This window comes from Desmodus rotundus, chromosome 11 (genome assembly GCF_022682495.2).
Source record: "Desmodus rotundus isolate HL8 chromosome 11, HLdesRot8A.1, whole genome shotgun sequence".
Lineage (NCBI taxonomy): Eukaryota > Metazoa > Chordata > Mammalia > Chiroptera > Phyllostomidae > Desmodus > Desmodus rotundus.
Window position 1 is genome coordinate 20766460 of NC_071397.1, and position 1153031 is coordinate 21919490.

Genomic DNA, 1153031 nt, shown 5'->3' on the forward strand with positions numbered 1-1153031 from the left:
GGGTCTCGTGACCCACCGCAGAGGGGTCACGTGACCCACCCCAGAGGGGTCTCGTGACCCACCCCTGAGGGGTCACGTGACCAACCCTTGAGGGGTCTCGTGACCCACGCTTTTCGGGTCACGTGACCAGCCCTTTAGGGGTCTCGTGACCCACCCTTGAGGGGTCCCGTGACCCACCCTTGAGGGGTCTCGTGACCCACCCTTGGGAGGTCACCTGCCCCACCCTTGAGGGGTCACATGACCCACCTTGAGAGGTCACAGCAGTTTTACAGGGTCCCTGCGCACCTGTTCGGCGAAACAGAAGACCTCCCTGCCACTCAGAGGACCGCACGATTTCCCACAGGCCACACTGCCTAGCAGCACCTTCAGCCCCGCACAGACAGTGTGCTAAGGACAGACTTGGGTACAGGGGGCATGGGCGGGGGATTTCCCATGGAACTCTCTAAGGGCCCGGTGCCCTGTGTGGCCCGGGGAGTGCCCATGCCGTTCCTTGACCCCGCAGGACACTTGCATCCAGCAATAAGCAGCCCTCTGCCTCCACGGGGCTCAAACACCTGCGCCCGGTGTGCGGGCACCTGGCGTACGTGGAGGCAAACCCGCAGACCCCTCTGGCCCGAACCCACCACTGCGAAGATCACCCTTTCTTCCATCCGTAAAGGGGTCACGCTTGAGGAGTGGAAGAACATGGGGAGGCCCCCAGGAGATGGCTTTCCTCCGAGCCGCGGCTGGCTCGTTTCGGGCCTATACGTGGGCCGCGCATGCGCACTCAGGCTCCCAAGCACACACCTCCCTCGGCTCACCTAACCCACCCTTTAGAGGTCACAGCAGTTCCACAGGGTCCCTGGGCACCTGTCTGTGGACACAGGAGCCCCCATGCCACCTAGAGGACCACGCGATTACCGCTGGGGAACACTGCCCAGAAGCACTCCTAGCCTCGCACAGACACTGTGCGCAGGATAGACTTGTGGACGAGAGGCCTGGGTGGGGAATTTTCCAGGGAACTCTCTAAAGGCCAGGTGCCCTCTGTCGCCCTGGGAGTGCCCACGCCGTCCCTTAACCCTGCAGGACACTATCATCCAGCAATAAGCAGCCCTCTGCCTCCACGGGGCTCGAACACCTGGGCCCGTTGTGAGAGCACCTGGCGTACGTGCAGGCAAACCCACAGACCCCTCTGGCCCGAACCCACCACTGCGAAGATCCCCCTTTTTTTCCATCTGTAAAGGGGTCCTCCTTGAGGAGTGGAGGAACATGGGGAGGCCCCCAGGAGATGGCTTTTCTCCGAGCCGCGGCTGGCTGGTTTCGGGCCTATACGTGGGCCGCGCGTGCGCACTCAGGCTCCCCACCACAACCCTCCCTCGGGTCACGGGACTCACCCTTGAGGTGTCTCCTGACCCACCCTTGAGGGGTCACGTCACCCACCCCTGAGGGGTCACATGACCCACCCCAGAGGGGTCACGTGACCCACCCCAGAGGGGTCACGTGACCCACCCCTGAGGGGTCTCGTGACCCACCCCTGAGGAGTCACGTGACCCACCCCTGAGGGGTCTCGTGACCCACCCCAGAGGGGTCACGTGACCCACCCCCGAGGGGTCTCGTGACCCACCCCTGAGGGGTCACGTGACCAACCCTTGAGGGGTCTCGTGACCCACGCTTTTCGGGTCACGTGACCAGCCCTTTAGGGGTCTCGTGACCCACCCTTGAGGGGTCCCGTGACCCACCCTTGAGGGGTCTCGTGACCCACCCTTGGGAGGTCACCTGCCCCACCCTTGAGGGGTCACATGACCCACCTTGAGAGGTCACAGCAGTTTTACAGGGTCCCTGCGCACCTGTTCGGCGAAACAGAAGACCTCCCTGCCACTCAGAGGACCGCACGATTTCCCACAGGCCACACTGCCTAGCAGCACCTTCAGCCCCGCACAGACAGTGTGCTAAGGACAGACTTGGGTACAGGGGGCATGGGCGGGGGATTTCCCATGGAACTCTCTAAGGGCCCGGTGCCCTGTGTGGCCCGGGGAGTGCCCATGCCGTTCCTTGACCCCGCAGGACACTTGCATCCAGCAATAAGCAGCCCTCTGCCTCCACGGGGCTCAAACACCTGCGCCCGGTGTGCGGGCACCTGGCGTACGTGGAGGCAAACCCGCAGACCCCTCTGGCCCGAACCCACCACTGCGAAGATCACCCTTTCTTCCATCCGTAAAGGGGTCACGCTTGAGGAGTGGAAGAACATGGGGAGGCCCCCAGGAGATGGCTTTCCTCCGAGCCGCGGCTGGCTCGTTTCGGGCCTATACGTGGGCCGCGCATGCGCACTCAGGCTCCCAAGCACACACCTCCCTCGGCTCACCTAACCCACCCTTTAGAGGTCACAGCAGTTCCACAGGGTCCCTGGGCACCTGTCTGTGGACACAGGAGCCCCCATGCCACCTAGAGGACCACGCGATTACCGCTGGGGAACACTGCCCAGAAGCACTCCTAGCCTCGCACAGACACTGTGCGCAGGATAGACTTGTGGACGAGAGGCCTGGGTGGGGAATTTTCCAGGGAACTCTCTAAAGGCCAGGTGCCCTCTGTCGCCCTGGGAGTGCCCACGCCGTCCCTTAACCCTGCAGGACACTATCATCCAGCAATAAGCAGCCCTCTGCCTCCACGGGGCTCGAACACCTGGGCCCGTTGTGAGAGCACCTGGCGTACGTGCAGGCAAACCCACAGACCCCTCTGGCCCGAACCCACCACTGCGAAGATCCCCCTTTTCTTCCATCTGTAAAGGGGTCCTCCTTGAGGAGTGGAGGAACATGCGGAGGCCCCCAGGAGATGGCCTTTTCCCGAGCCGCGGCTGGCTGGTTTCGGGCCTATACATGGGCCGCGCGTGCGCACTCAGGCTCCCCACCACAACCCTCCCTCGGGTCACGGGACTCACCCTTGAGGTGTCTCCTGACCCACCCTTGAGGGGTCACATCACCCACCGCTGAGGGGTCACGTGACCCACCCCTGAGGGGTCTCGTGACCCACCCCTGAGGGGTCACGTGACCCACCCCTGAGGGGTCTCGTGACCCGCCCCTGAGGGGTCATGTGACCCACCCTTGAGGGGTCTCGTGACCCACGCTTTTCGGGTCACGTGACCCGCCCTTGAGGGGTCCCGTGACCCACCCTTGAGGGGTCTCGTGACCCACCCTTGGGAGGTCACCTGCTCCACCCTTGAGAGGTCACAGCAGTTTTACAGGGTCCCTGCGCACCTGTTCGGGGAAACAGAAGCCCTCCCTGCCACTCAGAGGACCGCACGATTTCCCACAGGCCACACTGCCTAGCAGCACCTTCAGCCCCGCACAGACAGTGTGCTAAGGACAGACTTGGGTACAGGGGGCGTGGGCGGGGGATTTCCCATGGAACTCTCTAAGGGCCCGGTGCCCTGTGTGGCCCGGGGAGTGCCCATGCCGTTCCTTGACCCCGCAGGACACTTGCATCCAGCAATAAGCAGCCCTCTGCCTCCACGGGGCTCAAACACCTGCGCCCGGTGTGCGGGCACCTGGCGTACGTGGAGGCAAACCCGCAGACCCCTCTGGCCCGAACCCACCACTGCGAAGATCCCCCTTTTCTTCCATCTGTAAAGGGGTCCTACTTGAGGAGTGGAGGAACATGGGGAGGCCCCCAGGAGATGGCTTTTCTCTGAGCCGCGGCTGGCTCCTTTCGGGCCTATACGTGGGCCGCGCATGCGCACTCAGGCTCCCAAGCACACACCTCCCTCGGCTCACCTAACCCACCCTTTAGAGGTCACAGCAGTTCCACAGGGTCCCTGGGCACCTGTCTGTGGACACAGGAGCCCCCCTGCCACCTAGAGGACCACGCGATTTCCGCTGGGGAACACTGCCCAGTAGCACTCCTAGCCTCGCACAGACACTGTGCGCAGGATAGACTTGTGGACGAGAGGCCTGGGTGGGGAATTTTCCAGGGAACTCTCTAAAGGCCAGGTGCCCTCTGTCGCCCTGGGAGTGCCCACGCCGTCCCTTAACCCTGCAGGACACTATCATCCAGCAATAAGCAGCCCTCTGCCTCCACGGGGCTCGAACACCTGGGCCCGTTGTGAGAGCACCTGGCGTACGTGCAGGCAAACCCACAGACCCCTCTGGCCCGAACCCACCACTGCGAAGATCCCCCTTTTCTTCCATCTGTAAAGGGGTCCTACTTGAGGAGTGGAGGAACATGGGGAGGCCCCCAGGAGATGGCTTTTCTCCGAGCCGCGGCTGGCTGGTTTCGGGCCTATACGTGGGCCGTGCGTGCGCACTCAGGCTCCCCACCACAACCCTCCCTCGGGTCACGGGACTCACCCTTGAGGTGTCTCCTGACCCACCCTTGAGGGGTCACGTCACCCACCCCTGAGGGGTCACATGACCCACCCCAGAGGGGTCACGTGACCCACCCCAGAGGGGTCACGTGACCCACCCCTGAGGAGTCACGTGACCCACCCCTGAGGGGTCTCGTGACCCACCCCAGAGGGGTCACGTGACCCACCCCTGAGGGGTCACGTGACCCACCCCAGAGGGGTCTCGTGACCCACCCCTGAGGGGTCACGTGACCAACCCTTGAGGGGTCTCGTGACCCACGCTTTTCGGGTCACGTGACCAGCCCTTTAGGGGTCTCGTGACCCACCCTTGAGGGGTCCCGTGACCCACCCTTGAGGGGTCCCGTGACCCACCCTTGAGGGGTCTCGTGACCCACCCTTGGGAGGTCACCTGCTCCACCCTTGAGAGGTCACAGCAGTTTTACAGGGTCCCTGCGCACCTGTTCGGGGAAACAGAAGCCCTCCCTGCCACTCAGAGGACCGCACGATTTCCCACAGGCCACACTGCCTAGCAGCACCTTCAGCCCCGCACAGACAGTGTGCTAAGGACAGACTTGGGTACAGGGGGCGTGGGCGGGGGATTTCCCATGGAACTCTCTAAGGGCCCGGTGCCCTGTGTGGCCCGGGGAGTGCCCATGCCATTCCTTGACCCCGCAGGACACTTGCATCCAGCAATAAGCAGCCCTCTGCCTCCACGGGGCTCAAACACCTGCGCCCGGTGTGCGGGCACCTGGCGTACGTGGAGGCAAACCCGCAGACCCCTCTGGCCCGAACCCACCACTGCGAAGATCACCCTTTCTTCCATCCGTAAAAGGGTCACTCTTGAGGAGTGGAGGAACATGGGGAGGCCCCCAGGAGATGGCTTTTCTCTGAGCCGCGGCTGGCTCCTTTCGGGCCTATACGTGGGCCGCGCATGCGCACTCAGGCTCCCAAGCACACACCTCCCTCGGCTCACCTAACCCACCCTTTAGAGGTCACAGCAGTTCCACAGGGTCCCTGGGCACCTGTCTGTGGACACAGGAGCCCCCCTGCCACCTAGAGGACCACGCGATTTCCGCTGGGGAACACTGCCCAGAAGCACTCCTAGCCTCGCACAGACACTGTGCGCAGGATAGACTTGTGGACGAGAGGCCTGGGTGGGGAATTTTCCAGGGAACTCTCTAAAGGCCGGGTGCCCTCTGTCGCCCTGGGAGTGCCCACGCCGTCCCTTAACCCTGCAGGACACTATCATCCAGCACTAAGCAGCCCTCTGCCTCCACGGGGCTCGAACACCTGGGCCCGTTGTGAGAGCACCTGGCGTACGTGCAGGCAAACCCACAGACCCCTCTGGCCCGAACCCACCACTGCGAAGATCCCCCTTTTCTTCCATCTGTAAAGGGGTCCTCCTTGAGGAGTGGAGGAACATGGGGAGGCCCCCAGGAGATGGCTTTTCTCCGAGCCGCGGCTGGCTGGTTTCGGGACTATACGTGGGCCGTGCGTGCGCACTCAGGCTCCCCACCACAACCCTCCCTCGGGTCACGGGACTCACTCTTGAGGTGTCTCCTGACCCACCCTTGAGGGGTCACATCACCCACCGCTGAGGGGTCACGTGACCCACCCCAGAGGGGTCACGCGACCCACCCCAGAGGGGTCACGTGACCCACCCCTGAGGGGTCTCGTGACCCACCCCTGAGGGGTCACGTGACCCACCCCTGAGGGGTCTCGTGACCCGCCCCTGAGGGGTCATGTGACCCACCCTTGAGGGGTCTCGTGACCCACGCTTTTCGGGTCACGTGACCCGCCCTTGAGGGGTCCCGTGACCCACCCTTGAGGGGTCTCGTGACCCACCCTTGGGAGGTCACCTGCTCCACCCTTGAGAGGTCACAGCAGTTTTACAGGGTCCCTGCGCACCTGTTCGGGGAAACAGAAGCCCTCCCTGCCACTCAGAGGACCGCACGATTTCCCACAGGCCACACTGCCTAGCAGCACCTTCAGCCCCGCACAGACAGTGTGCTAAGGACAGACTTGGGTACAGGGGGCGTGGGCGGGGGATTTCCCATGGAACTCTCTAAGGGCCCGGTGCCCTGTGTGGCCCGGGGAGTGCCCATGCCGTTCCTTGACCCCGCAGGACACTTGCATCCAGCAATAAGCAGCCCTCTGCCTCCACGGGGCTCAAACACCTGCGCCCGGTGTGCGGGCACCTGGCGTACGTGGAGGCAAACCCGCAGACCCCTCTGGCCCGAACCCACCACTGCGAAGATCCCCCTTTTCTTCCATCTGTAAAGGGGTCCTACTTGAGGAGTGGAGGAACATGGGGAGGCCCCCAGGAGATGGCTTTTCTCTGAGCCGCGGCTGGCTCCTTTCGGGCCTATACGTGGGCCGCGCATGCGCACTCAGGCTCCCAAGCACACACCTCCCTCGGCTCACCTAACCCACCCTTTAGAGGTCACAGCAGTTCCACAGGGTCCCTGGGCACCTGTCTGTGGACACAGGAGCCCCCCTGCCACCTAGAGGACCACGCGATTTCCGCTGGGGAACACTGCCCAGTAGCACTCCTAGCCTCGCACAGACACTGTGCGCAGGATAGACTTGTGGACGAGAGGCCTGGGTGGGGAATTTTCCAGGGAACTCTCTAAAGGCCAGGTGCCCTCTGTCGCCCTGGGAGTGCCCACGCCGTCCCTTAACCCTGCAGGACACTATCATCCAGCAATAAGCAGCCCTCTGCCTCCACGGGGCTCGAACACCTGGGCCCGTTGTGAGAGCACCTGGCGTACGTGCAGGCAAACCCACAGACCCCTCTGGCCCGAACCCACCACTGCGAAGATCCCCCTTTTCTTCCATCTGTAAAGGGGTCCTACTTGAGGAGTGGAGGAACATGGGGAGGCCCCCAGGAGATGGCTTTTCTCCGAGCCGCGGCTGGCTGGTTTCGGGCCTATACGTGGGCCGTGCGTGCGCACTCAGGCTCCCCACCACAACCCTCCCTCGGGTCACGGGACTCACCCTTGAGGTGTCTCCTGACCCACCCTTGAGGGGTCACGTCACCCACCCCTGAGGGGTCACATGACCCACCCCAGAGGGGTCACGTGACCCACCCCAGAGGGGTCACGTGACCCACCCCTGAGGAGTCACGTGACCCACCCCTGAGGGGTCTCGTGACCCACCCCAGAGGGGTCACGTGACCCACCCCTGAGGGGTCACGTGACCCACCCCAGAGGGGTCTCGTGACCCACCCCTGAGGGGTCACGTGACCAACCCTTGAGGGGTCTCGTGACCCACGCTTTTCGGGTCACGTGACCAGCCCTTTAGGGGTCTCGTGACCCACCCTTGAGGGGTCCCGTGACCCACCCTTGAGGGGTCCCGTGACCCACCCTTGAGGGGTCTCGTGACCCACCCTTGGGAGGTCACCTGCTCCACCCTTGAGAGGTCACAGCAGTTTTACAGGGTCCCTGCGCACCTGTTCGGGGAAACAGAAGCCCTCCCTGCCACTCAGAGGACCGCACGATTTCCCACAGGCCACACTGCCTAGCAGCACCTTCAGCCCCGCACAGACAGTGTGCTAAGGACAGACTTGGGTACAGGGGGCGTGGGCGGGGGATTTCCCATGGAACTCTCTAAGGGCCCGGTGCCCTGTGTGGCCCGGGGAGTGCCCATGCCATTCCTTGACCCCGCAGGACACTTGCATCCAGCAATAAGCAGCCCTCTGCCTCCACGGGGCTCAAACACCTGCGCCCGGTGTGCGGGCACCTGGCGTACGTGGAGGCAAACCCGCAGACCCCTCTGGCCCGAACCCACCACTGCGAAGATCACCCTTTCTTCCATCCGTAAAAGGGTCACTCTTGAGGAGTGGAGGAACATGGGGAGGCCCCCAGGAGATGGCTTTTCTCTGAGCCGCGGCTGGCTCCTTTCGGGCCTATACGTGGGCCGCGCATGCGCACTCAGGCTCCCAAGCACACACCTCCCTCGGCTCACCTAACCCACCCTTTAGAGGTCACAGCAGTTCCACAGGGTCCCTGGGCACCTGTCTGTGGACACAGGAGCCCCCCTGCCACCTAGAGGACCACGCGATTTCCGCTGGGGAACACTGCCCAGAAGCACTCCTAGCCTCGCACAGACACTGTGCGCAGGATAGACTTGTGGACGAGAGGCCTGGGTGGGGAATTTTCCAGGGAACTCTCTAAAGGCCAGGTGCCCTCTGTCGCCCTGGGAGTGCCCACGCCGTCCCTTAACCCTGCAGGACACTATCATCCAGCACTAAGCAGCCCTCTGCCTCCACGGGGCTCGAACACCTGGGCCCGTTGTGAGAGCACCTGGCGTACGTGCAGGCAAACCCACAGACCCCTCTGGCCCGAACCCACCACTGCGAAGATCCCCCTTTTCTTCCATCTGTAAAGGGGTCCTCCTTGAGGAGTGGAGGAACATGGGGAGGCCCCCAGGAGATGGCTTTTCTCCGAGCCGCGGCTGGCTGGTTTCGGGCCTATACGTGGGCCGTGCGTGCGCACTCAGGCTCCCCACCACAACCCTCCCTCGGGTCACGGGACTCACTCTTGAGGTGTCTCCTGACCCACCCTTGAGGGGTCACATCACCCACCGCTGAGGGGTCACGTGACCCACCCCAGAGGGGTCACGCGACCCACCCCAGAGGGGTCACGTGACCCACCCCTGAGGGGTCTCGTGACCCACCCCTGAGGGGTCACGTGACCCACCCCTGAGGGGTCTCGTGACCCGCCCCTGAGGGTTCATGTGACCCACCCTTGAGGGGTCTCGTGACCCACGCTTTTCGGGTCACGTGACCCGCCCTTGAGGGGTCCCGTGACCCACCCTTGAGGGGTCTCGTGACCCACCCTTGGGAGGTCACCTGCTCCACCCTTGAGAGGTCACAGCAGTTTTACAAGGTCCCTGCGCACCTGTTCGGGGAAACAGAAGCCCTCCCTGCCACTCAGAGGACCGCACGATTTCCCACAGGCCACACTGCCTAGCAGCACCTTCAGCCCCGCACAGACAGTGTGCTAAGGACAGACTTGGGTACAGGGGGCGTGGGCGGGGGATTTCCCATGGAACTCTCTAAGGGCCCGGTGCCCTGTGTGGCCCGGGGAGTGCCCATGCCGTTCCTTGACCCCGCAGGACACTTGCATCCAGCAATAAGCAGCCCTCTGCCTCCACGGGGCTCAAACACCTGCGCCCGGTGTGCGGGCACCTGGCGTACGTGGAGGCAAACCCGCAGACCCCTCTGGCCCGAACCCACCACTGCGAAGATCACCCTTTCTTCCATCCGTAAAGGGGTCACGCTTGAGGAGTGGAAGAACATGGGGAGGCCCCCAGGAGATGGCTTTCCTCCGAGCCGCGGCTGGCTCGTTTCGGGCCTATACGTGGGCCGCGCATGCGCACTCAGGCTCCCAAGCACACACCTCCCTCGGCTCACCTAACCCACCCTTTAGAGGTCACAGCAGTTCCACAGGGTCCCTGGGCACCTGTCTGTGGACACAGGAGCCCCCATGCCACCTAGAGGACCACGCGATTACCGCTGGGGAACACTGCCCAGAAGCACTCCTAGCCTCGCACAGACACTGTGCGCAGGATAGACTTGTGGACGAGAGGCCTGGGTGGGGAATTTTCCAGGGAACTCTCTAAAGGCCAGGTGCCCTCTGTCGCCCTGGGAGTGCCCACGCCGTCCCTTAACCCTGCAGGACACTATCATCCAGCAATAAGCAGCCCTCTGCCTCCACGGGGCTCGAACACCTGGGCCCGTTGTGAGAGCACCTGGCGTACGTGCAGGCAAACCCACAGACCCCTCTGGCCCGAACCCACCACTGCGAAGATCCCCCTTTTCTTCCATCTGTAAAGGGGTCCTCCTTGAGGAGTGGAGGAACATGCGGAGGCCCCCAGGAGATGGCCTTTTCCCGAGCCGCGGCTGGCTGGTTTCGGGCCTATACTTGGGCCGCGCGTGCGCACTCAGGCTCCCCACCACAACCCTCCCTCGGGTCACGGGACTCACCCTTGAGGTGTCTCCTGACCCACCCTTGAGGGGTCACATCACCCACCGCTGAGGGGTCACGTGACCCACCCCAGAGGGGTCACGCGACCCACCCCAGAGGGGTCACGTGACCCACCCCTGAGGGGTCTCGTGACCCACCCCTGAGGGGTCACGTGACCCACCCCTGAGGGGTCTCGTGACCCGCCCCTGAGGGGTCATGTGACCCACCCTTGAGGGGTCTCGTGACCCACGCTTTTCGGGTCACGTGACCCGCCCTTGAGGGGTCCCGTGACCCACCCTTGAGGGGTCTCGTGACCCACCCTTGGGAGGTCACCTGCTCCACCCTTGAGAGGTCACAGCAGTTTTACAGGGTCCCTGCGCACCTGTTCGGGGAAACAGAAGCCCTCCCTGCCACTCAGAGGACCGCACGATTTCCCACAGGCCACACTGCCTAGCAGCACCTTCAGCCCCGCACAGACAGTGTGCTAAGGACAGACTTGGGTACAGGGGGCGTGGGCGGGGGATTTCCCATGGAACTCTCTAAGGGCCCGGTGCCCTGTGTGGCCCGGGGAGTGCCCATGCCGTTCCTTGACCCCGCAGGACACTTGCATCCAGCAATAAGCAGCCCTCTGCCTCCACGGGGCTCAAACACCTGCGCCCGGTGTGCGGGCACCTGGCGTACGTGGAGGCAAACCCGCAGACCCCTCTGGCCCGAACCCACCACTGCGAAGATCACCCTTTCTTCCATCCGTAAAGGGGTCACGCTTGAGGAGTGGAAGAACATGGGGAGGCCCCCAGGAGATGGCTTTCCTCCGAGCCGCGGCTGGCTCGTATCGGGCCTATACGTGGGCCGCGCATGCGCACTCAGGCTCCCAAGCACACACCTCCCTCGGCTCACCTAACCCACCCTTTAGAGGTCACAGCAGTTCCACAGGGTCCCTGGGCACCTGTCTGTGGACACAGGAGCCCCCCTGCCACCTAGAGGACCACGCGATTACCGCTGGGGAACACTGCCCAGTAGCACTCCTAGCCTCGCACAGACACTGTGCGCAGGATAGACTTGTGGACGAGAGGCCTGGGTGGGGAATTTTCCAGGGAACTCTCTAAAGGCCAGGTGCCCTCTGTCGCCCTGGGAGTGCCCACGCCGTCCCTTAACCCTGCAGGACACTATCATCCAGCAATAAGCAGCCCTCTGCCTCCACGGGGCTCGAACACCTGGGCCCGTTGTGAGAGCACCTGGCGTACATGCAGGCAAACCCACAGACCCCTCTGGCCCGAACCCACCACTGCGAAGATCCCCCTTTTCTTCCATCTGTAAAGGGGTCCTACTTGAGGAGTGGAGGAACATGGGGAGGCCCCCAGGAGATGGCTTTTCTCTGAGCTGCGGCTGGCTCCTTTCGGGCCTATACGTGGGCCGCGCATGCGCACTCAGGCTCCCAAGCACACACCTCCCTCGGCTCACCTAACCCACCCTTTAGAGGTCACAGCAGTTCCACAGGGTCCCTGGGCACCTGTCTGTGGACACAGGAGCCCCCCTGCCACCTAGAGGACCACGCGATTTCCGCTGGGGAACACTGCCCAGTAGCACTCCTAGCCTCGCACAGACACTGTGCGCAGGATAGACTTGTGGACGAGAGGCCTGGGTGGGGAATTTTCCAGGGAACTCTCTAAAGGCCAGGTGCCCTCTGTCGCCCTGGGAGTGCCCACGCCGTCCCTTAACCCTGCAGGACACTATCATCCAGCAATAAGCAGCCCTCTGCCTCCACGGGGCTCGAACACCTGGGCCCGTTGTGAGAGCACCTGGCGTACGTGCAGGCAAACCCACAGACCCCTCTGGCCCGAACCCACCACTGCGAAGATCCCCCTTTTCTTCCATCTGTAAAGGGGTCCTACTTGAGGAGTGGAGGAACATGGGGAGGCCCCCAGGAGATGGCTTTTCTCCGAGCCGCGGCTGGCTGGTTTCGGGCCTATACGTGGGCCGTGCGTGCGCACTCAGGCTCCCCACCACAACCCTCCCTCGGGTCACGGGACTCACCCTTGAGGTGTCTCCTGACCCACCCTTGAGGGGTCACGTCACCCACCCCTGAGGGGTCACATGACCCACCCCAGAGGGGTCACGTGACCCACCCCAGAGGGGTCACGTGACCCACCCCTGAGGAGTCACGTGACCCACCCCTGAGGGGTCTCGTGACCCACCCCAGAGGGGTCACGTGACCCACCCCTGAGGGGTCACGTGACCCACCCCAGAGGGGTCTCGTGACCCACCCCTGAGGGGTCACGTGACCAACCCTTGAGGGGTCTCGTGACCCACGCTTTTCGGGTCACGTGACCAGCCCTTTAGGGGTCTCGTGACCCACCCTTGAGGGGTCCCGTGACCCACCCTTGAGGGGTCCCGTGACCCACCCTTGAGGGGTCTCGTGACCCACCCTTGGGAGGTCACCTGCTCCACCCTTGAGAGGTCACAGCAGTTTTACAGGGTCCCTGCGCACCTGTTCGGGGAAACAGAAGCCCTCCCTGCCACTCAGAGGACCGCACGATTTCCCACAGGCCACACTGCCTAGCAGCACCTTCAGCCCCGCACAGACAGTGTGCTAAGGACAGACTTGGGTACAGGGGGCGTGGGCGGGGGATTTCCCATGGAACTCTCTAAGGGCCCGGTGCCCTGTGTGGCCCGGGGAGTGCCCATGCCGTTCCTTGACCCCGCAGGACACTTGCATCCAGCAATAAGCAGCCCTCTGCCTCCACGGGGCTCAAACACCTGCGCCCGGTGTGCGGGCACCTGGCGTACGTGGAGGCAAACCCGCAGACCCCTCTGGCCCGAACCCACCACTGCGAAGATCACCCTTTCTTCCATCCGTAAAGGGGTCACGCTTGAGGAGTGGAAGAACATGGGGAGGCCCCCAGGAGATGGCTTTCCTCCGAGCCGCGGCTGGCTCGTATCGGGCCTATACGTGGGCCGCGCATGCGCACTCAGGCTCCCAAGCACACACCTCCCTCGGCTCACCTAACCCACCCTTTAGAGGTCACAGCAGTTCCACAGGGTCCCTGGGCACCTGTCTGTGGACACAGGAGCCCCCCTGCCACCTAGAGGACCACGCGATTACCGCTGGGGAACACTGCCCAGTAGCACTCCTAGCCTCGCACAGACACTGTGCGCAGGATAGACTTGTGGACGAGAGGCCTGGGTGGGGAATTTTCCAGGGAACTCTCTAAAGGCCAGGTGCCCTCTGTCGCCCTGGGAGTGCCCACGCCGTCCCTTAACCCTGCAGGACACTATCATCCAGCAATAAGCAGCCCTCTGCCTCCACGGGGCTCGAACACCTGGGCCCGTTGTGAGAGCACCTGGCGTACGTGCAGGCAAACCCACAGACCCCTCTGGCCCGAACCCACCACTGCGAAGATCCCCCTTTTCTTCCATCTGTAAAGGGGTCCTACTTGAGGAGTGGAGGAACATGGGGAGGCCCCCAGGAGATGGCTTTTCTCCCAGCCGCGGCTGGCTGGTTTCGGGCCTATACGTGGGCCGTGCGTACGCACTCAGGCTCCCCACCACAACCCTCCCTCGGGTCACGGGACTCACCCTTGAGGTGTCTCCTGACACACCCTTGAGGGGTCACGTCACCCACCCCTGAGGGGTCACATGACCCACCCCAGAGGGGTCACGTGACCCACCCCAGAGGGGTCACGTGACCCACCCCTGAGGAGTCACGTGACCCACCCCTGAGGGGTCTCGTGACCCACCCCAGAGGGGTCACGTGACCCACCCCTGAGGGGTCACGTGACCCACCCCAGAGGGGTCTCGTGACCCACCCCTGAGGGGTCACGTGACCAACCCTTGAGGGGTCTCGTGACCCACGCTTTTCGGGTCACGTGACCAGCCCTTTAGGGGTCTCGTGACCCACCCTTGAGGGGTCCCGTGACCCACCCTTGAGGGGTCTCGTGACCCACCCTTGGGAGGTCACCTGCCCCACCCTTGAGGGGTCACATGACCCACCTTGAGAGGTCACAGCAGTTTTACAGGGTCCCTGCGCACCTGTTCGGCGAAACAGAAGACCTCCCTGCCACTCAGAGGACCGCACGATTTCCCACAGGCCACACTGCCTAGCAGCACCTTCAGCCCCGCACAGACAGTGTGCTAAGGACAGACTTGGGTACAGGGGACGTGGGCGGGGGATTTCCCATGGAACACTCTAAGGGCCCGGTGCCCTGTGTGGCCCGGGGAGTGCCCATGCCGTTCCTTGAACCCGCAGGACACTTGCATCCAGCAATAAGCAGCCTTCTGCCTCCACGGGGCTCAAACACCTGCGCCCGGTGTGCGGGCACCTGGCGTACGTGGAGGCAAACCCGCAGACCCCTCTGGCCCGAACCCACCACTGCGAAGATCACCCTTTCTTCCATACGTAAAGGGGTCACGCTTGAGGAGTGGAAGAACATGGGGAGGCCCCCAGGAGATGGCTTTTCTCCCAGCCGCGGCTGGCTCGTTTCGGGCCTATACGTGGGCCGCGCATGCGCACTCAGGCTCCCAAGCACACACCTCCCTCGGCTCACCTAACCCACCCTTTAGAGGTCACAGCAGTTCCACAGGGTCCCTGGGCACCTGTCTGTGGACACAGGAGCCCCCTTGCCACCTAGAGGACCACGCGATTACCGCTGGGGAACACTGCCCAGAAGCACTCCTAGCCTCGCACAGACACTGTGCGCAGGATAGACTTGTGGACGAGAGGCCTTGGTGGGGAATTTTCCAGGGAACTCTCTAAAGGCCAGGTGCCCTCTGTCGCCCTGGGAGTGCCCACGCCGTCCCTTAACCCTGCAGGACACTATCATCCAGCAATAAGCAGCCCTCTGCCTCCACGGGGCTCGAACACCTGGGCCCGTTGTGAGAGCACCTGGCGTACGTGCAGGCAAACCCACAGACCCCTCTGGCCCGAACCCACCACTGCGAAGATCCCCCTTTTTTTCCATCTGTAAAGGGGTCCTCCTTGAGGAGTGGAGGAACATGGGGAGGCCCCCAGGAGATGGCTTTTCTCCGAGCCGCGGCTGGCTGGTTTCGGGCCTATACGTGGGCCGCGCGTGCGCACTCAGGCTCCCCACCACAACCCTCCCTCGGGTCACGGGACTCACCCTTGAGGTGTCTCCTGACCCACCCTTGAGGGGTCACGTCACCCACCCCTGAGGGGTCACATGACCCACCCCAGAGGGGTCACGTGACCCACCCCAGAGGGGTCACGTGACCCACCCCTGAGGGGTCTCGTGACCCACCCCTGAGGAGTCACGTGACCCACCCCTGAGCGGTCTCGTGACCCACCCCAGAGGGGTCACGTGACCCACCCCAGAGGGGTCTCGTGACCCACCCCTGAGGGGTCACGTGACCAACCCTTGAGGGGTCTCGTGACCCACGCTTTTCGGGTCATGTGACCTGCCCTTTAGGGGTCTCGTGACCCACCCTTGAGGGGTCCCGTGACCCACCCTTGAGGGGTCTCGTGACCCACCCTTGGGAGGTCACCTGCCCCACCCTTGAGGGGTCACATGACCCACCTTGAGAGGTCACAGCAGTTTTACAGGGTCCCTGCGCACCTGTTCGGCGAAACAGAAGACCTCCCTGCCACTCAGAGGACCGCACGATTTCCCACAGGCCACACTGCCTAGCAGCACCTTCAGCCCCGCACAGACAGTGTGCTAAGGACAGACTTGGGTACAGGGGGCATGGGCGGGGGATTTCCCATGGAACTCTCTAAGGGCCCGGTGCCCTGTGTGGCCCGGGGTGTGCCCATGCCGTTCCTTGACCCCGCAGGACACTTGCATCCAGCAATAAGCAGCCCTCTGCCTCCACGGGGCTCAAACACCTGCGCCCGGTGTGCGGGCACCTGGCGTACGTGGAGGCAAACCCGCAGACCCCTCTGGCCCGAACCCACCACTGCGAAGATCACCCTTTCTTCCATCCGTAAAGGGGTCACGCTTGAGGAGTGGAAGAACATGGGGAGGCCCCCAGGAGATGGCTTTCCTCCGAGCCGCGGCTGGCTCGTATCGGGCCTATACGTGGGCCGCGCATGCGCACTCAGGCTCCCAAGCACACACCTCCCTCGGCTCACCTAACCCACCCTTTAGAGGTCACAGCAGTTCCACAGGGTCCCTGGGCACCTGTCTGTGGACACAGGAGCCCCCCTGCCACCTAGAGGACCACGCGATTACCGCTGGGGAACACTGCCCAGAAGCACTCCTAGCCTCGCACAGACACTGTGCGCAGGATAGACTTGTGGACGAGAGGCCTGGGTGGGGAATTTTCCAGGGAACTCTCTAAAGGCCAGGTGCCCTCTGTCGCCCTGGGAGTGCCCACGCCGTCCCTTAACCCTGCAGGACACTATCATCCAGCAATAAGCAGCCCTCTGCCTCCACGGGGCTCGAACACCTGGGCCCGTTGTGAGAGCACCTGGCGTACGTGCAGGCAAACCCACAGACCCCTCTGGCCCGAACCCACCACTGCGAAGATCCCCCTTTTCTTCCATCTGTAAAGGGGTCCTCCTTGAGGAGTGGAGGAACATGCGGAGGCCCCCAGGAGATGGCCTTTCTCCGAGCCGCGGCTGGCTGGTTTCGGGCCTATACGTGGGCCGCGCGTGCGCTCTCAGGCTCCCCACCACAACCCTCCCTCGGGTCACGGGACTCACCCTTGAGGTGTCTCCTGACCCACCCTTGAGGGGTCACATCACCCACCCCTGAGGGGTCACGTGACCCACCCCTGAGGGGTCTGGTGACCCACCCCTGAGGGGTCACGTGACCCACCCCAGAGGGGTCACGTGACCCACCCCTGAGGGGTCTCGTGACCCGCCCCTGAGGGGTCATGTGACCCACCCTTGAGGGGTCTCGTGACCCACGCTTTTCGGGTCACGTGACCCGCCCTTTAGGGGTCTCGTGACCCACCCTTGAGGGGTCCCGTGACCCACCCTTGAGGGGTCTCGTGACCCACCCTTGGGAGGTCACCTGCTCCACCCTTGAGAGGTCACAGCAGTTTTACAGGGTCCCTGCGCACCTGTTCGGGGAAACAGAAGCCCTCCCTGCCACTCAGAGGACCGCACGATATCCCACAGGCCACACTGCCTAGCAGCACCTTCAGCCCCGCACAGACAGTGTGCTAAGGACAGACTTGGGTACAGGGGGCGTGGGCGGGGGATTTCCCATGGAACTCTCTAAGGGCCCGGTGCCCTGTGTGGCCCGGGGAGTGCCCATGCCATTCCTTGACCCCGCAGGACACTTGCATCCAGCAATAAGCAGCCCTCTGCCTCCACGGGGCTCAAACACCTGCGCCCGGTGTGCGGGCACCTGGCGTACGTGGAGGCAAACCCGCAGACCCCTCTGGCCCGAACCCACCACTGCGAAGATCACCCTTTCTTCCATCCGTAAAAGGGTCACTCTTGAGGAGTGGAGGAACATGGGGAGGCCCCCAGGAGATGGCTTTTCTCTGAGCCGCGGCTGGCTCCTTTCGGGCCTATACGTGGGCCGCGCATGCGCACTCAGGCTCCCAAGCACACACCTCCCTCGGCTCACCTAACCCACCCTTTAGAGGTCACAGCAGTTCCACAGGGTCCCTGGGCACCTGTCTGTGGACACAGGAGCCCCCCTGCCACCTAGAGGACCACGCGATTTCCGCTGGGGAACACTGCCCAGAAGCACTCCTAGCCTCGCACAGACACTGTGCGCAGGATAGACTTGTGGACGAGAGGCCTGGGTGGGGAATTTTCCAGGGAACTCTCTAAAGGCCGGGTGCCCTCTGTCGCCCTGGGAGTGCCCACGCCGTCCCTTAACCCTGCAGGACACTATCATCCAGCACTAAGCAGCCCTCTGCCTCTACGGGGCTCGAACACCTGGGCCCGTTGTGAGAGCACCTGGCGTACGTGCAGGCAAACCCACAGACCCCTCTGGCCCGAACCCACCACTGCGAAGATCCCCCTTTTCTTCCATCTGTAAAGGGGTCCTCCTTGAGGAGTGGAGGAACATGGGGAGGCCCCCAGGAGATGGCTTTTCTCCGAGCCGCGGCTGGCTGGTTTCGGGCCTATACGTGGGCCGTGCGTGCGCACTCAGGCTCCCCACCACAACCCTCCCTCGGGTCACGGGACTCACCCTTGAGGTGTCTCCTGACCCACCCTTGAGGGGTCACGTCACCCACCCATGAGGGGTCACATGACCCACCCCAGAGGGGTCACGTGACCCACCCCTGAGGGGTCTCGTGACCCACCCCTGAGGAGTCACGTGACCCACCCCTGAGGGGTCTCGTGACCCACCCCAGAGGGGTCACGTGACCCACCCCTGAGGGGTCACGTGACCCACCCCAGAGGGGTCTCGTGACCCACCCCTGAGGGGTCACGTGACCAACCCTTGAGGGGTCTCGTGACCCACGCTTTTCGGGTCACGTGACCAGCCCTTTAGGGGTCTCGTGACCCACCCTTGAGGGGTCCCGTGACCCACCCTTGAGGGGTCTCGTGACCCACCCTTGGTAGGTCACCTGCCCCACCCTTGAGGGGTCACATGACCCACCTTGAGAGGTCACAGCAGTTTTACAGGGTCCCTGCGCACCTGTTCGGCGAAACAGAAGACCTCCCTGCCACTCAGAGGACCGCACGATTTCCCACAGGCCACACTGCCTAGCAGCACCTTCAGCCCCGCACAGACAGTGTGCTAAGGACAGACTTGGGTACAGGGGGCGTGGGCGGGGGATTTCCCATGGAACTCTCTAAGGGCCCGGTGCCCTGTGTGGCCCGGGGAGTGCCCATGCCATTCCTTGACCCCGCAGGACACTTGCATCCAGCAATAAGCAGCCCTCTGCCTCCACGGGGCTCAAACACCTGCGCCCGGTGTGCGGGCACCTGGCGTACGTGGAGGCAAACCCGCAGACCCCTCTGGCCCGAACCCACCACTGCGAAGATCACCCTTTCTTCCATCCGTAAAGGGGTCACGCTTGAGGAGTGGAAGAACATGGGGAGGCCCCCAGGAGATGGCTTTCCTCCGAGCCGCGGCTGGCTCGTTTCGGGCCTATACGTGGGCCGCGCATGCGCACTCAGGCTCCCAAGCACACACCTCCCTCGGCTCACCTAACCCACCCTTTAGAGGTCACAGCAGTTCCACAGGGTCCCTGGGCACCTGTCTGTGGACACAGGAGCCCCCATGCCACCTAGAGGACCACGCGATTACCGCTGGGGAACACTGCCCAGAAGCACTCCTAGCCTCGCACAGACACTGTGCGCAGGATAGACTTGTGGACGAGAGGCCTGGGTGGGGAATTTTCCAGGGAACTCTCTAAAGGCCAGGTGCCCTCTGTCGCCCTGGGAGTGCCCACGCCGTCCCTTAACCCTGCAGGACACTATCATCCAGCAATAAGCAGCCCTCTGCCTCCACGGGGCTCGAACACCTGGGCCCGTTGTGAGAGCACCTGGCGTACGTGCAGGCAAACCCACAGACCCCTCTGGCCCGAACCCACCACTGCGAAGATCCCCCTTTTCTTCCATCTGTAAAGGGGTCCTCCTTGAGGAGTGGAGGAACATGCGGAGGCCCCCAGGAGATGGCCTTTTCCCGAGCCGCGGCTGGCTGGTTTCGGGCCTATACATGGGCCGCGCGTGCGCACTCAGGCTCCCCACCACAACCCTCCCTCGGGTCACGGGACTCACCCTTGAGGTGTCTCCTGACCCACCCTTGAGGGGTCACATCACCCACCGCTGAGGGGTCACGTGACCCACCCCAGAGGGGTCACGCGACCCACCCCAGAGGGGTCACGTGACCCACCCCTGAGGGGTCTCGTGACCCACCCCTGAGGGGTCACGTGACCCACCCCTGAGGGGTCTCGTGACCCGCCCCTGAGGGGTCATGTGACCCACCCTTGAGGGGTCTCGTGACCCACGCTTTTCGGGTCACGTGACCCGCCCTTGAGGGGTCCCGTGACCCACCCTTGAGGGGTCTCGTGACCCACCCTTGGGAGGTCACCTGCTCCACCCTTGAGAGGTCACAGCAGTTTTACAGGGTCCCTGCGCACCTGTTCGGGGAAACAGAAGCCCTCCCTGCCACTCAGAGGACCGCACGATTTCCCACAGGCCACACTGCCTAGCAGCACCTTCAGCCCCGCACAGACAGTGTGCTAAGGACAGACTTGGGTACAGGGGGCGTGGGCGGGGGATTTCCCATGGAACTCTCTAAGGGCCCGGTGCCCTGTGTGGCCCGGGGAGTGCCCATGCCGTTCCTTGACCCCGCAGGACACTTGCATCCAGCAATAAGCAGCCCTCTGCCTCCACGGGGCTCAAACACCTGCGCCCGGTGTGCGGGCACCTGGCGTACGTGGAGGCAAACCCGCAGACCCCTCTGGCCCGAACCCACCACTGCGAAGATCACCCTTTCTTCCATCCGTAAAGGGGTCACGCTTGAGGAGTGGAAGAACATGGGGAGGCCCCCAGGAGATGGCTTTCCTCCGAGCCGCGGCTGGCTCGTATCGGGCCTATACGTGGGCCGCGCATGCGCACTCAGGCTCCCAAGCACACACCTCCCTCGGCTCACCTAACCCACCCTTTAGAGGTCACAGCAGTTCCACAGGGTCCCTGGGCACCTGTCTGTGGACACAGGAGCCCCCCTGCCACCTAGAGGACCACGCGATTACCGCTGGGGAACACTGCCCAGTAGCACTCCTAGCCTCGCACAGACACTGTGCGCAGGATAGACTTGTGGACGAGAGGCCTGGGTGGGGAATTTTCCAGGGAACTCTCTAAAGGCCAGGTGCCCTCTGTCGCCCTGGGAGTGCCCACGCCGTCCCTTAACCCTGCAGGACACTATCATCCAGCAATAAGCAGCCCTCTGCCTCCACGGGGCTCGAACACCTGGGCCCGTTGTGAGAGCACCTGGCGTACGTGCAGGCAAACCCACAGACCCCTCTGGCCCGAACCCACCACTGTGAAGATCCCCCTTTTCTTCCATCTGTAAAGGGGTCCTCCTTGAGGAGTGGAGGAACATGGGGAGGCCCCCAGGAGATGGCTTTTCTCCGAGCCGCGGCTGGCTGGTTTCGGGCCTATACGTGGGCCGTGCGTGCGCACTCAGGCTCCCCACCACAACCCTCCCTCGGGTCACGGGACTCACCCTTGAGGTGTCTCCTGACCCACCCTTGAGGGGTCACGTCACCCACCCCTGAGGGGTCACATGACCCACCCCAGAGGGGTCACGTGACCCACCCCTGAGGGGTCTCGTGACCCACCCCTGAGGAGTCACGTGACCCACCCCTGAGGGGTCTCGTGACCCACCCCAGAGGGGTCACGTGACCCACCCCTGAGGGGTCACGTGACCCACCCCAGAGGGGTCTCGTGACCCACCCCTGAGGGGTCACGTGACCAACCCTTGAGGGGTCTCGTGACCCACGCTTTTCGGGTCACGTGACCAGCCCTTTAGGGGTCTCATGACCCACCCTTGAGGGGTCCCGTGACCCACCCTTGAGGGGTCTCGTGACCCACCCTTGGGAGGTCACCTGCCCCACCCTTGAGGGGTCACATGACCCACCTTGAGAGGTCACAGCAGTTTTACAGGGTCCCTGCGCACCTGTTCGGCGAAACAGAAGACCTCCCTGCCACTCAGAGGACCGCACTATTTCCCACAGGCCACACTGCCTAGCAGAACCTTCAGCCCCGCACAGACAGTGTGCTAAGGACAGACTTGGGTACAGGGGGCGTGGGCGGGGGATTTCCCATGGAACTCTCTAAGGGCCCGGTGCCCTGTGTGGCCCGGGGAGTGCCCATGCCGTTCCTTGACCCCGCAGGACACTTGCATCCAGCAATAAGCAGCCCTCTGCCTCCACGGGGCTCAAACACCTGCGCCCGGTGTGCGGGCACCTGGCGTACGTGGAGGCAAACCCGCAGACCCCTCTGGCCCGAACCCACCACTGCGAAGATCACCCTTTCTTCCATCCGTAAAGGGGTCACGCTTGAGGAGTGGAAGAACATGGGGAGGCCCCCAGGAGATGGCTTTCCTCCGAGCCGCGGCTGGCTCGTTTCGGGCCTATACGTGGGCCGCGCATGCGCACTCAGGCTCCCAAGCACACACCTCCCTCGGCTCACCTAACCCACCCTTTAGAGGTCACTGCAGTTCCACAGGGTCCCTGGGCACCTGTCTGTGGACACAGGAGCCCCCCTGCCACCTAGAGGACCACGCGATTACCGCTGGGGAACACTGCCCAGAAGCACTCCTAGCCTCGCACAGACACTGTGCGCAGGATAGACTTGTGGACGAGAGGCCTGGGTGGGGAATTTTCCAGGGAACTCTCTAAAGGCCAGGTGCCCTCTGTCGCCCTGGGAGTGCCCACGCCGTCCCTTAACCCTGCAGGACACTATCATCCAGCAATAAGCAGCCCTCTGCCTCCACGGGGCTCGAACACCTGGGCCCGTTGTGAGAGCACCTGGCGTACGTGCAGGCAAACCCACAGACCCCTCTGGCCCGAACCCACCACTGCGAAGATCCCCCTTTTCTTCCATCTGTAAAGGGGTCCTCCTTGAGGAGTGGAGGAACATGCGGAGGCCCCCAGGAGATGGCCTTTCTCCGAGCCGCGGCTGGCTGGTTTCGGGCCTATACGTGGGCCGCGCGTGCGCACTCAGGCTCCCCACCACAACCCTCCCTCGGGTCACGGGACTCACCCTTGAGGTGTCTCCTGACCCACCCTTGAGGGGTCACATCACCCACCCCTGAGGGGTCACGTGACCCACCCCTGAGGGGTCTGGTGACCCACCCCTGAGGGGTCACGTGACCCACCCCTGAGGGGTCACGTGACCCACCCCTGAGGGGTCTCGTGACCCGCCCCTGAGGGGTCATGTGACCCACCCTTGAGGGGTCTCGTGACCCACGCTTTTCGGGTCACGTGACCCGCCCTTTAGGGGTCTCGTGACCCACCCTTGAGGGGTCCCGTGACCCACCCTTGAGGGGTCTCGTGACCCACCCTTGGGAGGTCACCTGCTCCACCCTTGAGAGGTCACAGCAGTTTTACAGGGTCCCTGCGCACCTGTTCGGGGAAACAGAAGCCCTCCCTGCCACTCAGAGGACCGCACGATTTCCCACAGGCCACACTGCCTAGCAGCACCTTCAGCCCCGCACAGACAGTGTGCTAAGGACAGACTTGGGTACAGGGGGCGTGGGCGGGGGATTTCCCATGGAACTCTCTAAGGGCCCGGTGCCCTGTGTGGCCCGGGGAGTGCCCATGCCATTCCTTGACCCCGCAGGACACTTGCATCCAGCAATAAGCAGCCCTCTGCCTCCACGGGGCTCAAACACCTGCGCCCGGTGTGCGGGCACCTGGCGTACGTGGAGGCAAACCCGCAGACCCCTCTGGCCCGAACCCACCACTGCGAAGATCACCCTTTCTTCCATCCGTAAAAGGGTCACTCTTGAGGAGTGGAGGAACATGGGGAGGCCCCCAGGAGATGGCTTTTCTCTGAGCCGCGGCTGGCTCCTTTCGGGCCTATACGTGGGCCGCGCATGCGCACTCAGGCTCCCAAGCACACACCTCCCTCGGCTCACCTAACCCACCCTTTAGAGGTCACAGCAGTTCCACAGGGTCCCTGGGCACCTGTCTGTGGACACAGGAGCCCCCCTGCCACCTAGAGGACCACGCGATTTCCACTGGGGAACACTGCCCAGAAGCACTCCTAGCCTCGCACAGACACTGTGCGCAGGATAGACTTGTGGACGAGAGGCCTGGGTGGGGAATTTTCCAGGGAACTCTCTAAAGGCCGGGTGCCCTCTGTCGCCCTGGGAGTGCCCACGCCGTCCCTTAACCCTGCAGGACACTATCATCCAGCACTAAGCAGCCATCTGCCTCTACGGGGCTCGAACACCTGGGCCCGTTGTGAGAGCACCTGGCGTACGTGCAGGCAAACCCACAGACCCCTCTGGCCCGAACCCACCACTGCGAAGATCCCCCTTTTCTTCCATCTGTAAAGGGGTCCTCCTTGAGGAGTGGAGGAACATGGGGAGGCCCCCAGGAGATGGCTTTTCTCCGAGCCGCGGCTGGCTGGTTTCGGGCCTATACGTGGGCCGTGCGTGCGCACTCAGGCTCCCCACCACAACCCTCCCTCGGGTCACGGGACTCACCCTTGAGGTGTCTCCTGACCCACCCTTGAGGGGTCACGTCACCCACCCATGAGGGGTCACATGACCCACCCCAGAGGGGTCACGTGACCCACCCCTGAGGGGTCTCGTGACCCACCCCTGAGGAGTCACGTGACCCACCCCTGAGGGGTCTCGTGACCCACCCCAGAGGGGTCACGTGACCCACCCCTGAGGGGTCACGTGACCCACCCCAGAGGGGTCTCGTGACCCACCCCTGAGGGGTCACGTGACCAAACCTTGAGGGGTCTCGTGACCCACGCTTTTCGGGTCACGTGACCAGCCCTTTAGGGGTCTCGTGACCCACCCTTGAGGGGTCCCGTGACCCACCCTTGAGGGGTCTCGTGACCCACCCTTGGTAGGTCACCTGCCCCACCCTTGAGGGGTCACATGACCCACCTTGAGAGGTCACAGCAGTTTTACAGGGTCCCTGCGCACCTGTTCGGCGAAACAGAAGACCTCCCTGCCACTCAGAGGACCGCACGATTTCCCACAGGCCACACTGCCTAGCAGCACCTTCAGCCCCGCACAGACAGTGTGCTAAGGACAGACTTGGGTACAGGGGGCGTGGGCGGGGGATTTCCCATGGAACTCTCTAAGGGCCCGGTGCCCTGTGTGGCCCGGGGAGTGCCCATGCCATTCCTTGACCCCGCAGGACACTTGCATCCAGCAATAAGCAGCCCTCTGCCTCCACGGGGCTCAAACACCTGCGCCCGGTGTGCGGGCACCTGGCGTACGTGGAGGCAAACCCGCAGACCCCTCTGGCCCGAACCCACCACTGCGAAGATCACCCTTTCTTCCATCCGTAAAAGGGTCACTCTTGAGGAGTGGAGGAACATGGGGAGGCCCCCAGGAGATGGCTTTTCTCTGAGCCGCGGCTGGCTCCTTTCGGGCCTATACGTGGGCCGCGCATGCGCACTCAGGCTCCCAAGCACACACCTCCCTCGGCTCACCTAACCCACCCTTTAGAGGTCACAGCAGTTCCACAGGGTCCCTGGGCACCTGTCTGTGGACACAGGAGCCCCCCTGCCACCTAGAGGACCACGCGATTTCCGCTGGGGAACACTGCCCAGAAGCACTCCTAGCCTCGCACAGACACTGTGCGCAGGATAGACTTGTGGACGAGAGGCCTGGGTGGGGAATTTTCCAGGGAACTCTCTAAAGGCCGGGTGCCCTCTGTCGCCCTGGGAGTGCCCACGCCGTCCCTTAACCCTGAAGGACACTATCATCCAGCACTAAGCAGCCCTCTGCCTCCACGGGGCTCGAACACCTGGGCCCGTTGTGAGAGCACCTGGCGTACGTGCAGGCAAACCCACAGACCCCTCTGGCCCGAACCCACCACTGCGAAGATCCCCCTTTTCTTCCATCTGTAAAGGGGTCCTCCTTGAGGAGTGGAGGAACATGGGGAGGCCCCCAGGAGATGGCTTTTCTCCGAGCCGCGGCTGGCTGGTTTCGGGCCTATACGTGGGCCGTGCGTGCGCACTCAGGCTCCCCACCACAACCCTCCCTCGGGTCACGGGACTCACCCTTGAGGTGTCTCCTGACCCACCCTTGAGGGGTCACGTCACCCACCCCTGAGGGGTCACATGACCCACCCCAGAGGGGTCACGTGACCCACCCCTGAGGGGTCTCGTGACCCACCCCTGAGGAGTCACGTGACCCACCCGTGAGGGGTGTCGTGACCCACCCCAGAGGGGTCACGTGACCCACCCCTGAGGGGTCACGTGACCCACCCTAGAGGGGTCTCGTGACCCACCCCTGAGGGGTCACGTGACCAACTCTTGAGGGGTCTCGTGACCCACGCTTTTCGGGTCACGTGACCAGCCCTTTAGGGGTCTCGTGACCCACCCTTGAGGGGTCCCGTGACCCACCCTTGAGGGGTCTCGTGACCCACCCTTGGGAGGTCACCTGCCCCACCCTTGAGGGGTCACATGACCCACCTTGAGACGTCACAGCAGTTTTACAGGGTCCCTGCGCACCTGTTCGGCGAAACAGAAGACCTCCCTGCCACTCAGAGGACCGCACGATTTCCCACAGGCCACACTGCCTAGCAGCACCTTCAGCCCCGCACAGACAGTGTGCTAAGGACAGACTTGGGTACAGGGGGCATGGGCGGGGGATTTCCCATGGAACTCTCTAAGGGCCCGGTGCCCTGTGTGGCCCGGGGAGTGCCCATGCCGTTCCTTGCCCCGCAGGACACTTGCATCCAGCAATAAGCAGCCCTCTGCCTCCACGGGGCTCAAACACCTGCGCCCGGTGTGCGGGCACCTGGCGTACGTGGAGGCAAACCCGCAGACCCCTCTGGCCCGAACCCACCACTGCGAAGATCACCCTTTCTTCCATCCGTAAAGGGGTCACGCTTGAGGAGTGGAAGAACATGGGGAGGCCCCCAGGAGATGGCTTTCCTCCGAGCCTCGGCTGGCTCGTTTCGGGCCTATACGTGGGCCGCGCATGCGCACTCAGGCTCCCAAGCACACACCTCCCTCGGCTCACCTAACCCACCCTTTAGAGGTCACAGCAGTTCCACAGGGTCCCTGGGCACCTGTCTGTGGACACAGGAGCCCCCCTGCCACCTAGAGGACCACGCGATTACCGCTGGGGAACACTGCCCAGAAGCACTCCTAGCCTCGCACAGACACTGTGCGCAGGATAGACTTGTGGACGAGAGGCCTGGGTGGGGAATTTTCCAGGGAACTCTCTAAAGGCCAGGTGCCCTCTGTCGCCCTGGGAGTGCCCACGCCGTCCCTTAACCCTGCAGGACACTATCATCCAGCAATAAGCAGCCCTCTGCCTCCACGGGGCTCGAACACCTGGGCCCGTTGTGAGAGCACCTGGCGTACGTGCAGGCAAACCCACAGACCCCTCTGGCCCGAACCCACCACTGCGAAGATCCCCCTTTTCTTCCATCTGTAAAGGGGTCCTCCTTGAGGAGTGGAGGAACATGCGGAGTCCCCCAGGAGATGGCCTTTCTACGAGCCGCGGCTGGCTGGTTTCGGGCCTATACGTGGGCCGCGCGTGCGCACTCAGGCTCCCCACCACAACCCTCCCTCGGGTCACGGGACTCACCCTTGAGGTGTCTCCTGACCCACCCTTGAGGGGTCACATCACCCACCCCTGAGGGGTCACGTGACCCACCCCTGAGGGGTCTGGTGACCCACCCCTGAGGGGTCACGTGACCCACCCCTGAGGGGTCACGTGACCCACCCCTGAGGGGTCTCGTGACCCGCCCCTGAGGGGTCATGTGACCCACCCTTGAGGGGTCTCGTGACCCACGCTTTTCGGGTCACGTGACCCGCCCTTTAGGGGTCTCGTGACCCACCCTTGAGGGGTCCCGTGACCCACCCTTGAGGGGTCTCGTGACCCACCCTTGGGAGGTCACCTGCTCCACCCTTGAGAGGTCACAGCAGTTTTACAGGGTCCCTGCGCACCTGTTCGGGGAAACAGAAGCCCTCCCTGCCACTCAGAGGACCGCACGATTTCCCACAGGCCACACTGCCTAGCAGCACCTTCAGCCCCGCACAGACAGTGTGCTAAGGACAGACTTGGGTACAGGGGGCGTGGGCGGGGGATTTCCCATGGAAATCTCTAAGGGCCCGGTGCCCTGTGTGGCCCGGGGAGTGCCCATGCCATTCCTTGACCCCGCAGGACACTTGCATCCAGCAATAAGCAGCCCTCTGCCTCCACGGGGCTCAAACACCTGCGCCCGGTGTGCGGGCACCTGGCGTACGTGGAGGCAAACCCGCAGACCCCTCTGGCCCGAACCCACCACTGCGAAGATCACCCTTTCTTCCATCCGTAAAAGGGTCACTCTTGAGGAGTGGAGGAACATGGGGAGGCCCCCAGGAGATGGCTTTTCTCTGAGCCGCGGCTGGCTCCTTTCGGGCCTATACGTGGGCCGCGCATGCGCACTCAGGCTCCCAAGCACACACCTCCCTCGGCTCACCTAACCCACCCTTTAGAGGTCACAGCAGTTCCACAGGGTCCCTGGGCACCTGTCTGTGGACACAGGAGCCCCCCTGCCACCTAGAGGACCACGCGATTTCCGCTGGGGAACACTGCCCAGAAGCACTCCTAGCCTCGCACAGACACTGTGCGCAGGATAGACTTGTGGACGAGAGGCCTGGGTGGGGAATTTTCCAGGGAACTCTCTAAAGGCCGGGTGCCCTCTGTCGCCCTGGGAGTGCCCACGCCGTCCCTTAACCCTGCAGGACACTATCATCCAGCACTAAGCAGCCATCTGCCTCTACGGGGCTCGAACACCTGGGCCCGTTGTGAGAGCACCTGGCGTACGTGCAGGCAAACCCACAGACCCCTCTGGCCCGAACCCACCACTGCGAAGATCCCCCTTTTCTTCCATCTGTAAAGGGGTCCTCCTTGAGGAGTGGAGGAACATGGGGAGGCCCCCAGGAGATGGCTTTTCTCCGAGCCGCGGCTGGCTGGTTTCGGGCCTATACGTGGGCCGTGCGTGCGCACTCAGGCTCCCCACCACAACCCTCCCTCGGGTCACGGGACTCACCCTTGAGGTGTCTCCTGACCCACCCTTGAGGGGTCACGTCACCCACCCATGAGGGGTCACATGACCCACCCCAGAGGGGTCACGTGACCCACCCCTGAGGGGTCTCGTGACCCACCCCTGAGGAGTCACGTGACCCACCCCTGAGGGGTCTCGTGACCCACCCCAGAGGGGTCACGTGACCCACCCCTGAGGGGTCACGTGACCCACCCCAGAGGGGTCTCGTGACCCACCCCTGAGGGGTCACGTGACCAAACCTTGAGGGGTCTCGTGACCCACGCTTTTCGGGTCACGTGACCAGCCCTTTAGGGGTCTCGTGACCCACCCTTGAGGGGTCCCGTGACCCACCCTTGAGGGGTCTCGTGACCCACCCTTGGTAGGTCACCTGCCCCACCCTTGAGGGGTCACATGACCCACCTTGAGAGGTCACAGCAGTTTTACAGGGTCCCTGCGCACCTGTTCGGCGAAACAGAAGACCTCCCTGCCACTCAGAGGACCGCACGATTTCCCACAGGCCACACTGCCTAGCAGCACCTTCAGCCCCGCACAGACAGTGTGCTAAGGACAGACTTGGGTACAGGGGGCGTGGGCGGGGGATTTCCCATGGAACTCTCTAAGGGCCCGGTGCCCTGTGTGGCCCGGGGAGTGCCCATGCCATTCCTTGACCCCGCAGGACACTTGCATCCAGCAATAAGCAGCCCTCTGCCTCCACGGGGCTCAAACACCTGCGCCCGGTGTGCGGGCACCTGGCGTACGTGGAGGCAAACCCGCAGACCCCTCTGGCCCGAACCCACCACTGCGAAGATCACCCTTTCTTCCATCCGTAAAAGGGTCACTCTTGAGGAGTGGAGGAACATGGGGAGGCCCCCAGGAGATGGCTTTTCTCTGAGCCGCGGCTGGCTCCTTTCGGGCCTATACGTGGGCCGCGCATGCGCACTCAGGCTCCCAAGCACACACCTCCCTCGGCTCACCTAACCCACCCTTTAGAGGTCACAGCAGTTCCACAGGGTCCCTGGGCACCTGTCTGTGGACACAGGAGCCCCCCTGCCACCTAGAGGACCACGCGATTTCCGCTGGGGAACACTGCCCAGAAGCACTCCTAGCCTCGCACAGACACTGTGCGCAGGATAGACTTGTGGACGAGAGGCCTGGGTGGGGAATTTTCCAGGGAACTCTCTAAAGGCCGGGTGCCCTCTGTCGCCCTGGGAGTGCCCACGCCGTCCCTTAACCCTGAAGGACACTATCATCCAGCACTAAGCAGCCCTCTGCCTCCACGGGGCTCGAACACCTGGGCCCGTTGTGAGAGCACCTGGCGTACGTGCAGGCAAACCCACAGACCCCTCTGGCCCGAACCCACCACTGCGAAGATCCCCCTTTTCTTCCATCTGTAAAGGGGTCCTCCTTGAGGAGTGGAGGAACATGGGGAGGCCCCCAGGAGATGGCTTTTCTCCGAGCCGCGGCTGGCTGATTTCGGGCCTATACGTGGGCCGCGCGTGCGCACTCAGGCTCCCCACCACAACCCTCCCTCGGGTCACGGGACTCACCCTTGATGTGTCTCCTGATCCACCCCTGAGGGGTCACGTGACCCACCCCTGAGGGGTCACGTGACCAACCCTTGAGGGGTCACGTGACCAACCCTTGAGGGGTCCCGTGACCCACCCCTGAGGGGTCACGTGACCCACCCCTGAGGGGTCACGTGACCAACCCTTGAGGGGTCTCGTGACCCACGCTTTTCGGGTCACGTGACCAGCCCTTTAGGGGTCTCGTGACCCACCCTTGAGGGGTCCCGTGACCCACCCTTGAGGGGTCCCGTGACCCACCCTTGAGGGGTCTCGTGACCCACCCTTGGGAGGTCACCTGCCCCACCCTTGAGGGGTCACATGACCCACCTTGAGAGGTCACAGCAGTTTTACAGGGTCCCTGCGCACCTGTTCGGCGAAACAGAAGACCTCCCTGCCACTCAGAGGACCGCACGATTTCCCACAGGCCACACTGCCTAGCAGCACCTTCAGCCCCGCACAGACAGTGTGCTAAGGACAGACTTGGGTACAGGGGGCGTGGGCGGGGGATTTCCCATGGAACTCTCTAAGGGCCCGGTGCCCTGTGTGGCCCGGGGAGTGCCCATGCCGTTCCTTGAACCCGCAGGACACTTGCATCCAGCAATAAGCAGCCCTCTGCCTCCACGGGGCTCAAACACCTGCGCCCGGTGTGCGGGCACCTGGCGTACGTGGAGGCAAACCCGCAGACCCCTCTGGCCCGAACCCACCACTGCGAAGATCACCCTTTCTTCCATCCGTAAAGGGGTCACGCTTGAGGAGTGGAAGAACATGGGGAGGCCCCCAGGAGATGGCTTTCCTCCGAGCCGCGGCTGGCTCGTATCGGGCCTATACGTGGGCCGCGCATGCGCACTCAGGCTCCCAAGCACACACCTCCCTCGGCTCACCTAACCCACCCTTTAGAGGTCACAGCAGTTCCACAGGGTCCCTGGGCACCTGTCTGTGGACACAGGAGCCCCCCTGCCACCTAGAGGACCACGCGATTACCGCTGGGGAACACTGCCCAGAAGCACTCCTAGCCTCGCACAGACACTGTGCGCAGGATAGACTTGTGGACGAGAGGCCTGGGTGGGGAATTTTCCAGGGAACTCTCTAAAGGCCAGGTGCCCTCTGTCGCCCTGGGAGTGCCCACGCCGTCCCTTAACCCTGCAGGACACTATCATCCAGCAATAAGCAGCCCTCTGCCTCCACGGGGCTCGAACACCTGGGCCCGTTGTGAGAGCACCTGGCGTAAGTGCAGGCAAACCCACAGACCCCTCTGGCCCGAACCCACCACTGCGAAGATCCCCCTTTTCTTCCATCTGTAAAGGGGTCCTACTTGAGGAGTGGAGGAACATGGGGAGGCCCCCAGGAGATGGCTTTTCTCCGAGCCGCGGCTGGCTGGTTTCGGGCCTATACGTGGGCCGTGCGTGCGCACTCAGGCTCCCCACCACAACCCTCCCTCGGGTCACGGGACTCACCCTTGAGGTGTCTCCTGACCCACCCTTGAGGGGTCACGTCACCCACCCCTGAGGGGTCACATGACCCACCCCAGAGGGGTCACGTGACCCACCCCAGAGGGGTCACGTGACCCACCCCTGAGGGGTCTCGTGACCCACCCCTGAGGAGTCACGTGACCCACCCCTGAGGGGTCTCGTGACCCACCCCAGAGGGGTCACGTGACCCACCCCAGAGGGGTCTCGTGACCCACCCCTGAGGGGTCACGTGACCAACCCTTGAGGGGTCTCGTGACCCACGCTTTTCGGGTCACGTGACCAGCCCTTTAGGGGTCTCGTGACCCACCCTTGAGGGGTCCCGTGACCCACCCTTGAGGGGTCTCGTGACCCACCCTTGGGAGGTCACCTGCCCCACCCTTGAGGGGTCACATGACCCACCTTGAGAGGTCACAGCAGTTTTACAGGGTCCCTGCGCACCTGTTCGGCGAAACAGAAGACCTCCCTGCCACTCAGAGGACCGCACGATTTCCCACAGGCCACACTGCCTAGCAGCACCTTCAGCCCCGCACAGACAGTGTGCTAAGGACAGACTTGGGTACAGGGGGCATGGGCGGGGGATTTCCCATGGAACTCTCTAAGGGCCCGGTGCCCTGTGTGGCCCGGGGAGTGCCCATGCCGTTCCTTGACCCCGCAGGACACTTGCATCCAGCAATAAGCAGCCCTCTGCCTCCACGGGGCTCAAACACCTGCGCCCGGTGTGCGGGCACCTGGCGTACGTGGAGGCAAACCCGCAGACCCCTCTGGCCCGAACCCACCACTGCGAAGATCACCCTTTCTTCCATCCGTAAAGGGGTCACGCTTGAGGAGTGGAAGAACATGGGGAGGCCCCCAGGAGATGGCTTTCCTCCGAGCCGCGGCTGGCTCGTTTCGGGCCTATACGTGGGCCGCGCATGCGCACTCAGGCTCCCAAGCACACACCTCCCTCGGCTCACCTAACCCACCCTTTAGAGGTCACAGCAGTTCCACAGGGTCCCTGGGCACCTGTCTGTGGACACAGGAGCCCCCATGCCACCTAGAGGACCACGCGATTACCGCTGGGGAACACTGCCCAGAAGCACTCCTAGCCTCGCACAGACACTGTGCGCAGGATAGACTTGTGGACGAGAGGCCTGGGTGGGGAATTTTCCAGGGAACTCTCTAAAGGCCAGGTGCCCTCTGTCGCCCTGGGAGTGCCCACGCCGTCCCTTAACCCTGCAGGACACTATCATCCAGCAATAAGCAGCCCTCTGCCTCCACGGGGCTCGAACACCTGGGCCCGTTGTGAGAGCACCTGGCGTACGTGCAGGCAAACCCACAGACCCCTCTGGCCCGAACCCACCACTGCGAAGATCCCCCTTTTCTTCCATCTGTAAAGGGGTCCTCCTTGAGGAGTGGAGGAACATGCGGAGGCCCCCAGGAGATGGCCTTTTCCCGAGCCGCGGCTGGCTGGTTTCGGGCCTATACATGGGCCGCGCGTGCGCACTCAGGCTCCCCACCACAACCCTCCCTCGGGTCACGGGACTCACCCTTGAGGTGTCTCCTGACCCACCCTTGAGGGGTCACATCACCCACCGCTGAGGGGTCACGTGACCCACCCCAGAGGGGTCACGCGACCCACCCCAGTGGGGTCACGTGACCCACCCCTGAGGGGTCTCGTGACCCACCCCTGAGGGGTCACGTGACCGACCCCTGAGGGGTCTCGTGACCCGCCCCTGAGGGGTCATGTGACCCACCCTTGAGGGGTCTCGTGACCCACGCTTTTCGGGTCACGTGACCCGCCCTTGAGGGGTCCCGTGACCCACCCTTGAGGGGTCTCGTGACCCACCCTTGGGAGGTCACCTGCTCCACCCTTGAGAGGTCACAGCAGTTTTACAGGGTCCCTGCGCACCTGTTCGGGGAAACAGAAGCCCTCCCTGCCACTCAGAGGACCGCACGATTTCCCACAGGCCACACTGCCGAGCAGCACCTTCAGCCCCGCACAGACAGTGTGCTAAGGACAGACTTGGGTACAGGGGGCATGGGCGGGGGATTTCCCATGGAACTCTCTAAGGGCCCGGTGCCCTGTGTGGCCCGGGGTGTGCCCATGCCGTTCCTTGACCCCGCAGGACACTTGCATCCAGCAATAAGCAGCCCTCTGCCTCCACGGGGCTCAAACACCTGCGCCCGGTGTGCGGGCACCTGGCGTACGTGGAGGCAAACCCGCAGACCCCTCTGGCCCGAACCCACCACTGCGAAGATCACCCTTTCTTCCATCCGTAAAGGGGTCACGCTTGAGGAGTGGAAGAACATGGGGAGGCCCCCAGGAGATGGCTTTCCTCCGAGCCGCGGCTGGCTCGTATCGGGCCTATACGTGGGCCGCGCATGCGCACTCAGGCTCCCAAGCACACACCTCCCTCGGCTCACCTAACCCACCCTTTAGAGGTCACAGCAGTTCCACAGGGTCCCTGGGCACCTGTCTGTGGACACAGGAGCCCCCCTGCCACCTAGAGGACCACGCGATTACCGCTGGGGAACACTGCCCAGAAGCACTCCTAGCCTCGCACAGACACTGTGCGCAGGATAGACTTGTGGACGAGAGGCCTGGGTGGGGAATTTTCCAGGGAACTCTCTAAAGGCCAGGTGCCCTCTGTCGCCCTGGGAGTGCCCACGCCGTCCCTTAACCCTGCAGGACACTATCATCCAGCAATAAGCAGCCCTCTGCCTCCACGGGGCTCGAACACCTGGGCCCGTTGTGAGAGCACCTGGCGTAAGTGCAGGCAAACCCACAGACCCCTCTGGCCCGAACCCACCACTGCGAAGATCCCCCTTTTCTTCCATCTGTAAAGGGGTCCTACTTGAGGAGTGGAGGAACATGGGGAGGCCCCCAGGAGATGGCTTTTCTCCGAGCCGCGGCTGGCTGGTTTCGGGCCTATACGTGGGCCGTGCGTGCGCACTCAGGCTCCCCACCACAACCCTCCCTCGGGTCACGGGACTCACCCTTGAGGTGTCTCCTGACCCACCCTTGAGGGGTCACGTCACCCACCCCTGAGGGGTCACATGACCCACCCCAGAGGGGTCACGTGACCCACCCCAGAGGGGTCACGTGACCCACCCCTGAGGGGTCTCGTGACCCACCCCTGAGGAGTCACGTGACCCACCCCTGAGGGGTCTCGTGACCCACCCCAGAGGGGTCACGTGACCCACCCCAGAGGGGTCTCGTGACCCACCCCTGAGGGGTCACGTGACCAACCCTTGAGGGGTCTCGTGACCCACGCTTTTCGGGTCACGTGACCAGCCCTTTAGGGGTCTCGTGACCCACCCTTGAGGGGTCCCGTGACCCACCCTTGAGGGGTCTCGTGACCCACCCTTGGGAGGTCACCTGCCCCACCCTTGAGGGGTCACATGACCCACCTTGAGAGGTCACAGCAGTTTTACAGGGTCCCTGCGCACCTGTTCGGCGAAACAGAAGACCTCCCTGCCACTCAGAGGACCGCACGATTTCCCACAGGCCACACTGCCTAGCAGCACCTTCAGCCCCGCACAGACAGTGTGCTAAGGACAGACTTGGGTACAGGGGGCATGGGCGGGGGATTTCCCATGGAACTCTCTAAGGGCCCGGTGCCCTGTGTGGCCCGGGGAGTGCCCATGCCGTTCCTTGACCCCGCAGGACACTTGCATCCAGCAATAAGCAGCCCTCTGCCTCCACGGGGCTCAAACACCTGCGCCCGGTGTGCGGGCACCTGGCGTACGTGGAGGCAAACCCGCAGACCCCTCTGGCCCGAACCCACCACTGCGAAGATCACCCTTTCTTCCATCCGTAAAGGGGTCACGCTTGAGGAGTGGAAGAACATGGGGAGGCCCCCAGGAGATGGCTTTCCTCCGAGCCGCGGCTGGCTCGTTTCGGGCCTATACGTGGGCCGCGCATGCGCACTCAGGCTCCCAAGCACACACCTCCCTCGGCTCACCTAACCCACCCTTTAGAGGTCACAGCAGTTCCACAGGGTCCCTGGGCACCTGTCTGTGGACACAGGAGCCCCCATGCCACCTAGAGGACCACGCGATTACCGCTGGGGAACACTGCCCAGAAGCACTCCTAGCCTCGCACAGACACTGTGCGCAGGATAGACTTGTGGACGAGAGGCCTGGGTGGGGAATTTTCCAGGGAACTCTCTAAAGGCCAGGTGCCCTCTGTCGCCCTGGGAGTGCCCACGCCGTCCCTTAACCCTGCAGGACACTATCATCCAGCAATAAGCAGCCCTCTGCCTCCACGGGGCTCGAACACCTGGGCCCGTTGTGAGAGCACCTGGCGTACGTGCAGGCAAACCCACAGACCCCTCTGGCCCGAACCCACCACTGCGAAGATCCCCCTTTTCTTCCATCTGTAAAGGGGTCCTCCTTGAGGAGTGGAGGAACATGCGGAGGCCCCCAGGAGATGGCCTTTTCCCGAGCCGCGGCTGGCTGGTTTCGGGCCTATACATGGGCCGCGCGTGCGCACTCAGGCTCCCCACCACAACCCTCCCTCGGGTCACGGGACTCACCCTTGAGGTGTCTCCTGACCCACCCTTGAGGGGTCACATCACCCACCGCTGAGGGGTCACGTGACCCACCCCAGAGGGGTCACGCGACCCACCCCAGTGGGGTCACGTGACCCACCCCTGAGGGGTCTCGTGACCCACCCCTGAGGGGTCACGTGACCGACCCCTGAGGGGTCTCGTGACCCGCCCCTGAGGGGTCATGTGACCCACCCTTGAGGGGTCTCGTGACCCACGCTTTTCGGGTCACGTGACCCGCCCTTGAGGGGTCCCGTGACCCACCCTTGAGGGGTCTCGTGACCCACCCTTGGGAGGTCACCTGCTCCACCCTTGAGAGGTCACAGCAGTTTTACAGGGTCCCTGCGCACCTGTTCGGGGAAACAGAAGCCCTCCCTGCCACTCAGAGGACCGCACGATTTCCCACAGGCCACACTGCCGAGCAGCACCTTCAGCCCCGCACAGACAGTGTGCTAAGGACAGACTTGGGTACAGGGGGCATGGGCGGGGGATTTCCCATGGAACTCTCTAAGGGCCCGGTGCCCTGTGTGGCCCGGGGTGTGCCCATGCCGTTCCTTGACCCCGCAGGACACTTGCATCCAGCAATAAGCAGCCCTCTGCCTCCACGGGGCTCAAACACCTGCGCCCGGTGTGCGGGCACCTGGCGTACGTGGAGGCAAACCCGCAGACCCCTCTGGCCCGAACCCACCACTGCGAAGATCACCCTTTCTTCCATCCGTAAAGGGGTCACGCTTGAGGAGTGGAAACATGGGGAGGCCCCCAGGAGATGGCTTTCCTCCGAGCCGCGGCTGGCTCGTATCGGGCCTATACGTGGGCCGCGCATGCGCACTCAGGCTCCCAAGCACACACCTCCCTCGGCTCACCTAACCCACCCTTTAGAGGTCACAGCAGTTCCACAGGGTCCCTGGGCACCTGTCTGTGGACACAGGAGCCCCCCTGCCACCTAGAGGACCACGCGATTACCGCTGGGGAACACTGCCCAGAAGCACTCCTAGCCTCGCACAGACACTGTGCGCAGGATAGACTTGTGGACGAGAGGCCTGGGTGGGGAATTTTCCAGGGAACTCTCTAAAGGCCAGGTGCCCTCTGTCGCCCTGGGAGTGCCCACGCCGTCCCTTAACCCTGCAGGACACTATCATCCAGCAATAAGCAGCCCTCTGCCTCCACGGGGCTCGAACACCTGGGCCCGTTGTGAGAGCACCTGGCGTACGTGCAGGCAAACCCACAGACCCCTCTGGCCCGAACCCACCACTGCGAAGATCCCCCTTTTCTTCCATCTGTAAAGGGGTCCTCCTTGAGGAGTGGAGGAACATGCGGAGGCCCCCAGGAGATGGCCTTTCTCCGAGCCGCGGCTGGCTGGTTTCGGGCCTATACGTGGGCCGCGCGTGCGCACTCAGGCTCCCCACCACAACCCTCCCTCGGGTCACGGGACTCACCCTTGAGGTGTCTCCTGACCCACCCTTGAGGGGTCACATCACCCACCCCTGAGGGGTCACGTGACCCACCCCAGAGGGGTCACGTGACCCACCCCAGAGGGGTCACGTGACCCACCCCTGAGGGGTCTCGTGAACCACCCCTGAGGGGTCACGTGACCCACCCCAGAGGGGTCACGTGACCCACCCCTGAGGGGTCTCGTGACCCGCCCCTGAGGGGTCATGTGACCCACCCTTGAGGGGTCTCGTGACCCACGCTTTTCGGGTCACGTGACCCGCCCTTTAGGGGTCTCGTGACCCACCCTTGAGGGGTCCCGTGACCCACCCTTGAGGGGTCTCGTGACCCACCCTTGAGGGGTCCCGTGACCCACCCTTGAGGGGTCCCGTGACCCACCCTTGAGGGGTCCCGTGACCCACCCTTGAGGGGTCTCGTGACCCACCCTTGGGAGGTCACCTGCTCCACCCTTGAGAGGTCACAGCAGTTTTACAGGGTCCCTGCGCACCTGTTCGGGGAAACAGAAGCCCTCCCTGCCACTCAGAGGACCGCACGATTTCCCACAGGCCACACTGCCTAGCAGCACCTTCAGCCCCGCACAGACAGTGTGCTAAGGACAGACTTGGGTACAGGGGGCGTGGGCGGGGGATTTCCCATGGAACTCTCTAAGGGCCCGGTGCCCTGTGTGGCCCGGGGAGTGCCCATGCCATTCCTTGACCCCGCAGGACACTTGCATCCAGCAATAAGCAGCCCTCTGCCTCCACGGGGCTCAAACACCTGCGCCCGGTGTGCGGGCACCTGGCGTACGTGGAGGCAAACCCGCAGACCCCTCTGGCCCGAACCCACCACTGCGAAGATCACCCTTTCTTCCATCCGTAAAAGGGTCACTCTTGAGGAGTGGAGGAACATGGGGAGGCCCCCAGGAGATGGCTTTTCTCTGAGCCGCGGCTGGCTCGTTTCGGGCCTATACGTGGGCCGCGCATGCGCACACAGGCTCCCAAGCACACACCTCCCTCGTCTCACCTAACCCACCCTTTAGAGGTCACAGCAGTTCCACAGGGTCCCTGGGCACCTGTCTGTGGACACAGGAGCCCCCCTGCCACCTAGAGGACCACGCGATTTCCGCTGGGGAACACTGCCCAGAAGCACTCCTAGCCTCGCACAGACACTGTGCGCAGGATAGACTTGTGGACGAGAGGCCTGGGTGGGGAATTTTCCAGGGAACTCTCTAAAGGCCGGGTGCCCTCTGTCGCCCTGGGAGTGCCCACGCCGTCCCTTAACCCTGCAGGACACTATCATCCAGCACTAAGCAGCCCTCTGCCTCCACGGGGCTCGAACACCTGGGCCCGTTGTGAGAGCACCTGGCGTACGTGCAGGCAAACCCACAGACCCCTCTGGCCCGAACCCACCACTGCGAAGATCCCCCTTTTCTTCCATCTGTAAAGGGGTCCTCCTTGAGGAGTGGAGGAACATGGGGAGGCCCCCAGGAGATGGCTTTTCTCCGAGCCGCGGCTGGCTGGTTTCGGGCCTATACGTGGGCCGTGCGTGCGCACTCAGGCTCCCCACCACAACCCTCCCTCGGGTCACGGGACTCACCCTTGAGGTGTCTCCTGACCCACCCTTGAGGGGTCACGTCACCCACCCCTGAGGGGTCTCGTGACCCACCCCAGAGGGGTCACGTGACCCACGCCTGAGGGGTCACGTGACCCACCCCAGAGGGGTCTCGTGACCCACCCCTGAGGGGTCACGTGACCAACCCTTGAGGGGTCTCGTGACCCACGCTTTTCGGGTCACGTGACCAGCCCTTTAGGGGTCTCGTGACCCACCCTTGAGGGGTCTCGTGACCCACCCTTGGGAGGTCACCTGCCCCACCCTTGAGGGGTCACATGACCCACCTTGAGAGGTCACAGCAGTTTTACAGGGTCCCTGCGCACCTGTTCGGCGAAACAGAAGACCTCCCTGCCACTCAGAGGACCGCACGATTTCCCACAGGCCACACTGCCTAGCAGCACCTTCAGCCCCGCACAGACAGTGTGCTAAGGACAGACTTGGGTACAGGGGGCATGGGCGGGGGATTTCCCATGGAACTCTCTAAGGGCCCGGTGCCCTGTGTGGCCCGGGGAGTGCCCATGCCGTTCCTTGACCCCGCAGGACACTTGCATCCAGCAATAAGCAGCCCTCTGCCTCCACGGGGCTCAAACACCTGCGCCCGGTGTGCGGGCACCTGGCGTACGTGGAGGCAAACCCGCAGACCCCTCTGGCCCGAACCCACCACTGCGAAGATCACCCTTTCTTCCATCCGTAAAGGGGTCACGCTTGAGGAGTGGAAGAACATGGGGAGGCCCCCAGGAGATGGCTTTCCTCCGAGCCGCGGCTGGCTCGTTTCGGGCCTATACGTGGGCCGCGCATGCGCACTCAGGCTCCCAAGCACACACCTCCCTCGGCTCACCTAACCCACCCTTTAGAGGTCACAGCAGTTCCACAGGGTCCCTGGGCACCTGTCTGTGGACACAGGAGCCCCCATGCCACCTAGAGGACCACGCGATTACCGCTGGGGAACACTGCCCAGAAGCACTCCTAGCCTCGCACAGACACTGTGCGCAGGATAGACTTGTGGACGAGAGGCCTGGGTGGGGAATTTTCCAGGGAACTCTCTAAAGGCCAGGTGCCCTCTGTCGCCCTGGGAGTGCCCACGCCGTCCCTTAACCCTGCAGGACACTATCATCCAGCAATAAGCAGCCCTCTGCCTCCACGGGGCTCGAACACCTGGGCCCGTTGTGAGAGCACCTGGCGTACGTGCAGGCAAACCCACAGACCCCTCTGGCCCGAACCCACCACTGCGAAGATCCCCCTTTTCTTCCATCTGTAAAGGGGTCCTCCTTGAGGAGTGGAGGAACATGCGGAGGCCCCCAGGAGATGGCCTTTTCCCGAGCCGCGGCTGGCTGGTTTCGGGCCTATACATGGGCCGCGCGTGCGCACTCAGGCTCCCCACCACAACCCTCCCTCGGGTCACGGGACTCACCCTTGAGGTGTCTCCTGACCCACCCTTGAGGGGTCACATCACCCACCGCTGAGGGGTCACGTGACCCACCCCAGAGGGGTCACGCGACCCACCCCAGTGGGGTCACGTGACCCACCCCTGAGGGGTCTCGTGACCCACCCCTGAGGGGTCACGTGACCGACCCCTGAGGGGTCTCGTGACCCGCCCCTGAGGGGTCATGTGACCCACCCTTGAGGGGTCTCGTGACCCACGCTTTTCGGGTCACGTGACCCGCCCTTGAGGGGTCCCGTGACCCACCCTTGAGGGGTCTCGTGACCCACCCTTGGGAGGTCACCTGCTCCACCCTTGAGAGGTCACAGCAGTTTTACAGGGTCCCTGCGCACCTGTTCGGGGAAACAGAAGCCCTCCCTGCCACTCAGAGGACCGCACGATTTCCCACAGGCCACACTGCCGAGCAGCACCTTCAGCCCCGCACAGACAGTGTGCTAAGGACAGACTTGGGTACAGGGGGCATGGGCGGGGGATTTCCCATGGAACTCTCTAAGGGCCCGGTGCCCTGTGTGGCCCGGGGTGTGCCCATGCCGTTCCTTGACCCCGCAGGACACTTGCATCCAGCAATAAGCAGCCCTCTGCCTCCACGGGGCTCAAACACCTGCGCCCGGTGTGCGGGCACCTGGCGTACGTGGAGGCAAACCCGCAGACCCCTCTGGCCCGAACCCACCACTGCGAAGATCACCCTTTCTTCCATCCGTAAAGGGGTCACGCTTGAGGAGTGGAAACATGGGGAGGCCCCCAGGAGATGGCTTTCCTCCGAGCCGCGGCTGGCTCGTATCGGGCCTATACGTGGGCCGCGCATGCGCACTCAGGCTCCCAAGCACACACCTCCCTCGGCTCACCTAACCCACCCTTTAGAGGTCACAGCAGTTCCACAGGGTCCCTGGGCACCTGTCTGTGGACACAGGAGCCCCCCTGCCACCTAGAGGACCACGCGATTTCCGCTGGGGAACACTGCCCAGAAGCACTCCTAGCCTCGCACAGACACTGTGCGCAGGATAGACTTGTGGACGAGAGGCCTGGGTGGGGAATTTTCCAGGGAACTCTCTAAAGGCCGGGTGCCCTCTGTCGCCCTGGGAGTGCCCACGCCGTCCCTTAACCCTGCAGGACACTATCATCCAGCACTAAGCAGCCCTCTGCCTCCACGGGGCTCGAACACCTGGGCCCGTTGTGAGAGCACCTGGCGTACGTGCAGGCAAACCCACAGACCCCTCTGGCCCGAACCCACCACTGCGAAGATCCCCCTTTTCTTCCATCTGTAAAGGGGTCCTCCTTGAGGAGTGGAGGAACATGCGGAGGCCCCCAGGAGATGGCCTTTTCCCGAGCCGCGGCTGGCTGGTTTCGGGCCTATACATGGGCCGCGCGTGCGCACTCAGGCTCCCCACCACAACCCTCCCTCGGGTCACGGGACTCACCCTTGAGGTGTCTCCTGACCCACCCTTGAGGGGTCACATCACCCACCGCTGAGGGGTCACGTGACCCACCCCAGAGGGGTCACGCGACCCACCCCAGTGGGGTCACGTGACCCACCCCTGAGGGGTCTCGTGACCCACCCCTGAGGGGTCACGTGACCGACCCCTGAGGGGTCTCGTGACCCGCCCCTGAGGGGTCATGTGACCCACCCTTGAGGGGTCTCGTGACCCACGCTTTTCGGGTCACGTGACCCGCCCTTGAGGGGTCCCGTGACCCACCCTTGAGGGGTCTCGTGACCCACCCTTGGGAGGTCACCTGCTCCACCCTTGAGAGGTCACAGCAGTTTTACAGGGTCCCTGCGCACCTGTTCGGGGAAACAGAAGCCCTCCCTGCCACTCAGAGGACCGCACGATTTCCCACAGGCCACACTGCCGAGCAGCACCTTCAGCCCCGCACAGACAGTGTGCTAAGGACAGACTTGGGTACAGGGGGCATGGGCGGGGGATTTCCCATGGAACTCTCTAAGGGCCCGGTGCCCTGTGTGGCCCGGGGTGTGCCCATGCCGTTCCTTGACCCCGCAGGACACTTGCATCCAGCAATAAGCAGCCCTCTGCCTCCACGGGGCTCAAACACCTGCGCCCGGTGTGCGGGCACCTGGCGTACGTGGAGGCAAACCCGCAGACCCCTCTGGCCCGAACCCACCACTGCGAAGATCACCCTTTCTTCCATCCGTAAAGGGGTCACGCTTGAGGAGTGGAAACATGGGGAGGCCCCCAGGAGATGGCTTTCCTCCGAGCCGCGGCTGGCTCGTATCGGGCCTATACGTGGGCCGCGCATGCGCACTCAGGCTCCCAAGCACACACCTCCCTCGGCTCACCTAACCCACCCTTTAGAGGTCACAGCAGTTCCACAGGGTCCCTGGGCACCTGTCTGTGGACACAGGAGCCCCCCTGCCACCTAGAGGACCACGCGATTACCGCTGGGGAACACTGCCCAGAAGCACTCCTAGCCTCGCACAGACACTGTGCGCAGGATAGACTTGTGGACGAGAGGCCTGGGTGGGGAATTTTCCAGGGAACTCTCTAAAGGCCAGGTGCCCTCTGTCGCCCTGGGAGTGCCCACGCCGTCCCTTAACCCTGCAGGACACTATCATCCAGCAATAAGCAGCCCTCTGCCTCCACGGGGCTCGAACACCTGGGCCCGTTGTGAGAGCACCTGGCGTACGTGCAGGCAAACCCACAGACCCCTCTGGCCCGAACCCACCACTGCGAAGATCCCCCTTTTCTTCCATCTGTAAAGGGGTCCTCCTTGAGGAGTGGAGGAACATGCGGAGGCCCCCAGGAGATGGCCTTTCTCCGAGCCGCGGCTGGCTGGTTTCGGGCCTATACGTGGGCCGCGCGTGCGCACTCAGGCTCCCCACCACAACCCTCCCTCGGGTCACGGGACTCACCCTTGAGGTGTCTCCTGACCCACCCTTGAGGGGTCACATCACCCACCCCTGAGGGGTCACGTGACCCACCCCAGAGGGGTCACGTGACCCACCCCAGAGGGGTCACGTGACCCACCCCTGAGGGGTCTCGTGAACCACCCCTGAGGGGTCACGTGACCCACCCCAGAGGGGTCACGTGACCCACCCCTGAGGGGTCTCGTGACCCGCCCCTGAGGGGTCATGTGACCCACCCTTGAGGGGTCTCGTGACCCACGCTTTTCGGGTCACGTGACCCGCCCTTTAGGGGTCTCGTGACCCACCCTTGAGGGGTCCCGTGACCCACCCTTGAGGGGTCTCGTGACCCACCCTTGAGGGGTCCCGTGACCCACCCTTGAGGGGTCCCGTGACCCACCCTTGAGGGGTCTCGTGACCCACCCTTGGGAGGTCACCTGCTCCACCCTTGAGAGGTCACAGCAGTTTTACAGGGTCCCTGCGCACCTGTTCGGGGAAACAGAAGCCCTCCCTGCCACTCAGAGGACCGCACGATTTCCCACAGGCCACACTGCCTAGCAGCACCTTCAGCCCCGCACAGACAGTGTGCTAAGGACAGACTTGGGTACAGGGGGCGTGGGCGGGGGATTTCCCATGGAACTCTCTAAGGGCCCGGTGCCCTGTGTGGCCCGGGGAGTGCCCATGCCATTCCTTGACCCCGCAGGACACTTGCATCCAGCAATAAGCAGCCCTCTGCCTCCACGGGGCTCAAACACCTGCGCCCGGTGTGCGGGCACCTGGCGTACGTGGAGGCAAACCCGCAGACCCCTCTGGCCCGAACCCACCACTGCGAAGATCACCCTTTCTTCCATCCGTAAAAGGGTCACTCTTGAGGAGTGGAGGAACATGGGGAGGCCCCCAGGAGATGGCTTTTCTCTGAGCCGCGGCTGGCTCGTTTCGGGCCTATACGTGGGCCGCGCATGCGCACACAGGCTCCCAAGCACACACCTCCCTCGTCTCACCTAACCCACCCTTTAGAGGTCACAGCAGTTCCACAGGGTCCCTGGGCACCTGTCTGTGGACACAGGAGCCCCCCTGCCACCTAGAGGACCACGCGATTTCCGCTGGGGAACACTGCCCAGAAGCACTCCTAGCCTCGCACAGACACTGTGCGCAGGATAGACTTGTGGACGAGAGGCCTGGGTGGGGAATTTTCCAGGGAACTCTCTAAAGGCCGGGTGCCCTCTGTCGCCCTGGGAGTGCCCACGCCGTCCCTTAACCCTGCAGGACACTATCATCCAGCACTAAGCAGCCCTCTGCCTCCACGGGGCTCGAACACCTGGGCCCGTTGTGAGAGCACCTGGCGTACGTGCAGGCAAACCCACAGACCCCTCTGGCCCGAACCCACCACTGCGAAGATCCCCCTTTTCTTCCATCTGTAAAGGGGTCCTCCTTGAGGAGTGGAGGAACATGGGGAGGCCCCCAGGAGATGGCTTTTCTCCGAGCCGCGGCTGGCTGGTTTCGGGCCTATACGTGGGCCGTGCGTGCGCACTCAGGCTCCCCACCACAACCCTCCCTCGGGTCACGGGACTCACCCTTGAGGTGTCTCCTGACCCACCCTTGAGGGGTCACGTCACCCACCCCTGAGGGGTCTCGTGACCCACCCCAGAGGGGTCACGTGACCCACGCCTGAGGGGTCACGTGACCCACCCCAGAGGGGTCTCGTGACCCACCCCTGAGGGGTCACGTGACCAACCCTTGAGGGGTCTCGTGACCCACGCTTTTCGGGTCACGTGACCAGCCCTTTAGGGGTCTCGTGACCCACCCTTGAGGGGTCTCGTGACCCACCCTTGGGAGGTCACCTGCCCCACCCTTGAGGGGTCACATGACCCACCTTGAGAGGTCACAGCAGTTTTACAGGGTCCCTGCGCACCTGTTCGGCGAAACAGAAGACCTCCCTGCCACTCAGAGGACCGCACGATTTCCCACAGGCCACACTGCCTAGCAGCACCTTCAGCTCCGCACAGACAGTGTGCTAAGGACAGACTTGGGTACAGGGGGCGTGGGCGGGGGATTTCCCATGGAACACTCTAAGGGCCCGGTGCCCTGTGTGGCCCGGGGAGTGCCCATGCCATTCCTTGACCCCGCAGGACACTTGCATCCAGCAATAAGCAGCCCTCTGCCTCCACGGGGCTCAAACACCTGCGCCCGGTGTGCGGGCACCTGGCGTACGTGGAGGCAAACCCGCAGACCCCTCTGGCCCGAACCCACCACTGCGAAGATCACCCTTTCTTCCATCCGTAAAAGGGTCACTCTTGAGGAGTGGAGGAACATGGGGAGGCCCCCAGGAGATGGCTTTTCTCTGAGCCGCGGCTGGCTCCTTTCGGGCCTATACGTGGGCCGCGCATGCGCACTCAGGCTCCCAAGCACACACCTCCCTCGGCTCACCTAACCCACCCTTTAGAGGTCACAGCAGTTCCACAGGGTCCCTGGGCACCTGTCTGTGGACACAGGAGCCCCCCTGCCACCTAGAGGACCACGCGATTTCCGCTGGGGAACAGTGCCCAGAAGCACTCCTAGCCTCGCACAGACACTGTGCGCAGGATAGACTTGTGGACGAGAGGCCTGGGTGGGGAATTTTCCAGGGAACTCTCTAAAGGCCGGGTGCCCTCTGTCGCCCTGGGAGTGCCCACGCCGTCCCTTAACCCTGCAGGACACTATCATCCAGCACTAAGCAGCCCTCTTCCTCTACGGGGCTCGAACACCTGGGCCCGTTGTGAGAGCACCTGGCGTACGTGCAGGCAAACCCACAGACCCCTCTGGCCCGAACCCACCACTGCGAAGATCCCCCTTTTCTTCCATCTGTAAAGGGGTCCTCCTTGAGGAGTGGAGGAACATGGGGAGGCCCCCAGGAGATGGCTTTTCTCCGAGCCGCGGCTGGCTGGTTTCGGGCCTATACGTGGGCCGTGCGTGCGCACTCAGGCTCCCCACCACAACCCTCCCTCGGGTCACGGGACTCACCCTTGAGGTGTCTCCTGACCCACCCTTGAGGGGTCACGTCACCCACCCATGAGGGGTCACATGACCCACCCCAGAGGGGTCACGTGACCCACCCCTGAGGGGTCTCGTGACCCACCCCTGAGGAGTCACGTGACCCACCCCTGAGGGGTGTCGTGACCCACCCCGAGGGGTCACGTGACCAACCCTTGAAGGGTCTCGTGACCCACGCTTTTCGGGTCACGTGACCAGCCCTTTAGGGGTCTCGTGACCCACCCTTGAGGGGTCCCGTGACCCACCCTTGAGGGGTCTCGTGACCCACCCTTGGGAGGTCACCTGCCCCACGCTTGAGGGGTCACATGACCCACCTTGAGAGGTCACAGCAGTTTTACAGGGTCCCTGCGCACCTGTTCGGCGAAACAGAAGACCTCCCTGCCACTCAGAGGACCGCACGATTTCCCACAGGCCACACTGCCTAGCAGCACCTTCAGCCCCGCACAGACAGTGTGCTAAGGACAGACTTGGGTACAGGGGGCATGGGCGGGGGATTTCCCATGGAACTCTCTAAGGGCCCGGTGCCCTGTGTGGCCCGGGGAGTGCCCATGCCGTTCCTTGACCCCGCAGGACACTTGCATCCAGCAATAAGCAGCCCTCTGCCTCCACGGGGCTCAAACACCTGCGCCCGGTGTGCGGGCACCTGGCGTACGTGGAGGCAAACCCGCAGACCCCTCTGGCCCGAACCCACCACTGCGAAGATCACCCTTTCTTCCATCCGTAAAGGGGTCACGCTTGAGGAGTGGAAGAACATGGGGAGGCCCCCAGGAGATGGCTTTCCTCCGAGCCGCGGCTGGCTCGTTTCGGGCCTATACGTGGGCCGCGCATGCGCACTCAGGCTCCCAAGCACACACCTCCCTCGGCTCACCTAACCCACCCTTTAGAGGTCACAGCAGTTCCACAGGGTCCCTGGGCACCTGTCTGTGGACACAGGAGCCCCCCTGCCACCTAGAGGACCACGCGATTACCGCTGGGGAACACTGCCCAGAAGCACTCCTAGCCTCGCACAGACACTGTGCGCAGGATAGACTTGTGGACGAGAGGCCTGGGTGGGGAATTTTCCAGGGAACTCTCTAAAGGCCAGGTGCCCTCTGTCGCCCTGGGAGTGCCCACGCCGTCCCTTAACCCTGCAGGACACTATCATCCAGCACTAAGCAGCCCTCTGCCTCCACGGGGCTCGAACACCTGGGCCCGTTGTGAGAGCACCTGGCGTACGTGCAGGCAAACCCACAGACCCCTCTGGCCCGAACCCACCACTGCGAAGATCCCCCTTTTCTTCCATCTGTAAAGGGGTCCTCCTTGAGGAGTGGAGGAACATGGGGAGGCCCCCAGGAGATGGCTTTTCTCCGAGCCGCGGCTGGCTGGTTTCGGGCCTATACGTGGGCCGTGCGTGCGCACTCAGGCTCCCCACCACAACCCTCCCTCGGGTCACGGGACTCACCCTTGAGGTGTCTCCTGACCCACCCTTGAGGGGTCACATCACCCACCGCTGAGGGGTCTCGTGAACCACCCCTGAGGGGTCACGTGACCCACCCCAGAGGGGTCACGTGACCCACCCCTGAGGGGTCTCGTGACCCGCCCCTGAGGGGTCATGTGACCCACCCTTGAGGGGTCTCGTGACCCACGCTTTTCGGGTCACGTGACCCGCCCTTTAGGGGTCTCGTGACCCACCCTTGAGGGGTCCCGTGACCCACCCTTGAGGGGTCTCGTGACCCACCCTTGAGGGGTCCCGTGACCCACCCTTGAGGGGTCCCGTGACCCACCCTTTAGGGGTCTCGTGACCCACCCTTGAGGGGTCTCGTGACCCACCCTTGGGAGGTCACCTGCCCCACCCTTGAGGGGTCACATGACCCACCTTGAGAGGTCACAGCAGTTTTACAGGGTCCCTGCGCACCTGTTCGGCGAAACAGAAGACCTCCCTGCCACTCAGAGGACCGCACGATTTCCCACAGGCCACACTGCCTAGCAGCACCTTCAGCTCCGCACAGACAGTGTGCTAAGGACAGACTTGGGTACAGGGGGCGTGGGCGGGGGATTTCCCATGGAACACTCTAAGGGCCCGGTGCCCTGTGTGGCCCGGGGAGTGCCCATGCCATTCCTTGACCCCGCAGGACACTTGCATCCAGCAATAAGCAGCCCTCTGCCTCCACGGGGCTCAAACACCTGCGCCCGGTGTGCGGGCACCTGGCGTACGTGGAGGCAAACCCGCAGACCCCTCTGGCCCGAACCCACCACTGCGAAGATCACCCTTTCTTCCATCCGTAAAAGGGTCACTCTTGAGGAGTGGAGGAACATGGGGAGGCCCCCAGGAGATGGCTTTTCTCTGAGCCGCGGCTGGCTCCTTTCGGGCCTATACGTGGGCCGCGCATGCCCACTCAGGCTCCCAAGCACACACCTCCCTCGGCTCACCTAACCCACCCTTTAGAGGTCACAGCAGTTCCACAGGGTCCCTGGGCACCTGTCTGTGGACACAGGAGCCCCCCTGCCACCTAGAGGACCACGCGATTTCCGCTGGGGAACAGTGCCCAGAAGCACTCCTAGCCTCGCACAGACACTGTGCGCAGGATAGACTTGTGGACGAGAGGCCTGGGTGGGGAATTTTCCAGGGAACTCTCTAAAGGCCAGGTGCCCTCTGTCGCCCTGGGAGTGCCCACGCCGTCCCTTAACCCTGCAGGACACTATCATCCAGCACTAAGCAGCCCTCTTCCTCTACGGGGCTCGAACACCTGGGCCCGTTGTGAGAGCACCTGGCGTACGTGCAGGCAAACCCACAGACCCCTCTGGCCCGAACCCACCACTGCGAAGATCCCCCTTTTCTTCCATCTGTAAAGGGGTCCTCCTTGAGGAGTGGAGGAACATGGGGAGGCCCCCAGGAGATGGCTTTTCTCCGAGCCGCGGCTGGCTGGTTTCGGGCCTATACGTGGGCCGTGCGTGCGCACTCAGGCTCCCCACCACAACCCTCCCTCGGGTCACGGGACTCACCCTTGAGGTGTCTCCTGACCCACCCTTGAGGGGTCACGTCACCCACCCATGAGGGGTCACATGACCCACCCCAGAGGGGTCACGTGACCCACCCCTGAGGGGTCTCGTGACCCACCCCTGAGGAGTCACGTGACCCACCCCTGAGGGGTGTCGTGACCCACCCCGAGGGGTCACGTGACCAACCCTTGAAGGGTCTCGTGACCCACGCTTTTCGGGTCACGTGACCAGCCCTTTAGGGGTCTCGTGACCCACCCTTGAGGGGTCCCGTGACCCACCCTTGAGGGGTCTCGTGACCCACCCTTGGGAGGTCACCTGCCCCACGCTTGAGGGGTCACATGACCCACCTTGAGAGGTCACAGCAGTTTTACAGGGTCCCTGCGCACCTGTTCGGCGAAACAGAAGACCTCCCTGCCACTCAGAGGACCGCACGATTTCCCACAGGCCACACTGCCTAGCAGCACCTTCAGCCCCGCACAGACAGTGTGCTAAGGACAGACTTGGGTACAGGGGGCATGGGCGGGGGATTTCCCATGGAACTCTCTAAGGGCCCGGTGCCCTGTGTGGCCCGGGGAGTGCCCATGCCGTTCCTTGACCCCGCAGGACACTTGCATCCAGCAATAAGCAGCCCTCTGCCTCCACGGGGCTCAAACACCTGCGCCCGGTGTGCGGGCACCTGGCGTACGTGGAGGCAAACCCGCAGACCCCTCTGGCCCGAACCCACCACTGCGAAGATCACCCTTTCTTCCATCCGTAAAGGGGTCACGCTTGAGGAGTGGAAGAACATGGGGAGGCCCCCAGGAGATGGCTTTCCTCCGAGCCGCGGCTGGCTCGTTTCGGGCCTATACGTGGGCCGCGCATGCGCACTCAGGCTCCCAAGCACACACCTCCCTCGGCTCACCTAACCCACCCTTTAGAGGTCACAGCAGTTCCACAGGGTCCCTGGGCACCTGTCTGTGGACACAGGAGCCCCCCTGCCACCTAGAGGACCACGCGATTACCGCTGGGGAACACTGCCCAGAAGCACTCCTAGCCTCGCACAGACACTGTGCGCAGGATAGACTTGTGGACGAGAGGCCTGGGTGGGGAATTTTCCAGGGAACTCTCTAAAGGCCAGGTGCCCTCTGTCGCCCTGGGAGTGCCCACGCCGTCCCTTAACCCTGCAGGACACTATCATCCAGCAATAAGCAGCCCTCTGCCTCCACGGGGCTCGAACACCTGGGCCCGTTGTGAGAGCACCTGGCGTACGTGCAGGCAAACCCACAGACCCCTCTGGCCCGAACCCACCACTGCGAAGATCCCCCTTTTCTTCCATCTGTAAAGGGGTCCTCCTTGAGGAGTGGAGGAACATGCGGAGGCCCCCAGGAGATGGCCTTTTCCCGAGCCGCGGCTGGCTGGTTTCGGGCCTATACATGGGCCGCGCGTGCGCACTCAGGCTCCCCACCACAACCCTCCCTCGGGTCACGGGACTCACCCTTGAGGTGTCTCCTGACCCACCCTTGAGGGGTCACATCACCCACCGCTGAGGGGTCACGTGACCCACCCCAGAGGGGTCACGTGACCCACCCCAGAGGGGTCACGTGACCCACCCCTGAGGGGTCTCGTGACCCACCCCTGAGGGGTCACGTGACCCACCCCAGAGGGGTCACGTGACCCACCCCTGAGGGGTCTCGTGACCCGCCCCTGAGGGGTCATGTGACCCACCCTTGAGGGGTCTCGTGACCCACGCTTTTCGGGTCACGTGACCCGCCCTTGAGGGGTCCCGTGACCCACCCTTGAGGGGTCTCGTGACCCACGCTTTTCGGGTCACGTGACCCGCCCTTTAGGGGTCTCGTGACCCACCCTTGAGGGGTCCCGTGACCCACCCTTGAGGGGTCTCGTGACCCACCCTTGGGAGGTCACCTGCTCCACCCTTGAGAGGTCACAGCAGTTTTACAGGGTCCCTGCGCACCTGTTCGGGGAAACAGAAGCCCTCCCTGCCACTCAGAGGACCGCACGATTTCCCACAGGCCACACTGCCTAGCAGCACCTTCAGCCCCGCACAGACAGTGTGCTAAGGACAGACTTGGGTACAGGGGGCGTGGGCGGGGGATTTCCCATGGAACTCTCTAAGGGCCCGGTGCCCTGTGTGGCCCGGGGAGTGCCCATGCCATTCCTTGACCCCGCAGGACACTTGCATCCAGCAATAAGCAGCCCTCTGCCTCCACGGGGCTCAAACACCTGCGCCCGGTGTGCGGGCACCTGGCGTACGTGGAGGCAAACCCGCAGACCCCTCTGGCCCGAACCCACCACTGCGAAGATCACCCTTTCTTCCATCCGTAAAAGGGTCACTCTTGAGGAGTGGAGGAACATGGGGAGGCCCCCAGGAGATGGCTTTTCTCTGAGCCGCGGCTGGCTCCTTTCGGGCCTATACGTGGGCCGCGCATGCGCACTCAGGCTCCCAAGCACACACCTCCCTCGGCTCACCTAACCCACCCTTTAGAGGTCACAGCAGTTCCACAGGGTCCCTGGGCACCTGTCTGTGGACACAGGAGCCCCCCTGCCACCTAGAGGACCACGCGATTTCCGCTGGGGAACACTGCCCAGAAGCACTCCTAGCCTCGCACAGACACTGTGCGCAGGATAGACTTGTGGACGAGAGGCCTGGGTGGGGAATTTTCCAGGGAACTCTCTAAAGGCCGGGTGCCCTCTGTCGCCCTGGGAGTGCCCACGCCGTCCCTTAACCCTGCAGGACACTATCATCCAGCACTAAGCAGCCCTCTGCCTCCACGGGGCTCGAACACCTGGGCCCGTTGTGAGAGCACCTGGCGTACGTGCAGGCAAACCCACAGACCCCTCTGGCCCGAACCCACCACTGCGAAGATCCCCCTTTTCTTCCATCTGTAAAGGGGTCCTCCTTGAGGAGTGGAGGAACATGGGGAGGCCCCCAGGAGATGGCTTTTCTCCGAGCCGCGGCTGGCTGGTTTCGGGCCTATACGTGGGCCGTGCGTGCGCACTCAGGCTCCCCACCACAACCCTCCCTCGGGTCACGGGACTCACCCTTGAGGTGTCTCCTGACCCACCCTTGAGGGGTCACGTCACCCACCCCTGAGGGGTCACATGACCCACCCCAGAGGGGTCACGTGACCCACCCCTGAGGGGTCTCGTGACCCACCCCTGAGGAGTCACGTGACCCACCCCTGAGGGGTCTCGTGACCCACCCCAGAGGGGTCACGTGACCCACCCCTGAGGGGTCACGTGACCCACCCCAGAGGGGTCTCGTGACCCACCCCTGAGGGGTCACGTGACCAACCCTTGAGGGGTCTCGTGACCCACGCTTTTCGGGTCACGTGACCAGCCCTTTAGGGGTCTCGTGACCCACCCTTGAGGGGTCCCGTGAGCCACCCTTGAGGGGTCTCGTGACCCACCCTTGGGAGGTCACCTGCCCCACCCTTGAGGGGTCACATGACCCACCTTGAGAGGTCACAGCAGTTTTACAGGGTCCCTGCGCACCTGTTCGGCGAAACAGAAGACCTCCCTGCCACTCAGAGGACCGCACTATTTCCCACAGGCCACACTGCCTAGCAGAACCTTCAGCCCCGCACAGACAGTGTGCTAAGGACAGACTTGGGTACAGGGGGCGTGGGCGGGGGATTTCCCATGGAACTCTCTAAGGGCCCGGTGCCCTGTGTGGCCCGGGGAGTGCCCATGCCGTTCCTTGACCCCGCAGGACACTTGCATCCAGCAATAAGCAGCCCTCTGCCTCCACGGGGCTCAAACACCTGCGCCCGGTGTGCGGGCACCTGGCGTACGTGGAGGCAAACCCGCAGACCCCTCTGGCCCGAACCCACCACTGCGAAGATCACCCTTTCTTCCATCCGTAAAGGGGTCACGCTTGAGGAGTGGAAGAACATGGGGAGGCCCCCAGGAGATGGCTTTCCTCCGAGCCGCGGCTGGCTCGTTTCGGGCCTATACGTGGGCCGCGCATGCGCACTCAGGCTCCCAAGCACACACCTCCCTCGGCTCACCTAACCCACCCTTTATAGGTCACAGCAGTTCCACAGGGTCCCTGGGCACCTGTCTGTGGACACAGGAGCCCCCCTGCCACCTAGAGGACCACGCGATTACCGCTGGGGAACACTGCCCAGAAGCACTCCTAGCCTCGCACAGACACTGTGCGCAGGATAGACTTGTGGACGAGAGGCCTGGGTGGGGAATTTTCCAGGGAACTCTCTAAAGTCCAGGTGCCCTCTGTCGCCCTGGGAGTGCCCACGCCGTCCCTTAACCCTGCAGGACACTATCATCCAGCAATAAGCAGCCCTCTGCCTCCACGGGGCTCGAACACCTGGGCCCGTTGTGAGAGCACCTGGCGTACGTGCAGGCAAACCCACAGACCCCTCTGGCCCGAACCCACCACTGCGAAGATCCCCCTTTTCTTCCATCTGTAAAGGGGTCCTCCTTGAGGAGTGGAGGAACATGCGGAGGCCCCCAGGAGATGGCCTTTCTCCGAGCCGCGGCTGGCTGGTTTCGGGCCTATACGTGGGCCGCGCGTGCGCACTCAGGCTCCCCACCACAACCCTCCCTCGGGTCACGGGACTCACCCTTGAGGTGTCTCCTGACCCACCCTTGAGGGGTCACATCACCCACCCCTGAGGGGTCACGTGACCCACCCCAGAGGGGTCACGTGACCCAACCCAGAGGGGTCACGTGACCCACCCCTGAGGGGTCTGGTGACCCACCCCTGAGGGGTCACGTGACCCACCCCAGAGGGGTCACGTGACCCACCCCTGAGGGGTCTCGTGACCCGCCCCTGAGGGGTCATGTGACCCACCCTTGAGGGGTCTCGTGACCCACGCTTTTCGGGTCACGTGACCCGCCCTTTAGGGGTCTCGTGACCCACCCTTGAGGGGTCCCGTGACCCACCCTTGAGGGGTCTCGTGACCCACCCTTGGGAGGTCACCTGCTCCACCCTTGAGAGGTCACAGCAGTTTTACAGGGTCCCTGCGCACCTGTTCGGGGAAACAGAAGCCCTCCCTGCCACTCAGAGGACCGCACGATTTCCCACAGGCCACACTGCCTAGCAGCACCTTCAGCCCCGCACAGACAGTGTGCTAAGGACAGACTTGGGTACAGGGGGCATGGGCGGGGGATTTCCCATGGAACTCTCTAAGGGCCCGGTGCCCTGTGTGGCCCGGGGAGTGCCCATGCCATTCCTTGACCCCGCAGGACACTTGCATCCAGCAATAAGCAGCCCTCTGCCTCCACGGGGCTCAAACACCTGCGCCCGGTGTGCGGGCACCTGGCGTACGTGGAGGCAAACCCGCAGACCCCTCTGGCCCGAACCCACCACTGCGAAGATCACCCTTTCTTCCATCCGTAAAAGGGTCACTCTTGAGGAGTGGAGGAACATGGGGAGGCCCCCAGGAGATGGCTTTTCTCTGAGCCGCGGCTGGCTCCTTTCGGGCCTATACGTGGGCCGCGCATGCGCACTCAGGCTCCCAAGCACACACCTCCCTCGGCTCACCTAACCCACCCTTTAGAGGTCACAGCAGTTCCACAGGGTCCCTGGGCACCTGTCTGTGGACACAGGAGCCCCCCTGCCACCTAGAGGACCACGCGATTTCCGCTGGGGAACACTGCCCAGAAGCACTCCTAGCCTCGCACAGACACTGTGCGCAGGATAGACTTGTGGACGAGAGGCCTGGGTGGGGAATTTTCCAGGGAACTCTCTAAAGGCCGGGTGCCCTCTGTCGCCCTGGGAGTGCCCACGCCGTCCCTTAACCCTGCAGGACACTATCATCCAGCACTAAGCAGCCCTCTGCCTCTACGGGGCTCGAACACCTGGGCCCGTTGTGAGAGCACCTGGCGTACGTGCAGGCAAACCCACAGACCCCTCTGGCCCGAACCCACCACTGCGAAGATCCCCCTTTTCTTCCATCTGTAAAGGGGTCCTCCTTGAGGAGTGGAGGAACATGGGGAGGCCCCCAGGAGATGGCCTTTCTCCGAGCCGCGGCTGGCTGGTTTCGGGCCTATACGTGGGCCGTGCGTGCGCACTCAGGCTCCCCACCACAACCCTCCCTCGGGTCACGGGACTCACCCTTGAGGTGTCTCCTGACCCACCCTTGAGGGGTCACGTCACCCACCCATGAGGGGTCACATGACCCACCCCAGAGGGGTCACGTGACCCACCCCTGAGGGGTCTCGTGACCCACCCCTGAGGAGTCACGTGACCCACCCCTGAGGGGTCACGTGACCCACCCCAGAGGGGTCTCGTGACCCACCCCTGAGGGGTCACGTGACCAACCCTTGAGGGGTCTCGTTACCCACGCTTTTCGGGTCACGTGACCAGCCCTTTAGGGGTCTCGTGACCCACCCTTGAGGGGTCCCGTGACCCACCCTTGAGGGGTCTCGTGACCCACCCTTGGGAGGTCACCTGCCCCACCCTTGAGGGGTCACATGACCCACCTTGAGAGGTCACAGCAGTTTTACAGGGTCCCTGCGCACCTGTTCGGCGAAACAGAAGACCTCCCTGCCACTCAGAGGACCGCACGATTTCCCACAGGCCACACTGCCTAGCAGCACCTTCAGCCCCGCACAGACAGTGTGCTAAGGACAGACTTGGGTACAGGGGGCGTGGGCGGGGGATTTCCCATGGAACTCTCTAAGGGCCCGGTGCCCTGTGTGGCCCGGGGAGTGCCCATGCCGTTCCTTGACCCCGCAGGACACTTGCATCCAGCAATAAGCAGCCCTCTGCCTCCACGGGGCTCAAACACCTGCGCCCGGTGTGCGGGCACCTGGCGTACGTGGAGGCAAACCCGCAGACCCCTCTGGCCCGAACCCACCACTGCGAAGATCACCCTTTCTTCCATCCGTAAAGGGGTCACGCTTGAGGAGTGGAAGAACATGGGGAGGCCCCCAGGAGATGGCTTTCCTCCGAGCCGCGGCTGGCTCGTTTCGGGCCTATACGTGGGCCGCGCATGCGCACTCAGGCTCCCAAGCACACACCTCCCTCGGCTCACCTAACCCACCCTTTAGAGGTCACAGCAGTTCCACAGGGTCCCTGGGCACCTGTCTGTGGACACAGGAGCCCCCCTGCCACCTAGAGGACCACGCGATTTCCGCTGGGGAACACTGCCCAGAAGCACTCCTAGCCTCGCACAGACACTGTGCGCAGGATAGACTTGTGGACGAGAGGCCTGGGTGGGGAATTTTCCAGGGAACTCTCTAAAGGCCAGGTGCCCTCTGTCGCCCTGGGAGTGCCCACGCCGTCCCTTAACCCTGCAGGACACTATCATCCTGCAATAAGCAGCCCTCTGCCTCCACGGGGCTCGAACACCTGGGCCCGTTGTGAGAGCACCTGGCGTACGTGCAGGCAAACCCACAGACCCCTCTGGCCCGAACCCACCACTGCGAAGATCCCCCTTTTCTTCCATCTGTAAAGGGGTCCTCCTTGAGGAGTGGAGGAACATGGGGAGGCCCCCAGGAGATGGCTTTTCTCCGAGCCGCGGCTGGCTGGTTTCGGGCCTATACTTGGGCCGCGCGTGCGCACTCAGGCTCCCCACCACAACCCTCCCTCGGGTCACGGGACTCACCCTTGAGGTGTCTCCTGACCCACCCTTGAGGGGTCACGTCACCCACCCCTGAGGGGTCACGTCACCCACCCCTGAGGGGTCACATGACCCACCCCAGAGGGGTCACGTGACCCACCCCTGAGGGGTCTCGTGACCCACCCCTGAGGGGTCACGTGACCCACCCCAGAGGGGTCACGTGACCCACCCCTGAGGGGTCTCGTGACCCGCCCCTGAGGGGTCATGTGACCCACCCTTGAGGGGTCTCGTGACCCACGCTTTTCGGGTCACGTGACCCGCCCTTGAGGGGTCCCGTGACCCACCCTTGAGGGGTCTCGTGACCCACCCTTGGGAGGTCACCTGCTCCACCCTTGAGAGGTCACAGCAGTTTTACAGGGTCCCTGCGCACCTGTTCGGGGAAACAGAAGCCCTCCCTGCCACTCAGAGGACCGCACGATTTCCCACAGGCCACACTGCCTAGCAGCACCTTCAGCCCCGCACAGACAGTGTGCTAAGGACAGACTTGGGTACAGGGGGCGTGGGCGGGGGATTTCCCATGGAACTCTCTAAGGGCCCGGTGCCCTGTGTGGCCCGGGGAGTGCCCATGCCGTTCATTGACCCCGCAGGACACTTGCATCCAGCAATAAGCAGCCCTCTGCCTCCACGGGGCTCAAACACCTGCGCCCGGTGTGCGGGCACCTGGCGTACGTGGAGGCAAACCCGCAGACCCCTCTGGCCCGAACCCACCACTGCGAAGATCACCCTTTCTTCCATCCGTAAAGGGGTCACGCTTGAGGAGTGGAAGAACATGGGGAGGCCCCCAGGAGATGGCTTTCCTCCGAGCCGCGGCTGGCTCGTTTCGGGCCTATACGTGGGCCGCGCATGCGCACTCAGGCTCCCAAGCACACACCTCCCTCGGCTCACCTAACCCACCCTTTAGAGGTCACAGCAGTTCCACAGGGTCCCTGGGCACCTGTCTGTGGACACAGGAGCCCCCCTGCCACCTAGAGGACCACGCGATTACCGCTGGGGAACACTGCCCAGAAGCACTCCTAGCCTCGCACAGACACTGTGCGCAGGATAGACTTGTGGACGAGAGGCCTGGGTGGGGAATTTTCCAGGGAACTCTCTAAAGGCCAGGTGCCCTCTGTCGCCCTGGGAGTGCCCACGCCGTCCCTTAACCCTGCAGGACACTATCATCCAGCAATAAGCAGCCCTCTGCCTCCACGGGGCTCGAACACCTGGGCCCGTTGTGAGAGCACCTGGCGTACGTGCAGGCAAACCCACAGACCCCTCTGGCCCGAACCCACCACTGCGAAGATCCCCCTTTTCTTCCATCTGTAAAGGGGTCCTCCTTGAGGAGTGGAGGAACATGCGGAGGCCCCCAGGAGATGGCCTTTCTCCGAGCCGCGGCTGGCTGGTTTCGGGCCTATACGTGGGCCGCGCGTGCGCACTCAGGCTCCCCACCACAACCCTCCCTCGGGTCACGGGACTCACCCTTGAGGTGTCTCCTGACCCACCCTTGAGGGGTCACGTCACCCACCCCTGAGGGGTCACATGACCCACCCAGAGGGGTCACGTGACCCACCCCAGAGGGGTCACGTGACCCACCCCTGAGGGGTCTCGTGACCCACCCCTGAGGAGTCACGTGACCCACCCCTGAGGGGTCTCGTGACCCACCCCAGAGGGGTCACGTGACCCACCCCAGAGGGGTCTCGTGACCCACCCCTGAGGGGTCACGTGACCAACCCTTGAGGGGTCTCGTGACCCACGCTTTTCGGGTCACGTGACCAGCCATTTAGGGGTCTCGTGACCCACCCTTGAGGGGTCCCGTGACCCACCCTTGAGGGGTCTCGTGACCCACCCTTGGGAGGTCACCTGCCCCACCCTTGAGGGGTCACATGACCCACCTTGAGAGGTCACAGCAGTTTTACAGGGTCCCTGCGCACCTGTTCGGCGAAACAGAAGACCTCCCTGCCACTCAGAGGACCGCACGATTTCCCACAGGCCACACTGCCTAGCAGCACCTTCAGCCCCGCACAGACAGTGTGCTAAGGACAGACTTGGGTACAGGGGGCATGGGCGGGGGATTTCCCATGGAACTCTCTAAGGGCCCCGGTGCCCTGTGTGGCCCGGGGAGTGCCCATGCCGTTCCTTGACCCCGCAGGACACTTGCATCCAGCAATAAGCAGCCCTCTGCCTCCACGGGGCTCAAACACCTGCGCCCGGTGTGCGGGCACCTGGCGTACGTGGAGGCAAACCCGCAGACCCCTCTGGCCCGAACCCACCACTGCGAAGATCACCCTTTCTTCCATCCGTAAAGGGGTCACGCTTGAGGAGTGGAAGAACATGGGGAGGCCCCCAGGAGATGGCTTTCCTCCGAGCCGCGGCTGGCTCGTTTCGGGCCTATACGTGGGCCGCGCATGCGCACTCAGGCTCCCAAGCACACACCTCCCTCGGCTCACCTAACCCACCCTTTAGAGGTCACAGCAGTTCCACAGGGTCCCTGGGCACCTGTCTGTGGACACAGGAGCCCCCCTGCCACCTAGAGGACCACGCGATTTCCGCTGGGGAACACTGCCCAGAAACACTCCTAGCCTCGCACAGACACTGTGCGCAGGATAGACTTGTGGACGAGAGGCCTGGGTGGGGAATTTTCCAGGGAACTCTCTAAAGGCCAGGTGCCCTCTGTCGCCCTGGGAGTGCCCACGCCGTCCCTTAACCCTGCAGGACACTATCATCCAGCAATAAGCAGCCCTCTGCCTCCACGGGGCTCGAACACCTGGGCCCGTTGTGAGAGCACCTGGCGTACGTGCAGGCAAACCCACAGACCCCTCTGGCCCGAACCCACCACTGCGAAGATCCCCCTTTTCTTCCATCTGTAAAGGGGTCCTCCTTGAGGAGTGGAGGAACATGGGGAGGCCCCCAGGAGATGGCTTTTCTCCGAGCCGCGGCTGGCTGGTTTCGGGCCTATACTTGGGCCGCGCGTGCGCATTCAGGCTCCCCACCACAACCCTCCCTCGGGTCACGGGACTCACCCTTGAGGTGTCTCCTGACCCACCCTTGAGGGGTCACGTCACCCACCCCTGAGGGGTCACGTCACCCACCCCTGAGGGGTCACATGACCCACCCCAGAGGCGTCACGTGACCCACCCCTGAGGGGTCTCGTGACCCACCCCTGAGGGGTCACGTGACCCACCCCTGAGGGGTCACGTGACCCACCCCTGAGGGGTCTCGTGACCCGCCCCTGAGGGGTCATGTGACCCACCCTTGAGGGGTCTCGTGACCCACGCTTTTCGGGTCACGTGACCCGCCCTTGAGGGGTCCCGTGACCCACCCTTGAGGGGTCTCGTGACCCACCCTTGGGAGGTCACCTGCTCCACCCTTGAGAGGTCACAGCAGTTTTACAGGGTCCCTGCGCACCTGTTCGGGGAAACAGAAGCCCTCCCTGCCACTCAGAGGACCGCACGATTTCCCACAGGCCACACTGCCTAGCAGCACCTTCAGCCCCGCACAGACAGTGTGCTAAGGACAGACTTGGGTACAGGGGGCGTGGGCGGGGGATTTCCCATGGAACTCTCTAAGGGCCCGGTGCCCTGTGTGGCCCGGGGAGTGCCCATGCCGTTCCTTGACCCCGCAGGACACTTGCATCCAGCAATAAGCAGCCCTCTGCCTCCACGGGGCTCAAACACCTGCGCCCGGTGTGCGGGCACCTGGCGTACGTGGAGGCAAACCCGCAGACCCCTCTGGCCCGAACCCACCACTGCGAAGATCACCCTTTCTTCCATCCGTAAAGGGGTCACGCTTGAGGAGTGGAAGAACATGGGGAGGCCCCCAGGAGATGGCTTTCCTCCGAGCCGCGGCTGGCTCGTATCGGGCCTATACGTGGGCCGCGCATGCGCACTCAGGCTCCCAAGCACACACCTCCCTCGGCTCACCTAACCCACCCTTTAGAGGTCACAGCAGTTCCACAGGGTCCCTGGGCACCTGTCTGTGGACACAGGAGCCCCCCTGCCACCTAGAGGACCACGCGATTACCGCTGGGGAACACTGCCCAGTAGCACTCCTAGCCTCGCACAGACACTGTGCGCAGGATAGACTTGTGGACGAGAGGCCTGTGTGGGGAATTTTCCAGGGAACTCTCTAAAGGCCAGGTGCCCTCTGTCGCCCTGGGAGTGCCCACGCCGTCCCTTAACCCTGCAGGACACTATCATCCAGCAATAAGCAGCCCTCTGCCTCCACGGGGCTCGAACACCTGGGCCCGTTGTGAGAGCACCTGGCGTACGTGCAGGCAAACCCACAGACCCCTCTGGCCCGAACCCACCACTGCGAAGATCCCCCTTTTCTTCCATCTGTAAAGGGGTCCTCCTTGAGGAGTGGAGGAACATGCGGAGGCCCCCAGGAGATGGCCTTTCTCCGAGCCGCGGCTGGCTGGTTTCGGGCCTATACGTGGGCCGCGCGTACGCACTCAGGCTCCCCACCACAACCCTCCCTCGGGTCACGGGACTCACCCTTGAGGTGTCTCCTGACCCACCCTTGAGGGGTCACGTCACCCACCCCTGAGGGGTCACATGACCCACCCAGAGGGGTCACGTGACCCACCCCAGAGGGGTCACGTGACCCACCCCTGAGGGGTCTCGTGACCCACCCCTGAGGAGTCACGTGACCCACCCCTGAGGGGTCTCGTGACCCACCCCAGAGGGGTCACGTGACCCACCCCAGAGGGGTCTCGTGACCCACCCCTGAGGGGTCACGTGACCAACCCTTGAGGGGTCTCGTGACCCACGCTTTTCGGGTCACGTGACCAGTCCTTTAGGGGTCTCGTGACCCACCCTTGAGGGGTCCCGTGACCCACCCTTGAGGGGTCTCGTGACCCACCCTTGGGAGGTCACCTGCCCCACCCTTGAGGGGTCACATGACCCACCTTGAGAGGTCACAGCAGTTTTACAGGGTCCCTGCGCACCTGTTCGGCGAAACAGAAGACCTCCCTGCCACTCAGAGGACCGCACGATTTCCCACAGGCCACACTGCCTAGCAGCACCTTCAGCCCCGCACAGACAGTGTGCTAAGGACAGACTTGGGTACAGGGGGCATGGGCGGGGGATTTCCCATGGAACTCTCTAAGGGCCCGGTGCCCTGTGTGGCCCGGGGAGTGCCCATGCCGTTCCTTGACCCCGCAGGACACTTGCATCCAGCAATAAGCAGCCCTCTGCCTCCACGGGGCTCAAACACCTGCGCCCGGTGTGCGGGCACCTGGCGTACGTGGAGGCAAACCCGCAGACCCCTCTGGCCCGAACCCACCACTGCGAAGATCACCCTTTCTTCCATCCGTAAAGGGGTCACGCTTGAGGAGTGGAAGAACATGGGGAGGCCCCCAGGAGATGGCTTTCCTCCGAGCCGCGGCTGGCTCGTTTCGGGCCTATACGTGGGCCGCGCATGCGCACTCAGGCTCCCAAGCACACACCTCCCTCGGCTCACCTAACCCACCCTTTAGAGGTCACAGCAGTTCCACAGGGTCCCTGGGCACCTGTCTGTGGACACAGGAGCCCCCCTGCCACCTAGAGGACCACGCGATTTCCGCTGGGGAACACTGCCCAGAAACACTCCTAGCCTCGCACAGACACTGTGCGCAGGATAGACTTGTGGACGAGAGGCCTGGGTGGGGAATTTTCCAGGGAACTCTCTAAAGGCCAGGTGCCCTCTGTCGCCCTGGGAGTGCCCACGCCGTCCCTTAACCCTGCAGGACACTATCATCCTGCAATAAGCAGCCCTCTGCCTCCACGGGGCTCGAACACCTGGGCCCGTTGTGAGAGCACCTGGCGTACGTGCAGGCAAACCCACAGACCCCTCTGGCCCGAACCCACCACTGCGAAGATCCCCCTTTTCTTCCATCTGTAAAGGGGTCCTCCTTGAGGAGTGGGGGAACATGGGGAGGCCCCCAGGAGATGGCTTTTCTCCGAGCCGCGGCTGGCTGGTTTCGGGCCTATACTTGGGCCGCGCGTGCGCACTCAGGCTCCCCACCACAACCCTCCCTCGGGTCACGGGACTCACCCTTGAGGTGTCTCCTGACCCACCCTTGAGGGGTCACGTCACCCACCCCTGAGGGGTCACGTCACCCACCCCTGAGGGGTCACATGACCCACCCCAGAGGGGTCACGTGACCCACCCCTGAGGGGTCTCGTGACCCACCCCTGAGGGGTCACGTGACCCACCCCTGAGGGGTCACGTGACCCACCCCTGAGGGGTCTCGTGACCCGCCCCTGAGGGGTCATGTGACCCACCCTTGAGGGGTCTCGTGACCCACGCTTTTCGGGTCACGTGACCCGCCCTTGAGGGGTCCCGTGACCCACCCTTGAGGGGTCTCGTGACCCACCCTTGGGAGGTCACCTGCTCCACCCTTGAGAGGTCACAGCAGTTTTACAGGGTCCCTGCGCACCTGTTCGGGGAAACAGAAGCCCTCCCTGCCACTCAGAGGACCGCACGATTTCCCACAGGCCACACTGCCTAGCAGCACCTTCAGCCCCGCACAGACAGTGTGCTAAGGACAGACTTGGGTACAGGGGGCGTGGGCGGGGGATTTCCCATGGAACTCTCTAAGGGCCCGGTGCCCTGTGTGGCCCGGGGAGTGCCCATGCCGTTCCTTGACCCCGCAGGACACTTGCATCCAGCAATAAGCAGCCCTCTGCCTCCACGGGGCTCAAACACCTGCGCCCGGTGTGCGGGCACCTGGCGTACGTGGAGGCAAACCCGCAGACCCCTCTGGCCCGAACCCACCACTGCGAAGATCACCCTTTCTTCCATCCGTAAAGGGGTCACGCTTGAGGAGTGGAAGAACATGGGGAGGCCCCCAGGAGATGGCTTTCCTCCGAGCCGCGGCTGGCTCGTATCGGGCCTATACGTGGGCCGCGCATGCGCACTCAGGCTCCCAAGCACACACCTCCCTCGGCTCACCTAACCCACCCTTTAGAGGTCACAGCAGTTCCACAGGGTCCCTGGGCACCTGTCTGTGGACACAGGAGCCCCCCTGCCACCTAGAGGACCACGCGATTACCGCTGGGGAACACTGCCCAGTAGCACTCCTAGCCTCGCACAGACACTGTGCGCAGGATAGACTTGTGGACGAGAGGCCTGTGTGGGGAATTTTCCAGGGAACTCTCTAAAGGCCAGGTGCCCTCTGTCGCCCTGGGAGTGCCCACGCCGTCCCTTAACCCTGCAGGACACTATCATCCAGCAATAAGCAGCCCTCTGCCTCCACGGGGCTCGAACACCTGGGCCCGTTGTGAGAGCACCTGGCGTACGTGCAGGCAAACCCACAGACCCCTCTGGCCCGAACCCACCACTGCGAAGATCCCCCTTTTCTTCCATCTGTAAAGGGGTCCTCCTTGAGGAGTGGAGGAACATGCGGAGGCCCCCAGGAGATGGCCTTTCTCCGAGCCGCGGCTGGCTGGTTTCGGGCCTATACGTGGGCCGCGCGTGCGCACTCAGGCTCCCCACCACAACCCTCCCTCGGGTCACGGGACTCACCCTTGAGGTGTCTCCTGACCCACCCTTGAGGGGTCACGTCACCCACCCCTGAGGGGTCACATGACCCACCCAGAGGGGTCACGTGACCCACCCCAGAGGGGTCACGTGACCCACCCCTGAGGGGTCTCGTGACCCACCCCTGAGGAGTCACGTGACCCACCCCTGAGGGGTCTCGTGACCCACCCCAGAGGGGTCACGTGACCCACCCCAGAGGGGTCTCGTGACCCACCCCTGAGGGGTCACGTGACCAACCCTTGAGGGGTCTCGTGACCCACGCTTTTCGGGTCACGTGACCAGCCCTTTAGGGGTCTCGTGACCCACCCTTGAGGGGTCCCGTGACCCACCCTTGAGGGGTCTCGTGACCCACCCTTGGGAGGTCACCTGCCCCACCCTTGAGGGGTCACATGACCCACCTTGAGAGGTCACAGCAGTTTTACAGGGTCCCTGCGCACCTGTTCGGCGAAACAGAAGACCTCCCTGCCACTCAGAGGACCGCACGATTTCCCACAGGCCACACTGCCTAGCAGCACCTTCAGCCCCGCACAGACAGTGTGCTAAGGACAGACTTGGGTACAGGGGGCATGGGCGGGGGATTTCCCATGGAACTCTCTAAGGGCCCGGTGCCCTGTGTGGCCCGGGGTGTGCCCATGCCGTTCCTTGACCCCGCAGGACACTTGCATCCAGCAATAAGCAGCCCTCTGCCTCCACGGGGCTCAAACACCTGCGCCCGGTGTGCGGGCACCTGGCGTACGTGGAGGCAAACCCGCAGACCCCTCTGGCCCGAACCCACCACTGCGAAGATCACCCTTTCTTCCATCCGTAAAGGGGTCACGCTTGAGGAGTGGAAGAACATGGGGAGGCCCCCAGGAGATGGCTTTCCTCCGAGCCGCGGCTGGCTCGTTTCGGGCCTATACGTGGGCCGCGCATGCGCACTCAGGCTCCCAAGCACACACCTCCCTCGGCTCACCTAACCCACCCTTTAGAGGTCACAGCAGTTCCACAGGGTCCCTGGGCACCTGTCTGTGGACACAGGAGCCCCCCTGCCACCTAGAGGACCACGCGATTTCCGCTGGGGAACACTGCCCAGAAACACTCCTAGCCTCGCACAGACACTGTGCGCAGGATAGACTTGTGGACGAGAGGCCTGGGTGGGGAATTTTCCAGGGAACTCTCTAAAGGCCAGGTGCCCTCTGTCGCCCTGGGAGTGCCCACGCCGTCCCTTAACCCTGCAGGACACTATCATCCTGCAATAAGCAGCCCTCTGCCTCCACGGGGCTCGAACACCTGGGCCCGTTGTGAGAGCACCTGGCGTACGTGCAGGCAAACCCACAGACCCCTCTGGCCCGAACCCACCACTGCGAAGATCCCCCTTTTCTTCCATCTGTAAACGGGTCCTCCTTGAGGAGTGGAGGAACATGGGGAGGCCCCCAGGAGATGGCTTTTCTCCGAGCCGCGGCTGGCTGGTTTCGGGCCTATACTTGGGCCGCGCGTGCGCACTCAGGCTCCCCACCACAACCCTCCCTCGGGTCACGGGACTCACCCTTGAGGTGTCTCCTGACCCACCCTTGAGGGGTCACGTCACCCACCCCTGAGGGGTCACGTCACCCACCCCTGAGGGGTCACATGACCCACCCCAGAGGGGTCACGTGACCCACCCCTGAGGGGTCTCGTGACCCGCCCCTGAGGGGTCATGTGACCCACCCTTGAGGGGTCTCGTGACCCACGCTTTTCGGGTCACGTGACCCGCCCTTGAGGGGTCCCGTGACCCACCCTTGAGGGGTCTCGTGACCCACCCTTGGGAGGTCACCTGCTCCACCCTTGAGAGGTCACAGCAGTTTTACAGGGTCCCTGCGCACCTGTTCGGGGAAACAGAAGCCCTCCCTGCCACTCAGAGGACCGCACGATTTCCCACAGGCCACACTGCCTAGCAGCACCTTCAGCCCCGCACAGACAGTGTGCTAAGGACAGACTTGGGTACAGGGGGCGTGGGCGGGGGATTTCCCATGGAACTCTCTAAGGGCCCGGTGCCCTGTGTGGCCCGGGGAGTGCCCATGCCGTTCCTTGACCCCGCAGGACACTTGCATCCAGCAATAAGCAGCCCTCTGCCTCCACGGGGCTCAAACACCTGCGCCCGGTGTGCGGGCACCTGGCGTACGTGGAGGCAAACCCGCAGACCCCTCTGGCCCGAACCCACCACTGCGAAGATCACCCTTTCTTCCATCCGTAAAGGGGTCACGCTTGAGGAGTGGAAGAACATGGGGAGGCCCCCAGGAGATGGCTTTCCTCCGAGCCGCGGCTGGCTCGTATCGGGCCTATACGTGGGCCGCGCATGCGCACTCAGGCTCCCAAGCACACACCTCCCTCGGCTCACCTAACCCACCCTTTAGAGGTCACAGCAGTTCCACAGGGTCCCTGGGCACCTGTCTGTGGACACAGGAGCCCCCCTGCCACCTAGAGGACCACGCGATTACCGCTGGGGAACACTGCCCAGTAGCACTCCTAGCCTCGCACAGACACTGTGCGCAGGATAGACTTGTGGACGAGAGGCCTGTGTGGGGAATTTTCCAGGGAACTCTCTAAAGGCCAGGTGCCCTCTGTCGCCCTGGGAGTGCCCACGCCGTCCCTTAACCCTGCAGGACACTATCATCCAGCAATAAGCAGCCCTCTGCCTCCACGGGGCTCGAACACCTGGGCCCGTTGTGAGAGCACCTGGCGTACGTGCAGGCAAACCCACAGACCCCTCTGGCCCGAACCCACCACTGCGAAGATCCCCCTTTTCTTCCATCTGTAAAGGGGTCCTCCTTGAGGAGTGGAGGAACATGCGGAGGCCCCCAGGAGATGGCCTTTCTCCGAGCCGCGGCTGGCTGGTTTCGGGCCTATACGTGGGCCGCGCGTGCGCACTCAGGCTCCCCACCACAACCCTCCCTCGGGTCACGGGACTCACCCTTGAGGTGTCTCCTGACCCACCCTTGAGGGGTCACGTCACCCACCCCTGAGGGGTCACATGACCCACCCAGAGGGGTCACGTGACCCACCCCAGAGGGGTCACGTGACCCACCCCTGAGGGGTCTCGTGACCCACCCCTGAGGAGTCACGTGACCCACCCCTGAGGGGTCTCGTGACCCACCCCAGAGGGGTCACGTGACCCACCCCAGAGGGGTCTCGTGACCCACCCCTGAGGGGTCACGTGACCAACCCTTGAGGGGTCTCGTGACCCACGCTTTTCGGGTCACGTGACCAGCCCTTTAGGGGTCTCGTGACCCACCCTTGAGGGGTCCCGTGACCCACCCTTGAGGGGTCTCGTGACCCACCCTTGGGAGGTCACCTGCCCCACCCTTGAGGGGTCACATGACCCACCTTGAGAGGTCACAGCAGTTTTACAGGGTCCCTGCGCACCTGTTCGGCGAAACAGAAGACCTCCCTGCCACTCAGAGGACCGCACGATTTCCCACAGGCCACACTGCCTAGCAGCACCTTCAGCCCCGCACAGACAGTGTGCTAAGGACAGACTTGGGTACAGGGGGCATGGGCGGGGGATTTCCCATGGAACTCTCTAAGGGCCCGGTGCCCTGTGTGGCCCGGGGTGTGCCCATGCCGTTCCTTGACCCCGCAGGACACTTGCATCCAGCAATAAGCAGCCCTCTGCCTCCACGGGGCTCAAACACCTGCGCCCGGTGTGCGGGCACCTGGCGTACGTGGAGGCAAACCCGCAGACCCCTCTGGCCCGAACCCACCACTGCGAAGATCACCCTTTCTTCCATCCGTAAAGGGGTCACGCTTGAGGAGTGGAAGAACATGGGGAGGCCCCCAGGAGATGGCTTTCCTCCGAGCCGCGGCTGGCTCGTTTCGGGCCTATACGTGGGCCGCGCATGCGCACTCAGGCTCCCAAGCACACACCTCCCTCGGCTCACCTAACCCACCCTTTAGAGGTCACAGCAGTTCCACAGGGTCCCTGGGCACCTGTCTGTGGACACAGGAGCCCCCCTGCCACCTAGAGGACCACGCGATTTCCGCTGGGGAACACTGCCCAGAAACACTCCTAGCCTCGCACAGACACTGTGCGCAGGATAGACTTGTGGACGAGAGGCCTGGGTGGGGAATTTTCCAGGGAACTCTCTAAAGGCCAGGTGCCCTCTGTCGCCCTGGGAGTGCCCACGCCGTCCCTTAACCCTGCAGGACACTATCATCCTGCAATAAGCAGCCCTCTGCCTCCACGGGGCTCGAACACCTGGGCCCGTTGTGAGAGCACCTGGCGTACGTGCAGGCAAACCCACAGACCCCTCTGGCCCGAACCCACCACTGCGAAGATCCCCCTTTTCTTCCATCTGTAAACGGGTCCTCCTTGAGGAGTGGAGGAACATGGGGAGGCCCCCAGGAGATGGCTTTTCTCCGAGCCGCGGCTGGCTGGTTTCGGGCCTATACTTGGGCCGCGCGTGCGCACTCAGGCTCCCCACCACAACCCTCCCTCGGGTCACGGGACTCACCCTTGAGGTGTCTCCTGACCCACCCTTGAGGGGTCACGTCACCCACCCCTGAGGGGTCACGTCACCCACCCCTGAGGGGTCACATGACCCACCCCAGAGGGGTCACGTGACCCACCCCTGAGGGGTCTCGTGACCCGCCCCTGAGGGGTCATGTGACCCACCCTTGAGGGGTCTCGTGACCCACGCTTTTCGGGTCACGTGACCCGCCCTTGAGGGGTCCCGTGACCCACCCTTGAGGGGTCTCGTGACCCACCCTTGGGAGGTCACCTGCTCCACCCTTGAGAGGTCACAGCAGTTTTACAGGGTCCCTGCGCACCTGTTCGGGGAAACAGAAGCCCTCCCTGCCACTCAGAGGACCGCACGATTTCCCACAGGCCACACTGCCTAGCAGCACCTTCAGCCCCGCACAGACAGTGTGCTAAGGACAGACTTGGGTACAGGGGGCGTGGGCGGGGGATTTCCCATGGAACTCTCTAAGGGCCCGGTGCCCTGTGTGGCCCGGGGAGTGCCCATGCCGTTCATTGACCCCGCAGGACACTTGCATCCAGCAATAAGCAGCCCTCTGCCTCCACGGGGCTCAAACACCTGCGCCCGGTGTGCGGGCACCTGGCGTACGTGGAGGCAAACCCGCAGACCCCTCTGGCCCGAACCCACCACTGCGAAGATCACCCTTTCTTCCATCCGTAAAGGGGTCACGCTTGAGGAGTGGAAGAACATGGGGAGGCCCCCAGGAGATGGCTTTCCTCCGAGCCGCGGCTGGCTCGTTTCGGGCCTATACGTGGGCCGCGCATGCGCACTCAGGCTCCCAAGCACACACCTCCCTCGGCTCACCTAACCCACCCTTTAGAGGTCACAGCAGTTCCACAGGGTCCCTGGGCACCTGTCTGTGGACACAGGAGCCCCCCTGCCACCTAGAGGACCACGCGATTACCGCTGGGGAACACTGCCCAGAAGCACTCCTAGCCTCGCACAGACACTGTGCGCAGGATAGACTTGTGGACGAGAGGCCTGGGTGGGGAATTTTCCAGGGAACTCTCTAAAGGCCAGGTGCCCTCTGTCACCCTGGGAGTGCCCACGCCGTCCCTTAACCCTGCAGGACACTATCATCCAGCAATAAGCAGCCCTCTGCCTCCACGGGGCTCGAACACCTGGGCCCGTTGTGAGAGCACCTGGCGTACGTGCAGGCAAACCCACAGACCCCTCTGGCCCGAACCCACCACTGCGAAGATCCCCCTTTTCTTCCATCTGTAAAGGGGTCCTCCTTGAGGAGTGGAGGAACATGCGGAGGCCCCCAGGAGATGGCCTTTCTCCGAGCCGCGGCTGGCTGGTTTCGGGCCTATACGTGGGCCGCGCGTGCGCACTCAGGCTCCCCACCACAACCCTCCCTCGGGTCACGGGACTCACCCTTGAGGTGTCTCCTGACCCACCCTTGAGGGGTCACGTCACCCACCCCTGAGGGGTCACATGACCCACCCAGAGGGGTCACGTGACCCACCCCAGAGGGGTCACGTGACCCACCCCTGAGGGGTCTCGTGACCCACCCCTGAGGAGTCACGTGACCCACCCCTGAGGGGTCTCGTGACCCACCCCAGAGGGGTCACGTGACCCACCCCAGAGGGGTCTCGTGACCCACCCCTGAGGGGTCACGTGACCAACCCTTGAGGGGTCTCGTGACCCACGCTTTTCGGGTCACGTGACCAGTCCTTTAGGGGTCTCGTGACCCACCCTTGAGGGGTCCCGTGACCCACCCTTGAGGGGTCTCGTGACCCACCCTTGGGAGGTCACCTGCCCCACCCTTGAGGGGTCACATGACCCACCTTGAGAGGTCACAGCAGTTTTACAGGGTCCCTGCGCACCTGTTCGGCGAAACAGAAGACCTCCCTGCCACTCAGAGGACCGCACGATTTCCCACAGGCCACACTGCCTAGCAGCACCTTCAGCCCCGCACAAACAGTGTGCTAAGGACAGACTTGGGTACAGGGGGCATGGGCGGGGGATTTCCCATGGAACTCTCTAAGGGCCCGGTGCCCTGTGTGGCCCGGGGAGTGCCCATGCCGTTCCTTGACCCCGCAGGACACTTGCATCCAGCAATAAGCAGCCCTCTGCCTCCACGGGGCTCAAACACCTGCGCCCGGTGTGCGGGCACCTGGCGTACGTGGAGGCAAACCCGCAGACCCCTCTGGCCCGAACCCACCACTGCGAAGATCACCCTTTCTTCCATCCGTAAAGGGGTCACGCTTGAGGAGTGGAAGAACATGGGGAGGCCCCCAGGAGATGGCTTTCCTCCGAGCCGCGGCTGGCTCGTTTCGGGCCTATACGTGGGCCGCGCATGCGCACTCAGGCTCCCAAGCACACACCTCCCTCGGCTCACCTAACCCACCCTTTAGAGGTCACAGCAGTTCCACAGGGTCCCTGGGCACCTGTCTGTGGACACAGGAGCCCCCCTGCCACCTAGAGGACCACGCGATTTCCGCTGGGGAACACTGCCCAGAAACACTCCTAGCCTCGCACAGACACTGTGCGCAGGATAGACTTGTGGACGAGAGGCCTGGGTGGGGAATTTTCCAGGGAACTCTCTAAAGGCCAGGTGCCCTCTGTCGCCCTGGGAGTGCCCACGCCGTCCCTTAACCCTGCAGGACACTATCATCCTGCAATAAGCAGCCCTCTGCCTCCACGGGGCTCGAACACCTGGGCCCGTTGTGAGAGCACCTGGCGTACGTGCAGGCAAACCCACAGACCCCTCTGGCCCGAACCCACCACTGCGAAGATCCCCCTTTTCTTCCATCTGTAAAGGGGTCCTCCTAGAGGAGTGGGGGAACATGGGGAGGCCCCCAGGAGATGGCTTTTCTCCGAGCCGCGGCTGGCTGGTTTCGGGCCTATACTTGGGCCGCGCGTGCGCACTCAGGCTCCCCACCACAACCCTCCCTCGGGTCACGGGACTCACCCTTGAGGTGTCTCCTGACCCACCCTTGAGGGGTCACGTCACCCACCCCTGAGGGGTCACGTCACCCACCCCTGAGGGGTCACATGACCCACCCCAGAGGGGTCACGTGACCCACCCCTGAGGGGTCTCGTGACCCACCCCTGAGGGGTCACGTGACCCACCCCTGAGGGGTCACGTGACCCACCCCTGAGGGGTCTCGTGACCCGCCCCTGAGGGGTCATGTGACCCACCCTTGAGGGGTCTCGTGACCCACGCTTTTCGGGTCACGTGACCCGCCCTTGAGGGGTCCCGTGACCCACCCTTGAGGGGTCTCGTGACCCACCCTTGGGAGGTCACCTGCTCCACCCTTGAGAGGTCACAGCAGTTTTACAGGGTCCCTGCGCACCTGTTCGGGGAAACAGAAGCCCTCCCTGCCACTCAGAGGACCGCACGATTTCCCACAGGCCACACTGCCTAGCAGCACCTTCAGCCCCGCACAGACAGTGTGCTAAGGACAGACTTGGGTACAGGGGGCGTGGGCGGGGGATTTCCCATGGAACTCTCTAAGGGCCCGGTGCCCTGTGTGGCCCGGGGAGTGCCCATGCCGTTCCTTGACCCCGCAGGACACTTGCATCCAGCAATAAGCAGCCCTCTGCCTCCACGGGGCTCAAACACCTGCGCCCGGTGTGCGGGCACCTGGCGTACGTGGAGGCAAACCCGCAGACCCCTCTGGCCCGAACCCACCACTGCGAAGATCACCCTTTCTTCCATCCGTAAAGGGGTCACGCTTGAGGAGTGGAAGAACATGGGGAGGCCCCCAGGAGATGGCTTTCCTCCGAGCCGCGGCTGGCTCGTATCGGGCCTATACGTGGGCCGCGCATGCGCACTCAGGCTCCCAAGCACACACCTCCCTCGGCTCACCTAACCCACCCTTTAGAGGTCACAGCAGTTCCACAGGGTCCCTGGGCACCTGTCTGTGGACACAGGAGCCCCCCTGCCACCTAGAGGACCACGCGATTACCGCTGGGGAACACTGCCCAGTAGCACTCCTAGCCTCGCACAGACACTGTGCGCAGGATAGACTTGTGGACGAGAGGCCTGTGTGGGGAATTTTCCAGGGAACTCTCTAAAGGCCAGGTGCCCTCTGTCGCCCTGGGAGTGCCCACGCCGTCCCTTAACCCTGCAGGACACTATCATCCAGCAATAAGCAGCCCTCTGCCTCCACGGGGCTCGAACACCTGGGCCCGTTGTGAGAGCACCTGGCGTACGTGCAGGCAAACCCACAGACCCCTCTGGCCCGAACCCACCACTGCGAAGATCCCCCTTTTCTTCCATCTGTAAAGGGGTCCTCCTTGAGGAGTGGAGGAACATGCGGAGGCCCCCAGGAGATGGCCTTTCTCCGAGCCGCGGCTGGCTGGTTTCGGGCCTATACGTGGGCCGCGCGTGCGCACTCAGGCTCCCCACCACAACCCTCCCTCGGGTCACGGGACTCACCCTTGAGGTGTCTCCTGACCCACCCTTGAGGGGTCACGTCACCCACCCCTGAGGGGTCACATGACCCACCCAGAGGGGTCACGTGACCCACCCCAGAGGGGTCACGTGACCCACCCCTGAGGGGTCTCGTGACCCACCCCTGAGGAGTCACGTGACCCACCCCTGAGGGGTCTCGTGACCCACCCCAGAGGGGTCACGTGACCCACCCCAGAGGGGTCTCGTGACCCACCCCTGAGGGGTCACGTGACCAACCCTTGAGGGGTCTCGTGACCCTCGCTTTTCGGGTCACGTGACCAGCCCTTTAGGGGTCTCGTGACCCACCCTTGAGGGGTCCCGTGACCCACCCTTGAGGGGTCTCGTGACCCACCCTTGGGAGGTCACCTGCCCCACCCTTGAGGGGTCACATGACCCACCTTGAGAGGTCACAGCAGTTTTACAGGGTCCCTGCGCACCTGTTCGGCGAAACAGAAGACCTCCCTGCCACTCAGAGGACCGCACGATTTCCCACAGGCCACACTGCCTAGCAGCACCTTCAGCCCCGCACAGACAGTGTGCTAAGGACAGACTTGGGTACAGGGGGCATGGGCGGGGGATTTCCCATGGAACTCTCTAAGGGCCCGGTGCCCTGTGTGGCCCGGGGTGTGCCCATGCCGTTCCTTGACCCCGCAGGACACTTGCATCCAGCAATAAGCAGCCCTCTGCCTCCACGGGGCTCAAACACCTGCGCCCGGTGTGCGGGCACCTGGCGTACGTGGAGGCAAACCCGCAGACCCCTCTGGCCCGAACCCACCACTGCGAAGATCACCCTTTCTTCCATCCGTAAAGGGGTCACGCTTGAGGAGTGGAAGAACATGGGGAGGCCCCCAGGAGATGGCTTTCCTCCGAGCCGCGGCTGGCTCGTTTCGGGCCTATACGTGGGCCGCGCATGCGCACTCAGGCTCCCAAGCACACACCTCCCTCGGCTCACCTAACCCACCCTTTAGAGGTCACAGCAGTTCCACAGGGTCCCTGGGCACCTGTCTGTGGACACAGGAGCCCCCCTGCCACCTAGAGGACCACGCGATTTCCGCTGGGGAACACTGCCCAGAAACACTCCTAGCCTCGCACAGACACTGTGCGCAGGATAGACTTGTGGACGAGAGGCCTGGGTGGGGAATTTTCCAGGGAACTCTCTAAAGGCCAGGTGCCCTCTGTCGCCCTGGGAGTGCCCACGCCGTCCCTTAACCCTGCAGGACACTATCATCCTGCAATAAGCAGCCCTCTGCCTCCACGGGGCTCGAACACCTGGGCCCGTTGTGAGAGCACCTGGCGTACGTGCAGGCAAACCCACAGACCCCTCTGGCCCGAACCCACCACTGCGAAGATCCCCCTTTTCTTCCATCTGTAAAGGGGTCCTCCTTGAGGAGTGGAGGAACATGGGGAGGCCCCCAGGAGATGGCTTTTCTCCGAGCCGCGGATGGCTGGTTTCGGGCCTATACTTGGGCCGCGCGTGCGCACTCAGGCTCCCCACCACAACCCTCCCTCGGGTCACGGGACTCACCCTTGAGGTGTCTCCTGACCCACCCTTGAGGGGTCACGTCACCCACCCCTGAGGGGTCACGTCACCCACCCCTGAGGGGTCACATGACCCACCCCAGAGGGGTCACGTGACCCACCCCTGAGGGGTCTCGTGACCCGCCCCTGAGGGGTCATGTGACCCACCCTTGAGGGGTCTCGTGACCCACGCTTTTCGGGTCACGTGACCCGCCCTTGAGGGGTCCCGTGACCCACCCTTGAGGGGTCTCCTGACCCACCCTTGGGAGGTCACCTGCTCCACCCTTGAGAGGTCACAGCAGTTTTACAGGGTCCCTGCGCACCTGTTCGGGGAAACAGAAGCCCTCCCTGCCACTCAGAGGACCGCACGATTTCCCACAGGCCACACTGCCTAGCAGCACCTTCAGCCCCGCACAGACAGTGTGCTAAGGACAGACTTGGGTACAGGGGGCGTGGGCGGGGGATTTCCCATGGAACTCTCTAAGGGCCCGGTGCCCTGTGTGGCCCGGGGAGTGCCCATGCCGTTCATTGACCCCACAGGACACTTGCATCCAGCAATAAGCAGCCCTCTGCCTCCACGGGGCTCAAACACCTGCGCCCGGTGTGCGGGCACCTGGCGTACGTGGAGGCAAACCCGCAGACCCCTCTGGCCCGAACCCACCACTGCGAAGATCACCCTTTCTTCCATCCGTAAAGGGGTCACGCTTGAGGAGTGGAAGAACATGGGGAGGCCCCCAGGAGATGGCTTTCCTCCGAGCCGCGGCTGGCTCGTTTCGGGCCTATACGTGGGCCGCGCATGCGCACTCAGGCTCCCAAGCACACACCTCCCTGGGCTCACCTAACCCACCCTTTAGAGGTCACAGCAGTTCCACAGGGTCCCTGGGCACCTGTCTGTGGACACAGGAGCCCCCCTGCCACCTAGAGGACCACGCGATTACCGCTGGGGAACACTGCCCAGAAGCACTCCTAGCCTCGCACAGACACTGTGCGCAGGATAGACTTGTGGACGAGAGGCCTGGGTGGGGAATTTTCCAGGGAACTCTCTAAAGGCCAGGTGCCCTCTGTCACCCTGGGAGTGCCCACGCCGTCCCTTAACCCTGCAGGACACTATCATCCAGCAATAAGCAGCCCTCTGCCTCCACGGGGCTCGAACACCTGGGCCCGTTGTGAGAGCACCTGGCGTACGTGCAGGCAAACCCACAGACCCCTCTGGCCCGAACCCACCACTGCGAAGATCCCCCTTTTCTTCCATCTGTAAAGGGGTCCTCCTTGAGGAGTGGAGGAACATGCGGAGGCCCCCAGGAGATGGCCTTTCTCCGAGCCGCGGCTGGCTGGTTTCGGGCCTATACGTGGGCCGCGCGTGCGCACTCAGGCTCCCCACCACAACCCTCCCTCGGGTCACGGGACTCACCCTTGAGGTGTCTCCTGACCCACCCTTGAGGGGTCACGTCACCCACCCCTGAGGGGTCACATGACCCACCCAGAGGGGTCACGTGACCAACCCCAGAGGGGTCACGTGACCCACCCCTGAGGGGTCTCGTGACCCACCCCTGAGGAGTCACGTGACCCACCCCTGAGGGGTCTCGTGACCCACCCCAGAGGGGTCACGTGACCCACCCCAGAGGGGTCTCGTGACCCACCCCTGAGGGGTCACGTGACCAACCCTTGAGGGGTCTCGTGACCCACGCTTTTCGGGTCACGTGACCAGCCCTTTAGGGGTCTCGTGACCCACCCTTGAGGGGTCCCGTGACCCACCCTTGAGGGGTCTCGTGACCCACCCTTGGGAGGTCACCTGCCCCACCCTTGAGGGGTCACATGACCCACCTTGAGAGGTCACAGCAGTTTTACAGGGTCCCTGCGCACCTGTTCGGCGAAACAGAAGACCTCCCTGCCACTCAGAGGACCGCACGATTTCCCACAGGCCACACTGCCTAGCAGCACCTTCAGCCCCGCACAGACAGTGTGCTAAGGACAGACTTGGGTACAGGGGGCATGGGCGGGGGATTTCCCATGGAACTCTCTAAGGGCCCGGTGCCCTGTGTGGCCCGGGGTGTGCCCATGCCGTTCCTTGACCCCGCAGGACACTTGCATCCAGCAATAAGCAGCCCTCTGCCTCCACGGGGCTCAAACACCTGCGCCCGGTGTGCGGGCACCTGGCGTACGTGGAGGCAAACCCGCAGACCCCTCTGGCCCGAACCCACCACTGCGAAGATCACCCTTTCTTCCATCCGTAAAGGGGTCACGCTTGAGGAGTGGAAGAACATGGGGAGGCCCCCAGGAGATGGCTTTCCTCCGAGCCGCGGCTGGCTCGTTTCGGGCCTATACGTGGGCCGCGCATGCGCACTCAGGCTCCCAAGCACACACCTCCCTCGGCTCACCTAACCCACCCTTTAGAGGTCACAGCAGTTCCACAGGGTCCCTGGGCACCTGTCTGTGGACACAGGAGCCCCCCTGCCACCTAGAGGACCACGCGATTTCCGCTGGGGAACACTGCCCAGAAACACTCCTAGCCTCGCACAGACACTGTGCGCAGGATAGACTTGTGGACGAGAGGCCTGGGTGGGGAATTTTCCAGGGAACTCTCTAAAGGCCAGGTGCCCTCTGTCGCCCTGGGAGTGCCCACGCCGTCCCTTAACCCTGCAGGACACTATCATCCTGCAATAAGCAGCCCTCTGCCTCCACGGGGCTCGAACACCTGGGCCCGTTGTGAGAGCACCTGGCGTACGTGCAGGCAAACCCACAGACCCCTCTGGCCCGAACCCACCACTGCGAAGATCCCCCTTTTCTTCCATCTGTAAAGGGGTCCTCCTTGAGGAGTGGAGGAACATGGGGAGGCCCCCAGGAGATGGCTTTTCTCCGAGCCGCGGCTGGCTGGTTTCGGGCCTATACTTGGGCCGCGCGTGCGCACTCAGGCTCCCCACCACAACCCTCCCTCGGGTCACGGGACTCACCCTTGAGGTGTCTCCTGACCCACCCTTGAGGGGTCACGTCACCCACCCCTGAGGGGTCACGTCACCCACCCCTGAGGGGTCACATGACCCACCCCAGAGGGGTCACGTGACCCACCCCTGAGGGGTCTCGTGACCCGCCCCTGAGGGGTCATGTGACCCACCCTTGAGGGGTCTCGTGACCCACGCTTTTCGGGTCACGTGACCCGCCCTTGAGGGGTCCCGTGACCCACCCTTGAGGGGTCTCGTGACCCACCCTTGGGAGGTCACCTGCTCCACCCTTGAGAGGTCACAGCAGTTTTACAGGGTCCCTGCGCACCTGTTCGGGGAAACAGAAGCCCTCCCTGCCACTCAGAGGACCGCACGATTTCCCACAGGCCACACTGCCTAGCAGCACCTTCAGCCCCGCACAGACAGTGTGCTAAGGACAGACTTGGGTACAGGGGGCGTGGGCGGGGGATTTCCCATGGAACTCTCTAAGGGCCCGGTGCCCTGTGTGGCCCGGGGAGTGCCCATGCCGTTCATTGACCCCGCAGGACACTTGCATCCAGCAATAAGCAGCCCTCTGCCTCCACGGGGCTCAAACACCTGCGCCCGGTGTGCGGGCACCTGGCGTACGTGGAGGCAAACCCGCAGACCCCTCTGGCCCGAACCCACCACTGCGAAGATCACCCTTTCTTCCATCCGTAAAGGGGTCACGCTTGAGGAGTGGAAGAACATGGGGAGGCCCCCAGGAGATGGCTTTCCTCCGAGCCGCGGCTGGCTCGTTTCGGGCCTATACGTGGGCCGCGCATGCGCACTCAGGCTCCCAAGCACACACCTCCCTGGGCTCACCTAACCCACCCTTTAGAGGTCACAGCAGTTCCACAGGGTCCCTGGGCACCTGTCTGTGGACACAGGTGCCCCCCTGCCACCTAGAGGACCACGCGATTACCGCTGGGGAACACTGCCCAGAAGCACTCCTAGCCTCGCACAGACACTGTGCACAGGATAGACTTGTGGACGAGAGGCCTGGGTGGGGAATTTTCCAGGGAACTCTCTAAAGGCCAGGTGCCCTCTGTCACCCTGGGAGTGCCCACGCCGTCCCTTAACCCTGCAGGACACTATCATCCAGCAATAAGCAGCCCTCTGCCTCCACGGGGCTCGAACACCTGGGCCCGTTGTGAGAGCACCTGGCGTACGTGCAGGCAAACCCACAGACCCCTCTGGCCCGAACCCACCACTGCGAAGATCCCCCTTTTCTTCCATCTGTAAAGGGGTCCTCCTTGAGGAGTGGAGGAACATGCGGAGGCCCCCAGGAGATGGCCTTTCTCCGAGCCGCGGCTGGCTGGTTTCGGGCCTATACGTGGGCCGCGCGTGCGCACTCAGGCTCCCCACCACAACCCTCCCTCGGGTCACGGGACTCACCCTTGAGGTGTCTCCTGACCCACCCTTGAGGGGTCACGTCACCCACCCCTGAGGGGTCACATGACCCACCCAGAGGGGTCACGTGACCAACCCCAGAGGGGTCACGTGACCCACCCCTGAGGGGTCTCGTGACCCACCCCTGAGGAGTCACGTGACCCACCCCTGAGGGGTCTCGTGACCCACCCCAGAGGGGTCACGTGACCCACCCCAGAGGGGTCTCGTGACCCACCCCTGAGGGGTCACGTGACCAACCCTTGAGGGGTCTCGTGACCCACGCTTTTCGGGTCACGTGACCAGCCCTTTAGGGGTCTCGTGACCCACCCTTGAGGGGTCCCGTGACCCACCCTTGAGGGGTCTCGTGACCCACCCTTGGGAGGTCACCTGCCCCACCCTTGAGGGGTCACATGACCCACCTTGAGAGGTCACAGCAGTTTTACAGGGTCCCTGCGCACCTGTTCGGCGAAACAGAAGACCTCCCTGCCACTCAGAGGACCGCACGATTTCCCACAGGCCACACTGCCTAGCAGCACCTTCAGCCCCGCACAGACAGTGTGCTAAGGACAGACTTGGGTACAGGGGGCATGGGCGGGGGATTTCCCATGGAACTCTCTAAGGGCCCGGTGCCCTGTGTGGCCCGGGGAGTGCCCATGCCGTTCCTTGACCCCGCAGGACACTTGCATCCAGCAATAAGCAGCCCTCTGCCTCCACGGGGCTCAAACACCTGCGCCCGGTGTGCGGGCACCTGGCGTACGTGGAGGCAAACCCGCAGACCCCTCTGGCCCGAACCCACCACTGCGAAGATCACCCTTTCTTCCATCCGTAAAGGGGTCACGCTTGAGGAGTGGAAGAACATGGGGAGGCCCCCAGGAGATGGCTTTCCTCCGAGCCGCGGCTGGCTCGTTTCGGGCCTATACGTGGGCCGCGCATGCGCACTCAGGCTCCCAAGCACACACCTCCCTCGGCTCACCTAACCCACCCTTTAGAGGTCACAGCAGTTCCACAGGGTCCCTGGGCACCTGTCTGTGGACACAGGAGCCCCCCTGCCACCTAGAGGACCACGCGATTTCCGCTGGGGAACACTGCCCAGAAACACTCCTAGCCTCGCACAGACACTGTGCGCAGGATAGACTTGTGGACGAGAGGCCTGGGTGGGGAATTTTCCAGGGAACTCTCTAAAGGCCAGGTGCCCTCTGTCGCCCTGGGAGTGCCCACGCCGTCCCTTAACCCTGCAGGACACTATCATCCTGCAATAAGCAGCCCTCTGCCTCCACGGGGCTCGAACACCTGGGCCCGTTGTGAGAGCACCTGGCGTACGTGCAGGCAAACCCACAGACCCCTCTGGCCCGAACCCACCACTGCGAAGATCCCCCTTTTCTTCCATCTGTAAAGGGGTCCTCCTTGAGGAGTGGAGGAACATGGGGAGGCCCCCAGGAGATGGCTTTTCTCCGAGCCGCGGCTGGCTGGTTTCGGGCCTATACTTGGGCCGCGCGTGCGCACTCAGGCTCCCCACCACAACCCTCCCTCGGGTCACGGGACTCACCCTTGAGGTGTCTCCTGACCCACCCTTGAGGGGTCACGTCACCCACCCCTGAGGGGTCACGTCACCCACCCCTGAGGGGTCACATGACCCACCCCAGAGGGGTCACGTGACCCACCCCTGAGGGGTCACGTGACCCACCCCTGAGGGGTCACGTGACCCACCCCTGAGGGGTCACGTGACCCACCCCTGAGGGGTCTCGTGACCCGCCCCTGAGGGGTCATGTGACCCACCCTTGAGGGGTCTCGTGACCCACGCTTTTCGGGTCACGTGACCCGCCCTTGAGGGGTCCCGTGACCCACCCTTGAGGGGTCTCGTGACCCACCCTTGGGAGGTCACCTGCTCCACCCTTGAGAGGTCACAGCAGTTTTACAGGGTCCCTGCGCACCTGTTCGGGGAAACAGAAGCCCTCCCTGCCACTCAGAGGACCGCACGATTTCCCACAGGCCACACTGCCTAGCAGCACCTTCAGCCCCGCACAGACAGTGTGCTAAGGACAGACTTGGGTACAGGGGGCGTGGGCGGGGGATTTCCCATGGAACTCTCTAAGGGCCCGGTGCCCTGTGTGGCCCGGGGAGTGCCCATGCCGTTCCTTGACCCCGCAGGACACTTGCATCCAGCAATAAGCAGCCCTCTGCCTCCACGGGGCTCAAACACCTGCGCCCGGTGTGCGGGCACCTGGCGTACGTGGAGGCAAACCCGCAGACCCCTCTGGCCCGAACCCACCACTGCGAAGATCACCCTTTCTTCCATCCGTAAAGGGGTCACGCTTGAGGAGTGGAAGAACATGGGGAGGCCCCCAGGAGATGGCTTTCCTCCGAGCCGCGGCTGGCTCGTATCGGGCCTATACGTGGGCCGCGCATGCGCACTCAGGCTCCCAAGCACACACCTCCCTCGGCTCACCTAACCCACCCTTTAGAGGTCACAGCAGTTCCACAGGGTCCCTGGGCACCTGTCTGTGGACACAGGAGCCCCCCTGCCACCTAGAGGACCACGCGATTACCGCTGGGGAACACTGCCCAGTAGCACTCCTAGCCTCGCACAGACACTGTGCGCAGGATAGACTTGTGGACGAGAGGCCTGGGTGGGGAATTTTCCAGGGAACTCTCTAAAGGCCAGGTGCCCTCTGTCGCCCTGGGAGTGCCCACGCCGTCCCTTAACCCTGCAGGACACTATCATCCAGCAATAAGCAGCCCTCTGCCTCCACGGGGCTCGAACACCTGGGCCCGTTGTGAGAGCACCTGGCGTACGTGCAGGCAAACCCACAGACCCCTCTGGCCCGAACCCACCACTGCGAAGATCCCCCTTTTCTTCCATCTGTAAAGGGGTCCTACTTGAGGAGTGGAGGAACATGGGGAGGCCCCCAGGAGATGGCTTTTCTCCGAGCCGCGGCTGGCTGGTTTCGGGCCTATACGTGGGCCGTGCGTGCGCACTCAGGCTCCCCACCACAACCCTCCCTCGGGTCACGGGACTCACCCTTGAGGTGTCTCCTGACCCACCCTTGAGGGGTCACGTCACCCACCCCTGAGGGGTCACATGACCCACCCCAGAGGGGTCACGTGACCCACCCCAGAGGGGTCACGTGACCCACCCCTGAGGAGTCACGTGACCCACCCCTGAGGGGTCTCGTGACCCACCCCAGAGGGGTCACGTGACCCACCCCTGAGGGGTCTCGTGACCCACCCCTGAGGAGTCACGTGACCCACCCCTGAGGGGTCTCGTGACCCACCCCAGAGGGGTCACGTGACCCACCCCTGAGGGGTCTCGTGACCCACCCCTGAGGAGTCACGTGACCCACCCCTGAGGGGTCTCGTGACCCACCCCAGAGGGGTTACGTGACCCACCCCAGAGGGGTCTCGTGACCCACCCCTGAGGGGTCACGTGACCAACCCTTGAGGGGTCTCGTGACCCACGCTTTTCGGGTCACGTGACCAGCCCTTTAGGGGTCTCGTGACCCACCCTTGAGGGGTCCCGTGACCCACCCTTGAGGGGTCTCGTGACCCACCCTTGGGAGGTCACCTGCCCCACCCTTGAGGGGTCACATGACCCACCTTGAGAGGTCACAGCAGTTTTACAGGGTCCCTGCGCACCTGTTCGGCGAAACAGAAGACCTCCCTGCCACTCAGAGGACCGCACGATTTCCCACAGGCCACACTGCCTAGCAGCACCTTCAGCCCCGCACAGACAGTGTGCTAAGGACAGACTTGGGTACAGGGGGCATGGGCGGGGGATTTCCCATGGAACTCTCTAAGGGCCCGGTGCCCTGTGTGGCCCGGGGTGTGCCCATGCCGTTCCTTGACCCCGCAGGACACTTGCATCCAGCAATAAGCAGCCCTCTGCCTCCACGGGGCTCAAACACCTGCGCCCGGTGTGCGGGCACCTGGCGTACGTGGAGGCAAACCCGCAGACCCCTCTGGCCCGAACCCACCACTGCGAAGATCACCCTTTCTTCCATCCGTAAAGGGGTCACGCTTGAGGAGTGGAAGAACATGGGGAGGCCCCCAGGAGATGGCTTTCCTCCGAGCCGCGGCTGGCTCGTTTCGGGCCTATACGTGGGCCGCGCATGCGCACTCAGGCTCCCAAGCACACACCTCCCTCGGCTCACCTAACCCACCCTTTAGAGGTCACAGCAGTTCCACAGGGTCCCTGGGCACCTGTCTGTGGACACAGGAGCCCCCCTGCCACCTAGAGGACCACGCGATTTCCGCTGGGGAACACTGCCCAGAAACACTCCTAGCCTCGCACAGACACTGTGCGCAGGATAGACTTGTGGACGAGAGGCCTGGGTGGGGAATTTTCCAGGGAACTCTCTAAAGGCCAGGTGCCCTCTGTCGCCCTGGGAGTGCCCACGCCGTCCCTTAACCCTGCAGGACACTATCATCCTGCAATAAGCAGCCCTCTGCCTCCACGGGGCTCGAACACCTGGGCCCGTTGTGAGAGCACCTGGCGTACGTGCAGGCAAACCCACAGACCCCTCTGGCCCGAACCCACCACTGCGAAGATCCCCCTTTTCTTCCATCTGTAAAGGGGTCCTCCTTGAGGAGTGGAGGAACATGGGGAGGCCCCCAGGAGATGGCTTTTCTCCGAGCCGCGGCTGGCTGGTTTCGGGCCTATACTTGGGCCGCGCGTGCGCACTCAGGCTCCCCACCACAACCCTCCCTCGGGTCACGGGACTCACCCTTGAGGTGTCTCCTGACCCACCCTTGAGGGGTCACGTCACCCACCCCTGAGGGGTCACGTCACCCACCCCTGAGGGGTCACATGACCCACCCCAGAGGGGTCACGTGACCCACCCCTGAGGGGTCTCGTGACCCACCCCTGAGGGGTCACGTGACCCACCCCAGAGGGGTCACGTGACCCACCCCTGAGGGGTCTCGTGACCCGCCCCTGAGGGGTCATGTGACCCACCCTTGAGGGGTCTCGTGACCCACGCTTTTCGGGTCACGTGACCCGCCCTTGAGGGGTCCCGTGACCCACCCTTGAGGGGTCTCGTGACCCACCCTTGGGAGGTCACCTGCTCCACCCTTGAGAGGTCACAGCAGTTTTACAGGGTCCCTGCGCACCTGTTCGGGGAAACAGAAGCCCTCCCTGCCACTCAGAGGACCGCACGATTTCCCACAGGCCACACTGCCTAGCAGCACCTTCAGCCCCGCACAGACAGTGTGCTAAGGACAGACTTGGGTACAGGGGGCGTGGGCGGGGGATTTCCCATGGAACTCTCTAAGGGCCCGGTGCCCTGTGTGGCCCGGGGAGTGCCCATGCCGTTCATTGACCCCGCAGGACACTTGCATCCAGCAATAAGCAGCCCTCTGCCTCCACGGGGCTCAAACACCTGCGCCCGGTGTGCGGGCACCTGGCGTACGTGGAGGCAAACCCGCAGACCCCTCTGGCCCGAACCCACCACTGCGAAGATCACCCTTTCTTCCATCCGTAAAGGGGTCACGCTTGAGGAGTGGAAGAACATGGGGAGGCCCCCAGGAGATGGCTTTCCTCCGAGCCGCGGCTGGCTCGTTTCGGGCCTATACGTGGGCCGCGCATGCGCACTCAGGCTCCCAAGCACACACCTCCCTCGGCTCACCTAACCCACCCTTTAGAGGTCACAGCAGTTCCACAGGGTCCCTGGGCACCTGTCTGTGGACACAGGAGCCCCCCTGCCACCTAGAGGACCACGCGATTACCGCTGGGGAACACTGCCCAGAAGCACTCCTAGCCTCGCACAGACACTGTGCGCAGGATAGACTTGTGGACGAGAGGCCTGGGTGGGGAATTTTCCAGGGAACTCTCTAAAGGCCAGGTGCCCTCTGTCACCCTGGGAGTGCCCACGCCGTCCCTTAACCCTGCAGGACACTATCATCCAGCAATAAGCAGGCCTCTGCCTCCACGGGGCTCGAACACCTGGGCCCGTTGTGAGAGCACCTGGCGTACGTGCAGGCAAACCCACAGACCCCTCTGGCCCGAACCCACCACTGCGAAGATCCCCCTTTTCTTCCATCTGTAAAGGGGTCCTCCTTGAGGAGTGGAGGAACATGCGGAGGCCCCCAGGAGATGGCCTTTCTCCGAGCCGCGGCTGGCTGGTTTCGGGCCTATACGTGGGCCGCGCGTGCGCACTCAGGCTCCCCACCACAACCCTCCCTCGGGTCACGGGACTCACCCTTGAGGTGTCTCCTGACCCACCCTTGAGGGGTCACGTCACCCACCCCTGAGGGGTCACATGACCCACCCAGAGGGGTCACGTGACCAACCCCAGAGGGGTCACGTGACCCACCCCTGAGGAGTCACGTGACCCACCCCTGAGGGGTCTCGTGACCCACCCCAGAGGGGTCACGTGACCCACCCCTGAGGGGTCACGTGACCCACCCCAGAGGGGTCTCGTGACCCACCCCTGAGGGGTCACGTGACCAACCCTTGAGGGGTCTCGTGACCCACGCTTTTCGGGTCACGTGACCAGCCCTTTAGGGGTCTCGTGACCCACCCTTGAGGGGTCCCGTGACCCACCCTTGAGGGGTCTCGTGACCCACCCTTGGGAGGTCACCTGCCCCACCCTTGAGGGGTCACATGACCCACCTTGAGAGGTCACAGCAGTTTTACAGGGTCCCTGCGCACCTGTTCGGCGAAACAGAAGACCTCCCTGCCACTCAGAGGACCGCACGATTTCCCACAGGCCACACTGCCTAGCAGCACCTTCAGCCCCGCACAGACAGTGTGCTAAGGACAGACTTGGGTACAGGGGGCATGGGCGGGGGATTTCCCATGGAACTCTCTAAGGGCCCGGTGCCCTGTGTGGCCCGGGGTGTGCCCATGCCGTTCCTTGACCCCGCAGGACACTTGCATCCAGCAATAAGCAGCCCTCTGCCTCCACGGGGCTCAAACACCTGCGCCCGGTGTGCGGGCACCTGGCGTACGTGGAGGCAAACCCGCAGACCCCTCTGGCCCGAACCCACCACTGCGAAGATCACCCTTTCTTCCATCCGTAAAGGGGTCACGCTTGAGGAGTGGAAGAACATGGGGAGCCCCCCAGGAGATGGCTTTCCTCCGAGCCGCGGCTGGCTCGTATCGGGCCTATACGTGGGCCGTGCATGCGCACTCAGGCTCCCAAGCACACACCTCCCTCGGCTCACCTAACCCACCCTTTAGAGGTCACAGCAGTTCCACAGGGTCCCTGGGCACCTGTCTGTGGACACAGGAGCCCCCCTGCCACCTAGAGGACCACGCGATTACCGCTGGGGAACACTGCCCAGAAGCACTCCTAGCCTCGCACAGACACTGTGCGCAGGATAGACTTGTGGACGAGAGGCCTGGGTGGGGAATTTTCCAGGGAACTCTCTAAAGGCCAGGTGCCCTCTGTCGCCCTGGGAGTGCCCACGCCGTCCCTTAACCCTGCAGGACACAATCATCCAGCAATAAGCAGCCCTCTGCCTCCACGGGGCTCGAACACCTGGGCCCGTTGTGAGAGCACCTGGCGTACGTGCAGGCAAACCCACAGACCCCTCTGGCCCGAACCCACCACTGCGAAGATCCCCCTTTTCTTCCATCTGTAAAGGGGTCCTCCTTGAGGAGTGGAGGAACATGCGGAGGCCCCCAGGAGATGGCCTTTCTCCGAGCCGCGGCTGGCTGGTTTCGGGCCTATACGTGGGCCGCGCGTGCGCACTCAGGCTCCCCACCACAACCCTCCCTCGGGTCACGGGACTCACCCTTGAGGTGTCTCCTGACCCACCCTTGAGGGGTCACATCACCCACCCCTGAGGGGTCACGTGACCCACCCCAGAGGGGTCACGTGACCCACCCCTGAGGGGTCTCGTGACCCGCCCCTGAGGGGTCATGTGACCCACCCTTGAGGGGTCTCGTGACCCACGCTTTTCGGGTCACGTGACCCGCCCTTTAGGGGTCTCGTGACCCACCCTTGAGGGGTCCCGTGACCCACCCTTGAGGGGTCTCGTGACCCACCCTTGGGAGGTCACCTGCTCCACCCTTGAGAGGTCACAGCAGTTTTACAGGGTCCCTGCGCACCTGTTCGGGGAAACAGAAGCCCTCCCTGCCACTCAGAGGACCGCACGATTTCCCACAGGCCACACTGCCTAGCAGCACCTTCAGCCCCGCACAGACAGTGTGCTAAGGACAGACTTGGGTACAGGGGGCGTGGGCGGGGGATTTCCCATGGAACTCTCTAAGGGCCCGGTGCCCTGTGTGGCCCGGGGAGTGCCCATGCCATTCCTTGACCCCGCAGGACACTTGCATCCAGCAATAAGCAGCCCTCTGCCTCCACGGGGCTCAAACACCTGCGCCCGGTGTGCGGGCACCTGGCGTACGTGGAGGCAAACCCGCAGACCCCTCTGGCCCGAACCCACCACTGCGAAGATCACCCTTTCTTCCATCCGTAAAAGGGTCACTCTTGAGGAGTGGAGGAACATGGGGAGGCCCCCAGGAGATGGCTTTTCTCTGAGCCGCGGCTGGCTCCTTTCGGGCCTATACGTGGGCCGCGCATGCGCACTCAGGCTCCCAAGCACACACCTCCCTCGGCTCACCTAACCCACCCTTTAGAGGTCACAGCAGTTCCACAGGGTCCCTGGGCACCTGTCTGTGGACACAGGAGCCCCCCTGCCACCTAGAGGACCACGCGATTTCCGCTGGGGAACACTGCCCAGAAGCACTCCTAGCCTCGCACAGACACTGTGCGCAGGATAGACTTGTGGACGAGAGGCCTGGGTGGGGAATTTTCCAGGGAACTCTCTAAAGGCCGGGTGCCCTCTGTCGCCCTGGGAGTGCCCACGCCGTCCGTTAACCCTGCAGGACACTATCATCCAGCACTAAGCAGCCCTCTGCCTCCACGGGGCTCGAACACCTGGGCCCGTTGTGAGAGCACCTGGCGTACGTGCAGGCAAACCCACAGACCCCTCTGGCCCGAACCCACCACTGCGAAGATCCCCCTTTTCTTCCATCTGTAAAGGGGTCCTCCTTGAGGAGTGGAGGAACATGGGGAGGCCCCCAGGAGATGGCTTTTCTCCGAGCCGCGGCTGGCTGGTTTCGGGCCTATACGTGGGCCGTGCGTGCGCACTCAGGCTCCCCACCACAACCCTCCCTCGGGTCACGGGACTCACCCTTGAGGTGTCTCCTGACCCACCCTTGAGGGGTCACGTCACCCACCCCTGAGGGGTCACATGACCCACCCCAGAGGGGTCACGTGACCCACCCCTGAGGGGTCTCGTGACCCACCCCTGAGGAGTCACGTGACCCACCCCTGAGGGGTCTCGTGACCCACACCAGAGGGGTCACGTGACCCACCCCTGAGGGGTCACGTGACCCACCCCAGAGGGGTCTCGTGACCCACCCCTGAGGGGTCACGTGACCAACCCTTTAGGGGTCTCGTGACCCACCCTTGAGGGGTCCCGTGACCCACCCTTGAGGGGTCTCGTGACCCACCCTTGGGAGGTCACCTGCCCCACCCTTGAGGGGTCACATGACCCACCTTGAGAGGTCACAGCAGTTTTACAGGGTCCCTGCGCACCTGTTCGGCGAAACAGAAGACCTCCCTGCCACTCAGAGGACCGCACTATTTCCCACAGGCCACACTGCCTAGCAGAACCTTCAGCCCCGCACAGACAGTGTGCTAAGGACAGACTTGGGTACAGGGGGCGTGGGCGGGGGATTTCCCATGGAACTCTCTAAGGGCCCGGTGCCCTGTGTGGCCCGGGGAGTGCCCATGCCGTTCCTTGACCCCGCAGGACACTTGCATCCAGCAATAAGCAGCCCTCTGCCTCCACGGGGCTCAAACACCTGCGCCCGGTGTGCGGGCACCTGGCGTACGTGGAGGCAAACCCGCAGACCCCTCTGGCCCGAACCCACCACTGCGAAGATCACCCTTTCTTCCATCCGTAAAGGGGTCACGCTTGAGGAGTGGAAGAACATGGGGAGGCCCCCAGGAGATGGCTTTCCTCCGAGCCGCGGCTGGCTCGTTTCGGGCCTATACGTGGGCCGCGCATGCGCACTCAGGCTCCCAAGCACACACCTCCCTCGGCTCACCTAACCCACCCTTTAGAGGTCACAGCAGTTCCACAGGGTCCCTGGGCACCTGTCTGTGGACACAGGAGCCCCCCTGCCACCTAGAGGACCTCGCGATTACCGCTGGGGAACACTGCCCAGAAGCACTCCTAGCCTCGCACAGACACTGTGCGCAGGATAGACTTGTGGACGAGAGGCCTGGGTGGGGAATTTTCCAGGGAACTCTCTAAAGTCCAGGTGCCCTCTGTCGCCCTGGGAGTGCCCACGCCGTCCCTTAACCCTGCAGGACACTATCATCCAGCAATAAGCAGCCCTCTGCCTCCACGGGGCTCGAACACCTGGGCCCGTTGTGAGAGCACCTGGCGTACGTGCAGGCAAACCCACAGACCCCTCTGGCCCGAACCCACCACTGCGAAGATCCCCCTTTTCTTCCATCTGTAAAGGGGTCCTCCTTGAGGAGTGGAGGAACATGCGGAGGCCCCCAGGAGATGGCCTTTCTCCGAGCCGCGGCTGGCTGGTTTCGGGCCTATACGTGGGCCGCGCGTGCGCACTCAGGCTCCCCACCACAACCCTCCCTCGTGTCACGGGACTCACCCTTGAGGTGTCTCCTGACCCACCCTTGAGGGGTCACATCACCCACCCCTGAGGGGTCACGTGACCCACCCCAGAGGGGTCACGTGACCCAACCCAGAGGGGTCACGTGACCCACCCCTGAGGGGTCTGGTGACCCACCCCTGAGGGGTCACGTGACCCACCCCAGAGGGGTCACGTGACCCACCCCTGAGGGGTCTCGTGACCCGCCCCTGAGGGGTCATGTGACCCACCCTTGAGGGGTCTCGTGACCCACGCTTTTCGGGTCACGTGACCCGCCCTTTAGGGGTCTCGTGACCCACCCTTGAGGGGTCCCGTGACCCACCCTTGAGGGGTCTCGTGACCCACCCTTGGGAGGTCACCTGCTCCACCCTTGAGAGGTCACAGCAGTTTTACAGGGTCCCTGCGCACCTGTTCGGGGAAACAGAAGCCCTCCCTGCCACTCAGAGGACCGCACGATTTCCCACAGGCCACACTGCCTAGCAGCACCTTCAGCCCCGCACAGACAGTGTGCTAAGGACAGACTTGGGTACAGGGGGCGTGGGCGGGGGATTTCCCATGGAACTCTCTAAGGGCCCGGTGCCCTGTGTGGCCCGGGGAGTGCCCATGCCATTCCTTGACCCCGCAGGACACTTGCATCCAGCAATAAGCAGCCCTCTGCCTCCACGGGGCTCAAACACCTGCGCCCGGTGTGCGGGCACCTGGCGTACGTGGAGGCAAACCCGCAGACCCCTCTGGCCCGAACCCACCACTGCGAAGATCACCCTTTCTTCCATCCGTAAAAGGGTCACTCTTGAGGAGTGGAGGAACATGGGGAGGCCCCCAGGAGATGGCTTTTCTCTGAGCCGCGGCTGGCTCCTTTCGGGCCTATACGTGGGCCGCGCATGCGCACTCAGGCTCCCAAGCACACACCTCCCTCGGCTCACCTAACCCACCCTTTAGAGGTCACAGCAGTTCCACAGGGTCCCTGGGCACCTGTCTGTGGACACAGGAGCCCCCCTGCCACCTAGAGGACCACGCGATTTCCGCTGGGGAACACTGCCCAGAAGCACTCCTAGCCTCGCACAGACACTGTGCGCAGGATAGACTTGTGGACGAGAGGCCTGGGTGGGGAATTTTCCAGGGAACTCTCTAAAGGCCGGGTGCCCTCTGTCGCCCTGGGAGTGCCCACGCCGTCCCTTAACCCTGCAGGACACTATCATCCAGCACTAAGCAGCCCTCTGCCTCTACGGGGCTCGAACACCTGGGCCCGTTGTGAGAGCACCTGGCGTACGTGCAGGCAAACCCACAGACCCCTCTGGCCCGAACCCACCACTGCGAAGATCCCCCTTTTCTTCCATCTGTAAAGGGGTCCTCCTTGAGGAGTGGAGGAACATGGGGAGGCCCCCAGGAGATGGCTTTTCTCCGAGCCGCGGCTGGCTGGTTTCGGGCCTATACGTGGGCCGTGCGTGCGCACTCAGGCTCCCCACCACAACCCTCCCTCGGGTCACGGGACTCACCCTTGAGGTGTCTCCTGACCCACCCTTGAGGGGTCACGTCAACCACCCATGAGGGGTCACATGACCCACCCCAGAGGGGTCACGTGACCCACCCCTGAGGGGTCTCGTGACCCACCCCTGAGGAGTCACGTGACCCACCCCTGAGGGGTCACGTGACCCACCCCAGAGGGGTCTCGTGACCCACCCCTGAGGGGTCACGTGACCAACCCTGAGGGGTCTCGTGACCCACGCTTTTCGGGTCACGTGACCAGCCCTTTAGGGGTCTCGTGACCCACCCTTGAGGGGTCCCGTGACCCACCCTTGAGGGGTCTCGTGACCCACCCTTGGGAGGTCACCTGCCCCACCCTTGAGGGGTCACATGACCCACCTTGAGAGGTCACAGCAGTTTTACAGGGTCCCTGCGCACCTGTTCGGCGAAACAGAAGACCTCCCTGCCACTCAGAGGACCGCACGATTTCCCACAGGCCACACTGCCTAGCAGCACCTTCAGCCCCGCACAGACAGTGTGCTAAGGACAGACTTGGGTACAGGGGGCATGGGCGGGGGATTTCCCATGGAACTCTCTAAGGGCCCGGTGCCCTGTGTGGCCCGGGGTGTGCCCATGCCGTTCCTTGACCCCGCAGGACACTTGCATCCAGCAATAAGCAGCCCTCTGCCTCCACGGGGCTCAAACACCTGCGCCCGGTGTGCGGGCACCTGGCGTACGTGGAGGCAAACCCGCAGACCCCTCTGGCCCGAACCCACCACTGCGAAGATCACCCTTTCTTCCATCCGTAAAGGGGTCACGCTTGAGGAGTGGAAGAACATGGGGAGCCCCCCAGGAGATGGCTTTCCTCCGAGCCGCGGCTGGCTCGTATCGGGCCTATACGTGGGCCGTGCATGCGCACTCAGGCTCCCAAGCACACACCTCCCTCGGCTCACCTAACCCACCCTTTAGAGGTCACAGCAGTTCCACAGGGTCCCTGGGCACCTGTCTGTGGACACAGGAGCCCCCCTGCCACCTAGAGGACCACGCGATTACCGCTGGGGAACACTGCCCAGAAGCACTCCTAGCCTCGCACAGACACTGTGCGCAGGATAGACTTGTGGACGAGAGGCCTGGGTGGGGAATTTTCCAGGGAACTCTCTAAAGGCCAGGTGCCCTCTGTCGCCCTGGGAGTGCCCACGCCGTCCCTTAACCCTGCAGGACACTATCATCCAGCAATAAGCAGCCCTCTGCCTCCACGGGGCTCGAACACCTGGGCCCGTTGTGAGAGCACCTGGCGTACGTGCAGGCAAACCCACAGACCCCTCTGGCCCGAACCCACCACTGCGAAGATCCCCCTTTTCTTCCATCTGTAAAGGGGTCCTACTTGAGGAGTGGAGGAACATGGGGAGGCCCCCAGGAGATGGCTTTTCTCCGAGCCGCGGCTGGCTGGTTTCGGGCCTATACGTGGGCCGTGCGTGCGCACTCAGGCTCCCCACCACAACCCTCCCTCGGGTCACGGGACTCACCCTTGAGGTGTCTCCTGACCCACCCTTGAGGGGTCACGTCACCCACCCCTGAGGGGTCACATGACCCACCCCAGAGGGGTCACGTGACCCACCCCAGAGGGGTCACGTGACCCACCCCTGAGGAGTCACGTGACCCACCCCTGAGGGGTCTCGTGACCCACCCCAGAGGGGTCACGTGACCCACCCCTGAGGGGTCTCGTGACCCACCCCTGAGGGGTCTCGTGACCCACCCCTGAGGAGTCACGTGACCCACCCCTGAGGGGTCTCGTGACCCACCCCAGAGGGGTTACGTGACCCACCCCAGAGGGGTCTCGTGACCCACCCCTGAGGGGTCACGTGACCAAACCTTGAGGGGTCTCGTGACCCACGCTTTTCGGGTCACGTGACCAGCCCTTTAGGGGTCTCGTGACCCACCCTTGAGGGGTCCCGTGACCCACCCTTGAGGGGTCTCGTGACCCACCCTTGGGAGGTCACCTGCCCCACCCTTGAGGGGTCACATGACCCACCTTGAGAGGTCACAGCAGTTTTACAGGGTCCCTGCGCACCTGTTCGGCGAAACAGAAGACCTCCCTGCCACTCAGAGGACCGCACGATTTCCCACAGGCCACACTGCCTAGCAGCACCTTCAGCCCCGCACAGACAGTGTGCTAAGGACAGACTTGGGTACAGGGGGCATGGGCGGGGGATTTCCCATGGAACTCTCTAAGGGCCCGGTGCCCTGTGTGGCCCGGGGTGTGCCCATGCCGTTCCTTGACCCCGCAGGACACTTGCATCCAGCAATAAGCAGCCCTCTGCCTCCACGGGGCTCAAACACCTGCGCCCGGTGTGCGGGCACCTGGCGTACGTGGAGGCAAACCCGCAGACCCCTCTGGCCCGAACCCACCACTGCGAAGATCACCCTTTCTTCCATCCGTAAAGGGGTCACGCTTGAGGAGTGGAAGAACATGGGGAGGCCCCCAGGAGATGGCTTTCCTCCGAGCCGCGGCTGGCTCGTTTCGGGCCTATACGTGGGCCGCGCATGCGCACTCAGGCTCCCAAGCACACACCTCCCTCGGCTCACCTAACCCACCCTTTAGAGGTCACAGCAGTTCCACAGGGTCCCTGGGCACCTGTCTGTGGACACAGGAGCCCCCCTGCCACCTAGAGGACCACGCGATTTCCGCTGGGGAACACTGCCCAGAAACACTCCTAGCCTCGCACAGACACTGTGCGCAGGATAGACTTGTGGACGAGAGGCCTGGGTGGGGAATTTTCCAGGGAACTCTCTAAAGGCCAGGTGCCCTCTGTCGCCCTGGGAGTGCCCACGCCGTCCCTTAACCCTGCAGGACACTATCATCCTGCAATAAGCAGCCCTCTGCCTCCACGGGGCTCGAACACCTGGGCCCGTTGTGAGAGCACCTGGCGTACGTGCAGGCAAACCCACAGACCCCTCTGGCCCGAACCCACCACTGCGAAGATCCCCCTTTTCTTCCATCTGTAAAGGGGTCCTCCTTGAGGAGTGGAGGAACATGGGGAGGCCCCCAGGAGATGGCTTTTCTCCGAGCCGCGGCTGGCTGGTTTCGGGCCTATACTTGGGCCGCGCGTGCGCACTCAGGCTCCCCACCACAACCCTCCCTCGGGTCACGGGACTCACCCTTGAGGTGTCTCCTGACCCACCCTTGAGGGGTCACGTCACCCACCCCTGAGGGGTCACGTCACCCACCCCTGAGGGGTCTCGTGACCCGCCCCTGAGGGGTCATGTGACCCACCCTTGAGGGGTCTCGTGACCCACGCTTTTCGGGTCACGTGACCCGCCCTTGAGGGGTCCCGTGACCCACCCTTGAGGGGTCTCGTGACCCACCCTTGGGAGGTCACCTGCTCCACCCTTGAGAGGTCACAGCAGTTTTACAGGGTCCCTGCGCACCTGTTCGGGGAAACAGAAGCCCTCCCTGCCACTCAGAGGACCGCACGATTTCCCACAGGCCACACTGCCTAGCAGCACCTTCAGCCCCGCACAGACAGTGTGCTAAGGACAGACTTGGGTACAGGGGGCGTGGGCGGGGGATTTCCCATGGAACTCTCTAAGGGCCCGGTGCCCTGTGTGGCCCGGGGAGTGCCCATGCCGTTCATTGACCCCGCAGGACACTTGCATCCAGCAATAAGCAGCCCTCTGCCTCCACGGGGCTCAAACACCTGCGCCCGGTGTGCGGGCACCTGGCGTACGTGGAGGCAAACCCGCAGACCCCTCTGGCCCGAACCCACCACTGCGAAGATCACCCTTTCTTCCATCCGTAAAGGGGTCACGCTTGAGGAGTGGAAGAACATGGGGAGGCCCCCAGGAGATGGCTTTCCTCCGAGCCGCGGCTGGCTCGTTTCGGGCCTATACGTGGGCCGCGCATGCGCACTCAGGCTCCCAAGCACACACCTCCCTCGGCTCACCTAACCCACCCTTTAGAGGTCACAGCAGTTCCACAGGGTCCCTGGGCACCTGTCTGTGGACACAGGAGCCCCCCTGCCACCTAGAGGACCACGCGATTACCGCTGGGGAACACTGCCCAGAAGCACTCCTAGCCTCGCACAGACACTGTGCGCAGGATAGACTTGTGGACGAGAGGCCTGTGTGGGGAATTTTCCAGGGAACTCTCTAAAGGCCAGGTGCCCTCTGTCGCCCTGGGAGTGCCCACGCCGTCCCTTAACCCTGCAGGACACTATCATCCAGCAATAAGCAGCCCTCTGCCTCCACGGGGCTCGAACACCTGGGCCCGTTGTGAGAGCACCTGGCGTACGTGCAGGCAAACCCACAGACCCCTCTGGCCCGAACCCACCACTGCGAAGATCCCCCTTTTCTTCCATCTGTAAAGGGGTCCTCCTTGAGGAGTGGAGGAACATGGGGAGGCCCCCAGGAGAAGGCTTTTCTCCGAGCCGCGGCTGGCTGGTTTCGGGCCTATACGTGGGCCGCGCGTGCGCACTCAGGCTCCCCACCACAACCCTCCCTCGGGTCACGGGACTAACCCTTGAGGTGTCTCCTGACCCACCCTTGAGGGGTCACGTCACCCACCCCTGAGGGGTCACGTGACCCACCCCAGAGGGGTCACGTGACCCACCCCAGAGGCGTCACGTGACCCACCCCTGAGGGATCTCGTGACCCACCCCTGAGGGGTCTCGTGACCCATCCCTGAGGGGTCTCGTGACCCACCCCAGAGGGGTCACGTGACCCACCCCAGAGGGGTCATGTGACCCACCCCAGAGGGGTCTCCTGACCCACCCCTGAGGGGTCTCGTGACCCACGCTTTTCGGGTCACGTGACCCGCCCTTTAGGGGTCTCGTGACCCACCCTTGAGGGGTCCCGTGACCCACCCTTGAGGGGTCTCGTGACCCACCCTTGGGAGGTCACCTGCCCCACCCTTGAGGGGTCACATGACCCACCTTAAGAGGTCACAGCAGTTTTACAGGGTCCCTGCGCACCTGTTCGGCGAAACAGAAGCCCTCGCTGCCACTCAGAGGACCGCACGATTTCCCACAGGCCACACTGCCTAGCAGCACCTTCAGCCCCGCACAGACAGTGTGCTAAGGACAGAGTTGGGTACAGGGGGCGTGGGCGGGGGATTTCCCATGGAACTCTCTAAGGGCCCGGTGCCCTGTGTGGCCCGGGGAGTCCCCATGCCGTTCCTTGACCCCGCAGGACACTTGCATCCAGCAATAAGCAGCCCTCTGCCTCCACGGGGCTCAAACACCTGCGCCCGGTGTGCGGGCACCTGGCGTACGTGGAGGCAAACCCACAGACCCCTCTGGCCCGAACCCACCACTGCGAAGATCACCCTTTCTTCCATCCGTAAAGGGGTCACGCTTGAGGAGTGGAAGAACATGGGGAGGCCCCCAGGAGATGGCTTTCCTCCGAGCCGCGGCTGGCTCGTTTCGGGCCTATACGTGGGCCGCGCATGCGCACTCAGGCTCCCAAGCACACACCTCCCTCGGCTCACCTAACCCACCCTTTAGAGGTCACAGCAGTTCCACAGGGTCCCTGGGCACCTGTCTGTGGACACAGGAGCCCCCCTGCCACCTAGAGGACCACGCGATTTCCGCTGGGGAACACTGCCCAGAAACACTCCTAGCCTCGCACAGACACTGTGCGCAGGATAGACTTGTGGACGAGAGGCCTGGGTGGGGAATTTTCCAGGGAACTCTCTAAAGGCCAGGTGCCCTCTGTCGCCCTGGGAGTGCCCACGCCGTCCCTTAACCCTGCAGGACACTATCATCCAGCAATAAGCAGCCCTCTGCCTCCACGGGGCTCGAACACCTGGGCCGGTTGTGAGAGCACCTGGCGTACGTGCAGGCAAACCCACAGACCCCTCTGGCCCGAACCCACCACTGCGAAGATCCCCCTTTTCTTCCATCTGTAAAGGGGTCCTCCTTGAGGAGTGGAGGAACATGGGGAGGCCCCCAGGAGATGGCTTTTCTCCGAGCCGCGGCTGGCTGGTTTCGGGCCTATACGTGGGCCGCGCGTGCGCACTCAGGCTCCCCACCACAACCCTCCCTCGGGTCACGGGACTCACCCTTGATGTGTCTCCTGATCCACCCCTGAGGGGTCACGTGACCCACCCCTGAGGGGTCACGTGACCCACCCCTGAGGGGTCTCGTGACCCACCCCAGAGGGGTCACGTGACCCACCCCAGAGGGGTCACGTGACCCACCCCAGAGGGGTCACGTGACCCACCCCTGAGGGGTCTCGTGACCCACCCCAGAGGGGTCACGTGACCCACCCCAGAGGGGTCACGTGACCCACCCCAGAGGGGTCTCGTGACCCACCCCTGAGGGGTCACGTGACCCACCCTTGAGGGGTCTCGTGACCCACGCTTTTCGGGTCACGTGACCCGCCCTTTAGGGGTCTCGTGACCCACCCTTGAGGGGTCCCGTGACCCACCCTTGAGGGGTCTCGTGACCCACCCTTGGGAGGTCACCTGCCCCACCCTTGAGGGGTCACATGACCCACCTTGAGAGGTCACAGCAGTTTTACAGGGTCCCTGCGCACCTGTTCGGAGAAACAGAAGACCTCCCTGCCACTCAGAGGACCGCACGATTTCCCACAGGCCACACTGCCTAGCAGCACCTTCAGCCCCGCACAGACAGTGTGCTAAGGACAGACTTGGGTACAGGGGGCGTGGGCGGGGGATTTCCCATGGAACACTCTAAGGGCCGGGTGCCCTGTGTGGCCCGGGGAGTGCCCATGCCGTTCCTTGACCCCGCAGGACACTTGCATCCAGCAATAAGCAGCCCTCTGCCTCCACGGGGCTCAAACACCTGCGCCCGGTGTGCGGGCACCTGGCGTACGTGGAGGCAAACCCGCAGACCCCTCTGGCCCGAACCCACCACTGCGAAGATCACCCTTTCTTCCATCCGTAAAGGGGTCACGCTTGAGGAGTGGAAGAACATGGGGAGGCCCCCAGGAGATGGCTTTCCTCCGAGCCGCGGCTGGCTCGTATCGGGCCTATACGTGGGCCGCGCATGCGCACTCAGGCTCCCAAGCACACACCTCCCTCGGCTCACCTAACCCACCCTTTAGAGGTCACAGCAGTTCCACAGGGTCCCTGGGCACCTGTCTGTGGACACAGGAGCCCCCCTGCCACCTAGAGGACCACGCGATTACCGCTGGGGAACACTGCCCAGAAGCACTCCTAGCCTCGCACAGACACTGTGCGCAGGATAGACTTGTGGACGAGAGGCCTGTGTGGGGAATTTTCCAGGGAACTCTCTAAAGGCCAGGTGCCCTCTGTCGCCCTGGGAGTGCCCACGCCGTCCCTTAACCCTGCAGGACACTATCATCCAGCAATAAGCAGCCCTCTGCCTCCACGGGGCTCGAACACCTGGGCCCGTTGTGAGAGCACCTGGCGTACGTGCAGGCAAACCCACAGACCCCTCTGGCCCGAACCCACCACTGCGAAGATCCCCCTTTTCTTCCATCTGTAAAGGGGTCCTCCTTGAGGAGTGGAGGAACATGGGTAGGCCCCCAGGAGAAGGCTTTTCTCCGAGCCGCGGCTGGCTGGTTTCGGGCCTATACGTGGGCCGCGCGTGCGCACTCAGGCTCCCCACCACAACCCTCCCTCGGGTCACGGGACTAACCCTTGAGGTGTCTCCTGACCCACCCTTGAGGGGTCACGTCACCCACCCCTGAGGGGTCACGTGACCCACCCCAGAGGGGTCACGTGACCCACCCCAGAGGCGTCACGTGACCCACCCCTGAGGGATCTCGTGACCCACCCCTGAGGGGTCTCGTGACCCATCCCTGAGGGGTCTCGTGACCCACCCCAGAGGGGTCACGTGACCCACCCCAGAGGGGTCATGTGACCCACCCCAGAGGGGTCTCCTGACCCACCCCTGAGGGGTCTCGTGACCCACGCTTTTCGGGTCACGTGACCCGCCCTTTAGGGGTCTCGTGACCCACCCTTGAGGGGTCCCGTGACCCACCCTTGAGGGGTCTCGTGACCCACCCTTGGGAGGTCACCTGCCCCACCCTTGAGGGGTCACATGACCCACCTTAAGAGGTCACAGCAGTTTTACAGGGTCCCTGCGCACCTGTTCGGCGAAACAGAAGCCCTCCCTGCCACTCAGAGGACCGCACGATTTCCCACAGGCCACACTGCCTAGCAGCACCTTCAGCCCCGCACAGACAGTGTGCTAAGGACAGAGTTGGGTACAGGGGGCGTGGGCGGGGGATTTCCCATGGAACTCTCTAAGGGCCCGGTGCCCTGTGTGGCCCGGGGAGTCCCCATGCCGTTCCTTGACCCCGCAGGACACTTGCATCGAGCAATAAGCAGCCCTCTGCCTCCACGGGGCTCAAACACCTGCGCCCGGTGTGCGGGCACCTGGCGTACGTGGAGGCAAACCCACAGACCCCTCTGGCCCGAACCCACCACTGCGAAGATCACCCTTTCTTCCATCCGTAAAGGGGTCACGCTTGAGGAGTGGAAGAACATGGGGAGGCCCCCAGGAGATGGCTTTCCTCCGAGCCGCGGCTGGCTCGTTTCGGGCCTATACGTGGGCCGCGCATGCGCACTCAGGCTCCCAAGCACACACCTCCCTCGGCTCACCTAACCCACCCTTTAGAGGTCACAGCAGTTCCACAGGGTCCCTGGGCACCTGTCTGTGGACACAGGAGCCCCCCTGCCACCTAGAGGACCACGCGATTTCCGCTGGGGAACACTGCCCAGAAACACTCCTAGCCTCGCACAGACACTGTGCGCAGGATAGACTTGTGGACGAGAGGCCTGGGTGGGGAATTTTCCAGGGAACTCTCTAAAGGCCAGGTGCCCTCTGTCGCCCTGGGAGTGCCCACGCCGTCCCTTAACCCTGCAGGACACTATCATCCAGCAATAAGCAGCCCTCTGCCTCCACGGGGCTCGAACACCTGGGCAGGTTGTGAGAGCACCTGGCGTACGTGCAGGCAAACCCACAGACCCCTCTGGCCCGAACCCACCACTGCGAAGATCCCCCTTTTCTTCCATCTGTAAAGGGGTCCTCCTTGAGGAGTGGAGGAACATGGGGAGGCCCCCAGGAGATGGCTTTTCTCCGAGCCGCGGCTGGCTGGTTTCGGGCCTATACGTGGGCCGCGCGTGCGCACTCAGGCTCCCCACCACAACCCTCCCTCGGGTCACGGGACTCACCCTTGATGTGTCTCCTGATCCACCCCTGAGGGGTCACGTGACCCACCCCTGAGGGGTCACGTGCCCCACCCCTGAGGGGTCTCGTGACCCACCCCAGAGGGGTCACGTGACCCACCCCAGAGGGGTCACGTGACCCACCCCAGAGGGGTCACGTGACCCACCCCTGAGGGGTCTCGTGACCCACCCCAGAGGGGTCACGTGACCCACCCCAGAGGGGTCACGTGACCCACCCCTGAGGGGTCTCGTGACCCACCCCTGAGGGGTCACGTGACCCACCCTTGAGGGGTCTCGTGACCCACGCTTTTCGGGTCACGTGACCCGCCCTTTAGGGGTCTCGTGACCCACCCTTGAGGGGTCCCGTGACCCACCCTTGAGGGGTCTCGTGACCCACCCCTGAGGGGTCACGTGACCCACCCCAGAGGGGTCATGTGACCCACCCCAGAGGGGTCTCCTGACCCACCCCTGAGGGGTCTCGTGACCCACGCTTTTCGGGTCACGTGACCCGCCCTTTAGGGGTCTCGTGACCCACCCTTGAGGGGTCTCGTGACCCACCCTTGGGAGGTCACCTGCCCCACCCTTGAGGGGTCACATGACCCACCTTAAGAGGTCACAGCAGTTTTACAGGGTCCCTGCGCACCTGTTCGGCGAAACAGAAGCCCTCGCTGCCACTCAGAGGACCGCACGATTTCCCACAGGCCACACTGCCTAGCAGCACCTTCAGCCCCGCACAGACAGTGTGCTAAGGACAGAGTTGGGTACAGGGGTCGTGGGCGGGGGATTTCCCATGGAACTCTCTAAGGGCCCGGTGCCCTGTGTGGCCCGGGGAGTCCCCATGCCGTTCCTTGACCCCGCAGGACACTTGCATCCAGCAATAAGCAGCCCTCTGCCTCCACGGGGCTCAAACACCTGCGCCCGGTGTGCGGGCACCTGGCGTACGTGGAGGCAAACCCACAGACCCCTCTGGCCCGAACCCACCACTGCGAAGATCACCCTTTCTTCCATCCGTAAAGGGGTCACGCTTGAGGAGTGGAAGAACATGGGGAGGCCCCCAGGAGATGGCTTTCCTCCGAGCCGCGGCTGGCTCGTTTCGGGCCTATACGTGGGCCGCGCATGCGCACTCAGGCTCCCAAGCACACACCTCCCTCGGCTCACCTAACCCACCCTTTAGAGGTCACAGCAGTTCCACAGGGTCCCTGGGCACCTGTCTGTGGACACAGGAGCCCCCCTGCCACCTAGAGGACCACGCGATTACCGCTGGGGAACACTGCCCAGAAGCACTCCTAGCCTCGCACAGACACTGTGCGCAGGATAGACTTGTGGACGAGAGGCCTGGGTGGGGAATTTTCCAGGGAACTCTCTAAAGGCCAGGTGCCCTCTGTCGCCCTGGGAGTGCCCACGCCGTCCCTTAACCCTGCAGGACACTATCATCCAGCAATAAGCAGCCCTCTGCCTCCACGGGGCTCGAACACCTGGGCCCGTTGTGAGAGCACCTGGCGTACGTGCAGGCAAACCCACAGACCCCTCTGGCCCGAACCCACCACTGCGAAGATCCCCCTTTTCTTCCATCTGTAAAGGGGTCCTCCTTGAGGAGTGGAGGAACATGGGGAGGCCCCCAGGAGAAGGCTTTTCTCCGAGCCGCGGCTGGCTGGTTTCGGGCCTATACGTGGGCCGCGCGTGCGCACTCAGGCTCCCCACCACAACCCTCCCTCGGGTCACGGGACTCACCCTTGAGGTGTCTCCTGACCCACCCTTGAGGGGTCACGTCACCCACACCTGAGGGGTCACGTGACCCACCACAGAGGGGTCACGTGACCCACCCCAGAGGCGTCACGTGACCCACCCCTGAGGGATCTCGTGACCCACCCCTGAGGGGTCTCGTGACCCATCCCTGAGGGGTCTCGTGACCCACCCCAGAGGGGTCACGTGACCCACCCCAGAGGGGTCATGTGACCCACCCCAGAGGGGTCTCGTGACCCACCCCTGAGGGGTCTCGTGACCCACCCTTTTCGGGTCACGTGACCCGCCCTTTAGGGGTCTCGTGACCCACCCTTGAGGGGTCTCGTGACCCACCCTTGGGAGGTCACCTGCCCCACCCTTGAGGGGTCACATGACCCACCTTGAGAGGTCACAGCAGTTTTACAGGGTCCCTGCGCACCTGTTCGGCGAAACAGAAGCCCTCGCTGCCACTCAGAGGACCGCACGATTTCCCACAGGCCACACTGCCTAGCAGCACCTTCAGCCCCGCACAGACAGTGTGCTAAGGACAGAGTTGGGTACAGGGGGCGTGGGCGGGGGATTTCCCATGGAACTCTCTAAGGGCCCGGTGCCCTGTGTGGCCCGGGGAGTCCCCATGCCGTTCCTTGACCCCGCAGGACACTTGCATCCAGCAATAAGCAGCCCTCTGCCTCCACGGGGCTCAAACACCTGCGCCCGGTGTGCGGGCACCTGGCGTACGTGGAGGCAAACCCACAGACCCCTCTGGCCCGAACCCACCACTGCGAAGATCACCCTTTCTTCCATCCGTAAAGGGGTCACGCTTGAGGAGTGGAAGAACATGGGGAGGCCCCCAGGAGATGGCTTTCCTCCGAGCCGCGGCTGGCTCGTTTCGGGCCTATACGTGGGCCGCGCATGCGCACTCAGGCTCCCAAGCACACACCTCCCTCGGCTCACCTAACCCACCCTTTAGAGGTCACAGCAGTTCCACAGGGTCCCTGGGCACCTGTCTGTGGACACAGGAGCCCCCCTGCCACCTAGAGGACCACGCGATTACCGCTGGGGAACACTGCCCAGAAGCACTCCTAGCCTCGCACAGACACTGTGCGCAGGATAGACTTGTGGACGAGAGGCCTGGGTGGGGAATTTTCCAGGGAACTCTCTAAAGGCCAGGTGCCCTCTGTCGCCCTGGGAGTGCCCACGCCGTCCCTTAACCCTGCAGGACACTATCATCCAGCAATAAGCAGCCCTCTGCCTCCACGGGGCTCGAACACCTGGGCCCGTTGTGAGAGCACCTGGCGTACGTGCAGGCAAACCCACAGACCCCTCTGGCCCGAACCCACCACTGCGAAGATCCCCCTTTTCTTCCATCTGTAAAGGGGTCCTCCTTGAGGAGTGGAGGAACATGGGGAGGCCCCCAGGAGATGGCTTTTCTCCGAGCCGCGGCTGGCTGGTTTCGGGCCTATACGTGGGCCGCGCGTGCGCACTCAGGCTCCCCACCACAACCCTCCCTCGGGTCACGGGACTCACCCTTGAGGTGTCTCCTGATCCACCCTTGAGGGGTCACGTCACCCACCCCTGAGGGGTCACGTGACCCACCCCAGAGGGGTCACGTGACCCACCCCAGAGGGGTCACGTGACCCACCCCTGAGGGGTCTCGTGACCCACCCCTGAGGGGTCTCGTGACCCACCCCAGAGGGGTCACGTGACCCACCCCAGAGGGGTCTCGTGACCCACCCCTGAGGGGTCACGTGACCAACCCTTGAGGGGTCTCGTGACACACGCTTTTCGGGTCACGTGACCAGCCCTTTAGGGGTCTCGTGACCCACCCTTGAGGGGTCCCGTGACCCACCCTTGAGGGGTCTCGTGACCCACCCTTGGGAGGTCACCTGCCCCGCCCTTGAGGGGTCACATGACCCACCTTGAGAGGTCACAGCAGTTTTACAGGGTCCCTGCGCACCTGTTCGGCGAAACAGAAGATCTCCCTGCCACTCAGAGGACCGCACGATTTCCCACAGGCCACACTGCCTAGCAGCACCTTCAGCCCCGCACAGACAGTGTGCTAAGGACAGACTTGGGTACAGGGGGCATGGGCGGGGGATTTCCCATGGAACTCTCTAAGGGCCCGGTGCCCTGTGTGGCCCGGGGAGTGCCCATGCCGTTCCTTGACCCCGCAGGACACTTGCATCCAGCAATAAGCAGCCCTCTGCCTCCACGGGGCTCAAACACCTGCGCCCGGTGTGCGGGCACATGGCGTACGTGGAGGCAAACCCGCAGACCCCTCTGGCCCGAACCCACCACTGCGAAGATCACCCTTTCTTCCATCCGTAAAGGGGTCACGCTTGAGGAGTGGAAGCACATGGGGAGGCCCCCAGGAGATGGCTTTCCTCCGAGCCGCGGCTGGCTCGTTTCGGGCCTATACGTGGGCCGCGCATGCGCACTCAGGCTCCCAAGCACACACCTCCCTCGGCTCACCTAACCCACCCTTTAGAGGTCACAGCAGTTCCACAGGGTCCCTGGGCACCTGTCTGTGGACACAGGAGCCCCCCTGCCACCTAGAGGACCACGCGATTTCCGCTGGGGAACACTGCCCAGAAACACTCCTAGCCTCGCACAGACACTGTGCGCAGGATAGACTTGTGGACGAGAGGCCTGGGTGGGGAATTTTCCAGGGAACTCTCTAAAGGCCAGGTGCCCTCTGTCGCCCTGGGAGTGCCCACGCCGTCCCTTAACCCTGCAGGACACTATCATCCAGCAATAAGCAGCCCTCTGCCTCCACGGGGCTCGAACACCTGGGCCGGTTGTGAGAGCACCTGGCGTACGTGCAGGCAAACCCACAGACCCCTCTGGCCCGAACCCACCACTGCGAAGATCCCCCTTTTCTTCCATCTGTAAAGGGGTCCTCCTTGAGGAGTGGAGGAACATGGGGAGGCCCCCAGGAGATGGCTTTTCTCCGAGCCGCGGCTGGCTGGTTTCGGGCCTATACGTGGGCCGCGCGTGCGCACTCAGGCTCCCCACCACAACCCTCCCTCGGGTCACGGGACTCACCCTTGATGTGTCTCCTGATCCACCCCTGAGGGGTCACGTGACCCACCCCTGAGGGGTCACGTGCCCCACCCCTGAGGGGTCTCGTGACCCACCCCAGAGGGGTCACGTGACCCACCCCAGAGGGTTCACGTGACCCACCCCTGAGGGGTCTCGTGACCCACCCCTGAGGGGTCTCGTGACCCACCCTTGAGGGGTCACGTGACCCACCCCAGAGGGGTCACGTGACCCACCCCAGAGGGGTCTCGTGACCCACCCCTGAGGGGTCACGTGACCAACCATTGAGGGGTCTCGTGACCCACGCTTTTCGGGTCACGTGACCCGCCCTTTAGGGGTCTCGTGACCCACCCTTGAGGGGTCCCATGACCCACCCTTGAGGGGTCTCGTGACCCACCCGTGGGAGGTCACCTGCCCCACCCTTGAGGGGTCACATGACCTACCTTGAGAGGTCACAGCAGTTTTACAGGGTCCCTGCGCACCTGTTCGGCGAAACAGAAGACCTCCCTGCCACTCAGAGGACCGCACGATTTCCCACAGGCCACACTGCCTAGCAGCACCTTCAGCCCCGCACAGACAGTGTGCTAAGGACAGACTTGGGTACAGGGGGCGTGGGCGGGGGATTTCCCATGGAACTCTCTAAGGGCCCGGTGCCCTGTGTGGCCCGGGGAGTCCCCATGCCGTTCCTTGACCCCGCAGGACACTTGCATCGAGCAATAAGCAGCCCTCTGCCTCCACGGGGCTCAAACACCTGCGCCCGGTGTGCGGGCACCTGGCGTACGTGGAGGCAAACCCACAGACCCCTCTGGCCCGAACCCACCACTGCGAAGATCACCCTTTCTTCCATCCGTAAAGGGGTCACGCTTGAGGAGTGGAAGAACATGGGGAGGCCCCCAGGAGATGGCTTTCCTCCGAGCCGCGGCTGGCTCGTTTCGGGCCTATACGTGGGCCGCGCATGCGCACTCAGGCTCCCAAGCACACACCTCCCTCGGCTCACCTAACCCACCCTTTAGAGGTCACAGCAGTTCCACAGGGTCCCTGGGCACCTGTCTGTGGACACAGGAGCCCCCCTGCCACCTAGAGGACCACGCGATTTCCGCTGGGGAACACTGCCCAGAAACACTCCTAGCCTCGCACAGACACTGTGCGCAGGATAGACTTGTGGACGAGAGGCCTGGGTGGGGAATTTTCCAGGGAACTCTCTAAAGGCCAGGTGCCCTCTGTCGCCCTGGGAGTGCCCACGCCGTCCCTTAACCCTGCAGGACACTATCATCCAGCAATAAGCAGCCCTCTGCCTCCACGGGGCTCGAACACCTGGGCCGGTTGTGAGAGCACCTGGCGTACGTGCAGGCAAACCCACAGACCCCTCTGGCCCGAACCCACCACTGCGAAGATCCCCCTTTTCTTCCATCTGTAAAGGGGTCCTCCTTGAGGAGTGGAGGAACATGGGGAGGCCCCCAGGAGATGGCTTTTCTCCGAGCCGCGGCTGGCTGGTTTCGGGCCTATACGTGGGCCGCGCGTGCGCACTCAGGCTCCCCACCACAACCCTCCCTCGGGTCACGGGACTCACCCTTGATGTGTCTCCTGATCCACCCCTGAGGGGTCACGTGACCCACCCCTGAGGGGTCACGTGACCCACCCCTGAGGGGTCTCGTGACCCACCCCAGAGGGGTCACGTGACCCACCCCAGAGGGGTCACGTGACCCACCCCAGAGGGGTCACGTGACCCACCCCTGAGGGGTCTCGTGACCCACCCCAGAGGGGTCACGTGACCCACCCCAGAGGGGTCTCGTGACCCACCCCTGAGGGGTCACGTGACCCACCCTTGAGGGGTCTCGTGACCCACGCTTTTCGGGTCACGTGACCCGCCCTTTAGGGGTCTCGTGACCCACCCTTGAGGGGTCCCGTGACCCACCCTTGAGGGGTCTCGTGACCCACCCTTGGGAGGTCACCTGCCCCACCCTTGAGGGGTCACATGACCCACCTTGAGAGGTCACAGCAGTTTTACAGGGTCCCTGCGCACCTGTTCGGAGAAACAGAAGACCTCCCTGCCACTCAGAGGACCGCACGATTTCCCACAGGCCACACTGCCTAGCAGCACCTTCAGCCCCGCACAGACAGTGTGCTAAGGACAGACTTGGGTACAGGGGGCGTGGGCGGGGGATTTCCCATGGAACACTCTAAGGGCCGGGTGCCCTGTGTGGCCCGGGGAGTGCCCATGCCGTTCCTTGACCCCGCAGGACACTTGCATCCAGCAATAAGCAGCCCTCTGCCTCCACGGGGCTCAAACACCTGCGCCCGGTGTGCGGGCACCTGGCGTACGTGGAGGCAAACCCGCAGACCCCTCTGGCCCGAACCCACCACTGCGAAGATCACCCTTTCTTCCATCCGTAAAGGGGTCACGCTTGAGGAGTGGAAGAACATGGGGAGGCCCCCAGGAGATGGCTTTCCTCCGAGCCGCGGCTGGCTCGTATCGGGCCTATACGTGGGCCGCGCATGCGCACTCAGGCTCCCAAGCACACACCTCCCTCGGCTCACCTAACCCACCCTTTAGAGGTCACAGCAGTTCCACAGGGTCCCTGGGCACCTGTCTGTGGACACAGGAGCCCCCCTGCCACCTAGAGGACCACGCGATTACCGCTGGGGAACACTGCCCAGAAGCACTCCTAGCCTCGCACAGACACTGTGCGCAGGATAGACTTGTGGACGAGAGGCCTGTGTGGGGAATTTTCCAGGGAACTCTCTAAAGGCCAGGTGCCCTCTGTCGCCCTGGGAGTGCCCACGCCGTCCCTTAACCCTGCAGGACACTATCATCCAGCAATAAGCAGCCCTCTGCCTCCACGGGGCTCGAACACCTGGGCCCGTTGTGAGAGCACCTGGCGTACGTGCAGGCAAACCCACAGACCCCTCTGGCCCGAACCCACCACTGCGAAGATCCCCCTTTTCTTCCATCTGTAAAGGGGTCCTCCTTGAGGAGTGGAGGAACATGGGGAGGCCCCCAGGAGAAGGCTTTTCTCCGAGCCGCGGCTGGCTGGTTTCGGGCCTATACGTGGGCCGCGCGTGCGCACTCAGGCTCCCCACCACAACCCTCCCTCGGGTCACGGGACTAACCCTTGAGGTGTCTCCTGACCCACCCTTGAGGGGTCACGTCACCCACCCCTGAGGGGTCACGTGACCCACCCCAGAGGGGTCACGTGACCCACCCCAGAGGCGTCACGTGACCCACCCCTGAGGGATCTCGTGACCCACCCCTGAGGGGTCTCGTGACCCATCCCTGAGGGGTCTCGTGACCCACCCCAGAGGGGTCACGTGACCCACCCCAGAGGGGTCATGTGACCCACCCCAGAGGGGTCTCCTGACCCACCCCTGAGGGGTCTCGTGACCCACGCTTTTCGGGTCACGTGACCCGCCCTTTAGGGGTCTCGTGACCCACCCTTGAGGGGTCCCGTGACCCACCCTTGAGGGGTCTCGTGACCCACCCTTGGGAGGTCACCTGCCCCACCCTTGAGGGGTCACATGACCCACCTTAAGAGGTCACAGCAGTTTTACAGGGTCCCTGCGCACCTGTTCGGCGAAACAGAAGCCCTCCCTGCCACTCAGAGGACCGCACGATTTCCCACAGGCCACACTGCCTAGCAGCACCTTCAGCCCCGCACAGACAGTGTGCTAAGGACAGAGTTGGGTACAGGGGGCGTGGGCGGGGGATTTCCCATGGAACTCTCTAAGGGCCCGGTGCCCTGTGTGGCCCGGGGAGTCCCCATGCCGTTCCTTGACCCCGCAGGACACTTGCATCGAGCAATAAGCAGCCCTCTGCCTCCACGGGGCTCAAACACCTGCGCCCGGTGTGCGGGCACCTGGCGTACGTGGAGGCAAACCCACAGACCCCTCTGGCCCGAACCCACCACTGCGAAGATCACCCTTTCTTCCATCCGTAAAGGGGTCACGCTTGAGGAGTGGAAGAACATGGGGAGGCCCCCAGGAGATGGCTTTCCTCCGAGCCGCGGCTGGCTCGTTTCGGGCCTATACGTGGGCCGCGCATGCGCACTCAGGCTCCCAAGCACACACCTCCCTCGGCTCACCTAACCCACCCTTTAGAGGTCACAGCAGTTCCACAGGGTCCCTGGGCACCTGTCTGTGGACACAGGAGCCCCCCTGCCACCTAGAGGACCACGCGATTTCCGCTGGGGAACACTGCCCAGAAACACTCCTAGCCTCGCACAGACACTGTGCGCAGGATAGACTTGTGGACGAGAGGCCTGGGTGGGGAATTTTCCAGGGAACTCTCTAAAGGCCAGGTGCCCTCTGTCGCCCTGGGAGTGCCCACGCCGTCCCTTAACCCTGCAGGACACTATCATCCAGCAATAAGCAGCCCTCTGCCTCCACGGGGCTCGAACACCTGGGCAGGTTGTGAGAGCACCTGGCGTACGTGCAGGCAAACCCACAGACCCCTCTGGCCCGAACCCACCACTGCGAAGATCCCCCTTTTCTTCCATCTGTAAAGGGGTCCTCCTTGAGGAGTGGAGGAACATGGGGAGGCCCCCAGGAGATGGCTTTTCTCCGAGCCGCGGCTGGCTGGTTTCGGGCCTATACGTGGGCCGCGCGTGCGCACTCAGGCTCCCCACCACAACCCTCCCTCGGGTCACGGGACTCACCCTTGATGTGTCTCCTGATCCACCCCTGAGGGGTCACGTGACCCACCCCTGAGGGGTCACGTGCCCCACCCCTGAGGGGTCTCGTGACCCACCCCAGAGGGGTCACGTGACCCACCCCAGAGGGGTCACGTGACCCACCCCAGAGGGGTCACGTGACCCACCCCTGAGGGGTCTCGTGACCCACCCCAGAGGGGTCACGTGACCCACCCCAGAGGGGTCACGTGACCCACCCCTGAGGGGTCTCGTGACCCACCCCTGAGGGGTCACGTGACCCACCCTTGAGGGGTCTCGTGACCCACGCTTTTCGGGTCACGTGACCCGCCCTTTAGGGGTCTCGTAACCCACCCTTGAGGGGTCCCGTGACCCACCCTTGAGGGGTCTCGTGACCCACCCCTGAGGGGTCACGTGACCCACCCCAGAGGGGTCATGTGACCCACCCCAGAGGGGTCTCCTGACCCACCCCTGAGGGGTCTCGTGACCCACGCTTTTCGGGTCACGTGACCCGCCCTTTAGGGGTCTCGTGACCCACCCTTGAGGGGTCTCGTGACCCACCCTTGGGAGGTCACCTGCCCCACCCTTGAGGGGTCACATGACCCACCTTAAGAGGTCACAGCAGTTTTACAGGGTCCCTGCGCACCTGTTCGGCGAAACAGAAGCCCTCGCTGCCACTCAGAGGACCGCACGATTTCCCACAGGCCACACTGCCTAGCAGCACCTTCAGCCCCGCACAGACAGTGTGCTAAGGACAGAGTTGGGTACAGGGGTCGTGGGCGGGGGATTTCCCATGGAACTCTCTAAGGGCCCGGTGCCCTGTGTGGCCCGGGGAGTCCCCATGCCGTTCCTTGACCCCGCAGGACACTTGCATCCAGCAATAAGCAGCCCTCTGCCTCCACGGGGCTCAAACACCTGCGCCCGGTGTGCGGGCACCTGGCGTACGTGGAGGCAAACCCACAGACCCCTCTGGCCCGAACCCACCACTGCGAAGATCACCCTTTCTTCCATCCGTAAAGGGGTCACGCTTGAGGAGTGGAAGAACATGGGGAGGCCCCCAGGAGATGGCTTTCCTCCGAGCCGCGGCTGGCTCGTTTCGGGCCTATACGTGGGCCGCGCATGCGCACTCAGGCTCCCAAGCACACACCTCCCTCGGCTCACCTAACCCACCCTTTAGAGGTCACAGCAGTTCCACAGGGTCCCTGGGCACCTGTCTGTGGACACAGGAGCCCCCCTGCCACCTAGAGGACCACGCGATTACCGCTGGGGAACACTGCCCAGAAGCACTCCTAGCCTCGCACAGACACTGTGCGCAGGATAGACTTGTGGACGAGAGGCCTGGGTGGGGAATTTTCCAGGGAACTCTCTAAAGGCCAGGTGCCCTCTGTCGCCCTGGGAGTGCCCACGCCGTCCCTTAACCCTGCAGGACACTATCATCCAGCAATAAGCAGCCCTCTGCCTCCACGGGGCTCGAACACCTGGGCCCGTTGTGAGAGCACCTGGCGTACGTGCAGGCAAACCCACAGACCCCTCTGGCCCGAACCCACCACTGCGAAGATCCCCCTTTTCTTCCATCTGTAAAGGGGTCCTCCTTGAGGAGTGGAGGAACATGGGGAGGCCCCCAGGAGAAGGCTTTTCTCCGAGCCGCGGCTGGCTGGTTTCGGGCCTATACGTGGGCCGCGCGTGCGCACTCAGGCTCCCCACCACAACCCTCCCTCGGGTCACGGGACTCACCCTTGAGGTGTCTCCTGACCCACCCTTGAGGGGTCACGTCACCCACACCTGAGGGGTCACGTGACCCACCACAGAGGGGTCACGTGACCCACCCCAGAGGCGTCACGTGACCCACCCCTGAGGGATCTCGTGACCCACCCCTGAGGGGTCTCGTGACCCATCCCTGAGGGGTCTCGTGACCCACCCCAGAGGGGTCACGTGACCCACCCCAGAGGGGTCATGTGACCCACCCCAGAGGGGTCTCGTGACCCACCCCTGAGGGGTCTCGTGACCCACCCTTTTCGGGTCACGTGACCCGCCCTTTAGGGGTCTCGTGACCCACCCTTGAGGGGTCTCGTGACCCACCCTTGGGAGGTCACCTGCCCCACCCTTGAGGGGTCACATGACCCACCTTGAGAGGTCACAGCAGTTTTACAGGGTCCCTGCGCACCTGTTCGGCGAAACAGAAGCCCTCGCTGCCACTCAGAGGACCGCACGATTTCCCACAGGCCACACTGCCTAGCAGCACCTTCAGCCCCGCACAGACAGTGTGCTAAGGACAGAGTTGGGTACAGGGGGCGTGGGCGGGGGATTTCCCATGGAACTCTCTAAGGGCCCGGTGCCCTGTGTGGCCCGGGGAGTCCCCATGCCGTTCCTTGACCCCGCAGGACACTTGCATCCAGCAATAAGCAGCCCTCTGCCTCCACGGGGCTCAAACACCTGCGCCCGGTGTGCGGGCACCTGGCGTACGTGGAGGCAAACCCACAGACCCCTCTGGCCCGAACCCACCACTGCGAAGATCACCCTTTCTTCCATCCGTAAAGGGGTCACGCTTGAGGAGTGGAAGAACATGGGGAGGCCCCCAGGAGATGGCTTTCCTCCGAGCCGCGGCTGGCTCGTTTCGGGCCTATACGTGGGCCGCGCATGCGCACTCAGGCTCCCAAGCACACACCTCCCTCGGCTCACCTAACCCACCCTTTAGAGGTCACAGCAGTTCCACAGGGTCCCTGGGCACCTGTCTGTGGACACAGGAGCCCCCCTGCCACCTAGAGGACCACGCGATTACCGCTGGGGAACACTGCCCAGAAGCACTCCTAGCCTCGCACAGACACTGTGCGCAGGATAGACTTGTGGACGAGAGGCCTGGGTGGGGAATTTTCCAGGGAACTCTCTAAAGGCCAGGTGCCCTCTGTCGCCCTGGGAGTGCCCACGCCGTCCCTTAACCCTGCAGGACACTATCATCCAGCAATAAGCAGCCCTCTGCCTCCACGGGGCTCGAACACCTGGGCCCGTTGTGAGAGCACCTGGCGTACGTGCAGGCAAACCCACAGACCCCTCTGGCCCGAACCCACCACTGCGAAGATCCCCCTTTTCTTCCATCTGTAAAGGGGTCCTCCTTGAGGAGTGGAGGAACATGGGGAGGCCCCCAGGAGATGGCTTTTCTCCGAGCCGCGGCTGGCTGGTTTCGGGCCTATACGTGGGCCGCGCGTGCGCACTCAGGCTCCCCACCACAACCCTCCCTCGGGTCACGGGACTCACCCTTGAGGTGTCTCCTGATCCACCCTTGAGGGGTCACGTCACCCACCCCTGAGGGGTCACGTGACCCACCCCAGAGGGGTCACGTGACCCACCCCAGAGGGGTCACGTGACCCACCCCTGAGGGGTCTCGTGACCCACCCCTGAGGGGTCTCGTGACCCACCCCAGAGGGGTCACGTGACCCACCCCAGAGGGGTCTCGTGACCCACCCCTGAGGGGTCACGTGACCAACCCTTGAGGGGTCTCGTGACACACGCTTTTCGGGTCACGTGACCAGCCCTTTAGGGGTCTCGTGACCCACCCTTGAGGGGTCCCGTGACCCACCCTTGAGGGGTCTCGTGACCCACCCTTGGGAGGTCACCTGCCCCGCCCTTGAGGGGTCACATGACCCACCTTGAGAGGTCACAGCAGTTTTACAGGGTCCCTGCGCACCTGTTCGGCGAAACAGAAGATCTCCCTGCCACTCAGAGGACCGCACGATTTCCCACAGGCCACACTGCCTAGCAGCACCTTCAGCCCCGCACAGACAGTGTGCTAAGGACAGACTTGGGTACAGGGGGCATGGGCGGGGGATTTCCCATGGAACTCTCTAAGGGCCCGGTGCCCTGTGTGGCCCGGGGAGTGCCCATGCCGTTCCTTGACCCCGCAGGACACTTGCATCCAGCAATAAGCAGCCCTCTGCCTCCACGGGGCTCAAACACCTGCGCCCGGTGTGCGGGCACATGGCGTACGTGGAGGCAAACCCGCAGACCCCTCTGGCCCGAACCCACCACTGCGAAGATCACCCTTTCTTCCATCCGTAAAGGGGTCACGCTTGAGGAGTGGAAGCACATGGGGAGGCCCCCAGGAGATGGCTTTCCTCCGAGCCGCGGCTGGCTCGTTTCGGGCCTATACGTGGGCCGCGCATGCGCACTCAGGCTCCCAAGCACACACCTCCCTCGGCTCACCTAACCCACCCTTTAGAGGTCACAGCAGTTCCACAGGGTCCCTGGGCACCTGTCTGTGGACACAGGAGCCCCCCTGCCACCTAGAGGACCACGCGATTTCCGCTGGGGAACACTGCCCAGAAACACTCCTAGCCTCGCACAGACACTGTGCGCAGGATAGACTTGTGGACGAGAGGCCTGGGTGGGGAATTTTCCAGGGAACTCTCTAAAGGCCAGGTGCCCTCTGTCGCCCTGGGAGTGCCCACGCCGTCCCTTAACCCTGCAGGACACTATCATCCAGCAATAAGCAGCCCTCTGCCTCCACGGGGCTCGAACACCTGGGCCGGTTGTGAGAGCACCTGGCGTACGTGCAGGCAAACCCACAGACCCCTCTGGCCCGAACCCACCACTGCGAAGATCCCCCTTTTCTTCCATCTGTAAAGGGGTCCTCCTTGAGGAGTGGAGGAACATGGGGAGGCCCCCAGGAGATGGCTTTTCTCCGAGCCGCGGCTGGCTGGTTTCGGGCCTATACGTGGGCCGCGCGTGCGCACTCAGGCTCCCCACCACAACCCTCCCTCGGGTCACGGGACTCACCCTTGATGTGTCTCCTGATCCACCCCTGAGGGGTCACGTGACCCACCCCTGAGGGGTCACGTGCCCCACCCCTGAGGGGTCTCGTGACCCACCCCAGAGGGGTCACGTGACCCACCCCAGAGGGTTCACGTGACCCACCCCTGAGGGGTCTCGTGACCCACCCCTGAGGGGTCTCGTGACCCACCCTTGAGGGGTCACGTGACCCACCCCAGAGGGGTCACGTGACCCACCCCAGAGGGGTCTCGTGACCCACCCCTGAGGGGTCACGTGACCAACCATTGAGGGGTCTCGTGACCCACGCTTTTCGGGTCACGTGACCCGCCCTTTAGGGGTCTCGTGACCCACCCTTGAGGGGTCCCATGACCCACCCTTGAGGGGTCTCGTGACCCACCCGTGGGAGGTCACCTGCCCCACCCTTGAGGGGTCACATGACCTACCTTGAGAGGTCACAGCAGTTTTACAGGGTCCCTGCGCACCTGTTCGGCGAAACAGAAGACCTCCCTGCCACTCAGAGGACCGCACGATTTCCCACAGGCCACACTGCCTAGCAGCACCTTCAGCCCCGCACAGACAGTGTGCTAAGGACAGACTTGGGTACAGGGGGCGTGGGCGGGGGATTTCCCATGGAACTCTCTAAGGGCCCGGTGCCCTGTGTGGCCCGGGGAGTCCCCATGCCGTTCCTTGACCCCGCAGGACACTTGCATCGAGCAATAAGCAGCCCTCTGCCTCCACGGGGCTCAAACACCTGCGCCCGGTGTGCGGGCACCTGGCGTACGTGGAGGCAAACCCACAGACCCCTCTGGCCCGAACCCACCACTGCGAAGATCACCCTTTCTTCCATCCGTAAAGGGGTCACGCTTGAGGAGTGGAAGAACATGGGGAGGCCCCCAGGAGATGGCTTTCCTCCGAGCCGCGGCTGGCTCGTTTCGGGCCTATACGTGGGCCGCGCATGCGCACTCAGGCTCCCAAGCACACACCTCCCTCGGCTCACCTAACCCACCCTTTAGAGGTCACAGCAGTTCCACAGGGTCCCTGGGCACCTGTCTGTGGACACAGGAGCCCCCCTGCCACCTAGAGGACCACGCGATTTCCGCTGGGGAACACTGCCCAGAAACACTCCTAGCCTCGCACAGACACTGTGCGCAGGATAGACTTGTGGACGAGAGGCCTGGGTGGGGAATTTTCCAGGGAACTCTCTAAAGGCCAGGTGCCCTCTGTCGCCCTGGGAGTGCCCACGCCGTCCCTTAACCCTGCAGGACACTATCATCCAGCAATAAGCAGCCCTCTGCCTCCACGGGGCTCGAACACCTGGGCAGGTTGTGAGAGCACCTGGCGTACGTGCAGGCAAACCCACAGACCCCTCTGGCCCGAACCCACCACTGCGAAGATCCCCCTTTTCTTCCATCTGTAAAGGGGTCCTCCTTGAGGAGTGGAGGAACATGGGGAGGCCCCCAGGAGATGGCTTTTCTCCGAGCCGCGGCTGGCTGGTTTCGGGCCTATACGTGGGCCGCGCGTGCGCACTCAGGCTCCCCACCACAACCCTCCCTCGGGTCACGGGACTCACCCTTGATGTGTCTCCTGATCCACCCCTGAGGGGTCACGTGACCCACCCCTGAGGGGTCACGTGCCCCACCCCTGAGGGGTCTCGTGACCCACCCCAGAGGGGTCACGTGACCCACCCCAGAGGGGTCACGTGACCCACCCCTGAGGGGTCTCGTGACCCACCCCAGAGGGGTCACGTGACCCACCCCAGAGGGGTCACGTGACCCACCCCTGAGGGGTCTCGTGACCCACCCCTGAGGGGTCACGTGACCCACCCTTGAGGGGTCTCGTGACCCACGCTTTTCGGGTCACGTGACCCGCCCTTTAGGGGTCTCGTGACCCACCCTTGAGGGGTCCCGTGACCCACCCTTGAGGGGTCTCGTGACCCACCCCTGAGGGGTCACGTGACCCACCCCAGAGGGGTCATGTGACCCACCCCAGAGGGGTCTCCTGACCCACCCCTGAGGGGTCTCGTGACCCACGCTTTTCGGGTCACGTGACCCGCCCTTTAGGGGTCTCGTGACCCACCCTTGAGGGGTCTCGTGACCCACCCTTGGGAGGTCACCTGCCCCACCCTTGAGGGGTCACATGACCCACCTTAAGAGGTCACAGCAGTTTTACAGGGTCCCTGCGCACCTGTTCGGCGAAACAGAAGCCCTCGCTGCCACTCAGAGGACCGCACGATTTCCCACAGGCCACACTGCCTAGCAGCACCTTCAGCCCCGCACAGACAGTGTGCTAAGGACAGAGTTGGGTACAGGGGTCGTGGGCGGGGGATTTCCCATGGAACTCTCTAAGGGCCCGGTGCCCTGTGTGGCCCGGGGAGTCCCCATGCCGTTCCTTGACCCCGCAGGACACTTGCATCCAGCAATAAGCAGCCCTCTGCCTCCACGGGGCTCAAACACCTGCGCCCGGTGTGCGGGCACCTGGCGTACGTGGAGGCAAACCCACAGACCCCTCTGGCCCGAACCCACCACTGCGAAGATCACCCTTTCTTCCATCCGTAAAGGGGTCACGCTTGAGGAGTGGAAGAACATGGGGAGGCCCCCAGGAGATGGCTTTCCTCCGAGCCGCGGCTGGCTCGTTTCGGGCCTATACGTGGGCCGCGCATGCGCACTCAGGCTCCCAAGCACACACCTCCCTCGGCTCACCTAACCCACCCTTTAGAGGTCACAGCAGTTCCACAGGGTCCCTGGGCACCTGTCTGTGGACACAGGAGCCCCCCTGCCACCTAGAGGACCACGCGATTACCGCTGGGGAACACTGCCCAGAAGCACTCCTAGCCTCGCACAGACACTGTGCGCAGGATAGACTTGTGGACGAGAGGCCTGGGTGGGGAATTTTCCAGGGAACTCTCTAAAGGCCAGGTGCCCTCTGTCGCCCTGGGAGTGCCCACGCCGTCCCTTAACCCTGCAGGACACTATCATCCAGCAATAAGCAGCCCTCTGCCTCCACGGGGCTCGAACACCTGGGCCCGTTGTGAGAGCACCTGGCGTACGTGCAGGCAAACCCACAGACCCCTCTGGCCCGAACCCACCACTGCGAAGATCCCCCTTTTCTTCCATCTGTAAAGGGGTCCTCCTTGAGGAGTGGAGGAACATGGGGAGGCCCCCAGGAGAAGGCTTTTCTCCGAGCCGCGGCTGGCTGGTTTCGGGCCTATACGTGGGCCGCGCGTGCGCACTCAGGCTCCCCACCACAACCCTCCCTCGGGTCACGGGACTCACCCTTGAGGTGTCTCCTGACCCACCCTTGAGGGGTCACGTCACCCACACCTGAGGGGTCACGTGACCCACCACAGAGGGGTCACGTGACCCACCCCAGAGGCGTCACGTGACCCACCCCTGAGGGATCTCGTGACCCACCCCTGAGGGGTCTCGTGACCCATCCCTGAGGGGTCTCGTGACCCACCCCAGAGGGGTCACGTGACCCACCCCAGAGGGGTCATGTGACCCACCCCAGAGGGGTCTCGTGACCCACCCCTGAGGGGTCTCGTGACCCACCCTTTTCGGGTCACGTGACCCGCCCTTTAGGGGTCTCGTGACCCACCCTTGAGGGGTCTCGTGACCCACCCTTGGGAGGTCACCTGCCCCACCCTTGAGGGGTCACATGACCCACCTTGAGAGGTCACAGCAGTTTTACAGGGTCCCTGCGCACCTGTTCGGCGAAACAGAAGCCCTCGCTGCCACTCAGAGGACCGCACGATTTCCCACAGGCCACACTGCCTAGCAGCACCTTCAGCCCCGCACAGACAGTGTGCTAAGGACAGAGTTGGGTACAGGGGGCGTGGGCGGGGGATTTCCCATGGAACTCTCTAAGGGCCCGGTGCCCTGTGTGGCCCGGGGAGTCCCCATGCCGTTCCTTGACCCCGCAGGACACTTGCATCCAGCAATAAGCAGCCCTCTGCCTCCACGGGGCTCAAACACCTGCGCCCGGTGTGCGGGCACCTGGCGTACGTGGAGGCAAACCCACAGACCCCTCTGGCCCGAACCCACCACTGCGAAGATCACCCTTTCTTCCATCCGTAAAGGGGTCACGCTTGAGGAGTGGAAGAACATGGGGAGGCCCCCAGGAGATGGCTTTCCTCCGAGCCGCGGCTGGCTCGTTTCGGGCCTATACGTGGGCCGCGCATGCGCACTCAGGCTCCCAAGCACACACCTCCCTCGGCTCACCTAACCCACCCTTTAGAGGTCACAGCAGTTCCACAGGGTCCCTGGGCACCTGTCTGTGGACACAGGAGCCCCCCTGCCACCTAGAGGACCACGCGATTACCGCTGGGGAACACTGCCCAGAAGCACTCCTAGCCTCGCACAGACACTGTGCGCAGGATAGACTTGTGGACGAGAGGCCTGGGTGGGGAATTTTCCAGGGAACTCTCTAAAGGCCAGGTGCCCTCTGTCGCCCTGGGAGTGCCCACGCCGTCCCTTAACCCTGCAGGACACTATCATCCAGCAATAAGCAGCCCTCTGCCTCCACGGGGCTCGAACACCTGGGCCCGTTGTGAGAGCACCTGGCGTACGTGCAGGCAAACCCACAGACCCCTCTGGCCCGAACCCACCACTGCGAAGATCCCCCTTTTCTTCCATCTGTAAAGGGGTCCTCCTTGAGGAGTGGAGGAACATGGGGAGGCCCCCAGGAGATGGCTTTTCTCCGAGCCGCGGCTGGCTGGTTTCGGGCCTATACGTGGGCCGCGCGTGCGCACTCAGGCTCCCCACCACAACCCTCCCTCGGGTCACGGGACTCACCCTTGAGGTGTCTCCTGATCCACCCTTGAGGGGTCACGTCACCCACCCCTGAGGGGTCACGTGACCCACCCCAGAGGGGTCACGTGACCCACCCCAGAGGGGTCACGTGACCCACCCCTGAGGGGTCTCGTGACCCACCCCTGAGGGGTCTCGTGACCCACCCCAGAGGGGTCACGTGACCCACCCCAGAGGGGTCTCGTGACCCACCCCTGAGGGGTCACGTGACCAACCCTTGAGGGGTCTCGTGACACACGCTTTTCGGGTCACGTGACCAGCCCTTTAGGGGTCTCGTGACCCACCCTTGAGGGGTCCCGTGACCCACCCTTGAGGGGTCTCGTGACCCACCCTTGGGAGGTCACCTGCCCCGCCCTTGAGGGGTCACATGACCCACCTTGAGAGGTCACAGCAGTTTTACAGGGTCCCTGCGCACCTGTTCGGCGAAACAGAAGATCTCCCTGCCACTCAGAGGACCGCACGATTTCCCACAGGCCACACTGCCTAGCAGCACCTTCAGCCCCGCACAGACAGTGTGCTAAGGACAGACTTGGGTACAGGGGGCATGGGCGGGGGATTTCCCATGGAACTCTCTAAGGGCCCGGTGCCCTGTGTGGCCCGGGGAGTGCCCATGCCGTTCCTTGACCCCGCAGGACACTTGCATCCAGCAATAAGCAGCCCTCTGCCTCCACGGGGCTCAAACACCTGCGCCCGGTGTGCGGGCACATGGCGTACGTGGAGGCAAACCCGCAGACCCCTCTGGCCCGAACCCACCACTGCGAAGATCACCCTTTCTTCCATCCGTAAAGGGGTCACGCTTGAGGAGTGGAAGAACATGGGGAGGCCCCCAGGAGATGGCTTTCCTCCGAGCCGCGGCTGGCTCGTTTCGGGCCTATACGTGGGCCGCGCATGCGCACTCAGGCTCCCAAGCACACACCTCCCTCGGCTCACCTAACCCACCCTTTAGAGGTCACAGCAGTTCCACAGGGTCCCTGGGCACCTGTCTGTGGACACAGGAGCCCCCCTGCCACCTAGAGGACCACGCGATTTCCGCTGGGGAACACTGCCCAGAAACACTCCTAGCCTCGCACAGACACTGTGCGCAGGATAGACTTGTGGACGAGAGGCCTGGGTGGGGAATTTTCCAGGGAACTCTCTAAAGGCCAGGTGCCCTCTGTCGCCCTGGGAGTGCCCATGCCGTCCCTTAACCCTGCAGGACACTATCATCCAGCAATAAGCAGCCCTCTGCCTCCACGGGGCTCGAACACCTGGGCCGGTTGTGAGAGCACCTGGCGTACGTGCAGGCAAACCCACAGACCCCTCTGGCCCGAACCCACCACTGCGAAGATCCCCCTTTTCTTCCATCTGTAAAGGGGTCCTCCTTGAGGAGTGGAGGAACATGGGGAGGCCCCCAGGAGATGGCTTTTCTCCGAGCCGCGGCTGGCTGGTTTCGGGCCTATACGTGGGCCGCGCGTGCGCACTCAGGCTCCCCACCACAACCCTCCCTCGGGTCACGGGACTCACCCTTGATGTGTCTCCTGATCCACCCCTGAGGGGTCACGTGACCCACCCCTGAGGGGTCACGTGCCCCACCCCTGAGGGGTCTCGTGACCCACCCCAGAGGGGTCACGTGACCCACCCCAGAGGGTTCACGTGACCCACCCCTGAGGGGTCTCGTGACCCACCCCTGAGGGGTCTCGTGACCCACCCTTGAGGGGTCACGTGACCCACCCCAGAGGGGTCTCGTGACCCACCCCTGAGGGGTCACGTGACCAACCATTGAGGGGTCTCGTGACCCACGCTTTTCGGGTCACGTGACCCGCCCTTTAGGGGTCTCGTGACCCACCCTTGAGGGGTCCCATGACCCACCCTTGAGGGGTCTCGTGACCCACCCGTGGGAGGTCACCTGCCCCACCCTTGAGGGGTCACATGACCTACCTTGAGAGGTCACAGCAGTTTTACAGGGTCCCTGCGCACCTGTTCGGCGAAACAGAAGACCTCCCTGCCACTCAGAGGACCGCACGATTTCCCACAGGCCACACTGCCTAGCAGCACCTTCAGCCCCGCACAGACAGTGTGCTAAGGACAGACTTGGGTACAGGGGGCGTGGGCGGGGGATTTCCCATGGAACTCTCTAAGGGCCCGGTGCCCTGTGTGGCCCGGGGAGTCCCCATGCCGTTCCTTGACCCCGCAGGACACTTGCATCCAGCAATAAGCAGCCCTCTGCCTCCACGGGGCTCAAACACCTGCGCCCGGTGTGCGGGCACCTGGCGTACGTGGAGGCAAACCCGCAGACCCCTCTGGCCCGAACCCACCACTGCGAAGATCACCCTTTCTTCCATCCGTAAAGGGGTCACGCTTGAGGAGTGGAAGAACATGGGGAGGCCCCCAGGAGATGGCTTTCCTCCGAGCCGCGGCTGGCTCGTTTCGGGCCTATACGTGGGCCGCGCATGCGCACTCAGGCTCCCAAGCACACACCTCCCTCGGCTCACCTAACCCACCCTTTAGAGGTCACAGCAGTTCCACAGGGTCCCTGGGCACCTGTCTGTGGACACAGCAGCCCCCCTGCCACCTAGAGGACCACGCGATTACCGCTGGGGAACACTGCCCAGAAGCACTCCTAGCCTCGCACAGACACTGTGCGCAGGATAGACTTGTGGACGAGAGGCCTGGGTGGGGAATTTTCCAGGGAACTCTCTAAAGGCCAGGTGCCCTCTGTCGCCCTGGGAGTGCCCACGCCGTCCCTTAACCCTGCAGGACACTATCATCCAGCAATAAGCAGCCCTCTGCCTCCACGGGGCTCGAACACCTGGGCCCGTTGTGAGAGCACCTGGCGTACGTGCAGGCAAACCCACAGACCCCTCTGGCCCGAACCCACCACTGCGAAGATCCCCCTTTTCTTCCATCTGTAAAGGGGTCCTCCTTGAGGAGTGGAGGAACATGGGGAGGCCCCCAGGAGATGGCTTTTCTCCGAGCCGCGGCTGGCTGGTTTCGGGCCTATACGTGGGCCGCGCGTGCGCACTCAGGCTCCCCACCACAACCCTCCCTCGGGTCACGGGACTCACCCTTGAGGTGTCTCCTGATCCACCCTTGAGGGGTCACGTCACCCACCCCTGAGGGGTCACGTGACCCACCCCAGAGGGGTCACGTGACCCACCCCAGAGGGGTCACGTGACCCACCCCTGAGGGGTCTCGTGACCCACCCCTGAGGAGTCACGTGACCCACCCCTGAGGGGTCTCGTGACCCACCCCAGAGGGGTCACGTGACCCACCCCAGAGGGGTCTCGTGACCCACCCCTGAGGGGTCACGTGACCAACCCTTGAGGGGTCTCGTGACACACGCTTTTCGGGTCACGTGACCAGCCCTTTAGGGGTCTCGTGACCCACCCTTGAGGGGTCCCGTGACCCACCCTTGAGGGGTCTCGTGACCCACCCTTGGGAGGTCACCTGCCCCACCCTTGAGGGGTCACATGACCCACCTTGAGAGGTCACAGCAGTTTTACAGGGTCCCTGCGCACCTGTTCGGCGAAACAGAAGATCTCCCTGCCACTCAGAGGACCGCACGATTTCCCACAGGCCACACTGCCTAGCAGCACCTTCAGCCCCGCACAGACAGTGTGCTAAGGACAGACTTGGGTACAGGGGGCATGGGCGGGGGATTTCCCATGGAACTCTCTAAGGGCCCGGTGCCCTGTGTGGCCCGGGGAGTGCCCATGCCGTTCCTTGACCCCGCAGGACACTTGCATCCAGCAATAAGCAGCCCTCTGCCTCCACGGGGCTCAAACACCTGCGCCCGGTGTGCGGGCACATGGCGTACGTGGAGGCAAACCCGCAGACCCCTCTGGCCCGAACCCACCACTGCGAAGATCACCCTTTCTTCCATCCGTAAAGGGGTCACGCTTGAGGAGTGGAAGAACATGGGGAGGCCCCCAGGAGATGGCTTTCCTCCGAGCCGCGGCTGGCTCGTTTCGGGCCTATACGTGGGCCGCGCATGCGCACTCAGGCTCCCAAGCACACACCTCCCTCGGCTCACCTAACCCACCCTTTAGAGGTCACAGCAGTTCCACAGGGTCCCTGGGCACCTGTCTGTGGACACAGGAGCCCCCCTGCCACCTAGAGGACCTCGCGATTTCCGCTGGGGATCACTGCCCAGAAACACTCCTAGCCTCGCACAGACACTGTGCGCAGGATAGACTTGTGGACGAGAGGCCTGGGTGGGGAATTTTCCAGGGAACTCTCTAAAGGCCAGGTGCCCTCTGTCGCCCTGGGAGTGCCCACGCCGTCCCTTATCCCTGCAGGACACTATCATCCAGCAATAAGCAGCCCTCTGCCTCCACGGGGCTCGAACACCTGGGCCGGTTGTGAGAGCACCTGGCGTACGTGCAGGCAAACCCACAGACCCCTCTGGCCCGAACCCACCACTGCGAAGATCCCCCTTTTCTTCCATCTGTAAAGGGGTCCTCCTTGAGGAGTGGAGGAACATGGGGAGGCCCCCAGGAGATGGCATTTCTCCGAGCCGCGGCTGGCTGGTTTCGGGCCTATACGTGGGCCGCGCGTGCGCACTCAGGCTCCCCACCACAACCCTCCCTCGGGTCACGGGACTCACCCTTGATGTGTCTCCTGATCCACCCCTGAGGGGTCACGTGACCCACCCCTGAGGGGTCTCGTGACCCACCCCAGAGGGGTCACGTGACCCACCCCAGAGGGTTCACGTGACCCACCCCAGAGGGGTCTCGTGACCCACCCCTGAGGGGTCTCGTGACCCACCCTTGGGAGGTCACCTGCCCCACCCCTGAGGGGTCATGTGACCCACCCTTGAGGGGTCTCGTGACCCACGCTTTTCGGGTCAGGTGACCCGCCCTTTAGGGGTCTCGTGACCCACCCTTGAGGGGTCCCGTGACCCACCCTTGAGGGGTCTCGTGACCCACCCGTGGGAGGTCACCTGCCCCACCCTTGAGGGGTCACATGACCCACCTTGAGAGGTCACAGCAGTTTTACAGGGTCCCTGCGCACCTGTTCGGCGAAACAGAAGACCTCCCTGCCACTCAGAGGACCGCACGATTTCCCACAGGCCACACTGCCTAGCAGCACCTTCAGCCCCGCACAGACAGTGTGCTAAGGACAGACTTGGGTACAGGGGGCGTGGGCGGGGGATTTCCCATGGAACTCTCTAAGGGCCCGGTGCCCTGTGTGGCCCGGGGAGTGCCCATGCCGTTCCTTGACCCCGCAGGACACTTGCATCCAGCAATAAGCAGCCCTCTGCCTCCACGGGGCTCAAACACCTGCGCCCGGTGTGCGGGCACCTGGCGTACGTGGAGGCAAACCCGCAGACCCCTCTGGCCCGAACCCACCACTGCGAGGATCACCCTTTCTTCCATCCGTAAAAGGGTCACTCTTGAGGAGTGGAGGAACATGGGAGGCCCCCAGGAGATGGCTTTTCTCTGAGCCGCGGCTGGCTCGTTTCGGGCCTATACGTGGGCCGCGCATGCGCACTCAGGCTCCCAAGCACACACCTCCCTCGGCTCACCTAACCCACCCTTTAGAGGTCACAGCAGTTCCACAGGGTCCCTGGGCACCTGTCTGTGGACACAGGAGCCCCCCTGCCACCTAGAGGACCACGCGATTTCCGCTGGGGAACACTGCCCAGAAGCACTCCTAGCCTCGCACAGACACTGTGCGCAGGATAGACTTGTGGACGAGAGGCCTGGGTGGGGAATTTTCCAGGGAACTCTCTAAAGGCCGGGTGCCCTCTGTCGCCCTGGGAGTGCCCACGCTGTCCCTTAACCCTGCAGGACACTATCATCCAGCACTAAGCAGCCCTCTGCCTCCACGGGGCTCGAACACCTGGGCCCGTTGTGAGAGCACCTGGCGTACGTGCAGGCAAACCCACAGACCCCTCTGGCCCGAACCCACCACTGCGAAGATCCCCCTTTTCTTCCATCTGTAAAGGGGTCCTCCTTGAGGAGTGGAGGAACATGGGGAGGCCCCCAGGAGATGGCTTTTCTCGGAGCCGCGGCTGGCTGGTTTCGGGCCTATACGTGGGCCGTGCGTGCGCACTCAGGCTCCCCACCACAACCCTCCCTCGGGTCACGGGACTCACCCTTGAGGTGTCTCCTGACCCACCCTTGAGGGGTCACGTCACCCACCCCTGAGGGGTCACGTGACCCACCCCAGAGGGGTCACGTGACCCACCCCAGAGGGGTCACGTGACCCACCCCTGAGGGATCTCGTGACCCACCCCTGAGGGGTCTCGTGACCCATCCCTGAGGGGTCTCGTGACCCACCCCAGAGGGGTCACGTGACCCACCATAGAGGGGTCACGTGACCCACCCCAGAGGGGTCTCGTGACCCACCCCTGAGGGGTCTCGTGACCCACGCTTTTCGGGTCACGTGACCCGCCCTTTAGGGGTCTCGTGACCCACCCTTGAGGGGTCCCGTGACCCACCCTTGAGGTGTCTCGTGACCCACCCGTGGGAGGTCACCTGCCCCACCCTTGAGGGGTCACATGACCCACCTTGAGAGGTCACAGCAGTTTTACAGGGTCCCTGCGCACCTGTTCGGCGAAACAGAAGACCTCCCTGCCACTCAGAGGACCGCACGATTTCCCACAGGCCACACTGCCTAGCAGCACCTTCAGCCCCGCACAGACAGTGTGCTAAGGACAGACTTGGGTACAGGGGGCGTGGGCGGGGGATTTCCCATGGAACTCTCTAAGGGCCCGGTGCCCTGTGTGGCCCGGGGAGTGCCCATGCCGTTCCTTGACCCCGCAGGACACTTGCATCCAGCAATAAGCAGCCCTCTGCCTCCACGGGGCTCAAACACCTGCGCCCGGTGTGCGGGCACCTGGCGTACGTGGAGGCAAACCCGCAGACCCCTCTGGCCCGAACCCACCACTGCGAGGATCACCCTTTCTTCCATCCGTAAAAGGGTCACTCTTGAGGAGTGGAGGAACATGGAAGGCCCCCAGGAGATGGCTTTTCTCTGAGCCGCGGCTGGCTCGTTTCGGGCCTATACGTGGGCCGCGCATGCGCACTCAGGCTCCCAAGCACACACCTCCCTCGGCTCACCTAACCCACCCTTTAGAGGTCACAGCAGTTCCACAGGGTCCCTGGGCACCTGTCTGTGGACACAGGAGCCCCCCTGCCACCTAGAGGACCACGCGATTTCCGCTGGGGAACACTGCCCAGAAGCACTCCTAGCCTAGCACAGACACTGTGCGCAGGATAGACTTGTGGACGAGAGGCCTGGGTGGGGAATTTTCCAGGGAACTCTCTAAAGGCCGGGTGCCCTCTGTCGCCCTGGGAGTGCCCACGCTGTCCCTTAACCCTGCAGGACACTATCATCCAGCACTAAGCAGCCCTCTGCCTCCACGGGGCTCGAACACCTGGGCCCGTTGTGAGAGCACCTGGCGTACGTGCAGGCAAACCCACAGACCCCTCTGGCCCGAACCCACCACTGCGAAGATCCCCCTTTTCTTCCATCTGTAAAGGGGTCCTCCTTGAGTAGTGGAGGAACATGGGGAGGCCCCCAGGAGATGGCTTTTCTCGGAGCCGCGGCTGGCTGGTTTCGGGCCTATACGTGGGCCGTGCGTGCGCACTCAGGCTCCCCACCACAACCCTCCCTCGGGTCACGGGACTCACCCTTGAGGTGTCTCCTGACCCACCCTTGAGGTGTCTCCTGACCCACCCTTGAGGGGTCACGTCACCCACCCCTGAGGGGTCACGTGACCCACCCCAGAGGGGTCACGTGACCCACCCCAGAGGGGTCACGTGACCCACCCCTGAGGGATCTCGTGACCCACCCCTGAGGGGTCTCGTGACCCATCCCTGAGGGGTCTCGTGACCCACCCCAGAGGGGTCACGTGACCCACCCCAGAGGGGTCACGTGACCCACCCCAGAGGGGTCTCGTGACCCACCCCTGAGGGGTCTCGTGACCCACGCTTTTCGGGTCACGTGACCCGCCCTTTAGGGGTCTCGTGACCCACCCTTGAGGGGTCCCGTGACCCACCCTTGAGGTGTCTCGTGACCCACCCGTGGGAGGTCACCTGCCCCACCCTTGAGGGGTCACATGACCCACCTTGAGAGGTCACAGCAGTTTTACAGGGTCCCTGCGCACCTGTTCGGCGAAACAGAAGACCTCCCTGCCACTCAGAGGACCGCACGATTTCCCACAGGCCACACTGCCTAGCAGCACCTTCAGCCCCGCACAGACAGTGTGCTAAGGACAGACTTGGGTACAGGGGGCGTGGGCGGGGGATTTCCCATGGAACTCTCTAAGGGCCCGGTGCCCTGTGTGGCCCGGGGAGTGCCCATGCCGTTCCTTGACCCCGCAGGACACTTGCATCCAGCAATAAGCAGCCCTCTGCCTCCACGGGGCTCAAACACCTGCGCCCGGTGTGCGGGCACCTGGCGTACGTGGAGGCAAACCCGCAGACCCCTCTGGCCCGAACCCACCACTGCGAAGATCACCCTTTCTTCCATCCGTAAAGGGGTCACGCTTGAGGAGTGGAAGAACATGGGGAGGCCCCCAGGAGATGGCTTTCCTCCGAGCCGCGGCTGGCTCGTTTCGGGCCTATACGTGGGCCGCGCATGCGCACTCAGGCTCCCAAGCACACACCTCCCTCGGCTCACCTAACCCACCCTTTAGAGGTCACAGCAGTTCCACAGGGTCCCTGGGCACCTGTCTGTGGACACAGGAGCCCCCCTGCCACCTAGAGGACCACGCGATTACCGCTGGGGAACACTGCCCAGAAGCACTCCTAGCCTCGCACAGACACTGTGCGCAGGATAGACTTGTGGACGAGAGGCCTGGGTGGGGAATTTTCCAGGGAACTCTCTAAAGGCCAGGTGCCCTCTGTCGCCCTGGGAGTGCCCACGCCGTCCCTTAACCCTGCAGGACACTATCATCCAGCAATAAGCAGCCCTCTGCCTCCACGGGGCTCGAACACCTGGGCCCGTTGTGAGAGCACCTGGCGTACGTGCAGGCAAACCCACAGACCCCTCTGGCCCGAACCCACCACTGCGAAGATCCCCCTTTTCTTCCATCTGTAAAGGGGTCCTCCTTGAGGAGTGGAGGAACATGGGGAGGCCCCCAGGAGATGGCTTTTCTCCGAGCCGCGGCTGGCTGGTTTCGGGCCTATACGTGGGCCGCGCGTGCGCACTCAGGCTCCCCACCACAACCCTCCCTCGGGTCACGGGACTCACCCTTGAGGTGTCTCCTGATCCACCCTTGAGGGGTCACGTCACCCACCCCTGAGGGGTCACGTGACCCACCCCAGAGGGGTCACGTGACCCACCCCAGAGGGGTCACGTGACCCACCCCTGAGGGGTCTCGTGACCCACCCCTGAGGAGTCACGTGACCCACCCCTGAGGGGTCTCGTGACCCACCCCAGAGGGGTCACGTGACCCACCCCAGAGGGGTCTCGTGACCCATCCCTGAGGGGTCACGTGACCAACCCTTGAGGGGTCTCGTGACACACGCTTTTCGGGTCACGTGACCAGCCCTTTAGGGGTCTCGTGACCCACCCTTGAGGGGTCCCGTGACCCACCCTTGAGGGGTCTCGTGACCCACCCTTGGGAGGTCACCTGCCCCACCCTTGAGGGGTCACATGACCCACCTTGAGAGGTCACAGCAGTTTTACAGGGTCCCTGCGCACCTGTTCGGCGAAACAGAAGATCTCCCTGCCACTCAGAGGACCGCACGATTTCCCACAGGCCACACTGCCTAGCAGCACCTTCAGCCCCGCACAGACAGTGTGCTAAGGACAGACTTGGGTACAGGGGGCATGGGCGGGGGATTTCCCATGGAACTCTCTAAGGGCCCGGTGCCCTGTGTGGCCCGGGGAGTGCCCATGCCGTTCCTTGACCCCGCAGGACACTTGCATCCAGCAATAAGCAGCCCTCTGCCTCCACGGGGCTCAAACACCTGCGCCCGGTGTGCGGGCACATGGCGTACGTGGAGGCAAACCCGCAGACCCCTCTGGCCCGAACCCACCACTGCGAAGATCACCCTTTCTTCCATCCGTAAAGGGGTCACGCTTGAGGAGTGGAAGAACATGGGGAGGCCCCCAGGAGATGGCTTTCCTCCGAGCCGCGGCTGGCTCGTTTCGGGCCTATACGTGGGCCGCGCATGCGCACTCAGGCTCCCAAGCACACACCTCCCTCGGCTCACCTAACCCACCCTTTAGAGGTCACAGCAGTTCCACAGGGTCCCTGGGCACCTGTCTGTGGACACAGGAGCCCCCCTGCCACCTAGAGGACCACGCGATTTCCGCTGGGGAACACTGCCCAGAAACACTCCTAGCCTCGCACAGACACTGTGCGCAGGATAGACTTGTGGACGAGAGGCCTGGGTGGGGAATTTTCCAGGGAACTCTCTAAAGGCCAGGTGCCCTCTGTCGCCCTGGGAGTGCCCACGCCGTCCCTTAACCCTGCAGGACACTATCATCCAGCAATAAGCAGCCCTCTGCCTCCACGGGGCTCGAACACCTGGGCCGGTTGTGAGAGCACCTGGCGTACGTGCAGGCAAACCCACAGACCCCTCTGGCCCGAACCCACCACTGCGAAGATCCCCCTTTTCTTCCATCTGTAAAGGGGTCCTCCTTGAGGAGTGGAGGAACATGGGGAGGCCCCCAGGAGATGGCTTTTCTCCGAGCCGCGGCTGGCTGGTTTCGGGCCTATACGTGGGCCGCGCGTGCGCACTCAGGCTCCCCACCACAACCCTCCCTCGGGTCACGGGACTCACCCTTGATGTGTCTCCTGATCCACCCCTGAGGGGTCACGTGACCCACCCCTGAGGGGTCACGTGCCCCACCCCTGAGGGGTCTCGTGACCCACCCCAGAGGGGTCACGTGACCCACCCCAGAGGGTTCACGTGACCCACCCCTGAGGGGTCTCGTGACCCACCCCTGAGGGGTCACGTGACCCACCCTTGAGGGGTCTCGTGACCCACCCCAGAGGGGTCACGTGACCCACCCCAGAGGGGTCTCGTGACCCACCCCTGAGGGGTCACGTGACCCACCCTTGAGGGGTCTCGTGACCCACGCTTTTCGGGTCACGTGACCCGCCCTTTAGGGGTCTCGTGACCCACCCTTGAGGGGTCCCATGACCCACCCTTGAGGGGTCTCGTGACCCACCCTTGGGAGGTCACCTGCCCCACCCTTGAGGGGTCACATGACCTACCTTGAGAGGTCACAGCAGTTTTACAGGGTCCCTGCGCACCTGTTCGGCGAAACAGAAGACCTCCCTGCCACTCAGAGGACCGCACGATTTCCCACAGGCCACACTGCCTAGCAGCACCTTCAGCCCCGCACAGACAGTGTGCTAAGGACAGACTTGGGTACAGGGGGCGTGGGCGGGGGATTTCCCATGGAACACTCTAAGGGCCCGGTGCCCTGTGTGGCCCGGGGAGTGCCCATGCCGTTCCTTGACCCCGCAGGACACTTGCATCCAGCAATAAGCAGCCCTCTGCCTCCACGGGGCTCAAACACCTGCGCCCGGTGTGCGGGCACCTGGCGTACGTGGAGGCAAACCCACAGACCCCTCTGGCCCGAACCCACCACTGCGAAGATCACCCTTTCTTCCATCCGTAAAGGGGTCACGCTTGAGGAGTGGAAGAACATGGGGAGGCCCCCAGGAGATGGCTTTCCTCCGAGCCGCGGCTGGCTCGTTTCGGGCCTATACGTGGGCCGCGCATGCGCACTCAGGCTCCCAAGCACACACCTCCCTCGGCTCACCTAACCCACCCTTTAGAGGTCACAGCAGTTCCACAGGGTCCCTGGGCACCTGTCTGTGGACACAGGAGCCCCCCTGCCACCTAGAGGACCACGCGATTTCCGCTGGGGAACACTGCCCAGAAACACTCCTAGCCTCGCACAGACACTGTGCGCAGGATAGACTTGTGGACGAGAGGCCTGGGTGGGGAATTTTCCAGGGAACTCTCTAAAGGCCAGGTGCCCTCTGTCGCCCTGGGAGTGCCCACGCCGTCCCTTAACCCTGCAGGACACTATCATCCAGCAATAAGCAGCCCTCTGCCTCCACGGGGCTCGAACACCTGGGCCGGTTGTGAGAGCACCTGGCGTACGTGCAGGCAAACCCACAGACCCCTCTGGCCCGAACCCACCACTGCGAAGATCCCCCTTTTCTTCCATCCGTAAAGGGGTCCTCCTTGAGGAGTGGAAGAACATGGGGAGGCCCCCAGGAGATGGCTTTTCTCCAGGCCGCGGCTGGCTGGTTTCGGGCCTATACGTGGGCCGCCCGTGCGCACTCAGGCTCCCCACCACAACCCTCCCTCGGGTCACGGGACTCACCCTTGAGGGGTCACGTGACCCACCCTTGAGGGGTCACGTGACCCACCCCTGAGGGGTCTCGTGACCCACCCCTGAGGGGTCACGTGACCCACCCCTGAGGGGTCACGTGACCCACCCCTGAGGGGTCTCGTGACCCACCCCTGAGGGGTCACGTGACCCACCCCTGAGGGGTCTCGTGACCCACCCCAGAGGGGTCACGTGACCCACCCCACAGGGGTCACGTGACCCACCCCAGAGGGGTCTCGTGACCCACCCCTGAGGGGTCACGTGACCAACCATTGAGGGGTCTCGTGACCCACGCTTTTCGGGTCACGTGACCCGCCCTTTAGGGGTCTCGTGACCCACCCTTGAGGGGTCCCGTGACCCACCCTTGAGGGGTCTCGTGACCCACCCGTGGGAGGTCACCTGCCCCACCCTTGAGGGGTCACATGACACACCTTGAGAGGTCACAGCAGTTTTACAGGGTCCCTGCGCACCTGTTCGGCGAAACAGAAGACCTCCCTGCCACTCAGAGGACCGCACGATTTCCCACAGGCCACACTGCCTAGCAGCACCTTCAGCCCCGCACAGACAGTGTGCTAAGGACAGACTTGGGTACAGGGGGCATGGGCGGGGGATTTCCCATGGAACTCTCTAAGGGCCCGGTGCCCTGTGTGGCCCGGGGAGTCCCCATGCCGTTCCTTGACCCCGCAGGACACTTGCATCCAGCAATAAGCAGCCCTCTGCCTCCACGGGGCTCAAACACCTGCGCCCGGTGTGCGGGCACATGGCGTACGTGGAGGCAAACCCGCAGACCCCTCTGGCCCGAACCCACCACTGCGAAGATCACCCTTTCTTCCATCCGTAAAGGGGTCACGCTTGAGGAGTGGAAGAACATGGGGAGGCCCCCAGGAGATGGCTTTCCTCCGAGCCGCGGCTGGCTCGTTTCGGGCCTATACGTGGGCCGCGCATGCACACTCAGGCTCCCAAGCACACACCTCCCTCGGCTCACCTAACCCACCCTTTAGAGGTCACAGCAGTTCCACAGGGTCCCTGGGCACCTGTCTGTGGACACAGGAGCCCCCCTGCCACCTAGAGGACCTCGCGATTTCCGCTGGGGATCACTGCCCAGAAACACTCCTAGCCTCGCACAGACACTGTGCGCAGGATAGACTTGTGGACGAGAGGCCTGGGTGGGGAATTTTCCAGGGAACTCTCTAAAGGCCAGGTGCCCTCTGTCGCCCTGGGAGTGCCCACGCCGTCCCTTAACCCTGCAGGACACTATCATCCAGCAATAAGCAGCCCTCTGCCTCCACGGGGCTCGAACACCTGGGCCGGTTGTGAGAGCACCTGGCGTACGTGCAGGCAAACCCACAGACCCCTCTGGCCCGAACCCACCACTGCGAAGATCCCCCTTTTCTTCCATCTGTAAAGGGGTCCTCCTTGAGGAGTGGAGGAACATGGGGAGGCCCCCAGGAGATGGCATTTCTCCGAGCCGCGGCTGGCTGGTTTCGGGCCTATACGTGGGCCGCGCGTGCGCACTCAGGCTCCCCACCACAACCCTCCCTCGGGTCACGGGACTCACCCTTGATGTGTCTCCTGATCCACCCCTGAGGGGTCACGTGACCCACCCCTGAGGGGTCTCGTGACCCACCCCAGAGGGGTCACGTGACCCACCCCAGAGGGTTCACGTGACCCACCCCAGAGGGGTCTCGTGACCCACCCCTGAGGGGTCTCGTGACCCACCCTTGGGAGGTCACCTGCCCCACCCCTGAGGGGTCATGTGACCCACCCTTGAGGGGTCTCGTGACCCACGCTTTTCGGGTCAGGTGACCCGCCCTTTAGGGGTCTCGTGACCCACCCTTGAGGGGTCCCGTGACCCACCCTTGAGGGGTCTCGTGACCCACCCGTGGGAGGTCACCTGCCCCACCCTTGAGGGGTCACATGACCCACCTTGAGAGGTCACAGCAGTTTTACAGGGTCCCTGCGCACCTGTTCGGCGAAACAGAAGACCTCCCTGCCACTCAGAGGACCGCACGATTTCCCACAGGCCACACTGCCTAGCAGAACCTTCAGCCCCGCACAGACAGTGTGCTAAGGACAGACTTGGGTACAGGGGGCGTGGGCGGGGGATTTCCCATGGAACTCTCTAAGGGCCCGGTGCCCTGTGTGGCCCGGGGAGTGCCCATGCCGTTCCTTGACCCCGCAGGACACTTGCATCCAGCAATAAGCAGCCCTCTGCCTCCACGGGGCTCAAACACCTGCGCCCGGTGTGCGGGCACCTGGCGTACGTGGAGGCAAACCCGCAGACCCCTCTGGCCCGAACCCACCACTGCGAGGATCACCCTTTCTTCCATCCGTAAAAGGGTCACTCTTGAGGAGTGGAGGAACATGGGAGGCCCCCAGGAGATGGCTTTTCTCTGAGCCGCGGCTGGCTCGTTTCGGGCCTATACGTGGGCCGCGCATGCGCACTCAGGCTCCCAAGCACACACCTCCCTCGGCTCACCTAACCCACCCTTTAGAGGTCACAGCAGTTCCACAGGGTCCCTGGGCACCTGTCTGTGGACACAGGAGCCCCCCTGCCACCTAGAGGACCACGCGATTTCCGCTGGGGAACACTGCCCAGAAGCACTCCTAGCCTCGCACAGACACTGTGCGCAGGATAGACTTGTGGACGAGAGGCCTGGGTGGGGAATTTTCCAGGGAACTCTCTAAAGGCCGGGTGCCCTCTGTCGCCCTGGGAGTGCCCACGCTGTCCCTTAACCCTGCAGGACACTATCATCCAGCACTAAGCAGCCCTCTGCCTCCACGGGGCTCGAACACCTGGGCCCGTTGTGAGAGCACCTGGCGTACGTGCAGGCAAACCCACAGACCCCTCTGGCCCGAACCCACCACTGCGAAGATCCCCCTTTTCTTCCATCTGTAAAGGGGTCCTCCTTGAGGAGTGGAGGAACATGGGGAGGCCCCCAGGAGATGGCTTTTCTCGGAGCCGCGGCTGGCTGGTTTCGGGCCTATACGTGGGCCGTGCGTGCGCACTCAGGCTCCCCACCACAACCCTCCCTCGGGTCACGGGACTCACCCTTGAGGTGTCTCCTGACCCACCCTTGAGGGGTCACGTCACCCACCCCTGAGGGGTCACGTGACCCACCCCAGAGGGGTCACGTGACCCACCCCAGAGGGGTCACGTGACCCACCCCTGAGGGATCTCGTGACCCACCCCTGAGGGGTCTCGTGACCCATCCCTGAGGGGTCTCGTGACCCACCCCAGAGGGGTCACGTGACCCACCCCAGAGGGGTCACGTGACCCACCCCAGAGGGGTCTCGTGACCCACCCCTGAGGGGTCTCGTGACCCACGCTTTTCGGGTCACGTGACCCGCCCTTTAGGGGTCTCGTGACCCACCCTTGAGGGGTCCCGTGACCCACCCTTGAGGTGTCTCGTGACCCACCCGTGGGAGGTCACCTGCCCCACCCTTGAGGGGTCACATGACCCACCTTGAGAGGTCACAGCAGTTTTACAGGGTCCCTGCGCACCTGTTCGGCGAAACAGAAGACCTCCCTGCCACTCAGAGGACCGCACGATTTCCCACAGGCCACACTGCCTAGCAGCACCTTCAGCCCCGCACAGACAGTGTGCTAAGGACAGACTTGGGTACAGGGGGCGTGGGCGGGGGATTTCCCATGGAACTCTCTAAGGGCCCGGTGCCCTGTGTGGCCCGGGGAGTGCCCATGCCGTTCCTTGACCCCGCAGGACACTTGCATCCAGCAATAAGCAGCCCTCTGCCTCCACGGGGCTCAAACACCTGCGCCCGGTGTGCGGGCACCTGGCGTACGTGGAGGCAAACCCGCAGACCCCTCTGGCCCGAACCCACCACTGCGAGGATCACCCTTTCTTCCATCCGTAAAAGGGTCACTCTTGAGGAGTGGAGGAACATGGAAGGCCCCCAGGAGATGGCTTTTCTCTGAGCCGCGGCTGGCTCGTTTCGGGCCTATACGTGGGCCGCGCATGCGCACTCAGGCTCCCAAGCACACACCTCCCTCGGCTCACCTAACCCACCCTTTAGAGGTCACAGCAGTTCCACAGGGTCCCTGGGCACCTGTCTGTGGACACAGGAGCCCCCCTGCCACCTAGAGGACCACGCGATTTCCGCTGGGGAACACTGCCCAGAAGCACTCCTAGCCTCGCACAGACACTGTGCGCAGGATAGACTTGTGGACGAGAGGCCTGGGTGGGGAATTTTCCAGGGAACTCTCTAAAGGCCGGGTGCCCTCTGTCGCCCTGGGAGTGCCCACGCTGTCCCTTAACCCTGCAGGACACTATCATCCAGCACTAAGCAGCCCTCTGCCTCCACGGGGCTCGAACACCTGGGCCCGTTGTGAGAGCACCTGGCGTACGTGCAGGCAAACCCACAGACCCCTCTGGCCCGAACCCACCACTGCGAAGATCCCCCTTTTCTTCCATCTGTAAAGGGGTCCTCCTTGAGTAGTGGAGGAACATGGGGAGGCCCCCAGGAGATGGCTTTTCTCGGAGCCGCGGCTGGCTGGTTTCGGGCCTATACGTGGGCCGTGCGTGCGCACTCAGGCTCCCCACCACAACCCTCCCTCGGGTCACGGGACTCACCCTTGAGGTGTCTCCTGACCCACCCTTGAGGTGTCTCCTGACCCACCCTTGAGGGGTCACGTCACCCACCCCTGAGGGGTCACGTGACCCACCCCAGAGGGGTCACGTGACCCACCCCAGAGGGGTCACGTGACCCACCCCTGAGGGATCTCGTGACCCACCCCTGAGGGGTCTCGTGACCCATCCCTGAGGGGTCTCGTGACCCACCCCAGAGGGGTCACGTGACCCACCCCAGAGGGGTCACGTGACCCACCCCAGAGGGGTCTCGTGACCCACCCCTGAGGGGTCTCGTGACCCACGCTTTTCGGGTCACGTGACCCGCCCTTTAGGGGTCTCGTGACCCACCCTTGAGGGGTCCCGTGACCCACCCTTGAGGTGTCTCGTGACCCACCCGTGGGAGGTCACCTGCCCCACCCTTGAGGGGTCACATGACCCACCTTGAGAGGTCACAGCAGTTTTACAGGGTCCCTGCGCACCTGTTCGGCGAAACAGAAGACCTCCCTGCCACTCAGAGGACCGCACGATTTCCCACAGGCCACACTGCCTAGCAGCACCTTCAGCCCCGCACAGACAGTGTGCTAAGGACAGACTTGGGTACAGGGGGCGTGGGCGGGGGATTTCCCATGGAACTCTCTAAGGGCCCGGTGCCCTGTGTGGCCCGGGGAGTGCCCATGCCGTTCCTTGACCCCGCAGGACACTTGCATCCAGCAATAAGCAGCCCTCTGCCTCCACGGGGCTCAAACACCTGCGCCCGGTGTGCGGGCACCTGGCGTACGTGGAGGCAAACCCGCAGACCCCTCTGGCCCGAACCCACCACTGCGAAGATCACCCTTTCTTCCATCCGTAAAGGGGTCACGCTTGAGGAGTGGAAGAACATGGGGAGGCCCCCAGGAGATGGCTTTCCTCCGAGCCGCGGCTGGCTCGTTTCGGGCCTATACGTGGGCCGCGCATGCGCACTCAGGCTCCCAAGCACACACCTCCCTCGGCTCACCTAACCCACCCTTTAGAGGTCACAGCAGTTCCACAGGGTCCCTGGGCACCTGTCTGTGGACACAGGAGCCCCCCTGCCACCTAGAGGACCACGCGATTACCGCTGGGGAACACTGCCCAGAAGCACTCCTAGCCTCGCACAGACACTGTGCGCAGGATAGACTTGTGGACGAGAGGCCTGGGTGGGGAATTTTCCAGGGAACTCTCTAAAGGCCAGGTGCCCTCTGTCGCCCTGGGAGTGCCCACGCCGTCCCTTAACCCTGCAGGACACTATCATCCAGCAATAAGCAGCCCTCTGCCTCCACGGGGCTCGAACACCTGGGCCCGTTGTGAGAGCACCTGGCGTACGTGCAGGCAAACCCACAGACCCCTCTGGCCCGAACCCACCACTGCGAAGATCCCCCTTTTCTTCCATCTGTAAAGGGGTCCTCCTTGAGGAGTGGAGGAACATGGGGAGGCCCCCAGGAGATGGCTTTTCTCCGAGCCGCGGCTGGCTGGTTTCGGGCCTATACGTGGGCCGCGCGTGCGCACTCAGGCTCCCCACCACAACCCTCCCTCGGGTCACGGGACTCACCCTTGAGGTGTCTCCTGATCCACCCTTGAGGGGTCACGTCACCCACCCCTGAGGGGTCACGTGACCCACCCCAGAGGGGTCACGTGACCCACCCCAGAGGGGTCACGTGACCCACCCCTGAGGGGTCTCGTGACCCACCCCTGAGGAGTCACGTGACCCACCCCTGAGGGGTCTCGTGACCCACCCCAGAGGGGTCACGTGACCCACCCCAGAGGGGTCTCGTGACCCATCCCTGAGGGGTCACGTGACCAACCCTTGAGGGGTCTCGTGACACACGCTTTTCGGGTCACGTGACCAGCCCTTTAGGGGTCTCGTGACCCACCCTTGAGGGGTCCCGTGACCCACCCTTGAGGGGTCTCGTGACCCACCCTTGGGAGGTCACCTGCCCCACCCTTGAGGGGTCACATGACCCACCTTGAGAGGTCACAGCAGTTTTACAGGGTCCCTGCGCACCTGTTCGGCGAAACAGAAGATCTCCCTGCCACTCAGAGGACCGCACGATTTCCCACAGGCCACACTGCCTAGCAGCACCTTCAGCCCCGCACAGACAGTGTGCTAAGGACAGACTTGGGTACAGGGGGCATGGGCGGGGGATTTCCCATGGAACTCTCTAAGGGCCCGGTGCCCTGTGTGGCCCGGGGAGTGCCCATGCCGTTCCTTGACCCCGCAGGACACTTGCATCCAGCAATAAGCAGCCCTCTGCCTCCACGGGGCTCAAACACCTGCGCCCGGTGTGCGGGCACATGGCGTACGTGGAGGCAAACCCGCAGACCCCTCTGGCCCGAACCCACCACTGCGAAGATCACCCTTTCTTCCATCCGTAAAGGGGTCACGCTTGAGGAGTGGAAGAACATGGGGAGGCCCCCAGGAGATGGCTTTCCTCCGAGCCGCGGCTGGCTCGTTTCGGGCCTATACGTGGGCCGCGCATGCGCACTCAGGCTCCCAAGCACACACCTCCCTCGGCTCACCTAACCCACCCTTTAGAGGTCACAGCAGTTCCACAGGGTCCCTGGGCACCTGTCTGTGGACACAGGAGCCCCCCTGCCACCTAGAGGACCACGCGATTTCCGCTGGGGAACACTGCCCAGAAACACTCCTAGCCTCGCACAGACACTGTGCGCAGGATAGACTTGTGGACGAGAGGCCTGGGTGGGGAATTTTCCAGGGAACTCTCTAAAGGCCAGGTGCCCTCTGTCGCCCTGGGAGTGCCCACGCCGTCCCTTAACCCTGCAGGACACTATCATCCAGCAATAAGCAGCCCTCTGCCTCCACGGGGCTCGAACACCTGGGCCGGTTGTGAGAGCACCTGGCGTACGTGCAGGCAAACCCACAGACCCCTCTGGCCCGAACCCACCACTGCGAAGATCCCCCTTTTCTTCCATCTGTAAAGGGGTCCTCCTTGAGGAGTGGAGGAACATGGGGAGGCCCCCAGGAGATGGCTTTTCTCCGAGCCGCGGCTGGCTGGTTTCGGGCCTATACGTGGGCCGCGCGTGCGCACTCAGGCTCCCCACCACAACCCTCCCTCGGGTCACGGGACTCACCCTTGATGTGTCTCCTGATCCACCCCTGAGGGGTCACGTGACCCACCCCTGAGGGGTCACGTGCCCCACCCCTGAGGGGTCTCGTGACCCACCCCAGAGGGGTCACGTGACCCACCCCAGAGGGTTCACGTGACCCACCCCTGAGGGGTCTCGTGACCCACCCCTGAGGGGTCACGTGACCCACCCTTGAGGGGTCTCGTGACCCACCCCAGAGGGGTCACGTGACCCACCCCAGAGGGGTCTCGTGACCCACCCCTGAGGGGTCACGTGACCCACCCTTGAGGGGTCTCGTGACCCACGCTTTTCGGGTCACGTGACCCGCCCTTTAGGGGTCTTGTGACCCACCCTTGAGGGGTCCCATGACCCACCCTTGAGGGGTCTCGTGACCCACCCTTGGGAGGTCACCTGCCCCACCCTTGAGGGGTCACATGACCTACCTTGAGAGGTCACAGCAGTTTTACAGGGTCCCTGCGCACCTGTTCGGCGAAACAGAAGACCTCCCTGCCACTCAGAGGACCGCACGATTTCCCACAGGCCACACTGCCTAGCAGCACCTTCAGCCCCGCACAGACAGTGTGCTAAGGACAGACTTGGGTACAGGGGGCGTGGGCGGGGGATTTCCCATGGAACACTCTAAGGGCCCGGTGCCCTGTGTGGCCCGGGGAGTGCCCATGCCGTTCCTTGACCCCGCAGGACACTTGCATCCAGCAATAAGCAGCCCTCTGCCTCCACGGGGCTCAAACACCTGCGCCCGGTGTGCGGGCACCTGGCGTACGTGGAGGCAAACCCACAGACCCCTCTGGCCCGAACCCACCACTGCGAAGATCACCCTTTCTTCCATCCGTAAAGGGGTCACGCTTGAGGAGTGGAAGAACATGGGGAGGCCCCCAGGAGATGGCTTTCCTCCGAGCCGCGGCTGGCTCGTTTCGGGCCTATACGTGGGCCGCGCATGCGCACTCAGGCTCCCAAGCACACACCTCCCTCGGCTCACCTAACCCACCCTTTAGAGGTCACAGCAGTTCCACAGGGTCCCTGGGCACCTGTCTGTGGACACAGGAGCCCCCCTGCCACCTAGAGGACCACGCGATTTCCGCTGGGGAACACTGCCCAGAAACACTCCTAGCCTCGCACAGACACTGTGCGCAGGATAGACTTGTGGACGAGAGGCCTGGGTGGGGAATTTTCCAGGGAACTCTCTAAAGGCCAGGTGCCCTCTGTCGCCCTGGGAGTGCCCACGCCGTCCCTTAACCCTGCAGGACACTATCATCCAGCAATAAGCAGCCCTCTGCCTCCACGGGGCTCGAACACCTGGGCCGGTTGTGAGAGCACCTGGCGTACGTGCAGGCAAACCCACAGACCCCTCTGGCCCGAACCCACCACTGCGAAGATCCCCCTTTTCTTCCATCCGTAAAGGGGTCCTCCTTGAGGAGTGGAAGAACATGGGGAGGCCCCCAGGAGATGGCTTTTCTCCAGGCCGCGGCTGGCTGGTTTCGGGCCTATACGTGGGCCGCCCGTGCGCACTCAGGCTCCCCACCACAACCCTCCCTCGGGTCACGGGACTCACCCTTGAGGGGTCACGTGACCCACCCTTGAGGGGTCACGTGACCCACCCCTGAGGGGTCTCGTGACCCACCCCTGAGGGGTCACGTGACCCACCCCTGAGGGGTCACGTGACCCACCCCTGAGGGGTCTCGTGACCCACCCCTGAGGGGTCACGTGACCCACCCCTGAGGGGTCTCGTGACCCACCCCAGAGGGGTCACGTGACCCACCCCTGAGGGGTCACGTGACCAACCATTGAGGGGTCTCGTGACCCACGCTTTTCGGGTCACGTGACCCGCCCTTTAGGGGTCTCGTGACCCACCCTTGAGGGGTCCCGTGACCCACCCTTGAGGTGTCTCGTGACCCACCCGTGGGAGGTCACCTGCCCCACCCTTGAGGGGTCACATGACCCACCTTGAGAGGTCACAGCAGTTTTACAGGGTCCCTGCGCACCTGTTCGGCGAAACAGAAGACCTCCCTGCCACTCAGAGGACCGCACGATTTCCCACAGGCCACACTGCCTAGCAGCACCTTCAGCCCCGCACAGACAGTGTGCTAAGGACAGACTTGGGTACAGGGGGCGTGGGCGGGGGATTTCCCATGGAACTCTCTAAGGGCCCGGTGCCCTGTGTGGCCCGGGGAGTGCCCATGCCGTTCCTTGACCCCGCAGGACACTTGCATCCAGCAATAAGCAGCCCTCTGCCTCCACGGGGCTCAAACACCTGCGCCCGGTGTGCGGGCACCTGGCGTACGTGGAGGCAAACCCGCAGACCCCTCTGGCCCGAACCCACCACTGCGAAGATCACCCTTTCTTCCATCCGTAAAGGGGTCACGCTTGAGGAGTGGAAGAACATGGGGAGGCCCCCAGGAGATGGCTTTCCTCCGAGCCGCGGCTGGCTCGTTTCGGGCCTATACGTGGGCCGCGCATGCGCACTCAGGCTCCCAAGCACACACCTCCCTCGGCTCACCTAACCCACCCTTTAGAGGTCACAGCAGTTCCACAGGGTCCCTGGGCACCTGTCTGTGGACACAGGAGCCCCCCTGCCACCTAGAGGACCACGCGATTACCGCTGGGGAACACTGCCCAGAAGCACTCCTAGCCTCGCACAGACACTGTGCGCAGGATAGACTTGTGGACGAGAGGCCTGGGTGGGGAATTTTCCAGGGAACTCTCTAAAGGCCAGGTGCCCTCTGTCGCCCTGGGAGTGCCCACGCCGTCCCTTAACCCTGCAGGACACTATCATCCAGCAATAAGCAGCCCTCTGCCTCCACGGGGCTCGAACACCTGGGCCCGTTGTGAGAGCACCTGGCGTACGTGCAGGCAAACCCACAGACCCCTCTGGCCCGAACCCACCACTGCGAAGATCCCCCTTTTCTTCCATCTGTAAAGGGGTCCTCCTTGAGGAGTGGAGGAACATGGGGAGGCCCCCAGGAGATGGCTTTTCTCCGAGCCGCGGCTGGCTGGTTTCGGGCCTATACGTGGGCCGCGCGTGCGCACTCAGGCTCCCCACCACAACCCTCCCTCGGGTCACGGGACTCACCCTTGAGGTGTCTCCTGATCCACCCTTGAGGGGTCACGTCACCCACCCCTGAGGGGTCACGTGACCCACCCCAGAGGGGTCACGTGACCCACCCCAGAGGGGTCACGTGACCCACCCCTGAGGGGTCTCGTGACCCACCCCTGAGGAGTCACGTGACCCACCCCTGAGGGGTCTCGTGACCCACCCCAGAGGGGTCACGTGACCCACCCCAGAGGGGTCTCGTGACCCATCCCTGAGGGGTCACGTGACCAACCCTTGAGGGGTCTCGTGACACACGCTTTTCGGGTCACGTGACCAGCCCTTTAGGGGTCTCGTGACCCACCCTTGAGGGGTCCCGTGACCCACCCTTGAGGGGTCTCGTGACCCACCCTTGGGAGGTCACCTGCCCCACCCTTGAGGGGTCACATGACCCACCTTGAGAGGTCACAGCAGTTTTACAGGGTCCCTGCGCACCTGTTCGGCGAAACAGAAGATCTCCCTGCCACTCAGAGGACCGCACGATTTCCCACAGGCCACACTGCCTAGCAGCACCTTCAGCCCCGCACAGACAGTGTGCTAAGGACAGACTTGGGTACAGGGGGCATGGGCGGGGGATTTCCCATGGAACTCTCTAAGGGCCCGGTGCCCTGTGTGGCCCGGGGAGTGCCCATGCCGTTCCTTGACCCCGCAGGACACTTGCATCCAGCAATAAGCAGCCCTCTGCCTCCACGGGGCTCAAACACCTGCGCCCGGTGTGCGGGCACATGGCGTACGTGGAGGCAAACCCGCAGACCCCTCTGGCCCGAACCCACCACTGCGAAGATCACCCTTTCTTCCATCCGTAAAGGGGTCACGCTTGAGGAGTGGAAGAACATGGGGAGGCCCCCAGGAGATGGCTTTCCTCCGAGCCGCGGCTGGCTCGTTTCGGGCCTATACGTGGGCCGCGCATGCGCACTCAGGCTCCCAAGCACACACCTCCCTCGGCTCACCTAACCCACCCTTTAGAGGTCACAGCAGTTCCACAGGGTCCCTGGGCACCTGTCTGTGGACACAGGAGCCCCCCTGCCACCTAGAGGACCACGCGATTTCCGCTGGGGAACACTGCCCAGAAACACTCCTAGCCTCGCACAGACACTGTGCGCAGGATAGACTTGTGGACGAGAGGCCTGGGTGGGGAATTTTCCAGGGAACTCTCTAAAGGCCAGGTGCCCTCTGTCGCCCTGGGAGTGCCCACGCCGTCCCTTAACCCTGCAGGACACTATCATCCAGCAATAAGCAGCCCTCTGCCTCCACGGGGCTCGAACACCTGGGCCGGTTGTGAGAGCACCTGGCGTACGTGCAGGCAAACCCACAGACCCCTCTGGCCCGAACCCACCACTGCGAAGATCCCCCTTTTCTTCCATCTGTAAAGGGGTCCTCCTTGAGGAGTGGAGGAACATGGGGAGGCCCCCAGGAGATGGCTTTTCTCCGAGCCGCGGCTGGCTGGTTTCGGGCCTATACGTGGGCCGCGCGTGCGCACTCAGGCTCCCCACCACAACCCTCCCTCGGGTCACGGGACTCACCCTTGATGTGTCTCCTGATCCACCCCTGAGGGGTCACGTGACCCACCCCTGAGGGGTCACGTGCCCCACCCCTGAGGGGTCTCGTGACCCACCCCAGAGGGGTCACGTGACCCACCCCAGAGGGTTCACGTGACCCACCCCTGAGGGGTCTCGTGACCCACCCCTGAGGGGTCACGTGACCCACCCTTGAGGGGTCTCGTGACCCACCCCAGAGGGGTCACGTGACCCACCCCAGAGGGGTCTCGTGACCCACCCCTGAGGGGTCACGTGACCCACCCTTGAGGGGTCTCGTGACCCACGCTTTTCGGGTCACGTGACCCGCCCTTTAGGGGTCTCGTGACCCACCCTTGAGGGGTCCCATGACCCACCCTTGAGGGGTCTCGTGACCCACCCTTGGGAGGTCACCTGCCCCACCCTTGAGGGGTCACATGACCTACCTTGAGAGGTCACAGCAGTTTTACAGGGTCCCTGCGCACCTGTTCGGCGAAACAGAAGACCTCCCTGCCACTCAGAGGACCGCACGATTTCCCACAGGCCACACTGCCTAGCAGCACCTTCAGCCCCGCACAGACAGTGTGCTAAGGACAGACTTGGGTACAGGGGGCGTGGGCGGGGGATTTCCCATGGAACACTCTAAGGGCCCGGTGCCCTGTGTGGCCCGGGGAGTGCCCATGCCGTTCCTTGACCCCGCAGGACACTTGCATCCAGCAATAAGCAGCCCTCTGCCTCCACGGGGCTCAAACACCTGCGCCCGGTGTGCGGGCACCTGGCGTACGTGGAGGCAAACCCACAGGCCCCTCTGGCCCGAACCCACCACTGCGAAGATCACCCTTTCTTCCATCCGTAAAGGGGTCACGCTTGAGGAGTGGAAGAACATGGGGAGGCCCCCAGGAGATGGCTTTCCTCCGAGCCGCGGCTGGCTCGTTTCGGGCCTATACGTGGGCCGCGCATGCGCACTCAGGCTCCCAAGCACACACCTCCCTCGGCTCACCTAACCCACCCTTTAGAGGTCACAGCAGTTCCACAGGGTCCCTGGGCACCTGTCTGTGGACACAGGAGCCCCCCTGCCACCTAGAGGACCACGCGATTTCCGCTGGGGAACACTGCCCAGAAACACTCCTAGCCTCGCACAGACACTGTGCGCAGGATAGACTTGTGGACGAGAGGCCTGGGTGGGGAATTTTCCAGGGAACTCTCTAAAGGCCAGGTGCCCTCTGTCGCCCTGGGAGTGCCCACGCCGTCCCTTAACCCTGCAGGACACTATCATCCAGCAATAAGCAGCCCTCTGCCTCCACGGGGCTCGAACACCTGGGCCGGTTGTGAGAGCACCTGGCGTACGTGCAGGCAAACCCACAGACCCCTCTGGCCCGAACCCACCACTGCGAAGATCCCCCTTTTCTTCCATCCGTAAAGGGGTCCTCCTTGAGGAGTGGAAGAACATGGGGAGGCCCCCAGGAGATGGCTTTTCTCCAGGCCGCGGCTGGCTGGTTTCGGGCCTATACGTGGGCCGCCCGTGCGCACTCAGGCTCCCCACCACAACCCTCCCTCGGGTCACGGGACTCACCCTTGAGGGGTCACGTGACCCACCCTTGAGGGGTCACGTGACCCACCCCTGAGGGGTCTCGTGACCCACCCCTGAGGGGTCACGTGACCCACCCCTGAGGGGTCACGTGACCCACCCCTGAGGGGTCTCGTGACCCACCCCTGAGGGGTCACGTGACCCACCCCTGAGGGGTCTCGTGACCCACCCCAGAGGGGTCACGTGACCCACCCCACAGGGGTCACGTGACCCACCCCAGAGGGGTCTCGTGACCCACCCCTGAGGGGTCACGTGACCAACCATTGAGGGGTCTCGTGACCCACGCTTTTCGGGTCACGTGACCCGCCCTTTAGGGGTCTCGTGACCCACCCTTGAGGGGTCCCGTGACCCACCCTTGAGGGGTCTCGTGACCCACCCGTGGGAGGTCACCTGCCCCACCCTTGAGGGGTCACATGACACACCTTGAGAGGTCACAGCAGTTTTACAGGGTCCCTGCGCACCTGTTCGGCGAAACAGAAGACCTCCCTGCCACTCAGAGGACCGCACGATTTCCCACAGGCCACACTGCCTAGCAGCACCTTCAGCCCCGCACAGACAGTGTGCTAAGGACAGACTTGGGTACAGGGGGCGTGGGCGGGGGATTTCCCATGGAACTCTCTAAGGGCCCGGTGCCCTGTGTGGCCCGGGGAGTCCCCATGCCGTTCCTTGACCCCGCAGGACACTTGCATCCAGCAATAAGCAGCCCTCTGCCTCCACGGGGCTCAAACACCTGCGCCCGGTGTGCGGGCACCTGGCGTACGTGGAGGCAAACCCGCAGACCCCTCTGGCCCGAACCCACCACTGCGAAGATCACCCTTTCTTCCATCCGTAAAGGGGTCACGCTTGAGGAGTGGAAGAACATGGGGAGGCCCCCAGGAGATGGCTTTCCTCCGAGCCGCGGCTGGCTCGTTTCGGGCCTATACGTGGGCCGCGCATGCGCACTCAGGCTCCCAAGCACACACCTCCCTCGGCTCACCTAACCCACCCTTTAGAGGTCACAGCAGTTCCACAGGGTCCCTGGGCACCTGTCTGTGGACACAGCAGCCCCCCTGCCACCTAGAGGACCACGCGATTACCGCTGGGGAACACTGCCCAGAAGCACTCCTAGCCTCGCACAGACACTGTGCGCAGGATAGACTTGTGGACGAGAGGCCTGGGTGGGGAATTTTCCAGGGAACTCTCTAAAGGCCAGGTGCCCTCTGTCGCCCTGGGAGTGCCCACGCCGTCCCTTAACCCTGCAGGACACTATCATCCAGCAATAAGCAGCCCTCTGCCTCCACGGGGCTCGAACACCTGGGCCCGTTGTGAGAGCACCTGGCGTACGTGCAGGCAAACCCACAGACCCCTCTGGCCCGAACCCACCACTGCGAAGATCCCCCTTTTCTTCCATCTGTAAAGGGGTCCTCCTTGAGGAGTGGAGGAACATGGGGAGGCCCCCAGGAGATGGCTTTTCTCCGAGCCGCGGCTGGCTGGTTTCGGGCCTATACGTGGGCCGCGCGTGCGCACTCAGGCTCCCCACCACAACCCTCCCTCGGGTCACGGGACTCACCCTTGAGGTGTCTCCTGATCCACCCTTGAGGGGTCACGTCACCCACCCCTGAGGAGTCACGTGACCCACCCCAGAGGGGTCACGTGACCCACCCCAGAGGGGTCACGTGACCCACCCCTGAGGGGTCTCGTGACCCACCCCTGAGGAGTCACGTGACCCACCCCTGAGGGGTCTCGTGACCCACCCCAGAGGGGTCACCTGACCCACCCCAGAGGGGTCTCGTGACCCACCCCTGAGGGGTCACGTGACCAACCCTTGAGGGGTCTCGTGACACACGCTTTTCGGGTCACGTGACCAGCCCTTTAGGGGTCTCGTGACCCACCCTTGAGGGGTCCCGTGACCCACCCTTGAGGGGTCTCGTGACCCACCCTTGGGAGGTCACCTGCCCCACCCTTGAGGGGTCACATGACCCACCTTGAGAGGTCACAGCAGTTTTACAGGGTCCCTGCGCACCTGTTCGGCGAAACAGAAGATCTCCCTGCCACTCAGAGGACCGCACGATTTCCCACAGGCCACACTGCCTAGCAGCACCTTCAGCCCCGCACAGACAGTGTGCTAAGGACAGACTTGGGTACAGGGGGCATGGGCGGGGGATTTCCCATGGAACTCTCTAAGGGCCCGGTGCCCTGTGTGGCCCGGGGAGTCCCCATGCCGTTCCTTGACCCCGCAGGACACTTGCATCCAGCAATAAGCAGCCCTCTGCCTCCACGGGGCTCAAACACCTGCGCCCGGTGTGCGGGCACATGGCGTACGTGGAGGCAAACCCGCAGACCCCTCTGGCCCGAACCCACCACTGCGAAGATCACCCTTTCTTCCATCCGTAAAGGGGTCACGCTTGAGGAGTGGAAGAACATGGGGAGGCCCCCAGGAGATGGCTTTCCTCCGAGCCGCGGCTGGCTCGTTTCGGGCCTATACGTGGGCCGCGCATGCACACTCAGGCTCCCAAGCACACACCTCCCTCGGCTCACCTAACCCACCCTTTAGAGGTCACAGCAGTTCCACAGGGTCCCTGGGCACCTGTCTGTGGACACAGGAGCCCCCCTGCCACCTAGAGGACCTCGCGATTTCCGCTGGGGATCACTGCCCAGAAACACTCCTAGCCTCGCACAGACACTGTGCGCAGGATAGACTTGTGGACGAGAGGCCTGGGTGGGGAATTTTCCAGGGAACTCTCTAAAGGCCAGGTGCCCTCTGTCGCCCTGGGAGTGCCCACGCCGTCCCTTAACCCTGCAGGACACTATCATCCAGCAATAAGCAGCCCTCTGCCTCCACGGGGCTCGAACACCTGGGCCGGTTGTGAGAGCACCTGGCGTACGTGCAGGCAAACCCACAGACCCCTCTGGCCCGAACCCACCACTGCGAAGATCCCCCTTTTCTTCCATCTGTAAAGGGGTCCTCCTTGAGGAGTGGAGGAACATGGGGAGGCCCCCAGGAGATGGCATTTCTCCGAGCCGCGGCTGGCTGGTTTCGGGCCTATACGTGGGCCGCGCGTGCGCACTCAGGCTCCCCACCACAACCCTCCCTCGGGTCACGGGACTCACCCTTGATGTGTCTCCTGATCCACCCCTGAGGGGTCACGTGACCCACCCCTGAGGGGTCTCGTGACCCACCCCAGAGGGGTCACGTGACCCACCCCAGAGGGTTCACGTGACCCACCCCAGAGGGGTCTCGTGACCCACCCCTGAGGGGTCTCGTGACCCACCCTTGGGAGGTCACCTGCCCCACCCCTGAGGGGTCATGTGACCCACCCTTGAGGGGTCTCGTGACCCACGCTTTTCGGGTCAGGTGACCCGCCCTTTAGGGGTCTCGTGACCCACCCTTGAGGGGTCCCGTGACCCACCCTTGAGGGGTCTCGTGACCCACCCGTGGGAGGTCACCTGCCCCACCCTTGAGGGGTCACATGACCCACCTTGAGAGGTCACAGCAGTTTTACAGGGTCCCTGCGCACCTCTTCGGCGAAACAGAAGACCTCCCTGCCACTCAGAGGACCGCACGATTTCCCACAGGCCACACTGCCTAGCAGAACCTTCAGCCCCGCACAGACAGTGTGCTAAGGACAGACTTGGGTACAGGGGGCGTGGGCGGGGGATTTCCCATGGAACTCTCTAAGGGCCCGGTGCCCTGTGTGGCCCGGGGAGTGCCCATGCCGTTCCTTGACCCCGCAGGACACTTGCATCCAGCAATAAGCAGCCCTCTGCCTCCACGGGGCTCAAACACCTGCGCCCGGTGTGCGGGCACCTGGCGTACGTGGAGGCAAACCCGCAGACCCCTCTGGCCCGAACCCACCACTGCGAGGATCACCCTTTCTTCCATCCGTAAAAGGGTCACTCTTGAGGAGTGGAGGAACATGGGAGGCCCCCAGGAGATGGCTTTTCTCTGAGCCGCGGCTGGCTCGTTTCGGGCCTATACGTGGGCCGCGCATGCGCACTCAGGCTCCCAAGCACACACCTCCCTCGGCTCACCTAACCCACCCTTTAGAGGTCACAGCAGTTCCACAGGGTCCCTGGGCACCTGTCTGTGGACACAGGAGCCCCCCTGCCACCTAGAGGACCACGCGATTTCCGCTGGGGAACACTGCCCAGAAGCACTCCTAGCCTCGCACAGACACTGTGCGCAGGATAGACTTGTGGACGAGAGGCCTGGGTGGGGAATTTTCCAGGGAACTCTCTAAAGGCCGGGTGCCCTCTGTCGCCCTGGGAGTGCCCACGCTGTCCCTTAACCCTGCAGGACACTATCATCCAGCACTAAGCAGCCCTCTGCCTCCACGGGGCTCGAACACCTGGGCCCGTTGTGAGAGCACCTGGCGTACGTGCAGGCAAACCCACAGACCCCTCTGGCCCGAACCCACCACTGCGAAGATCCCCCTTTTCTTCCATCTGTAAAGGGGTCCTCCTTGAGGAGTGGAGGAACATGGGGAGGCCCCCAGGAGATGGCTTTTCTCGGAGCCGCGGCTGGCTGGTTTCGGGCCTATACGTGGGCCGTGCGTGCGCACTCAGGCTCCCCACCACAACCCTCCCTCGGGTCACGGGACTCACCCTTGAGGTGTCTCCTGACCCACCCTTGAGGGGTCACGTCACCCACCCCTGAGGGGTCACGTGACCCACCCCAGAGGGGTCACGTGACCCACCCCAGAGGGGTCACGTGACCCACCCCTGAGGGATCTCGTGACCCACCCCTGAGGGGTCTCGTGACCCATCCCTGAGGGGTCTCGTGACCCACCCCAGAGGGGTCACGTGACCCACCCCAGAGGGGTCACGTGACCCACCCCAGAGGGGTCTCGTGACCCACCCCTGAGGGGTCTCGTGACCCACGCTTTTCGGGTCACGTGACCCGCCCTTTAGGGGTCTCGTGACCCACCCTTGAGGGGTCCCGTGACCCACCCTTGAGGTGTCTCGTGACCCACCCGTGGGAGGTCACCTGCCCCACCCTTGAGGGGTCACATGACCCACCTTGAGAGGTCACAGCAGTTTTACAGGGTCCCTGCGCACCTGTTCGGCGAAACAGAAGACCTCCCTGCCACTCAGAGGACCGCACGATTTCCCACAGGCCACACTGCCTAGCAGCACCTTCAGCCCCGCACAGACAGTGTGCTAAGGACAGACTTGGGTACAGGGGGCGTGGGCGGGGGATTTCCCATGGAACTCTCTAAGGGCCCGGTGCCCTGTGTGGCCCGGGGAGTGCCCATGCCGTTCCTTGACCCCGCAGGACACTTGCATCCAGCAATAAGCAGCCCTCTGCCTCCACGGGGCTCAAACACCTGCGCCCGGTGTGCGGGCACCTGGCGTACGTGGAGGCAAACCCGCAGACCCCTCTGGCCCGAACCCACCACTGCGAGGATCACCCTTTCTTCCATCCGTAAAAGGGTCACTCTTGAGGAGTGGAGGAACATGGAAGGCCCCCAGGAGATGGCTTTTCTCTGAGCCGCGGCTGGCTCGTTTCGGGCCTATACGTGGGCCGCGCATGCGCACTCAGGCTCCCAAGCACACACCTCCCTCGGCTCACCTAACCCACCCTTTAGAGGTCACAGCAGTTCCACAGGGTCCCTGGGCACCTGTCTGTGGACACAGGAGCCCCCCTGCCACCTAGAGGACCACGCGATTTCCGCTGGGGAACACTGCCCAGAAGCACTCCTAGCCTCGCACAGACACTGTGCGCAGGATAGACTTGTGGACGAGAGGCCTGGGTGGGGAATTTTCCAGGGAACTCTCTAAAGGCCGGGTGCCCTCTGTCGCCCTGGGAGTGCCCACGCTGTCCCTTAACCCTGCAGGACACTATCATCCAGCACTAAGCAGCCCTCTGCCTCCACGGGGCTCGAACACCTGGGCCCGTTGTGAGAGCACCTGGCGTACGTGCAGGCAAACCCACAGACCCCTCTGGCCCGAACCCACCACTGCGAAGATCCCCCTTTTCTTCCATCTGTAAAGGGGTCCTCCTTGAGGAGTGGAGGAACATGGGGAGGCCCCCAGGAGATGGCTTTTCTCGGAGCCGCGGCTGGCTGGTTTCGGGCCTATACGTGGGCCGTGCGTGCGCACTCAGGCTCCCCACCACAACCCTCCCTCGGGTCACGGGACTCACCCTTGAGGTGTCTCCTGACCCACCCTTGAGGGGTCACGTCACCCACCCCTGAGGGGTCACGTGACCCACCCCAGAGGGGTCACGTGACCCACCCCAGAGGGGTCACGTGACCCACCCCTGAGGGATCTCGTGACCCACCCCTGAGGGGTCTCGTGACCCATCCCTGAGGGGTCTCGTGACCCACCCCAGAGGGGTCACGTGACCCACCCCAGAGGGGTCACGTGACCCACCCCAGAGGGGTCTCGTGACCCACCCCTGAGGGGTCTCGTGACCCACGCTTTTCGGGTCACGTGACCCGCCCTTTAGGGGTCTCGTGACCCACCCTTGAGGGGTCCCGTGACCCACCCTTGAGGTGTCTCGTGACCCACCCGTGGGAGGTCACCTGCCCCACCCTTGAGGGGTCACATGACCCACCTTGAGAGGTCACAGCAGTTTTACAGGGTCCCTGCGCACCTGTTCGGCGAAACAGAAGACCTCCCTGCCACTCAGAGGACCGCACGATTTCCCACAGGCCACACTGCCTAGCAGCACCTTCAGCCCCGCACAGACAGTGTGCTAAGGACAGACTTGGGTACAGGGGGCGTGGGCGGGGGATTTCCCATGGAACTCTCTAAGGGCCCGGTGCCCTGTGTGGCCCGGGGAGTGCCCATGCCGTTCCTTGACCCCGCAGGACACTTGCATCCAGCAATAAGCAGCCCTCTGCCTCCACGGGGCTCAAACACCTGCGCCCGGTGTGCGGGCACCTGGCGTACGTGGAGGCAAACCCGCAGACCCCTCTGGCCCGAACCCACCACTGCGAAGATCACCCTTTCTTCCATCCGTAAAGGGGTCACGCTTGAGGAGTGGAAGAACATGGGGAGGCCCCCAGGAGATGGCTTTCCTCCGAGCCGCGGCTGGCTCGTTTCGGGCCTATACGTGGGCCGCGCATGCGCACTCAGGCTCCCAAGCACACACCTCCCTCGGCTCACCTAACCCACCCTTTAGAGGTCACAGCAGTTCCACAGGGTCCCTGGGCACCTGTCTGTGGACACAGGAGCCCCCCTGCCACCTAGAGGACCACGCGATTACCGCTGGGGAACACTGCCCAGAAGCACTCCTAGCCTCGCACAGACACTGTGCGCAGGATAGACTTGTGGACGAGAGGCCTGGGTGGGGAATTTTCCAGGGAACTCTCTAAAGGCCAGGTGCCCTCTGTCGCCCTGGGAGTGCCCACGCCGTCCCTTAACCCTGCAGGACACTATCATCCAGCAATAAGCAGCCCTCTGCCTCCACGGGGCTCGAACACCTGGGCCCGTTGTGAGAGCACCTGGCGTACGTGCAGGCAAACCCACAGACCCCTCTGGCCCGAACCCACCACTGCGAAGATCCCCCTTTTCTTCCATCTGTAAAGGGGTCCTCCTTGAGGAGTGGAGGAACATGGGGAGGCCCCCAGGAGATGGCTTTTCTCCGAGCCGCGGCTGGCTGGTTTCGGGCCTATACGTGGGCCGCGCGTGCGCACTCAGGCTCCCCACCACAACCCTCCCTCGGGTCACGGGACTCACCCTTGAGGTGTCTCCTGATCCACCCTTGAGGGGTCACGTCACCCACCCCTGAGGGGTCACGTGACCCACCCCAGAGGGGTCACGTGACCCACCCCAGAGGGGTCACGTGACCCACCCCTGAGGGGTCTCGTGACCCACCCCTGAGGAGTCACGTGACCCACCCCTGAGGGGTCTCGTGACCCACCCCAGAGGGGTCACGTGACCCACCCCAGAGGGGTCTCGTGACCCATCCCTGAGGGGTCACGTGACCAACCCTTGAGGGGTCTCGTGACACACGCTTTTCGGGTCACGTGACCAGCCCTTTAGGGGTCTCGTGACCCACCCTTGAGGGGTCCCGTGACCCACCCCAGAGGGTTCACGTGACCCACCCCAGAGGGGTCTCGTGACCCACCCCTGAGGGGTCTCGTGACCCACCCTTGGGAGGTCACCTGCCCCACCCCTGAGGGGTCATGTGACCCACCCTTGAGGGGTCTCGTGACCCACGCTTTTCGGGTCAGGTGACCCGCCCTTTAGGGGTCTCGTGACCCACCCTTGAGGGGTCCCGTGACCCACCCTTGAGGGGTCTCGTGACCCACCCGTGGGAGGTCACCTGCCCCACCCTTGAGGGGTCACATGACCCACCTTGAGAGGTCACAGCAGTTTTACAGGGTCCCTGCGCACCTGTTCGGCGAAACAGAAGACCTCCCTGCCACTCAGAGGACCGCACGATTTCCCACAGGCCACACTGCCTAGCAGCACCTTCAGCCCCGCACAGACAGTGTGCTAAGGACAGACTTGGGTACAGGGGGCGTGGGCGGGGGATTTCCCATGGAACTCTCTAAGGGCCCGGTGCCCTGTGTGGCCCGGGGAGTGCCCATGCCGTTCCTTGACCCCGCAGGACACTTGCATCCAGCAATAAGCAGCCCTCTGCCTCCACGGGGCTCAAACACCTGCGCCCGGTGTGCGGGCACCTGGCGTACGTGGAGGCAAACCCGCAGACCCCTCTGGCCCGAACCCACCACTGCGAGGATCACCCTTTCTTCCATCCGTAAAAGGGTCACTCTTGAGGAGTGGAGGAACATGGGAGGCCCCCAGGAGATGGCTTTTCTCTGAGCCGCGGCTGGCTCGTTTCGGGCCTATACGTGGGCCGCGCATGCGCACTCAGGCTCCCAAGCACACACCTCCCTCGGCTCACCTAACCCACCCTTTAGAGGTCACAGCAGTTCCACAGGGTCCCTGGGCACCTGTCTGTGGACACAGGAGCCCCCCTGCCACCTAGAGGACCACGCGATTTCCGCTGGGGAACACTGCCCAGAAGCACTCCTAGCCTCGCACAGACACTGTGCGCAGGATAGACTTGTGGACGAGAGGCCTGGGTGGGGAATTTTCCAGGGAACTCTCTAAAGGCCGGGTGCCCTCTGTCGCCCTGGGAGTGCCCACGCTGTCCCTTAACCCTGCAGGACACTATCATCCAGCACTAAGCAGCCCTCTGCCTCCACGGGGCTCGAACACCTGGGCCCGTTGTGAGAGCACCTGGCGTACGTGCAGGCAAACCCACAGACCCCTCTGGCCCGAACCCACCACTGCGAAGATCCCCCTTTTCTTCCATCTGTAAAGGGGTCCTCCTTGAGGAGTGGAGGAACATGGGGAGGCCCCCAGGAGATGGCTTTTCTCGGAGCCGCGGCTGGCTGGTTTCGGGCCTATACGTGGGCCGTGCGTGCGCACTCAGGCTCCCCACCACAACCCTCCCTCGGGTCACGGGACTCACCCTTGAGGTGTCTCCTGACCCACCCTTGAGGGGTCACGTCACCCACCCCTGAGGGGTCACGTGACCCACCCCAGAGGGGTCACGTGACCCACCCCAGAGGGGTCACGTGACCCACCCCTGAGGGATCTCGTGACCCACCCCTGAGGGGTCTCGTGACCCATCCCTGAGGGGTCTCGTGACCCACCCCAGAGGGGTCACGTGACCCACCCCAGAGGGGTCACGTGACCCACCCCAGAGGGGTCTCGTGACCCACCCCTGAGGGGTCTCGTGACCCACGCTTTTCGGGTCACGTGACCCGCCCTTTAGGGGTCTCGTGACCCACCCTTGAGGGGTCCCGTGACCCACCCTTGAGGTGTCTCGTGACCCACCCGTGGGAGGTCACCTGCCCCACCCTTGAGGGGTCACATGACCCACCTTGAGAGGTCACAGCAGTTTTACAGGGTCCCTGCGCACCTGTTCGGCGAAACAGAAGACCTCCCTGCCACTCAGAGGACCGCACGATTTCCCACAGGCCACACTGCCTAGCAGCACCTTCAGCCCCGCACAGACAGTGTGCTAAGGACAGACTTGGGTACAGGGGGCGTGGGCGGGGGATTTCCCATGGAACTCTCTAAGGGCCCGGTGCCCTGTGTGGCCCGGGGAGTGCCCATGCCGTTCCTTGACCCCGCAGGACACTTGCATCCAGCAATAAGCAGCCCTCTGCCTCCACGGGGCTCAAACACCTGCGCCCGGTGTGCGGGCACCTGGCGTACGTGGAGGCAAACCCGCAGACCCCTCTGGCCCGAACCCACCACTGCGAGGATCACCCTTTCTTCCATCCGTAAAAGGGTCACTCTTGAGGAGTGGAGGAACATGGAAGGCCCCCAGGAGATGGCTTTTCTCTGAGCCGCGGCTGGCTCGTTTCGGGCCTATACGTGGGCCGCGCATGCGCACTCAGGCTCCCAAGCACACACCTCCCTCGGCTCACCTAACCCACCCTTTAGAGGTCACAGCAGTTCCACAGGGTCCCTGGGCACCTGTCTGTGGACACAGGAGCCCCCCTGCCACCTAGAGGACCACGCGATTTCCGCTGGGGAACACTGCCCAGAAGCACTCCTAGCCTCGCACAGACACTGTGCGCAGGATAGACTTGTGGACGAGAGGCCTGGGTGGGGAATTTTCCAGGGAACTCTCTAAAGGCCGGGTGCCCTCTGTCGCCCTGGGAGTGCCCACGCTGTCCCTTAACCCTGCAGGACACTATCATCCAGCACTAAGCAGCCCTCTGCCTCCACGGGGCTCGAACACCTGGGCCCGTTGTGAGAGCACCTGGCGTACGTGCAGGCAAACCCACAGACCCCTCTGGCCCGAACCCACCACTGCGAAGATCCCCCTTTTCTTCCATCTGTAAAGGGGTCCTCCTTGAGGAGTGGAGGAACATGGGGAGGCCCCCAGGAGATGGCTTTTCTCGGAGCCGCGGCTGGCTGGTTTCGGGCCTATACGTGGGCCGTGCCTGCGCACTCAGGCTCCCCACCACAACCCTCCCTCGGGTCACGGGACTCACCCTTGAGGTGTCTCCTGACCCACCCTTGAGGGGTCACGTCACCCACCCCTGAGGGGTCACGTGACCCACCCCAGAGGGGTCACGTGACCCACCCCAGAGGGGTCACGTGACCCACCCCTGAGGGATCTCGTGACCCACCCCTGAGGGGTCTCGTGACCCACCCCAGAGGGGTCACGTGACCCACCCCAGAGGGGTCACGTGACCCACCCCAGAGGGGTCTCGTGACCCACCCCTGAGGGGTCTCGTGACCCACGCTTTTCGGGTCACGTGACCCGCCCTTTAGGGGTCTCGTGACCCACCCTTGAGGTGTCTCGTGACCCACCCGTGGGAGGTCACCTGCCCCACCCTTGAGGGGTCACATGACCCACCTTGAGAGGTCACAGCAGTTTTACAGGGTCCCTGCGCACCTGTTCGGCGAAACAGAAGACCTCCCTGCCACTCAGAGGACCGCACGATTTCCCACAGGCCACACTGCCTAGCAGCACCTTCAGCCCCGCACAGACAGTGTGCTAAGGACAGACTTGGGTACAGGGGGCGTGGGCGGGGGATTTCCCATGGAACTCTCTAAGGGCCCGGTGCCCTGTGTGGCCCGGGGAGTGCCCATGCCGTTCCTTGACCCCGCAGGACACTTGCATCCAGCAATAAGCAGCCCTCTGCCTCCACGGGGCTCAAACACCTGCGCCCGGTGTGCGGGCACCTGGCGTACGTGGAGGCAAACCCGCAGACCCCTCTGGCCCGAACCCACCACTGCGAAGATCACCCTTTCTTCCATCCGTAACGGGGTCACGCTTGAGGAGTGGAAGAACATGGGGAGGCCCCCAGGAGATGGCTTTCCTCCGAGCCGCGGCTGGCTCGTTTCGGGCCTATACGTGGGCCGCGCATGCGCACTCAGGCTCCCAAGCACACACCTCCCTCGGCTCACCTAACCCACCCTTTAGAGGTCACAGCAGTTCCACAGGGTCCCTGGGCACCTGTCTGTGGACACAGGAGCCCCCCTGCCACCTAGAGGACCACGCGATTACCGCTGGGGAACACTGCCCAGAAGCACTCCTAGCCTCGCACAGACACTGTGCGCAGGATAGACTTGTGGACGAGAGGCCTGGGTGGGGAATTTTCCAGGGAACTCTCTAAAGGCCAGGTGCCCTCTGTCGCCCTGGGAGTGCCCACGCCGTCCCTTAACCCTGCAGGACACTATCATCCAGCAATAAGCAGCCCTCTGCCTCCACGGGGCTCGAACACCTGGGCCCGTTGTGAGAGCACCTGGCGTACGTGCAGGCAAACCCACAGACCCCTCTGGCCCGAACCCACCACTGCGAAGATCCCCCTTTTCTTCCATCTGTAAAGGGGTCCTCCTTGAGGAGTGGAGGAACATGGGGAGGCCCCCAGGAGATGGCTTTTCTCCGAGCCGCGGCTGGCTGGTTTCGGGCCTATACGTGGGCCGCGCGTGCGCACTCAGGCTCCCCACCACAACCCTCCCTCGGGTCACGGGACTCACCCTTGAGGTGTCTCCTGATCCACCCTTGAGGGGTCACGTCACCCACCCCTGAGGGGTCACGTGACCCACCCCAGAGGGGTCACGTGACCCACCCCAGAGGGGTCACGTGACCCACCCCTGAGGGGTCTCGTGACCCACCCCTGAGGAGTCACGTGACCCACCCCTGAGGGGTCTCGTGACCCACCCCAGAGGGGTCACGTGACCCACCCCAGAGGGGTCACGTGACCCACCCCAGAGGGGTCTCGTGACCCACCCCTGAGGGGTCACGTGACCAACCATTGAGGGGTCTCGTGACCCACGCTTTTCGGGTCACGTGACCCGCCCTTTAGGGGTCTCGTGACCCACCCTTGAGGGGTCCCGTGACCCACCCTTGAGGGGTCTCGTGACCCACCCGTGGGAGGTCACCTGCCCCACCCTTGAGGGGTCACATGACCCACCTTGAGAGGTCACAGCAGTTTTACAGGGTCCCTGCGCACCTGTTCGGCGAAACAGAAGACCTCCCTGCCACTCAGAGGACCGCACGATTTCCCACAGGCCACACTGCCTAGCAGCACCTTCAGCCCCGCACAGACAGTGTGCTAAGGACAGACTTGGGTACAGGGGGCGTGGGCGGGGGATTTCCCATGGAACTCTCTAACGGCCCGGTGCCCTGTGTGGCCCGGGGAGTGCCCATGCCGTTCCTTGACCCCGCAGGACACTTGCATCCAGCAATAAGCAGCCCTCTGCCTCCACGGGGCTCAAACACCTGCGCCCGGTGTGCGGGCACCTGGCGTACGTGGAGGCAAACCCGCAGACCCCTCTGGCCCGAACCCACCACTGCGAAGATCACCCTTTCTTCCATCCGTAAAGGGGTCACGCTTGAGGAGTGGAAGAACATGGGGAGGCCCCCAGGAGATGGCTTTCCTCCGAGCCGCGGCTGGCTCGTTTCGGGCCTATACGTGGGCCGCGCATGCGCACTCAGGCTCCCAAGCACACACCTCCCTCGGCTCACCTAACCCACCCTTTAGAGGTCACAGCAGTTCCACAGGGTCCCTGGGCACCTGTCTGTGGACACAGCAGCCCCCCTGCCACCTAGAGGACCACGCGATTACCGCTGGGGAACACTGCCCAGAAGCACTCCTAGCCTCGCACAGACACTGTGCGCAGGATAGACTTGTGGACGAGAGGCCTGGGTGGGGAATTTTCCAGGGAACTCTCTAAAGGCCAGGTGCCCTCTGTCGCCCTGGGAGTGCCCACGCCGTCCCTTAACCCTGCAGGACACTATCATCCAGCAATAAGCAGCCCTCTGCCTCCACGGGGCTCGAACACCTGGGCCCGTTGTGAGAGCACCTGGCGTACGTGCAGGCAAACCCACAGACCCCTCTGGCCCGAACCCACCACTGCGAAGATCCCCCTTTTCTTCCATCTGTAAAGGGGTCCTCCTTGAGGAGTGGAGGAACATGGGGAGGCCCCCAGGAGATGGCTTTTCTCCGAGCCGCGGCTGGCTGGTTTCGGGCCTATACGTGGGCCGCGCGTGCGCACTCAGGCTCCCCACCACAACCCTCCCTCGGGTCACGGGACTCACCCTTGAGGTGTCTCCTGATCCACCCTTGAGGGGTCACGTCACCCACCCCTGAGGGGTCACGTGACCCACCCCAGAGGGGTCACGTGACCCACCCCAGAGGGGTCACGTGACCCACCCCTGAGGGGTCTCGTGACCCACCCCTGAGGAGTCACGTGACCCACCCCTGAGGGGTCTCGTGACCCACCCCAGAGGGGTCACGTGACCCACCCCAGAGGGGTCTCGTGACCCACCCCTGAGGGGTCACGTGACCAACCATTGAGGGGTCTCGTGACCCACGCTTTTCGGGTCACGTGACCCGCCCTTTAGGGGTCTCGTGACCCACCCTTGAGGGGTCCCGTGACCCACCCTTGAGGGGTCTCGTGACCCACCCGTGGGAGGTCACCTGCCCCACCCTTGAGGGGTCACATGACCCACCTTGAGAGGTCACAGCAGTTTTACAGGGTCCCTGCGCACCTGTTCGGCGAAACAGAAGACCTCCCTGCCACTCAGAGGACCGCACGATTTCCCACAGGCCACACTGCCTAGCAGCACCTTCAGCCCCGCACAGACAGTGTGCTAAGGACAGACTTGGGTACAGGGGGCGTGGGCGGGGGATTTCCCATGGAACTCTCTAACGGCCCGGTGCCCTGTGTGGCCCGGGGAGTGCCCATGCCGTTCCTTGACCCCGCAGGACACTTGCATCCAGCAATAAGCAGCCCTCTGCCTCCACGGGGCTCAAACACCTGCGCCCGGTGTGCGGGCACCTGGCGTACGTGGAGGCAAACCCGCAGACCCCTCTGGCCCGAACCCACCACTGCGAAGATCACCCTTTCTTCCATCCGTAAAGGGGTCACGCTTGAGGAGTGGAAGAACATGGGGAGGCCCCCAGGAGATGGCTTTCCTCCGAGCCGCGGCTGGCTCGTTTCGGGCCTATACGTGGGCCGCGCATGCGCACTCAGGCTCCCAAGCACACACCTCCCTCGGCTCACCTAACCCACCCTTTAGAGGTCACAGCAGTTCCACAGGGTCCCTGGGCACCTGTCTGTGGACACAGCAGCCCCCCTGCCACCTAGAGGACCACGCGATTACCGCTGGGGAACACTGCCCAGAAGCACTCCTAGCCTCGCACAGACACTGTGCGCAGGATAGACTTGTGGACGAGAGGCCTGGGTGGGGAATTTTCCAGGGAACTCTCTAAAGGCCAGGTGCCCTCTGTCGCCCTGGGAGTGCCCACGCCGTCCCTTAACCCTGCAGGACACTATCATCCAGCAATAAGCAGCCCTCTGCCTCCACGGGGCTCGAACACCTGGGCCCGTTGTGAGAGCACCTGGCGTACGTGCAGGCAAACCCACAGACCCCTCTGGCCCGAACCCACCACTGCGAAGATCCCCCTTTTCTTCCATCTGTAAAGGGGTCCTCCTTGAGGAGTGGAGGAACATGGGGAGGCCCCCAGGAGATGGCTTTTCTCCGAGCCGCGGCTGGCTGGTTTCGGGCCTATACGTGGGCCGCGCGTGCGCGCTCAGGCTCCCCACCACAACCCTCCCTCGGGTCACGGGACTCACCCTTGATGTGTCTCCTGATCCACCCCTGAGGGGTCACGTGACCCACCCCTGAGGGGTCACGTGACCCACCCCAGAGGGGTCACGTGACCCACCCCAGAGGGGTCACGTGACCCACCTCAGAGGGGTCACGTGACCCACCTCTGAGGGTTCAGGTGACCCACCCTTGAGGGGTCTCGTGACCCACCCCTGAGGGGTCACGTGACCCACCCCAGAGGGGTCACGTGACCCACCCCGGAGGGGTCTCGTGACCCACCCCTGAGGGGTCTCGTGACCCACCCCAGAGGGGTCACGTGACCCACCCCTGAGAGGTCACGTGACCCACCCTTGAGGGGTCTCGTGACCCACGCTTTTCGGGTCACGTGACCCGCCCTTTAGGGGTCTCGTGACCCACCCTTGAGGGGTCCCGTGACCCACCCTTGAGGGGTCACATGACCCACCTTGAGAGGTCACAGCAGTTTTACAGGGTCCCTGCGCACCTGTTCGGCGAAACAGAAGACCTCCCTGCCACTCAGAGGACCGCACGATTTCCCACAGGCCACACTGCCTAGCAGCACCTTCAGCCCCGCACAGACAGTGTGCTAAGGACAGACTTGGGTACAGGGGGCATGGGCGGGGGATTTCCCATGGAACTCTCTAAGGGCCCGGTGCCCTGTGTGGCCCGGGGAGTGCCCATGCCGTTCCTTGACCCCGCAGGACACTTGCATCCAGCAATAAGCAGCCCTCTGCCTCCACGGGGCTCAAACACCTGCGCCCGGTGTGCGGGCACATGGCGTACGTGGAGGCAAACCCGCAGACCCCTCTGGCCCGAACCCACCACTGCGAAGATCACCCTTTCTTCCATCCGTAAAGGGGTCACGCTTGAGGAGTGGAAGAACATGGGGAGGCCCCCAGGAGATGGCTTTCCTCCCAGCCGCGGCTGGCTCGTTTCGGGCCTATACGTGGGCCGCGCATGCGCACTCAGGCTCCCAAGCACACACCTCCCTCGGCTCACCTAACCCACCCTTTAGAGGTCACAGCAGTTCCACAGGGTCCCTGGGCACCTGTCTGTGGACACAGGAGCCCCCCTGCCACCTAGAGGACCACGCGATTTCCGCTGGGGAACACTGCCCAGAAACACTCCTAGCCTCGCACAGACACTGTGCGCAGGATAGACTTGTGGACGAGAGGCCTGGGTGGGGAATTTTCCAGGGAACTCTCTAAAGGCCAGGTGCCCTCTGTCGCCCTGGGAGTGCCCACGCCGTCCCTTAACCCTGCAGGACACTATCATCCAGCAATAAGCAGCCCTCTGCCTCCACGGGGCTCGAACACCTGGGCCGGTTGTGAGAGCACCTGGCGTACGTGCAGGCAAACCCACAGACCCCTCTGGCCCGAACCCACCACTGCGAAGATCCCCCTTTTCTTCCATCTGTAAAGGGGTCCTCCTTGAGGAGTGGAGGAACATGGGGAGGCCCCCAGGAGATGGCTTTTCTCCGAGCCGCGGCTGGCTGGTTTCGGGCCTATACGTGGGCCGCGCGTGCGCACTCAGGCTCCCCACCACAACCCTACCTCGGGTCACGGGACTCACCCTTGAGGTGTCTCCTGACCCACCCTTGAGGGGTCACGTCACCCACCCCTGAGGGGTCACGTGACCCACCCCAGAGGGGTCACGTGACCCACCCCAGAGGGATCACGTGACCCACCCCTGAGGGATCTCGTGACCCACCCCTGAGGGGTCTCGTGACCCACCCCTGAGGGGTCTCGTGACCCACCCCAGAGGGGTCACGTGACCCACCCCAGAGGGGTCACGTGACCCACCCCAGAGGGGTCTCGTGACCCACCCCTGAGGGGTCACGTGACCAACCATTGAGGGGTCTCGTGACCCACGCTTTTCGGGTCACGTGACCCGCCCTTTAGGGGTCTCGTGACCCACCCTTGAGGGGTCCCGTGACCCACCCTTGAGGGGTCTCGTGACCCACCCGTGGGAGGTCACCTGCCCCACCCTTGAGGGGTCACATGACCCACCTTGAGAGGTCACAGCAGTTTTACAGGGTCCCTGCGCACCTGTTCGGCGAAACAGAAGACCTCCCTGCCACTCAGAGGACCGCACGATTTCCCACAGGCCACACTGCCTAGCAGCACCTTCAGCCCCGCACAGACAGTGTGCTAAGGACAGACTTGGGTACAGGGGGCGTGGGCGGGGGATTTCCCATGGAACTCTCTAACGGCCCGGTGCCCTGTGTGGCCCGGGGAGTGCCCATGCCGTTCCTTGACCCCGCAGGACACTTGCATCCAGCAATAAGCAGCCCTCTGCCTCCACGGGGCTCAAACACCTGCGCCCGGTGTGCGGGCACCTGGCGTACGTGGAGGCAAACCCGCAGACCCCTCTGGCCCGAACCCACCACTGCGAAGATCACCCTTTCTTCCATCCGTAAAGGGGTCACGCTTGAGGAGTGGAAGAACATGGGGAGGCCCCCAGGAGATGGCTTTCCTCCGAGCCGCGGCTGGCTCGTTTCGGGCCTATACGTGGGCCGCGCATGCGCACTCAGGCTCCCAAGCACACACCTCCCTCGGCTCACCTAACCCACCCTTTAGAGGTCACAGCAGTTCCACAGGGTCCCTGGGCACCTGTCTGTGGACACAGCAGCCCCCCTGCCACCTAGAGGACCACGCGATTACCGCTGGGGAACACTGCCCAGAAGCACTCCTAGCCTCGCACAGACACTGTGCGCAGGATAGACTTGTGGACGAGAGGCCTGGGTGGGGAATTTTCCAGGGAACTCTCTAAAGGCCAGGTGCCCTCTGTCGCCCTGGGAGTGCCCACGCCGTCCCTTAACCCTGCAGGACACTATCATCCAGCAATAAGCAGCCCTCTGCCTCCACGGGGCTCGAACACCTGGGCCCGTTGTGAGAGCACCTGGCGTACGTGCAGGCAAACCCACAGACCCCTCTGGCCCGAACCCACCACTCCGAAGATCCCCCTTTACTTCCATCTGTAAAGGGGTCCTCCTTGAGGAGTGGAGGAACATGGGGAGGCCCCCAGGAGATGGCTTTTCTCCGAGCCGCGGCTGGCTGGTTTCGGGCTTATACGTGGGCCGCGCGTGCGCACTCAGGCTCCCCACCACAACCCTCCCTCGGGTCACGGGACTCACCCTTGAGGTGTCTCCTGACCCACCCTTGAGGGGTCACGTCACCCACCCCTGAGGGGTCACGTGACCCACCCCAGAGGGGTCACGTGACCCACCCCAGAGGGGTCACGTGACCCACCCCTGAGGGGTCTCGTGACCCACCCCTGAGGAGTCACGTGACCCACCCCAGAGGGGTCACGTGACCCACCCCAGAGGGGTCACGTGACCCACCCCAGAGGGGTCTCGTGACCCACCCCTGAGGGGTCACGTGACCAACCCTTGAGGGGTCTCGTGACACACGCTTTTCGGGTCACGTGACCAGCCCTTTAGGGGTCTCGTGACCCACCCTTGAGGGGTCCCGTGACCCACCCTTGAGGGGTCTCGTGACCCACCCTTGGGAGGTCACCTGCCCCACCCTTGAGGGGTCACATGACCCACCTTGAGAGGTCACAGCAGTTTTACAGGGTCCCTGCGCACCTGTTCGGCGAAACAGAAGACCTCCCTGCCACTCAGAGGACCGCACGATTTCCCACAGGCCACACTGCCTAGCAGCACCTTCAGCCCCGCACAGACAGTGTGCTAAGGACAGACTTGGGTACAGGGGGCATGGGCGGGGGATTTCCCATGGAACTCTCTAAGGGCCCGGTGCCCTGTGTGGCCCGGGAAGTGCCCATGCCGTTCCTTGACCCCGCAGGACACTTGCATCCAGCAATAAGCAGCCCTCTGCCTCCACGGGGCTCAAACACCTGCGCCCGGTGTGCGGGCACCTGGCGTACGTGGAGGCAAACCCGCAGACCCCTCTGGCCCGAACCCACCACTGCGAAGATCACCCTTTCTTCCATCCGTAAAGGGGTCACGCTTGAGGAGTGGAAGAACATGGGGAGGCCCCCAGGAGATGGCTTTCCTCCGAGCCGCGGCTGGCTCGTTTCGGGCCTATACGTGGGCCGCGCATGCGCACTCAGGCTCCCAAGCACACACCTCCCTCGGCTCACCTAACCCACCCTTTAGAGGTCACAGCAGTTCCACAGGGTCCCTGGGCACCTGTCTGTGGACACAGGAGCCCCCCTGCCACCTAGAGGACCACGCGATTGCCGCTGGGGAACACTGCCCAGAAACACTCCTAGCCTCGCACAGACACTGTGCGCAGGATAGACTTGTGGACGAGAGGCCTGGGTGGGGAATTTTCCAGGGAACTCTCTAAAGGCCAGGTGCCCTCTGTCGCCCTAGGAGTGCCCACGCCGTCCCTTAACCCTGCAGGACACTATCATCCAGCAATAAGAAGCCCTCTGCCTCCACGGGGCTCGAACACCTGGGCCCGTTGTGAGAGCACCTGGCGTACGTGCAGGCAAACCCACAGACCCCTCTGGCCCGAACCCACCACTGCGAAGATCCCCCTTTTCTTCCATCTGTAAAGGGGTCCTCCTTGAGGAGTGGAGGAACATGGGGAGGCCCCCAGGAGATGGCTTTTCTCCGAGCCGCGGCTGGCTGGTTTCGGGCCTATACGTGGGCCGCGCGTGCGCGCTCAGGCTCCCCACCACAACCCTCCCTCGGGTCACGGGACTCACCCTTGATGTGTCTCCTGATCCACCCCTGAGGGGTCACGTGACCCACCCCTGAGGGGTCACGTGACCCACCCCTGAGGGGTCACGTGACCCACCCCAGAGGGGTCACGTGACCCACCTCTGAGGGGTCTCGTGACCCACCCCTGAGGGGTCACGTGACCCACCCTTGAGGGGTCTCGTGACCCACGCTTTTCGGGTCACGTGACCCGCCCTTTAGGGGTCTCGTGACCCACCCTTGAGGGGTCCCGTGACCCACCCTTGAGGGGTCACATGACCCACCTTGAGAGGTCACAGCAGTTTTACAGGGTCCCTGCGCACCTGTTCGGCGAAACAGAAGACCTCCCTGCCACTCAGAGGACCGCACGATTTCCCACAGGCCACACTGCCTAGCAGCACCTTCAGCCCCGCACAGACAGTGTGCTAAGGACAGACTTGGGTACAGGGGGCATGGGCGGGGGATTTCCCATGGAACTCTCTAAGGGCCCGGTGCCCTGTGTGGCCCGGGGAGTGCCCATGCCGTTCCTTGACCCCGCAGGACACTTGCATCCAGCAATAAGCAGCCCTCTGCCTCCACGGGGCTCAAACACCTGCGCCCGGTGTGCGGGCACATGGCGTACGTGGAGGCAAACCCGCAGACCCCTCTGGCCCGAACCCACCACTGCGAAGATCACCCTTTCTTCCATCCGTAAAGGGGTCACGCTTGAGGAGTGGAAGAACATGGGGAGGCCCCCAGGAGATGGCTTTCCTCCGAGCCGCGGCTGGCTCGTTTCGGGCCTATACGTGGGCCGCGCATGCGCACTCAGGCTCCCAAGCACACACCTCCCTCGGCTCACCTAACCCACCCTTTAGAGGTCACAGCAGTTCCACAGGGTCCCTGGGCACCTGTCTGTGGACACAGGAGCCCCCCTGCCACCTAGAGGACCACGCGATTTCCGCTGGGGAACACTGCCCAGAAACACTCCTAGCCTCGCACAGACACTGTGCGCAGGATAGACTTGTGGACGAGAGGCCTGGGTGGGGAATTTTCCAGGGAACTCTCTAAAGGCCAGGTGCCCTCTGTCGCCCTGGGAGTGCCCACGCCGTCCCTTAACCCTGCAGGACACTATCATCCAGCAATAAGCAGCCCTCTGCCTCCACGGGGCTCGAACACCTGGGCCGGTTGTGAGAGCACCTGGCGTACGTGCAGGCAAACCCACAGACCCCTCTGGCCCGAACCCACCACTGCGAAGATCCCCCTTTTCTTCCATCTGTAAAGGGGTCCTCCTTGAGGAGTGGAGGAACATGGGGAGGCCCCCAGGAGATGGCTTTTCTCCGAGCCGCGGCTGGCTGGTTTCGGGCCTATACGTGGGCCGCGCGTGCGCACTCAGGCTCCCCACCACAACCCTCCCTCGGGTCACGGGACTCACCCTTGAGGTGTCTCCTGACCCACCCTTGAGGGGTCACGTCACCCACCCCTGAGGGGTCACGTGACCCACCCCAGAGGGGTCACGTGACCCACCCCAGAGGGATCACGTGACCCACCCCTGAGGGATCTCGTGACCCACCCCTGAGGGGTCTCGTGACCCACCCCTGAGGGGTCTCGTGACCCACCCCAGAGGGGTCACGTGACCCACCCCAGAGGGGTCACGTGACCCACCCCAGAGGGGTCTCGTGACCCACCCCTGAGGGGTCACGTGACCAACCATTGAGGGGTCTCGTGACCCACGCTTTTCGGGTCACGTGACCCGCCCTTTAGGGGTCTCGTGACCCACCCTTGAGGGGTCCCGTGACCCACCCTTGAGGGGTCTCGTGACCCACCCGTGGGAGGTCACCTGCCCCACCCTTGAGGGGTCACATGACCCACCTTGAGAGGTCACAGCAGTTTTACAGGGTCCCTGCGCACCTGTTCGGCGAAACAGAAGACCTCCCTGCCACTCAGAGGACCGCACGATTTCCCACAGGCCACACTGCCTAGCAGCACCTTCAGCCCCGCACAGACAGTGTGCTAAGGACAGACTTGGGTACAGGGGGCGTGGGCGGGGGATTTCCCATGGAACTCTCTAAGGGCCCGGTGCCCTGTGTGGCCCGGGGAGTGCCCATGCCGTTCCTTGACCCCGCAGGACACTTGCATCCAGCAATAAGCAGCCCTCTGCCTCCACGGGGCTCAAACACCTGCGCCCGGTGTGCGGGCACCTGGCGTACGTGGAGGCAAACCCGCAGACCCCTCTGGCCCGAACCCACCACTGCGAAGATCACCCTTTCTTCCATCCGTAAAGGGGTCACGCTTGAGGAGTGGAAGAACATGGGGAGGCCCCCAGGAGATGGCTTTCCTCCGAGCCGCGGCTGGCTCGTTTCGGGCCTATACGTGGGCCGCGCATGCGCACTCAGGCTCCCAAGCACACACCTCCCTCGGCTCACCTAACCCACCCTTTAGAGGTCACAGCAGTTCCACAGGGTCCCTGGGCACCTGTCTGTGGACACAGCAGCCCCCCTGCCACCTAGAGGACCACGCGATTACCGCTGGGGAACACTGCCCAGAAGCACTCCTAGCCTCGCACAGACACTGTGCGCAGGATAGACTTGTGGACGAGAGGCCTGGGTGGGGAATTTTCCAGGGAACTCTCTAAAGGCCAGGTGCCCTCTGTCGCCCTGGGAGTGCCCACGCCGTCCCTTAACCCTGCAGGACACTATCATCCAGCAATAAGCAGCCCTCTGCCTCCACGGGGCTCGAACACCTGGGCCCGTTGTGAGAGCACCTGGCGTACGTGCAGGCAAACCCACAGACCCCTCTGGCCCGAACCCACCACTCCGAAGATCCCCCTTTACTTCCATCTGTAAAGGGGTCCTCCTTGAGGAGTGGAGGAACATGGGGAGGCCCCCAGGAGATGGCTTTTCTCCGAGCCGCGGCTGGCTGGTTTCGGGCTTATACGTGGGCCGCGCGTGCGCACTCAGGCTCCCCACCACAACCGTCCCTCGGGTCACGGGACTCACCCTTGAGGTGTCTCCTGACCCACCCTTGAGGGGTCACGTCACCCACCCCTGAGGGGTCACGTGACCCACCGCAGAGGGGTCACGTGACCCACCCCAGAGGGGTCACGTGACCAACCCCTGAGGGGTCTCGTGACCCACCCCTGAGGAGTCACGTGACCCACCCCAGAGGGGTCACGTGACCCACCCCAGAGGGGTCACGTGACCCACCCCAGAGGGGTCTCGTGACCCACCCCTGAGGGGTCACGTGACCAACCCTTGAGGGGTCTCGTGACACACGCTTTTCGGGTCACGTGACCAGCCCTTTAGGGGTCTCGTGACCCACCCTTGAGGGGTCCCGTGACCCACCCTTGAGGGGTCTCGTGACCCACCCTTGGGAGGTCACCTGCCCCACCCTTGAGGGGTCACATGACCCACCTTGAGAGGTCACAGCAGTTTTACAGGGTCCCTGCGCACCTGTTCGGCGAAACAGAAGACCTCCCTGCCACTCAGAGGACCGCACGATTTCCCACAGGCCACACTGCCTAGCAGCACCTTCAGCCCCGCACAGACAGTGTGCTAAGGACAGACTTGGGTACAGGGGGCATGGGCGGGGGATTTCCCATGGAACTCTCTAAGGGCCCGGTGCCCTGTGTGGCCCGGGGAGTGCCCATGCCGTTCCTTGACCCCGCAGGACACTTGCATCCAGCAATAAGCAGCCCTCTGCCTCCACGGGGCTCAAACACCTGCGCCCGGTGTGCGGGCACCTGGCGTACGTGGAGGCAAACCCGCAGACCCCTCTGGCCCGAACCCACCACTGCGAAGATCACCCTTTCTTCCATCCGTAAAGGGGTCACGCTTGAGGAGTGGAAGAACATGGGGAGGCCCCCAGGAGATGGCTTTCCTCCGAGCCGCGGCTGGCTCGTTTCGGGCCTATACGTGGGCCGCGCATGCGCACTCAGGCTCCCAAGCACACACCTCCCTCGGCTCACCTAACCCACCCTTTAGAGGTCACAGCAGTTCCACAGGGTCCCTGGGCACCTGTCTGTGGACACAGGAGCCCCCCTGCCACCTAGAGGACCACGCGATTGCCGCTGGGGAACACTGCCCAGAAACACTCCTAGCCTCGCACAGACACTGTGCGCAGGATAGACTTGTGGACGAGAGGCCTGGGTGGGGAATTTTCCAGGGAACTCTCTAAAGGCCAGGTGCCCTCTGTCGCCCTAGGAGTGCCCACGCCGTCCCTTAACCCTGCAGGACACTATCATCCAGCAATAAGCAGCCCTCTGCCTCCACGGGGCTCGAACACCTGGGCCGGTTGTGAGAGCACCTGGCGTACGTGCAGGCAAACCCACAGACCCCTCTGGCCCGAACCCACCACTGCGAAGATCCCCCTTTTCTTCCATCTGTAAAGGGGTCCTCCTTGAGGAGTGGAGGAACATGGGGAGGCCCCCAGGAGATGGCTTTTCTCCGAGCCGCGGCTGGCTGGTTTCGGGCCTATACGTGGGCCGCGCGTGCGCGCTCAGGCTCCCCACCACAACCCTCCCTCGGGTCACGGGACTCACCCTTGATGTGTCTCCTGATCCACCCCTGAGGGGTCACGTGACCCACCCCTGAGGGGTCACGTGACCCACCCCTGAGGGGTCTCGTGACCCACCCCAGAGGGGTCACGTGACCCACCCCAGAGGGGTCACGTGACCCACCTCTGAGGGGTCTCGTGACCCACCCCTGAGGGGTCACGTGACCCACCCTTGAGGGGTCTCGTGACCCACCCCTGAGGGGTCACATGACCCACCCCAGAGGGGTCACGTGACCCACCCCTGAGGGGTCTCGTGACCCACCCCAGAGGGGTCACGTGACCCACCCCTGAGGGGTCTCGTGACCCACCCCAGAGGGGTCACGTGACCCACCCCAGAGGGGTCACGTGACCCACCCCAGAGGGGTCTCGTGACCCACCCCTGAGAGGTCACGTGACCCACCCTTGAGGGGTCTCGTGACCCACGCTTTTCGGGTCACGTGACCCGCCCTTTAGGGGTCTCGTGACCCACCCTTGAGGGGTCCCGTGACCCACCCTTGAGGGGTCACATGACCCACCTTGAGAGGTCACAGCAGTTTTACAGGGTCCCTGCGCACCTGTTCGGCGAAACAGAAGACCTCCCTGCCACTCAGAGGACCGCACGATTTCCCACAGGCCACACTGCCTAGCAGCACCTTCAGCCCCGCACAGACAGTGTGCTAAGGACAGACTTGGGTACAGGGGGCATGGGCGGGGGATTTCCCATGGAACTCTCTAAGGGCCCGGTGCCCTGTGTGGCCCGGGGAGTGCCCATGCCGTGCCTTGAACCCGCAGGACACTTGCATCCAGCAATAAGCAGCCCTCTGCCTCCACGGGGCTCAAACACCTGCGCCCGGTGTGCGGGCACATGGCGTACGTGGAGGCAAACCCGCAGACCCCTCTGGCCCGAACCCACCACTGCGAAGATCACCCTTTCTTCCATCCGTAAAGGGGTCACGCTTGAGGAGTGGAAGAACATGGGGAGGCCCCCAGGAGATGGCTTTCCTCCGAGCCGCGGCTGGCTCGTTTCGGGCCTATACGTGGGCCGCGCATGCGCACTCAGGCTCCCAAGCACACACCTCCCTCGGCTCACCTAACCCACCCTTTAGAGGTCACAGCAGTTCCACAGGGTCCCTGGGCACCTGTCTGTGGACACAGGAGCCCCCCTGCCACCTAGAGGACCACGCGATTTCCGCTGGGGAACACTGCCCAGAAACACTCCTAGCCTCGCACAGACACTGTGCGCAGGATAGACTTGTGGACGAGAGGCCTGGGTGGGGAATTTTCCAGGGAACTCTCTAAAGGCCAGGTGCCCTCTGTCGCCCTGGGAGTGCCCACGCCGTCCCTTAACCCTGCAGGACACTATCATCCAGCAATAAGCAGCCCTCTGCCTCCACGGGGCTCGAACACCTGGGCCGGTTGTGAGAGCACCTGGCGTACGTGCAGGCAAACCCACAGACCCCTCTGGCCCGAACCCACCACTGCGAAGATCCCCCTTTTCTTCCATCTGTAAAGGGGTCCTCCTTGAGGAGTGGAGGAACATGGGGAGGCCCCCAGGAGATGGCTTTTCTCCGAGCCGCGGCTGGCTGGTTTCGGGCCTATACGTGGGCCGCGCGTGCGCACTCAGGCTCCCCACCACAACCCTCCCTCGGGTCACGGGACTCACCCTTGAGGTGTCTCCTGACCCACCCTTGAGGGGTCACGTCACCCACCCCTGAGGGGTCACGTGACCCACCCCAGAGGGGTCACGTGACCCACCCCAGAGGGGTCACGTGACCCACCCCTGAGGGATCTCGTGACCCACCCCTGAGGGGTCTCGTGACCCACCCCTGAGGGGTCTCGTGACCCACCCCAGAGGGGTCACGTGACCCACCCCAGAGGGGTCACGTGACCCACCCCAGAGGCGTCTCGTGACCCACCCCTGAGGGGTCTCGTGACCCACGCTTTTCGGGTCACGTGACCCGCCCTTTAGGGGTCTCGTGACCCACCCTTGAGGGGTCCCGTGACCCACCCTTGAGGGGTCTCGTGACCCACCCTTGGGAGGTCACCTGCCCCACCCTTGAGGGGTCACATGACCCACCTTGAGAGGTCACAGCAGTTTTACAGGGTCCCTGCGCACCTGTTCGGCGAAACAGAAGCCCTCGCTGCCACTCAGAGGACCGCACGATTTCCCACAGGCCACACTGCCTAGCAGCACCTTCAGCCCCGCACAGACAGTGTGCTAAGGACAGAGTTGGGTACAGGGGGCGTGGGCGGGGGATTTCCCATGGAACTCTCTAAGGGCCCGGTGCCCTGTGTGGCCCGGGGAGTCCCCATGCCGTTCCTTGACCCCGCAGGACACTTGCATCCAGCAATAAGCAGCCCTCTGCCTCCACGGGGCTCAAAAACCTGCGCCCGGTGTGCGGGCACCTGGCGTACGTGGAGGCAAACCCGCAGACCCCTCTGGCCCGAACCCACCACTGCGAAGATCACCCTTTCTTCCATCCGTAAAGGGGTCACGCTTGAGGAGTGGAAGAACATGGGGAGGCCCCCAGGAGATGGCTTTCCTCCGAGCCGCGGCTGGCTCGTTTCGGGCCTATACGTGGGCCGCGCATGCGCACTCAGGCTCCCAAGCACACACCTCCCTCGGCTCACCTAACCCACCCTTTAGAGGTCACAGCAGTTCCACAGGGTCCCTGGGCACCTGTCTGTGGACACAGGAGCCCCCCTGCCACCTAGAGGACCACGCGATTACCGCTGGGGAACACTGCCCAGAAACACTCCTAGCCTCGCACAGACACTGTGCGCAGGATAGACTTGTGGACGAGAGGCCTGGGTGGGGAATTTTCCAGGCAACTCTCTAAAGGCCAGGTGCCCTCTGTCGCCCTGGGAGTGCCCACGCCGTCCCTTAACCCTGCAGGACACTATCATCCAGCAATAAGCAGCCCTCTGCCTCCACGGGGCTCGAACACCTGGGCCCGTTGTGAGAGCACCTGGCGTACGTGCAGGCAAACCCACAGACCCCTCTGGCCCGAACCCACCACTGCGAAGATCCCCCTTTTCTTCCATCTGTAAAGGGGTCCTCCTTGAGGAGTGAAGGAACATGGGGAGGCCCCCAGGAGATGGCTTTTCTCCGAGCCGCGGCTGGCTGGTTTCGGGCCTATACGTGGGCCGCGCGTGCGCACTCAGGCTCCCCACCACAACCCTCCCTCGGGTCACGGGACTCACCCTTGAGGTGTCTCCTGATCCACCCTTGAGGGGTCACGTCACCCACCCCTGAGGGGTCACGTGACCCACCCCAGAGGGGTCACGTGACCCACCCCAGAGGGGTCACGTGACCCACCCCTGAGGGGTCTCGTGACCCACCCCTGAGGAGTCACGTGACCCACCCCTGAGGGGTCTCGTGACCCACCCCAGAGGGGTCACGTGACCCACCCCAGAGGGGTCACGTGACCCACCCCAGAGGGGTCTCGTGACCCACTCCTGAGGGGTCACGTGACCAACCCTTGAGGGGTCTCGTGACACACGCTTTTCGGGTCACGTGACCCGCCCTTTAGGGGTCTCGTGACCCACCCTTGAGGGGTCCCGTGACCCACCCTTGAGGGGTCTCGTGACCCACCCTTGGGAGGTCACCTGCCCCACCCTTGAGGGGTCACATGACCCACCTTGAGAGGTCACAGCAGTTTTACAGGGTCCCTGCGCACCTGTTCGGCGAAACAGAAGATCTCCCTGCCACTCAGAGGACCGCACGATTTCCCACAGGCCACACTGCCTAGCAGCACCTTCAGCCCCGCACAGACAGTGTGCTAAGGACAGACTTGGGTACAGGGGGCATGGGCGGGGGATTTCCCATGGAACTCTCTAAGGGCCCGGTGCCCTGTGTGGCCCGGGGAGTGCCCATGCCGTTCCTTGACCCCGCAGGACACTTGCATCCAGCAATAAGCAGCCCTCTGCCTCCACGGGGCTCAAACACCTGCGCCCGGTGTGCGGACACATGGCGTACGTGGAGGCAAACCCGCAGACCCCTCTGGCCCGAACCCACCACTGCGAAGATCACCCTTTCTTCCATCCGTAAAGGGGTCACGCTTGAGGAGTGGAAGAACATGGGGAGGCCCCCAGGAGATGGCTTTCCTCCGAGCCGCGGCTGGCTCGTTTCGGGCCTATACGTGGGCCGCGCATGCGCACTCAGGCTCCCAAGCACACACCTCCCTCGGCTCACCTAACCCACCCTTTAGAGGTCACAGCAGTTCCACAGGGTCCCTGGGCACCTGTCTGTGGACACAGGAGCCCCCCTGCCACCTAGAGGACCACGCGATTTCCGCTGGGGAACACTGCCCAGAAACACTCCTAGCCTCGCACAGACACTGTGCGCAGGATAGACTTGTGGACGAGAGGCCTGGGTGGGGAATTTTCCAGGGAACTCTCTAAAGGCCAGGTGCCCTCTGTCGCCCTGGGAGTGCCCACGCCGTCCCTTAACCCTGCAGGACACTATCATCCAGCAATAAGCAGCCCTCTGCCTCCACGGGGCTCGAACACCTGGGCCGGTTGTGAGAGCACCTGGCGTACGTGCAGGCAAACCCACAGACCCCTCTGGCCCGAACCCACCACTGCGAAGATCCCCCTTTTCTTCCATCTGTAAAGGGGTCCTCCTTGAGGAGTGGAGGAACATGGGGAGGCCCCCAGGAGATGGCTTTTCTCCGAGCCGCGGCTGGCTGGTTTCGGGCCTATACGTGGGCCGCGCGTGCGCACTCAGGCTCCCCACCACAACCCTCCCTCGGGTCACGGGACTCACCCTTGATGTGTCTCCTGATCCACCCCTGAGGGGTCTCGTGACCCACCCCAGAGGGGTCACGTGACCCACCCCAGAGGGGTCACGTGACCCACCCCAGAGGGGTCTCGTGACCCACCCCTGAGGGGTCACGTGACCGACCCTTGAGGGGTCTCGTGACCCACGCTTTTCGGGTCACGTGACCCGCCCTTTAGGGGTCTCGTGACCCACCCTTGAGGGGTCCCGTGACCCACCCTTGAGGGGTCTCGTGACCCACCCGTGGGAGGTCACCTGCCCCACCCTTGAGGGGTCACATGACCCACCTTGAGAGGTCACAGCAGTTTTACAGGGTCCCTGCGCACCTGTTCGGCGAAACAGAAGACCTCCCTGCCACTCAGAGGACCGCACGATTTCCCACAGGCCACACTGCCTAGCAGCACCTTCAGCCCCGCACAGACAGTGTGCTAAGGACAGACTTGGGTACAGGGGGCGTGGGCGGGGGATTTCCCATGGAACTCTCTAAGGGCCCGGTGCCCTGTGTGGCCCGGGGAGTCCCCATGCCGTTCCTTGACCCCGCAGGACACTTGCATCCAGCAATAAGCAGCCCTCTGCCTCCACGGGGCTCAAACACCTGCGCCCGGTGTGCGGGCACCTGGCGTACGTGGAGGCAAACCCGCAGACCCCTCTGGCCCGAACCCACCACTGCGAAGATCACCCTTTCTTCCATCCGTAAAGGGGTCACGCTTGAGGAGTGGAAGAACATGGGGAGGCCCCCAGGAGATGGCTTTCCTCCGAGCCGCGGCTGGCTCGTTTCGGGCCTATACGTGGGCCGCGCATGCGCACTCAGGCTCCCAAGCACACACCTCCCTCGGCTCACCTAACCCACCCTTTAGAGGTCACAGCAGTTCCACAGGGTCCCTGGGCACCTGTCTGTGGACACAGCAGCCCCCCTGCCACCTAGAGGACCACGCGATTACCGCTGGGGAACACTGCCCAGAAGCACTCCTAGCCTCGCACAGACACTGTGCGCAGGATAGACTTGTGGACGAGAGGCCTGGGTGGGGAATTTTCCAGGGAACTCTCTAAAGGCCAGGTGCCCTCTGTCGCCCTGGGAGTGCCCACGCCGTCCCTTAACCCTGCAGGACACTATCATCCAGCAATAAGCAGCCCTCTGCCTCCACGGGGCTCGAACACCTGGGCCCGTTGTGAGAGCACCTGGCGTACGTGCAGGCAAACCCACAGACCCCTCTGGCCCGAACCCACCACTGCGAAGATCCCCCTTTTCTTCCATCTGTAAAGGGGTCCTCCTTGAGGAGTGGAGGAACATGGGGAGGCCCCCAGGAGATGGCTTTTCTCCGAGCCGCGGCTGGCTGGTTTCGGGCCTATACGTGGGCCGCGCGTGCGCACTCAGGCTCCCCACCACAACCCTCCCTCGGGTCACGGGACTCACCCTTGAGGTGTCTCCTGACCCACCCTTGAGGGGTCACGTCACCCACCCCTGAGGGGTCACGCGACCCACCCCAGAGGGGTCACGTGACCCACCCCAGAGGCGTCACGTGACCCACCCCTGAGGGATCTCGTGACCCACCCCTGAGGGGTCTCGTGACCCATCCCTGAGGGGTCTCGTGACCCACCCCAGAGGGGTCATGTGACCCACCCCAGAGGGGTCATGTGACCCACCCCAGAGGGGTCTCGTGACCCACCCCTGAGGGGTCTCGTGACCCACGCTTTTCGGGTCACGTGACCCGCCCTTTAGGGGTCTCGTGACCCACTCTTGAGGGGTCCCGTGACCCACCCTTGAGGGGTCTCGTGACCCACCCTTGGGAGGTCACCTGCCCCACCCTTGAGGGGTCACATGACCCACCTTGAGAGGTCACAGCAGTTTTACAGGGTCCCTGCGCACCTGTTCGGCGAAACAGAAGCCCTCGCTGCCACTCAGAGGACCGCACGATTTCCCACAGGCCACACTGCCTAGCAGCACCTTCAGCCCCGCACAGACAGTGTGCTAAGGACAGAGTTGGGTACAGGGGGCGTGGGCGGGGGATTTCCCATGGAACTCTCTAAGGGCCCGGTGCCCTGTGTGGCCCGGGGAGTCCCCATGCCGTTCCTTGACCCCGCAGGACACTTGCATCCAGCAATAAGCAGCCCTCTGCCTCCACGGGGCTCAAACACCTGCGCCCGGTGTGCGGGCACCTGGCGTACGTGGAGGCAAACCCGCAGACCCCTCTGGCCCGAACCCACCACTGCGAAGATCACCCTTTCTTCCATCCGTAAAGGGGTCACGCTTGAGGAGTGGAAGAACATGGGGAGGCCCCCAGGAGATGGCTTTCCTCCGAGCCGCGGCTGGCTCGTTTCGGGCCTATACGTGGGCCGCGCATGCGCACTCAGGCTCCCAAGCACACACCTCCCTCGGCTCACCTAACCCACCCTTTAGAGGTCACAGCAGTTCCACAGGGTCCCTGGGCACCTGTCTGTGGACACAGGAGCCCCCCTGCCACCTAGAGGACCACGCGATTACCGCTGGGGAACACTGCCCAGAAGCACTCCTAGCCTCGCACAGACACTGTGCGCAGGATAGACTTGTGGACGAGAGGCCTGGGTGGGGAATTTTCCAGGGAACTCTCTAAAGGCCAGGTGCCCTCTGTCGCCCTGGGAGTGCCCACGCCGTCCCTTAACCCTGCAGGACACTATCATCCAGCAATAAGCAGCCCTCTGCCTCCACGGGGCTCGAACACCTGGGCCCGTTGTGAGAGCACCTGGCGTACGTGCAGGCAAACCCACAGACCCCTCTGGCCCGAACCCACCACTGCGAAGATCCCCCTTTTCTTCCATCTGTAAAGGGGTCCTCCTTGAGGAGTGGAGGAACATGGGGAGGCCCCCAGGAGATGGCTTTTCTCCGAGCCGCGGCTGGCTGGTTTCGGGCCTATACGTGGGCCGCGCGTGCGCACTCAGGCTCCCCACCACAACCCTCCCTCGGGTCACGGGACTCACCCTTGAGGTGTCTCCTGATCCACCCTTGAGGGGTCACGTCACCCACCCCTGAGGGGTCACGTGACCCACCCCAGAGGGGTCACGTGACCCACCCCAGAGGGGTCACGTGACCCACCCCTGAGGGGTCTCGTGACCCACCCCTGAGGGGTCTCGTGACCCACCCCAGAGGGGTCACGTGACCCACACCAGAGGGGTCTCGTGACCCACCCCTGAGGGGTCACGTGACCAACCCTTGAGGGGTCTCGTGACACACGCTTTTCGGGTCACGTGACCCGCCCTTTAGGGGTCTCGTGACCCACCCTTGAGGGGTCCCGTGACCCACCCTTGAGGGGTCTCGTGACCCACCCGTGGGAGGTCACCTGCCCCACCCTTGAGGGGTCACATGACCCACCTTGAGAGGTCACAGCAGTTTTACAGGGTCCCTGCGCACCTGTTCGGCGAAACAGAAGACCTCCCTGCCACTCAGAGGACCGCACGATTTCCCACAGGCCACACTGCCTAGCAGCACCTTCAGCCCCGCACAGACAGTGTGCTAAGGACAGACTTGGGTACAGGGGGCATGGGCGGGGGATTTCCCATGGAACTCTCTAAGGGCCCGGTGCCCTGTGTGGCCCGGGGAGTGCCCATGCCGTTCCTTGACCCCGCAGGACACTTGCATCCAGCAATAAGCAGCCCTCTGCCTCCACGGGGCTCAAACACCTGCGCCCGGTGTGCGGGCACATGGCGTACGTGGAGGCAAACCCGCAGACCCCTCTGGCCCGAACCCACCACTGCGAAGATCACCCTTTCTTCCATCCGTAAAGGGGTCACGCTTGAGGAGTGGAAGAACATGGGGAGGCCCCCAGGAGATGGCTTTCCTCCGAGCCGCGGCTGGCTCGTTTCGGGCCTATACGTGGGCCGCGCATGCGCACTCAGGCTCCCAAGCACACACCTCCCTCGGCTCACCTAACCCACCCTTTAGAGGTCACAGCAGTTCCACAGGGTCCCTGGGCACCTGTCTGTGGACACAGGAGCCCCCCTGCCACCTAGAGGACCACGCGATTTCCGCTGGGGAACACTGCCCAGAAACACTCCTAGCCTCGCACAGACACTGTGCGCAGGATAGACTTGTGGACGAGAGGCCTGGGTGGGGAATTTTCCAGGGAACTCTCTAAAGGCCAGGTGCCCTCTGTCGCCCTGGGAGTGCCCACGCCGTCCCTTAACCCTGCAGGACACTATCATCCAGCAATAAGCAGCCCTCTGCCTCCACGGGGCTCGAACACCTGGGCCGGTTGTGAGAGCACCTGGCGTACGTGCAGGCAAACCCACAGACCCCTCTGGCCCGAACCCACCACTGCGAAGATCCCCCTTTTCTTCCATCTGTAAAGGGGTCCTCCTTGAGGAGTGGAGGAACATGGGGAGGCCCCCAGGAGATGGCTTTTCTCCGAGCCGCGGCTGGCTGGTTTCGGGCCTATACGTGGGCCGCGCGTGCGCACTCAGGCTCCCCACCACAACCCTCCCTCGGGTCACGGGACTCACCCTTGATGTGTCTCCTGATCCACCCCTGAGGGGTCTCGTGACCCACCCCAGAGGGGTCACGTGACCCACCCCAGAGGGGTCACGTGACCCACCCCAGAGGGGTCTCGTGACCCACCCCTGAGGGGTCACGTGACCCACCCTTGAGGGGTCTCGTGACCCACGCTTTTCGGGTCACGTGACCCGCCCTTTAGGGGTCTCGTGACCCACCCTTGAGGGGTCCCGTGACCCACCCTTGAGGGGTCTCGTGACCCACCCTTGGGAGGTCACCTGCTCCACCCTTGAGGGGTCACATGACCCACCTTGAGAGGTCACAGCAGTTTTACAGGGTCCCTGCGCACCTGTTCGGCGAAACAGAAGACCTCCCTGCCACTCAGAGGACCGCACGATTTCCCACAGGCCACACTGCCTAGCAGCACCTTCAGCCCCGCACAGACAGTGTGCTAAGGACAGACTTGGGTACAGGGGGCGTGGGCGGGGGATTTCCCATGGAACACTCTAAGGGCCGGGTGCCCTGTGTGGCCCGGGGAGTGCCCATGCCGTTCCTTGACCCCGCAGGACACTTGCATCCAGCAATAAGCAGCCCTCTGCCTCCACGGGGCTCAAACACCTGCGCCCGGTGTGCGGGCACCTGGCGTACGTGGAGGCAAACCCGCAGACCCCTCTGGCCCGAACCCACCACTGCGAAGATCACCCTTTCTTCCATCCGTAAAGGGGTCACGCTTGAGGAGTGGAAGAACATGGGGAGGCCCCCAGGAGATGGCTTTCCTCCGAGCCGCGGCTGGCTCGTTTCGGGCCTATACGTGGGCCGCGCATGCGCACTCAGGCTCCCAAGCACACACCTCCCTCGGCTCACCTAACCCACCCTTTAGAGGTCACAGCAGTTCCACAGGGTCCCTGGGCACCTGTCTGTGGACACAGCAGCCCCCCTGCCACCTAGAGGACCACGCGATTACCGCTGGGGAACACTGCCCAGAAGCACTCCTAGCCTCGCACAGACACTGTGCGCAGGATAGACTTGTGGACGAGAGGCCTGGGTGGGGAATTTTCCAGGGAACTCTCTAAAGGCCAGGTGCCCTCTGTCGCCCTGGGAGTGCCCACGCCGTCCCTTAACCCTGCAGGACACTATCATCCAGCAATAAGCAGCCCTCTGCCTCCACGGGGCTCGAACACCTGGGCCCGTTGTGAGAGCACCTGGCGTACGTGCAGGCAAACCCACAGACCCCTCTGGCCCGAACCCACCACTGCGAAGATCCCCCTTTTCTTCCATCTGTAAAGGGGTCCTCCTTGAGGAGTGGAGGAACATGGGGAGGCCCCCAGGAGATGGCTTTTCTCCGAGCCGCGGCTGGCTGGTTTCGGGCCTATACGTGGGCCGCGCGTGCGCACTCAGGCTCCCCACCACAACCCTCCCTCGGGTCACGGGACTCACCCTCGAGGTGTCTCCTGATCCACCCTTGAGGGGTCACGTCACCCACCCCTGAGGGGTCACGTGACCCACCCCAGAGGGGTCACGACCCACCCCAGAGGGGTCACGTGACCCACCCCTGAGGGGTCTCGTGACCCACCCCTGAGGGGTCTCGTGACCCACCCCAGAGGGGTCACGTGACCCACCCCAGAGGGGTCTCGTGACCCACCACTGAGGGGTCACGTGACCAACCCTTGAGGGGTCTCGTGACACACGCTTTTCGGGTCACGTGACCAGCCCTTTAGGGGTCTCGTGACCCACCCTTGAGGGGTCCCGTGACCCACCCTTGAGGGGTCTCGTGACCCACCCTTGGGAGGTCACCTGCCCCACCCTTGAGGGGTCACATGACCCACCTTGAGAGGTCACAGCAGTTTTACAGGGTCCCTGCGCACCTGTTCGGCGAAACAGAAGATCTCCCTGCCACTCAGAGGACCGCACGATTTCCCACAGGCCACACTGCCTAGCAGCACCTTCAGCCCCGCACAGACAGTGTGCTAAGGACAGACTTGGGTACAGGGGGCATGGGCGGGGGATTTCCCATGGAACTCTCTAAGGGCCCGGTGCCCTGTGTGGCCCGGGGAGTGCCCATGCCGTTCCTTGACCCCGCAGGACACTTGCATCCAGCAATAAGCAGCCCTCTGCCTCCACGGGGCTCAAACACCTGCGCCCGGTGTGCGGGCACATGGCGTACGTGGAGGCAAACCCGCAGACCCCTCTGGCCCGAACCCACCACTGCGAAGATCACCCTTTCTTCCATCCGTAAAGGGGTCACGCTTGAGGAGTGGAAGAACATGGGGAGGCCCCCAGGAGATGGCTTTCCTCCGAGCCGCGGCTGGCTCGTTTCGGGCCTATACGTGGGCCGCGCACAGCGCACTCAGGCTCCCAAGCACACACCTCCCTCGGCTCACCTAACCCACCCTTTAGAGGTCACAGCAGTTCCACAGGGTCCCTGGGCACCTGTCTGTGGACACAGGAGCCCCCCTGCCACCTAGAGGACCACGCGATTTCCGCTGGGGAACACTGCCCAGAAACACTCCTAGCCTCGCACAGACACTGTGCGCAGGATAGACTTGTGGACGAGAGGCCTGGGTGGGGAATTTTCCAGGGAACTCTCTAAAGGCCAGGTGCCCTCTGTCGCCCTGGGAGTGCCCACGCCGTCCCTTAACCCTGCAGGACACTATCATCCAGCAATAAGCAGCCCTCTGCCTCCACGGGGCTCGAACACCTGGGCCGGTTGTGAGAGCACCTGGCGTATGTGCAGGCAAACCCACAGACCCCTCTGGCCCGAACCCACCACTGCGAAGATCCCCCTTTTCTTCCATCTGTAAAGGGGTCCTCCTTGAGGAGTGGAGGAACATGGGGAGGCCCCCAGGAGATGGCTTTTCTCCGAGCCGCGGCTGGCTGGTTTCGGGCCTATACGTGGGCCGCGCGTGCGCACTCAGGCTCCCCACCACAACCCTCCCTGGGGTCACGGGACTCACCCTTGATGTGTCTCCTGATCCACCCCTGAGGGGTCACGTGACCCACCCCTGAGGGGTCACGTGACCCACCCCTGAGGGGTCTCGTGACCCACCCCAGAGGGGTCACGTGACCCACCCCAGAGGGTTCACGTGACCCTCCCCTGAGGGGTCTCGTGACCCACCCCTGAGGGGTCACGTGACCCACCCTTGAGGGGTCTCGTGACCCACCCCTGAGGGGTCACGTGACCCACCCCAGAGGGGTCTCGTGACCCACCCCTGAGGGGTCACGTGACCCACCCTTGAGGGGTCTCGTGACACACGCTTTTCGGGTCACGTGACCCGCCCTTTAGGGGTCTCGTGACCCACCCTTGAGGGGTCCCATGACCCACCCTTGAGGGGTCTCGTGACCCACCCTTGGGAGGTCACCTGCCCCACCCTTGAGGGGTCACATGACCCACCTTGAGAGGTCACAGCAGTTTTACAGGGTCCCTGCGCACCTGTTCGGCGAAACAGAAGACCTCCCTGCCACTCAGAGGACCGCACGATTTCCCACAGGCCACACTGCCTAGCAGCACCTTCAGCCCCGCACAGACAGTGTGCTAAGGACAGACTTGGGTACAGGGGGCGTGGGCGGGGGATTTCCCATGGAACACTCTAAGGGCCCGGTGCCCTGTGTGGCCCGGGGAGTGCCCATGCCGTTCCTTGACCCCGCAGGACACTTGCATCCAGCAATAAGCAGCCCTCTGCCTCCACGGGGCTCAAACACCTGCGCCCGGTGTGCGGGCACCTGGCGTACGTGGAGGCAAACCCGCAGACCCCTCTGGCCCGAACCCACTACTGCGAAGATCACCCTTTCTTCCATCCGTAAAGGGGTCACGCTTGAGGAGTGGAAGAACATGGGGAGGCCCCCAGGAGATGGCTTTTCTCCAGGCCGCGGCTGGCTGGTTTCGGGCCTATACGTGGGCCGCCCGTGCGCACTCAGGCTCCCCACCACAACCCTCCCTCGGGTCACGGGACTCACCCTTGAGGGGTCACGTGACCCACCCCTGAGGGGTCTCGTGACCCACCCCTGAGGGGTCACGTGACCCACCCCTGAGGGGTCACGTGACCCACCCCTGAGGGGTCTCGTGACCCACCCCTGAGGGGTCACGTGACCCACCCCTGAGGGGTCTCGTGACCCACCCCAGAGGGGTCACGTGACCCACCCCACAGGGGTCACGTGACCCACCCCATAGGGGTCTCGTGACCCACCCCTGAGGGGTCACGTGACCAACCATTGAGGGGTCTCGTGACCCACGCTTTTCGGGTCACGTGACCCGCCCTTTAGGGGTCTCGTGACCCACCCTTGAGGGGTCCCGTGACCCACCCTTGAGGGGTCTCGTGACCCACCCGTGGGAGGTCACCTGCCCCACCCTTGAGGGGTCACATGACCCACCTTGAGAGGTCACAGCAGTTTTACAGGGTCCCTGCGCACCTGTTCGGCGAAACAGAAGACCTCCCTGCCACTCAGAGGACCGCACGATTTCCCACAGGCCACACTGCCTAGCAGCACCTTCAGCCCCGCACAGACAGTGTGCTAAGGACAGACTTGGGTACAGGGGGCGTGGGCGGGGGATTTCCCATGGAACTCTCTAAGGGCCCGGTGCCCTGTGTGGCCCGGGGAGTCCCCATGCCGTTCCTTGACCCCGCAGGACACTTGCATCCAGCAATAAGCAGCCCTCTGCCTCCACGGGGCTCAAACACCTGCGCCCGGTGTGCGGGCACCTGGCGTACGTGGAGGCAAACCCGCAGACCCCTCTGGCCCGAACCCACCACTGCGAAGATCACCCTTTCTTCCATCCGTAAAGGGGTCACGCTTGAGGAGTGGAAGAACATGGGGAGGCCCCCAGGAGATGGCTTTCCTCCGAGCCGCGGCTGGCTCGTTTCGGGCCTATACGTGGGCCGCGCATGCGCACTCAGGCTCCCAAGCACACACCTCCCTCGGCTCACCTAACCCACCCTTTAGAGGTCACAGCAGTTCCACAGGGTCCCTGGGCACCTGTCTGTGGACACAGGAGCCCCCCTGCCACCTAGAGGACCACGCGATTACCGCTGGGGAACACTGCCCAGAAGCACTCCTAGCCTCGCACAGACACTGTGCGCAGGATAGACTTGTGGACGAGAGGCCTGGGTGGGGAATTTTCCAGGGAACTCTCTAAAGGCCAGGTGCCCTCTGTCGCCCTGGGAGTGCCCACGCCGTCCCTTAACCCTGCAGGACACTATCATCCAGCAATAAGCAGCCCTCTGCCTCCACGGGGCTCGAACACCTGGGCCCGTTGTGAGAGCACCTGGCGTACGTGCAGGCAAACCCACAGACCCCTCTGGCCCGAACCCACCACTGCGAAGATCCCCCTTTTCTTCCATCTGTAAAGGGGTCCTCCTTGAGGAGTGGAGGAACATGGGGAGGCCCCCAGGAGATGGCTTTTCTCCGAGCCGCGGCTGGCTGGTTTCGGGCCTATACGTGGGCCGCGCGTGCGCACTCAGGCTCCCCACCACAACCCTCCCTCGGGTCACGGGACTCACCCTTGAGGTGTCTCCTGATCCACCCTTGAGGGGTCACGTCACCCACCCCTGAGGGGTCACGTGACCCACCCCAGAGGGGTCACGTGACCCACCCCAGAGGGGTCACGTGACCCACCCCTGAGGGGTCTCGTGACCCACCCCTGAGGGGTCTCGTGACCCACCCCAGAGGGGTCACGTGACCCACCCCAGAGGGGTCTCGTGACCCACCCCTGAGGGGTCACGTGACCAACCCTTGAGGGGTCTCGTGACACACGCTTTTCGGGTCACGTGACCAGCCCTTTAGGGGTCTCGTGACCCACCCTTGAGGGGTCCCGTGACCCACCCTTGAGGGGTCTCGTGACCCACCCTTGGGAGGTCACCTGCCCCACCCTTGAGGGGTCACATGACCCACCTTGAGAGGTCACAGCAGTTTTACAGGGTCCCTGCGCACCTGTTCGGCGAAACAGAAGATCTCCCTGCCACTCAGAGGACCGCACGATTTCCCACAGGCCACACTGCCTAGCAGCACCTTCAGCCCCGCACAGACAGTGTGCTAAGGACAGACTTGGGTACAGGGGGCGTGGGCGGGGCATTTCCCATGGAACTCTCTAAGGGCCCGGTGCCCTGTGTGGCCCGGGGAGTCCCCATGCCGTTCCTTGACCCCGCAGGACACTTGCATCCAGCAATAAGCAGCCCTCTGCCTCCACGGGGCTCAAACACCTGCGCCCGGTGTGCGGGCACCTGGCGTACGTGGAGGCAAACCCGCAGACCCCTCTGGCCCGAACCCACCACTGCGAAGATCACCCTTTCTTCCATCCGTAAAGGGGTCACGCTTGAGGAGTGGAAGAACATGGGGAGGCCCCCAGGAGATGGCTTTCCTCCGAGCCGCGGCTGGCTCGTTTCGGGCCTATACGTGGGCCGCGCATGCGCACTCAGGCTCCCAAGCACACACCTCCCTCGGCTCACCTAACCCACCCTTTAGAGGTCACAGCAGTTCCACAGGGTCCCTGGGCACCTGTCTGTGGACACAGGAGCCCCCCTGCCACCTAGAGGACCACGCGATTACCGCTGGGGAACACTGCCCAGAAGCACTCCTAGCCTCGCACAGACACTGTGCGCAGGATAGACTTGTGGACGAGAGGCCTGGGTGGGGAATTTTCCAGGGAACTCTCTAAAGGCCAGGTGCCCTCTGTCGCCCTGGGAGTGCCCACGCCGTCCCTTAACCCTGCAGGACACTATCATCCAGCAATAAGCAGCCCTCTGCCTCCACGGGGCTCGAACACCTGGGCCCGTTGTGAGAGCACCTGGCGTACGTGCAGGCAAACCCACAGACCCCTCTGGCCCGAACCCACCACTGCGAAGATCCCCCTTTTCTTCCATCTGTAAAGGGGTCCTCCTTGAGGAGTGGAGGAACATGGGGAGGCCCCCAGGAGATGGCTTTTCTCCGAGCCACGGCTGGCTGGTTTCGGGCCTATACGTGGGCCGCGCGTGCGCACTCAGGCTCCCCACCACAACCCTCCCTCGGGTCACGGGACTCACCCTTGAGGTGTCTCCTGATCCACCCTTGAGGGGTCACGTCACCCACCCCTGAGGGGTCACGTGACCCACCCCAGAGGGGTCACGTGACCCACCCCTGAGGGGTCTCGTGACCCACCCCAGAGGGGTCACGTGACCCACCCCAGAGGGGTCTCGTGACCCACCCCTGAGGGGTCACGTGACCAACCCTTGAGGGGTCTCGTGACACACGCTTTTCGGGTCACGTGACCAGCCCTTTAGGGGTCTCGTGACCCACCCTTGAGGGGTCCCGTGACCCACCCTTGAGGGGTCTCGTGACCCACCCTTGGGAGGTCACCTGCCCCACCCTTGAGGGGTCACATGACCCACCTTGAGAGGTCACAGCAGTTTTACAGGGTCCCTGCGCACCTGTTCGGCGAAACAGAAGACCTCCCTGCCACTCAGAGGACCGCACGATTTCCCACAGGCCACACTGCCTAGCAGCACCTTCAGCCCCGCACAGACAGTGTGCTAAGGACAGACTTGGGTACAGGGGGCGTGGGCGGGGGATTTCCCATGGAACTCTCTAAGGGCCCGGTGCCCTGTGTGGCCCGGGGAGTCCCCATGCCGTTCCTTGACCCCGCAGGACACTTGCATCCAGCAATAAGCAGCCCTCTGCCTCCACGGGGCTCAAACACCTGCGCCCGGTGTGCGGGCACCTGGCGTACGTGGAGGCAAACCCGCAGACCCCTCTGGCCCGAACCCACCACTGCGAAGATCACCCTTTCTTCCATCCGTAAAGGGGTCACGCTTGAGGAGTGGAAGAACATGGGGAGGCCCCCAGGAGATGGCTTTCCTCCGAGCCGCGGCTGGCTCGTTTCGGGCCTATACGTGGGCCGCGCATGCGCACTCAGGCTCCCAAGCACACACCTCCCTCGGCTCACCTAACCCACCCTTTAGAGGTCACAGCAGTTCCACAGGGTCCCTGGGCACCTGTCTGTGGACACAGGAGCCCCCCTGCCACCTAGAGGACCACGCGATTACCGCTGGGGAACACTGCCCAGAAGCACTCCTAGCCTCGCACAGACACTGTGCGCAGGATAGACTTGTGGACGAGAGGCCTGGGTGGGGAATTTTCCAGGGAACTCTCTAAAGGCCAGGTGCCCTCTGTCGCCCTGGGAGTGCCCACGCCGTCCCTTAACCCTGCAGGACACTATCATCCAGCAATAAGCAGCCCTCTGCCTCCACGGGGCTCGAACACCTGGGCCCGTTGTGAGAGCACCTGGCGTACGTGCAGGCAAACCCACAGACCCCTCTGGCCCGAACCCACCACTGCGAAGATCCCCCTTTTCTTCCATCTGTAAAGGGGTCCTCCTTGAGGAGTGGAGGAACATGGGGAGGCCCCCAGGAGATGGCTTTTCTCCGAGCCGCGGCTGGCTGGTTTCGGGCCTATACGTGGGCCGCGCGTGCGCACTCAGGCTCCCCACCACAACCCTCCCTCGGGTCACGGGACTCACCCTTGAGGTGTCTCCTGATCCACCCTTGAGGGGTCACGTCACCCACCCCTGAGGGGTCACGTGACCCACCCCAGAGGGGTCACGTGACCCACCCCAGAGGGGTCACGTGACCCACCCCTGAGGGGTCTCGTGACCCACCCCTGAGGGGTCTCGTGACCCACCCCAGAGGGGTCACGTGACCCACCCCAGAGGGGTCTCGTGACCCACCCCTGAGGGGTCACGTGACCAACCCTTGAGGGGTCTCGTGACACACGCTTTTCGGGTCACGTGACCAGCCCTTTAGGGGTCTCGTGACCCACCCTTGAGGGGTCCCGTGACCCACCCTTGAGGGGTCTCGTGACCCACCCTTGGGAGGTCACCTGCCCCACCCTTGAGGGGTCACATGACCCACCTTGAGAGGTCACAGCAGTTTTACAGGGTCCCTGCGCACCTGTTCGGCGAAACAGAAGATCTCCCTGCCACTCAGAGGACCGCACGATTTCCCACAGGCCACACTGCCTAGCAGCACCTTCAGCCCCGCACAGACAGTGTGCTAAGGACAGACTTGGGTACAGGGGGCGTGGGCGGGGCATTTCCCATGGAACTCTCTAAGGGCCCGGTGCCCTGTGTGGCCCGGGGAGTCCCCATGCCGTTCCTTGACCCCGCAGGACACTTGCATCCAGCAATAAGCAGCCCTCTGCCTCCACGGGGCTCAAACACCTGCGCCCGGTGTGCGGGCACCTGGCGTACGTGGAGGCAAACCCGCAGACCCCTCTGGCCCGAACCCACCACTGCGAAGATCACCCTTTCTTCCATCCGTAAAGGGGTCACGCTTGAGGAGTGGAAGAACATGGGGAGGCCCCCAGGAGATGGCTTTCCTCCGAGCCGCGGCTGGCTCGTTTCGGGCCTATACGTGGGCCGCGCATGCGCACTCAGGCTCCCAAGCACACACCTCCCTCGGCTCACCTAACCCACCCTTTAGAGGTCACAGCAGTTCCACAGGGTCCCTGGGCACCTGTCTGTGGACACAGGAGCCCCCCTGCCACCTAGAGGACCACGCGATTACCGCTGGGGAACACTGCCCAGAAGCACTCCTAGCCTCGCACAGACACTGTGCGCAGGATAGACTTGTGGACGAGAGGCCTGGGTGGGGAATTTTCCAGGGAACTCTCTAAAGGCCAGGTGCCCTCTGTCGCCCTGGGAGTGCCCACGCCGTCCCTTAACCCTGCAGGACACTATCATCCAGCAATAAGCAGCCCTCTGCCTCCACGGGGCTCGAACACCTGGGCCCGTTGTGAGAGCACCTGGCGTACGTGCAGGCAAACCCACAGACCCCTCTGGCCCGAACCCACCACTGCGAAGATCCCCCTTTTCTTCCATCTGTAAAGGGGTCCTCCTTGAGGAGTGGAGGAACATGGGGAGGCCCCCAGGAGATGGCTTTTCTCCGAGCCACGGCTGGCTGGTTTCGGGCCTATACGTGGGCCGCGCGTGCGCACTCAGGCTCCCCACCACAACCCTCCCTCGGGTCACGGGACTCACCCTTGAGGTGTCTCCTGATCCACCCTTGAGGGGTCACGTCACCCACCCCTGAGGGGTCACGTGACCCACCCCAGAGGGGTCACGTGACCCACCCCTGAGGGGTCTCGTGACCCACCCCAGAGGGGTCACGTGACCCACCCCAGAGGGGTCTCGTGACCCACCCCTGAGGGGTCACGTGACCAACCCTTGAGGGGTCTCGTGACACACGCTTTTCGGGTCACGTGACCAGCCCTTTAGGGGTCTCGTGACCCACCCTTGAGGGGTCCCGTGACCCACCCTTGAGGGGTCTCGTGACCCACCCTTGGGAGGTCACCTGCCCCACCCTTGAGGGGTCACATGACCCACCTTGAGAGGTCACAGCAGTTTTACAGGGTCCCTGCGCACCTGTTCGGCGAAACAGAAGATCTCCCTGCCACTCAGAGGACCGCACGATTTCCCACAGGCCACACTGCCTAGCAGCACCTTCAGCCCCGCACAGACAGTGTGCTAAGGACAGACTTGGGTACAGGGGGCATGGGCGGGGGATTTCCCATGGAACTCTCTAAGGGCCCGGTGCCCTGTGTGGCCCGGGGAGTGCCCATGCCGTTCCTTGACCCCGCAGGACACTTGCATCCAGCAATAAGCAGCCCTCTGCCTCCACGGGGCTCAAACACCTGCGCCCGGTGTGCGGGCACATGGCGTACGTGGAGGCAAACCCGCAGACCCCTCTGGCCCGAACCCACCACTGCGAAGATCACCCTTTCTTCCATCCGTAAAGGGGTCACGCTTGAGGAGTGGAAGAACATGGGGAGGCCCCCAGGAGATGGCTTTCCTCCGAGCCGCGGCTGGCTCGTTTCGGGCCTATACGTGGGCCGCGCATGCGCACTCAGGCTCCCAAGCACACACCTCCCTCGGCTCACCTAACCCACCCTTTAGAGGTCACAGCAGTTCCACAGGGTCCCTGGGCACCTGTCTGTGGACACAGGAGCCCCCCTGCCACCTAGAGGACCACGCGATTTCCGCTGGGGATCACTGCCCAGAAACACTCCTAGCCTCGCACAGACACTGTGCGCAGGATAGACTTGTGGACGAGAGGCCTGGGTGGGGAATTTTCCAGGGAACTCTCTAAAGGCCAGGTGCCCTCTGTCACCCTGGGAGTGCCCACGCCGTCCCTTAACCCTGCAGGACACTATCATCCAGCAATAAGCAGCCCTCTGCCTCCACGGGGCTCGAACACCTGGGCCGGTTGTGAGAGCACCTGGCGTACGTGCAGGCAAACCCACAGACCCCTCTGGCCCGAACCCACCACTGCGAAGATCCCCCTTTTCTTCCATCTGTAAAGGGGTCCTCCTTGAGGAGTGGAGGAACATGGGGAGGCCCCCAGGAGATGGCTTTTCTCCGAGCCGCGGCTGGCTGGTTTCGGGCCTATACGTGGGCCGCGCGTGCGCACTCAGGCTCCCCACCACAACCCTCCCTCGGGTCACGGGACTCACCCTTGATGTGTCTCCTGATCCACCCCTGAGGGGTCACGTGACCCACCCCGGAGGGGTCTCGTGACCCACCCCAGAGGGGTCACGTGACCCACCCCAGAGGGTTCACGTGACCCACCCCTGAGGGGTCTCGTGACCCACCCCTGAGGGGTCACGTGACCCACCCTTGAGGGGTCTCGTGACCCACCCCTGAGGGGTCACGTGACCCACCCCAGAGGGGTCACGTGACCCACCCCTGAGGGGTCTCGTGACCCACCCCTGAGGGGTCACGTGACCCACCCCAGAGGGGTCACGTGACCCACCCCAGAGGGGTCACGTGACCCACCCCAGAGGGGTCTCGTGACCCACCCCTGAGGGGTCACGTGACCCACCCTTGAGGGGTCTCGTGACCCACGCTTTTCGGGTCACGTGACCCGCCCTTTAGGGGTCTCGTGACCCACCCTTGAGGGGTCCCGTGACCCACCCCTGAGAGGTCTCGTGACCCACCCCAGAGCGGTCACGTGACCCACCCCAGAGGGGTCTCGTGACCCACCCCTGAGGGGTCTCGTGACCCACCCTTGGGAGGTCACCTGCCCCACCCTTGAGGGGTCACATGACCCACCTTGAGAGGTCACAGCAGTTTTACAGGGTCCCTGCGCACCTGTTCGGCGAAACAGAAGACCTCCCTGCCACTCAGAGGACCGCACGATTTCCCACAGGCCACACTGCCTAGCAGCACCTTCAGCCCCGCACAGACAGTGTGCTAAGGACAGACTTGGGTAGAGGGGGCATGGGCGGGGGATTTCCCATGGAACTCTCTAAGGGCCCGGTGCCCTGTGTGGCCCGGGGAGTGCCCATGCCGTTCCTTGACCCCGCAGGACACTTGCATCCAGCAATAAGCAGCCCTCTGCCTCCACGGGGCTCAAACACCTGCGCCCGGTGTGCGGGCACCTGGCGTACGTGGAGGCAAACCCGCAGACCCCTCTGGCCCGAACCCACCACTGCGAAGATCACCCTTTCTTCCATCCGTAAAGGGGTCACGCTTGAGGAGTGGAAGAACATGGGGAGGCCCCCAGGAGATGGCTTTCCTCCGAGCCGCGGCTGGCTCGTATCGGGCCTATACGTGGGCCGCGCATGCGCACTCAGGCTCCCAAGCACACACCTCCCTCGGCTCACCTAACCCACCCTTTAGAGGTCACAGCAGTTCCACAGGGTCCCTGGGCACCTGTCTGTGGACACAGGAGCCCCCCTGCCACCTAGAGGACCACGCGATTACCGCTGGGGAACACTGCCCAGAAGCACTCCTAGCCTCGCACAGACACTGTGCGCAGGATAGACTTGTGGACGAGAGGCCTGGGTGGGGAATTTTCCAGGGAACTCTCTAAAGGCCAGGTGCCCTCTGTCGCCCTGGGAGTGCCCACGCCGTCCCTTAACCCTGCAGGACACTATCATCCAGCAATAAGCAGCCCTCTGCCTCCACGGGGCTCGAACACCTGGGCCCGTAGTGAGAGCACCTGGCGTACGTGCAGGCAAACCCACAGACCCCTCTGGCCCGAACCCACCACTGCGAAGATCCCCCTTTTCTTCCATCTGTAAAGGGGTCCTCCTTGAGGAGTGGAGGAACATGCGGAGGCCCCCAGGAGATGGCCTTTCTCCGAGCCGTGGCTGGCTGGTTTCGGGCCTATACGTGGGCCGCGCGTGCGCACTCAGGCTCCCCACCACAACCCTCCCTCGGGTCACGGGACTCACCCTTGAGGTGTCTCCTGACCCACCCTTGAGGGGTCACATCACCCACCCCTGAGGGGTCACGTGACCCACCCCAGAGGGGTCACGTGACCCACCCCAGAGGGGTCACGTGACCCACCCCAGAGGGGTCACGTGACCCACCCCTGAGGGGTCACGTGACCCACCCCAGAGGGGTCACGTGACCCACCCCTGAGGGGTCTCGTGACCCGCCCCTGAGGGGTCATGTGACCCACCCTTGAGGGGTCTCGTGGCCCACGCTTTTCGGGTCACGTGACCCGCCCTTTAGGGGTCTCGTGACCCACCCTTGAGGGGTCCCGTGACCCACCCTTGAGGGGTCTCGTGACCCACCCGTGGGAGGTCACCTGCCCCACCCTTGAGGGGTCACATGACCCACCTTGAGAGGTCACAGCAGTTTTACAGGGTCCCTGCGCACCTGTTCGGCGAAACAGAAGACCTCCCTGCCACTCAGAGGACCGCACGATTTCCCACAGGCCACACTGCCTAGCAGCACCTTCAGCCCCGCACAGACAGTGTGCTAAGGACAGACTTGGGTACAGGGGGCGTGGGCGGGGGATTTCCCATGGAACTCTCTAAGGGCCCGGTGCCCTGTGTGGCCCGGGGAGTGCCCATGCCGTTCCTTGACCCCGCAGGACACTTGCATCCAGCAATAAGCAGCCCTCTGCCTCCACGGGGCTCAAACACCTGCGCCCGGTGTGCGGGCACCTGGCGTACGTGGAGGCAAACCCGCAGACCCCTCTGGCCCGAACCCACCACTGCGAGGATCACCCTTTCTTCCATCCGTAAAGGGGTCACGCTTGAGGAGTGGAAGAACATGGGGAGGCCCCCAGGAGATGGCTTTCCTCCGAGCCGCGGCTGGCTCGTATCGGGCCTATACGTGGGCCGCGCATGCGCACTCAGGCTCCCAAGCACACACCTCCCTCGGCTCACCTAACCCACCCTTTAGAGGTCACAGCAGTTCCACAGGGTCCCTGGGCACCTGTCTGTGGACACAGGAGCCCCCCTGCCACCTAGAGGACCACGCGATTACCGCTGGGGAACACTGCCCAGAAGCACTCCTAGCCTCGCACAGACACTGTGCGCAGGATAGACTTGTGGACGAGAGGCCTGGGCGGGGAATTTTCCAGGGAACTCTCTAAAGGCCAGGTGCCCTCTGTCGCCCTGGGAGTGCCCACGCCGTCCCTTAACCCTGCAGGACACTATCATCCAGCAATAAGCAGCCCTCTGCCTCCACGGGGCTCGAACACCTGGGCCCGTTGTGAGAGCACCTGGCGTACGTGCAGGCAAACCCACAGACCCCTCTGGCCCGAACCCACCACTGCGAAGATCCCCCTTTTCTTCCATCTGTAAAGGGGTCCTCCTTGAGGAGTGGAGGAACATGGGGAGGCCCCCAGGAGATGGCTTTTCTCCGAGCCGCGGCTGGCTGGTTTCGGGCCTATACGTGGGCCGCGCGGGCGCACTCAGGCTCCCCACCACAACCCTCCCTCGGGTCACGGGACTCACCCTTGAGGTGTCTCCTGACCCACCCTTGAGGGGTCACGTGACCCACCCCTGAGGGGTCACGTGACCCACCCCTGAGGGGTCTCGTGACCCACCCCAGAGGGGTCACGTGACCCACCCCAGAGGGGTCACGTGACCCACCCCTGAGGGGTCACGTGACCCACCCCAGAGGTGTCTCGTGACCCACCCCTGAGGGGTCACGTGACCAACCCTTGAGGGGTCTCGTGACCCACGCTTTTCGGGTCACGTGACCCGCCCTTTAGGGGTCTCGTGACCCACCCTTGAGGGGTCCCGTGACCCACCCTTGAGGGGTCTCGTGACCCACCCTTGGGAGGTCACCTGCCCCAACCTTGAGGGGTCACATGACCCACCTTGAGAGGTCACAGCAGTTTTACAGGGTCCCTGCGCACCTGTTCGGCGAAACAGAAGACCTCCCTGCCACTCAGAGGACCGCACGATTTCCCACAGGCCACACTGCCTAGCAGCACCTTCAGCCCCGACAGACAGTGTGCTAAGGACAGACTTGGGTACAGGGGGCGTGGGCGGGGGATTTCCCATGGAACTCTCTAAGGGCCCGGTGCCCTGTGTGGCCCGGGGAGTGCCCATGCCGTTCCTTGACCCCGCAGGACACTTGCATCCAGCAATAAGCAGCCCTCTGCCTCCACGGGGCTCAAACACCTGCGCCCGGTGTGCGGGCACCTGGCGTACGTGGAGGCAAACCCGCAGACCCCTCTGGCCCGAACCCACCACTGCGAAGATCACCCTTTCTTCCATCCGTAAAGGGGTCACGCTTGAGGAGTGGAAGAACATGGGGAGGCCCCCAGGAGATGGCTTTCCTCCGAGCCGCGGCTGGCTCGTATCGGGCCTATACGTGGGCCGCGCATGGGCACTCAGGCTCCCAAGCACACACCTCCCTCGGCTCACCTAACCCACCCTTTAGAGGTCACAGCAGTTCCACAGGGTCCCTGGGCACCTGTCTGTGGACACAGGAGCCGCCCTGCCACCTAGAGGACCACACGATTACCGCTGGGGAACACTGCCCAGAAGCACTCCTAGCCTCGCACAGACACTGTGCGCAGGATAGACTTGTGGACGAGAGGCCTGGGTGGGGAATTTTCCAGGGAACTCTCTAAAGGCCAGGTGCCCTCTGTCGCCCTGGGAGTGCCCACGCCGTCCCTTAACCCTGCAGGACACTATCATCCAGCAATAAGCAGCCCTCTGCCTCCACGGGGCTCGAACACCTGGGCCCGTTGTGAGAGCACCTGGCGTACGTGCAGGCAAACCCACAGACCCCTCTGGCCCGAACCCACCACTGCGAAGATCCCCCTTCTCTTCCATCTGTAAAAGGGTCCTCCTTGAGGAGTGGAGGAACATGGGGAGGCCCCCAGGAGATGGCTTTTCTCCGAGCCGCGGCTGGCTGGTTTCGGGCCTATACGTGGGCCGCGCGTGCACACTCAGGCTCCCCACCACAACCCTCCCTCGGGTCACGGGACTCACCCTTGAGGTGTCTCCTGACCCACCCTTGAGGGGTCACGTAACCCACCCCTGAGGGGTCACGTGACCCACCCCAGAGGGGTCTGGTGACCCACGCTTTTCGGGTCACGTGACCCGCCCTTTAGGGGTCTCGTGACCCACCCCTGAGGGGTCCCGTGACCCACCCTTGAGGGGTCTCGTGACCCACCCTTGGGAGGTCACCTGCCCCACCCCTGAGGGGTCACATGACCCACCTTGAGAGGTCACAGCAGTTTTACAGGGTCCCTGCGCACCTGTTCGGCGAAACAGAAGACCTCCCTGCCACACAGAGGACCGCACGATTTCCCACAGGCCACACTGCCTAGCAGCACCTTCAGCCCCGCACAGACAGTGTGCTAAGGACAGACTTGGGTACAGGGGGCGTGGGCGGGGGATTTCCCATGGAACACTCTAAGGGCCCGGTGCCCTGTGTGTCCCGGGGAGTGCCCATGCCGTTCCTTGACCCCGCAGGACACTTGCATCCAGCAATAAGCAGCCCTCTGCCTCCACGGGGCTCAAACACCTGCGCCCGGTGTGCGGGCACCTGGCGTACGTGGAGGCAAACCCGCAGACCCCTCTGGCCCGAACCCACCACTGCGAAGATCACCCTTTCTTCCATCCGTAAAGGGGTCACGCTTGAGGAGTGGAAGAACATGGGGAGGCCTCCAGGAGATGGCTTTCCTCCGAGCCGCGGCTGGCTCGTATCGGGCCTATACGTGGGCCGCGCATGCGCACTCAGGCTCCCAAGCACACACCTCCCTCGGCTCACCTAACCCACCCTTTAGAGGTCACAGCAGTTCCACAGGGTCCCTGGGCACCTGTCTGTGGACACAGGAGCCCCCCTGCCACCTAGAGGACCACGCGATTACCGCTGGGGAACACTGCCCAGAAGCACTCCTAGCCTCGCACAGACACTGTGCGCAGGATAGACTTGTGGACGAGAGGCCTGGGTGGGGAATTTTCCAGGGAACTCTCTAAAGGCCAGGTGCCCTCTGTCGCCCTGGGTGTGCCCACGCCGTCCCTTAACCCTGCAGGACACTATCATCCAGCAATAAGCAGCCCTCTGCCTCCACGGGGCTCGAACACCTGGGCCCGTTGTGAGAGCACCTGGCGTACGTGCAGGCAAACCCACAGACCCCTCTGGCCCGAACCCACCACTGCAAAGATCCCCCTTTTCTTCCATCTGTAAAGGGGTCCTCCTTGAGGAGTGGAGGAACATGGGGAGGCCCCCAGGAGATGGCTTTTCTCCGAGGCACGGATGGCTGGTTTCGGGCCTATACGTGGGCCGCGCGTGCACACTCAGGCTCCCCACCACAACCCTCCCTCGGGTCACGGGACTCACCCTTGAGGTGTCTCCTGACCCACCCTTGAGGGGACACGTCACCCACCCCTGAGGGGTCACGTGACCCACCCCTGAGGGGTCTCGTGACCCACCCCTGAGGGGAATTTTCCAGGGAACTCTCTAAAGGCCAGGTGCCCTCTGTCGCCCTGGGAGTGCCCACGCCGTCCCTTAACCCTGCAGGACACTATCATCCAGCAATAAGCAGCCCTCTGCCTCCACGGGACTCGAACACCTGGGCCCGTTGTGAGAGCACCTGGCGTACGTGCAGGCAAACCCACAGACCCCTCTGGCCCGAACCCACCACTGCGAAGATCCCCCTTTTCTTCCATCTGTAAAGGGGTCCTCCTTGAGGAGTGGAGGAACATGGGGAGGCCCCCAGGAGATGGCTTTTCTCCGAGCCGCGGCTGGCTGGTTTCGGGCCTATACGTGGGCCGCGCGTGCGCGCTCAGGCTCCCCACCACAACCCTCCCTCGGGTCTCGGGACTCACCCTTGAGGTGTCTCCTGACCCACCCCTGAGGGGTCTCGTGACCCACCCCTGAGGGGTCACGTGACCCACCCCTGAGGGGTCTCGTGACCCACCCCAGAGGGGTCACGTGACCCACCCCAGAGGGGTCACCTGACCCACCCCAGAGGTGTCTCGTGACCCACCCCTGAGGGGTCACGTGACCAACCCTTGAGGGGTCTCGTGACCCACGCTTTTCGGGTCACGTGACCCGCCCTTTAGGGGTCTCGTGACCCACCCTTGAGGGGTCCCGTGACCCACCCTTGAGGGGTCTCGTGACCCACCCCTGAGGGGTCACGTGACCCACCCCTGAGGGGTCACGTGACCCACCCCTGAGGGGTCTCGTGACCCACCCCTGAGGGGTCACGTGACCCACCCCAGAGGGGTCACGTGACCCAACCCTGAGGGGTCTCGTGACCCACCCCCGAGGGGTCACGTGACCCACCCTTGAGGGGTCTCGTGACCCACGCGTTTCGGGTCACGTGACCCGCCCTTGAGGGGTCCCGTGACCCACCCTTGAGGGGTCTCGTGACCCACCCGTGGGAGGTCACCTGCCCCACCCTTGAGGGGTCACATGACCCACCTTGAGAGGTCACAGCAGTTTTACAGGGTCCCTGCGCACCTGTTCGGCGAAACAGAAGACCTCCCTGCTACTCAGAGGACCGCACGATTTCCCACAGGCCACACTGCCTAGCAGCACCTTCAGCCCCGCACAGACAGTGTGCTAAGGACAGACTTGGTTACAGGGGGCGTGGGCGGGGGATTTCCCATGGAACTCTCTAAGGGCCCGGTGCCCTGTGTGGCCCGGGGAGTGCCCATGCCGTTCCTTGACCCCGCAGGACACTTGCATCCAGCAATAAGCAGCCCTCTGCCTCCACGGGGCTCAAACACCTGCGCCCGGTGTGCGGGCACCTGGCGTACGTGGAGGCAAACCCGCAGACCCCTCTGGCCCGAACCCACCACTGCGAAGATCACCCTTTCTTCCATCCGTAAAGGGGTCACGCTTGAGGAGTGGAAGAACATGGGGAGGCCCCCAGGAGATGGCTTTTCTCCGAGCCGCGGCTGGCTCGTTTCGGGCCTTTACGTGGGCCGCGCATGCGCACTCAGGCTCCCAAGCACACACCTCCCTCGGCTCACCTAACCCACCCTATAGAGGTCACAGCAGTTCCACAGGGTCCCTGGGCACCTGTCTGTGGACACAGGAGCCCTCCCTGCCACCTAGAGGACCACTCGATTTCCGCTGGGGAACACTGCCCAGAAGCACTCCTAGCCTCGCACAGACACTGTGCGCAGGATAGACTTGTGGACGAGAGGCCTGGGCGGGGAATTTTCCAGGGAACTCTCTAAAGGCCAGGTGCCCTCTGTCGCCCTGGGAGTGCCCACGCCGTCCCTTAACCCTGCAGGACACTATCATCCAGCAATAAGCAGCCCTCTGCCTCCACGGGGCTCGAACACCTGGGCCCGTTGTGAGAGCACCTGGCGTACGTGCAGGCAAACCCACAGACCCCTCTGGCCCGAACCCACCACTGCGAAGATCCTCCTTTTCTTCCATCTGTAAAGGGGTCCTCCTTGAGGAGTGGAGGAACATGGGGAGGCCCCCAGGAGATGGCTTTTCTCCGAGCTGCGGCTGGCTGGTTTCGGGCCTATACGTGGGCCGCGCGTGCGCACTCAGGCTCCCCACCACAAGACTCCCTCGGGTCACGGGACTCACCCTTGAGGTGTCTCCTGACCCACCCTTGAGGGGTCACGTCACCCACCCCTGAGGGGTCACGTGACCCACCCCAGAGGGGTCACGTGACCCACCCCTGAGGGGTCACGTGACCCACCACTGAGGGGTCTCGTGACCCACCCCTGAGGGGTCACGTGACCCACCCCAGAGGGGTCACGAGACCCACCCCTGAGGGGTCTCGTGACCCGCCACTGAGGGGTCATGTGACCCACCCTTGAGGGGTCTCGTGACCCACGCATTTCGGGTCACGTGACCCGCCCTTTAGGGGTCTCATGACCCACCCTTGAGGGATCCCGTGACCCACCCTTGAGGGGTCTCGTGACCCACCCTTGGGAGGTCACCTGCCCCACACTTGAGGGGTCACATGACGCACCTTGAGAGGTCACAGCAGTTTTACAGGGTCCCTGCGCACCTGTTCGGGGAAACAGAAGCCCTCCCTGCCACTCAGAGGACCGCACGATTTCCCACAGGCCACACTGCCTAGCAGCACCTTCAGCCCCGCACAGACAGTGTGCTAAGGACAGACTTGGGTACCGGGGACATGGGCGGGGGAATTCCCATGGAACTCTCTAAGGGCCCGGTGCCCTGTGTGGCCCGGGGAGTGCCCATGCAGTTCCTTGACCCCGCAGGACTCTTGCATCCAGCAATAAGCAGCCCTCTGCCTCCACGGGGCTCAAACACCTGCGCCCGGTGTGCGGGCACCTGGCGTAGGTGGAGGCAAACCCGCAGACCCCTCTGGCCCGAACCCACCACTGCGAAGATCACCCTTTCTTCCATCCGTAAAGGGGTCACGCTTGAGGAGTGGAAGAACATGGGGAGGCCCCCAGGAGATGGCTTTTCTCCGAGCCGCGGCTGGCTCGTTTCGGGCCTATACGTGGGCCGCGCATGCGCACTCAGGCTCCCAAGCACACACCTCCCTCGGCTCACCTAACCCGCCCTTTAGAGGTCACAGCAGTTCCACAGGGTCCCTGGGCACCTGTCTGTGGACACAGGAGCCCTCCCTGCCACCTAGAGGACCACGCGATTTCCGCTGGGGAACACTGCCCAGAAGCACTCCTAGCCTCGCACACACACTGTGCTCAGGATAGACTTGTGGACCAGATGCCTGGGCGGGCAATCGTCCAGGGAACTCTCTAAAGTCCATGTGCCCTCTGTCGCCCTGGGAGTGCCCACGCCGTCCCTTAACCCTGCAGGACACTATCATCCAGCGATAAGCAGCCCTCTGCCTCCACGGGGCTCGAACACCTGGGCCCGTTGTGAGAGCACCTGGCGAACGTGCAGGCAAACCCACAGACCCCTCTGGCCCGAACCCACCACTGCGAAGATCCCCCTTTTCTTCCATCTGTAAAGGGGTCCTCCTTGAGGAGTGGAGGAACATGGGGAGGCCCCCAGGAGATGGCTTTTCTCCGAGCCGCGGATGGCTGGTTTCGGGCCTATACGTGGGCCGCGCGTGCGCACTCAGGCTCCCCACCACAAGACTCCCTCGGGTCACGGGACTCACCCTTGAGGTGTCTCCTGACCCACCCTTGAGGGGTCACGACACCCACACTTGAGGGGTCACGTCACCCACCACTGAGGGGTCACGTGACCCACCCCTGAGGGGTCTCGTGACCCACCCCTGGAGGGGTCACGTGACCCACCCCTGAGGGGTCTCGTGACCCACCCCTGAGGGGTCACGTGACCCACCCCTGAGGGGTCTCGTGACCCACCCCTGAGGGGTCTCGTGACCCACCCCAGAGGGGTCACCTGACCCACCCATGAGGGGTCTCGTGACCCACCCCTGAGGGGTCTCGTGACCCACCCCTGAGGGGTCACGTGACCCACCCCTGAGGGGTCTCGTGACCCGCCCCTGAGGGGTCATGTGACCCACCCTTGAGGGGTCTCGTGACCCACGCTTTTCGGGTCACGTGACCCGCCCTTTAGGGGTCTCGTGACCCAAACTTTGATTGGTCCCGTGACCCACCCTTGAGGGGTCTCGTGACCCACCCTTCGGAGGTCACCTGCTCCACCCTTGAGGGGTCACATGACACACCTTGAGAGGTCACAGCAGTTTTACAGGGTCCATGCGCACCTGTTCGGCGAAACAGAAGCCCTCCCTGCCACTCAGAGGACCGCACGATTTCCCACAGGCCACACTGCCTAGCAGCACCTTCAGCCCCGCACAGACAGTGTGCTAAGGACAGACTTGGGTACCGGGGACATGGGCGGGGGAATTCCCATGGAACTCTCTAAGGGCCCGGTGCCCTGTGTGGCCCGGGGAGTGCCCATGCCGTTCCTTGACCCCGCAGGACACTTGCATCCAGCAATAAGCAGCCCTCTGCCTCCACGGGGCTCAAACACCTGCACCCGGTGTGCGGGCACCTGGCGTACGTGGAGGCAAACCCGCAGACCCCTCTGGCCCGAACCCACCACTGCGAAGATCACCCTTTCTTCCATCCGTAAAGGGGTCACGCTTGAGGAGTGGAAGAACATGGGGAGGCCCCCAGGAGATGGCTTTTCTCCGAGCCGCGGCTGGCTCGTTTCGGGCCTTTACGTGGGCCGCGCATGCGCACTCAGGCTCCCAAGCACACACCTCCCTCGGCTCACCTAACCCGCCCTTTAGAGGTCACAGCAGTTCCACAGGGTCCCTGGGCACCTGTCTGTGGACACAGGAGCCCTCCCTGCCACCTAGAGGACCACGCGATTTCCGCTGGGGAACACTGCCCAGAAGCACTCCTAGCCTCGCACACACACTGTGCTCAGGATAGACTTGTGGACCAGATGCCTGGGCGGGCAATCGTCCAGGGAACTCTCTAAAGTCCATGTGCCCTCTGTCGCCCTGGGAGTGCCCACGCCGTCCCTTAACCCTGCAGGACACTATCATCCAGTGATAAGCAGCCCTCTGCCTCCACGGGGCTCGAACACCTGGGCCCGTTGTGAGAGCACCTGGCGAACGTGCAGGCAAACCCACAGACCCCTCTGGCCCGAACCCACCACTGCGAAGATCCCCCTTTTCTTCCATCTGTAAAGGGGTCCTCCTTGAGGAGTGGAGGAACATGGGGAGGCCCCCAGGAGATGGCTTTTCTCCGAGCCGCGGATGGCTGGTTTCGGGCCTATACGTGGGCCGCGCGTGCGCACTCAGGCTCCCCACCACAAGACTCCCTCGGGTCACGGGACTCACCCTTGAGGTGTCTCCTGACCCACCCTTGAGGGGTCACGACACCCACACTTGAGGGGTCACGTCACCCACCACTGAGGGGTCACGTGACCCACCCCTGAGGGGTCTCGTGACCCACCCCTGGAGGGGTCACGTGACCCACCCCTGAGGGGTCTCGTGACCCACCCCTGAGGGGTCACGTGACCCACCCCTGAGGGGTCTCGTGACCCACCCCTGAGGGGTCTCGTGACCCACCCCAGAGGGGTCACCTGACCCACCCATGAGGGGTCTCGTGACCCACCCCTGAGGTGTCTCGTGACCCACCCCTGAGGGGTCACGTGACCCACCCCTGAGGGGTCTCGTGACCCGCCCCTGAGGGGTCATGTGACCCACCCTTGAGGGGTCTCGTGACCCACGCTTTTCGGGTCACGTGACCCGCCCTTTAGGGGTCTCGTGACCCAACCTTTGATTGGTCCCGTGACCCACCCTTGAGGGGTCTCGTGACCCACCCTTCGGAGGTCACCTGCTCCACCCTTGAGGGGTCACATGATGCACCTTGAGAGGTCACAGCAGTTTTACAGGGTCCCTGCGCACCTGTTCGGCGAAACAGAAGCCCTCCCTGCCACTCAGAGGACCGCACGATTTCCCACAGGCCACACTGCCTAGCAGCACCTTCAGCCCCGCACAGACAGTGTGCTAAGGACAGACTTGGGTACCGGGGACATGGGCGGGGGAATTCCCATGGAACTCTCTAAGGGCCCGGTGCCCTGTGTGGCCCGGGGAGTGCCCATGCCGTTCCTTGACCCCGCAGGACACTTGCATCCAGCAATAAGCAGCCCTCTGCCTCCACGGGGCTCAAACACCTGCACCCGGTGTGCGGGCACCTGGCGTACGTGGAGGCAAACCCGCAGACCCCTCTGGCCCGAACCCACCACTGCGAAGATCACCCTTTCTTCCATCCGTAAAGGGGTCACGCTTGAGGAGTGGAAGAACATGGGGAGGCCCCCAGGAGATGGCTTTTCTCCGAGCCGCGGCTGGCTCGTTTCGGGCCTTTACGTGGGCCGCGCATGCCCACTCAGGCTCCCAAGCACACACCTCCCTCGGCTCACCTAACCCACCCTTTAGAGGTCACAGCAGTTCCACAGGGTCCCTGGGCACCTCTCTGTGGACACAGGAGCCCTCCCTGCCACCTAGAGGACCACGCGATTTCCGCTGGGGAACACTGCCCAGAAGCACTCCTAGCCTCGCACAGACACTGTGCGCAGGATAGACTTATGGACGAGAGGCCTGGGCGGGGAATTTTCCAGGGAACTCTCTAAAGGCCAGGTGCCCTCTGTCGCCCTGGGAGTGCCCACGCCGTCCCTTAAACCTGCAGGACACCATCATCCAGCAATAAGCAGCCCTCTGCCTCCACGGGGCTCGAACACCTGGGCCCGTTGTGAGAGCACCTGGCGTACGTGCAGGCAAACCCACAGACCCCTCTGGCCCGAACCCACCACTGCGAAGATCCCCCTTTTCTTCCATCTGTAAAGGGGTCCTCCTTGAGTAGTGGAGGAACATGGGGAGGCCCCCAGGAGATGGCTTTTCTCCGAGCCGCGGCTGGCAGGTTTTGGGCCTATACCTGGGCCGCGCTTGCGCACTCAGGCTCCCCACCACAAGCCTCCCTCGGGTCACGGGACTCACCCTTGAGGTGTCTCCTGACCCACCCTTGAGGGGTCACGTCACCCACCCCTGAGGGGTCACGTGACCCACCCCTGAGGGGTCACGTGACCCACCCCTGAGGGGTCACGTGACCCACCCCAGAGGGGTCACGTGACCCAACCCTGAGGGGTCTCGTGACCCAACCCCGAGGGGTCACGTGACCCACCCTTGAGGGGTCTCGTGACCCACGCTTTTCGGGTCACGTGACCCGCCCTTGAGGGGTCCCGTGACCCACCCTTGAGGGGTCTCGTGACCCACCCGTGGGAGGTCACCTGCCCCACCCTTGAGGGGTCACATGACCCACCTTGAGAGGTCACAGCAGTTTTACAGGGTCCCTGCGCACCTGTTCGGCGAAACAGAAGACCTCCCTGCCACTCAGAGGACCGCACGATTTCCCACAGGCCACACTGCCTAGCAGCACCTTCAGCCCCGCACAGACAGTGTGCTAAGGACAGACTTGGTTACAGGGGGCGTGGGCGCGGGATTTCCCATGGAACTCTCTAAGGGCCCGGTGCCCTGTGTGGCCCGGGGAGTGCCCATGCCGTTCCTTGACCCCGCAGGACACTTGCATCCAGCAATAAGCAGCCCTCTGCCTCCACGGGGCTCAAACACCTGCGCCCGGTGTGCGGGCACCTGGCGTACGTGGAGGCAAACCCGCAGACCCCTCTGGCCCGAACCCACCACTGCGAAGATCACCCTTTCTTCCATCCGTAAAGGGGTCACGCTTGAGGAGTGGAAGAACATGGGGAGGCCCCCAGGAGATGGCTTTTCTCCGAGCCGCGGCTGGCTCGTTTCGGGCCTTTACGTGGGCCGCGCATGCGCACTCAGGCTCCCAAGCACACACCTCCCTCGGCTCACCTAACCCACCCTATAGAGGTCACAGCAGTTCCACAGGGTCCCTGGGCACCTGTCTGTGGACACAGGAGCCCTCCCTGCCACCTAGAGGACCACTCGATTTCCGCTGGGGAACACTGCCCAGAAGCACTCCTAGCCTCGCACAGACACTGTGCGCAGGATAGACTTGTGGACGAGAGGCCTGGGCGGGGAATTTTCCAGGGAACTCTCTAAAGGCCAGGTGCCCTCTGTCGCCCTGGGAGTGCCCACGCCGTCCCTTAACCCTGCAGGACACTATCATCCAGCAATAAGCAGCCCTCTGCCTCCACGGGGCTCGAACACCTGGGCCCGTTGTGAGAGCACCTGGCGTACGTGCAGGCAAACCCACAGACCCCTCTGGCCCGAACCCACCACTGCGAAGATCCTCCTTTTCTTCCATCTGTAAAGGGGTCCTCCTTGAGGAGTGGAGGAACATGGGGAGGCCCCCAGGAGATGGCTTTTCTCCGAGCTGCGGCTGGCTGGTTTCGGGCCTATACGTGGGCCGCGCGTGCGCACTCAGGCTCCCCACCACAAGACTCCCTCGGGTCACGGGACTCACCCTTGAGGTGTCTCCTGACCCACCCTTGAGGGGTCACGTCACCCACCCCTGAGGGGTCACGTGACCCACCCCAGAGGGGTCACGTGACCCACCCCAGAGGGGTCACGTGACCCACCACTGAGGGGTCTCGTGACCCACCCCTGAGGGGTCAGGTGACCCACCCCAGAGGGGTCACGAGACCCACCCCTGAGGGGTCTCGTGACCCGCCACTGAGGGGTCATGTGACCCACCCTTGAGGGGTCTCGTGACCCACGCATTTCGGGTCACGTGACCCGCCCTTTAGGGGTCTCATGACCCACCCTTGAGGGATACCGTGACCCACCCTTGAGGGGTCTCGTGACCCACCCTTGGGAGGTCACCTGCCCCACACTTGAGGGGTCACATGACGCACCTTGAGAGGTCACAGCAGTTTTACAGGGTCCCTGCGCACCTGTTCGGCGAAACAGAAGCCCTCCCTGCCACTCAGAGGACCGCACGATTTCCCACAGGCCACACTGCCTAGCAGCACCTTCAGCCCCGCACAGACAGTGTGCTAAGGACAGACTTGGGTACCGGGGACATGGGCGGGGGAATTCCCATGGAACTCTCTAAGGGCCCGGTGCCCTGTGTGGCCCGGGGAGTGCCCATGCAGTTCCTTGACCCCGCAGGACTCTTGCATCCAGCAATAAGCAGCCCTCTGCCTCCACGGGGCTCAAACACCTGCGCCCGGTGTGCGGGCACCTGGCGTAGGTGGAGGCAAACCCGCAGACCCCTCTGGCCCGAACCCACCACTGCGAAGATCACCCTTTCTTCCATCCGTAAAGGGGTCACGCTTGAGGAGTGGAAGAACATGGGGAGGCCCCCAGGAGATGGCTTTTCTCCGAGCCGCGGCTGGCTCGTTTCGGGCCTATACGTGGGCCGCGCATGCGCACTCAGGCTCCCAAGCACACACCTCCCTCGGCTCACCTAACCCGCCCTTTAGAGGTCACAGCAGTTCCACAGGGTCCCTGGGCACCTGTCTGTGGACACAGGAGCCCTCCCTGCCACCTAGAGGACCACGCGATTTCCGCTGGGGAACACTGCCCAGAAGCACTCCTAGCCTCGCACACACACTGTGCTCAGGATAGACTTGTGGACCAGATGCCTGGGCGGGCAATCGTCCAGGGAACTCTCTAAAGTCCATGTGCCCTCTGTCGCCCTGGGAGTGCCCACGCCGTCCCTTAACCCTGCAGGACACTATCATCCAGCGATAAGCAGCCCTCTGCCTCCACGGGGCTCGAACACCTGGGCCCGTTGTGAGAGCACCTGGCGAACGTGCAGGCAAACCCACAGACCCCTCTGGCCCGAACCCACCACTGCGAAGATCCCCCTTTTCTTCCATCTGTAAAGGGGTCCTCCTTGAGGAGTGGAGGAACATGGGGAGGCCCCCAGGAGATGGCTTTTCTCCGAGCCGCGGATGGCTGGTTTCGGGCCTATACGTGGGCCGCGCGTGCGCACTCAGGCTCCCCACCACAAGACTCCCTCGGGTCACGGGACTCACCCTTGAGGTGTCTCCTGACCCACCCTTGAGGGGTCACGACACCCACACTTGAGGGGTCACGTCACCCACCACTGAGGGGTCACGTGACCCACCCCTGAGGGGTCTCGTGACCCACCCCTGGAGGGGTCACGTGACCCACCCCTGAGGGGTCTCGTGACCCACCCCTGAGGGGTCACGTGACCCACCCCTGAGGGGTCTCGTGACCCACCCCTGAGGGGTCTCGTGACCCACCCCAGAGGGGTCACCTGACCCACCCATGAGGGGTCTCGTGACCCACCCCTGAGGGGTCTCGTGACCCACCCCTGAGGGGTCACGTGACCCACCCCTGAGGGGTCTCGTGACCCGCCCCTGAGGGGTCATGTGACCCACCCTTGAGGGGTCTCGTGACCCACGCTTTTCGGGTCACGTGACCCGCCCTTTAGGGGTCTCGTGACCCAACCTTTGATTGGTCCCGTGACCCACCCTTGAGGGGTCTCGTGACCCACCCTTCGGAGGTCACCTGCTCCACCCTTGAGGGGTCACATGATGCACCTTGAGAGGTCACAGCAGTTTTACAGGGTCCCTGCGCACCTGTTCGGCGAAACAGAAGCCCTCCCTGCCACTCAGAGGACCGCACGATTTCCCACAGGCCACACTGCCTAGCAGCACCTTCAGCCCCGCACAGACAGTGTGCTAAGGACAGACTTGGGTACCGGGGACATGGGCGGGGGAATTCCCATGGAACTCTCTAAGGGCCCGGTGCCCTGTGTGGCCCGGGGAGTGCCCATGCCGTTCCTTGACCCCGCAGGACACTTGCATCCAGCAATAAGCAGCCCTCTGCCTCCACGGGGCTCAAACACCTGCACCCGGTGTGCGGGCACCTGGCGTACGTGGAGGCAAACCCGCAGACCCCTCTGGCCCGAACCCACCACTGCGAAGATCACCCTTTCTTCCATCCGTAAAGGGGTCACGCTTGAGGAGTGGAAGAACATGGGGAGGCCCCCAGGAGATGGCTTTTCTCCGAGCCGCGGCTGGCTCGTTTCGGGCCTTTACGTGGGCCGCGCATGCCCACTCAGGCTCCCAAGCACACACCTCCCTCGGCTCACCTAACCCACCCTTTAGAGGTCACAGCAGTTCCACAGGGTCCCTGGGCACCTCTCTGTGGACACAGGAGCCCTCCCTGCCACCTAGAGGACCACGCGATTTCCGCTGGGGAACACTGCCCAGAAGCACTCCTAGCCTCGCACAGACACTGTGCGCAGGATAGACTTATGGACGAGAGGCCTGGGCGGGGAATTTTCCAGGGAACTCTCTAAAGGCCAGGTGCCCTCTGTCGCCTTGGGAGTGCCCACGCCGTCCCTTAAACCTGCAGGACACCATCATCCAGCAATAAGCAGCCCTCTGCCTCCACGGGGCTCGAACACCTGGGCCCGTTGTGAGAGCACCTGGCGTACGTGCAGGCAAACCCACAGACCCCTCTGGCCCGAACCCACCACTGCGAAGATCCCCCTTTTCTTCCATCTGTAAAGGGGTCCTCCTTGAGTAGTGGAGGAACATGGGGAGGCCCCCAGGAGATGGCTTTTCTCCGAGCCGCGGCTGGCAGGTTTTGGGCCTATACCTGGGCCGCGCTTGCGCACTCAGGCTCCCCACCACAAGCCTCCCTCGGGTCACGGGACTCACCCTTGAGGTGTCTCCTGACCCACCCTTGAGGGGTCACGTCACCCACCCCTGAGGGGTCACGTGACCCACCCCTGAGGGGTCACGTGACCCAACCCTGAGGGGTCTCGTGACCCACCCCCGAGGGGTCACGTGACCCACCCTTGAGGGGTCTCGTGACCCACGCTTTTCGGGTCACGTGACCCGCCCTTGAGGGGTCCCGTGACCCACCCTTGAGGGGTCTCGTGACCCACCCGTGGGAGGTCACCTGCCCCACCCTTGAGGGGTCACATGACCCACCTTGAGAGGTCACAGCAGTTTTACAGGGTCCCTGCGCACCTGTTCGGCGAAACAGAAGCCCTCGCTGCCACTCAGAGGACCGCACGATTTCCCACAGGCCACACTGCCTAGCAGCACCTTCAGCCCCGCACAGACAGTGTGCTAAGGACAGACTTGGTTACAGGGGGCGTGGGCGCGGGATTTCCCATGGAACTCTCTAAGGGCCCGGTGCCCTGTGTGGCCCGGGGAGTGCCCATGCCGTTCCTTGATCCCGCAGGACACTTGCATCCAGCAATAAGCAGCCCTCTGCCTCCACGGGGCTCAAACACCTGCGCCCGGTGTGCGGGCACCTGGCGTACGTGGAGGCAAACCAGCAGACCCCTCTGGCCCGAACCCACCACTGCGAAGATCACCCTTTCTTCCATCCGTCAAGGGGTCACGCTTGAGGAGTGGAAGAACATGGGGAGGCCCCCAGGAGATGGCTTTTCTCCGAGCCGCGGCTGGCTCGTTTCGGGCCTTTACGTGGGCCGCGCATGCGCACTCAGGCTCCCAAGCACACACCTCCCTCGGCTCACCTAACCCACCCTATAGAGGTCACAGCAGTTCCACAGGGTCCCTGGGCACCTGTCTGTGGACACAGGAGCCCTCCCTGCCACCTAGAGGACCACTCGATTTCCGCTGGGGAACACTGCCCAGAAGCACTCCTAGCCTCGCACAGACACTGTGCGCAGGATAGACTTGTGGACGAGAGGCCTGGGCGGGGAATTTTCCAGGGAACTCTCTAAAGGCCAGGTGCCCTCTGTCGCCCTGGGAGTGCCCACGCCGTCCCTTAACCCTGCAGGACACTATCATCCAGCAATAAGCAGCCCTCTGCCTCCACGGGGCTCGAACACCTGGGCCCGTTGTGAGAGCACCTGGCGTACGTGCAGGCAAACCCACAGACCCCTCTGGCCCGAACCCACCACTGCGAAGATCCTCCTTTTCTTCCATCTGTAAAGGGGTCCTCCTTGAGGAGTGGAGGAACATGGGGAGGCCCCCAGGAGATGGCTTTTCTCCGAGCTGCGGCTGGCTGGTTTCGGGCCTATACGTGGGCCGCGCGTGCGCACTCAGGCTCCCCACCACAAGACTCCCTCGGGTCACGGGACTCACCCTTGAGGTGTCTCCTGACCCACCCTTGAGGGGTCACGTCACCCACCCCTGAGGGGTCACGTGACCCACCCCAGAGGGGTCACGTGACCCACCCCAGAGGGGTCACGTGACCCACCACTGAGGGGTCTCGTGACCCACCCCAGAGGGGTCACGAGACCCACCCCTGAGGGGTCTCGTGACCCGCCACTGAGGGGTCATGTGACCCACCCTTGAGGGGTCTCGTGACCCACGCATTTCGGGTCACGTGACCCGCCCTTTAGGGGTCTCATGACCCACCCTTGAGGGGTCCCGTGACCCACCCTTGAGGGGTCTCGTGACCCACCCTTGGGAGGTCACCTGCCCCACACTTGAGGGGTCACATGACGCACCTTGAGAGGTCACAGCAGTTTTACAGGGTCCCTGCGCACCTGTTCGGGGAAACAGAAGCCCTCCCTGCCACTCAGAGGACCGCACGATTTCCCACAGGCCACACTGCCTAGCAGCACCTTCAGCCCCGCACAGACAGTGTGCTAAGGACAGACTTGGGTACCGGGGACATGGGCGGGGGAATTCCCATGGAACTCTCTAAGGGCCCGGTGCCCTGTGTGGCCCGGGGAGTGCCCATGCAGTTCCTTGACCCCGCAGGACTCTTGCATCCAGCAATAAGCAGCCCTCTGCCTCCACGGGGCTCAAACACCTGCGCCCGGTGTGCGGGCACCTGGCGTAGGTGGAGGCAAACCCGCAGACCCCTCTGGCCCGAACCCACCACTGCGAAGATCACCCTTTCTTCCATCCGTAAAGGGGTCACGCTTGAGGAGTGGAAGAACATGGGGAGACCCCAGGAGATGGCTTTTCTCCGAGCCGCGGCTGGCTCGTTTCGGGCCTATACGTGGGCCGCGCATGCGCACTCAGGCTCCCAAGCACACACCTCCCTCGGCTCACCTAACCCGCCCTTTAGAGGTCACAGCAGTTCCACAGGGTCCCTGGGCACCTGTCTGTGGACACAGGAGCCCTCCCTGCCACCTAGAGGACCACGCGATTTCCGCTGGGGAACACTGCCCAGAAGCACTCCTAGCCTCGCACACACACTGTGCTCAGGATAGACTTGTGGACCAGATGCCTGGGCGGGCAATCGTCCAGGGAACTCTCTAAAGTCCATGTGCCCTCTGTCGCCCTGGGAGTGCCCACGCCGTCCCTTAACCCTGCAGGACACTATCATCCAGCGATAAGCAGCCCTCTGCCTCCACGGGGCTCGAACACCTGGGCTTGTTGTGAGAGCACCTGGCGAACGTGCAGGCAAACCCACAGACCCCTCTGGCCCGAACCCACCACTGCGAAGATCCCCCTTTTCTTCCATCTGTAAAGGGGTCCTCCTTGAGGAGTGGAGGAACATGGGGAGGCCCCCAGGAGATGGCTTTTCTCCGAGCCGCGGATGGCTGGTTTCGGGCCTATACGTGGGCCGCGCGTGCGCACTCAGGCTCCCCACCACAAGACTCCCTCGGGTCACGGGACTCACCCTTGAGGTGTCTCCTGACCCACCCTTGAGGGGTCACGACACCCACACCTGAGGGGTCACGTCACCCACCACTGAGGGGTCACGTGACCCACCCCTGAGGGGTCTCGTGACCCACCCCTGGAGGGGTCACGTGACCCACCCCTGAGGGGTCTCGTGACCCACCACTGAGGGGTCACGTGACCCACCCCTGAGGGGTCTCGTGACCCACCCCTGAGGGGTCTCGTGACCCACCCCAGAGGGGTCACCTAACCCACCCATGAGGGGTCTCGTGACCCACCCCTGAGGGGTCTCGTGACCCACCCCTGAGGGGTCACGTGAACCACCCATGAGGGATCTCGTGACCCACCCCTGGAGGGGTCACGTGACCCACCCCTGAGGGGTCTCGTGACCCACCCCTGAGGGGTCACGCGACCCACCCCTGAGGGGTCTCGTGACCCACCCCTGAGGGGTCACGTGACCCACCCCTGAGGGGTCTCGTGACCCACCCCTGAGAGGTCACGGGACCCACCCCTGTGGGGTCTCGTGACCCACCTTTTTCTGGTCACGTGACCCGCCCTTGAGGGCTCTCGAGACCCACCCTTGAGGGGTCTAGTGACCCACCCTTGGGAGGTCACCTGCCCCACCCTTGAGGGGTCACATGACCCACCTTGAGAGGTCACAGCAGTTTCACAGGGTCCCTGCGCACCTGTTCGGGGAAACAGAAGCCCTCCCTGCCACTCAGAGGACCGCACGATTTCCCACAGGCCACACTGCCTAGCAGCACCTTCAGCCCCGCACAGACAGTGTGCTAAGGACAGACTTGGGTACCGGGGGCATGGGCGGGGGATTTCCCATGGAACTCTCTAAGGGCCCGGTGCCCTGTGTGGCCCGGGGAGTGCCCATGCCGTTCCTTGACCCCGCAGGACACTTGCATCCAGCAATAAGCAGCCCTCTGCCTCCACGGGGCTCAAACACCTGTGCCCGGTGTGCGGGCACCTGGCGTACGTGGAGGCAAACACGCAGACCCCTCTGGCCCGAACCCACCACTGCGAAGATCACCCTTTCTTCCATCCGTAAAGGGGTCACGCTGAGGAGTGGAAGAACATGGGGAGGCCCCGAGGAGATGGCTTTTCTCCGAGCCGCGGCTGGCTCGTTTCGGGCCTATACGTGGGCCGCGCATGCGCACTCAGGCTCCCAAGCACACACCTCCCTCGGCTCACCTAACCCACCCTTTAGAGTTCACAGCAGTTCCACAGGGTCCCTGGGCACCTGTCTGTGGACACAGGAGCCGTCCCTGCCACCTAGAGGACCACGCGATTTCCGCTGGGGAACACTGCCCAGAAGCACTCCTAGCCTCGCACAGACACTGTGCGCAGGATAGACTTGTGGACCATAGGCCTGGGCGGGGAATCTTCCAGGGAACTCTCTAAAGGCCAGGTGCCCTCTGTCGCCCTGGGAGTGCCCACGCCGTCCCTTAACCCTGCAGGACACTATCATCCAGCAATAAGCAGCCCTCTGCCTCCACGGGGCTCGAACACCTGGGCCCGTTGTGAGAGCACCTGGCGTACGTGCAGGCAAACCCACAGACCCCTCTGGCCCGAACCCACCACTTCGAAGATCCCCCTTTTCTTCCATCTGTAAAGGGGTCCTCCTTGAGGAGTGGAGGAACATGGGGAGGCCCCCAGGAGATGGCTTTTCTCCGAGCCGCGGCTGGCTGGTTTCGGGCCTATACGTGGGCCGCGCGTGCGCACTCAGGCTCCCCACCACAAGTCTCCCTCGGGTCACGGGATTCACCCTTGAGGTGTCTCCTGACCCACCCTTCAGGGGTCACGTCACCCACCCCTGAGAGGTCACCTGACCCACCCTTGAGGGGTCACGTGACCCGCCCTTGAGGGGTCTCGTGACCCACCCCTGAGGGGTCACGTGACCCACCTTTTTCTGGTCACGTGACCCGCCCCTGAGGGGTCTCGTGAACCACCCCTGAGGGGTCACGTGACCCACCCATGAGGGGTCTCGTGACCCACCCCTGAGGGGTCACGTGACCCACCCCTGAGGGGTCTCGTGACCCACCCCTGAGAGGTCACGTGACCCACCCCTGAGGGGTCTCGGGACCCACCCCAGAGGGGTCACGTGACCCACCCCTGAGGGGTCTCGTGACCCACCCCTGAGGGGTCACATGACCCACCCTTGAGGGGTCTCGTGACCCACGCTTTTCGGGTCACGTGACCAGCCCTTTAGGGGTCTCGTGACCCACCCTTGAGGGGTCACGAGACCCACCCGTGGGAGGTCACCTGCCCCACCCTTGAGGGGTCACATGACCCACCTTGAGAGGTCACAGCAGTTTTACAGGGTCCCTGCGCACCTGTTCGGCGAAACAGAAGACCTCCCTGCCACTCAGAGGACCGCACGATTTCCCACAGGCCACACTGCCTAGCAGCACCTTCAGCCCCGCACAGACAGTGTGCTAAGGACAGACTTGGGTACAGGGGGCGTGGGCGGGGGATTTCCCATGGAACTCTCTAAGGGCCCGGTGCCCTGTGTGGCCCGGGGAGTGCCCATGCCGTTCCTTGACCCCGCAGGACACTTGCATCCAGCAATAAGCAGCCCTCTGCCTCCACGGGGCTCAAACACCTGCGCCCGGTGTGCGGGCACCTGGCGTACGTGGAGGCAAACCCGCAGACCCCTCTGGCCCGAACCCACCACTGCGAGGATCACCCTTTCTTCCATCCGTAAAGGGGTCACGCTTGAGGAGTGGAAGAACATGGGGAGGCCCCCAGGAGATGGCTTTCCTCCGAGCCGCGGCTGGCTCGTATCGGGCCTATACGTGGGCCGCGCATGCGCACTCAGGCTCCCAAGCACACACCTCCCTCGGCTCACCTAACCCACCCTTTAGAGGTCACAGCAGTTCCACAGGGTCCCTGGGCACCTGTCTGTGGACACAGGAGCCCCCCTGCCACCTAGAGGACCACGCGATTTCCGCTGGGGAACACTGCCCAGAAACACTCCTAGCCTCGCACAGACACTGTGCGCAGGATAGACTTGTGGACGAGAGGCCTGGGTGGGGAATTTTCCAGGGAACTCTCTAAAGGCCAGGTGCCCTCTGTCGCCCTGGGAGTGCCCACGCCGTCCCTTAACCCTGCAGGACACTATCATCCAGCAATAAGCAGCCCTCTGCCTCCACGGGGCTCGAACACCTGGGCCGGTTGTGAGAGCACCTGGCGTACGTGCAGGCAAACCCACAGACCCCTCTGGCCCGAACCCACCACTGCGAAGATCCCCCTTTTCTTCCATCTGTAAAGGGGTCCTCCTTGAGGAGTGGAGGAACATGGGGAGGCCCCCAGGAGATGGCTTTTCTCCGAGCCGCGGCTGGCTGGTTTCGGGCCTATACGTGGGCCGCGCGTGCGCACTCAGGCTCCCCACCACAACCCTCCCTCGGGTCACGGGACTCACCCTTGATGTGTCTCCTGATCCACCCCTGAGGGGTCTCGTGACCCACCCCAGAGGGGTCACGTGACCCACCCCAGAGGGGTCACGTGACCCACCCCAGAGGGGTCTCGTGACCCACCCCTGAGGGGTCACGTGACCCACCCTTGAGGGGTCTCGTGACCCACGCTTTTCGGGTCACGTGACCCGCCCTTTAGGGGTCTCGTGACCCACCCTTGAGGGGTCCCGTGACCCACCCTTGAGGGGTCTCGTGACCCAACCTTGGGAGGTCACCTGCTCCACCCTTGAGGGGTCACATGACCCACCTTGAGAGGTCACAGCAGTTTTACAGGGTCCCTGCGCACCTGTTCGGCGAAACAGAAGACCTCCCTGCCACTCAGAGGACCGCACGATTTCCCACAGGCCACACTGCCTAGCAGCACCTTCAGCCCCGCACAGACAGTGTGCTAAGGACAGACTTGGGTACAGGGGGCGTGGGCGGGGGATTTCCCATGGAACACTCTAAGGGCCGGGTGCCCTGTGTGGCCCGGGGAGTGCCCATGCCGTTCCTTGACCCCGCAGGACACTTGCATCCAGCAATAAGCAGCCCTCTGCCTCCACGGGGCTCAAACACCTGCGCCCGGTGTGCGGGCACCTGGCGTACGTGGAGGCAAACCCGCAGACCCCTCTGGCCCGAACCCACCACTGCGAAGATCACCCTTTCTTCCATCCGTAAAGGGGTCACGCTTGAGGAGTGGAAGAACATGGGGAGGCCCCCAGGAGATGGCTTTCCTCCGAGCCGCGGCTGGCTCGTATCGGGCCTATACGTGGGCCGCGCATGCGCACTCAGGCTCCCAAGCACACACCTCCCTCGGCTCACCTAACCCACCCTTTAGAGGTCACAGCAGTTCCACAGGGTCCCTGGGCACCTGTCTGTGGACACAGGAGCCCCCCTGCCACCTAGAGGACCACGCGATTACCGCTGGGGAACACTGCCCAGAAGCACTCCTAGCCTCGCACAGACACTGTGCGCAGGATAGACTTGTGGACGAGAGGCCTGGGTGGGGAATTTTCCAGGGAACTCTCTAAAGGCCAGGTGCCCTCTGTCGCCCTGGGAGTGCCCACGCCGTCCCTTAACCCTGCAGGACACTATCATCCAGCAATAAGCAGCCCTCTGCCTCCACGGGGCTCGAACACCTGGGCCCGTTGTGAGAGCACCTGGCGTACGTGCAGGCAAACCCACAGACCCCTCTGGCCCGAACCCACCACTGCGAAGATCCCCCTTTTCTTCCATCTGTAAAGGGGTCCTCCTTGAGGAGTGGAGGAACATGGGGAGGCCCCCAGGAGATGGCTTTTCTCCGAGCCGCGGCTGGCTGGTTTCGGGCCTATACGTGGGCCGCGCGTGCGCACTCAGGCTCCCCACCACAACCCTCCCTCGGGTCACGGGACTCACCCTTGAGGTGTCTCCTGATCCACCCTTGAGGGGTCACGTCACCCACCCCTGAGGGGTCACGTGACCCACCCCAGAGGGGTCACGACCCACCCCAGAGGGGTCACGTGACCCACCCCTGAGGGGTCTCGTGACCCACCCCTGAGGGGTCTCGTGACCCACCCCAGAGGGGTCACGTGACCCACCCCAGAGGGGTCTCGTGACCCACCACTGAGGGGTCACGTGACCAACCCTTGAGGGGTCTCGTGACACACGCTTTTCGGGTCACGTGACCAGCCCTTTAGGGGTCTCGTGACCCACCCTTGAGGGGTCCCGTGACCCACCCTTGAGGGGTCTCGTGACCCACCCTTGGGAGGTCACCTGCCCCACCCTTGAGGGGTCACATGACCCACCTTGAGAGGTCACAGCAGTTTTACAGGGTCCCTGCGCACCTGTTCGGCGAAACAGAAGATCTCCCTGCCACTCAGAGGACCGCACGATTTCCCACAGGCCACACTGCCTAGCAGCACCTTCAGCCCCGCACAGACAGTGTGCTAAGGACAGACTTGGGTACAGGGGGCATGGGCGGGGGATTTCCCATGGAACTCTCTAAGGGCCCGGTGCCCTGTGTGGCCCGGGGAGTGCCCATGCCGTTCCTTGACCCCGCAGGACACTTGCATCCAGCAATAAGCAGCCCTCTGCCTCCACGGGGCTCAAACACCTGCGCCCGGTGTGCGGGCACATGGCGTACGTGGAGGCAAACCCGCAGACCCCTCTGGCCCGAACCCACCACTGCGAAGATCACCCTTTCTTCCATCCGTAAAGGGGTCACGCTTGAGGAGTGGAAGAACATGGGGAGGCCCCCAGGAGATGGCTTTCCTCCGAGCCGCGGCTGGCTCGTTTCGGGCCTATACGTGGGCCGCGCACGCGCACTCAGGCTCCCAAGCACACACCTCCCTCGGCTCACCTAACCCACCCTTTAGAGGTCACAGCAGTTCCACAGGGTCCCTGGGCACCTGTCTGTGGACACAGGAGCCCCCCTGCCACCTAGAGGACCACGCGATTTCCGCTGGGGAACACTGCCCAGAAACACTCCTAGCCTCGCACAGACACTGTGCGCAGGATAGACTTGTGGACGAGAGGCCTGGGTGGGGAATTTTCCAGGGAACTCTCTAAAGGCCAGGTGCCCTCTGTCGCCCTGGGAGTGCCCACGCCGTCCCTTAACCCTGCAGGACACTATCATCCAGCAATAAGCAGCCCTCTGCCTCCACGGGGCTCGAACACCTGGGCCGGTTGTGAGAGCACCTGGCGTATGTGCAGGCAAACCCACAGACCCCTCTGGCCCGAACCCACCACTGCGAAGATCCCCCTTTTCTTCCATCTGTAAAGGGGTCCTCCTTGAGGAGTGGAGGAACATGGGGAGGCCCCCAGGAGATGGCTTTTCTCCGAGCCGCGGCTGGCTGGTTTCGGGCCTATACGTGGGCCGCGCGTGCGCACTCAGGCTCCCCACCACAACCCTCCCTGGGGTCACGGGACTCACCCTTGATGTGTCTCCTGATCCACCCCTGAGGGGTCACGTGACCCACCCCTGAGGGGTCACGTGACCCACCCCTGAGGGGTCTCGTGACCCACCCCAGAGGGGTCACGTGACCCACCCCAGAGGGTTCACGTGACCCTCCCCTGAGGGGTCTCGTGACCCACCCCTGAGGGGTCACGTGACCCACCCTTGAGGGGTCTCGTGACCCACCCCTGAGGGGTCACGTGACCCACCCCAGAGGGGTCTCGTGACCCACCCCTGAGGGGTCACGTGACCCACCCTTGAGGGGTCTCGTGACACACGCTTTTCGGGTCACGTGACCCGCCCTTTAGGGGTCTCGTGACCCACCCTTGAGGGGTCCCATGACCCACCCTTGAGGGGTCTCGTGACCCACCCTTGGGAGGTCACCTGCCCCACCCTTGAGGGGTCACATGACCCACCTTGAGAGGTCACAGCAGTTTTACAGGGTCCCTGCGCACCTGTTCGGCGAAACAGAAGACCTCCCTGCCACTCAGAGGACCGCACGATTTCCCACAGGCCACACTGCCTAGCAGCACCTTCAGCCCCCCACAGACAGTGTGCTAAGGACAGACTTGGGTACAGGGGGCGTGGGCGGGGGATTTCCCATGGAACACTCTAAGGGCCCGGTGCCCTGTGTGGCCCGGGGAGTGCCCATGCCGTTCCTTGACCCCGCAGGACACTTGCATCCAGCAATAAGCAGCCCTCTGCCTCCACGGGGCTCAAACACCTGCGCCCGGTGTGCGGGCACCTGGCGTACGTGGAGGCAAACCCGCAGACCCCTCTGGCCCGAACCCACTACTGCGAAGATCACCCTTTCTTCCATCCGTAAAGGGGTCACGCTTGAGGAGTGGAAGAACATGGGGAGGCCCCCAGGAGATGGCTTTTCTCCAGGCCGCGGCTGGCTGGTTTCGGGCCTATACGTGGGCCGCCCGTGCGCACTCAGGCTCCCCACCACAACCCTCCCTCGGGTCACGGGACTCACCCTTGAGGGGTCACGTGACCCACCCTTGAGGGGTCACGTGACCCACCCCTGAGGGGTCTCGTGACCCACCCCTGAGGGGTCACGTGACCCACCCCTGAGGGGTCACGTGACCCACCCCTGAGGGGTCTCGTGACCCACCCCTGAGGGGTCACGTGACCCACCCCTGAGGGGTCTCGTGACCCACCCCAGAGGGGTCACGTGACCCACCCCACAGGGGTCACGTGACCCACCCCATAGGGGTCTCGTGACCCACCCCTGAGGGGTCACGTGACCAACCATTGAGGGGTCTCGTGACCCACGCTTTTCGGGTCACGTGACCCGCCCTTTAGGGGTCTCGTGACCCACCCTTGAGGGGTCCCGTGACCCACCCTTGAGGGGTCTCGTGACCCACCCGTGGGAGGTCACCTGCCCCACCCTTGAGGGGTCACATGACCCACCTTGAGAGGTCACAGCAGTTTTACAGGGTCCCTGCGCACCTGTTCGGCGAAACAGAAGACCTCCCTGCCACTCAGAGGACCGCACGATTTCCCACAGGCCACACTGCCTAGCAGCACCTTCAGCCCCGCACAGACAGTGTGCTAAGGACAGACTTGGGTACAGGGGGCGTGGGCGGGGGATTTCCCATGGAACTCTCTAAGGGCCCGGTGCCCTGTGTGGCCCGGGGAGTGCCCATGCCGTTCCTTGACCCCGCAGGACACTTGCATCCAGCAATAAGCAGCCCTCTGCCTCCACGGGGCTCAAACACCTGCGCCCGGTGTGCGGGCACCTGGCGTACGTGGAGGCAAACCCGCAGACCCCTCTGGCCCGAACCCACCACTGCGAAGATCACCCTTTCTTCCATCCGTAAAGGGGTCACGCTTGAGGAGTGGAAGAACATGGGGAGGCCCCCAGGAGATGGCTTTCCTCCGAGCCGCGGCTGGCTCGTTTCGGGCCTATACGTGGGCCGCGCATGCGCACTCAGGCTCCCAAGCACACACCTCCCTCGGCTCACCTAACCCACCCTTTAGAGGTCACAGCAGTTCCACAGGGTCCCTGGGCACCTGTCTGTGGACACAGGAGCCCCCCTGCCACCTAGAGGACCACGCGATTACCGCTGGGGAACACTGCCCAGAAGCACTCCTAGCCTCGCACAGACACTGTGCGCAGGATAGACTTGTGGACGAGAGGCCTGGGTGGGGAATTTTCCAGGGAACTCTCTAAAGGCCAGGTGCCCTCTGTCGCCCTGGGAGTGCCCACGCCGTCCCTTAACCCTGCAGGACACTATCATCCAGCAATAAGCAGCCCTCTGCCTCCACGGGGCTCGAACACCTGGGCCCGTTGTGAGAGCACCTGGCGTACGTGCAGGCAAACCCACAGACCCCTCTGGCCCGAACCCACCACTGCGAAGATCCCCCTTTTCTTCCATCTGTAAAGGGGTCCTCCTTGAGGAGTGGAGGAACATGGGGAGGCCCCCAGGAGATGGCTTTTCTCCGAGCCGCGGCTGGCTGGTTTCGGGCCTATACGTGGGCCGCGCGTGCGCACTCAGGCTCCCCACCACAACCCTCCCTCGGGTCACGGGACTCACCCTTGAGGTGTCTCCTGACCCACCCTTGAGGGGTCACGTCACCCACCCCTGAGGGGTCACGCGACCCACCCCAGAGGGGTCACGTGACCCACCCCAGAGGCGTCACGTGACCCACCCCTGAGGGATCTCGTGACCCACCCCTGAGGGGTCTCGTGACCCATCCCTGAGGGGTCTCGTGACCCACCCCAGAGGGGTCATGTGACCCACCCCAGAGGGGTCATGTGACCCACCCCAGAGGGGTCTCGTGACCCACCCCTGAGGGGTCTCGTGACCCACGCTTTTCGGGTCACGTGACCCGCCCTTTAGGGGTCTCGTGACCCACTCTTGAGGGGTCCCGTGACCCACCCTTGAGGGGTCTCGTGACCCACCCTTGGGAGGTCACCTGCCCCACCCTTGAGGGGTCACATGACCCACCTTGAGAGGTCACAGCAGTTTTACAGGGTCCCTGCGCACCTGTTCGGCGAAACAGAAGCCCTCGCTGCCACTCAGAGGACCGCACGATTTCCCACAGGCCACACTGCCTAGCAGCACCTTCAGCCCCGCACAGACAGTGTGCTAAGGACAGAGTTGGGTACAGGGGGCGTGGGCGGGGGATTTCCCATGGAACTCTCTAAGGGCCCGGTGCCCTGTGTGGCCCGGGGAGTCCCCATGCCGTTCCTTGACCCCGCAGGACACTTGCATCCAGCAATAAGCAGCCCTCTGCCTCCACGGGGCTCAAACACCTGCGCCCGGTGTGCGGGCACCTGGCGTACGTGGAGGCAAACCCGCAGACCCCTCTGGCCCGAACCCACCACTGCGAAGATCACCCTTTCTTCCATCCGTAAAGGGGTCACGCTTGAGGAGTGGAAGAACATGGGGAGGCCCCCAGGAGATGGCTTTCCTCCGAGCCGCGGCTGGCTCGTTTCGGGCCTATACGTGGGCCGCGCATGCGCACTCAGGCTCCCAAGCACACACCTCCCTCGGCTCACCTAACCCACCCTTTAGAGGTCACAGCAGTTCCACAGGGTCCCTGGGCACCTGTCTGTGGACACAGGAGCCCCCCTGCCACCTAGAGGACCACGCGATTACCGCTGGGGAACACTGCCCAGAAGCACTCCTAGCCTCGCACAGACACTGTGCGCAGGATAGACTTGTGGACGAGAGGCCTGGGTGGGGAATTTTCCAGGGAACTCTCTAAAGGCCAGGTGCCCTCTGTCGCCCTGGGAGTGCCCACGCCGTCCCTTAACCCTGCAGGACACTATCATCCAGCAATAAGCAGCCCTCTGCCTCCACGGGGCTCGAACACCTGGGCCCGTTGTGAGAGCACCTGGCGTACGTGCAGGCAAACCCACAGACCCCTCTGGCCCGAACCCACCACTGCGAAGATCCCCCTTTTCTTCCATCTGTAAAGGGGTCCTCCTTGAGGAGTGGAGGAACATGGGGAGGCCCCCAGGAGATGGCTTTTCTCCGAGCCGCGGCTGGCTGGTTTCGGGCCTATACGTGGGCCGCGCGTGCGCACTCAGGCTCCCCACCACAACCCTCCCTCGGGTCACGGGACTCACCCTTGAGGTGTCTCCTGACCCACCCTTGAGGGGTCACGTCACCCACCCCTGAGGGGTCACGTGACCCACCCCAGAGGGGTCACGTGACCCACCCCAGAGGGGTCACGTGACCCACCCCTGAGGGGTCTCGTGACCCACCCCTGAGGGGTCTCGTGACCCATCCCTGAGGGGTCTCGTGACCCACCCCAGAGGGGTCATGTGACCCACCCCAGAGGGGTCTCGTGACCCACCCCTGAGGGGTCACGTGACCCACCCCTGAGGGGTCTCGTGACACACGCTTTTCGGGTCACGTGACCCGCCCTTTAGGGGTCTCGTGACCCACTCTTGAGGGGTCCCGTGACCCACCCTTGAGGGGTCTCGTGACCCACCCTTGGGAGGTCACCTGCCCCACCCTTGAGGGGTCACATGACCCACCTTGAGAGGTCACAGCAGTTTTACAGGGTCCCTGCGCACCTGTTCGGCGAAACAGAAGATCTCCCTGCCACTCAGAGGACCGCACGATTTCCCACAGGCCACACTGCCTAGCAGCACCTTCAGCCCCGCACAGACAGTGTGCTAAGGACAGAGTTGGGTACAGGGGGCGTGGGCGGGGCATTTCCCATGGAACTCTCTAAGGGCCCGGTGCCCTGTGTGGCCCGGGGAGTCCCCATGCCGTTCCTTGACCCCGCAGGACACTTGCATCCAGCAATAAGCAGCCCTCTGCCTCCACGGGGCTCAAACACCTGCGCCCGGTGTGCGGGCACCTGGCGTACGTGGAGGCAAACCCGCAGACCCCTCTGGCCCGAACCCACCACTGCGAAGATCACCCTTTCTTCCATCCGTAAAGGGGTCACGCTTGAGGAGTGGAAGAACATGGGGAGGCCCCCAGGAGATGGCTTTCCTCCGAGCCGCGGCTGGCTCGTTTCGGGCCTATACGTGGGCCGCGCATGCGCACTCAGGCTCCCAAGCACACACCTCCCTCGGCTCACCTAACCCACCCTTTAGAGGTCACAGCAGTTCCACAGGGTCCCTGGGCACCTGTCTGTGGACACAGGAGCCCCCCTGCCACCTAGAGGACCACGCGATTACCGCTGGGGAACACTGCCCAGAAGCACTCCTAGCCTCGCACAGACACTGTGCGCAGGATAGACTTGTGGACGAGAGGCCTGGGTGGGGAATTTTCCAGGGAACTCTCTAAAGGCCAGGTGCCCTCTGTCGCCCTGGGAGTGCCCACGCCGTCCCTTAACCCTGCAGGACACTATCATCCAGCAATAAGCAGCCCTCTGCCTCCACGGGGCTCGAACACCTGGGCCCGTTGTGAGAGCACCTGGCGTACGTGCAGGCAAACCCACAGACCCCTCTGGCCCGAACCCACCACTGCGAAGATCCCCCTTTTCTTCCATCTGTAAAGGGGTCCTCCTTGAGGAGTGGAGGAACATGGGGAGGCCCCCAGGAGATGGCTTTTCTCCGAGCCACGGCTGGCTGGTTTCGGGCCTATACGTGGGCCGCGCGTGCGCACTCAGGCTCCCCACCACAACCCTCCCTCGGGTCACGGGACTCACCCTTGAGGTGTCTCCTGATCCACCCTTGAGGGGTCACGTCACCCACCCCTGAGGGGTCACGTGACCCACCCCAGAGGGGTCACGTGACCCACCCCAGAGGGGTCACGTGACCCACCCCTGAGGGGTCTCGTGACCCACCCCAGAGGGGTCACGTGACCCACCCCAGAGGGGTCTCGTGACCCACCCCTGAGGGGTCACGTGACCAACCCTTGAGGGGTCTCGTGACACACGCTTTTCGGGTCACGTGACCAGCCCTTTAGGGGTCTCGTGACCCACCCTTGAGGGGTCCCGTGACCCACCCTTGAGGGGTCTCGTGACCCACCCTTGGGAGGTCACCTGCCCCACCCTTGAGGGGTCACATGACCCACCTTGAGAGGTCACAGCAGTTTTACAGGGTCCCTGCGCACCTGTTCGGCGAAACAGAAGATCTCCCTGCCACTCAGAGGACCGCACGATTTCCCACAGGCCACACTGCCTAGCAGCACCTTCAGCCCCGCACAGACAGTGTGCTAAGGACAGACTTGGGTACAGGGGGCGTGGGCGGGGCATTTCCCATGGAACTCTCTAAGGGCCCGGTGCCCTGTGTGGCCCGGGGAGTCCCCATGCCGTTCCTTGACCCCGCAGGACACTTGCATCCAGCAATAAGCAGCCCTCTGCCTCCACGGGGCTCAAACACCTGCGCCCGGTGTGCGGGCACCTGGCGTACGTGGAGGCAAACCCGCAGACCCCTCTGGCCCGAACCCACCACTGCGAAGATCACCCTTTCTTCCATCCGTAAAGGGGTCACGCTTGAGGAGTGGAAGAACATGGGGAGGCCCCCAGGAGATGGCTTTCCTCCGAGCCGCGGCTGGCTCGTTTCGGGCCTATACGTGGGCCGCGCATGCGCACTCAGGCTCCCAAGCACACACCTCCCTCGGCTCACCTAACCCACCCTTTAGAGGTCACAGCAGTTCCACAGGGTCCCTGGGCACCTGTCTGTGGACACAGGAGCCCCCCTGCCACCTAGAGGACCACGCGATTACCGCTGGGGAACACTGCCCAGAAGCACTCCTAGCCTCGCACAGACACTGTGCGCAGGATAGACTTGTGGACGAGAGGCCTGGGTGGGGAATTTTCCAGGGAACTCTCTAAAGGCCAGGTGCCCTCTGTCGCCCTGGGAGTGCCCACGCCGTCCCTTAACCCTGCAGGACACTATCATCCAGCAATAAGCAGCCCTCTGCCTCCACGGGGCTCGAACACCTGGGCCCGTTGTGAGAGCACCTGGCGTACGTGCAGGCAAACCCACAGACCCCTCTGGCCCGAACCCACCACTGCGAAGATCCCCCTTTTCTTCCATCTGTAAAGGGGTCCTCCTTGAGGAGTGGAGGAACATGGGGAGGCCCCCAGGAGATGGCTTTTCTCCGAGCCACGGCTGGCTGGTTTCGGGCCTATACGTGGGCCGCGCGTGCGCACTCAGGCTCCCCACCACAACCCTCCCTCGGGTCACGGGACTCACCCTTGAGGTGTCTCCTGATCCACCCTTGAGGGGTCACGTCACCCACCCCTGAGGGGTCACGTGACCCACCCCAGAGGGGTCACGTGACCCACCCCAGAGGGGTCACGTGACCCACCCCTGAGGGGTCTCGTGACCCACCCCAGAGGGGTCACGTGACCCACCCCAGAGGGGTCTCGTGACCCACCCCTGAGGGGTCACGTGACCAACCCTTGAGGGGTCTCGTGACACACGCTTTTCGGGTCACGTGACCAGCCCTTTAGGGGTCTCGTGACCCACCCTTGAGGGGTCCCGTGACCCACCCTTGAGGGGTCTCGTGACCCACCCTTGGGAGGTCACCTGCCCCACCCTTGAGGGGTCACATGACCCACCTTGAGAGGTCACAGCAGTTTTACAGGGTCCCTGCGCACCTGTTCGGCGAAACAGAAGATCTCCCTGCCACTCAGAGGACCGCACGATTTCCCACAGGCCACACTGCCTAGCAGCACCTTCAGCCCCACACAGACAGTGTGCTAAGGACAGACTTGGGTACAGGGGGCATGGGCGGGGGATTTCCCATGGAACTCTCTAAGGGCCCGGTGCCCTGTGTGGCCCGGGGAGTGCCCATGCCGTTCCTTGACCCCGCAGGACACTTGCATCCAGCAATAAGCAGCCCTCTGCCTCCACGGGGCTCAAACACCTGCGCCCGGTGTGCGGGCACATGGCGTACGTGGAGGCAAACCCGCAGACCCCTCTGGCCCGAACCCACCACTGCGAAGATCACCCTTTCTTCCATCCGTAAAGGGGTCACGCTTGAGGAGTGGAAGAACATGGGGAGGCCCCCAGGAGATGGCTTTCCTCCGAGCCGCGGCTGGCTCGTTTCGGGCCTATACGTGGGCCGCGCATGCGCACTCAGGCTCCCAAGCACACACCTCCCTCGGCTCACCTAACCCACCCTTTAGAGGTCACAGCAGTTCCACAGGGTCCCTGGGCACCTGTCTGTGGACACAGGAGCCCCCCTGCCACCTAGAGGACCACGCGATTTCCGCTGGGGATCACTGCCCAGAAACACTCCTAGCCTCGCACAGACACTGTGCGCAGGATAGACTTGTGGACGAGAGGCCTGGGTGGGGAATTTTCCAGGGAACTCTCTAAAGGCCAGGTGCCCTCTGTCACCCTGGGAGTGCCCACGCCGTCCCTTAACCCTGCAGGACACTATCATCCAGCAATAAGCAGCCCTCTGCCTCCACGGGGCTCGAACACCTGGGCCGGTTGTGAGAGCACCTGGCGTACGTGCAGGCAAACCCACAGACCCCTCTGGCCCGAACCCACCACTGCGAAGATCCCCCTTTTCTTCCATCTGTAAAGGGGTCCTCCTTGAGGAGTGGAGGAACATGGGGAGGCCCCCAGGAGATGGCTTTTCTCCGAGCCGCGGCTGGCTGGTTTCGGGCCTATACGTGGGCCGCGCGTGCGCACTCAGGCTCCCCACCACAACCCTCCCTCGGGTCACGGGACTCACCCTTGATGTGTCTCCTGATCCACCCCTGAGGGGTCACGTGACCCACCCCTGAGGGGTCTCGTGACCCACCCCAGAGGGGTCACGTGACCCACCCCAGAGGGTTCACGTGACCCACCCCTGAGGGGTCTCGTGACCCACCCCTGAGGGGTCACGTGACCCACCCTTGAGGGGTCTCGTGACCCACCCCTGAGGGGTCACGTGACCCACCCCAGAGGGGTCACGTGACCCACCCCTGAGGGGTCTCGTGACCCACCCCTGAGGGGTCACGTGACCCACCCCAGAGGGGTCACGTGACCCACCCCAGAGGGGTCACGTGACCCACCCCAGAGGGGTCTCGTGACCCACCCCTGAGGGGTCACGTGACCCACCCTTGAGGGGTCTCGTGACCCACGCTTTTCGGGTCACGTGACCCGCCCTTTAGGGGTCTCGTGACCCACCCTTGAGGGGTCCCGTGACCCACCCCTGAGGGGTCTCGTGACCCACCCCAGAGCGGTCACGTGACCCACCCCAGAGGGGTCTCGTGACCCACCCCTGAGGGGTCTCGTGACCCACCCTTGGGAGGTCACCTGCCCCACCCTTGAGGGGTCACATGACCCACCTTGAGAGGTCACAGCAGTTTTACAGGGTCCCTGCGCACCTGTTCGGCGAAACAGAAGACCTCCCTGCCACTCAGAGGACCGCACGATTTCCCACAGGCCACACTGCCTAGCAGCACCTTCAGCCCCGCACAGACAGTGTGCTAAGGACAGACTTGGGTAGAGGGGGCATGGGCGGGGGATTTCCCATGGAACTCTCTAAGGGCCCGGTGCCCTGTGTGGCCCGGGGAGTGCCCATGCCGTTCCTTGACCCCGCAGGACACTTGCATCCAGCAATAAGCAGCCCTCTGCCTCCACGGGGCTCAAACACCTGCGCCCGGTGTGCGGGCACCTGGCGTACGTGGAGGCAAACCCGCAGACCCCTCTGGCCCGAACCCACCACTGCGAAGATCACCCTTTCTTCCATCCGTAAAGGGGTCACTCTTGAGGAGTGGAAGAACATGGGGAGGCCCCCAGGAGATGGCTTTCCTCCGAGCCGCGGCTGGCTCGTATCGGGCCTATACGTGGGCCGCGCATGCGCACTCAGGCTCCCAAGCACACACCTCCCTCGGCTCACCTAACCCACCCTTTAGAGGTCACAGCAGTTCCACAGGGTCCCTGGGCACCTGTCTGTGGACACAGGAGCCCCCCTGCCACCTAGAGGACCACGCGATTACCGCTGGGGAACACTGCCCAGAAGCACTCCTAGCCTCGCACAGACACTGTGCGCAGGATAGACTTGTGGACGAGAGGCCTGCGTGGGGAATTTTCCAGGGAACTCTCTAAAGGCCAGGTGCCCTCTGTCGCCCTGGGAGTGCCCACGCCGTCCCTTAACCCTGCAGGACACTATCATCCAGCAATAAGCAGCCCTCTGCCTCCACGGGGCTCGAACACCTGGGCCCGTAGTGAGAGCACCTGGCGTACGTGCAGGCAAACCCACAGACCCCTCTGGCCCGAACCCACCACTGCGAAGATCCCCCTTTTCTTCCATCTGTAAAGGGGTCCTCCTTGAGGAGTGGAGGAACATGCGGAGGCCCCCAGGAGATGGCCTTTCTCCGAGCCGTGGCTGGCTGGTTTCGGGCCTATACGTGGGCCGCGCGTGCGCACTCAGGCTCCCCACCACAACCCTCCCTCGGGTCACGGGACTCACCCTTGAGGTGTCTCCTGACCCACCCTTGAGGGGTCACATCACCCACCCCTGAGGGGTCACGTGACCCACCCCAGAGGGGTCACGTGACCCACCCCAGAGGGGTCACGTGACCCACCCCAGAGGGGTCACGTGACCCACCCCTGAGGGGTCACGTGACCCACCCCAGAGGGGTCACGTGACCCACCCCTGAGGGGTCTCGTGACCCGCCCCTGAGGGGTCATGTGACCCACCCTTGAGGGGTCTCGTGGCCCACGCTTTTCGGGTCACGTGACCCGCCCTTTAGGGGTCTCGTGACCCACCCTTGAGGGGTCCCGTGACCCACCCTTGAGGGGTCTCGTGACCCACCCGTGGGAGGTCACCTGCCCCACCCTTGAGGGGTCACATGACCCACCTTGAGAGGTCACAGCAGTTTTACAGGGTCCCTGCGCACCTGTTCGGCGAAACAGAAGACCTCCCTGCCACTCAGAGGACCGCACGATTTCCCACAGGCCACACTGCCTAGCAGCACCTTCAGCCCCGCACAGACAGTGTGCTAAGGACAGACTTGGGTACAGGGGGCGTGGGCGGGGGATTTCCCATGGAACACTCTAAGGGCCCGGTGCCCTGTGTGGCCCGGGGAGTGCCCATGCCGTTCCTTGACCCCGCAGGACACTTGCATCCAGCAATAAGCAGCCCTCTGCCTCCACGGGGCTCAAACACCTGCGCCCGGTGTGCGGGCACCTGGCGTACGTGGAGGCAAACCCGCAGACCCCTCTGGCCCGAACCCACTACTGCGAAGATCACCCTTTCTTCCATCCGTAAAGGGGTCACGCTTGAGGAGTGGAAGAACATGGGGAGGCCCCCAGGAGATGGCTTTTCTCCAGGCCGCGGCTGGCTGGTTTCGGGCCTATACGTGGGCCGCCCGTGCGCACTCAGGCTCCCCACCACAACCCTCCCTCGGGTCACGGGACTCACCCTTGAGGGGTCACGTGACCCACCCTTGAGGGGTCACGTGACCCACCCCTGAGGGGTCTCGTGACCCACCCCTGAGGGGTCACGTGACCCACCCCTGAGGGGTCACGTGACCCACCCCTGAGGGGTCTCGTGACCCACCCCTGAGGGGTCACGTGACCCACCCCTGAGGGGTCTCGTGACCCACCCCAGAGGGGTCACGTGACCCACCCCACAGGGGTCACGTGACCCACCCCATAGGGGTCTCGTGACCCACCCCTGAGGGGTCACGTGACCAACCATTGAGGGGTCTCGTGACCCACGCTTTTCGGGTCACGTGACCCGCCCTTTAGGGGTCTCGTGACCCACCCTTGAGGGGTCCCGTGACCCACCCTTGAGGGGTCTCGTGACCCACCCGTGGGAGGTCACCTGCCCCACCCGTGGGAGGTCACCTGCCCCACCCTTGAGGGGTCACATGACCCACCTTGAGAGGTCACAGCAGTTTTACAGGGTCCCTGCGCACCTGTTCGGCGAAACAGAAGACCTCCCTGCCACTCAGAGGACCGCACGATTTCCCACAGGCCACACTGCCTAGCAGCACCTTCAGCCCCGCACAGACAGTGTGCTAAGGACAGACTTGGGTACAGGGGGCGTGGGCGGGGGATTTCCCATGGAACTCTCTAAGGGCCCGGTGCCCTGTGTGGCCCGGGGAGTCCCCATGCCGTTCCTTGACCCCGCAGGACACTTGCATCCAGCAATAAGCAGCCCTCTGCCTCCACGGGGCTCAAACACCTGCGCCCGGTGTGCGGGCACCTGGCGTACGTGGAGGCAAACCCGCAGACCCCTCTGGCCCGAACCCACCACTGCGAAGATCACCCTTTCTTCCATCCGTAAAGGGGTCACGCTTGAGGAGTGGAAGAACATGGGGAGGCCCCCAGGAGATGGCTTTCCTCCGAGCCGCGGCTGGCTCGTTTCGGGCCTATACGTGGGCCGCGCATGCGCACTCAGGCTCCCAAGCACACACCTCCCTCGGCTCACCTAACCCACCCTTTAGAGGTCACAGCAGTTCCACAGGGTCCCTGGGCACCTGTCTGTGGACACAGGAGCCCCCCTGCCACCTAGAGGACCACGCGATTACCGCTGGGGAACACTGCCCAGAAGCACTCCTAGCCTCGCACAGACACTGTGCGCAGGATAGACTTGTGGACGAGAGGCCTGGGTGGGGAATTTTCCAGGGAACTCTCTAAAGGCCAGGTGCCCTCTGTCGCCCTGGGAGTGCCCACGCCGTCCCTTAACCCTGCAGGACACTATCATCCAGCAATAAGCAGCCCTCTGCCTCCACGGGGCTCGAACACCTGGGCCCGTTGTGAGAGCACCTGGCGTACGTGCAGGCAAACCCACAGACCCCTCTGGCCCGAACCCACCACTGCGAAGATCCCCCTTTTCTTCCATCTGTAAAGGGGTCCTCCTTGAGGAGTGGAGGAACATGGGGAGGCCCCCAGGAGATGGCTTTTCTCCGAGCCGCGGCTGGCTGGTTTCGGGCCTATACGTGGGCCGCGCGTGCGCACTCAGGCTCCCCACCACAACCCTCCCTCGGGTCACGGGACTCACCCTTGAGGTGTCTCCTGACCCACCCTTGAGGGGTCACGTCACCCACCCCTGAGGGGTCACGCGACCCACCCCAGAGGGGTCACGTGACCCACCCCAGAGGCGTCACGTGACCCACCCCTGAGGGATCTCGTGACCCACCCCTGAGGGGTCTCGTGACCCATCCCTGAGGGGTCTCGTGACCCACCCCAGAGGGGTCATGTGACCCACCCCAGAGGGGTCATGTGACCCACCCCAGAGGGGTCTCGTGACCCACCCCTGAGGGGTCTCGTGACCCACGCTTTTCGGGTCACGTGACCCGCCCTTTAGGGGTCTCGTGACCCACTCTTGAGGGGTCCCGTGACCCACCCTTGAGGGGTCTCGTGACCCACCCTTGGGAGGTCACCTGCCCCACCCTTGAGGGGTCACATGACCCACCTTGAGAGGTCACAGCAGTTTTACAGGGTCCCTGCGCACCTGTTCGGCGAAACAGAAGCCCTCGCTGCCACTCAGAGGACCGCACGATTTCCCACAGGCCACACTGCCTAGCAGCACCTTCAGCCCCGCACAGACAGTGTGCTAAGGACAGAGTTGGGTACAGGGGGCGTGGGCGGGGGATTTCCCATGGAACTCTCTAAGGGCCCGGTGCCCTGTGTGGCCCGGGGAGTCCCCATGCCGTTCCTTGACCCCGCAGGACACTTGCATCCAGCAATAAGCAGCCCTCTGCCTCCACGGGGCTCAAACACCTGCGCCCGGTGTGCGGGCACCTGGCGTACGTGGAGGCAAACCCGCAGACCCCTCTGGCCCGAACCCACCACTGCGAAGATCACCCTTTCTTCCATCCGTAAAGGGGTCACGCTTGAGGAGTGGAAGAACATGGGGAGGCCCCCAGGAGATGGCTTTCCTCCGAGCCGCGGCTGGCTCGTTTCGGGCCTATACGTGGGCCGCGCATGCGCACTCAGGCTCCCAAGCACACACCTCCCTCGGCTCACCTAACCCACCCTTTAGAGGTCACAGCAGTTCCACAGGGTCCCTGGGCACCTGTCTGTGGACACAGGAGCCCCCCTGCCACCTAGAGGACCACGCGATTACCGCTGGGGAACACTGCCCAGAAGCACTCCTAGCCTCGCACAGACACTGTGCGCAGGATAGACTTGTGGACGAGAGGCCTGGGTGGGGAATTTTCCAGGGAACTCTCTAAAGGCCAGGTGCCCTCTGTCGCCCTGGGAGTGCCCACGCCGTCCCTTAACCCTGCAGGACACTATCATCCAGCAATAAGCAGCCCTCTGCCTCCACGGGGCTCGAACACCTGGGCCCGTTGTGAGAGCACCTGGCGTACGTGCAGGCAAACCCACAGACCCCTCTGGCCCGAACCCACCACTGCGAAGATCCCCCTTTTCTTCCATCTGTAAAGGGGTCCTCCTTGAGGAGTGGAGGAACATGGGGAGGCCCCCAGGAGATGGCTTTTCTCCGAGCCGCGGCTGGCTGGTTTCGGGCCTATACGTGGGCCGCGCGTGCGCACTCAGGCTCCCCACCACAACCCTCCCTCGGGTCACGGGACTCACCCTTGAGGTGTCTCCTGATCCACCCTTGAGGGGTCACGTCACCCACCCCTGAGGGGTCACGTGACCCACCCCAGAGGGGTCACGTGACCCACCCCAGAGGGGTCACGTGACCCACCCCAGAGGGGTCTCGTGACCCACCCCTGAGGGGTCTCGTGACCCACCCCAGAGGGGTCACGTGACCCACCCCAGAGGGGTCTCGTGACCCACCCCTGAGGGGTCACGTGACCAACCCTTGAGGGGTCTCGTGACACACGCTTTTCGGGTCACGTGACCAGCCCTTTAGGGGTCTCGTGACCCACCCTTGAGGGGTCCCGTGACCCACCCTTGAGGGGTCTCGTGACCCACCCTTGGGAGGTCACCTGCCCCACCCTTGAGGGGTCACATGACCCACCTTGAGAGGTCACAGCAGTTTTACAGGGTCCCTGCGCACCTGTTCGGCGAAACAGAAGATCTCCCTGCCACTCAGAGGACCGCACGATTTCCCACAGGCCACACTGCCTAGCAGCACCTTCAGCCCCGCACAGACAGTGTGCTAAGGACAGACTTGGGTACAGGGGGCGTGGGCGGGGCATTTCCCATGGAACTCTCTAAGGGCCCGGTGCCCTGTGTGGCCCGGGGAGTCCCCATGCCGTTCCTTGACCCCGCAGGACACTTGCATCCAGCAATAAGCAGCCCTCTGCCTCCACGGGGCTCAAACACCTGCGCCCGGTGTGCGGGCACCTGGCGTACGTGGAGGCAAACCCGCAGACCCCTCTGGCCCGAACCCACCACTGCGAAGATCACCCTTTCTTCCATCCGTAAAGGGGTCACGCTTGAGGAGTGGAAGAACATGGGGAGGCCCCCAGGAGATGGCTTTCCTCCGAGCCGCGGCTGGCTCGTTTCGGGCCTATACGTGGGCCGCGCATGCGCACTCAGGCTCCCAAGCACACACCTCCCTCGGCTCACCTAACCCACCCTTTAGAGGTCACAGCAGTTCCACAGGGTCCCTGGGCACCTGTCTGTGGACACAGGAGCCCCCCTGCCACCTAGAGGACCACGCGATTACCGCTGGGGAACACTGCCCAGAAGCACTCCTAGCCTCGCACAGACACTGTGCGCAGGATAGACTTGTGGACGAGAGGCCTGGGTGGGGAATTTTCCAGGGAACTCTCTAAAGGCCAGGTGCCCTCTGTCGCCCTGGGAGTGCCCACGCCGTCCCTTAACCCTGCAGGACACTATCATCCAGCAATAAGCAGCCCTCTGCCTCCACGGGGCTCGAACACCTGGGCCCGTTGTGAGAGCACCTGGCGTACGTGCAGGCAAACCCACAGACCCCTCTGGCCCGAACCCACCACTGCGAAGATCCCCCTTTTCTTCCATCTGTAAAGGGGTCCTCCTTGAGGAGTGGAGGAACATGGGGAGGCCCCCAGGAGATGGCTTTTCTCCGAGCCACGGCTGGCTGGTTTCGGGCCTATACGTGGGCCGCGCGTGCGCACTCAGGCTCCCCACCACAACCCTCCCTCGGGTCACGGGGCTCACCCTTGAGGTGTCTCCTGACCCACCCTTGAGGGGTCACGTCACCCACCCCTGAGGGGTCACATGACCCACCCCAGAGGGGTCACGTGACCCACCCCAGAGGGGTCACGTGACCCACCCCTGAGGGGTCACGTGACCCACCCCAGAGGGGTCACGTGACCCACCCCAGAGGGGTCACGTGACCCACCCCTGAGGGGTCTCGTGACCCACCCCAGAGGGGTCACGTGACCCACCCCAGAGGGGTCTCGTGACCCACCCCTGAGGGGTCACGTGACCAACCCTTGAGGGGTCTCGTGACACACGCTTTTCGGGTCACGTGACCAGCCCTTTAGGGGTCTCGTGACCCACCCTTGAGGGGTCCCGTGACCCACCCTTGAGGGGTCTCGTGACCCACCCTTGGGAGGTCACCTGCCCCACCCTTGAGGGGTCACATGACCCACCTTGAGAGGTCACAGCAGTTTTACAGGGTCCCTGCGCACCTGTTCGGCGAAACAGAAGATCTCCCTGCCACTCAGAGGACCGCACGATTTCCCACAGGCCACACTGCCTAGCAGCACCTTCAGCCCCGCACAGACAGTGTGCTAAGGACAGACTTGGGTACAGGGGGCATGGGCGGGGGATTTCCCATGGAACTCTCTAAGGGCCCGGTGCCCTGTGTGGCCCGGGGAGTGCCCATGCCGTTCCTTGACCCCGCAGGACACTTGCATCCAGCAATAAGCAGCCCTCTGCCTCCACGGGGCTCAAACACCTGCGCCCGGTGTGCGGGCACATGGCGTACGTGGAGGCAAACCCGCAGACCCCTCTGGCCCGAACCCACCACTGCGAAGATCACCCTTTCTTCCATCCGTAAAGGGGTCACGCTTGAGGAGTGGAAGAACATGGGGAGGCCCCCAGGAGATGGCTTTCCTCCGAGCCGCGGCTGGCTCGTTTCGGGCCTATACGTGGGCCGCGCATGCGCACTCAGGCTCCCAAGCACACACCTCCCTCGGCTCACCTAACCCACCCTTTAGAGGTCACAGCAGTTCCACAGGGTCCCTGGGCACCTGTCTGTGGACACAGGAGCCCCCCTGCCACCTAGAGGACCACGCGATTACCGCTGGGGATCACTGCCCAGAAACACTCCTAGCCTCGCACAGACACTGTGCGCAGGATAGACTTGTGGACGAGAGGCCTGGGTGGGGAATTTTCCAGGGAACTCTCTAAAGGCCAGGTGCCCTCTGTCACCCTGGGAGTGCCCACGCCGTCCCTTAACCCTGCAGGACACTATCATCCAGCAATAAGCAGCCCTCTGCCTCCACGGGGCTCGAACACCTGGGCCGGTTGTGAGAGCACCTGGCGTACGTGCAGGCAAACCCACAGACCCCTCTGGCCCGAACCCACCACTGCGAAGATCCCCCTTTTCTTCCATCTGTAAAGGGGTCCTCCTTGAGGAGTGGAGGAACATGGGGAGGCCCCCAGGAGATGGCTTTTCTCCGAGCCGCGGCTGGCTGGTTTCGGGCCTATACGTGGGCCGCGCGTGCGCACTCAGGCTCCCCACCACAACCCTCCCTCGGGTCACGGGACTCACCCTTGATGTGTCTCCTGATCCACCCCTGAGGGGTCACGTGACCCACCCCTGAGGGGTCTCGTGACCCACCCCAGAGGGGTCACGTGACCCACCCCAGAGGGTTCACGTGACCCACCCCTGAGGGGTCTCGTGACCCACCCCTGAGGGGTCACGTGACCCACCCTTGAGGGGTCTCGTGACCCACCCCTGAGGGGTCACGTGACCCACCCCAGAGGGGTCACGTGACCCACCCCTGAGGGGTCTCGTGACCCACCCCTGAGGGGTCACGTGACCCACCCCAGAGGGGTCACGTGACCCACCCCAGAGGGGTCACGTGACCCACCCCAGAGGGGTCTCGTGACCCACCCCTGAGGGGTCACGTGACCCACCCTTGAGGGGTCTCGTGACCCACGCTTTTCGGGTCACGTGACCCGCCCTTTAGGGGTCTCGTGACCCACCCTTGAGGGGTCCCGTGACCCACCCCTGAGGGGTCTCGTGACCCACCCCAGAGCGGTCACGTGACCCACCCCAGAGGGGTCTCGTGACCCACCCCTGAGGGGTCTCGTGACCCACCCTTGGGAGGTCACCTGCCCCACCCTTGAGGGGTCACATGACCCACCTTGAGAGGTCACAGCAGTTTTACAGGGTCCCTGCGCACCTGTTCGGCGAAACAGAAGACCTCCCTGCCACTCAGAGGACCGCACGATTTCCCACAGGCCACACTGCCTAGCAGCACCTTCAGCCCCGCACAGACAGTGTGCTAAGGACAGACTTGGGTAGAGGGGGCATGGGCGGGGGATTTCCCATGGAACTCTCTAAGGGCCCGGTGCCCTGTGTGGCCCGGGGAGTGCCCATGCCGTTCCTTGACCCCGCAGGACACTTGCATCCAGCAATAAGCAGCCCTCTGCCTCCACGGGGCTCAAACACCTGCGCCCGGTGTGCGGGCACCTGGCGTACGTGGAGGCAAACCCGCAGACCCCTCTGGCCCGAACCCACCACTGCGAAGATCACCCTTTCTTCCATCCGTAAAGGGGTCACGCTTGAGGAGTGGAAGAACATGGGGAGGCCCCCAGGAGATGGCTTTCCTCCGAGCCGCGGCTGGCTCGTATCGGGCCTATACGTGGGCCGCGCATGCGCACTCAGGCTCCCAAGCACACACCTCCCTCGGCTCACCTAACCCACCCTTTAGAGGTCACAGCAGTTCCACAGGGTCCCTGGGCACCTGTCTGTGGACACAGGAGCCCCCCTGCCACCTAGAGGACCACGCGATTACCGCTGGGGAACACTGCCCAGAAGCACTCCTAGCCTCGCACAGACACTGTGCGCAGGATAGACTTGTGGACGAGAGGCCTGCGTGGGGAATTTTCCAGGGAACTCTCTAAAGGCCAGGTGCCCTCTGTCGCCCTGGGAGTGCCCACGCCGTCCCTTAACCCTGCAGGACACTATCATCCAGCAATAAGCAGCCCTCTGCCTCCACGGGGCTCGAACACCTGGGCCCGTAGTGAGAGCACCTGGCGTACGTGCAGGCAAACCCACAGACCCCTCTGGCCCGAACCCACCACTGCGAAGATCCCCCTTTTCTTCCATCTGTAAAGGGGTCCTCCTTGAGGAGTGGAGGAACATGCGGAGGCCCCCAGGAGATGGCCTTTCTCCGAGCCGTGGCTGGCTGGTTTCGGGCCTATACGTGGGCCGCGCGTGCGCACTCAGGCTCCCCACCACAACCCTCCCTCGGGTCACGGGACTCACCCTTGAGGTGTCTCCTGACCCACCCTTGAGGGGTCACATCACCCACCCCTGAGGGGTCACGTGACCCACCCCAGAGGGGTCACGTGACCCACCCCAGAGGGGTCACGTGACCCACCCCAGAGGGGTCACGTGACCCACCCCAGAGGGGTCACGTGACCCACCCCTGAGGGGTCTCGTGACCCGCCCCTGAGGGGTCATGTGACCCACCCTTGAGGGGTCTCGTGGCCCACGCTTTTCGGGTCACGTGACCCGCCCTTTAGGGGTCTCGTGACCCACCCTTGAGGGGTCCCGTGACCCACCCTTGAGGGGTCTCGTGACCCACCCGTGGGAGGTCACCTGCCCCACCCTTGAGGGGTCACATGACCCACCTTGAGAGGTCACAGCAGTTTTACAGGGTCCCTGCGCACCTGTTCGGCGAAACAGAAGACCTCCCTGCCACTCAGAGGACCGCACGATTTCCCACAGGCCACACTGCCTAGCAGCACCTTCAGCCCCGCACAGACAGTGTGCTAAGGACAGACTTGGGTACAGGGGGCGTGGGCGGGGGATTTCCCATGGAACTCTCTAAGGGCCCGGTGCCCTGTGTGGCCCGGGGAGTGCCCATGCCGTTCCTTGACCCCGCAGGACACTTGCATCCAGCAATAAGCAGCCCTCTGCCTCCACGGGGCTCAAACACCTGCGCCCGGTGTGCGGGCACCTGGCGTACGTGGAGGCAAACCCGCAGACCCCTCTGGCCCGAACCCACCACTGCGAGGATCACCCTTTCTTCCATCCGTAAAGGGGTCACGCTTGAGGAGTGGAAGAACATGGGGAGGCCCCCAGGAGATGGCTTTCCTCCGAGCCGCGGCTGGCTCGTATCGGGCCTATACGTGGGCCGCGCATGCGCACTCAGGCTCCCAAGCACACACCTCCCTCGGCTCACCTAACCCACCCTTTAGAGGTCACAGCAGTTCCACAGGGTCCCTGGGCACCTGTCTGTGGACACAGGAGCCCCCCTGCCACCTAGAGGACCACGCGATTACCGCTGGGGAACACTGCCCAGAAGCACTCCTAGCCTCGCACAGACACTGTGCGCAGGATAGACTTGTGGACGAGAGGCCTGGGCGGGGAATTTTCCAGGGAACTCTCTAAAGGCCAGGTGCCCTCTGTCGCCCTGGGAGTGCCCACGCCGTCCCTTAACCCTGCAGGACACTATCATCCAGCAATAAGCAGCCCTCTGCCTCCACGGGGCTCGAACACCTGGGCCCGTTGTGAGAGCACCTGGCGTACGTGCAGGCAAACCCACAGACCCCTCTGGCCCGAACCCACCACTGCGAAGATCCCCCTTTTCTTCCATCTGTAAAGGGGTCCTCCTTGAGGAGTGGAGGAACATGGGGAGGCCCCCAGGAGATGGCTTTTCTCCGAGCCGCGGCTGGCTGGTTTCGGGCCTATACGTGGGCCGCGCGGGCGCACTCAGGCTCCCCACCACAACCCTCCCTCGGGTCACGGGACTCACCCTTGAGGTGTCTCCTGACCCACCCTTGAGGGGTCACGTGACCCACCCCTGAGGGGTCACGTGACCCACCCCTGAGGGGTCTCGTGACCCACCCCAGAGGGGTCACGTGACCCACCCCAGAGGGGTCACGTGACCAACCCTTGAGGGGTCTCGTGACCCACGCTTTTCGGGTCACGTGACCCGCCCTTTAGGGGTCTCGTGACCCACCCTTGAGGGGTCCCGTGACCCACCCTTGAGGGGTCTCGTGACCCACCCTTGGGAGGTCACCTGCCCCAACCTTGAGGGGTCACATGACCCACCTTGAGAGGTCACAGCAGTTTTACAGGGTCCCTGCGCACCTGTTCGGCGAAACAGAAGACCTCCCTGCCACTCAGAGGACCGCACGATTTCCCACAGGCCACACTGCCTAGCAGCACCTTCAGCCCCGACAGACAGTGTGCTAAGGACAGACTTGGGTACAGGGGGCGTGGGCGGGGGATTTCCCATGGAACTCTCTAAGGGCCCGGTGCCCTGTGTGGCCCGGGGAGTGCCCATGCCGTTCCTTGACCCCGCAGGACACTTGCATCCAGCAATAAGCAGCCCTCTGCCTCCACGGGGCTCAAACACCTGCGCCCGGTGTGCGGGCACCTGGCGTACGTGGAGGCAAACCCGCAGACCCCTCTGGCCCGAACCCACCACTGCGAAGATCACCCTTTCTTCCATCCGTAAAGGGGTCACGCTTGAGGAGTGGAAGAACATGGGGAGGCCCCCAGGAGATGGCTTTCCTCCGAGCCGCGGCTGGCTCGTATCGGGCCTATACGTGGGCCGCGCATGGGCACTCAGGCTCCCAAGCACACACCTCCCTCGGCTCACCTAACCCACCCTTTAGAGGTCACAGCAGTTCCACAGGGTCCCTGGGCACCTGTCTGTGGACACAGGAGCCGCCCTGCCACCTAGAGGACCACACGATTACCGCTGGGGAACACTGCCCAGAAGCACTCCTAGCCTCGCACAGACACTGTGCGCAGGATAGACTTGTGGACGAGAGGCCTGGGTGGGGAATTTTCCAGGGAACTCTCTAAAGGCCAGGTGCCCTCTGTCGCCCTGGGAGTGCCCACGCCGTCCCTTAACCCTGCAGGACACTATCATCCAGCAATAAGCAGCCCTCTGCCTCCACGGGGCTCAAACACCTGGGCCCGTTGTGAGAGCACCTGGCGTACGTGCAGGCAAACCCACAGACCCCTCTGGCCCGAACCCACCACTGCGAAGATCCCCCTTCTCTTCCATCTGTAAAAGGGTCCTCCTTGAGGAGTGGAGGAACATGGGGAGGCCCCCAGGAGATGGCTTTTCTCCGAGCCGCGGCAGGCTGGTTTCGGGCCTATACGTGGGCCGCGCGTGCACACTCAGGCTCCCCACCACAACCCTCCCTCGGGTCACGGGACTCACCCTTGAGGTGTCTCCTGACCCACCCTTGAGGGGTCACGTAACCCACCCCTGAGGGGTCACGTGACCCACCCCAGAGGGGTCTGGTGACCCACGCTTTTCGGGTCACGTGACCCGCCCTTTAGGGGTCTCGTGACCCACCCCTGAGGGGTCCCGTGACCCACCCTTGAGGGGTCTCGTGACCCACCCTTGGGAGGTCACCTGCCCCACCCCTGAGGGGTCACATGACCCACCTTGAGAGGTCACAGCAGTTTTACAGGGTCCCTGCGCACCTGTTCGGCGAAACAGAAGACCTCCCTGCCACACAGAGGACCGCACGATTTCCCACAGGCCACACTGCCTAGCAGCACCTTCAGCCCCGCACAGACAGTGTGCTAAGGACAGACTTGGGTACAGGGGGCGTGGGCGGGGGATTTCCCATGGAACACTCTAAGGGCCCGGTGCCCTGTGTGTCCCGGGGAGTGCCCATGCCGTTCCTTGACCCCGCAGGACACTTGCATCCAGCAATAAGCAGCCCTCTGCCTCCACGGGGCTCAAACACCTGCGCCCGGTGTGCGGGCACCTGGCGTACGTGGAGGCAAACCCGCAGACCCCTCTGGCCCGAACCCACCACTGCGAAGATCACCCTTTCTTCCATCCGTAAAGGGGTCACGCTTGAGGAGTGGAAGAACATGGGGAGGCCTCCAGGAGATGGCTTTCCTCCGAGCCGCGGCTGGCTCGTATCGGGCCTATACGTGGGCCGCGCATGCGCACTCAGGCTCCCAAGCACACACCTCCCTCGGCTCACCTAACCCACCCTTTAGAGGTCACAGCAGTTCCACAGGGTCCCTGGGCACCTGTCTGTGGACACAGGAGCCCCCCTGCCACCTAGAGGACCACGCGATTACCGCTGGGGAACACTGCCCAGAAGCACTCCTAGCCTCGCACAGACACTGTGCGCAGGATAGACTTGTGGACGAGAGGCCTGGGTGGGGAATTTTCCAGGGAACTCTCTAAAGGCCAGGTGCCCTCTGTCGCCCTGGGTGTGCCCACGCCGTCCCTTAACCCTGCAGGACACTATCATCCAGCAATAAGCAGCCCTCTGCCTCCACGGGGCTCGAACACCTGGGCCCGTTGTGAGAGCACCTGGCGTACGTGCAGGCAAACCCACAGACCCCTCTGGCCCGAACCCACCACTGCAAAGATCCCCCTTTTCTTCCATCTGTAAAGGGGTCCTCCTTGAGGAGTGGAGGAACATGGGGAGGCCCCCAGGAGATGGCTTTTCTCCGAGGCACGGATGGCTGGTTTCGGGCCTATACGTGGGCCGCGCGTGCACACTCAGGCTCCCCACCACAACCCTCCCTCGGGTCACGGGACTCACCCTTGAGGTGTCTCCTGACCCACCCTTGAGGGGACACGTCACCCACCCCTGAGGGGTCACGTGACCCACCCCTGAGGGGTCTCGTGACCCACCCCTGAGGGGAATTTTCCAGGGAACTCTCTAAAGGCCAGGTGCCCTCTGTCGCCCTGGGAGTGCCCACGCCGTCCCTTAACCCTGCAGGACACTATCATCCAGCAATAAGCAGCCCTCTGCCTCCACGGGACTCGAACACCTGGGCCCGTTGTGAGAGCACCTGGCGTACGTGCAGGCAAACCCACAGACCCCTCTGGCCCGAACCCACCACTGCGAAGATCCCCCTTTTCTTCCATCTGTAAAGGGGTCCTCCTTGAGGAGTGGAGGAACATGGGGAGGCCCCCAGGAGATGGCTTTTCTCCGAGCCGCGGCTGGCTGGTTTCGGGCCTATACGTGGGCCGCGCGTGCGCGCTCAGGCTCCCCACCACAACCCTCCCTCGGGTCTCGGGACTCACCCTTGAGGTGTCTCCTGACCCACCCCTGAGGGGTCTCGTGACCCACCCCTGAGGGGTCACGTGACCCACCCCTGAGGGGTCTCGTGACCCACCCCAGAGGGGTCACGTGACCCACCCCAGAGGGGTCACCTGACCCACCCCAGAGGTGTCTCGTGACCCACCCCTGAGGGGTCACGTGACCAACCCTTGAGGGGTCTCGTGACCCACGCTTTTCGGGTCACGTGACCCGCCCTTTAGGGGTCTCGTGACCCACCCTTGAGGGGTCCCGTGACCCACCCTTGAGGGGTCTCGTGACCCACCCCTGAGGGGTCACGTGACCCACCCCTGAGGGGTCACGTGACCCACCCCTGAGGGGTCTCGTGACCCACCCCTGAGGGGTCACGTGACCCACCCCAGAGGGGTCACGTGACCCAACCCTGAGGGGTCTCGTGACCCACCCCCGAGGGGTCACGTGACCCACCCTTGAGGGGTCTCGTGACCCACGCGTTTCGGGTCACGTGACCCGCCCTTGAGGGGTCCCGTGACCCACCCTTGAGGGGTCTCGTGACCCACCCGTGGGAGGTCACCTGCCCCACCCTTGAGGGGTCACATGACCCACCTTGAGAGGTCACAGCAGTTTTACAGGGTCCCTGCGCACCTGTTCGGCGAAACAGAAGACCTCCCTGCTACTCAGAGGACCGCACGATTTCCCACAGGCCACACTGCCTAGCAGCACCTTCAGCCCCGCACAGACAGTGTGCTAAGGACAGACTTGGTTACAGGGGGCGTGGGCGGGGGATTTCCCATGGAACTCTCTAAGGGCCCGGTGCCCTGTGTGGCCCGGGGAGTGCCCATGCCGTTCCTTGACCCCGCAGGACACTTGCATCCAGCAATAAGCAGCCCTCTGCCTCCACGGGGCTCAAACACCTGCGCCCGGTGTGCGGGCACCTGGCGTACGTGGAGGCAAACCCGCAGACCCCTCTGGCCCGAACCCACCACTGCGAAGATCACCCTTTCTTCCATCCGTAAAGGGGTCACGCTTGAGGAGTGGAAGAACATGGGGAGGCCCCCAGGAGATGGCTTTTCTCCGAGCTGCGGCTGGCTCGTTTCGGGCCTTTACGTGGGCCGCGCATGCGCACTCAGGCTCCCAAGCACACACCTCCCTCGGCTCACCTAACCCACCCTATAGAGGTCACAGCAGTTCCACAGGGTCCCTGGGCACCTGTCTGTGGACACAGGAGCCCTCCCTGCCACCTAGAGGACCACTCGATTTCCGCTGGGGAACACTGCCCAGAAGCACTCCTAGCCTCGCACAGACACTGTGCGCAGGATAGACTTGTGGACGAGAGGCCTGGGCGGGGAATTTTCCAGGGAACTCTCTAAAGGCCAGGTGCCCTCTGTCGCCCTGGGAGTGCCCACGCCGTCCCTTAACCCTGCAGGACACTATCATCCAGCAATAAGCAGCCCTCTGCCTCCACGGGGCTCGAACACCTGGGCCCGTTGTGAGAGCACCTGGCGTACGTGCAGGCAAACCCACAGACCCCTCTGGCCCGAACCCACCACTGCGAAGATCCTCCTTTTCTTCCATCTGTAAAGGGGTCCTCCTTGAGGAGTGGAGGAACATGGGGAGGCCCCCAGGAGATGGCTTTTCTCCGAGCTGCGGCTGGCTGGTTTCGGGCCTATACGTGGGCCGCGCGTGCGCACTCAGGCTCCCCACCACAAGACTCCCTCGGGTCACGGGACTCACCCTTGAGGTGTCTCCTGACCCACCCTTGAGGGGTCACGTCACCCACCCCTGAGGGGTCACGTGACCCACCCCAGAGGGGTCACGTGACCCACCCCAGAGGGGTCACGTGACCCACCACTGAGGGGTCTCGTGACCCACCCCTGAGGGGTCACGTGACCCACCCCAGAGGGGTCACGAGACCCACCCCTGAGGGGTCTCGTGACCCGCCACTGAGGGGTCATGTGACCCACCCTTGAGGGGTCTCGTGACCCACGCATTTCGGGTCACGTGACCCGCCCTTTAGGGGTCTCATGACCCACCCTTGAGGGATCCCGTGACCCACCCTTGAGGGGTCTCGTGACCCACCCTTGGGAGGTCACCTGCCCCACACTTGAGGGGTCACATGACGCACCTTGAGAGGTCACAGCAGTTTTACAGGGTCCCTGCGCACCTGTTCGGGGAAACAGAAGCCCTCCCTGCCACTCAGAGGACCGCACGATTTCCCACAGGCCACACTGCCTAGCAGCACCTTCAGCCCCGCACAGACAGTGTGCTAAGGACAGACTTGGGTACCGGGGACATGGGCGGGGGAATTCCCATGGAACTCTCTAAGGGCCCGGTGCCCTGTGTGGCCCGGGGAGTGCCCATGCAGTTCCTTGACCCCGCAGGACTCTTGCATCCAGCAATAAGCAGCCCTCTGCCTCCACGGGGCTCAAACACCTGCGCCCGGTGTGCGGGCACCTGGCGTAGGTGGAGGCAAACCCGCAGACCCCTCTGGCCCGAACCCACCACTGCGAAGATCACCCTTTCTTCCATCCGTAAAGGGGTCACGCTTGAGGAGTGGAAGAACATGGGGAGGCCCCCAGGAGATGGCTTTTCTCCGAGCCGCGGCTGGCTCGTTTCGGGCCTATACGTGGGCCGCGCATGCGCACTCAGGCTCCCAAGCACACACCTCCCTCGGCTCACCTAACCCGCCCTTTAGAGGTCACAGCAGTTCCACAGGGTCCCTGGGCACCTGTCTGTGGACACAGGAGCCCTCCCTGCCACCTAGAGGACCACGCGATTTCCGCTGGGGAACACTGCCCAGAAGCACTCCTAGCCTCGCACACACACTGTGCTCAGGATAGACTTGTGGACCAGATGCCTGGGCGGGCAATCGTCCAGGGAACTCTCTAAAGTCCATGTGCCCTCTGTCGCCCTGGGAGTGCCCACGCCGTCCCTTAACCCTGCAGGACACTATCATCCAGCGATAAGCAGCCCTCTGCCTCCACGGGGCTCGAACACCTGGGCCCGTTGTGAGAGCACCTGGCGAACGTGCAGGCAAACCCACAGACCCCTCTGGCCCGAACCCACCACTGCGAAGATCCCCCTTTTCTTCCATCTGTAAAGGGGTCCTCCTTGAGGAGTGGAGGAACATGGGGAGGCCCCCAGGAGATGGCTTTTCTCCGAGCCGCGGATGGCTGGTTTCGGGCCTATACGTGGGCCGCGCGTGCGCACTCAGGCTCCCCACCACAAGACTCCCTCGGGTCACGGGACTCACCCTTGAGGTGTCTCCTGACCCACCCTTGAGGGGTCACGACACCCACACTTGAGGGGTCACGTCACCCACCACTGAGGGGTCACGTGACCCACCCCTGAGGGGTCTCGTGACCCACCCCTGGAGGGGTCACGTGACCCACCCCTGAGGGGTCTCGTGACCCACCCCTGAGGGGTCACGTGACCCACCCCTGAGGGGTCTCGTGACCCACCCCTGAGGGGTCTCGTGACCCACCCCAGAGGGGTCACCTGACCCACCCATGAGGGGTCTCGTGACCCACCCCTGAGGGGTCTCGTGACCCACCCCTGAGGGGTCACGTGACCCACCCCTGAGGGGTCTCGTGACCCGCCCCTGAGGGGTCATGTGACCCACCCTTGAGGGGTCTCGTGACCCACGCTTTTCGGGTCACGTGACCCGCCCTTTAGGGGTCTCGTGACCCAACCTTTGATTGGTCCCGTGACCCACCCTTGAGGGGTCTCGTGACCCACCCTTCGGAGGTCACCTGCTCCACCCTTGAGGGGTCACATGACACACCTTGAGAGGTCACAGCAGTTTTACAGGGTCCATGCGCACCTGTTCGGCGAAACAGAAGCCCTCCCTGCCACTCAGAGGACCGCACGATTTCCCACAGGCCACACTGCCTAGCAGCACCTTCAGCCCCGCACAGACAGTGTGCTAAGGACAGACTTGGGTACCGGGGACATGGGCGGGGGAATTCCCATGGAACTCTCTAAGGGCCCGGTGCCCTGTGTGGCCCGGGGAGTGCCCATGCCGTTCCTTGACCCCGCAGGACACTTGCATCCAGCAATAAGCAGCCCTCTGCCTCCACGGGGCTCAAACACCTGCACCCGGTGTGCGGGCACCTGGCGTACGTGGAGGCAAACCCGCAGACCCCTCTGGCCCGAACCCACCACTGCGAAGATCACCCTTTCTTCCATCCGTAAAGGGGTCACGCTTGAGGAGTGGAAGAACATGGGGAGGCCCCCAGGAGATGGCTTTTCTCCGAGCCGCGGCTGGCTCGTTTCGGGCCTTTACGTGGGCCGCGCATGCGCACTCAGGCTCCCAAGCACACACCTCCCTCGGCTCACCTAACCCGCCCTTTAGAGGTCACAGCAGTTCCACAGGGTCCCTGGGCACCTGTCTGTGGACACAGGAGCCCTCCCTGCCACCTAGAGGACCACGCGATTTCCGCTGGGGAACACTGCCCAGAAGCACTCCTAGCCTCGCACACACACTGTGCTCAGGATAGACTTGTGGACCAGATGCCTGGGCGGGCAATCGTCCAGGGAACTCTCTAAAGTCCATGTGCCCTCTGTCGCCCTGGGAGTGCCCACGCCGTCCCTTAACCCTGCAGGACACTATCATCCAGTGATAATCAGCCCTCTGCCTCCACGGGGCTCGAACACCTGGGCCCGTTGTGAGAGCACCTGGCGAACGTGCAGGCAAACCCACAGACCCCTCTGGCCCGAACCCACCACTGCGAAGATCCCCCTTTTCTTCCATCTGTAAAGGGGTCCTCCTTGAGGAGTGGAGGAACATGGGGAGGCCCCCAGGAGATGGCTTTTCTCCGAGCCGCGGATGGCTGGTTTCGGGCCTATACGTGGGCCGCGCGTGCGCACTCAGGCTCCCCACCACAAGACTCCCTCGGGTCACGGGACTCACCCTTGAGGTGTCTCCTGACCCACCCTTGAGGGGTCACGACACCCACACTTGAGGGGTCACGTCACCCACCACTGAGGGGTCACGTGACCCACCCCTTAGGGGTCTCGTGACCCACCCCTGGAGGGGTCACGTGACCCACCCCTGAGGGGTCTCGTGACCCACCCCTGAGGGGTCACGTGACCCACCCCTGAGGGGTCTCGTGACCCACCCCTGAGGGGTCTCGTGACCCACCCCAGAGGGGTCACCTGACCCACCCATGAGGGGTCTCGTGACCCACCCCTGAGGTGTCTCGTGACCCACCCCTGAGGGGTCACGTGACCCACCCCTGAGGGGTCTCGTGACCCGCCCCTGAGGGGTCATGTGACCCACCCTTGAGGGGTCTCGTGACCCACGCTTTTCGGGTCACGTGACCCGCCCTTTAGGGGTCTCGTGACCCAACCTTTGATTGGTCCCGTGACCCACCCTTGAGGGGTCTCGTGACCCACCCTTCGGAGGTCACCTGCTCCACCCTTGAGGGGTCACATGATGCACCTTGAGAGGTCACAGCAGTTTTACAGGGTCCCTGCGCACCTGTTCGGCGAAACAGAAGCCCTCCCTGCCACTCAGAGGACCGCACGATTTCCCACAGGCCACACTGCCTAGCAGCACCTTCAGCCCCGCACAGACAGTGTGCTAAGGACAGACTTGGGTACCGGGGACATGGGCGGGGGAATTCCCATGGAACTCTCTAAGGGCCCGGTGCCCTGTGTGGCCCGGGGAGTGCCCATGCCGTTCCTTGACCCCGCAGGACACTTGCATCCAGCAATAAGCAGCCCTCTGCCTCCACGGGGCTCAAACACCTGCACCCGGTGTGCGGGCACCTGGCGTACGTGGAGGCAAACCCGCAGACCCCTCTGGCCCGAACCCACCACTGCGAAGATCACCCTTTCTTCCATCCGTAAAGGGGTCACGCTTGAGGAGTGGAAGAACATGGGGAGGCCCCCAGGAGATGGCTTTTCTCCGAGCCGCGGCTGGCTCGTTTCGGGCCTTTACGTGGGCCGCGCATGCCCACTCAGGCTCCCAAGCACACACCTCCCTCGGCTCACCTAACCCACCCTTTAGAGGTCACAGCAGTTCCACAGGGTCCCTGGGCACCTCTCTGTGGACACAGGAGCCCTCCCTGCCACCTAGAGGACCACGCGATTTCCGCTGGGGAACACTGCCCAGAAGCACTCCTAGCCTCGCACAGACACTGTGCGCAGGATAGACTTATGGACGAGAGGCCTGGGCGGGGAATTTTCCAGGGAACTCTCTAAAGGCCAGGTGCCCTCTGTCGCCCTGGGAGTGCCCACGCCGTCCCTTAAACCTGCAGGACACCATCATCCAGCAATAAGCAGCCCTCTGCCTCCACGGGGCTCGAACACCTGGGCCCGTTGTGAGAGCACCTGGCGTACGTGCAGGCAAACCCACAGACCCCTCTGGCCCGAACCCACCACTGCGAAGATCCCCCTTTTCTTCCATCTGTAAAGGGGTCCTCCTTGAGTAGTGGAGGAACATGGGGAGGCCCCCAGGAGATGGCTTTTCTCCGAGCCGCGGCTGGCAGGTTTTGGGCCTATACCTGGGCCGCGCTTGCGCACTCAGGCTCCCCACCACAAGCCTCCCTCGGGTCACGGGACTCACCCTTGAGGTGTCTCCTGACCCACCCTTGAGGGGTCACGTCACCCACCCCTGAGGGGTCACGTGACCCACCCCTGAGGGGTCACGTGACCCACCCCAGAGGGGTCACGTGACCCACCCCAGAGGGGTCACGTGACCCAACCCTGAGGGGTCTCGTGACCCAACCCCGAGGGGTCACGTGACCCACCCTTGAGGGGTCTCGTGACCCACGCTTTTCGGGTCACGTGACCCGCCCTTGAGGGGTCCCGTGACCCACCCTTGAGGGGTCTCGTGACCCACCCGTGGGAGGTCACCTGCCCCACCCTTGAGGGGTCACATGACCCACCTTGAGAGGTCACAGCAGTTTTACAGGGTCCCTGCGCACCTGTTCGGCGAAACAGAAGACCTCCCTGCCACTCAGAGGACCGCACGATTTCCCACAGGCCACACTGCCTAGCAGCACCTTCAGCCCCGCACAGACAGTGTGCTAAGGACAGACTTGGTTACAGGGGGCGTGGGCGCGGGATTTCCCATGGAACTCTCTAAGGGCCCGGTGCCCTGTGTGGCCCGGGGAGTGCCCATGCCGTTCCTTGACCCCGCAGGACACTTGCATCCAGCAATAAGCAGCCCTCTGCCTCCACGGGGCTCAAACACCTGCGCCCGGTGTGCGGGCACCTGGCGTACGTGGAGGCAAACCCGCAGACCCCTCTGGCCCGAACCCACCACTGCGAAGATCACCCTTTCTTCCATCCGTAAAGGGGTCACGCTTGAGGAGTGGAAGAACATGGGGAGGCCCCCAGGAGATGGCTTTTCTCCGAGCCGCGGCTGGCTCGTTTCGGGCCTTTACGTGGGCCGCGCATGCGCACTCAGGCTCCCAAGCACACACCTCCCTCGGCTCACCTAACCCACCCTATAGAGGTCACAGCAGTTCCACAGGGTCCCTGGGCACCTGTCTGTGGACACAGGAGCCCTCCCTGCCACCTAGAGGACCACTCGATTTCCGCTGGGGAACACTGCCCAGAAGCACTCCTAGCCTCGCACAGACACTGTGCGCAGGATAGACTTGTGGACGAGAGGCCTGGGCGGGGAATTTTCCAGGGAACTCTCTAAAGGCCAGGTGCCCTCTGTCGCCCTGGGAGTGCCCACGCCGTCCCTTAACCCTGCAGGACACTATCATCCAGCAATAAGCAGCCCTCTGCCTCCACGGGGCTCGAACACCTGGGCCCGTTGTGAGAGCACCTGGCGTACGTGCAGGCAAACCCACAGACCCCTCTGGCCCGAACCCACCACTGCGAAGATCCTCCTTTTCTTCCATCTGTAAAGGGGTCCTCCTTGAGGAGTGGAGGAACATGGGGAGGCCCCCAGGAGATGGCTTTTCTCCGAGCTGCGGCTGGCTGGTTTCGGGCCTATACGTGGGCCGCGCGTGCGCACTCAGGCTCCCCACCACAAGACTCCCTCGGGTCACGGGACTCACCCTTGAGGTGTCTCCTGACCCACCCTTGAGGGGTCACGTCACCCACCCCTGAGGGGTCACGTGACCCACCCCAGAGGGGTCACGTGACCCACCCCAGAGGGGTCACGTGACCCACCACTGAGGGGTCTCGTGACCCACCCCTGAGGGGTCAGGTGACCCACCCCAGAGGGGTCACGAGACCCACCCCTGAGGGGTCTTGTGACCCGCCACTGAGGGGTCATGTGACCCACCCTTGAGGGGTCTCGTGACCCACGCATTTCGGGTCACGTGACCCGCCCTTTAGGGGTCTCATGACCCACCCTTGAGGGATCCCGTGACCCACCCTTGAGGGGTCTCGTGACCCACCCTTGGGAGGTCACCTGCCCCACACTTGAGGGGTCACATGACGCACCTTGAGAGGTCACAGCAGTTTTACAGGGTCCCTGCGCACCTGTTCGGCGAAACAGAAGCCCTCCCTGCCACTCAGAGGACCGCACGATTTCCCACAGGCCACACTGCCTAGCAGCACCTTCAGCCCCGCACAGACAGTGTGCTAAGGACAGACTTGGGTACCGGGGACATGGGCGGGGGAATTCCCATGGAACTCTCTAAGGGCCCGGTGCCCTGTGTGGCCCGGGGAGTGCCCATGCAGTTCCTTGACCCCGCAGGACTCTTGCATCCAGCAATAAGCAGCCCTCTGCCTCCACGGGGCTCAAACACCTGCGCCCGGTGTGCGGGCACCTGGCGTAGGTGGAGGCAAACCCGCAGACCCCTCTGGCCCGAACCCACCACTGCGAAGATCACCCTTTCTTCCATCCGTAAAGGGGTCACGCTTGAGGAGTGGAAGAACATGGGGAGGCCCCCAGGAGATGGCTTTTCTCCGAGCCGCGGCTGGCTCGTTTCGGGCCTATACGTGGGCCGCGCATGCGCACTCAGGCTCCCAAGCACACACCTCCCTCGGCTCACCTAACCCGCCCTTTAGAGGTCACAGCAGTTCCACAGGGTCCCTGGGCACCTGTCTGTGGACACAGGAGCCCTCCCTGCCACCTAGAGGACCACGCGATTTCCGCTGGGGAACACTGCCCAGAAGCACTCCTAGCCTCGCACACACACTGTGCTCAGGATAGACTTGTGGACCAGATGCCTGGGCGGGCAATCGTCCAGGGAACTCTCTAAAGTCCATGTGCCCTCTGTCGCCCTGGGAGTGCCCACGCCGTCCCTTAACCCTGCAGGACACTATCATCCAGCGATAAGCAGCCCTCTGCCTCCACGGGGCTCGAACACCTGGGCCCGTTGTGAGAGCACCTGGCGAACGTGCAGGCAAACCCACAGACCCCTCTGGCCCGAACCCACCACTGCGAAGATCCCCCTTTTCTTCCATCTGTAAAGGGGTCCTCCTTGAGGAGTGGAGGAACATGGGGAGGCCCCCAGGAGATGGCTTTTCTCCGAGCCGCGGATGGCTGGTTTCGGGCCTATACGTGGGCCGCGCGTGCGCACTCAGGCTCCCCACCACAAGACTCCCTCGGGTCACGGGACTCACCCTTGAGGTGTCTCCTGACCCACCCTTGAGGGGTCACGACACCCACACTTGAGGGGTCACGTCACCCACCACTGAGGGGTCACGTGACCCACCCCTGAGGGGTCTCGTGACCCACCCCTGGAGGGGTCACGTGACCCACCCCTGAGGGGTCTCGTGACCCACCCCTGAGGGGTCACGTGACCCACCCCTGAGGGGTCTCGTGACCCACCCCTGAGGGGTCTCGTGACCCACCCCAGAGGGGTCACCTGACCCACCCATGAGGGGTCTCGTGACCCACCCCTGAGGGGTCTCGTGACCCACCCCTGAGGGGTCACGTGACCCACCCCTGAGGGGTCTCGTGACCCGCCCCTGAGGGGTCATGTGACCCACCCTTGAGGGGTCTCGTGACCCACGCTTTTCGGGTCACGTGACCCGCCCTTTAGGGGTCTCGTGACCCAACCTTTGATTGGTCCCGTGACCCACCCTTGAGGGGTCTCGTGACCCACCCTTCGGAGGTCACCTGCTCCACCCTTGAGGGGTCACATGATGCACCTTGAGAGGTCACAGCAGTTTTACAGGGTCCCTGCGCACCTGTTCGGCGAAACAGAAGCCCTCCCTGCCACTCAGAGGACCGCACGATTTCCCACAGGCCACACTGCCTAGCAGCACCTTCAGCCCCGCACAGACAGTGTGCTAAGGACAGACTTGGGTACCGGGGACATGGGCGGGGGAATTCCCATGGAACTCTCTAAGGGCCCGGTGCCCTGTGTGGCCCGGGGAGTGCCCATGCCGTTCCTTGACCCCGCAGGACACTTGCATCCAGCAATAAGCAGCCCTCTGCCTCCACGGGGCTCAAACACCTGCACCCGGTGTGCGGGCACCTGGCGTACGTGGAGGCAAACCCGCAGACCCCTCTGGCCCGAACCCACCACTGCGAAGATCACCCTTTCTTCCATCCGTAAAGGGGTCACGCTTGAGGAGTGGAAGAACATGGGGAGGCCCCCAGGAGATGGCTTTTCTCCGAGCCGCGGCTGGCTCGTTTCGGGCCTTTACGTGGGCCGCGCATGCCCACTCAGGCTCCCAAGCACACACCTCCCTCGGCTCACCTAACCCACCCTTTAGAGGTCACAGCAGTTCCACAGGGTCCCTGGGCACCTCTCTGTGGACACAGGAGCCCTCCCTGCCACCTAGAGGACCACGCGATTTCCGCTGGGGAACACTGCCCAGAAGCACTCCTAGCCTCGCACAGACACTGTGCGCAGGATAGACTTATGGACGAGAGGCCTGGGCGGGGAATTTTCCAGGGAACTCTCTAAAGGCCAGGTGCCCTCTGTCGCCCTGGGAGTGCCCACGCCGTCCCTTAAACCTGCAGGACACCATCATCCAGCAATAAGCAGCCCTCTGCCTCCACGGGGCTCGAACACCTGGGCCCGTTGTGAGAGCACCTGGCGAACGTGCAGGCAAACCCACAGACCCCTCTGGCCCGAACCCACCACTGCGAAGATCCCCCTTTTCTTCCATCTGTAAAGGGGTCCTCCTTGAGTAGTGGAGGAACATGGGGAGGCCCCCAGGAGATGGCTTTTCTCCGAGCCGCGGCTGGCAGGTTTTGGGCCTATACCTGGGCCGCGCTTGCGCACTCAGGCTCCCCACCACAAGCCTCCCTCGGGTCACGGGACTCACCCTTGAGGTGTCTCCTGACCCACCCTTGAGGGGTCACGTCACCCACCCCTGAGGGGTCACGTGACCCACCCCTGAGGGGTCACGTGACCCAACCCTGAGGGGTCTCGTGACCCACCCCCGAGGGGTCACGTGACCCACCCTTGAGGGGTCTCGTGACCCACGCTTTTCGGGTCACGTGACCCGCCCTTGAGGGGTCCCGTGACCCACCCTTGAGGGGTCTCGTGACCCACCCGTGGGAGGTCACCTGCCCCACCCTTGAGGGGTCACATGACCCACCTTGAGAGGTCACAGCAGTTTTACAGGGTCCCTGCGCACCTGTTCGGCGAAACAGAAGCCCTCGCTGCCACTCAGAGGACCGCACGATTTCCCACAGGCCACACTGCCTAGCAGCACCTTCAGCCCCGCACAGACAGTGTGCTAAGGACAGACTTGGTTACAGGGGGCGTGGGCGCGGGATTTCCCATGGAACTCTCTAAGGGCCCGGTGCCCTGTGTGGCCCGGGGAGTGCCCATGCCGTTCCTTGATCCCGCAGGACACTTGCATCCAGCAATAAGCAGCCCTCTGCCTCCACGGGGCTCAAACACCTGCGCCCGGTGTGCGGGCACCTGGCGTACGTGGAGGCAAACCAGCAGACCCCTCTGGCCCGAACCCACCACTGCGAAGATCACCCTTTCTTCCATCCGTCAAGGGGTCACGCTTGAGGAGTGGAAGAACATGGGGAGGCCCCCAGGAGATGGCTTTTCTCCGAGCCGCGGCTGGCTCGTTTCGGGCCTTTACGTGGGCCGCGCATGCGCACTCAGGCTCCCAAGCACACACCTCCCTCGGCTCACCTAACCCACCCTATAGAGGTCACAGCAGTTCCACAGGGTCCCTGGGCACCTGTCTGTGGACACAGGAGCCCTCCCTGCCACCTAGAGGACCACTCGATTTCCGCTGGGGAACACTGCCCAGAAGCACTCCTAGCCTCGCACAGACACTGTGCGCAGGATAGACTTGTGGACGAGAGGCCTGGGCGGGGAATTTTCCAGGGAACTCTCTAAAGGCCAGGTGCCCTCTGTCGCCCTGGGAGTGCCCACGCCGTCCCTTAACCCTGCAGGACACTATCATCCAGCAATAAGCAGCCCTCTGCCTCCACGGGGCTCGAACACCTGGGCCCGTTGTGAGAGCACCTGGCGTACGTGCAGGCAAACCCACAGACCCCTCTGGCCCGAACCCACCACTGCGAAGATCCTCCTTTTCTTCCATCTGTAAAGGGGTCCTCCTTGAGGAGTGGAGGAACATGGGGAGGCCCCCAGGAGATGGCTTTTCTCCGAGCTGCGGCTGGCTGGTTTCGGGCCTATACGTGGGCCGCGCGTGCGCACTCAGGCTCCCCACCACAAGACTCCCTCGGGTCACGGGACTCACCCTTGAGGTGTCTCCTGACCCACCCTTGAGGGGTCACGTCACCCACCCCTGAGGGGTCACGTGACCCACCCCAGAGGGGTCACGTGACCCACCCCAGAGGGGTCACGTGACCCACCACTGAGGGGTCTCGTGACCCACCCCTGAGGGGTCACGTGACCCACCCCAGAGGGGTCACGAGACCCACCCCTGAGGGGTCTCGTGACCCGCCACTGAGGGGTCATGTGACCCACCCTTGAGGGGTCTCGTGACCCACGCATTTCGGGTCACGTGACCCGCCCTTTAGGGGTCTCATGACCCACCCTTGAGGGATCCCGTGACCCACCTTGAGGGGTCTCGTGACCCACCCTTGGGAGGTCACCTGCCCCACACTTGAGGGGTCACATGACGCACCTTGAGAGGTCACAGCAGTTTTACAGGGTCCCTGCGCACCTGTTCGGGGAAACAGAAGCCCTCCCTGCCACTCAGAGGACCGCACGATTTCCCACAGGCCACACTGCCTAGCAGCACCTTCAGCCCCGCACAGACAGTGTGCTAAGGACAGACTTGGGTACCGGGGACATGGGCGGGGGAATTCCCATGGAACTCTCTAAGGGCCCGGTGCCCTGTGTGGCCCGGGGAGTGCCCATGCAGTTCCTTGACCCCGCAGGACTCTTGCATCCAGCAATAAGCAGCCCTCTGCCTCCACGGGGCTCAAACACCTGCGCCCGGTGTGCGGGCACCTGGCGTAGGTGGAGGCAAACCCGCAGACCCCTCTGGCCCGAACCCACCACTGCGAAGATCACCCTTTCTTCCATCCGTAAAGGGGTCACGCTTGAGGAGTGGAAGAACATGGGGAGGCCCCCAGGAGATGGCTTTTCTCCGAGCCGCGGCTGGCTCGTTTCGGGCCTATACGTGGGCCGCGCATGCGCACTCAGGCTCCCAAGCACACACCTCCCTCGGCTCACCTAACCCGCCCTTTAGAGGTCACAGCAGTTCCACAGGGTCCCTGGGCACCTGTCTGTGGACACAGGAGCCCTCCCTGCCACCTAGAGGACCACGCGATTTCCGCTGGGGAACACTGCCCAGAAGCACTCCTAGCCTCGCACACACACTGTGCTCAGGATAGACTTGTGGACCAGATGCCTGGGCGGGCAATCGTCCAGGGAACTCTCTAAAGTCCATGTGCCCTCTGTCGCCCTGGGAGTGCCCACGCCGTCCCTTAACCCTGCAGGACACTATCATCCAGCGATAAGCAGCCCTCTGCCTCCACGGGGCTCGAACACCTGGGCCCGTTGTGAGAGCACCTGGCGAACGTGCAGGCAAACCCACAGACCCCTCTGGCCCGAACCCACCACTGCGAAGATCCCCCTTTTCTTCCATCTGTAAAGGGGTCCTCCTTGAGGAGTGGAGGAACATGGGGAGGCCCCCAGGAGATGGCTTTTCTCCGAGCCGCGGATGGCTGGTTTCGGGCCTATACGTGGGCCGCGCGTGCGCACTCAGGCTCCCCACCACAAGACTCCCTCCGGTCACGGGACTCACCCTTGAGGTGTCTCCTGACCCACCCTTGAGGGGTCACGACACCCACACTTGAGGGGTCACGTCACCCACCACTGAGGGGTCACGTGACCCACCCCTGAGGGGTCTCGTGACCCACCCCTGGAGGGGTCACGTGACCCACCCCTGAGGGGTCTCGTGACCCACCCCTGAGGGGTCACGTGACCCACCCCTGAGGGGTCTCGTGACCCACCCCTGAGGGGTCTCGTGACCCACCCCAGAGGGGTCACCTGACCCACCCATGAGGGGTCTCGTGACCCACCCCTGAGGGGTCTCGTGACCCACCCCTGAGGGGTCACGTGACCCACCCCTGAGGGGTCTCGTGACCCGCCCCTGAGGGGTCATGTGACCCACCCTTGAGGGGTCTCGTGACCCACGCTTTTCGGGTCACGTGACCCGCCCTTTAGGGGTCTCGTGACCCAACCTTTGATTGGTCCCGTGACCCACCCTTGAGGGGTCTCGTGACCCACCCTTCGGAGGTCACCTGCTCCACCCTTGAGGGGTCACATGACACACCTTGAGAGGTCACAGCAGTTTTACAGGGTCCCTGCGCACCTGTTCGGCGAAACAGAAGCCCTCCCTGCCACTCAGAGGACCGCACGATTTCCCACAGGCCACACTGCCTAGCAGCACCTTCAGCCCCGCACAGACAGTGTGCTAAGGACAGACTTGGGTACCGGGGACATGGGCGGGGGAATTCCCATGGAACTCTCTAAGGGCCCGGTGCCCTGTGTGGCCCGGGGAGTGCCCATGCCGTTCCTTGACCCCGCAGGACACTTGCATCCAGCAATAAGCAGCCCTCTGCCTCCACGGGGCTCAAACACCTGCACCCGGTGTGCGGGCACCTGGCGTACGTGGAGGCAAACCCGCAGACCCCTCTGGCCCGAACCCACCACTGCGAAGATCACCCTTTCTTCCATCCGTAAAGGGGTCACGCTTGAGGAGTGGAAGAACATGGGGAGGCCCCCAGGAGATGGCTTTTCTCCGAGCCGCGGCTGGCTCGTTTCGGGCCTTTACGTGGGCCGCGCATGCGCACTCAGGCTCCCAAGCACACACCTCCCTCGGCTCACCTAACCCGCCCTTTAGAGGTCACAGCAGTTCCACAGGGTCCCTGGGCACCTGTCTGTGGACACAGGAGCCCTCCCTGCCACCTAGAGGACCACGCGATTTCCGCTGGGGAACACTGCCCAGAAGCACTCCTAGCCTCGCACACACACTGTGCTCAGGATAGACTTGTGGACCAGATGCCTGGGCGGGCAATCGTCCAGGGAACTCTCTAAAGTCCATGTGCCCTCTGTCGCCCTGGGAGTGCCCACGCCGTCCCTTAACCCTGCAGGACACTATCATCCAGCGATAAGCAGCCCTCTGCCTCCACGGGGCTCGAACACCTGGGCCCGTTGTGAGAGCACCTGGCGAACGTGCAGGCAAACCCACAGACCCCTCTGGCCCGAACCCACCACTGCGAAGATCCCCCTTTTCTTCCATCTGTAAAGGGGTCCTCCTTGAGGAGTGGAGGAACATGGGGAGGCCCCCAGGAGATGGCTTTTCTCCGAGCCGCGGATGGCTGGTTTCGGGCCTATACGTGGGCCGCGCGTGCGCACTCAGGCTCCCCACCACAAGACTCCCTCGGGTCACGGGACTCACCCTTGAGGTGTCTCCTGACCCACCCTTGAGGGGTCACGACACCCACACTTGAGGGGTCACGTCACCCACCACTGAGGGGTCACGTGACCCACCCCTGAGGGGTCTCGTGACCCACCCCTGGAGGGGTCACGTGACCCACCCCTGAGGGGTCTCGTGACCCACCCCTGAGGGGTCACGTGACCCACCCCTGAGGGGTCTCGTGACCCACCCCTGAGGGGTCTCGTGACCCACCCCAGAGGGGTCACCTGACCCACCCATGAGGGGTCTCGTGACCCACCCCTGAGGTGTCTCGTGACCCACCCCTGAGGGGTCACGTGACCCACCCCTGAGGGGTCTCGTGACCCGCCCCTGAGGGGTCATGTGACCCACCCTTGAGGGGTCTCGTGACCCACGCTTTTCGGGTCACGTGACCCGCCCTTTAGGGGTCTCGTGACCCAACCTTTGATTGGTCCCGTGACCCACCCTTGAGGGGTCTCGTGACCCACCCTTCGGAGGTCACCTGCTCCACCCTTGAGGGGTCACATGATGCACCTTGAGAGGTCACAGCAGTTTTACAGGGTCCCTGCGCACCTGTTCGGCGAAACAGAAGCCCTCCCTGCCACTCAGAGGACCGCACGATTTCCCACAGGCCACACTGCCTAGCAGCACCTTCAGCCCCGCACAGACAGTGTGCTAAGGACAGACTTGGGTACCGGGGACATGGGCGGGGGAATTCCCATGGAACTCTCTAAGGGCCCGGTGCCCTGTGTGGCCCGGGGAGTGCCCATGCCGTTCCTTGACCCCGCAGGACACTTGCATCCAGCAATAAGCAGCCCTCTGCCTCCACGGGGCTCAAACACCTGCACCCGGTGTGCGGGCACCTGGCGTACGTGGAGGCAAACCCGCAGACCCCTCTGGCCCGAACCCACCACTGCGAAGATCACCCTTTCTTCCATCCGTAAAGGGGTCACGCTTGAGGAGTGGAAGAACATGGGGAGGCCCCCAGGAGATGGCTTTTCTCCGAGCCGCGGCTGGCTCGTTTCGGGCCTTTACGTGGGCCGCGCATGCCCACTCAGGCTCCCAAGCACACACCTCCCTCGGCTCACCTAACCCACCCTTTAGAGGTCACAGCAGTTCCACAGGGTCCCTGGGCACCTCTCTGTGGACACAGGAGCCCTCCCTGCCACCTAGAGGACCACGCGATTTCCGCTGGGGAACACTGCCCAGAAGCACTCCTAGCCTCGCACAGACACTGTGCGCAGGATAGACTTGTGGACGAGAGGCCTGGGCGGGGAATTTTCCAGGGAACTCTCTAAAGGCCAGGTGCCCTCTGTCGCCCTGGGAGTGCCCACGCCGTCCCTTAACCCTGCAGGACACTATCATCCAGCAATAAGCAGCCCTCTGCCTCCACGGGGCTCGAACACCTGGGCCCGTTGTGAGAGCACCTGGCGTACGTGCAGGCAAACCCACAGACCCCTCTGGCCCGAACCCACCACTGCGAAGATCCTCCTTTTCTTCCATCTGTAAAGGGGTCCTCCTTGAGGAGTGGAGGAACATGGGGAGGCCCCCAGGAGATGGCTTTTCTCCGAGCTGCGGCTGGCTGGTTTCGGGCCTATACGTGGGCCCCGCGTGCGCACTCAGGCTCCCCACCACAAGACTCCCTCGGGTCACGGGACTCACCCTTGAGGTGTCTCCTGACCCACCCTTGAGGGGTCACGTCACCCACCCCTGAGGGGTCACGTGACCCACCCCAGAGGGGTCACGTGACCCACCCCAGAGGGGTCACGTGACCCACCACTGAGGGGTCTCGTGACCCACCCCTGAGGGGTCACGTGACCCACCCCAGAGGGGTCACGAGACCCACCCCTGAGGGGTCTCGTGACCCGCCACTGAGGGGTCATGTGACCCACCCTTGAGGGGTCTCGTGACCCACGCATTTCGGGTCACGTGACCCGCCCTTTAGGGGTCTCATGACCCACCCTTGAGGGATCCCGTGACCCACCCTTGAGGGGTCTCGTGACCCACCCTTGGGAGGTCACCTGCCCCACACTTGAGGGGTCACATGACGCACCTTGAGAGGTCACAGCAGTTTTACAGGGTCCCTGCGCACCTGTTCGGCGAAACAGAAGCCCTCCCTGCCACTCAGAGGACCGCACGATTTCCCACAGGCCACACTGCCTAGCAGCACCTTCAGCCCCGCACAGACAGTGTGCTAAGGACAGACTTGGGTACCGGGGACATGGGCGGGGGAATTCCCATGGAACTCTCTAAGGGCCCGGTGCCCTGTGTGGCCCGGGGAGTGCCCATGCAGTTCCTTGACCCCGCAGGACTCTTGCATCCAGCAATAAGCAGCCCTCTGCCTCCACGGGGCTCAAACACCTGCGCCCGGTGTGCGGGCACCTGGCGTAGGTGGAGGCAAACCCGCAGACCCCTCTGGCCCGAACCCAAAACTGCGAAGATCACCCTTTCTTCCATCCGTAAAGGGGTCACGCTTGAGGAGTGGAAGAACATGGGGAGGCCCCCAGGAGATGGCTTTTCTCCGAGCCGCGGCTGGCTCGTTTCGGGCCTATACGTGGGCCGCGCATGCGCACTCAGGCTCCCAAGCACACACCTCCCTCGGCTCACCTAACCCGCCCTTTAGAGGTCACAGCAGTTCCACAGGGTCCCTGGGCACCTGTCTGTGGACACAGGAGCCCTCCCTGCCACCTAGAGGACCACGCGATTTCCGCTGGGGAACACTGCCCAGAAGCACTCCTAGCCTCGCACACACACTGTGCTCAGGATAGACTTGTGGACCAGATGCCTGGGCGGGCAATCGTCCAGGGAACTCTCTAAAGTCCATGTGCCCTCTGTCGCCCTGGGAGTGCCCACGCCGTCCCTTAACCCTGCAGGACACTATCATCCAGCGATAAGCAGCCCTCTGCCTCCACGGGGCTCGAACACCTGGGCCCGTTGTGAGAGCACCTGGCGAACGTGCAGGCAAACCCACAGACCCCTCTGGCCCGAACCCACCACTGCGAAGATCCCCCTTTTCTTCCATCTGTAAAGGGGTCCTCCTTGAGGAGTGGAGGAACATGGGGAGGCCCCCAGGAGATGGCTTTTCTCCGAGCCGCGGATGGCTGGTTTCGGGCCTATACGTGGGCCGCGCGTGCGCACTCAGGCTCCCCACCACAAGACTCCCTCGGGTCACGGGACTCACCCTTGAGGTGTCTCCTGACCCACCCTTGAGGGGTCACGACACCCACACTTGAGGGGTCACGTCACCCACCACTGAGGGGTCACGTGACCCACCCCTGAGGGGTCTCGTGACCCACCCCTGGAGGGGTCACGTGACCCACCCCTGAGGGGTCTCGTGACCCACCCCTGAGGGGTCACGTGACCCACCCCTGAGGGGTCTCGTGACCCACCCCTGAGGGGTCTCGTGACCCACCCCAGAGGGGTCACCTGACCCACCCATGAGGGGTCTCGTGACCCACCCCTGAGGGGTCTCGTGACCCACCCCTGAGGGGTCACGTGACCCACCCCTGAGGGGTCTCGTGACCCGCCCCTGAGGGGTCATGTGACCCACCCTTGAGGGGTCTCGTGACCCACGCTTTTCGGGTCACGTGACCCGCCCTTTAGGGGTCTCGTGACCCAACCTTTGATTGGTCCCGTGACCCACCCTTGAGGGGTCTCGTGACCCACCCTTCGGAGGTCACCTGCTCCACCCTTGAGGGGTCACATGATGCACCTTGAGAGGTCACAGCAGTTTTACAGGGTCCCTGCGCACCTGTTCGGCGAAACAGAAGCCCTCCCTGCCACTCAGAGGACCGCACGATTTCCCACAGGCCACACTGCCTAGCAGCACCTTCAGCCCCGCACAGACAGTGTGCTAAGGACAGACTTGGGTACCGGGGACATGGGCGGGGGAATTCCCATGGAACTCTCTAAGGGCCCGGTGCCCTGTGTGGCCCGGGGAGTGCCCATGCCGTTCCTTGACCCCGCAGGACACTTGCATCCAGCAATAAGCAGCCCTCTGCCTCCACGGGGCTCAAACACCTGCACCCGGTGTGCGGGCACCTGGCGTACGTGGAGGCAAACCCGCAGACCCCTCTGGCCCGAACCCACCACTGCGAAGATCACCCTTTCTTCCATCCGTAAAGGGGTCACGCTTGAGGAGTGGAAGAACATGGGGAGGCCCCCAGGAGATGGCTTTTCTCCGAGCCGCGGCTGGCTCGTTTCGGGCCTTTACGTGGGCCGCGCATGCCCACTCAGGCTCCCAAGCACACACCTCCCTCGGCTCACCTAACCCACCCTTTAGAGGTCACAGCAGTTCCACAGGGTCCCTGGGCACCTCTCTGTGGACACAGGAGCCCTCCCTGCCACCTAGAGGACCACGCGATTTCCGCTGGGGAACACTGCCCAGAAGCACTCCTAGCCTCGCACAGACACTGTGCGCAGGATAGACTTATGGACGAGAGGCCTGGGCGGGGAATTTTCCAGGGAACTCTCTAAAGGCCAGGTGCCCTCTGTCGCCCTGGGAGTGCCCACGCCGTCCCTTAAACCTGCAGGACACCATCATCCAGCAATAAGCAGCCCTCTGCCTCCACGGGGCTCGAACACCTGGGCCCGTTGTGAGAGCACCTGGCGTACGTGCAGGCAAACCCACAGACCCCTCTGGCCCGAACCCACCACTGCGAAGATCCCCCTTTTCTTCCATCTGTAAAGGGGTCCTCCTTGAGTAGTGGAGGAACATGGGGAGGCCCCCAGGAGATGGCTTTTCTCCGAGCCGCGGCTGGCAGGTTTTGGGCCTATACCTGGGCCGCGCTTGCGCACTCAGGCTCCCCACCACAAGCCTCCCTCGGGTCACGGGACTCACCCTTGAGGTGTCTCCTGACCCACCCTTGAGGGGTCACGTCACCCACCCCTGAGGGGTCACGTGACCCACCCCAGAGGGGTCACGTGACCCACCCCAGAGGGGTCACGTGACCCAACCCTGAGGGGTCTCGTGACCCACCCCCGAGGGGTCACGTGACCCACCCTTGAGGGGTCTCGTGACCCACGCTTTTCGGGTCACGTGACCCGCCCTTGAGGGGTCCCGTGACCCACCCTTGAGGGGTCTCGTGACCCACCCGTGGGAGGTCACCTGCCCCACCCTTGAGGGGTCACATGACCCACCTTGAGAGGTCACAGCAGTTTTACAGGGTCCCTGCGCACCTGTTCGGCGAAACAGAAGCCCTCGCTGCCACTCAGAGGACCGCACGATTTCCCACAGGCCACACTGCCTAGCAGCACCTTCAGCCCCGCACAGACAGTGTGCTAAGGACAGACTTGGTTACAGGGGGCGTGGGCGCGGGATTTCCCATGGAACTCTCTAAGGGCCCGGTGCCCTGTGTGGCCCGGGGAGTGCCCATGCCGTTCCTTGATCCCGCAGGACACTTGCATCCAGCAATAAGCAGCCCTCTGCCTCCACGGGGCTCAAACACCTGCGCCCGGTGTGCGGGCACCAGGCGTACGTGGAGGCAAACCAGCAGACCCCTCTGGCCCGAACCCACCACTGCGAAGATCACCCTTTCTTCCATCCGTCAAGGGGTCACGCTTGAGGAGTGGAAGAACATGGGGAGGCCCCCAGGAGATGGCTTTTCTCCGAGCCGCGGCTGGCTCGTTTCGGGCCTTTACGTGGGCCGCGCATGCGCACTCAGGCTCCCAAGCACACACCTCCCTCGGCTCACCTAACCCACCCTATAGAGGTCACAGCAGTTCCACAGGGTCCCTGGGCACCTGTCTGTGGACACAGGAGCCCTCCCTGCCACCTAGAGGACCACTCGATTTCCGCTGGGGAACACTGCCCAGAAGCACTCCTAGCCTCGCACAGACACTGTGCGCAGGATAGACTTGTGGACGAGAGGCCTGGGCGGGGAATTTTCCAGGGAACTCTCTAAAGGCCAGGTGCCCTCTGTCGCCCTGGGAGTGCCCACGCCGTCCCTTAACCCTGCAGGACACTATCATCCAGCAATAAGCAGCCCTCTGCCTCCACGGGGCTCGAACACCTGGGCCCGTTGTGAGAGCACCTGGCGTACGTGCAGGCAAACCCACAGACCCCTCTGGCCCGAACCCACCACTGCGAAGATCCTCCTTTTCTTCCATCTGTAAAGGGGTCCTCCTTGAGGAGTGGAGGAACATGGGGAGGCCCCCAGGAGATGGCTTTTCTCCGAGCTGCGGCTGGCTGGTTTCGGGCCTATACGTGGGCCCCGCGTGCGCACTCAGGCTCCCCACCACAAGACTCCCTCGGGTCACGGGACTCACCCTTGAGGTGTCTCCTGACCCACCCTTGAGGGGTCACGTCACCCACCCCTGAGGGGTCACGTGACCCACCCCAGAGGGGTCACGTGACCCACCCCAGAGGGGTCACGTGACCCACCACTGAGGGGTCTCGTGACCCACCCCAGAGGGGTCACGAGACCCACCCCTGAGGGGTCTCGTGACCCGCCACTGAGGGGTCATGTGACCCACCCTTGAGGGGTCTCGTGACCCACGCATTTCGGGTCACGTGACCCGCCCTTTAGGGGTCTCATGACCCACCCTTGAGGGGTCCCGTGACCCACCCTTGAGGGGTCTCGTGACCCACCCTTGGGAGGTCACCTGCCCCACACTTGAGGGGTCACATGACGCACCTTGAGAGGTCACAGCAGTTTTACAGGGTCCCTGCGCACCTGTTCGGGGAAACAGAAGCCCTCCCTGCCACTCAGAGGACCGCACGATTTCCCACAGGCCACACTGCCTAGCAGCACCTTCAGCCCCGCACAGACAGTGTGCTAAGGACAGACTTGGGTACCGGGGACATGGGCGGGGGAATTCCCATGGAACTCTCTAAGGGCCCGGTGCCCTGTGTGGCCCGGGGAGTGCCCATGCAGTTCCTTGACCCCGCAGGACTCTTGCATCCAGCAATAAGCAGCCCTCTGCCTCCACGGGGCTCAAACACCTGCGCCCGGTGTGCGGGCACCTGGCGTAGGTGGAGGCAAACCCGCAGACCCCTCTGGCCCGAACCCACCACTGCGAAGATCACCCTTTCTTCCATCCGTAAAGGGGTCACGCTTGAGGAGTGGAAGAACATGGGGAGACCCCAGGAGATGGCTTTTCTCCGAGCCGCGGCTGGCTCGTTTCGGGCCTATACGTGGGCCGCGCATGCGCACTCAGGCTCCCAAGCACACACCTCCCTCGGCTCACCTAACCCGCCCTTTAGAGGTCACAGCAGTTCCACAGGGTCCCTGGGCACCTGTCTGTGGACACAGGAGCCCTCCCTGCCACCTAGAGGACCACGCGATTTCCGCTGGGGAACACTGCCCAGAAGCACTCCTAGCCTCGCACACACACTGTGCTCAGGATAGACTTGTGGACCAGATGCCTGGGCGGGCAATCGTCCAGGGAACTCTCTAAAGTCCATGTGCCCTCTGTCGCCCTGGGAGTGCCCACGCCGTCCCTTAACCCTGCAGGACACTATCATCCAGCAATAAGCAGCCCTCTGCCTCCACGGGGCTCGAACACCTGGGCTTGTTGTGAGAGCACCTGGCGAACGTGCAGGCAAACCCACAGACCCCTCTGGCCCGAACCCACCACTGCGAAGATCCCCCTTTTCTTCCATCTGTAAAGGGGTCCTCCTTGAGGAGTGGAGGAACATGGGGAGGCCCCCAGGAGATGGCTTTTCTCCGAGCCGCGGATGGCTGGTTTCGGGCCTATACGTGGGCCGCGCGTGCGCACTCAGGCTCCCCACCACAAGACTCCCTCGGGTCACGGGACTCACCCTTGAGGTGTCTCCTGACCCACCCTTGAGGGGTCACGACACCCACACCTGAGGGGTCACGTCACCCACCACTGAGGGGTCACGTGACCCACCCCTGAGGGGTCTCGTGACCCACCCCTGGAGGGGTCACGTGACCCACCCCTGAGGGGTCTCGTGACCCACCCCTGAGGGGTCACGTGACCCACCCCTGAGGGGTCTCGTGACCCACCCCTGAGGGGTCTCGTGACCCACCCCAGAGGGGTCACCTAACCCACCCATGAGGGGTCTCGTGACCCACCCCTGAGGGGTCTCGTGACCCACCCCTGAGGGGTCACGTGAACCACCCATGAGGGATCTCGTGACCCACCCCTGGAGGGGTCACGTGACCCACCCCTGAGGGGTCTCGTGACCCACCCCTGAGGGGTCACGTGACCCACCCATGAGGGGTCTCGTGACCCACCCCTGAGGGGTCACGTGACCCACCCCTGAGGGGTCTCGTGACCCACCCCTGAGAGGTCACGGGACCCACCCCTGTGGGGTCTCGTGACCCACCTTTTTCTGGTCACGTGACCCGCCCTTGAGGGCTCTCGAGACCCACCCTTGAGGGGTCTAGTGACCCACCCTTGGGAGGTCACCTGCCCCACCCTTGAGGGGTCACATGACCCACCTTGAGAGGTCACAGCAGTTTCACAGGGTCCCTGCGCACCTGTTCGGGGAAACAGAAGCCCTCCCTGCCACTCAGAGGACCGCACGATTTCCCACAGGCCACACTGCCTAGCAGCACCTTCAGCCCCGCACAGACAGTGTGCTAAGGACAGACTTGGGTACCGGGGGCATGGGCGGGGGATTTCCCATGGAACTCTCTAAGGGCCCGGTGCCCTGTGTGGCCCGGGGAGTGCCCATGCCGTTCCTTGACCCCGCAGGACACTTGCATCCAGCAATAAGCAGCCCTCTGCCTCCACGGGGCTCAAACACCTGTGCCCGGTGTGCGGGCACCTGGCGTACGTGGAGGCAAACACGCAGACCCCTCTGGCCCGAACCCACCACTGCGAAGATCACCCTTTCTTCCATCCGTAAAGGGGTCACGCTGAGGAGTGGAAGAACATGGGGAGGCCCCGAGGAGATGGCTTTTCTCCGAGCCGCGGCTGGCTCGTTTCGGGCCTATACGTGGGCCGCGCATGCGCACTCAGGCTCCCAAGCACACACCTCCCTCGGCTCACCTAACCCACCCTTTAGAGTTCACAGCAGTTCCACAGGGTCCCTGGGCACCTGTCTGTGGACACAGGAGCCGTCCCTGCCACCTAGAGGACCACGCGATTTCCGCTGGGGAACACTGCCCAGAAGCACTCCTAGCCTCGCACAGACACTGTGCGCAGGATAGACTTGTGGACCATAGGCCTGGGCGGGGAATCTTCCAGGGAACTCTCTAAAGGCCAGGTGCCCTCTGTCGCCCTGGGAGTGCCCACGCCGTCCCTTAACCCTGCAGGACACTATCATCCAGCAATAAGCAGCCCTCTGCCTCCACGGGGCTCGAACACCTGGGCCCGTTGTGAGAGCACCTGGCGTACGTGCAGGCAAACCCACAGACCCCTCTGGCCCGAACCCACCACTTCGAAGATCCCCCTTTTCTTCCATCTGTAAAGGGGTCCTCCTTGAGGAGTGGAGGAACATGGGGAGGCCCCCAGGAGATGGCTTTTCTCCGAGCCGCGGCTGGCTGGTTTCGGGCCTATACGTGGGCCGCGCGTGCGCACTCAGGCTCCCCACCACAAGTCTCCCTCGGGTCACGGGATTCACCCTTGAGGTGTCTCCTGACCCACCCTTCAGGGGTCACGTCACCCACCCCTGAGAGGTCACCTGACCCACCCTTGAGGGGTCACGTGACCCGCCCTTGAGGGGTCTCGTGACCCACCCCTGAGGGGTCACGTGACCCACCTTTTTCTGGTCACGTGACCCGCCCCTGAGGGGTCTCGTGAACCACCCCTGAGGGGTCACGTGACCCACCCATGAGGGGTCTCGTGACCCACCCCTGAGGGGTCACGTGACCCACCCCTGAGGGGTCTCGTGACCCACCCCTGAGAGGTCACGTGACCCACCCCTGAGGGGTCTCGGGACCCACCCCAGAGGGGTCACGTGACCCACCCCTGAGGGGTCTCGTGACCCACCCCTGAGGGGTCACGTGACCCACCCTTGAGGGGTCTCGTGACCCACGCTTTTCGGGTCACGTGACCCGCCCTTTAGGGGTCTCGTGACCCACCCTTGAGGGGTCACGAGACCCACCCGTGGGAGGTCACCTGCCCCACCCTTGAGGGGTCACATGACCCACCTTGAGAGGTCACAGCAGTTTTACAGGGTCCCTGCGCACCTGTTCGGCGAAACAGAAGACCTCCCTGCCACTCAGAGGACCGCACGATTTCCCACAGGCCACACTGCCTAGCAGCACCTTCAGCCCCGCACAGACAGTGTGCTAAGGACAGACTTGGGTACAGGGGGCGTGGGCGGGGGATTTCCCATGGAACTCTCTAAGGGCCCGGTGCCCTGTGTGGCCCGGGGAGTGCCCATGCCGTTCCTTGACCCCGCAGGACACTTGCATCCAGCAATAAGCAGCCCTCTGCCTCCACGGGGCTCAAACACCTGCGCCCGGTGTGCGGGCACCTGGCGTACGTGGAGGCAAACCCGCAGACCCCTCTGGCCCGAACCCACCACTGCGAGGATCACCCTTTCTTCCATCCGTAAAGGGGTCACGCTTGAGGAGTGGAAGAACATGGGGAGGCCCCCAGGAGATGGCTTTCCTCCGAGCCGCGGCTGGCTCGTATCGGGCCTATACGTGGGCCGCGCATGCGCACTCAGGCTCCCAAGCACACACCTCCCTCGGCTCACCTAACCCACCCTTTAGAGGTCACAGCAGTTCCACAGGGTCCCTGGGCACCTGTCTGTGGACACAGGAGCCCCCCTGCCACCTAGAGGACCACGCGATTACCGCTGGGGAACACTGCCCAGAAGCACTCCTAGCCTCGCACAGACACTGTGCGCAGGATAGACTTGTGGACGAGAGGCCTGGGCGGGGAATTTTCCAGGGAACTCTCTAAAGGCCAGGTGCCCTCTGTCGCCCTGGGAGTGCCCACGCCGTCCCTTAACCCTGCAGGACACTATCATCCAGCAATAAGCAGCCCTCTGCCTCCACGGGGCTCGAACACCTGGGCCCGTTGTGAGAGCACCTGGCGTACGTGCAGGCAAACCCACAGACCCCTCTGGCCCGAACCCACCACTGCGAAGATCCCCCTTTTCTTCCATCTGTAAAAGGGTCCTCCTTGAGGAGTGGAGGAACATGGGGAGGCCCCCAGGAGATGGCTTTTCTCCGAGCCGCGGCTGGCTGGTTTCGGGCCTATACGTGGGCCGCGCGGGCGCACTCAGGCTCCCCACCACAACCCTCCCTCGGGTCACGGGACTCACTCTTGAGGTGTCTCCTGACCCACCCTTGAGGGGTCACGTCACCCACCCCTGAGGGGTCACGTGACCCACCCCTGAGGGGTCACGTGACCCACCCCTGAGGGGTCTCGTGACCCACCCCAGAGGGGTCACGAGACCCACCCCTGAGGGGTCTCGTGACCCGCCACTGAGGGGTCATGTGACCCACCCTTGAGGGGTCTCGTGACCCACGCATTTCGGGTCACGTGACCCGCCCTTTAGGGGTCTCATGACCCACCCTTGAGGGCTCTCGAGACCCACCCTTGAGGGGTCTAGTGACCCACCCTTGGGAGGTCACCTGCCCCACCCTTGAGGGGTCACATGACCCACCTTGAGAGGTCACAGCAGTTTCACAGGGTCCCTGCGCACCTGTTCGGGGAAACAGAAGCCCTCCCTGCCACTCAGAGGACCGCACGATTTCCCACAGGCCACACTGCCTAGCAGCACCTTCAGCCCCGCACAGACAGTGTGCTAAGGACAGACTTGGGTACCGGGGGCATGGGCGGGGGATTTCCCATGGAACTCTCTAAGGGCCCGGTGCCCTGTGTGGCCCGGGGAGTGCCCATGTCGTTCCTTGACCCCGCAGGACACTTGCATGCAGCAATAAGCAGCCCTCTGCCTCCACGGGGCTCAAACACCTGTGCCCGGTGTGCGGGCACCTGGCGTACGTGGAGGCAAACACGCAGACCCCTCTGGCCCGAACCCACCACTGCGAAGATCACCCTTTCTTCCATCCGTAAAGGGGTCACGCTGAGGAGTGGAAGAACATGGGGAGGCCCCGAGGAGATGGCTTTTCTCCGAGCCGTGGCTGGCTCGTTTCGGGCCTATACGTGGGCCGCGCATGCGCACTCAGGCTCCCAAGCACACACCTCCCTCGGATCACCTAACCCACCCTTTAGAGTTCACAGCAGTTCCACAGGGGCCCAGGGCACCTGTCTGTGGACACAGGAGCCGTCCCTGCCACCTAGAGGACCACGCGATTTCCGCTGGGGAACACTGCCCAGAAGCACTCCTAGCCTCGCACAGACACTGTGCGCAGGATAGACTTGTGGACCAGAGGCCTGGGCGGGGAATCTTCCAGGGAACTCTCTAAAGGCCAGGTGCCCTCTGTCGCCCTGGGAGTGCCCACGCCGTCCCTTAACCCTGCAGGACACTATCATCCAGCAATAAGCAGCCCTCTGCCTCCACGGGGCTCGAACACCTGGGCCCGTTGTGAGAGCACCTGGCGTACCTGCAGGCAAACCCACAGACCCCTCTGGCCCGAACCCACCACTTCGAAGATCCCCCTTTTCTTCCATCTGTAAAGGGGTCCTCCTTGAGGAGTGGAGGAACATGGGGAGGCCCCCAGGAGATGGCTTTTCTCCGAGCCGCGGCTGGCTGGTTTCGGGCCTATACGTGGGCCGCGCGTGCGCACTCAGGCTCCCTACCACAAGTCTCCCTCGGGTCACGGGACTCACCCTTGAGGTGTCTCCTGACCCACCCTTCAGGGGTCACGTCACCCACCCCTGAGAGGTCACCTGACCCACCCTTGAGGGGTCACGTGACCCGCCCTTGAGGGGTCTCGTGACCCACCCCTGAGGGGTCACGTGACCCACCTTTTTATGGTCACGTGACCCGCCCCTGAGGGGTCTCGTGACCCACCACTGAGGGGTCACGTGACCCACCCATGAGGGGTCTCGTGACCCACCCCTGAGGGGTCACGTGACCCACCCCTGAGGGGTCACGTGACCCACCCCTGAGAGGTCACGTGACCCACCCCTGAGGGGTCTCGGGACCCACCCCAGAGGGGGCACGTGACCCACCCCAGAGGGGTCACGTGACCCACCCCTGAGGGGTCTCGTGACCCACCCCTGAGGGGTCACGTGACCCACCCTTGAGGGGTCTCGTGACCCAGGCTTTTCGGGTCACGTGACCCGCCCTTTAGGGGTCTCGTGACCCACCCTTGAGGGGTCCCGTGACCCACCCTTGAGGGGTCTCGTGACCCACCCGTGGGAGGTCACCTGCCCCACCCTTGAGGGGTCACATGACCCACCTTGAGAGGTCACAGCAGTTTTACAGGGTCCCTGCGCACCTGTTCGGCGAAACAGAAGCCCTCCCTGCCACTCAGAGGACCGCACGATTTCCCACAGGCCACACTGCCTAGCAGCACCTTCAGCCCCGCACAGACAGTGTGCTAAGGACAGACTTGGGTACAGGGGGCGTGGGCGGGGGATTTCCCATGGAACTCTCTAAGGGCCCGGTGCCCTGTGTGGCCCGGGGAGTGCCCATGCCGTTCCTTGACCCCGCAGGACACTTGCATCCAGCAATAAGCAGCCCTCTGCCTCCACGGGGCTCAAACACCTGCGCCCGGTGTGCGGGCACCTGGCGTACGTGGAGGCAAACCCGCAGACCCCTCTGGCCCGAACCCACCACTGCGAGGAATACCCTTTCTTCCATCCGTAAAGGGGTCACGCTTGAGGAGTGGAAGAACATGGGGAGGCCCCCAGGAGATGGCTTTCCTCCGAGCCGCGGCTGGCTCGTACCGGGCCTATACGTGGGCCGCGCATGCGCACTCAGGCTCCCAAGCACACACCTCCCTCGGCTCACCTAACCCACCCTTTAGAGGTCACAGCAGTTCCACAGGGTCCCTGGGCACCTGTCTGTGGACACAGGAGCCCCCCTGCCACCTAGAGGACCACGCGATTACCGCTGGGGAACACTGCCCAGAAGCACTCCTAGCCTCGCACAGACACTGTGCGCAGGATAGACTTGTGGACGAGAGGCCTGGGCGGGGAATTTTCCAGGGAACTCTCTAAAGGCCAGGTGACCTCTGTCGCCCTGGGAGTGCCCACGCCGTCCCTTAACCCTGCAGGACACTATCATCCAGCAATAAGCAGCCCTCTGCCTCCACGGGGCTCGAACACCTGGGCCCGTTGTGAGAGCACCTGGCGTACGTGCAGGCAAACCCACAGACCCCTCTGGCCCGAACCCACCACTGCGAAGATCCCCCTTTTCTTCCATCTGTAAAGGGGTCCTCCTTGAGGAGTGGAGGAACATGGGGAGGCCCCCAGGAGATGGCTTTTCTCCGAGCCGCGGCTGACTGGTTTCGGGCCTATACGTGGGCCGCGCGGGCGCACTCAGGCTCCCCACCACAACCCTCCCTCGGGTCACGGGACTCACCCTTGAGGTGTCTCCTGACCCACCCTTGAGGGGTCACGTCACCCACCCCTGAGGGGTCACGTGACCCACCCCAGAGGGGTCACGTGACCCACCCGAGAGGGGTCACGTGACCCACCCCTGAGGGGTCACGTGACCCACCCCTGAGGGGTCTCGTGACCCACCCCAGAGGGGTCACGTGACCCACCCCTGAGGGGTCACGTGACCCACCCCAGAGGGGTCTCGTGACCCACCCCTGAGGGGTCACGTGACCCACCCTTGAGGGGTCTCGTGACCCACGCTTTTCGGGTCACGTGACCAGCCCTTTAGGGGTCTCGTGACCCGCCACTGAGGGGTCATGTGACCCACCCTTGAGGGGTCTCGTGACCCACGCTTTTCGGGTCACGTGACCCGCCCTTTAGGGGTCTTGTGACCCACCCTTGAGGGGTCCCGTGACCCACCCTTGAGGGGTCTCGTGACCCACCCTTCGGAGGTCACCTGCTCCACCCTTGAGGGGTCACATGACGCACCTTGAGAGGTCACAGCAGTTTTACAGGGTCCCTGCGCACCTGTTCGGGGAAACAGAAGCCCTCCCTGCCACTCAGAGGACCGCACGATAACCCACAGGCCACACTGCCTAGCAGCACCTTCAGCCCCGCACAGACAGTGTGCTAAGGACAGACTTGGGTACCGGGGACATGGGCGGGGGAATTCCCATGGAACTCTCTAAGGGCCCGGTGCCCTGTGTGGCCCGGGGAGTGCCCATGCCGTTCCTTGACCCCGCAGGACACTTGCATCCAGCAATAAGCAGCCCTCTGCCTCCACGGGGCTCAAACACCTGCACCCGGTGTGCGGGCACCTGGCGTACGTGGAGGCAAACCCGCAGACCCCTCTGGCCCGAACCCACCACTGCGAAGATCACCCTTTCTTCCATCCGTAAAGGGGTCACGCTTGAGGAGTGGAAGAACATGGGGAGGCCCCCAGGAGATGGCTTTTCTCCGAGCCGCGGCTGGCTCGTTTCGGGCCTTTACGTGGGCCGCGCATGCCCACTCAGGCTCCCAAGCACACACCTCCCTCGGCTCACCTAACCCACCCTTTAGAGGTCACAGCAGTTCCACAGGGTCCCTGGGCACCTGTCTGTGGACACAGGAGCCCTCCCTGCCACCTAGAGGACCACGCGATTTCCGCTGGGGAACACTGCCCAGAAGCACTCCTAGCCTCGCACAGACACTGTGCGCAGGATAGACTTGTGGACCAGAGGCCTGGGCGGGGAATTTTCCAGGGAACTCTCTAAAGGCCAGGTGCCCTCTGTCGCCCTGGGAGTGCCCACGCCGTCCCTTAACCCTGCAGGACACTATCATCCAGCAATAAGCAGCCCTCTGCCTCCACGGGGCTCGAACACCTGGGCCCGTTGTCAGAGCACCTGGCGTACGTGCAGGCAAACCCACAGACCCCTCTGGCCCGAACCCACCACTGCGAAGATCCCCCTTTGCTTCCTTCTATAAAGGGGTCCTCCTTGAGGAGTGGAGGAACATGGGGAGGCCCCCAGGGAATGGCTTTTCTGGAAGCCGCAGCTGGCTGGTTTCGGGCCTATACGTGGGCCGCGCGTGCGCACTCAGGCTCCCCAGCACAAGCCTCCCTCGGGTAACGGGACTCACCCTTGAGGTGTCTCCTGACCCACCCTTGAGGGGTCACCTCACCCACCCCTGAGGGGTCTCGTGACCCACCCCTGAGGGGTCACGTGACCCACCCTTGAGGGGTCTTGTGACCCACCCTTGGGTGGTCACCTGACCCACACTTGAGGGGTCACATGACCCACCTTGAGAGGTCACAGCAGTTTTACAGGGTCCCTGCGCACCTGTTGGGGGAAACAGAAGCCCTCCCTGCCACTCAGAGGACCGCACGATTTCCCACAGGCAAAACTGCCTAGCAGCACCTTCAGACCCACACAGACAGTGTGCTAAGGACAGACTTGGGTACCGGGGGCATGTGCGGGGGATTTCCCATGGAACTCTCTAAGGGCCCGGTGCCCTGTGTGGCCCGGGGAGTGCCCATGCCGTTCCTTGACCTCGCAGGACACTTTCATCCAGCAATAAGCAGCCCTCTGCCTCCACGGTGCTCAAACACATAGGCCAGGTGTGCGGGCACCTGGCGTACGTGGAGGCAAACCCGCAGACCCCTCTGGCCCGAACCCACCACTGCGAAGATCCCCCTTTTCTTCCATCTGTAAAGGGGTCCTCCTTGAGGAGTGGAGGAACATGGGGAGGCCCCCAGGAGATGGCTTTTCTCCGAGCCGCGGCTGACTGGTTTCGGGCCTATACGTGGGCCGCGCGGGCGCACTCAGGCTCCCCACCACAACCCTCCCTCGGGTCACGGGACTCACCCTTGAGGTGTCTCCTGACCCACCCTTGAGGGGTCACGTCACCCACCCCTGAGGGGTCACGTGACCCACCCCAGAGGGGTCACGTGACCCACCACTGAGGGGTCTCGTGACCCACCCCTGAGGGGTCACGTGACCCACCCTTGAGGGGTCTCGTGACCCACGCTTTTCGGGTCACGTGACCAGCCCTTTAGGGGTCTCGTGACCCGCCCCTGAGGGGTCATGTGACCCACCCTTGAGGGGTCTCGTGACCCACGCTTTTCGGGTCACGTGACCCGCCCTTTAGGGGTCTCGTGACCCACCCTTGAGGGGTCCCGTGACCCACCCTTGAGGGGTCTCGTGACCCACCCTTCGGAGGTCACCTGCTCCACCCTTGAGGGGTCACATGACGCACCTTGAGAGGTCACAGCAGTTTTACAGGGTCCTTGCGCACCTGTTCGGGGAAACAGAAGCCCTCCCTGCCACTCAGAGGACCGCACGATAACCCACAGGCCACACTGCCTAGCAGCACCTTCAGCCCCGCACAGACAGTGTGCTAAGGACAGACTTGGGTACCGGGGACATGGGCGGGGGAATTCCCATGGAACTCTCTAAGGGCCCGGTGCCCTGTGTGGCCCGGGGAGTGCCCATGCCGTTCCTTGACCCCGCAGGACACTTGCATCCAGCAATAAGCAGCCCTCTGCCTCCACGGGGCTCAAACACCTGCACCCGGTGTGCGGGCACCTGGCGTACGTGGAGGCAAACCCGCAGACCCCTCTGGCCCGAACCCACCACTGCGAAGATCACCCTTTCTTCCATCCGTAAAGGGGTCACGCTTGAGGAGTGGAAGAACATGGGGAGGCCCCCAGGAGATGGCTTTTCTCAGAGCCGCGGCTGGCTCGTTTCGGGCCTTTACGTGGGCCGCGCATGCCCACTCAGGCTCCCAAGCACACACCTCCCTCGGCTCACCTAACCCACCCTTTAGAGGTCACAGCAGTTCCACAGGGTCCCTGGGCACCTCTCTGTGGACACAGGAGCCCTCCCTGCCACCTATAGGACCACGCGATTTCCGCTGGGGAACACTGCCCAGAAGCACTCCTAGCCTCGCACAGACACTGTGCGCAGGATAGACTTATGGACGAGAGGCCTGGGCGGGGAATTTTCCAGGGAACTCTCTAAAGGCCAGGTGCCCTCTGTCGCCCTGGGAGTGCCCATGCCGTCCCTTAAACCTGCAGGACACCATCATCCAGCAATAAGCAGCCCTCTGCCTCCACGGGGCTCGAACACCTGGGCCCGTTGTCAGAGCACCTGGCGTACGTGCAGGCAAACCCACAGACCCCTCTGGCCCGAACCCACCACTGCGAAGATCCCCCTTTTCTTCCATCTGTAAAGGGGTCCTCCTTGAGTAGTGGAGGAACATGGGGAGGCCCCCAGGAGATGGCTTTTCTCCGAGCCGCGGCTGGCAGGTTTTGGGCCTATACCTGGGCCGCGCTTGCGCACTCAGGCTCCCCACCACAAGCCTCCCTCGGGTCACGGGACTCACCCTTGAGGTGTCTCCTGACCCACCCATGAGGGGTCACGTCACCCACCCCTGAGGGGTCACGTGACCCACCCCAGAGGGGTCACGTGACCCACCCCAGAGGGGTCACGTGACCCACCCCTGAGGGGTCACGTGACCCAACCCTGAGGGGTCTCGTGACCCACCCCCGAGGGGTCACGTGACCCACCCTTGAGGGGTCTCGTGACCCACGCTTTTCGGGTCACGTGACCCGCCCTTGAGGGGTCCCGTGACCCACCCTTGAGGGGTCTCGTGACCCACCCGTGGGAGGTCACCTGCCCCACCCTGGAGGGGTCACATGACCCACCTTGAGAGGTCACAGCAGTTTTACAGGGTCCCTGCGCACCTGTTCGGCGAAACAGAAGACCTCCCTGCCACTCAGAGGACCGCACGATTTCCCACAGGCCACACTGCCTAGCAGCACCTTCAGCCCCGCACAGACAGTGTGCTAAGGACAGACTTGGTTACAGGGGGCGTGGGCGGGGGATTTCCCATGGAACTCTCTAAGGGCCCGGTGCCCTGTGTGGCCCGGGGAGTGCCCATGCCGTTCCTTGACCCCGCAGGACACTTGCATCCAGCAATAAGCAGCCCTCTGCCTCCACGGGGCTCAAACACCTGCGCCCGGTGTGCGGGCACCTGGCGTACGTGGAGGCAAACCCGCAGACCCCTCTGGCCCGAACCCACCACTGCGAAGATCACCCTTTCTTCCATCCGTAAAGGGGTCATGCTTGAGGAGTGGAAGAACATGGGGAGGCCCCCAGGAGATGGCTTTTCTCCATGCCGCGGCTGGCTCGTTTCGGGCCTTTATGTGGGCCGCGCATGCGCACTCAGGCTCCCAAGCACACACCTCCCTCGGCTCACCTAACCCACCCTATAGAGGTCACAGCAGTTCCACAGGGTCCCTGGGCACCTGTCTGTGGACACAGGAGCCCTCCCTGCCACCTAGAGGACCACTCGATTTCCTCTGGGGAACACTGCCCAGAAGCACTCCTAGCCTCGCACAGACACTGTGCGCAGGATAGACTTGTGGACGAGAGGCCTGGGCGGGGAATTTTCCAGGGAACTCTCTAAAGGCCAGGTGCCCTCTGTCACCCTGGGAGTGCCCACGCCGTCCCTTAACCCTGCAGGACACTATCATCCAGCAATAAGCAGCCCTCTGCCTCCACGGGGCTCGAACACCTGGGCCCGTTGTGAGAGCACCTGGCGTACGTGCAGGCAAACCCACAGACCCCCTGGCCCGAACCCACCACTGCGAAGATCCCCCTTTTCTTCCATCTGTAAAGGGGTCCTCCTTGAGGAGTGGAGGAACATGGGGAGGCCCCCAGGAGATGGCTTTTCTCCGAGCCGCGGCTGGCTGGTTTCGGGCCTATACGTGGGCCGCGCGTGCGCACTCATGCTCCCCACCACAACCATCCCTCGGGTCACGGGACTCACCCTTGAGGTGTCTCCTGACCCACCCTTGAGGGGTCACGTCACCCACCCCTGAGGGGTCACGTGACCCACCCCAGAGGGGTCACGTGACCCACCCGAGAGGGGTCACGTGACCCACCCCAGAGGGGTCACGTGACCCGCCCCTGAGGGGTCTCGTGACTCGCCCCTGAGGGGTCATGTGACCCACCCTTGAGGGGTCTCGTGACCCACGCTTTTCGGGTCACGTGACCCGCCCTTTAGGGGTCTCGTGACCCACCCTTGAGGGGTCCCGTGACCCACCCTTGAGGGGTCTCGTGACCCACCCTTGGGAGGTCACCTGCCCCACCCTTGAGGGGTCACATGACGCACCTTGAGAGGTCACAGCAGTTTTACAGGGTCCCTGCGCACCTGTTCGGGGAAACAGAAGCCCTCCCTGCCACTCAGAGGACCGCACGATTTCCCACAGGCCACACTGCCTAGCAGCACCTTCAGCCCCGCACAGACAGTGTGCTAAGGACAGACTTGGGTACCGGGGACATGGGCGGAGGAATTCCCATGGAACTCTCTAAGGGCCCGGTGCCCTGTGTGGCCCGGGGAGTGCCCATGCCGTTCCTTGACCCCGCAGGACACTTGCATCCAGCAATAAGCAGCCCTCTGCCTCCACGGGGCTCAAACACCTGCGCCCGGTGTGCGGGCACCTGGCGTACGTGGAGGCAAACCCGCAGACCCCTCTGGCCCGAACCCACCACTGCGAAGATCACCCTTTCTTCCATCCGTAAAGGGGTCACGCTTGAGGAGTGGAAGAACATGGGGAGGCCCCCAGGAGATGGCTTTTCTCCGAGCCGCGGCTGGCTGGTTTCGGGCATATACGTGGGCCGCGCGTGCGCACTCAGGCTCCCCACCACAAGTCTCCCTCGGGTCACCGGACTCACCCTTGAGGTGTCTCCTGACCCACCCTTCAGGGGTCACGTCACCCACCCCTGAGAGGTCACCTGACCCACCCTTGAGGGGTCACGTGACCCGCCCTTGAGGGGTCTCGTGACCCACCCCTGAGGGGTCACGTGACCCACCTTTTTCTGGTCACGTGACCCGCCCCTGAGGGGTCTCGTGACCCACCCCTGAGGGGTCACGTGACCCACCCATGAGGGGTCTCGTGACCCACCCCTGAGGGGTCACGTGACCCACCCCTGAGGGGTCTCGTGACCCACCCCTGAGAGGTCACGTGACCCACCCCTGTGGGGTCTCGTGACCCACCTTTTTCTGGTCACGTGACCCGCCCTTGAGGGCTCTCGAGACCCACCCTTGAGGGGTCTAGTGACCCACCCTTGGGAGGTCACCTGCCCCACCCTTGAGGGGTCACATGACCCACCTTGAGAGGTCACAGCAGTTTCACAGGGTCCCTGCGCACCTGTTCGGGGAAACAGAAGCCCTCCCTGCCACTCAGAGGACCGCACGATTTCCCACAGGCCACACTGCCTAGCAGCACCTTCAGCCCCGCACAGACAGTGTGCTAAGGACAGACTTGGGTACCGGGGGCATGGGCGGGGGATTTCCCATGGAACTCTCTAAGGGCCCGGTGCCCTGTGTGGCCCGGGGAGTGCCCATGCTGTTCCTTGACCCCGCAGAACACTTGCATCCAGCAATAAGCAGCCCTCTGCCTCCACGGGGCTCAAACACCTGTGCCCGGTGTGCGGGCACCTGGCGTACGTGGAGGCAAACACGCAGACCCCTCTGGCCCGAACCCACCACTGCCAAGATCACCCTTTCTTCCATCCGTAAAGGGTTCATGCTGAGGAGTGGAAGAACATGGGGAGGCCCCCAGGAGATGGCTTTTCTCCGAGCCGCGGCTGGCTCGTTTCGGGCCTATACGTGGGCCGCGCATGCGCACTCAGGCTCCCAAGCACACACCTCCCTCGGCTCACCTAACCCACCCTTTAGAGGTCACAGCAGTTCCACAGGGTCCCTGGGCACCTGTCTGTGGACACAGGAGCCCTCCCTGCCACCTAGAGGACCACGCGATTTCCGCTGGGGAACACTGCCCAGAAGCACTCCTAGCCTCGCACAGACACTGTGCGCAGGATAGACTTGTGGACGAGAGACCTGGGCGGGGAATTTTCCAGGGAACTCTCTAAAGGCCAGGTGCCCTCTGTCGCCCTGGGAGTGCCCACGCCGTCCCTTAACCCTGCAGGACACTATCATCCAGCAATAAGCAGCCCTCTGCCTCCACGGGGCTCGAACACCTGGGCCCGTTGTCAGAGCACCTGGCGTACGTGCAGGCAAACCCACAGACCCCTCTGGCCCGAACCCACCACTGCGAAGATCCCCCTTTGCTTCCTTCTATAAAGGGGTCCTCCTTGAGGAGTGGAGGAACATGGGGAGGCCCCCAGGGAATGGCTTTTCTGCGAGCCGCAGCTGGCTGGTTTCGGGCCTATACGTGGGCCGCGCGTGCGCACTCAGGCTCCCCAGCACAAGCCTCCCTCGGGTAACGGGACTCACCCTTGAGGTGTCTCCTGACCCACCCTTGAGGGGTCACCTCACCCACCCCTGAGGGGTCTCGTGACCCACCCCTGAGGGGTCACGTGACCCACCCTTGAGGGGTCTTGTGACCCACCCTTGGGTGGTCACCTGACCCACACTTGAGGGGTCACATGACCCACCTTGAGAGGTCACAGCAGTTTTACAGGGTCCCTGCGCACCTGTTGGGGGAAACAGAAGCCCTCCCTGCCACTCAGAGGACCGCACGATTTCCCACAGGCAAAACTGCCTAGCAGCACCTTCAGACCCACACAGACAGTGTGCTAAGGACAGACTTGGGTACCGGGGGCATGTGCGGGGGATTTCCCATGGAACTCTCTAAGGGCCCGGTGCCCTGTGTGGCCCGGGGAGTGCCCATGCCGTTCCTTGACCTCGCAGGACACTTTCATCCAGCAATAAGCAGCCCTCTGCCTCCACGGTGCTCAAACACATAGGCCAGGTGTGCGGGCACCTGGCGTACGTGGAGGCAAACCCGCAGACCCCTCTGGCCCGAACCCACCACTGCGAAGATCCCCCTTTTCTTCCATCCGTAAAGGGGTCACGCTTGAAAGTGGAAGAACACGGGGAGGCCCCCAGGAGATGGCTTTTCTCCGAGCCGCGGCTGGCTGGTTTCGGGCCTTTACGTGGGCCGCGTGTGCGCACTCAGGCTCCCCACCACAAGCCTCCCTCGGGTCACGGGACTCAACCTTGAGGTGTCTCCTGACCCACCCTTGAGGGGTCACGTCACCCACCCCTGAGGGGTCACGTGGCCCACCATTATGGGGTCACGTGACCCGCCCTTGAGGGGTCCCGTGACCCACCCTTGAGGGGTCTCGTGACCCACCCTTGGGAGGTCACCTGCCCCACCCTTGAGGGGTCACATGACCCACCGTGAGAGGTCACAGCAGTTTTACATGGTCCCAGCGCACCTGTCCGTGGACACAGGAGCCCTCCCTGCTACCTAGAGGACCACGCGATTTCCGCTGGGGAACACTGCCCAGAAGTACACCCAGCGTCGCACAGACACTGTGCTAAGGACAGACTTGGGTACCGGGGACATGGGCGGGGGAATTCCCATGGAACTCTCTAAGGGCCCGGTGCCCTGTGTGGCCCGGGGAGTGCCCATGCCGTTCCTTGACCCCGCAGGACACTTGCATCCAGCAATAAGCAGCCCTCTGCCTCCACGGGGCTCAAACACCTGCACCCGGTGTGCGGGCACCTGGCGTACGTGGAGGCAAACCCGCAGACCCCTCTGGCCCGAACCCACCACTGCGAAGATCACCCTTTCTTCCATCCGTAAAGGGGTCACGCTTGAGGAGTGGAAGAACATGGGGAGGCCCCCAGGAGATGGCTTTTCTCCGAGCCGCGGCTGGCTCGTTTCGGGCCTTTACGTGGGCCGCGCATGCCCACTCAGGCTCCCAAGCACACACCTCCCTCGGCTCACCTAACCCACCCTTTAGAGGTCACAGCAGTTCCACAGGGTCCCTGGGCACCTCTCTGTGGACACAGGAGCCCTCCCTGCCACCTAGAGGACCACGCGATTTCCGCTGGGGAACACTGCCCAGAAGCACTCCTAGCCTCGCACAGACACTGTGCGCAGGATAGACTTATGGACGAGAGGCCTGGGCGGGGAATTTTCCAGGGAACTCTCTAAAGGCCAGGTGCCCTCTGTCGCCCTGGGAGTGCCCACGCCGTCCCTTAAACCTGCAGGACACCATCATCCAGCAATAAGCAGCCCTCTGCCTCCACGGGGCTCGAACACCTGGGCCCGTTGTGAGAGCACCTGGCGTACGTGCAGGCAAACCCACAGACCCCTCTGGCCCGAACCCACCACTGCGAAGATCCCCCTTTTCTTCCATCTGTAAAGGGGTCCTCCTTGAGTAGTGGAGGAACATGGGGAGGCCCCCAGGAGATGGCTTTTCTCCGAGCCGCGGCTGGCAGGTTTTGGGCCTATACCTGGGCCGCGCTTGCGCACTCAGGCTCCCCACCACAAGCCTCCCTCGGGTCACGGGACTCACCCTTGAGGTGTCTCCTGACCCACCCTTGAGGGGTCACGTCACCCACCCCTGAGGGGTCACGTGACCCACCCCTGAGGGGTCACGTGACCCACCCCAGAGGGGTCACGTGACCCACCCCAGAGGGGTCACGTGACCCAACCCTGAGGGGTCTCGTGACCCACCCCCGAGGGGTCACGTGACCCACCCTTGAGGGGTCTCGTGACCCACGCTTTTCGGGTCACGTGACCCGCCCTTGAGGGGTCCCGTGACCCACCCCAGAGGGGTCACGTGACCCACCCCAGAGGGGTCACGTGACCCACCACTGAGGGGTCTCGTGACCCACCCCTGAGGGGTCACGTGACCCACCCCAGAGGGGTCACGAGACCCACCCCTGAGGGGTCTCGTGACCCGCCACTGAGGGGTCATGTGACCCACCCTTGAGGGGTCTCGTGACCCACGCATTTCGGGTCACGTGACCCGCCCTTTAGGGGTCTCATGACCCACCCTTGAGGGATCCCGTGACCCACCCTTGAGGGGTCTCGTGACCCACCCTTGGGAGGTCACCTGCCCCACACTTGAGGGGTCACATGACGCACCTTGAGAGGTCACAGCAGTTTTACAGGGTCCCTGCGCACCTGTTCGGCGAAACAGAAGCCCTCCCTGCCACTCAGAGGACCGCACGATTTCCCACAGGCCACACTGCCTAGCAGCACCTTCAGCCCCGCACAGACAGTGTGCTAAGGACAGACTTGGGTACCGGGGACATGGGCGGGGGAATTCCCATGGAACTCTCTAAGGGCCCGGTGCCCTGTGTGGCCCGGGGAGTGCCCATGCAGTTCCTTGACCCCGCAGGACTCTTGCATCCAGCAATAAGCAGCCCTCTGCCTCCACGGGGCTCAAACACCTGCGCCCGGTGTGCGGGCACCTGGCGTAGGTGGAGGCAAACCCGCAGACCCCTCTGGCCCGAACCCACCACTGCGAAGATCACCCTTTCTTCCATCCGTAAAGGGGTCACGCTTGAGGAGTGGAAGAACATGGGGAGGCCCCCAGGAGATGGCTTTTCTCCGAGCCGCGGCTGGCTCGTTTCGGGCCTATACGTGGGCCGCGCATGCGCACTCAGGCTCCCAAGCACACACCTCCCTCGGCTCACCTAACCCGCCCTTTAGAGGTCACAGCAGTTCCACAGGGTCCCTGGGCACCTGTCTGTGGACACAGGAGCCCTCCCTGCCACCTAGAGGACCACGCGATTTCCGCTGGGGAACACTGCCCAGAAGCACTCCTAGCCTCGCACACACACTGTGCTCAGGATAGACTTGTGGACCAGATGCCTGGGCGGGCAATCGTCCAGGGAACTCTCTAAAGTCCATGTGCCCTCTGTCGCCCTGGGAGTGCCCACGCCGTCCCTTAACCCTGCAGGACACTATCATCCAGCGATAAGCAGCCCTCTGCCTCCACGGGGCTCGAACACCTGGGCCCGTTGTGAGAGCACCTGGCGAACGTGCAGGCAAACCCACAGACCCCTCTGGCCCGAACCCACCACTGCGAAGATCCCCCTTTTCTTCCATCTGTAAAGGGGTCCTCCTTGAGGAGTGGAGGAACATGGGGAGGCCCCCAGGAGATGGCTTTTCTCCGAGCCGCGGATGGCTGGTTTCGGGCCTATACGTGGGCCGCGCGTGCGCACTCAGGCTCCCCACCACAAGACTCCCTCGGGTCACGGGACTCACCCTTGAGGTGTCTCCTGACCCACCCTTGAGGGGTCACGACACCCACACTTGAGGGGTCACGTCACCCACCACTGAGGGGTCACGTGACCCACCCCTGAGGGGTCTCGTGACCCACCCCTGGAGGGGTCACGTGACCCACCCCTGAGGGGTCTCGTGACCCACCCCTGAGGGGTCACGTGACCCACCCCTGAGGGGTCTCGTGACCCACCCCTGAGGGGTCTCGTGACCCACCCCAGAGGGGTCACCTGACCCACCCATGAGGGGTCTCGTGACCCACCCCTGAGGGGTCTCGTGACCCACCCCTGAGGGGTCACGTGACCCACCCTTTTTGGGTCACGTGACCCACCCCTGAGGGGTCACGTGACCCACCCTTGAGGGGTCTCGTGACCCACCCTTTTCGGGTCACGTAACCCGCCCTTGAGGAGTCTCGTGACTCACCCTGGGAGGTCACCTGCCCCACCCTTGAGGGGTCACATGACCCACCTTGAGAGGTCACATCAGTTTTACAGGGTCCCAGCGCACCTGTCCGTGGACACAGGAGCCCTCCCTGCCACCTAGAGGACCACGCGATTTCCGCTGGGGAACACTGCCCAGAAGTACACCCAGCCTCGCACAGACACTGTGCTAAGGACAGACTTGGGTACCGGGGGCATGGGCGGGGGATTTCCCATGGAACTCTCTAAAGGCCCGGTGCCCTGTGTGGCCCAGGGAGTGCCCATGCCGTTCCTTGACCCCGCAGGACACTTGCATCCAGCAATAAGCAGCCCTCTGCCTCCACGGGGCTCGAACACCTGGGCCCGTTGTGCGAGCACCTGGCGTACGTGCAGGCAAACCCACAGACCCCTCTGGCCCGAAAACACCACTGCGAAGATCCCCCTTTTCTTCCATCCGTAAATGGGTCCTCCTTTAGGAGTGGAGGAACATGGGGAGGCCCCCAGGAGATGGCTTTTCTGCGAGCCGTGGCTGGCTGGTTTCGGGCCTATACGTGGGCCGCGCGTGCGCACTCAGGCTCCCCACCACAAGACTCCCTCGGGTCACGGGACTCACCCTTGAGGTGTCTCCTGACCCACCCTCCAGGGGTCAAGTTACCCACCCCTGAGGGGTCACGTGACCCACCCTTGAGGGGTCTCGTGACGCACCCTTGTCGGGTCACGTGACCCGCCCTTGTGGTGTCTCTTGAGCCACCCTTGAGGGGTCCCGTGACCCACCCTTGAGGGGTCACGTGACCCACCCTTGAGGGGTCTCGTGACCCACCCTTGGGTGGTCACCTGCCCCACACTTGAGGGGTCACATGACCCACCTTGAGAGGTCACAGCAGTTTTACAGGGTCCCTACGCACCTGTTCGGGGAAACAGAAGCCCTCCCTTCCACTCAGAGGACCGCACGATTTCCCACAGGCCACACTGCCTAGCAGCACCTTCAGACCCGCACAGACAGTGTGCTAAGGACAGACTTGGGTACCGGGGGCATGGGCGGGGGATTTCCCATGGAACTCTCTAAGGGCCTGATGCCCTGTGTGGCCCAGGGAGTGCCCATGCCGTTCCTTGACCCCGCAGGACACTTGCATCCAGCAATAAGCAGCCCTCTGCCTCCACGGGGCTCAAACACCTGCGCCCGGTGTGCGGGCACCTGGCGTACGTGGAGGCAAACCCGCATACCCCTCTGGCCCGAACCCACTACTGCGAAGATCACCCTTTCTTCCATCCGTAAAGGGGTCACGCTTGAGGAGTGGAAGAACATGGGGAGGCCCCCAGGAGATGGCTTTTCTCCAGGCCGCGGCTGGCTCGTTTCGGGCCTATACGTGGGCCGCGCATGCGCACTCACGCTCCCAAGCACACACCTCTCTCGGTTCACCTAACCCACCCTTTAGAGGTCACAGCAGTTCCACAGGGTCCCTGGGCACCTGTCTGTGGACACAGGAGCCCTCCCTGCCACCTAGAGGACCACGCGATTTCCGCTGGGGAAACTGCCCAGAAGCAGTCCCAGCCTCGCACAGACACTGTGCACAGGATAGACTTGTGGACGAGAGGCCTGGGCGGGGAATTTTCCAGGGAACTCTATAAAGGCCAGGTGCCCTCTGTCGCCCTGGGAGTGCCCACGCCGTTCCTTGACCCTGCAGGACACTATCATCCAGCAATAAGCAGCCCTCTGCCTCCACGGGGCTCGAACACCTGGGCCCGTTGTGAGAGCACCTGGCGTACGTGCAGGCAAACCCACAGACCCCTCTGGCCCGAACCCACCACTGCGAAGATCCCCCTTTTCTTCCATCTGTAAAGGGGTCCTCCTTGAGGATTGGAGGAACATGGGGAGGCCCCCAGGAGATGGCTTTTCTGCGAGCCGCGGATGGCTGGTTTCGGGCCTATACGTGGGCCTCGCGTGCGCACTCAGGCTCCCCACCACAAGCCTCCCACGGGTCACGGGACTCACCCTGAGGTGTCTCCTGACCCACCCTTGAGGGATCACGTGACCCACACCAGAGGGGTCACGTGACCCACCCCTGAGTGGTCCTGTGACCCACACCTGAGGGGTCTCGTGACCCACCCCTGAGGGGTCACGTGAGCCACCCTTGAGGGGTCTCGTGACCCACCCGTTTCTGGTCACGTGACCCGCCCTGGAGGTGTCTCGTGACCCACCCTTTTCGGGTCACGTGACCCACCCCTGAGGGGTCCTGTGACCCTCCCGTTTCTGGTCACGTGACCCGCCCTTGAGGGGTCTCGTGACCCACCCTTGAGGGGTCTCGTGACCCACCCGTTTCTGGTCACGTGACCCACCCCTGAGGGGTCACGTGACCCACCCCTGAGGGGTCTCCTGACCCACGCCTGAGGGGTCACGTGACCCACCCCTGAGGTGTCCCGTGACCCACCCTTGATGGGTCTCGTGACCCACACTTGAGGGGTCTCGTGCCCCACCCTGGGAGGTCACCTGCCCCACCCTTGAGGGGTCACATGACCCACCTTGAGAGGTCACAGCAGTTTTACAGGGTCCCTGCGCACCTGTTCGGGGAAACAGAAGCCCTCCCTGCCACTCAGAGGACCGCACGATTTCCCACAGGCCTCACTGCCTAGCAGCACCTTCAGCCCCGCAAGACAGTGTGCTAAGGACAGACTTGGGTACCGGGGGCATGGGCGGGGGATTTCCCATGGAACTCTCTAAGGGCCCGGTGCCCTGTGTGGCCCGGGGAGTTTCCATGCCATTCCTTGACCCCGCAGGACACTTGCATCCAGCAATAAGCAGCCCTCTGCCTCCACGGGGCTCAAACACCTGCGCCCGGTGTGCCGGCACCTGGCGTACGTGGAGGCAAACACGCAGACCCCTCTGGCCCGAACCCACCACTGCGAAGATCACCCTTTCTTCCATCCGTAAAGGGGTCACGCTTGAGGAGTGGAAGAACATGGGGAGGCCCCCAGGAGATGGCTTTTCTCAGAGCCGCGGCTGGCTCGTTTCGGGCCTATAGGTGGGCCGCGCATGCGCACTCAGGCTCCCAAGCACACACCTCCCTCGGCTCACCTAACCCACCCTTTAGAGGTCACAGCAGTTCCACAGGGTCCCTGGGCACCTGTCTGTGGACACAGGAGCCCTCCCTGCCACCTAGAGGACCACGCGATTTCCGCTGGGGAACACTGCCCAGAAGCAGTCCCAGCCTCGCACAGACACTGTGCGCAGGATAGACTTGTGGACGAGGGGCCTGGGCGGGGAATTTTCCAGGGAACTCTCTAAAGGCCAGGTGCCCTCTGTCGCCCTGGGATTGCCCACGCCGTCCCTTAACCCTGCAGGACACTATCATCCAGCAATAAGCAGCCCCCTGCCTCCACGGGGCTCGAACACCTGGGCCCGTTGTGAGAGCACCTGGCGTACGTGCAGGCAAACCCACAGACCCCTCTGGCCCGAACCCACCACTGCGAAGATCCCCCTTTTCTTCCATCTGTAAAGGGGTCCTCCTTGAGGAGTGGAGGAACATGGGGAGGCCCCCAGGAGATGGCTTTTCTCCGAGCCGCGGCTGGCTGGTTTCGGGCCTTTACGTGGGCCGCGCGTGCGCACTCAGGCTCCCCACCACAAGCCTCCCTCGGGTCACGGGACTCACCCTTGAGGTGTCTCCTGACCCACCCTTGAGGGGTCACCTCACCCACCCCTGAGGGGTCACGTGACCCACCCCTGAGGGGTCTCGTGACCCACCCTTTTCGGGTCACGTGACCCGCCCTTGACGGGTCCCGTGACCCACCCTTGAGGGGTCAACTGCCCCACCCTTGAGGGGTCACATGACCCACCTTGAGAGGTCACAGCAGTTTTACAGGGTCCCTGCGCACCTGTTCGGGGAAACAGAAGCCCTCCTTGCCACTCAGAGGACCGCACGATTTCCCACAGGCCACACTGCCTAGCAGCACCCTCAGCCCCGCACAAACAGTGTGCTAAGGACGGACTTGGGTACCGGGGGCATGGGCGGGGGATATCCCATGGAACTCTCTAAGGGCCCGGTGCCCTGTGTGGCCCGGGGAGTGCCCATGCCGTTCCTTGACCCCGCAGGACACTTGCATCCAGCAATAAGCAGCCCTCTGCCTCCACGGGGCTCGAACACCTGGGCCCGGTGTGCGGGCACCTGGCGTATGTGGAGGCAAACCCACAGACCCCTCTGGCCCAAACCCACCACTGCGAAGATCCCCCTTTTCTTCCATCAGTGAAGGGGTCCTCCTTGAGGAGTGGAGGAACATGCGGAGGCCCCCAGGAGATGGCTTGTCTCCGAGCCGAGGCTGCCTGGTTTCGGGCCAACACCTGGGCCGCGCATGCGCACTCAGGCTCCCCAGCACACGCCTCCCTCGGCTCACGTGACCCACCCTTAGGAGGTCACAGCAGTTCCACAGGGTCCCTGGGCACCTGTCCGTGGACACAGGAGCCCTCCCTCCCACCTAAAGGACCTTGCTATTTCCACTGGGGCACACTGCCCAGAAGCACTCCCAGCCTCGCACAGACACTGTGCGCAGGATAGACTTGTTGACCAGGGGCCTTGGCGGGGAATTTACACGTAACTCTCTAAGGGCCCAGTGCCCTGTGTGGCCCGGGGAGTGCCCATGCTGTTACTTGACCCTGCAGGACACTTGCATCCAGCCATAAGCAGCCCTCTGCCTCCTCGGGTTCAAACACCTGGTCCCAGTGTGCTGACACCTAGTGTACGTGGAGGCAAACTCGCAGACCCCTCCGCCCCGTTCCTACCACTGCAAAGATCCCCCTGTTCTTCCATGCGTAAAGGGGTCCCCCTTTCCGCTTGGGAGACATGGGGAGGCCCCAGGGCATGGCTTTTCTCCGAGCCTCGGCTGGCTGCTTTTGGGCCAAGACCTGGCAACGCATGCGCACTCAGGCCCCCCACCACCAGCCTCCCTCGGGTCACGTGAACCACCCTTGAGCTGTCAGAGATTTGCACAGGGTCCCTAGGCACCTGTCTGGGAAACGGAAGCCCACCCTGCCACCCAGAGGACCGCGAGATTTCCCATGGGCCACACTTCCCAGCAGATCTCCCAGCTCCTCAGAGACAGTGTGCGCAGGAAAGACTTGGGGACCGGGGTCCTGGGCGGTGGATTTTCCAGAGGGCTCTCTAAGGGCCAGGCGCCCTCTCTGCCCTGGGGAGTGCCCACGCCATCCCTTGAACCTCGCAGAACACTTGCATCCCGAGATAAGCTGCCCTCTGCCTCCATGGGCTCAAACACGTGGGCCGGGTGTGGGAGCAACTGGCCTATGTGGAGGGAAAACAGCAGAGCCCTCCGGCCCGACCCCACCACTGCGAAGATCCCCCTTTTCTTCCATCCGTAAAGGGGTCCCCCTTGTGGAGTGGAATAACATGGGCAGGCCCCCACGAGATGTCTTTCTCCGAGCCGTGAAGGGCTGGTGTCTGCCAAGACCTGGGCCGCGCATGCACACTCAGGCTTCCCCATCCACCAGCCTCCCTAGGGTCACGTGACCCACCCTTGAGATGTCAGAGCAGTTTCACAGGGTCCCTGGGCACGTGTCCGGGGAAACAGAAGCCCTCCCTGCCACCCAGAGGACCGCTCGATTTCCCCTGGGCCACACTTCCCAGCAGCACTTCCAGCCCCGCACAGTGTGTGCAGGAAAGACTTGGGGACCGGGGGCGGGGGGAGGGGATTTTCCAGGGAGCTCTCTAAGTGATAGCGATCTCTCTCGCCCAGGGAGTGCCCATGCTGTCCCTTGACCCCCGCAGGCACCTGCATCCCGCCAAAAGCGGCCCTCTGCCTCCATGGGGCTCAGACACCTGTGTTCGGTGTGCCTGCAACTGGCCTACGTGGAACCAAACCAGCAGAGCCCTCTGCCCCGTCCCCACTACTGCGAAGATAACCCTTTTCTTCCATCCGTAAATGGGTCCCCCTTGAGGAGTGGAAGAACTTGGGGAGGCCCCAACGAGATGGCTTTTCTCCGAGCAGCAGCGGGCTGTTTTTGGGCCAAGACCTGAGCCGCGGATGCGCACTCAGGCTCCCCCTTCTACCTGCCTCCCTAGGGTCACGTGACCCACCCTTGAGATGTCAGAGCAGTTTCACAGGGTCCCTGGGCACCTGTCCAGGGAAACGGAAGCCCTCCCTGGCACCCAGAGAACCGCGCAATTTCCCCTGGGCCGCATTTCCTAGCAGCTCTCTCAGCTCCTCAGAGACAGTGTGCGCAGGAAAGACTTGGGGCCTGGGGACCTGGGCGGGGGATTTTCCAGGGGGCTCTCTAAGGGCCAGGCGTCCTCTCTCGCCCGGGGAGTGCCCACGCCGTCCCTTGACCCCCGCAGGACACCTGCATCCGGCCATAAGCAGCCCTCTGCCTCCATGGGGCTCAGACACATTGGGCCGGGGTGCGATCAAGTGGCCTAAGTGGCGGTAAACCCACAGACCCCTCCGTTCCGTCCACCCCCTGCGAAGATCCCCTTTTTCTCCCCTCCGTAAGTGGGACCTTTTGTATTTTTTGACAAAGCGCTGTGACTGAGGCCCGTGGAATGGATACATTAACTCTGGTTCTTGGTAGATCAATAAAACAAGACAAATATAAGTGGCAGAAAGACAGAGGTAATTGTAGATGATATGTGACTTTAAAATAATAAAATCATCATCCTCCTTCAGTCCAGTCATCCCTGATAATATGTACTTTTGTTAGTATGTTAATATAGTGAGGAAGGTCATTTATAAAAACTGTATAATGGTAGATATGAAAAGACAGTATTTTATCAAACTATTTTGCATGGTTTCATGATTAGACTTTCATTTTCATCAATATTTTATTTCTCAGTTCTAGTTTTGACTTCATCTAACTATTTCTATAAGAAATTTTCCTTCAGAACATTCTCCCTCCTGGAAATCTTGTGTGTTCCTTCTTGAACTGAATTATATATGATTTACCTTAAGATTATTGAATATGTTCCTCAAATAAGATGAAATGGAGCTTGAATTTTCCTCTCATATTCCCCTGTGGTTAAGAGCACCTCCTTCTCTTCCTGAGTAAAAATGCAAATATTGTTTTAACTCTACTTATAATCTTATATATGTCCACTCTGTAAGCTACTTTCTAAAATATGAATGGAAGTCATAGGAAAATCGAACAAGGCAGCCCGCTTCGCACTTTCTATATTCAGTCCCACTTGTCCTTCAGTACAAAAGTCCACATAAGGCAAAGTAAAGACAGTCCATGTCAGAGAGGTTGTGAAGCTGGCAAAATGTGCAGGAAGCCCAAATGCATATGAGGAAATTCACTAACGAATATGCCCAAATGTGTTTATACATGATTAAATGTATAGATTAAATGATATAATTCTGGGGTTTTCTTGAAAATAACCAGGGTTGGGTTAGAGGTGGGATGGAGTGTGGAGTGAAGGACAGATTGAAATAAGACAGGTCTCAGGATGGCAGTGGTTTCAGCGGGGTCACAGGTTCGTAGGGTCTGTTATATGATCCTTTCTACTTTCGTGTATGTTCAACTTTTGTAGACTAAGGTGTGATTAAGTTTTTTTTAATACATTTATTGATTATGCTATTACAGTTGTCCCATTCCCCCCCACTCCACTCCATCCTGCCCACCCTCTCCCTCCCACATTCCCTCCCTATAGTTCATGTCCATGAGTCATACTTATAAGTTCTTTGGCTTCTAGATTTCCTACACTATTTTTACCCTCCCCCTGTCTATTTTCCACCTATCATCTATGCTACTTATTCTCTGTACCTTTCCCCCCCCTCTCCCCTTCCCACTCCCCTATTGACAACCCTCCATGTGATCTCCATCTCTATGGTTCTGTTCCTGTTCTAGTTGTTTGCCTAGTTTGCTCTTGATTTTGTTTTAGGTGTGGTCATTAATAACTGTGAGTTTGCTGTCATTTTTACTGTTCCTATTTTTTATCTTCTTTTTCTTAGATAAATCCCTTTAACATTTCATATAATAAGGACTTGGTGATGATGAACTTGTTTAACTTGACCTTATCTGAGAAGCTCTTTATCTTCCCTTCCATTCTAAATGATAGCTTTGCTGGATACAGTAATCTTAGATGTAGGTCCTTGAGTTTAATCTTGGGTAATGTAATTATGATGTGCCTTGGTGTGTTCCTCCTTGGGTCCAGCTTCTTTGGGATTCTCTGAGCTTCCTGGACTTCCCAGAAGTCTATTTCCTTTGCCAGATTAGGGAAGTTCTCCTTCATTATTTGTTCAAATAAGTTTTCAATTTTTTGTTCTTCCTCTTCTTCTGGCACTCCTGTAATTCGGATGTTGGAACGTTTCAAGATGTCCTGGAGGTTCCTAAACCTCTCCTCATTTTTCCGAACTCTTGTTTCTTCATTCTTTCCTGGTTGGATGTTTCTTTCTTCCTTCTGGTCCACACCATTGATTTGAGTCCCAGTTTCCTTCGCATCACTATTGGTTCCCTGTACATTTTCCTTTGTTTCTCTTAGCATAGGCTTCATTTTTTCATCTGGTTTTTGAACAGATTCAACCAATTCTGTGAGCATGTTGATAACCAGTGTTTTGAACTGTGCATCTGATAGGTTGGCTATCTCTTAGTTGCTTAGTTGTATTTTTTCTGGAGCTTTGAAGTGTTCTGTCATTTGGGCCATTTTTTGTTTGTTTGTTTGTTTGTCTTGGCGCGTCTGTTACTTTAAGGGGCGGAGCCTTAGGTGTTCACCGGGGCGGGGTAACGCTGGTCACTGCGCTGTGACACTGTACGTGGGGGAGGGACGGAGAGAGAGCAATGGCGCCTGCCTCACTCTCCACTGGATTTCAATCTTTCACTCAGATATCCATGATCAAACTGGGCCCCTCTGGTGCTGGTTCCCTAGTGGGTGGGCCTGTGCACACTCTAGGCCCCTGTGGGTCTCTCCTACAACCTCTCCCGTGAGGCTGGGAGTCTCTCCTGCTGCCGCCCCAACCCCCACGGGCGTTTTCAATCAGAGGTTTGAGGCTTTATTTCCCTGCGCCGGAGCCCTGGGTTGCGCAGTATGCTTCGTTCCCCGCCATTGTCCGGTTTATCTATGCGCGAATGTGGGACTGCGGGGTGCTACCCTCCGCTCTGCCTGCCCCACTCTCCGCCACTCTGAGTCCGGCCCTCTGGGTTTATCTGTGCAAATGTGGGGTCGCAGGGGCCGCTAGTGCTCGGACTGCCTGCGCCATTCGTCCCACACTCCGCCAGTCTCGGTCCCACCACAGCCACGTGAGTCCTCTCCACCCCGGTGCCCGTCTCCGCCCCTCCTACCAGTCTGGATGAATGTTTATTTTGTATTTCCTTGGTGTCGGACCCCTTTGCCTTTCGATTCTCTGTCAGTTCTGGTTGTGCGAGGAGGCGCAGTGTGTCTACCTATGCCGCCATCTTGGTTCTCCTCATTGCCCGTGATTAAGTTCTTAATTCATAAATAATTAAGCTGGACATCCTGGAATAGCTTTTTTTAAGGCTAGAGTAAATTGTTTACTCATTAGACATAAATCCTTAATAAAGCTAGCATATAGATTTTCATACACTAGCTTCCTTCATCACATAACGTGTAAATTCTTGACTTAATTCCTAAAGAATTATGTTTCCATTGCTTGCAATAGCCCAAGATACATATTTAGCTAAAATAAACAGACCAGGGCCCAATTATTCAGTCTATTTGATTGGTGGTTGATGAATACTACTACAAAATCTATTTAATGGATTGGCAGATCAATTGCTTGCTGAATATTTCAAACCATGAAGATGCTCAGAATTAATTTACCTCATCAGGACCCACCTCGATACTTCATTCACTCAGTCAGCATCTATCAAATATTCTCTCTTCTTTTATTTATTGTAATCAACTCATTCCAACAAATATATTTTGAGTACCTAGGGTGTGAAAGCCTCAACTTTACCCTAGGGATTAAAATCAGCAATACCCACATGCTCCTCTCAAGGAGGTAGATAGAAAAGCACATGGAAATCGGTCAGGCGAGGCAGAATCACTACAATAGAGGCATGGGCTTAATAGTGACTCCGCAAAGGTGCCCCCACCTTCATCCCTGGAACCTCTGATACGATTAAATTTAAAAATTTGGGATGAAGAGATTGTCTGGATCATCTGGGTAGGCCCCATGAAGTCAACAGGGCCATGGTGAGTGCAAGAGGGAGGCAGGAAGAGGTGTGAAGATGCTGCACTATTTGAAGATGGAGGAAGGGGCCACAAGCCAAGGAATGCAGGTGAACTTTAGAATCTGGAAGAGGCAAAGAAACAGATCCACTCTCAAAGCCTCCGGAGAGTAACAACACCTGCCAACACCTTAGCTTTAGCCTAGTAAGACCCATTTTGGACTTCTCACCTGCAGAAACTCCAGACCCCCAGAACTAAAGCTAATAAATGTGTGTTCTTTCAAGCCACTAAGTTTGGGGTAGTTTGTTACAGCAGCAATAGCAAACATACAGATAGGAACAAGATTATTACTGCCTGGAGACACTGGAAACAGTTTTCTGGGGGAGATTAAGTGGAAAGATGAGGTCACTGCTTCTGCATCCTTTAGATCTACACTATCTAATACAGTAGCCACTAATCACGCATGGTTATTTAAATGTAAATTTTAACTGACAATAAAACTTTAAATTTAGTTTCTCATGGCAAATGCTCAATAGCCATGGGTGGCTAGTGCATGCTCTACTGGACAGGGTAGACATAGTACGTTTCCATCATCACAGAAAATTGGGGGTGAGGAAGCCTGGCTTTAGATCCGTAAGAGTGGCAATAATTTTTCTTATTCCCTGGGATATAGTGTACTTTTGATTGATATCTTGGCCAGGGTGGAGGGCAGAGGGATGGAGCAGACGAGGAGGCTTCCATTTGACCTCCGACTGCTTGTTAATCATGCTTCCATCAGCCTTTTATTATCAATGCTGGCTCCACACTGGAATGCATTGGGGGTTATCAATGCTGGCTCCACACTGGAATGCACGGGGGTGGGGGGTAAGGACACTCAACGAGGTGCATACAGTCCTCATCCAAATCAATTGCATTGGAATCTCTAGAAGAAGAGTTTGAGTCTGTACCAGAATTTTTTAGCACTCCCCAGATGATGCTAATATCCATCCAAGACTGGGAACCACTCTCTTAAAGGCATACCAGTGCCTGACAAGTAGGGAGTCCCACAGAATAGAAGTAAATTCCCCACTGCTGAAAACTGTGCCCCATATTACTAGTGGCCAATAACTGTATTAAATGTATATGTTCTAGTATTGGAATCACTTCTTTTTTGCTTATAAAAGTAACTTGGAGGCCATATTACAAATATATAATTATAGCCAGAATAACTTTTCTGGCTAATCAAGTCTTATGGCAAAAAAGTGACTATCCAATGCCCAGGGGTCTGTCCAGAAAAAATGAATAAATATGTATTCATTAATATATTCATATGTTTAATATTTAAATAGTGTTATAAAATATGTGAAATATCCTCATAAACATTAATATTAGCTATACAATAATATATTTCCCTTCCACCAGAAATCTGACTATTTGGCTGGCCCAGGAGCACATTTTAGGAGTAGACATTGAATACATTGGTTTTAATCCCTTGCACAGATGTAGCAAATTAACAGGCTTAACTCACAAAAGCCAGGAATAATAAACAGCTTCAGTTTTAAAAAGATATGACATGGGTTTACCAATGAAATGCCAATGTATTTTTAAAGCACCTTTCTATAAGGAAAAATATTCCAAAACTCCCAATGGTAGCCCACCACACACTAGCCCTACAGATTACAGTGACTCCTATTCTGGCCAAGATGAACACACAAGGATGGTGAGTAAAAGGAATGAAGTAGAAAATGTAAGTCTGGCATTAGTGAGTAGAAGCTAGAAGGACTCGAGCTGACATAGTAGAACGTTGGTTTGAAAACATGTGTTGCAGGTAGAAGGATGGGAGTGGTCCAGGTCAGAGCCCCTTGGCATGGAGTCAAGTCACTTGGGCTTCTGCAGTGCCGCCCTACTTATTTTAGGGTTTTTCTTGGTCTTTATCAAATAAACAATGGGAAGGAGAAAGAACATTGAGAATAATGCTGCTGAAACCTCTCATAATGGGAGGTAAATAAAAATTACTCCTGAGAGGGTTGGACCTTGACAAAGTAATTTTCCTTCAAGTGATCTGTAGCATAGCGCTCGCTATTTATAACAGTGTTACTACACTTATGAAGGCAGCAATTACTTAATGTATGCATGTATACATGCATATTACATGACTATAGGTACATATATTAATATAACTATATAATATAATTAATAATTATAATGAATATAATATACCTTTTAAAAATTAATAGCAACCTCGAGATATTGAAAGGAGAGGCTTTGACATAAACAAACCTGCCCTTAAATAACTTCAGTCTAACGAACACTTACCAGGGCCCATTAAGCGTTAGGCTGAGCCCACCGCCTTGGAGGAGCGAAGGAAGACAGACACTAACTACAGAATGGCAGGTCCAATGGCAGAGGAACATGCAGGACTCTACGTTAGCACAAAGAAAGGACACTAACTTAATGCACTCTCGGGAAGGCTTCTGGGAGGGGATGACATCCCAAGTGTGTCTTGAAAAAATGAGAAGTTATAGGCATTATTCTTGCTGGGTGAGGATGAGGGCTGAGGGTGTGGAACAGCAGTGACTAATGAACAGAGTTACATGAACAGGGGACTATAAACCAATTTAGCAAGCCTGGAACATGATGAATGCTACAGACATGACTAGAGAGGAGGCCGGAAGGGAAGGCAGCACCTAGATTATAAGACTGCACACACCTTGCCGTAGAGACTGAACTTTCTCCTCCGCAGTGGGTTATATTTGTATTTCAGATTATTTAGGTTATTTAGTCTAGCTGCGGCATGAAAGATTTAAGTGGATCAATAATGGAAGCAGAGAGATGAGTTAAAGGGTCAATACTCACAAGCAATGAGGAGACTGTGAACCAGAGTAATGGCAAGAAGGAAGGAGAGGAAGAATAAAGTCTGTGATTATTTTGGTAACAAAATTCATAGAAATTGATGATTGCCTGGGTAAGGGAGACGAGGTAGAAGAAAAAGATTGAGACTGACTCCAAGCTTCCTTCCTGGGGTGATAGGGATGTTGTATTCTGAGTGTGGGAATGATGTGTTTGAGTAAAAACAGTCAATGAATGAAAACGTCTAAGTTCTGATGTATAATTTGAAATACCTGCTAGAGATTCAGAGAGAAATAAGCAACATATACTTGATACAGTGATCTTAACCTCAGAAGAGACATCAGGACAAAAAGGAAAGAAAGAGAAAGCTACTTGGAAGGCGTAAGAACATGGATATTAGTAACATATAATAATAATAATAATAATAATAAAAAAATACATAGGAAATTCGATTGCCCAAGGAAGAAACAAGGCCACCTACAGCACACATGGAGGAAAGAGTGCCCTTGAGGAGACAAGCAAGGAAGAGTCAGGTAGGAGGAAAGACAGCCAATAGAAATTGGTATCACAGAAACTAAGGGAGGTGAGCTTTACAAGGAGTGCATGGTCCACAGTGGCAAAACCATCAGAGAAGTCGGTAGGAAGGTGGAATCTACAGACTCTAATACTAGGAAGACCAGCCATGAGGCCCATGTATTTATATTGTTATAACTACTAAGCCATGTTTGATATACCTCCATTGATTTCCTAGGGTCATTCCAGGTGGCATGGGGCAGGGGGGTCAGCTTACAGGCAGCCGGTAAAGGAACTAACATGGGCAAAGCATAGTGCTATGGAATGAATGATCTACGGCTTCAGAATCACGCAAATTCTGGTTTGATTTGTTGTTCCACCACTTACAAGGATGGCAAATTATCCTCTGAGCCTTAGTTTCCAAAATTTGCAAAATTAAAATTAAATAATGACAGTAAGTGTGGGCACAGTGATTAGCATAAAGTAGGTACTTTACCTGGTAAAGGACCAGGTATAGAATACCTGGTAAAGGTGGCATTGAAGAATCTATTTTTTGTGATCCCTCTTTACTGCTTCCAGAATGTGAGACAAGGCAAAACAAAAGCAACCACTTACCTGGAGACTGGAGTAGGGATGCTGAGTTTCTCATATACTCTGCACAATCCTCCATTATTTCTGGGAGTGAAATCCTGAAAAGGATAAGAATGGAGCAGTCAGAGAGAACCTCTATGCAGCCTCTTAGTCAGCTGTCGCCATAACAGAGTACCACAGACTGGGTGGCTTAAAGAACAGAAATTTATGTTCTCACAGTTCTAGGGGTTCAAGATTAGAGTGCCAGCATGGTTGGGTTCTAGTGAGAATTCTTCTAGGATTGCAGGTGGCATCTTCTCGCTGTGTCCTAACACAATGGGGAGATGGAGATCTCTCTCAATTCCCCTTATTATAAGGTGACAGTTGTATCACATTAGGGCTCTACCCTTATTTTATGACCTCACTTAATCCTAATTACCTCCTTATATGCTCTGTCTCCAAATACAGTCACATTAGAGGTTAGGGCTTCAGCATATGAATGGGGTGGGACGGGTTCGCAATTCAGTCCATAGCATTGCCACTCCTATCCTGGTAGAAAGAGAGTAGATGCCCCAGCCAAATCGCCGTCTTTCCACATAACCTGTTCTGTGAATAAGAAAGACCACCTGAGGTCAGAAACATGGATAGAGACATTCCTGTAGAACTTCCCACACTTGCCTTTGCCACACTCCGTCTCTGTTCTCCTTTCTCCTGCTTTGCCCAGTAATAATGTTCCAATAATGTTCCATATAATGTTCCATAATAAAGAAGATAATGTTTTAATTGTACTATTTTCCTGAAAGAGAGAAAGCATATATCCTCCCCTTCCTTCAGTCAACCGATGGATTAATTTTCCTTTTTAAGATATCACATCTGGGGGTTTTTTTTGTTGTTGTTTTTATAACAGTCTGGACCCTGAGGCCTCTTCCCACTGAATGAGTATAATTGTAATACGTGGTTGTGTGGAAGAAAGAGTCCCTGACTAGGAGACAGAGAACTTGAATTCTAGGCTCAGTTGTACTGGAAATTATCTGTACTACCTTGGCCAAGATACTTAAATCTTGGAGCTTTTGGAGCTTTCTTTTCAGCTGTAAATGAACTGGGATGAACTCGATGGTCTTAAACTTCATTCTATTCCTAAAGTCATATATAATTCTAACAACTTTGAAAAGCTTCTAAGATTCAAAACACTCATGTTCCATAGTCTCTGACTCAGGATCTCTTGTTAGAGTTTGATGGGCCTTGTTTGTGACTTTCCCATGGTAAAATATAGATAGATGTTGTGAAATTACTCAGTGCATTCTCTAAATGGAACAGAAGCAAAGTTTCCTTGTAACTTTGAATTAGTTCTAAAGGTTGCTTTCTACATATGGCAGTACAGTAACTGTAAACCCAAAAGGCAACCACAAGAGGGCAGTACAGTAATATAGATTCTTTGGTACCTTGTTATTTCATCCTATGGTGGTTCTGCTATAGATATGATGTAATTGCTGGAATCTCTCAGCACTAGCAGTATTATGGAGTGTTTCAGCAAACACAGACTAAATAACTAGAAAAAAAAATGCAACTTGGATTTAGTGCCAGGATTAATGTTGACATTTTGAGTGCCTATATAAATGAGGCAAAAGCATGAATGTAAACAAGTAACTTTCTTTTTATTCAAACGTCTAACTACATTAACACAGGACAGCTACATTCTGTCCTTTTTGAAGGCTAGTGCCTCACAAAGGGGCCGTGAGCAGGGTGCCTGTGCCCTCCACCCTGGATGGCCCTCCCCTCAGCTCAGGCCCCGTTTCCTGCCTCTTGAGTGGATCCCACCAGGACAGAGAACCCCAGACTGCCCAACCAGCCGTGAGGTAACTTGATACGAAAGCTCTACACAAACATGGCCAATGACGACTGGTTGCACCAATAAGATTCTCCCTTTCTGAAATTTAAACTTACAACTATGGAGAGAATCAGTCAGTTGCCTGCAGAAATATATATGAGAAGAAAATCAAGAGCAATGATCTCTGATTCCTTCTCCTGAGGGGCCATTAGAAAGGTTTATCTTTATATCTAGGTTGAATCTTGAATCTTTCCCGTTTCCAAATGACAGTTCCCATTCTTCTCTAGAGGCTGTGCCTAGCTTCCTGGGAGATTTCCCAATTCCTCTCTTCCTTCCTCCTTCCCTCCCTGCTCTCCCTCTTCCCCATCCCGACTCTCTTCTTGCACACGCATCTTTACCTGAATTAGGCTAACTGAATCCTTTTCTCTTCCCCATGAAATAACAGCTTAAAAGCACAAGCATGGTAACTGTGATTCACTGACAAACAATTTCCTTTTGGCTCATGGTACCTAATGCGTTTCTCTATGGCAACTGCATGGGCATGGAGAACTGAACTGCAGTGGATTCAAGTGATACATTAGAAAATTCATATAAATTATAAAACTATAATTGAAATATTTTCAAGCAGATTGTTCTTGTTTTTAAAAAGAATTATACTTTTACAAAAAAAAATACTCAGAGACTTGACATTAAAAATTCTGAGCAGCAGACCGGGTTTATAGGGGGCTCAGTTTCAAGCCCTGGCTGAGGCACATTAGTTCTCCAGAAGTGTCATTCAGGACTGAAGACGGCAGCCTCTAGGAGTTTCTCATTTTCATGCTAGTGCACACTCAGCCTCCAGCGAGTCATCAAAATGATCACGTAAGGGTTGCTACCGGTTCACGCTCTAGTGGCTTCTGCTCCAGGTAAGCAGACCTCTGAACTCCCCTGCACGAATCTGCCTGTGGAGTCGGAGTCCCGCTCTCTCCAGGTCTGAGGGGCAGTTTATCCCACACCCTCAGTGCTCTGATGGGTCAAAAAGACTCACTGGTTCTCGGTTTGTTCGACTTTTTCTGGTAAGGGTGGGAGCAATGACCTCTAAGCTCTTCACATTCAGAACTAAGGAAATAACTTCAGAAATGATTCCTTGATCTTTACTGTGTGCCCAGACCACACAGAAGCTTCCATGTCTAATTCTCCCAATAACGTGATGGCCCCTGCTGCAGCCCCTGCACCACCACGATGCCTCCTTGTTGCAATCAGCCACGGACCCCTGGGTGGTCCCGCCGCAACGTGTGAAGATTTCCGTTCCTTGTACAGGAGTTACTCCTCTCATAACCTTCAGAAACTTCAAGAGCCATGTAAACGACTCTCCCAACACTCCAGAATCTTGATTTCTTGACCTCCCTCTCGCCTCAGACAACCACGACCTTTATTTCATTTCAGTTCCGGCACCCGTGGTCCTATCAGTGGCGTGCCTGCTGTCACGAATATTAGTCCCTCCATAATCTCTCTCAAACATTGCCTTTTCTGACCCCCACCTCCTATCTGTCTAGCTCAATCCCTTTCATTTTGCCGCCCCCAAAGTACTTCAATGACAAGAGATGTGCAGTCCATTAATTCCAGTTTTCACTGTCCCTTGTCACCTCCCTGACACACCTGGCTCCACACCCGCGCTTCATCCTTATAAAAATTTTACTCTTGCACACAGCCTCGCACCTCTGTCCTCTTCATTTTGCTCGTAGTGGGACCCACACCCTGGTTAAACCCAACTCTGCTTACTCCTAGCCTGTAGCTGTGAAGCTAAACATGACTAAAGAAAAATAGTCTATCATGCTGATTGGTCTTAAGTTAAATATGCGTTCACTAACCCTGAATGCTGCCCGGAAATTCAACTGTACTTCCCACTCTCCTAAATCCTTCCTCAAAAATCTTCTGTCATCAGACCTTCAACAGTTTTACCCCCCTCCTTAGTCTCAGCTGATGACGGTGCTTGCAATTGCCATTTCAAGGGGAAAATAAGAAACCATTAGAGAAAACTGCCCTGCTCTCTCACAGCCACCTCTATCCACTTACCCTGCACCTGCGCTGTACACGCTGCTGTCGCTCTTGTTCAAATCGGTCCTGTGTCTAACCGAGGGCAACCTTCCCAGGTGTGTGCTGGGCCCTCCGCCTTACTTCCTCAACCATGCCTCTCCTGACATCATTGATTTTTCCTTCCCTAATGGATTATTCTCACCAACCTACAAACATGCTGTGCATTTTCCCATCTTAAAAAAATGTATGTTTCTAGTATTGACACCACTAGCTACTACCCCATATTTCTTGGGTCCGTTTTTCAATAAAACTTCTTGAAATTGCCTGTACCTGTTATCTGAAACTCCTCCTACATACACCCCCCCACACACACACACACACTCTCTCTCTTAGACCCACTTCGTTAAACTTTTGCCTCTTCTCCAAAGCTACCCTTACCATGGTCACCATCAACTACAAAGTTGTTCAGTCAAATGGTGAATCCTTAGTCATCATCTCCCTTGACTTTTCAGCAGTGCTCCCCATTGGATGACCCCACGTCCCTTCTCAAAACTCCTTCTTTACTTGGTTTCTATGACGCCACCGTCCACATTTGGGGGGCTCTTATCTCCATTGTCCAGGGATAACTCGGAGACATTTAGGCAGTCATTTGGCACTCTGGCTACTTTGCATGCAGAAGTTCTCACATATGTTTGCTAGGCAGAGGCGAAGAGGGAAGAGAAGTCCGGTAAAACCCACAGAAGTCTGGAACAGTGGATCTTCTCATGCAGTTTTGGGTAAACCCATTAGTTGGCTGACAACAGAGAGATCAGCCTCATCTGGGGTCCTCCATCAAACCTTGGGGCTTTAGCCATGGAGCACACCTGACAAGCTGTCTCACGGAATATCAGTCAGGATCCTTAGCAAATCCTCCTTAATTGTACCAGGTCTATACCATTTCCCTCATTTGAATTTGCCCCTGTACCTAAGCCCTGGAGTATCTCAGGATTCGATCAGTAGACCTCTTCCTCTTTTTCAATCTAGTCACTAGTAGCTTCCTCTAGCCTCACAGCTTTAAACACGATCCAGGTATTTACACCCCATGTTCCTGTTTCTAACGTGACCCACCCACTTGAATATTTAATGTCTCTCAAAGTAAGACACACCCACGAGTGATCTTACCCTGACCCCGAAACTGTTTCTCCCACAGCCTTCCACACTGCTACTCCGTCCTTCTAAGTGCACGATCCAAAGCTCTAGAATAATCCTTGATTCTTTTCTTTCCCGTTTTCTCTATATTTAATTCCTCAGCAGATCCTGTTCATTTTACCTTTAAAATACATCTAAAATTTAATTACTTTTCTTCACCTGGTTCCAGATCACCACCAACTCTCTCCTTGATTAGTGCAAAAGCCTCCTAATGATCTCCCTGCTGCTTCTCTCGCACTTCACCAGGGTATTTTCAACCCACGCCCTTATTTTAAAGTAAGACCTTGCATTTCTTCGCTCAAAGCCCTCCAGTGGCTTCCTGTCTCACCCGGAGCAAAGTTCCTACAATAACCTGCAACGTCTAACATAACACATACATGCACCACCTTCTCACATTACCTTATACTTCTCTCCCTCTCACTCGCTCCCCATATGACCCCCTTGCTGTTTCTCCAAGTCACCAATTCGGACCTATCTCAAGGCTTCATATTTTTTGTTTTGTTTGACTAAAAACTCTTTCCTTTAGTATTCATGTAGCTTACACCCTCCCCTCCTTCAGAGTTCTGTCACCTTATGAAAAAAGACCAACCAACTTTTTCTAGCAATGCATTCTCTCCCAGCACCCCACCCAGGACTCTTTTTCCTTCTTCTCTGTCTCATTTTTTCCGGGGCATTAATATCTTTGACTCGCTATAAACCTTTGGATTTTTTTTAATGATCAGTATAAACCCAGTGAAATGTAAGCTCTGTAAGAGCAGAGGCTTTTTTTTTTTTTTGCTGTATTTATTACTTTACTCTAAGTGTCTAGAACAGCGCCTGAACACTGGGAGCATTAAATACATAGCGGCTGAAAGAACACTGAATTTTACAGATGAGGACACAAAACTTCACAGGTCCATTCACTAGGAGTAGAAAACTGGTAGGAATTGCAAAACTTGGAATTAGGCACAGGTCTTTATCAGGACACAGTCAGGAATCAGCTCTGCATGGGTCTCTCCTGTTTCTGCCCATCTTTTGAGCAGAGACAGACTGTCCTTTGTTCCAAACTGTATGTTCAAGGGCATTTGTGTTCTGATCCATCCTAGAAATTAGAGATGTTTTCTCCTTTCAGATTTGATCTGTCAGTGTCTCTCCCTGTAACGAAAGATAACACATGTATATGTATCAATCTGGACCCAACACGTGGCCCCCATAAAACTTTGGAAAAGGGGAAATGACACAAACATGCTGTTGGCTGTGCCATGAGTCCTAAGAGCCATGGTCTCTCCCTTCGCTGGCCCCGAACATGCGGCAGACAAGGGTGCTGGACACCTAGACAGGAAGGTGTCAGTGGTATGGAAGAAAGACCCACCCCAACACCTCGACAGGGGAAAACAAGACGGAAACAGATGTCCTGCATCTGGGCAGCCGTGGAACTTCTTTCACATTAATATGGTAATTCAGACACTCTCTGTGACTGCATCATTCTCCCACAGTCATTAATTAGTATGCGTTTCGGTAACTGAGTAAGAGTTCTAACTCAAAGCAAGAGCAATTAGGGGAAACACATTATTCTATTTTAATACATTTGATTAGATAGATATGTTATCTTTCGTTACCAAAGTTCTTCACATTATAATTAAGTGCATATATACAAAATGAAAAGATATTTAAATTTTGAAACTTTTAATCTTTCTGAAACTAGTCAATGGCAGTAATTTGAATAATTGGGTTCTCCGGTTAGCTTAAATTTACTGTATTAAAATATAATTTATAATTAACATATATTGATTTAAACAACCTGGAAAAGTATAAAAATATATTGAATTATAAGCAGCAGGATAATCACATTTTCCCACTCCGGAAAGTAGCTGCAGCGTGGGCCCTAGCACATCCACTGTTTCTCCCTTACACAGAACTGCCTTCTCCCTAATTGGATCAGGCTGTCCAGTCTTGCCAGAGGAAAGATTCTAAAAACTAATCTAATTGTAATTTAGTGATATTGCATCACAATAATGTAATATAGCATCACGAATCAAAACGACAGCCTTGTTTTTCTCTCTGCTTGACAATATTACATAGTGATCGGTTGAAACAATTCTTCAAAAATTTTTAGACATTTATTGGTAGTAAAGTAACTATTTTAAGTTATATAGAAAATTCCAAAAAAAAAAGCCCTTTATGATATAACTATTACGTCTCTTAATCTATTCAACTTAAAACATACTTAATTCTATCGTGACTTGATCAGGGACAAGAGTGTGCAACACAGGAATGACTTGGTCTTAATTGATTCTAGACATGTACACCTACGTGTATCCCCAAAGTTGCTTCCGTGGGGCTCTGGGACTCCAGAACGGGAAAATCTTAACGAAGAAGAGGGAATACTTTCATTTCGATTACATATCTAGGAAATGGTTTGTGGAGATAAATACATCTTCAGATGGATTATATTTCTTTTTTATATAAACTGATACGATCAAGTTAACCTTCTCATTTGCAATAGATGATATAAAACATTATTACTTTCATTTAATACTTTTTTGTGAACCTCCCTCTCTTACCATCATGTCTTTTCTTCAAATTCTCTAAAACTCTGTAAACATTTTTAAAATCCAACAACTTGGTTTTGATTAATAAGTTCTAGGTTTCAGAAATTCTGGCTTACATGTGAAAATAAACAATTATTATCTCATTATATTTTTAAATTAAAATGTGAGTTTTATGCAACAAGGTCTATAGTAAATATGGGCAATGAAATAAGGCAGTTTGGCCTAAGAATGCAAGAGACTGAAGTACTAGATTCAGAAACAAAAAAAGGCGCGTTTTTCCAGAAGCCCACACACGGTGAAGGGGAAGATGAAGCACAAAAAAATTTCAGGTAACAGATCAGCAGCTAGAAGCCCCCTGGTAGAGGAGTCCAAGGCAAGAAAGCGGTGGTCTGAAGTCAGTGAGGCACTTAGAAAACCTCAGAGAATTGAGAATAATGGTTGAGAATGTGAACTCAATGGATCAAACAGGCCTGGTATCAAATCCTGGCTCTACCAGTTACTAACTAGATACTCTTGGGCAAGTTACTGTCCTAAGAGCTTCGGTTTCTTCAAAATATAAATAGAGATAATCGCAGTATCTGTTTCCTACGGTGATTGTGAGGACTAATGAGACAATCATCCATATAATGCACTTAGCATAGTCCTGGCTACACGACCATCCCAAACGGGGACTGACCCAGCACCAGCAGCTGAGAAGATGCTCGTTGAGAAGCAGTAAGTTGGTAATGAGGAACCGACTTGCTATCTTACGGAATATAAATAAGGCAGAGTACAAACCCATAAACCTGGCGTCAGGCTGCCCCCTGTGCAGCTGGGAGCTGGGTCCTTTGCTACCCATGTAAAAAAAATTCACATACTCCATAGAGGCAAGAGGTAGCACAGGTGACTTAAAACTCAGCCCAGAGGTTGTTAGCAACCCATTTCTAATTATATTTACATCATGACTCTAATAATTCACCTACTATGACTCATAATCACATGGCCTCTAGAAAGTGACTGAAGAATTAGTATGAGTCATTTTTTCTGACAGCCCTCATTTTTTGGTCTTTAAATCCTGCTTTGTTTAAATTAAGCAGACTCATCTCTATCGTAATCTCACAAATCCTTCCTCCACATCATTAGATCCTTAATTCTCTGCCAGCTTCCCAGCATGAGCTATGAGGTTTAATACCTTCTCATCTAGAAAAATAACCACACGCCTTTCTCAACATATAGACTAGGCTCAGCTCAGTATCAAACTTTGTAAAATACTCTTCTCTACCTTCTACATGTAAAACTTCCCCTTTTCTCTTTTATCCCCAACTTTCAATATCAAACATGGAAAATAAGAATAGCTGCAATACTTGGCATTCTGCTGAGAGTGTGGTCATGCTTTGCCTTCAGAAGCAAAAGTTTTAAATGTTTTTATTTTAAGGGGTTTACGATTTACCCCCTAAATTCTTGAACTATTTCTCAGATCTTTAATTACATGAGTCAAAATAAATTGAAAGTTACATAAGCCAAGAATATAAACTTGTCTTCACAGTAGAAGCTACAAATACTTTTAAGGTCAAAGTTTTTTTTAAAAAAAAATAGGGATTCTTTTCAAGTTATGATGCTTAACTATTTTTAAATCTATTTCAATTCCAATTTGATATGACAATGTGCATAGTGAACTCTAGCCACAACACAAGAATAGCTTTTGCACTACCAAAGTCAGTGTATAATTGTCTCTTCATTTGCTACTAGTTTTAAGACATATTCCCAACCGTAAGAGAGACATGGCACAATATGTTACTACCCCTGTACCAAACAGCTGAAAGGGGTTACTATTCTCCAGCTTTTTGCTGATTATTTATCTGTCTTTGCACTCAAAAAAAATTAAGTATCGACTCCGCTTGTCATGTTTCCCACAAAACCTGCAAAGCCCAGGAAACACTGTCAGTGAATGACAAGTCATATTCAAGCATTAACGAGTCACGGAATAGCCAAACACCTTTCAGTTGATGAAAGCTGTGTCTACAGATGCATCAAAGGCAGATACACTGGACAGCTTACCTAACAAAACCATCTGGCAGAACTAATGACAAAATAAAACTTAAATTCACTTCATTAAAATAAAAATTTTCAAACGCTTGGAAGGGGTTACTCTGTAAATATTGATCTCTCCTATTACACTCTATATTCTTGCCTACTACTTTCAAATACGTAACTGAAGAGCATACTAATGGTTGGTAGGGAAAAAAATACTAACCAGCAAAAGGCTAACTATGCCCACTGCCTGTGCTTGTGGGGCACAGCTGCTACGCGGTGGTCACCCGGCCAGCTGAATCCCAATCTTCCAGCAGCAGCGACTCCTGCTTCATGGAGACAATTACCAGAAGCGGGAGTTGGGGGTGGGGGGTCATATAGTACAGAGCTGAGGTTTAGGATCCAGCACAAACCTCAGTTCAAATCTCAGCTTGGTCCCTAGTTGGGCATCTCAGCTGTTTAAAGCATCATCCCTATACACCAAGGTTGTGAGTTTGATCACCAGTCCGTCACATACAAGAAGCAACCTATGAATGCACAAATAAGCAGAATAACAAATGGATATCTCTCTCTCTTTCTCTCCCTCTTTTACTCTCACTCTTCCTCCCTTCCTGTCTCTCTAAAATCAATCAATCAGTCCCTCCCAGCTTGACCACCTACCAGCTGTGTGACCTAGAAAAAGTGATGTAACCTTTCTAACTTCAGCCTTCTCACCTTTAAAATAAGAAAGGCAAACACAGGCAGTAAAACTTCAGATATCTTGTGTAGTCACATTTTTTCCACTATATCTCCTAGGGCAAGGAAAATAAAAGAAAAATAAACAAATGGGACTATATCAAATTAAAAAGCTTCTGCACAGCTAAAGAAACGATCATCAAAATGAAAAGGGAACCAACTGCATGGGAGAACATATTTGCCAACAATACATCAGACAACGGTTTAATCTCTAAAAAATATAAAGAACTTATACAACTCAACACTAGAAAGACAAACCAATCAAAAAATGGACAAAAAACCCTGAATAGACACTTCTCCAAGGAGGACATACAGAAGGCCCAGAGACATATGAAAGGATGCTCAGCATCACTAGACATCAGAGAGATGCAAATTAAAACCACAATGAGATACCACCTCACATCTGTCAAGAATGGCCATCATTAATAAATCAACAAACAACAACTGCTGGTGAGGTTGTGGAGAAAAGGGAACCCTGGTGCACTGTTGGTGGGAATGCAGACTGGTGCAGCCACTGTGGAAACCAGTATGGAATTTCCTGAAGAATCCTGAAACACCAATTCAAAAGAATTTATGCATTTCCATGTTCATAGCAGTACTATTTACAATAGCCAAGATTTGGAAACAGCCTAAGTACCCATCAGTAAATGAATGGATAAAAGGACTGTGGTAGATTCATACAATGGAATACTACGCAGCATAAAGAACGAAGGAATTTCTATCTTTTGCAACAGCATGGATGGAACTGGAGACTATCATGCGAAGTGAAATAAGCCAGTTAGTGAAAGAAAAATACCATACGATCTCACTTATAAGAAGAATGCAATGAACAGAATAAACTAATGAGCAAAATAGAACCAAAGGCATAGAATCATGGCACAGACTGACAGCTGTAGGGGGGAGTGGGGGCGAGGGGGCTGATTGAAAGAAGGTGAAGGGATTAGTTAAAGAACATCTATGAAAGACGCATGGACATGAACAACAGTGAGGGGACTGATTATGGAAGTGGGGGGGTGGAGGAGGGTGAAGGGGGAAAATGTGGGACAATTATAATAGCATAAACAATAAAATATTTTAAAAAGGAAAAGAAAAGCAATATCTATTGACAACTTATAACAGCCTGAAACACATAGTATAGGCTCAAAAATGGTAGCTATCATTACTACCATTATTACATGACGTGAATCTACTGTTATTTCAAGATTAAAGTTTCTTTAACTTTATGGTCTACCTTATTCAGTATTTTACATATGCCCATAATCATGCTCGCTCTCTCTCTCTCTTTCTGCACACACACACACACACACACACACGCTGGTTCCAGTTGCAGGGTTGTTGGAGGACAAAGGGGGATGAAGTCAGAAGTGGAGGAGGTCAGGAAATGTAGTTTACATTAGTAACCAGTCGAAAGCCAAATCTGTGAAACCACATTGGACCATTTCCTATCTTGATTTTTACCTTACTGCCTGAATAATGCAAGGCAGCTGAATGTTTTTACTTTCTTTCTAACAGCTTAGGTCATAGGTGAGAGGAAGTGAAAAGGGTTGTTTGTCAGGAAATAAGTTCTCTGTTCAGCCGAGAACACGCACCCGGCGAAAGCCGTTTGTGCAGCAATGTGCCTGCTGAGGCTCACAAAGTCCAGTCACAGGTGTAGGCCGCGCTGTCACAAACTCAGGATGCACAGAGCCCTCAGGGTGGCTCAGAGACTCCCCTCCTGTCTTACCGTGGGCGCCCCAGATTTTTGAACCAAGTTAATTAAAAGTTCCCCGTATGGGTCCGTGATTCGCACGCTGGTCTAGACGACTGTAGTTTCAGCAGGGAGAAGGTATGGCATAGACACATAGGGAATGCAGTCATAACCACAAGTTTAAGTTTCTACAAGGACAGAACCTTTTAAGAATCTCACTAATGAAGATTCTTTGTAGAACATTTGACTATAAAACACCACACACCAAAACGGTTTTATAAAAATGAAAATTACTGCATGCCTTTTAAAAAGTTTTCTATTCACTATAACCTTCGATTATATCTTAAGATCACAGGAAGTCTAGAAGGATATTTAGTCTTCTATATTATAAAAAGCAAGTCAATTCTCCTCTTCCTTGAATATACGCATGTATCTCAAAAAATTCCACTCGTGTTTTAAATATATAATTAAATTAAATTTAAAATTTTTAATTATTTGGAAATAATTTGGAATTATTCAAAACTACTCCAAATAAGTTTGGAAGTTATTAAACTGGATTTTTAGTATAAACCAAATTAACTACTACATCAGGGGGAAAAAATGGAAATAAAACTATTTGCAAGTGGATACAGAGAGAGCATTTCTAAACACTAAAAAAATCCATTAGTAGTAAATATATGTAAATCATCAAAAAATCTTTGGATAGCAATTACTTTCGTTTTAGAACACAAGCTTGTAGCTGGGAGGGGCTATCTCACAGGATCACTAATGTGGTGGAATATTCAGAAAAATGTTCAAAAAATCATCTAGCCATGGTTGAACTTAGCTATAAATTGGGCAAAACATTTTTCCCAATGAACATTTAGGATTATCATGTCCTTTTGATGAACTGACCCATTTATTATTAAGAAATGGTTTTCTTTACCCCCGACAATATTATTTGCTCTGAACTGCTACTTTGTCTCATCTTGGTAATAGCTACTTCCACTTTCTTTTCATTAGTGTTAACACGGTGTTTCTTTTCTTCATCCTATCACTTTTCCATTTTTTCATCCTTTCACTTTTTTCATCTTTATACTTGGAGTGTATTTCTTCTATAGCATATAGGTGGATATTTTTCTATCCAATCTGACCACCCCTACCTTCTAGTTGGGGGGTTTAGATAATTTACATTTAATATGACTGTTGAGCAGGTTAGGTTTAAATCTGTTATCTTTCAATTTATTTTCTCTTTGTCTCATCTATTTTTTGTTCCTACTTCTCTGCTTTTTGTTTCCTCTTGCTCTGCCTTCTTTTGACTATTTTCTCATAGGTCCATTTTCTTTTTTTTTCAGTTTATTAACTAAATGCTTTTAAAATCATTTAAGTGGTTACTTTAGTATTAAAGTGTATCCCTTTAACTTATTATGGTGTACATTTAAATGATATCATACCACTTATATCATGTAAGAACTTTAAAATAGTATAATTCCACTGCAACTTTGTACTACTGTTAACATGTATTTTACTTTCATACAATTTATAAGCCTTATCATCCATTATTTTATTATTGTTTAATCAACTATCTCTTAAAGATATTTCATAAATAAGGAAAATATGAGAACTAGTTGAAGTCAAATCTACTTAGATATTCCACAGGCATTTAAAAACAAATACTGGCCTTCCCATAAAGACCTATTTCTTCTCCTTGGTGTCTTCTATTGGGTTGTACGATGGCTCTAGTAGTGCTTAGTGGTCTTTAACTTCACTTGAAACCATTTTTTTAGATGGTATGTGATAGCTGTCATATCAGTGTGAATTTGAAAATACAACAAAATTGGTGAGTTTTTGTATGGCTATTTTAACATTGAAGATAGAAAAAAATATGCAACATTTTCAGTATATTATGCTTTATTATTTCAAGAAAGGTAAAAACTCAACTGAAACACACACCAAAAAAAGATTTGTGCAGTATATGGAGAAGGTGCTGTGACTGATGGAACATGTCAAAAGTGGTTTGCGAAGTTTCATGCTGAGATGTCTCTCTGAACGATGCTCCACAGTCAGGTAGACCAGTTGAAGTGGATAACAACCAAACTGAGACATTAACTGAGAACAATCCATGTTATAGCACACAGGAGATAGCTGACATACTCAAAATATCCTAATTGAAAAAACTTACTGGTGAAATGAAAAATGTGTCTTTATTTTACAGAAAAAACTAAACAGACTTTTTGGCCAACACAATATTATAGTAAACAATGTCATCATCTGCTACATTCTTAAGTTAGAACTAGTAGAATTAATTTTAGACACTCTATCTCACACTACTTCTCTACCCCCACCCCCTTTGCCACGTGCACCTAAACAAAACCATTTATGAATTACCTACAGCTGTCTTGACACCCTGACAGAGGTGAGCAGTTGCAACCGACATATGTGGCCCACAAAGCTGAAAACATTTACTATCCGGCCCTGTACAGAAAGAGTTTGCCAACCCCTAACGTAAACTAATACAATAGCCACTCAACTCCAGGCTTTCAGGCCCCTTTCATGCTAAATCACCCTATACATTCCTGCCAGACTCACGTGGACTAGATGTCATGCCTTCTCCTCCTGAATATGTCCTTGTGGCTTCTTTTCCTATAAGGCCCTCCACCACAGGACCTCTTCTCTCTCCAGCCCAGTGCCCAGTTGACCCTCTCTTGCTTCCCTCCCTGCACTGTCCACTTCTCCACTGTGCTCACCACACAGCTGATGCTTTCATGCTGTTGACCTTTGTGCAACATACCTTTTACGTGACAACCCTCCTCACCACCTTCTTTCTGCTAGGAAAGGTCCTTCTCATTCTTTAAGGAACAGATAAAAATCTCACTCTCTTACCTACTGTGACTTGCTATATTTAGTGTTGCATGCTATTTACTTTGTTTCCTTTCCATCCCCGCAATATGTGAACTCACTGGGAACAGGAATCTCGTTATTCATATTTCTAGCCTTCCCACCTGTCAAATGGTTGGCATATAGCAGGTACTAAATTGACATTTTTTTGAATGAGTAAAATTTGTATAAATAAATTAACTCATGAATCAATGAATTCCACCCAGGGAAATGCTGTAAATAAAGTGCATATACAGAAAGGCACTTGGGAGAAAAAAGAGTAGACCAGTTACTAGAGAAAAGACTCACATTGAGCAGATAAAAATAATGGTAGAGAGACAAATCAGGAAAAAATTAGGAAGACCTTGAAGAGTATCCTGTAATCAATAGGTAAGCTTTTAAAAAAAAAAAATTACTGACATTAAATCAAATGCTGTTCCCCAGAGCAACTTTGGATAACAAGCTGAACATTAATGCTTAGATTTCACTAAAAAAGATCACCATAAAAATATACTGTCATGGTACAATATAAAGAAACTAATTATTATTTATTAGGTAATTACTTTGTGCTCAGAAATTCTTCTAGACTTTGCCTGTCAATTTCTCTCTAACTCTCCCTCTCTTTTCAAACTTTGTTCCCTGCCGTCTTCCTCCTCACTATTAGAAGACTTTGACTCATAATTCACTGAAAAAAGATGCTTTCAGATATGAGATCTTGCAGCTCCAGCACTCTCCCTGCACTTACAAGCATATCCTCAACTATTTTTTGGCCTTTCCTTCGTCCATCCTCATCTAGACAAAAAAAAGTTGAAACCCCTCCTGTCAAACAATAATTTCTTCACTATGTTTTAAAAGCCAACTCATCTCACTTCTTCAAGACTCTTCCTCTACCAGTCATGCGTTTTGCCTCCTGGATCTTTAACCTCTACCCGACTTCTGGATCCCACGTGATAAGTAAAAGTGACGAAAGACACCCTGTGTTTGGAAGTGTGGGACAGATGGGATATAAAATGTAGATTCAGAAATGGAGATTTGAAAGATTTCCTTTAAAATCATGCAAACGGAAAAACAGTTTAGTTAATGTAACACGGGACCAAGAACTTAGAGCAGATCCTGGTGGATAGCCACTATTAGGAAACAAGGTATAAAGAAGACAGAGGAAAACTAAAGGAAGTCAAAGATGACCAGCTCAATGCAACATGATGGCATCTGAGGACAGAGAGAGTTTCGGGACGGATGGTTGGTCAACAGTGCCAAGTACTGTGGAGAGATTTAAAGGGGTGGATGTAAAGGCAACACTAGGGTCTGTGAGTCCTGAAGACATTTAAATATAGAATTCAGTTCTAAATTCCTCGGTGTTGTGATTCCCATGTTAGTTATGCTTTCATAAATGTTTTTAAAAGTGCCATGGAATCAACACTATATTTCGAGAGCCCAGTTAGTCATAAGATGTCAAAGGGCAACAGAAAGAGGGAGTAGATAGAAAGTCACTTATTTGAGAGGCCTTTTTCCTTGACTGCCCAATCAAATTGTGATCCTCTGCATTGTTTACAGAGTTTATCACAATTTCTAATTATATACATATTTGTTCCTTTGCCATTCTAGGACACTGGTTTCAAAGGGGCGCTCAAGACCCTGCATCACCTGTGAACTTAGAAATCCAAGTTCTTAGACTACCCCATGCCATCAGCCTCTAATCAAGGTATACCCGGGGCCCTTCTGGTTTTCTGCCACACTCCTTTCTCCTCTGCCTCTGTCAAAATGCATGTGACTCTCTTGCTATTGCAAGATCAGAATAAATAGCCTTTGTGTTTCTCATTTGGTTGGTCTTGGTTTATTCCACAGTGTGTTGTAAACCAGGCTGGGCAGCCCACAAGGAGGCCCGCATGGATACCCAGTTTACTTTGTTCCATTGTAATTGCTCAGGAATGCTGAAAAACGCCTCCGTCTTTTGTTAATTTTGTCATTTTAACTGTGAGAGTTTGGGGACTGCTTTTCCATTGACTTTTTCCATTGACTTTTCACTATTATCTATTTGATGACTGTAATGATGACAATAATGCAGAGAAGACAACAGGGATAATATTTATTGGAAACTTACAATGTGCCGGGTCCCCTGATAGCACTTTAGTTACATAATTATCTCACTGAATATTCCCAGAGTTCCTGAACTGCACCAGCCTCACCTGAGGACTTGTTAGAAATGCAAATTCTCTGTCCCTTCCCTACCCACTAATGCAACCTCCAGGTGATTCTGAGTCAATTAGAAGCTTGAGAACCACTGTATACCCCATGAGTTCCTTTTTAATCCATATAATTTAAGGATAAGAACATTGAGGCATAGGGCAGCTAAGTAACTTGCCAGAATTCACACAGCTAGAAAGGAATAAAAACTGGTTTCAAACCTGGGCAGTCTGATTCTCTACACTGCCTCTCTAGTTACAAGAAAAGATATGAAAAGTTTCCGGGTGTCTTTATCCAATTAGTCCATGTGGATACTATTCACTTGTGAGACTTTCAGTAATTAAATTCCAGAAAAATAAACAGATGAAAAGAAAATATTCTAATGTTAAAGATTTCCCCCAAAGCCCTGAAGAAGGGCAAGCCTTAGAACGTATATAAATGTCCAAGATCAACTATTTTCCCAGTAACCATTTTTTCCTCAAGGCCATGAAACAGTGAATTACTGAAGAACACAAACTGAGGTCAGTCTCAACCAAATGAGATCACTTATGTGAAAATCCTTTGTAAGGAATTATACAAATTCAAGTTACTGCCGTTATTGTTAGCTAAGAACCAGGTAAATTGTCTGTAAAGCGATCCTCCTTGGTACCTCCCCCTGCCCTGTGATTTAGGTTGTGCTTACTCAGTGCCAAAACTTTGGTAAATGCAGGGGCAGAAAGAAATCTGTCAAACCAGTTATTTGGCTCTGTCTAGTCCAAAACAACGGGTGGGTCCTTTTTCATCTAGCTTTGACGAAACCAATATGGTCTCAGTCACTTTGTTTTGACTAAGTAAATACTTCCTACGCCTTTCTCCACATTTAAATCTCCATGAATCTTCCTTAGTTGTGTCATGGAACTGCTCTTAGCTCAGACCTTAACTTACTCTTTCAAGAGATTTGTCTCATTTATTTTCCTCTTTCAAACGTGTTCTACAAACATACTTTTCTTGAATGTTTTTCTGGATGCATCATTATAGCAACCATAGAACACTCCCAGTTAAACTTTCTGGGAGCCTCAGTCAGTTCCTCAGCAGGAAGAGACTCTTAAAGCTCAGTACTGTGGATCACACTGCTGACAACCCATAGCTATCATTCAAATGAAATTTTAAGGTGGAAATTGCTAACGGAGGGACTTCCTTGCCCTTGTTGAGTCAGAACCTTGGACTGTTTCTCAAGACAGCTGCAGGAAAATGCTGTTTGCATTCCTGAGGTCCCATCTGTGAAACAAAGTAGTCACGCTTTGCTGGGTAGAGTAATCTAGGTTGTGGATCTTGGCTTTTCATCACTTTGAATTTCTTGCCAATGCCTTCTGGCCTGCAAAGTTTCTTTTGAGAAATCAGCTGACAGTCTTATGGGAACTCCCCTGCATGTAACTAATTGCTTTTCTCTTGATGCTTTTAAGATCCTCTTTGTCTTTAACCTTTGGGGGTTTTAATTATGATGTGTCTTGGAGTGGGCATCTTTGGTTCATCTTGTTTGGGACTCTCTGCGCTTCCTGGATCTCTATTTCCTTCATCAAGGTAAAGTTTTCTGTCATTATTTTTTCAAATAGCTTTTCAATTTCTTGGTCTCTCTCTTCTACTTCTGGCACTCCCATGATACAGATGTTCATACGTTTGAAGACGTCCCAGAGGCTCCTTACACTTTCCTTATTTTTTTGGATCCTTTTTTCTTCCTGTTGTTCTAAGTGGGTGTTTTTTGCTTCCTTATGTTCTAAATTGCTGGTTTGATTCTCAGCCTCATCCACTCTACTTTGATTCCCAGAAAGGCTATCACATAGAATCAAGGGACAGATAAAGAGCTTCCCAGACAAGAAAAAGCTGAAGGAGTTCATCATCACCAAAACAATATTATATGAAATGTTAAAGGGTTGTCTTTAAGAAGGAGAAGATCAAAAATATGAACAATCAAATGGCAATATATACAAGCAGAACAGAAACAGATAGATATATATAGAGAACGTTTTGATGGTTGTCAAATGGGATGGGGGTTGGGAGGATAGGCAAAAAAGGTGAAGGGATTAAGAAGTGTAAATTTGTAGTTACAGAATAGCCATGGGGATGTAAAGTACAGCATAGGGAATAGAGCGGCCAAAAAACATATATGTGTGACCTACAGACATGGACAAATGTGTGGGGATTGCCCGATGGAGTGGGGCAGCTGGACACTCCATCAGGCAACTGTAATAGCATAAAAAATAAAATATAATTTAAACACATACTTAAAAAAGTAGTCATCCTTGGGGCCACATAATAAACAACTCAGTGTCTATATCTGGTCTTTGAAAAGATCTACAATCCTGCAAATTATATTTTGCTTTCTGCCCTAAAGAGTAGTGAGTGGTTCCCCAGTGCAAGTTACAACTTGCTACTCTAGCCCCATTGCCTGAGACGTTATCCCCCTGCCTTCCTAGTCTGTCATTACAATAGCCTCCAGAACCCCAATAATAATTAGTGCCAAGCTTAAAAAATTTGTATTTTTCTTACATGTGGAAGCAATAACTGTCAACTTCCATCCCAATTTAAATGCCGAAACAACTCTATTTTGACCACATGTTCTTTCTTGTTGGGAGAGCCTTGCTTATCTGATTTTGTCTGTGGCTCTTTACACACTTGCTGGCATGCAGGTGGAGGCTGCTCCAGCCTGTCTCAGACGCCTCCCTGTGCTTTAAAAGCAAAGTCATCTTCGTAACAATAACTGATCATAAACCAATGGGAGGTTAAGAGAGTGGCAGACAATCGTACTTGTCTGTTGAGTTCAGCCAGTTTCCGTTGTGAAGAGAAACTCCAATTTCAGAGTTCAAATTTGCCTTCAAAATTTTCCTGAATTCTATTTCTGTTGCTAAAGTTACTCACATAAAATACATTACTCACTCTCTTAGAGATTAAAGAAAAAAATTATTTGCCCTACAGTCGTGTACATGGACTAACTGAATTTATTATCTTTCTTGTGTATTTCACCAAGGACATTTTCCCAGTGTGCCTGCCATAATAATTTCTTAAAACATATTAAAATACTAAAACCTCTCTTTCCAGAATTAATGTTTCCAGTAGACTTACAGTTTTCTTATTTCCTTTCATAACTATGCTATACAAACAAGAAAAAGAAAGATGTTTCATAAGAAAATGCCATGTAAAAAAATTTTTACAAAACTAAATTCTTCAGATATTTCAGTAAAAATTTAAGTAACACTCATCTAACTATAAAACAGCCTTCTGAGCAATAATGATAAAAACGGTATCATATATTTACATAATAGACTAAATTCCTATAGTTTGTTTATAGTAAGTCATACCAGAGATCAATATTAAGCAGATTTCAAACTCCTTCATTCATTCACTTACCCTACCTATATTGTTTAAATGTTTATCATGCCAGGCACTGTTCTGATTATGGATATAACAGCTGTGCACAAAGAGAAAAAATCGTCCCTCAGGGCACTTACTCCATAGGAGGGTATTTTCTAATGTCGTACTTTGCCTTTTCAATTTCTAGCCCCCATATTTCCATCCAGAAGCCCCTTGAAAAAGGGCCTTTCGAGCATCTTCCGGGGCGCTACTTTTACACATACTCAGATGCCAACACAGCCTCTGCCATTGTACTACCCAGCAGTTCAGCAGGAGGACTCAAAAGCAGTGCATCCCACCACCCTGCAGGGAGCACGTGGAATGGGTTCGACCTCACCCCTAGTGCCGGAACATGGTGCTCACCTCCGAAATGGCTCCGGTGACCCTTGCCTCGTGGTATTCGTGCCCTTGTGTCATCTGCATCCACATTGCATCAGGGCATGGTGCCCACGGGAACAGAGAAGGGACTCTTCTTTAAACCCCTTATAAAGTAACAAGGGAGACAAAAGGCAAAATCTAATTTGAAGCAGATAGCATTTGAGTTCGGAGTCGAAAAAGAGAATCCTAAAAGCATACCACTGTGTAACCCAAGGTCCATGAATGATGGTGATACTTGGGTAGGTAGCTTCTTACAATCCTACAGTACCAAAAATAATACATACTCACTTGTTGAGAGTCTGTCATATGCCAAGTTCTTCTATATGATCCAAATTAATCTCCATAGGACACTCTGTAAAGACGTTATCTTCTTTTTACAGAGGAAGAAACTAAGGTTCTGAAAGATCAAGTGGCCTCCCCAACATCACCCAGGTAGGAAATGGTGAAGTCGGATGCTGAACTCACATCTTTTTTTTTAATCCTTACTCAAAGATGGGTTTTTTTCATTGTTTTTGAGAGAGAGAGAGAGAGAGGCAGAGGGAGACGGAAAGAGAGAGAGGGAGAGAGAAACACTGATGTGAGAAAGCAACCTAGATTTGTTGCCTTCTTGTCCATGCCCTGACCAGGGATCGAACCCTCAACCTGGGTACGTGCCTTGACCGGGAAACAAACCTGTAATCTTTCAGTCTACAGGTCGATGCTCCAACCAACTGAGCCCGTTGGCCAGGGCAAGAACTCACATCTTTTTGATGTTGAAACCAGTATTTTTCCCACTACACCACAATGAAAGAAGAACTTTCCCAAGGGCTCAGAGCCCACACATGCATGATCCCTGGGCTTTCTAAGGCCACTTATATCACCAATTTTTCCTCCCCAAAAATGTCATTAGGATGTGTTAACAGCTTAGTTTTTATTTTAAAGGAGCAAGTGTGTCTTTAGACAAATCAATTCCAGGAGGGGAGTTTTGGAAAAATGTTGTGGTAATATAATGGCATCTAAAATTTTCCAAGAGAGAGAAAGAAGTCGTCAGAGGAGGCCCGGGAGCTTTTGGTAAAAACACATTTTCTTCATAGCTCATGTCTAAGTCTTTTGTCTTCTCTCTCCGCTATTCCGGGGGGCTGACTGACTCAACCGCTGGCGTGTTTAAGCACCACATATATTTTTATCTGTCATCATTCATTTTTCAACACTTGGCTTTATATTCTGACAATTTAGCCAAAATCTTTGGGTGAAAAATAAATAGGACTCTTTTCCTCTTTCCCCCACCCTACGTTTTTAGTACTTTTAAGTTACAATTTATATACAATAAAATACACAACTCTTAAGCGGACAACTCAATGATGTTTTATGTATGTATACATCCATCTGTCTGCCACCCAGATCAAAACACAGAGCATTCCCATCACCCAAAGCTCCCTCAAGCCGTTCCAGTTAATAAGAACACCCGACCCCAGCGGTACCACCATTTGACTACCGTCACCACAGTTGTTTTGACTATTCCGCAGTTTCATATTAATAGATTGATGGAGCGTGTGCTCTTCTGATCTGGCTTCTTTAGATCATTCTTTTTGCATTTCGCTCATGGTGTTCCATGTATCAGCGGTTTCTTTTTATACTGAGTACTTTGCCACTGTACTAAGAGCTACTTTATATGAAATAGGACTGAGAAATCACTTAGATCTACTTGGTCACTATCTGAGTTCATCTTTTATAGTATTTGTGTCATCTCAACAACTTACATAACAAAACCCAGACACAGAAGAAACACGACTTTATTATCTATAACCGTTCTCACCTTGCCCTCTTGTCCCTCACTTCATTAGTCACAGAAGAAAAATATAGACATGATAATTAAAAATAACAATACATTCTGGCTTAAACCAGTGTATGTTGGTCTTAACTAATCTGGAGTGAATATTAATCCAATTCTAAGCTCCCATGGGGGCTTTGTATTTACAGTCATGGCTGGATGGAGGGGACGGTGTCCCTGCCCTCGCGGTAGCAGGAGGTAGAGTTTCTGACAAGTTTCCCATCAGGATTTCGCTGGGCAGTTGCCCACTGGGAGAGACTGGTGCCCCCGGTCTCTGGGGTATTAGGATGCCACTCAGTGTAGTGCTGCCTCCCAGAGCTCTCCCAGGAGGTTCCTGCATTCAGCAATCTCCCATCTCAACCTCAGGCCTCTCCAGTCAGCCTGTTCTGTCGCACCTTCTTCACCCCCATTGAGTCCCAGAAACCCTCAGCCACCTTGGCTGCACCAAAGTGAAGGGTGATGGGCTCTGTGGACTTCCTTCCGGCCCACCCATTTAGTCACATTCCTCAGCTATTCCTAAAATATCACCCAGGCAGCCCCATGCTGAGCATCCTGTTGACTACAAGACTCCCTGTATGGCTTAGAACTCTCCTTTGAAACACCTGAGAAACTATTACTACCCAGGCAGCCCCCAACTTTTCTGGGTGTTCCTACCACCCACTGCCCACCCCCGTGCCAGGGTTCAGCCCCCGGGAAGGAGTGACATTCTTTCTGTCTGACCTCTTTGCCCTGCTCTCCTGCTTCTCCCTCTCCTGTGTGACAGGGTCCTGCCATAAGTCACCTTGTCAGGCCTTGGAACACCACAGAAGTGTTCACAGAAGTGCTCTCAACTGAGGCTGTACACTACACATTAGAATAACCTGGGAAACTTTGTTTTCATCTTAGAACAAATCAGAGTCAGAGTCCCTAGAAGGGAGATGTGGGCATTAGTGTTTTTCTAAGGCTCCCCAAGTGATTATGATATGCAAACAGGTTCAGAACCTAGTGGTTACAATAAAACTCCTTGCTTTGAGTCAGTCAGGCTTAACTCTTGATGAGTAAAAGGGAACTTTGGGGATTTATAAAATCTCTTTCTAATGATGACATTAGACTCAAGAATGTCAGCTCTGAGAATCAAAACCAAAAAATACATAACTTCTCTTTCTAGACTGAGAGTATTTATCAAAATACCATCCCCATATTCCATGCATTTTTTAAAAAATGTATTCATTTACACACTCACTATGGCTCCTATCACTCCATAAGGGAATGACTAGGAGCCACACTAAACAGAGGAGGAATAAACAGTCACTTGCATATTATAATTGGAGCCACAAGAGGGCCTTTGCCATTTGTTCCTTATTGAACAAGCATCTGCTGAGTGCTTACTCGGGGTCCTGAGCTTTAGCACATAGGAAGGGCAGAGGGAGAGCCCTGCTGTCTTTCCTTAAGAAGCTTAGCCTCCAGTGTGAAAGGCAATCACACTGAACTAGGGACCGAAGGGTTCTCCAGAGTTCTAAGATGAGATGTGGAGACCCGCTCGGGGCACACCCCACATTGCTTGTCCCTCCTTTCCATTTCACTTTCCCCACCCCCACTCCTGCCCCAGGAGCCATTTCCCACATACTTCTGTGTGGGAGCCCTTGCCTCAGGCATCTGAAATTTTTCCAGCCAGTGTAGTATTTCTGCAGGAATGAGAAGGGGAGAGAGATCCTTTTGTAGTACGGGAAGGCCAGCTGGGTGGACCCCCAGGGTGGTAAGAGAGGCCAGTGGGAAAGGACAACTCTCTGGGAGCCCAGAATGAGTTGATCAGTGAAGACAGCCAAGAACTGCAATCCGAATGGTGACGGAAAGCAAACACATGTGATCTCCTTTACACAGTCTCCCTGGGGACACTTATGGGATTCAATAACAGTGAAATTTCCCTCCTTTGGGGGACAAAGGGGGTGGTGTTTTACAATACTATAATTTCTTCTTTTGTGGGCTTTTCTGATTTGAACCCGAAATCACCATCAGAATTCTCATATCTTGTGTCCATGAACTTCAGAAAGGCCAAAGAGATCAGTGTTTTTATTTAATTTGCAGAAAATGGAGAAAGGTAGGGGTTAAAGACTCAATGGGAAGGTTTAGAAGGGTTGGGTCAGAAGATAAAGATACGGCACTGTCTCTGTCACTGAGAGAGGAAGGGGACATAGGCTTTCCCTTTACAAAATGTTCCTTCCGGGGAAACAATATCCCTAAAGCAGAGCAAATAACAAAGAATACATTCTGAAGAAGAGAATTTAGAGAAGATTGCTACCCCTTGGGTAGGGCACTAAGAAGACGAGCCTTGAGAATAAGACACTACGCAATGATTATCGGCTTAGTGAGAAGGCACTTCTTGCTGGCCACCTTGACACCAAACAGCCAAGAGACAGTAAAATGAATGGAGGTGAGAAACGGAACTATAGTTCCTTTAACTGCATATTTCATAAAGGCAGAGTCTGGTAGTCCATGAAGACCACAGCCCCCACAAAGAAAAAGTTCACCCCATAGACTGAGGAGTTGAGTCATCATAAATCAAAATAACTTCAGAAAACAAACTCAACATGAAAAGCTATAATCATCTCAAGTTGGCAGTTTGGCCAAAAAGTGGTTTTTGACCAAAGAAACTGGAGATGCTAAGGACTATCACCAAAGTGGTGACAGATATCCCTACGTGATTAAATGTTTAAAAATCACCAGTCAGAAATGAAATAATTTAAAATTTCAAAGCACAGATTTTTAACTTTTATTCTCAGACATGTGGGGGAAGGGGAGTATAATGATAATTTTCAAAAGATGTAAAATTAATATGCCTGACTTTCTAATTAACCAGTGAGAATTATTTGCTGTCTTCTTTTATGTTATTACTGATATTTTTGTGTAGCTGGTAACTTATTGTTTTGTCATTTTAATCAAGAGGCTGTCTGTTGTTAAAAGAAAACAAAGAACTCAGAAATCTACTCCAGTCGGCAGTAAAAGGAATTAGTTTTACCCCAAGAAATCGGGGCATCTTCTGGAATCCAAGGCGGAAGTAGAGCTGCCTTGGGGGGGCCTGGGCCACCAGTAGGAACCAGGCAGGATTCTCGCTCCGTCTCTCTCAGGAGCTGACATGGGCTCAGATCCTCTCTCCATGCACAGTGCAGATCAATACACTTTACTTAGAAATTAGCCACCCTGCCCCAACGGTCTGCTCGAAGTGGCAGTTTTCCATCTGAGTCCACATCAGCATGTCAGCCTAGCCCATTCAGAACTCGGTCTCCACTGCAATTATCAGGAGAAGGAATCTAACCGGCCTGCTGGGTCAAGGATGCCCCTCTAGTCCACTACAAATTTGGGAGAAGGGTGGGGGGACTGCTGAGGGTCACATGGCCTGCCAGGAACTTAGCAGGGACACGACTGCCTGAGACGACAGCCGGGGCAGCTGGACAGGACAACATGAAGGGCAGCACAGATGACAGGGGGGAGCCTGGCAGCTCTCGGAGCCCCTGCAGTGTCACCAGGACTTGGACGTCGTGACCTGCAGGAGAGTGTTAGCTGGAGGGGAGAGGGGAGTGCGGCAATGACCGCAGCTTTTCACATACGCATTTCCTCTTGTCCCTCAGAGGGCGGCACGGGCTGCCTCTCACTAAAAAAGCATTCAGCAATGTGCACTGAAAGAATAAGCAAAAGACAAGCTAAAATGCATTTCAGGGAAGTCTTATCCAACAAGAACATTAGTGAGTATTCAGTTTAGTTTACTTTTCTTAATTTGGGTCAAAGGGCTTTAAGTTCTGACAGCTCTCCTCCAGGTGACTTAATTAGTAATCTAGAAGACAAGGACAGAATATTGCTGGGCACCTACCAGAACTGTATTTCAAGACTCCCCATCAGTTGGGTCTACTTTCCACAGGTCAGCAACCTGGGCCTGTGGACCACAGTGGGGCAAGGCAGAGCCCGCTCAGCCCGCTCCTGCACATCCCTGCCAGCGACGTCCCAGTTTCTGTCCTTACAGGGAGAGACACCTGCCTAATGCAGTATTAGCTCTTTAATGAATTTTAAAACTTTGGAAATATAAGTTTCTGTAGTCAGACTTTAAATAGCTATGGTGCTGAAATCTGTCACTGGACCCTTTAACAAATACTGATTTGTACCCACTCTGTGCCCAGCCCCTTGCCACGTGGTAGAGGCACAGCCCTGACACCAAAGGTGTGGGGCGACCACCGAGCAGGGACTACCGATCTTTCACAAATAATTCGCTGCCAATTGGATCTAGAGGGCCTGTGTTCTATACGATGCTGGAAGCTCTGCTCAGTTCTCTCTGTTCTTTATCTTATTCAGTTCTTCAACTGCATTGAAGGCCACTGCAAAAGAACATTACATACTTAAATCCTTTCGGAGTGCAGTGACCGATGCTGAGAAAGACAGAAGAAACCATCCTTATTGTGAAGAGAGAATGGGGGAAATTCAGGTTATTTTTTCCTTTCTCTTGTCACTTACAATATCCGCTGAGGACAGGCCCAGTCACTTGTCACTGAACAACCCACAGGAGGCTACAACTCTGTGAAAAGCTCATCTTTCTGGACAAAAGAATCAGGAAACCAGAATGTGGGAGCTAGAGGGTGTGGCCAAAAACTCAGCAAGGGATCCCCCGATTCTGTGCATGAGCCAGCACAGTCCTGGGATCACCCTCTGGTGCCACAGGCACTTCCTACACCCAACAAAGCAGAGTAAAGGCACTGAGGACTGGGCTACAGAATCAACCACACCCGGTCCTGGCTGGGCCCTTGTTGGGAACCGCCCTGCCTGGTTTCAGAAGCTGTAACCCCCCATGGCTAAGGCTGAGTCAGAGACCTTGGGACCATAAGCCACTAAGGAGACAAAGCTTATCTCCCTGGCAGGGGCGCCACCTCCGCCCCCTTTACTTTACTCTGCTTGGCCCTGAGCCTGACCAGTTAGCCAATGATGGGTAAGATTTCTCAAGGGAGGGACGACCTAAGACAGGCATGGTCATGAAGAGGCCCACAGGGAAGGACTTGGGGGGCTATAGAAAAAGGGGGTGATGGACCCTCACTCCTCAGCTTTGACATAGCCTGAGTCCTCATTCTGTCTTCAAGAAGTCTCCTAATCTCTTGGCTGCCTTACTTCCCCCGCCTGACTTAAGCCTGAAACAATGACAGAGGGCTGGTGTAGTCTTGTGCTGGAAAGGGCAGAGTCCCCAGGGCAATCAGGCCTAAGAAAGAATGCATAAAATCCTGTGAAACCTGCTTTGCTAATACCCTCAATTGAAATGATAAGGGTCCAAGCCTGAAATGAGTTTGTTTCTCAAAGTCTTATAGCCCCTTAGCTAACTGACCCTGACTCAGAATAAACCCTCAGAGTTCTTTGTTTGTTATCTATTGTTTGATCCTTACTGCCTGACAATGACTGATGAGCTTCACCTGTATTCCTGTGCAAATTGAGCCCAATAAAAGCCCATTGAGGAAAAGGCTCTTGGCCCTTCTCCTTTGAGAGATCGGCCACCTTTCCTCCCCAAGCAGATCATGTCTTGGTAGACTTATGCTAATCCGTGGCGGCCGGGGGGGGGGGGAGCCTGTGGGTGGAGCCCCCCCACAAGCCCTGGGTGGCCAGAGGCAGACCCCAAGGTCTGGCAAAGCCTTTGAAGTCAGCCCCTCCGTGGACCCACCCCTGAGAGAAGCTGGGTCAAGATGTGCAGTCTGATCCTCACCGGGCTGCCTGCCTGCTAAACAAACCTACAAACCAACACGTCAACATTCTCGAGATGATTTAATAAGGCATAGAGTCTTGCAACATAATATTGAAAATATTGGGGCTAGAACTAGGAGGAGGAGGTAAATGAAACAGTCACTTTGGGTACAAAATGTAAAGGAAAAAAAAACCAAAATGTAAAGGAGTTGGGGCCCCAAACACTCACTAATCAAGACAAATTATATTTTAAATCTATATATTAAAAAGTCAAAATGGATGCAAAAAATTCCATGACAGACAAAATAGCAGCGTTTTTAATAAAGACAGGATCAGGATAACTGACTTCCCCTCTGGCACGTGCCAGGCTCTCACACCGGTCAGCACAGCGCTGTTACCGAGGCTGCTTGCGGAGCTTAGGGAGCTCCAGTGTGTCATCACACCTTCGGCCTCCCCAGATTCGGAGAGGCCCCGTGCGGGGGAGAGAGAAATGGAAAGTGAATCCAGAGAGGCACGGGAGATACCCAAAGCACCCAGAAAGACCCAAGACTTGCAAGCACTAAGTATCATGAAGGTGGACAGGTGAACATCTGAATAGAGATGTGTTGAAAGGGTTTATTACCTGGAGCAGTTAGATTCCTGGCCTCCCAGGGAATCTGACCTCAGAGAAAGAGGCTCAGGAAAAACAAACGCAGTTGAAGAAAGGGGGATTAAATGAAAATCTGTATCGTGACCCATGGGCACTCCCACAAGTGAGCTGCAGTCCCCTTTCTTTCTGCACCCTAGTCTAAGAATACCAGCAGACAGGCATATCCAATAGTGACCTGCCTCCCATCCTCACCAGTAGACTAGAGAACCCATCTTAGGAAGAACTCCAGAGTCGTAAAGAAAAGACCTGCACGTGTTAACTGCCCTGGTTGTAACACTGTCTACAAACTACCAAGCATTCATCCCGTCGAGAAGTGGAGTGTAATTCCCTCTATTTAGATGCAGACGGACCTCAGTGGCTCCTCCAGGGACTACAGAGCTGTAGAAGGGACAGGGCATGACTTCCCAGGCTAGGTCTGAAGAGAACTGACAAGGTAGAGAATTCATCCCCGAGATCTAACATCTGATAATAGAGAATGAATGAACTATTGTTACAGATAAGAACGTGGATGCACTTCACAAACTAAAGGTTAAATAAAACAAACCAGATATATATAAATATATATATAGCCAGAGTTTATACGGGCCAAATGCCTCTATGGGGCCGGGAGTCAGGTAGAGGTTGTCTTTGAAAGGCTAATGACCAGGAAGCGCCGAGGCACGCTGGTAAGTTTCTGTTTCTTGATATGGGCACTGGGCACATCGGTGTGTTCACCTTGTGAAAATTTGAACTATACATTCAAGACTTTTGCATTTTTTGTGTATATATGTTATACTTCAATAAAAAGTATTAAAAAAATTTTTTTCAATTAAGGGAGAAAACCAATCCATGCATTTATTTTGCATGGTAATGCTAATAATAGTGTCCACTTTAGAAATGAAATGAAATAGCTGTCTAAATTTTTTTAAAGACCTAGGAACTAACTTGAATAGATTCCCAGTGGCCACAGATGGGACCACTTAACTTGAGCACTAAGAGTAATGATAAGAAGAATAAATACAATGGAATAAAATCTATCCAACATATTTAAGTCCTTATTAATAAAAAGCCATTTTCATTTGTCATCAGGAAAAAGATGGAAAAATAATACATTATTTAATAAAGGGAAAGAATTAGGCCTTTATTCTGTCATTCCCACACATATTAAGCCTCACAGAGGGACTTAAGAGGTGACGGGACAATTATCATTTCAGCTAATCAGTTCAGAAGATATGATACAATTAGTACATCATCATTTTGCAGTCCCTAAATATTAATGGATGAATGGGTTGCTAGGATCCCAGAAGCAGAGACAAGTAATCACTCCACGCCTCGTGCTGGAAGCACTCACCCCAGCCGTGGGGTGGGCCTGCTGAGGGGCCTGAACCCGAGTCTGATCAAACCTCGAAACACAGTCGCTGATTTCCAGAAGCGACAAACAGAGAAGCTCACTAAACGCCACCACAGGGATGCCACCAGCAAAAGCCAGACTGCGGGACTATACAGGACGAATAACTGGTTTTTCAATTAAAAAACTGCAAGGAGAAACGAGGGAGACAGATGAAGGGGTAGCTATCGACTGAAAGAGACTTAGGAGACACATCAACCAATTATAATGTATGGACCTTCTTGAACCTCATTTTAAAAAATCATAAAAGATAAAGAAATAAAATAATTTGAATAAATGAATGAATGAGGCAATCAGAAATGTGAAAACTCTGGCTATATATTGATGTTATTAAGGAATTGTTGCTCATTTTTTAGGTATGATGACAGCATTGGGATTTTTTGAAAGCCTTTTTAGCTTTCGGAGATACGCACGAAGTGCAGCTAAAACTCGCTGCAAGGTGATTGGTGAAGATGCACAGAGGGGACGGTGACAGGAACGGTGCAGCGTGTGGCAAGAGCTGACGGCTGCTGAGCAGGGCGGCGGGCCCAAAGGGGCTATTACACTACTCTCTCTATTCCTGTTTGTAGTTTTCCATGATGACACAAAGGCCTTTTCTCATCTCGTGTATTATAGTTACTAAGCAAAGATCACTGATGAAGCTTCTCAGCCTGTAAGCCCTCAACTGCGGCTTTGGCACCGAATTTGTGCTCCCAAATGGGGGAAGAGCGAAGGCTCAGAAGCTGAAGGAGAGACGGGAGGCAGAGGGCTTTGCATATTGATCACGCCTCCTCCTCTCCCGGCCAGTTAGCAACAGGCATCGTTATCGCGAAAAACTATGTCAAAGCCAAAGCTAGGTGGCAATTCAGCATTTAAGACTAAGTAGTACTAACTAAAATGTCTACAATTTTATTGTAATTATTTATATTTAGTAAGCAGCCTTTGTTTTTATTTTACTTAGTAATAGCCTCAGAGTTATTAAGCTTCTTCCTCCAAAGTCACCTGGATAGTAAGCAGTAGAGAGACGCAATGGACATTTTTGTCTTTCATGCTTTCTCAGCTCCCTTCTTCTAATCCCTTCCAGGAACTCAACTCCGCATGGCAACGCATGGGCTGCCATTCACAAACCCAGTCTACATCACGAGAGTGGTCCCAGGCGCAGATACACCCATCAGAAGTCTCCATTCTCCTAACCAAAGGAAAGGAGCAATGTTGGTCCCAAGACCCAATTAGAGTCTTTTCTACCCAATTAGATATTGACGTGTGAGATATCTTTCTTTTTCATGGCTAAATCAGGAAGGTGTGAGTCTAGGACTTCCTGAGGCCATCCTTCCCAAAGCACGGACACAGTCTACAAACAGAATTAGGTCAAGCAAAGATACGACTAGACATCGTCTGAAATCCCGCATCTAATCGTGCCTGCAGTTTGATCTACCCCAGACTTCAGAGCCATATGGGCCAAAACATTGCTGTTGTAGTTAAATAAATAAAGCTTTAGCAAATTTTGGCCAAAGAGCCCCAACTAATAGAAACCTTCCTTCAAACGCGTGCTTGTCAACCACAACACCTCTCATCAGAAATTTATTTCCCATGAAAATTAGAGGTCCTTGGAGGTTGTTCTACATAGCTTGGCCCATGCTCTGTTCTTCTGGGCTTCTCCCTTTCAGCCACTGAAGAGGATCACTGAAGGTTTACCATGTTCCAGTGCAGGGCACGCCTGCCCAATACTCTTCTTTTTCTAGAACTGCTCCTGCTTTTAGCTTTGTCCACAATTGAATAGTTCAGGGAGGACAACTGACCCAAGGTAGCCAATGAGGAAAACCTAGCCCTTCCTCAGAATTTTTGAACTCGAGGCCCCAAAAGATGGGCCTGTTCCTCTTTAGAGGAGGCAGCCGTAGGACTGAAATCTCAGGAACTGCCCGTGGCCACATTTCACAACGTGGAGGATTAAAGGTCACACACAGAGAGGAGCAGAGACTAGAAACAGGGAGAGAGCCTTGCCAACTTCCGCTGTTCCTGAACTCCAGCTCTAGCCCTGACCCCACTGAAGTTGGGTTTTTCAACATTTTGCCTAAGCCAGCTCTGATTGGGTTTCTGTCATCAGCTTGTAGCAATTTAATGTTCCCAGACACAATGCCAGGGTGTCTGGGGACACAACAGTGACCAAACCCAGCTCCCTGTCCTCGAGGAGCTTCAGGCCAATGTGAAGACGGGTACGTCCGTGTCGTTGGTTTCAGAGCAGAGAGCTAAGCTCTGTGAAGTGAGCACAGGGCACCGTGCAGCCCACTCAGAGGAGCCCAGGTAGGCTTCCCAGAAAAGACACTATTTGTGGGAGCTCAGGAACTATTAGGGGCTAAACCAGGGACTCTAAGCCTCAGCACCGTTGACGTTTGGGGCCTGATGATTTTTTGTCCTGTGACTTGTTGGAGATTCAGCAGCGTCCCTGGCCTCTACCCACCAGATGCCACTACCACCACCAGCCTTGCAAATCAAAAATGTCCACAGACACTGCCAAATGGTCCCAGGGGAAAAAGATCTCTCTTCTACCAGGCTTCCTAACAATGAAAGAGGGGTGCTGCATGAAATGTGGCCAGTGGGAAATAATGACTGCCTTATGGGATAGCTGTGTGATTTCCTCATCAAAGGTATCTCCTGTGGCCAGATGTTGAGAGCTTGCTAGCAGCTTAAATTCCTCCAGCATTGCCCCGGAGCATGCCTGGGGAAATATGCTGACACATTCTTGCTTCCATAGGATGAATCCCTTAGCCACCAAGTCCTGCTGTGAATCACTTCCTTCTAAAAAGGCTTTTGTGTCTTTACTGCGAATATAATTTCTCCGTGGAGCAGCCCTGCTGCCGGTGCACAAAAATAACACCAAGAGCCCAGACTTCATGATCCTGGAGCAGCCATGGCAGCTTTAACTAAAAAAAAAAAAGAAAAAAAAAAAAGAAATGCCTCTTTGTTTTTCAAAAATCACAACCAAAAGCTACTTACATTTTATGAGAGCTTTTGTAATATCTGCAGTACCTGTGAAATATTATTTTCTGGGTCTGCTGAACACCCCACGTATAATAAACTTGTTTCCCTGTTAATAGGAAACGTGATGTCTGGGAACCTGAACGGGTACAACCACTTTTCAGTTCTTCTAATTACGTATGGACGGACTAACTCCACCTTCCCTCCAGGAAGACTGTTTTGCGTATTCCTGAATCTTCCCTCATTTCTGTAGTTACCCCGAGTGACCTATAAATCACAGGAAGTCAAACCTACCTCACCGAGTTTTACTAAAGGCTAGATGAAAGGGTAGCACACCTCACTTCACTGAACTGAAACAGCACGTTGCTCCCACATCCGAGCATCTCCAGAATGGGAACGTATCTTACAGCCCACAGCGTCTTAACTCCTCTTTAGCCAGAGAGCAGTCACAACCAGGTGTCATCCCTGCGCTTGCGCAAACTAACTCTAACCCCGGGGGCAGGGCTGGCAACTGGCAGCGAAGGCCTTGACTTGCAGTTCACTTCAGATCCGTCGGAGGGAGGAGTGTGGGCCCTCCAGAGGTGCGCGAGCTTGCCGACGCCTCGGGAAGGCACCGCAGTGGGCCTGGCACCGCAGGTGCCAGCAGTGTGGAGGGAAGTCGCCGAGGTCATAGGGAGCACCCTCTAAGAAATGCTCTGTCACCTACATTCGCAAAGTGCGGAAGACAACATTGAGCAGAGAAACAAGAACCTCAGCAACTCTGAAACAAAATTCACTTAATAAAAATAGACTGTAGAGGGGATAGATGATAATGGAAATAATATAATAAAAATGGGGGAAAAGACTCTGGAACCCAAAAAATTATTTTAAAAACCTTTAAGAATTTCTGAACCAACTGAATTTGCTTGTGTTTCTTCCTCATACATGCACAAGAGTGACACATGATTAATAAACCATCATTTAGCTAAGTGCAAAACAACTTTTTGAATATGTATGCCACCAAAAATTTTAGGTGATAAGAAAGCACCTAACAATATTTTAATTGCACATTTTTTATTCCTTAGAAATAGATAAAATGATGGTGTGCCTCGTATTTGCTTTAGATTTAAAGGGCTGCAGTGCAGAGAAGGCCGGTTCAGCAGCGCACACCTGGCCTGTTCTCAACCAACTGTAGACGTCACGACCGTGTAGCTGTCTATCCAGTTCTGTCAAGAGGCAATATTTGAGGATGATCTGTAAATTTATTAAGTAAAAAAATCCCCCAATTCTACTGTGAGCCAGAAGATGCTATATTATAACTTAAATGTTAATGTCCTCTCTAAGCTATTGGTTTCATTTGTGAATTGGAATCCTCGAATAACTGTGAAGTGTAATTTCAATCACCTTCCCTCTCTCCGCAGCTGTCTTGTCTCCCGCAGCGTAAGGAGGCAGGCAGAGCAACTAGAAACTGAAACAACTCTTTCCCGCTGGCTCACATATCTGCGACTCAATCCTGAATCTCCTTAAGCTTCTGATACTTTTAATTAAATCTCACTGGAATTTAAAGGAATTCAGAAGGAAGGAAGAATGTTCGAATATGGAATTACCCCAAACATGGCTCCAAGTCAGGAAAACTATTAAAAGAATATAAACGAAAGAAGGAAAGAAAAAATCTAAAATCTGTAAATATTCTAGAAAAGGTCATAATTATTCATACTATTTTAAATTGCATGAAAATACCTGTTACCGCCAAATGGTTAAACAGAAGTATAGGAATGTATGTGGAATCTTTGCTTTACACAAACATCAAAATGTGGAGTATTGTCTCTTCTGAATGACAGAAGACTCCATTTAACAGAGTTTTACCTAAAGCAAAGCACATTTTATGTTCTTTCAATATTAATTTTTCTACTTATACTAAATATTTTTCTTAAAATTTTCATTGACTTTAACAAGAATTTTAATTGATTATTGATTCAATTCCAAATTATAACTTTCTGTCAAAGTGTCATCAAAATATATGAGCTCATTCCACATCAAAAATACTGTGGAAGAATTTTCCTGATAATCGTTATTTTCTGAATATATGAATATATATGAATATATATATTAAGTTCTCACTTGTCGTCAATAGCTTCTGCGGATTTAAGCAAAGTGACATTTTGTAAAACCAGAGTTACCATAGGATAATTATATAAACAAGAGTTAAGTTAAATGAAACATCTGAGGACCTGCTCTATGTGCCTGTGCAAACACACTTACATGCATGTGTATGTGTGTACATGCCTTACTTATATGTGTGTGTATGTGTACATGTGTGTGTGTACAAAACATCCAGTAACCTTAATAAGAATGCCTTAAATTAGACCACTGCAATCTGGACCAGTCACAGGTCGCCATGTGCTGTTTCATTTCCTGTAAAGCCTGGGGATTGGAACAGCTCCTTCCGAGTGAGCTGCTAAGCCACTCTGTTATTGAGATAATTGGCCACCAGAGGGCAGCAAAGCACCTCTTAATAACTTTTCTCCCCCTTTCAGTTCTAGTCAGATCCTGGAATTCCAGTGTGAGTTTCTCTGTTTTTGTCTTCTAAGCCTTTTATTATATTAATTAATGCAGTTACATTTTTTAAACCTGAAAATATTAGGTGTTAGGACATTAGTCATTGATTTTTCTAAAAGATATGTCTGAGCACACACCCAATTTTATTTTTATGAATAATGTTCCCAGTTTTTATTAGTGCTTAGGACTGGCATATTAATATAGGATGGAAGTTAAAGACTTCTAGTCCTAACCAAGTAGACTATTAAACTAAACTGGGTGATTTTGGCAGATCACAAGACTGATATACTATTATGTGAGTCTGAAAAACAAGACAAAGGAATTGCCGGCCTCTGAAGTCCTGCCTGAGTCTTACAACACAGTAGATGAAATATTCGACGAGGTCTATCAGGAGAAAGTGCAGCCATTGTTAATTTAATGAGAATGGTTTGCACAACAGCGATGTGACCTGACAGCCAAGGAGAGTGGACTGCAATGCACATGTGTGAACAATGACGACTTCACCGTACCAGTCAGTGGGGCAGTAGATGACATTGAGTGAGCATGTGTACTGTGTGGCTATTGCATTCAAAATGACTGGGCAAGTAGAGCAACAAATCTGCATCACAGTTTGTGTGAAGCTTGAACATTTCTCTGTGGAAACGATTCAGAAGGCTGCAGCTATGGGCAACTGGTGGTTGGCAGCTTCATCTCAACAACATGCTCACTCATGCATTACATCTCATGCAAAGCTTTTTGGCTAAACATAAAATCACCCAGGTGACTCAGGCCCCCTACAGCCCAGATTTGGTGCCCTGAAACTTCTGGTTTTTCCCAAAACTAAAATCACCTTTGAAAGGGAAGAGATTTCAGACCCTCGATGAGATTCAGGAAAATATGATGGGGCAGCTGATGGTGATTGGAAGAACTGTGTGAGGTCCCAAGGTGTCTATTTTGAAGGGGAATGAGGTATCATTGTCCTATGTACAATGTTTCTTGTATTTTGTACCTTCTTCAATAAATGTCTCTATTTTTCGTATTATATGGCTGGATACCTTCTGGACAGACCTCATATTCCACAATCTAATTTGTGGTCCTCTTTAAATATAAAATCATTGTAAACTGAGGAACAGTGAACTAATGAGATAGGATGCGCTCAGAATACCAATGAATAATAATGTGATTTGCACTGTACATAAATAAAAGAAGGTTTATTGATGATCCCCAAAAGAATGACAGACCATGATACTGTAGCAGTGATTCTCTTTCATAGGATTTCAAATTGTCCTCCTGGAGTTGGAAGTCCTTGTGGATACAATGGTGACAAGAAAGCAGAGGGCAGAGACTAGCAGGCGGCGAGGGAAGGACGCGAGAGCGTGTTACATGAGCAAAGAGGGAGCATGGGCAGGCGCACTGTGCCAGCCATCTGTTTGGCTTCACACGGGTGTGGTGACGTGGTCTGCTCGGAAGGTTACAATAGCGGAATTCAAAATCGCAGCGTCAGGGAGAACAGATGCTGCAGACTCGGGGATGTGCATGGGATTATGCAAACCTGATGAAAGACACGAAAAGATCCTTTTATTAAATACAGTTAGTGTCGTGAACCTGAGAACAGAAATGATGTGGCAGCAAGAGTTCACAGAAATAGAAACTAAAAGAGCAGAAGGTGGGACAATGAATTAGCAACAGGTAAAAATGTCTTGGCAGAAAATTGGCAGCATGGATTTAAAAGGCACTGAAAAGTTTTAAAATAAAAATCACATGGAATGAAGAAAGCCAATACCCATGGTACCTTTGCAGGGCACCATTCCTTGGTGCCCTGAATAAACGCTGAATAAACTGTCCTTCCAAAGCAGAGCCACTTGTCCATGTCCCTGTCTCTCCCCACCCACGCTCTGTGGCATACATGAGTCACCAGGGCATTTACTCATCGTGACTTTGTAGGTTACACAGTTGTTTGCCTAGCTGGATTGTTACTGTGGTAATCATTACTTGAAACTAAGTTAAATACTTAATGATAGGACACTATTTTCCATTATTGTAATACATTCAATAAACGACGCGGTATCTACCTGAGGAGATGTGGAAGGCTGTGCCTGGGGGAAATGCTCCTGCCAGTTTGCTACAGGGGGGAGAAGAGGCTGCAGGCAGAACAATCACACATTTGTTTCAAAAAAAATAATGATACCTAAATGTTAACAATGCCAATCTCTGGTTGGTTGGATTTTTTAAATGAACAAATATCGCTAAAGCACAGAAATAAAAATTCAACAACAGCTTCTGCTTTGTGGGCTTATGAGTGATTTTTAGGTCTTTTGTGTGTGGATGTGGTTTTTTACAACACAAACAACAGAAAGACAACCAGTATCTTTTTAAATCATTTTTTATTGTTGTTTCAATACAGTTGTCTCCACTTTCCCAGCTATAAGTGGAACCTAATCAACAAAACGAACAAACCAATGCCTTTTTGAGGGGTCCAAAGGTCCTGGTTCTACTGAAGCCCGTGCAAGGAAACAGCTCGGCGTGCCCGTGGCTCACCCACAAGGACACCGAGCATTGTTTTCGAGCAGACGTAACCTTTTCCTTTGGCTCACTGGCCGTTTGGCTTCCCATCAAGGAGCACCACCTTCCTGGTCCCTGGGAGGATATGAATCAGGTCTCCAGGCCAAGGCAGCACAATGAGTCCTGGCCCCCGGAGCCCCCGCCTGACCTCGTACAGGCCCCTCTGGTTTCACTGGAGGATGAAACACTGACAGGTGCCAAATTCAGACGGACGAGAAAGATACAGTCTTGCAAGTAAAAAAAAGAAAAGTGTATATAAAGTGTGACCTCAGTTTTTTTTTTTTTTAATTTCAAAAACTTGTAACAGTAATAACACATGAAGGAAATTCACCCAAATATGAGTGCCTTAAATTTTCAAATTTTTGCTTATCTCATTATAATTTTCTACAATATTATTTATAATTTCAAATGAACTATTTTATCTATTTAATCGAGCCAATAATTCTCCAATTATCCCACATTTATAAATAGACCGACAGGTAATAGATCTCTAAAGGACTGGATGGTTTAAAACACTGGGGTTTTTAATAAATTTATCCACAGTAGCAGTGGCCCTGGGTTTGCAGGCAGCCGAGTTTGACTCTCACCGTGCTGACGTCCCATCTGGGGCCCTTCCTTGAAGAAACGGAACTGTTCCTCCCCACAGAAACCCCACACCAAGATACTGGGCTGGCCAAAAAGTCCGTTACATTTTTTTTCCGTACAATGCCTCTAGTAGCACTTACTTGTCTTTAACTTCATTAGAAACAATTTTGTTAGATTGTACTGTGACAGCTGTCATATAAGTGTGCACTTAAAAAAAAGTTTATCAAAACTGGTGAATTTTTGTGCAGCCACTTTAGTAATGAAGATAGAAGAAAAGATACAACATTTCCGGCATATTCTGCTTAATTATTACAAGAAAAGTCAAAAAACCACAACTGAAACTCAAAGTACAGTGTGTGGGGAAGGTGCCGTGACTGATCAAATGTGTCAAGAGTGGTTTGCAAAGCTTCTTGGTACTACTGCCATTTTGGCCGAATAATTCTTTTTTTTTTTTTTTTAGCTGTGGGCTGTCTAATGCATTGGAAGATGTTTAGAAGTACCCTGGCCTCTTCCCACTAGAAGCCAATAGCTGGAGAGAGCTATCATACTCAAAATACCCAGATCAATAAAGTTATTAGTGAAAATAAAAAATGTATCTTTTATTTTACAGGAAAAAAGTAACAGACTTTTTGGCCAACCCAATACTTTCTGACTTTACATTTGGGCACAGCCCCTCCCATTCCTGCTGATTTTTTCAATTGAGGTTTAACTGACATATAATGTCACATTAGTTTTAGGCATACAACAGAGTGATTCAGTATTTGTATACACTGTGAAATGATCACCACAATGTGTCCAGTTAACATGTTACCATGTGTAGTTACAAGCACTTTTCTCATGATTAGAATTTTTTTAAAAGATTTTATTTTTTTAGAGAGAGGGGAAGGGATGGGGGGCGGAGAGAGAGAGAAACATTGATCGGTTGCCTCTTGCACACCCCCGACCAGGAGGGACCTGGCCCACCACCCACGTGAGTTTCCTGAGTGGGAATCGAACAGGCCACCCTTGGTCTGCAGGACACCCAACCCACTGAGCCACACCAGCCAGGGTGTGATAAGAACTTTTAAGATCTCCTCTCTCAGCAACCTTCAAATGTACAACACAACATGCTAACTACAGGTACCACACTGTACATTGCATCCCATGACCTATTTATAATTGGAAGTTTGTACCTTTTGACCCCCCCATCCATCTGCCTTTTCCATCCCCCTGACCCCCATCCTTCTGACCTTAAACACGATTGCTCCACTCCCACCAGCTAGCCCCCGGCTTCCCCGCCCTCTGGGAAGGACCGCAGCACCAGCAGTCCTCCCCCACGACTGGGCAAGTCCCCAGGTGTCTGCACGTTTGGACAAAGATCCCAGATCAGTGCCTCTTGGGAGGCTGTACGATTCTTCCACATGGCAGATCAGCCTGGAAACTCGCCCTGCCCTACATTGCTCCCCAAGTTTTTAGGGCTTACCGCAGCCTTGCCTCTGCCCTAACTCTTTTGATTCCCTGCCCTGAATCCCTACCAGGGCCGGCCATAACCAAAGGCCATAGGAGACTAGCTCCCCTTCCGTAACTGCTCTGGTGCATTCCCTCATGAAACGCGGATGGCTGACACCTTTCACGTGTGCAGCCCGGAACGGAGAACAAACGGCATCCCTACACTGACAAAGGAATGCCTGTTCTGGAAGACCACTTTCTCGAACTTCTGGGGACCAGGCTTACGCTTCTTTTCCCTAAGTGTCACAGGCAGCGGAAACAGCAGGCCACACAAACATAATAGGTATCCTGTACCATAGTAGGTACAGATCCCTCTTAGGTACAAAGTGATCACACACTCATCATCTATCTTAATGCGTACGTCTCTGTGAGGTACTTCTGATGCCTTCACTTTACTGATGGGGAAACTGAGGCTTACAGAGGTTAAGACGCTGGCAAATGTTAGAAGGAGCCTGAAGTACCGGTCTTTTGACCTTGCACCAGGCGGTCTCCGTGGTGCACGGTGCACAGGGGGAGCAGTGTTGAGGCTGATCGCCTGTGGCGTTACTGTTAGTTGTGTGTTTTAGGAGACTGGCTTCGGACGGAGATGAGTGGAATGCCGAGCAGGCGCCAGCCTGGGTCTGAGAGGTGGAATACTTCTCTGCTTGGGGCAATACTTCTCTGCTTGTAGATAGCCCTGGATCTTCTGGGCGGGGGAGTCCTTCATTGGAAGGGTCTGTTGTACACGTTTCAGGGTGTTTAGCATCCCGGGTCCCTGCCTACAAAAGTCCGATCGGAACAATCCACAATGCCACCCCCCCCCCCCCACACACACACACATTTCCAGACGCTCCCGCGGCGACTATGCCTTCCCAGGATGAAAACCAGCGCGGGACTCTGAGAACCTCCGCCTTGAAAGCAATGCCTATATTGCTAAGAGGTGGCAACGCGGAACATTAATTAGATCAACAGGAAGAGCATTACAGAACAGGGCAGATAATTTGGACTGGATTGACCTGGACTGACTCGCAGTGGGCGCAGGACATCCGAGCTGATGTTGATGTAATCAGCAAGCATTCAATAGGTTGGCTGCCAAGATAAATGCATTACAAGCATAATGAGTGTTGTCTAATTTCATTAGAATGGAAAAAAACAAATATCTACATCTTTGACGGAGTACGTGTCTCTGCCAGTTGAGTTGTTGATGCGGAGCGCTTTAGTGTCCCAGACCCTCATTAATGTTAAATTCCTTCTAATTGGCGAAGGGAGCCATGGAGACGGAACTAATGGATCCTGGCAGAAGCGGCGGCGTCAGGTGCTCTGCATGAGAACATGTAGGCAGCGACCTTTCAGAGAGGAGTCGCACAAGAACTGGAAGCCTGGGTGATTCCTCCGCCTGCATGGAAACAAGCAGTGTCTTTTACTAGCGCACAATGCTCTTTTACAGATACCATCTTCAAGGGCCATTTTCTCCTGGATGTTGTTAACAGATGAATGAGCTTTCCTGTTTGGCTAGGAGAGGAGATTGCGTGCTAGACCCTTTGGGGAGACCCCTCCCATAAATCCAGCTTATCTCCATCCATAGCGAACCATCTGCATCGCAGGAGCAGCTGGTGAAAGGGGCTTTGTGCTGCGCTGCTCTTCCCATCCAAAGCCTCGCCTGGTTCTCAGACGGATGAACTTGGCTCCTTTCATTTTCTCTTGGACGGCTTTGGGGCTACAGTTTGCTTTTCCCTGAGTAAAGATTACAGGGTAAAAGCAGCTCAGATCTTATTCTACCCAATTTGCTAGATGTTATCTCTCTCTTTAAAGAGCCCAGAAAAAGAGGGTTCAGAAATTCAAGCAGTCTGATCTCTCCTGGAGAGGGCAAAGTGGTTTACCATAGCTGTCGCCGGGCATCTTTTCAGGCTTGCACAAGAGGGACTATATGAGTTCCAAGAAAGTACTTCGATCACATTTTTGTTTCTGAGTCACCAGTGAACTGAATACTGTGAAAGCCCTGTGAGGCTGTAGAACGCACTTTCCCCGAGAGAGGATGTGGGTGCTTATGTTACCTCTCTAGAACCTTGCTTCATAGGTAATGATTCCAGAAAACATATATTTTGAGGTCCACAAAATAGATTCTGGAGCCTCCTTTACTCTCAGGATTAAATCTGAGACTGCTTAATCTTGTAACCAGTCAAGCGTCAAACTCACCATGAAAAACCAATTACAACTCACGCCAAACCTCGCCCTCACCTCCTCAAATCGCTAGTACTCTTAAAGAGCTATCCTCACTCCTCACTTGGCCGTCGTATCTTCTGTGTTGTTCGATGTTCCCCATCTAAAATTCTACATGAGACGGTCTTCAAATGAGAGTGAATTTTTTTTCTCTCCAAATGAATGAACAAGGGAGATGATAAGACCTGTGTACCCTCAACTGTCTCTTGATACTAAGGGCTGGGCTAAGTTTTAACCATCCAAGAATGGTTTCTTATAAATAACGTTGTAGTATAAAACTACTCTTATCCCTTAACTTCTTGGTTCTTGAATCTTTTTTTTTCTTCTTGTTTTAATGGTTTTGCTTTTTTATTTCTTGCCATGTTTCAATGGAATATGCCTCCCCTCTGCTTTGGCTGTATGAGGCACATAAATGTGGTGTTTGGGATATTCTAAGGTATTTCTAATAGTTTAGTTTATTCAAATAACTACTTCAGTCAAATGTATTCCTGACAGTCTAATTCACGAAGGCCAGAGGACCACCTAAGGTTACAGGACCATGGATCCAACATGGTAGTAAAATGTTCTCTCAGCTCTCACTCGCCAAAGCTTCACGGAGGGGGAGGGAGGAAGCTGGTTTCCTCGATACGATGGACTTGACTCTAAACCTTGACATCCTCTGTAACAATCCATTCTTTCCAAGTCTGTTTTCATTTCACCACAGCCCCCTGTCTTATACTAGGAAGGCACCTTGGGATATGAGAGGATATTAAGGTCCCTGGGAAGAATTCCAACCCCTAAAACAGAAAGCAAGAAAAGAACAGCAAGAAAGAAATCTTTCTTACTGGCTTTTACCAAAGACTAAATGTCACAATTAGAAATGTATTCCTTGACCTAGAGATTTGTCTCACTTGAACATTCAAGGGAAGGATTAATGCAAATGTGTCTCTAACCTTATAGCATGTAGCCCTGTATGCTATTAAGGTTATTGGATTCCTTTTCTGAGATCACATTTCGAGTGGAGCAAAGGGATAAAGAAGGAAGCAGAGACAAAAGCTGACACAGCACGGGAGATGAACGTACAAAAAGGACCAAAAGATGAGACAGTCTGGCTTATCAGACAAAACCTGGGTCACGGCACAGTCTTGCCAAGGCTGAGCCTAGGTGGTGCTCCAGAGACACCTCCCTCTGCCAACTGTGGAGACCACAGTCCCCGGGCAGGGGCAGGCTTTTAGCGTGGACGGTCAAGTCTTACAACAGGAACATCTGACGCATGTCTGGCTGAGATCATGTCAATTCTCAGAAGCTGAGTATCAGAAGTGAGAATGGGCTGAGCCCATTTGAAAAGACTTTTTTTTTAATGTAGCAACATCCAAGTGTATAACCAAACAGCGCCAAGAAAGCAACTACCCAAGAGGAGGATGTCATGAAAAGTCGTATTTCTCTCAACTCTTGCAATGTATCTTGAGGAGCTCTGCCCTCTGTCAGGTTGCAGACAAAGGGAGAATTCTTCACGCCTGAGACCATGCGGCAAGAGCAATTAGGTTGATGGGATTTGGTTTGAACTCTAGGCCAGCACCTCTCAGAAGGACAGATGCTGGCTTCTTCCAGATGAGTGTTTCCACTGCACCACAAGTGGAAAACGGCTTCACGGCAAGAAAAGGGCACAGTGATTTTAGCAGCTGGTGAAGCAGCAGCTCGTTGGAGGTTGCATTCCCACTGGGTTAATCTGTATTTAGAGGGAGAAGTGGTCGCCCGTGGAAGATGAATGACATTTCTAAAGTTTTGGGATGTCCTTTGTACTATTAAAAATGCACCTGTAGATGCTCTACCTTAATTAATTAACAAACAATGAAATCTCCTCAAAGTTACACCTAGATTAGTTTAAAATTTCAAGAATACATAATATCTCTATGATCTTACAAATAAACACAAAGTTCAATGCCACATCAGAAATATAAGTGTAGCAGCTTTTCCTTTTTACTTAAAATCAATATTAAAATCTTTGAAACTGATTAAAAAGTCATCCATTGATTACTCTGCATGCATGATGAAATCACTCTCTAATGCCCATTGTTTATTCAACAGCCTTCTCGTTCTTTCTCACTAGTAGGATCCCAAATTTGTTTGCCTATTTATCACTCCCCCATGTGATTCAGAGTAGAGACCCTGATTAGTCTGAACCCACAGTGGCCATTCTATTCTCCTTGCCAGTGATTAATCTAGGAGCGGGCACGTGGCCCAGATCTGGCCAATGAGATGTGAGGGAAAGTCTTCTGGGGACTTCTGAAAAATATTTTCTTCCTCTCAAAACCCAGAAATAAGAACACAGTCACATTCTTCTACAGCTAATTTTGTGTCTGGAAACAACGCTTTGAGAGAATGAGGGGAGATGACCGATCCCTTACAACACTCTGAGAATGCCAGAGCGCAGAACCTAGGCGACCAAGCCAAGGAACCGACCTTGTTCTGATCGTCTGCCACTGGACTTCTTGTTATCAGATAACAAGTACCCTTATTGTCTAAGCCCACTCATCCAGGGTCTTCTCTTACTTGGAAGTGAAATAATTTTTAAAGGTATGTCATGAATACCCAGAATCATTTAAGTACAATCGCTTTATTTTAAAAACTATGCAATGAAATGGAGCATTTTCAGTGTGTACTAATCTCAGCCCTTTAATCAGGAATTGGTCAACAATCTCTCCTTTGACTCACTAGGTGGGCACGGGGTCAGTATTTTCACAGTATTTGTATTGTCATGTTTTATAAATGATTCTAAAAATTAAGGTAAATTATTCTAGAAGAACTTTACCCTTTTAAGTTATTATAATTTCTGACTAACAGACTAGACAAAAATAAAGTTTTAAATCTCAGAATCTATGGCCTTTAAAGGTATGTTGTTTAGATATGTGGATTAATCAGGAAGACCTAAAATGGCATTTTTTATAGTGATTTTTGGTGGATGATGAAACACACAAGTTGACTTACTGCAATGGAAAAAACTCAGGACTAAGTAGGTGGACTTCTCTGCAGCTGGGAGGAAATCCTGGGTAGGAGTGCAGGAGTGGGCGGAGTGCAGGCGTGGGCTTGCGGGGCGCAGAGCACTGTTGCTGGATGTAAATTCCTGCCGGGTCGGTCGTGGTTGGAATGAGGTCCTCACTCCACACTGGCTCCTTCGCACTGCCATTAACATTTATTTACACTTTCCTTTGTTTCAGAACTGTCTGCCCTCAGCTGATAGGGAAAGCGTGTTTATATTTCTTGGGAGCTTAGCTTCAAGGTCACTTCCTACCATTAATTCCCTGTCAGGGAGTGTCACTCAGGGCATTTCCTGTTCATATTCTCCACAGTGCTGAGGAAGAGAAATTTCCAGTGGTCTCTCACTTTTAATCCTCCACAGCAGTCTTCAAGTATGAGCTAGTATACCATTCATTTCATTTAACTGTGACTATTTTGGTAGAAAAAAGAAGTCAACATAATTACTCTAGTATAAATAGAGTTTGTTACTTGCTGAGATGAACTCTATCTATAGAATGGGCAACACAGTATTTTCTTCCATCTTTGGAAATTAACTAGGCTGAGTACAGGTTGCTTAGAAATCAGTGCAAGTAGGTACTAGGTTTAAATCCAGGATATCAACTATTAGCTGAATGTCAAGAAATGATTGCTTTGGTCATCTTCATTAACTAAAGCCAACAGACCTTTGGTTCAATTAAAAACACTCAATTAATTTAAAAAATATTTTAATCATTGATAGCTTTATAAAGAAGGAACAATTTGTTAATATTATGATCGCTTTCACTTTCTGACTGGATATGCAAGATCATAAGGTGAAAGCTTATTGAAATTTTTCAGTAAATGCATTAAATAAATTATAAAGAGTTTTAAATATTTGAGCTTGTTTGACACATGTGATAAAAAAAGAAAAGTCTTTTTATTTTTATAAAATATCTGATTTGATATTATTCAGATATTAGAATTAATTCTTCTGTATTCTACAAATCTATGGAATAGCTCACGAATGCAAGGGTGAGCTCTACAATAGGAAATTGTCAGCTATTTTGTTTTACTTGCATCAAAGTGTTTTTTAAACACTAAATTAAGTTTGTTTTTTTAACAGACTATTTGTGTTAGGGTTTTTGTGAGGAAAACTATAAAATATCAAGGAAGAATATAAAAGACTCCTTAAATAAATTGAGAGAAACATTATATTCCCGAAGTGGAAACTTTCTCAAAGGCAATTGATAAAATAATTCTAAATTTTATTTTAAAAAAACTAAACTAGCATAAATAGCCAAGCAAATTCTGAAGGTATAGCTAAAAAAAAAAAAAAAAAAAAAAAAAAAAGAGGGGGAAGGCCTTACCTTCAGATATAAGGGCACATTATAAAGCTTATAATAATTCTATCGCAGTGCTAACGGTATGAGAATAGACAGAAATCAATTCAGAAGAGACAAGAACACTCACTCAGCAACAGCATAGGCAATCAGACACCCGCCTGCACATCACACAGCAAAAGAAGTTCATGATGTAAGAAGGAGTTAAATGCAAAATAAGTCCATGAAAGAACTGAAGAAAACTTGGGTGAAAAGTACCTGATCTTGGGGCCCAAAGGCTTTTCTGGGCATAAAAGCAGAAGGAAACACACCCTAAGAATCCCAAAACACCAATTTAAAAGAACCTGTGCACCCCTACGCCCATAGCAGGGCTATTTAAATAGCCAAGTGCTGGAAACAGCCTAAGTGCCCATCAGCAGATGAGTGGATCAAAACACTTTGGTTCATTTACACAATGGAATACTACACAGCAGAGAGAAAGAAGGAACTCCTACCTTTTGCAACAGCATGGATGGAACTGGAGAGCATTAAGTGAAATAAGCCAGTTGGTGAAAGAAAAACACCATATGATCTCACTTATAAGAGGAATGTAATGGACAGTATAAACTAACAAGCAAAATAGAACCAGAGGCATAGAATCTGACTGTGGCCAGTGGGGAGGGGAGCAGAGGGGTAATGGTGGAAAGAAAGGGAAGGGACGAGCCAAAGAACATGTATGAATGACCCACAGACATGGACAACAGTGTGGGATGGACTGTGGGAGTGGGGAGTGGGCCGGACAGAAGAGGGCAAAGGGGGAAAAATTGGGACAAGTTTAATAGAATAACAATAGAGAGAAAGAAAGAGAGAGAGAGAGAGGGAGGGAAAGAAAGAGAGAGAGAGAAAGAAAAAAGAAAGGAAGGAAGGAAGGAAAGAAGGAAGGAAGGAAGGAAGGAAGGAAGGAAGGAAGGAAGGAAGGAAGGAAGGAAGGAAGGAAGGAGGAAGAAAAAAATCTGATGTACGTGACTGTATAAGCATGCAAATCTTCCTATTTAAAAAAAAATCCCGGCCCTAGCACAGTTGGTTAGTGTTGTGCCGATGCACCGAGGTTGTGGGTTTGATCCCTGTCAGGGCACCTACAAGAAGCAACCAATAAATACATAAATAAGTAGAGCAACGAATTGATGTCTGTCTGTCTGTCTGTCTCTCTTTCTCCCTCCCCTCCTCTCTTAAAAAATCAGTAAAGTAAAATACAAAATTCTGAACAAAAAAGAAGGCAAACAACTATGAAATGTTTGCAATGTATAATTGAAGGATCAATATGTTTAACAGGGAGATCTTTCAAAACAATTTGGATGAATTCAATGTCCTCCCCAATAGGAATATGGGCAAAGGACATAGGCAATTCACCAAAGATGAATTTCATAAATGTCCATAAATATGAAAAAATACAAATTAAAATAACCACAATGTAATCATAGCCACTAAACCTTGTTTCCTTTTAATTAACAGCAAGGGAAATGCTCATGATATATTTTAATTGGAAGAATATATTATTAAACACTTTACATTGAATGTGTGTTAATTATCCAAAAATACGTGCTTATGTGTAAATTCACCCATAGGAAAAGACATGAAGGCTTCCTGGATTTATCCCTAGGTGGTAGGATACAAGGTTATTTTAAATTTCTTTTTGTGTGTTTGTATTTGTCTTTTACTTTATTAATCAAAAAACAGAAACCCCAAATTCCCCTTGGGGCATCTGATACTCAGCCTCCTGCTCGCCTCTGTTCCCTCCCCGAGCAGCCACCTGAGGATACCCCTGCTCTGGCATCGCAGGACTCAGATCTGAATCTTAAAAAAACAAAGTCTCTGTTCCCAGCCTTTCTCACAGGGTTCAGCTTCCCCTGGCTTTATATCCACCCCTGAGCACACACAGTGAGAACTAGTCACAGCCTTTCTGTAAAATGTGAGATTTTTCAAGTATATGAAAACTAAGCCGTAAAATTTGACACACCAGCTAAATATAGGGGTGCTAACATCCAGTTTAAAATAACTTCGGTCCCTCTATGTGGGCACTGCACTGATTAACACAGAACTTTACCCGATGGCTATGTTATTCCTGCATTTTTCAAATGCTTTCACTCGGACCTTTTCAAAATAAACCGTGGAATGGGGCTTCATGTGCTTATATGGCAAGGTTGCTCCCTATGATACCGTCACAAGGCTAAAGTATAAAATCTAGTTGAGAGTTCTTGCCAAAACATGAATCAGTTGCAGCAGAATATTCTGAGCTCTGTTCTTCTTTTTTTCCATTCTCTAATATTTCTTCACATCGCAGCCCAAACAATCACTCATAATTAAACTGCGGGAAGGAGCGGGCCCTGGCAGGAAATGTCGTTGGCAGGGATCCCATGGCTCCTCACTGTCTTCCACCCAGAACAATTACATCAGTTCCTTCCATTTCCAGAGAGAGAACAGATTTTGCAGAGCAACAGATGAAAATGAGAGGAAAGAGGCGGCTTATTTACATATTCCTAATCAGCTTACTATATAATTTTGTTATGAGAAAAGGAAATGCCTTAAAGAATTGAAAGGTCATCTTAAAAACCCGTTTTCACTTCCCCCGGGATCTACAAGCACATGCCGACCACGGCCTCTGCTCACCAGTTACTCATGTCTGCCGAAAGCCTTCAGGTTCAAAGGGAAATCTAGCCAACAAGTGTGATGTATCCCAGAGTCTGGGAGCTTCAAGAGAAGTTAAATGCCATCCGCGCTTGAAAAGTTAAAAATGTATCACCACTCAGCTCTTCAGCATCTGCTATTTACTCAGTAGCTTCACTGCAAATTCTAAGGCAGAAAGAGGATTAAGAGTCTAAATGTGTATATTGAGACGGGGTAAGAGAGGGATGTCTTAAAGGTTGTTTGACCTCAGCTCTGTTAAACAACAGAGCATCCTAGTCCAACTGCTGCATCCTGATGATAAAGGCCCGAGCCGTTCGGGCCAGGCCAGGGGTCAGAGGCCTCACTTGCCTCGGCTCCAGCCCAGATTTATCCCACCCACCCTGATCATCCTTTCCTCTCCTGGCGGTTCACCAGCTCTTGGCAGCCTGGAATTTATCACAGTTCCCTAGGAAATGACAGTTTGGGTTGAGGGTCCAGTTCTCACAGACCCCAAAGTGCCAGAGACACGTAGAATCTGCAGTCCAGCCTCTCAATATCAGGTGAGACAGCCACACTCTGCACAGGAGGGTCTCAGCCATTCAGGAGGAATGAGTACTGCTTGGGATGTCTAGAAGACATTAGAGACCCCCTTCTTCAGTTCTTTAAATTTCTGACTCTCACGCCTTTCTCCTGAGCTGAAGCCCTAAAGGTCCCAGCTCCCTGGACCTTCAGAGAAGGGAAGACATCAGACAAGCAGGAAAGAGGGTCCAGCACCCATCCCCAGGTCCCTGCCTAGCGGAGCTGAAGTGAGTTCCTTGTGATGGGGGTGAACCCGTGAAATAGGGAGGCCAGAGGGCAAAGGGGGCAAGACAATAAGCGCCGTGCCCTGGGGAATGAGGAGACGACTCCAAGGCATTCATTCCTCCAGAGGAGAAATCCCCGGGTGAGTCCCACATCAGAAAACGAATTCCACGGGACCCCAGGCATGTCGGTTCCTGAAGGGGAAGGATTCAGCCCCCGATCCTGTGCTTAGAAACGGATTCCTGCACAAATCTACACATTTTAGAGTCAAAGTAGACATCTTGACCCTGCAATTGGACCCAGAGCTGGCTCTCACAGTCTCTTCGGCTGTTCAGGAGAACAATATTCTTTAAAATACAGGAGACTGAAGAAAAGTTACAGAAAAGCTGGGGACTTTATTTGAGGGAGCGGGGACACAGGAGAAGGCTGGCTGACAGGCACGGTGGTTCTCTCCCTCCTCACCCAGGCTTGTCCGTGTGCCAACATCTCAAGAGTGTTCAGAAAGTCCTGGCAGAGGAAACTCAGTAAGAATGTCCCAATCAAGAAGCAAGAATATGATTTCAACACTAATAATGAAAGTAGCACCATATAAGGCAGGCGTCTCCTGTTTACAAGTGACAGATGCTCAGCTCAAAAGGGAGTTTGTAACTCAAGCCAATGGGGGAATTTATCAGCTTAAATAAACAGGCCAGTGTTTTTTGGTTTGGGTTTTTTTGTTTTTTTAAAAAGTCTTAGGCACATCTCGATTCAGAGGCTTCAATAATATCATCTGGGTTTTGTCTGTCTCATCATTTCTCTGCTTTCCCTCCTCTACCTCCGCTTAATTCTGTAGACCGGTTCCCCCACAACCAGGAAAAGTAGCTGTTGTAATGGTACTGGTCACTCTTTTGTTCCACAGCATCTGGAACTCCTTTCCCTGCTCGGGAATTTCCCACCTCATAAGTCTTGGTGGGGCACGTGCCCTCCCACTGCAGAAGAGGAAAAATGTCAGATGCCTGATTTCCCAAACTCCTATGCAGCTGGGGCCCCAGCATGTAACCCAGGCAACAGCAGCCAAACACAGCCATCCTAAATTTGGAACCAGACACACAAAAAAGCAAAGGAAGAGAAAAGATTCTTTAAAAACTTTGAGCCCCTCTCCCTGCCAAGCTCACGTCCCAGGTAGGGACCTGTGCTCACAGTGTCAGCTCTGCAGGGGGGCTTTGTGCTCAGCCACAGTGGCGATGGGTGTCCTCACTGGACCCGTCCTGGGAAATAATTTGGGGCCATATTGCTGGTTGTTGAACATAGTGCCTGGTTCTTGGGCATCCCAGGGATTCCTTCTGCTAGCCTGTAACTTTGTCCTAAATTTCTTTTCTGCTTAAACCATCCAGAGTGGGTTTCCACTGCTTGCAGTAAGAACCCGACTGCAAAGAGCTGCCCCAGAGTCACATTGTTCCAGCTTAACACCCCCAGATTCCCTCTTCTAGGTGTGTATGTCAATCCAGGCAATAATTCTTATGGATCTTTTGGGAATCACATGCCATTTCTACCCTAATCAGGTCGCAGGGGTGTCCAACCTGTGGCCCGTGGGCTGCATGCAGCCCAGAATGGCTACAAATGTGGCCCATAACAAAATTGTAAATTTACTTAAAACATTGAGATTTTTTGTGCGTGATTATGTGTCACAGTGTATTTAATGTGTGGCTCAAGACAACTCTTATTCCAGTGTGGCTCAGAGACACCGAAAAGTTGGACACCCTAGAAGAACGGGACTTTATGATCACCAGTCCAATCTGTGGGAAATGTCCGAGGCCAAGGGCAGTGGAGCTCAAAAGCGACAATCTCTCAAAGACCTTATGAAGTGGAGGAGGTGACACTTCCAATGGAAATAGCTGTCAATAAACATTTACCTTTTATACAGAATTTTCCTTAATTATTCACGTCTTTTAATAGAATTATATACCCGAAACCTATTTAACCAATGTCACCCCAATACATTCTATTAAAACTGCACAAATATCAAACATGAAGAACTGCAAGAACAAACATTGTTTGCTCGTCCCAGCTCCTCAGAAGAACAAACTACAGTATGATGCCTCAGACCACAGGTGGCAAACACCAGGCCCTCAGACTGAGTCCGGCCCTCCACCTTGTTTCTACCCGGCGGCAGCACGGAGCTCTCGCTTAACTGTTAAGGAGCAGTTACGTGTATACAGTCCTAAAGTTACATTCGGCCCTTTGAAGGCAACTGCGAGGCTGATGTGGCCCCCGGTGAAAATGAGTTTGACACCCCCGCCTTAAACTGAAGAAACCAAGAAATGCCATCAGATCCTGTGCATGGAATTTCTCAAAATAGATATACTGTGTTTTCTTGTCTCTGAACCTTGCAAAGTTTGTAGAAACATTTTCAGTAACACGTAGACATTCTAAGGAAACCACTCCTTCCTTCTAAACAAAATCCTCACCCCACACCCCACTCTCTTTAACTTTCTACCCCTTTCTGTTCACCTAAACACAATTAAGATTCTTCAGAGTCTTACTGAAATTTGAATCCTCTGGAAAAAGCTTTCCAGAAAACCAGTCTTTGCTGAGGGAAATAACTTCAATTATCACACAGTGTCACTGTGTACCAAAGAGCAGGAACCCCACCAGATGCCGAGTCTTTTTTTTTTTTTTTTAGGACTAGCATAATGTGTATTTGGAATCCCATATGGAGGTGAGAAACATGGAAAAGATATTTCTTTTTTTTATTTTTACAAAAGATAAAATACCTTTTTAATTTTTTTTTATTGTTGTTCAAGTACAGTTAACTCATTTTCCCAACACCACTCCCCCTTCCCCACACATCCCCACCTCCCACTCTCAATCCTACCCCCCCCCCCTTGGCTTTGTCCATGTGTCTTTTATACATGTTCTTGATGACCCTTCACTTTCTTTCCCCTGTTATCCCCCTCACCCTCTCCGGTTACTGTTGAGTTTGTTCTTTATTTCAATGTCTGGTTATGTTTTGCTTGTTTGTTTGTTTTGTTGATTAGGTTCCACTTATAGGTGAGATCATATGGTATTTGTCTTTCACCGCCTAGCTTACTTCACTTAGCATATTGCTCTCCAGATCCATCCATGCTGTCACAAAGGGTAGGAGCTCCTTCTTTCTCTCTGCTGTGTAGAATTCCATTGTGTAAATGTACCATAGTTTTTTGGTCCACTCATTTACTGATGGGCACTTAGGCTGCTTCCAGCACTTGGCTATTGTAAATTGTGCTGCTGTGAACATTGGGGTGCACAGGTTCTTTTGAGTTGGTGTTTCAGAGTACAATCCCCAGCACTGGAACTGCTGTAGAGTCTTACATGCTGCTAGAACTCTTGGGAAGTATGGGTTCAGCTGGAGGTAGAAAGCCAGTTTAGAAGAAAAGTGGGAGAAAGCCAGAGCCAAAGGGAATAGCATAGAAAGAATGTTAGAGAATGAGAAGGAGGACATGTATGAATTGCACGAGGGTCAGCAAAACTGTAATATAAACAGTGACAGCTGTATGCTGAGTCCCAGCAGAAGGAGCCTGTGCTGGTTATTTTCCATTAGGTGCTCCAGATCGGCTCTCCTTTCTTCTCCCCTTTGCTCACTGATGAGCTGCATGAACTAACTCCATTAATCAGCTGTCTGTCTGTCTGCTTGCCTCCAGCTGGGTTGAGCCAGAGGGAGTCACCAGTGGAAGATAGATGAGTAGGAGGAAAGTGAGGTCTGAGATTTTACTTTCCTGCTTTTCTCCCCACGAGACCACAGCTCCCATCAGCAGTCTTCTCTACACAGCCATTCTCTCACTACTGCTCACTACTCACGCCCCTGCCCTGCACCCTCTCAGGACCAGAGTGGGTGGCACTCTCTGCTGCCCTAGGCCCAGCGCAGCAGGCCTAGGTTGGCCTTCCTAAACCATGGCCACACTTTGTAAATAGTCCCTTCACACAATGGTTTTTACACCCCTTAGTCACATCATTTGAGCACACCATCAGTTTCCTGCTGGGACCATGACTGATGCAAAATCAAAACATTTTGGAAACACTTAATGCTTGACCCCACGTGGCTTGGGGTGGGTGGGTAGGGGAAGCAAATGGATAAATTTAAAGGCAGGAAGAGAGAAAAGAGAATGGGAAGGGGAATAGTAGATGGGTTGCATTCAGCCAGACATGTTTCTGCACTGCATGACGTGGAGATGTCAAATACATACATGGGGGTGGGGGTGGGGGTTCAGGAATCTTCACAAGCAGGCAGTTAATGAAACGAGGGAAGTACTGAGGTTGTTGAGGAAACAGTAACAGAGTGAGAAGAGATGTTTGTCACGTTAAAAGTATCAAATAGCTTACATTTCAAACGGGTAAGAGAAAACCCTACATTTCATTTATCAACTTTTATAACTGAAATACCTGTAAATGTTATGTACTGTTTGCCTGGTTTTTTGTTTTTTGGGGTTTTTTTCCTGAATCAAGGAAGTGCTCTGTCAGAGAACTTCCGGTCTATGTCACATGCATTTCTACACAAATTTTCATCATTTCTGCCATCAAGGTGACAAAATGACCAAGACATAAAATTGACCTCTGGAGGAAAAGATTACATATTCTTAATTAGAAGCAATTTCCTTTGGAAAAGAAACCATCAGGAACTCAAATTTTTTATAATTCCTAAGTAGTTCCCCTAAAGTATACATGTCCTTAATATACTTTTAATCGTATTTTTGTTTCCTGACAGTATATGGAGAAACTATACATCCAAGTAGCACAGTAAATGGCAAAGTCGAAAGAAATTTAAGTTTAAGAATGTGAGACAATTAGCATGTGGAACAAGATTTGGTGAAAAAACATCACAATAGGGTTTAAAAAACATAAATGCCCATCAAAGCTGAATGGATAAACAAAATATGATATATCCATACAATGAAGTAGTTCTAAAACATTATGCTGAATAAAAGTAGCCAGAAACAACAGTACATGGTATATTATTGTATTTAAATAAAATCCTAGAAATTATAAACTAATCTATAGTGAAAAATGTGGATTCCGTTGGCTGCTTCAGTCAGGGATCAGATGGAGACGAACACAGAAATGGAAATTTTGGGTATGATGGAACTATTCCGCATCTGAACTGTGATGGATTCATGAGTGTACAGATTTATCAAGATTCTTTGAATTGTACACTTTAAGAGGATACTACTTATTGTACAAAATTTATACCTCAACAGTGACTTTTAAAATAAGAGAAAAAAAAAGTGAGAAGAGCTGTGGGCAGCTGATGGGCTCCCTGGAGCACGAGTGTTTGTGCACAGGAGGGAGAAGGGGGCTGACAGGGGCAGGTAAAAAGTGGGCATAAGACAGTAGAGAGATGTCACTCAAGTAGCAGGAGTCGGCATTTTCAGAAGAAAGAGTTGACTGGTTAGGAGCATGAATCTAAGAACAGAGTTCTTAAGATAATAACTGAAACTGTGACATTGGCTGCGACATTTGAGAACACATCTGTAACCTTGCCAGAGCAGTTTACAAAGAGTGGGACTGTGGACAGCAGCTGGGACCCCACGTGGCAGAGAAAGATGGGGGATGGAGGCAGGGTGTAGAAACTTGGGTTCAGGGCATCTTGGATAACAGAAGAAGACAGAGTAAGATATGACAGTAACCAGAGAGAAAAATGGGTAAGGGGAGAAAAAACAGTTTTCAAAGGAGAGAAATGTGACCACCTTTATCTGCAGAGGGAGTTAATGAGTACAAAGAAAAAAATATCCTCCTCTAACAGACCAAGAAGAGGCAGGGTCCAGAAAGTTGAACTTGAATAGAAGGAACCTCATCCCTCATGTATATATAATAGGGAGGAATAAGGATGAGCTGATGTTGTGCAGATCTTTCAGGGAGGGCCATCAAGTAGAGACCTTTTTATAATGTCTGGCCTCAATTTTCTCTATAAATTAAGAAGCATGGAAATTTGATGTTAGGCATTGAAATACGATAGGGGTCTAGGAGATTTTGAATGGAGAACCAAAAAAGGAAGTGGTATCGGGAAATACTCTGAGACTGGTCTAAAAGGTGGAGGATGAATGACCTAAATTTTTTATATTTAAAGACCCAGGAGAGTAGTCTTTAGCAGAAAGAAAGAATGGAACACAGATACAATGTAGATAAATGTATATAATATATAAATAAGTAGGCTAAGGCAAAATAATTTGTTCTCATCAGTCTCCCACCTTCTCAGTCTGCTCTCCTGCCCAGAAATTTATATTTGTAAAAGTTAAAACTGTAAGTTTAGAGGTGGGGGAATGGGGAAAAGAGTGCTCCAGTACCCTCAACTACACAGATGTAATCACATAATATGTATTTTAAATAAACTGGAAGTTAGAATGTTCAACTTTTAATGACATTCAGACTGCACACACACAGTAGTAAGATACTGCATACTTTCAATATATCTCAGTGAGCTTTCTCATTCCTTCATGAAACTGAATAACAGTTCATACTCTTGATGTATCTGTATCATCATTCCTTTAACCAGAAAGTTATTGTGGACATTTAGATCGTTATCAAGACTTTTGCCTTTATAAATAAGGCTGCAGGGAAAATAATGCTTTATGTGTGGCCTTTTGCATAGACACAAATATATCTATAGAATGAACTCCTCAAAATGGAATTGCTAGGTGAAAAGACATATGATTTAGAACTTAATATCCTGTAATCTACACTCCCACAGACAAAGTAGAAGTATGGCTATTTCCCCATGACCTCTCCAATATGATATTTTAACAAAATTTTCTATCTTCACCAATCTGATAGGTTTTAAAATGGCATCTCAATGCAATTTTAATTTCATCTGCATTTCTCTTACTATGAGAGAGATTGAGCATCTCTTCATATATTTAGGAGTCATTTGTGTTTCCAACTGTAAGATCAATCCACTCCCTGCCTTTGCCCACTTTCCTGCCGGGCAGTTGGTCTTTTTCTCATAGATTTTTGTAACCTTTTTTTATATACAGCAGATCCTCATGTCTGCAAATTCACCCACTTACTAAAATATATTTGTAATCGGCAAACACTCACCGTGCTTTCACGGCCGTTCACACACACACAGCGAGGCGAAAAGGGTGAGTCACTCAACATGCAGGTTCCCGGCGGAGTCGAACAAGGCCGTGCTCTGCCTCCGTGTTTCAGTTTTCAAACTGTAAACTAGAGTTCTTTTCATGGTCTACTTAGTGCCACATTTTTCACATGTGTGTTTTTTATTGGTGATTTGGCTGTTTAAAATGGCTCCACAAGCACACTGCTGAAGTGCTGTCTAGTGCTAAGAGCAAGAAGGTCGTGATGTGCCTTATGGAGAAAATGTGTGTGTTTGAGCTTTCTTAAGGCATGATTTATGGTGCTGGTAGCTGTGAGTTCAGTGTTAATGAACCAATAATATATATTAAATAAGGTGTTTTTAACACACATAAAATGAGGCTATGTATTGATTGGTTGACAAAAATGGTTTGTGACCAAAGGATCGTAGGAAATTACACTGTGTTTCCCCGAGGAGCAATGGTTCAGTATCTGCTAATTCAGTGTTCTAAGGGACTTTATAGAACATAACTACTGTGAACAATGACAACCACTTGGGGAATTAGCTCTTTGTTTTGTAAGTTGCAGTTACTGCGTCTAGTTTGTCATTTGTCTTTTAATTTCACTTTTTTTTTTGGCAAGGACATACATTTTATGTTTTCGTGTGGTCAAGTTTATGAAGTTAATATTTACTATACACTTATGGCTATTGTGATTTAGTTAGAAAGGAAAAATGAATGAGTGGAATAAACACCTGAATCCAGGTATTACCTGCCATCTGGTCCATGGATCTCTGCCCAAGCAGAAATAAGCTCTCTCTCCATCCACTTAACTAAAGCCTACCTGACGGAGAGGAAGAGAGAGATTATGTGACTGTTACTTCAAAGCGGAGCAATTAGACTCCCAGGAGTACTACCTCACTTTATCCTTGAAATATTTATTCGGGGACAGAATGAGCCCACGGCCCAGTGACAAAGAGATTCATGAAAATTTTCACTTCTGTTTTCACAAAATTTGCAGTAGGAGCATTTAATTTTTTTTGAGTCACATCAACCTTCACCCAGCATACGCTACAAAAGTTGCTTGAGGCAATCGTAATAAAACTTTCCCTTTAATCAATTTTGAGTGGGATCATCCCCAAATGAACGAAAAACTACCTTCTAGCAAAGTGAGGAGTATTTTGTCAATTATCAGCTAAGAGTCCAAAAGTTGTATTTTCATGAAGCTGAAAGTGACAAACTGACTCCAAATTGGAACTCGCACTTCCAGCCCCTCAGCTTGTCAGATCTCAGGTGATGCCTGATTTTCAGCCTCTGATAGTGACACCCTCACAATGGAACCATGCAAGAGCTAGCCCTTGCCCACAGTGCTCTTCGCCAGGAATTTGACTTCAGCAACAGATATGAATCTGTGACCTACATGCAAATTATTCCTGATGACATGGATACAGAACTGTAAAAGGGAGACTAACAAAACCATCCGATTTGACAAGCAGTCAAGTTTACCACGACTAGGGCAGTAAGCAGACCATACCTTAAGAGCTGCTCAGCTTTATTATATATAATCTGTATAGTAACACCCTTGAATTTTCAGTTTGTTGGTGATTAATACCATATTTTTTGCCTTAGAACTGCATTTGGAGTGCTCAAATTCTCTCTTCTAATTCACCATTGGTTATTCCAAAATACTTGTCTTTCATACGAAACAGAAGCACTGTGTTGTCCTCACATTCCCATAATTCTGTAGGCAAATCAAGTGGATTTGTTGCTATTATTCTTAAAGAAGACAGGCATTGTCCTCTTTAAGGAAGAAGCAGGTGTTGCCTAGATGAAGTCAGGGGATAGGATTCATTCTCCCCCACTCCCCTCTACCTGCAATAGACTGAATTGTGTAACCCCCTCCCAAATTTATATATGGAAGCCCTATCCCTCAATGTAGCTGAATTTGGACAGAGGGCTTTTGGGAGGTAGTTAAGGTTAAATGAAGTCATACAGATGGGGTCCTAATCCAATAGGACCAGTGGCCTTACAAGAAGAGGAAGACCTGCCTGCCCTCCCCGTCCCACACGCACTCTTGCTCTCACTTGCTCCCTCCCTCTCTCCCCACACGCATGCACCAGGAAAAGGCCACGTGATCACGCATCCTGATGGTGGCCATGTGCAAGCTGGGAGGAGAGCTCTCACCAGAACCTGACCCTGCTGGCACACAGATCTTGTACTTCCGGCCTCCAGAACTGTGAGAACAGAAACATCTGCTGTTTAAGCACCCTTGTCTGTGGTATTGTGTTATGGCAACCTGAGCTAAGGCACTGCTTCTCCTTGACTCAAGAGGCCTGGGGTTCTATGTTGGTTCTGAACAGCCTTGTGTATAGCCACACATTTCCCCACACCGTCCTCAAGCCCTGCCTCAGCAGTACCCACAGTCCTAACCTTTCCAGCAACTTCCTTCTTCTTCCTCCCAAAACCTCTCCCTTCTGACTACTGTTCCCCTAGTGCCATGCTTTCTTAGGTGACTAGATGATATGGTGTCAATGTCTGCTAATGATGTGAGGTCCTATTCATTCCACCTGTCTCCTAACCCAGGTATCTAAGGGCAGAGCAGATCTCCTGAGACTAGTCCTGGTTCCTCCAAGATCTTGATAAGGGCAAGACAAACCTGACAACCCTGAGCTTTTCTGGAGGTGGGGAGAGGAAATGGTCCTAAGCAGAACCACCGCAAAGGTTAACATCCAAGGTAAACCACCTCCTTCATACTCTTGTCCCTAGCTCTTGGGAAACGGCCCAGGTCTTTGGCTTCCTGTTTAATAGTCCTTCCAGCACAGCTACTTCCTTCTGTGACTTTATGACAACAATAATTTTCGAAGGGCTAAGATGTGATCATTTCAGACCCTGAAACAGGTTACCAGAAGAGATATCAGAGGGCAAGCCAACCTTTTAGATCATCTTCCTTGTAACTTGATACTTTTATTCCATTTAACATATTGAAGTGACTACAAATCTCAGTCCACAAATTCAAAGATGCAAGAACACCTATGTTGAAATGGTTTACCTTAGATTAAACTAAATACAAGTCCTAAATACAAGCCTCTCTCCTGCTAATTGATGTGGCATCCATCCCCTAAAGCCCCTTCTCAGCATGCCATCGAACCAGAACCCAAAAGACAAGGTAGTGCACAAAAACAGGGGGAAAGACCCCCCGCAATGGTCAGTTTCTCCCGGTGCCCCTCATGTCCTCCCTGGTGAGGCCACAGGGCAAGTGCTTCCTTGGACAGGCATCTCTTTGCTTCTGCACTGTGACCAGGGTCCAGCGCCTAATGTCCAAACCACCTCTCACACCCCACTTCTCTGCCCTGACCTTTTTATTTGATCTAAGGAAATTAATCTCTCCTCCCCCGACTGTCCTTAAAAGAGCTTCACATGAATTTGTCAAAGCTGAGGCTTTAGAAAAACAAAAGCCAGGAAGAGAAATATCTTACTGAAAACTTCTGCTTCCGGCCCAATAATAAAAACTTCCTCCAATCCATAAAAGCATCAAGAGCTTGGTTACACTGTGACCTGGGAAAGAGAAAATACACAGAGAAGAAGTGATATTTTCCTCAATTATCCTGGTCCACAAACAACAGGTCCTTAGTGGAAATATTTGATATAATACAATTTCAGGCAAGCTCTCCTTGCTATTACTAGGAAGCTTGTAACAGCACAACCTGGGAAGAAGACTCACTCCCAGTTGTAACTTCCTATAAACCACTTCACCAATCCAAACTAACTTTTGTCCATTTATGAATTCAACAAACTTTTATAAGGTTGCAGGAATTTGGGGAAGTACATAGTATAAGTCTTGGGGCTTAAAATATGCCTTGACATCAGTTGTACGTAATCAGTACAGAAGACAAAGGGTGCAATTACGAGGATGGGGGGCGCTCCGCCCACAGGGTCCCCCCCCCCATCCACCATGGATGAGAATAAGTCTACCAAGACATGATCTGCTTGGGAAGGAAAGATGGCCGATCTCCCAAAGGAGAAGGGCCAGGAACCTTTCCTCAATGGGCTTTTATTGAGCTTATTTGCATAGGAATACAGGGCGTATACATAAAGCTCATCAATCATTGTCAGGCAGTAATGCTCAAACAACAGATAACACTCAAAGAACTATGAGGGCTTATTTAGAGTCAGGGTCAGATAGCTAAAGGGCCATAAAACTTTGGGGAAACAAACTCATTTCATGCTTGGACCCGTATCATTTAAATTGAGGGTATTAGTAAAGCAGGTTTCACAGTATTTTATGCATTCTTTCTTAGGCCTGATTGCCCCAGGGAATCCGCCCTTTCCAGCACAGGGCCACACCTACCTCTGGTATTGTTTCAGGTTTAAGGCAGGCAGGGGAAGTAAGGCAGCCAAAAGATTAGGAGACTTCTTGCAGACAGAATCAGGACTCAGGCCATGTCAAAGCTGAGGGGTGAGGGTCCATCACCCCCTTTCTCCATAGCCCCCCAAGTCCTTCCCTGAGGGCCCCCTCATGACTTTGTCTGTCTTAGACTGTCCCTCCTTTGAGGAATCTTACCCATCATTGGCTAACTGGTCATCTACTGGGGGCCAGGCCAGGTAAAGTAAAGGGGGCAAAGGTGGCACCCCTGCCAGGGAGATAAGCTTTGTCTCCTTAGTGGCTTAGGGTCCCAAGGTCTCTCACTCACCCTTAGTCACGGGGGGTTACAGTTTCTGAAACTAGGCAGGGCAGTTCCCAACACAAGGATAGCACAAACCCAAGGTGCTTGGGAGCACCAAGGAGAGGAACCTAACGTGGCCTGGAGGGGAGCAGTCTGAGCTAGCCTTTCAGGGTGCACGACACCCAGGCCCAGGCACTGGTACGGCAGCACGGCACAAGCAGCACTAGCAACAGGAGTGATGGCTTGAGGCTCCCGCGAAGGCTGGCAGGACCCAAACCCAGTGCAGGTCACCTTCCACGGTGAAGAACTGGCACTGTCTCCTAATCACAATGAAGCTTCTTGGAATAGCTTTGGGAGGAAGGGTTACATGCTAAGATTTTTTTTTAGCAGCTTAAACAACACAGGTGTATAACTGTCTAGTTCTGTAGGTCAGATGTCTGACCCAGGTCTCACTAGGCTAAAATCAAGGTGTTGGCAGGCTAGTTCCTTTCTGGAGATCTAAAGGAAAATCCATTTCCCTGCCTTTTCCAGCTTCTACACGCTGGCCACATCCTTTGGCTCACGACCCCTTCTTCAGTCTTCAAAGCCAGCACAGGCATGTCGAGTCCTTTCCACATTGCATCACTGTTAATTCCTTTCCTGCCTTTCTCATCTACTTTTTTATTTCTTGGTTTGCAGGTCAGCACTCAATCCACTGAGCCACACCAGCCAGGGCATACTTTAAATTTTTTTTTTTTAATGGAAATCAGAAAATATTTTTGTTCCTTCCATCTATGTTATTTTTTGCCCAAATTTTTTTTCCATCTTTTTTTTTGTTATTGTTCAAGTACAGTTGTCTCCATTTTCCTGCCACCACTCCCCGCCCCATCCCAGCCATCCCCACTTCCCACCCTTGATCCTACCCCCATTTGGTTTTGTCCATGTGTCCTTTATAGTTGTTCCTAAAAACCCTTCCCCCTTTTCCCCCATTATCCCTTCCCACCTCCCATCTGGTTACTGTCAGTTTGTTCTTAATTTCAGTGTCTCTGGTTATATTTTACTTGCTTGTTTGCTCTGTTGATTAGGTTTTTTAAAGCATTTTTTAATTGAGGTGAAATTCACATACCATAAATTAACTGTTATAAAGTTAACTTATGTTAGGCAAAGTTAATTTATGTTAAAGTGGCATTTAGTGTATTCACAGCGCTATACAACTGCTATCTATATCAAGTTCCAAACCATTTTAATCACCTCAAAAGAAAGCCCTGTATCTGTAAGCAGCTACAACTCTCCACCACAGCTCCTGGCAACCACTGACCTACTTTCTGTCTCTCTCGATATAGACCCATGCTAGATATTTCCCATAAATGGAGTCACATAATACATGACCTTTTGTGGTGGGTCCCTGCACCTACCATGATGTTTGCAAGGCTGTGGCATCTATCAGTACTTCATTCTTTTTTTATGGCTGAACGAAAGTATGTTATATGAATATCCCACATTGTATCTATCCATTCACAACTTCTTTCCACTCTTAGCTAAGGTGAATGGTGCCGTTATGAACATTTGTGTACAAATTCTGAGTGCCTGCTTTCAGTTCTAATGAGTATATGCTTAGGAGTAGAATTGTGGGTCATATGGTAACTCTCTGTTTAAGTTTTAAGGAAACACCAACCTGTTTTCCACAGCAGCTTCCCCATTCTATATTTCCTACAACAATGTATGAGGGTTCCAAGATCTCCACATCTTTGCCAATGCTTATTTTCTTTTTTTGTTGGTGTTGGTTTTGGTGTGTGTGTTGTGTGTGAGAGAGAGCCAGCCTGGTTGGTTTGAGGTGCTATCTTATTGTGGTTTTGATTTGCATTTTCTTAATGACTAATGATACTGAGTATCTTTTTAAGATTTGCTTTTTAAATAACTGAATTTGGAGGTTGTGTGAAAAGTAAATTAAAAAGGAAGTGAAAAGAAGACAGGATAACCAGCTTTTTAGGTTAAATCTGGTAACACCATGAGTGAGCAATGGAAGTAGGAAAGAGAAGAAAACACAACTTGGGAAAGTATTTAGAAAGAAAAATTGTCAGAATTTGGGACCAGCTGAATGGGGGGGGGGTCATCAAAGTAAAGGGAGAAGCCAAAGCACCCCACCATCCTCATCCAGAAAGTAAAAGGTGGGGCCACATGACCTAGAGTGCTTCCCAGCATTAACATTCTTTCTCCAAGTGACTTCGCCTTGCAAATATCAAAGAGGTTTATGAGGTGAATTTTACTCAGTATGTTGCACACATACTTTAACTGTTTCTAAGACCAAACCCTTCTCACTGCAGGGATAACTGAGACAGAACAAAATTTAAATGGAAACAATTTTAACTTATTTTAAAATTAACTGTTAATTAAGTTAGGTAATTAATTTAACCAAGGTAGCCTCTAAGTCATTGTGTTTTTCTTAACAGTTCACAGCGTCAGGGATTTGCACCCTAATTAAGTCTTTGGCCCATCAAAATGATAATATGGGTTCTACGTGGAATTATTGCTCAGTCTGCACACTGGAAATAAGTTGATGCCAACTCCCAATAAAAGGCATAAAAGTGTGCTTTAAAAATAACATAATTCCCTGATAAGAAGGACCAAGGTGACATGAGGATTAACAGATTTTATAATGTACAATATCCTTAATAGGGGTTCTGATTTCTCCATTCTTACAGAAAAACACAAAAGTTGGCACACTTCAAAATTTACCTTACTCATAACTTAGAGTCAAAAGTTTCATTAAGAATGCTTCTTCAAGGTATAAATGAATCAACAAAAGATGGTTTATTATTGAATCCTTTTAATGATTTAGGAATGAATCTAATTCATAAAATAAATTTAAGTAGAATAATCTCAACAAGCAAGAACTGCACCTACTTTTAAATAAAAGTGGTAATCTTATCATGTGTGTTAATGCCAAATAACTACAGTTAGGTAGTGCTATGATAAACCCATGAGATTATACATCAAAACCCACCTGGGCACTATAAAACTGTCTTGTTGGAAGATTTATAAGTCCTTTGGTGTTATTGTCACTAGGTCGTTAAGGCAGCAAAAGAACGGAAGGATTTGCCCTTCATAAGCTATATTCAAACATCTTTCATTTCCTCAAGTACTTTTCTACCGTTCTTTCACCATTGCTCATCATTTCTCCTTCTTAGCTCAGTCCTGTTGGAGGCACACATTGCATTCAACCATTAAATTGAATTGCCGTCCTATCAAGTAATTTATATTCTCTCAATCTTACTCCTAATAAGATATAAAATGCTCATTTTTTTCTAGGACTCAGCCTGATCTTGAAATGATTTCCGCGGAGGGGTCACACGGAGGCCGTGATGAAAGTTAAAGGTTAAAGTGAGAGGTTTGCGAGGAACAGAATTAGAGGAACACCCTCTGCCGCCAGCCTGGACTCCCTCGCAGTGTTTGCCTGGGACTTCTTTACCCTAGCGGCCGCTCATATTAAGGCCTGCCACAGCTCCTGAACCAGCCCTCCAGGGGTAAGCACGGAGCGTCACTGCTGATCCTCCTCTCTGCTCATGCACCCGCTCCTCTTCACAGGATGTTAGGGAATCACAGTATGTCCCTCTTTGTCTTCAGCAATACTTTTTGTCTCACAGTCTATATTATCTTGTATTAGTATAGACACTCCGACTCCCTTGTGGCTGCTGTTTGCATGAAATCTTTTTTTACCGGTAGTGTAATAAAAAATAGATATTTGGTCTTTTTCTCTAGTCTCTCTGGCAGAGCTCCTGAAACCCTTGTAATTTACTGTCTTTTCGTATGCTAATGAATGTTGGAGGCTGGTTGTTGAAAACCAGCCACATGATTAGAGGGTTCGAACTGCTGTCCCTAATCCCCACCTCTGGGGAGGGCAGAGGAGCTGGAGATTATTGAGTTTAGTCACCTATGGCCAACGAATTAACCAATTGTGCCTACACAATCAAATCTCCATAAAAGTCTCTAAATTAAGGGGTTTGGAGAGCTTCCCAGTCGGTGGACACATCCAAGCGCCAGGAGAGTGGTGCGCCCAGACTCCAAGGGGCGCAGGCTGCCGGAGGTGGAGCCTGGATGATACCCTTCCAGACCCGAGTCTGTGTACCTCTTCGTCTGAGGGTTTGTATCCCATATAATAAACGGTAATAATACGTAGAATACTGCCTTGAGTTCTGTGAGTTGTTCTCAGGAATTATCAAACGTGAGGTGATAGTGAGGTGGTGTTGGAACCCCAAATTTGTTGTTACCTAGGCGGACGTGCGGGTTGCCTGGGAAGCACACTTGCAGCTGGTGTTTGAAGTAGAGCAGTCTTGTGGCACTAAGCCCTTTAACTTGCGGGATCTGATGCTAACTCTCAGTTACATGGTGTCAGAATAGAACTGAATTGTTGGACATCCAGGTGGTTTGAGAGAATTGGAGAACTGGTGTGGAAAAAATGGTGCATATTTGGTGTAAAAAAACGCACACTATCCTTTCATTGTTAAGCTACTTGTATCTTTAGATTTCATAATCTCTATTGATCCAGAGTCGTCTGCACATATTTTTCTCCTACCAGTAAAAATACTCTGTTGAATTCCTCCAGTGGATTGTTATAAGAACAGTTCTTGGCGTCACTTCCTGCTGTTTCCTTTTTCTAAACCCCACAATTCAGTTCTGCTTTCCAGAGTGACCACAGCCCAGATGTGAGGGTGATCTGGCTGCAACATCTGTCACCCTATTGATCGCCAGGGTTGATTCAGCTGATCTGGCTGGCCAGGTGGGTGTCCCCTTCCTCCATCACCGACCAATGTGTGTCCCTCCCGAGGCTGTGTGTGTCCCTCCTGAGTCCCATAGGTGACTCCCGTGGTCAAAGAGGATGACCTTTCCAACTAGAGGAGAGGACCGGTCTTCGATCAAGGGTATATGAGTAGCTGTGCTCCCCTGCTAGAACCTCCAAACAAGCTCTCAAGGTCGAGAGTGACCAAAGCCCGACCCCCCAGTTACTCCCTGCTGGGGGATACCAGGACCTCAGCTCTACCAAATTTCATGGAACTTTGATTAGCATCTTTGGATTCAGGCTACAACCGTCCACGGTCTGTATGGCAAATGCCATCATTCCTGCTTTAAATAAACAAGAAATTTAGAACCTAGAATTGAGCAGTAATTCTTCCAAAAAATAAAGGACTAGAAGAACCTAGATCTTCAGAATTTTAACCAAACAAGTTATGGAGTGTGTATAAGAATCACTAGGGTTTTTTTAAAAAAATTCAGATTCCTGGCTTCAGTCACTGTGATTCAAAACAACTGAGGCAAAACCCAAGAATTTGAATTTTTAACAGCACTTCAGATTATTCTAGTTTACAGAATCTAAGAACAGCAATTCAATAGGCAACTAGTTATAGGTTCAAAAGCACTTGGGAGAGAACTGCCAGGCCAAGCAAAACCAAATATGGAAAATAAAAAGAGAAAATATCTTAATTTTTTAATAGAAAGATTGTTACTAGGATGGAATCAAGAGTAAAGACTCCAAGCAAGGATTTAGTGACCACAGAGTTTTTATCCTTAATAAGAACTAAGTAAGAACATTATCTTAATTAGACCATTACCTTGAATATGACTAACTTTCCCAACTCCAAACAATTTTAAAGAAAACTCTGGCCTTTAGAACTTTAGAAGCCTTTAGCAGAAATGGGAGCTTCAAAGCCATATCTTTAGATCACATCTGGAGTTTGAAAATTTCCTTAAATTATTATTATTTTTTAAATTTTATATGCCACCTTATTCCAGTAAGGTCTGAGACTATTTCTGAAATTTATTTTGGTACAAAAATTTATTTTGGCTTTTATATAAATGAACAGAACAAGGTCCTGCCCTCAGTGACTCAGCACACGGGTAGCTGAGCACATCGATTAAAACATGGTCTGTGGAATCAGGCAGCCCAAGTCTAAGTCTCAGCTCCCTTCCTTATTAATGGGAAACCCTGGGCTGGTGATTTGACCTCTTCAGTCCTCAGGTTCTTTGTATAACGGAGAAAAATCATTGCCTACTTCACTGGATTCTGTGGGAGCTGTCCCCCCAACCTGTAGTGAGCATAAGATAAAGAGTTATCCAACTCATTAATGAGGAAAAGAACAGGATGACAAAGCTAATTTTAAGGAGTATGGGAAAGACTAATTCACATAGTAAGTGAAATGAAGTGATGGAATAAAATTGCCAAATTATTTATAAAACTGTTGACTATCCTGTCAGGTGACAAAACTTAACACTTGGGGTTATCTTTTCTACAGAAATGATTTGCATCTCTACCACCCCAGAATTATGTGAAATGTATCAGTGTGCTACAAGTTGGCATCTAATTCCACCTGGGCCTGAACCAACAGTAAACAGTCAAACAAAGACGCATTGCTAGCGAATTAGGTAATGCCTAGGGGTCCCATCCCGTTAGACAATGCTCCAAGAATGAAAAGACATGCAGTCATCATTTTGCCTTATTTCCAAGTTTTGGATAATTTTCTTTAATACACATAAGGTGTCCATCACAGGGCCTGCTACAAAATAAGTACTGCAAATATGATAGCATCCTTATTATTTCTGTCTTGTAATACTCTCTCTTCCACGTGCTGGGTGATCTTAGTCAGTGTTCTCTCATTGCTTCAGTTTTCTCTTCTCTAAAATGGTGATACAGGTGTTTTCTACCTCACAGGGCTAGTGGGAAAATTAAGTAAGGATTTAGGATGTGCGAAACAGTGTTTGGCACGTAGTGATCACTAAACGAGTGAAAGTGAACGCTGTCATTCCCAAAGCACTTGATGTCACACCACAGCCAACATTTTCACAACCGAAGGAAATGGAAGGGGAAAACCCACTGCTGCAACGGAGAGGGTGGGCACAGCTGGTCAGGGGACGTCCAAAGATCTTTTGCAGCTTGAATTTGAACTAGAGAACAAGCTATTTATAGCTGGGCTGGGAAACAGCTCTCCCTTGCCTCAAACATTATTAAAATGGACATATTCCAGGGTTCTGAAAGCAAAGATAAATTTTATACTCTTGTTTGTCTACTTTTGGCCCCCATCCTGACACAGTAATAAGATGCAACACACTTTCGCAGGTTACTACAAGAATAGCCTGATGTTTCGAGACCAAATCCAGGCCTATTTTGTCCATGACATCTTCCCCTGGGGACGAAAATGTTAATTATTCTTTACTAAGAGCAGCTTCCCCAACATGTTTGACTGCCTTATTCGATGTGGAAATAGAAAGCAAATGTCATCACCAACCAAACACTGTGCACAATCGCTGCCCAAACAGCCAAGTTCCAGCTATTTTCATACTTTCCCCTCTGCAAGGAGCATCTGAAATGCATATAAAGCAGACCAGTGATCATCTTCCCAGCAGTCTTCTCCTGGCACTGGTACGCTGGGGAAAGCTCTGCAGACATCCATCTGAGCTCTGCGGACTTCTCTTTTCCACGGGTCATTATGTGAAAAACAAAGAACACGATCATAGACAGCACCCAGAACCCGGAGACAGTCCAGCTATTTTTTCCAAACACGAATATCGATGAAAATAGGACTGACGGCAGTTCCAGTGGGCACATTTACTAGACAGCCGGGGGGAGCTGTGTCTCTCTCCTCCCAGGGCGTGTTGCCCATGTCGAGAACGCAGCCTCCATGGAACCAGTGAGCTCAGCACACTGCGACTGTCACAGAAGATGTGCATTTGAAGTAGCATGTCTCGGGAATGAGGTGGCCTATAATGTATCACCCTATAAATGGGTAATTATCGTTAGGAGATTATCACGGCCCTGGCAGAAGTGATTCATCCTTTTCTATTTGTTTATTCGGCTATCCACTTATTCATTTACTCTCTAACGATAGAATAAATGTATTATCAATATCGGATAATCTGTATATCACAGAAAAGCACCAAGAAATAGCCAAAAATTCTGCAGAATTCCACCACTAAAAAATAATCCTACCAACACGTTTTTATTTTATATACTTCTAGGGGCCTTTTTTTTTTTGAGAGAGAGAGAGAGATTGTACCTTTGTAGGTTTGTACATAGGATTGTAACCTGCCTGGCAGGTAAAACTTTGTTCCAGTTATCCAAGTCTGAATAGCAATCACCTCCAAACTCAGTGGTTTTTAAAACAGCAATATGTACTTTCCTAAAAGTCTGCAATTTGAGCAGGGCTTGATGGGGACAGCTTGTCTTTGTTCTGCTCAGTGTCAGCCAGAGCAGGTGGCTCCAAGGCTGGGGCTGGCCTTATGTGAAGGCTCCCCTGCTTCCCTGCCTGGTGTCTCGGCTGGAAGACAAAGAGCGGGGGCTGGACAACGGGGCGTCCTCGGACATCTCACTTCTGTGTGCTTTGACCTCACGGTGTCTCCAGCACGGCAGGTTCCAGTGAGCGGGACTTCTTACATGTCAACTTCTGTCCCCCAAGGCTTTTGTACTGTACCACCTTTTATGACTTAGCCTTGGAAGTGCACAGCATCACTGCTACCTCATTTTATTTATTAGAAATGAGTCATTAGAACCAGTCTCCATCCATGGGGAAGGCAAACTGGAATTCACCTTCCTGGAGGGAGGGTCAAAGAGTTTCTGACAATATAAACAAAACAGAAACAGACTCAGAGGACCAGAGAACAGACGGATGGTTATCAGAGGGAAGGAGTGGAGTTGGGGGGTGAGGTGAAAAGAATAAAGGGATTGAGAAGTACAAGTTGATAGCTGCAAAATAGTCGCAGGGATGTAAAGTACGGCATAGGGAATACAGCCATTAGTATTGTAATAACTGTGTGGTGCCAGGCAAGTACTGGAAATACCAGGGGGACGCTTTGTAAAGTACATGACTGTCTAACCACCTATGCTGTACACCTGAAACTAATACAAAATAACATTAAATGTAATTATAATTGAAAAAATTTTTAGAAGTTTGTAAACATGTTGTAAAACCCCAGGAACTCAGGAACTAAATGAATAGTTGAATAAATAAATAAGGAAGGATGAACCACTTCTAAGAAAGGTTGTGAAAAATTTTTAACACTAATCATCTCCACCAGTAACGTCTCCACTGTGTAACATTATAGCCAACCTCATTCTTGCAATATACCTGTTAAATAGACACATATCTTCTGTGGCAATAAACATTGTTGGCTGAATGAATTTAACAAGTCACAAATATTTTTACACCATAATTTTAAGGGGATCACTGTGCATGTGTCATAATTTAACCAATTTCCAGTTACTTTTAGATATTTAGACTGTCTACTTTGTTATACAGGTAAGTCTATGGTTAACATCCTATACCAGAAGTCTCTATTTTCTTCTGATAAATTTTAAAAACACAGTTTTTTAGGAAAAAAGGTATATATATTACTAAGGTTTTAAATATCTGATGCAAAAATGCCCTGGTTCTTCTTTTTTAAAATAGATTTTATTCCTTAGAAGACTTTCAGGTACACAACAACATTAAGCAGAAGATACGGAGACTTCCCATATGCCCCCAGACTCCACACACTCCTAGCCCCCCACGGTCACCATCCCCCACAACAGTGGTACATTTTAAAGCTGATGGTCCCACACTGACACATCGCTGTCACTCAGCGTCCACAGTTTACATCAGGGTTCACTTGGTGGTGCACATTTTATGGGTTTGGACAAATATCTAATGATACATATCCATAACCGTAATATCATACAGAGCATTTTCAAAGTATAATGACATGTATCTACCTTTATAGTACCATACAGAATAGTTTCACTGCCCTAAAAATCCTCTGTGCTCCATCTGTTCTCCTTTACTTCCTCCTAAACCCTGGTAACCACTGACATTTTTTACTGTCTCCATAGGTCCGCCTTTTCCACAGTGCCTATAGTTGGGATCAAGCAGTGTAGTCTTTTCAGACTGGCTTCTTTCACTCAGTAATACGTACTAAAGTTTTCTCCACATTTTTTGATGGCTTGATGCTCATTACTTTTTAGCGCTGACTAATATTCCATTGTCTGGTTGTACCACGGTTTATGTATCTATTCACTTACTTAAGGAAATCCAAGTCTTGACAATTATGAATAAAGCTCCAATAAACACCTGTATGCAGGTTTTTTGTGGGAACATAAATTCTCAACTCCTTTGGCAAGATACCTAGGAGCATGATTGCTAAATCATATAATAAGCCTATGTTTAGCTTTGTAAGAAACCACCAAGCTGTCTTCCAAAGTGGCTATATCATTTTGCATTTCCACCAGCAATGAATAAGGGCTCCTATTACTTCATATTCTCGCAGCATTTGGTGCTGCCAGTGTTCCGAATCGTGGCTGTTTTAACGGATGCCTGCCGCATCTCCTTGTTAGTTTAACTTGCAGTTCCCTGGCGGTAGATGGTGAGGAGCAGATCCTAATTTGCCCTCTGTGTGTCTCCTTCAGTGAGGCCTTTGCCTCATTTTTTAATCAGGTTGTTTGCTTTATTTGTTGAGTTTTAAGATTTCTTTGTATATTTGGGGTAATAGTCCTTTCTCTCGTGTGTCTATTACAAATATTTTCTTCCATTCTGAGGCTTGTCTTTTCATTCCCTTTACAGTGTCTTTTGTTAAGCAGAAATTTTTAATTTTAATCAATCTAGCTTATGATTTCTTTCCTGAATTGTACCTATGGCATTTACCTAAAAAGTCTTCACCAAACACGAAGTCATCCAGATTTTCTATGTTCTTCTGAGAGTTTTAGAGTTTTTCATGTTACATTTAGACCTGTGATCCATTCTGAGTTAACTTTTCTGTGGAGCGTGTATCATCTGTGTCTAGATTCATGTGATGTCCAGTTGTTCTGTTCCATTTTCTGGAAAAACTGTTTTTTTTCTCTGTCATATTGCCTTTGCTCCTTTGCCAAAATCAGTTGACTGAACTCATGTGGGTCTATTTCTGGGCTTTCTGTTCTATTCCATTCATCTAGCTCTCTGGTCTTACAACAATACCACACTATCTCGATTTTTGTAGTTTTATCTTTACTTTTGAAGTCAAATAGCATTAGTCCTTTAACTTATTTTTGTATTTTCATATTGTATTGGTATTCTGAGTCTTTTGCCTGTTTGTGTAAACTTTAGAATCAGTTTATCCATCTCCTTATAATAACTTGATAGGATTTTGATTGGGAATATACTGAATCTACAGACCAAGTTATTGACAATATTGAGTATTCTTATCTATGAACATGAAATGTATCTCCATTTATTTAGTTTGATTTCTTTCATCAGAGATTTATAGTTTTCCTTGTACACATTTGTACATATTTTGTTAGCTTCCTACCTAAGTATTTACTATTTTGGCATGCTAATATAAATGGTACTGTACTTTTAATTTCAAATTCCACTTGTTCATTGAAGATATATAGGAAAGCAATGAACTTTTATTAACATTGTGCCCTACAAACTTGCCATAATCACTTATTAGTTCCAGGAGTTTTTGTTGTTGATTCATTCTTTCAGGTTTTCTATACACACTCATGTCATCTGCAAACAAGACTTTCATTTCTTTCTTCTTAATCTGTATACCTATTATTTCCTGTCCTGGTCTTACTACTCTAGCTGGCACTTCCAGTGTGATGTTGAAAAGCAGTGCTAAGAGGGACCATCATTGCCTGATTTCTGATCTGAGTGAGAAAGGTTAGTTTTCACCTTTAAGTATGCCATTAGCTATAGGGTTTTTTGTAGATATTCTCTACCAAGTTGAGGAAGTTCCCTCTATTCCTAGTTTACTGAGAGATTAGATCATGAATGGGTGTTGGATTTTGTTATAAGCTTTTTCTAAATTTTTTGATATGATCATGATTTTTCTTCTTCAGCCTGTTGATGTGATGGATTAAATTAATTTATTTTTGAATGTTGAACCAGCCTTGCATGCCTGGGGTAAATCCCACTGGTTTTGGTATATAATACTTTGTATACAATGTTGAATTTGATTTGTTAATATTTTATTGAGGATATTTGTGTCTGTGCTCATGAGAGATATTGGTCTGTGCTCTTATTGTAATGCCTTTTCTAGTTTTGATATTAAGGTAATACTGGCCTCGCAGACTGAGTTAAGAAGTATGCTCCCTGCTTCTATCTTCTGAAAGAGACTGTAGAGCATTGGTATACTTTATTTCTTAAATGTTTTGCAGAATTTACCAGTTAATCCACCTGAGACTGGTGCTTTCTGTTTTGGAAGATTATTAATTATTGATTCAATTTCTTTAATAGAGTTAGGCCTATTCAGATGTCTATTTCTTCTTGTAAGTTTTGGCAGATTGTATTGTTCAAGAAATTGGTCCATTTGGGTTATAAAAACATGGACATAGAGTTGCTCATAGTATTCCTTATTATCACTTTAATGTCCATAGCATCTGTAGTGATGTCTTCTCTTTCATTTCGAATGTTAGTCATTTGTGTTGTCTCTCTTTTTTTTTCTTAGTTAGTTGGGCAAGAGGCTTATCAATTTTATTGATCTTTTTAAAGAATGAGATTTTGGATCATGGGGGGCCAGCCAAGATGGTGGTGTAGGTAGAAATGCTTCATTTCCTCGCACAACCAAAAGAAGGATAACAACCAATTTAAAAACATAAAACAAGCAGAATTGCCAGAAACTCAAACTGCATGGAAGTCTGACAACCAAGAAGTTACAGAGAAAACATTCTTCCAGACGGGTAGGAGGAGTGCAGATGGGTAGCTGGGGAAGATGGATGTACAGCAAGGTGGAGGACTGGGTGGGCGAGGTGGTGGCTGGCAGACAGGATTCCCCACATTCACATGCAGATAAGCTGGGAAGAACAACTGGGGAGTGAGACAAACAGTGTAACCCAGGGGTCCAGTACAGGGAAATAAAACCTCCAAACCTCTGTCAGTAAAAACCTGTGGGGGTTGCAGATGCTGGAGAAACTCCCAGCCCCATAGGAGAGTCTGGTGGAGGGGCCCACAGGATCCTAAAATGGACACAAGCCCACCTACCTGGCAATCAGCACCCCAAAGGGCATAATCTACTTGTGGGCCATGAGGAAAGTGATGGAAAGTGGGGCAAGAGCCAAGCAAGAAGTACTGTAACCTCTCTGACCCCTCCCCCACACACAGCGCCACAACACAGCAAAAGAGAGTTGCCCCACTCTGGTGAATACCTAACAACGTAACAGGTCCACCAAGACAAAGAAATATGGCCCAAATGAAAGAACAGATCAAAACTCCAGAAAATGAACTATGCAACAAGGAGATAGACAACCTATTGGATGCGAGTTCAAAACACTGGCAATCAGGATGCTCACAGAAATGATGGAGTTTGGTTGCAAAATGAAGAAAGAAACAAAGACTCTGCAGAGTGAAATTAAGAAAAATATACAGGGAACCAACAGTGAAGGGAAGGAAATCCGGACTCAAATCAATGATTTGGAACAAAGAGAAGAAATAAACATCTAACCAGAACAGAATGAAGAAACAAGAATTCAAAAAAATGAGGAGAGGCTGAGGAACCTCTGGGACAACTTTAAACATTCCAACATCTTAATTATAGGGGTGACAGGAGAAGTGGAAAAACAAGAAACTGAAAACTCATTTGAAAAAATAATGAAGGAAAACTTACCCAATCTGGTAAAGTAAATAGACTTCCAGGAAGTCCAGGAAGCCCAGAGAGTCCCAAAGAAATTGGATCTAAGAAGAAACACACCAAGGCACATCATCATTAGGTTACCCAAGATGAAAGATAAGTAGAGAATCTTAAAAGCAGCAAGAGGAAAGGAGACAGTTACCTACAAAGGAGTGCCCATAATACTATCAGCTGATTTCTCAAAATAAACCTTTCAGACAAGAAGGGGTGGAAAGAAGGATTCAAAGTTATGAAAGGCAAGGACCTACACCCAAGATTACTGTATCCAGCAAAGCTACCATTTAGAATGGAAGGGCAGATAAAGTGCTTCCCAAACAAGGTACAGGTAAAGAAGTTCATCATCACCAAGCCCTTATTACATGAAATGTTAAGGGGGCTTATCTAAGAAATAGAAGATCAAAAACTATGAACAGTAAAATGACAACAAACTCACAACTATCAACGAGTGAGCCTAAAAAGACAAAAACTAAGCAAACAACTACAACAGGAACAGAATCACAGTTATGGACATCACATGGAGGGTTATCAGTGGGGAGGGGGAAGGAGAGATTGGTGTGGGGAATACAGGGAATAAGAAGTATAACTGGTAGGCAGAAAATAAACAGGGGGAGGTCAAGAATAGTACAGGAAATGGAGAGCCAAAGAAATTATGTGTATGACCCATGGACATGAACCAAGGCGGGAGGGGAATGCTGGAGGGTGGTGGGGGTGCAGGGCACAGGGGATAAAGGGGAGAAAAAAAATGGGACAACTGTAATTGCATAATGAGTAAAACATACTTTAAAAATAAAATAAAATAATTTAAAAAGAATAAGAAAAAGAAGTTTTCAGTTTACGTTCACCTACCCCTTCTTTGCTACTCTCCCTTACTTTACATAGATCTAAGTTTCTAGTCAATATCATTTTCCTTCTCTCTCTCTCTAAAGAACTTTTAACATTTCTTGTAAGGCACGTATACTCGCAATACATCTCCTTATTGGTCTGAGAAGCTCTCTATTACCCCTTCACATTTGAAGGGTAATTTTACAGGGTACAGAATTTTAGTTTGATGGGTTTTTTCCTTTCAATTATTTAAATATTCCACTCCAGTCTTTTCTTGCTTGCATGGCTTCTGAGAAGTCAGATGTAATTCTTATCTTTGCTGCTATACAGGTAAAGTGATTTTCCTCCAGCCCTCGTCAGGATTTTCCCTTACTCTTTGATTTTCTGTAGATTGAAAGTAATATACATGCGTGTGATTTTTGTTGTTGTTGTTTGTTTCTTAAATCCTGCTTGGTGTGCTCTGAGCCTTCTGGATCTGTGGTTTGGTGTTTGACATTAGTTTGGTGAAGTTTTCAGTAATTTTTATTTCAAATATTTCTTCGCATTCCTTATTTCTTCTTAACGTTCCTTTCTCTCTTCTTCTGGCATTTCCATTATGTGCATGTTGTGCCTTTTATAGCTTTTCTGCAATTCTTGGATATTGTGTTCTAGTTTTCTTTTTCACTTTTTATTCTCTTTGCTCTTTGGTTTTTGAGGATTTTACTGATTCATCTTCAAGCACTGAGATTCTGTCTTCAGTTACGTCCGATCTACTAATAAGCCCATTGTTTTCATTCCTATTATAGTAGGGTTTTCAATCTCTACCAATTCTTTTTGATTATTTCTTACAACTCCCATCTCTCTGCCTGTATTGTCTTCTTGTTATTATACTCTCTCTTCTTTATCCATTAGAGATCTTCAGCATATTAATCATAGCTTTTTTTAAATTCCCAATATGATTATCCCACTATCTCCTGCCATATTTGAGTCTAGTTCTGATGCTTATTCTATCTCTTCAAACTGTGTTTTTTTCCATTTTGTTTATCTTGTAATTTTTTCTTGATAGCTTAGTACTGAGTAAACATAACTGTTGTAAATGGGCCTTTGGTAATGTGTGGCGAGGTATGGGGGAAGCAGAAGTGTTCTATCACCCTAGAATGAGGTGTCAGTGTTTGTTGCTTTGATTATGAATCCAAGCTGGTATCTAATGCAAAAACTACAGAAAATGTAATTTACAGTAACTCAGGAGCACAGATTCATGTCAAAATGCAGTTCTGATAGTATTCCTATCAGTTGTGCTTCTCAATGTAGCATTATTTCCTATTAATTGCTTTGTTATAATTTTTAAATTGTGCATAACTTCTCTTACATTTGAATAATTACCAAATATATCAGATTTTATCCTATGTCTCTCAATCTGCTTCCATTCTTTGAAATGAATTCCTTTCTACTGATCTATTTCTGATTTTATTTAAAATTATGGCCTATTTTTAATATACAGTGTAAATGGCTTTTGTTGGAACTGGAAATTGTGCTTCCCAATCTCAGCTTTCCTCTCCTTCTGCTTTCAATTAAAGTTCAATTTCACTTCACTGTTGGCCATATTATGAGATGCACTATATAAAATCTAATTTGCATATACTGAAACATTAGAAGGACACCAGAGGCACTTTTTAGTTATTTAAATCCTAAAATTATTCCCTTATCCCACATCTGGTAGAATCATGTAATGTTCACTCTTTTTTACCCTCTGAAATTCCCATGTGAGCTGTTAGCATTAGATGAAATCATCCTCCAGGCTATGAAAAGAACTTTATCAAATAGTCATACCTCTAGCATCATGCTTTCTTTTTTTATTCACATATAAAAAGTCCATATTCACATGAAAAATTTAGCTTATTTCTACAAGCACAATGGCATTATATTATACTTACGAAAGTGAGAATGAACAATTTCTTTGGAATTCATTCCCTCTGTCTCTCCCTCTCTCTCTCTCTCTCTCTCTCTCTCTCTCTCTCTCTCACACACACACACACACACACACACACATCCAAGATCTCATACTTTGGTTATGAGCCCTGTGGTTGCACAAAGCAGAAACCCAACATAAACTATTTTCAACAAGTAAAAATTCATTTGTTCATGTAAACAGAATGTCTAAGAACAGATTTACAGGAATGGATGGACCTAGGGTCTCTAGCAAGAAGACTTTGATCAGAGTTCAGTCTCAGTTTCCGTGTCCTTTTCTTTATTCTTGCACAGGTATTTGCTTACACGGGGGCAGAATGGCCAGCAGCACCTTTTGGCCTTATGCCCTCCTGGCTTAGTGTCACAGTTAGAAAGATCATTTCTTTCTGAAGAGTTCCAATGAAAGTTCTAGACTGTGCTACACTGGACTGGTTTGGATCGGGTACTCATCTTGGAACCAACCACTGTGGCTAGAGGGTGAACTTTACACTTTAAACAAGCTGAATCATGAGTATCTCCAAGTTCAGGCCTATTTAAACATTTGGACAGAGAGAGGGGCAGGGGTAGTAGTTCCCAATGGAAAAAAACTGATGGCCAAAAAGTGGTGGCATATTACAGACAGACACACAAAGTAAGTATCTACTACGCTCCGTAGAAAGTTTGGAGAGTCAAACCACATCTGACTCTTAGCCTTCTTACTCAGCTATTGTGCTCAAATAAACCAAATGATTCAGTTAGCAAACCAGTTCAGTGGAAAACATTTGAAAACTTGTACTGTGTTGAATAGATATCCCCAAGTATTTCTCTTTTTAAACAGTATATTGTCATCATACATACCTGTGTAGTATTTTCCTTAGAAGAAGTTCAGAACCGATGAAAAAGAACGGTTAATAATTCCAGTTAAAGTTAAAGGAACATATTTACTTCATCTATTTTCCAAAAGTCCAGTAAAGTGACAGTTTTTTAAAAATTTTAAGCACAAACCTGGCAGTACAAAGAGAATCAGACAGGAAGAGATGACAGCGAAAAAGATTGTGGAAGCTGGAAAGCAGATGAATAAGACTTGTGAAAAGTAAAAAAGAAGTGTGAGACCCTGAAACATGTCAAATCAAAGCAGGATGGGTGAAAAGTTTAGGTGCATGGGGCAGAGTTCACGTGGCGCTGAAAGAAAAAGAATCAGATAGAAGTTAGAGAAGTAGACAGATGTCCAGACCTGCCACCCAAACCATAGCCTGGGAACTGGCCTTAAAGCACTCAGGTAGAAGACTGGAGGTGTGGTCTCTACAGAGACTCTAAATATGGCAACCAGGCATGGCAGACTGTAGGGATACATGATGTCTGTCCAGAAGGTAAGACATGTAATATGAAAAATAGAGACATTTATTGAAGATACAAGAAACATTGTACATAGGACACTGAAGCCTCAGTCCTCTTCAAAGCAGGCACCTTGGGACCTCACACAATTCTCCCAAACCCCATCAGCTGCCCCACTGTATTTTCCTGAGTCTCATCAATGTCTGAAATCTCTTCTCTTTCAAAGGTGATTTTAGTTTTGGGAAAAGCCAGAAGTTGCAGGGCACCAAATCTGAGCTGTAGGGGGCCTGAGTCGCCTGGGTGATTTTATGTTTAGCCAAAAAGCTTTGCATGAGATGTGATGCATGAGTGGGCATGTTGTCGAGATGAAGCTGCCAACCACCAGTTGCCCATAGCTGCAGCCTTCTGAATCATCTGAATAGTTTCCACGGAGAAATGTTCAAGCTTCACACAAACTTTGATGCAGATTTGTTGCTCTACTTGCTCATTTTTAATGCAATAGCCACACAGTACACATGCTCACTCAATGTCATCTACTGCCCCACTGACTAGTACGGTGAAGTCGTCATTGTTCACACATGTGCATTCCAGTCCACTCTCCTTGGCTGCCAGGTCACATCGATGTTGTGCAAACCATTCTCATTAAATTAACAATGGCTGCACTTTTCCCAGACCAACCTCATAGTTCTGAAAACATTTGGGCTTCCGTAGAGGTCTATACTGAAAGGTGAGTCCTCAGCCCCTTCCCCCAAAGAATTTTATATTTGATTGTCTCAATTGAGACATAACTGACATATAGCACTGTATAAGTTTAAGGTGTACAACATGTTGATTTGATACATTATACAAGGTGGGGGAATAGTAGGTCTGCAGTTGTGAGTATGCAAAACAGTTTATTCTCGTATTATTATTTATTAATGGTTGTATTATTTTCCATTAAAACAACTATAAACCTACTTTTTTCCCACCCTGTATGTTATAGTATGATCACCACAATAAATTTGAGCCTGAATTTCCAAGTTATTATTAAGGTACAGTTGTCAAGGTAGAACACATTACATTAATAACTTGTTAGCACTATTTATAATTTTTATGTTTATAGAGATGTAGTTTGTGGGTTTCCATTTGTACTCTTCCCTGAAGTCTTCAAAACAGAGTTCAAAACGAACAGGAAAAAGAAACCTTGAGGAACAGACAGCATGGGAAACAGAAAACAACAGACAAACAACAAGCCACGCTATATATGATATTCTCACACATATAGGAGGAGATGATGCTAAGAGGCCTAACAGCTCGATCTCCTCCCAGGAACCTTGCCTCAGGCCTGGCCTAGGCAGCTCCATTGGCTGGAGTAAACAGGGCTCCCTCAGAGTTTTCTCGTGCTCCCATTCTCTCAGGAGACTCCACATGCTCCCATTGCCACGAGCTTCCACACCACCGTAGGTGGGACTAAAGACAGATCCCACAGAGCCCAGTGATCATGGCAGAAACTGCCTCCCTAAAATTCTACTACCTTTAGGTTCTTCTTTCTGAGAAGAACAAGACCAGAACTGCAGCCCAACGGCTCTGTACATTCTTAAGTTGGCCAAACCACATTCTGTTCCCTACCCCTAAGCTTCCACTGAAATCTCTGGAATCGAAGATTAGATACAGCCTCAATCACCAGCAAAACCTCAACAACCTTAACTTCTTTTCTGAAAATTCCCTTTACTTGCTGGTCTTCAGAGAGACAACGCTTCTCCGGAAGCTACAGCTTCTCAAGTGCTCCCTGCAAATGGTGGCTGCTTTACCTCCCACACCAGAGAGCCTGGAGGAAAGAAGTGTCATCCCTCTGCTCCTCATCACCATTTCCAGTCTTTTCTGTCTCTCCTCCCTAACACCCCTCAGTTCCTCTGAAGTTCAAGTATGGATACTCTATTATCTACCATCTTAATTAGACTTCTGTGGCTCACTTCCCTTCATTCCATGAAGATTTTAGCACCCAACTTGTGGTCACTTTCTTTAAGACTATTCCAGTCATAACCCTTAGCAGTGTCAATATGTAGATGACCTATCCAATACTCTGGCTGCTCATTCCCCAAACTGCCCTCTTCAACAATCCTTTCCTCAAGCCACCTGCCCCCGGAGTCCTTTATTTCAATCCTGCGTGCATGCTCGACTCTCTCATTTTGCCATTCTCTCTCAGGCAGACTCCAGTTCTGTCCACTCCACACATGGGCCAATGCAGCTGAACACGGCTGAGGGAAAAAAGACAGGCAATCATGGTGAGTAGCCTTACTTTAAATTTGTGATTAGTAACCCCGAATGGGACTTTAGAGCTCATCTGCAGCAGCAAAACCCTTCTTTCTTTTCACTCATATTTTTCTAGATTAATATTTCCAACCTTCTCCTTTCCCTCCAACCTGTAACATTTTCATCCCCATCCTTAGTCTCAGTTGATGTTTTCTTCTTTCACCAACAGAAATAGTTGGAAAAGATCTTCTACATGCTACTACCACCAAATCTCCCAGTCTACCTGCATCTGTACCCTTATACTCTGCCTTTACTTCATTAAAAATGGATGAGTGATCCTAGCTTCACTCCAAGGCCAACTTTCAATATTTACTGGATTCCACCACTACCTCGACCTACTCAAACACAGGTGTGCTGTAATTGCCCACTCCCTATACTGCGTCATCAATCACCCCCCTTACATCAATCATTGCCTCTGGCACTTCCATTAAGGAGGAGGAGGAGAAAGAAGAGGGGAAAAAAAGAGGAGGAGATAACACCTTCAACTCATATATCTCTAGCTATTGCATCATTCTGTCACCCTTTCAGCAAAACTCACAAAAGAACACCTATATTGGCTATATCCAATTCCTCTCTTTCAATCCCCCTCGAATCCACTGCAGAGAGACTTTGGCCCTTGTCATGCAATCAAGTGTTACCAGCTCCTCTTTTAAAATATATTCAGAATCTGGCCACTTCTTACTCCATTATTCAGGTGTGAGTCACCAATACCTCTCATCTGCACTATTGCAACAGCCTCCCATCTATTCCTTCTATTTCCACCATTCCCTTCCTACTGTCTATTCCCCAGAGGGCAGCCAGAGTGATACCTTATTTTATTTTTTATTATTTTTTACTTTATAATTACAGTTGACGTTCGCCATTAGTTTCAAATGTACAGAATAGTGGTTAGACATTTACATAACTTACAAAGTGACCCTGGTGATAAATCTAGTAGCTGTCACCATACATGGGTATTACAGTATTAATGATATTACCTATGCTATACTTTACATCCCCCATGACTCTTCTGTAATTGCAAATCTCTACTTCTTCTTCTTTTTTTTTTTTAAATCTCTGCTTCTTAATCCCTTCACTTTTTCACCAATCCCCAACCCCCCTACCATCTGTCAACCATCATTTGTTCTCTGCATCTATTTCTTCTGCTGGTTTGTTTTTTAGATTGCACATACAAGTGAAATCATATGGTATTTGTCTTTTCCTGCCTGGCTTATTAAACTTACCATAATACCCCCTAGGTTCATCTATGTTGTTGCAACTGGTAAGATTTCATTCTTTTTTATGGCCAAATAATATTCCATTATGTATATAAGGACACTTAAGTTGCTTCCTTATCTTGGCTGTTGTAAATAATGCTGCAACTATAGGGATGCACATATCTTTCCAAATTAGTGTTTTGCTTTTCTTCAGATAAATAACCAGAAGTAGAATTGCTGGGTCATAAGGTAGGTCTATTTTTAATTTTTGAGGAAACTCCACAATGTTTTCCATAGTGGCTGTACCAATTTGTATTACCACCCACAGTGCATGAGGATCCCCTTTTTCCCACATCCTCATCCACGCTTGTTTATTGATTTATTGATGACAGCCATTTTGACAAGAGTGAGGTGATATCTCATTGTGGTTTTCAGTTACATTGCTCTGATTATTAATGATGTTAAGAATCTTTTCACATTTATTGGCCATCTGTACGTCCTTCTTGAAGAAGTGTCTATCCAGGTCCTTTGCCCATTTTTAAATTGGATTGTTTGTTTTTTTGGTGTTGAGTTGTATGAGTTCTTTATAAATTTTGGATAGTAACCCCTTTGACCAATTGTACGATTGTTGAATATCCTCCTATTCAGTGTGTTGTCCTTTTGTTTGGTGATATCTTTCGTGGTGCAAAAACTCTTTAGTTTGATGCGGTACCATTTGTGTCCCTTGCCTAACGCAACAGATTTTAAAAATATATTACTAAAAGCAATGTCAAAGATTTATTTACTGCTTATATTTTCTTCCAGGGATTTTAGTTTTGAGTCTTACAGTTAAGTCTTTAATAATCTATTTTGAGTTTATTTTTGTATATGGTATAAGAAAGTGGTCTTGTTTCATTTTTTTTAACCTGTATTTGTCCAGTTGTCCCAATGTCATTTATTGAATGGACTGTTTTTACCCCAGAGTATATTCTTGCCTCCTTTGTCATACATTAGTTTACCATGTAGGTGTGAGTTTTTATCGGGGCTCTCTATTCTGTTCCACTAGCCCGTGTGTCTGTTTTTATGTCAGTACCATGCTGTTTTCATTACTATATCCTTGTATAATAATATTGTTTGCTATCAGGTAGCATGATTATCTCCAACTTTGTTCTTTCTCAAGACTGCTATGGCTATTCAAGGTCTTTTGTGATTCCATATAAATTTTAGAATTATTTGTTCTAGTTCCATGGAAATCACAATTGGCATTTTGATAGGGACTGTATTGAATCTATAGATTACTGTGGGTAGTATGGACGTTTTAACAATGTTAAATCTTCCTACACTGGAGCACTGTATATGCTTCCGTTGATTTGTATCTTAAATTTCTTTCTTCAATATTTATAGTTTTCTAAGTACAGGCCTTTTACCTCCTTGGTTAAATTTATTCCTAGGTATGTTCTTTTGATATAATTGTAAAACGGATTGTTTTCTTAGTTTTATTTTCTGCTAGTTTGTTATTGATGTATAAAAATGCAACCAATTTCTAAATATTAATTTTGTATCCTGACACATCACTGAATTCATTTAAAAGTGCTAGTAGTTTTTCTGTAGATTCTTTAGAGTTCTTTCGCTCTGAGATTCTCCATATATCTGCAAATAATGGCAGCTTTACTTCTTCCTTTCCAGTTTGGATGCTTTTTCTTTCTTTTCTTTACTTTTTTTTTTTGGCAGGGGGTCTGGTTGCTGTAGCTAGGACTTCCAACACTATGTTGAATACAATGGTGAAAGTGGACATCCTTGTCTTTTTTCTGATCTTAAGGAAAATACTTTTTGCTTTTCCCTGTTGGGTATGATGTTAACTGTGAATTTGTCATATATGGGCTTCATTATGTTGATCTGTTCTCTCTATTCCCATTTTGCTAGATTTTGTCAAATGCTTTTTCTGTATCTTTTGATATGATTATATGATTTTATCCTTGTATATTATTTTATATGATTTTTAATGTGGTATACCATGTTACTTGATTTGCAGATATTGAAACAACCTTGCATTCCAGGAGTAAATCCCACTTGACTATGGTATATGATTTTTTAAAATGTTTTTCTGACTTCAATTTACTAATGTTTTGTATCTATGTTCACGAGGACCATTAGCATATAATTTTCTTTTCTAATGTGTTTGTCTGGTTTTGGAATCAGGGTAATGCTGGCATTGTAAAATGAGCTTGGGAGCCTTCCATCCTCCTAAATTTTTTTGGAATAGTTTGAGAAGTATAGGTGTTAACTGTCCTTTAAGTGTTTGGTAAAGTTTATCTATAAAGACATCTGGTCCAGACTTTTGTTTGTTGGGGGTTTTTTGATTACTGATTTGATTTCATTAGTTGTTATCAGTATGTTCAGATCTTCTGTTTCTTCTTGATTCAGTTTTGGGAGATTGTATGGTTCTAGGAATTTATCCATGTCTCCCAGATTGTCCGATTTGTTGGCATGTAATTGTTTGTGATATTTTCCTATAATACCTTGCATTTCTGTCATGTCAATTTTTATTCTCCTCTTTTGTTTCTAGTTGTTATTTGTTTAGGTCCTTTCTCTTTTTTTCTTCATGAGTCTGGTTAAAGGTTTATCAATTTTTAATCTTTTTTAAAAAATCAGCTCTATTTTTCATTGACCTTTTGTATTTTTTGGCTCTATTTTGATTATTTCTGACCTGATAGCTATTATTCCTCCTGTGCTCACTTTGGACTTCCTTTATTATTCTGTTTCTAGTTCCTTTATGTGTAAAGTTAGACATTATTTAAGATTTATATTGTTTTTGAAGTTGGATTTATTGCTATGAATTTCCCTCTTAGAACTGCTTTCACTGTGCGCCATTCGTGTTGGGTTGCTGTGTTTTCATTTTCATTTGTCTCAAGGTATCTTTTGATTTCTTCTTTAATTTCATTGTTAACCCAGTCATTATTGAGTAGCATGTTATTTAGCCTCCATGTGTTTTTAGGGGGGGTTTTTGTAATTATTTTCTAGTTTCATACCATGTGGTTGGAGAAGTTGCTTGATATGATTTCAATCTTCTTCAGTTTATTGAGACTTGTTTTATGTCCTAACATGTGGTCTAAGCTGGAAAATGTTCCATGTGCACTTGAAAAGAATGTCTGTTCTACTGCTTTGGGGTGAAATGCTCTAAAAATATCAATCAAACCCATCTGGTCTAAAGTGTCACTTAAGGCTGTTGTTTCTGTGTAGATTTTCTGTCTGAATGATCTATCTATTGGTGTCAATGGGGTGTTACAGCCCCCTACAATTACTGTATTATGGCCAATCTCTCCCTTCATGTCCATCAAAATTTGGTTTATATATTTATGTGCTCCTATATTGGCAGCATAAATATTTTAAAGTGTTACATCCTCTTGTTGGACCAATCCTTTTGTCATTATTAAATGTCTTTCTCTGTCTCTTGTTATAGCCTCTGTTTTAAAGTTTATTGGTGTGACATAAGTATTGCTACCCAAGCTCTTTTTCATTTCTGTTTCCATGAGATATTTTTTTTCTATCCCTTTACTTTCAGTCTCTGTGTGTCCTTTAATCTGAAGTGGGTCTCTTGCACACAGCACATGCATGGGTCTTGTTTTCTTATCCATTCAGACAACCCAATGTCCTTTGATTGGAGTATTTGATCCACTTACATTTAAACTGATTATTGATAAATATGTAGTTACTACCATTTTATTATTCATATTTATGGGGTTTTCCCCCCATTCTTCTTCTTAAAGAAGTCCCTTTAACATTTCTTTTAATATTGGTTTGGTGGTGACAAAGCCCTTTAGCTTTTTTCTTTCTGGGAAGCTCTTTATCCTTCAATTCTAAATGATAGCTTTGCTGGGTATAATAATCTTGGTTGTAGGTCCTTGTTTTTTATCACTTTGAATAGTTCTTGCCACTCCCTCTGGCCTGCAAATTTTCTTTGAAAAATCAGGCGATGGTCTTTTGAGAGCTCACTTGGCAACTGCTTTTCTTTTGTTGCTTTTAAGAGTTTCTCTTTGTCTTGAACTTTTGACATTTAATTATGATGTTTCTTGGTGTGGGCCTCTTTGGCTTCATCTTGTTTGGGACTGTTATGTCTAGACTTGTATGTCCATTTGCTTTGTCAGGTTAAGGAAGTTTTCAGTCATTATGTCTTCAAATGGGTTTTCAATTTCTTGTTCTTTCTCCTCTCCTTCTGGTATTCTAATGATGCAAATGTTGGTAAGCCTGATTTTGCCCCAGAGTTTCTTAAACTATCCTCATTTTTCTTGGATTCTTTTTGCCTTTCTGAATGGGAGTTTTCAACTACCTTGTCTTCCAAGTCACTGATTTGATCCTCTGCTTCATCTAATCTATTGATTTATTTTAGGGTATTCTTCATTTCAGTTATTGCATTCTTCAATTCTGACTGGTTCTTTTTATGGTTTCAGTGTCATTTTTAATGTTTACTACCTTTTTGTTGAAGTTCTCTTTGAGTTCATCTATTCTTCCTCTAAGTTCATTGAGCATCCTTATAACCGGTTTTGTTTTTTTTAAAACTCTATATGTAGTAGATTGCTTGGCTTCATTCCATTTAGTTCCCTTTCTGGAGTTTTCTCTTGTTCTTTCATTTGGGACATGTTTGTCTCTACATTTTGGCTGCCACTGTGTGAGCATTTCTATACATTAGGTATATCTTCTATGTGTCTCAGCCTTGGCATGTTGGCCTTATGCAGCAGTGTCCTGTAGGGCCCAATGGCGCAGTCTCCCTGGTCACCTGAGCCAGTGTTCCAGGAGTGTCCCTTGTGTGGGTTGTAAGTGTCCCTCTGTTGTAGTTGAGCCTTGATTGCTGTTGGCACCAGCAATCAAGGGGGTGGGTCTTACCTTTAGGTTGACTGCCTGTGAGGATGCCACAATATTTTAAAAGTATAAGTCAGATCAGGCCATCCTAGTGATCATAATATTCCACGATTTCACACCCCACTTTCTCTCTGATATTATCTCTGATCACTTTCCAACCTTGCTGACTCTGTTCCCACCATGCTAGTCTCTTTGATTTTCCATAAACTTTCCATATCCCTGCTTCATGACCTTTCCACTTTCAGTCCCCTCTGGCCTAAAAAGCTCTTTCCCCTATATCACTCCTTACTTGCTCCTTTTTTCTAGTCTGTTTGCAAATATCAGTGAAGGCTTTCTTGACTTTCCTAAGTAGCACAGCAGCCCCTCTTCCAGTCACTGTCAGCCCTCCTTTACTCTGCATGTTTTTTCATAGGCTTATTACCTGACACATTGAATATTTACAAATATGGCCTCCCACTATTTTATTGTGAGCTCCCTGAGGACAGAGATTTTGACTTGTTTATTCACTGCCAATTCTACAGTTCCTAGAACAATACCTGACACATTATAATTTGTATTTAATTATTATTGTTAAATGAATTACTGATTGAAATTAACTCCCACGAATAAAAATGGGAGACTATAAAAAGAGCATTTCAAAAACAAAACCAAATGCTCTTGAAATTTAAAATATGACAGCTGCAATTGAAATCTGGTAGACAGGTTTGAAGATGAAGTGGAGAAAATTATCCCAGGAAATTTAAAAAAATGGAAAATGGGGGGGGGTGGGCATGACAAAATTAAAGGATCGTGATAGAAGGGAATATACCTAAATACCAGGAATTCAAAAGAGATAAGAGACAAGAGAGAAGTGAAGGATATGTGTTTCTAGATTAATGTATGCACCAAGAGAATACAAAGTTACACAACACTCATGTAAGGACATTGGGCTATCTAACAAAATATACATGCATTTACCATTAGACCAAGCAATCATACACTAGGATTTTATCCAAAAGAAATACTTGCAAATATGCCAAATGACACAAGCACAAGGATATTTAATATAGAGTTATTCGTAATAATAAAAGCCTGAAAATAATCCAGATGTCTATCAATAGGGGTATGACTAAATAAACTATGTCACCCAGTTGTAAATAAAATCTTTAAACATTAGAAGAAATATGACTATAAATGAACAATTAGATAACATTAAGTCACTATTATTTATTTTTATAGAGGTAATAATGACATCATAAATATGTTAAGAGAAAACTCATCTCTTAGAGATGCATGTTGAAGGACTTATGGGTAAAATAATAGGTCTTGTATTACCTTTTTAATATTCCAGGAAAAATTTTAAAAGAAACAGATGGATTAAGCAAGGTAGCAAAATGTTTTAATTATTTAATCCAGGTGACTATATATAGGCATTCATTACATTATTCTCTTTACATTTGTATATATTTGGAAATTACCATAATAAAAACATAATCTCAACACAGTGGATTTTTAAATTACCATTTTTAACGTACATTATCCAAAAATTAATATACAGTAAAGACAAAATAGTAGTCCTGAAATCAGAGATAGAGAGAGAGGTCTCATGAAAAGGAATAAAAATTACAATAGCACCAGACTCCTCAATAGCAAACTTGACCCCAGAAGACAATAAAAAGTTCCTTCAAAATGGGCCCAAAAATAGTAGAAAATATTTTAAAGTTATCTTATTTAAAAATACCATATAACTGATGCGACCTGTATCCAAAAGGTAAAAAGGATTTTTATAATTTAATAACAAAATGACAAGTAAACTAATTAATATCGGCAAAGAACCTGAACAGGCACTTCTCCAAAGCAGATAAACACATTGCCAGGATGCACATGAAAAGATGCCCAGCAACACGGGTCACGAAAGGACAGAAACCAAGATGTTACTCAGATACCGCTTCGGACCCACTAGGATGGCTAAAATTTAAAAAAGAAAAGATAGGGCAGACAATAACAAGTGTTAGCAAAGCTATAAAGAAATTGAAATCCTTAATCATTACTGGTGGGACTGTAAAATGATACAGCCTCTCTGACAGTTACTCAAACTGTTGACCCTAGGGTTACTGTATAACCCACAGTTCCCCTCCTGAGTACATACCCAACAGAAATGGCAACATATATCCATGTAAAAATGTGTATTTGAATGCCTGCAGCAACTTTATTCATGAGAGCTAAAAGAACCCAAATGTTCATTAACTGATAAATGGATAAACAAAATTATTATGTCCATACAGTGGAATATCATTTATCCATAAAAAGAAAGGAAGTATTGACACTACAAAAAGGATGAAGTTTGAAAACATTATGCTAAGTGAAAAAAAAATAAAGCCAATCACAAAAAAGCACATTTTTTATGATTCAATTTACATGAAATGTCCAGAATAGGCCAATTAATGCAAACATAAAGATGGTTTGTGGTTGGTAGGGGATGTGGGAAATGGAAAATGATTGCTAATGGTTCAAGGTTCCTTCTGGGTATAATGAAAATATTTAGGTATTAGATCGTGGTCATGAGTGCGATCTAATAAACCATTCTTGTTATATTAACAATAGCTGGATTTTTTCCAGACAGACCTTGTATGAGTGAGATCATATGGTATTTGTCTTTAAACTCTTCATCTTCAACTGATTCTTCTTCAGGTAACTAATAAACTTTGATGTTATATTTTTCAGTGTTACCAAGAATCCATTCCTTCAACTACTGTCATTTCTTTAGAGTGAGGTTGTCAAGCTTTTGCAATTACAGGTACAATAATTTACCTTGATAAATATTATCCTCATATACTTAGCTTCTAAGCATTAAAGTACATGCTAAAAAGGTGAAATAGAATGAAGCAACAATGAATTGTGTTGCCTATGGTATGACCACCTGTTCAAAACATTTTCATCATGCTTATAGCATTAAAACTGTTCATCAATGTAAGAGATAATTTAAAAAAATTTTTTTAAAGGTTTTATTTATTTTTTAGAGAGAGGAGGAAAGAGGGAGATAGAGAAGGAGAGAAACATCAATGTGTGAGAGAAACATCAATAAATTGCCTCTTGCATGCCTGCAACTGGAGACCTGGACTGCAATTCAGGCATGTACCCTGACCAGGAATTTAATAGGTGACCTTTCAGTTTGTGGGAAGATGCCCACCAGAGACACACCAGTTAGGGCAAGAGATAATATTTTTTAAAATCCAGCCAAGATGGGGGTGTAGGTAGATATGCTTTGCCTCCTTGCACAACCAAGAGAAGGATAACAACCAATTTAAAAACTAAATACAACCAGAACTGTCATAAATCAAACTGTGACAACTAAGGAGTTAAAGAAGAAACATTAATCAAGACTGGTAGGAGGGGTGGAGATGGGCAGCCAGGGCATAGAGGACATGCAGTGAGGTGGCAACTAGTGGACCAGGTGGTCCCACATTTGCATACAGATAAAATCTGGGAAGAACAACCAGGGAGCAAGCATTCCCAGCCCAGGACAGACCATGCAACCCAAAGTTTCAATGGTGGGAATAAAGCCTCATAACCTCTGGCTCTAAAAATTGTGGGGGTTGCAGTGGTGGAATAAACTGCCAGTCTCTCAGGAGAGTCCACTTGAGGGGACCGTGGGTTCCTAGAATGTACACAAGCCCCTCTACTCAGGAACCAGCACCAGACAGCAACTGGAAGGGGACCATTTGCTTGCAGGAAGTAGAGGAAGTGACTGAAAATAGAGTGGGAGCTGAGCAAGTGGCATTGTTCCCTCTCTGACTCCTTCCTCACATACATTGCTACAATGTGGCAAAGAAGGTTGTCCTTGCCTGGTGAATACCTAAGACTCCATCCCTTACAACATAACAGGTGCACTGACAAATTGAAAAGACAAACAAATATGGCCCAAATGAAAGAATAGATCAAAACTCCAGAAAAAGAACCAAGCGACAAGGAGCTAGCCAACCTATCAGATGTAGAGTTCAAAACACTGGTAATAAGGATGCTCACAGAAATGATTAACTACTGCCACAAAATAAAGGAAGAAGTGAAGGCTATACAAAATGAAATAAAGAAAAATATACAGGGAACCAACAGTGAAGGGAAGGAACCTGGGATTCAAGTTAATGATTTGGAACAAAAGGAAGAAATAGACATTCAACTGGAACAGAAAGAAGAAACAATTTCAAAAAAATGAGGAGAGGCTTAGGAACCTCTGGGACAACTTTAAATGTACCAACATCTGAATGATAGGAGTGCCAGAAGGAAAAGAGGAAGAGGAAGAGCAAGAAATGGAAAACTTATTTTGAAAAATAATGAAAGAAAACTTTCCCAATCTGGCCAAGGAAATAGACATACAAGTCCAGGAAGCTCAGAGAGTCCCAAACAAGTTGGACCTAAAGAGGAACACACCAAGTCACATCATAATTAAAATGGCAAAGGTTAAAGAGAGAATCTTAAAAGCAGCAAGAGAAGAGAGTTACCTACAAAGCAATTCCCATAAGACAATCAGCTGATTTCTCAAAAGAAACCTTGCAGGCAAGAAGGAACTGGGAAGAAGGATTCAAAGTCATGAAAAGCAAGGACCTACATCTGAGATTACTCTATCCAGCAAGCTATCATTTAGAATGGAAGGGCAGATAAAGTGCTTCCCAGATAAGGTAAAGGAGTTCATCATCACCAAGCTCTTGAAAAGTTAAATGTTATATGAAATGTTAAAGGGTCTTATTTAAGAAAAATAAGTTCAAAACTATGAACATTAAATGACAGCAAACTCACAACTATCAACAAGTGAACCTAAAAAACCAAAAACAAACTAAGCAAACAAGTAGAAGAGGAACAGAATCACAGAAATGGAGATCACGTGGAGGCATATCAGCAGGGAGGGGGAGGAGGGAGAATGGAGGGAAAGGTACAGGGAATAAGAAGCCTAATTGGTAGGTACAAAATAGACAGGGAGGTTAAGGACAGTAGGGGAAATGGAGAAGCCAAAGAACTTATATGTACAACCCGGGGACATGAACTAAAAGGGAAATTGCTGGAGGAAATGGGAGTACCGGGTGGAGGAGGGCAAAGGGGAGAAAAAAATGGGACAACTGTAACAGCATAACCAATAAAATATACTTAAAAAAACAGTGCAGTTGATTGTATTAGCAAAGTGTAAGTCACAGTTGCCTGTCTTTAATATTAACTCTTAAAGCCTCAATTTAGATAGTTTTTTCAATTTTCTATGTAAAATTATATTGAGTTGGAGATCAGTCAAGAATAGGCTATCTATGAGTATAGATTTTTCAGTCTTTAGTATGAACTCAGAAAGCATTTTCACTGGACTTGATTGGGAAGATTTTAAAGTCCAAAAAAGCCCAGTTTCTAGATTAGTAAACTGAGCCAACTTCTTGAATATCTTTAATGAAGTTTTAACAGCAGACAAGTCAGAGAGTGGGTACCAACTGACTATCCAGCCCATGATCATGCCTTCTAAGTTTTAAAATAAGAGCTTTATTGAGATATAATTCACACACCATAGAGTTCATCCATTTAAAGTCTACAATTGAGTCGTTTTTAGTATGTTGACAGGCGGGGTTCATGAGATTGCTGAAAGAACGCCTATCGTTTTAACAATATCGGTGGAATTTAATTTTGGTTTTATCTTTAGACGTGTTGTAATTTTTTTCCAAAATGTATTTTAACATTATTTATCATTGTTATGATTTTTATTTGTGTTGTGAATTTCTTTTCATTTTCCTTCCCATTTAACCACAAATGCTGGAACTGGTTTTCAGTGTCTGCTCAGCTACTGTGAATAACAATGATTTTCTTTGAGATAAACTGGCCTAATTAGCTAATTACTGATTAGAAGGAGTAATTTATACAAAAAATTTTATTTTTATCTCAGATGCTTTTGAGTGGTAGGACACCTACGTATTGATACAGAAACACCGGTTGATGGGGCCAAGGATGGGCACATTACTTAGCACAAATCACCATTTTAAGTCTCTTACCTCCTGGTCCTTGCGGCATGCCTTTAAGCACAACACTTAAAACCAGTTTGGAGCTACAATTCAATATAAAAACTTACCTACATATTTATCTCTTACTGAGTAAAACAATGGAAAACCATACAATGAGGTATATATGGTCATGGTTAAGTAGCTTTAAAAAAATAACAAATTTATGGGGCAACTATTAAAAATTCTCTGGATTCTGATGCCAAATAACTTTAAAACTGTAATTGTAGCAAACTCATCATAAGCCATCTTTAGTTTATAGTCTTCCCCTAAAATTTTTATTCATAGAAAGTTAATACTGATTACATGATGGTACAGAGAAAAATCAAAATAGCCTATAAGCTCCAATTGTTGGATCTTAAGATTCTTACCTATAAAGTGAGTCAGTAATACTGTATTTTTACTAGATTTGAAAACAATGTTCTCTTCTTAATAACAGTTTTAAAAGCCTTAGTAGACATGTTCAAACACTATTTTAAAGACCAGCCTCAGCAACAGCCATCAGATTTGAGGATAGAGTTTTTGAGATCCCAAACCAGAGATTTCCTCGTGGCTTTAGCGAAATGGAGCCGTGGTACCCATCAGGTCCTTTCACCCGACCCTGTTCCTTGTTTGGAGAGTCTTCTGATAGAATGCAGTTAGTAACGATAGCTGTGTTGTGTTTAAACCAGGTCATCCATTGTCATTCGCTTCATTTTGAACAATACAAATTCATATGTTGTATAAGAATAAAAGTATTTAAAATCAATGCTATCTGAAACTGATGATCGAAGCTGTTTATTTTTGCCCACTGTATACAAAGCATGGCCTTTATTCTCACTTACTTAAATGTATTTTACTGTAGCATGTTAATATGGAAGTGTATGTTCAAAGGGCTTGCTTTTTTCAAACTTTCCACTGATGCTCTGAAGTTAGCTCCCCAAAACTGACATATCTAAGGGAATTAATGGTGATAAAGACAACAGCGTGCATTGATTTGTTTGTATTTTCCTTTTCATCAATGGAATATACAGAGATTGAAAAGAAGTTTAATTTAAGGGTGAGGCATTTTTTTAATGATTGGTCAGACCAAAAAACAAAATAAAAATAAATTAAAAATATTAGTTTTGAAGGTACTACTTCCAAAAAACATTCAAGTATCTCCCCAAGACTGCACCATTACCATTAAACAACTATGAATGGACAAGTGTGATATAGTTTGCTTTTAAGAACATTTTCACTATTTACCTCTATGAACTCTATTAATATGTTACCTTTGAGTTATTATGCACATTCTCACGAAGAGAATGTATTCCATGATTTCAGTACATTATATAGAAGGCCAATTATTTTAATTACTTTGACATTTGTAATTTACACTAGATAAAACTTTTAAAATTTCTATTTGTAAATCACTACTATAAACTAATAAGCCTCCTGTTTGAGCAAAATTATTACTCAGTGGAAGTTAACATTTAATGATGTTTATGGGAGAGGGGGAACCTATGCTTTTTCTATCACTTTTTATTTTGCTGCCTAGACTCATAAAAAATGTTTTTGCTAATGATATTTTACCAAGATATTACTAATCTCTACTTATAAAAATGTATTTTGGAAACACTGTTTTAAACAATAATCTTATGGACATTTTTAATGTTTTTATCAATACTAACTTTTTATCAATAAAACAGTATTGTTTAGCTATCTTCAACTATTCTGAGAGAAAATGATTTCCAACCTAGAACTCTTTAACAAGCCAAACTATCAATCAGTTGTGCAGGTAAGAGGAATAAGATCCTTCTAACATGCAAATTCTCAAAAAACTTATTACCCGTGCAACCTTTGTTGGGAAGTTATCAAGAATCTGTTCTAATAAAACAAGGGAGCAAACCAAGACAGAGGAAAGCATAACTCCATCAGCCACACGATGCCATCAGAAGGGGGTGAAAGGGGCCCGGGGTGATAAATAAGGAAAGCAAACCCGAGGACATCAGACCCCGAGAACAGCCCAAAGAGAGAAGACTGAGGGCGGTGTTCTCCAGGTGACGAGAGTGATGGGAAGCCTGACAGGCAAGGGTATTGTAAGAAATGTACATTTCTGGAAGAGAGTTTGGGAATAAACACAACAAAAATTACTCTCTAGAACATTAGAAAATTACTAGGTCCAAGAGAAACAAAAGTTATACAAAATAAGAAATATAGTCATAGTGTACTGTGCGGCCTAGCAATGAATAAAATTGGCACGAGAATAATATTGTAAGCAATGAATATTGAGCTAACTACATCTACTGTGTAAATATATTGGAGGAGTCGGGGAGGGAAAGTTGGGTGAGTGTGTGAGCACTTGCCTGTGTAAGCACCTGCGACATGCTGGGCCGATTTGGGATGGTGTTATGAGGGCTACATCCGTTTCTGGATACTACAGCCAACACTGCTAAAAACAAGAAATATGGAGGTAAACTCCAAAAGAAGTAGCCATGAAAGTTTAAAATGGTTGCTTATGCGAAACGGAAACAGAGCGGGAAAGCACTGGATTTTTGTAAGAAACATCATGGAGCTGACCATGAAAATATGTGTAACTTTGATTAAAATATAAATTTTTAAAGGAAGAAATATTATGTATGTATGTATTCAGAATTCAATTCTAGCCACTATTCAGTATTTAAAAACAAATGCTCTAACTGCCTTGCGTGTAAGTCTTTTAGAAATGATAATTAACTTCTGAGGGTCATTAATTACTCCTTCCAGAGCTAATGACACAAACTAAGATTTCTCTACCAAGAAAAAATGAACTCGGAATTCCAGAGAGTCCCACAGATTTCCTTACTCATTCACAAATCCTCTGGACAGCCACAAGTCGCAATTTAAGAACGCTTATTTTGGAGAAAAGAATAAATATGCAAATATATTGTCAAAGCCTTAGAATGGGCCACACGTAAAGGGTTTCTTCACTCACCTGAGTGGCATTTATACAATTGGCTATGGCCACACTGCAAGAAGGGAGCCATTAGATTTTTTCATCCAGGTCTACCGTTCCAAGTAGATTTCAAATACAACCAGTCTTTGAGCCCCTGAAATTATTTCCTGCTCCCAGTGGTTTTAAGACCAGAGAGCAGTATTTGTTTCATGTATTAAACAGACCGCTTTGTTACAATGAAAGCATACCTTGGAGATTTGATTGCACAGGATCTCACCCATTTCCTCTCCACCAGCAATGCTCTGTTTGGTTAGAAAGTGTAGGTCCACAGTTTCATCTTCTGGACCCAATTTGGCCATAAAAGATTAAAGAAACCAAAACCAGATTCTTTTCACATTAAAAATGATGGAGGCCCCATGGAATTTGGTATATGAATGTTTGCACTTAGCACAGAAAGTCTTTAAAGCACTACTGAGGTGAACCAGAATTGGCCAGGAAAGCATATTTTCCAGATTTTGAGTCACTTGCCGGCGTCCATTGCAGGGCTTTTGAGACATGTCAGAGAAGACAGAACAGAAAGGAAAAAACAGAACGAAATGAAGAAGCATCCGGGGAAGTGCTGGTTCGGAGGGGCTTTGAACCCGCGACTTCTCGCAGATGCACAATGACAGTGTGTGGAGGAAGGCTTTACACCCACCCCCTCTTCACTAACCTATACTGCACACACAGCCTGCTGCCAAACTAAAAGGGTGCCAGATTACATCAGTTACCAAGTGCAGGAACAAACCCAAGTCACTCTTGTTTATCATGCTGGCAGTCTTCCCTACCTGAAAGAAAGAAATTAAGTGAGATTTTGCCAGACACCCACAGAAAAGAGAAGAAACTTCATTTCTTTTTCAACCTCTTTAGAACTGGTCAATTGCAAAGCTACCCTCTTCTCCTCCACCCCCTGACCCCTTCCCCCCTTTCTTAAATTATAAAAAGCTACCTCAGAAAGTACTAATTTTCCATATTAGGGCCTGTATTTGATTGAATTTTACCAAAGCCCTCTCCATTTCTTTCCTCTTTCCAAAAAAAGGACTCTCATGAACAGAAATATTTAATGAAATTATGAGCGGGACCCGAAGATAACGGAATTTATTTACAAAAACTTGTGCATTTACTCTTAAATGTTTAAACTTCAGGTATCTTCAAAGAACTCTCCATTTGATGCAATACACCAACCAAGAGGTTTTTTCCCACTGCTCCAAACAGTTTTCAAACTCATCGATTCTGATGCCTTTTAGAGCTTCTGCCATTTTTTTGTTCCACAGCTTCCCATCAGTAAAACATTTCCCTTTACGCATGATTTTTTGTCCAATAGGAAAAAAAAGTCACTCAGGGTGAGACTGGCTGAATACAGAGGGTGGGGCATGGGGGCCATGCCGTTTTTGGTCAAACACTGCTGAACACTCAGTGCAGTGTAGGCAGGTGCACTTGTAAATCACCCGTCATGAAATGGGCAAGTGAGTCGAGTCTTCAAAAAAATTCACTGGGGCTGAATGCAGCCTCTCACTACAACACCAGCTGGTACACTGACATAGATGGGTTCCTAGAACATACCTAGCAGGGGAAGCCTGTACTACAAGGGCCTGCCTTCCAGAAGATATTTCTGTTTCGGGGGTCTTCCCTTGAATTTTTCACTATCAGTTAAGATGCTTCTCTTACATGTTTTCCCACAAAATAAACACAAAGAATCCCAAAGGAATTAAAAAATAAGAATTAAGAAAAAAATAGAAAAGAAGTATCTCTTAATCACATGCAATGAATCATAGGGATATGATAAATAACATTGAGCAGTTTAGCACTGAAGAGGTGATTTCTTTCCAGCAGTTTAGAGGAGAGGATTTGAAGCAGCTCCATAACTGTAACCTCCATGACCTTCAGAATCACAGGACAGTGCCCAGCCATGCCATGGCCCCAGCCCACTCACCAGCCCACATGCCCTTCATTGGAGGCAAAGTAGAAGCACATCTTTTATTCTACCAATTATCTTTTAACTAATCTACCTCACTACCTAGAAAAAGGATCATTTGCAAGTGGGTATTTACCAATACCTTTTAAACAGTGGGGAAAGGCAATTGGAAAAATAGATGAAGTCTTCCACTAACTCAGAAGCTCTGTTTGCACTAATGTCATTAATACCCCTAATTACCAAAGCCTTCCCCCTACTTATTTACTGTTTGCCAACTGGAAGATGGATGGGACTATCAAATCCTTTGAGTTAAAATGCTTTCCTGGGTGGCATGACCAAAACTGCAAATTTACTTGAGCTCTGTAACCCCTGTGTTTTAGAGTCTTGACTAATTCCCTTTTCCTTCGAATATTTAAGAGACTGCTTTTGTTCATTTGGAACAAGTCAAGAACCTCATTTACATTTCTTATCTTTCAAAAGTATTCCCTTGATGCTCCCCCAAGGGTACAGCTCAAGCCCTGGGGTACCCACACTAAACCCTGATTTTATTCAGATAACCTGCCTCCTCCAAAAAGCCAAAGGCTTCACCCACCTTTCAGGGCAATTCCAGTCTCCTTGTTACTGATTGGTTTAGGATCAGTGCTATCACACGAGTTTGGCCACTCACTCACCAAGAGAGGTTTATTAGGGGTTCCAGAGGAATGTCATGCCCTTAAAAAAAATGCAGGGGGAAAAAAGACACACACTTTCTCTGGAAGTATTGTCATATCTGAAAGGGATAGCTAGGATTGTGGCAGCCTCTCATTAACCAGCCCAGGAATAAAGCCACCCCTCAATGGATGGTAGGGCCAAAGGGGAGATCACAGAAAAGCCCAGACAGAGTCTAAAATATTGTGCCTGGAACCTACCCTGCTTAAGGACATCGTGTAATGTAAAACTAACGAACCCCCTGATTGTTCAAGTCAGTTGGATCCAGGTTTTCTGATCCTTTCGCCAGACAGCAGCCCAACATACTCAGAGGGTAAACCCGGAAGACCTCTGTTCAGACCCATTCCTCTGTGGTCCCTGTTCTGTTCTTTCCTAGTATTCTCACAACCCCCAACCCCAGAGTGTAACAAGCAGTTAAATTAACCAAAGGGAGAAACACCCCTAGGCTAGAACACTTGTAAAATTTACATTAAGGTCATCTGAAATGGGCCAGGTTTCCTAAAAATATCTTAAGATATGTCTTTGGAAAAAGCTTGGTAACCAGGTTATAATAATTTTTCATGATACAGTGTAACATCCCTGCACAGTGTACTTGTAGGCAATAACCTTTGGATCAATCATTTTCATTCATTTGGGGTCTTAAAGAAAAAAAAGTTACATTCTAAAAACAAGTAAACAATAAAAAAAAGAACTGCCCAGAAGTCATAGAAATAGAGACATATAAATTGGAAAAACAAACCACAAAGTTATAGCTCTCCCCAGCCAAGAGAACTTAATATAGTTTGCTTGAGAGATTACAGTTCCAAATAAATCATGTACTCCTTACTCGAGGACATTTTTTATGGAACAATTTTTTTCACTGCTTTTAGAGAGAGAGGAAGAGAGAGAGAGTAACATGTTGCATCAACTGGTTGTCTCCAGTATGTGCCTGGACCCGGGATGGATCAAACCACAACCTAGGTAGGTACGTGCCCCCACCGGAAACTGAAGCTGCAACCTTGTGGTTCCAGGATGATGCTCCAACCCACTGAGCGACACTGGCCAGGGCTAAGTAAATCATGTTTTAAAATCAGCAATAAACAACTTTACCATCAGTTGTATGTCATCAGCATTCAAATCTGCAATTCATATTTTTCTGGGGTTACTGAACGTTGTGGGGTAGAGAGCTGGATTACAGAGCTAGAGCCCCTCATTAACTGATAAAAGTTTGTTTTTACCGAACAAAACATGGAGTAGGGACCTGACAGAGGTAGTGTCCAGATGCTGTGGGCTTTAGCTAGTTGCCAGGATTAACACCCAACACAGCAAGTTAAGAAGAGAGCACAGAGATCCAGCTCGCTCCCTGCACTTCCCCGGAACATCTGGGAGAATGTCATTCTGCTTTCCTTTAAACTGACAAAACTGACTCTTCAGATGGAACTGATAGAAAGTGAAAGACTGAGTCTGATGTGGTAAGAAGCTGTTAAAAGATTAGTTTTGGCTTTTGGTGGAAAAACAATTATGCAGAATTACAAACACATCTGCCCCACACTCAGCAAACTATCAGAGGCGTCAGATTTTCCTCACGTTTTACTGCGTGGACCCTTTTCAATTTTCAAACAGGACACAGTGCTCTAGTTATTGCTCGCATGCATGTTCTTTAAATAAACTAAGACCAAACTTAGGAAGCCTGATATTGTGTCCTATAAAACTTTTTGTTTCCCCTCAAACATTTACCCAGAAGGAAGTAAAAGTTACATCCTCTATTTCTGCAGTGCTTTACAGTTCTCAAAATTCTTTAAGGGTATTAATTTAATAAGAGCGCTCATCCATTCACTTGCATTAACTCATTCGATGAGAAAACAAACAAGCTCCTTACAGCTCTGCTCGGAGCGTTTCCGCAAAGGAGACGGCGTGCATCTGTGTCTCCTGCCCCGTTCACTCACGGGCTGCACAAAAACTCGCTGCTGGCCGCGTGCCGGCCTCTCCAAACCCTGAAAACGCGGCGGTGGGGGACGACGGGGACAAAGTCCTGTCCTCGTGGTACTCACATCCTCATCAGCAAAATACAACTGGTCCACCCGTTTCCATTTAGGTATGAGCCCATCACTAGCAAAGAGCTTAGTTTTTTGTGCTGCATTAAGTGCAAAAGGTGGTTTAAATAGTTATTTAAAGGTGCAAGACCCCAAAACTAATAAATTGAGGTAGAGTACTGGTTAACAGTGAGGAGAAAGTTTATTAGTTCATGAAGGAAAAAAAACGAGGCTCCTTTGAAGTTTTTCTCAATAAGAGACTGAGTAACAGTGAACGTTGTGGTACATCACACGCAGACTGGTTATTCACAGGGCATGCTACACTGTTCTTTTCATGTGTACACTTATAGGAACTCTTAGATGTTAACAAAATTAGCTAAATTTTCCAGATTAAACCACACACACAGAAGTCATGGGGAAGGAAGTGATGAGCCTAAAGTTAAGTTGGTTGTGAGGTTTTTGTGAGTGAATAGATACTGCATGCTTTAAATGGTGCCTTGCAAAGAGAAAGCATTCAATAAATGTAGCTTATTCCTATTATTTCACCAAATTTAAAGATGAGAAAACTGAGGCTCAGAGAGAGAACATGCCCAAGGTGCAAAGCTGGTTGATGATCAACTCTGCAGGGGGACGTAGGCCTGACCTGCCCTCTAGGGCTCTGTCACGCCGCTCCAGCCTGCACACCATGAAATTCGACAGTCACCACTCTAGCGCTGTCTCCGTGCCATGTTAGAATACACCAAACTCGGGTGACAAAAATGCGGTAGGTAGGCTAACACCCATTACTCATAAGCCTAGACACCTGTCACTTTAGAAATGGGGATCCAGGGCTCTGAAAATAAAGAAAATACGATGCTCCTTCTATGCATTAAGAGGCATGGTCGAAGTGACAGGGCTGAGGAGGGGGAAGTTTACCTCCTGGGAGCCAGGGCAAGGTTAAGGTCACTAGGCACGGGGAAACATCAAAGACAAACATGCCTGCTTTGTAATATGTCTGGGATTTTCTTTAATTTATCAGACACATTTCCTGGGTATGAGACAAAGACAAGAAGAAAAACCTGGCAGCTGCATAACTCCTGACAGTCCGGTTCCCTCTCCAACCCCAGGTACCTGCAACCTGCATGGGGAGAGGTCTGTGGTAACAGGGTGGGGCACAGCCGAGGCAGAGGAAGAGAGATAAGAGTCCTCTCTTCAGCAGGAAAGCCTGTTCTTACCTAAGTCAATTTAAATGAGTACGCTAAAAAAAGTTTTTACTTTAGCACTCTTCTCATCCTCAATATGCCTGCACACTGCAAAACTTTGTCAAAATTGCCGATCCTACGCAAGTTCAGTTCTACCAGGTTCCCTCTAATCTAGTAAACATCTACCCAGGGTAATAGCGCTGTGGTTAGTTAGCACTGCCACTTCTTTAGGCTGACTCTGCTAGGTAATAGAAGGAAGCATTTTAGTTTCAACGCATCCCTTTGGAGGGCCAGCAATAGGGTTTTCTGGACACTCCAAGACAGAGCATGTCCACCTTTGCTGAGGCTCTCTGTGCTGCAACCGTCCTCCCCAGAAGGCCTACTGGGAGGCACTCTTCCTTGTCTGTAGCTGGCTCTGGGGGTGAGGGGTGGAAATTATGGTAAACACAGCAGAGTCCTCCAGCCTTCTTGGGGGCTGTCAGAGCCTCTTCACACTGAAGGGGCCGTGGGAGCCATCAGCTGGCTTCCTGAATGGTCACTAGAGACTGTGGGACGAAGTTCTATCTTTATACGTGGTCTGAGCACGGACCCTCTGCATAGTGATCTCCCGTCTCCACACCGAACAGGCTGACAGAGCCCTCAGAGCACTGAAGGCTCAGCCACTCTCCTGCGTCTGGTGCCTGTAGGCTCTCTGCAATTTCCCCTGAAAGCTGGAAGCTAGATAAGCTCTGGCTTCAGTTCCAAAACCCAAAGGATCTGAGAAAGCCAAGTATGTGTGCCCAGCAGCTCTGACCTACAATATTCATCAAGGACCTGGTCGCAGTGGCAATTCTTACAGTTGTAGAAAGGAATCTCCTAAGAGGCCAGAAAGAATCATGTGGTGTCACACGGAATAGATTGATGGGCAAGAGAGCAAATGATAAGAGAACTACGAAATCATCTTCGTCTGCTATTTAAAAGCATTTGGCATCCCTCACATGGTAAAAGCATAGACAGCGTTTAAGAGATTCTGTTGTCTTCTGTCTGTTAAGTTCACCAGTGAGCCCAGGGAAGCTTCTGGACTCTTGAGAGGACTGTGTCTGGCTCAGTCCTCTGGGGATATGAGGCAACAGATGCACTGAAACCTCCTCAAGAACCAGTTTCCCCCAACAGCCAGGAGTCGCGGAATAACCTTGGCAAAGTCACGCTGACTACTGAGTTCAAGAGGAGGTCAAGAGCGGTGCAGCGCACACCACCCAATTACAGTCTATTTGTGGTGAGTGTAATGGGCATCTCTGTGAAAGGATGGCCCCGTACGGAGGAGAATCAGGCTGGCAGTCCGGTGTTTAAAGGACCTGTGTCATAAACATAGTGAGTGCAGAAGGAAAACCTCGAAGACAAGTGTTCGACTCCAAGGGAGATATGCTGAGATGACGGAGAAATGAAATGCACATAGCATTTAGTTGGGCCCATGGGCTCAAGGTGACAGAAAAGTCACACAGCCTTTTTACATGGACAAGCCCTGAAAAATGAGCCCTGTCTCAAGCAGTTCATTTACTTTCCAGCGGACCACAAACTTGCCCAGTAAGCCATGAAATTGTGTCTGCAGGCAAACTGTGGCCAGCCCCATGCAGACAATTCATCACTTTCTGGAATGCCTTTCAAAAATTGAAAATAGGAAAGACACTCCATGAAAAACTGGGTACTGCACTGTGCATCAACTCTCACTGGACTAAGAAAATACTACCATTTAGCATTCTATTTACAGTTGAAATTGGGATTATCTAAAAGGACCTCCAAAAATAAATTCATAAAGAGACTCTTTTCCATGATGTTTTCAGCCTATGGCTTTGTGCAGCAAGGGGCTAGCTGGGCGCGTGACTAAAGCACTGGGCAGTTACGCTTCTCAGCCTTCTCAAGAAGAATTATGCCCAGTCACAGAATTACCTCTGCTCTTAACAGCATCCAATCAGAAATAAAAGCCTGCCTCCTTGAACCCTCACCTAAGTCACCTAACTCACGTCCAAACTCTATAATAATTCCTTTCTCACACCCCCTTGAGGAGACATCCCCACAACTACCCATGGAGTAAGGTTGCCCCCACTGGAACAAACTGATAAATCCAAACTTTCTTCCATAACAGGTGGATTCCTGGTGGTCTCTGACTGGAGGGCATCGTCCATGTCATAACAGACTGAAGTGCTAGTAAAATCTTACAGTTCAAACCGAGGCTAGCAGCTCCCTAGTGCTGCGTACACACATACCAAAAACAAAAAAAACAAACAAAAAACCCCAACAGATAATGTGGGAAATTTGCCAATTTTTTTTAAGATTCACTCCCAATCATTCTTTAAAACAGAATAAAACTCATTAGCCGATGCATATTTGGTGCCTCTTTCCCTGTCTCTGCCTCTAAGGAGGACACTAACTAGGCCATTTCCCCCCATCTCCCTGCCCCATGTTCCCAAGTAGGAAAGGTGCCGACCAGCTTAATCAGCTTCGGGTCCCCGATTATATGAAATGCAGGAGGTGGGAGCCAACACCAATGCTAAGACTCACTGGAGGTAAAATCAACCCCCAGCGATAGAGGGCTGCACTGGGGTAGACAGGGGAGGGAAAAGAGACAGGATGCACCAACTGGATTTATAAGGGGCTGGTTCTGGAGGTGAGTTCGGAGTCAGGGAAGAGACCACTTCAAAGAGCAGTAGTAGAAAATGTGGGTGTGAATAAAATGAGGAAAAAGAAGTTTTCCCATGCTTTGTGAAAGTACCAAACACACTCAACCCTCTCTCTTCTTCTTAAACACAAACCAGAACAATTTGGCCTGTGGGAGACACGGTAGGAAAGCTGTCAATTTAACTATTTATTATTGTTTCTTGTCCTTTTTTTAAAATGTCCCCCTAAGCCCCATAACTGCTCCAATTAACAGCTGAACATTATGCAACTTACTTTTAAAAGTTGGTTCAAGGGCGCCCAGTTTGTGCCCCATCCCAGTCCCTCCACTCCCCCACCTCTGCCTCCTGCACTTCCACCCACTACGGCCCTCAGGAGGGAGGGCAGGACGGCCTAGAGCACCAGATTCACTGCTGACATTGCTTAATGGTCAGGCCTGTCTTCCCCACGGAACTGTGCGTTCCTTGAGGGCAGAGGCTGCACCCTACTTATTTTATGTCCTGTACACAGCTGTGCCCAGTACAGGGGAGCCACTCAGCATATTTTTAAGTAGGTGCCAGCTGGCCTCTTGTGCTAGCCATCACCACCCAGGTGTGTCACTGACAAATTGTAAGGAAGCCATTGTAAGTCAACCAGCATCGCCTCCTCTGGAATACTTGCATTACCTTCCTCTTTTTTTTCGAAATTTAGTCCCTCTTTTACAGTGACAATTAATGCTCTTACAGGCAGTACACTAAGCTCTTTATAATCATTATTCATATTAACTGTCACAGCAATTCTGTATAGGATCTGAGGTATAGGAATTTTTCTTTCCATTTTAACTTTCAAAGTCTGAGGCTTAGAGCAGTTTTATCACATGCCTATGACTTAGCTAGTACTTAATGAAAGAATTAGAAAGACTTTTTATACATTCAACATTCACTTTTTTCATTCACCCCACAAAATTTTTCTGCCACCCAGGGCTAGAAGCTACATGAGTTCATGTCCTTGAGAGCTGCCTTAGGACGATCCAGCTAGGGGGCAGGTGCCCACAACTTGCATTGGGACCGGTTGTGTAGAAATGTCACATCTAAGATGTTATTACTAACTATAGTTGGCTTTCCTCCTGTTGTGAGCCATGAGCTAAGCTGCGGTTCAATCTAGGAAGATTCTCCTCTCCCCCATTGGCGCTCTCTGGACACATTTTTTTTTGGTGTCACATCTGAGGGTATGGATGGTGCTGGCATTAGGTGGTTGAATCCAGAGATGCTGCTGAACATCCCACCATGCACAGGCCAGGACAGCCCCCAGGACAGGGAGTTACACCACCCAAAATGTCAGTAGTGCCGAGCTTGAGAATATAAAGAAAAAAACCCTGTACCAAAAAATCAAAGATGAAACTATTAGATAAGTCTAGAAATCTAATACAGTGATTATAGACAATAAAACTGCAATATAAACATTAAACTTGAGAAAAGACTAGGTCTTAATTGTTCCCAGCACTAGGAGAAATGATAATTATATAGTGTAATTGAGGTGTTAGCTAATGCTACAATGGCAATAATACCACAGTATAAATGCACCAGAGCAATATGCTGTACCCATTAAATTTATACAGTGTTGCATGTCAAATAGACTGGTAACTCATTTTTTAAAAATCAAAGATGAACCAAAAAAAAGCTCTAATTTAGGGGGTTCCTCTCCATCTGTTCAGGGAAAAGCCCTGTGTAAAATTGAGGGGAAAAAAACCCCCATAGCACTGTAAGGAAATAAAGCATATGCAGCCGAATAAAATCAAGTTTAAAATACTCCTTGAATCTGCAGTATTGGCAAATAATCTAATTACCAGGAATTTTGCAAATGCTGTTAGTGGTGCTGGTACGCTGGAAGAAGGAAGATTCAATTTCCAGCCTCCCCCAGAAATTCTCTTAGGAAAATGTTAGTTAGCTACCCTGCATGCTACAGGGCCGAGGTTCTAGGATGAGAAACTACTTCATCTAAAACATGACTTCTAAACCTGAGGTGGATAGGACGCCTGGCTCAGGAACACCCACCCTATTCAGAGGTTAAACATGGACCCAGAGACCGCCTCCTGCAGACTAGGCTTCCAGAGGCGGAGGTGGGGGGCGGTGCACAGGGGAAAGATGGCAGCCCCCTTCCTGGCTGCACACAGCATAGGCTGGGCTTTTAAGGAGCTCCAAAGAATGCATCCCCCAAACATATTCCTAACCAACCCTAAGGAAGAAGTGCTCATTCTCACAGAGGACAACAGGGGAGTAAAAAACACAGAACAGCACCAGAATGCTGTGGTCAGATCCCGGCTCTACCATTTGTTAGGTGTGATCTTGGAAACTTACTTAACCTCTCAGTGCCTCAATTTTGTCATCTGCCAGATAGCGGCTAATAATCTACCTCATTAGCTTCTTGGGAGAATGACATAAATTAATACAGATAAAGCATTTAGAATAATTCCTTGCACAGAAGAAATGCTATATGAACCTTGGTTATAGAGGGTGAGTCCATTGAAGGAAGAGGCAACATCTCATTTTTAGGGACTTCCTTAGGCTTAGCGTAGTGACTGGTACTATATGTTACAGTGTTAAACTCCCAAGTAATTTTGGTTCTGCTTGGTGTCATTATTTTATTCAGTTTTCTCATCAATGAAAGTAACTTTGATTTTTTGCCAAGTCACTAGATTATCTGAGAACTTTTTTTCTGGTTTATTTAGAGTTAAAATCAAGGGGAATGCTCGCAGAAACTGAGATTTAGTAACTGAAATGATTTAAAAGTGTTTTGTTAGTACGGAGAAAAGAGACTGGGAAGGGCCCACCTGGGGTTGGTGCTGGGAAAGAGAGGTGGGAAGAGGAGGATAAGTACCAAAGTATATCCTCATTTCCATCTATATTCTTTTTTGATGCATTTTTTTTTGTTAATTTTTATTTTTACTCTTTATCGAGTGAAGTGTCTGAATAGTTGTACATATGCATAAATGCTTATAACCACCATACCATGATCTGGAACAAACAATTCTAGTGCCCTTCACCCCTCCCTAATCCACTGTCCCCCTAGAGGTAACCACTCTGTCATTAGTTTGCGAGTTCTTGGACTTCATGAAAATAAAGTTATTTTTCTGTTTTTTTTCTGGGAGCTTGTTGTATTTTTCATACATAATTCTATGGTTCATTGTACATGTACTTTCCGTGTGGTGTAAACTACATACAGGTCCATAAATAAATCCAATTGCTTCATTACTATTTATTGAAAAGACTGTCATTTTCCTACTGCAGTGATTTTCAACCCGTGTGCCAGAAGTTTTAAAACATGCAGTACCTGAGTGTTTAGTCAGGGGCACTGATCTCTTTCCCTTAGGTTGTCAGATTTAAAAATAGCAACAGCCAACACAACAATAACCATCAGGTGTGAATGAATCGAAATTAAACCTATTCTTTTGTCAGATCAGTAAAAATATATTTTTTGATGTGCTGCAAAATTTTAGTAGTTTTTGTGTGCCATGAGTTGAAAAAGGTTGAAAATACCTGCCCTCCTGAGTTAGGGAGCTACTTTTGTTATAAATCACTTAACCCTCTACGGGGCTCTGTTTTTAGACTCTCGATTCTGTTCCCTGGTGTATTTGGTTATCCTTTGTAACCACACTGAATTAATGATGGCAATTTTATAGTTTCCTAAGTTTTGGAGATTTGGTAGTATACAAGTCTTCTAATTCTGTTCTTCAAACTGTTTTGGGATCCTAGGTCTTTTGCATTTGTAAATAAATTTTAAACAAACAAACAAAAAACACCCTCTGTTGGGATTTTTATTAAGATTACATTGAACCAGCTACAAAGAACTGGTATAAGACCACATTTGGTCTTTCATACAGAGCATGATATGTCTCTCCATTGACATGAGACCTTCTTAAATTTCCCTCAGCAAAGTTTGGTAGTGTTTGGTGTAGAGATCTTGCACATATTTTATTAGTATCATTCCTATTTAATTTTTTTGATGCAATTGTTAAACATAATTTATCTAAAATTTATTTTCCAATGGTTTGTTTCTGCTATCTAGAAACACAATCAGTTTTTGTATGTTCTTTGTATCCAATAATCATACTAAATTTGTTGATTAAATCTAATATATAGACTCTTTTGAATTTTCTCTGTGAGTAATCATGCCATAGGTGAATAATATAAATGTTACTTCTTCAGTTTCTATTTTATACCTTTTTTTTCTTACCTTATACTCCTGCATAAAACCTGCAGAACAACGCTGAACCATGCAGGACATTGGGTCCTGTCCCAAATATCCACGGGGACATGTGGTCCATGCCAGAAGGGTTTGGAAGTTTGGCCCCTTCCAGAATGTTCATAGAGATATCTGGCCCATAGGTAATATAAATCCTACTCTTCTGCAAGATTCAAACCCCAGCCCTTCTACCTAACCCCACCTGCCATTACCAGGTAGGCTACCAAGGCAAGAAGGGTCATTACTGATAATACAGTCACAATAAAATTGTTGTACCAATAAAACATGGTACTATGTTTTATGTATTAATCCTACAAGCCCAAAATACAAATAAATGTTTTGGGCTATTGGACCCCAGGGATGTTTTCTAAGTGTGATTGTTTTTGATAGGGCCAAATATCAAGGACCACTTACCATGGGCCAAATATGCATCGAGATTTTTTGGACAAGACCAAACTTCAAGGACATTTGGAATGAACCAAATATTTCCAAGAATGTTTTTCTTTAAGATTTTACTTATTTTTAGAGAGAGGAAAGGGAGAAAGAGAGGGAGAGAAACACTGATGTGTGAGAGAAACATCCATCCCTTGCCTCTCCTACATGCCCCAACCAGGAACCACACCCACAACCCAGACATAAGCACTGACAGGGGATCGAACCAGGGACCTTTCGCTTTGTGGGATGATGCCCAGCCAACTGAGTCTCTCCGGTCAAGGCTCCAAGAATGTTTTGGACAGGGACAAATGTCCACTAATTGACTATATTGATTCATGGTTTTGAATAGTAAAATAGCCTCTCTGTCCTAGAATAAACACCACTTGGTCATGATGCATTACCTAATATTTCTGTCCCATTTCCTAATATTCTGTTTAGGATATTTTCTCTGTTTCTGAGCTATATTGGACTATAATTTTCCTTTCTTTTATTCCCGTGCCAGCTTTGGTCTCACTCATAAAGTTGGGAAATGTTCCCCCTTTCCTTGTCTTCTAAAAGATTATGCTTCAGATTGGCATTATTTCTTCCTTAAATATTTTGAAGGATTCATCAGCAAAGCCATCTAGGCCTAGAGTTTTCTTTGTGGGAATATTTTAAATTACAGATTCAACTACATTAATATATGTAGGATTATTCAGATTGGCTCTTGCTTGTTAGGCAGTTTTGGTAAATTGCTCTTTCTTTCTCTTTTTTTCCTTGATCAGCGTTGAATCAGAGTTCTATCAATTTTACTAATCTTTACAGAGAACCACCTTCTAATTGTACTGATTTTCTGTGTTTACAACTTCTTTATATTTTATTGATTCTACTTTTAGCTTTATGATTTTGTTACTTTTACTTTCTTTGGGCTTAATTTGTTATTCTTTATCAAAAACTTTTGAGACGGAAGCTTAGATCGTTAATGTTCAAACTTTTTCTTTTATAATGTATTCGAAGCTATAAATCTCCCTCTAAGCCCTGCTTTATCTTCATTTGACACATTTTGATGTGTCGTGTTTTCACTATTATTCCTGTCAAAATATTTTCTAAATTTTATTGTGATTTTTTTCTTTAACTCATGAGTTGACTAGAAATGTGTTGCCTAATTTCTGAACAACTGGAGGTTCCAAGTTATCTTTTTGTTTTTGCTTCTTGTTTAATTCTACTCAGGTCAGAAAGTACACAATGTATTATGCAACCCTTTGAATTGGTTTAAACTTTTTTTTTGCTCCAGCATATGGTCTATTTTGGTGACTGTTTCACTATATGTATTTAAAAAGAGTATGTACCCTACAGTTTTGGAATGCTGCCTTTTTGCCTTCTTAATTTATCAGTGTTTTAATTTATCTGTATCTAGAATTGTGGATTTGTATAATTCTTTTACACAATACTAAGCAACTATTGTGTCAAAGAAAAAATAAAATAAGAAATCAAAGGATACACAGGGACAAATTAAAATGAAAATACAACATACCAAAATTTGGGCGATGCAGCACGGGTGATACTAAGAGGAAAGTTTATAGCAATCCAGGCCTAACTCAAAAAAGAAAAACAAAAAACACTCAAAAAAACGATCTAACATTGTTTAAAGAACTATAAAAAATATGAATAAACAAAGGCCAAGGTGGAAGGAAGGAATTAATCAGAATGGAAATAAATGAAATATACAATAAATGGACAATAGAAAAAATTAATTAAAAAAAAAGCTGGTTCTTTGAAAAGATAAATAAAATTGATAACCCCCTAGCTAGACTCACTAAGGAAAAAAAAGATGATGATTCAAATAAAGTCAGAAATAAAAGAAAAGTTACAACAGACACCAGAGAAATATCGAACATATAAGACTACAATGAAAGGCTGTATGCTACAAATTTCGACAACCTAGAAAAAATGGAGAAGTTCTCAGAAGCAGACAACCTGCTAGACTGAATCAGAAAGAACTGGAAAATCTGAATACATTATATCACTAGTAAGGAAATTAAAACGGTAACCAAAAACCTCCAAAAAACAAAAGTCCAGGTCCGAATGGCTTTACTGGTAAATTCTACTAAACATTCAAAGGTTTAATACCAACCCTTCTCAAACTCTCCCAAAAAGTTAACAAGGAGAAAATATGTCCTAACTCATTTTATGAGCTCAGCACTACACTGATACCAAAATCAAGCAGGACAACACACACACACACACACACACACACAAAATTACAGGCCAATACCTCTGATGAGCACAGACGTAAAAGTCCTCAACAAAACAGCAGCAAACCAAACATGGCAATACATTAAAAGGACCCCAAGATCAAGCAGGATTCATTCCAGGGATGCAAGGATGGCTCAACAGCTGTGAATCAATCAGCATGACACACCACACTAACAAAATATTTATGTTTTGTATATTTAAGTATAGATCATAGAAACATACACACTTAGAATTATGTTTTCCTTTTGAATTGACCCTTGCATTGTTATGAAATATTTCTCTTTATATCAATAAATCTTGTCTTAAAGTGTACTTTGTCTGACAGCCAGAGCCATGCCAGCTTCCTTTCAGTTACTTAGTATAATGTATCTTTACCATCCTTTTACTTTCACCCTAACTGTGTTGATATTTAATATGTAAATTGCAAACAGGAAATATTTGGGATAATCTTTAAATTCCAGTCTAGCAACCCTGGTCTCTCAATCATAGCCTTTAGTCTAATATTTAATGTAATTGCTACCATATTAGGCTATAAATCTGCTATATTCCTTTTTATTTCTATTTAACCATCTGTTTTTTTGTTCCTTTGTTCTTGTTTTCTAAATTTCTGTTTAATTGATCAAATAGTTTTTCAGTATTATATTTTATCCTTTCTGTTAGCTTTTAGTTAAGCATTTTAATATTATTCTGTTAGTGCTTTCTCTAAAGATTATAACATGCATCTCATTCTTGACTAAGTACAATCTACCTTAAATCAGCAGTTTTGCCACTGCTTGAATCCTGCAAAACAGCTAAGTCCGTGTACCCTCATCCCGCCTTTGCGCTCCTGTTTTCACAAACGTTATAAAGCACACAAGACATTACCGTTGTTGTTGCTTCTGGTCACACATATTTTTCATATTTACCCCTGGTTGCCCTTGCTGGGGACTTTCTTCTCTTGCTGCAGATTCTTGAGATCAATTGTTTTATTCTAAATAACTTCATTTAGATTTTGTGTACTGAAGGTTTGCCGGGTAACAATATTGCTCAATTTTTACTTGCCTGAAAATGTCTTTAGTTTCCCATAATTTTTGAAAGATTTTTTTCAGGATACAGAATTCTAATGTAGAATAGAATGTAGAATAATTCTTCCTTCAGAACTTTAAAAATATCATTCCATTGATTGACACTTCTGCAATTTTTGGTGAGAAGTTAGCTGTTTATCATAGTGTTGCTCTTGAAGACCTGGTCCGAGCACACGTTTCTTACGTGACTGTATCGTCCATCTCCCTCCACCACATGACAGGAGCTTCTTGATGGCACGTGACTTGTTCATTCACAGTATCTAGAATTTTGCCTGGCACCTATACAGTCAATGTGTAATTTTTGAAAGAACTTATAGATGAGTGAGCGGACTGTATGTCATGAGTATAATGCAATGCCTAACACAGAGGACTACTTAACAGAGAGTAAGAGTAAAAAGGAATGACGTCACTGACCCTTGTCGAGGGCCATACTCTCACTTCTAAGTCCATAGTGCCATTCAGACCGTTGCACCAACCTCTAGCTTAAACTAAATTTTGCCACTGCACACACACTTTCTTAATCATGTTAGCAGCTTTGACAAACTCTACTTATATACTATGTATCCAGATAATAACATCCAAACATGACATTAATAGAAGTAAGATAGTTTTTAGGTTATTTATTATATTAAAGATGATCCAACCTAAAATGTGTTCTTTTGGAATTAGCTTTCAGGTAAACCGAATTCATAATGTAATTTGCAAAGAATGGGCATTTATTAGATACAGAGAGTAAAAAGAAATTATGGGTGATTTGCAGCAAACAAAGATGATGTTCATTCTCAGAAAGCATTTGCCTTAACAACCAGCAGAGCCATACTTACAAACTGGTGAAATTTCTTTTTCCTTACCAAAGTAAAGGAAGACTGTGCTTTAAAGTAAATTAACCTTGCAGTTTACTCTCAGCTTCTTTTTGCCAAAAAGCACATTCAGTCCTCTTATCTATTAACAAAATCAACATGTTTCTCCTAAGTGATTACTTAATGACTTCTGATTTCCCAGGTATCACTTCACACCACGGGAGGTGAGCCTGTGAGGTCAGATGCTCGCCTACGCTCTGGTTCTTCAGTGGAAGGACAAAACGGGCAGGCTGTGCAGTGGGCAGAGCAAACACTGCTGTGCCACACGCAGTAGAGGGTACAGAAAAGTGGGGAAGTGGAAAAACTGACCATTAATCTGAGTCAACGCCGTGATCTCAGATAATCCACACCCATGAGCTTCTGCAATAACGGGAAGAGCTAAGATCCCGCTATCTTTGTATTTTGAAATATCCACCTGGGACCAAACTTTCTTGATAACAGATAGATTACTTATTTGTTTATTCGACAAATACTTGTTGTACACCTATTACGTGCTCAGCTGCTTGGTTCAGAGCAACAAATGCGACAGTCAAAATCACGAGGATCAAGCAGCTCTGGTTCAGTGAGAGAGCCGGAGAAGAATGACAGCAGAGTGTGGAAGTGCTGTGATCAGAAAAACACAGAATGCAAAACCGGCAGGAGTGGGATGCACAGGAGCCGGCCAGAAGAGAGGGGGGCAGAGATGGGGGGGGGAGACGGGGAAAGTGGGCTGTGGAAGAGTAATTCAGGATCAGTCATAGGGAGGCGAGTGATCTTCTAGGAACTAGCAAGGCAATGTCAGAACATTCTATAAACACATTCCCCAATGTAATGAACGTTACGTGAGGTGGGTAAGCGCCCACAGATAGCTGTTCTAGCAAAGGCTCTCAGGGATTTTTTTCATAGAGCTACAGTTAGTGATAATTATTTCTTTTTTTTAAGGCAATTGTTTTTTTTAAAGATTTTATTCATTTATTTTTAGAGAGCCAGGAAGGTAGTCAGAAAGAGAAGGAGAGAAACACCAATCAGTTGCCTGTTGCAAGCGCCCCAATCAGGATTGAACCCGTAACTCGGGCATTTGCCCTGACTGGGAATCAAAATTGCAACCTTTCACTTTCAGGGACCACGCCCAACCAACTGAGCCACACCAGTCAGTGTAGTGATAATTATTTCTTATACGTACATTTTAATATAATAAAGCTACAAATATTTATTGCATGCTTGCTCTGTATCAGCCATTGCACTGAGGGCCTGATTGTAGTGGCTGCCTCATCTCCTCCCCTACTAACCTAATGATGGGGGCATGTTTTAAATCTATAGTATTGACATGGCCACAAGAGCTTGGAGAGAGAAATTTGCTCAAGTTTACAGAATAAATTGTGGAGCCATGATATTAACCTGGGCCTGCCGGACGGCAGAACTACTGTGCTTGGTAGAGGTCAGAGTATGTGACTAAATATCCAGAATTACTCAACAAGTATTTACTCTGTACTCACCATGGGGCACAAATTGTACTAAAATAATAGAATGAGGGATCTTAAACATTTCTGGCCCAATCATTTCATTTGGGTATCAGAAAATTGAGGCTCACAGAAGTTGAGGGGCTTTAAAATAAGGGTCGTTCTATCCTTTTCAACTATGAGTGGGAGACCAAAAAAAAAAAAAGAAGAAGAAAAGAAAGAAACAAAATAGAAGAAATATTGAATCTACGGATTTTTATTTTAAAACATTTAGGTGTTAATGCCACCAAGCCTCCATCTCCCCACAAAATATCAACAATGAGACAGCAGTCCACAAACAAAATAACTCTGGGAGATCTCAAGAGACCACTTAAGAAACTTCAGCAGCACAATGGAACAATAAACAGAGTGAGAATACCAGCACATTGAAGAAAGGAAGAACAGAGAGAAGGGCAGCTTCCACTTGCCTGCATCATCCTATCCCAGGCTGGCACCGCTCAGTGCCAAGGGGGAGCTCCCCAGCTAGAAAGAGTTCACCCCCTGCCAGGAAAAGGAGAGCAAGGTGAGCAGCAACCAGCTTCCCCAGCCTTTCAAGGGACTCAGTTTCAATGCACCCAGAGACCAGCAAGGCTGAGATGTATAGAGATGCTTAGGGACAAGAAGAGCAGGCATAGCAGTGTTAGCCAAGCAGTAGAAGTAACCATGGTTCCCAATGACCCACTCTGCAGAGGAGCCCAACCAACAGCTTTTGCCTGTTGGTTGGGCTTCCGAATAAAGCAATGGCCAGCACAGTCACCACGGATGCCCCAAGTACTTTACCAGGCTTTCACACCATAGGTTTTTATCAGCAACCTGAGTCTCACCCTCTTCTTTAACCTGCTCCACTCCCAACCAGAGCCCAGGATCCCCATCAGCAGCCAGCCCAAGCCTGTGCTGCAGGGAGAGCGCAAAACGGAAGTCTGGAGTTCCCCTCACTATTACGTGCAACCTTGAGGCTGGCTCCTCTGGCTGTGCCCCTGGATTGCCCTGGCCCGACTTCCTGACTGTGCATATGCCCATAGGGGGATGCTGCAGCCACAGGAGTGCGTGTAGTCGGGGCTCCTGCAGCTGCTCCTGGGCTTGGATTTGGCCCTATCTTCTGTCACTGGTCTGCACTTCTGTGCTTGCTTTCAACCTGCCTCACTAGCTTTGCACCTGCACCTTGATGGCCCAACTCCTATCACCAGCTTCCACTGCAATGTGCTTACCAGTGCCAAATCCCTGCAGACACAGGGCTCCCCTGCCCCTCAGTTACCACATGCCCAAATCAAAATCAGAAAGGAAAAGTAAACTTGTCCCTGTTTGCTGATGTCATAATCCCATGTGTAGAAAATCATCAGGACTACACAAGAAACCTGTTAGAATTAATAAAGAAATTCATTAAAATTTCAGGATATAAAATCAACATACAAAGAAAATAATTTGTGTTTCTATACACTAACAATGGACTTTTGGAAAAATAAAGAAAATAATCCCACATACAATAGCACCAAAAACAATAAACCTTAGGAATAAATTTAACCAAGCAACTGTGAGACAAAAACTATACGACATTGATGAAAGAAATTGAAGAATACACAAATAAGTGAAAATATGTCCCATGTTCATGGATTAGAAGCATTAATATTGTTAAAATGTCCACACTACCAAAAGTGATCTACACATTCAATACAATCTCTATCAAAATTCCCACAGTGGTTTTCACAGAAACAGAAAAAACAGTCCTAAAACTCATATGGAACTACCAAAGACCCCAAATAGGCAAAGCAAGCCTAAGAAAGGACCAAGCCAGAGGCACTGCCCTTCCTGATTTCAAACAAAGCTATAGTAATCAAAACAGTGTGTTACTGGCATAAAAACAGACACATAGACCAATACAACAGAACTGAGAGCCTGGAAATAAACCATTGCACATGAAGTCATCTAATACTTGGCAAGGGAGCAAAAAATATACAGTGGGGAAAGGCTAATCTCTTCAATAAATGGTGCTGGGAAAACTGAATATTCACAAGCAAAAGAGTGAAACTGGATTCCCATCTTCTACCACTCGTGAACATTAACTGTAAGACCTTAAAGCATAAAATGTCTAGAAGAAAAATAGGAAAAGTACTCCTTGATACTGGTGTTAAAGATGGTTTTTCTGATATATACCAAGAGCACAACACAAATAGAAATGATCAAGTGGGTATACATCAAAATAAAAAGCTTCTGTGCAGAAAAGGAAATAACCAACAAAGTGAAAAGGCAACCTGCAGAGTGGGACAAACCTTTATCAATCACATGCCTGATAAGGGGTTAGTATCCAAAGTACATAAGAAACTCAAACAACTCTATAGTAAAAAAAACTTGATTATGAATTAAATTAAATTTTCAAATGGGCAGAGAACTTGAGTAGACATTTTTCCAAAGAAGACATACACATGGCCAGCATGTATGTGAAAAGATGCTCAACATCACAAATCATCAGGGAAATACAAAACAAAACCACAATGAGATACAGCTTACACCTGCTAGACTGGCTACTACCAAAACAGTGTGGAAGATCCTCAAAAATTTAAATATAGAACTACCATATGATCCAGCAGCTCCACCCTAGGAATACAGTAGTCGCTCCTTATCTGTGATTTCACTTTCCACGGTTTTGTTTACCCGTGGTCTACCAAAGTCTGAAAATATTAAATAGAAAATTCCAGAAATAAACAATTCCTAAGTTGTAATTGTATGTTGTCCTAAGTAGTGATGAAATCTCACACCATCCTGCTACATTCCAGTCTGGACATGAACCACCCCTTTGTCCAGTATACCCATCCTGCCTGTTAGCTACCTAGTAGCCCTAGGAGTAGTTATGCAGGCAATATGCCAAAGAGAAGTTGGAAAGTGCTTCCGTTAAGTGGAAAGGTGTGTGTAGGTAAGAAAAATACGATACATATGGTCTGGTACTATCTGGGGTTTTAGGGATCCGCTGGGGGCTTGGAAAATATCCCCAAGTGGTTAAAGGGCGACTACTCTTTACCCAAAGGAAATAAAATCATGAAGAGAAATGTGCACTCTGTTTATTGTGGCATTATCCACAATGGATATCTATCGACAGATATACATGTATATATCTATGTACAATTGCATGTTATTCAGCCGTGAGAAAGAAGGAAATCCTGCCATTTGTGAGAACATGGATGAACCCTGAGGGCGTGATGCTAAGGCAAATGAGTCACACACAGAAAGACAAATACCATGTAATGTCATTTATAACTTCTAGAACCAAAGAGCAAGGTGGGGCTGTCGGGGCCAAGGGGCTGTGGGAAGGCAGAGGTGTTGACCAAAGGATATAAACTTCCGGCTACAGGATGAGTAAGTCCTGGGGGTCTTACAGCGGAGCACAGGGGCTGTAGTTAACATGCTGGACTGTACACTCGAAAGTCGCTGTGGTGGCAGAGCATTAATGTCCCCACCACAGCGACAAAATAGTAATTACGGGAGGTGAGGGATGTGTTAACTTATTCTGGAAAAGGCTTGACAGTATACATGTGTATCACATCTTCACATCGTGTACTTTAACTTGCACAATGTTATATGGCAATTGTATCTCAATAGAGCTAGGAAAAATTTAACAATCTGATGTGTAAAAGCATTCCTTTCAAGTGACTGCTCTTCCGCTCAGTCATGTAGAATGAATATGAATTAAAGAAATGTTTAATTCTTTTAAATGAAGAAAAAACTAAATGGCATTAACTCCTCCCTCCCCACCCCACCCCCAAATTGCTTTCAGGGTGAAGTTTTGGCTTATATGTCTTTTGGTCTTTGCTTTTCACAGTATGCTGTGAGGTACCTTCCCTTGAATTATTCTTCAATGTACTTAAAATTACTTTTCATAGACTGCTTGGAGACTGGTCTGTTTAAATATGGCAACTGAAGAAGCAGGACCTCCCCAGCAGAGGACACGAGGCTTTTAACTGGAGACAGGAAGACTTTAAAAATTCCCCACTTTAGCCACTCAGAACTTGGAATTTGCCATTATAATGGCATTACATGAGATGCATTCACTGAATTAACATCTGGGTATGGTTATCAATTTGTTTTCATCTGGAATATTTATTTTTAAAGTTTGGCCCGTGCTTCCCATTTATTTTTCAGAAGGTATATAAGATTCCAAATACCCGAAGCAGCCCGTGGCAGGCATCAACCTGGCTCAATTCTTGGAAAGGACCTACAACAGAAAAACCTTTATGAGCTAGTCACTCCCGAATAATTAGGGCAAACTGCAGTGGGGAAGGGAATCTACCTGATGCTAATTCCTGAGCAAGGGTGTTCTTTATGTAATCCACAAAGGTAAACGTTAATCCAGTTCCAGGACTTCTCAGACGTTTCTGGGTAATGCAGCCGGACTAACAAGCCATGATTTAGGTGAGGGCGTGGCCACGACAACTCTTGTTTTTGGCTAGTAAGAAACCAATGCTCACAAGAATGAGCAGCCATTCTCCAAGTACATATTCCACGGAAAGTTAGTAGGAAATTAGTGTGGAACAATAACTTTAAACAAAGGTCTTACAGGCAAATAGGTCTGACAAACGCCAGGCAAAATCTAAAAGTGAGTTTTCCTGCTAATGACATTTAGTGTGGTCAGTGGTCTATTGTGTATATTGTTCCTCTCCAAACTTATTTGAAGATAGCCTTTTAAATCTATGTGGGTGTTTGTGCTTGCAGAGCACCTCACCCTCATCTTTTCCTCTCAGTGCGTTCTCACGTTTCAGGCCCGGTCACTACTCTAAGTTTCAGTTTTCTCATTTTCAAAACAGAGTAACACTGAACCATGAGGTTAACATAAGGAGGAAGTGAAGGTTTATTTGCACATATAACTGCCTTGTAAATGATAAAGTCCACAAATGGCTATGCTTTTGGCCGGGCATAGTTCTAGTGGTAATGACTAATGTACACGTCTCCTCACACCTTCTGCTCTGCAGGCATACCTGGGAGATATTACGGGTTCAGTTCCAGACCACTGCGGCAAAGTGAATGGCACAATTAAGCAAGTCACATAAATTTTTTGGTTTCCCGGTGCATATAAAAGTCATTTTACACTATACTTTTCTCCACTAACTGTGCCACAGCATTATATCTAAAAAAGTAATATATATTCTAATCTAAAAAAATACTTTATTGCTAAAAAATGCTAAGCATCACCTGAACCTTTAGCAAGTTGTAATATTTTTGCTGATGGAGAGTGTTACCTTCTATTGTAAAAATAAAAAGCAGTATCTGTAAAGCACAATTAAACGCAGCGCAATGAAACAAAGCGTATCTCTATTTAAACACGTCTGTGGCCCTTCACAGGTTAAAAGCATGCACATTTTGTCTTTCTTGAGCACCATTACCTCTGACTTCACTACTTTCACCTCTGTTTCTTACAACTCTACCCAAGGCCTCATTATTGCATCTGGCCCTCCCAATGCTAGTACATCTACACATGCAGCCTTTTCCACAGTGAGAGACTTTGGAGAAAAACAGGATTTAACAACATCCAACAGATGTCCTACAGTGCATTTCAGCAGGATGTCTCGGAGCCTTAGTATGCACAACACGATGAGCATCTGAGAGGGAACTACGACCTGCCGAACTTATCCACAGGGGAACTCCTCTTTTCCTGCAGTATTTATGGGTCCAGTGGTCAGGAGAACACGTTTGGAAATGCTACTCTTACAGGCTCGGTGGAAGTGAAGTGGCGTCACTGCAAAGACAAAGAGACTCTCAGAAGGGGTACCCCAGCAGTCTCACATTGACGAAGCGTGTCACACAGATGAAGTGTGGCACTTGTACTTACGTATGAAATGACGGGAGCTAAATGTACCAGCGGAATTACATTATCAGAGAATACCATTTTGAAAATGTCAAAGCCAAAAAACTTCACGGACAGCAAAATCCTGAGTAACCTAAATTTCCCAGGGTATGAAGTACCTGAATATAGTAGTTTTCTGGCTAACTCAGGTTAATGTAGGCTAAAGATACCTATAGGTATACTTTTTAGGCTTTGTCAATTCAATAGAAAAGCATAATTAGAGAGTGCTGTGGTGATCTGAGCTCTTTATTTGTGCAGGATTATTATTTTCAGTGATCACTATACCATCCTACACAAGTAGAGGATTCTGGAGGTTTGGATTGCATATTTCCTGATCTCCGACATATCTTAGAAGCTTTCTTTTTTATCACCAAAAGCTTGTTTTCTGGACATACGCACTACATCACAGGGTTTCTGGCATGTCAGCAATTACCCTAACATCCATATTCTGTTATTAATGAAACTCCAGTATTGACAGACTTTGGATAGGACAACTCTGTACCACATGACCCTCCTCCTCTTCCACTCCACCCTGAACCCCAGCCACAGATGATTGGACCAGGTTCGATAGCTGACTCAAGCTTAGCCAACCAGATTCCTTCTCATCGGAATGCGGAAATGGAACCTAAAAGTTGAGTCAGTGGGGCAATGATGAGTACCTGCACCTATAAGTAATATTTATCTGGGGCCACGGGTGGCCAAAGCTGCACATGCAAATAACAGCGAATGATTCAACTATTATGTATACAGATACAATCATTTGCAATAAGATGGCTTACACAAGATAGCGATCTTGTTTTGTTTTGTTTTTTTCTATAGATATTTACTATCCCAGACAATAATCTGAACAGAAATAGTCCAGACTTGACAGTGCAACACCTCATGGCTGGGCACCCAGGCTCCTTTTATCTGTGGCTTAGTCATCCTTACAGTCACATGGTCCAAAATAGCTCCCTCCCATGCCCATGTTCTAGACAGGAGGATGAAGAAGGAAGCATACCCCCACCTATAAAGACAAAGTTGCGTACAGTACTTCCATATCGAACCATACCTTGGTCACATGGCCACAGCTAGCTGCAAGAGAGTTCAGAAAATACCATCTTTAGCTGGGAGGCCATGTATTCACCTAAATGCTAAGGTTCTGTTGTGAAAAGAAAAAAGGGAAAATTGGAGACCAACTAGCAGTCTCTGAAACAGGCCATGAGTAAGCCGAGAAAGGCGCTGCTCAAAGAGAATCAGTAGAAAGGAATCTGGAGGTGGGACACCTGAGAGCAAAACATTCCGAAGTTTCCAAAGAGGTAGACTGACTGAGTTTCAAAGCATTCCGATTGCCAGTCTTCCTCCTGTATTATCACTACCCATCCGTCTGCTAGATTGAGAAGGTTCTTGCCTTTTCAACTGTATATGTATCTTTAACAAAGTAGATATGCCAGCTGAAAATATTTGGAAATAGGTAACTTTTAATAGAATTCTAGAATCACAGAAATCAAGCTCCAAAGGTTTTCTAACAAGCCTTAAACTTAATATTGGCTCATGTGCACTCCTGCCTGTAGATGAGGTTCCAGGGTGGGATAGAAAAAGATATTTTCTTCTACTCTGTTCCTGACAGGCTAGAGAGATATTAAAGATATATGTATTTGTATGTACACACACATAAACACACAATTATTTGTGCCAAGAACCACTGGAAGAATAAACAGGAAACTATTGAAATGGGATGGAGGGGAGTGGGATTGAGACTTCTGTGTATATCTATTTTATAGCTTTGACTTTTAAATCACATAAATGTATTGCCTATTAAAAATAAAATTAAGCCCCAGCTGGTGTAGCTCAGTGGATTGAGCACAGGCCTGTGAACCAAATGGCCACCGGTTCAATTCCCAGTCAGGGCACATGCCTGGGTTGCAGGCCAGAACCCCGGTAGGGGATGCATGAGAGGCAACCACACACTGATGTTTCTCTTCCTCTCTTTCTCCCTCCCTTCCCTCTCTCTAAAAATAAATAAAATCTTTGAAAAATAAATAAAATTAAGGTGTTACCAAAATAAATAAATAAATAAATAAAACCCAAAAACCTAAGGACAGGCAAAGCTGAGGACAGAGAAGAGGCAGTGAAGCAAAGGCTGACCCTTCCTGGGTCTCTTGGGGCCTAAACTTTAATGGACACATCAAGTGGCTTCATTAAAAGTATCTGCCATGTGCATTTGTCTCAGGCCGAGACAAATGTGACCCTGAAGGGAAACGTTCACAGGAGACAGGCTGCAAAGGCCTCAGAATTCCAGAGCAGGAGCAAGAATGCTATCTTGTCCAGAACCACATGAAGCCCAGCATTTGCTGGGGATGGAAGAACACAGAGGACTGGGGGACTGGAAATGTGCTCAGAGAGCTGCATGTCACATTTGAAGGAAACCACGGTCCCAGGAGGGAGTGAAGGCCATGTCATGCTGCAGGAGCAGGGAACATAGGGGTCAGAGGGGAAAGAGAAAGAAAAAAAGATTTAAATATTGGCTAGATTCAAAGAGGAAGAATCCTGGAGTGTCTCAAATGCCACTCTTCTCAAGAGGAGTGAGTGTACATAGGGGTTCTCTCTCCCCATGTGGAAATACAGTACCCCCAAATAATAGTATCTCCAACTAAGAACCTGATGGACCAGCTCTCTATGGAGATTCACTTCGCACTCCAGCTCAGCTTGACCAGCATTCTGCAAAGCTCAAACCAAGGGTAAGTTCTCTGCTGTGCCCTCTCCTCCTTCCCCCAGGCAATGCTAATTCGCTCCTTGGGTCTTTGGCTAGCAAAGCAACACACGTCTGGTGAGGAGACTACTATTTTTCCTGGAAAGCTGTTTCTAGGGTACCACACATGCTTGCTGGATACATTTCAGAACTAGTATTACTACATGAAAGGGTCCATACACTTAAAGCTCCGGCAGACGTAGCCAAAGCGTCTCCTATGGAGCCCACTTTGGTTTTCACTGCCGGCAACAGAGCGCTCTGAGGGCCTCTCCTAATGTTCTCGCCAACACTGGGCACAATCAGACTTTTCTATAGTTGCCAAACTACTAGGGGAGAATGTGATCTCATAACTCTTAAATTTGAGTCGGGTTAGCCATTAATACACTAACATGAATTGTATTTTCATGTTCATTAGGGAACTTTTATTCTTTACTGTTATATATTCCCAGTTTATCTTTGGACTTTGTGGTATTTTTTGATGGGCAGATATTTATCCATCTCACCTTCATGGTTCCCTATTTTGTGCCTTGCTTAGAAAAGCACTCTAAAACTAAATTTTGAGCAATACTCGTATCATCAGGCTTTTTCACATTCAGCTTGGTAGGGTACATGAATAGAATCTTCCTTTGATGGAAGGCAGGTGTGCACCAGTTTAAAAAAAAAACATTTCATAAGACTGGGTATTTTTCTTACATAATGGTTCCCCCAAAGGCATCATGGCTCTGGTCCCTGCCTCTTTAAGGCCATTTTCAAGCATTTCTCATAATTGAACCTAAAAATATATCTATAGAAACCACTGTGCGCATGCACAGCTGACTTTTCATGCCTTGGGCAGCCGCATTCTGTTCTGGCAGCCAGACAGGCACTGTTTTCAGTCTTAACAACGGTCTCCAGTAAACACATCACCCGCACGGGAGAACCAAATTTGACAGGGGGCCTCAGCTGAACTTTCGTTATTTGTCAATTATCAACATGAAGCTACTTTAGGGATTTCATGTGACAGGTCATTAATGCAATGGGCTATCTGACATCCATTAAAGAACAATTCTAAAGTGTTTTATTCAGAAACATTAAGAAATGTTTCCAAATAAATGTTTTCATCAACTTCAAAATAGGGCCAACTTTTAACTTATCTTCTTATGTGATTTGGATGGCCTGCCAGAAGTTATTTATCCTGATCCCCATCTCTAAGAAGATATTTCCAATGCTTTATTCTCTTGGGAACAAAATAGCAAATATATCGGACATGTTGCATCTTGGTGAAAATTCCAGAACTCCTGGTAGAAACACAATCCTACATATAGACATGTTTCTCAGGATTCTTACCACCAACACAGTTTTAAGAATATTGATAAGGTGCAAAATGTCGTTTTCTTTTGTACTCTCCACCGTCCCTTGTACCTACCAGGGGCTGCAGAGCATGAGATGATCCTGCCAAAGGAACAAGAAACCCTGACATGGACAGACCATAAAAGGCCACTGTTCTGCAAAGCCATGGACTGCAGAGTCATTCAGCTCCCCTCCCACGCCGAGTGCAGCTGCTCTCGATGGAGACGCCCAGGGAGGTCACGGCATCGATCGTGCCCCATTCGTCACGCAACCCCAGCTCCCCTCCTCCTGCTGCTCAGACCTCATTACCACAGCTCCATGCAATCTCCAGCACCTGGAAGCAAATCTTTCCCAAACGGGGTCACTATATTAGGCAAATAAGAGTACAGGGTAATTTCAAATAAACGATGAATAATACTTAATATAAGAAGGTCCTATGCAATGTTTTGGACTTACTTATACTAAAAAAAACTTTACATTGTTGTATGAATTTCAAATTTAGCTGGTGTCCTGTATTTTATCTGGTAACTCTATTTCCAAGGAAGTCACCTTATAATGAATAAAAAGGTCTTCCTCATGAAGAAATTTAAAAAAATGTTTCCTACCCACTGGTGGTCCTTCAGATTTTTAAAGAAGCTACGGAAATGTTAAAGTCAGACAGAGCTGGGTGTAGTGCTGTTACTTTGTGACCTTGGGCAGTTTATGTAACCTCTCTGTTTTGTCATCTCTGAAATGAGGTATTTTGACCTGCCTTTCAGGTAAATCATTATTATTATCGTTCTTATAAGCCCCAAATAACGTCATTTAGCCTAGTTAAAGTGTAGTTCCAATCAGCCACAGTTCTGAATAATATTGGAAATCTAGAAAAGACTCTTTACAAGCATAAAATGCCAAGATCCTTGTTATCCCTTTCTGGGGGGATGAGGAGTGATATCAGAAAAATGGTTACAGAACGTTTACCTGCTGATTACGTATGTTCTGTATATAGTCATCATCCTAAGTCTGTTATCTCAAAAATCAAAAAAATGTTCCTGTAATAATCCCTGTAAAAATATTCCTGTACATTCCTCAAGTACAGCTATGGTAACCTTGAGACTATGTTTGTTTGTTATAGAGAATAAACGTTAGTTGTTGGAAAATTTTTGTTAGCCCACTTAAAAGTTTAAGTGATCTTTCTTTCCTTTGTTCTTTTTTCTATAACATGTCGAAGCAGGATTTAGACCCTGACAATGTGCCTTGTTCATCCTGGGACTTTAATCCCAAAGGTGGTTCTCTGTGCCCCTCCCATCTGTTGCTTCCTGCAGATTGGTGCCCCTTAGTCCCGAATGTCCTCAGAACAGGACTCAGCTCTCGGCTTTCCTCCAACAGGGCTGGAGCTTCCTCTCCCACCTTCTCCCAGATGGTCGGGCAAAGGTGGAGCAGGACTTCACTCAGGACCTCATGGGCACAGATCGCGGGTAACTTTGAATTCAGAGCTACCGTGAAGTTGCGGGCACCCACACGCTCCATTACTAGGAATCGAACGGGACTGGGCTCACGCCTCCGCAGGTGGCAGCGTGGCCCACAGGACTCTGACAGGGTGGGGCTTCCTTTCATTTGGTCTTGCAGGTGACTTGCTCCTCCGCTCTCCCCAGCCCCTTCTTCTAACCACCTTCTAGCTCCTTCTAGCTCCCCCCCAGGCCTGGGTGAGCTAGTCAGGGCTGGGTTTGGGGCGTTCCTTTGGGATTTGAATCTCTGCCCTGTGTAGGCTGGTGGCTGTGGGCAAGAAACTCAATGTCCCTGAGCCCTCGCTGTCTCAGCTGCTGTGAAGACTCAACAGAGATGGAGTCAGGAAGGCCTTCATAACAGACGAACTCCAATGGCAGGGATTAGTGGATTTTTCAAAATCAAAGTTGTAGTAAGTAACCTCTTTACTATAATTTCCAATCTGTTATGATTGAAATAAGCAGTGCAGTGTACAAGCTACGCAGAATCTCTTGCGACAGTAGATTTCTTTGGAATAATTAGCATGCAGGCATTTACATTAACAAATAACGTAAAGTCTTACTCTTCCACATTACGATGTCCATTTCCAGTACAGTTCTGAGCTACATCCTGGTCCCTTACCTGTAGAAGCTGACCAGCTGCCCCCCATCTTATACTGAGGTGCCACAGTGGAGCGCAACTTTCTCCAACTCGCTTGTTCTGGGCAGTACACGGATTAGAGGCAAAGTCTGGTTTACAGGTGCGACTACACGAAACACGAGCGTGTACTCCTGGATTATTATTTATTGTATCATTTTCTATACAAACAACTGTAACCCTACTTTTGCCCACCCTGTATATGCATCCATGCAGCTCAAGCTCACTGAACACATCACAGCTAACTTCCGCTGAGCTGTCAACTACAACACATATTTTCCCCTTGTATGTGTATGTTGTGGGTAAATTTCTCATATCCTGCATTTGGTTTCCTCATTCCCAAATTTTAAATCTTGTTCCATTTTAGCTTTTTTCTGTAGGTTGCCAATCTAGGATGTCCAGATTGTTTCTGTACTCTTCGAAAGCTTCCTCTGCCATTGATTTGTTTTTAAAACACTTCTTAATTTAGAAACTCAAGCTCTGAGGAAGGATGGCTGAGGAATCTTAGGTGTAAAAACTGGAACAGACCCCCTCTGTGTAGTGTTATATCAGAGTGAGGGGGGTTTTCTTACCAGTAAGTACTAGGTAACCGTCACCCAGGTCAGTTAGCAGACAACATGGGTGACCAGCTGGGTGGTCGCTCTAGTGTATCTGCCTCACAAGGAGGCAGGCCATGGAGGGAAGGGAATTGACAAAGATGATAGCGGGTCTTTGCAGTATTCTGAGCTCGGTAGAAAAGTAGGTAAGCTTTATTTTGCATTTTCAAACGTGTTTCAGAATGTGTACTAGAATCAGGTGTTGTTCTTGCCTAATATTTTTCTGCAAACATGTTGGTAGGTGCAATCACATAATGTAGTTCTAACATTTATAGTCATATATCTAGGTTTGGAACAACTTTCTATCTGGCAGTGATGAAGAAAAAGCACTTCATTCCAAAAGCCATCCTTGATCTTAAAAGACCTAAGCACCACATAGCAAAGAGATAAGAGGCAGCTAAGCCAAGATCACTGATTCTTGGCACAGAAGATGGACTCTCTTCCCGGTTGGAGCTGTAATTCAGCCTGATCCTAAGCAGTGTTTACACATCATCCTCTAAAGTCAAGGACTTCCCTCCACAGCTGAGCACAAGTCCTCTGTGCGGTTTGAATATACATCACGGTGTCAAAGCCCCGTATTTCTTGTTGCTTCCCAGTCGGCCTTTTAAATCCTTCCACCTTCCCCTTTCTAATCTTTCCCCACATTTAGCTCTCAGGTGAGTAGCGTTGGCATGAAATTGGCAAATTTTTCAAAACAGTGCTTTATTTCACCTTTTTTGTTGGTGGGAGAAGCACGATGGAGAAAAGATATTTTTAGTTTTAAGTTACAGAAGCACTCAAATGAGAAACAAATAAAGTGAAAAACTGCTCAGTAAGACGTAGGCCAGGGTGTAAGAAATAAACCTAAAATGTAACATGCTCCTACAAGTAGCGTGGAGCAGTAGGAAGTTCAAGGGTTTGGGATTCAGACAGAACTGGGCTAGTAAACACGGATTCCTGTTTATTAACTGAGTGACTTTGGGCATGTAATTCTCAGAGCCTCAGTTTCTTCAAATTCTGGGTAACTGTTATCTCTAAGGGTTGAGTGAGGATTAAGCAAACATGGTTCCTAGCACAGAGACCTGCAAGAGACCCAGTTTCCTTCATCTTTTCCCTGTCTGTCCACTGTGACGTGTGGGCTGGGGAGTGCCCAACCCTCCCAAATGGCTCCAGTGTTCTTTTGGCTTTTCTCTAGAATAAAAACTGGAAAACAGCTTTGCCCCCTGAAAGTTGATATACGTGTCCAGCAACGAAAAGTGCCATCTCAGTTGTTCATAGTTTGTTTAACAATAACTCACAGGCAAGCTGGCTCAAGGCTGCTGCAAAAGCCCTGCAAAGTGGCATTGCTTCCTTATACATCAAATCCCTGGGTGAACTTCAGTTCAAAGTCCACACGACAGTGCTTGCTCATGAGGTATTTTGTTCACTTCAGTTTTCTAGAGAACACGATGAAGCAGTTCCTCTGAATTTCAAAGTGACCTCACTGGGCACAAACCAAATGTAAACCCACAGTGGGACATGCAAACAAAGAGGGAAGGCTCATAGGAGTATGTTTTATCTGTTGCCAAACTCATTTCTCCTGCTTCACAAGAAAGTACGGGTCTTTTATTGGGTTGGCCAAAAAGTCTGTTTAGTTTTTTCCATAAATATACATTTTTCATTTTCACTAATAACTTTATTGATTTGGATATTTTGAGTATGTTGATTATCTTCTGGCTTCTGGTGGGTAGCAGCCAGGGGTGCTGCTAAACATCTAATGCATAAGACAACCCCACAGCAAAGAATTATTTGGCCAAAATATCAATAAGTACTAAGAAACTTTGCAACCACTTCTGATACATTTGATAAATCACAGCACCTTCTCCACCCACTGCACAAATCTTTTGTTGTTTCAGTTGCATTTTAACCTTTCTCGAAATAATAAAGCATAACACAATGAAAATGTTGTATATTTTCTTCCCTATTAAATCTTAAAATGGCTGCACACAAATTCACCAATTTTGATAAGTTTTTTTTAAATGCATGCTGATATGACAGCTGTCACAATACAATCTAACAAAATTGTTTTGAATTAAGTTAAAGACAACTAAGCGCTACTGGAACCATTGTATGGAAAAAAACTAAGCGAATTTTTTGGCCAACCCAGTAAAATGTATGTGCTCCAAATGCCGGATCCCATGAAGAAAATTTGAAGAGGTGTGAACCCTGAAGAGTTAGTTAACTCCTGCAAACTCCCACGCAGCAAAGGAGCACATAGGTGCCAGTGACAAGCAGCCCATATTCCCAGCCATGAGAGTTAGGTGTTTCCGGTGGAGAGAACTGAATGTCTTCATGTAACAACTGAAATCTCCAGTTACAAAGGGAAGGGAGTTAAGGAGAATGGGGCACAGCAGCATTTAACCAGGATGGGGTGAGGCAGGTTCTAGTGAGTTCCCAACCGAGAGTCTTCACCCTGTCAGTCCTCTCACGTATCTGAAGAATGTTTGTTAACTTCCCCGCGCCTTTGCGTCACCCTGCTGGCGAGTCACCGTTGCCCATTTGTACTCGAACCTGCTTTTGCTTCTTGTTTCACATGTCACTGCCCCTATGACTTGGGATAAAAAATCTTTGCTTCAATGTTTGTGCTGCCCATTTCCCAATATTATAAGTAACTTTTTAGTTATTATAAGTAACTTTTTAGTAAAGTTTTGAAGAAACACTCCTCTTCCCATCTAGGTTGTATTGAACCAGTAATTAAACATTGAAGTGCCATATTTTTCATGTGTGATGAAAAGGACTCTGAGATTTTTAAACCAGTTTCTCCATTACGTAAAACAGTTAAGGTTTAGGATAACGTTTTTCCGATTTAGTATTGCAGCAGACAGCTTCAAAGATGGCCCTCAGCGGTCCCTGACTCCTGGCAGTTGTGTCCCTGTGTGACCCCCTGCCCTTGAGGGTAGCCTGGACCTAGTGATTTGCTTCTACAGAATATGGCAAAGGTGACAGGATGTCATTTCTGTGCTTAGATTATGAAGACTATGACTTACAGTCGTGAAGGGCTCTACTGTCTTCCTGGCTTGCACACTCTGGTGAGGCAAGCTGCCATGCTGGAGGGGCCTTGTGCCAAGAAACCGAGTGGCCTCCAGCCAACAGCTAGCAAGGAACTGAGGCCCTCAGTCCAACAGCCCATGAGGAATGGAACCCTGACAACCTACCAACCAGTGAGTGAACTTCAAAGTGAGTCCTGCCCCAAGTGAACTGAGACCCAGATGACTAAGGCCCTAGTTGGCACCTTCACTGCAGCCTCATAAGAGATCCTGAAGCAAAGAACCCAACTGGGCTTTGGCCGGATTCCTGACCACAGAAACTGTTAGATGAATTGTTTGAAATCACCCGGATTAGGGCAATTGTTGTACAGCAATGAAAAGCAATGTAAGTATCATCCTCTGTTACGTTTTAAGACTAAAATGACTACAGATAACTGCCAGTGCCATTGGCCTTTGGGAGTTTGAAGATGTGACCTAAAAGTACAGTATGGCATCAAAAATTTAAAAACAAATTAACAACCCCCCCCAATCTAACTTATCAATGATTTATGTTGAGTAGTGGGGGTGATAAGTGATTGATTTTCCTCTTAGTACTTTTATGTATTTACTAAATTTCCTACAATTAGCAAGAGTAGTTGTATAATCAGAAATTGATTACAAAATGTACCACAAAAATGCATACAATATCCCACTCCCAAAATGCAGTTAACATAGACTAAAGGATCGTCCTAAATAAAAGTTCTCCACTGAATTAACTACTTTCATTTGACAAGAACAAATGACTCTGACATGGATATATTAAACTGATATTTAAAAGATACATTTTCAGAAGTGTGTGAGAGTAAGAATGAGCAAAAGAATACATGTACGAAAGAACTACCTATTCTGAGCAGTAGAATGAGGATAAATGCCTAGGACCGCCTCGTAAAGCACTGCAGTCAAACTGGCTGAGAACGAAGCAGGAAGATGGAGATTATATGTAATCTCTCGGTTAGACCACATACACCTGCGTCTCTATACCTGAAATGAATTTTTGAAAACCACTTGATCTGAAAATACTACACAGTGACATAGTCAGTGAAGAGTCCCAACATTTATCCAATGAACTTAAGCAAAATGTAGAATGTTCAAAAGTCTAATTCCAGTAAGCCATTTAGGGTACCAATTTGGCAACAGGAGGAGCAAGGACTCTAGTAGTTGTCCGATGAAGCAACTTTCCAGAGAACTCATGCATCTAGCAATGGCTGCCGGGAAAGCTGGTGTTAAATATTAGCTGCCTCAAATTAGCCCATCTTACTCAACCAACCAATTTCAAACAGTCACCACTTCTCTGGAACCAGATAATTCAATGAGACGTGACACAACGGAAAATTAATCTAGTTGTGGAACACAGACATTCCCAACTCTCCAAAGAAGACACTCAAACTGTTGTAAGATAAAGTTTGCTACTCTGGAAAATCCAGATGTGATTTTCCGTGTTTGTGTGTGTGTTGAGAGAGAGAGGTTATGATCATGTCTTTATGAAGTTACCGTCTTTAGAAAAGAATGCACAGACCCTGGGAAAACGGTGAGGTGGGGTGGAGTCATCACTTGTCTCAGCACGAAAAGATTTATCTTACTCACTTTCTAGCTGTGTGAGCCTAGACTAATAACAACCTCTCTAGCTTCATAGAAGTTATTCATAAAATTCAAATAATACTTATCTAGTATTTGAACGACTGGTTGGGAACCTCTTGTAAGATATATATACATATATATATTCATGTTAAGAGCTTTATAAACCAAAACTGAGACAAAAATCAATGTAGGCATAATCAAGTACCTAAAGAAGCAAACGACTGTCCAGGGGAGCCAAGTTCGGACCCACCCATGATCAGATTTGGCACTGTGACGCCTACAGTTTACATCTGAAGATGCTGCTTCAAACCTGCTCTAGTCACCTGAATTCACTGGTCATTTCTCAAGCAGGCATATTGTGACAAAACTATTGATCAGAACATGTGTCCACTGACTGGTTAAACTTTTCTACACTAGTAGAGTAATTAAAAACCTAACCATGTTTGTTTTCCTACCTGGTCAGCCCTCCTTTAAGAAATGTAGCCTTAATGGTAACCTATTTTTAACTCATGCCCACAACTAGGTCTGATAAGTATGTATCAACATACCATACTCCGGAAGCCTGAGGCTCCTGCCTTCTTGAAGAGCCAGAGTCCCCCTCCCCCCACACACATGCACACACGGCAGCCTACTTGGGTCTTTGAAGCATAACCAATCCCAGCTGAAAGGCAGGCTCCTCCACCCTCTCCCCCACTCTAGGAGGTGACTATTGCTTTCTCCATGCAAATTCTGCTACAAGCACTATAAAAGTCAATGAAAACTTGGAACAGCTGAGACTAATTTTTAACAAACTGCTGAGGCCACCAAAATTCACGTTCTTGCAGTCCTTAGACAATGCCCCAAGTATGTCCCCCTTGGTAATACATCCCTCCTGTGTGCTTGTCCAGACTGCTCCGGACTCCTACCATCCTGACCCAACTCCCTCCCTTAGTGTGACTTCCTCCCAGACCCTTTTTCCTGGGTACCTAACACCTGATTCTGAGGTGACAACCCATCCTTCGCCCTCTGCTCCCTTCCAATGCTCCAATCCCTTGCTTTCTGTTGAGCTTAGCTGGAAAACCCCAACTCTGGATCAACGAACTTCCTGTCCCCTCTTTGCACACCAGGCTGCACCCAGCAGATCAGGGTAACTATAAGCTCATGGTCTCAGATCTTTCAAACCATCTCTGCTCCACTCAAATACCTTAAACTATAACTGTCTCCTTAACCCCAGGCAGGACACATCTACTTTGCCGACAGAAGTTAAGGCACTTCAGGGTAACTCCCTCAACTTCTCTTGCCCCACCTCAATCACCCTTTCTTCTAGTCTTTCATATCAAAGGCATGTCCCTCTCTTTGATGTCAATTTCTCCAAACTGATGTCTGGAGGAGACTTTGGAAATGAGGAGGAGACTTATCTAAACAGGCGGCCATTATACTAGCACAGGTGAGAGGTAACAAGGGCCAGAACTGAACTGTGGCTTTGGGAATATTGGTATGTCCCCCGCACCCCTACTGAATTTTTGGAGACTAGCTAACCAGGACTACACAGGCATACCTCAGAGATATTGTAAGTTCAGTTCCAGACCACTGTAATAAAGCGAATATCACAATAGAACAAGTCGTGACCTTTTTGCTGGTGGAGGATCTTGCCTTCGGTTTGTAAAAAATGCAACACCTGTGAGTCACAATGAAGTGAAGCACAACACCACGAGGTATACCTGCAATTACATTAACCCCGAGCACACGTGTGCATTCTTGAACAGTGAACCCCTGTTCACAAAGATGGTGGAGAAACAGTACAAAGAAGAAAATAGTGTAGAACAATAATTTAACAGCTAAGGATCAATTCAATAGTGATCCTTAAAATAGGCTGAATGAAAGGTGAACCCATAGGATGCGGGGGAAAAGTAAGATGTCTATTTACATTTACATTCCATCTAAAAGGAGGAGCAGCAAATTTACCTTCATGAACATCTGCTACAGGTTGACGCTGTGCCTGTCCTTCAGTGCCATCCTCAGCGCCCTCTCATGCTCAGTGTCTGAGGTGACATGGGGACAGTGGGTGTCCCAACAGCTCCCAAACTCCTAGTCTGCTTTCAGCTCATGCTATAGACTGCAGGTTATTTATACCAACCTGGGTGACATTACATATTTTATCTCTTTCTCATTAAGCAATCTTTACAAAATATGGCTTATATAGATCCTTGCATTTTTTAAAAAAATCAACATGGATTGAAGATACAATGAAAGAAACAACTATGAAAATGGCAGAGATGACACTTCTGAAACAAGTCTTTCATCAGCCACTTCATGAGCTAAACCATGGTGGATCTAATCAGATATAAGAATTTGGCCAAAAAACTCATCAAAGACTAAGAATAGTATAGGAAATGTAGGAGTCAAATAACTTAAATGTATGACCCATGGGCATGAACTAAAGTGGGGGAATGTGGGTGGGAGAGGGTGCAGGGTGGATGGGAATAAAGGGGGGGAAATGGGACAACTAACAGCATAATAGCATAATCAATAACACATATTAAAAAATAATCAAACAGATGGACTGCAAGCCTAATTAGTAAAAAAGGGAAGCAAACAAACATATAACATTAATATCGAATGGAAAAACCACCAAAACAGGAAATTTTCAAAAACCATTAAGAGGCTCCTTTGCACAACTCTATGTAAATGCATTTGAAAATCTTGATGAAATAAACACATTTCTAGAAAAAAAAAATAGGTATGTACACCTATGTCAATGTCGTTAAAGATAAATTTCACTCCAAGATTATACTGAGCCTTGAGAAATTAGTTAATAATAATGTGCAAATAATAACTTCAAAGAAATTAATGTACACTCATTTGCAAGTGTTTGCTCAAAAACTTTTATTGATGGAAATATGCCACCAGAGAAGACTGACGGCACTGGCAGAGAAGGCGGATTCTAAGGAGTGTCATCAGACACGCAACAGCTCGGGCACTCGCAAATGCATTGTTGGGGGGCACCAGACCACCCATCTCACAGTGAAGCACAGGCATTTCAAAACACTTCGTTAAAAGGAATAGACAACTGCAGCTCATTACAATTTTTCTTGTTGCAAATATTTACAAGTTTTAAAGTGATCAAAATAAGGAAAACAACATCCTTTCCCAAACTCTCTTCATTTTCACAGGTCAACCTCCCTCCCCGTAACAGGGCACTTCCCGGGCCCTTCCACCCAGATTTGCTGCTGCAGGGACCAGACCTGAGATCTGGCCGGGCCCATCTACTTCTGCACTGACATAAAAAAACGATACCCTATTATTTGAAAAGGAGGTAGCAATACATAATAATTAGTAGTTTGGGTTTTTAAGACACAGCAGTCTACTCCATGACCCCGATTTTCTAATAATTAAGAACTGTTAATTAACAAGGAGACCCTTGGGCGGAGATGGCTCTAAGGCTGTGGCTGCTTAGGTAAGGAAACCCAAGTTTAAGCCTGTAAATGCCTCAAAGTTAGGAAACCAAAACGCTAAGGGCAAACTTCAACAGCAGCCAACCAGGCTTTAAGCTGTGGCCACCAAGTAAATTCCACTATGAAGGTCTCTCCTCCTAACCACTTCCGGTTTGGCACTGCCTGATTCAAATCCACTTTTGCTCAAACTCTCACAAATTTTAGTATGTTTATGTTTTGACAGTTCTGGTGTCTGAAGAGGAAACCAAAGTGGTCCCCCGACTGCCATCGCACCCCCCGGAGCAAGGAGGAACCAGCACAGGTACCTGCTGGGCCGTGGGAGCGCCTGCTTTCTGGAGCCGGGTCTCCCTCCGATCCCTGGTCCGCAGCCTCTGCATTCTGCGATTTCATACGGAATTGGAGCATTTCTCCTTCCGTCTGCGTCCGGAAACCAGCTGGGGTCGGACCGGTCCGGGGGTGGACAGGGTCCGGCACAGAAACTGGGCTGGGGTCAGTGTGAGGCCTTGGGTGAATGATACTTTGTTCCAAAGCTAAGCAACCAGGCTAACCTTCCCGAAGATCATCTTGAATTACCCTGGGCACAGTGGAGAGAACTTTTAACCTGGAACTGTTCACTAAATGAGGAGGCTACTACACAGACATGGCTCCAACGTCATGGTGGACTGTAGTCTATGTAAGCAAACCCAGAGCTAAGCCTGTAAATTCCTCAAGGTCACAAAATCAAACCGCTGGGGACAGACCTGCACAGCCTGTCAACCAAGCTTTAAAGCTGTAGCCCATCCGTAATTTCCTTCCTTTGCTTCTGCATTTTCTTTATACAAGTCTGTCTCTGAGCTCCTGTTAGTGGAGCAGTCCTAAGGATTTACGGTTTGGCGCTACCCGATTCCAGTCAATTTTTGCTCAAACAAACTCTTAAAAATTTTAATATGCCTAAGTTTCTCTCTTAACAGAACCAATCTTTACATTAAAATATTTAGAGCTGAGATTCATTTCAATGTCTTTTTTTTTTTTTTTTAAGGCAGGCAGGCAGGCAGGCAGGAAAAGAAAACATAAAAAGAAAAGGTAAAGGGCAGAAATGCAATTAGGAGTAGAGGCCTGTCTGCTGCCTTCACTGAAACTACAGGATTTTCTGAGTCAGCCTGAGGCTCCAGGATTAGTTCAAGATGAAACAGTGTGAGTGAGGCATCAGCGTTTGAAAAGCTACCCCTGAGGGCAACTGCTGATAACTAGGGGCAGTTCCTTAAGACTTCTCTGAAATATTTTAAACCACTTTTTTTTCCCCAAGAGATTATTTTATTACTAAAAAAAAAAAAAAAAAAAGCAAAACCCCTAGGTCTTTAACAGGGGTGGCATTCAAAAGGGCTGAGATAAAATCATTCCCTTAAATTTGTCTTTGAAGTAGAAACGGGATCACATGCAAAGCACCACAGGAATAACAACAATTTCAGCTGCCTTCTTGGGTGACATGCTTATAATCAAATGCATGCATCATAGCACATGTGATCTCTTGGGTTACAATTACCCTTTCCGTCAAGGCCACCACCTGAGACCCGTGCTTTCAGAGAGAAGGAATTACTATCACTTAAAAGTGGCACCTAATTTCTGTTAGTGGGAATTCCAGTCTCTTCTGCCCTGGCCTCCATGAAAAAGGCCAAGCAGGGAACACAGTACTTCTTCCCCTTGAACCTGAACATCACCGCTGCCATTTGCTGAAATAAAGTTACAGATTTATAGGGAAAGTCATGACCTGCCATGCCCAAAGTAACAATCTGCCACACTTGTAATTATATTTGATACCATTTTTATATTTAGGAAAATTCTATCATTTGCTTTTTAAAGGTACACAGGCCAGAAGACTAATACTATATTACTGTAATAAAATCAGCCACCCTGTCACATAGTTCCTGGTTTCAGTTTATGTTTTTTGGTGATTTATTTGTTTATTAACTGTTATCCCCTTGAATGAAAGAGGGCCAGCGCCCTGCAGCCTGAAGGGCACCGACTGGCTGGCACACAGTTGGCACTTATTAAATATATTGGTAGAATTAGTGGGTAATGTAATTTTATTGTATATTTATTATAATATCATATCCCTGCGATTGAAGTCCCCTGAGCTTAGCCTGTTACATTGTTAGTAAAAATACATCATACATATAAGCTTTAATTTAAACAAACAAAAAAACAAACAGAAAAAGTTCACTTTAAATAACCAGGTATTCCATATGTTCAAGTGAATATGTTTTATTAAATGCATACTAGTATCTTTCTATAGTGAGTATACATAATAAGTTAAAAGGTATATATTTATTAAATATAGATATAATACCAGAACATGATTATTTCAGATGAGAAATCAAAATAAACCCATTTTTAAGTATTTTTTTGGTCACTCCAAATTGATATTGCTCATAAAAAAATACACTGGTTTTTCCCTGGGGGAAAAAAATTAATTCCATAGCAATGTAGTTAAGGGACATGTTTTATTTCATAGCTTTCTGCAAGCAAAATTGCTTTGATACAAAATGAGTTTGATGATACAGGTGCTACTGTCCACTCAAGCAAAAGAAAACCTCACATGTATATGAATGCACTTTATAATTATATTCTTACAGTATAATAGGTCTAACATCCAGGACACCTCTGGCCTCATGGGAAGCGATGGCACAGAAATGTGTAGGGTTCTTGAACATCAGGGCACGGGCAAGTGCTTACAGCGACCACCTAGGAGTTCTCCGTCAGACACAGCTTGAGTAACTGTGCAGATGTGTTTATCGTTTTGCCCTCCGGCTTTTGGTTTATATTTAAATCATATCAAAATACATCCCTTGTGTGTGTGTGTCTGCATTTCAGAGTGTCCACGAAAGCAAGAGGAAGGCATGAGGTATCCTTAACGTTAGCTACCGACGGAGGGCTGTGGCTTACATGAGAGGGTGAGGACTTACCTGCAGGTACAGGAAGTGATTTTAGTGTGTACTTGAGACGCACAGTGCAGAAACGTTAGTGCATGTTAAACTCTATCTTCCCCTCACATAGGACGTGACTTTAACCCCAGAGCATCCGACAAAAAAATTATACAGGTAAAATAAAAAGACAAATACACAAATAAGGCCATCTGCAGAATTTTAAACTCACCTCTTGCAATATTTCACAATAATTTCTACATCATATTTTACATCTTTCAAACTTAAATAATAAATGCTCAAGGAAGGGTCTTGGTGGAACCAATTGCACTATCTCTTTGAGGATTTGTCCAATTTACTGGCAGGTGACTTCCTCTGGGGGGTGGGGATTTTGGAAGGCTTGGCTGTGGATGGCCGAGAACTTGCTCGGGGCGAAGGCCTGTGTGTCTGGGGGACAGTCTCCACGTCTGAGCACACAGACTGGATCTCTGAAATGTCAAAGTCTGATGCGTCGCTGCCACGGCGGCTGCTGGCCCTGCTCCCGGCCTTGCTTCCAGCTCGGCTTCCTGGTCGGCTGGGAGTCTTTTTGGGATCTGTGGAGAAAGGGCAGAGGTGGGTTCCCCTTATCACTGGGTCGATCTGCAACAGACTCCTGCAACCTAATACCCCCTTGGTCTCAGCGATTTCTCTTGACACCTTGTAGGCACTCAGAAAATACTTTGTATTCGTGGCCTCTCTCCGTTCCACAAAGGTAGGGAGGCCTCACTCTAAGTAGACACAATATAGAAAAAGTTAGGTTTACAAACGAAATCGAGGTTTGGGCTCATCCTGCTTAAAACAGGATTCCATTTATTACAGACAGATAGAAGAAAACAGCTACAGTTAAAGGCTGTCCTTTCCAAAGTTTAGTGTGTATACCCAGATGTGTGCAGTGCAAAACGAAACAAACTCTTAGGTGCAAGTTTAGCCCAAGGAGAAGTCATTGAAAGCATACTGGAATTTAAAAGACTTGAAACTTTAAAGAAGCTTCATGCTTGTTGGGCCCAGAACCCCAGGTTCTGGGGTTATATGAGAAATATGAGAAGTGCTGGTTTAAGGCCCATTATGGCTGGGTTTTTCTAGCCACCTGAACTAGAGCCCAGTACATTTTCCAAGTAGACAGAAGAACCAAGACTTTGCAGCTAAAACAGGGTAGGATACTCTCATAGTTTTTCTTCTGTTCTCATCTTTCTCTGGTACTTTCCAAAAGGGATTTTCTAATTACTTATCCCATGACTCATCTATCCCCTACCTTGGGGGGAGGGCTGAGGCTTTGTGTCATTTCAAAAGAATACAGTATGGCATCATCAACTCATAATTTCTTCCCAACGAGGAGGTAAGTAAGGGGACTTTCATCTTCAGAACATACCGCGAAAGCCATTAAAGAAAGAAATTCACCACACTCACCAGCAAACTGTGTTCGGACTCTGGCGGCTGCAGTTGTTATCAAGCCACTGTCTTCCCCAGAGTGGAAGCCTTTCCCTGACAAATATCCCGGAAGGCGGAGCTTGCTGCCTTGTATAGGTGTTCCCTGTATTCAATCAGTGAAAGGACATTTCAAGATACGGCTCGTGTTCCGTCCCATAACAGCAACTACACTTCACAGGCGGCTGCAAACCCTCCACTAGACCTCTCCAGCGAGGCGTGGGGTTCCACTTGCTTGTCTCCACTAACTTCTCACACTCTCCCTGAATTCAAAGGGAACCTTCCAAAGAAAATGGACTCATGTTGAAGAGAAACACAAAAACAGAGATCCCCGAAGGACGGCAAGGAAAAAAAGACGAATTCAACTGTGAGTACTTGAGTGTCTCCCAGTCTGTTAGTACATGCCACAGAGTTACAGAGCAGTCTGGTGCCATGATGCTGGCTGCCTGGCACAGGGAGAACACGGGGCCCTGAGAACCCGTGCTCGGGTATCTGCTGTGGCACAGCCTGTGGGAAACCAGGCAAAACTAAATCATCAGAAACAGAACGGTAAGCAAGTAAAGCCCAGAGAGCCATAATTTAAACACATTAATTGCAAGAAAAGTGACGTGTTGTAATAACTTGCTACAATGCCACTTCGCCTCTTGGCTCTACCGCCTTCTCTGGCCCTCACACACACCATACCTAGGCAATGCTTGGGGACAGTTCTTTTAAAATTCTTACAGGAGTTCACGGAGACTGTCTAAGGCAATCGCAACTATGAAATTTTATCGTAAGTCTAAAACCACGGCACTTTTTTTATAGCTCGCTACAACGTTTTGACAATTCTCCCGAAGTGAAGAACAACAGCAACAACAAATCCCCTAACAAGTGTAGGGATTCGCATAAAGTCACAGTCAGGGAGTTATCTGGAAGAAGTGAAATTATGTGTGTCTTAACCAAATTAACTGTTCCTTTATTAAGTAGTCTTAAATGTTTAAGAAAGCATATGTAAGACCTTTTGATACAGTGGGGTTACAAATTTGTAACATTAACATAATATCCATAATTGATTTACATATGTATTCTATACATACATTTCAATATAGAATTTCTATATTTGTATGCATGTAATATACTTAAGCTTTCAAAGCATGTTCACACGTATGACCACAATTAATCTCCCCGCTCATCTAATCACAACTTTCTTGACAAATGGGAAAAATGAGGCCGAGGAGAGGGGTGGTTTTCCCAAGATCTGACTACTCTGATCCAGTTAAACTCCTAACTAAGAATCCCGGGAATCCGTGAGGCAGCGAGGACCCACGATGATAAAATATCACTCAAGGTAGCAGAATTCATTACCATGACACACCCGAATCATTCTGCTCAGAACACCTTGGGTGCTTCGATTTTCTCGTTTTAAGCCCTACGTTTAAAGGCCCTTCCATTAAAGCACACTGCTGTTGTGTTTGGTTGGTTGGTTTTCCTCTGATCGGGCTACTTGGAATAAGACACAGTTTTCTGCTAGTCAAAATAGCACACGTAGACTTTAATTTTGGGGACTCTCTACTTTCTAAAAATTTGAACCAACATAGCAGCTCTAAATATTTTTAAATGTCACGTTGCTTGAGGTTCCTCAAACTGTTCTCAGTTTTTTGCACTACAGACCCAGCGCGAGTGACGGGCGTCTCTGGATGTCGCGTGTGGACGGGTGTGATGTGCAACAGCCTCATCTCTCACTTGAGGGAAGGGGTGGGAACGAGGGGCTGGGGGAGTGGGGAAGGGCTGAAGAATGACTGATTCTGTCCCGTTTCCACCCCTATCATTAATGCTATTTCCACCTGCGGCATGAGGGTAATACAATTTTTCTCTGCCTGCCTGTTACCACTGATTGGAGGATGAAATACTAGATAAGAAGGTCTTACGAAGAGCACAGAGGGCTTTCTAAAGCCACTTACCACTTTTATACCTGGATCCTGGCCTTGGACATGAAATACCTCCTTTAAGTACAGAAGAGCTATTTAGGGATCCCCCCTTAATTATTATTATTATTTTTGATGTACTCAATAACTGATAATCTTTATTTTAGGACCTGATTAAAGTCACAAAAGACAGAACCTCTTTACACGAATACAAACAAAGTATTAAATGGATCACCCAATGAGATGCTGGTTTCTTTGGTCTATAAACAAAAAACACAGGAGATACACTAAAAGAACTGATGCACTTGTTAAAGGGCAGACTCACAAAGAATGAAAAGCACTACAGCCCGTTATCATAGCCCATATGAGTAGCCCTGCGAGCTCATGGCTGGCCTCTTCATGCTTAGTAGTTCTGAAATACATTTAAAGTATCAGAGTCTATCTGGTCATTTCTTCTTGAGCAGTTGCCTAAATTATTAAATAGATAATTTTATGTTGTGAATAACATGTCCCCCTTAATTACTGTGATTCTTGTTAATCAAACATGTGCTTATTTGGTGCCTATGTTTGTGATTTTTCAGAGAATTTCCTTTAGGTTGACTTACAATTGAATGTAAATGATCTATGTGTTAATCTTGGCAAATTTTATATCACCTAAATATCTTATCCCCATATATCATGCCGTATTAAAAGCTAGAGCTTCCTTGAATGATAATAGCCATTAAAGTCTAATAAATATACATACCTTTTGAAAATGGCACATAACTTTTTACATACCTAAGCTCCCAATCCCCTCTAATAATTCAAGGCTTACTGTTCTTGGGCAGAAATAAATGTAACAAAACATTCAGAAAGACCTTGGCTATAGCAAACACTTGGTGAAAGTTCTTTTAATTGAAGTGATTTCTCTTGCAAACGACACTGCCTCTCATTCTCACCTAAAGGGCTTGGTCGTACTTCTTATGCTTAGAAGCAATAGCAGACCATCAGCTCTAAAAGAAACTTTCCTTCAGTCTGGATATAATCTCCTGCATTTTACTCTCCCATGACAGAAAAGTAATATTAAGTGTGAGTAAGATGACAAAAAAACAAAGGAGGTACAGCGCTTGCAGGTGTGACCATGTGAAGCTGACCTTGTTAAAGGAGCAAAAACTGTCTTTACTGTTAACCAGTTACTCTCATGCCTTCCAAGACTTTCTGGGTTGATAGTTATTTTACAGAAGTCAATTAAAAAGACGTAGCATTATCTAAAGCACATATATTAAGGGAGAGGTAAAGCAATGTTAGTGGGTGACAGTTTCAATTAAAGAAGGCTGTTAGACTAGAAGCCGGGGCCTTACGATACCTCTGCAGACGGCACGGAAAAGTCTGAGCACTCTGCTGGCTTACAAGGAGTTGACATTTTGCTGTTTGTCAACCACGGTTTACCGTAATTGCGTGTTAAAGGATGGAGAATCTGTATGGAACAACGGCAAATCAAATGTAAAGGAGAGCAGATCAAAAAGGAAGCCACAGAAAAAAGATACTCATCGCCAAGACTCACATTTCAAAGTAAGAATAACAATAACTAAAAATACATGAAAAGATCTGATGGCAAATCATACACACCAAAAAATGAATGAAGCTTTACAAAGAAAAAACAATCTGAAAAGTAACCAAAGCAGCACATACAGAGACAGTCTCTCTAGAGGCTATAAGGCAAAAACATATATTAAAAAAAAAAAAAAATCCTTCATTTGCCACATTGTGAGAAGAAACACAAATGGAGAAAGCTCACAAATTCTAGGGTCCTAAAGCACTGAGAAGTATACTCAAGACTTTGATTGCGTGGGGGGAGGAAACATTTCCGCCCCAAGTCCTACCTTGGGTGTGCTGGTGGCGGGGACCTGCGGGGAGGCCGCCTGGCCGGCCTGACTGGACACGGATGTTGACCGGTTGGGCGAAGCTCCTCTCGACGAAGGCCGCGATCTTCGGCCCCGGGGTCGGAAAGCAGCCATACCCTGACTGGCACCGTCCGCCAAGATGAACTTCTCCCGAAGCTCCATGTTCGTCCTTCCTTTAGCTGGATTGCGTAATGTACAACAGGGCGCACAAACAGAAGAGGAAGGAAAAAAAGAGGCGCTCAATCCTTTATGGGGTGAACAACTACCTGGCACCACACATTTCTCTGAGGATTTGAAGTACATCTTTTTGCCATGCCAACCCCAACTCAGCACAACAAAAAGGTAAATGCATTCCTTTACAATGCATTCCTTTTGGATACAAGTAAGTTTGGGAAAGGAAAAAAAAAAAAGTGTTTATTCTAACACTAGACACCAGCCAGAATAACCACTATTAAAGAAAGAATCAGCATGAAAATGGAAAGCTCATGCTAAAATATGGTTAATCCACCAGCTACTGATGCCCACGTGGGCTCGTTCCCCCTTCCGCACACTGAGAAGACAAGCCAGGGAAGCAGGGACTGTGTCTTTTGCATGTACTGCTAAGGCCAGGAGAATGCCAGTATTTTAATAACGTTGGGATTAATTAAACAATAGAATTACACAGAATGACAGATGGCTTGTTAATCACGATGACAACATATAAACTTTCAAGTTTTCGTTTAAAGGAGGCGGCTAGTATTTTTATGTTATGCCTAGAAAAGCTCTGTTTTACCAACATGCAATAACAAACACCAGACCCGAGGATCTGTGAGGTGATCAGTGCGGCGACACCGTACAAACACATGTGCACACGGAGAACGCCCCACAAGAACCCAACAAGCAATGTGTTAGCACGTGTTCGATCACTTACATAGCACCTACGTTTGCACCACACCGCAAGTGTGTGAAACTGTCCGAATTTAAACTTGGAAGCACCAGCTCAGTTGGATGTGACTTAAGCCATACGCAATGGATGAAGCGTGTTATTTTCAAACACATAATTAAAGCAAGAATGTAAAAGTAGGAAAGAGCAAAGGTAAGAGAGGAGAGGCAAAGAGAGGGGTTGCCAACCTATAGTAGGCTGAGTAGTAGTAATTGAAGAGTTTGATTCCGAACGTAACATTTTACTCCCATGATGATGAACTAGAAAAAATGACACAGGATACTGATCACATTAAAGAACACTGTTAGCAGGAGAAGAAACAAAGTACAGCAGTTGAATACGCAAAGGGTGCTCACATCCGGCCTGGAGCGCACAATTTAGAAGAAGAGTTGAATTAGGAAAAGCATTCAAAGGTTGGACTAAAGAAAAATGTACTTGGAAGATGTTGCCATAGCCACGCTAACTTTGCTAAGCAAACTAACAGAACACTGCATGTTCTAACTTTGTTTCATAAACAGAGCTACATTACCTTAGGCTGCATTAGTTTCAAAGTATAAAACAAAAAGGGACTTCTGTTATTTCACTGCTTTTTGTGGTTGGGTCTTTGACTTGCAGAGAGCAGAGCTCCCGAGTATGGTTGCATAGCAATCCCCCGTGAGGCCTTCTCAGAGAGGCTGCTGACTGCACAGGGACTCACTCCGCTATACCACCTGTGTATTCAGTCAGATGCCAGCATTGACCCCTGGCTGGTGTGGCTCAGCGGAGTGAATGCTGGCCTGTTAATCAAAAGGTCACAGGTTGGATCCCCAGTCAGGGCACCTGCCTGGGTTGCGGGCCAGGTCTCCAGTTGGGGGCATGTGACACTCTCACACATGGATGTTTCTCTCCCTCTCTTCCTCCCTCCCTTCCCCTCTCTCTAAAAATAAATTTAAAAGACCTGAACAAAACAAAACAAAACAAACAAACAAAAAATAACAGATGCCAGCCCCGAAACAAAGAGGCCCACAGAGGACCCCCTACTTGGGAGCCTAATAGTGCCGCTCAGACATTTGTTGTTGTTTACTTGTTTAAAAGGATTAAAATGAGTTCGCAGGTTTAAGAAGAGCACAAAAATCTTACTGTTTTTGCAGAGAAAAATGGGCCTTTTTTGTAAATGAGACTAAGACCATGTGTAAAGTAAATCAATTAAAAATTCAAAAATTGATAACAGGTTCTGAAACAATTAGGAAAATTAAAAGCTAACCCGGGGCTCTTAGGCTGTAGACGTGGTGAGAACGATTATAGTCTATGTTTATATTTTTAACGCCCCAATCTGTCGCTTCAAAGTTAAGAGTCAAGCTAGCAGTTCTTATTTTTTCAATCTTTAAGTATTACTTTCCTCACCATCCCCTAATTTCACAAAAACTTTCACTTTTAAACTTTTACTATCCAGTACCTTCAGTCTTCATCACCTCAACTTTCTTTCTTCCTACTTTGCTATTTAATGACAGATGAAATCCTTTGCCTGGTTGGTGTCATTGCTCATTTTGAAAACTGTAGAAGGGATCATCTCATAAAGAAGATCAAGTCTAGTATTTCTTGCCTACCAGTCTCATGTTTATCCAGAGAAGTAAAAGAAGCAACGAGAAGAACATGTTTTACATGGCTGCCACAAGTTCTCTGGAACTCTCAGGCTGGCAGACCAATGTGAAACACTCACTATAGTAATAAATGGCCAAAACTGTGTCCAAGTATGTCATTGATGCCGGAGACGAATACAAAGTTGATGTATTTTCATGGTGTTATCATCTTGACATAAGTATGTCCTTACCCCTGCAAGGATCATTTTTCACTAAGAACTCATCAAGTGCCATCCATCCACCTCCAACACGAACCATCACGGTACTTCGCAGGATCCGAACGAGCCGCAGTTGCTGGGAGTCTCCAAACTGTGAAGATGAAGAAAGAAGAACCTCTAATTGTCAATAGCCATTCAAAACTAAAGGGTGGTGGCTAATCTGCAGTAGCTTAAGCAACCAACTTGAATGTTTTGCTTAGTTCACAGCGATTAGTAAAATCTCAGAAACAGGGGTTTGTAATGGTCTGCGTTAGACTGCTGCATGCTGATTTAGCCCAAAGGAAAGTTTGAAAAACGATAACAAAGGTTATCAAGTATAACATGACAGATTTCTTCTACAAATGACTTTTCTCTCTTAGGACATTAATAAGTAATAACATTAGTAAGGCAGTGATTAAAAATGTTTCTAGAAATTAAAAACAGCCACGAAAATAAGCATTGGCCCACTTGCCCAGGGTTTATACAAAATAAAATGATTCTTAAGATTTAAGAAAATCTGATTTTTCTTCATTAAACCTTCCTTTTACACTAAAACTTTGTCATTGAACTCTGTGGCGGGGGGGGGGGGGGTCTTCATAAACTCTCAGGGAGGTAAAATAGTAAATGAATATGACCAATAAAAATTTCACAGTCAAATAAAATTTCTGCATCATTAATAATCTGGTAAACCAATTTGTTAAAGACCGGATTAATGTGCCACTTTACATTGCTGTAACATTAGAAGAGTCTCTGGCACATTACTGATGCAGCCTTCCAATCGGAAAGGCTTTCTCCTAAAGCTGTTTGCGCCGTACTGCGGACAGTAACAAGCAGTCGTTTTTCCCTTGCCCTCTCAATGGGTCTCCAATCACTTGGATATGCCGTAAATTCGGCAAGTCCGGAACAAATGTCTAGACTAGACGGAGGTTCTCGTCATAAGGTTTATTTGTTTTGAAAGCCCATGAGAAATAATTTCATACTTTTAAATCATTTCTAATAGGCTCATGTCCAACTCATAAAAAGCACCATATTGAATTTCACGGTTGCCAACCCAGCAGATACCATAGCAAAATGAACAGTCAATTAAACATAAATAGCTTCCTTTTTTAGGGGAAGGGAAATACTATTGTGACTTTGACTATTTGCCTGGGCTTATGATAGATAAAAACAGAAAAATTTAAGTAGAAACAACCTGCTCCTTTTCAATAAGCTTTATCGCTGAGTTTCAGGAAGCGAACCCTAGCACAAAGCCCACCTCCAAGACCCCGAAACTCAGAAGAACCTGTCAAGCATGGAAAAGGCACTGGCCGCAACTACTGCGTTTTACATCGAACCTTTTACCCTGCTATTTCTAAGTCCATTTTTTAGCCTTGACATTTAAACTTTCCTACAATTGAGCCTGTTCCTGAAATGTAATCAAAGTGTAAAAATCAAAATATATTTTGTTAGAAAAAAACTGGTGCTGCTAATAAGCAAAGGGAAAGGAGGGGATTTAAAGAAAATTACCCTTAAGTAACCAGATAATTAGACCAGACACTTTTGGTCCAAGATGACATTCAAAACAAAAGTTTTAAGGAACTAATTGAAATACGTTATAGAAATGAAATTTCAATTCCAATAAATATGAATGATTTTAGAATTTATTTTCAGAAGGCATTATCTAGACAACTAGCATTATCTTCAGAATTTCCCTAATTTTCCCAAGAGCCAAATTGTGAGACCAGAAAAAATAGACTAATTCTGTTCTTTGTGCTTTCGATGAAGAAAACTTCTCGAGGTATTTTATCCTTTCTAAAAATAAAAGATGCTACACCTCAATTGCTATCCCAAATAATGTATTACAACAAATAGAAGTTTTAAAAACAACTCTTCAAAGTAACTGGTCTATTTGAAACAATTAGGTGATGGAATAAATGGGGATCATAGCTAATTTGAAGTTTAAGATACAATGTGGGCTTAAAAACTGAGAAGCAGAGTAATGACTAACATGATGTGGTCAGGTGCTATACATAGCACAGTACACAACTCCTGTCCTTTAAATCAAAGCATGATTGCTCTTATCTGTCGATCTAAAGTTCTGATCATGTGCAGCGCCACTGCGCCGTTTATGCCGACTCAAATGTGAGGTCAAAATGGCATAAAACGTGACTGTAAGATTTTTGTAAGTCACACAAGATACATTTCCTCAAAAGGAATTACAACATTCAAAACTTTCAGGGTTAAAGTTTCTACCCACAGGATGCAAAGCCCTACACTAATGATTTAGAACAAATGGACCACAGTTGCTTTGGGGAGAACACGTTCCTTGAGGCTGAGTGCCACGGAGACCTCTCAGGACTCTGTCTGTGTGTCCCTGCCTGATGCGATGCTCCTCTAGCTTCTGCCTACACACGTCCTCGGTGGGGAACCCCAGAGAAGCCATGTGCGGATGTGTGTTCCAATGAGTGCTGGAATAAAATATATGCTAATAGTATTTATCAAAAATGGGAACTGAAAATTGCATTTGTAATGCTGTAACCAACCAAGCTACAGTTCATTATCTGGTTTGCTTAAAAGTAATCTCCTCATTTGAGACACGAGGCAAAAAGGAGTCCTGGATCAAGGACCCTTATAGCGTCTACAGAAACACCACGCCAACCAACGATGTAGTAGCTAGGGGGGCAGCATGGGGAAGATTGGCCATGGCAAGCTTTCATGACTATGAATTAAAGTTGAAAAAAAAATCATTGGGAACTTGAGAATACATTCCACTGAATTATACCTGATTTCCCAGGAAGAACTGATAAAAAAATGAAAAATGGAAGAAAGATATAATTAGTTCAACAGGAAAGTTTCTATACGGCTCTAGAACACACACACACTTCACACGCAGGGTTTCCAGATACTGCATCGAGGTCAGAGGTGTGCAAGTATCCACCTGCAAACCCGATAACCAGAGCATTTCGATGCATTTTTAAAAAAAATCCTTGGGTTGCAAACTTAAGTTAAAAATTCAAATATTTAGATGACTATCTTAAAATGTGGAGACATAAAAATGAGTAGTTTTTCATTTTTAAGTAATATACTGTATTAGGGACATCCAGTACATTTCCTATCTAGGTCCTACATGGAAGAGATGTTCAAAGTGGACAGAGTGATGCAGTCACACTCATCTTCAAGTAATCGTTCTGAGGAAGGTGAACCAAGCTATCGAGGTTTTGAATAAAAGGAAAAATTATGGCACAAGTGGAAAACACTGCCTCTTTTCCATTTTATAAAAATTAGTCAACATTTTTAACTTTGTGATTCTGGCTTGGAATAGCTTTGTTATTGGAAATACGAAAACTTACCTCTAATCATTCTAAAGTACGTTACAAAGTAATATGAAGCAACGCTTATATTTCAAATATAAGAAATGTGTTTTCCTGTGAATATTTTTCTTTTTAAAAGTAGTGTACAGGTTGTACATGTCAAAGATATGTCCTTATATACAAAATGCAGGCTATGTTTATATAATTTAAAATGAAAGTTAGAAATTCATATACCATTAAATTTTGATATAAGGTAAAAATAAGTAACTAGCACTCCCAGAAAACAATGCAGACCAAATTATAAACCAATCTCAATTTAAAAGAACTACAAAGTTATTTTGAAAACTTACCCTGTATTTGTTGTCTCCGATCTGTTCAACTTGAAATCGTTTTGCACACTTACACTTAGCTACCTGCCTCGTCACCTGCCAAAAACAATGATGACATACCCACTTTAATGTTAGTATTACACAGTGAATCCTTAAAACCTCGACACCTGCTAAACATGAAAATGACAGAGCGGCATGAGTTGTGCATGATGTCCTGGCCAGAACACACCGCAGTGTTGTTGGTGTGGGTAGCGGAAAGATAACGAGTACCTCGTCTTCAATTTTGTCAGCATCAGTGACAGGTTTATACGCGTCTTTATTGGGGTGGAGGGCGGCCACAAATTCATAGTAGTCAATGTACCCATCGCCGTCCCTGTCAAAGATGTCTGCCACTGCGCTCATCTCCAGGCGACTGGTTGGGAACTCTGAAATTTTCAAAACAGCAGCACAGTGTGACTGAGACGTAATTGACAAAATGGCAAAATATTTAAAATGCAGTGTAACGATTTCATATATGTATTTCCTCCCATCTTTCACCTCACTGTCTTTTGTGTGAGGGAGAATGTTTAAGGACACCAGTCTCTTAGCACGTTTTGATTACACGATACAGTGTTATCAACTACAGTCACCATGTTACTCATCAGAGCTCATTCATCTTAACAACTGAAAGTATCCCCTTTTTTTTTTTTTAAAGATGTTATTTATTTATTTTTAGTTAGAGGGAGGGAGAATGAAAAGGAGAGAAACATCAACATGCAGTTGCCTCTCATGTGCCCCCACTGGGGACCTGGCCCTCAACTCAGGCATGTGCCCTGTTGGAATTGAACCAGCGACCCTTTGGTTTGCAGGCCAGCACTCAACCACTGAGCCACACCAGCCAGGTCTGAAAGTTTGCATCCCTTTACCAACCTCTTCTATTTCCCCCTGGCCATGGCAACCACTCCTCTTCTCTGTTTTTGTGAGTTTGACTTTGTATTTAGATTCTACATATCAGTAATAACTAAGATACTATCAGTATCAGCCACATAATAGTCCAGGTTAAAGTATGTAAGACCTGCTACTTACTGTAACATTTTATAAAAAAGACTGAAATCTTTAAAAAATAGTAAGTGGTGTAACTGAAGTCTGCCTTAAGACATTCTTTGATGTACATTTTAATTTTAATGTGGCCGATTAAATTATCCGGGTCATCAAATGTATTAAAATCCTTTTTAAAAAACTGATTTATATAATAACAAAGAAAACCACTATATAGGTGACCTAAATTTATCTTCAATTACTATTAGGGTAAATCATTTGAAATTGCTGTTTTTTCCAGGTTGAAAACTGTTTAATGTTAGCAAATTTCAAATGGTTCAACTACCACTCTACTTAAGGAATAATTTATGTGAAATTTATTTTAAGAATGATTTCCAGTGACGTGAGCCAGACACATCACATACACATGCCGAACCACCACACAGGAGGATGGCACGCACCTTCAGAAGTTTACACTACAGAGTTCTGATTTCCTACTGATGATGGTGTTAGACCAGAGTGTCAATCCAAATGAGACAGAGACTGACTTGCTGATTTCCCACTGTGCCAAGCAACACAGACAATCTAAGAATCAAATATCACTGAGTTTATTATACTAATGAGGACACGCTTCAGTGGTGTGAGGCATCTATCTGTGATGACACAATTATTAAAGTGTGCCTGAATCCACAGCCATAAATTTTACTTCTTTTGAGAGTGGTGATTTCATAGCCAAGTTTAAAGGTGAAGCTTTATGGGCAACACAAGTTTACTAGCCCCACAATTTTAAACTGTGCTTATTTTCTTTAAAAATTATATCAGTTTCAGCCACTTCTCTTGGGACTTACTTGAGGAAAGAATGCCATCAATAAATTCTTGTCGGGTTATTTTCCCATCCTGATCTTTGTCAATTCTCCTGAAAAAGTCCATCACCCGAGATTTCTTGTGATTCATCCATCGCATGTATTTTTTGCGCCAGATATCAAAATCAAAATTGGCAAATTCCCTCAGCTGAAAAGGGCAAAAGATATTTTGGTTGAGTTAATGTTTTGCTCAAGTCATATGAACAAAGTTACTTTTAATGAGCCTCTAGTAAGGACATCTTTCCTACTTCAAAAGAAGGTATAACCTTGCAAAGGGGAAACTAGAAAATTTTTTTCTGTAAAGTTTATTTCATTCTTGTCACGGTGGCCACTCTGGTTTTTCTTTACAAATACAGGAAAAAATAAAACTCCCCCACAAAAGTCAAACTGAAAATTTTTGATAGTGCCAAAACCGCAAAGGTGGCGGTGTGCCCTAATGTGACACCACTAGTCAGTGCCACACCCACTGGGGAGCAGCCCCTGCCCACCGGCACCATGCAACTCCTCACTCTCTGCCATTGCCGCTCTCACTCCCCTAGCCTGCCAACAACTTCCCAATTTCACCATCTGAGACTCTAAATCTCAGATCAAAGAATGAATATAATGAAAATAACCTGAATTGTAAATGGTTATATTTGCCACTTAATACCACCAAGCAAAGGCATGTCAAGCTAGATCTTTTCTTGACTTAGCTTCTGCTTATGTTGAAATGTATTAGTTTTTCATTTTACTGCTTCCCTAAATCCCAGTTCTATATACCAGGGGTTCCCGCCTCACAAAAACATACATACTTAGAATTAATTTTAGAAGTAAAACATGCATTCAAATAGCAAGAGTTTGCTTAAGTATTATCAGAAAAGTTGAAAAGTCAAGATTCTGGCGATGTGTTATGGTGAACAGAGCAAGGGACAATACGGTGCTGAATGTATGTGTGAGTTTTCTAACCTCCTCCAGTCTGTCCAAGGCGTCGTTAAGCTTCCTCCTCCTTTCCAGTGCGAGGAGCCAGACTTGCTGCCATTTGCTCATCAATAAGTTGACCCTGGGATTCTTGGTTTCAATTTGTGTCTGTGACCCAGATGGATATAAGCTTGATGCTGGGAAGCGTTTTCCTGTTAAAATATAACTTCAGTTATGTTGGCAGTTCCCAGCTTCTGGAATCAACTTAATTACCTAGCATTACAAACAGAAATGCCCTATTTAGATGATGCCTAATGAATGTCAAGATGCAAATCTGTTTTATGTATTAAGGATCATATACTTTTCATATAAATTAGAGAAATATACCTTAACAGGTACATTTAAATACTGAAAAGCTCTCTCAATAAATGTACGCTTAGAACATTTTCTAGCTTAAAACTCATGCCATTTCAACAAGAATGGAGTATACTGTGATCCGCCTCTTTGTTCAGGCATGATAAAAGCAATCTCCCAGGGTAGTAAGAGTAGCTTAGAATCAGTTACATAAGCCCTTCTCAGAGAATAAGGCTGAAAGGAGGGCAGGTGAGGGTAGGCGAGGGCAAGAGACACTGGGCATTCATTAGAGTCAGAGCGGGGTACTCCACGACGCCCATCAAATGGGGAACACGGACCTGGACGAAAGCTAGGACCCCACACACACTTCCACACAGTCTCCCACCACAACTTACTGGCTTACTGATGCTTTCTCCCTCTTTCTGGCCACTTTTCACAAGTTTCTACAACTTCACAGAACGATGATCTCAACACATTTTTCTCACCTAACTAAACAGTTAAATGGGGCCCAGAGGAATTACTGGCCTAAGGTCACGTGGGAAGTTGCTGTCTGGCTGGGACTTGCCCAGAATTCCTAACTCACATAGGGCTCTACACATATCAGAATATCAATAGCTAGTCTTTATTGAGCATTTAACTATATGCCAGAAAGTATGCTAAGTGCTTCATGAGTGTTAGCTTATTTAATCCTCACCAAAGTCCACTGAGATTATAATTATCCCCTTGTACACAAAACTGAGGCTCAGAGAGAAAGAGGGGAGGGAGGGAAGGAGAGAGAGAGAGAGAGGGAGAATTTGAGTAACTTGTCCAGGGTTACATTTCCAGTTGGGGAGTGGCAAGGGTAGCCAAGGGGTCTGTCTCCAGAGCTCTGCAAGTTTGTTACCTTGCCTCCTTGTGAAATACAGTAACTACAACAGATTGGAAAACGTTTTTTAAATTATGGCACCATTCAGAAATATACAAAATATATGATATAAATTGTGCTTCTTTTGAATCATCTCCAAGCTGGCTATTGGTTTTTTAATGTCACTTCATGGGGTCAAGGTAGCCTGAAGTCATGTGAACATGGAAAAAATCTATCAGACTGCTGGTCACTGCTAAACAGTTAGGTCACAGCTTCCCCCAGGTCACGGCCACTTCTGTTACTTTCCACTCTCAGGTTCTTTATATACTAGATGCAAAATGAGACAATTCAAAGGGGCTGATGATTTCTGTTCTTGATGCATATTTTTCAATTTCTTCTAGCTAATCGAAAGGATACGCTTCAAGCCAATCCACTTACATATTGTGACCTGAACATATCTTTTTATTTTTAAATAAGCTGCTATAAAATGTACGCCCACATGTTCTTTCAAGAAAACTTTCTATGAGAGAGAACTCACGTAGAATCACCACTTGCCCCAAAATTTCAAGCAATAAATCAAAACAAAATAAAAACAACTTCCGTGCTTAACCATCTTCATTTTAAAGAAACTGGCCCCTGCTTACTGCCGGCTCGCCCCTTATCCAGGACCGGAATGTGGGACTGCAGCGCGGAGGGATCGGCTGTTCTCCTCTTGTAGGTCTTGGTAACTTTATCCACATCTGGTTGCTTTCTGGTCATTTCTTCCATGAAGGTCTGAAATGAAAGAAATTATGTCAATTACATACGAGTATATTGGAGAAAGCCACCCGCAGAAATGAACTAAAAACAAAAGGAAAAAAAAAGACCATGCTATTGTTTCTGAAAAACAAACTATCAAGTTTTATCTTTACGAGATATAAATCAAAACCATCATAACATATGCATTTACTAATTTCTAAAGAATACAAAATGTTATAGCTGGTAAGTAATTATGGCATCAGAAAGGTAATTGGTTTTCACTTGAACACCACACCTGAGGGCAGCTGGATGAGTCACATAACCTGTCTGGGCAGCAGCCAGGGTCCAGGGTCCAGCCTCTTCCTAAAGGATCTTAAAGTCAGCATTTGTCTGCAAAGAAACTACTAACTGGGGTGGTCCCTAAGACTCTTCTGTGGCACATTTCACCTACACACTGAAAATAATTTAAGATGGCTGTGACATACAGTGACAAAAAGCATCCACATTAAATGTGGATATAGTTTAAATATTTTTGTCAATGAATGAGCTTTGCCAAGGAAGATAAAAGTTGTTCAGGTTAAAGTTTATATTTAAAAGGTTCAACTAGCTGGACATTTCTTATCTCCTTAGGCTTATTATTATTGTTAACTATATTGTTGATTTTATATACATATATATATATATATTACATTACTATTACAAGTATTCCTATATCTGGATATTTGGCAAAGGCAGAGACTGTGGTGAACAGCAATGAGGAAAGGAGGAGGCAGGTGAAAGGGCAAAGTGATACATTTCTGGAATATTTTTCACACCAGAAAACTCTGCTCACTTTAACACCTCTGATCACAGGGAACATGGCCTGAGACAGCACAGGGCCACAGCAGACACCACTGCTTCTATTTTTATTACAATATAATAGCAATGTTAACACTTTAACCAACTAAGCTGACTCAATGTTTCCCTTTGTAAATGTAAATTAAACAAGCAAGCAAATGAGAGCTAGTGTGACACCCATCATTTCAGAGTTTAAAACAGGCAGGACATACAGGAGAAATAATCTCTTTCAACCAAAACGATACAGCTATGTATTTGGAGTACTGATGGTGGTCATCTCGGAAGACGTTCAGCAGCAAACCGTAGGAAATGCAAACAGGGAGCAATAAAACAAGGGAGGGTGAGCTGGCCCAGACAGAGTGCAGGATGACGGGGGAGAGAGCTGAGGGTAAGATGTAAGGCGAGCAGCCACTTAGAAAGCTTGGAGAGGTGGGGTGGGAGCCCATCTGAGACAGTGCCACGCAGCTGTAACTTCACGGACACCAAAAAGGAAAGAGTTTTGGGAAGATACCAGTGAAAGAGGAGAGACCATCACAATTCAGTAGCTGCAGAGAAAAGTGGTAAGGCAGTGGTAGAACTAGAAACCCAGCTGGAAGGAGTTGAGTGTGTTTGAGGAAGGGAAGGTACTATGCACAAAGCAATCTTCTGGGCACTAGAGCGGTGCAAGAAAGAAACTATCGGAGAAGACCGGGGGTAAGAATGACATTTATTTTACCTGGTGTTCTGCGATAAGGGCTTTCACCTCTTCAATTTCCTGGGGGATGGCTTCTTTGTCCTTCTCGCTAAGTGTAGTTTCAGCCCACTGCAACCACGTCAGCAAAGCTTCCAACAACTCCTGCTTGGCAATGAGCCCTGCCAGAGCACCTGCTAATCTCTGCTGATGTTGCTTCGCCCAGGCCAGCACCTGTTTGAGAAACAGAAATTTCTCTGAATTCCTTCCACCTTGGTGAGTAATTTAACTGATGTAAAATACACAAAATTTAAATGTAAATTAGGATCGTCTTGGGCTAGAAGTCTTTCTAGATCCCCTCGGTGGTGCCAACACCCAGCTTGCGGAGGACATGGGAGCCCTCTATGATGGCCATCACCTTCGGAAGGTGACAGGTGGACATCAATAGCCCAGGCTTCCTTTTGCTTTCTAACATACATTCGAATATGCATTCTCTGAAGGATCAAGTAAGCTTACTCCACGTAAAAGAGAGTAGAAATAAAAATAGCTAAGATCTTAAATACAGAATTAATTCAATTAGTGTATGAAATTCATTCTACAAACATATTATGCTTCTGTGAAATACTATTCAACTACTGGATTATTCAACAGACACAATGTGGAAGTGAGGCAGTTATCCAGTGTAGCAAGTATTTGCCTTTTCATGTTTCAGGGGCATGGCTACAAAATTCCTTCGAGTGTTTAAAGAAAAGTGGACTGCCCTGACTGGTGTGGCTCAGTTGGTTGGAACGTCATCCCGTAAACTAGAAGGTTGAAGGTTCGATTCCCAGTCAGGGTACATACCTAAGTTGAAAGGTGGCCAGTTGATGTTTATCTCCCATACAGATTTTTATCCACCCCCCCTTCACCTCTCTCTAAAAATCAGTAAGCATGTTCTCAGGTATGGATCAAAAAAATCTGGAAGGAAGGAAGCAGGGAGGGAGGAGAGAAGGAAGGGAGGGAAGGAAGGAGGGAAGGAGGGAAAGAGAGAGGAAGGAAGGGAAAGAAGGAAGGATGGGCTTCAGAGACAGGTGATACATACAGGAAGGGCATTTTAAAGAACACTTCTCTCTGCAGAGCCCTCACGTTGCCATGGCTGTAAGTGCTCCTTAATTGCTGCAGTTCTCATACCCCCTGACCGTCGGAGCTACTGCTGCTCTGAAGATGACCTGAGCCACACTGACCTCCTCGAACCTGGCCCGGATGATCGTTATCCAGTGCTTGATGGTGGTGATGGAATCGGGGTGGCAGATGGCCAAAACGGCATCCCCCATGCTGGTCGCTTTATTGAGTGCAGCTCGTTTTTCTTCCAGTTTCTTCATGAATTCCTACAGCAGAAACAAAGAGTTCAATTAGCTGTTGGCACTGGCTGAAAACAAAACTCCAGTGACATTCATTTGACTGTCAGAGTTAAACAAATAAACAAGAACTTCAACTGGTTTATTCGCAGCTGGCAATAATCCACGAATTGGGGAGTTAAAGGAGGAGAAGGCCTGAAAGTAGGAAATAAATACAGGGTCCAGCACAAATAATGTCCCTTTTTATTACCAAATCTTTTATTACAAAGTCATAAGCACATAATTCTGTAATGTAACGATATCTCACTCAAGCATACTATATGACATTTTAGGTGAGATGTTCAAATTAAAACTATAAATTATTACACCCATGTTATTACCTTACCAACCACACTCAAGCAGGCCTTACTTCTGCCAGACCCTGTACTTTCTAACATGTATTTTAAAAAAATTATAGGATAGCACCCCATGCTTTACAAAATATATTAGACAAGAAATATTCTCTCCTAATTTTTTATAATTATATTATTAATGGAGAGTAGGATTGGGAGAGACAGTATTACCAAAGATAGAAATAATATTGATTGAAACAAAACAATCTAACAAGACAAAGAGGTCAGTATTTCAAACAGCATTCACTGTGTCAGGAAAGATAGGAATATGTTTCCAAACAAGTGCCAAGCAAGAGAGAGAGCTGGACAAGGCACTACAGAAGGCTGAGGGTGTGGGAGAGATGGCACAAATGTCCAGCCAGGAAGGAGGCAGGCGGAGGCTGGAGGGAGTGGGCCAGACAGCAGGCCAGCTGTGTGAGAACTGTCCCTCTCATTCAAAGGCTAATAAGAGCCATTCTCTGCCCCAGCAGGATGGATAAGCCTCAAAACATCTAGAACTATATCCACAGATACATGAATCATTGAACTCTGCAAGTATCATTAAAAAATGAGGACCTTTACCTCAAAATAGCTGATATGCCTCCAAAGCCACACACTGAATTTCCAGCATCCATAGACACCCCGGTCTATCTGGACCCCCACACTAAGAGGGATTCCTGGAGCCCTGGCTGGTGTAGCTCAGTGGATTGAGCAAAGGCTGCGAACCAAAGGGCTGCTGGTTCAATTCCCAGTCTAGGGCACTTGCCTGGGTTAGGTCCTTAGTTGGGGGCGTGTGAGAGGCAACTACACATTGATGTTACTTTCCCTCTCTTTCTCTTTCCCTTCCCCTCTCTCTAAAAATAAATTTTAAAAAATCTTTAAAAAAGGAAAAAAAAGAATGATTCCTTGATCACTGAGTGTCAGGGGGTCCCAGAGGCTGCAAACACAGCTGACACTCATGCCCTGTGACCAGGGGCGGTCATCTGAAACTAGGTGTTGACTACAGAGTCTGGTGACCTTGTGAACCTGCAAGAAGCGGCTCTGTCATGTGCCTCCTACTTGAGGTTGGCTATGCTAACATAATTTGTCTACATACTCATCTACCAGAGTCTAAGGTCCACAAGATCAAAAGACTGTGTCTTATTCAATTTTGCGTCTTTGTGATTGAATAAATGCTTTTTGACCTTTTATTTACACATTTTTACTGTTGTGGAGTCAAGGCTCAATTAATAATATACTCCACTAACAAGACCTACTTTTTTAAATATCATGACCCACTTCTAAAAATATTGTAATTTCCCCCAATGTATGTCCTCTTAAATGAAAGAAAAAAAAAACTTTGCTAGGAAGGGGAATCCACAGGTCAACAACAGCTGTGCTTTTCCAGAGGATGGCTGATCTGATGTACTTTTAATCCCTTATAACACCTGGAAGAGCCTGGTGCTGCGGAACACTGGGAACTGGCTGTCAACTTCCCACTGTGTTCTCTGCTCTTCCATTGTCACCTGAGAGCTACTTTAGCAGTGTGTGCTCACATGGGAACACACGCCGTTTTTAGAGAGTTTTAGAGAGTATATTTAGAGAGTGAAATACACTGAGCAGTCTCCACTCCTGGGGCTGATACTCTGTTTTGTTTTGTTGTGTTTCCTACTGGTGAAATGTGTGAAGGGAAGCAGAGGAACTGAAAAAGAATAAATAATGTTACTGTGAAATATCTTTACTAAGAAGCTGTTTATAAAATTACGTGTTATTTAAATAGCTTGTGCTATTTAAAAAATTTTAAAGGTAATTACAGTAAGTCCTCATTTAACATTGTCAATAGATTCTGCAACTTTAAGTGAAACGACACAACGAAACTGATTTTGTCATAGGCTAACTGATACAAACAAAAGTTAAGTTCCTATAGCATCTCATCAATATTGTAACAAAATGACATTACTGGAGGACCTACTATTTTTATAAAAGCCATTACCACTGCCCTGGATACCTGCCTCCTGGTGATTCCGGGGACTTTCTGGTCCTGCTGTGCAGGTGGTGAGACCACAAGTGGACTCATTTCTGTGGGGGGATCGATCTGAACCCTGGGCTGTGAGGGGCTCCTCTGAGACCCAGGCCGGAGCAGGTCAGGGTACCAGTCAGCCTACAGTCACATAATACAGGGTCTGGCACAAATGACGCCCCTTTTTATTATAAAATCTTTTATTACAAAGTCGTAAGCATGTAATTCTTTAACATTACAATGTCACACTCAAGCACACCATATGACATTTTAAGTGAAATGTTCAAATTAAAACTGTAAGTTATTACACCCACATTATTACCCTAACAACCACACTCAAGCAGGTGCTACTTCTGCCAGACCCTGTATAACCTGGATTTTCAAAATATGGGACTGAATAAAATATTTACAATAAATTTGATGTGACTTTCCTACTCTTACATTCTAGCTTCAACTTTACATGGTGTTGAGAAGGAAGCACTTCATTCCTCCAGATAATGTCATGCCGGATCACATCACTCTCCTTGGTGACAAGGCAGTGTTTCATTGCCGTAGGTCACAGAACCCGTCATTGAGAGAGCATTGTAATTAAAGTAAGAAGACTCCATAGATGATGTAATCCATGCTACACTGGCATTACTGATGTATTTCTAACTTGACCTTGAAAGACGAGGTTACTCAGCGGTCAAACAGATCCTTTCGAGTTAACAGGAACCCTGACAGCAATACTATGCTGAGTGTTAGCAGTGCAAGTTCCTGATGCTTAGAGTCAAGGCTTTAAAAAGAATCTATTAAGATCTCTCTGAACCACTCTCTTTAGGGTTCTGCTATTTCAATGCATTATCACAAGAAACACCTTGATTTGAAACTCAATGGCCAGATTTTTACTTACTTAATAATATTCGTACTTATATAATTCATTTATCAACTTATAACTTATACTATAGTTACTTCTCAGAAGAATTTAAGGTGGCTCTTGATTAAAAAGCAAATTGGCAAAGGCTTAAAAATAAAATTTGAACACCAATTATTAAATTACTTGCTTGTCTTATAAGTCAAAGTTATTAATTTATAATTCTAATGGTACAACTATGCCAAACTACTTATTAAGGAAGTTTTACCTTTGAAATGCACATAAAAGTGCAACAAAATTGGCCAATTTTGGTCGGAAGCCAAATAACCCCTAGAAAAATCAATGAGCTTCCTAAAGATAGGAAACCAAGTGACTAATTTTAGAATACCCATCTTCTTTTTTTTTTTTTTTCTAGTTTGGATGTTTCTTAATTTTTAAAATTTTTATTGTTGTTCCATTGCAGTTGTCCCCGTTTTCCCCATTGTTCTCCCCTGCACTGCCCACCCCCCACATTCAACCCTCCCCCGCACTGTCCTTATCCAGGGGTCCTTTATATACATGTTCCTCAACCGGAAGAACAACCAACTTCGTTATAAAGAAAACGTAAGAAGCCACCTACACATACCTGTGTAAAGGTGCACAAGGACACACCTATGCAAGCAATGAGAACACAGGTAAATTCTCCAATGTACCAGATCTTTAATTAGTGCTCAAGAAGGAAAATATTCAGCAGTTGATATTTGCAGTCACAAGTCTGTTTTCTTTACTTTGTTTAATTTTCTCACTTAGTTTTACTTAGCATTTACGTAACTCACTTTATGCTGCTCAATGAGTGTCCGCAGGGCATCCTCATCGTCCGGGAGAACTCCATGGAAACGCAGGGTTTGCTCCGCCTCCGCCAGCCACTCCAAGAGGGCGTGCACCACCGAGTGAAACTCCTCCGCCTGAAGGGCCACACACGCGCACCCCACACACGAGTCCCAAATGTGCTTGTTAGTATATTCCTCTCAATAGAAATAAAAGTTTTATATTTAAATTGACTCTATGAATTACCCCCATTAAAAAGATAAAGCTATATGGTGCTGCCTTTTACAAATGTAAGAAAACATCTACTATATCAAAACGCCTATATATATGAAGAATAACTCACCATTTAAACAATCTGATTTTAGATGAATGGCAGCCCGTTATACATTCAAGCTGAAAAATTACTCAAGCAGCACGTTTATGTGAAGATTAGAAAACCTCCCTCAGTAGTAAATTAAGGTCTTGGGGGGAGGGCTTGGAGGGAAGGACCAAGGCAATGATGCCGTCAGAACTTCCTTCTCCATGGCTGTCTTGGTTGGGAAACGAGGAGCTTCCCAGTTCTTCACAAAAGCAGTTCTTACCAAGGCTTCAAGCCCTCTCCCTACACCCTGCTATAATTTACATGACGGTTACCTGGCGCAGAGCTGCTTCTAATCGTGTTTGCTTTGATATCGAAAGTGCGCACACGGTCTCCCAGCGTGTGCTTAACTCCTGCATCTGGACCTTCACCCAGGAGGAGTCGTCTCGGCTGCCTTCTATGAGCTCTCGGGCCGAGCGCTTGAGGGCCTGCACGCTGCTGGTTCTCTTCCCCAATTCCTTTTGGAAGGCCTAAGAAAACCATGTTTTTGTAGAAATTAATCTTTAATTACAAAACCAAAGCAGTAAAACATAGCCGGAAATATATGCGTGGAGAGAACATCCTGTACAGATCTCCGAGCCCTGTAGCTGAAGGGCCCAGACTTTTCACACGATATTCGGAGACAGGACACGCTGCCCCCTTCCGAGCACTGTTAAGGGCAGTCCCGTGTCTTAGACGCAGCGCTTGGACTGGTGGTTGCCAAGGGAGGGGCTTAGGGGCTGGGTGAAAAAGGTGAGGGCCTTGAGAAGTGCAGATTGGCAGTTACAAAGCAGTCCCGTGGAATGTCCACACGGCATCGGGAATACCGCCACCAGCACTGCAACACCTATGTATGTGGCGGGTGGGCACCGGAAATGTGAGGGGCAACACTTCGTAAAGTACATGATTGTCTAGCCACTAGGCGGCACCCCTGAAACTAATACAAAATAACACTGAATGTAAACTTCAACTGAAAAATAAAATTTAAAGTTCTTAAAAAAAAAAAAGAACAGTCTTATATAAATCGGGTCGATCTTGTAATAGTTTCCCCAGTGAACAACCTTATTTTTTAAATGACACACTGGTCTTAAATAGTGGTGGCCACCCTTCAGTATTTCAATTCCAGAAAATAATGCATCAAATTCCTTTTCTCTGATTCTTTAAAATGGTGCCTCAGTTCCTCTCAAATCATTACTGAGTTCCATCTGTGTGTTAGCTACCAAACTCCTCTTAATTAGTAAACACATCTAAGAGACTAACAAATAACTAAGCAATCTTGGGGCTCTTCATGGGGATCCTTAGGTATAACAGCAGAAAATGTCATGGACATCGGCATGTAGTCCATTTATTCTATAACATGCCTTTATCTTTTACAGCATCCTGAGTACTAATAGCCCATAATGTCAAATTTTAGTAGCTTAAATCCTTGTCACCTTGGAGGTAAAGCTTTTTCTGTTTCCCCTCCCATCTAATTCAGGTGAATCTGATGTGCCAGGAATTAAATTGGCTCCTTTTGGCCACAGTCTCAAGCCAAGAAATGAGTCCAAGAGTCTTTACTTCTGATCCAAGAGTCTGTGTATGAAACCAGGTCTTTCAAATGACCGACTTTACGTATGGACTAAAATTGTCTTATTTTTCTAAAAAAGTCAGAAATGAATATTACCAAGCACATTTTATAACTGTGGCTCTATCGGTGGCTTTCTTCTTTGATATTCAGATCACTTACAAAAGACAGCCCATCAGAACCAATGCAAACATAGTGTGAGGAATTCTTGGCTGGTTTCGCTCCATTACTTGTAAGTGCGATGTGCCTGCAGACAGACGTGTGTACACGCGTGTGCACACACACACATGCACGGACGGCCCAGGATCGAAGCACTCTGTTTGTGATAGGACTGGCCCAATATTTCTGAGCAGGCTTTCCCATGTGCTTTGTATACTTAAACTTCTTCCTGAGTCTTCCAATTGTATTACTAATGCTGAATGATTAATTCATTCTTGATGACCTTTAATATATAAAAAACCTGGCAAGTGCCTAGGGGAGTAAATATTTAGACAGTGAGCTTACAAAAATGGTATTTATGTAAAAAGGAACATTACACTATTCATTACTCATTGAATGAAAGCCAGGGAATGGAAAAGTTTATATTAATCATGAACAAAATATTTGTTTTAATATAGGCAGAGCAACATAATTTTTAAAATTTTTAATTTGTGCAGGCCTGATCAATGTTCGTTATCTATTCTCTTATTTTCTAACATTCAACATAACCGAATCTCCTTTATGATATAATGAGAAAATAGAACAAGAAAAGGGGAACCAAATATGCCAAAGGACCGATGATGTAAAAAAGAACAGGATCAAAATAGCATAACCAGGGAAGGATAAAGAGAATGTTTTTTAATAACACTGATTTTCTGAACTCAAAAATTACAGAGGGGAAATGTAGCATGAATTCAAGGTCAGTGCGGTAAGGTATCTCTATATAAAGTCAACCGGCAAAAACCATTCTACCTAGTACTGTGCCTCACGTTGTTTTCAAGGCTCAGTCGTAACACGGCATTTGATCATAATCGAGGACCGCACACTCGGTGACAGCTGGAGTTCTCAAATACGACCTTTGATTGGCACAACAGTTTAACATGCGTATCAGGAGATTGCAAGGAAACCAATTGTCTTTAAGCAATAATCAAATCCCTCCCAGCATATGCTGTTGTTTCATAAATCGCTGTAGTTCAAGGGGCAAGGTTAAAACAGTTTAAAAAAAAAGAAACAAAAGCAGCTGATTGTGACCCCCATAGATCACGTCACAAATCTATGCATTTACGCAGTGACCGAGTTCCAGGTCACTGAGTGAGTGATTTTAAATTATATTACGTAATTATTTAAATGAATAAAAAAAGTAGTAAAACATTCCTGAAACATGTCTTAAAGTACCACAGAATAAAATCACTTTCCAAGTTCTAAAAGCTCTTGAATCTGGAACATTAAACACAAAAGTTATTTCTCTGATACTAAAATAATTTTCCTACATCATTTTTAAACTTGGCTCCCTGCTTCTGCTCAAGTGTACATACACTTTGATACTGAAGACTTACGTAGTATGAGGTACAGTCTCTAAGATTTCAAAAGGCTAAGAGGTGACAGTGTCTTCTATGCTCAGAATAATCAATGAGATGAATAAAATGTCCCAGGTAAACAATACCTTGTGGTTATCGATCAGGTTCATCACTAAATCAATGTCTCCATGGACAGGCTGGTCTTCCGCCAGCTGGGGCTCAACTCTATATAACCAATCAATGAGGGCCTGCAGGGCATCTGTGAACTGTCCGGAAAATAACAGAGCTTCCTCCAATTTGTTTTGTCTGAGGGGAAGAGGGGGGGACAGGAGGAAAAATCAACCTGAGCAACAAAGAAGCCAGCCTAAACAGCCTAACAGCTAAAATTCATTTACGAAGTTTGAGCCGTACTCGAGAGAAAAAAACAGTGTGTTGGTATTCACTGCTAGTTCTGTGCCTTCTTTAGAAGATAACAACACTGTTCTCCAATTTTCTCTTTTATTCCTTAGATACATGGCATCTGTCCCAGGAAAATTCTCTCGTCATCACCCCTGGAAATCACAGACCCTTCCGTTTCTTCATAAAAATATGCTTTTTTAACTAAAAGACTTTCTAATTTTGTTTTAAATTATCATACAGTAAAAACTGAGGTTTTGGGGTATACAGTTCTATGCATTTCAGTACACGTATAGAATCATGTAACTATCATCACATTCAAGATACAGAACAGTTCCATCATCCTGAATAATTTCTCCTGGGCTGTCTCTTTACAGGCACAGCCGCACCCCTCTCTCAGCCCTGGCCTGTACAGATCTGTCTGCCATCACTGGTCTCTTCCCGAATGGCATATAAAAGAAATGATTTATCCGACTACGTGACACTGTAAAAAGCATGACCTTCTGAAACTGGAGATTTTTAAAATTAAAACATATACACACAAACTTACTGTGAAGTTCCCTAGAGTGGAATACAATATTCTATGTACCCTTGATACTGACAAAAGTAATTAGACTAAGGATCAATAAAAACTTTGAAAACATTTTAAAGACATTTGAACTCTTTCATACTACTGTTCCTTCTTCAATACTTGAAAATTCTGAAATACGTTTTGGGCTCTCGCAGCTGAAGTCTAATGAGAAAGATGGGGATAGAAATGGGCGGACGGAAGTTGGAGGGGACCACAGGGGTCAGAACAGTAGACCTTGCAGAGAAAGAGCCCATATTTTAGTTCACACCAATATTAAGTCCCCAAAGGGTATGAAGCAGGGGGAATGGCAAGCTTCATTTCCATTTTAAAAAGACCACCCTAGTAGTTATTTTGAAACTGGATTAAGGATAATAGCAGACCCAGGGAGACCAGTCAGAAGATAACACAGTAGTAAGTGTGAGATGACAGAAGCTTGCGGGATATTTATTCTCACTTCTGAGTGAACTGGGTAGTAAAAACAAATGGTAACGAACAGCAAGGCCTTGTCCGGGCAGGAACTGTGTAAGGGTCGTACTAAGGACCAGCAGAAGTTCCCCAGGCAGATGACACACTTGAGGTTCCTAAAATGCATGGCTCTGGTGTATCTGAAAGAGGCCCAACGAAGTAACCCAACCTTGCAGACCATTTTACCTCTCCACAGACTTTCCACAGATAGTATCCCACTTGTCTCGGAGTTCACTCAGCATGTCATCCAGCTTCAGGTTGTCATCGGCCAGGGACGTTTTCTCCTTCAGGGAACGTCCAGTTCTGTTGGTGGTGTCGTAGACTGAATGCTTGGCTCCAAGAGATTTCTGAAACTCCTGTACATATAACAAGACAGCGATGTGCATGTGTACTTGGGAGTAACAAACAAATAGGTAAGAGACATTAACAGAGGCATCTCTGACAAGTGGAATCTAACGAGAAGACGCCGGCAAACAATCGAGTCATACGGAGTGTGGTGCTGGACTCTAATAGGAAAACATCAGGGTGGAAAAGAATCTTTCCGTCTTCAAACTGAAGGTTTCACTTTTCTTAGAAGCCAGGTGTCTCCAAGAGCACTGCTATGATGAAGACAACAATTGCAAAACAAACAAATCCTGAAACTTCTATAGCTATCAACCACAAACAATGTGCTAGTTATGATAAGATGGAATTGCTAATAAACTATTGAAAATCCCACGGTTTGAGGACAATAATGTAGTTAACGTTCTATGAGGAACCACAGGTCCAGGAAGGACACAGAGTGACTAAATAATGTAAAATTTTACTTTTTTTTTTTTTGTCACACAGATTTATTGTCACACATTTTTGATAGTCACGATGTTACGTGTAATTTCTCCTGTGAACTAGGATGAGGGACAAATAAGAACCACATCTATAGATCTCTGTGTGTGGACCTACTGGTCATTCTATTCACACCACTTGGGAGTCCTGCGCCCTCCTCTCCATCTCTGTAATGACCTACTGAAGTCTGAGAAGATGCACAGACTACTCTTCTAAGTACCAAATAGCTACATTGCTAACATGAAATCTATGCTTTGTTACTTCTTACCTTGTTAATCTTCATGTTTGTGTGTATATGTGTGGGAGAGCTGTATTCCACTCTGTCTGTACAACTCAATTATAAGCCTCTCTGGAGCAGGGATATTGTCTTTGTAGGCTCCTCACTATCAGGTTATATTCTCTATGTGTGTATAACTATGTAACAAAAAGAATGAGATGACTGCTATTGCATATACAATATAATCCCAGCGATGGGAAGAAAAGCAAAGTCAACTTATAAGCTCAAAAACAAAAATGGGAACACATACAATGATTCTCAATCCTGGAAAGACATTGGTTAGAATCACTCCAGAGAGTAAAATGCTATGCAAATGTATAATCTTCCAAAATAACCTCAGTTACAATTACCTAATGAGTTTTTATTACCTTTAAAAGTGAGATACTTTACATGTCTTACAATGACTAAGATATTTATTTTGTCTTGTAACAGGAAGCAACTACATCTGGGAATTTTTTTCAGCAATGAACCATTACAATATCACACTATTTTTGCAGTTTGTTTTCTACAGATACTATTTTTTTCACATTATCCTAAACAGGATGTTACTTTTATAATTACAGTATTGACAGTTTTTCTTCAGATACTTAATAAATGTTATGGCTGAATACAAAGTAAACTAATACATTTTAAAGACAAAAAGTACCCAAATAATGAACAGAAAGGACTTCTTTTAAAATTGGCTGAATGGAGTTTGTCATCACTAAGCCCTTAATATATAAAATGTTAAAGGGACTTATCTAGAAAAAGACGAAGATCAAAACTACGAACATTAAAATGATAACTAACTCACAACTATCAACAACTGAATCTAAAAAACAAAAACAAACTAAGCAAACAACTAGAACAGGCACAGAATTGCAGAAATGGAGGTCACATGGAGGGTTATCAGTGAGGAGGGGGAGAAGGGAGAATGGAGAAAAGGGTGCAGGGAATAAGAAGTATAATTGGTAGGTACAAAATAGACAGGGGGATGTAAAGAAAAGTATAGGAAATGGAGAAGCCAAAGAACTTACATGCACAACCCATGGACATACACTAAGGGTGGGGATTGCAGGAGGGAAGGGGAGTACCTGGCAGAGGGGACAAAGGGGAAATATTGGGGCAACTGTAATAACATAATCAACAAAATATACTTTAAAAATTTGGCTGAACGTACCATGTATCTTTATCTCAGCAACAGTAACTATGGCAGTAAGCTGCACTAGGGGAAACAGAGAATCTAACAGGGTTCCTTGCATATCCTTATTGCTAGGATTTTCGAATTTAAGTATTCAGGATACTTTCGTAAGACTACACAACACAACATCTACAGTCAAGTTCAAATAAGGCATTCTATATTGTAAAGGAGGCTCTTGATTTTCCATCAGAGGGGAAGGAAGGAAGGTACTGCTCACTGTCACTGTGCTGCCAATATTAGATGTGGCAGCTCAGGGACACGGCGTGCCAACAGAACAAGCCACTCATAAGCTCTCATGCGGACAAAAACAGATGCTCGATACGTTTGCTTCCTTCACCCTAGGGTCATGGCCCTCTGAGGTTACTTAGCTTCACCAGTGGAAGCAACCGACCTAAGTGCAGATGGTGGCCAGAATTTTCTGATGATGACCTACATCACCCCAGTTTTTCCACCCTTTTATAAATTACCACCTTGCAAGCAATGAGTTATTTGTAGATGCCTAAAGCTGTCAAACTGTTGGCAGGAACCACGCTCCTTTTGCCCACACCCTCCCTCTGGGTGCTGACGGTCAAACAGAATTACACATAGACCCAAATACAACAGATCGGAGGAGGATGGGGAAATGCTCTTTGAATGCCAAGTAGTAAGGATAGAAAAGGTAGAAAATATAAAATGTGGTGTTTCCGTATCTTCTCATCTATACGAGGAACCACTATGGTTGAGGGTAAGGATGGAATTTCATATCCCCACATATGCACAATAAAATGCCAATTTAGGTAGAAAAAACAGTTTTCCCCACTGTTAAAAAGAACCTACATGGGAAAATGTACACTACTTTTTACTATAGAATTATCTTCTGCACGGCCTATGAAAGAAAGTACAAGCAAGGTAAGACAATTGTTAAAAATTGAATCGCCAATGTTTGAACTCCTACAAATCCTTTATGTGTTTTAGATGGTGGAAGACTTCCAGTTTTAACTGTTTTACCAATTAGCTCTGGATCATAACGGAATGGTCCCCAGGGAGTAAAGATGCCACTGCCACCTAACCAATGTGAAGGGCAACGGCTTTATTTCCTGTGGTTCACATTGATCAGCCTTTCTTTCTTCGAGTGATGAATAAATACACGATCAAATAGGAATTTAAAAGTGAGCCCGGAGTACAGGAAGACGCAATATGCTTTTCCTAGTTGTGCACCGACCTTATGCTGCGTGAGCTGTGTTTTTATTCTGTCTGGATCGTTGGCGATTTCCAGTTCGGAATCCAAGGACTTTTCTGACTCTTCCAGCCACTCCATAAGTTTACTCCAAGCTTCATGGAACTGTAAAGAAATGCGCATTGTGTCCAGAACACTTTCTGGTACACTCACGATATTTAGAGTCTACTATTTATTTAAAATAGAAGTTAATGTCAATGAAATGTTGAAATGTACTAATTCCACATTTCCCTTGAAGGAGAAACAAGCAGAGGTTTCATCAGCAGGTTACAAACTCTCTTGTTAACACTTGGCTTCTACGGTCCTGTCCCGCGCTCACGTCGTTGTGGTTCACTCAAGCACACAAAGTTTAACAAAGATAGAAATGTGAGGGAGCACCGGGGAGGACTCCCTGTCTTTTGCTTAATAATTAACACCGACTCTCCCGAGAGCTGTCTTTGCTTCCTGCTGTCTCTTGATGAATCTGGGTTTACTTCAATGGCATTTAATTCAATGGTCTTTAATTCTTATGTTAAGGAAAGGAACAAAACAGGATAGAGAGAAAAAAGTGTGTAAAATGGCTTTATAAAGTAACAAGAACGAAAAGGGGTCACTTTGTTCCTATTCAATACAAAGATCAGCTAACATCTTTATTGTTGCTATCACAATCCTTGAATTAATGCCCGTGCCTCACATGTTGGTTAAATATGTAAGAACGCACACAACACTTGAGTTCTAACTAAATATAATTCTCTTTGTCATCTCCAATCTTGAAAAAGTCTGGTGCTACATATATTTAATTTCACCCACAGTCTGTTTTCTGTTTATCATTGAGAACTAGTGTGTACTATTTTTGGAGACCAAATCGTGAAAATGGTTATACATTATTTCTCATAATAAACTTAAGTGAACAGATACAGAGCAAAAACTTAAGTAATCAAAATAAATGTGTTTTATGTGAAAGCATATTAATAATGAAATAACAGAAAGACGCTTCTTACAAACACAGCACAGTAAGAACACGGAGTCACCGAGCAGCAAGGGCCCACCGGGCCCATCTCCTCAGAGCCCGCTCTCCCCACAGGGCCCCCCCACGGCTGTAATCCATTTAAACATGAAAACAGGGAGGCCACAACAGGCACATACGTTGTCAAAGTGAGACAACATCTGAGCGAAAAACTGAGATGTTAGAATAAAAACAAATAAAGACATAGCTAGCCACGGTCTTAGGCAGCCGTACTACAAATAACCTTGCTGTAACAGTTAGATGGTAAGCCTGATGGTATAAACACACAAGTCCCAAGGCTGCCCCTACTTTCACAACTATTTTTAAGTCACTCAAACACAAGAAATGCTATGCTTTTCTACTGAGACTGGTAGGAAATCCTTATAAAGTTAACTAACCAAATTGAGAAGATAAAATTGATTAAATGGAGAAGGGGGAAGAGGGTGGGCAACTGGCTTCTGGCAGCCAAGAGGCCTTTATAAGCTAGATGTTCATAACTCGTAAGAGCCTACACTTCAGATGACACTGTTACATATCTGGAGAGAAAAATGTCGGGCTCAGCATTAGTACTGTCTTATGAAATCAGTACAGACCAGTCCCATCCCAGAGACTCACTCGTAACACTGCATATATCGTACCTCCCACTCACAAAGGGATACAGGGCTTGTAATCCTACAACAGTGCAATCTGTCATTTCTAAAGACTTTAAAAGCTTATGCTGATAGCTTTAAACACTGAAACACTAGACCCCCATGACACCTTTTTATCACCCAGCTGAGCCTAGCTCCCCAAAACAATGGAGTCCGGCACCACGGATGGACAAATGCAACTGAATGGGACAGAAGGAGTCATAAAGTCCAGCCTCAATACGACACTTTCTAGTTTCTAATAAAAATCAAAGATACATGCCAAGCAAGGTGCGTGCATCTTTGTCTTCCCTGGAGAATAGAGACACATAATTTTACTTCTTCTCTGTGTTTAGTCTAAAACAGAACATTAATAACAAGTGAAGGAAATCAGGCAAGTTCCTTGTGAGTGTTTCTAGATTTTTTTTAAAAAAGCAGCCCCAAAAGATTCAAACAATTTAAAAGTGGGATGGAGCTGAATCAAAATATTAGAAAAGAAGTAAAGGCTTGCCAACAAGTATACAGAGTCAGAGAGGTGAGGAGTCTGAACGACTCAGACACAGAACACGCCCTTTCAGAAAGCTGGCCGGGAGGCTGTCTGGCTCTCCGCTCTGACATTTGAAGAAAGTTTGGCTTCGGAACTAAACAAAGGTAGTAATATAATAAAGTATGATGTCTCACTCTGAACATGAGAGTGGAGGCTGAAAGGACAAAGAAAAAAACAAGCAAACCCAGTAACAAAAATTTGGGGCCTCTTTTGGGACCTTATGGTAATGGTCCATCTATGAAGTCAAGCTATAGCCAGGCTTTTCAGGAATAGTCCCCAGGGCCTGAAGTTGCTGCCAGGTCAAAAAGTGATGTTGTCATCCCAATTTAGGCCACTGTCTTAGGAAACAGGCACCTTGGCTTCATGCCAGGGTTGTTACACCTAGTATAGCCTGCGATAAAAGTACTTTACTAACATAACATGTATTTCAACAGCCAGAGCTGATTTATCGCCAAGTTCAGAGAATTTGTATAAAGGTTTACCTGCTTGGCCCTCTTCCTTGCATCATCCAAAGATCTTCCTCTTTCTACTAACCGTTGAACCACTTTTTCCCATCGACTTTGTACACTGATAAGTAGATTCTTAATGAGGACAACATCTTGTTTCTGGCTAAAATATTTCAGATGGGTTCCAGTTTTATCCAGCTCTATTATCTGCTCACGGTGAGAGTTTACTTCATTGGCAAAGACCTTTCACAAGAAAAGGTAAAATCAGAAACAAATGAGAAACTAATCTATCTTGAAAAGGCTTCGGGTGTCCTAAGCAGAAACTATTTCAAAAGATAAAAGAAAGTTTTCAAACTATCAGGTTCATGCTTTTGACATTAAAACAGCCTGCTGTGAACAAAGGTGTGAGGTCACAGTGCTACCCATCTGAGTCCAGCATACCTTGTGTTCATCGATCTGAAATAACACTGTGTCCAAGATAAGGCTGGGCCGAGAAGCCACATTTAGGGTCTGTTCAGCCTGGGTGAGCCAGTTGATGAAGTCTTGGAGAGAATTGTGGAACTCCATTGCCAAGTTGAGGGCTTCTTCCAGTTTAGTCTGTGAAGAAAGATTATTTAGTATTTGATGATATTTGAGGGTTTTTTATCCACCCAGTTAAACCACTCTCTGGCAGATTTCCTTCCCATCTATACTTTATTTATGCACAGGCTATATTACCTAAACAGTTTATGAATATAACAGGTCTTCACTAAGATACAGGCAAACCAAACCCCTTGAAGTATAGTAAGAAGCATCTCACTACAGCCCAAAACATTTTAATATACATCAAATTGTGGTTTGGGGGCAGTTAACCACAGAACCCAATTACTAAACAGAATCTGTACAAAGAAAATTTGACAGTCATACGATTAATTTTGGGGACTGCAATACTAAGAAATTTATTTATGATGTGTCAGTGAGGGCAGGCAATCTACTATTCCTATCCAATCATTTTTCTTATAGCATTAAACAGTGATATTTTTAATCCGTCTCATGGATTTTTGTTATGTTTAAGTGATTATTATATAGAGACAACTATCTCACTCCCTTGGTCTCCCTCTCTCCTTCTCCCTACGTACTCCCTTTTGCTTAATAAGCATGATTAGGGTAGAATTATTTAACAATCCAGAATTCCAGTGGTTCACAAATTTAAAAATATAACCAGTAAGTGATCTATGATATGCTGTTCTCTATGTCTGCATAGATTACTTCAACTCTGTCCTTCTATGTTAAGAAAGAATACTGTTTTCAGCTGACCCCCATCAAACCTCCTAATGTATACAAGGGAAATTCAAACACGGACCAGTAAAAGTTCCGCTGAGCACGCTACTCGGAGGTAAGGTAAGACTCGTGAAATAAGACAACTAAAACATTCGTTCCATTACATTAATCAAGGCACATACTTTCCTTTCATTGAGTTTGGTTTCCACCGATTCCCATTTTTCTTTCAAGTTATTTATGTCTTGGTCAACATTTGTCTCTGCAGATTCGGGGCATCTTGCAAGCACCTGCTGGCCCTTCTGCATCAGACTCCTATACGTTTCTTCTTTAACATCAAAGGCAGCACAGATTTCCTAAATTGAGATACCCCCAAGTTATATCATTTTTTAAGAGAATAAAATCTAAGAGTTCTTATCCCAGATCATCAATCCCAAGCCCCTTCTCACATATTCAACTCGATCCAGTGTACAGAATAACTCCGACACATTCAAGCTTTTCACTATATTGAAACAACACCTAAACCTATGGCCATACCCTGTCTACCGAAGATTCTCAGAAACGCTGCTATCATCATGAAAAGGTTTGCGAAGCAGTATTTTAAATGTTATTGTATCAAGAAAGTCTTCGCTTGATTGGTTACTGTATGAAAGTCTTCGTACAGTAACCAATCAGCTCTGCCGCCTTTGGTAAGTAAGTTAACCTCCCTGGGCCTCAATTTCCTCCTCTGTAAAGCAGGTTCTAAGTCTCTCCTCAGACTATGTAATACAATGACTGTAATATTTTTGGTATAATCAAATCGGGGCTCAGAAGACATCCAGTGCACAGAAAGTAAAGACCCAGAATAGTAAGACATTTACATTGATAATTCAGACTTTGGAATCACAAAAGACAAACCGGTCATACTGTGAAAATATTTTTCTAATTATAACATTTTTAAAGCTTTCAACTAGAATGCAGTGTGTATCTTTTCTACAGAGAATTAAAAAAATACTGATTAAACAGATTTGAATTTAAAGTCAATGAAATAAGAGTTACATTCATGTAAAAAATTAAGACTTGTTCTAGTCCACTGATTCAATTACAATGTGGGTCAAATCATTGCTCCCCCTGAAAAATTATATATTTTATGTCTCACATTTTCAACTTTGTAATTTTAAAACTAAAATATAATTCAAAGAATTCACCCATATTAAAGTATAGAATTCAGTGTTTTACTAATATATTACAAGGATGTGCGACTATTACTAATAACTCCAGCACATTTTCATTACCTCAAAACTTGAAAGTTTCTTAAGCCATAAAAAACCCTTTTTAAAGATATTTACAATATCAATCACTAAAAACTTTTAATCCTAAAGCAAACCTTTTAAATATAGCTAAATCTCAGGAAACTGTAATATTCTAGGTTTTCTGGTTTCCTTCAATTCTAACACAACCAAATCAAAAGAATATTACTAAAAATGTATTATAAATATCAATAACTCTTTAAAATTCTTTAAATCTTGGAATTTCTTTAATCTGGTAAATTATGTCAGGTTATAGCAAATTTATTTGAAACACCCCACCCAAATCACATAAGCTAATACCTAACATTTTTCTAAAAGTAAAATATCCTAAAGATAAACTCTTTCCTTTTCTTTTTTAATTTATATTCTTCTAAATTAACATTTTAAAAATATTTCTTTTTAGAAATTAACCTCGGGCATGTGTGTTCAAGAATTCATTAAACTTATGTTTAATGAACACTATAATAGCTATGTAGATACTTCCAGAAAAGTAAAGAATATCTGGAAGTCAGTCAGCTTTTATGGAAAAGGTAAACAGTCCCAAGTTATTATTTAGTCAATTACTTTTTCAATGAACAAATGGTCACTAGTGGCACACACAAAAACACAGCCTAATACAACAGTAAAAACAACAAAACCACAAACACAATTTTCTAAAATGCTGAATATACAGTAAAGGTTTCTAGAAAATTCCATACAGGACTAATAAGATTTATTTTAAACGCTCATGGCAACTGTGAAGTGACTAAGATATTAATTGTTACATTTCTTCACAATACCTACAAATGGTTACTTTCTCTCCAAATCACCAAACTCAAAATAGTTTCCAAATAACTACAGTTTTAAGAGGCTCTTACAACATTAGGACTGAGCTAAAGGATACAGACTTTAATGTGCAGTGGCCCATTTCTTTTGTCAAATCTCTAAATACTTCCATTTTCATTTCATAAGATACTAATTATCAGCATTTGAATATTAAAATGAATTCCTGATGCAAATCCACAAGTGTAAAAATTAGAGGATTAGTTTTCAAAATTTAAAGCAGACTGTTGTTTCTTAGAACTTTTAGAGCTGAATATTAATAGGAAATGAATGAATAAGAAATGCCAATAAATCAAAAGCAGTCTAAATTTAATTTGTCAGTTCATATATCTGTGAAAGAAAGCCAGAACCTCAAGTTTAATCATTTTTTCCTCCTTGTCCTTTGGAGTTCACAGTGCCACCGAGTCTGGGTGGGAACTGCCCACAGGCAGAAGGCTCCAGACTGGACAATCAAACAGAAGCTTGCTCTCGTCCACATCGGTATAAGTGTGAAGCTGAAGATATAGCCCTATCACCGTTAAAATAAATAACTATGTTCTAACAGGACAAAAACATATTTTCCAGCCTCCTATGATACAAGGTGGAAATAAAATGATTACGGCAATAATTTTTAGGTCAATTCTGACTACTTTAGGGATTTTTCTTATCATTCAAAGAACAAAAGTTTTTAACTTATACAATATTGATTACTACCCACACTAGTTTATCATTTTATGGGAGAAGGTATACTTTCAAAAAAATGTCTAGACTTCTAAAACCTCTTTTCATATACCGACATACTAACCTCTGAAATAAAGAATAGTTTCTGACTTGAAAATTTTAATCAATAAATGGCAATTCTAGCGCTTACACAGAGAGATTTCTGCTATGAAACTGTATATCCTTTAAACCCTCTGCCACTATTTATTTATCACCAGGGCCCATACAAAATTACCAGTGTCTTACTCTGAGGCTAGAGCTGTGGGAAATAATGTACTTACCATGTGGGCATTGAGCTGCTCCCTGGCCGTTTCTGGCAAACCCCCCAGGGGTTTAGATGCTAACAGATGGCGCTCTGTGTCGGTCAGCCACTGCTGCAAATCCTCAATTTCACCATGAAACCCTTTGGCCTAGAGTGACAGAGAGTTTGGGCCATAAACATTGTCACTTCCAAGCAGAAAACAAGGTTTAAACAATCCAGACTGCTAAGCTCTTTGTGAATTCTGAAGAATAGCCAGGTGCCCCTAGGTTTGCCTTGCAATTACTTCTTCAGGAGAGTGCTACTAGATAAGGCTATTACACTAAGAACTGGAGAGCTGTGTTCTCACCAGCTCTATTCTTTATCCCACTTATTTTTACTCTTCTCCTTGAGGTGGAAAAATTAAGCAGGGGCCTGTAAGCCAATGAAAGAATTCCATGCTAATTTGGTCTTGAAGGCTATAGAAAATTTCAGAATGTATTCTCTTATTCACCTGGCGCAAGGCACCATCCAGCTGCTGCTTCCTTTGTTCTGTTTTTTCCAAAACATTTTGCCAGCGTTGATTTAAAACCTCCAGTTTGTTCTGAAGGCTGCTTGCTTCTTCTCCTGCACTTGATTCAATTAGATCATTTCCTGCTTTATTAACAGCTTCTACTGTGGACTGATGAGCTAATACATCATTTTGGAGCACCTGCAAATAGGGTAACAATATGGCTGCTAGTTTATAACATGTTAACATCACTTTTAATGCGATTGTTTGATTTCCTGGTTTTGGAAGATTCTGAAACAAAAGCATCATATCCATAGAATTTTAATACTAATAGAGTTTTTAAGTGATGAGACTTCTTTTCCCTTACCTTTGCAGCTTTCCTGTCTACCAACATCCCGTGAAATGATTATGGGAGACCACTGCTAGTAGTTCCCATTAGAATAGCTTTGCAATTAACGGCATTAAGTAACTAGGCATTATGATTAAAAGGCTCTAAAAGAGTTCATTTGATTCAAGCTCATTTTAATTGAACTTTATTTTAACATTTTGAGTAAACAATTTAAAAGATATTTGTTTCTATACATTCACTTTCAAATACGAAATTATTACATTTCTAAGAAAAACAGCACCATGTTTTATAATTAGCACTATAAAAGGGAAAAATTGTCATGGAATATTCTTTTATCTTCTCTCATTGGAATGGTGCTAGGACTGATTAAGTTAACAGGAATCTTGGGAAGCTCTAACACTAAAGGGAAAGAGATTTGTTTCCCTGTGTATCAGGGATACTCAAGCCCAGCATTCCAAAGTCAAGCTGTTCTTTTAGTAGAAAATACACATATGAAATTCTTACTACTGGCCCCAGTAAATAATGCCTTTCTATTCTGCTAAACAGTGGAACTACCAGAATCGGTTAATAACACTTAAATGTACTAACATAGCGCAAGAGTGATTAAATACAGAAAGCAACTGCAAGGCTAAAAAGATCAATTTTTATATTGAAAAGAATTGTAAGAATTACACTTTAAAGAATAAATACAGCTTAGTAATACATAGTTTCCTTTGAAGAAGACTGTGGTTTTGTTTTTGGAAACCAGACAAATCCCTATGTGAGAGCTGATAATCCTTCTCTACACTGACTGAGGGCTGTCAATGGGAAAGAAAAAACCATCATCTCCTGTCCTAGGTAAGGCATCTCGCACACATCTGGAGGGAAATGCAGACCAGGGAGGGTCTTCACTGAAGGGCACTACCAATCTGCAATCACTGTTTCTCTGTATATGCTCATTTCTGAGGCACCTGGTGAGGCAGTGATTTTCAGACTATAAAATCAACTGAGTAAGAAATCTTCTTTATAATAAGCATGCTCTTTGGTATGTTACCACTAGGAATCACCGTTGAAAGGTAAGATTTAAATATTCTCATGGTCAAAATATAAAAAAATAATTCTATAAAATTCATTCTTCTAAATGGTCCCAGTCCTATCTAAGACACTCCCGCCCTCCCTGCAGCATTTGTGCTGGCAATCCTAAGTCCTGTAACTTTTGACCTTTGAAAAATGAAAGAAGGATCCATTTTTAACTGTTCAAAGATAAATAAACAGAAATAAAAGGTCCCCAATTCATCACTCACCAAAATAACTGGATCACAGTGCCTCATTTTTCCACCTTTACTATATTCCAGAGAGTTTCTGTCAGTGGCCTATGTGACTTTTTAGGACAACTGCTAAGTTATGAAATGTAAATGCTATAAACCCTCACCATGAGAATAAACATGGTTTGTTCCTATGCAGAGTCAGTCTGACTAGTCACTACTGCTCTTAGTGAAGATATAATATAGACATTAAATAACAACAAGTATTAACGATGCATAAGTTCTAACTGCTTAATCAAATATGGTTGGGCAATGAGTATAATATAGACAGAGCAAGGTTAAAAAAGGGAGAAAATTTTAAATTAGAAAAAAATTACTGTGGGAAAGGGCATGGGAGAAGGAGAGCTGAAGCAAGAATAGTCAAAAACTGTGCATCATAATCTTAGAGTGCAAAAAACACCTTTCACTTCTAAATGCTATTAAATATGTAAAACAATCAAACTTTTTCTATTTGAGAACCAACAAAACTCATTTAAGGCTAGGATGCAGGATCTAACCTGAAATAGATGCCACTATTAATGGGAATGGAGGGTTCTATGGAAGACTGTTGAATGTCAGGATAAACTCTACTGAGCACATAACCTTTTGCTCATTAAGCCTAGTAATGTAAGAGACAGGAACTTTTCATTAAGAATTATCAAGTGCCCCAAACAATACAACAATATAAAATTGTGTTGCCTAGATCTCAAGATAAAAATTTTCAATTTATAAGCTTTAAATCAAGTGCAGGACGTATAAGAACTTTTAAATATAATATTAAAAAACAAATTCATGACAAAAAGGACTAAAAACAAAAAGCCAGTGAAAAGAGAGACAGAGACAGAAGAACAAGCCTCAGCATAATGAGAGAGCACGGCTGGAAATATGTCAGACATGCCACAAAGCTGCCCATGAGAGACCCATGGAGATCAGGGTGAACAGAGGAAATACACACACACCCTGCAGTGGAACAACATTTGAATCTAGAACTTATGAAATAACGTATTCTCAAGAACTCTTAAAACCAGGAACTACTATAAAGGACACATAGACAAAACTAAGGGGGAGGGTGGAAGCAGGGGAGGGAAGGAGGTTTGGCTGGGGTGGGGTAGAGGGGTGGGGGAAAAATGCAGACAACTGTAATTGAACAACAATAAAATAATTAAAGAAAAAAAAAGAACTCTTAAATCCATGCTACATTAACCCGATGACAGGGACAATCAGGGATTTGAACTGACGTGTGGTGTTTGCCAGGCAACTCTAATAAAATTTAGCCAGGAATTTCCCATCCTCGCTTTTTCTGATAATTTCTGCCTTGAACAATGAGAAAAATATTTTTACAATCTTTTAAGAAATGTTTTTAGAAGTTTAACCTTTAGTTACAAATGTCAAATACAAACTTGGGTTAAAATTACAAACTTGAAAAATGCATAAAGGACATGGAAATAAAGAACAACCTGACAGTGACCAGAGGGGAGGTGGGGGAGGGGGATAATAGGGGAAGAAGGGAAGGGTCAAGTAAAGGAGCTTGTATAAAGGACCCCTGGACAAAGACAACAGGGTCGGGGGAGGCGGGCAGGGAGGAGGATTGAATGTGGAAGGTGGAGGGTGGTTAAGGCAAGGGACAGTAATGGCAGGAAAGTGGGGACAAGTGTAATTTAACAATAAAAAAAAATTTTAATTAAAAATAGAAAAAATTTAAAAAATAAAAAGAAAAATGCATAAAGAAGAAACATTAAAAATTGATGAAACCAGAAGTGCATAGAGAAGAAACATAATATGCAACAATAGCTACGTACATGATGCTTGGCAAGTTCAATTTCAATGGCCTTAGGGTCACCTCCGACAGGTTTCTGTTCGCTGAGCAAGCCCTCGGTGTGTGTCAGCCACGCCAACAGCTCATCCAGAGCATGCTGGAACTGCCCCAGGGCTAACAGGGCACCCTCCAGCTTATGCTACCGAAAAAGAAGAGAGGAAAAAAAATCCATGTATGAATCTGTTATTAAAAATAACACATTTATAAAACAAGGGCAAGAAATCAATCGTTTCATGCAGCATAAGTCTGTAAGCATATCCAGTGAAGCCCAATCATCATAAACTTCTACATTCTCAGTTTGAAATGCTTTATGGTTAAAACATAGCATGGGAGGAGCAGAAAGAGTTCTGAAATAAGAGAATTTAGGGGCTTCAAAAGTTTATGTACATAATCACCTAATTTTAGTTTTTAATAATTATTTTACATTAATACATAAAATTGAAATTTTATAAATTCTTAGCAAAGGTGTAGTTGTTTACCTGCCGGTTGATAATTCTCTCATCCAGACTATCCCATATCAACTTCAGTTCCATCAATGGGTCCTGGACAGTGTGTTTGTCACTTTCTTCCGTCACTTTCTTCAGCAAAAGCTCTGCTTGATGGTTCAGTCTTTCCATCTCTATCTGTTGTTGATAGGCCTCTGACTTAAATTGCTATTTTTTTTAAAGAAATATACACGGAAAATTTGTTATAAAGCAGTAACATTAAACAAAAATAAGTCTACGAGTTAGATCTTTATTCTAATTCACACTTCTTATTGTGGGGCGGGTGGGGGTGAAAAGGAATTAAAATGTAACCCAGTTTACTAATAAAAGAGTTATAGATTAAAAAAGGGGAAATCTTTTTTCTTTATTCAGTGTTTCTGATGGAAAGATGTTTTTATTTATAATTTTGTTATTTCACTTTTTGCACTTTATAATAAAAAACCAACACATTTCAAGGATGAACTTATTCTAATGTCTAATTATAATATTCAATAAATGAATTTTCAAATTATAAAAAAGATTAAAATACATATTGACATATAAAACCCAGAAAAAGATCTCTAAGAACCTCAAATTAATATTCTTGCTCAAATATATACACATATCTTACATCCACTGAACACTGTGTTTTCTGTAGCTGTGCTGTGTTCATTAATATTTAGTTTTCTCTACGATTCACCCATTGCTGACTCAGAATAGCATTATTCTCTCTCCCAGGGCTTACTGACACATATTTAGCAGACTTGCCTTTGCCAATCCACACAGGTTAACAAATGGTTGCTTGTAATAGGAAACTGTCCTTTCATAAAATATTTAATGTGCAATAGTAAATAATTAAATAGTAATTAATGACTAAGAAGCCCCTCAATTTTTCAAACATATACAAATAATAATTAAAAAATAGTAACTATGGTAGAGTGAGCACTTGTTATGTTCAACTTACTCTCAGTAAACCAATAAAGAAAATAATTTTATTCTCAATTTAAGCTAAGGACACAGAAGGGAGACAAGGTACATAACTTTCCTGAGCTCGCTTAGCTAGTAAGTGGATGACTTGGAATGTAATCTCAGTCAACCTGATTTCAGAGACAGCCTTCCTAACCTGCCTGCCATACAAAAACCACTGAGATACATGTAAGTATCCAAAATACAGTCCTCCACAGCTGCAAATGTATATAAAGTATATGATGTGTTACTGCATGATCAGATTTTTAAAAATCCCAATATAATGATGGTAACAGTAAAATTCTTTTTAAAAATCCCACATTTTTTCTAAATATTCTGTTATCACACTTGGAGATGAAAACGCTACGATTTTTAAAGCCAGGTAATAATTTTCTGCAAAAAGCTGGTAGAGTTCATTGAAAATGGTGTGATGTGTCTGTGGATGGACACAAAATTAGGAAAGAAATATCTGGTCCCACTTTGATAAATGATCAGCACAGAGGCTACAAAGAGAAAGCCAGCATTTTCACAGCCGGGTATCAAGAGCCCCAAGAGGAAAAATTAAAGAGAAAGTGGATAGAAAACAAGAAACATTTACAAAACAAACATTTTGAGAAACACAATTGTCCTATGTGTGGCTCTTTAGCCCATAAAACTAAACTAATTATTCTGAACACAACACAGAAAATAAAAATGTTGCTATATGTATATTGACAATAAGAAACTATCAAACAATAAAGTTATGAAAATCCTTACAGCATTATCTACATATGTATAAAACACCCATACATTCCCTACACCTCAGCCCGCCCCCTACGTGAGGGTGTCTGAAAGGCTATAAACCACAACTCAAGTGTGGCTGTCTCTGGGGATATTACATTCTGAGTGGCCAAAAAAACTACCTTTTTTGCTTCTTTGTATTTCCTGAATTTTCCAGAAGAAATAGCTACTGATTTAATAAGAAGAAAACTACTAATATTTTATATTCTTGAAGGAGCACTTATGTACTGCTTATTAGGTGCAGGTACTGCATTAAACCAGTTTTAAAATCAAAATGTACTTCAATTATGGAAGATAATAAATTTGTGTAAAGAACCCTGTGAATCAAAAACTTAAAAATGCTAAGTCTTCGATCCATTAGCCCCTACCCATACCTTTAATTCTTCAATCTGCTGCTTTACAGTTTCAAGATCTGTTCCGATTGGAGACATTGAAGCTAATTTACCACCTGCAATATCTACCCAGTCGAATATTGCCTGAAAGACACATTGGTCCATGTGTTATTACAATAGTACATTTGAAATTGCTTCAGTATCTAGATGTTATAGAGAAGTACAATGATAAACCTGTGAAGATATTATGCGATGAGCCTATTTCACAATTGTAAAGATATTTTTACATGAGCCTGGTTCATGTAAATAGGTACAAGCAGCAATACACTCAAACAGTTGGCCACAATATGAATTAGATGTAACCTCCAATTCTGTATCCAAGTTTGCAAAGGAAATTCTACTTTGAATAGAATGTTAGATTATTATGAACTTAAAGAAAATGCTCATTTGAAAAAGTTTTATATATCAATCACAGGAAATAAAATTCTCTATGTTCTCTTATGTTCCTCTAAAAGCAGATTGCGTAAATACAGGGGCTGGCACAAATAACACCCCTTGTTTTTTATCAAATTTTTTACTATAAAATCATAAGCATGTCATTCTGGAGCATAACAATATCACACTCAAGCACACCACATGACATTTAGGTGACATGTTCAAATTAAAACTGTAAATTATTACACCCGTATTATTACCCTACAACCGCACTCAAGCAGGCGTTACTTCTGCCAGACCCTGTGTATTGAAAGAAAAAGATTCAAACCCATGTATTTATGCAAGCAATCAAGAAGTTTATTGTTTGGCACGGAAAAAAATATTTGGCTCAACTAAACCCTTGTGCATCATTTAGATTAGTATTAAAATCCTGCGCATGTAATGATTAATATTAAGACCATTATTATGAATTGCAACATAGACTTCAAAATCTCCTATTTTTCTTGTTATTTTTAGGTAATATAAACATCCTAAAAAGGCTCAACTCACATTTTTTTCAGGTACTGAATACACAAAATTATTTTATACTTTAATGAAGTTGCCAGACCATATAGTAGGGGGAAAAATTTGTGAGAAATATCTGATCTTTTGAAGTTATAAGTAATAAATCCTAAGAACTTAAAAAGCAACGTGGGAAATAAAATTTATTTTACTTTACAACCACCCTTGAAACCTCTGGGACTTCTAGAGCTTTCAGCCTCTGGCTACAGCTGGCCACAGCCACTTAACAGGTCAAGTTGCCCTTCACTCCCACAGGTAACGCTCCTAACCCAGGATGGGCCCTGCTTTCAGAGCAGTGGTGATGAGACCCTATGCATCCCGGTGTCTAGCCCGCGGTCTCCTGCAAGTGGTGACAGTGACAACTCTAGCCGGGAAGGAGGGGCCAACAAGGACTTAGCAAAGCACGTGAAAACCATGACCTGGCCTCACAGACCGGAGTACTGGAGCTTGATTAGTTACTGGTCAGTGATATCTAACCAATAATTTATCACTTTGGTTAAAAAGGGAAGGGTATGGAGGGGGAAAGTTATATTTAATAAGGTCTTATTTGTAGTGAATTTTTTCATCTATTTCCAAAGTTCAAAACACTTTTCAGCTGGCATAAAGCCTGGCTTATGATATTTATTTTTACAAATATAGAAATGGAGTGGCATAATAAAAAGGAAAAGATGTTCTCATCTGAGCTTTAAAAATAATATTCGCTTGGTGTTAGGGAAAGACTTTTTCCACATGGTAAGAGGGGTAAAAGACTAAACCCTTGCCAGCCTTAACATTAGAGAAAGGGAGAAGGTTAAGGAAGGTAGGGCAAGAAATAGCCCGGAGTTGGCCTCAACTGACAAGATAACTTTTAATATTAAAAAAAAAAACCCTTAAAAATGGCTAATGAACTGAAGGAGAACCCTGAAGGGGCATGGAAAACAACTATTAAAAGGAAGTATGTATATGAAAAAGAAGAAAACAGATTATGACCTAATAAACTAGAAATCTATTTGAGTTCCTGGGGAACACTGGCTTCGAATCAAATTTCTTTACTTCTGACTTCGGTTAAACTTGGTGGTATTTTTAGACGGTGTTTACTCCTTTCATCTTACCCACTCGACTTCAGAACAGAGCTCAGATTCAGTTCGGTTTCGGTGTCTGGTGCTAAGCCATTTAGGAAAACACCGTGTGGGAATATTTCTCTTAACTTAAAAAAATTAAAATACTTCTTTTCAAAGGATATTTCACTGAATGTGTGTATAAAAACACATTTAAATGTGTACATAAGTCTACACCTACTTCGAGTGACAGAAGTACCTCCTAAGGGCAAACATGAACTGAAGGAGGCGAGGAGACGGCATGCACCTTTGCAGCTTTGAGGTGACGCCAGCGTGTACTCCGCAGACAGGAGCTAGCAGGATTCCCTCTCCCAGCAGACGCACTGCAGTCCCCTTACCTGCAGTCCATCCTGGTACTGAACAGCAGCCTGCATCGCCTCCTCAAGTCTCTCCACCCGGTCTTTCCACGCTTTATTTAGAGAATCCCATGCTGAATTTAACTACAACAAGAACATCAGAACTCTTTTACTGTTCTAAGTTTTCAAATACTTCTATCAAACATGCTTTATTTAACGAAATTTTTAAAATAGCATTCTGATAAGAGCAGAAAATGTGCTAGTTATACCTCATCTATGCTCTTCTTGACAATGGGTTTATCAGGCTCCCCACAGGCGGCGATGAGTTCAGAACCCAGGTTAACAACTATATCCAGTTCTTCCTGTAGTCCGTCTATTTCTTCCCTTATGGCCTAGAATAAGAAACGGCAGCCTTAGAGTTTTAGGAAAAACTGTACTGAAACTAAAAAGATGCACACAAACATCAATGGCAGTTATTTCTAGGAGGTGCGATTATGATCGATTTTTGTTTTCTAAGTTTCTGCAATAAATCTTTTCAATGAGAAAAGATAACAGAAGAATATTTAAAGGAAAAAGCAGTTTGAGTAATAAATGTCAAATGTTTATTAAAAAGATAATATTTAGGAAATAATTCTGTGTAACAAATATTAGAACAAGTTTTTTATAAAATACAAATATAACAATACTAAAGAGCATAGAAAGATACTGTTTTTCAAGCTGACTCGTTTGACAATACATATACAAAACAGACATAAGTAAAACATGAGTTCAAAGACCTCACACCCAATAATGTGTTTGTTTCACAGAGTCAGGATAACCTGGCTCTGGATTTATGTTTTCACCCTAGTGCTTGTAAACTACAAACAAACACAAACTGTGACTGAAGTGCAGTATTTTAACTTTGCTTTCCTCTTCTTGGTTAAATATATTGATTAATTCAAGAAGCCATTACCAAGCATGAAACAAGTCCTAAACGAGGTATTGACAATACCAAGAAAAATAGGTAAATGACTATTCTGCTCATGGGGCTTTGAGTCCATTAAGAAAGACAAAGTTATAATCAATGGTAAGTCGTACTACGCACAGAGCCCTTTGCATGAGGAAATATTATGGGAACACAGACCAACTCTGCTAAGTACACAGAGAAGATTTTACAGAGGGTAACTATCCAACTGAACCTCGGAGTCTGAGTGGGATTTGCCAGTCGAGGGGAAAGAAGGACATTCAGAGGTGAGAAAATAAAATATGCAAAGATACAGATGCTAGAAAGGGCACAGCCATTCTGGGGAAAGCCACGTGTGTGCCAGAAGAGAGGGCGCTTGGTAAAGGGGCAGCAGGAAAAAAAATGTGCTGGAAACAGGCACAGGCTACCTAGGATGTAAAGGCCCCTTCTCGGGAGTCTGGACTTCACACAGTAGGCAGCGAGTGCCTCTGAGGGGTTTCAAGCAGCAACACAGTAAGAGCAGATCTAGGGAGGTGACTGCTAGCAAGGTCGGAGGCCTGGCAAGGAAAGATCTTAGAAACCAAGAAAGATAATGAGGCCCTGACATTAGGCAAAAGCAACAGGGGTGGAGAGTGATCTTAAAACATACACTCCTACTGTGTATCACTATGCATTCCACTTTCAGAACTACATATAAATTTTAATGGAGTAATTCTGAATGTTTACCAAAGGAATCCACATTGTACCACAACTTACTTCCTCATTTTAAATGGGATGCTCTGCTCACCTCTGCGGCTTCCTGCTGTTGTTTCACTACTGAGGGATCAATTCCAGGTTCCTCCAAATCCCGGATGAAATCTTGAGTATCTTTAGTGGTAACTACCAATGACATGTGATCACACCAGAACTTTTCTGCTAATTCCATCACGTCCAGGAGTTTGGCTTCCCTTTCTTCCACCAGCGTGTGTATGTTCTCCCAAACAAAAACCATTTGGTCAAGCTTATCCTGAACAGCTGTGGGAGCAAAACAATGTCAAAAAGGCTGCATGTTAGCCCCATTTAAGCAATATGGTGTCTGAAATGGGACCAGATTTTGGTTGATCCCAGTCTAGAGGGTACCACTGGGCCCATTGGCCTATTCCAGACAAGTGTAAGGAGGAGAATGTCCAGCTTCTCCTGAACCAAGGCTCTTCCCGATGAAAGTGGGTGCTCAAAGGCAAGTGAGCTCACATTAGACCTAAGTCCATCGACTTCCAAGTTCACCAACGCTGGCCTTAATTCCAAGGAAAGTGAAATAACCACCCAAGTATATTCCTTATGCTCTCCAAATCAGGAGTAAAGATGTCTGTTCAGTCCCAGGACTATAACAATGTAGGATGTGCATTCTGGGCTTGTTTCTAGAGTATTTTTAACATGAATTTCCACTAACCTATGCACATGTTTTTCTTTTGACCCCCAACTCCTACCTTTAAGAATGGCTGATTGTGGTCACGGTTGCCATTTCTGTGACTATGGGAGCGAGTACCCATTATGTAAAGCAGTGCAGTTAGTAAAGAGGAAAAAATCCTTAGGGTCAGTCTTACTGGTGTTACGCTTTAATCAACTGGTTTAAAAGGCCCGGAGAATGCACGGTTTTTGTATAATGGCACACTTTGTACTTAACTCATTATTTTATAAACACAGGAAGACATTAACAAGGGATTAATGTACACAGCCCTTCAATCGCGAACATGTCATATCTGTAATACCTTTTCTAATGTCTGGCACCCTGATATGCAATCGGACTGCCCGTAAATAGCACGAACATTTAGAATTGTTTTAAAAGTCAAGTGCAATTGTTTCCTTATCCTGAAATTATTACCTTTGGCAGAAATGTCTTTATCGGTGCCCCCAGACCGAGCAATCATTTCCTCTCCCCTCTGTTTGAGAGTTTCGTATAGTGGCTGTAGCTTCTCCATGTCTACTGACACGTTCTTGTTCTCACTGATCTGCTCCTTGATCTTCTCCACCTCGGCCGAGATGGAGGGCGGCTGCCTCAAGCGCTCTGCGACGCGATCCAGGCTCTCAAGAATCTGGTCTATCTTGTCGTGGAACTGGTAGTAAAATAAAGGAATCGCTTAGTGAGAAAAGATCTGTGATACCAAATGTGAAAATTTAAATGAAAAGAAAAAACATCTATTTAATGTCCCAATCAAGAACTAAATCTTAGTCCTTTCCTTTGGTTGACATATCCATCCAGAGAATTATATGTGGCTGGTGTATCAAGATTTCCTAAAATTGTGGCTGACATGGCCCTCTCTGCACCACACTACTCATGTAGACTGGAGCACTTCTTGCAAATAATTGAGTGTATTCATCAAGAAATGGTGTATTCTAATGTATAATGGGCCTTCTCTCAGCAGCATCTCATCTACTGTTTCACCTTGTTAATTTAATTCTAATTTTGTAAAGTAAGCTCAATAATCTGGGTGTATGTCTATCAAAACTCATTGTCTTATTTGCTTTTACTGATTGTTTTAGCACCCTAAAAAATTTATATTAATAAGTGAGAGATTCATGATCATTTTTGATGAAAGGAATTTCTTAAAAGTTTCCTGAACTGATAAAATGTTAAACCTCCCTGATGTTGTAATGAAAGTTTGTATTTAATTCAGGATCAAACACATAATCAGAGTAATGAAAGAATTTTAAACTTTTGTTTGCAAAGGTACCATAGGTAATGAAGCAAAGTTATAAAAACTTGTTCACAGATTCTACACTATTCTCAGTATTAAAGGAATCATCACTCACTCAGGATATAGAAAATGGGCCATTCTAATGTCAGTATATCTAATAATAAAAACCCAATCTTGAAAATGGAAAATTTCCAGGTAATTTTAAATGCAACTTCTTAAAAAAGATATCTTCAAAAATTTTTTAAAAATCATTTTCCGACTTTATGCCTTTTCCTTCTTACTCAGCCTGTCATTCATTCTTTTTGATTGCCTTCTTGGGAGTGTTTTATTCATAATGACAATAACGCTTTATTTTATTTCTCCCAATGGCAAATAGTGCATTCTATTTGGACTCTTTATTTAAATATTTGGACAATGTGGACAACTATAAATTTCTCAAGTCATTGAAAATAATTTTTTTATTTTGTCTATAAGCAGGCAGAGAAATATTAGGACTGGACTGAAGGAACTATCACTTTTGAGAGACAAAGATATCAATACTCTAAAGATAATATAGTGAAATAATTTTAGTTGAAATTTAATCAGGAAGTCCAGGAAAATGTCTTTCCACGCTCTGCTGTTTGGAAGAACCCAATCCTATTCCTGGTGCAAACGATTACCTGAGTGGACTGAGAAACGGCTTCATCCAGTGCCACAGCTCGCTTTTTGACATCTTCTTTAATTTGACTGTAAAGGGTGTCAGCGGCCACATACTTCTCTTGGATCGAAAAGCCTTCCTCTGGGCTCAATTCCAATAACTGCGGTCCGGTTTTGTTCATCTTATCTATGTGAGGCTTGTGTTCGGCTATCAACTCTCGCAGTTGCTATGACAAACCAAACAGCTTCTCAGGATCTCAAGGTCAACACTCCGTATTACAGCTGCCTACAACCCCAAGGCACTCAGCTGGCAAAACTCCCAACAAACAACCCACCCTCACAAGGCATTTAATACACGATGGCTCCCACAACTCTGCCAGAAAGACATGCCCCTGGCACCAAGATTAAACAACAGTTTGGTCACATCCAAGCCCCTTTAAGGGTACATACAAAATGTTGGTTGAGCGAAATACCAAACTCCACTTCATTATGCATTTCACATCATCATGTATTTTGACAAGAGTATTAGCCAAGGGTCACATTACATAAAAGGATACTGAACTGACTGTACGTCCCCAACCTGCAGAGACCAAGCCATAACTCTTGGTGTCCCTTTACACACAATCATGATATATACAAAAATTTAAAAGAAAATAAGAAGGAAAGAAGGGAGGAAGAAAAAAAGGAAGGAAGGAAGGAAGGAAGGAAGGAAGGAAGGAAGGAAGGAAGGAAGGAAAAACAACTTCAGTAGAAGATAGCCACACTGCTGAGAGGAAAAAAAAAAAAAACTATGCAAAAAGCCACATTAGGTGATATAAGCCCACAAGGCATTGTAATTATATGTAAACCAATATAAAAATGCATACATATATTACATGTATATGTATGTATTAATCTAGTTTATATACATATATGATAAATACACATGAATGATTTGTACTTATTTTAAGATGTTAAAGACTGCAAGGGTAATCAATCTATCAAATACACAGCTCTATACCGAGCACTATTTGTAAGGTGTATTTAAAGAAAAACGTGTATGAGTACATTGAACGATATCTAATCAATAGACCCAATGATACTTACATTAATGAACGAGTGTAAAACCCAAGTGCAGTCCCATTCTTTCTAAGGAGATGAATAAATCTGCAATATCTACACTCCACGGAACACAGGGCTTCCCCTGAACACATTCCATGGGCCTGATCCCAGACCAATCTCAGGGGAAGGCTCGGTCACTGCCTGCGGGTTCGCTGAGGCCAGCCTCCCCGCATCACTGAGGCGTGCTCCAGTTATCCCATGCTATGCATTTGGCTCTCTAAGCAGCAGACCCCGGTCCTCACCAGAAGGTACTCCCCAAACTGCCTGCTATCTCGCCCAAATAAAAGCTCCTCTGACAGAAATTACATTCAGGGAAGACAGGCTAGAGAAAGCTACCAATATTTTCCTGCAAATATTTTATTTTCTATCATTCACCAAGAAGAATCACCAGGATGGCTGATACCATTTTTATTAAAAGTGCCCACTAAAGTCGGTTGAGAAATTAGTTTGAAAACTGTTGAGAACATTACTTTATTAGATCATTAACAATCTCCAATGTAATACACTGTAGCTGAAGTTTTCCTGAAGGTGGTCTCCAAACTCTTTTGGAAAAGAGCTATGTAACTACAAATTCAATTTTTTTTTTAAAGGAGGGGCTCTAATCTAACATGCTGTACATAAGAACGTAGGAGGGTCGTGTCTGCAGTCTCGCTCCTGGGTGGTCCAGCCATGATTTTCTTATTTTTATTTTATATTATTAGACATAGCTTCATGCTGCTTTACAGAGTGGAAGTGGCAATGCTAATACTGGCCAACATACAATCTCATGGAAAAGAAATGTGTTACACACATTTTGGTTTCAATATTCTAAGAGGCATGTTTGTAAAACAAGCTCACAAGTAAAATGGGAGATCTAGAAGTTCTTTCTTTTAATTTTTAAGAATTTATTAAGTTTTTAAAGAGAGGAAGGGAGAGAGAGAGGGAGAGTGAAACACTGATTTTTTTTGTTTCCCTTATTTATGCATTCATTGGCTGACTCTTGTATGTGCCCTGAGGGATTGAACCCGCAACGTTCCCATACCGGGATGACACCCTAACCAACTGAGCTACCTGGCCAGGGCGAGAGATCTGAGTTCTTCAGGTGCCTAGAGTCTAAGTAGAAGATTCTTTGTAACACCAGTATGAGACACGTCTGCTTGGGAAGCAGTGAGATGAGCCTTTGTAAGTCCATTTCATGGGGGCAAGAGAACACCTCTAAGGTGCCTATGTGCATGTATGTGTGTGTGTGCAGAAAGGGCCCAACAGTAGACGCCTTCTGCTTCAATAGTAACAAAATGATTCTTGGCATCATACTACCATATGAGTCCAGCATACGAGTGCAGGAGAAACCCAATGTAACTTCAAGACATCTACCATTTGGTAACATGGCTCTTGGAGCCATTTTTTTTCTTGGCTAGAATGAATTAGAAGGTATTTCCAAAAACAGCTGAAGAGGATATTGTGAAGCTATAGATGGAGAGCCATTCTAGAAGGTGGTAAGTATTCTGAACAATTTAGTTTGAACAATTTGAAAACTTGGCTACAAAGTATTATAGTTCCCCTTATATAGAAAATCAGAAATTTGTTCTGAAACCTGGAATATTATGCAAAAATATTAACTCAGTTTTGAAGTTTTCAGTTCAGTAATAATTGATGTTATGCTAGCAATAAAGCTAATCAAATCTCACCTCAGAGTAGAAGAAATCCATGAAAAATTTCGTATTAAAAATCATCCAATGGGCAGGCAGCAGGATTTCTGCCACAAATTAACCTTTACACTAAAATTCCATTGAGTTCTAGAGAGTTTGTAAGTCTTTCTCCTGCTGAATGATTTAGATAGAACTCCAAGGAATTTCAATTTTATATGAAAGTGTTCTCTAAAGATCTCTTCTAAATAAATACTTTAGCTAGAGATATTCTTCAATGTCAATACATTAAAAAAGTAAACAAACAAGATTAATAAGTATGTCAGATACTTCAAACAATGATGTAATATACTTCCAAGGTCAACTTTACACACACATCCCCCCCGCCCCAATCAGTCTCCGAGTACCTCTTGCAGAGATCTGGGAGAGCAACTAGGTTCAAGTACATAAATAGCAAGAAGTCTGAATTTTTTTCTGACAGTCCTGCATCCTCTTTCACTCAAACTTTTGCAAAATTTTAAGATATGTTAACATTTAAGTGACCGCTGGAATGAGAGCTTCATTTTGCCATTTTACATATATTTTAAGCATGTTAGCACCTATAGATGTAAATATGCTTTCTAGTTTACTCCTGCATGCTTATAGGAGCAGACAACCTCAAAAGAGTTCCATGTACATAAGGTGAAAAAAGGGGAAACAATTTGTCTTCATCCTTCAGCATTTCTTCCTTTCACAGAGGTAGCTTTCATGATACTGCTGTTTTCTCATATTGCTTATATCTTGCAATTTCTCCCAGCTCAGTGTAGCTGTGTGATGTCACCTCCATGTGTCTCTACTCTTTGCTGACATTTGATTGCTCTCGCCACTAATATAAAGTAGAAAACTTAGTCGATACATGTAAATTAGAAGCAGTCAACATGCACAAATTAAAAAGTATTTCCAAAGCTGATTTCTCTAACATGGTAAGTGGAAATTGGTGTTGTGTCCAGACAGTTTATACTGCGTGCTGTCCTATAAAAGCTGTGATATCATTGATGACATACTCAATGTGGTCTTCCCACGCGAGTCTTCTCACTGTAAACCTGGATAACAACAGGTAAGCAACTCTGAAGAAAGCAAATTGTGCAGCCCAGAACATGATATCGCTAAAATATCCTAACCACGTCAATGGTGTCTAACTACACAATAAAAACAAACAAACAGAAATTACACTTCTCTTTTAGTAAGGAATACAAGATTCTTTTTGACCCCGAGCTTACCCGATGTTCTTCCTGCTGTTGTCTCAGCGTTTCGTACTCAAGGGCTGGCGCAGGAAGCTGCGCGATGATTCTTTGTGTTTCTGTCAGCCATGGCCAAAGTTCCTCATATGTTTCCCAGAACTGGTTAACCAGGGACTGTGCCCTTTCTAGCTGCAGATATCTCTCTGAGTTTATGTGGCAGATGGTGTCGTAGTTCTTCAACACCTTGTCCAGTTTTTTCTAGAAATTAAGAGATGAAACAGGTTTCACTGGTGAGGCAGGCCAAGTAGCACAGGCACTCAAGACGTTTGTCCAGCACTACAGTCCTGGGGCCGAGCAGACACTCAGTAGTGCGTGTTAAATGAATAAACCAATAAAAGCTATTTATATTTTAACTGTCTCTGTTTTAAAAAGTTCATTTTAAATTAAAGAAAGGCCCTCCACATTCACCCATGTTGTTCGTGTGGCCGGATTTCCTTCCTTCTTAAGACTGAATAATAGCACACTGTATGTTAATATTGTGTTCTTACCACAACTTAAAAAATGTGTGTGTGTGTATGGATCCCCCCAAAATGAACTTTATTTATAAAAATTGTGTATTTATTCCTACATGTTTAAACTTCAGTTGCCTTCAAAGCATTCTCTATTTGATGCAATACACCTATTGAGACATTTTTTTCCACAGCTCAAAACCAGTCTTTGAACTCATCAATTCTGATGCCTTTTAGTGCTTCTGCTGTTTTTGGTTTTACCTCTGCCACATCAGCAAAATGTTTCCCTCTGAGGACTTTTTTCATCCAGGGAAACACACAAAAAAAGTTGCTGGGGCCACTATCGGACAAATAGGGAGGGTGGGGCATGGGGGTCAAGCCATTTTTGGTGAAAACCTGCTAAACACTCAGTAAGATATGGGCAGTTGCACTTGTAAATCACCCATCATGAAATGGGCAAATGTGATGAGAGAGTCTAAAAAAAAATGCACTAAAGCCGAATGCCCGCAGCCTCTCACAAGGTCAGCTGGTTCAGTGACACAGATGGGTTCCTAGAACACTCCCCTAGCAGAGGAAGCCTGTACTACAAGGGGCCTGCCTTCCGGAAGATAATTTCAGTTCTTATTTGGGGACCCCCTTCATGTATATATACATATATAAATATGTATGTCAGATACTTACATATGTATGTAAAACTGAGCAAAAATGTGGAACACCTTAAAAGTCCTACACTTGGAGATCGGGCTAATAAATAGATATATTCATACAATGGAATTCTACACAATCATCAACAATCATGGAATTTAATGATATAGTTTCTCAAAAAATATATATTAACTGACAAATATCAAAATGTAAATAAATAAATAAGCAAGCAAGCAAGGCCTCAAATTTTTAAGAGTAAGACACTAAGCTCTCCCAACAAAATGGCAAAATTCTCCCGCCATTCTGACAATGTCTCCTAGGTCAGAAAACAAGTCTCCTGAGTCTAGAAACATTTACATCACTTTCTCAAAAAAAAAAAAAAACAAGGACTACCTCTCACTAATGGAATTGTAAGAGGAACTGCCAGTCAGCAAAGTTAATTACATATGTTAGAACTAATGGAGAATAAGAAGCTACCCACTGATTTTATGGGGCAGTCACAGTGATCTCGATCATGGTATAAATTCACATCGTAAACTAATAGCAGAGGATAAAGCACAACAGTAATCTAATAAACCAAGAATGAAAGAGAAATTATTTCATGATGACCTGTGCTTTTCATGTCAGAATCTTTACAAAAATAATAAAGGAAAGATTAAGTTATAAACAAATAAGTTGCCATTGCAGAGGATAAATAAAAGAGAAAGTATCAATGTACTTGGATAGTGTGCACTGGACTACTCTGCCTTTGTACCTTAAAAGCAATGCATACTCTTCAAAATGTGACTTAAGAATAGATATTTGTATAATTTTGTTTTTACCATGGCATATTGTCCTTTTAGAAGCATTAATTTCTTCACGCTGTTCAGATGTTGGGATATGAATTGAACTAAACATTTTTACTGTATCTGGTTTTTCATCAATTTAAAGAATCATTCAAACTACATAAACTAGGTGCTTCCTTAATTACTCGGCTCATTTTTTTCCTACACAGCTTACAGTAACTTCATAAAGAGAGGATTTCAACATTAGCGAGAAACACATATTTTGGCTTTTCTTTCCACTCAAGAGATCCAAATGTTTTTGGAGCATGTATATGATAGTTGACATATATACCAATTTATACTGATAATAATGGCAATAATACAGCTAACATTAATCGAAAGCTTAATGTGTACCAGTTAGTCAAGGGCTCAAAATTTAATAGCTTTTCTGTACATTAAAAAGATTGTCCCAGGGTGATTCCCTTAAGGAATATTCCTTTCACTGTTATTCTGGAAGCTTGAAAAACGCCTTATTTGCAAGTAACGATTTAGTTATTTAAATGGCAGCTGTGGATAAGGAAAAGTGGTTTTCTAGGACCGAAGGCACAACACACGCTTTTATTCAAGGGTGTCACTGCCAGTCACATAGACAAGATTATACCTTCATTGACTGCTTTTCCTCTTCACTGCACATGGCCATGACTTTATGTCCAGATTTAACAAGTTCATCAATAATATCTTTGTGTTTCAAAATTTCCATGGTGAATGTCTGGGATTTACAAAAATAAAAGATTTTTTTTTTAAAGAGAGCATATGAATAAAATGAAAACGATTAGGCTAAGTTAGTTGAAAATAGCAAGTTATACTAGTTGGGTCTTGCAAAGTCAATCACGCAAGCACATTTTCTAGACTAGCAAATAATTTAGACACAATTGGAAATGTCCTTCACCTTTTGAACCTGCAGCTGAGCCGCGGTCTGGTCTTGCTCAAGCCTGATGTCACCCAGAGACATCAATTTCTTTTCTGTTTCAGCAATCCAGGATAACTCAGCATCAGCCGCTTGGTCAAACTAAACAAAAGATAAATAATTAGTCAGCAAGTTTCGGTAACTGGTGCCAGAAAAATACCTATCTGCATTTCTTTTAAATACCCTTATCACACAAGTAGAAAATCTGAGCTTATGCCTTCATGGCATCCTGAAATAGTTCATAATGACGACTGAAGTTATAAAGAAAGGAGAATTTTCACAGAGTAATTAAACACAAGCTTAAAACATGCTGATTCCATAGCACGGCAGTAGTGATTTCAGGCCACCAAACGCTGCTGCCTTCGTTTCAGTAGTCCTGGGAATTTTCTCCGGAGGAGTACTGTCCAAATCGAGCAGCTATAAAAGTCAAGTCAAAAGTCAATACCTGCATACCGTACTCCATTCATTTCCTCGTCACTGTAACCCATATGATATGCAGGTATTCTGCTACCAAAGTATATGATTTCTAGCAAAAAGAATGAAACATCTCCATTTATGTATTATGTAGTATTATAAGTGTGTGGACAAAATGTGTCTATGTGTGCAGAGTATATCCCCAGAGGACTCATGTACAATTTTCTACATTTCATTTAATAACATCAGAAAACACATTCAAGAGCATTTTTAAATATTTCAAGAGATTTTACTTTCCTGATCATAAGAGTAATTCATGGTAGAAGTTCATAAAGTACAGAAAAATATACAGAAGAAAATTAAAAATTGGAGTTAATACCATTGGTATTTTAGTGAATTTTCTTCCAGGAGTTGAGAAAGATTTATAGCGGTCTGGGATAATACTGTATAAATAGTTTCATATCCTGCTTTTTCATTTATTATAAACATCACCCATGTCATATTCTTGCAAGTGTGATTTTTAAATAACACCATTGTATTCTAGCACACTTGGATATTTTCATTTAGGTTCTCTGCATTTTTTTGCTATTATATAAACAACCCTGTAAAGACTATCCTTGTATATAAATCTCCACTGGCATCTCTAATTAGTTCCTTAGGGTAGATTCCTAGACGTTGACTACCGAGTCAAAGAGCATGAACATTTTCAATACCTTGCATCAGATAAACCCCAATGCCTTCCAGGGCCAAGCATTTAACTATAAATGAGTAAAGTGGGGAAGTGACACCACCAGCACCAACAGTAAATGGTAACTAGCAATGGCCTCAGCTGGAAGATTTGACAGGGAATGGACATTGGGAGTGTTCAAATCCAGTACTGCCAGACCTTCTAATTTTTCAAGAGAACCTGGAAATCCAGATGGGGTGGGGGGGGGACAACTAGGTAAGGGGTAAGAAGAGTAGAGATAAGAAACTTGAATGAAAAAAATCATTCTTACTTTTAAAACACTCTGCAACATTACACAGACTCATGAAAGGATGAAGTGAAACAGAACAATTCATCAACTAATTCAGCAGCTTCAGATATGAAAAAATAAATCTTCATTAAAAACAAGTGGAAGAGTCTACCCTGCATGGATTATTATTAGAAACTGATGTATTATGCTAAGTGAAAAAAGCCAGCCAGAGAAAGACAAATACTGTATGATTTCACTTGTATGTGGAATCTAATGGACAAAATAAACAAAACAGAAACAGACTCATAGATACAGAGAACAGACTGACAGCTGTTAAAGAGGCATGAGGGGGGGCGGGGGCTGGGTAAAAAAGGTGAAGGGATGAAGCCAAAACAAACAAACCAACTTCACAGACACAGACAACAGTCTGGTGATTACCACAGGGAAAAAGGGGATGTGAGGAGGAAGAAGAGGGTAGAGGGGGGACAAAAGGCGATGGAAGGAGACTTGACTTTGGGTGGTGAACACACAATATAATATACAGAGGATGTGTTATACAATTGCACATCTGAAACCTATATAATTTTATTAGCCAATGTCACTGCAATAAACTCAATAAAAATTAAAAAAAAAAACAAGTGGAAGAGTCTTCTATGCATGGATTATTCACTTTAAGGCCATGGACAATGGAATTTAAAGGTAGAACTTCATCATATGATTCACTTAAAGAGCACAAGCTAAGAGACAGTCAAGGCCTTTCTACATGACTGCAAATGCTGCAAGATACCTGAGTAAAACTTAACAGTTATAACTTTTTTCTTCTGCTAGTTCCTGAAAAAAATAAAGTGACTCACCACCCCTCTTGTTTGTGTTCACGCTATCTTTCGTATTTATGTGACAGTTCTAATGAAGAAAATCAGGCTGCTAGTGTTCATGTTCGTTTAATACTACATCTCCCTCCCTTTAAAAAAAGTAACCAAGGAAAAACAGTGTAATGATACCATCCAAGTTGCCAAAATGGAAAGCTGAAAGTCAAACATTGTTTCTTTAACCAGGCAAATATTTGCTGTGCTGAAAGAAAACAAGACTTCCAGCAGAAGTTTCCCTTCTGTCTTTTAAATTTTTTTGCATTAAATTGACAAATATTTATTATTTAGCAACAAATGGGATGGCCACAGGGTCTACATTAAGCAATTTACAGTAAATTAAGGCGTATGACTTTTAAATGACTATTAACGTGTATTTCTAATGAACCATAAAAACTGCTTATTTTACATGTGAGCAACACAACAGCAAGATTACTGGACAAACTTCAACGAATTTGCCAACGACTCATACGACTAGTAAAAACTGACTTCAAATAAATTGTACATAATTTTAGCATCCGTAACTGAATTCTGGGAAATATTTTAATGGTATCATCAGTGGAGTCTGGTCATCAACTTTAGCTACTGTAACTTCTATTATAGTTGAACTAGCATTTCGGAAATGTTCTACAAGTTAGAGAAAGATATTTTAATTGGCTAGTTCTTAATATTCCTGAAAAACACTCTCTAAAACAGTAACTGCCAGGCTTTTACTGAACACACAAAGTGCTTGCCATTATTATTATTATCTCCTTTAATCCTGACAACAATTCTATAACGTGGGTACTGCCACTAACTCCATTTACAGCTGAGAAAACTGAGGCAGAGAGAAATCCACTGCGTTACCAGAGATTGCCCAGCTAGGAGCCAAGGTCGGACCTGAGACTTGAACCCGAGATGGTCTGATTTGACCCCTGGAGGCTGCAGTCTTAGTCACCATGTTTTATCCTTGTTCTTTGGCTTCGGGAACTAAAAATACTCCTGTGATTTCACCAAAAATGGCTCCAATACCACAACCGTTAATAAGTGGTAGTTTTTAACTTACTATTTAAACATTTCTCCAATCTCTGACAAATTGCTTTCATACTTATCCAGAAAGTTCCTCTGGAGTGGAGATGGAGGTTTGAGAAAGACAGTGATAAGAAGCCTTAACCTCAAGGAAATCCTTTCACTCCCTGCCCCTGGTGAGGATCTTATCACTTTCTTTTGATTAGCACTTCCTTCCATTTTGCTTCATATTATTAATAACACAGACCATATTTTCCCACCCCCAACACCTGGAGCGTCTAAACAAATCTCACTTCCGTGGGGGAGGTTTCCTTCTAGCTCTTTAAAAGAAATAAACAGGTGTTATTTTTCTCCAAGGCTGATTCCTAATGCCGGAATGAGCTGTTTATTTTAATTGCAACCAAATCACCAACACATGTGCCTTTATAGTGGGGTTACGATGGCCCTGCTAAAATAAACTAGGCAATTAGAACTCCCAAGGAGTGCCTGGGATTTTCGGTCCCAGAGAGATGGCCACATTTTAGCGACTTCTGACAATTGCACATTAATAAGAGGCAAATGACTACAAACTTCTCTGAGGTTTAAACAATCGCAGTAGTCAGAATTCAGGCCAGAAGTTTGTACATTTTTTAAGCAAAAGTGCCTTTCCTCATTTCCACATGGCTTGTTTGGTTCAATTTGCAATTCAACAAAGAAAGTAATGAAGACATGTTACTCTGTGTAGTTTTAATGTGCAACTATACTTACGTTTCTAGCTCAGACAATGGTATTCAATGTCAGGAGGTAGATGTCTTGTGTTTATTTATTTTTTAATAAAGCTCACCCTACTATTTACTAAGCTGCCTCATTCGCCTGCAATTTTTCCTAAAAGTAATGAATGAGCCAATTCTTTCTTTAAAAGAACATCACCTTCAGAATATCAATGCCTGCAAATCTGTAGAGTCGGATTTGGGGGCTTCCTGACTGGTAGCACTGAACATACACAGTCCTCATCCATTCACCCATCGTGGAGGCTGTTCAATTGTTACCCAAACAGTAAAGGCCAACACTCAAATTTGCTTAGGCTCTTGACCCTATGATTTCAAAATTTAATGACACATCTTTTCAAAAATGCTATTGTGATATAGGATAAACATGGAAAATGTAACCATGCCAAATCAGGAATTTTCTAAACAACTTACGCAGGGTAGTTACCAAGTAAATGTACATTTAAAAACACCTCTATGCTCCCTTTTGTCTTCAAACTTCAATTCTTTTCTATGTTTTTTCCTGGACATATTTCACGGTAATATTTGAAAAACCAATACACTCTGTGATAGTGGCCTGACAGCTCACAAAGTCCCCATGCATTTGTTGAATTCCCAGACGTAGGTTGTAACATTATAAAGGTGATCGAGCTGTATATGAACAACCTTAATGTGGGTAAAAGATGAAACACCTTACGAGAAATTTGCTTGAAAAACAGGTATTCCAAATCTAGTTTAATTTGGCCAGGTTACTCTATCAATTTAAAAATCTCCAAGTCACATGAAGGCACATACCCTCACCCCAACTCCTGTGGGTGTGGCTGTTTTGTAGGCAGCCATCTGGGAGGGAGTGACGTTGATAAAACAAAATGTGCGTGTCGAGAGACACGTCTAAAGGATGCACTGTGGGCAGATCACATCCATGTTTTAAAGAAAAGACAAAATGGGAGATGGAGATGATTGGTTTATACATCGAAAAACAGGTAGTAACCGAACACGTGGTCTGAACATCAGGTCTGAAGATTTCTTTCATCATTCCCTTCATGCGATCAGGGGTGTATCATCATTGGTTAAAAAGGAAACAGACATTTCAGTATCACTCTGTACTCTGGTCCTAATTTCAAACATCTCTAAGAGGCCAAGGTGGTAAAGCAATTTCCGTGATACATTAGTTCCTTCATAACCCTGAAAATTACGAGTTTAGAAACTACTCTTTTGATTGTAAAACTAAAATCTCTGCCAAATCAGAAAGACAGGCACCCACTTCTTCTTAAACCTGCCTGGAGAGTGAGGGACCTTTCATGATCCTTTGGGTGCTGCGTTCTCGTGTTTCAGAGTCCTTACGGACTGCAAATACCCTCACCGCACATTTCCATTTTGCTGCAACAGCAGCACCTTCCTTCAGGTTAATGAAGGAGGTGAGAAAATAACGGACCCCCCTCGGAATTGTCCCTCCCTGGCTGATTTATAGGGAGGCACTGTGGCGGGGTAACAGGAGGTCTGGAAGACATGGTGGCTGCAGCTCTACCACACACTAACTGTGGGGCCACTGGTGTCCCTTCACCACTCACTGCGCGTGCCCCTCCCAGCTCGAAACTGTGCGTCTGTCTGGCCTTACTGGAGGTTTCTTTTCTCTCTTCATTCATTTTTTTGAGGACTTAAGGATACTTTATTGGTTTGCTTTATTACTGGAGGTATTTCATCGGACACTCTTGCAGGCATTCCAAAGGAATGCACGTATAAATACAGAATAAATACAGATGAACGACCAGAAGATGTTAACGGCACTAACATAAGCTGTAGGACCTACAGGTACTAAAGTTCTTCTACTACACACGTTCTCTCTCTCAAAAGGAAGGCTGGGAGGATAGAGACCACATTGTTTATGCATTCTTTCTTCCATGAGTTTTTCTGTATTCTTTCAGAAAAATCTTAACATTTTCTATAAGGATTTTATCAGGAAAAAAGTAACTGTTATTTTCCTAAGGGATATATACTTTGGGTTCTAGAAGACATATGCCGACCTGGGGACTATTATTTTTAACTTTGGAAAACACTATAAAGGCTAAAATAGTTAATGACCTTGGCACATATTAGAGCTTCCTAACCAGTACGAGCTCAACCTGTCACCTTGCCCTTCTTACCGTCCTGCTCCACTGAACTACCCAACCATGGTTAACTACTCCAAAGAGTACAGAATATTTGTCTTGCCATTTATAGAAGTCTCCGGGGCCAATTCTAAAATGTTAGGATAAATTTTGGTGAAAAAAATGTCAGCATTTTCAAATATGTGAATAAACTTCACCAAGTAACACACTTACTTTCCTAGAATAATGAGGCACACAAACTCCTCCAAACTTTGAAAACAGTCATGAAAATACATTCCTCGGGCATGAATGCCCTCCCTCACAAAAATTTCTGGGGCAGGCCTTCAGCTCTCATTGTATTTCATCAGCTTTTGTGATTCCAGAGCACTGGAATGAGCAGTGAAGCATTATGCTTCAGAACTATATAAATAACACTTTTACGGCAACCTTAGAAAATTAATTTTGGATGCTCCCACGCAATCTGCTTGATTTGTGCTTCTTGCTTTTGGCTTGTCCTAGTAGAAACTTAGCCGTGTACCTCCTCGAGCTCTGCTCCGAAGTGCACTGTATCACCAGGCTAACCCCATCACACAGTTTGCAGTAAGAGACTGATGGCTTCATGTAAATATCCAGAGATTTCAATAGAAGTTAATCAAAACACGTATTATAAACTCCTATCTCCAGTACCCCCCTCACTGCCCACAGTTTTCCGAGGGGGCTGTGACTAAGAGTGGGGCTGCGCGTAAAGGTCGCTGGAACCACAGCTCTGCGTGAGTCACAGACAGGTCAGAAACCATCATTTCCCCTGTTCAATCACCTCCAGAAAAAACTCTGCCAACACAACAGTTTCCTTTTTGGAAGAACACGGCCTCTCTGTGCCACGGCTGCATGTAAACGAACAGTTAATACGGACTTAAATGACAGCTCAAAATACCGACTCCCATGCAGATTAGACTTGGCCAACGCATAAAATTAACATTAGCAATATGCACATATATGTACACAAAAAGCTTTTTGTTTGGAAAGCAGGGCTGATCTTCCCAGTGGCTGATTTGGTAAGGACAAGTCTGGGAAACAATGAGGCAGATGGCTGTTAACAATGTACAGATTAGCCTTGCCCCCGCACTCAGATGTCAAAGTAACCCAAATTCTTTTCAAATTCCTTCTTTCACTCTTGAAGCAGAACAAATGAATGGGAACACTATTAACAGAAACCTTTGTTCAGGTAAAGGCTCTGGGAACGACTGGAGAAAATTTATTGCCTAGATAACGAACCACTTGCCCCTACCTGCTGTGACCTCAGAATGGCAGCATCAATCTCCTCCACCTTGTGAGTGATGGTGTCGCTCACCAGCCGGTAGCGCTCATTGTCCTCAGCCACCATTTTTTCAAGTCCTTCCCTCGCCCGCCACGGTACCAGTTCCAGTAAAGCAGTGCTCACTTCATTAAGGGAATCCAGTAAGGCTTTGCTGTCCTTAGCTTCCTTTTTCAGCTCCTGAAAACAGAATTAAGAAAACAGACAAATCTGTGGGTAACGCTTACATGTTTGAACAGTCTTTTCCTTTAACCGTCCTGGGGGCTAAAGCCCTTTGCAGGCCAAGCATGTGCTGCACTGGCCCCCTTAGTCCCAGCCTAGTTCTACAAGCCTTTGTTATTTAAAGCAAAAAGGAAAGTGTTTCCTGAAAAGTTCTGAAGAACAATTCATTTGTCAACATGGCAAGATTTTATCTTAGAAATTTAATATGTTTAAAAACCGGGAAACAAGAGCAAGCAAGTTACGTATTGCTCTCTTTCTGGTAACCTCTAAGCAATCTGGTACCAGAAAAGTAAAATAAAGAGGGAAGTCCAAGCCAGAATCAAGTGATCCTCAAAATGAGGACACACGGGCTTTAAATCATCCCAGCTGAATCATTGCAGCTCAGCCAGACTGACCTCACCGACTCCCCTTCCCCCACATATGACGATACCACAGGGATGATAAAAACAGGCTGATATCTCTTAAAAGAAAAGTGATTAGCATGGTGGAAGATCACATTTGCAACATAATTTTAAAAGCCACCTCATATTATGCATCTGTCTCATAAAAATAGTTATTCTAACCAAATTATGTGTATCTCTGGAAACAATGATCCTTTTCCTTTATTTATTTATTTTTTGTTTTCATCATTCTGTCTCTTGTGTAGTGTAATGAACTATACAACTCTGAAAACAAATTATAATACACTGTTTTCATCTTTGGGTTCCTAAAAGTTTAAACAGTTGGCTGGCTGCCAACTTGTGTTGGGTCCCCGCCCACCAAGGCATCCGTCGGCATATTAGTAACGACACAAGAAAGATATCATTTCATTCCTGTGTGAATAAGACTCCCTAAAAGATAACAAACAGATCCAAAATGCATAAATCAGAGCATACTTTTTGTCGCACTTGGGCTTGGCTTGCGGCTTCTCCCTTCAGAACCTGAGTTTCATATGAAAGTAATTCCACCTCCACTTTGTCCAGCCAGGTACAGAGCTCTTCGTGTGTGGAGTGCAGCCGGCTTGCAAGCTGCAGGGCCTGCTCCAGAGTCTTGGCTACATCCGTGCTCAATTTAGTAATGTCTTTGTACCTTGCTTTAATGGCTTCCAATTTATCTTGAATTATTAAAACTTCATCACCTAAAATTTCAAAGGCATGTTATAAGCTCATGAAAGGAGAGATGGGGGGAGGGAAGGGAGAAGGGTTTCCTCAGATATTATTACATACTGATGAGATTGTCTGGGAGGTGAGGGGGAATAGGAGGCCCTGGCGAGGTAGCTCAGTTGGTTAGAGCATGATCCTGATACGCCAAGGTTGCGGGTTTGATCCCTGGTCAAGACACACACAAGAATCAACCGATGAATGCACAAATAAGTGGAACAACAAACCAATGTTCTCTCTCTCTCATCAATAAATTAAAAAAATAAAACAAGTTAGTTTGGATCTGTTTCCTTGGTAGATTTAAGCATGAAAACATGAAGCCTGGGTTTAGCCACAGTATGCGTCACACAATGCAATCTATCTTAGTATTTAAAAAATTCTCCAGCTTATGTGCTCCTCTAGAACAACTGCCTCCCACAGGCGGAAAACCAACGTAGCTCCACCGTGAGCTTCCCCCACCATCTCCTGTGCCACAGTGCTTTGGGTTATGAGTCATACACACAACTTTCATTAAGCACTCCAGTGAGGTCATGAGAAAAAAAGTGAGATCATATTCCCATCCATCCTTGGTCTGTCTTCAAAGCAGTCTCTGGAATAAAGTTTTGGAGCGACACCCAAATTATAAAGTTAGTATTTTTCCCCCTCCCTAAAATATTTTGAAAGCAAAGCAAAAGGTTGACTCTGTGATATTTAACTTGAAAGATATCTCACCTGTTGTCTGTTTAAGCAGTTCTAAACCATTTAGTAATGCCTGGTCTACATTTTGTTTTCTGAGTAGTATGTCCTCTTGCAGAACCTAAAATGCAGGCACCATTTTTATGAGGGAAAAGAAAAATTAAGTAAGTATTAACATTGGTCAATAGTAGAGGTCTTTAACTGGGTATTTTTGAGATGTATCAAACACCACATTTTTCAATGTGTGCTGTTGTTCCCACATTTACCCTCCTCTCTCCGCCACTGTGGCCCACGGCCCAGGCCCATCTACCCCAACTGGCAGCACTCGCCTTGTCAGAAAATACCGAGGGCCCTCGGAAAACGAGCTGCGTGGAGATACTGGAGTACCAGTTATCATATACAACAATAAAATAACAGAGGAAAAGGGAAAAGCCCCGCCGCTGGATACATTCAACCTCTTCCTTAAAGCAACTTCATTAAAAGCAATCGGTTTGCAAAGGCAAAGCCTTTGTTGAGTACAGCAGCAGACCTGCCTCGTAACAAACACAAAATCATACAGAAACAAGGAAGACCCAGAAAATAACGACAACCGAAATGAAAACTAAGTGAAATAAAATAAAAGAAATCAAAATACCCGGAGTTCGCACTGCTGCTCCCACAGGCCCTCAGTGCTGTGGTCCTGGACTGACAGCCTGCTCAGTCTGCCATGCACTTCATTCAGCCAAGTCATCAGCTCCACTTCGTCTTCCCCAAAAATCTTAGCGTTACACAGGGCCTGCTGGAGGAGCTCAGACCTGCTGTGACTTTTCTCTTGAATCTCAATGTACCACACTTGAGAGGAGTCTAATTTATTCTGCACCATATCTTTATCCTCCCTGGAGCTCAAAACCTTTAAGGACTGGCCAATGCTAACAGCCTGGTGTAAATGTTTATTGTGATTGATGATGTCATCTTCTAAGGCCTAAACAAAGTTTACAAAAAGAGAAACAAACAGAATGGACAAATAAAAATGAAAACATAAACAGAATGAAGAGATGACACTTGAAATGAATTTAATTCGCAATTGGCGTAACACAACAATACATAACTCAAATTTATGGCATGAAACCGTGAAGGAAAAGGGGGACTAAATCTTACTAATGTGCGATGGGTATCTTACTTTGTGCTGTGCAATTTGTTCCTCAAGTTTCGATGCTTGGGTTCCTATGGGCTCACAGATCGCCAGCCTCTTTTCTATGGTTGTCAGCCACTCATTCAGCGGTTCTAAGGTTTCGTGAAATTGCTGTGCCACCACCGAGATACCTTCCAACTGACGATTCCTACAAAATGTGCCAAGATAAAGGTCCCTTAGGGATAAAGACTGTGTGAAATACTCAACTCAAATCTGCACTCAGGCTCCTGAATTCTGTCCCAAACATTTCTGTAGGAAACTTCTAAGGTTAGAATTAAAATCTGTCACATTTAAAAAACACACTAAAACAGTTCTATTAAATAAAACTAAAGTTGAACAACACAACAACCTTGAATGCCTGAATCTTATAAAAGTCCTAAGTAACTAGGTTATACTACTTAAAATAACAACAGTTATAATAACAACAGTAACGTTGTAACAACAATATTATCAATCATGACAATAAGATCTTATTTACTGAACACATTTCTTTTAGGGAAAAAAAGCAGAAGGCATCTCCCCTGGGGGCCAGAACACAATGTCCTGGGGCATCAGAGAGTAGGAGTCACCTACTGACACAGTCTAAAGGTCAACAGGAAGACTTCAGCCTCCTTAGGAGCACCTTAGTCTGTGGTCCTAGACCTATAATTAATTTCACTCCATCATTCCATTTTTCTTTTCACTGTTTTGCTCCAAAGGAGGTAGGAATTTATGGAAATACCCATTCTGTTCAGTGGTCCATCCACTTTCAACCCAACAAGTCTATGTGGCTACAATTCATGCCGCTACTACTCAAAACTGGTCAATGGAGAGGATGCAGAGATGTAATAAAGAGACGCTGAGTGCAGAAGCCCAGCGGAGCCACGCTCTAGGCTTCCTGGCCTGCATATATGTTACAGCACCCTTTCACCCACCTAGTGTCCTAGCCAACTCCTGCTCCTCCTTTAATAGCTTAGTTGTCACTCGCCTGCCCCAAGACTAGGTTCTTCCTATTGAATGACCCCACAGAACCCTGTACTTTTTTTTTGCTTTGAATGTGTTTCACATTTGTCGTTATTTTTCAATGCTATAAAAGCCTACTAGACTGCACCATGAGAACACCGCTCATCCCCGTATACCACGGCCAAGTCTGTGCCTGGCACACAGGAGGCAGGCGCTAACTGGGAAAGTAACAAATGGGAAAATTACCCCTGAGAGAAACGGGTTTTCTTAAAGAGCTGGGATGTGTCTGGTAACTCTGAGACACAACCATTAGTGGAACAAGAAGAGAGGCACCATAGCCCTTGCTCTCTATGTTCACATACATGCTAAACATAGGAAAATAACAGGGAAAGTATTGCTAAAATACGAAACATCGGTATTAAAGCCACCGCTACTCTTCTGAAGATCGGAAGTAGTATTTCAGGTACCTTGTTTCAGCTTTAGTAAGCAATGCCTCCCATCTACTATCCAAGAGACTCAGCTGTTTCAAAATCTTCACTTTATCCGCAGGCTCTGCGGTGGCAGCGATTTTTTCTCCTTCTCGTTTGATTACCTCCACAGTGGACTTGCGGTCGTCCAACAACCTCTGCAGCAGCTGGAGAGAAAGCAAATACACACACACAGAAAAAGTCAAAGGAATAATTTTATCAACACAAAGGAAAATAGATTCTGGGCACTTTTGCTATGTGACCAAAATATATATTTTGTAAGGGCTCACATACAAAAGGATCTGAAAAGTAGTATTTTAAAAATAATTCGTTTTGCTTAATGACTCATTACTACTGTGTCAGACACTGTGATAAGGGCTTACAAAACCAATATTGATAAGGCCACCAAACCATTCCTTTCTAATTTTTTAATGTAAAATAATGGGGTGGAAGGTGCTGTTGAGGATAACCCCAGGGCACTGAGAGCGACACACTCCCATCACTGTAATGAAATGGGACTGTCCTGAACATCGAACAATGATCTGTCCCATGAAGACACAACAGATCATTATAAACCATTACTGTTTTCAACCCCACTTCCGATGTTAAACAATCCAGTATAGACAGGGAGGTTGAGATTCTGACCAAGTTCACAAGCCAGTGAGGCAAAAATTAGAGGCTCTTGGCTCTTTAAACTAGGTGGGGCCAGCTCCTAAAATCCTTCACTGGATGAAAACTACAAAAGAGCTTTTAAATACCCCGCCCAAAGGAACAGAGGGTGGAACATCTGAGAAATCTCCAAAGCTGGCTAAATAAGACTAGCATTTTAGGATTTAGCAGCAGAAAACAATCAATTCAGTCCTAAGTAAACATTTGGAGAAGCCTGGAATGGAATGCTAGATGCAGGTAGCCTGAGCTCAGGATTCCTTTGCTCTTACCTAAGCAAGTATTTCCTGAGAAAGGGCTATCCCCACTGGCACTGTGTTAACTAACAGCAGTGAGGAGGGCTCAGGGTATGAAATACTAACTACTTCCCTGTGTCCTTCACCTGATCCTGACTGACAGTTACGGAGGACAGACCTGGACAGTCACCCAGAAGTAACAAGCTAGAAGACTGTTCACTCACTTTCATTTTGAGAGCAAGACTACCAAAGCAGGAGGTAGAGGAACATGTTTAAAAAGAAGAAACATAAACTTTCTTGACACAGGTTAGATTGAGTTAAAAGTCTACCAGGTGCTTTAGGCAGTAAAGAAAACTAATTAAGTAGATTACTTTCGATAAACTTTATTTATTTTTATTTTTTAAAGAATTTATTTATTTTTAGAGAGAGGAGAAGGGAAGGAGAAAGAGAGGGGGAGAAACATCAGTGTGGGGTTGCCGCTCATGCACCCCCATCTGGGGACCTGGCCTGCAACCCAGGCATGTGCCCTGACTGGGAATCGAACTGGTGACCCTTTGGTTCACAGGCCCGCACCCAATCCACTGAGCTACACCTGCCAGGGCTCAATAAACTTTAAGAGAAAAGCATGTGGCAAAGAAGAAAGCAAAATCGGAAAATAGGTTTTGTTGGCGAAGCACAGTTCAATGACTCTGAGGGAAGTACAAAGGTTTACATTAAATTGTGACTGGCAAAAATTATATTATTATGTATAAAATAGTATTTTGAATATTATGATATACATTATTTTATTACATACGATATACATTATTCAAAAAATCGCACAAAAGCATTGTGCAATTTCCTGTGATGTTTCTTTAATTCTTATCTCTAAATCTGTTTCTAATAGGTTAATTTCCCAATATACTAAAGTCTTCTAAGTATTGAACACCAAAATTAAATTAAGCCTCTGAATCCATTCCCTTCTTTTTAAGGTTTCACCCAGGAGAAAACTTACCCACGAGCTGTGGTCTAGGACCCTCCCTTATGTCCTCTTATGTCACGGCTGACAAACGAGCACTGACAAGGTAACTAAATGCTTCCTGTCTGAGTACCACCGTCAGGGGCAACTGTATGTGTGGTCCCAAGTAGTCATCATCCCTCTAATGAGTGTGCCTTTCCAACACGGTCCTTACTAAGTGTCAAAAGACACATCAGCACATTCCTTAGCATATGTGAATCAAATATTTTCCTCTTCAGTACAGGTTGAAACTGCCCGTGTTTAATCTATACAAAAGGCAACTTCATAGGGATCAACCTAATACGTAAGGGAAGAGCGGTATTTCTGTCCTAAGTCACCTTTGCCGTGAGTGAGGGCTTCCTTGGCCACTCTGTTTAAAATTGCACACGTACAATGCTCCACTCGAGCGCCTACTGCCCCTCACTCTCGCTACCACATTCTAATCCATGTCTCACTTCCCTTCTTTAGTCATCACTTGCTAACTTATCACAACGCACTTATTTACTTTACTGCTTCTCTCTCCCTGTTCCTCCTTTCCCATGAAAACACAAACTCAGTAAGGAACTCAGCAGCATTTTTACCTAGAACAATGCCTGATCCACGGCACCTGGTTTCATAAATATTTGTCAAATGGCCAACAAATAATGTCTAAAACATCAATAACCAGTTAACTAGGATATCCTATTAACATAAATAAATAAAGTCACAAGTTCAATTTTTACTCTCATTAATATGGAATGTGAAACACAATACAAGAGGATCACTACCTTACCTTTTGCTCTTGTATCTGGGCCTTCACCACCTTGAACTCGGCCGACGGTGGCTTCTGATTGGCCACGAGCTCCTCCGTGTCCACCATCCAGCTGAGCAGGGACTCCAGGGCATCCTGGAACCTCCCACAGTGCAACAGGGCCTCCTGCAGCTGGGCCGCTCTCTGAGCCACCTGCCAAGTTCCAGTTTTTCCAACTTATTTACTTGCTTAAAACAATGGAATTTGCCCACCAGCCACCACTTTTCATGTTTCTCTCCCCACCTGGTCACAAATTTTCTTTTCCTTTTTACTTAAAATCTACTCAAAGCACTGATCGTGGACAGGACAGGGGTAGAAAGGCATCATACTCTAGCAAGTAAGCCAAGAAGATAAGGTTAGCATCATAAACAGTCAATGTGAGAGGCAGAAACCTTCGAGAGTTTGGGAATAGCCAATGCCTTGATGATTAGCCATGAATGATTCAAATATTTTAAGGTTAATGAAAGAAATAATGCATTAGTCATTTTTATTATTATCCCTGGGATTCATTTTCTATTTCCTGCTGATGAGTATCAGGGATAATGATAAAGTGACTAGCATTAAAAAATAACTAGAACAACAGAGAGAATCAGAATTATGTTTTGCTAGGCAAAGTAACTATGAAGTATCCAATGAAATCCTGCTAGCTCCCAGCTCTGAGTCCTCTTCGAACAGACCAGGGGCTTTGTCTTCTAGTAAATGGAGTCTCTGTGTCTTACAATACCCCACTGCCCTTCTCATAGACCTTTTTCTTTGGGGCAAAGAAAGTAGTTGGCAAGATATTTTAAACACATGGAATAGATTTTCACCTGCCGCTGCATTCCAATTGTTTTTAAAGAGCACTACAGTATTAATCAGACTTGAAAGAATGACGAACGTGGCTTTGAGACCTGACAATGCCTAAGATTTCGACGCAGCGAACATCTGTATACAGATAACAGCCACTGCCACCAGGCAGGCTCTGCCCGCCGACACCGACTTTCTGATAATGTACGCTGTGCAAAGACCTGCGCTGCACGTCCGCATTATCTCCTTAAGATGCCAGAGCACTATTTTCCAGTGTTCTCCCTCATGGGTCTATTTTTTAAAAGGTCGGATCTATACCTGACCAGTAAAATAATACTTGGTGCTAACAGTTCATAATGAGGGTGGCAAACCCTTACTTAGTCCAGGGCTGACAGGCAGGTACAGTTGTTCTCTTTTCCCCTGCACGGGGTGACTTGTTATGTGCAGTGTGAAAGTAGTCGTTGACATTGGAAAATTAGAAGATTTCACATAAAGAGTGAGATTCCCAGGCTCTTTTGAAAGTAAGTGCGACAGCGAGCACAGACCCCTCCACGGCAGAGATCCGCTGGAGCTAAGTAGCTACTGTGCCTTTAGGGGTGTGTGTGGTGTCTCAATACAGGTCAATGTCATGGGCCACCTGCCACCACACCTGCGCTATTGTGTGTCTATCACAGTCAAGATAATGACAGGGAGAGGCCCTGTTTCATCCTGTTGGATCCCTTCACTGGTGTTCCCTAATGAGCTCTGTAGGCATCTGAGTTTGGGCCATCCAGTTTACAGCCATATAAAATGTGGGCATGTCAGGGAAGTTCGGCTACTGTAAATATGGCTCATACTGACAACAAATGCCAGTGAATGATAACAAACAGAAAAGACAGTGAAGGGGATGAGAAAATTACCTTTTTATTGAGAGTCTTCCACCTCGTGTTGACATCGTCCAGGTCCCGCTCCAAACCCTGGGTGCTGGTGCTGTTAGCAGCGCTCTGAATGAGGGCCTGCCCCAACCAGTTTACTTCTTGCTGTGTAACCAGCAAGGGTTCAATCTCTTCTTTTTGGAATGCCTGCAGTTGGAAGAGCAATAATCATAGGACTGATATTACCTAATAACCACCAAATATAAACATTTATTCAGTGATCAGATAGCAGTTATTAGAGATGAAGATAATGCCTGTTGCCTATTTATGTCATAGCAACCTTATTAATAACAGCCAGAAAGCAAAGTAAATATAAAGTCATAACACTTATTATCAAAGCTATTTGGGAATATTAAAGAGTAATAGTTTAGGTGCATTTAATCAAATTACCTATAAAACCAAGAAAATAGTATACGTCCTTTCTTTACTAGTGTGTGTCCTTTCTTTACTGTTTTATTATAATAATACTAGAAATTTCCTATCATTACAGTATAACTATGTTGTAAAAATGTATGAAAAATGCAAAGGAACAAAATGATAAGATGGGCCCAAGCTAAGCCCGGTTACTGGGCAAGGACTCTTATAGGCTCTTCTGAGAATGCCTACTGTTAGCTGGCACTAAAGCTGGAGACTCAAATTGGATGTGAGAATCACTCACAAGATGATGAGGTAAGCCAGGATGCCAATCTATGGCTTGCCAGAGGGGCCAAAACACAGAGACAGGAAAAGAAAAATGATATAGGCTGGCCCTGCAGTGGCATGGATCCCTATACATCTAGCCCCATCCACGTCTATCAGGATGCCAATGGGCTTACAAGAGGCATGGAGACCTCCCCCCCCAGACCTGATCACACGCATGGCCAGCCAGCGACTCTGCCTTCACCGTCAGCAGCTTTCCAGACCCCCCACTCCGATTCCTCATCCCATCCAACTGACGGTCCCCAGTTGCCTGTAACTGTCAACAGATCTAACGTGTTAGGGCAAAATGCAAGTTCCACGAAAGCAGAAATTCCTGTTGTCCTTAAAATAGTTTCATGCCCGGACCTACCACAGTACCTAGCATGCAGTACGTACTTGCTAATTATTTGCCAAATGAACATCAGTACAGAAAAATAATATTTATGTCTTGGAAGGAATGACATCTACCCCCTTAACAGATAATACTGTGGGTAGATCAACACTTTCAGAGATAATACAAATGTTTTTAATGCAGGGATTGAAGGATGCCATAAAGAAAATAAGTTAATTTAGCCTGGAAGGAAAGTTTCAGCTAAGATATTGAGGTAAGACAAGGTCTCGGGCTCTGAGTCATTAAACAGTAGGACACTATATATCAATAGTCCAAGTAAGTAAGCAATTGAACAGAAATGTATGAAAACATAACAAAGGCAAATATCAAAACAGTACTTGATAAAATTCAGGCATGGTGTGGAAAATAAGTTTGAAAGACGCAGAGGATGGGAGACACAAATTCTCCAGACTGTGCTGGTCCAAAGCCCAAAAAGCAGGACACTGCCGTGTTATTGCATGAATGAGTAAATTAAGAAATAGCAAACAAACAAGTGACCGTTTCCTCCAGAAGTCCCCTCCTATACAGACAATTTCACACTGGACAATTATATCTATGTAACAAAACCATATGTAAAAAATCAACTACTCATAACCAAAGAAATTATAAGAATTCCCCAAATGACTGAGGAAAAAAAGTAAGTTTTCATAACTTTTAAAAAGGCATCAATTTACTTAATAAGGCAATAGAAAGTTGAGACAAGGTGGTGAAAATAGAATTTGGTGCTGTATTATGATTCTATTTCTTTTCTATACCGCTTTCTAAGTTACTACTTCTAGGAATGAATAGCTGTGGATATGTTTCACTACTCACAAAAAAAAAAAAAAAGAAAGAAAAGAAAAGAAAAGAAAAGCAAGGCGGGGGTTGGGGGTGGGGGACTGCTACATTCTTAAGCCCAAGAACTTGTCCGGTATATAAAGATTCAGGGAAAAGTTCTAGTCTGCCTCTTAGAGAATTTCCAGGACCAAAAAAAAAAAAGTCCTAATAAAATGTTGTAGTAAATTGCCTTACCCTCTTACCTTGGTTTTAAAGAAATTAATCTTAGAGTTACATATCAGAGTAGATCTAGGTAAGTCTGCAGTACTTTTCTAAAGTTCTACAAAAATATACTAAGGGTTAAAAAAAGATTACTGAAGAATCTATATGCTCCTAAGAGCTTCATTACTTTCTACAAATAAACTGCAAGATCCTTTACATAAAGAAGTACTTTGCCAAGCGTTTATACTAGCGTGTCATTTAAAGCATACTCAAGGAAAGGGCATCGCTCATGAAAGCAATTATTTCATGGGCTGAGGAGAGGAACTTTGCTAATATTGTCCAAATTCCTTATCTCTCAGTGGTAACGAAATGCCTATCAAGAGAGACTTTCCCCTAATCACAAGCACACAAACACAGAGAAGCTTAAAATAAAATACAATTGCCTCTGAGGCAAAGTTTACCAGAAGAGCTTAGTAGAAGTACCAAAATAGCTGAACTTCAGTCTAAGTGGGAGGGGAAAAATTACAGGCCTGACAAACAACCTCTACTTATTACGAGGCTGCACCCTCTACTTTCTTACCTCATTCACCACTCACAGAAAGCTAGGAGCTATCAAGATTGCAAAATGCAGTACAATGTAACTTCTCTGTTTCCACACGCAGAGCTACTGAGAGAAAACTTTCAGCACGTTTTAAAACGTCCTTAATTTGAATAGAGTACTTTGCAGACCACAACAATGTAATATTGTGTTTGTACCTTTATGACTAAGTCTGTTCAAGCTTAATAAATCCCATGGAGCTGCCCTTAAATGGCAGCGTCTGAAACCACAATTTGTGGAAAAGCTGAACGTTCACATAAATTCACAGTGGAGGCATTCGAAGCGACGGCAAACAGCCTCCATCTGCACAATCAATAGCAGGACTCTCTGCAGCTGGGAACAATCATTCTCAAAACCGGTCCCTAATTAGTTTGTTGTAATGATCAACTTATCAATATCTGGCATCTTGCAGGATGCCAGTCACCTCCCCCCCCCACCCCAGCCCCCGAGTAAAAGACTGGATAAGATCATTATTAGAAACACCAGTGACCACTTGGGAACAGAAGCACCAACTTCTGGCATTGCAGGGTCTCAGGTTTGCATTAGTTACCTGAACTGACTGAAAGCCATTACAGACTGTGTCCAGTACTCCTGCCTGGGCCCTTGTTTTTCTGGGAGCTGCTTTCTTTCTCACTGCTACAAATTTCGGGGAGCACGTCATACGTATCACCTCCATCTCCTGGGCAGAAAGAGGTGCCTCCACTTCCTCTTCAGATGCTATGCTGGATTCTTCTGAATTGCATGGTGTTAACAGTATCGCATTTTCTTCTAAACTTCTGCTACCACAATCTGTGTCATCTCCCCCCAGATCTAAATGAGAGAACCCTAAATCCTCAGGAGAATCTTCCAAAAGTTCCCTACTTTGGGCTGTGATTTGGAATTCTCCACATGTTTTCCCTTCTTCTCCGGCATTAGAAATACACACCTTTTCTCCATCTCTTGGCATAATTAATGGGTCGCACTTAACAGTGCTCTCTTCCCAATCATTCTGCAGGCAGGAATTTTCACCAGGGATTTCCCTCGGCCCATTTACACCATTCATTCCCTCTAGTGGAGAAATACCATGTACAATCATTTTGAAGTTCTCGTCAAGGTGGGCACTTGTACATGAAAGCAATGGGATTTTTTGTTCGCTAATGGAATTGACAGAAAAAAGTGGTGTATGTTGTTCCGCTATATGAACATCTTCAGCAGCAGACAAGTTTGTGGTGCGTGACTGGTCTCCAGTTAAAACGCCCTGTTTTTCTTCCCTTTCTGCTGGAGGGCTACATAAACCAGAGTCATCCTCCTCCGACGTGAGAGAATGAGTCCCCCACCTGCACTTGCTGGCCTTGGTAACAGCATCTGACACATCAGTAGGTTCAACAAAGGAGCTTTCACTTTTGTTTACATAATCCATAAAATTGGCTGGGACAAACATTCGCCAGGACCGTCTGTGCTCTTTCTTTTCTGCGTGAGATTTGGCCTTGGGTAATCCTGTGGTTCGAATGATATCGCTATTTAATTTGAGGGCATCAAAGATCATCTTTTCATCCAGTGTGTGAGCTTCACGACCTCTCAGCTCAAACCCACTGGAAGAAGCAAGGGCACCGTTGGAGCATAAAGAACTAACATCCAGTGTCCTGTGACTGTAGGGTAAGGTCCGATCTGCAAAATGCCTGGAGGACAGGCTGCCTTTTGAACCAGAGTCTATCTGTTCATTCAGTCTAACAGTATCATAGATCGACCGCTGTGGGACGTAACAGTCTTCGATATTTAGGTCCTCCTCCTCTTCACCCTTCCCTACACATGGGGGATTCTGACGTAAACAGTCTGGTCTGCTGAGTGGCTTCCCCATTTTGTAGAAAGTTAAAGCAAATATTGCAGCACTTGAAACAGAAAATAAGAAATAAGGCAAAGCATCTTTCACAAAAGTATACTTCTGAACAGAACTATAAAGTGTCTTTAGCATAAAGACACATGCTCAAATAATATACATTGTAACAGATGAGGTGTTTAAGGTCATCATCAGTGCATCAGTCTAAATGCAACTATCCTTTTAGCTGGTAGCTTTCAGAGTGATTCTAAAAAAATAAAGTGCATCAAGAACACAGAGCAGAAATCTCCTTCCTCCCCCTTCCCCACCCCGAAGTTCCCTTTCACATAATCCAAAACACAGAAAACACACACCCACAAACAGACACTTAACAGTGGCTCAAACAATCAGAACATTCCATTGTCAATCCATTTCCCTTTTCAGTCTAATTTTGCATCTGAGATTTCCAGATTAAAATTCCCAAATGAGCAAGCATTTTAACATCTGAACGTTAATTCAGGCAGAGCTCTGGTTAACTGTAACCCACTTAAAGATGGCCTGCAAAACTTCATCTCCTTATAAATAAACCATCCTTTAGAAACTTAAAAGACAAACACAGGGACCATGTAGTGTTCAGATCAAGGCACAGGACAAATCATCTGAGAAAAATAAGTCTAATGCTGTAAGAAAGTTAAAATTTTCTATTACTTTTTTGGGGGAGTAGCTATAAATAATCTGAATTCAACCGGCAGTTTTTCTTCCCATATTAAGCTTCTTCGAGGCTAGTCAGAACTACCCAAAGGAAAAAAAAAATCCGGCTTTGGGACGGCCAGGCCAGTACAATCCAGCAACTGTTTAAAGTAAACAGTTTAGAAAGCATGGTGTTCTATAAACTCTCCTTTAAAAAAAAAAAAAAAAAAGCCATTTTCCAGGGTCTTATCTGATCTTCCTTAAGAAGGCTTATTCCACCTGAGGCGACGGCAGCAAGGAAGAGCTCCGGGTTCCCTCTAAGGCACAGGCAGCGTCATTCACAGTCGGGCTGAAAACCGAGACAACTCTTCTCTCCTTTGAAACTGACCAACGGCGGCCGCAGTTCGTCGTTCATTTTAGCTGCGGCTGGAGAGGCAGAGGTGGCGGCGGCGGAGGCAGAAAAGGAACCCCAGCAGGGACCTCCTGCGCGGTCCCCCGCTCCTCAAGGCAGTGCGGTCCCCGGCAGGGCGGGCATCCTCCCAAGCCAGGGCGCTTCCAGGAAGGCTCGCTCTCTGCAGGCAACATCGGCTCCGTCCCTTTGCCCGCCGAGCGCTCCGAACGCGCAGCTCCCCGGCACTTCGCTGCTACGCCCTCCCGTGACTTAACTTCGCAGTCATCCTCCCTCTGACTCCGTGCCTCCTTTCGGAGCGGCGAGCGCTTTCAGGGGGAGGTACCCAGAGGCCGAGAGGCTGCAATGCAACAGCTTGGTGGTGACATCAGCGCAAAGCAGACCCGCGGGGCAGAGAGGCCGCACGGGTTCCGAATGGCCCCGAGCTCACCACCTGGTTCAAAACAGGAAGGGATTCGCAGGGCTTGCACGGGCAGAACCTGACACCAGTAGCTCCGCGAAGCAATCATTTCTGTGAACATCCGGTGACCGTGCTCATTTGAATGTTAAGTAGGGAGAGAAAGAGCTAACAGGTCCCCATCCTTCCGTTGGAACCACACTCTCATACAGTTGCAGACTCTGCGTAAATAGGATCTGCCACGCGAAGTGCGGATCACTTTGAAGTCCTGTTGTGTCATTCTTTTCAAAGCCCGAGTTCAAGTCTAACTGTTCTCCAGAGTAGATTATTTCTATGGCAGGGTGCCCTGAGCTCCGCTGACATGAATATTAGTAGTTACTAATAACCATGCAGTCCTCTGGAGGTTACGAGATCAAGGGTAGTAAGTGACTCCAGATATTTCATAAACCAAACCGCATGCACGGATTTTTATCTATTGAACAAACACTCTTTTAAAATACTGTTTGAAAACAGAATCAAGCCAAGCCTTAGCCTTTGGGGGGAAATTAATACTTTTATTTAAATAAAACAAAATTTATCCATTCTTTATTTTACTTAAATAAGCAACGTTGCCAGAGTAGCAGATAGAGTTATAAGTGAGAGCAGATTGTCTTTTCTCCATCTCACAAAATAATAATTTGAACATAAGTAAAACTACACTGACCCCAAGTGAAGAAGGTAGTTCTAGCCAAAACAACCCTCTACTTTCTCTGATACTTTTACAGAAGAAATGTGAGTTTTGAATAATGAGAAAACATTATTCCAAAACTACTTTTATAACCCTAAAAATTAAATCTTAAAAAAAAATCTAGGGGTGGGGAGTCAGGGGGTGGAGGGACCAAGCAAAAAGGAGAACTCACTCATGGACATGACAGCAGTGTGGTGACGGCAGGGCTGGGGGTGCCGGGAGCAGGTTATAAGGGGGATAAACGGTAATAAAAACAAATACAATAAAACATAAATTTTTAAAAGTCTATCCATAACCAGAACTCTGTTAAATACTGTAACACACCCATTCAACAGTTATTAGATACAATTCAGTATGTGGTTGTCAAGTTGTTAAAATGTATATGTAGCCATCTGTAAAGAAAAAATAAAATATCCAACAATAACACAATATCAATGCCCATTTTTCAGAGACAAGAAGTGAAATATTTCAACACGCACTTGATCCTGTGGTGTTCGAGCGTACAGGTTGTTCTGAGGTGCTGATGGTAAGAGCCAGAAAAACGTGCACACAGGTTGCCATGTTCGAACAGTTGGGGTTGGGCACTAGGCCAGGAATCAGTAGAAACTAAGGGTTTCACTCCCAACTGCCACTATCTTGACATGTAGCCCTGGAAAGCTACTTATTCATGGCAATATTAATAATTACGTTTCCATGAAATGTGGATGAGTGCCTTTCTCTAAACATTCTCAGATAGGCACACAGTCACAGAACTTCTCATAGGAAAGAATGGCCCTAATTCAGCCCAACTTACACTCTAACTCTGAATCATTCATACAGTATTATTGTAACCATATGTAAAACTAAGAGCAACATGTAACCTCAACCTCATTTGAGGTGGATAGTACATTTTTCAAACTACAAAGCTAATTCACCCATAAATTCAACCATTCATCAAATAGTGCTCACTGTCTGCCAGACGCCATGGTAAGCACTAGGTAACACATACAGAGACCAAGTGCCACTGCCCTTCCACAACTTACAGTGCCACGGAAAATATGAATGAGGACGTGGGCAGTTTAGTGATACAGTTCAGAAGGAGGACACGCTACGGAAAATGTCCTCTAGCTGATTATGCTTAAAGATATGCCATTTTCTTAAAAACGGAATTCCTATTTTATTCAAATGATTTCGACTAATTTTATTAATCATAATCCTAATACACTCTGATTCAAGTTAAAATTTGCACTATTATATCAGTATTTATGACAATTACATGTACATATACATAGATGTATCTTGTTACCTGAAACCACATTCCAAAGATGTATCTACTAGGGAATATGAAAGAGCTCGTGTTTAGAAGAGAACCAAACTGGTTTATCTTTTCCTCCCAAGTTTGGTTTATACAGCTACTTTAACTATTATTGTCTTTGATATTAATAAAGTCAAGGTTTATTAAACTGTGTTCAATAGTAATCACGATGTTTAGATCCCTCACATTTTCACAGGAGAAATAGACAATGAATAAAATGAGCAGTTTTTCTGAACAATTGTCAACAGTATTATCTCATAAAATGTTAAATGTTCTCAAAACACTACTTTGGCATAGTCTACCAGATATGATCTAGGTTAAGGGTCTTCTAAAGGCAGATAGTTGATTTGGGGCAAGTGCACAAATACTATATGAAATATAAGCAAAATAGCACCACTTTCTCATTTTATATTTCTAAAGTTCAGTTAAATCCTTAAAAGTGAAGTTCCTGAAAAATCTTACCACTAAGTACAACGGTCCCCTTCATAGAAATGTTAAAAGGCTAATTTCATCAACTGAAACATGTAGGTTTTAGAACTGAAAGATTGGAGATATTAAGAAAACCAATGTGTAATAAGTAGAAAAATGTCTGCATTTATAAATGCAACATTATTCATAAACACTGACAAAAGTATCCTGCTGGCCAAATGCTCCTCAAATCTGGGTTAGAAACTAGAGATTTTTTTTCTGTGTGAGTAAAAAAACATAGGCCTTAGGAACAACCATTTCTCTTATTCTTTCTAAAACAGGCCATTAGCTAATGAAAACTGAAAGCATCCTATATTTTCCGTTTTCAAACAAATAAACTTCACAAATGGCTAAGAGAGTTTACAAAGATATTCATCAGATAAATATACAACAGCTACTTACTTTAGTGGAAAATAGTTTATACTTACCAGAAGCAGGCTATTCAGACCCCACCACAAGCGCAAACAAATTCAGAAACTCTTAATAGATTTATTGTGTGCTCGTGATGGGAAATATCTTTAATAAGCACTTGCTATTCTTCCTGTAAGTTACTACAATACTACTAAGACTATGTTTTCCCCCCCATGTTCAAAATATTGTTCAGGTGCCAGTGGATAAGAAAATACTCTATGTAACACGAAATGATTCTATATGTAAACATTATTAATTGAAATGTATGCATATATGTATACATAACTTCTAAAAGTTGATTAAACAAAAAGTCATCCAGCAAGCAAAACCAATATACATGTTAATGACCTCATTTAATTTCCTTCAGAAAAACAAAACCAAACAAAAACTGAAAACACTTCTCTTATTAAAACCCTGACCAAAAAAGGAATCTTGAAATTAAGACAAAGATATGGAAGGAAGAGGAAATGAGCACAGACATTTTCTCAGGGAATCCTGGTTCTTCAACATCTCCAAAAGCTTTTCGCTTAATTTACAATCACAGCCCTGACCTGTCCTAGGCTATCACTTCATGGTCAAATTAACAACAAAGCAAATCCTTCTCTCTCTCTCACACACACAGAGACATATACACACCTTTAAGCAACTCTCCACATCAGTGAAATAAATTATGTAAGTATCCTTTTATCTAAGGGAGGTCTATGATGACAGGAGGTGCTCTGATGCTTTGGTGGGGATCACTTTAAATAGTAATATAGGATCATCCTGTTAACAACAACCACAAAACCATTTAAAAGATCTGTTATAAAATCTCTGGCTGGAACTGCCCTCAGAACAACCTATTTTTATTCCTCAGGCTTAGACAAAGTAAAAGAAGTTAAGAGAGGCTATCTACCAGAAAGAGTCACAGCACTGGTTAGCAGCAACAGTGGAATACACAGTGCCAAGTTCACTTTTGACGGCCGTTTCGGAGCGGTGAGTGTGGTGGGAGAAAGAGGGCGCCCATCTGTTACACCTGCCCTGGGCAGGCGACAATATGAGGTATTATTACTACACAGCGGACTGACTCCACCTCTTAGCAGCTTGAAGTGGTCTCTGCTTTGGTGGGGCTTCTCTCTTGTCCGTCTCACATGATAGCCTTTCTTTCCAAAATCGTCAATGCCACTTTGATATAGCCGATTAAACAACGTGACCTTCCTGCAAAGCCCAGGCATCAAGTTACAGTTTCTGTAGTGGAAATATTTTCACTTTTAAAAATACTAGAAGAAGGTATAACACAACCTCCTTGCTAATTAATGTATTCTCATTGACAAAAATCAAGTCAACTAAGAATTTTTTTCCCTAAAAAAACCCTCTTCTGCAACAGCTTTTCTAATTTCCCCCTGTTCTCAACAAAACAGTGAGCGATTCATCACTGACCTCTATATAACAACATGGTCACACTTAAAAACCACTATTAAAGCATTTGTTGGGCAGTTTAATTTAATCTTTAACAATATGGTGATATCACAGAGGTTGCTTTAAAATCATTTAATCAATAGCTTAGTAAGATCCTTGCAAGTAATTTATTTCAGCAACACTATTCACAAATAGAGCTGAAACTGCCCGGCTCCTCCAGCCCCAGGACACCTGGCGTTTAGTTTACTCAACATCCAAAGGGTGGTGGCAAGTGAGGTTAAACAATGTCTTCACCTGGGCCAGAGGCAATTTATTACAGTATAATTAAGCATGTGTTCTGGTCTTTGTGGTTTCGACTTGGCTGAAAAGTTCTCTGCTCTGTATAATGCTATTCCCATTTTGAAAATAAAAAAAAAATCTTCGGTTCAGGGAGATTTCTACCAGTGATGTTTATTTTTTGTGGGAACAAAATGAATTACAATTGGGGCAGAAATAAACAGTAAGCAGGTTCTGAATTAAGACTTTTTACCATGGCCCAGGTAGAGGTGGAGAGAGGTGTCCATTTAGCTAGAATGTGACTGGATATACTCGTTAAAACATCAAGTTTTTCTTTGATCAAATCAGATCAACATGGTGATAATAATTACTTCAGGATAATCAGAAAAATCGAATTGGCTGTTGATGACATCATAGGAATTGCCAGGACGCATTCCTATGTAGTTGGTTACATGTGTCTTTGATAAAGAAATGTGTGGAAACATTGATAGTACTTAATGTAGTGTAGCCTGGAAGCTAATCTTGACCTAGGAGTCTTCGGCAGAAGGTAGGGCTAGGGCGAACACCAAAGGGACACTTTTACTTTCTGCCTCAGAATTTATGGCTGTGTGCACATAATCTGATGTAATGACGGCAAAGTGTAAGTAGAAAAACGGTACTTTGAATCATCAACAGTAATAAAAAACCCCTTGCTCTTCAGACATTTTACGCTAATGGCTACTATTTAGAAGTAGAAAAAGCATGGTAAACAGAACTTACATTTCAAAACTGCTTAAAAAGTTTAAGCTAATACAAAAAGTAATACCAATCAATTTTCAAAACTTGGAACAGCTTTCACTGACAGTGAATTAGGAAATGGGGTTCAGAATAGCATTTGTTTTCAATCACGTTTGGGTTGGTATCTTAAACATGAATTAATTTTGTCCTTTAAGGATATTAAGTGTTACTTCTTTTGTTTAAGTTGATTTTAGAAAGAGAGAGAAGGGAGAGAGAGAAACATCAATTTGTCGTTCCACTTATTTATGCTCCACTGGTGGATTCCTGTATGTGCCCTGACTGGGGACAGAATCCACGACTTTGGCATAATCTGCACGATGCTGTAACCAACTGGGCTACCTGGCCAGGACCTTCACTGGTACTTCTTAGGTCAAATTTTAGGGGGGAAAAATGGATGCTGAGAAAGTCTGTCCTACCAACTTTAAATAACTCATTAAGTTCCTAGTGAATATAAGGCAACTGTTACTAAGTAACCTCATAATAGCTATTATTAAGGTTTAGCCCAACTCTAAAGGCAGTTTATTTTATGTTATGAAAAACTGTTACAAGATTTCATCCATGACATTAAGTTAAACTAGATCTACCAGCAAGAGTAAAGTCAAACAGGATTATACTTTGAAGTCCATAATAAAAATAGACTCTTGAAACCCAGTACCTTCAGTGCCTCTCTGTTTTTAGAAATTAGAATAACTAGCAGTTTGCTATTTTTCCCTCAACAGAAATTATTCCACTTAATTAAAAAATATGTCTAAAATAGTATGTTAAAATATTCAACAAAAGCCTGGTGCCCAACACAAACTAAATTCAGGTCTGAATTTTAAACTAACTTATCACTTAAGATATAATCACGAAGACAATGACATGTGTGACTCTTGCTGGCAGTGCTGGTAACCATCGCCAGCGTCGTCAAGGCGCCCACACACCCATCTCTAGGACTGCTCCATGCACGCTTATCTCCCGTTTCTCTTAGCAGCTTGTCTAATAGAACGCGCTCCTCAGGGGGTGTTCCTGGTGTTTCGGATTGAAGTGAACAGTGGCCGGTTGGTTACTCAGGCCCCCAAATTAGGTTACAGCAAAAATGATTTGAAACTTTCCCACAGAAATTATCAGAAGTGCAACGTGATCGATAAAGCTGACGCCAAACCCTGCATTATTTCCATTGAAACATCCAGGCTCTCACAGTTACTACTTGCGTGACCTTGGGCAAGTCACTGAACCTCCCTGGGTTACAGTGAAACGGGGCACCCACCCCTGCTGTCTGTTAACAAGATTAAAGACTGAGAGTTTAGAAAAATGCTTGATGCACAGTAAGCGTTAACTGTTGTAATGACTACTTTTTAGAGCACAAATAAATAGAATTAGTAATTGTATAAGTTACATTACTTACCATAATAATATTCTCGCTCTTTTTTACCTATGGCACTGGAATATATTAAATGCAGGTGATTTGTCCAGTTGGAAACTTATTTTAGTCACTGGGTCACGAGACACTGATGGTGTGTCGTGACATTCTTTACTATGAATGGCATTAAAATCAATGAACTCCCTCCAAAGAAATCACAAAACAGACCGACACAGCATGCTAAATGGTTTAGTTTTCTTCACAGTGGAATAAAACAATCTCTCTGACCATGGATGGCAATGATGCTCACTTTAGCACTCTTCAATCTGCAAAACACTTCCTATGCAATGGTGAGAGTGCTCCTCCTGTCTTTCGTTTTTTCCTACTTTCAAAAGACTTCTCCACCCGGGGAGACACATTTCTTCTCACTGGCCTCGTGCAGCAGCACCATTACTTTTGCCCTTTTTTTTTTTTTTTTACAGGTATTGAAGTGGTAAAGAGAAATGAACAAACTCTTTTCCCAACACAAATTCATAGAAAATCTATAGAAATAAAAATGTTTCCAAAGGCACTGAATATGCTTAAATTTCATGAGTAAAAAGACAACTTGGTTACTACCATTTAAGCTTTCAAGTTTTGTAAACGATCTACAGAGCATTCCAACGTTTTCTGTCTAAGGAACACTCCCTACTCCTCAAGCCTCTGGAGCGGCAACTGCCACAAAACTCTGCTTTTCTCAAACAGAATTCTCTCGTATGAAATCTTCATTTTGCAGGTCAGAAATATGGAAGTTTGGCAGGGTGATGAAGGGAATAAGGTCAACAGCAGGTAGTTTCCTTCACTTTTAGGAATGAAGATCTAAATATAGACTCATAGATGTTTAGGTCCTGAAGGAACTGGGTCTCTAAGGCACTTCATAAATGGCAAATAACCATAATACAGAAAAAAGTAGAATATAAAGTTATTTCGAAATTTTCAAAGTTCAGGGACCTAAACACTGTCACTAAGGATGAGCAAGGGAAACACTACGTCAAATATAACAGCCCAGAATTGGGAAGTCCACTTCATTTACATTCATTTCTCACGGGAAACAATTTGTGGTTTGCAAATTCTATTTTCATTTGGTCTTATCTGATCCTTTAGGTGCTGGTGGTGGGACCTACCATTACACCGGTCTCTACTGGAAACTTAAACACACCAACACACCTCATACACAGCCCAGGACCCATGCCAACCCCGAAGGTCCCTAAGAGTCCCGGGCAGCAATGCTGATATTTAGAACCTTCTCCGTGCAGGGAGGAACGTACACTTCTGTTCTTACCACTGAGATGCAGCTTCTGCTCTCATCATCATAAATGAGGCCAATCCTAGTGACACTGAACCGGGCCCGGCGTTTTACCTCACGTCCCACTCATGAAGCGTCTCTGAGTGCTGTCAAGTGACAGACATCCCTTGGCATGGAGGAACTTATCGTTCAATCAAACATAATTTATTCCTAACCCTCTGGGGCATGAGCGCAAGATCTTTGTTTTGTAAAACCAGGATTACAACAATATAAAATGGTATAGCCATTTTGAAAACGGTTTAGCAGTTGGTCAAAATGTTAAACACGGAGTTACTGTGTAATCCAGCAATCCTACTCCTCAGTACACCACTGACCCCTGAACAACATGGATTTGAACTGCATGGGTCCACTTATGTGTGGATTTTTTTCAATAAGTACCTGTACTGCTTTCGATTTGTGGTCTAATGGGTGCAGAGAGCCAACTGATGTATGCTATTTCATTTGGGGAGATTTTGGTGTCCGTGGGGGTCCTGCAACCAATCCCCCATGGCTGAAGGACAACTAAATTTGGGGGGCGTTAGGTTATACGTGGACCTTTGACTATGCATGTAGGGGGTTGGTGCCCCTAGCCCCCACATTGTTCAAGGGCCAGCTGTGTGTATACCAAAGAGAAATGGAAGCTACATCCACATGAAACTTGTATGTGAATGCTCTTAGCAGCATTATTCCTAACATCCACAAAACGGAAACCGTCCAAATGTCCACCAATGGATGAGTGGATGGATGCAGCACCCAATACAGCATATCCACACAATGAAGTGTTCTTCCGCTGCACAAACGCATGACGCACTGACCTATGCTACATGGTAAACTTTGAAAACAGTATATCAAGTGAAAAGCAGTTCACAATATTATATATTGTATGAATCCATTTTATTCTTTAAAAAAATTTATTGTTATTTTTTAGTGTTGTTCAATTACAGTTGTCCCCATTTACCCCTCATTACTCTCCTCCACCCTACCCATTTCCACGTGCCCTTCAGTAAATGAGTGGGTCAAAAATGGTGGTACATTTACACAATGGAATACCATGCAGCAGAAAGAAAGAAGCAGCTCCCACCCTTCATGACAGCATGGATGGATCTGGAGAGCATTATGCTAAGTGAAGTGAGCCAGGTGGTGAAAGACAAATACTGTATGATCTCACCTATAAGTGGAACCTAATCAACACAACAAACAAGCGAGCAAAATAGAACCGGAGACGTGGAAATAAAGAACAAAGTAACAGAGACCAGAGGGGATGGGGGAGAGAGAGAATGGGGAAAAGAAGGGGAAGGGGCATCAAGGAACATGTTATAGAGGAGGACTGAATGTATGGATCCATTTATATGAAATGCCCAGAATAGGCAAATCCATAGGGAGAGAAAGTAGATAAGTGGTTGCCTGGAGCTGGGAGCTGGCCACTGGTGGGACTCGGGAGTGGCTGTTAATCAAATGTTAAGGGGTTTCTTTTGGGGAGAATAAAATGTTTGAAAATTAGATTGTGGAGATGGTTGTACCACCCTGTGAATGTACTAGAAAACATGAACTGTACATTTTAAATGGGTGAATTCTATGGTAGATAAATTATATCTCAATAAAGCTATTAAAAAGTATATATACCCATACATAAACACATGTGCAGACGCACACTATAAGGGAATGCATCAAAATATTAATAAAGTTTTCATATGTAAAAAAAAGAAACACCACTCTTTAAAAATATGAATTTTTGGAAGAAAAGATTTTTACAAAAAAGAAATTCAATTAAGAAGGATAAGAAGACCATAAAAAAGGGAAGGGCAGGAAAAGACTATAATTCACCATTAAAGAAAATGCTGAGAGACAAACATGAAGAGAACAAGCTTTTTATGTGGCAGAATGGCCTCTGCAGCAGAGTTCAGAACACAGCTCTGGTCCCTCCAGATGTCAGTCGTGAGTGACACCATAAACGGACTCCGCGATGTCAGTTTCAGGCTTCATGGAAAAGTGCTGGGACTCTTCAAGCACCCTTCTGATCTCTTTGTATCATCTCAGGCCTTACCCAATGAGGGCCTGAATCCCCAGGAAGCTTGGAACTGCCCCATGTACCTGGATATTACCCCCATCCACATATTTCCATTCAATCTCAAACACTGTGACAGTCATATAAGAGGCTTCTACAAAATAGACCGTCTCCTTTCTATACCAATGCAAAATTCCCTTTAATAATAAGAGTGCTCAGTAAAAATGAAGAATTCCCTACCTTGAACACATTAAGCTGTTGGTTGATTGTCTCTGTTTCCATAGCAACTGGGCCTTGTGACTCTTCATGTTCTTCGGCTTTCTGAAGCAGAGTTAGAAATTCCTTCAGTTTGCTATAAAATTCGCCAAGACGCTCAATTGTCCCTTCAACCTGCTGTTCTCTGGCTTGTGCTCGGTCCTGCAACTTGTTGCACTGTTTGCTTAAAGTCTCTAAGTCCCTTTTGATTCCAACAAGATCAGGAGACGGTTCCTCCGTGGCCAGCATCATCCTGCAGGTTTTATTGGCATTGTCGTTGCTCGCTATGAGGGCTTCCAGTTTCTTCAGAAAGGCTGTAATAGCCTCCTTTTGCTTTTGCAATGTTTCCACATCCCTCCCCACCGGGGCCATGCTATCCAGTTCATCATCAAATTCTGCAAACTGAGCAAACATTTCTCGGATGGTATTCTGGAAATGCCCAATGCCCTGAAGCTTGGTTTCTAAGAATGAACACTTCTCATCAACCTGCTGGCTTAGGGCACTATGCTCTTGAGCTAAGGTTTCTGCTTGTAATAAAACATCAGAGGCTCCCTTTGAGTCTGAGGCTTCCACCACAAGGTCCTGTGCAAGTCCTTTGGCCAAATCTACCTGATGCTTCAAGATCTGCAGTGATTTCTGCTGAGTCTGCAACATGGTCAGGTATCTGTTACTGTAAGCCTGGGGACCTAGAGACTCATGGACATCTAGCTGTTCCTTCGCAGACTGGAGCTGCCGTTTAGCTTCTTTGGACACTTCCTGAAATTCTTTAAACTTCTGGGCCATGTTCTCCAGAAAGAATTTCTTACTGTGAAGTTGTTCAGTGACCACGTCTACCTTCTGGTTCAGTGACTTATTCTCATCTGTAACAACCTCTTTATCTGTCTCACACACACTGAGCAGGCTATTGGCTGCGTTGTTCAGCAATTCTATCATCCCAAAGCGCTGGTCCACTTCCTTCTGCAGAGACTTTAACTTGGCAATAGAATTCTCCGTCTCAGCAGGATCCAGGCAAAATTTTAGCTCCTTCAGGTTATTCTGACATTTATCTATCCATGGCCGGAGAGTTTCCACATGCTCTTTATACTTGAGGGCTTTTTCCAATGAATCTTTCACTTTGTCTTCTCTTTCTTTCACCTGCTTGTTCAATCCATCCCAATTAGTTTTAATTGTGTTAAGTTGCAACTGTAAGGCTGCTTTCTCAGACCCTTGTGTTTTTAATAACAGGTTTTCACCTTCTGCAATGGCTTTTTCATAAATACTAGACTGAGTAGTCAAAGTTTTACGAAAGTCTTTCTGATCTTTAATTAATGACTCCAAGACATCGAGTTTGGCTGATATGGGCTGAGACTTGCTTAGCTCTTCTTTCTTTGTATCCAGCCATGCCTGAAAATCTCTAGACATCTGCTGAAATTGATGAGAGCTGGCACAGGCCGACTGAAGGTGCTGGACGAGATTCTCTAAAAATGAAAGTACAGGCATGTTTATTTTACATCAAAATGCTGATTTAATCTATGAAAAGCCAAAAGGGAAGTCACCAAATAAATGTGCAGGACTGCCTAACAGCAAGGGTTTGTGAGCACTGCCTATCAGAACTACAGGTGAGCTTAAGTCATTGACGAAGCAGGGAAAGGGAGCAAGGGGTGGGCAAAGCAACAAGCAAAGAGACAATCAAGGTCGGAGGAGGGAGATGAGAGGCCCAAAACAGATTACGGGAATCAGTAAAACTACATAAAGGTGCAGGGTGGTGGAGGACAGTCACACGCACACTGCCTGCCGTGTAGAGTCGTCTCTGCTCCGGTGAGTGGAAGTGACAATCGTCCACAGTTCTATGCTGATAAATAATCCATCTCTTATCAAACATGACGGTTTTCCTTTCCTGATTTTTACATCACCACAGAGGCAATATAATGAAGCACATAGGAATGGCATGGGTTTGCGTCTCACCTCAACCTCTGAGGATCTAGAAAACCCAGCCCAGGGCAAACGATCAAACCTCTAAGCCCCATTTCCCCAAATGTAAACTGGCAACCTGAATAAAAGCTGTTGTGGCAATGGAGTGATAATACATATAAAGTTCTTAGCTTAATGCCTGGCACATAAAAGAGTTCGTAACAGCAATAATCATAATCTTAACAGTTAATATTACCAATATCACGTCAAAAAAAAGGAGTAAGCCTAAACGGTGGCTGTGATCGGAAAGCAAATCCAATCAATTACAAACATAAACTGAGAAGTGACTGGGGGCAGACACCCCGTGTTACTTTTCAAACAGAACAAATGTAGTAGGGAAGTGCGCTCCTCTCTGACTGGCCCTCGTGAAGTCCAGTAACTCACTGCTGCTGCCTCCGACAAGCACTGGTACGTGGTCACAGAATCGTGGCCACAGCAGGGGAGAGGAAAAGAGCGCCAAACGCTCCTCTTTAGCGTATTTCTCTAGAAATGCGAATTTCTATGATGGGGTCAGACAAGATGATGGCAGATGAGAAAACGACCCAAAACCTTTCAAATAACGGTCTTCATCTGTCTTCCTAGTGAAATAGGACTGTCACACAGCCAAAACGTTTACATCTTTTAAAAGTCAATTTGGAAGACCCGAAATTTTAATGGGCCTTCATTAAGTGGCCTCTGCCAAGACTGTCCCTCCGCTACCTGTGTGGAACAACCCACTGCTGTCTGTGCCCATGACCACAACCGTTCTCTGCACCCGTGGTGTGAGTGGCTGCCTCTTCGCTTGTGCTCCCAGTGCGGACAGAGTCTCGTTAGGGCCCAGAGCACTGGGAACAGCTTGCAAACAGGCAATCTATGATCTCTACTTCCGGGAAATATACATGTTGGAAGAAGAAAGACAAACCTGCTTTTTGTTCAATATCCTTAAATGATTTTAAGATGCCTTCTAGTTGCCTACTAAGTTCTGCTTTCAAGTACTCTTCTTTCACCAGGGCTGACAAACCCTCACAGAGGGCCTGGGCCACTTCTATCTGCTTCCTTTCCTGCTCTAGCTCCTGTTGCATTTTTTGGGCTGCTTCCAACTGCTGCTTCACAGCATCGGGGTGTGTGCTCACAGGCGCGCTGCTGCTGAGCTCATTACCCAGGTCACTCAGTTTATCAGAAAGGCTTCTCAGCAGGCTTTGGTACTGCCTGCTCTTAACAACGGCTTGGTCAATCCAGTCACGTCTGTCATTCAACTGTCCCGTTAGGCTGTCCCATTTTTGGGTCACAGCTGCTAGTTGCTCTTTCACAATCCCATGGAAAGAAGGGTGTTCACCAGGCCGGCTCAGAATGCCCTGGCCAGCTGCTGTGAGCTGCTCATATTGAGGTTTCCGAGTGTCAAATTCTTGCAGCAGAATCTAAGGTAAAGAGGTAATGAGGGCAAATAAACACACAAATTATTGAGTAACTAATTGCAGAAAACATAACTTTAAGTTTCTAAAGAGACAGAAATGCTACTTATTTATCTAGTTTTTATTTTTGATTTTTAGTTACTGCTTTCCTAGTTTTTAATTTGAGGATAGTGAAATTATCTGAAAGTAATCCAAAAAGCTATGGAGCTTCACAGAGATAACATTTGCCCAAAATAATACCCCCCAAAGAGGAAAACAAAGGGAATTCTCAGCAGTCTGGGCAAAATGTATGAATTTTCATATACAAAGGAAAGTATTGCTACTGGACAAGGTCACATCACACACAAATTTGTTTTCTCCTACCTGTACTTTTCTCTTTGTAGGATTTTTTGAAGCACAGCATTTTGCACCAAGGGAAGTACACAGTGATAACAGTGCTAGAATATGTTACCTCATGGTACATTGATTTATGAAGGTTTCCTTTAACGTTAGATTTATTGATAGCCTTTGTAAGAATGGTTTTATCCAATAAATCATGTTGCTAAGAATGTGCAAGCTCAACACTGGCCCTCATTATAAAATGAATAACCCAAAAATTTCCTTCTTTTTTAGTACAGTATTTTATGTAGCTCTGACAGACCACCAAAAGTGGGGGCAGTTATTTCTCCCAAGATGTTCATTGATAGCTCTTGTGTTCCTTCTCTTCAGAGTATCTTTAGGGCACAGGAGCGGCCTCACAGCCCCAGTAGCGCTTAGACATAAAGAAACCTCACTGCAACCACAAAGGGGCTTCTCCTAGCGGCCGGCTTAAATTCTGCGGGTTTTTCACCCTTGTGGATTTATGTGCTTATAATTAGACTAGTCTAATTAACCCTCTGGGTTTCATGGTTCCCTCTCTGCTTTCCTTATTCTTTCCCCTCTTCTTATTGTTTCTCTCCATCCCTCCCACCCCCATCAAGGCTGTATTGCATGAGTTTTACAAGTTTCATTATCTACCACACCCAAAATAAACAAAACCTCAAGGCAGTAATTTCTAAGTAATGAAAGCATATACTAGATTCTCATAAAAGTGTTATTACTCATACAGTCACATTAATACTTCAAAGAAGGCCCTCGGAAACAGGGTCTGCACAAACCACAATCTGACTGACATGGTCAAGGGACTCAACCCACTACAGGCTCAGCTCGACCCACTACGGGCTCAGCAGACCACTCTGGGCTCACAGCCCTGGCTCTCTGGGGCGCCTGCTGAACCTCCGGATGGTATCTCACGGACGTCTGAAACATTGCAAACACGCTCCAAGGCAGTTAAAGCACATACTGTCCAAAGCTGATATATTTGTGATGAAAACATTTGTCCTGTTAAGTAACACTCACCTGAACCTGCTGCCTTTGTGTGTTCAGCATATTTGGGTCAATTGACAGGGGCCCAAGGACACTGACCATCAGTTCTTTTTCCACAAGCCACTGTTTTAACTGAGCCTCTGTGGTCTGGAATTGAGTTAGGTTATTAGAGGACTCTTCCAGTTTTTGTTGTCTGTCAACTGTTAATTGATTGAGTTCTTGCCACTTAGATTCTAAAAGAAAAAAGATAAAGGATAAAACTGGTATTTGGTTTTTATACATTTAACATGACTACATCTAGGAAGACAGCAGGATGTGACTCAAAATGATATACAATGGCTATCATTCCATGTTTATAACTCTTCTTACAGAGTTGATTAAAGTCTAATCTAAGAGAATTAATTGCATTTGTTGATACAGATTTTATGGCCTTGATGGCTGTGTCTCAACTAAAATAAAAGGGAAGTAAATTGGAACGGATCTTAGAAGATAATGCCGAGTATGGAATAGTCCTTGAAGCAAACAGGACCGTGAGCTCCCTCATTCCTTCTAGGGGTCCTACACAGTCCATTCATTCAGCTGTAACTCATCTGTTAGAACAATGAATATAAATCCTTTTCCTTAATATTAAATCTCCACTGATCAGCTCTAGGCACGTGACCCCCAAATTTTTATATCTTTACCCAATCATTCTCTTCTAATCAAATTGTACATTAGTTACCAGCTGCCAAAAGTTACACTAGGACATCTCACTGACCCTTTAAACTCAACATTAAAAAAACCAAAATTCATCACTTGACTTTGGGTGCTGGACATACAATATACACATGATGTATCATAGAACTGTACATTTGAAACTTATAAAATCTTATTAACCAATGTCATCCCAATAAACTTAATAAAAATTGAAAATTTTTTTCCTATCAAAATTGGTATATTTTTCCGACTTTTGGATTTTTTTTTCAAAGGTTATCTTCTCACCCATGCCATGGAGATGCAATAATTCAGAATGCTCTTTCATGACCCCCCTAACTCTCCTATAGCCTTGATCCTAAAACCTTAAACACGTCCCTTCACATTTCCAGTGCCCTAACTCCACTTTGGTCTTCTTCACGGTTTGCCCAGACCAGTGGTTCTCACACTTCAGCTGCATTAAAATCACCTGGAGGGATGATTATGCAGGTTGCTGGGCCCACACCCAGAGTTTCCCACCAGTAGGTCCAAAATGGGGCCTGAAATGTTGCATTTCTAACAAGTTCCCAGGTGATGTTGCTGCTACTGTTCCCAGGAACACACTTGGAGAGCCACTGTAAAGACCTGAACTATCAGCCTTCTAACTGGTTTCCCTGCGATGAGTGTTTTTTGGCTGCAATCCATTTGGTTCTGAAATAACTTGCCTAAAAAAAAAAAAATCACTTTTAAATAAGTCACTTCCTGTGCTGAAATTCTTGAATAACTACTTACCATCTAGATGAGAAAATCTGAAGACCTCTGCTTGACATTCAAGGATTCCCACAAACTGACCTAAGTCTACTCATCTTAGAGGGTTTGCATTTCAAAATGAACCCTCTGATCTAATGCCGCTGATCTTTCGGGTATCATCCAAACCCGCTTCTGCACACACAGGCCCCATACCTGACATGCTCTACCTCCTCCCCATATATCCCAGCTCTACCCTTCGTTCACGATTCCTCTGGATTTTACCCTCGGCTAGGAAGCCGATCCTGTTTTCCCCCTCCTCAAGACAACCTGCTCCTGAAGCCCAAAGTTACTGACCAGCACTTGAACACAACAGTCACTCAATAAATATCCGCTGAGGGATGTAATTAGTTGATCTGATGGGTGTTTTTTTCCCTAGCATACTATATATTAAAGGCCTGATTTTAATAGGACCCACCCCTGAATCCTAATGGCATCATTCTACATGGCATGTGGTAGTCAAACACAATCTCACAAAATAATGCAATTAAAACAAAAAGTTGAGAGGGAGAAATATCTAAATCTTACCAGGAAGCTGTTTTGAAATATACATTCTTCACTCCAATCCCTATTGTAAAATGCCTTAATAATATTCCCCCAAGTAACTCATATCCCAGGTGAGAGCCAGTGAATCAGGGACAAATTCATTCTCATGCACAGGACTCTCTGTATTGGATTAAATACATCACTGAACATTAAGCTCCCTTAGGATAACCTTTTTCAAAGTATGATGTACTTATACATTTCTAAATATATCACAACATATCTGGCTCAAAGGAAAGACAATCTTTAGCTAAATATAATAGAATGATTGAAAGTAAAATAATTCTTATTATCATCATAGCAAACACAGAGCACTCACTATGTGTCAAGCAGTATTCATCTGAGCTGTACACACTCACTGAATTCTGAAAAGCAATTCTGTGCAGTAGGGAAAATTAGTGTGATTGTCTTACACTCATTTTCCCTATTTCTATAGTAATGAAAAAGGGTGATAAGCCTACAGGGCTTGTAATAATTCTTTACCTAGGAGAAACAGTTTACATAGGGACAAGATTGATATGAGAGGATCACTCTGAATAAAGAAGAGAAGCCACCAGACTTCTGTGGGGAGCTACTTTTTCCTGGTTGGGGAAGAGAAGAGCAGAGAGTAGGAGCTGGAGGAGTCCCAAAAGGACCCCCTGGAGGAGAAGGGAGCCTACCTTTTCCAGAGAAATGAACTAAAAGGAATATTTAAATTAACATAAAATAAAGCACAAAAAATTAGAAGCACCAACATGTAATAAAAAAAAAATAAGCAATAATGAAAGCATGTCACTCAATGCACAGATGTTATTAACTAGTGTCTATCTTCTTCATTAAAAAAATTCAGTTACTGTGTTTAGAAAAAAAAACCCTGCAACATAAAATATGCCACCTTAGCACAATTTAATTTGAAATGACACTTTTAAATATGCAAAAATAGGTCAAATCCCAAGATAAGGGAGGCTATTGGACACGTTCTCTGATAAAGATTAGGGTTTTTTTTTTTAAAAAGACCGAGCTTCTGTTCATGGACTCTGGGGTAAGCCATGTAACACACCTATTTCCGCCAACATCTGTTTCCACTTGGGGGCCTCGGGAGTCTCCGGGTTCTCCTCCAACAGGTCTGTCAACTTGTCTTTCAACTCCTGCACTTTGTTTACATTTTGCTTCAGTTCTGCCTCAAATGACTAACAAGGGGGGAAAAATAAAGTAGCTACATTAAAGTATGTCCATACCAAAAGACAACAACACAATATGACAGAGAATTTTTTTTCTCTAGCATGACCAGAAAAGGAAAAGTTTCGCTCTTAAATGCTGACATGGGTGAGGACCTGGGTTGAACACTTAGTTATTTCCCTTTCTTGTTCTCACTCGTCTTCAGTTATCTGATAAAAGAATCCCAAAGGAATGCTATAGCTATAGAGATAATGACTCATCCCCATTACCTAGGAAGAATTTCATAGTATTCTCAAATAAATCATTTTGGAAAAAAAGAAAGATGACATCAGAAACATTGTAATTAACACGAAAATCAGTCTTGACAAAGACTGCCAGGTTTGAGAATGTACCAGTGAATAAACACTTTTCTGGACAACACAATGTAAGAGTTCAAATATAGGTTAGTAATTTGTAGACATTCTTGCCCTCATTGCCACAAAGTAAAACCATTTCCCCAATAGTGACGGCTGTGGAAAGAAATACTGTCTATCAAAGAACAGGAAAGCATGAGGTCCTCTATTTTGTACTAGACAGAACAGATCCCTAATACACTGTACACTTAGCCCTTAAATAAATCTTTTCTAATAGTTGACTGGTTAAAATCCTAGACTTAAACTGATTTAAAGGTGGCAAAGTTGCTTATACCCAACAGTTCACTCATCTTTATAATGTCTGTGTGCAAAAATAGGTAATCGTTGCCATCAATCTGTTCAGAAAGGCACATTAAACCAAACTGGCAAATTATTGCCTGAAGGTAATGGAGCAAGAAATCACAGCAGGGCTCCTGACCACCAGGGCCCAGGTTTAGACGCTCTCTGTTCTCTTCCATGTCTTCAGGAAGCGCGCCCCCAGAACATACCTTATTCTGCTCAACCTGGGTCTTCACGGCTTCCGTGTCTGTAGGTGTGGGCGCCTGATGCCATTTGGTTGCGGTTTTGCTCATCTTCTGTAGCCACTGCATCATGGCACTTGATTCCTCCTGAGCCTTCTGCAGTTTGGAGAGTTTACTATTCAGTTCGGTTAGTTTGTCCTTAAGCAAGAGGCCAAGCTCTTCGTAATCGTGATTTATGTCAGTCATATCTTTTTTAATAGATGTTAACCCTATGAAGAAGACAAATGACTATGTTGACACATTTTCAGGATGTTTAGAGTAGAGCTCTAGAAAGAAAAGTTTGCTTTGTAGGATATTCCCTTCTGTTTTGTCAATATTAAGCCTACTGTGATAAAGTCAGAATTTGTAGAAGTAATAGGTTAGATCATCTTATAATGCTTTTTAATGACAAATAATTTAGGGACATTCTGTAATATAAGTGAAATGAAATAGATACTTTAAATAGAATTTAAAAAACCAAGACCATGAAATATTACTTATTAATTCTTCACATATCAAACTCAAGAAAATAGCTTAAATAATATGTCCAGTGAAAAATATCTCAAATTAACCAAAAAGAAGGAAACATAACCAAAAGCCAAACTGAACTACTGGATTTCACTAATTTCAGATGAACAAGATTACATAAAATGTCATATAAAGATGATATTTATGGAGAATGTGACTATCAAATTAATATAATTTTAATTCATTTGCAATTTTAATATAACTATTATCCCACCTCCAAAAAGACTTCCTCTCAGAAAAGAATACCAATTTATCGTAATAAATAAGCACTTAAAGTTATTATTCACCTTTATTTGCCAAAATTTCGGGAGCATCTGTGGCTGTTCCTTCACCATTTAACATTACTCCACCTGTGAAAATATTACCACTGAAGTCATCACAGATTTCCATAGTATTTCTACACATTGATAGTAGGTTACATGAAATCAAACCCCTATAAGCAGTCATTATTTTAACATGTTGTTACTATTTGAAAATAGAAAATACTGATTCAATTTCAAAATCAAATGAAGGAACGAAATTTAAAAGATCAAGCCATTTCTTTCTTCTACACAAAGTTCATTCTTCAAGTAGTGACATGATCACCTTAACCACGAGAGTTTCGGTAAATGTACATTACATACATTACTCGTTAAACGTGAGTGTAGAGTAATCTCACTTCTGCGATGAAGCGTCTTTGTCGGTAGCCACGTTAGTGATAAAGTCTCTGAAGCTCAGCAGTTGCCCCATGTGAGCACTGCCCAAAGCACACAAGACTGACGGACAAAAAGAGCTCCTGCCTTACTGGAGAAATTGAAAACCGTCAGTGCATTTACACAGTGTTATCATGGGCTGTGTAGAGGCAGAGTGATGTGAAAAGACAGGAAAGCTAAAAGTAAAAAAAGAAGGAAATCCTATTGCTAAACTTACACTGTGTCTGTCACCAGGGAGAGAGGAGAGCACAGGGGCTGAGGGCCCGGGCGACCCCCCAGCCCCACTCACCACTCGCTGTGTGACTGGACAAATTAACCACCACTTCACCAAACCTCTCAATAATGCCTGTCTTGTGAGACCACAGTAAGAAACGCAGTAAACCTATATTGCCTAGAAAATAGAAACTGCTCAGTGAGTAGCAATTCTTATTTCTTTTAATTATGTAAACATGTAGCCTTGGTACCTTTTCCCATAACCAGAATATTAAACAGATAATTAGGCTTTCTTGTTCAAGTATGCATTGGCTATCCATCCAACACACAAAGACATTTCCCAAAACTAGCCACATGAGAGCAGTTCTAAACAAACAAAAACATTTAAATATCTGAATCTCAGTCTAAGTTTTGTCCCTTTAAAAAATGCACATACACAACAGCATTTCAGATGGAAGAGAAAATATCCTGTATGCTCAAGATTAATTCCTACCACGCTTAGTAGTTACCAAGAATAGAAAAATATTTTTAAAGGGCAACGTAAACTTGATTTTATTTTTTCATTGTTTATGCTACTACAGTTGTCCCTGCTTTTTTCTCCCTTTGCCCACCCTCACAAGCCCCACCCCCAGCCCTCCAGGCCAATCCCCGTATTGTTGTCCATGTCCATGGGTTGTGCATAAATGTTCTTTGGTTAATCTCTTCCCTGTCTTTCATCCATTCTGCCCCCCCTCCATTTTTATTTATTGCAAACAAAAAGTGGACATGAAGAACTAAAATAAAACACCATAGAGTTCCTTTTCTTAAAAATAAACCTGACATTTCAGGAAATCTGATGAGGAGAGAAAAGAGAGATCATCACATCATGTAAAACAGGAGCACCCCCGGAATGGGGTTCATGGAGCAGAATAAATGGTGGGCTGAGTGGCCCCGATGGAATGTCTCTCACAGCAGGGACAGACAGGGGCTGGGCAGGACACGGACACCACAGAAACTTCCAGAATAAAGATAGGGGGCCTGCCTTCTGTATGTTCTTGGATTAAAAAAATTGAAAACACTGAAACTGACAACAATGTAAGTATGTTTTAAATTTAAAACTATTCCCACAACTGAATTTTACCAATAGAATCATTATTTATACACAGGCCTCCGTTTCGGTTGAAAAGAGTGATTCAACCATAATAAAGATTGTGATTTAGATGTACTGGTTAGCATATTACATAATTGTTTTCTTTGTGAATAGTGTGAGGAGTAGAAGCAGCTGGGAATAAAAGGAGAGGTCCACTCTACAGAGGAGAACCAGTTTCCTTCCCTCACTTCCTCCTTCCCAGGAAACCAGACTCACTTCGACATCAAATATTTCAAACAGAAGTTTAGCATCTCCATTCATTAAGGTAAAAAAAAAATTAAAATCTGATCTTTCCCTTTCCCCAATATAATGCTCCTTCTCCTTACACATTAATTTGCCTATATTTTAGTTGTAGTCTTTAATAAAATCAAACATAAGCAGGATTTAAAATCTGACTAGTCCAGATACTTTTGCATCAGAGTTTTTAGCATGTTTATTTGTGCCATCTTTCTTGTTACTTCCCCTTTGTATTTCTGAGATTATTTTATGCATTGATTCAAAAAAATAACACACACAAATAAAATTATCATGAGCCAGCCCCATTCTTACGGGTTTCGCCATGAATGTAAACAGGACACATACCTGATGTTACTGCCGCTATCGCCTTTGCAGGGGTAGTCAGGGCACTTATTAGGTTACATAGTGAGATCCCACTGCTGTTGACTTTCTGAATCTCTGGTGTTTTTAAACTCCACTCTTCTTGTAATTTCTTGAGGTATAAAAACACATTATTTTTCAGTCTTCATAATATTTTCAAAGTTATACATTACAATCCAATTTCCTAAACATGTCTTAAAACAATAATGGTTGTGGGTCCCGATTCGTGGGGGAGTGGATGGAAGACAAAGGCAGCATGCCTACTCGCTCCAACAGCCCGGGTGACCGCTGACACTGTTAGCAGTGAGCAGTGGAGCAGGGTCAGCCTGCGTTCTGCTCCCAGCCACAGCGGAAGCCCGGCTCTGCCTGGCTGCCGTGGGTTCTAAACTGTCAACTGTAAGATGGAGAACTACACCAGGTAACAGTCAGGTTACAAGAAGAACTGTCCTGGGAACAATTTTAAAAATGGGAATTCAAAATTCCATGTAAGAGTGTGTTTTAATCATCAAAATTTCAATGAATTTTGAAAAACACACACCTCCTTGAATTGGAGTATAAAAATTGGTGCAACTGGCCATAGGTTTTGATGAGTAAGATGACAAAAAAAGACTTGTATACTTCGTAGGGATTAAATTAACTTCTATCTTCAAATATTGGTTATAGTGTTAAACTCAAGCTACAGTAAAATGCTGAGTTGAAGAGAGATTCTGTTACTTAACATTATGAGACATGGCATTAAAGTAGCTGAAACTAAGTAGAGACTTGGTGACGAAGGGAACTTAGATACGGTAAGAGTCAACAACTCACTATCCATCTCTTCAAACAAAGCAAGTTAATCCCTCAAGAGATCGGATAACCCCATGCCATGACTTCCCAATATAACCAAAACATGCCATACCTACATGAGGGTCTACCTTATGTGACACTACAAACGAGGAAACCACTATTAATCTGAACCTCTAATTACCGACACAGGCAAATGAGCAATTAGTATTAGACACGATGATTCACCTTAGTTTCTTCCAAAGATTTTCCTAAATCTTCTGCACCAAAAGAAGGCTGCACAATGGGAACTCTTTCTGTGGTTTCTTTTATCCACGACTTTAATGATTGAACCAGGACTTGGAAAGCGGCCATCTGTTCTTGACAAGAAGACACAGCCTCTTTCCTAGATAACAGAAATTATTGATGAATTTAAGCCACAGAAAGGAGACGCTCCAAAGGACTAATTACTAATAAGTAACTTTCGTCAAATCAGGTTTAATATTAAGAAAAATCTTCCCCCATGTACACTCTAACCATCTGATACAGGAGGAAAGGTTTATAGGTAGTAAGTGGAATCAACTGAGAATTCGTCTAATTCTCAGAGCAAGGTCTGTAGATAGAGTTAGGAGAAGAAATCTGTACCCCATATGTAATGGCACTCCATAATGCTACATAAACTCGAAGCCTATATAAACAGTTTTAACATTATTTAGATTCAATGAGCTTTGATCTGTCCACTTTATTGGTGCTTACTGCCAGCAGGCACAGGACCAGCGGGGAAACATTTACACATCACAGACATGAGGAAAACGTCGCGCCACCTAGTGGTTCTTACACTATACTACAGTCACTTTAGTGGATGGATAAAAGCAGGTGCCTTAAAGCACTGATTTCAGGCACCAAAAGAAGTGAGACCTAGTGGCTGAAAAGTTTTAATGGGTCTCCCCTATAGATATTGAGGAGGCTCCTAGGTTAACTCTATGGACCTTTCTGTACCTCAGCACCACGGAGGGGGGCGCATGCCCAGCACCGGAGCAGCTGTGGAGACAGATTTGGAACGTGGCCAACATGTGGAGAACACGCACACATGTGCAAGTGTGTGGAATACTGGCACATAAAAGTGCACTGCAGCTGGGCTAATTACCGATGACCACGTGCTTTTAAAATCAAATCCATTTGAAAGAAACAACCTGGGGTTTACCTGAGACAACCAAGACTATTTCTTCTGTGTAAAATATGGATTAAATATTATATGACGAGATGGAAAATATAGCTCTGTGAGAAGTACAGACAGCACTCAAAGGCTTGAGGTAGAGAATTATGAAGAAATAGCACATAGTTGAAAGAGAAATAACGTATTCTATTTGGGGGGGGTCTTCTGTATCACCGTTAGCAAAACCAGATGTTCCGTGTGTGTGCTAAACCAACAGGAGATCAGAAATACAAAAGTTCAGTCACGCGGCTCCGCCCTGTACAGCTCTGCAGCTCAGCTTAGGTTCTTATCTTGACTGTTCATAGAGTCATGTCTTATCAACAACTCAAACAAAGTAAACTATTTTATAAAAAAAAAAAGGGCAGTCTCTGAATTGAACCCAGAAAACAAATCATGGGCTATGTTAAGGTTATTTCTGCCTTTGCAAATAAAAAGATGGTATTTGCCAAAGGCTTCAGACACTACAGAAAGTTTCGGTTATTTTCAGTGATACACTACCACCACCATTTTCCGTACATAATGCTTTCTACTTTCATATATGGTATCTTTAATTTCCCTGCTAAATATTTTAACAAAACTACACTTAATTTTAATAGCCCAAAAAATCAACACAGAAGCACTTATCTAGTAGTCCGTGCTTCTTCTCCAGTGCTCAAAGTTGTTTCAGGTATCTCTGTAAGTAAGTAAAAGTAACTCATTCTAATTAGTATCACACAGAATAAAATCCAGTTTCTTAAGTGGTGCTTACTTTTCTTTGATGGTATCCTCCATTTCTTTGAATTTCTTGGACAAATTATTTGTTTTTTCAAAAACCAGGGCCTTATCACCTGGTAAGCCATGGCTGGATATCTCCTCCAAGAGACTGTGCAAAACTTCCAGATCTTTCTTGCGTTGTAAGAATTCAGAAGTTGATTCCTACAAAGCATTTAGATATCCAATCAATGTAAGATGTTGCTAGCTCTTCAAATGGCATCCCGTCAAGAAGTACGATGTGACCAGAATCTGACATGAAAATAACCCTGCCCTATGGTCAGTATTCTAAGTATAAACAAGCATGCAGGCAGGTTAGTTAGAGCACAGTAAACTTCACTTAACTGAACAAGTCACTGTTTACATCTGTCCCTTTGTGAGTTCTGGCACAGAAGAAGCTTACATCATCTATGATATGTGAAAAGGGTATCCCTGAGATACAGTGTTCATTTCTAATCAGTGAGCAAAGGCTTCAAGGAGAAGTTGGGATTTGTGCTTTGTAAAGAAAGCAAGCAGAGATCTTTACTAATCCACCAGCAGAGGAAATGATGATGGCTAATAATAATTCTGCCAATAAACATATAAGCTTGTCTCAACTGTTCAGGTACTTGACCAGCCCTGTGAGAGCCAAGGAAGACACACCTGCACATACTGGGACAACTCAGGAACATCTTTCCCTGGCACGTCTGCCTCCGTGAGGGTCTGGCTTTTTGTCTCTAAAAACGTTTGAAGCTTTTCTGAGAGGTTCTCAAACAGTTCTACTTTGGTTTTCAGCTCCTCCATTTTTGCAAGTTTCTCTTTGTGTTTACGGCTTGCGTCTGAAAACCGGACAGACAAGTCGTTCATTTTGGCTTGCAGTGAGGATGCGGTGGACGGGTCTGTTGTTTCCATAAACTTCTTCACTTTTTCATTCATGGCATTTATACTGCCCTGGCGACTTGCGATGTCCTGCTCCAGCATCTGAAACAGATCAAGTATTGCATATGCTTTATAAGAATGTTTACAAATAATGTCCCAGAGTTTTAAAAATTACTCTTCCTAACAACATAAGCTTAACAACCTGTGACTAAGGAAGGTTCACGGTTGGGACTGACTGACAAGTTTGATCTGTCCCTTGAGGAATCCCGTCCCAAATCTCTTCAAGGGAGAGTAGAGAACAGCTGGCTAGTTGCCTGAGAGAGGCAGGAGGCGGCTGCTACTCAGCAACCCCGGGGATCTAATGGAGCCTGAGGATTATCCACGGTCCTAATTTTTAAAAGGCTAGACAACAACAAGATTGATCTGATTAACCTCATGTGCAGCTGGCTGAGTCAATGACAACCACGATAGGACTCGATGTGTGTGTAAGCCCCTACAATGAATAATCCTCATGAAAAAGGATACAAAACTCTTTCTGTACTCCTTCATAGAGAAATCATTTTACATATCTGTTTTTGTGCAAGCACTACTTTCCACAGATATATTCAGAAAACGTCTGTGTTTCTATATCCTTAAATTTGTCTTACATTTACTTATTCCTGGAGGTATTTAATTGGGTTTATTTTTTTAATCTAAAAGTGGTATCATTTATTTCTTTTTTATATGTCACTTACAACGTTTTTACTGATGACATCCTGGAGAGCAGCAGAGTTTAAGGGCACTTGACCTTGTTCTCTCAGAGAACTTTCCACACCTGCCATCCAGCCGAGCATGTCATCCAGGCCGTCCTGTACACTCAGTGAGCGGGTCAAGGTTATCTGGAGTTTCTCATGGCGTTCATTAACAGACTTGGACAGACCATCGTACCTCCCAACAATGTCATCTAGTCCAAAAAAAATCAGGAAATGTTATCCACAAAGTTACCTTTGCCCTAGTCCTTTTCGCAAATACACTAAGAGGAAATCAAAAAATTTCCACACCAAAGCTGGGACAGAAAAGAAGTTTAAATGATAAATTTATAATGTATTATTAGAGCACCATCTAAACTCTTAACAAAGAAAGAAAAGATCACGCTGGAGGATGAAAACTATTTTTAAAAACAGTTAATACATGTATCATCTGCACTTGAGAAAAGAGTTTGAGATGCATGAACATCTCAGTTGTCCTAGAGAGACGAGAGCAGCCCACACGGCAAACCTTTGGAGTAGTGCGCTCGCCCAATCCCATTTCAGATGAACCACACTTACTGATGACCACATGGGGAGTAAAATGGGACCCTCACACACTGCTGTTCTCAAGGAACAATATATAGTCATAAAACCTTGCCAAGAATTAACCTTTACGTATAAAAATTCTCTCCCTCCCTTGCACTAGCTCTCTCCCTCTCACACACATGTATAAATTAAGCTTCTGTCATCATCCTAAGCAAAGTACTCAGATGCACAGAAATCTGCAAATGCCAATGTACTGAGAAAACATACAACAATAAAAACCCACTTAAAATAAAAACGATCCAATTTAAAAATGGACAAGGACCTGAATAGACACTTCTCCAAAGAGGACACACAGATGGCAAATAGACATACGAAAAGTTGCTCAACATCACTAATCATCGGAGAAATGCAAATTAAAACCACAAGGAGATATATCACCTCACACTAGTCAGAACAGTTATCATCAATAAATCAACAAACGGCGAGTGCTGGCCAGGAGATGGAGAAATGGGATTCCATCGGTAGGATGCAGGTCGGTGCAGCCGCTCTGGAAAGCAGTGTGGAAACACCTCAAAAAATTAAAAATAGATCTGCCTTCTGACCCAGCGATCCTACTTCTGGGAATATATCAGAAGAAATCCAAAATACTAATTTGAAAGAGCATAAGCACCCCTGTGTTCACTGCAGCATTGTATACAATCGCCAAGATATGGCAGCAGCCCAAGGGCCCGTCAGTAGATGAGTGGATAAAGCAACTATGGGACATTTACACAATGGAATTCTACCCGGCTGGAAAAAAGAAGAAAACGTTACCTTTTGCGACAGCACGCAAGAACCTAGAGAATATTATGCTAAGTGAAATAAGCCAGTCAGAGAAAGACAAATACCATACATGATTTCATTTATATGGGGAATCTAATGAACAAACTGAACTAATCGGCAAAATAGAGACAGACTCAGCGAGCAGGATGACAGCTATGTGGGGCAGGTGTTGGGGTGGAGGGATCAAGCCAAAAGGAAAAAGGACTCATGGACACATACGATAGTGTGGTGATTGCAGGGGGGATAAGTGGTAATGGAAAAAATACAATAAAAATAGATAAAGAAGGCTGAGATTATTCTTAAATGTACACAAGTAGAATCTATTTAAAAATTTTCATACCAGACAAAAGGGAAAAATAAACAAGCTTAACAGGTCAATACATCTCAGATGAGATTAACTGTACTTTTATTCTGAAGATGTGAGATGCTTTAAAAAAAAAAAAACCTTTCTGGTCTAGTTTTCACTTGCATGTTAAGCCCTACATTTTAATACCCTACATTCTATGCTGCAGAACGATGAAAAGTTCCAAAGACAATGGTTTTTAACCTTCTCTCTCTCTCTGAAACGATCTGTTTTTAATTGTTAATTTATCACTTATATGCCAAGGATTTGAAAAGTATTTTAATTACCTCTGAATGCTTCAGTCTGATGCACTGTAGAATCCTTCAGTAGAAGAAAATTTGGACCTAAAACATCTCTATAAAAATGAAGTATCTTGCATGCTTGTTTGACCCAGGGAACTAATCCATATAAACAAACAATATTTCTTTTTAAATGTTCTGATATTTTATCATGAGAAAACAGGCAAATTTTCACTGAAATGAGATGTTACATTTAGATGACTCACAGAGACAATCAGGCTCCCGTCACTAAAACACAATAAAGCCCCTTGCAATGCTGACGGGGGAGGTGGACAGCATTTAATAAGCCCGGAGATGCTACTGGCAGGGAAAATAAGCAATGGGTTCAAGTAGGAGTCCTAATTTGAAAGAGCAAATACTCTGAATTGCAGGTCATAATTGGCAGGTGAGCTGCTTCTCAGATGGGCACCTCTGACCCTAGGGTCACATGGGCTATCCCTTTAACGGTGCTACGTGATTTCCCGAGCAGCCACTTTAATAACGTTAACTCAGTTTTGGTGTTACTGGTATTTCTGGACTTCTTTGTGAAGAAATACTGTCTCACTGAAGTAAAAATCTTGATTTTAGTAAACAATTATTTTAGAAAAAGGTACAGAACAAAATGTACTAAAATATTATTTTTTAAGTGGTTGATTTTTTTAGAAGTCATATAGATCCTACAGAAACTCCTCTAAATCTTAAATATACTTACACATATTCCTAGAAAATTATGCCTGAGAGAAGTTTTAAGGTCTTAAAATAAGGTAACGTATGGACTATAAACAAACGAAAGCCAAACTAAGTATGATTAACAATGGGGAATATGTCAAAATACCTCTTCGAATAACAGAAACACACGTAACAAAGTCGTTCTTCCTCCACCCAATCCCTCCGCCCAACCCCTCACAGTGGTGTGGCCAGCGGGGGGCGTTGGGACAGTGCACTGGGGCACAGGAAACAAAGGCCAGAGCTTCCATTCGTACTTTTGTCTTACACTTTGAAACTTTACATTTTTGTGTTTTATAATTACAGTACACATAGTATAATACAGTGATATGTCTATGTAATTTATAAATACGTGTGCATATATGAGGGTGCATACTAAAAATTCTTTGAAAAGGGTGCAAGGTCAAAAGAGTTTGGATGTCTGTAAAAAAAAGGATCCCCCTGTACAAAGTGGTTTCACAAGAGCAAAGTTCATTCTTTCTCTTTGTCTGGAATTTCTATTCCGATTTCAATTCATGCTCTTTGGGGTGAAACATATGTCGCATCATCTGCTCGTCTCTCAACCCCTTAAACCTGTGCTCTTGCTTTGGAGAGAGAGATCCCACCAGGAGTCTGTTTTGGAAAGTTCTCCTTTCTGTGGTGACTATTAGATGAAGAGTTTCTGTTACATTGTCTAAATACAATATTAAAATTTAAATACACTGTTTTCACACTACACAGCTCCCATTTCCAGATTCTAACAGTCCCGCCAAAGAAGGCACGCCTTCTCCCAGAACGAGAAACATCATTTCACAGGGAAAGGATGTGAATGAAAAGTATGGGCTGGTGAGCCTTTTCTCCGTCTCCATTAGAACGCCTGCATTTAAAACAAGGAAATGAACACTTACCCAGTGTTTTCTGGATTTCATTCTTGGCTGGCAGCAAAGATCCCCTGGCATCTAAAAGCACTTCGGCTGTTTTTTTCAGTTTCTCTACAGCAACCTGCTGACTTGATATCTGTCCTTGCAGAGCCTGGAGGACCGAACGCTTCGATTATACTTGGTAGGACTCAGTAACAGATTTCCAACAGGAGAAAAACGACTTACAGAAAGGTAAAGTTCAGGTGGACGGAGTAAACTTTTCATCATCATAAGCTTACTCCAGAATTCGTAGACCGTGGCCAGTTATAAAGTGGCACTAGCAAAAGCATCAGCCAGTCAGGATAATAGAAAGTCAGTCTTGAAATAAATCTCGAGCATATGTTCATGTTAACTGGCCTTACTCCTGATCCTGTGACCCCCCCATCGCTTGGCCTGAGTTGCCCCTTAGCCCCCAGTTTTAGTCTTTGTACAATACTCCCACTACTACCAGGTAACAAAAACAAACAAAAAACAAATATCTCCACTTAAAAAGATCATTAAGGACCTCTATTTCAGCAGATCCTGAGTCATATTTCGTACTGTTAATTCAATAAAAGTCACATAACATCTATCATATTCAAAAAGGCCTTGCTACATGTTGTGAGAAATACAGAAATCAAGCACACATGGAGCTCCATGTGTCACAGGGACCCCCTAGTCTAAGACAGAAGAGATTAAACGTCAAAAGTGAGTAAAAAAAGTGCCACCAGAAGTTTAGAGGAGGAATAGCCGGAGAGGGAGATGGTGTCACCTCTGGGACAGAAGCGTTGAGATGGGTCCTGAAGAAAGTATGGATGTGGGCAAAAGGAAGTGGAGGAGGAGAAAACTTCCCTGGAGAACAAAGAGAAGGAACAAAGATGGGAACAGAAACACCTGGGGAAAATGAGAGTCCCATCCAGTGTGAGAGTGTGTACAGTTGAATAAATACTAACAGGACTGAAAGGCCTCAAATGGCAGGCTTACACTTTACACTTTATCTTGCAGCAATAGGGAGATATTCAGAGATCTGGAGCAAGGGGGTGACAAGCTCTGAGCTGTCTCGTGGAAGGCTGAGTCGGTAACACTGTGCAGGATACACAAGGGGACGAAAGGAAGCACAAAGACCAGTTACGGGCAGCTTCACAGTAATAAAGTCGAGAAGGCATGTCTGAGCTGAGAAAGCAGAGCTGGTTATGGAGTTGGGAAGAGTCCACGGGACTCGATGACTGATTAGCTACAGCTGTGCTGTCCAATACGGTAGCAATAACTACATGTGGTTTTTAAACTTAAATTGATTGAAATCAAATGGAATTCAAAATTCACACTCCCAGTTGTACCAGCCACATTGCGAGCGCTAAGTAGCCAGGTATGACTGGGGGCCACCGTGTCGGACCGAGTAGATTAAAGAACATTTCCGTCATCACAGCATGTTCCACTGGACATCTCTGCTTGAGAGGGCAGGTACAAAGGACAGAGGTGAGACTTGAGAAGTACCCAAAGTTTTTGAGCCTAGGTCACGAATGGAATTCATAAGCCAAAGTGGGAGCAAGTTTAGGAGCAAAGTAGAGTCTGTTTGGGAATGACTAGTCTGTTTCATGACTTCAAAGTGCTTTCGGGACACTCATGCAGAAAGAAATAGCAGAGCTGACATGAAGGAGACTCTGAACACAGGCCAGAACCAGACATAAAGCACTGGGAGTCAAGCCCCGTGATGAGACTGAAGGGAGAAAGCACAGAAATGCCAGAGGAGGAGGCCCCTCTTTATGCCAGAGGAGGCCATAGAGTCATGGAGAGTACTTATATCTAAGTGATAAGGACAGGAAAGGAGATAGACCAAATGTGATCAGGGAGGTGAAAATGAGTCCAGAATAATTCTGTCCCCAAAGTTTAAAGGAAGAGAGAAAGTGGAAATGGTTAACTGTCAGCTGCTTCAAGAGGATAATGTAACCTTTAATTTGCTGAACAGAGGTCCCTGGAGTGCTCTGAGTGAGCAGATGCATGCCAACAGCAAGAATGAGGAGAGAAGAGGCAGAGACAGGAACCATGACGTCTTGCAAGAGTTTGGCCCTGCCTTCCTAACACCCCCGTCCAAACGGGCTGCCTGGCCGCACAGGCCCCACGATTGGCTTTACTTCCACTTGAGGTACTCGAGCTCCTCTTCTAGTCTCACATTTGGATTTCAAATTCAAATTCCCATATGTCTGACTGTAGATGAACTCATCCCTGGCCATGGGCCCAGGTTTCCAACAGCCTCTTGAATGTTTCCATCTGGGTGTAAACAGTCACCTCGAATTCAAAAAGCTAAATCTGAACCCATCATCTCATTCCCTACACCTGAACTTCCTCCTGGGGTTGCACCTCATTACCCAGGTAATACATGGAAGGCTCCTCCTGAACTCCTTCCTTTCCACGTGCAAATCCACCGTCAAGACCTAACAACTTTACCTGCTAATTAATTAAAAAAAAATCAGACTTCTGCTCCGCATTTCTGGATCACTGTAGGATAATCTCTCCCTTAATTGGAAACAGCATTCTAACTGTGCTCCCTGCCTCGCAACATCTTCCCTGAAATAGAACCCCCCAATGTGTTTTGTGGAAAACACAGATCTGACTACGTATATCACTCCCCTCTTTAAACTCTTTCAGAAGCTTCCTTTTGCCTTCATAATAAATGCAAAACTTGAGCATGCTATAAAAGGTCCAGTGAAATCCATTCCTTAATTCTATCTTTAATCTCATCTTTTTCTACTTTCTGTTCCTGAAATGTCCAACACACAGCTACTTCTTAGCTATTTGCTCATGCTAGACCCAATGCCTTGGCATCTCTACACACCAGCCTTCCCACATGCAACCTACCCCCCACCCATCATCCTGAGCATAGCTCTTATTCCCTCTTTAAAGTTCAGCTGGGAAGCCTTCCCTAGCTCTCTCCCGAACCCCAGTTAAGTACTCCCCTGCCCCAGGAGCTCCTGTGAATATCACTGGATTGATTTGTCTCTTCTATCAAACTGTAACTTCTTCAAGAATTAGGAATTTATCCGATTCAGGTTTATATTATTACTGCCTAGCCCAGTGTTTGACATATAGTGGGCTTTGAGAAAAGTTCCTGGAATAAGAAGAAACCCAGAACACTAATTCAAAAACATACAAGCACCCCTGTGTTCTTTGTAGCATTACGTACAAGAGCCAAGATAAGGAAGCAGCCTCAGTGTTCATCAACAGATGAGTGGATAAAGAAGATGTGGTCCAGATATACACTGGAATATGACTCAGCGATAAGAAAGAATGAAATCCTGCCATTTGAGACAACATAGATGGACCAAGAGGGTATTATGCTGAGTGAAATATTTCAGAGAAAAGATAAATACCATTTGATTTCACTTATATGTGAAATATAAAAAACAAAATAAACAAACACACAAAACAGAAACACTCATAGGTACAGAGAACAAACTGATGGTTGCCAGATGGGAGGGGGGTCGGGAGGACGGGTGAAAAAGGGGAAGGGATTGAGAACTACAATTGGCAGTTACACAGTAGTCATGGGGACGTGAAGTGCAGCATTGGGAATATAGTGAACGATACTGTAATAACTATGTATGGTGTCAGGTGGGTACCAGACTTCTCAGGGTGATCACTTCATAAGGTGTATAAATGTCTAATCACTAGGTTGTACACCGGAAACTAATATAATATTGTATGTCAACACGAAAAATGAAAAAAATATTTTTAGAAATAAAGGGATATTTAGAAAAAAGTTTCTGGAATAAATGAGTGAATGAATGAGTAAATAAATGAAGATATCAGGTGGAAGACTTTAGAAGATCCTCTTCTATTTCAGCCTTTGAAAGCAACAACAGCAGCAAAAACAAACAAAACACAAATGCCTCAAGCCAACAGCAACAATTTCCTCAACCTATTTTTATAGCCCAGAAACTGTGGCGATGTCCAGGCAGTGGCACGGATGTCAGGAAGCCCACGGAACTATGACCAGCACGAGGTCTGTGGTCTGACTACAGATCCTACGGTGGTTCCAAGCGGCCAAAGAATCTGTTATCAGAGGGAATCTGTTTGGGAAAGTCTCCCAGAAGTTTAGTTACAGGGAAGTATTATATAAGAAACGCCTCCAGGAACTTTCCCTATAACCAGACTGAAACCTAAGCCACAGAGACACTGCATGGCTACTCAGGATATAAAGAAAGGTTAAGGCAAAAAAAACAACAGTGGTTTTAGAAAGTGCGTTCCCCAACGGCAGAGACAGGGTTTTGACATCTTTGCGTCTTCACAAAAGCTAACAGTGGGCCTGGCACAAAAGTGTCTACCAAACACACACACACACACACACACACACACACACAAGTGTTGCTGTGGCTCTAGAAAGTCATCCAGCAGCAAAGCGCCCCCCCAACATCGTCAGACTTAGAAATGGATTACAAAAGAAGCATTTTTTCTTCCTCTTTCTCTTCAAAACGTCCCATGCCTTTTCTCTCCATAATTATGTTCAAGAGAGTCAAGAGTTTTTCATTCCTAACATGGTATCAGGTTATAATTTAGCCATAGTGGTAGTTTTTAGTACTACTTTGGGAAAAAACTACAAATTAAAGTATTCAAATGGGTACCATATATTGTTTTTAATGGACTTCAGTGAAATTAAAATATGAGAGAAGCATCAGTGACAGGGAGTAAGTACTTAGAGATTATGACCTTGATCTCCCGCCTGGCCCAGAAAGGATGAATGTGGGCACTCGTCCAGCTCGTAAAAGTTTCCTGACTTACAGCCACCTCAGGGATCAGTGAGAGGCTGGAAGGTGGACACGCCAGTCAACATGACCTGGCCCCATGGCTGACCCCAAACCCAGTCCAGGAAAGAGGCAGGGTCACCACCCTCCTTTCCTCCCCACATGTCCCCTCCCTCACCTCATCCCACGCTCCCATCCCCCTTCCCTCTGCCTTGGTCTTAAACTGCCACACTGCACCCCAGGGTACGACTTAGCTTTCTTCCAGCCTGAAGCCACCAGTCTCAGGCAATTCCTAATGTGAGCTCACTCAGTGGGGACCCGTTCTCCTTGTTAACAGCGCGGTAATGATTTTTGATTCTGTAGCTAACAGATGTAACTAAATTCTGAAAGGCAGTTGTTTAACTGGCAACAGAGTGTTTACTTTCCAGCTATAGCAGCATTAACAGTTCACTTGCCTGCTGAAAGGAACCAAGGAATGGATTTATGAAATTAAAATTTCAAACTCAAAATTGCTGGTCATATCGATTAAGAATAAGATATTTCAAAAATTATCTCCCCTTACATTAAGGATGTTAAAATATGCTTTGAAATTAAGAAACAGCGACTCTCCCAGCCACTGTGGGTGTGGCTGAGGCCTCCCCGATTATGCAGTTCCCACGTCAAGCCTGCAGGTTTGAAGAAGCAGGTAGGCTTTTTGAGAATTGTGCTGGGTAAGAAAAGTCTGTATCTCTATGAATTGTGGGAATCTCGATAGGAATACCAATCCTGGTCCTTAGAGCCCGCATGTGACAGTGACACCCCTTCTTCCCTGCTACCTGTCCCTTCTTAAACGAATATTCACTGAGTACCCACAACGGGTCAGGTCCTGTTTTAGCTGCTGGGGATATAGCAATGAACAAAATAAACAGAAACATTTGCCCCCATGGAGTTTAATGGTGGAGGAAAACAACAAATGAAATGAATACGTATAGAGACAAACAAGTGGCCCAGACAGTCTGTTTTTGTTTGTGGAGGTGGGACAGACGGATGGCATGCCGGGAAGGAGCCGTAACAGCAACGTCAGCCCAGTTCAACCACAGCAGAAAAAACAAGCTCACTGGGAAGAGAAATAAATGGTCGGTTGAGAACTGAAGTTATAACTCCCTCTAGAGGGAGAAATACACTTTTCTTTCCTTGGTTCCCCTTCCTTAGGTGAAACTATCACAAGACTGGGAAAGTGAAAGGTTTTCAGTATGACTATTGAAGGGTTGTGGGTTCTCTCTCTCTCTCTCTGTCTCCCCTCTTTACCTTGGTCTCTTCTAATTGCCTTTGCAGATTTTTAGGGTCCACAGCAATGGGTTCAGATAAGTGTTTGCTCGCTGTGACCTCGCAGGTCTGGAGCTCAGAAAGAAGTCCACAGGAAGCATCTTCATAGTGTTGATATTTATCCACCAGATCTTTCAGATTATTCCCAAGGACACTGCACTAAAAAAAATCAAGAGTAAAAGGGTGGAGAATTAAAATCTATTATTTTTACTTTTAATAAATAACCTTAGAACCCAAGTTCTGTAACTTAGAAAACACCAGACTTCGACCAATGTGAGTTAAAACTATAGGGCTAAGATGTTTCTCCTTTATATGAAGAAGCATCCTCTAACAAGTCCAACTGAGGATCTGGACATCCATCATCACAGGGGGCTGATCTACCAGGCCCATTTCCACTAGGCTTTATATACCATGTGTCCAGATATGTACCTGATGGAAAGGTTTTCAAGGTGCTTAATGAATAACTTCTATATGTTATAAAAGCTTAACACAAGGAAGGTAAATACTCTAGATCAGAATGAAGCAAAGACCAAGGCTCAATGCTGTTCTTCAAATCAATTGTGCAGCTCTGGTCAGGCTGTTCAACATGGAATCAGGGGAATGTTGTCTTACTTTTGTTTAAAAAAAAAAAAGGCAACTCTCTTACTTGTCCAAGGGAATATGAAGCTGAAACAGTCTGCGACTCATTAAGTATTAAAATAATACACAGATCAAATGTATCTGTAAAACAAACATTGGCAGTATTTGTGAAGGGAATTGTCTGACACAAAACTGTAGTTCTCAAGCTTGAGAAGCCACAAAAATTAGGAAGCCATTCTGTTTGCTTGGAGACAAAACATAAACACCACCTAGTGGTAAAATTGGGTATTACTGAGTTTTAGAAATCACTCAAAACTAAAAAAATAACTTCAGGCTCCTAATCTTTAAATACACTTTTTTAAAATACATTTTTTTAAAGTAAAGAAGATAAATACAAATGAGGTAAACAAGATAAAATTTAAAATAATTTCCCTGCTTCAGTTTTTAGGTTTCTCACTTCTAATCGAAAAACAAAAGTTAAGAGGATAGAATGAAAACTATAATCACAGATTGATCTGCCCCTTAAAAAATAAAACAAAATTACCTTAGCGTAGAGAGACCTGAACCGATCGGTAGCATGATCCAGTCTGCTCTGGACTTCTCTGTGAGTGGCCGAAGTGTCAATACTATGCTGGTCAGCCTTGCCACCTCCGTCTCTTCTGCTGCAAGATTTGGCTGCTTCTAACACCCTGTTTCCAGAAATTGTGATGTACCTCAAGTCCCCTTTGTGAGAAATAACATCTTCTGAGAAACTCTTCTGCCTCTTCAATTTGGTCATCAAGCCACTGACGTCATCCGCACCTGCCTCCAGGTTTTCCAGCTCTTGTTCTGACTGCTGCAGCCAGTGCTCAAACTCGCTGCAGTCTGCATCGAACTTCTCTAGTTCCTCCTGCAGAGAACGTGTTAACTTCATTTTCCTTTCCGACTCGGCCAGCGCAGTTTCGTAATGCGCTTTCAGGTCCTTCATGTTCTTCTGCAGTTTCTCTTTCTCCTCGGGAGAGAGATAGTGACCCTGTTTCTCAAGCAAGGCTTGTGCAGACTGCGTGGCCAGGAGGATGGCTTGGTGCTGAGAGACGATCTTCTCGTGCTGGGCCTACGTGAAAGAAATCAAATCCACTGTGACTTCAAGGCAGTGACGGGGTGGCATGGGGGCTGGGGGAGCTCTCTGTGGCCTCAGCACCTACACACTTAAATGATCCACAGACAGACAGACAACTTGCTTCCTGTCAACCTTTTCAAAATGCACAGTATTTGCCTTTTACTGGTGGATTTCAGAATAGCAAAAGCTACGTTTTGAGCACTCTAATCTTATCTTTTAGAAAATTTCCAATCTTCTCTTGAAAGCACTTACATAATCACACAGGGTAAGTACTGTTGAGAAGTTTGGCAGGGAAATGTGACGGATTTCTCTTCCAATTCTAAAACAAGCATCTACAATCAGGTCTCATTTTACTCACTGCTTCCTCGCAACCACCTTAAAGGAAACTGCTAAGGTCTTCACCTAATCACTGAGCAAATGGGTTTAAAATTATTATGAAATGATCCTGAAAGGACACCTAAATAGAAAAAAATTGTAATTTTCAAATTATAAAAACTATGACAATAATTAATCAAGAACAATACACATTCACAGAAGCCCAATGAAGTCAGAGAAACATGTAATAAAAGAGAATATTGCAGCTACTAGCTTCACTGGGCCTCAGTTTCCTGCATGTGGAAAATGGAGATAATGACCCACACATGTCACAGGTTTGCTGAAAGGAGTTTGTAGTATCACACACACTGAACGCTGCCCCAAGAGCCTGACGCTTGCCAGGGATTAAAAAGCACGTCAAAGGCAGAAAGCAGAGCTTCCGGTGGGTGTGCTGCAAACAGGTCACAGGTGTGCGGAGCTGGCGATTAGCTCAGCCTTCAGGGAAGCCGGGGGCCTCGAAGAGGCTGAGAGACCCTTTCTCTCCAGCCAGAAGCAGCTTCTTTTATTCACCCCCACATGCCATGCAAATATGACCAAAAGGATAATAATCCTTATGGGCAATTTCCCACACTTCTCATACTGGCTTTCATGCAGCCAAATGACCTGATGCCAGAGCCCTGGTTGCGCCCCTGCCCTTGCCCACCCCTACCTTCACCCCCACCTTGTTAGGTGCTTTCAGAGCTTTCTCCCCAGTTGCTCTCCTGCCTAAAAACAGCTCTTCCCTCAGACATCTGCTTGGCAACCCCCCACCTCCTTGAAGTCTTTGCACAAGTCTCACCATCTCACTGTGGTCCACTCTGATGATCCTACTTAGCTCTGAAAATTGCCCCTGCCCCCACGCTCAACCACCATAGCCAACTCGAATTCCTCTCTTAGCAAAAAGTTACCTTCTGACATCTCCTAGAATTTGGTTACTTATTGCCTGCCCCATCCACCTCTCTCCTTCGTGTGCAAGCCCCAGGACAGAGAATTTATGTTGCTCCCTGGGGGACCCCCCCACAAGAACGTGGAACAGTGCTGGCACATGGGGGGTAAATATACGCGACGAACTAAAAGGCTGAGAAGCATCACTGCATCACTGCTCTTACAAGTCTGATCCCAGGCCGTCAGCTGAGAACAGACCCATCAATACTTGTATCCGTGCTGTCTGCAAAAATGCCTGCCACACTGTGGGCAGAGGATAAACACTTTTGTCTTAGTAACTTTTCCCCCTCAGGCTGTGTCTCTGATATCTGAATTACCTTCATCTACTATCCTCCAGTAGGTCTTCTGCACACAGGAGGCTGGAAGGACATACAAAATACCTTACAAACGATCTGATCCATCGCCTCCCTGGTACAGACGAGAAAACTCAGGCTGCAGAACAGCTGGCCCAGGACACGTGCACAGACACAGAACGAGAACAGAGCCCTGTCCGGCCCTTGGGCCAGCTCTCCACCCTACCAGGAGATGAGGAATTTCTAAAGCACTTTCAGAGTCTCACATTCTTAGAAGTTAAAAGAGCGGAAGGCAAATGTCATGTTGTGGCTGAAAACACAGGCTTTCTATTAGGCCTCTATATGTTTGAGTCAACCCACTGGTATTTCACTCCTTGGGTCCAGTTGCCAACCTTTCCTGACCCACAATCCTTTAGGAATACATCCAATTTTCCATTATAAGAGACAATTACAATAAGGTCCTGTAATTGCCCCTTGACATTGTGATACAGTAAATACTTCCCCCTTCTTCTGGTTTAACTTATATTTCCTGTAACAGGAGAACCTACCTCACAGAGAGAATTCTATTCCAAAACCTCCAACTTGGAGGCAAACACAAGGAACTGTGAAAGTTCCTACAGTCTAGTCATCTCACTACCAAAAGCCAAACACGGAAATAAAATGATCGCTCATGTGACACTTCAAAATGGTTTTCAAAAACTTTTGATCCGGTAGTGGCACTACTGTTGGCTTGGATTCCGACACGCAGTGAGTTTTTAGAAGGGCTCTCGTTCCTCATCCCAACAACAGCATTCCCTGCACAGAGGGGCTGAGAAGCAGAGAACGCAGAGCAAGCTGGTCTCCAAACACCAGTTAGAAGTTAGCAGAGTAGCCGAGCTCATGGCCTAGTTTTAAGTCCAAACTCCATCCCTTACTAAATGTGTCATTTTGGACAAGGTACTTTCCCTCTCTAAGTTATAGTTCCCCCATCTGTAAAATCAGAATAAAAACCTCAGAGAGTAGCTGCGAGAACTAAATGAGTTAAAATAGGAAGAGCTAAAAAGATTGCCTGGCCCACATTAACTGCTCCATAAACTTAGCTTTAGTATTATTATTTCTCTTACTTCCATTTAACCCTGCCTCACTTATAAGAATGCCTTATCTAATGACTTATTCCTCATTGTTTTTGACTTGCTTGGAATTCTCACAGTCTACATTTGACATAATAATGCACCTGGGAAAAGAAGAGCTTGTCCTCAATGGTCATTAAGGTTTGAAAAGATAACTCACGTGCTAAGTTGTTCCTATCTTTATAAACCTGAAAACAGAATTTTACAACATCATTAAGACACAAACCTTAACTTTCTGGACCTGCTGGTTCAGATTCTCCTCAGTGGAATTCTTCTCTCTAAGCGGCCCATCCACATCCGTTTCCAACAGGTTACCGTTAACTTCGTCCTCTTCTCCAATCGCCGACTTGCTGTCACCTTCTTGACAATGAGTCCCATTCTGTTCAATGACCTGTTTCTGTGTTATCCCTGCCCTTTCTGAGTCTTTGTCAACATTTGACAGCCAGTCCAGAAGGTTTTCTATTTTGGTTTTGCTCTCTTCCAGCTGCTTCACAGCTGCAACCTGGGTGGGTGGTGGGGCGGGGGAGAGAGGCAATGGGTATTCTGAATATGGCCAAGGTATTAGCTTCAAGACATCCCCACAGTACGTATTTAGATCATTTAAAATTAGAGTGGGGATACTAAAAACTGACATACACTGAAAACTGAACATATTAAAATTAAACCTTAGAAATATAGGAAGTTACTTTGAAGTTTCCACTATCCTTAAAAATACATTCCAAAATTTTAACTGTAGTAATGACTGAGTCCCCACACATTTCACAAGTAGAAAGTCTCACAAACCCACTTAAGCTTTTTTAAAAAGTTAAGCAAAGTGAAGAACAACACAGAAACAGAGGCAGGAAAACATACACCAGACAGCTGTCAGAGAGCTGTCTTCAAACTCTGTGTAGTATTTGGTCAATTACAAACCTGGCAACCCAGCATTCTGGTCCCGGTGCTAGTCACTGCTGACCACCACCTGCCAGACTTAATGACCCCAGAGTCTGTTATACTAATCATTTCCAACAAAGCCACAGTGTACCACATAATCGAATAAGGACCTTTTCAGTTTCTTCCTTGATTGCTGTTGTCACAACTTTATCCAGCTCCTTTCTCGACTGTTCTGCCTTTAAATTAAGTTGTTCACACTTTATCTTAGCTTCATTGAGCTTCTGTTCAATCAACGCCTTATCTTCTTGTGACAGCTTTTCGCCATTCTCTTTTAAGAAGTTCTCTGTGTTTTTCACTATTTCTGCCAATGCCTGTGCACTTCCTTGCATATCTTTCTGTAGTTCCTTATAACACAAAAGGAAAAAAAAATCTTATGAAATTACTACCTATTTAATTTTTCCAAAGCTGTAATTCTAAAAAGGGGGGTGAGCAAAAGCAGGATAATCCAGCACATACAGGTTGAAAAAGAACACTCAGTATGTTCATTGGAGTTGGTTTATTTAAATCACAATATTTAATATAATTTGAAATGTCAAACAGCATTAACGAGAGGTATGAGATTTTCATGTTTGACAAAGAGACGTGGTTTGTAAGGCATTGAAAACAATGAAGTATTCAGTATACAATCTATATAAACTCGCATATACCAGATGTTTTATACGATGTGAGTGCATTTAGAAAAGCTTTTAAATACCTGACCATATCATTTATTGTTTCTAAACATTCATTTTTAATATGCGCTCAGGATAAAAACAGGTAGTTCTGTAAGTTATAAGCTAAATTGTTCCTATAATAATTTCTATACTAAAATAATCTCTTCTAAACACCAGAGCTCCATAATATGTAAAGTTTGCTCCTTTGTTTCAGGTGTTAGGATGCTCTACATTAAGAATTCTCCTCAGCAGTGACAGTTTCCTTCTGTCCATATCTCTCTATGTATTTGTTCTTCTGTTCCTCCTTTACTTGGCATTTTAATTCTCTATATAGTACTTTGTTTAAGCTTTCATATTATTTTTCCATGCTTTCCAGACTCCTCAAAGTCTTCTGAGTATTTGAACTGAAAGAGATACTTACTGAACCACAACATTGTGACATTGGCTCTGCCAGTCACTTAACACCAATATTTACTTAACTTTTATAATGACATGGTAACGAGATTATGACCAAGGAAGACACTGAGGCTTAAAAAGATTCAGTTACAAAGCTAACACGTGTGGTGTCTGGGATTTGGATCAAGAGCTAGCTAATTACAATGAGAACATTCTTTTTTCTGACATCAAGATAAAGACACCTTTATCTATCATTATTGTGTGTTCCTTCCATGGAAAGAGACAAACTACAGGGAAAGATGAAAGAAATAAGAAAGAGCTAAGAAAGAGAAAGAACCCAAACTGATGCTATTTCACCTAATTTGAAAGTGAGTGGATTGGCCTTAAATGTATCCGAGTCTGAACTCATCACATAAGGTATTTCCATTATCAAACCTCCTTTGTATTTTGTCCACTCACTATCTCACCAAAAGCCAGTTAGGAAAATTATCTGACTTGCTTGAAGTTGGAAATGTAACTCTTCGTATAAAGTGTACAGCTCAGGAGGCCTGGAGTACGCCCTGTCTTAGAAAAGCTAAAACGGCAGCTATTTGTCAATAATCCTAACTGCTTTCCAAATAACAGTAATCGATCTTAACATCAACACAGAACTAATCATGCAAAACCAAATTCTACCTCTTGCTTGGACTGGTACTTCTTTAGCTCAACGGTGCCATCCCCAATCACGAAGGCTTCCTGGTGCCCAATCAGGCGGTTTTCTGTCTGGGTGAGAAGATCACAGATCCCCTGGAGTTTCTCTCTGTACTCCTGCTGACGCTCTGCCATCATCTGGAGGGGAACAGAAGCAAAGCATCTGTAACGACGGTCAGAACCCCCGACTGTGACAGCTCCTTATTACAATACATTTTGCAAGTTTCCTCTAAAAAAGCTTTCCGAGTATGCTGTAAACATGATAGCAGTGGGGTACGAACTGAGCAAGGGGACACAGAGAGTAAGAGGCTGTCCCATACGCAAGGAGAGTGACCATGTTTGGGTGAAACTGCTCAACAGAATACTGGCCATGCACATGTGTAAGAGATGGACCTTCTGACCGACAGGAAGAAACATCCCATTTTCTTAAGCTCTTGAGACCTGCGACACACACAATTAATTCTGTAAAAGGATATCAAAAGAGAAGTTAGTCGTGGTCTGTCTGTTAATATATTTGATATGTGCATATAGGTTATCATGCTAGAGACAATGCCTGGATGCTTCAAGAAATAATAAAAAGACCATTGCATGCACTGTTATTACTTAATCACCACGTCTAATTGCATTCCCACCTCTCCATTACTGATTGCTATTGGATACGGCACTCTAATATAATTCATTAACTCTTTCTAAGAGATTTCTTTCCTAAGTCAATGCTTGCATCTTTCATTTCCTATTACACGCACACACTAGTTATTCATCTTACAGCCACAGACTGTGTTTCCCAGGAGCCTAACACATGCTGGGCAAGATGCTAAGTGTTTTATATTCATTATTTTTATCAGTGCTCACAACACTACCAGGTAAGCACTATTTCCAATTGACCAGTGAGAAAACTGTGGTCCAGTGACTTGCCCTGGGTCCCACAATGAGTGAGGGGTGCCGCTGGGATGTGGAAGGAGGCGGTCTGGCTCCAGAGCCCTGCTGTGCACTGCTGTGTCATGCTGCCCCCCAGAGGGGAATACCCTTAACCTTCTTTACCTGTATGCTCATCAATCTTCCCCCTGAAATATCTGAGTGCATCTATGTATCCTACTCCTAGAAAAGAAGGGAAGACTATCACCTGAAAACAGTAGTTTCAGGGAGTCATGAAAATTAAAATCAATGCATTCTAGCATTATTACAGAAAGCAATAGTGTTATATATTGTAGAATCTATGCATTATACCCTGGCCATTAATTGCCTATCCAGAAAAGTCTCTCCCATCATGCCATAATCCCTGGGTATCTGTGTTACAGGTTTCACACTAAAGAACTAAAAGCAAAGAATCCACAAAGGAGGGCAAACCTTCTGGTCATCCAGGTCTTGTTCTAGCTGTAACTGAGTCTCTAAATGTTCCACCTGGGCAGTTACTGCTTCCTGCACATCAAGGAAACACTTCTGAGTTTTATTTAAGAGCTGCAGCAGTTGCTTGCTCTGGCTGGGAGACAGATCTTGCGCGTGCTCAGAAATGAAAAACTGCACATCAAAGGCAGTAGTCTCCAGCTGTGCCTTGGTACGGCCAAGGTCTTTCAACACATTCTGCGAACAAAGCAGCACAAGTCATCAACAGGGAGTGAAGTCGTAACAGACAGTTTACATCAACAATAACATTTGTTTTAAAAACATGCTTCTTGTATCAAACTCAAGGTTTTATTGATATTTTTATTTAGTCAAAAACCTATTCATCTAGCAAAAATGGTAATGATGAAATTACTTAAATACTGCGGTAATTAATACTATATATAAAAAGATAAACCCTCTGAGAATATTTTAACCTTGCCTGCCATATCACACTTCAAATAAACTCTCACAAAAGGATTCAACTTATGTAAATTTAGCACACTGAAGGGCAACATTAAAATATTGCTTGCCAATATTTACAGCACCCATGCTGCTGTGGTAGCACATAAATGAGAGTATGGGGAATTTGAAACATAAATTAAGGGGGCCAGAATTTCAGTTTTCTGGCTCCCAAGTCAGGAGCCTAACCATCATTATTCATGGGGAAGGCTGTTCAGGTGAAGAACTTGTGGGATGGGGGAAGGCATGATAAAAACGGCTAATACAAAAATACTTCTTACACTGTGATGTGTTCATAGGATCAATATATACTGTTATGGATTTGACTAATATATAAATAAATACATAAATACAAATCTCAGCATGTCAGTGGTCGTAAGAGTTACATGAGGCTGCTGGGACAGCAGCAGAATTGACCACCGAGTCGTGACTATTTCATAGTTGTGTGAACTGTAAACAAATACTTTGGAGAGACAAAGAGAGGAGACAGTCCTGTAGAGCTTTAGCAAAGTCATGCATTTTTGTAAACATTTGTTATATTAAGTCCACAGGTTTTTAAATGTGGTTTCTGTCTTACTATTTTGATACTTGCCTTAAGAAACTCCAAACTCTGCCTCGCGTGCTGGGTACCTTGAACATTCCCAGCCTCCACATCCTTCACAGACCTGCTCTTCTCTGCTATCCAATGTGAGAACGACTTCAGTCTGTGCAGAAACTCTTCATGGGACACGGCTAGTTTTGACTAAAAAACAAAATTGTGTTCATTGCTCTCTGTCCTTAAAATGCAAATGCCTATAAATGACAGTTCTGTCTTAAGGGCTTAACACTCTGAAAACAAAATACTTCAGTTTATGATTAAATGTGTAAACAATCAAATTTCCTTCAACACTCCAATCTGACTCTGTGTGAACCGTGCCAACACCTACCACTTCACGGTCGATTGCAAGCACGATGTGCTCCATTCTTTCTGAAGACGCGTTGCTGAGGGAAGAGAAGGCGTTCTCCAAACTTCGGTGGCTTCTCCTCAGTTCCTCAAGACGGTCTCTGGGGAAGTCACTGGGAAGAGACTTTAAAAACTCTTCTGCCAACTTCATGTCTTTTCTTAAGATAACAGCAATCGGAGCCAACCCCAATTCAAATGTCTGCAAAATATATGTGTATTTGCATTTACCATTTTTATTTCGCTATGCAGAAACATACATTCACCATGGGCTGTGTAATGCAGTAGACAGTGTAATGGAGAATATATCTTTTTGAAGCTATTTATAACTAAACACTAAATAGCTTAATTACAGTGGAAATTCTGTACAATTTAAGGCTTGGCTCTGAACTAGGCTATAAATATGGACCACATTTAGAAATAAAACAGTTTTTCAAGTAAAAGAAGAAAAATCAATTAAAAAATATATGAAAGAAAAAAAACAATATGAATTCAACAGGTTTTCTAGAGTGGAATTTTGTAATATTGTAAACTAACAAAAGTACATATTTTCTTCCCAAAATAATCACAATTTACATATTTAGGACTTGATAGGGAACTTTGGGAAGGTTTCCAGATTGAACACGGACCACAGGGGACAGCAAGGACAAAATCACATTAATATGTTAAAATCAGGGCTACCTTATAATGAATTAAATTAGATACACAAAGCAGGATTGTAAGCATTAAATATTTCCAGAAGATCAGAGAGTCGTCACTGTGTGTGGGTTAAGAGTAACACAGTCTGATGAAACAAGTACAAGATTCAAGTGTCTAATGAATAAACTCGGTCACTGGCACATCTAACCTGGAATAAACCTGACACACTGGACCTAGACAGCTTCTAGCATTTTAGGGTAATCTTCTTTATCTGTAAACCAAAGATTCGTCACTTAAGAAACTGAAATTTTGTTTAGACTTTAATAATAGTATTATATATATGAAATAATATATATTATTTGTATATAATACTTATGTAATAATACTCTATGTTATTATATATTATATGTAATATATTATATATATGTATATATCCATATCCCAGACAGAACCATTTAGTGACAAATACAAATATAACTAATATTCAAAACACACATGTAAAGAGCTTTGCTTATTTTTCCACCTTAACTTACTGGACTACCATCCCTAACAGGCAAATACTCTTACCAATTCTTACCTCTAACTGTTTAAGTTGGTTCTTCAAAGCTTCTAGACTGTTATCCAGAGACGCTGGGGTGTCTAAGGGAGACTTCATATCTTGAAGCAGAGCCACATACTCGTGCATTTTTGATGTGTGCTGTAAACACTGCTGTAACTCCTTGGAAAACTGAACACAAATTTGGACATTTTAATTCAATAGCCTCTATGCAGGTTTTTAGAGCAAATAAAATATATGGGATGATTCTCAAATGTTTCATGCAGCTACTTCCATATGAAATATAAAGTCAACTTACTTGTTCCATTGAGCTATCCCCAGAAGTCATTTCTTTTGACCCTGAAATACATTCCAAATGGCCCAGGAAATCATTGCGTTTCTCCTCCAGCTTCTCGTCTCTTGGCAAGGCTGATGCTCGCACAGTAGAGTTTTCTGGTCCACTTTCTTCTATATTTTGTGAATTAAGAGAACCATGGCGTCCTTCTTTGCTTTTAAGATCATCAATAAGATGTAGCTTTCCATCCACCATCTCAGAAGTAGCAGATGACTTTTGATTCAAGTTTCCAAACTGTTCTGCTTTGTTTGAACGGCCATCAGCGAGCAGCTCACAGAAAATGTTTTCAAGTTGCAGTGGAACTACTTCAGATGTATTACCTATTTTCTCTAGATCATACCCCATCTGAGTTAATTCTTTTGTCAAGTCAAATGCTCCTATAATACTTTGGCTACATTGATTTTGCTTAAGGATGTCAAGGAGAAGCTCAGACTTAAGATTTGCAATACAGAACGGATCATCTCTACTCTCAGCTCTTACTTCTGGTGAGTTGTTCAGGGGGGAAATTCCAGGAGAGTCACTGATCTTCGAGTCATCTCTGGGCACACAAGATGCTTCCTTTACCACTTGTGATGTGCTCATCCTTTTAATTAAGCTTTGAATTAAAACTTTAGTATCTGCACAGGCTGCAGGTTCTCCAACCCCTTGAGAATTCATATGACCTTCTCTCAATCTACCCTTTAAGATGTGCTTTACATCCTCAACAAATACCTGAGATAACTCAGGAATGGGAACCTCCTTTTCTTGGAATCCTGGAGACAAGGCTTGTCCTTTTTGTGGCTGTTGCCCAATTATTTTTTTCTCATTGTTCTTTTCTAAGAATGAATGGTCAGTGCTTAAAGTGTTACTGGAGTTATCACTTCGTATTCCTTTCGTGCTGAGGCCTGATGGCACAGAATCGGTATTTTCCCCAAGGCCTTCCACACTTCTCAGAGGTGAGATTGAAAGTGTGCTTTCATTTCTCACCGATGTGAACTGAGGAATTTCTGTTCCTCCTTCTGAAACATTTTCTTTAGTACAAAGGTCATTCTGTTGAACCATCTCATTTAGAGGTGAGTCTTCTTGAGTGAGGGCTGCCTTCTCTTTTGCATTAACAATTCCTAACTCTAAGTGTTCCTTCATGGGAGGGGAAGCTATTAGAGTGCAGCTTGGGGTTTCTGCATTTGGCTTCAGTCCATCTTTTGCTTTTACATTTTTTGCACAATGTTTTAAATAAGTAAACAGATCAAGCTCTTTCTCAGGTCTGTTGGTGAGAGCATCTGTCTCAGTACTTGAATTCCCTTCAGACAGTATGTCTGAAGTAACGTCACTGATCACTTTGGAAACTGATGAGTCAAATATCTCTTCAAGATTCTCAAACTGAACAGGACTTTGACTACCAACTATTTGTAGATTCTTTGCTTCATCTTGAACAGATACACTTGCTTTTCTAAGGCTTCCTTTATGTTCCTCATTGTTTGTGATTTGTGGAAATGGAAACCGACTACTAACTAAATCCAGATTCTCCCTCATCCTTTCACTGGGCAAAGGTTTGAGATGTTCATTATCTTCTACTGGACCCTCTACAGGATCTTCTCCTGAGCACATTTTATGAACTGATGTTTCATCTTCTGTTAGGATATTGTTTTTGTCATCTCTCTTTTTAATTACAACTCTTCCGTTTCCTTGCTGATCTTCATCAGTTATAGAGTCCACAGATGACAAGTGGCCTCCCTCAACATGTTTTCCTATTAAATCAGGCTCAGAACAAATGGCTTTATCAGAAGTTGAACTGATACGAGTATTACGTAAAACATCCGCAGGGCCAAAGGTGTCTTCTGATTCAGTGTCTTTAGTAATAGGCACCAATGTATCCTTAAGGGCCATCTCAGGATTCAACAGATTTTCTTTGCTTTTTCCAACAACCTCAGTTGTGTATTTTGGAAGATTGTCTCTTTCAGTAACTAAGCTACTTTTAGCACTTGATCCTAGCTGTAAAACATTTACACTTTGCTGTTTTTCTAAAGAATTATAATTGTGCTTTTGGCCCAGGAGAATCATTTTATCAGTACTTTGATTTTCACGGCTGTTTTCCTTTTCCTTCGTGGTGGTAGCACACAACTGCATATCCATACCTACAACCGCATCTTGGCACACAGGCTTTTCCTTCTCATCCCTTCCTCCTCCTCCTCCTCCTTCTTCATTATCGTCGTCATCATCATCATCATCGTCGTCGTCATCATCATCATCATCCTCCTGATCATTACTGTCACATATGTAATCCCCATAACTGTCTTCATTTTGCATAGAATCTAAACGTTCAGTATCAGAATTAAATTCTTCTCCAGTTATATATTCTTCTCTCCCTCTCCAACAGCCAGTGTCATCAAATTTCAATGAAGCACTGAAGCTCTCTTTCCTTCCTACGGTTTCAGAATCAGTCAGTAAGTCAGACTCATCACTTTCTAGGTTATCTGCACTTTCCCTGTCTGATACGGTTTCCAGCAACTGTTCATTGACCTTGTATGAGCCAAGTGAATTTAAACGTATTCTTTCATCAGCATCTAATTCAGCTTTCTTGCTACTTAGGAGACAATCCTGAAAAAACTGTGCTTTTCCCCTCACTCTTAAGCTCTCCACTAGCCCTGCCTGAGTCACCCCGGAGTTTTCATTCTCTTTTGGAACATCATAGAAAATATTGCCAGGAGAAGCAGCCCCATCATTTTCCTCTTGCAGTGTGTCACAGTCCTCAGGTTGCAGACCATCACAGTCACCACTTTCAAGCAGCAAAGAATCATGGTCATCATCTTCAAACAAGGGAGTATCATAAAAATCATCATCGCTATCACTGTCTGTCTCTGAGTCCCCCTGCTGATCGTCCAGTAGCGACGTTTCGTAGTCACCAGCACTGACAGCCACTTCACCCAGAGCTGTGCCACAACCATAAGAAGCGTTGGTACTATCTGTATCGCCCCTCGGTGTCATGGCCCAGGAGTGCTCTTCCATTTTGGACTCATTTGGAATGTCTTTAGGTTTCTGTTGAGAAGCAGCATGTATTTTTTCACCTTCCCCACAAGTATCTGAAATATATTTATCATTGTGACATTGTACCTGAGGATCAGTATAACCAGTATTTAAAGGTTTTTGTCCACAGTGTTCTCCCTTCAAACTGATGTTAATTCCTGCAATTCCTAGAAACTGGCCTTGAAGTTTTTCTCCCATTCTTGGGCCCAATAACATGGTTTGCTCACTGGATGGCAATGTAGAGTCTTCACATTTATTTCCATCGCTCTCTCTGGTGTGTAAATTATTAAAACTTCCCTGGTCATTCCTCAATTTATCATGACTTAACAAGGCACTCAGCCTCGGGGAATAGTCAAAAATAGCTGAATCCTTGTTTATATTATCTTCAATCTCTGTTTCCTTCAAGTCACACATTCTACTAGTTCTTGACTTTACAACAGAAGTTATCAAATCACTTGCAAGGTTTTCAATGTTTTTAGGATGACTACATTCATCTGCATGTTCATTTGTTTCAACTTGACTTTCATTTTCACAGTTTTTAGGTATCTTTCCAGAGTCTTGCCTACATCTGCTAACATTGACAAGTTCAGATTGTGTAAAATATGATACAGAATTGGGAAGATTCACACTGGATGGATTCTCAAGTGTATGATCTGTTACTATTACATTTTCCAGGTTTTCTGACTGATGAAATTCACTGAGAACATTATTTCCCATTTCATTAAACTCTTCATCTAAGGCATGCTTTCTATTTTCAGGCATTTCTTTATGTTTAGGTTCTCTGCAACAACATTGATCAAAACTACTTGGTGAAGTTATACTCTTATCCTTCTCTTTACTTGGGGTATTATTCAGAAACACACCAGGGAGCCTTAGGACATCAGTGCATTCTTTCATGGACATGTCTTCATCAAATTCTGCACTGCAGCCTTCCAGGAGCACAGCAACAGCCTCATTCAAGTCCCCGTCATACAGCAAAAGCCTTTGACCTGTGTTCACGTCCATATAGCTATTTATCATCAAATAAGACAGGAATAATTTTTTAGTCTGTTCTGAGCTCTGCACCGCCACTGGCTCTTCTCCATCAAAAGTATCCTCTTCTTGTCTATAATCGTGGGCTGTAGATGGCTGGAATTTACAAAAAGAGAGCCATCTCTTGGCATTCTTACAAGCTTCTACGTCTCCCAAATCTGGCATTTTATCAGGCAGTATTATACTTTTTAAAATTGATGTTGTGTTATTATCTATAATTCCTAGCTGCTCAGCAACATCTAAATCAATGACTTGAGAAGTTTCTGGAATATACAGAGCAGCTATTTTCTGCCTGCCATTCAGGATTTTGTATGCCAATTCATTTGTAATCAACTTCTGCTGCAGGGAAGAAGAAGTGGGAAATATTTCACCAGAGTGAGGCCAAATGAGTCCAACATAGCCTCGCTGAGCCTCTAGTACCAACAGAGCACTGCTCGAGGTTATTAAATCACACTGGACTGCTTCATCTACAGTTAAACGTTTTGCGGGGTTAGAGTGGATGATTCCACCTGTCTGAACCTGATAGGTTAGAATACTGTTGGCAGTATCTCTGTCAATCACCCCTCCTGCCACAGCTTCTTCAATAGTCATTCTCTGACCAGAGCTGCAGTTGACCAGACCTCCCGAAAGAAGCTGTGCGCCTAATAACCTAAACATGGTTTCACGGTCTATGAGACCTTCATGAGCTGCTCGTAAAATGCTGATGTTCCTTCCACATTTTAATGTTATTTTGCCTCCTTCTTGTGGTCTTACAGGTAGAAGCCGCATCCCAGTGCTTTCCTGTAAAATACTTCTTTCTATAATGTCTATTAAAGACACCCTCTCAGAGGTACATGGATCAATAAGATCTTTGCATGTATTTTGCCTTTCCAAGACTTTAGAAAATAATGCTGAGGAAACCAAGTTCTGCTGGAAAGCCTTCTGCAGGGTCAACTGTTCTCCTGTGGCTGGAATCACTAGCAAGCCAATGGAAAGCAGTATCTCCAGGACTCTGGCGGCCATGGCCTCTGATATCATGCCTTGAGCCAGAGCATCCAGCACTGGAACTGTGGTGGAAGACACAGCAGAAATGATCTCCTTGGCTTGACTGAGTTCTTGGAGTTGGCACACAACTTGTTCATCAATGAGGCCATGACTTTCGGCACCTTTGAGGTCAAAGCATTTCCTTAATTCTGGTGAAATTAGACCAGAAATCATTAGCTGTGCCTCGAGCAACCTTATTCCTGTGTCATAGTCAACAAGGCCTCTTAAAACTGCCTGAAAGACTGAAAGGACTTCTCCAGTTGTCTGATCAATGGTGCCTGCAATCACTTTATCCAGCTGAAAGAAAAGTACAAAATGCTCAGGTCAGTCTGGGATTCAAGGGTGGGCAGAGTTTCGTGAAACTTAGTGTGCACTTTTTAAAAAATAAGTAACGCACTTCAACATAAAAATCCTCTACTTACCAAGGCGTGGCAATGCTGTGAATGTTAGGCAGCTCAAATGCACAAGTGATCTATGTCAGTGATCTATTCAACAGCACAGGATATGATAAAAGCTTTGAAAACAACATGCATCTGTGAATTGAAAACTTAATACTGTGTACATTAACAAGGTTAGTGAAGACACAACAGAGTAAATGATGATAGTGAGAAAACAGGACACGTACCCAGAAGGCAAACCATGCTTTCTGCAATTGGGTGAGATTAGTCTACTAACACGAAAGAGAGTGTGTCAAACCCCATGCTACTGATGTTTACAGCATACAGACTGCTTCCCAGTTGAAACATAATGCACCGGAAAAATTGTCACAAAACCCCAAATGAGACAAATAGTGTGTAAAGTACTCCAGGGAGTAAGGGAATTGAATACAGAGATAACATTTTTGAATATTGAACATTGTGAATATGTATTATCAAGTTTTAAAAACTTAAGGGCAGGCCAAATTTTAAGTGATTTCTGTTATATTTTAAGAAGATGCTAGGGCATCCTCATTATAACATATGGCTCAGTGTTACTCAAATAAATCCCATGATATCTCTGAAAAAATTTTTTAAAATCCCATAACACTCCAATGTCACTGGTAGAGGTGACTCCCAGGCTATTGTACAAGTATAACATCACATTTATGTAGTAAAATACCTAATTAGCAGTAAGAGAATGGCTCTTAAAGAGAAGAGTTAGAAAAATGAATGATTCTTTTCTTTTACCATGCAAGGCAGAGATTAAGATGTCACAGAAACTGATGACAGCAAGGGTAATACTGCATTTAAAAAACAACACAAATCTCCAAATACTTAAGTAAACTCCATGTTTTTTCCATGTACACAATTTAGGGTCATTTCTTTACCACCGACATACATTTCTATACAATCATGCAATAAAACTAAGAACCTTGAAACAGCCTCATGTTTTAATAATATTACCTTCTCCTCTACCTTTACATCTCCCACAGCTTCTGACTCTTGAAGTTGTGTCAGAGATTCACTAAATAAATTATAACTTTCTTGAAGAGTTTTTACTTGTTTTTCCAATTCATTTCTCTCTTCATCTGTCATTCTAAAATAACCAGAAAGTATGAAGTGAGGAGCGCAAGTCTTCAGGTGATAAAGATGATGTACCAGGCTCAATGATTTTGTAAAATACTTTTCTAAATAAGTACACAATCATAAAATAAAATATAACCTTTTAATATAACCTCAGATAACTCAGATCTTCAAACGGCTGAATGTGAAAATTAAGGACGGCCCTAAACACATCTAGGAATCCTTCTCTTGCCTAAATAAAGGGACTGAAGGAAAGTGAACTACTATGTCAGCACCTCTCTAGCATACACAAGATTCTGAAATACCAATAGCTGCTGTCTGATAGGGGGAAAGTTGGCATTGTTAGTCGCAACATGGAAAAGGGACAATAAGGCACCATTGTTACTCAAAGTGAAACTTGTTTAAGATGAAGGATAAAGAGGAAACCAACCTGATTCCCTAAGGTACAATATAAAATCATTCTAGAATAATCCTAAAGTGGACAGTCAAAACAGGTTTAAGAAAAGGGTAGATTCCTTCCCTGCCTGAGGTGTGAGCTGAAATATATAAAGTGCCTTGTTGCAAAAAGTAGGAGCAACATGTGAGAAACCAGGTTTCCCATTAAGAACTCCAAGAACATTACACATTTTTTTTTTTTTGTGCCCCTCATTCTAACCTTCTCTCCCGGAGTGAGTGATGGGGCCACTCGGAAAACACCGGGCCTGTATCACTGGTGGGCGCCTGCCTGTGTCCGGTCTCACTGCTTCCGCATGGGACAGCCTACCATCTGGCCTTTTTTTCTCCACCCTATTTTCCTCAACTAGCTCCTTATCTTTTTCCTTTTTCCTCTCTCCTCTCCTTTTCTTCTGCCTTAATCCAAACATCCACGGGATGGTATGAAAGAGTACTGGAGTATAAGCCACAAGACCTGAATGACTTGACTTTACAAGAGTCATTTCAGGCCTCAGGAAATATTTACACTTATTTAATAAAATGAAGATGATATTTTCCAAAAAACAAATTTCAGACAGTGCTACTTATATTAAGACTTGGCTTGGAATCTTCGCAACTCACTAGCTACTTACTAATCCTTAACCTCTCGAGCCTATTTTCTTATCAGTAATATATGCAGATAATAAGTACCTCTCAGGTTTTTGGTAAACACAGACAAAGTAACTAAAAATGACAGTTACTTAAATTGCTCAATTTAAGATCTTATGTTATTACATTACTAAGTAAATCTGTGATTGAATTTCATTAAAAAAATCTCAAATAAAATTTACCATCTTCTACTTTCCTGAGCATTTTTAAGACCACTTTCCTACACTGAATAAAAGTTAATGGAAACCAACATACTTGTCTCTGTTTTTAGCCAAAAATAGCTGCATAGTCTGACGTGCCTCGGATAACTGTTCCTTCTTGGTTAATATTTCTTCACTGGAAATCTGCAAGGTATGAAAAACACACTCAAATTCCGCCCTCATAGAAACTAACAAACAGTAATTTTTAAAAACAAATCAGGTTTGCAAGACCCAAATGATGTCTATTTTCTGGGTGACCCAAGTCAATAACCCATCACTTATCATCAGTGTATGGGCCTGGATAGAAGGAGTACTTTATGTTTAGAATGAATGATTAAGAAAAGCCTTATTATTTCGTGAGGAAACAGTAATGCAGCATTATATGGTCCTTGCATTTGTCCCAGCTCAACCATGAATCAAGGTTGCCTTAACAGACAGCCCAGGTGGCCAGAGATCCAGCACTGGCCAATGTCATCCTTGGGCCCCCCAATTACATGACTGAAGACCACCACTCCCAACAAGCATCCTCCTCCCTCAAGTTCCTGAGTACAATGCTCCTTTTGCAAAATGTATGGTGACAGTTTAATCTGCATGCCTGCAGATCAAGATTAAATAATTTTTATTGCTAAGACTCAGTTGCAAAAGTTGCTCATGATGGTCAGAGGAATAAAATTGATCTGTTTGAGGATAGCAAGTAACACTTTCTCCTAATTCCTCAGTATATCACTTCTGAATACCTAATATCAGAAGTTGCCATTCTTTTAAATGAGCAGAAATGAGAGTTAATGATGGGTCAATAAAAAGGTATCTTTCCCCCTGATGTATTCCATTAAGAGTCAACTAAAGTCTATTTTTAATGGTTACAGGTAATACTGAGGCCATAATGATATTTTAAAAGACATTTATTATTCACATCAAATTGCCTTAAATTCCTTTATCAGTGTTATTAGAAATTTATAATTTAGGCCATGATCTTCACTAAAAAAGTATCTACTTTATGTCCAGTAGGTCTAAAACTGATGTGGTGAAATTTTGAAGAATTTAAAACTACAGAATGAGAAAATTCCAAGGGTTTATAATCCACATTTCTCAAATGCAACTCTTTCTCCCAAGATATCCTTGCTACGTTGTTGTCCCTATTTTAGTTCTCTTCCTATTTGACAAGGGGGGGGGGGGGAAGGAAAGAAGATATTTTAAAGTAAATATATGCATAACCTTACTTTGACGGTTTTGCATTTAAAACACCAAATGTAATTGCTTTTGAGCTTCTTATTTCTTCTTCACTTTATGAAATATAGTATGCAAGACTGTGAGCTAATATAGTTTTATTTCAATTGAATAATTCAAGTATATGCTCAGGGCTGTAAACTTCAAGGGTGGGGAGGCAGATAAAGAATTACGTCTGCCTCATATCATAGGGAAAATTAGACAGGACACTGAAGTTTCCCCTATATAATGATGTCAGCAACGCCAACTGATGACAAGTGAGTACTGATGCAGAGCTACAAAGGGCAGCTAATGAGAGCTAACAATAGCCCCTAAAACTTCCAAAGGTCAGGCAGGAGCGGAGGGGCAATGCAGGAAAAGTTTTCAAGAAAAATGCTGCCTAACCTAGTGGCAATTTTTAAGAACACAGCTGCAATCCCAGTGCTGTCACCAGCAGCAGCAATGCTGGAATTTCGACCAATGCCCTTAGAGCTTCAAGTGGAGGCAGTCCAACAGACAGCAAGGAACACGAACATCTCAGGAGCCGGAGCTATACAGCTAATGCCAGGCAGTTGGGGTACAGGAGATAGCCCACAGAGCTGAGGAATTCATGTAGGTAAGGGAAAGAATCTCGAATTTCCAGTCACTGACTGGAGGACATTTCTTCATAAACCAGAAAAGGTCCAAAAAAGCACAACTAAACTCAATCCTCAAAAATGTTTATCCTAGTTTGTATTTTTGTAATTGTTGAAAGTTTGGTTTACCTTTGTTGAGAAAGAGACTGCATACATGTGTGATATGGAGTGCATGGGTCTTTTCTGGGTGCAAAACAGGATGCCTCTCCTCTTCACAATGCTCATCACAGTAATTGAGAAGCAGAGGTAACTATTGCTGTGCTGGAGAAGCAGCACAACATATTAGTTCACTATTATTAAGACTAATACACAGTTCAGGCTTTGGAATCAGAAAACACCTTCTTCTGCCTGCCAAATACTGTGATTCATTGGGCAAGTGACTCAACCTCTCTGATCCTCATTAGAACTGTCTATAAAAATGGAGAGGGGGATTAAGGTAAAGAATGAAACATTTTTTGGATGGACTGTCTCATCTTATAAATTCTCCCCACTATTATTATTATTATTATTATTATTATTATTATTATTATCAACCAGGCCCTCAGTGAATACCTTTTGCTTAGAGAAGGGAGATTTTCCAGACTTCTCTCCATCCCTCAATGTCTTGCTGATATTTGATACCCATTTCTGTAATTCTTTGGCTTTTTCAACATGTTCTTTCTTTTCTTCTTCCAGTGACTTCTGACAGATATGAGTAGTAAAAAAAAGATACATTCCAGTAAATGGCTGAGCCTGACATCTCCACAGAAAACAAGAGTGTAGAAAGGTTTTTATCACACACAGGTTACTGAGATACTTTATTCATGCACTTAACCATGTTTACCACGTCACACCGTGGATGTACTTCCAAAATGTTTATGGTAACAAGGGAAGCTGTGACAAACGTTCTTTAACCTCCCAGCTGGTCTATCAGTGTGACAAATTTAAAAACACACACACACAAAACCTTGACTTTATTAATGAAGCACTGGAGGATATCTGAACCGCTGCCTTTGCATTAGCATCACAAACACAATGGTCTGACAGTAAAGTACCATCTGAGACCGCGGAAAGCGGAAAGAATGAACAATGAGTGCACACTTTTGAAAAATACATACAATGAAGAAAAATCTTTCCCTCTCTTCCAACACACAGTCCATTCATCACAAAGTCTAAGTAGAAATGGAAGACTGTAGTAAACATTTAATATGTAAAGAAATGTGACTACATGCAGAAAACTAAAAACTTTTTCATTTTTTAAGGCAGTGTAAAACACTGGCCTCAGGGAAGCTGGGAAAGAATGTACATCTCTCTCTGTGATTCCTTGGTGCTCTTTGAAGTGCTCTTTCAGGGAGTGTAAGGGATCATTTAATAAAGGGAAACCCTAACATCAGGCTGGATCTATTCAGTGATGGAGAGTTCTGAGGAAAGGATGCTCTCTCTGAACTGGTTGGAGTTCATCAAGTTTATGCTGTACTCTCAGCAAAACACCTTTATTTTAGAGTGAGCAGGATTGAAAGAACTAATTTCAAAGCTAAATGAAACCATTTTTAAGAACAGTAAATCTTTTGTTGTTGTTGTTTTTTCAATTTAAAAATCATTCTCTCTTCTGAACAGTCAGCTATTTCCAGCCCTCCCGAAGTAAATACTGCTTTGAATACGTGACACAATTACTAGACTGTCCCTGCAGCTGACACTGTCCTGCTCTGGACAGACCGCATGAACTAGACAGCATCTCCCCTGTGCAGAGTTACTCAACACGTCCTATTATGAAGAATAATAGAGGCTGGAAATTCCCGTCATCAAGGGTTCAGACACTTCTAAGAGTTTAAGTCCTGTGTGGAAATCAAAATCTGCATTCTCTAAGGCTTCTTTATAGGTCAACTTTCTTTTTGTTTGGGGGCATATGATATTTCTGACATACGACTTTTGATCTTTGAGGTTAGTGGCAAGGAAGACATCTATAATACTGACTTGGAGAGCCTCTTCTATCGACAACCGGGAGTGAGCCTGTGGCTCTATCAACCCCCCGGTCAAGTACTGAAACTCCAAACATCTGATTCCCATTTCCTTGCTTATGATATTTGCATTCACAGCTTCCACCACGGACATCGCTTTGTTCTTGACGGGATGGTTAATCCCCGTCATTACTAATTCACACTGTCGCAGCTGCTGGGCAAACCCCTCATCAACTAGGCCTCTATGCAAAGCTTCAGCCACCCGGTACCTTTTGCCAGAAATAGGATCAATTATGCCCCCAGTGCTGACTTGGGCTTCAAGGCATCTGAGGGCAGTAATCCGATCGATCAAATTTCTACGGGAGGCCTTTAGCACAGAGATCCTTTCTCCACTAGAAGTCAGCCAATACCCCGCAATGGGACTATGCAAATCCTTCTTGGGAACTAACTTGCTGAGCAAAGCATCGGCAAGTTCTGTGAGCGTGATGTGGCCTTCCTGATACTTTTTCACCAAGGCTTTGTCAACTGTTCCCTGCTCCACAGCCTCATCAATGTTGAACTGCAATCCTGTTTTAGTGTCAGTCAGCATGTGAGAAGGATGCCCATAGGATTCAAAAAACGTGGCTTCCCTCCACTGGTACTGCTGCCCTGACAGTTCTAGGTAGGTACTTTTTTCAATGAGGTTTCTCTGGAAAGCCTCATAGGCAGTCAGTTCTGCTCCTGTCTTAGTGTCTACCACAGAAATCCTGTGTGTTTTGGATACATTGAGATTGGAAATGTTCCTCTCCCCGAAAGGAAACAGAAAGCACTGGCAATCTACATCGAACACACACATTCGCAGTAATTCTGAATAGTACAGAGCCTGCTTGTTATTGGGGTTAGGAAAAACTCTCGTGTGGCTCGATGGCTCGTGTAGAAACTGCAGGATGGCATTGTTTAACAAGCCTTGCTGCAGAGCAATTTCTGGCGGGACGCGGATGCCTCTCACGGGGTCGATGACGCCCCCGCTGGCGATCTGGGCCTCCATGATATGTTTACCTTTTTGTCGGTCAAGCACTCTATTTTCCATAGCTTGAAACACTGACAATGTCTTAGAGTTATATGAATATCCCAGGGCTGCCTTCTCTGCCTCAAGGAGCCTAACTTTGAACTCGGGGTCAACAACTCCTCTAAGGACCGCATCTTCGACAGAATACGTCTGACCTGCAATGGGATCGATTAGAAAACCTGTTGCAGCCTGAGCTTCTAAAAATGCTAAAGCCATCATTTTGTCTATTAGGATTTTCTTGGCTGCTGAGGCAAATGAAATCTTTTCCTTTGTAGATTCTAGGTAAAGCCCTGCAATTGAGGTGGCTTTTGTCAAAAACTTGCTGAGAGTTTTCTGAACTTCTTCAACAGTCTTAAGGCCAAGTCGCAGCTGCTCAATGGTTTTCATGTCCAGAAGCTTAGCTTCGACCAACTGCCTGGCAGTCACCGTGTGCCGGAGCCCTTGGAATGTAAACTCATCATCCCTAACCGAGCACGCACGGTCGCCATCGAAGTTCTGGGAGGTCTCCGGTTCTAAGCCTTTCTTAAGAAAATCTCTCCTGAGTCCAAGCATCCATTCTTCAGCACTGGAAAATGGGTTCTTGTCTTGTTTTAATGCTGTGGCTTCTGTATGCATATCATACTGCTTGTTCTTAGCTATCTGTAACAGGAATTTATAAGGCATTAAAAGTCATCTAAAGAATATTATGTCACTCTACCCATTCTTAATCCAAATACAATTCCTAGAATAACAAAGATGAGATAAGTAAAGAAAAGAAAAATTTCAAACCAAAGAGAGTTCAGGAATAAGGAATATACGTTGAGAGTCTGAAGCTTACTTTAGATGACAATTAAGGCATTAAAAGAGTAGGAAGGTGAAGGGGTTAAGAAAAAACAAACAAACTCACAGACAACAGTATGGTGATTATGAGAGGGACAGGGAGTGAGGGACATAGAAGAGGGTAAAGGGGGAATAAATGCTGATGGAAGGAGACTTCACTTGGGGAGTTGAGCACACAATATAATATACAGATGATGTGTGACAGAACGGAACACCTGAAACCTGTAATTTTATTAACCAATGTCACTCCAATAAATTCAGTTGAAAAAAGACTGAGACAAAATTTGTCCAGAGAACATGTTAGAAATTAAAGTTAACTGCTTGGTTTTCTAGTTTTTTTTAGTTTTCTAGTTTTTCTAATGGGCATATTTTTCAGAATATAATCCCATAGATATAACAGTATAACCATTATATCTGTGTGTTTAATCTCAAACCCTTAAAAATTAAAGATAGATAATTTGTACTAAAGATTCAAGTAAATCACTAGAAAATGATAGCATTATTTTTCTGTCAGAATGACAGCCAATCACATTTAACATTTTTTTTAAAAATCTGATCTAGCAGAGAAAGGAAACAGGAGAGGAAACTTAACACAGGTAGCTCATAGGTCTTACAATCCAGATTATACCTCTAATGGTGCCAAAAGCTTCACCAGGTCCACTTCGCATTTGTCATCTTTGTATCTAACGGGTTGTCTGGAATTGTACAGAGGTTTATCTCTTATCTTCTCTATTTCTGAGAGTCTTGAACTAGGGTTTTTCTCATCAAAAGTTATTTGCAATTCGGTGCTTGTTTGAGAAAAATACTCAGAGTAACACTGCTGGCTTTTCTCTTTCTCCAGCGGAGCACCTGCTGGCCAGCACTGGACGTCCTTTTGTTCCACAACCCGATGTTGCCACTTTTCTTCCAACTGCTGTGGTTCCTGAGCCCATCTCAACAGAGGAGATCTGGCCCTTGGGTGAGGCTGTCCTGTGTTCCTAGAGGAGAGGTCCCCAGAGTATTGACGCTCCTTCACTGACACCTCAAACTCTGGCTTGAAGGTACAGTCTTTGGTTGGGCTCTTCTTTTGGATTTCACACTGGAGCAAAACTAATTGGTGTTCATGTTCCTTTATCTGTTGATCCATTTTTTGCTTCAGTCTTTCAACTTCACGTTTCTGGGCTACCAGTTCCTCTTCAAGTTTCCGACATTTTTGGTAATTATTTGCTTCCACATTCCGCCCTTGTTGGGTTTGCTCACGATATTGCTGAAGCTGTCTTTCAAGTTCTCTAATATTTGTTTCACAGAGCTTAGCATTCTCTTGAGCTCTGCAGTTTTCTCTCTGAAGAGACACAAAGTCAAGTTTGATGCACGAAATGTCATTTTCAGTGATGACTTTGGAGTCCATCAATTTTTCCATCTTTTTCCGAAACTCCTCTGCTGAACGTTTGAATTTATCAGATTCTTCCTGAAACAGGACCATCTTTCTGTGGGTCATCTGTTCCTCTATGGTCTTTAAGTACAGTTCGTCCTGTACCTTTTTCAACTTGTTATTTAACTCTTGCACCTGAGCTTGCTGCAGCTGTACTTTCTGCTCGCCCAGGCGCTTTTCCTCTTTGGAAGCATTCAGCTCAGCATTCAGATTTCTAACCTCTTTCTCAGTGTTCCGGATGATAATGTTCTGCTGGTCACACTTCTGTTTAAATTCGCTCACTAAGTTTTGACTTTTGGCCAGGTCTTCTTCTAGGCATTTGATTCTTTGATGGAAATCCTGCTCTGTTTTGGTCTGTTTGTGCAAGTGTTCATTTGTGTTGCGCAGCTGTTCCTTAAAACCACTCGCCTGGATTTTGAGTGCTTCGCACCTTTGCTGGATCGCTTGTTTCTCTAAAACCACATTGGCCGATTCTGCCTGAATTCTCTGCATCACTAACTTGGTTTCATTATTCTGCCTACTGAGCTCATCTACTTTTTGTTTTAACATTTCTGCACACTTATTACTTCTCTCCAATTCTTCCTTAAGCTTTTGGATTTTATCATTATTTTCTTTTTCAGCTTTAATGTTCTGAAGCAACTGTGCATGGCTTTTCTCAAATTGTTCTTTTAGATGGTCTGATTTTCTCTGGCAGAACTGCAGTCTTTCATTAGAGAATTCCTTTTCACCCTGAAAAGAATTCACCTGTGAATTTAAGTGCAGAATATCCCTCTCGGTTATCGCGTGCGTCCTGGTGATCCTGTCTACTTCTCTTTGCAGCTTCCCCTTTTCCTGCTGGAGAGATTCTAATTCCAGCTCATAGTTGTGCTTTATTTTCTTCAGATCATTGGCTTCTTGCATGACTTCTTCCGCTTTACCCGCAGTTTGGTTCAACTGCCGCCCCAGTTCTCTGAGCTGCTGAGAATACCCTTCCTCTACCTGGTCTTTCCTTTCCAACTCTAACTTAAGGCACTTCAGTGTGTTATTTGTTTCATCGAGTTTTTCTTTCAGCAAGCGAGCCTTTTCCTCAGACGAGGTCTTTTCCAGCTGGAGGGCGCTGAGTTCATACTTGAGCTCCCTCATGTCCTTCTCGGCCTTTCTGTTGGCGGTCACCAACTCGTGCACCTGCTGCTTGAGCTCTTCTGCCTTCTGTTTGTCCTGCTCTTTCTCTGGGACAACACATGTGGGCAGCATACTCTCCCTACATGAAAACTGAATCTCGGTTATTTTCCTCCTGGCTTCTAATTCAATTTTCTGCTTTTCTTTCAGCTGTTGCTCTGCTATCTGCTTTTGAGATGTCAGATCTTTTTCCATCTGTTTTATCCGCTTCAAGAGTTCTTCCTCATTGTCTCTCTTTCTTCTTAATTCTTCCATTAACTTATTCTTTTGTTGCTCCAAGTCACTGAGACTCGAATCTTTCCTTTTTAGGTGATCTTCCAGGGATCTTCTTGTAAAGGTGTTTTCCTCTAGTTGGCTCCGGAATTTGCAGAGGTTTTCCTCCACGGCCACCCTCCTGGTCTCGGCCTCGGCCGTGAGCCTCCTCACGCGTTCCAGCTCCCGCTCTGCGGCCTCCTTCTCCCGCACAATGCTCTCCAGCTCCCTGCGGTACTGCTTCGCTTCACTCTCAGCTCGGATCTTCTGCAGGGCGATGTCCTGCACATTCCGCTGCTGCCTTCTCAATTCATTTTCTGCAGCCTCCTTGACCTTCGGAAGTTCCTCCTCTACCTGGGACTTTTCTTTCTTTAGTTCAGCTACCATTTTCTCCAGTTCACTTATCTTTCCTGTAAGTTTGCTATTCTCAATCATTGTGGCCTTCTGGCGCTGCAGCAGATCTGAATATGCCCCATGTTCAGAGGTCTCCTTACACCTTTTCATCTACAAGAGATGTTTAAAAGTGTCACACCTGGTCTACTCCAATTTGTCTTTAAAAATCTGAAGCCAGGCCCAGAAAAGCACTTACGAAAACAAGTGAACCGAAATGCCAAACAAGCACTGCCACCATCACCATCACCACCACCACCACCACCACCTTCTTCAGAAAGGAAGCTTCAGACAGTCAGCAAAAGGAGAAGGTAAAAACCCTTCATAACAGATTTTCTAAACCAAAGTATCTTTTTTTTTTGATCTCTCAGAAATAGTTTGGTTGTAAAAATTAGCTAGCTCAGGATTTTATAGCAAAAAGGGACCTTCCAAAACATATCGCTTATAGATAAGAAAACTGAGGTACAGGGAGGCTAAATAATTTTGCAAGCTTTCACAACAGTGCTCTTTCTGCCCTCGCCCACAACTCAGTCCAAGCTGATAAGAACATACAACATCTAGGAACCAAATGACATTAAAGAATTTGGTTTTCTATATCCAGCCCAATGGAAATTAAAAATGATGTTCACATCCCTCTGTTTTACGGTTAAAGAAACAAAATACAGAACTTTGGAACCGAAAGCCAAATCAGGAAATAATACTTAACATGGGGAAGAAGGAAAATTATACAACAACTTGTCATTTCTAAAGTCAAATCTCTTACTTGTTCATACTCCCATATTAAGACAACCGTAATCAGAATTGCTAATGCAAAGGCAGCTACAGCCTCTGGTGGCTTTAGAAAAGAGGTGCTTCATATACTCACAGATTTGGGTGCTCTTGTTAATGACATGCCTCATACAAATCCACCTTGACAAGTACCTTTAGATACTCCGTAAATACAAAGATATTTGTTAAATATAAATACTTTTGAAAATGTACTTAGGGATTTAGCATCAATGTATAAAATAAAATGTAAGAAGATTTTTTTTTTAGCTTGGTCATGATAAAAATCAATCTCAGCTGGGAGGAACACACTTGGCATTGACTACAGAAATATACGGTCAGAGCTCGTTTTCAGTCGCTACTTACTTTCTCTTTGTTAATACCATAAAGTTGTTAGTTTCAAATCATCAGCCCAAAACCATAATTACAAACAGTTTAAACAAGAGTCGAGAAATTATTCTAGAGCATATTTTTTTAAATTGAGAAGCTTTGCTAAATTTCGATAATTAAATAATTTAATTTACAGTACAGACCATATATCTTATTTTGCTTCCTCAAATTTCTTGGACATCCATACTTTTGACAAAAATTTCAGCTGTCTCCTTTGCTAACCTGAATGTGCTTTAGGACAAGAATTCATTTTGAGCAAACCTCACCGCGGTCTGCAGCACTTGGTGCTAGTGCTCTGTCTCGTTATCAGGGTCAACTTCTAGGGACACTTAAACATTTTATCGGTTAAAACACTAAATTTTCAATATTTCTAATTAGTTTACTTCTAACAGGGTCTTTCTCAATTTTTTAACAACCCCCCTTTAGAGGTTAGCTATTGCTAAGAATTTTTGAGCCTATTTTTTTCTTAGTTATGTTCTAAGGTTTAAAAAATTAAAAATTCTCTCAGGAAAAAAAAAATGTTATTGAACCCTCAGTATCTTAAAGTAATTTTATTGATTGTTAATAATCTCACATTGTCTAGATACTCTGAATTTTTTTAGCAAATACTAGAAAAATTACTAGAAATAATTTAGTCCCATTGTTGATTTGCTTTCTTAGAGATTTCAAGCTTATTCATATAAAAATAATTTCCTCGAGTTTTCTCTAACTTTTCCCCAAGGACAATACTGTCTAATATCAGCAATTAATATTTAATACACTTTCCTCTCAACACAGACTAAAAAAATCTCTTTATCTGTCTAATATCCATTATAGGTACTCTACTTTCGTTTCTAATTTGATATTATCTTCTAAAATTAGCTTGCATCCTTCTTTGACTTCATGTTTATTATGGAAAATGCTACTCTCAGAAGACCAAGGTTTCTCACGTGGGTCTTCACAGACTCAGTGGAAGAAACACTACCCTTTGGAGTCTAAAAGCTGAGCTATATATCTTTTATAAAATACACCTTTTACATTCCATTAATATAACTCTTAAGTGGTGAATTTTTATTCAGGAATTTTTAAAAATCTATTTTATATTATAGTATTTGTATTGTCTATATTGTTTTGACTTTCAATTCATTATAATTCCTTTATGTTTCAAAGGATGACAAGCATAATTTGTATATATTCAGGCTTTGTGGAAATATCATTTGGTTCTATAATTAGTATCCTACCTCATAAGATAAGCTTGAGCAAAGTGGCTTGTATGTGTGCAATAAGTTATATATTACAAAAAAAAGGAAAAGGATTTATTTTATTTAACAACTAAAATTTACATTTACAATTTAACAACTAAAAATACAATTTAAACGACCTGTATGCCATTTAAATGGAACGGTATCTCTCAAAAAGTCAAAATATAAAAATTATGGATTTTTTTAATAAATGAGAGGTGTATGCCAATTATTTGGACGGTCACAAATAATCTGGTTCTCCTTTCTAAACACAAAGGAAACTAATTATAAAGACTTGCAATTAGCTATGTTAGCGACTTAGTTGCAGAAAACTGTTAACACTGAACAGACTAAAATAGTTTACAAATGCAGACTCGTTTTTAGAAACTAAGAAAGTAACATCTATTTAACATTTACTGCTGTTTTAGTTCACTCATTATGTGCACAGATATACTAAGTATAATCATCTTCAGAATTTCAACAACAGTCTAATTTAGAACGACTAACGCCAGACAGTTTAATAATGTCAGCATTGAGTCTACTATTTTCGTCTGTTCTGAGGTCAGGAAGAGAAAGCATACCGAGATGATAAAGCAAGAGTATAATCCCTTCAAAAGTATATACATTAGCCTGTTATGACGAGATATTTTCATAAATAACTCCTCACTCTATTTGTGAATATATACTTTAAAATGCAGAATCCCTCAAAATTAGATTGGTAGTTAAACAGTCTTCTTATATACTATATCTTTTTGATTAAAAATAAAAACAAAAACAACTCCACAATTCTTAAAAAGTATTATCATTTTGTACAAGTACCTCCTACTTCTAAATTAATGGCTTTTATGTTTTAAATCTTCGAAGATATAAATTAATTTATAATACATAAAACAGATGTATTTACACAGCATTTCTGTAGACATTACAGCAGTAGCCACTGTACTTCAAAGAATTATACTTCTTAACTGTGAGAAAACTGAGAAAAATTCTGCCAGTGTCAACATTTCCTAATTTAAGTAGAACAACTTAAGATATCAAATGGTTCCCATTAGAGTCCTGCAGTGAAAATGAAAACATTTTTTTCTATTTGAGAAAATCTTATTACAAGTCAAAAAACCCTAAGCCTCTACTTGTTTTCACTTTAATTTTATAATTAAATACTTACTTACATATCAGCTATCAACCATGTAAATTTAACGTACAACCTTTTCTGTTTCCAAACCACACTACACTCTTCCTTTGAAGCTAGTTGCTCACAGCTAACGCTCACCTCCTCCTCTTCCAGCCTCTTCAGCGAGTCCGCAGCGAATTTAATGTAGTGCGTCATGAGGGCGACCAGAGCCGTGTACCGGGTCCGCAGGTCCATGAACTGCAAGGAAGGGAAACAGTACAGACATACCCTCCAGGTGCCCTAGGTGAGTTCAGTAGCGGCGAGTGGTGATTACAGTATCAACTAGGCCCTGTAACAGCAAAGTACACAACCCCCCAATAACGGGGACGGGAATGTGCTTATTACTGTTGTGAAAGCCATTCTAAGTGGCAGTTCTCTTCTGAATTTAACCAGGAGGTATATTTATTATAATCTGCAATTAATAATTAAACCTGAATAAAGATTTTTGAAGGGTGTTTTTTATTGTTGTTCAATTACAGTTTTCCCCATTTCCCCCCATTACTCTCCCCTTCAAGGGGTTTTTTTAAAAAACCTAATAAAATGGAATTTCTAGGTAGAAAGTTTCTTCCTGGAATGATGAACAATTTTTGGAGATGGTTAGTGGTCAAGGCTGCACAACACTGTGAGGGTCCTGAATGCCACTGAACTGTACAGTTTAAAATGATTGAAATGGTAAACTTATCATTAATATATTTTAGAACACAAACATAAGAATTTTCTGAAGTATTGTTTGTTTTACACGCCCTCCCTTCTCTACTGAACTTTTATTACCTCTTGAATAATGAGATCTGCAGAGCTCTGCATTCTTCGGCGCTTCACTGGAGATTTCTGTTGTGAATCTACCATGGCCCGGTAGGTCATTGTCTGTAATTCATAGTCCTGGATAAAGGAGTCAATGAGATTGAATTAGTTGAAGCAAAGTGCTAAAGCGTCCAAACTGGAAGTTAGTTTCACTGAATAAGTTCAAAGGAATTATTACAAAACAACACTTTTTTTTTAAATTGTTGTTCAATTATAGTTCTCTGCATTTTCTCCCCACCCCTCCACCCCACCCCAGCCAAACCCACCTCCCTCCCCCCCCTCCACCCTCCCCCTTGGTTTTACAAAACAACATTTTTTTGTGAATCTATCATAAATCTATCCAATCCTGAGATGTTCCCAAGGTGGCAATAAAATCAGAAACATTTCGGGTGGTCAGGAAAGTTCCTAAGTCTCTTTAGAAGCTCGTGGAAACATTTAGTACAACATTCTAGTTACACTCAGCCTCGCTTTCCTCTAGTCAGGCAAGCGCACTGTGTATCTGGATGGCCAAAGCTGATTTATTATTACAGACTTCAAAGAGCATGAGAACTCAAAAGTTAGAGGTTCTTTCATGGAATACTACAGCATTGTTAAAGAGAGAGCGGTCAAGGGCAAAGGGAGGGAGCACAAAGGAAAATGAATTTCAGAGCTCTGTTTTTCTTATGCATGTGGAGGGGGGTGTGGGCACCAGAAGAGAGACACAGAGAAAATGAACAAACCAGGGGCTGTTGTGTGACTTAGGTTTCAAAGAATTATTAGATAGGTGCCACAAAGTTTCAAATAAAGATTCTCTGTTTTCATTTTAATCCCCGCCTGAGGATATGTTTTATGGATTTTAGAGAGAGAGAGAGGAAGGGAGAGAGATTGAGAAACATCAATGTGAGAGACAGATATCAATCAGTTGCCTCCTGTATGTGTCCCAACTAGGGATCGAACCCGCAACCTTTTACAGTGTATGGGATGACGCTCCAATCAACCAAGCAACCCGGCCAGGACTCTGTTTTCACTTTTTAACACAGAGGGAAATGACTTGCACAGGCTTTAAAAAGCTCAATGTAGAATCAATCACAAACCCGAATATTAAATTTGAAGCAAGTAACTGAATCCTCTTACCTTCACTGTAGTTGAGTACTGTTCTGCATATTTTTGACACTCATCCATTTTGCTCTGTTTCATTTCTATTTCTGACACCAGCATCTATACATACACACAATTTAAAAGAAAAATGACAAGGAATGTCTATGCTATTGAACTACTTAAAATGCTCAGGAACTAAGAAATATCCACATCATTTAATAGTATAGTTCCTTAGCCCTCAGAATACAATATGTAGCGTGCCTTATGGATAAGTCACAAACTTGTAGAATAATGCATATAAACGACCCACCCATATGGAGCTTCCAAAGCAGAAATTATAAAACTTCATAGAAAGTATCCAAAAGTAGACTTGAAGCCCTGGGCCCTTACCTGCTCCTGATCAAAACAGAGCTAGAAATTACTGGCCCATCAAGATGGGGAAAAAAAAAACCCCTCAAAGCATTGAACTTTCTGTCAAATATGACTGTTTAATTTTCTACCACTAGCTATTTTCATTTATTTAGGACCCCACAAAACCACTGTGACCAGCTGAGTGTCAAAGAGATTTCCATGCCTGTGATTAAATGACCATTAGGAATTTGAAAACTGCCCCAGGGTGTTACTTTCTTATTCCTCATGCTTTCAAATGTCATTTCCAAGAAATCAAAGTAAGTGATATTAAGGGGAGGTGATCCAAAAAAAATTGGTATTTATTTATTAAAAACTGTGTATTTATTCTTAATGTTTAAACTTCAGTCACCTTCAAGGTACTGTCCATTTCGTACAGTACACCTATCGAGACATTTTTTCCACTGCTCAAAAGTTTTTGAACAGTCATTGATTTTCATGGCTTTTAGTGCTTCTGCCATTTTGGTTTCATCTCTTCCACACTGGCAAAACATTTCCCTTTGAGGACTTTTTTCATCAGGGAAACAAAAAAAAAGTTGCTTTTGGGCAAGATTGGGTGAATAAAGAGGGTGGGGCATGGGGGTCATGCTGTTTTTGGTCAAAAACTGCTGGACACTCAGTACGGTGTGGGCAGGTGTGCTCATAAATCACCCACCATGAAATGGGCAAACACATTGAAAGAGTCATCAAAAAAAAAAACTCACTGAGGCAGAACACAGCCTCTCACAACAACACCAGCTGGTACACTGATACAGATGGGTTCCTAGAACACTCACCTAGAGGGGAAGCCTGTACTACAAGGGGCTTGCTCTCCAGAGGATAATTCCAGGTTTTTTGGGGACCCCCTTGTATGTAAGTTTAGATTGCAGGATTTTAATATTTATAATTTATTTCCCACCTTCTTCCAAATAGCTGCTGGCTAATTCTTTTAACAAGGGAAAGGAAGATAAGGATCATTAATGAGCAAATGCAGACACAACCTTAGTACAAGGAATTGTGTTCACATACCTTCTGTTGATTTAACTGGGTGGCTAGGGTTTTACTATTTTCAGGCTGATTTTCCTGAATCTTTCTCTGAGTAATTTCCACTTGTTGGATCCAGTCATCTAAAGAGTGATAGGTATCTCTGTAGTACTTCAGTGATTTGCCAATGCCTTCTAAATCCCGTAATCTAAGAAAATCATAACAGAGTAGTTACAGTTTCCAGTAGTATCCATTAGAAGGGTGAAAGGTATAGAGAAGAAGGGAGAGACAAAATCACTGTTCTCCAATGCACTAAGCACAACAATAGGGGCACGTGTAAAGAATTCAAGGTTACAGCACCCTGAGGCACATCTCCAGGGGCATTCCACAGGGCTCAGGTTGAATATAAGTATTTTATTCTTGCTGCTGTACAACTTATATTGCTCTTGGAGTTGTGCACCTGATTATCCTAGGGACAAGTCCAAGACACTAAGGCTAAAAAGCAGGAAAACTGAAAACTTAACCATAATTATTATCAATCAGTACGTCTTGACTACCCAAAGCTTGCATCAAATGGCAATTCACTTCTGAAATAATGACAAGATAGTTCATTGAATGGTTCAATATGGACTGAGAGAGTACTTTCCGGGAGTTGTGATTAAATATTTCAGTCTCTATGACTTCAAGTCACTACACTAAACCTGTATCTCACATATTTTAGAGATGAAATATGTTATATTTGAATATAATTTTACTTCTCAAGAATTGGTACTACACCATAAAAGCATTTTATTTGCATTAATAGAAACATGAAATGAATGAGAAAAGACACTATTCCATTTCTTTTATGATGAGCCCTAAAACCATCAAATTTCCTTTCACTTTTTAATTTCAGTCACTGGGTGAATGATTTCAACGTTCTTGTGTCTTCAACACAAAAAGAGCATCTCTCAGGTCTGGCACAGAGTGCTACTACAGCCCTACAAAGTGAATGGTCCACACTCCTACTAAGTCTTATAAGTTGGTGATAATTTTGAATTATTTAAATATTGTGTTCGAATATTGTAGGCTGGTAATAAGTAGAAAACTACATTGTTTTTCCCTTTAGAAAAAATGCAAGTAGATTAACCATACAAATGCCAGAGTGTATCAATAGTTCTAATAACATAGTAAAAATATTTATTTTGCAGTTAAATGTCTTACTTAAGTCCACCATGTAAGAAAGGAACACAATTAGAGATCTTGAAATTAACACAATTAACCATATATGGAAATTAACTATGTATGTATCTGAAATTAACTATCTATAACAGTTTAAAAAGAAACAGCCTAAGTTCAGATTTTTACCTGAACTCCAAGGATAGACATTAAATCTGCGCTAAAACTGAACAAAAGGAGACGAACCTGTTGTCAATCTGAGTGTGAACGTTTTGCCACCTTTCGGCTAACTGATCTGCTTTTTCTTTGTGCCAGTCAAAATCGAGGTCCCGTTCTTTATATGTCTTAAACATTTCATCACTGATGGCTTTCGCTTTCTGCAGCTCATCCTCTAAGTCATGGAACACCTCTCTCTTTTCATCTACTTCAGCTCTCCATTGCTAAAATACAGTAATTGGTGAAAATTATAAAAGTGTGTCAACCACTCACTGGGAAAGCACATTACTTACCTAATTTTATAATTTATTTACAAATGACTGACATAAAATCAGAGAAAGGAAACATTATCTTTCATATACAGAAATAATGTACGAGGTTGAACCTTACAAAATTGCCAATATTTGACTGTACTCTGATCTAAAAAAAAACCATGACAATTTAATAAAGTTCAGCCTAACAGAATTTACATATCAATATTCCATAAGCAAGTTGGCTACCTCCATAAATGTCTTTTTCATTGATTATTTCTAAAATATCTATTAACTCATTGTTTAAAACTGAGTGGACGCATTAAAAAAATCACTGAGATAACTTTTCACAATTGTTTTTGCAATAGTTTTACTCGCCTCTCTACGCACTTCTGTAGGTACAGATGAGTACGGCCATCAGTCTTCCTCCTTCCCTAGATTAATTCCTCTTCTGGCCGCCTTCATCTCTTAAAATAACCGCCTCTTTCAGCAAAAGAATATATTGCCAATGATTTAATTTTTAGTTTTAACTCCTCTTGATTATAAAAAGCTACAGTCAAGAAGATTCAAACTTTCAATGAGAAGAACTTGCTTCAAATTAAAAAAGCCCAAACACACTTATTTGCAGTTAGCTGTGGTATTACAGAGATATGCAGTGGAATGACTATAAATATAATCAGGGTAAGATATTGAATGGTTGATGTTTGAAGATCTAAATGCTAGAGAAATAACTTTAGAGTAAGATCTTGTAAAACAGCCAAGAGCGAGACATACCTTTAAAGTACTTATTAGATTCTCGATATTATTCTTGTCTGCTATAACCGCTTCTTCTTCACACAGTTTAGTTTCATAGAGTTTTACAAGGGCTTCTGCAGCTTGAGTGTTTTTTAATACCAAATTAACAGTTTTCAACCTAATAAAGAGAATTAAACAGTCTTCTAAGAGTAAATGTCTATCTTCCTTTACGGCAATCCTGAAGCACCATTATGACACATAATATAGCACAGTCTTCATCTCGGATCACTGATACATGAACTACAAGACTAATACTCACCCGACTCTTTTCTTAATAGACAGCACGGGCTCCAACCCATGCCCCGACCCCCAAGCAGTGTTTACCGAGAGATTCCAAGATCAGATGCTCTTCTTCAAGCCTTGTTTAGACCACGCTTGAGAGGAAAAGCCTACAGGCTGCACTAGCTGAGCTACCAAAATACAGGCAAAACATGGGAAGGCCATACACTCTTCCCTAACTCTGTGGCACATGCCCTTTCAACATGAAGCAGCATCATAAATCCATAGAAATAATTAATATATTGTCATAAAGAAGTAAAAGTGGATATTTATATTCATAACAATGAATATTTTTAAAGGTACAGCTTATACATAAAAACGGGACAGGTGTATGAAGCACACTCATATGAAGACGGTGGTTACGTACTTGTCTATGTAAATGGAAGACATACAGTAGACGTGGTTCATGTTCTGAACGACCGCACTGAGCTCAGACCGTAAGGTGGGAACTGATGCAGAGGCTGCTGCTTGACTGAAAAATTCTTCACATTTATTTGTGATTGTTCCCAAATCACCTTTAAGGCGCTCTAGCTCTTTCTTTAGTTTCTACAGAAGAGAGAACAAACATCGGTATTAAGTTTTCCCTCCAGATGGGGCATCATTCTTTAAACAGCTTTAAAACTCACATTTTACATTATGACCATTACCTTAAAATTCTACATATTCTTTACTTTGTCTTTATCTAAGAAAACTAAGCCACAGCATTCAAGTTTTATTATCAGTAATTCCCTTACCGCCCATCTTTTCAGGCCCAAGCATCTACCCAGTGCTTTTGCATGTAGCAGGTAATCAAAAAACGTCTACTGACCTCCACTGGGGGGAAGAAGCCCTGCCTGCCTCCACCAAAGTGGGCAAGAGGGTGCACATTCCTTTGTCTACGTGAGTCAAAGGTAGAAGTGCAATACAGAACCCGAGTTTACAATCAGCAATAAAAACATAAACAGACCTCACGAAGGGGCCGCTGGGCAAAGTCGAGCATGTAAGAAGTCACAGGACTTGACAGTCATTAAGATAGTAGTTTATCTTAAGTCGAATTTGGTCCCAGCACATTTATAAATCTCACCTCCTGCTCCGTGATTCTGAACACACTTTCATGCAAATCGTCCCTTTCCAGCGGAGTTCGGATCTGTCTGATCAACCGATCTTCACAGTTCTCTAACCGCAGTCTCATGTTTCTCACTTCAGAGATGTAGAGATTGTACACGGACTCCTCTTGTTCCTCTGGGAAAGCAAACACAATGTTCAGAAAGAACCTTGTCTTCTGTCTTCTGGATCTTCTTGCTTATGTTTTAATATAGCAGTTTTACTGTGTCTTGGGACACAGTGACTCAGACTAATGTTACCAGCTATCATCATAAACCCAACCTAAGGATATAAACCTTCAAATAGTGACTTTACAATTCACAAAGATTTAATAAAATTCCCCTAATGCCATTTGAAGTATCCATTTCTGATTTATCACACGCAAGGAAAGTAATGTATTGCTCTTTTATGTTCACAAAAAAATGTCAATCACATTAGTTGCAGATTATAAAAATTAAATAAAAATCCTTAAAAATGAAAGCTAGATTAAAATGTGTTGTTTTAAAATGTTTAAAAATAGAATATTACTGAGAGCATTATGCTAAGTGAAATAAGCCAGGCGGTGAGGGACAAACACCATATGATCTCACCTTTAACTGGAACATAATCAACAAAAGAAAACAGCAAACAAAATATAACCAGAGACATTGAAGTTAAGAACAATCTAACAATAGCCAGAGGGGAATGGGGAGGGGACAGTGGAGAGAGGGGATTACAGGAACTACTATAAAGGACACATGGACAAAATGAAGGGGGAGGGTGGAGGCAGGGGAGGGAGGTGGGTTCGGCTAGGGTGGGGTGGAAGGATGGGGAGAAAAGGCAGACAACTGTAACTGAATAACAATAAAAATTTTTTAAAAATAGAATATTACTAATACAGCTTTTGTCTCCAAGTAACTTCAAAAGACTATGGAATAAAATTTATATTTAACGTAAGTTAACTACACAAATTTTTTTCCTTTAACCTCTGCATAAAATCCAAGTTTGGTTATGGGAAATCTCTGCACCTTCCTCTCACTTTTGCTTTGAATCTAAAAGTGCTCTAAAAAAGAATGTCAGTATTTTTTTAAAAGATTTTATTTATTTATTTTTAGAGAGAGGGGAAGGGAAGGAGAAAGGGCGGGATGCATCAATGTGTGGTTGCCGTGGTTGCCTTTTGAGTGCCCCCTACTGGGGACCTGGCCTGCAACTCAGGCATGTGCCCTGACTGGGAATCGAACTGGCGACCCTTTGGTTCACAGGCTGGCACTCAATCCACTGAGCCACACCAGCCAGGGCAGAATGTCATTTTTTAAATCCAAGATTGATACATAGAAAAATAGGCCCTGGCGGGGTACCTCAGTTGGAGAGAATGTTGGCTAGATACCTCAAGGTTGCAGGTTCCATCCTTGGTCAGGGCACACAGAAGAATCAACCAATGAAGGCATAAATCAGTGGAACAACAAAATCGATGTTTCACTTTTTTTGCCTCTCAAATCAATAAATAAGAAAAGAAAAATAACTGAATCTTTTCTGAAATGAAAAGATCATCATTCTGAACATGATATTGCAAAACAGTGAAAATGTTGAAAAGTAGATGCATTAAGATATCATCATCTATGGTGATGGAAGGAAACTTGACTCAAGGTGGGGAACACACAATACAATATATAGATGATGTATTATAGAATTGTCACCTGAAACGTACATAATTTATTAACCAATGTCACCCTAATAAATTTTTTAAAAGTTAAAAAAAAAAGATTTCATCATCTGTCATACTATTTGGTTGGCATCTTTTAATTAATTCATCATTTAGGAATAAATTAATCCCTTTTTGCGTGTTCCAATCTTAAGCATGCTTTTAACATTCCAGCAATTGTGTCTGCCCAACACAGGCTGAGTGGCATAACACACCTAAGACTAGAAATTCCCATTCAGGGCAGAAAATAGCCTGCACTAAACACCTATGGGAGAGACAAAAACAACAACGATTCCCATACTTTACCTCTTTCTGCAGATTTAAGAAGTTCTTGATAATACTGCTTACATACATTAACCTCCTTTTCCAGCTGTGTTATATCTGAGCCTGAAAATATTTGGGATTCCTGGCTATCTTCCAGAAAATCTTCAAAACGAGACTGTAGATTACTCAGAACTTGCTGATGCTCACCAGGTAACATTGTCTTTATCTAAAGGAGACCAATGACCATATGATTAAGTGGCTATAGTCCTCAGAGCTAAATTTAAAAGGGGCAGATCTCAAATTAGGGTATCGTGGTACAGGCCAGTTCATATTAATCATAAATAGAATAATCATTTGAAATTAAATTTCCTCTTCACTAACGTTAGGTTCTAAAAGACAAAGAAAAACAAGACTAAAATTCTATAAATGAAGTTAAACTGTAGTCATCTCTAGAAGTCCAAACACTATGTCCTGTCTCCCTATCAAAATATACAAAGCATTAAATGAAATGTGAGATCTCCCAGATTTCCCCAATTCCTTGAAAGTTCCCTGTATATTGTAGGAATATAACAAATAGCCACTGAGTGAGTGAATACTGGCTCTGCTGAACTCTATCCAATATTCTATAGCAAATACAAACTCTCCTCTTCATAACAAGGTGCCCCACATTTCTGGACAGGTTAGGTTGGTGTACAGGTTTACACTTACTGAAGCCACACTGCTAGCCCGAATTTTATCGATCTCATTGATGAGATAATGCCAGGATACCACACTCTTCATGTTTACATGAGTCTCATGCCAAAGAGTTAGGACATCCTGGTACTGCTGCTCAATTCTGAAATATGTGAAAGGAAACACAGATGAAGCTTTTCACTCCCTCTGAAAACACTACAATTTTTCTTTTTGTGTGTGTATGTGTGTGAAATGTCCCATGTTTACTAGTTTTAGATCCTTCTGATTCTGTGGGCCTAGACAAAGTGTTGGTTATTTCTTTAACCTTCAGAGAGCTTCCAAGACCAGGGGTCTGCTTTTGGCTACTGCATACGAACCTGTTTGCAAAGTCAACCGCTTCTTTGTTAGGTGGAGGGACTGTGAAGCACACGGATGGCACCATTGCCTCATTCCCAGTGGGGCTAATGACCTTCCATTTAGCACGATGAGAGTTGTTTGCCAAAACACATTCATCATCTTTGTAAATGGTTATCTGGTTTAAAATGAAGAACAGAATAGCCAAATGAAATCATTGTTGACTAATCCTTTTTCCATACCCAAACTTGGGATTATTTGCGTGTGTTTTTTTGAGGTGGAAAACTTTACAAGTGAGCAATATGACCTCATTTTTTAAATATATGCATAATGCAGAAACTGGTCTGCTTCTAGGAGTTGCAAGTACCTCAATTTGTCTGTAGTCACAGATGGCTTTGATTGGAATAGATGTTTTGAGCAAACAGTCCGGGTTCCTGGGCTTCAGCTGAATTATGGTTTTTGCTCTCCCCATCAGGCTTGCCACTGTGCTTTTATACTGCAGGAGTTCTTCTTTCTCTTCCTAAGTGATAAATGAGATGGGTTTTAAATGGTAGAAGATTTGTATTCTGTGCTGTTTTAGGGCTTTCCACAGGTGGAACCAGACAAAAGTCTGCCCTGACCACATGATCTAAACTTTCAATCCCTCCCCTCCCCCTCTTGCATCTCTCTGCCCTTGTTTTGTTTCTTTCATTGTTTTTTTCTTCTTTAGCCTTCACATATATTTTACTTATTTCCACATTTATTGTCTACTCCCCCTTCTAGCACGTAAGCCCTTGAGGGTAGGGATTCTTGTCTGTTTTGTTCATGTTCAGTCCACAGGAGCTAAAACAGTACCTACACCATAGAAAACACTTAGCAAGTATTTGTGGGATGAATGACCACACACACACAGAACACTGTTAAAGCACTTCAAAATATCAAGGCTATCACATAAAACATACTTTTTTATAGTTGTTACCAAAAAAGATACTAAAACAACATTTCAATGCTTGATTAAATGAGGTGGAATTACCAAGACTGCCAATAAAATATAAAGTTCTGCACCTATAAAAATCTAATAAAAACAACCTAACCCCCATGTTGCATTACTAATGAAGCCCCTAGATTTTCTCAGTAGTACCATTGATTCCTGCACAAGGTCTTCCAGCTTGTGAATGCTGCTCGATCTATCACAGCCGTACTTCCGCTGAATGGCATCCTTCAGATTCCTTAAGTAATCATTAGCTTCTTTGGCATCATTGAAAAACTAGGGGAAGAGAAAAACCGGTAGTTCGAGTGTATTAAATACCAGTGAAGCACACAGTTACGAAGTTCAATTACAGGGGCCCTGTGTGTAGCCCTCATCAGTGAGAACAGCATAAAATCAAATTAGTACAACTTAATAGCCACACCCCACCTTTAACGAAACAACAACTCTTGTACTTGGATAATTATGAATGAATACTTAATGTCCAAGATTTATTACATTCCAAACAATTGTAGGGGTGAAATTCCAACAATAATTTAAAACTTCTGAAGAATAACAAAAAAGAAGAGCTCTCCGTAGTGACTATCTGTAATGAAAATACTTCCTTAATAAGAGATGCATTTGTAAAATAAAGATTTTTCTGACACTTTAAGGGTTTTTAAGGATTTCCTCCTTAACAGAATGTTTCCATGTGTCCTATAGAACATACATGCTTTATATCTGACAACAATCAAAAGTCTGTTTATTTCCCCTGCACATTACAGACACGTATCTTACAACAGATTATGAAAACGTTTTCTGTAAGTCAGCCAAAATCACAGTGCCATCGACTGAAGCCGTGATTCCGTTCCCGTACCTCGAAGTAGGCAGTGTTTTCCTTGACGTGCTGCTCCACACACTGGCAGAGCTGCAGGATCCAGCTCCACTGGGTCTGCATGGCCGCGCGGTAGGCCTTGAGGATAAAGAACAGCTACGGTCACTGCTGCTGGGCAAAGGGGGACGTGCACAGCAACGCTTCTAAGGGTAAAAGACTCCACCATCTACCCAGACAGTAAGACTTTCTTTTTGCAGATTGAGACTTGAAAATCAGGGTAGTGAATGTCCCTCTAATCTCAAACTATCACTTGCCCAAAGCCAGTCCTAAAAGCTGCAATACAAATTTTTAAATCACTCCAGGCAATTTCTTTCAAATTTAAAACCTTCCTTTTTTTTTTTCTTAAAATATATGAAAAAAAGCTAACTCTGGCTATTTGTACATGAAAAAATATTTAACATGTGCAATGGATGCCAGCAGACCCTGTGCTTCCCCACCCCCACCCCCCCACCCCCGTTTTCCACTCTGTGGAATCCTCACTCACCTGTCCCTCATCTTTCCTTCTTTTCCCTGAACTTTACATTACTGGCTCATAAGACAGACCTTTGGCACAAACTACACGGTTCCATAGATTTTCTCTTTGTTTTCGCTTCTAAACTCAGGCCAGAAGATCTTGGGACCAGGGGTGAGGATTAATTTATTTGTTTGTTTTTACCAGGAAAATGTTTGGGGAGGGTGGAGAAGAGAGTATACAATTCCTTATCAGTGTAATTCTGGAGTTATAATAATTATAATACTAGAAATTTTTATTAAAAATGTTTTATTGTTTTAATTTTTATTTTAGATAAAGTGTATCTTTCATGGACAAAAATACTGTAGAAGACACCTAGTTCCTTAGGGAAACATGAAACGCCCTTCTACACTGAAGGTGCAATTCACTGCCTTCCAGAAGAGGGTGCTCCAGATGCTTTAATGGCTACCTTAACTAAGCCTGTCAAACCTGCTCCTTTTGGAAAACCTCATTTCCTGCTCAGCTATGCCCAGGCAGGCTTTCGGAATGGAATGCACAGTGCATTTCCAACAGCACTGGAAATGTGGCAACATATCATAATTACATTACCTGCTCCTTCAAATTAAGCTACTTTGAGTAAAATGGCTATAAAAGACATTATCGTGCATTGTTAGATTATTAGTTTCTTTTTCATATAAAATACGAATATTGTTGATAATTAACTATTATCCATGTACCCACAAGGCACTGAATAGGCCAATGGAATCATAAAGATGACGAAGGCTTAATTTCATCCCTCAAGAAACTTTTAATTACATTAAAATTTCTACATGAAAATAATCAGGTTCACATCCACATTTTCTATTTTCAGCAAAATTCTTAACCTGTAATCATATTCTCTAATAGCTTTAATCTTTCTACTCTCAGGAATATTCCATTTTTAGTTTATCATCATACAAAAGTTACCCAGACGTGCCATTATTCTAATTTCCTTCCCCTGTTGTTCCTCCTACTCTTCTGTGTCTGCAACTTTCACGTGGATGCAAAACCCTGTTTTCCCCTAAGAGAAGGTCAAATGAAACTTCCCCATACTTCCTAACAAGACCTAGAATTTTACTCATCCTTTGTGTCATGATGATTTCTGTGAATAGAGACACTCCTTTCCTCAACTGAGAGAGCGGGAAGCATGTCACATTCTAAGCACATTTTTTTCCTCTGGAAATACACCACAACTACCCATGCCTGATGCTCCTTGCCCTCTTACTTACTCCCACTTCGCATTTATAAAGTTGCTAACTCTAACTAGTATACATATCAGGCCAAACAAAACCAAGCACAACACTGCCACACCACCACCCCCATCACTACATGGGCAACCTGATAAATCCCACATCGACTCTCCACTTCTGGGTCTGAAATGTGCATTCAGTACCAGGAGGCCCTGTCAGGGTATTATCTCAATACACTTCACAAAACCAGATCATAAGCAGACTTACTAATTAAATAATAGTACTATTAATTAAATAATTATTCATTAGATAATGCTTAGTACTTAACTAATTAATAGTTAAATGATTATTAATTAAATAACACTTCTTAAGAACATACTACATACCAAGAACTGTACAGAGTAGTAACAGCACATTATTGCCCTCTCTCTCACCACAGCTCAGTGGGTTAGAAACAGTTTTCCCATTTAGGTAGGTGGAGGAAGTTTAGCAAAGTTACATCACTTGTGCAATGTCACAAAGTCAGGAAGAAATGCAACATCAAAGCCTGTGAAGTCAAGGTCCTTCGTGTTCACTGCAATATGTCTCTTGGGTCACAGGGGTTAACAAAGTTACCTTTACTAAGTGATGGGTGGGTGACATACTTAGAGCAAAAGAAGTGAAGACAAATCATGACTTGTCAGAAACGTGATTTTTGACCCAGGTTGTAATGAAAATTTGATAGTTCTCATTTTTCAATTTATCAGCAATAAAAGAATCTGAAGGGTAGTCATCCAATGTCAATATTCAACCATGACTATTACACCTCCTGACTTACCTCAATAGTTAATCGGGCTGGGTGATTTTCCAGAAGTAGCTGCTCTGCTATCTCTTGAACTGACTTAATATTTTCTTCCTTTTGCTCCAGTTCTCTCATTAATTCCTAATTTAAGAAAGGATTCAGAAATGTGTTAGAAAAAGATCTAACCCAGAAATACAGCTTCAATATTCAATTACAAAAGCAGTACTTACAGCATGGTAATCTTTTTTCCGAGCTATGTTGGTATTTCTTTCACTCCAGTCATAAGCGACCTCCTCCTCTTCTTTTTCATTCAACCAAATAAGTTCATTCGTAGCACGAGTTATAAAATTATGGAGTGTGTCAAGGTGCCGTTCCTGATTCCTGGACGTATTCTTTATAAGGAAAATCATTTGTAAGAATTCACGTCTTTGCCAAATAAAGACAAGGGAAAAAGAAAGCTTAAAAAAACTTACCAAGAGTTTTGCATACAGACTCTCTAATCTGTGCAACTTTTCTGCATAAGTTAGTTTCAGAGGTGCCGTCATTTGGATCTATAATGTGGTATAAAAAGTTGCCATTAGGAATCTATAATGTGGTATAAAAAGTTGCCATTAGGAATCTTAAAGAATTCTGACTCACACGGAGTGCACCTATTATCTTGTTACAGGGTCTTTATATAAAAAGCAAAGCAGTAAGCTAAAATCAAGTATATTCAGATTTTAATTTATATACCTCACTGATCTTAGCTTCTTTAAGGCTAGATTCAAATTCTTCAATAGCTCGGTGAACATTTTTATGATTTTCTAAATGGCTTTCAACACTTGGCAAATCTGATCCCCATTCAGTGCGGTCCAGCTGCCCCTTTAAACAGAAAGACATTAGGTTCAAAACAGAAACTGATAGGAATAAAGACTGAAAATCTCCAGTAAAGTAAACATTTTTTTTTACCTGCATTTCATCAACCCAATTCAAAAGGTCCTGAACAAATTTCATGTTGATTTCCTCTTCTGTTAAATTCTGATCCAGCAAAGAAGACTTTAGAAGGGGCTTTCGGATCTGCATCAACTTCAGGGTTTGCAATGAATTTGTCTCTCCTGAATTGAAATTTGGAACTAATCCAGTTGTGAAACCAGGTGTGTAAGCTGGAGTGAGGGATGGAGTTAGGTGGGAAGACAAACCTGAGGACAGGCCTGATTTCATACTAGAAGAGGTCAGGGAAGGCGTGAAACTCTGGGTCAGCCCTGAGTTCAGACTGGGGTTTAAGGTCTGTGCAAACCCTGAGTTTAAACTTTGAGTGATTCCTGATATCATGAGCTTGGTCTGTTCTGTCGTCAGCATGCGTCCTTTGCTGTACACCGAGGAACATTCATTCCTTAAGGCCATAATTTCATCGCGCAGTTTTGCAACCCTGAAAAGAAAATCAAAAGGGTCAAGCTACAATATAAAAGGCCTTTTCCATAAAGAGTGGGCCCTAAGGTAAACTATGGACTTTCCTTAACAATAATGTGTCAATATTGGCTCATCAATTATAGCAAATGTATCACACTAGTGCAAGACGTTAACGGGGGAAGAGGGTATGTAAGGAGGCATACGGGATCCCTCTGTACTTTCTATTCAATGTTCTAGAATCTAAACTGCTAAATAAAGTCTATTATTTGACAAAATCATTGTAATAATCATATTGATAAAATTTTGCACAATTTTTTCCACTGAACTGTACTATGAGTACTTTCACTCACACACCCTTGATGACTATCATTTATAATATAATTACTCAACTATAATGTGACCATTCTCCTATTGTTTGACCTTTAAGATATTTCCTAATTTTTGTTATTATAAAACATTTCTGATGTGAACAAAAAGCTTTTTTGTCTATATTTATTTAATATGTTTTATTTTTATGATTACTACTATAGATTCCTGAAGGTGGAAGAACTGTATCAAAGCATCATTTATAATTTTTGCTTTATATATAATATATGTTTTATATATATGTATACATATACATATATATATGGCATACAACCCAAAAGGTTCCATCTCTAACCCCAAACGTACTTCCCAGAGATAGAGATTTCTATACACATATATTTTTTCCAATATTTTGTTATAAAACATTTTCATATAAAAAGAAAATTAGAAAATTGAATTAAAAAATACTTTTCAAATATATTCCCTTTTTCAAATGTCACACATATTTTAACTTCATGTTCATTACTACAATATTAAATATTGTATGTATTATAAAATATTTTTCTATTATTTATCTTTGAAGAATACTTTTTTTTTTGAAAAAATGCCTTTTTAACACACACAAAAAATAGAATTAATGACATGCATTTGCAACTGGAAAGAGCTTAAGAAATGACATTCCTAAAATTGTCACACTCTCCATTCCGATCGTAAGTGCCCATGAAATAGTTATGCCCAAGGACAGGATATGAATAAGCAAGTAGCACACTGACCTCTGCACCAACTGATCTGCATGGTAGTACTTTCCATCAATAAGTATCTGCACATCAATTACATGCTGGCGTAAAAGGTTCTCACATTCAAGTATATACCCGGCAATTTCGGCTTCGTTCTGAAACTGCACCCCTGATTCTAATCTTTTAGAATCCTGTATTTTAAAAGAAGTCAATATTAATTCTGTGAAACAAATTTCCAAAACTAGCGTCAAATGTAAAACTTGAAATACTGAAACACAGGGCTACTTAGGTTCTCTGTTTTTCCCTTCGGTTCAAATGTATGTTTTGCCTTTGCTCACTGTCCCTCAATAGAGCAAGCAGTGTTCATAATCTTTAACAAATTCTAAGTTTCAGTTGACAAAAATACCAAGAACTGACCAAATGTTGTACAAAAGTTCTAGTTCATCTGAATGCACAGACCCCCCTCTACCGCAATCCCACTGGCTCCCAAAATCAACTTACAGACTGAAGAGCATTTCGAGCAAGTATCAGTTTGTCTTCACAGATGACACTGTCCCTCTGAACTCGGCTGGCAATCTGCTGCAACATTTCCAACCTGAGAGAAGGAACAAAATAAAATACAGCTTTCCCTTTGAAGTTGCAGAATTCACAGTCACTGAAAAAGGAAAACACCCACCAGAAGTAAAACACAGTCTCACACCAACGACTCAATACCTGTGTCCATCCAAGGATTCATTGCCAAAGCTAATGCAGGAGTTGACCAGTGTCGGACCACAATGCACAGAGAGAAAATTTTCATTTGAATCAAGACTGGTTCGAGTGCTAGTGGTGTTACTGAACACAGAGTCACTGCTACGGTAACTGTAACCACTACTGTGCATTTTTATTCCTGAAATGTTCCTTCTTGACCATAACAAGTAGACAAAAAGAGGAGGCCTGCAAAAGGCTCAACTTTCAGCAGTGAAAAGTGGCAGCAGAATGTTACGACTGTAATGGCTCCTTAAATATGCTCCAACATGCATATTCAACACACAGCAAATAATATGCTGATAACTATTCAAAAGAATCTCGCCTTAAGCCATGCATTTGCTTGCTGAGGTCTGCCTTTTGTAGCTTGCATTAAAACCCTACAAGTACAGACAAGGCAGGCTGATGGGCGTCTCTGAAAAAGACTGGCCAAATATTTTCATCAGGAGTCATCAATTGCAACCACCTAAAAAACAACTCAGGTGCCTGACCAAAGCCCAGGGACAAGTAGTAAAAGTTATTCAGGCTACAGCAGTCACCAGCTAAACAAACACAAACATTCAATTATAGACTGACTTTTGTAAAGGGCCAGGTCTGTACTGAGCAACACGAGGCTAAAAGCTGGCACCTATAAGCATGTATGAACAAATTTGTTTGATGAGAAACAAAGTCCATTCCTATTTTAATGACCATGTCATTTGTTAGGTTAAATGAACTAACACACGATCCATTTACCTTTCTTAATGTTGATGTGCCCTCAGGAATGTTACTCTAATCTTACTACAGTTACTTTATATTTTTAAAAGCCTACGTGGTAAGTAGAATATTGATGCAATGCTTGCAAATTTAATTGGTCTGCGCTTGTTTTTCCTTTCCATAGTATGTTCCTACCTGGCATAAGCATTTCTCGTTTGCCTCGTACACATTCCCATGCCACGTTGTTTGCAACATAGAGTTAATGCCAAAAAACTTATTGCATTGAGAAAACTGAAGGTATTTATTCAAACAAGTCCCTACATATTTTGCTACCCCCAACACTGCAAAACCAAACCTGCTTCTCTACGTCTAAGGTCGATCTTTTCTTTTTGGAAAACAAGAAAGAGGATGTTGAGAGCATCATATCAAGTACACTTGGTAAATAGAAAATCTCAAAATAATAACAGCAGCATCTAAGGTTTATTAAGCAATTATTATGTGCCAGGAGATTAACTAATCATTTTATATACATTACCACATCTCATACTCATAACCACCAAATGTGGTAGATTCTATTACATCCTGTTTACAAATGAGGAAACTGAGGCTTAGGGAGGTTAATAAGCTTGTCTAAAATGACAGGGCTTGCAAGTTGAGCTAATATTTTAATCCGGGATTGACTAATTCCTGGACCTTGAACTCAAGGACTGCATTCTTTTATTAACGCACATTAGAATCCAGCTACTATTCTGATGACTGAAAATCAGCTCCGCATCCTTTCTCTGGCAGGCTTTGCCATTATTTCAGATGATAAGCTTAGAGTCTCACTTCAATCACCTCCAACTGCCTCCTCCATAAAAAGTCCATGCTGTGTATTTCAGGTTTATTTTGGTTCTAATGACCCAGTTACAGAGATACAAAATTATGCTTAAACAAGAGTGTGGTCAGTAATTGAATAAAGGGCTGACAAGTTAGACTTGCTCTCTTACTGTCGATGCTCTATTTCCTATTTCCGCAATGTTGCATCAAGCGTGGGGCACAGAGAACCTGCACTGGGAGCCACTGTGTATGCCGGGCACTGTGTTCAACACTGGCAACACGAGAAGCGGCAAAAACAAGAGTTTGTCTCCACATTCTCAGAGCTCATAACAGTGGAGCAGGTAACCCTCAATCAAAGGATCACAGAAATAAATATAAAATTACTACTAAGATAAGTGCTGTGCAGGAACAATGCATGTAAATATGAGCCCAACAAACAAGACATGTGGACTAGCCCAGGAGACCAAGGAAAACTTCTTGGGAAAGTAACACTGGAGCTGAGATCTGAGAATGATTAGCAGAAAAGAGAAAGGGGGAGGATGAAACAGACTTCCCTGCCAAAGGCACAGAGGGTTGCAAACATCCTGGGTAGGGAGGAGGGTGGGACCTCGTCACTTCAGAACTGGCAGCCAGCATGGCTGCCCCGCAGAGAGCAAGGAGGGTGTGGTGTGGGAAGGGCCTATGAGGTGGAAGACCCAGCCCCTGGGGAGCCCACAGCTAATGAGGAACAGCGGTCACCATTCCCACATGCCACTAAGTCCGGCTGTGAGGCAGGGACTAGAAGGAAGACAAATGTACCCAACAAATGTCTCCTGAGGTACCTGCCAGGGAAACTGCATACAGTGGGAGGGACAGAGTGATAAAGAGTCAGTGATGATTTCATGCAACAAATGCACTTGTAGAGGTGTCCGAAAGGGAACTTAAACCAAGATACTCAGTGTTTTCTAGAAGCCTCCTCACTCCCCTCTTAATGGAGGCAGACGAGACTCTGGTTTCCACTGCCCCACACAGAAAGAGGGTCATAGCCAAGAACATAAAAAACAAAATACGTTAATTATTGACCTGTATAAGCTTCCAGATCCAGATCCTGGCAATTTAAAAGCCAGCTTGAGAAACTCTCATGGGCAATTTTGATAGGCTTTAAGGCCATAACCACCTAATAAGACTTCACACACCAACCCAGCCTATCCGGGTCCTTGCTGAACAGTACTTCACGGATTCAATCTCTGAAATCTGTTAGAAGAGTTTCGAGATAAGAAAATGAAACATCAGAAAGACTGAGTGATTTATCCAAGGTCACACAGCGAAGGAAATGGAAAAGGGGAAAGTTGGTCCTAGGTCATCCTGGCTCCAAAACGTAAGTTCTTGCCATGTGAACAAAGAGACCCCCGTCCCCAGCTCCCCTGGCAGCAAGCACTCCAGCTTACCTTTCCACTTCTGGACGAAGGGCCTTCTCCCTCTCGAGCATGGCAATGATGAGTTTCCCCCACTCTTTCTCTATGTCATTTGGATGATAACCTTGAAGCAGCTTGATGCGTCCAAATTCTATCCATATCTTGAGAAAAAACAAAAAAAATTAATGCAAAGTAAATAAAGGAAAAATGATTATACTTAACAATACAAAAGAAATTCCTGCTTACCTCTAATAATTTATACAGGCGCTTGATTTTTGATTTTTCTGTCTCCTTTGGTGGAATTTCTGTTTCTTTAAACTGTAAATACTGATTGTAAAGTGCCTAAAATGAAGGGGAAAATACATGAAGGCTCCAACTTCAAAGACCTGTTTTCACTACCGCATGACGTTACCACTTCAAATGCTACTGACCGCATCATGTGCATTCAGGGGGAGTCCTGCAGAACACTGACACTCAAGGGTTATGCCGACTGCCAGCTGGTCGGCGACCAGGTGAGGGCACACAGACTTGGTGAGGGTGTAGCTAGTGATGTGCGCTGTGATTCGACATGTGCTCCACAGGCATCCGGGTAACAATGAGCCCTGGCAGTGTTCACTACGACTCTACTGAAAACCTCTCTTCATACAAACAAGAAAACACATCCTTTAAAAGATGGGCTTTCCAACTGCGGCAAATTAGCTTTTGGAAAAATATCTGATGCAATTCCCATAAAGGGAAAAAAGTCTGTCTGGTGTATACCACGGATCTATCCTTGCACATGGAATTTTTATCAGCTAGATAGATGGAGCTAAAATTTGGTCTCACTGTCCTACTGGCCAAGTTAAGCAGATCTCTTAGTGAACAAAGATAAATGTCATTGATTAATGCTTTATTATGGATGTTTCAACCATGTAATTAAATTATTATCTAGTTTGCAGATACTAATTTAGAATCTGTTATATATAATTTATATTTACTAAAAAGGACTTTCATAAAAATTATGTAGATAAAATATCTCCACACGTATTAAGTGTATACTAATTATTCTGTTTTTTTTTTAAGTCCCTTTAAATCTTCAGGCAGACACATTTCTGAAGGACACCATGCAATGTTTTGCTGGCTTATCAAATTACAGGCATTTTCCCCATATATATTTTCTTTTTTATATTACATCCTAACCTAAGCACCAGCAAGTAATCTGGATAATCACTTAAATGTTTTCCAAACTTTAAGAATCTGCATTAATCAGAAGCCAGTACAAATTTACCCAAGTGTCTGGACAATAGGAATCCATTTGGAAATAATTCGAACTTGAAATCTGAAAATTGTTTTGAACTTAAAATGCAATGTTTCAAGACGTCCATCAATAAATAAGCACAGAATACCACTGTATGTTAAATGCTCTTCATGGTGGATGTGGTGATAGAAGGGGAAATGCTTCTTGCCCTTGAGAGGTTTACGTCCACACAGGGAAACTTCACACAAACAACTTTAGCACACTTAAGAAGCATCCTATGAGCACACGCCAAGTGATTCCGTGCCAAGGACAAACTCCCAAGAACAGCGCGAATTAAGAGCTGTTCCACAGATGTTCTGTACAGATGTGTGAACACAGTGAATGACTTCAACATGGCCCACCCTGGGTTATGACAACTTTTGTGATTCCAGTTTGATCATGAAAACAAATCTTACAATTCAAGGAATTAGACTTTGTTGATAACATTCACATATCAGTTTCTTGAAATAAAGCAGGCTATTTTGCAACTATAAATCCTAATACACAAAATGAGGTGATATATTCTTCAATTAAGTGTCTATATGTATAATGTCTTTTATATTTCGAAAATTTTTTGCCTCAAAGAGTTAGATCTGATTTTTCAGGTAGTAGCAAGTATTCTACTAGACCATGAATTCACTTATACCAGGAGCCAGGTATGTATTTGCAACTTCAGAGTGAAATATTGCACACACCTCTTGCTACACAGAAGAAGGTTCTGCAGCAGTTTTGATGAAGCACACTCGCAGCCACTGTCACACTTGCGCAAGCTTCCCAGGGTCCCTCCCACACCAGCCATCTGGTGGGAAACAAGCATTTCCCACACACCGAAAACCATTTGGCAAGGTCACGTCCAGAGAGTCTCTCAAACCTTAAAACTCTCAATTCAAAGCTAAGGGACTATAAATTTCTTTACGATGTCATTGCTATTATGTTTTAATGACTAATGTTTACCACCATTTTCTCTGTATAATAGGGAGGTGAGGACACTTTTTTTTAAATGCCTACTTATTAGTGGCATGCCAAGAACATTTTTTCTTGGACTTCTAAAATAACAGAATTATTGCTGCACTACTTAGCAGTTTAATAACCAAGCCAATCCTACCTCACTCCTGAAGGTCACTGACCTTTAGTTCTACAGGATTATTAGGAAACGTTCTGTCAGACATTGTGGTCACATGGTGTCGAATCCACTGGATGAGGTAGTTCACCATGTTTTGGTATTCAATCCATTTGACTTCAACATCCTAGAATAAAAGGACAGGAAAGGCCCCCATCTGTAGATAATAACATTCATATCTCGCACAATTTAGTCAGAGGTCATTCTGTGAATTTACGCCTTTAAGCCTGACAGAGAGAACTGGCTAAATGTTTTTTTACTTTCCACGAAGTCCCAGTCCTTTCCACAGACACAGCTTTAAATGCATGCTGTCAACATGTGAGCCTCGGAGCAGCCTGACGAGTGCCAGTTCTGATCCAGAGACAGTGGACACCTGAAGCTCTGTGCTGAGAGGGGTTCTGAGGCAGCATCCAAACACAGCAGAAAAAACTTCCACAATCAACCTGCCCGGGTCTCAAGAAGGGCGAATGATAGCCTGCATAAGCCTGGTTAGATGCCAGTCTGACAACCTTTTTAGATGTAAGCCCACCCATATGTATAAAACTCCAAAGAGCTATCTATTCTGTAAGAAACTAGGTAGGAATGAAAACCACAGGAAATGCATATGATTAGATTGCTCAAGTACTCATTTCTCAAAATTTTTAAAAATGGAGGAAACTGGAAGGTTGTCAATTGCTCTACTCAATTAAGTATTTGATGAGTGCTCGTTATGTTTAAAGCATTGTGCTAAGTGTTATAATAAAATGTAATGCTTTAAGACATAATTAATACCTAGTATGAGAGAGTTACTGTCTACATAGCGATGCAAGAGATTCGAAATATAAACAGCTGAACAAAATGGAAAGCAGCATTTAATTAAGTGTTGGAGTAACTGAAACAGGTAGTATGTGCTAGGAGTTGAGATAAGAATCGGATAAGCATAAGTGTGCCTAAAATGGTCACTAAAGGCTTCTTGGGAGAGGTGGTCCCTGAGCAGTTCTGAAACTTCCAGTAAGTACACTTTTTTGTCCAGATTTTTGAGGGAAAAATAAGGAAGCACATTATATATATATATATGAGTAGTACCTGAAATACCTTGTATCTGTTCTTGGGTTTTGCAATTACTTATCACATAAAATTTCTTCTGCCATAACATGTTCAAAATAAATGCTAAACTTCCTTTATACTACAAAGAAAAACAAATATCTAAATATAAATAAATAAATAATTGAATTAAAAAATTAAACCAAAAGTTTTTTTTTCCAGAAAGTCTGGTCCAAAAATATGGCGGCACATTACACATGGCAAAATACGGTAGTTGTTGGTGGGGGACAGAGAAGACTGAGTAAGAGATAAGGGAGTCCCCAGGGAGTCAGGACTCTGACATAGATATGCCCTGGCTACCAGCAAACAGTTCCGGTTGAGGTGTCACAGCTCAAATGAGGGCAAGCTGAATTCATAGATGCAGAAATTTGAACGCCAGAATATCTGGACTAGATTTAATCTTGCAAGCCACACGAAGCCACTGCAAGTTTTCAAGCTAATTTGGTGACGGTGTGCAGGGTCTATGGGAAGAGAAAAATAATGGGAGTTGGAAAACCATGAGAAAGCGATAATCCTGGTTCTAGTGTGAAGGGGTAAGAGCCAGGAATGGGGTGGAGGTAGGGAGACAGTGGAGCAAGGGATGGCCACAAGAAACATTCTCAAGCAGCACTCGATACTGAGTCACTGGAGGACTGCACCGAATCTGAGAGGATGAACAGGAGCAAGTTACTTTGAGATCAGTAAAAGGAGCAGATAAAATTTTGAGGGAAAGGACAAGAGGAAGGGAATAGAAATAAGTCTAAAAACAACAGCATACAGAGGTGAAGTGAAAGACCAGAAAAGAGAGCTCACCAAGATGAGCTCCTAAATCTTCAAAGTAAATTTTTAAAAATGGTACCTGCAAGGAGGAGGGGAGAAGCCCAGAGTGAGGGGTGATCACCCCCAAATGCATAACACGTATAGGGGATCCTGTCTCTTCCAGAAATGCATGGGCACTTGTTAGCACAACCACTGAAAATGCGTGATTGAACGAATTACACAAACCTTGGCAGACTGCAGATAAAGAGTCCAAAGCTCTGTGTCAGAGACCTTGCCCTGCATGCAAAGTAGCTCTGCCAACTTGGCAAAATAAATAACCTTCCCCTGGGTCCCACTGCTCAATCAGAAAGTGCCGAGCCAACTGCTCTCATGGAAGCATGTGAGCTGATAACTTGAAAGTGACTTCAAACGTAAGATATTCTATACAAGTATATCAAATAGAGCAGTTATAAAATAGCAACAAGTTAAAAATGAGAATCTCCAAGGTTCAGTGGTTTATAGCTATTCTTTATAAAATGACCAATAACTCTGAATACTGTATGATACACATTTTTGTTATATTTTAATGGTGGAATGGTACCATTAAAATGCATGCAATGCCAGCTTAACAAATAGCATATTAACTCAAATTCCTTAAAAATATTTGATAGCTAAGAACGATTAAAAAAGCACTACCAAAGAATTCAGTTAACTGGGTATTACTGCATCAGAAGCTTCTAGTATGGAAAAGTCAATACTCACATTTGCACCGATGCCTTCGCCACCTTCCGGGACTTTGGGAAAGGCATCATAGAGAGATGACACATACGTTATTACTGACTTTTCATCAGGAGAGGAGACATCAACATCTAAAAGCAGCAACGGAAATCATTTCGAAATGTTGAGAGAACACTCTTGATCGGACGTGTGGGCCAGTCTACATCTAATCACAACAACAACTCACCTTCCGGATCCAGAAGTCGGATAACACCAATTTTTTCTGCTACATAAAAAGCGTGCTCTAAATTTGCGAGGTTGCTTTGAACAGCAACAGTATTCATGTCTATCAGGTCCGGCCTAGGGAGAAATTCACTGTGTCAATTACATTTCTCATGTGCCAATTCAACATCACATTTACAAGTGTATCCATTTATATAGCAACTGCTACAAACGTTAATACCAAGCCCGTGTTAAGGAGATTTTCATCGAACATTGCTTACTGCTCTCAGAAACTCCTGTGTGGCAAAGACAAGTGTAAGAAGAAAATATAAAAATTTGAACATGTATAACTGGTGGCAAGGTTTACAAATCCCCCCAATCAGAATCTACATGAACATCTGTCCTGTACAACCCATGTAATTTCCACTACTCAACAGTATCCTTCCAGTCCAACCAGCATCCTCTTGATGTTTCTCCCCAAACACAAAAGCCTGTACGCAGTTCAATGGCATGCCCATGGTATCCCCCATCCCGGAAGTCCTTCTCTGTCACTGTTGTCTCCTATGATCCTACTCCTCCTTGCAAGCAGAGACCAAGTCCTGCCTCCTCTGACGACCCCTCACCTTCCCAGCTCTCAGTTTTCTCTATCTGTTCCCTGAACTCCTCACACTCCTGGGCCTGTGCCAGTCAGGTTGGCACTTAGAATAATCACATCCTTCCTTGCCCTATTAATTCACTGTCTAATGTGCACATCTCTGTTTCTCCTGACTGGTCCACATCAGGATGGCAAGAACCATGTACTAACATGCAGTTGTATTTTATCCTCCTGCTGAGATAGAGAGGCACACACGTAGTAGACATTTAACAAACACCCACAGAGAAGCCAGTGAACAGGTTGGTTGGTTAGGAATTTGAATAATAAATACCCAAGCCCTAGTTTGTATATTCGCATGTCCACACACACACATACATGCCTTTACACCCCAGTCTTCATCTCTTTCTAATTTGTGAGGCTTACGTGATACTCTAAGCCACAAGGATACCTAGCTCCATCTCTGTGAGACAAGAAAGACAACTAAAGTACTCCTTAAGTCAGGAGACAAAATACAGCAGTTGGAAACTTCACTCAAGGTCAGAAGCCACTCAGGAAACTTTCATCTCAAAAATAAAGCATTAAAAGAATGCAGAAACAAGTGTGGAAACAGTAAAGCCTTCAAAAAGACTGGTGCCCAGTCCCAAAATCATCGAGTTAGAACCCATCTGTCAGCTTCTAAGCGAAGGCTCTCTGCGTCCAGAGACACTCTGTTCTAACTGCAGAAGAGCGGGAAGGCCCAGGGGTAGTGGGGAACAAGTGAAATGCACGTTACTTTGCATGCTCCTTGGACGGCTGTCTGTATGAGAAACTCTCTGAAAACACGCCATTGACCTTAAGAAGGTAAACAGCAATTTGTACTCCTATGTTTATCTGATGAGATACAGACTTCCAAAGAAATCTAGTTACAGTTTTACAGCTCTTGGAAGTATTCATTACTTTGAATTATAGCTACCATCCCCCACCTACTTATTTCCCAGGAAATTAAGAAATTCTTTCATGTTTTTTACATGTCACCAACTTGATCACTGAAAAGTGATCTTACATTTATTATAGAAACAAGTCCACTGACAACAATAGAAGAGTTAAGTGACATGCCTCCAGAAATAATGTTTTTTATTCACATAAAATCATTTTTTTCACATAGACCCATTTTAAAGAATCTGCCCACTTCAAAATTACTACATAGGTATGTATAACAGTCTTGACAAAAACAAATACCTAAAGTTTAAAAAATTGCTTTGCTTCCATAAAGTTCACACGTTTTGAAGAAATAAAACCCAGCCTTTCTAAGTTTGCCAAATCTCCCAACAAGAAAGGGCATGTTGCTATGTGAACCCGGCCATTAGCAAAGAAAGTGAACACTGAGTAATCCCAGGCAGAATGAATAAAGTCATTGAAGAATCAAGTTTTTGAGTAAGAACATAAAACACAAAACTTCCTCCTGAATGACGCAGTCGTTTCAGCACAAAAGAAGCTGGATAATACATGAGTTCGGATAAATCACCTCTTCGTCATGATAGTTAACACTCTAAGGAACAAAAACTGAAACAGTTTCGACCATAAAAATTTACAGTACACAAAATTAAGCAAAAAGTAAAAAAGGATACAATTTTAAAACCACCATGAAAAAGTAAAGTCCTGTCCCTCCCCAGCCATCTGCTAACGTCGGTCATTTTTAGTCTTCATGCTGCTTTGCCTCCGTGTGTCTGGGGCCTCCAGAAGTCACACGTGTTGTGACCTGTCTACCTTCCTTCTTTCTTCACAGTCTTTCTGGGATAATATAATATTTAAAAGCTTCAGCTATTTTCCACTTAAAGAAGATGGGTTTCATTTCACTGTGACATCTCCCTTTTTTATAATGTTAACAGGAAATTTCATTCCCATCTCAGGTTTGACTAACCAAGGACGACGCCACGCTGTTGGTGTGTAAGTCAGTAACCATGTCCCCGTATTATGGTTTAGGGAGTTGAGCTTTAACTATTCTGATTTCCTTAATTTCCGGAAACCTTTCAAAATCATATAAGATAATCCTTTGCCACCTAAAGTAATATATGTTAGTCCTTTTATGAAAAAGAGGCTCTTCTAACTCTTACTTGTGTCATTATTCTATGATAATGCAAATTTTCTGAATGACTCAATCATCATGGATTGAAATTATTAAAATATATTGTTTATATGCCACCATTTTTCTATAAATTTTTAAAAACAACTTACAAAAAAAGGAAAATGTAAGAAAATAACAAATTTTAAATTAGAAGTAGAAAACCAAAAAAGGCTATAAGATAAAGTTTCAAATGAGGCCAAAAAGAACAAACCACTCACATACTTAATGCAGTAATTTGCTCCAAAAATACAGGACAAAAAGGTACCAAAAAAATGGCTATTGCCACTATACAAAATAGGTTTGGATAAAAGTAATGCTTATCTCTCATACAACATACACGCACATGTACATACGGATATACACATGCATCCATATGTGTGTGTGTATGTGGATACTTGACAGATAACCAAACTAGCAAAACATTAAAATTCCATAAGAATTTTGGGTTTTTCCCTGGCCAGTTAGCTTAATTGATTAGAGGTTCACCCCAATACACCAAAGTTTCGGGTTTGGTCCACATATAAGAATCAACCAAAGAATGTATAAATAAATGGAACACGATTGATGTTTCTTTCTTTCTCTCTCTCTCTCTCTCTCTCTCAAATCAATGCAATAAAAATTTAAAAAGTTTTGGCACAGACAGTCCTCAAACACTTTATTAATTTATTAGCTCACATGAGAATTACATACAATTATGACAGAAAATGCAACTATAGTTAATAATACTGTACTGCATATTTGAAAGTTGCTGAAAGATCTTAAAAGTTCTTTTCACAAGAAAAAAGTTTTTGTGACTATGTGAGATGATAGACATTAATTAGACTTATTGTAGTGGTCACTTTGTAACATACACAAATATTGAATCGATATGCTGTATATCTGGAACTAATACAGTGTTATATGTCAATTATACTTCACGTTTTTAAAAAGCCCACAATACTATCAGATAAGTGTTACAAGATGAACATGAAGAGACATAAACACAAACATGCCTACGGTTTTACACCCTCAGTAAGAGACAGCAGCATTTTTATCTCTTTTTCACTGTTGATTTTTATTATTTAAATCTAGAGGACAAGAACACATTAAGGGTTGGGGGTGGGGGTGCATTTCATGTTAGCCCAACTCTGGAATACATAGTAAATGATGAAGTCTGGAAAAGACAGCATTTGATAACATTTTTTAAATCACAGCCTAAAGCATTTAAACTATGTGATTTAAGATAGCTGATCAGCTGGAAGGATGGTCAGCAACAATTCTCTTTCTCAATTAAAAAAAGGGCACTGGGAAGCAGCATGGCGGTTGCTAGGTGCGAGGGGAAGATGGGGAGCTACTGTTTAATGGACATACTGACCATCTCAGTTTTGTGAGATGGAAGAGTTCTGGAGATGGACGGTGGTGACAGTTCCACAACAAAATGGACGTACGTTAACGCCACTCTACTGTACACTTAAAAATGTCTAGGATGATAAATTCTATGTTATGTGTATTTTACAACAACTTTTTAAAAATTTAAGACTTACATATTGAGGGTAAAGGCGATATTGACGTGAAAAAAAAAGTTAAAGGATGTGAGTCAAGTGTCCTGTGATTTAGTCTGAATTTGCTGTTTAACTTAGAACACTAATCCAGAAACCTGTTTCTCAGTTCCCTTCTACAAAAAATGAAAATCAGGAATGACAGAAAATCAGGAATTACAATAATCATTTAGAATTCCAGTTCCCCCTAGGGTGCCTCTGGCAATATGTGTGGAGGTGGAGGGAGGATATTTGGGGCTGCTACTGCCATAAGGCTTGAAGAACCTAACTGATTTGCCCAAGGTCTCAAGAGAGGAATCATGTGAAAGTACTTGTGAAATTCCGTACAATGAGCAATGTAGACAGGTTATAAAGAGCATAAACCTGTTTATTATCAAAAACAATGCAAAGAATATAAAATCAGAGAAGGCAGAAGTTGGTGCTTTGTTATACTAATTATAAATAATTCTTCCCAGTCGACAAACTAACAAGTTCATTCATTTTCTTCATATTTAATAAGCATTTACCATGTGCTCAGCCCTGAGGCACTGGGGATATAGGCACTGTTACATGCAGAGCTCAGAGCTCCAAAGGGCGCATGGGAATAAAACAGGAGAGAACCCAGGTAGCTGACAAAGCCACGCATGTGTTCTGTACCTGGAAGGAGCATGAGTACAAGGAGATCAACGCATGGGTGAGCAGCCAGCAGCAAGGGAGACACGGTGAGTGATGAGGCTGGGAGGATGGCAGGGGCCAAGACGGTGCAGAATCTCATGAATATCTGCCCTGGCCAGGTGGCTCAGTTGGTTGGAGCATCACCCTGTACACCAAAGGCTGCAGGATCGATCCCCAACTGGGGCACATTTGGGAAGCAACAGATGGATGTTTCTCTCTGTCTCTCTCTCTCACCTCCTCCCTTCCTCTCTCTCTAAAATCAGTAAACATATCCTAGGGTAAGGATTTAAAAAAAAAATCACATGAACTTCTGCAAAGATTTTGAACATTTTTATAAGAACTACGGAAAACCATTAAAATGCATTAAGGTTGTTAGAGATTAAATGATCAGATCTGAGGTCAGATGGAGAAGAAACTTAAAGATTTAAAGTGGTGAGAGCATTCCCACAGTATCTGAGACCATAGTGACTTGCAGAAGAAGGTGGTAGCAGTGGGGAAAAGTGAACAGGCCAGAGATATTAGAAGGTCAAATCCACAGAATGTGGTTTCATAGCACTGGTTATAGTAATAAGGGGTGTCGGCAGGGATGAGAGTCAACACAGGGAGAAAAGAGAAAGCTGAACAGGCAACCTTGAAAAACTTCCTACCAGCCTCACAGGAAAGAGGTGGAGTCTACCAAGGGAAGAGAGCAGGAGCAGCCCAAGAAACAGGAGGAAAAACCAGGGGAGTGTAGTGCTGTAATGCTACAGAAAAAGTATTTCAAGAAGAAAAGGCTAGCTAAGGGAATCAAATACTAAGCAGTAAGAAAGGTGAGATCTAAAAAATGCCCACAGGATTTAGCCACACAGAAGTCATTCATGGGCCTAGAAGAAGTGTTTTGGTGGATTATGGTGCCAGAAACCAGGTAACAGTGGGTTGAGGAATAAATATGGAGTAAAGAAATAAAAATGGAGGGAATAGACAACTCTTCTGAGAAGTCTGGCCTTCAAGGAAAGGAGTAATACAAGGCAGTAGATGGAAAAAAGCATGGGGCTGGGGGCAGACTACTGTTTGTTTTATTAACAAAGAAGCTTCAATGAGCTTAAAGTCCAATGAGACAGATCTGTTGAGAGAGAAAAGTTTAACATAACAAGAAAGAAGGCTTATGGAGCAATGGCTGAGATGGGATCCAGAACACAGGAGGAGGGGGACAGGCCTTGGATAGTGGAGTCCATCCTCTGTTAACAGGGGCTAGGATGGACACAAAGCAAGTCTGGAGGCACAAAGAAAGACTTTACACTGGCTGGCTCCCATTTTCTCTGAGATCAGGAACTGAGATCATCAGTTAACAATGAGGGAAGGAAAGGCGGTGTGAGGGAAGGAAAAGGCGAGTTAAGAGGGATGCAAAGACTGCTTGGCCACAGCACCATTTGAGGCTGCTAACCACGAGGTTACAGTGAAACCCATCTATCCTGAAGTCTAACTTTCTCCGGTGTGCTTCACTGCTTGGGTACAAGCACAGACAAAGCAGATAGCTGCGCTCACATGGGCTCAGGCTTTCCTGGGAAATTAGCGTGCTCTCAGCAGCTTGCAAGGAACTAAAAAGGATTCTATGGAAGTTTAAAAACAAAAAAACCCACTCCCTTTACCTAGAAATCATATTTAGAACAACTTCTGTCCTCCAGAACACAGCTCACCAACTCACACACATACATGAAGCCACATATGCCACTTAACATCTGCTCTTCAATAAATCACACAATGAAAATATTCACTGAATATGCTTCGCTTACCCTACAATGGCAGAGCAGTTGCCATAACAAATTCCCTAAGATGACTGTTTGGATTAAATCATGTTTGGGCTTGGCATATTCCTACTGTTTTTATTGGTGCAAAAAGCATCTCACCTCCCCACCTCACCCCCAGGAAAGAAAAAAAAAAAAGACCTGTAACAGGTCCTCCCTTCTCCTCCCCACAAATAAATATGAACATGCCGGAGCCCCACCCACAGTTGCGTAACTAGACATTCCTTTATGCTCATATTTGGACACATATTGCTGAAAGAAACACAGCCAAGAACTCCAAGGAAGCAACAAGCTATGAAGGTAATTTTCCCCTTTCTCAAAACTAGATGCCTGAGTTTATTTCAAATATTTTTCCAACTTTGCTCTACAGACTGACTCTCTACTAACGACAAGGGAGAAAGCAAAAAATGAGAAGCTCTCTAATTTACAGCAAGCTTTATTAGTACTTCAAGATTGGAATCTCACCACCTCAGAAATTAAAAGATACTTACTAAACTATGACTCATTTTGCAAACAATCAATTCCATAACAGCCTGGTAGACTTCAATAAATACAGAAAATAGCATTGATTTTGACAGTGAAGTAACTCCTTCAGTACCTACATTTTAGTGAACTTATGAAAGTAAATTGTAAGTCAGCCTTAGTGACCAGGGGATAAACACCACCATCTCTCCCCGCCCCCCACCACCACCCAGGAAAAGGGAATGGCTTGGCTTATTTTTTACTCTGGTAGAAAAAATAATTAAACTACTTCATTTCACAGAATAACATTAGAATATGAACCTATGAATGAGTCAGAATAAAAGTTCTGTAATGAAACAGATGGACCTATCCAAGAAAGTAGATGGAAAGAGCCCGTGCCCGATGCTCATGCAGCGTAGACGAGATGGTAATGTAAGAGACAGGTGAGGGGGCTGACAGGGAACGTGCTGGAGGAAGAATAGGTCAGCGGTCAAGTAAGGGAAGCCTTTCATCAAAGCCCCCCGCTGCTGACATTCTTTTTGAATGATCGGATCATTCAGATTTGCCAACTTATTTGGCCATTTTCCCCACTAAACTCTTAACACATACATGTTTAGACTAACAGCTTGTGCGCCATACACAGGGAAACACAGATCTGCAATTTCAGCTCTGGCACATATTTTAACGCTGAAGAAAAGTCAAAGGGGAGGTTAAAATTGCCACAATGCAATTAACAGATAAAGTAAGGAATTGCTTCTTTCTTAAAGGCGTCATGGAGGGGAAACAGCACAGAAGGGGTATATGTCAATCCAACTCTTGGCAGACCATTCAGACATATGTCTTAGAACTTTAAATGTAACATCCTTTGACCCAGCAATTCTACGTCAATTCTACTTCTACGAACTTATCCTGCGGACACATTCACGCATCTACACCAAGACACATACAAAGTCCAACCCAACATCTTTAAGTAGCAAATAACAATGTCCATCAATAAGATGCTACTAAATAAATTATATTACATGCATATCACAGAATACTAGGCAGCATTTAAAAGGATAAGGTAAGTCTATTTGTTCCGATATGGAAAGATGTCTAAAATAAATTAAAGGGAAACAAAGAATAATGCAAAATAACATCTATACTATTATCTCATTTGTATTTATAAAAGAATATATGCATTCAGGATTAGGTGCTTATGTAAAATCTACCTCAATAAAGTTGACTCTTCCCCTAAAAAAGGAAAACCAGGTATTTGTATATGCATAGAATATTTCTAGAAGAATGTGAAAGAAAATTATCAGCAATTGCCTCAGAAATTGGGGGGATCACATTTTGATACCCCCCCTTTTACTCTCTTTGAGTGTCTTACATTCATATATTGTATTTTCAGCCAATTGCTTTTTTTTTTTAATCACACGCACAGGAAACAGCGGGGCCGTGGCAAGGAGTGCCTACCGCAGAAACTGCTCCCAGCGGGAGCACAGCCAGGTGAGCCACCTTCCTAGTATGGCAGCGTCACTTTCTCAGTCTTCTGACTCAAAAATGGAACTAAGCGAATTTCAGCTATCCTCACTTGTTATCTGTAAGGAGCTGTTTCATACAATTAATACTATACAGAATTAGTATTATAGAGAATTTCTATACACTGATCGCAGCAAGAGGGCCAGGAGCATATCAAGAAGGTAAAATAAGTAGACATTCCCTCTCTATGCCAAACGATATCCCCAAAACTGCAGGTAAGTACACAGATACACAGAAACAGTCACCAGATGTAGCCACAAACTCGCAGACCTCCCTTGCGGGCAGATGCAGTACACGCAGTGCGTGCCAGCTCTACGAGGATTTAAATTTGTGGTGATGGTTAGAAGTTACCCATTTATGCTCTCAGAGTTCAAGTGTTTTGAGTTTATTTGGTAGAGTAAATAAGCAATTTGATTTTGCCTGACAAACTGATATACACACTTGTGACTTTTTAAAAATTCATAACCCACAGAACTCTGTGTCTGTGCCTAGCCTACAGCCACACAAACCAGGGCCCATACCCGCATGCAGTGTGCGAACACACACACACACACACACACACACACACCCATCCTCTGGGTTCTGCAGCCTGAGGGCTGACCAGATTTAAGGGATAAGAATCACCTACTCAACACTAATTCAACTTCCTATGGGAACATTTCAAACCCTAAAGGGCCTCCGCTGTATTAAACCAGTTGGATCCAGTTTAGCCTGTAAAGGTGTGACTGAATCCAAGCATGTGGCTGAATCACAGGCCTCTGGGTCAGACTATTAAACCAGATGGTTCTGACCACAGCCTTGCAGTCTGACCTTCCCAATTACAGCATCTTTAAACATTTAAAATAATGAAATATGATGGTCCCATTAAATTCTAATTCAAAAGGCAAACAATGAACAAAATAATTGCTACCTTCCCAACTATGCACTCAAGACAAGTGAAAAATTCCTAGCTGCCTAACTAGAAAATACGTAAACGGCATGCTCCTGAGTACAACCTACTTCAAAAATGTGGAGTCTTACTTGGGTAATACATTTAAAACACGGTTTTGAAAAGAATGCAGGGGCCTTAAACAGATAATTAATTAAATGAATGGGATAAATTAAAAACAAGAATAAGACTAGCAGAAACTAGTAAACAGAAATAATCTCTCTTCAAAACACCCCCAGCCCCAGGCATTTTAGCCTCAACACACGCAGTATCTTTCCACGCCTCCACCTCGGGTTCATCTGGTCCTACTGCACACTTTGTACTCTCCTTTCTGGCCTGTGGGCTGCATTCATGTTCATGCCTGCTCCACGCTCGGAGACGCTGGGTACTGCTGTTTTGGAACTTGGCTTTCATCAGCGTTCCGGGGTAGATACCCACTTGGAGAGACTGATAAAGTTAAGACAAGTCAGGAGCTGAACGTCAAGTTGGAAGACAGAGCTTTACTTCTCTCAGAAAGAAAAAAAGTCAATTTTACTGATGCCAGAGCAAACTTAAAAACAAGAGCACAGAACTGTCCGTTGAAACTTCTCCCTGTAACACCTACCCTTGAAGAACATGGGAGTACTGTGGAATGTTACTCCTCTATTTCTATCTTAACTCTTGGTGACTCGTTAATCTCCTAGTGTTTAGGGGATACTCCTATCCCTTGGCTGCTGGTTCTCAGTTAATTCTACTTCATCCTCTCTTGCTTTTGAGCTACTTACTTATCAAATACTTCTATGACATCCTTTTAAGTCCATCAAATCCAGTCTTCCTTGTATTCATTTGAATGAAAAATCAAGGTCAGGGGCAGTTGTGAGGCTTATTTACCTAAGATCTCTTACCAGTTGTGGTTTTCAGTGAAAAAAACTTTAATATGCTTTAAAGGAAATTCAAACAAAACAAGTAGAAACTAGTACAGATATGGGTATTTCTATTATTTGAACCCTTTCCATTGAAAACTGAACATAAATAGACATTCCTAGAAGGAATGAGGAACAGCACTTCCTAAGACAATAGAACAAAATAATGTATTCATCAATGACCTATTTAAACAGAACCTATAGAACTATCCCTTGTACTCTCTTCCACAAAATCATATTATTGAATACTCTCTCATCCTTATTACCCTCTGTAGAACCCAGCCTCTTTGGGATAATATGACATATTAACACTATAGAACAGTTCGTTGGTGCTTTTTCTCTTAGAAATGCTACGTGTTTTTTATGTTCTCTTATTCACTACATTAGAGTTGTTGCTAATGCTATTTCGTCGATGGCTAATTCAAGGTAAGCAATCAGTGCTGTCCCTCATTAATTTCTTACAAGGGACAAAGATCTTAGCTGGCAGTTACATATGGTTCTATTCATTTAGTCATTTCGTTAATGCATCGAGAATTTTCATATATCTTAGCTAAATATCATTAATCTTCAAGGTTAGAATACCCCAGCAGTTCTAGTCAACAGTTCCATTTCTTGGTATCTAGTTTGCCTAGAGGAAATTACATGAGCAGTTACAAAGAAGTACATGAGGACTTGAGAATCCAAAGCAATCATCTATACTATTGATTTTTATGTTTATTTATTTACTTATTTATTTTTTTTTAGAGAGAGAGGAAGGGAGGAAGAAAGAGAGGGAGAGAAACATCAATGTGAGAGAGAAACATCAACTGGTTGCCTTCTGTACACGCCCTGACTGGGGACCGAACCTGCAACCCAGGCGTGTGCCCTGACCAGGAATCGAACCTGGCCACCTTCCAGTTTGTGGGACAACGCCCGACCGAGTCACACCAGCCGAGGCAATCGCCTGCACTACTGAAAAAGTATGTGATGCTGAGCATGTTAGTTACCTTTGGAGCCTCAACTTAATAAGTTGCTAATTTAATAAATTGATACAATGGAAGAAGTGCCATCTATTTCACAGGATATTGATCATTTTAAAACCTACCACATGTAAAAAACAACTTGTCAGAAACTGATACACGGTCAATATTCTGCATATATTTCTTAGATACCTATTATTTGACAGCTACTTTCTTTTTACCTTTATGGGTCATTTTATTGTATAATATCTATAAATTAGTCTTATTATATGAATTTCTCTTCATTTTTATTTCACTTAATTGTTCTTTGAAGAAACAGGGATAATGTAAAATTAAGCTTTCTATGGAATAGTTTAGGATACCTAAACTACTAGTGAAGTACTACTTACTGCAGTCACATTCTCCCTACTTTTAAAAATCATATCCTACCCTTTCCCCAGCTGCCGCTAAGGTGCTCAGTCCTTCTGAGGAAGCTAAGACCGCCTTGCGGGGAGGCCCTCACTTCATCCGCCACTAGCACCACCGCCGGCAGCGCTCGCCCAGCCTTCACCTACACCACGGTCTCCTCTCGGAGCTCGCCCGCATCTACTTGGCCCTCATCCCTGCATGACGATGAGGTGACTGTGACGGAGGATAAGACCAATGCCCTTATTAAAGCAGCTGGTGTAAATGTTGAACCTTTCTGGCCAGGCTTGTTTGCAAAGGTTCCGGCCAATGTCAACATTGGGGGCCTCATCTGCAATGTAGGGGCTGGTGGACCTGCCTCAGCAGCTAGTGCGGCCCCAGCAGGAGGTCCTGCCCCCTCCACTGCTGCTGCCCCAGCTGAGGAGAAGAAAGTGGAAGCAAAGAAAGAAGAATCTGAGGAGTCTGATGATGACATGGGCTTTGGACTATTTGACTAAACCTTTTTTGTAACACAGTCAATAAAAATCTGAACTTTAAAAAAAAAATCATATCCTATGTGGGAACAATAAAAATATGTTAGAAAATCCAAATTAATGCAGTCAATTAATAGCATTCAACAGTATTTACAATAACACAATCTGATGTTATTACTCTCTTCCCATTTCAGATCAATACTTCTAAATCTTTAGAACATGTTATGTAGACAGAAATCTTAAGTCACTTTTCATAATGACAAATCACTTTTAAATGACAAATGTCACCTATTTTCCTCCTTATCTCTACAGAAATCTTTCATATTCTCTCTAGAGCAGGCAGACTTGCTGTGTATGGGCATCATATGCCTTTCTGGCCACTGCAGCGATCGCAAGGTTCTCTCCTGCTAAGCCCTCGCTCACGCCTATGATTTTCTCAACAAAGTTTTCCATGGGGTTAGACTTGAAAATTGAGTAGAAGTGAAACTTATGCACCAAAAGTCAAATAAAATTCATATTAATATGAAAACTTTTTATCTAAAAAAAATCCAAAAAGCCCAATACAAATAAAAATACATGGAAATAATTGTCAAGTGAAATCAACTGTAAAAGAAGACACTACTCTCTAAATATGATTACTGTCCAATATCCAAATATCTACTCATAGTGATTTTTCAATTGTCTATAACTTTGTCTCTTTTGTTTTTAGAATAAATCAAGACATTCAACAGTGAAAACGATGTGTAATTCCAGCCCGTCCATTTAATTCTTACACATGCTAGAAAAGTACTTAAATGTTTTTCTAAGTAAAAAGGAAGGCCCGAGGGCTTTAATTAAAATACAGTTCCACAGACGAAAAGCTCCTTGTAATGAGAAAAAAAAACACGGTAATATTTTATGAGGCACAGGATAACTTAACAGAACTTAGCAACAAAGAATACTTGTACGAGTTAGGCCTGACATTCAGAATCTTTATAATGAATTCTAACAAAGGAAAACAAAGCAAACTAAGAAATCAAAGTTCAAAGTTAAGGGTAAACAATTTTCTAAAATGACCATTCTGCCAAAATAAACAACACAAAGAACATTCAAAAGATCCAAATTATCTCCTTAAGCAATACAAGCTCTATAGCATTAAGCTTCCCTGGGAAACTTTAGGATCTTTGACATATACACTGACTTATTCAAGTACTTAGGAGAAAAATGCACAGCATGCATATACTAATCTGTATTTATAATCCCTCGTTAGTATTGTAGAGACAATGCCTAGAGATCATTGTTTTTAAAAGTCAATAATTTTAGAATAGCTAGCTTCTAAATGTTTCGCTTCTACCTAAAAGACTTCAAAGAATCTAAATATTTGTATTCAAAGACCCAGAAGATCTTATCCTCTCAGGTGTAGAATGTGTCCCGCTCCACAGGACACATTCTGTAATGTCTGATGGCCTCGTGTTCTAAGCCACGTGGGAAGTGCCATGTGATGATCACAGCGTCTGTAACCACTAAACCCTCTCGTCGTCATGTTACTCAAGAAGAGCTGTGTTTTATTTTGGGCAAGTGTAGGCAAGCCGATCCTGGTTCCCCTTAATTCAGCAGCCTACACTCCCCTCCACTGCAATGTCATTCCGTAAAGGAAGCAGACGGTTAGAGTGTCTATAAGGGGCCCCTGGTGTGAGATGCATCACAGTTTCATAGACGTCAAAGTTTCCAAACTACAAGAGAGAGAGAAAAGAGAGGGAGTGAGAGGAAAGAAACAAAGAAAGGAGAAGCGAATAAGAGGATTTGGAAGTCAAGCAGACCAGGGTTAAAGTAGCTCTGTAACTCATTAGCAGTGTGGCCTTGGCAAACTGGAGGTCCCTGTAAAGGGGGATAGTAACAGTTCCTGCTCTAGGGGACTATTGGGAGATTTGAATAACACATGGAAAGCCCATACAGAATACCTGACATTTAGAAAGTTATCAAAATATTAATTATTCTAGATAGTTATTATTTCATTGTATCAAATTAAGTTTGTCACGGTTTCATGAGTTATTGCTTAGGTTTACTCTATTTAGGAAGATACTCAGTTCTTCAACAACATGATATGATCTTTGAAAAACTAGAAAAAAAATAACTGAGATCAAGAAATACGTAGTTTTCAATACATATTTTCTTGGAATTTAGCTTCTTACAAGGTAATAGAAGCATAGACACAAGCATCAGAGTGCCTGGGTTTGAATCCCAAGTTGGCCACTTGCTGGTTGTGTGACTTTAAGCAAGTATTGACTCTGTGTCTTAGTTTCTATTAATTGGGGTGACAATATTCTCTTAGCGATGTGGTGAGGATTGAATGAATTAATACATACAAACTGCTTAGGATAGTGCCTGGACTTTAGTAAGTACTAGGTAAGTGTTGACTTGGATTTAGTTGTTAATAACCCTCAAAACTGGCCACAGTTAAATCCAGCCACTCACAAGAGTAACTAGACCAGGAGACTATAATTTAGACATCGATGATCTCTAAGCCTGAACTAAACCCTTATCTTATTACTCACCAATTCTCTATATACACAAACTTGGTTACCTACAGGTGATTCCACATGTCAGACCTAAACGTCGGCTAGGTTACTAGCACAATCCAAAGACATATTATAGTGGTGTGGGCCTGTGTGTGTGCTCCAAGCTTAGAGGAAGATCTCTGTGTGGTCGGAATGTGATGTTTTTACTTCTACTTGTCTGTGTTTTCTAATTTTCTGCCTGCATCTGTATTGCCTCTGTAATAATAAAAGGTTACTGTAAAATATGGAAATGAAAGAAACTCATATTTGGCTAAAGAAAAAATTCCACAAATTCCGTACCTGTATTTATGAATGATGGCATTAAATAGTTTTCCATCTCTCCAGCAGGTAGTGAAATTTTCACACCGTATTCCAGCATAACCCTCCGTCGCCTGCTGTGTCCACAGCAGCAATCTCTCTTTCGCAGACATGTCCTCTGACTCTCCAGTAACATGGATATCAGATATCTAAACATAATGGAAAAGTGCCAAATCATTAGGAAGGAAGAACGCTAACTCAGATTAAGAATCTACTATGCGCCAAGCACTGAACAAGGGCTATTTTACTTAATTCTCCTCACTGTCACTTGTAAACTAAGCATATTTTCCCCATTTTGCATCTAGGGAAACTGAGTTTCAAAGACATTAACAGCCTTGGCTGGGTGGCTCAATCGGTTGGAGTGTCCTTCCATACACCAAGTTTGCAGGTTCAATCCCCACTGAGGGCATGTACAGGAGGCAACCTATCAGTGTCTCTCTGTCTCCCTCTCCCCAAATCAAGGAACATATCCTCAGGTGAGGATTAAAAGGAATGAAATTAATAGATTGAAAAAAGGTTAAATCTAAGCATCTAATTTTTTTTCTTATAGCCAAGTGTCACAGCATTAAAAAAATCTACATTGCTCTTGATTAATCAGATCTGTTAAAACAACTCAAGCAAATGTTGCTCCAAATTCAAATGGATCAAAAGTAAAACCTACAAATGCATCTACATTATCACCTGCAGAGCAGAATTTGATCCAACAGATACTGTGCAAAGAAGAAAAACAGTGCCCTACCCAATTAACTGTATTACATAACAAGTTGGCCTAAGGTCTCCTTAATTTTCTCATGAGTCCTTGCTCAGCCTACTCAACATGAAACCTTTATCATCTGATTTTTCCCCTATGCTTTTGGTTTTACTAAACTTTCTAAAAGTCTCTTCCATAAAATAATAATAATAATAATAATAATAATAATAAAATAATAATAATAATAATAATAAACAGGTCACCAGTTCACATGGTTTACATTTTCTCAAGAAATGTTTTGCTAAGTGTCCTACTTAATCTGCTGATAACGATATTAAGGCACAAAGTGGCTTTACGAGGAGTCACACAGTAATTCCAAAGCTGCGATTAACACCAACCAACAACTGTTCCCTATTCAGTGCAGGGCACAAATCCAGAGGATTAGGAAGACAGCCAGCAAGCCAGGATCATGAAGAGCAAAGAAGAGATTGGAAGCAAGACATAGGGAGGGGCAAGTCACTTGGTAACAGGAAAAAAAAAAAATCACTAAAGTCACAAGATTGATTTCTAGTCTCGGCCACAAGTCCCATGACTTTGAACAATTCATTTACGTCTATGAGTCAACTTCTCCATCTATAAATGAGAAGGTAGGGGATAGAAGAAAATAATGTTTAAGTCTTTCAGCCTGAAAGTCTTACTATGAGATTATAAATACAACACAGAAGTCAGAGGTCAAAATAGGCAGAGTCAAGCAAGAAAGTAGAGAACTAACAAAACAAACAAAAGAAACCCTACCAGACTAAAGGAAGCCTTTAGTCACTGTGGCAATGCCAAGCTCAAACAGGAAGCCCTTTATTCCTCCCAGCTGCTACAAGGGCCAACCCAGGGACCTGGGGCTAGAACGCTCCAGCAGCTCAAGGCCACGCCAAGCATGGCAGCCCCCAACACCACCACCTGGAGATCATGGCCACACACACCCTTTCTCCAGAGTTCAGCAGACACAGCCATGCCCTGTGGAGCTCCACTCACAGCCACAGCAAGGACATGCTCCTCCACAAGTGGCCAGGATTTTAATCATCTTTCCTATGTATCTGTGTTAACGTCTGCAGCATGGAAAAGAACTGTGTTCGTGCACACATTATAAAAGATATGCAGAAGGAATGTCTTTTCTTTGTCTTTTTATTTTTTAAAGGTGGACAGAAAGAGCTGAAAAACCACCAATATTTTTCCATCCAACTTCCAACTGACATTCTGGTTTAAGACTATGCTAGAGAACCTTTCTAGCACACTGTGTAAGTTTAAATTGCATCTCCAACACTTGTGAAATAATGATGGTAATTAATACTTATTACACTGTGTTGTGAGAATTCAACGACATAGCGTCTGGTGTATAGTAAGTGCATGCTCAGCGTGTCAGCTCTTTTATTGTGATTATTATTCTTTTTGACAAAGAGAGAAGCACAATCTTGACTTCACTGTCCTCCCAATTCTCTTCCTGTGAGGAGGAGTAAAAGGTAGAGCTTTTAAACTTTCTGCCTTAAAATAATCAAAATCTATGAACACCAGGGTTCAGAGAAACTAACCGAGGAAATTGTGTAAATGAAAACATTAAACCTCTAGGTAAAATTTCACAAGTCCCTTTTAACCTTTACGAATTATAAAACTAACTACTTTGGGGACCCTTGCAATGCAGAAGCAGCTCCGTGGGTGGTATTTACAGCTATATAAAGAAAAAGGAGATAGCTATTTTCTCCCGGGTCAGGAACAGTCCAGGCCAGTGCAGTCACACAAGTAATTACCTAGTAACAAGGGAAGTCAGTAAATTTCAACTGCAAGGTACCAATTTAAGTTTAATAGGTTCAAGTGCTACACAGTATTTTATCAGAGGAATGATGTTAAACAAGGAAAAGTTTAGAAGTCTGAAAATAGTCTAAATATCAACCAAGAGAAAATCATATATTCTTATTAAATAAGTTTCTTTCTAATAGATAAACTGCAGGCAAATAGATAATAGGCAATAGATAAATACACACAAAAATTTCAGTGTTACACATGCATATACTATTTAAAAGGCTATAATTTGAAAATGCATATTCAAACATATTATGAACCAAACTTCAACATATCAAAGACTACTAACACATCAACTTACTTTCAGCTTCTCCTGCTATTTCCAATTAACTGAATATTACCCCCACATGGAAATGGAAGGTATTTTTAAAAATATATTGTACCTTCATTCACTATCTATACAATGTATCAAACTGTTGGTGACACCATGTAGCCAAAACTAAAAAGAAAAATAATTTAATGCCCAAAGTTGTAAACCTGCCCTTGTCATTCATGACCCTGATGTAAACCCCGCAGGACAGCCTGAACTCCCCAGTAATAATAACCTGTCAGGTTGGGCGCTAGAAGTAATCAGGCCTCCTTCCTTCAAATCCTGGGGCGACACAGTGATGATGAGGGAGGTTTCGATTCCTGCTGCCTGGGTTCACAGCCCATTCTCCAAGAGTTAACTAATGGATTTTTTTTTAACGTTAGTTTTCATTACAGTTTACATTCAATATTATTTTGTATTACTTTCAGGTGTACAGAACAGAGGTCAGACAAGCATGTACCTGTACTTTACATCCCCATGACTATTCTGTAACTACCAATTTGTATGTCTTAATCCCATCACCGTGTTCACCCAACCCCCAAACACCCTCCCCTCTGGCAACCATCAGTCTGTTCTCTGTAACTATGAGTCTGTTTCTATTTTGTTTGTTCATTTATTTTGTTCTGTAGATTCCACATATAAGTGAAATCATATGGCATTTGTCTTTCTCTGACTTATCTCACTTAACATAATAAGCATGGTCCACCCATGCTCTCCCAAATGGTAAGATTTCATTCTTTTTTGGCCCAGTAATACTCCACATCTTCTTATCCACTCATCTATTGATGGACAGACACTTGGGCTGCTTCCACATCTTGACTATTGTAAATAATGCTGCAATGAACACAGGGGTGCTTACATTTTTTTGAATTAGTGTTTTAAGTTTCTTTGAATATATACCCTGAAATGGAAATGCTGGGTCCTAAGGCATTTAGTAATTCACACCTGTACCAATCCACATTCCCACCAACAATGCATGAGGGTTTTCTCTTCCCCACGTCCTCGCCAACATCTGCTGTTTGTTGATTTATTGATGGCAGCCATTCTGACAGGTGTGAGGTGATATCTCTTTGTGGTTTTAATTTGCATTTCTCTAATAATTACTGATGTTGAGCATCTTTTCATGCGTCTATTGGCCACCTATATGTCCTTTTTGGAGAAGTATCTATTCAGGTCTTCTGCCCACTTTTTAATTGGATTGTTTGGGTTTCTGGTGTTGAGTTGTATGCATTCTTTATACATTTTGAACATGTATATCTTCTCCCATGCAGTAGGTTGTCTTTTCATTTCACTGATGTTTTCCTTTACTGTGCAAAACCTTTTCAGGTTGATGTAGTCCCATTCCTTTATTTTTCTTTTGTTTCCCTTGCCCAAGAAGATATATAAGAAAAAATATTGCTAAGAGAATTGTTAAACATTTTACTGCCTATATTTTCTTCGAGTTTATGATTTTGGATCTTACATTTACATCTTTAATCCATTTTGAGTTTATTCTTGTGTATGGTGTAAGTTGGGGATCTACTTTCATTTTTTTGCATGTGTCTGTCCAATTTTTCCAACACAATTTATTGAATAGACTGTCTTTACCCCACTGTATGTTTTTGCTTCCTTTATCATATATTAATTGACCATACAGGCATGGGTTTATTTCTAGGCTCTCTATTCTGTTCCATTAATCTATGTGTCTATTTTTTATGCCAGTACCATGCTGTTTTGATTACTATAGCTTTATAGTGTAGTTTGATAGGTAGTGTGACACCACCAATTTAATTCTTCTTTCTCAAGATTTCTGTGGCTATTAGGGATCTTTTGTTGTTCCACATAAATTTTTGGATTATTTGTTCTAGTTTTGTACCATTGGTATTTTGATAGGAATTGTGTTGAATCTACAGATTGCTCTGGGTAGTATGGACATTTTAACAATAATAATTCTTCCTATCCCTGAGCATGGTATATGCTTCCATTTATTTGTATCTTCTTCAATGTCTGTCTTTTTTCGATGGTATGTGTAGCATTTTTATCATATAGTAGATTCCATCCATTCACTACACTTTTCTGAGTTGTCCTACATGCAAGTACTTTTTTTTATCCTCACCCAAGGACATACTTACTAATTTTAAGAGAGGGGGAGGCAGAAAGTAGGAGAGAAACCTTGATGTGAGAGAGAAACATCAATTGGCTGCTTCTCGTATACACCATGACCAGGACCAAACCCACAACCTAGGCATCTGCCCTGACCAGGAATCAAACCTGCAACATTTCAGTTCACGGGACAAGGCTCCAACCAACTGAGCCACACAGGCCAGGGTCAATTCCTTTCTTCAGTGTCTTATAATCTTTAATGTTACAGGTATTTTAGCTCCTTGGTTAAATTTATTCCTAGGTATTTTATTTTTTTGATGCAATTTTAAATGGATTACTTTTAGTTTCTCTTTTTGATAGTTCATTATTGATATATAAAAATGCAACTGATTTCTGAATATTTATTTTGTATCCTGCTACTTTACTGGATTCATTTATCAGTTCCAGTAGTTTTTCATGGAATCTTTAGGGTTCTCTCTATATAGTATCATGTCATCTACAAATAATGACAGTTTTACTTCTTTCTTTCTAATTAAAATTATGAACCCGAGCTATTCACATAATCTCTCCAAAATCCACTTCCTCATTTTAAAACTTTATATGACAACATATAACTTCTACTTACTGAGTGGGTCTAAAGATGAGATGGAACAATCTACATCAAGTGTTTAACACAGTGCCTGGCATGTCGAAAACTATAAATGTTTGCATTTTTATTTGTAGTATTTTCTGCTTAAAGCTTCTCACCAGCAATCTGTCAGGCAGAGTCAAAACCAAATGAAATACTTTATACCAGAGTTCCTTTGGGAAACTTGAAGCCCTCATGCCTCCCATCCAGGTCATTGTTGACTACCACCCAAATTCAAGTTCTTCCTGTAACTGAGCTTCTCGCTTCTCGTGCTGTCTCTCTCCTGACCCAGCTTGCCACCATTCCTAAACTTTCCAGAAATATTTATTCCACAGCAAACAAAGTCTCTTACACTTTCAATACTTTACCCTGCTTCTACCTTTGCACTGAACTCCAGGTCTCCCCTGCTACATTCATTCAAGTCTCAGGCACCACAGGCAAGGCGAGTATATTCTAACTCCCATGTGATGCAAAGCCAATAGTTTTCAAATCATTAGTCATGTGTAGGAAGACCTCATTTTTCACACTGTAGGCCACTCTCGCACTACCACCTTCTTCCTCTCCTCAGAAATGATCCCCACATCCCAAAGGTTTGGCACCTGGCTGAGTATGTGCCTTTCTCCACCTAGGACCTCATCCTTACAGTCCTTGAGCTTCTCTCTACTTTACTGTTCCCACACCATATCCTGGATCTCAGCATCTTGAACCAGAACGAGTCCAGCTCACATATTTACCTTCTGATAGCAGTTTTCCATTTTTCTAGTACTTTCCTTCCCTAACCTCTAGCTAAACCAATTATCGGGCTTTGCCAACATCTCAGATTCCTTGCCTTTCCAAATTTTGTCCCAGTCTACGAGTCCTCTTCTATCATTACATCCTCCTCTATTGGCCTGTACTATATGATCCATCACTTCAGTCAATATCCTCAACTCCCTCCCACCTTTCTCCTTACCCGGCAACCACCCAGCCAAACCTCAGCCCTGATCACGTCAGCTCTATGTCTTCTCTACTCTTGCTTAAGCTTTCAGTTATAAAGATGTGTTATAGAAAACCATATGACCATAGGAACCAAGGGAACTCCAATTTCAATTTCAATAGCATCTTTGAAGACACGATTATGATAGGTCTGGAATATTGGCCAGCAAAGCTTCCACCCTCTTCTAGAACTGAGTCTCACTGGTGGAAATGTCATATCTTGGTCTGCTTTAGGAGCTTCCTATTTTACTTAACTAAGAAAGTTCACCGAATTTTTTCTCTGGCTTATTTGCTTTAAATGTGAAATTTCAGTACATTATCACAGATTTTGCTAAAGTAATCATATTTTATTGTTTTTTATTATCAGATAAGTTCAAGTCGCACATGAAAATGGTTGCAGCAAAGTAACAGGAAAACACCCAACCTTCATATCCTTTTTGCTACATATACATATACACATGCACGAAAAGGCCAAATCTTTATTTCACTTGACTATAGAGGAAATGTTACTTCCTCCCCCTACAGTAGAACCCAGAAGGGCGTGATGCCACTACATGGCTACAGCAAGGAAGGGTAATTTGCTTTCTGCCACCACCCTGCTTACATGTATTCCTCTTCTTAAATAGTCCAAGCCTAAATTAGAAAAAAAGAATCCACAAGCTTTTCATGTCAAGGGCAAATATTTTCCAGAGCCCTGACAAAAGCTGGTTTACAGGAAACAGTAGTGGGCTATAAAAACACTCAACATCAGGCACTCACAAAACTGTCTGGTCATGTTAGAAAGCAGGTGTCCCAAAGGTAATTCCAAAAGTATTGTTTCTAGTGGTTAATAAAACAAATGCTCAGAAAATCTAACCATTGGCTAGGAGGTCTTCAGCCCACTGAACTGGAAACTTGGCCGGTGGCTACATTTTTGAAGAAATTATGTTGAGCCCTTCAGAGCATAAAAAACAATCCAGACGCTCAATATATAAAGTCATGTTTTATAGTTCAGGATTCTGGGCCTTAAGAACAAAGAATCCACCGTTTCTGTTTTATCTTTTCACTCCATATAAGCAAGGTCCAAAACTAAAATTTAAAAAATTGAAAACTTAAGTCTAAAAAATCATGCTACTGACAACAAAAAACCCCTCATGCCCTTTCCTATATTCTCTTTTCCCACAATGCCTCTACCCTGACACATAGCACTGGTGTTTTACTGCACCTTTTCCCTTCTCCCTCTTGGAAGAGCTCAGACAGCACTCAGACTGAAACCCTAATAACTAGAACTAAGAGAAGAAGGTGCGGGGGCTGTGGGAGAGGCTCTGGGGTAGAGGCAGGGGAAAATAACGTCTTTCATGGCACAGTCGTAACAGGCCTAGAGTGACACTTGGGGAAAAGGGCGCTTGCACCTTCCTCTGGAACGAAGCCTCAGTGTCTGGATTAGTGGCCGTCTCCTAACTAGCATCACTGCACCAAGTCTTGCCCTGTTCTCACGTCCCAGTTCAGGTGGTTCTTTACTCCACAGGCACAGTAATCAAGCTCAGTCTTGGCTGATCTTCCCAGTCTCAAGACATTCTCTTTCTATTCTGTGATCAAACCGTATAAACTTCAAACCATGTGAACCACATGCTCCCTCTCTCCTAGAGTCTTCTGTTCTAGTCACTACTTCCCTTGCACCGTTCTCCCCATACTCTGCCCAACAAGGCATGGATTAACTGCCTGCTAAATAAGAGGGGAACATAAAGAGGGAGGGACATTAGAAACGCATTTCAAGTTTTCATTTGGCATGAATGTCATATAAAGCTTGTCACCTTAGAAAAATAAATGGTTTCCAATTAGCCTTACTTTCCAAAATAACAGAACACCCTGACCACTACATAAAGTGCCCAGCAGAGGGCACAAGCCCAGAGACTACTCATTGAGAACCCAATGCCAAGAAGTGAACCTAGGCTGCATCTGAATCATTTATCTAAAGCAGTTTCTATACATTTGAGACACTACAGAACCTCAAAATGTCTTTGCAATGAAAGAAAACCAGCCAGCACATCCCATCTCATTGCACGCGCTGCCTTCATTCACAGCTCATTGCTAGGTGACCCACTTACTGCTAAACGGATTGCAACAGCCTCACTGTGTTGGTCAGCTGCGGCTGTAAATGTGAAAGTCCTCTGAGCAAAGTCAATGGCACCAGACAACTGGACGACAGGAACGCCCTATTTTTACCGATGCTGTCATGGTTCGGGTATGCACTGGGTACACGAGAACAGTCAACTTCCAAAGTTGAGTCAGAGACTCCCTAAAAGGTAATCCACATTCTCAGAAAGGTATGCATTTCATTATTCTATCAAAGGCAAGTAATAAAACTTTTGTTTTTTAAGTTTTTAAATAATTACAATGTATTGAAAAGATTAAAACATTTAAATCAACTTTACTATTTGAGTATCATGCTATCTGAAGGAAGTCATATGGAAAAGGACAGGAACCATATGATTTCACTCATTTGAGGGATATAAGATAGAAAGCAGCAAACGCATAACCAAAACAAACAAACTCATAAACACAGACAACAGCAGGGTGATTCCCAGAAGGAAAGAGGGGTGGGGAGAGAAGGAAGAGGCTAAAGGAGGTCAAATGTATGGAGATGAAAGGAGACTAGACTTTGGGTGGTAAGCACAGTGCAACATACGGATAATGTATATTATAAAACTGTAACCAATGTCACCACAAGACATTTAAATAAATAAATAAATAATGTATGTGTGGCATTGGAAAAGGCAGTATCTCTACAGTTAAGAGAACTAAGATATTCAGTTTAGAGAAGGCTATAAATATAGTGAAGCATTAAGGAACCAAGGGAACTCAAACCGAAAAAGCGCACAGCCATTTGATGAACTGCCTAGTCCCACTGGTGAACTAGCCTAGGCTGAAAGGGGTGCTACAGCTTGTCCGGGGTCTCAGGGCACGCGAGCGGGAGGACTAAGGTGTGGCCTTAGGCCGCAGAATCTGCAAGGAGAGAGTGATATCTCTCCTACATATTTAAAGAAGAAACTTATGCTGACGACTCACACTGATTTGTCCTCTGTGTCAGCAGCCACAGTGAGTGCTTCCTCTCAGGGCACTGACCGCTGAGAAAATGGCTTCACACACATAGGTCACAAAAGGGCAGCGCCTGGCTTTGCCTCAGCCGCTGATGGTCAAGGCCTTTCTCACTGGAGCTTATCAGTCTCCATACTGGTAAAGCCGCTGATACACACAACACCACGCATCTTCAGGGGAAGATACACCGTGGGGATGTCAGGGTTCACAGAAACTCCTCACTGGACCAGGCACGCTGCCTTAACTGACAGCCTTTACCCCCAGAAAAGAGCACTCTGCCTCTGGCATCGCCTTTTCCTCATCTCTCATACCAGAGCTTTTATCCATATGCCTTCAAACTGATCTGTACTCAGGTGTAAATAACCAATATTAACCTCAAAAATTGGTTCCTCCCACGGGCTATTTCTTTTCCAGTTGGTGGACAACATTTCAAGCTAATTACAGAATTAGAGGAATATAATGTCTGGCGCATAATAGGTACTCAGTAAATATTTGCTGAAGAAACAGCGAGAGGACGAGTGGGGCTGGGGGTGACAGGCGGCAGCCCGCTCTGCCTACACAGAACGCTTTTCGTCCAACAGAGAGCATGCAGTGCTCTGTTAAAAATTGTGAAAATGTATACAGTTCTTCCACTTAGTAGACAGTTACGAGAGGCTTTCTCTTTTTCACAAGAGCAGAAGATATTAATATGATAAAAGTCAAAAAGTGCTGACAGTCTACTGTCTTCTTCAAATATATCACCTCGTTTAATCCTCAAAAGAAGACACCACCTTATTTACCGGTGTGGAAAGTAAGACTTGGGTTAAAGTTAAGTCTTCTGACTCAAGAGCTCCTAAGTTCTCTTTCCTCTACTACTCCAAAGCTACAGTGACTCCCTACAACATTCCAGAAAGAGCTTTATCTGTTGATGGACCATCCTATTTTACAGGAGCAAAAACTGATTTAAAGGATACACAGTAGATAAAGAACTGATAGCTAGTCCACTGTTCTTCCCTACGAAACACAACAATCCTATTGGTTTAGGGGATTGGACACAAGAGCATTATCAAAGGAAATTCAATTCCTTTTATATTTTTGTTAAAATAAAAAAATAGAGTTTATACTATTTGAGAGACTTTAGGTACTAATGAGAATGAAAGCAGCAGGTTGGAAAAGGTGTGTCTCAAGATGCCTCTATTTGACAAGTCTCTCAACACAGTCATTCCAAGAGCAGAAGTTTAGCTTGGAAGACTGGCACAGAGCTGTGAAGGATGGTGACCTGTGTTCAACTCATAACTGCACCGCTTTCCAACCCTGTCGCTCCCATGGACCTCAGTTTCCTCTCACATGAAGTACCTCCTCAAAGATGCTGAGAGACTCAGACGACATGCCCACGGGGTTCAGTCCAGTGCCCGCCCTCTAGTGAGCAAGGTAACTGTGTACCAGGAGGAATATTGTTGCTTCAACTCTTTTATTCACAAGACTTGACACGGTAGTCAGGCAAAAGCAAGTTCCATATTGACTTTGTCAACACAAGCAAAATTTCCCAAGCCAAAATGTTTGCTTCCAAAGACAATCTCTTCAAAGATGTTTGAACTATTTTGGCAGAAACAAATGTAATCAACACATTTTTAGTGTCTGTTTCCAAGTTTAAAAAATGTGTGAAAATGCCCCACAAAATATTTTTCACCATAAAGATGGCAAAAAATTTTGAAAATTGTATTTGGTTAAGGGCTGCCTCCCTAAAAGGAAGAGTTAAATAGAGGATAAAAGCAAAACATCGACAGGCTTCAAGTGCTAGTGCCCTGAGCTGATGGCTGTCTTTAGCAAATGTTCATTTATTCCTTATTTATATACGGGGAAAACTAACCATAGACATAATTATGCTTGTACAGCAAAGGATTTTAAACTTCTGCATGTCCTTCATTTAACTGAAAAGATAGAGGTATTATTAATACTGACAGAGACCAAAAATCCATACAATTATTTTATAACTAAATTTGTCACCAACTAGTTATGAAATCCAAATGACTAGAAATAGTAAAAAATGCATTTTCATTTTAAAAGATGAAATATTTGGAAAGAAATGAGTTAGTCAATTGTAAGTCAAATGACCTTTGTTTTCAAGATCTGTAGAGGAATGCTACCATACCGAAGGTGAAACATTTAGATTTTATCACAGTCCTTGAATTCTAAGATTCTGGAGCCTAACCTTCATGAAAGACTTTGTTAAAGAAAAAAAACTGAGTAAGTGTTATACTTCAGTAAACTTGAATATTAATGTATTCTAACATGTTGAGATGTTCTCAATTTTTTAAGTGTTTATAATGTAAAAGTCAATTAATAAATATATTCAGCTCTTCATTATTCAGATACAGATAATATAACTAGTACAATCTATACTCCTCCTTCTCTCCCTGACTTCTTTCCCGCTTAGGTCGCTGTGCTATTCATTGTCAATTCACCAAAGGATGAAAGGAGCATACGAATAGTTCAGTTTTCATTAGTTAATACAGCTACATAGTATGGTGGGGGAGTTAAAATTATTCATGATCCTCATCTTAGAGTCTTAACTTTCAGGTGACTCAGTTTACAGCTATGGTCCCTAGTCATTTGTTATGAACAAACCATGGGGGGCAATGCAGAAAAGGGCTATATTTTATTTCTCCCAGAGTAGCGACTTTTGGTTCAATATATAACAAGTAAATAACAAATATTTGGTAGAAAAATTAAAAAAGGGAGGGATGGAGGAGGAAGTGAAAACACAAAACAAACACAAAGCTATGCATATAAATACACGGATTCATAGAAATTTACAACTGAAAAAGATGTATGTGGGGAAACTTCATCAGTTAAATGTTCCATTTAGTAGGTAATTTGGGGTGAAATCTAAGCTCTTCCACTTCCTGGTTGACTCCTTTGTAAAATGGAGCTAATAATAAAACCATTTCCTTGGCTGGCTCTGAAGATTAAATAACAGAATGGTAGAGTGTCTGTCCTATAGTAGGACTCAACAAATTCCATTATTATTAAGACTAGTAGCATGGTCTAGTCCAATATCCTTTCTTTCTAGAGGATAAGAAATAAACCAGAGACAGAGAAATGAAGAAGACTGTCCAAGTCACACAGCTCTCTGGAGGCAAAGCTTGACTAGAACTCACGCCTCCTGCCTTCCAGCCCATAATCCACATTGCTTATGAGAAAACCCACATTGAGAAGAACAGAATGGCAAATGCTAAGCTTGAGCGATGATGATTCTCAAAATTTAGTGTTTTTAAGAAACATGTGGGACGGTGCCTGAATCATATGCGGTGCTCTCTCATGCCCCACTAGAAGACATTCTGACCAAGTTAAATCTGGGGTGAGGTGTTTTCAACACACACCCCAGGTGATTCCACTGTAGGGACCCTGGGGTCACACTTTGAAAAGCACTGCTACAGGATGAGAAGGGTCGCGAGCTCCCCATCCATAGTCATGACCATTACAATCACCTGCGGAGCCCTACCTGATCTACGACATTATAATCACTGGAGTGACATCAGGCATCTGTATTTTTTAAAGCTCCTCAGGTGACATTTACATGTGGTCAGTTACAGAACCAATGGCCTACAAACAGAGAAAACAACCATTTTTGCTGAGATCAATCTAAAGACTGGGATGAGGTGAGATTTGTGAAACTGAAGAAAAAAGAATGCTTTGTGGGAAAAGCTCACATGCAAAGCTCAAAGACTGCCACAAGGTACAGGAAGCATGTGAGTCGAGACAAATAAGGGGTCCCTGAGAAGGTACAGACAGTGAGCTCATTGCTCCCTGCCCCCGAACATGGCCTGCCTCTGCCACCTCTGTTTACAACCCTCATCCTTCGTAGATGAGTATGTATTCCCATAGACACCCACCCCTGCTCTGACCTCACACCAATCCCTTTCAGAACTCTGACAATTAATCAAAGTGGGATGCGGCAGCACAGTTCAACTCAGCTAACGCCACTTACGGTGTTGCTTTAAGGACATTATTTAACCTCTCTGAGTTTTTATTTCCTCATTCTATAAAGGAAAAACTGAACATTTTGCCTATTTCATGTGGTTGTTATGATATCCAAAACCACAATGTGTCTGAAAGCATTTTTTCAATTCTAAAAGCAATGTAAAAATCTAAGGTATTTCTTTCTTTCTTTTTTTAATTTATACTTCCTTATCCTAGTAAAGGTATGCTATGAGTTTGTGCTATTTAGGCACTGAATGAGGGGCTGGCTGAGCCAGCTCCACAGCACCCCTGAACCTGGAAGGCCACTCCAGGTCAGCCTGTAAGGTGATTTATAGAGGACACAGGCTGGTCCCCTACACTAAGACAGACAAATCTCACAGGATCAGTAAGGTTAAGTTCAAAGACTTGCACACGACTTTACTTGGCAGTAAACTCAAAAGTCATCAAGCCCAATCCTGCATACAAATGTCTCAGAGTATGAGTGGATCAAATAGCGAGGACATGAAAAAGTTCTTGAAGGAGTAAGCACAAGAGTAGGGGCTACAGCCCATTTCTGGGACTTAATACTAATCAAGGGCTAACAACTCTCCTGTGCATCTAATTCTCCAATGAAGAATGTAAACTCCAATGCAAAACAGAGAGTTCTGTGCAAAGTTCGAAACGAAGGCAACGAAGCAAACAGAGTCGGACACCTCCAAGGTAACCGGAAGGATGTCCTAAGAGTAGCAGCCAAGCTGTTGGTTCTGACTCTGTGAGGCACCAAATAGTCTTCATCTGGACTACAGGGAAGTGGACATCAAACCCCTCAGGTAAATAAAAACTATCCCGCTCACCTTTTACCTAAAATATGTGAGACTTTGCTAAGTACATCCATATCATGATTATTTTACAAATTTGAATGGCAGGTTTGTGACTTATTTTCACATGCATTTTTCACTGAAGTTTCAAAAATTATTAGCTATGCAATTAGAAGGGAAAAAGGGGCTTATGTACCATGAGGAAACAGATTTTAAGAGTTTCCATTAATGAAAACACGTAAGCCTTACTTGAATCCAAATTATGCAAAAAAAAAAAAAAAACCCAGTTGGAAAACATATGTGAGCAAACCAAGTGGTTCCATTCATAAACACGTGGCAGCCAAGTCGCTTCCTCTCGCACTGACCTTTCTGCTAGACCTACACAGATAATGACAGAGCCTGGATGCTTTCTTTGTAAAACGCAGCCACTGTAAAATGTAAATAGAGTTGATGACATAATATTGGCAAGGTGTGGCAGTGTATATAAACAGGAACAGCTCGGGAGAACCCGAGGCTACGGCCGAGGCTGACCGTGCGCACCAGCCCTAATAAAAGCCTCATCCTGTCACTGTGCAACTGACCTCTGCCCCATGATGCAACGACCTGGCCAAGAATGTTTAACATCACATGTGCCACTCACGTCCAGAATGTATGCTAAAAGACTAAGTTAGAAATAGCTTTTTAAAAAAGCCATCGAATCCCAACTAGAAACAGGTAGAGGAGGCTGCTTGGGTAATGTACTTCTCAGGCACGTAAAACATATTCACTTACATTTTAAAGAAAACTCAAAACCCTAGAGAAGTAATTTGTCTAAAGCGAAAGATCAGTGTTAGGAATAAAGAGCTCAACGTCCTAGCAGTCTGTGTCGTATTCAAATTCCTAGGACGTGCTGCCCAAATGATTCGGATTTTAGACTGGGGTCAGGGAACAACTCATAACAAAGATACAGAATAACAGATCAGGGCAATTTCATCTGTGCCCCTTGCCCCCCACATACACACACACGGAGACCTGAAAGCAATATATGAGTGTTTCTGTATATAAAAACTGATAGAGAACTAGACTTTGGCTTTTCAAACTTACCGATCAGCAAGTCAGTACTAATCATCGGATTCTATCCTTCCTGTGTTTGTCACGAAGCTACGGTCTCATCATGACTGCTTCCTGATTTAATTTTTGCCTACAGTGTTGCTAAGTTTTCAACGCCTACTCCATCGGAAAAGTCAAGAAACATGAACTAAAGAAATTAAAAAGATGTGCGTTTTCTTAAAGAGGTAGTTCAACAATAACAAAAATGTATGGGCTTTTGAAGTTAAAGTGTGATTAAAGAAAATGATGTCACAAAAAATAAAATCATAAAAATCAAACCTACAGCTACCAATTAAATGCACCAAGAACTCTACACATAAACTAATATGAAAATAACTTAAAAAAAAAACTAAATTGCAGAACTGCAGTCAGATGTGAGCACCTGGAGAACGTATTTACACCTTAAACTCAGGTGCCACATCTCACTTACCTCATGTTCATTTGTGTCCTTGGAAGTAGAGGGCACATTAGCACAGAGGGAACGACATCTCTTTTTTTCAAGCTGAAAATGGTGTGTTTCATGAGGACAAGACCTCTCAGTGTTTTGCTTTTCTTGACCACTGCTAAAACTTTTTGATAGGTCTTCAGAGAACTCACTTTTTTCAAGTGATCTCTCTGTACCATAGTGAGAGGAACTGACGCTGGCTGCCTTTCGGAAAGAAAAAACATCAGTTTTGCTCTGGAATGTTATTTCTCTTGTGTTGACATCATCTACATGCTTCTTCCTCTTTGCACAATATGGAGTGCTGTCTTTTTCTGAAATCCTTTCATCCAGTTCACTAACTTTTATTTCTGTTTCACTGCCTTTAGCAGGAGAAATGTTCACACGGTAAGGCCAACTGCTCGCAGCACTCGGCAAAAGTTTCTGCTTAACACCGTCAGCTACCACTTCTGCCGTCTCTCTCCGAATACCATCTTCCAGTGCGAGGTCTGGGGCACTAGATTCTTCCCCTGCTAGTCCCCTGGATAAAAGAGCCGGCTGTTCTCTTGAGAGCTGAATGCTGCTCTTCTTCTTTTCCTCATTTTCATTGTTTGGCTCTCCTGGCTCTGTGTCATTTACAATTTTCTTGATCGGTTTTCTTCTGAAATATTTTCTTCCTGGAGAATATTTTTCAGGGCTCAAAGGAGTTTTGGCAGGATCTAAATATTGTTCTTCTTTCTCAGCTCTTACACATCCACAGATATTCCCCATTGGATTTGCAGGAGATCACAGTTCCACAGATACACTCATTTCCAAATCCAGGGCTTACTTAGATCTTCCCCATTAAATCCGAAAATTCCACTCTGACCTGTAATTCCTCAGACTGTGGGACCATCCTCTTCAGCATGAGGCCATTTTGCTTATGAGAAAGGCACACACAAGAAATGCCATGGCATCCTGCCCGGCTGTGTCCCTGTGTCTCATTAGACAGTGTGACTTATTTCTGGCCACCAATCCTCTTAGACAAACATTACTGCTCACTGTCAAACTGCAGCACGGACGGGCTCGCGAGGCAAACCCTTGGCTTCGTTACACGAGGAGGTTCTGGCCCTCACTGTAACTTTCAGTTTTCTGAAGTGCAGCTACGCTACCAAAGTCTTAACCTTTGAAACTATTTGTGATTCAACAAATCTGAGTGCAAACAGAAAGCAAATGCCCGTGAGGAGACATTTACCAAAGTGCCTTTCAAATTTCATTCCAGAGAGTCTCCACCATTTCACTCTTTTCCTTAAGAAACACCAACTAATTTTGGCAGTTGAAAAGAAAACTCCAAAATCTCTGTAAAGCACATTGGGGCTTGTATTCAAAACAGCCATAAAAAAAGTAACAGGACAACTTAACAGCTGAAGGAGATATAATAAACGCACAGTGCCTAAAATACTCTATTAAAATTGTTTCTCAAACCAATTTTTTCAAAATTGGTTGAAATATTTTTCCTAGCCATTTCCATTATGTGCTCATTAGGATTTTCATGTAAGCAAATTGATAAATTTTATGATTCAAAGCATGGAACACTCAGCCAAAAGAAACATTTGTGTGTTCTCTTACATGAACTAAGGCAGTTAAACTTTATATGTAACTTTTACAATTGTACCTTAGTTAAATATTACATAGTTTTTCTAGGCCCTTGCTATAAAAATAATGAGCCAGCACGGAACCTGATTATCTAAGGTGTGCATATTTCTAACACTGAGTCATAGCCAGGGCAGAAAGGAAATCAGTATAGTAGGGCACAGCTGGACTTACACGTAAGCAGAAATCATCTAATAAAAGTAAATTGCTAATTGCTTTTTTCTACGTAGTGTTTGGACTAATCAAAAGATGAAACTTGTTAGGTTTTTCTAAATACGAATACAGTTAAACAGTCAAGTTAGCAATGTTGTCTATGTTTGTCAATAATAGACCTGCACCGTGAGCTTTTCCTTAATTATTTAAAGAGAAAATCAAACAAACTTCCATGGCAAAAAGTGAATATCCTAGAAGACAAGCTGGCAAAAATAAAGCCTCTGATTTGTTCTTTCGTTCATTTTCCATTTGATTTCCAGTGTCTTTGACGGCAATAAAACATTATTCAGGAGAATTTAAAAGCAGAATGGCCGGCACCTGCACCGACAGGATGGAGGCGCAGCCCGTGATTTACGCCCCACCCGCCCCGCCCCCAGCCGCGCCGCCCTGAGCGGCTGTCCAGGCTCAGGCCCTCGCACAGCACTCCCGTCTCAGAAACGGCCCAGCTTTACTGTGTGCCTGGGAGCTGGCCATCGTGTTGCAAAGCCGATCTGTAACATCAGTGAAAACTTCCGTTACTCTCTAACACCTTCCTGAGCCTGCTACAACACTCCTTCCTCTACATCCCTATTTTTATTTATATCGCAATAAATTAAACATGACTATAGGTTATAGTCATGTTCATGAATGACTATAGAATGTTTGTAGAATGCTTATGAACATTCTCCCAATAGACAGAACTACATATTTCATTATTTTAGTATCTCTGGATCTAGCATATGGTAGCTAATGATGTAGGAGTGCTGGGTTGATAATGCTTACCTTCCACCAGCCTGATTAGAAAATAGATTCAATGTACGATGCTCATAACAGTTTAAAAATAAATAAACTGGTCTTCTGAAATTACTTCCCTTACTTATGTCAAGTATAGAGAGAAAGAAAAAAAAGCCCAGTTGCTTTGAATGAGAATGAGTATCACTACTATAAATAGCCTTGTATCTTGGCAAAACCAGTAAAATTGTTCTAATATTAAATTATCATAGTACTAAAAAAAGTCAATAGAAATAAAGGAACATTTCTATTTACCAAAATATCGATGTGTTTTCACTTTAAATAGATCTTGGTCTAATTTTTAAATATTGTTGATAATGCAACAGTCATTATTGTCTAATTCAGGTGCTAAAATACACTGGTCCTAATAGGCCACAGGATCATATTAGAATCAAACTTCTTTTGGTTCTTCTGTGCCTGGTCCTCCTCTCTCCTCCAGACACCTGAACCCAAAGAGCTTTCTTAATACATTCTTCTTTTTCTGAATGACATTTCACTTAAATTTTCTCAGAGTTAGGGTCTAAACATACTACTTGTAATTCACAATCATTTACTCATATTCTGGTCTGTTATATTTTCTGGTTTCTGCTCCCAGGAGCTTGGGAGTATTTCTCCATGGTCTCCAATGTCTTCCTTGTATACAAATTCCTAACCTGTACTCAGTCTTAAATTTTTCACGCTCGCTAGTAGCATTTCATACTGCTTACTGTGCCTTTCCTGAAATTCTCTCCCCGACTTCATCAATACTACACATCCTTGCCATTTCACCCACTTCACCAAACGTTCTTTTTCTGTTGCCCCAAGTGGATCTTCTTCCTCCTGCACCCCTAGTCATGAAGCCCTCCCCAAACCGCTGTCCTTTGCTCTTGACTCTTCTCCATGTATGCGCATCTCTTAGACCCTCTAAAGATCCCTTGTCTCTGACAGATCCGATGGCAACTTGTATACTGCTAACCCCCAAGTTTTCTCTGCCTTTGACTCCTCAGCTCTGCTCTGCTCACAGATCTCCAACTGCTAAGCAGACAAATGGACGGGATGTTCCACCAGGCCATCGAACCTGCCAAGGTCTTTAGTTTTGCCCTTACCATCACCCCCATTTCTCTCAGTAGTTTGGTTTTTTCTTGGTTGGTTGGTTGGTTGGTTGGCTCGTTGGCTGGTTGGTTGGTTGGTTGGTTGGTTTTCACCTCCCAGGCTGAAAGTTTAGAGTCATCACCTTTATTCCCTCTCCTTCATCTTCTATTGACTATCACCAAGTGCCCTTCTTTCTTCCTTCCAAATGTCATCTCTTGGATTCAATTGTGCATCCGCACCTCAGTCTTGGCCTTCATCACTTTACCCAGAGATCACCACCTCAACTCCTTAGATTATCTCCCTGACTGTGGATTCTGCTCATTTTAATTTATTTTGCATAGAATCGACATGGTGAGTTTCCTAAAATAACACTTTTCAGGTTCAGAGTGATTCAGTGGCTCATGCAGTGCCATCACAGCCGTGCATACAAGAGCCAGCAATGAAACTGAGCTCTGCCTCCCTCCAAAACCTGAGTGGTTTCCCTCTGCCCCACAGGGATTCTTACTCTGAAATTCAAAACCCAGACACAGCTTGTTTAACCAAGTCTGTCAGTAATGACAGGATTTGGCTCCCTATCCCAGTAGGCCTCTAACCCTCCAAAGTGGGGTTCTTGCAGTTTCAACCCTACTAAAAGTTGAGGGACCTGAACCACTTAGGGCTAATTAAAGAATCCCTGAGAAAGCAGCCAAGGAACTCCATGAGAAATCAGCTTCTGGCCAGTTCTACTTAGTCTTTACCCAATTCTGGTACCAAGGTCTGACACCATGCCCAAATCCCTGCCTTGGTGTAGTGCTCAGTACTCTGGGTACTGTAAAGATGGGGTCCTCTAAAAACGTAAACTCACAGGGCTTGGGGGTCCCGCCCCCTGTTCCTGTTTCTGGATCTTCCTGACATCAATGCCCAGCCGAGTGGGTATTCACCTATATTAGCTGCCCTGTAGTCTGGCGACCTGACACCTGGTTACCTGGGTCTCCTGGTACCTGAGTCTGCCCCTCCGCTTTCTGGTTGCCACATCTTTGCCCAGTTGCCTGTTCAAAACCTGGAACTTACCTGGACTCTACCTCCTATAGCTCTTTATACCTGTCATATTTTTCCTATTCTCCAATGAGCCTCAGGTACATTATTTTCCACAATTCCCCTACAAATCCTACACCCCAGTCAACTGTTTTTTAAATCTTCACCCAAAGAAGGCGGAGAGAGAGAGAGGGAAAAAAACACCAATTGGCTGCCTCCTGTCCATGCCCCAACCAGGGATCGAACCCACCACCTTTTGGTGAACAGGACAACACTCCAACCAATTTAGTTAGCCACTCAGCCAGGCCCCCCAATCAAATTTTTAAAAAGAAAAAATAAATGTAACTCCTCTCAAAATCTGGTTCAAAACCCCAGCTCCTTTCTGAAGCTGGCAAGCTATCTATCTCTTCCCCTTTCAAGGTCCAGCTGCACAGTAGACAGCCAGTAAGGTGAGCCGTGTGCCCACTTGGGCCAGACTCTGCTGCACATGAACACCGTGTGGGCGGGCGCGGCATATTACCAAACCAAAGCAAGTTCCAAAATTATAGGACTCTGCTTTTTGAATGAAGATGATTTTGTCAAAATGTATATAATTTTACAAAACCTAAAAATCCAAATCAACCCTTTGTTATTGAATAATAATTCGTAGCTGATAAATTTTTATTTATTTGCATTTACTCTCTTAAAATCTTGTTTGAAAACGAATAGTTCTATACAAAAACATGAATACTAATTCAGATCTCTTTATCATGTTTATACTGCCATCTAGTGTCTACCAATAGAAGAAAATAGTTTGCATAGTCTGGAAACCATAACATCAATGAAAACCATTCTAAATTAAGGATTGAGTAATAAAATGTTCATATATCTAAGTCAGGTAATACTTCCAAAAAACAACAACAAAAAAAACGTGTTGTATTCAATTAAAGGGATCTTGTCTTCCAACTCTGAGATTACAAGTGTCCTAACAACAGTCAAGATTATCAACAACAGGAAATGGGATACCAGGTGCACAAATAGCTACTTGAAAGGAATAATACAAATATATTGTTTTTAAAAAAGAAGCCCAAAATTTATTTCCTCCCATTGTATATGCATGTGTAATTCACTTTTGAGGTGAACCGTCTGAAAACCAGCAATAAGAGGCCAAAAGAAATGACAATCAAGGGAAATTGAGCTTACCTGAAAGTGCAAAATTATTGTCCATATTAATCCCAAAGTCAATTTGGGATTTCCATCTGTTATGTCATCATTTCTAATATTCACTAATTTCACCTGTTTTACGTGTGAAGAAGAGAGAAAACAACCTGTTTTTCAAACCATCACATGACTTATTTTTACCTACATAGAAGCGATTCTAAAATATATAAAGAAAAAACACTGAATGATTTAAATACCATAATCCTTAAAATATTGTTTTACTCCCTATCTACACTCATTTTAGATTGCAAATTATAAAGTAATCACAAAGAAACATGAGCATTACTTTGGTTTCATCTTCTAGATCAAATAAAATTATTCATTTGTCAAAACAAAATACAACTCAAGTGAGAAGTCCTAGGTACTTAAGATTTTAAAAATTGGAAGTTTGTAAATAAGCTTTATTTTACAGTTAAGTGGGAAACTATTCTGAGCCATAAAATAATTTTGAAAACTTTCTCCCACTTCCTTCACAAAGGGAATAAAACTAGGATTATTGTTCTGTTTATCATAAAATATTACCCAAATAAGTACATATATGGGTGATTGGACATTTGGACAGCTATTCAAATATAAAAACATATATGTGATAATCAGGTAAATAAATGTAATGATGTCATCTAATGTTTACCGCCTGAATGGACAAAATAATTAAATATCGTGAATTGAATATCAAAAATTAAGTACAATGGTATCTAACATTTTACTTTCTGAACAAGATACTGCCAAAAATATTTCATACCAAGAGATATAATTAACCATTAATCCTTCATAAAACTTCCACTAGAATTAAAAATGATGATGCAAATAACAAATAATATTTAAGCACAGACTAGTTACTAGAATTTAATAAATAAAAATCATTTTAATTTTCATAACAACCTAAGTGAAAGACTAACATAAGATAGTTTCCCTCTCCCCCTTGCCCTCCCTTCCTTTTTCCTACTCCATGAAAAATCAAAATTGTTGCCACCTCTGATGGCAACAATTTTCAGCAACTTTTAATTCTCCTGAATTGAATCAATTATTAGGTCTACATGACTATAAGACACAATGCTACTAAAATCAAGATCATATCCAGTATGATGTTCATTCTTTTCCATGATTTCTTCTGAAACCCCAAGCCAGTTGGAGACTGTAGTCAGAAATGTTTTATTTTTAACCACTTATAAATTACCCAGTATTATCTACTTCTAAAAAATAAAGTATTGCCTCATCACAACTAAATATTGAAAATACACTAATTTTTAAAGTATTATACAAAGTATTTTTATAAAAATGATTTTATAAACTAAGTATAAATATTAAGGTATTGCCTCCCTACTACTAAGAAGTGTTCAGAGACATCCTTAACATTCTGTGATTAACTTCCTAGGCAAAAGCACTCCTAGACAGAAGGAAAACTGGTAGCTCTTATTCCAACGGGAATGTAGCCACTTATAATCCATCTAAGCTTACACCTGCTATTAACTTTCTTTTCTTTGGAGTAAATGTTTAAAACCATTTCAAAATATCTGTCTCACAAAAGCACAAGTATAATGATTAGAATTTATAGTCACTTTAACCTTTTCATTCCCTAACAGGTTTCTGTGTAGATATTATACTCAGTCACATATATTTATATGATAACGGTCTTTGAAAAACATCATACCTGGCGTCTTTTCAAATAGTCAAGTGCAATTTGTACATTCTGTAGTCTGTGAAAACGCATCCGACCTTTTTCTCGGGGCTAAGGACAGAAAAATGCAGGGTATAAAAAACACTAGTTTCTAATACCACTGACCATGCTAAATATATTACATAAATATACTTCATGTTCGTCTTAATATGTCAAAACGGTATTTATTGTTTGAGTAAATCCATTAAATTTTTAAAGGTAGTTCTAATTTTTTTGTATTATCTGGGATTAAATTTAAACTACTAGGGAATTTTCCAAATGTATTTTGTTTAAACAGATGCTTTATTCCAAAGGAGAAACTACCATAGAACATACAGATTTTTACATTCACTAAACTACAATTCTAGCCTACAATTATTAAACTATTGATGCACAAAAAGAATTAAATACCATTCTCCATTTTTCCCTTCTTCATGAAACTCTATTATCAAGATGATTTTTATAATTATATATGTATGGTGTGTAAATGAAAATAAGGTAAGGTAGCATGCAATTAGTATAAAAAAATCACCAAGAAGGAGAAAGACAGTGGAGTTTTACTTAGCCATGATAGAGGAAGAGAGAAAAGTAATTAAAGCCATATATTATATTTCCTCTTTATTTTATTTTAGGTTTTTGCACAAAATTGGATGGACTCTATTTACATTGCTCGGGGAAGGACATGGTTATTTACTGTCTCAGGAACGCTGATAAACCATGATTCTGTTCCTTGATACTGTTTTCCTTAGGAAACGTTGCGACTCAGCAGAAGGAAAACATAAGGAAACAGAGTTGGGAAAATGCTTAACAAAAAATACAAAGGATGGAGCTGAAATTTACCACATCAAATCTTCCAAAAGGGAGAGAAAGAAAACTGACAGCGTAGCTTCTCAAATATGAATAGGCTGCTGAAGCCAAAGCATAATAAAACAGACAGCAGACTACAGAATGGGAAATTAGGTTCTGTACAACCCAATACAGGCAGGAATGGTGCTGATGAATTCATCACTGGCTCCAAAAAAGCACCATTTCCAATGAATGAAATCAGGGGTGCTAGGGAGGTAGACAGCAGAAGAAGCACCTCTGTCTGGCAGTCACCTAAGTGTCACGGAGATGAAACAGCTCTGCGGGTTCTGTGGGACTCGAGATTTCAAAACCTTCCCCCTTTCTAAATAACACGAGACACAGAAGGTAGGTAAAGAACGTCCATCAAATACCTATTGCTAACAGGTATTCCAGAAGTAGAAGAAATTTGCAGAAAAATTAGCAGGCTAGTTGTGAAGATGTCTGTAACTATATAAAATCCTTTAGCTAAAATGACATCTCTTCACTTAAGTACTTACATTTGATTACCATGCAGAGCACAGTAATCTATAAATAAATGTAAAGAGAAAATATTTCCTTTGTCCAATTTCTTGGTACACACACATCCACCTCACTGTGGGTTTTGGTCCTTTCCATAGTTTTCTAAAAAGGAGCCCGAACCCGTGGGTTACTTCTCTACCACGTTAGCGCTCACCGCACTGTAACGGCTAGGTTAGTCGAGTTATGGGGGCCGACACCTACCCCCTTATCCTCATCCTCCACATCCTCATGCTGTTCATATTCGCATGCTTCTGTTGCACTCACCAATCGTAAGGTCTTCAAAAAATCTCGCTCCCTTGGCTAATGAATATAACAGACAGAAGAAAGGACAGCAAAGACACAAGACAGACCAGAAATGAAAAGAAGAGCATGAACAGAACATAATGAAGGAGAACAGGTAACCGAGAAGGGGGGAAGTAATGTTCACAAAAAAAGGAAATGACACCTGTGGAGTGGGTTAGACCACTTTTCAGAAAGCCATGTTTATCTCCTTGCTATTTGTGAGTCTTTTAACATGTGGTTATATTTTGTATCCAACTCCTGCTAATCAAAAAAACCCAAAGGTAAAAAAAAAAAAAAGCAAAAACAAAAAGTGTTTTAATTATAAAACTGATTATATAAGCAAAGTAATTAAGTGCTTCAATCTCCCAAAGTAACATCATTCGAAGTCTAAAATTGCTTAGGAATCCAACCAGAGCTCTTTTTTTTTTCCGGGCAGAATTTGCAGCTCAAAAGATGAATAGTGTAAAAATCTGAACAGCCCGTGCTGAAAACATACTAGTCATATGCACACGTTCATCAGAATAAGAAGTTTACAACTTACCAAGGTGTCTCCTGAAAGAACCTCTAAAAGAGAGATCAAGTTGTGTCCGTCCCTCAAGTCTTCATAGAGATCATTCACATGCTTTCGAACCTACACGGAAAAACCAATTTAACTTTTGGTCCTAGAACCCAGGATCATCCTTAATACTCAACCAAGAAAGGAGACAAAGTAGAAAACATTTCTTATGTGGTATTCATTCACAGAATGATTTTTAAAATTTTTATTCTCTTTCTACTTAAAAATTGAATTTAAATTGAAAATCTTAACACTCAAAAGGTAATTTTCAGATAAATAACTCAGAAAGATGAATAGAATTATTATTGAATACATGTTTTAACATACTATATAAATATAAGCCTGGACAACTACATGAAATTACATTTTTTCGATTTTTTATTTATTGATTACAGAGAGAGAGAGAAAAGAGGCAGAGAGAGAAAAAGAGAGAGAAACATCGATTTGTTGTTCCACTTATTTATACAGTGGTTGCTTCTTGTATGAGCCATGACTGGGGATCGAACCCACAACCTTGGCTTATCGGGCAACACACTAACCAACTGAGCTATGCAGCCAGGACTAGAGTTACAATTTTTAAAAATTACAGGCAACACCCTGACCTTCTTCATGACTCCTAATACAGCAACCGGAGTCAACTTAGCAAGAGAGGAAACTTTTTACCCCCCGTTGGCCTTCCTTTCCCTGGGCCGTAAGATCCGGGAAGCCAGCAGCACACACTCCACTCATTCAAAACCCACAGATGCAAGCTGGGTGAAGGGTACGATTTTCACAAGCTCCCGTGAGTCCATAGTTATTTCAAAATAAAATGTTTTTTAAAACTTCACATATGTGAGGTGAGAAGACCTCTGCCCAAACCTTCCTCTGCACAACAGTAATCTTGTGTTGGTGCAAGGTTTTCAAAACCACGTTATCACACGCACAAAGTTAACCCTCAACCTACGCTAGCTCCTTCCTCCATCCCACAAGCCCGATGTAAGCTTGTGATCTTAGAGCGCAAACCACCAACGATTTCCCAAAACCTCTGTTCGGTGTGCCAAGGAGGGATATCTCCCATAAATGCTGGGCCTCCTGGACCCACACTCTCCCCACCCACGTCCTGCTTGAGTCACAGGGCACCCCGCAGTCCACTTCCTTTGTCTTTCGCACTCCAGGACAGCTAAAGATGGGGTGTGATTGTGAACACTTATTTCACAGGAAGACAATTTCACAGCTTGCTTTGCCAGACTGAGCTAAACCTTCTACGTCAGGGAAATTTTCCAAAGCGAGGTGTCATTTTTCTCCATATTCACTCAACAATAAAGAAAAGTAAATCAGGCATGTTCATAAAAGGCAAATAATATTATGCCATCAAAACGTAGAAGAAGAGAAAGCATTTCAGTCTTGCTTCTGCCGCGGGTCCCATAAACTAGTACCAGCTGCCAATACTTGCTCGGTTTCAATTTTCTCAACATCAAAATAAAAATTTGAAAACAAAAAGCCTCTGTCCAAACTACAGAACAAAATTCTATGATCTGAAAATAAAATTGTCGTCTTTTCAAAATTCATTGTGTCAACTTAAAAGAAAATATGTAAAATGGAAAGCTTCTCTGAAGCCTTTGGTCCTAATTTCTTAAGACTTTGGGGGGAAAGGCAGAAATAGACTAGTTAACATTTGCAATGCCCGAAAACGTTCTGAGGCATTGGTTGTCACGTACTACTGCCTATTTTCCCTGTCTCGGGTCCTTATTCTGAGGGTCTACAGAAATATTGGATATAAAAGAGACTACATAAATATAAGACATTATCGTCTTTATCGCCCTATGAAAAACAAATGTCACTGTTATGAACAATAATAAACAAAAATACATACACGGTAAGTTAATACTAGGTACCTGACCCTGTGCAAGATCTTTGAAAATCTTGGCTTGCTCTCCTCACCACAGAAGAATGAGATAAAAGAGAATGTTAACTAAAGATTACAAGTCAGCACCATGGGGAAAGAGTGGCAGTGGATAAATTGAGAGGAGAAAATGGGGTTCTGGAGAAATATATGATTTTAGGAGAAAGAGAAAAAGGAATGAACTAGTTAAGCCGACAGAGAAAAGCTTTTTATTTTGTCCGGAGTCTGAGTCAGAGGCATCTGCACTGGCAGCTTTCTTCACAAACGACTGTACTAACTGCCAACAGTCGGATCCTTCCGTTTTCAATTTTTAATAAAATAGCCTTTCTTCTCATTTTGGATATCTTCTCCCTGTGGAACAAAGAACTGTCTGAACAGACAGAGCTAAAGGAGCAGATGAGCAACGTAAAAGCACTTTGAAATACCCTGGGATTAAATTATATAACGTGAATTACATAAAGGGGGGGGATATCATTTTCTATATTTCATACAATTCTCCCAGAATTTTGCAGAGCTTTTTAAAATGCTGTGTTCTGCACTGCGCCGGCAGTTTGCCCCTAGAGGGCACCAACCTTTTGCTTAAGAGTATCCTAAAAACAGGGAAGTAAAGTACTGCAGAAAACAATGGTGGGGAGGGGAGGGGAGGGAGACTCTAAACAGGGCAGTGGTGAGGATGATTGAGGCAAAGAGTATTTCAAATTTATTTTGGAGAGAGAATAGAAGAGATTAGGCCAGGTCTGCATCATGGAAATGGCTTAACTGAGGAAACATACCACTCTAAAATTTTTACTGTGTTAACTTGTAATATTTGGTTTTCTGTGGGCTAAATCAAATTCAACTTTAAAGATAAGACCATTGTCTAGGTAGTTATTTAATGTTTAAAACAGCCTTTTTCAAAAGTCTGACTTTATAGTGGTGGTTGTTAATCCAGACAAATTTGACAAAGTTTTACTTTCCATATTTAAACACACTGCTATCATACAAGGCAGTTCAATTCAGGTCATGGAGCACCCTCTATATGCCAGGGAACCATTCAACTTCTATGGGTACAAAGATAAATAATAAGAGAGTGTCACCTCTTGAGGCTTGCAGTCCCAGATGGTAGAAATTTTCGAGAGGAAATTTCAGTATAAATATACTCAGGGCGTACTCAGGAAGCTGAAAGGAGCCTTAACCAAGTCTGGAATCTAACAAGTCCTCCCAGCTAAGATATGAAAATGTTCCAGGTGCAGGGAAGAACAAGAGCAAAGGAAAAAGGTAAGGATGCATGCAACTGTACGGTGAGCTCCAGGGAGGGAAAGCAGTCCGTGAAATCGATGAAATGAGAGGTGGAAGGTGAGGTAGGAAAGGTGGGCCAGGAGACATGGCGGCTTTACATGTCATTGAAAAACAGCTTAGACTTTTCCTAAGCAAAGAGAACCACTGAAGGCTGTTAAGCACAATGATCACATAGCATCTCTGACCAATGCATGAGCTTCCCTATAAACTACTATCTTGAGCACATCGGATCACAACAAAGATCCCCCAAATAAAAAAGCAAACTAGAGAGGACATTCATGGGTAAAATGTGTGCATCCCAGCGCAGCAGCAAGAAGGGAAATATCAGGAAGGATTCACAGTCCTTTCTTAAAGAAGCTCTACATCTAAAGGATACAGTATTATGGAAAATAACCGGCTTTCTTTAGAAAGGAGCATAAATAATGAAAGAAGGCTTGTCCCAAATAAGATCAGCGCACTGCCTTGCACGAACTTGGGTAAAGAGAAAGGGGACAGTCAGCTTCAGTGAAAACGAATAAAATGATTTTCAATGCAATGTTTTTACTACTTCAAAGAAATACATTCATAGAAAAAATAAGCTACTGAATTCTCCTGGGAGAGCTCCTTAAAAGTTCTATTTCAAAAAAATAAATAAAAATAATCTATCAATATATCAGCATTATCAATTATTGGTAAGTAAATTGATGCTTTTAAGATACACAGAGATGCTTTAAAATATTCTCTTAGGTAGTTGTCTTATCTGAACAGTTTTGCTCATTACAAGTTTATTTCATTATTATTTCTTTAAGAGTTGTGAAAGAACAAAAGTACAGCTCAAATTCTACCTAAATTACCTTGTGCAATTTTATACGGGTGCAGGTATGTACAATGGGGAAACATCTTCATGGGGTGTACAATAGTAAAGAGGTTTCATGCTTTCTAAGCAATATGTTCAGTCATCATTAACGCCAAATATAATTAATCTTTTTTACTGTTTTTTAAACTATAAAGATATCTGTTGTATATCTTAAGGTTTAATAAATAAAATAATGAAGACTTTGAAACAAACTGATGTTGGCTCTAGGCAGTGCAAAAAACCTACTATGGCACAAGGACCCAATTATTTCTTTGACAAAGAAGATGTCTCTTTTAAACTTTCAGGCTGACAATCTGCAATCAAAAAAAAAGTTTATATTACTGATGAAATTTCAATTTTTTGTTTGGGGGCACTGTCGTCGCAACTCTTGTGCCCAGGTTCATCACTGTCATGGGGGTCTTTTTAAAAGGCTATTTCAAATTTAAAAATGTAACAGTGTGTTACTCCTCTCTACTAATTTGTTTGGGGTTTGGGGTGATGGGTTCCGGTCTGGTCTGGTTTGGGTCTGAGCCCTTTACCTTTCCTGCCAGCTCTTCCCTGTTGTCAACAGGAAAACAGACAAAAATCTATTTTTTGCATGTTTTCCCCTCATCCTGCAGATCTGTATAGACCTGGGTGTCAAGCATTTATAAATAAAGTAACTGAGAGAGGAAAAGAAATTCAGAAACCAATTACTTTGCATATGAATTTTTCTGTATCTGACCATTGTCTTTGGAGTTAATTTCTATTAAAGATGTGTTCTGGGGAGCCTCCCTGCTAAAATGTCGAACAAATGAGCCCTGGTTTATAAAGGCATGAGCATCATCCATTCCATGTAGTCTTTAAAAATTAGGGGGTGAGGGAGATTTTAAGAGAGGCTAAAGGATGCTTCTGACCAGAATTCTGTTACTGAGGGTAAAAATTCCCTGATATGAAACAGAAAAATAAAGGTCTTGCCTTCTTAAAATTCTTCAAATATCCTCCTAACTCATTACTTATATAAATCTTTAAACTATTTGTCATTTCAAAAGACCATGGTAAGCACCACTCAACCAAGAGCAGTTTTCAGAAACAGCATAACGAAAAGAGAAGGAACCAGTAACTGGCATTTTACGCTCACCCCTCTCCTATTCCGCTCACATTCTCACCATCTGGGCAGTGGGAAGAAAAAGCTGGGGAATGTGGGGGTTGTAATCACTTGACACTTCTAACAAATAATAATATAGTCCACAAAATTAAATTTCTATATAAATATAAATGTGACCAGAGCAATATATAAAAAGACGTACAATGACAACTGAGAATACTATTATAATAGCTAACTCCTACCTACATACTTGCTTATATGAGTTCATTTGTGCCAAGTGCTAAAAAATATAACTAAATGTAAAGTGAGTCTATTTAACCTAGGTATTCTCCACCTACAGCATCGAAGTCCTGCCCTTTACCATCAACATTTTAAACAGATTCTACTATATTTTCAAATTCTAGTTTTTATTGAAAAAATTGTGAAATAGACTTGTGCATATTTTTCAACAAAAATCATGTAAAAATATTTTAAAGAATTTTAATTGGTGTTATTTAAATTTAAATTGGTTTATAGTCATGACCAAAATTCACAACCCGTTTTTAAAAATGTGTATTTCCTCAATAAATCCCCACTAAAGACTGTCTGGTTGGTAAGGTTGTACCAATGACGTAAGTCAGGATCAGATTAATTATTATAAATTGGAGATGCATTCAGGTAAATGTATTCATTTCCTATATAAAAATAAAGACAGCTTCTTGGATGGAACAACCTATCAGCCACTGGCCCGTTAATGCCAGGTCACCTTATCAGACGAATTTTGTTAACACCTATGTAGTATCCACATTATCGATTCAAAGACGGAAAGACGTGTGAGGGTGGGTTCCAGGAGACAAAGCAGTGTGAAAGCAGGACCGCACTCCAGAGCGGGGCTTCTCACAGTGAGAAGGTGGCAGAAGCGCCCTGGGCAGCTGGCCAGTGGGCGAGAAGGGTCCAGGAAAGGGACACAGAGAAGGGACAGACAAAATTCTCAACTACCTTGCAATTCTGACTCAAGTGCTGGTTAGGCCAACTGCTTGCTGAATACTTCTGAGCTGAATCATCTCCTTTGGGGCCTTTGTCAAATGCATTAATTATTCATGATTAATAGGTCGTCAATGCCTGACTTGTTACACAATGACTCAACAATTAAGTGGACACTTGTCCCAAGTAAGAACTATCTTCTCTCCTTCTGGCACCATTTAAAGTACCTTTTACAGCATAGGTGTTTATAAGGGAAAAGAAAACAGCTATACTCTCAATGCACAGAAAAAAAATCAAAGAACCAACTGAGACCTCAAAAATAACCATCTGCTTCAGGGATGCTGTCTAGCACAGCTCCGCCACTCCTCAGGGAGCAGGGAGCCCCCTGCTGGAATGGATGTACTATAATGAGTCAGGCTCATGGTTAGGGGCAAGCCAGGTCCTCATAGAGAGGGGAGAGCACAGGGCAAGTAATAAAATCCACCTGCGGATAAGGCGCCAGGAGAGGTGGAGCTGGCCAATATGGGTATCTTCTGGTCACACCTCCAGGGCGCTTCCTGGTGTCCCTTTCAGAACATTGTTTGCCAGGGAAAGACACTACCAAGGACAGGGATGACACAAGAAGCTGCTTCATCTCTTTTTAAGTCTCAAGGATGAAGGAAAATTTACAGGGTCTCTTATTAGCATATTTTGTAGTTTTAAGACTTTTAGAATATTCTAATACTTTATATGCAGACGAATGCACTCTTCTTTAAACCTAAGCCCATTTCCTTAAGTCCTTACATATAAACAACTGAGAACAACTGGTTGTATCCTCTTCATTAAACCTTTGAAATAATCCAGGATTACGAACACAGCAACTGTCACAGGGAGATGAACACTGCAACTATTTTTAAAGACACCCCCAGATGATGAGATTCCGCTGCCTCTGCCAGAATGCATGCTAATGCTTCACACCTCGTCTTGTTATTTTTTAACATTTTTTGTTGCCTTAAATTCAGATGAAACTCAAGTCCCCAGCATCATGATTTACATTTCCAAAATAAAACCACTGTAAAACATATCTGGGAAACTCTTATGATTGGACTGAATTATAAAGTCAGACTTATTCCACTGATTACTTGATACAAAGAATTTTGACACATTAAAATTAATCTCCTCAACAGAATTATACCTTCTGTAGGAAGAGGAAGACTTTCAAAGATGCTATCAATTTTTGCAAGGTGATAATGTTAAAATGACATTACAATTTTGCCAAATTTCCCAATTCTAATCTACTCAACAAGAGGTCTGTGGACCACACATGCTCAGCATCGTCCTCCCAGTTGTAGTGACTAGTCTGAAAAGATGCACATTCATGTTCATACTAAAGTCTAAAATCTAAGCAGAAGTTATTTTGTCTCTAGCCACTGTTTCAAGCACCCTCTCTTTTAAACTTATGTTCTGCCAAGAGTAGGCTTGAGCCAGGTTAACACCTAGTAAACTGGAGGCCACATTTGCGAAGGTGAAGCGCAGGACACAGCTGCGGGCACACTGAGAGACGCATTTGTCCCAGCATCCTAACAGTGGAGTGTCACTTCCAATCTGAAAGGCTGAGAGAATTTGAAGAGAATGTCGGCTAAATGGGATTAGGTTACGTTCTCAAAACCACCGCTGTCACACTCCCTGCTTGCACTCACCCCATTCCTTCTACTCCCAATGCTGTTCCGTTTCAACTCCTCCTCTAGCTGTTAAAGTCTTACTCTTCCTTTAAGGTCAGGTTTTAATGTCTCCCAGGCTGCGAAAGCTTCCCTCTTCTGCACTCCCACATTCCTTGGTTTATACCAGGATACCAATCATCATTTTCCTTATAAAACAGTTTTATCTCTGAGGGGAAGCAGAGGTTGCTACCACAAAATAGGCCTTTTTTAGATATTGATTATTTTAAGCTGGTTATTTTCAAGAAATGACTCAGGAAAATCGTTGACCTTCCCCTAACTGCCGCAAAGAATTTATTTGGAGAACCTGCTTGAGGAAAGAAGCTATTTTCACAGATAACTGTATTTTACCACGCACTAAGTATAATACAGAGGAACCAGGACGATCCTTTAATCTAACTCCTCTCTGTGTCCCATTGATAAAGATGGCCCGACAAACACTTATTTACCAAACGTGTGCTTTTCCACCTCCACGCAAACTCTGCCTTCCTGCCCTTTGAAGTCTCAAACCACAGCCCTCCCCTTTCTTCTCAGTCCAGACGGCGTATACGCCTTAACTGCCCATCTGTCCTTGGTCTCCTCATCTTGGGGAACTGCTGCATGTATGTACACGTGTAACATATTTGGTCACTTTCTCCTGTTCATCTGGGTCATGTTAATTTGATTATTGGTCCAGCCAGAATTTCAAAAGAATTTCAGCCCCCCCGCCCCCACTTCCATGATGTACCTAATAAGCCCCTAAAAAGGACAGGGCCCTGTCTCAAGTTCTCATTCAAAATGCCTCATGTTTTGCACAGCACCTTTTAGACAGTAGACATTCATAGAAGGTCTGTTCAATAAATAACAGATTCGTCATCTGTGACCTTAGCCATGCCCTATTCTGTGGGCCCTTGAGTGCCCACTCAGTGACTGACACACAGAGGCGATATGGCCATTTCTGCATGCCAAACCTTCTAAGTATTTCCCCTTATCCACCTAAATTAGTTTGGTAAATGACTGACAGGAAGGTGTTCAGATAAATCAAATTTCAAGACTTAATAATGGACCCGAAAACAAAATATTTTCCATAAAGACAGCTATATAGCTTAATGAAATGAATGCGGAATCCAGAAATAGACCCACACATTTAGGATGACAGGTTTTTGACAAAAGAACAAAGGCAATTCATTAGACAAAGGACAGTCCTTCCAACAAACGGTGCTAGAAAACTGAGCATCTGTCTACATGTGAAGGGATTCGTATGAACCTTTTCCTCAAACAGGACCACAGACCTAATGTAAGAGCTAGAACAACACAATTGTCAGATGAAAACATATAGTAAATCTTTGTGACCTTGGGTTAGGCAAATATTTCCCGTGTGTGACAGCAAAAGCGTAAGTGATGAAAGAAAACCCAATAATAAATGGGCATATAATCCAACTTAAAAATAGGGAAAAATACAAAAAGGAATTTCATGAAAGAAGATATACAAATGGCCAATAAGCACATAAAAAGACGCTCAAAATCACTTCGTCACTAGAGAAACACAAAGCAAAACCAGGAGACAGCATTCCACACCTAGCAGGAGAGCCCAAATAAAAAAGACAGACAATAACAAGTATCAGCAAGGATTTAGAGAAGCTGGAACCCTCACACACTGCTAGTGGAAATGCAATGTGGCTCGACCACTTTGGAAAAGTTTGGCAGTTTTATGAAAATGTTAAATTCGACTCACCGTATGACCCAGCAATTCTACTACCTGATAAATATCCCAAAGAAATGAAAGCATGTGTTCATACAAAACTTGCATGTTTATGTTTTGGTATTATTTTGAATAATACCAAAACCATGGAAACAATTCAAATGCCAATCGACTAGTAAGTGAATAAAGAAAATGTGATATGTCCATAGAATAAAATATTTGACAATAAAAAGGAATGAAGATACATGCTTCCACATGGATGAACCTCTAAAACATTATGCCGAGTGGGAGAAGCCAGACAAAAAGAACACATATTGTATAATTCTATTTATGTGCAATATCCAGAAAAGGCAAATCTATGGGGATACAAAGTAAATCAGCAGTTGCCTAGGGTTGCAGAGGTGTGGGGAGGGGGAGATAAGGGAGACAGGGCAAATGGGGGGAAGGTTTCCTTTGGAGGTGATAGAGATATTCTAAATCAGAGCACGATTCTGTAAATTAACTAAAGATTGTTCAATTATCCACCTAGGCAAGTGAATTTTACAGTGTTCAAGTCATATCTCAATAAAGCTGTTCTTAAAACTATTTTAATCGCACTCCCTTTGGAAGAGTGGCAGCAGTGTTTACATACGGAAAATGTTCAAACTCATTGCAATTCAACCAGAATTATTAGTAGTGTTCAAACGTAAGACAGCATGTTAGACTGTTCTAACACGGGTCAGTACGCACAACTGAAATACACTTAAAAGGCTGTGTGATTTTCATTTATTAAAAAATGGTTCCATGTTTTCATGCCTCTGGTTCTATTTTGCTCATTTATTTTTGTTCATCAGGAAACATGGAACAGACTTGACAGCAACCGGATGGGAAAGGGGAGGGATAACGGTGGAAAGAAGCAGAAGGGACTAGTCAAAGGACATGCATGAATGACCCATGGACACAGACAACAGTGTGGGGATTGACTGTGGGAGCAGGGAAAGGGCTGGGCAGAGGAGGGCAAAGGGAGAAAAATTCGGCCAACGCTAATAAAGTAACAACAAAAAATTTTAAAAAATAGTTCCAAAGAGAATCAATTGATACTTAATTTAAAAGAACCAATCATAACTCTAATAAAGCTGGAAAAGCTGGCCATACAAGATAAAACCTTTAATATAGACCAAAATGGAGGTCTATTAAGAAGATAAAAAGCAAATGGAGTTGTCGTATTTAAAGGATTCCCAAGTGATGCAGTCAGGAAACAGACCAATGTGATTGAAGAAATATCTCCTCAGCTTTACATCAAAATTACTGAACTCTTATCTGAAGTGGCATTTGCAATGGGTATGCCTTTCATGACCACAGAGGAATATCACAGAAATAAAATTTTGTCTCATTAGTAAAGCAATATACTAAACTGAGTTTTTCAAATATGTTGTTAAATAAATCAAAGAGGGAAGCTCATTCAGAAAAGCAGCTATGTTATAAAATTATATTCATAGAACCATAACCGATCTTATGTATAGGAAAAGAAAGTCACCTTTATAAAAATGGATTCAGGGAAATAAAAAAGGCCATTCTTCACCACTAAAGTAAATTTGTGCAAAAGTTTATCCTAAATACATACAAAACCTCCCCCAAGACAAAGGTAAGCAGACTTCCACTGTAAAGAACCAAGAGCAAAGATTTCCAGGCTTTAGGGTTCATACAGGGTGACAATTGATAAATGGATGAGAGTGGGTGAGTTTGATACAGTTTTATTTATGGACAGTGAATTCTGAATTTCATATAACTTTCATGTGTCCCAACATATTATTATTCTTTTGATTTGTTTTCAATTCTTTAAAGTTTAGAAAAAAAAACCTTAGTTTATGGGCTGTAAGTACCAAAAGAGAGGCTGTGGCAAAATTTGGCCCTCAGGCCATAGAGAGTTCCAGATCCCCCACCCCCACCCCAGCACCTAAGAGTTCTTGGTTGAAATGCAAATACCCTTAGGAACAGCAGCACAGGAGTCTAACCATTCCCTCTCACCTGGGAAGGAAGAGACGCATCCCACTGCTTTTCCTCGCTAAACAGCAAAGTGAGAGTGGAAAAGACTCAGTTTTTATAAAATAACACCATCTTGGTTATTCTTCTGATAATAACAGCAATACTTTGTAGAAAAATTGGAAAATAGTTCAAACTGAAAGAGTTATCTTACAATGCAGGGAAAATAAAACCACTGCAAAGAGAAGTAAGCAGGTTAAACAGCTCAACACATACAAAGGTAGGGAGGTGAAAGGTAGGTAGATAATAAAAACAAAGTTGAGATCCTACTATCGATAACTGTCCCCAAGGTCTTGCTGCCTGGTGACAAGAATCATTTTCTGCCTTCAACATAATAATTATACTGTATAATATACTGTATAGTGTATAATACAGTACTTATTATACATGTACTGTATAATAAGCCTTTATTCCCTAGAAGCAAAACTGATATCACAGTAACCAACACTTATGCCTCTGAGAATGGTCTTACACACTAACAAAAGATAATAACTATTAATAAAAATAAAAACTTCCAAGGCAAGAACTGAAAGAGAGCATGATAGAAAAAAAAAATGTATGGCCCTGGATGGGTGGCTCAGTTGGCTGGGGTGTCACCCTGTACACCACAATGTTGTGGGTTTGATTCCCGGTCAGGGCACACGCCTAGGTCGTGGGCTAGACAGATCCCCAGTTGGGGCACGTCCAGGAGGCAACCAACCGTATGTGTTGTGTTTCTTTTTCTCTCTCCCTTTGTCTTTCTCTCTCTCTCTCTCTATCCCTCTCTCACTGAAATCAATAAGCATATCCTCAGGTGAGGAGTAAATAAATAAATAAATAAATGAAATTATATGGTATAAAAATCATATCACATGAAAATGAAATAAAGTAAATGGGAGCATTTGAGTGACAAGAAAAGTTTTTTGTGTTTTTTTTTAAGGGGGACAAAATAGTTCTTTCGGATAGTTAAGAGCTGCTATCTCTGTCATATCATTCTGGAGGGCTGCCCCAAGATAAGTGGGTGGGAGTTACAGTAAGCAAATTCTAGATCATGAATTGTAACTTTATTAAGTTGTCCATAAATAAGAAAAGCCAATGACCCATAAGAAAGGCTGTGAGAAAACATTCTGCAATGACAATAAAATTAACTAGATCCTGTCCGGATCTGTAATTCAAATTAACACATAATTAATTAAATTTGCTTAAAAGCAGTCACTTTAAAACTCTCCTGCAGGATTTCCCAAAGGGACGTTAATAGATATTCTTTGATAAAAGGAATGCATGACCAAGTGAATTTGTGGAACACTGGATTAAACAGGGTTCTTTACCACAGAAGTCCTCACTTAGGCTTTGACATGCTAATGTGTGTCATAAATCTCTGCAACCAGAGACTGCTGCTTTCCAAATTTCTTTGGCAATTGAAACTGTTTACCCCCGCCCCCAGGGCATCTCATAATACTGGTGTCCTTGGGAACCTGATCTGAACTTGATTGCTTACTGCTCCTCCACCCCCCCAAAAAGGAAGTAAAATTACAGTGTCTACAAATATGGCTCCTTAAGTTTAAGTAAAATAAAAGTTAGATGTTAAAACATTTGGGCATAGACCTGGCCAGCATGGATGGCTCAGTTGGTTGGGCATCGTCCGCAAACCAAAAGGTCACCAGCTCAATTCCCAGTCAGGGCACGTGGCTGGGTTGCGGGCTCTGTGCTCTGGCCTTGATCAGGGCACTTGCAGAAGGCAACCAATCAATGTTTCTCTCCTACTCTTTCTCCCTCCCTGCCCCTCTCTCTAAAATGAAATCAAAATTTAAAAAATAAAACATTTGAGAATAATGACAAACTGTGAGATTTTTTAAAAAGGATAACATTAAAACTCATTAACTTGTAAAATACATCTATAGGAAACATTTCTACTTTTATGCCTTGTAAAGACACCTATGCTATGTACTGTACATAAATCTAAGAAATGGAACTTTTACATAATTCTGCAAAGAATTCAGGCAGTAGTACTGTTTCCTGGGGACCTTAAAGTATCTGGATGTTTTGGATTTTGTTTTAAAAAAATCCTGGAAGGCTGCTCTTGTAGAAAACGTAAATGCCGGATTTTCTGCTCAGGCAGGAGATGGAAATGCTACGCTGTGGTTGTGGCTCCACTGAGCTAGTGTTCCGCGAATTGTTTGATCGAGGCTAAAGTCACCCAGTGATGTGACAGCTCACTAATAATCCAAAGAGCCGACTAGCAAATGCTCACAGCATCTCACCTCAAACTGCCATACCCAAGGGAGGAAAAATACAGGTATTTGCCTGGGTCTGAGCCAGGCTCCGAAAATCACGTCCCTTGGTTAGAGTTCACCGTCTCACTGGCACCCATTACTGTAATATGATAAAACCACAATAGCTCTGCAGTATGGGCAAGCTCCCCTTTTCATTGTATAGGCAATGTTTAGACTCAAACTCACAAAAATGCAAACATTGGGACCGCAACTGTCACTGCTATGGCAGGTGGGAGGGCAAACCTGAATATTTTTGACGATCTTAAATGTGTACAGATATAAAGAGGGCATTATTCTGAGCACTGTTTTACAGATGAGAAAACAAAGACCTACAAAGGTTCAAGGTCACATCTCTACTAAACAGTCCTGGGGAAATGTGAGTCCAAGCTACTCAGACCACAGCCTGGGCTGTTCAGCACCACACTGTACCACCTTTCCTGGATTCCAAAGTACAGTGAGGGAGATCTGTAAAAAGTAGGAACAGCTTGGAAAATCTAGCCCCCAGGGCCAATCCCAGGCATGACTAGCTTACTTGCACACTGCCCTTCTTATCCACAACTGACTCTTCTTGAATCTGAACCAACAGAGATTTATTTTCCAGCAGGATGGTTAGAGTGCTCTATCATCTATGGGCTTCAGGGACTTAGGTTCCCATCGGAGTTTCCCATCAAGCTGTCCTTCTGGCCCTACATGAGACCAGCTGCCATGGGAATCCAAAATGGAACATGAACATGCTGGAAAAGCGTGTCTTAGGAGCACACACATATTCCCTTGGCCCCTGGTGGAAGAAAAGGGGGTGACTCTAAAGAATGGACAGAGAAATGGAGTGAAGTTTGGAAAAAGCCTACTTAGGGATGGGCAGGGGGACCATTCTTTCTTCTCTAGGGTATTATGGCTCCTTGATCTTAGGACTTAACATCTGTAAATAGGGTATGCATTAACTAAGACTAATGCACTAGTCTGAAAGTAAGTCCAACATTATAACATATTTCAACCATATAGGGAAATACATGCCTCTAAAAATGACTTACAGAAGCCCCCATTTGTATCTCAAGGACTCTGTACATACGTAGTAGCAAAAAGTGACTTTATAACAAATGTTATGGACTTCTTAAATTTTATTTGAAAAACGGTACTATATTTCCATGAGCTTAAAAAAATCACAAACAAGAATTCTTGAACAATTTTGGTAAGAAATTCTTTAAGCAAACATCAATGCTGGAACGTGTTAGCAATGTAAACCAACAGTACAGAGCAATCAGGTGTTCATTTCAGCATTTTTAGGAGTATGCAACAGTTTTCCCAGCTTCAACACCTTTGAAGTCACCCCCCTTCTCTTTTCCACAACACAGAAATTTCTTCTCTATTATGTTAAGATCAAATGCTTCTGTGATATGGGTAACAGTTTCCAAACTCCCAGCAAGTCCAACATGACCCATCACTGCCCTTGGCATTCCAACCACTTTCATTATCAGATTCTCTCCCTGCAGAGCATGGCTCTCTCATCCCTCTCCGAGCACTGATTCCCACATCCTTTACTGCTGGTCTTCCTCTGTCAGCCAGCCCCCTTTAAAACTAATCTCTGAATTTTCCCTCAGATCTGCAGTACAGAAAACTTGACCAGGGTCTGGAAACAGAGTTTTCTGTTTGCTTCTATGGAAAGAAGTACTTTAGAAAGTATCTTCAAAGAAACCTAATCACATCCTCATAACGGAGTTCAGGGCACGCTATCTCAAAATATGGCACCTTGACATAGTAAATATTTTAAGCTGAAGGAATCTGGGAAAGAACAGATGCTGAAAGGCCTCTGTGTCTCCACCCTAAACCCCTCTGGAAGCAAGTCCGTGGGCCCTGTTGTAAGAAGCGTCCTCCCAGTACCTGGAGGGGAGGAGCGCCCTTATCTCTGAAGGTGGAGAGACTCTGAAAAGCACCCAAACGGGCCTTGCTGAGTTTCTCCCAGTTCACCACCCTTGTCTCATGCCCTTTCGTCCTTCACATTTTCCATCGCTTTCACTCATAATCAAACCTAGTGTAAAAACACGACGGTTTAACCATTTCTTCTGACCTTCATTTCCTTATGAAGGCTCCCACATCACATGAAACTTTTACTAAGTGTAGTTTATGTTTTTCTCCTGTTAATCTGTCTGTTGTAATAAAGCCCAGCCAAGATCCCAGAAGGGCAGAAGAAAAACATTTTTTTCATCCCCCTACATGCACTAAGACTACATGGAATCTACTAATTTTAATACATTATTAGAGAATTTTCAAGTCAGAAGAATCTAGCTAAAGCCAATATTCTTCTCCATTCAGAACTGATGAAAATATAGTAGACAACCAGAGCAAAGTTAATTAGTAAACTTAGATAAATAAATTAATCTCATCTATGAATATGAGCAAACCTTTTACTCTCTAGCCACAAATGGAAAAGCAAGAAACAGTGGAAAGGGGTCAACAGAAGGGATCCTCAGTCTGGCCCTGCCAATCATGATCTGTTTGACTTGGGCCCTCAGTCTCAACCCATTATGAAATAGGTCTTTTCAGCTTTAAAAGAAGGAAGATGCCATAAATTTATTTTTCCTCCAGATTAACATTTTTGTGACTCCTACCAAAGCAACCCTTCCATTTCCCCCATCATCGTGGTTTTAGTTCTATATCATAAACTAGGGGGGAAGTTTCATTTGGTTTCACATTCATTCATTAAACAACAAATCTCTTAGTACGATCTGAGGGAAGGAGCAGCATATTATACATCATGTTAGGTGCCGGGGATGTACCGCTTCCCAAGTCAGACGCAGCCCCATTCCCCAGTTTAAAGTCTAGTATCAAATAACAAACCAGTGCTCTGCTTTAATCAACCTACTACAGAATGAAGACATTTCTGATGTGAAGGCCTATACACATGATTCAAAACATGAGCACCACTGATCAGAAAGCAATGTTTTTCCTCTTTGAAAATGCCTTGGTCAGTACCCTTTCTCCAGTTAAAACGGTGACCTTCAGGAATGCTGCTTGACTTCTTTATTCACTTTGATCTGCGTTTCTAAGTTCTGGTACAACATACTGAGTAGAGAAGAACGTAAATAAAAATGTATGACCATATAATGACGATGAGACAAAACAGCAAAGGCTTAAAGTATGCAGAATAATGCTGAGGGAAAGTACTTTCCCTCAGCATTATTCTACATACTACAGTAAAGTGGCATACTGCTTTTCTTTCCCCCTACTTCTGTGTCTTCATTTCTTTTTTTTCCTTTTTAACATTTTTTTTCATCGAATTGAGAGACAGAGAGCAAGAGCGAGAGCAAGAGTGAGAGCGAGAGAGAGAGAGAGAGAGAGAGAGAGAGAGAGAGAAACATCAATTTGTTCCACTTACTCAGGCATTCATTGGTTGATTTTTGTATGTGCCCTGATTGGGGATCGAACCCACAACCTTGGCATATTAGGTCAACATTCTAACCAATCGAGCTACCAGGCCAGGATCTTTATTTCTCTTTGATCATTCCTTAACTCTGTGTCTTTCTTTTATAGCAAGATATGGTGGTGATAGGACACAGTTTTTCTGCAGAACCAGAGAATCGATGACTAAATCTTAGCCCTGCCACATTCTAGCTGCATCATGGTGGGCAGACGAACTCTGCCCCCAGGCTCTATGTCCTCCCTGGCAAAAGGAGAACTAAATCGGATCCCATTGGTCATGTATCAAGGTCAGGGTCTAGCACACAGTGAGCATTCAACAGGTGGCAGTGATGAGGAAGGAAGCAATAAAGATAAAAATGAGTAAGGAAATCAAAAGGAAGAGAAGTTATTACTGACCATAAGATGGAACTCAAGTTATCTGGTGAAATTACTGTGTAAAATCTTGGTGGTTTCGGTTTGAAAAGGTAGTTCTGACTATTTTGTGTTGGTATTCTATCAACAAATAATAAAATCACTTGTAATTGTTTAAATGATTCTCATAGGAAAAAAAAATTTGTCTACTTGCCACATAATAACCTCAAGTGCAAAATATATTTTGCTATTAATTCACCTTCCATTCTATGTAAATAAACCCCTGTTCTGTGTTCTTCAAAAAATCTTAATGTCATAAAGTCTGTAAAAAGGCTACAAAACTGTTCCTGACTGAAGCAGGTTAAAGAGACGCGACAACTAAATGCAATCCTGACCCCAAACGGGACTCTGCCCTAAGGATGTTTGCAGATATATTTTTTTATATGAGCTTAGAACCTGGAATTATCCATCAATCTTCTCTTTGGATCAAATAAACCCAAAACTGCACTCTTTCTTATATGACTGCCGTATCAACAAATGGAAAACACCTATCATGTTTCTCCTTAATCCTCTCTTCTCAAAGCCAACCTCCCCCTTTTCCATCATTCCTCACCTGAGAGATTGCTTCCAGACCCTCATCCTCATGGCTGCCCCCTTCTGGACACTGTCACTTACAGAGCACTGCCAAAGACTAACCACAGGATTCTGGGTGTGGAGGGACAGCACGAAAGAGCTGTGGGCTCTCGGCTTTGCTAAGACAGCCTGAGCCTGTGTTCAGGTGCCCCGCTGCTGCAGGTCTGAGATCTGCAGACCCCCCAGGTCTCATCGCATGAATTACTGCGACTCCAGACCTCCCGTGTGCTGCAGATACAGCTCAGTGGGCCTCTCAGATTCATCCAAGTATCTGCTACAAAGTAAAGGGAAAAATTAAGAGAGTCCCCTGGAGTAAGTCAGTAGTCACCTCTCCATAGGTTCTCATTTAACAAACATGTAGCTATTATTATGTGAAGACCTCTCAGAGAATTCACATTTAGTTCCTTAACGCCTATCTTTGAATGAAATTCAAGGTTCTTTCTAAAATGTCAGTTATTTATGTCACTCTTGCCCACAGAAACTTCCAACAATACCCAAGGCTAAACCAATCACATCTATTTCTTACCTGGCTTCGCCATTTCCTACCGCATCTGATCTTCTTCCAGCAAACCACATCCAACCAGGGTGTAGACTCAAACCCATTGTCCAACCAGGACATTGGACTCACTGCCCGCCCACCCACTCCTGTCTCACCCCCTCCTCCACACCTTGCTTAAGTCATTTTCCCAGGCCTGGCACAGTCCCTGACTCCTCAGAGCCATTCATTCTGGCCCGTTATCCTATGCTAACCTGCATTAACTATTTAGTGGTTTTACACATACGTATTTTTAGTATCTCCAACCAAACAGCAAGCTGCATGAAAACAGAGTACTTCCCAAACTGTATTTCACATACAGCCCTGGTTATACCAGAAGTTCAATACAGTCCTACTGAAGGTAAGCACGGTGCTAGCCTGAGTTAGTTTGGGGGGTTTTTTTTTAAGAGAAATTTATCACCAAGAAATTATTATTCTTCATGATGAGAAGACATTCAGAATTTTTCAATCCCAAGCTACTATTTGTCTACAGAGTAACTTCACACTCTTCTATGTATCTCATACTATCTTAGAATTATCTAGATTACAAAATGAACTATTTTTTCACATTTATAAAAACAGATTTCAAGATTTGCTTCTAAATTCTAAACTTTGGGTCTTTAATCAGACATTTCCCCTAAAAAGGTTTTAACCCTTCCCTACTATATGCACTGTTATCTCTTATACCATAAGAGAAATAACTTAAATGTCAACCGCATTTGTAAAGAAATCAGACCAATGTCCACGTGTCAAGCTCAGCTTCCCCCTTTCAGCTTTAATCATACAACTTGAAATTTACCCTCAAGAATTTGGTGTAGTAAAGAGCAAAAGATCTAGAGGCAGGCAGACTGGGATGTAATTTTCACTTCTTCCTCAGACAGTTGTCCAATACATAAAAAAACTGTGCAATCCATCTTAGCCTACTTTCCACACAAATCCTGAGAATTACTAGCTGAATGACCTTGGGAAATTATGGAACCTCTCTGTGCATTAGATTCATCGTCTGTAACACAGGGCTAATAACACCAGCCAGGACCCACTCATGAAGATTGTTGTAAGCAACCCAAAGCACTAACTGGAAAGAACGGAAGCACCCCTAGGTTCATTGCAGCGTTATTTACAATCACCAAGGTGCGGAAGATGCCCAAGTGTCCACCAGCAGAAAAGCAGATAAAACAGCTATGGGACATTCACACAATGGAATACTCAGCCATAACAAAGAAGAAAATTTTAGCCTTTGAGACAGCATGGATGGACCTGGAGAACATTACGCTAAGTGAAGTAAGCTAGTCAGAGAAAGACAAATACCCTATGATTTCACTTACATGTGTAATTTAATGAACAAACTGATCTAACAAGCTAAATAGAGGCAGGCTCATAGAGAGCAGGATGACAGGTAAGTGAGGGGGAGGTTAGGGGGTGGGGGGATTGAGCAAAAAGGAAAAAGGACTCACGGACATGGACAATAGTGTGGTGATTGCAGGGGGAAGGAGAGAATAAGGAGGTTAAATGATAATGGAAAAATACAATAAAAAGATTGTTAAAAGATTGTTGTGAGAATTAAGTACCTTAAGACATAAAAGCAACAGATGCTGGCACACGGTTACCTGTTAAATAATATCAGCAGCTACTATTATAAATATTGGTATTGATACTGTAAAGTGCCTGGTGTACTGTAGGGGCACAACAAAATATAGTTGCTTTTATTTTCTAAACCATATTAGAATGTTTGTTGGTTACACCAAATGGAACTGATGGTTAATTATAGTATTTATCCATTTCCCTGTATCAGGGGCTCTACACACGTGGCCCTGGTTCAGCAACACCAGCATTTTGTTAGAAACACAATTTCCTGCAACTTGTTAGAAATGGAAATTTTCAGGGTGGAGCCCCAGATCTAATGAATCAGAAGCTTTTGGGGTGCGGCCTGGCAACCTCTTGTTAACAAGCCCTCCCAGTGAATCTGATGCAGCTCAAGTTTCAGAACCACTAATGCAAGTCTAGTCGTAAAAAAATGTATCTTATCTGCAGATTTTAAGAACGAAAACACTGCATTATACTTTCTGAAGAGGGATTTTCGTTAGCCCTTTATAAAGTCAATGCTTCCAGAGTTCTATTTCACCTGTGCCCACAGATGTAAATTTCTCAATAAGCCACAATGGCCAAGAACATAGAGCAAACAGAGCTTTTTATCTATTCCCAAAAGTTATCACCACACTCTCAGCTTGGGGATTTACATTTCCTTCCAGCCACCAAGTCAGGAAATAATGGTGTGGCTGATTCAGTGGAGCCACGAAGTCGTTGACTTTATAATGTGGGCAAAGGGTATTTGTGCTGTGAGTGAATTAAGCTTTCAGAAGACTTGATGAACACACAAAAAATCTGACAGTCAGTTGGGTGTCTCCCATGTGGTAACCACGCAAGTTACTAACAAGCAGGGAGTGGTTCAATATTGGTACCCAGGGCCTCTTTCTCCCCAAATGAAGGTATCAATGAAATAAATTCCAATTTAGACCAATACCCTATTATACAGTGTGAAGGAATACCCGTATGGTATAGCTAGCCAGCGCTGAAGAATATGCTTCCACTATCTATTGCCAGCTAGATGGGTCCAACACAAGGAAATCACATTACATGGACTTCTTCAAACTCCCATCTCCTAAAAATCATTTATCTCCTTAAATTATTCCTTTTGAATATAGCCTCTAGATCATGACTCGAGTTCTAATTCTGGGTCCAAGGAAACAATTAAGAAGGAATCTTCTTTCTGATCTTTAAAGTGTTTCAGGAAATAAAGGGTTTCCTTCTTTCTTTTTTCTTCTGAGAACAAGGCAAAAGCCCAATCACAGGTACTTAAATCTTAGGTGCCAACTCTTACATCACCATCTTATCAATTTCTAGACAGCAAGACAGAATTCATGTGACCGGTAATAACAAACACTAAGTAGTTACATAAGACCCTCTAGTTTATACAGTGCATTAGGTAGAATGGCTTTGAAATAATAAAAGAATGTCATCAACTTTGAAGTTTAGAAATTTCTCTGTGTAAAATTTAGCAAACTGAGGTCACAGGTATTTTTAAAAACAATCAGCTCATGTTTTAGTACAAGAATTAACATTACGCTAAAGAATAATACATAAATGTTACTGACACCAATGGTTTACCTAGCAATCGCAACCTGCAAGGCTACAACTGGTCTACCCAGTGTGCGCAGAGACTTGTAGAGGCAGCAGACTTGAATGTGTTAACTGAACTCTCTTCTTAAAAGTACTCTGAGGAATGATGAATCAAAAGGAAGACATTCTTGCCAGAACAACCAGTTTGAGGTCAGGCTTAGTCATACAACTGAAATACCAGAACACTAAAATTTAAATACATTTGGGAAAAGGCCAGAGACATCTGCTCACCAACAAATATAAGTTTTAATTAGGCAATCTGTTCACCTTAAACAAATGTAATTTTAGCTCTGATAAGTCTTAAGGAAGGCTACACTAATTTTTTTCTGGAGAAAAAGCTATATTAAAAAACCCTCACCAATATATTTTAAGGAACCAATGTTTACACATATGGACATAACAGTAACTTAAGCAATCATTTAAAACTCCACAATATTTACTTTTCTCTGTCATATAATCCTTTAAAATTGACCATGCCAGACTCATTCCCTAGGCACTGGGTATGTGCTGTTTTACAGCTGTATAAATCGTAACTTCCTAAATCACGCGGATTAATTAGCACGTACTTGAAACTATGCGGTAGAGAAAAGCAAACACAATCTCATAGCCAAGGGGAACCTGCTGGCAGACAGGCGACATCTTACAGTGCACAGAGAAATCAAACACTGCACAGCCCCTCACCCCAACCCGTACTCTTGCTTCACGACCACTAGGGCAGCTCTACCAGTGAGCGTCTCTACCAGTGAGCATCTGTGAGCGAGCTTCCCCTTCTGTTAAATAAGGGAAGCAAACAGGAGGATTTGGAAGATGCCCCCCCCCACCGCCAAGTATGAAGCTAAGTAACATTACAACTGAGGACCAAAAGCTGCCAACCTTTCAGAACCTTCAGAATCGTCAGGGGCTCACTGACTCCCTTTCTGTGAGGAGAGTGTGTGGGAAAAGAGGAGTAAGCAAAATAGGTTTGGGGCGCCAAGATCAATCTATAAATGAGTAGGGAGGGAGATGCAGGGAGAGAGGGGAACTCAAGTAATTCTTCAGTATCTCAGGAGGACTCTAGGCAAGGGGGCAACAGGCTAGTCTACCTCCTCAATAGACTCTGAACCCCAAACCTCAGCTTTTCCTAAAATCAATAAACTAAAGAGAGCACTGAGGTAAGAAAAGGGATTTGGATAACGGAAGGAGAAGGGTGCCAAGGGCAACTTAAGCCCACTTTACTACTTTGTCTGAAGCCACCCAGGTCCATCCACTCTATCACAGCTCTCAACTTACTAATTATAATATACAAAGTACCATGCTTTATGCTTAGATAGATTATGTCATTTAAATCCTCACAGTAACCTAGCATTACCACGGATATTACAGATGAAAGACAAAGAGGATTAATGTCACACAAATAATAAAATGCAAAGCTACAACTTCCTGTCTGCCTGACTCTCGTTGCTTCCCATCTTTGGCTTACATGTCACAGACTGATAACCCTGTGGGAGACATTCTTCTCTGAAAGACAGTGTGGTCCAAGTTATCAGAATATACCAGTTATGAAATAAAAAAGAAAAATGCAGTGAAGAAACATCTGTTCTGGGATGAACCTCTCAGTCACCTCACTGCCCAAATAAGCAGAACTACCAGGTTGTCCTCCTTGGAGCCTTAACTAGGATGAAGGGGAAAAAAAGGGAACAATTAAATGATACTAAATTAAAATAGATAAAATAAATAAGTTATTTAGAAAGGGGAAATTTTTAAATATTATTTCAGCTCTGGCTGGTGTAGCTCAGTGGATTGAGCGTGGGCTGCGAGCCAAAGCATCACCGATTAGATTCCTAGTCAGGGCCCATGCCTGGGTTGCAGGCCACGTCCCCAGTCGGGCACATAGGAGGCAACCACACAACAATGTTTCTCTCCCTCTCTCTCTCCCTCCCTTCCCCTCTCTCTAAAAATAAATAAATAAAATCTTAAAAATAAATAATTATTTCAAAAGATGGAGAACACAACCCTAGCGTGAGTCAGCACTCCCAGGCAGCTGAGCCAAGGGCAGAGTCCCCAGGCCCTGGCCCCTTAGGACAGCCCCCTCCAGGGCTGTGAGGGAAGTGCCCTTGGTGCACAAGGCAGCCATTTATCCCCCCTTCCCCCGCCTCCACTCCTCCCTCATCTCCTCTCTCTTCTCTCCTTGAAGCTCCCTTTTCCTCCCTCCTTCCCCCATGCTTTAAGGACAACTTGTGACTACAGTTAAAACTAACAAAACAGAGAATACAAATAGAATTATTCAAATTTCATCCAAATGATTTCATTCCCACTTTATTCTCTCCTTACCCATCAATTATTCCTTCATTTTATTGACTCATTTTTTATGGTCACCCTTTCCCTTAACGTTCATATGTCAAGATCCCATTTTATTGAAAAGGTCAAATAACATACTTTTCATTAACTGGAAAGGAATATGGTAAGGCAAGAGGGATAAGAAGCCTGCTTCTCTCCTTTCCCGGTTTCTCCATGAATATGTTCAATACTTCACAAGAAGAATATGAAAAAATCAAAAAAGAATGAGTATTTCTTTCTAATATTGACTTTTCATCTAAAATTCATATATGTATTTTATACTTCCCACTGATTGGACTATAACCAAATGGTCACTTACAACAGCAGTGTCCAACAGGCCTGTTAGTGAGACAAACTGAGGTTGACTACCTTTTACCATCATTTGGGTGGGACCCAGAAACGAGTGCATGAAGCCTGGACCTACTCTGCTTAACTAGTAAACTTTGGTGCCAAAAAATGTTGGGGATAGTTAATTATTTTTCTTTACTTGAGGCTAATGCTATACCTTCTAGACATAAAAGAATGAAAGATTTAAAACTATGTTCTCACATATTTGAGTTTTATGCCATTAATTGCAGTGTATAAGTCTTAAGATTATAAGAAAAGGCTACTTTGAGCTGATTTTAGAGCAAAACAAGAATGTAAGCAGCTAACAGTGGGAGTTAGCCCAAGACTACATTGTTCAACTTCCCTGCTCCCTAAAGTGGCTCTTCATTTAATAAGAGTTCATTTTAAATTCTGGCCTACAACACACTTCAAGCAGCAAATAAACTGATTTGACTATAACCCTACTCAGTTGGACTGGCATCTATCAACTGGCTATTGTGCCTACAATATTTTCCCAATTCTTCCTCTGTTGCAGCAGGATTAGGACTTAAATCTCTGAGATTTGTTATTTTATTTAAAAAAAAAAACAGGTCACAGACACACACAGACTGAAAGCAAAGGGATGAAAAAAGATATTTCATGAAAATGGAAATGAGGAGAAAAAAGGTTGGGGTAGCAATATTTATACCACACAAAACAGATGTTAAAACAAAAGCTAAAAGATGAGACAAGGAAGGACCCAGAAATTCCACTTCTGGGCACTTATCTGAAGGAGATGAAACACGAATTTGGAAAGATTTAGGCACCCCATGCCTGCTGCAGCGTTACTCACAATAGCCATGATATGGAAGCAACCTAGGTGCCCATCAATAAACAAACGGATAAAGAAGGGCGTATTTCTGGGTGTGTGCATACAAGTGCAAAGCGGGTGTGTGGGAATATTACTCAGCCGTGAAAAAGAATGAAACCTAGCCACTCACAACAACATGGACTGACCTAGAGGGTATTATGCTAAGTGAAATGAGTCAGAGAAAGACAAATACTGCATCATTTCACTTATATGTGAAATCTAAAACACCAAACAAATGAACAAACAAAACAAACAGACTTCTAGATACAGAAAAACTGATAGTTGCCAGAGGGTTGGGCAGGGGGAGGATGCGCAAAAAGGTGAAGGAGATTAAGAGGGACAAATTTATAAACAAATCACAAGGATGTAAGGCACAGCATAGGGAAAATAGTCAATAACATCCATAATTCTGTATGGTGACAGACAATTACTAAACCTTTCACTGTGATAACTTTGTAAGTTATACAAATGTTAAATCACTATGTTATACACTTGACACTAGTATAATATTGTATCTCAACTCTAATTTAAAAGAGCTTTACATTCCAGAATAAAAATTGAAACAAACAAAAAAGAGGTCACACATGCCAGGTAAATGAGGATTTGAACCCTCGCATAACTACTAGAGTAAATCACCTTGGAGGGTTGTGGGAACGATTAAATGACTGAATGTGCCACACAGTAAGAACACTCTCACCACTACTGCAACGGGCCCTAGGAGGGAGTAACACAGCCTTTGTCCACAAACAGCTCAACTAGTGTTGTGACGCTTTTAGCAGAGGCAGTCTCCTTACACTCAGTCACACAGTTTAGGAACTACTCGTAAGATTGCTTTAGCCCAACACGCCTGGCACATAGTAGGCCCCTAATAACTAACTGTATAATGCCAGTGTTGCGGTTCCCAAGGAAGCCATCCTCATCTGCACTTCTTTTTCTCTCCAGCGTCCACTGCCAGCAGCTGTGACTTGATTACCAACCTGGAACCATAACAATTACACTCCAGAAGACATGGGGCGACCCTCTGTAACCCCCCCTCCAGATATCCAGCCACTACAAGGGCACCTCTTCATCAAAAACTGTGCTTCCCTTGGATGTGCCTCCAAAATGGGAAAGTTCTGTGGGAACCTTTGGCTCCAAACATCCACATCCCGATGCTCCCAGCAGCCCCTCCCCGTCCCACGTAAGATGAGAAAGGAGCTCTGAAGAGAGTAGGTAAACTGCTGGTAGTCTTCAGTAGTATTCACAGTGCGCTTCCTCACAAAAGCTGAGGATCTTAACCTTTTATCTCTTGCCAACACACCCGAGGGTTTAGCTCCCAGCAGTAACAGAAGCTCCCCACAGGAGTGATTCCTGATTAGGGAGTGCATGGCATGGCCTCCTGGAAGGACACGTCAGAATTCGGGAAAAGGATTTTGTCAATGGGTGGTGAGAGGGAGGGAGCTGAAATACCTCTCAGGAAATTCTGGTATGTCCCCTACAATGAGAATCAGTTATAGAAGGTTATTTACTTTATTGGTACCACTATGCTACATGATACTTTAACTAGGACTTGAATAGCTTAACAATATAACCACATTCTAAATACTGTTTCTATACAATAAACCTCTTCCCAGTCCCAAAGAACAGACTTAAGACATTACCTATTTCCAATAAAAAAGGAAATATCCCTTTTACTGTCCATAAAAAAGGAAAAAAGTAACTAATAGTTGGTTGTGAAGTCCCATGGGTTCTTTAGCTGAGATTCAGAGAAAGGCGTCAGTGGGATCCAATAACCCCATGAAATTGTACATAAATTCTGTGCACATGCATATTTTTCTGGAAAGCTTATATCATATGACCCAAGGTAGACAAATAAATACTATTTTAAGAACCACAGCTATTGACTGCTTCACAGACAATGTATACATAAGTAGCAATATCCGGGTCATACGAAGCATGAGATGTAAAATGCATCTATAATTCCATCCCCACAATCCACCTTTATTCTCATCTAACCCTCTGCTGTGCACATAAATCTGATGCCAGAATTTGGTTTGAATCTTGAAAAAAAAAATCTCACTGAGAATTGCAGTTTTTCCATACTCTAACATATAACTATGTACATATTTCTTTAGTAGCTGAGATTTTTTAGAGTCCAATAATAGGTTTTACTAATGTCACAGAAAGCACTGTAATCACTGGGTACTTATAGTCCCTCCTCCGTCATTACCCACAGGCCACAAACCAAATAATTGGAGATAGCTAACATGCACATGAAATGCTCTAAAATGTAAACTTGCAAGTCAATTTGAAAAGCTGTGCTTCCGAGCTGTACGCTCAATTACTGCTGCACAATAAAGTACGCAAAACAAGTCCAACCTGCGAAATCGACACTGACCTTCATGAGATGCTGATTTATCCACTTTGTAAACGTTTTCTTTTGAACTTTGTCCCGTTCATCTGGAAGGGAAAAAGGATATAAAACAAGGTTGGTAAACTCTATTAATAGACTGTAACTGTGATTATGCATGTAAACAAAAATAAGGTATTCAAAAATACTGCTTCGTGCACTTGAATTTCCTCGTTGCATTCTGGCGACGTCAGGCTACCTGTAAGAAGGGCTGAAGAGCTATCAGACCGGTCTCTTCCCACTGCTGTCCTTGCCAACATTACCGCATCAAACAGATGTCCTCCGTGCCTTCCGTAGCACAATCCCCCATCACCACCACCAGCAACCAAAGATGCCGAATCTACACTTGACAGCTCCAGCTGAGTCCTTGCACTGCGTCGCCCAAAGCACATTACCACATATTACGTCCCACTGGGTCTTCAAATTCGTACCAGAGAGGTAGGCAGTTTCATTCCCATTTTACAGAATGGAAAACCAAGACTCATCAGAAGTTAAAAAAATTGTCCACAATTATTCAGCAAGTTCTTTAAAGTTGAGGTAAAAGTCAGGGCTTATATTCTGGTCCTTTGATTTGAAGTGAACTCTGGTTTAATTACTAACCAGGCTGCTTCTCTCCTACACTTCTAATTTTGAATTGTCTGGTTTTAAAAAAAATACCCCAACTAGATCTTTACTGGAGAGTGATACTCCCTGTAGTTACTACAGACACGAAGCAAGGAAGGCTTCTTATGATTGAAGAAGAAAGAGTATTGGAATGTTCTGGTTCATTCAGATATTATTTCAAAAGAGAATCATAATCTTCCAACACTTAGAGCTAACATTTCGAGCTACACTACCCTCTCTCTCCCTGCTTCAGAGAGGCAATTCCCTGCCTTCTTGTTTCCTCCCTCCCCCCCCCTCCCTGTCCAGGCTGGCACTGCTCTCTCTTTTTCGCTAGTCGTCTTCTTTCCTCTCTAAGAGTTCTCCGTTCTTTCCCTGGGTGAGGCATGTTTTGCTCTTTTCATCTCTCTTCTCTCTCCGTTATCCCTGAACCTTCTTAAACTATTTTAATGGAACTAAAGTTTCTTTGACAATGCTTGTCCTACTGATTCATGCACTTTACAATAATTTAAATAGAAACAAAAATATAAAAATAAATCAGCTGGGAAATATTATCTGTGAGACAAAGATTACTAATATTAATACAAAAAAGGGAAATAAATAAAGAGATGAACTTAATATATGCAGACAGGTAATCCACTGAAAAAAATAATCCCCACTAGTACTAAACCTCACTACAAAATAATAGTAATACAAAATAACACAAATGAAGCTTTTTAACCTATCAAATTGCCAAGATTTTATGGAAAAATATTGATGTTGACAAGGACACAGGGGAAAGACACACATATATACGTATATCACTAGTGGAAATGTAATTTGGTTTAAATCTTTTAGAACTACATTATTCAGTATCGTAGCCACTAGTCACATATGGCCATTTAAATTTATACCAAAATTAATTAAAACAAAATAAATTAACAATTTATTTCCCAGGTCTCACTACTCACACTGCAAGTGTTCACTAGTCACATGCAGCTAATGGCTGAAATATTGGACAGTAGTTCCCATTGTCACAAAACGTTCCCATCGTCACAGAAGTGTCTACTGGACTTCACTGCTCTAGAACGACTTGCCGATAAATATCCAAAGCCTCAAAAATACATACACGTTCCCAGAAAGTCTACTTCTAAAGTGTGGCTGTATACATAATGTACCTGTAAGAACGTAAATCCTAGTGTTTACAATAGCACACTAAAAGCTCTGCAAAAATACGTGTCCGATGATTTTTAAAAATTGTTGAACTTTAGTGACAGGGTCCAATGGTTTGTTCGGATTCAGTTCTTTGCCGAGCTCCTCAGCGACGGCACACGACTTAGAACTCGATGCACTTCAATGTCAACATGAAAGGACAGGAAAAAGGGTCAGATAACCTGCTTTGTATTTCATAGCACTTTCTCCAAAGTACCTCTCTGAGACCCCATTTCCTGCCACCATCACGGAGACACAGACAAACAAACAAACAAACAAACAAAAACTACCTAAATGTAGCCTACCACTTGGTCTGTGCATAATAAATTCATTTTCATGCCCCAAACATCTAGTCTACTTCTTGATTTAACAATGAGTATTAAAAAATTGAAGAGTTACAGAAAGCAGACCTAGAAGACAGATGCTTGGTGAATCTGAATATAAATGCCTAGAATTTATGTTTAAATTGTTAAATTTGCTTGATTCTCAATGTAAAATCCCCAGACACTTTGCTTGTAACTACTGTGCCAAGATCAATGACATTAATAATTGTTAACCAATATCATCCACAAAGTATTTATTAATCATCTGTGGACCCCTTTGGGGCATCATCTACACCTCACTCATCTGTCTGTCCCACAGTAGACATCACAATGTTTTTATGCACTCAACATGTAAATATCATGATGTGAATTATATTTCAAAAGGACAATCCAACTCAGATTAACCATGTACAATCACTTATTTAATTATATACAGTAGATACACACTGTATCTCTTAAAGTGAAATATAGTGCCTTAAATGTCTTTCAGCCTTGCTATTCCTAACCAGGTCAGAATGAAACTAAATTTTTAATTAGTACCTAAGGCAGGAACAAAGAAAGAGAAGCAGTCCACTAGTCCTCCTTACTGATAAAATGCAGATTCTACACTTCCCTCGTTTGCTCTTTCATCAGCACCCAGCAGGTCCCTAGATGGGCCCAGATCCTCAGTGGTGCAGGGATGACCTGACTGGACAGGAAAAGCACTGGTCCTTGCCCTCTGGGGCTCATCATCCAGAGAGGGCACCTGACAAGAGGGCAGTGTGATACACATCCCAAATGAATAAAGGATGTGGCACTCACCATGTGAGCAAGCACAAATGAGAGAAAGACCAACCCTGTCCAGGGCAGTCAGGTGGGCTTAAAGGAAAGGAAGTAGGGTAGCAAGACAGAAGCCAACCAGGTGCAGGCGCCTCCATCAAAAAGGAAGCCTGGTTTAATAATTTCAGATTGAACGAGCCATAGTCAACCCAAGCACTGTGATTCCCTCAGAGTTGCTTCCATTACCCCAGACACTGTCATCTTTCAGACGAAAGTGCTGAGCACACCTCAGTCTCAGGCAGGGTGCTGGGGAATGTGGCCCTGCTGTGAGATGTGAACTTTGGACAAGTAATGCAAACAATGGAACTTCTGGGCCAATGGCTACTACTCACATCACATTTTCAGCTTGTCTAAGCCTCCAGCAAAAAGAAAACAGAGTGGACAAAAGTAACGATTACTTCCTAGGCAATATCCATATTATTCCCACCCAATTAATAATAGCCTAGGATCCTAATGTAACATCAAGAAAAAAATTAAAATGTATTATTAATTTAAAATCCTCATAATTCAAAAATAGATAGCTTCCATATCAGTTCATTAATTTATTGAATCATCACATAACAATATGAAACCTAACAAGTTTATTCTTTCCCATTAAATTTAACATTACGTGTACTATGTAAAATCCTCTCCTCATGTTACATAAGTTAATAAAGTCTATTTCTTTTCTTCTAAATTAATGAAAACTGGCCGCCACCAAAAAATTTAACAATAATACTTTATTATTATCAATAACCCAGTAAATGTTCACATTATTCAAATATTTTTTCAATAGTGCATGTGCTTAAATTAATCCTAATAAAGTTCATACATTGTGATTAAAATTTTTTAATAAAATATAAAAATAAATTAAAATGGGTCCTATATTTTGAGGAACATGAATAGAACATAGCTATGTTCTAAAAACCAGTCACTCATTGGTTAATTTCCTACACATGGGGTATAGTAAGAACACTGATCCAATCAAATAATTTACCTCCAATTACAGATGAGACATTCCCTTAAATAATTAACCATAAAGAGGTTATTTTGATCACTGAGGTTTTGTCTATGGTGGTTATTGCTAGAAGCTCAAAAGTATGCTGAAAATGTCAGGTGCTAAATTTTTGGCAGGTAACACCGAGGTAACCTCTGAGGATTATGATCTACAGCTAAAGTTCACAAGTAAGGCACAAATACTAAAGCTAACTAAATAACACATATAATTCATAAATTCTGATACAGTTTTCTAACAGTAGCACCCAAATCTTTCTAACCATGACAAAACTGGAGGAGTCCCACTCAAGTACACCATGGGAAGTTCTTTACCACTAGGCTCCCAAAATGTTGAAGGTGGACTTTTAGGGCCTCAACATTTTTCAGGAAAACAACTTTTAATCAGAGAATAATTTCATTCTGGGGAGACTGTGATTTACCACTTTACATAATATCCATTATTTCAAAAGGGAGGATTCCAAATTGCACCATCTAATTTTCCAATTACAAGTCTCATTCATAATGGTTCTTTATTTCATTTCAGTGAGTGGTGGCTAACACTGAGATTTATATTTAGGGCACCGTTGCCATAACAACAAACGGGAAAATCATTCCTGAGATTTAAACCCAGTCAGTTGGTTTCATAGACTATTCAGTTATTTTTCTGAGTGAAGTTTTAAAACATTCCTCTATTAGAAAACTATTTCATTTATAGAGTATGTTTTAAATGAAAATATAAATTTCTAGTTACCTTATACAGTACCATGTGGCTAAAAATATGTAATAACACAGAATGCAATTAATAACAAAAATTGGGAAAACATGCAAAAAGAGCATTAATTATTATTATAACCTACACTGACTGGTTTTCAGAAAATCCAATTAAAGCTAAACCTACTTAGTTATCACATCACACACATAATACCGAGATTATTTAAAGGCATATTCTATGTACAACAAGAGAAGGGAAATTCTCTGTAGGGAGCCTGTCCAGATTTCTGAAAGGTACCCCACAGCCTGCTAATAACCTCCCACTGTGCAAACTCACACTGATAGCACGGCCTTTCCTTCCCAGTTCTGAAAACATGGAAGCGACATTACAGGTGATACTACTGACCCATGCAGCACATCAGCCCCACCAGCTTTGCATTCCAGTCTTGACCATTTTTCATGAGCTGCCCCATCATTCTGCGAGAAATCTGTCCAATAGTTCCCTCAACTCTTTCCGTACAAACTCTGATGTGTCAGAGTCCTGGTAACTTTCTGTGTAGGAAGGAAAACATTTGCTAGACACTCCCACTTGCAAGCTGAAAACTTGTCCACTCCCCCTTTTAAACAAACATTAGCAAAGCCAGTCCCCTCCATTATTTGGTAGGGGACCCATACACAGCTATTACTAAAAAGAAACTAAATTATCTATTTCTCCTTTTAATCTTAAGGTTGTTCATACAGAGTCCCTGAAAAAGAGAGTTTTGATTCTCCAACTTTCTGGACAATGAGGCAAAACAATAGGACGTTAGACTCACTGCTGACCTAGCTCATCACATTCTCTCTTCTGACACCCCAGGCAGAATTCCCCTGGACCGGGAACAACACCCAGCCTGACTTGTTCAGCTCATCCTGCTCATGCAGCTAGGGAGGCGATTAGGAAAGTTCAGTCTTACAGTCTAAACACTATCCTTCAGGAGAACACCACTGTCAAGTACCCCTTTACGTATATTTCACATACACCGTAGTTTCACTTGAAACTTAACAACTCTTTGAGATGGATGGGATATCTTCCTCTTAAAGATGCAGAAACCAAGGTCTCAAGACATTAAGAAACTAGACTAAGATTCCTCAGCCTAAGTGGGGTCTTAAAACAGATTCCAGTCCTGGCTGGTATGTATAGCTCAGTGGACTGAGAGCCGGACTGCAAAGCAAAAGGTCACCAGTGCAATTCCTAGTCAGGGCACGTGCCTGGCTTGTGGGCCAGGTCCCCAGCAGGGGGCACATGAGGGGCAGCCACACACTGGTGTTTCTCTCCCTCCCTCTCTCCTTCCCTTCCCCTTCTCTAAAAATAAATAAGTAAAATCTAAATTTAAAAAAATGATTGCAAAAACCTCTTCTTTTCTCCATCGCCAAAGAATAGAACTCCTTATCTAATAATGCAGTCAAAACAAGGAATCTCTACTTTATAAGAACTTCACTTCTGAGCATGAAGAAATGAAAAAAATATTTAAAATGAGAATCCTTATTCTAAAGAAGCAACAGCCCAAGTACCTTCAACACTCCTATGTTTGTCTGAAACATCAAATGGACCTGCCCGAACAGAAACTATACAAATAGTAACTCCAAAATAACAAACAGTGAACAAAAAAGCATCACTATATATTTTCATCAACAGAAAACCAGCAAATTCCATCTTGCCAAGGGAAAAGACACTGCTAAATTAATAAATGCGAATATGTGATTTCCCAGTAACTTCTTTTTTGTTTAAGATTTTATTTATTTATAAAGAGAGGGGAAAGGAGGGAGAAAGAGAGGGAGAGAAACATCAGTGTGTGGTTGCCACTCACGCTCCCCCAAATGGGGACCTGGCTGGCAAACCAGGCATGTGCCCTGACTGGGAATCAAACCAGCAACCCTTTGGTTCACAGGCCGGCACTCAATCCACTGAGGCACACCAGGCAGGGCACGATTTCCCAGTGACTTCTTAGCATAGTCATTACTGCGAAGCCTATAGCTGATCTCCCAATAATGAGCATTGCTCTGCCTCCACTGGAACTACTTTTGGGAACAGCAGATTCTTATGTTATTGCATGATGCAAAGAAACACTTGAAAACTTTGGTTGAGAGAGGCTTTCATCTTTCCTTTTCAAAGTTTGATTCTCCAGGACTTAAACAGAATCCTTCCTCTTCCATAAGAATTGACATTATAAAAAGCTTCTAGGGTTCCCTTTTATTACTGGCTTTAGCACTTTCAATTCCCAATGTTGGTGATTTTCTTAGCTTTTGTTTCCGTGTAACCATTATTCATTAGGACTTGGATCTAAATTAAATTGGCACTGATTTCTGCTATAGTCCCTCCTTGACCAGAGCATAATCAATCTACAGCTTTTGTGCTAAATACTAAGTATGGTTCAAATCCACACTTGAAAAGGAGTTATTGGCATGTCTAAATGTTAATCTTCATAAAGAAGCTCTTTACAATTTTGAAAACCCTTATCTGCCAAGGAAAGGGAGATAGCTGAAAAAAGAGATATTTCAAGATGAGCATGAAACTCACAATGCATCTCAGACATAATGTAACAATAAAATCTTCAGATTTATACTACCTGGAAGTACATGAGAAAACTATACAATATCAGAAATGAGAATGAGAAATCTATGGAAACAAATAAAACCATTAAAGAAAATATAAGAAACAATGTTTTCTTATATTCAAAATGCTTAGTTAGGGAGATTATTTCAAAACAAGTTACAAAATCCAAAAGAGACTGAAATATAAAAGGTGACATATTTGATAAGAAATTGAAGTAATAGCAAATACTATAATTGAATTTTTAAAAAATGACTGATTGAAAGAAAATATATATAGTACGCACCAAGAATCTCCAACAGAGATGAATAACTCCCAGTAATCCACAGGAAAAAAAAGCCCCTCACCAGTTACAAATGATGTGAGCATACGATGCACAGGGGAAGTGAGCATACGATGCACAGGGGAAGGAATGCAAATGGCCAATGAAGATATGAGGAAATGCTCATGCACCCTTCTCACCAGGAACTGGGAGCAAAGCAAATGATTCATAGTGGCATAAAGAATGATAGTAACTAACACAGAGCAGCAGATAGTCCTAAGCAACACTGGTGGATGTGCACAACGGCAAAGGCTTTTCTGAGGGCAATTTGGCACTTTTCTGTTGCAAATAAATGCATATATTTTCTGAACCAACAATTCCACTTGCAAATACTTGCATATATATGATTAGCATACAAGAGTGTTTACTACAGCAGAATATTTGAAGCCATTGAAATGTTAGCCATTAGAACGCTAGATGAATGAAATGTAGTCCACACATCCTGCACATAGTGAAATGAGAGTCTAAAATATATAGTTAAGTGAAAAGTTCAAAATAGTAAAAATACATAAAAGATGCACAATAAATGGAAAAAGAACAGTGTCATCAGGAGAAGAGAGTGAAAGCTAAAAGGAGAGGGGATTGGTGTGATGTGTCTCATATTTCATTCTGCCTATTTCCAGGTTGTCTGAATCTTTTACAAAGATGTATTTGTGTTGAAGGGCTTCAAGAAAAGGCTGTCACAAGATGTGTCACTTTGGCATGTGAAATATTTTAAGCTGAAGGCAATTGAGACACTGTGCTCCTAAGAAACTCTTACCTCTCCTTTAAAGAATTTAAATTAAAGGCCCTGCCCATAACAAGAGTTATTCCCAGAAATAACTTTTCATGACCTATCAATAGGATGGGGAAAACTTCTAATGACTGAATATCTGCTCTTCTTAACATCCTGAGACTGGCCCTCCTCTCCTCTGAAGCCCCAAAAGGCCTTACCCTCACCCTTAACTCAGAATGTCCTGTACACCTCGCTTTAAGTCTCTGAACCTCTCATGCATGTGGGGTCTCTGACTTTCTAGTGGAAGTCAGGTTCCTACCCATATATATGCAATTAATTTGGTCATTTTCTCATGTTAATCTCTCTCATGTCTATTTGATTATTAAACCAGCTGGAAGAACTTAGAAAAGTTTTTTACTCCTCCACAATATATTACTATGACTAATAACTGTGAGAATATAAGTGTTTTGAATTCTTTTATGTATTCAGTAATCGGGCACTCTGTAGAAGGTATAGGGGAAAAAAACCAAGACACAAGACAGAGTTCCCCCACCTCAGGTATGGTTAGGTTTACTCTTAGGCTGCTGGCTGCAGAAGGGAAGAGAGAGGGGAGAGGCAAGTGCAGGGAGGAGAGGTGAGGGGAAGAAAAATAGGAAAGGCTAGAGTTGAGAGAAGGGTGGAGGCACAACTGTCCATACTTAACAGATAGTTGCCCAGGCTGGGACACAAAATGACGAGGCTGTAGAAAGTCCCTGAAAGGAGGATCAATAACAGAATATATTCAAAAATTACCCTGCTTAGAGAATATCCTTGTTTTGAGTTTAACTGTCGCAGAAGAAATTGCAGTGCGGTTTTAGCTTTGTCAGGAACCAGGAACAGGACAAGGGCAGAATGTGTTAAGTAAGCTGAGGCATACGTGGTGCAGAACAACAGACATTGTAGATCTCTGCCCACAAGTGTTCTTTTGTCTACCTATTCCCGGCTGCCTCCCCCCAATATCCCCTGGCTGCCACCCCTCCCCTCAGTAACTTCCCAAGCTCTGCCATCAGTGGTCAGTGCCCAGGCTGTGCGGCTGCCCATCAACAGCCTGGGTGGCTAGGAACAAAGAGGTACTGGCTTCTGCTCAGAAGAAAAATGTACTGGCATCTGTTCTCACGACTGGCCAAGAATTGAACACAAAAATCTTAGAATCTGCTTTTAATCTACTTTCTCCTCCTGACACATCCTAAAAACACAACTGTCCGATCACAGGCACACCACTAGCACGTCAAAGTGTCGCACATGATACAACTGCCGCCCGTTCTGCGTCACTGGTAAGGACAGGAAGTTTCTGCAATTACTTTATCTGTTACACTAACTTAAAGAAGTTAGAGTTCTTTTAAAGTTTTCAATGTTATGATTTGGCTTATATGTGAAATCTAAAAGAGAGATGTAAACAAACCATCAGAACAGAAAACAGACCCATTGACACAGACAACATTTTGACCGGAGCCAGAGGGGAGGGAAGTGGGGCGACTGGGTGAAGCGGTGGAGGGATGAAGAAGTACAAATCGGTTGTTACAGAAGAGTCGTGGGGGTGTAAGGTACAGCACAGGGAAGACAGTCAATGACACCATAATAACTATGTTTCATGTCAGATGGACAGTAGATTTATCAGAGTGATTACTTTGTAAGTTATATAAATGTCTCATCACTGAGTTGTATACCTGAAACTAGTATAATATAACTGTAACTGAAAACTAAAAATGTATTTTTAAAAAATATTCCCAATCTTAGCTTTTCCAGATTCAGACATATGATTAAGAACATATTCCAATGTGTACAGATACTATATAAACTGATGAAAATAAATAAATGCCTATCTTACATTATTTACATATGAGATAAATCTATTATTTATGGATACCTTAAATAATTTTGGGTTTTAGTCTTTAATTTTGAAAACTTTTACAATGATAATTACTATATGTAAGGAAAACAAAACCATTCACTTTAAAATTCAAATTAATAAAGATGCTCTCAAAAAACATCAAAGTAGCTCCTCCATCAGTGCAGATAAAAATAGAAATAACTAGTGGATCAGTTGGTTGGGCCTCGTCCTGCAAAGTGGAAAAATAGAAATAACTCTAATGAATGTATATAATTCCACAGATTTCTCTGAAATTTTATGACTTATTGGTTTCTGGAGAATCAAATTTTCTCTTACCTTTATGTTATTTCCTGTCCCGACTAATACCCTATTTGGAAAATCCACGCCCACATATGTTCATCAGGTATTAGGGATCACTAAACTTTGAAGAGTCTGTGTAGTTAACTATCAGCTCGAGCCGAAGTCGGTATGATGAGGATGGAGAACAGACTGCAGAGTCAGCAGGAGGACAAGGAGCCTAAATAAAAGCGGGTCCAAATCCTGGAATGAACACGAGCTAGCAATTTCAGCTTGAGAAAATGACTGCACTTCCATGAAACCAAGTTTCCCTCGTCTGTAGAGTCCTGCTCTTCAGCTACCTTAACAGACACCTCTACCACAGAATTCTTATAAGCATCAAACAAGATGATATAGCACAAGTAGCCGGAGCAGGCCCTCAACACATACTCACGCTGATTCAATTTGAGAACACGTATTGAGCACCTAGAACGAACATAAAAATCACATCAAAGTTACTATGGTATGCACTACAGAATCTCGCATAATTTGCCAACAGTCCTAGAACTGTATTTACATATCATTGTCTGCGGTTAACTGGTTAAAAATAAATAAATAAATTGCAAAAGAACTTAATCTAGCCCAGTGTTTCTCTAAGCAAGGAAGCAGCAGAGCTAGGGTTTAACCCAGATTTCTAATTCCCTTTTTGGAGGAACAGACACGGGAGTGAATCAAACCCATATAGTCACCCAAATCAAGGAACTTGGAAAGGAACATAAGACAAGAAGGTGCTTTAATTTCTTACCCTATCAATTCCAGAAAAAGAAGAGCCAAAATAAAATGTCTTCAGCTATTCAGTAAATTATCCCTTTACCAAATAAACTGCATAAAATTTCTCTATACTGTAGATTAGAAAAAGGTATAGAGAAATTCTCAGTGTGCACCAAGTGACAATACAAGGACAAAATTATGAGCTTGGGAGCTTTTGTCTCTCTCTGGTCCTAGCTTCTATAGGTAAATGTACTTGGAATGTTCTAATTCCTTTCACCTTGAATATAATCAGTCTTTCTTCATAAGAGCTGACTGGTACCACGAATTTGTCACTGTGGTCCAAGGAACAAAGCCAAATATGCCTCTTTACGTAGTCTAAAACTCATCTAACAAATTCCATTTTTTTATGAAAAAAAGAGACCTAGAATTCCTTTTATTTTCATTGAGGTATAACTAACATCTAGAAATCTAGTAACACCTTTCATACAGTTGTGATCTGTTTTATTTTGACCAAGGATTTAAGTGTATATTTTCAGGTGGTTCAGCCACACTTCTCGAGTCAATGGAAATTATAGGGTGAGTCAGCAGCAGGGATATGAGGGTGGGGAACACCCAAGGCAACTCCTCGGAACCACTGGAAAAGACATTCAGCCTGGGCTCATTTCATAATAAGATTACCTCCCACCCCAAAATTTTAAATTTAAATGTAGTTTACAGCTTGTGGGACAACTGCTTTAGTTACAGGACCACCATTCGGGCCCCAGAGGGCTTTAGAAGTTACACATCAGGTGACCCAAACTGAACAGCAGAGAGCCTGCCCCGCCGCCCCCACTCCCCACAGCCGCACCCATGAGCACTGATGAGCAAATGGAAAGGCACACATCCTAGTGTCTGGGGTGCCAGGAGACATCTCCCCGGTTTCCTAACCAGGGGCACATTGGCCCAGCCACACCTTACCCAGAACATAAAACAGATGGGAGGAAAAAACAGCTCTGGCTGAAGTCAGAGGAGAAAGAGCTTCTCCCTAAGTTACCCACTAGAGTGACTTGGTGGGCTGGACATTCCCCCACACCGACTTTCTACAGGGCTCTTACCATGTCCACTTTTTTCCCCTGAAAACCAAAAGCGAATTTTGAAGAAATGGATGCTCTTCTCAGATATCCTTCCCGGCATTTATTAAAATATTCTATGCACCTTTACCGTCTACAATTAGAGGAATGTACTCAAACTTTCAAATTCCATGACCCCTCCTACTACCTATCTGCACGAGAAAAATAACATGTCATATTCTATCCCCTCAAAAAAGAAAATATAAATAAAAAAGCACAGTCAATGCATTTTGTAATTGTTCCCATACTTTCATTCATGAGTAGATAAATTACATACAAAAACCAGGACCAGTAGGGCAAAGAAGAGAAAATCAGTGGTGACGTGCCAACAGCGACAGACGCGCATGAGGAAGTTGGCTAACAGCTAATTCTGTGTGGTAAATACAGGCCCCTTATAGTGCCGATGGGAGACTCCACCAGTAGAACCGTATGAGAAGTTGGCAACACTGATAAAGAAGCTTTTAACACATGAAAAATACTCATGTGTCTGACATAGTGAGTACAATGCTTGACATTTAGATAGCACTGACCGTGTGCCGGGCCCTGCGCGAAGCATTGTATAACTCCACAGTGGGCATCCATTAGTACTCCTAATGTATAGATGAGGAGACATTCAGAATAAATATGTAACAGCTAAATATCTGTGAAATGTGAGATGGCTTGATTACAGTAACTAAAGAAATAAGAAACAGCCCTTGAGAAGATCCAAGAGCTATACACGTAAACATGGCCACCAATATTAAAATCTCACATATATTAACAAACCAACTGTAAAAAAATACCTCTGAGCCATAAATACTTCATTGTGATAAAAGAAATGACTTCATAGCTTAAAGATAAATTTTTAAAACCTAAAAATATTTTCTAACAGTCAAAACTACATATAGATAAAGTATTTAAATTAAAACATATGCTTTTGACTTCATAAATTCTGACTAACTTCAGCTAGTTACAAGTTATCCCATGGTTGGGTACTTTGCAAAATCACAAATGGATCAGATGAGAAAGAAGATTATGAAATAAATATAATTGGATTATCTTTTCTACTTCACAGCCTTAAGTAACACCAACCAATGCCTATTCTTTTCAGCTCCAAAGTGAGCCCTAGGATTATAGGAAATACCTCCAAAACATGAAATATACGAGAAGTGAAGGGGACCCTGGCTGGTGTGGCTCAGTGGATTGAGCACCAGCCTGCAAATGAAAAGGCTGCCAATTTGATTCTCAGGGCACACGCCAGGGTTGTGGGCCGGGTCCCTGGTTGGGGAGGTGCGAGAGGCAACCCATCGATGTTTCTCTGCCCCTCTTTCTTTCTCCCTTCCACTCTCTTTAAAAATAAATAAATAAAATACTTTTTAAATCTTTTAAAAATTTACTTAAAAAAAGTGAACAGGATGAGCTAAAAGGAGCATATGATATACGGATATAATGGGCTATGATACAGGTATATAAAATACAGCTTCTATCAAACCAATTCAATACAGAGGGAAACAAACATAAGCTATCTGACGCACAATGATAAGACCACTGAGCACATGCAGAACAGGAACTAAGAGTAGCAGGGCCAGCCTCATCTGAGTATCATGACGGACTTGTGGCAGGAAGGAGGAGTTGTTTGCTCTAAGGAGAGGGAACAACAGCAGGAGAACACAAATATGCATGAGCATAACGTGAGCAGGGAAAACGAGTATCAACAAAATCGCACGCACTCCAGATCCAGAGCTGGCAGAATGCTTTCACATAATTGTCTCACTTTATATTCACATATATCTTGTGAGGTAGATTCTTATTCACATTTGAAGACGAAACAACTGAGGCACAGTTAAATGAGATCGATTTATCACCCATCACCTAGCTGGTAACCAGGACCTGAACACAGGTCTTTGGATTACAAAGCTCCATATTCTTGCTACATCCTACCAGCAAAGACACTGATTGAGATGATGTAAAGTTCAAGATGGCTAAAATTTTCCCACACCTTAAAAGCAAGTGTAGTAAGATAATATTTTGAAAATTACTCATTGATTCTCTTTTGACTTTTAGCATCAAGTATTCATCAGCCTTAAAAAAAAGAGATGTTAGAAGTGCTACAAAAAGATGAATAATCACTTCTGAGTTGCAAAACTGGTTTATTCCAAAAGACTATAACCCTACTAGCCATCCTATTATCTAACAAGAATTTTACCAGTTGCTTTACTCCTTTCCTCCCTGCCTGCCTCATTTTATTCAGGGACCTGATGCTGCTCACAGAAGTCTTCTCCAGGGTAGAAAAGACACCCCTTCCTGCTATGACAGCAGAGTCACAGGGCTAGCTAAAGGAACATGTGACATATGGAATGTAGGAGAGCGAACAAGTGTACTGTGGGAAGAAAGAGTCAAGAAGATGGGCCAATTTCCCCTCTCCAGGCTTTGGTCCTGAGAAAGGAGATCTATTCTGTGAGGAGTGATGTGGAAGGCACAGGGGGGCTCTCAGCCCTACTCCCTATTGGGCACTCTGGGAAAGAGGCCATCCTTGGCTCTACTTCGTATGGCCTGGACACAGAGATGCTTGTGACTCCAGTTAAGGGCACTGGCCAGAGGGGCCACCCTGGCAGAAAGAAGGGGTTTTCCAGCAAGGGCTGCAGAGCCAATCACATGGGACAGGAACAAATGAGCACCCCAGCCAGACCACAGAGGGGTGTGCAGCACCAGTAGGAACCAAGGTGGAGTTGGGTACATGAAGGGTGTGGCCTGAGTGACAACAGTGGGCTCCAAGCTCACTGGTTGCTGACTTGGGACTCAGTGACCAATGGGGTGGCAAGTACCAGGCAGAAAGGGGCACCACCCGGGAGGCAGAGGTACTAAAAAGGAAGATAAAGGCACTGGTAGGTGCAAGCATCTCGCTTCCCCAGAAAGGCATGGTCGCAGAAGCCACATCTCTCCCCCATAGAGGCCCAGAGAAGAAGGGAGAGAGAAAAGCTACGTACAAGAAACAAGCATTTCTATGCAGGAGAGTCAGTACAACAGAGAGACTGTTCAAATTACATCAGACGAAGCTTCAAAACACATTCAACTTTAGTACATTTTCTCTACTAATCAGAAGGTGGAATCATGAAGATAACCAGAGAGGCTGGAAAAAGAAAGAAAATATTTTCTTTGCATTTCCAAGTTATTAATAGTGAATTAAATCTTTCAACCCTACTACAGAGGGCAGAAAAGTTGCTTTATCTGGAGCACAACAAAGAGTCATGGTTCTTTCTCAAGAGAGGTATTAACAAGACAAAGGCTCTACAGCAACTGTATGTGCTACAGGGATGAATCGGTGGCTCACAACTAGCTCACTCTTGCACCAGAAATGGCTAACATATTCATTCAGACACTTTCAATTCTAAAGCAAAGGGGGGGGGGGGGCAGGAGGGGATCCTTCCAGGGAGCAGAAAAGAAAAGAAAAAGAGTATACTTTTAGAAAAGCAGTGGAAACCAAACAATGCAACTTTCCACTACGGAGAAACAATGACAGATGGCCCTATTATGTATATACTAGAAATGGGATTGTTCTTTTTCAGGGACGTCTTTGAGCACCAAGGCTGAAACAGTGACAGTCTGTGTACCCGGCCATGTGCAGTCTGCCCGTAAACATCAGATGTCCCTGCAAACTCAAGTGTTTATAATACTGGGGAACGAACAGCTGAAAGTCTCGTGTGAACACAAATGTAAATCAAAACGTTCTTAAACTTACTCTGCCGTCTGTAACCGTTTTCTGTCTGTGTTATAATATACGACATGGCCCAGATTCTGGCCAACCAAACAGTCGTTTAGCCTCCTGATGACTCACGAGGTAGCACAGAAACCCTGATCTTGATGAGGTCACACGGTGGCCTGGAATTGAAACTATACTTCCCCAGCTTCCTCTCAGCAGGCATGGCCAAACGACAAAGTTCTGGTCAATGAACCAAAGGCAGAAGTGTCACACGGCAACTTCAAGGAATTTTCTATGAATAGCACCCGGTGTGCTGCTTTCCTCTTCTTCCCTCCCTCTCTCCTCCTTTCCACTGGCGGGGAAGCCCACCTGACAGATAAAGTTCGAGCATCCAGAACCACAAGCAGCACCTTCACAACTAGGGCTGCAGGAATACCGTAAAAAGAACCTGGGCTGCTGCTGACGGAGCCATTAACCAGTATCTGTACAGCCGTTCTTAGCCAGCCCTGGACTGCCTCCTGCTGGACTTCTTTGACATGAGAGAGAAGTACACTTAATTCTCTGTAAGTCACTGTGGCTTTGTTTTAACTTGCAAAACAGGATTATTATTAACTAATTCAAATCCTAACCAAAACATAGTGTTTTCCAGCCAACCTGGAAAACACCCGGGCCTCCCCACCCCTGGCCTGCTGCCTGACTGGGAATAGAAGGGATCATTTTAAAGCCACTGTTATTGTGGGTCTTTGTAGAAAATGTTTTTAAAATACTATGTACCCAAATTTTTTTAAATAAATCATCAATCACAAGTAGCAACAATGAATATCCCAAGAAACTGATTTTGTAACTACTACAATGACCTTTTAGCTAAAATTTATTTTATATTATGCTGGTGGCATATTCTCCTCATTCGAAATCATTAACGAACATCAGAAACCCCTGATACAGATCAGTCCGTCCCTTCGTTTCCCTTCCTGGTTTGCTGCACTGGAAGGGTTCTGAGCCCAGACAGTAAGGATGCTGACACAGCCAAGAAACTGCAGCCTGAAAAACAAAGAGATCCAGAGGCTCTGAGCAAATGTGACTGAATGGGCCCTAAGGCCCTCAGAGGACAGCTACTCCCCCAGAGACCCGACTCTAGGCCCAGTAAAGCCCTCGTTCCACCTGCCCTTCTTGTTGTCTATTTATAACTAAGCAAAGCGAATCCTTGAAGAACCCATTAGTTTCACAGAATCACTCCACATTCTAATCATATCTCCTTTATATTGTTTAAGTTAATGGACAGTAGGATTTCTACCCCCTCATACCCACTCGAAACAAAGCATGTAAGTGGACCACTGGTGTTCTTCAAGTCTTCTCAAAACAAACGAGAAAACACACTCTGAGAGCAGACAAATGTCTAAAACTCTGAAAGTCTGAACATGTAAAAATTCACTTTAAACCACATATCTTACTTTGAGATATGTTCCTAGAGGAGAATTCTTTAATAATAAAATCTGTGAATGTAGGATTCAGAAAAATAAGGACTTTTAAAACAGATGAAGTTAAAATTGAAGTTTTATGACTTACCAGCTGCATAACCTGAGGGAAGTTACTTAACCTCCCTGAGCCTTAGTTCCCACAGGTCCCTAACATGGAACCAACTGCCAAGGAATGTCACAGGATTAAACACAGTACCTGGCACGGAGCAGACGTCCAGCGCACGTTAGCTCTTCCATCAGGGAGTGCTAACTCGATAAACGACTGTGCGCACCACTTACTCTGGCCAGTTTTCTTCCTAGGCCACAACACATCCAACCGCACTTCCAGAAGGTTGTATAAAATGCGGGGGTCTGAACACACAGAAAATATAGGCAATACTGATGTAAACAGAAAACCACCAACTCTCTTTGATAGAACGGCACTATAATTAGATGACTTCGTGAAGTGCTGTTGGGTGTCACACAATACACCCCAAGAGAAGCCCACAGATCTGCGTTCTCTTTACTGTCCCTCTTTGTCCATCTCAGGCAGGACCAACAGAATGCTGCTTCACCTACAGGCTGGCGTGGTACTGGAAGAGCCCGCGGCAGTGGTTTCCTGGGCGCACGCCAACGACAGTGCGCTGGCCAGGTAATGTCAGCGGTGATTCTTCCAGCACGGCTCTGGGGGTCGTCTTTCTCAAGGTTCCCACCCGTATTTAGCAACTGAGATTAAGAGCTGGGTTTGTGACTGGGCAAAGGCTGTCGAACGGTACAGACTTCCAGTTAGAAGGTACATGAGTTCCGAGGACGTAACGTACAACACGCTGACCACAGCCGACAATACTGTTTGCATATGTACAAGATGCTGAGACAGTAGACCTTAACAGTTCTCATCGCAGTGGAAGGACATGTGTAAGTATGTGGGGTAAAGTGTGTTAACTGGACTTGCTGTGATAATCGTTTCACAACATAAACATACACCAAGTCATACTGTCCACCTTAAGCTTACACAATCTCACATATGTCAACTATATCTCAATGAACCGGGGGGAAGGAAAGTTGTGTTTGTGGTTTGTGAAACACGCAGTTATCACCTAATGGAAAAGGAGACCTCACCTGTGAGGTGGAACTCAAAATATTCAGCTCCCTAGAAAAGGCCTAAACATTACTTTTTTCTAAGAACTTTTCCTTCGGACAAATTCTGACAAAAGTACTGAGAAGGGTGTAGTGAGCTGCCACACACCCATTGCCCAGCTTCAGCAGTTCTCCACTCGCAACCTCATTCCAGCCATCGCCCCACCCGCTCTGTCCCACCAGGAACTGCTGTGAGGTGAATCTCAGGCAGCCTACCATTCCATCAGGACTACTTCCGCATGTCTCTGAACAGTACAAACTTCCTTAGTATCATGAGATAAAGTGCTCACATTTCCCCCAGGAATCTGTTCCTTTCTTTTCACAGTGTCTTTGTCTGATTCAAAATCCCACTGAGGGCAATATATTGCAACTGACTGCCATTATCCCCTCAATCTCTTTCAATCCAAAAATTCTCCATCCTTCCCTCTCTATCTTTATGTCCTTCAATTTCTTTGTTGAAGTAACTGGATCATTTGGTGCCCTGTGGTTTCCCAGTTTGAGTTTTAGTACTCGCATCCCCATAGTACCATTTAAGATGCTCCTGATATTTCCTGTAAATTAGAAATCAGATCTAGATAATTAAAAGATTCAAGCACATGAAGTCTGGTTGTGCCTTGCCTTAAAGTCAGCAGCCGTTTAATGGTCACTGCCTAGAGTGCACTAGGTGGTATAAAACATAGTACTCTAATTCTACAGTTCATTCTTCATTCAAAAGCTAAATTATTTCTACAAAGTGAATCTTCCTTTTCATCAAATATCTATTTACCTTAAGGTATATGTATAATTCATACATGTAAATGCATGATTATTTCCCTTTATTTTTATCCTTCAAAATAATGAGTTGGTTCCCCAGATTTTCCAGAGCTAGGTGACTGATAAACAAATAAGGGAAAGAAATAAGGGAAATACTTTACATCCCCAAATTTCTAGATTTTCATGAGCCATGTTTTCAGTTTGAGAGAACACAAGAAAAGTTTAATACAGACGATGTTCAATTTTGAACATAGCAAGTTAAGCAGTTGGATATACTAGTCTAAGTTTCTTTTAGGTTTTAACTTTTTGGTTCTGGTATAAATCCTTTGGTTTATAATTAGGAAATCTTTCTGGTAAACCAGATGCTAATTGCTACAGGAACCTTGAAGAAACAGAAGTTTAAACTAAAAGATGTTTTGTCTTTTAGGAAATAAGGTGTTAGTTTTTCCTCTTTCCCTGTAAGTAATAAATTAAAATAATACTTTGCAAAAACAGTATGACCTTGTTTCTCACACACACACATACACACAAACATGCAGATAGGAAAAATAGAAAAGTGTCGATATATGGTTTCATATGTCTTATAAGACAGGAAAAATGCACAATAAACTTGTTTTCACAGGAAAGACAGAAAGGAAGAGAAGGAAACAGCTTTGGATTGGTCTGCAGGTTGCAACAAATTTGTATTGCTTTCATAACATGAAAGGTGATGATTGACAGCTACAATAGAGTACATTAAACAATGAAGGACGGGAGATTCCTCCACTCCTAGATGCTGAAAGACCATCTAGGATACGATACCCCTGCAGTGAACAGACAAAGGAGGATTCCAGTCCCCGTGTGGGCACTGCTGAAGGACTGATGGCTGAAAAGTGACGGAGGCTACAAAACCCCTTCCCATGCCAGGCACAGGGCCAGGGAGAATAACTGATAAGCGAACACCTTTTATTTTGCACAAGAGGAGGCGCTCAAGGAAGAACTGACCCTCTTTTTAGGAAGCCCACAGGCCCTATGCACCAAAAGCGTGCACCGCAGCTCTGGGAGTTTTCCATTTGCTTCCTTAAATAGTACTGCAATGACTTCAACTGTTTGGAAATTAAATAGGGGTTTTTGTTGATTTTCTTTTAAAAATAAAAGAAAGAAGATGTTCAATTTTTGAACATAGCAAGTTAAGCAGTTGGATATACTAGTCTAAGTTTCTTTTAGATTTTAACTTTTTGGTTCTGGTATAAATCCTTTGGTTTATGATTAGGGAATCTTTCTGGTAAACCAGATGCTAAGTGCTAAAGAAAACTTGAAAAACATGAGGAAAAACCAATAAAGGATGTGCGGCTATTTATCTAAGTGGCTCAACCAGAACGTTACCATCACTAGCTGGGAATCACTGAAGGAGACAGAGGTGGTTAAGAAAAAGACCTAAGGAAGCCAGAAGCCACCCTGCAACAGGAATCACGCTGGCCCTTAGCTACAACCCCGGCTCAGGGTCAGGAGGTGGGAGATGACTAAGGACCACAGCCTTGCGATACTCCTTTCAGTTGTGAGAAAATGGATTCAAAAGAAACCTTACTCTAACAGAAAAAACCAAGTGAGCTGTAATTGTGAACTTTTAAACACGGGAACTTTAAGTGAAAATGCACCACATCAACATGACACAAACAGCCTACAGAAAAGAAGTTCAGATATAGATTATTCCAAAATCTACCTACCAGGTCAATACATGCCAGGACAGTACAACGTACAATACCTTTATAAGGAAAAAAAAAGAATCAAATAACTGTCATGATTCCAAGATGACTAATGAACTCCAAGGGTGGTTCTCCTACATACAGGGAGCATCACCTCAGGTGTTCTCTGCAAATCACACCCTTCTTGGATCCCCGATCTTTCCATCACAGCAGTAGTACTTCACTGAAGGACCAACCCTTCTAGAAGCCACGGTGATTGCAGTAGGGTCCTGAGTACCAATCTGCCTTTTTCCATAGAAAACAAAGATAGAAGCCAGTTACACTGGGCCACAGATTGCAGAATTCCATTTGTATGAAATGCCCAGAACAGGTAAATCTATACAGACAGAAAGTGGGCTAGTGGTTGCCTAGGGCTGGGGCAGATGGAGAGGACAGGGAGTGAGTGCTACCGTGTGTAGGGTTTCTTCTTCGGGTTGGTAAAAATATTCTAAATTTTATTACAGTGATAATTGTACAATTCTGTGAATATTCTAAAAATCACTGAGTCATACACTTTAAATGGTGAATTGTATATTTCAATAAAGCTATTACCAGAAAAAGAACTAGGAGTTAGTTAAATCTCTATAAACATCTTCCTTACAGAAATTAATATATAGAATAATTTATGCTTAAAATGAGATTTTTGACTATAGAAAGAAGACATTTCCAAACAAAACTGCAGAAAAAGGACTTAACTGATGACTTTATTACATATAGAAAAGCCAACTCTGTCTTAATTTCGTATATAGGAGGAGTGATAAATTCTCATTTTTTAAATAATAGGGAGAGTAACATTCCCTAAATTCAAGTAAAATATATTACCATCCAGGAAGGTGTACAATCATAGTATATTACAAATCTACTTACAGATACTATATTTGAATTTTAATTTTTTAACTTTTTATAATGAAGTAATTTCAGACTCACAAAAACAACACAAAAAAGTTCCCATATATCCCTTTATCCACATTCTCCAAATTTTAAGGTCTTTGTCCATCATAATGTTAGCAACTCACTTCTCCTACCTAAAATGACATTAACAAAAGAAGAAAGAAAGAGAGAGAGAGAAGGAGGGAGGGAATACTGGTCCAGTCTCACTAAGAACTCTAGTACTATACAGCCTACATTTTTTAATGTTTGAGAGTGTACTTAAATTAAGTACACAATTACCTAAGGATTGGAAATATTATGCTATCCAATACAGAAGTTCCCCACTAACGTAACTGAGCCCTATAAAGATATAAATAATAAACTAACAGTTTAACAGTGGTTAAAATCCAATAGTAAGTCTCCAGCTAAAGTCTAAGCACCTTTCTCAGTACCGTTCCTCCTAGGCAAAACCGTTTCCCAGAAAGCACACACAGAGTCAAGGATGCCACGGAAGAACTCCCATCTCTGAAAGTCACTGCTCAGTTTTCCTGCGCACCCCAGTGGCTAACCTGAAAAATGCAAGTCACCAACAAGTAAAGCAACAAGCACATTTCCAGAACTATTTGTGGTGAGATCACCTTAACAGCAAATTCCATTTGCTATTCGCCTAGCCAGAAGGCTTTGCTTCTACCTCCTTTGGTCACTGTCAATATTCTAAACCCCCTGGTGCCCATGAAATACTCCTGGGCCTTCCATGCTCCCTCTGCATTAGCGGACTGGATCCCCTAGCCGCAGGGTCAGGGCCAGCTCCCTGAATACTCGTGATAAAACTGGAGAGCAATGGCCTTGTTTCATTTATCTCTGTATTCTCAGCAACAAGCACATGCCTAGCAGAAAGAAGGTATTCAAATATTTGTTAACAGAAGGGGAGAAAATTACAGAAAAGGGAGCTAGGAAGGACTTTGGGATAAAGGGATGTTAGAAAGGCAGTAAGCAAAGAAAGAATCCAAAGACAGTAAATTCAGACTCAGCAAATCTATGATTGGCTGCCACTAGCTAGCTATAGGAGCAAGGACACGTATTCTTTGGGCCCAGTTTCATCATCTGTGAGGCTGCTGGACTATCATCATGACCTCCGAGACTCCATAACCTGTACAGTCTAATACCTTATTGTCTTACACAAATGCCCCCCATGCTGGTGAAGGTCGCCACAGGAAACACCTGTTTTCGGTGAGATTTTCTAAAGCAAAGCCTTGCCTCCTTTACTGCTTCCCCTCTCTGCAAATGTCCTTTTCCCCCTAATTTTATGTTTCAAAATATTTTTAGTTTCACAATAGATACAGACACTGAAATGAAACACCTTAGAACTTAGAGGTGTTATCTGCAAGCCACCTTTCTAGAAGTCACCTGTTAGCCACTGAATCATTCATTCATTCATTCATTTTTGAAAATTAATAGTTATTGAAAACGTATTTTTTTATAAACTGATGACATACTGGTTAACAAAACAGACAAAAAGCCCTGTCATTTGGAATTAAATTCTAGCAGAAAGAGACGATAGGCAAGAACAATAAACATAATACTATACAGTATGTTAAAAGTAATGATGGCTATGAAAAAAAGCAGAGCATGATAACAGATTAAGAGTGTACTGGCTGGGGGAGGGAGAATTTAGATATCTGGGAGAAAGACATTCAAGGCAGAGGCGACAGCCTTGCTAAGGCCATAGACAGGGTACGCCCCATGTGTTCAAGCAAGGTCAAGGACACTGTGTCTAGATGGGGGAGACTGAGGAGGAGAGTATTAAGAGATGAGGTCCACGAGGTAACAGAAGAGCCAGGTACTGGAGAGCCACGTAAGACATTTCAAGGACCTTCAATTTGATTCTCACTGATATGGAAAGCCACTGGAACAATATGGGGCAGAAAAATAACAAATCTGACTTATGTCTAAAAAGATCACAATGACTGCTATATTTTAAAAAAGATTATCAGTACAAAATGTTGACCAAGTACTTTCTCCTGAGGTATAAAAATATTGTTCTAGCCCTGGCTAGTGTGGCTCAGTGGACTGAGTGCCATCCTGGGAAGGGTCTCCAGTTGGATTCCCAGTCAGGGCATATGCCTGGGTTGTGGGCCAGGTCCCCAGTAGGGGATGCACAAGAGGCAACCACACACTGATGTTTCTCTCCCTCTCTTTCTCCTTCTCTTCTCCTCTCTAAAAATAAATAAATAAAATATTTTTAAAAATTATTCCAACCAAGAATAGCCAACATAATACTGAAAAACGACAAAGTTGGAGGACTGATACTACCGGACATCAAGACTTACTATAAAGCTACAGTAATCGAGACAGAGTGGTATTGGTGACAGAACAGACCAACAGATCCATGGAACAGAAAAGAGCCCGGAAATAGATTAACACAAATACAGTCAACTGATCTTTGACAAAAAATGTAAAAGCAATTCAAGAGAGAAAAGTTAACCTTTTCAACAAATGGTATTAGAACAACTGAACGTTCAGGCAGGAAAAATAAATGAATATAGGCACAGACTTTTCACAAAAATTAATTCAAAATGGGTCACAGACCTAAATGTAAAATGCGAAATTATAAAACTTCTACAAGATAACACAGGAGAAAAATCTAGGTGACTGGGGATTTGGTGATGACTTTTTAAATATAATACCAATAACACAAACCATGAAAGAGAAAAGTATTAAGCTGGACTTCATTAAAATTAAAAACCTCTGCTCTGCATAAGACACTCTCAAGAGATCTAAAAAGCAAACCAGACAGAGAAAATATTTGCAAAACACATATTTGAAATGGACTATTATCCAAAATATCAACAATAAGAAAATAAACAACCTAAGTAAAAGTGGGCAAAAGATCTGAATTGGGTGTATAAAGAAACTCTCTTCACTTCCCACCCAATTTTTCTGCAAACCTAAAACTGATCTAAAAGTCTATTTAATAAAAGAAATACATTCCTTGGGGAGAAAAGGCATACAACTGTAATTGAATAACAATAAAAATTTAAATATATATATATGTATATATATATATATATTCCTGACTTCAAAAAGCTTATAGTCATATTATTTTAATATCCATATCCTGCTCACTTCCAAAATGGAGTTAAAATAACACATACAAAAAGGATAGTAAAATTAGAAATAAACTATCAAAACCATGGATAAGGAAAGCAATACAACTGTACCAAAAGTTTAAAATAAAGCATTACTTTTCTATATCTCTTTGCCGACTTCCCTCTGACAAACCTCATTACAGTTGGCCTCCATATACACAGGTTCCATATGCAATAAAAAACATTCGGGGAAAATGTTACGTTGTTCCTGGTGTGTATTACACAGGTAGGCCTATGACGGCTGCACCCGTACCGAACATGTACAGACTTTTTCTTGTCATTATTCCCTAAACAATATAGTTACCAACTCATGGTGTTCACATTGTATTGGGTAGTACAGGTGATCTAGAGATTATTATAACATATAATCTAGAGATTATTTAACCATATATGCATAGGTTATACGCAAATAGTATACCATTTTATACAAGGGACTTGGGTGTCCTTGGATTTTAATATTCGAGGGGGGTCCTGGAGCCAATCCCCGGGACATGCTGGGGGCGGACCATATATTCTATCACTGCTCCAGGATCTGCTCTGCATAGCGCTTATTCCAATTAGAACTTGACAGGTCCGTGTGTGATGACTAATCAATCTGTTCCCACATTAGACTCTTTAAAAGCAGATAAAGGGGTTTAGTGATGCAGCAGTAACCAGGACACCATAAATTTGGTAAGGTAACTGAGGGACAGAGCACTTACACAGAGCACAAAAGCCCTCCCTTAAAAATGGCTTAGCCAGCATTTCAACACCTGGTCTGTTTGACTCCAAGACTTCATGGTCTTGGCGTTAACCGTAAAGTATAATTTTTTGAAAGTTAAACATTTTTTATAGTTTATACTACTACAGTTGTCCCAATTTTCCCCCTCTGCTCCCATCCCAAGCATAATTTCTGTACTATGTTATCTTCAAGCTGCCGAAGGTAGTGACTCAGCAAATGTAACTTAGTGGTTAAGCCTGATATCAGCTTAACTTAAGATCATAACTGATATTTTTAAATTTGTTAATAAATTAAAATCAGAGTATGAGATGTCTTATTTTTTTCCACGCATTTGCCCAGCACTGGGAGCTCAGGCCCACTCCTGATAGAACAACTCTGTCGTGTTCAATGTATTCCAGACCTGCAAAGGGACAAGGGTTTGCAAAGATGTACCAGAATTTTTCCCAGGCTAGTTTTTACTATACCCTTGAAATGTGACTCCCAGTAAAATTTGCTGCCTTTAAAAATGTAAACAAAGAAATAATCAGCCAGACACCTAAATCATCAAGGAGTAAGGCAGGAGTTGGAAAAAAGAAAGCTTTACTTATAAAAGTATCTCTTCTGGACAATATACATATACAGCCTTCAAGCTCCCACAACCCAGAATAACTTACCTTTTAAAATAACTGACTGTAAAATTATCAGGAGATAATTACATTCCTGTTAGATAACAGAGTCGCTTCCAAAGGCAGTAGAATGATAAACATTACCTAAAAAGACTGGGTATCACTTTGGAAGTTCACAAATTCTTTTGCACTGGGCCCCCAATTTAGGCTTATGATAATCCTCACCCTGGTATGTGACTAAAATTGTCTGCAAAGAGCAGTTGTCCCAACGACATCCTGGCTGTGCCTGTAACATAATAGGTAAAGAATGTGGTGTCATTTAAGGAGACACAATAATTTTCTGTATTGAATGTAGAGTACTGAAGTGTTTGTAACACATTAAACTGTAAAGATTATTATTTGTAACAATTACAAATGTATAAATAATCACCAAATAAGTACAAAATCCCTGGGTCAAAATATCCATGTGTATGTTTGGTTTTAAGCAGTTATGAGCAAAATGCCGAGACTCCACTTCCCTGTACAAAAAAATCGGAAATCTACACAGTTTGCACACAAACTGCACCTCCATGAAAGCAAAATGAATCACAAGGAAATGGCCAAAATTGTGCCCAACACTAGGACACATTAAAAGGTTTCGAGTCTTCTGGTCACAGGTCCCTTCAAGAATCTGATACAACCTATGGGATCTCTTCTGAATGTACACAGTACGAGCATGTGAATGCAAAATTTTACCCATGGACTTAGAGAGTGCCTGATTCTTAACCTCCGCTTAAACACTTCTGACCTGGAGAAAAATCCCACTGCAGGATCACATCGAACAGTTAGTTACTCGACTTGTGCTCTGGCCTATAAGACACTGGGACAGCGACTTACACATAAAGTGTTAATACTCCAGCAAGAAATCCTAATCTAATCACAAAAAAAGAATCAGACAAACCCAAACTGAAGGACAGTCTACAACATACCCAGCCAGAACTCCCGAAGACTGTCAAGGTCATCAAAAACAAGGAGAGCCTATGGTAACACCATAGACCAGAGGGAACTAATGGGAGGTATCCCCTAGACAAGTTCCTGGAACAGAAAATGGATGTTAAGGAAGAACTAAGGAAATCCAAGTCAAATATTATGCCTAATTAAGGGTAATGTACCAGTGTGGGCCCAACGGTTGTGACAAAGGAACGTATGGCAGTAACAACTGGGAAAACTGGGCACAGGGCATTCGGGAACTATCCGCACTACCTTTGCAAACTCTGGCAAACTCAAAACTATTCTCAAACAAAAAGTTCACTTAAGCCCTGGCTGGAGTGGCTCAGTGGATTGAGCACCGGCCTGCAAAGCAAGGGGTCACTGGTTCGATTCCCAGTCAGGGCACATGCCTGGGTTGTGGGCCAGATCCCCAGTAGGGAGCACATGAGAGGCAACCACACATTGATGTTTCTCTCCCTCTCCTTCTCCCTCCCTTCCCCTCTAAAAGTAAATAAAATCTTAGAAAATAAAGAAACCTTTTTAAAAAGTTCATTTAAATTATTAAAGAATTTGAAAGGGGTTACATATTTCAAAAACTCTTCTGAGTGAAAAATAAGACTCTAAACTTAAATTTTATCCTGAAGATTTTATTTTTTTTTAAAAAAAAACAAATATGACACCTAAATTTATTCTTTTTTATTTTAAATATCTTTAAAATTTTTTTACTCACTAAAACTCTTTTATCACGTCTACAGATTTTATTCTCTATAGCATTGTCTATTTAAAAGCTTAAGTCAAATCAAGACTTAAAGGTTTTCTATACCAGGGAGAAAATAAGCTTTGAGGAGACAGACATGTGACAGCTTAATTTAAAATTTTAACATTTATGGTAGTGGAATACAAATGCAAATTCCATTTGGTAGCTGGAACAGGGCCCGTTATGCTTTGTAAATTAATTTACTAGAAATTGAGAATGAATGTTGCTCCTCTTTATGCAAAGATGAAAGTGTTTATCTTGACCGCCCAGTGTTCTTTACTTGCAGTGGCTCCTGACACTTCCATCAACCCTAGTTTTTCTACACAGATAACAAATGGCATATAATTAAACTCAGAAATGTAAGGAATAAAAAAGCACAAGGCGCTCTCCATTTAAGGAAATCCAAAAATAAGAAGCCCTGTTTCCTGCCCAAATTTGAACCAATTGAGAAATGAGATAAAATAGATGAGAGATGAGTAAAAAGAAATAATTTAGACAGATGGAGAAAATAAGAGAAATAGGAGAAATAATACCAAAATGTCACCTTTACTTCCAATAAAACCTAAATGAGAGAACATTTCCACAGAGGAGGAGGTGGATTCCAAATACTGAGCCCCACGACTGAACAGACACTGCCCTTCCAGTCACAGGCAGCGTGGTGCCCCGGGCGTGGGGTCAGCCTGCCCACCGGAGACTTAGAGCACGACGGAACAGGGCATAAGCTACGGACAGCGTGTTCACAGAGACACAAGTGAAAGTGGTGAGTCGCAAAGGGTAAGCCCAAATCCTTCAGACTTTAATATTAATCTTGACTGACCTTGTTCCAAAGTTTGATTTCCTGATCAGTTCACAATGAAAGCCAAAGACCTGCCGGCTGACGTCTGTGTGTTTATCACCAAGCCCAGCAGGTCCTTGATCATTCCTCCCCTTGACACCACCACATGCCTCGCATCCCAGTCCTGGCACATTTTACCCCAAGATGCACCTTGGTAAGAACCACCAAATGTTCTACGCGCTAACACCAAGGGTCCGGCAGCTGATGGGGCAGCAACTCAGCCGTCACCTGAACAAGCGCCGTGTGCTGCCTCATTTCCTCCGTGCGCTAGAGGATCCGACAGCACTTCCCATACCCGCAAACGGCTGAGAAAGGCGTTCACAGAGATTTCGTGGAATATCACATTATTTTTAGAAGAAAATAGACTCAATTCTCAACTCAAAGGTCAGTGAGAATCCTGATTATTAGGAATCTGCTGCTTCTTCTGACTAGTCTACTACATTTGGATATTAGTTCCCTGAAAAAGCAAAAACTAAGTTGATCACTAGGCGAAATACAATTTCCTTGAAATCATGATTTGCTAGACAGTAAAAATATATACACATACATGTTTTATATTTTATATTTTTATATATAGTACACTCTGATTTATTGAAATATTAAGTGTTTTAAGTTATAAGCAACTATCACAGACTCTGAACTGAGATAATAACAGTGACATTCACTGCAGTATCGAGTAACCATGTGTCAGGCACTCTTCCAAGACATCCACTTGCAATAGCTCACTTCATCTCACAATGACCAATGAAGCAGGTCCAATTATGCTTCCCCTTTTATAAATGAGGGACCTGAGGCATAAGGATGTCCAACTATCAGAGCATGAGATGACAGAACTAGCTCTGTGTCTGAGCATGTAATAGCGAAAAGAGCCTAAGGTAAATGAGCCTCGAATGAATAATATTCTATTCCAAGAAGTATGTCTATTATCATCGCTGCTTTTATTACGTATGAGTAAACTGATGCCGAGAGAGACAAAGTATTTAATTAAGCACGGCCACTAAAACCGAGAGTTGACTTGGAAGTTCAGGATCTCTAAAACAAACTAGGCTAAATGGTTTGCATTCCTAGACACTGTACCAAATGTTACAAAATAGCTTTTATGAGCTGAAGTGCTTCATTATCTAAGACTGACTGCAATTCTCACCAGGGTTAGCAAGGAAAAATATGAAACATTGTAACATATACCACAAAAGACAACATGTAAATTTTCATCATTTCAGAATTAAAAATCCAAATTAGAGAAGCACACTAATAACACAGGAATATTTGTTCATCATCATCTTCGGGGATTGTTAATAACCAAATAAATGCCACACTGTGTTAAAGGAAGAAACATGTTTATTAAGAGATTCTAACATCAAATCATTTAACAGCTATCAGTAAAAGTGACTAGTATAATGTTAACTAGATGAAGTGTGTACTAGGAAAGAAAAGTAACTTTCATGAAATACACACTTTTAAAAATCAGACTCCAAAAAGAATTTAATTATGACAGTTATAAAGAAAACGGCTCCATTAATTTCTTCCCTATCAAATATTTTGGGGGGCAAAAGTATATGAAATACTTAATTGTACAAGCTATACTTCTACTATACTTAATTGTATAAGATACAGCTTCTGAAAAAAGGGCTCAGACATCAAGAGAAACCCTCTGTTAGAGTGGTTGCAACACCCCATGCAGACTTAAGAAACCTGAGTTCTGCCATGCATACGCGGAGCCTACATTTCTTCAAGCACTAACAGTTAAGGTATTTTTCAATGTCAAGATACATTACTGCAACACTCTATTCCAATAAGATCATGGCTGCACCTAATCTATTTAACCAGTTCCACATCCCTGAGCAATAATATTTGCTTCCAACTTTTCATTATTATTATAAATAGTGCTGTAACCAATACCATTGTTAAACCTTTGGTCATATTTACCTTTTCCTTGTAATAAATTCTTAAAAGTGTAATTTCAAAATCAACATGAATATGTATTTCGTCCTGCAGAAAGACTGTATCATTTTCAGTCTTACCAGAAATACTGTTTGAAATAGCACAATATGAATGAAATACATGTCTATACTCATTTTTAAATATTTGTATTTTGTAACCACACATATCTCTATTACATAAACAGTATCTTTTAAAATACTGTGTTTATTGTTATGACTATTTTTAATGTGGTAAAAATATATAACAAAATTTACCATCTTAACTAGTTTCCAGTGTGCAGGTCATTGGTGTGGAGCATATTCCCGTGTTGTGGAGCCAACCCCTGGGACTTCTTCATCTCGCAAAACTGAAACTCTACACCCCTGAGCCAACTCCCCCTCCATTCCCGCCCCCAACACCCCTTCCCTCATCACCATTATACTTTTTGTCCTATAAATCTGACTACTCTAGCTACTACATATAAGTGAAATCAGACAGTATTTGTCTTTACAGGAATGGCTTATTTCACTTAGCATAAGGTTTCAAGGCAGCATGTATCAGAATTTCTTTCCTTTTAAGGCTCAATATTCCAGAGTGTATAAATCACATTTTGTTTATCCATGCATCCATCAACAGACACATGGATTGCTTCCACCTCTTGGTTACCGAGAATAATGCTACTAAGTATTATAGAATACTGTGCTTATTTACAAACCTTCATAAGCACAATAAAACTTTATGTTAGGAGTCCTTGGCACAAAGAATTCTGATTATTCCACTAAGGAGAGAGGATAATTCCACTTTACATGGCTCACAACTTCACCCTACTGGCTAGACCAGAGCTTGACACTTGTGAGCACATCACACATGTTATAAAGAAGTCACACACCAGACAAGAAAAATTAGTAAACATTATCTCTACTGGGGGGCAGAGATGGGAAGGTCCATCCTTTCCACCTCTCAGTCCCTGGAGCTCTCATATCAGAAATGGAGTCACTCAGGGTCACTGGGGGAAGCAGGAACTCTTCCCAGCCTGACCTCATGGGGTCTCCAGCTCCAGCCTCAACCACATACAGTCCAGCAGCCCACCCCAGCAACCATACCCTCATCTCTATTCACACATGGGCTGCCCCCGGGTGTAAGATCACACTTCCTGGAGACCATCCTTCTGTTCCTCTTCCTGATCGTGTTTTCACTTGCTAACATTAAGGACTTTTCCATTATTTCTCCAGAGCTGGGATTTCTGACTTACCAGAAAGTAGTTAGAAAAAAAATCTTTTTTGTCCAATCGTCTATGATTTCTCACTCTACTATAACAGATGGTAGGTATTATGATGCTAATTTTACGAAAGAGAAAACCACTGCTAGTAGTACATCAGTAATTTATGCGATGTCACAAAGTTTGAATGAGCTAAGCCAAATTTGGAACTTAAGTTTCTAAGATTTGTTCTCTAAGGGGCTTATGTTCTCTAAGGGGACTAAATGGTTAAAAAAAAATGCTCATGTTCTCTTCATGAGTTTATGCTACATTTTACAAATTCTCTTGTTAATTCTCAGTCACTAATACCTACAGTACATAAAAACCACTTTTCTTCTCAGAACATCAGGTTTACACACTTTGGGCACTAACTTCCTCTTTTAATTCAGAAATCTATGCAGTGTTACTTCTAATCGCCAAGATGTGGAAGCAGCCCAAGTGTCCATCAATAGATGAACAGATAAAACAACTATGGGATATTTACACATTGGAATTCTACTCAGCTGTAAAGAAGAAAAGTTTACCCTTTGCAACAGTGTGGATGGACCTGGAGAACACTCTGCTAAGTGAAACAAGCCAATCAGAGAAAGACAAAACCATATGATTTCACTCATATGTGAAATCTAATGAACAAATTGAACTAACAGGCAAAACAAGATAGACTCATATATGGAGAGCAGATGACAGCTAGTAGGGTAGGAGAAAGTTAGGGAGTGGAGGGATTAAGCAAAGAGGAAAAAGGACCCATGGACATGGACAACAATGAGGTGACTGCTGGGGGGAGGGTGGTATAAGGGGACTAAAGGGTAATGGAAAAAAATACAATAAAGGGTAAAGCAAAAAAATAAAAATAAAACCCTGGCTGGTGTGGCTCAGTGGTTGAGTGCCAGCCTGAAAAGCAAAGGGTCACCAGTTCAATTCCCAGTGTAGGGCACATGCCTGGGTTGCCGGCCAGGTCCCCAGTAGAGGGGGAGTATGAGAGGCAACCACACATTAATGTTTTTCTACCTCTCTTTCTCTTCCCCCTCCTCTCTCCAAAAAATAAATAAAATCTTTTTTAAAAATCAAAAAAATTTAAAAAATAAATTAAAATAAAATAAAATAATTACTTACCCACACAGTTAAAAAAATAGAAATCTAGAAAGAAGACACTCCTTTTTTCTCCTTTGGGGCTCCCTCAAAGAATATGTCACCAATAACTAAATATATCTACACTGTGTATTAGTTTTCATTTGTTCAGAAAGAAGCTATAGTTTGCTAGCTGGCAAGCTGGAAAGTAAATATGTTTTACTACCTTATTTTCTAAATTACTCATGAGCTTAAAATGTACCATTAACTACATTTCTGTAACTATACTAGGAACTATAACGATACTAAGAAAAGTAAAAACCAGTTTGTCCTAGTCCATGAAACCTAAAAGCACCCTACGATTATAGCGACCAAACAAAAAAAATAAACAACAAAAAAAGGCAGCCAGATGCTTGCAACAAAGAAATCCCCACTGCCCTGGCCTTGGCCAATGGTACCATAGGTACTTGGATCAGGAGCTGCTCAATAAGAATGTTACTTATGAGAAGGTAACTAATCAACTGAGTAAACTCCTCCACACTTGGGAACATTGAAGATGAGAAGCAGACACTTGGGGTGAAAAAAAATGCCAGTCAAGGCCAAGAAAGCAGGTGGATAGAAAAAGCTAATGCCAAAAGCTGCCTTACAGCTAGGCCACTGTACATCCTTACACTAACTCCTTTGTTGTTTAACCTTCTCCAGTAGCTTGAGTGAATCTCTGTCTCCTGAAACCAAGACTGGTAAGGACATGGGTGTAGTAACTGAGAAATTATTTTGTGTATACATTGTAAGAAAAAACAATTAGGTAAACATATTAATATCATGAGGAATCCAGGGATATAGAATGGGAAAAGGTAAAGAAGTATCCATGGTATGAGAATAAAATAGAGAATATCAGTAACAAACTTGGGATATAAAGCATAGATATCTATTTCCTAGCCCTTTCAATTAAAAGGGCCTAAAAGCAGTGATTACCAGGTAGCAATAAGCACATCCAGGCCCAGATCTTGACTTCTGAACACAAATCCCCACTGAAATAAATGAGGACTCCTTAGAGAAATAACCGATTTCAGATCTGGGGCAGGGAAAAATAGGAAGGGAGCTTGAAATATCTTGTTATGCCAAAAGGCAAAGACATACTGAAAGATCAGTAAGAATATGGTAAAAAAAAAAAGGCTTGGAAACCATTCTCAGCAGGTTCCCATCAGCCACATTTGGGACAATTAAAGCATCAAAAGGAATAGCAATGATAATGGATTCTAACACATTGAGTGAAAAAAAGAATCCATGAGTGAACACTGATATTTTTAAAAAGAAAGAGGGAGGGGTGGTGAAGGAAAGTTCTATTCAGAAGAATTCCAGCTCATACATGAGAAAGAAATGATTGCCATTTTACCAATTTAATAATTGAAAAAAGGAAAGATCAAGGAATACTACTCTCCGGGTAAAAGTCTGTTGGGGAACAGGATATGCACAAATTACTCACAGATGACACATTAAGTGTGAGAGAAACAGCACCCAAAAAGGTACTTTTACAAAAGAGAGATTTAGTAAATACCACCTTAATTAAGTAATCGGATTTAACACCCTCATTAAGGGGACCCACTGACATGTGCCTCCTGAAACGATGCAACAGGAAATATACACCATCACCTGCGTACATTTTTTGCAAAAAAAAAATGTTTAAGCAAAATGCAATTATGAAGAGATTATAAGAAAAATCCAGATTGTGGAACATTCTATAAAACAACTGGTGAAGAGGAGGCTTATCTAGAATAAATAATGACTAAATATATACACCAACCAAACGCAATCTATGATCTTTATTTGGATGTTAGAGTCCTAGGGAGTGCTGGAGAGCCAAGGGCTACAAAAGGTTGGGGAAACCCTGGCCAGGTGGCTCAGCCGGTTGAAGCATTGTCCCCAAACACCCAAAGGCTGCAGGTTTCATCCCTGTCAGAGCACATGCCTAGGTCTAGGTTGTCAGTTCAATCCTGGGCAGGGCACATACAGGAGGCCACCAATAGATGTTTCTCTCTCATACGGTCTCTCTCTCTCTCTCTAAAATCAATAAACATATCCACATATCCTCCAGTGAGGATTTTTTTTAAAAGGCTGAGAAAATCAGGGAAGAATACGTATTATACAGTAGATGATATAGAATTGTTTCTTAGGGATGCATATGGTATCATGATTATAGAAAAGAATGTCTTTATTTTAAAGACATACACACTTAACTATTTGGGGACAAAGTGTCATGATATGTAAACTTAATTTTTAATGGTTCAGTAAAAAATTGAAAATATAGAGACAAAGCTCAAAGTGTTAACACTCAGTGAACCTAGGTGAACGGTAGACACAGTATTCATGCAAACATTCTTTCTTCTTTCTACAGATTTTAAGGTTTTCAAAATAAAACAATGGAGGGAAAGCAAACTGCCCACAGAGAAGTCTAACAATCAAAATGGTACTGAGATAGACAATACCTTTTGAAGGGGAGAAAAACACAAAACAAAATGGTAGTTTCTGGTTAATGCAAACATTAAAAATATGGCTTTCTCATAGTTTAGGAAATATATCCCAATTTCAGGCTGGCTTTCCCAATTTAAATGAATATGTAATAAAGAATGTACACAATGTCCCTGATACATAAGTAATGACAGCCAACTTATCAAAAAATAGTATTTTCATTAAAAGTCCCTTAAGATGCTATGTTATCAATGCCCTAGAGAAAGAAAACATCCTTAAAATCAAAGATTACATTATAGAGTTTACACTTTAAAAGTATAATAAAAGAATAAAAATGAATTGGAATTTCTAAATTTTCTTTGTGATATCTGGTAGAGGTATACATGGTATTGAGAAAATAGAATGTTTAATTCAAGCTCTTTTGGTTGAAACCAACAGTCAGTTTTTAGGGTTCCTAAACTAAACATTTTATTTTAATACAGGCTGTCAACTTCCATTGCAGCAGAAGAGTCTAAATAACTCTCCCAAATTTAACTTTCGGCCTAACTAACTGCAGCCTGATCCGCCACCGAAGAACAACGGACATGAGCTACTGCCAGGTCCCTGCAGATATATATATATATATATATATATATATATATATATATGCACATATTTATATACATATATGAAATATGCCAAGTAATTTGACTGAAATTGGGTTTACACACAAAATGGAATTATTATTTTAAAAACTCTGAGGACTTCGCCATCTCTCTACTTTTCACTTATCATAATCATATTATTTGGTTCTGAATAAACACAGTAAACCGAACTCAGGCACAGCTAACCTCCACTCTCTCCTGCAAACACATTACCGAGTGGGGCAAAAGTAGCCTTACCGTTGTGAGCACACTAAACACAAACTTTATTCCTGTATTATTATTTATTAATTATTGTAATTATTTTCCACACAAACAACTGTAAGCCTACTTTTGCCCCACTCTGTACATTGACAGAAACAGAATTTGTTTTTAGGATGTACCCATACAAACATGAAGAAAGGAAAGGCAGTTTTTAAGAACATTTGGAGCTAGAATCAAAAGAACAAGGGGTACCTGACCTAACAGACAGCTGAATCCTAAGCCAGTAGCAAGGCACATTGAGAGAAGCAACCTGATTCACACCATGAAACCCCCCAAATCCCCACCAGAAACTGATGGTACCAGGTAGCCCCAGATGTTGGGGTGAGGGTGTGCCTTGATACAGAAGGACAAAGTCTAAGAAGCATATTTCCCTCCCTTAAGTGACTGCCTACCCTGGCAAGGATGGAGGTTCATTCTCGGGAGAGAGAAAAGAGACACAGATGAGAAAGGAGATTAAGAGTGTGGAAAACAGTGTGGAATTTCCTCAGAAAACTAAAAATGGAACTGCCCTTTGACCCAGCAATTCTGCTGCTGGGATTATACCCTAAGAATCCTGAAACACCAATCCAAAAGAACCTGTGCACCCCAATGTTCATAGCAGCACAATTTACAATAGCCAAGTACTGGAAGCAACCTAAGTGCCCATCAGCAAACAAATGGATCCAAAAACTATGGTATATTTACACAATGGAATTCTACACAGCAGAGAGAAAGAAGGAGCTTATACCCTTTGCAACAGCATGGATGGAACTGGAGAGCATTATGTTACGTGAAATAAGACAGACGGTGAGGGACAAATACCATGTGATCTCACCTTTAACTGGAACATAATAAATAGAAAAAAAAAAGGAAACAAAATATAACCAGAGACATTGAAGCTAAGAACAATCTAACAATGGACAGGGGGGGAGTGGGGAGGGGACAGTGAGGAGAGGAGATTACAGGAACTACTTACTATAAAGGACACAGGGACAAAATCAAGAGGGAGGGTGGAGGTGGAGGAGGGAGGGGGGTTGGGCTGGGGTGGGGTGGAGGGATGGGGAGAAAAGGCACACAACTGTAATTGAATACCAATAAAAAAGTAAAATTAAAAAAAAAAGAGTGAACTCATATAGTAAAAGTGAAGATTCTCCAACAATTTTCTGCTCATGCTGCTCCCTTGGCTGGAGCTGAAAACAGATTTCTTTGAGGACTCAGAAGAGTTCAAAGAGAAAAGACCTTAAGGCTCGGAGAGCAAGGGTTCCCCTGCTGCAGAGGCCAGCCAGGTCATCCCACAGTCAAGGTTGGCAATGACAGTTCCCCACACAGACAGCCTCCACAGCCAGGGGGGAACACGAGTAAGTAGGCAGCCAAGGAGGCCTTCTGAGGAAAGCCTCTAATATGAAAGGGAGACACTAAACAAATGAAAGATTTTTAAAAAGTAACTGAGAAGAATCAGACCTGGGAGGGGAGATAAAACTTAAAAACTTACTAACATCCTCAGAGAGTATGGAAGATAGAATAGGAGGCTATGCCAACAAGTACATGAAAAGGCTCTCAACATCATCAATTATCAGCAAAATGCAAATCAAAACCACAATGAGCTATTATTACCTCACACCTGTTAGAAAGACACCTATTATCAAAAAGGCAAGAGACAAGACATGTTAGAGAAAAGAGAACCCTTGTGCACTATTGGACAAAATGTAAATTAGCACAGTCATTGTGGAAAAGAGTATACAAGATTAATTTTTTAAGTTTAATGTAATATTTTCATTTAATTTTAAAAAATTTTTTAAACTAAAAAATAACTACTACGTCATCGCGCCATCCCACCTTTGGGCACACAGCCAGAGGAAAGGAAATCCCTATCGTGAAGAGAGGTCAGCACTCCTGTGCTCACTGCAGTGTCCCTCACAGTAACTATGACGTGAAGTGACCGCCGGAAAAGCTAAAACATGCTTTCAAACAACTTTAGCAGGGTAGAAAAAGGAAAGAAGAGAAGCTGAAACTACTCATTTTCATTACAAATCCTTCTGCACAGTCTGCTTTGTAACCATAGTATGATGTTTAAATAAAGTGTTTAAGAATTATTCATAGACTTCAATTTGAAAATTTGCTTTATTTACTAACATGAACTTTTTTAGAGTAACTCTGTCGACGCAATTGTGGTTCATCTTTTAACTGATAATGTAGTACAGTAGGTCCTTAAATAGTGTTTCATTATAATGTGGATGAGATGCTGTAGGAATTTAATCCTTGTTTATATCAATTTGCTGTAATAAAATTGGTTTCATTTGATGTCCTTTTGCTTAAGATCTCAAAACATATCAACATTAAGTAAGAGCTTATTGTACTTACTGCCCAATTATACAATCATTTATTTATTCATTAAACTATTCACAGGCATTTTTATATAGAAACTTTGGAAATAACCAAAGTTTCTATATAAAAAACAACAGTATGATTTAAAAAACTCATATCTACTTGTACATGTGTAAGATTTCATACATTCAGCTGTCTTCAAACTTTGTGTCTTGTGTTCCCTAAAGAATTTTAACTTCTTACACATTTTTTAAAAACTAAACTGTAGGCTTTACTTCGATTTCATGATTTTATCCCCATAATATCTTTTTTTTTTTGCTCCAAGATCCCATCCATAGTACAAAAACGCATTTAATACTTAGTAGTATGTCTCCCCAGTCTCAAAGACTGTTTTTCACTTATTCTCAGGACAAACTTGTTTAAGCAATGAACATTGTTAAAGTTGAGCATTTTAACCTCTCTGGGCCTCAGCTCCCTTTGCTGTAAAATGAGAAAATTCCATTATTTGAGGATATCTAATAATACCTATGAAAGGACCATATAAACTTTGTTTTCCATACTGGGAGTGTGTATTTGCTTAATATGTATTATTTGCAAACTAGACAAGGATCAAAAATGTCTTCTCATAAAATGTGCAGAAGAGAATTAAAATCCTCCTTCACCCCCTGAATATAAAACTTCATCTTTACAATTGAATGGAGAAACCAAAGATTCTTGTCATGTTCATATAAGACTTGTATATAATAAAGTGTTTGAGAAACTTTAGGGGGGGAATCACAATAAATCCAAAGAAATTATAATTTAAAACCTACTAAATATTCTAACTTTACTGATAAATGCCACATAATAAATCTCAAAGGGAAAATTCTTAGTATCTACTTCTTGATTATTTTTTCATTAATTTATCAAATAATTGGAAAATGGGTTTGAAAATGGCATTATCGAATAGAATGAATTATGAATTAACTGGCATAATAAGAATTATATTTAAATTTTAGAATATAATGTTATGAATAATTAGAATACATTTTCTGAACTCTGGACAATGAACAAAAATTTTCTTAGTTTTATGGATTCAAGTACCACTTATATTAAAACTTTTGGAGAAAAGATTTGTCAGTCTTTTAAATTTGTTAATAAGAATAAACTCCTTAGCAAATCCACTTTAAACGATGTGCAGTATATAAGATTTTAATAAATGTTTTGGGGGGTTTAATACCACTAGTTTCTTGACAAACTCAGAAAGAACATCCTAGTAAGTCAATCACTGAGCATTACACCAAATATTGACCCTTTACTGCTAGCGAGGCTCTCATAGGTCCTCAAGACAAAGAAATCCTTTAGTACAAACATGAGCTCATGGGAACATGCTAACTGACCTCATACAACACATTGCCCTACTTTTTAGTGGCAGGACCTTTCCCTCGCTCCATACACACAACACCCATTGAGATGCATGGGGCCCTGATGCAGGGAAGGAGCGCCGTTTGGCCTCCGTTAAAGGGAAAAGTTTATGTCTGCTTTTGAATGTTGTCTGCACCTGGCTCCCAGCCAGTCCAATATAAACGTCACCATTCATGAAGTGTTAAGATAATCCCTTGTCTTCTGTGAATTCCAGACTTTTGAAAAGGTCAAAACTCAGTTTGAAAAGAGGAAAGTCATTATACTTACGAAGGTCCAGAACATAAGAAGAGTATCATACAGGGTAGTACAATACTGACAAATGATCAAAAACACTCTGCTGTAGATGACATGAAAGTCTACTCAACAATAACTGCCATTTGAAGTGTTTATTATGTGCTAAGCACTAAGCTAAGTGCTTTACATATATCATCCCATTTCATTCTCACAAAAGTCATGTGGGTGGATATTATCCATATTTTGTAGGTGAGGAAAGTGAAACTTAGGTAAACTGGAAAAGCCAACATTATAAAATTCGTATGCTCTTAAAATACTATGGTATATCTAACATTAACTCTAAAACATGGGTAACGACATTAACTAAATATTTGGAGATAGCCTATTCCTTTGGAAATCACTTTTAAATTTTATCCTACGATCTTATTTGATACTTTGTTTCCTAGGGCAGGTTTCCTTTTCCTTCCTCAATCTCTACAGTAGTGGCATGATTGCATAAATACACTTTCAGTTTCTTAAGTGTGCAGGAGACTGCAAAATAATAATAAATGTGTGTAGCATAGTCTTGGACCAAACAATCTTTTATTTAAATTCACCATTGCCTTTTTGTTTTGATATAATTGTCAAACTGCCAGCAACCACTCTCCTAACTGCCAGAGGCTGACCTCCCTTTCAATGAGAAAGCTATGGGAAAATTTTTCCTATCTCCCACAGCCCCTAATATGAACCTTTCAAGCAGATGAACAGACAAGCCAGTCAACACCCACCCTACAAGAGCAAGAGCTCAAACACTGTTTGACAGTGTGGTGACCCAGGCCTTGAGACTATTCCAAATGTCATAATCCTCTTGTTAAAGCTTTCAGTCAGCTCCCCAGGGTACAGAGCCACAGGAACTCCTGTGGCTCATGGGGAATCTAGACAGCACAGACACAACCTCGTTGGAACCCACTCTCCTAAATTGGAAGTCATGGTACTGGAAACAAAGGCGGTTTTCCCACCACACGAATGCAAGGAACAGAAGTGGGGGGCCATGATCCCATCTCAGCGAATCTCAAGTCCTGAATATTAAACACAGGACCAAATTCAGTCTTTGAGACTATTCAATTTAGCTGGTTTATTTACCACATGAATCTGAACTATTAAATCACAGATTTCATTCCCTCTCCCAGGCTATCCAGATGCAGCTACACTGATGTGCACATACTGAGTAATTAAGTAGCAAACATGTGAAGGGCTCTGACTACAATTAGTTTTTTCCTTAAAGGTTGAACGCATGGCAACCAGACAGACAGAGATGACCTGCAACTCTGCAATCTGAAGGATTTAGACAATTTCCAAATTCTGAACACCAGCTTACTGCTATGAGTTTGAAATCCATTTCTGGAAAAAGGTGTCATGAAATAAGATGAAAAAGTAAATGTTATCAAAAAAACCCCAAAAAACCTTTCAGGTAGCCTTAAGGTTGTTATGGCTCTTGTTACTCAGAAATAAATGTTTTGGCATCACTTACATTTCTCATTGATATACTAATTTAAAGAGAAGGAAGAAATGTGAAATATTATTGTTTACTACAAAAAATTATCAATCTCCTGGGGCTTTTAGATATATACCAGTCTCTTTTGCCTACTAATATTTGAAAGGTGAAATACAGATTTTCCTGAAATCCCACTACAATAGTCATTTCTCAAGGACCAGATCACAAGAGGCGGTGTCCTAGAGGCCACGCGGAAATAGCTCCATTAAATACGTCCTCACAGACAAGATGAGCATAAACTGCATTAAACCAAACTCTGATCCTCCACAGATCTTGTTAGAGTAAACCTCTTAATTACAAATCTGATGATGATAATTTTCAATAATCCCTTAAAAATAAGAACAGTTTTCCCCATGACTGATTCATAAAAAGTAGAATTGGCAACTTTTGCTACTGTATTTTAGCACATGAAAACAGAATTTTGCTTTCTACCTTAATGTGCTCTCTATTCCCTTTTAACGTGCCCTTTGTGGGGTACTTTTTCCCAGCAGTATTTTCTGTGACTAACTTTTTTCCAAGTGCCATGATCCTGAATGGACATCTAACTGACATTCCTGGGGTTGTTGGAAGACTTTAAGTTAAGCCAAAACTATCCTTTCAAGCTGAAACCATTTAACTGATTTTGAAATCACTGTATTTAAAAAATGTAGAAATAATACTGATTCATTTGAATGCTAAATTCTTTTTCATCAAATTTCCCTTGTGGTACAAAATTTGGAGGGTTTTTATTATATAAAGATAATTTCTACACTTTCAATTTTATATTTTAATTTTAAATCTTTAAATAAATATACATATATTCATAAGTGAGTATTTGTTCATTAAAATTACTTAAATTATCTTAAGTGTTTAAAACAAGTTTCAAACAACTGAGAGCGTTTTTAAGCTTAGTTGGTATGTAATACATAAATCACGTGTATCGTGCAGTTTCTAAGGGAACCGAATCAGCGGAGACTGGGGAAACAAACTAGGAGCCAAGTGTTTTGATTTCCTATGTGGCTATTAGCAAATCAAATACCTTCCTTGTGACTCAGTTACTTTATGTAGAAACAAGGTAAAACACAGGATCTGTGGAAAATCAGATTCAACATTTGAAGACAAAATTTCCATGTTATTTTAAAAAATAAAACTAAACTTTATTTTACCCATTATTTGCAAATAATATCACCATGGAGTCAAAAGACTAATCTCTGAGCTCCTACAGCTCATAAGTAAAAATACACACACTCACACTTTTAAAAAAAATCAAAACTTCAGTATTTTCTCTGTAAGCAGGATGGTTAAAGAATGAAACTGGTTAAAGCATCATTTTGCCGAAATGATTTTTACTGAACAAAGTAATTAAGCATAGGATGTCACTCTTCAAAGAACTAGAATAGCATAGGCTGCTAATGTTTACTGCGTACCTACCACTTACAGCACTGTTCTGAAATTTAACAATTTAATCCTCAAACTAGATGGGTACTATTTCCCCTTTATTCCCATTTTAGAGAGAAGGAAACTAATGCACAAATAGGATACCTCCCCGGCCCAGAATTATATGGTTATAAAGTGGCATATTTTGTTCTTAAAACCAAAACTGAATAAAACATAGTAATATTTGATGATTCAGAGAAGAGTAAAATATTCAGTGCCAAACAAAGAATATTCTTTTTAAAGCTAAATCATGCCTGTACAAAAATGCAGACATAGGAAAAAAAACCCCAAATCTTCCCATGAGCACCTACTTCCACTTCCCTGGTGATCCCGGGGAGGGAGAGCGATGCCCAGTGACGACCAGCAAGCCTCGTAGGGACAGTGGAAAGAGTAAAGGTTCTGATTCTCAGACAATCGACTTTCCAAACTCACTAGCCTGGGAGTAATATCATCACTGCAAGCTAATTTAGACAATATCAAATTATTTTCTTCTACAACACTAACATCTTTAAAACATTTTAAAAATTAAAATCTCATTCTGTTTTTCCCCACGTTCCCATAAATGAGGCAAAATTTACAAATACAAATCATGTGTAAACATTTAAAATACAATTTCCTAACAAACTTAAGTTACTGCACAATCTACAAAGTACTCAATTAAAAACTAGGATAATTGTGAGTGAGGCTGCCCAAAACTCTAGAAGTGAAACTCATTAAACAAATACATAATAGGAGGGTTCAACAGCATACTTATGACAGAGAAACACTCAGGACAAAAATCTTCCAAGCAAAACCAAATGCAAGATTGAAAAATCAGAGAAAGACTGGGCTGAATGCAAAGGAAAGCTGTGGTCTAATCAATGGTATTAACATAATCCAAACATAGAATATGTAACAGCTACAGCTGGAGAGTGTCCGCGTGGAACAGAGAAAGGAGAAGCCCACAGAGCAAGAGCTCGGCAGTGTTCATTAGCCACGTTAACAAAAAAGGGAGCCCAGAGCAGCTGCTGCAAACTGTCTGGTCCCTGGGCAAGAATAACTGTTTGGCAGAGACAGCCGTGCCAGGCAGTGGTTACTTGGTGGCAAAGACAACAATGATGATAATGATAACAACAACTAACTTCTATTGTGCACGCAACGTTTTTCCAGCCAAAATGTTAGGTCCTTGACATAAATTATTTCATTTAACCTTTACAAAAACCAATGAGGTATCATCTCTACAGCTGAGGAAAATGAGGTTTACAGAAGCTTAGTAACGTGCCTCATATCACTGCCGTAGTAACTGCCCAAGCCATGACCTGAACACAGATCAGAGTCCACAGTCTATGCCTCCCTAATCATTAAAATAATATAAAGGTTGCTCAGAGAAAACAAAGGAGACCTAAATAAATGTTGTGTTCATAGATTGGAAGATTCCATATTGTTAACATTCAATTTTCCCTGAGTAGATTTAATACAATCAAAATCACAGCAAACTTTTTTTTTTTTATCCTCACCTGTTTATTGATTTTAGAGCAGGGGCATCAAACTCATTTTCACCAGGGCCACATCAGCCTCACGGTTGCCTTCAAAGGGCCAAATGTAACTTTAGGACTGTATAAATGTAACTACTCCTTAACTATTAAGGAGTTGAAATTACATTTGGCCCTTTGAAGGCAAACGCGAGACTGATGTGGTCCCCAGTGAAAAATGAGTTTGACACCCCTGTTTTAGAGCAAGAGGAAAGGGGAGAGAGAGAGAGAGAGAGAGAGAAACAATGTGAGAGAGAGAAAAAGAGAAACAATGTGAGAGAGAACTATATATCAGTTGCCTCTCGTGGGCGCCCCAACTAGGGACCAAACCTGCAACCTTTTGGCTTACGGGACAATGCTCCAACCAACTGAACCCGTTGGCCAGGGCTGAAGCACAGCAAATGTTTTAACAGAAATTAGTATTTCCATGAAAATAGAATAAAATAGAAAAGTCAAAACAATTTTATAAAAGAACAAAATTGTAGCACTCACACTACCCAACTTCAACACTGAAACCTCCAATCATCAAGATGGTGTGGTAGTGGCATAAAATTAGACACGTGGATCAATGGAACACAGCAGGGCCCAGACAGATCCAGCCGTATATGGTCAATATGCTTCTTAACAAGATGCCAAGGAAGTTCAATGGGGAAAAGATAGTCTCTTCAACAAAGGGGGCTGGAACAACCTGTCGTCCATTTGCAACTCCCATATGTACCTAGCATCATATACAAAAATTGATTTAAAATAGACCTTAGTCCTAAATGTAAGAGACAAAATTATAGAATAAAATATTGGTGAAAGTCTTTATGATCTTCAGTTAGGCAAAGACTTCTTAAATAGGACATGAAAAGCATGAACCAGTGATAAACTGGACTGCATCAAAATGATAGATGTTCGCCCTTCCATATACAGCATGGCTTCTCCGACAGCTTTTCTGATGGGGAGAACAAACCAGTCTTCCGCCCAGCACAGTCCAGTCTACTTGGCGCTGCATTCTTTTCTTTTCACTGTCTGTTAATAAATGGACATTCTGGTTTGCACATCAGTGTCCTGAGAGTTCACTTCCCCAGAACAGGTCAGTCTCCCTGAGTGGGATGTGTTCACAAGACTCAGTTTCTACACCTACGGAACTATAAAACAGACCCTGGGCTATGATGACATCATCTAAGTCAGTGATTTTTAACCTTTTTCATCTCAAGGCACACACATACACTAATTACTAAAATTCTGTGGAACACCAAAAATATACATATGCCAATGTGACAAAAAAGATAAGTATAATTTTGATTCATTCATTCATTCACACTGGACAGTTATTGTTGTGGTTGTCATTTTTTTTAGTTGACAATCGAAGGGAAAAAGAGGTCAGTGTCCCAACTAAATAGCCAGGTATTGTATGTTTTAAAAATCCTTGTGACACACTAGTGTGTCTGCCGTGGCACACAGGTTGAAAGTCACTGATCTAAGGGAACAACACCCCAACACCTAGACCAGCCACCAAACTCTAATAAAGTCTCTCACTGTATATATGTATTTTTTAACTATAAGAAACAGTCCTTTGGAAAACCAGGATTCTATTTAAGAAATCAGCTGAAATTTCCCACACTGTTTTTTCCCCTCAAAGACTGCAGTAGTTAACATTTGCCACTGAATGCTCCAGCAAGTCTGAGAACAATAGGGGCAAAGAAAAATGAATGATTTGAAATGAAAACAAAGAAAGCCAGTCATGAATTAATAAAATCAGATACAGCAGAGGGAAAAAACCCTTAAAATGCATGTTTTCCATTATTATAAAGAAAAAAATAATGGACAAGAAAGCAGAAAAATGGTCTACAATTTACCTAATATCTTGTGATCATTTCTTAAATTAAAATAATGGAATTACACACAATTGAGTCAAACCAACATTTTTTTAATAAGGAAAACTATTGACATGGTTACTTAGAATCAGCATGAAATACCATTCTATTTATTAACTGCTATTTAAAGAAGACTGATTTCCCATAACCAGTAAGAAACATTCTACAGTATGTTTGCCTTAGTAATCTTCAATTAAGATGTTAAAAAAAAACCCACAACCACTGACATTTTTACAATTAGCAGATGGAACACGATCTAATAATAGAAATTGAACAACACTTTTTACCACCTGCTGGTAGTCTGTGTTTATTAGTCAGTGGTGAGAATTTCAATAATTTCTAAATAATGGTTAGTTGGCAAATTTGCTGCACAAAGGCCGAACATGATGGCAGATGCCTGAGCGTGTGGTGTGGATCCCATGGTGCCGCTTAGCCTTCCTGATCCCCCTCCGCCTCCTCGACTGCCTGCAATGTCAAGTCACTCAGCATCTGATGGCAAAGGGAACAGCTGGGAGGCAGGGCTGTTGAGGACTACCTACACTAAGGGCTCACTCCTCCCAAATCTCCCACCCTCTCTTAAAAGGCACTAATCCCTCTTTGCCCCATGACTTGCTTCTTTAGGCTCTCACATAAGTCCCCATGATACCACCCTACCACAAATTCCTTCAATCTCACCCCTCCACCGTCAGCCTCATCAGTCACAAGTATTCAAGGAATGGGGCTGGTCTGGGGGAAACAAAACTCAACTGTCCCTCCCTGAGTGAGGCATAACCGCAGAATGGCTCCTCGCATCTTTTTCCATCGGGGTGCCTGGGTGCTGTCTGAAACAGACTACACAATCTTTTCACTACTATACGGGGTGGGGCGAAAGTAGGTTTCCAGCTGTTTGTATGGAAAATAAAACAGCAAATAATAACATGAGAATAAGCTCTGTGTTTCAGGTACTCACAACTGTAAACCTGCTTTTGCCCCACCTTGTATTAAATACAGTTCCCTTGTTTACAATCTAGGCATTTGGGCAGTGCTGGAAGTTACATTTTAAAATATTGCCACCTTATAGTTACTTTATTATGTAGGAAAACATTAGAAACCCAACAAAATATGGCCTCCAATATACAGTCTCTCATAACTTTACTTTAAAAAATGTATATAATTGAAATATAGGTTGATTGTTGGTTGGTGTCAGCACATACTTAGCTTAACCTTCCACCTTCCAGATGGACAGCTGGTAAAATCTTAGTAAACGTTCCCACAGATGACTCACTCTGCGGCAACACGCTGCTTCAGTTATGACTACCACCTTGAACTAAGACCGAAAAAGAAACCGATACATTTTGAATAGATTTTCAATCACAAAAGCGTGACTTTTAAAAATCTTTTTTCAGCTTCATCTTCACATAAAAAATTCCATGAACCATTTAAATTCTGTAACCCTTCAGAAATTTTTAAATATGGCACTTTCATTTACCAATATCACTTCACTTTCTTGCACGCCCGTCTCCCAGCAGCACCCAGTGTGTTAGGTTGCAGAAATAAAAGATGACGACTGTACTTGCAGTAAACAGCTAACCAGAACATTTTAGGTATAATGTTAATACTGTATTTCTGTACCACAGGACAGCAGCCCCACCAGACACGAGGGCGTTTCATTAGGAATACACTCAGATTATACTGTCAGGAATTGAAAATATCCTCAACTCTAAACGTCCTAATTCTAACGATTTTCTTGTTCAACCAAGGGTAAAACTTTGTGCATTAAATAATCATTTTCCTGTCTTTTGAGAACATAATCATCTGCAAACCCTCCTCTGAAATATGTGATCATTGCTTATAACGTTAAAGGAGGAAGGGACATTAGCGTCAACCTAACGCAACCTACTCGCCAGATCCACTAAACCACCACACACACACACACACACACACACGCATGATGTTTTGACCAAGGTCTCACAGACAGGAAATAACAGCATCAGGCTAACTCCGGGTATCCTGACTCCACATGTTTTGTTCCTCCTGCTACATCACATTGTCATCATTAAATGGAACAAGAGGCAGCACCTTCCCCCACCAGCCCACCAAGGGTTGAAAAGCCTCAGGTTTAGTAGGGACCCTGACCAGCAGAAAGCCCTGCCTCCCCCTGCACCTGCTGGGGTGACAGGGCAGAGCTGCCACCCTAGGGAAAAGTAGGATAGGAAGGAATTCCCAGTCCCAGCCAGAGCGAGAAATCAGGAAGCACTGAGCTCCTGGTGGGATATAAAGGAGGAAGCCAGGTGACAACAGGGAGGAATCCAGAGAAAAGTCAGCTCTCCTTCCCAAGCTGCCAGAAGGAAATGAGCTAGCTTGGGCTGAGGTGAAGGAAGGGTCACATATCCAGGTGTCTGACACTCTGAATGGAACTAAGGGATATACTTTTCCCATAAATACCACCATGTTGGATGCTGTAGCACTATCAACAGGAAGCCTTGGCTTAAGGAAAGAAATATGAGGTTCAGAAAGCCAATTTACAGTGAAACTTTGAAACAAATCCCTTTGTTAATTAGATCCTGACTATTCTTCTAAATGGGGTGTGACTGTAGCAACTTCATTTTCCTAAAGGTCTCCCTCATGTCCAGCAAGTCAGAATCTGATACATCACTGTCAAGACCGTGATGAAAACAAGAGACTGCACTTTCTAATAGAAAATGTGATTGTGAATATGAAGTTGGTAACAAAACAACAAATATGCTTAATAATTCTGGTAATTGCTATGTCATTTAAACAGTTAACTTTAAATTAGGCTTTTATTTTAAATGCTTGTTTGAAATTAAAATTACTCTTTAAAAATAAAATCAGATGTTTTTACCTGCTTAAAAAAATAGATCACAACTAATAACTAAGACAAGAATTTACTAGTCTAAAATAATTTTTTCAGAAAAAGTCTAAAAATAAAAGGAAATTTAACCTGAAACATAAACTATACTCCACAAAAGGAGAAAATATCTTGAGGTAAGTACTATAAAGGGGAATTTGTTTCAAATGGCCAATCTAAATTAACATCTAGTTTTTAAAAAAAAAAACCTTTTAATCTTCTAAAAACATTTGTGCTAAGTAGACTAATTTTTTTAAATAAAGGACAGTATGAAAAACCTCAACTTCTGTTATAATATATTGAACTGAAATAGTCACAACATGACCAAATATCTTCAAACCTCAGAATAATGTATATTTAAACAACCCTTGATGCAACTATACTCATTTCACTTGAGCTGTTCACGTATGAAGCCAATATTTTTAAAGTCAATTTTAATATATTTAATTTTATGCTACTTCATAGGTATTTGTCTAAACAAACTATAAACACTAAAAATATTCCAGCTCTTTTATTCCCCAACAACCAATCTTTACTAGATTACAAATAAAAGAAATGAAATCAGTATCTTTCATTATATATTTTTTAAATTACTGAGCCTGCCCTAGCTGGGTGGCTCAGCTGATCATCATCCCTGTGTACCTTAAGATGGTGGTTCAATCCCCGGTCAGAGCACATACAAGAAGGCAACCAATGGATGTTTCTCTTTCTCTCTCTTTCTACCTCCCTTTCTGCTGCCTGTCATTCTCTCTCCTTCCTCTCTTCCCTCTCCTCTCTCCCTCTCCCTCTCCCTCTAAAAAGCAATGAAAATAATGTCCTTGGGTGAGGATAAAAAATAAAAGTAAAAAAGAATTACTGAGCCTGAACATAATTTTTGTATCACTAACTCAAAATAAGTTGACTCCCAAAAAGAAAATAATTAAGAATATGAATGCAGTAATTGTGATGGTACCAACATACGAACAAAATTACTCATTATTATTTATTATTATATAAATAGATAGAGGTTTATATAGGGAAAATGTGCTTCAATATGCCTTCATCTTTTTTTTCTTTTATTAGTATTTATTTTATGCTGAATTTACTCCTGGGCCACAAGTTTTTGTTTCTTCAGTTTCTTCTGGGACATCTTTCTCTTCTGTGCAACTTCCTCTTCTGCTTCAGGAACAACTGGCCTTTTTCAGTGAGGATCATCTGAATGTGGCAGGGAGAGCTCATGTGTGGGTTAATTCTCCACGAGCTCTAAGTTCTGCTCCGCATCGTGGGAGCTTTGTTCACCTGGATGTGCTCAATGACCAGAGAATCTGCATCTAAACCCTAAAGTTCAGCGCTACTCTCTGCATTTTTAAGCACGTACAATAAAAATTCAGCACCCTTTTTTAAAGGGCCATGTACCTGTGTCGAGCCCCACTGTTTGACCACCTACTAAACTCTACCATTGTTAAGGAGGGAATGGCAAACGTTGCTTCTTTAAAGTGACATCCTTCACATACTTGGTGGCTTTTCGAATATGTATACCCTTGCTGGTCTGAGCAGTTTCAGTGAACACAAAGATTTGAAACTCTTGATTTGCATGATCTTCTGGGGTTTTCTGGGTCAACTGAATAGCAAAACATTTTCAGAGGTCATCTCTGGCTGCTTTCGGGAAGAGGAAAAGCGAAGGCTCCTGGGAGAATTCATGAGAACTCAATGTCTCTGACTTCATCTTTAAAGTCCGAAATTCATGTACTTAAAAATTAAGCAAAGAAAATGAGCTACTCTACCTTGTTAGATTTCATTTTTACCATTGCACAAGGTAGTTTTATATGAAATATGATGCTGTGTCTCAATAAACAAGAGACAAAAATCACTCTTTGATCAACATCCTTCCACAAGCGGGAAGACAGAGAGAGAGAATGACAGAATGCTTCTATCTGGGGATGTCACTGCATTAAAAATCAGCAGAGACCATCCTGGTGACAGAAATAGCACCTGCCGCTAACAGTCCCTCCGAGTAGGATTTGACCTCCTATTAAATCTACGATGGACCAAAGAGAACACTTAGTTGAAGCACATCTCTTCACCTGCTCACAACGCAGTGCCTTCCTCCAGCAGCACTTGTCACAGCACCGGTTATAGCTGTGCTTTCAAAGTAAACCTAACTGCAACACACAATGGAATTATCCAAAGCAAACCCTGAAAAGTGGAAAGACAAACTCTTTACTCTTAAGACATCTGACAGAAGATGAGAGGACTCCAAAGCCGATTCTAGAGATATATTTTGGTCAAAGCTCCTGATGAGATCTTAGAAGTTGAATGCCTTAATCAAAATATTACTGAAGAAATATAGAGGCAAAATATATGCTAAAGGGTTTTATCTATTTGTTTATTAGTATTCTCACCATGTTACAAAAATGATTTGAGGTTACTTACAAAATTACAGCAAGATGTTATCATTTAGAAGTGGGACCAGGGTAGACGCAGCAGAGTGTGGGTGGGAGAGGAGGTGGCAGAGGCTGCAGAGCCCCTCACCATCACACATGTGTGACCTCTGGTGATCTTGGGTGAGTCATTTATCCCCTCTCTGCACCCATTCCCTCATCTGTAAAATGGGATGGTGACACCACATGGGCTGTTGTGCAGATTAACACAATGTATGTAAAGCACTTAAAACAGTACCTGGCAAGTAGTAAATTTTATAGAAATGTCAGCCAAAGATGGAAAGTTGGGTGGGGTTGGGGGGCAGGCAGTGGGGAACAGGACAGGAGTAGAAAATGGATCCATAAAAAAAAGGCCAATACACACAGCCCTCTACCATGTGCTAGGTATATAAGACTTGTTTTTATTTTATCCATACTATCTGTCTTTTTATATCATGGTATAAAAATTCAAAAATTTTTAAAGATTTTATTTATTTAGTTCTAGAGAGGGGAAGGGAGGGAAAGAGAGGGAAAGAAACATCAATGTGTGGTTGACACCTGAGCGCCCCCTATTGGAGACCTGGCCTGCAACCTAAGCATGCGCCCTTACTGAGAATAGAACCGATGCCCCTTCAGTTTGCAGTCCAGCGCTCAATCCACTGAGCCACAGCAGCCAGGGCTAAAAAGTCAAATTTTAAATTTGGGCCATTTATACCCCATTCTATTTTTATAAGATAAGACATCTTTAGTGTGTGATGTTTCCACTAACCAAATTAATTACGCACTGTATTTAGCTGACATGAGTTTGCCACATCTTTCCAAAAAGGAGTATGACCGATTCAGGCAATTTTGACAGCACCGTAGAAGTGCTCCACTTTTAGAACTGGGTGAAAGGTCTTGACTCGTGCCCTTTAAAGATGATCCCCACAAAAGGGAATGGAAGATACCTTTGAAACCCAGATCCTCAGCACCTCCGCTTTGCCTAAGTTTAGGGCTTAAGGCCATTTCAGAGGACGACAGGAGAGCAAATGAGGTTAAACTAAACCTGAAAGTAAATAATAAAACACTGAAAACATCCAATTTCCCACTCTTTCTAACTTAAATATCTAGCCAATGATGACTCCAACTGTATTATCAATTCTATTAAAATAAAAAGCCCTGCAAAATCATATAAAATGTATTTTAATCTATTACCAAATACTTGCTAACATCTAAATAGATACAGACATTTGGGACATATGATTATTCCATATGATTTAGGTATTTGATAAAAAAAATATGGAACTTTATGACCTCATGTCCCAACTCTGAACAATATTAGGACTGAGAAATTTATTTTGCTTTTCTTTCTTCCTCTGCTTTCCATGAAAACTTAATGGTACTAATAAAATGTGTGTACTGAGTATTATTGAGTTTTCACCAAAGCAACAACTTTGTGGTGAAAAAAGTGCCCTAAAAGGAGTACTCGCTCTGGTTGTCCTAGGCCCACTCCTATCTCCCTACAGCTGCCTGCTGACTTCGCTCCATTTGACAGCCCATTTAATGCCCTCAGTTCCACAGCGTGGGATGAACCTGAAGTCGCAGCAAGTGAGGTGTTAATGAAAGGATGGAAATTTAGGGACCTTCAGAACCTGCTTACCTCATACTGCTTGGCTTCCTATTAAATCAAACTGATGCAAAAATCTGCCTGATACTCCTACAGGAGAATAGTGAGAGCTGTATTTCCTCGGCCCCTTAGACATATCCCACATTGCAGGAAAAGGTTTCACCCACTTTGCAAACTCAGACAAGCAGGAGGGTGAGCAGAGCACCGGAGAGCTGCGGCATGTGGAAGGACACCTATTCTTATCTCTAAAGTATCATTATAGACCTGTGGCTCAACTGCATAGCATCGGCACTCCATTGTCATCGCTCTGGTCACTCATTACAAAAATTCTGGCAGTTTATTAACAGGCCTTATCTGTGAAATAAATAGTCCCAACGGAGTCCCCTGTCCCTGTGCAGGGCTCACGTAGGGGTTGGTGGTTAGCAGGAAACACTCAACAAGCCTCCAAGTTCACAGTCTGATTAATCTACGTCTCTCTTAACTTCGAATCTCCTATGTCCAGAAATATATTTTTAGGTAGAAGAAATTTTTAATTTTTTGCTTTTTATATACCTTTCAGGGTCTATATAAAGTATAATGTAGGACTTGTTAACAATAATGTTCATATTTAATTGTAAAATTCTCTGCTACTGACGATGCTGGTAGTCTCTGTTCAATTCTCATTTTCAAGGGTTCCAAAAACCGAATACAAATGCAGCCTTGTGAGAGGTCCTGGGCAGAGAGCTCCCCTACCAAGTAATGCCCAGCTCCCTGACCGCCAGAAACTGTGGGGTAATAAGTGAGTGCTGTCTTAAACCCCTTAAAAAAAGGTACAAGGAATTAAATAGACATTGGTGGAAAATGGGAGAAGAAAAAGAGAGACCTGAAAAATACTTCGTAAAAAACTTCACTGAGGACTATCACTTTCCACTCTGGTATCTCCCTTTCTAAAGATAGCCTCTCTTCAGGTAACTTGGCTGACCCAATCATTTTCTTGGATAAGAATTTAAATAGTTCTAAAGGCAAGTTCACAACACAAAATGAGGAAACAGCATAGCCTTTCCAAGAGATTCTAAAGCCCATTTGATTTTATTTTCCTTTTCAGATGAAGAAAAAAGGTGTTCTTTATATAAATAGGTTGAAAAATAATTTTTGAAAATAAGACTTGGTGGGATACTGTGGGATAAATGTTTTATTTATTTTTTTAATAGCCTTCGTATTTATCACTAAACCCTTACAGCAAAATATCAAGTCATAGTTCCTGTGAATATTTTCCCCATTTTAACACACAAGACCTGAGGAATTCAGAATGAGCCGCCCCCGGGATGAGCCACTCTGGCACACAGGTTATTTTGAGGTAAAAGCAGTCAAGGCTCAGAAGGCTCAGGAAGGAACTTTGACAATTTCATTTACTGCCTAAAATAATTTAAGAAAAAGACCTGCTTTGGAAAGGGAGGTAACATCACAGGTAACTATAGTTTAATCTGAACCGGGTAGGATAGACAGGGAGAAAACTAGCAAAAAGTCCTCCCTGTGTCCCTGGTTTCAAGATGGCCCAGCAAACACTAATGTTTACTAAACATTAGCTGTTTCCATCCCCTTGTAAATTTGTCTTCCTTTCTTTGAAGCCCGGAACCCCTACTGTCCCCTCCTTAGTTTAGGACACACACACCTCATTTTGCCTTGACTGTCTTTGGGTTTTTAGGCTCCTGTCAATTCCCCATGTGTCTATTTAAAACCTTGATTATCTGCTGTTCATCTGCCCTGTTGTCATTTTAATAATTCTCCCAGCCAGAAGAACTAAGGGAAAGTTTCTGCATCCCCAACATAGCACAAAACAAATTAGCTGAACTTGTCGTATTTTATTTTTTTTAATCATAGTTATGTGTTAAAGGAAATCATGGAGATTTTTCTGAGGTTAGTGGACACCATCTCTGATCTCCATTATGATGAACTAATATAGAAAAACGTGTGTTATCTGGTATTTTACCAGCAAAGCTCAAAAACTGAACATCTAGGTATGCAATGGAGAAATTACAAGTTGTTTATTTGCAGGGTGCCAAACAAGGAGAAAGAGACGCTATTGCTTAAAACCCCAACTCCCCAATGGTTTTTAATCAAGCGTTTTTAAAGGCAAAGATTGAGGGTTAATGGTTAGGTGGAACAAGCATGTGGAAGTGCTGGAGAGGCAAGTTTTAACTGGCGGACCTTGGAAATGGCCATTTACGGTAAGGGGCTTCAGTACTGGACCTTCACGGACAGTGGACCCTTTGTTTCTGAAAAGTTCAGGCTAGGTCACCTTTGGTTCCGTGGGAACCAGGGACAGAACTTCGATTCCGGAAACAGCTGAAAGGCAAAGTTTTCTCCTCTGTGGGTGCTTCAGCTGCATGACTTGCGGTTTTGGTCTGTTGTCTCTGAAACACAACTCAGTTCTCGTGCTAGAAACAGGACAGCACTAGTGGTGATTCTGTGGCTACAATCACTTGTTAGTGAACTGCACATTTTCCAAAGGTACCATCAGTTCTCTGTCACCTCCTCCAGCCAACCTCTTTTGCCCAGTTGCTGCATGAGAGCTTTAGCTTAAATCATATGCTTGTACACACTTAGCAATGGATCTGACCCTAAGTTATCAATTAGTGTTTGTCCCTTTTTCCCTTCTCCTTCCCCTTATACTGCCTGTCTATCTTCAGAAGGAAATACTACAGCAAGTCCCAGATGACCCATACCAAGAGATAAGTTTCCTGACATAACCAAAACGCATCTTTCAAGCCAATTCAAAAGTCTGTAATTCCTAAACTCCAAACTTCAGCTGTCAGCACCAAAAGCAATCTGATATATGTCATCATTTCTCAAAGTAATTCACGACATCCTTCAGAAGTCTAGGTAAGCTCTGAGGTGGCTAACACAACATCTACCAGGAAGAAGAAATGGAAAACCAGAAAGAGACGCAAAGTGAAACATCAGGTTCTGAAAGGTCCAGGCTACACTGTACATTCCTCAAAAAGGATAAATAGTTTGTAGATAAATAGTTAGATGCATTCAAAACATCACTGCATGTAACTTAAAGGTTCTATAAATTACACAGCAATTTCTCATCACTGTATTAGGTCTCTTAAGTTTAGTAATATCAATTTTACATACTGAAATTACATAAAACAGCACATACTGATTCTTAATTATAATTTTTAAAGAATTTATTAGGCCTCTTCATCCTTATTTGAACTCAGTTTTTTAAATAATAGAATGTCTCTAATGACACAATTTTTAAATTTTTTATCTCTTTAAGGCAACACTAGAAAACAGCTTTATATAAGCAAAAGTTCAAGAAATGGTTGTATATGCTTAATTAACATGTAGAAAATTAGCAGTATGGAGCCCTGCTAGGTGTCAGGCACTGAGCAAGGGTTGGCTTAGTACTGTGATGAACAAAATGGACTTGCCTTCAATGTTTACAGCCCTCTGTTGGTTCTTACGAACTGCTTATTGAAGTGTCTGGTCTGTTTTTCCACTACAGGGAGCACGGTCTTTTTGCCAATTTGTAAAAACATTCCACATATTAAGGATCATAAATAAAAATTCAAATAAGTTAAAATCGAAACAATTACTGAAGCAGATCATAAAATAATTCTGAAGCATGAGTAGTTTACTTAAAATTTATCATAGCTACTGCTGCCTCGCTTTCAAGAATATCTTTAACCTCAAGAGCCAGTCGTGCAAAGTGGTGAAGAGCCCAGGCTGTAGGGGCAGGTGGCCTGGCTTTGAACCTCAGCTCACTCACTTCCAAACTGTGACCTGGGCAAGTTATTTAACTTCCATGTGACTCAACTCTATCAATGTAAAATAGAGCTAATTTAAGCACCCACTTCATAGGGGGCTGCTTTGAGAATGACATAATTCCTGCAAAAAAACTTAAGACTGTGCCTAACAGATAGTACATGCTCAGTAAGTGTTACCTATTTTCAGTGGATGCTAGTGCCAGCTCAGAACAGCTGGAGTGAGCTGATTGTGGAATTTTCAGAATTGTGTTAGCTAGTTGTTAAACAGAGCCATCAATAAAAATTAAGTCATGTAAAGCTACAATTAAATAAATTACATTAAAAACAAAGATAATAAGCCCTGGCTGGACAGTTCAGTTGGTTAGAACATCAATGCAATACACCAAAGTTGGGGTTCAATCCCCAGTCAGGGCACATGCAAGATGAACTGATGTCTGTCTGTCTGTCTCTCTTTCTCTCACGCACTCTTTCTCTCTTCTCCTTCTTCTCTCACTAAAACCAATAAGTTTTTTAAAAGATAATATTCAGAACTCATCACTTACTGTTACTATATTTTACTATGATCTATGCCCTTGATTTTATTTACATCTATTGCCTCTGTACAGTGCAGGCACTATGTAATGGGGTCCTGCCACACATCTCTTCCTGAATCTGCACGGAGCGATGTCAGTTGGGAGCCTGAAATCGACCATGGTGAGCGTATTTACACCATGGAGAAGAGCAAATGCTATATACAGCAAGATTTTTATCCCAGTTGTCAAATATTTATCAGCACACCACTACTTACTATTACAGTGATTATTATAATAAATTATCTTTAATTTCTTTCCTTTTCACAGAAAAAGGAAGGGTGACAATCCAAAATGTTACTTACCTCTAATCTACGTGTGCCCACATGGTACTGTACAGACAAATGTGACCGCCCAACTCAGGTTCCTTTCCAAACCTGTACCCCTGAAGGACCACATACCTTTGTTAATAATGGCGACAGACAGGGGCCTGCCTTTTCTGTGCTGCCAAAACCAGACAGATTCAGTACTCTTTAAAAATAACAAGGCTAATCTGTCCCGCTTCAATATGGAGGCCACCCGAAGGAGACAAAAGCTAAGTGCCAAACTGCCCTCAGATATAGCCCACACATCTCAAATTGTTTTGACCTTCTGACATTACTTAGCAACTCACGTCAATATCATACAGGCCCACAGTCACTGCAGCTGAAACACGAGTATTAACTTTCAAAAAATAATGGTCAAGTATTCAAATGCCTTCCAAGCGCTCGTGGCATGTCTTATGTTAGGAACTAATACAATACATACATAAATATTGTGGTCAAAGGGACCGGCTAAATGTTACATACATGTCAAAAGTGGGGCAGTGTTTACACAGCACAGAACGAAGCTTGCCAGGAAACAGAGGCTGGGCCCTCCTGACTTACCCTCCTGAGTCAGGCCCAGGAGGAAGCGGAAGCACAGCACACGCATCTGGGCGCGTAAGGACTTCTCAGAGCAACATGACTGAGTGCAAAAGCATTAAACTAGAATTAGAACACTGGGGCTCTGGCTCCAAGTCCGGTTCTTACTAGTTCTGTATGAACTTAATAATCTCTGAGCCTAACTTTTCTCAGATATAAAATGCAGGAGCTAGATTACACAGTCTCAGCTCTATGATTCTGCTCTATTTTTCAGAATAAATATGCTGTCACCGCAGAAAGGATCTTTTTCTCTGCCTGCCCTACTATGATATTTATATAACATCATGTAAATGAAACACAATAATGTGAAAATATGGAAATATTATGTGTCATGTCCTAATTCTCCAGCTACACAACAACTTTTACATTTTTAGAGTTATACGAACGCAAAGGCAAATGCATGACCAAGGACCATACTTCTTTCCCTTCCGCACTTTCTAAGCTGGACCCAAAGCCGTCATCCAACAGAAGGAACTTAATAAACATGCAGATAAACTGTGCATTAAGGAATTTGAGAATTTTAAGTCTACAGCATTTCTATAGTCTATCTAATTATAATTTTGAAACTAATCCAAAACTCATATACATATGAACCTATTTAAAGAGAAAGGGGGACATTTCACCTCTGGATGATGGAGTAATAGAGACTGGATTTATTCTTCCACTTTATGCAACCATTTTTGTCTCTAAAAAGAAAGACGAAATGTATAAAACCACAGTATTTGGGCACTAGACAACAGACAGACAGATGGCAATGATCTCTGAGAAAAGGGAAACACTACAAGGTGAGCCCTCCTTTCATCCCAGCTTCCTGCCTGGATGGAGTTTCCAGGTTCAACGCAGGCCTGGTGGGGACAAGGGCGGCAGTCTCCCTCGGTTAAGGAGGCAGAGTTAATCTGAGGAGGTCAAGACAATTAGAGTTTGCAGGGCAAAGAACCAGAAAGAACTGCATAAGAGCCAATTCTAGAGACCAGCCAGGGGTGCATGTTTTTTAAAGATTTTATTTATTTATTTTTATACAGAGGGAGAGGAAGAGAAAGACATCAATGTGTGGTTGCCTCTCACATGCCCCCTACTAGGGACCTGGCCTGAAACCCAGGCATATGTCCTGACTGGGAATCAAACCAGCAACCCCTTGCTTCAGAGGCTGGCACTCAGTCCACTGAGCCACACCAACCAGGGCTAGGGTTACATCTTTATCCGAGTACTGTGTACACATGTGCAAGGAAACCAGCATAAGTCAAGTAAAGAACCACCAGAAAGGAGCAAGCAGAACAGAAAAGGGTGTTGCCTCAGTAACAGGACAAAATTAACCTTAGGCTAATAAAGCCTGCTCTGGTCCTGCCTACCAAGGTTTAAAAAGTAAATCTTGAAAGGATCAATCTACTCCAAGTACTTATCTGTATTGCAAAACAAAACTCAAAAAACACTCAAAAGAACACATTTTAAAACATCAGCACCCACCTAAATAAAATTAACAATAGCCAGCATCTATATAAAAAATTCCAGACATGCAAAATAAAGCTGGAAAATATAACCCATAATAAGGAGAAAAACTCATCAACGGAGCAGACTTAGAAATGGCACAGACAATAGAAGCGGTAGACAAGGCTAATAAAAGAGCTATTATTAATATACTCTGTATGTTCCAAGATAGAGGAAAGCATGAGTATGTTGAAGACACAAAAGAAATGTTAAAAGACACAAACTGAACTTCTAAAGATAAAAAAAATTATACCAGATGGGATTAACAGGAGATTAGACACTGCAAAAGAAAATATTAATGAACTATAAGTATTAAAATATTAATGAAGCAGAATAATTCTACTTACCTTGGGTAAGAAAATGAACTCAGAAAATCTTAAAGCCCAAAACCCTCAGGAGAAATTCATACATTCAACCATTTTAAAAACAAAATAATTATTGAGCATCTCCAATATGCCAAGTACTGTGATGAGCACTGAAAATAGTTAAAAGACTTAAATAAAAAATATTTTCTATAGTTTCCCAACTCACTCTTTCAAACTTCAAAAGTATTCAATATTCCCTTATCTGGTGATCCCATAAACAAATACACAATTTGTTTTTCTCAATCTCTCTACTTTATTTCCATATCATCTCTTAGTAGTAAGTACTTCCTGGGGTTGCATTATATTCCAATCTACAAAAAACAAGTTGCACTATAAGAGGAATCTGCTATGATGTCTCTATTCCTACTTGTCAGAGAAATGAAACGAAGAAACAAGCTGAAAAATACCGGACACACTGGCCTCACCAGGTAAAGGTATAAGGACATTATTCCTAGGGTACTTTATTCAGACTGCGCGTTCCACGTTGACTGCCTTCTAACTCGTCTTGCTGGTTTTCCCCAATAGACTGAGATCTCCTACAGCAAAGTAAGATCATCTTTTTCCTTTTTGCGTATGTCATGGGCACCCAATACATTTTTATATAATTTGTTAAATAAACTAATTTAAAAGTGAAGTCAGATCCGAAACAAAACAAACAGGAACTCAGGCTGGGACAGCACTCCTTAGAAACCGTTATTACATTTACTTGTCTGACCTATGGAAGTCAGCGCCTTCTCGCCCCCCTGGATTTCGCCTGAGAAGACAGCCTGCGAGTGTATGATCAAATCAGACGCTGCAAATGATAGCTGAGATCACGATGAACCACCTCAGCTATAATCGACCAGACGAGCCATAAGGCTGTAAATTGTTTATGAAAGTGCCAGATGGTCTATTAAGTCAGTGTCACTTAATACCCGCAATGCTGCTTATAAATTATATGCATCAGAATCACATGGAGGAAGCTTTTCTCAAAAACCAGCACTGTTCCATCATGTCATCATGTATGTGCGTGTATTTAATAACTTTTTTTCTTTTAAACTCTCTACTTTATTTCTGGTGGTATTTATATGTATTACAGAGGTAACAGACACTTTTCTAAAATGTCAAATACTGAGATTGGAAAAAAAAATCTCACTCCCCCTAGAGCTAACCACTATTAATAATGTAGTTTCTTTCATATCTCTCCCTATGTTTCAATATAGATCTCTTTATCTTTTTTTTAATAAAAATAACATATACATTAGTGCTCTGCCTTTTAATCTTCCTTAATAACCTACTGGGGAAATGTTATCGGTCAATACTTAACAGATCTAACTCATAGCTTTTATTAATTGCTTACCATTCCAAGGTATGCAAGTATCAAAATGTATTCACTATCCCCTACTGGTAGTTATTTGAGTTGTTACCAGTGTTTGCAATGATAAACCATGTCACAGTAAATATTAAATTCTACCTGTAGGAAATATTCTGAAGTTTTTGTGAGTCAAGAGCAATGTGTCTTCAGCAACCCTCTTTCCTCAAAGATGGTAACACCCCGTGGGACAAGCAACGCATGAGGGAACTCTTTCCCCGCGTTCTTTTTCTTTCCCCACATTCTTGCCAGTACTGGATGTTAACTAAATGCTTTTGGAAGATGATGATAAGAATAAAAGTGGTTACTAACTTTAAAAAAAAATACTACATCTAACTGTTTTCTCAAATTCTTTAAATTTCTCCATAGACTTGCTGACCATCAAAAATTTGCCAGTTGCCTTCAATTTACCAGTGGACTATGCTTTAGAAATGTACTTGCAAGTTCCAAACAACCAAATTGTAATACATTTTCTCTTAAAATTGCTATTTAAGTGCAAGTTAAATAATGCTGGCTAACGCAAGACTATATTTTTAATTAAAAAAATGACAAAACAACATTATTGATGTACAATATACACAGATATTTCATAGTCATCTAGAATAATAATTACAATACATAACATTGGACCTATTTTTTTCAAAAGTTTAACAAAAACATACAACAGGCATGTTCCTGTTGGAGACACACTTTCCAAATCACCTCCTTTCCAACTCCGTACCTCCCTGTGGTTACCATAGAGGGAACTGAGGAGAAAGGGCCAGCCAGAGGCTGGAAGGAGGTAAGGGCAGGTAAAACATGTGTATGGAGACCCAAAAGGTTAGAGACGGAGTCAGGCCACCATTCACCTAAAAACCTCTATCTCCCATCTTCCCAGAAATACCAGGAGACAGTTCCCTCTCCTCGTTTCCCTGCCCCTTTCTCCTCCACACCCGCTACCTCCCACACGCCTTGTGCCCATTTGAGGTGTGAGCAAATCCAAAGTCTCCATCCCTTCCGCTGCTACTCCTACTCTCTAAGTGTGTCACAATTGAGGTCACAGAGCATCATATTCTCCTCAGTCCATTCCCGATTCACAGCAGAAGGAAAAGTTCTAGATTTCAACAGATGCTGAGAAGGAAGGCCATGGGGAAGGGGTGAAGTATGGGGGTGGTCGGTGGCCTGGACCTACCTGCCTGGAGCCTGCCTGTTGTAGTTAACGTGTAAACATGTACTCGTGTAGATAATGAGTAAATATCCACACGCTGGCCTGGAACCTGCAGCCAAATTGTCAATGAACCTTTTAAAACGGAGGAATATTTTAATTGCATGTTATACCACCTATGTATATTAAGCCTAATCAGTTTTTAAAGCTCCAGAATACTGATGAGCCTGCCGCATGCAGTGTATCATCACTGCCATTATGCAGTGACATTATCCCTAAAATCCATAAACATCAAGGGCCACACTGAAGACTGGCCTTCCTCACACCGCATGTCTGGAAAAGCACTGCCATCACCGCTTCTATCTCCGCGACTGCTTCACTTACTCTGCTCATGTCTTCTACATTATCTTCCTTCCTGACTCTTTAGTAAGCCATGGCTTTTTCATTAAATGACTTAGCGACAGCCAATGAAATCAAATCTGCTATCCGCCTACAAGTAATAATGCAGACTGAACATATGAAAAATGGAAATCAGGAGACCTCAGTCTAGATCTTGCTTTTCTCTTTGCTGGGCCTTCTTTGGACTTCAGTTTTTTTCAAGCATAAAGTGCAAGGATGAAAAATCAGCACACTCAATGTTCCGGTCTTTTCCCTGTATCAACCACAAGCGATGGTAGTTCTCAAAGACCGGCAGGTAAGAGAGCAGAATCAGGGTTAGATACAGAACCAGAGTTCTGTTCTTTGGAGGAGGGGGGGTAGACAAGGAAAGGGAAAAACAAATCAAACAGCTAAGCAATGCCCCAGAATACAGGCGCTTCAAAACTGAAGACCACTGGACACTACAATCCCTAGACCAGGGGCTGTAGCTCCATCTCAGACTCAAAGAATGACCGAAAAGGAAGTTTTTGTTCACCTTCATTTCTAAAGCAAAGAATTAGAAATACATGACAGAAATCTTCCATTTACCAGAGATGGAAGGAGGCAGCTCAGAGAGGGCAACATTAGGCCTGTCCTCAAGTTGCATATGGTCATCATGTAACTAAACACAAAAGAAACAAGGACCTAGACATGCAAGAACACACGGTGATTAAGACAGATAACAATTTAAAACTTTCAAAGTGAGGTCATTTGTGTACACTCGAAGACACTAAGTTTGTATATCATCAATGCATGTGATAAGGTTGGAAAATCTTTTCAAATTATGAATTCTTTCAGAGCTCAACTTCAATCAATGTTACAGAAAAACCTAATCCCTCAAGTACTGCTTAATTCAGTACCATTAATAAGTAATACAGTCTTAAAGACTAGCACAATTAATGAAATGCAACTGATTACAACCTATATCAAAAGCTCCAAAGACATTCTTTAAAGGTGTTCAAAAGAAATCAATAATAGTTTCTGAAAAAAAAATAAAACCCACAAATATGATTTTAAAAATAAAAAATGAGGTGTATATAATAAACAATAAGTGAAATGCATTTCAGAAAGTTATGTCAAGGATAACAGGACAGGTTATATCAGTATAAGTGATATATTCACAGCTCAACAAAAAAGCATGAAAGATGACTTTCTTATGTCTCTCATCCTAAGGATCTAACATACTTGCTAACACACAACTCTGTAAGTGTTTTCTAAATGAATAAATGATGAATTATTCCATTAAGAAAAGTATTATATGATGATGAGGAAACTGGACAGGCATTCATTTTAATACATAAGCCATCCAAGACTAGCTAGTTAGCGTAAAACCCAGGAATGAAAACCAGATCTCCTGATTATTAGTCATTGTTTCCTTTATTGTTGAAATTTCTAGAATTCAAGAGTGATTTGAATTTTTAAATTGCATGTATAACTCAATAATCTATTCAGTCAGGAATTAGGCAATATCTTACAGTTAATTGTTAAATAGCTTATATAAGATTTTACAATATATTTATGGTATTAACAGAGTTCTTCAAAAGAGAGGATAAAATTTTCAACTGAATCCTGATTTCCTATAGCAAAATTGCTCTGGTTTACATTAAAGCATTAATTAAATCACTGGGATAATACTTTTCCTACAATAAATACAAAGAGTGAAATGCAAGGTCAGATTGTCCAGATGAAATGCTAAGGTCGAGAAAGCCCTCTGCCCACACCACCCACTCCCACACAAACACCACAAAGCTCCTCCCCACAACGGAAATTCTGCCGTCCTTCAAATGCCAGCCCTGCTTGCAAAACTCTCTGATGCTCAGATTACTCATCTCGGGTAGCGCTCACTTATAATAAGTGGAACTGGTCCACCTTCCTCATCAATTGTGCTCTTTGGGGGGCTGCAGTCCATTAGCCCTGTGTTCCTCTTCCTTCCATAGGCCCTAGCGCCTTTGCACACTTTTAAAGTACAGCATCAATAACGATTTAGAATTAAACCACAAACTCCATTTTGGTAAGAATCAATTTCTCCTGGCCCCAAGTGCTTTACCTCTTCCCAGCTTTTCTAGGGAAATATTGAGTACAAAATGTGATGGAGGCTAGGGGAGGGGAATGTATATTACATGGTAATTTGATCACTTGAAGCATGTAATCAATTAATTTCTGATTGAAATTATGAGAAATACGAGGTTAGGAACAATGCTGCTGGAATGTTTCAAGGAAATGCTAATTACAAAAATATTTAATTCTGTTTATATTTTAATTGTACTGAAGCACAAATCTAAATTTCTATATAATTTTCTAAATGCAAAAGCATGCAGATTAAATACAGCTCTGTTTTTCCACAAGAAAAGTGAAGTATCCTTGCATTTTGCTTTCTGTAACTTAGAATTCTTCAATACTTCTATAGACCCTCCAAAATTTTTCAAAGTATAAAGACAACGGATTATCTGTAGTAGCTAAATTGTTATAGTTTCTGAGATTTCTTGAAGGGTACATTAAAATAACACACAAATGCTTTCATAACCATGTCCTCATTTAAAGAGATTATAAATTTTACAGTCCATGCAAAATTGAAACTCTGAATTGCAATCACTCAGCTGTTTATCTACTAAGAATTTTCAACATCCTCAACTTTCTGATATACAAAGTTATCACAAAAATCACAAATCTGTAATCGTTCACTTTTTTTCCTAGCAAAGGCAGTCGATGGTGTTGCAGCATTCATAAATATTTATGGCCTGTGACTTCTCTAGACTTGTCTAAAAGAAAATCAGGTAGTCTTGTTCTACCTCTAACCCACATGGTTTCAACACTCAAACACTATCATTCACGTAAAAGCAATGTCTTGACCCTCAGGGGCAATCGTAAAACTCTGTGTTCTTGGGTACTATGTACATACAGCATGACACTCAGACTATAACCAAATCACCGTAACAAAAACTTCCTAAAAAACTGAAACAAACTGCTTTCTACCTGACCCCACTTCTGAGTACATTCTAAAGGAAGTAATTCAATATCCTAAGAGTTTAACTTTCATATGTTTTGCAGGACTCGGACTACTAATTTCAGTCTACCCCTAAAATAGAACAGTTCAACTAATTTTAGACTCAAGTGTTACAAAGCATAGCTGCCAACCAGCTAACTGGATACCTATTGGAGCAGCGTATGCAGATACACTAAAGCAAACTGTCAGATTGCTGAACTCTGAGACACCGCATTCAACCCCATGAAGTGTGTACAAATGCAATGTGAACATCCAAAACAAAACAGTGCTTAAGAACAACGTGACTATATGAAAAGAAATTATTGGGGCCTCATTTATGTAAATAATACCTATAATATGCAATGGTTTAAAAGTGTCAAAAGGAGACAGTGGTATAAAAAGTTACTGTTTGCAAAACACATATCTCATAAAGGACTGTTATCTAAAACATGTAAAGAATTCTAAAACTCAACAAATAAAAAGACAACCCAATTAAAAAGTGGGCAAAAGATCTGGACAGACATCTATAGGAGATACACAGATTGGGCAAATAAGCGTATGAACAGACATTCCACATTACATATCATTAGGAAAGTGCAAACTCACTACCACTACACACCTATGAAAATGGCTAAAATGGCCCATAGACATATGAAAAAATGCTCATTATCACTAGCCATCAGTGAGATGCAAATTAAAACCACAATGAGATATCACATCACACTTGCAAAACTGGCTACCATTAAAAAATCCACAAACAGTAAGTTCTGGAGAGGATGCGGGGAAAAGGGAACCCTAGTGCACCGTTGGTGGGAATGCAGACTGGTACAGCCACTGTGGAAAACAGTATGGAATTTCCTCAAAAAATTAAAAATGGATCTGCCTTTTGATCCAGCAATTCCATTGCTGGGACTATACCCTAAGAACCCTGAAACACCAACTCAAAAGTATATATGCACCCCAATGTATATAGCAGCATTGTTTACAATAGTCAAGTGCTGCAAACAGCCTAAGTGCCCGTCAATAACAGAGTGGATGACAAAACTATGGCACATTCACACAATGGAATACTACACAACAGTAAAAAAGAAAGAATTCTTACCTTTTGTAACAGCATGGATAGAACTAAAGATTATAATGCTAAATGAAATAAGCTAGTCCGTGAAAAAACAATACTACATGCCCTCACTTTATAAGTGGAATCTACTGAACAAAACAGAGCCAGAGGCATAGAAACATGGAGCAGACTGACAGATGTAAGAGGGGAGGAGGGAGGGAGGAACCGGTTGAAAGAAGGTGAAGGGACTAGTCAGAGAACATGTATGAATGACCCACGGACGTGGACAACAGTGTGGGAACTGATGGTGGGAGTGAGGGGCAGGCTGGATGGGGGGGCAAGGGGGAAACTGGGGTAACTGTAATAGCATAAACAATAAAATATTTAAATTAAAAAACATGGACAAAAGCAAATGCTGGTAAGGATGTGAGGCAACAGGAATTCTCATTCATTGCTGGTGGAAATGAAAAATGGTACAGCCACTTGGGAAGACAGTTCGGCAGTTTATTACAAGGTGAAGACAACCTCACCACATGACCCAGCAGTCATCTCCCAGGTATCCACCCTCACGAGGTGGAAACTTAAGTCCACACAAAAACCTGCACACAAACGTGTAGAGCAGCTTTATTCATAGTTGACAAAAATCAAAAGCATCATGATGTCCTTCAGTAGGTGAGTGGACAAACTGTAGTACATCCAGGCAATGGAATATTATTCAGCAACAAAAAGAAAGGAACTATCGAGCCTTGGAAAAACACAGAGGAACCTCAAATGATATTACTAAGTGGGGAAAAAAGCCAGTCTGAAAGACTACATACTGTATGATTGCAACTACGACATTCTGGAAAAGGTGAAACTATGGAGACGTTAAAAAGATTATTAGTTGCCAGAGACTGTGAATAGGTAGAATACAGAGCAGTGAAACTATTATGTATCATACTGTAACAGAAGACACATGATAAGCGTTTGTCAAACCGGAACTGTACAACACAGTGAACCCTAATGTGAACTATGGTTCTTAATAAATAATAATAAATATTCATTCACCGATCATAACAATGCACCACTCCAGTGCAAAACATCAAAAGAGGAAAATGCAGGGGGAAAAGAGGAAGTATATGGGAATGCGGTACTTTCTGCCTAGTTTTTCTGTAACCATAAAACTGCTCTAAAACTTAGTATATTAATTTCTTTAAAGGCTTCTGGCCAAGAGGAGCCAGAGGTCTTGAGTTCTTAGGTCTGTCTCATTCATTGACTGTCTATATAATCTGTACTACCCAAAATACTTCATATGCACTATTTTATCCTACCTCTATTAGCCCAGTGAGGTAGACAGTGAGGCACACCCTCCACATCTAACTAAGCCACCAGGCAGTATTATTTCGTCCCCAAAGTCAAGACTACAAACTGTCACACTGGCATGGCTGGCATGGGGAACTGTAGCACTGAACTAGGGGCATTTTTTAATTCACTGGGACAATGGTATCTTTGTATAATGTCTTTAATACCAGGATTCACTGAGAAATATTTTCACCCACTAGAGAAAAATCAGAACTTTGTCAACCCCTTTTGACGATTCTTTCCAGGAAACATTTGAGGCATGTATCAAAGCAGCCACATTCACTGGTGACATTTACAAAACACGATTCTTTTCAAAATCTCCTCAACCTATATACACACTGGAAACGCTTGTGTTAAAATTTTATTTTATTTTCATGGATCTTACTAGAATTAATAATCCAGCTATGATACAACAGTTCAAGCTCCCAAGTCTAATATCTGAATTGATATAAATCTCTAAGAATTTTTAAACTTAATTTTGATTTCATGCATTAACACATCTCAGAAAGTTCTAGTAATCAAAATCATAATCCTAATTTAAAAATTTCATAAAAACTACTGCTGCAACATTACCCAATGTAATGAAACTCAAAATATATAGTTTGCGTCAAAAACACACTTATTAAATGTCATTATTTCCCCTTATAGCTGTATGATTTCAGGAAAATTAATTTCTCTAAGCCTCAGTTTCCATATTGGCAGTAGTAATAGCCAAGATAAAGAGTTATGAGAATTATAGTGTATATATATATACACACATACGTGTGTGTGTATATATATCTGTCTGGAAAAAGTTCAGCCATTGTTAATATAACAAGAAGGGTTTATACAACATCGATGTAACCTGGCAGCCAGGGAGAGTGGACTGGAATGTGCATGCACGAACAATGACAACTTCACTGGACTAGTCAGTGGGGGAGGTAGATGCAGTTGAGCGAGCATGTGTACTGTGTGGCCGTCACATTCAAAATGACTGAGAAAGTAGAACAAGGAATCTGCCTCAAATTTTGTGTTAAGGTTGAACACTCCTCCAAGGAAACTATTTGGAGTCAGAAGACTGCAGCTATGGGCAACTGGAGATGTCTCAGCTGATGTGCAGAGTTTTTTGGCAAAACATCAAATTACCCAGGTGACTCAGCCCCCCTACAGCCCAGATTTGGTGCCCTATGATTTCTGGCTTCTCCCAGAACTAAAATCACCTTTGAAAGGGAAGAGACTTCAGACCATCAATGAGATTGAGGAAAATAGGGTGGGGCAGCTGATGGCAACTGGGAGAACTGTGTGAGGTCCCAAGGTGCCTAATTTGAAGGGGACTGAGGCATCATTGTCCTATGTACAATGTTTCTTGTGTCTTGTATCTTCTTCAATAAATGTTTCTGTTTTTCATAGTACATGGCTGGATACTTTCTAAACAGACAATAAATAAATAAATAGATAAATAAATAAATAAATAAATAAAATAAAAATTCATTTGTAATACCAGCACTATGCCTGCTATATAAGTAGACAGGCATATAAATGTAGCTATTTACTATTTTAAACTAAAAATTAAGGGCTTAACAGATAAATTCAAGGATGGCTTAGGATATTAAATCATCATATAACCATTAAACTTCTTATACACCAAACAAAACTAACTACAAATTTGCTGTCGTTTTTGTAGAAAGGAAAAACAATTAGGAGGCTTTTGAAATAAAATCAAAGGAAAAAAATTGTTGAACTATATTGTAAGATTGGGTTTTTGACCACTTATAGTTACATCTAAAAAGGATCTGAAGCCAGTAATTTTATTGCTTATACAAAACAGATCCGCTGCTGTAACCCACTACAAACCATGCTCAGAGGGTCCCCGGCAAGAAGGCTGACCAGGTATTAATTATGCAGCCCCGTCTGCAAGAGAACAGTCCATTTCTGTAGGTCACACTGTTTGGTGTATTTCCAAGGCCAACTAAAACAGCATTCACTCCGTTTCACTACCAAAGAATGCCTAATAATGACTAATATTAACAGTGTTTCAAAACATTCTTTCTAATGAACTTCTTTTATGTATTAAAAAGAACTACTCATTTTACAAATGAAGAAGAAAATACTCCAAGCTTCTGCAAACACGAGTATAACTTCAACACGGAAGTTGTTGCGTCACTCCTGCACCCACATTATAGAGCCACCCAGTCAGCCACGCTGTCAATTTCTGAGATCTCTTTTGAATCCAGCCTTCCATTCCAACTACCAGAATCTTACCGACCTGCCTCCCTGCTTCCTGAGCCTTCCCTTTCATTCGATCCTCCACACTGTCACTAGAGTCACCTCTCTAAAAACCTATCTCATTAGTAATATCCTGCTGAAGGTCATCAAGGTTGCTCTCCCTGCCCACAGAATAAACCCCAAAGTTGGCCTTGGTGATGGCATTCAGGTGCTTTCCAATCTGGTCCAACATAACCCTCCATATCCAGCCATTTCCACCTCCCAATCACCTCTGTCCTCTCCCTACCATGCACTTTAGCCAAGCATTCAAAAGAGACTGTGGTTATGCTCATGAAGTGAAAAGTCATGCTAGTGCTCCACTTGGAGTTTTCCTCACTGGTACCTTCACCTTCTTACAGGGTAAAATCTCATTTGACCCTAAGTACAAAGCTTTCCCCAACACCCAACCCAAGAAGAATTTGCTTCCTCTTCTGAGAGAGACAAAAGTAGGGTGGAAAATAATAGCACATAAATTTGCGTTAAAGTGGTAGACCAAAAAAATAAATAAATAAAAGCCTTACTGGATCACGTACAGAAATGATGATATACTTCAGCGGACAGCAACCTGAAATTTCTCTTTGGAAATAGGTAGAATGTGACCGCTACACTACTAAGAGCTGAGGAATGGACACAGAAGCCTTTCTGCAAAAGCCATTCTAGAGAACAGTTCCATGTAATTGAAGCATCTGATTTTCTTTTTAATGGACACGAAACACTAAACATTCTAAACTATAGGCCTTCTTACTCAATTTGTTCATCAGGCTTACAGAATCAAATAATCTTACTGCATTTCATACATTTTTACACTCAGTTGTGGAATGAAAAGGAACATAGGTCAGCCTAGATATTCCGTCTTTTTGTCACCTCTCCGGCTTCAGATGTTTTTACAATCTGCAGTTTCACAAAGACGATTTGGTCAAATGCTCCATCTCCCCACAAAGCCAGACTCTGGAGCACACATGACCCACAGGCAGAAACACACGCGCTTCCTCGCCTGGCTGCGAAATAATGGTAAGATAAGAAATCGTTCTCACTTCTCCTTGTATGTTATTTATTACCTACAATCGTCATTGAGCCAGAAAATAAGCTTTTCCAAATTACTCCAAAAAAAAAAGTTTTAAAAAGCATAAAGCTTTCTTAAAAGCCCCTGACTAAATAAATGTTGAGAAAACTATTAAGGCTAAGTCAAAACAAAAGAAACTAAAGGAGCATCGGAATGGCATTTTGAGTTCAAAGTTAAATTCACTACCAATATCTAATAACTGGGTACATCTCTGAACATGATATATATTTATTATGATGTGAGGCAATGAACAAGTTTTTTGGCCCATTGAAACCCTGATTATTTGGTAAAAATTACTTTCCAAATCCATGTTGTATCATTATAAAAACATTCAATGGTGTCATTTTGAAATCCCTCCTACTTCAAAGGAGCTTTCTGATGGTCTCTCCAACTTCAGTGAAATCAAACACATTGTGTTATGGTTGGTAATGCATCCAAACTTTAAGTTTCTCCTTTCAGGATGGACACTTCACCCTCTGTGTGCCAGACCCAAAACCCATTCTCTCTTTATGCTCTATGAACTTCAGTTCTGCTCAGGCTGTAAGTGGGACCTGCCGAAAACTCTGTATTTTCCTGACCTGCCTTAGTGGTGGCCCCTGGAACAGTTGGGTCAATGAGATACAAGTGAAAGTTGTTAAATGGAATTCTGAAAAAGCCTCCTTAAAGGAGAGGCTGAATCAACTCGTGTGCATCTGTTCTCCTTTTCCTTCTACTTCCCTTCTTCCCATCTGAAACTAAGACAAAAGAGCTGGAAGAGAAGCAGCCATCTTGTGATGACAGAATCACCACATGATACGTGACAAGTGACTAGGCAGGAACACAGGAGTCTGGGTCCTGCTGGCAAACAGAGGTACCCCACAGCCCTGGCCTGTCTACCTGGGGCCTCTCAATACCTGAGAGAAAGAAATCTACTTGGTTCAGAATTAGCATCTGTTTCCGTTACAGCCAAACACAATCTTAACTAACACTTATAATCAAATTAAGCCTATTTCATTTGTTTAAAGAAAAGAAAAGGCCCAGACTAATACAGTTTTATAGCTACAGAATAACACCATTGTGATGCAACACTGTTAAAGTTCACTTATTACACAACTGGCTATTAAGCCATGAGCAGAGTATCAGCAGATGAAATCTGAAATCAAGTTTTTGAAGAATCCTGAAAGTCAACTGAAAAATGGAGCTAAACTGTATGATATATGACTGGGAGGGCAGGGCGGGGAAGTAATTCCTGGAGATGTTTATACAATATTAGTCCCCCATTATCCATGGTTTCACTTTCTGTGGTTTCAGTTACCCGGGGGTCAACCACGGTCTAAAAATATGAAATGGAAAATTCCAGAAATAAACTATTCATAAGTTTTAAAATGTGTGTCATTCTGCCCTGGCCAGGGTGCTCAGTTGGTTGGAGGGTCTTCCCACGCACCAAACAGATTGCAGGTTGGATCCTGGGTCAGAGCAGATATGGGAGGCAACCAATCGATGTTTCTCTCTTGCATTGATGTTTCTTTCTTTCTCTGTCTCTCTCCTCTCTCCCTTTCTCTCTCTCTAAAATCAATCAAAAAACATATCCTCAGGTGAGGATTAAAAATAAAAATAAAATAAAATGTGCGCCATTCTAAGTAGTGTGATGAAATCTCTCCTGTCCCTCTGTCCTGCACAGATGAATCCTCATTTTTCCAGCATCTCACCTGCCTCACAGTCACTTAGTAGCCGGCGTGGTTATCAGATCAGCTGTCATGGCATCACGGGGCTTGTGTTCAAGTAACCCGTATTTTACTTAATAATGGCCCCAAAGTAGAAGAGTGATGATACTAGCAATTCAGATATGCCAACGAGAAGCCACAAAGTACATGCATGTACAGGAGGAAACATAGTATGTATGGGGTTCAGTACTATACGCAGTTTGGGGCATCCACTGGGGTTCTTGGAATGTATCCCCCGTAGACAAGGGAAGACTACTGGAAAACTACTGTGCTCCAACTTTCAGTTCACCTGGCGCCAGAGCTGGTTTACATCACATACCCGTGTCGTGCAAAACTGAACCGAAAGTGAAAACCACAGCTGGAGTACGCTCGGTTCCTTTGTCACCAGGCACACACACGGGATTGTATTGCCTACTGAGGGAAGAGGCTGAAGGAACTACTCAAAAGTTTTTGTGAGAAACAAAAAATGTTGACTTTTTTCTAAATAATTGAAGAGGGTTTCTTAGCGATATTATGGACAAGTCACATATCTGCCATTCAACTTTCGTAGAGAGTAATGACAAAACACGTTTCACACTTGTCTGAGGGCAACCAATTCCCAGGTCAGTGGGGGAAAACTGCATTTCGTTGTACCAAAATAATTTCACTTCTTAAGTCTAAAATATATAGAATAAAATTTATTAGGTTCACATTAATGAGCTCATTTGCACACTCAACATCATTATATTTTTTAAAGTTACAATGTGCTGAGAATATAAAATTTTCTAATGACAGGCTCAAATAGCAGAATTTCATAGATAGGTGACAATTAATTTTAATAATATACATAATAGTTAATTATAATAGCAGTTCGAGGTTATTTTTCTTATATTGACAAGAAAAACAAGAGGGACCACTTGTATCTTTCCTGCTAATCTACAAAACGTTTTGTAGTCCATGACAAATAAACTGGGAATTTACTCTAGATATAAAAGAAAGCCACTAACATAAACAATAATAAAGAAATGTTTTATTCATAAATAAATGCCTTTATTCACACTGAGTGTGGCATCAGCTGAAGTAATGTCATTTTTTAAATCAGATACCCTGAATGTTCTAGTTGTGAATGTATTTTATTAGTAAAAGGACTAGAATAAGAGTCAGAACACTGTGCCCATCTATATGTATGTAGCAAATAGCTCTTTCTGTGTTATTCAAATACAGCAAACAGTTGCCTATTTTTACTCAGAAGTAAAGGACCAAAGCAAAATACCAGAATAGACCACACCATAAATACTTAGGCCTCGCTGGCCACTATTCTTGCTTTTCTGCAAATGCTGGGTTTGAAGGCCTTCCAAGGCCATCTAAGGACTAAGTAAGTCTAACAAAATTCTCAACTTTTGAATCTAATACTCCTAAAGGCTAACATTGTAGATTATTATAATTCTATGTTTCTGACAACAGACAGATTTTGAATTTGTTTCAGCTAACTCTACCACTTACACTATTCAACAGCTGGGCATACGATAACTTAGCAACCTGATAATATTCTAGCTAGATGTAAACTCACTCTGTAACCAAGAAACTTTGCCAGAAATAAAAATTAAAATAGCCTCTCTTAAGTTCCAATAGGAATGTAAAATGTTTTGAACAATGCATGATTTCAGAAAATGAGCAACTGTACTTTGAAAGTTTAGTAAACTGACACTCCCTATTCAAAGCCCACAATTCTTTTCTGATTAGATCAGCCCCCATAGCAAGTCATCAGGATAATAAGCACTGTAGTGAAGTCATCGTATTGGATGCTGATGGGAAATCGTAACTGGCTTCAAAACATCAGGAAACAATGAGTTTTCCAGGTCTCCAGCTTTTCATGTAATATACTGGCCAATACTCTTACTTTTTTCCCCAAGACTAAATGAAATACGGAACATCTATAAAGCCAACTACAAATTAATTTTAAAACTACAAAGAAAATGAAGGTAAGAACCCTCCTTTTTTCAGCGAAATTTTGGACTGTATGTTTGAAAAAGAACATGTTTAAGTGCAATACTGATCATTAGCGTATAATTAAAATGAAATGTAATGAGAACTACAGTGGCCTGTACAACTTTAATTTCCAAAAACAAATATGAAGGACAGTTTTTAAATAATATCTGCTTCCTCCACACAAGTCAAATCAGCACTTTAGTTATATCACTTTTCAAAGTCACCTGAAATCATCCACTATCACTGAGGAAAAACTTGAAGAGACAAAAAAATTCATCAAGCTATGTTTTTTTTTTCCAAAAGTAAAAAATATATATATTTTAGCACTTTCAGACTTTGTTCTTTCTGACTTTAAAAAGCACAGGTGTATGTGTTCGATAAGGTTTACTAATCTCTATTACTATTTCTCATTTGTAAAGTTCTGGAGACAACTGATGAAGAACCTTACTTTAAAATGGAAAGATAGATGTACACATGAGTATATTACACATGTACACAAATTCTACAAATGTGCTTTATCCTAAAACATCACTGCATTTACTCAGGGGCAGCATTATACACAAAAGGGTCTTGGCACAAAAGGGTCTGATTGTACCGTTTACAAAATTCTACATGGACTAGAAGAATGTCAATAGTAGTTCATGTTCTAGAAAGAGATAGGACATATTTGTAGGTGAATTTTGAGCTTCTTGGAGAATTGGAATTTAAATATTCAGTTCAGGATTGTGTATTTCCACTTTCTACTAATAGGAAACTATTAATATGCACATTTTAACTATATAACCCCCATTCAATTTATAGAAACTGAGTATCTAAAACCCAAAGCAAATATTCAAGATGCAAAACTATTTGAATTCAACCTATGAAATAGGCCACTATTCACTATTAATATAAGGCTCTGTAAGCTTCTTTGGGTGTGGAGTGTTTTAGGAGCCATAAGATCATTTGTACACACTGAAAAATAATTTCCTGAGACAAAAAGACCCTTTAGGATGAGAAGGTGCACTTTGTCTAATGCTGTATTTAGGCATAAAATCAAAGTACACATAATACTAAAATACCAATATTTATCAGTTTGGCATAGAATTTCCCAAACACAAAGGACAGGCGGAATAACATCTCAAAATATATTCCTTTACATTCAAATTTATAACGGTCTCACTAACTATAGTCTTACGTTCATCACTATCAAATAAATTTTATGATACATAAGAACATATGTATAGTCTTAGCCCATAAACTTTTTTTCAAACAAGATCATTTTAAGAAAAATGATTTGGTGATGCTCTCAGTGGTTAAACAGTCCATTTAAGAACTCGAGAACGTTTTATGTAGGACTAACCAAATCTCCGTGCCAGGCGAGCGCAGCAATGCCTTAGTAAGCCCACGGACAATTAATCGGCACCCACCCTCCCAGGAAGAATTATGATTATGCCTAGTGCTTAAGAGCTTTTACAGGGAAGAGAAAACGCAATGTGCTTCTCGGAAACCAAAACCGCCCCCCCCACTCTACCACCCACCCAAGGGCATCTCTGGTCCGTGGCCCACCCCGACCCTCCCAGCATTGGGGACGCTGAATCCCATCCAAAAAGACAGGGCCCATTCCCCACATTGGTTCCAGACACCTGTTTACTTGTGCCCAAGCAGTGGTGGCTCTGGTTAAGCAAAGGTAACGGTTACCACGCTGGTGCTGGTCCGTGCCTAGCCCCGCAGCCCAAGTGAGCTCGGGGAGCCACATACCTTTGTACCTCTCCAGGACATCCTCGTAGGCCTGGAGGTACTCCTGCTCCTCCACGTACAGGTAAGCGGCTGGGGAGAGGTACCCCCGCCATGCCGAAGTTTATCTAAGGGATGACTGGCCAATTCCCCTCTCCCCCTGGAAACCGGGACAGTATCTTAGTTAGCAAGACGCAGCCTGGAGAACTGGAAAAGCGGAAGGAGCGGCTGGCTTGGGGAGAGCGCTGAAGCAGGAGACGCGGAGCCGGGGGGCACCCAGCCGGCAGAGGAAACGCCCAGGCCCCCTGCCTGGCCGCGGGTGCTGGGCCGCCCGGCTCCCGGGGAGCCAGAGTCGCTCTCGGGTTTCAGCAGCAGCAAATCTCGGCAAGCCCCAGGGGCGGTGACCAGCAGCGCCACGCCACGACCAGCGGAGGAGCCAGGAGCTGGGCGGAACGGGCGGGGGACTACAGGCGCTGAGACCCTGCGAGGCCACCGCAGCGGCCACCCTAGCTGCACTAGGCTCCTGCTCCGGGGCCAGTGGAGACCGCTGCAGCCGTGAGGGAGAACAGACACGCTGCCTCCGCCGGGGATGCTGCGCCGCGCATCTGCGGCATTTCCTGACCGCCGCGCTGCAGACACTCGCCTGCACTCCCGGAGGGGGAGGGGAGAGGGGGAAGGCAGAAGGAGGGGGTGAGCACAGCGGTCAGCGCCCAGGCTGGTTAGGCTGCAACCCCGTGCTGCTCGGCCCCTCCCTTCCAAGGAGAGCCTCTGAGCCCCAGCCCCCCTCCCCCGATCTGCCCACCCAGGTTGACCGCGCAGCCAAGCACGCCCACCCCCGGACACTGGCCGGCCAGCCCCGGATCCCCAAGGACGAGGTTTCTATTTGGGACCCACAACAGGTGCCTGTGAAACAAAGCCGCAGATCGCGGCCACCGACGCGCGCAGCCCCCTGCAGAGGAGCCGGAGACTCTCCCCGGGAAAAGGGTGGTGGGAAGGAGAGTGGAATATACTGTTTTCAACCCAGCTTATGGCACAGAAAGACTCAGTCACCCTGTGGCAGCGCGGGGTGGGAAGGGCAAGGGGCTTCGCGTCCAGGGCACGTCTCCGGGGCTGGGGGCCCCATGGCCTCTGCAGGTGGCCCAGCACGTCAGGGCCTGACAGCCTGGGCGTGTGTGCGCCTGCGCGCCCGGCCGCCCAGCGGCGGCTGCCACCGACCAGCCCGCGGTCCCTCCCTTCCGCCCCCTAGAGCCCGCACGAGGATCTGCCGCTGTGCTAGGAGAGCCCCAGCCCCTCCTCAACTCCCCCAGCTCACTGTGTCACCTCCCTCCTCTTCACCGTTACCCATTCTGCTCGGTACTCATACCCACTGAACTTGAGTAAAAAGGGGTACAAGTCATTTAACTTCGCAGAACGTATACTAAAGTGGCTGAGTGTAAGGGTCGACTGGAGGAACCAGTTGGTACCCAGGCGTGAAGATGGATATATTTCAGGGCACTGCCTCCTTACTAACTCTGTCACAGGCAAGTTACCCTCTCTGGGCTTCTCTTCATTAGTCAAATGGGGATAACAGTGCCTACCTCATAAAGTTCCCATATTAAATAGCTTTATAAGTGTTAGCTATTATTGTCATTAGATAAACTCGCTCATTGGTCACCATCTGACTTAGGACAACTTCACCTCTCACCCATGTCTTCCCTCCCTGTGTCTTCCTTTCATATGTACTGACCTTTTGCCCTTGACTATTTTCTTTCTTTTTTCCATGTTGTGAATCTGGACCATTTTCCTTCCATTAACTCTTCAATGGGGATGAGTACTCTTGAAAAAAAACTATACTCTTTAAAGAAAACTTAAGTTTGAATTGGAATGCTTTACTTCTACTCAGCAATTGGCCCATTCCAATCAGAGCGAGACCACATGTGTCTTTTCTATTCTGACCAGTAGCTTATAGTCTGAGTTTGATCCCATGTCCCACTAAGCCTTCAGGATCACTAGAGTTTTCTTGCAACTTGGTAGGCATGTATGTAAACACTGGTTCATGAAGTAACATACACATATCCTATGGTACACGTTCTTGAAATGAAAGGGTTAGTAATTAGATTCCTAAGAGCCATTCCCTTTACAGACCACACATGTAGATTCTCAAAAATTCTTGTTTCCCTCCCAATGACTGAGGTCATGGAGGACATAGTCTGAGTCTTCCTCAGAGACTGACACACAGTAGTAGCCAGTTTTATGAATAGAATCAGTGCACATTTAAGTAATTTTTAACTACCCATTTAGAGAGCCAGCCAAAATGGACAGAAGCAGCATTTGGAGTGGTCTGCAAAAACAGCCTTTGCCCCATGCATTCTTGGAATGGTAATGAGGGGTCAAACTGCTGATAGTAACAGTATATTCCATAGGGAAGCAGCACATGCACAGCAGTTGAGAGCCGGGCCTCTGGAGTCAAGACTGCCTGAATTCAGAGCCTAGCTCTACCACTTCCCAGCTGGGCGACCTTGGGAAATCTCTCCCCCTCTCACAAGATTTCTGGACTGAAACATGGAGAAAATAATAGTACCCACTTCACAGGGTTGTTGGGAGGCCAGAGTGAAACAACATTCAATGCTTGTAAGAGCATCTGGCTATCAGTAATCCATCATTTATGGACCATCTTTCATGTACCACGGAATTTGCAAAATGTTTTACACTCATGACTTTATTTAATAACCACAACCATGACCCTCTGATGGAGAAAATGAAAGGTTAGTAGTTTGTCCAAGAAACCATAACTGGTTAGTGACAGAGGGAGAATTAAAATCCAAGTTTTCCTGAGTCCAAAGTTTGACTCTGCTTCAATTCCAACTTCAAAGAATTCACCTGAGACAAAAAAACCTGTATTTTAACATGGCATTGTCACTGAAAAGCCATGTATTTCTGTCAGCTGAAGACTGAAAACCCCAACTTACAATATCCTGGAACTAAGATCAGCAGATCTGGATGGTTCTGTGTAAAAGGCACTTAGAGAGTGGGTGTTTCCTTACATTCTGTTATCTTATTCTCACCGTGACCCCTCTGAGAGATAGGAAAGGCGTACATTATAGGCTAAGACTTCAAGATGAAGAAGCTATAATAAGTGCAAAAGCACTTTTAAAAATATAAAGTGTCTGGCCCTGGCTGGTGTGGCTCACTGGATTGAGTGCCGGCCTGCAAACCAAAGGGTCACCAGTTCAATTCCCAGTCAGGGCCCATGCCTGGGTTGGGGGCCAGGTCTCCAGTAGTGGGCATGTGAGAGGCAACCACACATTCATGTTTCTGTCCCTCACTTCCCCTCTCTTTAAAAATAAATAAATAAAATCTTGGAAAAAATAAAAATATAAATATAAAGTTTCTGACATATGACACCATCACCAGTGAGACTTTTCCGAAATGTAAACCTGATTATGTCACTGCAGAGGTTAAAAATCTTTCAGCAGTTAGTCCACTCTCTTCAGTATTGCTACACAAGCACTTTTACAGTTTCTGCTACCCCCCACTGCACTCCATGCTTTACCTGCACACATTACTAGAAGTTGCCATTTAAACATATCTCCCTTTGTTCTTGTAGTTCCTGCCCTCTGAAATGGCTTTCCCTTTCACCCTAATTCCATCAGGTTCTTTAAATCTCATCTCAAGTGGCACTTCCTCTCAGAAACTTTTCAGGAACCCCCCCATGCCTCCCCTTCTCTATCCAAGTGAATTAGACTCTTTGCTGGGTTCTTTTACTGTTAGGTGCTTCTAGCCATTACAATTAATCTCTCGCACCATGGTGTAATTGTCTAACAGCACATCCGTTTATCATATTAGACTATGACTTCTTTAAAGGGAGAACTGTGTGCTTTTCTTCATTTTATTACCAGGGCCCAGGAAATATTTATCAAATGGGAGCGAATTAAGGGATTCCACAGACCATATTGTCCTTTTTGGCTCTAGACATTTTCATATTCAGTTCTATTTTTATGGCCTTAAAAACAAAAATACTGAACTTTCAACTTCTTTATTGCTAAGTAATGAATACTATGGACATTCTCACACCATTTCCAAACCTCACCCAATCTCTTCCTAGGGTTGAATTTCAGAGATGAGGTGAGCTTTAGGCAGAGGGTGAAAATGAATAATAAAATTACAAGTCCAAATCTTAATTAACAGTATGTTTTCAAACTATCCACAGCACCAAATTCCCTCAGATACCCTGTTCCCTGATTCTCACACTGGGTGCTCAGTGGCAAATTTAACAGATAGTGTATCTGAATTTCATATTTTAGCTACATTATAATTAAACAGGTATTTGTGGACTGGCCCCCCAAGTCTATGATTATTGATTATGATTTGTTATTTAATTTTGTTGTGTTCTGTTGTCGATTAAATAATCTTCAAAGTATGTAACTTTGAGGTCTCAAGTACAACGACTGCCACTAACTTTGTAGCTCTCCCCACAAATCACTCAACAAACATTTTACCAAAAATAAGACATGGTCACTGCTCTACTAGTATCAGCATCTGCTTGTCTGCTGCCTCCCATTAGAGCCCAAGTTCTTCTGCATCTTGAGCTTACGCTTAGTTACTTCCACCAGCTTCCCTCAACTTCCCTTGGCTTTCTCCCTAAATAGTCTTCAGTTTACATAATCTCATTCCCCCTGACACATATCTGTTCCATTCTTCTTTCAAAACCCCTTCCTTCATGACCAAAATCAAAATATCCACCTCTGCCACCACTATCGAAACTGTCAAGCTAGAAATACCTTCTACCTTCCATAAACATTCACGACATACAGGCATCCCACTCTGATGCCCCAGGTTTTCCACCAAGTTCCAACAACTTCTCTCACCATCCTCCTTTCACCTATCCTCCCTTTCTGCTGACCCAACATCTGATACCCACACTGTCCACCCTGGTACTTCACACCTGCTGGGGGCATGCCAGGGATGTCTCAACAGGGCAAGAAGTCAGACCTTGGTGACTAAACACTTTTTTGTACTCCAGGAAGGCGCTAAGAGCCATGTCTGCCCCGGTTCTCCCAAGCCACCCCTGCTCACTCTCCCTTGGCTACCAAACAGTCTCTCCATCCTCCATCCTGCCTCCCCCCCCCCCCCCCCCCCCCCCCCCCCCCCCCCCCCCCCCCCGCTTTCGCCACTCCGCCCAGCCTCTCCAAAGGCCTGGGTAAGACCAGCCAGCATCTCACAAGGGAAGCCAGAAGCAGCTCAGGCTGTTGCCCCAGAAACCCAGAACAGAGAATGGCTGGCTGGCTGGGTGCTGTTTGTTTTTCCCGTAATCAGAAAATCCCACTAGGGGGACATTAGGGAGACTCCCAGCTGCCACGGTGGCTGATTTCCCAGCTTGCCCCCTACAGCCCCCTCAGAGAAAGATAAAGTACCAACTTTGCATTATAGAAGATAGCAAAAAAAAAAAAAAAAAAAAAAAAAAAACTGAGTAGGAGGGGGCTCCAGAGTTGAGAGTAGGGAGGGGGAGGAAAGGAGGTCTGACCAGCTGGCCACAGAAACCAATTTGGAAAAACATCTGGCCTTTGGCCTTTGCAAGAGAGCCCAAGGACATACTCCATCCTACTTCATTGCCATTTCCGAGAGAAAACAATTATCGAAGGAAGGGAGGAACAGCCACTCCAAGAAGCAACTCTCATACACAGAACACAAACATACAAACCACACAGGTGCTACAGGGCTGGAGGATTGATTTCCCAGGTGTTCTCAGCTTTCAGCTAGGTAAAACAAGCCATCACTTCTGGCTCCACTTTTACGCCAGTGCAAGAGAACACCGGGTTAACACAGAACAGAAACATTGGCACCTCCCATGTATTAATTAATCAGGAATGCATGATGGCTAAACCCTCAAAAGCACAGGCGACAGCCACTACAGGCTCATACATGATGCTGACAGGGGTGTCACACTAAAAGAAAAAGAACATGCATGATGCTGACAGGGATGTTACACTAAAAGAAAGAAAGAAAGAAATGGCCTCTGAGTTGCTGGAATACCCTCTGCATCCTGGGTACCAAAAACCAGGACTCTACCCTGGTTGGATCTGCGTAGCCCAGTGCTCCTGGGCAAAGATGAAAATGAAGGCTCTCACAGCTTCCAGCAAGTACACTAGTACCCACTGGAGTTAACAATGTACTTTCAGATTCTCACGGTGGCTACTGCATGTAAATAGGAAAGTTTAATGCAGGTTTCTGTAAATATCTCGCTGCATTTTAAAGGTATCAATTCATCCAGCCAGAAGATGGCCAAACAGCTTAGTCACCAGCAGGCAGAGCTAATCGCCCTATCAAAAAATAGAGACACAAAGTGAACACGGTCATCCTCATGCCCCACCGTGACCACAAAGCTGAGCCCAGTGCATCAGCTCCCAGATATTATTCCTCCTTTCCGCCGCCCCCACACCCATCCGTGGCGCAGATGGGTGAATTTCCGCAACTCTCGTCCTGGCTCCATCCCTTTCCCGGATGCTCTTACCTGCTATCCTAAGCACTGCCCTCTCGGCGGGGTCCAGCACCGAGCCCCCGTGAATCTTTCTTTTCGATCTCTCATGTTTAGGCAAATTCCAGGGTAAGGTGTCTCCAGGAGCAGGAGATGCCGAGCCAGATTTCTGGCTGAAATCATCCTCATCAGAAAAATCCGCAGAGGAAGACATGGAGCAGCGATAGGACGCGTTCCCGGAACTCTACGGAGGATGACACAGAGAAAGGCATTAACCACGGAACACTCGCATATGCTCACGGATTCCAACAGCCCCCTCCCTACCCCAAACTGAGTCCGGCATCCTGCACCCTCCTGCGCGCTGAGGGGACACACAAACAAGAAATGAAACCCCGCGCTCACCATCTTTTCTGCGCACAACTCCGACAGCAGGAACGACACCGGGACGGTTCCGATACATGGAAGATTTGCACAGGAGTGTGCGGCTGCGGTCCGGCCACCAGCTCACAAATGACTGGCCCAACAATGAAGCCAGAATCAACAGCCTTCCTGTTACAAATCTATAGTATTTGGCTCCCCCACCAGGACAGGAGAAACATTTTCCAAACTAGACTGCTGGTTAATTCATTAACGCAAGGAACTCTTAAGTTTCAAAAACAAAGCACAAACACAGGATGTTGAGTCCCAATTCCTTTCCGCTTCAGGGCGCCTCACCACTGGAGTCTCCTTTCTGACCAGGTTTGAGCCCCTGCGCTCTATTTAATTTCCTTCGTGAGAGTAAAGCAGGTTACTGGGAAAGAGCAGGGAGGGAGGGAGGGCCGATTCAGAGAAGAGCCTTTTCTTAAGACTAGGAGAACACAAGAGACAGTTTTCAGAAACCTAAGGCAGCTCCAATAAACAAACATCTGAACTCAGTTTAGAGTTCTTGAGATAATTTCAACTTCTAGCAAAGTAACAGTTGCCAATAATGTAAATGAGAATGATGCAGCGCTGTGACCGGAAACAGAGCTCTGCTCAGCCCCGGGTCATTACACAGTGGAATGGAAACATGATGCTTTTACCAGAGCGCTTTGCCTGAAGGTTCGTCACCCCTGCCTCTAGCTGCAGCGGATCTGCAGGGTCGTACCTTCCATTATATCTTCTACTCAGAGAAGAGGCTCACAGTGTTATTCCTTCCTTCTATGCTGGGTTAAGTTTGTGATTATCTGGAGGGCGTACAATTGAAACAAGGATGCTGACCATCTGTGCTGTGAACAGCGTTATAAATAAAATAAAGCACGGAAGGGAAATCTTCACTTTCCCATTTAGAATTCCATGTTGCGGAAGCTCATGGTAAAGATGCAAAACAGGTACAACTCGAATTCCTGAAATGTAACTTGCAGCCACAGATTCCTAAGACGCAAGTTACCGGCTTAAATCGGTGAGGCATGCTGCAATTTGAGCAAAAACACTGAGCTTCTCACAAAAGCAGTGACGACAGCAACAGCCAAAACAGGCTGTGTGAGCAACACCCCAAAGCACTCGCTGAAAGCATGTAAAACAAACTACCCGAGAATCCGGATTATTGACCTTACCTCATTCCACTCAGCCATATCGCTGCATGGGGTCAACACCATCATTTTAAAAGGACACGATGCTTCCCGAAAAATAAAGCATCGAAGATTTATCTTTACCTATATTCTTTCCTGAAAAAGCAGTCTTCCATTTTATTTTACCTGAAATTTTCGTCAACTTGGCAAATTTATTTATTTAGATTGTGTACGTTTTCCTAGTAGAAATAATGTACTAGGCACACGAGGCAAATAAATAAATAAAATTGATTTTCTGTATTGTAACTAGAGTCCATAGAGAGTTGTGAGTGGCATTAAGTCAGTCACAGAATGCTTTCATCAAGCTAATTTATTTTCCATGCTTTTCTGGAAATTCATCTTGAGCTCTCTGAGGCTGTGTTGTTGGCTGGATCTGTGAAAAAGGGTGACATTCTTAAAGACTTTCAAAAGGGTATTGGGTTTCTTTGGTTGCCTTCTGTCTTCCTTAAAAAGGCTTTCTACCTGTCCTTACTTAAGGTCATCCTTTATCTGTGATATTATATTTCTTCTTGTTGCCTGCACTATTTTCAATGAGTATGTTAATTTGATTGTTTATCTTCACAAACAGACTTAGAGAATAACTGTTAAAGAACTGCTTTTCCAAAATTCACAGGCTATTGATTTTAGTAAAATAAAAAATTTTTAATGGCCAGAGTCTCAGCTGATTGAACAGCAAAATGTTATTCATGCCATGACATAAACACCATTAATCACACGTGGCCAGATGGGAACGGTTACTACCCTTGGACCCAAGGGTGTTGACTGGTGCAGGTTCTAATCTGGTAGTGTCACTGGTAAACAGATAAGAGAAAAAAGAAAGAAAGGACAATCAGCAAGAGCTTTCAGCAATATATCACAGCAAAATATAGACACACACAGAGAATGAGGGAAATCATACATATTTAAATATGGTACAGTCCTCAGGCTACATGATTCAAGCATTTTAACAATTAGAGTATGAGATTTTTTTCACAATAATTTTCACAAATGCTTTATAAAGTAAAAGGTAAAGAATATCAAGTTAGGCCCATTTGAATCCTAAACATTAAGAAGTGATATCATTAAACAAAACTGCTTTGGAAGTCTATCAATCCTCTAAAACTATTATACTCTTCATTGATTTGCAATGACTTGTCAATTCATGTCAGTATTTGGGGCTTAGAGGGAAGAATGTAAGAATACAGTTCTCCTTTCTTTTGGAAAAAGAAAGCATGTTCTCTGACCCAAAGTCCAGAGCCTAACCTTTGACGTGGGGCTTGGAAAGGTAAGACAAAGGAAGAGAGCGCTCGGGACAGAAAACCCCACGTTCCCATCTCTTCTTCTACTCTGTTGCCTGAGGTTTGATTCCTATTAAAATACAAATATCTGTGTCCATCAATAAATTACAGTATATTCATACAATGGACTACTCTGCAGAAATCAAACAAAAATGTTATTGGTCCACATTTAGCAAAATGGAAAGGATTCATATAGAATGATTCCTTTAAAAAAAAATCTGCGTGTGTGTGTGTGTGTGCATGTGGTCAGAAAGATGGGTATGATTGATAGATTAGTAGATAAATAACTATGTATCAACATATAAACAGTGGTTAATTCTGGGTGATGACAATATGATAAGTGGATTCTATTTTATTCCTTCTAATTTTATAATCTAAGACAAATACACAAAAAGATTACTAAAAAAGAAAAAGATACTGTGTCAAAAGTCAGAGAAAATATCAAAGGCCCCAGAAAGAAGTAACTATTTAAGCCAGTGCTTGTAACCATTTTGGGCCCAAAGATACCACTGAAGTGTTGACATTTTTGAAAACCTCTCTCCAAAACAAAGCTCTTAAGTAAATACACACAAATTTTGCATATAACTTTAAGGGGGTCATTGACCTACTGACCCAAGATTAAGACCCCAATTTACACCATCATCTGTCATCACCACCATTTGGCATGTGTGTTGAGAACAAGAGAAATAGGGAAGAGCTGTGGAGTCCGAGAAAAGAGGGAAAAGAGTAATTAAGACAGCAAAGACAAAGTCGACATGTCAGAATATATTTAATGTTTGGCTCTTTTATTTTTTAATGAAGGATCATGAGCCACCTATAGACTGATGTTGGGTATCTACAACAGCAACAACAAAACACTAGTTTGTGAGAAACCAAAAAAAAAAACAACCAAACCCTGCATACTGTCTTATTACAACCTAGTTATTAAAGCTGTTTTAACAATTGAATTAGATCACCAAAAGCTTTAAAAATGACTTTCCTAATAGCCAATTCATTCACGTGGTATAAAAACAACTCCAAGCTCCTAAGCCAGGATAATTACATAATGCAACATTTTTAGAAGGGGAACTAAACAGCAACTTCTCTAATTGAACCCTCCTGGAGAGATCTGAGATAAGTACAATGGAACTGCCCAAACTGGAAGTCGCCCAGCCCTAGCACCCAGATCCGTAGGAAAGTGCCAGGAAATTGTCTCTGCCCTAGGCGTTCTCTAAATGCAACACAGAAACAAGTGCAGAGATAAGGGTTTGTAAAATAGCCAGACTTTTAGAATCCCAGAGGCTGGAAAGGTAACTTTCACAAAGCCACATACTTAAGATGTATGCATATTTCCACAGGTATGCTTCCAAAAATTTATGAAAACAAATAAAAAAAAAAACAAAAAGCACATGAGGAAACAATTGGGCAGATCCAGATTGTGGGATGTTCCACAAATTAACTGTCTTGTCCTCTTCAAAAAGGTCGATGTCATGAAACATACATACCCCAAAGCAGGGACTATTGTAAAGTTTAAAAGATAAAACTTTGACTGAATTCTGGTTTGTTTTGTTTTGTTTTGTTTAAGCTAAAAAAAAAAAATACATGTTAGGGACAATTGGGAAAATCTGAACATGGATCATGGGTTGTTTATTAGAAAATACTGGGAAATTATTGTTAATTTTCTAAAGTGGGATAATGATGTCGTGGTCACGTAGGAAAGTGTTCATAACCTGGAAGACGCAGGCTGAAGAAACTCCTGATGCCTCCACTTACTTTCAAATGTTTCAGAATAAGAGCAGAAAGATGCAGCAACAGGTTAACAAAAAGTATTCATTGTATCACTCATTCAACTTTTCTGTAAATTCAAATATTTTCAAAATGAAGAGTGAGGGGGAAACACCTAAAAAGGCCTTTTTCATTTTTTTTTAAATGTCACTTGGTTTAGGCCTATTTTCACAAATCAGGATCCCCAGGTTCAAGTACACAGTGATAGTGTCCATCTAAGTAGTTTCTCGTAGCTTTTCTTCACATACGCTTAGAGAAGCACGGAAGTGCTGGCCTGTATCAATAAGACACCAGATAAAGGCCATCTGCTTGCCTCAGTCCTAAGCATAAGTTTAGACAGAAGGATTTAAAAGAAGCTCCTTCTGTTATTCATTTAATGTACAGTATGGTGAACATACTGTTGGTTCATTATCATATATTATTTATATTTTATATAAACAAAAAAGGCATCAAAATTTAGAAAATGTGAAGGTCCAATGTTGTTTAAAACCCCCTTGATGAGGTATGTACAAACACTAACTTCTTACACAGAGTATAAAGATTCATGGCATGGCCCAAGATATCTACCCCTCCTTGTATACTTGCGTTTTTATTTGGAAACAAGTCAAATATCAAAAGCACATTATCTGATTTTAGAGACTCCAGGGAATACAATCTCTACCACAAATAAGTAGATATAGAAGAAAACAGTTAAGGAAAATGTAAGAAACTGTTTAACCCTTGAAGACAAAATGAGTGATGGCAAATTTGGGGATTGGGTGCTTGTTTTTGTTTAAAATTTTTTCAAACTAGTCAAACAATTCAAGTATTCTTTCATCGAATAAGTAGCTCTTAATTAGCCTTGCAACTAAAAACCACCTTTAAATAGTAAGGAGAGGGGAAGCGGGCTCTGGGTTGGTGAGGCCTCAGCTGGCTCTCACTCCCTCCTTTTAGGGGAGGTCTGTGAGAGCCCTTAACTCAGAGAGGAAGAGGAGCCTGGGTGGAGCCAGAGAGGAAAGGGAGGTCAGAGGGAGTGAGGCTGGAAGGCACTTGGATCTGACTCAAGGGAAGAGTCTTTGGGAAAAGAGTGAAGGAAGGTTTCTTTATGGGGAGAGGCCCAGTTCGTCAGCCCATAAAAAAAGACCACTGGAATTCAGGACACGAAGTCTTTCTAGGGTATAAAGATTGTGCATTAGAGTGTTCTTTGGTATTATATTTCTGGGGAAACTGAGCTCAATGTTGGGACATGGGAAGAAGGAAATGTCCAGCACTGTTTTCCTCTATCTGTGCGAGAAGCTCTACAAGGTAAGTAGCAGAGACTCATTTCCAGGAGGAGCATGGCTTCACAGTCTAGGCAGTCTTGGCTTAGCATTAAGACAACCAGCTTGTTCTAACTATACACAACATTTATTGAGCGACTGTAGTCGGAGATTGTACTAAGCATTTTCACTCACTATCTTACTTAATACTCAGTGTAACCCAATAAGGAAACAGATGCTTAAGGAGGTTAAGTAACTTGTCCACAGTCATTCTGTCAGTACAAGGTAGAGCCAAAATTTCCAACTGGGTCCTTTTGACCACAAAGCCTGTGCTCTCAACCACGGGTTACTGCGTGCTCTAAAATGTGGTCGCAGACACTGGGAGGAACCTACAACATACTCGCAGCTCTCAAAGATCTTACCATGTCTTTGGGGAACCCAAAAGGGCTCGACTTGTTCTGTGCTCAGAACTAGGCCCAAAGCATGGAAATGACCAGAGACAGGTGGCAGTTCACAATCAAGGAAAAACACCCCAAAACATGCAACTACTCAAAGGTGGAAAGGACCACTTTGTGTGGCAGTGAGCACCTTCCCACTCCAAGGAGCCAAGCCTTCACTGTGAAATGCTGAGTTTACTCCATGCTCTCTTCCAACCCTGAGACTCTCTGGTCCTATGTGCTCCTACACCTCCCTAAATCCTCTCCCCAAATAACAGAAAACCTATGTTAAGTATCAAAATACCAAATTTTTCTAAAATTGTAAAACTCTTTCAAAATGGCAAAGACACCTTGTTTCGCAAGTGTACCTTAATTCAATCGTATTAAAATTACAGAAACACAGACATCAAGAAGTAGTGTCTATTTAAACATCTGTAAACAGTCTTTCCAAACTGAGGAGGAAGTTTTGAATAATTTGCCTAAAAGAAAATCAAACATAACTCTGAAAGTAGCCCCACAAAACAGAAACGCATTAAGAACACAAACTCAAATATTGAAAACATCTCTTTAACTAGAGTATTTCATCTTGTATTTTAAAGGGATGCTTATTTATATCAGTCAATTAAAAATATGTCTTAAGCACTCAGACTTCTGCTTGGGAGAAGCTTAAAATCTAACTAGAAGAGCAAAGGTCATAAATAGTCAACTTATACTTCAAATTATCATCTTTATCTATTAGGCTTAAAAATGTCTTCCAGTGGAATAATATAAAGATACACACAAAATATGATTTACAGTATAAAGTCAATTAGGAAGGAGAAATTGACAGGAACATCTACAGTCCCTTTATTTTATTTTCCTCAAAAGGACATCTTTTTCATTTCTTTTAGAGAGAGAGGCAGGGAGAGAGAGAAACATCGACTGGTTGCCTCCCATAGTCACCCAGACCGGGACTTTGATGGGGGACTGTATGCACCTGGACCAGTGATGGGACCAACAACCTATGTACATGACCCGACTGGGAATCAAACTGGCAACCTTTTGGTTACGGGACGAAGTGACAACCAACCGAGCCACACCAGCCAGGACGCAGCATCTATAGTTCATTTAGAGGCCAGGATGAAGACATAGGTGTTCCTTGCCTCCTTCTCTCCTCAAACGGTATCAATATCCAAAAATGTTGACTGCTGGTTGAGCCATCCTGTAGATGTGTTGTGGTTGCCCTGCCCATTTTTTAAAAAAACTAATTAATGACAAACATTTAAAAATCGGGAATTTGCATTAAAATTCAGAGGTGGAACAATGGCCTAGTAGTAGTTCCCCCTAATTAGAAAGGAATGTGCTTTCCAGTCTGACACAATCCTTACCTGGCCCACTCCATTCATTTATGATACCTGGTCCCGGTAGGCTTATGAGTTTGGGGGCCCTGGCATCAAAGGAATGGGCAGCATTGTTGCATTCAGAGAGTAAAGGAACAATGGTGGGGGCAGGGAGAGTAGGGATAATGGTAATCAATAAAAAAGCATGACAGCTTGAAAAAATAAAGAAAACTAGAGGGGAGGGAACAAAACAAAATGAAAAGAAGATGGCTACCAAAAAAGCTCAGTTAAATTAATGTCAAACAGAATTAGGTGACGCCATGTTCCTATGGATATCCAAGCGCTGATCTCCCCATCTGTTCCATAGATTCTGCTCCATCCCAAGAATCCTGGTTAGCATTACTGAAGCCCAGGAAAGGAACCTGACCTGTACAGCTCAGGGAATGCTGGCTCATGTTCTCCACGTATCTAGCTGAACTGCCCACCCATCACTAGAGCTGCTGATTCTGCTATTTTTTTGTTCCTGCCCCTACCCATGGTCAACCCTGCTCCCACATGTCCCTCCGACTCTTGTCTAGATCACGGAGGAGGCTTTGAGGTCAAGGACCTCAGACCGCTACAAGTCCTGGCTCTGACTTCTATTGGAAAGAAGATGTTGTCTGTGATCACTCACGTGGGGCCCAAAGGTACAAACACAGGAGGTTCCCAGAGACTAAAGTGCAACTACCTTCTACGCTACCTACCTATAAAGTTAAAAATGTGTGCATGTCATGCCAGAGGTTGAACGCTGGGTAAAAGCTATATGATCTTGGAAAGCTGCTTGGCCTCTCTGGGCCTTGGTTTCTCATCTGAGAAATGGGAAACATACTGGTACATAAGACATAGGGTTATTGTAGCAGAATAAATAATACTTGAAGAATGCTAAAAGCAATGCCCAAAAGCAGTGCTTTCTTTACTTAGAAAGCACTAAGTAAATTTTAGCATGTAGTGATGTTACCTATTCACCCGTGTGCAACCCAGGGGTAGATGACTAACTCCAGGTGAGCCAACAGGATTGTCACTCCAGGAAATTTGAAACAACAAACAGAAACACAGAGACTGGAAGTTGTTGAACAAGGTCACACTATTAGCAGCTCTCAGGAGACAAGGCCAATGTAGTTCCCACACCTATCCTTCCCCAAGCTTGGTTGTTGAACCTTCAGTTCTTTGGAAACACATCCTTCCAATACATTCCTCTTGTTTTTTTTAATTCATTGTCCCCATTGTTGGAGACAACAACAAATACTCAGATAAACACATTATCTTTAAAAAGTAATTATATTCATTTCTTCCCTGTTGAAACATAAGTGGGTTGTGTTTTTATCGCTTCATTTTCATTACCTGTCTTTATTAATGAGACTTCAGAAAATTGCTTTTGATAATAGCTTTTACATAGTAGTTCTCCCACTTCAGTTACTACTTCAATCAAGTGGGAGAATTACTTTTCCATTTTAAAAAAAGTTTCTCTTACTGCACTGAAGTTAAGTCCACCAAACTTGAAGTGCCTGGCACTCCCACTGCCCCCTTCTGAGGAGAACAGGGCTTGTTCCACGTGTGCTGAGGGGGAGTAACCTTGCCACCGTGAGCCGCAACTGACGGGGACCGGGAAGCAGTTCCCAGACACAAGGAGGTCCGAGGCCTCTGAGCCGGTTTGGTGGAAAATTCTTCCCAGAAGGGATGCTTCATACTGAATGGCGGCAACCCAGTTCAACTGCAGCCTCCCCTCTGAAGAAGAAATGCTAAGTGCATTATAAGTGCCCTTAATACCTGGCTCTGCCCTAAGATCTGCTGCACACTGCAGTCCTCGAACATCTGCGATTCATCCAGAACAATCATGCGGCCCAAAGCCCCTACGTCTGTAATAAGAACTACCTCTGGTTTCATTTTGCCTGTGTAATAGATGTTTCTTTCAGAAGGTCATCCGGGACTGTCCCTTCCTTGGTTTATCCCTGGGAACAGTATGTGTCAGGGCAGGAAGGAGAAACAGGTTGCAAGCATACCTGCCTTTTCTTTACACAAACCTGAAACTGTTGAGGCTAAGGTTATAGAAAAGGGAAGAAGGTTCTAGTGAGTGAAAAAGACTTTCCCCAGCCTACAAAGGGGTCCCCTTGGTTTCCAGGGAGCATCTGTGGATCCTGAAGCAGGGGACTTTGTGAATCCCAGAAGACTCTGAGAGAGATGTGTGCCTGGTGTGTCTAGGAAGGATAGTCACCTAGTTAACCTTTCAAAAGGTCCCTGTGTCCTAACAGCAACCCGAGCAGCCTGGGGGGCCCTATGGAGCAGTCATAGGGATATGTCAGCATTACCTGGAGGCACCGATGTTCCCTTCTACTTGCTGACACTTTGGCAAACTCTGAGGCGGAGGAACTGAGAAGCAAGCACCAGGCCTGGCAGCATGTGAGACTGGGAGTCAGAACCTAACTTCAGATGAAAACAAAGAGGGATATGTCTTACACCAGAGTTTATAGACTAAGATTCGAATTCCCTGTGGAATTCAGAACGGGCAGTGACTGTTCATCTACTTTCAGATCCCATTCTTGGGAGTGGACACCCATGACTGTGCTGAATAAATCCATCAGCTTGGCAGCTTTGCTCCAGCAGCTGGATCCCACATGAGTAGAGACTGAGAGAGGAAGCTCCGCCAACAAGGGCTAGAAATGCCAAATGTCTGTCTGTCCTTCTGTCTGTCTTTGTATCTGTCTGCCTGTCTCTCTCTCTCTCAAGCACACACACACAAGGTAACCACAACAGCTACCTCCTCCTACATCTCCTCCTTTCCTCAGCATTATTCTTCATTTTAAGGCTACTTTGAATTACTCTAGAACCAGAGAGAAGGAGAATGCATTCACTTGCTTGCTTGCTTATTGCCACCTTTACCCAAAATGGGTATTAAGGTAGCTAATAAGAAGGTAGTGGGGAGAGGGGAGATTTTGATAGCTATGAGTTCAGTAACCAGTAGCACAGAAGGAGGTGTGGAAAAATCATAAGGTCCTTAGAAAGCAGGAGGTGGAAGTGCCAGCAGATGAGGCTGTAGAAGCAGGTGGCAGATGGAGATCATGGAGGGCCTGCATGCTAGAACTTGGACTTGAACTTGTAGGAGCCAGATTGTTGCTGAAGGTCTAGAAGTAGTTTGTTCTGATAGAGGGTGACTCTGACAACCAAGGAGAGAATGGGCTGGAGAGGGGTCAACCTCAGACAAAATTAGTTTGCAGTTTTTGTGACAGTTCAGCAAATGATGACAGCCTGAACTAAATCTCTGAATTAGGGAGGGACAGGAGAGGATGGATTTGAGAAATGTTTAGAGACTAGAAAAAGAGAAAGGGAGAAGAAGGTTGGGGCGTGGCCAACAGAGTAAGAAGTCGACGTAGTTTACCTAGAAGGAATAAGAAGGTCAGAAGTCAGGCAGAAGTGGAACCATGGGGACAAGCGAAGGGCAGTACAGAAATGAGTGGGTCCCTGAGGAGTCATAAACAGAGGCCTGAGATGCCAAGTCTCTCTGATAAGCCACAGAGCACTTGGTGATTCAGGAGAGTGGCTAGACCCCAACCTCCAAGAGACCCACGTTTTCTCTCCAACTCCAGCCCTGGCCCGGGCACTGCAGGAGTGACCAAGGAAACCTGCTCCTTGCACAGGAGCTGTGTCAGTGTCGCACAACAGCCTGCTGAGAGGGTGGCGTGCTGGTACCAAGGTAACACTGAGCACTTGAGCTTTCATTTGCCTTGTTTTGCACACACACAGAGAACAAGAGTGCATAAGCCATCTTGTTCATCGTCCCCTTTTACACAGGAGTTGTACTGTAGGGTATAACAGACATGCCATTTACATACATTTTTGTAACAGTATATGAGCTATGATTAATTAAAAACAAAAACAGTAATACTCATATTTTTCTCACTTCTAATTGTCTATAACAAGAAAGTAGGTAAACTCTTCCCACTGGGCTTATAAAGCAAATTCACTCATTCTTTCACCACAGGACTCTCTTATCAGTTATAATCCTGTGCTCTGGCTTTGCAGACCCATCCCGCTCCTCCTTAGTCATACCGTGCACTTAGGGTTTCTGTGAATTCCAATTGCCTGACCTTCCTCCCATTCTCAGCTGCACTCCTGACCCTGAAATATTCCTTAAGGGTTTTTTCCTCCTTCCTTTCTTAATGGGTGCTTTCCCAGCCAATCTGATAGCTTTCTCCAACAACAACTTAACACAAGAATTTTTTAAATGTATATCTGTGCTCAGAAAACAATATGATGAATTTTATCAGAAACACACACACACACCATGGAATAATGGAATAAACCAATAGCTATTCCCGTGTGCCTGCTTCATTTCCTCCTGAACTGGTTCCGTGTCTGCATCCATGCCACAGAAATCAGCTGGACAGTTAGTAGGTAAAGAAGCCCAGTACCTTTAAAACTCTATTCAGTGAAAATCACTGGGTATGATGGTTAATTTATGCATCAACTTGGCAGGGCTATGGCACCCAGTTGTAGGCAAAACACCAGTCAAGATGTTTCTGTGGAGGTATTTTTTAAGATGTGATTTTGAATAAAGCAGATTACCCCCTCTGTAGTGCGGGTGGCCTCATCCAAACAGTTAAAGGCCTTAAGAGCAAAGACTAAGGCTTCCCAAATAAGAAGGAATTTCCTCAAGACTGCAACATGGAAGCCCTACCTGAGTTTCCAGCCTGGCGAAATTCAGACTCAAGACTGCAACGCCAACTCTTGTCTGAATTTCCAGCCTGCAGACCTGCCCTACAGATTTTGGATGTGCCAGCCCACAATCATGTGAGCCAAATCCTTAAAGTGTGTGTGTGTGTGTCCTATTGGTTCTGTTTCTCTGGAGAATCCTAACAAATTCAATTGGCTACAATATTGCTTTATGAGACTTTGATGAGTCACCTTTACTATATTTCAGGGAAGTAGAAACAACTGATATAACTCATACACTGTATAATTTAATGGAAAGAAAGATCACATAGGACTTTTATCAGACTGTTAGGAGGCCACAGTCTCCTCTGGCTCCATTACTCACCACCCACGCTACCATAAGAATTTAACCTCTCTGATTTGACAGTTTTCTTTTATTTTTTTTACTTTTTTTTAAGACTTTTTTGGGGGGGTTGTTGTTGTTTTATATTTATTTTTTTATTGTTGTTCAATTACAGTTGTCTGCATTTTCTCCCCACCCCAGCCAAACCCACCTCCCTCCCCCACCTCCATCCTCCCCCTTGGTTTTGTCCATTTGTCCTTTATAGTAGTTCCTGAAAACCTCTCTCCCTACTATTCCCTCCCCACTCCCCTCTGGCTATTGTTAGATTGTTCTTAACTTCAATGTCTCTGCTTATATTTTGTTTGCTTTTTTCTTTTGTTGATTATGTTCCAGTTAAAGGTAAGATTATATGGTATCAGCAGCAAATGAGTGGATCAAAAAATTATGGTACATTTACACAATGGAATTCTATGCAGCAGAGAGAAAGAAGGAGCTTATACCCTTTGTCACAGCATGGATGGAACTGGAGAGCATTATGCTAAGCGAAATAAGCCAGGCGGTGAGAGACAAATACCATATGATTTGCCCATTTTCTATATGTGGATAATGGCACTTGCTTCATTGGATATTAGACAATATTAAAGTGATGTAATGTATGTAAAGCATCTCATATAATGCATGTAAAGCATCTCATATAATGCCTGCTAGCACATAATACTTAAAAACATTTTTATAGCATTTAATCCTAAGATGAAAAGACAAAATGAAAACCTGGTAAAAAGTATTTAAAATATCAGTGATTATAGTTACCAAACTATTACCTTTTTGGTAATCACTGATTATATTACCAAAAAGTATATCATTTTGAGGACTCAAAAAAAATTTTCACCTCCTTTCCCATCACCTGCACAATGATGCCTAATATTCTAGTAATAAAGATTCATTATTTTGGTTTAAAGCTTTTTATTTCTTTTCAAGATTCTGATCAATATAAAACAGTGAATAAGGTCATCAGACTACACCCTGAAGAAATATTTTCATATAAAGAGAGGGAACATTGAGGGCCCTAGAGGTAAAGCATGATAAACTCTGCCTCACAATTTTTCATAGGGCCAGTTCTGACTATCACAGAGACAGAGACTGAAGGAGCCAAACGAGTCTGCGCAAACAGACACACAGCCGGCCCTGATTCAGAATACTGCTCGGGAGGAACACCGCCAGGGTGATATGCTTTTAATTGAATGTGACAACCACTCCCCGTTTCCCTAGTTCAGAATACATTCTCATCACCACCACTCTGTTGAGTGATGAAGACAGATGGCCTTGTCTTCTCACTCTTTCATGGATCTGATGGAGTCAGAAGATCCTACCAAAAACTGGCACCAGAACGTCTAAAATTCTCCCATTAGAGATTCACTCTTCAGTGTCCCTCCCTGTGATAAACTCGTAAAATGCAAATACTTGGAAAGGATAGTAAAATATATTATATTTAAATTTTTAATAATATATTTAGTATATTATTAAAACACTATATTTTATTATAAAATATATATTATATTTTATAAATATATATTATTTGATATATCGATATATAGTATTTAATATATATTGATATGTTTGTATACCAACATAATTTATAAATGTATATTATTTAATATATATTGATATGTGTATGTATTAATATAAATATATAGTATTTGATATATTATAAAATTACATTATAAAATATATTTATTTACTATTTTAATAATTAATATGTTATTTTTAATGTTTCATTTATATTTTAATATATTTTACTATAATAAAATATATTATATTAAAAGCATCCTAAGCTATTAGTAACTTATCAGGCAATTTCTTCTAAAATGGATGGTGTGTGGATCACCTGAAAGCAATCAAAGCCAAGGGGGAAAAGGCAGAAAGGAGAAGAAGAATAGAATTGATCACAATTTTGTATATTCTCTGCCTTGCCATAACTAAGTAGGAGGGCCACAGACCAAGGCTTCGATTCCCAGTTCTGCCACTTACTAACTATGGGGCTTTGTTGAGCGTCATTAGGTCACAACTTCTTGGGACCTTTGATTCCTCGTCTACAAGTGAGAATAATACCTACCTCTCAGAGCTGTTATAAAAGAATGATGTATTCAAGGTACCTGGGACCAAACCTCGCATACAGAAGGTCGCCCTAAATGACAGCTGTCATTTTCAAGTGCTGTGCAACATTGTCAATTTGATAAAGAAGTCCTCCAGTCACAGCTGTGAGGCCTTCGGCAAATTTCTACGCCACTAGGAGCTCCTTAGTCCTATCGTCTGCACGGGGCTAACAATTCTACTGATTCCCGAAATGATTAGAGATGATACACACAAATGCATAGTAGGTGCTGAACAAATGACAGCGACTTCTCATTCTAAGTCACATTTGCTCCTTGTCCCTCAGCAGTCTATTCCCACACAGAAGCTAGACTGAGTCTACAAAAGCACAAGTCAGAGTACATCACGCCGGTGCTCGAAAAGCTCCACAGCTTCCCACTGCACTCGGTAAAATCCTTCACCTGGGCCGTGGCCTACAAGGCCTCATGATCTATCTGTCTTTAGATACCTGCTCAAATGTCACCTTTAAAAGAAAGTTCTCCCCAAACAACCTTGTCTAATATTACCCCCGCTCCCATCATTCTATACCCCTTAACCTGCTTCATTTTCCCCTAAAGTACTTGTCCCCTCATGACATGTTATATATTTCCGTGTTAATCAGTGTGCTGTCTGTCTGCCCCACTGGATAACCATCTCTGGGAGTACAGGGACCTTTGTTTCCTTCACCATTGGAGCCCCAGTTCCTAACACAGCGACCAACCCACAACAGGTGCTCAGTAAATATTTGTGGAATGGAAACATGAATCATGAGTGACATTTGCAAAAGCATCTGTACTGCCTAACACCCAGTAAGAACTCAGTAAATACTCCTTCAATAAATATTAGTTCCTTCTTATCCTCCTTCTCCCCACAATCACTGCCTCTCATAGTTGCCCTGAAGCTTGTCTTGGAAAAAGAGGTTTAAAGCAGTCACATAGTCTCACAACCCGTGGTAAAACCGCCCTAACCACGCACCAGAAATGAAGCTGATCTCACAGGCTAAGTGGAGAGATTATAGAGAACCTAGGTTAGGTGTGGCCCTGGAGTCTGGCAGATCGCTGAGCTTCCTAACCCTGCTTCACCCCATATTAGCTACTTGACTTTGCACAAGCTACTTAACCTTTCTGAGCTTCGGTTTTCTAATTGATAGAGCAAATCTACTTCCTAGGGTTGCTGATAGGATTAAGTGAACTAATGCCCATTGCTGAGCACAGTGCCTGGCTCAAGGGGAAGCGGCTAAGAAACACCAGCCACCATCACTAGTATCATTAGTCAGCAACAATAAAAAAGCTGTTCACGTGAAATATCCGTGTCTTCATAACTTCTTTTCTTGTACAGTTTTACTTATTTATGGTTATCTCTGGAGCTACAGAGAGCTGATGATGTTTCAAAAGAGTTTTAATAGGGTTAAAAAACAGGAAACGATAGTCATTTGTTTATAAAAAGCAGCATTTCAGAGGAGACTTTTTTCACTTCCCTAGAATCCTGAACCATCGACATCTCAGACTTCCTGATTCTTTTGCTCTAATAAACAGACGGGTTTGCCTGGAGTCGCGGTGCTCACACATATTACAGAAATAAACTTTAAACATCCATGTTGCCTACTTAATATTCCCATAGATTAATATTCCAAAGATGATATTTTTTAATGTAAAATGTCTGGGTTTTCTAAATTAATTTTAAACTTGGGGGGCGGTCAGTTCATTTTACAAAACATAATTTTTTTTAATTTACAAATTAAAAAATTTGAAATGCTTTGCTAAACAGGGCGCATAAAGAGAGAAACAACTCAGCACAGTAAAGAGTGTGTCAACCAGGAGTCATGTCTCCTGCTGTGACTCTGAAAGTAAAAGGATATGATGTTTGGAATCTCAGGTCACTTTTCTGGGTCACTTCGTTTCCTCAAAGTGACTAGCCAGGCTGGATAATTTCTGAGATTCCTAAATTGTCCAAGAGTCCATCCCTCATCTCTTATGTTCTTTTAATGCCCAAATTGCACGGGCTGTTTTCCAGCTTACACAAAGCCTGTTAATATATTTATCCTGAACTAAGTTTAAAAGCTAATGAATTAGAGATATCATGTACTGAGTATCACATTTAAGAAAGAAAATAAAAAACACCCTCACCTTATCCCCTAACTCATCCTCCCATCTAGGGCGGGGGGAAAGATGTGTTTTGGACTCTAACATTTTTTTAGAAAGTTGTTGATTATCAAAAACAATAAATAAAAATTAATAAACAAAATAATTTGATTTATTGAAAAATAAATAAAATAACTTTATTAAAATTAAATTAAATATTACAATAAAATAACCATTAAAATTAATGAATAAAATGTCATGCTTTTAATAATTGGAAGATACTGCCTAATTATGCTCCAAAATGTCTGTACCGAGAGTAGATTATAGATTCTACTTAGAGTAAATGAGAATAAGGCCTATCATGAAGTTTACAGAATTTCTGGATGAAAATTTAAGCTTTAGGACACATTACAATTAGTTATTTTTAAAAACTACATCCCTGGCCCCTGCCCATGTGGCTCAGCTGGTTGGGCATCATCCTGTAAACTGAAGGTTCGTGGGTTCGATTCCTGGTCAAGACACATGAATGGGTTGCAGGTTTGGTCTGGAAGGCAGCCGATCAATGTTTCTCTCTCACACCGATGTTTCTCACCATCTCTTTCTCCCTCCCTTCCCCTCACTCTAAAATTAAAAATAAAATGTTTTTTTAAAAAACTATACCCCTTTCCCTTTCCCAGAGCTACTTTATCATTTATCTGGATTTTTCATCAGAAAAATAATGACCAATATCTTCCCTATTTGAGGTTTTATTTTCAACTCCAAATTATAACAAAAATTGTGTAATGAGAAGGTTGGGGTGGCTTAACTGAAATAACAAACATGTACTAAAATTTGAGATTTGAAAATAAGTGAGTCACTAGAGTACTTCTCAATACCCTGTGTGAGTATGAATTCTAAGTCTGCGGGAAACGAAGGTGCTGTGTCATCTGCTTCAAGACTAAGAGATGAGAAACAGTTGGCTCAGTGTCCTACTGCACAGCCCTAAGTAGAAATAAAATTGTACTAGAAAGGAGAAATAAAAGCCATGTCTTGGCTCCCTGGCTGGGGGAGGGCAGGAGTGTGCTTTGATAATGAGGTCAAGAATTTTTAACTCTCAACAGCCCTAGACCTCTGTGGTACCTATAGCTCTGATCTGAGAGGAACCAATTTGGGGGACCTCTTTAGTTTTACAAAAAATAAGACAACAGTTTCTCAGATATATTGCACACTTGATATCCTAATAAGCCTTCCTACTATACAATATCTAAAAATGCTGGACAAAATAGCAATTATATATATATAATATATATTATAACAATTATTTATAATATATAATATATATTATAAGTTATATATAACTAAAGTATATATTATATAATTTAAAAATATATATATATATACACACACACACACACACTCACACACATTTTTTATGCATCAGTGAGTTAGCAGGAAAATAAGGAAAATCTTCAACAGCAGGAGAAGTAAAGATGAAGTGTTGCTTCCTGTGACCTAAAGCTTCCCCTTTGAAGGCCAAGCACCTGGGAGGGGACAGAAGACAAAAACGAGGAAGTCTGATTGGGACATTCTCAAATAAAGCCAGGAAAGAGTGAATTATGAAAACAAACCAAAATATCCTGAGATAGTAAAGACATTTGCTCATCTCAAGCCTGAGGCTGGATGAAGTAGGAAAAACATTTTCATATAACCACAAGCTCATTCTTGTGTTTTGGGACCAGTTACACTACCTAAGCTGTATCAGAACTTCTGAGGCTGATAATTTGTTTCCCACGGTTAGTAAGCCTGGCAGAAATAAAAGGAGATCCTTTCTGGAGAAATATACCTTCACTCCAAGCCACAAAAATAACCATGACATTCCAGCAAAGGAAAGTTCATGATAAAAAGTTGCAAAACAGGAGTAGGGGGTGAGCAAAATGGTTGAAGGAGTCAAAAGGTACAAACTTCCAGTCGTCAGGTAAATAAGCCACAGGGATATAATACAGAACGTGACAACTGTGGTAACAATACTGTGTTGCATATCTGAAAGTTGCTAAGAGTAAATCTTAAAAGTTCCCATCACAAGGAAAAAACACCCCGTAACTATGTATGATGACCATGTTAAGCAGACTTATTGTGGTGACCATTTCATAATATGTACAAATATCAAATCATTATGTGGTACACCTGAAACTAATATAATGTCGTATGTCAACTATACCTCAACTTTTTTTAAAGTTGCAAAACATGTAATGAAACAAGGCCTCAGAAACAAAAGAGAGACACAACCCAGAGACAAAAACTTCAAGTATATTAATTATAAGATGTTAAATATAAAATATATTTTATATATTTAAAGAAATGGAAAAGGACCTCAAAAGTAGGAGTTAGGGGATAGATATTATCAAAAATACCCAAGCATAATTTAAATTAAAACCCAGTGAACAGAAATATACATAAAGAACTCTTACAAATCAACAAGAGCACCACAAACAACCAAATGAGGAAAAGGGCAAATGAAATGGACAGACAGACTTTTACAGGAATGTGAAAACATACGGCTACCAGACATGTGAAAAGATGTTTGGCGTCTTTAGCCATCAGAGTAAAGCGCACCAAACCCACAGTGAGACAACACATTATATGTATTCAATTGGTAAGAAAGTTTTAAGTCTAATATTACTATGTGCCTAAAGCTGCACGGCTCACAGCCAATGACGTGTAAGTGATGCAAGCACTTTGAAAAACAGCCCACAGGTATCACCATATACACTAAACATTTGCACAATTCACAAAAATTCTGTTCTGGGCGACTGAATTGAAAACTGTCCTGTCTTTCTTGGTATTCTACATTGCGTACTTTGTCAGTTATCTTACAGCACCCAGACTGCTAAAATCTCTGTTATCATTTCTATTTAGCCATAGAATATATGGAGAATATATATAGTATACATTCTATATATATTATGTATACATATTATATATAAATATATACATATGCATCAAAACTAAACACAAAACTGTGTGAACTTGAACAAAAAAAAAGAATCTTATTCTTAATGGTTACTGTAACTAATTTCAGTCATGTCCCTTATGATTTGGAGTCACTTTATATTAAGGAAAATAACTTTTGAATGTACAGTGTTTACAGATGTAAGACAGCTTACAAGACCAACTTTGCCAGAAAAGTCTACATAAAAATTCTTTCTGGACCCTAGAATTCTTGTCCTGGGCCTGTTGTGAAGAGTCAGTCCTACTCATTGGAGTTCTTCTGCCAAACAGGAATGGGTAGATGGGCAAACAATTTTCACTTGTTTAATGAGGGAGTGATGCATAGATATGTGGAAGTGAAACTATCAAACTTCAACTCACACTCCTGGCAACAAATGTAGGATTATAACGGAAAGATGAAATTTACTGTACCATTACACCGGTGAATCTCATTCAGTCACTGCATAACAAAATCATAAATCAAGTGGCTGACTCGAAAATGTGGTGTCACTTTTCAATTACAGGAAAGATGGATTCTTATCTAAAAGTATATATTATGATTTATATTTCATAATTAACCAGAGTTCAAAATAAGTGCTAATGGTTTCTCTTAGTTTAACTCACTTTGTGCCTTTTTTGGTCATTAAAATACTACACACACTTTACATATATTGCAATGTAAGTTATTTCTTTGTGAAATGCTAATCTTCAGCCCTATTTTTGTACTACTATTAAGAGATTTTAAATTGGTTGGTTTTTAAATCATTATTTTAAAGCTTGAATTCAAGTAAATCAAATAAAAGTTTAAAAAACTGGCCAAGACACTAATTTTTATGTATAATCATGTTTTATATCTATCTTTATTGAAAAAAAATAATTATACTATAGTTAAGTCCTGCACCAGAAGAATTCTTTCCTCTTGGAGTGCTTTGGGATTTGAAAATAATGGTTTACTCCAAAAACCTACTTTTTCTCTATTGAGGAACCCAATGTAGGACCTGTCCTGACATCGTTTATCACTGCCTTTATAAGAATCAGTAGGTATCTAAATGTTACGGCATGTATGATCTTTGAAAAAGTATTCTTTTATCTTTTCAAATTAAAGTTATATAAAAGTTTCAGTATCTTGCCTTAAATTGGTTAATCGTTCCTTTCTAGGGTTCAAACATTGTGACATTTAAAAGAGAAAACATTCGATTTTGGCACTTAGACTTCAGATAATAAGGAGGGAAGACACACTACTATAAACCATTGAGTGACTTACATGCTGTTTGACTAGCAGCGCAAATATGAGTGAACCTGGCAATCAGTCTGATCTATAAGAACCAAATACTTTAATTATATTAAGGTAGTGAGTAAAGAAGTATAATATTTTTATTAATCCCTTGAATATATTCAGTGGATTGGATGTGACTTCATAAATGTACTACAATTGTATTAAGATATTTCTGGAATAAAAATGAAAAAAGAAAAGAAAAACAGTCTGGCATTGTTTCCTAAGGTTTAATATTCAGGTACATCCTATAAAACGTACACTGATACACATGTATACTTCTATTAAGCATATACCAAGAAAAACTCTTGCACGTGTAGAGTAAGAGGCATGTACAAGAGAACTTGCAGTAGCACTCAAATGATTTGCAAAGGCCTAGAATCAAATGCGCATTTACACAAGAGTGAATGAACACGCAATGCAACATTCACACAAGATTCTAAATGAATACACTACAGTGACATGCAACAATATGGCTAAATACTAGCAATGTAGTTTTAAGTGAAAAAAAGTGAGTCCCAAATAAAATGCCCTTGCTGGTGTGGCTCAGTGGATTGAGCGCCAGCCTGTGAGCCCAAAGGTCGCTAGTTTGATTCCCAGTCAGGGCACATGCCTGGGGTGTGGGCCAGTTGCTGGCCTGCAAGAGGCAGCTGATCCATGTTTCTCTCCCTCTCTTTCTCCCTTTCTTCCCTTTGATCTAAAATAAATTAATTTTAAAAATAATTACATAAAGTATGAATCTTTTTATTTAGTTAAAAGCAACTAAAATTTTCAAATACAAACTTTTAAGGAATATAGAGAGATGTTACAGACTGTGAAAAGGGAAACAAGAATAATAAAGGTGTTTCAGATGATGGTTACCTTGGATAGGGAGAGACAGGTGGCTGGAAAGAAGAGATCATATGGTTAGATGTAGGTTATTGCCAAAGTCCTAGCTTTTGTTTTGAATGGGGGTTTGTGGGTGCTTACCAGATTAATTCATTAATTAATAAAACAGGGCCTGCATCAGCCAATGGCAGCAGTGTGTCCTAAACCAGCCATTTTAATCTTTTTTCATCCTTCTTTATCACTATCATACCACCTAAAAGCCTTGTCACTCATAACTACATGTGTGGAGCATTTTATAGCTCAAAAAACTTTGTCAAAATATTATCTCATTTAAACCCTGCAATAATCAATCCTATGAGGTATACATTGCTATTAATCTCATTCTGTCAGCATCAATGAAAACTATGGCTCAAAGATATGAAGCTATTGTTACAATTTAAATCTAGGTCTTAAAACTGCAGATTCTGTATTCTTTTGTATGTGAGCCTGAAGAATACCTATCTTCTCTAATGTTCCCCATCAGCCACTTCAAATCATGCGGTATTTAAGAGATCATGAAGAAACAATAAAATTCCACCTCCAAATCACCAAAGGCAAATGCCAAAACTAATACCTTTGAGAGAGAAGTTTCCTCAGAATACTAGAGGACCCCCTTCCCAGCTTGAAGAGGTTCATGTTGGAGGCCTATTATCTCACACAATTCTCCATTGCACACAAACACCTCTGAACAAGTTCTTACTGAGGTTCTACTTGGAACCCAAGCCAAAGACTATTGAGATATTCTCAGGGTCCTGGACACTTTCACAGGCTCTATCCGTATCATCAGACACATCATCGGACACATCTAATACACTTTTCCATTAAATGTTTGAAAGCGATTTACTATGTAAATAAATTTTGTTGAAATGCTTTTTTTATAATTTTAAATTTTATTTATGTACAACTATATAAAACTTGAATTGCAACTGCCCGGTTAAAATGATATGTTTTGTAATCATTTAATTAAAGACCATTTTAAAGTTCAAGTTCCAAAGATCATATTTTAGAATCAATAATATATTTAGGTCTCAGTCATTCCAAAGGCTTTTGAAGAGCTCACATGCTAAATACAGACCAGAGTGGACATGGCACCTGGCCAGGGGCAAAGGCTAGACTATTGGTATGGATGGCAGAGGGCTGCCTGAGGTCCATCCCCTGAGCTGCTGAGATCTCAGCACAAGTGAACTCACCCACCACACTGCTCATCCCTGCCATCCTTGGCTACTGCCCCAAATTCAAACCGCAAAGGCAACTCTCATCTCAAAGACTAGCATGCTCCTGCTGTCTGTACCTCCTTCACTGCTGCCTGCCTGGACAACTGTTTCAAGGTGTTCTTTGGAACCTCCATTTCACTGTCAACACGCTGTACCTCATCACAGAAAGTGCCATCTCGGGGTTTTATGAGAGATCCAAGATGGCAGAGGAGTAAGTGGAAGCTGCACTAACCTCCTCCTGGCACCAATCTGGAATTACAACTAAACTGTAGAGAAATCATCCAGAATAACCAATCGAACAACAGCTGGAAGGAGGCCTTATAATCATGGACAGAAGAAACAGCTTCACACCAACACCACTCTTCATAAAGAGTGGGAAGAGACACGAGAGGGCTGGCTGGGCTCCCATGGGTGGCAGCTGAAGTGCCAGAGGGAAATTTCAGTGGCCAGGGTGTTCCCCCTGAGAAGTGCAGAGTATAAACCCAAAGCTGGGCTCCCCAGCCTACAGCACCAAAGCCAGAAAGGAACCCAGGTAACATCCAGCTGTGAAAAACAGCAGAGCTTCTGTGTGCCAGGGAGAGATGGCAGGAGACACAAGAGCCTCTTAAAACACCAATGAATAAAATTTAGTTTGCAACCATTTACCCTGGGCTCTGGCAATGGGCAGGCAGAGTGGACTAAAGATGCTTTAGGAGAGTCTGGGGACAGTGGCCTTGGGGAGAGAACTGAGGAAGCAGCTGCCAGGATCCCTGTGCTGAGTCATCCCGGATACTGCAGAAGCCATCTCTCTCAGGCAGAACAATCCTCTCTGAGAGGCATCAGCCAGAAGGGAAGCAATACCACAGCCCCTAGAAGTTGCTCTGCCCCACCCTGTGGTGCTTCAGCACGACTGGTGATTACAGAGTGACTAGATTAACAACTGAAGCAGACAGCCACAGACTGTGGATCACCAGCTGTCTCAGACAGGCGGCCTAGGTCCAGACTGGGACACCATCTGACATCACCAGTGGAAGACCCAGAAAGAGAAGACAGTGGTAAACACTATATTCTACTGAAATGATTCCACCACAGTCTTCCTCATGATTTGCGTTATTTTCTCTCCTATGTAGCTTTTTAACATTCATTTCTTATTCAAGTTTGTGCCTATTTGGTGACTAGTTTTTATATTATAGTTTATTTCAAATCTCATATTTTACTCCTCCCTTCTCTTACTCCATTTCTCCAGCTTCTTTCCTTTTCTCATTTTCGTTTTAAATTTTTTCTCTCTTGCTACAACTTGTTTCCATTCCACCATACTTTTACTATTTCTCCACTCTGCAGCCTCTGAAAATCATTTTTCTTATCATTAGTCATCTCACATTCTTTTTCCTGCTCTTAAAATACCCTTATTCTCTCTCCACCTTTATCAATCTTTGCTTGTTGATTGTGGATAGGGTGGTTGCTGTTGTATTTCTTCAATTTTACTTCTGTATCTTCTCTATTTTTGTATTTTAAATCTCAAATTTTACCATTCCCCTCTCCTACTCCATTTTGCCTTTCTCCTGCACTTTCTTTTTGTTTTAAATTTTAATTTTTCCTTGTTTTATCCTGGTTTTCATTCCTCACTCTTAGTATTCCTTCTCCCTCTATCCTCTCAAAATCACTTCTCTTTCCTCTAGACATCTCTTAAGCTTTTCTTTCTTTCTTTTTTCCCTCTTATTCCCATCCCACAACATTAATCTTTGTTCATTTGTTGTTTATGGTCCTTAGGTGGATCTTTTTCTCCAATTTGGTTCCTATTTCTTTCTTTTGTTTCTCTCTTTCACTATTTTTTTTAAATTTCTGTTTAAGCCTAACACTGTATGTTTCCCTACTCTTACTCCATTCCTCTTTCTTCCCTCTTTTTTATTTATGATGTAAATTTTACTTTCTTTCTCTCTTTGCCTTGTCTCTATTTCCTACTCTTCTTATTTCTTCCCCCCTACCTTTCAAAATCATTTTTCTTTCAGTTAGTCACCTCATATTTGTTTTTCCTTTCTTATAATAGTCCTAACCTCTTTACACCTTTATTAATATTGGCTCATTTGCTGTTGATAGTGTGACTGTGGGTGGGGGTCATTTTTGTGGGTGTGGGTTTCTTTCCTGGGCTGTTCTGTACTGGCAGCCCCTGTACAACAGCATACAAGATGTGGTGGGGGGAGTGACTCTCAGTCAGCCAGCCCGAGGGAAGGGCCCAAAAGAATGACCCAACAACAACCACAACCCAATTACAACCAGAGAGCCTATATAAACGGCATAAAGAGCATCAAGCTCAGGAGATCAAGGAGACTGCACCACTGAATCCCACAGGTCTCCTACCACAGCAGGAAACCACATAAAGACAGGGAGTCAAAGCAAATCAATCTAAGAAGCAGAAACAAACAAGAAGAGTCACCTAAAATGGGGAGACAAAGAAACAATCCTCAATCAAAAGGAAAGAAGGAAAGAGCGCTAAATGAAATAGAGGCAAGCACACTATCAGACATGGAGTTCAAAATAATGGTTATAAGGATGCTCAATGAGCTCATTGAGAACTACAAAGAACTACAGGGAAGCTACAAGGAACTTACTGCAGGGGGTGGGTGGGGCAAGGGAGAGCAATGGGGGAAAATTGGGGCAACTGTAACAGAACAACAATAAAAAAAATAGAAATTCCTGAAAGAAAAAAAGAAAACCATCTCCACTGCGTGTCTTTTAATCACGTATAAGTGCCTGCTCTCTGCACTCCTGCATTTCTCCAGCAGAGGCTGTTCCTTCCTCAGGCACCCCATCAAAAGCCTGCCCCTCTCTGAAGTCTAAAGTCATCATTCAACAACACTCTCTTCTCCTCTCTGAACTGTCTGACCTCTGGCCACACCTCCTCATTCACTGAGGACTTGGCCCCTGACTCACCGCTGTTTCTCCACAATGAGTGTCGTCATCATCCGGGAAGATTTCCACATCAGTTGGATGAGCCATCCAACACTTCAACCACAAAAGTTCCTAATCTCCTGAACTCAAATAATCTTCACCTTCTCTCCTCTTCTGACCCTTGGCTATTCTATGGATGATGACATCACCTGGAACTTAACCAAATCTGAAAACACTCTTTCTAACCCAACAACATGACTTCAAATATCTGGCTCTCCAATTCTCTCACTCCTTTCCAAATTAATCAGCCTTCCAATCCTCTTCGCTCCTGGTTGGATCCATGACTGTCCTTGTGACTTCCCGTCCTTCCGATTTCCTGTCCTTCCTTGTTGGGTCCTATGATACATCATTTCAAGCATTCTCTTGTCATCAATATCCCAGCCGCCTTCCCTAGAGCTATCCATTCCATCCTCTATCTTGAATCAGCCAAAACTTTCACTTTAACTCCTGATCCTAAATTGCTGAAACCTCCTTTGAAACCTGCAACCAAACAGTTTGATACCTCAACAAATATTAAAGTATCTAACATCAACTGGACCCTCAGCACTGTTGATACTGATAGACAGCCTGTCTGGACTAGTGGGAGCAGGCTGAGGGCACAGAACAGGAAGGGCTGCGAGGGGAGATGGAGCCAGGTCATGGGAATAGAATCTGGGAGCCTTTTGTGCATCAAGCCACACTCCTCAGGGACAGAGGTTGGAGGTTCAAACACTGAGGGTATGTTATGCAGCCAGACAATACTTTCACAAACATCCCAGGCCACGGCAAGGACCCTGAGTTTCACAACACTACGAGGCTACTTAAACCAAGCTCATGCCTTGCAGATGCTCTGCCCCCAGTGGAGGTCCTGCTCCCGGCTGCAGATGCCCCACCCTTCCCACTGAGGCCACCCTTGCTGCCTGAGAGGCCATGAGGGGTTTCCAGGTTCTCTTTACTTAGGATGTATGCCAGTGGGCCCCAAGTGTGGCCATCTGGCTTCATGTGGGGCCTAGTGCATAGCAGGGTGTGGAGTTGACAGAGTGCTTTAGAAGTCTCCCCTGCCCTCAGGGCAAGATGGCAGCAGAAGGACGTTCTTACACTGAGCACATGCAAGGCTAGCAAGATAATTGGATAAAAGGAGAAAGGCCCCCCTACTCCCAACCAATTCAAGATTGGGGGTGTGACCAGAGGAAGGCAGGCACATGGGCCATAGAAGTCAAAATTGTGCAGGGGAGGTGCTGGACCAAAACGGACTGTCAGTCTAGCCTGGGGAAAGAAGGGATTGGTTGGGAGGTAGACCCACCCAAAGCACATGAAAGTCTGGGAAGTTGATTGATCATTTGGGAAAGCAGAATGGTCTGCACCTAAAGCTAATATAATCCCAGGGGAACAAAGAAACTCTCTCTGGCTCATTGTTCACTGCTTGGAACCTGCCCTCCACTGTACACTGGCCTGCCCTCCCCATAGGCCATGTGACCTTAGCAGTCACATGGCCCGTGGCCTCCAGCAGGTAAAGTCAGGGTCTCTCTCTCTCTCTCTCTCTCTCACCTGGTGGAGCATTCGTCAATGAGCTCACATGCTCTCCAGACTGAGAGCATGGGATATTACAGGGCTAGAAACCTCATGGCCAATGATGGCACCAGCTCCACACGTAGCCTCCAGGAGGGAGCCTGAAGCCAGACAGCAGCTGGGAACAAGCTAAGCTACCTGGATGGTTGCTTTATCAGCTGCCTTGGGATCCAAAGGACAGTACTTTAAAATGGAGCAGGAACTCCAGGCACTGCTTGTTGTTTTAGTCTTGCTGAGGATGGCTGGGTTTTGTAGAGGAGGTGAGTTTTGAGACAGGGAGCTCCCCATTCTCCCAGATCATTCAGCATCCAAATAAAAACCTCTTTCCTTTCTTACCAGCCTCTGCCTCTCGAGTTTGCCTTTGGTAGCAGCAGACAGCCAACCCCCCATTTTTGTTTGGTAACACTGTTCCTGTCCAACGACCTCTATTAATCCCAAAATGTATCTATTTCTGCTCTTATCCTCACCTTGGTTCTGTCCAGGCCCAGAGAAGGCCCCCTTCCTTCTCACTGAAACATTTTATGTCTCCTGTTACAAGAAAGATCTTTTGAATCCTACATCCTCCCTAGCTTACTGCCTAAATTCCTCATTCCCGTCTTATGCAAACTTATTTAAAAAGTAAAAGATGAGATGTCCTCATCTCCCATTCATTTTTCCCCATTCATTTTTAAATTGATTTTTTTTTATCAAAGTAAGACATGCCCTTAAGTCAAGAAGCAAATAATGCTAAAAAAAAAAAAAAAAAAGCATTTGGCCTAAAAGCCTCTTAATGCAGGTACATGGTTCTGTCACTGATACAGGTCTCTGATCAAATGAAACATTCTCAAAGAATATTCCCTGGCCATGCAATATAAAACTGCAGCTTCCCATCTCACCTCCAATTTTCTCTTCCCCCTGACCTCAAGCATTTTCTTTGCATCACTTGCTTCCTACCACAATATATATTTAGTTAATCATTATCTCCTCCCCCGCTTTCTAGAACAGAAGCTCTGTTTGTGTAGGATCTGTGTCACAAAGCAGACATGTAATAAATATATGTGGATTAATAAAGAGCTATTATATTATAATAAGAGTATTAAACTAGAACTTTTGGGGTCTGTTTTAGCTGATGCCCCAAAGGCCGGGAATGATACAGTAATCGCTGCTATCCTCCAGCCTAAAGGGAAATGCTACAATAGTTCAACTCAAAGTATGTCCATGCACTGGCGCCAGTCTGGTAACTGTTTTTACCAGTTTGCTACAAGGTAGATACAGACATTGAGAGTACGTAGAAATGTTTTAAGTGATTTGACATTGCCCTGAAAATGCAATCATCAGTAGACTTGCCTTGTTAAACAGACCATTCCGGTGCTTGTGTCAATCCTGTGGTGAGTCACCTGTCATGTCACCTGAAGACCAGTCATGCATTAAAGAACCACGTGTAGATAATCAGTGGATTAGATTTTTTTTTGAAAAATCTTCCACACAAACGCACCAAAGGCACTGTGCTAAGCCATCTATGAAGGCCATGTTAAATGAGTATAACACCTAATCAGCAACAAGAGCCCATCACCCACTCCAAGACAGGTGGATGATGCTAGAAACCAAAAGAAAGATTGCTTTGGAGAAAGCTACTGATGTCTTGAGCATTTCCTCCTGGAGGAGGGGTTGGGGCACTGACTTTGTACCTTAAACCAAGGAAGAGGGCTTCAAGGAGACCTCTTGAAGGGCAAAACATGTCTCCCCTGAGGCTTGGGAACATATGACTGGAATGTAAGTATCACTAAGAGAATCTAAAGCTGAAGACTGCAGCTGGAGTGAAAGGGCTGCACAGAACTGAGCTGCACCCCAACAGCAGGCAAAGACACACACTTTGGGGGGAACTGATCTGGTCCCCAGTGGAGAGGGAGCTAACTTAGACTTCTACGCAAAGGGATCTTATCCGAGAGGATTTTGTAGATTTAATAAGGAACTAAATAGAGGGGGTGAAATATCAGAAGTTCAGGGGGCAAGGACACTGATGTCGGATCACTACTGCTAGAGCTGTGCAAAGCCAGGCTCTTGTGCCCTAATCCCCTCTTCTCCTTGGGCCAGTTCTAGAGCTGTCAGAAGCAGCAACTGGAGGGCAAAGGCAGAAAAGAGGAAGGAACAGAGAAGAGGCCAATCATGTCCTTTGGCACCTGAGCCTGAAACTAACTCAAGCCGAGGGAGGAGAGAAAGTGTTAACTTTCAATATGGAGTTTTGATAATGAACAAGACCAGACTGGAGTTACAGTATTACTAGCCCGGGCTAAAATCTTCAGTGCTTGAAAGTAACCCGAGGACTTTCCATTATCTAAGAGTGAGCAGAGAAGTTGTGGAGCCTGTCTTGAGTTTTTCCTCAGGAGCAGGAAGTGAGTTAAATGCAAATTGGTGAGTAAGAATCATTTGATTTCTCTTTGCACCCTAATCAATAAACAATCATACACAAAAATAGTGGTCTCTGGCTCTCCTTCCCCCCTCCCAGGATGCAACCACTTTCGACTCAATGATTCTTATGGCATTGATCTTTATAGTTCTACATAATATGCGTACAGTGGAATCTCTAGATCCATTAATTTAAGATATTATCAATTGAGTTCCTATTATGGTAGACAAAGCTATTCAAACTTTTATTTTTCTTAGAGTTAATAATTGCCTCATTTCTTTTTATTTTCTTTATTTTAATCTCTGAGTATGTTTTCTACCAAGAGCTCTGTAAAACTTTCAATGTAAACTTTCTATCTGCTCAGATCTGTTCCGTTTTTATTCCTGAAGAAATCTCTTCTGGAATCCGCCATTCCCCTGCTCCTGTCTCAGATGGCTGCTCCCTGGGTCTGTGGCACAGATTCGATGTTGGTGCCATCCTTAGTCAACATCCTACAGCTTCCCCTCTTCTCCTTCCTGCATCACATCCCCAGTTTCCTAAACCCCCTGTCTTTCTCGTTCTCGTTTTATTTCGTCATTCTAGAGAATGCATCTTCACTTAATCAAGTGAGATAGGTTCGTTTGAGATAAATTTTGTGATTCCCTGCAAGCATGAAAATGTGTTTATCCTCACACTTTATTGACAGCTCGGGTATAACATCCTGGGTTAGAAATCATTTTTGCTCCGAATTTCAAGGACAATGCTCAATTGTCTAAAGCTTCCAGTATTGTTCCTAAGTCTGATGATTTTTTTCCCCATCATTTGAGTCTTTGTCTAAATCAACTCTATTGAGGAAAAGTTTGTATGAAATGAATAACTCCACTGGAAGTCATTCTTTGTATTTATTGTCTTCCTCCCTTCTTCTTTCCCTCCCTCCACCTTTCCCTCCTTTCTTCTGATTCTGCTGAGCCAGGAACCATACTTTGGGAACCACAAGACTGTGCTATTTTACAATGCTGTAAGGGTAAAGTTAACTTGTAACAAAGCAAATTATTCTTATCCATAGCAATGAAAATAAATTTTGTCCAGTGGTCCGGTTATTTTAATTTCCACCCAGTAAAAATGGTAACCCCAATATTGCATACCATTCACCTATAGGATATTAACCTGTTTTACATCTATTAGCAAATTCATTTCTGCATTCCTGAGTATCTGCATCCTTCAGGTTCTCCTTTGAATTGATCTATTATCTGACAAGATCTCCCATTAACTGAGTTGAATAAAATCTTCAACACATGCTCATTTTATATTTACATAAGGGCCATGTTTTTACTTTTTGGAAAATTACATTTTAACAGACCCACTGTATTCTTTATCCTTTTGAGGATGGAGAGAATTCTCTTCATCTTCCTATACTGTCACTACTTCCTCTGAGTTCCTCTTCTTTTCTCTGTGTTAGTCTGGGGTTCTTTTCCTCTCTCCTTTGTGTTGGAGACTTTTTTCAATATCTGGTGGTAGTTATCCATTATTCACATTCAGAATTGAGATACTAAAAGGCTCGCTGGAAACATGATTTAGGCTTGTTCAACTAACGATCTTTGTCAAAACATGGCTGGTTGGAACTTGTCGACTTGTGAGAGTTGCTACCAGGTAATTAGATGGCAGTTGACTTTTTCATAGGATACCCGCTGCCATCTGTGTCTTCCTTGGGGCAGTTCAATTTCTTCAGAGAAACGTCTTCCAGTCTCTTGCCTGGAAAGCATAAGGCTGGATGCTGGTGGGAGTGGGGTATGGGGTGGTATAGGGGCGATAGGGGCGTAGAAGTCTTTTTTTTTAATTATTTCACTTACTTAATTACTTATTTATTTAATTTATAGAGAAGAGAAGGGAAGGAGAAAGAGAGGGAGAGAAACATCAATGTGTGGTTGCTGCTTGCACTGCCTCCTGCTGGGGACCTGGCCAGCAACCTGGACATGTGCTCTGACTGGGAAATGAACCGGCAACCCTTTGGTTCGCAGGCCAGCGCTCAGTCCACTGAGTCACACCAGTCAGGGCGGGGTGTAGAAATCTTGCCAGATTTACCCATCCCTACACCTCATTTCTGCATTTCTCAATGCCTGTTGTTCCTAAGTCCATAGTGTCTCTGATTCAATTTCTTCAGAAACCGTATTTTTGGTCTCCTTTGGGAGTGAGGAAGAAGTTTTCTGACTGAGTAATGAAGGTGCCTGGTCAAAATGCTCCCTAGGAAGATTTTTAAACAATTTCTAATATTTGCAGTCCTCACCTCATTTCTGCCCACAACACAGCCTGGTGATGCGTACTCCTCACCATGTCTGGAGTACTGGGAAAGGGCAATGCTTAGAGTCTCTGTAAACCTCTTCTTGGCTAAGTCATTTACCTTTCTCCATTTGCTTTCATCTTCAAGTATCATGGTTCGAGTTTACATATTCTCTCACTTTCCTCAAAGACTGACTTTGTCTTTCAGTTTCTTGTTCCCCTTCTTGTTTGGGGGTAATTTTGTCAGAAGAGTCATAAATTGAAAGGTTTTTACTTGCCATCTTGAAATCAAAAATCCTGTGTACTCTTTAACCCACTGAAATCTGGTTTCCACCCAACATTATACGTGTAACTTTTCCTTTTCCCAATACACTAATTTCCTTTTTGTTGCTTAAAATTCAGAGCACAAATTCAATATTCATCTTTCTTGACTTCTTGGCAATACTTTATATCATTACCACTCCTTTCCTGGAATTCCTCTTCTTTTGCTTCTATGACACCATTCTCCCCTAGTTTTCCTCTCTGAATGCTTCTTCTGTTTGTTCTGTCCCAGTGGCTTTCCCTCCCACCATGTAACCCTCACATGTTATTACCCGGAATCCCAGCATATTATCTGGGATCTCATCTTCCTCTCTCATTCTCTAGCTCTCCCTGACTAGTTTCATTCTCTCTCATAGCTTTGACAACTTTCTGCGTGCTGAAGACTACCAAACCTATCTTGTCAACCTTGTCTCTTCCTGTGAATTCCATATTCCTTTTTATTCTTATCCAGTTGTTTTCTTTTTTTGTATTTTTTAAAATCTATATTGCATTTTTTCCATTACCATTTAGTCCCATTATACCCTCTTACCCCCAGCAATCACCACGCTATTGGCCATGTCCATGAGTCCTTTTTCCTTTTTGTTCAATCACTCCACCCCCTAACCTCCCACCCCACCAGCTAGCTGTCTGTCATCTGCTTCAACTGCTTTCTAAACATCACTCCTTAGATGTCTCGTAGGCACTTTAAAACCAGCATATACAAAATCCAACATATCCTCCCCCTCCCCTGTACCACATCCTGTTCCTCTCATTTTGCTTTATTCCCACTTTAATGAAAGACTCTAGAATCTACCCATTAAATAAAGCTAGAAACAAAAAAATTAAAAATACATATCAATAAATATATACGATTTCTCCTTTTTCCTCACCCCACATATTATTTGTTACCAAGTTATATCTATTCTAATCCTTTATAGCTCTGAAATTCATTCCTCCCTTTTCACCTAACATTATTACTATCTTAATTCAGGCCCTGAGTATTTCTTACTTGTACCAAAGCAGTTCTCCCTGACTCTAACCCTGTACTCCTCCAATCCAGTTGTACACTGGAACCACACTAACCTTTCTAACCTGAAATTCTTGTCCCAGCCCTCCCTTATTCATGATCCTTTGGGGCCCTCCGTGCCAAAAGATAAAAGTCCAAACCTTTTGCATGGAAAACATAGCCCTTTGTGACCTTGCCTACCACCAGCCTCATACTCTATACCAGCTTCCTTAAGAACTATTTCTATTTCTCAAAAGGAAACAGAGCATATGTTTCTCTTATTCTCTCTTTCTCCCTCCCTCCCTCCCTCCCTCCCTCTCTCTCACTGCTCCTTTAGGACATCCTACTCCTTCTACTTGGAAGGCTTTTCCCTATTTCTTCAGTGGTCCTTCAGTACTCAGCTCTGCAACCACTTCCTCCAGGAGGCCCCCTGTGAACTTCTTATTCTGAGATAAGTGACTCTCTAATATTCTCTTAGAGCACCCTCTATCACCCTACATTGTAACGCTCTGTTTGTCCACTTCTACAAGACTAAAATCCCTAAGATCAGAGACCTTATGTTATTCACCTCCATAATTTCAGTACATCTAGAATCCTACCCCACGCACAGGTTGTTAAGTAATAACAATAATAAACAGACATACCACTCACTCTGTGCCAAGTACTGTTTTGAGCACTATAAAGAGGTGAATCTTCACAATAACATTATAAAGTTATGATCCACATTCTACAGTTGAAGAATCTGAGCCATAGTGATGCTGAATAATTCACTGTACCAAAGGCACTGAACTAGTAAGTGCTAAAGACCTAATTTACACTCGCAAAGCAGGATGGCCCCAGAATACACTGACTTAGTTACTCTATCGCACTGTTTACATTTGCTGAAAGGTTCGAGTCCTAGGTCAAGCAAAATTAAACTGGGCCCAGCCCATTAATAACCTGGATGGTCTTGTATCATATGACATAAAAACATTTTAATTTCTGTTCCCATGATGAATAGATAACATTCAAAAGAGTATCAAGAAAGGTACCTCTGGAAACATAATATACAATCTAATTTGGCACTTTGCCACATAATTGAGCCCGTAATTTTCCTTTTCTCCATTCCTCCACACTGATTTCTCAACTAACAACTTTCTTTTACTCCATGATGGCTAAGCAATAACTATTCAGAAAAAAGTAGACCAGAGATTCCTTATTAAAAATTTATTGAAATCCCACAAATCCCCAGGGCTAAGGTTTAGAACACAAAGCACAGTCTCTTTCTTGTAAGGTCACATAATTCTCCTCATTACTAAAATCAGAACAAGGGACAGAACTACAATGAAGAAATGACTTAGGGAAAACAATTTTAGTATATTTCTGAGAAAGCAATGCTGTTTTGTTTTTCAACTCATCTAGCTCCACCTCTAGTATAAAAGGCATTTTAAAATATTAACTAATGTAATATTTCTACAGTGCCTAACAATATAAAATACTGCCTTCCTTGAAGTTGTATGTACCTAGGGAAATAAAAAGAACCAGTGAAAATAACTAAGAATATAAAGCATACACTAAGCAATTGCCGAAAGAATCAGACAATGCCTGACATCTAACTGACTCAGCCTCCCACTTCACCTCCCACGTTTAGACCAACAGTTTATTTTTATGTTTAAAAAGGAACCATTTGTGTTTTTAGAGGCAGGCCACAGAGTTCGAAAACTCTCCAACCATACGCAGACACTCATGCCTGAAAACACAATAACACAACTCAAAAGCAGATGAATAATCAGATATTTAATGCAAATGGCTTTTCTTTATTGGTGGAAATCATCAATTTCTATAATTTGTCATCAGTGGAAGAAATCAAGTCTGACTAACTCTAATTCACACTTTTTTAAATGGGAGGTTCATCTTATGTTTCACAGAGACGACGAAAAAAAAAAAAACCCAAAACCCAAAACCACTCACAAATACCACCAAACAAAAGAATGTGCCACGGATCTCGGATAATGACCTTTTTTTAAATCCTCACCCAACAATATGTTTATTGATTTTAGAGAGAGGGAACAGGAGAGAAAGAGAGAGAAACATCAGTGTAAGAGAGAAATATCTGTCAGTTGTCTCCCAGATGCACCCTAACCAGGGACCAAACCCTGGACCCTTTAGTGTACTTTGTGATGCTCCAGCCAACTGAGCCACCCGGCCAGGGCTTGGCTGATGCCTTTTCAGTCATCTCTTCTTTCTAACTCCAAAGAGCTTAATGAGCACACGGAACTCCACTTTAAAGTATCTGTTCAGGTTGAATGTATAATTTTTGCCATTCTGAACTCTTGAAAAAAAGTTTTATGCTCAATCATGTTTAACCTTCTTGGAATGCATAAGGAGCTTCTCAGCCTTTTGCTGAAGGTGATATGTCAAAACTGATTATAATCACAGTTCAAGGAAAATGGTTACTCTGACAGCTAAGAAAAAGGAGCTCATTTTCAACACTTAGGCTGGCTATTTTAAAATAATTATTTTTCTGCAGCTGCAAGTTACAAAAATTAGCAGTATGAAAGCACATATTCTATAAGGACCCCATTGCTTTTAAAGACCCATGCCTAGCTATCCAATTTTAGTGAAGATAAACGGAGTAATATTTTTTTCCATTTGGCAAAGCGGCTAAAAATTACAATTTGCTCTCAATTACTGCTGCCCATTTCTAACAGGGCTAATATATAAATAAAATTCACAGATAATTTCAAAGCACCTTAACGAATGATAGTGTCAAGTTTTCTAAAATAATCTTTAAACAGAGGTAGACATGTAAATCACCATCTCACCTCCCTATTTAGCCACAGAAAAGTAGACGTATGAGCAGCAAAACAAAAGCCACCAGTCTTGCCTCTAGAAAACCATCTCCTGAGACACATGATGGAATATGACGCCAATAATAAAGGTTTGTTCAAATCGATTAGGCAACTATTCAGTGGCTTGCATTTCAGCCATCATCAAAATTTCATGAGCTCTGTGAGAAGATATAAGTGTAATGTTCTGGGGAAAAGTGCTGCTGGACATAAGAATTCTACTTACTGTGAAAACTGTGTGAGGCTTGGTATCACTTGAGACAATATTAAGCAATGTGATGGCATGCTACTGTTTGGGTCAGTTTTGTTTCAATAATAGTTCTATTTTCATATCAATAAATCTACAAAGAACAAAAAATCAGCTTTTAGATATTAAAATGGAAGAAGATGCCTGTATAATTCCTTGTCTGTTTTACATTATTTGCCTAAATTTTCAATAAGTACATTTTTTACACTATTCACCAACATGGTGGTGAATCTCCGCCCAGCTTGTGGAGGGTCCCCAGTCCAAACTGTTATTTCCAAGTCGATTTTAGGGTTATAGGAATCTACTTCACTTCCCTAATTTTAACCTACGTCTCTTCTCTCTGCCACTAAAAATCTTGGCTCCTCACAACATCAAAATATTTATTCACCAAATTAAGTTTCTGAAGTTTTTTGACACAAGAACACTAACCGGAAATGAAATAATATATAGTCTTTTCAGTTAATATGCAAGTTTACATTGCTTTAGGTCAATACTGTTTGGTCTAGAATGTTTTAACCTACATGCAAATACATTATACATATACAATAGCCCTTAAAACCTCAACTAAGAGCTTACATTTCTAGCAGTTTCTCTTTTTTGAGAACAATGATTCCAAATGTCGCTTCATTCATATGAAACAACACGTCTGGCCAGCTGATATGCATTCGATCCACAGTCATGCTCACACTCTGTGTAAGAACGTGTCCTCCAATGAATACTTAAGTCCTTCTCCCAGCATTTGCTACTCGTTACTGCGTCTCATTTATGTTGTGCCTCTCATACTTCAGATGGTTTAATTTGAAATAGACTAAATGTGTGTGCTTATCATCTGGGCCCTTATTCTATAACCTTTATTGCTGTTCCTCTGTCTCCTTTCCTGCAGTGGCTGTTTAAACTCAATTTATTTTTCATTTTGGTAAAATGTACAAAACATGAAATCTACCGTCTTAACCTTTTTCAAACGCACAGCTCAGTAGTACTAACCGCACTCACACCATTGTGCCACCAATCTCCAGAACTCTTTTCACCCGGCAAAACTGCAGTTCTACCCTCATCAAACAATTCGCCGCCCCTCCACCCATCAGTCCCCGGTAACCACCATTCGAGTGCTGTTTCGATGATTCTGTGACTCTAGGCACCTCCCAGCAGTAGAACTACCCAGGATTCCCATTTCTGGCTTATTTCACTTAGCATAATGTCCTCAAGGTCCATCCATATGTAGCACCTGTCAGAATTTCCTTCCTTTTTGAGGCTGAATAATACTCTTTCATATGTACATAGTCCATTTTGGCTATTTATTCATCTATCAATGGACACTGGGTTTCTTCTACTTGTTAGCTAATGTGAATAATGCTACTATGAAAATGGGTGAACAAATATCTCTCCAAGACCCTGCTTTTTGTTCTTTTGGGTATATATCCAGAAATGCAATTACCAAATCTTATGGTACATCTATTTTCAATTTTTTTAGGAAGTGCCATAATGTTTTTCACAGCAGCTGCATGATTTTACACCCCCAGTAACAGTGCACAAGACTATTTAAACCTAATTTTAACACCAGATCAAATGAGGTACCTGATCTGCATCCATCTTAGCGATGCAATCGGTACATAGTGGGGGGTCAGTGGTGCTAAGGCAGTGATATTCCCCAGCCTCAGACCTGATAGCCCACTTTCCACTGGACAACTGAGCAGGACGCGTGGGGGCTGCAGCATGGACTTGCCAACACACTGGGACACCGGGGGCCCGTACAGATAATGCAGGCTGTGAGCGGGCTCTCGGAGACCTGTAGCTACTCCCTGGGAATGAGTCAGGTTGAGAAAAATGAATAATTTCTCCAGTCTACTGGAATCCAAATTCTTGCCCCTGAAATCTCTCACCGAACAGATTGCAAGGGTGATGGCCATCTGCCTCCACCTAGACTTACGACCTTAGGTCAGTCTGTTACTCTCTGAGATGCAGTTTCGTCAAATTGGGTGAATAATACATACGCTACCCAATGCACAGGTCGGTTGTGCAGATTAAGTGAGATAACGCATATGAGCACACTTTTAAAAATATGAAGCACCACTTGACTTCAAATGTCCACTTTGATTTTCTTGAACCACACTCATCACCTTACAAACACAAAAGAGGCACTGCTGAGAAGTCGGACAGCCCCCTGCCACTCACTAGGAGGTGGCTTAGGAGAGCACAGCAAAGGTGATATTTGGAAAAATTGAGAATTAGATGTAGGAGGAAAGGTCCAGAGAAATGGAACCATGAGCCTAGAAAAGAGCTTTCCCATTCTCAAGTGCAACTAACTTGCAACTAATTAGAACTATCTAACAATAAAAGATCTAGTAGCTAAATGTACTCAAATAACAAAGAAGCTAGCAGTAGGAGAATGTTGAATCAGATAAACTCTAAGATTCCCTCAAACTTTAACATTTTGATTTCATAAGGACTGATGGGAACACAGTAGCAGATGGGCTAAACTTTACCCTCTTCACAGAAAATACAACAGGAAATGGTCTTCAATTGTAACCCACGGGATTTAGGGCAAAGATCGAGGGGTCATCTGAGGCAAAGACAGCTGTTAAAAGTCAACCAGAATTCCAAGGACACCATGCCTGTGTCCTTCAAAATAAAGGAATTTATACCCATCCTCTGCAACAACTTAAAGACTCTTCTGGTTAGAGGTGAAGTAATGAACTAGACCACTTTGAAGGGGCTTTCTTATCAGTTCTTTGATCCTCAGTTGTCCATGAATTATAAGTGGCTACCAAAGTTTCATTTAAGTATCCTTTGCTTGGAGCTTAAAGAATTTAAGGGGGGACCCCGAGTACAAGACAGACAAAAAGAATGACACGTGGTCAAAACACTCACCTTGAAGAGGAACAAGAGTTTGAAAGATGTGCTTATATTTCTCCAAGCACAGCACATGAATCCCTTTACCAAGTTAATCTTGATTCATGAACTGTTCAAGAAGCTAAACTCTATTAGCACAGTTCATTTAACACGATCCACCTACCTTGCGTGCTCCTGTATATCTATTGACAGCAAATTTTTAATAAAAGAAATATTTTGTAAGATTTCGTAAGGGAGGCATAGCAATGTGTAGCAAAGACTCGGTATGTTGAATGAACACAGTGCAATAAAATCCTTTTGAGGAAGTTAGCAAAAGAGATTTGACTTTATTAATTCAATTTATGCTCTAGAATTCCAAAGAAGAAAAGGAAACGAAGCTTTCCTTTAGAAGCTTTGTATTTGTTGATTAACTAAGCCAAACTAACCGTATGAGCTGTATAGTCGAGCCTTCCACTAAGAGGGAAGGGTCCTGAAGTTTTCAAAGAAAGCTGCCTGGTCCTACATAGTTGAAAAGGAAAGGGAAAGGGAATACCTTCTAATTATCTCAGCAGGAAAGGAACAGAGAAATATCCTTCTATATTTCAACAAGACCAAGGACATGTAGTTAGTCTGTTCTATACTCCAGCAGGCTTCCGACTACAAAAATGACCTGAAATCCTGTTAATACTAACTGAAAAAAAAAATAAAAACTATGCAATGTCCCAAGACATCTTGCAGCTTACAATGACCAAAACTGCAATCAGAAAAGTGGAAAATTTCCCCCAAACTCAAAAACAAAATCCAAAAAGAAAAGGAAAAAAAGGGTGAGGTCAAGGAAGTAGTTTAGGAGCAGAGAGAGCAGGAAGGGGAAGAGTGATCAGTATGTTAGAAAACATTTTTCTGCTACTTTCTCTAGTTTCTACCTGAGTTGCCTTTTCTTGGCCTAAGGTGCATATCCTCAGTGAGAGTCAAGAGGCCTGGACCCATCTCTGCTGAAGGCAGCTGTCTTGCTGAAAGAAGAGATGGAAGTTATCAGGGAACCTCAGTCCTCTTTCCAGCCTCTTAACACTGGAGAATCCGAGGCCCAGTTCTCAACGCTCTTTTCAATCAATATTCATTTCCTGGGTCACCCCATCCCGTGCCATGGATTTGATAATATCAATGTACAAATGACCCCCCTAATCCAGACTTACGTGTTCTGTGAAATCCAGACACTAGGATAGCTAATAGATTTGTCAAACTGAAACCTGCTTCTTCCTCAGTGTTCACTGTTGCAGAGAGCAGGGCCATCAACCATCTGTGCAAAGTCTGCCTTTTCCTCCAACTCCTAAGCCAAAATTATCAGGCTCAATAATTCACTTACTTGTGGTTGGAGCCCCAGGGCGAAAAGACAGAAGCTCATGGGCAAGGTGTTGCCAGCAGGGGGAGCAAGCTACAGCCTGGGCAATGATGTGGGAGTGCTAGCAACTTCCATCAGATATTCTGTCACCTCTGTGAGAAAGTGTGAGATTCTAAGACATGAGAAAATGTACATGACGCTGTTATAGTGTGCAAAAAACTGGAATCAGTAAAATGTAACAGGAATAGAGACAGTGTACATGATTATTTTCAAGTAGTCTAAAATTTTTATTTCCCCTCACTCCACCCCTGATACCAAACACAGAAATTCCTCTTGGGCCTGAGAGTTCTTATACATTAACAGGTCACATGAGTGGGCAATTCAGGAGAAAGACTCTCCCTCCTTCCTAAGTGCTCTGCCACAAAAAGGGAGGATCAATAAAATGCCTGGCAAAAGGTTTGGGGTTTATCATGGTTTTCAGTACCATTTAAAAATAGGTTTTGAATGATGTAATAGTAGACAGACACAAAGATCTCATCTATATCTACTATCTATGCAGGTAGGAAAACTGAGACCCAAAGCAATTGAAATACTTGAGGTGGGTGGATGAGGATAAACATCTAGCACCAGAATTGTGATGGTTTGAATTTCTCTGTTGTCCAAATGCTCCCGTCAGAGTGCTCGGGTTTAAATCTCAGTTCCATCATCTACCAGCTGTGTGGCCTTGATGAGCTTCCTCCTCTGAAAAGTGAGCACCTACCGCAGTGAGTTGCTGGGAAGATTAAATGGAAAAAAAAAAAAAACAGGGAAGCACACAGAGAACAATGTCCTTGTGTTGCCAACGGAGTAAGCATGCAATACATGGAGAGCTCTGAATATGAGGGTGATGTTTAAAAAGTCTAGGATTCAGACACACAGAAAATATTCTTTGTAATGTCAAAATACTAAAGAACAAATGGAGATCTGGATCTAATTTTCTTTTCTGCTTTAAGGTGGAAGAAAAGTCCAAAGTGTTCCAGTGTCTGCATGTATAGCATAAATCCCAAGACAAATGTATTTCCTAAGAGAAAATCAGGATAAATTTTTAGCTAACCCACCCTTAGGAACATTCCAAAGGAGGGAAATAAAAAGCATGTATATTATTAAGTTTATATTAATGATGTCCATTACAAATTCTTGCAGACACATTTGAGTACAACTTATGAATTCCAAGTAGGTAAATTGGCCGGAGTAGCAAAGGTGCTGGAGTATAACACCTCTCACACGGCATGTGGACCCTCACAAAGAGGACAGTCCTCCTGCAAGTGGCTGACACTGCACTGCCGCCTTTTCTGATCCATCTCCTTCGCAGCTACACCCTGTTTCAGTCTTTCTCCCTCAAGGGCCTGTTTCTTCATCAGATTGCCCCTGGAAATGCCTGGATTCTTCACATAAAGTCATTCAAATAACCTGAGTCACCACAGCCAGAGCTGTCTCCAGGGCAATGTGGTAACAGTGACTTTCTCCAAACTGGCAAGTTAGAAAAGGTTCAGGTTTCAGGCCCATGCTGAGTAGTGTGGCTCTAGTGGGCATGACCCACAACACCTAACCAAGTCCAGAAGAGGACACAAGGCCACCTAAAAACAAGGAAATGTCTGCAGAGGCCATAAGGTTCCAGAAGGTTGAGCAGGAATCACGAGAGTCAAAGAGCCAACAGCCTCCTGACCACCAATGCTGGCAATTTCCAGCCTCCAAAATGACTCCCAGGAGATACAGGAAAATGGAGGATGACCAGATGCTGGCAGAGAACGTCATGTCATGGGCTGGACCCAAGTTCAGGTCCCAGTCACTGCACTCCTACACTCTACAGCAGCTGCTGACCTGGCCCCCGTCCTGCTCCACTCTGACACATCCCGCTCATGCCCAATCTTCCTAAAACCATGCTTCGATCACACCACTCACCTCTTCCAGGGGCTCCATGAAGCACAGGAAATAAAGCTTAAATGCGCCGGCTGTCTGGAATGTATTTTGGCCCCGATCTCTTTTTACAGCTCTGTCTTGCACTTCCCTTGTATAAATCCCCACATCCAGCCGAACAGTTCTTGGTACTCTTGTTTTCTCTGCTTCCCAGACCTAACATCTACTGCCTAGCCAATTTCTACCCAGATTTTAAAGCCCAACTCAATCCCATCTCTTCCATGAAGTAGTTATTCCCTGGCTATTCTATTGAGGAAGGGTGTATAAAAAACAAACAAACAAACAAACAAACAAAAACCCTCTCCATTCTCTGAATATCTATACAGCACATAAGTTTATGTCATGTATAAATATCATTCATTCATTCACTCAGTAAAATGCATCCAGATGAGATTTTCTAGACGAGATGATGACAAGATGATATGACCCCCAAAAGAAGTCAAGGTCTAGGGGAGGAAAGGATAGGAAGGAATTACCACTCACTGAGAGTTTAACCTAAGCAGACCACTGTGCCTTCTATCTCCATGTGTCAGCTCAGTTCATCCTCACAACTCAATGGGGGAGCTATGGTTATTATCACTTTACAATAAGAAAGCTGAGTCTCAAGGAGCTGCAAAGGTTACCGTGCATGTTTTTTATTCTCTGCTGGCTGGTGCTATCTCAGTCTCCGCCTATCTCTGCCTTGCTCTGTCTTCAGGATGCTGACTCTATAATCTGTGTGACCCAAGCTCATCTGCCCTCTGGCCTCCAGTTAGGTGGGGTGAACTGAAAGCACCCGCAGTTCATTTACTGCCCTGCTCCCTTCCTGACTCCCCAGGTCCAGGCCGTGGCTGCACTTCTCAGCCACAACTCCTGGGGAAGGTTCTTCCAGGGCTCCAGCTCTTCCTACCAGGATCAGTAAGACCACTGTCTTCAGGTCAGGAGTGGCACGGAGGTTCCACTGCAGGGTTGGTGAACACCCAAGTCCTGCCCACACCTCTGTAAATAGTCCTTTTATTACACTCTCTTCAGTTCAACTCTCTTCGTGTGCCAACTATTTCCCGTGCAGAGCAGGATTTGAACCCATGCCTGTCTTTCTACACAGCCTGCCTTTTCCACTGAAGTATCTGCTGTGTTGGAGATCTGTACAAAGTGCCAAGGATCAAAACAAAAAGGCGCCTCACTCTGAAAGGAAGGATCAGAAACGATTTTTCTAAGCAGTCATTGATCATGAGCCAGTCTTAAGAGGTGAACTGAAATTCACCAGGAAAACAAAGAGTGAGGATTGGTATTCAAGGACGAAGTAGACAGCAAGTTCAAAGTCACAGAGGCATAAGGAATACACTGTGTGTTACCTAAGGCAGTCACACTCACGAGAGAATGATGGTGGCTGAGGGTTTCTAAACTTTGATGAGATTCACTTGTGCATTCTCATCCACGTGGAGAGATTAGAAGCAGAAAAGAATTAACTAGATTCTGAGCAGAACTAATCAGTGCGCCTTTAACAGATCCCCATCACAAAAGGTAAACCCAGCTATGTAGCATAATTTACCAACCCTTAATGACCGGGCCCTGCCTGACTGAGCCAGCACCACCTCGAGCTGTTCCCTGAGTATGCCGTTCCCCTTCATGCCTCTGTGCTCTTGTACATGCTCCTCTCATCAGAGACTTTCTACCTGATAAACTCTGTGCCTTCAGGACTCACCTCAGGGCTCTGCTTCTCAGTAAATATTTCTGGCCCTCTAAGATGCTTCCATAGTGCCTTGTGCGTAATTCCACAGCAGCATTTTCGCAACACAGACATGCACGGTGTCTACTTGTTTACATATCTGTCAATTTACTCAACCGTGACTTCCTAGAAACCAGGTACTATCACAAGGCAGATTATAGAGGCAAGTGCTTGGGCTCTGGAGGCGAGCTGCCTAGATCCAAATCCTACACTCTGCCCCCGAACAACTAAGTAAACTTAGGCAAACTATGTACCCTCTCTGGATCTCAGTTTCATCATCCATAAAACAGGAATAACAACATCTACCTCACAGGGTTGTCAAGTGAGTCAAATAGAATGACCCCTGTTACACAGTCAGCCCTTAATAACTATTAGTTATTAATATATGTCCTTCCCTTATTTCCTGTTCAAAAAAGTTTGTTGAAGGAATAAATTTTCCTATTTCATATTGTTCCATATAGATACCAAATTCTATTTAGCTTTTGTTTTATTAAATCATGAAAAGAAGACTCATCTCTAAACACAGGGGTAGGCAGAAGCTGGCTTACAGTTGTTTGTATAAAAAATACAGTAATTAATAAATAATAATACAAGCATGAACTGTTCTGTGTACTCACAGCTGTAAACCTACTTTTGCCCACTCCTGAATGTACTTACTCTACAACTGGTTAAAGTCAGACCCCAGACTTTTTCTTGCCATTGTCACTGGCCCAGTCACTGAGTGAGACATTCTTCTGGCTTTCTAGCAATCTCCACATGTGCCTGCCACGCATGCCCTCCCACAGAAAGGAAGTTCTGTTTTAATGATTTACGAAGACTTATTATCCAGTTAAATCTTGATGGCTCTGCCGGACTGGCATGAGGAACAACAAGAACAGGGCCCCTACAGTAGAGGACTGAACCATAGGTAACCATAGGTAACCATAGGAACCACAGGTAATGCTAAAGCAATGCAAAATTGTCGCAATCATGAAATAGTTTTCCAAAAGCTTTAAAGGATCATTGTCAAAGCCCAAATCCTCAGCTGTCACAGTGTTGGTACAAAGTCTCCGTGTAAAGATCCCAACCAAAAAAAAAGAAAAAAGAATCAGAGCATGTAGAACAACGTGCTCAGGAGGTGAGCAAGAGGTGGAAACCGGCTTCCAGCTGAGCCCCGAACTTCTAGTGAGGATAGCACTGTGCCCACAGAGACACAGGGTGCCTGGTTAGAGAAAAGGGCAACACTTAGGCCATAAAACAATACAAAGGCCACACCTGAGAAGCCCAGCACCCTTACAGAGTCACCCTGGCTGGCTGCTGGCTGCAGAGGGCAGCCCAGGTCTCACTGGCCCAAAAGCCCCTGGAGGAGTCAGCTACCACCCCAGACTCCAGGCCTTCCAGTCCCCTCCATGCTCCTCCCATCCTGACACAGGCTTTGTTGTCACCCCTCTGCACCAACTCAGACCCCGCCACTGCCGCACCTCAGCTTGCTGGCCCCTGTCCTCAGTCTAGACCCTGGCTAGGCCCTGGCTCTAACAGGGCTCAGAATTCGCCAGGTTTTTTTTTTTTTTTTCTGCCCTCACCCAAGGATATGTTTTTATTGATTTTAGAGAAGGGGAGTGGGGGAGGAGGGAAGAGAGAAAGAGAGAGAGAGAGACATCAATGTGAGAGAGAAATATCGATCAGTTGCCTCCCGTATGTGCCCAGACCAGGACTGAACTCACAACATAGGTATGTGCCCTGACCAGGAACCAAACCCACAGCCTTTGGTGCATGGGGGGGTGACACTCCAACCAACTGAGCCACTTGGCCAGAGCAGAATTCACCAGTTTTTACATCAATGTCTGACAGTGACTGACTGTGCCCCAGAGCCCTGGGGAAACCTGTGCAACCACATTCCTTGCTGGAAGGCATGTGAGTACACCAGTCACTTGTTGGGGTGAGAAGAGGAAAATCTAATTATTTAAGGTTAATCTGATTGTTTTTTTCTAAACTAAGAGAATGACCACGCCATATGACAGCGTATGTAATATTGTTATGAAAGGCAATTCTCTACTTACAGTTCTTCTGGTCGGAGCACCTTGAACAGAGTGATAGAATTCTGGCTGGACTCGGCTGTTCTTCTTGATTCTCCGTTTCCTCACTGAACTCTCTTGCTCGCTCTGATGGTGAACCTCCACCACAGGCTTGGCTTCTTCCAGACGGGCAGCCGCAGCCGCTGCAGCGCGTCTTCTAATGTGCCGGGGGCTCGCTCTGAATCCCTGCGGCAGAAAACAGCCGGACAAATCCCGATCAGTCCTGAGTTTGTGTGGAAATTCTCCGGCGCTCCTTCTACAAAGAGCTCCCAAAGCCACCAAGCTCAATGAGATCACTTACATTCCCAAAGTGAGACAGAGAAGGAGGCTCAACATGCCAGCGAGACTTGTCCACAGTGTTCTCTAAGGCACCTCAGTGTCTCAGAGCCCAGAGTTATTCCACATTAAGAAATGTTTTCAATCCCATAAAGCCAGTCCAAAAAAAGGGGGAGCCCATTGCTCTATTTCTTCATATAGAAAACAGACTACATGTGAAGAAGGGTGTTGCCACTTAGGCATGAAGCAGGGCACAGGGAGTCGGACTGAGAATTACTCCAGGGTGAAGAGCACTCTACGTTCTGGAGAGCAGGCTCTTTAAAGCAGGAAAGCAGAATCGCACAGCATCATTATAAAATACCATAAGACAAAGCTCTAAAACCAGAGGGCGGCAAATCAGTGGAGTGACGTGTATGGGTTTTTGGGCCAGATGAGCCCAGGTCCACATGCTGATATGTTCATTATAGCTACACATTTATCAAGCAATTATGAGTCTAACTTTTCTAATCTAAGAAATGGATAGCACTCTACTCAAAGGGTTTTTAGATTTTAGATAAGGTAATGAATGTAAAACTCTAAGCACAGTATCTGGCAAATATCAGATGCTCAATAAAATGTTAATTTTTCTTCCCTTTTAGAGTAAGGTGAGTACAAGGACAACTTGCTAGAAAATGGAAACAAGTTCAACTGAGCCATAAAATGCATTTGGGAATGTGCAGATGACTCTGGAAAATATCAAAGAATTACATAAAACAGTTTCTGCCCTATGTAGCTACAATTTACTGAAGAGCAGAAAAAGACGTCTAACACAGAGGTCACGAACACACCAGAAGGTGTAATGAAGGGTGGGAGCGGGCAGCTGAGGACTCTCAGTGCTGGCAGATCTCGGAGAAGAAATCAATAAATGAAGCTGAGAATAGTCTATATTTGGCTTCATTTTTGAGTGGGTGGCACTTGAAGAATGAATAGAATTTATATTCCAGGCCAGGGAAACAACATAAGAAATAAATGGATAAATAAAATGATGGATGGATAGATGGATGGATGGAATATTCATGTAGCAATAAAAAACATTATTTAGTGATGTGCCAGGACGCTAGCACAAGCTACGCACAAAGTATGGTGGGAGAGTAGAAGGGATGAGGTGGGTTGTGGGTCTTCTGAATTTTAGAAGATGTATAAACACTTAAAGGTTGCAGTGAAAGCATGAAGAATGGAGAGTAAGAATGTCAGGGAAGAAGCAGTATGACAAAAGGCCTGAGCATGATGCCGGGGGATACTGAAAGATTAATGCACACAAGGGATTCTCACTGAGGAATATGGCAGAAGGTCTGGAGTCTGCTTAGGGAGACCCTGAATACCAGGCTGAAGGATATGAAGAAGGAGACAAAGGTAGGGTGTGGCCCACAGAGTCAAAAGTAGCACTGAGGTCAACAGAAGTAAATAAGGAGGAAATGCTAATGGATGTGGTCACAGTTTAGGCGACTTCTTCTCATCCGCAAACACATAACCTGTTCCCTTCCTTCCTCTGTGTGCAAGCTCAGCTGGATCTCCTTCAAAATAGTCCCAGAAGATCCCCATAGCTCCCACATAATCCACAAGCTACTATAACAGCTGCTGGTGAAGAAGATTAAGGAGAAGAGAGAGGTGGGCAAATTGCTAAACTGTGTTCTAGAGCAGAGTTAGAACCAAATGGGTAAGAACCAACAACCACACGGGTTGCTTTTAAATATGCTGGTTCCTGGACAATACTCCCACTACCCCATCTCTCTCTCTCCCCATCCCTCTCCTCCCCTCTCCCCTCTCTTCTTACTTTTGAATTAGAGTCACCAGGGATAAGGCCAAAAATCCAATTTTTTGACAAGCTCTTCTAATTCTCAGCTCTTTGAAGACAGAACCTCTAGGAGCCAAAGTTTAGTCTAACCACTAGGTGGCACTAACTTTCACAGCCCTTGCACTCTCTAGTTCAGAAACCTGTTTGCTGGTAGAATTAAAAAAGTATTTGATAATATACTAGCTTCTGTCATAATGAGGTGAGTATATATCTTTGACAAAAATGCAAATTTCCTTTCTTTTTTCTAAAGATTTTATTTATTTATTTTTAGAGAGACAGGAAGGGAGGGAGAGAAACATCAATATGCGGTTGCCTCTTGTGTGCCCCCTACTGGGGACCTAGCCTCCAACCCAGGCATGTGCTCTGACTGGAAATCAAACTGGCCACCCTTTGGTTCGCAGGCCGCCCCTCAATCCACTCAGCCACACCAGCCAGGGCCAGATTTCCTTTCTTTTATGCTCTTACAAATAATAAGCAACCAAGGTTTGCTTAACTTATAATATTACCAATAGTCCTCAGTAGCCTACAAACTTTAGAAACACTTAGGAAAAAACTACATAAAACTCCCTTAAATTGACAAGAAAGGAAAAGAAAAGAGAAGAGAAGAGAAAAGAAAAAGAGACTTCCAGCCAAGATGGAGGCGTAGATAGACACACTGCGCCTCCTCGAACAACCAAAGGAAGGACAACAACAATCTAAAAACAAAAAACAACCAGAACTGACAGAACATTGAACTGTATGGAAGTCAGACAATCAATGAGTTAAAGAAGAAACATTCATCCAGACCGGCAGGAGGGGCGCAGCCGGGCAGCAGGGTGGAGAGGACTGTGGCAAGGCGGTAGCTGGCGGAACAGGGAGGCAGCAGCTGGTGGAGCAGGCGGTCCCACGTTCTCATGCAGATAAACCAGAAAGAACAACTGGGGAGTGAGACAGACCCCGCAACCCAGGGCTCCAGCACAGGGGAAAAAAGCCTCAAACCTCTGATTGAAAACACCCATGGGGGTTGAGGCGGCAGCAGGAGAGACTCCCAGCTTCACAGGAGAGTTCGTTGGAGAGACCCACAGGATCCTGGAATGTACACAAGACCACCCACCCTGGAACCAGCATCAGAAGGGCCCAATTTGCTTGTGGGTAGCAGGGGAAGTGGCTGAAAACCAGCAGAGAGCAGAGAAAGCCTTTGCTCGGACCCCTCCCCACATACAGCGTCACACCACAGCAATGTGGGTCACCCTGTCCTGGTGAACACCTAAGGCTCTGCCCCTTACTACATACTAGATGCTCTGAGACAAAAAAAAAAAAAAAAAAAAAAGGCCCAAACAAAAGAACAGATCAAAGCTCCAGAAATACAACTAAGTGATGAAGAGATAGCCAACCTATCAGATGCAGAATTCAAAACACTGGTAATCAGGATGCTCACAGAATTGGCTGAATGTGGTCGCAAATTAGATGAAAAAATGAAGGCTATGCTAAGTGAAATAAAGGAAAATGTACAGGGAACCAATAGTGATGGGAAGGAAACGGACTCAAATCAACAGTGTGGACCAGAAGGAAGAAATAAGCATTCACCCAGAACAGAATGAAGAAACAAGAATTCAAAAAAATGAGGAGAGGCTTAGGAACCTCCAGGACATCTGTAAATGTTCCAACATCCAAGTCATAAGGGTACCAGAAGGAAAAGAGGAAGAGCAACAAATTGAAAACTTATTTGAATAATGAAGGAGAACTTCCCCAATCTGGCAAAGGAAACAGATTTCCAGTAAGTCCAGGAAGCTCAGAGTCCCAAAGAAGTTGGACCCAAGGAGGAACACACCAAGGCACATCATAATTACATTCCCCAAGATGAAAGATAAGGAGAGAATCTTAGAAGCAGCAAGAGAAAAGGACGCAGTTACTTACAAAGGAGTTCCCACAAGACTGTCAGCTGATTTCTCAAAAGACACCTTGCAGGCAAGAAGGGGCTGGAAAGAAGTATTCCAAGTCATGAAGGGCAAGGACCTGCATCCAAGATTACTCTATACAGCAAAGCTTTCATTTAGGGTGGAAGGGCAGATAAAGTGCTTCTCAGATAAGGTCAAGTTAAAGGAGTTTATCATCACTAAGCCCTTATTATATGAAATGTTAAAGGGATTTATCTAAGAAAAAGAAGATAAAAAATATGAACAGTAAAATGACAGCAAACTCACAGTTATTAACAACCACACCTAAAACAAAAACAAAAGCAAACTAAGCAAACAACTAGAACGGGAACAGAACCACAGAAATGGAGATCACATGGAGGGTTATCAGCAGGGGAATGGGAGGGGGAGAGAGGGGGAAAATGTACAGGGAATAAGTAGCATAAATGGTAGGTAGAAAACAGACAGGGGGAGGGTAAGAATAGTATAGGAAATGAAGAAGCCAAAGAACTTAATATGTATGACCCATGGACATGAACTAAAGGGGGGAATGTGAGGGGGAGGGTGTGCAGGGCAGAGGGGAATAAAGGGGTGGGGAATGAGACAACTGTAATAGAATAATCAATAAAATATATTTAAAAAAAGAAAAGAAAAGATGTTGGTACCGCCATTCTGAAGAGCAATAACCTAGTAAACCCACATCTGTGCATCTACTCTTAGGGAAATTCTTCCAAGTATCTCTAAGAAGATATTTAAACTTTACTTATAATAAAAATTAGAAACAGTTTAAATCAATCTTTCTTAAACCTCAGTCATTTCCATCCCACATTCATTTTTCAAGATCTGACCACCACCACGTAGGCCTCTGTGATTTCTCTCATATCCAAATACACTTGTACTATTTTTAAATAACTTTTTATAAGCTCTGTAGTATAATATGCACACTTCAGCCAGACTCCCTGGGCTCAAGTACTGCCTCTGTCATTTCGTCATTGTGTGATCTTGGACAGCTACTTAACCATTTTCCTGTCTGGAAAATGGGTTTCAAACTAGTACCTATTTATAGCGATGTTGAGAAAAAATAAATGAACTAATCCATGTAAAGTACCTAGAAGAGCATCTGGCATGTAATGTTGTATAAGTGTTGTCTATGATTATTAGTATATGACTGTGTGAATAAAAGATTCTTAAAGACCAAGTGCGTTATTCATCAGATGTAACAAGGAAAATGGATCTCTGCAGGTGTGCCTTGCTGGCAGACACAGGTGCGGTGCTGCTGAGACACCAAGCACCACTGGTCACCAGGAGACAGTTCTTTGCTCCAGAGTCTCAGGCTCTCCAGGGAGTCAAACCATCTGGACTTGAAAGCTACCTCTCCCATTACTCAGTGTGCAATCTTGACCAAATTACCTCTCAGTTTCTGCACTTGTCAAGTGCATATAATACCTCTCTTGAAGAGTGATGATGGTGTTTAAATGAGATAATCCACATTAGGTACTCAGAACAGTATATAGATTACAATCATAGTAGTCAATAAATGATCACAATTATCACTACTTCACTTCATGGCTTTTAAAGCCAGCAGTTCAGAGCTATGACGGAAAACACTATGAACAACATGAAGTCATGAACAGGCAGTCACCTTTCTTGTTTCTCTAAACCACTGCATAGAATTATGGGTCCTTGATTATCACACTCTCTTGTCCTAAGTCACAACTTTTAACAGCAGGAAATTTTATTTTAAAACAGTAGGTGGTGCTATAAGCTCTCACAAGTGTTAACTGGATTTGATGAAGTGAGTATAAAATCAATTTCTCTCTAATTTCTTTGATCTTGCCTGGATACCCTTGAACCAATAGGTGATGGACACTTGGAAGTCTCTCGGTAGTGGACTTCTGCCATTTTTAAGGCTACCCTATCTTACCAGAACCTTTTGAGTGCAGTCAATGAACTTGAACAGGGAAAAATTGTGTCTTTATTTTCATAACCCACTAATGTAGCGTTATTACTCAATCATGAACATAGGCCATAAACCTGGTATTATTAGCAGTACCTATGATTTTTGCCACCAAAAGAAATAATAAATATTTAAATATTAAGTGGCTGCAGATATTTTGAAATATCATTTATACTCAGTGTTACTTTGAAATCACAGTACATAGTAAACCTGCCATTAGATCTTGTCATTTAATACACTAATTAAGTAGTACATATATTGCTCTGTCAAGAAATGTTTTAATAATATTTCATTAAAATTTAATTCATTGTTATTCATTATAATTCATAATTATATTCCAATATAATTGGCTTCCATTATAATTTTGTTTATTACTTTATACATTTTATTTTATTTTTGAGAACTTTTTTTTTTAATTTACTGATTTTAAAGAGAGGAAGGGGGAGAGAGAGAGAGAAAAATATCGCCTTGTTATCCCACCCATTTGTGCATTTGTTGGTTGATTCTTATATGTGCCATGACCGAGAATCAAACCCAGTCTTAGCATATTGCAGGACGCTGCAACCAACTGAGCTACCTGACCAGGGCTATTATTTTACACATTTTAAGACATTCTGAGAATGAGTCCATGAGTTTTACCAGACTGTCAACAGGGTTTATGGCATAAAACAGGTCCAGAATACAGAAAATCTCAGAAACTTCCATAAAGAATTTACAACAAGAGACTGCTAGCTGCTCACTAAAGTCCATATTTACCTTTTTCTTGGGCACAAGCTCAACTACATTTCCCAGCCTCCCTTGCAGGTCCATGTGACTGAGTTCTAGCCAATGGAGCATGGGCATAAATAACGATGCCATTTCTGCACCTAGCCCATAAACGCTTTCCACAGCCACCTCTTCATGCTCCTCTCCTCTGGCTAGGAGAACCTTAAGACCAAACTTGAATGTCACATATTAAAGATGTCAGTGCCTTCATTAGTCTGAGCCCCTGACTGATGATAGAGGAGGCCATTCTGCTGAACTGTTCACCTACCTTTACCTTTAAATGAGCAACAAATATATTTCCATTTTGTTACACGTTGCCATATATATTTGCTATAGGAGCATGCACTACTCTAATCAGTGGTTCACAACTTTATCAAGCATCAGAGCCACCAGCAAGGCTAATGAAAACACAGATTGCTGGGCGCCCCCCTCAGGACTTCAACTGAGTACTGGGATGGGACTAGGAATTTGCATTTCTAAGGAGTTCTCCTGTGCTGCTGATGCTGCCATCCCCAAACTACAGTATGAGAATCCTGACTCTAATACCAGTCCCTGCCCCTTACCGTGTGGTTAGTGAGTGATTTTGATCATAATGTAACAGAGGGCTCTGGCCAGATTCCTGGGGAGTCATTTATGGGCAGCAGGTAGCAGAACCCCAAGGGGCTCATGGTAACAATAATACCACTATTCTCCATTGCGCTGTGTGAGGCAGGACTCGCAGGTTTAAACCAACTTTGTCCCTTGTGGTTTTTATAATCCTACATCAAAAGAATGGCTGTGGAAGCCACTCTTTCAGCTGGATGGATAAGAACATAATGTATCTAGAACTACCTTTCTGTTTTCAGAGAGGATGTATTCCCTGACATACAAAATAATGAGGCAAAATATTATTTTTAAAGTCTTATTTTCTAATTAATAATCATCCTTTGGTAAAGATCGCTGGTTCCTATTTCGAATATTTGCAAAGTCTAACAATGGTAGGCAGCAGACAGACATGAGCAGAGCAAGGATGATGGCCAGGTACGGAAGGTCGCCAGAGCAGAAAGCCCTGGTGCCTAGCAATGGGCGAAGTGGGAAAACAAAGACCTTGCCCCAGGGTGACCTTTCCTCCCCCTAGCACATTGCTGGTCACACCGTTTGGACCTCGGACCTTTCATATTGCTGGTCATGTGGTTCAGACACTCCCCTGACCTTTCTTCCCCTGGCATGTCCCTAGTCATATGGTAGACCCCTTGAAGGAGGAACATGGCAGAACAGTGGCCCCATGCGACTCCCATTAGGACCCTTGAAAGACCACTCCCTTGAGCATTAACCCCTCAAGATAACAGCTGGGCCTCAATGTCAGGTCAGCTCTTGGACCAGAAAAGCAGCAAAACCAGACAGGGGATCCATGGCTGACCTCAGGACCAGCTGCATGGACTAATGCCTCCCTGCCCTGGTGCCAGCCAATCAGCAGAGACTACGGTCCTGGAAGGACACACCTGGAAAGCTGATGAATATTCTATTGTCATCCTCTTCTGAGACCTCAAGATAAATGCCCTCAAAATGGAGGACCCCGTGAGGCTCTCCCTCACAGAAGCCCACACACCTTTCCCCTGCCTTTCTTCCCCCCACCCCATCCCCGGGCATGTTACCTTTCCCTTGCCCTGTCCTAAGCTCCAAGGCCCCTTCTTTTGCCTCTGCAACTTGTTCCCTGAGCCCACGCCCATCTGGTTCACTTTTCCTACCTCTGACTTTCCAAATAAACATTCTCTTAAAGTTTGAGCCTTGGCTCTGAATACTTTTTAGCCAGAAGTAAAAACCTGAGGTTGCTGAAGCAAGGTCCCATTGGCGGTGACATTCTGGTGCCATTATTGCCGCCACTATAAGGAAGTATACACTTACATTAGACGAGGTGTCACAGGCTTCTAATGCAGTGTTTCCTTTATACTGACTGACATTATACAAACTGGTTACTAGTTTCTGCTGATCTGAAAATCTAACTGGCAGAGCCTTGCTGTCTTCAAGTTGCAAATGAATTACAACTTAAATGCAGTTTTGTAAATAGAAATCTTTTTCAATCTCTTACTGCTGTCCATCATTCCCTTTTGGACATCTGTCTCCCCACCGCACACAGTCCCTGCTGCCTGGGGGAGTGTGTTTTGTACAATAACACCCCCACCTTCAACACCATCAGGTCCCAGTCCCCTGCTCAGAGTCTATCCCTTGAGAGCTCAATAGAGAAATACCAAGAGCCTGGGCCACTGGCACAGAAGCTGAAACTGAAAAAAAGTCACCCTGTAGACCAAAATATATACGCAGAGCCTAGGATTCTTATTAAAATGCAGATTCTGAATTTCTAACAAGCTCCTAGGGGATCCCAGGGTTGCTGGTCTGCAGACCAAACAGGACAACAAGACGTAGGGACGTGGTGAAGACTAAGGATAATAGAGTATAGAAACCTGGGTGAGGAATGAAAAAGGATTGATAGCAAAGGGAAAAGCAGCAGCTAGTGGAGTAAATCTGAGTCCTACCTTTGGCACTTCACTGCAGTGCAGAGGCCTTAAATTTACAACCAGCTCTCAATGCTGTGAAGCCAGACCCTAGCATAGGCCTTTTTCTTAAAGTACATTAAATTATGCATACACCCTTACAACGTGCCCTTAAATATAGTAAGTAGGTCTCTGACTCTGCACCCAAAGAGCTTAAGACAGAAAATATGACCTCCATGGTAGGAATGGAGAAAAGAATAAAAGGAGACTTGGAGGTTGAAACTACTTGAGATATAGCGTCTTCTCCTTTAAGGAGCTCGAAATGCTTTTTAATTATAACTGCTAGATTAACTAAGCAAGGATCATAGGGTATACTCAGAAAACTATATATTCTCTCTCCTGGCATTCCTTCAAACTCACGAAAAGGGTTAGTTTTCTCCCAAACCCTACATAAAATTTGGGGTAGATCCTATAATTTTTCTGGTTTTTCTTAGACAGTTGAAAAGTTTTCTAGCCACTTCTGGTCACCAAAACAATGCCATTCCAATGAGATCATATCACTCTTCCCGGTTTCTTCTTGGACAGGGTCTACAGTGAGTCCAGGTTCTTTCTCCCAAGAGATCCATAAGTTAATACACACGCATCCTTGGCCCCAACACATTCTGGGACCGCAAGCTGTTCCCAGTGCAGCCGCCTCTGCTCACTCAACCATCAGAGCAGCAGCCAGATGACGTCTCCGGCCCTTTGGAATTGTGACATGGTCTGGTCCCAGCCTTGGCTCTGAGGACACAGATTCTGAGGACATGAGTCAAGCTTTCCTAGTGGTTTCCTTAAAGTTGATCTAAGACCTAAGAGGACTTGGAGCGAGACTAGGAACTTTTCTTATCTCTAACCCGGAGCTGTCCAATAGGGTAGCCAATAGCCGCATATGGCAATGTGCATGTACATTTCAATTAATTAAAACTAAACTAGACATTCTGTTCTCCAGGCCTACTAGCCCCATTCCAAGTACTCGCTCGACACCACGTGTGACTGGTGGTTATTGCAGTGGATGATGCAGATAAAACGTTTCCATCATCACAGAAAGTTCTATTGAACAGCATTGCTCTCACCTCTCATAGCTGGATCCGCAGCCTTTGAGGACACAGCATAAAGCTGGTGATGGGTGACTAAAGGTCAGGGCAGGCTAACTGCTGTAGCAAGCAGCGACAGAATCCCAGGATCTGTACACAACAAGAGCGTGTGTCCCTGTCCCAGCACAGTCACCACGGAGCAGCACCGGTAAGTGCTCTGTTCCATGCAGTCATTCAGGGCACCAAGCATCTTCCCTCTGTGGCTCGTGAAGTCCTCAGTGTCCTCTCCACTCTGCTAGTTTATGGGGAAAGAGCCAAGATTGTGTGGACGGTTTCAATGGGCCAGGCTTGCAAACAGCACATATCACCTCTCCTTACATTTCATTAACTGGAACTCAGTTACATGGCCACCATCTAGCTCAGAAACACTGGTCGGCCATGTGTTCAGAAGAAAAGAACATAGACAATGGTGAGCAACAGCAGACACCACCACAGGGCTAATGGCAAAACCAGTTTTGCAACCACTTCCTTTGCGAATTTCCCATGGGGATCTAGCTCTTCTCTCTGGCCATGTGATCCTTATCAACAATCAGACAAAACTACGACAAAAAGAGTTCCATTTACACATTTTATTACAGAGCCAAACCTAATTTGAGCCTCCCTGATCTAATACTTTTCAACATTTTCCAGCTGGTTAACTGTATTTAATTCTCGACAACTCTATATATTGGTGTAAAAAATAATGATAATTTCTAGTTACCAAGCACTTCCTTTGGGCCATGCATCATCTAATTATTTCTTGTATTATTCCTAGGAAGTAAATACTATCTTAATGCCCATTTTACAGATAAAAAAAAAAAAAGATACTTAAAAGTTTGCCTAAAACTTAGTATCTACCCCAGGATTGAAACCCAGGCAACCTGACCTGTGCTCTCCATAAGGGGTCAGCCTACTACGGCCCTCAGGCCAAAGCTGACCCACTATCTATTTTATAAAGTTTTAATGGAATACAGCCATGCCCAGTCATGTACATATGGTCTGCGGCTGTTTCTGTTACAAAAGCAGCCTTGAGTAGGTGCAACACAGCTCGTATGGCCAACAAAGTCAAAAATCTTAACTAGACGGCCCTTTACAGAAAAACTTTGCCAACCTCCACCCCTGCCCTGTCCTGCAGGGCCTTGAGCACGCTGCTTCTACCACAAAGTGAAAAGTAATTTTGACTCGATGTTTCGGCCTCCTAATCTGTACTCTCCATCAACAACCTGAGCTGTGAAATACAAGGTCAGTCTAATTTCGCTCTGGCAGCCATGTCTACTCCATCTGTTTGTGGTTTCACAGCCAGATCAAACAACATCTGTTATGCTGTTTCGTCAAACGCATAGATGTTACTACCAAAGGACACATTTGCAGTATTTTTCTAATAATAATTATGCTCATTCCCTGATTTTCTTGTATATTGGACTGTCATTACCAAGCAAAAGGTTTGCACACATTTATCAACTCTATTGCTTTTGGTACAACAGGATTCACGCCTTCACCCGTCCCACCTCCTGCTTGGGTTTTTAGAGATAAAGCCATCAGTAGAGCGACGGAGAACAGCGAATTTTACGGGCAGTGCTGTCCAGTAAGGTATGGCTTATTCTGTTGAAACAGGCCTATCCTCTATTTGTCTCAGATGGAATTCATTAACGTCATGTTTTGTACCAAAATGAACCATAAAAAAGGAAAATAAACATGCTTGACTTCTAAGAGACTTCTGAGACTATGGAACCTACATTGATAGCATTTGTATTAAAATCAAGTTAAAAACAGCATAGAAATCTATCCACAAAACTATACCAACAACATTTTAATGGCTGCTGCAGAGCACCATCCAAATCTCACCTCCAGGAGGCAGGCGCTCATTTCCCCCGCGGCTAGGGCTGGCGGCAGTTCCTACTTTTTGACTGAATTCCTAAGTGGGAACTACCCGCAGCCTGAGAGCTAGCTGGCTGGCCCAGGGTCACACCCACTCCCCTAGGGCCGATGTTGGTCATGGGGAAAAGGACAGTGCTTGCCTCAGCTAGGAGCCACTCTTCAGAGCCTCTTAGCTCCAGACCTTCCATGACCAGCTTGAAGCCTTTGCTGCATCACAATTCAATTTCTCCCTGTGCCTCAGCCCTCAACCACATCCCTCACTCCCTTTAAGCGCTATTCCAAGGGCACTCCCCCCCCCCGCCCCCCCGCCCCTTTATCTCCTGCACATAGTCTTCTGAAAGTCCATTTCCCTGGGCAGCCGACCTGCAACAAACAGGAAGTCTGATTTCCTAAAAAGTGCCATCAATAACTTCCAAGCCATATTTAACATTCAATGACAGGAAAGAATCAGCAATACAGCGTATCTAGAAGACAGCAAATCCATCAGGACAAAAAATGAGAGTAACAGCAAAATACCAGGCAGTATATACATTGAAAAGAGGGACCAACAGGAGACAGAAGCAGCAGCCATCTGGAGAAGTGGATTGGGGAGTAGACAGTTCTAGAGGGAAGCCAAAGCTCCTCTCGAAGCTAAGGAGGGCAAGTGAGGAAGGCTGCCTGGGAAACGGGAGCAGCAGTCTGCTCTCTCAAGCAGCTGGAGCTCAGCCCCTCGCGGCGACCAGGCACTCAGCCCTGGGCACAGACAGGCATGCGCAGTGGCAGGCTCTATAAATAGCAGAGCACCCAGCAAATCATAACCCAGCCTTCATAATTACAGACTGAGGGGTGTTATAGATGATTCCGTAAATTGCATGCAGCCCTTCTTTGAGCAACCAACTCACAGACAATGTCACCAGCTACCATGTCTACAGATTTTTTACAAAGTCACAGTTTAAAATACAAATACAGCAAAGACAATGTCCTTGTCAAGATACGCAGCTAGGAAATATAAAATAAAGAACCATGTTTCATGGGATGGTTACTACTTCCCCACTGCGAATACCAGGAAGCCAAAGAGCACCCAGATGGTGAGATTTCTGAAGTGGTAAGTGGCCACACTATGCAAAGGCCATCATGCCAAGCAAAGGCCCCAGAGACCAGTCTAAGAAAGGCAGAAATGGGGCAAGGGGCATGGATGAGAAAGAAAGAGCCACAGAAAGCGCGCAGGGAGGAAAGCAAGGTACAGGAGATGGGTGAGACTGTGCAGTCCACTGAGTGTGCAAGAGAAAATGTGGAGGCGGAACAAGATGAGAAAGAAAACATGGAAAACAAGAAGAAAATAAGAATGGGGGGAAAAAAAACGTGGAATAATTTGCAACAAGTCACAGCAAAGTCCTAACACGTGGTCACTGAGTCTTTTTCAAGGTCATCTGTAAGTGTTTTTTAATACCTGTTATGAAATCAGAGTCTTTAAAAGGCCAGTCAATTTATCAGATAATGCACCCAAAACAACGCAAGACACGGGAGAGGACAATGAACTAAGACCAAGAGGTCAAAATACAGACAAATGCATATGCAAACTGAACTGCTATCACCATACACAAAAAAAGAACAAGTGGTTAACCTAACCTGACAACTACAGCTGTATCGATAGAATCCCAATAAGCTAATTAATCTCAAGTAACAACCTAGTCTTCAGGTCTAACTTAATCCCAGTAAGGTACTATTTCTATGAGAAATTCTTAAATTGAGTCAAACCCTATCATGACTCAGGCGGACTCAGGCGGACTGAGCCACGAGGCAGACGGAGCCGCACTCATTCACGTGGCAGACAGGTAATGGGGGCCAGTAGCAACTAGGGCCTGCTAAGGGTCCTGAGTAAGTGCATACAAGAACCAATGAGTCAGCAAAGCTGTCAGAGGCTCCAAGCATGAAATCCTCAAAGCCAGGTGGGCAGGGTCATTAGAGCGCTAGATGATTAGTTCAGGCAGAGCAGGGCCTGGGCAGCTATAAGTGGTAGAGGCCCCAAAACCCCTAAATGTCCTCCCTGTCGTTCACCTCCCCCAACCCCCATACCTCCTCCAAGATCTAGTGACCGAAGTGTTCTTCATTTGGCATCTGTTCTCATTAGTCAGTGCCCACTTTCTACTATTTTGACCATCACCCCTCCCAATATATAAAATGAACAAAGGCTATTCAGGCTTTGGGGCTGGAGTTCAGTGCAGGATTTCACGTCCCACAGGTGAGCAGCTGTGCTAAAAGAGGAAAGCGAGGTAGTTGTTCGCTGAGCCCCCAGGCCAGGAGTCAGAGGGTGAATGCTGGCTAAGCTCACCATCAAGCCCCAGGCACAATGCCTGTGTAACAAGCCTAAACACACCGTGGACAGAGGCTTCCGGCACAAACTGCTCTGCTCAGAGACGTCTCAGAAACATCAATAGCCCCTACTAAGGACACAGAATAGGAAGGACAAGCCACTCCTGCCCCCAGCCTGGAAGCTGAAACTTTGCCCCTGAAGAGACTAATTGAATGTGTATTTGGTCTGTGTTCAAGTCTTAAATGCTTTTCTGGCAGCTCATTCCCTCTCAAAATCTGCTTACTCTGAAGACATACTTATCAGCAAGAAGGGAAAAAATGTTTCAGGACCTACAATCTTCTGATAATTTATACTAAGTAAAGAGACAGAGAAGAGGAGCAGACAGAGCTAACAGGACCAGAGTCCAAACAAAGACAGTAAATTAGAGGTTTGTGTGAAGTCCTTGTGGCTGGTCCGTTCTGACATCTTTTATTGTGCATTTCTGCTCTTTGACATTTCAGGTGGACATCAGCTAAAACTCCGCATTAGAAGTCACCTTGCACTCACTCTTTTCCCTAAGCTAATGTTATTGAATACTAGCTAAAAGCTTTAAAGCTTTTGTTACCTTCTTTTGTGGTTATTTGGGCAAGAGCTATGAACTTTTTAACCTAGACCATATGACCCTGTTGGCTTTTTCCAGTAAATTAATTTAAGTGGTGTTTATTTCAATGTGGCTTTTTCACAGCATTTATCACAGTTTGGCTTATCTAAAATTTATTTGTAAATAATAAATATGTAAAAAATCAGCCTATAGCATAGGCTGAGACATGCTTCTTTTCCCTGAGGAATCCTTCATTGTTCTTACTTATATATGGCACAAAGTAGGTTCTCATATGTCTTGGTTTTGATTTTCTGTTTTTTTAAAGATGTCTTTGTCTAAAAATTGCAGAAAAGAACAAATTAGAAACTCAAACCCACCAGGAGTATACCACACTCCTTCTTTTAAAACTATATAAATAAGTTAATGTTCCTGTTCGATACCTCCAAACCCATCCCTCTAGAGCAATGTGAGGTTAGTAAGTATCATATTGATTTTTCCCTATGCTTATACAGATATTTATAGACAAAAATAGGATCTTGTTGTACATATTGTTTTACAGTTTGCTCTTTTTATTTAACAATCACAAAAACAGCATTTCAGATATACATTTCTTTTAGCAACTGAAATTCTCTAGTACATGGGTGTGCCATGCTTTACTTAACTGTGCCCTTGATTAAAATTTGGGAGGTCTCCATTTTTTCTATTATAAACAGTACAATAAACAAGATGTATATGTATCTTTTAATCTTTCCTTAGACATGGAGTTGCCAAGAGATAGAAAAAAATCACATTGTAAAACTACCACCAAATTTGTCTTTAAAAATGTTGAAACAAATTACATTTCTAGCTCTATCAAAGTTCCCACCTAATCCTATCCCCATCAACAATGGATAGTATCTATGTTTTTTTCTTGTTGCTAGTCGGATGGACAAAAAGCTAGTTTTAACTTGCATTTTTGATTTAGTAAGGTTGAAAATATTTTTATAAACCATTGTTTTTGTTTTCTTTGAATTGTCTGCTCATGTCCTTTGCTCATTTTCCTACAAGTTATATGCATTTGCCGTATTGATTTTATGAAAGCTTCAGTGTAATAGGAAAACAATTATTTGCTATATATGCAAGTATTTTTGCCTAGGTTGCAACCTGTCCCTTAATCTAGTTGTAGAGAGGTTTACAATTCTTTTTTTCAAAACTGTCAATCTTTCCTTTATGACTTCTAATTTTGTTTCCTAGAAAGTTTCTCCCAACTGCAAGAATATAAAATGTTCTATCGCATCTTCTTCTATTCCTTAAGTCCTTTAAATGCACACGTATCATCCATCAGGAATTAATTACATGCATATTTTTAATCTATCTGAAATTAACTTTTGACTACAGTGTGAGGTATGGACAAATACTGTTTTCTCCCAAATGAGTAACATCATCCACTGAATTATCTATTCTTTCTCCAAAAAGTATATTCACTTTCTTACGTTTGTTTTTTATCATAGAAAATTTCAAAATATAAAAAGGAAGGTAAGAGTATAAAGAACTCTAAGTATTCATCACCCAGCTCCAACAGCTATCAATCCATCTCTATTAATTTAAAATACCATTTTTACTATTTAATAAACCTCTACAGATGCTTGGCTATATATCTGAACAATCTGCTCTGTTCTGTTCTACTTTAATTAATGTGGTTATATAATGACATATAAACACTTAACTATTTCTATAAAATCAATAGAAATATATTTTTATACTGCATTATAATGAGATGAAAAGCATAGTAAAATACAGGCCAACTACTATAACAAATAGATCCAAAAATACACTAATGGGAACATGAAAGAAATTTGTCTTTCTCGTGACCACTTCATGGTGGATAGGCGGCTCTGATCAATGAGGTCACCCCAGGACCCAGGATCCTGCTCTCTCACCGCTCTGCCCTCCCCTCGGGTGTCGCCGGTCCAGAGAGTCGAACCTGGCTCACCACCACCGCAGTTCCCTTGCCGGCAGGGGAAGAAAGAAACAGACTCTGATAGACAAGCAGCTCTCTTTTAAGGACTTGCCCCTGAATGCAGATATATCACTTCCACTTGGCCATTTGAGTTTAAAGGAGAACCTAAAGTGCAAGTGTTTTCTTTAAAAAAATAATAAAGAATTAAGTAAAAACTAATGTTCTGAGATAGAAGAAGAAGAGTGACCATGGCAGTCCATTTCATGCCAGACTTTGAGTTGGTTTACATTATATTTGTGTCTGCCATTTTTCATGGGGATTAAGATGAACTGATTTTGACATCTTAATGGTTTGCTACTTTTAAAAGCTTTCTTAGCATAGTACTACCGGACCGACAGGTCACAAAAATATATAGTCAAAATAGCATTAAATAAAGAGAGTGTTACTTTCTCATTAAGCCCTGCAGAGATGGGCAGAGCCAGCAGTCATGAGTCCAAGTTCACCCTGCCTCTCTCAGGGATGGCAGCAGATGAGACAAGGAGAAAGGCACCAACCGTCACAGGATGTCTGATGATGGGGGCTGGGGATAGAGGAGGGTGCAAAGTCGAGGACAGGGAAATGAGAAGACAAAACCCCTCTGCTTAGATGTAGGTACCAAGAAGAAACAGAAGAGTTAAAGAATGAACGAGACCTAGAGGCATGGGCTGTGTCCCAGCTCTTCACAGACCCTCCTCCCTCACACCCCCAGAGTTGTAGAGCATTCAGCCAAACCCCATGCCACTAGAACTCTCATGGGGATCCAGTGTGCATTTATTTCAAGGAAAATAGGCAGCAGGCGTCTCCAGACTGTGTACCTTTTGGATAGGAGGAGCATCCCCTGGGGAAGGACACTCCAACTGGAGAAACCGTAAGATCTATTCCCCTCAGTCTCATTCCTGCACCCACTTTCCCCACTCCCTCAAAGAAGACAGAAACAAGCCCTGTGGGATACAAATGCAGGCACTCACGTTGATTTACAGGAAGAGTTAGCCTTCTTATACCACAGTCCATAAGATCAAATCGTCTTATCAAAAAGAATGACACTTATGAAGTAAGGTTATACAATCAGCGAATTTATACTGTCACCGTCAAACAATTTTTCCTCCTTTGGGGGTAAGGCTAAACTCTTTAAAAAGACTAATTTTAACTACTGATGTAATTCAATGATACGTGTAGATATGCATGTAAATCTTCTTCAAAACCGTCCCTACCTAATTCAGCATGACTAAAAATAGTTTGATACATCAATAAGAAAACAGAACATAAAATATCTACCTAGAGAATAGAGAATAAAGGATACGTAAAGATGTATTTTGGGCAGATAACATCAGTAAGGATAACAATGTTTATATGTTCCTGAATAATTCTGGTGGCTAAAGTGAGTCCAAAGAATTCTAAACCCTCCCTGTATCGTTCAAACACAGATTGCCAATTAGAATTTTCCAGCAGCTCAAAGATGGGAAAAAATTCAAGCTAAACATAATCCCATGCTCCATTTATATTTATACTTTCCAGATGGAGGCATCATGGAAAGAGCTTTTATTTCCCTCAAAACCCTCAGCTTAATTCTCTGCTTTCAGGTCATCTCATCTCCCAACAGATCTATTTTTAGCATCCTTTATTACTCTCTTTGAATCCCCGTCTCTATTATCATCATTTCCGGAAGCAGGACAAAATTTCCTGATGTAGGAAGGATACACACAAATTTCCTGATACAAAAGGTGAATTATAAAGCTACCAGAGGATTTTAGACTTGCACAGCCTTGAAAGCTGCCTTTCTGACTTACTCTGATAGGCATCTTTTGAGTAAGCAGATTTAGAAAGTGTGTTGCCAGAAAAGCCTATGCAACATAAACATAAATCAAACAGAAATTAAATTCACTCTGAATGAAAACATTGTTTACTTTCATACAGTGCAACTGGATTATTAAAACCCGCCTTTTAGCATCTGGCGCATGGTGCTGAAGTCCCTTCAGAGTCCATTTATTCACTTGCCTTTCATCTTTCTTTTTCTGCACTTTGACTTGGGTTTCATTTATTCAATAATTCACCAAATAGTTTTTGAGGCCTCCTATGTGTGCAGCACTGTATTAAGCATGGGAAACAAGAATGAATACACACAGAACACACCCCTAGGGGCAACCAGTCCATTGGGGAATGCAGACTGAAATTCAAGTAATGCAATGAAGGCAATATGAAGAAGTATGCTCAGGAGACATTACTGGGCAATTGAGGAGGGGGTCAGTTCAAGGGGGCAGGTGAGGAGGGGTACCGCTGTGTGACAGAAACCAGGGCCACAACCTCAAAAGCAAGTGAAGATTCAACAGAATCAAGGGCAAGGCGAGGCCTGCTGGTTAGAGAGAAGCAGCTGCATAAAGGCATTGAAAATAAAGGATGAGCTAGAAGACCACAGATGAGATCAGAAACTTGCATGAGGTATTATTTCATCTTCTCCTTTACTCTCTCCGAGGTAGTTAGGTGGTGCCTGATGTTTTGTTTTGTTTTTTAAGAAGGCTGGAGACCCCCTAAGGATCCTGAGTGGAAAGCTTATTAAACCTGTTTAACTGAGTCAATGGGAGGATGCTCTCCTCAACCTGGTACCCTTACGCCTCACTTCAATCATGAGTATACTGGGAAAACTTGAAAAAAACAAAAGGGATGCAAAACATAAAGTACCGGGACCCAAGATTCCATCATGACCAGAGACAGAATCCTACCATTAAAATGCAAATATTTCTACTCAGGCTCATATCTCAAAAGCTGTATCAGTTAGTGGTAGGTAACCTCAGAAGGGGGTGGCTTCAAAATAGAATGGAAAAGAGGGACAGGTAAGAGGGAGAATTACTTAGAGACATAAGTACAAAAATTATGGGTTCAAAGAGGCAGGACAGACACATCACTTACTGCACAATTTGGTTTGGAACTGGCAGTATCCCAGTAAGAGAAAACCACAACATATTATAAAGCCTCAATAATCAAAACAGACCACTGTGGAGGGCAATATGATGATATTTATTAAAACTGAAATATATAAACTTTTCTTTCCGGGATGTCATCCTAAAGATAACACCTGCACACCTGTGAAATGACTAAGGTTTTACATTTAAGCATCACTTATAATAATAAAAGATTAGAAAATTGCCAAATGTCATTAATAGGGGGATAGCCAATGAATTTATACTGATGTATCCGATGGAATACTACATAGCTATAAAAAGTAGCGCACTCTCTTCAGAAGGCTCTCTGAGAGACACTAAGTGAATGAAATAAGATGTAAAACAGTTTATACGGTATATTACTATCCACACAAAAAAGAGAAAAACAGAATATTTTTACTTCCTTGTATATAGAAAAATAAATAATGGATTCACAAGGAACTAAGAACAAAAGTTATCTAAGAGATTTCCTTAAAACTGAGGAGGAATATGGGATAGAATTCTCACTGGTATATATTTGTTTTAATTTTTAATCATGTGACTGTTTTACCTATGCAAAAATTAAACTAAAAGTAAAATAAATAGGCAATACTGGAATAGCAAATGCTGCCAAACTAAATCTTTAATCCCTACAGCAAAGAGATACCAACACTTAAAAAGTTTTTCCTGTCACCTTTCTCTACTCCCCTAATCCCCTTACTAAAATCTTAGGTGTAGTGCCAGGAAAAAAAAAAAACAAATGAATAATAACAACCCAATTTATCCTTTGATTCTACACATAAGACACAGAATCTCTCAGAAAAATGCAGGTATAGCCAAAGAAGAGAAAAAAGGAAGCATGTGCTCTAACTTCAATGAATGATAAATTCTAATAGGTTCATACGTCACTGTGAAACAGAAGAAAAAGAGAGTTCTTCAGGGGTTGGGGCAGGCCTTATTCAACCTGATTTTATTCCACTTAAACTTCTGACTAAGAGAGCTCAGTAGATTGGGGTCACTGTTCTGGTGAGACCCAGCCCTTGGGACTAATGGCCCTGGTGGTTCCTGGATGGGTAAGGAAAACAGTAAGGAAAGTGGAACTGGTTTTCAGAGCCTCAGGTCTCCCGTTGTAGGTCTCAGCACACAGCCCAAGGGCCTGTTCCATACCCTTGTTTTACAGGGCTCTAGCCTTAAGATCTACTAAAGTGGTTGAAACAAAGGTATCAGCTAAATTCTAGCTGCTAGAAGGATTTAAGGCAAGAGTTAATAACATCGAAGAGGCAGCTTGAAGGAAAGCCCAGGCCTACCTTCCTTACCTTTTCCAGGTGCCCCTGCCCCCAAAAATGTTTTCTGTGGAAGCACAAAAGAAATGACATGTGCTGAAGTCACATGAGAGACTTAGGCTTCTGGTCCAGAAACTAAAATATAAGAAAATCCCAAGTTATACCTCCCCTCTTTTGTATACAACCTTCTAGAACACAGTTCCAGAACTCTACGAGTTCCTTGCTTTTGCTTTTTTCCCTAGGTAATAAAAGGCTATAAGTGGGCTTAAATTCAAGGAGCATCCATTTCGGGCTAAGAATTGGTTCTTTAGCTTCACCTTGTGATTTTTTTAATATCTTTGTCTATAGTACATTAGCTGTATAAGATCTAATTTCCTTATGTTCATTCATTTATATTTAAAGGAGATACAAAAAAAGCAATAAAATATTCAAATAATTGCACAAGTGCCGCTGAACGAAGACAGCAACGTTGCTGAAACTGTTTTCAGGCAGGCAGCTCTCAAAATATTCCTTTGTCATGACAGAATGACATAATCCCAACTCCTGGCATGAGAACCTTTATAGAGACAGCATTAATACATCGTACTACTGAAAGGAAAGGTTATATACACAGTCAGAAACCTGAACAGGCCAGCACCCCCGTACATCGTGGAATTCAAATTGCAGACACTTCCAGCTGCCTCCCTGTCTGTCTTTTATAATCCGGAATGAATTGGGCTGAAGTGATTATCCTCTAATTATATCTAGCTTCAGTATGGAAATGGCATTCTGACTGGAGTTGAGAGTACAGGTTTGGGGAAGAAAGGCAAAGGGTATTTCAGAAGCTGAGGGGCACTTAGGGGTAGGGGGAGCCTAGGCACACCCCTGAAGAGGGTGTTCTGGGAAGCCAAGGAACAGGACACCTAGAGGAGCAGAAGAGTGAGAAAGGGGGAGGTGGGCAAACAGCAGGACCAGGTTTCAACCACTTTGTGTTTTCTCAGATATGCCCTAGTGACTCCAATTATTTTACCCACTTAATCCCATTCATCCATTCATCAAATATTTACTAAATATCAAATATTCACTAAACATCAAATATTCAACGAATAGCGAGTAAGTACGCTTTCTATGCAAGATACCACACAGGCTATGGAGACAAGATAACAGCTATAATAGTACCTGCCTTCAGAAGACAGATGTGTAAATGCTCACCTCTGGTGCCCTCGTCCAGTCTCAGAGGGGAGAATGTTTGGAAGGAGTAAGGAAGGACTGTGAGATAAGGACTGGGGAAAAGGGGGTGATGTTTAAGCCTCATTTTAAGGCATAAGTAGGCATTTGCCACACACACACACACAAAGAGTAGAGGAATTTTAGCACTGGCTATTGCATGAAAACACAGAAGGGGGGCATGAACATGGAGAAGCGGGGCCTTGTTTGAGTACTGTATGCATTAGAGGTAGGTTGAAGCTGGGACTGAGAAAAGGTGTACTAACCCTGGAAGCAATAAGAAGCCCGGCAAAAGGAGCAGAAGATCAGATCTGATTATAGGTAGCTAACTCTGCCAACAGTATAAAGAAGGTGAACTGGAAGCCAGAGCCAAGGAGGCAGGATAACAAACTATTGCAAGAGCCAGTTCCTGCATGGTCCCTGGCTCACAAGTGTTATATTTATAACTATATATTATATCTTTCCAGTTATCACCCCTACCACTTAACCTTCAAACAGATACATTCTTAACAGTGAATGGAGGCACTAATCAGACAGGATGCTGAAACAGTAGGCATAAACTCAAACTCTCCCTGGAAAAGGGGATGATTAAGTCTTTCCATCATTGGGGTTGTTAGCTTAACACATATTCTGATCCAAGAAAAATGGCAACTCTGGCTTTTCCATTTAGGGTTTTTTTTTCCCCAAGGTACTTTTTTGCATGCTCTGAGTTTATACATTCTAGCATGTTGGCTGTAAATGTTTCAGCTCGAGAGGGGACGGGTTTACTAATTTGCTGATCGTCGGCCCGCCCGTGCATTTTCCTGGGGCATACACGGGATCTCTACTACCAAATGGAAAGACCACGCATTGGGTAACTCTCCCAGCATGGCTGCCATCTGCTGCTGAGGGTGCCTCCAGGCTGGCCCTTCTTCCAACTACCGGTTAACAGGTATAATCAGGAACATCAATTTGAAAATAGTCTTAAAAAACATAATTTAAAGACTGTACTTTCTTTTAAAATGTTATAACATATTCCAAAGCTAAATATTGACATCCATTAAAAGAGTTTCCTTGGGGGTGTCAGTCGAAAAGGGTATGGGGGCGTAAGTGGTGATGGAAGGAGACTGGATTCAGGGTGGTGAACACACAGTACACGGATGAGGTATTAGAGAATTGAACACCTGCAACCTGTATAATTGTACTAACCAATGTTACTCCAATAAATTCAACTTAAATTTTTTTCTTGTTTCTTTGTACAATATAGATAATAAAGTTACCAAATACATGTAAAAGACCTTCTTTTTTAGTTGTCTAAATTATTCCCATACCCTCTCCTTATCAGTTGGCAGTATCTCTCTGTTTTTCTAAGCTACACAGACTACTTCAGCTTTAATTAAAAGGCGGTTGCCATAGTTTCTCAGAGAACAGCTCGAGGCATGCTTGACTCCATTATTTTCTTGAGGTTTCTAGAGAAATTGTATATAGCAGTAGCCAGCCAAAATTTCCCATTTTTACCTCCCACCCAGTACAGCATACTATTCAGACATAGAACTAGGAATTCTAAATATTTTAAAAGAGTCTAACCAACTAGGGATGGAGTTTAAAATCCAGCCTTTGGTTTCTTCTGTTCTGCCTCATTGGTAGATACTGTAACGAGCAGGCTGCAGCTTAGGCAAAGACAGCAGACCAAGGGGCGACTCAGCCAAACACACACACTGCACCTGTGGAAAACACCGGAACATTTTTCTTTCTAGAAATAATGAAGAAAATGCTCTGTACTTACATGTTTTAATAATCATATTGTTGTACATTTTCTAATAACTCTGAAAAGTAAATTCCAATATGCTTGAAAAAGGAACTCTCAGAAAATAGGTTAAAGAATGGAAAATAACTTCTTTAAAGAAGTAAAAATTAAAACTGGTGCTGAGGGGCCCTGGCCAGTTAACTGGTTGAGGCCCATACCAAGATCAACCAATAATGCATCAATAAGTAGAACAACAAATCTCTCTCTGCCTCTCTCTGTGTCTTTCTCTCTCCTCCCCCACTTCCTCTCTCTCTAAAATTAAAAAATAATTTTGTTTTTAAAGTGGAGTTCAGGGAACCTTATTTCTTAAAGCTAAAACTTCGATTCCATCTGAGTCCCTACCCTGCTTTCAGATGGCAATTACCACTATCTCTAAGTCTTGAAAGGCAAGCTCAAAGGTTAGTCTGAGCTTTCAAGTTTAAAGAATGTAAATTAACACTGATCCCTGTGAACTTTAGAAAAGGCAAATGCCAGTTCAGCTCCTGGTAATTCAGCCTCACTTTCCTGCTTCGAGATAGCTATGAGCATGTACTTGCAGGTAAAAGGACACGGTTGAAATTTCAGCTCTGGGAGCCAACTGACCTTAGGCAAGTGACGATTAAATGAGGTAGGACATATGCAAAGATAAGAAAGCTCTCAGAAAATGGCAGCTGGTATCATTTCTGCATAAGTAGGTCATCTCCAGGACAGGATGTGGGGCAGGATGAGATCTCACAATTTTCAGAAAAGCTTGAAAGCATCCTGCTTCCTTTGACTATCATTTTAAGCGCTAATATAAACTACTCAATTATACTGATTTTTCCAACTTAAGTATTATGCAAATCATTTAACTTCCTCATTCTGTATCACTAAACTTCCTTTTATTCTCTCTTTCTGCACAAGATGAAGAGATTCTAAAAAGTACTTGAGAGATAGAAGGGCTATATTTCCAACCAGAAAAATAGGGAAGTTAAAGATTCCCCATGTGTGTTAGATTATAGGTATTTACTAATGAATAAATGCACAGTGAATGAATGAATGTTCTATCGTAGCTATTATGCTATGTGTCCCTTTATCTTTCAATAGACTTAAGTATTTTTTAAAATGACATTTATTATTTTCACTGATTCTCACAATGATCTGTAAACAGATATAATAGGTATTACTACCTCTAGTTTACCAAAAGAGAAAATAAACCTCAGGAATACTAAGTGATTTACCCAAGGTAAGCTAAGCAAGAGGGCTTGACCTTGGGTCTTTTAACACTAAATCAGGATCCCCTCCACCATACCACTGCACTTGGTCGGGACCCTGTCCACGATACCACCACCTTCTCCCAAGGCTCTATCACTTCAGTGGGGTGAAGGAACTCTGAGAAACATCTCCTGGGGGAGATGTGGTACACCCACCACACCAATTCTTGGACAAGCACTTCTTCACTGTTAAAACAAAACAAATAAACTTGGAGCACATTAGCCTGAAGGGTATCTCCTATGCTGCAAGAAGAAGATCGGAGCTGGAATTTCAAATTGTAGATTGTGGATTAGGGACAACATTGTGATTTATTATTTCTCCAAGTATCACAGATAATTTACAGAATGTTATCTACATCTCATAGCTGAACCATGGTAGGAACTAAAGCCCAACCTGCCCTGCCAAAGGCATTACCCAAGGCAAATTTTCACCTGGTAGAGGTTTTCAAAAATGATCCCAATCCTATCAAGACAACAATATCTAGTCATTTTACTGCAGGGGTTCTTAACTGGGTTCTACCTCTGCCCTGAGAATCCACAGATGAGCATTAAGAGGGCAGGTACTTGAAAGTATATGCAAAAGTATATACCTTACCCATCTCTAATATTTCTAGAAGGGCAGACCATAGCTTTTAGCAGATTCTTAGAATGCCCTCCAAAGGTTAAGATCTTGCAAGAGGACTTCGGAAGAGTAGAAATTAGACCTTGTTATATTGAATTTTTTAAATTTTAAGTGTCTATTTATACCGCTAATTTCTTTTATTTTGCATCACTTTTAAAAAGCTAGACAACAACAACAAAGCCCAGAGTGAGTAGATGGAAGGAAATAACCAAGATCAGAGCAGAATTAAATGACACAGAGACTAAAAAAACAATTCAAAGGATCAATAATTCCAGGAGCCGATTCTTTGAAAAGATAAACAAAATCAACAAGCCTTTAAGCAGACTCATAAAGAAAAAAAGGGAGAGGACCCAAATAAATAAAATCAGAAATGAAAGAGGAGGAATTACAACCAATACCGCAGAAATACAAAGGATTGTAAGAAATTATTATGAACTACATGCCGAGAAGTTGACAACCTGGGTGAAATGGACAAGTTTCTAAAAACATACAATCTTACAAAACTGAACCAAGAAAAAGCAGAGAGCCTGAACAGACTGATAACAGCTAGTGAAATTGAAGCAGCAATCAAAAACTCCCTGCACACAAAAACCCTTGACCAGGTGGTGTCATAAGCAAATTTTACCCAACATTTAGGGAACAGATAACTCCTATCCTTCTCAAACTATTCCAAAAAATTCAAGAACAGGAGACACCCAAACTCTTTTTATGAGGCCATTATTATTCTAATTCCAAAACCAGTTAAAAACACAACAAAGAAAGAAAACTACAGGCCAATATAGCTGATGAACATGGACACTAAAATCCTCAACAAAATACTGTCAAACCAGATCCAGCAATACATTGAAAAGATCATACAGCATGATCAAGTGGGATCAACCATGATCATCTCGGGAATGCAAGGATGGTACAATATTTGCAAATCAGTAAACGTAGTACATCACATAAATTAAAGCAAAGACAAAAATCGCATGATCATATCAACAGATGCTGAAAAAGCTAATGATAAAGAACAGCACTGATTTATGATAAAAATATTCAGCAAAGTGGCAGTAGAGGGAGCATACTCAACATAATAAAGGCCATATACCAGAAACCTACAGCCAACATCATACTCAATGGGCAAAAACTATGATCAGGAACAAGACAAGAGTGTCTGCTTTCACCACTTCCATTCAACATAGTATTGGAAGTTCTAGCCACAATGACCAGAAAAGAAAAATAAATAAAGGCAACCAAATTGGAAAGAGGGAAGTAAAACTGTCATTTTTTGCAGATGACATGATAGTGTACATGGAAGACCCTATAGGCCCCACCAAAAAACTACTGGACCTAAAAAGTGAATTTGGCAAAACAGCGGGATACAGTCAATATTAAGAAACTGAAGGCATTTTTTAAACCAACAATGCAATATCTAGGAAACTAGGAAAAAATTCCCATTTACTATAGCAACAAGAAAAATAAAATGCCTAGGAATAACTTTAACCAAAGAGGTAAAAGACCTGTACTCAAAAAACTACAGAACACTGAAGAAATTAAGGAGGACACAAATATATGGAAGCATATGTTCATGGATTGGAAGAATTAACATCATTAAAATGTCCATACTACCCAAAGCAATCTATATATTCACCACAGTGCCTATTAAAATACCAATGACATATTTCACAAATATAGAACAATTATTTCAAAAAAATTTTATGGAACCATAAATGACCCCTAATAGCCTCAGCAATTATGAGAAAGAAGAACAAAGTAGGAGGGATCACAATACCTGATACCAAACTACATTACAAGGCCACTATAATCAAAACAGTCTGGTACTGGCATAAGAACAGACGCATAGATCAATGCAACAGAACATAGAGCCCAGAAATAAATCCAAGTCTCTATGGTCAACTAATATTTGACAAAGAGGGAAGGAGCATGAAATGGAGTAAAAATGGCCTCTTCAATAAATGGTGTTGGGAAATCTGTACAGCTACATGCAAAAAAATGAAACTAGACCACCAACTTACACCATACACCAGAATAAACTCAAAATGGATAAAAGACTTAAACATAAGCCATGACACCATAAAAGTCCTAGAAGAAAACATAGGCAGGAAAATTTCAGATACTTCACACTGCAATATTTTCACTGATATATCCCCTAGAGCAAGGAAAAGGAAAGTATAAACAAATGGGACTACCTCTGATTAAAAAGCTTCTCCACAGCTAAAGAAAATATCATCAAAATGAAAAAGGAACCAACTGTATGGGAAAATATATTTGCCAATGATACCCCAGACAAGGTTTTGAACTCCAAAATATATAAAGAACTCATATGACTCCACACCAGGAAGACAAACAATTCAATTTAAAAAATGGGAGAAGGACCTGGACAGACACTTCTCCAAGCACGACATACAGAGGGCTCACAGACACATGAAAGAGTGCTCAACATCACTAGCCATCAGAGATGCAAATTAAAACCACAATGACATAGCACTTCACATGAGTAGGAAGGGCCATCACTAACAAATCAACAAACAGCAAGTGCTGCAGGATGTGGAGAAAAGGGAAACCTAGTGGATTGTTGATAGGAATGCAGACTGGTGCAGCCACTGTGGAAAACAGTAGGGAAATTCCTTAAAAAACTAAAAATGGAACTGCCTTTTGACCTGGCAATTACACTGCTGGGGTTATACCCTAAGAATCCTGAAACACAAATTCAAAAGAACCTATGCACCCCAATGTATATAGCAGCACAATTTACAATAGTCAAGGGCTAGAAACAGCCTAAGTGTCCATCAGTAAATGAGTGGATCAGAAAACTGTGGTACATTTACACAATTGAATACTACACAGCAGAAAGAAAGAAGGAACTCCTACCTTTTGTGACAGCATGGATGGAACTGGAGAAGATTGTGCTAAGTGAAATAAGCCAGGTGGTAAAAGACAAATATCATATGACCTCACCTATAAGTGATCTCACTTTACCTTATCTGGGAAGCACTTTATCTGCCCTTTCATTCTAAATGAAAGCTTTGCTGGATAGAGTAATCTTGGATGGAGGTCCTTGCCTTTCATGACTTCAAATATTTCTTTCCAGACCCTTCTTGCCTGCAAGGTTTCTTTTGAGAAACCAGCTGACAGTCTTATGGGAACTCCTTTGTTAGGTAACTGTCCCCTTTTATCTTGCTGCTTTTAAGATTCTCTTTATCTTTAATCTTGGGTAATTTAATTATGATGTGTCTTGGTGTGTTCCTCCTTGGGTCCAGCTCTTTGGGACTATCTAAGCTTCCTGGACTTCCTGGAAGTCTATTTCCTTTGCCAGATTGGGGAAGTTCTCCTTCATTATTTTTTCAAATGTCTTCCATTTCTTGCTCTTCCTCTTCTCTTTCTGGTACCCCTATGATTCAGATGTTGGAACATTTAAAGTTGTCCCAGAGGTTCCTGAGCCTCTGCTCATTTTTTTGAATTCTTGTTTCTTCATTCTGTTCTGGTTGAATGTTTATTTCTTCCTTCTGGTCCACACTGTTGATTTGAGTCCTGGTTTCCTTCCCTTCACCATTGGTCCCCTGTACATTTCTCTTCATTTCACTTTACAGTCTTCACCTTTTCCTCTATTTTGTGACCATACTCAACCATTTCTGTGAGCATCCTGATTACCAGTGTTTTGAACTCTGCACCTGATAGGTTGTCTATCTCCTTGTTGCATAGTTCATTTTCTGGAGTTTTGATCTGTTCTTTCATTTGGGCCATATATTTTTTTGTCTCGACGCATCTGTTACATAGTAAGGGGTAGAGCCTTAGGTATTCACCAGGGCAGGGCAATCTACATTGTTGTGTTGTGATGCTGTATGTGGGGGAGGGGTCCAAGAGGGAACAATGCCGCTTGCTGAGCTCTTGCCCTGCTTTCAGTCTCTTCCCCTGCTACCTGCAAGCAAATTGGGCCCTTCTGGTGCTGATTCCTGGGTGGATGGGCTTGTGTACGTTCTAGGACCACGTGAGTCTCTCCAAGGAACTCTCCCTTGAGGCTGGGAGTTTCTCCCACTGCTGCAATCCCCACAGGTTTTTACAGCCAGAGGTTTTGAGGCTTTAGTTTCCCACACTGGAACCCTGGGTTGTGCATTCTGCCTGGCTCCCCAGTTGTTCCTCCTGGCTTATACGCACATGAATGTGGGACGGCCCGGTCTGCCAGCCACTGCCTTATTGTGTGTCCTCTCCACCCCAGCTGCCCATGTCTACCCCTCCTACCAGTCTGGGTGCATGTTTCTTCTGTAACTCCTTGGCTGTTGGACTTCCATGCAGCTCAATTTTCTGGCAGTTCTGGTTGATTTTTGTTTTTAAATTTGTTGTTGTCTTTCTTTTGGTTGTGCAAGGAAGCAAAATGTATCTACCTACACCTCCATCTTGACCAAAGTACACCTGTTTAGCTTTTAAGGGAAGGATGGAACTCCACCCTTTGCTTGGTTTTAAGTATATATGAAATATTATGGAAGAACATAGTAGTTAGTAATGGTGGTCAGACAAATTAAAATGGTCAGGAGGCAAAAATATACATGTGAAATAAGCCCAGTATTTTGATATAGTAAAAAAATTAAATTAAAATTAAAATTAAAATGGGTAAATATTAGAACATTTCACCAAAGAAGATCTATGAATTGCAAATACGTATATGAAAAAGTACTCAAAATCATTAGTCATTAGGGACAAGCAAATTAAAACTACAGATACCACATTAGACCCAAGAGAATAGCTATAACGACAGAGATAGACAATAACAAGCATTGCCAAGGATGTGAAAAACTGGAACCCATTGCTGGTAAGAATGTTTGATTGTACAGCCACTTTGGAAAACAGTTTGACAATTTCTTTAACAATTAAACATAGCCTTGGCCGACGTGGCTCAGTTGGTTGGGTGTTGTCCCACAAACCAAAAGGTCATGGGTTTGATTCCAGGTCCAGGCACATGCCTAAGTTGCAGGTTCAGTACCCAGTTGGGGTGCATATGAAAGGCAACCAATCAATGTACCTCTCCCATAGAGTTTCTCTCCCTCTCTTTTTCCTTCCCTTCCCCTCTCTCTAAAAATCAATGAGTATGTCCTTGAGTGAGGATAAAATATATAAATAAGCATAAATGCACAATATAAGCTAGCAATTCTACTCCGGGTGACTGCCCAAGGTAAATGAAAACATACCTCCACACAAGATTTTAAGCAAATATTCATAGCAGTATTTTTTATAGTACAATAAGCTAAAAATTGGGGGGGGGAACCCAATGTCCATCAACTGGTGAAAGGATAAACAATGTGTGGTATAGTCATTGAGTAGAATACTATTCAGCAATAAAAACAAACAAACTACTGATAAATGCTACACTATGATACATATTCCAACACGGATGAACCTCAAAATCATTTACCCACATGAAAGAAGCCAGACACAAAAGACTACATGTTATAATTCACTTGTATGCAAGCAATGTCCAGAAAAAGCAAATCTATAGACACTAAAGCAGATTAGTGATTTTGTTAAGGAAAGCAGTAGAAACACTTCTCATGACTGCAAACAGGCATGAGAAATAATTCTAGGGTGATGGAAAATATTCTAAAACTGGAAATTATTGCTCAAAATGTTTTTGCTTTAAGTTAGGCCTAGAAATTTCAGGTGGAAGTAATTTTCATATATATAAAAGCCATGATATTGGAAAAGACTGTCTAGGAAAAAGAATTTTAAAAGCTTCAGGTGAATGTTTTGGGGACAGTAGACAGCAGTACAGTAGTTATAAATAAATAATTATCTATGACAGATTGCTAAAGTGACCACAATACTATGCAACTTCTCCCATTAGGCCTCTATTCCCCCCACTCTCTGAGACTTGCTTTGTCCAAAAGAATGTGTGAGCAAATGTCCTGTAAGAGTTCAGAGCCTAGCCCTCAAGAAGCCTCACACACTTCTACTCTTGCTGCTTTAGGAACCAACCTGGGTCTGCTTGCTGGAAGAAGAGAGACCAAGCAGAGGAAAAGTGAGTCAACCAGAAGCTGACCAAAAACACATAAGGGAGTTCCAGCTGGGATGAGTCAAGCCTGACTCAGACCAGAACAACTGTCCATCTGGGCATAGCCCATACTGCCAATCCCCAAAACTGTACACCAAATAGGCAGCAGTTTAAGTGGTTCTTTACAAGGCAGAAGCTAATTGAAACACTAAAAAGGAGCGGATTTGACTGTTGGATAACACACAAATCAAATGACTGGGTTTTAAGGGTAAGTTTCCTAGGCACGAGAATAGATATGCTGTCAGTGAGTTAGACTCTGGTCTGGGAATTGTCAAAGTCAATGTGCTAGAGGAAGTAACTGCATGAGTAAAGTGACAATAAAGGTGAGAATTTCTCTGTACAATTGATTAAGAGCCTATACTGAATGGAAAGGCAAGTGAAATTAAGTCACAAAGTGCAGACAGGCTGAAACCTAGGGAAAATTCAGGACTGGAGGTCCTAATGAGGTAAGGAAGAAACTCACTAAGAGCACACCAGGAGGTACAGATAGGCAGGTGTGGTCAAAGACAGCTATTTTAGAATTCATAATTTGGGAGTTACAGCAGTTTGAAGACATATACATGGGTTGGATGGATGAAATGATGGATAACCAGAGAAATATGGATAGATATTTGTCCATTTCTACTAAGTTGTCAAATTTTGGACATAAATTTGCACAGAATATTCTCTTATGCTTTTAATATCTGTGGATTCTAAAATTATAACACCTCTCTTCCATATGCCATAACACTGATGTGTGTGTGTGTGTGTGTTGATCAGCCTAGCTTCATGTTTACAAACTTCATTGGTCTTTTCAAAGAACCAACTTTGGCTTTGTTAAATTTCTCTATTGCATGTTTTTTCTCTATTTCATCAATATCTGCTTTTATCTTTATTATTTCCTTCCACCTACTTTGTGTTTATTTTGCCTTTTTTATTCATTAGCTTCTTAAAGTTTAAAAGTTTTTAAATTTTAGAGCTTTCTTCTTTTGTAATATAAACAGGTAAAGCTATGTGTTTTCCTCTAAGGACTGTTTTGGCTGCATCATAAAATTTTGAAATATTGTGTTTTCATCATCACTCAGTTCAAAATATTTTCTAATTTCTCCTATGTTTTTTTGATGCATGAATTATTTAGAACCATGTTATTTGATTTCTAAAAGGTTGAGATTTTCCTAAAAATATTATTGTCATTAATTCCTAACTTGATTCTGTTATAATCAAGAATGTATTCTGTATGACTTCAATCCTCTTAAATTTAAATTTATTGTGACTTGTCTTATGACTCAGAATATAGTCCAGCTTTATGAATGCATCATGTAAGTATAATGTTCTATTAATATCCATTAGGTCAGGACAGTTGAGGGTTATTAAGGTCAACAATATCTTTACTGATTGTCTGTGTGGATGTTCATCCTATCAATGCTAGGAGGATGTTAAAATAATCCATTACAATTATAGAATTGTCTATTTCTCCTTTTAATTTTGACAATGTTTATTGAAATTAAGAACAATCTGACCATAACCAGAGGGGAGGTGGGAAGGGATAATGTGGAGAAGTGGGTAAGGGTGTCCAGGAACAACTATAAAAGACACATGGACAAAACCAAGGAGGGGTGGAAGCAGGGGAGGGAGATCAGAATGGCGGGAGTACGGAAGGGGAGTAGCAGGAGGTAAATGCAGACAACTGTAATTGAACACAATAAAATAATTTTTTTTAAGAAATTGACAATGTTTAGATTTTGTATTTTGAGGCCCTGTTATTTGGTACATTCATATTTATGACTATGTCTTCCTGACTGTAGCCCTTTTACCATAATGGAAACCCCTCTAATCTCTGTTAATACTATTTACCCTGATATCTATATTATCTGACTTGAACACAGCCATGCCAATCTTTTTATGCTTATGCTTATTGTTTGTATCATTTATGTTTTTCCATTCATTCACTCTCAATCTAACTGCTTCTTTAAGTGCATCTCTTATAAATAGCATATAGTCAGGTCTTGCTATTATTCATGCTGATCATCTCTATCTCTTAGTTGGAGTGTTTAGTCTATTAAAATTTCATGTAGCACAAATGTAAATAAAAATAAAACTGGAATTTAAGAGGATAATGCTTTCAGCTGACCTATAATCTACACCTGTATTATGCAGTACTAATATTCTGCAGTATGTATAGTCTATATAGTTAGTAGTTGCTCAACAAAATAATTTTTGAAAAACATTGGTCCATAACTAACCAAATCCCCACGTGAACTTTCCGACTGCTAAATAAAAGAATGTTATGCACAGTATAGTAGTTCCATCTAATAATATGTAAAATTCCTGGAATATAGGATGTCTAAGTCTTAGTTCAAAAGATTTTGACATTTCAGACTTTGAAAATAATGTTGGAACAGCAATTCTAGTGTCCTTCCCCTAAAAAATTATTAACTACAAGAAAATGACTGGACATGAGCAAGGTGACATGCACACTGAGGTAAAAATCACAGTCTTTGCCCTGACCGGTGTGGCTCAGTGGGTTGAGCTTCGTCCCACACGCCAAAAGGTCCCCAATTCCATTCCCAGTCAGGGCACATTTTATTTTCAGTCCATCCCTCTGTATTTTGTTCCCTTGTCCCCTTTATCCTTCCTTCTTTGGGTCATTTGGATATTTTTTAGAATTTCATTTGGGTTTATCTATTATCCATTTCTTATTGGTTGCTCATGGAATTAAAATATGCATACTAAATATGTATCCTTGCAACTATATAGGGAGTTCATTTACTCCCCTGTATTTCTCTACACTAGTTGTTCTATGAAATACATAGAATATGTGTATTATAAACCCCACAAGACAATGTTATAATTTGTGCTTTTAAAATTATATGTATTTTTTTGCCCTGACTGGTATGGCTCAGTGGATTGGGCATCGCCCTGAAAACTGAAAGGTCACTGGTTCAATTCCTAGTAGGGGCACATGGCTGCGTTGTGGGCCAGGTCCCCTGTTGGAGGTGTGAGAGAGGCAACGATCAATGTTTCTCTTGCATATCGATGTTTCTCTCCCTCTCTTCCTCCTTCCCTTCCCCTCTCTCTAAAAATAAAATATATATTAAAATATATACATATTTAAAAATAAAATAAAATAAAAAATATATGTAGTTTTGCCCTAACTGGGTCACTCTGTTGGATCACCATCCCATGCACTGAAAAGTTGCCGGTTAGATTCCAGTCAGGGCACATACCTAGGTTGTGGGTGGGTCCCCAGGTGGAGGCAACCCATGAATGTTTCTCTCCCACAAAGATGTTTTTCTTTCTGTCTCTCTCTCTCTTCCCCCCCACCAATAAATAAAAAAGCATATCTTCAGGTGAGGATTAAAATTTTTCTTAATTATATGTATTTTTTAATTAAGAGAAATAAAATAGTATTTTCTATTTACCTTGATATTTGGCATTTTGATGCTCTTTATTCAAATTCACCACCACATTTCTCTAACTGCACAAAGATTACCGAAGTACACCATTTGGCCCTCACCAGGCAGGAACACACAAATTACACACTAAAATTGCCCCTGATCTTTTCTCTTAAGATCATGGAAGTTAAATCAATACCACTTGATACCAGTGTGACTGTAAAAAAACCCATCAATTCAGGCACTGGAGTTGGGTGATAATATTGGTGATAAGGTAAATTGGTTATAAGATCATTCATAATATACTTACATTGATTTTCAGATTTAAACTAAAATGAAAACATTAAATATTAAAATTTTTGTTCAAAACTCTCACATCGAAGTATGAAAATTTATTCAATAATGAATAAAAATGTCAGGGAATATTTTCAACTCATTTTTAAAAGTGTCTGAATCTATATTTTTGAAATAAACACAGGATGTTAAATAAGGCATAAGTATATGATTGAAATAAAAACTGAAAAGCATCTGTCTCTTTCCTTTTAAGTAAAAGAGGGATGTGGGAATATCTAGAAAGTTACAGAATCCGTGAGAATTGAAAATTAAGCTAACTTGTAGAAAATGTCCAATATTCATTCAGGGAACATTTACCAAGCTTCAGTCTGTGCCAGACACTGAGCTAAAACCCAGAGATTTATACTATGTTCAAGATACAATCCTGTAGGGAAGACAAACAGAAGCCTCAATTATGATTATGAGTGAACTAAGAAAGTTTCCTGGAGGAGATAACCTATGAACTGGGTTTTAGAGAAAGAGCAGGATTAGTCTTTTGTGCCCAAGTTTTTTTTTTGTTTTTTTTTTTTTGGTTGTTGTTACTGGTGGGTGGGCAAAGAGAGGAAAGGAAAAAGAGGCTTTCCTGGTTGGAAATACCATGACAAAAACAATAATCCTAAAGGGTCATGGTCCGCTCAGATAATTACAGGTGTGGACAAATGGTTTAAGCTAGAACTATCACAAGGACGTCGGTATGGGGATCCATCCCTCTGATGTTATATTAAGGAGGCTGACCTGTACTATCTTGAAGAAGTAGGAAATCACTAAGGGATTTTAAGCAGGAGGGGAATATGGTTTACCCAACTCTTTCTTTCTTGCCTGCCTCTACTGCAGATGCTTAGAAAAATAAAGCTCGATTAGAAAAATAAAGCTCGTATCCCAAGCTTCATTCAGTGTGAGAGATGGCCTCGTGACACCGTTCTGACCTGGCAAGGGTAAGAAGAAATCTAACTGGAAAGGCTTCTAGCAAAGGTTTTGATTTCCTGACGAATATCCTTCCTTGGCTTGCTTGCTCCTTCCCCTCCTTCCATCCTTGAACTTGGGCATGATGTCTGGCGCTGTGCTGGCCACCCTGCAAGCCTGAGGGAAAGGCCAGGATTATCCCAAATACACTAGCAATGGCACACGGAGTGGCTCAAGCAAGGCCAGCAGCATCTCTAGACTTCTGGCTGCAAGAGAATGTAAATCCCTGTTTATTAATAACCCATTTTATGTGTGAGTTTAGTTGAATCTATGTCTCCAGAAGTGATAAAAGTTTTAACAATTAATTTATATTTCCGAATGTAAAATTAGTGTGCATGAATTGAGGATGGGGAAGCAAGATTTGTCTGGAGTTTTATTATAGAGTTTGAGCCAATATAACCACAATGGGGACAATAAGGCAGGCAGACCCCAGAGATACTGCATAGTTTAAAGACAAACAGGGCAGGGTGGATAAGAAAGTTGTCTGTCATAGCTTTCAGATTTCTAGTTTGAGCAACTGTAGAAGGTAGAAGGGGTAGTACTGTTCTCCAAAACAGAGGCAGATAGGGTGAGGGACTGATGAGCTCAGCATTTAGTTTGAGGCACCCATGGAATATCATGTGAAAATGAAGGGAAAGCAATTGACTCTCTGTGTCTGAAGGTCAAGATGAAGTCTGAATTTGGGATAGATTTCAGAGTAATCATTGTATGGAGGTAACTTAAAACAGTGAGCATGATGCGATTGCACAAGTAACATTTGAAAAGGGTGAGCAAGAATGAAACCCAACAAACAAATCTATTAAAAGAAAAAATAATTTGTGGTTTCTTAGGGTTGGTGGGTGAAGGTGGGAGGGAAGTGGGGAGTGACCGATATGGGGTTTCTTTTGGTGGGTAATGAGAATGTTCTAAGATTAAATTGTGTGATGGTGGCACAACCCTGGGAATACAGGAAAAACTACTGAGTTGTATATTTTAAATGGATGGACTATATAGTAGGTGACTGTATCTTAATAAAGCTGTTTTAAAAACTTAGGCCCAAGGCAGTACCTTGGGAATATCAACATATAAGTGGAAGACCCGGTACAGGAACAGAGGGAGCCATGGCCAGAAAAGGGAAGGGGTGGAACGTGGAATAAAGAAAGTATTGCCCATGGACATGAACTGTGGGGGGAGGGATGCTGGAGGATGAGGGGGTTGGTGCAGGGAGGAGGAGGATAGAAGGGGAAGAAATTGGGACAACTATAATAGCATAATCAATAAAATATACTTCAAAAAAAGACAATGTTTAATAAATGTCAACATCTATCAAACACAAGAAAAAAAGAAAGCATTGCCCGAAAATCTGGAAGAGTTTCAAGAAGCAAATAGTTTCCATCAGTGTCAAATATAAGATAGGTCAATTATGGTAAAGACTGAAATATAGGGTACAGCAAAAGTAGGTTTACAGTGAGTATGCAAAACAGTTTATTCTCATATTATTATTTATTAATTATTGCATTATTTTCCATATGAACAACTGTAAACCCACGTTTGCCCCATCCTGTATTTGATTTAACAATTCAGAAATCACGGGGGAGTTTAAGTGACTTTAAATGGTAGCTGCATTGCAAGCCAGATTATACTATGTTGAGGGATGAACGAGAGGTGAGGAACAGGAGGTGAAAAATAAAGAGCCTTTTTCAGGAAACTTCTCTTGCCAAGAGAAGAACTGGTGGTATAGAGAAGAGGAGGTAAGGAATAATGGGACAGCCCCCAAAAGATTTTTTAAAAAAAGGAATTCACAACATAAGCATAAAATCAGCATGGAGAACAGACGAATTTTCTCTTGGACTAGGAGGGAAGCTTGAGATGTTCACTTAACTTACAGGGACAAAAAGTTTAAGGTGCTATTACTTGAGGGCACTGATGGTTCTCTGTGAGTTAAGGGACAAAGGTCACAGGCTGAGAATGAAGTAGGCCTGAGGATTTGAGGGGGGTGTAAAAGGAAGGAATTTTCAAGGAAGAAGTTTAAATATAAACACACACATTTCAAATACTTTATAAAAACGTAATGTGTTTCAGAGTGGATAAAAATGGCCTTGTACATAATGAATTACCTGCAAATGTATTATACTTTGCATGGGGATTTGTAATGAACACTGAACACATGAGCAGTGTGTCAAAATCCCTGCACATATGGTGTCCGCAGTCAAAATATAACCCAGTGATGCCTGAGCATTGGACCCCAAAACCTGGTGCCCTGCAGAAGTGTAGCTTCAGAGGGACCAGAAAAGCCCACGATCAGTCATTTTCCCAGGCCCTCACAGCAGAAGCCAGGACTCCTCATTTTCCTTCAGGGTGAAAAGAAGTGATGAGGCCGTTTTGCTAGTGCCCGAAAAAAAATAAAAAGGCAATTTTTGTTTCTCTTGAAAGGGCTCCTAGTAGGTAGCCTCCTAAGGGGTTCAAATAAAATAATGTTATGTCAAAGGCTTTTGTCAACTGACAAGTAGTATACCAAGAATATTTTTATTGTAGTCAGAACCTACTTGTATTTCCAGCTCTATATTCCTTTATGCAGTATCGAGGACCCATCATCCTAATCCTATTGGTGTATTCTGAGCTCTGCAAACAGGTGTGCCTTCCTAAATCTTTGCCTATTTTCACACCATTCTGCTGGACTGGGGAAGTGCTCTCATTCTCTCTCTGTGTAGCTGTGTATTACTCAACCCCATGCTTCAGCATAAACATCACCTCCTCTTGGAGGCCTTTGCTGATCACCCCAGCTAGAAGCAATCATTTCATCAGAACTATTCCAGCCATTCCTATTCTATTCATAATTTGTTACTTGGTACTTAAGCTAATTATATTTTTATCTTTGCCTCCCTTAAGCCCCCTGAAGGCAGGAATCGTGTTTTACATAATGCCTTTTTATCATGATGCTTTACACATACCAGAAACATGGCCCACTGCTTCTGGAAGGTGCTTCAAAGATCATCTTCATGGTACCAGTAAGAACCACAAACATAAGTCTTGGAGACACTGAGAGACTTGACCACAGTTAGAGAAAGATCACACAGCTCGTTAATAGCAGAGTTGGAACTCAAAATCAGGATTTTGGAACTTTATTCCTGTATTCCTTTCATTAGACCGATACTTGTCATTGTTAGCCTGGTGTTGTTTTGTAATCCAAATCTTACAAAGAGTCATTCCTGAACCTTGAGGTTAGACATAGAGTCAAACTTCTCTGGAAAAGTTTTTCTTCAGCTTCATCTAGCATGTGTTTAATTAGTTCAAATGCATGAAAAAAAGAAGTGTTTTTCCCCCTCCTTTATTTTTTTCCCTTTCAGCGTTTTGTTTTGTCACCGTGTGGCTGAAGGGTAAACTATACAGTAGCGGCCACTCTGGTGATAGGCCTCTCTGAATAAGGTGAGTTTTGCACAGCGTGCCGGCTGCACTGACATAGTGCCTCAGCCTCTGCCGCTCTCGTCACATTTGTGACTCAGAGTTGGAAACGGCACAGCAGTTCAGTTACTGTAACAGAAGAAGCCAGTAACTATAAAATTTCAGCACTGATATTGGGAGTGACCTAGAACTAATTGTCAAGGGCAGGGTCTATAACTCAGACCCTTTGTTAGCCCTGTATCTAACATCGAACCTCGTACACAATAAAAAAAAAAGCGTTGTTGTTTTTTTTTAATAATTGTGCGATGCTAAGTGAACACTATATCGTGTGCTCAGTTCAAATTAAGGCTGATTTAATTAGTAAAAATTAATTTAGACCTGGAATTTAACTCTAGACAAAGACTTTTATTTGTAAAGATAAACTAATTGTAAAAGATAACTAAATAATAAACTATCATTTTTTCTAATCCACTAAGTTGGGTGATTCTGAATGAAAGATGTAAATGTAATGTGAAGCTGTGAAACGTGGTTATTTTACTGACCATTCTTCCATGGTTTGGTACAGGGTCACTCTGGGAATATAACGAGGCCACGTGGGTTTGTGTGGGCCATCCTTTCACTTAGGATAACTTGAATAACCACTGGAAAAACCTAAAGGACTTGCCTGTTTAGCTTTTAAGAAATGTCCACTAAAAATTCACTCAGGTTAGCTTCTCTCTTTCATTGAGAATTTCGAGCATATTATTATTTTCTCAGCTGTGACACAGTAGCAGGCAAAATGTAGCAGGGCGTGCTTGTCTTCCTCAGTCCTTATCTTGCTATGTGACTATTCAGGAATTGCTTAACTTGAGTTAACTTGTTCGGTTCCTTTACCTGAAATGGGAAGTGCACATATTTTCTCAAATCCTGATGGACATAAACATACTCTTTCCCCTCCTTTGGTCAAACAAGGCTCCCCTTATTCCACTGAGCTGATGAATGGGGATCATTTACCACTGTTCACTCTGGGTATTCTCAAAGGGCAGTATAATTGTCTTTAGCCTACTGAAGTACTCCCAGGGCTCCTTCTTGCAACCTAATGGTACCTCAATTACCCATATCACTTTCTGAAATTTCCTGAAAATCAAGATCGTCACTGCCTGATTTTCACCACAGGAATCTAGGGGAACAGTTAATCATTGTATAAAGTCATAGCGTAAAACTTTATACATCTTCAGGAGAAGTGCACGTCTTAGGTACAGAATGAGCATTTGGGTTGGAGACTGTGTCCTACATCAATGTGAAATCACTTCTCTTCATTAGCAATTTAGAAGTTAATTAATTAATTTGCTGTATACATTCTTTGCATACACAAAACACTTGTTTCTATTTATCTAACTGGCTTTTTTATCTGTCAGTGAATTGAGGTTATATTGTTCAGCCCTTGCCGGATGGATTAATAATTTCACATTCTCATATCTTAAGTATTAAAATTTAGAGGATTAATAAAAACCTAGTAAAGACAAGTTTGCACGTAAGTGAAAATAGAAAGACTTGGCGGTGGTTATGGTTCCAAAACATCTTATCAACATCTTTACTATTTATTTCTAGCTTTAGGAGGAAGAAATGAAGTTGGAGAAATGTATTTATTATATATTCTCAGTGACGAGAAAAAAGCTGGAGCTCCTCAGATGAGAGATGCGGCTTCCTTCCCTGCTGCAGAACTTCCCCAAAGCAAACTGGGTCCAATGCCATGGTCTTCCTCCCTGGAGAAGTATTTCTCTATCTGGGAAGGAACATCCTAAAATTCCCTGCCTAGCTGCAATCCTTGCTAGGCAGCAGAATCCTTGTGGGTAGCAGAAGCAATATCCTCTCCCAAGTAAAGCAGCAAAGTGCTAACTGAACTTCTTCCATGTGTTGAAGGGCTTTCCCAAAGCTCCTCCAGATTTCAAAATGAGTCAGCAGATCCTACATTCATTTTTCTTATTTGAACACGATGGAAATGCTGAGCATGAATTACCTACTCACTAAGATTGGAATGAGGAACCACAAGGCGCTGACTTCTTAATTCAATATGATTATGACGTGTCAGAAAATGAAAACCGTTTGATAGTCTGTAGCAGCTACTGCTAAAACTCAAGAATATCCATTATGCCACTCAAACTCTAAGTTTTTAATATACTGGAATACAAAAAATTCGGAGGTATTTCTCAAGGAGAAATACTACAGGAAATGACATTTTGGAAGAAAGGGAGAAGAAGAAAACATTCCCTATATTACCCTTAAGGGAAAATGTTTTATTTGTGGTCAACATAAAACAGTGATGAAATATGACATTCTCACGCAACACAGTCTCAGGATTTCCACTTATAAAATAACATTTTTCAGTTGTTTATTGAAGGAGCTTGGTACACAAAGGAACACAGGTAGCCCATCAACAAATTAAGCTAATTTTGCACTTGATATTCTGAGATAAATAATTTGGCCAAATCCATTTTGTTATAATCAGTGACTTACATTTTTAATACAAACTCCAGGGCAACTATTAACAGCCTAGAAAGATAAGAGTAGAGATTCAGCCAGTGTTGAATTCTGAGCAACGTGCTGAGAATGTGCATTTTTCTTTTCTGCCCAAATCTGAGTTCTATTTGCCCAGTTATGGGAACTGGCACCCACTGAAGAATTTTCTTCATTCATTCAGTAAGTATTTATTAAGAACCCACTTTCCCAGGCAGTGGGGATACCCCTTAAATGAGAGAGATGGTCCATGCCCTCAAGGAGCTCACAGTCTAGCAGATGAGGCAAATATGAAGTCAAACAGGATGTCAAACTGCACCAGCATCCTTGTGAAATGAGCTAAGGCATTAAACAGCTGCTCCCAGCATTGCTACCCAAATGCAAGCTCGGGAGAAGTGCTTAACTGAGAGATAAGTAAACAAGACATAGTCCTATCTCATTTTTTTCTGTCTGTGCTTTATCTGAAACACCTGATGGCAAATAAAATAATGTGTAACAGGATTATTATTCTGGTTCTACCACGTATGTGTACGGAACTGATAATCTCTTTCTAAAATCAAAATCCTGAACTTTGATGTTTGCACCCTGGCCATTATTTTTGTCATGTTTATGTAGGTGAATCCAGTAAATAAGTTAGATATTCAAAAAGTGTGGCTTCGTGATAGACACAGTTGGTGTTGTTTCCCATAGATTTGAATTAATTAATTTAATAAAGACTTAAAAATTTGCAAACAAATTTTTATTTTTACATTTTTAATTTGCTTTTACAAAATGTAATAATATCTACTCAGTACTGAATGCCTACTATGAACTAAATGGGGTTTTTAACATAATTACTTGTAAACCTGAAATCAATTTCCCCCTTACAACCCTGCCAGTACAATTAGTCCTATTTTACAGATGAGAAAACTGAGGTGCTGACTAGAGAGTTTCCCAGCACCACACAGCTGGTGAGAGTAAAGCCAGGACTGGACCGGTTATCTGACTGGTTAATTTATTCTCTTAAGTATCCTAAACTGTGCACAGAGTTCTCACTCTCCAGGGCTACATGTAGTAGAATTATTCACTGTGCAACATTAGAAGGCTGTTATGATAATGCAGTTAGAGCTTTCCAGCAACCAGAGCCCAATAAAATATCTGATTAACTAGTGAAATGAAATGTAAAATAACTTCTCAGATGAATGGCACGTAAATGGAGAGTGTCTAACTATGACGTCTGCTAACACGAGGAAACCACAACGAGCATTGGTACCACTAACTTCCGAGCCTGCCTGTGTGAAACTCTCCTTAAAACACGGAAAAATATCTCATACTAAGTGGGGTTGGCCTGGAAACTCATAAAGAAATACTCAGTGGGGGAGAGCTCATGTTTTGGTTTTACTTTGTTCTCTCTTCAGGGGAGCTGGTGCTCCAGCAGTCCCACCTGCTCACTGGAGGAATGGTCCACACTCTGAGTAGAGGCTTGCACACACAATCAGATAAAGCTCGATCGCTACCACCATCACTTCGCAAACATCATCAGATGGCCCCCATAAAACACGGAGAGCTGTATCAGTGAACAGTAACAACGTAAACGTGAAAGTCCACAACGAAATGCATGTGGATCAACTTGCTCTGCTCTAACTTCTAAAAAGCTCTGCTGCTGGATTTTCCGAGTGACCAACCCCAGCAGACAACACCCAGAAAGCTTCCACAGGCAAATTACAGATTTAAACGAAGCTGAGATCCACCCCAGGCTAAGTTTTCTAAGGTCTGCAGTGCATTTAGAGGCTGTCTTTCCCCCTCTTACAGCGGCTCCCCTACACAAGAAATCTGCTGAAACTGTTCCTCGGGCACTAGTTCGGTTGGGGGCAGCATGCTTGCCATGCAAAGCCCTACTGGTTTCTTAACAGTATGATTAACATTGGTACTCAGGAAAGAGAACTTCTTCTGACCTTGAGCGTGCGCGCTAAATAAATTACCTCAGAGCGAAAGTGGTGAGATCTCATAACAGCATCTGGGGAGAAAAAGAGAAAAACGAGACTTCATTGAACTCCCTGTTCTTTACCTGCCGAATAACTGATGCCTTACCTGTTAGGTAAGGGGTGAGGGATCAGGAAGGCATATTCCAGACGCCTCGAATTCAGTGGGGACATCCTGTAGGGCGGGGAGGTTACTAGGCCATCGGTCTCTAGATGATTTCAACACGAGAAGTTTTAGGAAAAGTTCTGGGGGAGTTGGAGAGCCCCTAACTCTCCAGGAAGAAAGTCAGCAATGGATAGGTGAAGGAAGACTTCGGGCTCCGCTCCAATTACCCTTAGGGGCTTTAGCAAACTGACACTAAGAATTTGCGTCCGCGCCTCTTAAAATCGCTGTGTTTATCCCCCAACCCGGGAGACTGGAGGAAGGAGGTGAGGGGAAAAGGCGAGGGACGTTAAACCCACAAGCGTACTAAGCCTGGGGAGTGGGCAATGATGGAGACAGGGCGCAGCGCAAAAGGGAGCGAGCTGAGCTTCACTCTCCAAATCGGCTTAAACGTTCCTCCTAGCCCGAAGAAACCCGTCGCGGCGTGTCTCACCTCGGCTCCTTGAACGACCCGAAAAGACCGATTTCATCGGATGCCTCCCTTTCTGGAGCTTGCGATGCCAGCAGCAGAAGAAGACGATGGTGGCAATAGTGCCCAGCAGAAGCAACAAGAGGAAGAGGGCACATTGGATGCTGTAGGGTCTCAGCAAGACCAGGAAAGCCGCGGCGATCATGGTGCTGGCGAGGCGGGGACAGCTTGGCGGCGGGGATGGAGGGCGGCGGCACAGGCACCAGCGCGGGGCGCACACAGAAGCGGCGGGCACGGGCGAGCGCGGATCAGCGCGTCATGCCCGGCGCACGCGGCCCTGCGCCCAGCCCAATGGCTGCGCACCCCCCGCCAACAGCACTAAGCGAGTGATCCAGGGCTGCGGACAGCGCTTGCCATGACTCAGCAGACGGCGACGAGGCAGGGATTTGGCGGCCGGGAGCCTCTCTCCTCCCTCCCCAGGCTCCCCCGCCGCCGTCCATGCGCAGCCCCCGGGCGCAGCCCCGCCGGGGACGCGGCGGGCGGGGAGGAGCTGCACTGCCGCCGGGGCCACCCCGGCTCTGAGCATCCTCTCGCGGCCGCGGGCGGCCTCGGCATCCGGAAGACGGGCGCACGTGGGTTGGGGCGGGGCGCGGCGCTAGGGCTGCAGCCTCGGTGGCCCGCGGGGGGCGGGAATGGGGCGCCGCGGCGGGGGCTCGCCTGATGACATCACAGCCGGGCTGCGGCAGCGCGGGCGCGCGGACATGGCTGCAGCGGCTGTGGCAGCGGCCGCGGGCTACGCTCGGGCCTGAGCGCCCAGCGCCCTCCTGCGGGGCCGCCTGCCAGTCCGCTCCGTCCGAGGGTACGCCAGCCGGGTGCCTCTAGGCACCCCGACGCTTGGGGCTTCCACCTATCCAGCTTCCCTTGGCCGAGTTTCAGGGGAGCCCGGCGTCAGGGGGCGCCAAGGAGCCAGGGGGAAAACCGTAAGGCGCTGAGCTACCCCCAACCTCCCACCTCCCCGCGCCCCGCCCTGAGGTTGGGGCTTTGGAAGATGCAGCCGGGTGAGCTATTGCTTGCGGGGGGGTTCCTCGCACGCTGAAAAGTGAACACCGGGAAGGGCCTTCCCTGGGAATTGGGGTCCTCCAGGAACGGGAGGCCCACCCGTCTCCAAGCCCATGTAACTGGGAGCGCTCCCCAGTAGAACGCTCCGGTCTGCAGACGTGAACCGTGCCACCCCAAACTTGGTGCAATTCCGTAGCCGAGACGGGGCACTTTAGATCTCTTATAGCTATGCGTTTACTGTAAAATCTGACTCATTTTAGTGCATTTGCAAGGGAGGGGCAATTTCAGATTTAGAGAACTGGCAAATGAAGGAAATTGGGATTGGCCGGTAAATATTTGGAGGAGAAATTTTTTAAAGAATGGGAGGCAATAATGATCTGTCACACAAAATGCACATGTTCCTCTTCTGTCCCTCTTGCCCCTTCTCATTTCTTCATAACCAGCTAAAAGTATTTTGATGGCTGGAAGATTTTTCAGTAGTCGCTGGTTCAATGCCAACGCGGAAGGTATGGCGGGTGCGCTGCAGTGCGCCGTTCTCTGGACGGCCTTTGCCACCTGGCCAGGACGCCGCCGCTGCTGCCGCAGTCTGCGGCATCTTGCAGCCTCGACCCGCCGGCCAGGTGCGGTACCGCGTTGTGCTCCTCCAAAGGCAATGCTATGTGGAGCTGTTTTTTGTTTGTTTTGTTTTGTTTTATTTACTTGTATAAGGAAACTGCAGTAATAATGGCAAGGTAGCCCATTACTGCACTTGTGAATTCTAATCATTACGGAGGTGGACTCTTTGGAATATTTGAGAAACAAGAAATTGTGTCATAAAAAAGTAATTTGTAAAATTCTGAAAAGCAAGAATCCATGACAATATTTAAGTTTTGTTATGTGCTTGAAGGATTTCAGTATTGATGGTGTTTTCTTACTGTACCAAATCAATTGTGCATCTCTGCTTAAAAGCTTAACCATTGATGTTCTTAAGCCCTTTAACATATTACCATGTGTAAGCAGTAAAGGAAACTCAAAAATGCATTATCTAATGCACTTCTTAAATGCCAGATACATACGTATGGGAAACAATGGATTATTTTCTTACTTACAACTTTATAAAACAAAATAAACATTCAAGTTGTTGATATGCTACATCTCATTCAGTTATGACTTGAAGATGGAAGGATCTCGCTTGCAGATGCTATATAAGGTGGGAATGTTGAATGTCAGAGTGTAGATTGCACTCCAAGGCAGGAGAGGCTTCATAGGTCCCTGGCACTTGGGCTGACAGGTAGCACTGTATCGCGTGCATTTTGCTTAGCAGCTTCCCGACACTGCAGCCCACTGCGGTGAGAGAGTGCATTCCTGTCCGTAGTGCAGGGACTATTGAAGAGAATCCTGAGAGCCTGCAATGTGTGGCACAGTGGGAAAGGAAGGATTCTTTACCGCATCGACTCACAGTGGCCTAGTGGAGTAATTTAAAACAACAACAAAACTGAATGAACCTTCTGCAAACACTGGGAGGAATAACTAAGAGTATAGACGAGATGGGGCGCGTTCAGGGTGGTATGGCCGTAGACTAAGAATTTAAGAAGGTCATTTTACTTTATGCTTCATTAACTAAAATTTGTGAGTGAGCAAAAATGGCCTAAATATGCTTGAGACATGTCTTAAGACCACGAACACAGCATGGTAACCAGTTTGCCCCAAACTCTGCACTTTTAACAACAAAAAGCAACTAAATAGCAATTACGGTTTTCTGAGCTATTACTTCAGCACAATTGTTATCATCCTGAGTCTTGCTGCAGCCATTTATAAGTTTCAAGTGCACACAAGAACATCATTTATCTCTTTTGGCAGGCAAATGCTTAACTGTCATGCAATAGGGTTATAGGTATTTCTTTTTAGATGATTTCATTTCTGTTCTTTCCATCAGTTATCTCAAAGATACCAATAATAAGCAAACCAAATCATTGAAAGAGTTTAGTGTTTAGGTTCTATTGTTATTTTCTGATTTGTTTGTTGCTAATTTATCATTTCCCTCTCCAAATAATGGTATGTTGTTAATTGCTTCTTTCTGTGTGTTTCTGTGATGCCTAATGCATTGTGCAATTCAATAAATATTAAGTCGGCTAATCAATCCTTTTTGGAAGTTAATTTAGTAGAAGTCATACCTTTCTTTCTGCTAGGTTGTCATTTTAAAAGAATAATTGACATTGTATCCAAGTCACAAAAATTTAAAGTTTGGGGGCAAGGATGAGACATCCCAAGAAGTAAAAAAATCAAAGTGGAAAAGTATATATACCTTCTTGACTTTTTATGATGGTGAGGTAGCACAGTCACCCAAGAGAAGACAGTGTGTTGGGGAAAATAATTGAGAGTTTTGTACCAGGTATGCAGAAGGTGGTCCATTATACAACTGTTCTTCCCTTTGGATTCTCAACCAAACTGAGAACACACACAAGGAACCAAAAAGAAATTAAACTATTAACTTCTTGAGAGTAAAGTCAGACTGAAGAAAGTGGCTTAGACCCAAGACCAAAAGGGGGCATCTCATTCCTTTTCCCCTACTCCGCATGCCCTGCCCCCTCAGTCATAGTTGAAGAACCACAGTTGACCCTGTAGCAACTTGGGTTTGAACTGTGAGGTCCGCTTATACATGGATTTTTTTAAGATAAATAAATACTTTAAATACATCTTATCTTCCTTATGATTTTCTTAATAATATTTTCAATTCTCCCCTGAGAAGAATTGAGCTGGTGTGGCTCAATCGTTCAAGTGCCAGCCTATGAACCAAAGGGTCATTGGTTCCATTCCCAGTCAGGGCACATGCCTAGGTTGTGGGCCAGGTCCCCAGTTGGGGGCTCACCAGAGGAAACCACACATTGATGTGTCTCTCCCTCTCTTTCTCCCTCCCTTCCCCTCGGTCTAAATATAAATAAGTAAAAAATAATAATATTTTCATTTCTTTACTATACGAATACAGTATATAATATATAAGGCATACAAAATATGAGTTAATAGACTGTTTATGTTATTGAGTTTCATAGAGTCAACAGTGGGGTACTAGTTCTTCAGTTTGGGGGGGATTCAAAAGTTACACACAGATTTCCAACTGCACAAGGAAGTCAGCACCTTTAGCCCCCATGTTGTTCAAGGGTCAACTATATAGTCTTTCCCAGCAGAAAGGACCCTACCTATGAGACCAGAGGCTAAGATGAGCCTGACACTCTCCAATCCACAAGATCATTCTGCAAGAGTGAGCAAGAGACAGCACCATGTGTGAGAAGGGACCTTTTATACACCAGCCTTGTCCATTAGTAGCTGGCAGGCCCTCCCCAATTTCGCTCATCACCTAGTCATTCCACCTCCCAAAGATAAGAGTAAGGGGCTTTAATAAGATGTCAGAAGTATCTGCAGGGCCTCCCTAGAAGTAGGGAAATGTGGCACAAATATCTAACTTATGGATCAGAAGAAGTTTCCACCCTAAGCTGTGTAATGACCAACTGAGAGAAGGGGAGGAAGTAAAGATAACAAGTTATGAGCTGAGGTGGAGGAAGAGTTTTGAACGGGTAGATGACAAATTGAGTTTTAGACCCACTGAGGTGGAGGTATCAGAAGGACAACCGTGTGAAATTATCCAGCAGGCTCATGGAAATGTGGGTGGAAAGGTCAGAACTAAAGACAGACCGGAGTCATCAATAGAAATTATAGTTGAAGTTATGGAAATGGATTAACTTACCAAGGAAGGGATACCGGAAAGAATTGGAATCAGAATTTTGGAGACTGCTTCCATTTGTGGCCTGGAGAAGGAGAGAAGGAGGCAAAATCGTGGAAGTCAAATGGGGAGTGTTCCAGTTCAGTGGCTAACTAGAACAGTTGCACAGATGGGAGGTTAAGGGGGGTGAGGACTGCAGAGTGGTGACTAGAAGACCTCTGGAAACCTTCCAGAGAACTGATTCACTGTAGTGGGAGAGGCTAAAAGCAGATTAATGGGTAGAAGAGGGGGAGGTAGGTGAAACAGAGAGTTGCTGTCCACAATCTTGGGAGAAATTTAACTCTAAAAAGGATGAGCAGAAATGCAATTACAGCCTGCATAAAGGCTAATAAAAGTCTCTTTTGTCAGAGGGGAGTGCCTGAACAAGTTTCTGGGGGAATGGAACCAGCAGTGGGAGATAAATGGAGAGGTAAAGAGAGAGGAAAAGAGGACATTCTCCTGGGCATTTGTGGTTGAGCTATTTGTTTTAACATACCTTGAGTCCCCAGAACTGGTTCTTTCTGCCCTCAGGGTACTCTTGACTGCAGAGTTAAAACTGACCCTGACTAGTATGATGGATCCCTGCCCATAGTCACTTCTCCACTCACCCTGACTACTACTACTCAGACTAGAAGAATCATTTTGAGGGAAAGATAAGGAATACCTTGGAACGCGGTCCAGATTGCCTGTAAGTTTTTATTACAAACCTATATGGAAGTGAGTAAGTTACCCAATTGGTAATCACTCAAGGATATTACATTGAAATATTACCTCCTTGAAGTTTCATATAGAAATGGTTCCAGCAATAAATTTGAAATAAAGCATACTGATTTGGGGCTGGTAATCTACTTGTTCCTAGATGAAGTTTTTTACTCTCAGAATTAAGTGACATGAAAGAAATTGAAATGAATCAGAAGAAATGTGTTGTGTGGCCTGTTTATTTCCAAATGGTTTTTCATGACATATGCCAACAACAGCATACATGTTCTTGTATTGAAAGGTAAAGAAACCCCATCATTTGGGAGAACCTACCTCATTTAATGTAACCTTGGAGGTGATTTTCAACCACCAGAGTCAGGAGAGCTGTAATGTGGATGGATCACTACTATCTTTTTAAATTTTGAGTTTTTGAAGGAAAAGACAATTGTTATTTATAGTAATTGCAAATACTTTCAGCAAATATTCCCTGGGAAAGTACTTTATATTCATTTTACCATAATAAAATTTTTTTAATAATTTGAAGACATTGTGAGAGAAAGTATTTCAAATGGAATCATGCTAAATTGTTCTTTTAACATTTCAGAAAGTTTAGAGCATAATGTAGGATTTTCGTCCTGTGGGTTGTGGAATCCATGATAATGCTGTGGGGGAAATGTTGTGTGGTTCTTTGTGGCATTCTTGTGTGTGTGTGTGTGTGTGTGTGTGTGTGTTTGAACATTACAGACTTCTCAGAAAAGTCTAAGCTTGAGAGTCTAAAATGTCAATGTAATTGATTTCATCTACCTCATAATGCTTTGCAGAGAGTTTTTGGAAAGTAGTCATTTATTATCCACAAGCAAATAGACTTCATTTATATAGTTTCCACACTGAGTGTGGGATTAGTCATGCAGCAAAATACTGAGTCATTTGGCCAGAAAATTTACTCATAGTTGTATGAGCTGCCAATGGAAAATTTGAGAGCTGTTCATAAATCAAATGATAAAGCTCTTAGAGTTATAAATCACGGAGAGCATTGTTCATTATTATTCAGATAGTGTAAAATATTTCTACCACTTCTAAGAATGGGCAATTTACAAAGCAAGTTTGAAAGCTGAAATTATTGCCTTCTAGATCCCAGATAAGAATTGCCATATTAGTTACAAGCATTTTTACATTCTTACGTGAAAAAAAAAGAAAATAAAAGTAAGACGGAGGGTTAAAGTTCCATAGTAACTATGTTAGAATATGAGATGAATTAAACCTTGACTAACATTTATGAATTAAATTCCACATTGTCTTAATAAAACAACAGCAGTATTTAATAGCTAAATATCATCCATGTCTTACAATAATTTTTGTAGGACTTTGTGTTACATATTTGGTGTTAATAGATTGGTATGCTAATGACTCCACGTGCTGAAAGAATAATGTCGCTAAGAGAGCAGAGGTTCCAAGAGTACCAAGGAGAACAGAATTGCAACAAGTAACTGATGATTAGTAAAATATGTTTCAATAACACATAGTTCCAGAGGTTATTGAAATTATCCAAATGGAATAACATCCTGTGGATCTAGGGACAGAAAGAAAAGTACATCTTAAAAAGTAGCACCAAAATATTTTTTGAAGTAAATCAAGGAAACAAACAGCAAACACTAAATTGAAATATAGTAAAGTTTATATTTCAAAAGAAGAAAGCCAAAAAAACCTAAAGCCTGTTCTTGCTGCTCCTGTTTCTGCTGTAGGAGTTCTTAACCTGGAATTCATGGACAGGTTTCCAGGGACCTGAAATTATACTAAAACGTGGGTCTCTTTTGGAGGGACATGATCCATAGTTTTCATAAGATTTTTAAGTGAGAGAGAGAGAGAGAGACATACATGAGAACCATACAAATCCACAGAGACTCCAAAGCTTCTGCAGTATCAAATCATTCTCTCAGCCCAGCAACATTAGCATCACCTAGGCAGCTCCTCTGAGACTGGGAGAAGGAAGCATCTTGAGCCCTGTCAGTCAAGGATGAGCAGAGGAAACTGTGGACTTTTAACCTGTAAAAGTTCAGGGATATCTCCCAAATGCACAGGAATACTGCCCATCCTAAGACTAACTAGAGACAGTGTGCTGTGACTTCGTCCTCTTGTACCTTTAACCAGATTGGGAGAGAGACAAGTGAATTACTTAAGGTAACTTTCATTGGGATGATGGTCCTTACCCTGCTGGGGAAAACTGTGTTAACTATCTAGGACCATTTCCACAGACTTTGGTCACAAGAAGAAGGACTAGCTTGATTCCCGACCTGCCTTCAGGCCAGTTAAGCATTCCAATTTATATCTAGAAGTTTGAATGCATGAGCGCATTCTGAGCCAAAACACTAGTTCTAAAATGTAGTCTTGAGTTCAGAGTCTATAAGGATCTCCATGGTCTTAAAACTTAACAGAGAGGTAGGAGGGCTTAATATCAGACTCCTGGAAATTACTCCTAGACATCCTGGTGATGTAGCACCTCCTCTTCCTAAACCAACTTGCCCCAAGCCATAGCTTATGAGGCTTTTTAACATTGAGCCTTCTACTGAGACCTGGTAACTGGGGTCCTCAATCCAACCAGGATAATTTCACATATCAAGTGCTCAGCTCCAACTACCCATTTTCTCTAGCTCCCCACACTTGCAATACCTGTGAAACTTGACTCTCCTACCACCAATGTGTTCTCAGGACACAAGGTCCCAATGTCCCATTGCTGTGATCATATTCTGTCACATCATGCGACTGGTTATTTCCTCGTGTGACTTTCACTCCAAGGAGCAGGTCCAGTTTCCAGGGGATCCTGATCTCTCAGTCTGCCTGGTTTTATTTTTGACAAGGTCCGTTCTGACCCTCCAGGCTGTGCAGGGTTTAGTGACACAGTATTCATGCATTCTACCCAGAGACAGGTTTTGAACCAATGCCGTTCCCTAAGTGCCTCAGACCCCTCTGGGTCTAGCGAACACTATTTGCACAAGTTTATGTTGTGGCCATTTGTAGTGATGCAGGAATCCACCTTGAAGGGACACCATAGGACTGTACTGAGTGCACCTGACCCCCTGCCATCTGCTGCACTGTTGCAGCCTGGGTCTCAGTGCCTGGGTTAAGGGCACCACCAGCACCCTGGGAATTGGTTGGCATAATAATTATTCACCTCTCCCCCTCACTCACAGGGTGTCAGACAGCATGCCCTGGGCTTCCTCACTACTGAGTGGCTACCCTGGTGTGGGCAACCGAGTTGTGTTTTTAGTAGTAGCTAACATTATTGAGTATCCACTTTCTGCTAAGCTTCTGCATAATGCTTGCCATACATGTCTCATTTAGTCCTCACAGCAGCCGTGGGTAGCTACTAGTCTTATCCCTGTTTTATAGATGAGGACCTGGGGCCCAAGTAAGAAATTCCCCAGATCACATAGCCAGAAGTAGTGTAAGGACTTTCCAGAACTTCAAAAACTATGCAGTTTCTGTCATGTGTTTTCGCTTGCACTGCATCCCCTCCTCTAAAGGCATTCTTCCCAGTTAGAGTAGCTACTCCTCCTCTCTCCTGACTGTCCTTAGGCTACCCCTACCTGGTGAATGGGGGCCAGCCGATCCACACTCCAGCAGTTATCAGCTGTCTCCTAGCAACAAGTTCTTGTCCTCTCCTTTAGCCTGTGAGGAATTTGCTCAGACCACCTCCTCTAATACCTCAGTCTAACAAGACTGCTTTCATTAAAAAAATTATAGAGCCATTCGTACCATTTCACTGCTCTGTCCCCATCACTGTAACTTGGGTGAATTTGACCCAGCACGTTCAAAAAGCTAAACAAGCTTGGGAGGGCAGGCAGATACCTACTTTGGGAAAAAAGCCTCTATTGGAGACTACCTGGCTATCCTTCATAAAAGGGAGAGCTCTAATAATTTTATATATATATATATATATATATATATATATGTATATATATTTATATATATATATATGTGTGTGTGTGTGTGTGTGTGTGTATTTATTTATTGTTGTTCAATTACAGTTATCCCAATTTTCCCCTGTTGCTGTCCCCTGCCCTGCCCAACCCCTGCTCCCACAGTCAATCCCCCCTGTTGTCCATGTCCATGGGTCATTTATACCTGTTCCTTGAGTAGACCTTTCCCTTTCTTTCCCCCCTTATCTCCCTCCCTCCTCCCCTCTGGCTACTGTCAGTCTGCTCCTTGTTTCCATGTCTCTGGTTCTGTTTTGCTCATTTGTTTTGCTCATTAGGCTCCTCTGGTGTGTGAGAGTGTCTATTACGGCGTCATAGACATCCAGGTTAGTTCACTATGCTTCTTGACGCCACCTCTCTCCAGACAGCAGTTTATAAACCCCCAACCCCTACATGTTTGATCTCAACTTGAAAGAGGGGGATCTGGGTGCATATCAACTCATAATGGGGACCGTTATTACCACCATGTCACAGAGGGGGAAACAGTCACAGAACTGTTACACAGAAAATAAAGGAGAAATGCTACATAGGTAGTACTTACAGTTCTAGGGTTCTGGATCTGGATGCTTTGATTCTGGAGCCTGTGTTTGTCACCACATATATGACCCTGATTCATCACCTAATATATTTGGTAGAGAGTCAGACTGAAAGACTGTCTTGAACTATCTATATAGCAAGACTTGACCTCTACCAAAAAAATAAATACATAGAAGTATTTCAATGAGCTTTCTATCCTTTGGTGGAAGGCCAGCTTCCCCTCTTCGTGAACAGAATGTACACTTGCCTGAAGTTCTGTTTCTCCCTGACTGAGCAACTTCTCTACTCCAGGATATGGGCTCACAATATCATCCCAAAATGCCACTGATGTTGAGTCCCCTGCTCCTTTCAGTCTCTGTCACCCTGAACCTTGAGGTTGGCCTCTAAGCAGTGAGTCCAAAGTAACCTTCCTTGATTTTTTTTAGATTTTATTTATTTTTAGAGAGAGGGGAAGAGAGGGAGAAAGAAGGAGAGAAACATCAATGTGTGGTTGCCTCTCATGCTGCCCCAACTGGGGACCTGGTCTGAAACCCAGGCATGTGCCCTGACTGGGAATCGAACTAGTGTCCCTCTTCCTGGCTTTTATGTAACTTTCTGGGTCTCAGCAATATTAAGTAGATCCAATCCATCTCTTTGGGCTTCCGTCTTTGATTAATATTTGCATTCTCCACCCTTGACTAGCTTCTTAGTTCTAACTTGCCCTATAGCTGCCTATATCCAGGCTTGGCAATTCATGTAACAGAGAGAAAATGGACTCCTACATTCCCTTCCATTTCATTATTCTGTGAGTTTATTGATAGAAAAATACAGTCACTCATAAATATGTACTTACGTATTTTTTTCTTTTTTATCCTCATCTGAGGACGTGCTTATTGATTTTAGAGAAAGGAAAAGGGAGAGAGAGAGGGAGAGAGAAACATTGATGTGATAGAGAAATATCACTGTTAGTTGCTTCTCAACTTGCCCAACCAAGGACAGAACCCATAACTTAGGCATGCGCCCTGACCAGGAATTGAACCCAAGAATCTTCTGTGTACAGGACAGCACTTCAACCAGCCTAGGCACACCAGTCAGGGCTATACTTACGTATGTTTCTAATGACCTATGCATAGGAGGTAGAGAAATGCTAAAAATGGGAAATGTAGCTGATTTTTTAAATGTTGCTTCAATGGGTTACAAAAGAATATCAGAGCAAGAAGAGAAAATTATTGGTAGTATGTGAGGTGGAAAACCAGTTAAGATGATTTATTAAGTGAATAATCTGAAGTGTGAGTCTCAGCACATTAATTATATTTAGACTTACTCTTTTGAAACTATAAAAGTACAAAATGAATAGAGACATTGGTAAATGGCAATGAGTTATTTCATTAATATATGATATTAATATAAGGTATAATGGGGTAAATATTTCAAAGAGAAATTAGCTTGTCCTTTCATGTTTAATTGTAAGATAAATTAATGTTTGAAAGTTGGACCAATCTGATTTTTATGCATAGGGATTGATTGTTACATCAAAATTATTACATTTTGTGAATATTTAAAATTGGTCTGAAACATTAATGGTTTAGAATATGATTAGTTAAAGCAAAAAGCATGATGATCTCATCTTGCTCTCAGCTTTTAATATGAATAGAGTTTTCTACATTAATCAAAAAAAAATGTGAAGTAGAAGATATTTGCATGGCTTACAGTTTTCCTAAAATAGAACTTTTAATTGATTCTTACTGTTCTTTAGGCTTAACTCTATATTTCTGTTTCTGATAAATGGGGGAAAGATGTGAATATCTTTTAATATTTACCATGTAAACATCAGGGGGCCGGGGGACAGGTAGGAACAAGGAGAAAAGACTCACAAAAACTGGTGTTTCTTAGAAAAGATTTTGGAGGCTCTAGAATCATAGGAAACCTTGTCCAGGGTCCCTCTAATTGTTGCATACACTTTCTTGTGCAAATTTTCGGGTGGTCCCACCCATGGCTGCAGGCTTTTCATAGACAATTAATGGGATAGCTGGCATCAGGAAGCATGTGAAGATTATTTCCCATTTTCCCAGACTCTGATTTCTGTGCTATCACTTCTCTACCATAGAAGTCTTTTTCCTGGACACTCAATGAAGAAAGTAAGCCAGTCACACTGTCTTTAATTACAGACAGGACAGAGTCTGGGTCATTTAGTGTCTGGCTATCTTGCCAGGTCAGGAGCAACAGAGAGACTCTGGAGTGGATGCTGAAGTTAACGTGTGTGGCTAGTGTCTTAGTATGTTTGGGATACTATAACAAAATGCCAGATATGGGGTAGCTTGTAAATATCAGAAATTTATCACTCACAGTTCTGGAGGCTGGAAATCCAAGATCAGGGTCTAGTGAAGACCCTCTTCCAGGCTACAGACCGCTGCCTTCAAATGGTAAAAGGGAGGAAGGATCTCTGGAGCCTCAGAGCACAAATCCCATTCATGAGGTTTTTCCCATCATGAACTTAAGCACCTCCCAAAGGCCCCATCACCTAAATACTACCACTGTTGAGGGTTGGAATTTCTTTTCTTTTTTTTTTTTTTTTTAGTTTTCTTTTTTTTTTTTTTTAATAATATATTTATTGATTATGCTATTACAGTTGTCCCATTTCCCCCCCCACTCCACTCCATCCTGCCCACCCCCCTCCCTCCCACATTCCCCCACTATAGTTCATGTCCATAGGTCATACTTATAAGTTCTTTGGCTTCTACATTTCCTACACTATTTTTACCCTCCCCCTGTCTATTTTCCACCTATCATCTATGCTACTTATTCTCTGTACCTTTCCCCCCCTCTCCCCCTCCCACTCCCCTATTGGCAACCCTCATGTTCTAGTTGTTTGCCTAGTTTGCTCTCGTTTTTGTTTTATGTGTGGTCATTAATAACTGTGGGTTTGCTGTCATTTTTACTGTTCCTATTTTTGATCTTCTTTTTCTTAGGTAACTCCCTTTAACATTTCATATAATAAGGGCTTGGTGATGATGAGCTTCTTTAACTTGACCTTATCTGAGAAGCACTTTATCTTCCCTTCCATTCTAAATGATAGCTTTGCTGGATACAGTAATCTTGGATGTAGGTCCTTGCATTTAATCTTGGGTAATGTAATGATGATGTGCCTTGGTGTGTTCCTCCTTGGGTCCAGCTTCTTTGGGACTCTCTGAGCTTCCTGGACTTCCCGGAAGTCTATTTCCTTTGCCAGATTAGGGAAGTTCTCCTTCATTATTTGTTCAATTAAGTTTTCAATTTTTTGTTCTTCCTCTTCTCCTTCTGGCACCCCTATAATTCGGATGTTGGAATGTTTCAAGGCGTCCGGGAGGTTCCTAAGCCTCTCATTTTTCCAAGTTCTTGTTTCTTCATTCTTTTCTGGTTGGATGTTCCTTTCTTCCTTCTGGTCCATACCATTGATTTGAGTCCCAGTTTCCTTCTCATCACTATTGGTTCCCTGTACATTTTCCTTTGTTTCTCTTAGCATAGGCTTCATTTTTTCATCTGTTTTTCGAATAGATTCAACCAAGTCTGTGAGCATATTGATAACCAGTGCTTTGAACTGTGCATCCGATAGGTTGGCTATCTCTTCATCGCTTAGTTGTATTTTTTCAGGAGCTTTGAAGTGTTCTGTCACTTGGGCCATTTTTTTTTTGTTTGTCTGTCTTGGCGTGTCTGTTACTTTAAGGGGCGGAGCCTTAGGTGTTCACCGGGGCGGGGTAACGCTGGTCGCTGCACTGTGACGCTGTACGTGGGGGCGGGGCCAAGTGGGAGCAATGGCGCCCGCCTCACTCTCCTCCGGTTTTCAATCTTTCACTCTGCTACCCACAATCAAACTGGGCCACTCTGGTGCTGGTTCCCGAGTAAGTGGGCCTGTGCACACTCTAGGCCCCTGTGGGTCTCTCCAACAACCTCTCCTGTGAGGCTGGGAGTCTCTCCTGCTGCCGCCCCAACCCCCACAGGCGTTTTCAATCAGAGGTTTGAGGTTTTATTTCCCCGAGCTGGAGCCCTGGATTTCGCGGTCTGCTTCGCTCCCCACAGTTCGCCCGGTTTATCTCTGTTCGAATGTGGGGTCGCAGGGTGCTACCCCCTGCTCAGCCTGCCCCGTTCTCCGCCACTCTGAGTCCGGCCCTCTCGGTTTATCTGTGCCAATGTGGGGCCGCAGGGTCTGCTAGTGCTCAGACTGCCTGCGCCATTTGTCCCACACTCCGCCAGTCTCAGTCCCGCCACAGCCACGCGAGTCCTCTCCACCCCGGTGCCCGTCTCCGCCCCTCCTACCAGTCTCGATGAATGTTTATTTTCTATTTCCTTGGTGTTGGTCCCCCTTGCTGTTCGATTCTGTGTCAGTTCTGGTTGTGCGAGGAGGCGCAGTGTGTCTACCTACGCCGCCATCTTGGTTCTCCGAGGGTTGGAATTTCAACGCATGAATCGGGGCAGGCAGTTGGAGTCGGTGGTGTGGTGCGGGAAGATACAGTCAGACCATTGCAGCTGGGTATAGGGAAACCATGAAGAATAGTGCTGTATCTCGAGGTAGAAGTGTTACTAGCCCTAGACCAAAAGGGAAAGGGAGCCAGGAGGATACATTCCCCTAACTCCCTGTCCTCCCTCCTTCTGATCTCCTGCCTGGACACCCCACTGCTTAACCAAGCTGGAAAATGGGCAAAGGAATCCAGACAGGTTGACCTCCCCGATTAGGGAGCAGAACAGAGATGACTAGAGAAGGGATCTGGAGGGGCAAAGTGAGCATCTCCAGCACTCATGTCCAAGCACCACTGCAGTCCTGAGAAGAACTTGGTGAGCAAGTCAAGACCTCTGTCTATAGGGAAAGGGACTATGAGGCAAAAACTCAGGCAAGGAGAGCCTTGTTAGGCACTTGGTCAAGCAGAGAGAGCAAAAACCTAGGTCCTGGAATTGATAGAATCTGCTGCAAAGCTGACTTGATGATTAATTTCTGAGTTATGGCTCTGAAGTCTTTCTTTAGCATGTTTATGGTGAGCATCTAGGAGTGGTTGCTTGGGTCCACTAGGAACCCCAGTCCCTCATTTGTAAAGTATGAATAATAATTTTTTTCCTATGAGAATTAAACAAGTCAGTACAGGTTAAATGCTTAGAACAGTACCTTACACCTAGTAAGCACTCAGTAAAAATTAGCTATATTTTTATTCGCATTAAGTAAAGAAGTCAGCATTGGAAGGACCTGACGATGCCACATAGGGCAGTACAGGGACTATACTAAATGAATTTCTTTCCTAGATAATGGTCGCAGACATGACAATGCCTGACATCACTGGGTATTAGTTAAATTAGCTCCAGAAAAATTACATCCACAAACTCTGGCCAGAGAAGAATGTTTTTTTCTTGAAGTTGAAAATGACTCAGGTCTATAGTCCCTCAAAGACACTTAACATTTCTTAGGCTCTTGCATAGTCTCCCATCCAATCTAAGTAATGCATAGTTTGGCAGCCTTGTTGAACCATCCTAAAGTATATCGATCGTCTTTTTAAACAGGATATTGGTGGAACAACTTGGAAATTAAAAATGTGTTTGACATCATTTGGAAATGAAGGGAATAAAAAGAGTGAGTTGAATTGCTCCTTAATGGACATCAGTAAAACCTACTAACTTCTGTGCAGTAGTCAAGAACCCTTTGAAAAGAAAGCCATCCAAGCACTTGTTTCAGGGTGCTGTCAGTACTGCGGGAGGCACCCAGTCATGTAGAGCCATTCCGATCTTGATTTCTCGTCCTCAAATATATATATTAAAAATAATAGTAGGGATGCACTCCTTCCCCATGTCCCCCCTTGCTAGAGCTGGGCTGAAACTAGTAGTCCATTTCCTAGATAACATTAAATAGCCACTGAATATTTAGAATGACATTGACACTTTCCTGACACTTTGGAACCCATTTAGAGGAGAGTCCCCAGTTCATATTCTGAGCTGAGTATTGCAGGAGACCTTTTACGTCTACACATTCCAAAACCGGTGTGTATAGAAAGCAATCCAAAACTCTCGAAAATTATGAAGGGGCACTTAAGTTTTATTGTAGTGCTATACTTGACTTATAATTTTATTTAATTCATAGTAGAGAATTTATATTTAAATGCAAAGGCAGAAGAGACAACTGAATTATATTTTTATATTCATTTGGTTTCCCAAAGTTTGATGACTTTTGTTTTGTAGAATTTTAGAGACGGCGTTTGCATTTTTGAATTCCTGCATTAATTGCTTCATTGATTTATTAAAGTAAACCACATGCATTAAGAATTTATATTTTTATTAACTTCATTTGCTTTTGTTAGTTACTCACTTCCCTTTCTCTTACTTCTTAGATATTGGTTTTTAAATTTTGGATGTTGCTTAGAGCATTATTTTCAAACAATGGGTTATAACCCATTAGTGAGTTGGGAAATCAATTTAATGTGCTTTGAGCAGCACTTTTGGACACGAAGTAAAATACAGCAGATACAATAGGAACTGAGAAAGTACATCATGTATAGTAAGGGTGAGTATGTGTCAGGAAATTTTGTTTTAGGTTTATTGTGTGTGCGTGGACATCTATGCTTTGAATCAAAATATGAAGTGTATTTTTTACTATGAGCTGTGCTCAAAAACAGAGTCAAAACTATTGGCTTAAGTTATTCATCCAACCACATATATTAGATGTACTCATGGATGTGGTCATGTTTAAACTCGCCCCTGCACCTAGCTAGGGAGTTACTGAAATGCTTTCTATTGGCAAAAAAAAGGGGAGGGGGGTGCATATTACTACCTAGTGAATTTTTTACTATCAGGAACTAGTAGTGTTTAATAAAAAGCATGTTATTAACATCCCTTTTGAATTTGCTAATTGGCAGGTAATATAAACTCTGAATTATCTGTTTATGGATGTTATAACAAAACACTGGCCTGGGATCTGCTCAAAAGTAGTCCTTCTGAAAGAGGTCCAATATGTCCATTCTGTTTGATCTTGAATGGGTTGTTTGTGAAGAAAGTTGAGGGTTTGCTCTTTAACTAAATGGCATCAGCAGGAGAGAATATTAGTACATTAGGGATACTATAAAAACTCTGTTTTTGAAAACTGATCTTTTCTCATTTTTTTATTGTGGCAAAAACACATGACCTAAAATTTAGCATCTTAACCATTTTTAAGTGTGCAGTTCAGGGGCATAAAGTACATTCATGCTGCTATGCAGTCGTCACCACCCTCCATCTCCAGAACTCTCTTCATCGTGCAAAACTAAAGCTCTATACCCATTAAACAATAACTCCCCATCCTCTCCCCAACCCTGGTGTTGTCCTCAGTCCCAGAGAACCAGGACCCTGAAATCTGTCACCATCACTAAGTAATATTTAATAGGTCCCTATCAGTTAAATCTGGCAAGTTTCAGTGTTACCAAAAAACCAAAACTTGCTTTAGGATCTTACAGGCTATCAATTGTGTCTTTCTAGTACTGTTCTTAATTTGGTAGTAATGATGTGCCGCAAAATAAGAGGAGTGAGAAGTTCAAGCAGCTGGCCTGCTCTCTAGGTAAAGAAATGAAGAGAAAAGAAGAGAAAGGAGTGACACAGTTTAAACTTCTTTTAAATATAACTGATCTCTACCTCCGGTCAAGATGATGGCATAGGTAACCATGGCTCGCCTCCTCACAGAATCATATCAAAATTACAACTAAGATATAGAACAACCATCATTCAGAACTGTCATACACTAAGTTGAATGGAAGTCTGACAACTATAGAATTAAAAGAAACACTTCCATCCAGACTAGTAAGAGGGGCAGAGATGCGGAACAGTCCGGTTCCACATACACGTGTGGTGGACAAAATTCAGGAGGGATATTTCAGGAGTAAAGAGTCCCAGCCCCACACCAGGCTCCCCATCCCAGGGTTCCAGTGCCAGGAAGACAGGTCCCCACAATTTCTGGCTGCAAAAGCCAGAAGGAGTGAGTCAGTGGAAGAAACTTCCGGAGTCCCCAGCAATTCCCCTTAAAAAACCCACACACAGACTTACTCTGACTCACTCCCTCTGAGCTCCAGCACGAGGGTAACAGCATGAAAGGAACAGGGGCATACAGGGAGGAACTGAAGTGTGTGACATCAAGGCAGGAGCTGAGGGACAGCTGTCTCTCAGACAGAAAGGTGGGCAGAGGCCATTGTCCCTTTTCTAAGCCCTCCCAGAACAGAGTGACAGAGCTAGTACCATATCTGAGACTCCATCAACCTGGCTAACACTGTTTGCCCTGCCCTGGGGATCCCTTGAGACTCCAGCCCACCCAACTTATGGGTCCACCCAAGCTGTTAACAGAGACTTTTCCATATGAATGGATGGCCTTGACTCATGCTTCACAACTTCTTAAATCCTCTAAAACAAGCAACAGCCAGGCTCAGTGAGTCCCAGCCCCATACCTCTTGCTAAGTAGCCCTAGGCTGGGCACTAGCAGCAGCCAGCCTAGATTCACAACTTGGCTTCGCCTGGGAATCTCCAGGCCCAGCACAAGAAGCAGCCATCTGAGGCTGCTTTATAGCTCATGCAGAATGGCCCCTGGGAAGAACACAGGTGGTGACTGACCTTGGACTGCACTACCCAGGATATTTCAGAGCCCGCACACTCAGTCAACAGCAACAGACCATGTTGGAGCACCACCACCATGCCCCCGTATGGCTGGTCCTCTACGGAAGGTGGAAGTTGGTGGTCAGTGGTCATAGCCAGTCCTTGCAGCTGACTGGCCTGGCTAAATCCTTCCCGTTGACCTGCCAACAGCAATCAAGGCTCAACTACAAGAGGAGTGTGTACTCAGCCTACACAAAGGGCACACCTCAAGTACCCAGCATGGCTGATAAGGGAGTCTGTGCCACTGGATGCAATAGGATACTAACTATATTAGGCCATGCTTCCAAGACAGGGAGTCAAAGCAGCTCTACCTAATACATAGAAACAAACACAGGGTGGCTGCCAAAATGAGGAGACAAAGAAACATGGCCCAAATGAAAGGACAGATCAAAACTCCAGAAAAAGTACTAAACAAAATGGAGATGAGCAATCCATCAGATGCAGAGTTCAAAACACTGGTTATAAGGATGCTCAAGGATCTTAGTAAAGACCTCAACAGCAGAAAAGAGATCCAGTCAGAAATGAAGGATACACTAATTGAAATAAAGAACAATTTACAGTAAAACAACAGTAGAGTGGATGAAGCTGAGAATCAATCAATGATTTGGAACATAAGAAAACAAAAAACAACCAATCAGAACAACAAGAAGAAAAAAGAATTAAAAAAAAAAAAAAAAAGGATAGTGTAAGCAACCTCTGGGACAACTTCCAGTGTTCCAACATTCGCATCACACATGTGCCAAAAGGAGAAGAAAAAGAGCAAGAAATTGGAATCTATTTGGAAAAATAATAAAAGAAAACTTCCCTAATTTTGTGAAGGAAATAGTCATGACATGAAGTCCCAAAACTACAGAGTCCCAAACAAGTTGGATGCAAAGAGGCCCACACCAAGACATAGCCTTAAAATGCTAAAGGTTAAAGATAAAGAGACATTCTTAAATGCGGCAAGAGAAAGAGAGTCAGTTACCTACAGGGGAGTTCCCATAAGACTGTCAGCTGATTTCTCAAACTTTGCAGGCTAGAAGGAATTGGCAAGAAATATTCAATGTCATGAAACACAGGGACCCACAGCCAAGATTGCTCTACCCAGCAAAGCTATCATTTAGAATCAAAGGGCAGATAGAGAGCTTTCCAGACAAGAAAAAGTTAAAGGAGTTCATCATCACCAAACCATTATTAAATGAAAATGTTAAAGGGACTTATTTAAGGAAAAGAAGAAGATCAAAACTATGAACAATAAAATGGCAATAAATGCATATCTATCAACAATTGAATCTAAGAAAACAAACTAAGCAAAAAGAACAGAGACAGAGTCATGGATACAGAGATCATTTTGATGGTTGCCAGATGAGAGTGAGGTAGAGGGGAATGAGTGAAGAGGTGAAGGGATTAAGAAGTACTAATAGGTAGTTACAGAATAGTCACGGGGATGTAAAGCACAGTATAGGAAATGAAGTAGCCAAAGAACTTATATGAATGACCCATGGACATGAACAATGGCCTGAGGGAGTGGGGGTGCTGGGTGGAGGAGGGCAAAAGAGGAAAAATTGGGACAACTGTAATAGCATAATCAATAAAATATAATTTTTAAAATTTTTAAAAACTATAAATTTTTTAAAGTCCTATTAACATAAGACATATAAGAATAACTGACCTCCCAAATCAGGGTTCAGCAAACTACTGCTCATCTACCTGCCACCTGTTTTGGTAGATAGCCTGTAAGATTATAATGTTTTTCAGTTTTAAATAGTTGAAAAAATTATTATAAGAATAACATATCACAATACGTAAAAACTACGTAAGACTCAAGTTTCAGTATTCGTAAATAAAATTTTATTGGAACCCATCCACACTTCCATGTGTCCATATTGCCCAAGGCTGTTGCGTGCTCTGGGGGCAGAGACCGCACGGGGCAGTCCCAACACTTGGAGCTGCTGCTCTGAGTCCACAGATCACAGCGACGCAGGAGTAATAACTTGACAGTGTGTTAGTGTCCTGCATACCGTCATACTACGGCATACCACATTATTTTTCATTACCAGTGCTTGGCAATCATGCCAAAACAAGAAAAAGAAAGAGAAAACTGGATTGAGTACTTTCAAGCTGAGTGAAGTATGGATTACTTTGTTATGAAACACTGAATGGCTTTGGAAATTTTAGCTTTTGCTGCAGACAAAACAAGTACTTATTGCAAAACTCACACTGAGGTAAAGTCATCCCGATAACAACTAATATGAGACTTACGAAGAATGTTAAACTGCTTTATACACTTCCCTTGCTGTCAGTAGTTAAGAAGTGGGATGTTCACCCTGATTCAGATTTACACTGCATATGTTTTTCAAGTTCAAATTACAGTACCACCATTAACTTTCAGACTGCGATACACGTGCAAAGGAAATTTCCATATTTCAAAATATAGGCATGCCTTGTCTTATCGCACTTCATTTTATTGTGCTTCACAGACATGGTGTTTTTTACAAATTGAATGTTTGTGGCAACCCTGCATCAACCAAGTCTGTCCACACCATTTTTCCATCAGCATTTGCTCGTTTCCTGTCTCTATGTCATTTTTTTGGTAATTCTTGCAAGCAATATTACAAATTCTCATTATTACTACATTTATTGTGGTGATTTGTGGTCAGTGATCTTTGATGCTGTTATCATAATTGTTTGGGGCCACCACGAAGCGCGCCTATATAAGACTGTGGACTTAATTTATAAAAGTTGCATGTGTTCTTACTGCTCCACTAACCAGCAGTTTCCCTATTTCTTTTCCTCTCTTTGGGCCTGTTCTCTGAGACACAACAGTATTGAAATTAGGCCAGTTAATAACCCTACAATGGCCTCTAAGTGTTCACGTAAAGAGGCCATTGCAGGAAGAGTCACACACTTCTCACTTTAAACAAAAAGTTAGAAATGTTTAAGCTTCGTGAGGAAGACATGTCAAAAGCCAAGATGCGCTGAAAGGTAGGCCTCTTGCACCAAACAATTAGCCAAGTTGTAAATGCAAAGGGGAAGTTTTTGAAGGAAATTAAAAGTGCTACTCAAGTGAACACACAAATCATAAGAAAGTTAAACAACTTTATTGCTGATACAGAGAAAGTTTTAATAAGTGCATAGAAGATCCAAACCAGCCACAACATGGCCTTAAGCCAAAGCCTAATTCAGAACAAATCCCTAACTGTCTTCAATCCTTTGAAAACTGAGAGGGGTGCGGAAGCTGCAGAAGAAAAGCTTGAAGTTAACAGAGGTTGGTTCCTGAGGTTTATGAACGAAGCCGTCTCCGTAACATAAAAGTGCAAGTAACAATGGAAATAAATGTATAGTTGGATAGATAAATAAAATAAGTAAGTAAGTAAATTGAGATTACAAAAAAAAAAAGAAGAAGCAAGATGAAGCAGCAAGTGCTGACGTAGAGGCTGCAGCAAGTTATGCAGATGACCTAGCTAAGATAATTAAAGAAGGCGGCTACGTGAAACATATTATCAGTGTAGATAAAACAGCCTCATATTGGAAAAAGATACCATCTAGGATTCTCATAGCTACAAAGAAGTCAGTGCCTGGCTTCAAAAGTTTAAAGGACAGGCTAACTCTCATTAAGGGCTAATTCAGCTGTTGACTTGGCCTTGAAGCCCAGGCTCATTTACTGTTCTAAAGCTCCTTGGGGCACTTAGGAATGATGCTAAATCTACCCTGCTGGTGCTCTATCAGTGGAACAACAAAGCCTGATGACGACACATCTGTTTGTATCTTGGTTTACTGAATATTTTGAGCCCACTGTTGAGACCTAGTTACTGCTCAGGAAAAAAAAAAAAGATTCCCTCCAAAATATCACTGCTCCTTGACAACACACCTGGCCACCCGAGAGCTCCGTTGGAGAGGTACAGTGAGACCAATGTTGTGTTCATGCCTGCTCACACAACATCCATTCTGCAGCCCATGCATCAAGAGTAATTTCGACTTTCAAGGCTTAACAGGAACCTAATCAACAAAACAAACAAGCAAGCAAAATATAACCAAAGACACTGAAATTGAGAAAAGGCCGAGAGTGACCAGAGGGGAGAGGGGAGGGAATTTCAAGGGAAAAAGGTGAAGGGTTTGTAGGAGCAGTTGTGAAGGACACGTGGACAATGGTGGGGGGTGGGGAGGGGTGGTAGAAACAGGAGGGAGGTGGGGAGGGCTAGGGGCTAGGCTGGGGTGGGGGGAAAAGGCAGAGAACTGTACTTGAATACCAATGAAATTAGGGGGGAAAAGAGTAATTTCGACTTTCAAGGCTTTTTTTTCAATTACAGTTTATATTCAACATTATTTTGGATTAGTTCCAGGTGTACAGCCTAGTGGTTAGACAATCCTATACTTTACAAAGTGTCCGCCCTCATATTTCCAGTACACCTGACCCCATATATACTTATTACAGTATCTTTGACTATTTTCCCTATGCTGTACTTTGCATCCCTATGACTGTTTTGTAACTACCAATCTGTACTTCCCAGTCACTTCACCTCTGTTTGCCCGGTCTCCCATCAAGTCTTATTATTTAAAACAATACATTCCATAAGGCTAGATAGTGATTCCTCTGATGGATCTGGGCAAATTAAATTGAAAACCTCCTGGGAAGGATTTACCATTCTAGATGCCATTAAGAACATTCACGGTTCATGGAAAGATGTCAAAATAGCGATGTGACTTTGAGGGGTTCGAGACGTCAGTGGCAGAAGTAACTGCAGGGGTGGTGGAACGGCGACAGAGCTAGAATTAGAAGTGGCGCCTGGAGATGGGACTGAATTGCTGCAATGTCATGACAAGACTTTACCCGATGAAGAGTTGCTTCTTCTGGATTAGCGAAGAAAGTGGGTTCTTTTTTTTTAAATTTTTATTGTTATTCAATTACAGTTGTCTGCCTTTTCTCCCCATCCCTCCACCCCACCCCAGCCAAACCCACCTCCCTCCCCCCGCCTCCACCCTCCCCCTTGGTTTTGTCCATGTGTCCTTTATAGTAGTTTCTTGAGGTGGAATCTACTTCTGGTGAAGGTGCATCAAAATAAAAACAAAGGACTTAGAATGTTACGTAAACTTAGCTGACAGAGCAGCAGCAGGGTGTGAGAGGATTGACTCCAGTTTTGAAAGAAGCTCTAGCGTGGATAAAATGCTATCAAACAGCGTCACATACTACAGAGAAGTCATTTGTGAAAGGAAGAATCAGACAGTGCAGCAAACTTCCCTGGTGTCTTACTTTAAGAAATTGCCACAGCCACCCCAGCCTTCAGCAGCCACCCCCTGCTCAGTCAGCAGCCGTGGACACAGGAGCAAGACCTTCCACCAGCAAAAAAAGAGAGGATGGTTAGCCATTTGTTAGCAATAAAGTAGTTTTAAACTAATGTATGTACACTGTTAGTTAGACATAATGCTATTGTGCACTTAATATACTGCAGTATAGTGTAAACACAACTATCATACGCACCAGAAAACCCAAACACTTTGTGTGACTCGCTGCGTTGTGTGTCCAGTGTGTGCGGCGGTCAGGAACCGCACCTGCAGTGTCGCTGAGGCGGCTACACACTCACTGCGCGATCGAGGAGATTCCGTGAAGCTTCTAATTGGAGGTTTTGTAATGTAATGGCACACTAACTAGAAAACACCCAAAGAATTCAATAGAATTCTATAAAAGTCTACTAAGAGATGAATATATTCAGTTAAAATTATAAGCTCGTATTGGGAGGAATGGACTTCCCTGATGATGGTTGCCCAGTATCGTGAATATACTAAAAAACCACTGAACATACACTCGAAATAGCTAAAATGGTGAATTTTATTCTATGTGAACTTTATCTCAGTAGGAAAATTATAAGCCCATGGATTCATAGTGAATGGCAGTGCCGACCAGTGTGCAAGACATTTCCAAAGATGAAATACAGAAAAACCTCATTACAGGTCCGCATTAACAATGAGCGTCCGCAGTTGATATTGGTGGTAGAAAACCACTTTGAAGCCCAATTAAACAAGATGTTATTTTTTAATTCCATTCCCATTAGTAGACTTGTGTTACAAAACAAATTTTACTCAATTGTTATTAGTATATATTCAGTTTTATAAATAAAAAATTGTGTGAAAATTTGTTCTTTCTTGCTATGTACCTATATAATATCTTTGATTTTGCCTCTTGGCTCACAAAGACTAAAATATTTACTATTTGACCCTTTACAGAAAATGTTTGTTGACCTTGTCTTGGGTAGATACACATGAGATTTACTAAAAGTAGAATTTCCATTTATGGAATGCTCTTAATTGTTTATTCCTGATTTAGGATTGCTAGAGAAAATTACCTAGAACGTATGGATTTATAAATTCCTAGACTCTGAGGTATAAAATGGTGATGTGTCACAACGTAAACACTCCCCATGGTGTGAGGTGACCCCCAAACCTCATTTAGAGGCCTCACCTGCTACTCTAGACCACGGAGTACCTACATCGTGTGAGAAGGAAGGGCCTAGAAGCCCGTGTGATCCGGTAGGAGTCCTAGTTCTCTCCTTGCTCTGCCTGTGCCTCTTGGTTGCTTGTGTCTTTGAAATTACTAATAAAGCTTGATACTAGGTAAGATCTCTGATATTTGTGAATCAGTCCTAGGTGTTAGCTCAAATACTTTATATGTATTTGAAAAGCTAACATTACTACACTTTCAAAGAGTCATAATAAACAATTCTGGCAAAACCATCTTAAGTATTGTTTATGCTTGGGGTAGAGAATAATGAATTTCTCTTAAAATAGGTAAAAGACCATATTTTCCAATATAGTTACATAATGTAATTTAATAAGGAGCATGTGTTACCTTCTGCTCAACAGTCCTCATATTTCTTGAGGTCTCTTTAAGTTCAGTCCCTTCTATAATGTTTTATTATTTATAATTAAATATATTGTCATGAAGAGAAACCAATATATGCAAATAATAAGGATGCTAAGACCAAATGTGCTGCATCATCTGTAGCAAAATTTAAATTTGGTCATTTCAACCTGATGCTACCTAAGAACTATCGTCTGCTTTATCAGGTTTTGAAAAATGATTATCCGTTAAATTTTTTATAAAATGTGTTGTCTTTAAGATATTTCCCCCCCATTGTTTATGGTACAATTCCTAAGTTTATGCAAAGGAACACTTTCCTTCTCAAAACTTTTGAGTTTTCAGGGGAAAAAAAACAAACAAACTTCTGAATAATTTATTATCTACCTCAGAATATTTTGGTCCTAATGAGATCTGCTATTATTAATATCTTTTTCCTACAGATTTATAACTTCAGTCCTCTGTAATATTTTTGCATCAATTTATAACATTTCTACTTTGTTTTTTAGACTCCTCATAACTGATTGACAAGAAAAAACTTGTAAGTATAAAAAAATTTTAAACTATTTGACTTTACAAGTGACGACTCACTGCACATCACATCGTGGAAACATCATGATGAGGGTGATGATGAATTTGAAAGATGTGAATCAAATGCAAATGTGTACTAAACTGGTCAGTGGGAAAAAGAATGATAGGAAACATCTAGTATTAGTAGTTAACTTGAGGGGCTAGTGCCATTATGAAACATACAGTTGTAAATATATATCATTTTCTTTGTTTTTGTTTTTAAGGAAGAACATTAACTTCTGGGCTACATCTGGAATAGCATCATCTACATGGACATTCCCTCCTACAATTTCAGAAAACTTTTGGTAACTAATCAATAAAATGCAGGCAATCTTGCAAAGAGATGAAGTTACCAATGCCCAAGCTCTTCGAAAAGGAAAGAGGAAAAGGACAGAGACCATGGATTCAGAGAATGCAAACAGTGACATGGATAAAGGACAGGTCAGTGTTCTGTTACTTTGCTAGAATTTTCTATCTAGCTCTACAACAATTCCATAACTCCTCTCTCATAGTTTACTAGTACTCTCCCCTGTTCTATTAACTTACTTTTTCTTTTAATTTTTTTTATTCAACCAGGGAATAAAATTGCATGTTCTCTTTTTAATGTTGAACAAGTTGAATTAGAAACATACTCAAAAGACATTTTACCTGCTTGCATTTAAGAATGGCCCACTATGCCATTGTTTAAACTTTCCTTGATGTTCTGCAAAATTAAAGATCAGAAAACCATCAGAAAATATTTTTTCCTTTCAAAATACACTAGAGAAATTGAAATACCTCTTCTTGAACATTTACTGTTTTCTTTTTCCTTTCTTTCTTTTCTCTTTTTTTAACTACCTTTTGTAGCCCATCTTCATCACTGGTTTGGTCAGGGCATCTTTCCTACTTTTAGTTATTCATTAATTCCTTTTTGAGCTGAATTCTTACTCCCATTCTCCTCCTATGGCCTTGAACAACATATCAATGTATATATTCTATATCTCTGTTTGTCTTTTAGTTTGTCTACAGATACATATTTACATATGTCTCTGTAATACATATAGTGTTTTATGTGCATGTATGCTCAATTAATTTTTAAATTATATGCTATACATTCTCATGGTTTAAAATATTTTTAATCTTTCATAGATGTGTCTAGAGGCATTCAGAATGGTCCAGCACTTGACATACTGTATTAGGCTGTATTCTGTAATATAGCCTCTAACAAAACTAGGCTGTCTGGGAAAATAGAATTATTTACCTTTTCACCAAGAAGGCTGGGAAGCACCAGAATCCACACCTGGAGTGTGCCCAGGCAGATCAGAAGGAAAGAGTGTATGCCGTGAGACCTAAGGTTCTGGGCAGATTGTCTAAAACGAGACAGTGTGTCCGCAGTGCCTCTGCTGGTCCTGTGTGTGCGGAATGTGTCCAGGGCGGGATCAAGTGGCTTTTTTTGATTGAAGGCACAAGCACAGAGTCAGAGAGCTAAATTAAAAATAAAACATGTTGAGTAATAAAAACCTTTAAAAATTGGTACATGTATGCATTTAACCTCACTCCTTATTTTATAAATAATATAATTGTATTTCCTAAAATTGTATTTCCTAAAATTGTAATGTAATTGTATTATAAAAAATGTAATTGTTTTTCAATTGTAATTGAGACCTAAAATTGGTCTCATTTGGCTTTCGATTCTCCTTCCCTGCTTGATAAGGAAGAAAAGAAAAAAAAGCTAAACTTGTCCATTCACAGCGAATGACCAGAATGTTCTGGTTTTGAAAAGTTCCTTTGAACCATTAATATAATTTCAGTCACTTCAGGATTTAAGCCTCTTCGGGTCCTAGATTCTTAGCCTTCCCCACTTTCTACTTTTTTCCCTGGGAAGTGAACCAAGCAAGTCTTAGAAATCTACATACCCCAGCCTCTGGCAGGGGTGCTGGTTTTCCTCCAGGTTCAGCTTTGCTGCCCGGTTCCTAGGTGTCCAGTACTGTCTTTGTTGAGTTACAGGCAGGCCTCCTAGGTTCTTTGGGGGTTCTTTTGGCACTTGCTACCGAAGTTTGCCATCCTGGCACCCGTCGCTGTGTTCTGTAAGGTTCTGGCGCCCTGTGGCCTCTCTGTGTACGTACTGAACTATTTCTGTTTCACCAGTTCCCCCCGCACTTACCTATTTCCTGACCAGGACACTGGGACCATTTGGAATCTCTAGCTGCTCTGCATGAGCTCTGGGAAATCTGGATGCTGTCTCAGGTCTGCTTGTCCAAGCACCACTTTTGGCCATTTCTAATCTACGGCCCAGAGAGGTACGGTGTTGCCCTGATGCTATGCTGAACACAGAACTTCTTCGGGGAGTTTATAGCGGACTGAGAAGCAAGGGGCCAGCCCTGCTGCTCTAGAATCGCCCCTTATTTATCTGGATGTTTAGATCATATGTCCCTACCCCTATATCTGTCTTCCTTCTCCCAGGAGGCCATTGGCAGGAAGATCGAAGACAATTGAATCCGATGTCCTGACACTCCAGTTATTGATTCCCTAGGCGCCTCCTCCTGGCATTGGGATGCCTTTTCCCTTCCTGTGCAGCAGGAACTTTCTGTATTCATGCCTTTATCTCTTCTACTATGAAGCATATTTTTTAAAAAACTCTCTACTCCAAGCGTCTAGCTTTGGATCTTTATCAGTTCCACTCCATGCTCCACTTTTTCAGGTTTGGATATATATAAATGACAGCTGGGTAATTGGAGAAAATTCTTTTCTGTTTCAATGAAGCCTGGGTTTTACAACTCAAGTGCATGTGTGCTCAGACTATTGTCTTGCTATTGACCTTCAGAACTATTTAAAACTCAAAGGCAAACACGAATGCTTTTTTCTGAGTGAATCTTGTCTCTCCTTTTTCTGATGCAGCAAACCCCAAAATTGTCTTCATGGCAACAGAGAGGCTGTGAATGAGAAGTAGGGGAGAAATGGGGATGAGGATGACTTACAAAGATTTGAATGGTAGAATCTTGTCAATTCTACTCTGTTACACTATTATTCTACTTTATTTTTCTTACTGAAGGTAGGCAGAAAGTTAGAATCCTGATTTCTGATCTTCAAGACATATGTGCATAAAACGTTGATGTTCTTCCCTTCTTCTGAGTCCCCTGGACAGTGGAAGACAAAGCCAAGGCCAGATCATTCGTTAGAGCCCAGCTCCTCTCTTGGACAGGAAGTGCCTGGGAGAGCAGGAATGTGTAGGGCCCTTCAGCATGCAGGATGTAGGATGAGTCACTAAAGTCACTCTGAAGCTTCCTTTATTATACCTGCCTTGTATTTTAGAGAGACCCATTTTCGGGAAATGCCTTTCTGCCTGGCGAGAGCTCCAGTGAGGATGAAGAGCCTTTAGAAGAATTGTCAAAGGAGGAATTGTGCACAAAAATAAAAAACCTGAAACAAAAACTAACAAACATCCGGAAAGAAAACAGTCGACTTCGACAGTCTTTGGTCATGCTTCAAGGTAAACTTTGAGAAAATTGACATCTTTACATGAAAGGGAAAATACATTATGAGTGGAAAATACTGCAAATAAGCTGTCAAGAGTGAAAAAATCAAGACCTCAGAGGGAAAAAGAAATCACATTTTAAGAAAATCTGTGATTACATAATTTAATATGGAAGCACTTATTGAAGCTGCTAGTTTATTGCTTAGAAAGTTTTTAATTATTCCTACAAAATACCATAAATTGTGTCCATTTAACAACCTTCAACAGACATTTATTGAGCATTTAATATATACACCACTCACTGGTAGGCCCTGGAGAGAAAAGATTAGTAAAACAAAACACATATGTTAAGGCGTTCATGATGTATTTATCTTAATCAATCCCCTTTGCTAAGGAAAACACTAGGAAATGAGGCCTGTTCTCATTCATTCCAGCAGCGATTTTCAACCTTTTTCATCTCATGGCACATGTAAACTAATTACTAAACCTCTGAAGCACACTAAAAAATGTAATTTTTGCCTATCTGACAAAAAATAGGTATAATTTTGATTTATTCACACCAACCACTATTGTTGTGTTGGCTGTTGTCATTTTTTTTACTGGACAGTCTCAGGGGAAAGAGGCCAGTGCCCCTGACTAAATAGTCAGTTGTTGCATGTTTTAAAATTCTTGTGGCATACCAGTGTACCGTTTGCAATCGGTTGAAAATTGCTTCATTATAGAACTGCTAGAATTAAAGAGTCCATATATTAAGTGGCAGCTTTGGAGTTGGGAGGAATGGTTTGGGAAAATAATCACATTTGTTGAAGATTTATTAAGGAGAAAGATCACGTATAAGCGAATTAAAAACCACTTGGCACAGTGCCTTTCAGAAGGATCCTCTGTTGTGTTTAAGTGTTTATTTTTCAGAAATTATGTTTCCCATTTGTAGTTAAGCACCATGCACTATTTTACACAGCTGAATAGCTGGCAATTATATTCCGCGTTGGGCAGCATGCTGTTGTACACAGTAAATAGACAGAACGTTTTTGAAATAAAGCTCCCTGACTACTGTGTACAGAGTGAGCACCAGCGACAGAAGAAAGTGGGGAGGAACTTGCACGGTGTCACAGTCATCGGGACTAACGTGATGGCAGCCTAGCCGGGGGCGATGGCGCTGGAAATAAGCAGGACACTTCTACGATATTTGTAGAGGCAGGAATGGTGAGGCAGAACGTGGTGATGAGTGAGAGTAGTAGAGTAATGGTCACGGGCTTTCCTCAGAATATTTATTAAATTGAAGCCTTCATAGTTTTAAGTAGAAACAGCCACATGTGAATGGTTATACGATGTTTAAAACAAGCCATTATCTCTTTACTTTTTCAACTTGAAATATTGCATTTTCATAACAGATGGCTTTCCCTGGTGAGGATTTTGTGATTTAAAAAAAAAAAAAAAATCCGTAACTGGTGTGGCTCTGTGGATTGAGCACTGACCTGCGAAGTGAAAAGTCATTGGTTCGAATCCCAGTCAGAGCACATGCCTGTGTTGCAGGCCAGATCCCCAGTTGGGGGTGTGCAAGAGGCAGTGCTTCTCTTCCTCTTTTTCTCCCTCCCTTCCCATCTCTCTAAAAATAAATGAATAAAATCTTTGAAAAAAAGATTTTAAAATCTATGAAAAAAATAGACACTTCTCATGTTCATATAACCTGCTAATTTGTTCCAAAACTTAAGAGTAAGATAAAAAAGCTTTATAAACATAAAGTTAATATAAATTGCTGGTGAAAAGTATTGATTTTGGACTTACAGACCTTGCTTTGAACCCCAGCTCTGCTTACCAGCTCTGCAACTTTGGCCGCGTCACTTTGCATCCCTTCAGGCCCAGCTTCCATTTCCTCATCTGTAAAATAGGGGGTAATATATCTTTTTCTTGTTGTTATGAGGATTAAGTGAGATAATTGAAAGAAATCCCCAGTGTACGGGGCATGATAGGTGCACAGTAATGGTAGTTATTATTATTGTCTCTGCTTTTACTGACACCAGAACTTGATATATAAACACCACCCAAAACATTATAGGCCAATTTTTGTTATAAATATAGATGAGAAAATTCAAATCAAAGAGTAGCAAATCCGTTTCAACAGTGTGAAAAGATTCACTTAGGAGGACCAGTTCCTCCTCTCTCCCACGCTGCGGGATTGCCATTTCATCTTCTCCGCACCTGCCAACTTCCCACGTCTCCTCCCTTATTCTCACTCTCACTAGATGACTTTGCTTCCTACTTCATTGAGAAAGGGGAGGATGTGAAGAGACTGTCGTCTCTCTGCACTCGGGCCTGCAGCTCCACTTTCTCTCCTGTCATTCATGAGTGACCTCCTCTCTTACCCTGCCAAAGGCAGCATCTCCATCTCTGCATCCGTTCCCATCCTCTTTCACCTGAGCAAGGATATGGCCCCAGAGTTTCCCCCTGCTCTCTCCTGCACGATCAAGTTTTCCTTCTCTAATGAATAATCCTCATTGGCATCAGACAAACTATTATTTCTCCCATGAAAAAGAAAAACCGTCTTTCAGGCCATTTGCTTCTCGGCCTTCCGCCCTATTTCTGCCCTTCCCTTTAAAGGAAGACTCCTTAAATGACTTGATTCTACACATTGTGTTCCGTCTTCCCCATTTATTCTTCTGGGTCCCACCTCAGTTAGGTCCTTATCGTTCCATCATAATTTCTTTTCTTATGGTCACCACCAAGTACCTCCCTGTATTAGTTTGCAATGGCTGCAGTGGCAAAGCACTATACACGGGGCAGCTTAAACAATAGAAATTTCTTTATTTTTCTCTCAGTTTTGGAGAACAGAGTTTGAAATCAAGATGCCAGCTGGGCCGTGCTCCCTCGAAGGGCACTGCTGAAGTATCTATTCGGGCCTCTCTCCCAGCTTCTGGTCTTTCTGTGACTTGAGGCCGAATAATGCCAGTCGTCTCATGGGGTTGTCCCTGTGTGCTTGTCTCTCTGCATCCACACTTACCCCTTTTTATAGGACACCAGTCGTATCACATTAGGACCCACTCTAATGACCTCATTTTACCTCGATTACATCTGTAAAGACTCTATCTCCAAATAAGGTCACAGTCTGAGGTACTCGGGTTAGGACTCCAACCCGTCTTCTGGGTGGGACACATTCCAACCCACAGCATTCGGTACTGCTAATCCCAAAGGTCATTTCTCAATGGTCATCTTAAGCGCCCTGTTACCAGCATTTGATACATTTGGCCACCTCTCCTTTCTTGAAAAAGTTTCTTTATTTGGGTTCTGGGACACCACATTCATCGTTTTTCTTTCTATACTGCTGATCTTTCCATCTCAGTCGACTATTTGACTGATTCCTTTTATCATCTACCCTCCAAATATTTGATGAAGCCCCAGGCCCCTTTTTCTCCTTTTTATCTGCATTCACTCCATAGGTGATCCTGTCCAATCGTATGGTGTTAAAATCCACCCATAAGCTATGATTCTCAGCTTCCTATCTCCAGCCTGGACTTCTCCCTTTACCTTTAGGCTCATCATCCAACCGCACACTTGACGTGACTTGTCGTCATCCACACTTACACGTCCCAAGTCACATTCCTGTCCTTCTCCCTCAACTTGTTCCTCTCATTCTTCATCTTGTTTGGTGCTAATTACATTATTCCAGTTTCTCAAGCCAAAAACCATGATGCTCTTTTGTATTTCTATCTTTCTTTTACACCTTACACTCAGTCCATCGGTAAATCCTCCTAGCTTTACATTCAAAACATTCCTGGAATACAGTCCTTTTGACCACCCTGACTACTGCCCCTCTGGCCCAAGCCACCACTCTCTCTAGATTATTATGGCAACTTCCTAGCTGGTGTCCCTACTTCTGCTCTTGCTCCTCTGTTGTCTGTTGTCAACACAGCAGCAAGAATGATCCTCCTAAACATCAGTCAGTTCCTGCCCCTCCTCTCCTCAGACCCCTTCAGTGCATTTTCACCTCACTCCGTGGGAAAACAGGAGTTATTTCTAAGGTCTTTGAATCCTTGAATGATCTGGCCACCTCCTTCCCACTTACCTCTTTGGCCTAATTGTCTGCCACTCTCTCCCCTTTTCTCAGTAATCCGGCCACCCTTGCTTTTCCTGGAAGACATCAGACACGGTCTGACTTCAGTGTCTTTGTGATGGCCATTCCCTTGGCCTGGAGTGTTGTTTCCCCAGATGTGCACGTGGTCTGTACTCTCATTTACTTCAAATCTTCACTCTAAATTTGACTTTTCCCTGACCTCCCCTCTCCATCTAAAATTTCAACCTCTTTCCTCTCACTGTTTTGTAGCCCCATCCCCTGCTTTGGTTCCTCTCTGGCACTTACAACTCTGTATAATGTATTACTTACTTACTACTGTCTGCCCTCTATACATGCATACTAGAATGTACCCCTAGAAACTAAGTAGTAAAGTTTTCTATTGGCTGGACTTTGGACAAGAGGAAACGTCAGGAACTGCCAGCTGCCCCTGCAGTGTTCACGCATGCATTCATTCATTCTATAGCTAGGTATGAAGTCCCACTACATGTCAGGCACTGCTCTGAGTACCGAGGAGAATCCAGCGAACAAAACCAAGATTCTTGTTCTCACTGAGCTTACATTCTAGTGGGGTAGAACACTCAAAAATGTGAAAAAAATAATAATTAAATTATGTAAAATGTTAGCTAGTGATAAGTGCTATGAAAAAAAAATAGGGGAAGGAAAGAAGAGTCGGGATTTGAGAGAGAGTATTTTACAAATTTAAATGACATAGCCTTAGTAGGCCACCTTATGAAGCCACAATTGGGAACGAGGAAGGTACCAGAAAGTTGAAATTTCATGGATAATCCAAATGAGAAAGGGGTCTGAGAGAATAGTGCAGAGAGTGGTTAATTATTTATTTATCTTACTTAATTATTTATCTCTTACTTAGTAATGTTCCTAATAATTCTTTGAACTAAGGGTCAGGGCTGTCTCAGTTTTTCGAAGCCTAATAACTAAGAAAAGTAGCAGAATATGTATGTCTGTCTAGAGATTCAGAATGGCAAACCTGTGTGTGTTAAGCATTTGAAATATACCTTGTGGGCTACAACTGATCCTCAGAATAAGATATAAAAGGAAAACAGTTACATCCCTATTTATAGAAGGGTTTTAAATTGTCGTTATTTATAGAAAATGAACATATACCTAGGAAAAACAAAGCATCTACAAAAAACTCAACTTCTGTAACTAACGAGATTTCAGTCAAGAATCAAAAACCTGCCCGACTGGCGTGACTCAGTGGGTTGGGCGTCACCACACCAACTGAAAGCAGGCCAGGTCCCCAGCTGGAGGAGGCCTGCGAGAGACAACCACTCAATGTTTCTCTCCCTCGGCTTCTCCCTCTCTTTCCCTCTTTCTAAAAGTAAATAAATAAAATCTTTTTTAAAACAAGGAATAAAAAATCAATTACATTTTTCCCAGGTCATTTAAATATAACAGAACACTCAAATAAGTGTGAGTCTCCCTTTTCTCTTGAATCCCCACCAAAAATAAACTTCAAATACATGAAAGCGCAACAAGGGCCAAGAACACCCAAGAGAAGACCACAGTGGATAAAAGAGGCCAATAAAATTTTAGAAGCTGAAAAGCAGATTAATGAACAGTGACTGACTAGGTCTGGAGAAATCTGAAAACTCAATGTCCATGATGGGGGTGGGGAGAAGATAGAGGCCAAGAAATTAAAAAGAAGTAAGCCAAATCACTCACCACAGCTGCGGAAGGGTTAGGAATTGTGCTATGAAATGGATTGCGATAGCGCCCAAAGTGTGAAAACTGGAGGAGTCTTTGCAAAACCTATGCAAAGACGCTTTGGACCACAAAGTTACACATTCTTCCCATGGAGCCTGCAACTACCCATCTTCACCACAGCAGAAGACAGGCTGTTTTTCTCAGGACAGGTTGAACCAGAGCTGTGGACTTAAGGGAACTGGGCACAGCAGAGGGAAGGGGCCTGATTATGTGACAAAATCCTCTAACGTGGAACACGAAGATAAGAACAAACAAAGAGAAAAATAAGGTCAAAGGAAACAGAAAATGCAGGGAGCAGAAGAAATTCTCATGAAGCAAGAACAGGGTAGTTTAAGAAGGGAAAATTAAAGAACAAGGTGATAGGGGAAACCTAGAAATTCCATAAAATGTCTGCAAGTTAAATCTAAAAAAATATTGTAGATATTGGAGCAAGAAGACAAAGGAAAATAAGATAGAAAAGATTTGGGAAAATAGTGAATTAGTCCAGGAGGTAGAAACTCCAAAGACAAGAGGTCCTAAAAGAGAGAAAAGAGAAGAGGAAGTTATTTTTAAAATTAAACAGTGAATTTCTGGAACTGAAGAATACAAATTTCTAAATTAAAAGATACCACAAAAAGCAGAAAGGCCTATTCAGAGCATACTATTGTGAAATGTCAGAACACCAGAAATAAAGGGAAGACTGAAAAGCTTTCAGAGATGAAAAGCATGTCACATGCTAAGAATTTGAAACCAGAATGGCATTGGACTTTCCACCAGCAACACCAGAAGCTCCAAGGTAATTGAGCAATGCCTTCAAAATTCTGAAGAGAAATGATTTAAACCTAGATTTCTATACCCAGTGATATTATCAACGATTCATGAGGGTAAAGCAATATTCTCACACTTACAACCTCTCAATATGCACTTACCATGCTTTCTTTTTCAAAAGCTAATGAGGATGTCTCCTCCAAAATGGAGAGTGAACAGAGAAAAACGGTATTCAGGAAACAGGTGGTTCGATTCAGGGGAACGTCCAGGAGAAGCTACAGAATGATAGTGGGGGAAGGTCCAGGACGGCAGGTAGCCTGGATGGAGCTAGTCCAGACTGTAGACAGGTATGGAAGGCCCTGCAGAGATATCTTCAAGAAAAATGTGAAATTGATAAATAACGCAATGTATCAAAACATACTGAAAGGAATTTTACACCTTTGGTAGGCGGTGTAGAGATTACGTAAGAGAAAAAAAATTTTAAAAGCAAACTAACAAAGTGAGATTATTATCAATTCTAGGGGAAAAAATCTTCTTTTAAAGGAAAGGAATTGTGAATAATATTTATAGCACTAAAATAATGGAAGCACAATATTTATTAAACTAACAATTGTGTAACCACTATTCTGGGATGATGGAAAAGGTAAAGATTGTGCATATGTTTTCAAGTGAGTAACGTGTGTGTGTGTTTCTATGTGGCTGGGGGAGAAACTGAAAGGAGATGCACTGTTATATTACATAGCTGCAAGTCATAGATAATTGTGTGAATTTGAAAAACTCAATAAATAGTTATGTGTGTATTATTATTTAAGACTAGGAAGGTAACTACCAGAAGAAACAGTTAAATGGGTTGGAGGTAGTGGCTTCTAGGGGTGGTAATCGGGGTGTCAGTGTTAGGGCAGAAGACTACTGTTTTTCATTAAAAGCCTTATTTTATTTAAAAAATAGCAAATGCCTAGTATATAATAGATGGTCCAAATACAGTAGCCACCATTTTTTTTTGAAATCAGTAATCAGTAACTTCCTTATATGTAGAGAAAAATGGTCAGTTATTTTCCTTCAAGAATGAAAAATCTCATATTAATTGCAAATGGTTACACAATATCTACTAATTATTTTAACAAGAAATGTGTGGGATCTATGAAGAAAAATTAAAAACTCATGGAGAAATAATACAAACCCAAATAAATGGAGAGATATGTCTCATTCCAACATGAGAAGCAAAGATGCCAGTTCATCTCAAATAACTACTAGATTGAATGGAAATCCCATCAAAATACCAGTAATTTTTCGGTTGGTTTTTGGTAATTTGATAATAATTACTCTAAAGTTAACCTGAAAGAATAATGGGCAAAATCAATTAAGAACATACTGAAAAGGAATGTGAGGACATAACTTTTCAACATTAAACAATATAAACTTCCAATAATTAAAAGCAACTTTCCAGTGCAAGAGTTGGCAGATTAATGGACAGAAAAAAACTCCCAAACAGAACCTCATGCATATGATAAAGAAACGATCCTGAGGAACCACAGCAGAGAGGTAAAGAGTATGGCTTTAGAGAGGCCGGAACACTGGATACAAACCTGACTCCGCCCCCTCCTAGCTGTGTAACCTTGTGCAAGTTGTTTAGCCACTCTGTGCCTCAGTTTCCTCATCTCAAAAATAAGAATAATAAAAGAAATTAGGGGTGGGGTGGAGGGATGGGGAGAGAATGCAGACAACTGTAATTGAACAACAATAAAAAAAATAAAAATAAAAAAAACCCGGAGCCTGGCTGTAGCAGATGCTCTGAAGTATTTGTGGTTGTGGTGCTCACTATCACAAGTCATCTGGGCCAGCTGCCTGGGTGGGTCACCTGTGCATTTACACAGGGCCCTGCTCTTAGAAAGGCCCCAGGTAGTGGTTATAGGCTCTGGTGTTACTGTATTAAAATTCTTAAGATGTTTTCAACAAGGAGTCCTGCATTTTCATTTTGCACTGGGCCTGGTAATTTATATAGTGAGTCAATGAGGAAAAGGATGAATTATTCAACAAATCAACCCCAGTGTGTAGGGAAAGGGGCAGGTTCGAGTTAGGTCCTCATTTAACACCACGTGGCATACTAACCACCTAACTACAGTTGAAATGAAATCTCCATGTTCTGAATTTAAATGGAATACCTGTTTAAACACATGATGAATTCTGTCTTTAAAAATTAATAATAAATATATTCAAGTATTACCCACTAAATAGGCCTACAAACAAGCATCCAATAGCAAAAAGCCCTCCTAGCACCTGGATATGGTCTTCTAATACCATTTTCCACCAAAAAGAGTTGGGTTCTTTGTAGAAATGGCTAATTCGGGGTCTTGCACAGGAGATGTACAAGATGAGCCTTGTCAGGAGGCTTGAACAGGAAATACTTACTATACGTGAACATCTTTTCATACCTGAAAGCAAGGAAGTTAGCAAAGACTCTGTGGACATGTCGGCTAGGAGAGGTTGCCAGTGGCCCAAAGTGGGACAATTTGAGCACCAGTAAGAATGAGAACCACAATAGATAGAAACCTGACACATACGTTTAAATGCATGATCCGTAGTGGTTCGCTTAGAAGAGAAAACTTGATGGTCATCTGAAAGAACCAACAGTACTTTGAAAGCTGGCAAATACAGACCAAAAAATCAAACATTTATTCTACCATTATTATATGAAATGAACCTCCACATAAACAAATAGTTGAAAAGAGAAAGTTTCCCTTTGTAGAATTCCAGCTAATAAACAAAGAAGAAAAAATTCAAATACATTTTGCAACCCCTATGACCTAGTGAATCTAACCAGTGATCGTCAGTGACTGCAAATATCACAAAAAGAAAGTAATCATGCATGAAATGCCATGTGATGGAAGTAAAACACTACTTAAATCTGATCAAGCACTACTTAAATCCGATCAATTTATAACTAATACAAGGAACACAAGAATATGTTAAACACCATTTTGGGGTTGTAATCCCAGACTATGGGAAACTTTGCTGGACAAATGACCCAGTTTCTTCAACTAATAAACTGCAAGGAAAACTAGGGAGATGAAACTTATAGTTTCGATGAAAGAGACAACAACCAATTGTAATGTATGGACCTTATTTGATTCCTGATTCAAGCTTCCTTTAAAATAAATGAGACAATCAGAGAAATTGGAACATTTACTAGGGTTTTTTTTTAATGACATTAAAGAGCTATTGTTAAGTATTTCTGGCTGTGACAGTGGTGTCACATATTTTAAATCTCTTACCTTTTAGAGATACATGTGGAAATGTTTACAGATATTATGAGATAATGCCTATGATTTGCTTCAGGTCGTTTTGAGGGTGGGGAAAAAGTAAATGGGCATATAGATGGAAAAGGATTGCTGTGAGTTACAACAGGAAGATGGGTATATGGGTGTTTACTATTTTTGTGTTTAATTTTTTCCATTGATAGTCTGAAAAATATATTTGGGGGGAGCTTACTTGTAAAAAGATGTTTAAACTATGCAGACTATATGGGGGAATATCTAACTGATGTGAATGATCAATGACTTTTAAAGCATAAAATAAATAACATTCTAAAAATAAAGACTGCTACTTTAACCAAAATAAAAACTAAAAATGGGTGTGTGCTTCAAAAAATTCTCAAAATTAAAAGATAAACACTGTAAGAAAACTACAATTTATGAGAAATAAAAGGTTAAAATGCTCAATATATAAGGGAGTTAATAAGAATAGCCTAACATATTGTGCCTATAATGTACTAGCCACTGTTATGAGCACTTTACAAAAACCATTGATGTTCTTATAAAAAGGAAAAAGTATCAATATTCCATGGTCTAATAGGTAATTCATAGAAAAAGTTCAGAGAATCCTAAACAAATATATATATTTAACTTCACAATAATCAAATAACTGCAATTTGAATAGTGCTAAGATTTTAGCCTATCAAAATAGTAAAGACTATTGTTGTGAGTGACCAGTGCTTGTTACTGGTGGTGCAGTGGAATGGCCAACTTCTTACATAGCTAGTAGGAGCTTAAGTTGGAAGGATCTTTCTGGAGAGCAATTCAGCAATATTAATTAGTCTAAAATCATTTATACCTATGACCCTATCAGTGTGCTTTCAGGAATGTATGGCATTAACATGATTATAGATGCGTATGAAGATGTATGTATGTACTAAGCAGTTTGTCAGATTTCTGTTTGTAATAAAAAAAAATTGGAAGCAACCTAAAGTCCAAAAGGAAAAAAAAAAAGAAACATTTAAATAAATAATAGAACATCAATACCTTAGAATCTTAGGGAACCATTAAAGTTGTATTTTCAAATGGAAAATAACCCATCGACAGGTAAATGGATACATTAATTGTGGAGTATCCATGTAATTGAATATTAGTCAGGAACAACAAAAACAATGAATGACCGAGTAACATGAATGAATCCCAAAACATTATGCAGAAAAAAAAGTCAGACAAAAAGAGGAGAATATAATGTTTGAATTCATCTGTATGGAATTCTAGAACAGGTAAAACTATCTGTGACCCGAGATGTCAAATGACTGGTTGCCTCTGCGGCAAGTCCAGGGATGACTCATGACTTAGGAGAGTCACGAAGTAGCTTTCTGAGAGATGGAGATATTCCATGTTGTGATGGGTGCGCATTAGCCCCATGCATCCTTTTGTCAAACCCATCTCCCTCTATCTACTTAACGTCTGCTCAGGCTTTATGGAAGATCTTGCCTTTGATTCAATGTAAATTAGACATCAAAATTCATATTTCCAAGATTTAATAAAATAGGAAATTATTCAACTTATAGACTTAATTGGAAAACAGAACAATGATACAAATCTGCATATAGAGTATGGTCCTAATTGTAAAAAAGAAAATACATGAATATATAGAGAGATACACAGAAATGACAAAGACGTATTCCAATGAACAGGCACAAATTTCATCATTAGAAAATGCAGTAAATATTCTTGAAACCTCTCTTTATACAAAATTCCTTTTTCTCTTTACATTCTAGCTTTGGACTTCCTGCAGTTCCTCAAATACAAACCCTGAATTTCCTATGCCTCTGATGACCTCCTTCTTCCCTCTAGCTATTGAATTCCTATTCAGCCTTCAGCACTCATGTCAATCTTGACCTCATAGAAGCTTCCTACTGCTGGGACAAACACATTTTACACTTCTCTTTCATGGCACTTGTTAACCTAGAGATAAAAGGCCAAACTGAGAGGCAATAGCATTTATCTGAGATCCAAAAGAATAGCTATTCAGGAAGCATTAATTCGGGCAGAACCCCAAGTAGTGTTTGGATTAGGAGGTAAAGGCAACCAGTTGTGAGAAAGAGGAGGGGAATAATTACGTCAGTAGAAGGAAGGAATTTCTCTAGATACAGATGAGCTAACATCGTGATGCTAATTCTAAAGAATGTTTTTAATTTTCAATCTGGCAGTCATAGTATCTGCCTTCTTATCTTTTCAAACAGTTGTGTGGGTTACAATGGTCCTTTGGGTCAGTCCAAAGGTTATCTCGCCCAGGTTTAATACTCCAGAGGTGTGAGGGGTAAGATGTGTAAAGGCAATTAATTCCTCTGGGATGGTGGCTGTGACTCCATTTTAAAGTGCATCCATGTATTTCATTTTTTACACTTAACAATTGTAATTTTTCATTTCTTTATGTGTACTTTGAGTTAGCCACCTCAAGTTTAAGGGCACTGTCCTCTAGACTGCCAAGTCTGCCTAAGACTTCTTATACCAACTGCAAATTCCGGGGGTTTCCAAAATCACCTTCAGTTTCAATAATTTGCTAGAGAAACTCACAACTCAACTGAACCCTATTATATTCGTGGTTTCATTTATTACACTGAAAGAATACTAATTAGAATCAGCAAACGTTGGAAAAGACACATAGGGCTGAATCTGGGCAGTTTCCAAGTGTGAAGCTTCCAAATGTTGTCCTTAGGAGGTGCATTACCCTCCTGTGTTAGCAGAGAATGGCACCAGGTATTAGACCTCGGTCCTTGAGTTCAGCTAAGAAAAGAATTCAGAGCCAAGAAATTCAAATACAAGCGAAAGTTTTTTCAGAAAGTCACAGAGGTAGAAGAAATAAGTTACAGAGACAAAAGAGGGGCCCTTGGAGCTTAGGAGAAAGAGAGCAAATGTATGGGACTTGGAAGAAAGGGGGAGGAAGGCACAGGTGTGCTCTAGAGAGAAGAGCATGTTCAGGAAACAAGGGGGTGGGTTAGGTGTGGGTTATGAGAGAGAGGGAGGGAGGGGGAGGAAAGAGAGACAGAGAAGACAGGTTGAGTCCTTTGTCTTTGGGATTTTTACCTGAAGATCTCAGGGGAGGATCTCAATAGACTATTCATCAGCTTTCCAGGTGTGTCTCTTCAGGGTAATGGTCCCCACTGACTGGTCAGTACCAGGGCAGGGGTCATTAGTCATCATAGCTGGTCCTGATGTCAGCCATGGCCTTGCCCCACCTGGCCTTGCTGCTTTTCTGGGCCTGGAGCTGAAACATAACTGAGGCCTAGATGTTATCTGTAGTTTGGCCAAAACTCTGCCTCTGTGGCCAACAGACCCAAGGCTTTGTTCTTAAGGTTATTTGATGTGAGTCAGAACCTCATTGGCCTGAAGGCTTAGTGCTTAAGGAAGTGGCTGTGTAAGGACTTGTATGGGAGTCTGTGTGACTATTCTCTGGCTCCCTTGTTCCTCCTCTAAGCGGTTCTACCACATGACTAATGACATGCCAGGGGAGAGAAGGTCAGGGGAGGGCCCTAACCACATGACTAGCGATATGAAAAGCCAGGGGTTCTAAACCACATGACCAGTGATATACTAGGTGAAGAAAGGTCACCCCAGGGGCTGGGGGAGGAGGTCCCACCCCAGTTTTGCCCATCGGTAGGTGCCTGGGCCTTCTGCCCTAGTAACCTTCACCTGGCCTATCATTCCTACTCAGCTCATGGCTGCCTAACTGCCTGCTACACTAGCATTTGTGTGTTACAATCTGCATGAGGTGTTGTCCATCCAGGAAGGTCCCCTGAGCTTAGGTGTCCAAAGTTTTTATTGAGGGTTTATTACATAGGCATGACTGACCGATTGGTTGATTGATTGCCTATATAGTTGAACTCAGGCTCTAAATCTTTCTGGCTACTTAGTACTATCATTCCTGCCCTGAGAAACCCCTTAGCATAAACTATCAAGTGCTCTGAGCGGCTCACCATGAATGACAAGACACTCCTACTGAGGAATTTCCAAGGATTTAGGATTGCCTCCCAGGAACTAATGTGGAATTATGGGGAGCCTGCAGGGCAGGCCTCTCTTTGAGCAGGGGAGATTCTTATTTCACAGAATGGTGATGTAAATAATATCCCCCACCCCACTCTCACTTCCAAAAAGCTGGCATCACATCTGGGTTTGCTTTCAGTTTCACCCCATCACCTAACATAGCGGCTGGAAAATGTTGAGAGTCTGCATAATATAGTACAGTAAGTACCCTTGAACAATGTGGGGTTAGGAGTGCTGACCATGCAGTTGGAAATCCAGGTATAACTGACTCTCCAAAAACTTAACTTCTAATATGTTGACTCAAAGCCTTACCAGTGACATGAGCAACCGATTAACACATTTTTGTATATGTATTATTTTATATGCATTCATGACATACCTAAATTTTTCTTAATTTTTCTAGGTTATGCAGTTTGTTTTTTCAAATTGTCGCAAATCTCCAAAAAATTTTCGAAATTATTTGTAGAAAAAATCTTAGTATAAATGGACCTGTGCAGTTCACTCATGTTGTTCAAGGGTCGACTGTAGTTTATAACATGAAATTGGCAGAGTCTGAGTTTGAATCTTGTTCTTCTTTTCACTAATTGGGTTGACCCTGGATGGGATATTTACCTCTCACTGCCTAACTGTCCTCATCTGTGAATTAGGGATAATGATAATGCCTGTCTCAGAAAGTTGCAATGAAGATTAAATAAATAAACATGAATTAAGTTCCCAGAATAGTGCATAGTACAGAGTAAAAGCTAGATCAATGTTTAATATTATTAAATGCTCAATAAGTAATTTCTGATTGAATAAGTGTCTGGCAAAGGAGAAATACATAGTAAATATTCATGATTTATAAAATTCATGATTTTCTTTTTTAGATTTTCCTATTTTTCTTTTAATATAATACCACGTGTATCAATATGCCATCAATATGCCTGACTTTCAGCTCTCGAACCTAATAGTATTCTAAAGATCATAGCTCAATAATATGCTTTAAAAAAGTACAAAAAATATTTCAGTGTTTTTGTCCCTCAACCATAAAGTGAGGAGTTGAATTAGATAGGGTTCAAGGTGACTTCCAACTCCAACAAAATGTTATTTGTCCTTAGGAAACAAACTAAATATAACAACAGAGAAGACCATTTTACATGGAGACATGAAACCTTTGAATGTGTAAGTTTCTATTGAAAACAAAAGAACAAAGAATAAATTCAGTTAATTACCAGAATTCATCTTTGATACGTGAAAAAAATAGATTTGAGTTGTGGCAATGAATTTTTATTAGTTTGATGGAATTCGACTCCCTGGCAAACCACTCACAAAGGTCATGTAAAATTTATTTTAATCTGTGAGAAACAGCTTGTTTTATCTTGTCACTTAGGCTGGTTCAATGTGAGTATCTGGAAGGTGATTGACAACAGAATCCGTAATGTCTCCAAACAAAGAGATTAAACACTTTCAAATAATACTATTAGAAATTAGAAAAAGAACCAACTTGTTAGAACATTCATTTTAGTTACAATGTAATGCATAAACATTTAAATACAATCTCCAAAAGTTTTGAAATTGATTTTTTATTCTAAGCAATTATATTATTTAATAATAAAATGTAAATATGTCCCACCACTCTTCTTGCTGTTTATTTTCCAAAGGTAGCAAATGTTAACAATGTGTTCCTCATATATTCTATGCATACACACACAACAGAAAATGTATATATGCCCGTTATTAAAAGTATTTGTAAAGTGCTACTTTTTCTTGCCATTTTAGTGTTACCACAAGCAGTCACCCAGTTTGAAGAATTGGTTGGTATGGCGGAGGCCGTGCTTAAGGGTAGAGGAGCCATGGTCACGTCTGCATCCACCCTCTGGAGAGCAACAAACAACTCCTCACCAGATTCGTTTGCCTCCATGTGCAGTAACTCTAATTCTAATTCTAATTCCAGTTCACCAATTTCCTTGAGAGCTGAAGAAGAGCATCATACCGATGAGAAACAGGTCAGTGGGAATACCTGCCCTGTCTTTTTCTGGGATATAGATAAATATGAAAATTAAAATAAGAGCACATAATAACCATTGGTTTATCAGATACCTTTAGGAAACTTTAGGTCATAATCATAACATTCCAATTGCATGAAACAATTTTTTACGATAAATCTAATATTTGTGAAACGAATATCCAGTTTAGAAAACTAAAGTCAAATTGTGGACAGTGATTAAGTTTTTAAACTAGAAAATTCTTAATCCAGTGACAGAAGGAAAGCTTTGCACTTGAAATTATGTCATTGAGAGAGGGTCAATTTCATCCTCTGCGTGCTGTCTGGACAAAATTCTTTTTCTACTTTCTCAATTTCTTTTCATGAAGAAACAAGCTAAGAGGACAAGAGTTTTATTAGAATTAGGTATCATCATTGGAAAATATGACTTCACAAGCAATAATTAAATATAAAAAATCTAGCATTCAGAATATTTGAATCTTAGTGTATTAGATTTCTTTTTCTGTATAACAGATTACCACAAAATTAGTAATTTGTAATAATACAAATTTATCATCTCAGAGTTCTCTAGGTCAGAAGTGTGGTGACATCAAGCTGTTGTCGGGTGCCCTCCTTTCTGGAGGCCCAATGGAAGAATCTGTTTCCGGTTCATTTGGGTTGTTGCAGAATTCAGTTTCTGTGGTTGTAGGCACTGAGTTCCAATTTCCTTGCTGACTGGAAACTGAAAGCCATGCCTGCTTCTACAGGCAACCACATTCCTTGCTTTGAGGCCCACTTCCACCGCCCTCACAGCCAGCCATGGCGAGCGAAGTCCCTCCTTCGAATCTCTGCTCCTTCCTGTCTCACTTCCTGACCCATTCTTTGTCCTCCCTCTTCTGCATGTGAGGGCTCCTATAATGAGATGGGGCCCACCTGGATAATACAGGATAATCTTCCAATCTCATAACTTTAATCATGCCTACAAAGGTGTTTTTCCCATATAAGTAACATATTCACCGGTTCCAGGGCATAGGGTGTGGATATCTCCAGTGGGCCATTACTCTGCCCACCAGACACAGTTGAAGCACCAAATCTAGATTCCATAACAAGTTTTGTATATAGTCTGGAACAAACACCTCATAAATATTGGGAGTTATATCAAAGGTAATATTTAACTCTAACGCCTGAAATACAAAGTATATACTAAAAGTATAATACACCACCTTAAAGAATGTTGATTTTGTTTTCTGGTATGCCTTAATGAGTAATACATTTCCCCAAATATCACTTACTTTTTCTTTTCCCAATTTCATTTATCTTTTTATTTTTTAGTTCAAGATTGAAAAATGGCAGATTGCCCGTTGTAACAAGAGCAAGCCTCAGAAGTTTATTAATGATTTAATGCAAGTGCTTTACACAAACGAGTACATGGCCACGCACAGCCTGACGGGCGCAAAATCCTCTACTTCAAGGGAGAAAGCTGTCAAGCCCGCTATGAATCAGAATGAAGTTCAAGAAATTATAGGTAATAACATGACTGTATTACATTGTCACATGAATTTGAAATTATTTTACCCTTCAAGGTTAACTTATTCTTTGATGATTTTTTTCTTCTAATTTATTTTTTCTTTGAAAGAAGGAACCACAGGATAGTCTAAACCCTATTAAATATGAAACATTTTGTAGAAAAATTTTACATTAAAAGTAGATATTAAACTAAAACTAAATTTTATATCACTGAAATACTTGTCTTCATAAAATTCATAGCTTTAGAAAAGTAAATTTAATTTTTAAAATCCTTTCAACCATAATTTCAGTAACAATTTATAGCTTATTTTGTCTTTTTTATCATGGTTCTATTTCTTGTTTTTTATTCTAGAAAAACAGAGGTTAATTTGACTCCTATTTATAATTTTTAAGTTAATAAATGTCTTCAAATGTAATAATTTAGATTTCTGTATAAGTTTTTTGCAAATATCCAACAAATTTTGGGAATCACAGAATGCCAGATCTCTATATTTCAATGGCATGTAATTTCTTACTTGGAAAAAGGTCAGTTGGGCTCTAGTTGTGCCAACTGATGTTGGGATGGATAAAATTAAATTCCTAACCTTTTGGAGAAAGGAGACAGAGTTCAGAGCAAGTAGCAAAGTGAAAGTTGAGTGGTACCACAGGAAGACAAATACGTATGTTCTAAATGTATAACGTAGACCTTTGTTATCTCTTGCTTTGCTTTGTAAAACCTGCCTATATGTTCATCTACTTAAATGTTTCATGGGTGTTTGGGCTGCTTTTGCAAAATGGGGCAAAATTATAAGGTGGGTTGCTTCATGTCTTATCTCAGTTTATACCATAAGAAGCAAAGGCCTCGTCAAGTGTTTGTGTTACTGCGGTTTTTACAGGAGTCACCAAGCAGCTATTTCCCAACACCGATGACGTCTCCATCAGAAGAATGATAGGGCAAAAGCTGAACAACTGCACCAAGAAGCCAAATTTAAGCAAAAATATGAACTCTCAGGATATTAAGTAGATCCTTTTGGTACGTACTTTAAATCTTCACAATCCATTTAACGTAGCAAGAAGAGGTAAGGACTTTTATCCTTGGAGAAGCATGTTCCAAACACTGTACTACAGAATACTGGTGGTCTGTGAAATGCTGGTATTCCTGGGGGTGAGGGTGGGGACAGGAACGGGAATATAAACTTGGGAACAATGAGTTTAATTATACAGATTTTCTTTTCCTAGAACCTCAGATATTTTGATACCCTTTAATCTGCTCAAGTGCACCAGAAATCTCTACAAAGAGGCTATGTAGTATGTAGTATTGTCCAAATGTGTTTTTCTGAAGAACTTTTTTTCCTTCACAGAAAATGTGTTAAGGTGTGGGTAGCAGTAGAAAGGAGCCAAAGGAGGAACACGGGACAGTTTAGGAAGTGTTTCTCCAGAACAGAGGTGATGTGTGCCCTCGGGGAAAATCTGTGGGACATCAATGGGACTGAAGTCACAACCCTAAAACAATGATTTGACCTGTGCACAAACTCCTGGCTGGGGTATTGACGGGTTTCCTCCACCATCCCCCATTCTGCTCCTCATTGTCTTTAGATCTTTAAATGAGTTGTTATAGTTTGTTGGTTTGATAAAGATTTTTACGAAGATGTTTGTACTATGCTAGGAAAAAGAATTGTTTCTTTTTAGTGAGTTGTGAGGGAGATGCACTTTAGACTCAGGCCCTGCCCTAGATACAAGTGTGAAGTGGGGCTTCACGTTGGCTTTAGCAACCCAAAGTCCTGGCTGTTCCACTTGTGCTCACCCTTCCTCTCCGTTATTTTGATGGGAAATATGTGAAAAATATGCATTATTGTGTTATTAATATTTTAATTCATAAATAGAGGTATTTAGTAAACACATGGAGGCAGGTTTTTGTTCATTTTGCTCCTACTTTGCCTGTTCTCCACCTAACTCTAGCTGCCACTGAGACCATTTTGTCTTTTTTTCTGTATCCATGAATTCTTTCTCTTTTTTGCTTTATCCTTCCACACCCCCAACTTTCCCCCGATTCCCGACCCAGAGCCGTCAGCCTGCTCTCTATCTATGAGTCCGTCTCTGTTTTCCTTCTGACCATGTTTTAAATGGAGCGTGGAACTGCAGTGATTGCAGTAATGCAACCGACCCGCCCTGCGCCCGTTGCTGACCACCACCCCACCCTCCTTGAGGGTCCCTTACTGTTTTGCTATACAAGTAAGGCTACTGATGAGGGGCAGTAACAGTCTTTCTTCTTTCAAAACAAACAGAACTACTTACCACAACTTCAGGGATCCATTCTCTTGGCTCATGTATATGGGTAGACTGACTTGAAGATTGATAAAAGATAAGGATATCTAGTCCCCAAGTGATTAAAAAGTTCAGTAGACTGTGAATTTCATGACTTCTCAGTTAGTAGTAATTGCTTAAATGAGCTCTTGGAGCATAAATAACACTTTGACATGGTGTTGCCCTGTCTCTTTGGTGTATAATGGCCAAGTTCCCTCTCTAACTGCCGCACAACCAGACACACAAGTCATAGAGCTATCTTTGGTAGCACATTGTTGTATTTCAGAGCCTCTCAAAGCATATCAGTCATCTAACTCCTGCCTTTTTAATGCCTCAGACTGCCAAGGGTAAACACAAAACTCATCTCCGACAAGATCAGTCAGCAGAGTGTTGAAGGAATTGAAGTTAAAGATTTTTGTATCAGTTTTGCTTGTACTTGCCAATAGTATAGTGTGATTAAATCACCTGGATGTGGCCTTGATTAAAATTCTTAAAAAGAACAAATCTTTTGCTATGGACACAACATGTTCCAGTGCCTTCTGAGCCTCAGCCTTTTTTGCCAAGTTGCTTGTGAAAGAAATGGGTGTATCTTGAATCAGAAGCAGAGATTAACAAGGTGTCAGAAGTAAATATGTTCTGAATGGAAAAAAGTTTGTTTTAATTGACAGGCATCTTTCACTTGAAGGCTAGCAAAAGCAAAATTATTTCAAAAGGTCTGAGAAAATAATAAGCTAGGAAGCACAGAAAATACCCTAAGAATTTATCCATGCTTGAAGTAGTAGTCAGACATAGCACCATCTAGTGGTCATTGGAACCCAAAAAGTGACTATACTTTTTTAGGCAAACCATGCCTCCTGCTCAGCCCCTGTCCCCCCAAAGTATTATTTGGAAAAAAAACTTTCCTTGCATTACTATTAGCAGGTGATATGTTGTAAAATCATAAATACTTACATGAATTCTTATTCTTTCAAAAAGCCTAGCATCCCCCACTGATGTGCTCTGTGGCTGACTGTGCCCCCCACGCAGTACTGAGTTCAAGGTTGCCACTGGTCATTTAGATCTGAAAGGACAGCCATCTCCCAGCTGAGACTCATTTCTTTGAGGATTAGTGCTACATTCCATCCTTCCTCCTTTTCCATCTATTCTCTCTCATTCCTCTGACTGCTGTTAGGCCAAAGTGAGAGGCAACAAGCATTTATTTGAGATCCCAAAGAATAGCTATTAGGAAAGCACTGATGCAGGCAGAAACCCAAATAGTGTTCTGATTAGAAGGGAAGGCAAGGATTATTTATGAGAAAGGGAAAGGAAACAATTACATGAATAGAAGGAATTTCTGTTGTTCAGAGAATCTAACACAGTGATGCTAATTCTAAAGAGTGGTTTTAATTTTTAGTCTGGTTGTCATAATACCTACTTTCTTATTATCTTTACATACAGTTGTGTGGGACACAGTGCTATTTTAGGCCCAGTCCAGAGGTTATCTTGCCCCATTTAACATTCCAAGGGTTTGAGAAGTGAGATGTGCAAAGGCCATTCCTCGGGGGTGGCAGCTCTGACTCCAGTTTAAAGTGGCTCCATTTATATTCTGTTTTCCAATGCCTTTAAGTTGCCGGCAGCTTGCCCGTTGCCAAGAGCTTGATGTTGCCAACCTTTCTGGCCTTTCTCCACTTTTTTTTTTTTTGCTTCTCTCTTATAGGAGCTGAAGAAAATTGCATTTATAAGAATAACAGAATATTAGAATACCACCTCTATAACATCCCACTAAGTGGTCAAGAAGCTTTCTCCAGAAATATCCAACACTGCCTCAGAATATATAATCTCTACCATGATATTACATATGTATATATTATAAGTTAAAGATTATCTATTATAGCAGTGCTGAAACAGGGTAGGAGGGCTTTTGTCTGCTGCCTCTCAACCGGGGGATTTTTGAAAATGTCTAGTCACTTTGGTTGTTACAACTGGGTGATACTACTGACATCTAGTGGACAAAAGCCAGGGATGCTGCTATATATCCTCCAATGTATAGGGACCACAAAGAATTACCCGGCCCAGAATACCAACTGTGCCAAGGGTGAAAAATCCTAGTCTAAAGTGTTTTACTTATTTTAGAGATAATGAAACTAAAGCCTAAAGTGGCAAAATGAACTGACAGGGTCCTACCATTAGTGACTATTGGAGAGCCAACACTAGCATAGTTTTCATATTTCTTTTTTTTTGGGGGGGGGGCACTTCACAAAAAGAAATTTACTGAAATCCGCAGAAAAAATAAATTATAGAAACCATACACAACATGGAAATGGCCACATTTGCAAAGTGGTAACCTTGATTAACGACTAGCCATAGATACAAAATGGAATTTATCAGTCCCAAATCTCCTCATCTCTGCTGGAGGGGCCAGTGCAGTACAGGTTCAAATGCGTAAGACTTGGTTCCTGACTCTTAAGAGCTAGCCAAATAATCCCTTAGTTCCAGGCAAACACAAAATGACCCTTCTCAAATCATGGAGGGCTCTGTGTTTCATTTAGTACTAAAGAAGATTCCTTTGTACTCTGACCCTGACCTATCCCTGAAGTATCCTGGGTTCTGGAATTTCTAGGATTCTTCTAGTTCTCCTGGCTGCTGATGGACAAGTCAGACTGTGCTACCAGCACAGCAGCACCTCCTGGTCCGTGGACATAGCATTAGCTTCTCCCCTGGGAAAAGGGCAGGCTGAGCAGCCCACCACAAGGGCCTCCCGTGTGGCCAGAGATCTTTGGAGTGGACATCGGGCCTTGGGGTAGAAGGCCTGGCAGGCAAAGGTGCCACTCTGCAGCAGGTGGAATGCAGGTTGAGGCTTGGCCATGAGGAGCAAGTCAGAGAAGAAGAAGAACAATTAGGAGAGGATCCCCACAGGGAGGCACCACCAACTGGTTCCTACACCAGCCAGCCCTGGTGTAGGAACCAGCAACCTGAGGTCAGCCAGCCCCTTTGCCTGGCGTCCACTGAGCAGAACCTGGACACGCTGGAGGAGCTGGTCACTCTTCTGTTTCTGCCCAGTGGTGAGGACTTCCTGGGCAGTCTCGCTGTTTAACCAAGCAGCCCGTGTGGGCTACCAGTGCTCAGGGCAGTTGGGACTTGAGTTTTCCACCAAAGCAACAACAAGATTCTCACACTGCTGGAGACTCTGCAGAGCCAGAATGAGCAAGTCCTGGAGCTGGAGGCCTCCAAACTCAGGGTGGCCTTCCTGAAGCTGCACAAACTTCCAGACACATTTCCTTCCGCACAGCCGTCCAGGACCATTCTGCATTGGCAGCAAATTGAGCATAGAGGTCCAGGTGGGGGCAGAAGCCCTCCAGGCCCTGTCCCCAGTGCCCTCCTTCCCAGAAGGGAAGCAGCTCTTGATTTGCATATAAATGAGCTCCCAGGGCCCAAACAGGGTCTGGCGTTCTGGCAGTCACAGCATGCCCTTAGCTTTCAGAGTTCCCATGAAGTATGTGGTCACCAGCCCCAGCTGTTCCTGGCAGTGCTGCTAGGTCTCCCGCAGCTCCCAGGCAGTGTGGGAGCGTTTCTGCTCCCAGAGGGCAAGCTGCTCTTGCACCAGCCACCGAGCAGTGGGGCCGGACTCTCCATGACTGGCCAAAGGTAGTTGCCTGTAGTTCATCTAGACTGGTGTTTGATCAAACAATGGTACCACAGCCTAGCCAAGCTGACACATAAAATGAAATGCTTCAGGGCCAGGACGTCTGGTTTTGAAGCCTGCTCCACCTCTTAATAAATGCACAGCCTTTGGAAAGGCACTAGACCTCTCTGAATTTACCTAGCTCAGGAATGGATCCAGGATTTGTGGAACCTACAGCTTATAAAATGTGGACAATTCTCTTTAAGAAAAGAAACACGAAAATTATGAACACACAGTTTGTTACAACTGTATATATTAATTTTGAATAAATAAATCATGAAAACTACATAATGGTTAAAAGTTAACAAATGTCTCAAATATCCCATTATGTAGAGGAAATTACATATTGTTGTTAACATCTCTACAATACTTTTATTCTATTTTGGGAGGATCGCGTACGTGTGAGTTGCCTCTTCATTTGACAACAATTTTGTAAAGCCTTTTCCATAAAAAGAATAGAAAAATAATTTAGACTATCCTCTAGATAGAAACTTGCTTTTTTTTCCTTTTTGACAGTCTATAGAGGTTTGTTTTAAGTTCTCAACTCTATTAAAAGTGTGATTTTTAGGATTGTTGTCAAATTCAGGAAACCTCTATTGAGTTTCTTTGTACCTGAGCTATAAGATTTCAGGGCATTTCAAGTTTGCTGTGGAGTAAGTGCTCTTAAATATTCTTTGAATTGACCGTGTTCATAGCATTCCTAGAAGACACTGCAACCTGGAATGACCAGCAATAATGTAACTATACATGAACGAGATCGCAGAGCCAAAATATATCTCCCAGCCAGTCTTTAACAAAATCTCAGAAACACCCAGTGACACTGTCACAGGTTACAGTTCGAGGACAAACTATGAATGAGGGGCAGTTACAATGGAGAGAGACAATGGTCTTAACTGATTATGGCTGAAATACCTAATTTTGGCAAATTTAACATAAACATGTGAGGATATTATAGGGCCTCTTTCTTGCAAGGTCCCAATGCAAGTAAGTGGTATTCGCTTCATAGTAAATCTGCCTCTGACCAGCTTAGCTCATTTGACTTTCTTGAGTTTTAAAGAGGTAAAGCAGATTGGGGAAATTGCCTGATATTTAAGAATCAATAAATGTTACTAAAGAATGAAAAAAGAATTGTTGATAAATTTTTAAGATGGTTGATGGGTATGTGGGAATGGTTCATTTTACTCTGTGTGTTTGGAATTTTACCTATTGAAAAGTTTCTTAATAGAATCAAAATGTATGTTAAACATTTTAACTGTTATCTATACTGAAATTCTCTGAATAGATCACAAAAGAATTCATAAGTCACCTCAATAGTAATACCTCTTATTAACAATTTGTATTTTTAAGCAAAAATTTATACTGGACTCAAAAATAAATAATTCATACCGCTGTTAACATACTATAAGAATTCTAAAATGAATTTGCTTTGTTTCTTGAAATTTGTTTTCTATAGGCACTGTCAGTATCTGAAATAAAGCACCTCCAGTTTTCAATCTAACATTGGCTTTTGTTGGAGAATCTGCCCCCTGCTGGCAGTGAGCACAGACGCACGGCAGGGACAGGCTGTGACACATCTGTAACATCGATGGACTCTTCCAGTGGAGCAGCAAGCTTGCTGAAGAAGCTGCATGTAGATTCCACCCTAAATACCCACAATGCATCAAACTAGAGAATTTTTAGCAGTCAAATAAGCATGCGTTATGATTTCTTGCATTTTTCTATTCCCAAATGCTTCCTGTACAGCTCACTTAACACGATAGCCAAGTGCTGTACGTGTATCATTACCAGTCACTCTCCGTGTTAGTTTCCAGGTCTTTCGCATGAGCACACGTGTGGGACAGTGCGGTGACGTAATCAGTGTCCACGAGCAGCAGAGCAGCAAAGTCATCCTAAAGTCTGGTTATCATGTCTAACCAAGCAATAGGGTTTTAGCAATAAAATTCAGGATAATTCTGTTACTTAAAGTGTATCAAATAGAAATAAAAAATGAGAGCAGCAAAACCTTTTATTTTAAAATGAAACTATTTCATTGTAGTCATAAACAGGAAATAAACCCAAATTTAATTTTTGTGATTGTTTAAACAAGGAATCAACTTTCAGGGGAAAAAAACTTATGTTGGTTTACATGCTTTTAACTCCTTATTGCTCAAAATATAATTACAGATATGTAATGTAAAACATCAATATCATCTAAAACATTCTTTATCAGAGGTAATATTCTATATATTTGGTTATATTGTTACACTGCTTAGTTTTAACTGGTTTGTTTCCATAGCTTCAGAAGAAAAAACAATTAAACAAAATCGTATGGGATTGATAATCACACAAAAAGGAAAAATGCCATTTTGTAAATGAATGAAGCTAAAACACTCTTCATCAAGAAGCTTCTCCTTCGAGGTCAGGTGGTCACACGTGACGACTCTGCATCGCTGCACCAGGCTTCTTCAGCGCGCGGAGTTAGGTAGAACCTTGTAGAAAGGATACACATCACCGAAAGTTCAGTACTGTGGGCCCAGGGAACATTCCATAAATGTTGCTTGATACCAGTGTAGTTGTACAAAATGAATATTCTTAAGGAAATAACTTCTGTTAACATTTGCTACTTTTACTTAAATATAAATAAATACCATTGAAAGCATAAAAAGTATTTGCTTGTTTTTATTAATGTATAAAATCCAGGGGGTGGGGATCCCTTTCTATGCTCATGGCTTCTTTACCCACACATTAAGGCAATGTGACTCTGGCTTGTTTGTCCTCTAAAGAGCTCTGCTATGTAGAATATACACACAATACCCATAGTAAATGTTCATTCTCTGTAGGATATATATGCAAATGTTCAGGGTGCTTAATATTATACATGTTATTTCCTAAAAAAAAAAAACTTGTAATATAAGTTTTGCCAACTCAATATAAATAAAATTCACTTTGCAAAACACAGCTGTATTATTCAAATGACACGTCTATGGTTCTTCCTTAAAGTGTTTTCAGATAGCCCTGGCCAGACAGCTCAGTTGGTCAGAGCATTATCCCAATACATCAAGGTCATGGGTTTGATCCCCAGTGAGGGCACATTCGAGAATCAGCTGATGAATGTATCAATAAGTGGAACAAAAATCTTGATGTTTCTCTCTCTTCCTTCCTTTCTAATATCAACCAATACAAATTTTTAGAAAGTATTTTGAGATTGTTTATATTTTTATGGATGATAGAATGTATGTATTGTTTTTAATTCAGGTTCATATATTGGTTCTAAATTAGTTACAAGTTAAGAAGACTATTGAAACTGAATGGAGTACCCAGAAAGCAATTGATAGCCATATATGTGTAATGTACATATTATGTATTCAGATATATAAGAATTTAGAATATGATTAAAGTAGAACCTTTAATAACTAGGGAAAGGGATGCTTATTCAATAAGTGGTACAAAAACAACTGGTAAATGAAAATTAAGTTAAACCATATTTCTACTTTAAATCATATTTCATAAAGAATTACAGATTAATAAAAAGTAAAAATGGGACTAAGGTGAAAGGACTATTTTTATATTCTCTGAAGGGGAAAGCGTATCTAAGTCTATAGTAACTAGGGCAAAGTGTCAAAGGACATTTTACTAATGTGAGTTGTGCATGTCCGTGTGAGGTCTTCCTACACGTGTGACACCATAGTTTGTTAAGATTTTTCACCCCAGTGTATGGTCAGCATTTTCATCTGTTTTGTGACATTCTTCTTGTGAATATTTTTCATGCATTCATTAATTTTGCAGCTTTTCTTCACATTTTAAAAAATAAAATCTTGTACAGATTCTGGGCCTTAGCCTTTCTTGAACACATTTTTTTTTTAATGGTTCTGCAAATTGTTTTTTTCTTTTAACTTTGCAATGCACCATAAACATTTTTCCATGCAAAGATGAAAATCTACTGAAACACAGAGGGCTCCAGCTGGGTAATGAGAGTGGCACCTAAAGCAAAGTATTAGCATAAAGCCTTGGGCTGGTGAATGCCTGCCGGGGCACTACTCAAAAGGCCTTCCAAGCCCTTTTGTGGGGCCCTACTGCCACCCCTGAGTTCCCTGGGGCCCCTCTGGTGAAAGGGTCCTGTAAACTTTTTTGCATCCACATAACCCCCATCTACTCCCATTTCTGTCTGGTTTTCCTCATCTCATCCTCTGCCCTAGCGATCTCATCAAATTCTCTTATCATCTCTTCATTGCTCAAAGGCATATGGTATATGGCCTCTTAGCATTTCTGGAGGCACTGAACCAGCCCCTCGTTGGTTTTTTGGTTGGCTTTCCTGGTGCGTCAACCCCAGAGGGGTGCTTTCCTGCAGCCCTTGGTTTCATGGCTGGTTTTCCTTCTTTTGGTTTTCCCTCACTGGCTGGTTTTCCCTGGCTCTCCGACTTTCCCTCTACCACTGGCCGTCCCTCTTCTTTAGACTTTCCCTCCTTCTCTGTTTTTTTCCTCTCCTCTAGTACTTCCTCAGCTTCTGTCTCTCTCTTGTTTTCTCTTTCCCTCATTTTCTAACTTTTCCTTATCTTCTAGAGTATGCGCTACTTCTGGCTTTCCAGCATCCTGAGGCTGTTCTTTGTTTTCCATCGCCCCTCGATTTTCAGGCATTCCTTCATTTTCACTGAAGTTTTTCGATGTGGAAACATCCCCTCCTTTTCCTGTCCTGCTGAAATTCTGGACAGGTTCATCCTTTTCTAGCCCAGCCTAATGCTAAGAACAGATCTTAAAGAAACGGGGGCAACAATCAAGAGTTCGCAGATGGCTCAGGGTCCTACCACAGCGAAGGAGGGTGGGCACCCAGACTGGGCTCCACATTGGTGCCTGGGGGAACTCATTTTTTTAATGACATGATTTTTTCCTTGCCCAGCTATTTGCACAGGGGTTCATCGATGATGGGGGGCCAGAGCTCCTTTTCAGGCTTCAAACCTTTCAAAGGAACTCTCTTTCCTGTCATAGAGACTACTGGTTCAGGCCCGCATGGCTCCTCTGAGAAATTTTTAGTGTAGCTCTGCTGCCTCTGGTTCTCTGAACCAGGCTAAGTCTGGAAGGACTCCTGTCACCAGCCCTGCAGCAGCAGCAGTGGCAGCAGAGGGTAGAGTCCCCTGCCCTTCCAGATGAGCCCTTCACCTGCAGGAACTATGATTTTGCAGGATCTTTGTGAGATCTGCGGCTAGGAGCCCTCCAGATACTCTCTGTGTCTTTTCTCTGCATCCCAACCCTGTGACTCCTGCTGAAGCTTACCTCCCCCTCAGCTGCTAGATTTATAGGTTGTAGATTTCGCACCTCTGGATGTTTTTCCATTTCAGGATGTATACTTCTGCTGGTACTGTGTGATATTTGCCACTCATGAGGTGCCTTGGCATTCTCCTTGTATTTTCTTCCCAATTTTACTTCTTTTAGCTACTTTTGAAAGTCTTCGGATTCTGCTGATTCTATCAGTTGCTTATTTTTCTAAAAATAGCAGGCTAGGGTGTTTTGTTGTTGTTTTATTTCTCCTTGTTGTTTTATTTGATTTTTTAGGTAAGAAAAACATAAGTAGGGCTACCTGCATGTTCTTTCTGGGGAGTTACAGCCAGTGTTGCTGCTATAGCAACAAGGTCAGAGTTTTATTATAGTTTTTATATTCCTCAGTAAACACTTACATTTTTATATAGCTCCTGCACATTTTTAAAATCATTTTAATACCTAGGTATTTTATTTTTATTGTTGCTATATAATTGGTCATTGCTATATAGAAAAATTAATGTTTGACTTTCTTTTTAAAGCATGTAAATAGTTTACTCTATTTTTAAGCATTTACCTTACTCTTTTCTTTTTTTCTCTTGTTTTTTTCTAGCCAAAAGAAATTCTTCAAATAATGATAGTTTTGTCTCCCTTAAAATTTTTTTTTTGCTATTTTCTCTTTCTTATTTCATTGCATTGCTTACAATTTCCAAAAGAAGTTAAATAGTAGTGATAGTAGGCAAGTTCATTTTATTCCTCCGTTGGTCTCTCAGTATAACGAGGGATGAATGGTAGCTATCTCACTATTTACTAGTTTGCATTTCTCTATTTATGGGTGTTTAATGGGGCATTTGTATTACTTCTTTTACAAAAATATCTGTTCATGTCTCTCCTTGTTAAGTTGTTAACAGCCAGAAGAGATCGTGGACTCTATTTCCTCATTTTACAGATGTGGACCTTAATCCAGGAGACGTTAAGCACCTAGACTCTGCTTTTCCCAAACTTACTAGAAGGCCTGTACGTTAAACTGGCTACTGAGCCTGCCATTCTTGTCTATGAAACAGCAGAAGATGGCCTGAACTCCCGCATATTTTAAATATTTAAAAATTTTTATCTTCACCTGAGGACATTTTTTTTCTGTGCTTTTTTAGACAGAGAGGAAGGGAGAGAGGAAAGGAGAGAGAGAAGCCTCAGTGTGAGAGAGAAGCACTGATGGGTTGCCCACAGTGTGCGCCCAGACTGGGGTTTGTACGCGTCCGGAAGAGGCATCGCCCACGCCTGGGCCCTGACCTGGATCAAACCAGCCACCCAGGCATGCCACAGGCAATCAAACCCACAACCTTTCAGCTACAAGACGGCGCTCCAACCAACTGAGCCACACTGGCCAGAGCCCAAACTCCTGCATGTTTCTCCTGCAACACACTGTGTGAAATGTAGTGCACCGTATGTGAGAGAATCATATCAATCAGTACTGTGGACAAGCAGAATTGTTTGGCCTGACTTCCCTCAGGCGCTCCCTCTGAAACCCAGGACCAAATTAAAATATTTAGACTGAACTCAGGGCCCTAAAGCTTAGGATAGATTTCAAAGCAGAAAATGTTACCAGGGATAAAGAGGACTATTTCATGATGGTTAAAGAGACAATTTATCCACAGGACACTCCCGAAGATTAAGGACAAAGTAACAGAGCTTTTAAGATGCATGAAACAAAACCTGATAGAAATAGATAAGGAGAAATACACAAAGCCACAATTATAACTGATTTCAAAGCCCTTTTCTCAGTCGTTATCATTCAAGTAAACAGGAAGTTAAAAAGGGTCCCAAGGTCCTTCTTCCTCTTTCTTTAGTAGAACACCTCATCAGACTCATCAAAAAAGATCTGATTTGAAAAGATGTTCCTCAAACCTCACCTGCAGCAATCCCATTAGAGATGGCTCCTGTTTTTCTTGGAGATTTCATCACTTTCATTCTCACCCCAAAACTTCATGATGGTCTTCTAGAAGCAATGAAAATTATAATCAATTAGCCCTTTTCTTTCAAAACTTTCTCCTCTGACAAAGCAAACAAGAGTCAGAAATATTGTCACTTCTTTTATTTTTATTTATTTTTTAAAAGATTTTTGTCAAGATTTTATGAGGGAGGACCCCCCAGAAAAGGAATTTATTTATAAAAATTGTGTATTTATTCTTACACATGAAAATTTCAGGCACCTTCAAAGTTCTCGCCACTTGATGCAATACACCTATCAAGACATTTTTCCACTGCTCCAGTTTTTGAACTCGTCGATTTTGGTGCCTTTTAGTGTTTCTGCCGTTTTTTGTTTCACCTCTTGCACATCAGCAAAATGCTTCCCTTTGAGGAATTTTTCCTTCAGGAAAACAAGAAAAAAGTTTCCCCAAAGTTTCCTCCATTTTGGAAGGAGACTGGGTGAATGGGTGGGGGGGGTCATGGGGGTCATGCAATTCTTGGTCAAAAACTGCTGAACACTCAATGCAGTGTGGGCAGGTGTGCTCATAAATCACCACCATGAAATGGAGAAATGTACTGAAAGAGTCTCCAAAAATATTCACTGAAGCCAAACACAGCCTCTCACAATAATGCCCGCTGGTACACTGATCAGACAGGTTCCTGGAACACTCACCTAGTGGCGGGAGCCTGTACTACAAGGGGCCTGCACTCCTAAAGATAATTCCCTTTTTGGGGAGAGCCCTCCTTGTATTTATTTCAGAGAGAGGTGAAGGGAGGGAGGCACAGAGGGAGAGAAACATCCATATGTGAGAGAGAAACATTGATCAGTTGCTTCTTACACGCTCCCGACCAGGGACCTGGCCCACAACCCAGGCCTGTGCCCTGACTGGAGTCAAACCGGTGATTTTTCAGTTCTCAGACCCTCAGTTCACTGAGCCACACCAGCCAGGGCAAGAAATACAGTCACTTCTTTTAAATAAAGACCTGTTGTAATATTCAGCTTCACAATGGCTGTTAATTCTTTGTAGGGGGTTCCTGCTCTATCTTCTTTGAAACCATGAATACAAGAGATGTCAACAGAGCTCCATAGGTTTGCATCTACTGGGGTACTATCAGTTACAACATAAATTTTACTGACCACAAACAGAAGTGCCATTTCAATTCCAAAATTTGACATAAAGAAGTTCCGCAAATTCTCCTGGGTTGGGAGATGGGTAATCAATTTCTGAACCATTTTTCTAAAAGCTTCAAATATTGGATGATCATACATTCTTGTCAGGTAAAAGCTAAGGAGATTTTTTTTCTAATTCTTCTGCAACGTCATTGTTTGCTCTCTGTTGACAATCCCTTTGCGTTTCAATTTTGTAGTCATCCAACACACCATCCACTTTATGAATACACACCTCAAGGTTGCTGTCGATGGTCACTTCGTGAGCCCCGGTCGCTGTGAGGCAGAGTCTGGCCAGGCCTTCCATGTAATAATCGTCCTGGGACTCAATAACACATATCAGTGTTCCTGTTCTCCTGAAGATCATGTCATAGTCAAATGTGGAGTCAAAAAAGTCATTATTTCCTGGGAAGTCCCAAACCTAAAAACTAAAGGAGCAGTTGGATACATCTTCTCCGCATGTCTTAATAGTGCTAAGAACAGTGTTTGCTTGGGAGATGTTTTGTGAAAAACAACTTTCTGAATAGACCACTTTCTGTTTCTACTCAGGCCCATAGGCAGAATTCTTAGCTTCACTTCAGTCTAAAGGGTGGGGGAAAGATTCGTTGCCGGCTGCTGGAAACCTATGTCTGAACTGAGGTTTTGCCTGGAGCTTCATGTGAGCCCCAGAGGCAAGGGCTGTGTATCCCTGTGCCAGGCAGAGCATTTGTAGTGTTTGCCCCCTATTCCACCTGCCTGTCCCTGTAGGAGTCAGCCAGAAAGCCTAATATATATTCCTGTTTAAAACACACACACATATACACATGCACAAAATGCTTAGAAAATTAGGACTCAGAGGAAATTTCCTCAAACCAATAAAGGACCTCTATTTAACACAAGTAATCACATGCCACGTTTTCATTTAGAACAGCAAAAAACAGCCTCTGAAAAGGTAAATATCTGCTGGGCTCAAATAACAGATGGCAATAAAGTCAGCTGAAAAATTAAGACAATATTATTCCCAAAGAAGTACTGTAGAGTCAAGGTGACTTTGGGGACTACTGCTGTCATACTCAATATGAAACTTTGTTCTCTGAAGTTGTAAAGTATCAGACACTTTGTTGTTCAAAAATGTACCAGTAATAGTGAAATATCTCTCCCTTGGCTAGTCACTTTGACACAGAGAACCAGCCTCATAGTCCAAACCCAGTTCAGAGCTACAGCTAAGGAATTTGTAGGCACAACATTTAGAATTTATGTTACTTTGTAGCCTCCAAGGTAACAGGACCCCCAGGTCCACATTGCAGTCCAAACTTGATTTGAGCTCACACAGCCTTAATTGGCTTTGAACGTACCCAAACACTGTTTCCCTTAAATTTCACCTACCTTTACCCTTCCTCACAATCTTCTAATAAAACTATTCCTTTTTGTATGACCTCACTCATCGTAAGTTTGGCTCAAAATCATTAAGGTGATTTGGGAGGACCACAGATTTGTGAGAGTACAAATGATCTTAGGCTGATAGGGCAAGAAGAAAAAGTTTTAAAAGAATGTTCAGTTAACATTTGCTTTCATCCATTTTATCTGTTCACAGTTTTTTTGTGAATATTGAAGAGAAAAAGGCTGGCCACTATTTTGGTAAGGCAATGTCTGAGCAAACCAAGAAAAAGCATTTTAACATCGTGAATCTCATATCTAGACCAGCAATTTTCAACCTTTTCCATCTCATGGCACACGTAAACTAATTACTAATTACTCTGCAGCTCACCAAAATAAATAAATAAATAAATATATATATATATATATATATGCCAATATGACAAAAAATACATGTAATTTTGAGTCATTCACACTGAATGTCTATTGTTGTGTTGGCTATTGTCATTTTCTTAATTTGATAATCCACGGGGAAAAGGTCAGTGCCCCTGTCAGGCATTGCATGTTTTAGAAATTCCTGCTGCACACCAGTTGAAAATCGCTGATCTATACCAATATTTGACTGTAAAAATAAGAGAGAGATTGAAAGAAAAAGCTCTTCTATTCTTTTTTGGTGGAATTACAGCCTAGAGAAACACTAGCGCTATAGCTGGGACTCGTTTTCCAGTCTCCCCGAGCGATCTCCCTGCACGGAGAACTACAACTCCCAGCGTCCCCCGCGGTGCAGGTGAGTGGGTAGGTGGGGACCGTGGGAAAGGTGATCCGGGGGCTCGCGGGCCAGAATTGGCCGCCCCCCTGCAGAAGTGGCTTTGCACCCCTTTTCGCGGGAGGCGTCCGAGCTCACCCGGGGCCTGGTCACCCCAGAGCGAAGCGGCGCTGGGCGGGGACGGAGCTCTGGCGGTGGCTGTCCGCGGCGGGGATGACGGCGACAGCGGCCCCGGGACAGCGGGAGCTGCGGTGCTGTCAGTTAGGTGGAGGGAGAAACGGGAGATCGGGGGTCGCAGAAATGTGAGCGGGCGAGCGGCGGAGGGTTTTCTGCGCCAGGGCTCGAAAGACGGGCTGGCTCCTCGGAGGTGAGCCTGCATCCGTCGGTGGTGAGCCCGCATCCCTCGGTGGTGAGCCTGCATCCGTCGGTGGTGAGCCCGCATCCCTCGGAGGGAAGCCTGCATCCCTCGGAGGGGAGCCCGCATCCCTCGGTGGTGAGCCTGCATCTCTCGGTGGTGAGCCTGCATCCCTCGGAGGGGAGCCCGCATCCCTCGGTGGTGAGCCCGCATCCCTCGGAGGGAAGCCTGCATCCCTCGGTGGTGAGCCTGCATCCCTCGGAGGGGAGCCCGCATCCCTCGGTGGTGAGCCTGCATCTCTCGGAGGTGAGCCTGCATCCCTCGGAGGTGAGCCTGCATCCCTCGGAGGGAAGCCTGCATCCCTCGGAGGGGAGCCCGCATCCCTCGGTGGTGAGCCTGCATCCCGAGGCCCTGAGCAGATGCGGGAATCCCGAGAGCCCGGTGATGGGTTTGCGCCGTCTCCCGAGTTTCGGCTTATTTTTGTGGATAATAGACTCCCTTCCTCCAGCCGGGCCTGAGGCAACTGAGTCCACACCGGATGAAAATGAAGATGACATTCAGTTCGTTTGTGTAAGTAGCAGCGATATTCGGGTTTGTCCCAGAGCCAGAGCCTGCGTGGTAAGCGATTCTGAGACTACACCTCGCCTGTTCGTTCACCATCCCACAAGCTGTTCGCACGTCTAAGGCGCAGCGCTCCTGTGAGGAGCTTGGCACAGGACTAGGAAATGGACCAGAAGAGGGCGCTGAGCAGCCGCAGCGGCCACCGCGAAGACTGTTGGTTAAGTACAGTCGTAGCTTAATCACTCTCCTCGTGCCTTCCTGCAGAGCCATTTCATACTCAATCTGCACAAAGTTCTGGTCTCCTAGGACTGTGCGTTGAAATGGGGCGAGAGTGTCTTCTAAGAGATGAGACACAGGTGAGGGGGCAGGGACAGGTAGTGATGAGGAAGTGTGTAGAAAGCGGGAGTGTTGTAGGAACTGGAAACTGAGGATTACGGAGCTGCATACTGTGGAGGCAGGTAGCTTGAAGGCCTCGCTGATCTCTGAGGTCACGACGTTACAGCACAGTACAACAATTGATGTTCATAGTGAAGGTCCCTTTAGGACAGTTCTCAAGCATTGGTAGGTGTAAATGTGCAGGTTCCTGGACCCCACTCCGGACATACCGAACCAGAATTTGAAGGCGGGGCCTAGGAATCTGTATGCTGGCACAAATGCAAGGATATGTAGCTCTGTGAGCACACTTTGTGTAGCATTGCTTTAGTAAACCTAAGAGGGTGTTATGATGCATTTTGGTATAATTTTCACCAAAAACTTAAATTATTACAAAGTGTCTGTTTAAAGTGATTATTTAGCTAGTTGAAATCACTTCTACCCCAAACAATTCTTTTGATAATTTCTCTGATGAGCTGAAGTTTGCTGTTAAAGGTGTATAATTTTTCAAAATGAGTGTGTGTTTTATTTCATGAGAATGTGCACAGTGAAGCAGAGCTATCAAAGAACTCCATGACTTTGAGCTTGGATATCTGAGAGATTATTGATAACCATCCAAGCTAAAAATTACTATTCCATGACCTATGTGTCTTAACACTACCCCTATGCTATTTCCCATTTCCGAAGGAATCCACATGGTTTCATTCCTCTGTGTAGATTTAGACTCTTTGGGGTTTTGCTTTAAATACATACTCATCTATCCTGAATCTTTTCCTGTGATGTTTTTGTTTCTGATTATCCTGTGCCACTTTCAAGTCTTTCTTCTCAGGGTATCTTGCTAATTCCAACAACAACAACAACAATTTCACTGGTTGTAAATGGAAGTTTGGTTTGAATGAGTGTTCATGATTTGCACATTTGCTCACTTCCTTTTTAGGAAGGCGCTTCACGATCTGTTCTTGAATGTATTGATCTGCTTTGTGGTGATGATGAAGAACCTAGCACCTTTCATACTGATGTGAGTATATTGTATTTAAGTTTTTTCAGCTCTGTCATTAGTGTTGGAGGTGGCTTGAACTGGCTTGCAAGAACTGATTAAGTGTTCAGGAATTTTGTGAGCTGATTGTTAAACATAGCTATTATTAAAAATTACAGTATATATCCCTGGTTGGTGTGGCTTAGTGGATTGAGCACTGGCCTGCAAACCAAAGAGTCACTGGTTCAGTTCCCAGTCAGGGCACATGCCTGGGTTACTGACCAGGTCGGGCCCCCAGTAGGGGGTGTGCAAGAGGCAACCACACATTGATGTTTCTCTCCCTCTCTTTCGCTTTCCTTTCCCCTCTCTCTAAAAATAAATAAATAAAATATTTAAAAAAATTAAAGTGTATGAACTTAAAGTGAATAAATGATCATTTGGGGTAATACTCAAAACTCATCATATCTTAAAATCTATATATTTGAAGTTACTTACATGTATTCTATCTGTATGGTAGAAATACTGTACAACAGTGTGCTGCTATAGCATGATGGGAATATTTATACCAAGGTAATCAGCAAACTACAAATCAGGGTTTGTTAGATTTATTGTTGATTGTTTAAACTTAAGAAAGTGGTGAACAAAATGTTAATGCATGTTAAGCCTAAAAATGTGATATGTCTGTAACTGCTACACTTTATGCTATACGAAAAATTGAGGCAATTTCCTTGCGATATTTGAAAACTCTTCATTGAGTCAACAAAGATGCTGATGTCATTGATGAATGAAAAGAGTTCTGATATATATCTTCATTTTTTCACTTTCATCTTATTCATTAATATAAACAAAAATATCAACCATTCTTTACATTGGAACTGTACTCATTTGTAAATCATATGAGCAACTTACTCGTGAAATTGGATGATAAGCAGATTTTGTGGCATAATTATTGGCTATAGAATTTTAAAAACTGATAGTGGAGTTTTCAAGAAGTAGCAAGTTGTATCAATGTTATAAGCGTGAACTAAAAATCAAGGCAGGCATTTTAGATTAATGTTTATTTCAATAATTATACACAGAAGTCATTAACAAAACTATTTACATTAACCCTGAGAGTGTCATCATGAACTTAACTTACATATGTAAAATTATTTTTCAGATTCTGTTCCCTTAAAATGCCAAAATACCAGGGTGAGTTTTTGTGTTTTTTTAAATGTGAAGAAGGTGAAAACAGACACAGTAAGTAATAATGGAATCAAAAATCAGTGCGGGTTGCCTGTCAAAGGAACCAAATTTCGAATATGTTGAAAAACTGAAACTGGAAAAGACACCGGCGTTCGGGCTGCCTGTCACTACCAAACCCAATAAGCAATGACAGCGATTGAATCTTTAAGGGAGCTTTATTCAGATGGCCAGTGATCTGCGGAGACGGTGGGTTCATACCCTAACAAACCATCTTGTCTTCTCTTTCCAGGCCAACATTTTTATACCAGGGAATAAACAAGGTGCGGTGAGGGCTTTGAGATTCAGGGAGGATTAGGTGAAAAAAGCTGCAACATTCCTGTCCTGGGCTGTTAGCTGTTGCCTGTCGCCCTGGAACACAAAGGCTTGGATGCCTCCAGTTGTCCCCAGGCGGTAATCTTTAGCAGTGTCCCGGGAGATTAGCCGTTTTCCCAGGAGGCAGGACAGGCATTATCTGCAGTTTCTGAAACAAAAGCTTTAACATGTACAAGACTTGCTAGGCTTACAACTTTTTACCTTAAGCTAAAATTTTCCAACTCTTGAGTCCCCTATCAAAACCAGTCATTAAAGAAAAGCCATCATGTTCATCAAAGGAAGAAATAGATAATTTTAAGCTTCCAGATTATTGGAATGAAAAACAAGCACTTGCCTTTACTGCACAATACCAAGGGCATGAATAAAAGAGGGTAAATTAGGATGTAAGGATTACTTAACAGTTCGATATTTGGGACCAAAAGCAGAAAAGCATGTACATATATCCAAGGAATAGATTGCATATTTAGTAACTGCTAATGGCAGTAATAAAATTACAAGACAAGCTTCTCTGTGAAAAAAAATTACAGAACATATATGATATTTCTAAACCTCATAATAAAAGTCAGGATTTTGTTGGGAACTGCCCTGCCTGGTTTCAGAAGCTGTAACCCTAAGGTTGATTAAAGGGCCTTGAGACCATAAGCCATTAAGGAGACAAAGCTTATCTTCCTGATAGGGGTGCCGCCTCTGTCCCCTTTCACTTAACCCTGTTAGGCCCCAGGCGGATGACTGGTTAGCCGATGACTGGATGACTGGTTAGCCAATGACGGGTAAGATTCCTCAAAGGAGGGATGACCTAAGACAGGCATGGTCTGGAAGGGGCCCTCAGGGAAGGATTTGGAGGACTATAGAAAAAGGGGGTGATGGACCCTCACCCCTCAGCTTTGACATATCCTGAGTCCTCATTCTGTCTGCAAGAAGTCTCCTAATCTCTTGGCTGCCTTACTTCCCCTGCCTGACTTAAGCCTGGAACAATGCAGGAGATGGGTGCGGCCCTGTGCTGGAAAGGGCAGGTTCCCCTGGGCGATCAGGCCTAAGAAAGAATGCATAAAATCCTGTGAAACCTGCTTTGCTCAATTTAAACGATAAGGGTCCAAGCATATAAAGAGTTTGTTTCCCCAAAGTTTTATGGCCCTTTAGCCAACTGACTCTGACTCAGAATAAGACCTCATAGTTATCTGAATGTTATCTATTACTTGATCATTACTGCCTGACAATGACTGATGAGCTTTACCTGTATTCCTGTGCAAATTAAACCCAGTAAAAGCCCATTGAGGAACTGCTCCTGGTCCTTCTCCTTTGAGACTTTGGCCACCTTTCCTCCCCAAGCAGATCATGTCTTGGCAGACTTACTCTCATCCGTGGCAGACAGGGGGCTCTGCGGGCGAAGCTACCTCACAGGATTTGTTAAAGATAGCAGTTACTGACTCAATATCTAATACAGTGCATAAACAAAATAGTAAAAGTATTGATGCTACTGTAAAAGTTTTCAGAATTGTTTACAGGCCTTTATCTGGTATTGAGGGGGAAATAGAATTACAAGAGACAAATGTGGCGGTCAGTTGTTTAAATACACGCTACAGTGCAACAAGAATAACAGAACATAATTCAAAAGAAAGGAAGGTGAAAATATTTAAGAATATTATGGAAGAGAAGGCCAAAATCTGCATCATAATTGGTGAGGCACCTACAGTTTCGGAAAAAAGCACCCTATTGACTTAGCTCCAGTGCACATGTCCGTCAACTCCCGTGTTATTCGTTGCTTTGAAGAAACTGGTGTCAACTACAGTGGAATGTATTGTCAATACGTTACCGAGTACTTTAAATGATTGTAGCTTTATTAATAAATGTGTGAGAGCAAATTTAATTGCATTTTTTTTATGATGGTGCTAGCACAGTGCTGGGAAGGAATCTGTAGTAGCTACGATGTTAGAAAAGTTTCCTGAAATCATTATTTGGAACTGTTTAAACTATCGATTGCAGTTGTCACTTGATGATTCAATATCCAAAATAAAACAAGTTAATCATTTAAAAATATTTCTTGATAAAATTTATTCCATTTATCATCAGTCTAATAAAAATCAAAACAAGCTTTTAGAACCTGTAGCCAAAGACCTTGAAATTGAAATTTTTACACTTGGCCTGGTAGGGGATCAACATGGACAGCATGTAGTTTACAAGCTGGTACTGCTGTATGGTGCACACACCCTGTATTCCACATGGATTTTTACCCTTCTTAGTCTGGTTTGGCAAAGAGATTAGCTAACATTAATTTCTTGCAAGCTCTTGCTATAATGACTGCCCTTCCTGAAGAATGTTCACTGCTTTCTACTGCATCACAGTCAAGATCAACTAACATTTCAGAAAGCATAAAAATTAATCAAACACACTGTAAGAGCTTTGGAAAATTTAAAAATTGGTACTAGAAATCATGAGTCTCAAACCGAAGCTTTGATAAAGTTAGATAAGTTTAAAGATATTCCATTTAATAAAATAATAAATGTAACGCCATTCCTAGGAATATGTTACTCAAAAATATAATTCAACACATGAACTTATGTCTCCTATCTGACAGAAACCATAATGAAAGTATTTTTAATTATTTTGACTTGCTAGAACCTTCTACATGGCCTTATGAAGAAATAATTTCAACATGGGTTACTAGTGAAAAAAAATTATTTATGTGAAATTTGAAAATATAAAATTGATTTGAATGATTTTTAGGAATTTAAATAATAATATAAAATTGAACAATGTTTTTCAATTCCTGCAACTATACAAAAAGCTAGAAAGATAGCACTGTTAGAATCAGTAGTGCTGAAGGTGAAAGTGGTTTCAGTTTAATGAACAGAATTTGTACAAGAGTGAGAAATAGTTTAACAATAGGTCACCTATCAGATTTAATGGTAATAAATTTGTTGGTGGAAGAGCAGATTGGGATGCAACTCCATTTGTAAAGTCCTGGTCAAATTGCAACCATAGGTGGGCTACAGATACAAGTGTTTGGCAAAAAATTAACAAAAGCCTTCTATGATAATTAGCTGGCTGTATGGGACCTACTATATACTTTATCATATGTAAATTGTGTGCTATACATTTTTACATACATTTTTTGAAAGCCAAATGTTAAACTTCTATCGGCATGATGCTGTTAAAAGGCATTTACCGAAGAGACAAAGTTGATGATGATTGTTTTTTAGGAGCTATAGGTTTTTGGAGATTGGCCAATGTCTGCTGGAGTGGTCCACAATATACATTCCAAGGAATTCTGTACAGAAAATCCAACCATTTCCACTTTCGCTTTGTTTTACTTTTAGTAAGGATGCAAAAGAATAGCATAAACTAGATGAGTTCTAAGTTCTGGAAGTTATATCAAGTGAAATAGAAATGGAATAAAAACTGTAAGCCTTTGGCTCTTGTCTCTCTCGCTTCTGTATCTGCACTAACACAGTAACCACTAGCTACAGGTGGCTACTGAGCATTGAATTCAGTGGGACTAAGAAAGTAAATTATGTATATTAAGAAATAAAAATGAATGCAGTGAAAGTATTTTTGACTCAACCTTTTTTGTTTTTTTTACAAATGTTTCACTTTGTTACCATGTTTGAAATGTGATAGCTATAGTGTGCCTGTCAAACTCTTGTGCCATGTCTAGTATTACAGAAAAACATTACTGATTGAGTAGCTGCAGACAGATGAATTCACTGCAAATTGGTTTTTTCTATAAAGCAATGTAACATAGCATGTTTCTCTAAAGATTTTGTACACACAACAGGAATTATGGTGATAATTATGTAAATCGTACTTAGTAATTGAAATAATCATAATTAAATTCTTTCTATATCAGATATGAATTTGAACAAATTTTAAATGAAAGCATACTGAAAACTAACCAACTGGAGGTACAGGAACTAGTACTACAACTGGAACAGTAAACAAAGTAACTAGATGAAGGTATGTTGCATACTTCATACCGAATGACAATTCCAGTTTGCGGTGGCAGAGAAGAATAAGCTGTTATTTAACCAATTAAAGACTATAAAGTAGACAATATTGAGAGTTTCAGTGAATGCTTAATGAATGAATTAATGAGGTCATCTATTAAAAGTCAAAAAAGAATCGAAATTTAGTTGCCTGAAATCACAATTAAATGTCTAACAAAAATTTTAAACAATTTTTAAAAGGATCAAGCCTATAAGTTTAGCCAGATATAAGACAGCTTGGATTTTTTCATGAAAAAGAACAAGTTTTAGATGAATGACAGTAAAATAAATTATTTCAATTATAGAAATTGTTAGAAAATTATGAGTTAAAGCCTAAACATGTTTTATTTTTAAAAAGTGTGAAGTTTTTAGTGAAATCACCAAACATTGCTTATAGAATATAGGACCTAAGAATGTTAAAGATTAATTAATTTAAACTCTGAAGAATTACAACTACTTTTCTTTAGATTTAGATGAGTTATGTAATGTAACAGACACAACCCAAGTCATACTTGGAGTACATTTTGTGTCATAGGACTTAAATTTATGCAAGAAATAATTTTGATTCATGGCCTAAAAAAAATAAAACTTTATCCAATTCTTTAAATAATCAAAGATTACTTAATCTTTTACATTTGTCAGAATAGTTTCAGCAAGATGAGAAAATATTATTTCTATCACAATAAATGGCATCCCAGCAAAATTAGATCAAAAGTCACATTTCATTGGAATTTTTAAGTGAGCCTAACGTTTCCCTTATTTCTTTGTTCTAAGACGGTATGATACAGTTCAAAAATATTTGTGCTAAGTTTTCTGAAATAGTTTTTGACAGGTGTCATGGTGATAGTTGCTAAGGGTCCATTATATGAGTGCAAATGCTATGAATCAACATCAGCTTACAGGACTGTTGAAGAATTAAGGCAATGAATTTGGTGATCATGTGTACTTTGTCAGTTTATTGAATTGTGGAAGGGTTCTACAAAACTTACTGTACGTACTGGTGACACCAGTTCAAGATTTTCTTGCTACAACAGAAATGGCTAGCTAAATACATAATAAAGAGAAAATGGTCGTTTCTCCTCAATATGATATGCATGATATAAATTTGAAACTCCAAGGAAAGGAAAAAGGTTTATACTTCTTTTTTAAAAATTATATTTTATTGATTATGCTATTACAGTTGTCCTGATTTTTTCCCTCTACCCAGCATACCCCACTCCCTCAGTCAACGCCCACACCGTTGTTCATGTCCATGGATCATGGGTTTAAATTCTTTGGCTACTCCCTTTCCTATACTGTACTTTACATCCCGTGACTATTCTGTAACTACCTATTTATACTTCTTAATCCCCTCACCTCTTTATCCTTTCCCCCACATCCCTCTCCCATCTGGCAACCACCAAAATGCTCTCCCTATCAGTGATTCTGTCTCTGTTCTTGTTTGCTTAGTTTGTTTCAATTGTTGATAGATATGTATTTATTGCCATTTTATTGTTCATAGTGTCGATCTTCTGTATACTTCTGTTGGTGTTGGCTGAGATCCGCCACTCATGAGGCACCTAGACATTCTCTGCACTTTCTGTTTTATTTTAATTTAATTCTTTTGGGTTCTGTTCATTTTGTCTGTCACCTACTTGTTGAAAAAGTGGGGCAATATTTTTTAAAATCTTTATTTGTTTTGTTCCTCTTTTTTTTTCTTGTTGCTTTGTTTACTTTCTTAGAAGAGAAGGAAAAGAATGTCACCAGTTTGCTCAAACCAGGGAGTTAAATCCAGTGTTGCTATTCAGAAGCCGAAGGCAACTCTGATCCTTATTCAGACTCCTCATACTTCCCCAGGCTCTTTTAATCCTGTCTTCTCTGATACACTAGAATTGGATAAAAATGTATCTGTTGTTTATCTTCTTGTTTACTCATTGTGCTGGGTACACGATGGACCCTTTCAGTCTGGATAATTGCATCCTTCAATTCTGGGAAAATTTATTTTATTACTTTTTGCATAATATCTATATAACATTTTGCTTCCTACTCTTCATTTTATCTCCTGGAATTCCAGTTATCCTGGGAATTCAGTGATCATGTGCTGAATCTCTGTGTCTCCTATCTTTACTTTTTTTTTTTTAAGTCTCTGGACTTCTTTCCTTTTTTCTGTTTTTGAGAAGATTTTTGGTTATATAACTTGCAGCCATCTATTAAATTTTTAATTTCAACTGTCAAAATTCTAATTTACAGGATCTGTTTCTTGTTCTTTGATTGTTTCCTTTTCATTAAAATCCTATGCTTACTTCTGGGTGCCCTTTAGTTATTTGGTAGTTATTTTAGTTATATTTTCCTCTGGGGAAAAATTGTTTTAAAATATTGTTTTCTGTGCATTATTTGTTTCACCAAGATCCCTTTTTCTCGTTATCTTAAATTTTCTTTTCCTCTCCAGGGCCTTCTATTTCATCCTTGCCTGGCCTTTTATGTGTAATCTATTGCCTCGGGAGCTGCACTTGTGCATCTCTGTGTATGTAGAAGGCCATCTATTTTGGGGGGGGGTATCCTACATATCATCTGATACTGGGTTTTGGTTGGTGTCAAATTGCTCACCAGAAGATCAGTTGGTTCTCCTGCAAAATGGGGCTGGAAGTAACAATGTTCCAAAAAGAGACACCGTGAATTCTCTTTTTAGCTCTCGCTCTTGCCCACAACTAAAATCCGGTGTCCTAGGTCCTGGATATCTCCTTTTAATCTCCAGTTTGTGGAGATGTGTAAGACGAGGAATTTCCAGTTCCTACATGCAGTCTTTCAGCCTCCATTATGTAGCAGCGTATCTCCATCACTCATTGTAACTGGTGTTCTGAGTCACTCCTGGGTTTTCTGGGGCAAACCGATTTGCTTCTTGTGCCCTGTGCAATCAGTTCCTGCTCCATCTATTTTCTGTCTCCCAGAGTTTCCTCAGTTGTCAAATGGAGATAATAGCTTATAGAGTTGTAGGGATCAAATGAAGTTGTGCATGTTATATGCATAACACAGGATGTGGCTTGTAGTAATCATCCTATAAATGGTAGTTATTGGTGTTATATAACCTCTCAAAATCCCTAACAGCCCTAGGCACATTAATTCACTAGTGATAGTGTCACCAAAATCTCCTCTATTGCTGTTTTTGTGGACTATTAATGTTTTTTAATAATCATTTTAGGGCAAAAAATTAGGAGAGCCCTGACTGGTGTGGCTCAGTTGGTTGGGCATCGTCCCATAAAGTGAGCGGTCACAGGTTCAATTCCCCGTCAGGGCACATGCCCAGGTTGCGGGTTCCGTCCCTGGTCAGGGCATATATAAGAGGCAAATGATTGATGTTTCTCTCCTTCTCCCTCCTTTCCCCTTTCCTAAAAATAAATATATTTTTTTAATTAGGAGAACTGAAATAAATTCATCCTTTAATTCTGCCATTTCAATGTCTTAATTAGTAGAGATTTGTAAATTACAACATAATATTTAATTATAATTCAGTATTCTTTATTTTAAAAGAATATTTTGACTATTCTTATAAATTTATTAATCTGGATGAGTTTTACAATCATGTATATTGGTCTTCCCCAATCCCCCTGTCCCCTTTTCCCTTGAAAAGCATATTTTACCCTTGAAATTTTAATTGGAATTACACTTAAGTAATTTTCAAATCTGGGAAGAAGTTGTGTCCTAACAAAACTGATTCTTCCAATTCACAAACAAAGTCAGTTTAAATTATAGTTTTTCTTTTCCTCAGTAAATTTTTGCATTTTTTCATAATAGTCCTACACAATTATGAATTTAATTCTCATGTACTTTATATTTTTTATATTTTACATTTTGCTACTCTAAATGGAACATTATTTTTAATTCTATATTTGGTCATTGCTGTGTGGAAAAATAGTGATATTTATAGGTTTTCCATGGGTTTCCTGGGCAGGGAAAAAATGCATCTTCGTCAAACATGGTCTTTTCACTTCCTTTTTCTTACTTTACTACTTTCTTGTTCTTAGAGCATTGCTTATGACTTCCAGAGATATGAGTGGTGGTTACAGACGTGTTTATTTTATCCCTCACTTGAATAGGAGTGTCTTTAGTGTTGTTATGTTTCAATTATTTGTCTTTGGTTAGAGATAAGACATTGGTTAACAAGTATCCAGCTGATTACAAGTATCTTTGCTGTGTTGAGCAAGAATGTACAAGAAAGCGCACACACATACATATCTCACATATACACTAACTAAAAGAAGAGAATTATTGGGATTCTAATATCTGAGACCTTTGTGACAGATAATCAAGCTATATTCTCAGAAGAAAAGTGGACAATTTTCTATTGAGAGTGGCAGGACCCAGAGGCAAAAAGGAGGGGAAGAGAGAGAGAAGGGCTCTATCCGGCATCTTGGAGTTCTCTACCACACGGTTCTGGTAGCACTCCCACTCCCAGGGTCATTTGCTTCCCACACAATTCCATCTTATGGTCACACGAACAGTGTGTGGGGACTCCACCTCATGATTTAAAAGTAGTCTATTTGGCATTATTTTATTCGGTCATTAGTAATTAAGCTGAGCATGTGAACAGCAATTAGACCATCAATTGACACAAAAACAGCATTTGACAAAATTGAGCATGCACTTGTGATGAAAATGTTAAAAAAAAAAACAACCTATAAAACGCCAGTACTTAATATTTGATGGTACAAGAGTGAATGCTTTCTCTTTAAGATCAGGAACAAGGTGAGGATCTCCAGTCTCACCACTCTTACTCAACTTAGTGCTGGACATTCTAGCCAGTACATGGAGCTAAGAAACACTGTTCTTATTTGAAGATAGTTGACTGTATGGGTAACTCAAGAAATCTACAAAAAACAGAGAGAAAGAAACAGCTAGGAGTAGTGAGTTCAGCCAGCTTACAAGATCACTGTGATCACTGTGTAACTCAGCTGTGTTTCTACAGGCGACAGTGACCGTGATGATCACACAGACACCCATGTTAAAAATACAATACCATTTACCACCGCTTCAAAAAAACAAGTACAAATCTAACAAAGTGTGTACCGTATTTTTCGGACTATAAGACGCACCCCCCAACTTTGGGAGGAAAATGGGGGTGCATCTTATAGTCCCAATGTAGCTTACCTGGCTCACTGTGGTGGGGGGGGGCAGGAGGCATTGTTTTTTTTTTCCTGTTTTCCTCCTCTGAAACCTAGGTGTGTCTTATGGTCCAGTGCGTCTTATAGTCTGAAAAATACAGTACGGGATCATATGCAAATCTAGCTAAATTTATATAGGATTATGTGCTGAAAACTACACAATGCTGATGGAAGAAACCACAGAAATGTGCTATGTTCATGGATTGGTATAGTAAACATGGTAAAAATGTTAATTCTCATGAAATTGATATACAACTACAATGAAATTCCAATCAAAGTCACAAGATTTTTTAATATTTAGACAAGATTACTGTAAAATTTATATGGAAAGGCAAAGAAACTGTATAGCTAAACAATTTTGAAAAAAAAAGAACAAAGTAGGTAACTAGTATATGAGATCTTAAGACTTACATAGCTACGATAATCCAGACTGGGTGGTATTGGTGGGGGGATAGCCATAGACCAATGCTATGAAACCTATATGTAGGTTTCTAGAAAACCTAGAAATAGGTATACAAATGAGTACACAAATATCTCCAGCTTATTTTTTAAAAAGGTGCAAAAACAATGGAAGAGCTTTCACAAGAAATGCTGTTGGCACAAGCGAGCATCTCCTCCTCCCCTAAAATGAACCTCACGCTTCATAAAAAATTAACTCTAAATGGGTCATGAACTGAGATGTAAAATGTGAAGCTATAGTTATTTTAGAAAACACATAGGATAGAATCTTTGGGATCTAACAAGGCTACACAAAGTTCTTAGAGTTAATACCAACAGCATAGTCCATAGATGGAAAAATAAAATGGATAAACTGGACTTGGTCAAAATTAGAAGTTCCTTTGTGAAATACACTTGACAAAATGAGAGACAAGTTAGACTCTGAGAAAATGTTCACAGACCACATTTGCAATAGGAGACTAATATCTACAATATGTAAAGAATTCTCAAACTTAATAGTAAAAGAATCCAATTAGAAAATGGACAAGAGGCATGAACAGACATTTCAATGCAAAATACACAAATGGCAAGCACATGAAAAGATGGTCAATATCATTTCCTTTAGGAAAATAAGAATTAAACCTACAGTGTGACATCACCACACTTATCACAATGGCTGAAATAAAAAATAGTGACAACACCAAATACTGCCAAGAATGTGGAGAAGCTTGATCCATATACTGTTGGTGGGAAAGTAAATGGTACAGGCACAGTCTGGAAAACAGTTGGGCTGTTTCTTTAAGAAAGTAAATATGCTAAGCCCTGTGAGACAGATTGCACTATTGGGTATTTATCTCAGAGAAATGAAAACAAGTTCACATAAAAACCCGTACAGAAGTGTTTATAGCAGTTTTATTTGTGACAGCCCAGACCTGGAAACGACCCCAGTGATGGCGGCTTTCAACAAATCAATGGTTAAACTGCCACACATCCACACCAGGGAATGCTACTCAGCAATGGAAAAGAACAAAGTACTGACACCTGAAACAACCTGGAAGCATCTCCAGCAAATTATTCTGTGTGCAAAAAAAGCCAACCCCAAAGGTTATATATTGAATAATTCCATTTGTATAACATTCTTGAAATGGCAATTACAGAAATGGAGAACAGATTAGTGGTCTCCAGGGGTTGAGGAGGTGGAGCTGGAAGGGAAGACGGTGTGGATACAAAAGGGCAGCAGGAAGAGTCCTTGTGGAAATGGGAATATCCTGTATCGCCATCATTATCCTGGTTGTGATACTGGAATTTTGTGAGATGTTACCATCGGGGGAAACTAGGAAAAGCACACATAGTACCTATCATATTTATTTCGTATTTTAAACAGCTTTATTGATTTATAATTCACATACTGTAGGGTAAGTGGAGGCAGTCTGGCTTCCTCACCCAGGTGTCTGGGTAGCTAAGGAAAGCAGTGTTCCCATAGCCTTGGAGGGGCCCGATAACTTGTGTTCTCATAGCCTTGAGACTGGGTCCGATAAACTGTTCCCATAACATGAAGTGAGCTCGCATGTGCAGAATTATGTTATGTTATGTAAGGTTCTGGCGGTTTTCCGGCTTTGCTTCCCACTACTACTTAAACAAGTAGGGACTCCCTGCTGGGGGCGACGATGGTGAGAGACACGCAAGGGGACAGGTGCCACGATGGTGCCATGCTGGGGAGCAAGGGCCACAACACGCAGATAGACATGCAGCTTGCAGCATGCGTGGCTTGCCGACCCAGGAATAAAGGCATGCCAGACATCCCAACAGCTCCATGAATATTTTTCCATCTGCGCGAAAACCATGAACCTGCCTGGCCTTGAAGGGTGGCAACACACATGCCAAGCAAGTCACTAGCTTAAAGTGTACAGTTCAATATTTTTAGTATAGTCACATACATGTACAACTAGCTCTACAGTCTCTTTTAGACTGTAAAACTTTGTTCATACATTCCCCTCTCCAGCCCTAAGCAGCCACTTACCTACTGCTAAGGACATTTAATGCCAATGGAATAATATGTGGTACTTTGTGACTGCCTTCTTTCACGTAGCATATGTTTTGAAGATTCATCCATCTGTTAGTATGTATTAGCACTTTATTCTTTTTGTGTGTGAATGATACATTAGTCCCTGTGCTCTAAGACCCCTCAAAGGGTGTCTGAAACTGCAGGTAGCATGGACCTCTATGTAAACTGTGCTTTTTCCTCTACATACATACCTTTTCACTTAATGGAAACATTTTATGGCTTGTCTTTGGCATTTCTGAATTGTTGGTGTCATTGCCACTCTTGCGCTATGGGGGCATTAAGTAAAATAAGAGTTACATGAACACAAGCACTGTGATACTGTGACAGTCACTCTGATAACCAAGAAGCCTACTAAGTGACTAACGGGTGGCTAGTGTATAGCGCATGGATATGTGGACAAAGGGATGATTCACACATCCCCACATCCCAGGCAGGATGGATGGAGCGGGACAATCCAAGATTTCATTAGCCTACTCAGAATAATGCACAATTTAAAACTTATGAGGTGTTTATTTCTGAAATTTTTCATTTAATATTTTTGGGCCACAGTTGACTATAGGGAATTGAAAACTGCAGAAAAAGCAAAACTATAGAAAAGGCAGCGGGGAGGACTACTGTATTCCATTGTATATGAATATTCTACATTTTATTTATCCATTTATTAGTTGATGGATATATTTGGGTTGTTTCCACATCTTGGCTATTATGAATAATGCTGCTACGAACATTCCTGGACAAGTTTTTGTATGGACATGGTTTCACTTTTCCTGGGTATATATCTGGGAGTGGAATTGGGGGGTCATATGGTAACTCTTCTGTTTAATCATTTGAGGAACTGCAACACTATTTTCCAAAGTGGAAAGGGCAGGAAGTGGTATTTCATTGTGGTTTTGATTTGCACTTACCTGGTGACGGATGAAAAGGGGTCACGTGAAAAGACGAAGCTAGTACCATTTGCTATTGTGGTATCATTTGCCTAGCAGGCCTATGACCTTGTTAAACGTCACTGCCATTTTACTCTTCTGAGCGTATGCCCCCAGGACTGGAAAATTACTGGAAAAGCAAGAACAGAATGTGACTAACCACTCCCCACAGCCACAGGCAAAAGATAACATTGGAGCAAACTGCAGCAAAACCAGCCTAAACCACCGGTGGTGAAACACCCCTCACAGCCCAGCAGCCACACAACAGCAATTCCCCCACCCTTTATAATCCAATAAAAGCTCAAAACCCAACCCCTTCAGGGCCAGCATGATTGGAGAGAGGATTCAAATACTTTTCCATCTCTCTGGACTCTGCAGACCGCCTCCTCCTCACCCACCTTCATGGCCAGTGATTGCTAAGTCTCTCTGGATCTCGGGCTGCTAACATTCACATAACCGAAGGCAACAGTTTTCTAGTCCTGACCTGTTCTTGGGCCTATTGCTTTCCTTCCAGATTCGGCCGTGAGGGATGCCCCTTGACTGTCTCCCTTCTAATCTTGATCTTGTCCTATGACTCAGGGATGTCTGACTGTAGGACAGATCTCTATGTTTTCAGTCTGACCTTGGACTCAGGGATGTTTGATTTCTGGGATCAGATCTGTCTAGGTCATCAGAGTCGGGAATGCCCCTCTCTGACCTCTCCCTCCCTCAGCATGTTTCCAACCCTGAGATGTTCTCCTCTTTCTTTCTTGTAGTTCTCACCATGGGCAATACTCAATTGACCCTGCCCAAGGACTCGCCACTAGGATGTCTCCTTAAGAACTTGAAGGCTCTGGGACTTAGCAACCTCAAGCTCAAGCACTTGATTTTCTATTGCAGTATGGCCTGGCCCAATACAAACTAGGTGATTAGGAGGTCTGGCCCATGAACAGATCTCTTAACTATATAATATTATCCTCCAACTTGACCTGTACTGTTGCCATCTTAAGAACTAGCCTGACATTCCTTAAGTTCAGGCCTTTTTCAAACTCTCTCGTCATCCTGATCTCCATACCTCTGGTTGCATTCTCTCACATCTACTTCCCTTCCTCCTCCATCTTCCCAAGATTTGGACCATCTCCCCCTCTCTGCACCTCCTCTTCCTCCTCCATATCCCCCTTCTGCTCCTTTGCCTGATTCTTTAACATATCTTTATTCATATGATGTGACATTATCATCATACCTTCTTTTGCTTTTAAAAAAATTGTATTTCACTGATTATGCTATTACAGTTGTCCTGGTTTTTTCCCTCATTCCCTCCTTCCACTCAGCACCCCCACTCACTCAGACAATCCCCACAGCATTGCTCATGTCCATAGGTCATGCATAGGCTCTTTGGCTGCTCCATTTCCTATACTGTACTTTACGTTCCCAAGGCCATTCTGTAACTACCTATTTGTACTTCATAATCCCCTCACCTCTTCACCCATGCTCCCCTTCCCCCCTCCCATCTGGCAACCACCTGGTAACTAACTTCTTTTCTCTTGCTGCTTTTAAGATTCTCTCTTTATCTTTAACCTTTTGAATTTTAATTATAATGTGTCTTGGAGTGGGCCACTTTGCATCCATCATAATTGGGACTTTGTGTTTTCTGGACTTCCATGTCTACTTTCTTCACCAAATTAAGGAAGTTTTCTTTCACTATTTTTTTTCAGATAGATTTCCAATTTCTTGCTCTTTCTCCTCTCCTTCTGGCACCCCTATGATGTGAATTTTGTACCTCTTGAAGTTGTCCCAGAGGCTGTTTATACTGTCATTTTGGGGGGATTCTTCTTTTCTTCTTGTTGCTCTGCATGGTTGTTTTTTGCTTCCTTATGTTTTGAAGCATTGATTTGATTCTCAGCTTCATCCACTCTACTATTGTTTCCCTGTAAATTGTTATTTCAATTAGTGTACCCTTTGTTTCTGACTGGGTCTTTTTTATGCTGTTGAGGTCCTCACTAAGTTCCTTGAGCATCCTTATAAAGTGTTTTGAACTCTGCATCTGATAGATTGCTTACCTCCATTTTGTTTAGCTCTTTTTCTGGAATTTTGATCTGTTTTTTCATTTGGGCCATGTTTCTTCATCTCCTCATTTTGTCAGCCTCCCTGTGTTTGTTTCTGTGTATTAGGTATAGCTGCCTTGACTCCCTGTCTCAGTAGTGTGGCCTAATGTAGTAGGTTGGTGTCCTGTAGGGTCCAGTGGCACAGCCTCCCCTATCACCCAAGCTGGGTACTCAAGGTGTGCCCTTTGTGTGGGCTGAGTACACCCTTCTCTTGTAGTTGATATTTGGTTGCTGCTGGCAGGTCAATGGGAGGGATTTACCCAGGCCAGTTAGCTGCAAGGACTGGCTGTGACCACTGACTACCACTCTCTATCCTCTGTGAAGGATCAGCTGTACAGGGGTAGGGTTGTGATACACTGATGTGGTCTGTAGCTGTCCACTAGATGTGTTGGCCCTGGGTTTCCCCTGGTGGTACAGGCCAAGGTCAACCCCAGCCTGTGTTTTTCCCAGGGCACTCTGCCTGAGTTGTAAAGCAATCTGAGATGGCTGCTACTTGTGCTGGGCTTGGAGATTCCGAGGTGAAGCCAAGCCGTGAATCTAGGCTGGCTGCTCCTAGTGCCGGGCTGGGGCTCACTGTAGCCAGCTGTTGCTTGTTTGATAGGATTTAGGAGCCAAGACCAGCCGATCTTAGAGCTTGGGTAGGCCCCTCAGTTGGGTGGGACTGAGTCTCTGGGGATCTCCAAGGCAGGTCAAACAGTGTTACCTAGGTTGATGGAGTCTCAGATGTGGCACCAGCTTGCTGGCTCTGTGGGGAGAGGGTTTAGCTAAGGGAAATGCCCTGTGCCCATCTTGATGCCAGATACTTCAGTCTCTCCCTTTATACCACTGGTCCCTTTCAAGCTGCCACCCCATTTCTGGAGCTCAGAAGGAGTGCATCTAAGTTGGTGAGTCTGTGTGTGGCTTCTTTAAGAGGAATTACTTGGGGCTCTAGCAGTTTCTTCCACCAACTCAATCTCTACTAGTTTTTGCAGCCAGAAGTTGTGGGGACTGATCTTCCTGGCACTGGAATCCTGGGCTGGGGAGCCTGGTGTGGGTGTGGGACTCCTTGCTCCCAAGATATCCCTCCCGAATTTTTGTCCACGTGGGTGTGGGACCAACCTGTTCTGCATCTGCATCCCTCCTACTAATCTGGATGGATATGTTTTTTTTTAATTTTGTAGTTGTCAGACTTCCATTCAGCTCGATTTCTGATGTTCCTGAGTGATGGTTGTTCTATATTTTAGCTTTGAGATGGTTGTGTGAAGAGGTGAGCTACATCTGCCAACGCCATCATTTTGACTGGAAGTTGAGTCCCTTTTACTTCTTAGTCCTGCTTTCTTGTAGTTCTCTGGACATGTGGACATGTGGACAATAGCTAATTTGAAGTCTTTTCCTTACTAATCCATTCGCACAGTTTCTGTTGCCTGCTTTTTCCAGGTGTATGGGTGATACTTTTCTGTTTCTTTGCTTGCCTTTTGTTGTTGTTGTTGGAAACTGGACATTTTAGATTACCTTGTAGCAGCTCTGTATACTCTCCTCCAGGAGTTATTCTTATTTGGCCCTTTGTTTAGTGACTGGCTGGATTATTTTAGTGACTTCTACTCCCCTCTACTCCCCAGTGTAAAACCCTTCATGTTGCTTCTCAGGGAGGTACCGCACCCCACGGTCACCATGGCATGCCATTGGTTTTGGTAGAGCTCTCTTCCTCTTGCCCTAAGCCTATCAACAGTTAAAATGCACTAATTCCTGCTGGTTGCTCTATTATTATCAACAATGCTGCGGTGATAAATTATTCCACAAAGTGATCCAATCAAATTACATCTCTGAAAAAATACTTTTTTTAATATTTACATTTTTAAAAAAATTGTATTGATTTTAAAGTGAGAGAAGAGAAACATCGACTTGTTGTGATATTTATGCATTACTTGGTTGCTTCTTATAGGTGCCCTGACTGGGCATTGAACCCACAACCTTGATGTTTTGGGCCAATGCTCTAACCAACTGAGCTACCCAACCAGGGTAGGGATATTTTCTGAGATCAGTGCTTTGCATTTTTTTTTTTTTTCTTTAAGAGGACTCCTTTTTAGCTATCTTATCCCATGGTTCTCCTGAAAGCTTGGCGGCCACAGTTTTGTCTTGTATCTTGAATGTCCTCCCAATTGCCTTTCACCACAATGTCCTCTGTTGTAGACAGCATCTATGGGGTTGAACTTCACTATCTATTGCAAATGAAGTCAGCTCCTCTGTGAGATTAGGAGCTACCTGTTTTACAGCCTACTTTTCCTTCCAGGCAAAATCTCTAAACCAGGGGGAACTAGGGGTGAGGACAATGGCAAACTTCTCATTTAATAACATCACATTCTAGGAGCTGAATACTTGGTGGAGGAGTAGAGGCATTAGCCTGAGCTCCTCTGGTCTTGTCTTTCCTGACATAGAATCATCACCTTACCAGGTAGGGCAAGAGTAGTAAAGGCCCCAGTATTCTCAATGCACTGTGTTCAAAGTAGAACTTCTGGTCCATGAGTGCCAGTTGCACAGAAAAGGAGTAGCCCTGTCAACTGCACTTATCCATGACTCAGCCCCAGCAACACATCTGGGGACAAGATTAAAAATGCTGATGTCCTGCTCATTCTCTGATTGTGAGCTGGGGGTGAGGGAGTGGAGAGAGAGCCCTTGGTTCTTGTCTGCAGCAGTCTGGAGTGGAGTCTCTGTCTCACTGAGCTGGGAGGGGGGTAATAGGAAGTTGTCTTGGTTCAAATACCGTACACTCTTGCCTTTGTTGCAGAATTTTCATAGATTTTCTTGAATAGATATTTCATTTGCTGTTTGTCTTTAGTACCACTCCCATAGGCTTTAAGTGATTTTTTAATACAATTTCACCAGTTTCACCTGGGAGCAGGTCAGCATAGCCCCTTATGCTGTTATACCATCAGTACTCTGTACATTCACAACTACATGTGAATGTAAAATTACCTAAAAAGAAAACCCGAATCAGAACATAAATATATAGCATGGCTAAACTCTAAGATAAGTGTTGTAAGTTTCCTGATAGAAAAAGTAGACCCAAAAGAAAAGCTGTTAATCAATTATCTCTGATATTTGGAACCCCTAAATCTACAAAGTGATTACCAGATAGCATGCAGTGAAGACTCTTGACGTGATTCTGAGTATCTCTCTTCTCTGTGCAAACATCAAAAAAAAAAAAAATTCATGCAATGAAAGGTTAAAAAAAAGATGAAATCAGCCCTGGCTGGGTAGCTCAGTTGGTTAGAGCATTATCCCAATACACCAAGGTTGTGGGTTCAATCCCCAGTCAGGGCACATACAAGAAGCAACCAATGAATAAATACATAAGAGGAACAACAAATCACTGTTCCTCTCTTTCTCTTTTTCTCTCCCTCTCTTCCTTCCTTTCTCTCTAAAATCAGTTAAAAAACAAAAATTAAGAAATAGGAAGTCAGTGAGTTCATACCTACAATAATTTTTTTTAAAGATTTTTATTTATTTATGTTTAGAAAGGGGAAGGGAGGGAGAAAGAGGCAGAAACATCAGTGTGTGTGAGATACATTGATCAGTTGCTTCTTGCTTGCCCCCAACTGGGGACCTGACCCACAACCCAAGCATATGCCCTGACTGGGAATTGAACTGGTGATCTTTCAGTTTGTAGACCAGCACTCAACCCACTGAGCCACACCAGCCAGGGCACAATAAAAGTTTTTTAAAGAGCAAAGGTAAGACTCTATTACAAAAAAAAAAAAAAGCCATTTAAAAGAACAGTAGAGTTGAAATATTACCATTTTGTAACCATTATCATAAAGGTTAGTACAGGCAAAAATCATCAGAATATGCTATATATAAGGAAATACAGTAAGTTTCATGAGGAGCATGATGTTTGTATGGTGGTGAAAGTATATCCCCACATATTGCTTATCAGTTTTAAGGGGAAAAACTACGTAGTGATGATACTAGAGGACACCTTGAGCAGATGATTAAAATTAATATTCTCATTGATGGTTGCCAGATGAGAGGTTGGGGGACTAGGTGAAAAGGATGAAGGGAGTAAGAAGTACAAATTGGTAATTACAAAAGTCATAGCGACGTAAATTATAGCACAAGGGTTACAGTCAATAATATTGTAATAACCATGTATGGTGCCAGGAGGGTACTAGAAATATGGGGGGAACACTTTGTAAAGTACTTGATTTTCTATCCACCATGCTGTACACCTGAAACTAATACAAAATAATGTTGAATGTAAACTGTAATTGAAAAATAAAATTAAAAAAATTAATGTTCTCAGTAAGGGGAAGATAGCCATCATGTGCCTCTAGATGTGATACTCTCAAACACTTCAACATCACATATTATTTTGTCTGGAAATGCACAATTTGAATCTAATGAGAAAAACTCTGACAAACCAAAATTGAGGATATAAAATAACTGGCCTTGGTACTTCAAAAACATCAACATCATGAAAGACAAAGGCTTAAAAACTGTCTCCGAAGAATAAGGAGACATACAACTCAATGCATTGCGTTATCCTGGACTGGACAACTGATAAAATGTGATAAGGACTGTAGGTCAAAAAATACTATTAAATCAGTGTTAAATTTCCAGATTTTGGTAAGAGTACTGTTATGGACTACAAGTGTGTCCCTCTCCTCCAAATTCCCATGTTGAAACCCTAATCCCCAATGGGATTGTATTTGGAGATGGGGCCTTTGGGAAGTAATTAAGTCATGATGGGATTGTTTTTATAAGAAAGACACAAGAGAGCTTGCTTCTCTGCTGTCCACCATGTGAAGATACATGAAGAAGACTGCAAACCAGGAAGAGTGCCATCACCAACTGGCAACTTGATCTTGCACTTTCCAGCCTCCAATCTGTCAGAAATAAATTGTTTACGCCATGAAGTCTATGGCTAAATAAGTACTGTGTTTATGTCAAAGAGAGTCCTGATTCTTGGGATCTACACATTAATATTAATGGATAAGAGGCATGATACAACACCCTACTCTACAATGATTCAGGAAAAAGTATGTCTCTGTGCATGTATAAACAGAGAGAGAGAATGTGACAATACACATTATTGTAGTTTTTCTGTAAGTGTGAAATCATACAGAGATGTCTTCTGCTTAGAATTTTTCACTCTCCAGCTTGTGGGAAGAAACAAATACTAGTTATATTACTTAACTACTTAAATTCCTCCCCAGTTACACTTCGCTATATTTTTAATATAGCGAATATATTCTAAATATATTTTTGCAACTATTCTAACACAGAATAGTGTAAATATATTTTTGCAACTATTCTAACACAGAGATTATCATCCAAGAGGTTAAATAAATCTTAAAATTTATGACCTGGCAGCAGTATTGTTACAATTATATCTACACTTAACACTATGCAACAGACTAATTCCTTTAATAAATACAAACCAGTTCTAATACTTTTGGATGTCCCTGATCTTTTCAAAACCAATGTAACCCATTACAAGTTGAACTGTCAGAGTTCTCATTCAGTGGCATTACATGGAGGAATAGTATTACTATAATGCAAATACAGTGAATGATGATCCTTCAAATATTTCTAGAAAGTGGGTAGGAAATTTTACAAGTTACTCAAAATGTGTTATAATAGCACCAAAACCCACTGTTTTCAGATTGCTCATAGGGCAAATACATTATTGCTCGAAGGGAGAATGTCCATAGTCTAAGGAAGTAATTAACATAGCTTGCTCTAATGAGGAAAGTGCCTTGTACTTACAAACCAAGCACAGAAATAAGCCACTCTCTTTTGTCTGGTGCTCCAACAGGCTTATTTTCTTTATGCACAACACTTGCACAGCCTTCCAGACTTGAGAGGAACAAAACATTGTTCTATAGACCTCTGGATTAGTTTTTATACTCTTACAGAACCAAAACATCTTTTTTTTTTTTTTTAATCCTATAAGTCCCAGGAAATGATGATGACAACTGACTCCATAAAAAGCCATCTTCTTCCTGGAAGAATATTGTTTTGGAATAAATGCCTATAAAGCTATTTCTCACTTTATCAGACATTGTCAAAGAGATCATTCCAGTTGCCAGGTTTTAAAATCAGAGCATTTAATCCAAACCAAATACAGTTCTTAAAAATAGAATTGCATTGGAAGTATTTGTGCTTTTACTAATGTATAATAGGATTTGGTGCTGTGTATTCATGAACTCTTTTGCCCAAGTTGAATGATGCTTAAGTTACAGGCTCATACTAGCCATACTTTCTCTCTTTTTTTTTTGAGATTTAGGAATATTGGATAATGATTCTTAATGAGCCTTGAACCTTATTGGTACATTCCCTTAGCAAGAACCAGGTCTCCAGAATCTTAAATCCTGCTGTGCTGCCAATGTTCAGACAGATGGTTCTATAAATAATCATCCACCAAGAACAGCAAGAAAGTCAATAGAAAACTGAGAAAACAAAGGCTGAAGTTATTACTTCTTTGTTATATAATGAGTTGAAGGAAGACTATCAGCATGATGCCTCTAATGTAGATCAAGAAATCTATTATGATATTGCTCAGGACAAATCTAAGACAATTAAATTAGAGTGGTTATCAAATCCAATGATGAACTCCCTTCAAGATCTTACCTCATAGAGACTTCTGCTCAAGATGGAGGTGCAATTTGCCTCCCCGTGCAACCATAAGAAGAATTACAACTAACCTGAAAACAAAAAAAAACCACGCAGAACTGCCAGAAAATTGAACTGTATGGAAGTCCAACAACCAAGGAGTTAAAGAAGCTATGTTTAGCCAAATGGGTAAGAGGGGTGGAGTCATGGAGGAAAGACACAGTCATGGAATTCAGGGTGGAGAGGACACAGTGTGGCATAGAGAGGTGGCGGTGATGGTGGTGGAACGGGCAGTCCCACATTCACATGTGGTGGATAAAAATCGGGAAAGTTACCATGAGAGTGAGTGATCCCAGCCCCAGGCCAGACTGCACAGCCACAAGTTCCAGCACCAGGAAAAGAAAGCCTCAAACTTCTGGCTGTAAAAACCAGTGGGAGTTGGGGTGGTGGAAGAAACTGCCAGTTTCTCAGGAGAGTCCATTTAAAGGGTCCACACGTACCTAGAATGTGCGCAAACCCACCCAGTCTGTGAATCACCACCAGGGCAACAGCTAGAAGGGTGCCAGTTGCATATGGGAAGTGGATGATGTGACTGGAAATGGGGCGAATGCCAGGCAAACCTCCATAAGCCAGGCAGTGGCATTGTCCCCTCTCCAACCCCTCCCACCATGCAGAGCCACAAAGTGGTGAAATGAGTTGCCCCACCCTGGCAAATACCTAAGGCTCCTCCCCATAGAACTTAACAGGTGTACTAAGATAGGGAGTCAAAGCAGCTCTATCTAATACACAGAAACAAACACAGGGAAGCTGCCAAATTGAGGAGACAAAGAAATATGGCCCAAATGAAAAAACAGAACAAAACCCCAGAAAAAGAACTAAATGAAACAGAGATAGCCAACCTATCAGATGCTCGGTTTAAAACACTGGTGATCAGGACGCTCACAGAACACACTGAATATGGAAAAACCATAAGTGAAAAAATGAAGGTTACAGTAAGTGAAATAAACAAATCCACAGGGAACTAACAATGAAGGGATGGAAGCTAAGATTCATATCAATGAATTGGAACATAAGAAAAATAAATATTCAACCAGAACAGAAAGAAGAAATGAGAATTTGAAAAAATGAACAGAGTCTAAGACTCCGGGGCAACTCCAAAAGTGCCAACGTTTAAATCATAGGGATGCCAGAGAGAAAAGAGGAAGAGCAAGAAATCGAAAACTTTTTTGAAAAAATAATGAAAGAAACTTCCCTAATTTGGCAAAGGAAATAGACATGTCCTGGGAGCACAGAGAGTCCCAAACAACTTGGACCCAAAGAGAGCCACGCCAAAGGACATCATAATTAAAAAGCCAAAGGTTAAAGATAAAGAGAGAATCTTAAAAGCAGCAAGAGAAAGGCAGAGAGTTACCTACAAAGGAATTCCCATAAGACTAATCAGCTGATTTCTCAAAAGAAATTTTGCAGGCAAGAAGGGACTGGCAACAAGTATTTGAAGTGATGAGAAGCAAGGACCTACAGCCAGGATTGCTATACCCAGCGAAGCTATCATTTAGAATGGAAGGGCAGATAAAGTGCTTTCCAGACAAAGTAAAGCTAAAGGAATTCATCATCACTAAGCCATTATTATATGAAATGTTAAAGGGACTTATTTTAAAAAAATCATCGAAACTATGAACATTAAAATCACAACAAACTCACAACTAGCAACAACTGAACCTAAAAACAAAAACAAAGTAATCAACCAGAACAGGAACAGATTCATACACATGGAGATCATTTGGAGGGTTATCAGCTGGGAGGGGGAAAGTGGGGGAAAAGGTACAGGGATTAAGAAACATAATTGGTAGGTATAAAGTAGGCAGGGTTTGTTAAGAATAGGAGAAACCAAACAACTTATATGTACAACTCATGGACGTGAACTGGGGGAGGCAGAGGACGGATTGGTGGAGGGAAGGGGGATACCAGGTGGAAGGGGGCAAAGGGGGAAAAAGTGGGACCACTGTAGTAGCATAATCAAAAAACTGTACTAAAAGAAGAGAGAAAAGATCTTATTTCATACAGCAGAATAATGGATCTGCATCTCAAGTAAAACATAAAAAAAAAAATTTCCTCATAGTTAATTCTCCATCTTGAATCCTGAACCAATCAGCAAACAACTCTGTTTCTTCCTTACCAGTTCCCTACTTCAAAAACTGGCTTTAAAATCATCCAGCCCAATCTTTTCTAAATTTCCTAGGATTGAGAGACTCCCAGGCTTTGCCTAGGGTTTGTTGTCTTTTGCTACATGAACCTAAATAAACCTGGCTTTGTGGGAACTACAGGCGTGTCTGATAAATCTGTTAGATGGTTTTCAAAGGATTTTCTTACAAATTTATAGTCCAGCTACCTAAAGAAAATTATTTCTGTTTAAGTAGGTTTCCTATTTCAGGCATGGTTTGCTTGGTAATTTTACATGATTCTCATCATATATATATATATATATATATCTTGTGTTTTTGAGAAACATGTTTTTAGAAATTTTTACTAAACATTTTCAACAATGGTAAAAATACTTCATACTGTTTTATTGGTAGAGTACATGCCAAAGTTGAACCCTTTCTTCCCCCATTTAGATGTTTTCCCATTTTTGCTCTTACAGAAAAAAACCTGTGATAAATATTTTAAATAAAGCTTTCCTACAGATTAAATTATGTCCTCAGAATAAATCCTTGCAATGACAACATCTGCGTTGAAGGATGTGAGTAGTTTGGGGCTCTAGTCACATAATGTTTGCTTTCCAAGAGTTTTACCAGTAAACTCCTCCTACCGGTAACCTGTTAAGTAAATGTTCCAATGAACTTTGACCAGCACATTAGGAGAAACTTAAATACAAGTTTTACCTAGGCATTTAAAAGTTTTAGACATTTACCTATAGCTTTTGAGGAATGCAACGGGCGGGTTTCTCATTCTCAATTTGCCCCTAAATTTCTCAAACCGACTAGGGAGAAGAGCGACTGGTCATAAAGCACTTGAAGGAAATGCAGAAAACATCAAATAGTAAACAATAGTTACTGCAAGTATAGGTAAGTTGGTCATATGGTATATAGGTTTGTATATGTACACATAAAAACAGGAATCTAAGATTTAAAAGAATTTTTCAGTTTGAATTCTTTTCAAAACCATTGGCAGTAGGTGTGTAAAAAAGGCCTTTTTTGGTAAGATGTTAGGTGAAAAAAAATTAAAAACACAGAGTTGAACCAGAGTGAATTATTTTATAGACTGTTTTCTGAGTGTGAACCTTGTAAAAAGGTCAACTATTTTATTTTACGATGGCAATAATTGAGAACATCTTTTAAAAGTACATGTTAGTATCAGGGGCTAGGCCTCAGCTTCCTGTCCTGGGCCCTGGGCTCTTCAGCTTTGCCAGTTTTCTTCAAGCTAACCTGGAGACTGCAGGTCTGATCCTCCACTTTCTTCCCAGGTTGTATGAGTTACATGCTGTGTCTGGGAGACTGAAGCGTGGGAGCAGTTGAGTAAAGACACATCAGATTTCTTTTCTGACCTTACAGTTCAGCTAAACCTCTACATTCCTGACCCTCCATTAAACAAACAAACAAACAAACAAAAAGACAAGAAAAAAAACTGGGTAGTCCCCAACACTGCCGTTACATCCCCAACATCCCCAACCGAACAAAACCCAACTGGAAACCTTCCTCACATCCATGTCCGCGCCCTTCCCTATGAAATACTACCTAGCCCCCCCACCGCTCGGCTGAACTGCTGTGACGTCGCCATGGCGAAAGGCATGCTGTGTGCCTTAGGGTACTACTTTCTCGCTCTTTTCCACCGACGCCTGGGCGTCCACGGGCGCTGAGAGACTACAACTCCCAGAGTCCTGCGCGGCTCGCGGAAGGTGGGGACTGTGGGAAAGAGGCTCGGAGGATCTCGGGCCAGAGCTGGCTGCTCCTCCCCCTGAAGCGGTGTTGCTCCTCTTTCCGCTGGCGGCGTCAGGCGGCGTCGGCGCTCACGCAGGGGCGGGTCACAGTAGCGCTAAGCGGTGCTGGGCGGGAAGGGAGGTCGTGGCGGTAGCCGTGTCTGCGGGGACAACAGCGACAGCGGCGGCCGCGGGGACAGCAGGAGCAGCGGTGCTGTCAGTTAGGCCGTCGGAGAAATGGGAGACCCAGGGTCAGAGGTGAGTAGGCGAACCACAAAGCGTTTTGCATTTTGTGGAGTGTGAGGCCTGGTGCTCAGCTGCAGCGGAGGGGCGATACCCTCGGCGTCTGGGGCCGAGCTCGGCGGTGGGGACTGTGCTGGTCTGAGCCAGGAGCTAGCAGCAACAATGGCCGCCCAGCCGCCCCCGGGCCCCAGCACCAGCTCTGAGATTCTCGATGCCGCTGCTCGGCGGACAGGCTTGCTGTTCCGTTGTGAGCCTGCATCCCTCGTTCTCGAGCAGACAGGGAATCCGGAGAAGCCAGTAACTGGTTTTCGCTGTCTGGTCCTTAGAGCTCCACGTATGCAAAGGCATAATCCGACTCCATCGAATTCCGTTCTTAGTCGGGTTTGTGTGGAATTGTGCCTTTAGGTTTCCTTTAAAGCTCGTCCTTTTTGGGGAAATCTGTTCCTGTAAATTTGTAGCTGTACAGATAAGCATGTTTTGGCTTATTTTTGTAGATAATAGAATCCGTTCCTCCAGCCGGGCCTGAGGCAACTGAGTCCACACCGGATGAAAATGAAGATGACATTCAGTTCGTTTGTGTAAGTAGCAGCGATATTCGGGTTTGTCCCAGAGCCAGAGCCTGCGTGGTAAGCGATTCTGAGACTACACCTCGCCTGTTCGTTCACCATCCCACAAGCTGTTCGCACGTCTAAGGCGCAGCGCTCCTGTGAGGAGCTTGGCACAGGACTAGGAAATGGACCGAAAGAGGGCCCTGAGCAGCCGCAGCGGCCACCGCGAAGACTGTTGGTTAAGTACAGTCGTAGCTTAATCACTCTCCTCGTGCCTTCCTGCAGAGCCATTTTATACTCAATCTGCACAAAGTTCTGGTCTCCTAGGACTGTGCGTTGAAATGGGGCGAGAGTGTCTTCTAAGAGATGAGACACAGGTGAGGGGGCAGGGACAGGTAGTGATGAGGCAGTGTGTAGCAAACGGGAGTGTTGTAGGAACTGGAAACTGGAAACTGAGGATTACGGAGCTGCATACTGTGGAGGCAGGTAGCTTGAAGGCCTCGCTGATCTCTGAGGTCACGACGTTACAGCACAGTACAACAATTGATGTTCATAGTGACGGTCCTTGCATAATTTCTGACTTTATGTCCTTGGAGACAGTTTTCAAGCATTAGTAAGTGTAGATTCCTAAGCCTTACTCTGTACCTACAGAATTTGAATGTGGGGCCAGGAATCTTCATTTTGGAAAAATACAAGGACAGATGAGTCTGTGAACCACTCTTTGTAAAGCATTGATTTAGGGAAACAGTGGGTATGATGTATTTTGGGATGATTTTCACCCAAAACTTTTAAAGTATAACAAGGTATACTTTAAAGCCCGTGTGTTATCAAACTCATTTTCACCAGGGGCTACATCAGCCTCACAGTTGCCTTCAAAGGGCTGAAAAAATTTTAGGACAGTATAAACGTAACTACTCCTTAACTGTTAAGGACTTGAAATTACATTCGGCCCTTTGAAGGCAACCGTGAGGCTGATGTGGCCCCCGGTGAAAATGAGTTTGACACCCCTGCTTTAAAGTATACCTTTGTTATACTGTGAAGTATAACAAAGTATAAAGTAATATGGGTAAAGTAGTATCTTACCTAGAGAATACCTTTACCCTAAACTACTCTGAATACTATAGGTGAGGTTTGCTATTAAAGGTGTGTAATTTTTATTTAACAGTGTCTGATGTGTATATGTATTTGTTTGGGGGCAACTTAGGAAAGCTGGTAATTAAACAGTGTCATCTAGTATCCCAACATTAGGGCCACTAGGGGCATCCATTACTGTATTGTGTTTTAATGGGTTTGTGTAGGAGCCTTTCACAAGATCATTTCGTGCCTTATTCTCCAGTGCTAGTGTATATGGCACTCTTTTTCATTTTAAACTTTTAAGGTTTTGGGGCGGGGCAGGGGTGGGCTGCTTAGAAGAATTGTATCCTGCCCCTTCAGTCACTGTAGACTGAAATATGTTTGGTGACAGGATTCCATGGCCCTTTAGAACAGATATTTCAGGTCCTTCCTGAATATTGGTATATTTGTGAGTGGAGAGTATCTTGATATTTTGTGTAAACGTAAGTAAAATGACACACTTCTTTATGAGCCACACGTCTTAGTTTGAAAGTCACAGATGGAATCTACTAAAATAAGATTTGGAAAATAATATATATTTTTTTGTACTCTAGAATGAAGAATTATATTGTAGCTTGTAACTAATATAAGCTTGCATTAAGTTGAAGTTTAAAAATACTCTTGAAATTTTATTTTAAATGTAGAGAACCTGTTAATCTATGCATCTAGAATAAAAAAAAAATATACAATCAGTGTTTTGTGTATCGAGCTTGACATGTTTTATATTTATCCCAATTTTCAAATATAGATTCAAAGGTTTGATAGTTCCACGTGGAGAAATGAATTATATGTATCAAGTGCAATTATAATCCTAGAGGAAACCTATTAAAAACGTTCCCTCTTTCTTTTTAGCGATAACACTTAAATGACAGTGATACCTTAATTCTATTTTAAAATACATTAGAGATGGAACCTTCTATTTCTTTCTGTCACATAACGTTATACTTAACTCCTCCAAGTAATGCTTATCCAATAGAGGTAATAAACAGTTCTTTGCTTAAGATTTATTCAGATACAAAAAGAGCATTATGATGTCATTTCTTGATTTACTCTGGTCTGGATTTCTTAGTTTGCTGTTAATTAAATTTTCTCATCTTCAATCCACATGGTGCACAGCAGTCTTTCTGTGGTTTCCAAAATACAGAGTCTGAAACAAAACAGCATGCTGAAAGAAAGGAAAAATAGAAATCTGGAGGTTTAAAATAACCCTTTTTATTTATATTGCGTTGGCCAAAAAGTCAGTTACTTTTTTTTCGGTACTATTGCTGTAGTAGTCTATTGCTGTAAAGACAACTATTGTTTCATTTGAAACAATTTTGTTAGATTGTATTGTGACAGCTGTCATTATCAGTGTGCATTTTTAAAAAAACTTAATCAAAATTGGTGAATTTTTTGTGCAGCCATTTTAACATTAAAGATTGAAGAAGATACACATTTTTGGCGTATTATGCATTGTTATTTCAAGAAAGGTAAAACTGCAACTGAAATGCAAAAAAAGATCTGTGCAGTGTATGGAGAAGGCGCTGTGACGAATCGAATGCGTCAAAAGTGGTTGTCAGAGTTTCTCGGTACTATTGACATTTTGGCCAAATAATTCTTTGCTGTGCGGCTGTCTTATGCATTGGAAGATGTTTAGAAGTACCCTGGCCTCTGCCCACTTGAAGCCAATAGCAGGAGATACCCGGCATACTCAGAGTATCCAAATCAGTGAAGTTATTGGTGAAAATGAAAAATGTGTCTTTTAGTTTACGGAAAAAACTAAATGAACTTTTTGGCCAACCCAATATTTCATTTAAATGTAAAATAGAACATATTTCATAAGTGTACTGTTTGATTTTTGCAAAGCCAATACACCTGTGTAAACAGTGCTCAAATCAAGAAACAATGTTACTGTAACAAAAACTTTTCATTTAGATCTTTTTCTCTCATTTCCTGTTTAGTTCAGTAATATGACTCTTTATTCAACCATCTTTATGTCTTTCTTTGAAAGTGGATATTTTAATATACTCCCCAAAACTGTTTTAGCTAAGAGCTGATGACATGATTTTTCACAGTGCTACTCTGGATACAAAGCTATCACAAACTGCTGGGGTAGCCTGTCATAGTCTTGAGACCAGCACATGAGATTCAGATTTCAGCTAAGATTATTGGTTTATTGTGGAATCATTGAACATATGAAAAAAGTAAAGGAAATTAAGGTATAATTTCATAAATAACTTGAGCACATTGGTCAAGTGATACTACTTTACTTGCAGTAGAATGGATCATAGGCAAAAAAAAATGGGGTATCTTTTCTCTGGGTGCCTTAGGACTGTAATGAACTTAATAAAAATAATGTTGAAGCTCATAATACGCAAAGTCATGAATTAAGTACAATAGAGCTATAAATATTAATTGGAGATATATCCTACCTATAAGTGTGGGAGATGAAATAGGTGAGAACTATGTAAGTAGTTCTAGTAGAAGGTTCTTTTATAAAAATAACATGGTGCTTTAAGAAAAAGACTTTCAGTTTATTACTTTAGCATAAATAGCATTCAGTATTTGTATGTGTTTAAAATGTCACTTTGAGAAGAAATAAGGAAAGACATCAAAATTGGGAAAGCAGGATTTGTGTAGTTCTGGGGAATAAAGTTTTATTATTTTTTTTTAATGTGAGGGGAATGGATGATGGTCCAGATAATATAGACCTTGAATGGTGGGTTAAATATGAACTTATAGTGGGAAATTGGGAACCATTTGAAATTTTAGAACTGGGCAGGACTGTAGAAGTAAACTATGTCCCTAACTTCTTTATATGGAAAAAAAAAAGAATTGATAGGGTTTTAGATTAGGTTTTTGCATCTGTCTTAAATCCATATTTGTTTTAGAGTAGGGTAAATTTTTTTTTCGGTATACCCTATCTTAGTGTATTGGCATCTCTTTTCAATTAGTAAGCAGTTGATGTTTTGGTATGAGCATCAGTGTTTTAATAACAGGAATGAAACCTTTTTTTACTTAATTTTTAATCTAATTAGTTTAAGTTTACTTAAAACTTAATCTAATCAATACAGCTGTGTTCCTGATCTGTTCTGCTTGTGTCTGTACTCCTGCCCCTAAATTGTGTGGCCTTGGAAGTAGAATCCTTTGGTTTTGTTATTGATACAGAGGAGATGAAAATGATGGTTTACTAGTTGATAGATGGCGCAAATTCAGGTAAAATACCTGGTAAATGGAGGACCATGTGCATTTATAGTTGTTTAGGATATGAGCAGTCATTATAAATACGAGAAATTATTCTTCTCAGTCTTTGTATTATAAACATTGCTTTTTTAGGGAAGTTAACTTACTTTTTTGTCACTGTTGTGAGTTAACTCTGAGTTGGGGATAATAGCAAGTAGTTCTTTTTTTCTAATTGACAAGGGTTTTATCTCAGAAACTTAGGTAATAAGCATGGATTTAAAAATAGTACATATAGCCCTGGCTGGTGTGGTTCAGTGGATGGAGTGCTGAACTGTAAACCAAAGGGTCGCGGGTTCAGTTCCCAGTCAGGGCATGTGCCTGGGTTGCAGGCCAGGTCCCCAGTAGGAGACGTGAGAGGCAACCATACACTGATGTTTCCCTCTCTTTCTCTCTCCATTCCTCTCTCTCTCAAAATAAATAGGGTCTTTTTTAAAAAATAAATACAAATAGTATATATATGTATATTTTGAACACCTCAGTTGCTTTGACCACACAGTCAATTATGTGTTTAGAGAACCAGGTGTACCTCACTTAATTTTCTCATTTGTTAAGTGGGATAATAGTTATTCAGTATTTTACCTTGTCAGGTAATTGTGGAGATTAAATAAAATCAAGTGCATGAATAGTTTAGCACAATTGCTGTACAGGGCACAATGACAAATGTTATCAATTAATAGGATATTAAATGCAATTTTTACTCCCTTATTATGGTGGAAGTTTTCCCATATCCACTGTGGAAATTAGCTGAAATGTAGAATATTTGTTTATAAAATAATATTTTCCTTTAGGATACTTCTCTTATTTTTCCATTCAGCCTCTTTGCCTTTTTGGAGGTCTCAGACCTTTGTCTTCTCTTTCTACCATTCTGTCACTTATAACTTCATAATTATTTGTTCAGGGAATGAATAAATATTCTAACTGACTCCTGCCTTTTCTCACTTTAGATCTCCTACCTTGATTCTTTTTATCTTTTTAATTAGTGTGAATTATATCAAGTTGCCATTTTTGGTTGTGTATCATTCTAATGGTTCATTCCAGCAGTAAATTTCTGATAGTCTTCTTTCATCTGTTTTTAATCCTTCCCCTTATACTATTTCTATGTTTACTTTTTAATCCTATTTGTGGCCAGTTTCCTTATTGTTTTTTCCTGCCCATTCTACTTTTTACTTTGTGCCCTGTTATATACTTACTTTCATTCTCCCTTATTTCTGTAACTACTATCTGTTCATGAAAGTTCCACCTCTACCTCTGTATTTCTGGTAACCTGGGGACTTTCTTGGTGTGCTGTTTCTGTGGGTATGTAGTAAAATTATCTAATGCACATTTCTTGAAGAGGGTAAACTCAGGTAATTACATGAACAGTAGAAGCTGTTTTTAACTCCTCTACTTCCTTTGTAGATCATGTGTAATTTTGATAATCTTAATACCAGTGGCAGGTTTTAGTCTCAAAGTGAGTAATGCATGTCCATTGACCACACACTGGAGAGTGTCTGTTTTCTTTTCCTCTTTTTTAAACTTGCATTTGTACAGTTTAGGCAAAAAAAAAAAAATCCCAATTGCTGTATTACAAGATTCCTACCCAGAAGTTTTGCTTTCTGGTTTTATCTTAGTGGCTGGATCACTACCTGCAGGGTGAGCAATTTTCTGCCTACAGAGAAACTGTAGCCTAGGGGGAGAAGCAAGCTATCTTTGAGACTGGGTGCTTCTTTCAGGATCTTTAACTAGATCTTCTTAGCTTCTGTCTCTAGACTCTAGTCTTTTTCTGTTAGTTTTTCCACTGAATTAATCACTTCGGCTTGCCAACAGTCAGTTTTCTGTATCCTAAGAAATCTTTCCCACAGCCATATTCTCCTCCTGCGTTCCTTTCTCTTGTTCTCAACATACTAGTTTTTTTTTTTCAAGAAATACTTTACTCATATCCTTTACTGCCTTATTTTCTACTTAATTTTTTAATTAGAATAGCTTCCATACTCACTACTTTGTTGACAGTTGCTCTCTCAAAGGCATTTTAAAATCTGTTGCCAGATTCAGTGGCATTTTTTGTTGTTGGTGGTGGTGGTGTTTTTCGCTTAATTTAACATTGATAACTTTTTGTTGAGGTTTACTCTATAGTTTCTTTGAGTTTATGAATTCTATGAATCTTTTCCAGTCTCTGATTTCCTACTTAGCTCTTCTTCCTTGAATCCTAAAATTCCAGCATTTCCTCAAGAGCCTTCTGGAATCTCTTCTGCTCTTTGCTTTGTTCTTTAGCAACAGCATAGTTTCAGTTTAAAACTAGAGTTAATAGTCTTTTAGGGGAGTCACTCCCAAATCTCTACTCTCAGTTATGTTCATACATCCAGATTACAAGCCTGCATTTCCAGCTCTCTGCCAAATACCTCTGTGTACCATTGGCATATCAAATCATTATGTGCAAAAGAATATCAGCTTTGTGTTTTTGTATTCCAAATTTATATTTATGGCTTTAGTATCCTTCTAGTCACCCAAGCATGAAAACTTAGGTACCACTTTGATTTCTGGTTATTGTTGGGGTTTTGTTTTCTATTGCCAATCTTTTCCCCCATTATACCCGTGTACTCTCTTGTATATGCACCACGACACTATTCTTGCCATCACCACTATTTTAGTTCTACATTATTTTGTCTCTGTACTGATATTGTTCTGCTTTCCCTACTCCTTATACTTCTTTATGTGATTAAAGCAGAACTCTTCTTAAAAGAATTCTTAAATCTTCTTAAAGCAGAACTCTCAAATAATGTTACTACCATTTTATTTTATGTTAATTTTTAAAACAATTTTATTCATGTATTTAAATATAGAGAGAGGGGAAGGGAGGAAGAGAGGGAGATAAACATCGATTGGTTGCCTTTCATACGTGCCCTTATCAGGGACCAAACCCGCAACCTAGGCATGTGCCCTTACTGCAAATGAACCAGCGACCTTTTGTCTTGCGGAATGATGCCCAACCAACTGAGCTACACAGGTCAAGGCTGTTACTCCTGTTTTAGTATTTATTGATTCCCTTTTGTCTGCGGAATAAAATCAAGGCTTTTAAGCCTAGCACTAAAGCCTGGTTCATTATAGAGGCAGTGTGGATGGAAAGAAAGTATGGAGAAGAATGAGGTTTAATGTTTGACTCTATAGAACTGGGAGATAAAAAGGAGCTATTGGTTAGAGAACTCCAGGATTTTAATCTTGGATATCTAACGAATCATTGATACTCATTCCATTTGGAAAGCATTAGATTATAATGTCTATGCCCTTATAGCTTGTTTCTGTATTAATCATCCTTTCCCCAAGGAATTGACACAGTCCTAATAGTCTTACTGGTATTAGCCTCTTCCTTCTAGGTCTCGTCATCATTTGGTATTCATGTATTGGGTTGGCCAGAAGGTCTGTTATGTCCATATGATGGCTCTAGTAGTGCTTAGTTGTCTTTAACTTCATTTGAAACAATTTTGTTAGATTGTATTGTGACAGGTGTCATATCGGCATGCATTTTTAAAAAACTTATCAAAATTGGTGAATTTTTGTGCAGTCATTTTAATATTGAAGATGGAAGAAGACACAACATTTTCAGTGTATTGTGCATTATTATTTCAAGAAAGGTAAAAACGCAACTGAAACACACAAAAAAGTTTTGTGCAGTGTTTGGAGAAGGTGCTGTGACTGATCGAATGTGTCAAAAGTGGTTTGTGAAGTATCTTGGTACTATTGACATTTTGGCCAAATAATTCTTTGCTGTGGGGCTGTCTTATGCATTGGAAGATGTTTAGCAACACCACTGGCCCCTACTCACTAGAAATGAATAGCGGGAGATAGCCGGCGTACTCAAAATATCCAAGTCAATGAAGTTATTGGTGAAAATTAATAGTGAGTCTTTTATTTTATGGAAAAAATGTAATAGACTTTTTGGCCAACCTAATATATACTCTGAATATTTTTCTCTGCATTTATTCTGATTATTTTTTGCCAGCCATGAAGTGTCCTCTTCAGAGGAATTCTTGCCAATCCCAAGAAACATAATTCTTTTAAAATGCTAGTTTAGTTTGAATAACTGTTCATGAATTGTTAATTTGCTTGCTTCTTTCTTAGGAAGGACCATTGAGACCTGTTCTTGAATACATTGATCTGGTCAGCAGTGATGATGAAGAGCCTAGCACCTCTCATAGTGATGTAAGTACATTATATTTGATTTGCATGTCATTACTCCTGTCATTTAAGAAGCATTCTCTAATGAGAGTGATCAAATCAGGGGTGGCTGTGTTTAGTGCTTTACAGAATGGCCCATCACTGTTAGAGTGGGCCATGATAGGTAGTCCAAGGAGTTCTTGCCCCGAATATCTTCTACTTTCGGTTTTGTTCCTCCGCTTTCAGTAAGGATGTGAAAGGATGACATGACACATGGAAGTTGTAAGCCTTGGAGGTGATATCTGATAAAAGGGAAATGGAATAAAAACTGCAAGCTTTTTGGCTCCTGTGTCCTTCTCCTTTCCTATCTCTCTTCAGGTGCCTTATATAACTGGATCCTTTTCATCTATAACCATGTGACCACAGAAAATTTGTTTTATATTGGAAGAAAGGATATGTGAAGATCCTTTAGAAAATGGCATGTGGGGAAGGGTTATAGGTGATCAATCACTTCAGTTGTCATATCTTGTAACCTCCTCTATCCCCCATATATTTGAAGTTTTGTCTTTTACATATGCTTTTTTTGGATGTGGGTTTGACCCCTAAACTGATACTTCCCTTACTTTGAGAACCAAATTAGCTGAGCCTTTTGTAGCAGTCTTGTCTTTCATTTGTAGCCCGCATTGCTATTAATAGGCTATTTACTTGATGGATTAGAGAACTCCTGGCTCTTATTCAAGGTGACCAGAAGCTTCTTGCTTTGTGATACTAGGGAGTTGAGACTTGGACCTGGAATCGAAATACCTAGGTTTTATTCTCAGCTTTACTCCTTATTAATTCTCTCACTTTGGATAAATTAAGTAGCTTTTTAACCTTAGTTTCTTTATCAAATGAGAATAGTACCTACCTCACAGGGTTGTTGTGAGGATGAAATGAGGTAACAAATATATATGTAAGTTCCTTGAAAACCAACTGGAAAGTTTTGTTATTCATGGAGAGTGAACGAGAGACTTATTAAAGGGGTTTAAAAGTGATTCTACAATGGAGGACTTTTAGAAGAAACTATTTTTTTTCTCTGTGAAACTTTCCCCAAGTTCTCTCAGCAGTTATTAGCTCCTACTTGTTGACTTAAATATGTTAAATGGGATTTTTGAAAAAAAATTATTATCACCAATGGTCTCACCACTTTTTCTTATCCTAGCATGGGACCAAGCAGCAAGCTAGGATGGCACCACTGGGTTTGTTTGTACACTTTTTTTTCAGAGACAGAGTGCCAGGTTAATGCCAGTGATTGGTATTGGGTCTTTGGGAAAGCGAAGCTTGTGGATTTGATTTCTGGGAACCCCTTGCTGACCTGAAAGATGCACTTGTTTGCATCTTTCATTATTAATTATAATAATTTTAAAAAATTGAATTCTGCTTACTGGACATGCATCTCTGCACTTGAAAGTTAACATATTAAAAGCATTTTTTTTTCTTCCTTGGTTTTCTTGTTCATGTGGATAACCCAGAGAATGCCTGAGTCTAAGGTGCCATCCTCTGAGAATCATCGCCCAGAAATGTGCTCTAGCTGCAGTGTTCCTCTTCCCATTGGAAAGAGCAGCTCCTCTGGGAGTTGCACCAGCAGTCCACAAAGGATAGTTTCTCAACCTTCTTCTGTTGAGAACCCATTGGAGAACCAGAAAAATGATCAAAATAACTCAGATGTTAAGATCTCTGAGACAGAGACACTTAAGTCATCACAAAATTATCAGACTCTGCCTTCATCTCCACTTCTGGTCCCCCAAGAATCTTTGGTCTCTTCAGAGGTCAAGGAGGATTTATCTCCAGAATCTTCATCTTCACAGCATGGACAGGATGCCATCCTCTATCTCCAGACACAAGTGGCTGAGATGTCCCGAGTGATCCGTGATCTGCAGTCCAGGAGTTGTTTCAGATTTCATCATTCTAGGCCAAGTGAGAACTCCTCAGTGCCTTGGGACATCACCTCCAAGGAAGAAAATTTATCTACAGTGGAAGAAGAAGCTGACTGCAAATCCCCTTCAACTGATGACAAAGGGCAGCCAGCTGACCCGAGTCAGACTAGTTTCACAGGTCTTTTGAAGAGAATGGAACAGAGAGGTGTTATAAAGAGAGTAACATTACAGTCTGAAGGAGAATCATGTGACGGGAAACCTGATTATGTGACCTCTAAAAAACGTTTGGTTCCTCCATTGCATCCTCTTCTAAGAATTGCCACCACTGAGGTTTTTAAAGACCCAGCTGATTGCCATCCTTCTTCTTTCATGGGACACAGGGTATATCCTGTGGCCAAGGATACCTCTCCTTTCCAACCAAATCCTCCAGCTGAGGGCCCCATTGTAGAAGCTTTAGAGCATAGCAAAAGAGGAAGCACAGCATCTCCTCTAGATTCTACCTCAAAAGAAATGGAGGTCATGGGCTGTAGATTCTACCATGCTGCTTCCATTGCAGCCCGAGCTGCTAGCTACATGGCCTATATGACTCAATATCAGCGTAAACTCTGGGAAGACATGGAGGATCTGGTCCATGACCCAGAGTTTGATCGTGGAAAAGCAAGATGTATAATATCTGATGGTATGGATGCAGGCCTTTGGCAGCTTTGTACTACTAGGGACATAATGGACTCTGTAGTCAGAGTTATGGCAATGGCAGTAGACTACAGGAGGCAAGCCTGGCTCCGACTTACATCTCTCACTAAGAAAACCCAGGAGAAGATCTCACACTTGCCCTTTGATGGCACTTCCCTCTTTGGACAAGATGTGAATGCCGTTGTTGCAGAAGAAAACAGTATAAAAGAAAATGACTATAAAGACCACAGCAAATACTATAACCAACATCGATATTTTTATAGTCATGATCAGAAAGTACATTATCACAACAGAGGGTACTCCAAAGGGGATTGGTACAAACCCCGAAACCACCCGTATAGATATAGAAAAAAGGGAGAATCTCCAGAACGCCATGGGTACAAGAATTAGTAGCCAGAATTTCAGCAGTATAGCCATCCAACATTCTAAGTATTTATTTGCTCTTCCTGACTTACACAGGATTTACAGGTAGGAGGTCACCTCCAAAACTGAATGAATGTCTAGAATTACCACAGCTGACGTTTAAATTCTAGACTTTTGGAATGAAGTATATAATAAAGATAATCATCTTTCATTGGCCAAATGAGCAGCAGAGACTTTGCATCTGAGTAGGGTTGGACAAAGATTCACCCATTACTTCTGGTTTAAAGTAAGCCCAGAGGAAGGTACTCAGGAATCTGAATCCTCTTGTGATTAAAGAAAAATATAAAGATTTGTTCCTCAGGAAAATCTTGCTGGTAAACTGAGGACTAGCAGATTTTGGGTCTGGAGATAACCTACTGCTTACTAGATCTCTGTTTAACACAGAGGCAAATCCTTTGTTTTTAGGTCATCAGTGCTTCCTTGTTCAGGCTTCACTTGTCAGATCTTCACAAAATGACAAATCTGTTATAATCTCTCTACATCAGGATGATCAATTCACTAAGAGTCCATGCTACTCTCAAGCTCTATGAGACTTCAAAATCAACCATGAAGTTGTGTATCCAGAACTGGAATTGAAATTTTGCCAAATCCAATTTGCTTCTAGTGGGATGACTTAGACGTCACAGGTCAACTGTGGGCACCAGCTGGAAAAATGCTTTTCTACCTGGAACGTCTCTGTGAAAATTTCACAGTAACTATCTTCGTCCAGACTGATGGCTGTCGGGCCATCACCACTTCAAGTTACGTATGAGAGGATTCTTTGCTGTTAATACTCATAAGCCTTTGACCTATCCAGCTCTCGTATCAACAGACTGTGAGACCCAGTAATGGTGTTCTGTCAGGATAATCTGGACCTTTCACCAAGATGACCTTCTAAAACAAACCCACCTTCTAAATACTTACCTTTTTCGAGCTTGATAACTCATCACTATAAATACAAAAAAGATAGTGTACATCGGTGTCCTGGAAATAAAGGATGTTACTCATACCATCCAGGCATGCAAATCTGAACTCTTAAAAGAGCAGGAATTCCAAACATGCCTGACAATCCAGTCCTCTTACTATAATAAAGAGGAGTGCCATCAATCGATGTTACTGAGAACTCCTTAAGACGTAGAGTGTAACTATGGATGCAGTAAAGAGAATATCTCACACAGTTCTGTTTCTGGATATCTATTTAAATGATGATATCCCTCAGTGATTTCTTAAAATCTGAAATCAAGACTTCAGAGACATATCTTGGTTTATTGGTCCCTTAATCTAGTCAGACTCTTACAGTGAGAGATGACTGACTTTTTTGCTCCCGATTGGTTCAATTAATATTTCTCTACCATCCTGGAACTAGCAGCAGATACCTCAATTATATGTCCCACAATGGTCTTTTTAACTTCAAGGCAGTGGCTGTACTGTATACATCAGCCCATAGACCTCTTTGTAGCGTGACTTCAGGAATAGAGAAAATTGTCAAGTTTGAGGGATCGGATACATGACCTAGTAGTATTTGCTTGGCAGCCAAAAACCCTTTTTTTATCAGTAGACTTATAATTTTGTAACTTTTCTGTCAAACATCTACATTTTTTCATCTGTTTTATTGAAGTACTTTGGGTATACTGTTAATAGAATATAACACTGTTTTAGGACTCATGTGGTTTCTATTTCTTGGTATAGTTCTTGCACAGTGGTGATTGACAGTTTTTCTCGTGCCCCACTTTTTAATAGTTTATTGGAGTCTCATTCTTCTTCCCCATCATAACCATATTCAGAAACATATTTGTGCTGTAGAGGTTGAAGAGGCAAATATCCCTACTTGGGATAAGTTATTTTGTTAGATACTTTGAGGATATGGTATTAGTCCTGTTTGTAGATTAAGCCTAATCTACAGTCTTGATAGAGATCATCTTGCAAAGTAGGTTAAGTCATATCAACAGTTAACGTTTACCTTTATGTTTTCTATATTTTCACAGTCTTCTACTTTTGTAGGTCCATGCCAGTGCTATAGGAACTGTCTTTCAAATTGTCTGAATTGTAACTCTTCTGTCAAGGGCCTACATTGCTGAAGAAGAGCATTGATAACTTCCTGTAAAGGGCCTACAAAATCATACAAAGATTTTTATAGTTCATGATTTGTACTACACCAGTCAAGTAGTCTCGTGTGCCATTCACATGGGACTGTAGTTTATTCTGTGAAAGAACTAGTCACTGGAGAGAGAGAGAGACCTCAAAACTTTTCTATATGGCTGCACATAGGTATTAAATTAGCTGAGGCTACTTCAGGCTGCTCCTGCTTTTCCGTTTCCTTCCCTAAATTAAATACTGGGTCACAAACTTGATGGTCTTTGAGGTACTCTGATTTTCCAGAAACCAAACCAAAATAAATGATGCTTGAAGGTATGCTTCTCTGAAACTGCTTTGGCACTTCTGCTCAATATGCTCCTTCTATGTAATTTTTGTAGTTTTTATTGTGTTTTAGAAAAAGACAACATAAAATTTACCATCTTAACCATTTTTAAGTGTACAGTTCAATAGTGTTAACTATATTTACATTGTTTTGAAGCTCCTCCTTTCTTAAATATTTCTAAAACAGCGTTGCTATTCTCTTCCTCTTGTTTTATATTGTTCAGGAACAAAGCTGAAAACATTGCTTTATCACTTTCTAATTGATATGTCTAACCCTCTCCAGAGAATTTTCCTAAAAGTAAAGAGGTATTGGGAAATCATTGAATTGATGATCAAGTAGCTCACTTCTGAAGGGATTTGACAATTGAATGGGGATAGGGACAAAATACTATAGAGTTGGGATTGTTTTTAGCTATAGATTAATCTCATGATGACAGAAGAAACATTATGCTTAACCTGTTTGGTTTTTATTGTTTTAAAATTTTTCTCTGGCATACTTGAATTATAATGGTGTTATAAAACTAAAAATGAGGACTTTGTTTAGGGTGACAACCCTAATAGCATATGGAACTCATAATTAATCAGATAATAAGTTTTCATGTTATGCCTGCCATGTGCAGAGCCTGTGACAAAATTCTCCCATTAGGCCAACCTTGTATGTTTAAATACGTACAGTTTTTCTAGGAGGCCTTGCAATAATTGCAAGTTTAGTGATTTGGTATTCTCAAAAGGGATGTGTCTAATAATACTTTTTCTTAAAAATGTTATTTCTTGACTAGACACAAAATATATGTGGAGACAATATGATTTCTTGTAGTTACTGTGTACAGAGAAATACTGTTTCCATTAATTGTTACATGAAGTGCCTTTTTAAATTTCACACTCTTGTTTAAAAGTTAACATTTTGATGTTTTGCATATGTTACTGGTGATATGTGAATTTTGTACAGTGATTTTTAATCTTGTAGTTTATTCATTTGTACAATTAATTGCACTATCTAAATGTACTCTCCTTCTGAATGTTTGTTTTCTTTATAGCACTGTTAATCCATTTCAGAAGGTTGTAGAGTATGTCCCTCCTTTATTTAAATAACTTCACAGTAGTAAATGTTAGTAATAATAGTGATTGGCTCAATTTTGGGGGCATTGAGGCAGCTTTTGTTTCTATCTGTAGATTCTAGGCTTTTGACTGAGTCCTTTGTCTCACATGGGCCATAGTAGCGTAAGTTATATTTGCAGCCATAGTAGCATAAGTTATATTTGATAAGTGGATGTGCTTAGTTGGTAAGAAGAAACAGGACATTAGGAAAAAGCAGTAAATTTGCTGACACTTTATCTTCCTATTTTTTTCAAGACTGTGTAACTACTTCCTTATCATTGTAACTGCACTTAAACTTTTTAAAATTGTGTGATAGCTTCTTTATCAGTATAATTCTATTATTAGCCCTCAAAACGCCATTTGAGGGGAGCATCAACTCTTTCAGGCTATTTGGATACTAATTAGTATATTACTGTTAGCCCTCAAAACGCCATTTGAGGGGAGCATCAACTCTTTCAGGCTATTTGGATACTAATTAGTATATTACATTAGTACTGTACTGATAACTTACTGAATGATACCTGAGTGACCTGATTGATAATGTCCTTAAGGTCCCAGTACATCCCGGATAACCTTTTAATTACTGTAAACAAGGAGATTGGAATAGACACAACCCAGAATTGCTGCTGGTTATAAAATTGGACACAGTTAAATGCTACATTAGTATTCTTGAAGATATAATTAATTGACTGTGATTCTAATGACATTAGAAATTATGGGTTAGATCTTTGTAGAAAGAGTATTAACGATTACAGTAACTGAAAACTTTTTTTAAATGTGAGGCATATTTTGTCTGTGACTTGCACTGTTTAGGTTTCCTCATCTTTTGAAATTTTACTATTTTTTACTTAATGTTAGCGGCTAGTCCAATTAATTGTCATAACTGTATACATTTTATGTATATCATTCAGTTGGCCAGACCCATTCTGCATAGTTTTTCATTAGTGGTACACAAACCAACCAGTTTTTTATTTTTCACTTATGAAAATGTACAGGTGGAAGTTAACAGTAAACTGATGATGATCATGGCATTGAATGCAAATCTTTCAGTTATTTTTTTCAGATAGAACAAGTTTTGTAAGCCATTAAAATTCCCTTTTATGGAATTTCCCTTCCTGGTGAATGATGAGAATATTGTTTTATTAAATCTTTTTTCTCCTGTAGATTAGTGGGATGTTATTTTTGTATAACTTTGTCTTTTCATTTGCTTAACTTTATATAATGAGAACTTTTTAATAGTAGTGTTTGGTACTATTGAGGTATCTTATTACTGGAAATTATGTTTGCTTCCAACTGGCAAACCTAACAGCAAGTAATCACAGTGCAACCATGTCCTTTTGATGTTGGCACACTGGTTCATTCTTTGTATTGTTCTTTTCTTCCTTTTTATAAACACCTCTTTCTAGAAGGATGTCTGATCTTCCTTTAATCTCTTTGCTGTAGATTAAATTTCCCATTCTGCCAGTATAAACTAGCCAAAATTTTGATGTGGCTTTGTATTTGTATATTTACATACGATGCCTTCAGCATTATTGTAGGAGATTTTCTAGTTTTCTCTTATAATGTCCTTAAAGAAAAAAGTACCCAGTCTAGTCTCAATCTATTCCCTAGCTATTGAATTTTCATCAATTTTTAATGCTTTCTTGTTTAATGATAGTATTATTTTCTCATTTCTATATATTCTTCACACAAATGTATTATTACGTATAGTTTATGGTCAAGTGCATCTTTTCTCTGTATAAAGATTTTAGGCTCTTCACCATGAATTTATAATACAGCTTGAGATATACTGTATCTTATAGTTAGCCAAGTTTCCCTAGGTTGTAAGGGCTTTACTGGTTTTGTTGAGTAACTGTCTGTTTCAAATGTTCTATTAGATTTTCTCATGCCTTGTTAAGAATTCAATAAGAGTTCTCAGGTTGTCTGTACTTTTAGGACTTTGGAGCTCTCTCAAGTTATATTGAGTTTTCAAATATTCCTGAGTATATTCCTTGGTAGAAGGTAAAAGTAACTATTTTATAACTGGTGATAATTTTTAGAGTTCTCCTTTGACCTTAAATAAATACTTCAGCTGTTACTATGGGTTCTGTTAGTTGTCCCTTTATAAGGCTAATTTTCATATGCTGTTTTTTCCTCAGGAGCTATCATATGCTTTCTGTTTTTTTTCTATAACCCGTAAGAGTGGTTCTATCAGAGTGTTAATTTTAAGGGCTACAATTAGATCTCCTGTTAACTCCCATTTTTATCTATGGTTGTGTTTCACACTCCCTTGAATTATAATGTAGTAATGTGCTAAATAACTGGTAGTTATTTTAGCACATGTGTGGTCTCTTTGTCTATACCACTTTTAGTTATTGAAGCAGCAGTGATGTAAATGATGAGGGGAGGAACATTTTTTGATTCACTGGTTTCAAGTTTTCAGTTCTATTTTTTTTTAAACATTTATTTACATTAAGCTTCTTGCTGTTGGGTGTGCAGCCCATTCTTTTCTGTTTTGGTAGAATTTGTTGATAGTTAATATGTAATTAATCTCATTTAGAATCTTAGTACAGAGTTGCATGAATGCTGGTCTTTGTTTAATAGCTTGTAACAGCACCTGATTTCTTTTACTTTTGGCAAAAATGTATTTTGACAGATCTTGGAAGCACCTTGATAGCCTTGGGTCTAAATGTCATCTTCACGCCTGGCAAGGAAGTAGAGGAGAGAACCTGCATTTATAGAGCTTATTTTCACTAGGCCCTGTGCTAATTGCAAGACACTCTTGAGGCAGCAATTCACCCTTATTTTGTAGATGAGGAAATAAAATTTACCAGTAAGCAGCTTGCTCAAGTAGTGGAACTGAGCTTTGAATATAGATTCTGCTCCTTCATAATCTCAAGTCAACATTGTACTAGGCCGCCTCCCTGTGTTTTTCAAGGTCCCATTGAAGTCTTACCTCTCTGATAAGCTAATTTGCCATATACTAAACTATGTCTTCCGTGATATATACTAATCTTTGATATATACTATACCTTGCATTTATGTCTGTACTCTCATCCCTGAGTACTTGATGTCTTCTATTAACTAATTTCTGGTTATTTCACTTGTTGGATTAAAAACCCTAACATCTTAGTTTTCCCATTGAGGTTTTATGGTGCTGGACTAAGATTCTTGATGCGTAGTCATTGGCTGCTCTTTCTTATGTTGCTTATTTGCGTTCCATTTGTTTTCAGCCCTGAATGTTTTAGTCATGGTTGTCATTGCTAGGTTTTTTTTTTTTCTTCTACATTTTTTTGCTTGTTACACCTGTTTTTGAGATATATACTTGAAAATTTTTTTTGCTGGTAACATGAGGATATTAGCCTAATGGAAGGAAGATGGAATGATGCAGAGCACATTGTATTTGAATTACAAACACCTTGCTCTGAGTATTAGCAAGTCACTTATTTTCTGAGTCTCTGCTTTCCTACTCTCGAATGAGGCAGATGCCCAGAAGTACTTTGAAAACTTGGAAGCCCAATATTGTTTTCCTTCCTTTAGTAGTTATGCTATTTCTATCCATATTCATAGATTTCTTGTAACTGTTGGGATGGTACTGAATATAAATACAGATGCATTTTAAGATGTATTTAATAGCATGCAATAGTTTGTTTCATGTCATCAGATCATGTTCCCCTTGTTTACAGTATTTTTTTAAGGCTGAACTATTAAACTATATCACAAGCCCAGCAGTGGACTATGCCATTGAAAAACATTAGAAGTTAAATAGTCTCTTTTCTCAAGTGCAAGCTAAGAAATGTTTATAATAAACAGTAAGAAAAAATAAAAGAGAATGTAGACTGAAGAGCTAGGATATGTAGGTATGTATATACAATTTTGATGGATGGTATTTTGTCATTTTGTGTCAATGCTGGAAACAATCTTTTCATTTGTCAAACCTTTTTCAATACTTGCCACGTGTAGGCAGGTACTAAGGAAGTTCGGGATACTGGGAGTTAAGAGATGGTATGTTATCTTAAGAGAAAGAAATACCAAAACAAGCAATTATCCTGTTTAGAGTAATGCCTGTGATGCAGTTGGGACAAAAGAGAGGTCCATGTAGAGGAGTCAAGGAAGGTTTTCTTGTGAAATTCTTGATGGAGCTGAGGTTTGGAACATGATCAGATAAGAGTTAGTTGGACTAGTGGAGAAATAGGAGCCAGGCATTCAGTGAAGGAATCTGTGTGCAAGGGCGTGGGCAACATTGTGTTTCTGGTTTCAGAATTGTGAGAAACAGCCTTTATGAGGCCATAATTGCAGGAGATTAAGCTGAAGAAAGATACATTACCCATGAAAACATTGGTTCCTACCTATTCAAAATGTACTGTTTGTGTAGCCTGTACCTGTAAGGTTGTAGAAATAATCTGTCTATAGAGGTTGGTTTGCACCCCAGTGCACTATGACATCTAGAGCATTATTTTCTTCCCCGAACGTAGCCAAAGGAGAGCTCTCAATCAGTGCACCTCTAGCCCCAGGGACAGTTCTAGTATTGAAATAGAACTGAGGCACTGGTAGAGAATAACTTTGAAGATGAACAGGATAATGTCACTGAAGTAGAATGTGACATCCCATTATGGCTGTATGGTTGCATACTTCAGGACCACCTATTGGCAGTATGGACTCATTGTAGGTAAATGTGGGTGATTTCCCTATTGGCTTACAGATGAATTGTGGGTGGACCTGGAGAAAATGGTATTTCTAAAATTGTTGCTTCATTGGAGTTTGGAGGTATTGTATTAAAGAAGGACCTGTGAACTTTGTGCCAGTGGTATCTCCAGCAGCACCCAAAGCACATTTTGCCAACTCTGTTTTTTTCTCTGGTTTGAATTTCTTTTCCTTGCTGCAATTGTCTCTGTCACCTTTTCTCTCTGCATAATTCATCCTTTTATTTCCTGTGCAAGAGATAGAGCAGCGGCATTCAGGGTTAAAAAGTTGTGACTCCGCTTTGCTTTGCTTTGTTTTGTTTTGCTTTATTTTTAGAGATGTTTTGAAATTCCAAGGTTACATTTATTTATTTATTTTTAACCTATACTGAAGGATAATCAAAGTCATTCTTTCTAGAAGGGAATTTTTATACATAGAGATATTGGCAGTTTACCCAAAAGACCGTACAGGAAGAATCTTATTTAACAGGCTCCATGGTACTGTAGCCTCCTTAATTAAATTACTTTACAGAATGGGGTATATCTGTATGTATGTTTTTAAATTTGCTCATATAAAGCAGTGATTCTGTGTGCTTTGAATTTGTAAACAATAACCAGTTGGGGGTGGGAAGGAGATTGCTTTGTACAAAAGGGTGGTTTCCTGGTTCCAAAGCTTTGCTGCTGGAGATGGTAAATAAATATTGTACTGCTTTGCTGTGTTTATTTCTTCTGCTCCGTCTGTATTTGAATATAAAATTCTTGAGAAAAATTGTTGCTTTCCAAAATGTTATTTGGGTTGTGGTTTGAATTACAAGTTGGGTAGAAGAAGCTTCTGGTAAACAGCACTTCTGGAGGTGCAAACTTCAGACCTAATATGGACCAGAACTTTAGGACGGGCAATAATCAGGCTTTGAAACTTGACTGTGTATGATGTAATGCAGTTTTAGGAATTCTGTTCAAACCAATTGTACTAGTCAGATGGATAATATGATTTTCAAACTTAATTTATGGCACTTTTGCAGTTAGTTGCTCCTTTAAGCTTCTTTGAACTTGGGATCCCTTACATAGAAGATAAAGAAGTAGGAGAGAATAATCATCCTGCAATTGGTGCTCCTCTAATCAGTGCCAGGTCGCATTCAGAGAGAGAGAGAACAACAGTAAACAACACTCTGCCTCGGATGGTTCTATCTCTGTTCCCTCTCCCTTTTCTTCACGCACACCCTACCTCCTCCAAATTTCATCTTTTTTTATTACTGGCTTTTTTAGTAGCCAGAAAGTGCTTTGGTGAGTCAGATAGGGAACTGGATTGTTGTTATCACTTCTCTGGATGATAACTATTTTTACAGAGTGCTTTCTCATGGATTATGTCACCCTGTGTGGTACCTGGAGCAGATTTATTCTATTTCACAGAGAAGTTCAGTGACTCTACTCATATTTTCATTAAAAAAAAAATATTGTAAAAAATGCTTAATTTGATCATTTTTGTTAACTGAAGTGCTTTTTAGAGATTTGTAATAATGATTTTAAAATATAAATAATTTGTCTAGCATGAAACCACAAAATGATACACTACTACAGACTCTTGTAAAATGACAATTTCTCCTGTGAAGTCCTGCTTTTCAGTATGGAGTTTCTAGAAATTGCTTTACAAAAGCAGAATTGCTACATATATTCTCCATTCCCTTTAACTTGATCTTGGCAAATATTTCTAGACAGCTGGTTTAGCTAGTTATGGCAGTAAGGAGAGACTTAGAGGCTCAACTTTTGGGGGAGCAGATGAGTGAAAAGTAAAGTAAAAGATGCCTGTATTTAATATTTGAGAAAATATAGATGCAGAAATTCTCATGAAAATATTACCAAACCAAACTCCACAATAGATTGAAAGGATTATACACCATGATCCAGTGGGATTTATTCCAGGAATGCAAGGATGGCTCAGTATTTGCAAATCAATCCACATGATACACATTAACTAAATGAAGGGTAAAATCATATGGTCATCAGCCCTGGCTGGTGTGGCTCAGTGGACTGAGCATGGGCCTGTGAACTAAAGAGTTGCTGGTTCAGTTCCCAGTCAGGGCACATGCCTGGGTTGCAGACCAGGTCCCTAGTAGGGGCACGAGAGGCAACCACACATTGATGGGTTCTCTCCTTCTCTTTCTCCTTCCCTTCCCCTCTCTCTAAAGATAAATTACATATTCAAAAAAAATATGGTCATCACAATAAAAACAGAAAAGTCTTTACAAAATTCAACATCCATTTATGGCAAAAAAAAAAAACGTGAAGAAAGGGGATATAGAGGATATGTACTTCAACATTGTATATGACAAATCTCTAGGTGACATAATCAATGAAAAGTTGAAAGATTTTCCTCTAAGATTAGGAATAAGGCAAGGATGTCTCCTCTTGCCACTTTCATTCAACAAGTCTTTAGAAGTTTTAGCCAGGGGAAAAAAAGGCATCTAATTGCAGATTGGAAAGGAAGAAGTAAAGCGCACTGTTTGCAGATGACAGAATCTGTATAGACGGTCTCCAGCTTATGATGATGTGCCTTATAGTTTTTTGACTTTAGAATGGTGTGAAAGTGATTTGCATTCAGTAGAAACTGAGTAGGCTAAGCTATAATGTTCTAGAAGTTAGGTGTATTAACTGCATTTTCAAAAGATTTTATTTTTTAGAGAGGGGAAGGGAAGGAGAAAGAGAGAAACATCAATCAATGTGTGGTTGCCCTTCAGGTCCCCCCAACTGGGGACCTGGCTCAAAAACAGGCATGTGCCCTGACTGGGAGTTGAACTGGCAATTCTTTGGTTTGCAGGCCTGCACCCAATCCACTGAGCCACACCAGCCAGGGCTATTAAATGCATTTTTGACTTAGAATATTATGAAACTAAGATGAGTTTTATTTTGAGGTAACCCCGTCATAAGTCAAGTAACATCTGTATATATAGAAAACCTGAAAGATTCCAACAAGAAAAGCTGTTACGACTAATAAACGAATTTATTTTTTTAAAAGATTTTATTTATTTATTTTTAGAGAGAAGGGGAGGGAGAGAAGCATCAATGTGTGGTTGCCTCTCACATCCCCTACTGGGGACCTCGCCTGCAACCCAGGCATGTGCCCTGACTGGGAATCGAACCAGAGAACCTTTGGTTCACAGGCCGGCACTCAGTCCACTGAACTACACCAGCCGGGGCTATTAAATGACTTTATTACGTCACAGGATAAAAAGTCAATATACAGGAGTTTTATACACTAATAATTATTGGAAAAAGACATTAAGCAAGTATCATTTATAATTGCATCAAAAGGAATAAAATACCTAGGCATAAATTTAATCAAGGAGATGAAAGACCTATACACTGAAAATTATTAAGACATTGTGATAGAAACTGAAGAAGGCACAAATAAATGGATGGATGATTTCATGCTCATATATAGGAAGAATTAATATTGTTCAAATGTCCCTACTACCCAGTGTAATCTACAGATTTAGTGCAATCCCTATCAATATTCAAACAGCTTTTTTTCACAGAACTAGAACAAATAATTCTAAAATTTGTATGGAACCATAAAAAATGCCTTGAATAGCCAAAGCAATCTTGAGAAAGAACAAAGTTGGAGATAGCACACTTTCTGATTTCAAACTATATCACAAAGCTATAATAAAACAGTATGGTTTTGGCATAGAAGTTGATACATCAATAGAACCAAGTGGAGAGCCCAGAAATATTGTAAACCCACACATACATGATCAATTAATTTGCGACAAAAGACAGCCTTGTCAATAAGTGGTGGTTACAGCCACATTTGAAAGAATGAAACTAGACCACTGTCTTACACCATACACAAAAATTAACTCAAAGTGGATTAAAGGCTTGAATGTAAGACCTGACACTATAATACACGTAGAAGAAAATAGGCAGTAAACCCCTTGATGTCAATCTTGGCATTGAATTTTTTAGATCTGACTAGAAAAGCAAAGGCACCAAAAGCAAAAATAAACAAGTGGGACTATATCAAAATAAAAAGTTGCACAGTAAAGGAAACCATCAAAATGAAAAGGCAGTCTACTGAATGGGAGGAAAATATTTGCAAATTATATATTCAATAATTTCAATAAGGAGTTAATATCCCAAATGTATAAAGAACTTAATAACAGAAAGACAGTTTGATTAAAAAGGGACAGACAGAGGATACAAATAGACATTTTTCCAAGGAAGGCATAGAGATGGCCAGAGTCACACAAAGATGTGCAGTATCACTATAATGATCAGGGAAATGCAAATCAAAACTACAAATACCACCTTGCATCTGTTAGAATGGGTATTATCAAAAAGAGAAGAAGTAAGTGTTAAAGATGTGGAGAAAAGGGAATCCTGGTACATTGTTGGTGGGAATATGAATTGATGCAGACACTGGGTCCACCTGAAATCTTTAACTCTTAGACGTAACTCACACTGACAGGCAATTCATCAGTTATGGTTCAGGTTTTCCTACTTAGTATTGCTTCCTGCTGCTGTTTCTACTCATGGGTTTCCTCTCCACTATGATGTGATTCTTTGTATCTGTTCCCCCAACCCCACCCCACCCCCGTCTTTCATGTGGGAGGTGGCAGTTTATACTGTGACCTGACTTTGATGAATCTAAGAAGAGGTGTTAACTTATCAGTTCGTTTGCTTTTTGCTCATTGTTAGGATCCAGTGGCAACTTCTAAGCCCTTACAATGTTGGATTGGCAACTGGAAGTTAACTGGAAGTTAAAAGCAGTAGTTCCTTTAAAGTAAATACTGGCCTGCCATTGCTGAAAAAACAAAGCTAAGGATGTTTGTACTTTAGGGTGTCAAATTCATTTTCATGGGGGGGGCATATCAGCCTCACAGTTGCCTTCAAAGGACCGAATGTAATTTTAGGACTGTATAAATGTCACTACTCCTTAACAGTTAAGCGAGAGCTCCGCGCTGCCGCTGGGTAGAAACAAGGTGCCAGGCCAGATATAACAAGATGGAGAGCTGGATTCGGCCCTCGGGCCTTGTGTTTGCCACCTGTGTTTTAGACTGTGGATTAATGGCTTGATGGCATTACCTGATGGACTCAGTGCAAGTCAGTGCCAAACTTTTCAATATCCAGGTGATTACAAAGTAAATAAAGATGATAAATGTCCTAGCAGCTAGTCTATCTGATTTTGAAAACAATGGTGCAGGCAAATGATTGGCTGACCCACAAAACACCAAATAGATATAAAATACACAAGACAGTTTCTTAAAAATTTGATAATGGTAAAAATAAGTAGTTCTTTAATATAATAACTCTTTGGTAAATGGATATATATTCTCCCAAAACTAATTTTGTTTGTTAAAAAGAATGAAAATTGTTTTTTTTCAATTACAGGGTAATGTTAAGCATAAAGACCATATTGACCATCAGAAGGATAAAGTTGCTTTAACTCTGGCTCGTCTAGCCCGCCATGTTGAAGTGGAGAAACAGCAGAAAGAAGAGAAGAATAGAGCATTTAGGGTATGTAGCTATTTTAATTTGTGTTTTACCAAATTATAGAATTGCTTACAATAAAGTTGTAAGGAGAAATTTGTAATCAAGAATTGTATAATTGAATCCATGTTCAGCAAGGACTCTAGATAGTGCATCAATTTAGTAGTAATTCATAATAGCTTTTTACATCTGTATTTTTAGTTTGTTGGATTCCGATCATATATGTATACAGGAAAAATAGAATTACTTGAATGGACTTTATTTCTGGGAATTAAAAATCATTGGGTTACTCAAAGCGAATGAACAATTAAAGGGTTTATGGTTTATTGCAAGAGTGAAAATTGTTTATCAGGTTTGTAAACATAAGCAGTGGCAAAGTTATTTTCTACTAAATAGAGCCAGATCACTTTCTCAAACTTCAGCTTGTTCTTCAGATTAAATCGATTACTAGAAGGAAGAAACGTGAATCAGGGTTATAGAACAGCTATGTGGAAATGAAGCCTAGTTTAGAAACTCATGTGGTATCAACTTGTTCCTTGACTTGCTTTAGAAAGTCCCAAATGAAATTACTTAAATAACTCCCCCGTACGTCTACTAGGAGTAGAATGTTAATGAGTTTGTTAGAAGAAAGTTTCATAGTAGGATTTTAAAAATGGAAATGAAAATCGTGACTCTTTCAGCAGCTGTTTGGATTTTAGCAGGTCACTTAGCTTTTATAGACTTTGAGCTTCGACCTGGAAAGGAGCAGAGTTGAAGATGATTTCCCAGGTTGAGATAAGCACTACGACTTTATAATTTTAACATCAGTTTTTGATTCCTTGATTATTTATTCATTGGTTATTATAAACAAATATAGATACATATTTTTATAGCCTGTTTTAGTATCACCTAATTAGATAAAGAATAAATTAATCTTTAGAACTAGGTTTCTTTGGGGACTTTATCATGCAATACCAATTAAATTAGAGCATAATATTCTAGTTGTATGTTTAAAATGCTCAAGACAAAGATATTTTAAAAACGGAATTTTTCTTTTCTGGCAGAAGCACTATTAATTTTTAAGGAAGATTCTTTTCTAAAGCTATGTTAAGTGTGTTGTTTATGGGTCATAGGGATAATGTTTTTGAGAGAGGAGTGGTTTGCAAGCTGCCCTCCCTTTCTGCAAATTTCCTGAGTGATGCTAGCTTTTTTCCGCAGGCAGTGTTACTGGACACATAGAGAATAAAACTTTCATGATGAGTTCAGAATCTTATAGTCACTATGACAACTAAGGTTTTTCTCAAAGGTAGTTTTAGCTTCCATCTAGGTAAATGTTCATTTGTTGCATCAAAGACTTTTCCTTAGCATTGCAAAGTTTTTTTTTGAAATTCTTGTTTAACCGCTTGTAAAGAGTAAATTTATTTTTTCTAGGAGAGAAACTCACACAGGTGCTTTAGCTCATTGTTTGCTAATCATTCATGACTTTTTTTGTTGTTCCTATTTGGTTCCCTTTATTGATAGGTTATTTTAAAAAAACTAAATGACAGAAAACAAAAACTACCCAAAAAGGACGATAATGAAACTGAAATAAAAAATTTTTTTTGAAGAATTCTAGTGATAACTCTGACTAAAAATAGATAATAGCAGAAAATGTCTTTCAACTATTCTAGGCATTTGTAAATGGTGGGTGTCTCACTATTAAAGTAGATTGTCCATCTTTTATGATGAAGTGATTTTAAAGAAAAAAAAAAGAAAATCATTAAAATCTTTGCAGGATAAATCACTTTCAGGATATTTATCACAGCAGGATATTGTGCTGTGCTGACTAGTTAACAAGCTACCAGCTTTGCTTATTGATATTTCTCAAGTTAAGATGACATGCAAGAAGTGAGGTAACCCTAAAGTTTGTGAAAGTAGCTTTGTGATACAGAAAAAAGGTGGCTTGTTTGGAGATGATTTCAGGCGGCAAAAAAATGTGGTTTTTTTGAGCATTGACTGTGTTTCGCCATAGAGTTAAAATTCTGTTGTGAAAAGTGCCAGAAAACATTTTTTAAAAACGTTTTTTCTTAAATTATTGGCAGTTGTTTTAAAATAAGTAGGCTACTAGTAATATTTAATCTCATGGTAATTTAATTTAAGAGTTTTTATTGTGATAGATTTTTGTAAGGAACATTGATACATGATTTAATCTTATAAATAAGAAAAAAATCTTTATCTTTGAATAAACTAACTTTGTTTCCCATAACATGTTATTCAGGATACATTTTTTAAAAAATAAATAATAGGTCATTTATTAAGATACAGTCTTCTCTCTGGATGGAAAAATCCCAGGCATGTTAGTACTTTAAGGCTTTGGAAGTCCTGCACTAAATGAACCTTTTAAACTTTATTTTAAAACCAGTGCTTCTATTCTTAGTTAAGTTGATTACAGAGAGTTTTTTATGTATAAAATGCACATTAACATTTTTGGGAATTCATCTTCTATGTCTGTACTTTGAACAATGTTGTAAGACATTCTTTTAGATTAAAATTTTAAATCTCCCTGTCCTTCTACTTACAGAAGAACCTGTTACATTGCTCGCTAGGCCATTCATTATTCTGACTCATGTCTTGCAAATCTAATGTTTATGAGTTTGTCATTTCTTTTTAAGAACATAGGCTTTTTGCAGTGCACTATGGTGTACTGTTTAAGTGCATGGATCCTAGAATCAGATTGCAAGAGTTTAAATCCTGGCATTGTTCTTTATCCGTGGGCAATTTGTTTGACTTTTCTGTACTTGTTTCCCATTATAAAATGGGAAAAAGAATAGTATCTATTGCACAGAGTTATTGTGAGAATTTAAAATCCTTTTAGAACTGTTCCTGTCACATGGTAAGTGGTTAATAAATGTTCATTGTTAGATACAGCATGATTAGAGAATATGCAAATGGATTTATAGGTAATATAACTAGAAAGATTTAGAGACTTCAGCAGTCTAAAGCATCTAATTTAGTGACTGGAACTGGCCTGCTGCCTGTTTTTATAAATAAAGCTTTATTGGAATGTAGCTATGCCCATTTGTTTACATATTGTCTGTGGCTGCTTTCATACAACAGTGGCAGAGTTGAGTGGTTACAATAGAGACTGTCGGGGCAACAAAGCCTAAAATATTTTCTATCTGGCCCTTTAGGGGAAAGTTAGTCAGCCCTTGGTCTAAATGTCAATAAGTGCTTTATATTGGCACATAACAAGTACTAATAAGTATTGACTCAAAGTAATACTATTCACTGAACAAATATTTAATAGGCTTCTGTGACTTCAGACTATGCAGAGTGGGGCAAAGGTAGGTTGCAGTTGTGAGTACATGAAACAGTGTGTTCTTGTGTTGTTATGTGTTAATTATTGTATGGTTTTTCCATACAAACAACTGTATACCTACTTTTGCCCTACCCCGTATATGGAAAATTGGGAAAAAATATAAAAGTTTAAAAATGAAACTACTCATTGATATCTTTATTCCTAGAGATAGGCATTGAATTTAATATATTTGTTTTCAACCTTTTCCCCCCTCTGCAGATATAGTTACATATAGCTTAAAGTAATCTTTGTTATATTTGGCCTTATTTTTTTAATACTACTTGATGGCCTGCTTTATATCAAAAATGTGCTCCTACTTCATTGAAAAAGTTTGGTTAGTGTTTCTACTGACTTTAATGAAATATACTTACCATAATTTACTTAAACAGTGCCCTGTTGTTAGAGGTGTAGGTTGTGGTGAACTTTGTGCAGATATGGATAAAATGGGATCAACATCTTAGAGCATGAACCTTTGTTTTTGACTTACCTCTTTGGGACCTAGATGCAGAGTTCCAGAGATAAAGGGTAATCAGTACTTTCTAATCACTGATGTGTCAAAATCTTTTTCTCAAGGAAACCAGGTTAGTAATCATAGTTAATTGATTTTTCCCTTAATATCTTTAGGAAAAAATTGATTTTCAGCATGCTCATGGGTTACAAGAATTGGAATTTATTCGAGGACATTCTGATACAGAAGCAGCAAGACTGTGTGTGGACCAGTGGCTGAAAATGCCAGGTACTCTTTAGATCAGAGTGGAATGCTAAGGTTACCTAGCTTCTTTCTCTAAAGCTTTAAGACATTATGTTCATTTTATTTGGTTGCTAATGAGCATGTAAACTATTAAAATTTAATTTTAGTGATTCTTAATAATGGCCTACTTTACCAATTATCTTACTACTTGGCAAAACTATAACATGAATATAAGTAATACAGGTCATCCTTGAGTTCATTAGATATTGCTCATTTATTCATTTATGATTTTATAGTTATTACGTGAAATAGTACATGTGTCTGTTGGAGGGGGTATAACGGGTTATTTGAGGTCAGGAAAGGTTCTCTGAGGAAATGGAATTTAAGCTGAGATCTATAGGATTATGGTTTACTCATTTGTCCGGGTGGTCTATGTAGATATTCTGTAAGTAAGTGTCCACATGGGAGGCTCAGCTAAAGCATTGGGTAGCCTTTTCTTTACTCTGCAGATCTGAGGTTCCTGGAAGAGTTTAACTGATATGTTTTCCCCTACTAGATAATTCGGTAGAATTTTTAAGAGCCAGTAGAACTATCTCACCATGGCAACTTTTTAGTCTGTTTTGTAGAAAACCCACTAAGCCCTTAATTAAAGGCTTGGGATATCCACAGAAACCTTATATGTGGATTTAATTCAGCAGGAGGTTTAACTGCAGAAAGTCATTAGAAATATTTATGCATGTAGTTCTCAACCTTGAACACGGATATCTTTCCTGAAGTTAATTTGCAGAGGGCTTTTTAAAAATAGAGTCAAACTACCACTTAATACTTGCAATAATTTGTAGATATTTTGACACTTGGCCATTCCCTGGAACTGTATTTCCCTTTTGTCACTTCATCTGTTTGTGTCTGGCAAATTTCTACCTCATCCATGTCCATTTTAAATGCCTTTTCCTCTTTTTTCTTACTTTCCTAGGGGGTTAGCCCCACAGATAGTACTCAACACTACAGGTTGCTAGGTTTATTTATTCTACCTCAGTTTGGTTACTCAGCCTTCTTTGATTCCACAGTGCTTTATTCATTTCTAAAATAGATTTTACCCTGTTATGTTGGGTTGATATGTTTACCTGTCTGTCTCTTCCACCATACTATACGTATGCTCTGTGGGGATGGAGACCAATGCTTATTAATCCTATTTAGTGTCAGTGCCTAAAAAGAATGCTCAGCATAGAGATGCTCAAAAAATATTAGTTGAATACTATTATATCAAAGGAGTCTGTATAAACATTTGTGTGTGAACACAGGAAACAAGCCTAGAACTTGGGTTCTAAGTGTGTCTTCATTCAGCTGTATGTAAAGGAATTGTTTGCATTCCGTACCTACTTTAGCAGAAGAGACTTAGAAATGATGGTAAATGGTTTTGCCTCTTGGAGTGTTCTTTTACAGCTATAGCTCATAATAAAAAAAGTCCTCCTTGATATCTATGCATTCACTTTTCAGAGTTGTTAGTGACTAGCTCTGTGGGCTCACCTTAGCTGCCTGAGAATTACCTGGGACCTTTTAAATACATTCTTGGGCCTCACCTCCAGAGATGATTAAGGCATCTGTAGTTTTGAGAAGATTCCTAGGTGATTTTGATAGGAAAATGGGCTGGAACTACAAGCTTTTATCACCTGTAAGATCGCCTATAAAAATCATTTACCTCATATGAATCTGACACTTTCATGTCCTGTCTAGAATGGTATTGGACAGGTAAATATGCCCCTTTAGGCCTAACCCCTGGGCTCCAGATTGTCAGAAATTTTAATTCATTGTAAATTGAATTTATGAGCATCTGTTTGTGTAGTTGCCTGAGCAGGCCAGGTGGAAACAGTGAGTCATTTAGCTGTTTTTATGATTCTTGGCAAGACTTGGCATTTTGTATATCTTTAGGTCACACCTGGTTCATTAGTGGCTGATGAGCTTGAGCCTGGAATTAAGGTCTTTAGTTATGCTCTTTTTATATAATTGTTTCATCTTTTTGCTTGGTCCCTGCAACACTGTAAAACTGAAGTCAGGGATCAATTGCTAGGACAGCTTGCTTTAGCGTTGGGCTATATTTGGTATGGGTATTTATTTTTCATAAATGGGCTTTAGAGTGATGAGACCTTTGAACAAGTGTATAACTGGGGGAAAAGAGATGAACCATTGTACTCTTTAATTTTAAAAACTGAGATTCTACTTCTCAGTAACATTAAGGGATGCATTCAATCTGTTCCACAGTATCCAGCTATTATAATCCATTTTTTTATTAGAAGTAATTTAAGTACCTTATTTATAATTACTCTAACTTTAGAAATCTATCAATATCTTTTATAGGCCCTTAGTGTTAGGTCAGTGTGCATACATTTGAATACTTTAATAACTTAAAAACTGCACTCTCTATACTATTTAAGGAAAAGAGCTGTTTAAATCTCTCTGTACTTTGCCTTTCCATAGGTAAAGCTTATTTTCTTTCAATTAATTGTTTTTTCTATTAGCCAGAGCTTCTGTTTGGCTAAATAAAGGTCTTAATGGGCAACATCTGGAATGTGGATGGACAATAAATAAAAATTGCCCTCCCTGACTGGTGTAGCTCAGTGGATTGAGTGTGGGCTGCCAGCCAAAGGGTTGCCAGTTCGATTCCCAGTCAGGGTACATGCCTGGGTTGTGGGCCAGGTCCCTAGTATGGGACGCTTGAGAGGCAACCACTGATATTTCTGTCCTTCTTTTTGTTCTCTTCTTCCCCTCAGTCTAAAAGTGAGTAAATAAAATCTTTTTAAAAAATTGCCCTAATTCTGACTGCATTTAAAAATTGTGTTGTCATTTAATGCCTCTTTAAGATTAAAGTGTGAGTAATGCTGTGCTGTTCATTGTTTGTTGGAAGAGCACATTCATAAGCATTAAATGTGCTTAAATGTGGCTTTTAAATGTGGCGTTCCCCTCAGAAGGACGAAAACAGCAGCAAAGCAGTTGAAACTTTAAGCATATATAACCATTTAGGGATCTTAAAACTAGTGATGTTAAAGGAATAATATTCTACTCTAGTTAAATGTTTAGGGGCTCTGAAGAAACTGGCAAAGATAAATACCCAGTTTTCTGTTGTATGAAATATTTAAGGCATTTAATTTGAACAATCCACAGGAAACAATAATAAGAGAGTCAAAAATCAAACTATCTTTATATTAGAATTCTCCTGGCAGTTTTATAATTCTTTACTTATACAACATAATTCTAAATTTTCCATTTATGCCATGTATTGGGAGTTCCATGAGACTGATATTTGGCCAAGGGTATTAGTATACAAGAGTTGTGTGACTATAAGACCAAAATTATAAAGAAAGAAAAGAGATGAAGAATGGACCAGGATAAAAGGGAATTAAGAGAAGGTAATGGTGGGCAAACTGATGGGTTGGCCAGAAGGTTTGTTTAGTTTTTTTTGTACGATGGCTCTAGTAGTGCTTAGTTGTCTTGAATTTCATTCAAAGCAATTTTGTTAGACTGTATTGTGACAGCTCTCATATCAGCATGCATCAAAAAAACTTAACAAAATTGGTGAAATTTTGTGCAGCCATTTTAATACTGAAGATATGCAACATTTTCATCATATTATGCTTTATGATTTCAAGGAGTGTAATAACACAACTGAAACCCACAAAAAAAGATTTGTGCAGTGTATGGAGAAATACACTGGGGTGCTGTGGCTGATTGAATGGGTCAAAAGTGGCTTGCAAAGTTTCTTGGTACTATTGACATTTTAGCCAAATAATTCTTCACTGTGGGGCTGTCTTGTGCATTGCAAGATGTTTAGCAGCACCCCTAGCCTCTACCCAGTAGAAGCCAATAGCGGGGACAACATACTCAAAATATCCAAATCAATAAAGTTATTGGGGAAAATGAATAATGTATCTTTTATTTTACGGAAGAAACAAATGGACTTTTTGTCCAACCCAGTATTTTCTAACTGGTTTTGAAAGGAGAAAAAGGGAAGCGACAATATAGGATAAATAGAAAGAAGACAGTGACAAGTAAATCTTTGCTTTGTGTACTATAAATATGTTATTGCTGACATCTGCATTACTTGATGTCCAGGTTAGAGCTTCCTTGTTCTCTCTACCTCTCCCCACCCTCTCAGTTACATTTTTTAATGTAATTTTCGTAGAACCCAGATCCTCTATTATATAGCTACTATAATGTGTTTAGGAGAGTTAAAAGAGAAAATAAGAGTTAGAAGAATAGATCTTTTATAAATGAGATCTTGTAAACTTTTATAAATGAAAAGAAGGGAGGTAAGGTTTCTGTAGAGCAACTGATTTTCTAATGCATTTGATCTTTGATATTTCTTGGATATTTAGGGAAACATTTTTTTCCTCAAGAGAAGGCTATTTGAAGGTGTTAACTGATTTCCTTGTCCCAAGTAACTATTTACTTTTAGTTTATTATCTCTTTTATAAGAAAGCTTATCAACATTTAATTACGATACACCTGGTTGATGCCATATCATAATTTTCATTTTTTTGTCATAATTTTGATTACCAGTCCAAAGGACAAATATCTGAAATAGGAACTTAAGATTTTATATTCCAATGATGCAGGACTGAAAACAGGCACAATTAATTCTGGAACAAAAAGTTCATTCCGAAGAGGAGGCCAAATGCAGGTGTCTGGGAAACCAATTTCATGTCCCATAATGCACTGTAACAAGGAATTTGATAATGGGCACCTTCTCTTAGGACATTTAAAAAGGTAAGCGTGATATTCAGAGTAGTGGATACTGAAGATCAAGTGAGTTACAAAGTGATTTCATAAAATGAAAGCATGATGTGCCTCTGTCATTGTGATTATAGCTTTATATTCCAAATTCAAATTATTTGTGCTGTTGTGATATAATTATTTACAATTACATTTCTTAGGTTTCCTAGAAGGCTTGGTGAAGTCAGATTCTTCTAGTGATATTTTGTCTTTAAAGGCATGTAGCTTTTAAATATGTATGTATTCCTAAATTTCTCATGAAATTCTGAACAGACTTTTTTCATTGCTCTGGAGTTGGATCAATTTTAGAGATATCCACCCCATAAATGCAATTTCCAGAAGCATGAAGCACTTACAGATGTTTAGCCTAAAGAAAGCTAATGCAACACTGCAAAATAAATGCTAAAGGCAAACCAAATATAGCAAAATTAACAATAAATATTCTATTTATGAAACCCATCTTACTAATTTACTAGATTTTTGAATAGTAGAGCATGAGAAAGTAAATATCAAGAAAGACAGTATTAAAGTCATTAAACATTCTGATCACAATCCCTTTCTGATATTGACTAGTTCAAAGATGGGAATTGAGAGGAACTCTGAGTCATTGTCTTTTCCATATGTCTCATCCTATTTATGCCTTACTTTACCAAGAGAGGTTTCTAGAGGGAGCTTCACCATTCTATAAATAAGTGGGTAGTGTACTGTATCTTAACTACTTTAAAAAGTCTTCAAGGCAGTTTAAAATTTTTACAGTTTTTTACATGGTTAAAATGAACATTGGAAGGATTAAAAGCCATTTTTAGGAAACAGGTGTGTGCCAGAAATCTTGACATGAGCTTATTATTCCAGTGGTTCATTTTATTTTATTTTTAATTATACATTTCATTGAAATAATTAATTTAAAATATATACATTATTTAAAAAACGTGTTATTGGTACAATACTGAACTTTTCATACACGGATAGTTTAAATTTTACTTACTCTTAACCAAAGTGGCACCTTTATTTTCCTTGATAAACGTTTCCTTAAGAGTTGAGTCTCTATTGCCCTTTGGTGAACTTCATGAGATTGGGTGTCCTTAAGTAATGAAGGCTTCACAGCTCACCAAAGAAAAATGTTAAATTAGCAGAATTACTGCCTATTCACATTTCACAGTTGTGATCTGCCTCTGAGAAAGGCAACCTCAGTGGATGCCTTTATCTCCTCGAGGAAAGTATTCCTCCAGTTGACACTCACCCAAGGTCTTAGCAAATATCCTTTCTCCCTGAGTGAGTTTTCATGGTCTCCAGTGGTTCATTTTAATTTATTTGTGAGCTTTATGGTAAACAAGTCAAGAAGAAAACATGATGGCTGTATAGTTTTCAGACTGGAAGCTTACCAGTTTGGGAAGACATTCCTAAATATATTTTATGGGATCTTGAGAACATTAATGAAATCTTAAGCTGTTAGTCACTGTCTGAAGGAATTATTTGACTTATGCAAATCACTTGATATTTCCTAAATATGAAGAACATTATTTAATATTTCAGTAAAAATATATAAAGTTCTGAATGTGTGTGTATTTAGCTTAACAAATGAAACTAAACAGTTCTGCCCCTAGAATGTGGGCTTTTCTAATGTTTCCTCTCTTTTGCCAAGTAGGTTTGATCACTCTCCATGTGACCCAACAATTACACTACATGGACCTTTCATCAATTCCTTTGCTTGTGTAGTATGTTACAAAAATTTTGTTACTCAACAACAATATAAGGAGCATCTTTTTTCTAAGGTAAGAGCATGTGCCAAGTTAAGAGTGAGTATTATTTTTCTTGCTACTGTTAAGATTGCAATCACCAGTAATACATATAGGATTAAAATTGTGATTGTCTGTGAAGAGTAAAATGAATTGGAACATTAAGTTATTGTGGGCAGGTAAACTTGATAGTGGAAAACCAGCAGTCCTAAAGATTATCACAGAACCCTTCCTTTTATGGACTTGCTTTATGAAGTTACCTTACCTTGTTTAAGATGCCCTGTGAGTTAGTGACATGATGAGAACTAGAACCTTATTCTTAAGTCCACTGCTTTTCACTTCCTGTTAAAATGTTGGAGCCAAGTAATGAATAACAGTTCTTTTATTAATGCTAGTATTAAGAAATAGATCTAGTACTTAAAAGGCATTGTTATTAACTTTCATTAAGTGTTATAACATCTCAAGGAACTCTTGAGATGAAACATCTCAATGAGTTGATTCCTGGTATATGAAAATCCATGAAATGTAGAACTCTTTAAGAAGTATTTACCATATTTGATACTAGATATAGCTCTCAATAAATGCTTCTTTTTAGATTTATTTAAAATTTTTTAAATTGATTATGCTATTACAGTTGTCCCAATTTTTCCCCCTTTTCCCCTCTTCACCCAGCACCCCCAGCTTCCTCTTGGTGACCTCCTCCTTCGTTCATATCCATGGGTCATGCATATAACTTCTTTGGCAACTTCATTTTCTGTAATTGCTCTTAACATCCCCCTGCCTATTCTGTAACTATCAATTGATACTTCTTAATCCCTTCACCTTCTCCTCCATTCCCTCAGACCCCCTCCCCACTGACCAACTTCCCAGTGATCTCCATATCTATGATTCTCTTTCTGTTCTGCTTATTTGCTTAGTTTGTTTTTAGATTCAGTTATTGATAGTTCTGTATTTATTGCCATTTTAATGTTTATACTTTTGATTTTTTGTCGTTGTTGTTAAATAAGTCCCTTTAACATTTCATATAATAATGGTTTGGAGATGATGAACTCCTTTAACTTCAACTTGTCTGGGAAGAACTTTATCTGCCCTTCAATTCTAAATGATAGCTTTGCTGGATAGAGTAATCTAGGTTGTAGGTCCCTACTTTTCATCACTTTGAATACTTCTTGCCAAAATTTCTAGCCTGCAAAGTTTCTTTTGAGAAATCAGCTGACATTCTTATGGGAAATCCTTTGTAGGTAACTCTCTCCTTTTCTCTTGTTGCTTTTAAGATTCTCTCTTTATCTTTAACCTTTGACATTTTAATTATGATGTGTCTTGGAGTGGGCCTCTTTGCATCCATCTTGTGTGGGACTCTCTGTGCTTCCTAGACTTACATGTCTATTTCCTTCACCAAATTAGGGAAGTTATCTCTCATTATTTTTTCAAATAGATTTCTAATTTCTTGCTCTTTCTCTTCTCTTCCTGGCACCTCTATGATGGGAATGTGCTGGAACACTTCAAGTTGTCCCGGAGGCTGCTTATACTATCCTCAGTATTTTTCGATTCTTTTTTCTTTTCTTTTTTTAAAAAATATATATTTCATTGATTATGCTGTTATAGTTGTCCCATTTTTTTTCTCTCCTTTATTCCCCTCTGCCCTGCACCCCCCTCTCACCAGCATTCCCACACTTTAGTTCATGTCCATGGGTCATACATATAAGTTCTTTGACTTCTCCGTTTCCTGTAATATTCTTAATATCCCCCTGTCTATTTTGTACCTACCAATTATGCTTCTTATTCCCTGTACCTTTTCCCCCATTCTACCCCCTTCCTGTCCTTGCTGATAACCATCCATGTGATCTCCATTTCTGTAATTCTGTTCCTGTTCTAGTTGTTTGCTTAGTTTGTTTTTGTTTTTTTTAGGTTCAGTTGTTGATAGTTGTGAGTTTGTTGTCATTTTAATATTCATATTTTTGATCATCTTCTTTTTCTTACATAAGTCCCTTTAACATTTCATGTAATAACGGCTTGGTGGTGATGAACTCCTTGAACTTGACCTTATCTGGGAAATACTTTATCTGTCCTTTCATTCTAAATGATAGCTTTGCTGGATACAGTAATCTTGGTTGTTGATCCTTGCATTTTAGAACTTCAAATACTTCTTTCCAGCTCCTTCTTGCCTGTAAGGTTTCTTTTGAGAAATCAGCTGATAGTCTTATGGAAACTCCTTTGTAGGTAACTTCTCCTTTTCTCTTGCTGCTTTTAAGATTCTTTCCTTATCTTTAATCTTGGCTAATATAATTATGATGTGCCTTGGTGTGTTCCTCCTTGGGTCCAACTTCTTTGGGACCCTCCGAGCTTCCTGGACTTCCTGGAAGTCAATTTCCTTTGCCATATTTGAGGGGTTCTCCTTCATTATTTTTTCAAATAATTTTTCAATTTCTGGCTCTTCCTCTTCTCCTTCTGGTACTCCTATGACTTGGATGTTGGAACATTTAAAGTCCTGGAGGTTCCTAAGCCTCTCCTCATTTTTTTGAATTCTTCCTTCTTTCTGTTGTGGTTGAATGTTTATTTCTTCCTTCCGGTCCAAATCATTGATTTGAGTCCCAGTTTCCTTCCCTTTATTGTTGGTTCTCTGTATATTTTTCTTTATTTCGCTTTGCATAGCCTTCACTTTTTCCTCTATTTTATGTCCATACTCAGCCATTTCTGTGACCATTCCGATTATCAGTATTTTGAACTGTGCATCTGATAGGTTGGCTATTTCTTCATCTCTTAGTTCTATTTCTGGAGCTTTGATCTGTTCTTTCATTTGGGCCATATTTTTTTGTCTTGGAGTGCCTGTTACATTGTAAGGGGCAGAGCCTTAGGTATTCACCAGAGCAGGGCAACCTACATTGTTGTGTTGTGATGCTGTATGTGGGGAAGGGGCCTGAGAGGGAACAATGCTGCTAGCTTCACTTTTGGCCGGCTTTCAGTCACTTCCCCCACTACCCACAAGCAAATTGTGCCCTTCTGGTGCTGATTCCCAGGTGGGAGGGTTTGTGTACATTCTAGGACCCTGTGGGTCTCTCCAGTGAACTCTCCTATGAGGCTGGGAGTTTCTCCTGCTTCTGCAGCCCCCACAGGTTTTTACGGCCAGAGTTTTTGATACTTTATTTCCCGTGCTGGAACCCTGGGTTGCGCAGTCTGTCTCACTTTCCCAGTTATTTCTCCTGGTTTATCTGATGTAAATGTGGGACCACCTGGTCCACCAGGTACCACCTTGCGGCACATCCTCTCCACCCGGGCTGTTCGTCTGGATGAATGTTTCTTCTTTAACTCCTTGGTTGTTGGACTTCCATACAGTTTGACTTTCTGGCAGTTCTGGTTATTTTTTGTTTTAAAATTTGTTGTTGTCCTCCTTTTGGTTGTGCAAGGAGGCAAAGTATATACACCTGTACTTCCATCCTGGCCGCAAGTCCTAATAAGTGCTTCTTATTCTTTGGAATGTGTCACAAGGACACTACAGAAAACTAGTATGTATTAGCTTATAATTGCCTGTCTTGAATCAGCCAGAAGAGGTTGCTAGAAGATTGTATACCAATGAATTCCATTTTGTAAAGATGGCATTCTTCAATGAGAGTGTAATTATCCACAATTTGCATTGTTTATCTTGCTTCCCTCCCCTTTTCCTTTTATTTCCAATTTCTTCCATCCAGACTAGTACTTCTCAAACTTTAATGTGCTCACAAATCATTTGAGAATCAAACTTTAATGTGGGCATGAATCACTTGTTAAAATGCAGATTCTGACTCAGTAGATCTGAGGTGGGGCCTCAGATTCAGGGTTTCTAACAGGCTTCTGAGTGATGTCAGTGCTGCTGGTCACACTTTCAGTAACAAGTGTCTAGTGTTTTGGTTTTTTTTTTTGACATTAAAGTTATCCAATGGGTATATCACTAGATAGCTTCCTGTTTTTCTCCCTTTTTGGTTGTGGTGGTGGTAGACATGCTGCAAGTTTCAATGTGCCTCTAAGTCGCCTGTGGGTCAATAGGTACTACCACTTTCTCATTCTGTTCCTAGGGTCCTTCTGTCATCAAAGGTTATTCTTCCCCTTGATAGCCTATTATTCCTAGCCCTCGGAAACCAGGAACCTGCTTTCTGTCTTCATGCTCTTACCTTCTCTGGACGTTTCATATAAATGGAATCGTAGAATATATGGCATTTTTGTGACAACATTCTCTCACTTAACATATTTTTAAGGCTCCTCTATGCTGTAGCAGGTATCAGTACCTCATTCCTTTTTATTGCCAGGTGATGCGCCATTGTACAGATATGTTCCATGTATGCCACATTGTGTTCTAGTTGGCGAACACAAGCATACAAGTCTTTGTGTGGACATAGGTATTTACATCTCAGATGAGTTAAGTTATTGGGTCATAGGGTAATGATGTTTAATTTTTTTGAAGAATCGCCAATTATTATACAACACATATAACATTTTATTTTCCCATCAGTGAGGTATGCAGTTCTAATTTCTTTACATCCTTGCCAACTCTTATTATCTATCTTTGAACATAGACATCTTAATGGGTATGAAGTAGTATCTTATTGTTGTTCTCCTTTTTTAAATATATAAACACAATTTTATGGTGTATTTTATTTTAATGTAACTAGAAACATAATGGTAAAAAAAAAAGTGAGTACTTTAATCAGACATTTTATTTCCTATTCCTTCCTCTAGTATGTAGACAGTATTTGCAAATATGCTATACTTATATAATAGGTATATTCCAATAAGATTTTATGTAGAACCATATTTTTGTTCTGTTAAGCAAACTGTTTAAACAAACATTATATTGAATACATTTTAAACTCACAGTTGAACTAAAAATTATCTTATTTTCTTAGTTTAGTGTTGTTTATTATGACACATTTGTATAAATTTGTGCTTAATAAATGCCTTTAGTGCCCTGATAATTTAGAAACTTCTAATGAAATGCAAAATATCTTCATGGTGTGATCTTTTGTGTGGTAGCCACCCAATTAAAACAGGATGGGGAATAATGGAAAGAGCATAGAATTTATAACCAAAGATATAAAGCTGTGTTTGAATGGTAGCTCTGTCTCTTCTAAGGTTTTACCTTGGTTGGGGGGATTGGTAATTTTGTTAACTTATCTAATTTTCAGTTTCTTATTTGTAAATGATGAAAATAGCAATTCATGGGGTTATTATAAGGATTAAATGAAAAAGCACATCTGGAATCCTAATATGGTGCTTGACACGTGCTCAATATAAATGTAAATTTGCTCTTCCCCCTCTTGTTGCATTTCGTAGGACTACGCAAACTATTTTGATATCCCTAATGTAAATTTAAGATAGTAAATTTAAAAAGACACAATACAACCTTTAAGGTTGTTATTCTAAAGACTATTAACAGGAAGTGAAATTATATTTATACAGAAGTGCACACTTAACAATATTTCCAGTTTGGGGGTAAAGGAGGCTCTTACCAAGTTTGGAAACTTAGATTCTAAAAAAGACTTACCTGTTTCACTACATCAAAATTTTAAAGTGAGCATATGCAAAATTAATAAACAGATATTTGAAAGTATTTGCAAAATAGAGGATGAGACAAAGAGTTTCAATAATAAAGTTGATCAGTAGGAGAGAAAATAAAAACAGTGAAATATGAGGCTAAAGAAGGTGAATAAGCAATCTCCACAGGATTGTGTGAGTAAATACTCACACTCACTAGTAGACAGGAAATGCAATTAAAGTAGCAGTGAGTATCACAACATCTGCCACACTGCAAAAATAATAGCTATTGCTGCCAGGGTAGGAGATAGGTGAATTGGTAGAGCCATTTTGAAAAGTAAGCTTACGATGTCTTTTAATACTCAAATACTACACCTTTTAACCCAATAGGACCATTCCTGATAATGAGAGAAAAGCACCTATAAATAAGGATATATATTCAAGTATGTTTACAATATCGTTGTTTACAGCAGCAAAAAAAAGTCCTGAAAATGAATACTTGACTAAATCATAGCAGATCCACAGCATGGAGTAATTGGCAACCATTAAGAAGAATGAATTAAAGCTATCCCAGTTGATTTTTAGGGATTTCCATTAGGTATTGTAGAATTGGAAAACTAAGAGGCAGAAAAGTCTGTAAGTTGAAAATATTTGATAAAACATTGGGAATTCCCCTTGTATGTTTATTTATATATGTGTAAATTATTAAGCATGGAGCAATTTATGGATAAATACACATTTGTAAACATAGGTTGTATTGCATAGTAAAGTGAACAAAGCAAAACATTCAAAAAAATACTTGATATGAAAACATTTATACATCTATATAACATTACATGTATATATATATATGTAGAAGAGGAAAGTAGAGCAAATACACTTTTGTACATTTATTGTCACAGAAGGGTGGTTATAATTTGTACTTAAGGAAAAATTAAATATTTTACGTATGGAACCTCCTTTATGATAAAAAAAAGCTCCAACTAATAGAGAATATTCCAAATAATAAATATTTTGAAAGTTGATTTTAAGAAGTTGAATACTGATTGATTTTAGTTGTCTATAATTCGGCTTTGCTTTATGTTTTAGGAAGCTGCAGATGATGGACATAAAAACAACCTTCTTCCTCAGATTATTCAGTGTTTTGCGTGTCCAAATTGCTTCCTTCTTTTTAGCAGCAAGGATGAGTGTTTGAAGCATATGTCTGGAAAAAATCATTTCCATCAGCGTTTTAAACTAGGTGGTATGTTCACACTCTGTTATCTGAAAAGTATTAAACTGCTTTAATTTTTGCAGATTTACCATACTTCTGAGATAATTTTTGAGGTTACTTATTCCTCACTTTAGTGTGAAAACCAGAAAGTGAAAGATTTTAAATTTTTTTTCAAAAAAAGATTCTCAGTATTTATCTGTACCTAAGAATCAGGCTTACTTATTTTGAAGAATGAAGATAAACTTGGGAAGAAAACATCCATTCAGAATAATGTTTTTAAATATCCATGATATTTGGGAAGTTGAGAGTTTTTCGGTATACTTTGTGCCTAAGGCTAGGAAATGACTTTAGACTTGTATTACATGAATAACTATCTTCTACTTAGTCCAACTGATGTTGAGGAAGGCAAAAGGGAGGGAATGTTGGTCACTCTCCAATTGTTGCAAGTTACGATTTATTTTGTCTTTCAGATGGCAAGGGAATACCATATCCAATATCATTTCCATCTTTTGCCAAGAAACTTTTGATTTCTCTGTGCAAAGATGTTCCATTTCAAGTTAAGTGTGTGGCCTGCCACCAGACACTGCGTTCCCACATGGAGCTCACTGCCCATTTCAGGTTTGTACCGGTCTAGTCCTTGGGCAGTAAGGGAATCCTGCCTAATAAGCTCTTCACTGGTGGGATTCAACAAATGCTGTTCTATTCCATGTTTCTCTCCTTTTAAACTGAGAATGTACATTTACCTGGATGTAAATTAACCAAATTAGCATAATGAGAGAAATTAGAGGTGTTGAATGAGTAGATATGTGGATATTGCTATGAATGGAAAACAAGCTAATAGTTCTAAGTTCTGTATGTAATTTTTCTCTGTGTGGTCTGTGAGTGTTTGTGTGGGGAAGGAGAGGGTTAAAATAGAGCCTTGGCTTTAGATCAACCAGAATGGAACATATCATATACATGTGAAAGATTAAATTTCAGTGAAAGGCCAAATTTATCAAATAATCAAGAAGATTTCAGTATGAATTTTTTGTCTTTACAGTGGAAATTACCAGCAATATATAAAGGGAAAAAAGTATAATAAACCCCTATGTACCTTTCACGCAGCTTTAGTAGTAATCAACACATGGCAGTGGTGTTTTATTTATATTCTCACCCTTTGCCAATTTTTGAAGCAAATCATGTCATTTTATCTGTAAATATTTCCATATGTATACATAAATGATGAGGACTGTTCTTTAAAAAAAATAATAGCATTATCATACCTTAAAAAATTAATAGTTTTTAAATGTCATCAAATACCTAGTTAATTATCAAATTTCCCAGATTATCTCTTGAAATATTTTACATTTGGTTTTTGGAATCCTGATTCAAACATAGTCTGTACTTTGTGTTTAGATGCTTTGTCTCTTAGGTCTCCTTTTTTCTGTTATTCCTTTAAAATGCATTAAAAGTTTATCTACAATTAAATTTGTTTAAACAGAACAATTGTTTTCATAACCCTTCAAGTAAAATATATCGATAAAACTGCAGAGTGTAATTACTCTGTGTATACTCAGTATAATTACTGAGGTGAACAGGTCCTGGTTCTGACTTATATTTTTTGAGTTCAAATCATGGCTCTGCTTTTATTTCTATTAATTTTTTATTATGGAAATTTTTAACTGTATGAAATGAATAGGCTAGTATAATGAATCTCCATTTTCCCATCACCCAGCTTCAGTAATAATCAATACTGCCATTCTTGTTGTATTTATACATCTTGTTTTATTTATACCCCTTAAATTTTAAAATTCTTTGTTTTTGAGATAGAATTTAAATTTGCTGAAGTGTACAAATGTTAACTTTCACGATTTTGACAAATGGATACATCTATTTAACCCATACTTTTATTATAATATGTTACCTCTCTGTGGAAAATTCCATTGTGTCCCTTCCCAATCTTTTTCCACCCTCTCATTCCCAGGCAGTCTTTGTTCTAATATTTCTTACACCTTACATTGGTTTTTTTCTCCTTTTGAATGTTATGTAAATGCAATTATATAGTATTGTATGTATTTTTTTGTGTTTGTTACAGTATCTGTGAGATTGATCCATATTGTTTAGTGCATTGTTGCTTTTTACTGGTGAGAAGTATTTTATTTTATGAATACAGCACAATTTGTTTATTTTCATGTGGGTTACTGAGTTTTTAGCTATTGTGAATAAAACTGCTATGTATATTTTTTACAAATTTTTTTCTTTTTTCTTTTTTTTAATCGTTTATGCTGTTAACAGTTCCTGCTTTTTATCCCTTTCCCCAATTCTACCCAACCCCACCCTATGTACACGTTTTTTTATGGATATATGTTTCATTTCTCTTGGATGAATATCTAGGAGTGGAATTGATGGGTCAAAGAGTAGTTGTGTATTTAGTTTTATAAACTACTAAACAGTTTTTCAAAGTTGTACTAGTGTGTGTTTCTAGCAGCAAGGTGGGAAAATTCCAGTTGCTCTACATCTTTGCCAAGGTTTGCTATACCAATCTTTTTCACTTTAGTTATTTTGAGTATCTCATTATGGTTTTAATCTGCATTTCCCTGATGAACAATGATGTTGGGCACTTTTTCATTTACTTATGGGCTATCTTTGTGAAGTGTCTGTTCTAGTCTTTTGCCTCCTTTAAAAATTAGATATGGAGTTGGGGTTCTTTATATATTATATCTTTTGTCAGGTATATGTACTGTGATTGTATTCTTTCCCAATCTGGTGCATATTCATATTATTAATTGTGTCTTTTGTTGAGCATAAGTTTTTGATCTAATTAAGTGTAATTTATTGATTTTTTTTTCCTTTTTGGCTTTGCTTTCACTGTCGTGTCTGAGAAACCTTTGCTTATTCTTGATTCAGGAATTTATTTTTTTATTTACTTCACTGTTTTAGAAAGTTTTTAAAAGTTTTTAAAAGTTTTTACATGTATTCCTGTAATCTGTCTCTTAAAAATTTTTTGTTGATCTTTAAACAACCAACATTTGATTTCACTGATGATTGATTCTCTGTTGTTTGCCCATTTTTTACTTTGTTGATTTTGGTTCTTTAAACTTTAGGTTTAATTTGCTTATCTTTTACTAGCTTCTTAAGGTAGAAGTTTACATTGACTTTGGACCTTCTTTTTCTATATAAACATTTAAAGTTAAAGTCTGCATCCCTCAGATTTTTATCAGTTTTTATTTTCATCAAGTTAAAAATATTTTACCTTTTCTCTTTTGATATTTTCTCTGACCCATAGATTTACTAGAAATGTGTCATTTAATCACTAAAGATTTAGGGATCTAGTTTCCAAATATTTTGAGATTTTTATTACTATTTCTTGTTTCCGATTTAATTCCACTATAACTAAAGATCATACTTTATATAATTTCCCACTTGTAAAATATATTAAATAGATGGGATGGTAGGAGGTCTGTTCTCTTTGGAGTTAAATAGTGAAAGGAAGACAGTTGAAGTAAAGTTCCATTTTTCCTTTTCCTAAAGAATCTGATTTGAGTTAATTTTTGGAATAGTGTGTGGTCTTTTAATTAAGGCTGATTTTTTAGTATAAAAGCAACTGTATAAATGCATTTAGTATAAATGCACATGATGTAATTCTAAAAATAAAGTAAATCAGTTCTTAAGAAATAGGTAACAGGTTATTGAGAATCTTACCATAGTATTCCTCCACACAGTTTAATTATCATAGAGAAGTTAATAATTTGCTTGTCTGACAAGGTCCTGTATCAGTGCACTTGATATCATTTTTAGTTGTCTAAAGTTTTTCTGAAATTTTTTTTTGATCTTTTGATTCTAGTTTTACCCTTTTGTATGTAGGATAGAGACAAAATATACCTTGAGATGATAGTATATTATATAACTTTCATCTTTATTGAAAATATCTCTTAGTGCTTATGTGTGTACATTGTTTATTTTATAATTTCTGCAATAAAAGCAGGGATACCGTATTTAGAAAATACTTATGAAAGAGCTTATTTTCTTGTCCACTTTAGAGTTCGTTGTCGGAATGCTGGTCCTGTAGCTGTAGCTGAGAAAAGCATTGCCCAGGTTGCAGAGAAATTCATATTAAGAGGTTATTGTCCAAATTGCAACCAAGTCTTTCTGGATGAAACCAGTACCCGAAACCACAAGCAGAATTTAGGACACAAAGTTCGAGTTATTAACTCAATGGAAGAGTCAGTCTTACTTTATTGCTACAGTAGTGAAGGGAACAAACCTCCTTCTGACTTGAATCTATTGCTAGATCAATCAAAATTTTCGTCACTTAAAAGAACTATGTCTCTTCAAGAATCTAGCTCACAAGATTGCAATACCATTCCAAAGAAGAAGATGAATTTAGAAGATAAAAGCCATGAAGGTATGTTTTGTGTCCAGAAAGAAAAGTCAGTTGCTAAAACCTGGTTTTGTGAATGCCATCAACGATTCCCAAGTGAAGATTTAGTGGAAAAGCATGTTTTCTCAGCAAATACAATGTGTTATAAGTGTGTGGTTTGTGGAAAGGTGTGTGAAGATTCAGGGGTCATCCGTTTACATATGAGCCGGATTCATGGAGGGGCACATTTAAATAACTTTCTCTTCTGGTGTCGAACGTGCAAAAAGGAGTTAACGAGGAAAGAGAGTATCATGACACATGTGACTGAATTTCATAGTGGTCACAGGTATTTTTATGAGATGGATGAGGTAGAAAGTGAAACTGTGCCATCATCCTCTACTGCACTGGGGAATAATTTGACTGCTAAGAATCCTCCTTCAACTATTACTATTATTGATCATTCACCAGCAAACAGTCCTCCAAGGGGCAAATGGCAGTGCCGAATCTGTGAAGATATGTTTGATTCCCAAGAATGTGTAAAACAGCACTGCATGTCTTTAGCAAGTCACCAATTTCATAGATACAGCTGTGCCCATTGCAAAAAGACTTTTCACAAGGTAGAAACACTATACCGACATTGCCAAGATGAGCATAACAATGAGATAAGGATTAAGTACTTTTGTGGGCTTTGTGATCTTACCTTTAATGTGGAAGAAGCATTTTTGAGTCATTATAAGGAGCACCACAGCATAGATTATGTGTTTGTGTCAGAAAAAACCGAAGCTTCAATTAAAACTGAGAATGATTTTCCAGTACTAGAGACCAGTAACCTGTTAACCTGTGGCTGCCGTGAGAGTTACGTCTGTAAAGTCAACAGAAAGGAAGATTATAGTAGATGTCTCCAGATCATGCTGGATAAAGGCAAATTGTGGTTTCGCTGCAGTTTGTGTTCAGCAACAGCACAGAATGTAGCCGACATGAACACTCATATCCATCAAGTGCACGGTGAAGAAAAGAGTGAGGAGGAGCAGCAGCAATATGTAATCAAGTGTGGCACCTGCACCAAAACATTTTATGATCCCGAGAGTGCTCAGCAGCACTTCCATACAAAACATTGCTTTTTACAGAAACCCAGTGTGGCTCACTTTGGATTTGAAAAAACAAGCCCGTACAAGTTTGCTGCCAGTGGCTCACGTACAGAGAAGAAACCGAAACAAGCAGTAAGCTATCCCAAAAGTTCAGACATGGAGAAAGGAGCTGAGAATGACCTCAGTTGTCAGAATATAGGTATGGCTTTACAACTCTAATGTCCGTGCAGATTTCTCTGTTAACATAGAAACTTGTATGTATTATAGCCATCGCTTTTGTGAAAGCTAATGATTCAGATTTGAAGCAAAAAAATATGATAGAATGATTTATTAGTTAGTTACTATAGCACATGCTTTGTAGGGATTCCTATTCCTACTGCATTCAGCCAGCCATTTTCTAAATGGAAGGGGACAAAGTGTATATGTTGGCTTTAAATAGTATGTATTTTAGATAACATTTTCTTTTTTGTAAAAGGCATGGGAATTTTGTGAGATGAAGGAAATTTACAGTGTTTTGAAAATTAAGATTTGAAAGGTATCCTGGACATATTATTTAGATTTTGGTTCATTCAAAAGATGATAAATCAAGTAGAGTTCTTTTTGTTACTATTTTGGCCTTATTCTATAAGTATGAGAAATCTTCAAGGTCACTCTAGGATTTGTATATTTTTGTTATGATTTTCTTCTAAGCAAAGCTTTTTGGAATTAGAAGTAGAATTACAAGTGGTAGCAAGAAACCAGGAAGAGAAATGAGTTAAGGATCCTCTCATTTGTACTTACTTTGGAATTTTCTTCTCACATATGGTAAGATTTAGTAAGTTTAGAAGAGTGCAATGTTTTTATTTTGTTTGGAAGTATAATTTGTTTAGAGCATAACATAAGTATATATCCTTTTTAAAAATTTTATTGAATTTATTGGGGTGACATTGGTTAATAAAACTATATAGGTTTCAGGTGTACAATTTTGTAACACATCATCTGTATATTGCACTCTGTGTTCACCTCCCCAAGTCAAGTCTCCTTCCATCACCATTTATTCCCCCTTTACCCTCATCAGTGTCCCCCATCCTACTTTCCTTCTGGTAATCACCATACTGTTCTCTCTGTCTATGAGGGTTTTTTTTTTTTCTTTGCTTAATCCCTTCACTGTAATTATTAACTTTTGATAAGTTTTACCATGTAGAGTGGAGACAATGAGGATAGGTGAAATTTTGGCTAATGAAATATTTTTATGGAATACTGAGTTTTTACAAGCTTGCTCTCTATCACATGTAAATCTCAGCATCACCTTTATTCATGGCATATTTTATTTAAGAAATTATTAACTGCTATACCACAGACTATTTAACTCTACTCTAAAAAGTAAATCAGGGCACCCCATTTTATTTTCTTATGCTTTTTTTCTATTGCTCTTCTGATTACTTTTTTAAAAAAGATTTTATTTATTTACTTATTATTAGAGAGAGAGGACAGGAGGGAGAAAGAGGGAGAGAAACATCAATCATTGATTGGTTGCCTCTTGCAAGCCACAAGCTGGGGATCTGGCCTGCAACCCAGGCACGTGCCCTGATGGAGAATTGAAACAGCCACTTGTTGGTTCACAGGCCAGTGCTCAATCCACTGAGCCACACAGCCAGAGCCTGATTACTTTTTAGGAATTTGGGATGGTCTATATTTAACAGAAGATGATTGTACCATCTAAATTTACAATTAATGAGAATTTAAAGAAAATATATCAGATGATGGGTGACTTAGAAGTGGGAAGGCATGCAGTAGTATATTTGAAGGAGTCTCTATTAGGTAGAACAGAAGATATTCTAAAAATAATTTCACATTTCAAGGCTTATATTGCTACCACTAGAAACTTTAAGACTTTGTCAAGGTAGAAAAGTATGAAAGAAGGGAAGGGGAGGAAGAATGAGAGTTGGAGAATTGTGGAAGATGGAAGAACCTGAGAGAACCAAGAAAGATGTGTTTGTGGTGAAGGTACTGAAGTGCCACCAGAACCTATTATGCATCACTTTATGGTAGCAGGGTTATAGGTTATCTCATTTCCACTCTATAAGGTGTTTAATCACAGAGCTAGAGGGCTACTAATAAATTAGTGTAGATTAAGAAAAGCACACAAAGTTCTGGTGGGGAGAACGTTCTGAGCAGGTAACCTTGAAATTTTATTTTGATGGATGATGGTGCAGGATTTTGGTTAGCCTTAAAACTTGTTCTTCTAGACCTGGCTGGTGTAGGTCAGTGGATTGAGCATGGGCCTGTAAACCAAAGGGTTGCTGGTTCGATTCCCAGTCAGGGCCCATGCCTGGGTTGCAGGCCAGATCCCCAGTAGTGGGTGTGTGAGAGGCAACCACACATTGATATTTCTCTCCCTCCCTTTTCTCCTTCCCTTCCCCTCTCTAAAAATAAATAAGTAAAATCTTAAAAAAAAAAAAAACCCAAATAGTTATTTTAAAAAAACTTGTTCTAATATGTTAATTTTAAAAAATTCCTTTTATAAGTGATATTTTGAAAAATATAGGAACAATGACCTATACTTTTAGAAAGGATATATAATCATATTTCTGAAAATTTGAGAACATTTCTATCTGATTTAAATGTACTGTATCGTGTATAGGTTTGGACCTTACAAAAAGGTTTAGATAGAAATAGTATACAAGATTAATGTTTTGCATATTAGTTCTCTGATCTTTTAAACTTGAGAAATTAAAATTTTTTTTTTAGCTAATTCTTACCGAATCCATGTTAATGTTTCTCTTTTCTTAGATGAAGTTGTTGAGCTTCCAGATTTGGATTACCTGCGAACCATGACTCATATAGTCTTTGTAGATTTTGATAACTGGTCAAACTTCTTTGGTCATCTACCAGGGCATCTTAACCAAGGAACATTTATTTGGGGCTTTCAAGGTATGGTTAATAATGAAAACATTTGAGACCCCCACTCTTTGTTTTCTTCTTAGAATATGGTTCACTTTAAAGGATGCCTCTTGCACCTTCCTGAATAGAACATAGAAATGTAATTGGAATGTTGTCATTTTGCATTATAGTTACTCTGCTAGAATATTTTTCTCTTTGCGTATCTCTGTAGAAAATGTTAGCTCTATTTGGTGACACAAAGTTCATGGGTATATAGGTACAGATTGAAAAAGCCTTTATTTAATATCTACAGTGTGCCAGGTACTATACTTGGTGTTAATACATGCTTACTGATTTAAAAATGTAAGGAAGTAGGCTGAGAAGTTTATTTTTCCCAAAGTCTAAAACTAATAAATAGCAGAATTAGCTTTTGAACTTGGGTCTTGTGGCAACTATGTTACTATGTTACTGCTCAAAAATGTGTGACTTTATTTAAATCTGTTTACAAAGCATTGACCAAACCTTGGAGAAAGACTTTGATTTATAGAAGTTTAGTGTAATGAGCATCTAATACACTTCATGTTTGATAGGAAGTCATATAGAAAGAGGAGGATTGGACTTTAAGATAGAAATATACTGACCTGGGTAAGTTAGCCAATCCAGCCTTTCAGTAAGTCTGGCTTTGCTGATTGCGTGTTATGTCTCTCCACTGCACGGCCATGACATATTTGTAAAAACTACTAGTGCTCATATTCATATAGGATGATACCATTCAAAGAATTTTCACACATTACTTTAGATTTTCCTTAACATCCCTGTGAGTTTTCAGGTGAATAGACAGTTTCAGGGAAGTTGGTCTACTTTCCCAACGTTGTAAAGCAACAAGATGGTGATACCTACACTAGAACTGAGTTCTTCTGCATTCTAATCTGGTACTTTCTCTCTAGAAGAATTTTTTCTAGTGTTTTACTCAGTAAAATTTTCAGTTGCATCTAGTGTTCTTTTTCTCCTGTTTGATTATCATTTATGCCTTTTCTAAAAATAATAGGAGGAAACACCAATTGGAAGCCTCCGCTCAACTGTAAGATCTATAATTACCTGAATAGAATTGGATGCTTCTTCCTTCACCCTCGTTGCAGTAAAAGAAAAGATGCTGCTGATTTTGCCATATGTATGCATGTGAGTCGTCGTTTTATTCAAAATCTGATGTGAATCTAGGACCCATTGTATTTTTTCCCCACTTTAATCATGACATTGTAGACCATTCTGCAACACTCATTTTTTTTGTATTTTTGTATACAAAAAAATTTGTATACAAAATTTTTGTATAAAAAGTTTTGTATAAAACTTTCTGCATCAGTTCTGTTTATGACTACTATGAGGTCAGGGACCCAGAGCTTAAATATTTACTGCTTTATCCCTGACTTCTAGCAGACTCTTAGCTATCGTAGCAAACTCAACTGTTTATGGAATATATGACCAAGAGATGACACTGTGCTTGAGATGTACTAAGACACTTTCACATTTTAAAATCTCTGAAATTGGGAGTCCCCTTAACAATCATTGTTGGTGAGACAGGATTTGCCTTTGCTTCTGTCTCTGCCAGTCACCTTAGAGAAACAACCAATCTGAGACCAAGTTTAAATCAAATTATCTGCTGGAGGGTTTACATGTCACAATTAACAACATGAATGCACTCTGCAAACTTGTTGAGTGATGCTTATGTTTTAAATCACAAGAGATTTCCTCTTTCACCTATCCAGTGCCAAGATTAAGTGTGCAAATTAGGTTGCTTACCTTTTCTCAGTGATTGATTTATAGTATATCAGGTTTAGGATGAGGGCCTCCTGTTGGACTCCTTTTGGCTTTATTTTTTGTGTTTCTTTCTCAGTGACACACAAAATAGCTTATCTTTTAATTGATGGTATTTTATACTTGATTAAATGTGGTATATTTCATTCATGAAGATCTTTATGTTGGTAGGAACTAGGAAACCAGCTAAATATACCTTCCTACCTGTGTTCATTCTGAAATAGATGTAACTTGATTTGAAACTCAGATGCTGATTTTCATCAACATATGCTGTTTGTTCCAATTTAGGCTGGCCGTCTAGATGAACAACTACCCAAGCAAATTCCTTTCACCATCCTCTCAGGAGATCAAGGTTTTCTGGAGCTAGAGAATCAATTTAAGAAGACTCAGAGGCCAGCACATATACTAAACCCTCACCACCTAGAGGGAGATATGATGTGTGCCTTGTTAAATAGCATATCTGACACCACCAAAGGTATGCCGCTGCAGTCACCGTGCAAACCGCCCAAGAGGAGGAGGCTTCACTGCTGAGCCAGATCAATAAACTGCTGTCCGCTCGTGACCTGTTGCCTGCTCACTAAACTATCATGCTCTCACACTTCTCATTTATTTTTCCCTTATCTCACCTCCATTCTTTAGTTTTTTTAGAATAGGATGAACTCATAATTTTCCGGAACCTTTTTGATCTAACAGAGAAAAATCTATATTCATGTATATAACATATTCATGGTAGGAAATAATGTTAGTTTGATTTTTCAAAGTGAAGAATCCAGATCTTCACTTTGTTTCTGAAATTCCAAGTTTATCTTTAATTTTTCAGAAAACAAGGTTCTTACAGGTGAATCTAGAAAGCAGTAAATAATAGTATGTCAATACCTGCCCCCTCCCAAGAAAAAGACCATTTGAGAGGTTGACAGTGACAAAATGAAGTCCTAAAAGATCTTGAGTTTCTTGGAAGGGATAGGTACTTCCTGTCCTATGCCTGGAACTTACAATCTCCTTCCTGCCTTTCTGACATTGTTCAAAGCAACAGTTCTAATGTCCAAATTCACTAACCAGTATTTAAAAAAGAATGTAATTCTAGAGACTCACAGAGATTCTTTTTTCTCACAATTTCTGAAATAAATGTGAGTAGAAGAGAATAAAATACTTTTTAAATATCCTAAAATTTATAGCCATGAATAACATTCAAAGGTATTGATGAAAAACCTCAATGAAAACTGATGACTTTTTGGCATTTTTTTATTACATGCCTTTAAATTTTCCAACTCAGCTCACCTTGTAGCTATTTTTTCTTCAACTTATTTGGAGCCACATTTTGACTGAAAACCCATTTAGAAGAATTTTACTGTATCACTCATTACAGTAAATTAATTCACTTCCACAAACTTAGGAGTCCTTAATGGGAGCCCAACTGTGCTCTTTAAAAGAAAGTCAACTCTGTTTTGCATATTTATGTCATGCCTTAGTATTGACTTTTATCTTTCTATTCTGTAAATTTTTGTTTTTGTCTGCTTGTTTTTTGAAACCTTTGGCTTTTTAAAAAAATCTCTTTTTTCTTCCACTCTTTTGCCATCCTCTTTCCCTTAACATTTATTTAATATCCTATAAAATACTTAAATTTTTACCTTTGCCACCATGGCCAACCACTTTTTTCTTCTGTTTTGCTGATGCTTTTGGGAGTGTTTCGTTTGCAATTTAGAATGTGAAACCTGTTATGAATTTGCCCTTATTTCTACTTTATTTGGAATGAGAGTTGCAGTAGAGTAGGTCTGCATGGGTATATTAGGATTGGAGGTAAGATATGGGTTATTATTATATGCTGATTGTGCCCTTCTGAATGCCTCTTAGGCTGTAGGGATTTTTAAAAAATCATTTCATAATCAGTGCTCTTTCAAACTTACTGTTCTTTGAGGGCACATGTGTACTTTATTCTTATTTTTGTGAAATGCAGAGATCGTGCAATACATAAAGAATGGCATGGGCTTTGGTTTGAATGCTAACTTTGCTGCTTCCTAGCTGTGTGATTTCAGGCAAGTTACACACTTTTTCTGAGTCTCACTTTTCGTATCTATAAGGTTGTAAGAATTAGTGATATGTATAAAGTGCTGTATGTACTTGATAAATAGCTATTTTTATTAATACTGTAAAAAGAAAGTGTGATTCCTAACTACTATATTTTTTGTTTATTTTTCCTCAATTTTTTTATTGTAGTAAAATACACATAACTTAAGATTTACCTTCTTAACCATTCTGAGGTGTATAGGTTAGTGGTGTTAACCACATTTACATTGTTGTACAGCCATCACCACCATCCATCCTCAGACTCTTCTTATCTTGCAAAACAAACTCTGTACCCATTATCTCTCCAATCCCTCTCCAGCCCCTGGCAGCCGCCACTGTACTTCCTGTCTATTTTGACTATTAGTGTTTCACTTAAGTGATGTCATACAGCACTTGTCTTTATGTGACTGGCTTATTTCGCTTAGCATAATGTCCTCAGGTTTCATTCATGTTGTAGCATATGTCAGATTTCCTTCCTTTTTAAGGCTGAATAATATTCTATTTGATGCATATACCCCATTTGCTTGCCCATTTATTAGCGATGGATACTTGAATCATATCCGTATTTTAGCTACTGTGAAATGAGCAAGGTTGCTGTGAGCATTGGTGTACAAATATCTCTTTGAGAACCTGCTTTCAGTTCTTTTGAGTATACACCTAGAATTGGAATTTCTGGATTCTATTTTCAATTTTTTGAGAAACCGCCACACTGGTTGCCTCAGGGATGGTACTACTTTATTTACATTCCCACCAACATCATACAAACTTGCTAACACTTGTTATTTTCTGTTTTTTGTTAGCGTTTGATAGTAGTCATTCCAAGGGGTGTGAAGTGGTATCTCATTGTAGTTTTAAGTTGTATGTCCTTAATGATTACTGATGTTGAGCATCTTTTTATGTGCTGTGGCCACTACATTTTAAAAGAAATGAAAATTATTAATAGTAAGTGGCCAAAGAATTATAGAATCCTTAAGTCATAGTATTTTATTTAGATCTAGATTTAAAGATGCTTTTGTAATTCTAAAATTAAAAAAAAGTTACATTATGCTGAATTGTAGTATGTTCAGATTCAGTTATCTGATTGAAGACAAAATTTTTTTCTTCATGGCCGACTTAAAGGCATCAAATTGTCTGGTAGTGAACTTTATACAGTAGTTCCCCCGCTCTGTGGGGGTTACATTCAAAGACTGCCAGTGGATGCCTGAAACTGCAGATAGTAAGTACCAAATCCTATATACTATGTTTTTTTCTATACATACATACACACCTTTTCACTTAAAGGAAGCACTTTATGACTCCTCTGGCATATCCACATTGCCACCATCGCTACTTGAGCTTTGGGACCATTACTAACTAAGATAAGGAGTACTTGAACACAAATATTGTGGGATACCATGACAGTTAATCTGATGACCAAGACACTAAGACTAAGTGACTAACAGGCAAGTAACATGCAGTTGACCTTTGCACAACACAGGGTTAGGGGTGCTTTGTGTGTAACTTCAGTCTGCCCTCTGAATATATAAGATTCCCAACCATAGAGTTGACCCTTGAACAATATGAGTTTGATTTATGCAGGTCAGTTGAAAGCATCCACCTAGAAATTGACCCGTGCAGTTCAAGCCAGTATTGCTCAAGGGTCAACGATACAGCATAGACACTGGACAAAGGGGTGATTTGTGTCCTGCCTGGGTGGAAGTGGAACTGGTTGGCATGAGATTTCACCACGGTATTCGGAATAGTGCACAATTTAAAACCTAAGAATTGTTTATTTCTGGGATATCCCATTTAATATTTTTGGACCATGGTTGACCACGAGTAACTGAAACCATAGAAAGTGAAACCATGGATAAGGGGGTCCTACTGTAGTAAAATCAGACAGCAGTCACTTCTTGGATAACTTCATCATATTTCCTAACAAGTGGCTTTGTGAATAGTAGAGTAATAGTTTCTGCTAAGGAATGGAATTTAATATGTATTGGGACTTAGAAAATGTCTCAATCTCCACAAATACTATAACCATTGTTGGGCCGTTAGGGTAATTTGGATTACCACAAGAATGCCAGGACAGCTTCTTTCATCTAGCTTCTTAGTGTTCCTATCTTCAGATTTGACAAGTGGACAGTTTCTTAAAGCACTGGTTTTCTGGGGGGAGTCAGTGGACCTTTTGAGAATCTGACCAAAGCTTTCTCTGCCTCTTTCCCTAAAAATGAACATGTATACACAGTATCTTGTATAGCTTCAGGGGATTTGTGGTCTCAAGGCTACAAATCCTGGTTACCAACCAACCAACCCATACAACTCTTATCTTTAGGATATGACTAAAGTTCATAATATAAGTAACGTAAAATAGAAGCTCTCCCATATTTATCATTATTTTATAAGGAATCTGGCAATTTTTTTTGAGGCTTTAAAAATCATCATAGCATAGACAAGTGAAGTTTGAACCTCTTGTTATTATTCTCTAACTTTTCAGAAAATTTTCCTCATTAGGACTGGAATGTGATTTTGTTAGACTGGAGCTTCCTATATAAACAGAGAATCTGTTAAATAATGTCATGAGAATCAGTGATCTTATAATATTTTACATTTTGAGAATTTAATTTTTGCTAATTTTTCAGTTAATTGAAAGTTTTTTCAGGAGGTAATTGTCACAGTGAAAATAGAGATACTCAGAGTTGCTGTTTCATATATAGATGTCCAGTCACGTGTCACTATAGATGGCCCTAACATGTCACTCTTTTGCTTGGCAGGAAGGGGACAGGTAGGTAAGTGTAGTAGCTTTACTACTGGTACTTTTTTAGATCTCTGACTTGGTTAGTTAAAGGTAGATCAGTTATTCTTTGTAGCAAGGTGAGCCTTTATACTAATTCTGAGATTTAAATGTGTCATGGTTTTTGCCCTATAAATTCTCTCTCCTCCTAAGCATCAGGGTTTTAGCACCAATCTTTTTATTAGAGCTATGATGTATGAAGATATTTATATCTTTCCAGAGATATTTAAAAATATTTACCTCTTAGTTGACACCCTTGGCCTCCTTATCCTACATCAATTCTATTTTATAACACACTTACCCTCGCTTCCTTAAAACTTACCAAGACACATGGATCCTTTAAAAATGGTAATCCTAATCAGAGAAGCCAGGAAGATGCTTTTCTTCTAGACCTTTCACTCTTTTTTTTGAGATCTGAAATTTTTTTAAAGATTTTTTTTATTGTTATTCTATTAAGTTGTCCCAGTTTTCCCCCTTTGCCCTCCTCTGTCCACTCCCACCCTTCACTCTCACCCTCCATTCCCACACTGTTGTCCATGACCATGGGTCATTCATATATGCTCTTTAACTAGTCCTTTTTCTTTCTTTCCACCATTGTCCCCCTCCCAACTCCCCTCTGGTCACTGTCAGTCTGTTCCTTGTTTCCATGCCTCCAGTTCCATTTTGCTCATTAGTTTATTTTGTTCATTAGATACCTCTTACAGGTGAGATCATAGGGTATTTGTGTTTCACCAGCTGGCTTACTGGAGAATATTATGCTAAGTGAAATAGGCCAGCCATATAGACTTTTTACATTTTATTCACAAATATATGTTCATTAACTCAAGCCTCATGTTTCAAAGATGTAAATACAACTTTTCACATAAATTTTTTTTTTTATTCATGTGTAACCCTCAGTGGAGGGCATTTTTTCATTGCTTTTAGAGAGAGGGGTGGCATCAAGGAGCGACACCTGAGAGAAAAACTTCGATTGGTTGCCTCCCATATGTGACCCAACAGGACCAAACCTGCAACTTAGGCATGTGCCCTGACGGGGAATTGGACCTGCACTTCCAGGGTACAGGATAACGCTCCAACCAACTGAGCCGCACTGACCTGGGCAAATGATGTTTGAGAGAAGAGAAAGGGAACTAACCTTTACTATGTGCCAGCCACCAGACTAGCTGCTTTTGATATTTGTAGTATTTGGAGATGTTTAAAGAACAACTTCCGCATGTTATTTAATCCTCTTTGCAATCCTATGAGTTAGTGTGTGTTAGATTACCCCATTTTATAGATGATGAAGCAGAGGTCCAGAAAGGTTAAAATAAGCTATATGTTACCACGTGTGTTTTTCTCTTCATCAGTGTCACTAATACAAATACCTGATTTTATGATATAGAGAGAAACCAGGATGAATTAATTCTCAACATATCCTTGAAGAATCCTTACTCTACTGCGTTCTAACAACATTTGCAGAATCAGTTTGGTAAAGATACCAAATATGAGAGAGAGTTTTTTAAAGTACCATTTGCAATCTACATGTGATGAGTACATGCTCAGTTATGGAAACCATGCAAGCACCATTTTTCATTTACCCTGTATGATGTTGCTACCCTGCTTATAATACATCCTCCATAAGATTAAATGACTATGCTTCTTGTTTAGAATACACTGACCATACATTTTAAGGCTTTTTCTGTTTGTTTTACTTTCCAAATTGTTGGATTATTGCATCTCCTCAGCCAAACTTCTTGATTGAATTTGAATTACAGTTTTTCACTATTCATTGGTGATGACCATTGCTTATATAAAAAATTCTGTGTGCTTTTAATGAGCCTTTTATATAATAGAACTGGACCATATCTTGTAGCTTAGCTGAAAATCAATATCTCGATAAATGTAATCAACAAGATTTTTTAACCTTTATCTTATTTTTAATTTAATCTTTATTTTTTAATTATATTTTATTGATTATGCTATTACACTTTTCCTGATTTTCCCTCTTTGCCCCCCTCCACAAAGCAAACCCCACGCCCTCGGGCAATCCCCACACCATTGTTCATGTCCATGGGTCAGGCGTGTAAGTTCTTTGGCTACTCCATTTCCTGTACTGTACATCACCATGGCTATTCTGGAACTACCTATTTGTTTACCCTCATTTCTTTACCCATTCTTCCCATCCCCCCTCCTGTCTGGCACCTTTCTGGTAACTAACTTTTCTCTTTTAAGAGTCTCTCTTTATCTTTAACCTTTGGCATTTTAATTATGATGTGTCTTGGAGCAGGCCTCTTTGCATCCATCATAATTGGGACCCTCTGTGCTTCCTGGATCTGCATGTCTGTCTCCTTCACCAAATCAGGGAAGTTTTCTTTCACTATTTTTTCAGATTTCCAATTTCTTGCTCTTTCTCTTCTGACACCCCTATGAGGTAAATGTTAGACCTCTGACAGTTGTCCCAGAGGCTACTTATACCATCCTCATTCTTTTGGATTCTTTTTTCTTCTTGTTGCTCTGCATAGTTACTTCTTGCTTATTTATGTTCCAAATCAGTGATTTGATCCTCAGCTTCATCCATCCTACTGTTGTTTCCCTGTAAATTGTTCTTTGTTTCAATTAGTCTATCCTTCGTTTCTGTCTGGATCTTTTTTATGCTTTTGAGATCCTCACTAAGTTCCTTGAGCATCGTTATAACCAGTCTTTTGAATTCTGCATCTGATATATTGATTATTGCCATTTCGTTGAGCTCTTTCTCTGGAGTTTTGATGTGCTCTTTCATTTGGGCCATGTTTCTTTGTCTCCTCGTTTTGGCAGCCTCCCTGTGTTTGTTTCTATGTATTAGGTAGAGCTGCTTTGACTTGGTGTCTTGGTAATATGGTCTAATATAGTAACTGTCCTATACAGTCTAATGGCACACCCTCCCCTATCACCCAAGCTGGGTATTCAAGGTGTACCCTTTTTGTGGGCTGACTACACCCTCCTCTTGTAGTTGAGCCTTGGTTACTGTTGGCAGGTCAATGGGAGGGATTTACCCAGGCCAGTCAAGCTTCAAGGACTGGCTGTGACCACCACCCTCTGCCTTCCATGGAGGATCAGCTGTGCGGGAGGCAGGGTGGTGATTCTCCAACACGGTCTGTAGCTGTCCATTGGGTCCGTTGCCCCTGGGGTTTCCCTAGTGGTGCAGGCCAAGGTCAGCTCCAATCTGTGTTTTGCCTGGGTCACCCTGCCTGAGCTGTAAAGCAATCTCTGATAGCTGCTACTTGTGCTGGGCTTGGAGATTCCCAGGTGAAGCCAAGCTGTGACTCTAATCTGGCTGCTGCTAGGGCTCACAGAAGCCAGCTGTTGCTTGTTTGATAGGATTTAAGAGCCAAGTGGAGCCATTCTTATGGCAAAGTAGCTTGGTTGGGTCCATAGGTTGGATGGAGTAGAGCCTTTTTGTATCTCCAAGGTGAGTGACACAGTGGTAGCCAGATTGATGGAGTCTCAGATGTGGCATCAGCCTATTGGCTCTGCTGAGGGGAGGGCTTAGCAAAGGGACAATGGCCTTTGCTTGCCCCGATGCCTGACACTTCAGTCTCTCCCTGTATTCCACTGGTGCCCTCCAAGCTGCCACCCTGGTGCTGCAGCTCAGAGGGAGTGAGTCTGAATAGGTGAGTCCGTGTGTGGGTTCCCCAAGAGGAACTGCTTGGGGCTCCAGAAACCTCCTCTACCTACTCAATCCCTGCTGGTTTTCCCAGCCAGAAGTTGTGGGGACTTAATCTTCCTGGTGCTGGAATCCTGAACTGGGGGGACCTGGTGTGGGTCTGAGACTCCTTGCTCCTGAGATCCCTCCAGAATTTTTATCCATGTGAGTGTGGAGCCAGCACATTCTACCTCCACGCCCCTTCTACCGTCTGGATGGATGTGGGTTCTTCAATTCCGTAGTTGTCAGACTTCCATTCAGCTCGATTTCTGGCATTCCTGAGTGATGTTCTGTACTTTAGTTATAATTTTGATGTGGTTGTGTGAAGAGACAAGACATGTCTACCTACATTGCCATCTTGACCAGAAGCTAAGATTTTAAAGACAGTTTTATATATTCAATAATTTCTAGTTCTTAAATTAAACATCCTCATTATGGTTTTATGCAAAGTACTATCTAGGATATTTTCTTAGGTAATACAAGGATGAACTTGAGCCTAAGCTGTTATGTATTAGTGAATTCAAGTTGATGCATTTCACTGTGCTTCAAGATAATTTTTTGAATCTGAACACTCTCCTTGGACTGTCTGGTTTATGGGCCTAGGACATTTTTGTATCTATTTTGTTTGTGTTTTTGGGAATGTGTGGGGTGTAGGCATTAAGCATAGTTAGCATCTATAGAAACATAACAATTACACAGATTTTTAAAGCCTTCTTAAAAACTGAGCGTAAAAGTCCACCCATGCTGTGAAAGTACGGATGACTGAAGCAGCAGAAAGTTCTGTGGAATAGGCATCATATGAAATAATGGTTGAATTTATTCTAAAAGTTTACCTCCCTGTTGTTTCCTCAGCCTGATAATAAAATTATAGGTGGTTGCTTTGGACACCACCCCCAAAATGTTTATGTTGTAATTCTGTGCAAAGTACTGAAAATATGAAATAATTCTGTGCTACTGGTGGAGCTGATTGAGGCAAAGGAAGCCATTTGTAATTTTTGCAACCTAGTGTCAAGTTAATCCTCATAATTCAAACCTACAGTTTTGCCTTAGGCCTTGTATGCAATGAAGAATATTTTATTTAAAAAATTGTATTTACTTAGAAGCATTCATAATGTCAACAAAAACAGTTGCAACTTTTTTTTTTTTTTTTACAATTACAGAGTGGTATGCAGTTAACAGAATAATTATTTCATGTAAACTACATCAGACAGCTGAAGATGATAAAGCTGGAATCCCCATAAATAACTAATTTGTGCTGTGCACTGACAAGAACTGGCTCTAAATTTCCATGCCAATTTATAGCCCCCCATACTGTATCAGGCAAGGTTAGTGGCTACTGAAAATACCACCAGGACAGGCCTCTCTAAAGACGCATTCAGTAGTGTGTTAACTATAAAAAAAGACACTGTACAGCGTAGCGGCAAATCCTTCACAGCCTTACATTTCAATTTTTTTCTTTAAATGGAGTGAGCTGTATGACAGAGGGTGAAATGCTTTATAGACAAGAAAAAAACCTGCACTACAACCAACTTACTCATCAACATCTTCATCTTACTCCTCTTCACCTTCATCTTCCCCCTCTCCTTTTTCTTGCTTTTTTCAGCTTTGACGACTTCCTGCTTTGCTGCACCAGGCGTTCCTTTAGCTCCATGTGTAGAAGTCTCCTTTCCATATTTCTCTTCTAGCTTAGCTGCCTTCTTTTCATCGGGCTGCCTGTCATCTGCAGCAGTGTTATTCCACATCTCTCCCAGCTTCTTCGCAGCATCACCAATGGATCGGCTGGGGTGCTCTCCTTTGATTTTTGGACAATACTCAAAACAAAACAAGGCTGAAGGAGGCCTTTTGGGTGCATTGGGATCCTTGTACCTTTTTGTTTCCCTTTTAGGAGGGATATAAGCTTTCATTTCTCTTTCATAACAGACCTTGTCTGCCTTTGCCATGTCTTCAGATTTTCTTTTTTCTTTAGCAGACATGGTCTTCCACCTCTCTGAGCACTTAATAGAAAACTGAGAAGTTGACTCAAGCATCTGGGTGCTGCTTCATGTGCTTCTCCCAGCAAGTTTGCACAGAGAAAGCCTGTGATGATATTTTGCCTCTCGGTTTCATAGGATCTCCTTTTCCTGCATTTACTTACTTTTCCTCAGTGAACACAGAGTTGCCCAGTGTGGGTCCAGCTCACACTTGCCCCGGCTTGCTGTTTCTGTGGAGCTCAGTGTACTGCAATGGCTGTCAGTAATGAATTGTATAGGCCAGTTAAGACATGCTTCTTTTGACTGGCCTTGACTTTGAAGTATAATAACAGGAAGCTTGAGCATTTTATCTTTGTACCTAATGTTTTAAGACTTAATTTGTTCTTCAAACTGTAACTGTAATGTTTAATTTTCCTAAAACATTGCTTGAGATATTTGAAGTAGCAGATGTATATATAGCAGAGTGTAGAAAAAGCAAGAGTATTTTTGCTGGAATGGCAAAAAATAACTTGTAAGAACAAATTTTTGCTGCAAAACAATGTGAGGGATATATAGTGATTTTTATAAAAATTATAAATTTTAATTTTTAAATATTTTATGTTTTTACATATTTCCAGAGAAGCAAATATGTCCATTTGACTCATATTTAGTTACTTAAACCTTGTTCAGTCACTCTGAGCTATGTGCAGGGTGGGGCAAAAGTAGGTTTACAGTTTGTATGGAAAGTAATATAGTAATTAATAAATAATAACATTAGAATAAACTCTGTTTTGCATACTCATAACTATAAACCTACTTTTGCCCCACCCTGTGTGTGTGTAATATAATTGTAGTTAAAGTAATAAGCTAGGCCCTGGCTGGTGTGGCTCAGTGGATTGAGCGCTGGCCTGAGAACCAAAGGGTCGCCAGTTTGATTCCTAGTCAGGGCACATGCCTGGGTTGCAGGCCAGGTCCCCAGTAGAGGGTGCACGAGAGGCAACCACACATTGATGTTTCTCTCCCTCTCCTTCTCCCTCCCTTCCCCTCTCTCTCAAAATAAATAATACATAAGTCTTTTAAAAAATAAAATAAAGTAATAAGCTAGGAAGCCAAATATTAGGTTGCTGATAGACCATGGTTCAGATTTGAAGTGACTTTTGCAATACTTGGTGAGTCTTGTCATTTTTATAAAGGCTTAATTAGTTATTATGAAAGCATATTCGACATCAGGTAAATGCCGTGCAGAGGCATTGTTCGTGAGATCCTGTGCTGTCTATAGAAGTGGATGCGTATGATTTTCAAGATACAGGAGAATTTTATCTGGCACCAAAATTTTAAGATGGTTTTATGCAAGTGAAACTTTGGAGTTTATTTGCCAGATCCAAATAAATATACTACCTTTTTAAAATTTAGTTTTCTTAAATACTAGAATTTTCTATTTCCTCAATAGTTAATGTTAAAAGAATTTTCAACTAATATTTTTGAATGTAGAATTAAAATTGAACTGCTTCCTTCATTAGTTTTAATTTTATTCTCCATTTAAATAATATAATTTGATAATGTTTTTAAAAAAGCAAAAAATACAACCTTAAAGGGAGAGTGGTGTACTACTAATGAATTATAATTATTAAGCTTTGGTACAGGAGAAGTCATTGATGATGTTCTTTGAGAATACATAAATTATGGCACAATAACTTCTTCATAAATACATTTGCATTTATTTTTTCTGCCTTACAGAATGTGACAGTGATGACAACCTGGGCATAAAAAGTACTCCAACAGAAGAATTCAGATCCACAGAAGGTAACCTAATGTAATAATTAATCTTTCCCTACCTGATTGTATCTTGGATGTTTTTGTCTCCTCTCTCCTGTTCATCTCCTGTACTTCCTCCTACCCCTGAGGTTAAAAATAGTTGTTAACTTGTTCAAAGGATAGTTTGCATTTTTCTCATGTAAGGTAATTTAGTGATAATACCAAATTATTAGGAGGCTAGGACAAGAATCAGCCAGTTACGGCCCTTGGACCAAATCCGGGCCGCTACCTGGTTTTGTAAATAGGTTTTGTTGGAACACACTCTTGTTTGAGTATTGACTGTATTGTTGCTTTTACATTACAAGAGCAAGGTTGAGTAACTGTTACACAAACAGTATAATTATTCCCTCCAAGCCTAAAATAATTATTTTCTGACCCTTTGTACAAAAACTTTGCTAACTCCTGAGCTAGGAGTAGATTTTGATTTTTTAATTTGTACTTATTTGAGGAATATTAAATTAAGAATATTAAAAGTTATGCAGAAGAAATATGAAAGCAAGCCCGTATATCCAAATATTAATGGGCTGTTTCTACAAATAAAAATTTTTCCCCTGCAAAGGAAAATCTTATTTCCTTCCATAGGTTAAAGAGAACTTTTTGTGTTACTTTACAGCAAATAATTTACTGACTAGACTATATTTGGTTGTGTCATAGTCCCATTTTTGTACTTTGGTACAAAGTACAAAATGTTGCTTTTAAATAACTATGGGGAAAAAATGAAGCAACAGATTTTAGAAAACACTTGAAGCTTCACTGAAGAGGTTGAACATTGACATGGGCCTCTGTGACATCAAGGACGACAGCAGGAGTGAGAATGTGGGGAACAGAAAGTGAGAAGGGAAGGGTGGGCAAACTGCACAGACGGAGTGGTTTGACTAGTTTGTTTCTGTGCGTTTGCTTGGTCTCTCACATAAAAAAATTAGTTTGACTAAGAGCATACTAGAACTTTCTATCATTAGGAGTTTGGGAATTTGAGTCTGGCAGTGGAATTGATTCATCCATTCAATGAAGTAGAAACCGCTCATCTTTCTCTCTTACAGCCAGAATTCACTGGTTAAACAAAGGTCGCAGTAAATGTACACCCTGATTGGAAGCAAGCTTTTTGACCAGTTGTTTTTACCAACATGGTCTTGCAAGGTCGAGCTCAGTGCTTAGTAGCCACATAATAATAAATTAAACAAATGAACTTTTATGAGTTTTAAACAAAAACTGCCAGCTAAGTTGTTTATCAAGGCCACTAAGAGATGAGCACCATTGGACACCTAAGTAGTTCAGGCTTCGCGACCTTTATTTGCCACCTATGACTAATCCTATGGAAAATGCCAGACAAAATTATAACTTTTAAATAACCACACTTGGGGAGGCTTCACAGTTTTGTGGGCTCCTCACTAGCTCAAAAATCTGAGATGTGTATACTGAATGTGTATCAGAGTTTCTAGCATTTTATTATCTTATGTAATGAATTTTATGGTTTGGGGATTTGGAGAGGTTTTATATTTTGTGATTCTTTAGTTCAGAAAAAGGATTACTGTTAAAGGGTGAAAGAGAAGGTACTTTAAACTTTTTAAGTAGTTGTCACATAAGGTATGGACATAATGCTGTAACTCCAAGAAAAATCAAAAGGGTGTTGTTATGTGTGTGTTGTCTTTCATTTCCTGATTTCCTGATAATATGTGTAATGAAAATGAGATGCACACGATGTTCCATGTAAGTTAAGGAATCTGACATTTTCTTCTAATACTGTTTCTTTCCGCCCCCCGCCTTTTCACCCAACAAGAACTAACTTAAATATCATCTCTTCATTTGAATTATACCTAATTGTCATTTCTAGAGGCAATTTTGTATGGTCAGTATCCCTTCTAGATTTTCCATCTTTAGAGAGAGCTAATTCCTGCCTCCTAGGCTCCCTCTGTACCATACCAAGTGGCTTTAAAAAAATTTCTGCCTGTGTCTCTCATCTCTGTTGAATTTTGAGCTCCTCAGAGGGTAGGAACATGTTTTATTTTCTTTAACAGGATCTTACAGAGTTTGGCAGTAAATGATTGGTTATTGAATGAATATGCCTGTAACAAACTTAAAACATGTTAGAGCTACCAAGACCCATCTCTTTGTAATTGGACAAGGGAAATTAAGACAGAGGCCATTTCATTGGTGATTTTGTTGACCCGGTACCATGAAAGCAAAGTGATATCTAGTCCAGACCTGATAGCAAAACTCAAAAAAGTTTACCTAACTTCCCACATTTCTCTCCTACCCTTCCCAACACAACACCATAAATACCTGACAAATGGTGGTAGACATCAGGATAAACTTGCATGTGGCTTTTTGCCTTGAGGAAAGGTAGATTCCCTTATCACCCCCATCTCCCCTCCCCTCATCTGCCCCCTGCCATGATTTGTCATGTCCTTTGTTGCTCTCTGTAGGCCGTAGGTCTCTGACTACCCAAGCTAATCATAAAGATCCATCATAAGCTATTTTGTATACCAGATGGGAAATAGAGGCCAAATATGTTGTGGTAAAGAGTAAAGACTTGGATTTGGACTGCCTGGGTTGAAACTTAGCTCTGCCACTTGTAAGTTATGTATTGTAATATTGGGCAAGTCACTTAACTCACTGTATGTTAGTTTTCTCATTTAAAAAATGGAAATACTGGTCTACCTATTGTACTAGAGTAACCTGGCACTGGGTATTGGTTGCTGCTGCAGTTTTTGTGATTTTTGGTCATTATTATCATCATTACCCACTGTTACCTGCATCTGAGGTCTGCTCTGTGTAGATATACCTACTAAACAGAGGTGTTCTGACTCAAATCTCTAAAAAGGAAAGAGGACAGCTTTTTGTGGATGGTTGCCAGTGCAAAACCATCTTTCTGTAAATGTCAGCAATTTGTCTTAGAGTTCCTCCAGTTAATAGCAGTTATCATTATAATTATTAATGTTAGAATGTAACAATAGTAAAAGTCCATATTGTGGCCAGTTTAAAAACCAAAGAAAGAATAAAAAACTAGTATGTTCATTTTTTAATTCAGTTAATGTTTATGAACTGCTTTTAATCTTAACAACTTGTGAAAGCCAGAATATTCTCTTCATTTTACATAAAAACTTAGTCTAGAGATTTCAACCTTTTTTATCTCATGGCACACAGAAAGTAATTACTAAAATTCTGTGGCACACACAAAAATACATTTTTTGCTGATCTGGCCAAAAAAAGTAGGTGTAATTTTGATTCATTCACATCAAATGGTGATTGTTGTATTGCCTGTTGTCATTTCTTTTTTATTTGACAGTCTAAGGAGACTGAAAGAGGTCAGTGCCCCTGACTAAGTAGTCAGGTATTGTGTGTTTTAAAAATTCTTGTGGCACACCAGTTGTAAATCGCTATTTGAAACATTAAGTATTTCAATAATTTGCTTTCAGATTCACAGCCACAAAATGATTGGGGCATGATTTGTAAATAGGTCTTCTAACTCCTATTACTGGATTCTTCCTTATTGCCATAATGACCTCTCTTCCAAAGAGAATGAAATAAAGCAGAGACAGAGGAGAGTAAAAGAAACATAGATTTAGTCATAGAAAAGAAAACAAAGACATACTTTCCACAAGTGTTCTTAATTTCTTCATATAGCTTGGAGTTACTGTCTAATATTTTGTTGTTTCAACCTGAAGCATTCCCTGTTGTGTTTCTTTTGGGGCAGGTCTACTAATAACAAACTCCCTTAGATTTTGTTAATCTGGGATTGTCTTAATTTCTCCTCCATTCTTGAAGATTGGGATTGCTGGGTATACACATTTTTCTTTTCTTTCAGCACTTTAAATGTTACCTCACTGGCTTCTGGCCTCTATTGTTTTTGATGAGAAAGAAATAGCTATTAATCTTACCGAGGATGTCTTATATGTAAGAAAATACTTCTCTCTTGCTGCTTCTATTGTTTTTAGCCTTTTGACAGTTTGACTTTTATGTGTCTCAGTATGGGTCTCTGATTTTCTCCTGCTTGGAGTTTGTTGAGCTTCTTGGATGTATAGATTTATATCTTTCATCAAATTTGGGACATTCCTGGCCATTACTTTTTCAAATGTTTTTTCTGCCCCTTCTCTGTCTGGGACCCTGATAATATGTATCTTCATCCATTTTATGGTACCTCAGAGGTCCCTTAGGCTCTGCTTACTTTCCTTCATTTTTCTTTCTGTTCTTCTAACCAGATAAATTATCTTATGTTCAAGTTTGCTGATTCTTTTGTTTTTCCCCCTGCTTAAATTTGTTAAACTCTTGTAATGAAATTTTCATTTTAGTTGTACTTTTTAGCTCCAAAATTTGTATTTGGTAGTCTTTCACAATTTCTCTCTATATTGATGTTCTCATTTTGTTTATATTTTGTTTTTCTGGTTTCCTTTGCCCATGGCTTACTGCTTAGAACATATTTAAGATAGTGGGTCTAAAGTCTTTGTCTAGTAAGTCCAATGTCTAGGTGTCCTTAGGGACAGTTTAATTCATTGTTTTCCTCTTCACATGGGCCATATGTTCCTGTTCCTTTGTATTCTTTGTGTTTGTGTTGTTGAAAACCAGGTATGCAAATATTACATGTAGTACCTCTGGAAGTCAGATTTTATCTCTTACCGAGTTTGCTATTCTTGATTAATCAAGGTTGCCATTGTCTATTTGTTTAGTTACTTTTCCCAACTGTTTTTTGCAAAAATAGTATTCCTAGTCATGTCTCATCACTAAAGCCTCTGTTCCTTCAGCTTGTGTTCAGCTAGTATTTTGACAGATTTCCTCGTACCAGGAACTAAAAAAATGAATTTCTTCAGTGTTTACAGATTGGCTTTGTGCCGGGGCCCCTCTGACATTTAGCCAGGCTTACACTGAGCACACAGATCAATCACCCTGTGGTGAAAGCTCCGAGTCTTCTCGGGGATTTTCTGAGCATGCACCCTATCTGGGGCATGTACCCGACTTCCTAATTCCACAGTACACATAAATGATTTTGAATGCCCTGATTTTTTGAAGAAATTTTCTTAATGGCTTTTCCTCCTAGGTATTAGGCAGTCTTAACCATAGTCTTTTGCTCCAGGCTGCAGGCTTTTGTTTACCTTACGATGTTGCTGCACAATACCTGCTGCTTTTCTGCCCTGAGCCGGTTCTCAGGGAGGCAGAACAAAGACGAATACCTTGTGTCAGTCCTTCAGGTAGCCCCCAGACAGATAAGAACACAGACACAGTAACTTGTGAGTATATTCTGCTGTGCTCCATCTGGAACCAAGGCCTGGGGTCCCAAACTGGGAACATGGGCTGCTGTCGAAGACTGCTGCCAAGTCAGGGAGGTGGCGGGGCAAGGGCAAGTAAAAATGCCACAGGGCTTTTCCACTGTTTTTACATTGTCTTTTTCCTGGTTCAGTATTTGCTTCATTGTTGTGAACCTTTGAGTGTTTTCCAGACTTTTGACAAAGTTATTTCTAATGGTTTCTGCTAGTGCTTCAGTGTTTCTGTAGAGAGATGGATTTTTGGAGCTACCATTTTGTTGAATTTACTCCAAGACTGATTTTATTTCTTTAAATGTTGCATAGAATTCACTGATAACAATTATCTTTGCCTGGTGTATCTTTCTAGGAATTCTTTTGATAATAAATTCATTTTCTTTTATATACATTCATATTTTGTTCCATTTTGTGTCGGTTTTGGAGTATTGTATTTTTCAAGATATTAGCCCATTTTACCTATTTTGTCAAATGTACCAATGTAAAGTTGTTCATAATAACTGTTAACGTATTTTTATTTCTTTAGGATCCCTTGCATTAATATATGTTTGCTGTAAAGATTACAATATAGTCCTGGCCAGCGTGGCTTATGGTAGGGCATCGTCACTGGTTCAGTTCCCGATTAGGGTTCAGGCAAGTTGGGGCACAGGCAACCAGTCGATGTTTCTCCCCCACATTGCTGTTTCTCTCCCTCTCTTTCTCCTTCTCTTCCCCTCTCTCTAGAATTAAAAAAAGGACAAAAAAAAATTTCGAAGATTACATTCATTGCTTTATACATTATACTGACAGCTACTATACTCCATTTTATGTAAAATGTAAAAATGTTCCAATACGATAGGCCTGTTTACCTTCTGTCCATAAATTTCTATGCTATAGTTTTCATTTTAATATACTACATGTATTATAAACTTTGCAGGGAAATGTTCTGTTTTTTATTTGTTTGTTTGTTTTTGCTTTAATCAGTGCTGTAAATTTTAAAGGAAGAAAAGAAGAAATACATGGTCTTTCACGTTTACTCACATAGTTAACAATTTCCAGTGACCTTCCTTCTCTTCAATAGATTAGATATTTCAACTGGTTTTATTTTACTTCTGCCTAAAGAATTTCCTTTCATTTTATGTAACTCAGTTTTGCTAGTAATGAATATGCTGGTTTTGTTTGTATGAAAACATCTTTATTTTTCCATTAATCTTGAAGGATATTTCCTCTGGCTTAAGGTTCTGATTAACTAATATTTTTCCCTTCAACACTTTAAAGATCTCATTCCATTATCTTCTGGCTTCCATTGTTTGTCATAATAAGTCACCCTAATTGCATTATTGTTCCCCTGTATGGAGTATGTCACTTTTTCCCTTTAGCTGCTTTAGCTATTTCCTCTTTGTCCTGGGATTTTTAGCAGTTTTCAGTAGATGTAGTTGTTTTTCTATTTGTCCTAATTGGAGTTTTCTTAGCTCCTTGTATATCAAAGTTTATAGGTTTTCCCCAGATATAGAAATTCCCAGTCATTTTTTCTTTTTCTTAAATTGTATTTTATTGATTATACTGTTACATTTGTCCCAATTTTTCCACTTGTGCCCCCCTCCATCCAGCACCTCCCACTCCCGCAGGCAGTCCCCCCACCAGTTCCCCCACCAGTGTTCATGTCCATGGGTCATGTGTAGGTTCTTTGACTACTCCATTTCCTATACTGTCCTTCACATCCCCATGGCTACTCTGTATTGCCTATTTGTACTTTGTCATCCCCTCAGCTCCTCACCCATTCTGCCACAACTCCCTCCTATCTGGCAACCATCAAAACACTGTCTGTATCCATGATTCTGTCTCTGTTCTTGTTTGCTTAGTTTATTTTTTAGGTTCAGTTGTTGGTAGATTTGTGTTTATTGCCATTTTATGGTGCATAGTTTTGATCTTCTTTTTCTTAAGTAAGTCCCTTTAATGTTTCATATAATAATGGTTAGATGATGATGAACTCCTTTAGTTTTTTCTTGTCTGGGAAGCTCTTTATCAGCCCTTTAATTCTAGATGATAACTCAGCTGGGTAGAGCAATCTTGGCAGTGGGTCCCTGCTTTTCATGGCTTGGAATATTTCTTGCCAGTCCCTTCTACCCTGCAAAGTTACTTTTGAGAAATCAGCTGACAGTCTTATGGGAACTCCCTTGTGTGTAGCTAACTGCTTTTCTGTTGCTGCTTTTAAGATTCTCTTCTTTATCATTTAACCTTTAGCATATTAAGTGTGATGTGTCTTGGTATGGACCTCTTTGCATCCATCTTGTCTGGGACACTCTGTGCTTCCTGGACTTGCAGGTCTATTTCCTTCACCAAATCAGGGAAGTTTTCTTTCATTGCTTTTTAGAATAGATTTCCAATTTCTTGCTCTTTCTTCCTTCTTTCTGGCACCCCTATGAGGTGAATGTTGTAACTCTTGAAGTTGTCCCAGAGGCTGATTATACTATCCTTGTTTTTTTTTTTTTTTTCATTCTTTTTTCTTCTTGTTCTGATTGGTTGTTTTTTGCTTCCTTGGGTTCCAAATCACTGATTTCATTCTTGGCTTCATCCACTCTATTGTTGTTTCCCTGTAAATTGTTCTTCATTTCAGTTAGTGTATCCTTCATTTCTGACTGGATCTTTTTTATGCTGTTGAGGTCCTCACTTAAGTTCCTTGAGCATTCTTATAACCAGTGTTTTTGAATTCTGCATCTGATAGATCGATTATCTCCATTTTATTTAGTTCTTTTTCTGGAGTTTTAATCTGTTCTTTCATTTGGCCGTGTTTCTTTGTCTCCTAGTTTGGCAGCCTCCTTGTTTTTGTTTCTATGTTTTAGGTAGAGCTGCTTTATCTTGGTAGTGTGGCCTAATGTAGTAGGTGTCCTGTAGGGTCCAGTGGCTCAGCCTGCCCTATCACCCAAACTGAGTACTAGAGGTGCACCCTTTTTGTGGGCTGAGTACACCCTCCTCTTGTAGTTGAACCTTGATTGCTGTTGGCAGGTCAGTGGGAGGGATTTACCTAGGCCAGACCACTGCAAGGACTGGCTGTGACCACGGACCACCAACCTCCATCCTCTGTGGAGGATCAGCTGTGTAGGGGCAGGGTGGTGGTTCTCTGACATGGTCTGAAGCTGTCCACTGGGTGTGCAGGCTCTGGTGGTTCCCTGGTGGTGCAGGCCAAGGTCAGCCCCTATCTGTGTTTTGCCCAGGGCACCCTGCCTGAGCTGTAAAGCAATCTGAGATGGCTGCTACTTGTGCTGGGCTTGGAGATTCCTAGGCGAAACCAAAATGTGAATCTAGACTGGTTGCTACTAGTGCTGGTCCTGGGGCTACTTAGCAAGAGGCACAGGGGCTGAGGGCTCACTGAGGCTGGCTGTTGCTTTTTTGAGAGGATTTAGGAAGTTGTGAAGCAGGAGCCAAGACCAGCTATTCACATGGAAAAGCATGTTGGGTGGAAGTTCGGTGGGATCAAGTCTCTGGTGATCTCCAGGACAGGGCAAACAGTGTTAGCCAGGTTGATGGGGCCTGAGATATGGCAGCACCCTGCCAGCTCTGGGGCTCTTTGAGGGGGAAGAGTTCAGAAAAGGCACCATGGCTTCTGCCCACCTTTCTGTGTGAGAGAAAGCTGCCCCCTAGCTCTCGCCTTGATGGCAGACATTTCAATAACTCTCTGTATTCTGCTGGTGCTGGAGCTCAGAGGGAGTGAGTCTGAGTAAGTCCATGTGTGGGTTAAGAGAAATTTCTTTGTACTCCAGCAGTTTCTTCCACAGACTCAATCCCTGCTGATTTTTGTGGCTACAAGTTGTGGGGACTTATCTTCCTGGCATTGGAGCCCAGGGCTGGGGGGCCTGGTGTGGGGCTGAGGCTCCTTGCTCCTGAGGTAACCCTTCCAATTTTTATCCACCACATGTGGATGTGGGAGCAGCCTGTTCCCATGTCTCCGCTCCTCCTACCAGTCTGCATGGATGTGGTTTCTTTAATTCCATAGTTGTCTGACTTCCATTCAGCTCAATTTCTGGTGGTTTTGAGTGATGGTTTTCTATATTTTAGTTGTAATTTTGATGTGATTGTGCGAGGAGGTGAGCTGTATTTACCTATGCCACCATCTTGACCAGAAGTCCTCATTATTTGTTAATATTTGCCTCACTTTCTGTCTCCTTTTCTTTTGGAATTCCAATTGCACATGTGTTAGGCAGCTTAAATACACATTTGTTCATTTTCCTCCAATCTTTTTTCTCTCTCTTCTTCATTTTGCAAAATTTCAACCTTCAAATTTACTGATTCTTTCTTCTGCTGCCTCCATTGTTAAAGTCACCCAGTGAATTTTCCATTTTAAATATTGTATTTCTCAGTTCTAGAATTTAGTTGAGTTTTTTGTATACTTTTTATTTCTCTGTTGAGATTTCCTATCCATTCATCCTTAAGTCTTTGAAAATATAACTTTGCAAAACCCTTTCCTGCTAATTCCAACAGTTTGAGTATCTTGGGTGTTAGTCTATTGACTGTGTCCATCATATTAAATAGCACAGTCTATTAAATAGGCATGGTCTATATTCACTTGTGTTTGGATACTTTCTTTTCTTTTTTCTTTTTCTTTTTCTTTTTTTTTTTAATTTTTATTGTTATTCAATTACAGTTGTATGCCTTTTCTCCCCATCCCTCCACCCCACCCCAGGTGAACCCACCTCCCTCCCCCACCTCCACCCTCCCCCTTGGTTTTGTCCATGTGTCCTTTATAGTAGTTCCTGTAATCCCCTCTTCCCACTGTCCCCCCCCCCCCCTCTGCCCTGGCTATTGTTAGATTGTTCTTAACTTCAATGTCTCTGGTTATATTTTGTTTGCTTTTTTCTTCTATTGATTATGTTCCAGTTAAAGGCGAGATCATATGGTATTTGTCCCTCACCGCCTGGCTTATTTCACTTAGCATAATGCTCTCCAGTTTCATCCATGCTGTTGCAAAGGGTATAAGCTCCTTCTTTCTCTCTGCTGCGTAGAATTCCATTGTGTAAATATACCATAGTTTTTGGATCCACTCGTTTGCTGATGGGCACTTTGGTTGCTTCCAGTACTTGGCTATTGTAAATTGTGCTGCTATGAACATTGGGGTGCACAGATTCTTTTGGATTGGTGTTTCAGTGTTCTTAGGGTATAATCCCAGCAGCGGAATTGCTGGGTCAAAGGGCAGTTCCATTTTTAGTTTTCTGAGGAAATTCCATATTGTTTTCCACAGTGGCCTCACCAGTCTGCATTCCCACCAACAGTGCACTAGGGTTCCCTTTTCTCCGCATCCTCTGTGTTTGGATACTTTCAACATGTTTTACATATTCATGCAGATATTAGCATAGAATTTTGATTTGTTCATTTCCAAAATCTGTATAATCTATTCTATGTATATATCACAATTCATTTACTATTTATAATCATTTGGTTTGTATTTTCGGATATTACAAATAATACTTTTATAAACATCTCATACACGCCTCTTGGTGCACATATGCCCACATTTCTTGAAATGTATACCTACAAGTTGCTTATGTTCAATTCTAGTATGTAATGCTAAATTGTTTTTCTGAAGTAGTTCTAATTGCATTCATTACACTGTTGTATATGAGTTCCTATTGATCCATATCTTCACTAGTCTTTGAAATTGTTTAGTCTTTTTAATTTTAGCTAGTGATGGTGTATACTGGTATTTCTTTGTGGTTTTAATTTACATATTTTCTGATGCATAATATTTAATGACCATTTTGACATAATTGTTTTGTCAGTGTCTTCAAATTTCTTGACAATTTTCTTTGAGATTATCATTTTACTGATTTTCCTGGGTTTAAAATCTTTCAGTTATTTCTGGGTTTAAATTCCATGTATTGTATACCCTTTCTCCCACTCTTTGGTTTGCCATTTTCCTCATTTAATGGTGTTTTTATGAATAAACATAATTTTAATACATTCCAAATTACCATCTTTTATTATGTTTTTTGACCCACCACCACTTACTAAATTAAAAAAAGACCATCTTTTCCCACCGTAATGCAGTGCCACCTTTGTCGGAATTCAAGTTTCCATGTATGCGTGGGAACTGTTTCTGAGATGTCTGTGCTGTGCCTTTGGTGTATTCATCTAGTTGTGCACTAGTGCCACTCTCTTAATTACTGTCACTTCATAATGAGTTTTCATATCTTTACATTTATCTTGTCATTTTAATTCTTCTTTGCTAAGAGCATCTTGGCTTTTCTTTGTACTTCTTCATCCCTCTGAATTCACCTAAGGGCAACTCACTGACCTGTAATCTAGGTTTAAATTAACACACGGTACATACCACCCTGTATTTTAAATGACAGACAGCTCGGGAAGGTGTGGCTGCATTCTTGAAGAGTTACTAGTCCTGTGAACCAAGTAGACTCTGAGAGACTGTAGGCTTAATGAGATGAGATCAATCTGGTGTGCGAAGGTGGTGGAGGCCAAGAAACTGACCCTTAATTCCACCCTCTGGGCTTTCACATCCTTCTGAGGGAGGAAATGGAGAGACCTCTGAACCCAAGAATGTCTCTTGTTCGCTGTTGTATTTCTGTGCCTGGCACACAGTGGGCATTTAGTAAGTATTGGTTAAATGAGTGCACATGTGTTTGTAATAGAGGCTTTTCAGAAGACATGTACAGCCATGAGTCTCACTCTTTGCCTTAGATGCTAGAAAGCTTAAAAGTAAAATTTTAATAGCCTGTGATATTTTACCATTTCATGTTTTTGCCTACTTCTGTTTTGTCTTATTTGTATTACCTCAGGTCTTTTCGGAATTAAGTGCATAGATGTTTTAATATTAAATTTAGTGATTTACCTATCAGTATTCCAGAAGTTTATTGACCATCTACAGTCCTAAATGGAAATAACAAAAGTTCCTTAGGACATTAAGTTCACATATGTTATAACTCAGTTTGAGGTTATATCCAGATTCTCATATTTTGAAATGTTCAAAATTTCTAGAGAGACTCCCAAATTTCTCCATTTTGATTTGTTTACTTCTTGAAAAGACAGATGTAACCCTGACTGTTGTGGCTTGGTTGGTTGGGTGTTGCCCTACAAAGCGAAAAAGGTGGTCAGTTCAATTCCCAGTCAGGGCACATGCCTGGGTTGCAGGTTCAGTCCCAGGTTGGGGCTCCCATGAGAGGCAACCGATTAATGATTCTCTCTTGCACTAATGTTTCCTTCTCTTTCTCTCTGCCTCCCCTCCCCTCTAAAAATAAATACATAAAATCTTTTAAAAACTTAAAAAAGAAAAGACAGATGTAGTTGAGATGGGACCTATATAAGCACATGTTTATTAGTTTTCTGCCTTAAATATTAAAATTCTCTGTTTTTTTAATGCAGATGTGGAATTAGAAGAAGCTATTAGAAGAAGCCTTGAGGAAATGTAATTAAATATATTACCACACAGCATCAAGTAGCCTTGAAGATATTCAGGATAATGAACTCTTGAATTTGTTTTCTAAAGGAGGCCAGCAGTCTGCTAGTACAGATGTATTTGAAAACCTGCTTTTATGCTTTCTCATGTTCAAAATTTTCTATTAACAGTTCCCTAGTTAACTTGGAATTCATATATTTAGGTTAAAAGAATTAAAAAAATAGAAAAGCTCTTGACTATTGTTTATATGTTTCCCAAATAGCATTATTTCTTTATTTGTACTGTACAGATGATTCTAGTTTATATTTTTTAGGAGTAAAAATGAATATAAATAAAGCTGTCATAGATTAGCTTTTCTGTAAATTCTACTTTCATGTACACTAATATATGTATATAATAACTTTTGAGATCTTCACTTATGATTATTAGAAGAGAGAAATGGAAACAGATAAAAATTTTACCAGCAGTGTTCCTTGTGGGTTTCACAAAGATATGTATTTTTGCTTTAATTAGAGCTGCACAGTTCTGGAATAAAAGCACCCTAAGTTCTTTGAAATAATTAAAAAGAAACCTTTTCAATTCCTTTTACCTGCTTAGACTTTTATGTGACTTGTATTACCTACTGTTTAAAGGGAATGGTATCAAAATATTTGCATAGCATTAAACTTATTTTTAATAATATTAGTCCTTTTTATATATTGGTGTAAACATAATCTTAAAAAATAATGCTCAAGGTCTACTCAGGAATAATCTTCCTTAACCCTTTAAAATTTTTATTTCATATGAAAGTACTTTCATTTTAGATAATCATTAAATTTTCTTCATTTTCCTACATTTGGTATAATGGTTCATTTTTAAATGTTGAGACCCCATTGTGAGCAATTTAAAATGTTGCATAATTAGACTAAGAAGGACTGGTCATACTATCTTTGTGTATATGCTTCATGGTATTTGACCGGAAATGTAATCTCCCAAATTTCTGAGTAGTAATTGGTTACTAAACTGCAGATTTTCTATAATTTTTTTAAAGAAAAGAATCATGGCTGGAACTTTGGTGTTTTCCTGTGCAATTACATATTTTAGTGTGAAATAGCATTGCTGTATTTTTTTATTAGTATAGTTTTTTCAGTCCACATTGGAAATCAATGTGTGTTTTTATTTCTTAAGATGTCAGTTCTATTCTACCTGCTTGCATTTTTTTTAACTAGACCTTATAGCTTGAGAATTTACCAGTCATTTTCCCAAAATGACCACACTGTGCTTTTGATTTGTATGTTAAAGTGGTCAAGGCCTTAGGTGTAGTCACTGAGCCAGACAGACAGGTGTAGTCACTGTCCTTACAGACATCTGCAGGCGCTTGCGCAGTAGTGAGGGCACAAAGGACATTCCAGAAAGAAGCATGGTTAAGCAGATAAGGAGAAGAGGAAACTACACCTCTGTGCCAGAGGTGCTGCACACGTGTGATGTACCTTGATGTTCTAGTAAGAAGCTTTTGGCCCTGGCCAGGTGGCTCGGTTGGAGCAGCATCCTGTACACCAAAAGGTTGTGGGTTCGATTTCTGGTTGTGTCACAGGCCTGGGTTGCAAGTTCAGTCCCCAGCCAGGGCTCATATAGGAGGCAACCAACCAATGTCTTTCTCACATCGATATTTCTCTTTGTCTCTTTCTAAAATCAATGAACATATCCTCAAGTGAAGATTAAAAAAAATTTTTTTGGAGTGTATATGGTAGAAAGTAACTAAAGCTTTTCATCACAACCCTTAAAAAGCAATTGAGTTGTTTATGTTTGTATTTCTACTCGTTAAGTTAAGCAATTAAAATCATTAAAAAACTTTTATAATTTGAATTTTATTTAGATATAAGGGGGAGATATAATCAATGGGTAACATTACAGAAAGTTATAATACTGATTGTATTTCTACTTGTTAAGTGATTAAAATCATTTAAAAATTATTTTATAATTCGAAATTTATTTAGATACAAGGGGGGCGTGTAATCAGTGGATAATGTTACAGAAAGTTATATGGATTACTCAATTACCAAAGTAAATGTTTCTAACATTGATAAAGATGCTTATCTTTTTGTTTTCTCATTCATTTATTCATTCACTCACAAAATATTTATTGAATATTTTCCGTGTGCCAGCGACTGTTCTAAGCACTTGAGATATATGCCAGTGACCAAAGCAGAGCACACTGTGTGGAGCACACATTGGAGGAGACGAGGCCGGAGAGTGCTGGATATAATTAGCAAGCATATCCAATGGTGATTTAAGTGAAATGAAGGAGTATGGAGAAGGGACAGATAGGGCGGGGATTGGGTGGGGGCATTGTCATTTTTAATGGGGTGGTCTGAAAGAAATCTGATACGATGAACTTGAGCAAAAAGACCTAAAGAAGTTGATGGAGTGAGCCATGCAAATAGTATGAGAAAAGAGTGCCACATGGACGGTGAAAGGTCTAGAAGTCAGCTTGATATATCCGTGGAAAAGCAAGAAGACTATGAGGAGGAAGGAGAGTAATAGATGAAGTCCCTGAGGCCTTTCTAAGGACCTTGGCTTTTACTCAAATGAGGAGCCATTGAAAGTTCCTGAGAATAAGTTGTGATCTGCCTATTTATTGTAGAAAGATTACTGAAGGTACTGCGGTGACAGCATAGATGAGAGGCCAGAGTGGAAGCAGGAAGACCAGAGAGGAGGGTAGTCCAGTAGCATCCGGGTGGGGATTGGTGTTGGCAGTGAACCTGGGGAGACAGATTTGGATATATTCTGAAAGTAGAGCATCTAGGATGATTCTGAAATTACTTAATACACTTTTAAACCAGTCACAGAATATCTTAGAATTCCCAGTTTGTATCATGGCATGACAAAATATATTTAATGATGTCAGGTAATCCCCTGCGCCGAAAGTTCATTAGTGTGTGGATTGAGGTCTGAGGGAATTGGGTACCAGGGTTAAGGGCCTCATCTCTGTTCAAGTATTTAAATGGCTTTGATCTCAGATTAAAGGTTGTGATTCAGCTTTAAGCTGTTATTACCTATTATTTTCTGTGTCCTGTACATTCTCATCCTTGCAATATGAAGAGATGGGAGCAAATCAAGTTTTAAGTAGATAAATCTTTGACTTCCCAGCCCTACTCCATTTTACCGACATTCATAGTAACTGACCTAGTGACTTACTGCATCTTTTCATTCTTGACAGATTTACATAAATTAGGTGTGAAATTACCTTAATTAAACCCATCATTTCACTGAAATTCCAACAAGAATGATTTTTATAAATAGGAAAAGTCATTAAAAAACCCTTTCATTAGAACGTGTTGAAGTCAGTTCACCTTGCTTCCTACATCCAACTGGAAAGTTGGGTAGATTTTTATTTTTCCCCAGTACTACCTTGTGTCGTCCAGACTATCGTACTCATCTTAGGGAAGTGGTAACGGGGCAAGGACAGACTGCCTAGCTGCAGGCAGCTAGAGAGAAAGGGGTCCTTCTCTCCATGCATCCCCGGGCTTTGACGTTTTTGTTGTTGCTGTGCATTGTGAGGGCTGGGAGGAACCAAGCGGAGCCACACAGATACAGCCACTGGGGAGCCTGTGGGGAGTTAGTGACTCCGGGGCTGCACGCAGCGTCGGGGGTGGGGGTGTTGTGTGCGTCTCCGCTGCGGTTTGATTGGTATCAGGGTCCGAGGGGCACATGGATCCGCGGATCAGCTCAGGACCTCCCCTTCTGCGTCTGCCCCTCTGGGAGGTGTCGGTGGCCGCCGGGGCCGCTCCCCCGCCAGGCCCGGAGCCCCCCAGCTGCGGGCAGCGCGCCTGCCCTTGTTTGGCCACGCGGCAGCGGCAGAACCGGCGCCTCCGGGCACCGCCCCCCCTCCGCGGGCGTCAGAAGGAGGCGGGAGCCGCGCGGTGACGACGCCACCCCCAGCCACCGGAGCTCTCCACTCGCCACCGCCGCCGGAGAGGCCGTGACCTGGCCGTCCCGCCTCAGAGGCTCCCATGGCTCAAGCGAAGATCAACGCGAAGGCCAACGAGGGCCGCTTCTGCCGCTCGTCCTCCATGGCCGACCGCTCCAGCCGCCTGCTGGAGAGCCTGGACCAGCTGGAGCTCAGGTGAGGGCGGCCGGGGGGCACTGCGCCCCGGGACTTGTTTTCCCGGGACACGGTGCGTTGTGTTTGGGTGGGTTTTCCTCGCGTGGGCTGAGAGAAAACGCGTTCTATCTAAGCAGAATCCATGAGCACCTTACTGGCGGCCACGTGGTCCTTTAACAGACCTGAGCGTTCCAGAGCGCAGAAAAATCAGAGAAGATAAAAAGGGACGTCATTTGAGATCAGGGACGGCGACCCTCAGAGTCTACAGAACTTCTGGAACCTTCTGGGTGCCGGGGTATGGTCTTCCCAGATGTTTTCAACTTACTCATTACCAATTGTGCATTTTGAACAGAGGCAGCAGAGGAGCGGTCCTAGATGGGAATGATCAGTTTCTCGGCGCCGAAACACTTGAGAGCAGAACGTTTTAAAAATCCAGGAATGCGTCCGACAGCAAGGGTTAGAGAGGAGGAGGACAAACGGGGCGCTTCTGGGTGAACGGTGGCTTGGCACTTTGTGGAATAAAGACCCTGCAGCCTCCGTTTCCCCCTAATCCTGCATTCAGCCCTCTGGGAGTCTCGGTATTTATGGTGTGACCCTCCTCCAGAGACGCTGTGCTGACACCTTCTTCAGAATGCCAGCTTCAGGATGAGAGAGTCACAGTTTTTCCCTCTTCTCTGAGTACGATTTTATTCAGCAGTGAGGTGCTAGGCTTGTGTAGAATTCCCGGACAAGTCATATTAAATTTTGGAAAGACGTCCTTTAAGGGTGTATGCAAACTTTTACGTATTGTACTTCCTGTAAACGTTTATGTCACTGAAGTTGTGTACATTGTGTGCACGTGTAGTTAAATGACAATCTCATTAAGGCACCCACAGCCCCCTGGAACTACACAGAGTTTTTTCCCATAGTTTTCACCAGGTTCTGGGTGAGCAAAGGAGTATGTGAGCCAAACATTTTAAGCATTGTGTTACCTCCCCACGTGAATACAGCAAAACAAGAAAAGGTGTCTGTTTTCCGAGGCAGCGCATTAATAACCACCGTATATCTTAGCGAATGAGGCATTCATTATCACCACCCCAAGAAAGGAGTCAGAAAAGAGAAATTCTCCACCCACGATGATCTCATGGATGGCAACGGCTAGAGAAACCTGAGCCAAAACCGCTTTCTGGGGTTCTGCTGAGAATGAGAAAAATAGAACAAGAAGAAGTAATGCTTCTCCATTACTTTTCACATTAACGGTTTTACATCAACCCCCAGGGAAAGTGGAGCAAAACTAGAGATCAGTGGCCTCAGATACTTAACGTCCTCTGAAGAATATTTCTTTTTATGTAGCAGTATAACAAGTAGCTCACACACCTCCCTGGATATTTACAGCTTTGAGGGCGTGTTCTCAGCCGTTTCAGAGGTCTTCCTCCCCTAATTAGAAAGAAAGGATTTTTCCGGAAAGGAATGAGGGCTTCCCTCTCCTCCTTCAAACTAAGTCATTGTCCTCAAACTTGAATAAATGCCTCATTTGTGGTAGGCACAAAAGTCAAGTACTCATCTCTGAAAGAAAGCCTCTGGCTTTGAGTATTATTATATTCTAATATTGATTAATATAAAATGAACTCTGATTGCTGTGTACAAATGATTAAACTATCACTTTCTTAATCAACCCTCGAGTTGAGGAGGAAAGACAGATTGTGTTGAACTGTTCGTTGTAAGGACTTACGATTCTCATACGTTCAGACTGTTGTAAGCTTTGTTTCTTTCTTTAAAAAAAGGTAGTATTGACTGAACAGTAAGGATGTGTTTCAGGAAGTAAGTAAAAACAGAAAAATGCAAATGTCAAGTTTATTTGAAACCACATGGGCAAAGTCACACACAGATCACTACACTGTTAAAAACTGGAATTATGCTTAGAAGGGGAATTTTTAAAAGAAAACATGATATATGTAATTTTGCTCGAATAGTTTAATTCTACATTAAGGATGACTAGTAAAGCAGTGATTTAGGTAGAGTTTACATACAGAAGCTTGCATTTACAGTCTCTCATCAATACTAATTTTATACATTGTGGTAGAAACTTCTTTCCTATGAAACTGAAAACAGAATTATGCAAAACATTTTAGGACCTGGCAGTTGAACTGGGTGGTGGGCGCGGCGTTTAACTGCTTTAAGATACTTGGCAACGTTCTGCAAATCAGTAGAGAAACCCCATTTATTTCTAACATGTTACCAGGCCACTGGCCTTTCTTTTTTGATTCCTTCTGAAAAGGTGATCCCTGTGTCTCCTGGTTTTCCTCACCAGTTCTAAATGGTTGTCTGGTTTTTGCACTCATAGTGGCTCAAAATACCTTGCTTAAGTTGTCCTAATTATAAATAATACATGCTAACATTTATTCACTTAATGAGCACTGACTGTATGCCAGGTCCCATGCCTTTGTGGAAGTTGTATTACCTCCATTCTTCTGATGGGAAATTGAAACTTAAAAAGTTAAATGTCTACAGGAAATCCTATAAAGGACACATGACAAAATCAAGGGGGAAAGTGGAGGCGGGGGAGGGAGGTGGGTTTGGCTGGGATGGGGTGGAGGGATGGGGAGAAAATGCAGACAACTGTATTTGAATAACAAAAAATTAAAAAAAAAAATTAAAAAAAAAGTTAAATGTCTTGTTCAAGGTCACATGGCTAGAACCCCAGAAGACTGGCTTTAGAGCTTAATACTTTATTACTAGTTTTCTTAAATATGTTGTATTTTAAAGTGTGGGAAGTATAAGGAAGTATAAGATGATTTTACTGAAAGAGGTGTAAAGTCCATTTAAATTGGTGTTGAACTCAGTAACTATTGAACACCCACTCTGTGCCAGGTCCTAGAAGGCTCTGGACGGTAATGAAGATGGGACATGGGTTGTGGAGAAGAGCACAGGGGAAAGTGACAGGACAGGAGGTTGGCTGCTCACACATTTTCCCACCCTGATCCTACTGGGGCTCCTCCTCCCTCTTATCAGCCATTTGCAGGGGCTTCTGGGGCAGCAGGGAAATGGGGGGTGGGGGAATGAAGGCCGGTGATGTGGATCACTTGTCTGACTGAAAGTTTCCTGTTGCTTAAAGTTCTCTGGGTGTGCCAGGGTCCCAGGAGTCAGACAAGAAGATGGTATCATGGTTAATATTGTATAACAGCCTATAATTTAAAAGAGCACTTTTCATAAACATTGTCATTTGAACCTTACACAGCCCTTTTACTAGGAGGACAGATGGTACCTCTCTCCGAAATGAGGGACCTGCGGTCCCGAGGGACTGTGTGGCTTGCCGAAGGCCATGCTCCTCTCGAGTCTCCTCGCACTCAACACCAGTCCCATTTTCATGCCCGGGTCTCCACAGTGAATGTACTGTAATGTTCTGGTTATGATCAGGAAAACCCTTCAAAACCTTACATTGCCTAAAATATGAGTGGTCATTGTAGTATTCTTTTGATACCAGAGTATTGAATACGAGACAGGACTGTGGTTTTAAGAACCTGTTTTAGACATTATTTCTTTCAAATAAATCCATGATGAGAGCGCTCTCCATTTTCACTCCTTTTTATGAAAACACAAATTCCTGTTACTTGTAAGCCCGAGTTCATAATGGTTAGTATGTAATAAATATCATGAAGCTAATGTTTGCCAGCACCATTGGGGCCCATTACATATAACTCATGTATATATTTTTTAAGGCAATGTTGTTAGTCACTGTATTAAATCCTTCCTCCTCATCTATGAGGAAAACTGAGGCGAGGAGAGTTTCCGTAACTACTCAAGGTGTGAAGAGCTGGCCTGAAAAGCCACTGCAGGGTCCACTGTACCCTGGACTAGCTGACACCGTAGGAGCCGCAGTCTGTGACATCACTGTTGGGTCTCTCCTAAGTCTTCCAATAATTCGTCTTTTGATACCCAGGCTGCAGAGGGTTGTGAGATGCCGGCGACCAGAGCACTAGCTGAACATGAGTGCACTTCAGTTCTGGCCCCCCGCGAATATCCCGATTACAGTCTCTTTTGGTTAAAGCCTGCGTAGTTGTCATTTCATGCAGAGAGCTTTCCAGAAGCACAGCCCAGGCCAGCCTTGATGTGAGTTCCTTCCCAAATTGGACCTGCAGCTGCTTCCAGGATCTCTTAGTAAAAACAGAACTGCCCCTCTCCCCCTGGAAAAGTGCTATCAAATGATGTGTTAAAAAAACTTGGAGGATTAAGTGAGGTGGACCATCCTCACTTAATATTTGTCTAACCAGAGTTCCAGAAGAAAATAATGGCATGCAGGACAGGAAATACTTGAAGATATAACAGCTAAACTAACAATTGTCTAGAACATATGGAAAGGTAGACCAAAAGATTATAGGAGTTGGATTTAAGAATACCAGCAGTCCTGGCTCAGTTAGTTGGAACCTTGTTCCGTACACCAGAAAGTTACGGGTTTGATCCCCAGTCAGGGCACAGACCTTGGGTGCAGTTTCGATCCGCGGTCGGGGCACAGACCTCGGCTGCAGTTTCGGTCCCCAGTCCGGGCACATTTGGGAGGCAGTCGATCGCTGTTTCTCTTTCTCTTTGTCTCTCCCTCTTCCTCTCTAACATCAATTAAAAAACATATCTTCAGGTGAGGATTAAAAAGAAAAAGAATACCAATAGCTGATAAACAGTGCAAATACTACTTAAACAAGCTAAGTAGAGATCTAGGTACAGATTTTTAAAAGAAAAGATGAAAAACACGATGTAGTCCATGCACTAGACAGATGTACAGCAGTGCTGAGCGAGACACAACTGCCTCGAGGAAGAAGGGGGGGAAGTTGGAAAGGGCACGGCTCCTGCTGAAAGGATTGGGTTTTGACAAAAGATCACCAGTAGACAAGCGTCAAGGATAATGTTGCCAACGGCCTGGCTGGTGTGACTCAGTGGATTGAGCCCCAGCCTGTGAACCAAAAAAGTCACTGGTTCAATTCCATACAGGGTACGTGCCTGGGTAGCAGGCCAGGTCCCCAGATGGGGGCTTGTGAGAGGCAACCAGTCGATGTTTCTCTCCCTCTCTTCCTCCCTCCTTTCCCCTCTCTCTAAAAATAAATGAATACTGTTTTTTAAAAGAGTGTTGCTGACAAGAGAATAGCAAATGAAAGGTCAAGGATGCCAGAAACAAAACAAAACAAAAACCCTTGGTTCCAAAGAATGATATTTTACCTCTGCTATTACATGAAAACAAACATAAGAAGTTTGGTAAAAGATGAAATCTGTTTTTCACAGGGAATATGCCCTGTCAATATCTAGCCTAATGGGGGGGGCCCATAAAATTTCCATCCAATTTCCTATATATTTGGTCTCATTTGATGAGAAAATATACTTTTTCATATGACAAGTCATATTTTTTCTAGAGTGTCTCCTTTTAAAGCATTTTTATTAACACCATGTAGCCACTATTGTAACTGTTGTAAATGAAGCCTCTTTTTAGAAAACTTTCAATCCCTTATCATTTTGCATTTCAATACAAACTCAAGTGTTAAAAAATTGATCTCTTTTTTCAGCATTTTATCATTTACCAGTCCATGGTCCATCTGTGTCGTTTAAATACTAGGGTCAGGGTTTGTGTTTTTAGCATAAATATTTCATCTTAGTACCAACTCAGTCTCTTTCGTGCGTACTGGGCCCTAGGTTATCTGTCTGAGAGTTTGCAAATGCGAAATGTGTAGGTACATGATGAATGGCGCTAGAAATAGCCTCATGCTGCATTTTTCTATGTTACTATTTTTTATTGTGTTTTTTAGCCAGATTTGTTACGTAGGAAGATTCTTACCGCTCTTTGACTGGCTCTTACAAACACTAAGTCCATCATATATTTAGCATCTTAATGAATAAAGAGCCCCTGTGACTTTTCTGCTTAGGCGTGCTATTTTGGGGTATAACAGGTGGGTGGCTGTTGGGGAAAAGGCATATGTGTGGTTGGGGTGAGGAGCGGGGGGACCTTTATATGGAGTGGACAGGTGCTAAAACACTGGTGAGATTGTTCCTTCTGTGCCCCCTTAAGGCAGCGCCCAGGATTAGATCTTCCGAGAACTTGTGTTTCTAAGGCCACCTGAGTACTGGGCACGGGTCTGCCGCTGTTTATTTCGGAAGAGCTGGCAGCTTCTTTAGCTGTGGTGTACTCTACAGCCAGAAAGTACCCGGAAACAGAGCGCTTTAAATATACCGGATTTTTTTTTTCTTGCTCTCAAGATTCCACAGCCTAGTCCTTTGGTGACTGGGTATATCCGTGTGTGTGTGTAGTTATAAGGGCGTGAATGTGTATGGTTGGGGGGTTGGGGAAGGTAGTGCTTCTATAGTTTCATCATGTCTCTGTGTCAGAAACTTACAGAGGCATTTGCTTTAAACTTGGGAAAAGGCAAACGCCCTCTCTCACCACCACCATTTAGTACAGTACTGGCGGGCTCTAGTCAGTACTATATAAAGAAAAATAGGAGCTAATGGCATTGAAGAAGAGGAGATAAAAACTATCATTTTATGATCATCAATCCAGAAGGACCAATAGAATCAAAAGACAAACCATTAAAATTAGGTGTCAGTCATGGTTGCTGGTTACAAGATAAACCTAGAAAACAGCATTTCTCTAACCAGAAATAACCAACTAGAAAATATTATTAAAAGCATATTGTTCACAGTAGCAGCAGTATCCACCAAGTATCTAGAACACTCAAGACTACCATTAGGAACACTTCAAACTCTGATAGAATATATAGCAGAGGATCTGAATAAATGGAGACCTAGTGTGCTCTTGCATGGAATGACAATACTACAAAGGTATCAGATTTACCCCGGCTTTGAAAATCCCAGTACACTCTAGAGTTTATACGGAGGAATAAAAGTCTAAATAGCTAAATGTTCTTTAAAGAGGATTAGGGGGCTGTTCCTACCAACTATTAAGGCCTTTTATAAGACCCGTTCTATTTCTTAAAATGGGTGTTTGTGTAACAGCAGTCAAATGGAACAGAGATTTCAGAGGTAGACCATCTACAAATCATTGGGAGAAAGACGGATTTTTGGTAGGTAACATTGGAGAAAATGGTTCACTATTGGGTGAAAAATGAAACATCTAACCTAACTCCATGAAAGGGTGGATTCTAGATGGATTAACATGTAAACATGATAAAGGTAAAATAATAGAGTTAATAGAGGGAAATATAGGTGAACATCTTATGACCTAGGGATGGGGAAGAACCTGAAACCAAATTTGAAAAGCATAAACCATAAGGCAAAATAAAACCAGGAAAAGGTGAATTGGATCACTTCGAAATCAGGGTCTCTGTCCCGTGAAGGACGTCCCCAAGTGCATGTGTGCTAGGACGGGAGGAGACAATATCGTCTGCAGCTAGCGAGGGGTTAGTACCGTGAGTAGGCAAATCAACAAGGGGGCAGCAACACCCGTTTAAGAAAGAAAACAGAAAATAGGCAAAGGCTGTGAACAGGCTTCACTATACTTACCAGACTGGCCACGAGTAGTTACAAAATTGGCAAATGCTGAGTATTGGTAGGGCTGTGGGAGTAGAGGGACGCCTGGGCTTTGCCGCCAGGAGCATGGCCTGCTGGTCTGCCCTTCTAGAAAGCAGTCCCAGTACTGAGTCAGATTGAGGGAACGCGCACCGTGTCTCAGGTTCTGTCCTGGGATGTATCCTCAGGGGGCAGGTAGTCACCGAAGTGTTATTTGCAGTGAGGAATAGCTGAGGGACGAGGTGAGTGCGAATGGAGGTAAAGTCAGGCAGGTGTACACGTGGATAACCGCAGTTACAGCTTCTCCCTCGATGTACAGAGAGGGTCCTGGACGGTTCTTAACAGAATGATGCTGAGTGAAAAAAGAAGCAGCGTAAGATAGAAATTAAAAATATATGAATACACAAATAATATTTTGCAACAAGTAGATAATTACTAAACAGAGTGATTGTCCTATGAGCAGGGAGGAAAATGGGAGTGGGGTAAATGGGTAAAAAAAATTAAAAAATGAGAGTAAAAAATAAAAACGTGTAAGGACATCTTGAAAAGTGTTCCTGATGATCTTTAAACTTGAGTCCAATGATAGAAAGATGGGGAAAAGTAATCTTCCATACAGTGCTGTTGTGTTTTCCCAATTTATACAGGGTGGAAGCTCTAAGAGAAGCAGCAACTGCTATTGAACAAGAGAAAGAAATCCTCCTGGAAATGATCCACAGCATCCAAAACAGCCAGGACATGAGGCAGATCAGCGATGGTGAGAGCTGTTTCCACGTGTGGGGGCTCATCGTTCCACCCTTTAAGGGGTTTTTGATAAGCGTGGGTTGGTGTTCGCCTGGCCTGTGGTGTGAGCGCACCGGGTTTCAGCAGTTACCGTGAGCAGCGGCAGCAGCTGCCACTGTCAGTTTATCAGAAGAGCCACTTACCCAGAGGCCCTCCTTGCCCTGTGCTCCCAGGCCAGGCGGTGCCGGGAGTGACAGCAAAACACCCACAAGTTCCTCTGGCAGAAAAGCTGGCCCCACACAATAAGGCCAAGAATTGACCTCAGGTTCCCCTCCTAACTTCAGTTCTGTGCAAGTTACTGGAATGTAAAAGATGTGAAAGCAGAGGAAAAAGGTGAGAGGGGAAGAGGAGAAAATAAATTATAGACCCAATAAAACCCCATTAATGTAACGAAGAGCTATCATTTTCACACGAACACATGGCTGTCCGTGGGGAACAGGTCACTGGTGATTCGCTTTCACTAGCAATGGACTTCCTAAGTCAGCTCCTTCGGTGCTTCGCAGGGCAAGTAGGGCCCGGCAGCTGGTGTGGTGAGGGTGCGGTCTAATCCGGAGGGCACAGTGGGGCCAGGGTCTAGTCTGTCTCCTCGTCATCCTGGCGAAAGAGCAGTGAATTAGGAAGGAAGTTGCAGAACAGGACAAATGGGAGATTGCAGACTTTTTCATACAAGTAATGAGATGTTGACAGAGCGCCTCCCCCATCATTGCCTCTTCGTGCTGGCTGGCACTCAGGCCGCCGCTGTCTTAAGTTTGTCTCCAGGGGGTGAAGTTTATGGCTAACTCTGAGGCCAGCTTTTCTCCACTTTCATGGCTGTTTTTTCAGCCCAAATTGGGGCATTGTTTCTGATAAACATGCAGAATATGCCGCCCCAAAATATACCTGTTTGGCATAAGGCAATTTTGAGCTGATTATTTTTGAGAAACTGCAGACAGAGAAGCTCTGAAAACAGAGAAGTTATCCTTTTTTGTAAGAGACATTTACATTTCTAAATTTCCATTTGTAAGGATGTCTCCCTCTCTGTTCAGGAAGAGGACTGTAAATCACAAGAAACTCTTCAATGGAGTAGGTACCTACTGTAGTTAAATCTCAGCTGTGTGTACCGAGCTCTTCCTGGTAACCTCCCGTGACTGCTTCCTTCCCTCCCCAGCATCTTCCGTCTTTAGCCGGAGCTGGTGCATCAGGCACTGGCTTGGGCTGTCTCAGACAGTTACTCAGTTTCTCGTGTGTGTGTGAGGCACACATGTTAATAACTTCTATTTTTTTCTTGTTAGTCTTTTATCACAGGTATTCTCAGACAAGAACTCAGATAGAGCGGGAGTTATTTTTTTCTCCCCCACATGAACATCCTTATGGAGAGATCCAGGACCCCTGAGCCCTGCAACTCTAACCAGCATACAGCCCTAGTTACGCTCACTGTTCACTCTGGGTTAAGACGTAATCTCCATCCCAGTTACAAACGCAAACCTGCCCGAACCTTTGCAAACATGACGGCTTGAGAGGTCACCTGGTATTCCGTACATATACACTTTCAGAGACAGACGTTCTACAGCCTCCCTCTACAACCCAGTACGCTTCATCAGTTAAACTTAGATGCTATAGTTTTAACTGTAACACTGAGCAAGTTCATAGCAGAGGTGGTTACTAAAAATAGATGCAGCCACAAATGAATGCTGATGTTCTTGGCATTGTTGGGAGGAAGAAATGTTTCTCTACCTTTATGGGTTCTTTCATCTGGTCTAATTATTAAATTGACATGAGCAGATTAGCAACAGAAAAATAACCAAATTTAACTACATACGTACCTATGGGCACCCCATGTGCAGAGAGAGTCGGAGACCCCATATACACGAGGGGTTGGAGACCGAAGGTAAGAGTCGGTGTCTGTGACTGAGAGCTAAGGAATGACGTGGAGTGCCTGGGGCTTCGGAGGGGAGGAGCGGGGTTTGCAGGGCAGTAAGGAGAGCAGATGTTCAGTTGTTAGAAGTTTGCCCTGCCCTGTGGATAGGCCATACGAGTTATCCCTGGTAGTAACTCTTATTATGAGCAAGACCCCTAATTTAAATTCTTCAGGGTTGAGCTAAGAGTTTCTCATGAACCCTCAGGGTCTCGAGGGCCTTCAGCTCAAAATAATTCACATCCCATTGTAGCACATCTTGGGGAGGCCTGTTCTGACCCCCTTCAACGTATTTAAGGTTATGTCTCATCTTGATTGATATTTTGAACTTTTTATGCTTAGGAGAAAGAGAAGAATTAAATCTGACTGCAAACCGTTTGATGGGACGGACCCTCACCGTTGAAGTTTCGGTGGAAACAATTAGAAACCCTCAGCAGCAAGAGTCCCTCAAGCACGCCACCAGGATTATCGATGAGGTGGTCAGCAAGTTTTTGGATGATCTGGAAAATGCCAGGAGTCACCTGATGTCGCTGTATAGTGCGTGTACGTCTGAGGTGCCACCTGGGCCGGTTGATCAGAAGTTTCAGTCCATAGTAATCGGCTGTGCTCTTGAAGATCAGAAGAAAATTAAGAGACGGTTAGAGACTCTGCTTAGAAATATTGAAAACTCTGACAAGGCCATCAAGCTGTTAGAGCATTCTAAAGGACCCAGTTCCCTAACTCTGCAGCAAAACGCTGAGAGCAGATTTAATTAGTTTTCAAACCTGAGAGCACTTACAAATTATGGTGTAAAAGTGATAAAATACTATTTTAAGTGATAACTAGTACTTTATACCAGGCATATAACCACTCATTTGATACTGAAAGTTGTTTCAGATAATGAAAGTATTCCAGGGTCATCAGTTTTGTGAGTAACATTTAAAAGTAGAAGTATTTTCATTCTCTCCCTGTTTGTTTTAGATTGAATTCTTGTACTAGGAGCTAGCACCCTATCTATGTTTTACAATTCTGCGGATGAATACTTTGCATGTGTGGGGAGGTGAGTGCTCAGCTAGGGCAGAAGAATCACTGTTCTTTCCTGGGCTTTGTCTGGTGTGCAGACACATGGGCACGTGGGGCATTTATTGACTAGACATTTCTTTACACAGCAGCACACACTTGCACACGTCTAGTGTTAGCCAAGCAGTGGGCTCACAGGGGTAAAAGAGATCACACAGTAAAAGCCTTTTCCTGCATTCTCTCAGTCAGTGTTTTTTTTAGACACGTGTCAAATTATTTTGAACTTAAAGATTTATGCATCTCATCTGAATGTATTTCTCGATATACATGAAAACATGACAAATGTGAGAAAATTCACATCTGATCTTACCACTGTGAACAACTGTATATCCACTTCGTTTTTCCAAATGCATCTCTAAACTTTTAATCATTATGTAAGTACAGTGTTGTATGTAACTTGCCTTTAAAGAAAAATGCTGCTCTCAAGTCTGCTTAAACTGTCCACTTTCCAACCTCTGACTTACCCAGTCTCCTTACTAGACACTTAGGTTGTTGCCCACTTGTTGCTATTACTGCAACATACTAATGTACATAGATCATTTTCCTTCTTTCGTTTTTGATTTTCTTTGTATAAACCCCCAGCTGGGCCAAAGGGTATATACATTTTCATGGCCTAAGGTATTTCCAGTTTTGTGTGTGTATGTAATTACATCAATTTATACTGTTTTCAGTGATTAAAATGTAGCCATTGCACTGAAATCTTTCTAGCATTGAGCATTTTTTTCTAACAAGATAATGAAAACACCTTTGGTTTGTATTTTGTTTGCTAATAAGGTTGCCTAGTATATTAATTATTCTTTTATTTGTAACAAATGAAGCAACTGTAGAATACTCTTATTTATTATTAGTGTTATCGATACACAAAGCCCTCCGCTTTCTCAAATACTGCTGCAAAACCCAAGTATTTCAGACTTGATTTTTATTAGAACACAAGAATTCTTTCACACTGAAAAAAAAATTAGGATCTTGGGGTCCGGGGGAGAGATGGGGGGGAAGTGTAGACAACTGTACTTGAATATCAATTTAAAAGAAGTTAAGATCTAGATTTTTATTTATATCAATGTATACTTTTATATACATTAACAATGAAAACAACTGGTTTGTTTTCTGGACAAAAATGCCCAGTCAGCCTCTCTTCATTAAAAGCAGTTACAGTCTAAGGACATTCACTGTGGCTTTAATGGCCGGCCCCAGGTCCGCCTCACGTAAATCCTTCCTTTTCACTGGAAATTTATTTGTCATTGATAACTGTGGCAAAGCCTCTCCATTTGTCAGATTCTAATTCGCTGTTATCAGGCTTCCTGTCAGATAAAGATGTTTTTGTGCCATCTATTTCTTTATCAGCTTTTTGAAAATTAAACAGATGACCCAGTTTGCCTCAAGTCCTCAAGGACTGTCAGCATCTGTACATCCCTTCCATTCAGTGAAGTACTCCCCCCTCCCCACTGACTCCTTGTCAGCCCTGGACATTACAAAATATTCCAGCTCTGCCTCCTCAACCTTTGTATTCTTTGCATTGTCTTTGGCTCGCTTTTTGCAGGGAAGTGTATTAGAGGTTATTCCTTATCACAGACCTACCATCTCCAAGCCGCTTAGGTCCCTGGTCTGCTGGCCTCCAGCCCTCTGTACCTCCAACTTGAGCCATATTCAGGGGGCACTGACCTCAGTGTGTTGGTTCTTATTTAAGAATGGAAAACTCATCTTTTATAAAGGACCCTAAGGGAATTCAGAGGAAGTTTTGTCTATGTTGATATATTCCCCAATGAAGAGATAAGGACACCCATGCAGTGTACGATTGTAGGACAGCCCTTTTGCCATCCCTCCTGAGCACTGCTTCCCCGTGGTTTCTGTCCCCACCCTAGCTCTTCCTGGGTAGTAAGCAAGCAGGAGCTGCAGAGGAGCTGACAAGAGCGCTCAGTGCTGTGCATTAGCTGCGAATGACACTGCTGCCTGGTTAGAAACCTGTCAGGTGTAGAAGTGACCCTCCTGCTATTTTAATATAGGAATCCCCTGACAGTGAAAAAAAAAATCCCTAAATGTGAACCACTGGCTTCCAGCTGTGCTTCCCTCCCAGTACCGTATTGCATCCTCTAGGGGGCACCATTCACACTGCATTCTACATGAATGGCGTCCTCCCTTTAATTTAATGAAACATTATTAGCCAAGTGAGGCATTATGCAGGACACAATGAGCACGGGCATGACCCTTTGTATTGCAGCTCGGTCCAGTACCCTGACTCAGATTTCACCCTAAAAAGGTGATCAACAAGAGCACTCTGCTTCAACATTTTAAAACTGGAAAACATGAGAGAACATCACCACCACTGAAAAGCAGAGGAAGGACCTGGCAAACAAGATTACATGCAGTGATTTTTAACTAGGAAACATCCATGCGTTTGTCCCTTAAACATTACTGTGATAAACAATTAATTTTGGAGTGCATATACATGATAATGCTATTTTTGAAAGCTGTATTTTACAATTATTCCAAAACAAAAATGGAAAGTCAAAGAGCCAAGAGTTTTGGAAAAGGCAAGACGAGGACAGTAGTAAGCTTGAGCTGCTTTTTGTGTCTATTCACACAACAAGCAAACAAAATGAAATGGACCTTCTGCTTAGGGATGTTGTAACGGGGGGTTTGTAACAGTGTCCAGAACTTGCGGTGTCCCAGAATATAGGATATCCTCCCCCCACACAAGTGTGGCTGGGGGATACGACCCATGGAGCAGGGCCATTGAGAGTTATTGTGCATATCAGCAACAGCAAGGTAGCTTCATACCTGATAGGCAAGACCAGTTATTTTGCATACCAACAAGTTTAGCTAGGGAGATGGGCATGACTTTGACTTGTGATGTAACTGGGAGGCAGCTACGCTTACAGCGCCTTCCTGACAGCTCAGAGTGGTTCACTCCACGCCTGCCCGGAATATGGCACCAAGGCAAAAAATGCGGGAGTGCTGGCAGGTGTAGCCAGTTGTGGGAGGAGTCGGAAATGCTGTTACAGAGGAAGACTGGCACCGGGATTTTAATCCAGGGGCAGCAGCCATGCTGGAGCTTAACCACATGGTTTTGGGAGCAGAGAGGGGGCTCCCTCGACCGCGCAGCTTAGGAAGCAGGAAAGCAAGATGTAGCAGCTACGCAGAGCTCTCAACAGTTCGGAAGGATGCAGAAGGATTCCGTGGCTCACTCTGAGGATGCGGTTTTGGCTGAAGAATGGGAGCCTAGCCAAGTTACAGACTTCTACTCTCTTTTTCCTGAGGTACGGTACCAGTGACTGGCCTGACTGGACAAAGGGGGGAAGGGAGGGCAGTGTGAATGTTTGTGGGTGTTTTAAAGGAACTTTGGGATTTTTAACAGCAACATTCTGCCATCACTCTGAACCTGTGTAACTTTTGAATGAATAGTTCCTTTCACCAGACTCTGGCATTGAGAGTCACAATTCCTCACACCTGGCAGCAGGCAGCGAACCCACAGTAACAGAAAGACCCCAGGAGAGGGGGCTTGTTTCGGTAACAGTACCTTGGCCCCGCCACAAGTCCACTAGGTAGCCACATGACCACATTCTTCGGTTTTCAGTCATGAGCTAAGAGTAAACAACTTGAACTGGACCACGCGAATCTTTTGATTACCCACCACAAACCTCTAAAGGTAGCAAACATGCTTCCTGTGCATGCAGTGGGCATTCACTCCCGCTTGGTGAGGGCTGACTTCAGTATCTAGTCCAGCTTTATGTTAACACACCTTAATCAGGGGTGACCAGAACAGCTTACATAGGGCACAGTCTGTGTAGGAATTTGACAAAGGTGTCAGAAAAGATAGAAAAACCTGGAGTTGGAAAACTGCCGTAGCATCTGGATCTAGGGAGTATTATAAATACATCTCCAAATGTAATTGTTATACCGCAGGACTGAAGATGACGCAAGGCCTCAGACAACAGAACACACAGAGGCCATTAGCTGCTGCAGGAGACCTGGCACAAGCTTCCAACCTCTTCTCCTGCCAGCAGAGGGCCCCGTGCACATCCCTGCCCTCCCAGCTGTAAAATGGGGGTGATAATGCTTCTGTGAGTTACTTTAAATAAGATACACACCAGCATGCAAGGTATTTAGCATAGTGGCCAATTGAAAGCACCTGTTAAATACAGTCATTCCTTGGTACTTGCCTTCAGACCTCGTCAAACCCCTGTACTGGTTGCATTTTAACGAGAAAAAAATGTTTCAGCACTTCGCTTGCTTGGGACTAGTCTCACTTGCTACAACTTGTATGAGTCACGATGTCACCCCGCGAGAGAAAATACTTCATCGCATGTCGCTTGTTTGGTGCCCATCATGAGTTTTGGAACGAATTAACAAGTACTGAGGTACCACTGTAATTATATTTTGTACCACAGGACGAAGTAAATGTATTATTGGGGCAGGGGGTAAAAGGGTCAAAAGTAGATGAAACAACTTTTAAAACGGACTCATACTGATAAATTAGAATAGAAACTTAGTGTCCAAGGCAAAATTACTTAAAAACCAGTGCTACTAATATCCACTATCAACAAAATAAGTATGCTAAATACTGGCACAGCGAGCATCTGAAATGTGAAATGTTTTTAAGTTGTTTTGATTTTTGAAGAAGTCACATTAATACCTTTTACAATTTGGTTCCACACTGGTGACACATATCACACAAAATTCAAGCTTTTTGATGATCGGAATTCATCTTTCATGAAATTTTTATTAAGTAGTATATTTTAAATTAATCTCAAGGGCATAGCTGCAACCCAATAGCAATACATACAAGTGGTATTCCATCCAAATTTACAAAAGCATTATTTAGTAGTAACAAAAATAGGAGTTGAGCTTTCCTTTTAATACAAAGTTTTATTTTTGAGACAATTTACCAACATCCTAATATAGATATTTCAAGAAAGAGAAGAATAGTAGTAGTAATAAAGATTATTACAGCTAAACCATCCAATCTCCTGGGAGTAAGGTAAATTGGACATTTCAGAGTCCACTGTCATTTTAAGTATTTTCTCTTAGCAAATAAATTCACTTACATGATAGGCTTACATGTTTTAGGGTGAAAACCTAAAGAGTGGGAACAGCACACATGATGTTCATAATTGTAACTAAAAGTTAAAACTGAATAAATTTACCCGCTCATTAGATTCTGTAGCGTGGGGCAAATTTTTACAGTTCATTTTATTTACAGTTCATTTTGTCTTCAGATATGCAGTAATGGGAGCACTTTAGCAAATTACCAGTAACTATTTCAAAGGTTTTGAAAAGGGTTCTATCCAATTAACATTTTATAATAAAGTAGTGCACTTTTTTTAAGTTAGGACATTAGGTCCTGAGGCCAACTCTCCTTTCTGAGATCTTCAGAAAAGACCGCGGTCCCTAGAAGCCCCAGGCTCAGCGGAGTGCGCTGACGAGTGCTCTCTAAGCACCACATCGCCGACTTCGGAAGCAACCATCTGACTTCACCCCACGGTGAGGAAAGGTGTCCATCCTCCTTTTGGTGGTGTTAGTTTTACTTTATTTTGAAAAACTACACGAATGCTATTAACTTTGGGCAGATGAAAAGAAAACCATTTAGCCTGGTTTTATTTAACTATATCGCTTTGCATGGGCTATTATGTACACTATTTTATTTAATAGGCAGTTTGAAAGAGGGAAAAGGAAACCTCAGGAACTTTGATATAAGGCAAAGAGCTATATTACAGAGCAATATGTCTGTTTGCTAAAAATCAGCTGTAACGTAAAAAAAATACATAAGAATGCCAATTCACAACACCCTGGAGCTTTAGACAAGTTTTCTTCAGCGACCATGGTTCACTGGAAATTAACAGTAAAGTTATTTAAAAGAATTAAGGGTCTCAGGGGGAAAAACTAATGTCAATTTAGGTTTCAGAATTAATTAAATTGCGATGTATTTAACATCATCACTAGTGGCTGATTTTCAGGCCTACTTAATTATTTAAAATGATTAATTATGGTTAGATTTAAAATACAGAAGTGCAAATTAAAATTTCAAATGTGTTACAAAGATTTTTCTTCAGTTCTTGCAAGAAATGACAAAACTAAGTACATAAAATTATATTACAAATATCAGGGGAACTGCAACCATCAGAGATTACATTTTTTATATAGAACAGTAACAAAGTTTTACCAACACACATTTAATTAACATGAAATACAACTACAACGTATTACATAATGTGATTTTTCTGCTACTTAAAACCAAAAAACTGACTCAAAATCTATTTTGTGCAACAGTTAGACTATATTTGGAGAGAGTAGGAAAGCAAAGACGATCACTAGCAGGTGTGCGTTGTTGGGAGCGGGGTGCTGCCTGGTACCTACCCCACTGCCGGCAACGGGAGTGGTGACAACCGGTGACATAAAAATAAACATTTCACATCACTCTGCAGTGTACAGTGCCAGGTTACTTCAATATGATGAAAAGCAAACATCCACTCTTGACTTAACAAAGACATGCCCCAGAGAATTCTATTAGGTCCTTAGCATTAATCTGGACGGGGGATGGAAGAGGTGCAGATGGAGGACTTAAGACAAAAAAGAGACAACATACAAAAGGAATATATAAAATATTACGCATTTAGTACAAATAATGAAAAAGGGCTTTACAGCACACTTTCCAAGGAAAGTTATTTTGACATATTCCAAAATCCTGTAAAAACCAGGCATGTTGCAAGGGGTCAAAAACAAAATCACTGGTAACCGATAATTAGTTTTAACAGAGTTCATGCAAATACCTTAGTTGGAAAGCTAATGTCTCAAGTCACGTGTATGCTCTGCCACATGATACATATACTAAGATTATTTCTTAAAAGAAATTCTTTTATGTTTGTTCCTGACAGAGGCCTCGAGAAAGTGCTGTACAAATCAAAGGTTATAGAAATGTGTAAGTGATCATCTTAAAATACCATATGAACATGTGTAAACACAAAGACGCTTTACAGTTACAGGGCATTATAAAATCCATAATGTGGGTTACGGCAGGTCATCCCTTGTGCACTTAAGAAAATTGTTAACATAACCTTAGAAGTTCAAAATTGCGTTTTCAGTCAGCAGCCAAAGGCACGGGAAGCACCACCGCACTTCCCAGGCCCTGAGGAGGAACCGCAGACGAGCTCTGCCTGCTTCAGGACCTGCTTCTGGAGGGACATAGGGGACAGATTTTGCAACGAACCTCACCTGGGAGATGCTCTAGCATGAAAACATTTATACTCCTCTTTTACCTATCCTGTCAGAGAGGAAAACTGCTTGTAAAAGATATCATAAACAATATAAATTCTGATAGTAAAGCACTGTAAAAATTAGGTATGATATTTGGCACAAAGCACTTCTCTTTTGCAAAATATATGTCTGGAATTTCTTACTTGAAAATAAAACCTTTCCACATACACACAATGTGTAAGCGGTTCTGTGAGTGAATGAACTAGTCTGTGTTTCCTCAAATACTGCGCACACCTGCGGTCTACCCCGGCGCCAGGTCTGCACGCACACCTCCACACTCCCCATGCCACAGATGCTGCACAAGAACATCGCAGCCGGACGAGGCTCAGGGCTGACCTTTCAGTGTTGTTTTTTGTTAAGTATCTGGATTCAGTACTATTTTCCAGAAAAGCTAGATGACCAATTTCAGAAAAAATGCTTGCTACCTTTCCTTGACCCATAATATTAAAGTCTGTACCAATATATTTAGGCATTTCATTTATGTTTTCCAGCATTTAAAATTCAGCAAAACCTGTTTTTTGACATCTCACAGTATTCCCTCAAAAACAGGAGAAGCTTCGTCTAATGTAAAAAAATTAAAAATGAGTCCATAGGGCAGTACTTTTTCCACCAGAGATCCTACTCCATTCTGAACAGCACTGCAGAACACAGTATTTAAGTCTGTCAACATCCAGAGAGCCGTTAGGTGCAAAGTCTGCTAAAAAACACTTGTAATATACCATGACAGCTTGATGTACTGAATAGTTCTTACTGGACCGCACAATTTGTTACCGCCTGAAACATTTTAGGGAATGCTGCAGCCGCTAAAAGGATTTCTGGTTTTCTTGGTCCTCTGTTTGTTGGGTCTAAGGCTGATGACATCTCCACCATTGAGGGCACTTGCATTCTGGCCCGAGTGACTTCCACCAGGCGTGTTAAAGACACCTGCAACAAATTGAAGGACACACAGGATCGACACTGATATGTCTCAGGGCCCCCTGCTGAAGACTACATCCAGCTTCTCGGTGGATCAATAATATTTCCAAGTATTTACAATTCTAAGTTTTTGTTTTCACTTCATTTATTTTTAGTTAGCCAATACACCTGGTTCAAAGTTCTCCCTTCCACCCTAACCCCCTCCCCCCACCAGTTCTTCTCCCCTGAGGCAGCATGTTTTATCAATTTTCCTATGTCTCCTTCCAAAGACATTTTATGCATATGGAGGCGTGATCTGTAGTTAACAATACTGCTTGTGAAATTTTATGTTAATAAAAGTATTACATATGTAAAAGCTGGCCGTAATGGAGGATTTTCCTATCCAAACTACAATAACAACAAAATGGTCTACAGATAAAGTCAGGAGTAGACAAAAGGGATGCATTAAAAAAAAGCCTTTTAACTATCATAGCTGCCCTTCGGAATTGTGCTGGTCTTTATGAGCGATTTCACATCCTTGACACACAAAACTCGGGGCCAGAGACACTATCAATGACTCAAAGATGACCATGGCCAATTCCCGCCCACAAGATGTTTACAGTCTTAAAAAAAAAGACATTTACAGTCTAATCAATGAGATGAGTTAGTATACAAAGAAGTAGTGCTATTAGATATTGTATGTTAAGTGCCGTAAGAGAGACACAAGATCCCACAGATGGTTCAAAGGAAGGACCAATTACATCTAATTTGTAAGAAAGGAGGAATTACACGGAGAAGATGGAACTAGACATCCAGCAATGTCCTGGACTTAGATCTCTGTTCTTTCAGAAGAAAAGCATGAGGCCAGCTATACGGCTGAGTGAGCTTTCTACATAGCCATGAGGAATAAGTTTTTTGACAGAAGATGGGAAAGGGAGACCATTCTTTTTTTTTTTTTTTTTTTTGAAAGATTTAATTATTTTTAGAGAGAGGGAAAGGGAGGGAGAAAGAGAGGGAGAGGAAGATCGGCATGTGAGAGAAACATCAATCAGCTGCCCCTTGCACGCCCCCACCCAGGGTCTGGGCCCACAACGCAGGCCTGTGTGCTGATCAAGAATTGAACCCACAGCCTTTCGTTTTGCAGGACGATGGCCAACCAACTGAGCCACACCAGCCAGGACGGAGAGGTCCTTCTTGATGGAAGAACCAAAATGAGCAAAAGTGAAGAAGACAGACAGCACTGGGCTTGTTCAAGAAAGACCAAGACGTACGGTGGGACTGGTAAAAGGGGTACACATACAATAGCGGGCAAAGCTGTCTTTCAATATTGGAATGAAGAGAGCCTGTATCTGACGTGTTCCGTAATGGGAATCAATGCACCTTTGTGAGAGACCTGATGTTCCTGAATAATCACTGATCTAATACTTTCCAACCGCATTTCTTAAATGAGCACACCATATTACAAAACAGTACACATGATCATAATGAGTGGGAAATTTACTACAGGTAAATGTGGGCATAACATATCCTGTATACTTACCAATTTTGTTACTACTTGAGTGCCTTAATTCTGGATCCTCAACTATTTGTTGTTTGAGTTTTTGAAGATATTTTTCAGCCAAATATTTAAAAACTAGAATAAAACCAAGAACAAAAACCCTACCAGGTCAGTATGAATTACGCAAGTAAAATGTGTTATTTCCCATCACTTACTATAATATTTATTTTTACTAAACAAATCTAAAATTATAATCAGAAGTATACAATTGAGTTAAAAAATTCAACTTTTAAAATTTATTTGAGTAATACCTAAGTACAATGAATAGCAACACTCATAAATAGACAGTGGCATTTTATTAATAAAGAAATGAAATAATATTTGTCATCACTGGCTCAACACCACCAAATGACTTAGTTCTGAAAAGATGTCTCATTTCTTTAAGTTAAAAAAAAAAAAAAACTACCCAGAAGACACCTGACCAACAATCTAGTTGTTATGTAATAAAATAAGTAGAAATTTTGGAATGAGAAAAATAATCATCATCTTTCTCTACTCTCACTTTCTTAAAGTAGGAAATATCATTGAACAAATTAAGGTCATTGCGACTGCCTAGTGGAACACCCACTACGTGGAGTTCTGAAACAATTACTGTAGTGATGTTAGGAGGTGTGTGTGAAAAACACATACGTGCATACACACTCACACACAGTTATATTTTTAAAGACAAAAAAAACAAAACAAAACACCAGGGTTTTGCTGTAGAGCAACAAGTATTTCAAGGCATTAGTCAATAATTACAAACTAACTCAAAGAGGCATTGTCTTTAATTTTTTCTTAATGATAGGTGACAAGAGAATTCTATTCTCATTACAAATGTTTTCTAAACAGCACAACAGTAAAGTAGTGAGAAAAATAAAACAAATTTCCTGTTAATTTCTTTAAAAAGGCAGTTTACCTTCATTCACATTTAGGTCTTCTTTCACCGATGTTCTGTAGAATCTCAGCTTTAGCTTTTTGGCCAGTGCTTCAGCTTCCTCGCTATACATCAATTAAAAAAAAATGCTTATGTAGGTACTTTCTGATAATTTGTTTTTAAGAACACTTTTATTACATTTACTGATACAGCCTGGGGACGGGGGCACCAGACCTCCCGGCCCTGTGCCCTCAGTGCTGGGACAGGTTTTCAGTTTCTCCACTGTGCGGGGTAAACACCAACCACTATGCTGTAACTGCAAACAGACATTTTTCTATAAAGTCACTGAACTCTAGCCTTAGAATAGTGAAATATCACTCTTCTTTATGAGTACTTTAGTTTTCTCCCTTCTGTTTTTAAAAACATTTGAATTTACACTCTGAAAACCATACACTTCATTACTTACTTTACTCTTACTACTTATGAAGCTGCTTTGCTGCCAAAGTCAAAGTGTGTACAGGAATGCCTGTCTCCACGGGAGCGAACCCCAGGTTTTAGTTTTCTTTCGACCCCTGACAGTGGGCTCCTGGTTTTATTACGACTGTACTGGCTAAGCTCCAGAATGGTTCCCAATGATTCCATCGCACCCCCCGCCCTGCTCTCCCGGTCTTCACACCCCCGTGAAGTCTCCTCCCACACCTTAATCAGGGTTGGTTGATGTGATCAATAACACACAGAAGCGACAGCATGTGCCTTCTGAGACGAGGTCACAAGACACACGTGGCTTCTGCTTTGCCTCTCTTGGATCGCCCGCTGGCCATGGGAGGCCAGCCACCGTGCTGTGAGGACACTCACACAGCCCTAGAGCGAGTCCACCTGGCAGGGAACTAAGGCCCCTGCCAGCAGCCACGTGAGTGACACACACAGAGGGGTCCTCCCGCCCCGGTCAAGCCTTTCTGTGACTGACTCTAGGCCTAGCTGACATCCTGACTGCAACTTCGTGAAAACCTCTGAACCAGAACCACCCCCGATTTCTGACCTACAGAAACTCAAATAATAACTGTTTGCTATTGATTTAAGCCACTAAGTTTTAGGCTAATTTGTTAATACAGCAACAGATAATGTAAGAACATAAAACAATAAGGTAAAATACCAAGCAAAGATTTTCAAAGCTAGCAAAACTTCAATAATACAATGAGCAAAATACTTATAGGAAAAAATTATTTGGATGCTAACCTGTGTTCACAAATTAGAGCATAATAGTTCTGAATATACAAAACAATATGACTCTGTACTACTTATCTATTTAAACTCATCAACATAGGATACTACTCTATATTAAAGCATTTTATTAACATTCTTACTACATATAACAATGTTTTTCTTAACATTTTTACTACATCCAGATTTGACTTAAAATAAACTGGATTTGTGGTATAAAGACCTGAGACTAGAATTCTAAAGGAGCCTTCAAATTTTATTCCTTTAATTTTCTCTACTTAGGATTCAGTATAAACTTTTTAAAACCAAACCAATCATAAAGAAGAGCTCACAGAAATTTGAAGTATAAGGAACTCTTTATATAAACTTCCTTAAATTTTGTAAATATATGCAAAAATTAAAATAACTTTCAACTTTATAGAGTTATCACCACCCCCTCAAAAGTAGCCGCCTTACTTCTTTATACAAGAATCATCCAAGAGATCAATCTTGTTTTGTACAAGTACAGTCGGTATATCTCCAACTTCAGCTACTACTTTCTCTCTCCAACTGGAAATCGCTTCAAAAGATTCCCTGTCTGTGGTAGAAAACACAAGCACACAAGCCTGGGCTCCTGTAAGGTCACAAAATAAAAATGTTATTTGTATTAATGAAACAATGCTATGCAGGGTGAGGACAATTATTACCTATCAAAATAATTTTATGTAAATAAATATTGAGTTCATCTTTTAGCACTCTGCTTATTTTTTATAACATATAAACTCTATTTTCTAATTTAAAAAACCAATTTTTACCAAGAACAGTGGTTCTCAAACTTGTACAAATTTCAAAGTACCCTCAAAATTATACCCATTTTGGGGGGCAACACCATGAAATACTGGTATATTTAGTTATAGTTTAAGAGCTGGAGAGAATGGTAAACTAAGCGTGAATGATAGGCTGTTGCCTCCCTCTTCCTGTTAATACAGGGCCCGGCACAAATAACACCCCCCTTTAAATTACAAAATCTTTTATTACAAAATCATAAGCATGTAGTTCTGTAACATAACAAGATCACACTGAAGCACACACCATATGACATCTTAGGCAAAATGTTCAAATTAAAACTATAAATTGTTATGCCCATATTATTACCCTACCGACCACATTCAGCAGGCCTTACTTCTGCGGGACCCTGTATTTGTCATTTGCTTTAGTTTCTTTTACCACAAATTTAAGAAAAATCTCAGAAAAAAATCATAATTTTCTCATCCTATTTACTTTTTAAAAAACTGTATGAGTATTATTTTAGCAGAATACCAATGACGCTAATGAACATCATTTAAGAACCAATGCCAAAAGAAAATAAATATACAACAGACAGGGAAAAGTTTAATTTAGTTTTTTACCCTGATTCAATGCGTTATTCCTGGTTCTATACTCATTGACAGTATTTTCTTTATCAACTATCACATTAGGTTGATAATATCTAAAATAAAATAGAAGCAGCGACCTTCTGGAAGAAGCTCTCTTACAAATGATTAGCTGTGACGAAAGCAGGTGTGTAGGTGACAAGAAAAACCGTGCTGGGGTCCAGAGGATTTCCTGGAAGGAAGGCGTGTTGTCTGGCTGTTACACCTTCCTTCCAGACCCCTCGGGTATGAGTTTCCTACGAGGACTCAGACATGCACGCCTGGGCTACCTAAGACACTCTTAAAGCCAAAAGAGGTTTGTTTACCACCAGAGGGAATACTGTAGAAAGCAAAAGAGCATACGATGAAAGAGAAATTAGCAGTTCAGTATAACAAGCAGAGGCTTTGTCTGCGAAAATCCTCCCTACGCTAGACACGTTTTAAACCAGACTGAATTAATTACACGAAATGTGTAAGGGTAGGACAGACCAGCAGATATACCCTGAGACTACCAAAACTGGAGGGGGAATAAAACTGGTGAGGTCACTGGCGAATTGATAAATAAATTTATATTTACTTGAACTCTAATATTTACTTAAACTACTAATAAAACATTATTTAATCATACCTTAACTTCTACTTAACTAAGTTTTATTATAAAACTGTTAGTGTTAAACCTAGAATTTTACATCTAACCAATTGCCATTTATTTTGAAGGTTAAATAAGGTATTTTTCAGGTACCCACTTTGAAACCAAAAACCCCTAGAGGAAGTATATAATTAAAAAAAAAAAAAAAAGAAAAGCTATGCAGATAGTGCCAGAAATATGGGGAGCAAAAATGATTAACTAAGAAAAGCACAATGTTTTCAAAATTAAGGACCAAAGGATGAATGAAAAAGTATATCCACAACAACCCCAAGATTATTTAGTGGGGTCCCGAGCAGGGAGAGACCACAGGAATGTGGGAACGTGAGATCCATTACTGACATCTGAGTAATCAAGGGGAGGCACATAAACAGCGGCATACGTAACAGATGCTGGAGGACCAGCTACTGTCCCCTCAGCCCTCGTGTCGCTGCAGCCGTGGAGACACATCCTGCCGTTGCTAGTGTCTTACCTGGGCAAATGCTGCAGGTGCCTCTCTGCTTTCCTGACCCAGGGCTTTTTCTGATGTTTTAGAAGGGACCCCTGGTTTACCGACTCTTCTAGGGGGAATCGATGCTTCTGGGGGAAGCAGGACCATCCTGAGGTGTGCCTGTTAAGTTCTTCACAGGGATTGATCCCCAACTGCCTAGTTTTAAGTAGCTCATTAATACACCCTCTACAAGCTCTTCTCCTCCTTTCCCCAGTCTCTCACTTCCACTTCCTGGATCACTTCCCCAATAAATTACCCTCAGCCAGTTGTGCCATGACTGCTTTGTGTGTGTCTTGGAAGGGATGATGGGAGTCTCAAACTAAGAGACTGTCTTAAGTTAAAGGCAATCTCCATAAAAATAAAGAGAATGTGTGCCTATTAAACCACAGGAGAAAGCAGAACTGCCCAATGTACAAGAGGAAAGAAAATAGAACAAACCCTACAGAAATATAAAATCTGAATAAGATGACAGAAATAAGTTATAGCAAGAGTAATTACAATCTTCAGAATGAATGGCACACAAATCTCTGAAGCAGGATGGTTCACTTGATACCAAGCCTTCAGACAATGCTGCAACCAGCTCATCTTATTTAACCTAAATATATTACCAAAACGAAACAAAAAACAAAAATAGACAACCAATCAGAAAGACAAGGCTTTATATACTATTATAGATACTACTCTAGATTTGAAGTGCTTGTCCCTTATTCTTAGACACTTTATATAATCTCAAGCATACAAATTATTCATTGAACCAATCAGATTCCACACTCTCATAATTTCAAAACAATTCTGAGAGACTTGTATAGCTTCATTGTTGGTCCTAATTCTTGCACTTATAATTTATAAACAGCTTCTTGTCCAGAGCTGTTTCATTTCTGACAATTTATTAATTTGTTTGTGAAAGCACGTTTTTTAAAAAGCAAGGGTTTCCTTCCATTTATGTGCATAATCTTAAATAATAGGTATCCAGTTCCCTATGTTGCTAGAAAGCATCTTTTTCTTAGAACCAACCACAGTAAAAACGTATAATGAAAACCTACTTTATGTTATATGTAACTTTCTGTGTACTAAGTATGGCTTCTACTGCCTAGGCTAGACTTCTTTAAGAGCTTAAGAGAAATAATTTGGGATCCCAAGAGGATTCCTAGTATGACCTATGCTCTGTTCTAACCTATTTACAAGGAGGTTATGTTTCAACATGCCTCACTAAACTATTACATCAGCATTCCAAAAACATAAGAATGCCTTTGAGCAATGGTTCTTGGTATAACAGGTCTTTTCAATGAATTATAGTTAAATTTTTCTTTTTTAAAAATAAAATTTACAGAATTTTTATGCTTCCTGAATAATATATTTCTAGGACATAAACCAGTAAGTCGTAATTTCATAAAGCATAGTATTTCACCACTAAATCCATATCTTAACTCATGCTTCCTAGCCCTTTTCCTTCTCTTCCTAGTCCTTATTCCTCTTTAATTGCACTACCATCTGAATGAATACTAGTAGCAGATATCACCTGGTTGCCTAACTGACATCACAGCTCCCTTCTCTTCCTGAGAACACCTTCCCCATTGTACGTTAACCAAGGTTTAGACAGGCTCTGCTCTGGGAGTTGAGGCCCTACATGCACCAAGCCAATCAGGGTAATCACAATCCTCTTACTTACTGTAATCTAGTCAAGGGTGATCTAATCCGATATAAGACCAGGACTTTTGATCCATTGTTGTGGGGAACAACTCTCTCCACAAGGATGTGAAAACCGAGTAGCTTCCATTGCTGATGGTAGGAACCTTGCAACCAAGAGGAAAATCAGCATGAGGAGGAACCCCACCCATGCAGGGAGGCAAGCCAGGGGAGCCAATGGTTATAGTCAGAACAACTGAAAGCTATGCTACTCCCACTTTTCTATTAAACAAGTCAATAAACCTTGGTAGTTTAAGTCAGTTTGAAATTGCTTTTCTGTTGTCGGCAACCAAAAGTATTCTGACAGAACCTCAAAGGAAAGCTTAAAAAGAATGTTCAATGTACCATTTCCCAAATTTGTGTATAATTGCCACTGTTTGTTCCTTAATTCAAATTGAGATGTGATAAACATTTGTTATTAAGACCTGTCTCAGTCTCCCATCTTCTTTGCCATTTTAACATTTTAAGAAAAGCTTTGTTTTTTTTAAATCCTCCCTTAAGGATATGCCTACTGACTGATTTTTAGAGAAAAGGGCAGGGAGGGACGGAGAAAAAGAGAGGGAGAGATGGAGAGAGAGAAACAGGATCAGTTGCTCTCACACACAGCCAGACTGAGACTGAAACTGCAACATAGGCATGTGCCCTGTCTGGGCATCGGCATCGAACCAGCAGCCCTTTGGTTCACAGGCCGGCACTCAATCCACTGAGCCACACTAGCCAGGGCTCTTTGCGTTTTAAACCAGGGACCCAAATAATCTACTTAACTGGATGGCTCCAACATTTTCTTCTTTTTATTTATATACAAACCAAATAATTTTTGACATTTAACCACTTTTTCCTTTTTTTAAGGTAAACTTTATTTTGGAATAATTGTAGATTCACCCAGTTTTGCCTTTTTAAATTAGACACATAACAATAAATATAGTCTCAAAAAAAAACATACTCATTTAAAAACTAATACTACCATATCATATTGTCAAAAGTTTAAAAAGAAATAGCCCAACCTATTTTTTTTCCTCACAAAAAGAACATATATTTCATAGCAAGGCTTTACAGAGAAAAAAAAGGTAGGTAGGTAAAATGAAAATAATGACAACTGTATGCATTCCTACCATATGTTAATGTTTCCACCTTATTTTTTGTTTATTTTTTCCTATGCAGTTGTAGTGGTAATAACCCCACTTAAAAAAATACAAATAACCTTTACTCAAGAATAAACAGTACATTGAGGACTCATTAATCAACACTGTAAATGCTGATGAAATTCGTAATTTGATAAGAATACCATCTAACTTAAGAGCGTTGGAGAGTAAGAACATAATTTCACCTCACACCGTGACACAAGTGCTCAAGGTTGAAACTGGCCCCACAGGTCAGCCACACTCAAAGCTGCTGCAGACGGGAAGCCTCGAAGGACACAGCAAACAGAGTGAGCAGTAAGGAGAGGTGACATTATTAGGACGACACCCGAGAGGTGTACCTCTCTTATTTCTCAAAGAACCAAATGTGTTCCTAGAGCAGGCAGTGGAAGTCAATTTTCCTTGTTACCAATTTAGAAAAGAACCTTTGGTTGCTTATATGTTAGTGTAATTAGACCTCAGTTGCCATTATTATAATAAATCCCAGACTTTCAAAAGTGGAAAAAAAACAAGATACATGAGTTCAGAAGCACCAATAGACTATACGCTACATGGCCCTAGGTTAAGCTTTCAGTGACTTTGGTCTCATTACAACCACCTTGGCACTGAGTTGGAGAAACACTAAAATACTGTTTTAAATTCCAAAAGAAAAGGACAAAATCTTATAGGAAAATGTAATGGAAACTTAGGGATCTAAGCTTTTCTTGAGGAATTTAAACCCTGCATTTTAGATTCTTCAACCCTAGAGCGGTAGTTCTCTCCTTTCACGTGTATCTCACACTTTGAACTTCCGCAGCACTGAGACGGCTTCACCCGTGAACTCTCACGTGTCATAACCGAATGTCATCCTATTTGCGGGGGCTTCACCTTTGTATGTGAGGGTTCCCACTCTCCGAGTAGGGAGTCACTTCCTTGGGGTCAGGAGTAGGAATTTAACGGTTTCTGACTCATTAGGTTCTGGAATACCTAGTCATGTACTTCTAAAGGCAGAGACGTCCTGTCTACAGAACAAAGTGTTATTTACCACTCAACAGGATCTTTAGAAGAAGAATGACCTGGCACCATAAGAAATGCTCTGAAAAGAATTTAAGTATTCTTAAAAAATAATCCTTTCTACAGAAAACAAACAAAAAAAAACACACCAAAATTCTTTGTTTAGCCAAAAGAACATGCCCAAACACAAATGCCATAATTTACCTCGATAGTAGGCCTTTGTTATTGCATCGAATTCCTCTTGACCTGCTGTGTCCCATAACATTAGTCTGACATCTTCATCATTAACTCTGAAACAAGAGATGAATTTGTGTCATATGTAAAGGAAATGTCTTTAGTAATACAGCTATGTGTATATTTTTATCTTTCAATTATGGAGGTATTATAACAACATTGGTGGTTTCACTTGGCAAATGCCTGAGTACTTTTAAATGCTGATACAATTACCAACAGCGAAAGTAAGGGTGAAAGACATTCCCCCAAAGCTATAACTTGACACAGGATTTGGCTTCACTGGCACATTTCTTCCTTTGACAGCAGTCACAGATAGTGGTGGCGCTAAGACTAGCAGTACTGGGAAAGAGGGGTTCCCTCAGGTCAGTGCTTGCTCTCCTCTTTAAACATTCCATGGAGTTATGGTACACAGGTAATAGAATAAGAAAGGGAAGCAGTAGCTTACCTGCTTGGTTGCCCTTTAACTCAAAAATTTACTCTATTTTGTTACATGGTTGTCTTATTCATTGCACTTATGTTGTACAAAGTCACAGCAAACACTGAAACAGCAAATACTGAACTATTGCTCTTAGGGAGAAATACAGGGTTAGATTTCCGTAAGCCCCTGGTTACATTTTCCTCAGCTGATCCATACATAACCATATTTGTTGTGTGGTTGTCTTCAGAGACATCTCATTCAATGTATGTTGTTAATTCATTAATGCTGAACTCACAGCCTACAGGACTGTGACTCATGCCTGAACAAAGCTTATCTAAACACACATTTTATCTGTAATGCACATCACACACAGCTTTCTTGTACTTGGGATCACCAGACAGCATTTCGGCACTATGCTTGCAGGCCATTTTAAACAGTGAAGTCACCAAACAAGAGGCACAAAAATGTGGCACAAAAACGGAATACTAAAAGAACACTTGTTTACTGTATGAGGGATGAAATAGAAGGCTGCCTTATTCCACCCAGGTTGGAAATGTGTGTGTGGGGTGACTCAAATTTTTGGCATGTCCATGAATGACCACCAAAGCACTGGGAGTACTGATTATGGAGCTACAAATAAATTTTAGTAAGTAGGTGAATTTACAGATGCAGAATCCACAAATAATGACAACTGTATATATAAAATATTAATTTGGTTCAGTCTGGCCAGTGGCTCAGTTGGTTGGAGCATCATGCCACACACCAAAAGGTTGCCGGTCAATTCCCTGTGAGGGCACATACCTAGGTCGCAAGTTCAATCCCCACATACAGGAGGCAACAATCGATATTTCTCACATCGATGTTTTTTCCTCTGTCTCCCTTCCTCTCTCTAAAAATCAATAAATATATCCTCGGGTGAGGATTTTAAAAAGTAATTAATTTGATTCAGATAGCAAGTACAAAAACAAATATCATCAAGACCTAAAATGAATCCTCTTAAAAGACCTAGAGGAAGCAAATACAAAAATATTTTTTAAAACAGAATACAAATTAAAAATTCAAGAATCTTTAAAACAATGGACACAATTATCTTTGATGCTAATGCCTGGGCTAGTTCAGTCAGATCTGTCTGATGCCACTTATTTTTGTAATGCACTTTAGTTTGTCTCTTACAACTTAAGACATCCTAGAAAGTATCAGGACTAATGACAGAAAGTGTTGCTTTGACGTGTTTTAGGGTCCAATTGGATTTTCTGAAGATTTCCTTTCTGTAGGAGTATTTAATCCAAATCTGTTCTCTCTTATTTCTTTAGAATAAAAACAAATATTAATTTTCTAATTCCTATACAGTCTTGCCCAGTTTTAAAGAGAGAAGAGACATTTTAAACAAAAGTATCCCATAATGTAAGGGATGAGAACTATCCTGATAACAAGTAACTTTCCTTCAAAATGAAATAGTGGATGGAGATCTCACTAGCCAAGCATCAGTTTGTGTTGAACAAGTACCTAAAGTACCACCCATTAATATAAAACAGATACAAGATAAGTTAAAAAAGGGCAGGGGAGGCGAATAGGAAAAAAGGAAAAAACATGAGAGAGGAAGGGAAAAGAGATGAAGGCGGGGCGGGAAACAGAAGGATAAAGATACGCAGAGCGTAAGTAATTCAAAACCACCACCGACTGGCTCATGAGCCACTGCCCCTAGAACCCTGGACTGTAAGGTCTTAGGCACAGTTCACAATTCAAAACCAAGAGGATAAAGTGGCCAAGTACATACTGGATTTGTCGCTCCAAAAAATCAACTCCAATGGTTTTCTTATAATCTTTTGTAAAAATGCCTTTGCAATATCTCTGAATCATACTTGATTTTCCAACGGCTCCATTTCCGACAACCACCATCTTGATGGCCACTTCCATGTCTTCCTCCAACATTTCTGGAGTTGAAAAGGGTTCTGTACCAACTTGAATTCCAGGTGATCAGCTCTTTCTTAAATCTGTAGTTTAAAATGAAAATAAAGTTATTTTTCCGTGAGACAAAAACTATACAAAATAAAATAGGCTATAATTGTTTTATCAAGGAATAATTATATTAAATGTCAAGAATTTGTCCACGATGAAGGCCCCCTCACCATGCTGTTTAGCTAATGTAAATTCATTAACAGGAGGGGCAACGATTTCATTCATTCTTTCATTCATTTCTGAATCCTTATCAACAGCACAATGTAGAACATCCAGGTAAGTACAGCATGTCTAGACTGCATAGTTTTGCCTTTCGCAGAGACTAAGACTATGGATGGTTAGAGTTGAGGCCTGATTTAAGTTGCATTTACTAGTTTGGTACTCCTAGTAAAGTCACTGCTTAACCTCCTTAAGCTTCAGTTTTCTGAGGATGTTCACCTCACAGAATTGTTGATCAGTGATACTTATAAAGCATCTTGCATAATGAAAGTTAAGCGTGCAAAAAATGGTAGGTACATAGAACATAATAAATTCTCCATGGTTACTACCAAGTGTGCAACAAACACAAAATCTAAAGAAACAGCTTTTCAGCCTCATGGGTAATAAGAATGTCCCCATAAAAGCACCCCAAAGAAAGGTTTTGTATAATAATGTACAACTGTGTGACCGCAGCAGGCTCTTGGTTACAGTGCTTTAGCGTTCAGGAGACAATGAATCCTCCTCAAATAATCTTATACCACACATTCTTTCTTTAGAATTTAGTTTCAGATTAGTTATTGTTACTCATATAATGAGAGTAACAGCGTGTACTGTTTGTATTTCAGACTGAAAAGAACAGAAAGTCAACTTCTTCATATTTCTTCTTAAAATTACTAGTTAAGTTCCTGTCTACTTAGGCATTATATTCCAATTACCTTAAGTGAAAAATCCATCTACACAACCACTGCACACAGTCTGCAATGTGACGTACATTCCTTTCTTTGTCCCTAACAAGGTTTCAGAAACTGTCCCCAGTGCTTCACAAACCTGCATGATCAGAAGAATCACCTAGAGGCACTTGTTAAAGTATTGGTTCTAGTCTCCACCTCAGACAAAATTAAATAGTTTAAAAAGCCCCAAAACTGAGCATATCAGAACAAAAGAACATGGTAGATACAAAAATACGGGTAAATAAACAGATTTCTCTGGAGTGCTCTAAATTATGTTTGACACTTGAAATAAAAGTTATAGCTGATGTGGTTTTCAATATATGTAGAAAATATATTAAAGACAATACAAATGAAGAGGATAATGAGAAGTAAAGTTTCTATACTTCAGTTGAACTGATAAAATGTTGGCACCAGTAGGTTCTGATAAATTACATACATATAACGTAATACCCAGAGCAATCACTAAAGAGGTTCCACAATAAGATACACTCAAAAACACTACAGATAAAACTAATGGAAGTTCTAAAAACAATAAAACTATCATAATCAAATGAATACGAAGAGACCTGTCCACATGACAACAGCAGAACATCTTTCAAGCACCCACTGAACATATACCGAGACAGAACACATACCAGGCCATAAAACAAACCTCAAGAAACTTAATGGAATCAAACTGGAAATCAGTAACAAAAAGACAATGGAAAAACCTACAAACATCTGGAGACTAAAAAACACAGACTTCTAAACAATTTGTGAGCTTATGAAGAAGCTCAAGGGAAATTTTAAAGAGGAACTGAACTGAGCCCTGGCTGGTGTGGCTCAGTGGACTAAGGGTCACTGGTTCGATTCCCAGTCAGGGCACATGCCTAGGTTGCAGGCCAGGTCCCCAGTAGGGGGCATTCAAATGGCAACCACATATTGATGTTTCTCTCCCTCTCTTTCTCCCCCTACCACCTTCTCTCTAAAAACAAAATAAATAAAATCTTTTAAAAAAAAGTGTGATACTAGCAAAGAGAAAGATACATAAATCAATGGAACAGAACAGAGAGCCCAAAATTAGACCCACACAAATAGAGCAAATTGATTTCTGACAAAAGTGCAAAAACAATTCAATGGAGGACAGCCTTTTCAATGGAACAACTGGACATTAATATGCAAATAAGTAAACCTTCCCCTAAACCTCACACTTTGTACAAATAATTCCCCAAATGGATCACAGACACAAATGTAAAACTGTAATTTTTAGAAAAAAACTTTTAGAAAGTGAAAGTCTTCATGACCTGGGGTTGGGCAGATTTCTTAGACATGATAATGAAAGATCCACAAAACAAAAAATTGATAAATTACACATCATCAAAATTAAAACATTTGCACTGTGAAAGATACTGTTAAAAGAATGAAAAGACAAGCTACAGATTGGGAGAAAATACTTGCAAAACACGTATCGACCAAATAACTTTTATTTAGGACATATAAAGAACCCTCAAAACTCAACATAAACAAACAATTAAAAAATTGGCAGAACTCTTGGCCAAATACTCAGCAAAGATTATATATGCCAAATAAGCACAGGAAAAGATATTCAACATCTTTAGCCATTAGAGACACTTTAAAAGCACAAGATACCACTATATGCCTATTAGAATGGCCAAAATGCAAAATGATACAGCCACTCAATGTGACAGTTTCTTATAAAGTTAAACATACTTTACATGAACCTGCAATTCCACTTCCACCAATACCCTGGAGCAACTGAAACTTACCTTCATTAAAAAAAAAATGTTTTAAACTGCCATCAGGGGTGGGGTGAGGTGGTCCTAGACTTGGTGTAGCAGCTCTCCAGGGAGGAGGCCACCACCCTGCACGGGAGCACCGAAATCATGGTCCAGTTCTTCTCATTTGGCATCAACAGCATTTTATATCAGTGTGGCATTTATCCATCTGAAACCTGTACTCGAGTGTAGAAATATGGACTCACCTTGATTTTAACTACTGATCCTGAGCTCATGAAATACCTAAATAACGTGGTGGAACAATTAAAAGATCAGTTATACAAGTGCTTCAGTTCAGAAACTGGTGGTCATCATTTTGAATATTGAAAGGAGTCCTTGAAAGATGGCAGTTTGATACTAAGTATGACAAAACTGCCAAAGACGACAGTGCTCCTTGAGGAAAATCTCAGAGAGCTATCCAAGATGAAATCCGCTCAGTGATCAGCCAGATCCCTGCTACAGTGACATTTCTGCCACTGTTGGAAGTTTCTCGTTAATTTGATCTGCTGATATATAAATAAAGATTTGGCTGTACCTGAAAAGTGGGTAGAGTCAGGACCACACACAGTGCATTATCAATTCTGAGCAAGTCCATCTGCATTCCTTCACTACTACAATCCGCTAAGTAAACAGACAGCATGGTGGCCTACAAAATCCCTGCCCTTGACTGGAGATGAGCCAGGAACAAAAACATAATTCTCAAATGTGTTTCCTGAATCCGAGTTAACTATAGTTTATGATGTATTTCACTGATTAATTTTTAGATGGGGAAAACTTAACATTATGCTTTACTAAACTGTGGCATAATTGTTCCATTTTGGGGTACCCCTTTGACTTTCCATAGAGTTGGTGTAAGGTTTTGCATACTGTTCAAAAGGGAACCAGCAGATGACATTAGCAAGGTCATGTCATCTCCTTTGAAGGTGGAAACTAGATGGGAAAACTTTTGCTATAAAGCTAAATGCCTTTGTATTCAGACCTTTTGGTCAAGTAGCTTGACTCAGAATATAGGTAAATGTGAAACACAGCAAAGGAAGTCTGACTCTTCAGAATTTTTTTTAGGTCCTAAAGTAACGGATAATCCAGAATAACAAAATATTGCTATTAGATCCTTTTGCCATTTATTTCATTTGTATAGTTTCCATATTGAAAAAAGTCTCCAATTATTTGACTTAATGTATATAATTTACACTTACAAAGCTATTGCTATTTCTACTATTTAAATGTTGGTGATACAGAATTCTTAAAAATGTCTTTTTGTGTTTTATAACATCAAGCTTTAAATGGTAATGATAAAGTGAAATGTATATGTTTAAAAAAAAACCCTGTACACAAATGTTTATAGCAGCTCTATTCACAATCCCCCCAAACTGGAAACAGTCCAAGCGCCCTCCCATGGGGTTCGTGCAACAACTGGAGGAACCTCAAAGGCATGACACTAACAGAAGTCAGCATCAGAAGATGATGTATTGCATGATTCCATTTACCGTACATGACGTTCCAGAAAAGATCACATGGTTCCAGACTTATGTGGTTCGACTTATAATTTTAATTTTATGATGGTGTGAAAACAATAGGAATTCAGTAGAAACCACACCTGCATTTTGCATTTTGACCTTTTCTCAGGCTAGTGATATACAGTATGATAGGCTCTTGTGATGCTGGGATGCAGCTAGGGCTGCAACTCTCACTCAGCCAGGAATTCAGGAGGGTAAACGGCTGATACCCTACAGTATAGTAGGTATTAAATGCATTTCAATTTATTCTTTTTTTATGGATTTTTAGAGACAGGGAAAGGAAGAGTGGAAGGGGGATGGAGAGAGAGGGAGAAAAGGGAAGAGGGACAGAGAGGGAGGGAGAGAAACATCGAGTTGTTGTTCCACTTATTTATGCATTCACTGGTCAATTCTTGTATGCGCCCTGACCCAGATCCAACCCACAACCTTGGCTTATGGGGACGATGCTCTAACCAACAGAACTACTCGCCAGGACCTCGGCTTATTTTCAATTTACAATGGGGTTTATCAGGTCCTAACCCCACCTTAGGCTGGGGGGCCACCTGGGATTGCTGAGTTAGGTAAAGGATATAAAAGAATAGCATGAGTTTTGGTGGGGAGGTGATAGAACTATTCTATATCCTGATTGTCATGTTGATTACATGAATCTGAAATTCACTGAACACAACTCTTAAAAAAAGTCAACTTTACTACATGATAATTAAAAAAAATAAAATTTGAAGAAAAAATGCAATCAGATTTCAACACAGGCTGTGTAACGTTTGTGACCGCCACTACTACTCTCGTCTTAAAACACTATCAAAACAATTAAGTTCTTTAAAAATAAACATAATTCTGAGTATAATAATTAAAAAGCTTGACAATAACGCTTTTTAATCCAAATTTATTTTAAAAGATTTTGTCAATGCAATCTTATAAATTAGAAAAGAGTAACTCACTGATCAAAAGGGTTTTGTTTTTGTTTTTTTACATCACAGCCTGTACTGAAGTACAGGTGTGATTGTATTCACACCTACACGTTAGGAGTCACATAAAAGGTAGAGGTAAACGGCCCTTTTCAGAGTCAATCGCTACTTGATAGCGAAGTTTACTACTCCCTCACACACCCTCAGGTTCCTCTGCGTGGGAGCTCGGGCTGCTCGTTTCGAGTAAAGTAATTCTGTGGCTTCCAGTGTCAATGAAATAGTGCAGTCTGGCTCATTCATATTCCACCAGTCTGAGCGAGAAACTAGGGAAGGGTGGGGCCGCGGGTTAGGAAGGGGCCCTCCGCAGAGACCAGCTGTTCCCCATCAAACCTAACTCCGGCACTTAAAGCCCCTTAGCTGGCGTCCCGCCCCGCCGGGGTTGCCCCTTCCCAACCTGGGGACCGGGAGGGAGCAGGCAGACAGGAGCTCCGCTAGGCTGGAGGCGCAGCGCCTCACCCCGCTCCACCTCGCGCATTCCCGCCCAAGGGGCGATTCCAGGCACCCACACCCAGGAAGACCACACCGCTGGGAGGTGGGAGGGGGCGCCGGGCGGGCGCTGCTGCCCACCTCCCCCAGCTGGAACTTGGACCCCGCGCTCGGAGGCGGGGAAGCGGGCGATCGGCGGCCTGGGCGGGGGAATGGGAGCCCGGGCCTGGAGGCCCCTGACCCCCAAACCCCTCTCCAGCCCCCAGAGAAAGGCACATCCCGGGACCCCGAAGACAGGCGGGTGCTTACCCAGGGGAGACGGAGGAGTCCTCAGCCCTTGGAGAAGGCGAGTAAGTGCAGGACCGCTACCCCGGAGGGCGAGTCCCCACTCACCGTCCCCCGCTGCCGCGGACCCGCAGCCCGGCGAGACCGGCTCCTCCTGGTCGCGGCGCAACCGCTGCCGCCGCCGCCGCCGCCGTCCCCTCCTGCTAGCGCTCCAACTCCCGCGGCGCAGCCGCCCGGCTGGCTCGCGCCCCCTTTCGCTCTTTTAAGAATGACTATGATTTTTTAACAAACTTTATTGGCAGTCAGGGAGCAGAGCAAGCGGCTCAGCAGCAGGTCCGCCGGGAATGGTAGGGCGCGAGAGACTCGACTCCCCTCATCCGTAGACCAGCCGCGTTGCAGAGCATGCGCCGGGCTTGGTCTGCGCATGCTCCGCGGGGACCAGGTCCCCAGACCCGGCTCCACCCCGGTTCTGGCTGGTGGTGGAGACACGGGCTTCTGCGTTCCCGGTGCCTCCGGGGACCCGGGTATGCACTGGGGCGACCTAAGGCGGGCAGGGCCTCCTAGATGTGGATTGGAGTCTAGTAAAGACAAAGTGATGGGAAAAGGTCTTCATAAATTTCGCCTACACAGTGCTCAGACTTTCACAGTCCTCAAAGGACTTTCCACGCCTTGGACACACACCTTATTTTCTTGACCGGATGGCATCCAAGGGCAAAGTAAGCGCTAAATGTGGAACAAAGTCGAAAACACGTTCACAGTCTGCACGTTGTGGCTGGACAAAGTAGAAGTCTGAGATGGTTAATAATTCAGAGAACCAAACCAAAAATTAAAAGGTTCTCAAAGGCAAGCTAAACTTTGCTTCAGTTGTGTTTATATTTCCAAATAGAATAGTGGGGTAAAAAAAAGGAAAATACCAAATGTTAGCGAGGATGTGAAGTAAATGAATTATTCTACCCAACCACTGCAATGTAAAACGGACCAACTCTTTTTAAAAAAGTGGCAGTATCTACTAAATGAGCTTCTGATTGTCCAGGTTTAATGGGTACAGAGTTTCAGTTCTCTAGGATGAAAAAAGTTCTGGGGTTCGATGGCGGGGACGGTTGCATAACAATGTAGATGTACTTAATGCCCCTGAACTGTACACTTAAAAAAGGTCATTACGGTAAATTTTCTGTTATCATTTTACCACCAGTTTTTTTTGAGTGGGGGAAAAGAGAAAATCCAGTTATGTCTTAGAGAATAAATCTGAGGATTCAAATTTGAGAGAAATGTCTTGAAGAAGCCTCCAAGGCAATTCCTTACCCCCTTTTCCATTTCCAGGGGGTTGCTGTACATTCCAAGTGCAGTTAAGTTGACTTTTTGTTTGACTCAAAGCTGTACCCAAGGACACAGCAGAGATTTTTATGCTGTGATAAGGAAATGTGATAAGGAAAGCCTGCATAGAAACCTGCCTGGCCTTTTATTTTTTCCATTATTAAAATTTATCAGGGGAGTAATTTGAAATTTTAGAGGCTTTATTTAGCAAAGTAAAAGACTTTAAAATTCTTTTTTAACCTATCAAGTAGGATCTAAGTTAAATAAATCCTCTATTGCTTTAAGAAAGGGAAGGGTCATCAGTGAACATGTATAAAGGACCTATGAACAAATCCAAAGGGGGATAGAATTGAGGGTGGGAGGTGAGGTTAGGTGGGGTGGGAGGGAGGGGATGGGGGAAAATGGAGACAACTGTACCTGAAAAACAATAAAAATAAATAAATAATAGTTTTTAAAAAAGGAAGAAGAAAGAAAGAATGCTTTTCTAAATCATAAAAGTTGACTTCCAAGTTACACTCTCTTACCTCTACTGCATTGTAACCCTGAGAACTACACCTCCCCAGGGATGGCTCCTCTCAAAGTCAGGGTGGGAAAAGCAGGTCATAGCCTGACACAGACTAAATGTAGACTTTGATATGAATGTGATCATACAATTTATCATCCAACCAGGACACTTTTGAGAGTAAAAAGGGTGCTGTCAATTACTCAAGAACAAAAGGCATACAATGGCATGTATGGCCACCCTTGTGATAAGGCAGTTTAGTTTGGGAAACTGAATGTCCCAGTATGCCCTGCCCCTTGAAAGTCAAAAAGCTTGACTGGCGCAAAGCATCCTGGGAAGTGTGGTTAGTACCATTCAAGAGGTAAACAGTATAGGGCTGGGTGCTGGCTTGGAGATTCCTCCTTCCTTGGGACACTTAACCAGTCACAGGACCCAATACCTGGGGTGAGATTTCAGTATGTACTAAGTCTGGGGTGGAGCCTCTCTCTCCCCAACAACTCTGTTCCAAAGATATGAATAATCTAATAGTTTGCAGAATCAAATCAACCATGTGGAAAAACTTTATTTTAATGTTTTCCAGTCAGACATCAAAATACTGTTTTAGCTCTTAAAAGTTGTTTCACTCTGGATCTTAGTGTCCTCATGTAAAATATGGAATTATTCACCTTACAGGATCATTAAAAAAAATACTTGTTGTTCCAAGTACTGTGCTGGGCACTGAGTATCCAGTGATGGACAAAAGGGACATGATTTGTGACCCCTTGGAGCTTATGGTCTGGTAAGAAAAAATACACATATATCCATACATACACATAGATATTTATAATTATATGAAGTTAAATGACAAATGTAATTGAAGTATATAAAAGGGGGCCCTAATTTTATATTAAATTTATTGGGTTGATATTATTTAATAAAATTATACAGGTTTCAGGGGGGAGCTCTAATTTCAATTGGAGAGCCAGAGAGGTCTTTCTGACAAAGTGACATTTAATCCGTCATCTGAAGGATAAATGAATTATCTGGGGAAAGTATAGGGAGAAAAAGATACTACGTAGAGGGAGCAACAAGTACAATGGCCTGAGGCAGGAAATAATTTGATGGGTTTGAGGAATTGAAAGGGAGCTAGTGTGCAGAAATGAGGTGGCAAGTAGTACAAAATGAAATAGTGACGGAGGCAGGGGCCAGATCATGAAGACCTTGTGGGTCCTGTAAGTAATTTGGTTTATGTCTCAAGTACATCAGAGAAAGGATTTTTCTGAAGGGTTTTTAGTGCAGGGATAAGGAGAGGCCCTTGAAAGATCTTTCTGGTTGCTGGGTAGCAAAAGTACAGCGTAGAGGAAAATGGGAGACCAGTGGAAGTCTGGTCCAGACGAGAGATGATGGAGGCTTAACTGAGGTGGTAACAGAAGTGGTAAAAACAGTGAATGAAACAGACAAGTGCCAGCGAGGATGTGGAGAAAAGGGAACCGTCGTTTACTGTTGGTGGGAAGGCAGTTTGGTGCACCCAGTGTGGACAAGAGTATGGAGTATTCTCAAAAAAGTAAAAATGCAATGGCCTTTTGACCCAGGGATCCCACTTCTGGGAATATATCCTAAGAATCCAGAAACACCAATTTGAAAGAATATATGCACGCCTATATTCATAGTGTTATTTATAACAGTGCAAGTGCCCACCTAGCGTGAATGCCCCTGGAGATTACTGTGCTAAATGAAATGAGCCAGTCATTGGAAGACAAATACCATAGGATCTCACTTATATGTGGAATCGAATGAACAAAATAAACTGACAAACAGGGTAGAAATGGAGGCATGGGTACATGGAGCAGACCGACAGCGGTCAGGGGTGGGGAGGGTAGTACTGGATGAAAGAAGGCGAAGGGACTGGCCAAAGAACATATATGCATAACCCACAGACACAGACAACAGTATGGTGATGGCCAGAGGGAAGAGGGGTGGGGCCTAGGTAGAGGTGGACAAAGAGAAGAGAAATGGGGACCTCTGTAATGGTGTCAACAATAATAATAAAGTTAAAAAAAATTAACATAAAAAAAGAACAGTGGATACATTTGTTTTTAATTTTGAAAGTAGAATCTATTGGACTTCCCTAAGGAGGGAATGTCAAGAATGACTCACAAGTTTCTTGAATGACCGGTTGAGATTCGGGCACCCAGTTCTAACATGTGGATTCCCCCCCACACCACCAAGCAATTCTCGGACACCAGCTGGATGTCCTGCAATTCAACTCGATTCCTACGCTATCTACCTGGAGATAGCACCAGATTTTATAGGTTAAGGGTTCAGTCCCATGGGACTGTCCCTCCTACCCCTGTCACCCCAATTCAGATGTCATATTCAAGTCCAGGTAATGGATTACCTGTGCTCCTGACAGACCACCAGCTGTAGATGGGAGGCTCCCAGGACCCCATCTTTGGGTTTGATTAATTTGCTAGAGTGGCTCACAGAACTCACAGCAACATTTTACTTACTAGCTTACCTGTTTTGAACAGAAGGCTATAACTCAGGAACAGCCAGATGGAAGAGATGCATAGGACAAGGGGGAAGGGCACAGGCTTTCTATGCTTTCTGAGAGCAGGGCACCCTTCTGAGAGCAGGCCACCCATCTGAGAGCAGGCCACCCATCTGAGAGCAGGCCACCCAGAAGCTCTCCGGGGCAGTCCTTTGGGTTTTTTCTGCGCCCTCATTACATAGGCATGACTGATTAAGTCATTGGTGATTGAACTCAATCTCTAGCCCCTTTCTCCTTCTCCATGGTCAGGGAATGGAAGTGATGGCCATGTAACCATGTAGTTGGTTCCATTAGCAACCGGCCTCCACCTTTAGGTGATTTAGGTGCTTTGCAAAAGCCATCTCACTGACATAATGAAAGACATCTTTTTGGCTTTCATCACTTAAGTAATTCCCAGGGTTTTAGTGGCTCTGTTTCACAAAGGAACTGGGAACAAAGACCAAATATGTATTTATTAATATATATCACAGTATCACACAACATTGCTGGTAGGGTCACTGTGGAACTAGTATAAGTCCTAGGCAGTGTGAGCCTGGAAATATTCAGTTCATTCTAGATTCCTTTTTCCTTTGTCACAGATTGTGCTGGTCTCAGAGGGGCTAGTCCATACCATCATATACACTTCTGGATTTAGGACACTTATCAGTAAAGGAATTTCTTAGACCATAAAGACCTTTCTGGTTTTTCCTTCAGTGTCCAAGCCTTCCTAATATATATATTTAGTTTTCAAATGTCTGGCCTGTCTGTGCAACTCTGATTTTTAAGGACTTCACCGATGGCACGTAGGAGTGTATTTGTGTGATATCTTTCTTATACATCTATTGGAACATTTGTTTATGGATCCCTCCAATTTTCTAACATTTAACGCATTTTCAAAAGTTTATTCACAGTCACCATGTTGTCAGCCACTCCTTGATTTAAACTCCTCTCAGTGTTCTCATGAAATAAGTCGGTTCATATATTGTAGGATTAACTGTAGTTTTAGACGCAGACAAAGTAAATAAAGGTCACACGTCCTGCAGGTGAATTAGGCACAAGAAAGAATCCAATTCTCTCAATGGCCAATTTTAAATCTAAACTCATTCAGTTGTCCATTACTTGGACTTGCAGTTGTTAACTCACATACAGTGATGGGAAAATGTTCTGGCTATGCTAACAATCAAATACTTGATGCCCACAACAGAATTTTTTCTCCAGTGCTATACAGTCCTTTGCACATTATTCAGTGATTGGGGTTTCATGCCTAAAGCAATTTTAAAAATGAGTAGATACGGGACAAAAAAGAAATGGTGGGGGAGGTTGTAGAAAAGTACAAAGAGTTGATTCAATAACAAGATATATGTGGCAATGTTACACTGATACTTTCTGTGGTGTGGAAGGGTCAAAGATAGAAGTCGTATTAGAATTTGAAAGACACTATAACAATGGAATGCATAGAAGCCTTTACAAATGGACACATCACCAGAAACGCAATGGCATTGCCTATGGTATATATATATTTTTTCTCTAGTTGCTTTTAAGTGTTTTTCTTCTCTTTACTGTTCTGTAGCGTCTGAGTATGGATTGCGCTCATTTAACCCGCAATATTTGCCTTGCTGCTTGAGTCATGTCTTCAATTCTGGAAAAATTTCAGCCATTATCTCTTCAAATATTGCCTCTAACCTATTCTTTCTATAATATTTTCTTCTTCTGTAACTCCTATTAAAAGAAGTTGACCCTTAACCTCTCATATTTTTCATATCCTTATGGCTTCACTATGTGTGATTACATCTTCCAGTTTGCTAACTTCCTCTCCAACTATTTAGATTCTACAGTTTGAATTTGCTCATTGAGTTTATAATTACAGTAAATATATTTTAAAATTTCCAGATGTTTAGTGTCTTGTTAAAAATCTCTATTTCCTTTGCCTGTAGTCAAATTATTTTATTCATTATGCTTTTTAAATCTTTCTTGCGTTGTTTTAATATTTTAAACATCATTATTATAGGTCCTTTTGGATTTTTCCATTATTTCTAATTCTCTCTCTTTGCTCCATGTGATGACTCTCCCTCATCAGATATCCTTGTAGGACTTGAAACTTAGGAATGTGAATTCATCTTCACTGTGGCTAAGTTTTCTGTGCGACATCCATATGCTCAGCCCCTGTTCAGTGGTTTGGCATCTTCTTTTTATGTTTGCTTTTTCCAAATCCGGGGCTGGAGAATGGATCTGGAACCAGCATTTGTGTTAAATTCTCACCCTGTAATTCTTGCATCATGTAAGTTGTTTGACTTCAGAAACCGTACCCACCTGTGGTATAGGTTTGGGGGTTTGCTTCTTCCCAGAAACACTTTCTCCATTCAGAACCTCAGGGCCGCAATTTTCAACTGGTGTGCCCCAAGAATTTTTAAAACATGTAATGCCTGCCTATTTAGTCAGAGGCACTCAACTCTTTTTCCTTAGATTGTCAAATTAAAAAATGACAACAGCCAATACAACAATAGCCATCAAATGTGAATGAATCAAAATTATCCCTATTTTTTTGTCAGATTGGCTGAAAACGTAATATATTTTTTGGTGTGCCCCAGAATTTTGGTACTTAGTTCATGTGTGCCATGAGGCGGAAAAGGCTGACAATCACTGCCCTGTAGTACAGCAAGCTTCCTTGGTGCTTCTCTGTTCCCTGGACAGAATTTTTCTCACGCCCTTTTCACCAGGTTGGTGGCACGTCCAGTGTCTGGTCTTTATGTCAGAGTTTCATGTCCAGCTCTGTCTTCCATCTGGACCAGCACACGTCTTCAGTCCCCTGGGACATTAAAACCTCTGTTTTGAACCTCAGGTGTGGCATTTTCCTGAACTGCCAAGGTTCCTGGTGATTCCCTTTTTTTTTTTTTCTTGATTAGGCTACGTATTTTATTTGTCGTTGGTATAGTTTATCCAGCTGCCATATATATATTTCATATATAATATATAACATATTATATTATATATAAATATAAGTAAATTATATAATATTAAAAATATATGTTTTATCAACTGCCATATATATATGGCCTTACCTCACACTATACTCAAAAAGTAATCTGTTACGAATTTTTAACCTAATTGTAAAAGCCAAAACTCTAAAGCTTCTAGAGGAAAACAGAAGAGATTATCTTCATAAACCTTAGGGTAAGTAAATCTTTCTTAGGACCCAGAAAGCACTGACTATAAAAGAAAATATTAATAAATAAGACATTCTAAAAATTTAAAACTTCTACTCATCAAAGACAGGGTTAACGAAATGAATAGACAGGACCCAGGCTGGAAGAAAATATAACAATCACATCTGCTGGACTTACATCTAATAAAAGACATAAAAAAACACCTAAAATTCATTTATAAATGAGTTTTAAAACCCAAGTAAAATGAGCAAAATAATTTAATGGACACTTCACAAGAAAAGCTATGGGCAATAAGCACATGAAAAAGTGCTCATCATCATTAGCGAGCAGGGAAATGCTAATGTGAGTTTCCATCACACGGCTGGAGGATGGCTAAAATTAGTGACTAACAACACTAAATATTTGCATGAATGAGGAGCAACTAGATTTCTGATTCAAATGCTTTGGAGAACTCTTGGCAATTACTTGTAAAAGTAAAGAGATATTATTTCTTTGACACAGCAATTCACTTCTAGGTGTGTACCCAGGAGAAATAAAATCTTAAGTGTATGAAAAGAGTTGTATGAAAATGTCCAGAGGAGCTATATTTGAATTAACCCCAAACCAGAAACAATCCAAATATTCACCAACAGATGAATAGTTATATAAATTGTAGTATAATCATAAAATGAAATTACTAAAGGAACAAATTATTTTTAAGTATATTTTATTGATTATGCTATTACAGTTGTCCCATTTTTTCTCCCCTTTATCCCTCTCTACCCAGTACCCCATTCCCTCCAACCTTCCTCCCCCTCCCTTAGTTCACATCCATGGGTTCATGTCCATATAAGTTCTTTGGCTTCTCCATTTCCTACACTGTTCTTAACCTCCCCCTGTCCATTTTGTACCTACCATTTATGCTTCTTATTCCCTGTACCTTTTCCCCCATTCACCCCACTCCCTCTCCCCGCTGATAACCCCTCATGTGATCTCCATTTCTGTAATTCTGTTCCTGTTCTAGTTGTTTGCTTAGTTTGTTTTTGTCTTTTTAGGTTCAGTTGTTGATAGTTGTGAGTTTGTTGTCATTTTACTGTTCATAGTTTTGATCTTCTTCTTTTTTTAGATAAGTCCCTTTAATAACATTTCATATAATAAGGGCTTGGTGACGATGAACTTCTTTTACTTTACATTGTCTAGAAAGCACTTTATCTGCCCTTCCATTCTAAATGATAGCTTTGCTGGATAGAGCAATCTTGGATGTAGGTCCTTGCCTTTCATGACTTGGAATACTTTTTTCCAGCCCCTTCTTTCCTGTAAGGTTTCTTTTGAGAAATCAGCTGATAGTCTTATGGGAACTCCTTTGTAGGTAACTGTCTCCCTTTCTCTTGCTGCTTTTAAGATTCTCTCCTTATCTTTAATCCTGGGTAACTTAATTATGATGTGTCTTGTTGTGTTCTTCTTTGGGTTCAACTTGTTTGGGATTCTCTGAGCTTCCTGGACTTGCACATCTATTGCCTTCACCAGATTGAGGAAGTTTTCCTTCATTATTTTTTCAAATAAGTTTTCAATTTCTTGCTCTTCTTCTTCTCCTTCTTGCACCCCTATGATTCAGATATTGGAATTTTTAAGGTTGTCCCAGAAGTTCCTAAGCCTCTCCTCATTTTTTTGAATTCTTGTTTCTTCATTCTGTTCCAGTTGAATGTTTATTTCTTCCTTCTGTTCCCTCCGTTTGTTGATATGAGTCTTGGCTTCATTCCCTTCATTGTTGTTTCCCTGTATATTTTCCTTTTTTTCACTTTTTATAACCTTTACTTCTTCCTTTATTTTGAGGCTGTACTCAATAATTTCTGTGAGCATCCTGATTACCAGTGTTATGAACTCTGTATCTGATAGGTTGGCTATCTCCTTGTCAATTAGGTTTTTTTCTGGGGTTTTGATCTGTTCTTTCATGTGGGCCATATTTCTTTGCCTCAGCACACCTGTTATGTTGTAAGAGGAGGAGTCTTAGGTATTTACCAGGGCAGGGCAATCCACTTCTCTTGAGTTGTGGTGTTGTATGGGGGGGGGAGGGATCAGAGAGGGAACAATGCTGCTTGCTTGGCACTTCCCCCGATTCCCACAAGCGAATTGTGCCCTTTCAGGTGATGCCCTCGTGCTGATTCCTGGGTGCGTGGGTCTGTGTACATTCTAGGACCCCGTGGGCCCCTCCAATGGACTCTCCTATGAGACCAGCAGTTTCTCCCACTTCCACAGCTCCCACAAGTTTTTATAGCCAGAGGTTTTGAGGCTTTATTTTCCTGCACTGGAACCCTGGGTTGCAGGGTCTGTCTAGCCCCCCAGTCGTTCCTCCTAGTTTATGTACACACAAATGTGGGACCACCTGGTCCACCAGCCGCTGCCTTGCTGTGCATTCTCTCTGCCCTGGCTGCCCATCTCTGCTCCTCCTACCAGTCTGGATGAATGTTTCTTCCTTAACTCCTTGGTTATCGGACTCCATACAGTTTTATTTTCTGACAGTTCTGGTTGTTTTGTTTTTAAATTTGTTATCATCATACTTTCAGTTGTGTGAGGAAGTGAAGCATATCTGCCTACACCTCCAACTTGGCCAGAAGCTCCAAAAACTCAGAACAAATTATTAAAAACAACATGATATAGAAATGTTTATATAGAAAACAACATGAATAAATCTTAAAAAGTTTATACTGAACAAAAGAAATCTGCCACAAAAAGCAGATACTGTATGATTTCATTTATATGTAAATTTTGGAATAGGCAAATCTAATCCAAGACAAAAACATCAGAACAGTGATTGTGTCTGGGAGCATGCATGGGCAGGGAAAAGGCATGGAGAATGTTTTTAGGTGAGGGACCTATTCTGTATCTTGAGATGAGTGTGTGTTACACAGCAACATACATTTGTCAAAACTCATTGAATTATACACTTAAGATCTATATGTTTCACTATAAGCAAATTATGCCTCAATACAAAATTAGAAAAATAATGTGTGTTCTTTTCTGGGAAACACCATTTTTGTAATATGAGTTATACTTTAATTAAGGGTTATGGCTTAAACACCAACAATTTGCATATTCTTTATGGAAACTGACCAAAATAACAATGGAATAAAAAATCCAGAAACAGCCTGAGTAATAAATAGTCTCCAAAGCTGGTCCCCAAATAATTTCGCCTCTCCCTACACGTACATGCAGCTCCTTCCTGATGAAAGGAGAGCTCATAGTTTCTCCTCTTGAATTTGCTCTGTGCTTGTAACTGCTTTGTCCAGTTGAATGCGGAGAACTAACACTCTGGGACTCTGAGCCTAGGCATCAGCAAGCCCCTGCTTCCTCCCTGCGAATCCCAGTAGCCATGCTCTGAGGAAACTGAAGCAGTCAAATGGAAAGACCCGTGTGGCAAAGATTAAAGGCCACCAGCAAACAAGCCCTACTGAGCTCCCATGTGACAGCCAGCACCATCCTGGAGCCACCTTGGAAATAGGTCTCCCGATGTCAGTCCAATCAACCTCTTTAGTGTCATAGGGAGCAGAGATAACCTGCCCCATTCAACCCCACTGAACAAGCAAACAAATGATTATTGTTTCAAGTTATTAAATGCTTGGGTTGTGTCTTATATAGCAATTGAAAATTAAAACAACTTATCATCAGCACTGCCTGGGCTAGGAACAAAACTGCCATCTACATGCCACAAATTTCAGGGAATTTCTCTCAAATAGTATACATGGAACCAGATCAAAGGAAAACATGTAGGCTTTGCTCTTAATTCTTTTCCCGAGAAAAGAGTGCTGGGCTTTGGAGAGTAAGTAGAGGAAATTCTGGTGAAATTCTCCATACTAACCCCTTAAGATTTTGGTTGGGGTTGTATAAACATTAGTGATTAATTTGAGGCAAATTGTCATATTGAGTCTTCCTATTCAGGAACATGATAATATCACTTTATTTACTCAAGTCTTTGTGGTGTGTGTGTGTGTAAACTTCTCAAAATTTGTTTTTCTGTTTGTTCATCCTAAGAATGTCTGTATGGGTCCAGTATTGGGATTCAAGATGAGTTGTGTTGGAGATTATCTAGGTCCTTGGGCAAATCTTTTGGTCCCAAAGAAGAAGAGGTGAAAGTGTGTATTTTCTGTTGTAATTTTGCAAGATTTGAAATATTTATAGCTTTTTTGAAGTAGGGAGGAAGCTTTTTCAGCAAAATTCACTGATGTGCCAGCTTGGTTGTTTCTCACGGTGGTTTGTTCCTGGGGGATGCTCCTCCCCCACCTTCCTAAACTCATGCTGGCAGCAGGCACCAGCCTCATTTTAGAAGTGCCCTGCCTCAGCCCCCTTTCTGCTGCACTTTGCAGGCCGGCTTGCTGGCAGCCCTGCGGCTCTACTATTTCGCTCAGAGCATGGGGAGCTGCTTCTATAGTAGACACCATCTACTTATTTCCCAAGCAGGTGTTTCCTTTTCTCACTTACTGACTTGCAAGCTGCTCAGTTTTTCCCCCAATCTGGTCCTGTTTGTACTTTGCTTTATAGAAATTTCTCTGGCCTATACTTTCTTTCTCTGTCCCAGAAACAGAATTGTTCCTATGTTTACATTACATTGGTCATTCCCATGGCATTTGAAAGGAGGAAAATATTTTCCCTCTGAAATAGAAAATTTCAGAATTGTCTTTCTTAAGCAGATATCTGATTATAAACAACCTTAATGGCTCTCTATAAAATCCAAATGAGTCAGCTTAGCAATCAGAGCTCCCCACAGTTTCACTCCAGCTCTCCTTCTCACCAGGAGCTTTTGTGTATTGATATTTATACTATTGCTATTTTTGGAACATACCCATAGTTTGCCATCTTGGGCATTGACTTTGGTTTCCTGACCTGAAAAGCTCATTTATCATATAGTTACTGAGTGCCTTCTGTATACCAGACGCTGTAAATCGCGATGTTGTTTTTTAAACAGTCATGCTTAAAATTTTGGAGGAAAATATTTTCTTTCATTAAAACTATATTTTATTTGTCTAGGTGTTTAAAATATGACATTTTAAACTGCGAGAAAGTCATGTGCAGAGTGTATTTATTGACACATGAGCTGAGGTAGCGCCATTGGTTTACTGTCAGCCTGAACCAGATCGTAGTGCCCTCGGGGACGAGGACAGAAGCAGTGTCAGCTAACGCTAGGTTAGAGTCAGAGCAGCAACACTGGAGGAGTAACACTGGAGGATGAAGAATAATTCCACAAATACTAACTGGAAACAGACAGCGTGGCAAGAGATAAGGTGGATTCTATCTTTGACAAATTAAAGATGCCAGGTTTGAAGGTTTGTGTCCCCCACCCCTAAAATCACGTCTGAAATTCTAACCGCCGTATGATGGTATTAGGAGGTGGGACCTTTTGCAGGGCCCTTATGTATAAGGTTAGTGCCCTTATAAAAGAGGCCTCAGACAGCTCACTTGCCCTTTCTGCCATGTGAGGACACTGTGAGAAGGTAACTGTCCATGAACCAAGAAGCAGACTCTCATCGGACACTCATCTTTTGCCAGAACATTGATCGTGGGCTTCCCAGCCTCCAGAGCTGTGAGAAAATAGTGTTGTTTACAAGCCACCCAGTCTGTGGTACTTTGTTATAGCAACTCAAACAGCCTATGAGAGACAATTAGCACTGAGAAGTGGGGTCCTGCTATCGCAAATGAAGAAGTGGCTTTGGAATGGGGTAAGGAGCAGAGGCTGGAAAAGTGTTGAGGTAAATGCTAGGAACAGCCTGCATTGCTGTGAATGGACCTTTAAGGGTGTTTGTGGTGAGAGCTCAGAAAGAAAAGATGAGAGCTGTAGAGAAAGCCTCTATCTTCTAAGCAATTCGGCACAGGATGTTGGTAGAAGCATTGACAGTAAGGGCCATTCTGGTGAGGTATCAGGCAGAAATGAGGAACTTGTTCTTGAGAACTGGAGGAAAGACAGTCCTTGTTATAAAGTGGCAAAGAAGTTGGCTGAATTGTGTTCATGTCCTAGTGTTTTGTTCTACCATTCACATTTCCAGCTGGTCTCCCTGCCTCTGGCCTCCTCAGCTCTCATCCATCCCACATATTGCTGCTAGAATGATCTTTCTAAATTAAATTGTAAGATCTTCTGCTGAAGAGTCTTGGATAACTCTTCATTGCCTGTTATTGTCAAACTGTTACAGAACCCCAGCCCATGCAGTTATGAAACAGTCGTGAGGGGTCTGATTGCCCACCACCAAGAAGCGTGACTGCCAATGCCAGAGTTTGGTGAAAAGGAGAGGGATGTTTACTTAAAAGTTGTACAGATTTAGAGTAATGGCGGAATTCTGCTGTTAAGTCTCATTCCCTTTAAAACACCTACAAACACACAGTCCTACTTCCCTTTGCCAAATTAGGCCAGCTTCCGAATATGCCAGTCAGAGGTATGGTCTCTTAAAAACACAGAAGTCCTCAGCTCAGCACTCCCCGTCACAGTCCCGCATCTCCTGCTTCTCCCAGTAATCCATGCTTGGCTGGGCAGGTTCCGCAATTCCCAGCACCATCAGTCATGTTGCCATGTTCTCCAGCCCTTAATCCAAACAGCGTGGCACTTCCTTACACACCAGAACTCATGGTGGGCTAGTGGGGCCCTTGTGCACCCTTTCAAATTGCATGGCAGAGAGAGAGAGGGGAGAGAGAGAGAGAGAAAGGGAGAGAAGATGGATGGGTGATAAGTTCTCACTTGTCATAATCATATGATATCCAAGGAAGCAGAACCATTGTAGACAGGCAGTGAAGAAACCCCAGGAGTGAGCCGGCCACCTTGCACCACAGACCTCCCAGGGGCTCAGAAATTGGCAGTGCCAAGTGTATTAAGCATACCTTTTTATTCTGATGTTTTGACATCTGAGGCCTTCCTTGTGTACCTCCTAGGGCTAGCCAATTCCTCTTCATTGTGTCTTTCATACGCAAACTAACTAATCCAGAGTCCACACCACACCCCCCTACCTCTGCATCAGGCTTTTACATTCTGTGCCAATGTCTGTCCCAATCATCCCAGGGCCAGGTAGCAGGCCCCTGGGGACCGCCCATATGTTCCCGAGTCTGTTGAAATTATTTGAACTAGCCAATCCTAGCCTGCTTACTCCACCTCTCCCATTCTTCTCATGACAACCACAATAAAGGCTCTTGCCCATATTTTTCCCTCACTTCCACTGCCTTCTGACCCCCTGGTGCTTCTCCTGTGGCTCTGTGTGGTGCGGCATGCCTCCTTCTCTTGGCAACTGTGCATAACAAACTATCTTCAATGGAAGTTGCTTCCTGATCTGAATAATAATAAAAGAATAAAAGAATAAATTCTAAAACACCAGGAATCCCTGAAAAATACCAGTAAAATGGGAGGATTTCTTGAAAGTTTGTAAAAGAAGCAGTTAGATACTCCAGATTTCCTTCACTATCTACCACCCACCCTCCTTGTCTACCACCATACATAGCTGGTCAACTCCTCTTCCACTACAGGAGAAGACTTTGTCTACTTCATGAATGAAAGTGAACCAGAGTTGAGTGAGGGTACCACATTGAAAACAAAAGTAGCAAATGCAAGTCCACATATTGAAGGGACAAACTCTAGATTCATTCAGGTCCAAGATCAGGAGCATCAGGCTTAGAGCATCATGAAGAACAATTGGATACGTTTTTGTTGTTCTTGTTGTTTTCTGGAAATCTGAGAAGCACAAAAGAAAAGCCTAAAGATACTGGTGATTGTGGGTCTTCCCAAGAATAACCTCAGCCAGATCTCTCTATAGTAAATCTCACCAATTCACAGTCCCTGCGTGTGCACATGCAGCTTCGAGTCAGGTTTGAACGCTCCACTCTCAAATATGAATGAATAGTTCATGAATTCTCCATGCATTTTAGCAAAGCCTCTAACCTGAAAGAGACAAAATTCAAGTGTAAGCTAGAACTTAGAGAAAACAGAAACAAAGAGGAAAAGGAAAAGTTTTAAAAAATGCCCAGCTCATTAAAATCTACAGAGAGATAAGAAAAAAATAACATATCCATGAAACAAAAATAGATGAGTAAGAAAAGAAAAATTATGAGAACAATAAAGAACTCTTGGAAATGTAAAATATGGTAATAGAAAACGAAAATCTCAATAGAAGGGTTGAAATCTCTCAGAAAGTAGAATAAAAATGGAAAGAGATATAAAATGACATAAATCATAAAAGAAATAACTCATGAAAAATTTCCAGAATGGAAGGACTGACGTTATAGATTGAAAGCTCCCACCACTTTCCCAGCACAATAGATGAGAAAACACCTAAATCAAACTCCATTATGATAAAATTTCAGAACAGTTGGGAAAAAGAGGTCTTAGAGAAAAACTGTCACATCGAAAGGATCAGGGGTGAGAATGGCCTGAGGCTTCTCAGCAGACACACAGGAAGCCAGATGACAAGGGAGTAGGACCTTCAAAGTTCTGAAGGTAAATGATTCCTGACCTAAACACAGGAGATCCAGGAAATGGGGGATCCCCTACAGGTGAGAGGTAGAAAGCCCCAGACTGGCAGCTGTGTGGGGCAGAAGGAACAATAAGTCCTGATCGGCAGAAGAGGGAGAGGCTCCAGAATGGCTGTCTCCATGGAGATAGATTTGATAGAGTACCTAATATCTTTGAAAAATGTGTTAAGAGTTTTACACTTCTAGAAGAGATTTTAGGATAAATGAATGTAAGGTATATAGAAAGCTAAACAAATGACAAAACAAATACTAGGAAAACAAAAAGTTGTACAAGAAAGGAGATATAATCACCCTATGCTACATGGCTCAGCAAGGAAAAGCATCTCATGGTCATAACAATGTAAATATTGACCATTAATTTAATCAAACGCTGAGACAATAATCCATTTATAAAAAGGAGCTATGTGAGTGTATATGTGGGGGTGTCGGGGGGCAGTAAGTGTGTAACTGAACCGTATTCCCATCTTCCATAATGGGAAGTTGGTAGATACATAAAACTGAAAAAAAATTAAAATAGCAGTATGAACAAGAATAGAAATATGGCTGTAAATACTAAAAGAAACAGAAAAAAGAGGATTAAAAATTAGTCCTTTGGAAATTGGGAGGGAAGCACATGAAGCTATTGTATTACTGCTTTTCATCAACTTTGTGAAACTAATTTTTTAAACTATGAGTATATAAGCTGGTAAAAATAAAATTACATTAAAATTGTTTTGTAAATAGTACAGTAATGAATGCAGACTATATAATTAATGACTGTTGGTTTGGTACAATGTTTATGCTAGTTAAATGAGAGTTTACACATTAATGTCCAGAATAGTGTTTGGCATATAGTAAATGCTCAATAAATAATGATGTCTTTCTTCTACTACCTCTAAACAAAAGCACCTAAAACTTTCTTCCTGTCAAAATATATTCAAAGTCTCTAATAAAGTATTAAACATTTTCTGCCACTAAAACATAATATTGTGTTAACAAACAGAAAAAGTGAGAAGTTTTGATTTTTTTTGTCTACCAACAAATACTATTATAACCTAAATTAGGTTACTTTTAAGAATAATAATTTAATACTGGAAAAAGTTATAGTTCTATAACTACAACATGGAAATCAAAAAACTTACAATTGATTTAAATTGTTTTATGTTTCCCCAAACCAATATGATAGTTAGCAAATCAAAAGGAAAAACATGTTAGTTAATCACAGCATAAGCTTTTTTCCTAATATGGCACAAACAATTTTAAAGTTCTTACTGTATGACATCTTAGGGTGTGTATTTTCTTAACTCTCAAAGGAAGATTAGTAACATGTCATGCGCTTGTTTTTCTCTTCTTTTTTTTTTTTTTAACCAAGTTGCTACCCAACTTTATTTAGAGTTCTTAAAAGCCCAGGCTCCTTACATTATGCTTAAGCAATGATGCAATCTGATCTGGATTTGTGTCTGAAGTCATCACAGGCAATTTCACAGTGAGGTTAGCCTTGAATTTTTGTGTTAGGAATGAATTCTCATGAAAAAGAAAAACTTTCTAGAAATTCTTGTTTAAATGTCTTCTACACTGTTGGTGGGAATGCAAACTAGTGCAGCCACCGTGGAAAATAGAATGGAATTTCCTTGAAACTAAAACTGAAACTGCCTTTTGACCTGGCAATTCCACTGCTGGGATCATACCCTAAGAATCCTGAAACACCAATTCTAAAGAACTTATGTACCCCAACGTTCATAGCAGCACATTTACAATAGCCCAGTGCTGTAAACAGGTTTAGTGCTCATCAGTAAATGAATGGATTAAAAAAAACAACAACTGTGGTACATTTACACAATGGAACACTACTCAGCAGAAAAAAAGAAGGAACTTCTACCCTTCATGATAGTGTGGATGGTACTGGAGAGTATTACACTAAGTGAAATAAGCCATATGATCTCACCTATAAGTGGAACCTAATCAACAAAACAAGCAAACAAAATAGAACCAGAGACATGGAAATAAAGAATAAACTGATAGTAACAATGGGGGAGGGGGGAAGGGGATAATGGAGGAAAGAAGGGGAAGGGTCAAGTCAAGGAACATGTATAAAGAACCCACGGACAAAGACAATGGGGGGGAGGATTGAATGTGGGAGGTGGGGGTGTAGGGAAGGAAAGAGTAATGGGAGAAAAATGGGGGCAATTGTAACTGAACAACTATAAAAAAAAAAGTCTCCTGTGAACTTTGATATTCTCAAACAGTATGTATTATTTGTTCCAAAACCCACATTCCCCAGTTTGGTATCAACTGTCAATACCATTTACAAAGGCCAGCCACATCTCAACTATAAGAGGTTCTCAGAAGCTTCCTTATGTTCAGTCTGCTGTCATCTGAAATCTACAGTTCCACAATTCATCATTTTACATTTGCACACTTTCTGTATATCAATATTATAGATCCTTTTAAAATGCAAGTGGTGAAAAAATGCAAGTGGCGATGCTCATTCAGTACCCAATATTTTCCCCTTAATAACTGGAATCACAAGAAGGGATCTGCAGTGGGGAGATGAGAGATTAGAAGTGTGTATGAAGCTATGGTGGGTGGCTGTGGAGAGCCAGAGTATGGGATGGGACGCTGTGTGCTCACGGAGAAGGGGGGAGAAGGATGTGGAAAGAAATGGTGCTGGTCCCCTAAGTTAAAGATTAAATGTTGGGGGCCACTCTGTGTGGTTTGGAGACTGTAGCCCCACACAATCAGGCCTTGAAAGAGGCCTGTAAGACTTGACGGGAAAGCCAGGAATGCAGGAGGCAGGCATGACCCAATACTAGCACCCATGGTTCCTGTGGGAAATCAGGCCTGAAGTATACATTGTATCCTTTGAGGCTTGCTTTGCTTTGTTATAGCGTTGTTGGTATAAACCAGATGTTTAAGTTCGAAGCCTCCTTGCTTCATGAAATAAGGAGTGAACTCCTTGCTTCCTAGGCCTTTACAACCATCTGGCATCAGCATGTCTTGCAGACCCTGACCTGAGACGATCTCTGTGTTTCTTCAATTGTCATCTATAGATAATGTCACTTTTTTTTTTGACTATATAGCCTTTCGGACATTGATTGATAAGCTATGCATGTATGCTGTATTCCCCTACGCATACTGATCCTAATAAAAGCCGTTTTGTAGAAGGGCTTGGGACATTCTCCACTAGAGGGATTCGCCACCCCCTTTCCCACCAGACAACAGATTGTGCCCCAGACAACGTATTCTCATCCGCAGTGGCCAGGAGAGCTCCGCAGGATGGGGCATCCCACAGTTAAGAGGGTATGTGAATAGGAATATTAGCACAAATGAAGAGGTTAAATTCCGTTTTAAAACTGAGTGTGCAAAATGAGGCCTTGACTCAGTGTTTAAGCTCACAGTCTGTCCCTATCTATAGAGCGTTTGACTCCCGCTAGTAAAATGGGAAAGCACACATACCTCAATTACCTGCAAAGGCATTCCTGACCTCCCTGATCCACCCAATTATATTCTTTTCTTTCAATTGTTTTTTTGAAGTTGAATTTTACACATATTTGTGTGATTCTTTTATCTTATTCTCACTAGACTACAAGTCTGCTAAGGAAAAGCACCTGTATTTTTTGGCTAGCAACCATATCCCAGATTCTCCATGAATAGTTTTTGAATGAATTGGTAAGAACACATTTTAACTGGAAAAGTCACTTCAATCCAAGAAAAGTTACTGGCATGGAAAAAAAAATTTTTTTATAGAAATGGATTCTACCATTAAAAAGACATTCGTCATGACTTTGGATCTTCTTGTCAAAAGGAATGTTTGCCACAGAGCAGAGTGGAGTCAACTTGTGGCTGGTGCACTTTGGTGAAATAATTGTGTACAGGCTGATGAATGGGGCTCTCTTATCGCTCCAGGAATGGTACTAGGCCTAATGCCAAAGACAAAGGTGCTAATAACCCCACATCCTGAAGAGAGTTTCCACAACTGGGAAATCACCCCTCTTCACACTAGTCCATGTGAGCAGAAGGCTGATGAAGAGGAAGCGGGGCCTTGAGGATGGAGGTGGCAGCCTGGTGAGAATGAGGTCCACAGTGACAGGCACCCCTTCCACTGCAGGGAGGTGCTCTTACCCTCTCTCCCAAACCAAGAGGGGAGAGTGCTGAGAAAATGATTCAGAAAGACTGAGGGTGCCTGCAGGGAGGGGAGGGGTGTGTGTGTGTGGGGGGCTCCGCCTTCAGAGCCCCCATTCCTGGCCACCATGGATGAACATAAGTCTACCAAGACATGATCTGCTTGGGGAGGAAAGGTGGCCAGTCTCTCAAAGAAGAAGGGCCAGGAGCCTGTTCCTCAATGGGCTTTTATTAGGTTTAATTTGCATAGGAATACAGGGTTTATATGTAAAGCTCAATCATTGTCAGGCAGTAATGATCAAACAATAGATAACATTCAAAGAACTATGAGGACTAATTCTGAATCAGGATCAGATAGCTAAACTGGCCTTAAAACTTTGGGAAACAAACTCATTTCAGGCTTGGACCCTTATCATTTCAATTGAGGGTATTAGCAAAGCAGGTTTCACAGGATTTTATGCATTCTTTCTTAGGCCTGATTGCCCTGGGGAACCTGCCCTTTCAAGCACAGGGCCACACCCACCTCCAGCATTGTTTCAGGCTTAAGTCAGGCAGGGGAAATAAGGCAGCCAAGAGATTAGGAGACTTCTTGCAGACAGAATGAGGATTCAGGCTAAGTCAAAGTCGAGGGGCGAGGGTCCATCACCCCCTTTTTCTATAGTCCCCCAAGTCCTTCCCTGAGGACCCCTTTGAGACCATACCTGTCTTAGGTCATCCCTCCTTTGAGGAATCTTATCTGTCATTGGCTAACCAGTCATCCTCCTGGGGTCAAGCAGGGTGAAGTGAAAGGCAGCAGAGGGGGGCGCCCCTACCAGGAAGATAAGCTTTGTCTCCTTAGTGGCTTATGGTCCCAGGTCCTTTAATCAGCCTTAGCCACAGGGGTTACAGCTTCTGAAACAAGGCAGGGCGGTTCCCAAAAGAGGGGATTACTGATCGCCCTGTGCTGACTTGAGTAAACACAGGGAAGTTGACCTGAGTTTAGGGAGGAGAGAGGGAGTGGCAGAGGTGCAACCTGCACTCCTGTGATTGGGTGTTGCAGGATTGGTGGGTTACAGCAGGTAAGTGGTCACTGCTTAAGATGACTGGAGCCACCTTGCTGGTATCCTGCCCCCTGCACCACCCCTGCCCCATCACCAGAGGGCAGCTTGCTGGTAAGGGGACTGTAGAACCAGAGGCTGGAGGGAATGTACAGTTAATGCCAGGAGATAGGAATGGCATGGGGGTCGAGGGAAGATAGACTGGAGCCAGAACTCACACTTCACACATCTAGGAATCCTATAGCTAGGCCCCCTGGAACCCTACGGAGTACTCACGAGAATGCCCTTCCATACTGAGGACACAGACAATGAGGGTTAGTCTGAGAACCAAGTTATTAACAACTCAGGTTCCCAAACCCATATTCAGTTCAGATCTCATACACTTTGGGAAATAAGGTTGAGCATACACAAAAGCAATTGTGGAATAAGCTTCTTGCAAATATGACCTGGCCTAGACTACTCTGACCTGTTCCTTATCATCTTTGTTGAAGAATTTACTACAAGGCAAATTGAATCCCCCGCCATGACCAGCCAAGATTCTGTCCTCACCCATGTTGATACAGAACCTGTACAGGTGTGCCTTGCTCTTGGCTGGAGTTGTACTCATGAATAACTGCTTTTAAATAAAATGTTATTAAATCATAATCTTAGTATAATATAGGAGGTTTTTTTTTCCCCACGACAACTTTTTAAGTATACTTTATTGATTATGCTATTACAGTTGTCCCATATTCCCCCCCCTTTGTCCCCCTCTGCCTTGCACCCCCCTCCCTGCAGCATTCTCCCACCTCCCCTTAGTTCATGTCCATGGCTTGTACATATAAGTCTTTGTCTTCTCCATTTCCTATACCATTCTTAACATCCCCCTGCACTCTGAGCTTCTGTAGTGGAAAGTGGCTCTGCCTTATAACTGGAGGGGACTCCTGAAACACAGGAGAATCAGCAGAATATGTACCGTGGACATGTTGGGACTGAGATGCATGTTGGAAATTCAAGTGAGTCATTGAATAGGCATCTGGATATGTGGGCCTGTAGCTCAGGGGAGAGCTGGGGTAGGAAATATGAGTTATCATTGTGTAGATGCTGTGTAAAGTCATGGGACTGGGGAAGATCACCCAAGGAGAGTGAATAGATAGGGAAGGCAGTGTAGAATGGAGTCAAAAGCTAGGGCAGCAGTGGCCCCCACCTTATCTCTACTGCAGATGCCCACACATGCAGAATGCCCTGGAAACATTTTGATGAATTCAGGCAGGGGTGGATGCTACTCTGTGCAACATTTTTTCCCTTTATCTTGCAACAGAAAGGTAAATTCTATTTGCCCAATGACACAAAGCATTTCATTAAGAGTATGTTTGTCTTGCCAGGAGAGTAGTACTAAGGAATGATCTTTGAACAGCATTGCAGGAGTCTGAGGAGAAAAATGACACACTATACAAGGGAGGTACCCCAAAAAGCCTGGAATTATCTTTTGGAGGCTAGGCCCCTTGTAGTACAGGCTTACCCTGTTATGTGAGTGTCCTAGGAACACATCTGTTTCAGTGTACCAGCTGGCATTGTTGCGAGAGGCTGTGTTTGGCTTCAGTGAATTTTTTTTGAAGACTCAGTGCATTTGCCCATTTTATGATGGGTGATCTATGAGAGCACCTGCCCACACCAACCATGCTGTGTTAATCAGTTTTTGACCAAAAATGGCATGAACCCCATGCCCCACCCTCCCTGTTCACCTGATCTCACCCCAGGTGACTTTTTTTTTTTTTGCTTCCCCAAATGAGAAAAGTCCTCAAAGGGAAACATTTTGCTAATCTGGAAGAGGTGAAATAAAAAAAGGCAGAAGCATTAAAAGGCATCAAAATCAATGAGCTCAAAAACTATTTTGAGCAGTGGAAAAGTCTTGACAGGTGTATTGCATCAAAAGGAGAGTACTTTGAAGGTGGCTGAAGTTTAAACATGTGAGAGTAAATACACAATTTTTTATAAATAAATTCCAGGGTTTTTTTGTTCTCCCTGAAATTTTTTTCTTGTTTACTTAGAAAAGATAGTGAAGCTTTCTGTCTTGTTTTATTTTGCAGAAAGCAACCATTGATATATTGGTCAAAGGAGCCACATTTATAATATGGGAAAAAGAGAAAGTATTAATTAAATTAATATAAAAATTAATATAACTAATAAACCACCAAAATCTACATTTTTAGCATTTTTGTCACTATAGATGGCCCACCCATTGAGTAAATTTTTATCTGACAAGGAGAGTTCCTCAAAGTTTTTGTGTTGGTTAATGGTTCAAAATCTATCTATCTCCCTTTATAAGATAGAGGCATTTTCACTGAAGTTATTTGAAATAACAGTCAACTTTTAAAATACAATCCCACAGAGGCTGGAGGTAACACAGACACTCTGAGAATCAAAAAAGAATGGAAAATTAATATGTAGCACACAAAAAGTGAAAAGTACATTTGCATAAAGACTCCTTTTCAAGTTTTATAATTTACACAATTTGTTCTTTTATTGGGTCATTTCCTTATTTGTCTCACAAAGAATTCAAAGTAGTCCTGAAATAAATGAAGGTTAAAATGTAAACAATTAAAAATCTGGATTAGCTAAAATGTAAATAAAAAGAGTATGCCAAAATCTTGAAAAAATATACAGAAAACAGAAATGAAGACAAAAAGGATAAAAAAGATTGTATTACCCAAGCTTCATAAATGCTTGGAAATTGAATTTGTGTTTGTTGGCTATTACATTTTCTCTAAGCTATTGGAAACCATAGCCATAAGTTTGGAGAGTTTTGGACAAGTCCCTCACCAGACTTGTATAAGTGCTTTGCACTTTGTAGACATTTAACAAATTATTGCTGAACTGAGAAAGATGGTCAGGCTTTATACCTGTTGCTTCTTAGTAGTTAGAACATGAGACCAGGCAATTATGAAGTCTTCCTGCTATTATTTTATCAGATTTTTTGTTATTTGTTTTCACTTCTAATTTTAAATTATGTGTGCTCATTGTATATAATTTATGTACTTAGATGTTACAAATTTAAGTCTCACATATTATCAGATCTAAAGGGAAATAACATATAGGCTATTTTTCTTCACTAAGTTTCTCTTCCCCACCACCTCCTCTTCTCTGTGAGAGAGGAGGAGGAAGATGATGGGGTACCCTAAAGGGCCCTGAAGCGGGGGTCAGAAAACCTGGGTCCAGTCAGGGCGCTGCTATGGCTGGGCTAATCCATGCTGGTAAGTAGATTTCATCTTTAAGCCAGATCTCTGACTGATAGAAGCTGCCTGGAGCGCTCCTGTCGGAGGGCCCTGGGGTCGCCTCTGCACTCAGCAGGAAAGCTGCCGCGACATGGACATAGTTTGCCAGTGGCCACCCCAGAGCCTGTTGCTGAATCCATCATGGCATGGGTTGAAATACTTTATCTACATAGTGTCTCTCAATGTTAATAAATTATTATTAGGTAAAGGAAAATCATGGTTGAAGTTTTCAGGAATGTTTTAAAATACAGTTTTCATTATCATTTGGGTATGGAAAGGCCAATACATCAGGAAATGACTGCTGTGAAGAAGTTTGTTATAGTCACAGGTCACCATGTGGGCCATACTGGAGGCATCAGGTGTTTGGGAGGCAGAGGGAATAGGGGGAAATGTGGGCAAGAGCACTTACTGTTGTTTCTGCAAAAAGAAACAGAGGAAGCAGGGTGAATGGGTTTAGGGTGTCTAGTTTGAATAGTTTCAGTGGGCCCTGGGACACCGGGACTGTCCCTAGTTTGCTGTCTGGCAGCCGGCCCCGGGGCGATTAGGGCAGGAGAAGAGCTGCCCTGTGTGTGGAAGCCCCTTGAGAAGGTGGTTGGGGGGGTGGGCTCTGGACTGGTTGGTTTCAAAGCATTAAAATACAGAAAATAAAAAGACAAGGTTAATACAAGGTATTTTTTCAGAGTATTAATTTTCTTTTGCATTTCATTTGGGTAAATACAGTGCCTCTTATTGATATAAATTCCTTTTGATTGTGGGAAGAAAAAATGTAAGCAATAAGTAATGAACTGTTCTTTTCCAAATGGGAGAGTACTCAGCATGTGGAAGAGATATCCCCTCAACACTCCTGTATTGTTTGGGTTGTGATAGCACCAGTTCGAGGCTAGTTGTCCACTGTTAACAGTAAATCCTTAACCTGTTATTGAATATTTTCAGAATATTACTCACAGTTTGTTCTTGAGACTGCCAAATCTGACCAATCAGTTTATGGCTGCCCATCTGGTGGCTAGACCGCATTATAATCTCCCTTAGAGGGAAAGACAGACACCAGCGTAGATTATTGCATCTTACTGCTAGCGCTTTCATGACTTTCTTTTTCAGATTTTGTTTATTTTTAGGGAGAGGGGAAAGCAGGGAGAAAGAGAGGGAGAGAAACATCAGTGTGTGAGGCTGTGGGGTAAACAAAGTCAGTCTGGCTCCCTCACCCAGATGTCGGGGGAACCAAGAAAAACAGTGCTCTCATAGCCTTGAGACTGGGTCCGATAATCGGTTCCCATAACATTGAATCAGCTCGTGTGCGCAGAATCATGCTGTGTTATATAATACGCTGGCTCCCTGCCAGTTTTGGGTGCAGTTAGTATGTAAGGGAATTAGGGGCTTTCTGCTGGGGGCACACAAGGTTTGCAGCATGTGTGGATTGCCCACCTTTGAATAAAGGTGTGTCAAGCATCCCCACAGCTCTGTGCATTTTCTTTCATCTGCCCATGTCCTGAGTGAACCTGTCTGGCCTTGAACAGTTGCAACATGGAGAGATACATCTATTGGTTGCCTCATGTACACCCCAAACTGGGAACCTAGCTCACAACCCAGGCATGTGCCCCGACTGGGAATCAAACCAGAGACCTTTTGGTTCACAGGTCCACACTCAATCCACTGAGCCACACAAGCCAGGGCATGACCTTTGCAGAGAAAATCCATCCTTGTTTAACATGGCACTTCCCTATTTGTTTTTGTGAAAAACCACATGGAATAATGCCTTGTCCCAGGTCTGCTTTTCAGATTCTTTTAAATCTCTCAGGATTCATATTCATGGTAGAGAACATTTGACAAGCCTAGTTCGGTTCACCTTGTGCAACCACTGTGATCAGGTGATGAACAAATTACTCCTTCTGTACACATCAGAGCTTCATATCACATGCAGATGAATATCATTAAAGTGAAAATGGAAATATTACAAACAGAAAGAGACCAGTAAGTGTATCAAACTAATTTGGTTACTGTGATGGATGGAGCTTTAAATGAAGCACTGAGATTTCTAGGATCCAACATAGCGAAAGAAAAAGAACAATTATTGACCCTTTTGGGGTGTTATGGTAGATAATTAGTTTCAAATTTGTGGTAACAAGAAATAAATTGACACTGAATAATTATTTCTCAGAGTGTCTTATTACTTTCTTTATTTATTGGTACATGAAAGTTAGGAAAGCTAAAGTGGAAGCTCCTGTGGTTCCTCATATTTAACCAAGTCATATGACATCCTACATCCTGACCTCTATATCCTTTTAAGTGTTTTTAAACTTCCCTTATATTTCACACACCTTTGACATAGGGACACTGAGTAAATATTTTTTAATTATGCTATTACGGTTATACTAATTTTCCCTTTGCCCCCTCTCCACCCAGCACCCCACACACCTTTATTCACGTCTGTTGGTCGTACATATAAGTTCTTTGGCTGCTCCATTTCCTATTCGGTACTTTACATCCACGTGACTATTCTGGAAATACCTATTTGTACTTCTCAATCCCCTCAACTCTTCACCCGTTCCCCCATAGTCCCTTCCCATCTGGCAACCACCCAAATACTCTCTATACCCATGGCTCTGTCTCTGTTCTTCTTGTTTCCTTAATTTGTTTTTTAGATTCAATTGCTCGTATATATGTATTTATTGCCATTTTATTGTTCATAGTTTTGATCTTTTTCTTAAATAAGTCTTTTTAAGATTTCATATAATAATGGTTTGGTGATGATGAACTCCTTTAGTTTTTTCTTGTCTGGGAAGCTCTTTATCTGCCCTTTAATTCTAAATGATAGCTTTGCTGGGTAGAGCAATCTTGACTGTAGGGCCCTGCTTTTCATAACTTTAAATATTTCTTGCTACTTCCTTCTAGCCTGCAAAGTTTCTTTTGAGAAAACAGTTGACAGTCTTATGGGAACTCCCTTGTAGGTAACTAACTGCTTTTCTCTTGCTGCTGTTAAGATTCTCTCTTTATCATTAATCTTCAGCATTTTAATTATGATGTGTCTTGGCATGGGCCTCTTTGCATTCATCTTGTTTGGGACTCTCTGTGCTTCCTGGACTTGCATGTCTATTTCCTTCACCAAATCAGGGAAGTTTTCTTTCATTATATTTTTTAAAATAGATTTTCAATTTCTTGCTCTTTCTCTTTTCCTTTTGGCACCCCTATGAGGCAAATGTGTCTTGCAGTTGTCCCAGAGACTGCTTATACTATCCTCATTGTTTTTTGGATTCTTTTTTCTTCTTGTTATTCTGATTGGTGCTTTTTTGCTTCCTTATGTTTCAAATCATTGATTTGTTTCTCAGCTTCATCCACTCTACTGTTGTTTCCCTGTTAATTGTTCTTAATTTTAATTAGTGTATCCTTTGTTGCTGACTGGGTCTTTTTATGCTGCTCAGGTCCTCACCAACTTCCTTGAGCATCCTTATAACAGTGTTTTGAACTTTGCATCTGATAGATGGCTTATCTCCCTTTTGTTTAGTTCTTTTCTGGAGTTTTGATCTGTTCTCTCATTTGGGCCATGTTTCTTTGTTTCCTCATTTTGATAACCTCCCTGTGTTTGTTTTGATGTATTAGGTAGGGATGCTTTGTCTTGGTAGCGTGGCCTAATGTAGTAGGTGTCCTGTAGGGTCCAGTGGCACAGCCTCCCCTGTCACCCAAGCTGGGTACTCGTGGTGTGCTCTTCATGTGGGTTGAGTACACCCTCCTCTTGTAGTTGAGCCTTGATTGCCTTTGGCAAGTCAATGGGAGGGATTTGCCCAGGCCAGTCATCTGCAATGACTGGCTGTGACCACTAACCATCAACCTCTGCCCTCTGTGGAGGGTCAGCTGTGCAGGGACAGGGTGGCAGTGCTCCAACATTGTCTGCAGCTGTCCACTTGTTGCTCACGGTCTGGAGTTTCCCAGGTGATGCAGGCTAAGGTCAGCTGCAACCTGTGTTCTGCCCAGGGCCACCCTCTTTGAGCTACAAAGCAGATGTCTGCTACTTGTCCTGCACTTAGAGGTTCTCAGGTAAAGTCAAGCTATGATTTTAGGCAGGCTGCTGCTAGTGCTGGATCTGTGTCCACTTAGCCAGAGGTATGAAGGCTGGACGCTCACTGGTGCTGGCATTGCTTGTTTGAGAAGATTTAGGAAGTTGTGAATCATGAACCAAGACCTGCTATCCAAGTGGGAAAGCCACTGGTAATAGTTTTGGTTGGCCCATAAGTTGGGTGGGGCAGAGCCTCAGAGATTTCCAGGGCAGGGCAAACAGTGTTAGTCGGGTTGTGAGTCTCAGATTTGGCACCTGCCGGCCAGCTCTGTGGCTCTGTGAAGGAAGGGGTCAGAAAAGGGTCAATGGCCAGTGTCTGCCCCTACATCTGGGAGGAAGCTGTCCCCCAGCTCTTGCCTTGGTGCTAGACACTTCAGTTCCTCCCTGTATGCCACTGGGGGCTTTCAAACGCTACCCTTGTGCTGGAGCTCAGAGGGAGTGAGTCTGAATAAGCCTGTATGTAGGTTCTTCAAGAGGAACTGCTTGGGACTTCAGAAGTTTCTTCTATTGACTCACTCCCCCCTTGTTTTTGTAGCCAGAAGTTGTGCGGACTTATCTTCTTGGACCTGGACCCCTGGGCTGGGGGGCCTGGTGTAGGGCTGGGACTCCTTACTCCTGAGATACACCTCCCAAATTTTTATCCATCACATGTAGATGGGACCAGCCTGTTTTGTGTCTCCACCCCTTCTACTAGTCTGGATGGATGTGGTGTCTTTAATTCCATAGTTATCTGATTTCCATTCAACTCAAGTTCTGATGATTCTAAGTGATTGTTCTATAGTTTAGTTGTAATTTTGATTGGTTGTGTGAGGAGGCAAGCCATGTTTACCTACACCTTCATCTTGATTGGAAGTTTTCTGATTAAATATTTTGTTGAATTAAATAATTAAATGTAATAATATCTGCAAAACCAAAGTATAATTGTCTTGATTAATTTTGTTCCATATATGGAATATTAATGTGTGTTTTTTAAGCCATAGATACAAATAAGATCACCAGGAACAGAATTATTTATAAGCCAAGTGGGTGTTGAGTCACTTTTGAAATGTAGCTTTTGACACATTGTAATGCCTTGTCTCCTCCACCTCTTTTCAAAAGAAAAATTACTCCCATAGGTCTGGGATCATGTGGAAATTATAATTAAATTGTGAGAAGTCCAATTCTTTGATTTAATCTTACCTCCAGGATGGCTACATTATTGGCAGGGCTCAGTCAAAATAAAACTGCCAAGTCTCTTGTTAAAAAAGCAGTGGAAATGTGCACTTAAAAGAACTAGAATATAAAGATTTTTCATTTAAAAATACTTCTGTTAACTGTGACAGGTAATCGGGATGGTAGTGATACCTGAGTAAAAACATAAATCACAAATTGAAAAATATGTTATATTTTTGATGTCATAACTTTATTAAACAATAAATAATTATACTTGATTAATGTTATATCTTGATTGATTATGAGACTTTTCTAGATCAGATTTCTGTAAATTAACTTATTAGGTCATCAAAATGTGACCTAAGAAACTTCACTTTCAGCTGATATAACAAAGTAATGTCAATCTCACTTAGCAAATGCAAGTTCACACATGATTTCAAAAATTAATGTGAATTAATATCCTGATATGACAACATTAAGATAAATTACTGATCGGTTCTTTTGAAATTTGTTTTAGTACATCTGGAGCTGATGATTCTCATGGAACAATTTTTCTAGAAATATTTAACTATACAAATCTGTTTTGTGTACATCTGAGTATGAATTTGAATTTCAGTGAAATTTATATGACAGTATTTTAATGTTTCTTCTGACATTTCCTCAAATATGTGGAGGTTGTACAGTACCCTACAAATGGCTTCATGATTTGCATATAATTCATTAGGCCCATTTATGCATTGCATGGCTGTATCTTCAGTTATAACAAAAAACTAATTTTAAATTTGTCTTCCTCATTAACAATGGTTTCATCCAAAGCTTCATATAAAAATAGCTATTTTTCCCATTGAATATGACAATCTTTGCACTTAATTTCTATTTCTTAGCCTGAGGATATTTGCAAAGTTCCAAGAGTTTTCAAAACCAAAGTTTCTAAACTCCGTGAATACTAATAACTCCCTGCAAATGCTTTATTGCAATCTTATGTATATGCTTTTTATTTTTATTTTTTCATAACAGTTCATTTCTTTTTTAAAATGTTTATTTATTGATTTGAGAGACAGAACACCAATTTGGTGTTCCATTTATTTATGCACTCATTGGTTGCTTCTTTTATGTGCTCTGACGAGGATGGAACCTTCAACCCTGGCATATCTGGAGGATGCTCTAACCAACTAAGCTACCTGGCCAGGACCTATGCTTTTGCTGTGTAATAATTACTGACAAAGTTTACAAAATTTACCTCCTGAGGGCCAGCGGTTCCTGTCCCAATGCAAAGGTTGAAGAGTTAATATTTGTGCACACTCCCCGGGAACCCTCCAGGGGGATGGAGAGGCTCTGGGGATGGGCAGGTGGTAGCTGCTCCAGTGTGGGTCTCAGCACTGCTCCTCATGGAGCCCTTCCTCTCTCTTCTGCTATTTCTGCTACTACCTTTGCCACAGCCAATCTCCCATCATCTTGGGGCCTTTTGCACCTTGGACTGCTCCAATGCATGTGGAGGTGGGGGGCACACCAGGCCAGCCAGGTCACCAGGATGGGCTGTAGGTCTTGCTGGTGGGCCCAAGTCCAAAGGTGTATGCTGTCATTCTCTCTGCCGCTAGAGTATGTGCCCACTGTCCCATCATATCTTATTTACAAAACAAGTTCAAAGATACAGCTATTAATGATTCTTTTTTTAAGACTGTGTTTACTTTTAGAAAGAGGGGAAGGGAAGGAGAAAGAGAGGGAGAGAAATATCAATGTGAGACAGAAACATCAATCAGTTGCCTCTTATATGCACCCTGACGGGGGATCAAACCTGCAACCCAGGCATATGCCCTGACTGGGAATCAAACTGGTGAACTTTGCTGTGCGGGATGATGCCCACACTGGTCAGGGAAATATTATTTATAATTTCAAGACAGTGTAAGACTTTCTGAAAGCCTGGCCCATGGTCACACATCCATGAAGCCCAGCCTGCCTACCTCCTACTATGCTTTATACAATAATATCTCTTATCTCTGGGAGTAAACTCACAGGGCGACTTTGCCTTGGCTCTGGTAACCAAATCACCAAGTAAGTTCAGGAAGCTGCAACAAGGCTCCATTTTTTATCCTCTTAGGCCTTACGTTTTCCCCACTCCCATTGCAGTTTTGTTGGTTTTTAGCTTAGATTTCCCATCGCTAGCTCTGAGAGACTGGCCAGTCTAGGTTCCCAGTCCAGCATACTTGCTGGGATTTCAGAGTTCAGAGGTATCAAACAATAGCTCAGCAAGAACGTAACAATCAGATCCTGAGTCCCTGCAGATGGAACCACTCTGGGTGCCAGTGAGTGGAGGTGGAGGTGGGGGATGGGGGCAGTGGGAGTGCACCTGGAGCACTTGCTTAGAATGATAGGACATGAATATCCCTGAAATATAGAACAATGAATTTTTTATTTGAGAATCACAATCTCCAAATTATTGCAAAAGATGAGATGGTTATTTAGTGTCACTTTAGTCATAGAAAACACAAGTCTAGTTCTGGTTTTGTGTCAGAGTCCTACTATTTAATGGTTGCTCTCCTATTGTGTCACAGCTGTGTCTATTTGTCTATGTATCATGTCTCAACATTGTAAAAAATTTAATTTTCATATAAATAATTTTCTCCTCCTTTCTGTAACTAATTTAAATGTTAAATTGTGTTATAAAAAGCTGTTATTTGTTCTAGATGCCATATGTGAGTGAGAGGGTATCATAGGCTTTCTCCGTGTGTGCTTTAAAAGCATCCACTCTTTTGGTTCCTGTATAACTTCTTACATCTTCAAGTGGAAAACAGCAGAAAGTTACTTGATTTTCTTTCTCCTAGAGGCCAAGAGAAAATGGCTGTGAAAGTAGAGATAATGCTATTCTACCTAAGCGTGTTTCTGGGTTTCCTGAGACGTTAATGAGATATAGCTGCAGAAATGCTTCACCTAAAAAGAAAAATAAAACAAACTGACTCAGTCCTGTTCTGGTCCAAATCTTACCAACAACTTCCCCTCTTCAATGTCTGCTCACCCCTCTGATCCCTCGTTTTGGTGATGGGGGAGGAGCAGGTATTAAAGGTAAGATAGAGCTGCACCACCCCAGAAATGGGGAGTACAGTTACTCCTAATGCATTGGTGCTGGGATTTACTCAGCCTGTTTAATAAATCCATACCTGTGCCCAGGTAGATGAGGAATGGTGATAGGAGAGGTAGCCCTTGCCGAAACCACCAGACTGGAACAAGGAGAGGCAGCTCATCATCACAAGGAGTGCCAGGGAGATGCATACCTAGGTAACCATTCCTGCTGATTCTCTCACCTGCTGGTTTCGGCATCTGCACTTACAGTCCTCACGTGTTCCATGCTGTCCACTTCACATCCCTGCACATGAGTTCTTGATTGCCTAGACCGAAGGTATCCATCCTTTCTCCCACTTTGCTGGAAAACTAGCCTTAACCCTTTCAGCCTAGACTTCCTTCGTTGCCATCCCATCCGGGGGTGGCATGGATTGAGTTATGTAAAATTATCCATCACTTCTCTGGCCTGAATAGATGGCAGTGAATTTGAAGGCTTGTCAAATTTCAAGGCTCTGTTTCATACCACACACATTATTAGGAACTTGAAAAGTGCTTAATAATTATCCATGAATGAGTAAGCTTTGAAAGAAAAAAAAATATTAAGAAATAAATGACAGAGTTATAATTGAAGCTCATTCAGAGAAACATTATTTCTGGTATATTTTGAGCACCAGATAAATGTCAAAGAAGCCAATAAAATAGTAAAAACCACTGAAATAGCATAAATTCCCATCTATAGCTGCTGTGAACAAAATGGAAATGTACTTTACATGGTTGGTCTGTGTGAGAAAGTGTTTCAGAATTCTATCTTAGAATGTTATTTTGAATCCTAAAAACTTTCAAGGTTTTCCTGGTGGATTCCTTAGGATTTTCTGTATATTGTATGATATCCATAAATAGGGACAGTTTCACTTCTTTCTTTCCAAATTGGAAGCCTGTTATTTCTATTTCTTGTTAATTAGTGTGGCAAGAATTTCTAATACTGTAGTGGATAATAGTGGTGAGAGTGGGCATCCTTGTCTTGTTCCTGATCTTACAGGAAAACCTTTCAGCTTGTCACCGTTGAGTATATTGGCTGTGGGCTTGTCGTATATAGCCATTAACAAGTTGAGGTAAGGTCCCTCTGTATGCATTTTGTTGAGAGTTTTTTAAAGTCATAAATGGATATTGAATTTTATCAAATGCTTTTTCTGCATCTATTGAGATGGTCATATGATTTTTATCCTTGGTATTGCTGATGTGATGAATTGCATTAATTGTTTTGTGGAAATTGCACTACCCTTGTACCCCTGGTGTATATCCTTTTAATGTATTGTTAAATTCAGTGTGCTAGTATTTTGCTGATAATTTTTACATCTATGTTTATCAGGGATATTGGCCTGTAATACTCTTTTTTATGCTGTCGTTATCTGGTTTCGGTATCAGGGTAATACTGGCCCTGTAGAATGATTTTGGAAGCGTTCCTTCCTTTTCAATGTTTTTGGAATAGTTTGAGAAGGATAGGTATTAACTTCTCTTTAAATGTTGGGTAGAATTCACCTGTGAAACTATCTGGCCCTGGGCTTTTATTTGTTGGGAGTTTTTTGATTATTGCTTCAGTTTCATTGCTAGTAATCAGTCTGTTCAGATTCTCTGTTTCTTTCTGGTCTAGTCATGGAAAGTTATATGTTTCTACAAATTTATTCACTTCTTCTAGATTGTCCAATTTGTTGGCATATAATTGTTCATGGCATTCTTTCATGATCCTTTGTACTTCTGTGGTGTCTGCTGTAATCTCTTCTCTTTCAATTATGATTTCATCTATTTGGGTTATCTCTTTTTTCTTGATGAGTCTAGTGGTTTATCTATTTTATTTATCCTTTCAAAGAAGCAGCTACTAGTTTCATAGATCATTTCTATTGTTTTTCAAGTCTTCATTTTGTTTATTTCCACTCTGATCTTTATTATTTCCTTACTCCTATGTTTGAGTTTTGTTTATTTTTATTTTTCTAGTTCTTTTATGTGAAAAGTTAGATTATGTATTTAGAATTTTCCCTGCTCCTCGAAGTAGGCATGTAAACTTCTACCTGTAAACTTCTCTCTTATAACTGCTTTTACTGCATTCCATACATTTTGTAAAGCTGTGCTTTCATTTATCTCAAGGTAGTTTTTGGTTTTCTGTTTGGTTTCCTCATTGGTATACTGAGTGTTTATTAGCATGTTGTTTAACCCTGCACAAATGTGTTTTCTCCAGGTATGTTCCTGTAGTTGATTTCTAGTTTCATGCCAGTTTGGTCAAGAATTGTGCTTGATGGAATTTTAATCTTATTAAATTTATTGAGGTTTGTTTTGTGGCCTAATATATGGCCTATCCTGGAAAATGCTCCATGTGTACTTAAGAAAAATGTGTCACCTGCAATTTTTGGATGGAATGTTTAAAAAATGTTTATTAGGAAAATGTGGTCTAAAATGACATTTAAAATGAGATTATTTTGAAATCTTTAGAGAATAGTGAGATTAAAGAGAAAGCAAGACACTGGGTGTAATAACACTAGTCAACAAAGCATTTAATTCAATCTATCCTTGGGAATTTCGAGTTTAACTAAAAAAGACTTGGATCCTTTATAGGGACCAATGGTCGGAATGAGACCAAGTAGGGAATTAAGGAATGCACATAAAATCTTTAATTATATAAACCACACATATCATGTGGCATATCCCAGTCATATATTATAAACATCACATGGCATAGACAGTATCCAATTGTATTACATGTGGTTTTGAATTGTAACTGCAGGGAGTTGGTCAGAAAAGGGAGTCCCCAGACACTCAGCAAATTAGCACTGAAAACAATGGTAGAAGCAGTTTGAAGTTGAGCCAAGATCTTTATATTACTAAGCAATCTTCAAATTCATTATTGCTATCCGTGGAGAAAGATAAATCATTTTTACCCATTACCTTACCTAATTGTCCTTAGCTAGCAATATGATATTCAGCCTTGTACTCCTTTAACTTTCATTTAATAGGACTTTGAGATGGAATGCAATATTTAAAAGATGACTTACAGTGGATTAGTGATTTCTGTTTAGTATCTTTAAATTATACTTCAAAATGGCAGAATTCACAGAACAGCGCTGGTGTCAATTTGCTCTGCATGTTGGTCTCTGTAGAACTGATGGCCGCCACTCCCTCCTCCCAGAAGCCACCCTAATATTCTGGGTAAACAAACTCAGTTAGCTTTGAACAATAATTAAAGGACAATTATTAAACATGTGAATCTGAATCTAAGATGATGCTATTAAAAAAATTGTCCTCCAAAAATGTTTGATGCTTGAGCATAATGTGCCTATTTCAGTGAACATTTTGCTAGGAGTGAAATGTTCTAGGAAAATCCAAACTAGCATTTCCTTTTCTTCCTCTGCTGCAATAAGAGCATATGCCCACCACATATTTGCTGATCAGTTTTTCTGTTTTGTTCAATAAATGTTAATTGCTTTTTCAATTATTTTATTCATAAGCAACATGGAATTTCTTAGCCTCATGATACAAAGCATTGCTAACCTATAGTCTAGCAGTGATGTCACCATGTGTAGGTGACATCATGGGAATGAAAAAAAGGCCAGGCCTTTTACTCTAGTCAACACTATCCAGTAGAAAATACTATTTTACACACATAGAACACATGTAAAATACAATTGCATGTAAACATTGTAAAATCCTGCCATTTAAAATTCTATACTCAAAAAGTTCTGAGTACATCAAAAAATAGAAGAAATTTCTAACTGAAACCAATGAGGCATTTTAAAACTACAAATAGCTATCCTTATTCCATTTCAAAGCTAATTCTCTACAAATACAATAAAATGTGACATTTCACATACATTCCTGCTTTATATGTTTTAAAAGAAGCCACCTATAGACTTCTGGTCAAGATACAGGTGTAGGTAAACAGAGCTTGCCTCCTCATATAGCACATCAAAATTACAACTAAACTATAGTACAACCATCACTCAGAACCATCAGAAATTGAGTAGAATGGAACTGTAACAACTACAGAATTAAAGAATCCACATCTATCCAGACTGGTAGGAAGGGTGGAGATGCAGAGATGTGGGGCAGAGATGCAGAGATGTAAAACAGACTGATTTCATTCCCAAGTGTGGTGGATAAAAATTCAGGAGGAATATCTTGGGAGCGAGGAGCTGTGGCTGACTGTGGCCTGTATCATCTGAGAAACTCCAGAGCCTGAGCAACAAGTGGACAGTTACAGACAATGTCGGAGAACCACCACCCTGCCCCTTAACAGCTGATCTTCCACAGAGGGTGGAGGGTAATAGTCATTGCAGGTGACTGGCCTGGGTAAATCCCTCCCATTGACCTGCCAATAGCAATCAAGGCTCAACTACAAGAGGAGGGTGTACTCAACCCACATGAAGAGCGCACCACGAGTACCCAGCTTGGGTGACAGGGGAGGCTGTGCCACTGGACCCTACAGGACACCTACGACATTAGGCCACACTGCCCAGACAGGAAGTCAGAGCAGCTCTACCTAATACATCAAAACAAACACAGGGAGGTTGTCAAAATGAGGAGACAAAGAAACATGGCCCAAATGAGAGAACAGATCAAAACTCCAGAAAAAGAACTAAACAAAAAGGAGATAAGCAATCTATCAGATGCAAAGTTCTAAACACTGGTATAAGGATGCTCAAGGAACTTAGTGAGGACCTCAACAGCATAAAAAAGATCCAGTCAGAGACAAAGGACACACTAATTGAAATAAAGACCAATTTATAGGGAAGAAATAGTAGAGTGGATGAAGCTGAGAATCAAATCAGTGATTTGGAACATAAAGATGCAAAAAGCAACCAATCAGAACAACAAGAAGAAAAAAAGAATCCAAAAAAAATGAGGATGGTATAAGCAGAATTCACAGACAACTTCAAGCATTCCAACATTCATATCATAGGCATGACAGAAGGAGAAGAAAAAGAGCAAGAAATTGGACATTTATTTAAATAAATAATGAAAGAATAGTTCCCTAACTTGGTGAAGGAAATAGACATGCAAGCCCAGGAAGCACAGAGAGACCCACACAAGATGGATGCAAAGAGGCCCATGCCAAGACACATCATAATTAAAATGCTAAAGGTTAATGATAAAGAGAGACTCTTAAAAGCAGCAAGAGAAAATCAGTTAGTTACCTACAGGGAAATTCCCATAAGACTGTCAACTATTTTCTCAAAAGAAACTTTTCAGGCTAGAAGGGACTGGCAAGGAATATTCAGTCATGAAAAGCAGGAACTTACAGCCAAGATGGCTCTACCCAGCAAAGCTATCATTTAGAACTGAAGGGCAGATAAAGAGCTTCCCAGACAAGAATAAACTAAAGAAGTTCATCATCACCAAACCATTATTATATGAAATCTTAAAAAGACTTATTTAAGAAAAAGATCAAAACGATGAACAATAAAATGGTAATAAATACATATCTATCAGCAATTGAATCTAAAAAACAAACTAAGGAAACAAGAGAAACAATTAAAGAATCATGGGTATGGAGAGAGTTTTGATGGTTGCCAGATGGGAGGGGGCTGTGGGGGTGTGGGTGTGAAGAGTTGAGGGGATTGAGAAGTACAAATAGGTAGTTCCAGAATAGCCATGGGGATGTAAAGTACTGAATAGGAGCAGCCAAAGTACTTATATGTATGACTAATGGACATGAACAAAGGTATGTGGGGTGCTGGGTGGAGGGGGGCAATGTGGGAAAAATGGGATAACTGTAATAGCATAATCAATAAAATATAGTTGAAAAAGAAGGCACCTATAAATGTGATTTTCTTTGTATAATAACAAACATAACAAAATGTGTTTTTAATTACAGTAAAACATAAAGTAGTTCTCAGGTAGAAAATTTATTGTCTCCAATGTGCTCAGTAAGTTTTGTTTGTTTTAAAAAATTTGGTCAGCTATGGAAGAAAGAGGTCTTTCTCTAGTTGAATAACTTGTTTGAAAGCTAGGATGTCTTAAAGATGGGAGTAAGAATAGCACAAGTCTGCTTGGTCAGAGTCGGGTGAAGTTTGCCAAGATGAGTATGTGTTATTTAAGTAGAGATAGGAAGGCTCAGGTTAATGTGCTGTCGAAGGCTTAGAGTCAAAAGGTTGGGCACAGAGATTAGAGGTGGCACAATGAGTATGAGAACTGAGATGCATGGGAAGGCTTTAAATGGAATATGGATTATTGACAAGGTGGAGTGTGGCTCTTTTATGGGCCTGATGCTTCTGAAGTTGTTACATCCTGCCTGGAGTATTTATTGCCCTTTTTGGTATTAAGAAGACCAGTATCTAAAAGTCTATAACAGGGGTCTGGCACAAATAATTCTCCTTTTTTATTAAAAAATTTTTAATTACAAAACCATAAGCATGTAATTCTGTAACATAACATTATCACACTCAAGCACACCATATGACATTTTAGGAGAAATATTCAAATTAAAACTAAAAATTATTACACCCATGTTATTACCCTTTTAACCCCACTGGAGCAGGCCTTACTTCTGCCGGACCCTGTATTTTCTGTTTCAGTGCAAGTTCCACTGTGGCAGATGATTCATCTGGGGGTTTGGGGTACAAGTCCTAAGAGATAAAGGGACAGAACCACTGCATATCGATGGATCAACTCTGGTGCATCAGATATGAGCCAGACAGCTGATATTCCCTGATTTGTTTTTATTCCTTAAGTCTTTAATTATTTGATTCTACAAATACTGCTATTCTTCAATATGTGAATACTGACTCAGACAATGTGTTTCATTTTCCAATGTTTCAGATTAGAAATCTGGGAATTTATTCATTCATTCACACATCAAATATTTATTTGGCTTTTATTACTCCATAGTATCAGGTACTATATTGGGAACTGGGTATAAAATATTGAAATAAAAGAGACATGACCACTGTCCTCATGATATTTATAATCCAGGGGGACAGACTGACTTTAAATACTTACAGATATACATATATATGTATATATACACATTATATGTATATAATTAAATAGATACAATTATATTACTATTTAATTACAAATTACAAATTAAGTAGTAATTTGTAGTAAATACTATGAAAGAAAAAATTCAGGGGCATGTGAAGGACAGTAATGGGGGGAACATAATTTAGATTGAGGAATCCGGAAAAGCCTCTCATGAAAGTGGCACTTGACTAAAGACCTGCAAATAGCCAGCAGAGAGTTGGCCTCATGAGCAGAAAGGATAAAGATTCTAGGCAGAAGGAAGGTTATGTGATAATACGCTGATGTGGGAAACAACTCAGTGTGTTCAAGGTACTAAAAAACCACTGAAATTCAGTGGGCAGGTGGAGAGTGGTATGAGATGAGGCAGTGTTTGACCTTTTCTTTCTTGCCCGTCTCACCCAATGAGTGTGTTTAAATGTGGGTAACTTAAGGCCAACAAACCAGGAGACAACTGCCGTGGAAAAGATAGGTTGTTACTCACAGTTGCAAAAGGAGGGGCACACCATGCCAAACCGGGCCATATAGGGAAGCACAGGGCTGGTCAGAAGGCAGTAGGAGTGAGGGGGAAATGTGGATAAGAGTCTCCATTGTGGTTTTCAAGAGAAGAAATGAATGAAGCAGAGTGAGCAGGCTTAGCTTTCATTAGTTTGAATCATTTCAGCAGATTCTGGGACACAGGGGCTGTCTCCAGTTGTGTAGCACCTGGCCCGTTGTGGTTAGGGCAAGTAGGTCAGTGTGAGAGCCCTGTGAGCCAGCGCCTATAAAGGAGGTGGTTGGAATGTAAGATGGGGGTTGGTTAGTTTGCATATAGAGTTGTGCTCACAGGCATGTCTTCACTACCCCTAGGAACTGGGTATTCCTGGGAGCATCATTCTCCTCACATCAGTAAGACCCCAAATGTCAAATCATCCAAAACACAGGAAATAAAAAGGCATGATTAATACAATTAGATATTATTGATTTCTCTCTAGTAATCTTCTCAGCTATATTTTATTTTGTGTTTCTACCCTCGTCCCAGGTTTCAGCCCCTAACATGTGCATGCTACATTTTTGTATGAGATGTTTATCTGATCTACTTCCATTTTCTCTTTCCCTTTGACCCATCTTTCTGGTCATATATAGATTAGATTTTTTTTAAAAGTCTTATTAAGTTTATTAAGGAATCTAAGAGTTTGAACAGCTACTTAAAGGTGATATAAGTCAAATTATTATCTTAGTCCAGGTAGGTGAACCACTGTTGCAATCATTCCCCGCGTCTTGGGGGTGTAATATGATAAATGTTCACTTCTCCCTGGGTCAAGTCTAATGCAGTTTGTCAGAAGAGTGCTCTGCTCCATTCATTCATTTAGTGGTTTAGGGCACTTTCATCTAGTGGCTCAGTTATCCCTGGACCCATCCCAAATTTCTAGAAAAGAGGATGTGAACGCCTAACTTGGATTAGATGCTATCTCTGCTCAATCACCTGGGGCCATGGTGGAGCAGTTAAGTACTTCAAAGGGGTGCAGTGGTCATTTTTGTGGGTTGGAACCATTTGTACAGAAGGGAAATGACCTGGGCAGGTACCCTCAGACTAGGTGTTATTGAGGCAGCCATTTTTACTTCATAAGATAGATCTTTATATATTTGCAGAAAACCATCCTCTTCTTTCCCACCAGCTTAATTTTTTTTAAATCAGAGTAAACACTGTATGCTTTCTAGAGTCTGCACAATCCGGGTTATTTATACCAGCTCATCAACTTCCCTCCCAAAATTTTAATTATGTCTTCCTCCAAACTTCACCTCCTCTAGGAAGACGTTCTTAATTAACTCCACTCCTTACTAATTATTTCCTACTTTTCAATTCCTGTATGGCTTTATTCGCCAACCAAGCAACCCTTAACCTTGCTTGTACAATTGTAGTGCACTAATCTTTACCTTTTAAAATTCCAAGTCTTACCTTACATCCTTCATAAAAATTAACTAAAAATGGATTATAGATCTAAACGTAAAATGCAAAACTATAAAACTCTTAGAAGATAAGATAGGAGAAAACCTAGATGACCTTAGGTGTAGTGATGCTTTTTTAGATATAACACCAAAGACATAATCCATGAAAGAAAGAAATGACAGTTAACTTCATTAAAATAAAAAAAAATTTTCTACTCTGTGGAACACAACATCAAGGGAAGTAGAAGACATACCCCTGGGAGAAAACACTTGCAAAAGACACATCTGCTAAATATTAACCAAAACTTACAAAGAATTCAAAACTCAACAATAAGAAAACAACTCAATTAAAAATTGGGCCAGTGTCCTGGCTGCTGTGGCTCAGTGGACTGAGAGCAGGCCTGGGAACCAAAAGGTTGCTGGTTTGATTCCCAGTCAGGGCACATGCCTGGGTTGCAGGCCAGGTGTCCAGTTGGGGGCATGTGAGAGGCAACCGATCGATGTATCTCTTACACATTGATGTTTTTCTCTCTTTCTTTCTTCCTCTCTTTCCCTCTCTCGAAAAGTAAATAAATAAAATCTTGAAAAAAAAAATTGGACCAATGAGCTTAACAGACACCTCACCAAGGAAGGTATACAGATGACAAATAAGCATAGAAGAGATGTTCTACATTGTATACATCAGGGAAATGCAAATTAAGACAACAATGAGCCCTGGCTGGTGTGGCTCAGTGGATTGAGTGCTGGCCTGCCAACCAAAGGGTTCTGGTTCGATTCCCAGTCAGGGCACATGCCTGGGTTGCAGGCCAGGTCCCCAGTGGAGGGTGCTTGAGAGGCAACCACACATTGATGTTTCTCTCCCTCTCTCCCTTTCTTCCCCCCTCTCTAAAAATAACTACATAAAATCTTAAAATAAAGAAGACAACAATGAGATTCTACTATACATCTATTAGAATGGCCAAAACCCAAAACACTGAGAACACCAAATGCTGGTGAGGATGCTGAGCAACAGAAACTCTCGTACATTGCTGGTAAAGATGCTAAATGGTACAGCCACGTTGGAAGGTAGGTGATATCTTATAAAACTAACTATATTCTTATCATACAATCAGCAAAATCTCACTCCTTGGTATGTACCCCCAAAAGTTGAAAACTTTTCTCTACACAAAAACATGCACATGGATGTATATAAAAGCTTTATTCATAATTGCCCAAACTTCCAAGTTTTGGAAGCAAACTAGATGTCCTTCAGTAAGTTAATGGATAAATAAACTGTGGTACATCCAGAATATGGAAATATTATCCAGTGCTAAAAAGAAATGAGCTATCAAGTCATGAAAAGACATGGAAAACCTTAAATGTGCATCACTAAGTGAAAGAAGCCAATCTGAAAATGCTACATTCTACATAATTCTAACTATAGGAAATCCTGGAAAAGGTACAACTCTGGAGAAAATAAAAAGGTCAAAGGTTGCCAGGCTGGAAGTGGGGAGAGATAAACAGGCAGAGCATAAAGAATTTTTAGGACAGTGAAAATAATTTTAATGATGGATGTATGTCATTATACTTGAGTCAAAACCCATGGAATGTACACCACCAAGAGAGAATTGCATAGTAAACTACAGACTTTGGATAACTGTGATGTATCAGCATAGGTTCATCCTTGGCAAAACACACAAACACAAACAAAAACAAAAAACAACATTCTGGTCAGTGATGTTGAAAAGGGGGAGGGTATGCATGTGGGGAAGCAGGGAATATATCAGAAATCTCTGTAACTCATACATACCTCTCAATTTTATTGTAAACGTAAAATTCCTTTAAAAAATAAAGTCTTTAAAACATTGCATGGCTTGCTCCATTGGGGTTAGAGACCATGTCTTCTCCCTTTAAATTCATTGTACCATAGTGCTATTTCCTTCCTGAATCCTATCCAAAGACTTAATAATACTTCCCTCCTCAGGAATATTTTTATGTTTATAGAAACCAATAAAAACTCAATTATCACTTAAATCTGTATTGTGCATTGTCTTTTAACTGGTCTAAGGAGTGGTGTAGTTTATTCATAAGAAATGGAAATTCCAAGCTACTATTTATTGAGGTTCACGCTGTACTGGAAACTCTGCTGTGCACTTATTATCATTTAATCTTTGCAAGAAGCCTATGGGCCTACTATTATTATTTCCAAGATTTCACAGCGAATAACTGGCTTATCTAATTCTGGAATCCAAGTCTGTCTAAGCTTCCAAGCTCTTGCATCAGCCACAACTCTGTACTGACACACATTCATACATTGGCTAAGCTGGCGTTCCTGTTGCAGCTCTACTTTCCCAGTCCTTGCCCTTTTCATTATGGATGCCTGGTCCCACCTTCTTGCCTTGTCCACTCTGGGTTGTTTTGATCAAAAAGGAGATCTATTTTGTTGAAGGGAGGAAATGTATTTGGTTTAGTTGTTATTGTAAATAAAATATGTTAGGTCAGTAAATTCAGGGGACATAGGAAGTAAGAGACAAGAAGAAGGGATGAGTTTTCCCAGTATTTACATTCCTGTGACTCAAGAGTGCTGAGAGCCAAGAACAAAGCTGAAGCTTAGCCAGGAGGAGAAGTTCCAACTATAACCAACCAGCTGTCTGGGTGTCAGGATCCTCTTGTCAATTTCTTAGGAAAAACAAAATGCAAATGATCTAAACAGTAGTAAGTGTGAAGTAACCTGTATAATGAGGGCTGAAGCCACCAGTGGTATAGTTGGCTCCATTTGGAGAGTGATCTTGGTGGTGGATGGGGAGGGGTTTGCCTCACAATAAAGGAGAAGACCTTGAATGAGTACAAGCATGGTGTATAAATCAAAAAGTTTCTCTCTGGCCGGTATGGCTCAGTGGATTGAGTGCTGGCCTACAGACCAAAAGGTCACTGGTTCGATCCTTGGTCAGGACACATGCCTGGGTTGCAGGCCAGGTTCCCAGCTAGGGCCATGGGGGTCTGCAAGAGGCAACAAATTGATGTATGGCTCAGAAATCAATGTTTATCTCCCTCCCTTCCCCATATGAATAAATAAAATCCTCTGTGAACTTAAGTGCTTCTTAGGTACTGTGGGCTTAATATCCTACAATTTCCTTAGTCTGAGCATAAACTGAATAATTGTTAGTCTATCTGGCCATACTTGTTCTATCCGATATTAAACTTGTGCAAACAGATGCTTCACCCATCAGAACCGGGAGACTATGGAGTTTATCTTTTTGCTGGGTTTTAGCATTGAACCTGGATTAATAGTTATTAACTATACAGTTATTATTATAAAATATTGATATTATAGTTATTAATCCAGATAATATCCCCCTTTTATATACCAGTCACTAGTTTCTATCAAGAATGGCTAAGCCCTGGCTGGTGTGGCTCTGTTGGTTGGGAATCGTCCTGTGAACCTGAAGGTCGCCAGTTCAATTCCCAGTCAGGGCACACGCCAGGGTTACAGATTTGGTCTCTTGGGTTGCAGACGGAAGCAAGCAATGGATATTTCTCTCTCACATCAATGTTTCTCACCCTCTCTTTCTCCTTCCCTTCCCCTCTCTCTAAAATAAAAAAAAGTAGAAATAAAAGGATGGCTGAGTGCCGTGAGCAGTGTGTCTCAGTTGAGTATAGTCCTGGCAACCCAGAGGTCGCAGTTGGATTCCTGCTCAGGGCCTAGGTTAATGGGTTTGGTTCTGGGGTGGGGCGTGTATGGGAGGCAGCCAATTGATGTTTCTCTCTCACATCAATGTTTCTCTCCCTCCCTTTCTCTCTTTCTCTCTCAAAAAAAGAAAGGCTGAGCCCACACAAAGGCTTAGGATAAGATGGCAGGAAGTTAACATCCAGACCTGACTCTGGAACTCTTGTTCCATTGTAAACAATCTCTTCTATCCATTGGCCTTTCTCTGTAATGCTTCCTTCAGTTCTAGGTATTGATTGAAATCTAAATCTCAAAGTAGACTAAAATATTGTTGTAATGGAAAATGTGTGGTTGCTGACTTGTTCACTTTTTCCACGGCAACTTCTAAACAAGTGGCTGTCAAACTTCAGCAAGCATCAGCATCATTTGGAGGGTTATTAAAATACCAATTTCTGAGCTCTACCCTCAGTTTCTGATTCAGTAGATCTGGAGTGAAGCCTAGAATTTGCATTTCTAACAAGTTCCTAGGTGATGCCAATACCACTGGTCTGGAACCACAGTAAGCAGTAGTTTCTGATAAAAATTATAAGCATATTACAGAAAGTCTTGAACTTGTAAAGGTGAGAAAGACCACATTCAATTAGGTTGATCAGAAAAAGTTTTGCCCTGGCTGGTGTGGCTCAGTGGATTGAGAGCTAGCCTATGAACCAAAGGGTCGCTGGTTCGAATCCCAGTCAGGGCACATACCTGGATTTCAGGCCAGGTCCCCAGTGGGGGGCGTGTAAGAGCCAACCACACATTGATGTTTCTCTCTCTCTTTCTCCCTCCCTTCCCCTCTCTCTAAAAATCAATAAAAAACATCTTTTTTAAAAAAAGAAAAAGAAAAAGTTTCAAGTCTATTATGGGAGACACAAATATGAATAAAACGCTACTAGTCTCTAAAGCTCTTTAAGTATAGGTGTGGTGTAATGTATATTCATTTCATTAATAGTTCCTAGTACTTTTAAAAAAGAGAAGTAATAAATTGTGTCTCTTCTAATGTACCTCTTTATTTATTATGCAGTGCGAAAAACCCTATGGGTGCTCAAATAAATACATTTAAGAGTGTATTTTAAAGAGATGTATCACTTTCTATGTGTGTGCGGATATTCACACACAGGTACTTGGTCTGAAAGCACAGGAAAAACTGGGGAGGAGAAATATTGTCTTGCTGTATCCACTGGCATACTGTTTTCATTTATGATGAGGTTAATGCTCCCTTTTGTAACTTAAACTTCTGCAGTAAAAAATAAAATATTAGTTTGGGGAAGCACTGTATGAACTTGCTTTTGGCAAAAAGGGGTGGAAATAATAATACTCCTTATGTTTCCCGAGGACCTGCATTATGTTAGGCCCGTGTCACCTCACTTACCCCTCACCATCATTCTGTAGGGCTGAATTATCTTCATTTTGTGAATGGGATGCAGAGAAATTACTGCATTTCATCACTTCTAAGGTGAAATTAAAAAACATTTTAAATCTTTGAGATTTGAATGAATTTGATAAAATAAAATACATTATACTATTATTGTTACATATAATGTTCTTATTCATGGCTGAATTAGCTATAAATCCTGTACTTTTTCCCCTTCAAATTGCATCATCTTTTATTCCAAAAGCGTACTTTTTGCTCCTTCTCCAAGTTTCCCTCCTCTCCCTCTTACACATTCACACACACACATTTTCTGTCTCTCCTTCTCTCTCTGTGTCACATGCTCCTCATCTCAGCACAAACCAAAAATACCCTGCTTATAAGATGGTCTGCCTTGTGTCAAGTCTTACGCTTATTTTGAGTTGGTAAACTTCATCTGTCTAAGTGTCAGTCTCCTTTTTCCTGCTGAATTACTCAGTTCATGCATTCTGTTCAATTCCATTTTACCCACAACCCTGTAGATTAAGTTGCCTTCACACTGGGGAAGAGACTAAGCTTCTGTCTTAAATATTTGGTTAATTAGAGAATTAATTGTGGCTGAAACAATGAAGGTATTCTCATTTTCTTGGGCAAGTTAGCTACCCTGGGTCATCACTTCTCACGCTGAGCACACCATCCCAAATAATTGGTCTGTCTCCTTGAAGCATCACTTTTACTTGAGGATTTACTTGAAGAAGAAGTAGGACATTGAAAATACAGCTTAAAATCTCTTTAAAAAGTATTTTATATTAAATTAAATGTGAAAATATTATGGAGTTGAATGAGACCTCCATTGCTATTTTCAAGGTAAAGCTAAATGAAATTTGGAGCTGGTGGCAGAGCATTTATGGCAACTTGTGATTGAAACCATAGACTTCTGAGCAAGACTCTGAATCCTAGCTCTGCTCTTTTCTAACTGTGTGTCCTTGGGCAAGTGGCCTAGTCTCTTTGGGTCTTAGTTTCTCAGTCTCCTTATTTATAAAATGGAAATAATAATATCATCTCCTTTATAGAGCATAGGGTTATGAGCATAAATTACAAGTCTATGTTAAGTGTTAGAACAGTGGCGGGTACACAATGAGCTCCCACTAATGTTATCTATTTTCATTTATTTTTATACTTCCTGATGTCCCAGGGGCAATATTTTCCTCTCCTCTTTTGTTAGGTGTCTTGGCATAAAACATTTGAGAAGCCCTTCCCCAGGATCCTCTCCGATGAGACGCTGCACTTGCCTCTCTTCTGCTGGTCTTTCGTAATGTTTCAGGAATGCACTGTTTTCTTTTCTCTTTTCTCTCTTTCTTTCTTTCTTTTTTTTTCCAGCACCATTAAAAACAAAGAGTAGCTGTTTTTAGGAATTTAGAAAGTGAAGAGGAATGACTCTCAGTTTCATTCATGTTTAAAATAAAATAACCTAATAATTGGAAATAGAGAGTGCTATAGTTAAGATTTCAGAGGAAAAGTGAAGAATTTGAAGGTTTCAGTTCTCCTCAGCAACTGAACTTGGATCCACTGGTCATAAAATATAACGTCTTTAATTAAAACTTTCTCTCATAAGACTTGGGATATGTGTAGCCTCATCTGGCTATAGCTCATTTGGGAGTAAATTTTCTGATGCCAATTAGGTTTTTAAAAAAGCTTAGTGTCTCTTTATTTGGTTAACATTACTTCTGCACTCTGTTCTCCTCGTCAGCTTTAAAAGGAAGAGAAAAAAGCAAAGCACCCTGCCACCCTGCCAAAACTTGGCAGAAGAGTTTCAGTGAACAAAAATTTTCCACCTACAGCAATGTTTGAAGTAGCTGCACAGTGAGGGCCCCACACACTATTCTTGCTGCATCAGAACATCGTATTCTGTAAAGTGGAGAAAGTTCCAGGGCCTGGAAGGCACAGGAAAGCACTAGTGTAGGACTAGAGGGGGCATGTCTCCTGTTCTTTCTTGCCTCTTACATCTGATATTATCTTTGGCTCAGTGGTCCAGGAATCAGAGGCCAGATACTCCAGTTACCATCACATTGCTGGACCCAACTCTGCCATCACCTCCACTGCCAGAACATAAACGTTTGGAGGTCAGGACAGGAGCAGCCTAAGAAACTGGAGATCAGCGGGAACTCACCCTGCCTTTGCTCCCTGACTTCACCAACCAAGATTTTCTAGGCTTGTGGTTTTTGCAGTTAGAAATAAAAGCATACAAATATTGACCATAACTCATAGTAACTGAGTGACTTTGAGCTGGTGTGTACTAAAGTCACAAACATTATAGGGCAGACATCATTATTTCTATATCGAAGGTGAACTTGAGGCTTAGAAGAAAAAGCTGGGCAAATTCTTCAAGGTCACAAATAAGTCATTATGTTAGGGTTTTCCAGAGAAACGGAACCAACAGGAGATATGCATTTATTATGAGGAATTGAGTCACACATTTATGGAGGCTGAGAAGTGCCGTAAGAAGATGATATCTACCATCGGCAAGCTGGAGACCCAGGAAAGCCAGTGGTGTAATTCAGTCCAAGGCCAGAGGCCTGTGAACCGGAGGGGATGATGTTGTAAATTCCAGTCCAAGGGCAGTAGAAGGTGAGATGAAATGTCCCAGGTCAAGTAGTGAGGCAGGAAAAAAAGGGGATGAATTTCTTCTTCTTCTGGCTTTTGTTCTATTCATATTTAGGCCCTCAATGGATTGGATTTTTCTCTCTGCCTAATCTTGTGTTCCTAAGAGCACTCCTCAATAATTACCACCTGCAAATCTAACCTTCCACATGGGAGGGATTCCAAAGACAACGGCCACGGATTGATAGAGTATAGGAAAGAATCACACCCAATAATGCAATTTACCACAACTTTGCAGTTAACAACTAGGCTAAACTGCATCCCAGCTTGAAACAAAAAGTATGAATTGGAGAAAACACTGAGCCTTTGTTTGAAATGTCCTTTCATGTATTTAAATCAGTGTCATATATTTGAGATGAAACTCAGTTTGTAAAGGCAGGTGGTCCTGAAGAGTTGTGGGCAAATGGAAATTTTGTAAATTGAATTAAATTCTAAGTGTTGGTAGGAGTTTGATATTCTAAAGTGAAAAATGCAGTGAATTTATTTTGTGGATAATCACTGTAAACACTTATTGATATTTCTATGTCAGGTTTCATATATCAGCATTTTATTTCATTTTTATAAACTCATTTCAGGTTTTTACAACCTCATGTGTGAAATTATAGCTTGTTGTCATAAACTTATTTTTGGGCTCTGATTCTTAGTGGATTTCCTTTGCATTAATTTTAAATTGATATGAACCTTAGCAGATTCAAGATTCTGGAAAGATCTGGATATGGGATTGTTAGAAATGGGTACTATGCAAATAATTAATAGAACAGACAAACAGCCCAGGAAAAGAAACTTTGGGCCAAGTAGTATTTCTACACTAAACAAGCAGGAAGAGAGAAAATAGATACTTTGTCCTAGTCGGGGATGGGTATTCAAAAGACAGCTACAGAAGAACAAGTCAGCAAGAAAATTAAGGGCTGCAGTTGAAGATTGCTTCCAGGCCCTTTGTGAGCTCCAGGGGTGAGAATGGCAAGCTGGGCCAGAAAGTAAGTCAGAACGCTGGTGGCTGGGGGCCTGGAGGCCCCAATGTCAGGAAGGAACAGGCTCACAATAGTGGGAGATGCAAGTCTTGTTTATATGCATTGTCCTCCTACTTTCCTGGGAAAGTTGGGGCTCTCCGATATGTTTACTATATCAGCCAGGGTCCTGGAAATATTCTTGATGTTTTACACAGAGAAAATTTAGTTCAAGAAACTGGTTTACAGGAGACGACAGAGCTGAGAAGCCTAAAGTGGGAGAGTGTGAAATCCTTGAGATTAAGAGCAGAAAGTTGCAACCACTGCCTAAAGCTTAGGGGAAGAAAGGATCCAGGGTCACCAAGCAGAAGCTGGGGTAACAGCAGTCCTCGCGGCAACACGGGGCCCCTGGAAGAGCCAGCCTCTGCCACAGACAATGCCTGAAGCAGAAAGAGAGGGGCAGAAACACCCTGGCTTCTCCCTTTCTGCCCTATCATCTTCCTTCAATGCGCTCCCCACCCCCACCCCACTGCCATTGGCTGCATTGATACTGGAAACAAAGGGCAGAGGAAGCTGGGAAAAGTAATTCTTTTTGATACAGAGCAGGGCAGAGTAGGGCAGGGGATGGATCTGAGAGCAAAAACAGGTCAAGGCCAGCACACGGCCTCAACTACCTTCCTCTCCTTGGAAGTATCTTCCTTCTCTTCCATCTCTATGAGTCTCTGATTCTTGCACCAGCCTCGCCCAGGCTCCCGGCGCAGCTGGTTTACAGGTGGGCACAGCTGGCAGGTGGCACCAGAAGGAGACTGGAAGATGACAGCAAAGGTCAGGTTATTCTTCCCCATTCTCTCTCTGCTTTGGAGCCACACCTCTGGCAGGGGTGTTGTCACCCGCAACTATAGATCCTGCCGGTGGCCTCTCTATCACGGCTCCAGGTCTCCCCAGGACTCACTAGGAACGTAATAGCTTCTTTGTATTGCTGCTCTCAGGGTGTCTTAATAGCCCTTGTTGATGTTCTTAATTATGCCCACGGCTACGTCAGTCGTATCTCTACTGAAGTCTCTTCATTTGAACAACAGGGTTGCATTCGTTCCCTGCCCGGACCCAGGCGGACACCCTGACCTACTGCACTCTTCCCGAACTCCTTGCCAACGTCGTGACTTCCCTTCTCCTAGATCTGCAGTGCGGCACAGCAGAAAGAGCCCGGCCTTTGTGGGAGACAGACACAGCTTTATTTCTGATTGACTCACTTAATGACTGGGTAACTGGCTGGGAAAAGGGTTTAACCTTCTGAGCCTCGGTTGTCTTGTCTCCCAAGTGGGGGATAGTGATGGATTTTGGTTGGGTTGAATGGGAAAATCTGTACCTCGCCTGTGTGTTCCAGGCCCCATCATCAGCCTGTTATCACAAAACACTCTCACATTCTTTTTATATTTCAATTTTTATGGTATGAATTTCCATCATACTTGACTTCAGGAAATTGACTCCCTTCCCACAAGCTCCCTTGCTAACCTGTTTCTTTTGCAGTTGCCATGGGCTTCTGTCCTGTTATTTTATTTTATTTTATTTTTTGCCCCAACTCCCACATGGCCAGTATCTGCTTGCAAGGCCACTTGCTGAGGCTTCGCCAAGGCTGAAGTTTATCCAGGGTCACTGTCCGTCAGGAGAACACAGCCCATGCCAAGGGTGTTGACTCTTACTGCTCCCCAGGAGCCTGGTCCTTGGGAGGCCTCCATGTGGCCTGTTTCTGTGGAGAGGAGGGGGGATGGCTCTAAGCCGCCTCAGCCCCAAACATGCAGAGCCTGAGAGTCACTCTAAGTAGTCCCTCACCTAGTTCCACATGAAAACAAAACAACCCACAGGGCTTCTGGGACTTGCCTCCACCCTCTCTTCTAAAAGGAGGTCGTGGCCAGGGCTTAGAATGGGAACAAATGCTTTGCCATCTGCTCCATTTTCTCTGCTTCCCCTCCACAGTTCTCCCCCAACCCCCACACCCTCCTGCTCCTTCCATTTTCCAAACCGAAGCTTCCATATACATCACCCACTGTGGGGTGGAACGCGGAGGTTCACTGAGGGAGGAGAGCTCCAGATGTCCTCTGTGTATGAGTCAGAGGACATCACTCCAGTTACACATGAATGATTCCTGGAACAATACTTGGAAATGGTATATTCTCAATAAATGGTAGATGGCATTATCCTGTAAATAAGGAATCTCATTTCTTACCATTCAGATGCTACAAGTGCTTCAAGGTTCAATTTAGAGGTCAGTTCTTACAAGAAGCCTGGCTGTAAACTCCGTAGTAGAAGGTGCTCTCTCCCTCTGTATCAGTTTCCTGGGGCTGCAGTTAGAGAGTAGCAAACACTGGGTGGCTGCAAACAACAGAAATGTGCGCCCTCACGGCCCTGGAGGCTGCAAGTCTGAAATCAGTGTGTTGGCAGAACCATCTTCTGCCTGCTGCTCTGGGGAGAATGCTTCTTTGCCTCTTCCTGGCTCCTTGTGGTCCTCTGCAGTCCTTGGTGTCCCTTACTTTGGAGCTGCATCGCCCCAAACTGTCTGTATTGTCTCATGGATGTCCTCTCCCCGTTTGCCTTCATCTTCACATGCTATTCTCCTCTCTCATAAGAACACCAGTCGGAGTAGGGCCTACACTAAGGACCTCATTTCAACTGGATTACGTTTGCCAAGACCCTGGTTCCAAATCAGGTCACATTCTGAGGTGCTAGGGATTGGGACTTTATAATATCTTTTTGAGGAACATAACTGAACTCATAATACCCTTCAATAATCTAAACTCTAGTAGCAACAACCTGGTTCTCTTTTGACATCCATCACATTTTAGCTTCTTTTTAGGTAATTTATCTTTTATGTCCCCTTACAACACCCCTAGGGCAGAACCTACTTCCGATTTTCTCTTTGCCCTGACAATACCTGCCTGGCCATATAGCTTTGATAGCTAATGAATGAATGGGCTCCTTTCCCGATTCACAACCAATCCACTAGACTGGAGCAAGCTGCCGCCTGCTTGGTATATGCATTTCTGAGTTCCTTGTGTTTTCAGCTCTTTGGTTCTTTTTTTTTCTTGAAAGAATATAGATCAGGGGGTGGGTTTGGCTGGCTGAAATAGCTGGCTACTGCCTGACTCAGGTAGCTAAATATTTATGTTTTCTGGGAGTGAACAGTGGACTTCACTCTACCAGGGAAACAATCTTGTTTGTCTCCAGTTTATGGCTCTTTTTTCTTCTTTTTTTAATTTTCAGCATCCTGATGTCCTTAGTTACAGTTGCCATGGAGGTACTGTAGAGTTCCCTGCAGTGCGGGGTGGGGTGGTGCCTGGAGCCCGCTTTAGTGCAGATTTGTGATGATGCTCAAGCCGTGGGTTTCATTTGCTAGTTTTATAGCTTAGTAATTGATTGTCATCAGGGGGGTGATAGGCTTTTATTTTGGTTCCCTGATTTATCACACTGGTTTTTTTTTCCTTTTTCATTGGTTCTGGAGTGCTCATCACTTTCTTAAATGCTCAACCCATGATTTCACAGAATATAATGGCAGGGCCAGCCCCATCCTGTCACCGAGTAAATCAGTAAATGCATGTAGTCCTTCGGTATCGAGGAGGGGCGATCTAGGCTCGTCGGAGCACTTGAAATCTGTGAAGGATGTACCATTTCAGAATTGAGACTGAGTAACGGGACGAGAGGAAGCTGTGCCGTTGGGAGACTTAGACTCGTTTGCTTCTGTAAAGTGGAAATAGTAACACACGTGCCACCGCCTTGATAGGATTATGATAAAGGCCACATGACTGATGCAGGGTAAAGCCATTTGGAAGCTATATGGTGCCATCAATGCTCACAAATGTCATTGTGAATCACAACTAGAATCTTAATGGTCTCGGCTCTGCCTTTGACCTACATGTCTTTGCCCTGGGTGACCAAGGGAAGAAACAGTCTCTGGAGAAACAATGAGATATCACTTCACATCTGTCAGAATGGCCATCACCAGTAAATACGTGCTGGTGGGGATGTGGCAAAAAGGGAACCCTCGTGCACTGTTGGTGGGAATGCAACTGGTGCAGCCACTGTGGAAAGCATTATGGAGATACCTTAAGAAATAAAAAATAGGACAACAATAAAAACATTAAAAAATAAAAATGAAATAAAGTCTCTCTGATGAATCTATTGCTTATGTGGCATATTGGCCTATGCTATTATAATTTTGTTTCTTCCAAAAAAATTTTATGTACTTTTTTTTAGGGCAGACACTCAGTCTCTTACTAAAACACATTTAGGTGTGCAGACTTTGAAAAATCTAGGGAAAAGTTCTGAATACACTTAGTGATTTGATTTATGTATTTTAGCTTTACAAATCTGTTAATTTACTCTGGAGATGCTCTAAAAATTGATGTTATTGTAATTAAACAGAATTCTTAATAAAGAATTTTCTGCCTGACAACTCTAGATATGCCTATTATGCAGTTTCTCTTGAAGCATTTTCTTTTCTTTTTTCCTTTTTATTGAATTGATTAGGGTCACATTGGTTGTTGAAGCATTTTCTTTTTCTTTTTTTAAAATTATTTTTAATCTTACTGTATTTTTTCCATTACCATTTAGTCCCCTTATACCCCCTCTCCCAGCAATTACCGCACTGCTGTCCATGACCATGAGACCTTTTTCCTTTTTGCTCAATCCCTCAACACCCTGTGCCGCCTCTAGCTGTTACCCTGCTCTCCATCTCTGAGTCTGTCCCCATTTTCCTTGTTCGTTCAGTTTGTTCATTAAATTCCATATATGAGTGAAATCATATGGTATTTGTCTTTCTCTGACTGGCTTATTTTATTTAGCATAATGTTCTCCAGGTCCATCCATACTGTCAAAAAAGGTTAAAATTTTCTTCTTTTTTATGGCTGAGTAGTATTCCATTGTGTAAATATCCCATAGTTGTTTTATCCACTCATCTACTGATGGGCACTTGGGCTGCTTCCATATCTTGGTGATTGTAAGTATAATGCTGCAAAGAGCATAGGGGTGCTATCTTCTTTTGAATTAGTGTTTTGGATTCCTTCAGATATATTCCTAGAAGTGGGATTCCTGGATCAAAAGGCAGATCCATTTTTAATTTTTTGAGGTACCTGTTCTGCTTTACACAGTGGCTGCACCAATCTGCATTCCCACCAACAGTGTAAAGGTTTCCCTTTTCTCCACATCCTCACCTGCACTTGTTGTTTGTTGATTTATTGATGACGGCCATTCTGACAGGTGGGAGATGGTATCTCATTGTGGTTTTAACTTGCATTTCTCTGATGATTAGTGATGTTGAACATCTTTTTATATGTCTATTGGCCATCTGTATGTCCTCTTTAAAGAAGTGTCTATTCAGGTCATTTGCCCATTTAAAGAAAAAGATTTTACTTATTTATTTTTAGAGAGAGGGAAAGGGAGGGGAAAAGAGAGTGAGAGAAACATCAATGTGTGGTTGCCTCTTGCATGCCCCCAACTGAGGACCTGACCCACACCCCAGGCGGGTGCTCTGACTGGAAATTGAACCAGTGACCCTTTGGTTTGCAGGCTGGCACGCTATCCACTGAGCCACACCAGCCACAGCCCATTTTTTAACTGGATTGTTTGTTTTTTTGGTGTTGAGTTTTGTAAGTTCTGTATAAATTTTGGACATTAATCCCTTAACAGATGTATTGGTGAATATGTTCTCCCATTCTCTGGGTTGTCCTTTTATTTTGTTGATTTCCTTTGCTGTATAAAAACTTTTTAGTTTGATATAGTCCCATTTCTTTATTTTTTCATTTGTTTCCCTTGCCTGGGGAGATGTATCCAATAAAATATTGCTACAAGCAATGTCCGAGAATTTGCTGCCTGTGTTTTGTTCTACTGTTTTTATGGTTTCAGGTCTAACATTTAAGTCTTTGATACATTTTGAATTTATTCTTGTGTGTGGTGTAAAAAGGTGGTCTAGTTTCATTTTTCTCCATGTATCTGTCCAATTTTCCCAGCACCATTTACTGAATATACCATTTTTAGCCCATTGTATGTGCCTGCTTCCTATATCAACTATTAATTGACTATAAAGGTATGGGTTTATTTTTGGGTTCTCTATTCTGTTCCATTGATCTATGTGTCTATTTATATGACAATACAATGCTGTTTTGATTACTATGGACTTATAGTAGAGTTTGATGTTAAGTAGCGTGATTCTTCCAACTTTGTTCTTCTTTTTCAGGATCGCTGTTGCTATGCAGGGTCTCTTGTGGTTCCATATAAATTTTTGAAATATTTGTTCTAGTTCTGTGAAATACATCATTGGAATCTTGATAGGAATTGTGTTGAATCTATAGATTGCTTTGGGTACTATGGACATTTTAATGACATTAATTCTTCCTATCCATGGACACGGTATATGCTTCCAGTTATTTGTGTCTTCTATTTCTTTCTTCAGTGTCTTATAGTTTTCTGAGTACAGGTCTTTTACCTCCTAGGTATTTTATTCTTTTTGTAGCACTTGTGAATGGGATTGTTTTCTTAGCTTCCCTTTCTGGTAGTTCATTATTGGCATATAAAAATGCAACCGATTTCTGGACGTTAATTTTGTATCCTGCCTCTTTGCTGAATTCATTTATCAGTTCTAGTGGTTTCTTTGAATCCTTTTCAATTTGCTCATTTTTAGCCAATGTTTTTCTGATGAATGCAGTTGGTTTCTAGCACTGACTCATTTTCCAAATACAAACACATTTTTTTTCCCCAGTCTACTCTCTCCTGCCAGCAGGTTGTCCAAGTCGTCTTTAAAGTGCTGCCTGAACATGGTTAGCTCATCATTAACAGGAAACAGGCTTTTTGCCCACTTACAAAAGTAGAATGAAGTCTGATCATTTGATTTGTAAATTAAATAAAAATAAGAAAAATACTTAGAAATCTAATATCTAGGCTCAAGACTATTATTATGAGACGCTTAAATAAATGAAATACCCAGAAATGAAAGGGAAAGCTGCAATTTGCATGGTTTTGAGTAGAATGCAGCAGAATTTCCATTTCACTTTCAATTTCCAGTAGTTGTAATGTGAACCAGTGTAAATAAATTGAGAAACCGAGGCTTTATGGAAGACAACAGCAGTTTCACGTAAGCACACAAGTATTTAGGCAACTTAGTGGGAAAACTTGGCCGTATGCTCAGACCTATTTCTCTATAGATTTTTGATACAAATTCTCTCTCTTTTTCTAAAAAATAAACCCAGGCAGCCTTCAAAGCCAACAACGAAGAACTCATTTGACTAAAGTGTCAATAATATCTGTCAGCTCTAAAACATCAGAATTTTCAGTTCCATCTAATCAAATAATCATCTTGACAATTTTTGCAGCCGTAGTTGCTTATGGAATTGATGGAAGTGACTATTTGTTTAAGACAAAGTCCAAAGTTAGTTAAACATTTAGTATGTAGTACAGATTTGATTCAACCACCTGGGTGGTTTAGCCCCAAAATATTCTTCACACATTGTCAAGGAAAGAAATCTTTTGCTCGTGCATTATCTAGTTACCTACCTCGATCTTCCACTTCACTTCTGGATGTTTATGCAGACTTTACCAGAATCACATTGTGTAGGCTGAAAATAGTTTATCACGCCACATCTCTCCATTTGTCAGTTTGAAACTTTCTCTTTAATTTGATTGGTGCCACTTTGTACCACCTCTTCAAGCCTCAATTTCTGCATGTGCGGAGTGGATAAAATAACACCTCTAAAATAATATAAGGTTGCTGCAATAATTGTTGGAATGGTACAGTGTACTTCACACGGGGCCTGGCATGTAGTAAATGCTCAATACATCTTAACTATCTTAGTTTAACTATTAAAGATGTGAACTGGGAAGTCATTAAAACTTTGTAGTCTAGTTCTTTAATTATGAAAGACAATTATCTTGAAATAAGTCTGAAAATGTTCTTAAAATGAATGTAGTGCTTCTACATGTAAAGTGAAGTATAGAATTTAAACAGTTCCCTTCATTAATTAATGAAGACTTTGATTGATAAGTGCTTTGGAGCCGAGTTTGATGCACAATGGTTCACTTTGCTTGGATATTATTTTTATTGCCATTTTGGCGGGAGGCACTCATTATCTGTGGTGATGAGATAAGAATTTGGGTGCAAGTGGTTTATTTGGGACGTGGTTCCAGCAAGCGTGACCAGGAGTGGGAGATAAGAGTGGCAAGAGCAGAATGCCGTTAAAGGTACCCTGATAAGAAGGCTACCACCAGAGTGGGCTAGTGAGCTCCATCCCGCTGGGGCCCCTCTGAGAGACCGCAGAAACCTGTTGACCTTGAGCAGCCTCGTCCATTTAGCTCAGTATTGTACAAATCTTATCACTTTTTAAGAGTGTTACCACATGATAAGTTGGGGAAGCATTGCGATTAAGAATCTTTGAGAGAAAAGTACAGACCTAACACGGAAAAAGGAAACTTTAAGTTAGGCAGTGTGGTCAGAGGCTATGAGGTCAGAAGTTGGAGTTTAGGGTCTTCGTATACTGAAAAACTGTCCAGAAAATAGAAATCCAGTAAAAACAGTATGAATAGGTGAGAAACACAGGGAGACAAATAGAAGTCTTTATCAACGCTGTCTCAAAGCAAAATAGACTGCTTGTGAAGAGCAGCACATAACACCTTATCTCATGTAATTCTTACAATAACCATGTGAATTGGGATCTTGACTTTTCCCCTCATTCCCCGACCAAACTATTTCACAGAAAATAAAATGGACATTTCAGAGGCTTTGCTATTCACCCAAGGTTGCAAAGCTTGGACTGCCAAGAGCAAAGACTAGGACTTGATTTTGTTTGATGTTGGAGCCCGTTCTCTTTTCTTTGTTTCAGACTAAATGATTCTCTCTCCCAGGAAGTGTTCAAGCAGAGATTGGTTGTGTACTTGAAAGTTCAAAGGGATCCCTACGCTGTGGTAAAGAACAATGACTTCCAAGTTTTCTGCTGTTAGCGCTTCCATAACACTGTGAGGTAAGTGCCATCTGCTCAACCCTCAATACCACCTTTAATTAATAACTGTTTATTTCTTAAATTAAGAATTTAAGTTCTTGCTTATTTTAATGGCCATTAAGTGTTTTCAAAATACCTTTGATTTCATACTAATAAAACTGTTTTAATTGTTTAAAGCATTCATTATTAGCATCTCTCTTTAATTATATTGGAATATGCTGTTTGAATCAATAGTAATTTAAAGAACCAGAGGAGATTTTAAAAAATCAAGCAAGAAAAGGTTGTAAATTACTAAAGGCTAGAAATGGGAACAACAATGAAGTCCAGACATCGAAAATGCAGGACAGATTGTGCTTAACTGTATCCCAGAAAACATCCGAGAGCCACACAAGACGAAGCCTACTGTAAAGCCAGGTTCCTGAGCTGTAGGAGTTGAGCAGAAGCACAGTCCTTTTAGTCCACTCAGCATTGTCTGGGCTTTAAAAGAATAATGGCTTTCGTTTCTGGCTTTACATTTTAAGTAAGATGGATGTATTAAAGTGTTGGGGGTGGGTAAATAGAAGGTTCTATGCATTATTTAAGTTGTTACTTTAGTCTCCTGCAGTAGGGAGGGAAGGCATCTTGCTACTCACATTCCTTCTTAGGCTCACAGACCTTAAACCACATTATTAGTTTCCTTCAGGTCAAAAAATGTAGTCAGAATGACCACTAGGTGGTGCTCAAATTACTGTATAGAATTCCATGACCGAGCAGTATGTAAGGATATGCACTCTTAGAACCAAAAAGCAGAATGTATTCAACTATTTTAGCCTCAACACACAATGATTTCATATGTTGAGAGGACTATCAATGGTTTTTAAAATATTATGTGATATCAAAATGTCTGTCCACATTTTTTTCTATTAAGCTTTAAGAAGAATTTTAATACACTAGATTTTGGGGCATTTATGAGGATTTTAATTTATATTATTATATCTTTTGGTTGCCAACATTGTTAAAAAGTTGTTTTCCCACATTTATACCTCATTCTTCAATGTCATCTCCAAAATGTGTAAGATGTGGATCAATAATTCTGTCAAAACCAGTGATTTGGGGGGAAAGGGAAATAAAAGGCAAGCAGAATGAAATACTAATTACTGAGGCAAGAAAGCAGCACTATAATTTAAAGTAGATGGTGTCACTACTGGATGGTTTTAAACTGTCTAAGGCACAATTTTAAAATAATTTTTTTCTCCCAACCCCAGTCCTGGATCAATCCAAAAATTTGCTTTCTCCAGTCATACACTTGAACTGCCAGGCTGCCAAGGAAACATCTCATAACAGGACAGTTTGGTGCTATTATAAAGTCAAGGCTTTGTATAGAGAGTGGAGGTTCTGAAAAGATGGCAACTCGAATGCATTCCTCCTCACTGTCCCTGTCGGGCCCCCATGGCTCCCTCCCCTGAGCCTCTGAGGCCCTGGGTCTGAGGTGGCTGGAGGGTGGTGGCTCTGTCCGAGTCCTCATGAAAAAGCCAACTGGACTCTCTCCCCAAGGGCCAGCTTTGCTCCCACCTGAGGGGTAACAAAAATGTCCATAGCAATAGTGTCCCTAAGAGCAGAAAGTAAAAACCACCGACACATCAATTAGTAGCAATATAAATTAATCAGCTGTGATATATTATACAGCACTGACGAAGAAGGAACTATAGCTCCATGTTGCCTCATGTAAACAAGTATGCATTAACGCACTGTTATATAATAATAAGTTAAAAACTGTGAAGCAATACTATAAATATATTTTAAAGAGATGGTGGCTACATTTAGGAAGAGAAAAGCTACAGAGGCTTCGATTAGAACTGTAATATCTTAATTTGTGAGCTGAATGGTGGGTGGAGACGTGATCATGGAGATATACTTTATGGTGGAGGGACTGAGCAAAGAGGTAAAAGGACTCATGGACAACAACCTGTTGATCGCTGTGGGGATATAAGGGGACTGAATGGTAATGGGAAAATACAATAAAGATTAAATGAAAAAAGAAAAAAGACATAACATATGAATTTTTGGCATGTCTCAAATAATCAAAAGGAGAATCAGGGAGAAGAAGAAGGAGGAGAGTGGAGGATGAGGACAAAAGGAAGGGAGAAGAGGGGAGGAAGGGAAGAGGGAGAAGACCATGTGGGAAGGAACAGGAACAGGAAGCAGTGGGCCAGTGAGCTCTAGGAGGTATGTGGTTTTAGCAAGAAGTCACCATCATGGAGACTCAGTGCAAAAGGAGGGAACACTGACGGGGTGAATCTCACTGAGGGGAGGTCCGTGTGTGACTGCCAGGAAAATCAGAGAAACAGAAGGATAGAAATGGAGCAGATTCATTCATTCACAATGTGTTTGTTCACTATATGTGCTCTGCGCTGTTCCAGGATGCAGCAGTGGACAAGACCGCCAAAAATCTGCCGTTATGGAGCTGAGATGTTTGGCAGGTAAATTCTTCCAGTGTGCAACCTGTTTGCGTGTGAACTTCCCAGCTGGGCACCTGGGGAAGGAGAGAGATTGATTCATTCTACAAATATGTGTTGGACACTTCGTAGATGGCAAACACTGCTGGATGCTGGGGGTATGGAATGGATCCTTGCTTCTGAAGAGCACATAATTCAGTGAGGAGAGCCGCATATATACTTAGATACTTGCAGTTCAGTGTGTTGGAGGGAGGCACAGGGTACCTTTGGAACACAGAGGAAGTGGTGGGGAGTGCTGGGATTCTGCTTCGGCTTGGCTGTAGAGTTGATGATCTTTGAGGGCCATGATGGGAATTTGGAGTCAGCATCAGTTCGTGGTCATGGATGAAGGATTCTGCCTGTGGAGCGTGTGCCTCAGGAGAGAGGCAGGCTGTAGGGCTCTGGGAGGGTCTGTTACCCAAAACGTGTCCCCTCACCCTCGCATCCACCCTCCTTGCACCAGTCTGTCATTGTTAGAAATTCGCTCCATTGCTTCAATACATTTTTATTATTTTGAATAATACACTATTGTTTTAGGAGATATTGTATAAATAAATTTTTCATAATCTAATTTGTAACTTTAATATTTTGACAAGAGCTATGTCCCAAAATGTTTTGTTGTCAGTAACACATAAAGAGCTGTGACATTTTGAGAGACACAATACAATAAAAAATATGGACTTGATGTGTCTATGATTTTTCTTATTTTCTTTTGCTGCTTCAAGTCTTCTAAGATTTGAAGAGTACCACAGGGAAAAGAGGAGCTGTGGATGAGGGAGTGGCTTCAGGAAAGGATCCACGAAGGAGGTGGGAAAGGGTGTCCCGCAGTTAGGGAGGGAATAGGGGGCGTAGATACGAACCAAGGTATAGACTGAGAGCTCTTCCATCAAGATTGCTCTGGAACTTTGTGGAATATTCCCCACTCTCCAAGTGATAATTATAGTGTTATAATGAAACGAATAAGAGAAACAGAGACTAGTATTCATTCAGTGATTAATTTTTGTGCCTGCTGCTTGCCCGCTACGCGCCAGGCACTGTGACAGGCGCTAGGGCATGGCCCGCAGTGAAGGCCGTGGGCTGTGAGTGCTGAGAGTGTGTGTTCTGCTACCAAAAGGAGTGAAGCTGTGCTCTGTGAAACCCTAAACCCAGCTCACTGAAGGCATGGTACTGGAGGTTTGGCTTTCAGAATGGTTTAAAATCCTGTTTCCAAGTCCAGTCTTAAGAAGGACTTGAGCTTGTTAAGGTTCTATGTAAGGGAAACTGCACGTTAGAGATGGAGGATCTGACTGCTTAATTTTCTGGTCTCCTTTCATCAAAAAAATTTAAAAAATACTTTAACTTCTGGAAACTGCATTCACTAGGTCTAGTAGGAAAAGGAAATCCCTGCTTTTTTTCCGTTTTCAGTTCCCAGCTGGGTTAGTTTGCTTTTAAGCTGTAAGGAAATAGCCTGGGGAACTACTGGACAAAAATTTGCTCAGCATTTTGAATGCAGTAACCTTTTGTGGGTCAGTAACTGCAGTGCCCTTGGGACAATTTCCAGGAATTCAAGATGGTGGATCAATCTCCCCCAGGTGGGAGGCAGACACCTCCCCCTTTGGAGAACTGTATGACTAGATCGAGGGAAGTTTCTCTTTGCATACAGGGACTTAGGAAGGTGGGATGGGGTGGGCTAGAGGGGAGATAGGAATATAGTAAATAAAATTAGTGTCCTTAAAAATTATCTGAGGCCCTAGTAGGTGCCAGCACTGCTACGCTCCAAGGGGGAGAATAACACAGAGCCCTGTCTTCAAGGAGCTCACAGACAAGCGGGTGAGACAGACCAGTGTGTGGGAAGTGCTACAGTCAGTCCATGTACGGCGCTGTGGTAGGATGGGCTCAGTGGGTCTCAGGGAAGTCCTGGGCTGAATCCTGAGGGTGCAGTCCTTAAGTAGGAGAGGATTTGGGGGAAAGCTTTCCACACTGAGGACATTCCACATGCATGAGGTAGATTCGGGGCCTGTAAGTGGTTCAGGATGGTTCAGAGATGAGGCTGAAGTAGAGGCCCTCCTTCGCATGCTGAGAAATCTGACCAGCCTCCTCAATACTCCATAGAGACGTTGAGGGATCAACTAAGGCTGTGAACATTTAAAAGTTTTTGTTTTTTTTAAAATTTTGTTTCTATAATCTTTATTTTCTTCACTTATAAAATTTAAAAGTTCTCATTAAAGGAAATTTAGAGGCTTCATAGAAAGGTATAAACAGAAAACAGAAGATCAACTTTAATTCTATCTCAGACACAACCATTGCTAATATTTTGGCATGTTTGGTATGTAACTATTTGCAAATTTGTGATCATTTTATATATAACACTATAGTTTGTTTTTTATGTTAACATTATTTCCTTACTTCATATTATTTTTATTTATAAATTTCTAACTTTGAAATCATTTGAGCTTTACAGAAGCATTCCAAAGAGAGTGCAAGATTTTCTGCATATCCTCCACCCAGCTCTCTAATGTTTATTCTCGGTTTTATTTCCTATCTCCTCATCTCTCTGTCAAAATTTACTTAGCTCTATTATATTTCCACCGAGGTTTCTAAAGTGACTACTAACTCAACTGGAAAGCTGGCCACAGTACTGTGAGCCAATGGACTTCCTCAGCCTGAAACACAACTGCATTTGAACAAGGCCTTGGGGAGTCACAGTGCATTAACCTGGAGGAGTGGAAATTCCAGGCAAAAGCAGTGTTCTGGGCAGGGAGGGGACTTTCAGGACCCTACAGCTTAGCCTGCATGTGGGAGTAGCTGTGAGCCCTACTTCCAGATGAATCCTGACTCACTAAGTTATCGATAAGTGATCTGCAGATGTTTCTTTTTATATTTAAGAAAAGTAATAAAAATGACATCTGCGTTATCTTGACTAGTTTAAACCCTGAGTGTGATTCAACATTTACTGGCATTGCTCAAAGCCAATGCTGAATGATTTACGATCAGTTCTAAAGTACTGCATTAATCACTTGGTCCTCAGAGATCATCCAAGGAAAACATCAAATGCTGGCAAAAGTCACCACTAATGATAGAAACAAACTATCCCCAAGCCTCAGTCCTAGATCCTCTGCTTGTTCCTTTTCACCATCTGACATGGTTTCTTTCTTTTTAAAACATCCTTAACACTTATTTGTCTTCTCTTAGGGCCGTTTTTGTACCATGCCTTTCACGTGTGCATGAGCTGTGTTTATTTCTTATTATATTTTGTATTTCCTGAGAGTAATGCTGTATCTTCTTCATTTTAAAGTGCTGCACAGTTTTCAGTACCGTGCCTTGCTACTTATTACATGCTAAGTAAATCTTTTTTTAATTAAAATTTATTAATTTTTCTTTTTTACTTGAATATTTATTTAATTTTTTTAGTTTATTTTCTATTGTATTTTTTCATTGCTGTTTATCCCCCTTACACCCCCTCTGCACTGAAATCACCACACTGCTGTCCGTGTCCATGAGTCCTTTCCCTTGTAGAAATCATGGAGTCTCAGAGTTTCAGGTAATGTCTTTCAGTACGTAAATTCTGTTGGGTATCTCAAAATGTTTGTTTCCTACATGGTTCTATTTCAATAACGTAATTTCATTGCAAATTCCAGAAAGCTAATATTAAAGTAATCCTTCCTCTTAGTCTCTTACTGTGATGGACTAAATTGTGTCCCCCAAATTCTAATGTTGAAGTTCCTAGGTACTTCAGAATGTGACTATATTTAGAGGTGATTAAGGCAAAATGAAGCCACATGGGTGGGCCCTGATTTACTATGACTGGTTGTCTTTATAAGAAGAGGAGATTAGGATACTGAGAGGAAGGGAGGGAAGACAGCATGAAGACAGAGAGAAAAGGGCCATCTATAAGCCAAGGAGAGAGGCTTCAGAAGAAACCAACTCAGCCTACACTTTGATCTTGGACTTCTAGCCTGCAGAACGGTGAGAAAGCAAAAGCCACCCAGGCTGTGGTACTGCTATGGTAGCCCAGTCACATCAAAGTACCACAGAGTGGATGGCTGGCTTTACCAATGCTCCTCTACATTTTTGTCACTTACCAACATTCTCTCAGACATAAATGTTTGGAGGTCTTTTTTCAGTACTCTCAATTCCTTTTATCATCACTAAATATTTTTGTTTCTTTCTTTCCCTTATCAGCACTGCTATTATTCTAGTCCACCTCAATTTAAAAATTTTTTAAAAAAGATTTTATTTAGTCCTGGCTGGTGTGGCTCAGTGGAGTGAGCGCTGGCCTGTGAAGCAAAGGGTTGCAGGTTCAATTCCCAGTCTGGGCAGATGCCTGGGTTGCGGGCCAGGTCTCCAATAGGGGGTGCATGAGAGGCAACCACACATTGATGTTTCCCTCTCTCCCTCCTTTTCCCTCTCTCTAAAAATAAAATAAAGTCTTTTTATTTTTTACAAGATTTTATTTATTTCATTTTTAGAGAGAGGGGAAGGAAAGGAGAGAGAGGAAGAAACATTGATGTGAGAGAGAAACATCAATCAGTTGCCTCTCACATGCCCACAGCTAGAGACCTGGCCCACAACCCAGGTATGTGCCCTGACCAGGAATCAAACCAGTGACCCTTAGGTTTGGAGGTCGATGCTCAACCCACTGAGCCACATCAACCAAGGCTGGTGTACCTCAATTTTGATTCTAATTTAAAAGCCTGAACACAATTCTCTTTCTACACAGATCTCAGTATCTGATTTCTATTTTATGATACTCTCCCATATGTACTCTGAGTGCAAATCATATTGAATGAGTGACAGTTCGAGCACTTCTTTGCCCATATTGTTGCCTTTGTTGGGAGTGTCCTTGCTTCTCTTTCCTAAGACCTAATTAGTGATTTGTGGATCTAGACATATAACTACACTCCTTCTTGCTAACTTCTCATCTGACCTATATTTCTGACTTTGGTATATATCTTTGATTTCCTTAGTTTCAACCTCCTAACCTGTCTCTCTGCTCTGTTCCCACATCAGCTATAGTTTAAAATATGCAATCAACATTGTGTAACCCCTAAAATCAAAGAGGCGCTTCTCTGTATAGTATACACAGGTAGCCGGTACTGCAGATTAACGTTGGGTCATGTTAGGGTTTTGGGTTTAGTCCCCATCTATACTACCTTTGTGTCTTTGGGAGAGTCATAACTTTTTTCAGCCTCAACTCTAGCGTGAAGGTAATAATATTTAATTTCACTTGTGTATTATGAAGAAAAGCAGATGGATATCTGAAAGGTTGGCAAGGCACTGAGTAAGCGGCACTTGGTGTTATTTGCTGTTGTTGGCTTCTTTACACTTGCCATGATGTCTTTCATTGCCACTGGTCCTGTTTTCCTAAGTGCCATCTACTTCCTTGGAAGACCAGGTCTTGGGTCATATATTATTTCGGACTCCTACAGCACCTAGTTGTTGTTTAATGAACTTTGAAAAAATTTAAAAAGCTAACCCCTCAAATCACAGTAGTTAGAAATACTTATCAGTAGGGTGATTATTCAGTCTACTTTGCATGAGATGGTTCTGGTTTACTCTTGTTATTCCAGCATAATTATTATAGCCCCTCCCTCACTCTCAGAAGTCTGCTTATTTGGACAATAAAATATAGGTGGTCACCCTCCCCATGAGTGACCCTGCTTAAACAGAACCATGGTAGTTTGTTTCATGAAAATATAAGGGACACAGGGCAAACTTTCTCTGAAGAAAGAAAAGTCTGAAGACAGAAAGAGTTGAATCCAAAAGTAAAAGTTTTATTTGGGAAAATATTTCAGCTAATGGACATCATAAAGCTGTGGGTAAATTTATTTCCCTTAAATGGTTGTATGTCGGATAAGATAAACCAGCTGTGCTTCACGGCAGCATTGCCAAGTTTAGTCTCTGAGTTTAACTTTTGGCAGATACACTTGGATGCCAGACAGCTTGAAAAGCTATTAATCATACTGTTAAAATGCGTGTTGTCAAAAGTTAAAGATGTAGTCTATATTCTGATTTTAAAGTGTTTGTTTTTAATTACCCAAATAATACATGTGTATAGTTTTGTTGTGTCTAGTTAAAATGATACTGGATTAAAGAGAGTAAAAACATCTCTCCCTCCATCACCTCTTATCCATCCAATCTCACTTTTCCATAGGTAAGCCAATTTAAATTAAAAAATAAAACACAAAGAGTACAAATAAATTATAAATGTTAAAACATTGCATAAATGCAATGAATTATAATTTTAATAAGTTAGTCCAATCTTTCAGAAAGACAATTTGGCAAAAATGAAATATCAAATACGTATTTTTTGACTCAGCAACTTCAGTTCAAAGAAATATGTAATCATACAAAGATGTATACACAAGGATACTCATTGCAATGTAGTTTGTAGTCGTGAAAATCTAGACGTGATTTAATGTGTTATTAGGAGAAATTGGTTAAATATATTATGGTGCAGTCATGCAATAGAGTAATATGGAGTCATCTAAGATGATGATATTAGCGCTACTTTTATTGTTACTGGAAGAGGTTCACAATATGTCAGTAAATGAACAAAGTTAGGCTCAGTTTTAAAGTATAATCACATTCATATATGTTTCTATATATGCAGGTTATATATATAAATATATATTAACGCATACACATATATAATGAACTTTTACTATTCATGTGTATCCAATGAAAATACATGAAGGGAAATTTAAAAGAAGTTAATAATAGTTATTTCTAAATGGTAGAGTCTTAGAATTTTTTTACTCTGTCATATTTTCTCTACCAATTTAATTTTTACAATAAAGATATGTTACTTTTATAATCAGAAAAAAGAAACATTATTTTGTTTTTAAAAATCAGGAGAATTCCAGTTTTCAAACCTTACTTGTAAGTCATCTATTTAAGAATTATTTGTTTCCTTCCCCCTAACTGGGATGAGGAAATACTGAAGACATTTTTAGTGCCAATAATTACACCTACATATCAAATACATCTACATTCCAAAGCGAGATTTTTTTATCAGTAAGAATTGGGCTTTAGACTAATAGCTCTATATTAATTTATATTAATAGCTTAGACGTAGAATATCTGATCCAGTGCCTAGAGGTTTAACCAGTAGCAAACCACTATTTCATTTTGGAATGAATTAGTCTACACCAATTCTATAGAAAAATAGTCTTAAACCTCTCTTTTGCCAAAGGAAATATCTGGCATGAAAAAAGTCCACTTATGTGTTTGGTGGACAACATATTGTAGTTTAATAAGATAGAATTATAATGTTAAGTTTTGTTCCTAATGAACTGACCAGTTCAGGAAAATGAAAAGAAAATATATGGAAGGGATAGAAGAAAATACGAATTTGCCAGGAACTTAAAGGAAGGACTGTGTCTCTTTTTGCTCTAAATCTCTTCTGAGGGGTAAGCCTTAATCACCAAAACCCTGATGTCCATTGCGTGTGAACAGGACCGCAGGTAGGCGCCTCAACTCCTCATTCGCAAAACTGAAGGCATTACCTTCTTCCCATGTATCTGCCATCTGTCCCTTGGTTTCTTAACATACCTAGGAGCAAAACCCACAGCATACCTAAGAGCAAAATCCCCAACACCCAGATTAAAATAACATGTGAGCTTGTGTGGAGGGAATGGGGGAATGGGCCCATCATCTTTTCCTGGGAGGACACTCCTGCCAGGATTGTACAGCTTGAATTCAGTCACGAAGAGACAAGGCCCATGTACGCAATAACTGGCTAATACTCTTCAAAAGCAGCGAGGACACGAAGGACAAAAATGGCTCAGGAACCAGCTTTTATATCTCAGGAGACATGACAGCAAAACGCGATGCGGGGTCCTGGACAAGGAAAAAAGACATCCGTGGTGGGACAATGTCTTTGGGGTCAGCTGATGAAGGCTGACGGGTAATTTTTGGTGCTATTTTGTACTTTATTTATAAGCCTGCATTATTTCAAAGTGAAAAGGTTAAAGATTTAAAATGAGTTAAAAAAAAAGAATGTCAATTTGCAGCCTGGTTCTCTGCGCTGACAGTATGACAAGACCACAGGGATGAGGAGTGGATGTGCATTACAGGCTGCGATGCTGGGCACACGCAGGGCACCGGGGGGATGGCCCTGGGCAGCAGGGCTGGGGGCAGATGGGAGAGGACTTAAGTGTCACCGAGGAGAGCACAGTTTTAACAGCTACAGAATTGGGCCTTCATGCAAAGCAGTGTATTCCCCTTTATTCTCCTCTCCCTCCACATTATGAGAGGCATTGGCTTCCTTTAAACAGTAAAAATAGTCATTTTATTCAGTTATTTTCATTTGTGTAAGATGACTGTCAAGCTGCCCAAACTTGTGCATTGCTACAGAAGTTAAAATTTATGTATTTTTACTTTGCACTTGAGAATAGTAAAAAAACAAAAACAAAACAAAAAATCGGAGTCATTCTCCTCTGCATTCTCCTCCCTGCCTCCCATATCCTGTTCTCCCATATCCCATTTGTCACGAGGCCCTGTCAGTTCTGTCCTCACACTATTTCCCACACTAGGATTGGCATCAGAAGGCCTGGGTTCTCATCCTTACTTTGTATTTGCTAGTCCTGTGACTAGACGTTTCCTTCTGTGCCCGAGTTCCTCTGTGTGTGTGTGTGTGTGTGTTTCGGGAGGAGAGTGGGTAAGTTTCCACTGAAATCACACCCATGAGAGGCCTTTGGAAACTGTTAGCTGCTACAAATGCTGGGTTTTATTCAGGGTTTTAATATCTATTATGTTGATGAAAAGTTCTGCAATTTTATGATTTTATGAAACTGAAAAAAATTGACTAACTGACATAGAATTTTCCATTTAATAAAATAGATACATTTTCCTCACTACACCATTTCATGAAAGTCAGACATTTTAACAGAAAAGTGCTGGAAGGACATACTGTCAGCATGAAAAACAATCCCTCCCAATCTTGTACTGACTTACGTTTCAAAATCACCTTGTCCTCTGTTTTCTCATTTGCCTGCAGACTGGCCCCAAACCACCAGTAGTTCCAGGACCAGCATCTGGGAATCAATGTACTGGACTAAAATATCCAACATGGTAACTTCCTGAGCTCCTTGTATCCCATCTTGCCTTCTTTCCCAGTCCACCCATGCTTGGCATCCAACAGACTTTTGTGAAATGAATCAATAAGTGAATGGATAGATATACATTTCTTCTTGAGTCCAGTGAAGAAATGAGCCTAATTCCTTTGCATTTAATTAAAGGGAGGAGCTATTGGAGGTCAAAGATAAGCCAGAATACTCTTAAATTTTGGTATAGAGTAGAGATCCGAGAATCTATTTCCCACTTCTTTGCTCCCGTATTCTCTGATGTGCTGTTCAGTTACCTTACCTAAGCCAGAGATATGTCTTTAAAGTAGCAGAACCGTGCTGGGGAGATGGTGCTCAGGTCTGCATGGGTTTAGTTTATTCTGCAGGCAGTGAAGGTGGTGGTGTAGCATGTGGGTCTCTTTCCTCTGCAAAGCACCAGCTGGCAAATCTACAGAATGTTGATGTCCTTTCTCTACTAAAGCCCAGGAGGGAGTGAGGTAGAGTAAGATACCTTGACACATGCACTCACACTTTTTATTAGTTAACCCTGTATATTTACATATAAAGTCCTTTATTGAAGGGTGAGGGAAATTTCAAAAGGCCTTTACAATATATATGAGGGAGGAGTGTTAAATTTTTAGCCAACTTGGACTGTCTCTTGCATCAGGAGCTGAGTCCTGCCGATGCTTCCTCCACTTTGGACTTGGCTGTTTGGCTCTTATATTTGCAACTGCACCCTGTACTCCTTCCATCCTCACAAGTACCTCCAGCTTCATGTATCTCAGCCTAGCAACTTCAACTCCTCTGGGGAAAATGAAGCCTTTCTGCGTAAAGTGAGATTTGGATTAGAATAACACCCTGGGATTCAGATCTGGGTATGCGAGCTGGGTAAGTATGAGTATAGTTGCTGTGCAATACTGTTGTGTGTGTGTGGGAGTGTGTGTGTCCGGTCTGGGGACTGGGTAGTGAATGGGCTCCAGTCCCTTGAGTGTGCTTTAATGTGTACCTTCTAGGTGGAGTTCAGTCTTCCCTTCAGTAAGAGTAATAAGGCTGTTGGTTTCTTGATTCGTTGACAATGAATGAGTACATTTCTTAAAGACAGATACTAATTTTTCTGGATAAATCTTAATTTAACCTTGTATTGCTATTTTGCCTGCTAGCATTGCCGTGGTTCTACCTTCAGAAACAACAGTCCTAGTCATCATGCTGAGATGCAAAGTCGGACTTCTTTCCAATTTTGACCCAAGGAAGCAGCAGCAGCACAGAGGACCTTTAATGCTCTCTGTCTCTCCTTGTGCAAGACACTACTCTTTCCGAAAGTATCCTGATTCGAAGGGTTTCCCTCTTATGGGGATGGGGAAGGTTTATCTTTTCCACCCTACTATTAATATTGATGTGAGAGAAGTTGATTTTGGAGAAATAGGTAGTTGATTTCAAACACATGATGTTTTAGGTCTTTTTTGCTTGAAAGTCTTTTTCTTTTTTTTTTCTTTTTTGGCAAGAATAGAAGTAATATCTGACTACCCTAAGCACAGGGTAGCAATTATTTCAGTACCTGCTGTGGATAAGACCCCTTTTCTTCTATGTTTTATTATCCTTCCTACCTCTCCTTTAAGAGACTGTTGCCTGAGTTCAAACTCACGGTGGCCCAGAGCTCAGGTCTTTGTCAGGCCTGGTGGTCTTAAAAATGGGAGGAATAGACCTAGAAGCTTTATACTTGATGACTTGAAATGATTAGTCTTAAGAATAAAGTGGAAAAAGTTTGCCAGCCAGACTCTGATTTCCTGCACATGTGCACTAACAAGAGTTTACATAAAAAGGCTTTTATGAATTATTGATTATATGAGTGTTGAAGTCAAGAATGAGTTAAGACTGAATCCGAAAGCAACTCTGATTCTACTTTCCTTTGCCTTCTCTGCAGCACCCATCAAGACAGATACTTCAGAAGACTTTCCCCAGGTCTGTGCGGGTTTAGTTTATTCTGCAGGCAGTGAAGGTGGGAGGTCAAAGGCTAAGATAGAACTTTCGGTCTCTACCCTTGGCAGGGGGAGGTGGGGGGGGAGTCAGAAAATTCTTGCTTCCAAATTTGAATTAATTTCACTTCCAAATTTAAACCACCAACTATGACACATTGCCTCATCTGAACATTTTATAATATAAAATTATTTAGGAAAAAACCTACTTTAAATATAAATATCTGCCAAAGAATTTAATTATTATTCAGTTTGTTGTTTGAGCAGAGTTACTTACATGTGAATATATGTAAATATATATTCACTCTAGGTTATTTAACTCTTGAGTTTTTAAGTACACATTTGAATCATTAGCAAACATTTTTGGTGTTTCAGTGTTTCCCCAGCACTTTTCCACATGCTTCATTGAATTCAAGGTAGCTCTAGAATTTTAAATAGTACATTAAAAATTATGTGCCCAACAGAGATATGAATATTGTTGCTTGGTTATCCACATACAGCTAAAAGATAAATACATAAAATGTTTTATCTCTAGCTCTCAAAGACACAACTATTAAAACACATTTTTTCCTTAATATTTTGTAAGTCCATTAGGGTTAATGGATGTTCTAAACTACCTTGAGCCATTTGAAAGAGTGCTTTTAAAAATCAACATCGCCTCCCACAAAACACTCCAAAGCCCTAGTACTTTTATGCTTAAGCCAGCGCATTCTGGAAGTAACTCAGTCATAAAAGTCCAGGGTCTCTAATTCAAATAAAATAATTATTGAAGCAGAAAGTATGAACTGATTAATTTCTTTTAATTTCTAAAATCTAAATTGATTTTAAATTTCTAAGTTTGTCAAAAATCATTTTAAGTTACTGTGGGTAGCACTTATACTGAGAAACACTGTAAGTCAAAACATTTACTGTTAATTTATTTATGATTAGATTAGAGTTTCTCAAACTTGAGTAATGTAAATAAGCCCTTAAGAGAAAGAAAATAGTTGAGAATATCCACAGTTGATGTATTTCATTTTGATGTCATTGCTATTATGATAGTTTTCATATGTGTATACTAAAGATACCCACATAAAACCTAAATACATTTATATGTTAAACACAAAATTGTAAAATCAATGCAATTCCAATTAACAGCATTAACTTAATTTTCTGGATGATGTTTTGCTAAAATTAAAGAGCATATGATGTTGAGGTTAATTATAGAAAGATTTAGTCACTTTTTTACTTAATATTTTTTATTTGACCACAGTAATTCATTATCTGTATTACCATGGTTGCTTATTTATTTTTCTATTTAAGAAATGAATTTGTTTTTAACAGCTACAATGGATCAGAGGGTCAATCAATTTAATTGTTCCCTGCCAAATGCAAACAAAAATTGCATGCTGGTTGTACACTGTTGCAAGTCAGTATTTACAAAGGCAGAATGGGAGCCATGCTTCCACTTGCAGCACCAACCGTGCTGTCTGGACGGGCTCGGCCGGTCCTTTGGAATCACTAAGTGTCTTTTGAATTATAAACCTAGTGAAAACCCAAGTATTTTACCACAAATATCTATTCCAACTACTATGAAATCAGGTTGTTCAATGAACTGAAGTATTATTTACCTTATTTGGCTTTAAGGAATCATTTTCATGTTTAAGTTCACCTTTTCAAAAGTACTTTATTTTTCTATGCTGGTTTGTTTTCACAATAGCAAACCAAACCTCAACTTATTAAATGTCTTAAGAAACTAAAGGCTTATTCATGAGAATAGAATGTCTTGCAATGGCAAAGTATGACTGCAAGAGAAAAGCTGGTTTTGTCTTTGTAACTCAAAAACCCCAATTAGGAACCCTGGGGAGGTGAGGTGATGACTGACATTTCGCCTTTAGGACCTGCGGGTATCGAAGGCAGCTTGCCAACACAGCCGAGCCGACCCGTGTGCTTTCAGGTGATTAGAGGGCCCCAGTGGGATTGGCGTCACATGCGATGGCTGCCACTGAAGTCGTACAGCACTATTTGGAAAGAGCAGAGTCTCAGGGATGACCCAGGAGATGCTTTGTGTTAAACTTTTAAAGCTTGCCATAAAAATGAAAGGAAAATGGAAATTATAGTTGAATAAAGAGCATATTAAAGAGCCTAGAGATTCAGTTGATTTGAGAAATCCTTGGTGAGCGTACGTAAATGGAATTGCTGTGAAAACTCTAACGTGCTCCACAAATGCCAATACCATTGTTGTTAGGAAACAAAGATAATTGGAGAAGTCCGGGGTTAATATAAAAAAGATTGGATTAACTGTACATAGCAGACAAAAAATTCCCACAGTGGAGATCATTAAACAGAGTTTCCGGGAAAACATCTGCGCCCATCAATCCACTGGAAAGAGCACAAAACAACCTAATTCCTTCATAAATGTCCTCTGGGGAAGGCTGAGCTTGGTTCTAAGAGCTGCCTGTGCGGCCTGAGCATGTGTGTGTGTTGGGCCAAGGGACGTAGTATCGAGTGGGGAGGAAAAGGAGCCTGCCCCTGTGAGAGGGCTTGTAGCAGTGGACTTGGGGGCTCGAGGCCTCATCCCTCAAGGGGCAGAGAGGTCTGGAGAGAGAGCACTAGGTGAGAAGCACATTCAGAGTGAGGTCCCAAGTACACGCTACACTGCTTCTGGGGCACTGGCCCAAACATATTTAACCTCATAGGAAAAACCATGTTCCTTCTAGATGGATGAAGTTTTTACCACATGGGCCCATGGCTGACAGATCGTTTTGTCGTTCAGGGAGAAAAATGTGCAGATAAGGTGATTCCACATGTGTTAGGAAGTTCCCTTTTTTTCCTCTCTGCTCAGGATAACCCTGAACATTGATCCTGAAATGTTTAGATTAGTCATAGTAAGGTAGATTTACTTTTATTTTTTAATTTCCATTTTCTAAAACGTTAAAATGATTTTCTGAGAATCCTAAGTTTTGGACATGATTATCAGTCAGGTTGGAACTAAATCTGGCCCCCTAACAGGATCATATTTACACCTACTTCAGTTTCTAAAAAGCAGCCAACTGAAAGAAAACACTTTGATCGGGAATTTCAGTTGCAACGCCAAAACCTAAAGTGAAAACACATCTTCTGTGAAGGGTGACATCACGGAGCGCTGAGAGCCCATCGGGAGTGGGGTGTAAATCCAAGAAGAGTTCAGTCCGGTTCAGCAGACAGCTATGGGACATGGGTCCCGTGGCGGCAACTGCGGCAGAGGCAGGGGTGTGAAAACGAGGGGGATAGCAGCTTGGTCTCTGGGAGCACAAGGTCTAACAACCAGTCTCCTGTTAAAAACTCAACTATTCAGAGTAGTTCCGGCCCATAGAACAATGGATGTTGCCAAGATCTGGTTGAATTCATGTAAAATAACCAATTCGTTTAGGAGTTCTCATTTATCATGTTATATAGACAGCATATTTAAAAATGTCATAAATTAAAGAGAAAAAAATTAAAATTGTATTTGAGGGCAGTCCCTTAATTGCTTAGATTCTTTTCTCATGATCTCTTTCTTCCAATAAATTCCTTTTAACATCAGTAAGGTGATTCTAAGTATCCGGGTCTGGCAAATGGATTCCAGTCAGCTTAAAGTGAAATAGGGAAAAAACCAATAGGGGACATTCTACTAAATTATTAGGCACCAAATTGGGTTGTGTACTTACTAAAATAGATATTTCTTATAATCTTTGGATGTTCTGAGCTAGCATGTGTAATTAGTACTATAATAAAGTTACTTTGGCCAAAAACTAATTTAACAGAGTAATGAAATACCTAAAATTATGGCGCATAGGGTAATTATCCATCAATGAGAAGTGGTGCTTATAAATACGAGTAAACTTACTTCCAAATGGCTAAACCAAGGCCAGATTTGTTCTGTGCTTCTTATCATGTATACATATATATACCAAGAACAAACAGTTTTACTTGACAGTATGTTCATTGTGAGATTCAGTTCACATGCCCCTCCTACTCACACAACACGTGGATAAACTGGAAGCCAGGGTATTAGATTAAACTCCATAGAGTTCCTATCTCACATCTCTTCCTGGGCCCACCCAGATTCAGGTTTCTGTGCTCAGCTCCACACCACGCTACCCCAAGTGAGAGGGCCAGATAGCGCATCTACCACACCATGTCCTCCCGGATGTGTGCAGGGTGCTGAGGAGCTCCAGGCAGGACAAGCTGCAGGGGGGTTCAGGCGATCCCCCTACCTGGTCATTAGGGCAAGGGGAGAACTGCACTGGCAGGTGGGGGTAAGAATTTAGGCTTGGCTGGTAGCCATAGTAAAAAGGACCTCTGGACCTGGTCACCTAGCGGTTCAGAGGTAAGGGAGACAGACAAGGAAGAGGACCTGTGTTGTCAGGGTGAGTTCCTGGTCCCAGGACCATGGGTGGAAGTGGCAGGGGACCTCATGTGTACATTTGTCTGCAGGAAACCTCCACACTGAGCTGTCAGCAGTCCATGCTCTGAAAAAATATGAGCCCCTATCATATACCAGATCTGCCTTGGGTCTCATAGGGAGAGAAAGGAGAGGACAGAGGGTTTTGGAGGGATGAGAAGTGGAGATGAGTTGTGGGGTGGAAGGGGGAGGGAATAAGGGTGAAAACGATTTCAAACACTCCCCAGTGGGATACTAAGGGGAGGGAGAAAAATTGGACTTTCCTGTTTCTTGGGCTGTCACGTTGTGTTTATTCTTTTCCTTTTAAAATTCCCACTATGCATTATGTACTGCTTAAAGAAGAATAAAAGGACCCTCCATGTACTCAGAATTGAGCGTAAGCACTGGAACATCACCAGAACCTTCAAGGCTTCGTGTGCCCCCAACAGTGCATCCTTTTCCCTTCCTCAGCGTTAATTGTCTTGAATTTTTTTGATAATTTCCTACCTGTAGTATGTATCCCTGAACAATATATTATTTTACTTTTTTAAAAGCTTTTATATAAATGCTGAATATATCCATCAGGGTCCAAAAAAAGACAGATGGCACACTCGATATAGATTAATTCAAAGGTGGATTTTTTTTTTTTTTGCAGGAATTATCTGTAAAGGTGTGGAAGTCAGGAACCATAAGGATTAGTAGTTAAATTAACTAGGATTTCACTGAAGTCTATACTGTGTTGAGACCTGAAAGGCAGAGGGAAGGAAGCTGTTGCCAGACCCAGCGTGAGGGACTGCTTTAGAGTCAGTCACCAGTGGAGGAGCAGTGACAGCTGCAGAGAGGCAGCTAGGGGAATAAATACACTTGTCTCACTTTCTTCCTTCCTTCCCATTTCCTATTGGGCCCCTAGGTAACTTTAGGAGTCCTGGAAGCAGATGGCACAGGAAGACATATTGGGGTCTGTCCAGAAAGTGCCTGGAATATGAAAAACAGAGACATTTATTGAGAAAGATACAAGAGACATTGTACATAGGACAATGATGCCTCAGTCCCCTTCAATGTAGGCACCTTGGGACCTCACACAGTTCTCCCAGTCGCCATCAGCTGCCCTGTCATATTTTCCTGAATCTCATCAATGGTCTGAAATCTCTCCCCTTTCAAAGGTGATTTTAATTTTGGAAAAGCTAGAAGTCAATATGTGATATTTTCAGGCTTAAAAATGTTTGTCCATCTAGTGAATGTGGAATATTATATTATTGTGGTTTTTAAAAAAGATTTCATTTATTCATTTTTCGGAGAGAAGAGGAGGGAGAGAGAAAGAGAGGGAGAGAAACGTCAATGTGTGGTCGCCTCTCACGCACCCCCTACTGGGGACGTGGCCTGCAACCCAGGCATGTGCCATAACTGGGACTTGCTTCTTTCCTCTATTCAGGCTTCTCTCCTCTTTTCTATTGTGTTTTTACCTTTTTTCTATTGAATGTGTTCTGATACTACTCCTCTGTTAGTTATATCTGACAAGTTTCTTTTCCCAATTTGTGGCTCATTAAAAAATATATGTGCCTGGCTGGTGTGGCTCAGTGGACTGAGTGTTGACCTGAAAACCAGAGGGTCACTAGTTCAATTCCCAGTCAGGGCACATGCCTGGGTTGTGGGCCAGGTCCCCAGTAGGGGGTGCTTGAGAGGCAACCACACATTGATGTTTCTCTCCCTTTTTTTCTCCCTCCCTTCCCCTCTCTAAAAATAAATAAATAAAATCTTTAAAAAATGTATGTTTATGTGATTTTTAAGAAAAATTGACTTAAGTTACACAAAACTTATTTCAATCATCTTAAGTGCGCAGTTCAGTGGCCTTAAGTATATTCACATTGTTGTGCAACTACCACCACTATCATCTCCAGAACTGCTTGCACTTTTCCTTAATGTTTTATTTAAGAAATTCTTTGCTATATCAAGGCCATCTGTATATTTGTTCTAAATTCTTAAAGTTTTGCCATTCATACATGAGTCATGAAATCATCTGAAGTTGATGTTTGTGTATAGCAGGAGGTAGGAAACACATTTCACCCCCATATAGATAGCAATCGTCCCAGCACCATTTAGAAAAGTCCATTTTTTCTCCATTGATTTGTACAGTGGATCCGTCATAGACCAAGTTTCTTCACAGGTGTGGCCCATTTCTGGGTTCTCTTCTGTTTCATTGCTTGATTTATCTGTTCTTGTGCCAACTTCACATTGTCTTAAATACTATGGAATTACGATAACCCTTTCACCTACTTGGGATGCTGTTCTCCTACATATACACACTACTAAATTGCTAATTTTCTTCTGGTCTCTCCTTCATGGTCATGTTCTTAGCCAGCCTTTCCTGGCCACTCTTTCTAAAATATCAACACGTGTTCCAAAAATTGTATATCCTCCTTCTCTGCCTAATCTCTTTTCTTCTTAGAAATTATTATTTAGCAGCCCTGTTTGGGTAGCTCTGTTGGTTAGGGTGTTGTCCTGATATACCACGGTTGTGGGTTCGATCCCCAGTCAGGGCACATAGAAGAATCAACCAATAAGTGCATAAGTAAGTTGACAACAAATCAATGTTCTTTCTCTCTCTGTCTCTTAAAAAAAATCAATAAATAAGAAAACCATTATTTAACATAGTAATGTGTACAGTTCTCTTGTTTATTGTTTCTCTTTCCTACTAGAACATTAGGTTTATGAGGTCAGGGATTTGGGGCTATTTCATCACTTTTGTATCCCCAGCATAGAAAACATTGCATGGCACTTAGAAGGTGCTCAATTAGTATTTCTGGAATAAATCACATAATGTTGCTATATGGAAGGGTCATCCTTCCTCCCTGTCCTTCCCTTTAAGAATATGATTTTTCTCTAGTTCTCTTGCTCCCTGATGTTAGATTGATAAATAGAATCTGAAGCAAAGGGAGAAAGAATGCTGTGTTCCTTAAGGTTTCTTCCCTCGCCATGTCCCAGAGATGGGCAGTGGGATAGAAAGGGTGGAGCGGCCAGTGGTTGGTTAGCTGTACATTAGCGTTTACGGGTCCACTGTTGTGCTGGAAATGCCCCCTGTCCTGCTTTCCATGGCAAGCAGAGCTGGCAGGATCTAGAGTTTCTAGCGTCCTCACTGGGTAAAAAAAACATATCACGCCTTTGGTTTTTAGGGTGACACACCCCGCACAGGGGGAGAATGGACACTCACTTTGAATTATCAAGCTAAAATCCCAGCTGTAAGTGTGACACACTACGGGACGGAACTCCTGAAACTGTGGAGTCATCTCCCGGTGCATGCTCTGTGGGACAGTCTGTCTGCAGTTGGGTGATGCCTGGGGCAGGCCTGCGTTGAGCAGTGATGATTCATGGAAATTCCGTCAGAGAAGGTACTCTGTGCTTTATTCCAGGGTAAACTAAGGAGCCAAGTCATTCTGGAAGGAATGTGTATGAAATTTTCAGATGAGTATTTGAAGTTTTATACGGTGGAGTCATGTTTGATTAAAACCATCTGTTGAAGTGTCAAGCTGAACCCATCACTTCTCTGCCATCTCTCACATTTTTCGTCAGTTTAGTAAATTACATATTTGTTGGGGCCCACGGAGTGCCAGCCACTGGGGTTACAAAGATAAACAATACAGGGGTTCCTGTTTTCGAGATGCTTCTTATGGCCCTAGTGGAAGTAACAGTTAGTTTGTATGTATTTTCTGACCCCAGTTGTGAGGTCAGGGTTTATAACTCATGCACATCTTGGCTGCCAGGGCTGAGCATTGTGTGAACCCACTTTTGTGGATGAAATACTATAAAGAGCTTGCAGTGATTGCCATGTTTGGTGTAACATTGTGCATAATTGGTACTATAATTTGTAGATTCATACTGCAATTGCCCTTCACAGGTAGTGAACCAAACTGGCATTTAGAAGACATTAAAGATGCCGGAGTAGCTTACATACAGAGACTACTTTGTTCTCTGAGGTTTAAAATAGATTTTTAAAATGATGAAAGGCAACTATTACGAGACATGTTCAGTAAGATATTGGTAATGTTAAACACGAGCATATCCTTCCAGTTGTCTCTGAGTTGGTCATAAAATGGCATTACCTCATCTTTTAATCCGGAAGATACTTTGTATGGTAGCACTTTAGGGATCGCAAAGACAAACAAAAGGATCTCTGAAAAAAAAGCTTAAAAGCTAGCAGTGCTAGTATTTTTAACTTGCTGCGTACGTGTTCACACACCTTCTGAAGTAGTGTACAAACTTGGTGTGCAGGTGCACTTTCTGAGAGAATGTCAGATCATCCAGTGGTACATGGCCCCAGAAGGTTAAGAACCAATGCAGTAAAGAAATATCATTACAGAACAAACTGTATTGTACAGAAATGACAAAGAACATGGGGTTTAAAGGAGGAGCAACCCAGGTGGCACAGCAAAATTTCAATAGGATGAAGGCAGTACGTGACTACTGAAGGCCAGGAGGGAGTCTAACTGTGGGAGGGGTAAGTCTCTTGAAGTGGAGAGATCACTGTCAAGAGAGGCAGGAGGCGGGGAAGTGCAAGGCCTTCTTCGGGGAAGAGCTGGTTGTTAAGCTGGAGGGCATGTGTAGGCAATAAAGCCACCAAACCTTGGTACCTTGCGGTGGGAAGCGGTGGGAAGCCTTCAGATGTTTGCTGAATGATTAAAATAGAACTTTAAAAATATCATCAAATGCTCACATATTCTACTCCACTGCCAGTGTCTTAGTTACCACTAATGTAAGCATTTTTGTTTGTGGTAGAATATTTTTAACTATCCAAAGAAATATTTAATAGACATTAACTATTGTAGAGAAAGGGGCATTGGCATTTGCAATAAAGTTGGGACAACTAAAGACAGATTGAGGATAAAGCCAAGAAAAATTAAATAAAAATCAGTATAGATCAGAGCGGCTATCTTGTGCCCCAAATCCTGATTGTAATGAATTACATCTGCCCAGATTGTAAAATAAGGGGAGGACAGGGATTAGTACATGTTTGGAGAGGAGGGGTGGCACAGGGCAGCCTCCTCACAGTAGACAGAAGCATCCCAGAAATATGTAAATAATGGGGCAAGACTGTCTTTTATTAGTTCTCATCAACCATGAGGCTTTGTTGCTTGAAGTGTTAACAGTGTCACTGGGTGAAGCTATCAGTGGATAGCAACATCCTAGCTGGATTTTCTTTTTGATATTAATGTCCACAATGAATATATAGTACCTTTGTTTACTAGAAAAAAATTTAAAAATTAATGTTGTCAAGTAATACTTTTTTTACAAAATTGGGATCACATGGCATATGTGGTTTTATGTATTCTGTTCTGTTAACTTAAAGTATCCTGAGAATTTTTGCAGGTTGATATTCTTCAAAACATAGTATTTTTTGAATGGCTGTGTAATGTCCCATGGTCTGAATATACCATAATTTATTCATTCTTTTTTCTGGGTTTTTACTCTTACAGTGGTGCAGTGAAGTTCCTTGAACACAAATTTTGGTGTCCATTTCTGGTCAGATTTATATAAGTGAAATCATCTGGTCAAAGTCTATACATTCTTTTAGGGATTGTAATACACATTACTATACTGTACTCCAGAATTATAACACCACAATCAACTCCTATGTGAGCCTATTGTACTGTACTTTTCCCAACACTGAGTATTTTCACTGTAATTTTTTGGGCCAATTTTGTAGGGACTCATTTCTTTGCTGTCAATGATAAACATTTTTTTCACATTTTATCATTAGTTATTTTGTCTATGAGTTATCTGTTGTTGTTTTCTCATTTTCCAATTTGTAACTTAGTATTGTTTTCAAATTAATTGAAATACTTCACATCTTGATAGTATTAGCTTCTTTGATATACATTTATGGTGAACATCTCCTACAAGTTTGATGACTGCAAAAATTTTTGTAATTTTTTAGATGCAAATTTTATAATTTTAAAGTCAAATCTTTAGATTTTTTCCTTGTCATTTGTTATATTTAATTTCCTTCCTGTCAAGAGACCAGATATTCATGTAAATGTTCCTATGGTCTGTGCTCTAGGTTTTTCAGGCAGGTCTCATGCTTTCAGGTCCTTTTTGGGCCAAATGATATCAGTTGTTTTTCTGACACAGGGAGGAATTATGGAGAGGTACAGCTGTCTTATAATAGCGGAATAGGTACAGTGAGATGGTTAGCGTTGTGGTGCTTGGAGACCGTCTCTCTGACTTGGAAGCTGGCTGTGTCACTTATTGAGATCTTTGAAGTCACTTAACTGTGTCATTCTACAGTTTCCTCATCTGTAAAATGGGTTAATAATAGAATCTACCTCATATGGTAATGAAAATAAAATGAGTTGGAATGTAAATCACTTAGAACAACACATCCTGGTACAAAGTCAGAGCCACTCACAGTTTGGCCAGTGCTGAGTAGGTGCTCTGAAGCTTGATGCTGTTTCAATGTACTTTGCCTTTCTAAAAACTTGATTTCAAAGCAGTCTTCACCTCTAGTGACTACCTTCACTAGAGCCTTGCTCGACCTCTTTTGTAAGTGAGATACGCCTCCTAGAGGCCACAAGTGTGCTTTATTTCCAGCTCTTGCAAACCCTACTGACAACAGAGCTGGTGTGGCTTCGACCCGCCTCTTCCCAGAGTCTGCAGTCTGAGATCCGCTTTCTCCCCAGGACTTTCCATTTCTTATTCTACCCCTATTTTTTTTCCCTCTGAGTCTGATTTCTTCTAATTTCTGTAGATCTCAGAGCGACTTCTGTGTGTGTGCGCATTCATTCACTCATTCTAGTTAATTCCAGATATTTTTCTGGGCGCTCACTTTGTGGGAAGGGTTGGGGCGGGGTGGGGCGTGGCGGTAGTGAGCTGAACAGGATGGGGCTGCCATCCAATAGAAAAACTGTGTCTTGATGGGGTTGCCGTCCAACCGAAAAAACAATACGCATTGTACATAGATGGGCACACCAACGATGATCTTTTAGCTATTGTTTTCTCATCCGTAAAATGGGATAATGACACTTACCCGACAGGGTCGCTGAAATAGTAAACTAGACAAATGAGAGCTTCTATG

The 1153031-nt window shown here is 45.8% G+C and overlaps 7 protein-coding genes, 1 long non-coding RNA gene and 5 pseudogenes across 27 annotated transcripts; 7 read left to right on the forward strand and 6 right to left on the reverse strand.

Moving 5' to 3' along the window:
* Nucleotides 1–434598: 434598 nt before the first annotated feature.
* Nucleotides 434599–857152, reverse strand: DST (dystonin). Of its 15 annotated transcripts, XM_053913654.2 has the most exons (103): nucleotides 856653–857151; nucleotides 856057–856091; nucleotides 811405–811605; nucleotides 764886–765093; nucleotides 680655–680716; nucleotides 652960–653049; nucleotides 650766–650843; nucleotides 649097–649189; nucleotides 627311–627477; nucleotides 612171–612283; nucleotides 611969–612075; nucleotides 609393–609512; nucleotides 607236–607331; nucleotides 607023–607150; nucleotides 603835–603928; nucleotides 603370–603524; nucleotides 601850–602309; nucleotides 601634–601762; nucleotides 601375–601452; nucleotides 601132–601293; nucleotides 600938–601042; nucleotides 598423–598518; nucleotides 597720–597845; nucleotides 596967–597119; nucleotides 596623–596777; nucleotides 596282–596408; nucleotides 595616–595799; nucleotides 593609–593766; nucleotides 592913–593091; nucleotides 592246–592384; nucleotides 591251–591444; nucleotides 589892–590054; nucleotides 588512–588595; nucleotides 587369–587476; nucleotides 586697–586795; nucleotides 576589–576717; nucleotides 574251–574339; nucleotides 572796–572928; nucleotides 566320–571710; nucleotides 566043–566192; nucleotides 564813–565028; nucleotides 564479–564628; nucleotides 563392–563625; nucleotides 562030–562182; nucleotides 560416–560649; nucleotides 559599–559874; nucleotides 556117–556665; nucleotides 554976–555152; nucleotides 548959–549082; nucleotides 545363–545571; nucleotides 544413–544730; nucleotides 543769–543935; nucleotides 542054–542210; nucleotides 541028–541154; nucleotides 538699–538761; nucleotides 537872–538113; nucleotides 536852–536981; nucleotides 533824–534023; nucleotides 531957–532452; nucleotides 529091–530562; nucleotides 512878–513039; nucleotides 511175–511345; nucleotides 508504–508670; nucleotides 507083–507242; nucleotides 506558–506884; nucleotides 505960–506044; nucleotides 504985–505226; nucleotides 503861–504067; nucleotides 496478–496597; nucleotides 496190–496297; nucleotides 493650–493868; nucleotides 489688–489891; nucleotides 488215–488446; nucleotides 487141–487367; nucleotides 485680–485802; nucleotides 485453–485554; nucleotides 483064–483165; nucleotides 480959–481132; nucleotides 480463–480618; nucleotides 477035–477232; nucleotides 476564–476692; nucleotides 473658–473828; nucleotides 472657–472812; nucleotides 472252–472458; nucleotides 469597–469716; nucleotides 466303–466472; nucleotides 464831–464990; nucleotides 461921–462115; nucleotides 461296–461424; nucleotides 457144–457287; nucleotides 455966–456154; nucleotides 454320–454449; nucleotides 452526–452689; nucleotides 451566–451728; nucleotides 449971–450125; nucleotides 449722–449796; nucleotides 448843–448860; nucleotides 446076–446193; nucleotides 444454–444525; nucleotides 443323–443522; nucleotides 442806–442916; nucleotides 439539–439662; nucleotides 434599–438685 (listed from the first exon to the last, which is right to left on the reverse strand). In XM_053913654.2, exons 1-103 carry the CDS (start codon nucleotides 856831–856833, stop codon nucleotides 438423–438425), a joined length of 23262 nt encoding a protein of 7753 aa, XP_053769629.1. In that variant the 5' UTR covers nucleotides 856834–857151; the 3' UTR covers nucleotides 434599–438422. The 15 variants fall into 15 exon arrangements, with proteins under 15 accessions (XP_053769629.1, XP_053769636.1, XP_053769630.1 ...); XM_053913661.2 differs by lacking the exon at nucleotides 506558–506884 and having other exon boundaries at nucleotides 856653–857152; XM_053913655.2 differs by lacking the exon at nucleotides 448843–448860.
* LOC128779139 (large ribosomal subunit protein P1 pseudogene) lies at nucleotides 624119–624545 on the forward strand (annotated as a pseudogene).
* A 237-nt stretch (nucleotides 857153–857389) lies between the features above and the next one.
* BEND6 (BEN domain containing 6) lies at nucleotides 857390–912213 on the forward strand. 3 transcript variants are annotated; one of them, XM_024576635.4, is made up of 8 exons: nucleotides 857390–857686; nucleotides 882582–882613; nucleotides 882867–883083; nucleotides 885934–886111; nucleotides 901700–901926; nucleotides 903237–903429; nucleotides 904307–904443; nucleotides 910829–912213. In XM_024576635.4, exons 3-7 carry the CDS (start codon nucleotides 882964–882966, stop codon nucleotides 904432–904434), a joined length of 846 nt encoding a protein of 281 aa, XP_024432403.2. In that variant the 5' UTR covers nucleotides 857390–857686; nucleotides 882582–882613; nucleotides 882867–882963; the 3' UTR covers nucleotides 904435–904443; nucleotides 910829–912213. The 3 variants fall into 3 exon arrangements, with proteins under 3 accessions (XP_024432403.2, XP_024432402.2, XP_045040817.1); XM_024576634.4 differs by lacking the exon at nucleotides 882582–882613; XM_045184882.2 differs by lacking the exons at nucleotides 903237–903429; nucleotides 904307–904443; nucleotides 910829–912213 and adding an exon at nucleotides 901039–901102 and having other exon boundaries at nucleotides 901700–901851.
* On the reverse strand, nucleotides 908278–909326 carry LOC112319250 (rho guanine nucleotide exchange factor 39 pseudogene; annotated as a pseudogene).
* A 1135-nt stretch (nucleotides 912214–913348) lies between the features above and the next one.
* Nucleotides 913349–914682, reverse strand: LOC112319251 (transcription elongation factor A protein-like 4; annotated as a pseudogene).
* A 1918-nt stretch (nucleotides 914683–916600) lies between these two features.
* LOC139440362 (ras-related GTP-binding protein D-like) lies at nucleotides 916601–920451 on the reverse strand. The gene is given in 5 exon segments (XM_071219696.1): nucleotides 916601–916689; nucleotides 917515–917863; nucleotides 917865–918161; nucleotides 918257–918322; nucleotides 919795–920451. Coding segments are annotated over 5 exon segments (1458 nt in total).
* Nucleotides 920452–920460: 9 nt separating this feature from the next.
* KIAA1586 (KIAA1586 ortholog) lies at nucleotides 920461–926799 on the forward strand. The gene is given in 19 exon segments (XM_071219698.1): nucleotides 920461–920787; nucleotides 922088–922168; nucleotides 923286–923297; nucleotides 923299–923328; nucleotides 923330–923403; nucleotides 923405–923434; nucleotides 923922–924043; nucleotides 924046–924215; nucleotides 924217–924244; nucleotides 925074–925829; nucleotides 925832–926043; nucleotides 926045–926171; nucleotides 926174–926363; nucleotides 926365–926412; nucleotides 926414–926441; nucleotides 926444–926474; nucleotides 926477–926611; nucleotides 926614–926693; nucleotides 926695–926799. Coding segments are annotated over 19 exon segments (2385 nt in total). The 5' UTR covers nucleotides 920461–920661.
* A 22066-nt stretch (nucleotides 926800–948865) lies between these two features.
* On the forward strand, nucleotides 948866–1029042 carry ZNF451 (zinc finger protein 451). Of its 2 annotated transcripts, XM_024576582.4 has the most exons (15): nucleotides 948885–949079; nucleotides 949559–949642; nucleotides 958043–958123; nucleotides 974655–974780; nucleotides 978694–978805; nucleotides 983371–983521; nucleotides 985173–985299; nucleotides 991858–992011; nucleotides 992452–992599; nucleotides 996001–997607; nucleotides 1000181–1000321; nucleotides 1001319–1001449; nucleotides 1002371–1002557; nucleotides 1014267–1014332; nucleotides 1026947–1029042. In XM_024576582.4, exons 1-15 carry the CDS (start codon nucleotides 949059–949061, stop codon nucleotides 1026991–1026993), a joined length of 3183 nt encoding a protein of 1060 aa, XP_024432350.2. In that variant the 5' UTR covers nucleotides 948885–949058; the 3' UTR covers nucleotides 1026994–1029042. The 2 variants fall into 2 exon arrangements, with proteins under 2 accessions (XP_024432351.1, XP_024432350.2); XM_024576583.3 differs by lacking the exons at nucleotides 974655–974780; nucleotides 978694–978805; nucleotides 983371–983521; ... (7 more) ...; nucleotides 1014267–1014332; nucleotides 1026947–1029042 and adding an exon at nucleotides 959590–962093 and having other exon boundaries at nucleotides 948866–949079.
* On the reverse strand, nucleotides 1011763–1013332 carry LOC112319240 (putative high mobility group protein B1-like 1; annotated as a pseudogene).
* Nucleotides 1029043–1030872: 1830 nt separating the features above from the next.
* Nucleotides 1030873–1042981, forward strand: BAG2 (BAG cochaperone 2). The gene is made up of 3 exons (XM_024576669.2): nucleotides 1030873–1031085; nucleotides 1039194–1039303; nucleotides 1041566–1042981. Exons 1-3 carry the CDS (start codon nucleotides 1030973–1030975, stop codon nucleotides 1041976–1041978), a joined length of 636 nt encoding a protein of 211 aa, XP_024432437.2. The 5' UTR covers nucleotides 1030873–1030972; the 3' UTR covers nucleotides 1041979–1042981.
* A 6676-nt stretch (nucleotides 1042982–1049657) lies between these two features.
* RAB23 (RAB23, member RAS oncogene family) lies at nucleotides 1049658–1069316 on the reverse strand. 3 transcript variants are annotated; one of them, XM_053913894.2, is made up of 7 exons: nucleotides 1069024–1069316; nucleotides 1062837–1063053; nucleotides 1060612–1060697; nucleotides 1054519–1054675; nucleotides 1052884–1052966; nucleotides 1051968–1052060; nucleotides 1049658–1050457 (listed from the first exon to the last, which is right to left on the reverse strand). In XM_053913894.2, the coding sequence occupies exons 2-7, from the start codon at nucleotides 1062989–1062991 to the stop codon at nucleotides 1050318–1050320; spliced, it is 714 nt and encodes a 237-aa protein (XP_053769869.1). In that variant the 5' UTR covers nucleotides 1062992–1063053; nucleotides 1069024–1069316; the 3' UTR covers nucleotides 1049658–1050317. The 3 variants fall into 3 exon arrangements, with proteins under 3 accessions (XP_053769869.1, XP_053769868.1, XP_024432401.2); XM_053913893.2 differs by having other exon boundaries at nucleotides 1068940–1069316; XM_024576633.4 differs by lacking the exon at nucleotides 1069024–1069316 and adding an exon at nucleotides 1063189–1063461.
* Nucleotides 1064164–1066399, forward strand: LOC112319252 (mitotic spindle assembly checkpoint protein MAD2A pseudogene; annotated as a pseudogene).
* A 2104-nt stretch (nucleotides 1069317–1071420) lies between the features above and the next one.
* LOC128779561 (uncharacterized) lies at nucleotides 1071421–1131152 on the forward strand. Its single transcript, XR_008425597.1, has 3 exons — nucleotides 1071421–1071509; nucleotides 1127971–1128108; nucleotides 1130487–1131152. It is a non-coding gene; the product is annotated as an uncharacterized lncRNA (long non-coding RNA).
* Nucleotides 1131153–1153031: the final 21879 nt, after the last annotated feature.

What these genes read in the sequence shown, in the direction of transcription:
- DST (XM_053913654.2), bottom strand. Translation starts at nt 856,833, where the DNA reads ATGATCGCCGCGGCTTTCCTGGTCTTGCTGAGACCCTACAGCATCCAA. An exon ending in TCTTAAATCTGCAGAAAGAG is followed by an intron (nt 593,767 to 595,615) that starts GTAAAGTATGGG and finishes TTGCTTTCCCAG; the next exon opens with AGGAACAAGAGGAGTCCGTG. An exon ending in AGTACTCAACTACAGTGAAG is followed by an intron (nt 587,477 to 588,511) that starts GTAAGAGGATTC and finishes TCCTTTATCCAG; the next exon opens with GACTATGAATTACAGACAAT.
- ZNF451 (XM_024576582.4), top strand. Translation starts at nt 949,059, where the DNA reads ATGGGAGACCCAGGGTCAGAG. An exon ending in CCAGTGGCTGAAAATGCCAG is followed by an intron (nt 978,806 to 983,370) that starts GTACTCTTTAGA and finishes CCAATGATGCAG; the next exon opens with GACTGAAAACAGGCACAATT. An exon ending in CTCTTAGGACATTTAAAAAG is followed by an intron (nt 983,522 to 985,172) that starts GTAAGCGTGATA and finishes TTTGCCAAGTAG; the next exon opens with GTTTGATCACTCTCCATGTG.
- BEND6 (XM_024576635.4), top strand. Translation starts at nt 882,964, where the DNA reads ATGCAGGCAATCTTGCAAAGAGATGAAGTTACCAATGCCCAAGCTCTT. An exon ending in GTGACATGGATAAAGGACAG is followed by an intron (nt 883,084 to 885,933) that starts GTCAGTGTTCTG and finishes CTTGTATTTTAG; the next exon opens with AGAGACCCATTTTCGGGAAA. An exon ending in GTCTTTGGTCATGCTTCAAG is followed by an intron (nt 886,112 to 901,699) that starts GTAAACTTTGAG and finishes TTGCCATTTTAG; the next exon opens with TGTTACCACAAGCAGTCACC.
- BAG2 (XM_024576669.2), top strand. Translation starts at nt 1,030,973, where the DNA reads ATGGCTCAAGCGAAGATCAACGCGAAGGCCAACGAGGGCCGCTTCTGC. An exon ending in CTGGACCAGCTGGAGCTCAG is followed by an intron (nt 1,031,086 to 1,039,193) that starts GTGAGGGCGGCC and finishes CAATTTATACAG; the next exon opens with GGTGGAAGCTCTAAGAGAAG. An exon ending in CATGAGGCAGATCAGCGATG is followed by an intron (nt 1,039,304 to 1,041,565) that starts GTGAGAGCTGTT and finishes TTTTATGCTTAG; the next exon opens with GAGAAAGAGAAGAATTAAAT.
- RAB23 (XM_053913894.2), bottom strand. Translation starts at nt 1,062,991, where the DNA reads ATGTTGGAGGAAGACATGGAAGTGGCCATCAAGATGGTGGTTGTCGGA. An exon ending in GATGATTCTTGTATAAAGAA is followed by an intron (nt 1,052,967 to 1,054,518) that starts GTAAGGCGGCTA and finishes ATTGATGTATAG; the next exon opens with CGAGGAAGCTGAAGCACTGG. An exon ending in CTCAAGTAGTAACAAAATTG is followed by an intron (nt 1,050,458 to 1,051,967) that starts GTAAGTATACAG and finishes AATTTGTTGCAG; the next exon opens with GTGTCTTTAACACGCCTGGT.